Source organism: Sus scrofa, chromosome 9 (assembly GCF_054392235.1).
Source record: "Sus scrofa isolate SSC_HxYL_T2T_F1_AM1 chromosome 9, Sscrofa_HxYL_maternal_Yorkshire_Landrace_v2.0, whole genome shotgun sequence".
NCBI classification, from domain to species: domain Eukaryota; kingdom Metazoa; phylum Chordata; class Mammalia; order Artiodactyla; family Suidae; genus Sus; species Sus scrofa.
In genome coordinates, this window is record NC_139391.1 from 136,608,969 (window position 1) to 137,593,426 (window position 984,458).

Genomic DNA, 984,458 nt, shown 5'->3' on the forward strand with positions numbered 1-984,458 from the left:
CACACTGGAATTAAATCATATAGAAAATTTTTTTTCCATTAATACTACCAGGTGTATCAAAAGTGTGATTTACTTTTAGCTTATATAATGAAAAAAATACTTGGGTGTAGATTTTTAAAAATGATAAAACTTGAAATTAATGAAATGGCCATTAAAAGGTTTTTAGGTTTTGCTTTTCTTTTTTTTATAAAAATCAGTATTTAGAATTTCACAGTGAAGAGGTCCTAAATTTTTCATACAACATGAAATTATGTGAAAATAGAAGACATAGACATCTTTAACTCTTTAATCCTTTGATTAAGCAGCAAGCATATCACTCTTCCAGGCCAAACACTGCTTAAACAAAAAAGAAAAATAATGACGTGCAAAATATTTACAAAATATGCAAAGCACACAATAAGGACATCTCACTATATACATGTGTCATATTACTAATGAAGCTAAGATTTTTCTACTGTGTGCTCTAGTGTACGTAAATCAAATTATAGCACATCCCTCAGATACAGCACCTCTGCCCACGGCTGGGATAGAACAGATTGTAAATGAATCACAACATACTTACAGCAGCTGGACAGATGCTGGTTCTGACCAACTTGCCTCACATATCCCACCTACTGTATACTGAAGGTCTACTGACAAGAGACAAGACAATCAAAGCTGTAGAGTAAGCACATAGGCAAGACAATCTCAATACTTTAAAACGCTTTAGATATTTTCCTTTAAGATATAGAACTGTCCCCCGTGGCTTTTAAAGTAAAAATGAGTACAAATTCTAGAATATCAAGACTTTTAAGTCGTTAAGATGATCCAGTGAGACAAAACACATCTTGGAAAAAGCTTTAGATTACGCCAGAACTTAATTAAGGTCCGAAATAGAAAGACATGAGCTAAACTTCTAAGTTAAAACCAATCAAGGGATTTAGGTCTATAGCAGCTCTTTAATGCTTTAGAACCAAAAGGAGGGACTATTTTTCCCAATATCTGGGGAATATAGGACATCTCAAAATATAAATTAGGGCCTGAGATGCTGACCATTTCGTGAAGGAGTTCTAAATGTGAGGAGAATGTGAATGTGCAAACATTTAGCTTAAGTTCCACTAGTATAGCAATCAAAGTGATCTGTCTTTGCACAGGTCATGATTCCAATATGAAATCATTGTATCAAAAATATTAGCAATACACTGTTGAAATACTATTGCTTGTAAAATATTCTTTTAGGTGCTTAATGATTATGTGTTAAACTAAAAGACTTGAAATATTTTTTGTTTCTTTATAAAAAGGGGGTCTTGGCATTTTAACAGCACAACTCTGACAATATACTGATACATCTTTAGATAGTACAGAACAAATTCTTCCATTTATTTTTTGAAATAATGTTGATGATTTAACCCTAAACCAAACCCATGAGTACAGGTCGGCTGCAAGGAATACACAAACGTATCCAAATAATACAATAGAGATTTATCCAGAAAACATCCTTTATATTAAATGCAGACCATTATTAATAAGGATGAGGGCAATTGAAAGTTCAGAACCTAAACACAAAAAGGGTATTGTAAATAAATGCTTCCATAATCACTATCTCCACATAACCAACAAAATATAATTCTCTTCTAAGCCCCCAAATGTAGCAACTACTAGTTAAAAGCAGATAGCTTTAGAAACATTAAAAAAACCAAAATTACTGTTTTTAAGGAACTTAAAGACATTGTACTTCAACAAGTTAAGTCCTCATTTATATGTAAAATTATTTTTCTGATCCTCTTATTCCTGACAGATGGCAAGTCAATGACCTTTAAGCAAGGACTCTGCACTAGGACCCTAAACTGTATGTTAAAGGGTTAGAAGGTTCAGTACATTCTTTGTGGTTTCATATAATTGCTTTGCAATTGATTAAATTGCTTTCTTTTAAAGGAATATATTTTAATTCCTTTAGAAAAAAAAGCAAGATTTTTTGGAAAAAGGGATATGCAACTATAATTTCTTAAATATGCATTAAATGAACATATGTCAAAATCTGAAATGCAGGCTATTTATTCTTGCTCTCCTAACATAGGAAAATGTTAAAAATTAAATTAAAGAAAAAAGAGAAAAAGTTCAACATCCTTAACTTACAAAACTTAAGGAGTTTCACAATTCCTAAGTCAATATTCCTGTACTAAGAGCCTTGACTATGGAGAGGCAGGAATATAAAGATCCTCAATAAAATAAATACAGTAAAGACAAAACCAAAAACCCTTGGTAGAGAGAATACTTAATCCTTTTTCTCCTTTAATGAAATCATGTCACTGACTGTATACTCTAGAAAGGAGGCTAACCCTAGGCTTTCTGTTGTATAACATTTCAGTGCGTGAGCTAAAACATTTCCTAGACATCCCCTTACGCTAGCCCCCTGCCACAGAACTAGTTTGCAGCCTCAGTATCTAGGAAGGATTATGCTTTCCTCTTTTGCATCAGTCAGATGAGCACTGGTATAATGATGGGGTACAAAGTCACTGCAGCTCTGTCCACTTTAATTTTAGTGCAGTGAGGAGGACTGTGAATCTGTCTGAATTCCGATCAGTGACGGCGGCTGTTGACCACCAACCGTGGACAACACTGGTCTTGGGTTTAGACGGGGTGGCATTGAATTAGCAGGGCGAATGAGAGGTGGTGGAGGCTGATTTAAAGTTGGCCGGGGCTGGATGAACCGGGCCTGCTGCTGGAGTGGAGGAGGCTGCCGGTGAAGAGCAGGGGCAGCAGGCAGTGTTGGACGAAGAAGTGGTGGAGGCTGGTTCAGAGTGGCAATGGGGGCTGTTGGTGTTGGAGTGGATGATGGGGCAGGAGGTGATGGACCCAGAGTCCGAGGAGCCTGTGGGGTCTGTGCCTAGAGGTGAAGAAACAAAAATACATGTATGAGATGATAGTTCCTAATGAACTTGATACAATATAGTTTGGGCTGTCACAGGAAAAACAAAACAAATCAAAACAAAACAAAAACATAACACCAGTGTTTTTTTTGGGAAGCACAAGCTTCTTTTATTTTAAACAAAACAAAAAAACCAAAAACCAAAAAAGCAACGAAGCTACCAAACAGGCATCTTTATTAGTAAACAGCTTAACACTGGAAATAAAAATAAGACTATGAAAGAACAATACACTCTCCATTCTTCTAGGATCAGAACTTAGCATGTCATTATGACTTAAGAGTCACGAGAGATGCACCACTGAGTAAGTGTATTGTCAACCTTTCATGCTCATTTAGCTAGTCCTCTGAAAAATTCTTACAGGACACACAAAATGGTGATTCCTCAACTCATATTAGCTCAAATTCCATACACAAACACACCTCCTCTTCTTCATCAGTGCTCTTCCCTGATGGCACATTAGAAGCACTTTTTGTCTCCTCCCCTAAAGTAGAAGCATCACCATTAGAAGCCTGGGTTCCTTGTTCTGCTTCCCACTCCTGCAATACCTCCTCTAAGTTAAACCGACGCCTGTAGTTTACAAAGAAGTTCTTCACTTGGCCAACAGTCTTGTTGCCAATTACATCTGCAATAGCTTGAAAATCTTTACCATATTTGCGGACACCTGGAAGGCAAAGTAAATAATACACCTGTGAAGGATCAATAAGGAGAGCTGTGTGTACTACACATCATGCACACACACAAGATACCAGCAATGAAAATCCTTTCTGATAAACTCTGCTCATTTCTCAATGCTGAGATAGAGGCTCAGATAGTAGGGTCATAGATGGAAACTATCAATTACGTCATTTCATTGAACCAGCCATTTGCCTTCAACTGAACGATCAGAAACTTACCATTTTTTACATACTCAGTTATTCTCTCCAATCCTCTCTTGAACTCTCAAATACAGTCCATTTATTGTAAAGCATTCAATTCTTTGTTCCATCCTCAATTCCACATTCATTTATTTCCCTAGTAGCCAGTCACCTAAATTTGAGCAACACCGTTTGTAAACAAAACTGGATGGGAACGAACCATTCCTTTTATCCCCTCAATGGATTGAGTGAGTAGCCACAGGGTGCCCCAGTTAAGAAAAGCATTGAAATTTTGGTCTTAACACCAACTTTGACATAATTACCTGCCTATCTTATCAAGTACCAACGAATACAAAGAAATAAGAATTTAAACATTAAAAGCAGGAGAATTATCACAATCCGAGGGGACCAAAAAAAGGGAAGCTCTTTTTCAGCGTTTGCTGGGTTTTAACTCACCTAATAGTTCTAAAGACTGTATATACGAAGGATTCCTAGCTATGCTCTGGAGCCTAAAGAATCTGGTTGTGGTAGTGACCACTTGCAGGCACGTGCTGTGCTTATCATCACTACCTTAACTATAAGAAGGACTGTACATTCAGTTGGTAAAAAAACTAACTCTTCATTATGGGAATTTTATAATGAAGGATAATATCTGATTTATGAGCTTGTGTCAACTATGCCACAGAATTTAACATGACTTTATATAACTAGATGGGTAATAATTTGCTCTGAGGGAAAAAGAAGTTCCCTGACGTATGCTAGAAAGCGATGCACTTCGCTCAAAACACAAAAGCCGTCGAAATTTTGGTTTTACAATTGATAACTGCTTTTTAAAATACCAAAAAACCTCCAAGTAACTCATTAATTAGAGATGAGTAAAGTGGGAAAAATGCTGATGTTTATGATATTAAAGTCTATAGTTTAATCCAAGCTGCCAGAAATACGGGGATTTAAGTAAACTCAGCATGCATATTGTCACAGACAAGAGATAAGGATATATTAATATCCCAGCAGAAATGCCAGATATATTCTTACTGATACCCGCTTGGATGATATACCTATTACCTTAAAGCACCAGCGTAATGACATAATTCTTCTTTTTTAATTCTGCGTTTCTTTCAAATTGAAATTGAAAGAATAAGTATTTCAAATTGGGAATAAGTATCTCTTGCTACATTCAACTTGCTAGGCTTAATGCTATGGGGAGTTCCTTTATCTCAGAGCATTTTGGGTACGAGGTCTGGCATTACTAAGCTATAACCACATCCTATTGTTAATACAAAGTTTTGGGTTTGTAAACTATGCTCATTTGCTCTTTTCTCAAAGGGAAAGACATGCGCAACAACAAAGTAATAATGATACATAAACATTATTACAATATTTTACCAATATAAATGAACTTATATTCTCTTAAATCCATGAGCTGATTTCCAGTTTGAACTTCATAACTGAATATAAATTTTAATGGTCACTAGATTAGTTTTTTTTTTCTTCCAACTATTGAGGTTCTATTGAGGGTTTGTTTGGCAATAAAAATCCAAGGTCATTTCATATTAAGAATCACTGCTATATACTCAAGTCCTTCTCTATTATACTCTGGAAAACAGCAACTCAGTTGGAGATGGCTGCACTGAAAAGCAAGCGCTAACTGGAAATCACACAGTCGTCCTGTCCGTGTGCTGATTTTCATAAGAGAGATTTAATTTACATTCTGGAAATGGCCAAACCTACTGAAAACATGAGTTTAGAAATGAAAACCTTAAGTGAATCTGGGATTAGATCTTTTACATTCTTAGCAAGAGTAAGTCTGACTCCAAGTCTGACAGTATAATAATCTTCCAAACACCTATTCGTTGAGCTAAATATATTCCAAAACTTACCACTAAGTTGTCCCCACATCTAACTCCATTTTATAACTGTTTCCTCCTCTTTTGACTCTTTTTTTTCTTTTTCTTTTGGTCTTCCGCTTTATTGTCTCTTGCTCAGTAGACTGATGGTCCTGTCACTAACACTGCTGCACTTCCAGAATTGCACCCTCCCAAACCAAAACTACTTTCTATAGAACTTTAGTTTATACAGGTACTTCGGATGTCAAGGATTTTCTTCAGCTCACCAAGGATCGGAGTCACCTAGGTAAGTTTATTATTAACTCGGGTGTGGCAGTCTTGTAGCAACTACTCTGTAAAATCTTAAGGCACAGACCACAGCGTAGACTTCTGCTGTCTAGCTGAGGATCTCCATCATGCCCTGAGACGCCATGGGCCCAAGTATTTATGCCCTTATCCTGCAGGAGGTGCAGGATGGCTGAGCCAGGACTGGAGCAGCTAGAGCTCTCCGGCAGTCTCCTCTAGATCAACAGTAGCCTCATCTGTCTGCCTCAATGTGCTATGAAAGATTTCCTAATTTTCTCTGTGAAGAAGGTTAGAAAGTACTATCCTATAAAATATGAATTACTACCAGCATTGCTGCAATGCTGAGTACATAAGAAGTACGATGGATTTTTCTCCTCTATAGGCCTTCTATTTTTCTTGCCCAAGCCACAAGAGTCACATATGGCTGACTTCTTTACCACTTTCACACTTCCAGTGATGACACTCAGCAGCATTATTTTGGCTAGAAGGTAGAATTCCTAAGCTCTGTACTATGGTTGAGAACTAAGTGAAACACCAACTGAAGACTTAACAAGACTGACTCCTTCTTCAGAAGAGTCCCCAGCTAGGCTTCTGGAGGACACCCTAGCGGAAGCAGTGTTGAGCAGCTAATTCTTTTTCTTTTTTTTTTTTTTTTTTTTTTGTCTTTTGTCTTGTTGTTGTTGTTGCTATTTCTTGGGCCGCTCCCGCGGCATATGGAGGTTCCCAGGCTAGGGGCTGAATCGGAGCTGTCGCCACCGGCCTACGCCAGAGCCACAGCAACGCGGGATCCGAGCTGCGTCTGCAACCTACACCACAGCTCACGGCAACGCCGGATCGTTAACCCACTGAGCAAGGGCAGGGACCGAACCCGCAACCTCATGGTTCCTAGTCGGATTCGTTAACCACTGCGCCACGACGGGAACTCCCTGAGCAGCTAATTCTAACAACCTATGGTATCAGAGCTACTTTAGTTCCAACTTGCACCAGGTGGAAGGGTGGTCCATACTTTTTTCACAGTTTATAAAAAACAAAGTCCCTCATTATTTCCAAGAACTGGTGCTGGAATGACTTAGGAAGTTCTTACTATAAAACTTGACATTTTTCCTCCTTCATTTTCATCATAGAGTACTGCAGATATCAGAATTTTGCTATGCTTTAAAAAAATGTTTGCCATGATAAAAATTCTAGGCATAAGAAACACAAAAATGGGAATGCTAATATTAATGAACCTGAAAACCCTAATTTGTATTCTAATGATGGGTCAACTTCCCATGGATTTCTTCATAAATATAACTTTATGATCTGCATTATATCTCATATCACAGAGTAATATTACGAGACAATAAGATAGCACAGCTATTTCTTATTAGTCATCCTATTTCCTTACGTGGAATATACTCTTGCTTTTGATGAAGTGACGTTTCACAAAAGTTATTGAAGAGTAAACAAGTCAAAATCATCTAATCACTCATTATTTCATTATGAGATAAATGTACGATACTTTTTTTTTTTTTTGGTCTTTTTAGGGCTGCACCCATGGAATATGGTAGTGTCCAGGTTAGGGATCGAATTGGAGCTACAGCTGCTGGCCTACACCACAGCCACAGAAAAGAGGGATCGAAGCCACATCTGTGACCTATTCCTCTGCTTGTGGCCAGGCTGGATCCTGAACTCACTGAGCAAGCCCAGGGACTGAGCCTGCATCCTCACAGATACTAGCTGGGTTCACAACCCTCTGAGCTACAGTGGGAACTCCATGGAGGACATTTCTAAAATCTCTTAACAAACAAACAAAACCCCAAAGTCATCTGACTGACTTATCAACAAGGGAGTTAAATACAGTGATTAAATCTCTCTCTGTTTTCGTGAAGATTTATAAAAGGCTTAGGCCCATCTGAATCATGGTTTTCAATTACACTTCCGACCTTTAGGACAAGAGGTCAATTTTCAAAGTTTAGTAGAAAAGAAGTTTGAGAGAACTCTGGAAGAGGGAAATGAGATATTTCCCAGGGAGAGGCAAAAATTATTTTCAAATTTCTGAATATCAATTGAAAGTTATAATGAAACAACATGGCTTCTACACTGGCAGATGACACCCTATAATCTTTATAATATACACTTTTAAAAGTTTTATTTGGGAATTTACATAAAAATATAACTCATTAGGATATGGTATCACGTTATCATTACATTTTATGAAAGCCCACATTTTGCAACCAGTATTCTGTACTACCCAACAACAACAAAATCAAATATTTAGAGCTTTGGCTAGAAAGACAGGAGCTTTTTGGTGGGGGGCAAGAAATAGATTTATTAAGACAGGACAGAGAGATGCAAGCGGGCAGGCAAGGCTTTGCCGACAGGAGCATTTCTAATACCATGTTTCCTGGATGTGGAGCTTAGACTTTTTTTTTTTTTTTAGATAGAAGGGATATCATAAATCTGTATTTGGTATGTTTAAAAAGTTATTTTTAAAATCTGATTTTGGACCACGAAAAAAACTAAACCCAAACCTTACACTGGCAAGCTACTTCTTGGTCTAGGCAATGAAAATTGGGGGATTTTTTTTTTTTTTTTTTTTGCCTCTTACAGCAAAATGTCTTAAAGTGGGCATGTTCTTATTAGTATAATTGGAAATATTATTTCTTCAAAACCCTATTTTTGAAATAAGAACATAGTGACATCTTGAAACTCCAGGGATGAGGTTCTTTCCTATCAACATGAGATTAATTTTAAACTCAAACCATTTCGGAACATCCATGTCTTTCCACCTCCTGTAAATCTCTTTAGGAATCCCCATTAAAGAAGGTAAAGAAGGTATCAACAGCAGTGGGACAATGATTAGTGCATTTGGGTGAGGGATAAAAATCATAATCACAGTCTCTTTCCAATGTCTAGCCTTTCTCTTCTGAACCTTCTGTCTTCTTTGCTACAAGTTAAATTCCATCCCCGAAATGTTGGGAATTTTGAATTATTAATTATTTGAGGCAAGTGCATTAGAGGGCTGAAATTATACTTTTGGTCCTCCATTCTTAAGATATCTGTTATAATAGAAGAAACTCTCTAATGCAAACAGGTGTCTTTTATTATTTATTTATTTATTTATTCTTGTCTTTTGTCCCTTTTTTTTTTTTTTTTAGGGCCGCACTCGTGGCATACGGAGATTCCCAGGCTAGGGGTCCAAGGGTCCAATCAGAGCCGTAGCTGCTGGCCTACTGCCAGAGCCACAACAACACCAGATCCGAGCCGCGTCTGCAACCTACACCACGGCTCACGGCAACACTGGATCCCCAACCCACTGAACGAGGCCAGGGATAGAACCTGCAACCGAGTGGTTTCTAGCTGGATTCGTTTCCACTGCACCACAACAGGAACTCCCAAACAGGTGTCTTTTAGATGATAAAGTATGAATCTATCTCAACCTCCTTTTGATCATTCATGTACTGGGTTATAAATTCTTATGTCTTAATCAACTACTAAATCTCTTTTTCCCCCTACTTTAAGATCAGTCTAGTTTTTTTAAAAGTCGGAGATAAAATCAAAAAGAAGACAATTTCTAGACTTCAACTTCATTTCTCCTAAAAAGGAATAAATGTATAAACTACAGGGAGAAGAAGGTAACATTTCACTGTAAAATATAACTCATTTGAACATAGTTCTGTCATTTCCTGTTTTATATGAGAAGCCAGGCAATATGAAAAAAATAAACTAAAAATTAAAGTTGACATCTTGATAAAACTAGAAAAACTTTTTATTGTTTATCTTAATGTAACACAAATATTCTAGTTGGGAGATATATATACATTTAAGAGGAGATCTAAAATTAAAATGTCAAATATTGTACATCATGCTTCTGCTCCTATACACTTTAAGGAGTAGATGTTGTATATTATAATTAAAAATTTTTTTTTTTCTTTTTGGGGCTGCACCTGTGGCATATGGAGGTTCCCAGGCAAGGGGTCTAATCAGAGCTACAGCTGCCGCCCTACACCGCAGCCATAGTAACGCTATGGATCCTTAACCCACTGAGCAAGGCCAAGGATCGAACCCACAACCTCATGGTTCCTAGTCAGATTTGTTTCCACTGCGCCATGACAGGAACTCCAAAATGTATTGTTATTTTTGGAAAATAGCTAATAATTGTCCCACTTTACATAATACACACACACACACACACACACCCCTAGGATCTAATTCCTTTCTTAATTCTTGCTTAATAAGGAATGTTCATCCTATGAATATCAAGACTGACTTTGAGATAATATCTAAAAGCACCATAAATTAGAAAAAAAAATTTACACATATATGACACAAGCTACAAACAGATATTTCATCATTAACACAAGTATGTGATGAATATAATTTGTCTTGCTGTTAACTAGTTTGTTATAATAGAAAATCTGATATTCAAGGCTGGAACAGATTATAGAAATTGTAGAACTATCATTCTTGGCAAGTAAATGAGCCTGGGGACCCTTAAAAGAGTGTGACTGTAGTTAGAACGCAGCTAGAACTAAAACTAATTAAGTCATAGATTACACAGGTAAAAACAGACAGTCTTTTCTGGTCTGAGCATGATTTTTCCCCTTCCAAATAAGGGAGAAAGCAGGGAAAATGGCTTCTTTATTTAAATATTTACTTACTATTTAAATGGTTCCTAATTAGCTAACAACAATATGAGGAGATGGTAAGTAAAGTGGGAAATGATCTTAATATATATGGGCTTTTAAGAGTTACGACAAAAAGTTTATTTAATGGTAGTGATAAATCTCACTAGTGATACTAGAGTCAACTTTTCTCTCTCCAGGTCACTGTAACAGTCAACTATAAGCAAGATAAAGTAAAGCATTTAACAAAGGAACATCCAATCAGAACATGTATGTACAATGTCTTGACTATAAAGCACTCCATAAATTAAAACATGTTAATATCAAAAACATAAATGATGTATTATTACTTCGTACAACTGAAGTGGCCATAAGAATATCACATAAAGGCTTATCATAAAGATGAAAAAGAAGAAAAAAATAGAAACAATTGCCTGCTAAGATAGGCACTTCTGATAGCAAATGATACATGTTAAAATAAAAACTGCAAGTATGTACCTTAACCACAATAAGACTCAGGCAGTGGTGACACTGCTACATGATTATACTGTTTATAAGACAGACTTCTGAGTAGTATGTAAAAATGTGGGCACATGAGGCAAAACGGCACTTTTTAATTCTCCCTAAAATGACTAGTTTAGACACAAATAGCTGTATATTATTTTATTTTATATGACAAAAAAAATCAAATAAACCCAAGATAAAAACAAAAAACCTTAAAAAACCAAACTGAAAATGAAAAATTTCAGAGTCAAAATAAATAAAAACAAAGACATATTAATAAGAGAGTGCTTTCAGAATCCTAAGAACATGAATCTTTCCATACAAATTGCTGCATTAGTGTGATTTACGGATTACTTTTTAAATGCAAAAATATAACACTGAAAATCCTTCAGCAGAGAGCAAAGTTTTTTACTATTTCTATAAATATTCTATTTTAAAAATACATATAAGCTGAAATAATGTCCGCATATCACAGCTCAACTCTACAGGTAAAACTTGCCATTGACCTCCCCTTGAATGCAGCTTTTCATAACATCCAACCCAGCCATAAGAGTCAGTGGATCCTACCACTTAAAGCAGTACTGCAGAACAGTATCAAATCCTGAGTGCTGTACCTATAGAGAAAGATTAACCCAGATTACCTAGGCGATTCTCCTGAGAAAATCCTTTCTCTAGGACAATGTCTTATACAAGAGTACACGATTAGTATACTAACCTTTAAGCAACTAAATACTGGAAAACAGCCTTAAACTCTATAGGCAACTTCCACGGTGAAAAACAGGCTTTCTATCAGTTAAGGCAATACCTCCTCATATAACTATGTTATAGCTGTAAGTCATAGTTCATCGGAAATACTAATTTTTAATCAAAAATTTAAATTGTCAGTTTCTAGTCTTAAAACAGCTATTATTGAACATTATTATGAGCTAATTAAACCTCTTTCTGACTCATTCATTCAGAGACTGAGTTCTATAATTACAGAGGTACTCAATGCACATCCAGCATTCTGCCTCTGATGACTCTGGTATTTCTATTTCCGAAAGGACTGTGTTGTGCTGCACAGGCCAGAGGGAAGGCAGACCTTACCCTGTTGGTGCTCTCCTGTGACTTTTCAAATCACACCAGACGAGTAATTCTCACTCTAATTCAAACCGCAGAGTCATCCCTTAATCAATCGTTAACTACATTATTCTCACAGCTGAATGACACTTGCACAGCATTTCTGAGTTAAACCTGTTCTCTCTGTGTGGATACTGGGAAACACTTTCAAAGGAATGCTTATACGTTTCACTGGAGCTGAACCCTCTTATAGCAGTTAACCTAGATAGAAAAGCTATTAGCACTCAACACGGAGGGCTCGGTCAGGAAGAAACAAACTGCACACCAAACTTAAAGTCGACAATCAGTCTTGCAGAAAGTCCATCTTAAAAGGAAAAAAACCCTACAACACTGAATTAAAATATACAGCTTGTTCTTCTTTAAGTAGTTAAACATAAGAAAATCCAGGTTTAAATGCTTCCAGCTTGCCCATGAATAGTCACATTATAAAAAGTGTCCTGCTATACAATTCAACAAAGCATTCTTATAAATACTGCATTTAAAATTATCATATATATATACACATATATATTTGTATCTATATATGCATATATTGATGTACCTCTTAAGTCTCTTTTTTGTATAAATATATTTAAAGTCAGGTTTCAAAATATTCAGTGGCATATTCTTTTAAGGTATGGTACACTGAAAGTTAAGCATATCATTAATATTTTCAGAACCTGACATTTATTTAACATAATCAGAGAAACCAGAAACACATAAGAGTTTATACTTTGAATGGTAAGTCATCAAAAGATACGGTAGGAATGAACCCAACTGCAGGAATCCTGAAGCAGAGGCACCCAGAGACCAGGAAACTTGGTCAAGCTCATCATCACCATCATTTACTTAGTGCTGAGAAAGCAGTACGTGCGATTCAGGACCCAAAACGCACACAGGCTCAGTACGTCACATCCACAAGTACCAAACCGAAGTCCTGGCCACCAGGACTGTGTGGTGAGCACAAGGCCCCTTTCTCATCCATTTCTAAAGGAAGGGAGGAACTATGGTGGTCCCCTTTCACGACAAGTTAAATTATTATGAACAACAATAACTGCTTATCTTTAATATACCTTGCACTGCTAGAAGCTGCTCCTCTGTGGTCCAACGGGCATTAATTTTCTGATTTGACTACAAAATTAAAGAGAAGTTTCCTAATGAGGATATGAAGACAGACATTTTCCAAAGTGCTTATTTTTTTAAAAAAACTTTTCACCACATCACAGACATGAGATTACTAAAACTCTGATTTATGAAGATTCCATTTTTTTGTAAGACTTAAACAATATATTCTGAGTTATCTTTTACCAACACAAAAAGGTAATGAAAGGGAAATGTACCAATTTGGGAGAATGAACAACATTCACACTGACGCTCTGGTCAGAGACAGTAAAACTGAGAAAATCTGTTAATCACCCATTTTCCAACTAAATGTTCCTATTAGACATTGCAGATGTTCATTTTAGCCTCGTTTTAAACATTGAAGTGACTCTGTTTTCTTCAAAGTGGATCTGTGACTTTCTCTAAAATTTCTTCTCTTCATATTTAGATTAAACCTACCCATACTCCATCAAAAATAGTCCTGTATAAATTAACATAAAACTGTAGATCAGGTTAATGCCCTAAAATATTTCTTTTAAATTTCTGACGCAGTAAGTGATCCACGATAAGAATATATTTTCCCAAAAGACCTCTTATAGTCTTCCGAAGATTTTTGTTTAAAATTTTTCTAAGTTCAAGATCTTTACTATGGCAGTATTACAACATGAAACACCTGACCAAATTCCGTTCGCGTATACCCACTGCTTAGTAATTAATCAAGGTCCTTTGGCAGCAGACGGAGAGACAGAAGTAAGCACACCAGCCTAAGAAGGTGTGCAGAAGAACCTGCCCGGATAAAGGGGCCAGTGTAATTCGCACACACGCTGGGCGAAACACAAAGAAAGACTTTCCCTGAGAAGGGATATCGAGGTCTTATCTCACTCAAAGTCTTGGCAATAATTATCACAGTACATAGAGGTTCTGGGTAATACCAACTTTCTCACCATGAGTGAACAGGTATAACTAAGCACTTGGAAGAAAGAACGAAACAAGAATTAAAAAGAAAATTATTAGAGAAGAAAGAAAAAAGTAGAAAGACCTACAGTAAGGGAGGGGAAAACCTGAAACAGAAAGCACCAGTTTCCAGATGATGTAGGTCAGAAATGGACAGCAGGCAGGCCAAGCAAAGTGGATAAGCCTCAAGGTTAGGGTACTGGGGATGAGGCAAAGGAATAAGAGTAAACAGGTAACAAGAAAGAGGGGAAATGGACAGACAGACACAGTGATAAGGACGAACAAGGGCTAAAATGTGAAAGAAAAGGAGATGATAGAGACAAAACTGGAAATGTTAAACATGCTATTCCAGGAGTAACAGGAATGGAGTAGGAGCAAATATCCGAGTTAATACCCAAGGAATCTGATGCTCCCTTGGTTGTGAAAGGTAGAACAGGTCCTTGGTACCCAAAGATAGTTTGTACTAGAACCTACACCATTTCAGAGGAAACAGTTAAAAAATAAAGGGTTGGGAGTTCCCACTGTGGCGCAGCGGTTAACGAATCCGACTGGGAACCATGAGGTTTCGGGTTTGATCCCTGGCCTTGCTCAGTGGATTAAGGATCCGGCGTTGCCCTGACCTGTGGTGTAGGTTGCAGATGTGGCTCGGATCCCGCGTTGCTGTGGCTCTGGTGTAGGCCAGCGGCTACAGGTCCGACTGGACCCCTAGCCTGGGAACCTCCATATGCCGCAGAAGCGGCCCTAGAAATGGCAAAAAAGACAACAACAACAACAACAAAATAAAGGGTTGATTATAACTTAATCTGAAATACGAAACTAAAACTTAGGAAAATGAGCTCATTAAAAAATAGTTACTGGAATTCCCATTTGTGGCTCAGAGGTAAAGAACCCAAACTAGTATCCATGAGGACGAGCCGTTCGATTCCTGGCCTCGCTCAGTGGATTAAGGATCCGGCGCCGCTGTGAGCTGTGGTGTAGGTCACAGATGCAGCTCGGATCTGGTGTAGGCTGGCAGCTGCAACTCCTAGCCTGGGAACCTCCTTATGCTGAGGCTGCAGCCCTAAAAAAGACAAAAAGAGAAAGAAAAAAAAAAGTTACTGATTTCACTTATATGTGTTTTGTTCTGTTTTGTTTTGAGGGCCATGCCCACAGAGTATGGACATTCCCAGGCTAGGGGTCGAATCAGAGCTGTAGCCACGGGCCTACACCACAGCCACAGCAACTTGGGATGTGAACCAAGTCTGTGACCTACACCACAGTTCACGGCAACGCCGGATCCTTCACTCGCTGAGTGAGGCCAGGCATCAAACCTGCATCCTCAAGGATACTAGTCAGGTTTGTTAACCGCTGAGCCATGACGGGAACTCCCCACTTATATATTTTATTTTTTGGCATATCTTTTCTGACTATACAATGATATAACATTCTCTAGCTTCAAAATTTACAACCTGAGCATAGAATATAGGTCATTTTTGTTTTGAGGACTTCAATAATTTTCTCAAGGACTCCTCTTAATTCTTTGTTACTCAAATGATCCTGTTTTGAAGTGCCTGTCTGAGTCATCACTTCATTGTCAATTCCATTGTTAATTCTGCTCAAGACCCATCTGTCAGCAATTTTGCAACTGATTAAAGTCATTCTCCTGTACCTTCATAGACTTCATAAAGTTCCACATCTTTTTCAAGGCTTACAATTTCATTTTGGTTTATGCTGGTTTGCACTGTATTAGCAAGAGGGTGACAGAGAAGGATGTTACTGTGATGAATGAGAAAGAGAAAAGCAAGTTGATAAGGAAGAACTGGAGAGTGGAGCCTAATTTTACAGGTGCTCAAGTTGTTAGAGAATATTTTCTTGTTTGGCAACATTTGCTTCTCCGTGTATTCCAGAGATTGATGAGCATTTGGATACTGAGGATCTCTTATAATACCTACCACACTGCAAATGGTTGTGAAGATAAAGTTAAAACATATATAAGGATCTATTTGGACTAAATGTAAAAAATATCTAGCACAGTGCCTGAGCAAACAGAAATTAAAGTAGATCAATTAATGTTTGTTAAACCTGAAAGGCAGAAACTGGAGGAAAAAGTATTAATAAAAAGGGAACAAAAAATGAAAGAGAAATAATGAGCACTATGAAGGGCTGATTTTCAGCTTACGAGCAAATCCGGAGATGGAATGAACACAAATAACTATTGTTAAGACTAAAAAGTACAGAGTATAGTGGGGATTCACAGATGAGAGGGGGCAGTCACAATGATCAGAATGGGGAAGGAGGAGGGCTGGAGGGGCAGGAGTCTGAGGTTTAATCATTTTTCTTTTTTCTTTTTTGCTTTTTAGGGCTGCACCTGAAGCAAATGGAGGTTCCCAGGCTAGGGACTGAACAGGAGATACAGCTGCTGGCCTACAGCCCAGCCACAGCGACGCCGGATCCTTAACCCCCTGAGCAAGGCCAGGGATCGAACCCACAACCTCACGGTTCCTAGTCGGATTCTTTTCTGCTCCGCCACAACGGGAACTCCAAGAACAGAAGTTTTTGAAAGGCAAAAATGAGGAGAAGGCATATCATGTATAGGGAACAAGAGGATTTGTGTCAGGAAGGAATGATAAACCCGGAAGGTTCGTGATGTTCAACTAAACCAAAACACGGTAAAGACAACTTTCGGAAGGGCGGTAAAGACCGAAATTGATGAGTTCACGCTAGACTTAATAGGCAACTTTTTAGGAGGGAGGGAGCAAGGAGAGACGGGCAGGATTATAAGCAGAATAAGACTTTAAGCCTAGAAAGCCAGGAGAAGGGTGTTGCTGTTAAGGATTTAAGGCCAGACCGAGATGATGAATTTATTAACGTGGGACAGACTGGTGTTTCAGGCAGGATTTGTTTCAGGTGCAGCCCTAAAAAGCAAAATAAATAAATAAATAAATAGTCTTCAGTGTTCTTAAAAAGGTAGCCATGGAGAAGCAAAGTCTCTCAGGAAGTCCAGCTTTGCAATGGGCAGCTAGTTTCTCAGTTAAATCCCAGATGAAACCTTTCCTTCGAATTTAGGATGGTCCTGAATGAAAAATATGAATATGTATTATTTTTTTCCTCTCTTTTCTTTTTTTAAGGGCCGCACCTGCAGCATATGGAAGTTCCCAGGCTCGGGGTCCAATGGGAGCTGTAGCTGACAGCCTACACCAGAGCCACAGCAACTTGGGATCCAAGCTGGATCTGTGACCTAAACCACAGTTCACGACAACGCCAGATCCTTAACCCACTGAGGGGGGCCAGGGACTGAACCCACATCCTCATGGACACTAGGTGGATTCTTAACCAGCTGAGCCACAACGGGAACGCCTATAAATATTTATTTAAATACTAGAATCTTGTTCAGTTCAAGGAAATGCTTAGGAGGCATGTGGGAGCTAAACTTGACTAAAGGAACGGTGAGTTCCCTGCTCACAACTGCTCACTCTGGGGCATACACCCATTAGATAGAGTTTAGGCAGAGCTGCTAGCACTACTGTACTTGTTCTTACTAAAAATACACTATTTCATTTGGCTGAATATCTGTGGTTGAATTTATGTCATTTAAATGTACATATCATGTGACTTTAATAAATAGCAAAGTGATGAGACTGTATGATATTTCCAAATAAAAGACAACTGAATTCTGAGGATTAAAAACTTGGGGAATGCCTTTATTTGCATATACCAAGAAAAATTATAGCTGGGAAGTCAAACGTTAAAGGAAGAAAGCCGTCATCATCTGTGTGAAGGACTCGGAGAAAGGCAAAGGGAAAGGAGCTCGAGCTGTGGAGTGTGGTCATTAGCACCAACGGTAACCTTCTAGAAGCTTCAGTGGAAACCTACAGCAGGGGAGCTGAAGCTGTCTGGAATTCCCTAGTCCGTGTGCGACAAAATGGACACAGGGGAAGAGAGGGAGACTGCAGGAGGAGCAGGGTGAACATTTAAAAAGGCAGAGGATTCTTTTAAGCTACTGCCTATTCTATTCTCTTGCAGACCCAAGATACACTGGTAGAGATCTGTTTAACTTAAGGCCAACTGGACTACATCTAGGAAGCTAAAACTCTGGGGTAATTATGGTTACGAGGCACCACTGAGAACTCTTTTTCAGCAAACCCTAGCCTGAAATACTGTTGTTTTAAAAATAAAGCGGTAATATAAAATAAAGTAATACATATGTGTGTGTAATATAAACAATATACAACAGAAGTGATAATAATGTAAATGGCCTCAGAGAGCCTTCTAGAACAATCTATGACATCCTTAGGGAACTCAGCATCTTTATTGCATCTTCTTCCTGCTAAACTGTCTTCATATTGTTCCCACTTTTGTCAGTGGTAGATTCATTCTACCTCTGACTTGGAAGAGCTGAGAAAAGGCCGCCAGGTGAAACCGACACGATGCTGAAAATTCCACCCAACATCCATAATGAAAGGATGTCACACATAGGTATGCATGAAAACATCCACAGATGGGGTGATCTTTTGCTTCAAAAAGCACTCCTTTTTCAGTTTCTTCCTTCCTGGATTCATTAACCTCTTTTCCCCCACCTACCTCCACCTAAGACAAATCAAAGCATAACCAAATATACCACCATTCCCCACAACACTCTCACATGCTTTCAAGCAAATACATTAACCTCTACTTTGCAATCTTCTCTGGACTTATCACTTGCTGTCCATTTATACAACGAAAACCTGACACTACCCTTTCTCACTCATATGCTCGTTATTTTAGCAGCTCTAAAGTGTCTAATTTATCTTGTATAAATTGCCAGGACAGCTTACTCAAAATTTTTCATTACCTCCTTGCTAAAGTGAAGAAGTTAGAGTCTTTCCATGTGACTAAATTTAAAAAGCAAACTTCCCTTCCGAGCTTTCACAAAGGCCTTCTGTTCCCAGAGGCCTTGCCCACTGGTCTCTATCATAAAGAGTCCTATTAACATCCTTCATACACCCCTTCGTTCATCCTCTGCAACCAAGTTTGCCTTCCCAAGTAGACAAGATGCTTCTTGAGAAAATATTTTTTTATATTTTCACTGAACTCTCAATAATAATTAGCTCGATAATGAGCACGTAACCAGCGTTCAGTGCTTTTATTTTTCCCCACTGGATGTGTATTTTGAGTACAGCTCAACACCAAATCATTGTTCACATTAGTCCCTCACCTGCCCTTCTCGTATGTGCAAAAATCCTACTTACTCTTCAAACTTCAGTTAAAACGCCCCCCTCTAGGAAGGCTTTCCCGATTGGCCTAGTCAGGATGAATATTCGCCACTTCTCTTCCTAAGCTCTTTACTTATAAATCTATTATGTAACTGTAATCAGTGTGTCTTATAACATATAGACTGTAAGCTGTTCTTTTAAAAAGCTGATGGAAAAATCTACCCTCTCCCCCCTGATCCCACAGTGCCTATCTAAGTCCTTATATGAAATTGGTGGTCAATAAATACTTACGGAAGTGAATAGACTTTCTTCACCAATTTTTTTTTCCCCTTAAATGAAAATAACAAATACAACTACCTGAATAAGTAAAGCATCTTCGTAACTGGTTTTGTTTCATTTTGTTTTTTCTGTGTGTGTGTGCATTTTGTCTTTTTAGGGCTGCACCTGTGGCATATGCAATTTCCCAGTCTAGGGATCGAATCGGCGCTGTGGCTGCCAGCCTACACCACAGTCACAGCAACGCAAGATCTGAGCCACATCTGCGACCTACACCACAGCTCACGTCAATGCCAGATTCTTAACCCACTGAGCAGGGCCAGGGATCAAACCCGCGTCCTCATGAATACTAGTCGGATTCATTTCCGCTGTGCCACAACGGGAATTCCCTTTCGTTTACTTCCAGTTGAGTTATACCATTTAGTAGCCTATTGATTAAAAGGTTAATAAAATTCTTTTATTAGGTATTAGGTTACTAGCTAGCCTAAGGTTAAGGGGATAGAGTAGATGATTTTTCAAGGTCTTTGGTATGACTTTTAATCTAAGATATTGAAATTCATCTATTCAGGTTGCTCTCTCCTGTAAAACAATAGCAATAATAAGATAAATATAAATATACACTGGGCATTTTCCAGATGATAAAACATATATATATAGTTTTCAAGTCATGTGAGTTCAATAAACCAAGCTCAAAGTAATACACAAATTTCAGTGTATGGATGGTGACGTTACGACTTTGGTCCTTTCGTTTTGATCATTATTTATAAAGCAAGAGCTGTAAGAGATGCTTGATAATTTCTAACCCAGTAACTGCATTTAAATGTGAGAATCTAATACATATTTTTACTGTTATACGAAAAATGTAAGAGGCAGCATGGTATTAATCCAGGACGCCATTTAGACTCTAAGAATCTAAAACATAGTTTCACTACTTACTAGATGTGTGATCTTTTCGTTTTTGTTTTTTGGTTTTGGTTTTGGTTTTTGCTTTTTAGGGCCAAACCCTTGGCATACGGAGGTTCCCAAGCTAGGGACTGAATTGGAGCTGCAGCTTCTGGTCTACACCACAGCCACAGCAACTTAGGATCTGAGCCGCATCCGTGACCTACACCACAGCTCACAGCAATGCTGGATCCTTAACCCACTGAGTGAGGCCAGGGATCGAACCCGAATCCTCATGGATACTAGTCAGATTGGCTTTCGTTGAGCCACGACGGGAACTCCCTAGATGTGTGATCTTGATCAAGTCAGTTAACCTCTCTGAGGCCCAGCTTCCCCACGTATAATAAATGAGACTATTCTGCAATTTCCTGGAACATTTGAGATTAGAATTTCATTTCCTTGAAAATTTGGTAGACTTTTTCTGTAAAACTGCCTCAGCCAACTATTTTCTTAGAAAAATGTTAACTGTTCCCTCATTTACTTAATGGTTATAAATTATTCATTTTCTTTCTTTTTAAGACAACTGGTAAGCCATTTTTTCCCTAGGAATTTCTCAGCTTTGTTTAAATTTTCAAACTTATAGCCATAAAGTTCTTCAAGATATTCTCATAATGTTTTCAATATCTGCTATATTTTTAATTTTAAATTACAAATGCAGGCATTTTAAGTTTTTTGCTTTTATGCATTTTAATGTATAATTAAATATTAAATTAATTTCGACACAAAATTTAAAATGATTTTTGTTGCAATAATTTAACATAAAATAAAGCAGCATTCTTTGTATTATACTGTCTTTACTTAAATGTCACTAGAATGTTTCAGTTTACCTGTGGGTTTGGAATGAGACAGTGGTCTAGGCACATTTCATTCCTTGGCATTACCTAACCTTCTTGAAAGAGACTATTCAAAACAAAACCAACTTCCTTCATGATGATTCTTCCTTTTTCTGAAAGATTCTAATGAGTAAGATGGCATATGGTGTGTTAGGTCTGAAGCACTACTCCTCTGCCTCCCCCCAGCCCCAGACATATTTCATTTGCAGATATTTCAGTCAACCTGTGACGGGGGTGGAGGGAATCTCATTAGGACCAAATAGAATTATTTGATTATTACATTTATAGAAAAGCAGGATATGAAGCATAACACAGGAGTCTTAATAAAGAAAAAAAGGTCTTATAATAGAAGCTTCTATAAAAAGACTTGATTGGACTTCGAGCATTGAAGAGCTCCCTTAATTGTCACAAATTCAAACACATAGTAAGTTTTCGCTGAAGTACAAGTAAGACTTGAGAAAACGGTCAATCTAGATCTTGTTTCTCGATTTCACGTTTTCTGATATATGAGTGCAAGAATGTAAGTCCCATATATTAAAATTCTAATTGGAAACCTGAGCCAGAAGTCAAATATCCAAAATAAAAATAAAATTGTGTTAAAACGAGCTCCTTTTCTTGTGACTTTTTTTTTTCCTGTTACCAATTTACACAGGTGGGAAATGGCTCTGAATAAACACTGCTATAGACCTCAAAGTACACCTTCTCATCTCACATGAACTGGGCCTATCAGTATAGCTACTTTCCCTAATTACTCTGCTTGATAGGAAGTGCCAAGGACAGGAAGGACATGATTTAACTTACATCATCAGCCAAGTCTCAAAAGACTAACTATCCAAATGACAAAAGAGAGACATAATAAATTACCCATATTACGAAACCTTCAACGTATTAACAATACAGATAATCAAAACAGTAGCTGAACACTGGATAACTCGGAGAACGAGGTGTCACCATACTCTGTCACATACACTCTTGCAATAACATACCTCGGGAGGTTTGAACTCCTCAATTCCACCTTCCATTTTCTGTTTAAGCGCACTGTTCACTTGCTTAGCATTCTGAACCTTCAACAAAACAACCCAAAATATGAATCAGATCATGTGCTTAGGTGAAGTTTTGAGTACTCAATAAATGAAAAGGATATGTATCAAAACCCCGTCAAATTTTAGTTCAGGAGGATGGAACACTTACCACACTTAGGGGGTGAAACAACGTTCATTCGACTAACTTACACATCAAGTATATACCCACCTAACAGACTGACACAGTTCACAAAGTATATAGCATTTGAACATCTGTAACAATGTCTCTTGTACTTCAAGACAACAGGTATATGCAAGAATTAAATTTCACCAATATTTCTCATTACCATAATGCTTTGATCAAAAAACAATTATTCCAATAAGAATCACAATGATGAGGGTGGATCATATTTATTAGGTGTTTACAATGCTAAACATCATTGTTGGTGCTTTGTATGTAATTAATCACACGACATTCTGTGAAGTAGTACAATCCGTTCTGTTACCACCTGACATGCATTCTCAAAGCCACTGAACTCTACACAAAATTGCACAATAAAAATGACAGGGCTTATAGGGAAAAGGAGCTTGGGATAAAACACTCAAAAACTTCATCAATGACAGAGAAGAAAAGATAGAAACCAAATAAAAATGATAGCACCGTTTCTACACACTCTAAATGGTCAAGAAATTCACAGCTGCCACCATAAAGATGGTACCTTACCTTTAAGGGTGGCTTACCTAAGTGAGTATCAAAATAACTACAGCTTGTGAGTTATTGGGAAAGGGTCGAAGGGTTATTTGAAATCAAATGAAAAGTTTTAACACTGGATGTGGATGTAGATGGCACATAACACACAGTAATCGAGGTAGGTGGTGTACATGTGAACTGTGTGGGTATGTACTCAGCTACAGGCAGTGTTTCCACTAACAAAAATTACATGTAAGCAAATGCAAAATGCACATTATGCTCAAACTGTTCCTTAGAATATCAATTGTGTTGAAACCAATTCATGTTTTCAAAACAAGCATTATAGCAGAACTAACTTTATTCCTATTGTAATCATTTTACAGATGAGGAAGGTAAGGCACAAAGAAGTTAAGAAACTCCCCAGGCTATAAAAATAGGAGGCATGGAGTTCCCGTCATGCGCAGTGGTTAACGAATTAACGAATCTGACTAGGAACCATGAGGTTGCAGGTTCCATCCCTGGCCTTGCTCAGTGGGTTAAGGATCCGGCATTGCCGTGAGCTGTGGTGTAGGTTGCAGACGTTGCTGTGGCTCTGGTGTAGGCCGGCAGCTACAGCCCCTATTAGACCCCTAGCCTGGGAACCTCCATATGCCGTGGGAGTGGCCCTAGAAAAGACAAAAAAAAAAAAAAACAAAAAACCCTTAATTAAAAAAAAAAAAATCTAAAAAAAAATAAATAAATAGGAGGCAGAACCTGATTTTGAACCATGCCAAGTTTTTGTTGTTATTGTTGTTGTTGCTTTTTGCTTTTTAGGGCCATTCCACAGCATATGGAGGTTCCCAGGCTAGGGGTCAAATTGGAGCTGTAGCTGCCGACCTATGCCACAGCCACAGTAACGTGGGATCCGAGCAGCATCTGTGACCTACATCACAGCTCACAGAAATGACAGATCCTTAACCCACTGAGTGAGGCCAGGGATCGAACCTGCATCCTCATGGATGCTAGTCAGATTGTTTCCTCTGAGCCACGGCTGGAACTCCTCAAGTTTTAAACTACTATTCAACTAGCAACTAGAATATTAAGGGTTATGGACTTTTTTGGTTGTTCCTTTGTTTACTTTTTTTCCTGTTTTTGTTTTTCCAGCATGGCCAATCAGATATTTACAAAGTGATTTGCAATTTTTTTTCCCCACCCGAGATCTTAAAAACATAGCTAGAATGTATGAATCTAGGTTGGTTCAAATGTCATTAGCTGATCAGTCAGGTTGGATAGATATTCAGAGATAAAGTGTGAAGTCTCAGTTTTTAAACATTTCATAAATTATGTGGGAGATAAATAAATATACAAGTATGCTAAGTGCTAGAACACCTAAGCTAGTCTTGGAGAGAGAAAGTGAGTAAGTGTGTTTGTATGTGTGTTAGTAGGTGTGGGGAGTTCGGAAGATTAGGGAAAGTTTTCCAGAAGAGATGACACTTAAGAGTTTGAAGGGATGAATAACAATGAAGCAGGGAGACAAGACTGTAGGGAAGAAATGCTTTCCAGGCAGAATAGCATTTAGGAAGACAGGAAAGCCCTAAAGCACAGGCAAGCAGCTAGGATGGCGCCAGATCAAAGAATCTGAATTCTGCCTAAAGGGTGAATGGATTTTTACCTAAAGGATTTTTAAGCAAGGGAGCAACATAACCATATTTGCCTTTTATAGAGATACTTCCAGTAGTAACCTGGAGAACAGAATGGAGTGAAGAGGAAGGAAATTAATTTAACAATTCAAAGGAGAAATACTGAGGCCTTTGGTTGAGAGGGTAGGACTGAAGGAGTGGTGGTGGTGGTGGCTGCATGCAGAGATGGGCCAAAGAAAGAACCTGGAATCAAAATGGACACATCCCGGAAAACAACCGACTGTCAGAATTAGAGAGAAGAAGGAACCAGGAAGAACTCTTTAGTCCCCGGCTGGAATAACCGAGTGTATGTGGTGCCAGGCGCCCAGACAGGGAAGGCAAAACGAGGAAGCGATAACTAGGTGGACAGGGAAGGATTCAGTCTGGATACCGTTCAGGAGATGTGTGTGGGACATAAAGGTGGTAGAATTTATAAACCCAAGAGTGCAAACCTTTACTATGTTACACAGCAAATGAACATCCAAGAAAGGAGCTTAAAGCTTTCAAAAAGTTCCTTTATAAAAATCAATGAAAATAGTCTACGAGTGAAGCAGTAGTAAAGGAACAGCATTGAGGATTAAGTGAGATTATAGGTGACAGTACATTTTATTCCTTCATTATTTAAAAAAATCCTGAGCACTTTTACAATATTGCAGGCAAAGCGTTTCAGAAGTTCTCTAAAGAGAAGGAGAGCTGTGGGTTTGAAGGTGGGAGCCTTGCACACATTCATGGTTCAACTAAAGGCAAAGCATTCAATCGAATGGATTCTATATATAGGGTCCTAACAGTTAAAAGAAAGGAGGAGTTCTTGTTATGGAGCAGCGGAAACAATCCGACTAGTATCCATGGGGATGTGGGTTTGATCCCTGGCCTCGCTCACTGCGTCGGGGATCTGGCATTACCGTGAGCTGTGGTGTAGGTCTGCAGCTGCAGCTCCGATTAGACCACTCGTCTGGGAATTTCCATATGCCGAGGGTTTAGCACTAAAGAAAAAAAAAAAGTTAAAAGAAAGGAATTCTAAGAAGGGAGAAGTGGCTGTTAAAGAGATAAGAAGCAAGACCTGGCAACTTGTTCATAAACAATCCTTTTTTTTTTTTTTTTTTTTTTTTGGCCACACCCCTGCATGCAGAAGTTCCCAGGCCCAGAATTGAACCCAAGCCACAGCAGTGACAATGCCAGACCCTTAACCTGTTAGGCCACCAGGAAATCTTACGTTGCTTTTTCAGTGGCAGAACTGGGATAGGACATGGGGCAAAAACTAGATTGGAAGCCTCTGAGAATAAGTGGTGGTAAGAAAGCAGAGGAAGCTAATGTGGTAGATCTTAATTCAGCAAGTTTGCTGGAGAAGAAAAGAGAAATAGAAAGGCAGTTTGGATGAGTAACCAGGGTCAAGGGATACTTGGGATAGAGAAAAACTATCTTGGTTCCACACTGTACTGCTGCGAGGTTCTTACATCATATCTGAAGGGCTATAATACGAACTCTAAGGGTGCGTATTGGGATATCTAAGCAAGGAGGATACTGTAAGCGCAGGATACATATTGTAATCTCTAGAGCCACTACTTTAAAAAAAAAAGAAAAATGAAGAGATACGGCTAAAAACCACAAATATGCCCATATTGTATCTTTTTGAAATCCTTCAGTGGTTTCCTAACTCATGATGAATTTTGAATTTCTTAACATGACCTTTCTATAAATTCCTGTCTACCTTTGCTGTAACCTACTAAAGGCAGGTAGAAACTAAGAGCTTTAAGATGAGTGATCTTGATGATACCAGAATCATAAAAAGATAATAATGACGACAATGTGTAACACGGAGCTGAAGAGAGGTGGACAGCAAGGGGAATCAGTAAGACAGTTACGTCAGGTAAGAGGTGATAAAGGCCTGGACAAGGGCAGCAGGGATGAGAGTAAAAATACAGGGACTGATTTAAACGAAACTTCAGAGATAAAACTCACATAACTTACCACTTGGGTGTGTATGTGTTGGGGGAGTGATAAAGGCAAGGGGTGAGTCAGAGATGATTCTGATGTTTCAACAGACTGGGAACAGAGAAAAAAGTCTTTTGGGGGTTAGATGAGATGTCTAGCAGGTAGCTGGAAATGTGGCTACAGAGCCTGAGAAAAGCCACGGCTTGAGAAGTAGACTCAGAAGTCACTGGCAAATGGTGTAAGGTTGGTTAATATAGACCCAAGGAGTACAGACTTAGAAGAGTACCTAAAACAACAACAGAAACAAACAAATAAATAAATAAAGGAAAAGAAGACCGAGAAAGGCCAGAGACACCCATTTAACTGAGCACATACATGTGCCATGGGCACTAATGTTTCAGCACTTGCATACATCATCTTGTTTAATTCCTTCCAACCATCATGTGGTCATCCTCATCTCAAGACGAGGAAACTGAAGTTGAGAGAAGTTAAACAGCTCCCCTAGGGCTACACAGGAAGTAGACGTACACCTAGGGTCAGACTTTAGGATCACTGACTCTAGAACCTAACTCTTAACCTGCCTGCCCTAAGGGCACTTCCACGAGGCTGCTGCTGCCACTACTGGAGATAATGGTGACAATGAAGAGGGCAGCCGCTATTCGCCGAGCATTCAAAATGTGTCAAGCACTGCCGAACAACCTGTGTGAATCATCTCAAACAATTCCCAACAACCTACAAGAGAAATATGATTACTACCTCACATTTTATAGGTAAAAAATGGACGCTTAAGAGAGATTCTGTTATACCCCAAGATCACAGAGCTAATGGGAAGAGATACTGGGATTCAAATCTAGAATGAACAGAGGCACCATGTAATTTGGAAACAAGGCAAATAAAAAACACAGCTTATGTAAATGGGTGGCTGAGAAAACCTCCAAAAAGCCTGAATTTACTGAGGTAAAAGCAGATAAGCAAAATGGATAGAATCATTAAAAATAAAATTTTTATAAAAATACCTGACGTTTTAAAGAGATCAACTCCATGTCCAGTTGCCTCAGGATGGTGTTGGCCGCACTGGGACTACAGGAAACAGCTACCACGTCTTCCTGGGTTAAATACATGCCCTTGGGGGGACGGCACTTAGACCGCTGAGAATGATGGCGGTGCTGTAAACTCTGATACTCTCTCCTCCCCAGTCCGATCTTGCTAGTTTGGACAGGTTGATCAGCATTACCCTGGAAGAATAAAGATAGAGTAAAAGCTCATTTGGTTTTTCACCCATGTATAAATTGAAAACAGTCTATTACCAGTAGAAGTATCTGTTACACTAAGGACACCTACGAAATACTTCTAATCAATTTTATCACACATGAGTCCAAACTCACTCACACACACAGAAGCCCATCAGTTAGGGAAAATAAACATATGACATAACCGTATCTTTGATTAAGCCACTCAACACAATGTTTGGTTTCTATACCCAGACGACTATGAACAGAAGAAAAGCTAAAGTGGACTCTAAACGATTTGTTTGCTTTCAAGATATCAAGATGGGGTATAATATCCCTCAGCAATAAAGGGCGGGGGGAGAAAAACCTATAATTTATTAAGAGCAAAGTTTTTAAAGAAAGTAAAAAAAGGGGCAAATAAGGAATTATGACAAGTAGCAGATTAGACAACTGGTAAAAAAGAAATAACATTTCATTACATCACTTTAGAGTTGCTGAAAGAGAACCTATGCCTTTAAAAATTAAAAAAAGGCACAGCGTTATTCCAAGTCTATCTGTGAATAACATAAAATTCAAATTTGCATTTGGGGAGAGGTTAGAAAAGTTCCAGTGATGATCACTGTTGCGCTCTTAAGTAGGATTTCACTGTAAGTTGCAACATTCTTCACAGCGTGATGTGAAAATACAACGTTATTCTGTGATTCTGAGAGAGGATCCATTGGAAATTGTGTCCTTTAGGTTGAAGGCTATTTTACTGAAAAGATTTAATAATCCAATTCTTTGGAAAAGGAACTCCAAGTAAAAGTCATAAAATGATTGTATACTGAAATATAATCCACTTTGTTTCTTGAAAATCAACTCAAAGCAACACATGGTAGATTTGAGATTCAGGGAAACTCTTCCAAGTATAGCACTCCTAAAATTGCTGGATCAAGTATTTTTTTAAAAATCTTTTTAAATCATTTCTGAGCTGGCAGAGAAGTAAGGAAATCCTTCAGAGACCAAAAAGGATGAGAGAGCAGGAATCCAGAGGGATAAGTGAGTACGCAGGAGCTGACATGTGCCTAAAGCATAGGCTTCAATGACCAATAGGTACAGGGCACAGGTGTTAAAGCCGGAACTCTGGAAGGGGACTTCATCATCGTGCCAAGTAGGAAAAATGCCCCTGCCCTGCAGAGGGAGAGGATAATTAAAGAAAGTCATGCCTACTTCATCTTTGGCTGAATGAAAAGGAAACAAACAAATAATCAACAAAACAAACAAAGAACAAACTCTTCTAAAAATCCCTAACCATAGGCATAGATTTGGGGACTAAATCTGCATGATCTGTCTGGCCTGAAAAACCCCACATCAAAAATTTACTTTAAAGTGTCTCAGGTTTACAGTAGGGCCTTCAGACACTTAGCAGAAGTAAATGAAAACTGTCGCTAGAAGAATGCACTATAAACCTAAGTCTCAAACACTTTCCACAAATATGTTCCAAGGAAAATGAGCTCACAACCACAAACTGCCAAACAAACCCTATGAGCGAAACACAGCAGAAAGCAAATAACCTTTATATCTGCAAGGGTTGCAGATTATTAGAATTACTGGATAAAGAGAATACAATAAGTGTGTTACATGTGTATAAAGACGTGAAAGCCAGAATTGAAAATATGGAATATACCCATAAGGAATAAGACCATCAAAACTGACCAAGCAGAATGCAGAAGAACGAAATAGAACATCTAGAAATAAAAAAAATACATATATATACAATTAAGATTAGAAACTCAATGGATGGATTACTTAGCATTTTAGACAGGGCACAAAAGAAAATGAGTGACTTCACGGAGGGGGAGGGAGTGGGAGGGACTGGGAGTTTGGGGTTAGTAGATGCAAACTATTACCTTTAGAATGGATAAGTAATGAGGCTGTTCTGTATAGAACAGGGAACTATATCCAATCTCTAGTGATAGAGCATAATGGAAGGAAATATGAGAAAAAGAATGCATGGATACATACATATGTATGCGTATATATATGTATTTTTGTACAGCAATTGACAGAACTTTGTAAATCAACTATACTTTAATTTTAAAAATTAAGAAAAAATACCTTTATCATCAACTGCAAAAAAATAAAATGAGTGACTTTGAATGTATGTATGAGAAAAATACCCACAACATAGTAGAGAAATATGTAAAGACAAGAGGATAGAAAATACGAGTGGCTAAGAGACACGTGAAAAGTCCATCGCATCTCTAAAAGTATCCCTCAGAGGAAGAACAAAGAGAATGAGGGAGAAGCTATTCAAAGAAGCAACAAATGAGAGTTTTACAGAACTTAAGACCAATTCAGAAAGTACAAATGAATCCAAAGCAAGTTTAAAAAAAGAAATCCATACTCAGATACATCGAAATGAAACTACAAAACATTAAAGACAAAGAAGAGATCATAAAAGTAAAGCCAAGAGCTGCATTATCTCCAAAGGAAGGACAAGCAAAATTCTCTGAAGCAATGACAGACATGAGAAGCAACAAAATAATATCCTCAAATAATATTTGTTAACCTAGGAGTCTAACCCAAGCAAAACTAAGGCTTTAAGAACAAGGAAGAAAGAGACATCTCAGACATTCCCAAACGGACTGTGCGTATAACCAACAGACTCTCACCAAATTAATCTGTAAAAGATATACTTCAGGAGTTCCCATCATGGTGCAGTGGAAACAACTCTGACTGGGAACCATGAAGTTGCGGGTTCAATCCCTGGCCTTGCTCAGTGGGTTAAGGATCCGGCATTGCTGTGAGCTGTGGTGTAGGTCACAGACACAGCTCAGATCTGGCCTTGCTGTGGCTGTGGCGTAGGCCAGCAGCTGTAGCTCTGATTTGACCCCTTGCCTGGGAACCTCCACATGCCGTGGAAAATTATTTTCAAAGAAAGAAAGAATGGTGAGCAAAATAAACTAAGCATGTGGGTAAATCTAAATTGACATTAACTATATGTTTAATTTGAGATATTAGAAAAACAAGACGTAACTAAAACTGGACAAATACAGCATATAAGTTAGGAGGGTAGTGGTTGAAGTCAAAGCATTCTAAAGGCTTTACATTAATCAGAAACTCATTAAAAGCACCAATATTAGACTTAAGTTAAATATGCAGGATAAAATTTCTAGGGTACACAATAAGAAAAGAGATTCAAAAACATTCCAAACTAATAGATAGTAAAAAAAAAAAAGTTAAGCAAGAGATGGATTCTTAATCCAAAAAGAAAGCCATAAAGAAAAAGCAGGTCAAAGAGAAAGTAAAAATAAGAAAGATAATACAAATATCAATGATCACGACCAGTATTAAAGAGCTAAACTCTCTAGATAAAACATAAAATCCCACTTACATGCGCCTGTAAGTCACACACTTAAAATGGGAGGACACAGGAATGTTGAAATAATAAAGATACACCAGACAAACACTTAACAAAAGAAAGATGGTAGAGAAAATCAGACAAGATAATTTGTAAACAGAAGACATTACAAGAGATGAAAGGGTCATTACATATTGATAGGAAGCTCAATTCTACAAGCTAAAAGAATTTCAGACTTCTATGCACCTAATAACAATAGTTTCAAAATATAAAAAGTATTACCTCTCAATAATCCATCAGATAAGCACATGAAAACCAACATAAAACAACTAGCAAATAGGGAAGCAGTAATAGAATATTGTCACAGAACTGACAGGCTTCAATTAAGACACATAAAAATCCTGTAACCAATAATTAGACTATGTATTAGGTACACATGTAAAAACATTTATGAAAATTCAACATTCTAGACTTGGAGGTTTGAAAACATGTCTTCAGATTCCTCAACATTCCAGTCATTGAAAAGTGGGGCTCCTTATCCTGTTCTCCTTCATTTTGGACCAACTTTAGTAATTCACTTATAATCAACAGAATGCAGTACTTGTGACACCGAGTAACTTCTCTTTTTTTTTTTTTTGCCTTTTCTAGGGCCGCACCCATGGCATATGAAGGTTCCCAGGCTAGGTGTTGAATTGCAGCTGTAGCCACTGGCCTACACCACAGCCACAGCAACTTGGGATCCGAGCCGCCTCTTTGATCTACACCACAGCTCACGGCAACGCTGGATCCCTAACCCACTGAGCAAGGGCAGGGATCGAACCTGCAACCTCATGGTTCCTAGTTGGATTAGTTAAACACTGAGCCATGGACAGGAACTCCAACACTGACTAACTTTTAGGGCTAGGCCAGAAATGGCTGGGAAGCTTCTATGTGGTACTTTGGGGATGATTACTGTGGGATAAGAAGATTACTCAGGGACCACCAGGCTACAGAGGAATGCTAGGTGATAGCTAGCATACCATCTACCAGTCATGTGAGCAAGTCAACAACCTTTAACGACATTCTTGATGGTGAAACATAAAATTCACTCTAAAATCAGGAATACAATAAAAATATTTGCTATCATCACCTCTCTTCAACATTACACTGGTGATTCTAACCAGTCCAGTAAGGGAAGAAATAAAAGGTATTATAAGGATTGAAAAGAAATAAAACTGCTATAATTTTCAAATAATATAAATCTCTACACAGGAAATGCAAACTAATCTACACACAGTTAAATAAAGATTTCATTTTTCTCCAGTTTATATGCAGAGTCAATCGAACATCAAGTAAGGCTTTCCTAGGAATCTAAAGTTTGAAGAGCAAAGGTCTAAGAACAGCCAAGGACCTTATCCTTAAGAAGTACTACCAAATAGGAGTTCCCATCGTGGCTCAGTGGTTAACAAATCTGACTAGGAACTATGAGGTTGCGGGTTCAATCCCTGGCATTGCTCAGTGGGTTAAGGATCTGGCATTGCCATGAGCTGTGGTATAGGTTGCAGACGCGGCTCGGACCCTGCGTTGCTGTGGCTCTGGCGTAGACCGGTGGCTACAGCTCTGATTTGACCCCTAGCCTGGGAACCTCCATATGCTGCAGGAGCAACCCAAGAAATGGCAAAAGGACAAAAAAAAAAAAAAAAAAAAAAAAGTAGTACTATCAAATAATGGGACTTATTCTAGAGACTACCAAGACTTAGGATGAAATTAGAGTAATTAAGACACTGTGGGAGTTCCCATTGTAGCTAAGTGGTAACAAACCCAACTAGTATCCATGAGGACATGGGTTTGATCCCTGGCCTTGATCAGTGGGTTAAGGATCCAGCATTGCTATGAGCTGTGGTACAGGTCACAGATGCAGCTTGGATCCTGCATTGCTGTGGCTGTGGTGTAGGCAGGCAGCTACAACTCTGATTCGAACCCTAGCTCAGGAACTTCCATATTCCTCGGGGGTGGGGGCCCTGAAAAGGGAAAAAACAAACAAACAAAAAAACCAGACATTGTGGTGCTGGCAAGAGATATTTAACTGACAAGAGGAGCAGACAAGAAAGCCATGCATATACATAGAAGCCCTATATATGATAAAGCTGACATGGCAGACCAGTTGAAAGAGATGAACTCATTTGCAAACTAGAAAACAAATAAATAAAAATGAGTCTCTTACAATACGAACGAAACCTAATTACAAAAAGATCAAGGACGTAAGTGTAAAATGCAAAACTTTAAAACTTAAAGAAAAAGTATAAAAGAATACTGAACTTTGAATATTTACATGCTTTTGATAAAATAGCTATTTGTCAAAAGCATGTAAAGAGATTAAAAAAGATAAATCAGGAACTGCTAAAAGATCTATGCAACACATTTTTTTTTTTTTTTTTTGCTTCTTAGGGCAGGATAGAAGCATTACTTTCTGTTCATTTCCATCTGCTTTTTTTTTTTTTTTTTTTTAAAGGCCCTCACCCACGGCATATGGAAGTTCTCAGGCTAGGGTTGAATTAGAACTACAGCTGCCGGCCTACACCACAGCCACAGCAATGCAGGATCTGAGCTGCATCTGTGCTACACCACAGCTCCCAGCAATGCCAGATCCCTGACCAACTGAGCGAGGCCAGGGATCAAACCTGAATCCTCATGGATACTAATCAGATTCATTTCTGCTGTGCCACACGGGAACTCTACATTTAACTAAAGAATTAATATCCAAAATATATAAGAAATTCAGTAAGAAAAAAAATTTTTAATATGTTATGTCTTCTTCTTAAAGACAAAAACAAACAATTGATAAAAAAATAAGCATTAAAAAAGATACAGTAGACAATAAACAGATGGAAAATAATCAGCATCATTAGTAATTCGATGAATGAACTGAGAATACAATAAGGTATTTAACAGATTTATTAGATTTTTTTTTTTCTTTTTAGGGCTGTACCCATGGCATATGGAGGTACCCAGGCTAGGGGTCTAATTGGAGCTGCAGCTGCTGGCCTACACCACAGACACAGTAATTCGGGATCCGAGCTGTGTCTGCGACCTATACCAGAGCTCATGGCAACACTGGATCCTTAACCCACTGAGAAAGGCCAGGGATCAAACCCTCATCCACATGGATACTGGTCAGATTCGCTACTGCTGAGCCACAACAGGAACTCCAGATTTATCAGATTTCTAACATCTAGAAAGCCTGATCATATAAAGTACTGGCAAGGAAGTAGATAATGAGTACTTTAGAGCCCAATGGAAGTACATCAAATGTAGAAAATAATTTGCCATTACTTAGTAAAGTTAAACATGGTTATACCCTAAAATAGAGTGACTCTACTCCAAACAATCCTAGGGTGTTACCACGCACTAAGTCACTGTTGGCATTTTGGTGGAACGATCTATGCTGTGTACTTCAGAACAACTGGCATCACTCTCCCACTATATGGCAGTGGTGCCCTTTAACCAAAAACACGTCCATCATTTTTAAATGCCCCTTCTGTAGGTGACTAAACCTAGCTGAGAACCACGGTCCCAAAGGAACCCATACATATATATGTATCCAGGATATGTTCTTATCGGTATTAATCATAATAATAAAAAGCTAGAAATGATGTCCACTGATTAGAGAACGGCTAAGTGACGGCACATGCATACAACGGAACAGTATAACAGCACTGGAAATGACTTGTGAAAACAGGTTGGAAAACAACAAAAAAAATGGAGGTAGCTGGAGAATACGTACAATATAATCCTATTTAAATAAAGTCTGAAATGGACAAAACTGAATGTGAGTTGCTAAGATACATAACTTTGTGACAAAACTATAAAAAGGGAGTGAATAATCGATTAATTTTCAAATAGAGTCTCTTTCTCAAGACAGAGGTTCCTACTGGAGAGAAGGGGGATGCAATAAAGAAAATACACAGGACTTCTGTTTCTTTTTGTTGTTGTTGTTGCTATTTCTTGGGCCGCTCCCGCGGCATATGGAGGTTCCCAGGCTAGGGGTTGAATCGGAGCTGTAGCCACCGGCCTACGCCAGAGCCACAGCAACACGGGATCCGAGCCGCGTCTGCAACCTACACCACAGCTCACGGCAACGCCGGATCATTAACCCACTGAGCAAGGGCAGGGACCGAACCCGCAACCTCATGGTTCCTAGTCGGATTCGTTAACTACTGCGCCACGACGGGAACTCCGGACTTCTGTTTCTTAAGCTCAGTGATGGACACATTGGTGTTTGGTTTTTTTTTTTTATTATTATTCTTTAAACTCTATATAGTCTACGGTATTAATAGTTCATAATATTTAAAAGTTAAAAAAGAGAAAAAAACCTTTTCCATATAATGTGTCAACAACATGCAGAAACAGCTATAAAGACGTGTGTTAAAGGCAATAATAGAGTATCATTCCCTGCCTAGTGTCCCTACCACGTGTGAAAGATGGAATGATCCCACTGACATAAGGTGCCAGTCCAGGACCACAACCTTGCAGTGTGTTTTTAACACTTTGTTGCTGTTTTTTACTTTTTTGGCTGCACCATCAGCATATGGAAGATCCCAAGCCAGGGATCAAATCGAAGCCACAGATAAGACCTACGCTGGATCCTTAACCCACTGCACCACAGCAGGAACTCCTGTTTTTAACACTTTTTAATTTATACTCCTCACACTGTATTTGCTAATAGGAGGAGATGACAGGCAAACAAAAGACCAAATGTGTAAATATCATCTTCCATACTTGAGCAAAACAGTATTCCACATACACACTTTTTCTAGATAACTAAACCCAAATCCCTAACCTCTCATATTTGTACAGTAATAATCAAGAGTTTATAACATGCTTTCTCATTTGTTACCAATAAGTTTGACCGAATGCCTACTGCATACAAGGCCCTGTAGGTAAGACACAATTCTTGCTCTTTAAGCGCCTACCACCCAGGGACAGGCGGGTGGGTGAGGGAAGACCAGATGTAAAGAAGTACCACCCAGCTCAATGAATATTGCGATAGGTTTAAAGAAAAACAGGGAGGTGGTCAATTCAAGATAGGGCACAGGAGAGATCACGGACAGGTAGAGTTATGAGGACTATGCCAGGCAGATTTGGGAAGAAAGGGAATTCTCGAAAAAAATGGACTGGAGTGCTCTTGTGGCACAGTGAGTCAAGGATCCAGCACTGTCACTACTGCAGCTTGGGTTGCAGCTGTGGCCCGGGTTTGATCCCTGGCTCAGGAACGTCCATATGCTGCAAGTACAGCAAAAACAAAAACAAAGACAAACAAAAAAAACCAAACACCTGAAACCCTCTTAGTAAAGTGAACATAAGTGGGGTGGGGTAGGGAATGCCTAACTAGAGAGAGTGTTTCATCCTTTGGACAAAGCCATGGGAGGGCTGCAAACAGTGAATCTGGTTTTTAAAGGATTTCTTTGGCAATAGGGTAAAGGACGGACTAGAAGGTGTGGTGCACAGTCTGGAAGCATGGAGATAAGGTAGATTAAGGTAAATTAAAATGGAAAATTTCAGCAACTCAGAGAACTGAGAACCTAAAAATAAAGCAGTCACATAGAAGAACAAAGAGAAAAGAACAAAATTTACACTTACTTGAGACAGAATTAAAAACAGTAATGACAAAATGAATACAGTATTTGAGAAAAAGAAGTCACTAAAATTGAGACACAATGGTTAAAACGGTAGGCAGGGATCAAAGAATGGTGTTACAAAAGTCAAAGAGAGATTTTCAGAAGAAAAACAGCTTGAATTAACAGAGGAGGCACAAGGAGAGTACAGTGAACAGCCCGTTAGGTCACTGCTGACCTCTACCAGCGGTTTCAGTGAAGCGAAGGGCCAGAAGTCTGACGGAAGCAAACTTGAGAGTGAAGCACTAAGGAGGATAGTTCTTTCTAGACTGGCTGAGAGACAGTCGTGCTTTCCAGTGAAAGACTGGAGCATACTTCTGGGCTGCAATGAAAAAGTTGCAAGTATGGCGAAGAGAAAGGCTAACTGGTGGAAAAAGTCCTAGAGGCAAAATGAAGGGTCAGAGAGGCTCAAACAAGCAGTGGCCTTTCTTGCTGTGAGAGGAGCAATCAGCACAGTACTTCCGTATTACGGGATCTGCAACATCAAGCCTGATCCTATCAAGCACCAGCAAGGACGCGGACAAGGAGCACCGCGTGAAGGCCTAGGGGACATCAGACATGACATGTTACTGAGCTCCGGCCTCAGAGACTTACAATGATTTTAGTATAACTTTATTAGAATGTTCTAAGTGTGAATATATTCAGATAAAAAGGGTAGTCAAGCGAAAGGCCGGAAGTTTAAGGGAGTTCCTGCTTGATATTTTCTCAGTGAAGCAGAAAGTGAAGTTACCTGTTAAATTTTTTAGAGGAGTGGAGAGGTGGTGGGTGATGTGTAGAATGGGATGAATGTGCAAATAGCTGCTTATACAATAACTTTTATTCAAGATTTACTATGTCCTGAGTACTGTAATAAGTGTTTTAATGATAAATATTACCTCTTTGATCATCGGAAAAATCCTGTTATTTAAATATTACTGGAGTTCCCGTTGTGGTGCAATGGAAATGAATCCGACTAGTATCCATGAGGATGTGGGTTTGATCCCTGCCCGCACTCGGTGGGTTAAGGATCCAGCATTGCCGTGAACTGTGGTGTAGGGTGCAGCTCGGAGTCTGCGTTGCTGTGACTGTGGCAGAGCCTGGCAGCTGCAGCTCTGATTCGACATCTAGCCTGGGAACTTCCACATGCTGCGGGTGCGGGCCTAAAAAGCAAAAAAGAAAAAAGAAAAGAAAAACAAACGTTACCAATAGAAAAATAAAAAACAAAAAACCGGAAGTTTATAAATTAAAAACAGAGATCCCAAGGACTACCCTGAGATTGCAAACTGCATTTTGTAAGTAGCAACAATGTACATGATTATGCAATTTTCTCCTGCTACTAGCAACTGATCCACATTGTGGATTTATAGGTTTAGGGAAGGTGTAGCAGAAGAGTAAGAGAAATGGGGAGTTAAAGATACTAGGAAGAGAGCAATTTAAGCAACTTGGGTCTATGGTTCAGGGCGACAAGGAAACCTGGGGGAAAAAAATGAAGGAATCAAGGGACTTGAGAACACTTAGCAATTGTAAGAAAATCAGTAAAATATCAGGTTGAGGTAAGAGTAGGATTTTAAAATTTTCATTGATGAAAGATGACAAAGACCAGAATGGGCCATGGCATCGAGTTCCTTAAGAGAAGGAATGGGAATCATTAAATTGGCTGAAGTCACAATTTATCTTCAATTTTTCAATGTTATTTTCACTATTCTGCAGTTGCTTATACATCACAAGCCCTTACCAATCAACCTTGGGTCCATTTTCTACAATTATGTAATTGTAACGTAAATGTATTATCATTCCCTGCCTTAATAAACGAGCATGTTTATCAATTTGAAATCTCTCTTTTTTTTTTTTTTGTCTTTTTGCCTTTTCTAGGGCCCCTCCCGCGGCATATGGAGGTTCCCAGGCTAGGGGTCGAATCGGAGCTGTAGCCACCGGCCTACGCCAGAGTCACAGCAACACCGATCCGAGCCATGTCTGTGACCTACACCACAGCTCACGGCAACATCGGATCCTTAACCACTGAGCAAGGCCAGGGACCGAACCCGCATCCTCATGGTTCTTAGTCGGATTCATTAACCACAGCGCCACGACGGGAACTCCCTGAAATGTCTCTTTTTAATGACTTTAAGTCATCGTTACTATCATCATATTGAAGAATCTGAGTGCTTTGCTGGTTGGGGATTCTTCCATTTCTTCCTCTGAGACAGCTTTAAATTTTCACTGCTGTCAATATACCTGGTACTAATTTCTAATTTGCTCTAACATGGAATAAACAAGATGTTCTCCAAAAATTTATATACCTAATATTGTGTCATCTGAGGGTGGTTTGAGTTGTTTTCTATGGTTTAAAGAATAGGGTTGCAACTGTGGCATGGGTTTGATCCCTGGCCTGGGAACTTCCACGTGCTATGGGTACAGCCAAAAACAAAGAGAATAGGCCTTGTGGCAGGGCTTTTATACTTCTGAGTAGATGAGATAACCCCCAAATTACTTTAATCACTGGTTAATTGGTGTTCTTGATGTTACCGTTTTTCCAAAAACCTCCAATTACTGTTGAAATTTACTACCTCCTAACCTATTGTACAAAAATTTTTTTTTCATATGTACTATTCATTTTTTTTCAAGTGGATTGTAGAACAATTACAAGCACTCTAATGATCATCATTACCTCCTTCTTGGCTTCTTTTTTGGGATCATAATCACTATCGTTTCCATCCATTGGGTGTGTTTCTTCCACATCATCATCACTGAAAAGAAACGAAGATTAATAAACTCAATCCACTTCTTTCTATTCTATTCCAGTACTCTTATCACAAACTGTAATAAACCTTGCAAATACTTTTGCTAAATATTCCCCAAGAGTTGTCCTTGAGAAGACAAGCTTTTATCGTTTAAATTACTATAATATTCTTCTAGGCATACAGAATCATTTTAGCAAACATTTCTAGCTAAAAAACAGAGACCCAATAGGAAAGATATTTAGAAAGAAGTAACATTTGGGAAAAAGGACACATATATTAATATGATATATAATACTTATTATTTCATTCTCCAGTTGGGAAAATAAAGACAGACAAAAACCAGGAAGCTAAATGATCTGATACTACTAGAAAGACAGCTACAATAATGTAGATCTTAGTTATTCAGATAATTGTGGAAAAATCACCTTCCAGAGACTATACTTAACATACTCAAAAATACAAGTGTTGAACACATCAATACTGAAAGGAAACAACTGTGGTTAGTTAAACACAACCCAAATATAACTCAGTTGCAAGATCTGCTGGCTATGATTAACAGTCAAAGAACTGAAGAGAGTTCTTACTATTAAGAATTCTGATCACTCAGTTCTTCTTGTCAGAGCAGAAACATGAATGTAAGAATAAGAAGCATTTACAATGTGCTGTGATAACTGTTTTGCCTTAGAAAATGTAAACAATACAATACAGTGTGCCTGTAACTATATAAAGGACTCCAACCTACCTGTCACCCTGATTATGTCTATTGGCTAGTTTACGAGCCTGACGATCCATCAAGCTTGTTCTAGATCGAGTTTTTTTCCAGGAATAGTAATATTTTACAAGGCTAGCAATTGTCTTATCTGGAAGCTTGAAAAAAAATCATGTTAATATCAGCAAGTTTATTTCATAAGCTCTGATTAACAGCATGAATACTATTTCTGATATTATTCTTTGATACTTAGCAAACAAAGGCATAGATGAAAAATATTTTCCCAGGTATCTTTACGACTTATAAGAGCTAAAAAGTACAGCTATCGTCACAGCACCCCACCACACCTAGGCACTGACATTCTGAATAACTATTCCTATTTATTCTGAGCAGGGAAAGAAAAAAAGGATGTGACAAACGCATGTGGTGAGAAGAGCCCCAGAGGTCCCCAGCAGTCAGTGTTAATAGTCCACATGTGTCTTCCTTAAAGAGTTACTTAATTTTTTTCCTCTGTAAATTGGATTTTTAAAAATTGGTTTATAATTCACATACTATAAAAGTCACCAGTTTAAAGTGCACAATTCCGTGGTTTTTAGTGTATTTACTAAGTTGTGCAACCCAAACTACTTATTCCCGACGTTTTTATAACCTTGGAAAGAAACCTTAAGCCCATTAACATTCACTCCCTATTCTCCCCTTAACCCAGTCCTTGGCAACTACTAATCTACTTTCTGTCTCTATGGATTTACCTATTCTGGGCATTTCATACAAATAGAATCATACAATATGTGGCCTTTTATGTCTGGCTTCTGTTGCTTAGCATAATGTGTAAAGAAAATCTATTCAATTCTTAACAATGGATTTTTTGAATCATTTTGTTTTAAATCCAGGTTTTAAAATGATAAATGATAAACAGACTTTAGCTACCAAACAGTCTTGGGTATGAAAATGACTAATGATCATGCACTGCTGTGTCATACTGGCAAACAAGGACACACACTCCCGAATAAAAATGCTCTCGTTGATTACAGAAGACACTTAGATATATTTGCAAACATTATCTTAATTTTCATCTATTCAGGTTAAAAGACTTCAATGCAGCAACTTCTCAGATTTATATTATTTTGACACAATACTAGAGATTTAAGAACTAAAGAGCAGTTTTCCTTTTTTTTAAAAAAAAGCAACAGTACTTGAACAATGTTGAAATAATACAGAATTTCTAAAAACTGCTTTTCATATCCAAAGGAATATAAATATGAAAATAAAATCCTTATGTTAAAAAAGAAAACATTTAACATAAAATTGAAATTGCAATTTTTCCTGAAATGAGAAACATAGTTAATAACTGTATTACACACACACTTAAGTCATAGTAAAAGTTACTGTATTATAACAAAATGGCACATAACCACCGAGCACTAGAGTAGTTGCAGAAAATAAGGCTGTATGCAAATATATCTATTTCAAAACACTTTTAAAAATCAAAATTAGACTGGAAAACTTTTTTGTGTTTAATAACTAGGAAGTATTTAACAATGAAGAGAATAGGGTGTCCTTCAGGTACAAATCACAGTAAGAGCGAAATTACCATACCATTTGCTGAATCCTGTGAAAGCTCTTCCCATGAAAACTAAAGGCTTGTTCAAAGAGGACTTTATCTTCCACTGTCCACTCATCCGGAAAGGGAGTGAAATTAGGGAGATCAGCAAGGGACTTCTCAATGTTATGTTTATGCCAGAACAACATGCCAAGTGCCTTTGAAGAGAAATCATTCCCCTTTGGTTTTAATGCACTTATGTTCCATCACACTTAAAAGAGTTAAACACAAATTAGGTTAAAACCTTCAGCCTATGACTTCAACTGAAGACACACTCACAGTTTGGGCTTTTAATCAGGGGTGCCCAGGGAGCAGACCTCACTCATTTATTTCTTTTAAATCAGGGCCTCAGAACAGTCAAGTTCTACATACCATATCTGCCGTAGAAGCTACAGGCAAAAGTGAGCTGAGGAGAGTGACTGTAATTACTAAAGCAGGTCTGTAGGGTCATTGCGAGACCTTCCCTCACATTTACTTGTTTGTCAGTGTGGAGAGACAAACATGCTAAAAGGAGAAATAACTTCTAAGTCAATACTTGAATGAAACTATTAATTATAACACAAAGCTACAAGTGCTCAGCTAAGACTTAGTAGAGAGGAGTTCCCATCATGGCGCAGTGGTTAACAAATCCGACTAGGAACCATGAGGTTGCGGTTTCGGTCCCTGCCCTTGCTCAGTGGGTTAAGGATACAGCGTTGCCGTGAGCTGTGGTGTAGGTTGCAGACGTGGCTCGGATCCCGGATCCCGCGTTGCTATGGCTCTGGCGTAGGCCAGTGGCTACAGCTCCGATTCGACCCCTAGCCTGGGAACCTCCATATGCCGTGGGAGCGGCCCAAAGAAATAGCAAAAAGACAAAAAAAAAAAAAAAAAAAAAAAAAAAAGACCTAGTAGAGAAATATTTATGTTTTAACCTATTTGAAGTGTATCATGGGCTAAACACTTCCAAGAAGTGAGAATACCTCAACTGCAATATTAACAGTATTTCACCACATAGACTTTTTAATGTTCTTTCTTAACATAATATACACAGAGAATTATTATGGGACATATTAATAACTTCAATGACTTTATTATCAAATCATAGGAAAGCCTGAAATGGACAAAATTCAACAACTTTCTTTTCTATTATACTACAAGGTACTGAGTGTCATTTAGGGAATAAAGATTATTTTTTAAGAAGAGATATAGCATATTTTTAAACAGTGAGTTTTAATTTCTGTACTTTGGTAATATCCCTTGAAAATGAACATGAAAATTAACATAGGTACAGTCACATTTTAAAGGATTAACCTTCTCAAACAAATTTTAAAAGAAAATTAAGGCTTAAAAACAAATACATAGTCCAAGTCTTCAAAATCCACAGAAAAGTTAACTACAGTGAGACAACCATCCCAATTTCACAGTAATAATTTTCTATTATTTAACCATGTTTAGCTCTTAATAATCCAGGTTACAGAAAAAAAATCACTTATTTTACTATTAATCCTGATAAAAGACTGATCTTATACTCAGTTGAAATGAAGTTTAAGAATCTCTATTTTGGAGTTCCTGCTGTGGCACAGTGGGTTAGGAACATCTTGGGACACTGCAGAAGTGTGCGTTCAATCCCTGGCCCGGCACAGTGGGTTAAAGGATCTGGCATGGCATAGATTGGATTCAATCTCTGGTCCAGAAACTTCCATGTGCCATGGGTGTGGCCATTAAAAAAAAAAAAGAAAAAAGAATTCTATTTCATTCTCATTTTTCCATGTTCTCCATTCCCTTATTACTGGGGCTAATGAACCAAATGCCATATATATCTCCTCTTAAAGTTACCTAATTTTTTGAAAGCCCTTTGTGAGTTATTTCCTTCAAAATTTAAAAATCTTAAGTATTTCTTTAAATAAGAAGTTTAACTTTTAGGTCTCTTAGATTAAGAAGTCAAAGAGAATTACCTGTATTCAAAAAAATTTTTCCTTTTTAGTAAATATTCGCTAGAGCAATCCTGAAGGATTTCAGACACTTTAAGAACGCAAAACAGAGGTATTGAGAGAAAAATGTTCAAGCCCTTAAGATAAATGATGTTTATAAAAGCAAAATCCTTAATGTTGAAAGGTCAGACTTTGCTAGTACTTTTGTGATATCTAGAAGTTGGCTGAACTCTTATGCACTTTCTTAGGACAAAAACTATCATGAAATGGTCTCTGGGTTTGATAAATGCTGATGCGAACCTTAATATTAAAATGCTTCTCTACATACCTGTTCCACATTGTAGCCATGTTTCTCCTTTGCAATTGCAATATATTCATCCACTGTAATGAAACAGTTATACAATTAATTATTCTCATTTATTCCATCATCCCCAGTGTACTTTTTTTTAAAACAAAAGCAAAATTTTTTTTTAAAATTGTACTCTAGGGGTTTAAAAAAAAAAAAAAAGCCAAAGGCATTTTCATTAAATGTTATAAAAAAGAAGACTTTCACTTCTATGAACAGGATCAGAAGCTTATTTGGTTTAAAATTTTACCTAGCAGTATTTATCTCTATGACCAGATAGCATATACTTATTAAATTCATAACCACAATTGCTTTTGTACACAGACCAATCTGTGAATAACCAATAGTGCCTAATTACAATGTAAAATATTAGATAATTTCTTGGTTTTTCTGCTGCAGTCTTTATTTGAAGAGACATCACTATTTAAGACTCCATTTCATGTTTAGAGTTTTCCCAAAGCTTTAACCTTTCCATTTCTGACTGAGCTCTGAAGGATGCTTTATCTAGAGTTTGGGTGGATATAGCTAATAACAACAGTTTAAATATGCTGCAGTATCCCTAAAACTTTCTTAAGCTCCTCCTGAGAGCTATACAAAAAGTATAATATTCTATTTTATTATTTAAAATATTTAATAATATTAAAATGTTTTAATATTCTATTTTCATCCATCCTCAATTATTGTAATCAAGCCAATAGAGTAATATATATATATAAACACACTGCCTTTTTCAAGGCTCCACTGCTTAGTAGTCTGCCATTTCACATTCAGCAAGACAATTTTATGCGAAGTCCATTATGATCCTATGAGACATATATATATGTAAATTCTTTAAGCACATTTTTGAGAAGGAGTGGTTAAGGGGTTAAGAATTCTGATCTTAGAACAGCTAGTCTACCTGGACTTGGTTATCAGGCTTGTCACTTATTTTTGAACTTTAAGCAATTAACTTGACCTTTTTGTACCTTATTCTCATTACTCTAAATGGGAATAAAAACAGTAGCTTCCTCCTAGGATTAAATGAGCTAATATACATAAAGTGTTTGAAATAGCAAATGGCACATTTTAAGCTCTTTTTTTTTTTATGAGAGCCTGCTCTTATTAATAGTACAGTACAGTTTAATATATAAGTATGCTATTATATTACTATTATGCATTATTATTACTAACAATAATGCTGTTAGAATAACAACAAATATTTATGGATATTATCATATCTCCCTAAGACTGTAAACTTTTGATGAAGAAAATTCAAATATTATATTTTGTTTAGAACCTATAGTACTTAAACATACGACAGGTCTAAATACATGCTCATTAACAAAAATGTCTTATAGTCCTATAAACAGAAGTCTAAACAATACCAGTCAACCTGTGGTTCTCAACCCCGGCTATGCATTAGAATCAGCAGGGGAGCTGTAGAAAAGTAAGTCCTGGCTCTACCTCTGAAGATTCTGATTTAACTGGTTTGAGCAGAGGCCAGACATCAGTAGAGTTTTTAAAGTTCCCCGAAGTGATTCCAAAGCACAGCCAGGGCTGAAAACCACTGCCCCGGCTCTTTAGTTGGATACTCCACATGCAGCACATGTTGGCTTTCTGAATTTTGTTTTTCACTCTGCTAAGAAATGTACCATTATATAAAATGGTGCTAAAATAGCAAAAGCCAATGCACCCTGACGCTCAGTTTGTGAATGAAAACCTTTGCTTGTAATGGAGAATGAACCAAAAAACCCAGGAGTCTGTTTCAGGTTTCTCAGTATGTAAAACATACAATTTCATGTTTTCTGTTAAGAATTCCTCAAGGGCATTATAATCTCTAGACTGCTTACTAGACTTTTTGCTGATATTCTAAAAGCTCTTAGGAGTTCCCGTCGTGGCTCAGTGGTTAACGAATCCAACTAGGAACCATGAGCTTGAGGGTTCGATCCCTGGCCTTGCTCAGTGGGTTAAGGATCTGGTGTTGCCGTGAGCTGTAGCTCTGATTCGACCCCTAGCCTGGGAACCTCCATATGCAGAGGGATTGGCCCTAGAAACAGCAAAAAGACAAAAAAAAAAAAAATTAATAATAATAATAAATAGAAAGCTCTTAAATAGGAAAAAATATCAGGTATGCAGAATGACACTGTTTTCAATTTTCAGTTCTCTTATTGCATCAATTAAGTATGACTAGACTTACTATGCACATGATATATAGCATCATTAATTTTCATGGGACTAAATAAACCACCACGGGACATCTTTTAAGATTTAGTAAATATTTTTAAGAGACAAGTTTATGTTACAGCTGCTAGAAGAGCTGCTCAGCGGTTTTTGTTTGTTTCAATAAATCAAATGATAACTGAATGGAGGGTGGGGATCTTAGTTTTGTTACCTGCACGTTTCCTATATCTGATGTGCCGCAAAGGATCAGGTCCGCTACATCACATTGAAGTCTAAAGCCACACCATGATTCAAGAAGTGCATGGTCAATGATCCAGAAGGTCTCCGTCCAGAAATGGAGAGCACAAAGATGACCTGATGGATGGCTGCTGAAGTCAGTTCTTTCCCCTTTCCTCTTTAAAATGGTAATGATAGTGGGCTCTTGGAAGTTTGAAGGCATTTCTTTAGAGCTTCATATACTGAGGAAAAGCCTGTGCAGATGTCTACATAGTAACTCCCTCCCCTGCTTGAGGATTTAAGCAGCAATGCCATCAGATCCTAGGTTTTCTCAGTCTTCCTGGGCCTGACACAAATTGGAATGATCAACCCACTATCTTTCAAAAGGAAAAACATTCTAACATGACAATCTCCATCAAAAAACAAAACGAAACATAGACAAACTGATTTCTTATGAGAATCTAAGAGATTCAAAAACAAACATAAGGTGCATTTTTTTGAATTGGTTGAGATCCCTATTGACATAAACATTCAACTTCCAAAAAAACTTACATTTGGCATCTGGGATACTGTGATACGGAGACCATACAAGCATTCCTCCATTGTCTTTATCTGTGTACTTCGTAGCACCTAGAGAAAAAAATTATATTTTGAATATGATGAACTTTATTTACATCAAAATAAGTATAAACAAATTAAGCTTTATTTCTATTTTAGTACAGTACCTGCAAAAGAGGACAAAGAAACAAAGTACAGGAAAACAAGAGATTTACATTAAATACAGTAAATTTACCATTTATGGAAGTGAAGGAAATTTTACAAACACTAAAGCTTATCCTCTTTAAATTAAAATGCCTTTATTAAGTACATTTTATATCTCTACCTCTTGACAGGTAATAAACCTGACCTAACCTTCAATATATTACTTAGGAGTCATTAAAAACTCTGACCTTATGGAGTTCCCCGTGTGGCTCAGTGGTAACAAATCTGACTAGCATCCACTGGGATGCAGGTTTGATCCCTGGCCTTGCTCAGTGGGTTTAGGATCCCGTGTTGCTGTCAGCTGTGGTGTAGGTCACAGATGCAGCTCGGATCTGGGTGTTGCTGTGGCCGTGGCGGAGGCCAGCAACTACAGCTCCAATTCGACCCTTAGCCTGGGAACCTCCAGATGCCATGGGTGCCGCCATAAAAGACAAAAAACAAAAAACTCTGACTTTAAAACTAGTGCCAATACCTCAGGTGGTAAGTTAATTCTGTTCCTCCCCATATCTAAATGGGCCAAGATTCTATAATTTTTAAATACTTGCCTCAGCTTTTTATAGTTTTTATTTAATCTTATTCCTTGCTAGGAGTCTGCCAGCTATTCCTTTTTAAGAGCTAATGTCATTTATCAATTTTATATTTATAAAAGTTTGTGCTATGTAAAACAAAGTCAAAAATATAAAATAATGCTACTTCTTAACATAATCTGAGAGTCTACTTCTAATCTAGAAGCATACTATTGCTGTTTCTCATTTATTTCTAATCTGTTATAATCTAAAAAGTCAGAAAAATCAAGTTCCGTTGAAACTGCATATAAATTAAGAATAGACAGAACGAGAGTTCCCGTTGTGGCACAGTGGTTAATGACTCCAACTAGGAACCATGAGGCTTCAGGTTTGATCCCTGGCCTTGCTCAGTGGGTTAAGGATCCGGCGTTGCCGTGAGCTGTGGTGTAGGTCGAAGACGAGGCTCAGATCCCACGTTGCTGCGGCTCTGGCGTAGGCCAGCATCTACAGCTCCGATCAGACTCCTAACCTGGGAACCTCCATAGGCCACAGGAAGCGGCCCTAGAAAAGGCAAAAAGACAAAAAAAATAAAAAATAAAAATAAAAAAGAATAGACAGAATGAATGAAAGGCCTAACATCACTATTTCAGAGCCAAGTATGTGCTGCTGTTTTCTGTCTTTACTTGGTGGTCTTTTTTCTCGTTTCTTCCTAATTCTTAGGCACATTTAAGTTAATTAAAACTATGAGCTGTTGATAGCCAGCACCAACTAATAGCTATAATTCCAAAATTATGTGCAGAAAACATTAATAGAATTCTGAGGTTAAACTGTAATCATTCATAAAGTTTTAAGATATTCAGAATGAAGACCATTCACTTTCAGGGGTAAAGAAAACTACTACTTCTTTTCTCAATCTAGAAATGTTATCTATTGAGCAATAATTTAATACCATCCAATAGCTTTTAATTTTTGGAGAATCTCACACATCACTACTGTATATTAAACCAACACATTTTAGTTAGAGAATGATACACTGTTTGTGAAATATGAAGATACAATTGTTAAATTATGTATGTTTTATTACAAGGAAAAATTAGAGGCAGAGAAAAAAGAAATGAGACAGAATCATCAAGGTTTTCAAAGCATAATTACAAAATAAGTCTAAAAGCAAAACCTATGGCTTTTTTTTTTTTTTTTTTTTTGGCTGTCCTGTGGCACATAGAGCTCCCGGGCCAGGGATCAGATCTGAGCTGCAGCAGCGAACTAAGCTGGATCCTTAATCCACTGTGCCTGGCCGGGGATCGAACCCATGTCCCAGCGTTGCCAAGAGACTGCCATTCCCATTGCACCACAGCAGGAGCTCCAAAACCTATTGCATTTTGCCATAAATATCTTCAATAAGAGAGGATAAAAACAGGAGCTGGGAATTTATGAAAATGCAAGTTAGAAGTATATTATCTAAAATGTATATTCAATGAAAATAAAATTTGTCTTTTAAAACTTCAATATTAAGGTATATATTTAATTTTTAACCACAGAAAATAAAACACAAGAGCAAAACAGCTGAAGCACTTAGAGGAAATAAGACAGACATCCTATCTAAGTTTGTCAGAAGCCTTTATTTGATTAATATAATCTACTGCTATTTCTAGTGGGTATCCTAAACATCAACCCTTTAACATGGGACTGATTCTTTTTTACAACAGATCGTGACAATAATTTAAATCCTACCTAACAGAACATGGAAGGCAGCAAAGAAAGGTTTCCATTAAGTTTCAAGTCTTAAGAGCACATCATGCTTAATATTTAAACATATTTCCTTGCATCCAATTCTTGTATTACAGAAAGTCTCAATTAAAATATTTTCATTGAACGTCTCTTCTTGAACAGATATAAACTATTTTTTGTATTCTTTTCCAGGAAGAATAACAGTCAAGTTTCTCCCCCAAACTCCTAGCACTGTAATTAAGGGCCCTATCTTCTGACAGAAACTGGCATCCAAGTGTGGGGGCTAATGGAACGCCTAATGAGGTATTTCACAAGGTTCTTTCCCAACCTTGAACTGGGCTCCACATTTCCACCAACTCCATCTCCAGCTAGGTCCAAGAGACGACTGATGTTCACAGGATGAAAGGGATTTTAATCCAATAGGTAGGAGGATAACCACTATAGAGCCAGATTCCAGGTCTGAATCCTAGCTCTGCCACTTCCTAGCTTTGTCACCTTGGACAAGTCTACTTCATCTGTCGGTGCCTCGGTTTAATCCATCTTTAAAAACAGGGCTAACAATAACCTCCTGCACAGAACTGTAAAAAAACTAAGTGAATTCATACACATACAGTACCCGGCATAAGGCAAGTACTATGTAAGACCTACTACTATTACTACTATGCGCTTACTGAAGACAGTTCCCTTCTTTCTCTGTGCGGAAAGGCTTCTTCTCACCTTATCAATCATATGAAAATAGAAATGAATAAAATCTCATGGGGCTCTAATTCAAATGACTGATGATCTCTTTTATCAACCCCTTGAAAATGAGACAGAATAGCTGAAATGACCTTTCTGTTTTACTGCCAACTCAGACCTGATTCCTCTCCTACAAAACAGGAGAAAGTAACTTGCATTAAAAACAATTTATCCCTCAGGATGACTTGCACTCAGTAAAGCTTTACCCTTTCTATCATAATGGTTGAAGTAAACTAAGATATTTAAAGGAAATAAACACAATGTTTTTATTTTGCTTTTATCTAACAATATTTAAGATTATACCTCAAAAATAATACTAAGAATCCAACTTTACTCAGAAACAAAATAACCAAGGGCTTTGAAGTAGCCTGTCTTCTGAACAGATTAAAAAACAAGCAAACCAGATTTCCTGTCATGGCGCAGCGGAAACGAATCCAACTAGGAACCATGTTTTGGGTTCGAACCCTGGCCTCGCTCAGTGGGTTAAGGATCTGACATTGCCATGAGCTGTGGTGCAGGTCGACTCGGATCCTGAGTTGCTGTGGCTGTGGCTTAGGCCAGCGGCTGTAGCTCTGACTGGACCCCTAGCCTGGGAATCTCCATATGCCACAGGTGTGGCCCTAAAAAGCAAAAGCAAACAAACAAAAAACCAAGCAAACCAAAACCTGAACAGCAAGCTACTACAATTTTAAAAGACTACAGTAAGTAATAGTTATGAAAATAAAATGATTGAACAATCAGTTTTTTAAAGTATTAATGAAGCCCTCAGTGAATCCTTCTGAAATCTTGTAGGTCTCCTCGACGGTAACTGGTACACTTATGAGACCAACTGGGGAAAACCAACAACAAAAAAACAAAAGTATAATTTTAATTAGGACTTCTACACCAACAGCAAATCGCAAAGTAAGAACAAAAATACAAACCTTCTACTTCTTTTAAGATTTCCCTTCTGACATCCAAAATAAGAAAGGCCTTTGATGGACATCATGGAAAAAACATTCTATATAAATACTGAGAATAGGAAGACATTCCAAATATTTTTTAAAATTTTGCTATTTATAAACTAGGCTCTGAGTTATATAGTTAATGTGCCAATGTGCTTACAACTGAGGTAAGCAATTTTTCAACTTCATCTCCCCTATGTTTTTTTTCCCCAAGACAATCTGCCTGAGAACTCACTTCTAGGATATATGCTTATGCTACTTTTGACCTTCTTCTTCACAAATGTCCTTCTCTCCCTTAAAAAAAAGAAAAAAGGCAAGTCTCTCACCCATCCTGAATTTGAAAAACCTCTATGATGCCAAACACAGGGTGTCAGCAAAGCTCTCCTTTACTCAAGGCACCATGACTATTACAATTTTAATCAATTATGCATTAATTGCAATAACTCAAGCCAGAAAAGATTTAACACTTAGAGCCTTACGTTCACAAGACTACATACTACGATGGTAGAGAAACTGGACAGATGATCAATAAAGCAACTTTCAAGCAAAAAATGTATTATAAAATTCTTTAGGAAAAATGCATGGAAATGATTTAAAAAAAAAAAGGGAGCAATGTTAGAAGCCTATTTATATTTTATAAAATAGATACTACCATATTACCATAGTATTTACATTTAACTGGATATATTTAAATAAGGATATAACAACTTTATTTCAAAGTATAGATATTTTCAATACACTGGAGATACACTGAAGATTATATTGTTATTTATGTTTATTTTTTTCTATTTTGTCTTTTTAGGGCCGAACCTGAGGCATATGGAGGTTCCCAGGCTAAGGGTCCAACCGGAGCTGTTGCTGCAGGCCTGCGCCAGAGCCACAGCAATGCCAGGTCCAAGCTGAGTCTGTGATCTACACCACAGCTCATGGCAATGCTGGATCCTCAACCCACTGAGAGAGGCCAGGGATCGAACCCACACCTTCATGGCTCCTAGTCAGATTCATTTCTGCTGCGCGTCGACGGGAACTCCTATTTTTAAACTAATAAACCCAGTGATAAATAACAGATGTCAACTTAAAAATTTTTTCCAAAATTCTTTTGAGTATGCAAGCAAAATATTTTGAAGAGCACTGTTTTAGATACATTAATTTTCACTTATCATATAGTTAATACTATCTTCCTTTTACGAAAGAGAAAACCAAGGCTGGGATACACCCGTCAGGTGTCCAGTTCATTCAAGGTCACTGTGCCATATGAGCTAAAAAGCATATGATAAGAGGTAAGACTCTTAATCACCACACAAATCTGCTCATGATGTAAGCACAGTGAATAGGCACTAAATAAAAGCTGGGAAGGCCTAGTGAAGAATCAAAAGAAAAAGAGGCACCTAAAAAAGAATAAGAAATCCACTTAATAAATGTTTATACAAGCATTCTTAGCGATGGTCCGTTAACATAAACAGTTCCCAATCTCCTAACTTCAGTATTTCCAATTTAATCTCAGTTCTTCTCATACTTTCTAAAACACTCATTTTAATAATTCATTCTTTCTATTCTTATTGCTATCATCATCACTAGCATCTCTTCCAATAAAAATATCCTTCACAAGAAAAATCTTTTAATCTTCCTACATTCTCCTCATAACAATATTGACACCTAAAGAATTTTTCTTCCAAGGATCCAGTGTTGCCCTGAGCTGTGGTGTAGGTAGCAGACTCTGCTCAGATCTGGCGTTGTTGTGGCTCCGGCATGGGCTAGTGGCTACAGCTCTGATTAGACCCCTAGCCTGGGAACCTCCATATGCTGCGGGTATGGCCCCAAAAGGACAAAAAAGACAAAAAAAAAAAAAAATTCTTCCAAATGAGTTAAATGGCAATGGGTGAACAATCTCCACAAGATAGTGTTTATGAGACTAAAGATGATAATATGAAAAAAAGAAGAGCTAACCATTTCCCAATTTCTATCATTAGTTAATAAGCATCTTGTCTTCTTTCATCTCTTCCAAAGAAGTATAAGTTCTCACCCAATCATACTGAATTGATGTGAAGTAAAAACTTCAAACAGCACAATACTTAGAATTAGATAGAGCTGTGGTACTATGTTGAATTGCATGAGGCTCAAAATTTCCTTGTTAAAAAGTGTCTAATAATTGATAATCTGCATTTGCTTACATTTGCCTATAACAGCTATAGAAAAAGCCCACCTAAGTAACTGGTTTTGGTTGTGTCCTTGGGTTCAATATTCTGCAGATTATTAGGCAGAAAATGAATATATGCAGAGCTTCTCTTACTGTGCTTCACAGATGTTGCATGTTTTATATATTGAAGGTTTATGGCAAGCCTGTGTTAATCAAGTCTATCAGCACCATTTTTCCAGTAGCTTTTGCTCATTTCCTGTCTGTGTGAACATTTTGGTAATTCTCGCAATAGCTCAAAATTTTTCATTATTTTACTTTTTACAATGCTCTGTGATCTTTGATGTCACTATTGCAAAAAGACACCAACTCTTGAGAGGCTCAGATGATGGTTAGTATTTTTTTATCAATAGTTTTTTTTTTTTTTTGGTCTTTTTTTTGGGGGGGGTGGGGGCACACCCTCGGGATATGGAAGTTCTCAGACTAGGGGTCGAATCAGAGCTGCAGCTGCCACCACAGCCAAGCAACAACCACAGCAATGCCAGATCTGAGCCACGTCAATGCCGGATCCTTAACCCACCAAGCAGGGCAAGGGGATGAACCCACGTCCTCATGGATACTAGTCGGGTTTATTACTGCTGAGCCACAACAGGAACTCCTAAAGTATTTTTAAAGTAAGGTAAGTACATTGTTTTTTTAGACCTAATGCTATTGCACAATTTTATATGCACTGGAAAAACAAAAAATTCATGTAACTTGCTTTGTGATATTTGCTTTATTGCAGTAGTCTAGAACCAAACCCACAATTATCTGAGGTATGCCTGAGGATGAATTTAAAGAAATTGACACTTGTCCTTATTCTAATAAAAAGCATAAGTAAATGAATTGAAAATATGACTTTAAAAATTGTAACATTTCAGTGATTTTTTCCCCCTCAAACATTCTACTTAGGCAAAATAAGCAAAGTATATCCAATAAGTTGGATAATCCAAATAATGGCCATGAGAAACCATCTAAAAAGTATTCTGCACGTTTAATGAATTATTTTTCAAACTTTAAAGCTTTTTTGTTTAAAGTTTATTCCAAAAACTGCTACAGTGATCAGGCATTAGCATGAAGTCTGGCTCTTAAACACAAAACCCCTAATCAACTTGTGAACAGTTGTCTATAAAATATAAATGTGCCTAACAGGGCAAAAAGATAGGTATGTTTATTATGCTGCTGAGTTCTAATCTGGAAATAATTCCCAAAAAGCAGTACATCAAAGAAAGCCCCAAATTAGAAAGGTATAAACGTACACACAATCATTCTTCACAAAATTATGAAATTTAATCCTACTGACTGCCATTTGCCCACTCAAACAATCTTGGCAAGACTTTCACAAAGTATTTTTATTTCTATTTTTACAGCTAGGGAAACTGAGGCTCAGGGAGGGCCAGTGACTTGCTCAAAGCACAATACCAGCCAAGAAATTAACTGAGTCTATCTTTGGCTAAAGCAAGCTCTTTCCAAATGTCAAGCTAAAACCTGAGGCAGCTCAGTAATGTAAAAGTGCCATTCACCTACTAGCTACGTTAATAAAGAAAACTAGTTTCACAACGTTTAAAATTACGTGAAGCCCTCCAGTACACACGGTTAGTTTTTGAATAAAATGTATTAACAGCCAAGTCATTTAGGAGGCAACAGAGTTTTAGTGAGCCATCTTGTATCAATTGTATGTATCCACTGAGAAGTCGTCTGCACTGACAATCCTTTTAACACTCGTTATTTTACCCTCTCCCTTGGGACAACAGAAGCTGTCTGAACCCTAATATCTTTAAATGCTTAGTAAATAGCATGTTGCATTGCCGTGTGACCTCTCCCTTGGGACAACAGAAGCTGTCTGAACCCTAATATCTTTAAATGCTTAGTAAATAGCATGTTGCATTGCCGTGTGGGCAGGACAGGAAAATACCCATCTTGATACTCCACGGCCAAATAAACATGCTCTTCCCCTCAATAAAATACAAGTAAACCCTATTAGTATCTAATAGGGAATTTAAGAGTCGATAAAGACATAACATTATTATGAGTGGGCAATAAAAAAAAAAACCTGCCAAGTGCAAGAAGAGAGAGACAGAGACAGACAGAGACAGAGAGACACAGAGAGAGAAAGCCCCTACAAAGTCTGCCCAAAGGCTGAACTGAAGAGGGGCTGGGCTGGGGTGGGGAGAAGGAACCACGCTCCACTCCGAGAGGCTCCAACAAGGGCGCCTCCATATGCGGAACTCTCGCCCAATCCCCGTCCAGGCTGAAATCCCGTGACCGCCAGGGAGCCTGTTTGGAGAAAAGTAGACAGGGAGCCCGCAAGCTGGGCTGGCAGAGGACGCTGGAACCTGGCTGCTCGGGGAGAAAATGTCTCCTTGGCAGCTGCAGTCACTGTCCTGTGGTCTGACTTCCCAGGGCTGGCTCCGCAGCGAGGTGTGCCTCTGGCTTCCCCCCACCCCCTTCCCCCAATCCCTTTCGCTCCGCGGCTCCTACACTCCGCAGAGCTGTCGCCACCAAAGCTACACCACCTAGCCAAAAAGAAAGAAAAAAGAAAATCCCGGTGCGCGCCGGGCGGGCCGGGCTCGCCCACGGCTTTTGGCCGGTGACAGCAGCCCAGGGATCGTCGCCCCTGCGGAGCGCGGCCCTCCGCCCCTGGGGGCCGGCGGTGTGGCAATTGACATTTGCATGGTTCTTCCCTGCACAGCCCGCACACCCTCGCCTCCCGCTCTCGGCCCCGAAGCCGCTCCACCCCCGGCCTCCGACCCCCGAATCCGCCCAGGACTGTCTTCCTCTGTTCACCTCGGGCTCAGGGGCGGAAAGGTGATGCCATCAGCGGGCAAGTGGCCTCCAAAGGAACCATGTTAACCTTGCAATGCACACATCTGCCCACACGCCCTGTGTCACAGCCCTGCCAAGCGTGACAGCCTCCCCGCCAGAGATGCCTGCCCATCCCAGCCCCGCATCTCCTCCCAACCGCACACCCGGACCCCCAACCCCGCCCGCCCGCCACCCCTTCCACCCTAAACCAATCCCAGAAAAGGGGAGACAGGATTTTGCTTAAGCAAACAGATCTACCTGGATCAAATTCAGGGATCCGAGCTTGGTATTCGGCTCCGACTCTCATCCCAACATCTGCAAAGCAATGCCAAAAAAGAAAAAGGGGGGGGGGAGAAAGAGAAAAGAAAGAAGAAAAAGAAAAAGGAAGAGACACTTAATAAAATATGAAAATTGCTGGAGGGAGCAAAGAAGCGGCGGGTGGATGGGAAGATATTAACTCCGGGCACTCCGGGAGATGGCAGCGGATGGGGGCGGGGGGCGGGGAGCGGGGGGGGGGGGGACGAGGGCGGAGGATTGGCTGAGGGCGGAGGGACGGGGGTCGCGGGGGGTGCTGCTGCACTGCACCGGGAGTTCGAGGCTACCGCAGCGCCCGGGCTCCGAGGGGAGGGAGGGCGGGAGCGCGGCGAGGGGAGGGGAGGAGGGGAGGGGAGGGGGCTGGGGGAGGGGAGGAGAGAGGGGGGCAGGCGGGCTGGCGGGGAGGAGTTCGAGGCTACCACCGTGCTCGTCGTCGCTGCTGCAGCCGCTCTCGGGCTCCGAGAAGTGCAGCCCGCCGTTGGTGGACGAGGCGCCACTGCCACCGCCGCCCGCCGGGCTCTTGGCGCTGCCGTTGGCCGATCGGTTCTTCCCCAGTAACTCAGGCCCTTTCTCCATCATGCCGGGCATGGTAGAAGAGGGGAGGGGGAAAGGTGAGGGGAAGAGGTTGGCGTCAGGGTGAAGGGGGAGACGGCTCACGAGCGCGGGCGGGAGGGAAAGGAGGAGGAGGAGACGGCCGCGGCGGCAGCGGCGGAGGAGGAGGGTGTTAATATGGAGCCGCCATAACCGCTCCGGTCCGGCAGTAGCGCAGACGCCTCACAACAACCCGCCCCGGCCCCGCCTCCCCGCCTCCCCCTCCCCCTCCGCCCGCCGCCCGTCCCGCGCAGTCCCCGGCGCCCCTCTCGGCAGCGCCGCGCTCTACGCCGCCGCCGGTATCACTCCGCCCCGCAGGGAGGTTCCGGCCGCCCGGCGGGGGGCGAGGCGGGGGCGGGGGCGGGGGGGCGCGCCGGGAGGGGGAGGGGCGGGGAAGCCCCGCTCGCCGCCGGGCCGGGCCACCCCCGCCGAGCGCTGAGGGAAGCGCCGCAGAGGCGCGGCCGCCTCCGGGCTTCCTTCCTAGGGGGCGCTGCGGCGCGCGGGCGGAGGCGACGGAGCCGGGACTCTTTGCCCTCTCGGGGCGGAAGGAACGCGGCGGGCCTGAGACAGGGCTGGCGCGGCCTGAAGCGCCAGCGCCGGGGAGCAGCCCCCCTCTCTCCGAGGGAGCCGCGCGGCCGGAGGCCGGCCCGGCCGAGGCGGGAGCGCGACCCTTTGGCGATGCTGCGGCCGGCCGGCCGGCTGCTCGGGGTCGGGCTCCTCCGCCAGCGTCGAGCTGGAGTCGCGCGCCGGCCCGCTGTGGGGTCGGGCGTCCGAGGCCCAGCCGGCCCGAGAAGTAGGCTCGGTCCGAGCTGGACGCTGCAGGTTCTGACCTCGAAACGGGGGCCTGAGTCCTTCAAGAGCCTGGGGGCGAAGAGACGAGAAGGCGGCTGCATTTTGCTGAATGGTGGTGGTGTTTGGGGTTTTTAAAAATCCTTTCTCCCCGATTTTCCTTTTTACACTTTTTTTTCTTAAAAAAGATTTTTTTTTTTTTTTTTGTCTTTGCTCTTTTATTCGTTGGAGTGAATGCTGTCAGTGGCGAAATAAAATTAGGAAGGGGCCCTTGCCCGGCTGGCGCCTTCTCTGCGCGCTGACCTGCGGGCGAGGCTTGGGGCAGAGCTCGGCGGAGGGCGGAGGCCGCAAGTGGAGGTGAGGCCGGAGCTGCAGGCTGGCAGGGTTTCCAGCCTGGCAGGAGCTGTGCTCGGCGGTGCTTTTGTGAATTACATTAGGCGGAGGACTAGGACCCGCATCTTTCATTCACCAGAGTTGAGGACGTCCGCTCTGTGCCAGGCTGCCTGGCCCTGGGGGCTTCTTAGAGTTTTTTTCGTTTTCTGTTTTTGGAGGGTTTTGTTTTTGCTCACCAGTAAGTAGAAGGGAGGACGTCGTGTGAACATCTAATGTGCAGATGTCTGCAGAGCGGTATTTGGGGTCCACAGTAAGGTAGTCTTCAAACACTTAGAGATTGTTTCTTTTGCAGGGCCATGCAGATTGGATCAAACCAGAAATAAGGCTCTCTGTCCAGAAAAAGCCTTCACTGAAAGAAATAACGTGCTTAAGGAAGGAACGTATAAGTCAGGAATTGAGCCAAGAAAAGCCTGCGAAGTAAATATTTGGCAGGGTCCCAGTCTGAAGGGGAAAGTCTCCCGAGCAGGTACAAAACCTATCTGGATCTGGTAGTGGAGGTAGTTTCATCTCTATCAAAGCCTGATATGATTCCATTAAATGCTGAATCATACAATTAAACTTTTTAATGATCCCTTTTCTTAACAAATACAGTTCTGAACATTAATTTCCATATAGGTTTTTGGTTTTTTTTTTTAACAAGGAGAGAACATCTTAGCCAAATGAAATGAATAGTCATTTCCCTTGATAGTTATATTTTCTTTTTGAGTGAATACATCAGTGTTTTGGTTTTTTTACATAAGTTCTTTTTTGCGCGGGGGGCGGTGCAGGCACCCGCGGCATATGGAGGTTCCCAGGCTAGGGGTCGAATCAGAGCGGTCTGCAACCTACACAACAGCTCTGGGCAATGCCAGAGCCTTAACCCACTGAGCCAGGCCAGCGATCGAACCCGCAACCTCATGGTCCCTAGTTAGATTCGTTTCTGCTGCACCAGGAAGGGAACTCCTGTACAGAAGTTCTAAGGATCATGATTCATGGTGCTGTAACACAAAGACCAGACCTGAACTGAGTGAATTCACAAAGAAAAATATTCCTCTGAGGCCAGTTGATCAGCCAGCTTTTTTTTTTTTTCCATTTTTTAAAGTTTTATTGAAGTATAATTGATCTACATCAGCCAGCTTTTTCACATCCCAACTTTGCAACACCTTCCAGCCACTTATTTACAGAAAGGAATTTCTGCATAATAGACCAAGGACCAAAACACTGTGAAGATCTGGGGACTTCTGTAACTTCTGTTTATCAGTAAAACTTAAAGTGAGACTACTCCACGCTTTGCTTGAGTACAGCATAGAAGGCAGAGCAGGAAAGACTGCATTTCACTTGGGAGAAGAAGAGGTTTGGGGTATGGCATTTTAAAAGAAGAAAGCAAGTTTCTGTTTTGCCCCTGAGGAGAAACATGAGGAATAATAGGCCTTAAAATGGTATCCCACAGTTAGCAAGGACAGTATTGAAAAGGAAAAAGCCTAAGGGGAAGGTCTGTAAGGGGTTAGAGGAAGAAAAGATGAATCTGGACAAGGAAGAAAAAAGTTTTAAAGGGTTAATAAATGTCTAGTGATGCAGAGTCATGAGAAGGGTTTAAGAAAAGGCCATTGGATTTTTTAACTAGAAAATGTGGATTATTTTGTATGGTTGCTTTTTTTCCTGTATTAAAATGTTTTAATATTATTTTCATTGTATTTTAAATTTGGAGTGGCTAATGTATTTTCATAGTTCCAAAATCAAACGATACAAGAAGATATAGTTCACTATTGTACTGAATATCCCAGTGAACAAAAAGTCAAGAGAAAAATGTATAAAGATTAGGAAAAAAAATGCATAAATCTGTTACTTGGAGAAAGCATGATAGTTTCTAAATAAAATTGTAGTTTATGAACTATTAGTGTTATAATGAATTTAAAAAGTGGCTGGATACTGTCAGTATATAAAGATCAGTTATTTTTTCACACCAGCACTTAACAATTAGAAAAGGATTTTTTGTTTTGTTTTGTTTTGAGGGCCACACCCTCGGCATATGGAGGTTCCCAGTCCGGGGGTCTAGTTGGAGCTACAGCTGCCGGCCCATGCCACAGCCTCAGCAACATCAGATCTAAGCCTTGCCTGCTACCTACTGACCAAGGCCAGGGATGGAACCCACAACCTCATGGTTCCCAGTCGGATTTGTTTCCGCTGTACCATGACGGGAACTCCAAAAATGAATTTTTAAAGTAATACCAGATACAAATGCACCAAAAATTTGAAATACCTACTGTATTAGTTTCCTATGGCAGCTGTAACAAATTACCACAAACTTTGTAGCTTGAAATAAATTCATTCTCTCACAGTTCTGGAGGCCAGAATCTGAAATCAAAGTGTCAACAGGGCTATGCTCCCAGAAGCTTTAGGAGAGAATCTGTTCCTTGGCTTTTCCAATTTCTGGTGTCTGCTGGCATTCCTGGGCTTGAAGGCACAATCAGTTCATCTTCAATTGCCTTCTCTGGGTGAGTCTTGAATTTTCTTCTTCCTCTATCATGTAAAGATCTCATGCTGGAGTTCGCTTTGTGACACAACGTAAATGAATCTGACTAGGAACCTTGAGGTTTCGGGTTCGATCCCTGGCCTCTCCCTTTGGGGGTACCACCCAGCCCACTGCACTTAGAAATAAATCCTAATGAAAGATGTGGCTCAGGGTAATGAACCCGACTAAGATCCATGAGGATATGGGTTCAATCCCTAGCTTCAGTGGGGTTAAAGGATCTAGCACTGCCGTGAGCTGTGGTGAAAGTCGCGGACATGGGCTCACGTCCTGTGTTGCTGTGGCTCTGGCGTAGGCTGCCAGCCGTAACTGATTCAGAGCCTGGCCTGGAAACTTCTATATGCCACAGGTGCAGGATTAAAGAACACAAAAAAACCTCGAAGGGCCGCAAAGAGGAAAAGAAACCCATAAAAGAGACTGGGAAAAAGCAGAGCAATAAGAAGAGAACTAGGGCAGTGAATTTACCATCACCTCTGGGGGTTAGGATTTCAACCTGAATTTGGGGCAGGGGACATAAACATTCAGACCATAGCAGTATGTGTGTATTTCCTAACACACACACACACGCACGCACGCAGCTGTCTATACGTGCTCCGTGCATTTCTCAGTACATAAAAACTGTCTACCTCAGGAGATGAGGTGTCAGACTTTGGGATGAAAGGGGGACCTTATCTCTTGAGTATTCTGTTCATGGTCGGATTCTTTTGCCATATGCATATATTATTGTTTTGAGGAAACGTTGAAAGAATCACTTAATAGACAAAACACAGATAATTATAGTTTGAAATAATAATATTAAGACAATGTAGAAGTAAAGTTACAGTTAATGGAAGAGGAAAGATGGAAAGAGGATATGGTATTATCCTCATTTTACAAAAGAAAAGAAATATAAGCAAGGGGGTGATTGTAGACTACATGTTAATCCACCACTTACAGCCGGCACACAGGAGGGACCTGTTTATTCATGTCCAGGCTCGTAATGATTGTCTTTAGGACACCAGTTTGCTGAAGAGTTTGTTGATTTGCTCTTTTTCCTCCTTTATTTTTATTTTAGAAGTGCCTGTCTTGAAATAAGTGTCACTCTGAGACAGAGTCGGACAGCATGGCCAGGAGACTGTCCACTACTGAGACACTCCTGTTGGGCTAAATCTGGTGGTGGGGGCGGGGAGCAGTCCAAACTTTTTCAATAGGGAGAAGGAGCCGTGCGTGGTGGTTTTTTTCTTACGCCGCACCTGCAGCACATGGATGTTCCCAGGCTAGGGGTCTAATCAGAGCTACAGCTGCCGGCCTACACCACGGCCGTAGCAACGTGGAATCCAAGCCACGTCTGCGACCCACATCACAGCTCACGGCAACACTGGATCCTTAACCCACTCAGCAAGGCCAGGGATGGAAACTTCATCCTCGTGGATCCTAGCTGGGTTCATTTCCACTGAGCCACAATGAGAACTCCTGTTTTTGTTTTTTCATTTTTTTTTTAGAGCCACTGATCCCCAGTGAGGAGTGGAAGGAATCATGTACTCTTAAGAGCTGAAAGGAACTTTCAAGGGCTGATAACCCACTTTTCCTTTACCCCCTGGAATATATACCATTTCTGAAGCTAGTCTTAGAGCCTCCATTTAAACATGTACAGAGATAGGTAACTGCAACACAAAGTAGACTACTTTATAAATGTCTAAGGTTTAGAAAATATCTTTTTTGTACCCCCAAATTCAACCACATATAAGAAAACCTCTAATACCACTCTCTTAAAGTGAAAATGTATTTCTTTTCATGTTAAAGATATCCAGAAGTAGGCAATCCTGGGCTGAAATGACAACTGCCATGAAGGTCTGTCTTTTGTCCCACCCCTCTGCCATTCCTAGAGTGTCACTTTGGCCCTCATGATCCAGAATGGCTGTTGGAGGGCCAGTCATCACAACCACACTGCTCACAGCAGGACAGAGGAAGAAGGGCACACCCATTCTTTTTAAGGAGCTTTTCTAGGAGTACTGCACACTATTTATGCTGGCATATCAATGTTCAGACCTTAGTCATATGGCCCAGTACCCTCAAAGGAGGCTGGGAAATGTCCAAGTGCTCTGCTAAAAATCAGGCCTTGTAGCTAAGGATGAAGGGAGAGAATGAGGTCTGAGGCAGCTCGCAAGCTCCGTCACACTGCTGACAGCAGTTAGGGAAACAGCAATATGTCCACTTCAGCTTCTCTCTTAAGATAAACATCGTTCTCTGGCAAATCCAGTGATACTGTTTTCAGATCCTTCACCTTTTCGACTGTCCTATTAACATGCTCTAGTTTGTACCTAAAATGAGACACCCCCCCCACACCCAACTCTGAGATCTGATTGGGGCAAAATCTATTGGAAATCTTTTGACCCTTTTTCTTTACACCGTATTTTTTTTTTATTAATCCATCCTAAAATTAGCTTTCATGACAACAGTGTCACATGGTTCCTGAATCTGGAATCAGCTGCATCCTCTGGGCTTTTACATTTGTTATGCTGTATCCTGGTCTCTCCCCATTTAGACTCCCTTAGATTTTTTTTAATTTTCTTCCCCCACACTTCCTCCTCAGTAAATTAATATAAAAGGATTGCCATTTAATTTCACCTGGCTTGTTTTAGCTTCTCTGAAGTGTTTCAGAACTTTTCGAATTCTAACTTTCTTACCTAATATATCCATGTGACTTGGCTGTGGGCATTCATACCTGTGATAAATGAAATTTCTCTTTAAGGGCAGAAATAGTGTCTTAATTTATATTCTCAGCATTGGGTACAGTGCCTGTGCATAGTGGATGTTTGTATTTATCTTTCTCTTTCTGGCTTACTTCACTTAGTATGAGAATCTCTAGTTGCATCCATGTTGATGTAAATGGCATTATTTCATTCTTTTCCATGGCTGAGTAGTATTCCATTGTGTGTATGTTTCACATCTTATTAATCCATTCTTCTGTCACTGTCGATGGACATTTAGGTTGAGAAACATCTTTTTTAAAAAATGTATATATATAATATTTCTTTATTTCATGTAGTGTTTATGTTTGTTTGTAACACTTTGTTTTACCTGCAAACGACTCATATTAGACTAATGATTTATATTTAATGTTTAAATTTTCATAATTTTTCATTTTATTTAATAGATTATTTAAAAATTTAATGCATTACTTAGTCTTACATTTTACTTTTATGAGTTAAAAACTTCAAAAAAATACTAGTATTTTAGTTGTTATTTGAATTCAATATCTCAGTTCTACTATTAGTCATATCCTTTGGTATTGAAATGATTTTTTTTTTTTTATCTTTATTTTGCCTTTTCTACGGCCGCTCCTGCGGCATATGGAGGTTCCCAGGCTAGGGGTCCAGTTGGACCTGTAGCTGCCGGCCTACACCACAGCCACAGCGACGCAGGATCTGAGCCGAGTCTGCGACCTACACCACAGCTCACGGCAATGCCAGATCGTAAACCCACTGAGCAAGGCCAGGGATTGAACCCGCAACCTCATGGTTGCTAGTTGGATTCATTAGCCACTGCACCACAACGGGAACTCCTGCAATAATTTTTTTTAAAGATGCAGTTCTCTCATAATATCATCTCTGATTACACCCTGAGAAACTATGGGTTTATTCAAGTAGATTGGGCAGACCTGGTGATAATAACCACAATTAAAATTATGTATTTGACTCCCTCTATTGTGTCACAACGCCGTTGAATATTTATAAAACAGCAAGTAATTTTCTTTCTTTTTTTTTTTTTTTTAATGGCTGCTCCTATGGCGTATGGGACTTCCCATGTTGGGGGTTGAATCAGAGCTGCAGCTGCAGGCCTACACCACAGCCATGGCAACACAGGGTCTGAGCTGCATCTCTGACCAAAGCAGCTTGTGGCAATGCTGGATCCTTAACCCACCAAGCGAGGCCAGGGATTGAACCTTGCATCCTCACAGAGACAATGTCAGTTCCTTAACCTGCTGAGCCACAACAGGAACTCAGGAAGTATCTCAGTTAACTCAGTGTGAGAATCTCTAGTTGTGTTGTCCATGTCGATGTAAGAAATATTCCTTTCAGGTTTGTTGAGTGTTTGTTTAGTATGAGGAAGGACCTTAAAGCTGCACCAACTCTGGATATTACAACAAAATTGAGTTGTGGACATTCCCAGGGACAGACTGTTTTTCCCAAAGGTCAGCTAGCGCTGCCTCATTTTCCATTAACTTCCACCGTGTCTAAAATTGAGAACCATCTGTGCTACGTAAGAAAAAAAGTGTAGTCCTTCTGCTATAATAATTTTGAAATTTAATATAAAGTCTCTACTTATAAAAGTCACTTTAGAAGTTCCCGTCGTGGCGCAGTGGTTAACGAATCCGACTAGGAACCATGAGGTTGCGGGTTCGGTCCCTGCCCTTGCTCAGTGGGTTAAGGATCTGGCGTTGCCGTGAGCTGTGGTGTAGGTCGCAGACGCGGCTCGAATCCCACGTTGCTGTGGCTCTGGCGTAGGCCAGTGGCTGCAGCTCCGATTCAACCCCTAGCCTGGGAACCTCCATATGCCGCGGGAGCGGCCCAAGAAATAGCAACAACAACAACAACAAAAGACAAAAAAAAGACCAAAAAAAAAAAAAAATCACTTTAAAATTGTTTAAATCTCATTTAAAATGGAAAAACTCCATTTGATTATTTTCTTAGCATCTAACTCAAGCAGCTTACTCATGATCAAAATAAGGTCATGTATATGGAAGCAACATGTAAACTTAAAATGCTACACAAAAGAATCCAAGAGCTACGGTTAAAGACATGAAATATCCTCTTCTTCTCTTCCCCAGAGGGAAGCACCCTAAATCTGCTAACCTGTCTTAGTAGGTTTTCATTTCTAACCACATAAACTTTTTTTGTTGTTGTTTTATTTGTTTTGGAGGCCATAGCTGCAGCATATGAAAGTTCCCAGGCTAGTGATTGAATCAGAGCTGCAGCTGCTGGCCTATGCCACAGCCACAGCAAACAGCAACACCAGATCTGAGCCTGGTCCATGACCTACACCACAGCTCATGGCCACAGTGGATCCTTAACCCACCGAGTAGGGCCAGGGATCGAAATGGCATCCTCATGGATACTAGTTGGGTTATTAACCTGCTGAGCTGCAGTGGGAGCTCCTGGATGCTGTTTTTTGAAACACCATTAAATTGCAGGCAGAAATATAGCCCTACACTGACCCTTTAGATCAAACATGTCCTCATTCCAGGCTGGACACACCTCCTAGGCCTGCCTTACAAGTCTAGTTTTTAGAGAGCGGGTGTATTCTTGGCTCATTTCCTTTTTTCTCATTGTAGCATTAGGTCAGGCATGCGATCTTTCTCTGTAACTTTTCTTTGAAAGCACCAACAGAGTTAGCTTCACAATTATTTTAAATAATAGGGACTACTTAGCCCTCTTCCCTTTCACCACCGAGAAAAATATGCCAAGTTTTAATGTTGGGAGAAGCTTCATTTCCTTAGTACTCATGGACAGAAATTATTTACACTTGTCAGAAACCCACTATCTACAGACTTCTAAGTAGCTTATTTGTAGTGAGAACTTTAAGAGGTTATGTTATACTTAGTTACTTCAAAACTCCTTTTCTATAGCAGAGGCTACTAAATTAGCATTATTACAGCATCGAACCTTGGAGCATCCCAGTTAACAGTGACTTGTTCTTGATCCACTCACTCTCACTACACCATCTTTGAGCATAAGGCCATTTATCTGGATAATGAACAGTTGAGGGGAACAGCATTTATGTGACTAATAATTGAAGAAAGAACAGTTGAAGGAAACTTTTTCACCTTGCATCATACTAAGAATTGGGGAGTTTAAGCCAATCACTTGAGCTCTGCATAAATGACTGGAAAATTCAAGTACATATTGATTAAATCCCTGCTTAAAGTTATCCCATAATAAATATGAATTGTACTATACATTGTTCACTGAATAGCAAATATTTGTTGAATGCATACTGTGTGCCAAGTACCACTCTTAGTAGATATCCCTGTTCTTGTCGAGGTTACATTTTAGAAACAGGAGGACAATGAATAATAAACAAATGTAAAATATATATACACAAAATATTATATATAGTGTATGTATATTTATATGTATACATATTAGGATGCATAATATACATGATTATTAGAATGTGATTTATGCTGTAGAAAAAAATTTATTTTTTTATTTTTAATTTTTATTTTTTTGCTTTTTTAGGGTCACACCCATGGCCTTTAGAAGTTCCCCTGAGGCTAGGGGTCTAATCAGAGATACAGCTGTCGGCCTACACCACAGCCACAGCAACACAGGATCTGAGCCTCGTCTGTGACCTACTGCACAGCTCACGGCAATGCCAGATCCTTAACCCACTGAGCGAGACCAGGGATCGAACCGGCAACTTCATGGTTCCTAGTGGGATTTGTTTCCACTGCTCCACAACTGGAACTCCAGAAAACAAATTTTAAGTAGGGCATGATAAGGGGCTTTGAGAATTCTAAAAGTGTATAGTTTTCAATTTTATATAGGATGTTCAAAGTGAGTCTAGCAAGCTAGTTGAATTTGAGAAGATTCAAAGAAGTGAGTCATGAAGATACCAGGGAAAGAACATTCCTGGCAGAGGAAACGGCTGTGCAAAGGCCTCAAGAGGATGGCAAGCCTGGCATTTTCAGGGAAGAGCCAGGAAGCCAGGATGGCCTGAGTGGAGGATGAGAGGAAGAGAGCAGGAGAGGAGCTCAGAGAATAGGGTGGAGGGTGGTAGTGGAACAAGATCCTGGAGAATCATGGGGTTTTTTTCATAAGGACTTTGTCTTTTTTACTCCTAGTGAAATGGGGAAACATTGGAGGGTTTTGATTGGAGGAGTGATGTGATCAGTTTTATGTTTTATTTTTTTCATTTTAGGGCCGTACCCACGGCATATGGACGTCCCAGGCTAGGGGTGGAATCAGAGCTGTAGCCGCTGGCCTATGCCACATCCAAGCCATGTCTGCGACCTATGCCACAGCTCATGGCCACACCAGATCCCCAACCCACTGGACGAGGCCAGGGATCCAACCTGTGTCCTCATGGATGCTAGTCAGGCTCGTTTCTGCTGAACCACGACGGAACTCTGGTTTTATATTTTAAAGGGGCCACAGTGGCGTCCATGTTGAGAACCCTGTACAGAGCAAGGATAAACATCGCAAGGCTGTAGGAAGCTCCTGCAGAGATCCAGGGCAGAGCCGATGGTGCCTCCGACCAGGATGACAGCAGTGGAGTTATCAGTTGGATGCTGAATAAGCTTTTGTTTTGTTTTGTTTTGCGTTTGGTTTGGTTGGGGTTTTTTTGTTTGTTTTTTAGGGCTGCACCTGTGACATATGGAGGTTCTCATGCTAGGGCTTGAATCAGAGCTGCAGCTGGCCATAACCACAGCAACATGGGATCTGAGCCACATCTGTGACCTATAGACGGCAACACCAGATCTTTAACCCACTGAACGAGGCCAGGCATCGAACCTGCATCCTCATGGCTACTGGTTGGGTTCCTTACTGCCAAGCCACAGTGGGAACTCCTGAATAAGTTTTGAAGATACAGCCACTGTGATTGTTATGAGACATGATGGAGGCAGTGAATCAAAAATAATTCCAAAGTGTTTATCTGAGCAAGTGAAAACATGAAAATGTTATCAACTGAGGTGGGGGAGGCTAGAGGTGGAGTAGGTTTGGGGAAGTTATGGTCTTGTTGAGTTTGAGATTCCTATTAAATACCTGTGAGATATTCAAGTTGAGATGTGGAGCAGACAGGTATACAAGTCTGGAGAGATGCCTAGTCTTGGTCTATAAATTTGAGACATGTAATTTGCGGGGCCCAGTGCAACATAAAAAGGAGAGCCCCTTGTTAAACTATTAAGAATTTTCAAGATTGCGACAGCAGAGCATTAACAAAGTATGGGGTTCTCCTTAGGGAGACGTGGTTGTGCACCCATGAAACTGACCTTGTTTGGGAGTCATGGACATATGCATGATATTTAAAGCCATGAGATTGAATGAGATCATCAAAGGAATGAGATCATCAAAGGATGGAGAAGAGGACCAGGTACTGACCTCTGGGGCGCCCTGGGATGAAGAGATGGAGGGGAAGAGGAGAAGCCAGCCCAATAAAATGAAAGGTGGGAGGAAAACCAGGACATGCCCTGTCCTGGAAGCCAAGAGAGAAGGTGGAGGCGGGGAGGACCACCAGCTTCATCGAATGCTGCTGAGCCGTTAACGTGAGGACAGGGAACCACCCACTGGCTCTAGCAATGGCTAAACTTTCAGCAGCAATACATTGTAATATTTTAATAAGAAGCTGGGCAAAACTACTGAGAGTATTACGAACCACACAATGTAATTATTGAAAATAAGTTTTTGATACTATGTGGCAATAGACGTGGCCTATATTCCACATTTATAAAACCTCCCCTGAAATAGAGCCCATTCCAGTAAGTCACCATTATGTGAGTAAATTATTTTGGTAGATTTTGGGCATATAAAGTAATAATACATTTTAAATGAGGTCAGAAGAGGATTTCCTGAAGCTTTCCCAGTTTTAGGGGGAGAGTAAGTTTCTTGGCCAATATCAGGTATTTATAAGGTCCCCCGAAACCTCATCTGAAAACAACATTTTATTAAAATTTTTGAATTCCTCAGATCATGGACATGGAGGACAGACTTGTGTTTGCCAGGGGGAGGGGGAGACAGGGGAACTGACAGGGAGTTTGGGGTTGGTGGATGCAGACTGTTACCTTTGGAATGGGTGGGTGATGGGGTGCTGGTACAGCACAGGGAACTGGACCCTGTCTCAGGTAAGAACCTTATGGGGAAAAAAACAAAACAGGCGTAGGTGGCTGGGTCACTCTGCTGTACAGCAGAAACTGAAGGAACATTGTAACAGAAATCAACTGTACTGTAACAAAAATTTTAAAAGTCAATCAAATACTAAAAAAAGAAATTTTAAATACTAATTATCCCCCTTTCTTAGTTTCTGTTGCATTTGTCATCATATTATCTCAGAAAATATTGGTAAGAGGCTGTTTATGGAAGGGCTTTGAAACAAGAAGAAAAGTCTTCCCAACCTTGGACTTAAGATAACTTTATGTATCAAATCTGCAGGCATCCAGGGAGCTATTCAAGAACAAAGCTTTACCTGTTACAGGTTCTTATGCATTTAATACATTGTATGCTAAGACTAAAAAGTTTTAACAAGCTTCTGACTTTTGATTAAAACTCTTTTGTAGGGTTTTTCATAAAAACATTCTGTAACCCAGAGAGTTAAGTAAGACCTTTTTTGTTTTTATTGTTTTTATTTATTTATTTATTTATTTTTAAGGTTTTTATTTTTTCCATTATAGTTGATTTATCATTTTTTTTTTGTTAACTTCTGTATTTTTTTAATTGTTTTTGTATGGAGACTTTTAATTTTTATTAAAAAATTTTTACTATAGTTGATTTACAGTGGTGGTTTGTGTTTGTTTTATTTTGAATAATGAGCTGGTCTTTGAAAAGTATTCTTCCAGGAGTTCCTGTCGTGGCGCAGTGGTTAACGAATCCGACTAGGAACCATGAGCTTGCAGGTTCGGTCCCTGCCCTTACTCAGTGGGTTAACGATCCGGCGTTGCCGTGAGCTGCGGTGTAGGTTGCAGACGCGGCTCGGATCCCGCGTTGCTGTGGCTCTGGCGTAGGCCGGTGGCTACAGCTCCGATTTGACCCCTAGCCTGGGAACCTCCGTATGCCGCGGGAGCGGCCCAAGAAATAGCAACAACAAAGACAAAAAGACAAAAAAAAAAAAAAAAAAGTATTCTTCCAGAAACCTAAAGCTTTGATGACTGCTTCCGGGTTTTGATCTATTTCTGTGGTTAACAGTATACCTCAGTAGCAGGCATCGAAGAGGTAGTGTGCACCTAGGAAATAATTCTGTTTTTGCACTGAAAATAGGATTTGCCTTTACAGATAGAATACATTTATATTTCAAAAAGCAAAGGAAATTCTGCAAAGGACTCTTCTGCCACATCCAGACCCGGCTTATCCAGTCTATCATCTTCAGTGACGTCTCTGCCAGTTATCCTGGATCGTCAGATAAATTCTTCTCTGTGGACATTTGAAGCACGAGGAGGAATGCATGATTAACTTTTAGAGATGAGCAGTCTAGAATACACGAACTGTAGATTATTATGTCTAAAATATCTTTTTCTGAAGAGCAGAGGCTGTGGTCATCGGGATGAACAAAACTGAGTAAGCAGATGGGAGCTGCTTCAGGGAGTGTTGGGAGCTCAAGCTGTGTGAGAGGGGCTCAAAGCCCAGGGTGCTAGATGGTGCCAGGTAAGCCCGGTGCCTGCCGTCCTCAAAGAGGCTGTCGGGATTCAGTTCACCTTGCCGCTCATCCCTGTTTCACTAATCCACACCTAACTTTATTATCCTCGATGTGAAGACGTTACCTTCTTTCTCTCTCCACATCATTTCACTGCATCCTTAGGAGCTCCTAGTCCGCAAATTGCACTAGCATTGTCTTAGACTGGGAACTTATCTCCAGGTCTCGTGTAACCAAAGCCTGGCTCTCCCCTCTTCTGTGGACATTTCCACTAGTGGCTATTCTTACACTCAGCTGCGGAGGAAGGAGGACATTTTATCGGCCCATAGGTGGGCTCTGCACCTTCTTGCAGGGCGCACAGACCGCCTCTTGCTTTTCGGATTCTCTTAGCATGCAGAGCCCGACTCTGCTCGGCACCATCCTTCGGGCTCAGCCACCCTGCCAGAGGGGGTGTTCTCTTTTTTTCTGGCTATCAAGAGGCATGCAGTTCTTGGTGGGCATGTTTAATAGGTAAAGTTTATAGTGAGTTTAATTGTGAAAGGTCATGTTTTGATCTCTACGTCACCTTTCATTTTTGGTAATATAAATTTCTAATGTATATTCAAGTTTTTGAGTATATAGGAGAAAGTGACCAATCAAAACATTTGCCTTTTGGTATGTTATCAACCATCCTATGGATTTTGGGGGGGTCTATATTATTCACTTGGAGGTACTTGACTACTTTCTATCCAAGTGTATTTTTGGTAGATTTGGACTATATCTTTACTAAATTTTGCTCCCTAAATCAATCTTGAACCCCTTGAGTTGCCACACTACCATGCTAATGTGACAGTTCCCGAGCACTCCCGAGTCCTTGGAGGGATTCTGATGGATGCTTTCTCTGAAATCTGGTAAAAGTATTCTCTTTCCTTATGCAGCAAAGACATGTAATATTATTTCTAATATTCTTTTTTTTTTTTTTTTTTTTTTTTTTTGCCTTTTCTAGGGCCACTCCCGTGGCATATGGAGGTTCCCAGGCTAGGGGTCTAATTGGAGCTGTTGCTGCTGGCCTACGCCAGAGCCACAGCAACACAGGATCAGAGCTGTGTCTGTGACTTACACCACAGCTCACGGCAACGCCGGATCCTTAACCCCCTGAGCAAGGCCAGGGATCAAACCCACAACCTCATGGTTCCTAGTCGGATTTGTTAACCACTGCGCCACGACAGGAACTCCAGAACTCTCTCTTCTCTACATTCCCTTCCTGGAAATAGGGCCTGCCCCAGACCCTCTCAGACTCATCTGTAGCTTGCTCATGTGTCCCGGATTGCAGTTCCTCTGCTATTCCCAAATAATCTCGTCTCTGTGCATTTACCTCTCTATTTAGGTTGACAAGTAAATTCAGTGAGCATCTAAGATTATTCTCTTCCTGTCTTTTTCTAACGTCTTCAGAATTCATTTTCACATTTACTCCAGATTTTTGCCAGCATAAATTCGCAACGTCTTGCAATTATTAGGAGCTAAATTCCTTTTCTTCTTGCTTAAATTTGTAATTATCTCTCAGGGAATTTCTGGCATTGCCAGATATTGTCTGATTCTAACTCAGCATCATCCCTGCCCTTCTAAGAGCTCCCTTGTGTTACAATACCCAGAATCTACAAACTACGTTTCCCAGAATCTACAAACTACGTTTCCTTGCCAGCAGAGTGATAGTTTTGATTCTTCTAATAAGAGTGATTTATGATAGATTTTGGAAAGGTGGAAGACAGCAGAAATCATTATTGTTCAACTTCAGCAAGCAGGCATGTGGTCTTCAGCAGGCCTCAGATGTGAGATTTTGCAGTGGCTTCTAGGCTCTCTGCTGAGCTCCATCTGCTTTGTGCACTAGGGTGTTGAGATCACTGGTAGCAGTTTCCTGTGATTCCTGCAGTTTTCTGATGTCCAGAGGCAACTGATGGCCTTCCCTGTCCACTGCCCTCTTCAGTGCTTTCAAGTTTTGTAGGAGTTCCCACTGTGGCACAGTGGGTTAAGAATCTGACCACAGTGGCTCAGATCACTGCAGAGGTGCGGGTTCAATCCCCAGTCTGGTGCAGTGGGTTAAAGGATCTGGCGTTGCCGCAGCTGCAGCATAGGTCACAGCTGCAGCTGGAATTCAGTCCCTGGCCTGGGAACTTCCATGTGCTACAGGTGTGCCCCCACCCTTCCAAAAAAAGTTTTGTAAACACTTAATTCCTTTTGTTAATACTTTCCTTAAATGCCTAGAGTGGTTTCTGATTCCTGACTACAGACTGATAGAATATGATCTGACTCTAGCTACTGACAACTGTTGAGGTATGGTCACCAATCAGAGCAGATGCTAAGCTAATCAATATAGATTCCAGGTATGAGCAACCAGTCCAGCTTCACTGATAGTTCCAGCTGATGGCTTATAAACATTTGGAGATGGGGAGAGTATGGCAGCTCTGTGCCCCTTCCCACAGACCCTGCCTTTGGCATCTCTTTCATCTGGCTGTTACTGAATTAGATCCTTTTATAACAAACTGGTAATCTGGTAAGTGAAATGGTTCTCTGAGTTCTCTGAGATGTTCTAATAAATCAGTCAAGCCCAAAGAGGGGGTTGTGGGAAGTGGTGATCTAGAGCTGTTTGGTCAAAAGCACAGGTGACAATTTAGACTTTCTATTGGCATTTGAAGTGGGGGCAGTCTTGTGCCACTGAGCTCAACCTGTGGGATCCGATACCATCTCCAGGTAGATAATGTTAAGAATTGAGTTAAATTTGTGGGACACCTTGTTAGTGTCTGCCGAGAATTGGAGACTTGCTTGGTGTTGAGAAAAACAAAACTAAACACATTTCAGCTGATAAAAGAGATGCAGTGGGAGTGGGGATTGAAAGTGTTCCAGATCTTCCAATATAGTTCTCCAATTTCAATTACAGGGTTTCAGTTTTTCTTTTCTCTCTCTCTCTCTCTCTCTTTTTTTTTTTTTTTTTTTTTTTTGGCCACCCACATGATATGTGGAGGTTCCCATGCCAGGGAGTGAACCCGCACCACAGCAGTAATCCAAGCCACAGCAGCGACAACACTGGATCCTTAACCTGCTGAGCCACCAGGAAACTCCAGCTTCAGTTTTTCTTGATCAGTGCCCTATTTTGCATACCCGAAAGAGAGCAAGGCCTTAGGCTTACTAGTGTCAGAATTCAGTAAGTTTAGGGGTCTGATTTTGCATTTATTTTCCAGCTTTCTTAATCCTGTGGTTTCAGAAAAGCAGATATGTTAGCATGGATTTCACAGTGACAGAAGCCATAAATTTAGGAATCTAAGCAGTCATTCTTCTACTTTAAGCTTTCCAGGACAATTAGAAAAGCTACCCCACGCCACTGTCCTTGAGTTCCTCAGAACCTTCAGAGTGCTCTATGGCTATAGCCACTTAGTTGCCACTGCCTATAATGGCACTTTATTTCAGGTCAGTCACCACAGGTGGCAATTTAGTTAGCTCTTTGACGACTAAGTCCCATGGACTACCAGGTCACATCACTCAATACTCACTGGATTTTCTGTACCTTCAGCTCCAGTTACATCATGTAACTAACCTATGAATCCCCTCTCCATTTCCCTGAGGTTCTATTGCCTACAACCATGTCTTACCAACGTCCGTATCATCATTCTCAATTGCAAGTTTCAGAAACTGGCAGTTCTCAGAAGAGAAGGAATATATTGAAAGTATGTCACGTGGTTCACGACACCTCTAGGCTAAAAAGACTGGAACAAGGCATCGCCAGGTAGCTGCCTCTAGGATCATACCTGCCATACCTGGTCACAGGGCCCTTGAGCATTATCACTAAACTTCCATGCTGTGGTCCAAGCTGACTCCTCCAGCTCCTTTGATCACGTGTGCATTTGGACCAGCAGAAAGGACGGCGAGGAAGTGGAGGGCTGCCCCTTTTCATGTCCGGCACATTCTTTCCATTTCCATCCCATTGGTCAGGATGTCACGCGGCCGTACCTAGCTCTAAAAACGGATGGGATAAGTGACTCCTTCCAAGAAGCCATTTTAACTTCTGGTTAAAATTTTGAGGTCTTATTATTACAGAAAAAAAGGGGAGAAAGCTGTGGAGCTGTGGGGTGTTTTTCTACCACAAGTATCCTTTGTGGAAACAAAAGTATTTAAGAAAGTATTCTAGCCAAATGGAATTTCAATCACAGTAAAACCTCAAGTTGGGGAAGACATAAAACACAAGAAATAAAGTCTAGTATTTAATTCAATAAAACATGTATAAGCCAAAATATGCTAGTTCAAAGTATAACACAATGGGTAAGAAAGAATTCTTTAAATAGGGAAAAAAACTATTCTTGATTATCTTTTACCTAGGTTCATCAATTATTAATATAAAATGTTTATTTTTATGTTTTTGCTTTTTAAGTTATAGTTGATTTACAACATTGTGCCAATTTCTGCTGTACAGTAAAATTAAACCATAAAGATGTACTGAAGGTATCATTTCAGCAAACAGATGAATGGCTTGAATTTTGGTTAACAGAGAAATGGAAATAAAAATGCTTATTAAAATGTAAACAAAACTATTAGAGAATTCTTTGTGAAGATCCATATTACCAGGAGTAATGAGAACAATGAAAATAGGCAATTCAGCAAAATAAAGGAAAGGGGCAGGGAGGAAAACAATCAGAAAACATGATAAACATAATGAGTTTATTAAGGACTCTGAACTCGGGACAGTCGAATGAGGTGGTTAAGCTTGTGGGCTCTGAGATCAGATTTAATGGTTTCACTATTTACTAGCTGAGTGACTAAGTCAAATTGCTTAAATTCCCTGGGCCTCAACTTCTTTTTCTTAAAAAGGGACTATTGCCTCATGTGGGCTATTGTGACATTTAAATGAGTTAATATATGTAAAGTGCTTAGTACAGTGCCTAGCATTTGGAACGTGCTGGACAAATGTTAGTTTTTGTGGCAGACATTTACAGCAGTAGCCCCTCATTAATCATACCTCTGGGTATGTGAGTCCTTCTATAACCTCCTCCCACACTGACCCTGCTTGGCCATGTGACTTGCTTGTGCCAATGAGAAACTTGCAAGCATGTTGCCAACTTGCATCCTTGACTTCTTGGGTTTCCCACAGCTGCTATTCTGTAAGGAAGGTCTTGCTGGAGAGAGAGGCCGCCTGAACAGATGCTGTAGGATGAAACCCCACATGGAGGAAAACTGAGGCACCAAGCAGAGGCCCTGCTGAATGCAACAATATGGGACTTCAGTTGACACTCTGTGGAGTCACCAGCTCAAGTGACCTATAGAAACATGAGAAATAATTAATCATTAATCATTATTATTTTAAGCTACTAAGTTGTGGTGGTTTGTTATGCAATAATAGATAACCAAAATAATTCTTATTCTTTTGGTTTTTTTGCCTTTTCTAGGGCGGCTCCTGCGTCATATGGAGGTTCCCAGGCTAGGGGTCTAATCGGAGCTGTTGCTGCCGGCCTACGCCAGAACCACAGCAACGCAGGATCAGAGCTGCGTCTGCGACATACACCACAGCTCACGGCAACACCAGATCCTTAACCCACTGAGCGAGGCCAGGGATCAAACCCGCAACCTCATGGTTCCTCGTCAGATTTGTTAACCACTGTGCCATGACGGGAACTCCAATAGTTCTTATTCTAAAGATGACAATATAATTTTTCCTAGAAATCCCCCAACTGCATTATATAACCGCCCCTTCCTTGGGTAAGGAAGAGGGTTCTCCACTGAGTGAGCCTGCAGCCCTCCCTTTGTTGTTGCTGCTTCCCTTGTGATGTGAACTGGCCGTGTTTCATGCCCTTTCTTTGCGCGGGTGTCCAAAGCTGCCTGTTTCGTGGAGCACAAGTGATTTATTCACGGGGCTCAGAGGAAGAGCTCCACACCCCACCCTACTGCATCTTCCCTGGCAGGGAGACCTGGCTCAGTTTGGCCTCTCCTTTTCCCTCCCACATCCCTACAAAGCCACCCCACAGACTCCATCTCTGGATTTCCCTAGTGTAGAGATGGAAAAAGGGGCTGGACAGAAAGCTTAAGCTCAGCCACCTCTGGCTGTTTCCAAGACAATCTTTGTACTTAGGGTATTTTATTCCAGTGTTTTCTAATGCAGAGTTTGTATTTTTCCCTTCCTTCCCTCCCTCCTTCCTACCCTCTCTCCATCCATCCTTCCTTTTTTCTTAACAGTAAATATTAGAGTCACCAAAATGTTTATTAATATACTTGCTTCCACTACTTCTTTCTGGGCTCATTTTCAGTTTGCAAAAAAGATCCTTTAGTTTTGTTTTGTTTTTTTTTCATCAAAAACTTATTTTAATTTTAACTTTTTGGCTGTGTCCATGGCCTGCAGAAGTTCCTGGAGCAGGGAATGAACCCAAGCCAGAGCAATAACCAAACCCCAGCAGTGACAATGCCTGATCATTAACCACTGCATCACTAGGGAACTCTTCATCAAGAACTTATTACTACTAAACTTTCATAATCCTTTTATGGCTGAAAATGCTTTCATTTTACACTTGTCAAAAGATAGTGTCATAAACACCATTTCTCCCTCACATCTGTTTTTGTCATCAATACCATGTATTTTAATTCTACATATATTTTAACCTCCACAAGATATTACCATTGTTTAAATTATTAATCTTAATTTAGTTTTAACCATATATCTGCCATTTCATTGGTTTTTGTTTTTTCAATTTATTTATTTATTTGTGTAGTTTTAGGGCTGTACCTGTGGCATATGGAAGTTCCCAGGCTAGGGGTCTCAAATCAGCTGCAGCTCCCAGCCTGTACCACAGCCACAGCAATGCTGGATCTGATCTGCATCAGCAAACTACATACCTTGTGGCAACGCAGGATCCTTAACCCACTGAGCAAGGCCAGGGATCAAACCCACATCCTTATGAACACTATGTCAGGTTCTTAACCCACTGAGCCACAATAAGAACTTCTCATTGGTTTTTATATCTTGTGTTATTGAGCTTCAGTCAGGGATGATTTTCCTTTGCCTGGGGAACTCTCATGGTATTTCTTTTGGTGTTGGTCAACTGACATTAAATTCCCACAAGTCTTTGTGTTATCTGAAAATGGCTTTATTTTACCTTCATTTTTAAAGGATATTTTAACTAGATATAACTTCCTAGGTTGCTGTTACTGTCCTTCAGATTATATTCCATTGTTTTCTGACTTCCACATTTTCTTTTGAAGAGTCAGCCATCAATTTTGTTGTTACTCCTTTCAAATTATTCATCTCCTCCTCTTCTTCTTCTTTTAAGACTTTTTTCTTTTTAACTTTTAATAGGTTTACTGTGATGTGTCTAAATTATAGCTTTCTTTATATTTGTTTTGCTTGAGGTTTTTAGAGCTTTTCAAGTCTGCAGCACAATGTTTTTGACCAATTTTGGAACATACGCCAACAGTATCTCTTCAAGAACAATTTTTGCTCATTCTCTTTCTTCTCTCCTTTTGTTATTAACTACATATATTGATATTTTTATGGCTTTAAAGTCTGTTTTATGATTTTCTTTGTTTCCATCACTTATCCCTGTTTTAATCTACATGATTTCTTCTTATCTGTTTTCCCGTTCACTAATTTATCTCTTCTATTGTGTCTAATTTTTTGTTAATCCTATATAGTCAAGACTTTATTTTGGAAAAATATAAATTTCTTAAATCTTTAATTTCTAGGATTGCTGTTTGATTTATTTTTATACATCCCAGTTCTCTAATAAAATTCTCCACATCTTCATCTAGTTTCTATATTATTCCCTTGATATTCTTGAACATACTGAGCTATTTTAAATTATATATCTGATAACTCTAGGATGTGGATCTTCTGAGTTATCTATTTCTACTGTCTGTTTTTATTTTGTTTTTTCCAGTCATTCTACCCAGTACATTTTTGGTTGAATGCTGGACATTGTATATGAAACTATTTAGAGACACTGGATGATGTTATCTTCCTCCAATGAGGATCATATTTTCTTTTTGAGCTCATTTACGTAGATACTTTATGTTGATTCCCATCAGGCTTTGAAATGGTTGAAGGCTGGGTTTAAAGCTTTTGTAAACTTACCATGGTAAACTTTAACCTAGGAAATAGTCATTCAGAGGTCTTGGCTTGAAAACTGGCATATTGTCGAGAACTCCTTCTCCATTTCAGAGTCTGGACTCCTGATTTTTGTCTGTTGAGCTTCAAGAGACTGCACAAATCTCTGTTTATTCTTCCAACATCTTAACAACTGTTCTTTGTTTTTACTGCAATTGTTCCTTTTTCATCCCCCATTCTCTAGAGACTTAGGATTCAGAATATTCCTTGAGGCAAAATCCTTGCGGAATGTCATATTTGTTTCTCTCTGTGATTACCTTCCCTCTGGGATCCTGGCCACTCAAGTGTTGGCTGCTCCTCCTAAATTCCAACTTTTGTCTTTTTATCCCTCCATAGCTCTTGGCCACTGCTCTTTGCTGTACCTCTATCTCCTAGCTATAAGATGGAAAATGCCCTCAGAAGAAAAATTGGTGGAGAATTTTCTATTTATTTCAATTTGTTTCCCTTTCCTCTAGTATCTTGCCTTCCTTGGCCTAGCCATTTTCAATACTCTTCAGTATCTTCAAATTACTGACTTATTTTTGTATTTTACCTATGTTTATAATTGTTCTTGATTGGAGTGTTAATTTTATGAGATTCTCTAAATAGCTTAATTTTAGTCTTAAAACCTAAAAGTCTAAATAAAGCCTATGCAGCCTTTTCATGTTAAAAGAACCATGCCATTTCCAATTGCTATTTATTAGAGTCTCTTAGATTTTCAGTATCTTGTTATATTAAGTAGTGGATGGCTTTCAAAATTGTTCTCCACTTGTGAGATAATCATGTGAGTGTTCACTGTGTATCTGTTTCTTCTATGACATCTATCTTAACACAAGAGTCTTCGAGTAGCAGCAAAATAAAAGCTGCCCAATCAGTTAGTTGAGAGGGAGAAATACAGTTTCTTCTTAAGTAAATAATGCTGAGTCAAATCCTTGCCTTTTGCCCATTTAGAATCAGGGGAGTGGCCTATAGTAGTGCGTTTTTGTTCTTAACTTTCTCTGGCCCTACTTTCTATAGTTCTTAGATAGTGGCTTATTGTAATAGTGACTTTTCAAAATGCAATTGATACATCTTTGCATTGGCCGCGAGAATAGGGTCATCATGATTTCTAACTTTTCTGTGTTTTGGCATCAGTGTGGTTGTCCATGATTCACTGATTAAATGCCTGTCTTGTTTCAGGCACTGAGCATGCAATGGTAAACAAACAGACATATGGCTGTTCTAGTCTGTAATAAAAAATGACATGCCTCAGGGGGAGGAGGCAGGTAGAACTTAACCATTCTTTTTCCTAAATACTGCCAGGCTGCCCTGTCCTGATTTATGGTCTTCTCCCTCACTGCTTCTGAAATTGTGTGCTTTGTACGGCAGTTTCCACATTGCATGCTGTTATTCTGTTTTAAGTGTTGATAATGTTTTTCCTGTCGCGTTACATCTCTCTTCTCCATGGTAACTTCTTGAAGCTGCCAGAATGATGTGACTTTTTTTTTCTCTTCTTTTTTGCTCAGCTACTTCTGCACGGTTGCCAATGGAAACCAGATAAGTAAGTATTAAGTGTAATATTAATTTAAATATTCTGTGTTTGAATAGAGATAAAGTCCATGACTTTTTGACAGGTATTTCAAACTATCTTCAGGCTCTTGCTACACTCACTTTAGGCCTTTTATTGGGATCCCAGGTTTTCCAGAGTGGGGGTTCCTGGAAGTCTACACGTCCAGAATATCACCAGATAGGGTGACATCCAAGAGGAGAAAGTCCAGGCAATGTTGTTGGCGAGGTTTGGGGGAGGACAAGCACTATGGCATATTTCAGATGGTTCTAATTGAAAAATGTACTGTAAAATGAGTAAGGACAGACCTTTACCTCATTCTTAGTGGCTTTTGCTCTTGGTTCCCAGGTGGTAAAGAACTAGTGTTTGTAAAGAAAGGTCACTCACTGGATAAAGTCCACTAATTCCATCCTGCTCAGCTTTCCCCTTCAATGAGCCAGTCGGTCTATTCTCAGCTTCCTAAATCTTCACTGACTTTAGTTCTTTGGTTTTGATTGGCTCTTTCTTTTTTTCTTTCTTTTGACCCTTAAAAAATTAAGTATTGTTGATTTATAGTGTTTTAGGTATATGCAAAGCAATTCAGTTATACATATATTCTTTTTTCAGATTCTTTGCTGTTATATGTTATTACATGATATTGATATAGTTCCCTGTGCTATCCCATAAGTCCTTATTGTTTGTCTATTGTATATATAGTAGTGTGTATCTGTTAATCCCAAATTCCTAATTTATCTCTCCCCTTCTTTCCCCTTTGATAACCATAAGTTTGTTTTCTACGTCTGTGAGTCTTTCTGCTTTGTAAATAAGTTCATTTGTATCATTTTTTTAGATTATGCATATAAATGATATCATATGATATTTGTCTTTCTCAATCTGACTTAATTTACTTATTGTGGTAATCTCTAGGTCCATCCATGCTGCTGCCAATGGCATTATTTCATTCTTTCTAATGGCTGAGTAATATTCCATTATGTGTGTCTTCTTTATCCACATCTGTCAATAGACATTTAAGTTTATCCCTTGTCTTGGCTCTTGTAAATAGTGCTGCTATGAACACAGGGGTTCATGTATCTTTTTTGAATTATAGTTTTCTCAGGATATATGTCAAGGAGTGGAATTACAGGATCATGTGGTAACTCTCTTTTATTTTTTAAAGGAACCTACATGCTGCTCTCCATAGTGGCTACACCAATTTCTCTCACCACCAACAGTGTAGGAGAGTTCCCTTTTCTCCACACCCTCTCCAGCATGTATTTTTAGACTTTTTGGTGGCAGCCATTCTTTTTTTTTTAATTACTAATATATTTAACCAAATATGTAAAAATACTATTTCAACATGTAATCTATATAAAAATTATTAATGAGATAGTGTAGATTCTCTTTGATTTTTATTCTCTTCAAAATACGGTGTGCATTTTACACTTACATCTCAATTCAAACTAGGCACATTTCAGTTGTTAAATAGCCACATGTAGCAGTGACTACTGTATTAGACAGTGCAGTTTTAGATTCTAGAGTGTATCTAGTTCTTTATCTTTTTTCATAAACATCACAAATAAGATCTTTTATTTGTCACCATTAAAAGTCTGAATTTCAAACAGATTCTTGGCCTGGCAGCTCATATCCATCAGTTCATTCAACTTTAGCACCTGTCTCATCCCCAGTAGCTTTGCAAAACTGCTTCCTTCACCAGGAAGTCCAGTTCAAATTTGGGTTTCTTAAACATTTTTATTTTTTTAACAAAGGCATCATGGAATAGATAAATAGATTGACAAGCCTTTTCTTTGTCTTTTCCAATGCTACCTGGAATCAATTTTTTGACCACCTTTTTCAAGTCATATGTCTGCACCTCATAGATCTTTTTTTTTTTTTTTTTTTTTTTTTTTGGTCTTTTTGCCATTTCTTGGGCCACTCCCACGGCATATGTAGTTCCCAAGCTAGGGGCTGATTCAGAGCTGTAGCCTCCGGCCTATGCCAGAGCCACAGCAACGCAGGATCCGAGCCGTGTCTGCAACCTACACCACAGCTCACAGCAATGCTAGATCATTAACCCGATGAACAAGGGCAGGGACCGAACCTGCAACCTCATGGTTCCTAGTCAGTTTCGTTAACCACTGCGCCACAACAGGAATTCCTCTCAGGTCATGTTTTTTGGGATGATGGCCATTCTTACCAGTGTCCGGTGGTACCTTGCTGTAGTTCTGATTTGCATTTCTCTAATAAATAGCAAATGTTTAGCATCTTTTCATGTGCCTATTGGCCATCTGTCTATCTTCTTTCAGAAGTGTCTATTTGGATCTTCTGCCCATTTTTCTTTATTGAGTTGTATGGTTTTTTAAAATATTCGAGCTGTATGAGCTGTTTGTATACTTTGGAAATTAATTCCTTATCAGTCCCTTCACTTGCAAATGTTTTCTCCCCTTCCTTAGGTTGTCTTTTCATCTTGTTTATGGTTTCCCTTGCTGCACAAAATCTTTTACATTTAATTGGATCTTATTTGTTTATTTTTGCTTTTGTTTCCATTACTCTAGGAGATGAGTTTGGTTGACTCTTTCACATTGTGATAATTATTAACTAATTTCTTCTCCAGACTCCCCATTCTCTTCTCTGCTTTGCGTTGCTGGACCCCGTAAACCAGTTTTTGCTTTGAAAATAGGGGATGGTAGAGGGAAGCTAGAAGTCCGGAGGAAAAGGGAACTTGCTCCTTCCCATTTGACCTCGTTGATCATCAAGGCATGATCAACAGTTTATTTGCTGTAGCACCATTTGGTTTCTGTTTGCAGTTTTTCCATATTACCAGTACTAGCCTTACTGCCAAGTCAGAGGTACTAACACCAACTGACAGTGTCCTTCGTCAAGGGACTAAGTCCCAGCTCTGTGGAGCTCTTCCTCCAAGCCTCTGGATTTCAGTGTTTTCCATTTTCTCCCTCATCCCGAAGAGCAGCACTTACTTCCCTTAGTTACCATCTTTGTGATACCTTAGCTTCCATGTTTGCCTTTTCACTTCCCTGCAAACAGCTAACTCTTTACGTTAAATTCTCTCTGTTGGATAATTTGTGTGGTTTCTCTCTTTCGAGCTGGACTCTGACTGAGGCAGACATGCCACCTTACGTCTTCCATGAGAAGGACCATAGGTTTCTGGCACAGTCCAAGTGTCCAGAGGATTGTCAACACTCGTATCAATGGGCCCGTAGCTCCTGGATTCCAGGTGAGGAGCATGCGCTCTCGCGTAAGTCTTTGTACAAGGTCGTATGCAATCACTGATTTCCAAGGCATGGAAATTTCTAGTCATAAATAAAGCCCCAGTGCAGGAAACTAATGATAGCATGGGGAAGGAGATTTGTTAAACACACTGAGCTTTCTTTTGGTTTTTTTTAACGGCTACAAATGGAGGTTCCCAGACCAGGGGTTGAATGGGAGCTGCAACTGCAGGCCTACACCACAGCCGCAGCGACTCAGGATCTGAGCCAGATCTGTGACCTACACCACAGCTCATGGCAATGCTAAATACTTAGCCCACTGAGTGAGACCAGGGATCAAACCTGCATCCTCATGGATACTACTTGGATTCATAACCCACTGAGCCATGACAGGAGCTCCTGATTCTTGAAGATAATAGAATGCTCCAATTGGACAAGGCTTGGAACTCAGTTGAAGTCACATGCAGCTCAGGCTTTCATTATAACTAATGCTTAGCACTTGTCATAATGTATTATTAAATAATTATTTGAGTAATTTTAAAGTGTTTGGTTACCCAACTGCAGTGCTTCTTAAGGGAAGAGACTACGTCTGTTTTGTTCCTTTCCCTATTTCAAATTCATAGCACAGTGGCTGGCAGAAAGGTAGTCAAAAAATATTTGTCAAGTGAGAAACAGGAGGAAAAAAGGTAATTTACAGCCTAAAGAGCACAAGGAACGTATTGTATAATATGTCCCTCCTTGAGAGTCATCAGCTGGTCTGGATGCCCAGGACATCATTTTTCTCTACACACCCTCTTCTATTTAAGGCTCTCCACCACCCAGGGATAGAAGTTAGGGGGCAAGTTGGTCTGTATCAACTTCCTAGTAACCTTATATAAAATAGGACATAGTAGGCCCGAAAAGCTTTCTGCCAAAAACACCTAGAAATGCTGGGTAAAAATTAATAAGCATTGTTGTAAATACATTTCTGAGTTGGGCCTTGATTTTTTTAATCTATTTTGATAATTCTTACACCTTCTCCCTTTTTGGAGTGTTTAGCCCATTAACATTAAATGCAGTGATGGATAGTGTTTGATTTAAGTCTGGTATTTTAGTATTTATTTTTCTGTTTGTCTCCTCTGTTTTGTTTGTTTGTTTTGCTATTTCTTCACTTTCAACCCTCTTTGGACTATTTGAAAAAAAAATTTGGGGGGCTGCATGCATGGAATACAGAAGTTCCCAGGCCAGGGATCTAATCCAAGCTGCAGCTGAGACCTATGCAACAGCTGCAGCAATGCTGGATCCCTAACCCACTGTGCCTGGCTGGGGCTCAAACCTGCACTCCAGGTCCTTAACCTGCTGTGCCACAGTGGAAACTCCCTGGATTATTTGAATTTTTTTTTTAGTTTTATTTTTATTTATCTCCCGTCTTTTTTCTTTCTTTTCTTTCTTTCTTTTCATTTCTTTTTCTTTTTTCTTTTTTTTTTTTTTTTGTCTTTTTAGGGCCACCCTCATGGAGGTTCCCAGGCTAGGGGTTGAATCAAAACTGTAGCTGCCAGCCTATACCACAGGCACAGCAACGCAGAATTCAAGCCATGTCTGTGACCTATCCCACAGCTCACAGCAACTCCGGATCCTTAACCTGCTGAGCAAGGCCAGGGATTGAACGCATATCCTCATGGATATTAGCCAGGTTCGTTAGTGCTGAGCCATGATGGAATATCCTATCTTTTTGCCATTTCTTGGGCCGCTCCTGCGGCATATGGAGATTCCCAGGCTAGGGGTCTAATCGGAGCTGTAGCCGCCAGCCTATGCCAGAGCCATGGCAACACAGGATCCGAGCCATGTCTGGGACCTACACCACAGCTCACGGCAACACCGGATCCCTAACCCACTGAGCAAGGGCAGGGATTGAACCCGCAATCTCATGGTTCCTAGTCAGATTCGTTAACCACTGCGCCATGATGGGAACTCTGGAATCTCCTGGCTTTTTAAGTATACTTTTTTTTTGCATTAATTACTAGCTGTTCACTCCAAATATTATAATACATATCATTAGCTTTTCACAGTCTGTTTGGATTTAATATGCCATGTCACAAAAAATGTATAAATCTCCATTTGTGTAGTACACATTATAAACTCTGGAAGATGATGTTATAATTTTTGCCCTTTTTTTTGTTTTTGCTTTTTTTTTTAGGGCCAAACCCGTGGCATATGGAGGTTCCTAGGCTAAGGGTCCAATTGGAGCTACAGCTGCTGGCCTCCACCACAGCCACAGCCAGGCAGGATCCGAGCTGCGTCTGCAACCTACACCACAGCTCACCAGATCCCTAACCCACTGAGCAAAGCCAGGGATTGAACCTGCAACCGCGTGGTTCTTAGTCAAATTCGTTTCCACTGCACTACGATGGGAACTCCTTGCTTTTTATTTTAAATAGATTACATTTAAAAATAGCCAAATAGGAGTTTCTGTTGTGGCACAGCAGAAACAAATCCGACTAGGAACCATGAGGTTGTGGGTTCCATTCCTGGCCTTGCTCAGTGGGTTAAGGATCCGGTGTTGCTGTGGGTTGTGGTGTAGGTCGCAGATGCAGTTTGGATCCTGAGTTGCTGTGGCTCTGGCATAGGCCAGCAGCTACAACTCCAATTAGACCCCTAGCCTGGGAACCTCCATATGCCACGGGTGTGGCCTAAAAGGACAAAAGACAAAAAAATAAAGTGAAATATATATTTATCAGATATTTACCATTCCTGATGGCTCTAATCCATTCCTGAGGATCTAAGCTTCCCTTTGATGTCGTTTCTCTGCAGTATGATGCGCTCCCTTTACCATTTGTTAATAATGTGTGTCCGGTGGTGGCGAAATATCCTAATTTAACTTTATTTGAGAACATTTTCAGTTTTCTTTAATTCTCGTAGGAGATTTTGGCTACGTCCAGCATGTCACGTTGATAGTGTCATTCTTTAAGCGCTTGAAAAATATTGCTCACTATTTTATGACCCTCATCCTTTCTGGAAAAGTTGGAAGTCATTACATACTCTTTCCTCTGGTATGTGATGTATTCGGGTTTTTTTGTTTTTGTTTTTCTGGCTGCTTTCACAATTTCCCCTTTATTTTTGGTTTCAGCAGTGTATCGGTTATCTTTTGCTGTTTAATACATTATTTCAAAACTTACCAGCTAAAACAAAATGCATTTATTGGAGTTCCCGTTGTGGCGCAGTGGTTAACGAATCCGACTAGGGACCATGAGGTTGCGGGTTCGGTCCCTGCCCTTGCTCAGTGGGTTAACGATCCGGCGTTGCCGTGAGCTTTGGTGTAGGTTGCAGACGCGGCTCGGATCCACCGTTGCTGTGTCTCTGGTGTAGGCTGGTGACTACAGCTCCGATTCGACCCCTAGCCCGGGAACCTCCATATGCCGTGGGAGTGGCCCAAAGAAATAGCAAAAAAAAGACAAAAAAAACCCCCAAAAAACAAAATGCATTTATTATCTCACAGTTTTTATGGGTCAGGAATCCAGAATTGGGGCACAGCTTTCTGACTTTCTCACACCTTCCAGTCTTCTCAGGTTTGACTGTGGGGAGTCTGCACGGAATTCTGTCCTATGATTGATGCCAACATTCAGTTCCTTGTGGGCTGTTGGCAAGACGTCTGGGTTTCTCATGACCTGTTAGCCAGAGGCTTCCCTCGGTTCCTTGCCACACGGTCCTCTCCACAGAGCATCTCACAGCACAGCAGGTTGTCTCATGAAAGCAAGCAAGGCGCAAGGGTTGAGAGAGAGACAGAGCAGAGAGCACTATGAAAAGTCAGAATTTTTGTTACCTAATCATAGAAGTGATATCTGTATTTCATTCCTCAAACATAAGTCACAAGATTCAGGTCACACTCAAGGGGAGGGATTACACAAGGGACTAAATCTCTGGAGGTTGCAGTCATTTGGAAACACGTCAGAAACTGTCTGTCACAACCAATTGAGCTATAATATATCTAGACATGATTTTCTTTGTATTATCCTGATTGGGGTTTGATAAGCTTCTTGAATCTGTAAATGTATGTCTTTTACCAAGTTTGGGAAGTTTGTCATCATTCCCTCACATTTTTTTCACTACCCCATTCTCACGCTTCTCTCTTTTTGAAATTCCAGTTGCCAGAACTTTTGGAATTATCCCTCAGATTCCTAAAGGTCTGTTAATTTTTTTATGATGTTTTTTCTTCTGTTTTCTGATGGGGTAATTTATATTCATTTAACTTGAAATTAACTGACTCTTTCTATTTTCATCTTTGTTGTGCTATTAGGTCCACCCAGTGAATTTTTTATTTCAGATACTGTATTTTTCAGCTCCTTTTGAAAGTATGCAGTGATACTGCAGCCTTTCTTAGGCATTCCTCTTAAATTTTTTTAATACAGTCATAGGCTGAAAAAATGGAAGTGGTCAGACCTCCCATAACCTCTGGAAAGGCAGCTGCTTAGAAGATATTCAACAAATGTTTGCTGATTTGAATTTAATTGTAACAAAGCAAGTGAAAGCAATACCCAACTGTAGGAAGCCCAGGAAGGAAGCAGGAAACACAAGGTGTCATCACTGACTTGTGTTGGGAAGTCAGGAACACTGATAAGTTTGATTGCTGGAGTACGAAGTAGGCGTGTATGTCTTTTTTTTTCTTTCTTTTTAGGGCCACACCCAAGGCATATGGAGGTTCCCAGGCTAGGGATCGAATCAGAGCTGTTGCTGCCGGCCTACACCACAGCCACAGCAACGCCAGATCCGGGCCACGTCTGCGACCTACACCACAGCTCATGGCAACACCGGATCCTTAACCCACTGAGCAGGGCCATGGATTGAACCTGGAACCGCATGGTTCCTAGTCGGATTTGTTTCCACTGTGCCACGCCAGGAACTCCAGGAGTGTCTGCCTGAACTCGCAGACCAGGAAGCTTTTAAATCTATGTGGTAGGCAGACTATAAAGTTGCTCCATGACCTCTGTCTCCTGGTGTTCACACCTTTGTGCAGTCCCCTCCTCTTGAGTGTAGACAGGACTGAAGACTTGCTGGTAACCAATGAAGAATGACAAAAGTCATGGGGTGTTGCTCCCCTGACTAAGTTGTGTTAAGTAAGGCTCCATCTCGCCAGCAGGCTCACTTTACAGGTTCTCTTTACCGGCTTGGTGAAGTAAATGACCACACTGGGGAAACCTACATGGCAAGAAACTACAGGTGGCCTCCAGCCTCTCACTGGGCTCTCAGTCTTATGACCACAAAGCACTAAATTCTTCCAACTGTTTGAATGATTTTCCTTCGGTTGAGCTTCCAGATGAGAACATAGCCCAGCTAACACCTTGATTGCAGCCTTGCAGAGGACAAAGCTGAGCCATTCCTAGACTCATGCCCCACAGAACTCTGAAATAATAATGTGTGTTTTCTTAAACCACTAAATTTGTGGTGATCCTTATGCAGCAATAGAAAAGGAATATCATCTGCATTCTTGCCGAATTTTACTACCTTTTATTTTGTTGATGTGGAGTTTCGTAACTGATGTTCATATTTAATATCTGCTTGAGTTTTGAAAATGAAATATTTTGAGAGCAGCAATTTTGTAGAGTAATTGCAGGAACAATAGGACTCTAGGGAACCCATAAGAAAAGCATTTTTTTAATGATCTGGTGCCAGAAATTCCACTCTTGGGAATTTGTCTATAGAAATTTTTAATAGCTATTGACAGATTATTCTTCAAAAAGGCTATTATGTCACATTTCCACCGAGAATGTATGCGTGCCATTGTTTCCAATGTCCCTGTAATGGATTACTCTTATCCATCTGTTTTAGTTTGCTGGGGCTGCCGTAACAAGGTACCAGAGACTGGATGGCTTAAACAACTGAAATTTATTTTCTCACATTTCTGGAGGCTGGAAGTCCGAGACCAAGTTTTTTGATAGGCTTGATCTCTTCTGAGGCCTCTCTCCTTGGCTCGTGGGTGGCTGTCCTCCCCCTGTGTCTTCATAGGGTCTTTACTCTGTGTGTTTTATGTCCGAATTTCCTCTTTATATAACAATACCAGCCATCCTGGATAAAGGCCCACAACCAATGACCTCATTTTAACTAAATGACCTCTTGAATAAAGACCTTATCTCCAAATACAGTCATGTTCTGAGGTACTGAGGGTTAGGACTTCAACATATGAATTTTAGGGATGGGACACAGTTCAGCCCATAATACCACCCTCTATGTTTCAGCTTTAATATCACTTTCTCAGGGAAGCAGTTCCTGACCCTGTTATACATATATTCCTGCACTTCTTCATGACATAGTTGTAATATTATCTCATTTTTGTAAAACAAACTGTGATGATCCTCCTTCATGTAAATGTTTGTATATTTGTGTATAATAAAAAAATGGAGAAGGGCATAAAAAGATACAATCTCAACTGATCACATTGGTTACATGGGGTTTGGAGGGGAGGATATAGTAAGAAGAGTGGGAGAGAGACAGTAAACAAGCGAACAGAAAAAAATACCCCAATGAGTTCCCGTCGTGGCACAGTGGTTAACGAATCTGACTAGGAACCATGAGGTTGCAGGTTCGATCCCTGGCCTTGCTCAGTGGGTTAAGGATCCGGCGTTGCTGTGAGCTGTGGTATAGGTCTCAGACACAGCTCGGATCTGGTGTGGCTGTGGCTGTGGCATAGGCTGGTGGCTACAGCTCTGATTCAACTCCTAGCCTGAGAATCTCCATATGCTGTGGGTGTGGCCTTAAAAAGACAAAAAAAAAAAAGTTTTTTTCATTTCCTGCCTATTGCTGTATGGACAAAGAATGACCAACTCTGAGTGACAGTGGGCCATAAACATTTCTTTCTCTTCTATATCTGTGGTTTGGCTGGGCCAGCAGGGAAGGCATCACTCCTCGTGGCTCTTACCCTCCTCCTGGGGTCAGCAGAAAGGCTGGAGCAGCTCTTCTCACAGAAGGGTCAAGAGGTCAAGTGGAGGCGTGAGAAGCATCTTCGGGCCTATGCTTGACACTGGCACATTGTCCCTTGTTGGCCTAAGAGAGTGACAAAGACAAGAAATGGGGACGTGCACTCTATACATGGACATGGTGATAGGAGAGGGGATTCATAGCTCTGATCTAATCTCTCTCTCTCTACATCTGCGTACATGTATGTATCTACATTTATCCATCTATATACATCTATCTCCACAGCTACATGTATATACATTACCTATTTATCTCTACATCTATCTATCTATCCATCTACATCTATATACATCTGTCTGTCTCTACATCTACATACAGGCATATATTTACACTTATCTATCTATCCATCTACATATATCTGTCTATCTACATCTATTTATCTGTCTATATATTTAGAGATATTCATTTCTATGTGTATATAAAGAGTTTTAAAAAAGGATAGACCACAAATTAATGGGAGTTTTGTGAACATGGTAGATTTTAAAATCATTTTTATTTTTTCTTTAAATTTTTGCCATACGTACCCTGCTTGGTGTAATCTTATAACAACAATAAAGACATTTTATTGCGGAATTAAAGTAATTCTTTCAGATGAGGGGCTTCTGGGGAGAAGAAAGAGCTGTCTAAGCAGAGGAAGCCCTCCAGAGTCAGGTCAGCTTTACCCAGAGCCATGAATCTAAAAATAACTTAAGCAAAATATTTTCTGTCATTGTGCAAAACCGCATTAAGTTGAGTCATGTAGGTACTGAGCTATAACTTGCCATGTTATCATCCTCACTTAATTTGATCATCCTAATTTAATAATTATCTTATAATCCATAAGAAAACAAAGCAGTGGATCCCCAGAACCTAATTGATCTCTAATCCCTCAGGGAGCTTTTCAAATTGTGTAGATTTCAAAGCAATAAGTGGAGGTAAACCAAAGCAGACACAGGCCCTCCAACAAGCTTGTCAAGTTTGTCTCAATGTGGAGAAGCAAAACCAAACTGACAGCTTCTTAACAATCTGGACCAATTTTCAAGATCTCTCTTACAGCCAAAGGAATTTGAAATTTACACCAATCCAAGGTAAAGTAATTTCCTCCTCGTGTTTCACATGGGTAAAATGGGCTGAGAAAAGTAAACCTAAATCGAAAGTACAAGAGTACATATTTTTTATCCTCTTGCCCTTGTCATGGGCTGGAAAATTCCATCTCCATCCATTGCCTCTTAAAGATCTCACTTGCTCAATTTTGGATGGAGTCTTACACTCCAAGCTATAAAAGATAAACAAAATCCTGTCAGGTACATCCCAATTTTTAGCCACAGATTTGACCAATTTGTCCCTTGTGTCAATATTTAGGAGTGCCAAGAAGAAAGCACAGAACAAATAAAAATGTGATTAGAATTGCAAATGAAAACAGAAGTCACCAAACTCAGACTAGTGTCTGGTTCTATTGAAATGTGCTGACTCTGGTCTGGGGGAGTGCCACTGCACTGCGGCTGGACCGGGGGACTTCGAGCATGTCCCTTTCCCTCCCTCAACTTTTCCATCCATTATTCTTTCCTCACGGCTTGCCACTCACCACTATATTAAAGTGGTGATGTCTTTGAAAACAAAACAAAACAAAACTTCCAGTTCTCCCGGAGAGAGTCCATGAAATACTCAAGCTCAAAGCTGCTTTCCCTCTCGAGCAGCAGAAACCTAACCACATGAATTTCACTTCTCTTTACGTTGTTTTGGAGACTATTTTTGTGGACCAAATTTACTCAGAAGTTTTATGAAAACAGCTACACATTCACTTCCAACTTGAACTAGTGAAGTGCTTTAAAATCCTTTAAATCTGATAAACAATGAGATCCTGCTGTCTAGCCCTGGGAACTATATCTAGTCACTATGACGGAGCATGATGGAGGATCATGTCAGAAGATGAAGGTATGTATGTAGTATGTGTGACTAGGTCCCTTTGCTGTGCAGTAGAAAACTGACAGAACACTGTAAACCACCTATAATGGAAAAAAGAAAAATTCCTTAGATAAAAAAAATAAAATCCTTTACATTTATGTGAACCAGGTGGCCAGTTAGCTGAGTTGGTTAGCACGTGGTGCTAGTAAATTTATGTGAAGTGCGGCTAAATGTAGTCTGCTAATTCGGTGAATGTGTGCAATATGTCTTCAGATTTTGATGGTTTCAGTTTTGTTCCAGTGTCAGGTGAGACTACCACAATTAACACAGTCCTAGAAATAAAAAGATGAGTCCATTTACATAAGTATTTTTGTGTTATATTCAGTCTCACTGAAAAAAGAGCTTTTTCTTCTGATAAAGGAAGGGCAGTTTGGGAAGAACCACATCAGTGATGCTTATGGGTTAAAAAGATGTTAACACAGCCTATCATCTGAGGCTTTGAAATGTGGGGGGGGGGGGGAAGCAGAATGCTTTAGGTGATTATTTTAACAATATGTTAAGCCATACTCTTGTTCTAGTTTCCAAGACAGTGACCCAGAAAGGGATAAAAGAAGGAAAAGAAAGATTCAGCCAAAGAACCATTTTGAAATGTTTGACAGCTGGGTTCCATGGCAGCATCCCTCCCATTGCTCTTCCTAATTCAAGCCCTTGAATGCATCTTGTTTCTCAAACAAACAAACAAACATACAGACAAAATGTTATTTTGCCTTAAGGAAGTGCAAGGAGTTTATCTTTTAAATGCTGCAGACTTAACCAAAATTCCAGGAAAAGAAGCAGAGCAATTCAGATTATTTTCATTGTTTTAAGGGGACCAATGAGAGTATTGGGGACTGAATGATTCTCCCGCCAAAATACCTCATGTGATGGTAGAAATAACTGGATACAGATGAAATCATGGAAATGGGACCTGCATGGTGAGATTGGTGTCTTTATTTATTTATTTATTTATTTTTTGTCTTTTTGCCATTTCTTGGGCCGCTCTCACGGCATATGGGAGGTTCCGAGGCTAGGGGTCTAATCGGAGCTGTAGCCACCAGCCTACGCCAGAGCCACAGCAACTTGGGATCCAAGCCGCGTCTGCGACCTACACCACAGCTCAGGGCAACGCCGGATCGTTAACCCACTGAGCAAGGGCAGGGACCAAACCCACAACTTCATGGTTCCTAGTCAGATTCGTTAACCACTGTGCCACGACGGGAACTCCCGAGATTGGTGTCTTCATAAGAAGAGAAAGATATAATAGAGTTCTTTTCTCTCCAGCATAAGAGCAAGACGATAGCCGTGGACAAGCAGCAAGAGGGTCCTCACCAGAAGCTGAATCTACTAGCACCTTGACCTTGGACTTCCTGGCCTACTGAACGCTGAGAAATAAAAGTCTTAAGTCTGTGGTATTTTGTTATGAGTCTGAGCTGATTCATACAGATAGGTTCAAGAGAGAAGTAGTCATGGGACGTAATCCTAGAAAGATGTGATGGAACATGTAGTCAGAAATAAAAGTAAAATGAGTGTAAGTGAATCAGCTGGTCGTGTGAGATCCAAAAGTAAAAGGAATGTATGAGACTTCTACTTCCGGTCATTACTGGAATAATTGAATTTCCTCTCCTACCTACAATAAGAAAATCAGACAAAACATGTTTTTAAGATTTTTCTTTATTTTTGGTTTTCAACAGTTTGACTAACATGCTAACTAGCTGTGGTTTTCATTGTATTTATGCTGCTTGGGGTTTGTTGAGCTGACTGGATTTGCAAATTAATATTTTCCACCAAATATGAAGAAATTTCAGCTATTATTCATAAAATAGTTTTCCTAACCCATCCTCTCTCTTCTTTTATTCTGGGACTCCAATTACATTGGCTCTATAGGTTTTTGAAATGGGTCAATATTTTTTTCTTTGTTCTTCATATCGGATCATTTCTTTTGATCTTTTTAGAGTTCCTTGAGTCTTTCTTCTGCCATCTCAGATGTGAACTGTCCATTTTTATCATTCTGCTCTTCACTCTTTATTTCTATTTGTTTCTATTTGTTCTCTCTCTCTCTCTGTCTTTTTTTTTTTTTTTTTTTTTTGTCTTTTCTAGGGCCACACCCACAGCATATGGAGGTTCCTAGGCTAGGGGTCTAATCAGAGCTGTTGCTGCCGGCCTACACCAGAGCCACAGCAACATGGGATCCGAGCCATGTCTGCGACCTACACCACAGCTCACAGCAACATTGGATCCTTAACCCACTGAGGGAGGCCAGGGGTCGAACCCACAACTTCATGATTCCCAGTCAGATTTGTTTCCATTGCACCACGACAGGAACTCCTCTATTTGTTCTTTAAAAATCATTTCCCCATGTCTTTGGGATTTATGTTTCTAAATATATGTTTTTCACGAAATTTAGGGAATTTTTAGCCATTATTTTTTCAAACGTATTTTCTGCTTCATTCACTGTTTTCCTTCTGGGATTCTAATTATACACATTAGACTGCTACTTTCTTTTAAAAAGCATATTATTTAAAGCAAAAAATAGTAACATTGCAAAGTGGGATTTATAACATTCGACAATAAAATATATCACAAAAATGGCACAAAATCTGGAGGGATAGGAATGGAATCATACTGTATGTTCTCTTAGGTTGTATATTATTAACCTAATTAGGTTGTAGTGAGTTAAAGGTACACAGTGTAATTCCTAGAACGACCACTGAAAAGAATTCAAAGATTTGCAGGTAAAAACAAACAGAAACAATAGAATTGAAATGTAGTAAAAATATTTGAGTAATCCAAAAGAAAAAGGATGAAGATGTGGAATAACAGATGGGGCATATAGAAAACTAAAAGCAAGATGATAAATTCAATCCCAACTATCATATTAATAATTATATTCACTGTAAATGGATTAAACACTTCAATTAAAAGGAAAATATTGCCACAATGGATTAAAAAAAGACCCTATTGTGTACAAGAGGATGTAATTTAAATATAAACACACAGAAAAATTCAAAGTAAAAGGATGAGAAAAGATACACCATGGAAACAGTAAATATAAGAAAATAGTTGTTATTATATTGATATCAAAGTAGACTTAAAGATAAGAAATGTCACCAGAGATAAAGAGAACATTTTTCTTTAACTGAAGTATAGTTGATTTACAATATTGTGTTAGTTTCTAGTGCACAGCAAAGTAATTCAGATATATATATATATATATTCAGATTCTTTTCCATTATAGGTTATTACAAGATATTTAATATAGCTCCCTGTGCTATACAGTAGGACCTTACTGTTTATCTATTTTATATATAGTAGTGTGTATCTGCTAATACCAAGATCTTAATTTATCCCTCCTCTACCCACTTTATGCTTTGGTAACATAAGTTTGTTTCCTATGCCTGTGACTCTCTTTCTGTTCTGTAAATAATTTCGTTTGTATTGTTTTTTAAGATGCCACATATAAGCGATATCATATGATATTTGTCTTTCTCTGCCTGACTTACTTCACGTCATATGATAAACTCTAGGTCCATCCATGTTGGTACAGATAGCATTGTTCCATTCTTTTTTATGGCTGAGTAATATTCCACTGTGTGTGTGGCTATATACCATGTCATCTTTATCCATTCTTCTGCCAGTGGACACTCAGGTTTCTTCCATGTCTTAGCTACTGAAAATAGTGCCACTATGAGCATTGGGGTGCATGTATCTGTTTGAAGTAGAATTTTCATCTATTAGAGTTTTTAATGGTAAAATGTTCCTCTTTTACCATATGATCCAGCTGGAACATTTTATAATGATAAAATATCAATTAATTAGTAAGACAGAAAAGTCCTAAGTATCTATAAACCTAATAACAGAACTTCAAAATGTGAGAAGCAAAACTGGCAGAGCAGAGGGAGAAATAAGTGAATCCATAATTTTTAACATCCTTGTCTCAGTACTTAAGTGGATAAAACAAACAGACAAAAATCAATAAGATGATGAAGACAGGTCAACCAACTTGATTTGATTAAAATTTATAAAGGAGTTCCCTTCATGGCGCAGTGGTTAACGAATCCGACTAGGAACCATGAGCTTGCGGGTTCGGACCCTGGCCTTGCTCAGTGGGTTAAAGGATCCGGCATTGCTGTGAGCTGTGGTGTAGGTTGCAGACGCGGCTTGGATCCCAAGTTGCTGTGGCTGTGGTGTAGGCCAGCAGCTACAGCTCTGATTGGACTCCTAGCCTGGGAACCTCCATATGCCGTGGGAGCAGCCCCAGAAAAGGCAAAAAGACAAAAATAAATGAATAAATAAAAAATAAATAAAATTTATAGATTATTTCACCCAATAACTGCAGGATATGAATTATTTTAAAGTGAATATAGAATGGTTGCCAAGTATTCCCATATTCTGGATCACAAAAAAATAATTATCAATGTATTTCAAAAGGTTGAAACCTTACAGAATATATTCTCAGAATATGATGGAATTAAATTAGAAATTAATTACAAATAAGATGTCTAAATAAACTTCAGATATGTGGAAATTAATAAATTTTTCTATAATCCATACATCAAAAAAAAGGCAATCATAGGGGAATAAAAACATTGTAAACTGAACGATAATAAAGAATAACACATTAAAGTTATGGAAAATGCTTATTTTTTAATGTTTTTGCTAGAAAATGTCAAAATTCTCAAATCAGTGATCTCAATTTCTACTGTAAGAATCTGGAAAATCAGGGACAAATTAAAGCCAAAAAAGTGCAAGAAAAAATTATGTGTAGAAATCAATAAAATAGAAAAAAGTATAATCAATAGAAAATAAGTAACAGTTGAAGTTTTGCTTTTTGAAAGAAGTAATAAAATTGACAAAAAAGAAAACACAAATTTTTAAAAGCAGGAACAAAAGAGGGCATATCACTAAATAGATTCTACAAATGTTAATGAAATATGTGGGTGATAGAAATATTCTATATCATAATTGTTATTTTGTTACACAGTGTGTACATTTGTTAAAATTCATGGAATTGTACACTACAGATCTATGCATTTCACTGAAAGTGTTTTGCCTTAATTAAAAAAAACTAGGGAGTTCCCATTGTGGCTCAGTGGAAACAAACCCGACTAGTATTCAGGAGGATGTGGGTTCGATCTCTGGCCCTGCTCAGTGGGTTTAGGATCCAGCATTTCAATGACTTGGCATTGCTGTGGCTGTGGCATAGCAGCTCCAATTTGACCCCTAGCCTGGGAACTTCCATAGGCCACACCATCGGCCCTGAAAAAAACAAACAAAAAACAAAACAAAAAAACCCCCAAACACTAAACAGAATGTATCATACTCTCAGTTGGCTTCTTTCTTCCTTTTTTGTGTACACTTTTTGTGCAAAACCAGGTTTAGTAAGACTGGAATTTATTCAACATTCTCTAACTTGCAAATGCAGTCTTTGACCTATTCATTTTGTAGTTACTGTAATTATATGTTCTTATTTCCTTTCTTCCTAGATTATAAGCTCTTTAAGAAAAGACTGCCTCCTTTGTACACCGTGTTCCGAGGACCTCATGTGGTACCATGAACTCTGTGGGTGCTTGACAGATACCTGGGTTATTTCTTGACTCTCAGCTATTGAGAGCTAAGCAGAGCTAAACCAAGACAGAGTCAAATATCAGGCATTTAAGAAGGCGAATTAGAGCATGGCTACAAGTGTTTATGTGAGTGTTTGTGCATATAGAGCTCTCTGTTCCAAAACAGATGAACAAGAATTTGGTTTCATTTCACATTAGCTATTTCTTTTCTCTTTCTTAGGGGTATGATTGAAACTTCCCATCTTTTCACAGGTCTGCAGAGTCACCTCAGAAATGTTACTTTGTTATATTATAACAAATCTTTAACAAAATTAAATATTGCTATGACCTACTTCCTTGTCAGAAGCTTCATGAACAGAAATAAAATCACAAAAAGAAATCACACAGAATCCATAGGAAAAAATTCCCTAATGTCAGTTAAATAGTTCAATATGTATACAAGTATATACAACACTTTCTTGGTAAACATTAATTAAATGAACAAAAGATGGGAGTTCCTGTCGTGGCGCAGTGGAAACGAATGCGACAAGGAACCATAATGTTGTGTGTTTGATCCCTGGCCTTGCTCAGTGGGTTAAGGATCTGGCATTGCCGTGAGCTGTGGTGTAGGTCACAGAATCAGCAGTCAAATCTAATAGTGTGGATAAGGTTAACCTCTAAGAGAATGACTTTGGGGGGACAGAATGAATTAAGAGGGCAGATGGGAGAAGGAGAAAGAAGTGGAGGAAAAACTGGGGTGAGAAGGACTTATTTTTAAGGCCTCAGAAGCTGGAACTCCTTTTTTTCAGGGGCCATATGCTCCTTTCTTTCATTCTCAGTATTTCTTGCACATTGATTTGTAACCAGGTGCTCTGCAAGGCTCCACGACTGTTGAGACAGCCCCTGCCCTTGGAGCAGCCTGGGATTTGTGGGGATACTGCAGGTGTGTGTGTACAAAGTGCCTCATCTTTCTGGACATTCTGCAACTTCTGTCTTACTGAGTTTGCGCAGTTATGGATCTAGTGTTCTGCCCTCCTCAGATTTCACACTCCGATGAAGAAACATACCATGTCTTAGAATTTCATCTTTTACTTTGGACAGCACTGTGACACTGACTCTTTTGTTTGTTTGTTTAGTTCTGAAGAGTGCAAAATTATGTGTATGTATTTTTTTATTTTTTGATTCTTTTTTTTAAATTGAGGTGTAGTTGATTTACAATGTGTTAATTTCTGCTGTACAGCAAAGTGATTCATACACACACACACACATACACACACACTTTTTAAAAAATATTCCTTTCCATTATAGTTTATCATAGGAAGATATTGAATCTGTACTATAAGCTTGGATATAAATATTGATTTAAGGGATGGTAAAATATTGTCATATAATGAAGTTAAAGTGCTTTGCAATATTTAGCAAGTACAATACTTTGTTATTATACTACTACAAGTTTATTTATATTTATATTAACAAATTTATCATGTCTGAATATGATACATGAAGTTCATGGTTTTTTGTGAATCTAATTAATACTTAGAGATTTTACCTCGGGTGCTGTTTGTTATCTCAGCAATGTTTCTCCAAATTGAAATTATTAAAACAAACAAAAAACCAAACATATGTAAGAACTTGTGTTATTCAAGAAAGATTATTTGAGATAACTTAGAGTAGAAGTAAATTATGTGAAAATCTTGATTACGACCACATAATTAGTGATTTTGCTAGAATGAAAACTAGAAAAGTAAATTTCATAGAATAAATTTAATTAATGAATTGTGTATGCCTTTGTTTCATCGATAATCACTGGCTCATCAACAAATCAACACTCAGACATGTGCAGTAGTAAATTCCAGGTGCCTTTGATATTTAGCTGATTTTTGACCAAATGAAAACATACTTTTAGACATCAGAAAGTTTTTGTTGTTATGAAAGGTAATTTGTGAAGGTAAGAAGATAGAACATATTTTACTTAAAAGCTTTGATTTTTTTTTTTCTTTAATTTGCTTTTTAGGGCTGCACCTGCTGCATATGTAAGTTGCCTTGGCTAGGGGTCAAATGGGAGCTACAACTGCTGGCCTATGGCACAGCCATAGCAATGCTCCATCCTTAACCCACTGGGCGAGGCCAGGGATCCAACACACATTCTTCTGGATACTAGTCCAGCTCAAGCCACAAAGGGAAGTCCCTATTAATGTGATTTGTAACTTTCAAGTATTACCTCTCCTGGCATGTGAATCTCCCTTTGAACGCCTGCTAGAGCCCATGCAAAAATTAGGGGAATTTCCACAAAGTTGTATATGATAAATACAATTTTGCTTATTGGTTGATATAAGATCTTCATGGACTATAAGCATTCTCTTTATGGTTATCATTGTTTTCATCTTAAAAAACAAATTGCTTTGAATTGCTGAATATCTTTCTCCAGCGTATTGAAAGGAATGTCTCTGGCGATTTCCTTTTCTTGTGAACAATTTCCATGTATTTAAACAGCATTTGAAAATGCATCAATTGGTTCAATTGGTTTCCCTTCCTCTCTCCGAAAAGATCAGACCCAAGTGGGGGTGGGGTGGGGGGAGGGGCCGGGGGTGGGGTGGGACCAGAGCCCACCCAACAGCGAGGAGCCTTCGGCTGGGCTCTCCTTGTCTCCTCGGATGCGGCGGGACGGAAGAATCCCACTGGGAGGAGGACGCCCTTTATGTTTCGGGGCAGTGTGGGCGTCACAGCGATGTGGGTAAGGAGGGCGTTCACGCGGAGGGGCGCCCTGGTGGGGGGTGTGGGAGCCTAGAGGTTCCAGAGCCTGAGCAGAATAAAGAGGGCTTTAGGCGAGGGGGATGTGGCAAGCAGTAATGGGAGACGGGTTACAAACAGAGGACTGATCAAAAAACCTGGCTCAGCAGGTTAAGGATTCCGTGTTGTCACTGCTGTGGCACAGGTTCCATCCGTGGCCTAGGAACTTCCACATGCTGGGAGTGCAGCCAAAAAAATTTTTTTTTAAATAATCACAGAATGCCACATAGCAAGGAGAGACACCTACATCCTGTAAAAATACTGAACACTCAGTACTGGGGTCTACATTATTGGAGCAAAAAATAGCATGTGTATCTGTCTACTAAGACTGAGCATCACAAGTGCCTGCACTGTCAATTAATTAATTAATCACTTGATTGATTCATCCTGGCACCGCTTATTACCAGCTGTAAGGCCTGGACACGTCACTTGATTTCTCTGTGTCTCAATTTCCTCATGTTTAAAAAAGGATAATAACAGTACCTGCCTCGGAGGTATTCACAGAATGAACCTTAAATGAGTTAGTATGTGTGCAATGCTTAGGACGCTCCCTGGTGCAAAACAAGTGCTGCATAAAAGTATTAGCTGTTGTTGTTGTTAGGAGCTCACTCAACAGTGAAATAGGCCTTCTTCAATATTAACAACAGTAACTCCATGGTGCATCTCTCTATTAGGAGGTGACAGACACTTTCCTGTTGTGGAAACTGCTTATACCTTCCCCCAGTCTGGGTCCCCCTAGACCCTCTTTAATGGCAGACTGTCAGTACCCCACCTTTTCATCCGGATCCTAGAACCCTACTGGCTGAGCTGCGAGCCCTTCGCCAGCATATCTAGGATGTATAGTATATTTCCTGGCAAATAGTTCATTGTTTTCCTTCCTGTGACTCTGCCTTTAGGATGCCGGTCTTTTCTTTACCTGCTTTTAGAGCTAATCAAACTCTCTGGGACCACTGACCAAAAGCTCAGCAGCTCACTTGTTCTGTTTTGAAGTCAACACAGTATCTTCAATGCATTTGTAACTCAGATACTTTTGCATTTTTATTTGATGTTTTGTATTTCCAGTAACCAAAGATGTAGGCCTCAAAAGTCTGGGATGATGAGAACATGGACCACTGACAGAGGAGGGCTTTTATCATTTTCTTAGGAAAATGTGCAAAATTTGGAGCTCTAATTATTGTCATCAATCAATTGATTTCAGTTCTTGTTTGCCTCTGTTTATGGGACTCATTTAGGCAACTTTTTTCTGCTGCGTGAGTCACTTATGTATGCATTTATTGCTGTGTCACTGTCAAGAGCAGATGGCAGTAAATACATTTGGTCTTGATTTAAGGACTTGAAGTCCCCTCGCATTCACAGATTGCCATTTTTACTGCTGCTTTCTCTTTTAAAGTTGCTTGCTTGTAAACATCTGAGAATATACAGAGAAAATCTGTGTGTCCTTTATCTCCTCTAGTAGTTATGCCTAAATGTGTATACCCGTGGTTAGAATATGAACTTCAGTCAGTCACAGCTGTGTTTACCACCTGGCTGTTCAAGAAAGTACTTTATAATAGCTGCATAAGTTTGGGCAAATGTCTTCCTCAAAGAACAGTGACATTGACTGTTGACTCTCCAAAAGACTACCAGAAAACAAACAAACAAAAACCCCCAAAAAACTAAAAACTAGCTATTGATCAAACAAAAACTATATGTGTTGGATTTACCATAGTAAGGATGGAACATCACCTTGGCAGAGGCTTAGGAGTATCTCAGAAGTTAGAGGTCAAGGGAGAATATTTGTAGGTTAGGATTAGGCTGGATAATTTTTTTTTTTTTTGTATTTTTGTATTTTCTGGGGCCACACCCACGGCATATGGAGGTTTCCAGGCTAGGGGTCTAATCAGAGCTGTAGCCACCGGCCTACGCCAGAGCCACAGCAACGCCAGATCTGAGCTGCGTCTGCGACCTACACCACAGCTCATGGCAATGCTGAATCCTTAACCCACTGAGCAAAGCCAGAGATTGAACCCGCAACCTCATGGTTCCTAGTCGAATTCGTTAACCACTGAGCCACGACGGGAACTCGTAGGCTGGATAATTTTTAAGATGGAGAGTTGGTTGAGATTGGGCAGAAATTATGATATAATATCTTTGGATTATGGGGTCCAGTGGGGCAAGCATGTTGTTAATCTTGGAACTAGCCCATTTTAGTTGTCGATTTTTTTTTTTTTTTGTCTTTTTGCTATTTCTTGGGCCGCTCCCACGGCATATGGAGGTTCCCAGGCTAGGGGTCGAATTGGAGCTGTAGCCACCGGCCTACGCCAGAGCCACAGCAACGAGAGATCCGAGCCTCGTCTGTGACCTACACCACAGCTCACGGCAACGCCGGATCCTTAACCCACTGAGCAAGGGCAGGGACCGAACCCGCAACCTCGTGGTTCCTAGTCGGATTCGTTAACCACTGCGCCACGACGGGAACTCCCTAGTTGTCGATTTATAGTCCTATTTTCCTAAAGCAAGTGGTTAGGTCATGTTCGCTTCTTTTCAACACTGACCAACTCGGGGAAAGGAAGGTATCCAGGGCTGTTTAACATAGGTTAGGGAATATGCTATTTTCTGTTCTCAGTGATCAAATTATATCATAGGATTGTTGTGAGTATTAAAGAGATATTGGGAGTTCCCATTTTGGTGCAGTGGGTGGGGGACCCGGTAGGTTGCAGATGTGGTTCAGATCTGTTGTTGTCATGGCTATGGCATAGGCTGGCAGCTGCAGCTCTGATTTGGCCCCTGGCTTGGGAACTTCGATATGCCTCAGGTGTGGCCCTAAAAGGAAAAAAAGAGTTAAATAGAGTATTGTATGTAAATGAGGTTGGCATTAAGTACTCATTAAAATGTTAGGTTTTTTTCCTCTTCCACTCCCAGCTGCTCCCCAACCTTTCCACCTCCACTTATTTGGGGATCTCATCTTCATATGAATAACATTTAAATCAGTGGTATACCATAGTATTATTAGTACTCAAAACAGTTGGTTGAATGAGAAAATGAAAATCAAAAGATAAAATTAAAAAAATCAAAAACAAAGTACTTTGCCGAGTTTCGATACCAGCTTAAGCCCATGAAACTTGATTTTTTCCTAAGCAAATGCAGTTTTCTCATTAACTTATTAAACGTCTGGAAACCTAAGGGAAAACACTTAGATTTCGATCCCAAATGTCTAGGTAAATTATTTTACTTCGTTAACACTTAGGGAGAAAAAAATCATCCAAATTATTTGAGTCATTATTTAAAGATATTCTAAACATGCTACAGCATCAGAATAAAGTAGGAGGTCTGAAGATCAGGTTCTTTCTTTAGAGTTTTTTTCCCCTCTTTGGACTCATGGTCTTATTTTTCGATCACTCTCATTACAAAACAATTTCAGTAACTGCTCATTCAGTTTGCATCTGCTTTTATTGATAAAGGCTCTTACTTCCCATAATGCATTTTTTAAATTGTCTTTTTAGGTTCTTACCTGTGGCATATGGAGGTTCCCAGGCTAAAGGTCCAATCTGGAGCTGTAGCTGCTGACCTACACCACAGCCACCGCAACACTGGATCCGAGCCAGGTCTGTGACCTACACCACAGCTCACGGCAACGCCAGATCCTTAACCCACTGAGCAAGGCCAGGGATCGAACACACATCCCTCATGGATACTAGATGGGCTCCTTAAGCACTGAGCCATGACGGGAACACCTTTTTGGTTTTGTTTTTGTTCTTTTTTTTTTTTTTTTTTTAGAACTTTTAAAGGTACACATATCGGAATGCCATTTCTCCTCACCAATCCCTAGGAGATTGTGATTCAGTTATATCTAAACCAAACATTTAGGAATCTGTTGTTTTGAAAAGCGCCTCGGGAGATACTGGTGATCAAGCAGGTTTGGGAACCACCCTTTGCAGATTAAGGTGTTGAGGGCACTCGCAACCCAGGACTCCTGTGGTTTCAGAGGAGCCCAGCGTCCTCTGAGAGTCAGTCACACACATCAGGTACAATTGCTTGGATGTGTTTTCTCTGCCACCGGCATCCGCCTTCAGTGGCAGCAAGCAGGGCTCATCTGGTTACAGGCATATGCTTCGTTAGCTGCAAGGATAATACAACGGTGAGTGACTTCTTTTTCGCAGGGACAGCAGGAGGGGATGGTGAAGAGGAAAAGGAAATTGAATACGGTAAAACTCTGTTCTTTTAAGAACTGTAACCCCCTTTATTCATTCATGTGCATGAGATGTAAGGAGCTGAGGTGTCAGCTGACAAATGATTATGAAAACCTCACCGAGAAGTGTCTGGGTTTCTACAGAATGTAAAGCCCCAGACTGAACTATTTTAGTTTCCAGGCAGGTGCTAATTCTTGTGGCTACTGCAGGCCTTTCTCACTCTCTCCTGTGGCCTTAGACAGTAATAGCATTTATTGGCAGCTGCTATATTCTGAGAACAAGTTAGGCAGTTTCTCTGCTTTGTCTCATTTAATTCTCATGACAACGCTGGGACCTCTTATCCTTTTATTACATAAAAAGAAACTGAGGCTCGGAGAGAGGAAATCACTTACCAAAGTTTAGCTACCACATAAATTGCATCACTAGTATTGAGACCCAGGGGGGTTTTTTTTTAGCTCTAAGACCTGTATCATGAAGGACTCACAGACTTGGGGTTTGGGATTGTGGGGTTTGAGCCCACTTGCCTGGGTGCGCTCAGCCCTGGCTGTGTAACCTCGGGCAGTTTGTGGACTTCTTCTGTGCCTCAGTTCCCTATCTGAAAACAGGGTTCTTAAGCCAGGTAATAAATGGGTAAAGTATCTGGACAGATGCCAAATAAGTATATAAAAAGATGCTCAAGATCACGAGTCATTAGGGAATTGCAAATCAAAACAACAATGAGATGCCGCTACACACCTATTAGAATGGCCAAAATCTAGAACACTGACAATTCCAAATGCTGACAGGAAGCAGAGCAACAAGGACGCTCATTCATTGCTGGGGACATGCAAATCGGTACAGCCACTTTGGGAGACAGTTTGGCAGTTTCTTACAAAGCTACACATACTGTTATCCTCTGATCCAGCAGTCATACTCTTTGACACTTACTCCAATGAGGTGAAAACTTACACATACACAAAAACCTGCCCATGAATGTTTATGGCAGCTTTATTTATAATTGACAAAGCTTGGAAGCAACCAGGATGTCCTTCAGTGGATAAATGGGTAAACAAACTGGGACATCCATACAATGGAATATTATTCATCAGTATGAAAATGAGCTCTCAAGCCATGAAGCCAGGGAAGAACTTTAAATGAATACTCCTGGGTGAAAGAAGCCACTATGAAAAGGCTACCTACACATTGTGTGATTTCAGCCACATGACATTCTAAAGAAAGGCCAACTTGCTCACCAGCCATGCCCACACCCCTGTGGGTCCAAATGTTTATTCTGTTTTCACGTTATTTCAATTAGGTTTTCATTGTCATGAATGCTCCATACAAAATTATATTCATGGGAGAGATTTCTGTGTTGTGTCCACTCACTCTTTGGAATGTTCTCCAAGGTGACCTAGGGTAGCTGCTGTGGCCCATGAAGGTGGGTCACTGGTCCGCCTTTGTACTTCTGATGGTCTCCCAAGCTGGCATCTTACAGTGTGGGAGGCTCAGCACTTATCAGCCCTAAATGCTGCAGGGCTGGCATTCAGGCAACTTCTGGGACTGAGTTGGGTGCACAGGTAATGGGAGTAGGTAGAGCAGAGCTGGGCGGCAGGGGGCAAGCGGACCTCTGTTCCCAGGGCAAGGAGGGTGAGGGACCAACATCAGGAGGGCCCTACGGAGAATGAACCAGGGCTCACTGGCTGCCTGGACCCTGAGCCACTCCCTGCTGAAGGTCTTCGTGACCACCAGCCCGTTCCCTTCCTCCAGCTGCCCTCACTGTGGCGCCATTATTTTCTGCCAGGTTTTTACTCCACATCTGTTTTGAATTCAGGACTCAATTTAGATCTCATTTTCTCCCCCCGTGCTCTACATGCCTCTTATTATCCCCTTACCCATTTTCTCAGTTCTGCATCACAGAATATCTGGGAACTGTGGTGGTGAAGCACGTCCACTCTTTGGATCTTTCTGGGGATGCGAGAACGTGGAGAGACTGGAAGCAATGTGGAAGGAACGGACCTGCATTGGTAAGTTTTGTCTCCATCACCTAAATGACTGAGATCTCTGTTCCGGTTAAAAACAAAGCCGTTTGCTTCTCTTCCTCGAGATCTTGTGTAGCTTCGTGGTTCCTGCAGTGGGTAAAAAGCTGGACCGTGTGGCATGCGAGACTCTCAGGGTCTAAGAATCTAGCCTTTCTTCTGGATAAGCTATCTTTCTGTCTGATCCAAGGTAACTATAAGAATTGGAGTTCCTGCTGTGGCACCGTGGGTTAAGAATTTGACTGCAGCCTTCGGGTCCCTGTGGGGGCTCAGGTTAGATATCCAGCATGGTGTGGTGGGCTAAGGATCTGGCGTTGCTGCAGCTGTGGTACAGGGGACAGCTGTGGCTTGGATTCAGTCCCAGGTCCGGGAACTTCTATATGCTGCCGGGTTGGTCTTAGAAAAAATAATGAGAAATATCAATGTGGTTGAAGAGGCAGCTGAATTACTGCCCTCTGGGAATTTATTATCATTCTTAAGTCAGCACTGTCAGACATGTACTGGTAAATGCGTAACAATCAGCCTTCTAGGGACTAGAGGGAAGCCCATACTTGCAGTATTTGCTTCTTTCTCTGGTGATCTATTCCCACCATGACCACTTTCAAGGTCCCAGCATGCTATAGCACACACTAGGTAGCTTTTCCACTGGACAGATAAAATAAGTGCGAATAACTTGAAAGAGGCGGATAAAGTCATAAAACAGTGAATAGTAAAGTAATAAAATAAAGAACTGATGAGTTTGAGTGTTTGCTCTCTGTATTGTTTTTTTTTCCTTTATGGCCTCGCCTGTGGCATATGGAAGTTACCAGACTAGGGATTGCATTGGAGCTGCAACTGCAGCCTACCCCCTAGCCACAGCAACACCAGACTGGAGTCGCATATGCAGCCTATGCCACAGCTTGTGGCAATGCTGCATCCTTAACCCACTGAGTAAGGTCAGGGATTGAACCCGCATCTTCATAGGAACAACGTTAGGTCCTTAACCCACGGAGCCACAACGGGAACTCCTATTATCTTAATTTTTAATATAATTTATTTAATTATAATTTAATTGTGTTCTAATTTAATTTACTGTTGAAAAATGGCTGTATTTAGCATCTGGCTTGCAGAATTCCTGAAAATCTGCCAGTCAGTTCTCATAGGCTGGTGGGAGCCAGTTCAAGCATAGCGCTGGACACCATTTTCTCCCCTTTACCATGAAAGTTCTGCTCACATTGAGATTCGGCAGTCATGAAACACACCCTCCTAATTCCCTTTAGGGGATGAATTTGTGTGTAAAGTCGAGGTCAGTCAGGCCCGAAGGCCATCGCAAGTAAGAAAGGTTAAGTGATGTACATTCTTTCCTCATGGCTGGCTATTTTTTCTTTGTTTCAATATGTTTTTCCATGAACAAGAAACAGACACCAACTTAATAACATATGGAAGCTTTTATCTAATGGTTTACAATATTACTCAACTGTTGTCTGCTAAACCATGGCATTATTATCACCGGAGATCTTGTTGGAAATGAAGAATCTTAGGTATATCCAGAACTCCTGAATCCGAATTTGCATTTTGACAAGATTCCCAGCTAATCTAAACACACACAATAAATTTTGAGGAGCTGGGAGTTCCGTTGTGGTGCAGTGGAAACAAATCCGACTAGTATCCATGAGGATATGGGTTCGATCCCTGGCCTTGCTCAGTGGGTTAAGGATCTGGTGTTGTTGTGAGCTTTGGTGTAGGTCGCAGATGTGGCTCTGATTCAACCCCTAGCCTGGGAACTTACGTATGTCGTGTGTGTGGCCCTAAAAAAGCAAAAAAAAATTTTTTTTGAGAAGCACTGACAGACTAAGGTTATACTTGAATTTAGACAAGTTTGTCTCTAGAATAATACTTTCCAGTAGAACTTTCTGTGATGATAGAAATATTCCATGTCTGTGCTCTTTAAAACACTACCCATTAACTGCCTGTGGCTATTGAGCACTTGATTTTGTGGCTAGTGCCTGAGAAAGGTCCCCTTGACTATTCAGCAAAGTACTGAGTGGCACACGTGTATGAGGAAGTCATCCAGATTGATTAAAGAGAGTAGTGCCCATCACTACCAGGGCCAAGAACAGTGCCTATTCTGACAATCCAGAAAATCACCTAATTCATGGTAGCACGCTCAGAAAAGTCTTGCCTCAGTAGCAGGGAATGATTATTCTTTTTTTTTTTTTTTTTTTTTTTTTTGTCTTTTGGTCTTTTGTTGCTGCTGTTGTTGTTGCTATTTCTTGGGCCGCTCCCGCGGCATATGGAGGTTCCCAGGCTAGGGGTTGAATCTGAGCTATAGCCACCGGCCTACGCCAGAGCCACAGCAACGCAGGATCTGAGCCGCGTCTGCAACCTACACCACAGCTCACGGCAACGCCGGATCGTGAACCCACTGAGCAAGGGCAGGGACTGAACCCGCAACCTCATGGTTCCTAGTCGGATTCGTTAACCACTGCGCCACGATGGGAACTCCATGGAATGATTATTCTTAGACTAAACACTGCTTTTATCCTGCCTAACAAATCTTAAAAGGAGACCCCAAAGGGTCCCTAGGCAGATCAAATCATTTTCAAATTCATGCAGCCTAAAACAAATTTCAAGAATATTTATAGTAACATAAAAAATATCCAACACCCAAGGAGGTAAAATTAACAACACATACCATCCAGTTACAGATTGCTGGCAAAGAAACAGGAGAGGTACCCCCACAGTGAAAGAAAAAAATCAATAAGTCAAAATAACCCAGATGTTAGACACAAAATCACACAGATTTTGGAATTAGCAGACAAGGATATTGAAAGTTATTATAAATCTATTCCCATAGATTCAGAATTTAAGTAGCGATGTGGAAGATGAGACCAAAACTTCTAGAGATGAAACCTACAATGTCTGAGATGAAAAAAAGCCCAAATAGGCATAATAAGATTATGCATTATGTCAGAGAAGATGAAGACAGAGCAACAGAAGGTATTCAAAGTGAAACAAAGAGAAAAAGAACTTTTTTAAATTAAAAGAGTAGTGGGCTGTGTGGCAATTTCACTTGCTCTAATGTACATGTAATTGGATTCCCTGAATTAGGGATGTGGGACAGAAAGCATATTTGAAGAAGTAATGGCTAAATATTTCCCAAATTTGATGACACTTATAAATCTACAGCTCTGAGAAGCTCCGTGAACCCCAAGCTCAAGAAACATGAAGGAAAATACATCAAAACTTTCTCAACACTAGTGATAGAAAATCTTCAAAAGCAGCAGAGGGGAGTTCCTGTCATGGCACAGTGGAAATGAATCCGACTAGGAACCACGAGGTGGCGGGTTCAATCCTTGGCCTCGCTCGGTGGGTTCAGGATCTGGCGTTGCCGTGAACTGTGGTGTAGGTTGCAGACGCAGCTCGGATCTGGCTTTGCTGTGGCTGTGGTGTAGGCCAGCAGCTGTAGCTCTGATTAGACCCCTAGCCTGGGAACTTCCATATGCCGTAGGTGTGGCCCTAAAAAAAAAAAAAAAGCAAAATAAATAAATAAATAAATAAAAGCAGAGGAAAAAGACACATTCCATACAGAGAAACCAAGATAAATATTATATTACAAAGATTTCTCATTGGAAACAATGGAAATAAGAAGTCTGAAGTAATATCTGTAAGGCACCGAAAGAAAAAAATTGTTATGGAGAATTTTATTCCAGTGAAAATATCGTTCAAAATGATGGCAAAATAAATACCTCATCAGATAAACAGAAACTTCAAAAAATTCATCACCAGCAGACCTGTACTACAAGAAGTGTCAAAGAACATTTTTTTTCTTGTGGAAAGAAAATGAGACCAGATGGAAATACAGACAGTTTTACACAAAGGAATTCAGAGCACTATAAATTGGTAAATATATGAGATTTAAAATTAAATACGTTAAGTGATCATTGCCTCTTTTGTCAAAAATAACAATGTGAGATTTGCAACGTGTAAGTAAAATGTATGACATAGGAGGAATTCATACTGATTCTACATGAACTATTCTAGAAAACTGCAGAGGAGGGAATATTTCTCAACCCTTTTTTTTTTTTTTTTTGGATGTGCAGAAATTCCTGGACCTGGGATCCAACCTGAGCCATAGCAGTGACCCAAGCCACTGCAGTGACAATGCTGGATCCTCAACCCCCAAGCCACATGGGAACTCCTCCCAAATCATTTTATGAGGACAGCATTAGTCTGATACCAGAATCAGACAAACACGTTACAAGAAAACTGTACACCATTATCCCTTGTATATAGCAAAATCTCGAACATCTCTCATGGGGCTCTTAATCCTATTCTGTTGTGATAGGTCTTGTCTGTAGTCATATTAGAGTTTCCTGCCTTCCTCTTCTCATTCTTATTCATTCTGTATACCTTTAGATGAATTTTCCTTGAACATGTTTTGATCATGCCATTGCTTGCTGGAAACATCTCCAGTAGCTCCCTACCGCATACTAAATAGATACAGCTACTGCGGGGAATATTATATTGAGGAAAATTCTCTCTTACTAGACCACTACGCAGGGTTCAAGGATGATAAGCCATTGCCGTGCTTTTCTCTGACATAGAACATGTCATGAAGTGACCTCTGACCCTGACTATCCAACCCCTACACTCTGCCATCAAGCTCTCCTGTAATAACATGAAAATAAGGAGGCCTGGGAGTTCCTGTTGTGGCTGAGTGGGTTATGAACCCGACCAGTATCCATGTGGATACAGGTTGATCCCTGGCCTTGCTCAGTGGGTTAAGGATCACAAGGTGCCACAAGCTACGGTGTAGGTTGTAGGTTGCAAATGCGGCTTGGATCTGGTGTTGCTGTGGCTGTGGTGTAGCCCTGTAGCTGTAGCTCCAATTCACCCCCTACCTGCAGCCCCTAAAAAGACATGCGCACACACACACACACACACACGAGTAAAGAGTAAAGAGGGCTAACATTTATTTATCCTGCACTATGTACCTGTCATCATATAAGTACATAAATATATTATTTCATCGGTCAGATGGGGACGTTAATAGTGCCTGCCTCATAGAGTTTAATGGGGATCAAAAAGTACGTATGAAGTGATTTGTCCAGGGTGAAAAATATTAGGTGCTTAGCTGTTGTTGTTGTTGAATCTTTGTACCCATAAGACAGTTACCATTATTAACCTTAGTTTATAGATGAAAAGGAGGCACAGAGTTTGCATAACTTGCCCAGGATCCCTCGGCCAGTAAGAGGTAGAGTCAGGTCTCAGATTTGTTCTGCTTGACTCTAAAGCTTGTATTTTCAACCACAATGCTGACTTGACTCTAACAGGAGATTATTTTTACTCCTTTGCTGTTCAGTACTAAGCTAGCTCTAAATCAACTGGATCTGTCAGAGTGTCTTAGTATAAGCTGATCCTCAAAAAATGTGGTTAATAAGAAGGGTAGTCTTTCCATGAACCACTTCTGGAAAATGATACTCCCTGGCAAACTATTCATACATCACTTCCCATTTTCCCTTGCACTAACGCCAATAAGATTTCTTAAGTTCTGACAATACGTGAGAAGCTAGTTGTAGACTTTCCCTCTCTGTTAGGAACCAGAAGTATATAACAACGAATTGCTGATTTGAACAGCTGTCTTACCTTCTCCCCATTGCTTAGTCATCGCTGCATTGCTCTCTGTCCTGGGTTTTATGCGTTTATTTTTAAAGTTCACCTGTGAAATAATTTTCCGCACTCACAAACTAAGACACGCTGTAATTTGTACCGCTTCTCCTGTTGCATCCCAGCCCTCAAAGAGCACTTGATTGCCTATTTTCACATCATTTCCTAACCTGTAGGCATGTCCATCTTGCCACGCCAGAAACCTCAGTGGCTCTCTGTCATCTCCAAGATCCAGCAGAAACTTTACTCTTGGTTTACGTCGCTCCCAAGTCAGTTGTCTGTCTATCACCCATTGACACCTAAATAAGTTCGCGTCGAGTCCCAGGAAGTCCAAGTTCCTATTCATGATTTATGTGTCTCTGCATCTTTTGCCTGAATACTCCTACTTCAGGGCTTGCAGTTTAGTGGGTAGTCTTTCTGCAGCAACTCAGCTATGTAACTCTGCTTCTTTTTAAGTTCTATAAACACTTAAGAAATTTGTCCGTAAAATTAGCAGACACAAAGCTTATTTTGGAAAGGTTTATATTGCATTAATGCAAATTACTTCAAATCAAACAGTAAACCCCTCCCCCCTTTTTTGGACATGCCTTTTAGCTACTCCAACACAAAGAATTATTACTGTCCTTTCATGCTACATGGGCTCCAAGTGCATTTCATATTTCTGATTCTCTGCTTAACCACCCCCCCCCTTTTCAGTAGCTAAAACTCATTTCTTTCTTTGCTTTAGGAAAATCAGGCTAGCCATCCTAAAATGTTTACCTTGGTTCCTGTTGACATCCATGCCCTATGGTCTATCACCAAGCAGCAGACCAAGGATTGACTCAAAAAATGATAATAACCCCCCTAAGAAGAATGCTGGTGCCACCTGTTAAGACAATACATTTTTTTTTCACTTCCATTACATCACAGAGCCCTTCTGACCTAATTTTGCTTATCCTTCCAGCCTTATCTCCCCGCTACTCCGTGTGCTTTTTCTGTTATCAGTACATCACGTTCTTCCTCATTTCCATATATTCTAAAAAACATGCCACTACTTCTGGAGCCCCCTTTATCCTCCCATTGTGTATGTGAAAAGCATGCCTCTTGTACAAGCGTAAATAAAACCACATTAAAGATTTTACTTAACACAATTAATGAGGGAGCTAGGAAGATGCTGCAACTAGTTCGAAAGGACATCCAAAGAGTAGAAACATCTAGACCATCAGGAATATTTACATGAATTTGCTTCAAAAATGCTCAACTGGCTTATTCCACATTGGGGGAGAAGAATCAAACTTACATCAGAAAAAATTCTTTTTTTACATCTCTGGGCAAGAATCATTTGCACTGCTATAAGTTGGCCACAAGTTACAGGTGCTCAAAGATCGTGAAAGGCACAAAGACCTCATAAACCAGACACCTTGGAAGGATTTGTTAGACACTGCCTGGTTTTCACGGAAGACATTCGGTGCAATCTTTTTGGTCCATTTCCAAGACTTTCACAATTTTTCTTTATATTCTTTTTCTCTCTTTCTGCCAATTTCTGCTGCTCTTTTCCCCCATTCGGTTTGCCCAGCTGGTTCCCAGAAATTAATGCTTCTCTTTTTAGATCCTTCCGATGCACCTTTGTAATAACCTATCTGCAGTTTGTTCAGAATCATGGTCAAGCTCACCAGTAATTCATTTCTTCCTCCTTTGGAACAAAATCGGAAAGATATTTTCTTGTGCTTAGGATTCTGGTGCCTCTAATGTTTCATTTAACTGGGCTTGGAGACTTGAGCTAACTTTAACTACTTTGTCCAGTTTCTTAATATAGTTTTTTCCATATCTTAGAATTCAGTTTCTTTTTCATGACTTTGGAAAGTTGAGTACAGTTTAAATATTATTCTCTTTAACAAAGAAGGCAAGGGCGAACGGGATCATGAGGAATCCCATTTGCTCTGTCTTTTATTATATTTAATGCATATGCATAGTCTCCAGAATGATGTTCTTCCGCCTTAGGGATTCATTTACTTGCTCTAAGAATACGATTTTGCTTGCCTACAGCATTTTCCACAATCCTCAGAAGATTAAAAAGTCACTCCCTGGCAATTGGTTCACAGGTTGGTACAATTCTCTGGCATTTATCTTTTATCATTTCTGTATTTATGTCCAAAATATGAATTATGTGCCAGCTGTAGATGCTCTGGTTTCCTCATGTTTCCTCTTAACTTTCTCCCTTATTGGGGTGATTTGTGATAGTACTTTTAGAACTGTGTTGCAATAGTCAATAGTTATTTTACAGAGGGTCCATTGAATTAAGGCTACCAATAATTTATTCTATGTAGTTCTTACCGGAAGGTAATTTACGAAGAGAATGATTAAGTAGCCACAGAGGGGGCCTGTTAATACTGAGATGGTATTTTTGGAAAAGGATGGCACGGTGCGTAAACAAAGTGGCATTTGAAGAGCAGACGTGAGTAGACCCCACGCTGGTGAGAGGGAAATCTTGTGATGACGAGAACATGTTTTATGTAAACAAACCAAAGCTATCTAAAGAGGTTCACTGTGATGCTCCAGCGACTTCAAAGCATAAGTAGAAGTTACCACTCAGTTGGGTTTTCAGTTCTGAATCGAGCGCTGTGCTAAGCACAGAGAGGAAGGTCTTATTTTTCCCTCCGGGATGTTCTGGGTGCACCTAGACAATCATTTTGGGGTTCAGGCTGTAAAAACTGCAGCTCACAAGGCTGGAGAGATTGAGGATCCCTGGTCTGGGCTGGGAGAGGAAGGCACTGCCTGAGCAGACACTAGGGCGGGTGGAAAGCCAGGCTGAGTGGGCAGATCTTGCCTTACGCATGTTGTCATCCATAAGCACCCTCAAGGCCTCTGCCCACGGCTTCTTTGGAGACCTCTTCTGCAGCTTCCCAGAAGATGGAGGAGCGGAAGACTAGCTTCAAAGATAAACTCCTAGAATTCATGCTTTTTCCTCTTTCTCTTCTTCTGCAGTGCCCCTCTCCACAAGTCCCCGAATGACAGCAGTTTAGATGCATAAACTATGTTTAGAAAGGTAAAAGGGAACGGCAGGGCATAAAGCATGTGACCAAATCCAGATCAACAAACAAGTGAGCAGTGGTGTGCCAGGCCTTGTTCTCAGTGCTTTGCATTTGTTAATTCATTTAGTCCTCATCATAACCAAGTGAAGGAGGTGACACTTATGTCCATTTTGGAGAAGCGAAGGGCGTATACGATTACGCGTTATCCGCTATTACTCAGTTGTTTAGCATTGCAAAGTAGTAATGCATTAAAATCACAATTTTAATTTATAGTCATGGCTAACATAGGAATTTATAGGACTTCCCTGGTGGCCTAGGGGTTAAGGATCCAGTGTTGTCACTGCTGTGGTGTGGGTTCAGTTCCTGGCCCAGGAACTTCTGCATACCATGAGCGTGGCCAGAAAAAGAATTTATAATTGACAGGCAGGGCGAACCCCAAACATTGGTGAGTTTATGGGGGTGTGGAGGAGGGGAGTCCTCGTTTCTGGGTAACTAGGTTAATGTCCACCCTCTAGTCTGAAACATCCCTCCCTACTCCCCTTTTTTAATTCCTGAGGGAAATGGGCCATGTGTGAAGGTTGGCCCTGTTTCTCTGCAGCTGGCCGTACCCAAAATGTTGATTTAGCATTTGATACCAAGTTTGAAATCATGTTGAATCTTCCAGCTTCCCAGAGATCACGTCAACATCCTGATCTGTTTATTCGCTGACCTATCCGTTATCTTCACCAGCAATAGACCCACAGTAGCGGATCCTCAGCTGAGATCTCTGGCGCTACTGAGGCACCTACAGACCCTCAGACGGCTTTTGTATGTCTTAAATTTGATGAAGAGTTTTGACTGATTAGGTTGATATTAGGACTGTTTTTTTGTTTTTTGTTTTTTGTTTTTTTGTCTTTTCAGGGTGGTACCCACGGCATGTGGAGGTTCCCAGGCTAGGGGTTGAATCAGAACTATAGCTACTGGCCTACACCACAGCCACAGCAACTTGGGATCCGAGCCTCATCTACGACCGATACCACAGCTCATGGCAATGCTGGATCCTGAACCCGCTGAGCAAGGCCAGGGATCGGACCCTCAGCCTCATAGTTCCTAGTCAGATTCGTTTCTGCTGCGCCACGATGGGAACTCCAGGACTCCTTTACTTGTTGGGTTATTTGAAATTGCATACAATAGGGTACTGGGCTCTAGCTCTGTTTTTTTTTTTTTTTTTTTTTTTTTTTAAAGATAACTAAGGATGTTTACTGTACCTCCAAAAACTGTTCCCTTAAGAATAATAGTAGCTGACACTTTCATAGCACTTGCGCTGTGCCAGGCACTGTTCTAATTGCCGTATGTCCATTACCGAACTTAATCCTCCCAACAGCCTATGTAAGCAGAGGGAGTTTGACTTGTTTTCTTTCATTTTCTTCTAATTCCAAGTCTCCTGTGAATGCAGTAAGTAGTGGGGTTTATGTCACATGCTTACACGGGGTTGCAGGGGAGGCTGGCGGGGCAAGCGCAGGTCTTTGCCTTGGGAGTTGGTGCTCATAAAAAAGGAAGTGAACACGATATAGAATGTGTTTCAAAGATGCCAGGAAACCACGAATCTGAATAATGCCCCTACAGAGACTCCAAGGAAATTCAGTTATAGGGCATCACAGAAGCCAAGGGAAAAATGGGTTTCAAATGCCCCCAAGAGGCCCAGGACTATGAAGACTGAGAATTGTTCACTGAGTGTGGTGATAAGGAAGTCAGTGGTGGCCTTAATAAGCATCATTTCAGCAGAGTGAGGGGAGGGCCAGGGAATAGACTGGCTGGAGGAAAGAATAGGAGGTAATGGAAATGGTGGGTGTGGGCCATTCAGACCATGAACCCCTGAGCAAGGCCAAGGATTGACCCATATCCTCGTGGAGCTCATGTCCGGTCCTTAACCCACTGAGTCACAACGGGAACTCCACATTCCTCCAATTTATCTGTTATTATCCTCATTATTTCTAGGAGTGTGGACTTAAAAAAAATGCACAACCTAGGAGTTGAGAGTTAAGTTTTGTTTAGGGAAAAATTAGGCCTTAAGCCTGGGAGGTGACATCTCAAGTAACCCTGAGAAAATTGCTCTGAGGAGCGAGGAGGGAGTTAGCACCGTAGGAGTTTTGCAACAGAAGGCAGGTAGCAGGAACAAAAGATGACTGCGAATAACAGAAAACCAGAGATCTCAAGTCGAGGAATTTAGTGCTTCTCTATGGGCAGATGCAAAGGGCTGGGCTTGCTGAGATCATGCCTTAAATGTGCCCCTGAGCTCTCTGGGGCCCGTATTCTCACTGTTCTCACTGCCCGAGGTTCCTCAGGGCTTGCTGTTAGGATTGGCTGCCGTCTGATGGCTGCTAGATGGCAGGCATTCTTTGTTTCCTTCCTGAGCTCCCTTGGAGCTCACTGGCTCACTCTTGGAAGTGGCTGCACTCACTGATGACTGTGACATCCTTTGTTTTTTAAAAAAATTGGCCTGGACAGCAGTATTTGGAGTAGCACCAAAGAGGCAGGGGGATATAATATCTGTGTAGGTGATAAAGGTGAAAGGGGAGGTGCGTGCAGCCATGCACACTTTTTTTTTTTTTTTTTTTTTGTCTTTTTAGGGCTGCACCTGCAGCATATGGAAGTTCCCAGGCTAGAGGTCAAATCTGGGCTATAGCCACTGGCCTATGCCACAGCCCACGGCAATGCCAGATCTTTAACTAGCTGAGCAGGCCAGGGATCGAACCTGCGTCCTCATGGTTAGTAGTCAGATTCGTTTCCACTCAGCCATGAGGGGAACTCCAGCCATGCACACATTTTACAGAAGTTTGCTTCCGGTCTCGTGAAGATTGCTAATCACGAGGAGCAGATGTCACCATGAAGGATTTTAGTGTTTTTCTAGATACCAGGAGATGCAAGAATTGGGTTCATAAAATCTTCTCCTAAAAAATATTTCACTATCTGAAGACGTGTTCTGCCAGTTTTCTCAGGGCACAGAGTGCCTCCCTCCTGACCTGAGCTTGGCTCGGGGGTGTTGCGGGTTGGCAGGTGCAGTGGCTCATGATTTAATCGATGTAGAGGCAGATGGCAAGTGCCAAACTCCAGTTCACAGAGTCAATATTTATTTATGTTTACAACTATGTTTCTAGCAGTTTCCCTCTTCATGGTTGCACTGTGTAACCCACTTTTCTGAATTCACTTTTTCCTACTGTAGGAATTAGTTCTTTTAGCAAATGTCTTTAGTTTTAGCCTGTCTCTGAAAATGCCTTTATTTCATTTTTCTTTTAAATAGTAGTTCAGATGGATATGAAAAAATTCAAATGAACAGAAAATTTGGAAGAATTGTACAGTGAGCACTTATATATCAACTTACACAGCAACCACCCAGATTCCACAATCATTAACATTGTGGTAGTTTTGTTTCATCATATGTCTATTTATCTCCCCCCCTCCTTTTTTAAGGGCTGCACTGGTGGCATATGGAGGTTCCCAGGCTAGGGGTCTAATCAGAGCTGTAGCTGCTGGCCTATGCCACAGCCACAGCAACTCGAGATCCGAGCCACATCTGCAACCTACACCACAGCTCACGGCAACGCTGGATCCTTAACCCACTGAGTGGGGCCAGGGATCGAACCGCATCCTTATGGATACTAGTCGGGTTCGTTAACTGCTGAAGCACAATGGGAACTCCTATCCATCTTATTTTTTGATGCATTTCAAAATAAGTTATAAACATCCATAGATTTTACTCCTAAACACTTACCTGAATATAATTAGCTTGGTTTAATATGTGTTTAGAGCTTATTTTTTGAAATTAAAAAATGTACTGTGCATAAAATTCAAATGTATCATTTCATAAGTTGTGACAAATAATATACTTGCATAACCCACACTTTCATCAAGATAGAGAATGTTGCTATCATTCCAGAAAGTTTCATTATGCCCCTTCCCAGGGGACACCCTGTATCCACCTTGAGAGACACTGTTCTGATTTCCTTTTTACATAGTAACTCTGCCTTTTTTTTTTTTTTCCTGTCTTTTTGCCGTTTCTTGGGCTGCTCCCTTGGCATATGGAGGCTCCCAGGTTAGGGGTCTAATTGGAGCTGTAGCTGCCAGCCTACACCACAGCCACAGCAACGCAGGATCCGAGCCATGTCTGCAACCTACATCACAGATCACGGCAACACTGGATCTTTAACCCACTGAGCAAGGGCAGGGATCGAACCCGCAACCTCATGGTTCCTAGTTGGATTCGTTAACCACTGCGCCACGACGGGGGGCGGGGGGAACTCCAGTAACTCTGCTTTTTCTAGAACTCTATATGAATGAAATGATACACCAAACATTCTTTCGTCTAAAGCTTTTTCACTCAGCTCAGTGTAGGTTTTGAGATTTACCTATGTTGTTTGCATTTATCTGTAGTTAGTTTCATTTGATGACTCCGGAGCATCCTATTGTATACATCGCAGTTTATTCTGTTGGTGATGGATACATGCTGCTTTTGTTTTTGATGGTTATGAAGCTGATATGAACAAGTCTTTTTTTTGGACATATATGGAGTTTTTGGGTTGTGGGGTGGGTGAATGTTTAGTTTTTTTAAGAAACTGCAGGCGATTTTTCACAGTGTTTTTGTTTGTTTGCTTTGTCTTTTAGGGCCACACCTGTGGCATATGGAGGTTCCTAGGCTAGGGGTCCAATCGGAGCTACAGCTACTGGCCTACACCACAGCTCACAGCAACGCTGGATCCTTAACCCACTGAGCAAGGCCAAGGATTGAACCCGTGTCCTAATGAGTGCTAGTCAGGCCAAGGATTGAACCTGTGTCCTAATGGGTACTAGTCGGGTTCCTTAACCACTGAGCCACAATGGGAACTCCCACAATGGTATTTTTTTTTTAATTGTTTTACATTCTCGCAGCAGTATGTAAGAGTTCTGATGGCTGCACATCTTTGTCAGCATTTTGTGCTGTCATGAATTTTAGCCATTGTGTTGCATATATAAGGGAACTCATGCGTGTACTCTATTGTTTTTTAAATTTAATTTATTTTATATTGGAGCATATATTTGATTTATATGTGTATTAGTTGATTTACAATGTTATGTTAGTTTCAGGTGTACAGCAAAGTGATACAGTTATACAGATACACATATCTATTCTTTTTCAGATTCTTTCCTCATATAGGTTATTGCAGAATATGGAGTAGAGTTCCCTGTGCTATACAGTAAATCCTTGTTGATTCATTATTTTATATTTCTTATTGAATTATTTTACATAGAGTAGTGTGTATATGTTAATCCTAACCTCCTAATTCCATTGTTTTTTGACTCTCTTGTTATGTTGAAACCTCTCATGTCAGTATCACGTTTACATCTTTGTAGTTAACATACCTTTTCCCCCTATGATTGCTTTTAAGATTTTTTTTCTTTTCTTTTTATGCGCTGGAGTTCCACTGCAGTATGTTTAGGTTTGGATGTGTTTGTTTTCAATGTGTTTGTTTGTTGCCTTTTCAATCTGAGGATTTCTTTCATTGTGAGATATTTGATTTCTTTAATTCTAGAAAAGTCATTCTGGCTGGAATATTACCCCTTCTTCCCCATCTTATGCTTTTCTTCCTTAGGAGATTCTTGCTATAGATGTATGTTTGAGCCTTTCACTCCATCCACTTACCGCTCCCATTTCCCATCTATTTATTTCTCTAGGCTATCTTCGGCGTAATTTCCTTTCCAGTTAATTTGGTCTGGACTACTGTTTAAAATACCCAGGGGGTTAAATTTTTTTTATTATAGTTGATTTTTAATTTCCACGAATATTTTAAAATTAATTTTTTTCCCCGAATCTTCCTTTTTTTTTTTTTTTTTTTGGTCATAATGTCTTGTGTTCACCTTAAGGATTGCATTTCTTTCTCACTCTCTGAATACTTAAAATATATATCTTAAGGTCTCTTTCAACTTGCTCCATTTTGTATTGTTCCTTAGTTGTTACTTTCTTCAATTTCTTATTTGACCTCATTTATGGTATTGAATTATTTGGGGGATAACTTGCGATTGTGTCCATATGCTTACTATTGGGGACAATTTTTCTCAGTGGGACCTTAAGGTGTACTGGCTGGTATAGGTTTTTCCCATAGGGGCAGTGTTTTACTGGTTTCTGGCATTTACCCCCACTGTGAGGGTAGCTGAGAAAATTCTATCCCATATATGTGGAAGATGGTTTAGGGGTTCTGATTTCTGAAGGTTAAACGTTTCTACCCATACTCTGAACAAACTGAGAGCTAGGACTGGTAGGTTCTGTTTTTCCAGGTTCCTGGGTCCATCAGGGGTTCAATACCAGTTTCCCTCCCATGAACCGGGCCTGTGTTCTCAGCTCATATCATCACACAAGTACTAAAGCTGCAGCCCCTAAGGTTCATTCCTTTGGGGGTTACACTCCCCCCCCCTCCATTCCCTGCACTCCCACCAACTACTATAGGTTTCTTATTATTTTGACCTCTGAAATTCTCCCACTTTTACTTTTGATCTTGGCAGTATCTTAAACATAAACCTAAAAGCAATTTATTTTGCATTTCTCTATGTTTGAGGGTAGAAAGCAGTACTTACCTTTCGGTAGCTCATTCTCCTGTCTGCACCATAAGTTTCCACTTACTCTGTAAACCCGCAGTAATGCGGCTTTGTCCCCACTATGCCATTGAAAATGCTTCTCCTAAGGTCTCAAATGACCAACCAATCCCTTCCATCCAGTGGATATTTTGCAGGTTGCATAGCACAGCATATGACGGTCCGTGTTCTTCACTCCTTGCATTGAAAGCCCCCTGCCCTCTGGGTTCCATGAGCTGGCCTCTCCCATTGCTCCTCACTTGCAAGCTGTTCCTTCTCACCGTCTTTCAAAGCCTGTAAGCTGGTAGTTTTCATCTCTGGCTCCACCTGGATGTTTCTATTGGGCTCTGCTCCCGTGCATCCCTCCGGCTCCTTGATATTTTTCTGTAATGTTCCTCAGGCGCCTCAACCTTTTCCAAACGGAATAGAATTTTTCTCAAATCTATTTTAAGATGTGAAGAGGAATAGAGTTATTTTTATTGATCATGAACTTCAAAGGAGGAGTTTTACATGAAAGTAGAAGAGTCGTTTGGATAAGGTTGGGGCTGGGGTGGGGGGAACTGCGTGAATCCCCTCCTTGACCGCTGGCTTCTGGGCACACGGGCCATGTCAGGGGATTACCTTTAAAGGAGTGGGGTCTGCAGGACTGCAGACCTTAGGGGAGAGCTGAGTTTCAGGAAAGAGGAGGCAGGAAAGTCTTCAGTGAAGAGGTCAAGCTGAAATGTAGTTTGTTGACAAAGGCAGCGAGATGTATTTGGAGGACACACTCGAGAGAGGAAAGCAGCCGGAAGGAGAGGAATGATACAGAAACTAAGCACACGCTAAGTGTTCACTGGGCTTCTTGTGGACAGGTGCTGATCATAACCATCTTTCCATCCTTAGAACTTACCGAGTCTCAGGTGTATGCTAGACACTGAGCAAATGTTTGTTATAATAAAATGAGACTGTTGTAAGTGGCTTTTCATTATTTTCCATGGGAAGGATGCGGTAAAAGATCCTGCTCTCCTTTGATAAGAGGAAATGAAAGAAGGATAATAGCTTTGGGCATTTAGAAGGCTATAAGCCAGTTCTGCAAACATGTAAAAATGCCTATTGTGTTAGCCACAGTTGCGTGAAACACCTACAGTGGTGCATCTCCCTACCCCAGTCAATTAGCCTCTTGGACTATGATTCTTTGTTTTTTTGGCTTCACCTATGGCATGCAGAAGTTCCAGGACCAGGGGTCGAACCCTCATGACAGCAGTAACCAGAGCCACAGTAGTGACAATGCCAGGTCCTTAACCTGCTGAGCTGCCAGGGAACTCCTGGACTATGAGTCTCATGGAGGCAGATACTCTAATTTTTCCCAGCACTTGGTGGTGGTCGTGGGGGAGGTTTCCATATTACAGAGCAGATCTTTCCTATAGATATGGCCTGCACCACACTCCTCCTATTAGAAATACATTTTGTTAACAGAAATTATATAAAATGGTGTCAGTCGTGGAGCTCCAGAAGCTGAAATTTCCCATGCTGCATTTTCCCCCTCCTTTAGACATTTCACCCGTGGTGGCTGAGGACATGAAGTCCCCTCTAGGTTGTTTTCCCTGTGATGCTAGTTGTTCACTGACAACGAAGCATGCCTGCTTGCCTGTTCTGGCTCCCAGGACTTCTAGGACCCATGGGCAACTCTCCCATGTCTGAGGGATTCTTGGTTTTCTGAAATCTGTCACCTGTACCTCATGGTCTTAATAAAAGGAAAAAGATGCCATTCTTGTCTTTGCTTGATGCCATCTGCCCCCTCTGTTGTGTGCCATTATCTTCCTCTTCATTTGATACATTTTGTTGTTGTTGTTGGGCTTCCAGATTTTTCTCTCCTCTCCTGGACTCATTTTCCGGCCAGTCTGTAGATGTCCATCTCCATATGCTCTTTCGTAGTGTTATGCCTCCGTCACTATCAACTCCTTTTGTGACCTCACTAATTACACCATGGCTTAATTGTGTTTATGGGAACGAAGACTGGCAAAGCTCACCTGTGTTTCAGGGAGCGCTCCATGCATTGTACATACGGATATAACCATGCATTAAATCTGAGGGGTAACCACACTTCTGAGGGTGTCAGAGAGAAGGGCCACTGAGACACAGGCTGGAGACATCGGAGTAAAACTTTAGAAGTTTTCATTTCGGACTCTGTATTGTCTTGGTAGACATTCTAGACAGATGGAGCCCACTTCCTGCAGGGAGAGGGACACAGGCAGTTTAACTGGAACACTGGTCCCAGTTATTTAAAGTTGTCCCTTTGAACGAAAAGTGACCTTGCCTGTTATGTAAAAACACAGTGGCTTTTTGCCAAGGCACATTGGTGTACTGGGAGGATTTTACAAAGGTGTTACTGATGTGGACACATGCGTAAGATTCAGGTTTGCTCTATAGCTGTGATTCCTACGTTACAGTGCTTGATCTCAGACAGAACTTTAAGCTGAGCAGCTCCTGGAACTGAACACAGAGGCGTGAACAGCAGGTGGGAAATAAGAAGTAAGAAGCATAGTACAGAGAACTGTCAAGCCAGCGCCAGCAAAGATAGTGTTTTCTAAGCACGTGCACCCTGGGTCTGTGAGTATCAGAGAGAATCTGGACGTGGCAGCAGATGGCTTCATTCCCACAGTCAGTGTGAAGGGTTGGCCAAGGGAGTGGGGAACAGCAGCACGTGCTTTCGCAGACCCCGTGAGGTACCTACCGTTCATTACACTGGTGTGACGGTGGTTCAAGATTGCTGATTTTTTAAGTGTTGTTTTAGGTCTTTTAATCTCCTCAAGTGTGCTGCTAAAAATCATAGCATTCAAAGCAGTGCCCCCCCATGCATGCTGAGAACCACCGTAGTGGTGTATTTAAAATTAAAACGGAAGATATCTCCTTGTTCTTTTTTCTTATCAGGTACCCTACCACGGCTTAATACGTCTCATCTCAAATGAATATCATCTGTTTCATTTTTATCCAAGCGCCGGAGCATGAGTGTTCATTAAAGTCTGCGAAATTTTATTAACTCTCTCTGTCAGTCCTCCCCCCACCCCCTCTTCTTTATCTTCCTTTCACAAGTAGGATTATGAGGTTGCTTGATGAGTTTTTAATATTGTCATGGAAACTCCCCCCTTGGGCATGTTTGTACAGTAGATAACATAACCTTCAGAGCCTTGTTCGAATGAATTTATTCAAATGAAGCGGGCAGACACCAAACCAGCTCAGCATCAATACATTTCAAAGTTCTCATCTCCGCTGTTTGTTCGATCACTTGTAATAGAACAAAGAACCACTAGACGGAGCTAGGGTTTAAGAAATCACAGCTCTGAGCTGGGGGACTGATGTGATGGGTAGAATGTCATCTTAGGGAAGACGTGTCTCATTACGTTGATTTCAAAGCCCACACAAGCCTTCCCTCACTCTGCGAACAGCCGTCATCTGTTTACTTTGTGTCTCCGCAAGATGACAAAGGGTGATGTCTGTAATGGCCCAATTTATTTAGTCTCTCTAAGGATGACGTTTGACTTTGGTGCAGTGCTTTACAATTTACAGTGCTGTTGCCTGCATAATTACATTTGATCTTCCCAGCAACTCAGAGAGATTGCTAGGCAAGAATTAGTTCCTGTATTTTGGAGATTAATAAACAGACTGGGTATCTGCAGTGCCTTGGATGCGTCAGGATGGTTAACCCGGACCATTGAGATTGCCCAGTTTTCTTCCTTTTGCATTCCTGGGTCCGACTGTTGATTGACCCCACCTGGAAATAACTAGAAAACTATCACCGCCTTCCTTTTTAGTCTCTGGTCACACCCTCTGGGGATACATAGAAAAAAGACAGAAAAAAGCCTATGTGCAGGAAGAAATCTCCCAAGATAGGCAACAAAGAAGAGTTATTTGAGCTCCCGCCCAGAAACCTTGGGCGGATGCGATTCTCCTTATTCCACGAGGCAGGTGTGAGGAGCAGAGAGTCATCCTATGCAGGGGACCTGCAAAGCTGTGCTTCTTAATTGATGCCAAATGCCCGGGCAAGCTGCCCTAAAGCACTTGCCCTCAGAGACCAGCACCCGGTTTAGATGTTTCGCAGACAGTTTGTTCCTGCTTCCTGACCTAACACACTGATAATTAACATGTTGTGCTTCAGGTAAAAAAAAAAAAAAAAAACAACCCTTTCTGTACACATGACATGTATTTTCTTGGCCTTTTGGTAAACATTTTGCTGGATAAGAGAGGAAATCAGATCAGTGGGCCAGGAAGTTTGTCAGAGGCTCGGAAGCTGCGTTTTTGCTTGTGGTTAGCTTTAGAAACAACCCGAGACAGCTCTCCTGGAGCTCACTCAGTCACTCTGCAAGTCTGACCGCTTTCAGTATTTCGACGGTCAAACACTGGCTTCAGCATCCAGGTAGGCAACTTTCACAGCTGAGGCTAAGACACCCTAGTGGCCAGCGGGAAGATCGCTGCAAGCGCCTCCGAGGTCCCAAGGGCTCTGGCCTGAAACAGAGCAAAGGAGGAGGGACAGCATCCCGCTCCCGCCGGACTCCGCGCGCCCGGCCATCCAGCCCGAGGCGCGTCCTGAACCCGCCTCCCGGCTGCGGCCAGACGGTGGCGCTGCCCCTCCAGCCTTGGCCCACCGCCGCCCTCGGCTTCCCGGCGTCGTCGGCCCGAGCGTCCCGCTCGGTCTCCCGCAGGCCGGCGGGGGACGCGCGCCCGGTAGGGGGCGCCGCGGGCCCGGGCGCGGTGGCTCCCTCCGCCCACCCGGAGGCGGCTGCGGCGCGGCGAGCCCCGCGCGAGTGCACTGCGAGGCGGGCCGCGGGGAGGGAGGCGCGAAGAGGGCTCGAGGGTGGAAGCCGGAGGGAGCCGCCGCCCCTGGCCGCCCGGGTCCCCGGGGGGCGCATGGGGCGCTCCGAGCCGGGATCGCACGCGGGCCCCGCGCCCAGCTTCCTGTTGCCGTGAGAAGCCGCACCGGGACGCCCCAGACCCTGAGGTGCCGGGAGGATGACCATGGCCGGGGGCAGGAAGGGACTGGTGGCCCCGCAGAACACATTTCTGGAGAATATTGTCCGGCGGTCCAATGGTAAGAGGAGCGTTCGGATTCGCTACCCCGGCGTTTTATCCGTGCCTTTTATCGCAGACGCCTCTGGCCGCTCGGCGCCAGCAGATGCAGCAGAACCCGGGGCTCTGCCGGGGGTCGCGGCGCGGGCGCCGGGGGCTGCCTCCTGGAGGCTGGGAAAGGTGGGCAGGGCAGGGCGGGTCTGATGAGCCCCCATCCAAGAGGAGAGCTCTCCTGGGGACGCTCTTTGGGCCTTTCTCGCGCCTTCTCGGTCTCATCTCCAGGGAGTGTGACAGCTGATGAGCAAAGTACTGGGAAAAGTGATGGGGAAGCTGGAAGCAGCAGGAACGGCAGCGCGTTCCCCGTCGGTGCTCCCCGCTCCTCCGCGAAGGCTCTTAGGGTTCTCTGGCCTCTCCCCACCGCGCCACCGCTCCCCCGAGAGAGCCCCAGTAGAGACCGGCAACTCCGAGTCTCAGCCCGGAGTGGAGGGATTGCAGCTGCTTCCACCTTCCATCCCGCAGCTCCAAAGTCCGAAGTGGAGGGACGTGGGGATCTAGGGACGTGCTGCAGGCTGCCTGATTCCACCTCCTCACCCACCCACCTCTTCGGGGTTAAGACTCCAGAGGGGCAGAGTTTCCTGGACCCAGGTGGAAAGTGGAAGAGCACAGGTGCAGAGCTGGCCAGGTGGTCACAGATACAAACCTGTCATCTTTCCTCTCTTCCGAACCACAGAGGTGTTTTATGTCTGTAACTGTTGTTCACCTACGTATTCCCAAACTTACCGAACCTGTAAATCTATCCATTACACAATAGACCAGTGCTCCCAGCTCCTCTCTTTCCCAGTGGCATTAGGAACGGTTGAAGCGGTGGGAGGCGACAGTCCTAGAAGCAGGGATGGAATGGACACATTTCAAGCGCCTTTGGTACCCACAGCCACGCTTTCCCCGCTAAAGCACTTGCAGAGCAAACAGGAGTCCAGCAGTTGGAAGATGCCGTGCACACTCCTTTATCCAACCGCTAAAATGCCAGTTGTAGGCTCCTGGACTCCTCTCCTTCCAGAGACAGATAGCATTCTATTAGGAGGGGATGAAGAGCCAATTCAGGAAATGGGTTTTAAAAATGTGTAAATATCACCATTACAGAGCCTTAAGGAGCTTGGGTTAAAACAATGGGCTTCTATTTCCATTTAGTTACAGATTCAGGGCAAGGGCGTGAAAGTGACTTTGGCTGCTAGGACACACTCTTTAATTAAAAAGTGATTTAACTTTATCTTGTAATAATAAAAAAACTTACCAACTCAGATAGCAAATCATCATGTATTATTCACGTACTTTTTAGAAATGATCATTTGTCACGTGCTTCTTGAAGAATCTCTGGTCAATCACCTTTCAAGGTCTTCCTTACTCAAACTCAGGTGGTTTTTAGAACAAGGTCAGAGCCATTTCTTGGGGAGACCTGAACAGCCACCACGAACTCTTCTGCCATAAAAAAGCTGGAGGTGTTCATGGAGTTTTAAGTCAAATCACCATTTCAGAGTTAATTTTCTGTGATTGCCGTTGTTACTGGCCTCTTGAGAGATGGAGACTGCCTTGGTGTTGGGGATCTCATTGCCGGTGACATCAACTTTCTTATAAATATCAATGATGATTCCATTTTTTGGTGAAGAGGCAGTGTTCTTTTAGTTAGAGGGGAAACTAATATATACCTTATTATATTTTCCAGTGGAAGAGAGCAGTGAGAGAATCTCAAATGTAACAGTCACACAGTTCCTTGGGCTTGTAGGAAGAACTTAAGAATTACAGAACTAGAAGCTCCCGTCCTGGCTCAGTGGTTAACGAACCTGACTAGGAACCATGAGGTTGCAGGTTTGATCCCTGGCCTCGCTCTATGGGTTAAGGATTCAGCATTGCCATGAGCTGTGGTGTAGGTTGCAGATGCGTCTCAGATCCCGCGTTGCTGTGGCTCTGGCGTAGGCCAGCAGCTGCCGCACAGATTCGACTCCTAGCCCGGGAACCTTCATATGCCGTGGGTGTGGCTCCAAAAAAAAAAAAAAAAAAAAAGACCGAAAAAAAAAAAAAAGAATTATGAAGGTAATAACACGATATAATAACAAAAGACAAGAGTTCCAGAGCTGACATAATTACAAACAGTACCTGGAGATGAGAAGGCAGAATACCTTCCTGTTCAGTGATCTTAGAGCCACTTGCCCTCTATAAGCATATGTAGAGTGTCAACAGAATAAGTAGCTGGCAACGTTTTTAACATGAGCACTTTAATTTCAGCACCAATTCCAACAGCTTGACTTCAGTTACCCAACCAACCAAACAACATCGACAACAAAACCAAAATGTTTTGGGAGGAGAGTTGGATGAACGATGAAAATGATCTGTTGTATCAGGAAGAAAGATTCTGAGATTGAAATGTAGGACTTAAGGTTTTAGTGACCCCTTTCTATCCTATTTCCTGGATACAAGCAGAAAAAGCAGTTTGGATTCTTGGAAAGATGGCAAGATCCACAAGCACTGGGTTGTTTCATGGTGATGGAAAAAGTCTGTTTAAACCTATTGATTATTTCTTTCTAAAATCCACCAGCCCCCATTTTTGGGGGGGCATTAATGCATTTAAATAGCATTTCACCTTAAAATAACAATCCTTTTTGATCATTTTATTAGGTATTTCCTCCAGGGGTCCTATGCAGTATTATTGTTCCTCTTTTACAGATCATAAAACTGAGTCCTAGAAATATGAAGTGACTTTTTTCTTTGGAGAGGATCATTCGTCCTTTGCCTAGCATCGTTGTTGCTCCAGCCTTTATGACTTAGCCTGTGGAACAGTTTTCATTATCCTTAAAAAAAAAAAAACAACAAACTCTCATTATATGCTGATGAAAAATCGACCTGGCTTTGTTTGGGGGCATTTGAATATCTGGTGTCTGGGAAGCCAGAGCTATTGGATGAGACAGACCTTAGATGCTGTGTCGTCTGCCTTTGCTTCCTGATCATTGTATAAATGAAGAAATGAAAGCAAGCACATTTTCTCAAGTATTTTAGGGCAGAACTGCTGAGGCCCTCAGCCCCTGGACCCCAGAGTCCTGCTCCTTATGCTACGCCACGCAGCGATCTTCCTTGTTTTACCATTCTTTTCTCTAGAGAAGCACAAGTTCCCAGTGGAGATGCAAGAAAATGTTATAACAACAAGAACAGCGTCCATTTTGGCTAACAGCCATGCTACCGCATCCAAACAGAATAATAGGGCAAAGGAGAAGCTAATTCTGTTTCAAGGAAGGGCAGTGTTTTCACCTTGGTCAGTGGGTTAGCAGGAGGCACAGGTGGGGATGTGGGCACTTATGCCTGCGCCTGTTGTAAACTATTAAGCCATTTTTCATAGAATATCACCTTTGATCCTCCTGAGGCAGCACAGCAGGTGCAGGGTCTCTCCATTTTAGAATTTTAGGAATTAAGAATCCTTAGGTGAAGTACTTGGTAGTACAGCTAGTTAGTAAGCTAGTTAATAAGCGGCAGAGTTAGAAAAAGGCAGTCAGAGGCAGCTCTGGGACCAGTCAGCAGTTGTCACTGGTTTTGTTCATTCAACAAAGATTTATTGTGTGTGTTTATTGAACTCTGGGGATACAAAAGAAAACAAGAAATCCTCCTTACCTTTGGTAAGTTGCATGTAATGAATGTCGGTCTAAGGATTTTGTCCCACTTCTATAATGTTTCCTGGTTGCCACTCCTGTTTATTTATTTATTTAGTTTTTTAGTTTTTTTAATTACTCAATGAATTTATTACATTTATAGTTGTACAATGATCATCTCCTATTTAGACCTGACATCGGAGTTCACTGTTGTTGGTGGGACTAAAATCTAGTTTAGCATTCTTTGATACATTCTGAAACCATTTCAAGGAGAGATTTGATGATTGTCTGCTTTTTTTTTTTTTTGCCTTGTTATAAGTAGTCCGCAGGAATTATTAGCACCCCAGATTTGATTTAATTTTGCTTGTGATCATTTCAGAACCTTCAATTGATTTTGTGGCCACATCAGCAAAGCCAACCTGTTTCTCTTTATATTCGTGTTTGGAAAATGTCGTTCCAGAATATTTTTTGATGGTTACTTAAATCCATAGGCACTTACTGTCAGAATGCTCGCTGAAGCAAATGGATCTGTCTTAGGAAGGCTGGCAGACCTTAATGCCAGGAAACTACAAAAATATTACCCTAAACGGTCCCATTCCAGGCAGAACATATGTTTTAGTGTTTGGAAACCTAGATCGAACAATTGTAGGTGCCAGTTAAGAACCCATGCATGTTAGCGGGAGTGAAACGCAACACATTTTGGTACAGATTTATGCACATGTATAATTTACAGATTGCAAAATCAGCTGTGTTTTTGTATAGTGTTGAGTTGGTTCAGGTTGTTGATAGAAGTAGTTAGCAAACAGGATGAGAGCCGTGGGTTATGTTGTGTCTCCTCACAGAGGTGTTGAGCCATGGGAATATTTATAAAACAGAGAACTGGTTAAAATCCACTGTTGCTCTGAACAGGAAGTGGGTTATAATCTCGATTATTACCAGCTCAACAGCTGTTTTTTTTTTTTCCCCCCTTTGTAATATGTGCTAAGATAACCTTCAACCCAGGCTCAGCTGTCTTTTTCTGAAAGCGTCGAAAGTTGAGTCTTTTGACTGACAGTAGCTGGGGGATTGAGAGGTTGAGTGTCATGATTTAAAGCCAGGCAACACGGTTTCCAAACTCCATGATTGTTATGAAATCCACATATTTTAATAATCTGTCATAAGAGAATATATGTGAATGGAATCTTTGGCTTGGTTCTAACACTAGCCCTTCCTTTGGGCTGGGCTTCCTGGGCGGTGTTTCTTCAGCACTGCCTTGAGGCACCTTGGTTCTTTCCCGTCCTCTTTATTTTTGGTTAGAGAGTTAATGGCTTGTAAACGAGCATTTAAAATATGCTTCAGTTATTTATTCAAGGATGCCCTTTTTGTTAAGTGAGTATCTGCTTTATACACTGAGGATATTTGGACCAGAGTTAGTGGATTTTTATTTCTTCTTTCTTTAAACCCCTGTAATTGGTGAGAAAGAAAGAACCACAGACTCTTTGGTCTGAAGGGACCTGCTTTCCAGTTCTTTTAGCAGTGATTCTTTCCAGAACAGCCCTCCTAGGGCTCATCCAGCCCATGCTTGGAGGGCTTCAGTGATGGGACCTTCACTTCCTTCGGAACCTTCTGAGCGACTGTCATTGTGAGTAGCTTTCTTCCCTTCCCTCCTTCCCTCCTCCTTCTTCTTGTGATTGTCTGGTCTCGCTAAGATCTGCCTTCTTAACAGGTCCCACTCTTTCCAAGTCTGCTCTGTGGTGCAAAACCCACCCAGCCCACGCCTTTTGCCACTTGAAAGCCATTTTTTTTTTTTTAGGTAGTTTAATAACAGTTGTCTTTATTCCTCTCTTGTTTTTTATCTTTTTTTTTTTTTTGTCTTTTTGGGGCCACCCCTGTGGCACATGGAGGTTCCCAGGCTAGGGGTCGAATCAGTGCTGTAGTGCTGGCCTATACCACAGCCACAGCAATGCGGGATCCGAGTCATGTCTGTGACCTACACCACAGCTCACGGCAAAGCTGGATCCTTAACCCACTGAGCAGGGCCAGGGATTGAACCCCTGTCCTTATAGATACTAGTCCGGTTCGTGAACTACTGAGCCACGACAGGAACTCCCCTCTCTCTTTTTTTTTTTTTTTTTTTTTAAATCTTTCTTATTGTTTAATACCGTAATAAAACACATTTATTTATGTAAAGCCAACATTGTGCTGTCTCCACCTAAGTGAGATCCTGCCATCTCTCCAGAAGGCCCGGGGCCCTTGCTGTTCCCAACTCCCTTACTCTCTGAAGGGAGACCTCTCCTCAGTTGATGGCGATCGTCATTTTCCCATGATTTCCCCACCTGGTCGTGCGTTTCTGGACACCAGCTTGGTGTGGTCTGTTTCTGAGCTTTGCACACCTGAGGCCATGCCGCAGGGATGTGGCTGCCCACCGCTGTTGCTGTGGGCACTGTCGTCGGTTCATGTTCGCTGCTGTGTCGTACTCTGTGGTGTGATATCCATTCTGCTGTTGATGGACATGTGTTGGTTTGCACACTGGCCTGGGGGGACAAGGAGAGATGGGAGAAAGAGGCAGACCGCTCCAGTTGGGTCGCCAGGCAGGGGAACTGCCTTACGAAGCTTGCCTTGGGCACCGCGAGAACCCAGATCTCCGCAGGCATCTGCCAAGATTTAAGGTTTGAATAGAGGCCTTCACTGGGCTCCGTCCTGTGTTCAGTCTCAGCACCGCCTTTCTTCCTCCTGGGAATGGGTCCTACTGTAGGAACGAAGAGTGGGCCGAGTGTGCATTCCAGGGACAAAGTGGGGGGGCGCCTCTGGCCTGGGTCCCGCGCGAGGGTCAACTCGATGACCGCTTCCCACACCATGTGCGTTTTCCAGATTTTTGCTCTTAAGGCTACTTCAGGTACTCTTGCACGTGTCTTTCGGGCACATATCGGGTAACCCCCCAGGATGCCTCTGGTTAACTCTGGTGGGTGCTGCGGAACAGTTACCTGTTTACACTCCCACCAACAGTGTGTGAGGGTTTTCACTGCCCCCACACCCTTGCCAGCACTAGCGATTTTCTCTTTTAATGTCATTGCCTGAACAGTCAGTGACCAATAAAACAGGGTCTCTCAGAGTGATGCTATTAGTGAGCACATGATCCAAAAATGACATGCAAAGAAAACGTGCCCCTTCCTTTGGGACCTACCTTGTGGTTAAATGTCCTCACAGTGTGAAGTCCCTTGACCAGGACTGTAATGGGTGTGGAAGACTCTCAGTTAGAATTGTGTGCACAGGGCACATGCAAGGGTGTGTGTGTGTGTGTGTGTGTGTGTGTGTGTGTGTGTGTGTATGTATGTGTGGGAGACTCGTTTTCTTTTTTTAAAGTGATTTTTACTTTTTCCATTATGGTTGGTTTACAGTGTTTTGTCAATTTTCTACTGTACAGCAAAGTGGCCTGGTCACAGATAGATATATTCTTTTTTTCACAGTGTGCTCCATCGTAAGTGGCTAGACATAGTTCCCAGTACAATACAGCAGGATCTCATTGCATGTCCATTCTAAAGACTATAGTTTACATCTAAATTAACCCCAGATTCCCAGTCCATCCCACTCCCCCCCCCCCCACCCCCCGGCAACAAGAAGTCCATTTTCCAAGTCCACGAGCTTCTTTTCTGTGGAAAGGTTCATTTGTGCCGTATGTTAGATTCCAGATAGAAGTGATATCATCTGGATTTGTCTTTCTCTGTCTGACTCACTTCACTTAGTAGGAGGATACTCATTTTCTTAAATTGAGAAGCCCTGGGGACAGATTATGTAAGAATTGGAGCTGGACATGAGAAGGGACTAGGAGGTGAATGTTTTATGTTTATTTTAGTGAAAGAAATAAGACCAAATGACTGAAGGAAGGGCACTGATTTCATGGAGGAATCCAAACTCTTGACAAAGGAAAATGAAAACCCAAGACCAGCTTTTTTTTTTGTTGTTGTTGTTGTTGTTGTTGTTGCTATTTCTTGGGCCGCTCCCGCGGCATATGGAGGTTCCCAGGCTAGGGGTCGAATCGGAGCTGTAGCCACCGGCCTACGCCAGAGCCACAGCAACGCAGGATCTGAGCCGCGTCTGCAACCTACACCACAACTCACGGCAACGCCGGATTGTTAACCCACTGAGCAAGGGCAGGGACCGAACCCGCAACCTCATGGTTCCTAGTCGGATTCGTTAACCACTGCGCCACGACGGGAACTCCACCCAAGACCAGCTTCTGGTCAGTCATTTCCATGGTGGACTCCTTTGTGTCGCATGCTGTGCTAGAGGCAGGACTCCCAAAATGAGTGACATGTTTGCGATGCTGGGGCTCATTGAAGCATCCATCCCGAAGACCAACATGCCCTGTAAACCTCGCCAAAGATTTGAGAGATGTGCCAATTCTGTACTTACCACACATTTTTTCCGTTATAAACATCTCACCCAAACTTATTCTTAGATTTTATAGTTATTTCTTTTTTTGTCAGATTGGATGTGGAACGACCAGATCCCTAATGTCAGTTTAAAGGGGAAGACTGCAGGATGTGTGAACTTTTGTGTTCTTTTCTTTTTTTTAGTTTTATTCAATTTTATGTATTAAGCATTTTTCTATGAATGTACAGTTGATGTACAAGGTTGGGTCAATTTCTGCTGTACAGTAGAGTGACCCAGTCATGCATATATTTACATTCTTTTTCTCATATTAACTTCCATCATGTTCTATCACAAGAGATTGGATATAATTCCCTGGGCTGTATTAGGATGAGGTTTTGTTTTGATGTGGTGCAAGTTGTCTTAAAAACCTTGCCTTCCTCTGGGATGTCTCATTGCTCTGTCTTCTTTGGGATGTGGTCTTGGGTTGCTCACCCATTGTTGTGAGTTTCCAGCTTATCTTAGCTGCTGGAATTTGTGTGAGGCTCTGGCTGTTCTTTATGCAAGTGCAGTCTTGCTGAACAGATTGCATTTGGCCAACTTGAGCATTTCCCTCCGTTCTCATGGCCTCTGCTCTAACAGTCATGCATAGCTGTTAATGACAAAACTACTTAAAGCTCTCCTGATTGGGTTTTATAGAGTTATGCCAACAAGCAGCATCAGTTTGCTTACTCATCCTAGGATTGTTCACGCTGTCAATTAAAACGACAGCTCTTTTAATTAGTCCTCTGTTGCATACAACTGATATTCTGAAATCAACTGAATCAATCCTGTAATTATTCATGTGGATTATTAATGGAGAGTGCCTCAAAAATTGCATTTCTCATCACTTTTTAAAGGGTCTGCGATGACATCAGGCACTTCTGTAAAGAAGAGGAGTGACCTCTCATTACTTCCTCCATCCCTTAAAGCAAGGATGTGGGCACCTGGCACCAGCATTCTCAGAATGCTGGCATCGGCAATGGAAAGATGATGCTATTTTGGCAAATTTTACTGGTATTTATCTCCTGCTTAACTTAGGTTTCTATTAAGAGTGAATTTGGAAAGCATGTTTTAGACTAGAGCGTTACAAGCATGGCAAAGAAAATGGAGTTGAATTGATAAGACTTCATTTCATCTACATGGATTTTTAGGTCTTAATTTTCTTTACTTTGGTTTCCGCTCAGCATTCTTGAGATGGCGTTGATTGGAGTTCTGCGCCACAGTCTTTAAGGTTGTGTTTGAGCGTCTGCAAGTCCAGGGTGTGGCATATCGTGTTTGACTCTCTAGAGCCAGTCTCTTTTCTTCTGCAACCAGCTTTCATCCCGGGAGACTGACCACCGGGGATTGTGTCAGTAGCTGGCTTCCTGGCTCCTGGCTAGCTCTGTACCCCCATGAGGTCGGGAAGAGGGCGAGGATGTGCTGTTTATTCTCCCAGCTTCTTCCCTGCAAGGTCATCACCACAGCCTAGCTGTTCTCCGTCGATCAAATGCTGTATCGGACCTCACTCTTTCGGGGTTTGGGTAAAGCTCGCGGTTTTCAGCTGTTACCGGTCCTGGGGTCCTGCCCTTACCCTCTTGGTTTCCTGCGTGCCATGCGGGGCAGGTGCCGCTGGCTGGGACTGTCTCTCACGATCTGGTTATGCCCATCTTTCTGTATTTCTGGTTCAGGGCCTTCATCTTGGTCGTTTGAACTCTGCCACGTGGGAGTATTTACACCTCAGAAATTGGCACATGGTATATAAATCAGGGCCTTTTCTCCATCAGAGAGTTGCTTGACCAGCGTCCTACTGCCGGCACCTCACTCATGCTTTTATAAATAGTTCCTTTATTAAACACTCAACTGATGACCTGTTTAGGTGTGTCATTATTTTCCTGCCAGGACTCTGGCCGTAGAGCCAGTTACTCATTCTCTGAATATAGAACTTTCTCAACCTGTCGTCCAGACCACTGTCTGTTATGGGTGTGAACTTGGTGGGGGGCTGTGCCTCACTGAAACCACCTGTCTTCTACCTGGCGAAGGCATCATGTACCTGCCCTTGCTTTTCAGTCCACACGCTGCTCACCTGCAGGCTTGATGAACTATTTTCATGTTCCTTTTCTGTTTTCGTGCCCTTTCGTAATCTCAGAATTCAAGAACCGTGAGAAGCCAGAAAACAGTCATAAGCACCAATTATAATTATTGGTTGTAACCTTGACCTTGGATAAATTAAAGAGCCTTTTCACATGTGTGCCTGGCTGTGTGCCAAAGGGTTCCCATGCCTCATCTCCTCTAATCTCAGTGTGACTCTGTTCTGGGCCATTCTCATCATTCCTGTTGCAGAGACTGTGCTTAATAACAAGATTAAGTAAATGGCCTTTGGTTAATTTCTAGTGGTGGAATCTCTAGGAACTTGTTAGGAAGGCAGATTCCTGGGCCCTGCCTTCTCTCAAGTGAATCAGAAACTCTGGGGATGGGTCGCAGTTACCTGAGTCTTTCTAAGCCCTTCAGGCAATTCTGATGGAGGTTGCAGTTGGAGGACCCTGCTTCCGAGCCAGCCCCACGTGTTTCTTTTCTTGAGAGGTAAACAGCTGGCTGCCGAGTGTGTGGATGGAGGAGGGTGTGTGTGGGAGAGTGAGTGGCCTTTTTCTCCATAGACTTCATTTTTTTTTTTTTAAAGCTTCATTGACGTATAGTTGATTTACAAGGTTGATTCAGCTGCTTTTGAATTTCTATTTCACTTTTTTTTTAAGGAATCAGCTTTCAGGCTCATCGTTATACTTTTTTTTTTTTTTTTTTTTCTGGTAACTTTTAAGACCCTGTGTATTCCCTCAGGTTCACATAACAAGTCTATGTAAGAATTTCTTTCTGTTCACCTGGCTTGAGCTCTTTGGGCGTATGCCTAAAGCTGAGAATGGGCATCTTCCACCGGCTCCCGTCAGCATTTCATTACTTCGTGCTTCTGCTCCCTTCATTTTAGAATCTTTTTCTGAACATCTGAATGTGTCTAAATTACATCTTCTCAGTCTAAACTTCATGTTTCCTAACCTCCTAAATTCTTTATTTTCTGTATCTTTGTCTTTTTGTGTTATGTTCTGCGTTTAATCTTCATCTCCATCTTCCAATTCACTTTTTTTTTAAATGCTTTTAAGTTCTATTGAAGTATAGTTAATTTACAAGGCTGTGATAATTTCTGCTGTACAACAAAGTGACCTGATCATACATATACACATATCCATTCTCTCTCGGATTCTTTTCCCACATAGAGGATCACGGAATACCAAGTAGAGGTCTCTACAGCACGTTCCTGTTGGCCCATCATTGCATATACCTCTGTGTGCACCTGCCCATCTCAAACCCCCCGTCCATCCCTCCCACCCACCCTCACCTGTCCCCTTTGGTAACCATGTTTTTCAGTCTGTGAGTCTTTCTGCTCTGCAGTTAAGTTAATTTGTACCCTTTATGTTTTTATTTTTATTTTTTTGTCTTTTTGCCTTTTCTAGGGCCACTACCGCTGCATATGGAGAGTCCCAGGCTAGGGGTCTAATCAGAGCTGTAGCCGCTGGCCTACACCACAGCCACAGCAAAGTGGGATCTGAGCCACGTCTGCGGCCTATACCACAGCTCACGGCAATGCCGGATCCTTAACGCACTCAGCAAGGCCAGGGATTGAACCCACAATTCTCATGGTTCCCAGTCGGATTTGTTAATCACTGAGCCACGACGGGAACTCCCCTTTTGTTTTTAGATTCCATGTAGAAGTGGTATTGTACGATGTTTGCCTTTCACTTCTAACTTCATTAGTGTGATAATCTTTTGGTCCATCCCTGTTGCTGCCAGTGGCATTATTTCATTCTTCCGTAGGGCTGAGTCATGTTCCATTGTATAGAGGTACCACGCCGTAGACGTCCAGGTGCTTTCCCAGAGTTTGTTCAACTCCCATTCCTGCCCGAGGTAGTAGCTAGCATTTCGGTGTCCTGAATCTCTCCAGGGACCTCCTGGGCCCATCAGCCCCCTCCGGATCCCTCTGGGTTTTTAAAATCGTGGCATCCTCTGCCCCATATCATCCTCCACCTACTTTTCATCTTCCAGAAACCGAGCTCTTCTCTTTGTTGTTGTGGGTGTATTCCTTTGAATTTTTCAACCATAATTCGGGAACGACGTAAACGCTGTGTTCTACCTGCTGTTTTGAAAGGAAAACTGATGGTTTTTAAAGACCGAGGAGGTCATTCTCCTTCTGTCGGATAACGTTCCCCTCGATACTTTTCCCACCTGGCGGAACTGCCTGGGCACAGGGCTCCTGCCCAGCTTTGTGCTGTGCGCCACCTTCCTCTGTTAGTCTTGTCAGATGGCAAAACAAAGGCGATTTAGGAAAAGAGTCGGATGTCCTTTATTTCAGGGAAAGCAGCGCATGGGCTGGGGGAGCGCAGGGCTCCCCAGCGGGATGTGGGGCAGGAACGAGTTGTATAAAGCATTAGCAGAGGCACCTCAGATCCAGGGCACGTTCGGGCGGGAGCTTGGGATGTCCCTATAGGCTGGCTGGTCCCACTTTCTAGGGTAAGGCGAGCCAGCTCTCAAGCCAAGAGATGGAGGATCATGACTGGCGTTGGGTTTCCTGGAGAGGGAGCTGCTGCCCGTAAGTGCGGGCTGACTTAGACTGGGATCTGTGACATGGGCCAAGCCACCGAGCCCCTGGGGTGGCCTCTGATACAGGAGTGAGCTTTGTCCTTCTCTCCTCTCTTGATGCTTGTCTCTTCGACGCTCTGGTTTGCTTCTCACACTGTCTCCCTGTGGCTCTGGGTCTCAGTCTCTCCTGTGCCGCCTCCAATGGTCTCGAGCTCTGTTGCCCCCCCCGCCCTGGCCCCCCATGCTTCATGCCCTCCGTCCTCTCCCTCTCCCTCCTTGCTCATCCCTCTGTCTCCCGCTCACCTCTGCCTGGTGCTGCCACTCTGTCTCTGTTGCTGTGCGCCATCTGTCTTCGTCGCTATCTCTCTGTCATCTCTCCCCATCTATTCCTGTGGCTGTCTTTGTAGTCTCTGCCTCAGTCTGTCCACCTCTGGCCCGTCTGTCTGTCCAGCTCTCCTGTCACGTGCCTCAGTTGCGTCTCTTTCGTGCATCTGTCCGATGTTCCCACTTTTCTCCCAAGATGGCCTTTGCCACCTGCTGACCCGCACGCACGTGGTCGGCACTGCAGGCCTCTCAGCCTCAGGGTTGAGTTGTTGTTCTGGAGAGAGACTCGGGTTGGCCCAGCCCTGACGGTGGTTGTTTGGCCCCTTGTCTGCTCCTGGTCTGGTCTGCCGTGTCTGGGTCCTGGATGGGGGCGCGATGTGGAGTTAGGTATGCGACATGCAGATACAGCTGGGTGAGGAAGTTGGGCAGAGCTTTCCAGGGGGCAGAAGCATCCCCTGCACTCCTGACATGCCTGGGAAAAAACAGATACTCCAGTATTTGTTGTATTAAACTAAGCTGCTCTGAGATTCTGTCCATCCAGCCTGACGCTGTACCCTATCCTCGCTGAGCCCATTGGCTAAGAAAGTGTTAAAGGGGAGTTCACCAGTGGCACAGTGGATTAAGGAGCTGGCATTGTCACTGCAGTGGCCTGAGGGGTTGCTGTCCTGGCGTGGGTTCAGTCTGTGGCCTGGGAACTTGTATATGCTGTGGATGCAGCCAAAAAAAAAAAAAAAAAAGTTAAAGGAAGCAAATATGAAACTAACTTAAGAAATCCTTTTCTAGTACTTTTCAATATTTTTATATTGCTTGCTTTGAACCAGTTTTTTTTTAAGTTCCAGGAATGAAAATTTTGTGTTATTCAATGATGGTCTAAGAGTTTTGTTTCAAGTGTGTATATTACGTACAGATGAGCATGAAGAAATTATTATGACTATAAAAATGAGACTAAAACACCTGGTTGATTAATCTGTGCACCTCTTTTTAGCAATTGACCACAAAAATATCTCTAAGGAGGAATTTCATATATCACTGACTTCTTATTTGTTAAGTAAAATGTCATTGAGTTATGACAAAGCCTGTGTTTCCAACACTGTTAGGTGTATGTTTTCATTCCCTTTCATGCTGCTTGTGAAATGGAGTCATCCGGTTTTTTGTTGTTTTAAAATCCTCTAATTGGATGCTGAGCGAAGATGGAGGCCATGCTTTTGAAACCCTGTGCTCAGGTACTGAGGGGTAACTCCCAGTCAATGCGCTGCTTGAGTCTTTGCTTTTGAAATTGAAATCTCTCTCCCCATTGTCATTTACTGACTTAATCAAAATGTGTTTCTGTAGGACATTAAAATTGGAGACAAAGCAAAGAAGTATTGAATCCCTTGAGAGTTCAGTTTGTCTAGTGCAAAGATTGGGCCCTTGACAATTTAGATGAGTCATTCTCATGGAATTTTATTGTTGAAAAACCTCAATAGAGCCACAAAATGACTTTTGCTGATATGAAGATTTTTAAGTGTTTTATTTAGGTATATCATAGTGACTCCTTGTTTTTTATCCATCTCTCTGTTCTCCCACATATTACCAATTTTTTTTTTTTTTTTTGTCTTTTTGCCATTTCTTGAGCCACTCCCACAGCATATGGAGGTTCCCAGGCTAGGGGTCTAATTGGAGGTGTAGCCGCCGGCCTACACCAGAGCCACAGCAACACGGGATCTGAGCTGCGTCTGCAACCTACACCACAGCTCACGGCAATGCCGGATCCTTAACCCACTGAGCAAGGCCAGGGATCGAACCCGCAACCTCATGGTTCCTAGTCGGATTCGTTAACCACTGAGCCATGATGGGAACTCCACATATTACCAAATCTTGATCTATCTTTTTAAAGATTGATGGATTGGTTGATGTAGCAACCATATCCCATGTATGTGTGACTGAAGCCCTTTGCAGTGAAATATTGTTTCTCTTTTCTTTTTAAAAAGTTTTATTGACGTCTAGTTGATTTACAATGTTGTGATAATTTCTGCTGTACAACAAAGTGATTCAGTTATACATGGACGCACACCCATTCTCTTTCAGATTCTTTTCCCACATAGATGATCAAGAGTATTGGGTAGAGTTCTCTGTGCTGTACAGCAGGTCTCTATTGACCAGTCATTCCATAGAGCTCAGTGTTAGGTTTTCTTAATTAAAGGCAAGGCCAGGGCATTTAACTCACAATCCCATGCTCTTTCAAGCACTAATTGGAAAGCACTTTGGTGTCATTGGGGTCCATTATGCTCCTCTGCCTCTCATACTTTTTCTTGTTCAGAAGGAGTGAGCCTCTAAGTGAAGGGTGAGGTGATCGAAGCCACTCACTGTCATGGGGTGTAGTAGCCTCCCACCCCCGCTGTAATGTCACTTCAGGTGCGCTGGAAGGATCCATCCTTGTCTCCTTATCTGCCTCCCTGACTCATCACACATCAACAGCTTCCAACATTAGGGATTCTGAGCCTCAAGTCAAGCAAGGCTCCATCCTTAGTGTCCTGCCTTAAAATTCAAACCTTCTGAGAGGGATAATGCTTTAAGTCACTAACAGCTAACTCTGAATTTGTTTACAGGCAACTTTTTTCCACGATGGGAGAAATAAGTTCTTTCTTTTCTTTTTCTTGCTCTTCAGGGCCACACCTGTGGCAACTGGAAGTTCCCAGGTTAGGGGTCAAATCGGAGCTACAGCTGCCAGCCCACACCACAGCCACAGCAATGCAGGATCCGAGCCACCTGTGCAACCTACACCACAGCTCATGGCAACGCCAGATCTCTGACCCACTGAGCAAGGGCAGGAATCGAATCCGCATCCTCATGGATACTAATTGGATTCATTTCCACTGCGCCATGACAGGAACGCCTAAATTCTTGCTTTAAGCGACAGAAAGCTCAAAAAAGAGGGAAAAATATAGAAGGGGAGATGAAGTATCCCAAACACAATCTGCTTCGTAATCTCGCCAGGCCTTAACCATGATCTGAACACCAGTGATATATCACAACATACAAGTGCAAAAATCCGTGTAACACCTGGTTGCCTCTAGCACCTGCAAATAAAGGATGATTAATGCCCAAAGAGAATTCAAGGTCAGTTGTCTTTATGACTGAATCAAGACTTTTTTTGGCTCCTAACATTTCAGAGACAATCCGGGGGAGATTGCAGTTCGTGTGAATTAATAGTGAAGATGGTGATGACACTGACAATGTGTAACGTCAGGTATGCTTGGTCCTGTTCTTAGTGCGTTCATTCGCTCATTCATTCATTCAACAAACTCTCACTCAGTACTGCTTTCTATGTGTAAGGCACTGTTCTAGACGTTGAGGATTCAGTGACGCCAGGGAAAAACAGATTCTCGCCCTCATGAAGCTGCATTCTCTTGGGGGGGCAGATAATAAGGAAATCAGTCGATGCGTGACATGTCAAGTGTGTAAGGTACTTGGAGAAAGTGAGGGAAAAGGAGACGGGTGTTATCAGGTTGTTCCTTTGTTTGTTTGTTTTAGTCAACTTGTTGCAGGAAGGGGGACCACTTCCAGGGCCTGAGAATGGGCTTTTGCCTAACACTCAGAAATGAATTGTCAGAGGCGACACATGTGCTGACAAAGAAAAGGACTTCATCCGGAAGGAGCTCCCACGTGGAGAGCAGCAGGGTCAAAGAACCCAGGAGAACTGCCCTGTCACTCCCGCAGTCTCAGGCTTTCCGGGAATGGGGTTAGTTTCCCAGTTGTCTCTGGCCAATCAACTTGCTTGGCTCATACTGGTCTGGCCCAGGGTCCTTCTCGGCCAAGGTGGATTCCAGCACCAAGGATCCTGGGAGGTTGGGCGTCTCCTCCCTATCGGCCCCTCCCAAATCCTCTTGGTTAGTCTTCAGGGCAGGACCGTCCTTATCAGGGCCTCTTGTTGTGGCCAGCTACTAAAACAGTCCCTGGCCAAGGTGGGCAGTTTCAGTCAGTGGTTCCCTAACAATCTGATCTACTGGGTAGCTGTTGGAAGGGAACTAGCAATTGGCAAATATCCTAAGTGTTGTACATTTGATAGGTGCTTTTTGTTTCTATAAAAACTAATTTTTGGAATGGAGTTCACGTAGGTTCAGACAGATGAAACCATTGTTTCTGGTCTTTGTCTAGTGCTTATTTACATACCTCTTGTCCTCACCACTTATCTCAATCAGTCTTCTGTTGTTCGAGAAGAAAGAAAAAATACGTTTTTACACAAACCTGCTTTTTATAAGAGCACCGATAGCCTTAGTAAATCTATAACTTTGAAAGTGTCATGAAGACCTGTTATCTCCTAAGAAAAATATCCCAAGTTATTAGAAGCATATTGTGATATATTTACTGTAGCCCTCTAAATAATCAGCGTTAGCCGGGAGTGATAAATTTGTGTGAACGGCTTGCTGAATATAGCTTTTATCTGTGTAATTGCCCAAACTGAGTCACTTTTCTAAGTCATTGCTTTAGTTAGTTTCTTCTTTGTTATTTGTGATAATTATGATGAAAAGCAATTTTCTAGTAATTTCTTTTTAGACTATCTCTATGTTATGCTTTATGGGCAAATGGTAGGTTTGGGATGAGTTTGACACGTGTGACTACTGCAGGGTGGTTTGGCTCATTCCCTGTTAGTGGAAGAAACTTTACAGGCTTGGAGGAGGGGTGTCTTTCAAATGTTTAGAGAATGTTTTATTCTACCAACCGGAGGAAAACTGTGTGTGGGCTGAGGACGGTTGAATTTGGGAAGCCTTACGTTTAATTGCATGCAGTCTTACAGCTGAAGACCTCAGGGGGTAAAAAGGCATCAGAAGGAGGCGGTAAAAGTCTGGCTAATTTGCATCAAAGAGCTAGAGACGCCAGAACTCCCCGATGAAAGCCAATGAATAAATTATGGCAAGGGCAGCCAGGTTGAACCTATGTATTTTACCCAACAATATACTGAACAATGTGAGAAAATATGAATTTGGAGGCAGGCTTGGTGCTTCAGAATAGGCTGCTGGCTGATTGGAAGTTACACCGTCCACCTGAATAGGTGGATTTACAGATGTGCGCACACACACACACACACACACACACACACACACACAAAATATGTATGTATATGTCAAGAACATTTATCTTACTTGAATTTTACTGATTTCCAAAGACACATGTAGGCATTTTCTGTATATTTAAGTGGACACACCAATATGTGATTTATTGCCTATGTGATGTACCCTTGACAATACAGTACATTTTTGCATTAATGCTGTACATCGTATCATGTCTCCACACCCAAACAATTCCCCTGAGCAAAAGCCTGATACTACACGGCTCACCTGAAATGTATCACTTCCCATTGAGTTGAGTTTAAAAGGTGTTTCTGCTATTTTTTAAGTGACTCAGGCTCCACAGAGTCTAGTGTTTGGAGAAGGGCTATTTCAAGGTTGATTACTGGTTGATTACTCCACATGGGTGTGAGGCTTGCAGGTTGCAGAGGTGTCATCTGATTTGTTCTCTGCTATCAGTCCAGTTACTTAGAGAGTCTCATTTTTAAAAATAATTTTATTGAAGCATAGTTATTTTGCAGTGTTGTATTAATTTCTGCTTTAAAGCAAAGTGATTCAGTTGTACATGTATATTCTTTTCCATTCTTGTTTATCACAGAATATGGAGTATAGTTCCCCATGCTATATAATAGGACCATGTTTTTATCCATCCAATATATTCCAGCCTGTGTTTTCTTTTTTTTTCTTTTTTCTTTTTTTTAATTTTTTAAAAATTTTTTTTTGTCTTTTGTCTTTTTGTTGTTGTTGTTGCTATTTCTTGGGCCACTCCCGCGGCATATGGAGGTTCCCAGGCTAGGGGTTGCATCGGAGCTGTAGCCACCGGCCTACGACAGAGCCACAGCAACGTGGGATCCGAGCCGCATCTGCAACCTACACCACAGCTCACGGCAACGCCGGATCATTAACCCACTGAGCAAGGGCAGGGACCGAACCCGCAACCTCTTGGTTCCTAGTCGGATTCGTTAACCACTGCGCCACGACGGGAACTCCCCAGCCTGTGTTTTCTAATCCCAAACTCCCAATCCTTCCCTCCCGCACCTCTCCTCCCTCTTGGCAACCATATGTTCTCTATGTCTGTGAGTCTGTTTCTGTTTTGTAGATAGGTTCATTTATGCCATATTTTAGATTCCACATATGTGATATCATATGGCATTTGTCTTTCTCCTTCTGACTTACTTCACTTAGTATGAGACTTTCTAGGTCCATCCATGTTGCTGCAAATGGCATTCTGCCATTCTTTTTTATGGCTGAGTCATACTCCATTGTATACAATGCCGCATCTTCTTTGTTCATTCATCTGCTGATGGATGTCTAGGTCGTTTCCATGTCTCGGCTGTTGTAAATGGAGCTGATGTGAACACAAGGGTGCCCGTGTCTTTTCAAACTATAGGTTTTTTTCTGGGTATATACCCAGGAGTCGGATGGCAGATCATATGGCAATTCTATTTTTAGTTTTTTGAAGCACCTCTGCACTATTTTCCATAGTGGTTGTACCAGTTTAAATTCCCACCAACGGTGTAGAAGGGCTCCCTTTTCCTCACACTAAGAGTAAGATTTTATTGCTACCAGAAACTTGGAGAACTAGCTTCCCCCATTGAAACCCACAGAGATGAAGTGACTTACCCACACAGCTCATCAGGGACAGCACTGCCACTGGAGCCCAACCTGTCGTTGTCCCTATTGTTATTCTTTCAGGTGGTCCTCTGGGAATCTAGGGACTGCTGGGGAAGGTGAATTAATAAGGTGGTGCTCATTCCCTATTCTTCCATTGGTTTTCATTGTTGCCTAGTTCTTTGGTGTTTCTCCGTGCAGCCTCAGGGCCTCTTTGTCACTGGGTGGCCTCTGCTTATAGAACCTCCATATGGCATCTCCAGCAGTGTAGCTGGACTTCTCGCATTGGCAGCTGAGGGCTCCCAAGAGTGTAGAAGCTGAAGCAGCCAGACCTTCATGCTTAGGCCTGGGACTGAAGTGACATCCACCCGATTGCAGTCTGTTGGCTGGAGCAGGTCACTGACTCACGCAGATTTGAAGGAAGAGGACAAAAGTATCAGTGCAAGGAGTCCTGGTTTGCCAGGGGCTACCAGCAGCATGACCTCAGTGTTTATAGTGATGCCCTGACTGTACCAGCTACCATAGAGTCCAGGGCCTGCGACATGGAAGGGACTGGTCTTTCTTTTTTCTTTTTCTTTTTCTTTTTTTTTTTTTTTTTTGTCTTTTTGCTATTTCTTAGGCTGCTCCCGCGGCATATGGAGGTTCCCAGGCTAGGGGTCGAATGGGAGCTGTAGCCGCTGGCCTACGCCAGAGCCACAGCAACGTGGGATCCGAGCCGCGTCTGCCACCTACACCACAGCTCACGGCAACGCCGGATCCTTAACCCACTGAGCAAGGCCAGGGATCAAACGTGCAACCTCGTGGTTCCTAGTCGGATTCGTTAACCACTGCGCCACGACGGGAACTCCCAGGACTGGTCTTTCTTAAAAAATGTTTTGTTTTGCTTTTTTTAAAAAAGAGAAAAGAGAAAGGACTTATAGAGCACCAGTGGTATGGTATGGTATTGTAGTGCCTCTTCCATTGCAGATATTTTGTGAAGACTTACCAGTGTGATTCAGTAGGGCCAGGAGGGAGGAAAGCAAATGACCTCTCCATACCCTTTGGAATATGAGAAGTTGGATCCTTGTAATTACGGTAGAGCCCACTTTACCCTCTTTCCTCCAGGTTTTCACTCAGTTGGAAACTGACTGAAGGAACCAGATGAGGGTCGAAATCCAGTATCAGCATTTTTACTGTTAAAGTAGTTGGGAGAACATGGCGGTGCCTCTGTGTCCCTCCTCAAGCCCAGGCTCTAGCTTCTAGGCTGTGAGTGCCTGACCTATTCTTAGGCCAAGGAGCTGGAGCTGACAGAGCAGAGGGCTGGCAGGGCCTGTCACACGTGGGATCTGAGTCTCATGAGGAGACCAGTAGCTCCACTGGGGCCCAGGCTAGTCTAAGGGACCACCATACACAAAGTGGACTCCTCTTGCTCTTGAGATTCCTGCTGATAGCTTGATGAATCTACTTAGGTATACGTGAGCAGGATGAAGAAAGAGGTCAAACGTATTCACTCTGGGGGGGGGGGGAATAAATTAGGAGGATGGGATGAATATTTACACACTACTGTAGATAAAATAGATAACTCACAGGACCTCCCGAATAGCACAGGGAAATCTACTCAAGATTCTAGGATAACCTATATGGGAAAAAAGAATGGATATGTGTATATGTATAACTGATTCCCTTGGCTGTACATCGAAACTAACACAACATTGTTAACTATACGCCAATAATAAAAGTAATAACAACAAAAGTATTCATCGCAATACTTGTTTCTTTTCTACCCACCAGAAAGAAAGATCTCTCGTTGAAAGCCTGAGGTGTGGAAGGATGAGTCTTGCCTTCAGAAAAAGCTCTTTATTAAAATAAACCTTTAACGACTTACTGTAATTTGCTAAACCTAGAGTTCCAGAGTATTACCAAGGACTTTGAGAGAGTTGCAGAATTTGTGAGGTGTGATTCTGCTGATTCCATTAAAGATTATTGCAGAACATTATCCAGCTGAGAACAGTTGGCTTTGGTACTTGTGACGGTTAATTTTATGTGTCAACTTGACTGGGCCATGGGATGCCCAGATATTTGGTCAAGCATTACTGAGGGTGTTTCTGTGAGGGTTGTTTTTGGATGAGTTTAGTATTAAAATCAGTAGACTGAGTAAAGCAGATTGCGCTCCCTAACTTGAGTGGGCCTCATCCAATCAGTCAAAGGCCCAAGTAGAACAAAAGGTTGACCCTTCCTGAATAAGAGGGAATTCTTCCTGCTTTACTGCCTTGGAGCTGGGATATTGGGTTTTTCCTTGCCTTTGGGTTTGAACTGAAACATTGGCTCTTTCTTGGTCTCGAGCCTATTGGCTTTCAGACTAGAATTTACACTATCAGTCCTGGTTCTTGGGCCTTCAGACTCAAACTAGAACTATGCCTTTGGCTCTCTAGGGTCTCCAGCTTACCGACTATATACCTTGGGACTCGTCAAACTCCATATTCCACGAGCCAACTCCTTACAATAAATCCCTCTCTGTTTGTCTCTATATAAATATACATTATCTATCTATCTATCTATCTATCTATCTATCTATCTATCTATCTACCTACCTACATGTCTATCTCTTTTGTTGATTCTATTTCTCTGGATAGCTCTGACTAATACAGTGTTAGATATTAGTACTGGCTCTACTGGATGTGTGACCTAGAAAAAGTTCCTTTGATTCGCTAAACCCTCTTCCGGTATCTATAAAAATGGGTTAATACTGGTACCTGCCCCCCTCATAGGGGTACTGATCCAGTGACTGTTACTGTATTTGGTCTTTATGGTGATAATGCTTTCTTCTTAAATGAAGAATGTCAGATATCCTAATATTTCTTAGTATAAAATCTCCAAATCTCTTAGATCCAGATCTGGCCAATTCTCATGCAGTCTTAGGAGATTATTCTGCAGTGGGTTACTTTCCTAATTATGTTTTGCTTGGCTTCTAAATAGATTTTCATTTATTGAGTTTGGAAAATAGTAAATAATCCCAGAGTCGTTTAGGTTGGGTGTGGAATACACATCTCTTCATTTGTGACACTAGAATCCTCTTATCCTCTTATTTGGCATTCTTAACCAGCATGACTATAATCAACCCCCTGGAGGAATTAGGGAACCTTGGCTCATAGTTCCCTTTGTGGTGCAGTGGAAACAAATCTGACTAGGAACCATGAGGTTGCAGGTTTGATCCCTGGCCTCACTCAGTGGGTTAAGGATCTGGCGTTGCCATGAGCCGTGGTGTAGGTCACAGACACAGCTCGGATCCTGAGTTGCTGTGGCTGTGGTGTAGGCCGGCAGCTGTAACTGGTATTCGACCCCTAGCCTGGGAACCTCCATATGCTGCAGGTGTGGCCCCATAAAGCAAAAAAAAAAAAAAAAAAAAAAAAAGCCTTGGCTCAACAAAGTTGCTGTCATGGAGTCCTTGTACCAGAATTTATGCACTTTTTTTTTCCCAGGAGATTCTTACTTTCTCAGCCTTTCTATTCTTATGGCAGATATACTTCTGGAAGCATAGTGGCAAATTGACTCAGATACACCTAGGTTCACCTGTTCGTCTTATTTAATAGCTCTTGTGTCTTTTACAAGCTCCGGCCTCACTGACCAGCAAGGGGAAATGCGTTAGCGGGAACTCTCAACTTCCCAGTTAGTATCGCGAGCTCTTCTAGTTTATGTTTTCTTTTGAGGGTAACACAGTCGCTTTTGTGTTCAGAGTCCAATTCTGCTCATCCCATTGCTTCTCTCTAAATGGTGTGTGGGGAAGGGGCAAGCCTCAGATCCTCAGATCCTCCAGTGAAAGGCTTTAACCCCCCCCCCCCCCGCCGCCCCATTTCTTTGGATCTCTGGCAATGGCCTCTGGGCTGCTGGTTGCTGGGTGACCAGTTGATCTGTGGGGCTCAGGTCTATGGTTGGTGCACTTATATTCTGTTCTTTGGATTGAACAGAACTCGGTGCTCTGCCCCAGCCCAGCATAAACTCTCTGTCTCTGTGTGTGTGTGTGATGTGTGTATGTAACTTGCTCTTGCTGGCCCTGTGGCTCACCCCTCATATTTTCCTGAATCCCCAAGTTGATCTTAGGCTTGGGCAGTATGACATGCAGCCTTTGTCTATGGGGTCACCTCACTCCGCTGTAATAACCACCCGCTTCTGCCACTCCAGCAGCAGTGGGGCAGCTGGGAACTTCTGGACTCTTTTCAGACCCCATGGGAGCCGGGGGAGGCTCCGGATTGCCGACTAGAGCAGCACCTTCGAGGTGCTGAAGCCAGTGTGGTTTCTCTCCCACCCCTGAGTCTCACATGGGGGTCCAGGCAGAGGCTCCCCTCTCTTCCTCTGCTCCTGCCCCTTCTGTTCTTCTATCATTGCGTGGAAGGAGGACTGCTCTAGAAAGAGGTCAGCACACTAAGTTTTAGGAACTAAGAGGTGATAGTTTGTGAAGAGGGAAGAGACAAAGCCTTGAGCAGATGGGAGCACCTAGGCATTTAGAGGAAGAACAGTTTAGTTCTACCCATGTCAGTATTTCCTGAGGGCATCAGTGTGTATCACAAGAAAGAATCATAATATATGATGATGCTACTGGTAATGGTGACAATGAAAGGTCTCATTAGGAGTTCCTTTGTGGCACAGCAGGTTAAGGATCCGGTGTTGTCAGTGTTGTGGCTTAGGTTACTGCTATGGTGCAGGTTCAATCCCTGGCCCAGGAACTTCCACACGCTGCAAGCACAGCCAAAAAAAACCAAAAAAAAAACCAACAAAAAAACCTCATTAAACTTAGCATTTTTATAGAGAAGCACATAAATCTAAGGTGTTACAAAGATTTTCATAGAAATGGTCTGATTTTAGTATTTAGTAGAAGAAAGAGGCTATGTACTATAATGATTAAAAGCGTGAATTTCGGTTGGGAATTTCAAATCCCAGCCTTTACCCTGCTGTAACTGTGTCCTTAGAGACTTAGATCTTTTGATGAGTAAAAGCATAAAGTCCATGACACTTTATTCGATAAATACCACCTCACACAGAGTATTGTAAAGGTTCAAAACACTCACTTTGGTATATGATAAAGTACTTGGTACAGAGCTGGGTGCCGAGTAGTTATCAGTAAATGGTACCCATTCTCATTAATACCTAGAATATTGCTTAGGTAGACTCCCTTAGTTCTTGATGATCTGTGATTTACGCTACTTGCGTGGGTAACCCCCACTTTGCAAATCCAGAGATCATGCTCTGGAAGGTAATTTGCAGGTCACCTATTTGCATCTTACAGATTGAAAAAGCTCTGGAATAGGCCCTTTGTTAGCCATCCGTAGCAGGGTGCACATGCGTGTTCTAGGGATGGGCAGGAAAGGGGGAAGAGTTTCTAAACGCTTAGGGTCTCCTGTGGAAAAGGCTAATGGCTCTGTGACTGGAACTAGAATTCTTTCCTTCATTCCCTCCACGTCCTTGGATAAAGAAGGAATTCTTTTTTTCCCCTAAGGCATATTTGTTTATTTATTTAATTGAAGTATAGTTAATTTATAATATTGTGTTAGTTTCTGGTGTATAGCAAAGTGATTCAGTTATACATATGTATTATTTTTCGTATTCTTTTCCATTACAGTTTATTATATTTTGCATATAGTTCCCTGTGCTGTGCAGTGGGACCTTGCTTATTTGTTTTAGTAATAGTACTGGGTATCTGTTAATCTCCTAATTTGTCCTAATTCATCCCTCTCCCTCTTTCCCCTTTGGTAACCGTAAGTTTGTTTTCTACATCTGTGAGTCTGTTTCTCCTTTGTAAATAAATTCATTTGTATCACATTTTAGATGCCACATATGAGTGATGTCTGGCTTCTTCCCCTTAGTATGACAGTCTCTAGGTCCATCCATGTAGCTGCAAATGGCATTATTTCACTTTTATGGCTGAGTCATATTCCATTGTGTGTGTGTGTGTGTGTGTGTGTGTGTGTGTGTGTGTGTGTGTGTATCTTCTTTATATCTTCTTTATCCATCATCTGTTGACAGACACTTACGTTTCTTCCATGTCTTGGCCATTGGAAATAGTACTGCTATGAACATTGGGGTGCATGTATATATCCAGAGAAAACTCTAGTCCAAGAAGAGGAAATTTTTAGCTCTTCTTTCACATAGTGGCAAAAGTATCTTGTGCTCTGGAAGCTGCGATTTCGTGCTTGGGTTGGCGGTGGGAGGAAATTTTGGGGATTGTAAATTCTATGATGAGAAATCCTCTAAGTGGATGATCAGTAGGCTGGTGAGATGACATTTCTACTGCACTTCCTGTTTTTCGTTTCCTTTCTAAGGTCAAAGCAGATGCTAGTGGGCTTGGTTTTAACCAGATAAGCCTGTAATTTGCACCCCAGCGACAGTGCTTGAGGAACGATGCAAACCTTTAAAGGATGCCCAGAACACTTTTACGAGGTATTACTGTGAAATCTGGAGCTTAAAATATATCCTGCTCTCATTTTTTTTAGTAACTGAAAAATTTAATCAATAAATTAATCTTTTCTGATTAAATTCACTAAAAATTAAGAATATACTTATTTTTATCAAAGTAATATGTGTTCATGGTTAAAAATACCAAACTGAAGAGCTTATAAAGAAAAACAATCATCCTGTGCCTTGTCCTTTCACCCATCCTGCTTACCTGAGGCCACATTTTCTAATATTAGCTGTTTCTTCTTATAGTTTCTGCCATGTCTCTAAATAACATGCATTACAGCTATTTCCAGATTTATCCATTTTTAGATAGCTTTTGACTTCTGTTAGCTTATTTGAGGTTTTAGCTCACTTTATCCACTTCCTACCCCTCCTCCTAATACATTATTCCCTTGTTGGTTAGCTTTGCAGCTTTAAGTGAAATATTTATACCTTTCTTTTTTATTATATCAGCTCTAGACACCGTCTCAAGGTTGATCTCTCTTCTCTCTCTAAGCTTATCATCTGCATTTGTGCAGTGAATAATCAATGAGGTTATAGTCAGATACTTAGAGTTATATTTTCCATGCTTTGACGATATGTTGGTTTTAAAAGTTGGAATTTAATAAGGTGTGTACGTTACGGCAGTGACGTGATACGGTATGATTTGCGTTTCCTTCATGCACAGCTTTTGTTTTCTTTGATGTTTCCAATTCATTTCCTGCTCCTTTATTAAATGTTTGTTGTTCCAAATTATTAAGAATATCATTAGATCCCAACTTTATCTGTAGATAACTCTCTTCCGGAATTTCTGTTCTCTGAACCATTCCGTTCTCAGGATAGAAAATGAATGCTTTCTATGAGCTTCCTTCTCTGCTTTCCACATTTGGAACCTTTTTTTTTTTTTTCTAGTTTCCATATAGTCTTTCTTTCTTGCTTAACTTCCTTACTTTGCTGATAGACATCTTCACGTAGCTTCCTAAGAACGAATAAAGGGGAGATAAATTTCCCAGATCTTTGCATATCTGAAAATATTGGCATTTTACCCTCAAATTTGATTGTTTCTCTTTTTTTAAAATGTCTTCTGGCTTTTTCTTGGGTTCTTTCTGCTGTTCTTATAAGGCTGCAACGCTGTGCTTCTTGATTGATTCTCTGTGTCATTTTTTCTTATGTTTCCTAACTTTCTGTACTATACTCTTCTAACATTTATGGGTTTTTTTTTTTTTTTTTTGCCTCTTAGGGCTGCACGAGCGGCATATGGAAGTTCCCAGGCTAGGGGTCAAATCCGAAGTTTCCAGGCTAGGGGTTGAATCGGAGCTTCAGCTGCCAACCTATACCACTGCTCACGGCAACATCGCATCCGTAACTCACTGAGCAAGGACAGGGATCGAACCTTCGACCTCATGGTTCCTAGTCGGATTCATTTCCACGGCACCACAACAGGAACTCCTTTTTTTTAATGTTGAATTTTTATTGTGACTCCCTTTTCATTTAGAGGAGCTCTTATTTGTTTGTTTATTCTCTTGGGTCTTCCCTACCCCCACCTCCACCCAGCATCTTGTTTTTGCTGTACGGGTATATTATCTCTGGAATCTTTCTGAGGGTGCTAACTAGGGTTTTTTTTTTTTTTTAATTTCTGCTTCCTAGTCATTTTTCTTTCCTTTTCACTGTGTGTGTGTGTGTGTGTGTGTGTGTGTGTGTGTGTGTGTGTGTATTTTTACATTTTAAACTCATTTGCTTTTATTTTATTGAGGCCTTGGATGGGAAAGAAATATAAGCACACATAGTCAAACCATTATCTATAAATGGCAATTCTTTCCTCTCAGTCCCCAGTCGCAGTGGGACATTAGCTGCAAAAACGTGCCCTGGGTTTTCCCCTCCTGCTCCGTCTTGTACAGGACGTTAACGGCCATTTCCAGTCATCAATGAGACAGAGACTTAAACTGACTAGATTTCATCTACACTCAGGGTAATTCCGTGAATTTTGTACTTCTTTGAAGGCTTAGTTGCTCACTTCAAGAAATGGGAGCTTTTTCATGGAGGAGAAGATCCTGTCTCCAGAATAAAGTCAAAGCTCCTGGTCTCCAGATGCATGTCCTGCCGTCTTCCTGGCTGCCCTCTCTGTCTACACCAGTCTGCTCTGCGTCCCATGCCACCAGACCTTTGCTTTGCTGGGTCCTCTGCCCAGAATGTGCCCTTCCTCCCACAACCTCTTCGGTTCACCAAAGGCAGGCCTTGTAGTTTCATTTCTGTGTTGATTTCCTGTATCATCTATGGTAGTTACATCTTAGGCGTTCAAAGTGTTTAAATGACTTTCACTCATCCTTTCAGACGAGAGCAAGTTCAAACGCGACCCCTCTGAGACACAGTTCTTTACCCGCCTCAAACAGTGAATCATTTTCTTTCCTATTTCTTTCCTTTCTTTCTTTTCTTTATTTGGCCACACTCGCAGCACATGGAAGTTCCTGGGCCAGGGATCGAATTCGAGTTACAGCTGCAGCCTGTGCCACAGCTGTGGCAACACAAGATGCTTAATCCACTTTGCTGAGCCAGGGATCAGACCCCTGCCGTCGCCGAGACAATGGTGGATGCTTAACCCCTGTGCCACAGCGGGAGTGCCTCTCCTCTCTTTCTTGAGTTATTTGTACACGTGCCTATTTGTCCTGGGCAGTTCCTGGAGGCCATGGGCCATATCTCATCAAGTGGGATACCCCAGGGTTTTGCCTTGTGCGTGGTACCTAGTGGGAACTTGGAGTATTTATCTACGTATCAGAGAGATGGAGGGAAGGATTGGTTGTAGATGTTTATTAAAGGCATATTATGGGATTAGCAGGTTTGCAGACTTATTTCCTGAAGGTGCTTTTTTCTGGTCCTTTTCGGTATATCAAAGCATGCTCAAGAGAAGATGATTGTATTTCGCTATTTTTCCTCCCGCTCCCTCCTCTCTTCCGTCCCACATAGATAGGACAGGATGGTTACCCACATTGCGAATAAACTGTAAATGCTCTACTAGAACAAAACGAACCTCCCAGTTAAATGAGGACATTACGCATCACCATTGTTCCACTCCACATAGCGTACATCTTAAACAAACCCCTCCAGCTGACAGCAAAAGAAGGGTGTGTGTGCATGCTTTCTTTCCTTTTTTTTGGGGGGGGTGGGAAAGAGGTGATTATTCTGTGGAAAGGAGAGCGCCAAGCCAAAATAATGACTATATTTAAGTTCTGGATGTTATTTGCTTAATTTAAGGTCTTGAAAAGAAGAAGGACAGAGGGATTTCCTGAGCACAGAAAGTAGTGAAGACTTTTGATCTTTAAAAAGGTGGGGACGGGTGAGAACACGCTGAGCAACCACACGGATCTGGCTTACTTCACCCCTGCCTCACACGTGAATGGTGGGCTGGAGCTCCATGAAAGAACTCTGATTTGTGTGGTCTGGGCATCGTGATTTCAGAATCAGTCCTGGTGAGAATCTTGATCAGGTTCCCCAGAGCTCTAGTTTTAAGGGAGTCTAGTCACTTCCTTACGGAGAGGAAGGCTGTTCGGTGTGTGGGTTCCAGGAGCCAACCCTCTGCCCCCTTCCTCTGCCTTTCTACGAAGGCCTTCTCCTTCTAGGATTGGCAAATGCTGATCAGAGCGAGCAAAGCCAATTGGTAGCTTCTGCCCAGAAGACCGGCAAAGCTAAGAGGCTGGATGGATCCCAGAAGAAATTACCTTCGGGCTCTCTCTGGCTCCACATTACCAGCATTACTGAGATGAAAAATTAGGATTTGACTAGGTCTTATGAAAATGACTGGATTTCTGCAGAAAACATTGGTTGGTCGGTTAAGCATGCTTCCTTTGTCAGCTTCTTCTTGGAGTACAGTAACCTTAGCATTTGCATTCCAGGTATTTAGCACAACGTTGTAAGTCAGCTTTATGTCAATGAAAATTAAAAGAAAATAGAAAAACAAAACCCCCCCACAAATATTCAGCTCTGAAGTCTGTTCTTCTGTATTCTTCACAGGGCCATTTTCCTGTTCAAGAGACTTTTGGAAGGAAGCAAAAGTACCTGGATTGGTTGTTATTTATGTTCTTATTGAAACGCCACTAATTAATGTCTTGCTTCATGTGCTCTTTTCTTTTTTTCTTTTTTTTTTCTTTTTAACAGATACTAATTTCGTACTGGGGAATGCCCAGATAGTGGACTGGCCAATTGTGTACAGCAATGATGGATTTTGCAAGCTGTCTGGCTATCACAGGGCGGAAGTGATGCAAAAAAGCAGTACCTGCAGGTATTTATCTTTTGGGTTGTTCCTGTGAACACTCTGTCCTGGGACCTTTCTGGAAAAAGAAAATGGCTTACCCAGCTTGGGAATTTCCTTCTCTCATCCAGTGCTCCTCCAGGAATAGTTATCACCCACTATCATCTCTAGTTTACGTACCGTGCGGGGAAATTGAAGAAGATCTAAAACATAGTCCCTACGACGAATGAACTTAGAGTCAGCGAGATGCGGCAACACCTAGAAGAACTCAAAAAAATCATGCTATCAATAAAACACGAACTCAGAAGTTTATGAGGTTTTAGATGCAAGTTATGTGAAAGCTAGAAGATTTAATACAATTAAATGAAAGTGAAATAAAATTTTAGATGATTAAATTAATTTTTAAAGTGTATGGCCAGTTTTGAAGAATAAATGCCATGTCATAGGGCTTTTCCTCAGAAAAAGAGAAGAGTACCATATTTTGCTGCCTTGCTGCTGTTGTATCTCTCTCTGATTGTTAACTCAAAGGCAGAGGCGACTCACGAACTTTGAAAAACTATGGTTTCCAAAAGAGACAGGTGGTTGTGGGTGGGGAAGGATGAACTGGGGGTTTGGGGTTGGCACGTGCACACTGAGGTCCCTAGGATGATTGGCCAACGGGGACCTGCCGCCTCGCACAGAGAACTCTGCCCAATACTCTTGATCAACTATGTGGGAAAAGACTCTGAAAGGGAATGGATGTGTGTACATGTGTAACTGAATCACTTTGTTGTACAGCAGATATTATCACAGCCTTGTAAATCAATTAGACCTCAACCAAACTTAAAAAAAGGAACATATTTACAATTTTGAACCTCAGAAATGGGAAACTGAGGAAATACCAAACTTAGATATAATCACTGGCATCACTCTAGTGTGTACATTTCCATTCATTTTTCTCTAATGTATGTTTCAATCATTTATGTTTGAATCTTGCTCTGTGTGGTTACCTGATTTTTTTGCATCTGGTTAAAATCTCATTGAATGCTCTGCAGCTTATGGTACAGTGTTGCACTATGACTTATTCAACTAATTCTCTATTAAACTTTTGATTTTTTTTTTAAGGTGGAGGCGAAGGGTGCTCTGCAGCTTGTGTATTTGGCAGGGTTGCCAACCAAGCAGTGACCTTGAGCTGTGGCGCTAGAAAGAGCTCTTTTAGAGCACCTACTAGGTGTTAAGCGGAGTGTGTGGCCTGACCCTGCACTGCCCGGGCAAGGTCTCGGCTCCACAGCCTTCAGCAGCTCTCACACCTCGCCTTTCTCAGTGTCTTCTGTTTTTAGTGGTGTTGGCATGAAGTGGAATCATTTTCCTAACCCTGCTGAATCCAGAACTGGACTCAGCTCCGAAGGGTGGAAAGACCGCCTGACCCAGGCTTAGACGTCGGGTCTCAGAAGCTGCATTTCCCAAGTCACTAGTTTGGTGGAAAGTATTCAGGTTTTGGAGGACTAGGAAATGGAAAATTTAAGATTCCTCTTCCCCCTCAAAGGTTCAGAAAGGATGACTCCTCCATAATAGAATAGAATTCTCGTGTGTTCTTGGGCTGCTGTAAAGATCTGTGTCTGTACGTGTCCATAGCTAATCAGAGCCACTTGGGAGGGGCAGCGTCACCTTTTCCTGTGACTTGAGCAGCCTTTCCTCACCTTTCTTGCTTCTTATTGGCTATAATCAGATGCTTTAAGAAAATCAGGCTAAAAAAAAAAAAAAAGAGTTCCTGTTGTGGCCCTGTGTTAATGAATCCGACTAGGCACCATGAGGTCGCGGGTTCGATCCCTGGCCTTGCTCAGTGGGTTAAGGATCTGGTGTTGCTGTTAGCTGTGGTGTAGGTTGCAGATGCGGCTCGGATCCCGTGTTGCTGTGGCTGTGGTGTAGGCCAGCGGCTACAGCTATGATTTGACCCCTAGCCTGGGAACCTCCATATGCCGCGGGAGCGGCCCTAGAAAAGGCAAAAAGACAAAAAAAAAAAAAAAAAAAGAAAAGAAAAGAAAATCAGGCTAATAGAGCCAACTTTTTCTTTTACTTACAATTCCAAGAGACTTATTTAATTCTCTGAAGGTGTCCCTTCTCTAGGAATAAACATGCCTTTGCGCTCGCTTCATCCCTCATAGTGGAGGAGCCTCTTTGGCTTATTTCTTGCCTTGCAGGCATCTGAAATCTGATGGCCAGGCAAAGGAAGCTTACACCTACCGCTGAATGACAGCTTGAAGAGAAATACACAGGAGTAAGGAAAGCTGGGTGTAGCTATGGCACTTCATTTATTTAAAGTCTCCATTTTGCAGGGATTAGTGTTTTCCCCTAGGGAAGGAAATTGCCAGCATTATACTTGCCATCACATGACTGAAGTGGAGGTCACCTGTCTGGCAAATCCACTCAGAAAGGGAGAGTGGGAGGAAGCGAAAAAGACCTTTGAGCCACCGGCTGAGTGAAATGGTGATGGAGCGCAAGTGTTTACCTCTTCGGAGGAACCCTCTTGTTCTCGGGCCAGCAGAGTTGGTCTTGATCCGTCTTTCTTTTAGAAGGAATTCGACAAAAGCTCCATTATCTGTTTTCCTAGATGAAGAGCCCAGCCCCAAAGTGGAGCCCTCTGTGGCGCAGGCGCACGGGACACCACGGGTGATAGCATCTCTCGGTGGGCTGGCAAGGCACACAATGATGAAAGTGACATGGAATTCATAAAGCCAACAGGGGGGGCGCTCTTCTTGCAGGGTGCTGGGAAATGGGAAGCTTGCAGTAAGCCCATGCCTGTCCTCTTCTCAGGCTAAGCCAGGTGCTTGACTCGGTGGTTTAGGCATTGTACTTGTTCGCCTCTGAGGTTCTTAGCTCTGAAATTCTAGGATTCTGTGATTCACGTCGTTAAGAAAGAGCTGGATTGCATTCGGTGTGCACAATTTTAGACGATGGCTGTGAGCTGTTTGGGAACCCCTCCTGCTGCTAAGCCTTGAGGGCTGGGCGTGGCTGTCCTTCCCTATTCTTCAGACCACATTCGGTGCCAAGGCCCAAGGAAATGGACAGTCCTGGTGGTTTTCCTGCCTCTGCTGAGAACCAGAATTACTAGGCAAGAGCATCTGCTATCCAGAGGCTTCCTCTAAATATTTTTTTTAATATTGCTTATTTACCCTGATAGTTTACTTTTCTCCAAATGTACGGAGTATGGAGGTGTATTAGAAAGAATTTGTGGGAGTTCCTGTCATGGCCCAGCAGAAACGAATCTGACTAACATCCATGAGGATGCAGGTTCGATCCCTGGCCTCGCTCAGTGGGTTAAGGATCTGGCATTGCCATGAGCTGTGGTGTAGGTCGCAGATGTGGCTTGGATCCCGAGTTACTGTGGCTGTGGTACAGGCTGGCAGCTGTAGCTCTGATTCCACCCCTAGCCTGGGAACCTCCATATGCTGCAGGTGAGACATTTAAAAAAAAAAAAAAACAACAACAAAAAAGGAAGAATTTGTAGGATTTTATCATTTTGATTTTTTCAACCTAGTGCTCCTTTTTCTTTTCTTTTCCTTTCCTTTTCTTTTTTCTTTTCTTTTTTTGTAGTGGAGTAAGAAAAAGAGCTGCACAGACAGTGGCTGACCCTTCTGTTTGATGACCCTTCTCTTTCTTTCCTTAGCGGTGTCTTGATGTTTACAGCCTCAGATTGCATCTTTCTCTTGTTTGGTTGGTGAATTTTTGTGATTTTTTTCCCTTATTCTTTTGTTTATTGGAACTGAGAAGAGGAGAAAGCTGTGGTTCAGCCTCATTCTGCCAGCTTGCTCGGGCCATTCCCCCAACCTTGTATTTCTAAAACGCAGATCTGATTATGTTACTCTTTTGCCTAAAACTCACCCATGTCTCTCCCCACATTGCTTTTGGGATGAAGTTGAAATTACTTCACCCGGCTGGTGATGCCGCGGTCTCTGTCCTGATCTGGCCCCTTCATGTCCCTCATATTATCTGTTGCCAGTTCCCCTCACTGTCTGCAGTCCAGGCGTACTGAACTCACCCGCATTCAGGTTCCAGAATTTACCTCGCCCTCAACTCTGTGCCCTTGCGCATGCTCAGCTTTTGCCTAGAATGTTGTTTTCCCTCCTTTTCTCAGCTAGCCTCTCCCTGCTCTGTAGAGCTCATTTGTCTGGCCTCCGAGAAGCCTCCTCTGACCGTGCAGACATCCTGCCTGTTCTTTGTGTTGTGATTCCTTACGTGCTGGTCATACTGTTCCCTAATTGACTGTTCCAACCTACTCTTTTCTAGTGGGTCTCACTCATTATACTGTTAGTTTGGGGAGTTCCCGTTGTGGCTCAGTGGTTAACAAACCTGACTAGTATCTATGAGGACCTAGGTTTAACACCCTGGCCTCGATCAGTGGGTTAAGGATCTGGCATTGCCATGAGCTGTGGTGTAGGTTGCAGACCTGGCTTGGATCCTGCACTGCTGTGGCTCTGGAGTAGGCTGGCAGCTGTAGCTCCGATTTGACCCCTAGTCTGGGAACCTCCTTATACTGTGCGTGCGACCCTAAAAAGACAAAAAGACAAAAATAAAAAATAAAAAACTGTTGGTTTGGAGGGGTCAATACTGGAGTCTTGATCCCAGTTCAATCAGTAAATCTTTTTTGTTTGAACAAATGTTCTCAGTGTATGCATGTGTGTGTGCGTGCGTGCATGTGTGTGTGTGTGTGTGTGTGTGTTCCCAGTGTTGGGTATAGAACAGGTATTTAACCTATGCTTGTAGAATAATAAATACTTGTTACTCTAACGTGGGCTCTTTGATTGATTTGCAGTTTTATGTACGGGGAGCTGACTGATAAAGATACCATTGAAAAGGTGCGGCAAACATTTGAGAACTATGAGATGAACTCCTTTGAAATTTTGATGTACAAGAAGAACAGTGAGTATTCGGACCGTTCTGAACCCTACCTTCATGTGCTTGGAATTGTCAAGTATCTCATCTTTCCCTGTTGCTGGCTTCGGTTTCCTTTTCTTTCATCAGCTCAGTGTTGTTCCTTGCAGCCGTGTGTGTGTTGGGTTACACTGTGTGGCTGATGAGTCCCTCTTCTGCATGGGAGCATCTGCACTCTCTCGAGCCGATTCAGTCTGCCTCATCTCTTTTATGCCAAGATTTAGTGTTTTTCCTATGGGCGAGTTGCAGACTTAAGGCACTTGTAGGGGAAGCAAGAGGTAGCTCAGAATCTGTTCCTTTGTTCCTCTCTCCCTGTAGCACCTGGTGCAGCAGGTAACACCAGTAGATGTGTCCCATTAAGGGTTTTGGAATACAATTTCATTTCCCTGGTGACCCCAGTTTTCTACGGAGATATTCGCAGTCACAGTGTATTGGTACTTTGTATTTGTCCGTAACCACTTCCAAAAAGTATATTGATGAAGAATCTAGGTCTATGCACAAGTATAAAACTTGCTTTTCAGTTAGTGGTTTCCTGCTGAATAGAGATGAATTATATCAGAAGAATGGAAAGTGGGCCTTATGGAAGCATGGCTGCAGCAGGGCTGCAGAGGTGTTGAATAGTATTTTGTTTCTGTCTTTGCAAACACTGTTTGGTTTGTAAAATATCCTTTTCTTTATATGGAGGTCATAGGTTCAATAGAACCCTTCCAGATGGGGCATGAAGATAAGTGTTCATTGGGGGGCATGTGGAATAATATGTCTTGCTTTGGAAAGCAAAGGACACACATTGCTTTTATCGAGAAGAATCTGGACTTGTTTTCCAAGCTGGAGTGTTGGAGCAGGCAACTGAGGGGACGCTTTGCTTGGTGGCCATGCAGGTGCTGACCTGAGAGATTAGCTTTGGGCATCAGCAACTCCAAGGGGGCTGGTCCTGCAGCTTTTGAGCTGAAGTCAGTGGCCTCACTCCATTGCCCTCCTTCAGCCAGAAAGTCTCGTCCCTGCCCCGCTACCTACCCTGCTTCCTACCCTGAGACATTTAGCCAAATGGGCCTGAGAGGAATGAGGGAAAAGCCTGTGCATGGCCCTCTGCCAGCAGCTCTTCCTCTCCAGGGAACACAACTCAAAGAACAACCTCTTCCCAGGAGCGTGCCAGCGGCGCTCTCATGGGAGGAGACGCAGTGCTTACGCCTCGAAGCAAGGGGGCGAGTTCCAGGGTTTCCACACTGACAGCTTCGTGCCCTGAACAGTGTGAATTTCCCCACGTCGCAGAATATTCCTTGAGTGGGTGTATCACAAAAACAAGGCCTTGCCTTTCTCTTCTGTTTCAGCATTTTCAAGCTTCGTTAGATCATGCATTTAACTGTCCCCTGTCTAACTGTACATGTTGGGTACAAAAGGGAGAAACGGTAACATAATTATTATACAGAGTTAGTGATTCCATTTGCCATTCTCTTCAGTGAGCATATACCCCAGGGCGAGTCTGAGATGGACCAGGGGGGTCTGCTGGTCCCTCGGTGGCCTCTGGGCTGAAGGCCTCATGTCTGGAGTGTCTCATGTACTGAAGGCGATTCTGGTATTTCCGGTTCTGTATCTTAGGTAGACATGGCTTATGCACGTCAGTCAGGTGGTTCAGCTGATGTTTTTACCGAAGACATCAGCATCTCTTCCCTCCCTGGAGGTTGCGGTGGGCTCACTGAGAGAGACAGATGCATGCCAGTCTCCAGAGGGGCGTATCAGCCTGGGGACCAGATTGTACCTCCTAGGGGATAATGAGGCATGCTCACGAGCGATTGTGGTCACATGTAATTTTTACCTTTTACTCTTTGATGTTAGAAAATACACTCGCCGGTAGAAGGTTTGATTCCACTCCTTTTAAACATGTTGATTCTCTAAGCCCTGTGAAGTGGGCATGGCTTACGTTACTTATCTCCATTGTATAAGAAGGTAAATGCTCGCCTGAGGTCACACAGACGGGACCTGCTTTCCAGTGTTTGCTTGCTGGCCATTATGTCCAGACTGGGTCAGTTTAAAAAAATTTTTTTTGTTATTGACGTGTAGTTGATTTACAAAGTTCTGTTGATTTCTGCTGTGCTGCAAAGTGACCAGACTGGGTCGGTTTAAGTGAGGGCCCAAGGCAGGGCCACCACAGGGGGTGGTACAGGCTACACCTGTGATAGGAAGCAGCAGGAAACCACATGCTAAGTCCTTGGTACCCCCTGGCTTGGAACGGCATCTGTGCTGAGGGAGGAACTTCTCTTTCTAGTTCACACAAAGCTGTCCGGTGGGCGAGCAGGGCTTCCGTCCAAGGCTCAGCCTGTATGTAAAACATGAAGCAAAAATTGATGCATGTAGCGTTGGTTTCTTCCCAAGAACCTGTTCACTGCCCCCAACTCCTCCAAATCCCACTGTCTCTGGAGGAATTTAGAAACTTTAAATTATTTTTTAAATCTGGCAAGTTTACAGTTGTACCAAATTATATGCTTTTTTTTTCCCCTAAGAGCTTTTTATTGACCAACTACGGGCATACCTCAGGGAGATTGTGGGTTCGGTTCCCAGTGCATACAAAACTTATGTTTAGGAGTTCCCATTGCGGCTCAGTGGGTTAAGGAACCAACATAGTGTCTGTGAGGATGTGGGTTCAATCCCCAACCTTGCTCAGTGGGTTGCAAGCTGCAGTGTAGATAGCATCCAGTGCTGTGGCTGTGGTGTAGGCCTCAGCTGCTACTTGGATTCCACCCCTAGCCTGGGAACTTCCATATGCCACAGGTGCAGCCCCCAAGAGAAAAAAATGACAAAAACTTATGTTTACATTATACTGTAGTCTGTTAAGTGTGCGATAGCATTATGTCTAAAAAAACCCCCAAACCCTAATGTATATACCTTAATTAAAAGTAATTACTTATTGCTAAAAAATGCTAGCCAGCCATCTGAGCTTTCGGTGAGTTATCATCTTTCTGCTGGTGCGGTGAGGGTGGGGTTTGAAATATTGCGAGAATTACCCAATTGTGACATGGAGACGTGACGCGAGCCATGGCGCCAGTAGACTTGCTCGATGCAGGGTTGCCGCAGACCTTCCACCTGTAGAAACGATCCGACGTGTCTGTGAGGCGCAGTAAGGTGAGGTCTACCAGTACCCTGTCAGACGCCAGGCCTGCTGCTAGGAGTATGGCTGTGACAAGCCTCTGCTCTTACAGCATTTGCAGGATGGGAGGGCAGCATCCACAGTGTGGAGCTCTGAGTATTTTGATGGCCCCACCCCATACGGGCTGTTCCTCAACCCCACCTTCGGAGATCAGGGAAGGAAGTCTTTGCTAGCAGGCAGGAAATCCAGGCTGAAACTGAAGGATGGATGGGGGTCAGGTGGAGAGAAGGACAAAGAGTATCCTGGGCTGATGACAGGCATGGGGAGGAGGCAGCGGGAGAGAGGGAGCCCTGAAGTTTCAAGAGACACAAGCAGGGATCCTCAGCCTTTGACATGTACGGGAAGTCACCTGCAAAGCAAACCACATCATGAGGTCTGCGGAAGGGCCTGAGCTTCCTCCAGGCGATGCCGATGCTGCTGGTCCCCGTAGCACAGTCTGCGTAGCAAGGACAGAAGGCAGCTGTAGTGAAGGCTGACCTCTCATGGCTGGATCCCCTGCACCCAGCATGGCACCTGACCCAGAAAGCGCTCCACCTGAACTCATGGAGTAATTAAATCAATCTATAAAGATACGAGGGGTCACCAGTGAAGCTGGAGAGGTTGGGGAGGGCCGGTTGCACGGCCCCATTCAAGAGTTGAGAGTTTGTTGTAAGAGCGAAGGCAGTGGGGAAGGTGGGGTGAGAGGCGTTGAGGGGTTTCGAACGGGGCTGAGTGTGTGATAATCAGATTTTCATTTCAGAAAGATGACTCCACTGGAGTGTGGAGATGGAATTCAGCATTTGAGACTGGAAGTGGGGCGTGTGTCAGGAATCGCCTTGACAATGGCAGGATGACTGGGGCCCTGGGGATGGGGTGGGAGCGAAGGATCAGGAAGAGGCAGCTGAGATGCAGAGGTTGTCCAGGGGAGAGAGGAGAGGAGGCTGAGTGTGGGGACGTTGCCAGTGGTACCCACTGGCCGGCAAGTATACGTAGGGAGCAGGAGCTCCATAAGTGTTGGCTGAATGACTTGGAGCGGAACTTGATAATTACCAAGAGCGACAGAAGCGTGATTCAGAGTGAGGACTTTGGCGCCAAGGAGCAAGGCCCATGTGGCTGAACTGACCAGAGGTGGACCTGGAGGAGCAGGCTGAACAGGGATGGATGGGAAGGGATGGCAGAGTTTGCTCCTCTTGTCACCATTTGTAGTTCAATAGATGGAAACGCTTAGCATTTTAAAGCAATACAAAGACCCATGGGGGAAGTCACCCCTGCGATTTTGAAATGTGAAATGTCATCATTTAAAAGAATGTTATTTTTTTTGCTCTGATTTTTAAATGAATGCATTTTTACTATGGAGAACACACCTGAAGGCTTAGAGAAGAAAAACAATCACTCCAAAGACTTGGAAAACTGTGTCTATACTATTAACTTTTTGATGTTTTGTCTTGTACCTATTGGGTAATTGAGACCTTGACATCTATACAATTTGAAATCATACATTTATTTCATCTTTTATCATAAAAATATCTTTTTCATTTAAACTCCTCATGGAATTTAGAACGAATTTTATTCACACTGACTTTATTGTTGGATATTTATGAGGCTCACATTTTTTTTTATTAAACATAATGCTGAGGTGAATGCTTTTTTGCAAAGATATTAGTTGACATCCTGAAATATTTCCTAGAAGTTGAAAATTACTGTGTCAAAGAATGTGAACCAAGCCTTTTGAGACATTTTGCCAAATGGTGTTCCAGAGTTGAACCCATTTCCAAGTTCACTTGCAGATTGTGTCTGACTCATTGGACTGCTCCAGCATTGAATAGTGCAACTTTTAAATGATCGATTGCTTGTAATTACATTGTTTTTGTTTAATGGGTATTTTTAATGCTAGTGAGACTGAAGCACTTTTCCTATTCACATCTGTTTAAAATTACCTTTTTATGCTAATTGTTCAGATTCTTTGCCACATGTTCTATTTAATTCTTGCTCTCTCTTCCTTTCTCTTCCTCTCATTTCCCTTCCTTTCTTCCTCCCTCCCTTCCTCCCTCCCTTTATTTTTTCCTTTTTAGGGCCGCACCTGTGGCATATGGAAGTTCTCAGGCTAGGGATTGAATGGGAGCTGTAGCCACCCGCCTACACCACAGCCACAGCAACTCTGAATCCAAGCCACGTCTTGAACCTACACCACAGCTAATGGCAACGCCTGATCCTTAACCCAGCGAGCAAAGCCAGGGATCAAACCCACATCCTCATGGATACTAACCAGGTTTGTTTATTGCTGAGCCATGACGGGAACTCCTTGATTTCCTTTATAAACTCTTAATAAATTGTTTTGATTGTTTTTTTTTTTCCTCCCTCTAATTTTTTACCATTTGTGAGGACAACTGTGTGAGAGGATCTGCTTTTTTTTTTTTTTTTTTTTTTTTTTTTGGTCTTTTTGCCATTTCCAGGGCCGCTTCTGTGGCATATGGAGATTCCCAGGCTAGGGGTCGAGTTGGAGCTGTAGCCGCCAGCCTACACCAGAGCCACAGCAACTCGGGATCTGAGCCGCGTCTGCAACCTACACCACAGCTCACGGCAACGCCGGATCGTTAACCCACTGAGCAAGACCAGGGATCGAACCCGCAACCTCGGGTTCCTAGTCACGCCACGACGGGAACTCTTGAATCTGCTCTTGATAAGCATGAGTAATTATTTTACCTTTTGAGGAGTTGGGAGTAATTAGTGGAAGCCTTCCCAGTGTATTTTGGAATGAGTGTGTAGAATACTATTACATATCTTGGGGACTGGATTTTTTTTTGTCTTTTTGCCTTTTCTAGGGCTGCTCCTGCGGCATATGGAGGTTCCCAGGCTAGGGGTCTAATCAGAGCTGTTGCCACCGGCCTATGCCAGAGCCACAGCAACGCCAGATCTGAGCCGCATGTGTGACCTATACCACAGCTCACAGCAATGCCGGATCCTTAACCCACTGAGCGAGGCCAGGGATCGAATCCACAACCTCATGGTTCCTAGTTTGATTCGTTTCCTCTGCGCCACGACAGGAACTCCAGGGACTGGATTATTTGTAAGGTTTCTTTCTATCTATTGGCCAGTCTGACCAGTAAACCTGGATGTTTCAGTATTGCCATATATTTTGTATTGTTACTTAGCTCATTATTAGTATGCTGGACGATTTTCTTAGTCAAAGACAGTCATCATTAATGAACTCCTTCAGCAGATATTTAGGGGTCACTTTTGTTTGAGTTATTTGTAAATTGTGGAGATTAAGCCCTTGTCTGTTGCATTGTTTGCAACTATTCTCTCCCATATACCGTACGTTGTCTTTTCACTTTTTTTTTTAATGGTTTCCTTTGCTGTGCAAAAGCTCGTAAGTTTGCTTAGGTCCCATTTGTTTATTTTTTGTTTTATTTCTATTACTTTGGGGGACTGGCCTAAGAAAACATTTGTACAATTCATGCCAGGATGTTTTGCTTATGTTCTCCTCTAGGAGTTGTATGGTGTCATGTCCTATGTCTAAGTCTTTAAGCCATCTGGAGTTTATTGTTGTGCATGGTGTGAGGGTGTGTTCTAGTTTCATTAATTGACATGCAGCTGTCTAGTTTTCCCAGCACCACTTGCTGAAGAGACTTTTTCCCATTTTATGTTCTTGCCTCCTCTGTCAAAGATTAATTGACCTTGTGGAGTTCCCACTCTGGCTCAGAGGTTAACGAATCTGACTAGGAACCATGAGGTTGCGGGTTTGATCCCTGGCCTTGCTCAGTGGGTTGAGGATCTGGCGTTGCCATGAGCTGTGGTGTAGGTCACAGACACCGCTCGGATCCCACGTTTGCTGTGGCTGTGGTGTAGGCCAGTGGCTACAGATGTGGCTCGGATCCCACGTTGCTGTGGCTGTGGTGTAGGCCAGCGGCTACAGCTCCAACTCGACCCCTAGCCCCCAGAGCACTCAAGAAATGGCAAAACGAGACAAAAAAAAAAAAAAAGATTGACCATAGATGTGTGGGTTTATTTCTGGGCTCTCTATTCTGTTTCAAAGGACCAGCTCTTGGTTTTATTTTGATTTTTTTCTATTTTTTAAAATCTAGTGGCCACTTTTGTGCTGGCCAGGTGGGCTTTCCGTTTTTCAAACAAGAAAGTCAGGAAGTATGTCAAAGCAGTTCCCCCTTTAGGTAACACTTCCTAGCATGTGATTGACTCCACAACCCTTGACATGGCTGGTGGCTCCAGTCTGGGTGCTGTGGATCAGCATCTCCGGCAGAGAAGCCCAGGGAAAGGCAGCTTAGAGCAAAGGAGAAACTCCTGGCCAGCTCCTTATTGATTACCTACTGCAGGCCTATGGGTTTGAGCCAAAGAGATCTAGATATAAGGAACAGACTTTGGGAATTGCCATTGTGGCTCAGCAGGTTAAGAGCCTGACACAGTATCTGTGAGGATGTGGGTTTGACGCCTGCCCTTGCTCAGTGGGTTAAGAATCTGGCATTGCTGCAAGATGTGGGGTAGTTTGCAGATGTGGCTGAGATCTGGAGTTGCTGTGGCTGTGGCATAGGCTGATGGCTGCAGCTCCTGTTCACCTCTAGCCCAGAACTTCCACATGCTGTAGGTGCAGCCCAAAATTAAAAAAAAATAAAAAAAAAAAGAAAGAAACTGACTCTGCCTTTGAGGAGATGACAGTGCAGTTTTGGAGGTAAATCTAACAGGAAAACAATCATCTTTTGCCTATTTTCCAAACAGATTGTCTTTTACTTATTCTGTAGTAGAAGCTGCTTATATGTAAGGCAAATTTACCCTAGATCACACACATATGGAAAACTATTTTTCATATATTTTTTTGTATCTAAAGACCTTTTAAATGGTATATAGAAGTAAAAAAATGTCAGTCTTTTCCTTTATGGTTCTGAGCTTTATATTATTTAGGGAGCTGTCTCCTTACCCAATTAATAAAAATATCTTTCATTTTTCCTTCTGGTACTTTTGTAGCACTATTTGCTATCATCCAGCTCTTTCTTTCCAATTTGAAATGCTCTTTTTCAATGTGCTAAATTCTTACACATTCATGGGTTTACTTCTCTCCTCTCTTTTTTTTTAGGAACCCTTTTGTAATTTGTTAGCTATGTGGGATTGTTAAAATGCTTTCCCAATTGCGTTCCCCATATTTAAAATGGAGATAATATCATAGTGGCAATTCCACCTCATAGAAGGTTCGGAAAAGTAACCATGATGTGTCAGGTTTTGGCTCCACTGTAAGTACTCAATAAATGATACAATTATTCTCATTGTTCCTTGTTTTAGGGTTGGTGTCAATGGCTCCTAATTGCTATAGTATGTAGTCCCTGCCATTAGTTTTCTTTTCAAAAATTTCTTGACTGTTCCTTTACCTTTATTTTTCTGTTTGAATTTCAATTCATCCTGCTCTGAGAAAAACACATGAAAAGAAGAACAATTGAGATTCCGGTTGAACTTGCATTACATTCATATCTTAAAAGGGGAGGCTTGACATCTTACAGAATTGAATAGTCTCATCTACAAACAATATAACTCTTTCCATTTATTTAGGTTTTGTTTGTTTGCTCTTCAATCAAATTGAAATTGCATTCAGGCTTAAGCCTTGAATTTTCTAGCTTTTCCCTTGTTATGGTTGGGCCCCACCCTTTTCTCTGTGAACAAGTGGAGACAGCTCTGGGATTTCATTACCGCCTTAAGATACAGTCCCTTTTGAAGTCATCTAAACACCCTGCGGTGAGATTGAACAGGTGAGGAATTTAGAAGGAAGAAAGAAAAGTAATAGTTTTGACTGTTTATGTATCAGACCTTTTAACTTTCTAAAGCAGGTCTATTATCCCCATTTTACAAGTAAGGAAGCAGTTCCTGAGAGTAGGTAGTGATGCGGCCAAAGCACACAAGACATGAAGACATAGGCTTGGGGTTCTGATCAGATATTCGAACGGCCAGTGGCCATTCTTCTTCCCCCCATCCCTTCCCACATTCTTTTTTTTTTTTAGTCGTCTTTTTAGGGCTGCATGTGTGGCATATGGAGGTTCACAGGCTAGGGGTCGAAGTGGAATTGTAGTGCTGGCCTACACCACAGCCACAGCAACGCCAGATCTGAGCCGTGTCTGTGACCTGCACCACAGCTCACAGCAAGGCTGGATCGCTAACTCATGAGAGAGGGCAGGGATCGAGCCTGCTTCCCCATAGATGGTAGTCAGATTCGTTTCTGCTGAGCCACCATGGGAACTCCTGCCACACCCTCTTATCCTCTCTACACTTATTTGTTTTAGGAAACCTGACTCCAGATCCATCTGTCTGTTTCCTGGGACAGACTGCCATTCTCTAGTCTAGTTTCTTGACCTTTCCGAATGGCCGCAGCACATGCAGCCCTTCCCAAGAGCCAGTCACAGTGGCTTGGTCCATTCTGTGGTGTTGAAAGTGGCCTGGCTGCCTGGTTATAGAGAGCTCTTGAGAGGAGGTCTGGGGTAAGGGGAAGACGGTTGGGGGCCGGCGCACTCATACGTCTAAGCCTTGCTGTTTTGTTATCTGACTGTTGTGGTTGAGCAACCCCATACTCGGGGTAGGTTGTCAAGGGTAGGTTGTAAGGGATGACTGTCACAGAGTGACCAGGAGGAAGAGCCTGACCCAGAACGGCCCCGCCCTGCACTGAGCATCCTCAGCCAGCAAACGGCCGCAGCCTCTGCCATCTGTGGGATGTGTTTCTCCTGGATTTGTGTAGGAGTCTTCCTTTAATACAGAATTTATCATTTGGAGTTCCCTTTGTGGCTCAGTGGGTTATGAACCTGACTGGTATCCAAAGATGTGGGTTGGATCCCTGGCCTCACTCAGTGGGTTAAGGATCTAGTGTTGCAGTGAGCTGTGGTGTAGGTCGCAGACACGGCTTGGATATGGCATGGCTGTGGTGTAGGCTGACGGCTACAGCTCTGATTCAGTCTCTACCCTGGGAACTTCCATATGCTGCAGGTGCAGCCCTAAAAAAGCCAAAAAAAAAAGAAGAAGAAAGAAACTTTATCATTGATCCTGTTCTTTTTGTAGAAACAGGACATTAAATACTTGCTTTTTCCACTGTAACCACCTGGGTGAGGAGTAGAATTTTAAATTCCTCCTGTTTCTGCATGTGTGTGTGTGAGTATTTGTGCATTCATTGTCTCTTTTATATCTGGATGGAATGGATCGAGCTGCAGAATCTGGGCTCTAGGAGGCCTCTGCCTCCTGGCAGGCTTCATTTAAATGGAGCCAAAGGGTTCCTGGATATCCTTGGGTACATCCAGAGGGGTGTAAGGGAAAATTTGGGGTGGGAGCTTCAGCTCTGAGTGATTCATGTTTGCTTGAAGGAACTGTTTCATATCCTGAGACTTTTGAGTAATGTTTCATTAGTTAAAAATGCTTCGCTCTTAAGAAGAAGTGAAAGGTTGAAATGACTGGTCCCTAGGAGGGACTCTTGTTCGTTTTTGGAAGAATTTCAGAAAGGGAAAAATGTAAGCCCATTCTTCTTGCTTTGCTAGATTGTTTGGTTAGTGATTATCTGGGAGAGAGGCAGGTAACTGTGGAGACACTAGAAGTGGGACTTCTTTCCTTGAAACCCAGCAAGCATTCCTAGAGCTTGTCGAGTTTCACGGTTGCAGGCCGGGGGCTCCTGGATGCGACCTTGTGTGACCCAGTGCCTACCACTGCATTGGATGCCATCAGAATGGGGGTGCGGGAGTTCCCGTCGTGGTGCAGTGGTTAACGAATCCGACTAAGAACCATGAGGTTGCGGGTTCGGTCCCTGCCCTTGCTCAGTGGGTTGACAATCCGGCGTTGCCGTGAGCTGTGGTGTAGGTTGCAGACTCGGCTCGGATCCCGCGTTGCTGTGGCTCTGGCGTAGGCCGGTGGCTACAGCTCCAATTCAACCCCTAGCCTGGGAACCTCCATATGCCGCGGGAGCGACCCAAGAAATAGCAACAACAACAAACAACAACAATAATGCCGAGGGAGCGGCCCAAGAAATAGCAACAACAACAACAATAACAACAATTAAAAAAAAAAAAAAAAAAAAAAAGAATGGGGGTGCGGGGCCGGAAGACAGAAGAAGTAGATCAGGTCTCTTGCCCTTGGGGTGCACTGTGATCTCTCTAAAGAAACAGTTCTCAACTGTTAAGGTGTTGGGGGGCCAGTATGTAGCCTGTTCTTTCTCCGCCTGTGATCCGAAGCAATTGAGAGGGATATAGGAATCAGGCAAATGGAGGTTAAAATAGCACCTCTATGACTAATAAAGCTAATCCTAGAGAATGTGGTTTATATCTGTGGGCAGGTGAGTGTCTAAAAGTGAATCTTAGAATCAGATGGACTTACCCACCCCATACAGGTGACACCGGAGAACCGTAGCTTCTCCTTCTGCCAGCCATCTCTCCTGCCCTCTGACCTTCCCCCTAACATTTAAAGAAAGGATGGGGAAGCAGAGCAGAAGGCACACTAATCTCTAAGAAAGCAGAGGAGGAGAAGTGGCCAAGCTGCCTATGTCCAATTCTTGCCCCCAAATTGCAACCCAGGGAAACCGCCTGGAGTGTTACATTGAAAGATGTCCCTCCACAGGGAAACACCAGGTGTGGGAAAAGGGGGTTCCCACCCTCAGCACGCCCAAGTGATCAGCTGGAGATGAACTCTTAAAGCCATACATACTGACTTTATATGTTTTTGGCACAAGATACGTATTTAGATATTAAGGAATGGTCAGAGTAGCATATGTTTACTAAGGGAGCATTTCTGGAAGGAAACAACGGGCACAGTTTGGTGGAGAGAAGCACGAAGCTTTAAACAGATTGGCCAGTTGAAATGGGGGCAGAGCTCCAGATGAACTTGAACTGTGGTAAAATGAAAATGTCTTTCCACTATGACTAAGACTAAGTGGGTCTTGTCATCTGGAGATGTGGGTTAGTGCCATCAGTCCCAGTAGTCGTCAAGCTTAGATGGCCCAAGTTCACAGGCATGAGGCCCAGCTGGTGCAGTGCAGTGGGTGGCCCCCTGGGCGGCAGCTCTGAAGGGGGTGGTTCCGGAGGTTCCAGCCAGACGAGGCTCCTGGGGTTACAGCCTGCAGGGGGGTCCTCTCATCTGATTTATTACTAGTTTGATAAATTAGGAATATATGCATTTATGAGCTGGAGGAATATTAAAGTTTTCTTTAAAGCCAAAAGGAAAGGTTTTTAAAACAATTTTCTGCCTTACCGGCTAAGGTACAACTGAGAGGTGTATGTAGGCTCAGTTATTGTGATGCTTTCTTTTGAGTTTTCTGCTGCTTAAGTGAAAGCGGTTTAAAATCCCACAGGTTCTGAGGAGGAGACTGGAAGCAACTGTGCCAGAGACCTTCCCAAACCAGTGGGTAATTCAGAGAGCACAGGGTTTTTTTTTTGTTTGTTTTGGTTTTTGATCTTGGAATGCGGTGTGTGGTTTTTTTGTAAGGTGGATGTGTTCTTTCAAAACACGTTTTTCTTAAGGTGATATAAGGTATTTGTCTCCCAGAAATACCAGAAACTGGCCGCTGAAAAGGGAAGGGGAATGGATAGAGGTTTCACATGAACTATGAACAAGCATATAAGCAGCATTGAAGGAGGACATATTCCTTTCTGATCCATTTGCTGCCTCGTTGTCTGCACATTGTAGGGTTATTCATATCTACATATGAATACGCGGTGTAGCCAGATAACTGAGCTTGTTATTAAGTTAAATTGGCTACTCTAATGTTAATCAGAGATGTTTGTCTGTCCGTGTTGAACAGTATAGTTTGATGTGATTGCAGGTAGAGAGACCCAGGTGGTCTTTGGGGATCTATTTCCACCTCCAAGATTGAGTGAGGTGCTTGTTTTCTGCCTCCTAAATAACACAATATATGTAAAATGCTGAGCCCAGTGCCTGATGCATAGGAAAGCTTCTCTAATACTGAACAACATGGAGAAATATTTACTGTACTTTAATTTGAAAATGGTTATAAAAGTATGTATAGTCTTATCCCAGTTATGCAAAATTCAGCACGTAGTTATGCAATTCTTGTACGTCTGATGTTGATTTTGGAAGTGGGAGATAAGAGCGAGGTGGGGTGAGCAGACCACTGCCTTGTGCCCCATTTAGTTTTGTGTCACAGAGGAGATCGGTGCATCTTGCTCTGATGTCCTCAATAGGTGGAAAACATTCGTTTGTTCTCCTTATTTTTTCTGGAAGCCAGAGACGGCCTGTGCGCAGATGTGGTTGGGCCCTCACTCTGAGAAGTCAGTTAAATGAGCCCTGCCCACCTTCTCCTTCTGCGGTTTGGGGCAGTGCTTGGGAAGAGCTCATTTATCTCCCGTTTTAGCTCAGGAGCAAGGACTGGAAGTTGAAACACATTCACCGAGCTTCCCAAAGCCTTAAGTAATCCCAGCCCAAAGCCACCTGGAAGCCCAGGGCCACCTGGGAGAGCCACTGTGGTGATCCTTTTCTGTCCTCAGTGTGTGTCCCTTGCCACAGTATTGGACCTTTGGGATTTTTGTTTTGGGGAGAGAGACTTAGAAATATAGCTTCTAGGCCATGGTTAATGGAGCATTTGAACCAAATTGATGGATTCCCAAACTGAATTTTGATACTCGGGCCCCTTCGCAATGGAACTTTGAGTTTCATGGCCTGCTGGCCATGGTGGGCGATACCCCAACTGGCCCCTCCTCTTTGTCTGCTCACTGCGTGGTCCGAGGAAAGTCTTTAGGTCTCTGTACCTTAGTTCCTTCCATAAGATCAGAAGGGATTGTCAACCTGTTTTCTATTTGTTTTGCAAGGGTTAAGAAATCTGTGCTGATGAAGTTACTTGAACAGAGGAAAACCCCCACTAAGTGGTTACTGTGAACGTTTTTATTCCACACAAAGAAGAATGAATGGGCTAATACTCCAGCATCTGAAGGAGTGAAACCATTTCAAACATGAATTAATATGTGTCCCTGTTCACTCCCAAGTCTTTGCTTCCATAGCCCCTCAAATGAGAATGCAAATTACTGACCAACCTTTTGATATTTCTTTCAGGGACACCTGTGTGGTTCTTTGTGAAAATTGCTCCAATTCGAAACGAACAGGATAAAGTGGTTTTATTTCTTTGCACTTTCAGTGACATAACAGCTTTCAAACAGCCAATTGAGGATGATTCATGTAAAGGTTTGTAATTCTGATTTATACAAATACCTTTATGCCTTTTTTGGCCTGTAGTGTGACTCTGGGTACAGAGAATTGGAGGTTGCCAAGGTGATCTCTGCACAAGGATCACAGTTTAAACTTTAATTTGTGTTGGGTAAAAAGCATTGTATCCTTCTGGAATGTACTGAAGGAAAAGAAAGGAAGGAAAAACGCTTCGGCTAGGAAGGCGTTTGAATCAATTTTGCATCTTTGTAGATTAACCCTTACCCAGTGGACAGAAGGAGGTCATTGGGCACCTCTGGTGTCGTCAGGATCTTTGCAGATTTTCACATGACAGTTGCCAGTCACCCAGGTGAGGCAGGTCATGGCCGCATTCATTGTATTTACCTATAAACTTCCTTGGTTTGACTAAGTTCTAGCATCTCAAGCGTGTAGATTTGAGTACACCTCTACCTCGGTGGTTGATTGAATGGTCTGTGGCTGCTTAGTTCATCTGAAATACGGTCTTCATGAGGCCAGTGTCTTTGTTGACGTTCCCATGTGGGTCACTTAATCAGCTCTGGGATCAGAGATGTCAGCCTTCGTCTCAGCCATCATCACCTGCTTGTGTTACGTGAATAACACGGGGGACTTGGGGAAGGAGATGGCCTGGGCTTTCGAGAACAACTCCCCTTCTGAAGACGTCCGGTCGTCAGGTTGTACCGACGACGTTACTCCCAGAGGCTCGGGGTTAGGAGGTGTCAGACGACTCTCTCTGCCCCCCTCTCAAGGTAACCGGGAGGCCGGGAGCTCTTTCGAGTGGCAGGGTTTCCTGGCCCCCCGGCTGACTTTCCAGCTCTACCTGAGGACCCAGCTCCTTGCAGTTTCCTGAGATGCAGCAGAGAGCGAAGAGCAGCGTTCGGGGGAGAGTCCAGCTGGGGCGTGTTATCCTCGAGGTGACAAAGGCGTGAGTGTTCCGTGGCCGGAGAGGAGGAAATGAAGAGCATGACCTGAGTCTCCCTCAGGGGCCGTGTGCTTGGAGGTTGTTTAAAATCCTCCCTCATCTGGACACGCACATTTGTCAGGCTCAGAGCAAAGTGCTGTGTATGCCAGTGCCTCCTCTTTTTTTTTTTTTTTTTTTTAATTTGACCAGCTATAGCTCAAGAAATCAAATGCAGCCTGCCTTTTGGTTTCAAGACTCAGCAGATGTAAAGTTTCTCAACTAGTCTGAGCCTCCTGAAGTCTCTTTTCTCCTGCAGACTTGGGCTTCCCTGATTTCTAGTTTCTTTTCTTTTTTTTTTCCAGTGGCTGCACTTGTGGCATATGGGAGTTCCCGGGCCAGGGACTGAATCCAAGCCATAGCTGTGATCCATGCCGCAGCTGCAGCAGTGCTGGATCCTTTAACCGACTGCACTGGCTGGGGATCGAATCCGTGCCTCTGCAGCGACCCAAGCTGCTGCAGTCAGATTCTTAACCCACTGTGCCACAGCGGGAGCTCCTCATTTCTAGGTTCTGACATGAAGCCTTTTCAGTGCAGTAGGTATCACCTAGCAATAGGCTCATCCTTGTCACCTTACTACCATCTGGAAAGGCCATTGGCTTTTTTAACCAGGTAAACTCCTAAATAGCGTTTTACAGGTAATCGGATATTTTGACACCTTTGCAGGTTTTCTCTGAAAGATGAGAACTAGGTGATTTGGTTGAATCAGGATGTTTTCTCATCGTCTTCGCTGAACGTTTTCAGGTGATGGACAGGAAAGGCTTGTTTAGCGGGAAAGGCCTTGTCAACCCAGAACACTCCTCACCTGCGACCTAGGTGTCTGCATGTGGCTCTCAGGAAACCCGCAGGAAGAGAGACAGTAGAGTGACTCACTGAGGTTTATTTTCCAGGAATAAAATGTTCCACGTTGTTAATCTTGCCTCACTGATGCGTTTCCCTTGCTGATAAAGAGTTTTGGTGTATTCACACACACACACAGACACAGACACACACACATACATATATACACTTACCTACTCCCTGTTAGCCAAGGGAACCAGATAATAATTCCCTTTGTCGGTGAAATAAATAGGAATAATACATGGCTTGATTCCTAAAAATTTAAAACACACACACGCACACACACACTTTAGCCTCAGTATTGGAAAGCTGCTCGTGGATCGCACTTAATGTCTCCTCCAAGACCTGACTTTATAAGCCTGTCCCTCCCCAGGGCTGTGGCAGACTCTCCCACTTGTCATGTCACTGTGCCCTTGACCCACTTTGCTTTGGTGGTCTGCTTGTTCGAACGAGGTCAGATTTTATATCAGTCTGTTTAGGGTGGAAGAGCGTGGTGATTCTCCAGGCCTTGTTAGTTGTGAGGCTATAAACTGCAGTTCTGGCTGCAAGGGTCCCGTCTGGGTGGAAAATGCACTACCGTGTGGCCTCATTATTCTCCTGATTTGACCTTTCATAAAACATCCTCACATTGTGAGGTTGCAGTGGATCTGGCCGGGCTTTCAGGGCAGCACCTCAATTAGCATGAAGAGTCTCAAGAGTCTTAAGCTAACCCAGGCTTAGATGGAATTCACTTTGGAGATGGAACAGAAGGGTAGGTAATTGAAAACCCCAGAGATTATGGCATAGCAATGTAAGATGTATTCCTATCATTAGATTTGTCTTTTTTTAAAAAGTCACTTATGCTCAGATTGTCTTTAAAATGACTTGGTTTTCTCTGATCCAAGTCGTGCCTAGCTTTGGGGCTTGGAAGTAGGGTGATTTCAGAGCCACTCTGTGCCTAACTTTTCCCCACAAACAGCCCACAAAGGGGGAAACACATGGATGGGAGCACTGGCCATAGACTGTTAGCGTCTGACGCAAAGTAACTCCCCCTCGGCCCTGAGCTCCAGGCACATGTGCCGCGTCCCGAGGATGCTCCCTGAGCATCTTTCATCTAATATGTCAGTTCTCATGACCCTTTTCATGGACTGTCCAGACTCCTGACCTCGTCACCTCCTCTTTCCTGTGCATCTTTTGACGCTTCCCTTGCTCACAGGCTTGCAGATGGCACAGGGGGCAGGGGTCTGCTGTTTGATAACAGCTCTGGTTGTGTGTGTGTGTTTGTGTGTGTGTGTGTGTGTGTGTGTGTGTGTTTAAAGGCTGAAGGAGATTGTAGGTGGGCATTCTTGCTTGAAATGAGACTCCATGATGCTCCGGAGGTTTCCTTATCTCTTGCTTTTCTGTTACTGTGGATAATTGAGAGGAGGCTGTAAGGTGTTTTTCTCTGTCCCGTCTTCTCTTCAGAGCCAGGAACCGTGGGCAGGAGGGTAGAGAAGAGACCGAGCGGGGGGCTCAGAGATTTCTCTCTGCATTGTTCACCAGAGGATGAGTCATCCGTGTTCTCTCTCGTACCTCAGCGGATAATCTCACTTCGAAGGAGCAAATGCATTTTCAAAGATCCATGGATTTACTTCCAAATTCGAGTTAAAGTTGAGCCAAGAGCAGACAAAAAAAGGAATGTAAAACTCCAGAGGAGATTTTTTAAAGGCCAGAGATTGAGAATATTCAGGGCTGAAGGCTCTGACAAGCTGTTCTAACTGCCTGCCTCCGCCGTGGGTGTGTGAGGTGCTCTTGGCAAGAGAGCGAGGGATGGATACAAGGCCCGGCCCCTCCCTCCGTATTAACACGTTATCTCTCTGCCCGTCCGTCGGGTGACTGAAAGCTGAGGATGCAGTGACTGCTGCTTGAAGAAGCCATCCTAGATGTTTTGGTTATTTGTCCCTTGATAGGGAAACGTCTGGGGAGGAAACCTTGGGGAGACCTAGGCAGGGTCCCACGCTGACCTGGGTGTCGGTGGACCTGTGTCCATTGTTTCTGCTAGAGGTTCAGTTGTGGCACCCATGCCCCTGAGAGAATCCGCGACTCCTCAGATTGGGACAAGCCCGGCCGCAGCGCCTCCTCAGGGTGACTCGGGCGTGGTTCCCTGCAGGTTCCCTCTAGTGTCTCTGGACTTTCCCTGGGAGCAGCTGGCCTTCCATCTCATCCCATCTCTTCTGGCCGAGGGAGGACCCTAACGCAGCCTATGGGGGACCCATCCCAGGTGAGGCCAGGAGCCAGGGTGGGCTCGGACACGGGGGACAGCAGGGTCCTTCCTGGGAAGGGTGAAGGACCCAGGAAATCCTTCCTGGCTGCTTGCCGATTGCAAACTGGGCGCCCCTCCTCGAGTCCTTCCTCCCTTCCTGCTCCCCTCCTCTCATTTTTCCCGATCACGTGGTGCTTTTGACCCACACCCCAGCCTCTGCCTACCTTGTGGTGGCATTTATGACAGAACTGGAAGAACCCTGAGCTAAAGGTTTCTTCACTTGCGCTCCGTTCACCGTTGAGCTCCCGGATGGGTTATAGTTGTTGGATGGGCGCAGAAATACCTCCTAAAACTTAGCAGAGTCTGTAAAACGGGCTGCTTATCCTCTGGGAGTTTATGCCCCTTGGAAACCCAGACAGAAGGAGAACCATAGAGAAAAGAGTTCTTCATCCACGTGTATTCAGCATACACACTCCGGGATGTCTTTGGGGTCTCTGGCCTCAGGGAACCAGGAGCCCCTGCTTGGCACCGTCTCCTCGGTGCCAAGGTGAGCAAATACACGCAGTGAAGCCTAGTCAGTGATGGCATGGGAGTCCGCCTGCGGCAGTGGGGTACATGGGCGGGAGCGGGCAGTCGTGCGGGGTTGGGGGCGGGGTGGTATCAGGGAAAGGCTTCCTTCAAGGCCGAGGGTGTTGCAGCTGCTGCCTTCTTGTCCTCGTGGCAAATGATCGTGTGGTTCCCCCCAGGCCAGGTCATCCTGAGCTGAATTCTCACTGGGCTCGTCTCTCCCAGCTGGCCTTTTGGACAAGAGCAAATTCGCATTTTCCAGGAATGTTTTTCCTGACGGCTCTGCAATAAGGGACATTGCTGTCCAAATGGTACATTTCTCTTCCCCCAAACCCATTTGCTTCTCCTCTGTGGTTTTTAAAATTTTTTATTGAGGGATAGTTGATTTACAGGATTGTGTTAGTTTGAGGTGTACAGCAAAAGGATTCCTATACGTGTTCTTTTTCAGGTCGTTTTCCATCAGAGTTTATGACAAGATGGTGAATTTGGTTCCCTGGGCGATACTGTAAATTCCTGTTTTATATGTAGTTAGCGTGTGTCTGTTAATCTCAAATTCCTAATTTATCCTACCTTTCCCTGTTGGTAACCGTAAGTCTGTTTTCGATGTCTGCGAGTGTTTTTCTGTTTTATAAATAAGTTCACTTGCTTTTTTTTTTTTTTTTTTTAGATTCCACACGTAAATGATACCCTGTACCTGTCTTTCTCAGTCTGACTTGCTTTTCTTCTGTGCTTTTAATCTTATTGCGTGGCTGTCACCACAGTCACCCAAACCGGGGACCACAGGCCACCTGCACTGCCTCTTCCCTCTCTCTGTGGCCACTGATTCTACCTCTGCAGCTGTTCTCGAGGCTCCCCTTGTCACCTGGTCTCGGCCCGCATGGTGTCTTGTCTGGATTCTGACGGGTCTTCTCTCCGTCGACCCCCTTCTCTTTTCTTAGCTCCCTATCCACAGTGCCACTCTGCCCGAAAATGCCCTCGCCATACTTAACCTTCCTCACTGAAGTGCTTTCAATCGAAGTTCACGTTTCTGAACTTGCTGTTGGGGTGCTTACACCTGAGTTCTTCTCCATCTGGCCGCGGATGGCCTCCTTCGCGTCATTTCAGGCCTCCCTCTTCCTCCTCCTCTCTCCAGGCCATGCTCCATGCATCTAGCCATTTTGAAGGTCTTACGCTTCGCTGACGTATTACCTTATTTTATGATTTTCTGCTTCCCTAGGTGCTGTTTCTTCCATGTGGAATGTCAGTCTTTTCCTTCCTGAGTTCAGCTAACTCCTACTCACCTTTTAAAGTTTGCTCTAGGAGGTATTCCCGTTACAGCTCAGTGGTTAGTGAATCCGACTAGGAGCCATGAGGTTGCGGGTTCGATCCCTGGCCTTGCTCAGTGGGTTAAGGATCCCGGCGTTGCCTTGAGCTGTGGTGTAGGTCACAGACACCGCTCGGATCCCACGTTGTTGTGGCTGTGGTGTAGACCATCGGCTACAGCTCCGATTCAACCCCTAGCCTGGGAACCTCCATGTGCCTCGGGAGTGGCCCAAGAAAATGGCAAAAAGACAAAAGACAAAAAAAAAAAAAGTTTGCTCTAGGAGTTCCCACTGTGGCACAATGGAATCAGTGGTATCTCAGGGGTGCTGGGACCCAGGTTTGATCCCCGGCCCAGCACAGCGAGTTGGGGGATATGGCGTTGCTGCAGCTCCGGCTTGGGTTGCAGCTGGAGCTTGGATCTGATCTCTGGCCTGGGAGCTCCATATGCCTTGGGGTGGCCAAAAAAGAAATAAATGAAATAAATAATTAAATAAAAGTTTGCTCTAGTGTCACCTCCCCTGGGAAGCTGTCCGTGACTGCCCAGCCTGGACTGGATATGCCTTCTCTGGACAGTCTTGGCCATCGCATCCTGTACTCATCTGCTGTAGAGTTTAGCTTTACTGTATCATGTTTCTAAAAGAATCTCTCAGTCTTCCCCACTAGAGCGCATGCTCTTTGAGACCAGAGTCTGTACCTTATTCATCTTAGTATCTGCAGTACCTAGCACTGTGCTGGTACATAGTAGTCATGTTTAAAATTAATATGTGCTTGAATGAAATTTTTTTTTTTTTGTCTGCACCTGCAGCATGTAGAAATTCCCGGGCCAGGGACTGAACCTGTGCCATAGTTGCAGCAACACCACATCCTTAACCTACTGTGCCACGTGGGAACTTCCTTTTGTGTGTGTGTGTGATTGAATGAAGCTCTTTCATCTGGCTCAGCATGATTCCTATTACAAAGTGTCTCGAGTCCAGAAAGACAATAATGTGGGAGTGGAACTTGGGAAAGAACTTACTGCCTGCCTTTGGAGTAGACTGAGCCTGCCCATCCTGTTCGAGGTGTGATGGAGTATTTCACACTGCTTGTCCCTTTCCCATCCGACACTCACTCACCCTCCTGTGCCCTCCACTCAGCCCGCCGAGGGCCGGCTCCTTCAAGAGCCTCATTCTTGAAAAGAGAATCAGGACGAGAGTGAGGGGCTCGCCAGAGCCTGGGGGAAAATGCCTGAGGTCCAGGGGTCTTTCTTTTTCTTTCTTTCTTTCTTTTCTTTTTTGTTCTATGTCATCTGATGGCCCTGGGCCATGCCAGGCAGGATGAGGGATGTCTGCCCTGCCGCCTCCCTCTTATTGGTGCCAGGTGCCAGGTCGTGGTGGTGGTGATGGTGGCAGGTGTGAGTAGCATGGGGTGGGGGTGGGTTGCAGAGCCCTTGCTGATGTTTCCGTGTACAGCTGTTTTCTCCCTGATTGAAAAATGTACTTTCTGCTCCTCATGAAAAGCTTTGCAGAATTCAGTTCCAGTTTTGTTTTGGGCTGAAGGAGAGCCTGACTCTGAAAAAGACTTAAAAAAAATCCTAGTCCATTGTTCACTCAAGCAAATTCTGGCAAGCACTTTCATAAATGGCCCATTTGAGGAAGATGTCAAAGACCCCTGGAGAGCCTGGGCTGTCCCCTCCTGTCACTATCAGTGGGACCCCCACAGCCCAACCACTGTGGACCTCTTTTCAAGCTGACTCCAGCAAGTCCCATTTTTCTGCTTAATGGCATCAGAATGGATGAAAATACCACTATCTTTTATTAAAGCCCAGAACTTCTGGAATGAGAGAAGAAGGAGCCAATTTTCTATTCTTGCTATGTTGACAAAAATTTATACAGATCATGATTCTTAAAAGTTGTGCAAAAAAAAAAAAAAAAAGGGCCATTCATCTGCTTGACTCCACTGTCCTCTGGATTCCCAGTCTGTCTTGGAAAGGTGCTCCAGGGTAAAATTTGGTAATTGAGATTTCTGATGCAAGGCGCTGACTACTAAACTCTAAAGGACAAAAAATAAAATTGCTTAGTCTTGCTTTTAGCTGTCATGTAAAGATAGTTGCCTGCCCTATTTGCTGTCTACCCCCCATCCAGGTCTTTCGTCCCCCCTAGCCCCAAGCTCGGTTTTGGGAACCCTTGCAGACTTCATGAGGGGTCTCATGAAGCAATGGCCATGGTCAAACCTTCATGCATATGCCATGTTGGATATTGGAATGGACAGTTGTTTTCGGGGACCTCTAAATTCTTAAATTCTACACCTTAAATTCTTAAACTCAAATTCTTAGTAAAGATCACTCGTACATGTTAGATTTTGGAGTGTAGAGTGGTCTGGATTCGAAAAAGACCTTGTCCAGAGAGCCAAGGAGGCCTCACGACAGCCTTTGTTTTAACCCATTACTCAGAGCCCACTAGACTTAGCCACTTGGTTTTACCAGGAAAAGGTGCCCTGCATTTAAGGCAGGTAGAGTATTTTATTTTCACTTTACAGATGAGATAATTAAGGCACGGAAAGCTTAAAAAGCTTGTGGATGATCGCCAGCAAGCTGGGGGCAGAGATGAGACTCGTATCCTGATTTCTTTACTCCAAGTTTAGTACTTGACTCTTTTTGTTTCTAGTTTTAAGGGGACCTCTCTGCCCCCACCTGTCCTTTCCCCATCCCGTAGCAGACTAAAATCCACCAGTATGTTTTCTGCATCTACCCAGGGATTAAGTTCCTGTCCTTGTGCCCTGACTTTGGAGAATGTGATGCATGGACTGGCCATGTGACTAGCTTGTCTAGTCATTTTAAATCCAGAGCCAGCTTGGTCTCTGCTGGATCTGAGGACATGGGGCTTGGGAATAGCCTATGCCACAAAATCAGAGAAACATCTTCATTGCCTAGTATTACCTGGCAGAAAAGGCTTGGGTCAGAGGGTTTTGGGTTCTAGACTTTTTAGCTGCCAAGGCACTTACGTAAAACAGTGCTAAGACCTGCCCTCCCGACGTTACCAAGCTCCGATTAGGATAGGGTGAAAGGGCAAGGGGAAAGTACATCCCTGTGCAGATTTGAGCGTGTCAAGGTGCACTTCTGAGCAGCGAGTCCTGATTTTGAGGATGGCCGAGGGACTCATGGATGCGGAGGAGGAGGACGGGGCGGGGGGGGTTCTGCCTCTGACAGGGCGATGTGTGGGGTAGGTGTCTGTGCACCTCTGGGACCTGGTTGGACTTGTCTCTTCTGTCTTCCACCTGCTCCAGGCTGGGGGAAGTTTGCTCGGCTGACCAGAGCACTGACAAGCAGCAGAGGGGTCCTGCAGCAGCTGGCTCCCAGCGTGCAGAAAGGCGAGAACGTCCACAAGCACTCCCGTCTGGCAGAGGTGAGGGCAAGGGCTTAGCTCAGCTGAAGCCTCGCTTCCCTTGGGCCCGTGGGCTGAGAAAATGGTACAAGGTGAGTGTGCTGGCTTGGGAGGGACCTTCAGGACCCCAGACTCTTATCCTGGCTGAGCTGCACACCACCATGTGTGACTTCGGGTCAGACTCTTAGCTCTTGTCAGCTATGTACTTTCCATATGTAAAAGGGACGGCAAGCAGCTCTTAAAGATGTCAGTTGATTTTTTTTTGAAGGAGGAGAGGAGCTGGAAGTGCCTGTATACATGTAGGATGTTTTACTTATAAACCATCAATAATTTTGTTATTTGAGCAATATGTACCAGTATAGGAAAAGATAAGGAAACAGAAAGACGAAAATAAAAATCACCTAGAATCCCACTAACCAGGTAACACTGTTATAGTTAAGTTAATGCCATAACTTTTCTTTGCGTGTAAGAAACATTCTATTTCCTGAAGCCTAAGAAACACATATTTCACATGTCAATGAAGTCAAGGCGTAGCTAAGAACCAATGTGTACATTTAAGTTGGTTGTATTGCCTTTTCTGCATTTTACATAATTGTGAACCTCTTTCCAGGTTAATAAATATACTTACAATTACTGTTGTTTTGATAACCTTTGTAGTAAGGAAAAATCGTGGCAGTGGTATTCCTGCTTTTTCTGGGACTAATGAGAGGCTGGGAAGCCTGGACAAGGTGTTTGACCAGACTTAGTTATTATTATCTGTCTCTGGTGGTTCTGCATCTAAATTGCTATTATCTCCCTTTGGTGATACTTGTTTTTTATTTTTCCAACGAGGCCAGGGTGGGACCAGTTGAGAGCACACACTTTCCACGTACCAAATTACATCTTATTCCAAGATGACAGCTTTAGCTGTCCCCCTGCCTGGTGGTGGCCAGTCCGTTCTCCATCCACACCCCGATGACAGGGCACTTTGTGACCTGCCTCCTGGCTCCTATATCCCTAAGGGAGAAACCGCCAATGTGATGCAGCTGGCAGTGGGTGCTCTGCATAGGGGCACCAAATGTCGAATGAGTTAACCACAGATCTCCCCGAGGCAGTCCAGAGCCTCTGCCAGCAGTGGGAATGGGAGCATTCATTGTATCATGTGAGAGGAGAGACACTTGGATGATGGCAGCATCGTTTCTGTGATGATAGATGAGCTCATCTAATGAGAGAAAGAACAATAAAGAGACCTTTCAGCCCACCGTCTGCACTTTTCCCTGTCCCTACTGCTTCTTTTGGTTAATCAAGTTCCTTCCTCTTCTGCTGCTCTCCACCTTGCTCACTCTTATCCAGCCGCATTCCATGCTGTTCCCCTCACACATTAGGCTTAATCTTCCCAAGCACGTGTGTGGGGCAACTTCTTCACCAATGGCAAGTCTTTGTTCAAGTGTCATTTTCTCTATGTGGCTGCCTGTATCAGTCAGGGTTCCATCAGAGAAATAGGACCAGTAGACTATTTATATATGAAGAGATATATAAGGATTGTAGGAACTGGTTTATGTGATTGTGGAGGCTAACTTGGCAAGTCCAGAATTTGTAGGGCAGCTGGGCCAACTAGAAACTCTTGGGAGGAGCTGATGCTGACGTCCACCGATGGAATTTCTTCTTTCTCAGGGAAACCTCAGTTCTGCTCTTAAGGCCTTTTCAGCTGTAGGATGAGGACCTTCCAGATCACAGAGTATAATCTCCTTTCCTGAAAGTCAGCTGATCATAGACGTGAATCACATCTACAAAATACCTTCGCAGGAACACTTAGTGTTTGACTGAACAGCTGGGCGCCCCAGCCTCGCCAAGGTGACACATGAAACTGACCCTTATCAATTTGGCTCTCGTATCCCCTTCCTTAAACCATACCTAATCTCCTACTTCCACCTAACACAAAGTTACCCAGCATATGTAACCACATCCACGTGCCATCCCTGGCCCCAGAAGAGGGTACAAAGTCCTTGGGTGATGTTCCCTCTTGCCATCTTGTAACTTCAACAGTGTGATGTAAACTTAACTCTTATCAGCACATCTTCTGTCAGCTGATGTGAAAGTATTTGCAACACAGACATTCATAACAAAATAAAGATTACTCATAACTCTTCCTCCTCTCCTTAACCTGCTCTATGCTATTTTCCACTGAACACCTTCCAATATACTGTATAGTTTACTTATTTATTGTGTTTCTTGTTCACTGATACATCCCAAGCATTTAAAACTGTGTCTGGCACATGGTAGATACTCATCACTAGGAAGTGGTTTTTCTTAATTGATCAAATGGTTGAAAGAAAGGAAATGATGCTAGTGTTTTTGTCCTCCTGTCTCATATTGATTAGCAATAGGAGGCAAACGTCTAGTCCTATCCCAAGGGCTAGTAAATTTTAATTAGCTTGGCTGGAGGCTTATGGATTTTATTGATCTTTTCAAAGAACCAACTTTTGGTTTTGCGGATTTTCTCTAATGGTTTCCTGTTTTCAATTTCATTGATTTCTGCTCTCATTTTTATTTTTCTCTTCTGTTTGGTTTGGATTGAATTTATTCCTTTTTCTAGCTTCCTAAGGTGGAAACTTAGTTTATTGATTTTTGACCTCTCTTCTTTACTAAGATATGCATTCAATCTTGTAAATTTCCCTCTAAGCATTGCTTTCACTGCATCCCACAGATTTTGATAAGTTGTGATTTCAGTTTTATTTTGTTCAGAATATTTAAAACTTTCTCTTGAGATTTCCTCTTTGATCCCATGTGTTATTTAGAGGTGTGCTATTTAATCTCTAAGTTTTTTGGGGTTTTACAATTGTCTTTCTATTACTGATTTCTGGTTTAATTCCATTGTGATCTAAGACATTGTATGATTTCTGTTCTTTTAAATTTATTAAGGTGTGTTTTATGGTCCAGAATGTGGTCTATCTTGGTGAATGTTCCGTAGGAGCTTGATAAGAATGTATATTCCGCTACTGTTGGATAAAGTAGTCTACAGGTGTCCACTGCATCCAGTTGATTGATAGTGTTGTTGAGTTCAACAGTATCTTTACTGATTTTTTTTTTTTGCCAGCCGGATCTGTCCATTTCTGATAGAGGTCTGTTGAAGCCTTCAACTACAATAGTGAATCCATCTATTTCTCCTTGTATGTCGTTCTATCAGTTTTTGCCTCATATATTTTGATGCTCTGTTGTTTGGTGCATATGCATTGTTAGGTCTTCTTGAAAAATTGACCCCTTATAATTATGTAATGCCATTCTTTATCCCTGATAACTTTTCTTTCTCTGAAGTCTGGTCTGTTAGGAATGAATATAGCACTTTCTACTTTCTTTTAATTAGCAGTAGTATGATAAATCTATCTTCATCTCTTTATTTTATTCTATACGGGTCTTTATATTTAAAGTAGATTTCATCGTGTAAAATTGAGTCTTTTTTTTTTTTCTTTTTCAGCCACACTTGTAGCATATGGAAGTTCCCAGGCCAGGGATCAAATCCAAGCTGCAGCTGCAACCTGTGCCACAGCTGTGGCAACCCTGGCTCCTTAACCCACTGTGCCACAGTGGGAGCTCATGGGTCTTGGTTCTTGATCCGCTTTGACAATCTCTGTCTTAATTGGCCTATTTAGACCATTGACATTTAAAGTGATTGTTAATGTAGTTGGATTGTTATCTGCCATGTTTTTGCTGATTTTTATTTGTTGCCTTTGTTCAGTGTTTCTATTTTGTCTTCCACTCTTTTACTGCTTTTTGTGGTTTTATTTGTTTATTTATTTTTGTCTTTTCAGGACTGCACCCATGGCATATGGAAGGTCCCAGGCCAAGGGTTGCACTGGAGCTGGAGCTGTCTGCTTACAGCATAGCTCACAGCAAAACCAGATCCTTTAGCCCCCTGGGGGAGGCCAGGGACCAAACCTGAGTCCTCATGGATGCTAGTTGGGTTTGTTACCACTGAACCACAATGGGAACTCCTGCCTTTTGTGGTTTTAACTGAGCATTTTATATGATTCTATTTTTTCTCTTTCCTTAGCATATAAATTGTATTTTTTTTTAAGTGGTTGCCCAGGAGTTTGCAGTATACATTTTCAAGCAATCCAAGTCTACTTGCAAATCCAGTCATCCCTTGGTATCCACAGGGGATTTGTTTTAGGACCCCTCACAGGTACCAAAATCTACCTACAGATGCTTAGGTCTTTTACATAAAAGGGTTTGGTGTTTGCATATAACCTATGCGCATCCTCTCATGTACTTTTAAATCATCTCTAGATTACTTACAATTGCTCATACAATGTAAATTCTATGTAAATAGTTGTAAATACAATGCAAATGCTATGTAAATAGTTGCAGGTGTGCAACAAGTTCAAGTTTCACTTTTTGGCATTTTCTGCAGTTTTTTTTCTGAATATTTTTGATCTGCAGTTGGGTGAGTCTGCACATGCAGAACTCATGCATTTGGAGGGCCAACTGTAATACTGCACTGCTTCATGGGCAGTGCCAGTACCTTGTAATAAAATGCTCCTGGGTCCTCCGTCCTGTCCCTTGTATTATTGCTGTGATTCATTTCACTTGTTCGTAAGCAATCATAAGCTTATGTGTATACATAATCAAGTACATTATTGCTGTTATTTTGAACAAACTATTATCTGTTAGACCAATTAAGAATAAGAAAAATAAAAGTTTTTGTTTTATCTTCACTGATTCCTTCTCCTCTTTTCACTAAGTTGATCCAGGTTTCTGACCGATCTCATTTTCCTTTTCTCTGAAGAGCTTATTCATGCATTTCTTGCCAGGCATTTCTGCTGGCAGCAGATTCTCTCAGTTTTTACCCGAGAAAGTCTATTTCTCCTTTACTTTTGAAAGATGATTTTGTAGGGTACAGGATTCAAGGTTAGTATCTTTTCTCAACATGTCTTTGTGTGTACATGTCTTTTTAAGGCTGCACCCATGGCATATGGAAGTTACTAGGCTCGTGATTGAATTGGAGCTGCAGCTGACAGCAGTGTGGGATCCAAGTTGTGTCTGTGACCTATCCCACAGTTCACAACAACGCCAGATACTTAGCCCACCGAGTGAGGCCAGGGATTGAACCTGCCTCCTCATGGATACTCGCCGGGTTCTTAACCTGCTGAGCCACAATGGGAACTCCTCTCTCAACACTTTAAATATTTCACTCTACTCTTTTCTTGCTTGTGTGGTTTCTAAGGAGAATTAGGATATTATGCTTATCTTTGCTCCCAATAAGTTAGGTTTTTTTCCCCCTTTTGCTTTTTTTCAGCATTTTTTCTTTTGCTTTTCTGCAGTTCGAATATGCCATGCCTAAGTAGTTTATGGTTTTTTGTTTGTTCGTTTGTTTGTTTTTAACTTACCCTGTTTAGTGTTCTTTGCGTTTCCTATGTCTGTGGTTTGGTGTCTGACATGAATTTAGGGAAATTAGAAGACATTATTGCTTCAAATATTTTTCTTTCTTTCTTCTTCTTGGTATTACCATTTCACCTATGTTGCATCTTTTGTAGTTGCCCCGCAATTCTTGGATATTCTGTTTTATTTTTTTGTTATTATTGCTGTTTTTGTGTTTCATTCCATTTTCTCTTCTTTTCCAGCTTTGGATGTTTCGAGTAATGTCCTCAATCACAGAAATTCTTTCCTCCGCTGTGTCCTGCCCACTAAGGAGACCATCAAAGTCATTCTTCTTTCTGATACAGCATTTTTGATCTCTAGCATTCATTTTTAGAACTTTCTTAGAACTTCCATCTCTCTGCTTATATTGTCTATCTGTTCTTGCATGCCGTCTTTTTAAATCCATTAGAGCCTTTGGCATATGAATCATGGTTGTTTTAAGTTTCCTCTCTGATAATTTTAATCTCTTTGCCTTATCTAGGTCTGGTTCTGATGCTTGCTTTTTAAGCATGCCTTGCAACTTTTTGTTGAAAGCTGGACATGACTTAGCAGGTAAAATGAACCCTTAGTGTGATGTAAGGTGTAGGTGGAAAGGAATCATTCTATAGTCCCATGAGTAGGTTTCAGTATTTCAGTGAGCCGGTGCTCCTGGGCTGTGAATTTCACAAGTGCTTCTCAGCTCTTTCCCCATTGAGACCAGACAAGATGGACGAATAGCCTGGAGTGGTGTATTTCTCTTTCCCTACATGGAAGGTAGAGCCAGCTGGAGTTGGGTCTTTTTCTTCCTCCAGATGAGTTAGGCTCTCCTGAAATCCAGTAGGTTAGGCTCTAGTTAACTAGTTTCTTCTGAGGGCAGGCCTTTTTAAGAACAGAATGCTCTGGTGTATTTAAATATGGTTGCTTTCTATGCTGCAAATGTGCCCCCCCCCCACCCCCGCCAAAAAAAAGCTTTCCTCCTACTTCCAGAAGCACAGGGGGATTTTCTCTGATTTTCACTGTGAGAGCCTGGTAGAGCTCCTGGAGGTAAAACTCACACATGTGTGACTGGGTCCCCATGGCGTTTTTAACTTTCAGCCTTGTCCATGCTGAGCCCCCAGCAATTTTCTACTTACAGTTTAGGTTTTCCTATCTGGTGCTGGTTCTCGTGGAGGTTTCTTCTGAAGGGTTGTAATTCTCTGTGTTCATTTGTCTATCTCTCCAGTTTTTGGTGCAGCAGTTTGCCCTCTGACCTCACCTCTCTTATGGAACTAAGAAGAGTTGTTGACCTTTCAGTTGTTATAACTTTTCACTTCTTAGGATGGAATGAAAGTTTCCAAGCTTTTTACAACCAGGACCAGAAACTGGAAGCTGGCTAGTAAGTTTTAAAGAGAAAAAAATCTGTTCCCTTACAACTGATCTTCTGCTCAGTTTTCTCATTGGTAAGTGCTGTTGGCCAAATGGAGATTAAGAATATGGATGCCTCATTGAAACTTCTCCCACCTCCAGGAAAAAAAAGTTGATGCAAAGCCCAAGTGGCTGGGAATAGCAGCTTTGCCTTCGAATGTCTTGCACATGTGATTTTCAAGGCCAACTTATCTCCCTGTTTGAGCTCAAACAATTTGGCTTTCACCCTCATGCTCGTTCCTTCTGGACTGATTCTAGAAAAGAAGAAGCACTTACTGCATGCCAGGATCTGTGACTCTCGTCTTCTCCTTTAATCTCCTGATCATCTTGGAGCAGTTTTACAGAAGGGGGAACCTGGGGCATAGGAAAGTTCATTAACTTGTTTGCAGTTCACTTGGCGGTTCACTCTGGATTGAGAACCAGGTTTATGTGACTCTAAACCCAACCTGGTTCCCATTTGGGGCATTTCCTTCTGGACATTGTCTCTTCTTCCCAGCCCTCTGGTGCCGCTGTAACTGGGGTTACCAGACCTGATAGGGGACTCTGCTCTCCCTCATCTCAGGATGAGAAACCAAGTCCACCTCATCGGGCTGGTCTCCAGCACCCAGATCCTCTTTCCTCAGTCTAGTGTGAGCACTTGTTCTCTAGAAGGGCCAGTTTTCAGATCAGGCTGGAGGACCCTTGTCACAGGTTGAATTCTCTGGGATGCAGGTGTTGAGTAACATCTGGGAAAGAAAAGGGGGAGGAAGAAGCATAGGGCAGGGAAGTATCAGACACAGTGCAGACCCCTAGAGGCTCTGCCAGTCCTCCAGGGAGCCTGTGGCAGAGACGGCCAGGTAGACGAGCTGTGCCCAGGGCAGGGAGTGTCAGGCCCCTCAAGCACCTTCCTGCTCAGTCATTGGCAGGTGCCTCTCGGGAAAGCTCAGGTTTCTGGCTCTTAGGAATCTAACAGAAGGCTGTCAGCTAACTGCACACCCCACAGCTGGGCAGAGAATCCTTTCTTTTGTCTTTTTTTTTGAGGGTGGTGTGCACTCGTGGCATAGGGAAATTGCCAGACGAGGGGCCAAATCAGAGCTGTAGCTGCTGGGCTATGCCACAGCCACAGCAAGGTGGGATCCGAACCATGTCTGCAACCTACACCACAGCTCAGGGCAATGCCACATCCTTAATCCACTGAGCAAGGGCAGAGATTGAACCCTCATCTTCATGGATACTAGTCAGATTCATTACTACTGAGCCAAGATGGGAACTCCAGAGAATCTTTCCTTGAAGCAGGATCTGAGTCTGCCACCACTTTGCCACTCTCTTTCAGTCTTTTAAAGTCACGGTCTGTGTATGACATAACATTCTTCCTGCTCAGCAGAATTCACTCTGGGGTCTTCCTGCAGGAATGACTGTGCTGGGCTTTGATCTGGCAAGAACCATTCTCTGCTGCCAGCCTCTCTCTTCATGGAACAGCTGGGAGGAATACATGGAAGGGAAACCATTTTTCTGTCACATCTTCTCACTCTTCCCTATGAGGGACTCTGGTCAAGATAGAATCTGAGATGTGCTGTTGTGATGGCTGGAGCACAGGTCCCCCCATTCAACCACATCGCAGGGAGTGAGTGGTACCCAGTTCATAGCTCATGATGCTCACCATCTCATTGTAGGAGATCAGGCAAATGCCATATGTGCTGCTGTTTTTCATATAGGTGACAAGTGGGCTGAAACTGCACTGAACATTAACAACCACTTGACAACTTACCATGTGATCTTGGGCAAGCCATTTCACCTCTAAGGTTCTTCCTCCTCTCTTCAGATGGCAGAAGTGAGTTCAGAGAGAGAGAGAGAACACTATATATATATATATATAGAGAGAGAGAGAGAGAGAGAACACTATATATATATAGAGAGAGAGAACACTATAAATATATATATAGAGAGAACACTATATATATATATATATAGAGAGAGAGAGAGAGAACACTATATATATATAGAGAGAGAGAACACTATATATATATAGAGAGAGCACTATATATATATAGAGAGAGAGAGAGAACACTATATATATATAGAGAGAGCACTATATATATATAGAGAGAGAGAGAACACTATAAATATAGAGAGAGAGAACACTATATATATATATATAGAGAGAGAGAGAACACTATATATATATATAGAGAGAGAACACTATATATATAGAGAGAGAGCACTATATATATATATATAGAGAGAGAGAACACTATATATATATAGAGAGAGCACTATATATATATATAGAGAGAGAACACTATAAATATATATAGAGAGAACACTATATATATATATATAGAGAGAGAGAGAACACTATATATATATAGAGCGAGCACTATATATATATATAGAGAGAGAGAACACTATAAATATATATATAGAGAGAACACTATATATATATATATAGAGAGAGAAAACACTATATATATAGAGAGAGAAAACACTATAAATATATATATATATATATATAGAGAACACTATATATATATAGAGAGAACACTGTATATATATATATAGAGAGAGAGAGAGCACTATATATTTATATATATGTATATATAGAGAGAGAACACTATGTATATATATAGTAAATGCTCAACAATGTTAGTTTACTGTTATATTTTGATTTTTGATTCTTCGTATTCCTTTAAAAATTTTTCTCAAGAGAAGAAAATCTTGCATTTGCAGGAACATAGATAGACCATTATGCTGAATGAAATATGTCAGAGAAAGACAAATACCATATGATCTCATTGTTATATTGACTCTAAAACAGCAAAATAAAACAACCCCCCTGATTTCATAGATAACAGAGAACAGGTTGATGGGTGCCGGAGGCAGGAGATGGGTGTGGGTGAAATTGGTGAAAGTGATGGAAAGGTATCAACGACCAGTTATAAAGTGAGTAAGGTCTAGTGATGTAACATAAAGCATGGTGCTTATAGCTGGTAATACTGTACTGTATATTCAAAAGGTGCCGAGAGAGTAGTTCAAAGTTTTATTACAAGAAAAAAATTGTAACTACACGCAGTGATGGATGTTAACTAGACTTACTGGGGAGATCATTTTGCAGCATATACAGATCATGAATCATTATCTTCTACACCTGAAACTAACAGAATGTTACATGTCAATCATAGCTCAATAAGAAAATTATCTCAATTTGCAGAAATAAAACAGGTGCTTTGTTGGATTTTAAAACACAGAGGGATAGAAAATAAAATATTAAATGTCCTCTGTTTCTTGGCAGTAACCCTTTTAAGATAGTGTATGTATTTTATTACAGGTGTTCATATATATTTATATTGGTATTTCTTCTTTTGTTGTTGTTGTTCTTTTCTGTCTTTTTTTTTAAGGGCCGCACCCACGGCATATGGAGGTTTCTAGGCTAGGGGCCCAATCGGAGCTGCAGCTGCCGGCCTACACCACAGCCACAGCAAGGCGGGATCCGAGCCGCATCTGTGACCTGCACCACAGCTCACGGCAACGCCAGATCCCGAACCCACTGAGCAAGGCCAGGGATCGAACCCACAACCTCATGGTTCCTAGTTGGATTCGTTTCCACTGCGCCACGATGGGAACTCCAGGTATTTCTTTTTTTAACAAAAATGTGGTGATACTATATATATTATTATTTTCATAAGAGCACATATCCCTTTCATTATTTTCAGGTTGCTTTGTATTCATTGCATGACTATATCTAAACCTATTTAGCTGTCTCTCTGTCGATACATAATTAGATTGTTAACAATCTTTGGTTATTACAGATAATGCTTCAGTGAACCTCCTTGTATGGATATTTTTGGTTTTAATTTAGAAAACCTTGAAAACATTCAGAGTAGTAGAGAGTAATTCAACAAGCATTTATTTGTTATACTGTTTATATACTATGTGCTTACAATTTCTCACTTCGAATTCTTTTTTAAAAATTAAAATATTGCAGATAAAGTTGAAAACTTAGTCACTACCCTAAAGTTGTGTATCTCCTTGCTATTGATGTCTTGATATTTTTATTACTTATATATTTATCTGCAAGACACATATAATATGATTGTGTGGTTTTAAAAAATACATCATACTGGGGTATTTCATGACTTGTGTTTTACACCCAACAGTGAATTTTTTTTTCTTTTTCTTTTTTTTTTTTTTTTCTTTTTGGCATTTCTTGGGCTGCTCCCACGGCATATGGAGGTTCCCAGGCTAGGAGTCAAATTGGAGCTGCAGCCACCAGCCTACACCAGAGCCACAGCAACGCGGGATCTGAGCCGCGTCTGCAACCTACAGCACAGCTCACGGCAACGCCGGATCCTTAACCCACTGAGGGAGGCCAGGGATGGAACCCACAACCTCATGGTTACTAATCAGATGCATTTCTGCTGCGCTACAATGGGAACTTCCCAGTTTCCTTTTTATGTCTGAGATGTGGGCAGGGATTTCCTGTACCATCTCTCTCAGTCAGGGCAGCCCTTTGCCACCCCAGCAAGCGCATGTGGTTTCCTCCCTGTCCCCTCCTGGGTGTACCTGGTCCTCATAACCCTGCTTCTGAAATCTCCTGGGATGTTTGGTTTCAGCTCCTAGTGGCGGCTTTGGTTTTGCTTTCCTGCTGTGGTTCTGGCACCTGAGACTTTGAACTTTAGTATTTCTTTTTAAATGTTCCTTTTCATTTGTAAACAGCATCTCCATGTGCTTGGTATACACGGATGGCTTGCCAGAGTTACTTAGCTCCCTGTATTGCTTGAACTCAAGGTTTCCTGCTCCACATTTTTTTTTTTGAGTGTTGACTTCATCCAACTGTTCAGAGTTGGGGAAAAGTGACAACATGCCGTGGCATCTCCCACCCACGTGGTAGTCTATTGCTTTGCACAGGAAAGTAACTTTGGCAACAGGAATTTCTGCCACAAGTTCCTGGGTTTTGAGCTCATTTTGCCTCTCATAAAGTGGTTTTTTTTTTGGCTGTGCCTGAAGCATACTAAAGTTCCTGGACCATGGATGGAACTTCTCCACAGCAGTGACAATGCTGGATACTTAACCGCTAAGGCACCGCAAAACTCATCTCATAAAACATCCTTTTAGGAGTTCCCGTCGTGGCGCAGTGGTTAACGAATCCGACTAGGAACCATGAGGTTGTGGGTTCGATCCCTGGCCTTGCTCCGTGGGTTAACAATCTGGTGTTGCCGTGAGCTGTGGTGTAGGTTGCAGATGCGGCTTGGATCCCGCGTTGCTGTGGCTCTGGCGTAGGCTGGTGGCTACAGCTCCGATTGGACTCCTAGCCTGGGAACCTCTATATGCCACAGGTGAGGCCCTAGAAAAGACAAAAAGGCCCAAAAAAACCCCCCAAAACCGTCCTTTTAAGTACTCAGAACTATCTCAATATGGGGTAGGCTGTGCCTGAGTAGCAAGTTTGTCATTTTCAGAAGTGTTTGGATGTCCCCTGGATGGCACCTACACAGTGAACTTGGAAGTGTGGCTGGACCCGTGGTCTTCCTGGTGCCACCGAAAGCCAGCTTGTGCTTGGTGGCTCATGGCACGCGGGGCCATGGGGTTTCTTCCAGTTAGCGCGCTCTTGTCTGGGGGTTGCATTCTCGCCCCGGGGGCTTCTTTGCTTTTTTCTCGGAGGGCTGTTTTGTGTATGTATTTATTATATTTTAATACATTTTGTTTACTTAAGGCAGACAGGGGAGACGCGAATGTTCAGTGATGCCAGGAATCAACTCTACACGTAATTTGGTTAAAAAAAAGGGGGGGGTTGTAAATGAACTGCTGAAATGAGGTTTATGGATTTTTTTGCAGGGTTTTTTTTTTTTTTTTTTCCCTTAGAGACAGGATGATGTAGTGGAAAGAGAAGGGGGTTCGGAGTCACAATGACCCGAATTCTGTCCAAAACTCTACTATGTTCCAGCTGTGTGACTTTATAAAAGTTACGTAGCCTCACTCATCTTTCCTCATCCTCCCAAAATAAAGATACTACCTACCCTGGACGACTGTTGTCAGGATTCGTCATGCAGTCCTGATCTTATTACTCCCTGCTTGAAATGCCTTTAATGTCGTCTCGTTATCGCGTTGGATCAATTTGAAATTTATGTTGTGACTGAGAAGACCCAACTCACCTCTCCAGCCTCATCTGGAAGCTTTCCTCTGGCTCTCAGGTCAGCCCGGCAGTCCTCCCACTTGTCAGACTTCCTCTTGCCCCGGGCGTTTGGAAATGCCCTTCCTCTGCCTGCGAGCCCTTGCTGTGTCGTTGACTGGGCTGGTTTCTACCCATCCTTTGAGCTCCAATGTAGACATCAGACCTCCCCTGCAAGGCCTTCCCAGCTGCCCTTGCCCCACCCTCTCAGAAGCTTCCTTGCCTTGTATAATTTCCTCTTTGAGCACTCCAGCCCCTGGGAATGCTATGGTTTAACATTTGTCTCCTCCAATAGATGAAAGGTCCATGAGGCGGGGCCTGTATCTCCCCTGTGTATTCTACATCCCTACTGTTGAGCACATACCAACACATAGTAGGTGCTTGATAAATGTTCATTAAATGAATAAAGAAAGGGCGTTCCCATTGCCGCCCAGTGGGTTAAGAACCTGACAGTGTCCGCGAGAATGTGGGTTTAATCCCTGGCCTCGCTCAGTGGGTTAAGAACCCCACGTTGCTGCAAGCTGTGGCGTAGGTCACAGATGCAGCTGAGATCCAGCATTGCTGTGGCTGTGGCGTAGGCCTGCAGCTGCAGCTCCGATTCCACCCCGAGCCTGGGAACTTCCATATGCCGTCAAGTGAGGCCATTAAAAAAAAAAAGAATGAAGGAAGGAGGAAGCAATCACCTCATCCAGTGCCTGACACTTAGTGGGTCCTCAGTAAATACCGATTCCCTTTCATAGGTAACCACTTCCTCCCCTATGAAAGTTCATGGATAATGGACAGCTATTTGTAGCTGATTGGATGATGATGGCAACGTTTCCATGACTCAACCTCATGACTCAGAAACTTGGGTTTTGAGAATGTGGCTGAAGATTTCAAAATGAAAAGTTAACAAAATACCACTTCTCAGCAAAACTGGAAGAAAACAAGATTGTTGCCCAATGGCATTTCAGTATGGACTTATATTTGGGAAGGTGTCACGTGGGTTGGTGCTCTCCTGTGACATAAAGCATATGAGTAAATACTTTTTTTTTTTTTGCTTTTTAGGGCCGTACCCATGGCATATGGAAGTTCCCAAGCTCAGGGTTGAATTGAAGCTGTAGCTGCTGGCCGACATCACAGCTACAGCAACAGCAGATCTGAGCTGCGTCAGTGACCTACACCATAGCTCATGGCAATGCCAGATCCCCGACCCACTGAATGAGGCCAGGGATCCAACCCGCATCCTCATGGATACTAGTCGGATTCATTTCCGCTGCACCACAACAGGAACTCCCCTGGGTAAATTCTTTTTAATTGTTTCCCACTGCCTTTACCTCTTCCATTAAAGAACAAGTGCATCATGGAAAAAGTTCTAAAAATAGAGCCTGCCTGCTTTATGGAGAAGGGTGTTTAGGGCAGGAATTAAGCACTTGTTTAGCTCGGATGTCTGAAGCCCCAAATCAGGCTTTATTTTGTGGCTAGGGCTTCATAGTCGTCTTAACACCCAGCTCTCGCTTTTTATTTGAACATGCTTTTTCTGTGGGAACAGAGCCTGTCTTCACTGTCTGGTCGTACACACCTATGTTGTTTCTAAACGGAGGAGGTTTTGGAGCTGTACTTGGGGGAAAGGGACAGAGACGCACGGATAGGTGCGGAGGGAGGGGTTGTGCCTGGCGTAAGGGGAGTAAAGCAGCAGGGTTTCTCTTGGCTCAGAGAGGGAGGATGTTTGAGGCAGTTGCGGTGGGTGGCGGTGATGGTGCTGTTTGCCGCGCGTGTTCCATCTGTGGCTTAAATGATGAATGAAGCCAGTGTGGTGGGCTAAGTGGTGAGTATTCCAGAGCGTCCCCCAAAGAGAAAGTTCTGTTTGCCTCTGGCTTCTTTCTCTGCCATCATCCATGGAGGCGATGGCTGGTACTGCCCTTGAGGTGGCTGACTCCTCTGATGCCTGTTGGCGCCCCTACTGGTCATGGTGGGTTGGTCAGGTTTTCAGGCTGGGTGGGGAGGGGGAGGGGGTGTCTTAGAGTTTGTGCGCAGCTCTGTCCAGTGCTGCGCCCCCGTTCAAGCCCACATCCTGGCATTCTGCAGCATCACGTGGCAGGTGTTCCTGCGCTTGCTGGCTTGCTTCCTCTGGTTCTTCTTCACACCGATGCCCGATGCCCCTCGCACAGAGCGATCTGATTATGCTCTTCCCTTACGTAACATTCTCACCTGTGCGTCAAGGGCACTTTAGTGTTTCCCCTCCTGTCTCTTATATTTCGTTTTGTTTCTCAGTATTCCTCTCTTTCCATCCCTCCCCAAACATGAAAACAACAGCCACGACAGAGAGCAAAAAACCCCTCTGACTCAGCACCTGCTCCTCCCACCTGCGCTCTTACACCCCTGCCTCCCCCATCCCAGCTTTTGCACACCCTTCCTGCCTGAAATGCCCTGCCTGAGTTGTCTGTCTGTGGCCCATCCTTCTAGGGAGATTGGGACAGTCACCTCATTCAAGCCTTTCCTGGTCCTAAGGCACTGCTCTCTCTCTTCCTCTGCTCATACAGTACTTTGCTCCACGCCTTGCTTACCATTTGTTGCCTTATAGTCTCATAGTTTGTTTTCACAGCTCTCTCTTGTTTAAACTCTGGGATCTTTGGGTCCTAGTGTCCATGGTGGGTTTTTTTTTTTTTTTTTTTGTCTTTTTGCTATTTCTTGGGCTGCTCCCGTGGCATATGGAGGTTCCCAGGTTAGGGGTCGAATCGGAGCTGCAGCTGCTGGCCTATGCCAGAGCCACCTCAATGAGAGATCTGAGCTGTGTCTGTGACCTACACCACAGCTCACGTCAACGCCGGATCCTGAATCCACTGAGCAAGGCCAGGGATCGAACCCGCAACCTCATGGTTCCTAGTCAGTTTCATTAACCACTGTGCCACAACGGGAACTCCCATGGTGGTTTTTGTTAGGTGACCATAAGGGTCTAAAGCACTGCTAAAGATATTTTGTCCTCAGCCCCCCAATAAATTTATTTTATCAGTCTACCTTTCTTCCTAGGCCGTTTCAGTTCTGTCATTCTTGGTTCCCAATCTTTGAGGAAGCAAGAGGCTTTAAGTAAAAAGGATGCATTACATAATCCGGAACCTTCCTGAATCTCATTCAGAATCTCCTGAACCAAATTATTTGCACAAAAATGCTAGTGTTAAGAATACCACTTAACCGCTTAAAAGAAGACTCTATAGACTTATACATATGTATGCAGACACATTTACATCCTCTTTTGACCTGGACCGTATCTTTCTGGTGTAAGTGGTATTAGCTTCATTTTGCAGGTGGGGAAACTGAGGCGTGGAGGCCTGGCCTTGCTCAGGGTTGATCGGCTGTGGGGTCAGGATGGGGGATTCCAGGCTGAGGCTCTCCCAGGACCAGCCTGCCAGAGCCGTCTGTTGACTGAGTAACTGTGTTTGCCACCCCGTTTCTAATGGTCTCCCCAGCCACCTCTTTCTGTTCTGACAAGTCCTCCCTTCTCATCATCTTCCCACTTCACACACTTTTGCACGTACACTTGTCTGTGTTCCGGGTTTTTTTAATCCATTTTTTTTTTTTTTGGTCTTTTTGGGCCTCACCGGCAGCATGTGGAAGTTCCTAGGCTAGGGGTCAAATTGGAGCTGCAGCTGCCAGCCTACGCCACAGCCACAGTAATGCCACAGCCATAGCAAAGCCACGGCCACAGCAACGCGGGATCCAAGCCACGTCTGTGACCTCCACCACAGCTCATGGCAATACTGGATCCTTAATCCACTGAGCCAGGCCAGGGCTGGAACCCAGGGCCTCATGGATGCCAGTCGGGTTTGTTAACCACTGAGCCTCCATTTTTGTCATTGTTGTCTAGTGTGTGATTAGTTTATCCAAATCTATTTTTGAGAGCCATGCCTACATTTGTTTAAGTTGGTTCAGGATTTTTTTTTAATTTTTATAATTTTATTGAAGTATAGTTGATTTACAAAGTTGTGTGAATTTCCGCTGTGCAGTGAAGTGACTCAGTTATACATATATACGCTGTTTTCCGGTTTTCGTTATAATTCATCCCAGGATTTTGAATATACTTCCCTGTGCTGCACAGAAGGACCTTGTTGTTTATCCGTCCTATATGTTCTAGTTTGTTTCTGCTAATCCCAGACTCCCAGTCCTTCCCTCCCCCACCCGCCCTCCCCCTTGGTTCAGGATGCTCTTACCCTGCAGTGTAAGGTGGTTGAGCCTTGTGCTGTCCAGTGTTGTGACTGCCTGTGACTGTGGAGCAACGGGGAGCTGGTTCATCTGAATTGAGAGGTGTAGTAAGTTACACTGTACTTACTGGATTAGGTCACTATGATAAAAGGGTTGTAAAATATTTCGCTAATAAGTTTCTCTATTGATTGCATGTTGAAGTGATAATATGTTGGATATGCTAGATTAAATTATTGGGTTGAGTATTAAAGTTAGTTTGATCTTTTTCTTTTTTTTTTTTGTCTTTTTGCCATTTCTTGGGCCGCTCCCGTGGCATATGGAGGTTCCCAGGTTAGGGGTCAAATCAGAGCTGTAGCTTCTGGCCTGTACCACAGCCACAGCAACGCCATATCCCAGCCGCATCTGCCACCTACACCATAGTTCACGGCAATGCCGGATACTTAACCCACCGAGGGAGATCAGGGATGGAACCTGCGTCCTTATGGATGCTAGTTGGATTCGTTTCTGCTGAGCCACAATGGGAACTCCAAAAAAATTTAGAATTACTTATGAGACCCACATCTCTGGTTTGCATTATATTTCTATTGGTTAATGACTGTGGGCTTTCAAATCAGATTTGAGTTTGACTCTCAGCTTCACCACTTAATTCGCTTTGTGGTTTTGGGTAACTCAGCCTCTTTAGGATCATTTTTCTTATGTATAAAATGGAGACCAATATTTACCTCACATTTATAAGGTAATTGTAAAGATTAAATTGTATTTTGTGCATAAAGTGCTCTTGCCAAGAACCTGCCATGAATACAGAGCAGTTAAAAGCATGGGCCTTGGAGTTACACTTGGTAAGATTTTCAACATTGGCCCCACTGCTTAAAACCTTCGTGGCCTTGGGCAAGTTACTTTACTTCCCAAGGCTCAGTTTCTTCATTGTAAGATAGGAAAGATAATAGTAGTACCTCATGGAGCTGTGAGGATGTAAAGGGCTCACCAGCACAGAGCGTTAGTGAGCCCTCAGTGCATGACGGCTGATGCCATAATACTCCTGGGGAAGGGCCCCTGCTAGACACTTGCCTGGTGGTAGATTGTACCTGTGGCCTCTGGGTCTTATTTTTATTTCCTCGTGACAGGACATATAATTGGAATATGGCCCTACGTTATAGCATATCCTGTCTTGTTTGTATTTTGGTTATTTTTGTGTTTGTAGAATATTCTTTTTAAAAAGTTTTTATTGAAATAGAGTTGATTTACCATGTGTTAATTTCAGCTGTATAGCAAAGTGATTCAGATAGATATATGAATGTGTGTGTATATGTATATTCTTTTTCAGATTCTTTTCCATTATAGGTTATTTCAAGACATTGAGTATAGTTCCCTGTGCTGTGTAGTAGCTTCTTGTTGATTATCTATTTTGTATATAGTATTGTGTATATGTTAACCTCAAGATCCTAATTTATCCATTCCCCCCTTTCCCCTTTGGTAACCATAAATTTGCATTCTATGTCTATGAGTCTATTTCTGTGTTGTAAATAAGTTCATTTGTATCATTTTTTTTTTAGATTCCACATCTAAATGATGTCACATGGTGTTTATCTTCCTCTGTCTGACTTATCCACTTAGCATGATAAGCTCTAGGTCCATCCATGTATATTCTTGTCAAGAATTGTATTTTTATTTGAGTCTTCTTTTCCAGCCTTTTCTTTGGCTGTCTTTGCTCAGTCATTCATTTTTGCAGGTGGTTTTGTTAAAGCACTGACTATGTGCCAGGCACTGTGCTAAGGACAGAGTATGTGGTGGTAAGAAGATGGACAAGCAGGCTGATGGGAGAGACATCTGTGAACAAGCGAATAAACAGATAAATGTGTTACTCTAATTCCTGATAAGTACCACGTGAGGAACAAACTGGCGATACGGAAGAAGTCAATCGAGGAAAGGGGGCGGAGGAGAGTCTGTTTTAGAAGGTGGTCAGGGATGGCCTCTGTGAGGAGATGACCTTGACACTGACACCCAGATGTTGGGAAGAACCCATCCTTGGAGAGCAGAGGAGGATTTTGAGCTGTCCAAGGTGGGAAAAGAGCTTTGGTACTTTTGCAGAAAGCAGTGGGGTGGAGTGGTTGGTGTTGGAGTGAAGGGCTTGGGTGGGGTTGGGAAGATAGACAGGAGCTTGTAGGTTACAGCAAGAAGGTTGGTCTTGTTGGAAGTTCAAGTGTTAACGAGCTGGAGGGTTTGATCAGGGAAGTGATGTGATCATGGTGTATGAACTTGAGCAGGGCCAGAATGGAAGTGGAGAGAGGCTGGGAAGCTACTGCTGTGCCTCAGTGACAGAGGCAGGGCATTGGGTAGGGTTGTAGGAGTAAGTTGGAGAAGGGAGAAGGGACACTGAGTTATATGTATTTGGTAGCAGAAGCAACAGACTCCCTGGTGGGTTAGTTCTGGATGTTTTCTAGAAGGGAGACCTCAGCTGCACACCTTGTGGTACCATAGCAGGAGAGAGTGGCATTAAGAAAGCTGGAGGAGTTCCCATCGTGGCGCAGTGGTTAACAAATCCGACTGGGAACCATGAAGTTTCAGGTTCGGTCCCTGCCCTTGCTCAGTGGGTTAAGGATCCTGTGTTGCCGTGAGCTGTGGTGTAGGTTGCAGACGCGGCTCGGATCCCGTGTTGCTGTGGCTCTGGCGTAGGCTGGTGGCTACAGCTCCGATTGGACCCCTAGCCTGGGAACCTCCATATGCCACGGGAGCGGCCCAAGAAATAGCAAAAAGACAAAAAAAAAAAAAAAAAGCTGGAGTTACCATTGTGGCTCAGTGGTAACGAATTCAACTAGTATCTGTAAGGATACGAGTTTGATCCCTGGCCTTGCTCAGTGGGTTAAGGATCTGGCATTGCCGTGAGCTGCAGTGTGGGTTGCAGATGTGGCCTGGATCCAGCATTGCTGTGGTGTGGCTTAGGCCAGTGGGTAGAGCTCTGATTCAACCCTAGCCTAGAAACTTCCATATGCCATGGGTGTGGCCCTAAAAAGACAAAAAAAAAAAAAAAAAAGGGCAAGGAGAGTGTTTCAAGAAGGAAGAAGTATGACAATCTGGAAACAGCTTTGGGAGCATGAGTTAGATGAGGATAGAAGCATCCGTTGGACTTAGTAACACTGAGATTTTTGGTGACCTTGACAATAGCAATTTGATTTGGAAAGTGGAGGCAGTCGTCAGAGTGGGGTGTATTGAAGGTAATTGGAAGGGAGGAAGTGGGATGTTGTGTTTAGATTACTTTTGAAAAGCCTGCCTATGATGAGGAACAGCAAAAGGAGCTGAGCGAGAAAGGAGTTGACTGATGTCTAAAGGTGCTGATGGACTGATCCTGTGTCCAAGGAGAGCTTACTGGGAAGAAAAGACAGGGAATCTTGGAGGGTATGTAAAGCACTTGAGGAGGGAGAGCAGGATGAGATTTGGAGCACATGGGAGGGGAGTTCCTGTCATGGCTCAGAAAGTTATGTACCCAACTATTATCTCTGAGGATGCAGTTTCTATCCCTGGCCTTGCTCAGTGGTTAAGGACCTGGTATTGCCATGAACTGTGGTGTAGGTCACAGATGCAGTTTGGAGCCCGCATTTGCTGTGGCTGTGGTGTAGGCTGGCAGCTGCAACTCTGATTAGACCTCCTAGCCTGGCAACTTCCATATGCCACAGGTGTGGCCCTAGAAAGAAAAAAAAGAACAACAACAAAAAAGAACACACGAGAGGAATTGGGCTTTGGTAGCAAGAAGGCGCTTCCTCTATAGAAATAGGAAGAAGGTAGGTGGATGAGGGTAGAGGCTGATTTATACATACGTGACCATGGGAAGACTGGCTCCATGTTTTTCAGTGATTTATTAGGTAAAAACATGAGCTAAGAATGAGGTGTAGCAGAGAAGTACTTAAGAGCGTTGAGTGAGATATAATCTGTGATCCACTTCAGCAAAAATCACTTTGCAGGGTGACATTCACTTGACACAGAAGGGTTTCAAGGTAAGTGTTATTTGTCCCTACTTCTTTCATAATCTAGCTTGGTGTGGCTAGGGGACTAGGGTTAACTTCAAGGACACAGGCTCTGGCCAGTGTGGCTGGCTTGGGACTTCAGTTGGGAATGCCTGGAGAAGGTCCGCAATGGGAGATGGTGCCTTTGATGACAGATGTCATGTTTCCATCCTTCTGAAGTCCTATGGAGAAACAGGAACTTTTGAAGTCAGCATACAACAGAAGGAAAACATTGAATTAGGAAGCTGGACTTCAGCTTATGGTCCTGTTTTGTCATCTGCTGTGTGACTGTGAGCAAATCATTTACTTTCTGGGTTTATTTTCCCAATCTGCAAAATAAGTAAAAGACCAGTCTTCACATCTCATGAGGTTGCATGAGATGTGATGACATATGTCAATGATCTGTGAAAGGCATTTCAGGCTATACAAGTAGATTAGTGAAAAGACGTGGAGGCTTGGAGCTGGAGGCCCATCTTGTGCTCCCAGCTCTCTGCTTACTCACTCCTGGTGTGACTCAGAGTGAGTCACTTTGCCTCTTTGAACCTACATTTTCCCATCTGTAGAACTCCCTCACAGGATGGCTGTAAGGATTCGAAAGTCCAGTAGAGGATTTTGGAAGTAAAAGTGCTAGAAAAAAAATGTGATGTCTGATTTTTTTCTCTTCTTCATCTTGGGAAAGGCGCTAACTCCATTTTCCTTCCCAAATTAATCTTGAGGAGGAGCTTTCTTTGACTCCATCAGTAATGACCTTATTCTGTGGGCAGAGCCTGGATGTTGTAGGGGGAGGGATGGGGAACATGTGAACTAAAAACTTTACACGAGGAGAAGTGGTATTTGTGTTTGGGGGACTCCTGTCTGATTGGGCATATAGGACAGACATAAGCCCACTCTTAGGAAGGACATTTTGGAAGGGCTATGAGCTCTCTGCCTTTGGAGTCTTCCATTGTACAGGACTTATCAAGTGGAAGAAACTAGAAGCTCCTGGTCATGCTTATTAGCATAGAAGAGAAGTTGGGGAGAGGACTGACCTTTTGATGGTCAACAGAACCACTACACTAGGTCCCTCCCTTGGCTCCATGGCTGCTGAAGTTATTTCTCTGCAACATTTAGAAGCAACTCAGGGCATCTAACATTGGGCAGAATTGTTATGGCTAGACACAAGGTTGGCATCCCATTGCTTTTTTTTTTAATTTTGTTTTTTTTTAAAGATTTTAATTTTTTCTATTATAGTTGATTTACCATGTTCTGTTAATTTCTGCTGTACGGAAAAGTGACTCAGTCACACACACACACACATATGTGTATACATATTTTTCTCACATTATCTTCCATCATGCTCTGTCACAAGTGACTAGATATAGTTCCCTGTACTATACAGCAGGATTTCATTGCATATCCACTCCAAATGCAGTAGTTTACATTTATTAACCCCAGATTCCCAGTCCATCCCACTCCCTCCCCCACCCCCTTGGCAACCAAAAGTCTGTTCTCCATGTCCATGAGTTTGTTTCTTTTCTGTAGATAGGTTCATTTGTACCATATATTAGATTCCAGATATAAGTGATATCATGTGGTATTTGTCTTTCTGACTTACTTCACTTAGTGTGAGAATCTCTAGTTCCATCCATGTTGCTGCAAATGGCATTATTTTGTTCTTTTTTATGGCTGAGTAGTATTCCATTGTGTATATATACCACATCTCCTTAATCCATTCATCTGCCAATGGATGTTTAGGTTACTTCCATGTCTTGGCTATTGTAAATAGTGCTGCAGTGAACATGGGGGTGCATGAGTATGTAGTAAAAACACTCCCTGCAAACAAAATTCCAGGACTAGATGGCTTCACAGGCGAATTCTACCAAACATACAAAGAAGAACTTATACTCATCCTTCTTAAACTTTTTCAAAAAGTTGAAAACAAAGGAATGCTTCCAAAGACATTCTATGAAGCCACCATCACCCTAATATCAAAGCCAGACAAAGATACTACCAAAAAGGAAAATTATAGGCTAATATCTTTGATGAATATATATTTTTTTTTATTTTATTTTATTTTATTTTATTTTATTTTATTTTATTTTGTCTTTTTGCTATTTCTTGGGCCGCTCCCGCGGCATATGGAGGTTCCCAGGCTAGGGGTCGAATCGGAGCTGTAGTCTCCGCCCTACGCCAGAGCCACAGCAACGCGAGATTTGAGCTGCGTCTGCAACCTACACCACAGCTCACGGCAACGCCGGATCGTTAACCCACTGAGCAAGGGCAGGGACCGAACCCGCAACCTCATGGTTCCTAGTCAGATTCGTTAACCACTGCGCCACGACGGGAACTCCCTTTGATGAATATAGACACAAAAATTCTCAACAAAATTTTAGCCAACTGAATCGAACAACATATCAAAAAGATCATACACCATGACCAAGTGGGATTCATCTCAAGTTCACAAGGATGATTCAACATACAAAAATCAATCAAGTTCATATATCACATTAACAAAAGAAAAGTCAAAAACCACATGATGATCTCAAGAGATGCAGAAAAAGCATTTGACAAAATTCAACATCCATTTATGATAAAAATTCTTACCAAAGTGGGCATAGAGGGAACATACCTTAACATAATAAAAGCAATATATGACAAACCCACAGACAGTAAAATTCTCAACAGGGAGAAGCTGAAAGCCTTCCCACTAAAATAAGACAGAGATCCCCACTTTCACCAATTTTATTCAACATGGTATTGGATGTTATAGCCACAGCAATTAGACTAACAAAGGAAATAAAAGGTATCCAGATTGGAAGAGAAGAGGTAAAATTGCCTCTCTGTGGAGATGATATGATACTATATATATAGAAAACCCAAAGGACTCCACACAAAAACTACTCGAACTGATCAATGACTTCAGCAGAGTAGCAGGGTACAAGATTAACATTCAGAAATCGATTACCTTTCTGTATACTAACAATGAAATATTAGAAAAGCAATATAAAATACAATTTCTTTTAAAATTGCACCCAAGAAATTAAATACCTAGGAATAAACCTGACTAAGGAGGTGAAAGACTTATATGCTGAGAACTATAAAACATTAATCAAGGAAATTAAAGAGGATTCAAAGAAATGGAGAGATATGCCATGCTTCTGGGTTGGAAGAATTAATATTGTTCAAATGGCCATACTACCCAAAGCAATCTATAAATTCAATGTAATTCCTATCAAATTATCCTTGATATTTTTCACAGAACTAGAACAAACCATCCAAAAATTTATTTATTTATTTATTTTTGTCTTTTTGCTCTTTCTTTGGGGCTGCTCCCACGGCATATGGAGGTTCCCAGGCTAGGGGTTGAATCGGAGCTGTAGCCACTGGCCTACGCCAGAGCCACAGCAATGCGGGATCCGAGCCGCGTCTGTAACCTACACCACAGCTCACGGCAACGCTGGATCGTTAACCCACTGAGCAAGGGCAGGGACTGAACCTGCAACCTCATGGTTCCTAGTTGGATTCGTTAATCACTGCGCCACGACGGGAACTCCTATCCAAAAATTTATATGGAACCATAAAAGACTTAGAATTACCAAAGCAATCCAGAGGAACAAAAAACAAGCAGGTTTTTTTTTTTTTTTTTTTTTTTTTTTTTTTTTTTAAGCAGGAGGCATAATTCTTACAGATTTCAGACAATATTACAAAGCTACAGTAATCAAGACAGTATGGTACTGATACCAAAACAGACATATGGACCAGTGGAACAGAATAGAGAACCCAGAAATAAATCCAGACATCTATAGTCAATTAATCTTTGACAAAGCAGGCAAGAATATAAAATGGGAAATAGATTGTCTCTTCAGCAAGTGGTGCTGGGAAAACTGGACAGCTGCATGTAAATCAATGAAACTAGAACACACTCTCACACCATGCACAAAAAGAAACTTAAAATGGCTTAAAGACCTAAATGTAAGACAAGGCACCAACAAACTCCTAGAAGAGATCATAGGCAAAACATTCTCTGACATCAAATGTAGAAATTTTTCTCAGGTCAGTTCCCAAGGCAATAGAAATAAAAACAAAAATAAACCTATGGGACCTAATCAAACTTATAAGCTTTTGCACAACAGAAGAAACCATAATAAAAAAACAAAAAGACAACCTATGAAATGGGAGAAAATAGTTTCAAATGATGCAACTGACAAGAGCTTAATCTCTAAAATATACGAACAACTTACATAACTCAACAGCAAAAAACCCAACAACCCAAATGAAAAATGGGCAGAAGACCTAAATAGACATTTCTCCAAAGAAGATATACCGATGGCCAATAGGCACATGAAAAAATGCTCAACGTCACTAATTATTAGAGAAATGCAAATCAAAACTGCAATGAGTTACCTCCTCACACTGGTCAGAATGGATATCATTAACAAGTCAGCAAATAATGCTGGAGAGGGTGTGCAGAAAAGGGTACCCGCCTTCACTGTTGGTGGGAATTTAAATTGGTACAACCACTGTGGAAAACAGTATGGAAGTACCTAAGGAAACTAAATATAAAACTACCATATGATCCAGCAATCCCACTCCTGGGCATATATCTGGACAAAAATTTCATTGAAAAAGATACATGCACCCCATCACTTTTGACTCTGCACACAGAGAATCTCCCTTTGGAGGACATGAACCCCCTTCCAGATGAGAATATTCTGAATGATCCTGAGATGCTCTTTCTCCAGAGGGTGGCGGCTGTGGAGCTCATCAGAACTATGCTGTTACCTGTTGTCTTGACCTGAATCCATTCCCACATACACTCCTGAAGAGGAAGGTGGGTTCGTCTCATTGGAATCTTTCAGTTAAACATGAACAACTAGTCCTTTGTCATTGCACTCTGAGAATACAATTGGTGTCAGATAGCTCACCAGATGCAAAGTACTCTTTTGGTCTGAGAAGTTTTCTTAAGAGTCTTGATTTTTTTCTCATGAGGATCTCTTTGGAATTTCCATCTTATGTCTGTATAATTGTTAAAAAGTTCACATCAGAGTGAAGAACATAGGATCTCAAGTCTGGCTAGAAGATCTTGGCCTGAGGGGACTAGGTCATAGTCTTTTGAACATAAAGATTTGGAAAGAAAATTTGCCACATTTCTCCTGATCAAATGTCCTAGCCTCTAAGTCCACTTGCAGAATTCATGTGTCCTGTGATTTCAGTGTGAAAAACTGCATGCCAAAGATGGGAAGAGGAAACTGAATACAGGTCCTAGCATCCCTCCCAGTCTGGTCTAGTGCCTCTGTCTATACTCTCTGAACACATGTTGTTGGGATAGCAGCAGAGGGGGAGTCTGCGGTCAACCTGGCATTGTCGGGAGGTATGAAGACACTTAACTCAAGCCTCACTCATGCAGAGCCTTATAATGAATGTCCTGGAAGCATCAGAATGGGAAATCCTCTTGGAAATGATGGATTTTACCCAACTGTCATAGGAACAACCATTTTTCTCCGAAAGGGCATTTCCTTCATGGAGCTCCAGGTGACTTTGCTGTGCAGTCAGCAGGCAGCTGCTTACCTGTGGATTCTTTTGTGTTCTTGCTGAGTAGTCTTATCACCCACGTTGTATTTTGCAAACATACAGTAACTCCCTAAATAACTCATCTCCCTTTCTCCTGCCTTTCCCTTAGATGAATGCCAGGGACTCTTTCCTTACAATGTTTATAATTAATCTGTAGTCAGTTGATTTTTAAAAATTAAACTTCTTAGCGTTCCCATTTTGGCTCAGCGGGTTAAGAACCTGACTAGCATCCATGAGGATGTATATTTGATCTCTGTCCTTGCTCAGCGGATTAAGGATCTGTCATGACCTTGAGCTGTGGTGTAGATGGCAGACATGGCTTGGATTTGGCATTGCTGTGGCTGTGGCGTAGGCCCCAGCTGCAGCTCCAATTGGACTCCTAGCCTGGGAACTTCCTTATGCTGCAAGTGCAACCCTAAAAATAAAAACAAAACAAAACAAAATAAAATAAAAGACTTCTTATTTTGCGATCACTGTAGAGTCATGTGCTATTTTAAGAAATAATACAAAGAGGTCCCATGTGTCTTTACTCAGTTTCCCCTGATGCTAACTTTTTGCAAAATGGTAGTATAATATCACAACTGGGAGACTGAGTGAATGAGTGCAGTCAAGATACAGAACACTTCCGGGTCCCGAGAATACCTCATGTTGCCTTTTTATGACGACACCCTTCTTTCCCTCACCCCCTCCTTAAACCCTTGGCAACCACTGATTTGTTCTCTTATTTCTATAATTTTGTCATTTTAAGGATGTTATATAAATGAAATCAGGTAGTGTTTTGTCTTTGGGGATTGGTTTTATAAATCTGTGGAGATTCATTCAGGCCATTATATCTGTTAGTAGTTTGCACCTTTTTATTTCTGAGCAGTAGTCAGTGTATGGATGTACCGCAGTTTGTTTAATCGTTCATATGTTGAAGGATATCCAGGCCAATTCTGATTTTTGTATTGCAAATAAACTTGCTATGAGTACTCATGTACAGAGTTTTCCCTGGATATGGAAAAATGCCCAGGAGTATAACTGCTGTTACATATCTAGTTATTTAATAAACTGCCAAATTCTTTTCTGAAGCGAGTGTGTCATTTTATTTATTTATTTATTTATTTATTTATCTTTTTAGGGCCACACTCACGGCATATGGGAGTTCCCAAGCTAGGGGTCAAATTGGAGCTATAGCCGCTGGCCTACACCACAGCCACAGCAGCACCAGATCAGAGCTTCGTCTGTGACCTACACCACAGCTCATGGCAACACCAGATACTTAACCCACTGAGCAAGGCCAGGGATCGAACCTTCGTCCTCATGGTTGCTAGTCAGATTCGTTTCTGCTGAGCCATGTTGGGAACTCCGAGTGTGTCATTTTAAATTTCCATTAGCAATTTGAGAAATCTGGTTAATCTGCAGTCTCACCGGCATTTGATATTGTCACAATTTTTTATTTTAGCTATTTTCATAGGTGTATATTGATATCTCATTGCATTTCCCTGATGGCTAATGATGTGAAACGTATTTTCATGTACTTATTGGCCATTCGTATATCCTCTTGGGTAGAATGTCCATTTATATCTTTTCTTTTTTTCTGATTGGATTGTTTGGTTTTGTATTGTTGAGTTTTGAGATTATATGTTGTAAGTTATATATTCTAGATCCTATTTATTTTTTGGAAATGTGGTTTGCAATATTTTCTCCAAGTCATAGCTTATCTTTCCATCCTCCTAGTAGAGTCTTTTTCAGAGCAAAAGTTTTAAATTTTTGTAGTATCCAATTTATCATTTCTTTCTTTTGTGGATTGTGCTTTGGATGCAAGTCTAAGAACACTTTGCCTAGTCCTAGATTTTCTTCTTCTTCTTCTTCTTTTTTTTTTTTTTTTTTTTTTTGTCTTTTGTCTTTTTAGGGCCGTACCCACAGCATATGGAGTTTCCCAGGGTAGGGGTCTAATGGGAGCTGTTGCTGCTGGCCTATGCCAGAGCCACAGCAACGCCAGACCTGAGCCGTGTCTGCAACCTACACCACAGCTCACAGCAATGCTGGATCCTTAACCCACTGAGCAAGGCCAGGGTAGAACCTGCAACCTCATGGTTCCTAGTCAGATCCATTTCCACTGCACCAAGATGGGAACTGCAATATCACACTGTCTTAATTACTGTGCTACATGCCAAGTCTTGAAATTGGCTAGACTGATTCTTCCCACTTGATTCTTCTTATTCAAAATTGTTTGAGCTATTCCTTCTCCTCTGCCTTTCCATATACATTTTAGCATAATCTTGTATTCATCTATATGGCCTCTTGCTGGCATTTTGATAGGAATTATGCTAAACCTGTTATCAGTTTGGAGAGAATGGAAATCTTTAGCATATTGAGTCTTGTAATTTACCAACACAGTGTGTGTCTTCATTTATTTATATCTGATCTCTTTTTGTTCATTCAATGAATATTTATTTATTTGTATTTATTTATTTATTTATTTATCCCCCTCCCCCACTGTACAGCATGGGGATCAAGTTATTCTTACACGTATACATTTTTCCCCCACCCTTTGTTCTGTTGCAGTATGAGTATCTAGACATAGTTCTCAATGCTACTCAGCAGGATATCCTTGTAAATCTATTCTAAGTTGTATCTGATAACTCCAAGCTCCCGATCCCTCCCACTCCCTCCCCCTCCCATCAGGCAGCCACAAGTCTTTTCTCCAAGTCTATGATTTTCTTTTCTGTGGAAAGGTTCATTTGTGCTGGATATTAGATTCCAGTTATAAGTGATATCATATGGTATTTGTCTTTGTCTTTCTGGCTCATTTCACTCAGGATGAGATTCTCTAGTTCCATCCATGTTGCTGCAAATGGCATGATGTCATCCTTTTTGATGGCTGAGTAGTATTCCATTGTGTATATATACCACCTCTTCCGAATCCAATCATCTGTTGATGGACATTTGGGTTGTTTCCATGTCCTGGCTATGGTGAATAGGGCTGCAATGAACATGCGGGTGCATGTGTCTCTTTTAAGTAGAGTTTTGTCTGGATATATGCCCAAGAGTGGGATTGCAGGGTCGTATGGAAGTTCTATGTATAGATTTCTAAGATATCTCCAAACTGTTCTCCATAATGGCTGTACCAGTTTACATTCCCACCAACAGTGCAGGAGGGTTCCCTTTTCTCCACAGCCCCTCCAGCACTCGTTATTTGTGGATTTATTAATGATGGCCATTCTGACTGGTGTGAGGTGGTATCTCACGGTAGTTTTGATTTGCATTTCTCTTATAATCAGCGATGTTGAGCATTTTTTCATGTGTTTGCTGGCCATCTGTTATATCTGATCTCTTTTATCAGCATTTTTTTTTTTTTGGTTTTGACATATAAGGTCTGTGCATATTTTATTGTACCTATACTTAAGCAGTTTTTTTTGAGTGCCTATAAATGGTATTTGTATAATTTTGGTTCATTTCTAGAACACAGTGATTTTTAATATATTTATCTTGTGTGACCCTGTTGAACTCACTTATCTGTTCCAGGAGTTTGTGTATAGATTCCTTGGAATGTTTTATGGACACCATTATATCATTTGCAAATAGGGATATTTTTATTTCTTTCTTTCTGATCTGGATGCCTTTTATTTCTTTTCTTTTCTGTCTCATTGGTGTGGCAGTGCTGTATTGAATAAGAGTAGTGAAAGCTGATGTCTTGCCTTGTACTTGATCATGGCAGGAAAGCTTTCAGTCTTTCACCATTAAATGTGTTATTAGCTGTAGGCTTTTTTTTTAGTAGATGCTCTTTGTCAAGTTGAAGATGTTCCTTTCTATCCTGATTTTTTATGAGTTTTTGTCATGAAGAGATGCTGAATTTTGTCAAATGCTTTTTCTGATCAGTTGATATGATTGTGTGGTTTTTCTTCATTAGCCTGTTAGGATGATGAATTACATTGATTCATTTTCAAATATTGAATTAGCTTTCTACCTTTGGGATATAGCCCACTTAATCATTCTTCTTATGTGTGCTGAATTCTATTGGCTACGATTTGTTAAGGATTTTTGCACCTGTACTTATGAGAGATATTGGTCTCAAAAGATAGTTGTCTTTTTTATACTGTCTGTCTGGTTTTGGAATCAGGGTAATACTAGCTTCACGAAATGAACTGAGAAGTATTCCCTCTATGTTTATTTGCTGGAAGAGGTTTGCAGCATTGCTGTTAATTCTTTGTTAAATTTTTGTACTGTTATCCCTTAAAACTATCTAGGCCTGGAGATTTCTTTGGGGAGTTTTAAAATTATGAACTCAATTTTCTTATAATTTACAGGGCTGTGAACTGTGGTGGTTTGTATTTTCTAGGACCGTTTCATCTAAGTAGTCAAAGTTGTCGACTCAACTGTATATGTAAAGTTGTCGACTCAACTGAGCTGCCTGAGAGCAGGAATCACACTCTGGCCTTTATCACTATATGCCCAGGGTCTAGAACAATTCCTGGCCCAGAGCAATCCATATTTGTTGAGTAAAGATGCTTATTCTCTAGTGCCTCAGTGTCTCCCTTGCCGCATAGAATAATAGTTGGCTAATTAGACAAGGCTCTATTTAGAATTAAGGGAGATAATTCGTGTCCATGAAGTACTTTGTACAATGATTGGCTCTCAGTAGGCCAAATAATAGTTTGTTATTGTTTTATTATGATTGTTTGTTTTACAGTATTCACTTCCATTCTGTGCTCCTCTGGTACCTGATCTGGCCCCTAATGATCTGTCTGATCTGTCATGAGCATCTGTCAGTGACAGAGGCTGACTGGTTAGAGACTTACAATGAGGTCCTAACTCAGTTTTCTCTTGGCCATGTTTTCCTCTCCAGGTTCTGCAGCTGGGCTCGGACATTCTTCCCCAATACAAGCAAGAGGCACCCAAGACTCCCCCTCACATCATCTTACACTACTGTGTCTTTAAGACCACGTGGGATTGGATCATCTTGATCTTAACCTTCTACACCGCCATCTTGGTCCCTTACAACGTCTCCTTTAAAACCAGGCAGAACAACGTGGCCTGGCTGGTTGTGGATAGCATCGTGGACGTCATCTTTTTGGTGGACATTGTGCTGAATTTTCATACCACCTTTGTTGGACCAGCTGGGGAGGTGATTTCCGACCCCAAACTCATCCGCATGAACTACCTGAAGACGTGGTTTGTGATTGACCTTCTGTCCTGTTTGCCATATGATGTCATCAACGCTTTTGAGAACGTGGATGAGGTTAGTGCCTTTATGGGTGATCCAGGGAAGATTGGTTTTGCTGATCAGATTCCACCGCCCCTGGAGGGGCGAGAGAGTCAGGTACATCCCTCAAATCTCAGACCTGTTGTCATGTCTTTAATTGTGGGTGGTCAACAGAAGAGGAATGAAGCGGGTGGGAACTAGCATGACCCGTGTCCGGAACAGAGGGAGCATGATGCTTGATCCGTATCCTCGCCTGCTGTTCTTGTTGTCCTTGGGAGGTTTGGAGGCCCTGCATGTCAGTGGATGGTAATGCAGGAGACCAGAGGCTTCCCTCTTATTCCACGTGGAGGGCAAGCCGCTGGCTCGAGTGGGGTGGTGGGCTGCAGAAGAAGGCATGCATTGCCACCGCCTTGGTAAAGCTTTCACTTGGTATGCACCTGCAGAATGCCTACCTATTGATTAGTCTAATTATGGAGAGTTTTCTATTATCTGCTGCTAACCTTTGGCTGTTTCAAGCTAACTAACTCTTAGCAACAGGGATGCTGTTTTCCCCCAAGTTTGCTTGCCTTTTTTTCCCTTTTTTTGGGGGGGTGGTGGTAAATGTTGGGCAAGAATGAGTTGTTTCTTTGCTAACCAGTGGCATTTAGTTGTCCATGCTCTCCTCTTGCCTAAATTTGCTGAGGCAGTCAGGCTGTGGTTAAGTCTGGCTCTTGTGGTTAAGAGGAATAGTGTTGTTACTGGGTTGCACTGCTTTGGATTGTTAGTCCTATGGGCCAAGGAAGGACTTAGAAGGAGATAAATGCTCTGTAAATGTGCCGGAATCAGGACAGGCTTAAACAGTCAGTGAATGGGTGCCTGGGACACGTTGCAGCAGGAAGGGGCCGCTAGGCTGGTTGAAGTGATTTTCTCCTTTGGAAAAGCAAGGTTGTCACCTCATGGCCAAGGAAAGTGTCAGGTTCTTATCTAGTTCAAGTGTCCTATGAGAATTGCTCTTCCTTCTTCCTACTCCTCAGTGGACACTTTCAATGGATGATAATAAGACTGTTCATTGGTATATCTTCAGCCTGAGATAGCAGACAGCCTTGGATTACAGAGGGTCCCCGAGGACTCAGCCTGGCTGGGCTCCTAACTGGGTGGACCATCCAGGAAGCCAGGAGGAGGCTGAGTTGAGGGCAGACACATTTCAGGGCTAAAGGTCTGTTGGGACTCAGCCTTGCAGTAGTTGGAAGGAACAGCCAGCTCCCTGCCAGGATAACAAGACCTACCAGTGACTCATTTTGCCGGTGGCCTAATGATGCCTCTCTGCCTTCAGATCACTCACTACCAGCAGTAGGTGAGGACTCCAGCCCCTTTCTGTGTGAGAACCCAGCTACCTACTGCTTCTCTCTCCACTGAAGAGGAGCTGATGTTCAGATGCTCCAGACTAGAACAACCCCTGCTTTTATCTGTGTGGTGTGTTTTAATAGACTTTAAAATCCCAGAATAATTCTCGGCGTGACTTGTGTGGATTTTTGTAGGGGGATTAAATGAGTCAAGACTGATCATTTAGCAGAACAAAATCATCCCTAAAGTGAGTGTTGGGATTCTTAAATGTGAATTTTAGTACATGTTGGCCATGATATTTTTTTCTGCGAGTACATTTCTAGAACATTTTATGTTGGTGAGAGAAATGTGATCGTTTTGGCTTAGATAATTCAACCGATTATTTCAGCCCAAAAGAGCTTCTTATACACATATGGGAAATGAAATTTAACTTAAAAAAAAAAACTGGTTGAGTTTTAAAAATAAACCATCTGCTATTTCTAGCAATGGCATTGAAATTTTGCAGATAAATGGAACAGTTCTTCAGCTTCCATAATTTCTTATTAAACATTGGCAGAGCTGTGCACACACACGTAAATGTGTCAAGATTGCTTGGTAGGTGAGCGGAGAGCTTCTCCCCAGGCCCTGTTGGGCTGGAACTCCTTTGCCATTAACTGCGAGGTTTCTGAATTCCAGATTCTTGAAATAGATTGTAGATAGGAAAATCATAATTTCTCTATAGCGTTTCAGTTGGCAAAGGGCATGGCATTGTTGCCCAAAACTTGGCCTCTGACCACTGGTGCCGGACAGAAATGTGGAGACAGAGCTTTGGGTGAAGGAGGAAAAAAATAGCTTTATTGCTTTGCCAGGTAAAGGAAATCATGGCAGGCTCATGCCCCAAAGGCTGTGCCCTCCTTCGGGAGAGATTAGGGAGGGGTTTTATAGTTTGGGAGGAGAAAATAGGGCCACAGATAAGGATCAGGGTAGAGACAAATTTTCATTCTTCAGAGCTGGTGTGGAGTGGCCCCAGGACAGGTTCTGGGGGTCCTCCTCTCTGGTTGTCATTTCTTAGGGGTTTCAGTTCTGCAGACTCAAAGATATTGTCACGGATATCCCTTGAGGAGGAACCAGGACCCCGCCCCAAGGCTGCACTCTTGTTTCTAGAAGGCTCCTCCCGGGTCTCTGCGTCCCCTCCCCTCCCTGATTGGCAACTGTTTGAACTGTTAGCAACTTTGGAACTCAGGGAAGGTCCTGGAGCCTGAAGCTTATTCCCTAAAGACAAGAAATGGGGGACACAGAAAGGCTTGTGCCCAGGAGCCCCATAGGGCCCTGCCGGGTTTTAGCATCAAAGCTCTTACTACTATTTCTTGATCATCAATGATAATATGAATATTCAGGGGCAGTGATTTGCCTCTGTAAAGGCTTGATTTTTTTTTTTTTTTTTTTTTTTTTTTTGTCTTTTTGCTATTTCTTGGGACGCTCCCGCGGCATATGGAGGTTCTCAGGCTAGGGGTTGAATCGGAGCTGTAGCCACCGGCCTACACCAGAGCCACAGCAACGCAGGATCCGAGCCGCGTCTGCAACCTACACCACAGCTCACGGCAACGCCGGATCATTAACCCACTGAGCAAGGGCAGGGATCGAACCCGCAACCTCATGGTTCCGAGTCCGATTCGTTAACCATTGCACCACGACGGGAACTCCAAGGCTTGATTTTTACATTTAGTAACTCCTTTTAAAGCTTTGGCTCACTCCTGAAATAGTGCCTTTCCATAACAATTGTGGAAGTCCACACTCGGAAACTGAAGATTCCGCTGCTGGGCCTCTTGTCGCACCTGTTTGGGCAGCTTGGAAGCTGTGCATGTCACTTAGCCTTTGCGGATGGCAGTTCTCCTGTCTCCACCTTGGGGCTGATACTGTATTACCTGCCTGAAGGCCTGGCGTTTGGGCCGTGGATTTTGAGTTCCCTACCAGATGTAAAATCTGGTGAAGTCTAAAATCTCTTTTGTGTTAGTCCCACCTCCAGACGGACCATAAAAATGAGAGGCCCAGCACCCTGACGTCCTATCTTTGGGGGGAGTGGGAGGAAGGTGGAGTGGGAAGGGCGGCATTTAGCAGGTTAGGATAAGGACACCTGTCGGAGGTCAGAGCCCCGTAGAACCATGAACTAATTCAATCCTCTTAACTCACAAAGAGGGAAACAGACCCGGGGACTGTGACCCACTTCTGATGGCCCAGCAAATCATATGGTCGCAGAAATAATGAGGCCCCTACTGTTTTTTTTTTTTAACCATTAAAAAAATTAAAGTATATTCGATTTACAATATTGTACCAATTCCTGCTATACAGCAAAGTGACCCAGTCATACATATATATATATACATTCTTTCTCTCATATTATCTCCCATCATGTTCTGGCCCAAGAGACATGGTTCCCTGCTGTGTACAGTAGGACATCATTGCTTATCCATTTTAACTGTAATAGTTGGCATTAATAGAGACAGATTTGATTTTAAAAAAGAGGCAAAATACTGAACGATACAGGTGAGTCCAAACTTATCAAGAGGCTTCTGATGTGTACGGCTCACCCTTTGGCTTCATTGTTGTGGTGGGGAGGTTGGGCCCTGGGTACGGGGAGGGGGGCAGCTGCATTTTCCCCAAGGCACCTGGGTTGGTGATGAGGTGGGCAGTTTAAGATGCTCACCAGGGGACAGACCCAGCACAGTTTTCCAGGTATAGTCTTTGTTAAAAGGCACCGTTACACCCGTGGGCATGATGGGCTGGAGGGGCTTAGAGGAGGTTGAGGAGGCCGTGAGAGGTATCCCACGTGTTGAGCCTGGATCAGGCTGGGGAAGTTCTCTTGGTAGGAGGATTCTGATGAATGGCTCAGCCGCTTCACCTGCGCCGAATGCTGTCTTCTCACCCAGGCTCTGCCGTGGGTTGTTCATCTCAGATCGCAGCTCCCTCTGCTCCAGGCCCTTTTTCTCTAGGAGAGGGTGGGGAGACAGAGGAAATCACTGACTCATTTCTTATTAAAAAATACTAAGTGCTGACCTTTCTCTGGTGTCCTTGTAATTATGCCAATGGAACTGTGTCCCAGCGGAGACCACCAAGGAAGAGGGCAATGGGCGGTGGTGGCTTTGCCATCTGTGTGTGGAGTTGAGCTGTGGGCGTGGGTGCTGGGGTGGGGGCTCTTAAAGGGAAAGGATTGGACCATCCCAAGGCCTCAGTCAAGAGAGAACGAGGTTAAATTGTGGAAGCCAGTCACCGTGAACTCAGCCCAGTGGATGCAGCGTGTCCCCAGGATTTAAGCCGTGCGTCCTGATCCCTTTGGACCTCGCTTGGTTCACTTATGTAGATGGCCTGCATGTGCGTCACTCTCCAGTCTGTGGGTGATCATCTTTCTGGGGGAGGCTATTTGGGAGTATGTTTGCTCGTTAGTTAAGCTGGTGAGAGGACACAGGTCTGGAAACGGAGTGAACAAAAGCTGGGAATGGCTTGTGCCAAAGCCACAGCCAAATGGGTCTCTTTTAGGCGCTCAGCGGCTTATTGGCCTCGTGTGCTTCATGGATTAAAGGTGGTATATTGCTATTCACAAAACAGAAATTCCCTCCTAAGGAAACCTTACTGCTTACGGCTCATGGAATGTGGAAGCCCAGAGGGGAGGATGGAGCCGATCCTGCCACCTCCTGGCTCCCAATTCTGGTGCCCTGGGGCCTGAGGCCAAGCGCTTCCTTCTGTCTCTGGCTCTGTAACCTCAGACAGCAGCCTGACCGGCTAGTGCCAGTCACTGCTGACACTTGCCAAGTGTGCACGGGAGTTGTTTGCCCCGAGCGGAGCAAGACTGAGAAGTGCTGATGGAAAGATAATGGCACTGACGGCAGCTTCCCTTTATGTGATGTGTCTAACTTTCCAAAATACTTATGCACAGATTTTTTTTTTTTTGGCCATGCCTGCAACATACAGAAGGTCCCAGGTTGGGGATCAAACGTGCACTACAGCTGTAACCAGAGCCACAGCAGTGACAACACAGATCCTTAACCCACTGAGCTACGAGGGAACTCCCAGATTGTCTTTTTTATTATTGAAACGTAGCTGATGTACAGTATTATGTTAGAGTTGTATTCCAGAGTGATTGGACATTTGCATATGTTATGAAACGTTTACCTGTCCCCATACAGTTATTATAATATTATTGACTGTATGCTTTGCTGCGCAGGTTGTCTTTATTTTAGATCCGCAAGAAAGAAACTGCACTGAACTGGGGGGAGGCTCTAGGTGTGGCTCCGCCATCCGACTGTGCGAACGTATGGAAGTTGTTTCATCTCCCTGGACTTTGCTTACCTCACCTGCCAGATGGGTCCATCCTGGCTCCCAGCTTCCACGGCTCACTGCCCTGCTTTGCCAGTGATGGGAAAGGGCCAGATTGTCCGGGGAGCGAGCCTGGACTCTGTCTCCTGACTCCTGAGTCTGTGCTTTTCCCTGCAGGTCCTGCTGCCTCCTCAGGGATCTGGAGACAGAGTGAGCCAAGCCAAGCAATTCACTGCTTGGGTCCCCCTCTCTGAATCAGTCCCCGGCCTGTCCCCTTCCACCCCCATTCTTGCAGTAGAGGGGTGAGAGGTTTGGGTGTTGAGCCTGGGTGACCTAAGCCGGGGTCACTGGTGCGTATGTGGAGGGCCAGATGGCGAGCATTGGGTCAGAAGTGACCCCAGCTGCGGGTTGCCCACCCGTTTATCTCTCCATGACGCTGGACGCTCTTCTAGTTCTTCTAGGATCACTATTCTCAGCTCTTCCATGATTTCTTCATCACCGATGCCGAAGGCAAACTGGACTGACGTGCGTCGCCGTCCTGCTGCTTGGCGGTTTTCAGACCTCACCTGTGCTTTCTGTATAGGTGGGTGGACACCACGTCCGTTTTCACACAGGCGACCCCTCTGCTGTCCAACTCAAAGCTGGTAGGAAGCTGGACGTCAGGAGGGTCCCAGGGTTTTCCTACCCTGGACGTCCAGCAATACAGGCAGTCTCCATGGCTTGTAGAAGCAATTAATTTTTATTGAGATTATTTTTCAGAACAGTTTTAGGTTTGTAGAGTAATAGAACAGAAAGTACTGAGACCACCTTTACCACCCCCCCCCAGGATCCCTTTAATTAACGTCTTGCATGAGGGCGGTACACTTGTTTTGGGCAATAAGGATGCACTGTCACTGGCTGAAGTTCATAGGTTCCATTGTGCCCACTCTCGGCAGTATGCATCCTGTGGGTTTGGATACAGGGATCCCGACACTGGGTACCATCCAGAGCAGTGTCACTGCCCTGAGCATCCTCTGTGCTTTGCCTGCTCCACCCCCCCTCCCCTCTAATTCTTGGCAACTACTGATCTTTTTACTGTCTCCACCACTTTGCCTTTTCTAGAATGTCCTTTAGCTGGAATCAGAGTATGGAGCCTTTTCAGGTGGGCTTCTCTGACTTCGAAATAAGCATTCATGGTTCTTCCATGTATTTGGGGGCTCTCTGAGAGCTAATTTCTTTTTGTTTCTGAATAACTTTCTCCTGTATGAATGTACCATCATTTATCTATCTTGTAATAGCAATTAAAAAAATCCCATTACTGACAGCATTAGTTCTTTAAGCTGATCAGCACAGGCCTTGTCTTGGGTTTCCTCCTCCGGTGGGTCCCATGGACGTGGAGAGTGGGGAGGAGCGGGCACCCTGGCATGCAGACCAGCCCATTGAGCAGCCTGTGGTGTCTCCTGGATAAAACCCGAAAATGTTTCGTTCAAGTTATTATGTCTATAACAACACGATGGGCAGGAAGATGAAATTGTGTTCTAGGATGCTCAGATTTCATGTTCTTTTCCTTGGCATGTATATCTTTATGTTTGTGCTGAGTATTTCTACCATCCAGTTACTCTGGCAAAAAAGACAGATCCAGACACCTTGTAGGTTTCATTGAAGTGTCTTGTTAGCGGCAGGAAGTACTGTAGATAGATGGGTTTGTTTCTCTTTGGATAATCGGGACTTGTTAGCAGTGGCCGGGGGCTGAGGACTGATTTCAGGGGTGTTGTCAATGTCGCTGCTGTCCCCACACTGGCAGTATTGTTGTCTCTCCCCTCTTTCCTTCTTCTTGGATTGATGCTGACTGGGATCCGGTATTATGTTAAGTGGAAGCAGCCGTGGTAGACACGCTTGTCTTATTACTCACGTCCAGTATTTCACCATTAAGGGTTTTTCTGACTTTAATTATTTTACCTTTGCAAGTAGTTCTCATTAGGTTAAGAGAGGTCTCTTATATTCCTAGTTTTCTGAGAATTTCAATCATTAAATTTGGTTTTAAATTTTACCAAATATTTTTTATGCATTTATGACAATAATATGTTTTTTTTTTCTCCTCACTTTCTTCTTGTGGTGAATTATATTGGTCACCTTTTGAATGTTGAGTTCAGCTTTGAATTCAGCTTCGTCCTACTTTGTCATGATACATTGGCCTTGTTAATGTAACTGTATATACTTTTCTATCATTTAGGAATTTTGCATCTATGTTCATGAGAAATATCAGCCTTTCGTTTTTCTTTTTTTTCTTGCGGTGTCCTTGTCAGGGGCTTGCGTTGCTTTCATTTTTTGGCTGTTGTAGATACTGCTGCTGTGAACATGAGTGTACGCATATCTACTCTGTTGCCTGCTTTCCGTTCTTTTGCTTTATATCCAGAACTGGAATTGCGACTCATAGGGTACTTCTCCTTTAATTTTTGCCTGTGCTTTTCCACAGTGGCTGCACCATTTTTTCTTCCCACCCTCCATACGCAGTTTCCAGTTTCCTCACGTCCTCACCAACACTTGTTCTTTTCCCTGTGTCGCCATCCCAGCAGATGCGAATGGACACCCTAAAGGGTGTGAGGGCAAATTTGATTCCTTTTATAAAAAGCAGATTCTCTTTACTAGTTTTTCTTCTTCCTCATACCGCTAAATACAGACAGAGGGAAGTATTCAGACAGGTAGGAAATACGAATACTGCCCCTTACAGAAGCCGCTGGGAGATGAAGTTGTAACGAGGGAGGAATGAGCTGCTGAGACAAGGTCCGAGCAGATTTGTGTTGGGCGGATTGTACAGGGTGTCTTGGGGTGGGAGTATTTAGCAAGAGACTGGAGAGGGGTGGGAGTCTGATGGGGGTGGAGGAGAAAGACCCCAAGAGAGTGGGAAAAACGAGGCACAGGACATCATATGTGAGGCTGAGGGAAAGAGTGGCTTTTTTTTTTTTCTTTGGTTTGGTCTTTATTTTTGAACTAAGACACATGTGAAAAATTGGCTGGACTGACCACTTGTTAGTAAATCCCTTAACTCAAGTGAAACTCTAGAAGGGCATTAGGAAGCCCATGATCTGGCTTAGGTGGATGAGAACACTGGTGGTCCTTGGCAGAGCTGTGCAGGTCTCTCATGACTTCTTCCTGTGTTATCTTGTGATGTTTAACTCTGGAGCCCACCTATGTTGGTTTATAAGAAAAACCGCTTCATGCTTCAGAGGAGAAATACTCTGTTTCAGGGATGCACTTCTATGGACCCAGACTATTAGCTAAATTTGAGAGCCTCTGGACAATTTTTAGAAAAATGATTTTTGGAATTTTTAGGGCCGTACCCATAGCATATGGAAGTTCCCAGGCTAGGGGTCAAATTGGAGCTACAGCTGCAGGCCTACACCACAGCCACAGCAATGCTGGATCTGAGCCTGTCTGCAGCCTACACCACGGCTCATAGCAATGCCAGATCCTTAACCCACTGAGTGAGGCCAGGGATGGAACCCACATCCTCATGGATACTAGTCAGTTTTATTTCTGCTGAGCTGCGATGGGAGCTCTGGAAAATGATTTTTTGATTTCAAAATTTTTTTACAGGTAACAACCTGTAATCATTTAGAAAATATAGGTGAAGAAATAAAGATCACCTATACTTTTACCTTTTTGTTAACATTTTGGTGTAAATTGTTTCAAGTCTTTTTTTCTCCCTTGGAATATTTGCATACATATGTTTACGTATATTTTATTAAAATGGAATTAAACTCTATGTAGTGAGTTGTAACCCACTTTATTGTCTAAACAATAGGTTTTATCTTTCTATGGCATCAAATATTTTTATAACGAATTTAAATGATTAAATGATAATTCATTGTATAGACATATCATAATTTACTTGGTGTTTGATGTCTAGGTAATCCCCCCCCCTTTTTTTTTCACTTTTTAAATCACGGTAAACAAGAGTCTAGAGAAAATCTTTGTAAATAAATCTGTATTGCATTCCTGGTTCTTTTTTTTTTTTTAAGGTCTGCACCCGCAGCGTATGGAAGATCCTAGGCTAGGGGTCGAATCTGGTCACAGCTGCGGTAACACCAGATCCTTTAACCCAGTGCGCTAGGCCAGTGACCTGAGCCCCTACAGTTGGATTTTTTTTTTTTTTTTTTAAACACGGCTGTACCTGCAGCATATGGAAGTTCCCAGGCTAGGGGTCAAATTGGAGCTGTAGCTGCTGGCCTATACCACAGCCACAGCAATGCCAGATCCGAGCCGAATCTGCCACCTACACCACAACTTGTGGCAATGCCAGATCCTTAACCCACTGAGCCAGGCTAGGCATTGCACCCACATCCTCATGGAGACATCAGGTCCTTAACCTGCTGAACCACAACAGGAACTCCTTCTGATTATTTCTTATCTTATTCTTTTTTTTTATTATTGTGCAATACAGCATATATAAGAAAATAAAATACACTGCTTGATGAATTCTTACAAAGTAGGCGTCTCTGTGGCCATTACCCAGGTCAGGAAATTGAACGCTGCTAACCCCTGAGACGTCCCTCATACCCCAATCACTTCTTCCTCCTCCCAAGGTAGCCCCTATTTTAACTTTAATTTACTCTTACCTATTTCTTAACTTCACAGAAATGAAATAAGATGATGTATTCTTTTGTGTTCTCTGATTTTGTTCAGTATGACTTTGGGGAGATTCAGGTCTGTTTTGAGTATATCAGTAGTTAGTTCATTGTCGTTGTTGCGTGTAATCTGCTGTATCTCACCTACTGTTGATGTGTATTTAGGTTATTTGTATATTCATCTAATGACTCTTCTCATGCCCACTCCAGTACATGCATTTCTACTGAGAGAGTGGAATTGTCGGGTCATAGATATTACCTGTGTGTTTTAGTAAACACTGCCAAACAGTTGTTGTCCAAAGTGTTTGTCCAAAGTGGTTGTGTAAAGTGGTTGTAATATATGAGGATTATACTGCTTTGCTTTCTTGCTTTTGTTTGTTTAATTCTAGATAATCTAATAAGTTTATAGTGGTTTTTCATTTTTTTTTTTTTTTTAAGCTGAGCTTGTAGCATGTGGAAATTCCTGGGCCAAGGATCGAACCTGTGCCACAGTGGTGACCTGAGTTGCGGCAGCAGCAATGCTGGCTCCTTAACCTCCTGAGCCACCAGGGAACTTCTCATTGTAGTTTTTTTTTAATTTTACCATTTAAAAAAATTGAAGTACAGTTAATTTATAATATTGTCCTAGTTCCAGATGCACAGCAATGTGATTCAGCTCTATGTTCATATATACATATACCTACTCCCCCTCAGATTCCTCTCCACTGCAGGCCATTCCAGATGTTGAATGCAGCTCCTTTACTACACAGTAGCTCCCTGTAAGTCATCCGCCTTACACCGTAGTGTGTATATGCCAATACTGAACTCCCAGTTCTTTTTCCCCTAACCTGCCCTTCTTGCTATCCCTTTTGGTAACCATAACTTTGCTTTCCATGTCTATGAGTATGTCTCTATTTTGTAAATAAGTTCATTTATATCATTTCCTGATAGATTCCTCTTGTAAATGATATCATATGATTTTGGCTTTCTCTGTTTGGCTTACTTCACTTAGTATGATAATTTCTAGTTCCAGCAAGTTGCTGCAAGTGGCATTAATTCATTCCTTTTTATGGCTGAGTAATATTCCAGTGTGTGTGTGTGTGTGTGTGTGTATTCTATGTGAAGATGGGAACTCCCAGAAGGTGTTTTTATATGTATATTTTTAAAATTTGGCTAACAGTGACAAAAAACCCAAAGAACAGGGCCTGGGAATAGGAGTCTATTTTTTTTCTCTCCCACCATTGCAGATCTCTTGGTAGACAATTGCTAGTATTGATTCAGGGACCTAAGTTTTCTGGGCTGAGAGATCTGTTCTTCTCTTGCTCCTCCCATGTGACCACAGGATGGCTGCTCTGGCTCGAGCCATCACAGTCATGTTCCGAAGTAGGAAAAAGGAGTAATGGCAGAAGGCAAAGGAGCACGAGCTGCGTGAACCTGTTCCCCTTTTAAGAAGATTTTGGGGAGTCTGTCCAGTGACTGCTGCTTATGTCCCATTGGTCAGAATTGGGTCGTATCGTTACCCTTCTCCGTGGGGAAGGAGGGAAGTGTAGTTTTTCTCTTAGCACATTGCGCCTCAACAATATAGTCTCTAGTAGAAGGAAGGGGAATGAGTATTGGATAGACAGTAGTCTTGGCAAATATTTGGGGGGAACTTAATAAATATTTAGAAAGTGCTAAATATTTGGCACACCTTATCTCTTGAATGCCTCCCAAGAATCTTATGAATTTGGTGTATCATCAGCCCATCTTACACGTGGGGTGAGGCCTAGAGACGTTGGTAGCACTACCCACAGTCTTAGAGTAGGATTTGAATACAGGCTTGTCTGAGTCTAGAAGACACTTTCAACCTGTTTGCTATCCATCGCCAAGGGTATATGTAACATGGAAGAGAAGGTAGAAGCCAGATAGTGAAGCGCTTTGACTGTGAAAGGTAAGAGTTTAGACTATCCCCAGGCCTTTTTACTAAGTGCTTTGGATCACATGTCTGACTGATCAGCTCCATGGCTTCATGCTGTGGGTTTCTGCTTCCTTTCGTTGACCCTTGTCTTTTTCCTTAGCAGGAGTTTGGAAAGGGACCTCTTCTTTAAGATTTTTGCAGAGATGACACCTTCTCCTTGAAGACTGTTTTGGGATGCTATGTTCCCTTCCTTTTCTGCATTCCTACAAGTCTGGGCACACACCATCCAAAATGTCTTTATGTTGTAGTTGTATCATTGTCTTTCTTACATGATTAATTGTGGTCAGACCCAATTTGACTGGAGAAAAGGGGTTGTGTCTTGTTCCTTTGCAAGTTGTGGCCCTGACCACAGTCTCTGGCACATAACAGATGCTCAGGTATTAGCAGAATGAGGAAAACAACGAAACAGTGAATCAAGAGCATACAATTCAGGAGAGCAAGAAAAATAGTATGCAGAACATATGTTTTATTTTAACTAAAATGCTGACCTCTTGGTGGTATCATCATTTGAATGTGATGGATACCAGCTGTTCATGACCGGATATCGTTATGTTTGTAGGAGAATGTTGGCAAGTCTGTGTTTTGAGTTAATTATAAAATTTGCTTTTAATTATTTCATTACCTTTTGAAATTGAGCAGAGACTTTACTCCTAATACTTTAGAAGATACTTTCTTTCTTAATATAACATAATTACTTAATATTTCTAGAGTGTTCTTTATTGTTTATTTTTACACCTTTTCTTGGAATCTTACAAGACCTTTATAAATACAGGTTTTGTGCGTATTACCTTCTGACTACTGATGGAGTCCAGGACATGGAGAGGCTGGTGCCACTGTTGGAAAGCACATCGCCGTTAAGTGACAGAGTGAATCTTGTCTTCTCAGTTGAGGCCCAGACGTATTGAATGTTTGGATGATGCCTTGTTTTACCTCAGTTCATTGTAGACTGGGGACCCCATTTGGCTCAGATGGTGGTGACTTCTACTGGATTATCTAGCCCATACCAACAACAGCATGCCATAGCCACGGTGTACAGGAAAAGAGGGGCCAAAGAATGTGACATCTATACCATATACTTTCTATAACAGGTGATGAGAATTAAAACTTCTCAGCGGAGTTCCCGTCGTGGCGCAGTGGTTAACGAATCCGACTAGGAACCATGAGGTTGCGGGTTCGGTCCCTGCCCTTGCTCAGTGGGTTAACGATCCGGCGTTGCCGTGAGCTGTGGTGTAGGTTGCAGACGCGGCTCGGATCCCGCGTTGCTGTGGCTCTGGCGTAGGCCGGTGGCTCCAGCTCCGATTCGACCCCTAGCCTGGGAATCTCCATATGCCGTGGGAGCGGCCCAAGAAATAGCAACCACAACAACAACAACAAAAAGACAAAAGACAAAAAAATAAATAAATAAAAAATAAAAAAAATAAATAAAACTTCTCAGGGAAGAGTTCCCATTGTGGCTCAGTGGGTTAAGAACCTGACTAGTATCCATGAGGATGTGGGTTTGATTCATGGCCTCGCTCAGTGGGTTAAGGATCCTGCATTGCTGTGGCTGTGGTGTAGGCCCACAGGCTGCAGCTTGGATTCAAGCCATTAGCCTGGGAACTTCCGTATGCTACAGGTGTGTCTCTAGAAAGGAAAAAAAAAATTCTCAGGGAACTAGTGTCAAATGTATTCCTTCAAGCACAGGATAGCTCTGTGGATAAGACATGAGGGGTGGGGATTAGCCAAGGTGTATCTCAGGGTGCTGTTTAGGAAAAGAGTCAGCACTGACGATCTGATAGCAGAGGTTTTTGTAAGAACTAAAGACAAAACCCTCCTTTAAGAAGCAATAGTGTGGCTCCTACGTTCCCTCACCCTACTGCTATCTGCCTGGGCACCCGTTCCCAATAAAATCTTTTGTTTGTCAGCAAAAAAAAAAGAAGGAATAGTGTGTATGTGTATTGCCTTTTTTTTTTTTTTTTTTGTCTTTTTAGGGCTGCACTTGTAGCATATGGAAGTTCCCAGGCTAGGGGTTGAATCGGAGCTGCAGCTGCAGGCCTACACCACAGCTCACAGCAACGCCAGATCCTTAACCCACTGAGCGAGGCCAGGGATCAAACCTGCGTCCTCATGGATGCTAGTCAGATTCATTTCCACTGAGCCATGCCAGGAATTCCTGTACTACCTTCTTAATATGCTGAAAGCTGTTGAAGGCAGAGGTGGTCGCCAGTGCTCATTAATTGGCTCCACGATTGTCACTGTACGCTCCCTGGACAGTAGAGGGTATGAAAAGTACTCCCTTCAGGTTGAATAAAAAACTCCCTAGTAGAGCGATAGGAGATGGTCAAGAAAAGTCCCTTTAAAAATATCGTCTCTGGAATTCCCATCATGGCACAGTGGAAACGGCTCTGACTAGGAACCATGAGGATAACGGAAATGAAGATAGTGCACATGCCTTTTCAGTCATTACATGAGGTTGGTGGTGAGAGAGACGAGTGTGTGCTCCATTCCGGCCATGGGGTGGGGTGGTGAGGGCCCAGCCTAGGGTTTCCGAGAGCATAGCCTGCCTCCGAGGCATGGATGGCAGTGCTGGAGGTGGTCCCCACACCCCAAAGATGGGCCCATTGAGTGGAGCAAATGGTGAGTGTAGATTCAGGTGGGTCATAAACAGAGTGCAAGACTATTTGGGGCCACTCAGGAAAGAGGGATGAAGCCTCATTAAAGGGAAGCATAAAGAAATCAATAGAAAATAAAGAATATGAAGCAATAGAGGAGAATTCCTTTTTTAGCTACATTTTTTATATAACCAGACCGCTTTGAAATGGATGTGTAAAAATGCAATGATTCTATTTGAATAGAGAAAGCAACCGACAGCCTGGTAACACTTAGAGGAAAGAATGGGACCGTGTAAAAAAATGTCATTTCAAATGTTTTACAGAACTCCTTGTTTATGTCTCAAGCCAATGAAAGTGTTTTTCTTTTTAAATTAAAAAAAAAAGCCACTCCTAGAACAGCTGAGATAGTAAATACGAATGTGTTCTGTGCTCTTCGGGGAAAGCAGGACAGAAATAAACTCCCTCACTTCTGCTTATCCACTGCCTATCGATTAAACAGCACCATAAATAGAGCTCTGTGTCTAGTGCTTTGGGAATTTAAGACAAAATATAATTTTATCAGGTGGAGGGTTTTGAGCCAGGTCTGCAAGAAAGGAGTAGCTAGACCTTGGCAGAGCGAATTGTCACTTGTTCAAACAGTAGTGCCTTTTAGCACGAACCAACCTTCGGTTTGAGTCTGTCTTTTACTAGCTGTGTAACCTTGGGCACAGTAGGTATCCTTGCTAAAGCTTGATTTTCTAACCTTTAATGAGGGCCGTGTCTGTCTTGCTGGGTGTTGAGGCCATTGAGTGAGCTAACATGCAGAAGAGTGCAGTGCTCGGCACGTTGCTACACTTGGAAACTAGCACAGCTACTATTATTTTTGTTGTTGTTTTTAGCCTTAGAAATGATGTAAAAGAGCAAATACTAACCCTTCAGAGATGCTGGGCCGTGGGAAGTATTGACGTTTGGAAGACCGTCTTTACTCTCGAGGATCCAGACTTGGGCCCCTCATGCTCACTCCCACTCAGCTGTCATGGAGCCTCGGCCAAAAGCGAGAGGCCTCAGCTGCAGGAAACGTTTGCACAGAGTCATCTCAAAGGCCACACCAGAACAGCAGGGCTCAGGGCTCTTTGTGCTTTCTGGTTCTGGGTATAATCTGACTATACATTCAAGTTACCTAGGTTGCTTATTCTAAATGTCCATCCACAGATGAATAGCTAAAGATGTGGTGCATATTGAGAATGGAATACTTCTCAGCCATAAAAGAGAATGAAATAATTGCAGCAGCATGGACAGACCTAGAGATTGTTATCCTAAGTGAAGTAAGTCAGATGGAGAAAGACAATTATGATATAACATCATTTGTGTGTGGCATCTTGAAAAATGATACAAATGAAATTATTTACAAAATAGACTCAGAGACATAGAAAACAGACTTCTGATTACCAAAGAGAAAGGGGGTTGGAGAGATAAATTAGGAGTTGGGGATTAACATATACACACTTCTATATATAAAATAGATTTTAGGAGTTCCCGTGGTGGCGCAGTGGTTAATGAATCCGACTAGGAACCATGAGGTTGCGGGTTTGGTCCCTGCCCTTGCTCAGTGGGTTAACGATCCGGCATTGCGGTGAGCTGTGGTGTAGGTTGCAGACGCGGCTCGGATCCCGCGTTGCTGTGGCTGTGGTATATATAGGCTGGTGGCTACAGCTCCGATTGGACTCCTAGCCTGGGAACCTCCATATGCCGCGGGAGCGGCCCAAGAAATAGCAAAAAGACCAAAAAAAAGATAACGAGCAAGGACCTATGGGGATGCTATTCGATATCTTTTAATAACCTATAATGAAAAGAAGTCTGCAAAAGTGTGCATATATATATATTTATAAGTAAAACGGAATCGCTTTTCTGTACCCTGGAAACTAACACAGCGTTGTAAATCAACTATACGCTGATAAAAATTTTTAAAAAATCACCTAGGTTGCCTGTTGAAAATACGTATGATCAGGTTCTACACCAGTCTATTGCATATGAATTCTGGAACTCATTTTCTGACGTTATTTTTTTTATTTTTTTAGCTGAAGTGTTGCTGACTTACAACGTGTTAATTTCTCTTGTACAGCAAATTGATTCAGTTATATGTATATATACACACACTCTTTTTTCTGTTCTTTTCCGTTACGGTTTATCATAGGACACTGAATTTGGCTCTCTATGCCACAGCATAGGATCTCGTTGGTCCCCCCCATGCATTGCAACTTACATCTGCGAACCCCAACCTCCCACTCCACCCCTCCCCCAGCCCCTCCCTCTTCGCAACCACAGATTTGTTCCCTGTGTCTGTGAATCTGCTTCTGTTTCATAGATGGGTTCTTCCGTGTCCTATTTTAGACTGAAACCATTTTAACACTACTCAGCGGGCTGGTCTGTAGCCAGCCCAGTTCCTGGCTGGCATCCGGAGCCCCTGCACACCGTTTGGAAACTTTCCTTGTCCTGCTGGTGGTGGCCTCACTAATATGCCAGCCGTATCTGCTTCTTCCCCGTTTTCCTCAGTCTTGGAGTGTCTGTGAATCTTGGCCTCCTGGCTGCCTTGGCTCCCCTCCTCTCTGAATTCTCCCCTCTCTAGATCTGAATCAACATTTCCTGGGCTGCAGAGAGGTGAGCTGAGCAAACAAAGCAGGGTGAATTCTTGCCGCCCTTGCGCTTTGCTCTGTGGCACACACCTCCGCCTTGAGGAGGCTATAACAGCAACTACACCGTAAAAGAGCTACTGCTTCTTGGGTACTTACCATGCCCTGGGCTCACGGATTTATGCTCGTCGTCTAGTTTGTTTATTTATGTATTCATTTATTCATTTTTTGCTTTTTAGAGCTGCATCCGCGGCACGTGGAGATTCCCAGGCTAGGGGTCCAGTCAGAGCTACAGCTGCCAGCCTACCCTCAGCTCAGGGCCACGCAGGATCCGAGCCACGTCTGTGACCTACACCACAGCTCATGGCAACGCTGGATCCTTATCCCACTGACGGAGGCCAGGGATCGAACCCGCAACCCTGTGGTTCCTAGTCGGATTCGTTTCCACTGCGCCACAATGGGAACTCCTAGTTTATTTTTAATTCATGACTCAGTGAAGGAGTCTTACTCCCATTTTAGAGGAAAGGAGACTGAGAGTCGGAGTGAGAGTTTGCTCAGGAGTGGAGCTGACATTCTCCCCGTCGGACTTCAAAGCTGTGCTCTTCACGAATTTGTTGACCCCGTGGCTGGTATTTGCATCAACCTCTGCTAATAGGTTTGGGGGGACTTGAACATGTCGTTGCCCCAGAACCCCTTCAAAGGCTACAGGCACCCTCAGTGTTGGGAAAGGGGACGAATGGGGGGCGGGCAGAGGCACTTCTTGCAGAGAGAGTGCTCTGAGAGCACAGGGGACGGCGCTGTTGGGTGGGGACATGGGGGTGGGGTGGGGGTATTTCATGGCGGGGGTGGCAGATGGGCTGTGCCTTGAGGGACAGGTCTTGTTTCAACACATGACACTGTCACCAAGCAGATTTCCTGCACTGCTGGGCAGAGGATGATTCTGAATTGCAATGCCAGCAATCCAGTGAGGAATTTAATGTCATGGCATATATTTGGATGGCGCCTGGCCAGCACATATTAAATCTGTGGATAGGATTTAGCGAATGTTAATAACAGACTTCCTTGAATCATGTTCTGCTAAATGGAGTTTCAACTGTGGAAAACGTAACGAAATGTGTAGATTTTTAAGCTTTTCGGAGGAGATAGCAGTGTCCCAGGGTAAATGACCACCCTCATTTGTTGAGGCTCATTTAAGGAAGCACATCTTGAGGCCGGCCCCGCTCAGAGAGGAGACGAGAATCCCGAAGATGAGAACTTTCACCAGGGGTCGAGGAGTGTCAGGAGGGAAGCGAAGAGGGACCCTGTAGGCCGAGCAGCTGGTGGAGCCCCAGGCTGGCGTGTGGATGGCATGGTGTGTACAGGGCACCAGGAGCTGCCCCCGAGGGGCGAGGGGCAGGAGCAGAATGTGGGAGGAAGGACGTGGGAGGTGAGGCTTGAAGGATGGGGAGGGGCTGGGGTGTGGAGGGCTCTGAATTCACCCGCAGTGTTCGTCTTAGACTTTGACGCCAGCAACGGGAATTGATTCTGTATCATCTGATCCAGTAGCGTGAGCAGATCAGGTCCAGAAGATGCCGCTTAAAAATCAGTACTCGAGAGAAGCCAGGGTTGGTAGAAAGCGAAGTGGCTTTTACTCAGAAAGCTGGCAGTCTGGGGAGATGGGGCACTCAGGGTCCCCCCGGAACCACCTCTGAAGATCCTGCTGGGCCACGAGCATTTTTGGAGGGAAAAAAGGAAGTCCGCTCAGTTATTCCTTGAGGTAGGAGGTCAGAGTCATCCACTGTGGGCTGGCTAGAGATGCTGTCTCTTTGCACTGTTTGGTTCACAGGTTTTTTTGTGAGGTTACTGAAGGGGAAGCTGGGGAAGAGATCTGGTCATCGGTCAATTACTTATTCTTCATTGCTACTTTTTTTGGCTGCACCTGCGGCACGTGGAAGTTCCCAGGCCAGAGATCGAACTCGAGCCGTAGCAGCGACCGAAGCCACTGCAGTGACAATGCCAGATCCTTCACCTGCTGCCCCACAAGGGAACTCTTATTTCTGTTTTTTTTGATCTACAGAGAGAACCAGCAGGTTAGGCCAGGTAGTGTGTGATCAAAAGATTTGAAAGTTGATGGAGTTCCCGTCGTGGCGCAGTGCTTAACGAATCCGACTAGGAACCATGAGGTTGCGGGTTCGGTCCCTGCCCTTGCTCAGTGGGTTAAGGATCCGGCGTTGCCGTGAACTGTGGTGTAGGTTGCAGATGCGGCTCTGATCCCGCGTTGCTGTGGCTCTGGCTTAGGCTGGTGGCTACAGCTCCAATTCGACCCCTAGCCTGGGAACCTCCATGTGCCGTGGGAGTGGCCCAAAGAAATAGCAAAAAGACAAAAGAAAAAGAAAAAAAAGAAAGTTGAGTGAGGGCTGGGATGAGTAGAGCAGGGAGATGCCTGATTTAAGGTTAGTGACCAGACAAAGGGGCCCCTGCAGAGAGCTCTTTCCTGCCCCAAATGGCTTATGATGGGGGCCGAAATCAGGGCCTTTGGGGGGCATCCCACAGAGTTCTTGTGCCTGTTTTCCCGTAATCCATGTTGGTCCAACAAATACAAGTTGTCCAGGTTATTTTGTCGAGTTCTAACTAATGCTTTAGCACATAAAATTTTTACCATCCCATCCCATAGCTTTTTTTCCATATGAAATTTTATTTGTTTAAAACAATTTTTTAATTAAAGTATAGTTGATTTACAATATTCCTTCAATTTCTGCTCTACAGTGCAGTGACCCAGCCATATATTTATACACCTTCTTTTTTTTCATGCTATCTTCCGTCATGTTCTAACCCAAAAGACTGTACACAGTTCCCCGGGCTGTCCAGCAGGACCCCATTACTTATCCCTTCTAAATGTAATAGTTTGCATCCACTAACCCCAAACTCCTTCAGCCCCCCTTCCTCCCCCTCCCCCCAGCAAACACAGGTCTGTCCTCTCCATGTCCACCATCTGTTTCTGTTTCGTGGGTAGGATCATCTGTGCCCTGTCTTAGATTCCACACACACATGATATCATGGTATTTGTCTTTCTCTTTCAGACTGCCTTCACTTACTATGAGAATCCCTAGTTGCATCCATGTCGCTGCAGATGGCCTTATTTTATCCTTTTTTTATGGCGGAGTAGTATTGAAATTTTGTTTTTGATTCTCCTAAGCAAAGTGTTGGAACATTGATCTCAGAACCAATAACAGTTATCACTTACTGGGCTCCTAATATGTGCTGGGCACTGTGTTCAGAAACATTATCACTGTGAATCCTCAGTGTCCTTGTTTCTGTTTTGCTGATGAGGAAACCAAGTCTTGGAAAGGTTAACCTCCTCTGGCATAGAGCCCCCAGGGCCGGAGCTGCGTTGGGAAACCACATCTGTCTGGCTCCCGAGTCCACGTTCTTTCCAACAAACTGCGCTGCTCCCGCATCTTCCTCATGGGGTACCTAAGATGTTAGAGCGGGCACCTTGCCCAGAGTCCCCCTCGGAGTGGAGAAACAGTAGCCGGTCCACGTTATTGTGAGTCTTTTCTTGACCTGCGAGCACCCTCCTGGCTGCCAGATTTTCCTAGCATAACACTGAGTAAGACGTGAGAACATGGCCAGCTGGCCCCTCTGGAATGTTGTAATATTCATTCTTCTTCATTTGCTCCAAGGATCCACAGTGCAGTGCTCCCTTCCGTAACAGTTAGGACTCCAAGCTCCCAGTGTTGGCAGCATAGTCATTATACCCTGTCTTCATATTTGTGATTGAATTCACCATGCTTGCTGTGTAAAGCTCCAGAAACAGGCTGCTTCTACAGGGCACTTTGACAAGCCTGTAACTCCAGCCTGATTGGAGGATGTGGCTGTAATTAGTTATAGACCGGCGTTAGCTAAATTGAATAGAATCCATCACGCTTCTTAGATAAGGTGGGGGAGAGGTGCACCCGGATGGAGCAGCAGGAAAGACACGTGAAATATAGATGAGCTGAGTGTTTTCCCGGGCAGCTGGAGATACAGAGCAGGGCCATGTGTTCCTAACCCAGCAGCTTTTCTGCAGTGGCACAGAAGAGGCAGTCGGGACCAGGGAAGAGAAAGCGCTTCGAGGCTTTAAAAATAAATTGGGCTCGTTCCAGAGTGCCCCTTCTAAGAGCCCAACAGCAAAATGTGGGAGTGGAAAACAGAGTAAGCGACTCTTCCGATAATTACGAAAGATTTTTCAGGTAGGATGGGGTCTTGTCCAGGCATAAGTATTTGACATCTATAGATTGTCCTAGGAGACAGGTGCTGTTCACCGCGTTTGGGAATTTGGACTGTTTGCCGTCTCCCGAAGGGCTGTGTGTAAGATGCTCTAGATCACAGTTTCTTTGCAGGTTTCTTTTCTTCACTGTGTTCCTCACCAGCAAAGCAAACCTTCATTAATAGCCTGATTTAAGAGTCATGTGAGGCACATGGCTGTGCTCACCCAGTATTTTGGAGCACGTGTCCTGGAAGACAGCACTGCGTAGACCTTAGGGTCAACCCAATAGTTAAGTATCTAAATGGATAGACCCTAATATTGGGTTTGTTGTTGCACGTATGTCAGCCGGGGAGCAAATCTCAGCTCATGGCGATAATAAGAAAATTCAGGAGTTCCCGTCGTGGCTCAGTGGTTAACAAATCTGACTAGGAACCATGAGGTTGCGGGTTCGATCCCTGGCCCTGCTCAGTGGGTTAAGGATCCGGCATTGCCACGAGCTGTGGTGTAGGTTGCAGACTCGGCTCAGATCTGATGTGGCTGTGGCTGTGGTGCAGGCCAGTAGCTCTAGCTCCAATTTGACCCCTAGCCTGGGAACCTCCATATGCTGCGGGAGTGTATGGATTAAAATTTTTTTTTACATTTAGATTTACATTTTTAAATATATTAAATTTAAAGAAAGAAATACTGAAATAAAGTTTGACACAGGAAAAGTAATCAAATATTTCTCTGGAAAAACATGGGAAGTGGAAAAAATATGAATTTTTTTATGATATATTTTTAAAAATTGGAGTTGGTTTACAATATCGTGTCCATTTCTGCTGGACAGCAAAGTGACCCAGTCGTACATATATATATATATATGCATTCTTTTTCTCAGGTTACCTCCCATCATGCTCTATCACAAGGGATTGGATATAATTCTCTCTGCTGTACAGTAGGACATTGGTTTTGATGTCTGTTTCTGTTCACAAAATTAGTATTTGGTGTCTTTTACCTTTGTTTTTGCTTCATAAACACAGTGGAAGTTCATCAGAGATTCCCCTCACAGCACGCGTTCACCTCTCTAAGGATCCTGAACTTGGTATCGGAGCTTGGCCCTCTTGTGGGGAGGATGTGTTGAATAAAACACAAAGCTTGGTCCCACTGTATTTTCATTTGCTCTTGGTGGGTTGGCCGGTGATCCCAGGAACACATGCAGAGGATGTGAAAATGGCCCAATTCATTCCTGGAAAGGCAATCTGAAATGCATGATAGTAGAGCACTATTCTTGTCGAAGAGAAAGAAAGAAAAACAGAAACAGAGCCACCTAGTTTTCATTTTCTGTTGGACACCTTGCTACATTTATTGTGCATCTCCCCTGATGGTTGCTAAACCCTAAGGAGATGCATTGATCAGCTTTCAAGTTTATCCTACTAAGCAAGTCCATCTCCAGGCATGATAGAGACACGGACGGCTATTTGGGGAGCACTGCCAGTCGGTGAATGAAATTTACTTGCTTTATTGAATGTTGTCCAGTCTAATCTCAAGCAGGCAGCATGACATAAAGCATAGCTTCTCTTTTATTTTGTTTTTCTCCTAGAGTAAGACTTTTATTTTTTTTTCCCTCTGTTAGAACATAGGCTTTGCTTCTCTGCCAAGCCTCATATATTAAACTGAAATATTTGTATAAAGTGCTTATAGGTATTCTGTTCCCACAGAATCCAATTCTAAGTTCTCATTCCCCAGATTAATCATTATGACCATTTACTATGTCTCTGGGCAGCACTTTCAAATGTGTTACTTCTAAATATTTATCCCACTCTCAGGAGATGAATTTCCCAGGTGATGACTTACTGTAGTGGGGCTGGCTTGTGTTAATGTGCTTAGTTTATTTTAGGTTCATCTGAATATTTAAACAGTTCTCAACCTGTCCTGCAACAATAAAGCTTTTATTACTTGTCACATCCTTTTCCTACTTGTTAGTTGATTTTATTTTCAAATATCCCTCTGTGGATGTTGAAAATTTTATGAAAAGGAAGGCAGAGGTCAGGAGCAATTGACTTGTTCAAAGCCTTCTTATTGGTGGGCGCAAGGATCGACTTTCCTTTTTTTTTTTTGCTATTTCTTTGGGCCGCTCCCGCGGCATATGGAGGTTCTCAGGCTAGGGTTCGAATCGGAGCTGTAACCTCCAGCCTACGCCAGAGCCACAGCAACGCGGGATCCGAGCCACGTCTGCAACCTACACCACAACTCACGGCAATGCTGGATCGTTAACCCACTGAGCAAGGGCAGGGATGGAACCCGCAACCTCATGGTTCCTAGTCGGATTCGTTAACCAGTGCCATGACGGGAACTCCAGGATCGACTTTCTAATTCTTGCCTGATGGGTTCCTGAGCTTTTCCTTGTGCATATGACATGATCTTTTTTTGACATCTTCTTTCAGACTACAGCTGCTCCCCAACCCGAACACTGGACTTAGATACACGTGGTCCCACAGGTACGGGTTTCCTTTCCTCTCCCCCCACCTCCACCCTCCGCCATCAAACCTGGAAAATTTTAGCTCCTTGCGCTGTCCCCAAACAGTCTTCACTTCTGGAACAAAGTGGGAAACGAAGGCAGTGGGGACAAAGGAAATGACTCTGGTATGGGGGAAAAAAATCTCAGGAGGTTTCCCAGGAAATTTTGCCCAAGTCACTGAAACGCAGGCCCTATGTCCGCTTCCTTGGACAGCACGGGTGGACTTCGGGCATTCTGAACATATTTCTAGAGAGGAGAACGTGGTTTCAGGTTATGTAACTCCTAATTGAGATAGTGTTTATAGCTCGCCAACCGAGAGATTCTTCTGTTGAAAAAGTTTCCTTTATTGGAAATTAATGACACCATTCACTTGGGACAGCCATGCCGTCACTCCCACTCAATCACTAAGAAAGCCAAACACTGGCTCTTCTTTTTCAGGCTAGTGATTTTCTTCATAGAGCCAGGGTGTGATAAAGGATGGTTCATTTTTTGCTTGTTTCTTTCATGACTCATTCATGGACTAAGACCTTTCTTGGACTAGATGAAGTTCCTACATCGATCATATCTCTAATGCCCAGCTTTCTTTTTGGCAGTCAGTTCCCTGGCATATCAATCCGACATGGTCTGTGTGTAGGATAAGATATGGGTGAGGTTCCCTGCCTGTTTCTGCCTGGCCTAAGTATGCTGTAAGTACTGTCTGCCTAGACTGGGAAGAATCTCGCGTGGTCTTACCTGAGTGACTTCAGCACGTGTTGCCCCATTCATGAAAGGGATTTGTTCCAGAAAGCCAAAGGATTATTTAAAGAGAGGGATATAAAAGTTCCAACAATGGGATGGTAATGAAACTTTCTTCATTGTTTAAAAATACCCAGTGAAGATTTTGGAGTTCTGTTGTGACTCAGTGGTAGTGAACCCAACTAGTATCCATGAGGACATAGGTTCGATCCCTGGCCTCGCTCAGTGGGTTAAGGATCCAGCATTGTCGTGAGCTGTGGTGTAGGTTGCAGATGCGGCTCGGATCTGGCATGGCTGTGGCTCTGGCGTAGGCTGGAGGTTACAGCTCCGACTGGACCCCTAGCCTGAGAACTTCCATGTACTGTGGGTGTGACCCTTAAAAAAAGCAAAGACAACAAGCAAATGAACAAACAAACCTAAGGAAGAGTTTTAAAAATTGTTATAGTGGAAATGTGTAGGCCTTGGAGGTGGAGGCCCAGCCTAACATCTATAAGGAGCCTTATCTTTATATGTAAAATGCAGTTGGCAATATCTGCCTTGTCATATACATGAATATGCCTACACACACACACACACACACACACACACACACACACACACTGTGATTCCTGTTCTCGTAGCTTCTGATGTTGTTGCTTCTCAGTGTATAGCAGATGCTGTCTCCCTGTGTAGAGCGAGGACTGTAGTAGGAGACTGGAGGGCTCTTTCTTCCTATTACTGCTTATGCCTTTTTCATGACGCGGTAATTCAGCCACAATAGACAGAACCTCCTTCAGCCAAGATTGTGTCATAAACCTGCACGTATTCTTTTCTTTCCTCTGGGATCCCTGCTGACCCACGGTTGTTCGCACACACCACGTCAATATCCTCTTTCCTCCGTGTGCATTTGTCATGTTATAGTTTCTTAGTTTACAAGACATTTACCCCAACAGCTTCAAGGTTGATTGCTTCCTGGTAACACATCAGAGGGTAGGGAGGTGGGCTGTCAAGAGTGTGCTGCCTGGAAATCCAGGGGTGGGTAAGTGAGTTATGTGGGAAGTTGCTGGAGGCAGCAAGCCCTGCTGTGAAGGTGAAGATCCTTGTGAACACCTGTTATGGGAGATGGTCCCTCCGACCAGCAGGCCCCACTGGTCTCTCCATTATGGCTTTGGAAGCCTTTACCTGCGTCTGGGAATCGGTTTCATTTGGGCTCATATACTTTGTCCAGCTACCCGATCCATGTTGTACTTGTTTAAAAATTGTCCTAGTGGAAATGTGTTGTCCTTGTTCAGCAGTTGTTTCAGACAAAGCGTGGACTAGAGCTTGCTAACAGCGAAGGAAGCCATTTCAAGGGTAAATGAGATGTAAGAGGTGGACTGAGCATATTTAGTCCAAATCGAACATAAGTTAACATCTGTGGTATGTAAATGATGTGGCCAAATTATGTTTTTGCTTATTATTCTGCCAGAACCTCTTGGTGTTATTTTCTCAGATGCTAAAGATAGGACAACACATATAATGAAAGTGCACTATATTCTTTATTATTATTATTAATTTATTAACTTTTTGGTCATTTTAGGGCCACACCCCTGGCATATAGAAGTTCCCAGGCTAGGGGTCCAATCGGAGCTATAGCTGCTGGCCTACACCACAGCCACAGCAATGCAGGATCCGGGCTGCATCTGCAACCTGTACCACAGCTCATGGCAATGCCAGATCCTTAACCCACTGAGCGAGGCCAGGAACCAAACCTGAGTCCTCATGGATGCTAGTGAGATTCGTTTCTGCTGAGCCACGATGGGAACGCCCATGATTTATTAAGTATAGTTGATTACAGTGTTTCATCAAGTTCTGTTTTACAACAAAGTGACTCAATCACACCCATTTCCCTGTGCTTTACAGCAGAATCCCAATGCCCATCCTTCCCCAGTATAAGTGTGCCTCCAAAAGCATTATATTCTTTGACTTGAATTTCACTAATGCATATTGATGCCTATTGATTTAAATTTCCTGTTAGAAGGAGTTTAATTCATTAACAACTTAATGAATGTCTTGTTTTATAACAAAGTACTGTGCTGAGTTGCCCGGAGATAAGAGACTGGGGGATCAGTGGAAAAGCCACTGTAACTGGTTTTGGTGAGTGTAACTGGGGAACATTCTCAGGTTTAAAGCACCAGAAAACACTCTCAAGCCTGAGGTAAAATCTTCTAAGGAAAAATTAAAAAATTAGATAAGAAGGGCATTCCTACTGTGTTCTAGCAGGTTAAAGATCCGGTGTTGCCGGATTTGATCCCTGGCCTGGGAACGTCCGTGTGTCACAGGTGTGGCCAAAAATAAATATATAAGAAAAATAACTGAAGTTGATACATCAAATATATAGGCAAAGGTTTAATATCTATGGTAATATGTTTATAAAGATGAGAAAGATGAGTAGGAGCAAAAGAGAATGGAAAATTCACTCAACGAGAAATATAAGTAATAAATAAATGTTCAACTTTTCCAAGTAATTAAAAACGCTAAATGAAATAATAATTGAGAAATTAAAAATACATGCTACCTATGGCTGAATGAGGAAGTTGGCAATTCCTCTCCCTAAAAAGTAACTCTCAAGCCGGGCAAAATTGGCAAAAAAAAAAAAAAAAAAAAGTCAGTGCTCTAGAGATTGGCCTAAATTATACAATAATCTGAGAAGCACTTGTACTTAAAAACCTGCAGAACTTTAGGTGAGAATGGCAGTTTGTGGCTTTTTAACTTGGGATTTCTCTACTGTCCTCTCCTTTCCCTGTTGATCTGTTGGCATGGTGGGTCTGCCAGGGCAGTGTAGGCTCTTGAGGACCCACCACTGTACTGCTGCAGTCAAAGGGCATTCACTTGATTTGGTTAGCTGGTGATGCCCACACCGACTGGTATTGTCAATGGAAGTGACAATCTCAATGGCAGGATGAAGGGGGAAGGCCACCATCTCTAGTAACTTGAGGTTGCAGCTGTGATGAAGGCAAGCATATTCCTTTCTGCTTGGGGTGCGGGAAAGACCAGAGTTATCCTAAACTGTCCTCGTACTTCTGGGTAGTCTTGAGGCTGTTTTCCTGTGCATGGGAGAATCTAAAAGGCCTCATAGGCAGACTTTGAACAGCTTGAACTTTGATTGGTCTCCCCCAGTGACATGTAGCTTCGCTGGCAGAGGATGGGAGAGTTATGGGCTTGAGTTGTTTGATCACATCCTCTGTCCAATCATTTGTTTATTGCCAAGCTGTGTAGACACAGGAATGACACCTAAGAATCCAGTCTTAAAAAGAAAGACCCCTAACAATCCAGTCTTAAAAGGAAAACAAGAGGAGTTTCCTCTGTGGTGCAATGGATTAATGAGTCTGGTTTGTCTTTGCGGTGTTGCTGGTTTGATCCCTGGCCCAGTGTAGTGGGTTAAGGAGCCAGCATTGCCACATAGGTTGCAGATATGGCTCAGATTTGATCCCTGGCCTGGGAACTTCCATATGCTATGGGTGTGACCAAAAAAGGAAAAAAATTAAAACAAGAATAATAAAAGTTAAAAAAAAAAAAACAACAAAACACCACACCACAACTCTGGAGTTCCTGCTATGGCACAATAGGTTAAGAATCTGACTACAGCCGCCTGGGTCACTGTGGCGGTGCAAGTTTGATCCCGGTCCTGGCGTTGCCTGAGTTGTGGTTTGGATTCAATCCCTGGCCCAGGGAACTTCCATATGCCATGCGTGCAGTCGTAAAACAAAACAAAACACAACACAACTCAGCAGAAGACAATGTGACCACACACAATGAGGGAGGCAGGATTCACAGATTTACCTGAGGCAAAATTCTAAACAAACAAACATACAAACAATAATAACTTCAAGGGGTGGAGGGGATTCAGCATACAGAGTTACTGCGGCTCTGTGAGTGCATTATCTATAATATCCAGTTTTCAACGTAATATGATGAAGCATACAAAGAGATAGGAAAGTGTGATCCACCCTTCGGAAAGAAAGCAGTCAGTAGGAACCGCCTCGCAGTGTCTTCAGACAATGAGTTTAGCAGACCAAGACTTCAAAGATGTTACATACATGTTCAAAGAACTAAATGAAAATATTTAAAGAATTAAAGAAGAGTATGACAAAAATAACTCAACAAACGAGTCAGTGGTTATGAAACAAATCAGAATTCTGTATTTGAAAAGTATAGTAACTGAAATAAAAAATTCACTAGAGGTTCTAAACCACAGATTTAAGATAGAAGAAGCAGTAAGTAAATTTGAGGATAAGGCAATAGAAATGATCTAATGTGAACAGAGAATAGATAGAAAAAAGACTGAGGAAAACATTTATGTAGTAAAAGACAAAGTGAAAATTGTGAAGCCTGCAAGGGAAAATTACTAATAGGTTTATTGATCCAATTAAAGGCTTACTCCTCATCTGAAACAATAGAGGCCAGAAAACAATGAAATAATATATTCTGAGTGATAAATAAAAACAAAACCAAAATTCTGTTGAACCAAATTCAACCAAGAATCCTGTACACATCAAAACTATCCTTCACAAATGAACATAAAATAAAAACATTCTCAATAAACCAAGACTGGAAGAATTGGTTCCTGGCAGACATACCTTATAACATATATTAAATGAAGTCCTTCAGAATGAAAGGAAATAAAAATAGATTTAACTTGAATCCCCCGGAAGAAAAGAAGGGCATTAGGTTGTTAAACATACGTGTTCAAAAGACTTTTAAAGGTATCTCTTTATCATTTCTTATCCTAACTTCTTTAAAAAACATAAGATTGACTAAAGTAATAATTATTATCATATTATCATGTATTATTGAGTCTATAGCGTATATAGATGTGATGTGTATGACAGTTATAAAAATGGAGGAAGAGGGACACAGCAAACAGAAAACTATCTGTGATACTGATAATACTTTGATAACTTTGATACTCTGATAATACTTTGACAGTCTAAGATGGAAGAAAACACAGATCGATATCTATTATGAACATAAACACAAAATTCAACAAAATATTAGCAAGCCAAATCTGACAACATATAAAAATAATTATTCACCATGACCAAAAGGAATTTATCCCAGGAATATATGGTTGTTTTAACATCAAAAAAATTAATTAATGTAATATACCATTTTAATAGACTATTATACAGAGGCCACATAATTATCTTTGTAGATACGGGGAAAGCATTAAGAAATCCAATACCCAAGGGGGAGGGGGTGGATGGGGTGCTTGGGGTTAATAGATGCAAACTCTTGCCTTTGGAACGGATTAGCAGTGAGATCCTGCTGTGTAGCATTGGGAACTCTGTCCAGTCACTTATGATGGAGCATGATCATGTGAGAAAAGAGAATGTGTACATGTGTGTGTAACTGCTGTACAGTAGGAAAAAAATTGTATTGGGGAAATAACAATTAAAAAAAAAAAAGAAAAGAAAATCTAATGCCCATTCATGATAAAAACTCTCAACCATACCAGGAACAGACAGGACTTCCTTCAACTTGATAAAGAGCATCTATGAAATACCTACAGCTAACACAATGGTGATGTTATGGAAAACTAATTTATCCTTAAGATTTGGGAGAAAGAAACAAAGGAAGGAAGAAGGGTAGGAAGGAAGGGAGGAAGAAAGAAAGAAAAGAACGAAAAGAAGGAAGGAGTTAAGGACATACAGAACGGCAGAAAGACGTTAAGCTGTCTTTATCTGTAGATGAAGATGATTCTGTGTGGAGAATGGCCCAAGGAATCTGCAAATTACCAAAACTAAAAAACAAATTTAACAAGATAACAGGATGCAAGTTCAGCATACAAAAATCAATTTTATTCTTCTATACTAGAAACAAAAAATCCAAATAATAGAATTAAGGATATTATTTTATTTATAATAACATCAAAAAGAATGAAAGTTGGAGGACTTCACACCACTCAGTTTCAAAACTTACTATACTACCAGAGTCACCAAGAAAGTATGGAATTAGCATGAGGATAGACCTGTAGATCAACAGAACAGAACTGGGAATCTAGAAATAAGCCTTTATGTTTACGATAACCTGTTTTCAACAAAGGTGCTAAAACGATTCATGGGGAAAGGATAATCCTTGCCCCAGATGCTCCTGAGGTGATCAGGTATTATCCTGTCCCTTCTTCGCACTGTACACCAAAATTAACTCCGAGTGAATCCTGACCGTAAGTGTAAGACTCAAAGTATAAAAGGTCTGGAAGGAAACCTATGAGAAAGTCTTTGCCGTCTTGGGTTAGGCTAAGAATTCTTAGCACAATGTATAGAGAAATTAGCACAGTATATAGAAATTAGCACAATATATAGAAAAATGGATAAGTTTAACTTTATCAGGAGTTCCTGTCATGGCTCAGTGGAAATGAATCTGACCAGCATCCATGAGGACGCAGGTTCAATCCCTGGTCTCGCTCAGTGGGTTAAGGATCTGGCATTGCCATGAGTTGTGGTGAAGGCCGCAGATGCGGATTGGATCCCGTGTTGCTGTGGCTGTGGTGTAGGCCAGTGGCTACAGCTCCGATTTGACCCCTAGCCTGGGAACTTCCATGTGCAGCCCTAAAAAGACAAAAAAAAATTTTTTTTTAATTTTATCAAAATTAAAAACATTTGAGTGTCAAAAAACACCATTGAGAAGGTGAAAATACAAATCATAGACTGGAAGAAGTATTTGCAGATCATATAACAAAGTACTTGTATCTAGACTATATAAAGAACTCTTGCAATTCAATTACACAACCCAAATAAAAGTGGGTGAAAGATGTGAAAAGACTTTTCACCAAAGAAGGTATACAAATGGCTGATAAGCATGGCTAAAGATCCTCAACAGCATTAGCCACTAGAGAAATAGAAGTTAAAATAGAAACAACATGTCTACTTACCCACCATGGTCAAAAAGATAGTATCAAGTGTAGATGAAGATGTGATGAAACTGGAATGGTCATACATTTGCTGGTAGGAGCGTAAAATGGTGTAGCCACTTTCAAAAGTAGTTGAACACTTTCTAAAAAATTAAAAATTGGCCACACACTGGGGAAATTCCACTCGTAGGTATTTACCTGTGGTATGCGAAGGTACCTGTTCACACAAAGACATGCTTGCAAGTGTTCATACTCGTGCTTTTAATAACAGATGAAGACCTAGAAACAACCTGTATGTTCAAGTGGTGAATGAAAAAAAATTTGGAGGATATTAGAAATGTGCTAAAGCTGTATTCTGGTGAAGTTGCACAAGCTTGCACATTTATTTGTCATCATTGAACTGCACAGAACCCCAAAGAGTGCTCATTTAGGGGAGGTTATGATGAAACTGATAAACTCATACTTTGAAAACTGTTGTGAACCTTTGGGAAAATACTGCAGTAATAGATGGCTTGGAAAAATATTAATCTATTCATGTAAACTTTTGAGCTTAACTCACTCTTAAAAATATTCATTGGAATTAATTCAAAGGAAGGAAAAAAAATCCCATGTGTATGGAATATTCTTTGCAGCTTTATCTCTAAACATTTAACACTGGGAATAACCTAAGAGTCTCATAATAGTGAAATGTGTAACACATCATTGGGATGAAATTTTTTTTTTTTTTTTTGTCTTTTTGCCTTTTCTAGGGCCGCACCCACAGTATGTGGAGGCTCACAGGCTAGGGGTCTAATCGGAGCTGTAGCCGCCCTCCTATGCCAGAGCCACAACAATGAGGGATCTGAGCCTCATCTGCAACTTACACCACAGCTCATGGCAACGCCGGATCCTTAACCCACTGAGCAAGGCCAGGGATGGAACCCACAACCTCATGGTTCCTAGTCTGATTCATTAACCACTGCGCCACGATGGGAACTCCTGGATGAAATATTATGTTTCATTTAAAAATAGCTACAGGAGTTCCCATCGTGGCCCAGTGGTTAACGAATCCGACTAGGAACCATGAGGTTGCGGGTTCGATCCCTGCCCTTGCTCAGTGGGTTAAGGATCCTGCATTGCTGTGAGCTGTGGTGTAGGTTGCAGACGCGGTTCAGATCTTGCGTTGCTGTGGCTGTGGCTGTGGTGTAGGCTGGCAGCTACAGCTCCGATTCGACCCCTAGCCTGGGAACCTCCATATGCCGTGGGAGCGGCTCAAGAAATGGCAAAAAGACCAAAAAAAAAAAAAAAAAAAAGGCTGCAAATGGAAGTTCCCGTGTGGCATAGCAGGTTAAGGATCCAGCATTGGTGCTGCAGCTGGGGTGCAGGTTGTAATTGTGGCACGGGTTCAGTTCCTGGCCCAGTAACTTCTACATGCCATGGGTGCAGCTGAAAAAAAAAAATTAGCTAAAAAGACTGACATGGATGAATATGAATGGTACCTTATAATCAAAACAAGCTTTAAAATCAAATGTTTGCTATAATTAAGCTGTACAAAATTATGTATACTGCACCTACACTGGAAGGGAATGTGAACTGAATAGCTGATTTTTTTTACCTTTAAAAATTCCATTACTCTTGCTATAAAATTGTCAAAATAAAAAATATGGCACTATGAGGGAAAAATAATGACCAATGGTATTGGAGACATTTAACTTTGAAGGAAAAGGAGGGAAGAATGGATGGATGGAGAGGAGTTTTGTTTTATAGGTTCAGTTGACCTGATTTGATGGTTTGGGAAGGATATGGGATTGAGAGAGAGAAAAGTTCCCTGTTGACGATGAATCTCAGTCCGTTTTGGGAGATGATAATTGCATAGAAAAGCAGTACGGATACAAAGAGAAGAGGTCTAGGAGCCATGGGCATGGAGAGCCATCTCATTTTTTTAGTGTTATTGACCATGCACCTGAAATAAATATACTCAATTAACATTATTCCCCTCTTGGATTTGTGAGTTTGAAGTGCCACTGTGCTTTCTGGGTTGAAATGTCCAAAGGTCAGAATGGAATTAATACATAGTTTGGAAAGAAGTTGGACTAAAAAGATAGATATGGGAACCATATGCATAGGGGTGCTGGGAAATGAGGAAAAGTCAATAAAGTTGATGATTAGGCATCAATGTGACATGTAAGAGAGAAAATAAAGTAGCTGATGGCTGCCAGATGTCAATCAGCAGACAGAGGACTAAGTAGATGAGAGGCAGGCAACCTGTTTGACTGTTATGTTGAGACATTTGGCAGCGAATAGAAGGAGAGAGATGAGACAGAGCTCAAGTCAGCAGCAAGACTGTAGGAGGGATTTGCCATAGAGGTTTCCCTTGAGCTTTTAGGCTGAAATTGATGGTTGCTCAAAGAACCACCTGGATCCAGGATGGCTGTGAATGTACTTCAGCCTTCTGACTTGAATGCACGCTTGCCCGGCAGATATAGACCTTTCCCAATGAAGCAAACACAATTTCATTGTGTTCTGTAACAGAAATGATTGTTACTCTAATAATAATTTTCTACTGCAGCAAGAAAGGAATCTTAAAAATCAATCTCTCATTTGACGCCTCTTCCAATGACTGTCTTCATCAGAAAACAAACTAGCTTGCCAATTTTGACAGCTCCTTTGTTAAAAGCAGGGTTTTCTCTTTTCTTTTCTCCCAGTGTATAAATAAGCTCTTTAAAAAGTAACATTAGGGCAACTGAAAATCATTAGCGAGATGGAGAGCTTTCCAGATAAGGACCGACAAAAAGATTAAAACGCCTTAGTCTGAAATTGCAAAGGTGGAGCAGGGTGGAACTGGAGTCTAAATTGACAAAATCTATGAGGAAACAGTCTGGTCTGCAAGTCTCAGATGCAAAATAGGAGGCAGTTTTCTGGCTCATAACGCCTACTTTACGGGGTCTTTGCTGGTATTAAGAGATAATTTATGTAAAAATGCTTTGTAATGTATCAGGCATTATTCAAATGCATGATCTTCTTAGAACTTGGTGGGTGGTGTTTTGGGAAAGATAATAGGTAAAAATGCTTTATCGTTGGGGTGGGTAGCATGAGCCACTAGTGCATAAATAAAACTTAGAGAGCCTATGTGAGTTCATGGGTCTTTGTATCTGAGTGGACTTTTAAGGACCAGTCGGTCTTGTCTTGTCCCTACATTATGAGGGTGAACTACCACATACTTCTCATCACATCTTTTTGATAAAACCCAATAATGGATTGGATGGACAACAAACACACAATTTCTTTCAGTACCTAGCATTTTTTAAAAGTGCATTACATTTAAGGATCAGTTTTTATTGAGATTTTTTAATTGAGGTTTAGTTTATTTACAATTAGTTTATTTACAATAATATATAATATATTAGTTTCAGGTGTACAATATAGTGATTCAAAATTTTATAAATTATATGTCATTTAAAGGTACATAATATTGGTTTTATTCCCTGTGCTGTACAATATATCCTTGTGGCTTATTGTTTTATACATAGTAGTTTGTACCCCTAAGTCCCCTACCTCTATCCTCCCTTTTTCCTCTCTCCACTGGTAATCGCAAATTTGTTCTCTATATCTGAGTCTGTTTTTGTTTTGTTATATCATTCGTTTTATTTTTTAGATTCGACATATAAGTGATTACATAGTGTTTGTCTTTCTCTGTCTGACTTATTTCACTAAGTACAAAACCTTCCAGGTTCATCTGTGTTGTTCCAAATGGCAACATTGCATTCTTTTTTATGGCTGAGTAATACTCTATCCCATATATGTATAAAGAAGATTCACACACACACACAGAATTGACAAAAAGATTAAAATGCCTAATCTGAAATTACAAATGTGGAGCAGGAGGGAATTGGAATCTAAATTGACAAGCATTTTATATATAAAATATATATACAAACATTATATGTGTGTGTGTATATGTATACGTGTATATATAAAACCCATGTTCTTTATCCACTCATATATTGATGGACACTTAGCTTACTTCCATATCTTGTCTATTGTAAATAATGCTACTATGAATATTGTGGCACACATATCTTCTAGAAGTAGTGTTTTCATTTTCTTTGGATATATACCAGGGGAAGGGGGAATTATTGGATCATATGGTAGCTCTAGTTTTTGTGAGGAAGTTCCATACAGTTTTCCACAGTGAACGTACCAATTTACATTTCCACCAATAGTGTACAAGGGTTCCCTTTCATCACATCCTTGCCAGCATTTGTTATTTGTGGTCTTTTTGATGGCAGCCATTCTGACAGGTGTGGGGTTGATATCTCACTATGGTTTTTATATACGTTTCTATGATGATTAATGATATTTAGCCCTTTTATGTGCCATCAGTACGACTTCTTTGAGGAAATGTCTCTTCAGGTCTTCTGCCATTTTTTTTTTTTTTTTTTTGAGACCACGCCAGTGGCATATGGAATTTCCCAGGCTAGGGGTCAAATTGGAGCTACAGCTGCTGGCCTACGCCATAGCCATTTGGGATCTGAGCTGCATCTGAGACTTACACCACAGCTCATGGCAATGCTGGATCCCTGACCTACTGAGCAAGGCCAGGAATTGAACCCGCATCCTCATGGATAGTAGTTGGATTTGTTTCCCCTGCACCACAATGAGAACCCCTGTATGCCCATTGTATGTGTGGTTTTTTTTTTTTTTTTTTGGCTTTTTAGGGCTGCTCCTGCAGCATATGGAGGTTCCCAGGCGAGGGGTCCAATTGGAGCTGTGGCTGCTGGCCTTCACCACAGCCACAGCAATGCCAGATCTGAGCCATGTCTGCGACCTACACCACAGCTCAGTGGCAACGCCAGATCCTCAATCCACTGAGCGAGACCCGGGATTGAACCCACAAGCTCATGATTCCTAGTTGAATTCATTTCCCCTGAGCCACAACGGGAACTCCCTGCCCGTTTTTAAATTGTTTTTTTTTTTTTTGTTTTTTGTTTTGTTTGTTGTTGTTAATGAGTTGTATCAGCTCTTTATATACTTTGAATATTAACTAATCAGTCATATCATTGGAAAATATTTTCTCCCATTTGGTAGGTTGCCTTTTCATTTTGTTAATGGTTTCCTTTGCTGTAGAAGAGCTTTTAAGTTTAATTAGGTCTCATTTGTTTTTTGCTTTTGTTTCCTTTGCCTTAGGAGACAGATTCCCCAAAAATATTGATATGATTTATGTCAAATAGTGTTCTGCCTATGTTCTCTTCTAGGAATTTTATTGTTTTAGGTCTTTAATTTATTTAAAATTATTTTTGTATATGATGTGAGAAAATGTTTTAATCTCAGTCTTTTACATGTAGGTGTTCAGTTTCCCAGCACCACTTATTGAAGAGATTGTTTTTCCTCCATTGTATAACCTTGCCTCCTTTTTTGTAGATTAATCAATCATGGGTTTGTGGGTTTATTTCCAGGCTCTCTATTCTATTCCATTGATCTATGTGTATGTTTTTGTACCAATACCAAACTGTTTTGACTACTGTAGCCTCTTGCAGAGTCTAAAGTCAGGGAGCATGATACTTCCAGCTCTGATTTTTTTTCTCAAGATTGTTTTGGCTATTCAGGGTCATTTGTGTTTGCACACAAATTTTAAATTTATTAGTTCTAGTTCTGCGAAAAATGTCCTTGGTATTTTGATAGGGATTTCACTGAATCTGTAGATTACCTTGGGTAGCATAGTCATTTTAACAATATTAATTTTTGCAGTCCATGAACATGGTATATCTTTACATGTCTTTGTGTCATCTTCCATTCCTTTTATTAGTGTCTTAGAGTTTTCTGTGCACAGGTCATTTACCTGCTTAGGTAGGTTTGTTCCCAGGTATTTTATTACTTTTGGTGTGTTTGTAAATGAGATTGTTTGCTTAATTTATCTTTCCGATAGTTCATTGTTAGTGTACAGAAATGCAAAAGATTTCTTTTTTTTTTTTTTTTTGTCTTTTTGCCTTTTCTAGGGCCACTAAGCAAGGCCAGGGACCGAACCTGCAACCTCATGGTTCCTAGTCGGATTCGTTAACCGCTGTGCCACAACGGGAACTCTGCAAAAGATTTCTATATATTAATTTTGTATCTGAAACTTTCCTGATGAGCTCTAGTAGTTTTCTGGTAATGTCTTTAGGATTTTCTCTGTATAGTATCATGTCATCTGCAAACAGTCACAGTTTTATTTCTTTCTTTCCAAGTTTGATTTCTTTTCTTTCTTTTTCTTGTCTGATCGCTGTGGCTAACACTTCCAATACTATGTTGAAAAAAAGTGGTGAGATTGAGCATCCTTGTATTGTTCCTGTTCTTAGAGGAAATGCTTTCAGCTTTTCACCAGTGAGTATGAAGTTAGTTATAGGCTTGTCATATGTGGCATTTATTATGTTGACCTGTAGTCCCTTTATACCCACTTTTTAGAGAATTTTTATCATAAATGGGTGTTGAATTTTGTGAAAAGCTTTTTCTGCATCTGTTGAGATGATGATATGATTTTTATTCTTCAGTCTGTTGATGTGGTCTGTCACATTGATTGATTTGTTGAACCATCCTTGAGTCCCTGGAATAAATCCCACTTGATCATGGTGTATGATCCTTTTAATGTATTGTTGGATTCAGTTTGCTAATATTTTGTTGAGGATTTTTTTCATCTGTGTTCATCAGTGATACTGGTCTGTAATTTTCTTCTGTGTAAAAATTAATTATGGGAGTTCCCGTCGTGGCGCAGTGGTTAACGAATCCGACTAGGAACCATGAGGTTGCGGGTTCGGTCCCTGCCCTTGCTCAGTGGGTTAACGATCTGGCGTTGCCGTGAGCTGTGGTGTAGGTTGCAGACGCGGCTCGGATCCTGCGTTGCTGTGCCTCTGGCATAGGCCGGTGGCTACAGCTCCGATTCAACCCCTAGCCTGGGAACCTCCATATGCCACGGGAGCGGCCCAAGAAATAGCAACAGCAACAACAAAAGACAAAAAGACAAAAGACCAAAAAAAAAAAAAAATTAATTATGCCTCGATAATTTTTTTGTGTGTAAAGCAAGAGAATAAATGATCTAAAATTTATGATAGTAGTTACTTCTGAAGAAAGTTGGGAAGGAGCACATGGTTAGAGACAATGGAATCGGTAACGTTCTAGTTCTTAGAATGGGTAGTGGTTTGTTGTTTTTATGTAATATGTATATCTATGACATTCTTTTATGTATGTGAAAATTAAGTAGTTAACAAAGACACTTCTGGCAGAGAAAGCCTTCTGTGTTAAGTTATGATGGCAAGAGAAAGCATGACCCATAAGGAAAACTATAATTATTCCAGTATGTCTGGAGCTGGATCAGAAGGCATCATTAGGAAGAGAGAAGATGTAGGAGTTTGATAGGTACCAGGTTAAAGAGGGCCTTGAATACCATTACTGAGGGACTTGAACCTTACTTGTAGATACTGGAAAGCCACTGAAGGATGTCATGCACAGAGGCGATGGGATTATATTAGAATTTTAGAAGGCCAAATTTCTCCATATGAAGGTCAGATTTAAAGGGGTTACACCTGAGCCAGGGCACCAGCTGAAATGCTATTAATCTATGCAAGAGTAGATGAGGGCTATGGAAATGGAGAGAGAGGGATGGATGCAAGAGATTTTCAGAAAAGTATGAGAAAAACCAAGAGAGAGTTGTCAGAGGAGCCAAGAAGGGGAGAATTTTAACAAGGACATGATTGTTAACAATGGTCGGTATTGCAGGAAGATCAGATGCCCAGGACTGAAAAGCTCTCAGTAGACCCTGTGGAAGTCGTATGGTGAGTCCAAGTGGGGTTGCGAAGGTGGTTCCAACTTGCCTTGGATTGAACTTGAGTGATGAGAAAGTGAAGACCTGGAATGAGAACGTCTATTTCCGGAAACTAGTCTATGCCTGGAGGGAGGGAAAGACTTTCTCTAAGTCTCTAGAAAATTGACAAAGGTGGCTCCAGGTATAGATATAATTATAAGTGTGGGAGGTGGAATTTGACAGAGTTGGTATTTGATAATTTTGATTATCTGGGTCAAATTAGAGCTGAGTTAACTTTTGTAATTTGCTATGAAAATTTAGAATAGCTGTAATAGCATATTAGAGAAGGAGCTGACCAATGAACAAACGCACCAAAAAAAAAAAACCCTTATAAAATTATTGCTATGATTAGGACTATTGCATATAGTTGTCTGGCTTACATACAACACAGGACTGGAAGCCCCAATATTCTCATAATAGTCTATGTGAGCAGTACCCTGGAGGGTTGTGAAGGATGCAGCCTGAACAACTGTACCTGGCAGTCTTAGCTACTGGCTAGAATGATATTAAAAACCTTAAGTTTGCAGTGAGAACCATCAGCATGTTTGTGTGATTTTTCTCTAAGAGTGAATTTCTGGATCAATCCCAAAAATCCAAGGTTAGTAGACTTTGTGGAACAAAGGACTGGATATTAAAGATGATTGTTTGAGGGCGCTGGGAATACCGAACTTGAATCTCTGTTCTAGTTCAGATGTCTGCATGTTCTCAGCCTGTACTATGAATCTTATTAGCTTGTCTCTCTCCTCCCCAAAGCTTTAAGCCCTGGAAAGAAGAGCCCATCTTCATACCTCCTATATTCCCATGCCTGGCCGCACATGCACATAGTAAGGACCCCCTAAGTATCTGTTGGATGGATTGATGGATAAATGAGATCAAGGATACATGGGGAAGGAAGTTACATCATCAAAGGGTTATGGGTCAGGGAAAAAAGAAAGAGGGAGGAAGCAGTTGCTGTGTTTCCAGGGCTGGGGAAGTAGGGAGAGAGGTATGAAGGAGCTGGAAAGGGTTTGAGTCAGAGGCGAGCATGGCAGTGTTTGAGATGTTAGAATTAGTACAGTCCTGTGGCGTGAAACAGCCTGAGAGATGGCCCTTGGGAGTGAGTGCCGGGGGAGAGGGGAGATGGCGAGAGGAGGACGAAGACGAAGACGAAGGCAACCGCACGTGGCATAGAGCTGATTTCATTTAAGAGGATGCGGAGGGGGCTTGAGTTCAGTTGGAGAGCCATTCCGTCTGTACCCAGATAGCTGTGTGGCTTTTGTCATTTCCCTGAATAGCCGTCCTCTTTTTAATGTAAATAGCTAGTCAATAGTTACAGTAATGCTTGGATATTTTAAAATTACACCATTACAGAAAAAGCATGACCTACTGGACTTTATCCCATTACCGATATCCCATTTATCCCATTTCTATGCCTGAGGAAAGCTTATCCCATTAACCCTAGAACTGTGACCAGCAGAATGTCTGGAAAGAAACTGCTTCCACCAGGCAGCTTAAACAAGTTACGAGGAGATGTCCCAGCATCTGTAGCATCATCGCAGCTGTCCCGCCCTGGCCCAGAAACGACACATACCAGGTTCAAATGCTCTCAGTGCATCAAGAATGTTCTCTTTGATGTGCATTAACATATGGGTCTACATTTCGGTTGTTTCCACTGGATCCTGTGCTTTATAAACCCTACCTGTATTTTACTTTGTATGTTTTTCCAGTTTTCCTGGATGTATGTGGGCATCTGTTTCTCCCCCCTCTTATGATGCACACATGTATAGGGGGTCTGCCTGTCTTGGGGTTTCTGTAATAGTCCTGAGGACTCATTCCCAGCCCCCCTGAGTGTACTGAGTTTGCAGAGATTCTCACTTTGTGGTTAGGCTGGCGCTACCTGCGGAAACTCCCCACCCCCCTTCATTAAAAATGGTCCTTACTGGGGTACCTTGGTGGCACAGGGGATTAAGGATCCAGCATCGTCACTGCTTGGTTTGAGCCTGTGGTACAGGTTCCATTCCTGGCCGCAGAACTTTTGTATGCTGTGGATGCAGCGCCCCTCCCCCCAAAATAGTCCTTTACCCATGTAACCAATTTATGTCCTTTATAGCACTTTGAAAATTTAAATTTAGATATTATTTTGTTAAACTTTTTTTTTTTTTTTTTTTGGCCTATTTTTGCCTCTTCCACTAGAAGGTAAGCTCCAAGAAGGAGCTTAACATTGAGTTCCCAGGGCCTGGCACATTGGAGCTACTGAGTAAGTATATCTCTCAAACCAGTGTTTGTCAGCTGTTCCCACATCCTTACTGAAATGAGGATAAAAGTACCAATTTCATGGAGCTACTGTGAAGCTAAAATGAGATGACGTATGTAAAGCACTTAGCATAGTATTTGGCATACTAGTTATTAGTCTAAGTATGTAGCAGCTAGTACAAGGAACTGGACATTCTAGGTGCTTGTTGGGGTGGCCCTTGAGACATCTTAACTCCTGAGACGTGAGAAACAGCAGCTGGCAGTAGGTGGTGCTCTGGAGGGAGAACAGCAAAGGATTCTGTTACCTGGAGCTAGGAGTATACCCCCAAGGGGAGAAAACGCACCTCCTACTTACACATCTGTTAACGAAAAAAACGAATCGATGGTCAATCTCAGAAAGGAATGAAAAATTTTATTCAAGCTAACCTGAGGATTTTAACCTGGAAGACTGTCTCAGAGAGCTCTGAGAACTGTTCCAAAAAGGCAAGGGGGGAGGCCAGACTGTATGTCATCTTGATGAAGGGGGTACACCTTGGTACAAAGTAACTACTATGCGTGAGGAGCAGACGTCGTGGTTCGTGGTTTCAGTGCATTTCCAAGCTTGGGAAGAGGCGAGACATTGGGTTCCTAAAATTTTCTCCTGAAAACGCCTACCCGAGGGTCAGTTCTGCCAGTCTTCCCGAGCACAAAATGCTTCCTCCTGGTCTTAATTCCTCCCCAGGGTGTATGGTAGGTAGAGAGTAGAGTGGTGAATGACTTGATTCTTATAGAGCTGGATGGTGGGCACCATTCACTGTTTTCCAGTCCCCTCCCTTTAAGTCTTAATTCCGATCATGGTTTGAGAGGCATTTCTTGAGCAGTTTGTCCCATGGTGCCAGGAATGCTCACTCCCAGGTCAGGCAAGGATTTCTTTGATAGGCCACTCGACGTGCTGTTACTGGACCAGGCCCTGTTACCTGTAGCCCAAAGCCTCTGGCCCGCCTGTCTTTCTCTCTGTTACGGTCCAGAAAATGGTTCCCTCTTGTTGCGTCTTCCCGTGTCTAGAATTATACCATTGCAATCATTGCTCTTATAGAACTCTATATTTCGTGGATCATTTCAGGTCGCCTAGTCCTCATTATTTTTATTGGAGGCTCGGTCACACATTTGGTAATGCTGCAAGAAACAATTTTGTAAAATAGACAGAACCCGAGTAATATAGTTAGTAACACGAATAAGGTCATGAGGAAGTATTTAGGCCAGAAACTTCTGTTACGTGTTGCCCAGTAATTCCCCAGGTCATCCAGTCCAGTCTCTTTTCCCCCAGTGCCCAGTCTGTTTTCTCCCCAGGTCATCCAATCCAGTCTGTCTTTAAGGGGAATTAAGGACATCACACCTAAAGTTCACCAAAGATGTCTGCACGTACCAGGAGAGTGGTGGGTCCTTGTGACCCCTTGCAGAATTAAGAAAGGAGCGTTAGGAGTTCCTGCTGTGGCACAGCACCGTGTGTTAAGAACCTGACTGCACTGACTTGAATCTCTGCCGAAGCGTGGGTTTGACCCCCAGCCTGGCGCAGGGAGGTAAAGGATCCGGTGCAGCTTGGATTTAATCCCTGTCCTGGGAACTGCCATATGCCACAGGTGTGGCTATTAAAAAAAAAAAAAAAAAAAAAACAGAAAGAAAAAAAAAAAAGAAAGGAAAGGAATGTTATCTTCCAAGGAGTTACACGGCTGGCCCCAGCAGAAGAATTGATCTTTATGACTGAGCAGGTGTCTCTGCCCTCGGGGAGGTCTGGTTGATGCCTAATGCAGGTGAACAATCACCCCAGCAGGGAGGGAAGAGGCCCAAATGGGCAGAGAGAAATTTTTGGTTTAAATTCTTCTTGTCCTGTCTTAAAATACAAATTTTATTTCATCACATCTGTTTCTATTCTTGTTCTCCCGTGTCTTGTGTGGCTTCATGATCTTTTCCTCACTGGCTTCTTCTTTTTTTTTTTTTTTTTTTTGTCTTTTTTGTCTTTTGTTGTTGTTGTTGTTGTTGTTATTGTTGCTATTTCTTGGGCCGCTCCCACGGCATATGGAGGTTCCCAGGCTAGGGGTTGAATCAGAGCTGTAGCCACCGGCCTACACTAGAGCCACAGCAATGCGGGATCCGAGCCGCGTCTGCAACCTACACCACAGCTCACGGCAACGCCGGATTGTTAACCCACTGAGCAAGGGCAGGGACCGAACCCGCAACCTCATGGTTCCTAGTCGGATTCGTTAACCACTGCGCCACGACGGGAACTCCCTCACTGGCTTCTGATTCGGAAGAATAAAAATGTTTGATTAAAGCAGGCTTCCCATGGTTAGTTCACCATTCTTTCTTTAAAAAATCCCCCCTATGCCCAGCTGATTGATGCATAGCGTCTTTATGCAATGTTATCTCATAATGTTGTTGCTAAGGCCTGTGAGTCAAGTGAGGGGTTCTGTGCACAGAATAAAATTACTTTAGCTGCAGCTTGGATTGTGCCAAAATAATGACCAGATGAACAATTATAATGGGCGGGATGGCTCCTTGTGGCCGATCTGCAGAGAGCGCTAATCATATCATTACTAAGATCCACAGCAGAAACGTGGACCATCTGCCGAGCATCCTGTTCATTGACTGGGTTCTCCTCTCACCACTCATTCGACCGACCGGCATTTGCGAAGTCCTGTTATGAGCATGGCCCTCTAGGAGGCGCTGTGGGAGCTGGAAAACGAGCAGAAGGGATGGGTTCTCCCCCAATCTTGTGTTGTTATCTTGTTGGGAGAGAGAACACACTGGGATGTACACATTGGGGACAGTGTAAAAAAAAAAAAAATTCTATATTCACATTACTTACTAAAGTGGAAGAGTGATCTACTTGGATTGGGGTCACCCAGGAAAGACTTCTTAGAGAAGGTGAGCCTAGGGTTTGGTCTTAAAGAAATTGGCCAGGTTTGGCTTAAGACCTTAGGAGGGGGCTTCAGATGCCAAAGCTAAGGAATCAATGACTCATGCATGAGGGTCTCCAGGGAGGGAGGAGGCTGGTTCTTGGGGCTGTGCTGACTTGTCATGGGCATGAGTCCACAGGGGAAGGGAGATCCAGCTGACTCGTGTTGGGAGCTGAGCTTGGTCTCAGATCAAGACGAGGGTGGCTCTGCCAGACCCCAGGAAATTCATGGTATCTTCTTTTACTCCCTTTAAATATAACAATCATGTAATAACATGAAGGAAAATTACAGTAAAAGAAAATATTTCACTGCTTATCCTCCTAACCCAGGGGTCAGCAAACTGTGATCATTTGGCGAAATCCTGTCTACCCCTGTTTCCATACTGCCTATGAGCTAAGAGTGGTTTCTGTATTTTTTTAATTTATTTATTTTTAGGGCGGCACCCATGTCATATGGAGGTTCCCTGCCTAGGGGTCGAATCAGAGCTACAGCTGCCAGCCTACACCACAGCCACAGCAATGCAGGATCTGAGTTGTGTCTGTGACCCACACCACAGCTCATGGCAACACCAGATCCTTAACCCACTGAGCTGAGGCCAGGGATTGAACCTGCGTCCTCATGGATACTAGTTGGGATCATTACCGCTGAGCCACAATGGAAACTCCATGTTTTTTTACATTTTTAGATGGTTGAAGAAAGTCAAATGAGAAGAATGATATTTTTTTGACAGGTGAAAATGATCTGAAATTTCTATTTCAGTGTCGATAAAGTTTTATTAGAACACAGGCACGCTCATTTGTTTATTGTCCGTGGCTGCTTTGGGTTACCATGGGCAGAGCTGAGTGGTTATGACAGACTGTATGGCTTCCAAAGTCTAAAATATTTACATTGTGGCCCTTCACAGAGAAAGTTTGCTGACCCCGCCCTAACCCAGTTTTTTTATGTCTGCTTATTCCAGTCTTTATCACAATGTGCACAAAATTTACATGCTCCTGCACATGATTATAGATAGCTCTTCTCACTTTACAATAGTCATTGTAATTATTACTTGCATGAGCTTATATTTGTATAGTGTTTCAAAATGCAAAAATGCCTTATAGCCATTGTCTTATTTTATTATTGCAGCAACCCGTGTGATAAGAGGGAGGCTTATTGATTAAATGACATATGCTCAAGGTTACACAGAGAGCCAGCAAGTTAAGTCAGGGTTTCTGATCCCAGGTCTCTGATTCATTTTATTTTATAATATGTTCTCCTGAGAAGTATGTAATTTCCCCAAAGTTCATGTAAATTGTTTGCATACTTTGATTTATTCTATTATTGGATATGTAGGTTGCCCCTTTCTTTTACCAGAAAGTAGGGTCTCAGTGCTCACAACATATATGACTTATTTTGTCTCTTATTTATTTTTGAGGGGAAGATTTTAGATTTGTTTTAATTTTCAGCATACCAGTGGTGTGATTGAGCTGTAGGTATGGGGGATAACAGGTGGTCTCCCCCATATTCAGAAGCTGCCTCCTCATTTTTGTTGTTGTTGTTGTTGTTGTTGTTGTTGTTGTTGCTATTTCTTGGGCCGCTCCCGCGGCATATGGAGGTTCCCAGGCTAGGGGTCGAATTGGAGCTGTAGCCACCGGCCTACGCCAGAGCCACAGCAACGCGGGATCCGAGCTGCGTCTGCAACCTACACCACAGCTCACGGCAACCCGGATCGTTAACCCACTGAGCAAGGGCAGGGATCGAACCCGCAACCTCATGGTTCCTAGTCGGATTCGTTAACCACTGCGCCACAACGGGAACTCCTGCCTCCTCATTTTGATGAAATTTCCAGTCATTTTGTAGTTAGACGTGGGGTTCTCATTAACACCAGGCACAGGGCCAGGTAGCTTCTGGGGATTTGGTGTTGAAATTGACGGAGTCCCTGCCATGAAGAGGCCAAGTCATGTATGGGATGGCGAGGGGACAGGTAGGCAGGCTGTCAGGTTGCACAGAGGTGGGTACTACAGGGATGCCAGCTGGATGCTTGGCCGCAGCCCACAAAGGAGAGGAGGGCGGTGGAAGGAGACATCCCTTCAGGCTCGGGGACCCATCCATGCGAGAGGTGAGCAGTCAGAGAGACCTGCCCGTCTGAGGAATTTGGGTTGCTCGGTGAGGCTGCAGTGTGGGTGTGCGGGAGGGCAGGAAGGGAGAAGAAGGCTGGGGCAGCAGGGGGGCCCGCTCACCTGGGCCTCGTGTGCCCCCCCCGGGGGGGGGGCACAGACTCTGTATCAGGAGGGCCTCGAAGAGCCTGAGCAGGAGCGGAGTGGGCTCAGGATGGTCTTTTAGAGAGAAGAGTGGAGTTGCAGCGTGGAGAGTGAGTGAGACAGGGGTGAGTCTGGGAGCAAGGGGCCGGGTAGGGCAGCGGGGGCAGCAGTTTCGGTGAGAAGCTGTGTCAACGAGGATGGAGGAAGTTGGATGGTTCCAGAAACAGGCAGAGGTGTGATGAACACGACTCCATGATTGCCTAGGAGTGGGGTGAGAGACTAAGAGGAACCAACCCAAGGACGACATCCAGTGCTTGGGAACAGGTGTTTTTTTGTTTGTTTGTTTTTGTCTTTTAGATTTTTTTCCATCTATGAATGTCCAATAAAGGGATTATTGGGACACAGGATATGAACCTTCCCCCCCCCCCCTTTTTATGGCCCCACCCTGTGGCACATGGAGGTTCCCAGGCAAGGGGTTGAATCAGAGCTGCAGCTGCCCGCCTACATCACAGCCGTGGCCACTCGGGAACCGAGCCACATCTGCAACCTATGCCACAGCTCTCAGCAACACTGGATCCTTAACCCACAGAGCCAGGCCAGGGATCAAACCCACATCCTCAGAGACACTGCGCTGGGTTCTTAACCTGCTGGGCCACAGTGGGAACGCCACAGGCTATGAACCTTTGAAGCCTCTTGAGAGGCTGCGAAGCAAGTACATTCTCAAAGGGGCAATCAGTTTACATTACCCACCAATGGCTTTTGGTCCAGGAGAGTAATTTGATAAATATGGTGCAAGAGGATAGAAATGAGTAGGTCAGATTCAGTCACAGAGCCCCGATGGACAGCCTGAGGATGAGGGTAGGGTTTTAGCCATTTCTCATCAGGCTCCTTCCAACAGCTGATTGTCCATTCATTCGGGAGTCAGTTGCCATGTGCCTATTGTGTGCTGGGACTGCTGGATGCCTCAGGGACATACCTAGGTCAAAGAGACACGCTCTATCGCTAAAGAAGCGTTTATATACGAAATAGGAGGTCAAGACAGAGGGCAAAAACGTTGGTAAAAGGTTGGGCATGAGGGATGTAGTAAAAGTGGTGCCAAATGTTATGGGAATTCAATAAGAAAAGGTTAACTACAGAGCAGGGGTAGTTTCCATTGTGGCGCAGCACAAACAAATCCAACAAGTATCCATGAGGACGCAGGTGTGATCCCAGGCCTCGCTCAATGTGGGGGCCGGTCGGGGATCCAGTATTGCCATGAGCTGTGGTGTAGGTCGCAGACGCAGCTCAGATCCTGCGTTGCTGTGCCTGTGGTGTAGGCTGGTAGCTGTAGCTCCGATTCGACCCCTAACCTGGGAACTTCCACATGCCAGGGGGGCGGCCCTAAAAAGAAAAAAAAAATTACAGCGCTGGTCAGTGGGGCTGGGGAAGAGGGAAGTTCAGATCAGGCTTCATAGAAGACATGTTTTTGAGCTGGTTTATATTGAAAATGGGTGGAAATTTGGGGACACCCTGCTGCCTTGTTTATCGGGAGATCTGTCTTTTGCGCTGCAGTTGATACCCCAGTGCAGTGCAGTATGTTCTGCTTCTAGAGCTAGATGAGTAAGAGCAGGAATTTCTGAAACCAGGAGTGTCCCTGTGCTTGTCCCCTTAACAAACCTGTGCCCTGGTTTTGGTCCTGAGTGAGGCAAATGGAAAAGGGTGTACCTCATGGTTTTGCTCTAGGCTTTCAGGGGGAGGGGCAGGGCTCTTGCCTCCCTCAGGCAGGCCCAACTGCTCCCAGGCTTCCTGGCCGGGAGGGTATCCTGGGGCTGCCTTCAGACCAGAGCTTCCTAATTCCCCAGGAAGGTACAAACCCTGCCACGGGTCCCACTTCCACACCAGGGGGTTGGATGTAAAGTCTGACCTTCATGGTGTGAGTCCTCTAAGACAATTTTAGTTTTTTTCTTTTCTTTTCTTTTCTTTCTTTTTACAGCCACACCTGTACCATATGAAGTTCCCAGGCTAGGGGTTGAATTGGAGCTGCAGCTGCTGGCCTACCCCACAGCTACAGCCACGCCACATCCGAGTCCTATCTTCGAACCCTGCTGCAGCTTGTGGATCCTTATCCCACGAAGTGGGGCCAGGGATTCAACCCATGTCCTCATGACACTATGTCAGGTTCTTAACCCACTGAGCCACAATGGGAACTCCCAGTGTTATGAAAACCAAGGGATGGTATTCATGGGAAAACTTTATAAACTCTTCAGTGTTGGGTGAGTGTGATGCAATCATTCACTCACCTGCTCGTTATTGAGAGCCCGCTGCAGTGCTCTAGGTACTGAGGATCCAGCAGTGCCCTTCAGCCTGGTGTTTACCTTGCGGTACGTGGGGCAGTCGGCAGACAAGCATAGAGCCTATAGTATGTTAGATGCAAAGCCTATACAGTCGTCCCTGCCGCATGCCTCCTATCCTTTGTTTGTGGTTTGCTTTCTGTGGTTTTAGGCACCCTCAGGCAACTGTGGTCCAAAAATATTAAATGGAAAATTCCAGAAGTAAGCCATTGTTTTGAAGTTCTAGTTGTGCCCCCTTCTGAGTGGTGTGATGCAATCTCACACTCTACGGCTCCATCCCACTCAGGACGGGCGTCATCCCTTGGTCCAGAAAATCCCATCTGCTAGCTCCTCACTTAGCAGGCATCCAGTTGTCAGACTGACTATTGTAGTCACAGTACCCCAGGGCTTGTGTTCAAGTAACCCTTATTTTACTGAAGAGTGACCTCAAAACCCAAGAGTGATGATGCTGGCAATTTGGATATTGTCTTATTGTGCCTAATTACACATTAAACTTTATGATGGGTACGTATGTATAGAAAAAAAATCGGATAGTTTTTGACCATTGATCAACATGGGTTTCAGCTGTGTGAGTCCACTGATACAAGGATTTAAAAAAATAGCTGCAATTACCCAATCCACAGTTGGTTGAACCCATCAATGAGGAACCATGGAAAGAGAAGGCTAAGCATAAAGATGGATACGGATTTTCAGCTGCTCGGGTCAGCTGGATACGGTTTGGTACTGTCTTCCGTTCCGGGCATTCACTAGGGGTCTTGGGATGTTTGCCCACAGATAGGAAGGACTGCTCTAAATGCTCTGGAGAAAAATGAGATGTGAGCGAGATACAAGTAAATTCGAAGTGGCTGGGGCTGGGGAGGGAGAACGGGGAGCTCTGTTTCATGCTTCTGCTGAGCTTTCCCTGCCCCCTTGTTCTCTCATCCGTAAGATGAAGGGTGTGGGCTCTGTGATCCCCTTCGGTCCCTCCTGATGCAAAATTCTCTCCTTGGAGGGCTCCCGAGCCACGGCTTCTGTCCTCATCCCTCCACTTCGATCGGGACCCCACCCTTGGGCAGCTTCCCTTGGCCACCTGCTCTCCGGGCTGGAGAGCTGTGCCTCTGTTCGCTTGCCTGGAGGCCCTTTGCAGCTGAGAGCCCTGTTCCATATAAATATGGGACTGCGGCCTAGTAGCCCCAGGAAGGGATTAAAATGACTGTCTATAAATGCATCGTGGCTTTAAAAGCCATTTCTAGATAATACCACCGTGCGTTTTCAGAGATTTTGATTTTAACTTTCCGAAATAGGCGCCTCTGAGTTATTTTCCTGCAGCCTCAGTAGAGCTCTGTGAACCAGCTGAGAGTGGGGAGACCTTCCAGGTGGCCCCAGTTTGGCCACCGGCCTTAGGGTAAATCTATTCCCTTCTCTGGGCATCGGTGGCCTTGGCAAAGTGATTGGAATAATAAACGGCCCTTTTGAAGAACCGAAGCCAGCCTCCTGCCACTGGCATGTGTGGGGAACCCTTCGTGATGGAGTCTCCACGCAACATGCGTGAGGTCATGTCCTGATGGACCTGCCCACCTGCACATCAGTCACCGTTTAAGAGCCTCGAGTCCTCAGTCTGTACAAATACGGCACAGTTCACATGTCAGCTTTTGACGGCATTCGTCTTGAGATGGAAGGAGCATCGTCTTTTTATTCCACTGCTGCTTCTTGGAGGCTCCTCCGTCTTGCCTCCTCTAGCCAGGCTGCCTTTGGGGGAGGACTTGCTGAGTGAATGGAGGAAAGGAGCAGCCTGGTTTGTGTCTTTGAAGCAGCCACGGAGGAGTTTGATTTCATTGCTTGTTTTACAAAATCTGATTGCAGTCAACACACAACTCACCATCCCTCATGGCTTCAGGTCCATCGGTTACTGCACACCAAATCCTTACATTCATATGAGATGGGGAGAACGCTACCTTTTGTTCTATAGGATAGTTATAAGAATCAAGTGAGTTAATGCATCTGAGACTGAGAATTAGGACTGCTCGGCATATAGCAAGGGCTTGATAAGTTACTATGGTTATTGTTTGCTATTATGTATCAGGGTGGTGTTGACAGGTCGAGGTCTATGTATTACTGTTCCATTAAAATAAACTAAGTGGCATGTTTATTATTTTAATAATGTTTAAATTGTAGTCAGAGTGCTCGATCCTTGAAAATGAGTTTAGACATGCAAATACATGGGTACAAACCGTAGTCTCTCAGTTTTCCAGGTATCCTTGGGCTTTCGGATGCTTGTCTGGTGTATGGCCAGGCCACGCCGCATGGCTTTTCTCCTGCTCTTTGCACATCCTCTGATGGACCAGCCCCCACTTTATCCGCACCTGTGCACAGTGAAGGTGCGTGTTCCCTGCCCCAGCCAGTGATTGTTCTAGCCCTTCGGCTAGATCAGCTCTACCTGCTAGTTTATTAAAGGGAAGCATCTGCCCTTGTGGTGGTCGTTAACTGAGGGGCTGTGAGGAATGTGCCCCAGCTGCCGGTTTCCCTGGTAACTCACGAGCCAATCTGACATCACTTCCCTATAAATGGCGGCCTCGGCGTCTTGCCATGTTTGACCTGCTGCCTGCTCTTCGTGGGGGAGTGCTGCTCCAGGACTTTTTGCTTTGGTTGTGTGAGAGTCCCCTTGTCCAATAACCCGTTGATGCCTCTCGTTGCTTCTTCATCTTGAGGCTAAACAATGACAAAGCTTGCAGGCCTGCGGGGTGCAGCCCAACACCGGGTGAGACTGGCTTTCCCTGAGCCCTGGGGCCTCGGCGTATACAGCAGCCCAAAGCCGGGAGCCCTGCTTGCTTTCCTCAGCTTACGCAGCCCTTCGGGTTGGATGCCCTTGACTGCTGGTTTGCAACGTTTCTGAGAGGGGCCATTGTTTTCTTTATTAATCCTCACGTCGAGGTGAGTTCCTTCTGACATTTCAGGTCTTTCTCTCCTTCTCAGTGAGGACAAAGATTCCCCCCCCACCCCGCCTTTGTGACGTGTTTTCTTTCCGCTGAATTTTCTCAGCTGGAGGAAAGCAATGACCGCGTCTTGAGAAACAACAGCCGATACGTCTGTGAGCATTAACCCAGTGTAAAGGCAGTTCCCCCGCCTCACGGGTGAGGAACTGAAGTTCAGAGGGACCGGGGAACCTGGGCTGGCAGAGCTTAGGAGAGTGTGCCAGCAGTGGGGCTTGGCCCCAAGCTGAGGCCTACACATGGCTTGGGGTATGCCTTAGACGCCTCAGGGGGCCTTTCTTCCTCAGGAGAAGACAGTTTCTTTTCTCGCTGGCTCCTCTCATTCCCCACAGTTGTAGCTACTGATTATTTTAATCACACTGAGTGGCCATTATCTTTGCTTACTCCTGCCTGTTTCCAGAAAGTTTAGAACTCTGCATTTACCAGAAGCCTCTTCAAGGAGCCATTGTTTTCCCTTACGATATTCCAAAAGAGACTCCTTCTCAGAGGGCCAGATGAGAGTAGAGTGAAGTTGTGTGTAAGTCAGTTCCTTCATGGCATGGAAGAGTCTAGAATGATGTCATCATTCAGAGCTGAGGCTGAAAGGCATAGGCCTCAAGGGCTTTCCATCTGTTTGTGAAGATAGGGCAGAGTTAAAACTGTGAATAATATTAAAGGCAAGTCACTGACCCTCCTTCTAGCCAGAAGGGAGTTCTTAGGACCTTAAACCTCAGAATCCGGAATCTACACTGCCTTCCTGAGAGTCTTCTGTTTCTCCCCGTCCCTTTCTCAGTGCCCTTTGTGTGGGTCATACCAAGAAGGGTCCAGGGCCAAGCCCACCCCCATAGCCTGCTCCAGGGGCCTGCTTTGATGCTTTGAGTTCCCTCAGGGTCCCTGAGAGGTGTGCCCAGGTGCGTGCCTAGCTCTTGTCTGCCCCCCACCCCTGGGGCTTCTGCTTGACCACTGCAGGTGAGCTAGTTCCCAGAGCACGGGGGAAGCTGCCCACCTGCCGCAGCGCTCACAAATACAAGCCAGGTGTGTGAGCTGCTGACTTATGCTTTGCTCTGCCAGGCTCCCCAAACCTGGGGGACCTTTCCCACATCTAAACCAGCTGCATGAGTCTTCCCTGCTCAGCATCCAGGCGGAGGCCTCAAGGTCATACCCCACATTCTGAGTGCTTGCAGGAGGCTATACAGCGGGGCTAATTTATTGCTTCTGGGGGCTTCCACCTTGCTGGAAGCTGGGTTTTGAGTGGGGCGGAGAAGGAAGTGGATCCTGTATGGGAAGGGAGGGAGAGGGCCTTGGAAAGCCAAATGAGACTGCTTAGGGAATGATCTGCCCTCTCCTCTCCATTAACTACAGTGTGTTATCACTTGTGGTCAGCAGGCCCCAGCTGACCCATTTTGCTTTTGGAGGTGATGCTTTCAGAATGTCAGTGCTCTTCCACGTCTAGGGCTCTGGCCAGGCAGCGATGAGTGGACCAGTGCTCTACTCAGGCCCCAGTGACAAAAACTGCAGACAATCACCCTCCTGGAGGAAGTCCCTGAGATTTTCACCTGCACCACTGATGTCACTTAAATTCTCTGATAATGTAAATCAGCCTGAAGCAGATTAAGAGCATGCCTAGTTCTGCATCAATGTCAGATTTGCAGGCCCAGCACAATTATACTGCTTCCTTCACAGGCGAGGAAGTGCAGTCTAGGCTACTTGGGTTCGTTTCACTTGCCTGGAAGAGGACAGCCCAAGATCAGTTTCTGAGAAAGACAGAGACATGGTTTGATAAACAGATGCTCTGGTCTATATCCTTTGGGTTTGATTTGGCCAGTGATAAAGATTTCCATTTTCAGCCCCTCTAGGAAGAAAAAGAACCTAATAGAATAATATCACAGTTTATTTGATAGTTTGAATTGTAAGCAGAAAGAAAGTGGATGGTTTTAAGCAAAATTTCTAAACTTCCTTTTAATGATTGTTTTCTAAGGAGACAGCAGACATCTGGATACATTATTACATTAAACAAATGAAAGGTTGTAAGCTCTTCCATTTCTGGTTGAAAGCTCCCCTCCGCTGGTTAACCATATCCTTCCCCTGAATGTGGTCAACAGGCCTACTAAGTGAACTAGAAAAAAATTCGCTTGGTGTGGGCTCATTCAGTCTTTAAAGTGGGAACTAGTGTTTGCTGCTGCACTGCAGCCTTTTGCAGACTGTTTTCTCTGTGGCCTGATTGTAGGCAGCCTGAGGGCAGGGAGTTGCATTTTCCTTGGTGTTGCAGCACTAGTGGCTCTTGGCTCTGTCTTCCTGTACTAGGTTTTCAAGAAGTAACTGCTGAGTTGAATTAAATGAGACTAAAGTAAAATGTTGAAGCAATGACTGGGAAGCAAGTTATATTTAAGCTTCAGTGAGTAACTTCCAGTAAGATCTGGTAGGCCACTTTGTTCCATCATGTAGGTGAAATGCATCTGCAGTTCTCAGAGTGGAGGGATCAGCCTGGAACGTTTATTCTTGAAGTCATTTGTTTTAAAGACAACAAACCAAGCTCTGTTAATAAGTAAATCCTTAAAACAGACCACTGGATTTGCTATTGTCACTTCTCCTTGCAGTAAGTCTCAGTCTAAGTTCCCATTCATGAAAAGTTGACGGAACATCTGCAAGGAGCTGGAACTCTATAAAGTTGGGAAATGGAAGGTGGAGTCCTTAGAGCTAAAGGTTAATAGCTTATCCTCGGGAGTCAGGTAATCAAGGTTCAGATTCCAGCTCTGCTACTTTCTACCTGTGTGATTCTGGATAAATGATTCTATCAGCATCTTCATCTATAAATTGAGTGTATAATATATCTGCAAGATTGAAGATTGAGATGATGCTTGTAAAGTCCTGTGTCTTGCCCTTCCTAAGTACTCAGTAAATTGTTATTTTTATTAACTTAAAAGAGTTACTCTTATGGAAGGGGTGCTTCCTGACCTCAAGGGCCAGCGAGCCTAATAGAAAGTCGGTGTGACCTTCCTGCCTGGATGCACTGGGTGCTTGCAGATCCCTCGGCTGGAGCCTGCCTCCCTTAGATGCTCTGGTACCTCGTGTTCTCTTCTCCACCGATCGTTCCTTAAATGCCGAGAGCTGGTGAAGGTTTTCTTCACAGCCCTGTTTGACACGGACTGTGGCCCTCCTTATTTTCATTTCCTGCTTAAGTTTTCATCTTATTGTCATCACATTATGTTTCTTTTACTTGTCTTGCTTATTGTCTGTCTTTGCCAATTGAAAGTTGCAAAAAGGTGAGGAAATTGGTCTCATTCATCACTGGTCTGTTAGCAGTGCTTAAAACCATGTTTGGCTTATATTAAACGCTCAGTAAGTATTTGTTGGAAGAATGAATCAATGACCAGTCCTGGGAATTGAGTGATGGGCATGTTGAACTCTGCCTGTTCGTGTCAGGGGAGACGCCGTGGACAGAGATGACTTCGTGTCTGTCTTAGACTCACTTCTCAACCCTTCTCCCGTTAAGATCCTGTATTAGGGTTCTACAGAGAAACAGAACAAGGAGGATTTACACATGTTATAAATAATATTAGCTATCTATAATCAGTAGGATTGTTGGATTATGATGATTAAGGAGGCTAAGAAGCTCTATGATCCATCGTCTACAAGCTGGAAGACACAGTAAAAGTGGTTAAGTTCTAGTCTGAATGCAGAAGACGGATGTCACAGCTTGGAAACCGTCGGAGGATGCATTCTCCCTTATCTGACTTTTTGGTCTATTCAGGTCTTCAGTGATTGGATGAGGCCCACCCCCACTAGGGAGGGCAATCTGCTTTCCTCAGTTTGTTGATGCAGATGTTAGTCTCCCTCCAGAAACACACTCAGACACACTCAGAATAATGTTTAGCCACATATCTGAGCACCCTGTGTTCCCGTCAAATGGACACACAGAATTAACCATCACAGACACGGATGGATTATGTCCCGGTGTCTGATCCACAGTTTCTAGGGTGCTGTCATGTTTTTAGTCCTTTTTTCTGCAGATAAGAAAGAGGATTGGAATTCAAATGAGAGAGTAATACTACTATTGGGATAAGTTTGAATTTAATATTTTAAAAGGTAAACTACGTTTTTACTTGATAATTTTAGTAATAAATGTGACTCGTCTATTACTAGGGTGTTGAGAAATGCCTCTAAGGATGGGTAAGGGTTTGCCAGGCAGACCACCTGGGGAAAAGTGCTTGAGGCAGAAGGAACAGCATATGTGAAGGCATGGGGGCCCAGTGTGATTGTAGAACCACAAATAATTTGGTATCATTAAAGCCGAGGATGTCTCGGAGGGAAGTGGTAAGTGATGAAGCTGTTGGAGGCCAAATTACAAGGGTCTTTGTTGGCCAAACTAATGGAATTTTACTCATAAGGCAGTGGAAGATGTTGAATGGTCCTAAGCAGGGTTGTGTCATATTTCAAAACTTCTATTTAATTTTTCTATTTAAAAAAAATTGGAATTCCTGTTGTGGCTCAGCAAGTTAAGAGCCCAGCATAGTGTCTGTGAGATGCAGGTTCAACCCCTGGCCTGGCTCAGTGGGTTAAGGATCCCGTGTTGCCTAAAGCTATAGTACAGCCTGCAGACGCAGCTCGGACTGGCGTGGCTGTGGTGTAGGACAGCAGCTGTGGCTCCGATTTGACCCCCCTAGCCTGGGAACTTCCATATGCTGCAGGTGCAGGTGTAAAAAAAAAAAATTTTGAATAAACATCCGTTCATGTAGTATAACATTTCAAGGGATGTATATATTATAATGAAGAATTTCCCTCCCTGGGGCTTCAGGGTTTCCAGTATCTTATATATACTTCTAGAAGTAGTACACACATGAACAAACTGTTCTATTTTTATCCAATGGCAGCAAAATTGCACATTGCAGTACTATCTGCCCTAAATCACCTTTCTAAAAAGGACATTCGATTATGAAAAGTTTGCGTAGCCACCTGAGATGATGACACCTAGGTTTTTACTTGGGAGACTCTCTACTGGGGCACATTCTACAAGTTGGGGAATAAGATGGGCTGAAAGTTAGACTGGTCAGATGGAGGATCCCATGGGGTATCCCAGTGACATGCCCACAGGAGCCTTAAGGTTCAGAGAAATGTCTAATGTGGAAAGATGGATTTACAGGTTATTAGTGTATAGATGGTGGTTAAAGCCACATTAATGGCTGTAGCTGCCCCGGGAACAAGGTATATTGAGGGGCGGGAAGGGCCACGAACAATGCCTTGGGGAGTCATTCGAAAGAGAGGTGTTGTGGGAACCAAGGAGGCAGAGTCCATTGCACACCGTGGTGATAGTCGGGGTTCAAGTCTGGCTACTATAAGGAGGAAGAGGCTATTAAAAGGATGTTAGGTATGCATGGAGTTTTTGGAAAGACTAGGGAAGTAGGGAGGCTATGCTGCTAGGAATAGTGCCCCAAATAGAACCGGTCTGGTGAACTCACTGCTGTTGCTACTGGATGTGGTCACGACATGCAGGGCTGACACCACCATTAGTGGACCCTGGCTATCCCTTCCAGAACTGCTCCTGCCACCTCTGGGAGCTGGGTGATGCTGCCATGCTCTTGCATAAGGGGACCTGCACACGGCCTCCATTAGATGCCATGCAGTGACAGGGTGGGTGTCTCCCACGGGCAGGTCCTAGGTCATGTGCTCACATGAAGGAAGTTTTATGGCGTCTTCAGCTCCTGGGTGGGAGACAAGCTCTGCTTCATAAGGTGATGATTCCCTAAACACAGGAAGACACTATGTGGCCGTAAAGAATCTCTCATGCCCATTGTAGGTGTCAAACACTGAAGGTATGATCATGGGAAGGTAATGGGTGCCTTCTGAGACAGTAGATTCTGGGACGTGGCGTGGACATTTGTGTACAATCGATTAAAAGATGAGTGGGAAGTGAGAAAATGAGCCATTGTGTATTGACTACAGTTTCAGCAAGAGAAGGCAAGTTAATGTATCTAGAGGGGTGCATAGGACTGGAAAGACTGGTAGGAATATGGTCCAGGAGAAATGATCTGTGAAAGGGAGACTTGAAGACAAAGGGAAGGAACAGAGAGAAGGGTGGATGGTTGATGGAGTGGTGTCCCTGCGAGGGTAGAGGAATGAGCTCTGGCGCAGTGTGGGGGGATGGTGAAAAGGCACACGCTTGGTCTGTGGAGGAATATAGATGAGAATTGATACTGATGGCCTCTGCTGGCTCCGTGAATGGGGAGATAATGTTGGCTAGAATCCACAGGTCAGCAGGGATCTTGAAAAGAGCAGTGAAGGTTTGGAATAGCTATGGATGAGAAGGGGGAGAAGGTTGTTTGAGGAAGAGGATGGGTGAGAAGCATCTGGGGACCCCGCTGAGGATGGAAATGATGGCCTGTCCCTGCTGTTGGATCCATGAAGGGCTGGGTTTGGCAAGACAAGTGTGGCAAGAGGGCAAGGGGAGAGATTAGGAGGGTTGGGGGGAGAGGGTACTTGAGGCGCTGTAACAGGGTCTAGTAGGATGGGAAAGAGGGTAAAATCTGGAGAGGGTTTGATGGTTGGGGAAAAAAAGGATGAGGATGGAGATGTGCAAGAGGAATGGGATAAAGGAGAGGGCGGGGGGAGGGAAGTGTGTAGTCGCTTCGTCCAAATGCTGGTGGACGATTTCAGAGGTGGAGAGGTGCCCAGGGATGACCAGCCCCAGGGTGTGGAGAGGGGGCGAAGGTCACTGGGAATAGAGAGGCTGGAGTGTCGAATGATTTTCCCCCATAAACCCTAAATTTCCCGTGCTGATAGCAGGAGGTGGGCTGGAAAGCCATGTGCAAAGATTTAATGGACGAAAGGGAGGGGCCGAGAAACCGATGAATGGCAAGAATAATGAATGTAAGATTAAGCCCACGTTCTGGCATATTTGTAAGCATTCAATAGATGTTTATTAATAATCAAATGACAGTAATGATCATCATGTTGCTGGATGGCATGAATCTTAAAGGAGGGAACTTTCTTTTTTCTGTTTGTCTTTGAATGTCACACAACTATTTGGAAGATGAAAGCGTGAAGATGGAAAGCTCCCTACTCCTAATTCCAGGATGCGTGGGGAAAGCAGAGGGTGCTTGGGAGAGCCGGCTTCAGTGAAGCAGGAAGGTGGTGGCAACAAAGTGACCCAGTTATATACATAATATAACTGGTGTATATATATGTATAACTAGTTATTTTTCTGTGTACAGCAGGGGAAAAAAGGAGAAACCAGTGAATCTGGCTAGTTGAGAGGCCAAGTATAGCCCAGGTTAAGGGAATGATTTATTTCATCTGGGCGAGGAGACAGAACTTGGCCATACTTGTTGGGCTGCAGTGATGAGGTCCAGGTGCTCACTGTCCATCAACCATGAGGACTCCACGTGAAATTCTTAGGTCTTCATAACCTTAAGGTTTTGATAAAGAACCCTCTGAATCTATTTGCAGTGTGAGGTAGGATTTCTTTTCTTTGTTTTTCATATAAATTTTATGGCGTATAGTTGACTTACGAAATTGTGTTAGTTTCAGGGGTATAGCAAAGTGAATCAGTTAAACAGATACATATATCCATTCTTTTTCAGATTCTTTTCCTATATAGGTTATTCACTGTATTGAGTAGGTTACCTTGTGCTCTACGGTAGGTCCTTGTTACCCATATATTTTATATATAATAGTGTTTTTTTATTTTTGGTTTTTGTCTTTTTAGGGCCACACTCGTGGCATATGGAGGTTCCAAGGCTAGGGGTCAAATTGGAGCTGTAGCTGCCGGCCTCCGCTACAGCCACAGCAACACAGGATCCGAGCCACGTCTGCAACCTGCACCACTGCTCACAGCAACGCCGGATCTCTAACCCACTGAGCGAGGCCAGGGATCCAACCTGTGTCCTCATGCATGCTTGTCAGGTTTGTTAACCGCTGAGCCACGATGGGAACTCATATATAAAATAGTGTTTATATGTCAGTCCTCCAATTTATCCCTTTCCTCATGTTTCCCCTTCGGTAACTATAGATTTGCCTTTAAAATCTATGAGTCTGTTTCTGTTTAAGTTGTCCCTAGGGAAATGTGATTCTCTACCATGTGGTGCTGTCAGGTTTTTAGCTACTAAAATTTAAAAAAAAGTTTGGGGGAGTTCCCGTCGTGGCGCAGTGGTTAACGAATCCGACTAGGAACCATGAGGTTGCAGGTTCGGTCCCTGCCCTTGCTCAGTGGGTTAACGATCCGGCGTTGCCGTGAGCTGTGGTGTAGGTTGCAGACGTGGCTCGGATCCCGCGTTGCTGTGCCTCTGGCGTAGGCCGGTGGCTACAGTTCCGATTCAACCCCTAGCCTGGGAACCTCCATATGCCGCGGGAGCGGCCCAAGAAATAGCAACAACAACAACAACAAAAGACAAAAAGACAAAGGCAAAAAAAAAAAAAAATAAATAAAAAAAAAAAAAAATAAAAAAAAAATAAAAAAAAGTTTGGAGTATTTATCTCCCCTATTGAACATAAGGCAAATAAGGAAAAAACCCAAATTAATACCTTGAAATGCTTTTAAACAGCTAGAAGTCCGGCTGTTCGAGCAAAGAGAAGAAACTAGCGCAAAACGGTGTAGTAGAGTGTCCACGTACACAGAAAACACAACAAGAAAGTGTTTGTTTTATGTTGCGCCCGAGGCGGAATGAGAAAGAATTCTCTAATAAGCCAAACTCGCCAATTCAGTTTCAGAAAATATTTGAGACCCTCTCTGAGAAGGTGCTGGCTTTAAACCTTGTGTAGATATTAGTTTCCCAGGGCTCCCATGACAAATTAGTCCAAGCTGGGTGGCTTAATACAGCAGAGATTTATTCTCTCCCAGTTCTGGGGGCTGGAAATCTAAAGTCAAGGTGTCGGTAGGGCCATGCTTTCTTTAAAGATTCTAGAAGAGAAGCCTTTCTCTTAGCTTCTGGTGTTGCCAGTAATCCTTGGGATTCCTTGGCTTGAGGACAGATCACTTCAGAATCAAGTCAGACATAGACAAATATCATATACTGTCACTTATATATGGAATCTAAAAGCGACACAGAAGAACTTATTTATAAAACAGAAATAAACTCACAGATTTCAAAACCAATGCTATGGTTATCACAAGTGAGAACCTTAGGGGATGGAAGAATTGGAGGGTGGGAAAAACAAATACATCTACTGCGTAAAATAGATGGTTAATGAGAACCTACTGTAGAGCGCAGGGAAATCTACTTAATTGTTTTTAATAAACTATATGGGAAAAAGTAATTGATTTTTTTATATGTATTACTGAGTCATTTTGCTATACACTTGAAACTAATACAACAGGATAAGACTATACTCCAATAAAATTAAAAGTTTTTAAAAAATATTTATCATTCCAGTCTCATAGTCACTTGTGTCTTTCTGTGTCTGTCCTGTAAAGACCGCTCATAGTGGATTAAGTGTCCATCATGTTCCAGTAGGACCCCAACTAACTGCATCTGCAACAGCCCTGGTTCCACGTAAGGTTACTTTCTGAGGTTTTGGGAAGGACTTGCATTGCGAGGTGGAGAGGTGAGGCTGGCACCCTATTCAACCCAATACAAGAGGCTCCTAAGATGAATACCGAATGGCTTCTGTCTTCAGGAAATTGTAGTTTCTGATGTAGTTGGGGAGCTGGCTGTAGGAAACTTTAATGCAAAGCAATGGATGCAGAAAACCATGGACACAGGGAGCAGATGAGTGATTGGTTGTGACTCCAGCGTGGTCATTCAAGGCTTAGACCTGAAGGATAACTAGTGTACCAGCTGGCAGAAGTTGGGGAGTGGAGCGTTCTGGACTAAGAGATTTGTCTGTGCAGGCACAGAGATGCACGTGTGGGATGCTCGAGTTGTCTGGAGTGTGGCTAGCAGAGAGTGTGACCTTTGAGCAGTGGTGGCCACTGGGAAGGGGTAGAGAAGGGAGGAGGGATGCAGATGGAGTGCAAGGGAGATAAGAATGGTGATGGGCGCCCAGTTTTTCGTCTCTGTGGAGGCCTGCTGCAGAATGGGATCTTCAATAGGTGGTGGTGAAGGGGAGAGCTCAAGGAGAGGCTGAAGGACCACTCCTTAAGGGAGCTCTAGAAGACATTGCTGGCTCAGAGGAGCTGGACTAGAGGACTTCTGGGCTCCCTCCCAGCTCTCAAGTTCTATGACTGTTGGATCAAAATTGCTCTAAACTAGTATCTCATCTCTCTCATCAGTTATTAGGCTTTGCTTCCTCTTTCCTTTCTTTCTGTCCAGCATCCCCCACATGCCAGGCACTGGAGATGCAATAGTGACCAAGCAAAGAGAGTACCATGTTAATTTCTTCCCTGTAGCATTAGCACAAGGAGTATGTAGCAGGTTCTCCATAGATGCTGCTTTGGGTTGAATCCGAGTGAGTGACAAGGCAGCTTTGGCCTGGGTAATAAGTTCTGCTTCAGAGTAGAACTACTTTGGAGGATAATTTCAGGAATCTCTTTATGAGGAGGTGGCGAGTAGGTGGCTGCTTACATGTGTTTGATTTCTGAGTCATCAAAAAGGCTTCTTTGCCTCCCAAAATATCTCCTCCATCCAGGCCGTGGATTCTTTTAATTCCACTGTTGGAAGCTGGTTTTCCTTTGTTAAAATGCAAATGCCTTATGGAGAGAGGATGTCCATTTACCTTCATCAGTCTTTTGCTCCTTAAAATGAGGGACTTTCTCAGGCTTTTCTCATTTTTTGAGAAAAGCACATGGAGGGCAAAGGGGACCCAGGGGACAAATACTGACATGCCAAGGGTAAAACTTTGTCAAGGGTAGCAGTTTGAACGAACCTGGAAACTGTGCAGTGTTACCGTAGCGCAAAGTCATTCATTCTTCTTGGTGAAGGGCTTTATCCTGCCGTTGGATTTTGGCTACGAAAGGGAGGGCAAAGTCTTGATTAAAAAAAAATCTCTTTATATCGTTTGCTTATTTACTTTTTAATGAAAGTAGGAAAAGTTTAATGGATATTGCCTTTTCTACACCGTGGCATCACTTTGGCATAGGTGTTTGGAGGTGTTAGTGGTGTAACTTCTCCAGTATATATCCGTTTCCTTTGGTGATGAGTCCATTAGCATGTGGATATTTAGGGAGCCTCTAGTCCACCTCGTGCCTTGTCTGGACGAGGCAATTGACGGGTAGCAGATTGTCCAAGCGCACATAGCAAGTTAGTGCCTCACCTGGGTGTCAAACCCCCTTTTATAGATGTCTGCACTGGTATTCTCACCCCCACTACAGTGCTACTCCCCAGGGGACTGCTATTCAGGACTAGACCTATCCTGGTGGGATCAGAAGGGAGAGGGCTTGACCAGGTGAAATCAGAAGGCTTCTTCTAGCTCTGAGATACCTCGATGATTACCTTGATTGACTGGGATGAAGCCTGTCGTGTCTGGTTGTGTAATTCCTGGCCTGACAGAAAGGGTATAGCCTTCCCAGAATTTGTAACTTTCCTGAGAAAACACAATCCCAATTCTTTATTCTTAGCTGTTTGATAATTCATTTTTATCTCTTCAAAATTTTTTAGAAATGCATTTTTATTGTAAAAGTAATACTTTTAAGTACAGAAATTATATATGAGCATGTCAAAAATATATACAAATATAAAGTTGGCCATACTTTTATAACTTGGCAATGCAATGGTAACCACTGTTAATATTTTACAGGTCTTTCTGTGTGTGTTTCCTGACCATTTTCAACACATAGATATTTGTATATTTATGCACACTATTATTAGAAATATTGTGCAGTATGAAATAAATATGCAACTCAGAATATTTCATATTACTTGATATGAAATATAACACAACCTTTAAATTGTTCTAAAGTGAGTAACGATGGAAAAAATGCATATATTTGTATACTTCTACACAGTATAATTAGAGTAAAATTCTAATTTTGTTTTCTTATTTGCTTGTTAATGGAAGTGAGCAAAAGGTAATGAAAATCTCCCCTTTATATATCTTGGAGTAAAATTCTAATTATATTGTGCATAAGTATACAAATGTATATGAGCATTTCTCATATTTTGAAACAGCTTTTTAAGGGTTGCATAATATAGCATCTCATGAACTACATGGGTGCTGAGGGAAGCTGCCCTGGGCGGTTGGAGGGAAGGAGGAGTGGGTGTCCTGACCCTGTGCTCCTCTTCTTCTTCCAGGGCATCAGCAGCCTCTTCAGCTCTCTGAAAGTTGTCCGGCTGCTCCGTTTGGGGCGAGTGGCCCGGAAGCTGGACCACTACATCGAATACGGAGCAGCCGTGCTGGTCTTGCTAGTGTGTGTGTTCGGGCTGGCAGCTCACTGGATGGCCTGCATTTGGTACAGCATCGGGGACTATGAGATCTTTGACGAGGACACCAAGACCATCCGTAACAACAGCTGGCTCTACCAGCTGGCGATGGACATTGGCACCCCTTACCAGTTTAACGGCTCTGGCTCCGGGAAGTGGGAAGGGGGTCCCAGCAAGAATTCTGTCTACATCTCCTCGTTGTACTTCACCATGACCAGCCTCACCAGCGTGGGCTTTGGGAACATCGCCCCATCCACAGACATCGAGAAGATCTTCGCAGTGGCCATCATGATGATTGGCTGTAAGTATGACAGTGGCGGGGCAGGGGGCGTGATGTTTGTCCATCCTTTCTATTATCTGGTAATAGGGTGATGGCTTCAGGGCCAGCAGATCAGGGTTTTAGAGCTTAAAGTATGGAAGAGATTTTTTTTAAGACTGGCTTTATCGTTTTCCTTAATAATTTAAGCAGTTTGTTTACTGCAAAGGAATTTAGAAATGACAAAAGAGCACAATGTAGAACACAATGTAGAAGATAAAGACGGACCATAATTCTACTTCTTAGAGATAACTGCCACTACTTTTTGGTGTTTCCCTTACAGATTGTTTTCTATTTGTATCTGAACACATGGAATTAGATTTTTATAGTTAAAATGAGGTTAAATGCTACACATACAATGGGATGAACTGCTTGTCCATAGAACAGTGAATTGTGGAATTCTTTCCATGTCCATTTAAACATAGCTGTAGATTGGCACAGTCCAATATGGTATCAAAGAAAAAAACAGAATGTCTGAAAACAAAATCTGAAATATCTCATTCATTAATCTTTTATTGATTATATGTAGAAATAGTAATATTTTTGACATAGAGTATAGAGGATTAAATATAGCCTATTACAATAATTTCTTGTTTCTTTTGGTTTTTTAATATGGCTCCTAGGAAAACTTTAAATCTTCTTTCTGTTGGGCAGTACTGATAGAGATCAGTATTTTTGATGTCTGCTTGATGATTGAGAGATTTCCAAATAGGGGGTGCCAGAGCGGGGAACCACAGGGCCAAAAACAGGCTCTTGCTCAGTTGAGAAGTAATGGGTTATTGAATTAACTCGATGGACTGAGGAAAAAAAACCCTAGTTCCTTAGGAAGGTACCATTGGCCCTCAGTATCCATGAATTCCACATCCTTGGATTCAACCCACGACAGATGGAAAATATTTTTTTAAAAATTCCAGAAAGTTCTAAAAACTTAAATTTATCAGATGCCAGAAATATTCACACAGCATTTGCATTGTGTTAGGTATGATAAGTAATCTAGAGATCATTTAGGAAATATGGGAAGATGTGCTGTAGGTTATGCAAGTACTTGATCATTTTATATAAATCATTTCATGTAAATCAAAACTTTTGTGTCTGTGGATTTTGATGTCTGGAACCAATTTCCTGTGGACAGAGAGCCCACTGTATTTAAATTTCAAACAGTACCATTGACCATTGTGTAGCTGTTGCTATGGCCAAGTCTGGAAACAGCCTTGGGCTGGAAGCAATGATAAACTCCCTTGACTAAAGGGAGTCTCAGGGAGGACCAGACCTAACTGGGCTGGGAGAGCCCATGAGCTTGAGTGGATTGGACTCCATGTGAACCTACCAAATGCACCTGTTGGCACTTCAGTGACACATTGTGACATGGAGAGGAGAGTCTTCAGGAAGCCTCTGGACAGTAGTCTGGTCACCTGTGGTGAAGCTAGGCTCTGGGTTTCAGCAGGCAGAAATCCTTCTACTAGAAGTCTGCTTCAGGGTGGACTTGAAACGTTGTGCTGTCTATCTTTCGGGGAATCCTGAACCCAGGGAAACTGGGGCTTCGGTTTGTCTTGCTTTTTGTTCAACCCATCCGAGATCCAGGTCTTCCTCTGCAAGTGGATTTTGTTATCACCAGTTGTATTGTTTGCTGCTGGCCTCATGCTTTTTTGCAACTACCTCATCACATCTGATGCCATCCTTCCACAAAAGCTCCCTCTGCAAGACCTGGGGTTTGCCTCTGAGTATTGACTACATGTGTCCAAGGCAGAATTGATTTGTGGAAAGTGTGCGTGAAGTTCTTGGGTTTCTTTAAAGTGGGTTTTAATAGAGATGATTGCCCAACCATGGGAAGCAGAGTTTGAGTATCTGTGGGTGGCTAATTGCTTTAGCTTAATTAGACTCGAGGTGCTTTCTGGGTCATGTAACAGGATTTAAGACCTTTGCTCTTCTAGAACTACCTCAGCCTTAACCTCCCTAGTTTTCTAGGTGGTGCTTGCAGCTTTGGGGGAGCCTCGGGGCACCAGGAAACACCTAGATGCACCTTGGCTCAGGGCACAATTTCTACCTCTTAGAAAGACAAGACACTCTGTCAATCGAAATGTCTCCTTATGTGCACTACGGAGGATTTGCTAAGAGTGGTTGGTTGGAAAATGGGCTCCATTTCATGAGCCCCCTCCCAAAGGCTTTTAAATACGAGGAGACATCCTTGCAGCTTTTTCCCTGGAAGAAAAAGAATTCAGCTCTCGTGGCATATAATAAGGATAAGCAGTTTGTTTTTCCTAAACCATTCTTGTACAGAGAGCCTAATTTCCTGGGAATAGTCTCCAAGGAAAATCCAAACAATTATTATCACCTCTTTTCTCTCCCCACCATCTCCGAGCTTTGTGATAGTTCCATTTCTTTTTTAAAAAAGCATGATACACAGGTGATCACCTCTGCATTATGTCACTAAGTATGAGGTTTAGGTAGGCAAGTCTACTAAGCAGTAGCCCTGTTTCCTCACTCTTTGCTAGGGGCTGGGCTAAGCGCTTCACACACAGTTTCTACTGTTTGTAACGACTCTGTACCTTCGAGATTATTCTCTCCATCTTACAAGGACATGGAAGCTCAGAGAAATTAACTCCTTTCCCAAGAAAGCAGGGCTGGTAAGCAGGAGAGACAGGATTCATGTCCAGGGCTCTGGGAATTCAAAGCCCGGCTGCAGTCCCCACCTGCAGTGGTGTGGTTTGAAAACCCTCTTCATACATTTGAACAAGCTGGCAGTTTCTGCAGTGGAAAGTTTTTGTACGCTTGCCCATTGTTGTTTTTAAGAACAAGATTACGGTACCCACTCAGGGGACCAGGTGCTTCGGAAACCAACCATTTTTTTTCAGCAACCTGTCACTTACAGTTACAGCTGTTCCCCTTTCCATGTGGCACATCTGACAAATTCTTGTGCTAACAACAACGTTACTGCCCTCTGTGTAATGCAGTGGTAATTATCCTTGTAAACTCACATTCTGAACGACCTTTGTTCAGGGCAGCTGCTGATGTCTTATTAGATTTGCGGGCTTCTCTTTTATCTTGCTTTGCCCGTGTGCACACATGCACGCCCGCGCCCTAACTGCACGCTCACGGGACGGGATGACCTCAGAACTGGGGTCTCTGGCGAAGGGGAGCTTTAATCACAGTCTGCACTGCTGCCAAGGGTGTCAGTGCTCTCCCTCCCCAGTCACCCTGGCGGGCAGTCCAGCCTTCCAGCCTTCCTCAAGGGGTGGGGGGGCGTCACCGAGCCCCGGGGCTTCGAAGTGCTGGTTACCGTGTGATGTCTTTCCGCTTGGCGTGGAGTTTTACGTGCGGTAATAGCATTTCTTGGCTCTTCTGTTGCCGGGAATTAGCCATGACATTGATTATCTGAAGCCTTCTGTTGCTTCTCTCTGTTCTCTTTGTTACCGAATAGCTTGTTGTAGCTTGGGTAGTTCCCCAGGGCATGCCAGGAAGTAGGAAAACCAGGTATTTTCAAGTTTGTGCACCTTTCTCAGTTCTGACAAAACAACTGCAGCAGGGAAAGGTGAAACCTGCCGGCTGAAATGAGTGCTGGTGACTAGCTGTGGGTGTGGGCGACCTACGATGTCTCTACCTGCCAGGTGTTAGGCCTGACTCCCAGTCTGGAGTCTTGCCCGGGACCCAGGGCAAGCTAGCTCTGCCCTGATCCCCCTACCGTCCTTGTGTGGGTCTTGGGTGGTCTCCTGTGAGCACCTGCCCCGAGGTGAGGTGGGCGGACTCCCTCTTTTGTGCATCTGGCTCTTCTGCGTGTTGGTGATGCTGAGAGAAGCCCTTGCCCTCAGGGTGGCACCCGAGAAAGGCTGTCTCCAATCAGCAGGCACACCCCAAGTCCCTCTTTCTGTAGACCTCTGTAGATTCAGAGATTACCTCTGTGGGTGGCTCTCCCAGGAGTCAGTGGTCTGGCGCGGGGTTGGCGGGTGCTGTGGGCTGCGACAGGGACAGGCCAGTGACCAAGACCTGGACATGGAGGCTTCACTGAGGCTGAGCCTTGCTGGGGCCTTTGAGGGACCCCTCAAAGGGGGGCGGATTGTCAGGGGGTGGGGGTGCATCCCTTTCTGAGGAAGGGGGTCTCAGGTTAGGGGCATGACCCTGTCTTGGGAAACCCTGGAGAGAATTTGATGGTGAGGCGACAGTTCCTGTTTTCTTAATATAGGCTTTGCACTTTGCTGATTCTCTCCTCATAATGTCATTGCTGTCGTCCTGTCATTATAATTAAGCCACGTCCGTTTCCTTTCTCTCCGTCCTGGCAGGGGGTCTAGACTTTGCACTCCTCCAGACATTCTCCAGCCTAGGCCCAACGCTGGGTTTTCTACACGGCATTTGTCTCTGTGAATTCTTCTCTTTTTCACCCTCCTCCCCCACTGTTGACCCTTCAAACCAGAGCAGAAGGTCAGGCTGAAGGGCCCCTTGTGGTGGATTTAGTCCACAGCAGCCCCTCCGTCTTGTTCTTCTGCTGGACTAGACCTCATTCTGATCAAAGCTGCCGTCACCCCCACCCCAGTGGAGGGCTGGGAGCCCCAAGAGAGTAACTGGGCTCCGCCCTAGGGTTTCCTTCTCTCACCTTTCTTGGGGGGCAGGGACACTAGTAACCTGCCGTCTGCACCTTGGACCTACCCCCTCAGCCCTTGCGGTATGCTCTGTGGCACCCTTTCAGCTTAGATTACTTGCCAGCACATACAGACTTTCCCCTCGCTCATTCGTTATTTTATTTAAACAGTTCTTATTTCTTCACCGGTGCCGAATATGCCTTTTTGCATTCTGTTTGCATCTCCTGGGTTTTGAACAATGGGCACATCTCCCTGGAGGCTGTAAAGATACCCTTAGGAGACTTCAGACACATAAGCAGACTCAATAAATATTTATGGTCTCGTGGAATCTGAATGGTTGAGAAGGCTCTGGAGTTTGACGTGGTCCTCAGGTGCCCCTGGCAAAACTTTTATTAGTTAGGATACAGCTTCTGTTGCTGGATGGAGACATAGAGTAATAGTAGCATCAACAGGGCATATGTTTCCTTAAAAGCTTAAAGCTGGTCTGGCTGCTCTGCAGTCATCAGAGACCAGGTTTCTTTGCTGCCTTAAAATACATGACTTCCATATTGGGATCCCATATGGCTGTTCCAGCTTTAGCCATATGTTCTTTTTTCCAGAAAATAGAAGAGGAAGGCTGGCTGAACTCTTTCCTTTTGAGAACAAGACTAGGAAGTTGTGCATATACTGCCTTTGTTCATGTCCCATTGGCTGGCACTTGGTGACCTGGCCACACACTTAGCTGCAAAGCAGGCTGGGAAATGTAGTCTTATGCTGGGTGGCCATGTACCCAGGTAAGAATACAGGAATATAGACAAGGAGGGCGGCTAGTGAGGTGTCTCTGCCTCGGCTTTCCTCCCTCTCCTCATCTTCCTTCATCTGATACGAGCAAACCTGCCAGGTCCTGTTGGTGCTTCATTCCTAGCTGAGCAATTTAGGTTGAAGTCCTAGATCTGCCCCCTGCTTTAGGTTGTGCCCTTTCATTTCTGTGGATTAGGGATAAGAAGCTCTCCTGACAGTCTCACTTGGGTGAAGTGAGAACTGAACAAGATAATGATGTAAAAATCTAGTGCTTTGGAAAAGGTGGAAAATCTTACGTTCTGATGTCGCGATTCTGTTGTTGATAACAGTGATGGTTCTCGCTGTTCCAAGTTCGTTTTTTCATTCTCGTTCTTAGGAAAGAGAAAATAATAATTGCTGCTCCCTTCTCAGGAGCATGGGAATGCTGTTTAATTTCATTTTGGGTTTATGTTTATTTTCAGAAATGGGGCAGTGTCCAGAATGCTATGGCAGAAATAACTATGCATTTCTCATTTATTCTTAGAGGGTTTTCTTCTAGGCAGCAAATCAGCTTATTTTTCTGTTTTTTTTTTTTTTTTTTTTTTTTTTTTAACTTCTGGCTGCCATTCTGCATTCCAGGTGGGTTATCCCCAGCCTCAGGCTACTGTCTGTCTTGTGAGTCTCTGCCTCTTCTCCTCCAGGAGACCACCTTTGGTTACTCCCTCCTGGTTCTCAACCCTTCCTTGTCATCATCCTTTTAAGGCTGGAAAGACCCTGCTTTGGGTTGATGGACTTGCACTTGGAATGACACAGCTCTGTAGATACGCTTCGGACTTCCCACTGGGCCCGCTTCAGGCTTCCCAGTTAGCTCTCTTGCCTCAAGTGTGTTTGTCTAGCTCCTGAGCAACTCTGCTCTTCCAGGGGGCAGGACCTGTGGGCCCCCCTCTTCTCCTGGCTCTGGGCACATGCTCTTGGGAGGTAGGAAAGAGCCCAGGCTTTTGTCGCAACCAGCCAGTTTTTTAGGACTTGACTCTTGATGGATGCCTTGAGCTTGGCAGTTTCCTCCCCTGAAAATGGAGATACCAGCCCCTCCCTGCTCACATATGGAGGATGAAAAAATAAAGTGATGCGGTGTATCCAGCACAGTGCTTCATACTTGCCATGTTCGAGCAGTGGTAGTGCTCTCCCTGACCCTCCGTTCCTGCTTGGAGCATGTTTCTAGGACTCACCCCCTCGGATGCTTCTCAATCATTTGTCAGACCATTGGGGGTGTGCTCCTTAGTGGCAGGCGCATTGCAGTGTTGAATGTACAGGCCATTAAACTGTATTTCTGGGTGTGAGGTTTCCTAGATGCAAAACTTCTATCTAAAAAAAAGGGGGGGGGGTACCACAGGGAGTGAGAGCGCTCTTTCTGGAGGGGAGAAGGGGCTAGAAACACTCATGCATTGAGCACTGAGATGTGCCCATGACATGCATGAAACTTCCTAATCCCGTACGTAGGCTTGATGATTCCTGTTTTTCGGATAAGAAAACCGAGGTTCATCTCTTGGCTGCTGTAAACAGGGCTGCAGTGAACCTACTGTAGAGCACAGCAAAGTCTACTCAGTAGTTTGTAATAACCTATATGGGAAAAAGAGGGGGTGTGTGTATATATATATATATGATTGATTCACTTTGCTGTGCACCTGAAACCAACTCAACATTGTAAATCAACTCTACTCCAGCAAAATTAAATGGAAAAACAAAAAACCGAGGTTCAGAAACACAAAGTAACTTAAACTTTAAGGTAAAAGTAACTGAATTGGGTTTTGAATCCAGTTTTATCTGATGTCAAATTGGGAGTTCCTGCTGTGGCTCAGTGGTAACAAATTCACTGGTATCGATGAGGACGCAGGTTCAATCCCTGGCCTTGCTCATTGGGTTAAGGATCTGGCATTGCCATGAGCTGTGGTGTAGGTCACAGACATGGCTCAGATCTGGCCTGGCTGTGGTGTGGGTTGGCTGTGATTTGACCCCTAGCGTGGGAATTTCCATATGCCTTGGGTGTGACCCTAAAAAGACCCCCCCAAAAAGAAAAAGTTTCACTTTGTTTTGTTGCTTCCCTTATACTGATTATTTTGGAATGTCAGGTGTGGGGAATGCTCTCTTCTGTGGATGTGGTGTTGGGGGCCAGGGAAAAGAGTTGGGGAGAGAAGAGGGGCCATGGAAGGATTGCAGGGGTGGGTACTTTCCCTAAAAGCATAATGATAATTATGGTGACAAAATATCTGATTATGTATGTTGTGGAAAGACATGGGCCTTGTTCATAGCTGCATTACTGCCCTGGGCAGCAACGTTTACAGCAAAAATCATAGATGTTAGGCAGTTCTGCCACTGGGAAGCCAAGCAGATGGAGAGTCTTGTCTCTGACCTTGTAGACGGCCATGTCATTTGTCTACAAGGGGGGAGAGAGAGAAGGGAGGTAGGGAGGGGGGAGAGAGACAAGAGTGGGGGGGGGAGAGAAGGGGGGCAGAAGGGAGGGGGAGAGAAAAAGGGGAGAGGGAAAGAAGGAAGGAAAAAAAAGACAGATGTGCTGATGTGAGCGGGGCGAGCACCTGCTCTGTGCCTCCTGGCTTGTCAGCATCTCCGAGTCCCTCCTGCAGCAGCTAGTAGGTGGGACCACCTCCCACAATCCATCACGTGCCACGAGACAAGGACTGCACTAAGTTGCAATAAGGCTAATCTGCTGAGTATTTTGAACAGATCTTAATTAAGTCTGTCATTTAGAAAACAAAAAATCACTGGGGTTTTTGGGCAGACTTTTTTACTTGGAGGACACCCCCCGTGATTTCTGGATTCTCTCCCTCAGTTGGTTAGACTAAAGATGCCACTGCCATGCTCTTGGTCAGCTTGTCTCCATCAAAGACTGTCCCCTTCTCTTGGACAGCACCCTTTTGACGCAATGCTTCGAGAGAGGAGATAAGGAGATGCTTTCTGAAAGCTATCCTGACTGCCATCAAAACCAGTCAAGCTGTACGTGCAAATGACACTAGGTCAGAAACATACTTTTAATTTACAAAATCATTATAACAGAGGCAGTTCATGGGATCAAAAGAGCTAAGCCTGGGTAGAAATCCCGGCTCCCATACTTGATAGTCAAGTGAATGAGATACTTAATTCCTGAGCCCATTTCTTCATTTGTAAAATGGGGGGCGATGCAAACTCCATGGCACAAATGAATGTTCGTGTCTGCCTGGTGGCCAGCCTGGAGCTGCAGATGGCTGTTAGTGGATGGTGATGCCTCTCTCCAAGCATCCTTGGTCTGCGTGCTTTGCTCAACATTTGAGGAAGGGACATTGGTGGGCGGTGGCGGGGGAAGGGGTTTAGAGGAGGAGGTGGTGTTGTGTGCCAAGGGCCTAATGGAATGGGGGCAGCACAATCTTGCATACAGGAGGGCTTAAGTGTGTGTTTGGTTGAACTAAACATCAAGATAGCCAGGTCCTGGTGAGGCTGCAAAATGAGGAGCTGTCAGGGCCAACTCCGTCACTCCTCACCTGATAGTGACTTTGCAGACTCAGAAAATGCTCCATTTTCGCTTTTCCCCATTGTGGTCCTCCGTGCCTGTGTGAGAGGGAATAATTTTAGCTCTCATCAGCTAGAAGTCTGGCTCTGAATCATTGCTACGTGGTGATAAAAACCCACTGTCGCCGCAAGAAAGCTTGGCGAGGAGAGAGGTCTTGGTAGGAAGAGCAGAATGAAAGAGCAGCAGGCTGAGAAAGAAAAGCAGATCCGTGAAAAACTGCTGGGGAGTTCTGCAGAGCTGCAGGTGCCCTGTGCGCGGGGCTAAGACCCTTTGTTCCTCCTTGGCGAGGGGAAGAGGGGCTGGGCTGGGGTTGGCTAAGCTAGAGCAGGGGAGGGGTCCCTTTTCCTGAGGATGACTGCAGAACTGAGGGCCAGGGCCCCTTCTCAGTGCTCCCTGGGTTAGGGATAAGGAAGCAGAACACAGACATTGGAAATGCGCAGCTGAACTGAGAACAGCAGGCTGACGGCAGCTCTGCAGAGGCAGCATGGGGTGGGGCTGGGGTGGGGGGGCTCTCAGGCCACACATCTCCCCATCAGGCCCAGCCTTGCCTGGAAGCAAGTGGGAACGTGGGGAAGAGGCAGAAGCCACAGGTTCACCCCTGGTTGTCTTTTTGATTCCATCCCTCCTGGGAAGCCCAGGTGCTTAATTACACTGAGCTGTGCACACAGGCTGGCACGGGGAGGCCTCGCGGGGATCCGGCGCCTTGGCGAGCAGACGGGAGGCAGCTTCTGAGCAAAGACCTTTCTGAGCACAGGGTAGAATGTGTGACTCAGGCCTTCGGTCTTTGCTTCTCTCTCCCTCCCTTCTACGCATATTTATTAACCCCCTACTGTGTGCCAACCACTTAGAAGTGATAAAGACATATGGAGAGTCGGCTATTCTTCTTCTGTGATATTTAACCCGAATTCCAATTATCTCATGGTGGGGACTGATAGAATTTTGGAATTGAAAAGGACCTCAGATGGCATCCAAGTCACCTACTGGTTAGATCCTTGAATCTCTTGCCTGAAGTTCGAATGCTCCCCCCGACCCCAGAGGGCCATTCCATTTACAGATAAGTTCAAGGGAAAGGGTTTCCGCTCTTGGATAAAGCGAAAATTCCCTCCCTGTGCATTTCACCTTGTTTTCGGCTCTTTGCTTCTGGGATTCTGTGCCGAGACCAGCTCGGCAGGGTGGGGCTGAAGAATGGGTGCTGTGAAACTTAAGGAAAAAAGTTAACATAAAACAAGACACAGAGACATTTATCTTAATTGAAGGTGGGAACCTGGGGACCCAAGGTCTCAGGGACCAAGAGCCCCGCCTCCAGAAACCACACTGCTTTTATTGTGCTCTTGAGGATGATGTCAAGGGAGGAGGGGGCTATGGGTGGAGGATACAGGGTTTGTTTACTATTTTATAAGTTCTTTTATTATTTTAAAAGTCACATAGCTGGTAGATGGTTAAGCTTTTACTCTGACCTTTAGGCATTTAACAATCATTAGCATTTGAGTTAGCTATCTCTGCAGAGCATTCCAGAGAATCCTCCCTGTGCTTCAGCAAAGGGCATGCCTATCTGGGGCAACCCCGGCGTGTGCCTAGGTTTGCACTTTGGTTCTCTTTGCTGATGCATATTCTGCTAAGGACCGCTCATAAAGCTCTCATAAACCCCTTGGCCATGAGGTTCCTCTTGCTCTTATTCTTTTGAGGACATATCATGCTTGTGCAAATGGCGTGCCCATCTGCACAGGTCCCGGGTGCCTAGACCTACGCATCCTCATTCAGCTGACCCTGTGAATAGCTTGTGCCTTTGAGTCTTTGTTCTTAAGCTTAAGTCGTTTACCAGCACTGCGACTGTTTTTCAAGCAGGACGATGGGATAGAGTAGGAAGATGAGATAAAGTGAAGCAGGACAAGATGGAGTTTTCAGCAAAGAGGCTAAGAAAATATTGTAGAAACATGTCTCGTGACAATTCTGGAAGAAATCTAGCTATTCTTTTACTCAGTCGCGCTGCAAATATTTGAGAACTCTTATGTCTGCCTTGAGGCTTCAACTCTTCAAGATGGATAAAACCAACTTTTTCTATGTGGTTCTGAGAATTTTCTCCATTTAGATAATACTGATTTTGGGGGTGTGTGTCTGTCTTATACGGGGCCCGGGACTAAACTCAATTGTCTGCCTGGAGTTGGACTAGAGCAGAACTGAGCAGGACCATTGCTTTCGTCAGTTTGAAACCACATTTATAGATTGAAAGAGCATCAGAACTAGAAGCGGGCTAGAGACCCTCTTGTCCTAACAGTGAAATCATGTGGACGAAAAGGTGAGGTCCAGGGAGAGGAGGTGGCCCAATGAGCCAGTGGCGGTGTTACAGCAGCTGCCCAGCAGCCCTGCGCTGCAGCGTATCAGCTCCGGCGACAGCCCTGTGGCTGTAGTGCACCGGGTCCAGCAGCTTTGTGGCTGCAGTGGATCAGCTCTTTACCCAGCGAGAAACCAAGCGAGCACTCAGAGAGGTGGAGAACTCAGGTTTATTAGGCGGGTGGGCTCAGAGAAGATCCATCTCCAGAGTCTGAGCCCAGAAGAAGGGATTCACAAGGCTTTTATGGGCTACGTCTTCCGGGTCCAAGCTTGGCTGGTTGGACTGGAGTGACGTCAGGCAAGGTAGTAGATGCGGAAACAAATTGACAGAAGCAGATGCATGGGGGAGGACTGGTTGGGGCAGTTGGCTGGACTTTGCTTAGTCATCATGGCCGGGGTCTCTCCTTTCCACATTTTTATTGGGACATTTTCTCCTACAGCAGAGCAAGAGAAGGACTCAGGTCTCCGATCCTCCAGGGTTGGCGCGCTCTCCACTCTTCCCCTCACATGTACACATCTCTCTAGGCTGCTCTTAATTCACATTTGTATTTTTGACTAAGATCATGCTGTTAATTAAAATTCACTGGCACCAGCTACAAGTCCTATGTTAGTCCATAGATTCCACAGTGAACCACGATTCTATCATCTCCTGCTTTTCCAGCTGGCTTTTTGGATACAAGTCCATGATCTGACATTTTCCTTGGCTGCCCCCATCTGGGAACATAGTCACGGGACAGAGTCACAGTAGTAGGAGCAAACCCTTGATTGCGTTTTCTATCCCTTTCTAGAAAGATCATGAGAACCTAGCGTATGGTTTGAGAAGTTTGAATGATGGTTCATGTTCACTCGGAAGTGACTGTTGATGCCCTCCGCTTCTACCTGGTAAAATCCATTTTCCTTCCACCCGGTTCCCCAGGTGTGCCCTCCACCCTGCTGAGCTGTGGGTCTTTGTCTCCACCAAAGTACTGATGGGGCTTCTTTTTGTGCCACCCACACTGACATGCAAAGCTCTGGACTTCGCTGCAGTGTGAGTGAAATGCCCTCCTCTTACCCGCACTAAACTCTAGAACCAGAAGGAACAGGACCACATCATGCTGCCAGGAACAGAGCACTTTCATTTGATTTGCTTAAGATTTTTTTTTTTTTTTTTAATTCCATTCTCTTTTCTTAAACCCTGATTTGGATTCTCTTGAGTTTGGGCTAGAAGTCGCCACGTATGCTGGACACTCCCTCTCCTTTCTCAGAGTTGCGCCCTGTCCCAAAATTCCCAGACAAAGCTTATGCTTGGCAAGCATCTGTATATGGAGAAAGCACATTTCTACTGTTCTTTGGTTTTGCAGTGGCCTTGGTTGGACCCAAGTCCATGACTACCAGTAGGGCGAGCCCTTTGCCGTTGGGGTACAACTGCTTGACACTTAAGAGGGCCCTTGGTCCCTGGCCACTTGGAGGTCCTACCCTGGGGAGCACTGCCAGTTCCCTGTACCACTCTTAGCATCTCATGAGTGCTCCTGGGGCCTTGTGTGTAAATGAATTCCAGCCCTTATGCCTCTGTTTACTTGGATGCAGCTTTGAGCAAGTTGCAATTTTAGATTTATTGATTATTTGACTGTCTGTTGGGTAAATGACTTACAAATATCATCTTCCATTATGTGGGTTGGCTTTGTACTTTCTCGATGGTGTCCTCTGCAGTTTTAATTTTGATGAAGTCCATTTTTTTTTCTGATTTTTTCCTTTTATTGCTTGTGCTTTTGCTGTGTTAGGGGCGGTGATCTCTGGCCATTATCGGTAGGTTAATGGTTGTTATGGTTATCACCTCTTTTGCCTCAAGTCATCCATGAATTCGATCCGCATGTCGTCATCAGTTGAGGGTGTTCGGACCCATTTAATCATTCTTTCAGGTTATATCCTGGAAGAGCAGTACCCACTCGGGAACCACTCCCCCCTCCCACTGCTTCAGAAACTTGCAGGGAGCTTCCTAAATCTCTCAGGGAGAGGATGGGAGTGAATGTGATGAAAGCACTGAATTAATAGCAAGACATGCAGCTCGTAAAGTCACAGTGTTACTGTGTAGAGGACACTTAGAAGTGTGGTTTTGTGAATTTCACCCGTTGGAGCTCTCTTAATCCTGTTAGGAGGCATGGGGAATGGTTAAGAAAATATCTTAATTTCTCTGGGATGCTGCTGAAAGCTGAAGCTGAGGCCACCCTTGGGTGGAATGACGATGGGCACGGCTCTCCAGTGGAGGCTCCTGAGTCTTAACCCAAGTCTGGGAGGGGGGAAGGTGGTGGTGAATGGGGATGTCTGACCTGGCAGCGTCTTGTCATCCGGTCCCCCGGCACCATGTCAGCCATGATGCCCTGGCAGCCACAAGTGGCCACTGCTCGCCCCATATTAAGTCACTGACCTGCTCCTCACAGTCAGCTCGGCCCTGGAGACTTGGCTATTTCTAATCCCTGGGCTTAGAAGCTGAGCACCAGGCTTTGGGGCAGGGAGGGGACGCAGATGAAGTCACATGCTGACCTTTCCACAACCAGCCCAGCTGAAAATAGCACCCGGGGGAGGGACGTCTGTCTCCAAGAGTTCAGACCTGACTGTGCGTCTGCCACCCTTTCAGCCAGCCGCTCCCCCGAGAACCCGCAAATGGCTGGGATGGAGCGAGGTGGACAGAGCGGGGGGGCCTGAGCGCTTACACTGGAGTCAGTGGATCTGACTCAGGGAGAATGAAAATAGGCATTCTCGTGCCCCACGCTGGTTTACTGCTTTGCAGCGAACAGAGTGTATTGTACACATTATGCCACTTAATCTTCACAGTAACTCAGTGGAGAAAGTGAGGCTTGGAGTGGCTGGCTGGCTTTCTCAACATGACACCGCTGCCGAGCAGAAGCCACAGAGCTCACAGCCCGGTCTTTGGAGGTGTCCCCTCGGCACCCCACAGCCGCCCTTTTGGGAACCCCCCTGAAAAGAAGGAGCGGCTGGGCCAGTCTGCCTTGTTGTTTTTCCACTGGGATGAAAGACGTGAGGCTCACCCAGAGCTCTCTTCCTCAAAACGCTTGGTGTGAACAGTTTGTTATCAGCAACTGTCTGAGTTCACTGGGCTCGGAGCCACACATTCAAACTAAAGACTGATGCACCATAGGGGATCAGTGCTCTGCTTTGGGGAGGTGTCTACACTGGCCGCTTGCAGGGTGGTCCATCTAAGGGAGGAGAATTGACCACAAGCCCTGGGGGCTCTGTGTCTGGAAGCTCGGCAGCACCAGCCGCTCTTGCTTTCCTGTGTTTGGATCAGTCAGGACAATGACATTGTTGACGATGACATGAAGAACTAAGCCTTATTGAACACTTTACTATAGACCAGGTTCCCTTAACTCCTAAAGACTCATATTTAACCTTACAAGCCTGTGAGATGGGATTATTATCATCATTCCCATTTCACAGATGGGAAAGCAGAGGCACAGAAAGGTGGTAAGTCCTCTGCCTCACATCCGCTGGGAAGCGGAGAAGCTGGGATTCAGACTCCAGCTACATGTATTCAGATCTACCCGGTGCCAGATCCCCGGGGGTACAGGCGGCTTTCGGGGCGTGGCTCTTTCTCCCTTCAGTGCTGACTGTGCCGACTCCTTGCCCCCACTTGGGCCTCGCTAAGGGGCCGAAGGTGGGGGGAGATGTGAGGGCAGGTAACGGAGACCCTCTGCAAATGAGCAACAGACGTGCTCGTCTCTTCTTGCCGTTCCTTAGCTGCTCAAACCCTTGGCTTTGGGAAGTTCCAGAGCCAAGGGTTATCTTCTGAGCTTCCAGTTCCTCATCGGCAAGAGGGAGACGACGATGATGATGATGATGCTACTCGGTGGGGGCTGGGGAGGGGGGATGGGGGATGGGAGGGGCTCAGATGTAATGTTGGGGAAATCCCTAGGAGGGGGCCGGACACATCGTCCCGGCAGCTAGGGCTGGACTCAGTGACCGCTCTTTCTCCTCCTCCTCCCTCCTGTCCCTACCCCAGGTCGGGATGTGGCTGTTGCCTTGTGAGCAAAAGTCGTCTGACCCCAGGCCTTTTTTTTTCATGTCTTTGGCTCCCCAAGTGTGAAAAGGTGGCCTGACCCCTTGAGGCCTGGCCCCAGAGCCTTCTCTTGTTATGAAAAGGCAGCGAGTATTCTTATTCATCCCATTGGCCTTCGAGACAAATAACAGGGCTCCAAGGAGACTTTCTCTGCATCTTCACATCCACCCTCCCCCTCCCCCCGCTGTGAGTCCACTAGAGCTGGAGGCCCTGGGGGGTGAGGGTGGGGGGAGGGGAGGCCCGGGGCGCGTGGGACCAGCGGGGACAGAGCCAGAGAAGGATGCTCTCCTTCTGGGCCACGTGGAGGCTCCTGTGAGGTCACCACTTTGTAGTGCTTACTCAGCTGCTGCTGCTTTCCCCTTAGATCAGGCTTCTTGCAAAGCAGTTATCTCATTATTTAAAAAACCTCCAGTTGAATGTTCTCACATTCATAACTTAATGACCTTAATTACGTGTATTAGTGAGAAAAGTACTTGGCATTGCTTTGCTGTTGCCTGCCAGCGTTCCATGGTTCCTTAGAGGCCGAGAGTTGGGCTTATAGGTGCAGGTTTATCAAGAGATCACAGAGCAAGAGATGAGCTGAAGTGCCCCAGACCCCTCCGTGCTGACCACAGCGCACCGTCCTCAGAGGCTGGGAGTCCTGGCCCCGCTCTTAGGGGTGGAGGCAGGAGACACGAGGGTTTGCGGCGGGTCCACTTCTCTGTCTGCCCCCAAGGAGCAGTTCTGCTTTTTCATGCCCCCGTGATTCACCACTTGAAGACAACAAAGTAACCCCCATCTCTTCCTTCCTAATTTACGTTGTCTTGGGTTAAATTTGTGATCTACCCTGTAAATTTGGTCCAGGACTTTGCAGAGAGGACTCGAGTGGGGGAAGCCTTAAGGGTTGACTTGCATGTGTGTGGTTCCATACAAGAGGTAAACAGGGGCTTCATCTCTTGGATAGGGCATCCACTTTAAAAAAAAAAAAAAAATTGTGTGGAATGCCTCCCGTGTGCCAGGCACGTCATAGATATTTCTGGGAGCAAACAGTCCATTCTTTGCTCTTAGCCGACATACCAGTGGCAAGTTTCTGCTACTTGTGATGTCATGAAATACATACTATGTCTACCCTCCTTGCTTAGAGTGGGCAGTGGGCATATGGCTGAGATCTTCAACGAAAGATGACTTTTTTTGCCTGATTGTGCTTCTGGAGGCTTGGCCTCATCCCGTGGTGCCATCGGCCCTTCCTGAATCCTCCCAGAGTGATTGCCAGTTTGCTGTGATTGATGAGAATATGTTATGCATTTGATGGCTCAATCAAAAGATGGAGCAGCTGGAAGCTGAGAATAAAGTTGCAAAGAGGTGACAGCAGAAGGGGAGGGAACAGGCTGTTGAGAGGCGGGTGAGCTGTCCTGTGAGTGGAGTTCTCAGGGCGCTTGGGTCGAGCTTACTCAACAGTCTTCAGGGTCAAGGAACCGTGCATGTTTCCTGTGATCTGAATGATGGCTAGACTTAGCCAGGTGCGGGGAAAAAAATGAGAGATGGGAGGGGATGGAAGCTGTCCACTGGAGAGGGAACGTTTGAAGAGAATGAAATGCGTTCACGTGGCTGAAATGCAGCGGAAAGGAGAGCAAGGTGCATGCAGGGTCAAGGCTTCAGCAGAAAGTAGGGGTTGATTTTAAAGGGCCTTAAGGGCCAAAGAGCTTTGCACTTGGGGCCGGGCCAGGAGGAGCTATCCAGAGACGCCCAGCAGGGAGTTTCACCACCAAAGGCTAGATTAGAGGGCAACAAGACCAGAGGCAGAAACAACAGGACGTTTTTGTATGATTTCAGGGGAGAAAGGTGGTCTAAGCTAGGGCAGGGGTGGTGAGGATGGAAGGATTCCAAAAATAATGAGAAAGCTGGATAGTTCTTGGCAGTGTCCCTGCCTGAGGCTGGGGACAGAGTGTGCCACTGCACTGCTACTTTCTGTGGGCTTGCTTCCCAGCCAGGCAGGTAGATGCGACGTTTGAACAATGCCCAAAAGTGCCCTTTCCAGCCATACCGAGGGTCTGTGGGCGGCTGGGCAGTGGCACTGGGGACAGACGGCTGGCCGGCAGCGGTGATGGATGAGCTCAGCTCTCCAGGCCAAGCTTTCCCTCTTGCTCCCTGCCCCCACCACCACGCGTGAGTTTGGGGTCACCTGGGGGCAGAGAGACACCACAGTCAATGGCACAGCACCACTTCCCTTCTTTTTCCTGCAGTGCCCTTTGCTTGATCTCCTCTGGGGCAAAACTGAAGAAATGCTCTGTCTTTGTGGGATTATTTGATTAAAGGAACAGCCGCTCAGGTCCTAAGAGCTGCTCTCCAGCTCCTCGACACAGGAGGAGCTAGTTGGGGTGCCCTCTGCCCTTCCTTGGAGGCTCCTGGGCTCATGGTTGATGTTTTCTCGGGATCTGCTCATCCCATCTCCCCAGGGCCCCCCACCCCTCTGAGCCACCCATGCGTGCCCCTTGGAAGTGCCCAGTCCTGGGTGCTGGTGGAGAGATGTGGGTGGTTGGAAAATGGCCCCCCGCTGTCCTCCAGGGCCTGAGCTTGGGGGAGGCCTAAGTGCTTTGAGGTTTGTTCTTGTGCAATCACTGCCCATTGTTTTTTCTTAGGCCTAGGGTCCCAATAAGAAAAACCAATGGGGAGTGAGTTTTTGGCTACCCATTGTGGTCGGCTCTGGGCTCAGAGACCCTGCTGGTTCGCAGCCTCTCGCCCTCGGCCATGTCTGGATCCCCGCCTCCGAAACCAGCCAGCCAGCGCCCTGACCCTCTGTTGTGGAAGAAACGGCCTTGGGGACAGGGCCCCTGCCTCACCTTCTCTCCAGGCAGGGCTGGCGGTGCTGAAGTGGACGTGACGTAGGGGCCCCGTGGAAGCAGTCCTTCTAAAACGCCTCGTGTGCCTCACCCCACCCTCCCCAACCCAAACCCGATGCCCCAGACTGGGAGCGGCCTTGGAGTCAGCTTTACATATATTGAAGCAGGATATATTTATATGATACATTTAAACATGACAGCCGGCAAATGTGGGTAGCTCGCCGCCAAGGAATGCCAGTGTGTAGGACAAGTGGGTCCAGGGGACCTGGGCTGCTGTGACACACTGTATGAAGGGAAATAAACAGGCAGGCCGAGGTCTCTTCTCTTCGCGTTTTGAAAAGAAGGGGCATTCAGAGGTCGGGGCTTCCAAGGCCTACGAGATGGGGTCCTGGCCTCAAGTAGCTCATCATCCGTGGACTCTTACCCTTCCCATAAAACACATACATGGGGCCACGGGCACTGCGTGAAGCTGCTCTCCACCCACTACCTTAGTCCACGGGGTGGACCTCAACCTCCAAAGCCACTCTCCTGCCTTTCTTAACTCTCTTTTTATATTACAGTTATATGCAGGTAATAAGATCTTTTTTTTAAATTTAATTTTATTGGAGTATTGTTGATTTACAATGTTGTACCAGTTTCAGGTGTCCAACAAAGTGAAACAGTCTTCCATATAATATATATCCATTCTTTTTTCCCATGTAGGTTATGAAAACTATTGAGTAGATGTTCCCGTGCTCGACAGCATGAGCTTTCAATCCTCTGTCGTATACGGTCCTGTGGGTGCCTTGTTCCCACGCTCCCAGTTGCTCCCTCCCCACAATGGTGTCACCTGTGATAACCATAAGATTGGTTTTGAGATCCGTTTCGGTTTTCTTAGCTCTTCAGTAGCACCACCGTGCTCCCAGTTACCAAGCTTCTGGCCCTTCCCCTCCTCTTCTGTCACCTCCTCCCTAGGGACCCTGCAGAGTTTCCACCACAAGAACTCCGTGTCTACCCGATTCCTTGGTTCTTGGTACCACCCCCTGATCCCATCGCTTTTCATGGAACCAGCACAAGAGCCTCCTGACTTGACCCCCGCCCCCCAACACACACACTTTGGGCTTTTCCCTCTTCCAGCCATCCCACACCCGGTCACCCGGCCCAACCATCCTCTGCCCTGTGGCAGTTGGATTAGAGGCTGCAGGTGGAGTGAGGCAGAGTCCTGAGAAGAGGACCTTGTCATTGTCCAGGTGAGAGTCCAGGTGGGCTCTGGCCATGGCAATGGAGATGGAGAGAAGTGGGAAGATCCTGGAGAGACTTTCAAGGTGGAACCAATAGGATTAGGTGCTGGGTTGGCTGTGAAAGGGTTGGGGGTTGGGTCGGGTTAAAACACCAGTGGTTGGCAGGTTGGTGGACGTGGGTCAGGTGTGGAGTGGGGGTGAGTGTGTCATTTAGGGGTAGATGGTGAGTTTGGCTTTGAATACGCTGAGCTTGAGCTCTCCAGGAGATGTATGGAAAGAAATCACTTCGGGGGCTGGGGCTGAGGAGAGAGGTTTGGACCAGGGATGGAAATCAGGGCGCCTGACACCTGGCTTCCCAGTGAGACCGGCATGTTTGATAGAGTGTGTGCTGTTACCTGCAGCCTCCCCGCTGAAGGCCTTGGAGGCAGGGCGTGTGTCTTATTTTTACTCAGCCACTGGAAGCTGTGTGTCACTGTAACACGGTATGAAGCTGGCCTCTTTCTGTCTGGCGAGGTTGAGGAAGAGATTGGCAATAATGGAGAACCCAGAACTGCGTGCAGTTTACAGAAGCCTATCGGGGAGTTCGTGTTGGGGCTCAGTGGTAACAAACCCAACTAATATCCATGAGGACATGGGTTTGATCCCTGGCCTTGCTCAGTGGGTTAAAAATCCAGTGTTGCCATGAGCTGTGGTGTAGGTCTGACACGGCTCAGATCTGGCATGGCTGTGGTGTAGACTGGCAGCTGTAGCTCTGATTCGACCCCCGGGAACTTCCATGTGCTACAGGTGTGGCTCTGAAAAAGAAAGAACGAAACAAAGCTCTTGGGTGAGGGAACCGTCATTCCTTTCATCCGTGTCTGTGACCATGGCCCTTCTGTGAGCCCCAGGGAGAGGCGGTGTGTTGGAGCCGTTCATACCTTCCCCTCGCCCACTGTGGCCTTGGCCCAGTGTTTGCACACCAGAGTGAGGCGTGGGGCTCGTTGCATCAGCCCACCTCAGCACCACCCACCAGCCTAGTTATTATTCCTGCTTCTGCCTGGAGTCTTGTTCCAGAAATTCTCTGTGCAGACCAAACATGCCCAAGTGCTTCGCACCTCCCACAGCCTTCCCCAGCCCACCCGGCCTCACAGAACATATTTGTCCTTTCAAGAGAGAGTAATCTTGGCTTATCCAGCCTCAGTAGTCCAGAGACGGCTGCGGCTAGAAAATGAAGAAACGAAGGCCCTTGAAAATGCACTTCTGCTTAGGAGTTCCTGTCATGGCTCAGTGGTTAACGAATCCGACTAGGAGCCATGAGGTTGCGGGTTCGATCCCTGGCCTTGCTCAGTGGGTTGAGGGTCCGGCGTTGCCGTGAGCTGTGGTCTAGGTCGTAGACGTGGCTCGGATCCGGCGTTGCTGTGGCTCTGGTGTAGGCCGGTGGCTACAGCTCCGATTGGACCCCTAGCCTGGGAACCTCCATATGCCGTGGGAGCGGCCCAAGAAAAGGCAAAGAAAAAAAAGAAAAGGAGCTTCTGCTAAGATTGTCCAAAGAGCTCCAGCTCAGATCTGACGGGAGCACGGGGCTGATGGAGCCAGACGCACCCTGTCTTCTCCGCTCTCTTGGTACCTCGATGGGGACTGTTCTGAGCAAGCTCGAGTCCCATCCAGACAGGGCTGTATTTTTAACTGCTTTGTATGTGTGTCATTAGCTGTTTAAGGCCTGTCCTCCCCTTTGTAAGCTCCTTAAGGGGAAGGGGAAAGTCTGTCTTGTTTGCTGCTCAGTTCCCTGGGCACAGGGCAGTGCCTGGGAGGCAACAAGTGTTTAGGGTTAAAGAATTAGACCCACCTACTACCCTTTTATCCTCAAGTTTTCTCCATCATAGTGGGTCTTCTCTGCCTCTACTGTTAAGGGTTTGGTGTTTTGGTTTTTTAGGGGTTTTTTAAATCTTTTTTTCTTTTTATAGCCATACCGGTGGCACATGGAAATTCCCAGGCTAGGGTTGAATCAGAGCTGCAGTTGCCAGCCTACGCCACAGCCACAGCCACAGCAATGTGGCTCTGAGCCATATCTGCAACCTGCACTACCAGTGCCAGATCCTTAACTCACTGAGCAAGGCCAGAGGTTGAACCCAAGTCCTCACAGAGACAACGCTGGGTCCTTAACTCCGGTTGACAGTGGGAACTCCTATTTGTTTTTTGTTTTTAAATCTGACTCTAACATGTATGCCTTTGCAGTACTGATTTTTTATAAGAGCAAGATCGTAGTTAATAGCTTGGACCATAGCATTTGACAGACATGGGTTTGAATCGTGTTCTGCTCACCTAATACCTATGTGACTTTGGGCAAGCTGCTCAACCTCTCTGTAGCTCATTTTCCTTATCTGCAAAATGGAGACACGTTTCTTAAAGTGTCGCAAAGCGCAAATGCAGTTACAAGTATAAAAGCCTGGTTCAGCGCCTGACCCACCAGTTAGTGGTATTACACACAAATCCATTTTGAGAGTTTGTCTTTACCTTTTTTTTTTTTTTTTTTTTTTTTGGTCAGTGGTCCTTAAACCCTATACTCTCAATGCTCCCTTATAGGGAGTTCCCTGGTGTTCTAGTGGTTAGGATTCAGTGCCTTCACCACTGCAGCCTGGGTTTGATCCCCGGTCAGGGAGCTGAGATTCCCACATCAAGCTGCTGCATGCTGGTGGCCAAAAACAAAAAAGAAACAACAAAAAAAACTCCTTTATAATCTTAAAGTATCCAAAATCTCAAAAAGCTTTTGTTTGTATGAGTTATATCTGTGAATACTTATTGTTTGAGATTATATCTGAGAAATTAAAAAAACTTATTTTTTAATTTATTTAAAGATAAGAATAATAAACCCACTGCCTGTTGACGGTAGCTGTCTTTTCTAAAACAAAAATAGGCAGCGTCGAGAGTGGAGTTGTTTTATATCTTTGCAAAGCTCCCTAATCCTGCTTTAATAGGTGGCAGCTGGAGCCTTGCTCGGCCTCTGTGTTCAGCCTCTGGAAACGCCACTCGCTGTACACTTGGGAGAGAATGAGAGTGAAAAAGGAACGTCAGGTTTTAGCATGATTCTGAAAACAATTTTGAATGTAAGCACCCTCTGAAAGGTGCTCAGGGGGTCTGGGGGGGCCCCTGGGTCACACATTGAGAATAGCTATTTGAGGTGTTGGGTTTCCAAAATGAGGAGCAGAGTCAGACGTTTGGGGCTAATCTGAGTGAGAAAATCGGGGAGACTGAAAGTCCTTGTGCGCTGAGCCCCATTAGTTGCTGCGTGACTCTCAGAGCCTGAGCATCCTCAGGTCAACCTTCGCCCTCCTCCTCCGGCATCCCGTCAGGTAGACAGCGCTCTGAAGAGTCTTCTGTCCCCTTTGTCTTCTCCACTCTTTCTGTCTCCACCAGATTCCAGGCTCTAATTACCTGCCTCTTGAATGTCAGCTCCGGGAGTCGTTCTGGGGTCTGACACTGTGATGCAGGAGAAAGAGCATGGATTCTGGAATCATGCAGACCTGGGTACACACTTCTAGGTTCAGGATGCACTGGTTGTCCCACTTGTAAACGGGGTGGCCAGGACTATCGTCAGGGGTCTTGGAGTTCTAATGAGGTCACTGTCACACACCTGGCACAGTGCCTGGCTCGCAGTGGGTACGGTACCCGCTGAGCTCTGCCACCTTACTCCTGGGCATCACCGAATCCCCCGGTGCCTGAAGTCCGTGCTGCCTGCATCCACCACTCACCTGCAGCCTGTGTTGTTTCTTAACAAGCTTCTCAAGATGGCAAGACACGGGAGGCACAACCAGGCCTCCTGCTGTTTCTCTACCTTCCGTGGGGCTGAGGGTTATAAAGACATACTGTCTTGTGTGAAAGACATCGGGGGTGCATGTTCCGCCCTCGCCAGATGAGCAGGTCAGTGGACGGCCTTCCATTTGTACCAGGAAATACTGTTGTCCTGAGAAAGGGGTGTTATCAACGAGGGACAATCAGCAGGCAGGTCAGATCCATGGACAGCAGATGGCTGATTCAAACATTTGTTTAACAGGAGATTTCCAAGCCTTTGTCCATGGTGGTCGTATTTTGAGTATTTTTCACTCAAAGGCCATTCACAGAGAGGAAAATACATGTAGTGGCTTACAGGTGTTTGAAAGGCATTAGTCGAAGCCAGGTGTTACTGGAAGAGGCATCTGGAAGGTAGTCCTGGCCTGTCACTGTGCAGCCGCTCCCACCAGCCCTTCCAGGGGCTTCACCATCACCCCAGCCTCGTGAGGGTTTCCTCTCTTCTTAGAACCTGCAGACTTGTGTCCCCTTGTGGCCTTAGAGCATTGGCTCTGTGTGCTTTTGCCTCTTGGCTCCCTCTGGTCCCTAAAGGTCCTGAGGAGAATGATAAACAAAAGCCCAGGAAAAAGCTTTGGGGACAGGATTTGCTTTTTGCTCTTTTAAGTGCACCGCCGCCTCCCCACATACCTGCAAGGCCTATATCGACTTGCAGCGAGGGAGAGGAAAGCCCACAGTAAGAGCAGTCCAGAATCCGAACGACCAGCCAAGCACAGGATCTCGTCTCATTAGGAAATCACAGGTGGGCTCCTGTGTGACTTGCTGCTGCCTCGAAGTCTGCAGGGGCCCCACACGCAGGGCACCACGGGGTGGGGGGGGTGGGAAGGAGGCGGCCCCTAAAGTGCATCCCCTCTTATCTCCTGCCTCCTGATGAGATTATGACCAACCGGCCAGCATGGGTTTATTATTATTCCCCTTGAGTTTAAAGATTTGTAAACCAGACCCTCCGCAGTCTTCTTGCGTGTCCCATCTCATGTTCAGCTCATAGAGGTTCATCGCCTCCCAGATGAGAGGATTTTCACTTCTCTTTTCCTCTGAAGGAAGCACAACTCACTGGCTACTTTCTCTGACTGGCCCTTCGCTGGTTTGAAGACCCAGCCTTTCTCTGCTCTCTCCATCACCGTGGTCGAGTTGCCTCAGAGCCATCTGTGTGTTAGCTGGCTTCCAAGAGCTCATTTCTGATCTGACTGATGGTGCAAACACCGGGGCCGTGGATGCTCCTTCCTGAAGAAGGCCATTGCATTGAAAGCTGTGGATTGCTTACCAGCAAGGATTTGTTTGCCCAAAACTTTGTTCAGAAATAGTGTGGGGATAAGCTCTCGGGGGGATCCTGTTCTTTTCCTGTTTGCTTGCTGAAAGAATCCAGAAAAAGATGAGATTTTATTACTGCGCTGTTACCCACAACCCCCACCATGGAGCAGTAGGAACAGGAAAGCCAAGCCTGCCTTCTTCCTTTTTCTAACTTTGTTTTCCTCTTTTGTTCCTGTTACTTCCCCCTCCCTACGTCTCTGCTCTGTCCTCCCCTTCATCCCCTTCTCTTCTTCCTTCTTATCTTTCTCTGTGTACCAAGTCGGCGTGGATTCTCCTAGGGAAAGCTGGACCTTACCCTGGGATGCTGGACACGGGAACCTGAAAATCTCCACATCAGGTTGCTGGGCCGGTTTTATGGAAAAGACTTCTATTTTTAGCCATAGACCCTTGGTTCATATGTCAAATAAACTCAATGCTTCAGAGACTTAGCCAAGGTTCTAGGGTCCCAGATGCTCTTCTTTCCTTATTCTGTCTGCTGGCTGGCCAAGTTCTGCTTCTCAGCTGGTCTATCCAAGGTGGAGACAGGAAAAATGAAAGAAAACCCTCAGTCTTTTGGGGGGCTGTCTTTGAGCTTATGTCTATCATCGCTTTCCCCCCAAACTGCCTGTAGCCTGGTTACTGATTAGGCTTTCTATAAGACTTCCGGGGTTTTTTTGGCCATGCTCACAGCATGCCTGATGTTCTCAGGTCAGGGATAGACCCTTTGGCACAGCAGTGACCTGAGCTGATGCAGTGACAACACTTGATCCTTAACCTGCTGAGCCACTAGGGAACTCCTAGGGCTGCTTCTTTTAAACATTTTTATTTCTTTTTATTTCTTTTGTTACTCAGTGAATTTTATTGCATTTATAATTGTACAATGATCACCACAACCAAATTTTATAGGATTTCCATCCCAAACCCTCAGTGCATCTCCCCACCCACCAACCTTCTTTTTTTTAAGACTGCACCTGCAGCTATGGAAGGTCCTAGGCTAGAGGTCGAATTGCAGCTACAGCTGCCTGCCGGCCCATACCACGGCCACAGCCACACAGGATCTAGCCACGTCTGTGACCTATACCACAGCTCACGGCAGTGCTGGATCCTTAACCTCCCGAGCAAGGCCAGGGATTGAACCTGCATGCTCATGGATACTTGTTGGGTTCATTCATGCTGAGTCATGATGGGAACTCCCCAGGGCTTCTGTTTGTCAGGTAACATTTTAGAAAGATCCCATACATTGATGATACCAGCTTCATCCAGTCACCTATGATCTGGGATTGTTGAGGCTACAATCTTAGAATCAAGGACTGGGAAAACTAGTCCTAGACTTTTTCATTTAACCATTTTGGGTTTTAGTTCCTGTATGTAAAACGAGGGGGCTTGGTCCTGTCTTAACGAAGGTCCAGGGGTGGGGAGGATGCAGGGGACGGATGCTGTAAGGGCTCCCGGTCGTAGCTCACGTTGTTTCTCCTCTCACGCCGAACCCATGATAAGCAGGACCTGTGACAGTCGTCGACATCCGGCATTGCCCGGGATCTCTGGTGGCTTGTCTGCAGTATTACTCTAGTGCTACTTGTCTGGTGATCTGTCTTTGTTAATCTCAGCTGCACAACATGGCTTGGGGGGGTGTGCGTGCATGCACGAGCCTGCCTGTGATTTGGCTCTGCTGGAGAAATGAAGGCAAAGAGATGGTCCTGCTACGTTAGAAAAGTGTGAGAAACAAGGAGGAATATGAGTCAGGAGATGAGCACCCCCTGCTTTCCTCCAAAGAGCCTTTCCCTTTGGTTTGGGCCGTAACTCTTCTCTGACACCATCTCTCGCCTGTCTTCCGCTCGCAGCTTTTATCTCTTTGTGCTTGGTGGCCCTGATGTCTTTGACTCCAGACCTCTCTTGGTGATGGGTATGTGGGGAGAGAATGAGGAGCCAGATGGGCCTTCTTCTGTTGCATCCTGCACACGGCGGAGATGCAGCACCGCACTCATCACGTCTCCCTTCCCCACCTAAGTCAGCTTCCGATGCCTTGGCGGGGATGTATTAAAGGACTTCAGGCTTCATAGAGGGATGAAACAGAGGGCCTGTGTCATCTCCTTCGACCCTGAGATGCTGTAAGTGTCCTGTGGATCACTCTGGCTACTCCCCGTGTGGTTGAGGCACCGGCCAAAGGCAGCAGACGTCTCTGATGGTGCATTGATTTTTGTCAGGTATTGTGCCAGTGTGTGTGAAGATAGGATCTGGGCTTTATTCGTCGTCTTATCTTTAAGGGTAGGGTCCCTCAGGGTCCGGTGGGATGATAGACACAGAGACGGAGCATTAACATGCAGTGTGATTGACTGGGCCAAGATTGAGTAACAAGGCTGGATTATCCCTCTTTCCTGAAAATAAAAGAAGAAAACAAAAAAACAGACAAAACATGAAACGGTACTTCTCAAGATACTGGGCATGAAGCAAGGAAAGGCAGTGATCCCTGAGACCCAGGAAATAACTGAGGTTAACCCTGTGATGCCCCCAGCTTACTGCCTTGGGAGAATTTCCAGGCTGTGGGTACAGGGAGGGGAAGCCCAGATAGAGGCAGAGCCTGGGGAGAAGGGGCTGAGAGTCTGGGACAGACCCAGGCAGCAAGAATAGAGTCTCCAGGAGAGGAGAGCTGCACAGGGGAGATTCTGGAGGTAGGCAGTGTCTCCTTCGAGTCTTGAGTAGGCCACTCATTAGTGCACGTGAATGGAGAAACCACCCCAGACCAAGGAAAGGACTGCCCGAGAAGACAGGATAAAGGGAACAGTGCCTGGCACTCATATGGCACTGCGAATAGTGACGATTCCTCACAGCCAGACCAAATTCACAGGCATGGGGTTGAGGTCGTAGGAGGGTCTTTCCTCCATAGTGGGGAATAATTAGCTTTAGACCAAACACTGCTCGGGTCCAGCCTAGCAAATCTCAAAAGCACGGCCTGTAAGGATCAAACTGTTTTCAAATAGCTGTGTCCCAGAACAAACCTCAAAAACATAGGAAGACAAAAATATCCAGCATTGAAAAATCTCAGATTCACAACGTCTGGCATTCAGTTAAAAATGACCAGTTATACAAAGAAAGATACAGTGCATGATGAGGAGAAAAAACAATCCAAACCGACCGAGGACTGATACAGGTGTTAGAATTGATAGAGACACTAAGTTATTCTCCCTGCTTTCCATAAGCTGCAGAAGTTGAGTAGTGATAGGGAAGATTTGTCTTGTTTGGATCCAGGTCAAGCTTCTAGAGTTGAAAAGTACAATGTCTGAAGTTAAAAAAAGGCCCTGGATGGGATCAATGGCAGAAGTAGACACAGGACATTGCCGGAGAAAATATGAGTACATTTTTTTTTTTTTTTTTTTTGTCTTTTTGTTGTTGTTGTTGCTATTTCTTGAGCCGCTCCCATGGCATATGGAGGTTCCCAGGCTAGGGGATGAATCGGAGCTGTAGCCACCGGCCTACGCCAGAGCCACAGCAACGCGGGATCCGAGCCGCGTCTGCGACCTACACCACAGCTCACGGCAACGCCGGATCGTTAACCCACTGAGCAAGGGCAGGGACCGAACCCGCAACCTCATGGTTCCTAGTCGGATTCGTTAACCACTGCACCACGACGGGAACTCCAAATATGAGTACATTTTAAGACCTATCGATAAAAGCTACCCAAAATGAAACAGAAAAAAGAACTTTAAAAAAGTGAACAGAGCATCAGTGAGCTAGGTAGGACACAGCTTCAAGGGGCTCATATACACGTGATTGAAGTCCCCTAAAGGGAGGAGAGGGCAAAAGCAGTATCTGAAGAAACAATGGCTGAAAAATTTCCAAACTTAATGAAAACTGAATTCACAGGTTGCCAAACCCAAGAGATCCCAAGCACAAGAAATACATGGGGAGAGGGGGAAATAGCCTCCAGCAAAGCACAGCATCATCAACTTGCTCAAAATCGGTGATCAAAGGAAACTCCTTAAGAGCAACAGAGAGGAAAAATCATGTTGCATACCCAGGAACAAAGACCCCATTTCTTCCTGGAAACAATGCTTGTTGGGGACAGTGGGACACCATCTTTAAAGCCATGAAAGGGAAGGAGGGAGCGAAGAAGGAAGGAAGCCAGGCCCTACCGGACTAGAATTCTCTATCCAGCAAAGATACCTTTCAAAAGTAAAGGTGAAATGAAGATATTTAAGACATGTGCAATCTGAATGAAAGTAATTACCCATAGACCAGTGCTATAAAAAAATAGAAACAGGAGTCCTTCAGACAAAAAACAGTACTGAATGGACTTAGGGGCCTACGTAAAGGAGTGAAGAGCAGCAGAGGCGCTTGTCCCTCTGCCTGAAAGGCTGTGCCTGGCAGAGGCCCTGCATTTGCAAAACCAATGAGCCTGGTTTGCAGGGGAGTTTTAGGCATCCGGGAATGAGTATGATACCTGGGGAGGGGCAGGGGCTTCTGGGAGTTTATTCTGGACTTAAGTCTTGGGCTTGGCTCATTAGTGACACCTGAGGGCAAATAGAAAATGGTATTGGCTCCAGATACTTAAACTGAAGTTTTGCCCTGAGCTGGTCCTGGAAGAGTGACGTCCACTCACAGTAGGCCAGTGACTGACCTGTTCCCCTCGACCTGGGATCTCCTCCAGAAGCGACTTGACAGTGCCATTCAGCCTCAGCTGAGGAACTGTGGTACAGCCTGGCACGCACACCTGGCAGAGGGTAGGGACGTTCATGAACAGACAGCAGCAGCTCTGTTCCGCACGGCGTTGGTCAGAAGGATGCCCTCTCTGAGGCGAGCATGGCTCCAGGCTAGGCCTGAAAAGCGAGAGCAGGGGTCAGGTCAGGAGGTGGCCGGCAGGTTTCCTGGTGCTGGTGCTTCTCTTCTCCCACCAACGGTGGCAATGACCCTGTGGTTGAGAGATCAGTCCAGCCTCTGAAGGCCGACATGGGCATACCTCCATGACGTACAAGTTGTGAGACCTTGGTCGGTCAAAAACACTTAATCTCCCTGAACTGTAGATTCTTCAGCTACTCAGTAGAACTGGGAAGGATTTTCCTACCTACCTGGGGATTCTTGAGGCATCTGAGGTGACCGATGCAGAAGTGCTGTGTGAGCCTCGGATGCTCTGCAGGTACTAATTGTTCTTGGTGGGGGCGGGGGGGGGGGGGACACTCAGATAGCTTTTGAGAAGGAGGCTGCCTTTGCTGTAGATGCCATATCGTGGACTTGATGCTGCTGAACCTGAAGCTGGCCAGTCATGGTCCTTACCTGGCATTAGAGTGAGGCTTTTTGGAAGCTCTGTTCTTCTCAAAGGGTAATGGCCTTGGCCCTATGCGTGTGTATGTTTGTAGGTGCAGTCATCTCTCTCTTCTCTCTTTGTTGCTCCCCAGTTTCTTTTTCAGTCCTTAACTCTCCCTAGATCTCACAAGAGTTGTTAGTGGCTACAGAACTGAAGAGGCGAATGGATCATTGTCCAGAAGATGGGCTGGGATGAGGAGATTTGCATCAAACGAGATCTAATCCAGGCCCTTGGTTTAACAGCTATATTCAATCTTTTGATGAACCTTGACCAGCAGTCATTCATCAGTGAAACAAGTTTCTATTGAATCTTTTATTTCAGACTTTGTTCTAGGTTCTGTTTCCTTTTCCTGTGTAGTCCAACTTATATCAAACTTGCTCAGAAGTGATGAGATCGGGCTGGCCAAGACAGGATAGCCTAAGCCTATGCATTTCTGTAGCTTTCTTTATACATGACAGAGCTGTTCTCATGGCTTTCTTTAATACTTTCAACAACACTAGGAAGTATGCAATGTAATTTATGTGCACTCAGAGGCAGCAGGCTGGAATGAAAAGAGATGAAGCAGCTTGCTCAAGCTTGCATAGCTTGTAGGTGACTGGCTCAGGGTGCAGTCCTAGCTTCTGACTCTAATCCCAGTGTCATTCAGAGCAGGGCACGCTGCCTCTGTGCTGGCTCCATGAGGAAGGCTGCGACTGCCACGATGGTGTGGTTCTAGGGCCAGATCCTTCAGATCTGGTCTGGCCTCCCCCTTAGCCAGGAAAGAAGAGCTTCTCTCCACAGGAAGCAAACCCCTGATGGCATCCTTTGTCTTCAGAGCTTACTGCCTATGACTGAATTCATTTACATTCATGCCTCTGGAAAGGCCTAGACTGCCACTGAAAGTTTTTCTAAACACTCCCTCCCCCCCCAACCTCATGCCACGCTTGTTTTGTCTACTGGATTGGTGATTTAGGGGGAAAATCAGGTGACTTTATTTTTAAAAGACAGGATTTATTTGTTTGAACCACCACCGCTGCTCCTGGAGCTTATTACTCATTCCTGCTCAATGCTGGTGGCTGCGTGCTTCACAGTCTTTTTCACAGTTTCTGTGTTTTCCTGGGTATTAATGACTCCATTTTGCAGAGTGATAATGTGGTGATGCTTTTTCTTTTCAGGGCTGAAAAGCTTTAGAGACTCTGCCTGATGTGGCTTCTAATTAGGATGGAGTTTAGATACAAGCATCGATTTCTTCTTTCTAAACAAAGAGTAATACCCCAGCCATCTCCCAGCAGGCACATTTAGCCTGAAACAGGAATGACTTTCCCTCCTACTCCTCATCCTCCTCGTGTTTGTGTTTTCTTCCTCATCTTGCTGCTCACAAGTACACCAAAAGCTTCTCTGACTCACAGCAAAGGAATCAGCAAATTCCCCTTCTAACCTTGAATGTTTCATGCTTTAGAGTAACGGAGGGGCCAGTGGGTTGGCCATGTGAGTCTGTTCTGGTCTCTGCAAGCCCAGGTCTAGCTTTGAAGATTCTTGAGGGCAGTTTTTGATGTTGCAGTCTGGGGAATGAGGTCAGATGTGTTCAGAGGTTGTGGGGTAAGATGATTGCTTCCAGAGCTAACCCTGAATCTATCCTGAGATCGTGTTCCTCCATAGGAATGTAACTTCTTTCTCTCATGTTCACATGGGGATGGGCTTTGCCCAATCGCTATTTTGTAAGAATATTCCTTACTTGCTTGATATGTGCACCTGTGACTAAGCATGATTGGAAGACCCACCTCTTTGGGGCACCACTTTTTGACAATATCTAAAGGAATTCTTTCAGCTAGAGATTCCATAAAGTCCAAAGATGCCAACATGTAAAAATAACTGAGTACAATATTGAATTCATATGCCAGATTTATAATCCAGAAACAGAATTGACTTCATTTTAATACATATACTTTCCAGGCATTTGTATGTTTTGCTTATTCTCAATGGCATGAGGAAAGGGACCATGCATTCATTCACTTGGCACCACCTGTGGTGCAGGCTGTCTCTTGTTGGGAATACAGTGGTGAGCAAGACAGACAAGGTCTCTGCCATCCTGGTGGAGAAACAAAAATAAGTAGAAACGAGAGGGAGGAGATTAAGATGGCAGAGTAGGAGGATGGGGAACTCATCTTCTGAGAAAACATCAAAAATACATCTACGTGTGGAATAATTCTCACTGAAAATTAACTGGAAACTGAAAAATACTGTACAACCAAAACTGTAAAAAAAAAAAAAAAAAAAAAAAAGGATCTACACAGAATGGGAAGGAGACTCAGAGGAAAAGGAGATTACAAGGGGGGAGATCCTCCCCGGGTTGAGCTGCATACCCACACTCTGCCTTCCCTGTGGCACAGCTCCAGAGGGCAACAGTGGCAGAGGCCAAAGGGAGAGCCCAGCTGTGAGGGACGAAGACTCAGACTTGAGTTGCTGGTGCTTACACAAACAGACCTGAGCTCTGTGGCCATTTGCCATAACCCATGCCCAGAGCCATGCTGAAAGCCCTCACAGGCCCCTCTTGTTCCAGCACTACTGTGCTCTGGGGTGAGGGCGCTGGTGCTGGAAGGGGTTGAGGGGACGAGCACACACCTGAAGAAAATGGAACCAGCTTGGACTCAACACTCAGGGATGCAAGCATGGTTCAATATTCATAAATTAATCAATGCGATAATACCACACAACAAAAAGGATAAAAATCATATGATCATCTCAATAGACATAGAAAAAGTATTTGACAAGATTCAACATCCATTCATGACGAAAACTTTCATCAGGTTGGTATAGAGAGAATAAAACTCAACATAATAAAGACTGTTTATGATGAACCCACAACTAACATCATACTCAAAAAAAAAAAAAACTGGAAGCCTTTGCTGAAAATTGGAAACAAATCAAAGATGCCCACTCTCACCACTTCTATTTAACATAGTGTTGGATGTCCTAGCCACAGCAATCAGACAAGATAAAGAAATAAAAGGCATCCAAATCTGAAGGGAAGAAGTAAAACTGTCACTGTTTGCAGATGATATGATGCTATAAATAGAGAACGCTATAGCCTCCACCAAAAAAACCCCTACTAGCTAATGAATAAATTTGGTAAATTTGCAAGATACAAGATTAATATACACTTGTCTATACACTAATAACTATCAGAAAGAAAAAATGATAGTACTTTATAAAATTGCATCAAATTAATAAAATACTAAGTAATAAACTTAACCAAGGAAGTGAAAGGTCTGTACTCTGAAAGCTATAAAACATGAAGAAGTTTCAAAATAATACAAAGAAATGGAAAACTATCCCATATTCTTGGAGTAGAAAAATTAATGTTGTTAAAATGTCTGTACTCCCCAAAACAGTTTACAGATTTAATGCAATCCCTATAAAATACCCATGATATTTTTCAGAGCTGAAACAAATAATCTTAAAATTTATATGGAACCACAAAAGGCTCCAAATTGCCAAAGTAATTTTGAGAAAAAAGAACAAAGCTGGAGGTATCATGTGCTAAGCCTTTAGACTATACTAAAAAGCTATAGTAATCCAAACATCATGGTGCTGGCACAAAAACAGACACATAGTCATTGGGATAGAAAGCCCAGAAGTAAATCCACATGTCTATGCTCAATTATAGCAAAGTAGGTAAGATGACAGCTTGGAGAAAAGACAAGCTCTTCAATAAATGCTGCTGGGAAAACTGGATAGCTATATATGAAAGAATGAGATTAGAACATTCTCTAACTCCTGTACAAAAATAAATTCAAGGTAGGTTAAAAACCTAAATTTAAGATGAGAAACCATAAGTATAAACCATTGAACATAATCTATAGAAGAAAACATAGGCAGAATGCTCTTTGCCATAAATTGTAGCAAAAAATCTTTGGATCTGTCTTCTAAGGCAAATGAAACAAAAGCAAAACAAAAAAACAAAAACCAAATGGGACCTAATTAAAATTAAAAAGCTTTTGCGCAGAAAAGGAAACCATCAACAAAACGAAAGGCAATCTACTGAATGGGAGAAAATATTTGCAGATGGTATGACCAACAAAAGGTTACTATTCAAAATATATAAACATCTCATAAGTCAAACCAAAAAACAAAAAGCAATTAAAAATGAGCAGGAGACCAAAACAGATAATTTTCCAGGAAAGAAGGCATTCAAATGGCTAACAGGCACACGAAAAGATGGCTCAGAGCGGCTGTCAATCCACAGATAACAAATGTTGCCAAGGATAGGGAGAAAGAGGAATCCTTGTATGCTTCTGGTGAGACTAGAAATTGATGCAGTCGGAGTTCCCGTCGTGGCGCAGTGGTTAACAAATCCGACTAGGAACCATGAGGTTGCAGGTTCGGTCCCTGCCCTTGCTCAGTGGGTTAACGATCCGGCGTTGCCGTGAGCTGTGGTGTAGGTTGCAGACGCGGCTCTGATCCCGCGTTGCTGTGGCTCTGGCTTAGGCCGGTGGCTACAGCTCTGATTCAACCCCTGGCCTGGGAACCTCCATATGCCGTGGGAGCGGCCCAAGAAATAGGAACAACAAAAGACAAAGACAAAAAGACCAAAAAAAAAAAAAAAGAAAGAAATTGATGCTGTCATTGTGGAAAATAGTATGGAATTTCCCCCAAAAAGCAAAAAACAGAACTACCATATGATCCAGAAGTTCCATACCTAGATATATATTTGAAAAAAATGAAAACATTCATTTGCAAAAATACGTATACCTCAATGTTGATAAACATAGGCAGAATGCTATACCTCAGTATTACCATTATTATTAGTAGTCTTTTTAGGGCCACACCCATGGCATAGAGAAGTTCCCAGGCTAGGGGTCAAAGCAAAGCTAGCTGTAGCTGCTGGCCTAGGCCATAGCCACAGCAACATGGAATCCAAGCCATGTCTGCAACTGACACTGCAGCACATGGCAATGCTGGACCCTTAACCCACTGAGTTAGGCCAGGGATCAAACCTGCATCCTCATGGATACTAAATGGTTGGGTTCATTACTGCTGAGCCACAAGGGGAACTCCCAGATGGCAGTATTATTTTTAATTGCTATGTTAATGAAAGCATCCTAAGAGTCCAACAACAAATAAATGGTTAAAGATGCATATATACAGAGAGAATGCATACACACAATGGAATATTAGTCATGAAAAAGAGTGAAGTGCTGCCATTTGCAGCCTCATGGATGGGCCTATGGAATATCATGCTAAGTGAAATAAGTCATAAAGTACTGTATGTTATCACTCATAGGTGGACTCTAAAAAATAAAACAAATGATTGTATATATAACAAAACAGAGACAGACTCACAGATAATAGAGAACAAACTAGTGGTTATCAGTGGAGAGAAAGAAGTAGGGGAGAGGCAAGATGGGGTATGAGATTAAAAGATAGAAACTGCTATGTATAAAATAGGTAAGCAACCAAGATATATTTTGCAGTGTAGGGAAATATAGCCACTCTTTGTAATAACTGTAAATGGAACATAATTTATAAAAATACTGAACCGCTATGTTATACACCTGGTAATATAGCAATAAATACCCAGAAGTTCTTCAGTTATTTGCAGAACAAACAAATAGAATAATTCATGTGGAATAGTGCAGTGAGAAAATGGGCACCATTTGGGGGGAAACTTTTGGGAGGTCCTTGGGTAGTCATTGTCAATTGCTGCCAGTGAAGCTGGGGGGTGTTGGTGCAGGTGTGGAAAATGGGGCATCTTGCATCCTGCTTGCTAAAGCCTTTGGCCTGCTCAGTTCTGGAGGTTGCAGTTTCACTCCTGCCCCCAGGGGAGCTGGGACTCAAGTGGTTTTGTTTGATTTATGTACTGATGAGACTCCCTGTAAGGCTATACTCAACGTCCTGCTTCAGGTTCTGCAGCCCCATCACCTGCCCTCTCCCTGTGTTCCTGGCCTTGCCCAGGACTCTCCCACACAGTTAGGAAGAGCGATTATGCCTCTAAGTAGGGGTGACATGTCTAAACTGCTAGAAAGCAGCTTTCTGCATATTAGCAAATAGCACATCTTGCAAGTGAGTCATTGATCCTGACTGTTGTAGAACTAACACTTGGTGGTGGTCGTTGTTTTTTGGTTGTTGTTTTGTTTTTGTTTTTAATTCAGGGGGCAGGCTGCACCCTAAATTGACTTAGAATTTCCCTCAAGAAAGAGGAATCACCAAATTATTTGGTAACTGGTTAACTCAGGCTGAGAGCTAGGGTTAAGTGCTGGGGACAGATGGGTGGAGAGGGCAAGCTGGTGCACTTGGTTTATTTTGAGTTGATTTTTACTGTGACCTACGGGAGGCAGAGCGCATTGTTTCTGCATTTGAGGGATGTAACAGAGCTAAGTTACACTAAGGGCACAAAAGGATTCTGTGAGAAAGCTAGGCCTCCTTTGCAGCCCCATAGATAGTTTGTCTTCCTTGCTGCTTTGTGCTCCTTGAAAGCATAGGAATTGGGGTGATTTCCTTCTTTTGTTTGTGGGCATTAATTGCTCTGCATCTTCATGCCTTTCAAGAGCAGCCCATGAAATCAGGGCCCCACAAAAATGGGGAGGGTAAGCCTCGGAGGACCTCTGTAGTTGTGGGGAGAAGCTCGATGGAGAGATTTCAGTTATCCCCATAGACCCGTTTACCCCTGGCTCTTTTTAGTATGATTTCAGGGAATAAGTCTTGGTCCACCCCCATCTATGGAGGAGTGAAGAATCGACTCTAGGGAAATGCGCCAAAGGACTTTACCTCCCATGGTAAACAATCAGATTCCTCAGAGTGTTTGTCAATAGAAAAAGGGAAGATGAGAGAAGAATAGGTTTCAGATTGGGGGAGGAAAGGACAGATGAGGGTTGAGTTTTGTACTTGTTAAATTTGAGATGTCAAAGATTGTTGTTTCCAAGGTTCTTCTTAATCTTATCTACCAATCTATTTGTCTATCATGGCACAAATATCTACTTCAATGTAGATGTTCAATATATTTTAGCCAGTAGTTCAATTTTCTTCTTTGCTGTTCTTTAAAAAATTATCTTATTTATTCATATACTCTTACGCCTATACTGACATTTTAAAATATGTTTAAGTGCCCTAAAATCTCTTGGGTGTTTGCTTAATGTTTTCATAATGTTGAGTCTTATCATAATGTTTTGTTTCCCCATTTATTCCTGAATTTAAACAAATTTCTTATGATATGGATTTGATAATTTTCTTGATGAGTGTTCTATATATTTATTATGTTTATTCCTAGATGTTTTATACTGTTTCTCTATTGCGAATGTTCACTCTTTTTTACTTATTAAATTTTCTAATTGATACTGCTCCTCCAAATAATACTATTTATTTTTGCATGTGGATTTTATATCCAGCAACCTTCCCAAACATTCCTGTTAGTTCTGATATTTTCTGATGACTTTCTTGCATTTTCTATGTAGATAAATATATAAGCTATATGTACAATTTTAGCTCATGTTCTAAACATCATTGCTTTTTTTCTTACTGAATTTGGGGAATATTTGGTGTAATATTCAACAGTTAGTGGTTATATTAGACTCTTCCTTTGTTCTTGACTTTAAAGGCAAAGTTTTTAAGGTTTTTCGATTGAGAACAATGTTGACTCTAGATTTTGGATAGATGCCCTTTTCAGGTTTAAAGCAATGCTCTTCTAAGCTTGGCTTCTTAAGAGTAATTCACATCAAGTTTTATTGAATGCTGCTTCTGTGCCTCTTGAGAAGAATCTGTGTTGTATTTCAGTCTATTAATGTGAATTACGTTGACAGGTATTTGTTCCCATTCCTTCCTTTCTTCTGCCCTCTTCCCTCTCCGTCTTCTCTGCTTCCCCTTGTCTCAGGTAGAGAGCATTAAGCTACTCATACGCCCCAGGATATGGAACACTCGCAGCCTTGGTCTGTCAGGGTCCTCTTTTGGATTATTCTTCTTTGCCTTTAACTTCCAATATACCTTCTCTTTGTATATCTAGAGAGATACACAAATAGAGAAACCTTTGAGAAACATAGCAGGTGAGTGCATGCGTGAGTGCATGTATTTAATCTATTTGTATTTAATTCATATGAAAGGTATTGTGCTAGGAATGTGGTTTCCTTTTGTTTCATTTCACACTGGTCTTTGGCATTATATTTATACTGCAACATATAAATATTCAGAAATTTTTATAAATTCTAAATTTAAAAAACTTAGTAACATGATAGAAATCTATTACTTCTGATGTGATTTTTGAAGAGAATGTAATGTACAAAACTATATTCTACTTTACTTTTTTAACTTCTTGCTTTTTAGGGTCATATCTGTGGCATATTAAAGTTCCCCCAGCCTAGGGATTAAATTGGAGCTGCAGCTGTGGCCTACACCTCAGCCATAGCCACATGGGATCCGAGCAGTGTCTGCAATCTACACCACAGCTCATGGCAACGCCGGATCCTTAACCCACTGAGCAAGGCCAGGGATTGAACCCGCAACCTCATGGTTCCTAGTCAGATTCATTAACCACTGCACCACAATGAGAACTCTAAGGAAATGCAATTTAAAATCACAATGAGATACCCACTAGGATGACTAAAATTAAAAAGGCTTCAACTTTCATATACTGCTGGTGGGTATGCAACATGGTGTGATACAGTTTCTTATGAAATTGAGCATACACTTAGAGTAATACCCAATGTTTCCACATCTATGCATTTACTGAAATATCAGATACAGGGTCCACACAAAAACTTGTACATTGATGTTCATATCAACTCAAATCAGGAAAATCTCACATGTTCATAACAGATGAAGTAATAAAACAATGAGCTAGAGACACACATGGCAATGTGGCTGAATATCAAATACATTAGATGAGTTTGTTTAAAAGCCAGGTGCAAAGTAGTACCCACTGTATGATTTAATTTGCATTAAATTATAGAAAAGGCAAAACTATCTTATAATGATCTAAAGTAAGGCATAAATGAAGATACACAAGGGAATTGGGGTTGGGATGGGTAACGAAAATGTTCTCTAGGAGTTCCTGTTGTGGCTCAGTGGAAATGAATCTGACTAGTAACCATGAGGGAGGACGCAGGTTCAATCCCTGGCCTGGCTCAGTGGATTAAGGATCTGGCATTGCCGTGAGATGTGATGTAGGTTGCAGTCTTGGCTGGGATCTGGCTGGCGTTGCTGTGGCTGTGACGTAGGCCAGTGGCTACAGCTCCGATGTGACCCCTAGCCTGGGAACCTTCATATGCCACGGGTGCGGCCCGAAAAAGAAAAAGAAAAATGTTCTCTATCTTGATTGTGGTGATGGTTATTACATTTGTCAAAACTCATCAAACTGTAAACTTGACGTGGAAACATTTTGTCATAAGTAAATTCTGCTTCAGTAAAGCTGTTTTTGAGAGATGGCCATCATCTGGTTGCTGGATGCTGGGCTGACGCAGAGCACCTGTACGTGCTTCATTCCATTCCTGATATTGCCCAGGTTTTATGACATTTTTATAATTATGTGTACTATGCATATGTCTATATATACACACACATATATGCTTTATTGTAATATAACTCGTACTGTACAATTCACATATTTAAAGTTTACAATTCAGCTGTTTTTAAATACTCACTGGTGAAGCCATCTCTATCATTAATTTTAGAACTTTTTCGTAACCCTGGAAGAAACCACATACCCATTTGCAATCACTTCCTATTTCTTCCTGCATCTTCTAGCCCTAATTAGGTTAATATGGCTGTTACTAATCTCCTCTTTCCCTCTCCCGTGTGTGTGTATGTATGTATATATATGTATACGTACATGTATATTTGTGTGTATGTATACACATATATATTTATTTACATGTATATTTGCCTATTCTGGACATTTTATATGAATTAAAACATATAGAATGTAGCTTTTCTGATGGGCTTATTTAACTTAGAATAATATTTTTCAGAGTTGATCCATGTTGTAGTGTGTATCAGGATTCATTCCTTTTTTTGCTGAATAATACTCCACCATATGGATATACCACGTCTTATTTACCCTTTCATCAGCTGATGAATATACAAGCTCTCTACCCTTTATTTGGCTGTTATGAATAATGCTGCCGTGAACATTCATGTAAAGTGTTCTGGAAGACACGTTTCCATTTCTTTGGGATATATACCTAGGGGTGGAATTGATGGGCCATATGGTAACTCTTAGTATTTTGAGGACTGCTACACTGTTTCCCAAAACCTTGGTATCATTCCCCTATCTTATTTGGTTGTGCTTTGCCCCACAAGCTACATTTCAAAATAAGAGGATCCCAGGGGTTGGGGAAAAGAGAGGAGACTTGTTCCACTGTGAGGAACAGAAATTCTGAGCTGTGCCCTTCTTCTCTCCACTCTGGGAAACGTGACGGGCGGAGGAAGAAGCTGGGGAGGGACCAGCAGGGCAGCCCCCACACAAAGCTTCCATCCCATCTGGGATGGCATAGGATGGCTTTCCAAAGTCTTCCTTTATTGCAAGAGAAATACATTTATGAGTTACGAGGCTTAGCTATGGCTGTGTGTGTGTGTGTGTACTCTGAGTATTTAGGCATCAAACAATTTCTGATGAATTAAAGTCTGACTTTTTAAGAAAACAAAAACAAAAAACTCTTGTTCCCACTGCCTTAGAACCTAAGATCATTTTGATTTGCAGCACAATGTTCTGGGAAGATTATCAGTTTTGAGTTTGAGTAATTTGTTAACAGATTTAGATCTGGATTTGATCCTATTTCTGTGCTTTAAAAAACTGCACGACCTAGGGCCATTTATCTAAACTCTTTGAGTTCTGTTTTAGGTACAAAATGAGATAATGATAAACTAGCTTGCAGTATTACTGTGAAGACTAAATTAATGAGCTGCCATAGGAAAATACTTGGCCCATGACTCTGTTAAAAAGTATCAACTCAGTGGATGCAGGGATAAGCTCACCAGGCAAATCAGATCATGTTTCTCTCGCCCTTGGCAGATCTGAACTTCGAATTTCCTTTTTTTTAAAATGTATTTTTATTAGGGTTTAGTTGATTTACAGTGTTGAGTTGATTTCTGCTGTACAGCATAGTGACCCAGTCATATATATATATATGTATATATATATATATATATATAATTTTCTTTTTCTCATATTATCTTTCATTATGGTCTGTCCCAAGAGACTGGATATAGTTCCCTGTGCTATACAGACCTCGTTGCTTCTCCATTCTGAATATAATAGTTGTTTTTTTTTTCTGGAAGCTCTCCATGGATTCAAGGAAGTTCTCTTGGCCACTCTTTTGTGGGAAATGAGTATAGCTGGCTGCTACCTTCATGAACCTTCCAACGTAGGTCATCACAGCCTAACTTAACATGCATGCCCTGAAAGTCTCTTCTTCCACCTTCCAGGATAGGACAGATTCCATTAGAAGTTCGTTTTCTTGCCAGATAGCCCATTGGCTCCAGGGACTCTGAATGGAGGAAGAGGCACTCCTATCAGGTTATACATTTTAGAGTTTTAGCCCATCACCAGTGAGCTGAGGCTCCCCAGTCTGGGATAAGGACCTCTTCTCTGTGTTCCCTGAGTGTGTCTTTAATGTCCTTCGCACAAGAGCAGAGACGGGCTCTTACTTCTTTTTGTATGCCCAACACCTAGCACAGTGTATCTATCACATAAGCGGATGCTCGCGGATGTTTTAGGTAAGAGATGAAGGGACACCCACTAGATCTGTCTCTAAATATTGAAAATACCCAGGCAAATCTTCTTGACCTTCGGCTCAGATCTCTGAATGGTATGATTTGGTTTCATCCAAAGGTCTGGCTTTGACCAAAAACCGTAAACAAAATAGGCATCCATTTTCACGGTGTGATATCTGGAGGGCTGAGAAGGCCTTAGAGACCCTCACTTATTCCTTATTGGATTACTGTGTTGTACACCTGAAACTAATGCAACATTGTAAATCAGCTATATTTCATTTTTTCTTTTTAGGCCACACCTGCAGCCCATGGAAGGTACCAGGCTAGGGGCCAAATTGGAGCTGCAGTTGCCAACCTATGCCACAGGCTGGATCCTTAAACTACTGAGTAGTGCCAGGGATCAAACCTGTTTGATTTACTTTCCTTCAGAAATTGACATAACACTGTAAATCAAGTATATCAATCAAGTATATGCTAATAAGAATTTTTCTTTTTTTTTTTGTCTTTTTGCCATTTCTTGGGCCACTCCCGCGGCATATGGAGGTTTCCAGGCTAGGGGTCGAATCGGAGCTGTAGCTGCCAGCCTACGCCAGAGCCACATCAACGCAGGATCCGAGCCGCGTCCTACACCACAGCTCACGGCAACGCCGGAACCTTGACCCACTGAGCAAGGGCAGGGATCGAACCTGCAACCTCATGGTTCCTAGTCAGATTCGTTAACCACTGTGCCACTACTGGAACTCCTAATAAGAATTTTACAAGTAGAATTCTACAGTGAGAATATACTCAAGTGCATGATTTGTCCACATGGCTGATAGAGCTAGGGAAGGGGGGGAGGGAGAGGCCAGGCAAAGTCCCTTGCCTCCACCTGGGTTCATGGGCTTCAATGGTTCATCCCACTCAGCTTTCTCATCCCTGCCCATTGCCCCCAGGTAGGCTGCTGCAGAGGTCAATGGCGAAAATAGGACTGGGTTGGAGAATGGGCTGCAGGAATCTTCCCTGAATACCTATTCAAAGAGCAAAGATGCAGCAGACATTCAATTCATTCAAGGGGGTGTTTCAGGCCCTCCTGGAGGAATAGGAGTGGGGATTACTCCAACCAGGCTCTGGTTGGTGAAAGCTATGTGAAACACCCCGAACAGCAAGCCTCTCTAAAGAGTGGTTGATACTCATGCTAAGAATAAGTTTAATGAAATATTTTGATTCTAGCTAAATACAGAAAATAGGGTCTTTAGCTGACAGATGTTCATAGAGTTTGGAACGCTTTTCTATAACAAACTCAGTTGAGAACTTAAGACTCAGTAAGAAGGGGCATTTGAAACAGTCTTGGTGTTGAGGGTGAAGTGACATACTGTTACGGCAGATACCCAGCAGCCCTGCGCTGCAGCGTATCAGCTCTGGCGACAGCCCTGTGGCTGTAGCGTACCAGCTCCAGTAGCTCTGTGGCTGTAGTGGATCAGCTCTTTTACCCGGCGAGAAACCAAGCGAGCACTCGAAGATTTGGAGAACTCAGGTTTATTACGCGGGTGGGCTCAGAGGAGATCGCTCTCCAGAGTCTGAGCCCAGAAGAAGGGATTCACAAGGCTTTTATGGGCTACGTCTTCCGGGTCCAAGCTTGGCTGGTTGGACCGGAGTGATGTCAGGCAAGGTAGTAGATGCGGAAACAAGTTTACAGAAGCAGATGCATGGGGGAGGACTGGTTGGGGCAGTTGGCTAGACTTTGCTTAGTCATCATGGCCGAGGTCTCTCCTTTCCACATTTTATTGGGACATTTTCTCCTACAATACAGGGGAAGAGGCAAGGATGACTCCAGAATATCAGTACCATTGCTTGGGGCATGAGGTCAACCAACCTAGAGGCATATTAGATTCAGACTAAGAGAATTGCCTGATTTTCTTTTTTTTTTTTTTAAGCTAGCAAAATCATTCTTTGAAAATAAATGAGCTATCCAACTACAATTCAACTACTGGCAGGTGGAATGAATCACTGAGGGAGAAAGTCATAAGGGGAAAAGCAGCTTACAGCAGAGCTCAGCCCCCTTAGTCTATGTATGAAAGCATCACCAGCTGAGTCATGAGGCTTTATCATAGAAAAACAGCAGGTAGGTGAGGAGGGCCAGCAGCTCTGAACATCCACGGGGTTTATTAAGACTGGGGTGCTCTCCATGGTGCTGACGGAGCAGTTTCCATCTCTCTGGCTAATCAATGTTCTTGATACCCTCCCCTGCTCTATGTCTTATGTTTAGTTCCAAGCCTGAAAAAAAGGAGAATCTTGTCAGGCTCACATCCTCAAAAATCAGCAGACAAATCCAGAGCCTGGATTTCTTCTGTCCGGGTGCTGCTATTGGTAGAGCCATCGGCCAACACAGGGGGGGAGGTATTATCTTGTTTGGGGGTGGGGGGAATCATCTTTGCTTAGAAGCATATGGAGATAATGGGAGGTTTGCGAAAGTGTGAGTTCACATCTCTTTCCTTTTAACGTCTTTGTTTAAAACATTGGCTGAGAGACTTTGAAGTCTTTCTACCCCTCCTTCCTGGGGTTCCTTCCTCTGGCTCTCAGTGAGTGCCTTTGCCCAGGACTGATGATATCAGTGGCCTGGGCTGTGGACCAGTCTGGAGGTGGATAGACCTTTGGGTGATGCTCTTGAGAGGAGACTACCCAAACTTCCCCGCATTGGTACCTTCCTCCTTCATCACTAGGCACTTGGATCCAGGTGTAGTTAGCTCAAAAAGAATAAGGAGGGCAGCCTTTCAAGAGAAAGAAATTGCAAAGGGTAGGCTGAGGGGTGATCCCCATTTTTAGCATTAGCTAAAAACTTGAGTTATTATTTTCTCTCCTTGGGGTTGTCATGAAACTAAATCCAGAGACAAGGACAGTTGCTGTTCCCTGTCCTTATACATGTACACGCTGAGATGAGGGTGCAGTTTGCACCTTGATGGGCTGGTGCCGGGTCAGTGATACACTCAAGTCATCATTGGTTGTGACTGGAGGACTGGTCCCCAGGCCTTCCAGATATAAGCTCTGCCATCGTCCTGTTCATTCTGCAATGCTGTGGGTTGTCTAAGTCCCTTTCCTTTTCATTGTTCTGAACCGTACCAGAATCTGATCCCGATCATTCTCCCCCCGCCTCCTGTACTAGATGAATTAGATGAGCCTTGATTTCCTCATTTGTAAATCGAGGGCCTCCTCTTCCTATTTTTGTTGTGTGAAATGAAGTAAAAATTTTTGTTTTTTTTGTTTTGTTTTTTGAATGCACCTGAGGCATATGGAAGTTCCCAGGCTAGGGGTCGAATCGGAGCTACAGCTGCCAGCCTACATCACAGCCACAGCAACAAGGGATCCAAGCCAAGTCTGAGATGTACACCAACAACTCACGGCAACGCCAGATCCCCGACCTATTAAGCGAGGCCAGGGATCAAACCCAAATCTCAGATTCATTTCTGCTGAGCCACTACGGGACCTCAATATGACTTGATAATAAATGGAGATTGGGAGGAGACTCCATTATTATAATATGTAAAATCAGGTTTATAGATTTGAAGTTAATGTGTGAATTGCAAATATAAAAGCTCCTTTCTTCTGCTAATGGATCATTTGCTGAACTTTTCCTATGTAACATAGAATCACATAAAGCAAAGTGGCACATTTCTGGAATAATGTGATTTTTGATCCTTGGTTATTTTATCAAGAATATTAAACACCTTATGCCTAGATAAGACCTTGATCTCATTTTTTAACTAGATAAGCCCCTTTATTGCTAGGGATATAAAAGTGTTACAGATTCGGACCCTTAGCTCAGGATTGGAGAAAGTACCAAACAAGGTACCTGGACACATCAGACTGAGAACACTGAAGGAGAAGACAGCATAGCCTCTTTGTTAATTGGCTCAAAAGTCACAAATTCCAAAGGCTGGCATCGCCGTGACCAGACAGAGGCCTCAGTTGGCTCCTTTCTTTGTGTCCAGAATAGACAGCACATGGCATCATCTTATGGGAATCCAGGGGCCAGGAAGACTGATCCGATTTTGAACAGCCCTGTCGCTGAGGAGGAAGGCTGATGAGGTAGGCGTCAGAAGGCGGAGAGCTGCCTCTTGCTTCCTGGATCTGAAATGGCCTCTTTGTGCATGAAAGGAGGCACTGAACATGGCTGTTGAAGACCCAGCAGACCCTATAGAGATGGAAGAGGCGTCCAGAACAAGCTCTGGAAAGTGGGCTTTTGCTCTGCTCCTGGATGCTGACAAGCAAAGCCCGTTTTTCCTTTCCTCCCATGACAGGCTGTTACTGTGGTTTTGACTCATTGCACATCACTGATAGTAGAGTGGTATTGTTCTGCCTCTTGGCTGGCTGTTGGGGCTGCTGCATCAGACCTGAGCTGGTGCTGCAGCGTCCCTCAGGAATCTCTGCTTTGCCCAGGCTGAGCTCGCAGAGCTGCCGCCAGGTTGATCTGCCTGTCTGTCTCTGGAGCCCACTTCCAATTCAGCAGGTGATGTCTGGATGCTGTATTCCATCCTGATCAAATGCTGTTGGTAGAAACCCACAGCTTGCTTTACCTCCTTGCTGTTGACGTCTTGACATCTTACCTCCTTGTCTTCCTTCTTTTCTGAAAGCCTTTCTTCCTGGGACAGGCTCATGAACAAATGCTTTGCTTTCCTCCTTCTCACATGTGTTTGACTTCCTTCCCCAATACAGGGAGTACTTCTGAGGCTGAAGCTCGGCCTCTGTCCTCTGATGCCAAATAGAAATGCGGAGACAGAGTTTTGGGTGAAGGAAAAAGAGTAGCTTTTGTTGCTTTGCCAGGCAAAGGAGGCCACTGCAGGCTAATGCCTTAAAGGCTGTGCCCTCCCTTGGGATAGAATTGCAGGGAGTTTTAGAGTCTAAAAGGAGAAAAACAGGGTTTCAGAGAAGAATCAGGATTGGGGCAAACATGCATTCTTCTTTCTTTGAGGGAATCGTAATCATTGAAGCTGGCATCAGGAGATCTCGGTGTGATCCTGGCAGTGCTCTTCCGGGTTAGTGCCTGGAATAACAATACTTATGAAAAGGGAATATTGATCAGAGATTAGAGCAAACTAGGAAAGTTCCTGAAAAACATCATGTAGTATAATCTTTAACCTACAGGAACTGTGCTCAGGATGCCTAATCTTTAGCTCACAGGTGATTGTGTTTAGGATGCAGTTAAACTAGGGAGAAGCACAAGGAAGGCTCCATACAGTTCAATTTTAAAGTATTCATTTCTCTTTTTAATTTTGAATTTTTTTTGTCTTTTTAGGGCTGCATCCTCTGCATATGGAGGTTCCCAGGCTAGAGGTCCAGTCGGAACTGCAGCTGCCAGCCTATGCCACAGCCATAGCAACATGGGACCCAAGCCGTGTCTGCAACCTACATCACAGCTCACGGCAACGACAGATCCTTAACCCATTGAATGAGACCAGGGATCGAACCCACAACCTCATGGTTACTAGTCGGGTTCATTAACCACTGAGCCACTACGAGAACTCCCAAAGTATTTGTTTCTAAAAGATGTGTAAGAAGTATAACTTTTCTCAGAAAATCATGGACTTGGAGAAGAGACTTGTGGCTGCCTGATGGGAGGGGGAGGGAGTGGGAGGGATCGGGAGCTTGGGCTTATCAGACACAACTTAGAATAGATTTATAAGGAGATCCTGCTGAATAGCATTGAGAACTATGTCTAGATACTCATGTTGCAACGGAACAAAGGGTGGGGGAAAAATGTAATTGTAATGTATACATGTAAGGATAACCTGACCCCCTTGCTGTACAGTGGGAAAATAATAAAAAAGAAAAAAGAAAAAAAAAAGTATGACTTTTCTCTTAGGTATGACTATATTATGTATAATCCTTGAGGGGGAACCAGGACCCTGCCCCAAGGCTGTACTGTTGTTGCTTGAGTGAGTGCTCCTCCCTGGTCTCTGCGTCCTTCCTTTCCAATCAGCAACTTGTCTGAACGTGCCCCTTGGAACTCAGGGAAGATCAGGGAGGCTGAATGAGGCTCAGTTCCTAAAAACAAGAAATGAAAGGCACAGAAAGGCTTTTGTGCCCAGGAGCCCCAAGATCCCTGCTCAGTTCCACTTCCAAGAGAATTCACACATGCTGTTCCTTCCCGACCACACACTGCTCCATAGAGACTTAGACTTAAACCATAGACAGTGACAGCAGGAAGAGACTTAGTGATTATATCAGCAGGTTTCCACTCTGGGCTCTGTGGAGCCCAGGGGTCTCTGGCAAGCGGAAGGAAGACTCAGGGGTAGATGGAGCTCCCTTCTCTTCCTGTCTAAGCAGCCATTCTTTACTTGTTTTACATATTCAACTTCTAGGTAGAATACTGCTTGACCAAAGGCCTCCTGTCTTCAAACCATAGGTTGACCATCTCTGGTCTAGTTCAAATCCTCCTGGAAGGTGATAATGATCAGAATGAATTCTCATAGAAATTCTTGAGCTAATGGAGATGTTGAACTTTAGGCAGATTCCCTATTATTTTTAATTCTATCTGAATTGTGTTTATGTTGTAGAATATTTACATGATTCTAAGTATATCTATCCTGTAATAGGCACATAGCATGCAGACACACACACAGGTATGTATATGTATAGCACAAGGCTTCAATGCACACATCCTAAAGAAGCAGTTGGTATCCTCAAATTTGGAAGTAGTCTTGCATTGGCTTTTAACATGCTGCTTAAACTTTTTTCTTCCTTTGAGTTATTTATTCTGCATCAATTGTAATCACTTTTGTGTATTCTTCGGCCTAATAAATGCTAAGTCCTTTAAGGTTTGAAACTCCTAACTGTTTATGTTCATAACCTCTGTAACACCTACCAGTGCTCTCTGGTATTCAATTAAGAAATCATTATTTCATCTGAAAAGAATCATAAAGCAGAAAAAATACTGACTAGGGAGTCCAATTAGTAAGAATTCAGTATACTGTTATGAAGACAAAATTTCATGCTTGGTCTCATAAGGACCTAGTTTAAAATTTTTAGTTTTTGTTTTATATTGGAATAAAGTTGATTTACAATGTTGTGTTAGTTTCAAATATATAGCAAAATGATTCAGTTATACATATATCCATTCTTTTTTAGATTCTTTTCCCATATAGGGCATTACAGAGTATTGAGTAGACTTCCCTGTGCTATACAGTAGGTTCTAGTTCCCTATTTTATACATAACAGTATATATATATGTTAATCACAAACTCATAATTTATCCCTTCCCCCTGCTCTTCCCCTTTGATAACCATAAGTTTGTTTTCAAAATCTGTGAGTGTTTGTTTTGTAAATGAAATCATTTGGATCCTTTTTTTCAGATTCTACATATAAGTGATATTGAAGAGATTTTGCCTGTGTCTGATTGACTTCACTTAGATAATCATTGCCATGAGTGGCATCAATTTCATTCTTTTTTATGGCTAAGTAATATTCCGTTGTATATATGTACTACATCTTCTTTATCCATCCTCTGTTGATAGACATTTAAGTTGCTTTCAAGTGTTGCTTACTGTAAATAGTGCTGCAGTGAACACTGGGGTTCATGTATCTTTTCACATTATGGTTTTCTTTGGATAAATGCCCAGGAGTGGGATTGTTGGGTCTTATGACAGTTCCGTTTTCAGGGTTTTTTTTGGTTTTTTTAGGGCTGCACACATGGCATATGGAAGTTCCCAGGCTAGGGTTTGAATTGGAGCTGCAGCTGCTGGCCTAAGCCATAGCCGTAGCAAAGTGGGATCCGAGCTGCATCTGTGACCTATCCCGCGGCTTGGAGCAATGCTGGATCCTAAACTCACTGAGCAAGGCCAGGGATTGAACCCGCACCCACACGAATACTAGTCAGGTTCTTAACCCACTGAGCCACGGTGGGAATTCCTATTTTCAGTTTTCGGTTTTTTTTGTTTTTGTTTTTTTGTTGTTGTTGTCTTTTTTCTTTTTAGGGCTGCACCCATGGCATGGGGAGGTTCCCAGGCTAGGGGTCGAATCGGAGCTGTAGCTGTCAGCCTATGCCAGAGCCACAGCAATGTCAGAATCGAGTGGTGTCTGTGACTTACACCACAGCTCATGGCAATGCCAGATCCTTAACCCTCTGAGCAAGGGCAGGGATCAAACCTGCAACCTCATGGTTCCTAGTCGGATTCGTTTCCACTGCACCACAATGGGAACTCCTATTCTCAGTTTTTTTAAAGGAACTTCCATACTGTTCTCTATTGTGGTTGTACCGATTTACATCAGTGTAGGAAAATTCCTTTTTCTCTGCACCCTCTCCAGCATTTATTGTTTGTAGATTTTTTGATGATGGCTTTTCTGACTCATTATAGTTTTGGTTTGCATTTCTCTAGTAATTAGTGATGTGGAGCATCTTTGTATGTGCTTTTTGGCCATCTATCCTTCTTCGGAGAAATGTCTGTTTAGATCTTCTGCCTATGTTTTGATTGTGTTTGGTTTTTGATTTTGCATGCGCAGTTTGTATGTTTTAGAGATTAATCCCTTGTTGGTTGCTTTGTTTGCAAAGGATTTCTCCCATTCTATAGGCTGCCTTTTCATTTTGCTTATGGTTTCCTTTGCTGTGCAAAAGCTTCTAAGTTTAAGTAGGTCCCATTTATTAATTTTTGTTGTTGTTTTCATTGCTCTAGGAGGTGGATCCAAAAAGATATTGCTGCAATTTATCTCAAGGAGTGTTCTGCCTCTGTTTTCCTTTAAGAATTTTATAGTATCTGGTCTTACAGTTAAGTCTTTGATTCATTGATTTGATTTTATTCTTTGTATATTGCACTAGAGAATATTCCAATTACATTCTTTTATATGTAGCTGTCCAGGTTTCCCAGTACCAGTTATTGAAGAGACTGTTTTCTCTCCTTTATGTTATTTGTTGTTTTTCCCTTATTGCTTTTAATATTTTCTCTTTATCTTTAATTTTTTTCAGTTTGGTTAATACATGCCTCAATGTGTTCCTCTTTGGGGGTTTATCCTGTAGGAGACTCTCTCCATTTCCTGGGCTTGATGTGTGTTTTCTTTCCCATGTTAGGAAAGTTTATAGCTACTTTCTCTTCAAATATTTTCTCAGGCTCTTTCTCTCTCTTCTCCTTCTGTGACCCATATAATGTGAGTGTTCAACATTGTCCCAGAGGTCTCAGACTTTCCTCATTTCTTGTTCTTTTTTCTTTATTCTGTTCCAGGGCAATGTTTTTTACCAGTCTATCTTCCAGCCCACTTACTCATTCTTCTGCCCCATTTATTCTGCTATGGAGTCCTTCTAGTGTATTTTTCATGTCTGTCTGTTCTTTAAATCTTCTATCTCTTTTAAACATTTCTTGTATCTTCTTGGTCTGTGTCTCTGTTCTTTTTCCAACATCTTGGATCACCTTCACTGTCATTACTTTGAATTCTTTTCAGGTAGATTGCCTTTCTCTGCTTCATTGAGTTGTTTGTTTGTTTGTTTTTTAGTTGTTTTCTGGGCTTTTATCTTGTTCCTTCATCTGGAACATATTTCTCAGTTGTCTCATTTTGTCTAACTTTGTGTTTTTGGTCTCTGTTCCATAGGCTGCAGGAATATAGTTTCTCTTGCTTCTGGTGTCTACCCCTTGGTGGAGGGAGTTGATCCAGGGGCTTGTGCCTGCTTCCTGATGGGAGGGACTGGCGCCTGCCCACTGGTGGGTGGAGTTGGGTCTTGTCCCTCTGGTGGGTAAGCCAGTGTCAAGGGCTGTGTTTAGAGGTGGCTGTGGTATCAGGATGACTTTAGTCAGCCTGTCTGCTGATGGTTGTTGCTGTGTTCCCACCTTGTTAGTTGTTTGGCCTCAGTGTCCCAGCACTGGAGCCTGCAGGCTCTTGGGTTGAGGTAGGTCTTGGTGCTAAAATGGTGAACTCCAGATTTCACATGAATGAATATTCTTTCAGGCCTCCATTACCCGTGTCCTTGCCCTCACAGTAAGCCACAGCTGACCCCTGCCTCCTCAGGGTACCTCCAAGACCTGCAGGTAGGTCTGGTCCAGGCTCCTATGGAGTTACTGCTTTACCCTGGGTCCCCGTGCACATGAAACCTTGTGTGCACCCTCCAAGAGTGGAGTCTCTGTTTCCTCCAGTCCTGTGGAGCTCCTGTACTCAAGCTCAAAGATGACTGCCCTGGGAGCCCCTCCTTCCAATGCTAGACCCCCCAGGATGGGAACCCTGATGCAGGACTGAGACCTCTTACTCTTATGGGAGAACCTCTGCAATATAATTATTTCCCAGTTTGTGGGTCATCCACCTGTGGGTATGGGATTCAGTTATCTTGTGAAAGTGACCCTCCTACCATATCCCTGTGGTTTCTCCTTTGCCTTTGGATGTCAAATATCTTTGGATAGGTTCCAGTCTTTTTTGTCCATCGTTGTTCAGCAGTTAGTTGTGATTTTGGTGTTTTTGTGAGAGGAGGCAAGCTCAAGTCCTTTCCTCTAGCTTGTCTCCTAATCCCTAGTAAACTTTTCATAGAGTAAAATGACACATGTCTATAGACTGTACCCTGTCCATCCATCTCACTCATATATCTCCTTATCCACAAGGTGGGGCAGAGAAGTTGGTCTTGACTGCTCGGTGAAATTAATGTCCATCACTGGAAAAATAACTCTAACTGAGGCTTATTATAGAAAGCCAGGAATGTCAGTTTTATAATGAAATTCCTGGAAGAAGTACAATGGTTTAATTTTATGCATTAACTTGACTGGGCCAATGGGTATCCAGATATTTGGTCAGATGTTATTCTGGATTTTCATCGGAGGTGTTTTGGATGAAATTAACCTTGAATCAGTAGGCTGAGTTAAGCAGATAGGAATCTCCAATGTGGGTGGTCCTCTCCAATCAATTGAAGACCCAAATAGACCAAAAAGATTGACCTTCCCATGAGTAAGAAGAATTCCTCTCTGCTTGATTACACGGGCAGGGGCATTGGTCTTTTCCCTGATTTGGACTAGAACTGAGAAAAAACAAACAACCCAGCCCAGCTCTTCTCTAGTCTTGAGTCTGCCACGTTGTGGACTAGGCTTTACATTATCAGTTCTCCTAGTTCTTGGGCCTTCCAACTCAGACTGGTGCTACTTGTTGGTTTTCCTGGGTCTCCACCTTGCTGATTGCAGATCTCAGGACGTCTCAGTAATTGTGTGAGCCACTTCCTTGTAATAAATCTCTATCTATTGATCTCTCAGTCTATACTGTTAGTCCTATTTCTGTTGATAACCCTGACCAATACAGATTTTGGTACTGAGAATGGGGTGCTCTTATAACAAATGTTTAAAAATTTGAAAGTAGCTTTGGAACTGGGTAATGGATTGAGGCTAGAAGAGTTTCGAGGTGCATGCTAGAAATGTGGGCAGTAAGGACAGATCTGGTCATATTGTAAGATGAAAAGGAGGGAATCTGAAGGAAACATATTCCTTGCCATAGAATGGCAAAAACTCGAGTGAACTGTGTTCTGGTGTTGTGTGGAAGATAGAAAGTACAAGCAATGAAATTGAATATTTAGCTAGGAGATTTCTAAGCAAAACTGAAGAAGTTGAAGTATTTTGTTCATCCTGACTGCTTAGTAAAATACAAAAGAGAGATATTGAAGAAAGAATTGTTAAAACCATAACTTGAAGATTTAGAAAATACTCAGCCCATCCATAAATGCAAAAAATTAGAAAAAGTCCAAAGAGAACATTGAGAATATTGGAATTCCCATTGTGCCTCAGCAGTTTAAGAACCTGACATAGTGTCTGTGAGGATGTGGTTTCAATCCCTGGCCTTGCTCAGTGATTAAGGATCTGGTGTTGCTGCAAGATGCAGTGCAGGTCAAATATGTGGCTTGGCTCTGGCAATGCTGTAGCTGCAGATCTGATTCGACCCCCTAGCCTAGCAACTTCCATATGCTGTAGGTGTGATCCTAAAAAGAAAAAAAAATGCATGGCTGGACTTGTACCCAATAAAGAGTTTGGGGTATTACATGAGCAAGGACACCATCAATTTGAACCAAAGTGGACTGATAATGGCAAAAATGAAAGAAGACTGTCGGACTGCTTGGATTTGAAGACAGGATGATGGAACTATTTGGCTGCAAATGTGTGCTGTTTTTTAAGAAGGAAGAAAAATTGCCTTACACCAAGGCCATCTCAGTTTCACCAGTGTAGCTGGCCCTTCCTAAAGCCTTGTGGTTGGGAATGCCCTGCAGAACCATGAGAGCAGGGCCTTCCAGAAACTTGGGGGCAGGACCTGGCTTAGAAGATCCTCAGGGCTAGGAGCTCCACTGAGAGCTTTGAGGCCACCAGCCCAGTCGTCCTGAGTATCCAACCAAAGAGGATTATTCTTCAGCCTTAAGAGCTAATGGAATTTGCCTTTCTAGGTTGTAGACTTGTGTGGGACCCATCACCCCTTTCTTTATTCTGATTTCTCTCTTTTGGAATGGGAATATCTAAACCTATGTCCCACCACTGCATTTGGGAAGCATATAATTTGGTCTGGTTCCATAGATTCAGAACTGGAGAGAAGTTTTTCCTGAGGTTGAGTTAAATCTCAAGTCCCACCTCTATCTGGTTTAGGTATTTTGATGAGACTTTGGACTTTAAACTTTAGAGTTGATGCTGTTAAGACTTAGGGGGTTGTTGGGATGGAATTAATGTACTCTGCATGCAAGAACATGAATTTTACAGGACTAGCATTGGAATGGTATGGACTCAACTGTGTAACACCAAAGTTCATATACTGAAACCTTATCTCCTAGTGTGTCTATATTTGGAGACATGACTCTTAGGAGGCAGCGTTATATGAATTCATAAGGATAGGGTCCTAATCTGATAGAATTTGTGGTTTTATAAAAAGACAAGATTATTTTCTTTCTCCGTGTGCATGCACTGAGGAAGGGCCATGTGAGCACACAGCAAGGAGGAGGCTGTCTGCGCTTAGGAAGAGGCCCTCACCAGAAACCGAACTTTTTTGGACTTTGATCTTGAACTTTCCAACCTCCAACACTATTAGAAAATAAATTTATTTTCTTTACACCACCCAGTATTGAGCTTTGGTTTTGGCAGCCTGAGCTGACCAGTACATTGGGATGCTGGAGATCATTCTTGGCACTAAAGATCATTTGCTCTTGCGCTAATGGATACTTACTATGGGCTGTTGAATCTTGACAAAACTCAATTGAAATGCTTATTGCATTGTACTGAATTTATTAAGAGTCAAGGAGTTCCCTGGTGGCCTAGCAGTTAAGGATCGGGCATCGTCACTTCTGGCTCGGGTCACTATGGTACAGTTTTGGTCACTGGCCCAGGAACTTCCACATGCCATGGATGTGGCAAAAATAAAGACAAGTGTCAGGAGAAATCAGGCATATGACCAACTAGCCAACGAGAGAGACATGTGCCTTAGATCTATATTGTTCATGCCCCAAATTCTTCATATCAAATTATATTCGAGGTGTAAAATGATAGGCAGGAGAAATCATATATTGAGTAAAGAAATTCAACAAAAACGTATTGAATGTCTACACTCTATAAGGTACCTTGCTAAGCCTGATTAGCAGGTTTTAAGGTTCATAACATATGGCCTCTATCTTCCAAGAACCTGTAACTCTGTGGCATTCCTGACTCATCGATTCTTAACCACATAGGTGGACATTATCAATGTCCTGCAGGTTGAGATTACCCAGTGATTATAACTATTGCTCATCTTCAGGAACATTTGCCTTCCAGGATCTGGCCCAGCCTATCATTTAGTCTTCTACTCTTCATCCCTGGCCTGTATTCTTAGAGCTTAGGGATTAGCTACCTTCTACCTATCTTTGTTCCTCGTCATTTGGATCACTAGGAAGATGGCAAAAATTTTCTAAAAATTGGAACCTAACATGTGATAGGTTCATGTGTTACAAGTATTATTGCATGAACACTTGACTTAATTTAGGTCCCTCCTGTTTTAGGAGATATTAGAAGATGAAATTTAAATTTGTGGGGAATTCCCATGGTGGCTCAGTGGTAAGGAACCCAGCTAGCATTATAAGGATACAGGTTTGATCCTTGGCCTTGCTCAGTGGGTTAAGGAGCTGGCATTTCTGTGAGCTGTGGTGTAGCTCAGATCTAGTGTGGCTGTGGCGTAGGCTGGCAGCTGTAGCTCTGATTTGACCCCTAGCCTGGGAACTTCCATATGCTGTGGATGCCACCCTAAAAAGACAAAAAAAAATTTTTTTTAATTGTATATGTTATAATTTCTTGATAGGCACTAATGATCATAATGAAATGTCTCTTCTAACCAATGATCATGATTTGCAGTGGGCGCAACTTGACCCTAATGAATGGAGGCATCCGCCATGCTTCTTTGTTGTTGCCTGCATTTGCTCTTTGGCCATGACATTGAACAAGAGACTGGTTTGACTTTTGGATATTGGGTGTTACTCTGACATAATGAGATTTTTGTCACCTTGTTTTGAAATTTAGTACTATCTCATTGGGGGATTTCGAGGGGCAGGGATGTCTTTTTGACTTCCCCATAAAAAAATATGAAAAAAACTGGCCTTTCTTGTTGACACTGCCTTTGCCTTCTTTCAATCATGAAAAAGCTGTAATTGTTTTAATGTGTGGGCAAATTGGACATTTGTGGGTTAATTGGCAATATTTGCATGCTACAATTAGTTTCATTATGCTTTGATTATATTAATTAAACTTTCCTGGAGAGTAGGCATTCACTCATTTTTCTTCCCTGCGTCTCTCCAAATGGGCATCGGAAGCTGCCTCCCTGTGATTTTGTGAGCACATGGTGCAGGGTCCATATTTGTTCATCCTTCTACCCCCCACCCCAGGTCTGGGTATCCCAAGTGCTTTTATTTATTTATTTATTCATTCATTCATTCATTTATTTATTGTCGTCTTGTCTTTTTTTAGGGCTGCAGCCACAGCATATGGAGGTTCCCAGGCTAGGGGTCCAATCGGAACTGTAGCTGCCAGCCTGCACCAAAGCCACAGCAACAGGGATCCAAGCATGTCCTCATGGATGCTAGTCGGGTTCGCGAACTGCTGAGCCATGATGGGAACTCCCCAAGTGCTTTTAAATGTTTGTTGAATTGAACCAAACAGGGAGGGACTCAGCTTGGAAAAGCCATGAAGATAATTCCAGTGGCCTCTAAATTTGGTCTACATGTCAAACCAATACCTACATTTGCCAGCCCACCCAAGGGCTTTGGCAGTCTTCTCATTCCCATCCATTTTACTGCATTAGCAAAACAAACAATAATTTACATGCAGGGTGAGAGATTGGCGAAAGGAGGCAAGTTCTGTTTCAATGCCAGTTTTATGACAGGCACACTGTGTTAGGAACTTTCAAATGCATTATCTTATATTATCGCCAAAGTGGTTTTTCCCTGGCCCCAGCAGGTTTTTAACAAAAGCTAGCTGAAGCAAAAGGAAATTGCAGCTTGGCTTGCCGGAAATCCCTAAAGGCTTCAGATGCTGCTGAAGGGGATGGATAAAAATGGATTTAGCAGAAGTCCTTCTTTGTGGTCTCATTAAATTATCACCTGTCGGGATTTCTATTTTCAACTTCTCAGTTTTCTAGTGGATATGCTGACAGTAAGCCATATTTAAGTACCATATTCTTACTATTTCTTACTTACTCAGAGCCCATTGCTATTCCCCCAGACAAGGCAGCAGACTGTTCTTGAAGCAGGCTGTATGTGAGGCAGAGATGAGAGGTAAGTTGCCTCTGTGGTCTGTCTGTGCTTTAAAAGGAGATGAAACAGGTGACACTATGGTAAATATTGCTCTGAGAACAGTGTATTTGTAGTAAACAGTTGCCTTTCATCTCTGACTATAAATGTGACTATTAATAGAGTGCTCGTTCACAAACATGAAGTAAAGGAACGTGATCCTGTGACTCTGGTAAATACTGTCTGTTGTCTGGTTATTTTTAATTAGGCTTGGCCTCCCCAGGCCTATGTCCATGTGGGCCAAGACGTAAGAACACAGAGGGGCCAACTAATGTCCACATAATGGCAGTTCATTCCCCAGTATGTCTGGTGCTGGGAGACTTTATTGCAGAGACAAAAGAATTTCAACCGGAAGACCTGCTGATAACAGATAGCAGAGTAGAGCTACCCGATGGGAAGATCAGTGTTTGGCAAGAATGGGGGAGTGTAAACATTTGTCAGCTGGTCCGCTTGGTCCCCTCACCTTCTAAAGAGGTAAGCATATTAGTGGTTGGTTTCCTAATAAATTATACAGCAGAATGCTGCAGGGGGGTCCATTTCCTGAAGGTGGTTGCTCAGCACCACGGAGCACCAGGCACTCTTAGCACCATTAACGGTCCGTCAGAATTGTCTAGTGGTCGAGAAACGCTACTTCTCTATTATTTGAAAGCACATTAATTCAGCCTGAGAAGCAGCAGAGCTCTGCAGCCCACACGTGATCTGCGGTAACATCATCCCTTTCTCTTACATCTTCTGAGCGAGTTCTCACCGCCTGCTGCAGGTGTGGTGATGGTCCTTATGGAAAACTTCGACTGTGTTGCAGGCATAGTCCTTATTTGTTCCACTTAGGATATTTTAGAGGAAGAAGTGCCTTCTCTTTAACTCTGGCTTGACTCGTTGGTTGGTTCGAAGGAATGAGGGAAAGTGGGTGCTGGGCCCCCGTCCTCACTGGGGGAAACTGCTCCTGAGAGTTGTTGCAGTCTCTCACGGTTGTCAACCCCTTCGTCACTGAGGCATCGTTTTTCAGCCTGTCTCGTTGAAGTTCTATTTTGTCACTTGAACCTGAAAGCAGTGACAGCACACAGGGGTGGTTTTGACTAATAAATGTTATACTTAAAGGAGCTAGCCCTGTGCCGGGCACCTCGTAGCTGCTCAGGAAGTGTTAGATGCCTTTGAATTCCCCCCATCATTCCTGCAGCATCACCTCATCAAAGGCATTGTACCTTTGGCTGGTATATAATAGGCATTTTTCATCATGTCCATTTGTTAGTCCAGTCCCTTGCCATCTGTGTTTCTTGTTCATCTGCCAACCTAGAAAAACCTTCTTCATGTTTCTAAATTGTTTCTAAATTGTGCAGTTGTTGGAGACAACACTTTTTAAGTTTGAGGTTTTACTGAGGTGGCGTGCTATAGAGTAGTATTCTTAGGAATGATTTCGTGTCTTATCAAGATAATTAAGATGGTATGTGTTCTGTGGATGAGCTTCCCTCATCATGATAGGGGAGAAAACAGTGTGTTCTTGGGCCTTCGTGCTATTTTTGGCTAACGGAGCAAATGGGAAACCAGAGCTGGTGGGTACAAAGCCAGATTTGCGCATATGTTAGATGGACTGCATAGGTGCATGCTGGGACAGGGTCCACAGCCAGCCTGCAGGAAGTGGAGCTGGGACACTCAACAGGGTATTTCTTTGGAGAAGTTTGTTAAAGACGGAAGCCATATTGTACTCAATTTAAAACCTGTTTTTTGGAAGTTTTTAGGATTCTCCCACACCCTGTCATCTCACATATATTTCTTTTTTAAAAAAAATTTATTAGAGTATAGTTGACTTACAATGTTGTGTTAGTTTCAGCAAGATGATTCAGCTATATATCTATTCTTTTTCGGATTCTTTTCTATACAGGCCATCACAGAGTATTGAGTAGAATTCCTGGGAGTTCCTGTCTTGGCACAGTGGAAACGAATCTGACTAGTATCCATGAGGATGCAGGTTCAATCCCTGGCCTCGTGCTCTGTGGGTTGGGGATCCGACATTGACGTGAGCCGTGGTGTATGTTGCAGACGTGGCTTGGATCCCACGTTGCTGTGGCTGTGGGGTAGGCTGGCAGCTGCAGCTCCTAGCCTGGGAACTTCCATATGCTGCAAGTGCGGCCCTAAAAAAGCAAAAAAAAAAAAAAAAAATCCTGTGCAATACGGTAGGCCCTTGTTATCTGTATACAGTAGGATATTTATGCCAATCCCAACCTCCAAATGTATGCCTCTGCCCAGCATTTCCCCTTTGGTAACCATAAGTTTGGTTTTGAAATCTTTGAGTCTATTTCTATTTTGTAAGTTCTTTTGGATGAGTTTTTATTAGATTCCACGTATTAGTGATCTCATATGATATCTATCTTTCTCTGTCTTACTTCCTTTACTTAGTATGATAATCTCTAGGTCCATCCATGATGCTGCAAATGGCATTATTTCATTCTTTTTATGGCCGGGTAATATTCCACTGTATGTCTATACCACATCTTCTTTATCAAATCCTCTGTCGATGGACATTTAGGTCACTTCCATGTCTTGGTTATTGTAAATAGTGCTGCAGTGGACAGCTTCACTCTACATATAAAGAATGAAATTAGAACATTCTCTTGCACCACGCACAAAAATAAATTCAAAATGGATTAAAGACCTAAACTTAAGCCCAGATACTATAAAAACTCTTAGGAAAATATAGGCAGAACATTCTTTGACATCAATTGCAACAATATATATATATATATTTTTTGGATCTACTTTCCAGAGTAATGAAAATAAAAATAAACTAATGGGACCTAGTCAAAGTTAGAAGCTTTGCATAGCAAATGAAACTATTGAAGAAATGCAAGGACAGCCCAAAGAATTGGAGAAAAATCTTTGTCAACAAAGTGACCAACAAGGGATTAATCTCCAAAATATACAAACATCTCATGTAGCTTTATATCAAAAAAAAAAACCCAATCAAAAAATTATCAGAAGGGGAGTTCCCGTCGTGGCGCAGTGGTTAACAAATCCGACTAGGAACCATGAGTTTGCGGGTTCGGTCCCTGCCCTTGCTCAGTGGGTTAAGGATCCAGTGTTGCTGTGGCTCTGGCGTAGGTTGGCAGCTACAGCTCCGATTAGACCCCTAGCCTGGGAATCTCCCATAGGCCGTGGGAGCGGCCCAAGAAATGGCAAAAAGACAAAAAAAAAAAAAAAAAAAAAAAAAAAAAAAAAAAAAATTTGTCAGAAGATCTAAATAGACATTTCTCCTAAGAAGACAGACAAATGGTTATAAAGCACATAAAAAGATGCTCAACATCATTAATTATTAGAGAAATGCAAATCAAAACTGTATTGAAGTATCACCTCAAACCAGTCAGAAATGTCATCATCAAAAAGTCTACAAACAAGAAATGCTGGGGAGGGGGGGACCTTCCTACGCTGTTGGTGCGAGCAACCACTGCAGAGATAGGTGCTGAAGTTCCCTTAGAAACTGAAAATAGAGCTACCTGGAGAAAACCATAATTCGAAAAGGTAATTTATTTCTTAACCCCCCCAGAGCACGCATGGGGATTTGAAGACACCACGTCCCTGTCCTTGAACCTCTGTCTCTCCCCACTTGTGCTCATATTCCAATTACAGTCTACGAGGGACTCACACCTGTAGATTCGCCGATTCTTAGGAAAAAAGACAGCTTCTTAACATATACAAGGGGGAAGAGGCTACTCGTGGATTTCTATATTAAAATAATGTGGAAGCCTTGAGGGGACACTGGATTAGCAGCTATTCCAACAAAGATTCAAGAATCTGGATCCTTAAGGTCCTGTTAGCTTTTCCTCTAGTCCCAGAAGGTTGGTTAAGTTGTCCCAGTGGGTGGTGGACAGAAACATGTGAAATTCTTAAGTGGTTTTAAGAGCATCTCCATTTAATCCAACTTTAGAGGGGCCTAAAAGCCACCATGTCACAATTAATTATTTTTGCCAGCCGGATTGATATTCTAAAATTCAGCCTTTATTGTGCAGGGAGTTAAGTAAATTTCTTGTTCCCTGAAGGCTCTCCTTGAAATGCAGAGGATCCCAGAGGCCTAGGGCTGGAAGGAACTAGCTGTGAGCTTACAGTGGCTGGGTTTTACAATGGGTCTGGAGGCTGGTGTGTTATAGTATTAATGATACTGAACCACAGTGGCTCCCTTTGAGAAGAGGACAGCTATAAATGCAGGTAATTGGGATGCAAATAGTTGGGAGGAGGGTGACGTATAAGCTAATGAATCTCTTAAATGGTATTCAATAAGAAATAGCTGCATTAATGACCATATTGGGGAGGGGGGCTCAGGCTTTGAATCATTTTTTTAAGTAGCAGGGACAGATTTTTGCAGATGCTAAGGCTCTGTTTTGCTTGATCACTTTTCTGTTCGCTGGCCCACATTGCAAGGCAGCTGGCCTGGTGTCCATTTATGGGGAGAAAGACCAACATAAGATTCTAAACCTCAAGTGTGACCTCATTAGATGTGTGCTTACTAGTGGTGTAAACCACGGCATCATTCGTCTTGATGGTTTGGGTCATCGCGTGACTCGTTTGAGTTTGGCTATTTCAGCGGCAGCCGGGAGGCAGCTGTGCTTAAGAGAGATTCCTTTGTGTCTGAACTGATGCCCCCACGGAAAACGTTGACACCGACTCAGACCAGCCCTTGCTTGTAGAACATCCTTTGAAAACAGACTAACGCTCCTTCGTCTCTCTAGAGAAGAATTCCAGTCTTGCTTTTGCAAGCTCAGTTTGCAAAATGCTAGAAGGAGAAACCAGGGCTCCCAAAAGTCTCAGTGTGGACCCACCTGCTGTGACATCATTTCCGTCTTCTCCATCCTTGCTGAGGGATGCAGACCAGGGCCTCCTCCCACCTGAGGGCCCCTCCCAGGCTTTTATGCAGCAGCCGGGAGGAGTTGCCCCATCCTGTTCTGGTTTTCACGTTTGTTTGTTTTTTCCCTCGTTGTTTTTTTCTCTTCTCCTTCGTTTCCTTCCCCTTTCCCTCCCCGCCCAATCCTCCCTCCCTCCCTCCATCCGCCTCCCTCCTTCCTCCTCTTCCTCTCCTTCTCCTCTGCCTTCTCCTCCTATTCCTTCTTCTCCTTCCCTTTTCCCTCCCCGCCCTCCGTCCTCTTCCCTCCTTCCTCTTTTCTTCTTTCTTCTTCTTCTTCATCTTCCTTTTTTTCTCATGATATATTTTCTTCTCCCGGCCTTTCCTTGAACCCTCTCACAGTCCAGAAACACTCAGTAGAATGGCTGCTGTGTTTTTGGTTTTTTTCAGATGCTTTTCTGAAAGAAAAACAACTCCAGAGCCATCGTGGAAGGTGTGTGGGGTGTCCATTGCCTTTACTGAAAGAGACGTGCCCTGATTCAGAATTCAGTTAGTGCTATGGATGAGAGACATCTAATCTGATCCATGTTGTCACAGACTGAGAAAAGGAAATACAGGATCAGGTGTTTCCTGGAGAAACCTTTCAGAAAACATCCCTGCGTGCCCCTCCCGCAGCACACACACAGTCACCCCCCACCCCTCATTCCCTGTCTCCCAGCCGGAGTTAGCTCGCTCCTGGGCCCTCGGGCCAGTTCCTTATTCCAGCTAGAGCCTCAGACAGATAGTCAACAGATGCTTCATTTGTTCCAAAGGGGGAAAAAAAAAATCCAGTCTGAGTGCTACGTTAACTCCTTCGGCTATAAGTAGATTTTTTTTTTTCTTCAAAGTCTATCGTTTGTGTTTTAAGATACCCAGAATATTTCCAAATGAAAGTATCACTTTAAAACGGAAGTCAAATTTGACGTAAAGCTCTGCTTGTCTTACAGCCCTCTTGCGACTTTGCTTACTCTAAGCCAGAGAGAGGTCATGAAAATGCTATTTTATTTTTAACATAATAGGCGTTTGTTTATTCTTTACAGAGCATTCTCGTAAAGTAGTAACAATGGCAGTAACAATATCTGGTGTTTATCAGTTGCTGGCTATGCGACAGACACTGGTTGAAGTACTTTCTAGGTCCATTCAGTCCTGTCAGTAACTGTCACATATGTCCCATTGTTATCCCCCTTTTCAGATGTGGAAACTGAGGCCTCAAGGGGCAAAGTAACTTTCCTCAAATCACACGACCAGTTAGTGCCGAGGCCAAGGATTTAACCAAAGGTGTCGCTGATTCCAAGGTCTTTGCACTCCCCCCAGCTCGCGTACCCTCTTCATCACCAGCGTCAAGTCAGACTCCCAAGTTACAGAATAATTAAGTGACTTAATTCTGGTGCCCCAACCAGAAGTGACAGAGATTTAGCATTTTTCCTTTTACTGATTTTTCCCTTTGTCATGGACCTCTAGGTCAATATTTTATTGAATTCAAAACATTCATTGAGTACCTAATAGGCTCCTGGTATTGCAGGTGGACCTAGAATAATGAGCGTCCTGCCTTTAAGGAAGTTACAGTCTGAGTCTGTGGAATTAAACAGATGAAACACAATGAAAATGCAAGCAGTGTGAAAAATGTTCTACTAGAGCCAAGGGCACCGTGTCCCATGGGGATGGGGCAGTAACCCAGTCTAGGGACTGCCCGGAGGAGTTTTGTAGGGGAACTGAGTCTCCAGGAATGAATCGGTTTAGCCAGATTGACACAAGGAAGATGATGTCCTGGATGGGGAAACACCCTGTGCAAAGGCCCACATGTATTTGAGAGCACAGAGCCTTTGGGAACCTCCAAGAACTCTGATGGGACCTTGAGTTTAGAAGAAAAGAAGCCAGAGAGATGGGCAAAATTTTGATCACGAAAAGCACTGTAAGTCATTGGAAGTGGTGTTGGCTTCTGCAGTTGGCTGAGGAGTGTCATTGAAGAATTTTAAGCAGGTGTCATGGGGAATGGGACGGAAGAGATGAAGTAAGCTTAGAGGCTGGGAGAACCATTTAGGAGGCTATTGGAATTGTCTAGGTAATAAATGATGAGGGTCCTGACCTCAGGCAAAGGCAGTGAGTCAGGCCTTTTCTGCCTCCCCAGGATACACTTAATTGATTGACTTGATGCCTGCAGCAGCCAGCATGTCTGCCTGGCTGTCCATTCAGTCAGTGAACCTTCCTCCCTTTCTTTGCGTCCTTAGACTGCAATTCACATACCTGTCTCTCCTGGTAGATGTCAGCTCCGCAAGGGCAGCCAGTGTATCTTTTTAATCTTAGTTTTCATGGTGCAAGTACTGTGTCTGGTACATGTTTTTCAAGTTCATGATGGGGATCCGTGTAGTGTGGCTGCAGTCTAAGGGTCCTCAGGGGAAGGAAAGGGCTGTTGGAAAGGAAAGTTCAGTGAGGAGAACCCATTTCACTCTATAGTAAGTTGAATGCTGTTGACAGAGGAAAACTGCTTATGACTCAACTTGGGCCCTGGCAGAGGGCATCAGCATCCTCCTGGGACTTAAGGTAATTTCCTGGCAGGCTTAATGTTTACTCTCAGTAATGTTACCCAGTATACAACTTCTGCGCCGTCTCTTAAAAACAAATTAGACTTCAACACAAATACTTAAAGATGGGAATAGCATCCGCTGGTTCTATCACCTGTGTCTCTGAGTATGAACTTAACCCTCTGCGCTGCAAGCGAAACCCTGCTCTCTTTCCTGTAAGTAGTGTGGGGATGGCTGTTTTGCTAAGGGGCTTGCAAAATTTTGTTCTTATAAATATGGCAGCCAGATAAAAAAGTCAGGTTTTTGCAAGGAGCTGTGCTTGCCGAAGCCAGAGCCCAGTGGGGGAGCCTGGGCTAACCATCTTTTTCTCCACCTCCTCCCCACCCCTAAATAAAGGGACTGTGAAAAGCACTAATTAACACCATCCGTGTTTCCCTGTAACTATTCACTTTGATCCAGTTCCTTTTAAGTTTCAAACTATTATTATATGTAGCTTTTCACAGGCACTCAGTATTTTTGCTTTTATGGTCCAAAATGTTCCATCACTTTTGGACCCTGGTGTCTTCCAGGAAGATGAGAATTTGGCTTCCCTTCTGCCTCCCTCTCAGGTTCTTAGATCCCCTTCTCCAGGATTGACTGGGAGCCATTCTTGGCACCTGGCAGTGGATGCCTACAAAGACCTTAAGTCAGAGATAACCATCGTTTAGGTAAAAGGCTTCCTTGAAAGGATAAGTGTTAAGAAGGTAACATTTCCCTTGAATTCATGCAGTTTATGTTCCTGTTAAAATTTAATTATACTTCATGGCGCTCTGGCACCTGCGAGGGTATTTAACGGCCTCTGTGCTTTTACTGAATGCATTAAAATTAATACTTGGCCTTACAGAATGAGAGGCTGAACTGTGTGCCTCAAATTTTTCGGGATTATTAGGAGGCGTAGAGAGATCAAAGAGCCCTCATCTTGTTTGTGCCTCCGTGTGAAAATGCAGTCATTTGTTTTTCTTGAGCACACGGAGGAAGGGTTTACGTACATAAAACTTGGTAACGGATTACCTATTAGAAGACGTGCAAGGCTTTCTGTGGGTGTGAGTTTCTGGCACTTTGTCAAAGATGACCCTCCCTGGTCTCTCTTCTGTCCTAGCCCAGTTCTCCCCTTCTGTTTTCAGGAAACGTTAGCGCTTTTGTTCAGAAGCCCCACCACGGGTTGGGGTGCAGGGCTCTCTGTCAGCTGTTAGGTGGCTGTGTGATGAATTCTTTCTGTCCAGGAAAGCAATGCGGAGGTTGTGGCCTACTTTGGAAATCTGGTGTATAAACACAATGTATTCAGTCATTCTCATCTCTGTTAAGGGTGATTACTCACTTTGTAAAAGGTCTTTGTAAGAAAGTATATTTACCCAAATTCCTGAAAACAGCCCTCTCTTAGTACTTTCCAGGAACTGTTTACAGATCATAAATAATCTAGAGGAAGGAGGAGTGTTTAGGGGATCTGCTGGCTCTTTGCAGAACAGTCTGCAAAGTGGGTAAAGAATCTCTGAGATGATTTAAATTCCTCAAATTCAGCTTATATGTGTGTTGTTTTTTTTTTTTTTAAGAAATGCCGCATCCATTTAATGATTTGTCTGAAGAGTATAGCAAATGTAATTTGCTGATATTTGATTAGCTGTATCTTATAAGACACTTCAGTGAATAGAATGAGATCTGCAACTCCTATTGAGGTGGTTTCCAGGGCTGAGTGAGTGAGAAACCAAGGAGAGAGAATTTAATTTCACTTACTTTGATTAACATGACTTGTGACCTGTGAAGGGAGGCCCAGATAACCATTGCTTTCTTTCCAGAATGTTACTTTTTGGAGTTCCCATCATGGCTCAGTGGTTAACGAATCTGACTAGGAACCATGAGGTTGCGGGTTCGGTCCCTGGCCTCACTCAGTGGGTTAAGGATCTGGCGTTGCCGTGAGCTGTGGTGTAGGTCACAGACCTGGCTCGGATCCCGTGTTGCTGTGGCTCTGGTGTAGGCTGGTGGCTATAGCTCCGATTTGACCCCTAACTTGGGAACTTCCATATGCCATGGGAGCGGTCCCAGAAAAGGCAAAAAGACCCCCCAAAAAAGTTACTTTTTGTAATCTAAGGGGAAACCAAATAACCCTGGCGGTCCTGAAAAATAGGAGTTTTTTAATGTGCTTTTACACAATTTTAATATAAGAATATCTGATGTTCTTAAGAGCTACAAATTCTCAAGGCCAACAGATCATAATGGAGAAACAAACAAAACTTAGTTACCAAGGGGGACAGATGGGGGGGGTAGATTGGGGTTTGGGGATTAGCCTATCTATTCTGAAGCATATGGAACAATTGGGCAATGGGGACCTGCTGCCTATCACAGAGAACTCTACCCACTATTCTGTGATCATCTGTGTGGGCAAAGAATCAGAAAGGAATGGGTGTGTGTGCATGTATGACGGAATCACTGTTGTACAGCAGATGTCATCACAACCTTGTAAATGGACTATACTTCGATAAAACGTTAAAAAATGAAAAACGACAAAAAGTAGAAGATCTGGGAACACTGAAGAATTGGGAAAATGGACCTTCCAAACCACACCAAGATACCTGCTATATGCATTTGTGCTCCAAATATTTCTAGAGTGCCCGGTATATGGCAAAAATTTACTAGATGAGGTTCAGGGAGAGGATTATCAAGCATCTGAGCAGATAAGAGGCCACGGTCTTTGCAGGCACACCTCCCAGCAGTGCTCTGCTCTAGTGCATTGCAGGCATTGGGCACATCAGAACATATCCAGAGAGCCCTGACTGCAAGGAAGGGGTTCTGGAAGCCATCTTTGTTTGAGAAACCTTTGAGGAAACAAGGGCTGTGTCCCTGGAAAAGGGAACATTTTTGGTAAAGAGGTCATAAAAAAAAAAAAAGCCTCCGTCTTCACTGTTCAGTATGATAGCCACTAACCACATGTGGCTCTTTAAAGCAATTAAAATTAAATGAAAAATAGTTCTTCACTTACACCTGCATATTTCAAGGGCTCAGTAGCCGTATGTGGCAAGTAGCCACCCTATTGGATAGCACACAGCTTTCCCTCATTGCAGAGAGTGCTGTCAGCCAGCACTGCACTAGATACTTGAGGGGTTTCACGTAAAATAAGAATAGATTCAAACTGCCTATCTCCAGAAGGTACAGTTAGGCCCAATGGAGGAGAACTTGAGGGGAAATTTTCCCAGCATCTGAGATAGTAAGTTCCCGAGGCAGTAGAGTAGGAAGCTCTCTAAGAGGGGAAATACTGCCTCTGGGGGACCCTTGTCAACGAAGCTGTGGAGAAGTGTGAGGAGATGGCGCCTGCAGCATCCCAACAGTCGGATGTTACCAGCTTCCCCATGTCAGGCGCTGAGCCACACCCCGCCAGCCGCCCAGACCTCTGTTCATGCTCTCCGCCACTCCCACTGTTACTTGTAATAGGAGGTACCTGGTGGCCCGGCCGAGACCCAGTGCAACTCCCTGTCTTGGTTCTGTCTCAATCGGATTTGAATTCTTCTTGAGAGGTTGGTAATTTATAAAGCTCATTAAAAGCTTTTGATGAAGAGTTCCCACCATAGCACAGCAGGTTATGGAGCTGGCATTGTCTTTCTGGTGGCACAGGTTTGATCCCTGGCTTGGCACAGTGGGTGAAAGATCCAGTGTTGCTGTTGCTGGGGGGTAGGTCTCAGCTATAGCAGATGCAGCCGGAAAAGGGAAGATGACAAAAAAAGGCGTCGGTGATATTATGCCTAGAAAAAATTTATTTCTGGAAATCCAAAAATGGTGATATATTTTCTAAGTATAAATCCAGGTGGATGATGGATGAGGATAATGAAAAGGCCTTATTTCCTACCTCTATGTAGGCTTCACCGATCTAAGACCCTATGTATTCAAACACTTGAAATTAAGCAGAATAAAGCATCATTTAGCAGTTGGCTTATCCTTGGATAAGCCACAAAGCAAATAGTTGGCCTGTGTTTGGAAAGATGTGTGTTGGCAGGGTATCCTAATGGCAAAATCATGCTTTTTGAAATACTTGGTCAAATTCAGAGAGAATCGAGGGACCATAATTAGTAGGTATTTATAAAGCTCTTTAGTGTCTTTCGAAGAGACTGCCTGAGAGCTCAAACAATTATTTCTGGAAATCTGAAACCAAGGTTGGTTACCTGAGCTCATTCCTTAATTGAAGCTTGATGGAGCTGCCTAGCATCAGAATCTGAACTCTGGTCAAGCCTGGGGAGCTTGATTGGTCTTCTGGAGTTCTTAAGTGACCCTTTGAAACTGTCTGAGCACCAGAGGAGGAAAGTGACACTCATTAAATAACATTAGGATCATCTTTCTAAGAGGTGAGGAGAGGGAAGGAGTTGTGCTGTAGAGTCGCTGGAGACAGATGGTGTCTGAACACCTCCGCTGTCTTGAATTGACCTCGCTGTTTTCCAGACTCTCCATGGGAAGTCATTGTCTACTTTTTTAGGAATCCTTAGTCGTTTATTTCTCCATGTCCTTCACTTTGCTCTTTCGGATGGTGGATGCTGTAAGCAGCAGGTCTCTTCTTCCTTCTTTGTCCCCATCAATCCAGAGTCTAGATGACTCCTCTCCAGTGGATGAGGGTAAAATCTAACTCTAGACAAGTGTTTCATCATTGACATTTTCTAACTCACCCTATGCCTAAGGCTCAGGTATCAATCCTGTGTCCTAACCCTCTGAGAAAATATCTCCTCGAGGCAAACACAGATGATATTTTTTCCAGAACTAGGTTTCTTCAGCAAAGCATCCTTTGTTTGATCTGGCCACACTAGGAAGGAGCTCTTGACTATGTCTGTACACAGGCAAGAAAAAGTTCTCATGGGCAGTGATGCTTAAATGAAGTTAAAGGACGCCTGGGAGTTTGTGGTATGGATGGTGGGACAAAGCATTCTGGGAGGCAGGGGTGGCACGTGCAAAGGAGGAGAAACACCAGAGCTGGGCATGTTTGAGGATATGGTTCTGTGAAAAGAATTCGTGCACTTATTAACAAATATGTATCAGGCACCCATGACATGATACATACGGTTCTAAGCACCAGACATACATCAATAAAGAAAACTCCCGCCTTTATGGAATTGATATGCTAGAGGGAGGAGTCAGAAAGTAATCAATACATATAATCAAAATATTACATTAGTTCTTTCTAAATTGCTTGGAGCAATCCTTGGAACGTCATGAGGGCTACGTGAGTGTTTGACAAACGGAGTAATTGTATATGTGCCGTCGAGGATGGAGATCAGAGTTTGGTAAAGGAAATCGGAGGCGCCACAGGCAGCAGTGGGGGGTGGGCTGTAATGTTACCACCTCTTTGGGAACCTGTTTTTAAAAAGCAACATTGAGCAAAGACTTAAAACAGCGGTAACAATACAGTCATTCTGGTGAAGAGTCTTTCTCTGCAGGCAACGGCCAGTACAAAAAGCATCAGGCAGGAGCATGTCTTCAGGAAATAGCAAGGATGCCAGGGCGCAAAAATGAGGCGGGAGGGGACAGGTAGAAAGTCATCCGAAGAACTTGGCCTTTCATTCTGAGCGGAATGGAGCGTTGTAAAATCTGACTCTGATTTGAAGAGGTCAGTCTGGCTGCTGTACTGAGAATAAACTTTGGGGCGGTAGCACTAATGGCCACATGAAAAGGCAGCCAGCTGGGCAGCCACGCAGGGTATTAACCTGAAAAGGGCACTGAAATAGCACTTTTCTAAGAAAGAGAAGGTCCCTACCAGAGCTCGCCTCAGGGAAAGTCCTGTACCTCTGAGTGAAATTTAATCAGGGAAATATTTGGTTGGGTAACAAAGAGCTCCATGGAACGCTCTCTGAGGACGGTGGGTCTGGTTAACTGCAGGCTTGTTGCTTTGCTGAGTGGGAACTCCAGTGTGGAGCCAGAGCAGAATTTTCTCAGAACCGGTGGTCTGATTCGATAAGAACCTCAAAGTAAGGAGCCCCCAGTTGTAAGCCAAGAGCCCTCCTTAGTCTGGGGTTCTTATCGAATCATCAGACCACCCGGAGGGAGAGTCGTGTTTCAGTCCCCCTGCCCTGAGGGGAAATGCAGGGCCAGACCTGAATGACCTTGAATGCCCTTCACAAAATAGTAGTTATGTAAACTGTACACGCTTCCATGACGCCTTTCTTTGCCCACCTCTAGACCCCATGGGAGAATGTCCTACTCTTTTATCCTGGGAGCAGTTTTGTTCCACTCTTCAGTAATGATGACACGTTGTCACTCAGAAAGACATCGCAAATAACTTCCAAAAGCGTCTGCTCTTGAATAGTGGGGTTTAGCGAAGGATAACGTGGAAAGTTATCTATCCTTCGCTAAAACCCACTGCTGTCCTTAAGACGCGGTCCCTGCCTAGGAATAGATCCTTGACTTGGAAGAGTCATTTCTAGAACCACAGTTCAGAAAGGACAGCGTAGTAGCCGACAACCTGCTTTAATCCAGCACACTTTTGTTGAGTGCCTGAACCGTGGCTTGTGTCCTTGATGGACTCATTTCTGGCTCCATCATCTGTCCCCTGAGAGTAGCATTGTCGTCGATCCGGACTAGATTAGATCAATTAGCAAGCAAGAAGCAGGTCCTATATATGCATGGTGTTCATTCAGAGTGCGCATATGGGCATTTAATATGAAGAATGGCTATTTCACTTGTAACTTTGTTTAATTATGAGTGTGGAATGCCAGAAGTACAGGGGTAAGAGGAATTTCCTCTATTAATCACCCGTGTATACATGTCAAATAAAAAATGTGCACAGGGTCTGTAATTCTTTACTTTTTCTCTGTTCTGAATACGTTCACCGAAATATAAATTTATGTCTGCTGAATGTAATTTAAAAATTGGGGCTCGTGTTTTATTCATCTCTTCAAAATTTAATTTTTCAAAATTTCAGTTATTACATTTTGACAGAAGTATTAATCTGAGATAGATTGGATGTTTAAAAAAAATTTAAAAAAAATTCTTTATCAGATGTAGCCTGAGATGCATGAAACTAGAAAACTGAGAAGAGAGCCTGTGCTACTCTTTTTATGTCTTCGTTGTGGTGACCCCCCAGAGCCATCCTCAGCAGGTGTCCTTCATGCCGTTTTCTACGTGCAACAATAGGTTTATGGGGCGCCATCTCCACCCATTCTCCTGGTCTTCTCCTGTCTCTACACCCATGACTGCACGAGGCCGTTTCCTATGGAGTTAGTCATGCTGCCCGGAAAGAATAAGGTGGAAATAATAAGATAGAACTTCACCTTGGCCCAACTCATTTTAGACAATAAAACCAAGTATAAGAGAGTCAGTCGAAAAGGTCAGACAATACAGGTGGCAGGGTATCTTACCCCTCATAGAAAGGAGAACGCGAAGGTTATTTTTCCTTTTGCTTCTTTCTAAAGGGAGCACGACCATCAAAAGAACGCTGACAACCTCCAGTTCAGCTTTTGGGAATTCAGCTGAGAATATCTAAGAAGTGTTTTTCTTCTCAGCATGAAATTATCTGCTAAAGCAGTTCTACCGTCATTCTGAATACAGGCACACTCAAATGACTTACACTCTGAGAGTTACATTTCCAACAGACGCTATGCAAAAAACAGCTTTGGAAAATGTGCCTTTGTGTGAAGAGCCCGGTGAGCAATTAACTAGCCCTCCTGACCAAGCCATGAAGGCACAGAGCCTGGGTGGCCCCGTCGCCAAGTCTGCCCGGGTCTGCCGAGCTGGCACGTGGCAAGTCAGAGTCTGGTGGGAAACACAGCCACCATCAAAGAGCTAGTTTCTTAAATCAGGATGGACTATAAATTCACTGGCTTCAATTTCCTAAATAGAATTCTAACCTTTTAAAAATATCAACTGGCAAATCCTTTCTTGAATAGGTAGTCTCTCCTTAACTCCTACTTGTATCATACAAAAAACATTAACAAATACTACTACATTTCAGGGATCTAGGTGGAGAACTGGGGAGATCAAAGATGAACAAGACAATTTTTAAGCTAAAGGAGCATTTGCTATGTAGCAAACAAGTAATTATTTCAATACCTTATACTTGCTCATTATAGTTTACATTTATTTTTTATTAAAGTATAGTTGGTTTACAACATTGTACAGCAAAGTGATAATTTACATTTGAACATCACAACTGCCCTCAACTCAGTGAAATGGGCAGGGATGAATTGTTGCTATTTCTCCAAAGCAGAACTGAAGAATAGGGTTATTAAATCATCATCATACTTTCACACCCCAAAGGGCAGATGCAGAACGTAGTGGTGGCTAAGACCATGGCTTTGGGATCAGATGGATCTGGGTTCACAAACCAGCCTGAATCATCATCCCCTTAGCTGGTTATTTTGGATGTATTAGCCCATTTATGCCTCTGTTTTTTGTTTGTTTTATCCATAAGTTGGAGATAACATCTGCCTCATAGGCTGTTGTGGGATTAATTGAGAAAATGTTTGTGAAGATGGGAGGAGCTCAGTAAGTGATGGTAGGTATCATTCCTTCATCAGGAATCCCTTCTTTAGCCCCAACTTACATGCACTGCACTATGTGGAAGATAACATAGACGCAGCAACTCAGGATATAATACAAGGAGAAGCAGACAAGGAATATAGCATAATAAAACAAGAGACACATCAAACGGTGATAAGGACTGCCTCCTCGATATTCCCATAGTAACGTCTAGATCTCAGAGCACCTCTGTGAATTATGCTATCATTGTCAGGGTCTCTGGCCACCCCATCCCACCCCTCACAAGTAGACTATGAACTCTAGGTAAGTTTTACTATTTTGCTAAAAACTTGCTTATGAACCGTATAAGTACTGATGGAGATCAGAAGAGTCAGGGAATGAGTGCACCAAGGTCACAGCTATGGTGCTTGCCCTTGGGGACGTGCCATGTCACAGGCACTCATCAAGAGTGAGTTGAATTAAAGTTGTTGATGATTGTTCTTTCCAGTTTTCCAGTTTTTCTTTTATTGATTTCTCGTGTGTAATTCCATTGTGGTCTGAGAGCAGACACGATTTGATTTCTCTTCTTTTAAACTTGTGACAGTGTGTTTTATGGCCCAGAATGTGGTCTATCTTGGCAAATGTTCCATGTGAGCTTGAGAAGAATGTGTATCATGCTGTTGAGCGAAGTAATCTGTAGATGTCCATTATGTCCAGTGGATTGATGGTGTTGTCTAGTTGAACTGGGTCCTTACTGATTTCCTCCCTGCTGGATCTGTCCATTTCTGATGGAGGGGTGTTAATGTTGCCAGTCATGACAGTGGATTCATCCATTTCTCCTTGCTGCTCTATCAGTTTTGCTTCATGTGGTTTGACACGCTGTTAATAGGTACATACACATTAAGAACTGTTACGACTTCTTGGAGAATTGACTGTCATGGTCTGTGCGTACAGATTGGAAGAAGAATTTCTGGCATATCGAGGGAAAAAGAAAGAAGAGTTTATTGAGAGAAGAGATGCTGCTAGTGCTGCAGGACAACTTCCTGACAATCAGGGAGAGCCAATCCCAAGTGCGTGGTCATGTCTGTTTTTATAGCCCAGGGAGAGAGGAGAGGTCTTAAGATACACCTGTTGACCTGCTGATTGGTTGGGGAAGGATGGGGGTCTTCTGATACTCTTGCTCATTGGTTGGGGGAGTATATTGCCCCTGAGGGGTGGGGTGAGGAGCGGGCTACATACCTTTCCTAGCAGGGGTGGAAAGGAGTAGGACAGGTTGCTCAAAATGGGGTGGGGAGCCATTACCATGATACTGGCAGGGCAGTGATAAGGGTCTGGTAATTCTTGTCTTGGCCAGAGGCTTTGAGTTCTGTCTCCTTGAAGAGGTCTTGAAGTCCAGCACTGGCTATTTTATTTCATTATTTTATTCGTTTAAAATTTTTATCTAAAATGAAGCGAGTGGTGCTGGTGTTTTCAAAATTCATCTTCAGTTTTTCTTCAGTAGCCAGTTCCAAAACTATTAAATTTAAATAATCCTTTGATGAAAAATGAATCCATAGAATGTTTTATGTACCAATTTAGAGCATTCTATGAAATTCAGAAAATATTGGTGATAACTTTTGGCAGATGTGCTGTATCATTATCATCACCTCTTTCACTGATAATTGGTAAATCCTGTAACATGTTGTAAACATGGAAACTGTTCTCTTAAGCATCTAGCTTTTGGTCTTCAATCTTATCTGCCATCAAAAAGATGTGTTCCTCCCTTACATGAAAGTATTAAGATCATTAAAGTAGCCAAGACAGGCAAATAAACAAGTCTGGCTCTAATTCGTATCTTTATAGAGTTGGGACCAAGCTATTTCTTGCTTTCTAAAATACTGAGTTTATTCTGTGCTGTAGGCATTCTTGAAAGACCTCTTCCTCTAGATAACCAGTAAACATCAACGTGCAATCCTGTTTATGATGAGCTGCCTCCTCTGCTGTTCCTTCAGAGTCACCATGAATTTAACTCATTTACCTTGACGTAATTCACAATTTTTGCTGTGTCACCGAGCCCAATGTTTAGTGTAGCTGACTCATTTTTGAAGGCAGTCTTTCTCAACAAAAGCAGCAGTGCATTAATTTACATTCTGGTTTAAGGTTATTAATCTGGGTAATCACTCCAGAATGTTTTCCTGTCCTTGGAGCTGTGCTATCAGAACACACCTGTACACAAAACTTAAACTCCAAGCCACATTTCTTGACAATATAATTCTTTTCGGCTTCACACATGGGAATGGTAGCTGTATCTTGTGGCAATGAGTGTGGAAAAAAAGATTCTTCCTATCACCATCATATTCGAATCATATATATATGAAGATTGTCAGATTGGCAGTATCAGTGCCCTTCTCAAGCTGCAGTGAAAGAAACGTCACTTGCTTTACTTGATCTGTGAGTTGGTCTCAAAGGGCTTTCGCCTGATTATTTAATCTATGGTGTCATTGGAAAGTGGTAATGGAGCTACTTTCCTTGCCAAAGATTCACTCAGTGTTTCTAAACAAGTATCTCTATTACAGGTTTTCACTAATCTCTCATCAATTGCATATGGTTTTGTTTGTTGGTTTGTTCTAACCAACCCAGAATGATACTTTAGGAGATGCCCACAAATCATTAATATGCAAAATACTGAACATTTGTTTCTGTGGCTTTCTAATGTAATGCTTTTCTATTTCAAAGAATTGTTTTGGTTTCGAGCTTTTTTTTTTTTTTTTTTTTCTTTCAGCCTTTTGTGAGTAAATTGATTCCCAAGAAGTGTTGAAGGTATTATTAATTAGGACATCTCTGCCAATAACACACTTTTGGGTTTAGCAAGCCACTCTCAAACGTGGCTACACCCCAACCCAAACTTAGCGTATGAGGAATGATCCTTCCAGATAAAACTAGAGCAAAGTCTTTGATCTCCATTTCCTTGGAATCACTCCCATTGCCGTTATTTGGTTCCTTCTGCTGATGCATTCAGACAAAGTATGTCTTTGCTTGAAACAAACAAGTCACATGAAATTCCATTACTGTTTCTGAATTAGAACTAAAAACATGTAATGTGATTTTTCTTTCTTAGTTTAGCTAATAATGTTAAGCTATAAATTACGCTGCCTTGATTAAAAATTGAAATGGTCATGAGAATAAGAAGTTATAGAAGTGAGCCGATGCCAACATTTTCTCTATCTGCGTTGTCTTCTGTGGCCTCTCTCACTTGCACTGCCTAATCAAAACTTCTCATCTGAGCTGACAAGGAGATGGGTAGGAAGATATTTCTCTAGTAATTCTTGTCTCAAATCCCTCTGTAGCCTAATTCATGAAAAAAATAGGGAGACCAGAGCTTTACACCTTGTATTTTACACTTCATGTCGTTTCCTAATGAGTGTGGTAATTCCTAATTGTGTCTTGAAGGAATGAGATATTTCCACCATCCCGTGTTTAAGATCCACGATTATATTGATTATATTTAATTGGATATGTGGCATCAAAAAGGGGGCTGGCTCCAGGTCGACACGTATATTTTGAGCACCTGCAATATGCAAGGTCCTGTGATAGATGTCGTAGGGCACACTGGAGTAAGTCAATCATAGTTTTAGTCATCTGTGACCTGACAGATAGAAGGTGTATTGATTATCTGTTGCTACATAACAAATTACTCAAAAAGCTTAGTGATTTAAAGCAATAACACTTTTCTATTTAGCTCATAAATCTGCAGCTAGGCAGTGGTTCATCAGGGTGTCTCATTTTCGTTTCATAGGTTGTTAGTAGGCTTGGCTCAGCTAGGGACCGGATGATCTTGTAAGAAGGCTCATTCATATGAGCGGCAAATTGGTCCATGGATGTAGGCTGGGAACTTCGTTGGAGTTTTGAGCCAGGAACCCAGGTTCCTTTCCACGAAGGCTCTGCTTGAACTTCTTCATGGTATGATGGCTGGGTTCCAAGTTTATGTCCCAAGAGATCAAGGCACATCAATAGCACTTTTAAGACTCAGCCTCAGAAGTCACATAGCCTCTCTTCTACCAGGCTTTATAGGTGGATGCAGTCATAGAGACGTGCCAAGTTAAAAGAGAAGGAAACAGTCTTATTGCTACGTAGGTGGCAAGATTGTAGAAGAGCGTGATGGGACATATTGTTATAACTATCTTCAGAAATATAATCTGCCTACAAGTTATCCATTTATTCACTCAGCAAATATTTATCAAGTACCTACTAGGTACCTGGTACTGGTTAAGGGTTGAGTATTCAAAGATAAGTAAGACTTGTTTTCAGTCCTAAAGGAACTAACAGTTGTAGGAGAGAACGATAATATAATTAACTATATGTAATAAAATTAAGTGCCACGCCAGAAGTTCTACATATTACAGTAGAGCCACAGAAGGATGGGTGGTAAAATTTCTCAGGGAAGTAGCATTTTTGCTTTTGCTCTAAAAATGCGTGTAGGGCAGTAGTTCTCAAAGCATGATCTGCGAATCCATAGGGATCCCCAAGATCTTTTCAGAAAGTTTTTAGGTCAAAACTATTTACATTATAATATGAAGACATTGTTTATCTGTCTGTGTTGATGGTGCAACAGCAGCCATGTGTGGAATGGTGGTACCTTAGCATGAATAAAGGCAGTCCCAAACTGTATTTGTCTTCACTACCATGCACTTGTTAAATAAAAAAATTTGGTTTTACTCAAAATGCCCTTGATGAAGCAAAGATGATTAAATTTATTAAATTTCCACCCTTGAGTATATTTTAATATCCTTTGTAACAAAATGAGCATTATACATACAGCACTTCTTTATGAAATACAATGACTGTTTCAAGGAACAGATTTTGTGCAATTGAATTTCTAGCTGAAATAGCTGCTGTTTTCAGTACCATTTTTACTTGAGAGAGCAACTGACAGGGAAACTATGGTTATTCAGACTTGGGTATTTGGCAGACATTTTCTTGAAAACCAGTGAGGTGAGCCCGTCATTTCGAGAAAAACAACTGATAATATTTGTTGCCAATTATAAAATTAAAGCTTTCAAGCAAAAATTAGAATTATGAAAAACTGATGTCTGGCACCATGAATTCGACAGTTTCTAAAGATGGCTTGATGCAGTTGGTGTGATTAATGAATACGATTTTTTTAATCTTTTTTAAATGAAATGTGTTGGTTTGGCACAGAGAAGTGTGGTTTTTGCAAGAGCTTTATAACTCAGCGAACCTGTATTTTCCAAATGACCCAGGCATGATGTTACAACATCATACAAGGGTAAAAGATGCATTCAAAGCACAAGAAAGGCCTATAGATTAATCTAACAGGGTAGGAAAACTGCATTTATGGGGCTTCAGATTTCATATTTAATTGTATGAAACCACTACCTGTTGAAGTTTCGGATGGTATCAAGGTAGAATAATGTCCTCAGTTATCTGAAAAGGCTATTAAAATAGTGCTCCCTTTTCCAACTACATATCTTTTTTGTTTTGTTTTGTTTTTTTGTCTTTTTAGGGCCGCACCTGCGGCATATGGAAATTCCCAGGCTAGAGGTGGAATCAGAGCTGTCACCACCTGCCTATGCCACAGCCACGTCTGTGACTTATACCACAGCTCACAGCAACGCTGGATCCTTGACCCACTGAGCAAGGCCAGAGATTGAACCCACATCCTCATGGGTACTAGTTGGGTTCATTACCAGCTAAGCCACAACAGGGACGCCTGGATTTCCTTTTATGCTTTAACCAAAACAACATTTCACTTGAGACTGAGTGCAGAAGCAGATATAAAGATCTAACGAACTATCATCTCTGGAGTCAAACTTGAACAGGATTGAGAACATTGTAAAGCAATAACACTCTTCTATTTGTTTTGTTTTGTTTTGAACAATATAGCTATTTTCATAAAATACATTAACATGTGATAAGTGTATCTTCTTTATGTGGAGAAGTGAGTATGTTTCATTTCCTCGGATTTACTTTCTGCTGTGGTAAATAGTGACGCATGATTCACGTGAACAAAAGCTCTTTGTTGTCCCTAGTTTTTTAAGCGGGGGAAGGAGCCTTGAAACCCAAATTTAAGGGGTCGCATTCACCAGGATAATGAACATAGTGGGAACAAAGGCTTGAAGCCTGGGTGAGGGGGCTGGGCCGTTCAGAGGCCTGAACAAGCTCAGGTGGGCCCCAGTGGAGAGGGGACAGAGCAGGGGCGGGCGAGAAGGCTGGTTGGTGGGCAAGGGCCCGAGCAGGGCTAGTGCCCAGGCTTCAGACTGCCTGCTTTGTATCTCATCCCATCCCTTGGTTCCTGCGTGATGCCAGGCAGATTACTTAACCTCTCTGTAGCTCAGTTTTCAGATATTTCAGATGAGGATAATGGCAGCAGCTCTCATCCGAGACCATGAAGAGGGAAAGAAATAATCTCTGAAATGGTTGATAGAGTGTTTGGCACAAAGAACACTCTTGATATGTTGGCAATTTTTTTTACTAAGGTGTTGGGACTCTGTTCTCTAATAAGGAGAGTATTCAGAGGCTTTTAAGCAAGAACAAGCAGGACTGGATTAAGATGGGCTGTAAGAAAAATACAAGGAGGGCGCGTGTTGTCGTTCTGACCTTTCGTGCTGCAGTGTGGTCCTCGGGGGAAACACGTCTGAGTCCTTCCGGCTGTGTTTGGGGTGGATGTCTTCAGCCTCAGAAGCCCCCTGGGCATCCCAGGCCACCACTCCCGTGGGACCAGTTTTACCTGCCACTGGGAATCAGTTCTCTTTCTGCGGAAAATTTTGCTGGTCTATGAACTTTCAAATTTGGGTTGATTTTTCTTTTCTTTTTTTTCTTTTTCTTTTTTTTTTTTCTCCTTTCACTCAAACAGCTCTTCAGCTTCAAAATCATTTCACACTCCTCAAGTCATCGGCTGCCTGGTGCCTGTTCTCACATTACCGTAGTTTCTGAGACGGCCAGACATTGCCATGGGCACAGTCTGTGCAGAGCTGGGCTGGGCCGGGAGCAGCCCATGGGGAGAAGAGGCCCTAAGGGCCGGTCACTGGCTTATACTGGAGAGTGAAAGTCAATTCATCAGTCGTGCATTGAGAGTGCGCCGGCCACCAAGAAGCACCTAGGGTGAAAGCCTCTACCTCCTACCCCCCCGTCCTAGAGAAGCGTGCCTGTCCTTTGGGTGAGGAGCGGGAGGCGTGTTGGCTGGTAACTGCTTTGTGGGTTGTGTGTGGCAAGTGCTAAAACATGTAAAAGCTAAGTGCTTTGGGAGCCCAGAGGAGAGGCTGCTTCAGGCTTGCAAAGGCTGGCCAAGACTTGGTGGCATCTGAGCTGAGCCTTGAGAAGGGGGATCAGGTTCTAGCAGGTGGGGAAGACCTCTTAAAGGTCTTTTTATGGAGAGAACAACAGAAGAAGAGACGGGATCTAAAGCAGGCAGCGTCAGCAACAGGATGTGTGGGGTTCAGCTTGTTCCAGAATCATTAAGAATTTCAAATCGGTGACAGCAGTGATAGGGCCGAGTGTGGGAATCAAGGACCGAGGATGTAAAGCAGGCAGCCTCAGCAACGTGATGTGTGGGGACCTGCTAAGGACAGAGACTGTGTGACCGCCCAGGTTGCATGTCCGTGGAGCCAGTCCTCCGTGCAGTGTGCAAGGAGTGAGGGGGGGACTCAGGGTCGCCTGCAGCATAGCTGTGTGAGGGTGGGCATGCAAGACAGCTGTGCAAAGAGGACTGGGCCGCGTGCTTGGGCACTGTGCCTAGCAGGACGGGCAGGATGGGGCACCCCTGAGTTTGGAGCTGGGATCGATAGAACCCAAAGAATTCTTTGGAAAGCTGGCTCCTGCAGAGGAGGGGCAGGATTTGAGATGGTTGGGGAGGCACGGAGGAGAGGAGCAGGGCAGGGAAGCCATTGAGGTGTGGACCTTTGAGAAGGAATGGTTCTGAGCAGGAGAAGCAGCAGCGGGAATGGAACAGAGAAAGCGGACACCAGGGACAGCAGAGTCGTCAAGGAGCAGATGTGAGGAGGGCGAGGAAAGGAAGATGCAGAAATGAGACCAAGTTGTTCAGCCTGTGTCATAGGCTGATGAGGAAAGTCGGAGGGGAGGAGGTGGGTGAGGAAGCCAGGCATTCAGTGCGTGTTCTTTGACCGGTTGACTGGTAATCCGCAGTGATTTCGTTCCTCTGCCAGGACTTAACCAAAGCAGTAAGAGTTAAACGGTGCAAGTAACTGAGCACGTGTATGTTCCTCAGGAAAGGGCAGTCCCTGGACCCTCCCTCACTGTATTCAATGAAGCTCCGAAAATGCCCACGGGTCATCGCACACACTAGTGGTTTGGCGAGCACATCTTGACTAAATGCACATCCCAGCGTCTTGGCCTTGCGCCTGCCCACGGAGCCGGCCTCCTTTCTCACACTCCCAGCCCTACCAGTGCCCCAGAGCTGAACACACCGACTTTACTGGGGGGTCTTCCGTCCCCACTCCACTGCCATACCCCTAACTCCCATTTATCTTCCCAAACTCGCATCTGGACATGCAGCAAACTCTGCCCGTCTCATGGCACCCTGATCACCCCAGGGCATATTGTTCGTTTATATGGGACCGGATCTAATCAGACATGGTATCTGAGCATTAGTGCCAGGCCTACCAGAAGAGAGATGCTTGGCACATGTTTGTGGAATAAATGAATGGAGAGGTCCAGTTTGTCCTGGATGAAAGTAGAAAACCCATTCCACTTCAGGTGAAGTAGTTGTACTGCTTTTAGTTCCAGAACAGCCTGAGACCTGAAATTTCTAAGCAGCAGGACAATCGCATGCCAAATGGGGTTCTGTTTGATTGTTCTGAAATCCCCACCCACCTGCTGTAACCAGAGACCAAGGAGGAGCCAGGCCGCTGCAAGTGAGGTGGCTGTGGGCATGGTCCAGATGAGTGGATTGTCCGAGGTGATTTTTTGAACTTTATTAGAGTTGATTTATAACATTGTCTCCCCTTCAGATTTACAGCCAAGTGAATCAGTCACACATATAAATAGAGCCATTCTTTTTTCCCATTTAATTATTGCAAACTATTGAGTAGATTTTCCTGTGTTACACAGAAGATCTAAATAGATATTTCTCCAAAGAAGACAGGCAGGTGGCCAAAAAACACATGAAGAGATGCCCAGCATCACTAATTATTAGAAATGCAAGTCAGAACTACTGTGAGGTACCACTCTGGTCAGAATGGCCATCATTAACAACCCTATAAATAACAGGTGCTGGAGGGGGCGTGGAGAAAAGGGAACCCTCCCGTACTGTTGGTGGGAATGTAATTTGGCGCAGCCACAATGGAAGACAGTGGAGGTTCCTTAAAAAACTAAAAATAGAACTACATATGATCCAGCAATTCCACTTCTGGGCATGTGTCTCAGAGAATTTTAACTCATAACCTATTTGCTCATTCTTGTACAAAATGTTGGCTAGTGTATGTTTTCAAAGTGCCATAGCTTCTGTAACTTTTGAAGTATTTTCCAACTTAATTCAGCACAAGGGGAGGGGTTCCAGGAAGATCTTTTCCTGGCGCGAGGACTGCATGTGCAGGTCCTTGGAAGACCCTGCTCCCTCCCTCAGACATGCCCCCCACCCCCAGGCATACACACCAGGCAGAGGTCCTGGCTCTTCTAAAACTTAGATTTCAGCTCTAGTCAGAGAGGCTCTTCGGAGCCAATCGACCCTCTGGACCTGCCTCCCCACCTGAAAGGAGGGATACAAACAGCCCAAGAAGTTTTAGGCTTGTCCCCGAGAAAGGCACTATAGCATTGCCATCGACAGAGGAGAAAAGGGGAGTTCAGTAGCTAATAAGTAGTCCGTATTCTGTCCTGAGAGGCGTGATTAAAACCTCGTGCTGCTTTCATGAGTGAGTTCTGTAATGGATATTGACACTCTGCCTCGGCAACCACATTCGCAGTTTGAAAGATGTGGCGATAGCATGGATCACCCATAGGCAAGGAGATGGTCAGCATCTTCCTTGGCCTTCCTCCAGTGGCTGGGCTGTGCTGACCCCTGCCCGGAACCCGTGAGCAGAACAGCCTCTGCATCCTGGGATGCTGGTTGAGTCGGGCCTGTCCGTGCTGACCCCAAGCTGGGAGATAGTAAAAACTGATAAGGAGCTCCCTCCCCTGTCTTTAGGATAAAACCTGAGGACACCCTTCATGATGTGGGGCCCGTCACACCCCAAGCCCTAGGGATCACCCCACCACCGTCCTTGAATTTTAGCCACCTGTCATGCTGAGAGACTTGCTGTTCCGCAGACGAGATTTGTTTTCTCAGCCTTCCTGCCTTGGCCAGAGTTTTTCCTTTGCCTGGAATTTCCCATGTATCCTTACTCCCTCCTTTCTCAGGATAATTCACAGCAGAATTCTGGCACTGTCTCATGCAGGAGGCCTTTCTTCACTCCGTTTCCCAAGTGGGGTCCGTTAGATGCAGACTTTATTTTCAGATACTTAGGTCGTAGCTAAGTAACCTCGCCTGTTCCCTGGCCCTGCTTACCCTGGCCCTGCCTTCAGCGCCTCTGCAGACATGATTTCTGTGGTCGGGAACACCTTCCCACATCCTCCTTCTAACCTCAGCCTCGCCCTCCAGCAGAGTTCTCTGGGGATTGTGTCTTCTGCTTATCGCAAGGCACTATGCTTGGAGTCTCTGATGTCTCCTATCAATTCCACTGTCGAGTGCTGATGCTGGGGTGAACCCGAGCCAAACCCAGAGGAATTCGCCACTCAGGCCTGTCTCTTAACAGCAACACTAGCCACGGAACCGTAGAATCCAGCAATTTCTGATTGCTAGTTTGGGGACAAATTTATCAAGGTATGTAAATACATAGGTAAATCAGCTAAATACAAGTCGACTGTTGTTGTTCTTTCCTCCCGAAACTCAACGTATCCAGCACGGCTGAGCTTCCTTGTAATTTTTCTCTCTACCCCAGGGTAACACTGACTGTCCTGCAGCCCCAGGGACCCGAGGCAGGAAGCCCAGGCCCTTGGCCTGTCCAGTGTGTCAAGGCAGACCCTCAAAGCTTGGCTGCTCCAGGCCCTGTTGAAGGCTCTGTTTCCTTGGCAAGTCTCCTTAGACATCCCTCTTCAGGAAACATAATGACCTTGCTCATTTCAAGGCCTGAAAGTCCCTTTTTCTACACACATGTATTTCTTAAACCTTCCTCTTTCAAGTGAAAAACGAGAATGAAAGGGAGGCTGCGACATTTTCCTGGCCTCAGTAAAATCTGAATCTAGCCTACGGTTATTTCTTCTTATCATTGATCAACTTAGGACTGATTTCTCTAGTTAAGTACTCCACCTTTTTAATTCTTCAATCATCAGTACTGAATTAGCACTGAGTACGTCTTGGCTAAGCTGGTTGTTTAATTATAATCTGCTTCATAAAGACATCATGCTCTTTTTCTTAAATGTTCTTAAAATAGCTGAAATAACCAGACTTTTTCAAAGGAGGAAGCATCCAGGGGTTACTCACAGATGAATTTAGAGGTTCACAGACGGGGATGGGACAGTAGTGCCTATAAGAATCATGGGAAGTTTTAAAAAAATCTGCTCGCTCACCCTCTTCTTGACCGACTGACTTCACCCCTGAGCACAGTTAAACCTAGAAAAATATAATTTTTATTTTTTAATTTTTACATATTTTTTGTCGTTTTTTTTTTTAGGGCTGCACCCATGGCAGATGAAAGTTCCCAGGCTAGGGGATCCGAGCCAAGTCTGCGACCTACACCACAGCTCATGGCAACACCGGATCCTTAACCCACTGAGCGAGGCCAGGGATTGAACCCATATCCTCTTAGATGGGATGCTTGTCAGGTTTATTACCACTGAGCCACGATGGGAACTCCAGCTGTAAATTTTAAAGAACTCTTTTGGGGATTCCTGTGTGCCCCCTGGTTGAGAATCGTGGTTATGGGGGTGCCAAGTAGGCAGGGCCCATCTGAGTGTTGGTGACTCACATACAAGTTACACTGGGGCGCCCGGGGGTGTGGGGGGGAGTCAATTGGAATGAATCCAGGAAGCTTCTGGATTTGGAGTTGATTTTGAATAATAGTAGAGTAGCAGCAGCTGATGTGTATTGAGCCTGTCCCGCGTGGAGCACTTCACGTGTGTGCGCCGTCACGTTTAATCCACACCCAAATCCTCCTGTGGAGGGGGTGGTATTTTCCCCTTTTTGCAGATGAGGAAAATGGAACTCAGAGAGATCAAGTGCTTTGCCCCAAGTCACACAGCGAGTAAGTAGCAGAGCTGGCATTTAACCCTTCAGCTGTGTGACCCCAAAGCTCCGACTCCTCTGATGGGTCAGACTCAGTGGGAGGGAAGCAGCAGAAACGCAAGGTGTGTGCAATGGCAGGACAGTTATTTCCTACCTGATCAACATCTTTGTGGAAGACGGCTCTCCGGGCTTATAAGGAGTACTCAGAGTCAACCTCAGACCTCACCACTGGACTGGGAATTGTCTTTATGTCTCTAAGAGGATGAGAAAGGCCGATTTTTTAGCCTCAGGAATAGGCCTAGTGTTTCATCATCCTCTGCAATTTTTCTTTCTAATTCTATCATCATAATTCATAATCAGTCATTTTTTGGGGTGTCGGAGAGACTTCAGGTCCCGTGCAGCCCTGTTTCTTGTCTGACCCCCTCCTTTGGCACATTCATTTCTTCAAGGAAAGGCAACAGACTGTGGGGCAGTGATTTGCCCACCAAGGGACATTCGGCGATTGCTGGTGATGCTTTGCATTGCCGCCAGTGGGAGGTGCTGTGGGCATCAGTGGGTGGAGGCCAGAGTTCCAGCTGCACATCCGATGACACACAAGACCGCATCCCACAGCAAAGGATTAGCTGGCCCCACAGATCCTCAGTGCCAAGGCTGAAAAACTCTGGTGTAAAAATTCAGGGCATGGACTTCGTATTTGGACTACCTGGGTTTGAATCGAGCTTCGGACTCACCAGCTGTGTGACCTTGGCCACGTTACGTAACCCTTCCGTGGCCCTTCTGCACACAAAGCTAATGATAGTCCCAACCTCATGGGGCTTTAGGAGATGCGATTAGTTAGTATATATGAAGCACTGGAATAGTATCTGACACAGCAGACATGTCTAGAGAGGTGTCAGGACAGTGTGGAATCAGTTCTCAAGCTCGCCTACTTGCATCTGAACCGTCCATCTGCCACTTAGCAGCTGTGCCACTTTGGGCAAGTCCCTTAGACATTCTTGATTCAGATTCTTTCTCAGTAGATTGAAGATAAGGACAGTATCTCCCATTCAGATAAATCGTGTGTGCAGAGTGACCAGGACAGTAACTCTTCCGTCGCAAAAAACGATGGAAGAACGACCGTCATTATTACTGTTATTGTTATTCATTTATTCGTTCATTAAACAAATACTTGGGCCTCCTGTGCCCGAGAAGGTGAATCACTTGCCTTACAGCTACTAGACAGCGGAATTGGGATCAGGGCCACTGATGCATGAAAAGACAGCTCTGTCCAGTGTGATAGTTTAAGACTCTACTTCGTGGCACCCTGTGCAATCGAGAAAAGCAGGACCTGTCATTCCGGGTGATGATGACAAGCAACTTGGAGAGAGGCATTCTGACCTAGAGTGTCACTTAGCAACTAAATACCTCTAATTCTGCTTTTGAAAAACCAAGAGACTAGTGGTGCAGTGAGGAAAATCGGCAGAGGCTGGAGGTGCTGAGATCAGAGGTGTCAACGAGGAGAAAATGATCTGAATTTTATTATTATTGGAGGAGGTATTTCCTGAAGAGACACTTTCTGCATCCATTGTGCCTGTCCAATGTAGTTCACCACGGTGAGAGTAATACCTTGGGAAGGGTTTTCTTTTTCACTTTGACATGTAAAAAAAAAAATGATCTGGAGCTCTGTGTGAACTGACAACTTTGGGAGCAGACATAACTACCATTGCAGAATGAGCCCATTTGAGGTTAACATGCTTGGTTTAAACGGCATTTAAAAGGATGGTGTCATTTTAGATGATGGCTTGTTAATTAGATTCTCTTTGATGACTCATATCAGAGAACTAGGGCTCTCATTATGAAGTAAAGCAAGACCTGGGTTTGCAAACCTGCAAGCCAGCCTACCTTTAGCCAGGTATAACTGTAACTAAATGATCCTCTCTGTGCAATCAAGAATGCAGCGAGCACAAAATATGTAAAAGTAGCAAATTATTGGGAGACCTTTCCAACTTACATCTGACCGTATTGACTCATTTGCAGAAGTAATTGCCTGTGGAAATGGCTGTGCTTTTATCTGGGGTGCTGTTAAAACACTGGTTGAAGTGAGGTGGCACAGGCTGCATTGGTAATGGGTTACTGTGGAGTGGGAGCTGTTGTTTTATTCGACAGATGAGAAATAGCTGAAAATAACCTTCTGTCTCCCCTGTAAGAATTTTCCTTGTTAAGTGACAGTCACCAACACGGCAGAGTTTCAGCGTGGTATAGGAATTTGTGCTATTCTTAGCAAGGTATGAAATGAGTTTTCAGGCTTTTCTTGTTATAAAATAAGGAATGTATGAGTGTTTTATATTCGCTGATTTGGAGGGCAATCTCTAGGCCCGGTGCAGTAGCTGATCAACTTGAGGAGGAAGGAGGGCATAGTGCTGGCAGGAAATTGAGAGCTAAGTGTAGTTCTTCCGTCAGTGTCCAGTGCATCAAGTATCCCTGACCTGTGGGATTGCGCTTGCCTCCTCTCCTGGCTTTACTGCCGTGGTTCTGTCCTGTGGATTAAGGTTGGCGGCCTTCCTAGAGCTTGGGTGCTTCCTCACTATGACAGCTTCTCTTTTTTCCCTCTGACCATCCTGCTTCATTGGAGATAAGGCGTATATTTAAAACTGGACTGGAAAATACTGAGGATGGAATTCCCATCGTGGTGCAGTGGTTAACAAATCCGACTAGGGACCCTGAGTTTTCGGGTTCAGTCCCTGCCCTTGCTCAGTGGGTTAACGATCCAGCGTTGCCGTGAGCTGTGGTGTAGGTTGCAGACGCGGCTCGGATCCCGCGTTGCTGTGGCTCTGGTGTAGGCCAGTGGCTACAGCTCCAATTAGACTCCTAGCCTGGGAACCTCCCTATGCCGAGGGAGTGGCCCAAGAAATGGCAAAAAGACAAAAAAAAAAAAAGAAAAGAAAATACTGAGGATGAATATGACATAAAACTCTGTTTCTCACACTTCAAGGTGCTTCAACTTTACTTGGATAATTTGGAGAAAAAAAAAAAAAACAAAAAAACCCACAGATTCCTTGGATTCCCAGAGTTTCTGATGTCGCAGGTCTAGGGTGGACCTGAGACGTTGCATTTCTACCAAATACCCATGTCCAAGGCCACACTTTGAGAAGCTCTCGTGTGATGTTATAATTTATTATAAGAGATATATAGTCTTCATCCCAGTTTCTGGCACCGAGCTCCTAAAGCCCTTGGAGTTTCTGGTGATGAAAACAACAAAGGTGTCCCTTGTCGTATTGATGAGGTGACTTTTAGACTCCACCAAAGGATGGGGGCTGATTGCCAGTGGAGCCAATCATGTGATTAGAGGGATGGAACTTTTAGGGCAACCCCTGTCCTCCTGGAGGGGAGAGAGACCAGAGGTTGAGTTGAGTCGCCCATGGCCAGTGATCTCATCAATCATGCCTGTGTAATGAACCCGCTGTAAAAACTCAAAAAGACAGGTTTGGAAAGCTTTCAGGTTGGTGAACCAGGACACCTCCCTGTGGCACCACGATAGACCCCAGACTCCACAGGGACAGAGGTTCCTTTGGTTGGAGCCTCGCCCCATGTGACTCTTCATCTGGCTATTGGCTTGTATCCCTTAATATCCTTTGTAATAAAGCAGTAGTGGTTTCCTGAGGCCACTCTAGCAAATTAATTGAGCCCAAAGAGAGGGTTGTGGGAACATCTTATTCATAAGCAGGCAGTCGGAAGCACGGGGGACAGTCTAGGCTTGCAGTTGGCATCTGAATTGGAGAGCCATCCATGGGCTTGAGCCCTCAGCTTGGAGTCAGATGCTTTCAGAATTGAGCTGAACTGTAGGACACCCAGCTGGTGTCAGAGAATTGGTGATGGTTTTGTGGGAAAAGTTCACCCACACTGTATTTGGATCTAGAACCCTTACCTTGTACAACTGAACCTGGGCAAACTCACCTCTTTGAAACAGTATCTTCAATTGTCAGTCAGCTGCATTTACTGAGCACTACTGAATGCAAAGGAAGATGCCCCTGAAAGAATGCCACCACAAGTGCCGCACTCCAAAAACACTGCTATTTAAGGACAAGTGCACGTCTATATGTTTCAGGAAGAAGAACCCACTCGAAGCCAAGGACCAGAAGAACTAGAGTCCAGGGGTGGTTGATGGAGGGATGTAAACACTGATGGTTCAAGAAAGAAAACTAAGATCTCTTTCAGCTCTAGCCCATGCTAGCACCGTTGTTGGCATTTTTCATGTTCATTCACTGAATTTTCAGGGCAACTGCGAGCGTCCTCCCTCCCTTTCCCACTGAGGAACCAGGGTCCTTCTCCTGGGAGCCCAAGCACTTTTCACTGCACCTTGTTGCTTCCCAGCACAGCACATGACTCACCTGAGTACTGAGTTAACGTCCGTCGTCTGTCGAATGAAAACTTTTGATGATTCAGTTAGTGAGGGAATGTTTCCAGGAAATAACCTAGAAAGGGTTCTTGACCATCCTGCACGTCTTACTTATTGAGCGTTTATTATGTAACAGAGACTGTGACAAGCATTTTATATGCATTATTATTTCACTTATTTGAAAATAAAAAGGTAATTATCGACTCCGCTGTATAGGATGAGATTTAGGATCACCCTGCAGCTGGGAGCTGGAGCCAAGATTCCAAACTGCAGCGTTTTGTCTCCAAAGCGCACACACTTCTTGCATATTCGCACATGTAGCTTGGTCCGGGAGCATAGCAAGGAGCAGTTCCTTCTTTTTCTTGCGAGACAACGAGATTCATAGCTGTGGGTTTCAAGGCTCAGGAAATGTGACTTTAGAAGTTAGTCGCCAGTTACCATGCCAGTATAAACATCCTCACACCCACTCCATCATTATCACATTAGAACAGCAAATGCAATAACAGCAGCAGAGGCCAAAAATGCGGCCTTCACACAGTTAGATGTGTTGCTGCCGTGTGGGCCAGATGACCTGGAATAGAGACCGAATCTATTTCCCAGCCCTTATTCCCACCCCGTTCCCTTCCTCTGCTTAAACTTCTGCTTCAGTCCTCCGCAATCCCTGAATGACGTCACTGAAACAGCCAGATTCCGGCTGATATGTCCACGTGCTCGGCATGTATGGGTGTGAGAGATTCCTTTGAGGGCCTCTGTTTGTGTACGATGAGCTGGTTTTAGACATCACACTCTGGACTCCAGCATTTTCCTATAACGACGCATTTTGAGTCTATCTATGCAGTCGAAAGACAGGCGTCCCCACGCAGGCTATTGTTCCAAGTTATCGTCTCGAGGAAATTCTCTTCGATGCATATGTGTTCTTGACAGTTGACTGCGGGATAATGAGCTGCAAGGAAAGATACATCATGGCTCTGTGTTCCTGTGCCAGGCTCCAGTCACTTTCACACAGTGTCTTGATTCCCACCAACCCCGGGTGGTGAGCAGGTGTTTGTTTTCCCTTTGTCAGACTGACGGAAATAAAGGGGAGAAAGGGTAAAGTAATTTGCCTCTGGCCCCACAGCTCTAAGTGGCTGAGCTGGAATTTGAACCCAGGAGAGTTATGACTCTGAAGACGGCCTCTTTATTTTCTTAATCAGATAACGATGTGGGTTCACTGTGATCAGGATTTGCTGGGCTGCATCTGACATAGAAAGCAGAAGATTTAACTTCTGGGCTCCTTCTCTTCTTTTTAGACTCGACGTGCTGTCTCTTGTTCATGTCCTGAAAGTGAGAGGGTGTCTCTGGACTGCTCTGAGCTCTCAATGCCAATGTCGTGTGTGTTAATAACCACTCCCCTCCCCTCCCCAGACCCGCCAGCACAGCTACCCGACTTAATGAGCAGTTTGTCCTCACTGGTCGCCTGGCTAATGGGGAACTGAGGATCGTTAGACTGGTGATTCTGTTTTAAGGGACATTCATAAAACCAGAGTCCTTTTCTTTTTGTCTAAAAAAATTGAGGAAATTAAGCCTCATTAAAATAAGCAGCAGTAAAAGGCATAATCTTAGTGCCTGGAATTCAATATCCATTATCTTGTTTAAAAGCAGGGATTGGAGAGGGCTTCTACCTTCCTCAGGTTTTCTTGCTGGTACCTATGAAATCTGGGGGTGCAGGGTAGCCAAGGAGAGCAGAGTTAAAGAAGCGGGCAGGGGTGCGGGAGAGAGAAGCTTATAAGTCTATATTCAGAAGATGGACTTTTCATAGATAAGCAGCTCTTTCCTTTTGATCGATGCCTCCTCTAAAAAGAGAAGAAAAATCAGTGAATTATCTAACCTGCTTACTGGAAGAAATCAAAACCAATGTTATGCCCATAGAGTTTGACCATATGCTGTAAAATAAAACATGAATCGCAAGAGAAGAGAGAAAGTCACAGCAGTTGGCTTCTCAAAGCTCCCAGTAGCAGCACTAGAACCTGGGAACTTGTTAGAAGTGAAAATTCTCTGCGGCCCCCAAGCTGTTTTAAAAGCCCTGGTGAATTTTTGCTGGGAATTGAGAGTACAGAAACAAACATAGGTTTGAGGGTAGAGTCTTTTTAAAATCCTGTTTGGAGGTATCATCTAGAATTCTGCCTAGATCAAAGTCGGTTTGGATAGACCCATCAACTACCAACAGAGGGCAGTGGTTTTTTTTAATTATTACCAAAAGGGGGGGAAAAAGGTGCATTCTAATTCTTTATCTCCATGCTTTGATGCACCTGCAGAATGGCAGCTTATTTTTCTTCTTGAATTTGGGAGTCCACTATGCTCTGCAAGTTTGTTTATTCGAAGTTGGGGTTTGTTTTCCAACAGGTCCCCAGCCCCTGGCTATTATTTGACTGTCTCTTTTCTGTCCCATCAAATGTCCTAAGGGTTGTTCTGCCTGTTTCCTTTTCCATTGCTCTTGTGTTGCTTCTGAGTAAGACTTCCTTCTATCTTGGATTCATAGAAGAGAGCAATCTTTCAATTTTCCTTCTCCCTTACCTTTTGAGAAACGTTGAAGAATTTTATACCAAGTGCTGAAAGAAAGATAACTAAAAATAAAAGGTGCCCTTATTAATTTATCCTTCCCTCGCTCCATCCTGTGAGGACTTACCACCCTCGTCATCTGTTCCTTCTCGCCTCCCCTCTCCTCTTTTCTCCTTATCATTTTGATGTGCTGGAGGAATGTTTAAAAAAAGAAGAAAGGGAGAAAAGAATAAGGAAAAAACCCACGAAAGCTTTCTTGAAATGAAGAGCATAAATTCTTCAGCTGAAAGGGCTTATTGAAAGCCCAGCACAGTGGATGAAAAGTGAACCACAGCAAAAGGTACATCCTTATGAATTCTCAGAACATGGAAAAAAGTTTCTAGAGAGAAAAAACAAGTTCAATATGAAAGATGAAGGATCTGAATGTTTTGGACTTCTCAACAGCAAGACAATGGAGAAGTGCCTCCAAAATTCTGAGAGAAATGATTTCTAATCTAGAATTCCAGCCCAGACAAACTATTAACTGAGTATCAGTAAACATATTAGGTCTCAAAGATCTTGCTCCCATATGCCCTTTCTCAGAAAGCTATTAGAGGATGCCCTGTACCAACAAAGAGAAGTAAACCAAGACGGCAGAAGACACAGGATGCAGAAATGGGGGCCCTAACCTGAGTAAGTGAAGTGACTCCCCAGGGGGCTGGCACAGTGACATCCACACAGCATGCAGTGGAACAGCTCAGAAGCCTCCAGGAAGGACTTCTTCAGCAATGAAATAGATAGACTAATACGTCTGTTTGTTTTTTGTCTTTTTAGGGCTGTACCTGCGGCATATGGAGGTTCCCAGGCTAGGGGTCAAATCAGAGCTGTATCCAGTGGCCTACGCCACAGCCCACCTCAGTGCGGGAACAAGTTGCCTCTGTGACCTACACCACAGCTCACAGCAACACCAGATCCTTAACCCACTGAGTAAGGCCAGGGATCAAACCTGCATCCTCACGGATGCTTGTCAGATTTGTTTTCTCTGAGCCACAACAGGAACTCTACTAATGTGTTTTAATATATTAAGAGGAGACATATATCTTAAGAGTTTGGAGTCAAATTAGCTACAAGTAAACTAAGCAAATGAAAAGGCAAAGTCTGTTATTAGAAAACATTGCGAGAAAGCAAAAGTAACCATAGTATATATGCTCCATGACTTAGCTGTGAATTGCATTCGCCTAGTTAGAATAATACACAGAATGGCTGCCAGAAATGAATTAAATCATGAGCTTAAAAAGTTAGTTACAGGGAGTTTCCGTCGTGGCTCAGTGGTTAACGTATCTGACTAGGAACCATGAGGTTGCGGGTTCGATCCCTGGCCTTACTCGGTGGGTTAAGGATCCAGCGTTGCCATGAGCTATGATGTAGGTCACAGACGCAGCTCAGATCCCGCATTGCTGTTGCTCTGGTGTAGGCCGGCAGCTACAGCTCCGATTCGACTCCTAGCCTGCGAACCTCCATATGCCGCGGGAGCGGCCCAAGAAATGGCAAAAAGACCAAAAAAAAAAAAAAAAAATTACAGCAAATCAGTGCAGTAATGGTAGCGCTCCTGTCCATGATCTGAGAACGAGGCTCAGGTCTGAGACAGTTAAGGCAGTGACGCCTCATCCATCACTCACAGCCCAGGGCTGCTCCCGCCCCAGTGTGCTTCTGAGGCATTCTGGAAGGTGCGGTTCTCAGGAGGGTCCTATTCCATTCTCCACTTTTATGTGAAGTAGGGTTATGTAGGGGGTTTTGTTTGTTTGTTTTTAAGATTTTAATTTTTTCCATTATAGTTGATATGCAATGTTCTGTCAATTTCTGCTTCAGTAAACTGATAGGGTTATGTGTTTTTACTGTGTATATTTTATTTATTGATATCTGTACAGGAGGCATTATGCCCTTAAATACTCAAAACCTAACGGGAAGGGAAGACATAAAGTCCAGCTATCCCCTGAGCAGGTGTCTGAGGGAGGTGGGGAGACTGTCGAGTTACACCATGGCCGTGCCCCACAGCACAGAGGGTGCCCCGATGACTCTCAGTGTGGATTAGCTGGGTCCTTCCAAGTTGAGAAAGAAGACCCTTCCAACCCCAAGGCAACATGCTGATCTGACTAAGAGGAGATTTCCTTCTTTATTTGAACAGTTAAGAGAATACTGGGGGAGTTCCTGTTGTGGCTCATTAGTTAACGAACCCGACTGACATCCATAAGGACACATTTTCGATCCCTGGCCATACTCAGTGGGTTAAGGATCCAGCATTGCCAGGAGCTGTGGTGTAGGTCGCAGATATGACTTGGATCCTGTGTTGCCGTGACTCTCGCCAGCAGCTACAGCTCCGATTGGACCCCTAGCCTGGGAACTTCCATATACCGTGGGTGCGGTCCTAAAAAAAAAAAAAGAAAGAAAGAAAGAAAAAAAGAAAGAAATTGCCGTGTGTCTGTATGGAATTTGGGGGAAAGGGTGGCAAAATTTTTTGTTTCCCTTTTAAAAAGATTGTGTTTCTTTTGTATTCATCTATACGTACACATCATTTACAGAGTTACGTGGCCAAGGTATTTTTAAAAATCCTTAGTCCCCTCAGCCTTCTTGCTCTTTCCCCAACACCCGTTCAGCAGAAGCACGCACTTCCAGTCAGCTGATGGCGTTGCCATTGGTCTCCTCGTTTGAATATCATGCTCAGTGTGCTGTGTCCTGGTCCTTTAGTTTTAGGCATCATCCACTGACCTCTGAGATTTTAGCTTCCCCCTCCTTTTTTCCAATCTCACGCTCAAACCCCACACCTTTTCCCATTGCCCCATCCCCCCAGTATATTTATATCATCAAGTTGGTTAGATTATCGTCCCATGGGGAGGAATGTAAAATGGTGCAACTACTTTGGAAAAAGTCTGGCAGTCTTCAGAATGTTAACCGTAGTTACCGTATGACATGGTCATTATACTCCAAGAGGATTAAAAACATGTTCACACAAAAACTTGCACATGAGTAGATACATAGCAGTAGTCATCAGTGGAAAGGCCCTAATGAATGTTAAATGAAATTGGACACTCCATCTGATGGAGCAGTAGTCAGTGGGGTACTGAGACATGCTACAACACGCATGAACCTTAAAAACATTACGCTAAATGAAAGAAGCTAGTCACAGAAGGCTGCATATATTATTTAATTGATATGAAATGTCCAGAATAGGCAAATCTATACAAATAGGAAAATCCTAGGGATTCCCAGTTGTCTAGGACCAGGGGATTAGGGGGGAAATGGGAAATGACTGATAAATGGGTACAGGGTTTCTTTGGAGGTGCATTAAGATATTGTAAACTTAGATTGTGCTAATGGTTGCATGACTCTGTAAGTGTACTAAAAGCCATTGAATTGTATGTCTTGAGTGGATTTTATAATGTATGAATTATATCTTTAAAAAGATGTTAGCAATAAGATCTTGCTGTATGGCTCAGGGAGCTGTAACTAATCACTTGTGATAGAACATGATGGAAGATAGTACGAGAAAAAGAACATGTATACACACACACACACACGACTGGGTCACTTTGGTGTACAGCAGAAATTGACAGAACATCATAAATCAACTATAATAAAATTTAAAAGGAAACAAAAAAGAAAAACAGCAAAAGAAGGTGTTTAAAAAGAGTTTATACTGTATGATTCCATTTATGTAAAATTTTTGAAAATGCAAGCTAGGATTTCCTGTTGTGGTGCAGTGGTTAATGAATCTGACTAGCATCCATGAGGTTGCAGGTTCAATCCCTGCCCTTGCTCAGTGGGTTAAGGATCCGGTGTTGCCGAGAGCTGTGGTGTAGGTTGCAGACGCGGCTCGGATCCTGCGTTGCTGTGGCTCTGGCGTAGGCCGATGGCTACAGCTCCAATTAGACCCCTACCCCGGGAACCTCCATATGCCACGGGAGTGGCCCTAGAAAAGGCAAAAAAGACAAAAATTAAAAAAAGTAATAAAAATGAAATGAAAGCTAATCTATGGTGACAGAAAACAGCAATTGCTGGGGGTTGGAGGGTGGAGAGTAGGGACGGATTATAAGGGGACATGATGAAATTTTAGGATAAAAGTTGATGGATAAGTTAACTGTCTTGATTGTGGTGATTGTCTTATGGGTGTATACATATGTCAAAACTTGTATCCCTTAACATGTATAGTTGATTGTACATCAATAATTCATTTATAAAATGAGCAATAGCAGCATGGTGAAATTTACTAATGACAAATATTTATTGGGTACTGGTATAGAATGAAAAGGTTCTCTGTCTCCTAGTAGAAGGAAATCAGAAATGAGACAGAAATTGAGAAAGTGAGGATTATTTGAGAAAAATGCCTCTTGAGAGACAGGCAGACCAGGTGAGCAGCTGCCCTGCTTTTCTTTGGCATTCAGGTTATAAGTGACATTTAAATGAATGGGCAGAATATACACTGGGAAGGAGGGGCTGGGGGGTCATATTCCCTGATTTCCATTCCAGCTCCACCTCCAAGAGAGGAGGGATTTTTGTCCCAATTTAGCCTTGATTTGAAGTGTGCATGGTGTTGGTGCATGATGGGAATTTCTTATCTGCAATGCTAATTTTATTGTAATTTTATTGCAATGAGGGCATAATGAGCAGCAGGTTACCTTCAGATGCTGGAGATTCTCACCTTTTTCCACCTTTGTCTGCCACTAGGACACTTACTACCCCAAAATGGGTGGTTTCCTGGCAGTCTGGAGGTTCCTGCATGTCTCTGTCTGCCCTTGGACAGCGCTGTTTACATGACGCATGGTTCCCTGCCGCCTGGCCCCATGCCCCCCCCCCGGCTCATACCTAGCTACCTGCCTGCCTTTAGTAGCATTAGTGCCCAGGGTGTCAATGGCAAGGAGAAGCTGAGTCCAGCCTCCAAGCATACCCTGGAAGGGCACAGGCAGACAGAGAAGAATATGACTGTAGAATGGTATGTGTAATGTGACCTCCATAGAGACAGATAGTCCCCGACCTACGATTTTTCGACTTTATGATGGTGCAAAAAAAAAAAAAAAAAAAAAAAACGATAGGCTTTCAGCAGAAACTGTACTTCCAGTGTTGAATTTTGGTCTTTTCCTGGGCTCTCTCATGATGCAGGGCAGTGACAGCAGACACAGCTCCTCGTGAGCCACAAGATCAGGAGGGTAAAAAAGCCATTCTGTTTGTCACTTTTAATACAATACTCAATAAATTATGTAAGATATTCAGCACTTTATTAGAAAAGAGCCTTGGTGTTACATGACTGCCCAAGTGGCTAAAGGTAACCAGGCCAAGCTATTTCGTTTGGTAGGTTGGGTGTATTAAATGGATTTTCGACTGATGATATTCCCACTTATGATGGTGTTACTGGACACAAGTCCCTGTGCCCAACGCACAGTAGGCCAAACAATACCGAAACCTCACAGTTTGAAGCAGAGAAAGGTTTATTGCCAGGCCATGCAAGGGGATGGCTAGCTCATGCCCAAGAAAAACCTCAAACGCCTAGAAAGCTTTCAGCAAAGCCTTTTTAAAGGTGAGATGAGGGATGGGTGTGGTTGTGGTTACAAACTTCTTGGTGTCAGATCCTTTGTTCCACCAGCTCTCCAAAAGTATCTTAGTCTGCAGTCACCTGAGCTCCAGGCAACTCGGCCATGGCAGGTTTCATAGATGCCCGCCCTCTGCGGGGCCTCCCTGGAGACCCTGCTCTCTTCTCTTGTCCATCGGCTCTGCCATCCCAAACCCTTGAAAGGCTTTCCTTTCCCTTATCTCCTTTCCCAGTTGCAGGCCAGACTGGGCCAAGCCAGGCAGCCTGGGTATGGTCCCCGACCATGGCGTCCCTCTTCAAGAAAAAAACCATGGATGGTATAATAAAGGAACAGATCTAATATGGGGTCAGATTTGTTCTTCCCTATTATACTAGGTTTATCTGAATGTAACCCTATCGTTAAGTCAAAGATTTGTATACCTGGGGAGTCACGGTCACTCTCGGGGGGCTAGGTGGGCTGGAGGAGGATGGGGAGGCTTCCTGGGAGAGGTAGCACTTGAGCTTGGCATCCAAGGGCAAAGGGGAGTCAAATGTAGAATGTGCGGTTTCATGACGACATAATTTTCCTCCTTCGTGATGCTAATATGGGGGAGCAGCAGCAGCACGAGTGTGTGCTTGTTAATCTCAGAGGGGACCTGATTTTACTCTCCTCACATCAAATCCAGCACAGTGAACTGGACTGTTATTAACGTGAACCTTAATAAATGCAAAGCAAGGATATGACATTCCTCCGTGCTCTTGGCAGATTTGCTATGATGTAATCATTTGGGATTACATTAAAATTTTTTATTACAGTTGATTTTCAATGTCCTGTCAATTTCTGCTGCACAGCGAAATGACCCAGTCATACATACACACACACAAACATATATACACACATTCTTTTTCTCAAATTATTCTCTATCATGTCCCATCACAAGTGGGTAGATATAGTTCCTCGTGGTATACAGCAAAATCTCATTGCTTATCCACTCCAAATGCAAGGGTTTGCATCTACTAACCCCACACTCCCTGTCCATCCCCCTCTCGCCCCCTACTCCTTGGCAACCACAAGTCTGTTCTCCATGTCTGTGAGTTTTTTTTCCCCTATAGATACATTCATTTGTGCCATATATTAGATGCTACATATAAGTGATATATGGTATTTGTCTTTCTGACTTACTTCACTTAGTATGAGTCTCTAGTTCCATCCATGTTGCTGTAAATGGCATTATTTTGTTCTTTTTTATGGCTGAGTAGTATTCCATTGTGTATATATACCACATCTTCTTAATTCATTCATCAATCGGTGGACATTTAGATTGTTTCCATGTCTTGGCTACTGTGAATCATGCTGCTATGAATATAAGGGTGCATGTATCTCTTTTAATGAAAGTTTTGTGCAGATATATGTCCAAGAGTGGGATTGCTGGGTCATATGGTAGTTTTATGTTTAGTTTTCTCAGGTACCTTCATACTGTTTTCCATAGTGGTTGTACCAATTTACATTTCCCCCAACAATGAAGGTGAGTACCCTTTTCTCCACATCCTCTCCAGCATTTATTTGTTAACTTGTTAAGGATGGCTATTCTGACTGGTGTGAAGTGTAGCTCATTGTAGTTTTGATTCACATTTCTCTAATAATTAGTGATGTCGGGCATTTTTTTCATGTGCCGTTGGCCATTTGGATGTATCTTCTTTGGAGAGATGTCTATTCAGGTCTTCTCCCCCTTTATCAATTGTGTTGTTGGGTTTTTTTTGCTGTTGAGTTGTATAAGTTGTCTGCATATTTTAGAGATTAAGCCCTTGTCATTTGCATCATTTGAAACTCTGGACAGACTCACCAAGAAGAGGAGGAGAGAAAGAACTCAAAACAAGGAATGAGGAGTTCCCATCGTGGCTCAGTGGTTAACAAATCTGACTAGGAACCATGAGGTTGGAGGTTTGATCCCTGGCCTTGCTCAATGGATTAAGTAGCTGGTGTTGCCGTGAGCTGTGGTGTAGGTCACAGATGCAGCTTGGATCACACGTTGCTGTGGCTCTGGCGTAAGCGGGCAGCTACAGCTCCACTTTGACCCCTAGCCTGGGAATCTCCATATGCCACGGGTGCACCCATAGAAAAGACAAAAGCGAAAACAAATTAAAAAACAAACAAAAAAACACAAGGAATGAAAAGGGAGAAATTTCAATGGATACTGTAGAAATACAAAAACCCTAAGAGAATACTATGAATAATTATATGCCAACCAATTTGACAACCTAGAAGAAATGGATAACTTTCTAGAGACATACAGCCCACCAAAACTGAATCAAGAAGAAATAGATCAGTTGAACAGACCAATCACTAAAAATGAAATTGGTATGTAATAAAAACTCTCCCTACAAAGAAAAGTCCAGCCTTAAACTTTTCCAAAAGGTTGAAGAAGGAACATTCCCAAAGGCATTCTATGAAGTTACCATCACCCTAAGAACAAAACCAGACAAAGATACTACCAAAAAAGAAAACTATAGGCCAATATATTTGATGAATATAGATGCAAAAATTCTCAACAAAGTTTTAGCCACCCTTCTCCTGAGAAGGTCAGGACCATCTGTCCAGGGCTGAACAGCTCGGGCCATTGGCCTGCTCTGGGCAAACGGGGCGTTCTTGGACCTTGTTCAGGTGTTTCCCAAGGGAAGGTTCTCGTCTCGTCCCAGAAGGATTTCAGAAATGAGATGGAAGTGGAGAAAGTAAAGTGAGGATTTATTTAAGTGTGAAATACATCTCTTTTTTATTATTAGAGTTGATTTGCAATGTTCTATCAATTTATGCTGTACAATAAAGTGACCCGGTCATATATATACATATATGACTTTTTGTCATAGTATCTTCCATCATGTTCTATTCCAATTGATTGGATATAGTTCCCCGTGCTGTACAGCAGGACCTCCAATTATAAGGGGTATACAGTTGCGTAGGTAGAATATTCCCTGGGAAGCGGGGATTTGGGGGTCATACTCCCTGATTGTCATTTTCTGGCTCCACCTTCCCGAACGGAAGAGGGATTTTTGTCCTTGTTTAGCCTTTATCGGAAGTGTCATGGCATTGGTGCATGATGGTAACTTTTTATCTGCAAGGCTAATTTTATTGTAATTTTGCTGTAATGAGGGCATAATGAGCAACAGATTACATTCAGATGCTGAGGATTCATACCCTTTTCCTTGCCCCTGTCTTTGGCTGCCTTCCGGATACTTACCACCCCAAAGTGTGGTTTCCTGTCAGTCTAGAGGTTCCTGCTTTTTTTTTTTTTTTTTTTTTTTTTTAATTTTTGGCTTTTTAGGCCCGTACCCATGGCATATGGAGGTTCCCAGCCCAGGGGTCTAATGGAAGCCACACCTGCTGGCCTAGCCACAGCCATGGCAGTGTGGGATCCAAGTTGAGTGTGCGACCTACACCACAGCTCATGGCCATGCTGGATCCCTGACCCACTGAGTGAGGCCAGGGATCAAACCCACATCCTCATGGATAGTAGTTAGATGATTCATTTTTGCTGCACCACGATGGGAACTCTGGTTCCTGCTTTTCTTTGTCTGCCCATGGACCACCCCCCCCGCCCCCGCCCCCGTTTACACAGTGCTGTGCGTGGTTTCCTGCCACCTGGCCCCATGCTCCCCTTTCTCCGTCATACCTAGCCACATGCCTGCTGTAACACAGGGTCCACTCATGTGTGTTTTTCTTCTTCTCCTCCTGTCCCTAGCACTTCTTTATGCCACCATCTTCGGGAACGTGACGACCATTTTCCAACAGATGTACGCCAACACCAACAGGTACCATGAGATGCTCAACAGCGTCCGGGACTTCCTGAAGCTCTACCAGGTGCCCAAGGGACTGAGCGAGCGAGTCATGGATTATATTGTCTCCACCTGGTCCATGTCCAGAGGCATTGACACGGAGAAGGTAAGGAGGCGATGGGCTCAGGTAAAAGACTTGCTTCTTGGCTTTTCCAGGGAGACCTGAGGCTGCCTTAGGGCAGTGCTTCTCACGCCTGGCTGTACATCTGAACTCACCTGGGTGTGGTTTTGGATTCCCAGGTCCTACCTCCAGAGATTTGGATTGCTTCCAGATTAACCTTTCTCAAGGACCAGCAGTTAAGAATCATTATTTAAGAAATTGGAAAGGCAGGGTGTGTCTCCTGGAGAAGAGATGGACTAGAAGGCTAACTGTCTGGGCAGGATTTCCCAGGCTGGTGTGATGATAAGAATCAGGAGTGTCCAGGGTGAGACAATCAGTATTACTGATTTTCCTTTCACCTCAAGCTCCAGGATGGCACAAAAGTTATTCAAACTTTTGATATTTTATCATGGATTTTAGCATGAATTTTAATTTTTCATAATGTTGCGCTAAACTCTGATGTGACTTAATGACTGAGCTTTTAGCATCTCCTTAACCTTTGTGTCCAAAGTTGTTGCTTTCGTCTTGGCCCTGATAAGAATCTCATGATGTGGTCATTAAAAAACAGATTCCCAGCCACCATCTTACATCTTTGGAATCAGAATTGGGGGGGGTGTGGAAATCTGCATTTTTAACATGTTCTATTCATTAGACAAGTCTGGTAAATACCCATCAAGGGTATATATCTTAATAACTTGATCAGAGAGAGCATCACTTAGGCTCCTTTGTAGGCATCAGTTTTCCCACCTGTAACATGGAAATGGCAGTAAATCCCTATTATTCTCCAAGAGTTACCTTATTCTAGATGTATTTCAAGAAAGTAAAGAAAATGTGATGGTACTGGAAAGAATGGAGAAAAGATACAATGGACTTTCTATTAGTCATTTATGAATTAGTTTCTTGGTCATATTTTCTATGAGCGAGTATGTAATCCTAGGTTAGTTTTTCTCTGCTTCTCAAGCCCTTTTGAAAGCACTCAGGGAATGCTGATTCCCTTCATTGTTAGAATGGAGCAAACAGAGCGATAGCACTATTGCAAAAGTACCTGTGACACCTTCAAAGCCAAATTCAGTGGCTCGGTGGTCAGCTCTCCCTGCTCCTAGTCTTTCTCTTTGAGAAGAGTTGCTTGAGAGTTGACAGTTTCAATGGAAAAACTTCATTGAACCGATCCCAACTTCAAAGGACTGATACTTTGGCTTTGTTGATTATCTGCTGTAATAACAGCTATAATGCACCAGCTACCACATTGTGAAGGTGCTATAAAGGTGGATACTTGCTGCACTTCTGCTCGTGCCTGGCCCTGCAGTCTGGCTTCACAACTTTGGGAGGGAGCCGCTCCTATTCCTATTGAAAGGTTGAGGACACAGTGGACCCAATTAATTTTATTAATTGCCCCTGGTCACAGAGTGAAGCATGGCAAGGCGAGGATTTGAACCCACTTTTGTCTGACTTTGAAGCCCGTGCTCTCCCTGTTTACTTTTCGTTTGTCTTAGCTTAAAGCATGAGCGAAGAAGGACAGGTCCTGATGGAGGTGCCCTCATGTCTCAGGAGGGCGGAGTATCGGTTGAGGGGGACGTACTCCGGCTTTGCTAGCCGCTGGCCCTACTGCGCCTATTGCTGCTGCTCTGCTCTCTCAACAAGGCCCTGAGTAGGTTCTCTGGGTGCCTGGCAGCTGATGGAGCAGAAGGGAACTTGGATCTCTCAGCCCAGGGGCTCCTTTTCCCAGAGAGCAGGATGACTGTCAATCTGGGTATTGGGTAAGGGACTCTTTCCCGCCCTCACCGCAGGGCTGGGCTGCCCACGGGAGAAGGGTCCACCTGCAGCCCTGGCCGTCCCTTCCCCACCCCGCTCCTTGCTGTCTTCCAGGAGGGCTTTGGGATTTGGCCCAGGCCCTGATTCAGGTGGAGGAAGAAAGGCTGTGGTTCCACTGCAGAACCAGCCTGGCCCCTGCTCCCTGGGGCCCCCTGGGCAGGCAGCTGCTAGGGACAGAGGCAGTCTCAAGCTCCCGGGTCCCTCCCTTGTCCCCCTCCCTACTGTTCCTGGTCAGAATGGTCAGCCACGACCAGGGGAGCCGAGGGGGACGTGCGCCAGGTGGAAGGGTAGGACCCGTAGCTAGCAGATGACCTGGAGCACAGCCCTGGTCCAGCCGAGCCTCAACTCCTGTGTCAGGAACACATGGAAACCAGATAACTTAGCACTAAGGCCAACCTCGAAGGTCCTTTCAGCTCTGACCTCCTGACTTCAAAGCCTCCTTCAGGCTGACCTGCTGCTCTGCTGTGATGACAGCGTCAGAAATCAGAGCTCCTGTGCACGGAGCACTGTCCTCTGCCGGGCGTCACACCAGGACGTTCACGCAGAAGCTCATGGGATCCTCCAAGGAATTCTAGACTCGAGTTAGAAAATAAACACTTGGAAAGAAGCTAAGCATAGCTTCTAGTTTGCCCGACGAGTGAGTGTCGAAATCAGGACTTGAAGCCAGACCTGCCTGATCCTACAGGCTTTTCTCCCCACCGTGCTTCATCCTGCCCCAGCCACTGCCCCTGGAAGCTCCACGAGCCCCCGTGATGCCATCTCCTTGAGGCCTTCAAGGCCTCGGAGACCAGCAATGATGGTCTGTCCTCAAACCAGACAGAGGGGACGGTGGACCAGGAGGGCCGCGGGGTCGCAAGTAGACGCCCTCCCTTGCCTCGCCCCCGGTGTGAGGCCCACAGAGACTGCTGGAGATGCTGATGGCTCTGAGATCCTGGAATCCGGTTCCCTCTCCTCCTCGCACATGCGTTTTGGTGGCTCCGGGAGCAGAGGGCGTATGAGTTAAACATTGTCTCCACACCAAGGCCGCCCTCAGGAGCAGCCTCTGCCAGCAAAGCCCAGCCCGAGGGAAACCAATACTTAAAGCTGAACTCACCTGGAGAACAAACCTTGGTCTCGAACCACTGGGCACGGTTTTGGCCTGACAAGCACGTGTTCCCCACTCCCTGCTGTTCTGCTTGGAGACAAATTCCATTCAAGAGGCATTTCTACCAGGCCTATTTGAATGAGCCTGAAGGAGCAAAGGACTCAGGGAGGGCTCTGCCCCAGTGTTGACAGTCTGAGTTCCCTCTGCCTCGGCCAGAGAACTCTCTCCCTTCCTCGGCATCCCGCGGGCCCAGAGCAAGTGCAGAGGCACACAGAGGGGGCGGGCACCCGAGTGAGTGAATGGAGTCCCTCCCTGGGGCCAGGTGCTATTCTGGGGCTGTATCCTGGCAGACGTGATGTCACTGAGTCCTTGTAAGCCAAGCTTAGCACCTGGCATTTACCACAGACACCGATGTGTAGAGTAGTTAAGTCACTTGGAGAAGAAGGAACTAGGATTCCGACTGTGGGACCGCATCTTCGCAATGCAGCACACGGGGGTGGGGGTGGGAGGGCTTAGAGGTGGGACAGGAGCCGAGCTGACCTTGGGTCAAGCTTGACCTTGGGTCGAGCTGACCTGGGCAAGGTGAGATTCCAGCTGGGGTTTGGAGGAGGCTGAGGGACGTCCAGATTCGGAGGTGAGCACCTGATGCTGAGGCAGAGAAGCAGGCGTGGGGAATTGTGACCCAGCCGGACCCCGCTGGGCCCTTCCCCCACATCCTCTGCTTTGGCTCCTCTCTCAGGTGCCTAGATGTGGGTATCTGCCGCGCATCTCCTGAGATGTTTTACACATGGGAAACGCCCCAGTCCCACCCGCAAGTGGAAGATGTTAACTAGGTGATAACCATGAGCCCACAGCCTCCTGGAGCCTGAGGACTGAAAATGTTAACTCCTGTGACACCACCGTGTCAACTCAGCATCAGCCAATCAGAGAACTGTGCATGAGCGGACCCCTTGCCCTGCAACCCTTTCCCTCACCTGGCTTTTAAAAATGCCTTACAGTTGGGGCTCAGGGAGTTGGGGCTTTTGGGGGGGCATGAGCCATCTGTCTCATTCCTTGCATGGCTCTGCCACAAACCTTTTTCTGCTCCAAACGCCGATGTTTTAGTTTGGCCTCATGTGCATCTGGCACATGAATAGAATTAACTGGCCAAAAAGAAAAAAAAAAGTAAAAGAAAAGAATGAAAGAACAAAAAGGAAGTTCCCACTGTAGCACAGCGGAAATGAATCTGACCAGTACCCATGAGGATGCGGGTTTGATCCCTGGCCTCACTCAGTGGGTCAGGGATCTGGCGTTGCTGTGAGCTGTGGTGTAGGTTGCAGATGCGGCTTGGATCCTGAGTGGCTGTGGCTGTGGTGTAGGCCAGCAGCTGTAGCTTCGTTCAACCCCTAGCCTGGGGACTTCTATATGCTGTAGGTGTGGGCCTAAAAAGCAAAAAAAAAAAAAAAAAAAAAAAAGAACTGTTACCCTGAGGAAATGTCTTCACCAAACATGTTTAATGTTATGCCTCCCCCCTGCCCCAGCTCTGTTCATAGGCTAGAATGGGAAAAAGGATTGTTTTAGGAACATTCCTGATTTCTCTGGAAAAGCCCACCTGAAGGTGTCCTGTTGGGTTCCTTTGCTTGCAGTGTAAGGGGCGTGAATGGTTTCTTGCAAAAATTTAGTCCAGAGAACTACTTTCCCCCCAGGAGATGCTGAGAAATTTTTATTTCCTTGGAAGATGAGACCCCCCCCCTTGGCAGTTCCTATTTTGCCTTGAGTCTCCTACTAGATAAGTCACAGAAAAGGCAAGGGGGCGGGGCTGTCTATTTGGTTTGCTGCCTCGTCCACAGAGCCTACAGTGATTCCTGGCACATACAATAGGGTGTTCAGTATCTAAGCAGGAAACGAACGAGTGACCCCCAGGTGCTTACGATGCCTGGCACGTAGGAAGTGCTCGATAAATACCACTTACTGCCTTTCCTTAAATCTTACCCACTTGCAGTCCATCCGCAGACCAGGCCAGCTATATCTTCAAAACATACTCTGAATCGCATCCCTTCTCAGGGGTGCCCCTGCCCGTGTCCCAGTCCGGGGCCCCTCACCGCTCACCTAGGCCCCCCGCAGGAGTGGGTGAACTCAACTCCCTGGCTCAGCTCGTGCCGTCCTCTAGTCCTCTGATGCCAGAGTGGAGCTGCAGTGATGCTGGTGACACACAGAGGATCCCCTGTCACTCCTCCGCTTCAGGTCCTCCAAAGTGGTCCCATCCCACTCAGGATGCAAACCGAGAACGCTTCCTAATTTAAGAGTCTCCGCATCCTCGCAGGCTTGGCGCTCTCCTGAAACCGCACCTCCCACGCCCACCTTCCCCCGTGTTCACTCAGACTATTGCTCAGGCCCGCTCACCGCCTTTGCTCTTCTGCTGGAATGTTCCCCTTTCATAATAGCCTCCCTCCGACACGTTATGCAGGTGTCGACTTAATCGTCACCTCCTCAGAGAAGCCTTCCTGGGTTCCTACCTGAAGAGTCCCACATACTCCCAGCCCCCTGACTCTCAGGCCCTGACCTGAACATGGAGCACAGATTTGGGGCGGGGTGGGGTCACTGCCTGTCTCTCCCACAAGAAGGTCAGCTCCAGGAGGACAGGGACTGGGCTGTCTTGTCCAGCGGCGCCTTGAAGGGCGTGCTCTGGTCTAGCGGGTGTGGCTTCCGCCCTGAGGGAGCCGCGCGCTGGAGCCTCCGCGAGGATCCTGACCCTTCTCCTCCCTGTGCTCGGCCAGGTCCTGCAGATCTGCCCGAAGGACATGAGAGCTGACATCTGCGTGCACCTGAACCGCAAAGTGTTCAAGGAGCACCCGGCCTTTCGGCTGGCCAGCGACGGCTGCCTGCGGGCCCTGGCCATGGAGTTCCAGACGGTGCACTGCGCCCCCGGGGACCTCATCTACCACGCGGGAGAGAGCGTCGACAGCCTCTGCTTTGTGGTCTCCGGCTCCCTGGAGGTGATCCAGGACGACGAGGTGGTGGCCATTCTAGGTGGGTGCCGCCTTTGCTGGAGGGGGAGCCTTCTGGTGCCTGCGGTTGGCTCAGCTCCTGCCTTCGGTCTAATCGGGAGCTGCCCCGCGGGTTCACATCCATACATTACCCGACAAACATTTTGAGTGCCTGTTTTATGCCATGTACTGTTTGAAGCACTTGGGATGTTTCTGGGACAGAAAATGGGTTTTGTCCTTCAGGGGCTCAGTGGGGAGAGCTGAGCAAATAAGCAGACGTTTGCACACAGTGGAAGGAGCACCTAAGCCAGGGGTCGAGCATTGAGGACGGCTTCCTGGAAGTGATGACACCTAAGTTGAAGCCTATACTGAATGTGAGTTAGCATGGTGAAGAGAGGGACAGAGGGGTATCCTAAGCCGAGGGGCAAGCCCTGTGAAACTGCTGCAGAGAGAGCTCCATTCATTTGTATACTTGCGAGTACCCCATGTGGCTGGAAGGCGCAGAACAAGGGGAGGCGTTGTGAGAGATGAGGTCGGGAAGGGAGCCAGGCGCTAGGTGGACCATGGCAGGCTCCAGGAGGCACATCAGGGGCCTTGGATTTTATCTTGAGGCGCCAGTGAAGGGTTTAAAGCCAGGAAGAGGCAGGATCCTATCTGCACCTGGAAAAGATGACTGTAGGTACAGAATTCATTGAAGGAGGAAGGCAAGGGTAGGGAGATGAGGCTAGACATATGTTATCTAGGGGCCAAGCTGGTGGTGCTCTGAACTAATATTTGTGGTGGGCGGATGGAGAGGAGCAAATGGAGTTGACGTATTTAAGAAGTACAAGCAGCAGGTGCTGATGACGGATTGGTGGCGGGGGGCTGGAGGGAGGACTGCAGGACCGCTCACTTGGAAACGTGGGGACCACCGTGCCCTTCGCTGTAATAGGGAGCGCGGGGGGAAGAGCAGGACCTGCAGGCACATATTGGTACTTGGCATTTGAGCATCCATGGCCTCTGAGAGAGTCCTCAGATTGCCTGAGGTAGCGGCAGAACAGCTACTTATTGGGGGCATGTTTACCTCTCTCGGGGACAAGCCGTCACAACAATACCCATCGCTCATGGTCCTCTATTCTGTAGCAGACGTTTTATGTACGGATTCTCAGTTCGTCTTTACAGTAACCCTGTGAAGTGGTTTCCTTATCCGCATTTGGCAGGTGAGATGAGGAAAGCTTGGAGAGGTTAGGGAACTTCCCCGAAGCCGATGAGGTCCACAGACCCAGCATCCTGGAGCCCCTCTTCTCCCCCAACCTCTGCTCCGAGCCACTCTGCAGCGCTTCAGTCCTGATGATGACTTCTGTAGGTTGCTGGCCCGCTCCTTTGCCAGGTACTGCTAGACGTGGTGGATATATTTTTAATTTTTTTGCACGTGCTTCCTTAGGAAACTGAGGCAGGGAGAGATTGTTACATAGAAGTTAGACTTGAGTTCCCGTCGTGGCACAGTGGTTAACGAATCCGACTAGGAACCATGAGGTTGCGGGTTCATTCCCTGCCCTTGCTCAGTGGGTTAACGATCCAGCGTTGCCGTGAGCTGTGGTGTAGGTTGCAGATGCGGCTCGGATCCCGAGTTGCTGTGGCTCTGGTGTAGGCTGATGGCTACAGCTCCGATTCGACCCCTAGCCTGGGAACCTCCATATGCCGCGGGAGCGGCCCAAGAAATGGCAAAAAGACAAAAAAAAAAAAAAAGTTAGACTTGAGATTTAAACTAAGTGAGACCTCAATAGTATTAAAAAAAAAAAAAAAAAAAAAAAAAAAAAAAAAAAACAAACAAACTAGGAGTTGCCGTCATGGCTCAGTGATTAACGAATCCGACTAGAAACCATGAGGTTGTGGGTTCAATCCCTGCCCTTGCTCAGTGGGTTGGGGATCTGGCATTGCTGTGAGCTGTGGTGTAGGTCACAGATGTGGCTCGGATCCTGCGTTGCTGTGGCTCTGGCGTAGGCTGGCAGCAACAGCTCTGATTAGACCCCTAGCCTGGGAACTTCCATATGCCTCAGGAATGGCCCTAGAAAAGGCAAAAAGACAAAAAAAAAAAAAAATCTAAACATTGTTTCTGCTCAACTTTGGAGAGTTGTAGATATGCAACCTGTCTCTCCTCCGGCCCTGAGCCAACTTGCCCTCTTGATTATATTTTGCTCCGGTTAACCCAAGGGTGATGTGCATTCCTTCTGCATGTGCTCTCACGGCGGGGAGGGAGACTCATCGAGGGAAGGAGGCTGGAACTTTCGTGAAATAAGTTTTGGATTCCTCGTATCCACGGAACTCTGCAGACAGGGTTATCCTGTTCTGTGCCTTCCTCATCCACAGAGATGAGAGATTTGACTGTGTGGGGAGGAGCACGCCTGCAGGATAAAGCCATGGCTTTAGTTTTGCTGCAGGAGAAGGATATTTCATACTAATCGGGGTCCCTGAAAAAGAGGGCTTTGCTTTGAGGACATCTGTCTGGACGTTTGCCTGGCTAGAGGAAGAGTAACTAGTGACTATTGGGCTCTCCTTGGAATTTGAACTTGAGTTGGTCCTTTGGTGTAGGGCATCTTTCACCCTTTTCCCCTATTGATGCCTCACCATTTGCCTCTCCAAGGAGTCTAGCTGCAGACCAGCCCCACTCCCTTGAACCACTCATGCTCAGGGGCTTCCTTAGCAATCTGCCCCCCACCAAACAGTTGCCCTGTTTGGGGTTGGGTTTGGACACCTAGGCGTGGAGGTAGGAAAAGTTGCAGAAGGTGAGGAAGAAAAATGATTACTTCCCAGTCCTGTCTCATTTCCCCATCAGCCTGGGCTTCCTGTGGGGAAGCAACCAGGGCTTGGTTCATTGTTGGCTCACCTGGCCAATTGACGGCGTCTCCAAATCCAGCCCTCTGGGTACCCTGCCGACTCCGGTTAGCAATGATGACAGGGCCTCTGGAATAGCCCCGCAGCCTCAGATTCAACATGGTTGTTGCTCTCAGGTTGTTCAGACTAGAAAAAGCATGTGTCCCTAAGAGCCAAATAGGGTCCAAAGAGTAGGTCCAATCTTGATGTCCTAAAGAATCTTTGACCTTTCAAGAGGTTCTTACTCTATGAAAGGATGATGCAGGCCCTTTGACTGAACTTGACCTCTGAGCTAAGAGGTGTAAGAGAGTCCAAGCTGTTTTCTCCCTGGAAATCTAAATTCAGAGATTCGTTGCTATTGTTATTTTCCTCTAATTAGAATGTCTCAGTAAACTGAAGTCAGTTTGTTCTTGAGAAGAGAGTTCAAGCATCCAATAGATAGAAGGACTAGATCTTTATTGTCCTTTGATGCCATTCAGTTCAGTCCAAGCAAAATTTATTGAGACACTGTCTCATAGGTGGGGGTGCAGCTGTGGACTAAATGCGAGCCTTCAAGGAGCTTCTACAAGTGGAGGAGACTAACATTGTTCAAAAGGCAACAATCATTTTGCTGTATGGCTAAGATCATAGAGAGGATGCAGGTGCTTCTAGAAGGTTCTCAGACAAGTAACTCTTGAGAAGCTCCTGTGTGCCTAGTGCTCCAGTGAGAATAGCTGGGGAATCCTTCGTTACCAGAAAGCGGGACTCATCCAGAACTCATCCATCTCATTCCTTGAGTCTCTAGCTTCTTATTATCAGTTCACTGGCTTATTACATTCTGCTAATTTGTTTCCTTCTTTCAGTTCTAATATTCTACCCTCATTTCCTGTTTAATTTTAGCACAGACTCCAAGAATGAGGAAAAGGGTCGGTACTCATAACAGAATGTGTTTCGTATGTGTTAAAAAAGGAAACCCTTTCTAATAAAAGTTTTCTACAAGAGTGTTTTTGAAACTTTCTTGACTGCAGGTCAGTGCATGTTGTAAACTAATGAATGTGTGTCTGCTCACAGTTATACATGAAACTCAGTACTTGCTACATGAAATGCAACCTCATGTTTTTGCTAGATTCAATTCTCGTTCATTTAAAAAGAAATGGACTGTCTCGACCCACTGCATTGCTTTCTTGACCTGCTCTCAGCCCGCAGTTGAAAAACACAACCCCACAAATGGAGATAGTCTCTCTCTCAGATTGAAACCCTGCTGTTCCCTGAGGACCGAGACTGTACCAGGTGGTCTCTGGTTTTCTGCTTTCCCTCCGATGTTCTCTGCCTGATTTTGGAGATGGTGTCCTCCCCATCTCCTCTTGTGGAGTTCTCTTAGACATTAACTTCATGGCTTCTCAAATTTAGTTTCTTGGCCCTGTGAAATAAATTCCAGTCTTTAGCCTGTCCGTTTGATCCATTTGATTTCTTTCAAGCAATTGCCTTCTGATTTTTCATATATATCAGAATAAAAAGTCACAGGTACCCATTTTGTCCCTGTCCAAGTGGTACTGTTAGCATCTGCATGTGAGTTGTTATCTTAGTTCTGGTACCTGACCAATGTAGTTGAGTGATTGGACTTTCTTTCTTTTTTTTCTGCTTTTTTTGTGGCCACACCTGTGGCATATGGAAGTTCCCAGACAAGGGGAATCCAAGCTGCAGCTGCTGGCCCATGCCACAGCTACAGCAGTGCTGGATCCGAGCCATGTCTGCAACCTACACCGCAGCTCGTGGCAATGCCGGATCCTTAACCCACTGATCGAGGCTAAGAGTCGAACCTGCATCTTCATGGATGCTAGTCTGGTTCGTAAGCCACTGAACCACAGGGCGACTCCGAGTGATGAACCTTCATCAGCGTGAGCTTGAGTGTGAGCCGTCTCCCTGTGCTTCTACCTGATAAGCACAGGGTTAAAACGATCCTGTTTCACTGTGATTTGGTGTCCCTGTTGTAACTTTTATGCGTTTTGCATTTCAATACCTAGTTTATATTTTAATCACCTTGTGTCTTTTGGGTTTGTTTTATTTCATCATGTTGGGAAGGACAGAAGTCTCTGTGGTCAGGGTCTCTACACGGAGCAGTGGAAAGAGACCTGGACCTGGAGACTTAATTGTAGCCCTGGTTCTGCACTAACTCCCTGAAGTTGCCAGTAACTGGTTAAGCCTCCGAAGCTTCATGCAGTTCCACTAAGTCTATCACACTGCATCAATGGCATATTCACTCATCTGTGGCCTGTGAACTGAGGTCCTTCAGTTTCATATCTCTGGCATGGCCCAGCCCGTGGCAGGCACTGGGGGCTGTTGGAGGAACTGAGCTGAACTGAATTGAAAGGCAGGCAGAGGCCAGGCTGTGAAGGGCCCCATGGTCCAGCATAAGGGTTTAGACTTGATCTTGGGGGGATGAGGGGCCCCAAGAAAGTTTTAATGTGGGAGTGACAAGAAGATTTGAGTGCCACAAATACAGATGCATGGAGACTAGCCCAGAGCCTCAGGAGATAAATCGTGAGGGCCTGGGTGAGGTGGCGGAAGGGGGCTGCGGAAGAGGCGAGCCGTCAGGAGAGGAGGGATCTCCAGGATGTGCAGGATGAAGAGAGGGCATAGTTTCCAGCAGCAGCTGGACAGCATTGGAGTCAGAGGGGAGAGGGGAGCAAAGAGGGCGGGTTTGTTCTGTTGAGTTGGCAGTGCCCTTTTAGGGTAGATCTAGAAGTGACTGTCAACTAGAGGAAATGCTTCTCAACTTGAGGATGGGCCAGCGTCTGCCTAAGGAAGAGGAATTCCAAGGGGAAGGTGACAGGGCAGACCCTGGCTCACGCAGCACAGGTAGTCTGAGTGAACTTGCTACTTGCAGTTCTGTCATTATTGAACTAGGATGGACATGTACATGTTCCTTAAAGGTACGTGTAAAGTTGTAGATGCTTGTTCATGAGTGACATATACATATATTTAATAAAATAGTCCCTTGTCACAGTCCCTAATCTGGAAGGCACTCACATCTTTGCTTAGATCATTTCTTTGAGTCCATTGACCTTGGTTGGAGATAACATACTATTCATTTATTGAGCAACTATTAGAGCCTCATACGGGGTGGGAGGAGTGTAGAGACAGTCCTTATCTCAGACGAATGTTCTGTCTTATTCAGGGAGACAAATGCATGGTTAGTGACAATAAATAGCACAGGTACTTCTTTGGACTTGCCGGAGTGAACAGGGGAATATTTATGGAAGAGATAGAAGCTGAACTGGGCTGAGGAGGACCCCCCTGAGCCTCTAGGGTCGTCGAAGCTAGGACTCTATGTGGCCTCTACCCAGGGTCCGGTGTGAGCAGAGTCGACGGAGAAGACTGTGCGGGTGGCCAGTGGCTCTCAACTTGAGTGAGCAGAAGACTCGACTGGAAAGCTTGTTCACAGTGCAGACTCCCAGGTCCCCCTCTATCGAGTCTGACGCTGCAGCTCTAGGATGGAGCCTGGGCATCTGCAGGATTCACACGCCCTCCCTCCATGGGGCGATTCCATTGCATGTGGTTAGAGGACTCCACTTGGGAAACATAGCTGTCGGCAGTCACTCTTTGATATTCATTTTTTGTGGAATGGGGTGAAGAAATGGTGAAACGGGGGGGGGCACCAGGGAGGGGACTTTTTATTACATTAGCCCAAACCGTATGAAATTGCCGATGTTCAGCTATTTCTGACCTGCTAAGACGATAGTATACATTTGCCGATGATCCGCATACAAGATGAGGGTGTCGCCTAGGGCAGTGGCTCTGTGAAGATGGAGTCAGAATTTGGACATGGGAGGTAGGGTATTTTAGATGGAAAGAATGGTGTGAGCGAGGCCTGGGGAGGAAGGTGCAGCGTATTCAGTAACCACAAGACCAGCTCTTGTGTGGAGCTGAGAGCCCTTGAAGGGCAGCCGTGGGTCCTGAGCCACAAAGGCAGGTCTGGGCTGACCTGTGGACATGTCTAAATGCGCGCCTGGGGACCTGGTCAGTGGGAAGCCACCAAGGGTGGCGAGTAAAGTATGTCACCATTAGCGGTGTGCTGTGTGAAAAGTAATGACTCTGACGTCAAGACAGGGAGACCTTAGTGACTGCAGCTTGTAGCAGAGATGAGAGGTGTTAAGGTGGAGGCAGGAGAAACGGAGACAAGCGGCCAAAGGAAACACAGACATCCAGTTACATTTGAATTTCATATTAACAAAGAATGATTTCTAGCTCAAGTACTTCCTAAACATTGAAGGGGGTATATGTGTGCTAAAATGTATCCATTTAGCTGAAATTCAGATTGAACTGAGTGTCCAGCATTTTTATTTACCGAATCTGGCATGGAAAGGACAGGTGGCTGAGACATTCTGGGAGGAGGGTCTGAGAGGTTGTAAAGGATAGAATGTGGGGGCACGGGTACAGGGAGATGAGAGGGGGGACCCTGACATCTGGGGGTGGGAGAGACGGAGGCATCTGCGACGGGAGAAGGCCAAGTCGGAAGGCAGAGACGGGCAAAGAGAAAAGTAACGAGCTCGGTTTTGACTTGTATGTAAAGGCCACTGGGGTATCCAGGTTCAACAGCTACTCAGAATGGCTGGTCCAGAACTGGGAAAAGAAGCCAGGGCTCAAGACAGAGATTTAGGATTCAGAGGAAGGTATAGGACTTAAGAAAAATAAACATCAGGTGCCCTGAGCACACATGAATGTTCTTGTAAATGACCAAGGATTTGGGAGAGTTTTCAAAGGAGAGAGAATGGAGTCATTCAAAAAGCTCACGAGGAGTTTGAAAGGATGTTAGAAACTCTTCGATAAGTAAAGTCAGTAAAATACAGTCTTACACTGCAGTCTAATCTCAGCTGTGTGGGGAGAAACACGGGGAGGTAAAAACCCACAAACGTCTCTACCACCACAGAGTTGATGACTTTGGTTTTGGAGGCCCCAAGAAATACTCATTTTCTTTTCATTATATCTGTTCATCTTTCAAGTCTCCTTTCAAAGAGCATATGCCACTTTCAAAATCAGGAAAAATTGTTGAGAATTTTAAAGTAGGTCTTGAGAAAGCATTGTTCCAAGTTGCACCCATCCTTTTAGCTATTAGATGCAATTTGAAAGAATAACGTTTTATTTTCAAAAAGAAGTCTTGAGAGCATTTCTTTTGTTATTTCTTGATCTAATCAGAGAGAAAAAAGACATTGATTTTAGTCAGTACTCCCCAACCCTCCTTCAAACACTTTTTCTTTCCTCATTTCCTTTCCTTTTTCCTTTCCCTTCTCCTTTCCTTTCCTTTTCCTTTCCTTTCCTTTTCTTCACCCAGAGCATGTGAAGGTTCCCAGACTAGGGGTCAAATCAGAGCTGCAGCTGCTGGCCTGTGCCACAGCCACATTGGATCTGAGATACGTCTGTGACCTACGCCACAGGTCATGGCAACGCCGGATCCTTAACCCATTGACTGAGGCTGGGGATTGAACTGGCATCCCCGAGGATGCTGGTCGGGTTTGTTACTGCTGCGCCTCGTTGGGAACTCCTCAAACAGTTCTTGACAAGGAGGTTGGCTAGACGATGAAGATAGAGTGGCTTACCTCACAGTGGTTTACAGAACGGCAACAACCGTGGGTGGGTTCTCTTTATGTTAGAGTGGAGAGGGCAGATCCTTCACGGAGATGCTTCCCAAGAGTCCTGTGAGGGAAGGAGGGAGATGGCCCCATGTCCTTGCTCCGCATCGCCCCCCAGGGAACTTGCTGAAGTTGTGGGGGTGAGCGTTACTGAGCCATAGAAGGTCTCTTGCACATGCTCAGCCAAGGGGAGGAAGCTGTGTTTAAGTGTCTCTCTCTAAACACTTCAACCAACGTTAATATTCATGTGGCTGTTCCATCAACAGAAGCAATTATGTTAAATCCACACTCCCAGCAGGGAGCTATAGGATGAATAATCTAAAACTGCAGAAATGCAAAAACATTTGTATCAGGTAATGCATGCATTACCTGATTGAGAGAAGGTGGGGCTGGGGCCCTCCTTCCTAATTCTGTTTTTGCTTAAGCAATTTAAAAAATGGGTTTGCAGGAGTTCCCATCGTGGTGCAGCAGAAACAAATCCGACCAGGAAAGATGAGGTTGACTGAGGGTTCGATGCCTGGCCGTGCTCAGTAGATTAAGGATCCAGCCTTGCCGTGAGCTGTGGTGTAGGTCACAGACATGGCTCGGATCTGACATTGCTGTGGCTCTGGCGTAGGCTGGCAGCTGCAGCTCCGATTCGACCCCTAGCCTGGGATCCTCCACATGTCATGGGGGCGGCCCTAAAAAGACAAAAGACAAAAGACAAAAAAAAAAAACAACAACAAAAAAAAGCGATGATGATATAAGAAGTTTTATTGGAATGCAAAATGTTTCAAATATACTGTTAAGTGGAGGAAACAAGCAGGATATAGACCTCTCCATAGTAACCTTAGCTACATAAAAGGGATGTGAGTGGGAGAAAGATGAACAGTGTGTGCCACAGTGGTAACTGAAGCTTTCTCAGCGGTGCTCCCAAGAGCTGATACTTTCTTTTTTTTTCCCCTTTCAAATTATTTCTTATTTTTATTTTTTGCAGAATAAAATACATACATTTAAACACAATTACATTCACACAGATTATTATACCATGGATCTTAAGAAACAGATTAAGTGACTCCCTCTAGAGAAGTGGAATGGAAAATATGCTGAGACAAATAGGAAATTTATTCTATACTTTATCCCATTTTGTATGGCTTTCATCCTGACTATTTAGTATTATCTATTACATTTCAATTTTTCTTTAAAAATTAGCATTATATTAAAATTGTTATATTATACAACCAAAATTTATAAAGAAAACCTTATATACCATTAAATATTTTATATAGCCTAATAAAAGGAATAACTTAACTGGGAAGAGTAACAAAAATAATATACTCTCTGAAAATAAGTAAAATATAAAATGCATAAATTGGTTAAAAAACAGTGTAACTGTATATATCCTCACAATTTGTTACATCTTATTGATTCTTTAATATAGGCATTACACCATTCTAGGTGATGTGGTAAACAAGACATTATAGACCTTACATTGTACCGTGGAGATAAATGGTTATTAATACAATTGTAGAACTATATTATTTAATTGTACAATTGCATTATTTAATTATTATTATCTAAATTCTTTGATGGAGAGGAGATCAGAATCAGATGTAAGAAGACTTCAGCATTCCAAGAACGAGGCAGGAAACAAAAATTCCACAAATGACAAGGCTCACCAGTAAAGGTATATATTCAGTAAAGATGTGAAATCATCCGTGTACAATTATACCACCAAAATCAGAAATCATGAGAAGAGGTGGGTACAAATGTAGGACACTGGAAATGAACTTGCAATTAGGAGAACAACAACTTAAAACAACCTCATATATATATAGACTCATATCAAAACTTCAGAATAACTGCAAACCAAAAATAGAATTGTATCACAAACAAGGAATCTCCGGAGAAGAAATGTATCTCATAGTAGATAAGTGCATAATCCACCAGAAAGGGGGTCATTTGGCATCATTCTTGGAATGCCGAAGTCGCCTTACACTTTCTACTTTCAATACATTTCAGTTATTTTCTGCAATAGCCAAATATCCTTTTAAAAACAAATGGGGGCAACTAAGTCCATTTTTACTTCTTATCTGTAGCAATTTTAGAAAATGATCACCTGCTTTCAGTGGAAGATCTGTGATCTGTTTTCTTAGTGGAGAGGCACTCCGCTAATTTAATTTTATCCGATTGCAGTTGTGAAGAACAGAAGGAGAATTGTCATGATGTTCCAAGCTATAGGTTTAATGGATCCGTTTTCATGTGTGGTCCTCCAGTCAGAGGGCGATGCCAGCCTCTTTTGCTCAAGCTCAGGATAGTCTCTCTGCAGAAAGGCTGGTGACATATATTTGGGTGAAATTTTAATGCCTTTAAAGAGGGCATTTGTATCATAGTGTAATTTCTAACATCCATCATTTTTATTTCTTCTTTTTAAATTCGTCCATAAATTTTCAGCTCAGCATTAAGCTGGATCAGAGTGAATTACGGGAGTGTTTCTGAGCAGGTCAGCAAATTCCTTTGGAGTCAGGCTGACAATGTAGCTACCTGAGGAAGCCCAGGTTCTTGCATGCAGACTGAGGACCAGTCCTGTTGTCAAAGTCATCCATCCTAAGGCATTCTTAGTCTTCCAAATCCTGGCCCACCTTATATTGTTCCACTCAGAAGATTCATCTTTTCATTGATAGATTGATTTGTTCATTCCACAAACATGCCAGGTGTAGCGCTGGGGATTAGGATATAACAGTGGGCCAGACAGACACACCTAGCATAGAGCTACCAGCCTCACCAGAAAGACAGACCAGTGAATATGCAGTTTCACTTCTATAATATAGTGCCAAGAGTGGTAATAGGAGTAAGAACAGGATGATATGGGAGCTTGTTAGACAGGCATCTGATCCAGCTCAGTCCAGAGAAATCAAGGAAGGCTTCCTGACAGAGGTGATATCTGAGTTGAGACTTCCATGAGGAACTGAATTCCACCAGGTGCAGCGGTGGTGGGGGTTGTTAGAGGATTAAAGAGAGACTATTCCAGGCAGATGGGGCAGCATCTGCAAAGACTTTATTTTAAATTAGAGTATAGTTGATTTACAGTATTGTATCAATTTCTGCTGTAGAGTCTAGGCACCCAGTTTTATATAAACAAATACATTCTTTTTCTCATATTATCGTCCATCATGGTCTATTCCAAGAGGTGGATATTGTTCCCTGTGTGGTACAGGAGGACCTCATCGTTCATCCATCCCAAATGTAATAGTGCGCATCTGCTAACCCCAAACTCCCATCCACCCCCGCCCCCAGCAACCACAAGTCTGTCCATGTCTGTGAGTGTTTCTGTTGTGTAGATAGGTTCATTTGTGCCAAATTTTAGATTCAACATATAAGTGATACCATATGGTATTTGTCTTTCTGACTTGACTTGCCTTAGTATGAGAATCTCTAGTTGCATCCATGTTGCTGCAAGCGGCATTATTTTGTTCTTTTTTTATGTCTGAGAAGAATTCCATTTTATGTATGTACCACATCTTCTTAATTCATTCATCTGTCAATGGACACTTAGGTTGTTTCCATGTCTTGGCTATTGTGAATAGTGTTGCAGTGAACATACGGTGCATGTACCTTTTTGAATGAAAGTTTTGTCCAGATATATGCCCAGGAGTGGGATTGCTGGATCATATGCAAAGGCTTTAAAGGAAAAGAGTGACAGAATTGCATTTGTGTTCAGAAAGATCATCCTGGCTGCTGAAAAGAGAATGGACAGTGGGCAGGGAGACCAGTGAGGAAGATGCTGAGAGTGGCCTGAGCTGACGTAGAACAGCAGTGGAAATGGGGAAAAGTAGACCCAAGAGATATTTGATGGGTAAAATTGTCAAAGCTCGCTCATTTAGTAAAAATGGACATAAGCAAGAGCGTGGAGTCTGGAATGATTTGGACAACTCTCACAGGGAGGGGAATCACGGGAAGAAGAGCAGGTGTACCCGGGAGCAGGACTGGTTCCATGCTGCAAACTGTGGATTTGAGCTAAGTTCAAGTGTCCAGTGGGAGATTCTGTACTCACATTAAAGCTTGAGGTATAGACCTGGGCATCATCATGATCCAGGTGGCAGTTGAAGCCAGGAAAGAGGCTGAGGATATCTAAGGAGAGAGAGGAGGCCACGAACAACACAGTCAGAGCAGAGCCCCGAATACCAGTTAATACAGGACATTAGCTGTGTTAATGGGAGCCCGAGGTGGAATGCCAGAGGGGTGAGACCTGGAGAGTGGGATGTCACAGAAGCCAAGGAGAGGCGGAACAGGGCATTTTCAAACGCTGCGGAACCATGTCTCAGGGACTGGAGGATGCCATGACTGTAAGACACACCGGTGTTCCATGGCCCCTAAGAAACAATGCTGCCCATTAAACTGTGACATATCCCTGGTTGTAAGACACACTCTTGACTTCGAAGCTAAAAAATGCTAATCAACTTAAGTATATGTTAGAATCAAAGACGTTAACACTCTGAGGACTGAAAAATATCTTTTAGGCTGTTATCAGGAAAAGAGTTCTTATTGATCATGATGAGAGTAGTGCTGAGTATAGGGTCACGAGCAAGATTAGAGAGGCTTAAGAAATGAAGAACTGTGGGGGCTGAGTTCATGGTTGCTTTGTAATTTGCATGGGGTCTCTCCCAGAGTTATGAACCGAGAGAGAGACACTAAGTAAGATAGCTACCAGTCAAAATAATACCTTTTATTTTTTTGCGATAAAGCTAATATTGGAGAATATGCATTCTATTTGTGTCCATGAAGGCTTTCTAGTGTGGAGCCTCAGACTTAGATCTACCCTGGTGTTGCTGACCAGCACAAGCCTACAACTTTGAGGGTCTGCCCTGTAGCTCTGGTGGCCAGAGAGCCTGAGAGGACAAGCTTCCAGCAGGCAGATCCCGAGGAGAGGGAAGGGGCTGGCCTGCACATGTGCAAGGTCTGCTTCCAAACTCATCAGCACAGGAGGCACAGAGGCGTGGAGTGTGGTGCCGCTGGAGCTGCCTTCCCCGCAGGAAACGTCAGGACTAGGACACATGGTTCCCCTTATCAGAGCGTGGAGACGGTGTAAATAACACCATCAAGAAATCGAGCCATGAAAGAAAGGAGAACCAAATCCCACACCAGCTCTCTCCATTCCCAACCATCCAACTCTTCCCTCTGCTGTTCAGAAGGATTATCCATCTCTTTCATGTATCTGAAATCTCTCACCTCACCACAGAAGGCCAGCTCCATTCCCATTTTCTCTATGTAATCTCTGTCGTCCTGCCTCGACCAGCCGCCCACATATGTTGGTATTACACTTGCAGTTGTTTGAAGATCATTGGTAGACACATGTAAGTTTTGCCTCCTTATGCTGTCAGCCACTTGAACATAGGGGTGATATCCTAGCCTTTTGTTCTATCTCCCTTAATCACTGGGACACTGCCTGATCCATGATAAGCTGGGCCAAATTGCTGAACAGGATTGAACTGTGTGCAAAAGGATGAGATGTCACCCCACCTTTGGGACGAATAGCTGCCTGGGAGAGTAAGAGGCGGTTCACCTCGGACCTGGCATATGACATTACAGGTCCTCGTGTGGGTTTCACTGGCCCGAGGTGATGCGCACGGATGCCCCATCCGTCACACAGAGGTGGTTTGCAGAGGGGCAGGACAGTGGCTCTCCTTTGTACTAATTTCAAAAGAAAACAAAGGTTTCTGGAACAGCTCTGAGCTCTCTGCAAAATCTAACATGAGACCAAACCTTGCTAGAAGGAGATGCCCCTCCGAAAAGTAGGGGTGAACTGCATGTCTCACCTTGGAGCCACAGCATCCTGAGCATCTTCAGTCCCTGCCTCCTTTGTTGACCAGAGAAATCCAATAAAACATGTTGGCTCAGCCCCCGACACCGTGACACAATCCGATGTGATCTGGCACTTACAGCTCGAGGCTTTATTCCTAGTAGTAGATCTTCATGGCTTGGACGGGAAGGCAAATTGATGAGATTTCCACAGTGGTTGTCTGTCTTTAATGTACACACTCCCGTCTCTCAACTGCAGCAGATGAAACAGAGGTCGCAGACTGCCAGCAGCCCTTACCTTTTTTTTTTTTTTTTTCTTCCCAGTAAGAACAAGATGAAGGGCTTTGTGGCTTCATCACAGATAAGAGGAGGCAGAATTTACAAGGCGTGAGAGCTCTGCTCACCTCCTCTTCCCCGTGGTCTCAGACAGTGCAAGGGAAACAGCCATAAAAGCATGCGTGAGAGTTAAATATTCTAAAATAAGCTTCAGAGCCTGGACTTCAGCACCTTTGGCATGAGGTGCCAGGTGCGTGCCTGAAGCAGGGTCCCTGGAGCACCTGGCCTGATGCACAGGGACCTCTCAGTAGATCGCGGCTTCCTGGTCCACAGTGTGAGGTGGTCTGGGAGGTGGGTGGGTACCACCAAGGTGTTTAGCACAAGTCACTGGAGCTTTTGCTCTGAATGTCTCCCAGAACCTCCGTAGTCATGTTACTGCCTGATCCTGCAGACACAGAAGCCCAGGCTTCTTCCTGGAGCTGCTGAAGAAAAGCACCATGAGCCCAACACAACATACTGCTCTGCTCCACTGGACCGTGGACTCCTGAGCCCCAACAAAACTCAGAAAGTTTAGACAGGAGAGAAACTTGTTTTTCTCTCCTAGAGCCAGCTGTCCAGGTAAAGAGGCCTCGAATGGCAACTTTGGTCCACGCCTCTCAGCTCAGACTCTCTATTGTCCCTTCCTTCCCCGTGAGCTGGAGTTGGGTACCCCTCGTGTCCGCTCCCCATCACCGCCCCTAATGTGTTACAATCACCTGAGTCTGCCTTTCACTGCACTGCATCTGTCATTGCACAGTTAAACCTCAGCATCCAGAACAGGGCCTGCCAAGAGCTGCATGAAGGTCTGAATGTGAGGAGAAGCAGGTGGGCGTGTCATTGTGCTCTGGCCCTCTGGCCTGCCAAGTTCACTCAGCGCTGGCCTTTGAATAGACAGGGATTTTTCTGGAGAATTCCAAACGTGGTTGTCCCCTTCGGAGCAGATTGCTCCCTTGAAGCTCATCAGCATTCGTGAAGGCTGTTTGGTCTCCCCAGGGCCCCCATCCCAGCACCTCTTGTATGTTCCTGATCACCTGTCTTTAACCCCCCACTCCCACCTGCCTCCCCTCTTCAGGCTCCTTAAACACCTGTTCCAGCCTCTGGCCCTCGTTACACCAGTTGTCCAGGGGTGCTGGTTTCCTCCCCTTGCAGAGATCTCCTCTCCCTCTCCCGGTGCCACCTTAGCCCTGCTCCCGCCTCTGCGTTGTCCACAGCTGCAGTAGAGGCACAGTAAAGACAGCTGCGGCTGACGTGGGGTGGGAGGGCCAGGAGCCATAATTATCCAGGGGCTGTTGGCTTGGTGTTCGAACTGGACTGCCTTTCCTTTACCCCCACCCCAACTTTTCTTCCTTTTTCCCCCTCCCCAGCTCAGAACATCCACTTAAAATATAGTCTCAGTGTAATGAATAAATCAATAAGCTAGTGACCTGCAGACGTTTGATCAGTGAGTATCAAGGTACCTTTTGTTCTTCATTGAATGATCATTTGGCACCAGGGGACACGAGCTGGTTGTGTGTGTAGGGCTTGTCCTGGCCTCGGATTTGTAAGCCTGACCTGGAAGGGCGTCAATCCAGCGATGTGTGTAACTTCCAGGCAGCCGCCAGCGGCTCTGCGTCCCTTCCTCTGACAGTTTTCCCAAGTTATGTGTGTCATAAATACATTTCTCATTGACCAGAACAGTCCTGAGTTTGTCGCGGATTCGACAGGTCCTCAGACACCACATTCTTCAGTCTCCCTCACAGATCATTTATACCAGAGAGGCTGTCTTGACAGGAAGAAAGAGGGTATGATTTTCAACCGGGGTTGAAAATCAGATGCAAGCTATGACAACACTGAGACTTCCTAGGCCCTACAGATTAATCATGATTATCTTACCGTGAAATACTTTTCGTCGTAGGAACTAGTCTCCATTTATTGTTTTTGTCAAAACCTTGGATTGGAAAACTTTTCACAAAGGGAGTGTCATTTCTAAAGAGGTACTGAGGAGTTCCCGTTGTGGCTCAGGGGAAATGAATCTGACTAGGATCCATGATCTTGCGGGTTCAATCCCTGGCCTCGCTCAGTGGGTTAAGGATCGGGTGTTGCCGTGAGCTGTGGTGTAGGTCACAGATGTGGCTCAGACCCAGTGTTGCTGTGGCTGTGGTGTAGGCCAGCAGCTGCAGCTCTGATTCAGCTCCTAGCCTGGGTCCTAAAAAGACAATAAATAAATAAACATGCCCTTGATTTATTTCCTGACATATTGGAACCACAGTATGGTTACACTTTGTTGTGTGCAGTAGATATCCCCTTGAAGAGTTGTTTAGTAACTGGATTTTTACAGATAAATTCATGTTAAATACCTATAAGGATTTTATACGTGCTTTTATAATTAGAAAGATGACTCCTAGTTCATTTGAGAAGCATAATGTTCACCTGTTGGGTTTTGTTTAAATGAAGTAATATTTTTTCTGTTTACAAAATATTTCGCTTTAATTGAGTAAAAGCGTAAACAAGGAAAATCACAGTTTGTAAATCTACTTACCCATCTCCAGATAACACAATTTTTTTGATGTATTTCCATTGAGTGTTTTTATTATGTCCATTTTTATGGGACGTAAACATTTTATTTACATGGGAACGTAATGACTACATTGCTAATGAACCCACGTTTCCCCACTTTGTATCTTCAGTAATTTTCCCCTCATACATTTTTCTATAGCTTTTAAAATTAAAATTTTAAATTAAAAATTAAATTAAATTAATCAAATTAAAATTAAAAATTTAATTTTTAAATTTTTAAAATTTGATTACAGTCCAGTTGATTTACAATGTTATGTTAATTTTTTCTGTATAGTAAAAGTGATTCAGTTTTATATACATTGTTTCACACTCACTTCCATTGTGGTTTATCACAGGATATGGACTGTAGTTCCCTGTGCTGTACCGTAGGCCCTTGTTGCTTATCCAAGCGTATAGAAGAGTTTGCCTCTGCTAATCCTAAATTCCCAGTCCTTCCCTCTCCCACCACCTCTCCCCCTTGGCAACCACAAGTCTGTGCTCCCCATCTGAGAGTCTGCTTTTGTAGCTTTTTTTAAATTGAAGTGTAGTTGATATACAGTATTATGTTACAGGTATACAGTGCAGTGATTCGCAATTTTAAAGGTTATATTCCAGTTATGGTTATTATAAAATATTTGCTTTATTCCCCATGTTGTACAATACATCCTTATCTTATACACATCAGTCTGTATCTCTTAACCCCCTACTCATATACTGCATCTCCCTCTTTCCCTCTCCACACTGGTAACCATTAGTTTGTTCCCTATATCTATGAGTCTGCTTCTTTTTTGTTTTATTCACTAATTCGTATTTTTTTATATTCCACATGTAAGTGCTATCATGCAGTATTTATTTTACTCTGACTTACTTCACTTAGCATAATACCCTCCAAGTCCATTCATGTTGCTGCAAATGGTAAAATTTCATTCTTTTCTATGGATGAGTAGTATTCCATTACACACACACACACACACCTTCTTTATTCATTCATCTGTTGCTGGACACTTAGGTTGCTTAAATGGAGTAATCTTAATAAATTGTCAGGCAAGATTACCAGTGGTTTACTCTCCGTGGTCCTGGGTTAGTTATACCACCTTTGATCTCAGTAGGAGGCTGCAGAACTTGTAAATTTTCTTTGCCTGCTGGTCAAAATGCTCATCAGGAGACTTCCCATTAGAGCCGCTCCTTGCTCTTTCTTGGCTCATTATTTCAGGGAAGGGAGTGGCGTGTCAGCTTAGAACGGGGATGATTTGCTGGAATATTAGGTAAACAATTAGGTAATTTCTCATGGGCCTCTATCTCAGCCTGGAGGTCCGTGACTCTCTGTGTTCTGGTCATCTGTTTTTCCTAACAAACCACTCCTAAATTTAGTGGCTTAAATGGTTTCTCATTATTCCATGGGTGTTTGGCTCAGCTGGTTGTTTCTCTCTTGAACGTGCCATGTGTGTTTACAGTCCAGCACTGGCAGGGCTGCTGTCATCTGAAGGCGCAACTGGGCTGGATGGCCAGGTTGTCTTACTTACATGGCAGCCAGAGCTGGGCTGTCAGCTGAGAAGTCAGCCGGGCTGTCCCACAAAACACTTGTATGTGAACCTCTCGTGTGGTTTGTTCTCAAATCCTGACTGTTGGGTCCAAGAGGGAGCATCCTAGGATATATGTTCCCAGACAGCCGGACAGAAGCTGCAAGGACCTCGCCCAAAAATCCCACAACTTCACTTCTGCCACATTCCACTGGTGAAGGCAAGGGGACCAAAGTGACTTGAGATTCAAGGAAAGGGAATTAGGCTTCATCTCTCTCTTTTTTTTTTTTTTTTTGTCTTTTGTCTTTTTTTAGGGCCATACCCGCAGCTTATGGAGGTTTCCAGGCTAGGGGTCTAATCAGAGCTGTCGTTGCCTGCCTACGCCACAGCCACAGCCATGCCAGATTCTAGACGCATCTGCGACCTCCACCACAGCCCATGGCAATGCCGGATCCTTAACCCACTGAGCGGGGCCAAGGATCAAACCTGCAGCCTCATGGTTTCTAGTCGGATTGTTTCCGCTGCGCTAAGACGGGAACTCCCAGGCTTCACCTCTTGATGTGAGTTGCAGTGTATGGATAGGGTCCCTTTTCTGACTCTCTGCCCTATTGAGTGTCAGAAAGAGAGCATTCTCTAGGAGACTAGGATTACGTACATACGAACGCGTGAGAGCCGTCGCAGGGCACGTGGAGAGGTAATCGAAGGCTCTGCATGTATGAGGCATGTGGTGAGGCTGGCCTCGTCGGGGAGGACTCTGTGCTCGGGAGCACACGCTGAGGGAGCCTGTCTCCACGGAAGCAGGTGGTGTTCCCACGGAGAGCAGCAGTCCCTTCCCTGGCCCTGCCCACCTCGCCCACTCATGTCACAGATGTTTGAGAAGCATCTAGGAAGGGAATTGAAATACACAGTGTTAAAGGCATATTTACCTAAAAGCTACCCCATGTATCCTACTCGTGTCGAGTCAGCGAGACCACCTTGATGAGTTAGAACTGAGTGTTCTTTCACAAACATGTAGAGAACCGTGAAGCAGCGTGTCCAGTTCACTGGCTTTTCGGCTCACGGTGTGGAGGTGCCCGGCGTGGAGGGCTGTGACCCGTGGAGTACCTTGTGTACTTAGAGTGGACGCTTTTTGGTGTTCGAGCGAAGGCCAAGTTCTGTCCAGGGGCTTAAGAGTCTCTTTGCCTCCTTGCCCTGAATTACAGAGACAGCTGCCCTCTGAGTTGCTCTGAGACACGGGTACCTGGGTTCCAGCTGCCAAGTGTGGCTGAGCTGGGTGCTGGGCTGGCAGCCCTCTTGAGGCTTGTTAGATTGGTTTTTGGTTTTGTAGCATCGTTCCCCCCCCCCCCCCCAATCCTCCTCTCTGGCTCTCGGGGGAATCAAATTTGTGTTTATCTGTGCTGAAAATTTAGAGGCAAGAGAAACAACATTTCAAGTTATTTATAACCGGAGGCTGTGCCAGGAATGAATTTAGCTTTGCATTAGACATATGTTAAAACACTGCTCTCTGGGAAAGGTAGGAGGAATAATAGCCCTAGGTGTGAAAAGCAGATAGTTAGAGGAGATGGGTCGAGGTTTGACCCAGAATATGGCTATGTGGGATTGGTATTCTGTTGACTTACTCGTCGTGTGGAATACTCGGCATAGAGGGGCCTGGAGATGCCATTTATATGGGGCCCATAATTGTACACCGTCAGGAGGGCATTTGGCCAGGGGAGGACCGTGGAAGGAGGTTTGGGAGAGAGAGCGAGGAATGGACACGTGCTCCCAAGCCTCGGGGCGGTGGACAGAGGAGGAGACAGGCGGAGCGCCACTCCTGCCTGACGTCTCCCCGGTGCATCATCCTGAGCAGAGGAGACACTGCCTGCTCTCCGGCTCCCAGGGCAGGGTCCACACCCTCCCGTGGCAGCCTAATGTTCGCCGCTCAGCCACCCTGACACAGCCTCGGTTCGCCCTCTTCCCTCGCTGCTCTCTTGCCTGCAGATACTGCAAGAACCCCAGCTGTGCGCCCGGCACTGTGTTAGTGAAGGCATGAGACACAAGGAGGCTCGTGTTGGGAGACAGACGAAAAATAAGAATATGATGACATCAGGGTTGGGGTTTTGGAAAACTGAGGGTGATTAAGAATAACGTGAGAAAAAGAATGTATATATATATATATACACACACACATACATACATATATATACATATATATATATATATATACACGACTGGGTCACTTTGCCGTACAGCAGAAATTGACAGGACATTGTCATCAATTATAGTAAAAATTTTTTTACAAAAAGAACAACACAGGGTCCCCCTGTTGGGTGGGATATTCAAGAGGTAACAGATGATCCCAACGCTATTGGTTACATTCTGACATGTGTCACGTGGTGTTTTTATTAACGTTTCCTAGATTGCGTATTGTTGAGGTCCAAATTGAAATCATTCTTGCCTTTTGGGAGCCCGAGCTGTGGATTGCTGAGTGGACGTCAATTCTGGGACACAGCGGGAAGCCAGCCCCCACGGCCAGACCCTCCCTGCTGACACTTGCCTCTTCAACGCTTTCTCTCCTCAGGGAAAGGGGACGTGTTTGGAGACGTGTTCTGGAAGGAAGCCACCCTTGCCCAGTCCTGTGCCAACGTGAGGGCCTTGACCTACTGTGACCTGCATGTGATCAAACGGGACGCCCTGCAGAAAGTGCTGGAATTCTACACGGCCTTCTCCCACTCCTTCTCCCGGAACCTCATTCTCACCTACAACTTGAGGAAGAGGGTGAGCTGGCACTTGCAGTTTCTTTTCTACCAAGAGCAGTCTCTGTGCACTTAGGAGAACCACACGGGCCAGGAAGGTTCTTTCACTGTTTGAGTGGAGCAATTGGTTCTGTAAAGGTTCTATCCATTGTGTGCTCTTTGGAGCTTTTGCTGTGAAATGAAAGCGAAAATGATGCTGCTGGATGAGAGACGGATGTTGGTGCAGAAGGGACTTGTTCAGGAGTGTGTCTGTGTGCTTTTCTTCTGCAAAATCTAGACCTTCTAAGAAGTTCCTATTGTGGTTCAGCGGTTAACGCATCTGACTAGGAACCATGAGGTTGCGGGTTTGATCCCTGACCTTGCTCAGTGGGTTAAGGATCTGGCATTGCCATGAGCTGTGTAGGTCACAGATGCGGCTCGGATCCTGCGTTGCTATGTCCCTGGTGTAGGCCGGCGGCTACAGCTCTGATTAGACCCCTAGCCTGGGAACCTCCATATGCTGTGGGAGTGGCCCCAGAAAGGCAAAAAGACCAAAAAAAAAAAAAAAAACTAGACCTTCTACTATTTGGAAAAGATGAGTAAAAGATGAAGTTCTTAGTCAACAAAATGGTTGACGGGGACACTTAATTAAGGTAAACTGAATTCTCCCGGGCAACTAGGACCCTCTAAATGCTCTGAGGCTATTAGCCAGCTAGTGGTAATAATTTTTGTTGAAAGATATGAACACGATTCAGTTGGGTCCAGAACATAAGGAAGAGATGGAATCTGATTGTCTGGGGAAGGAATATTGTTTATGTAACTGCCGACTTAACTGGCTGAGAAAATGATCAGTAGTTTTAAGAACCGGAAGATTTCTCATCTGAACTTGTTTCTTTCGCCCTCAAATCATCGGAATTGCTCCATCTGTCACTGTGAGGATTGAAATATTTGTCCTGGACTCTTTAGGTTTTCATGACTGATTTTTTTTTTTCCTTTCATTCATCGCCTTTAGTTAAGACGGTAGCTCTTGACCTATAGAAAAACCATCTGGGAGGACTGTCACAGGAATCTTTCCAGAAATGACCTCTCGATCTCCGCCGCCACTGCCCCCACTGTTCCTCTCCTCATGGTCCCTGTCTCTGTTAACGCTGTGTCGCCCCGGGGCTTCCCAGTTAGAAATCCTAGCATCATGGGCACGGTTGTGGATGCCTCTCCCTGGCTTGGTTTACTCCTCAAATCCTGTGGCTTCCACCTAAGCTCTCAAACCCAAGTCCGTGCTTTGCTCCCTGCTCAGGGCTCTTCCTGAGCTCTCAGACCAGACCCTCCCCTGTGTCCCGGACCACACAGTAGCCTCCAAACACAGCCCCCCGCTTTGTGTCTCTCCTCAATGCAGTGCTTTCTCCTGGGCTGCTTAGGTGACCTTGAAAACCAGTGGGGTCCTGTTATTGCTCTCTGTAAAGACTTTTTCCCCACCCTAACTGCAGGATAATGTCTGCACACTCCAGCACCTCTTATGTGGTTCTTCACAGCTGGCCCAAACTTAACCCCCAAGCCCCAGCCCCAACCCCTCCTCCCCTGCCCACCTCTGCCACCCAGAATGCTCCGCCCACGAGCAGGCCCCCGTACAGCTCTGTACACATGCCACACCCTTTCAGGGCGCTGTGTCTCCACATGGGTTTCCTTGGCCTGACATTCTGTTCTCTCCTTCTGCATGTGACAAACTCCTGTTAACCCTTATGATTCTGCAGAAATGTTTGTTTGTTCATTCATCAAACCCACTCATGCCAACTGAACTGGACCAGATGGATAAAACTAGGTAACATTCAGTTCCCCAGCTCCAGGGACTTCAAGTCTAATGGCGAAGGTTGACCCGGGAGGTGCATGATGCTGAGAACAATAAATGTGATTCGTACAGGTGTTATGGGATCATAAAGAGGGCAGTTAAGGGGGGGTCAGGGAGAAAGGGTTGGGGTTCGTGCTTCCTGAGCTGACTCTTAACGGATGAGTTTGCCAAAGAGAGGGGTTCCAGTTGGAGGGGAAGTGTGGGTAACGGCACAGAGAAAGGAAAGCCCTTTGTCTTCCACTTTTTTGGTATAGCGTTCCAAACCCCTGTCCTTGGGTTCCCCCAGCAGTATACTTCCACTTCCTTTAAATTTCCTGAATTGCGTTGCTTTGTCAGTCTCTGCCCAGAGACCTGGGAGGGCAAGGGCTTGGGGCCTTGGTATGACCAGCGCCTTGGTATCGCCAGTACAGGGAATTATGGATACACCCGGGGATGGCGAGGAGAAAGAGGAGAGATCTCTGTGCCTCAGAATCCGCATCATATAATGTGAGGTTGTGACCAGATGATTTTACGGTCCTGGGATTGGAAAGCTGGTCATTTACATTCCCGGCGGGATTGAGCAGTGGTGAAGAAACGTGTATTCACGGAGCTTCCTTGTTCATCTGGGACCATGGAATGCTTGCTGATACTTTTAGCCAAGTGGGTTCTCTTAAAATCTATGTTTTGATTGATTTCCTTCTTTTTATGAAAGCAAGTTGATTATAATCAGCTTTCAGTGTTTCTGATAATATAGGTTGGGGAAAAAATGCACAGTTTGGGTTATTTGGAGGGTAATCATCTTGGAATAATTGTGGATCAAGTAAATCTGTCTTTAAAAAGAAGCCAGCAGCAAAAACAACGTGTCCGTGGTCAGCTTGTTTTGGTAAAAGCGCAGAACGATGGGCAGCGCTGGTGAAGAGGAGACCCGGGGACCCCATGTCTGCAGGGCTGTTGTAGAGGAGCCCGAGGCACAGGGCCGCAGAGCACAGAGGAGGAACCAATGCAGGAGACAGTCTAAGACCCTGGAAGGGATCGCAGCTGCCCTGAATGCCATGGGCAGCTTGGGGTGGTATCTGGTTTCTCGTCTGGGAGGTATTGAGGCATCCCCTGGAGACCCCACAGAGGCACCCTGGAGAAGACTCGGAGTCGAATAGAGAATCAAAGCGCATGACCTTCAGGGTTCCCATTGTGGCGCAGTGGAAATGAATCCTCAGTTGCAGGTTCAATCCCTGGCCTCGCTCAGTGGGTTAAGGGTCTGGCATTGCCGTGAGCTATGGTGTAGGTCACATACGCAGCTCAGATCGGGTGTTGGTTATGGCTGTGGTGCAGGCCGGCAGCTCTAGCTCCAATTGGACCCCTAGCCTGGGAACCTCCATATGCTGCAGGTGGCGCCCGGAAAAAAATGACCTTCAAATGTCCTTCCAGTCTCAGATGCCTTTGGGCCTGGTATGGATCCAAAATTTGAATGGGATCCTTCATACAAAGAGGTAGGAATTCTTTTTCTCAGAAGAAAAAAAAAGAGGCTTCTCGTTTGGATGTACTCATTGTAGCTGCTCATTGTGTCCTTCTGAAAATTAATTCCTAGTTACACAGGGCATGGAAGATGAGAACATCACATGCATGAATCATTCTTGTAGCTATTTTTTTCTGGCCAAGTAAAGTGTATTCTTGCGGCTGCTTCTATCTTGGTGAAATTGAGTGTGTTATTTGCAGAGATTCCTGAGAACACAGGGCCTTTGGCATCTGCCGGGCAGTTGTTTGGTCCTGTAGATATCCTCCAGGGCCCAGCAAGGCCTCTGTGCTGGAAGGTACCGCAGGGACCATCCCGTGTCCCCTCCATTTCCCCACTGCCCTCATTTCACAAATAGGATGTTTTATTCAAAGGTCACAGAGCTGGATGAGTAAAGGAAGAACTGGAGGCAGAAGTGAGTCTTTAAGTAGGGTTTCTCTTGCTTCTCACAGCTTCATGGCCGGCCCTGGCCTCTGTATTCCAAACCTCGCCCCTTTATCTTTCAACCCCCAGGTATGAGCATCCCTTTAGCCCTCAGACCTGCTCTCAGGCCACAACTCAGGGAAGACTTCCGCCAAAGACACCTGAGGTCAAGCCAAGTGTTAAGCAGGCAGAAGCAAAGGCCAGTCCAGAATTTTGACCCTGGGTTTTCTTTGTTGGTGGGCTCTGAGCCGGGAGAGATCTCAGCCTGCGTCTTGCTTTGCCACTTAGTGCTTCTGCGAGCTCTAAATGCTTCCCCATCTGCAAAATGGGGCTGATGGAAAGGCCTGCATGTAGGGTAATTACGAAGATTAAATGAGGACATACTTGCAAAGCTCCTGCACACACAGTCTGGAACAGAGTCCGTGCTCAATTAAATGGTGAGTTGTTATTATTTTCTTTTATCCACTTGATACCCTCTTCCTGCTCGTGTTTCTGCCTTTGTGTATACAGGGTACTCGCTCTGCACAATGTCCTTCTTGCTTGGCAGCATGTTCTGGGAGGTGGACATTATCCCAGAGGCCTCTGCACCTGTTGCAGCAGACGAGGGGCTGGCCGCTCTGGCCTCACTGTCCCTTTCGCTCTTGTCAGTGGCGAAGTCAGCGCTCACTCATTATTTTGGCCTCGTCCATTCATGGAGGGAAAATGAAGTTCTGACACGTGAGGTTGGTCACCCGGGCGTCATGGAGGTAGTGCAGCCTCCTGGTTCCTCCGAGGGAGATGGCAGGTAGTGTCCATGGCAAGAAGGGGAAGTAGAACCTTTCTCATCCCAGACCCTCAGCTCCCTAGGGTGCCGGGCTGGCCGGGCATTTTCCTGCAGGCAGGCGGAGCTTTGCATGCTATTCATACCAACTCCAGATAGGTCACAATGTCAGGTATGTGTTTTAGGTCAGCTCATTAAAACCTCAGAGCAGCCTCGTGACATTACAGCCTCAACCCCGTTTCTCAAGGGAAGAAACGCAGACCCCATGGGGCAGAGAATCATTCTTCCAATGCCACCCAGATCATAAGGGGTGGATTCTAAATGGCAAGTGTCCCCCCCACCCCGGGTCTTGCAGCATCGCATCTAGTGGTGGCTTTGGTTAAGCCTGGTGCTCAGCTTTGCCCACGTTGGCAGTCTTTGGCTCCTGCTGTCTCCCTGTCTGTGGGCTTTTCAGGGTGTCACAGATGGTCTCCAAAATATCTTCAGTGCCCTCTGCTATCCTCCAGCACCCTCAGAAAATTGTACAGTAAATCACTATCCTGTCCCAGCTTGAGAGACATGGGGATTGTCCCTCAAAGTGGCAGCCACACCGTTGCTGGGTGTGCTGGCCAGACACGATGCCTGCACTTGGGTCAGGCAGCAGGCTAACCTGGCCATGATATTAGCAAGTTACTGAAAAAAGCACCCCCTTTGGCGTTCGGAACCTAGCTTTGAACCCTGGCACGCCTCCTGAGAAGCTGTGTGCCCTGCGCAAGTTACTAAACTGCTCTAAGCTTCGGTTTCCTCATCTGTGAAAAAGGTCTAATAAAAGTCCCTCCTAACGAGGTTCATTGAGAAGCTCAAGTGCATAAAAACCAAAAAGCGACACAGTGCTTGGAGGAAACACCCACCACTGACTTCGTCCCTTTTCTCCCCCTCCACCCCGTCCTCTTCCTCCGCCTTCAGTCCGGGAGGTTCTGAGTTCATGCTTGGCTCCCCTTCGTTTCTAACTAGACCCTTTCTTGAATCAGCATTTCACCTGGGCTCTAGGCTCCTTGCACACTGGGGATGGGAGCTCACTTCCCAGGTGCTGGCTGGCGATCGGTCCTCTTGCTCATCTCTAGGAGAGCAGAGGAAATGCACTGCAATTAAATGATGTATTGCAGACAAGCAATTAGGTAATTAACAGCAGTTGGTGCATGGGATAATTGGCATGTAGGTAATTAGCAGGGTGGTTTTCATTCTCTGTGTAGGGCTTTATTTTTAAAGCCAATATTGTTGTGTTTTTGAGTATGTTTTGCATCGTGTTTGCATATAGTAATTTGTTCCAGGATAGATTTTTCTTAGCTTGATGAGGCCCCAATGTAGAGTTTGGGAGGGAGCTGGGACCATAGTTACGGGTGGTTTCAAAGCAGAGGCCTCCTGATGCCCATGTTCTAAAATCGAGGTTGCCATAGTGAATTGTCTTGTGTACTATCTGTACATTTCTAACCCACTTTAACCAAAGGGCAGTTTATTCTGGCAAAAGGGAGATCAAAGCATCGGAGGCTGGGAGAGAGTTCTGCTTATACGTGGCATTGGAAAGCCTATCGGTTTTCTCCCCGGACAAATTCTCGCGGAAGGTTGGTAAGATGCAAAGACAGACTGCAAAGCCAGGTGCTTAGAGATGCACCCCCTTTCTCACTGAGTCACTAAGTTTTAAAAATGATCTTTACACAGCCCATATTTTCCTTGTCATTCTTCCACAGTGAGGGCTTCTGCGGAATTAAAATCATCTATTAGCCTGTCAAGCTATGAAGATAATTTTAAAATCAGGGTGTTGGAATTCGGGGTGGGAAAGAGGACAGATGATGTGAGTGATGAGGCTATAATTCTTTCAGGACAACAGAATATAAATCAAAGCCAAGTCCCTTTTTCCTCAGGAGGATCGGGAGTGAAGTTAAGGAACCGAGAAGCCTTCCGTGGATTTTCAGGTGTAGAAATAAGCTTCAACTGCAGGTGGTCAGGCTCCGTCCCGCCATTTCCAAGGAAGCAGTGAAGTTCTGGAATAAGTATGGGCTTTAAAGATAGATCTTCACATCTGGGCTCAGCCTCCTGTTAGCTGGGGAGGTGGGGGCGATAGGAGGGGCATGGGTTTGAACAAATACCACTATTTCTCTTCTGTGGATTCATACTATCTGCCCCAAAGAGTAGCTGTGGGAAGGACCATCAAGTGCCAGGCACAGAGCCTTACTTACAGATAGCAGGTGCCTTCCAGAGAGCAGGTACATAGTCGTGTTCGTTCCCTTCCATTATCCTCATCAGATCAGAGGAGAGCAGGGGCTGTAATCGTTTGGCTCATAGAATAATCACATGGAGGCAGTAGGTCGTGGTGGTTAAACATGTAGACTCTTGAGTCGAAGTACTTGGGTTCAAATCATCACTCTCCTTGGTACCCTTGGGCCAGTTACCTGACTTCTCTGGTCCCCAATTAATAGTACCTTCGAAGGGTGCTTTGACGAAGCAAGTTCTTAATGTACATGTTACTATCATTACTGATATTGATGAGCTGAGCTTTTCTGGAAATGCATAGATCCTATCAGGTACCAAACCTTTTAAAAGAGGAGTAGGGACTGAATCTTAACAGCTAGAAATCTTCCAGAAAGAAGCTTCCGAGGGCTGTGCCTGGGTCCCTTAGGTAGCGGCAGAGAACCAGGTGATTCATCAGTGAGGGATGGTAAGAAGTGGTGCAATTGGAGTCACCCTGGATCCACTTTCTTCCTAGGACAGAAAGGATGGAGGGCGTGGAGGAGGTGGGGGAGGGATGTTGTAGTTTTTCTTACCCTTCATCGACCTTGATGTCCTGTTCCAGAGTGTGTTTGCCACCAGTGAGCAAGGATCTGTTCTACTTTAGAGCGCTGTGAGGCTAGCGCCGTCCTCTGGGGAGGAATGCACTTTCCTAAGATTTTCTTAGGGGAGAGTGGTTGATGCCTAGTAAGTAGGGTGGTGCTAACAAGGCCCAGACTTCGGCCTCAGTCCCCATGTGAGCAGGTTGGCTTCCAGATGTCACGGTTTATCCCAACATTTCTCCCCGTTTAGTTGGCCCCTGCACACTTTCTCCAATTATACTAAGAGCCGTCTCTTTTCTAGGGTAATATATGTATTGACGTCCGTTAGAACGAGTGCTTTGCAGAGCATCTTTTGGAAACAAGGACAAAATGATCTTTAATATCTCTTCTGGCTCAAGGGGCCAGTGAACCGTAGAATGGACAGGTCTTGCCTGTGCAATAATCAAAAAGCCAAAGACACTCAGCAGTGGGAGTGTCACTCCCTGGTCCTCAGAAAAATCCTGACGAGAGATTGCTGGCAGAGTGTCCCTGCATTCTGAACATCCCCCCGACCCAGCTGTGCCTCACCTCCCTCCACGTGCCCAGGAGCCCGTTTGTTTTCTAGGGAGCAGCCTTATGTTCTCAGAGAGCATTTGATGCAGAGTGTGCTGCTAGAGGGCTTCATCCGCCATGTGTCTGTGCCTCTTTGTCCCCATCTAAGTGCTCCTGCTCCTCTTAAAAATGTGCTCATTGGCTCTGAGTGCATCCTTAGAAATTTTCCCAGGCATAGAGGTTTTTATTCTGGCCCCTGCTCTTAGTAAGTGGAGAGTCAGGATTTGAATCTAGGCTGCCTGTCACAATGATAACTACCTTCTAAGGTGTCAGATTAATGGAGCAAGTGTTAGCAGCCCCTCCAAGGGAGCTTGGGACACCTGCAGCAGGAGCTCACATGCAAATCTATCCCAACCCAGCCATCCGTGCAGATGGTTTCTAGAACAATGTGTGTCATAGGGCCATGCAATTTTGGTGCTTCTCACTACAAGCTTTGTGGGTTGTAATTTGCTTGTTACTAATGTCACCTAGTCCTCTCATCCTGCCCTTCTTAGCTTAAACTTCTAGAGTGAATCCACAATCCACAGAGCGTCTCCTGAAGTCTCTCTGGTATAGGTAAGGCTCCCTGTCCTTTTGTTACAATAAACACTGGGCGCCTCACTAGCTTTCATTAGACTTCCAATGCACTCTGAACTGGGTGTCTTCCTTGCTGTCTTGAAGCTCCTTAAGGGCTCAGCTTTGTCTGCCCAAAAGCCACCTCTGTCCCGATCAGTCTTCTTAGTGCTCAGTACGTGTTCGATGAGTGAATGAATGACTGAATAAATGAATGGACCAGCCAAACAACCAATCAACATACAAATCCACCAACTTATTGGGCATATGCCTTTCTCTCGTTGTTGTTGTAGTTTTTTTTTTTTCTTTCTTTGTTGGCTGCACCCATGACATGCAGAAATTCCAGGGGTAGGGATCAAATCTGCACCACAGCGGTGACAATGCCAGGTCCTTAACTGGTAGGTGACCAGGCTCCTAGATTGTCAAAGCCTGAACTGTAAGATGGTATCTGTAGAGACAGCTCACTTTCCTTGTTTTTCCCATGTATCACACCATCTTGTTCACCTGTTTATTCCCAGGCCTTAGGTATACAGGTCTCCCAGCCACTGTAGTTATTTTATGACTAGTGGCAGCATAAAATAAAAATCATCGCCCCAACTTTTTTAGCGTCCTTTTTAAATTTTTTATTTCTTTTTTTAAAGTATAGTTGATTGACAGTGTTTCATCAAGTTTAACAAAGTGACCCAATCACACACAGGTCCCTGTGAAGTACAGTAGGGCCCCATTGCCCCTCCATTCCAGATATAACCGTTTGCTTCCCCAAACCCTGAACTGCCCATCCATCCCCCCACCCCCACCCCCACCCCCAAGAACCACGCCAAGTCTGCTTTCCCTGGCCATGATCTGTTTCTGTTTTGCAGATAGGATAATCTGTGTCATATTTTAGATTCCGCAAATAAGTGATATCATATGATATTCGTCTTTTTCTTTCTGGCTTACTTCACTTAGTATGAGAGTCTCTAATTCTATTCATGTTGCTGCACATGGTTATCTTTTTTATGGCTGAGTAGTATTCCATTGTGTATATGTACTACATCTTCTTAATCCATTTATCTGTTGATGGACATTTAGGTTGTTTCCATGACTTGGCTATTGTGAACAGCACTGTGATGAGCATAAGGGTACATCTGTCTTTTTCAATGAATGTTTTGTCCGGATGTATGCCTAGGAGTGGGATTGCTGGATCATATGGTAGTTTTGTATTTAGTTGTCTGAGGTATCTCCATGCTGTTTTCCATAATCACCCCTATTTATTGAGTATCTCCCAGCCAAGAACATGCTAAAAGCTTTATATGCATTATCTCATTTCTGTGCTGAGCAACCTAAGGCCCAATTAAGGCTAAAAAATTTACCTTAGAGCCAGTAAGCAAATCGGAGCTAGAACTTGAGCCCAAGTCTGGCGATTGCTAAGGCCACACTCTACATGCAGACCCCACATCCCAGCTCCAGGGATGGCAGTACCCTCAGTTCCCCCAGGAGCCTGGCAACCACGAGGCCTTGGTGGCTGCAGCCTGCCCTGCCGTCTCTGGTGTAAGTCCCCTGGAGAGCTGTGGCCTGCAGGCAGGTGGGCCTCGAGGAGGCCCCTCAGGACTGGATGGCTGATGGCGTGTGAGTGTTTGCTCTCTGTTCAGAGCAGCAGGAGGGGACCCAGATGAGTCACCTCAGCCCAGGAGGGATAGAAACCAGAGTGAGCCCCTGACAAGTTCTCTTTGGCATGAGGGTCAGCCTGGCACCGTGGGAGAGGCATAAAAGCCAGTGCTGGGCCGTGGCAGGAATATCCAGAGCTGCAGTGTGTCCCAGACCATCACGAGAGGCCAGGGGAATGACCTTCGGCTCTTGCTTGGGTAGCCGACGGGTCTGGAGATTAGTGGCTGGGCTGGCTCCGGAAGTGTCAAGCCCAGAACACAGCTGGGGCCGGGGAGAGGCCTGAACGTCAGCAAGCGGATAACGATGAGTCTAAGGCTTTTTGTGGTCCAGGAGGAGCTGGCAGAGCTTCGAGGGGGTAACTTTTGAGCTGGATCCTGATGGGGGATGGGGGGAGAAATGTCCTTTGTGGGTACCTGTGTGCCTCGTGGTGGAGAGGGCGCAGAGATGACTGGCTGAGGGCCTGTTGCTTGATCAGGAAGTAACCTGACTAAGTAACGTCTTTGCGTGGATGTCGGGGAAACAGAGTCTAATTGTAAGAATCAGAGAGGCCTGCCGCAGGAGCCACCAGTCAGTATCCTCAGCCCCCGTGTTCCTGTTGTTGTTGTTGCTTTTTCTTGCCCCTTCCCTACCTGCTTTTACCTATGAGGAGGTTGCTTGAAGACTTCAAAAGGGACTTTGTCCCAGACTCACAGGCTCGGGCAGCTTCAGGAGTCACCTTTCTGGGAGATGTCTAGAGACCCCGAGGAGAAGTAGGACAAGGTAGACTAGACTGGTGATGCTCTCGGGGCCAGAGGGAGCGTGATGTCTCTTGTGTACCTGACATTGCAGTAGGGACCCAGCATCTCCTCAAACCTTTTGCTTTCCAGGCTTGTACATCCACCTGACTGTCCCTGAGCTGCCTATAGTAGCAAGAGACCGCGGATTTTCCGTGACCGATTGAATGTTTAAAACCCCCTGTTACAGACAGCATGCTGAGGATGCTCTTGCCTCCGCGATCTATTTGCAGACAGCTCCTGCATTCAGCTGCATTTCTCAGCACACGCCTTGCAGATGCTCAGAGCAGACCTGAAAATAACTTCTGGTTCATGGAGTATGAATTTTTAAAAGAGGGTACTTGTTTGCAAATCCTGCACTTCTCAGACTGGAGGACAGCATATATTTGGCGCCTCCTGTCGGTGAGGTGTGGTCGTGCACCCTAACTGCTTGGGACCTCGGTAACCACCTGGATGTAAAGCTGGTCCCAGTGGCTGAAGCAGGCAGAGGGCTTCACCGGGCCTGGGACAAATCCAGTGGTAGATGTTGGGGGGGGAGAGGGAGGCAGGGAGAAGGACATGGAAGAAATGCAAATGGCTGCAGAGTTAGGAAATGGCCCTGAATACTTAACATCCTTGGTGACCAATGTTAATTGAACTTACTGTAGTGATCATTTTGCAGAATATGCAAATATTGAATCATTATGCTGTAGACCTGAAACTAAGAGAATGGTACGTGTCAATTAGATCTCAGTTGAAGAATCACTGAAAACCCTGACACGGTACAGTACTCAGGGCTCTGTAGTCCGCAGCACGCCATGCCCTAAACTGGAAGCCTTTCATTTCCTCAAATACGTGGAGGACCTTTGCTGCAGGAATTTAACTTGATTTCCTGAAGGAGATGATGAGGTGATGATGTAAGGCGGGGGTGGGGGGCGGAAAGGGGGCCGCTCTTCTCTGATATCATCTCTGGTTTTCACTGGACTCTGGGGAGGACTCAAGAAGATTCGCCCTGAGTGGTAGCTGCTCTCTCTTGCCCCCAGACAGAGGGTGTGGGGACCAAACGTGGCTCTAGGGGAAGAAAGAGGGAGCAAGAGATAAAGGCAAAGGGTACCCATGACTGCAGAGCTGCAGGAGGAGGGACCGGCTTTTGCAAATGTTATTTACTGAAGAAGGGCGCCTGGTCCTTGCACTGCACAGCTGCACTCTCGCACAGGGAGACAGATGCCTCTGCTAACCCCGCACTGTGAGCTGGGCTGGAAGCAAATCCCTGGGCAGGGCCGGCATTCAGTTTTCCCAATCCTTCTGCCTCAGGGCCAGATGAATCCAGCAGCACAGTGGCTTTGTTTCACTGTTTGCTACGTGTTGAGGCAGCTCGGAAGCTGCCAGGATGCTCATCCCGGGCTTTCTGGTTAAGCGCCTCTTAATTCCACTGTGACGTTTCTCTCAGGTTAGAACCTGGACAGGGATGCTTTCAGCCTAAGGCTTGTTGCCTGGTGCTGGAGGCAGCTCCTAATGATCTGGGGTCGCAGCCACAGAACTCCTTGAATCAATAATCCATCACTTCAGCATCTCCAAGTCCACCAGCCCCACCTCCCCTGACAGTACAGCCGTGTCCTGGGCCACGTACAGGGGCGGCTCATGCTTCCTCCTTCCCCCTCTGCCATTGCTGGTGACTGCTCCCTGTGCTCAGGCCCACAGAGGAGGCCAGAGCCTAAACAGCTGCCCCTCTGCCACTGCCTGGCCTTTGGCTCCTGTCTCCTGCAAAGCCAGGCACGGCTTGCCTGCCCTTCTCATATCCATGGCTGGGAGTTTGCAGGTTTCCCCATGGACTGGGCTGTCTGCCAACAGTGTTGCTATTGCCGTGTGTGTGTGTGCGCGCGCATGCATGCGTGCATGTGAGAGAGAGAGAGAGCGCGTGTGCACACACATCAGTTCCTCCTGTCCTAAAGGAGGCAGCTGGGGAGAAGAGAGTTGAGTATCCACTAGCCGTTCCCTGGATCCAGTCACCCAGGCATCCTGTTCCTTCACCAGCTGGTGTGGGGGTCCCACTTTGTTTGTCAAAGGGACTTTTTTTTTCTTTGCCCCAGAGGTAGAGATTACCCTGACATCTGTAAGCTCGAAAACCATGTCATGGGCCACGTGGTGGTCAGTTGTTATTTGTCTATGTGTGGACTTTATGGAAGATAAGGCTTCCCCTTTGGGGCTACTTGCTGGAGCTCCAAATCCTTCAGAAGCTCAGCGGGTTGGGAATAGGGGTGGGGAAGGGCCTGGGAGGGAGGAACCAAGCATGTAATGCACGCTGGGGGCAGGGCCTTCGAGGGCTTTATAGATAATTCAGGCCTGCACCCCCCTGGTGGGCTTACCAATGGGTTATTGATGATCCCGAAGCTTTGGTTTGGGAAGCAAAAGACTGTCCTCCATTGAAACGGGGTGGGGGCGGGGGGAGCCATGTGTCCAGGGCCCTGGCTTGAGTCCAAGACACATGCTGCCTCTTCCCTCAAGGCCAAGGGCAGCCCCATGGAGGAGCCTGGCCTTGGGTTTTCTTAGGCTGTCAGTGGCATCTGGACTCCGGGTTTGCATTGTGGTTGACTGAGATTGCACTTAATTTGCAGATCTCACTATTATTTGCCCGTGTCCCAGGTGGTTTGGCAGTCTCAGATTTCCCTGATCCTTTGGAGCTTTCCCACAGTAAAGAAAAGCACCAGACTGCAAGCTTCTTGAGGGAGGTACACAGGCCTCTCCCCACCATCTCCCACCACACACTCCCACCGGGGATCCCCAGGGGTCTGCGTTTCCCACAGTGGCTGCTGTAACCACTGACCACACACAGAGCAGCGTAACAACAGAAACTTACTCTTTCACACTATGCAGCCGGGAGGTGTGAAATCTTGCCAGCAGGGCCGCAGGCCCTCTGAAGCCTGGGGGAGAGAGCCCTTCCTAGCCTCTTGCAGCTCTGGTGGCCCCAGGCCTTCAATGGCTCTGTGTGCAGCTGGCCGGGGCCCCTTGCCTCCGTGTCAGACCTCCCTCTCCCTTCTCTTGTAAAGACACCAGTCACTGGACGTGGGGCACCCAAAGTCCGGGATCCCACGGTCCTTAAATGTATTACATTTGCTTTGCAAGACCTTATTTCCAAATAAGGTCGTGTTCACAGGTACTGGCGTTTAGGGCTTAGATCCCCTTGGGGGGCAGGAGGGGACGCCATTTAAGTCAGTCCATCTCCTTTCTTCTTCCTCTTTCTACCATTTTGGTTCCTCATCCTTCCTCCCTTCTCCATCACTTCCCCCCCCCCCTTTATTTTTTGTCTTTTTAGGGCCTCACCCACGGCATAGGGACATTCCCAGGTAGGGGGTCCAATCACGCCACAGCCACAGCAACTCAGGATCCAAGCTGAGTCTGCCACCTACACCACAGCTCATGGCAACACTGGATCCTTAACCCACCAAGTGGGGCTGGGGATCGAACCTCCGATCTCAGGGATGCTAGTCAGATTCGTGTCCGCTGAGCCACGATGGGACCTCTTCCTTCCTCCTCTTCTGTTCCCCTTTCCTTCTTTCCCTTCGTCTCCTCCTCAACTACCTTTCTAGCACAGGAATTTTTTTTCTCTCCTAAGTCTTGTGCTTGTTGTATTTCTTCTCTTGGATAGTTCTTGGAATAAAGTCCAAGTATTTGGTTAATCCTTTGAGTTTCAGTAAAATCTCATTTTCCTGTGCTTTCTCTTGAGCGGTATCTCCTGTGGAACTCTGCCACAGAGGCTCCCAAAGCACAGGAAGCGTCTGGATGGCAGAAGAGAGCGCTGTGATAGACCCTGGGGGAGGACTTCCCGCTGCTAGAGGTTGTGCGAATCTGAACCCCCCCGAGCCGGCTGTAGACTCCCCTTCCCTGCAGGTGATTAGGCCCTTTGTGGATTACCTGGCTCTGAGCTCCGTCATTTTCTCCTTCTAAAAGCTTTGATGGGCCGGTGTGGACCCAAGCTCTCATGTAAGCCCGTATTCGAACTGCAGCATGACCTCAGGCTGTCGCCCGCCGCCCAGCCCCATGGTGCCCGTGCCGAGTGACCATCAGGCACGTGCCATGCACATCCTCCAGTGAACAAACACCCTGCCTCCTCCCGGGCTGCCCTCCGCCACCTCATGGCTCCTTCCAACCAAATCCCGCCTGCAAACCCGGCTCGGATTTTTTTTCCCCACTTCTCCTTCCGTCTACATCCAGCTAGAATTGCTTCTCAAATTTGTCTTTCTCTGCTGTTTTGTTTGTCCTTTAGAGGCACTATTGCTCATGGTTTCGTGTTGGGCTGAGCACCTATCACCTTTCTCCTCTGAGGTCTTGTCTTTTTCATTCCCTGCATGTCTGCCTGCAGTGCCTGGCACTTGGTAGGCGGTGATGTCAGCTACCAGGGTCACAACTGCATTGCTGCTCACTCTGCCTTTGTGGTTCAAGTTTAAAGTTCATGGATGGGGATACCCAGTCTGTGTCCTCAGCCAGCCTTCTCTCTCACCTGTCCCCAACAGGGACCCCCAGGCTGGACCAGGCTGCTCCCCCAGGGGGCCAAGTCATCTCAGTTTGCCTGGAACTGTCCTGGTTTCAGCACCAAAAGCTCCACTTCATGAGAAATTCCTCAGTCCCAGGCCAGCTGCCCCCCCTGCTCCCCATTCTCTTTCTCCTGACTCTCGCTCAAAATCTCTGTGAATTGAATTGTCCGTCGGCCTCCATCTTTCTCTAGACATTTGTCATATCGCTGCTAAACCTGGTTTCCTCACCCGCAGGTGGGTATCTGAGCCGGGCCCTGCACTGCTCTCCCAAGGCTGCCCCCAAGTGCATTGTGCCATTCACCTCGGTGGTTTTACAAAGGGGGCACGTCTGTGCTTCCCGCCAGCTCAGCAGCCTCCTCACCTGCCTGCTCTTTCTTCTCAGCCCAAACTCTAACCCGATCCAAGTGGCCGATCTCCTCAGCACCCTTTCTCTCCTCGCCCGCCTCCCAGCTCCCTGCCTTCACCGCATCAAACAGCCCGGGAGGACTGGCTCCCAGACAGAGCCCTCCCTTCTCTGGAGCCACCCCTCAAAGACGCCTCCTCCATAAAGCTCTCCCCAGGAAGCTCCTTTCATCAGCTCATCACCCCTCCAGCATTCTTCCCCCGAGGGCTCCTAGGTCATTGAATGGAGCAGGACGTCTTGGGGGAAGTACAGGTGCCTGGACTAGTTGTTGGGACCTGAATTCTGCCCCAAGCTTACCACAGAGCAAGTTCTTCCTTTGCTTGCTTGCTTTTCCTTCCCTCTCCTCTCCTCCTCCTCCTCTTTCTTTCTTGTCTTTCCTTCTTCCTCCCTCCCTCTCCCTTCCTTCCTTCCCTTCCTCCCTCCTTCCTTTCTTTCTTGCCACTTCATGGCATATGTGGTTCCTGGGCTAGGGATTAGATCTGAGCCACAGTTGTAACCTACACCACAGCTGTGGCAATGCCGGATCCTTAACCCACTGTGCCAGGCCAGGGATCGAACCCGAGATGCTGTCGATCCCATTGTGCCATAGTGGGAACTCCTAGAGCAAGTTCTTAACCTCAGTGGTCTTAGTGGTAAAGTGAGAAAGTTAGGTGAACTCTAGTATTTTTACCAGCCTTACCAAACTTGGGTTCTAAAGGTACCTGCTCACGCCGTCTGCTCCAGAAAGCATAGCTACAAATACCCTAAGCAAGGCAGTGTTGGCGGGAGGCCTCTGAGATCTTGGCATAGCCCCCGTCACCTGTCCCTACTTGACTTGTAAGCTCCATCTTTACCCCCGATCCCCTTGTAATCCCATCCTGGCCTGGCCGTGAATAGGACAAAAAAGCCACCACCTGCAGCTTAAGAGATTTTTAAGTACAATTAAAAGACCAGGATTCCTTTCCCATGACGTGGCTTTAACAAAACGGGAGATGTAGAAGCAGAGCTTCAATTCCTGAGCCTTGTCCCTGGCTCCGTTTCCGCCAGACCCGAAGCCGTGCCTGCTGTTCCCTCTGTGCCCCAGATGAACGTGTCGGGACCTACTTGTTGGTGCCCTTGGCCGTCTTCCATGTAGCAGAGTCTGTTGAAGCAATGGATGGGGGTGCCCTTCTGCCTCAGGCTCTTTACGTGAGCACGCGGCTCGTGTGTGCGCACGCGCCCTTTTACCCTCTGTGCCCCCTTTCCCGCCACGTATTTTCTCTCCTCTGATCCCTGCAGTACCTTGGTGAAGCCAATGCTGTTTCTCCTCCTCTTTCCCACTTGTAAAACCTGAGGCTCAGACAAGTCAGATGTGCGAGTATGTGGCAAAACCAGAAACTTTGGAGCTCATCTCCTCCAACTCTAAGTCCTACGTCCTTTCCACCAGGCCACCCGCCCGTGTGCGCCCGCAGCAAGAAGGTGAGCCCCCCACAAGGGCCCTGAGAGCATTGCCCTGACGGGGTGGCCAAGGGCAGCTGCCCGCCCCCGACTCCCCCAGGTAGTGCTGTAAACTAGCCCCTCTCCATCTTCGATGCGTACACACATCAGCCTGGAGCTTGGTGAGATGCAGGTTCTAGGTCAGTAAGACTGGGCACGGCTCGGAATTGCAGTTCTAACAAGTGTCCGAGTGGTGCTGGTGTTGCTGCTGGCTGTGGACACTCTGAGGAGGTCTTGAGTGGCGGGGCTGTGACAGCTCTGGTTGACACGTGCCAAGGGCACGTGCAGGGAATCTGTATCTTCCCAGGCCTTGACCTAGGAGTCCGCTCTTCTTCCCCAAGTGGCAGAGGCTGTTGAGAGGCCCGAGAATGCTGACCCTGGGGTGTCAAGGGAGGACGTGCTCCTGTAGAAAAACACCCTACTCTTTTTTTTTTTTTTTAAATGGCACCAATTTTCAATATAGTTTTATTTAGGACATTGCATTTTCCACATACAGTACAGGGCTTACAAAGGGGGAAGTTATCATCACCCAGGGTGAAGACCGGCAGTGTCCGAGGGCCACCATCAGGGAGGGAGGTGAGGAGGCCCTTTGCCACCTGGCCTGAGGTTCTGATCTGATGCTGAGCTGTGCGTCGTGCGGTGTCTCTGAGTGCCGGCGCGCTGTCTCGCCTTGGCTCTTGGGTCCCCCTGCTAGCCGTCTTCTCTCCACAGTGAAAACCTGCCACCCATTATTATCCCTGCTCACTCCAAAGCCCAGGTGAAAATGCTTTCCGTTCTGAGGTTGCCGAGGGTGTTGAGGGCTGAGCCTCCAGAGCCAGGCAAGACCTGGCTGCCAGGAGCGGGAGAGCCAGAGGGAGAATTCAGTCCGGGGCAGAGCAGGGAGGCCAAAGCAGGGTGTGAGCAGGAAAAGGCTGAAGCCCGGGGAACAGGCAGAAGGTGTAAGGGTTTCAGGCCCGAGGTGTTAAAGGCGGCGGGGGAGGGGCAGGCCTGGCTCAAGGGGTCAAGTGCAGGGATGCTTTGAGGTGACAGGAGCCATAGGGGGTCAGACAGCCCAGCCAGGGAGGGAGGACAGGTGCCCACGAATTCAGATCTAGCCTTCCAGGTAGGAAAGCACCTCAGAATTGATGCCCACCTGGGCTGGGCCAGGAGGGTCTTTGGTACAGGGGTTGAGTCTCCTCTCGAAGGACCTGTGCTTGTTGACCTTGGTCTGGGGAGCTGTCTCCTGGCGCGGGGGGGCCAATGTGTTTTGATAGTTATGATTATGATTGTATAACATACATGGTTGTATAACATTTTATTCTTGTTGGTTCTTTTGTTTGTTTTGTTTTTTGTTGTGTGGCGGTGGTTTTTCCAGGGGGGTGGGGTGGGCGGGGAGGGTTTGGCTGTGTCTGTGGCACGTGGGTGTTCCAGGCCAGGAATCGAACCCGAGTCACAGCAGTGATACCACAAAACCCTTAACCACTAGGCCCCTAGAAAACTCCTGTTAGTTTATTTATTTATTTGTTTTGGTTCTTTCCCCCCCCCCCCCTTTTTTTTGTTGTTGTTGTCGTTGTATAGCCACATCTGCAGCATATGGAAGTTCCCAGGCTAAAGGTTGAATCGAAGCTGCAGCTACCGGCCTATGCCATGGCAACCCCAGATCCTTAACCCACTGAGCAAGGCCAGGGATAGAACCCACATCCTCACAGAGACAACGTCAGCTTCTTAACCCACTGAGCCACAACAGGAACTCCATTGCTGGTTCTATTTATTGCCATTCCCCAAAACCGAGTTTCTCCGTAATGGACAGTCCTGTGCTAGGCACTGTGCTGTCTCTAAAACTGTGATTGTCAAGGGCAAGGATGATGTTTACGGGATCATATGCGCTTCTGTACAGAGAGTCACTTAATGACCGCTCCATTAATTGAGGATTTTTTTCCTCCTTCTGATCTTTTACAGTGGCTGTCTATGAGGCACATTGAGTGTGGTGTGTGCGTTTTCTTCTGTTTTGGTTTTGATGGTCAAAGTTGGGATGAAGGAGTGGAGATGATGGGATAAGAGAACCCAAATACCCGCCCTGCCCCTCCATCCCCACAGAGTTCCTCTGGACTCAGCAGTGTGGCAGGTTGGGTCCTGTTGGCCCCCTGTGTCTTATAGGGGTGATGCGGCCTCTGTGCCCTTGCAGCTGTGGCTCCTGGCAGAGAGAATCAGCTCTGCTCTGGAGTAGAGCTGAGGCCTGCTCTAGCATGAATTCTGCCTTGAATCGCTTTACACCAGATAAATGGCTGTCAAAGCTGGTGACCAGAGTTTCTCAACTGGTCCACATAGACTAGCAAAGGGAGCAGATGGATATCTGAAAGTAGAGTTTGGATATAACAAATACTAGAATTTCTGTATTGAAAAAAAATGTAGATGTAAACGGTTACATTTAGAATGGATAGGCAACGAGGTCCTGCTGTATAGGACAGAGAACCATATCCAGTCTCTTGGCTCTTGGGATAAACCATGATGGACACTAACGTAAGAAAAGAAGTGTGTGTGTGTGTGTGTGTATTCATATATATGAATGACTGGGTCACTTTACAGGGGAACTTGGTAAAACATTGAGAATCGACTCTATTTTAATAAAAAACAAGTTTAAAAAATGGAGACTATTTAAATCCTGGCGGTCCTGGGACATGGAGGGGGTGCAGGGCACCCAGAGACCTCCGCTGACCATTGTGGCCCCAGTCCTAGTCCTCCCATAGGCTTTTGCTCAGAACACCTTTTTTTTCCTTCATAGCCTTAAGCCACTTAAGATTCTACACATGGACTCTTTGATATTTGCTTCTCAGCGTTGTTTTGTCCCCTGTTGCATCCCGAGTCGTTAAGGGCACCGGTGTCTCGCCGGCTGGGTCCCTCTCCCTCTGATTTCCCCCTCAGGCACTGGCCACTGGCTCCCCAGGTGTGGTCCCTGGTTGGAAAAGGCAAATTCTTGGCCCTACCCTAGATCTATTGACTTAGAATCTCTGGAGCTGACCCAGAAACCCTGTGTTTTGTCAAATGCCTGCAGTGATCCAGTGCCCCTAAATCTTGAGAACCACTGTATTGGGGTTTGGGACCAGTTCTCCAGTGTCATACAGCCTGGATTAAGCCTTCCATGGGCTGATGGTCAGAGAAGAGAGACATCTCATAGAGAGGGGCTGGGGCCCAATCTGGGTCTGCGTTCCAGCCGAGGGACCCCGCCCCCTTGTCCATCTTCCCTCTTATACACCAAGGGAGAGAGCCAGCTGCTAGGCAGGACCGAGAAGGGCCTTGGCACAGGCAGACTGGATGTGGGGACCCAGTGGATTAGGGTGTAGTCTGGGAGAGCTAGCTGCCTGGTGCCCAGGGGAGCTGTACATCCTGCCACTCCAACAGAGTGGAAGCCTTGAGCCCTGGGAAGCAGAGCTTGGGTGCAACCCTGCCCACAGGGAGGAGGGGAAGGCCCCAGGTCTAGCTGGCTCACTGTCCAGACAATGCAGAGTAGGATCCCAGGGCCTTCGTGGGCAACTCTGCTCACAACCTTGGCACATAGCAGACACCTGAGCTTTGGGGGGTGAATGAGTAGGGTCACTTCCAACTCTTGAGGCCATACTTACTTTTCTGAAGTTTGGGCTTGTCACCACCAGATTCATGACTCTCAGTCATCTAAGCTTCATGATCTCTCTTGATGGACAGGCCAGAGGCTGCATTAGCTCTAGTCCATCTATCTGAAAGCAGGTGATTGTGCTCGACTTCTGGATTCCTCACTCCCACACCATCAGCTTGGTTTTCTGGGAGGCCTTGAGGGTTCCCCAGTTCCACTGTTTGCCATAACCGGCACCTCCAGGCTGCTGGACCTACTCTGACCAGTGGACAATCCCCGTCTCTCTTCCCCAGGACCTCCCAAGTAGAGACAGTGACTGGGAGTATTTCTTTCTACCCCAATGGGAGAGCCATCGAAAGACCTGACCCCCCCAAAGGCTTGCCATGAGCCAGCCTGTCCCTCCTAGGAGAGCTGATCTTGCCTGGATCCCACCGTCTCTCCCAAGAGCCTCTCTTGGGCACCCTGATTGACTTTTGTTACTTAATTAGCAGCCTCTGAACACCTGGAGGGCACCAATTAGGCAGAGCCTTCTGTGCCACTGCGGGAAATGGCAGGGATCATCTCTGGGCACCCCAACCTCACCTGCTCCTCTTTCCTCTATTCCTTCTGCCCTTTGCTTTGGCCAGAAATTCCCATTTCTCCCCCATCTTTGGTGAAGTAGTCTCTTTACCATGTGAAATAGCTACACATGGCTCCCTTCCTTGGTTCCGAATTTCTTCTACGGTGCTTTAATCTCTCTCCTTTCTTTCTTTCCTTCCTGCTACCATACATTTTTTGCAACTGTAAATAATGCCGCTGATGAGGCTTTGAAGTGCTTTTGTAGTATCCTCCACCCCTGCAGACACAGACAATCACACACATACACAGACCAGGATCTGTTTCCAGAACTTGAATCTCTCAGGTCCATTGTTCTTTCTCGAGCTCTGCATTAGGCTGCCACAGCTCATCAAACCTGCTCCAGGTAGGAGTACCCGCCACACAGCTTCTCCTGACCTCATCCAGAGAAAAGAGCTGGGAGTGTGGGGCATTAGGGACCCAGGCCAGGCCCTTAATTACTGCCCGTTACTGAGGAAGAGCCTGAGGCAGCAGACCAAGACAAGATCACAATGCTCTCCCCCTAATTCAGCCCCATCTCGCAGGCGCCGCTGTGTGGCCAGCACCGTGCTAGAAAAAATCCAGGTGATGCACAGGTCTGAGTGTTGCCTTCTTAAGCCCACTGGAAATGGAGGGTGGGGGACCCTCAAGTCAGGAATTCCTCTTTGCCCCCACTGGCCTCCAGCTGGTTTGCCTGGGAACCTAGAGGTTCAAGTCATGGGTACCAGTGCATTGGGACTGCTGATGCAATGAAAGCAAGCCTTTTAGGACAACTCTCGTTGGCCAAAGGTCACCTTGAACCAGTGGTCCCTTCTTGCCAAGATTTACTCTAGCCAAATTCTCAGAAATAAAATTTGTCCCAACTGAATTCCCAGAGATAGAATAATTCCTTCAGAATTCATGGTGACTAGGCTTGATCCATCATCATTTTCTTCATTGTTTTTGTTGTCTTGACCTGCCTAGGACCTAACTTCTGATGTTTCTGAGAAGGCCCGTGTTCAAGCAGTGCCATCTTGCCCTGGACTCTGGCAGGTGACTTCCTGACTCAGCCCAGGCAGATCATCCAGTTGTCTTCCCTCCACGAGTTGTGAGAGCACTGCCTCTAATCAATGCCCATCAGCAAATTAAGCAAAATCTGGCCTGCCAGGAATCCTGACACGCCCTCTTAATCTAGCTGTGCTCTTTGCCCACACCCAACACTGTTCATGTGGTTCTTTAGAACTGATATCAAGTTGAACAATTCAGACTGTCACTGCAGGGGTCCTCAGGTGCCAGGACTGTCCTTTCAGGTTGGCGTGATAGTGACTCTTGCCACTTGGTGCCTAAGGCTAGTCCCCAGCACACAGAACATAGGCTATAAGCTCAATTTGTTACCTGAAAACTGGGTTCTTCACCTCTTGGTGGGTGTTGAGCCAAAGATCTGCAGAAAGAAGGATTTAGTATTATTTGTGGCAAGTAGGGAGAACGCTGAGGATCTTTCCCAAAGCAGTGTCTCTCTGAATAGCCGATTGGGATTTTATCCATGGAAGGCTAGAGCAGAGAAGAACTCGGCCTAGAATTCGTGCACATTCATGAAGGGGCTAGAGCAGAGGAGAACTCAATGTAGACTTGGAGCAAAGGTCAGCGGAGTCCAACTCTTGGGTGATTAAAGTCAGGAGGGTCAGCATCCTCATTCCATCCCCCACCTGGTTGGGGGCCTTAGTTCCTGCACAGCTCAAAGGTATATGATTAGGCATATCTGCTGAGCTCAAAGGTATATGATTAGGCATATCCGCTGAGGAGGAATTAGGACTCTGCTTTATCACTGTTCTCTAGTATGACTCCTTTCCTCCGTTCCTACCATTCCATTGTTCTTTTAAGATCATTAGTTACTGAGACCTGTTCCAAAGCAAGGGTTGCAGCCAGGCTGAGATCCCAGAATGACTTCTCTTAGGTCGAGACAGCCATACCCGGTTCTCTTTCTCCCGGGACCCCTCACGTCTCTGTTTACAAGTTTGGGATGCACACTCTGTGGGGTAGGGCTCCCTGTAAGGGCCTCCCATTCAGCACTTGTGCCTCCATCCACCTCATGCCTGCTCCTGGCAGCAGGGCTTGGATAGAACCATTGCTCAAGTGCAGCCTCAGTGTCAAGGCCCAGGAAAGAAGACAGCAGGAGTCTTCCCTTCTGCCTGGCCCCATCTTTTCCAGCTGCTGTGTTTTTCCCTGTCCTTCCTCCTGTGGCCTCCCCTGCCTGTACAAGCATCAGCCCTGAGAAATAAGACCACGAAGGGAGAATCTGTTTGTTCTGGTCCCTCTGCACTCCTCTCGCTTTTTGGGATTTTCATGCACCATTCGCACAGAGCATATGTCATATTTGCCGGCGTGCTTTGGTTTAGTAATGTGAATTCATTCACCCCATTGTTGGTAGGCTCTTTGTTTACAGAAGCCAAAATGATGAGGAAGTTTGGCAAGATTGTATTATTTTTCGTCTTCATGATAATGGGTTGTGCGGTGCCATGATGCAGAAAGCCCTTCTGCTCACACCCAGCAACACACTCCCCAGGCTTTTGATGGGCCCCAGGGACAGGTAATCAAAGCCACAATGGGCCAGTTTCAATGAGTATGTGTCCCTCAGGGGGAAGTTACTTAGTTTCTTTAGAGACGTGATTTTATTCAGAGGCAGCATACACCTTGATCACTGCTTGAAGGTGTTGCTTCTGTTTGGTTTTGATACAGCTTACCCTGCCCATGTCTTAGCTTCTGGAACTGGCTGTGCCTGATGGTCTGATTTCTCATCTTGTCCATTGTTACATGAATGCTCTTTATCCCTCTCTCTCTTCATCCTCCCTCCCTTCTGTTACCACATGGAAGACACATGCAGAGTGTGTTTGGCTCTCACTCACCTGAGTTTGGTTCCTCAAAAGGCTCTTTAATAAAGAAAAATACTTTTGGATCATAAAATTCAATCAGAGACTCTTCCTCAAAATAGGAGGAAAAGGAAAGAGAAAGCAGGCAGCCTAAGGAGATGACAATTTCCAACTCACCTAATTAAATCCCAACAGGTAAGTGACAAAGGGCAAAGGAAGTAAGACATAGGCAGCCTGTAAGCAAAATCAGAAAAGCTTTCCATGAGAGAGCAGCTCTGGCAGAGTGTAGGACTGCGGATCTAGGAAGAAAGGAAGGAAAAATGCACCCAGAAACAATAGAGTCGGGTAATCAGGAGGGGAGCAGCAGCCCTGAAAGTGAGAAGTCTCAGAGCATGGCTGACATTTCATCAGGTCTAAATATAGTCACCATTGTTAGAAGGTAAAAGTCCATTTTTAGAAAAAGATAGGAAGGGATGAAAAGAGCTTTATCAGAGAGTTGATTTTAAGAATCTCTTTGAAGAATATATGTTAATATAATGTGAAAAATACAGGGTGGGGTTTTCTTTGCAGAGATGGTTATTTCCTGATTTGGTGGGGAGTACTTCAAATGTATTGGCGGAAATAAGCGTGTCGGACTTGATTGTCTTGTTCATCTTTATCTGCCTGTGCCCTCCTGCCCTGTGTACCCTTCTCTCTATCACATCAAGTCCCTCCCTTCCTCCAAAGCCCTGGGGTAGGTCTCACTTTTTCCAGGAAGCTTTACTCTCTCTATTTAGCTTTTATCCCTCCAGCAGCCTGATATTTACTCTGTGGAGTTGCTATAAACTTTTGTCTGTTGCTTATGTTCATGTGTTTGTTTTTCCTCCTGATCCTGAGGTGATCTTGAGGACAGGCACTAAGATGGAACATCTGGGCTTTTCCACCTTGGGAGTGTAGGACCTGGTGTCCTGGAGCTGGTTTCAGGTTGCCCTCAGGGGTCCATCCTTTTAAAGTTAGGGTGAACACTGTCCAAGGTGCTGATCAACTATTTGTGATTCAGTTAAGATGACTTCTGAACTGGCAGGCATCTTAGACCAAAAATTCATTTTGGCTAAGACTCTATGGCCAATTTCCAAACACTACAAGCATTTTTCTTTTCTTTTCTTTTCTTTTCTTTTCTTTTCTTTTCTTTTCTTTTCTTTTCCTTTCTCTTTCTTTTCTTTCTTCCTTTCTTCCTTCCTTGTTAGTGTTGAGGAATGCTATCAGTGGGCACTCATGCCAGACTCTTAAAGAGCTTTTATCAGCATTTCTTTGTCCATGACCCCTACCGCTCTCCCGTGAAAACAGGCCTGGTGATGTCATACAGACCGTGCAGGATCGGCCCACTAGACAAAGTTCATGGTGGTCTGGGTGCTACTAGGTGGAATCATCTCTGAGGATTTTCCCATGGCCAGATACGGCCTTCAAAGTCCAGAAAGCAAACCGTGCAGTCTAGGGTGGGTTGTGGGGGACAGGTTTCCAGCTATTGCTTGGGGGTCTGTCTTATACCAGCAACTGTGATTTAGGCGGTAGGGTTCAGGCCTAGACGCTGTCCAGGAAGACGACTGGCTCTCCTGTCCCAGTATTTCCCAGGATGGCGAACAAGCATTTTTTTTTTTTTCAGGACACAGTTGCCCACCCTCCCTCTGAATTCTATATTCTTTCTTTGGCAACCAAAACTCTAAACACTGGATTCTCTTTGTGTCATCTGCCACTTCAATTTTTGGCCTCCCATGTCCTTTCCTGTAAAATGAGGAGTTAACCTACATCCTAGAGCTATAAAGGATTTATGGGAGCCTGTCAGTGTTATTTTTAGTAATAGTGGCATTTTAGGGGAGGGGAATTCTTAGAATGTCAATAGCAAGACCACATAGTCCAACTAGAACTCGCCTGGAGCATGGAATGCTTTTGCGGAGGGGCTGGGGAACCAAGAAGAGGAGAGGACAGAACTGGGAAGTGAGGTAGCCCATCAATTAGAGTTGTTAAGTTTCAGGCAAGAGAAAATGCTGCTGACTAATATGAGGAAGAGAAGTATAATTTGTTGGAAGGTGGTAGAGTACTTCATAGAATTGAAGGTATAGCTGAAGAATCAGACAGAAAGAATAGGGACAGGCCAGGTATCCAGACATAAGACTGTCAAGGTACCAACTGCTGGGATGGATACACTCCAACTCGTTTTTCCCTCTTCCCACCTCCAAATTCACAGACCCAGGAGAGAAAGCCCAATTCTCCTGGTTTGGCTCACGTGCCCCACTTTGGCTAGATTTCCTCGTCATTAAAAAATAGGTAATGAGTATCTGATATGTCAGTCTGTGTTGTGTATCTGGACTATATCAGTGAAGAAAATTGATGCCTTCATAGATCACTTGATATAGGGCAGCTGGAGAAGCCTTCACACAGATTAGGAAGCATTTGAGGGAAGACTCAAATTATATGAAGGAGTAAGCTGTGTAGCTATTTAGGAAAGAGGGCCCACCGAGAAGAAACAGCAAGTGCACAGGCCCTGGGTTTTCCAAGAGGAAGAAAAGAGACCTATATTGTTGGGATGGAATGAGTGAGCGGAGAGTAGAGATGAAATAAGAGAGGGAGGTCGAGGGGGGAGACTCACCCCTGTAGAAGAGGATGTAGACATTGGCTCTTCTCTATAGCAGATGGAACTGTTGGAGGATTTTGAGCAGGTGAGTCATGTGCTCTAACTTAGATTTTTTTTTTTTTTTTTTGTCTTTTTGCTATTTCTTTGGGCCACTTGCGTGGTATATGGAGGTTCCCAGGCTAGGGGTCTAATCGGAGCTGTAGCCACCGGCCTACGTCAGAGCCACAGCAACGCAGGATCCGAGCCACATCTGCAACCTACACCACAGCTCATGGCAATGCCGGATCGTTAACCCACTGAGCAAGGGCAGGGACCGAACCCGCAACCTCATGGTTCCTAGTCGGATTCGTTAACCACTGCGCCATGACGGGAACTCCTCTAACTTAGATTTTGACAGCCTCAGTCTGATAGCTGTGTTGAGAATAGAGTAGGGCAGGGGCAGAAGCAGGGAGGTCAGCTAGGAAAACACTGTAGGAATCGAGATAAGAAGTCATAGTGACCTGGTGCAGGAGGGTAGCAGTGGAGGTGTGGGCCAAAGTGGTTGAATGCTGCAGCAGAGTTCCCTCTGGGAGTACGAAAGACCGTGGAGGACCACTGCAAGGCCTTTGGCCTGATCAAATGGAGGGATGGAGTTTTAATTGAGTTTACGAAGTCTTTGAAAGGATTGAGTTTTGAGGGATGTGGGTGCGGCAGGTGGGAATCAGGAACTCAGAATCAGAGATCAAAGTTCTAGACTGGCTATATAAGTTTGAGAGTGAGCCATCTGTCTGTCTATCTATCTTTATCTATCTATCTATCTATCTTATCTATCTATACACTCAGCTGGTGGGCAGAGGATGGTATAGACTCATAGGCAGGTAGAAACCCTAAACCCACTGCAGTCGAGGTATTGAAACCTTTTTAGCAGCCCTCTTATCTTGTAACGCTGGGTTGAGGACTGACCGGTGGACTTTTGTAGATGGGACCCCTCCCTATCCTCTGGGGGTGCGACAGCCTGCGTTTATAGGCTCTGGTGCTGCACAGGCATCTTCTGTGGTGCCACTCCCTCTCCAGTATTGTACACACTGCCGCCCACATATGTACATTTACTCATCAGACATTGTGTTGAGTGCATGCAAGACATGCAGGAAGGAAGTCTTTTTTCCCCGTGAATGTGACATCTGAAAAGTGAGATGGGCAAGTAACAAACAGTGGAAGTAGAGCCTGATGGGTGCTGCCTTGGGGGCACAGGCTAGGTCCATGAAGGCATTGGGCTGAGAGTCTCACAGACAGGGTGCTGCCTCCTCTGGGCCTCATAAGGGGAGAGGTGGTCACAGGTAGGGTGGAGGCTGTATAGGCGGCATTCCAGCAAGAGCACTCAGCACACTCAAGACCCGAGGATATGAAAGAACAAGGAAGTACAGGGACTCTAAACCATCCCAGACTAAATGGCACAGTCCAAGCATGAGGGATCGGGGAAAGAAGCAGAAAATGAGGCCAGAGAGTTTGGTGGAGGCCTGTTGCAGAGGGCCTTGTAGCCTGAGGGGCCTCCAGAGGTCTGTAAATAGGAGAAGGATATGTTCTTTTCTTTTTTTAACTAAATAGGAGGAGGAGAAATATTAATAGCAAACGTTTCTTGAATACCTGGCATGGAGCATTTCACATGTATTATTTCCTTTAATCCTTCAAACCGCCATGTAGGGTAGGTGCTATTAAAGCTTTGGGTTTAAGTGAGCGTGCTCCCCAGGTCCTAAGAGGCCTCATGATCAGATGGACAGCACAGAGGCCTGTAGCTCTCACTGTTGTCCAGCTGCCATAGGGCTTAGCATCTGCCCACATGTGACTCAGATGGGAAAAGAGAAGGCCAAGCTGCCTGAAGAGGTCCCTGCCTTGCTTTGAAAAACTACTTCCTGGAACATCTACTGTCCCCAGAAAATTCTGATGGAAGGAGAATTGTGCAAAAATAAAAGCAGATGCTTTATGGAGTCGAATGCAGACTTTGTGTAACTATAAGGTAAATGTAAGATAAAAGAAAGAAGTGATCCATTTTGATGGACCTTGAACTGGGCCTCTCTTTTTTTTTCCTCTTGCTTCCTGCCCTTTCTGGAACATTTTGGGGGGAAGGTTTAAGAAGCTCAGGATACCATTTTTCTGACCCCCGAAGATGAAACGGCATTGAGTAAGGTCTCTGCAGTGGGGGGCTGCCTGAGAGTAGTTGGGGTCAGCTAAGTGGGGCAGTTGCCACAACTCCTCCAGTTAATCAGCTTTGTATGTTCACTATCTTGTTTGTTTGTTTGTTTGTTTGTTTGTTTGTTTTGCTATTTCTTGGGCCGCTCCTGCAGCATATGGAGGTTCCCAGGCTAGGGGTCCAATCGGAGCTGTAGCCACCGGCCTACGCCAGAGCCACAGCAATCTGAGCCGCGGGATCTGAGCCGCGTCTGCAACCTACACCACAGCTCACGGCAATGCTGGATCGTTAACCCACTGAGCAAGGGCTGGGACTGAACCCGCAACCTCATGGTTCCTAGTCGGATTCGTTAATCACTGTGCCACGACGGGAACTCCATAATTTAGTTTAGTTTTTTGGGGTTTTTTTTTTTGTTTTTTGGTTTTTGTTTTTGGTTTTTTTTTTGGCCATGCAGAAGAACCTGGGCCAGGGATCGAACCCATGTGACCGGAGCCACAGCAGGGACAACACCAGAGCCTTAATCCGCTGAGCTAGCAGTGAACTCCTGTATGTTCACCATTTTTTGGAATTGAGTGCAGTATAAATAATGACAGACGTATGTTTGAAGGGTTTGGTTTCGTTTTGTTTTTTTCTTTCCTTTTTTTTTTTTTTTTTGGTTTTTTTCTTTTCTCTCTCTTTTTTTTTTTTTTTTTGGTTTTTTTAAAGCTGCATCTGCAGCATATAGAAGTTCCCAGGCTAGGGAGCTGCAGCTGCCAGCCACAGACACAGCAACACCAGATCCAAGGTGCATCTTTGACCTAAGCTGCAGCTGGCAGCAACCCCAGATCCCTAATCCACTGAGCAAGGCCAGGGAATCCAACCCACATCCTCACGGATGCTATGTCAGATTCTTGGCCACTGAGCTACAATGGGAACTCCTGAAGCGTTTGTTTAAGTCTATGGTTTCCTGTTGCAACATTTCAGAGTCTTGTCTGGTAGCACCACGGACAGATCCACTGGGTCCAGGACTGACTGGTTACGGATTCTAGGGAAGTTGAGTGTGACTTCTGCAATATGAAAGTTGACAAGATTGGTTGAAGGTGCTCCAGGGCACTAACTTTTTGGTGATAAAAGCTAAAAGAGTAGCGATGACCAGACCCTGCACAGAGCAGAACAATGAAGCAGCTAAGACTTGTCCTCCCACTCTCTCCTCCCGTGACACCCCCTGTTCTGTACCCCAGATGAATCTGTATCCCCCACCCCAGCCCTTCACAGCCCTGCCAGTCTGCTCTCTTCAGAAGCATCTGTGTCTCCTTCCCTGACTGTGAGTCCTATGAGGTCTTCCTCTGAGGTCACAAACATTAAAATCCCAGAGACGCAGTTCCTGCCATGGCTCAGTGGTTAACAAATCCGACTAGGAACCATGAGGTTTTGGGTTCGATCCCTGGCCTTGCTCAGTAGGTTAAGAATCTGGCATTGCCATGACCTGTGGTGTAGGTCACAGACTCGGCACAGATCCCACATTGCTGTGGCTCTGGTGTAGGCTAGCGGCTACAGCTCCAATGAGACTCCAAGCCTGGGAACCTCCATATGCTGTAGGTTCAGCCCTAAGGCAAAAAGACAAAAAAAAAAAAAAAAAAAAAAAAAAACCAGGAAAGCCCTGATACATGCTGATGGCCAGTGTGGCTTACCCATCACAGGAGGCAAGGCCCTTTTAGTAACCATAGCGATATTTTGAATTTGCTGACATTAGATAGCTGTTAATGCCGACCCTCATCAATTGATTGTTAATACTGTGGTTTTTTAGGCTTTGTGACAGGCTGCTATGGAAAGCAGTTGGGGTAAGGGAGCCTCTTGGGGGCTCCCAGATCCCCTGTTTAATCTGGACAAACATTATGCTGCTTTGTAGCCACCCATCATGGTCTGGATTAATCTTCAGCTAAACTCCAACCCTTCGCCTAAATCCCACGAACTTTGCTTCATCTTTTTCAAGTCAGAACACTTCCCAAACATAAGCTCATTTGGCTTGAGTTCTGCTCAGGAAATCTTTACACAATTTGCACAGCTTTCTAAGGCGGAAAAGAAGTATATTTTCTCAAAACCTTAAAGCAGGAAAGAGGTCCTATCACATGATGCTTTGTTCTCCTTTTAGCTTTTGCTTCATTTAATTGATAATTGGATCTCGTGGTTCTTCTGTCACCAAGTGCAAGTAGAAAGGAGCTTGTCTCTTCAGCTGTGGCAGATAGAGGGCCCCGGGCATCTGAAGGACCCAGCTCAGAGCTGCTGCTCCCTGGGCTCTGAATGATCCATGACCTAATCCAGAAAGTGTTCGGGCCTCCTGTGTGCTGAAGACTGAAGGAGGTTCTGTCTAGAAGGCACTTGGGCCATGAACATGTACTACATAAGGTGGTTGGAGGTCCCATTTTAGCTCAGCTGGTTAAGAACCTGACTAGTATCCATGATGATGTGGGTTTGATCCCTGGCCTCACTCAGTGGGTTAAGGATCAGGGGTTGCCACAAGCTACAGGGTAAGTCGCAGGTGCAACTTGGATCTGCTGTGGCTGTGGTATAGGCTGGTGGCTATGGCTCTGATTCATTCTCTAGCCTGAGAACTACCATATGCTAGAGGTGCAACCCTAAAGAAAAAAAAAAAAAAACAGAAAGAGAGAGAGAGATAAGATGGTCAGGCTTGTGACAGAATATAAGGCCAGGATGCTCTACAAGGGCCAAGGTCATGGTAGACTCCTGGGGTTGGGAAGAACTCTGGCACTTGTGCATAAATTGTGCCCCTTTCTTGTCTGACCCACTGTCTCTCCAGGTACCTCTCCCACCACGTCTGTGGTCTCTCCACGGGCTACTTGGTTGCTGAGTATGAGGCTGCCGAGCTGACCCCTAATCTGGTGGTGCATCCCAGAGGAGCCTACACAGAGTTACCTGTTCTGCCTGTTGGGAGTGAGGCTTGGAAGGTGTTTCTGGAGGGAAGTTTATCCTCTCAGGGCTGTGGCCTGGTGGTGGGAGGACCAGATGCTCTTAGGGCCACAGCTGGCCTGCGCTCCCTCTGATCTGATGGATTTCTCAATGATTCTGAGATGCCAAAGGGCCTGCCTCCGTCTGTGGCTTCCCAGGCCTCGGGCTGCAGGAGACACTCATTTGCTTCATGTGCTCTAACCTGACAGAGGTCAGCTCGGCACAGAAAATCCAAAGTGGTTGAGATAAAAGGTGTGATCTCACCTTCTCGGCGTGGCTGCTGAAGCACCTGCTGAACTGGGAACAAGAATCAGGCAGACTTTTCATTCATTGGTTCTCTCACTTGCTCAGTATTTGCTCAGGTAATGATTGGGGGTTTAATAAATGTACCTAGAGCTCTGTTACTTTATCCGAGCACGCCCTCAGAGCCTCCCTAAGACAGCTGTGTATTTGAACAGCAGCATATGTGTTTTCGAAGGAGGTAATTTAATCTGAATTTATTCCACTCCATGTTTTTCAGAGGGTTTGCAGAATTTCTTGAAATCCCACCTCTTTCATAAAATTTCCCCCAGTAACTGGCAAATAAGTCCTTGAGTTCCTCTCCCTCCTGTAACTCACTTTTTTAAGGCTCTGTAAGTAAATTCTCTGTGGAGAGAGAAGGCCTTGTGATAGATTATAAAGGGAAGCGGGCCCGCCATTGTGAGGGCCTGGGTAGTGATGGTTAGATAGGCAGGCTCTGAAGCTACACTACCTGGGTCCAGAACCCAGCTCCACCTCTCCTGCCTGGCGATGTGAAAATGTGGTAGTCTGCAGCTTGTCCTGTGTAGGACTGACACAGGAAAGTCTCTTAATGTCTCTGGGATAAGTGGCAGGAGAGTTTCACCCCAAGTGAAAGAGCATTTTATAAAATGCAAAGAGCTATGGACACATTATTACCGTGACTACAAATAACATTTCATAGAAGTTAGGGGAAGGTGATGGAAGAGCTAGAAATATTTCAGCATCATTTTTGCTCTTAAAAAGTTTGCAGGAGTTCCCGTTGTTGCTCAGCAGTAATGAACCCGACTAGGATCCATGAGGACGTGGGTTCTATCCCTGGCTCTGCTCAGTGGGTTAAGGATTTGGCATTGCTGTGAGCTGTGGTGTAGGTCACAGAGTGACTCGGATCCCAGCAGCTGTGGCTCCAATTCGACCCTTAGCCTGGGAACTTCATATGCCACAAGTGTGGCCCTAAAACACACACACACACACACACACACACACACACACACACACACACACACACACACAAAGCTTGCAGTCTAGCTGGAAAGATAAAACACAAGAAAATGACAAGAAATCAAATCTTTTCTCCATATTCTCTCATTACTGGCCTCTCCTATGTCATAGATGCAGCTGTCTTGTAAACAACAGATGCCTCATCTTTAACAGGGAAGAAGATCATGAAAAAGACAGGACACGTTAGGTAGATGTCCAGTGCCTGCCTGGATGGTGTCCAGAGGACGGGTTAGGATGGTCGTTGAGAATATTGCAGATCACAGTTGAAAACAGAAAAGCTGCTTGGTTTGATCCTGATTGAGCACGAATAGGCGACACGAGTATACTAAATGGTTTTAAGTGTCATTGAAAAGGGATGAAAATGAGGCTTGGCTGGGCTCTCAACTGGGTAAGAGGCTTTCTGCAGAGTCAGACAGCCCTTGAGGCCAGGTCAGCAGTCCAGATGGTTTGAATTCACTTTTGCTTGCTGCCACCTCGGACATCCGGCCTTTTTCAGAAAGTCATCCCACCCCTCCCCGCGCCTGACCCTCCTTCAGTGGGACAAGTTAGAGAAGCGTGGGAAATTTTAAAGTTTCCTCATTGATTACTAAATACTCTCAACGTGGGCGGTGGGGGGGTGGTCAGCAGTAGGGAATGAGAAAAGGCTACCCCTCAGTTGCTGCTCATCTCACAGCCATTTGCTGCCTTCCAAAGGCAACTTGCAAAGAAGCCAGTGTGATACCCAAGGTCCCTTGCTGAAGAACTTAGGGTGTTTCACTCTTCTTTCCCCACTTTTCTGTCAAGAGCTCTTTCTGCGTTAGACGAGCCAGGCTTTGACATCCAGGGGGGTGAACCCTGGCCATGTCCCTTTGGAAACTGGTACCACCTGCCTTTTAGAAAAGAGCTTGGACGTGGAGTCTGATTTTCCTGCCCAGCCTTAGGCAGTGATGGTTCTCAGCTGTAGCTTCGTGGTGACGTCATCATCATACTAGCAAACACTTATCCAGCACCTGCTATGGGCCAGGTAGTATCCTTAACCCTTTGCAGATGTAATAACTATTTTAATCTTGCCCCTGTGTCACAGTTGTTCTAGAAAACAAGATGGCTGACCCTTTTTTTTTTTTTTAGAGGATGACTTTTGGCTTTACTGAGAGCTGCCTGCAGGGGTGACGAGGAAGGACCCAGCCCGAGACTAGAGGACTCTCCAATCTCCCTTCCTTCACTGACCTCAGCAGACCCCTGTGTTTATAGTCATAAAAGAGGGTGGGGCGGGCAAAAAGACAATGGGTATTCTTTAGCTACAGTAAGTCTCAAGCAAGGTGATACGGCAAAGCCACAGCATTGCGATGCTCTGGTGTTGCTTTAGCCCTGCATTTGCAAACTTTGAAAGCTATTTGTAGAGCACTGATAGCATGTTTTTAAAAGGAGTCACCATCTTAGCCAGGGGTCTTAGCAGTTTGCTCGGAATGGTCATTTTTTTCCACATCCCGAGGAGCAAGTACTCCATCCTTTTTTTTCGGGCTACACCTGCAACTTATGGAAGTTCCCAGGCTGGGGTCACATTGGAGCTGTAGCTGCTGGCCTACGCCACACCCACAGCAACTCCAGATCCAATCTACACCACAGTCACAGCAATGCAGGATCCAAGCTTTGCCTGCAACCTACACCACAGCTCATGGCACCGCTGGATTCTTAACCCACTGAGCAAGGCCAGGGGTCAAACCCAAGTCCTCATGGATACTAGTCGGATTCATTACCACTGAGCCATGGCAGGAACTCCAAAGTACTCCATCTATTACTGAGTGAGATAGATTGATTTATGGTTATGATAGGTTATGAGATATTTTGTGAGTAGATTATTACTAATGACAATCAACTACAAGTCTTTGCAGATGATTTACTTTAAAAAATTATACTGCATTCAAGGTTATTCTTAGAGGAATGCCATTTCACTCATTTTCCTGTGCTTGCTTTCTTTTTTTCTTTCCTCTCTCTTTTTTCTTTTTTTTTTTTTTTTTTTTTTGATCTTTTTGTCTTTTTAGGGACGAACCTTAGGCATGTGGAGGTTCCCAGGCTAGCTGGGAGGGCCACCTGGCAGCAGTGTCCCTGTGTCTGAGGGTCCCTGCCATGTGTCAGGGTGACGTCATTGCCCGAAGTATTCGATGCCAGATTTGGAGTATTTCCACCCAAAGTTTCCCTTTGATTTTGAAGCGGGAGGGAAAGACAGGAAAATTTTTGTCTTGATTACTCTCTTAGCCAAAGTTCAGACCTGCGGCAGGAAGAATAAGAAAATCCAAAATGGAAGGAAACTTATAGAAGGAGCCCCTTCCTCTGACTGATTTGATCTCTTGATTTATAAATGCACCTTGTGCACGAAATTCCATTCCTCTCTCCACCTGCATGTTGGGGAATTTTAAAACATGGGATGGAAAGGAAGTGATTGTTTCTCCTAACCCTTTGTTGCCCAAGTCGAAGCCTAGCTACGAAATAGCTCTATAAGCCAGCCTCGGCCATGTTAGTCTCATCTGAGTTCTCCCTTTAACTCGGTAGCCTTTGTGTTCTTACCTGACAGTACTTGGCTTTGACTTGTGAGTCTCCGGGGGCAGAGACGACATCTGAAGTGCTCTAGGCAGTGCCTTGAATAAGAAACTACTCAGCGAAGGCCCTGTGGCAGATTAGGATGCAGGTGGCTAGGGGCCAGAGAAAAGCAGCAGCCCAGCCTGGTGGATTTCCAGCAAGACATTTGCTGGCTGTGGTTATGCTCCCCAGGTTAGGTGGCAAAGCCATCAAGATGCAGGGTCTACTTTCTACCTAAGGGGCTATCTATCTGAGACTGAGTTTTTCTGTTGTAAATACATTTAAAGCTGGCGCTTCCTACTGAGCTGATCAATACTGAATGTGGCAGCTAGGTCCTTGAGAGAGAGAGAGTGTGTGTTCACATGGCTCATACCTGTGCACATACTTCAAACCACACTATTTCTTTCCCTATTTCAATTGCATGACATGGACTGATCAGAGAAAATTTTATTTGTTATTTTCATGTCATCAAGGCAAAAATTCACTCCAAGTTCATGTGTGGTAATTGCTATGTTAAAATCTGTTATTTCTCCAATAGCTTCCATTATTTGTTGCTTCATTCATCCAATCACCTGCCTATGTAAAATCTCCATACAGTCCATTCACCTATTTCATCACCCAGCACTCACTGAGAATTCTTAGGTGCCAGTTACTAGAAAGGACAGGCACAGTCTCTTTCACATGGGCTCAGGCTCTGAGATTGTCAAGAGGAGGGCACCAACTCAGTCAGGAAACAGGGCTCATAAGAACTAGGACAGAGGTGCCAAGAGTCTTCAGACCCCTAGGGCTCAGTTCGTTGTGGTCTAGAGAAGTTGTCTGCCAACTTTAGTTCCTAAAGAGCTAATTTAAAAGACAGGCTCTGGTGCCAACCTTCAGAGATCAAGATTCAGTTGACATTGGATGTTCCCCCAGGGTGTGCATTTTTAACAGGTATAAGGTGATTAGAAGACATGTCATCTCTGACCATAGAGAACATAAGCTTAGAATCTCTAGGTCTCATTTGTCTTTTTTTTTTTTTTTTTTTTTTTTGTCTTTTTAGGGCTGCCCCTGTGGCATATAGAAGTTCCCAGGCTAGGGGTTGAATTGGAGCTGTGGCTGCCAGCCTACACCACAGCCACAGTAACGTGAGATCCAAGCTGCATCTGTGAACTACACCACAGCTCAGGGCAATGCCAGATCTTTAACCCACTGAGCGAAGCCAGGAATCGAACCTGCTTCCTCATAGATAATAGGTTCGTTACTGCTGAGCCATGATGGGAACTCCCTTATTTGTCTGTCCACAGTGGCTTCACTTTGCTTTGTGGTTCAGATCAATATCTTGTTTGAGGCTCATCAAGATCCCTGTGGGATTAGCCATACAAATCCCTAGAGAAAGGAGCTGGGCATCAGAAGGATTTTGTTTTTAAATGTTTTGCTGCTTCCTATACCATGACCGTCTTCTGGACTGTTCTGAATATTGGAGGGAGGATGAAAATGCACCTGGCTCTTGCATGTGAGCAGAAGCTGGACTCCAGAGAAGGCTTGCCCAGTCATTTCCAAAGAACCGGACTCTCTCATGTCTTGATTGAAAGGAGCTTGTTTTGTTTGAAGTCGGTGTCATTTCTTGTGTATCTGTTGCCAGATCATCTGGCCATGTGCTTTAAGGCTGTCAGGATCTCAGATTGCTCCCGTACCTGTAGTCGGACATACCCCGGCAGCATTTCCTCCTGGACAAGGAAAAGTTTACCAAAGGCTTTGCTCCTGTGTCTGTGGGCGTCTTGAGTAAGGGAAGCCTCTGTGGACACGTTGGAACTGTCACATACTTACCATGAGGAAGACCCTGTGGAAATCTGCTTTGGTTTTGCTCATCAGAAATAGGACTTCAGTCTCGAAATATGTATTTCTCCCCCTACCCTTTGAAATACACATCTCCTTCTGTTCTGAGGGCTAGAATAGTTTCTCTGTAGAAGAAGGAACTCATAGTGGACCATGAAAGACTTTGTAGTCTTCCTAACCCCTCATAGCATCAGGACATAAAGAATCAGAGTTTCCATCGAGGCTCAGCGGTTAATCATTACAGGCCTCGCTCAGTGGGTTAAGGATCCAGAGTTGCCCTGAGCTGTGGTGTAGGTCACAGACATGGCTCAGATCCCGCGTTGCTGTGGTTGTGCTGTAGGCCAGCGGCTGTAGCTCCTTTTGGACCCCTAGCCTGGGAACTTCCATATGCCAAGGGTGCGGCCCTAAAAAAAGGCAACAACAGCGACAAAGATGTAAATAATCATTCAGCGTCATTAGCAAGGTTGACCCTATAACCCATGCTGAATAGTGGCCAGCCTCAGTGTGGTGACCAAGACATGGCCTCAGCCGCCCTGAGCTCATTCTAGTCTCTCGCTGCATTTATTGGTGAGAAGCACGGGAGGGAATTGCATATCCACCTCTCTCTACCAAGGGTTGGGGGAGCTTCAATGTTGGAACCTGCACTTTTTTTTATGTTTCATTAAGATTTCTTTTTTCTACTATTTTTTATTGTAGTTGATTTACAGTGTTCTGTCCATTTCTGCTGTGTATATTCTTTTTAACTTTCGAATGAGTAGCCTGACCCACTCCCCCAGGTGCTGTGCACGGTCCCCACATACAAGGCCTGTTTATCACTTTGACTCCCCTTGCTTGCAGGTTCACTGCAGGACATGAGTCAGAGGAATTTCTGTCACATCCATTCCTTAATCCCCTCAGCCTCCATCTGAAGGTGCTATCCTTCAGATGAGATAAATGCAAGCGACGAGCTTGGAGAAGGGGGTTTAGGCTCTGGCTGCAGAAAGTATGCCTCCTTGTGCTGCATCTTGGCCCAAGAAGACTTGAACTTGACCTTGGTCCTATCAACAGTGGGTCTCAGGAGTTGAGCTGGCCTGGCTGGCACGATCACCACATCCTAGCCTGAGCCCCCAGACACTTCAAAGTCCAGATGCCACCCTGGCAGGGTTCCCTTTGTCCTCTGCATGAATTATTACAGGCATCTGAGAGGGGCCTTTCTTGAGCTGTTACTTGCAATTGGATTCATGAATAATCAGTGTGCTTCCGAGCCTCCCCATTCTGTTCGGCTTGCTCGTGGTGTAATTGTGCGTGTGCACATCGCCAAATGCGCCTTCCTGCCAGAGGTGAGGGCTGCTGCCCATCTTGTCAGGAGCTGGTACCAGGATCTTCCTGTTCGTTTATCCCGATTGTATCGTATCTGAGGGAGGCTCTGCCTTGTGCCCTTGAATTGTTTGAGTGCATGTGATTTGTCTGTTTCTTTTTATAGCCACACCTGCAGACATGGGAGTTCCCAGGCTAGGGGTTGAATTGGAGCTGCAGCTGCTGACCTTCACTTCAGCCATGGTCACACCAGATCCTTAACCCACAGAGCGAGGCCAGGGATTAAACCCGCATCCTCATGGATACTATGTTGGGTTCTTAACCTGCTGAGCCATTACAGGAACTCCTTTTTTTTTTTTTTTTTTCAATTTTTGATGTATCACTTTATTCCTTCATTCCTTTGTCAAAAAGAAGGCGTATCATATGCCTCCTCTCTACCAAACCCTGGGCATGTAAGAACAATTAAGAGGCAATTGCTGTCCCCTAGAAGCATATAGCCTAGAGAGACAAAGAGGTGACTATAATATCACAGGAGTTCCCATCAGGGCTCAGTGGTAATGAGCCCTATGAGTATCCGTGAGGACGCAAGTTTGATCCCTGGCCTCGCTCAGTGGGTTAAAGGATCCAGCATCGCTGTGAGCTGTGGTGTAGGTCACAGACACGAATCAGATCTGGCATTGCCATGGCTGTGGTGTCGGCCTGCAGCGACAGCTCTGATTCAGCCACTAGCCTGGGAACTTCCATATGCCTGAGAGTTGCAGCCCTAAAAAAAGACCCCCCCCCCAAAAAAAAAGTCACAAGTGCTATGATTGCCCCAAGGTAGTGAAATCTTCTCAGAGAAGGTAACATTTGTGCATCCATAGGAGCTCAGTGGACCAAGATGGGTAGAGTCTTCCTGACAAAGAACACAGGCCCCGCGAGCACAGAAATATATGCCTGGCCTGGTTGGGAAACACGGAGTCGTGGTGTGGGACTCAGCGCAGGAGACGGGGCTGGGAGAGCACTTTGCGAAGAGTCTTCGGGGTGACTTAAAACATTTGAGGCAAATGCAGTCCTGGCTGCAGTGCAGAAGGGAGCTTCTATAGCTGGTCATTAAGCTGCTGCTGCTTTTTTTTTTTTTTTTTTTTTTTTTTTGTCTTTTCAGGGTCACACCCACAGCATATGGAGGTTCCCAGGCTAGGGGTCCAATCAGAGCTGTCAGCCTACGCCAGAGCCACAGCAGAATGGGATCTGAGCCACGGCTGTGACCTACACCACAGCTCACGGCAACGCCAGATCCTTAACCCACTGAGCGGGGCCAGGGATGGAACCCGAGTCCTCATGGGTGCTAGTCGGGTTCGTTAACCAGTGAGCCTCACCGGGAACTCCCTGGTCGTTAAGCTTCTGATTGTCCTCTGTGCAGATTTCCTCCCTTCAGACTTCTTTTTGTTCAGGAGGCCTCCCCCCACTGTCACCCTCCACCCCCGCCCTGACCCCCAGCCCCGCCACCACCAGGCTCAAGTAAGTGATCCACTGGTTCATCACTATTGAGCCGCCCCACTGGTTATATTTGCCATTTATGTTTCAGGCTTCCGCACTGGACTGGGAGCTTGCTCAGGTGAGAGGCTGGACCTTCCTTGGTGTTTTTGGCCTCTGTCTTAGATCATGTCTGGCAGAAACAGGGTGTTCAGTAGATGTACCTTGGATGAGTGTATGGCAGCTGTAAGATGGAGCCTCACGTGTCACACTGAGGGGTTTACAAATACTTTCATAAGCAATTCAGACACCCAGACATGTCTGGGTCGTGCAGCTCTCGGCTGTGGGCAGGTGGGAACAGAGGTTGCGTGTGAGATGGACTGTCAGTCGGGGAGGGGTCAGGGATTCTAAGCTATAATCTTCGTAAAGAGAACAAGGTTGGCTGGATAGCAGTGACGGGCTGAAGGCCCTGCTTATCCAAGCCTTTGATGTGCATCCCTAACTGGCTGTCTCAGCTCGAGTGGCCATGCTGGCTTCCATCCTCAGAAAAGCAGGCATTTTAATATGGAAAATTATTTTCCATCACTGCCTCCTGACAGGAAGAGTCAGGGAGGTGGGATGTGCTGTTCCCCACGGCAGTCCGTCAGCAGAGGATGTTTAAATCCTGATGGTTTTGCCCTAGAAAATGAGAGCTATTAACTGAGGCATTCATTGGATTTGGCAGGCAGGACCCATCTGTCTGAACATATGGGGTAGGAGCCTGCCGTTGGCCCTGGATGCCTTTGTGAGTCCACACTCGCCGTGGGCCCCGGAAGTGACGTGAGACCCTCAAGTCAGGCTCCAGCTCAGCCTTCCAGAAGCACAGGGGTGGAACTGGATGGTAAAATAAAAAGCCTGCTTAGAAGCCCGTTGCACTCTGCTGTGTGCGAAAGCCCTCAGCCCGGGGTTCGTGTGGTTTTTTTTTTTTTTTAATCCTATTTATAAGGAAAGTAAACATTCTGTCAAATGGGGTTTCCTGTTCCTGAAGCCCAGGTCTCGCAGGGTGTCCAGGAGGAAAGCAATGTGATGATGTTTTGAAAATCTCTGGATCGTTCCTTGACGGCTGGCGTGACTGTAGAGACGAGCAGAGACCTGGAATCCGATTCAGAGCCTGACCCTTTTTCATTTTTTCCTTCGGTGGTTAGTCAGCCTGGGCTGCATCCTGGAATCATTCAGGGAGCTTTAAAAAAGACGCTCCCCCAGAGATTCTGATTCAATCGGCTGACCATGAAGCCTGGACCCTGTGATTGAGGGTCCTTGGGGTCGGCTGTGGTTGAGAAGAGCTGGAATAAAGAGTCTCCTTGGAAAATGTACCCCGCCTCTCTAGGTCTGCTTTTTTCTTGCCTGGAAGCTAGAGATTATAACATGACATCCCTGAGGAGGAAACCAGGTGGGGCCTGTTCAGTGCGTGGTGTCTACTGGCAGCTGTTATCAGAGCCATAGATAAAGATGGGACCAGGGATGGCCATGGAAGCTGGTGACCTTGGGTGTCCCCTGTAGACGACCCAGGCCACGCTCTTTCCCAGCCATGGTGGGGCCCACGTGAGAGGCTGTCGGTGACTCAGTGAGGTCCATGTCTGCTGTGGCGAGGAGCACTCAGCTCACTGCAGGGACAGATCGGGGCCTTCTTTCCCCATGAGGAGCCCTGTGCTGCTCAACCGCCCGTGCTTCAACTCACAAATGCCCCCTCTCAAGGCTGGACCTTGCCACGCCCGCGGTTAACTTGTCTGTCTTCCTTGTTCTAGAATTATTGATTTTGTTTTGTTTTGTTTTCTCTTTTTCATCTTCAAGAAATAAGGACCTGAAGCCAGAAGAGCCTTGGGAGCAAAAGTACCTTGCTTTTATTGTTCTCTTTGTAGCTCAGACACGGGCTCACTGTCCCCAGACTGTCATTGGAAGGCCTTTCTTTGTTTTGGCGAGGTCATCAGGGTACCAACTAGCTTTATTCTAAAGGAAAGGTTCTTATACCAGGAAAGGTTTTTTTCTGAGCCCCCACCCCCACTCCCAGGAAGAGCTTCCTGGGCAGGCAGGGCCAATGCTTCCTCCCTTCCTCTCCTCCGCCTGGACCCACAAAGGAGGACTTCTGTCCCCAAGGGTCAAGGTCACTGCCGGGGCAGAGAGGTTAGCATCGACCGTCATGATGGACCAGGATGCCATGCTCCTCCTGACAAATGAACATGTTTCCGAAGGATGAGCGATGTGACACTTTTACTCCGTGACGTTGTTTTCACATTTTGTTTATTACTTTATTTTTTTTTTAAGGGCCTCACCCATGGCATATGGAAGTTCCCAGGCTAGGGGTCGACTTAGAACTGCAGCCACCAGCCTACACCACAGCCACAGCAACTCAGGATCCTTTAAGCCACTGAGCGAGGCCAGGGATGGAACCCGCATCCTCCTGGCTACTCGTCAGATTCAGATTCGTTTCTGCTACGCCACAAGGGGAACTCCTGTTTTTACATGGGCAGTTTGAAAATGTAAGGTGTCTTTTTTGCCCCCTAGGGAAGAAAGGGATTCGAGGGATTTTCAGAGCCTCCTGACGTGGATGGGGTCAGATGGGTTTCCTGTCTGGGTTTTCTGTCTGATCTGCCCTGTTTGCTTAAGTGCTTGGGTCAAACGTCTTTCCTGATTAATTGGACCCTTCCAGCTGAGTGCCCTTCAGAAATCTGCTTGCATGTCTGTGAATCAGGACTGATTTTATCAGGAAGGTTATCTCCTTGGAACAGGACGCGCACGATCCCCAGTGAGGCTAGTGTGGAATTTTCCAGGAATGTCCTGGTTCCCCGACACAGATGGGGTTAAAACAAACAATGCAATTTCTGGGAAGCTGTCCTCTGTTCATCATGTAAACTGACTCTCTCTCCTTCCAGCCCTCGGGCTTTAGATTATTGTATTTCTACTGGGCCCGATGCTAGGGTATTTCAGAAATGCACAGAGAAGGACAATCATGCATCCCATCAAATTGCGTTGAATCCGTATACTGTGCCACGCCAAGGGATGGAAGATGTATCACGCCCCAAGGAACTCAGGTGCAAAGGAAGGAGGCAGACCTGTCCATGGTTTGTTACCATGCAGAGGGACAAAGGTGATGGGTGTCGGGGAGGGGCACAGAGAGGCAGAGGCGGACGGCAGAGCTTGTCTGCGCTCTCAACCCCACCAGGCTCGCCTCTGCTGCCCGCTCCCCGTGACACAGGAGAACAGATCCCTTCTCCAGGAGCTCTGGTGTTCCGTCCTTCCCTGGCTAGTCAGGGGGCTCCCGCTTTGTGCCGGGCCTTGCTCTCAGCGCTAAGGATATAGTCACTAACAAGACATCTGCAGAGACAGCCAGAATAGTGGGGGGAGGTGGGTCTCTCCCTGCAAAATGGGAGAGCAAAATATGAATTTGGGGCATTTCCTTTGTGGCTTAGTGGGTTAAGAACCTGACACAGTGTCCATGAGGACACGGGTTCGATCCCTGGCCTTGCTCCATGAGCCATGGTGTAGGTCACAGATGCAGCTCAGATCCCACGTGGCTGTGGCTGTGGCGTAGGCTGGCAGCTGTAGCTCTGATTGGACCCCTAGCCTGGGAACTTCCATATGCTGTAGACACAGCCCTAAAAAGACAGAAGACAAAATAATGAATCAATAAAGTGCCATCTCTTGGCCTTAGAGCAGATTTTCCATTTTAGGTCTTTGTGGAGCTCAGGATCTCCTGGGAGGCTCTAGATCAGGGTGTTGGTCGCCTTACAGGGTGTGGGGCTGGAACCCACCGGAACTGGCTCGGTGCTTGGGCAGGGATGGATGGGCCTGAAAGGTAGGGTGGGGGTATGTGGGGGAAAGGCGGTCTTCAGCAGATTGTGAGTCGGCCTAGAAACATGAGGACAAGAAGCTGGGCCGGGTTTGTGGGCCTTCCTGGCACCACAGGGAAAAGGACAGCTCAGAAGTAGCAACTGGCTTCTGACGGCTTCTCTCTGCAGCTTCTGACATATCTCAGGAAGCAGCAAAGAGCTGAGACAGAGTCCACTCTGTGCCTTGCTGCCGGGGGGCAATTACGTTCATCCTTGGAGGGAGTATAAATTTCATTCCCGCCGTCCACTTCTATACGCTCTTTTGCTAAGTCTTAGAGTCACGTCAGGGATCTCGTTATTTTAAAAACAACAAAAAAGACCTCAAGAGAAAAAGCTTTTTTTTTTTTTTTTTTTTTTTTTTTGTCTTTTTGCCATTTCTTGGGCCGCTCCTGCGGCATATGGAGGTTCCCGGGCTAGAGGTCGAATCGGAGCTGTAGCTGCCAGCCTACGCCAGAGCCACAGCAACGCAGGATCCGAGCCGCGTCTGTGACCTACACCACAGCTCACGGCAACGCCGGAACCTTGACCCACTGAGCAAGGGCAGGGATCGAACCCGCAGCCTCATGGTTCCTAGTCGGATTCGTTAACCACTGCGCCACGACGGGAACTCCGAGAAAAAGCATTTTATAAGAAGCATAAAAATAGTGATTTTATTAACCCAAACCACCAAGCGCTTATACAGCTGGTGGCAGCCTTTATGAGCCTGAGCGCTTGCATTCCAGAATCTTTAGTATTAAAAAGCACTCTGGCGATCTGGCTGGAGGTGGCTAAGAGCCAGGGCAGCAGGACCTATAGGTCATGCAGGTTAAATTTAGGTGCTCTGAGTCATCAGAGCATCCAGTACCTATTGCGTGTGCAGATCCGGTACCTGGTGGAAAAGCCACAAGGTCCAGTGGAGAGAGCGCTGAGCTGAGCCAGGAGGCTTGGCGTGGGCTCCCTACCTTAGCTCACGGCTTCTGCGTATGGCAGGCACTTCCCTTCTCCTTTCTGGGTCACTGAGTCATCGCTGTAAAAGGGAGGTTGAATTTGTGTTCCTGAGGGTTCTTTTAGCTCTAAAGCTCCAGGGGCAGAGTGTGGGCTGCAAGAATTGTAAAGGAAGGAGCTGCAGAGGGGCGAGTTGGCACCAGTGTTGGGCTTATCCTTGTTTGATGACACACAGGTCTTTGTTGACTCTGTTCTCCCACTAATGCCCTAGGAGGCCAGCTTTCCGGACAGCAGTCCTGAACATCTTAGCTGCTATAATTGCTCCCCTTCTGGTCAGGAGGGAGATCTGCCACCTTTTTCTCCTGCCAGGGTCCCTCCAGGCAGGGATTCAGCCAAGGAGAACAGGTGACATAGTGTGGCGATGCCACTACGTGATTTATTACACATGCCACTTTTGGCCAGAGTTTGTGAGAAAGGCAATAGATCTGTACTGTTCCCAGCCCTTTTGAGCAAGCAGGTTCAAGTTCACCCATTTAGCTATCATTAAAATTCTATCCCTTAGGACTTTTCCCTCTGTCTTTGGCACAGACTGTTCCATGTTCTTTCCCAGACGGTCCCCCGGGCTCCCCTGACCTTGAGTGACTCCACCTTCGTTACTGTTTAATAACAGGTGCTTCGATAATCTTGCGCCGTAAGATGGGCATTTCATGGCCCGGACAAGCCGGGGCAGTGTCAGCCTTCATTTGGTTAAACCCTGCTGTCTTCTGGGTTCATCTCACTTGGGGTCAAAGAGGGCAAAGAATTCTGCAGTTCACTCCCCACCGCCCCTTTCCTTCCCCCACATCTTTATTTTCTTATTCTCTCTCCAGAAGTTCACTGTACTAATTTTGCTGCTCCTACAAGCCCTGGTGCTCTTTCTATCTGCTGGACAGTGGTTTTCTCCTGCGACTTCTGCCCACTTTGCAGTTTGCAAGTTGTCTTCTCGCAAGTCCTGTTTGGCCATAGCCTAGCCCTCCCGCAGTGGGTTTCAGGGCAGTGCCGTGAGGTGGCCTTGTTTTCAGAGAGATGAAAATCTGCCTGCTCCCACATTCAAGAGGTGTGCAGGAAAAGGGGGGGACCCAGCAGTCATTCGTGGGAGAAGCTCTCAGAAAAATAGGAATAGGAGGAAATGTCCTCAACCTGATATAGCTCGCATTATCTTTAATGATGAAAGTCTGCTTTCCTGTTCAGGGTGAGGGAAAGACAAAGATGTCACTCTAACCACTCCTGTGTAACATTGTTCTGGAAGTTCCAGCCAGTGTAATAAGGGAATAAAAGGAAATTTTTAAAAAAGGAAAGAAGAGAGGGAAACACACACATACACACACCCCTGTGCACACACAGACACACACACACACGCCCAGGCACACAGCCCTAGGAGGGAAGGAGGCCAACGTGCCAGGCTGTGGGTTGGGGATTTAACCTTCTTCGTCTCATTTAATCCTCATCTCACCTTGTGAGATGGTACGGATCGCGTCCCAAGGTTAGAAATGAAGCAACGTGCCCCAAGAGCTAAAAAGAATGTCTAGTAAAAGTTTAAAGAATTATGCATTTCGTCCCACAAATTCAATTATGCAAGAAAAATGATCTTGTTTTTCTGTAAATCGATTTAGGTTTTATTTCAAGTCCCCGTAACTACAAGTGGCAGAACCTTCATCTCGGGAAATGTGGGGCCTCTTCCCACATTGCCCAGGGATGGAGCCACGTTCTGGCCAGCACTGTCTCAGCCCCTTCTTGTGAAGGTGGAATTCTGTTTGCACTGCTCCGGGCACCTAGCTCCCAGCCGCAGGTGACTGTTGAGCATTTGAAATGTGGCTGATGTAACTGAGCTAAAGACTTTTACGTTTCACTTAAATTGATTAAAGAGCCACATAGGGCTAAATGCCCATCATATCGGATGTGCAGTTGTGAGCATAACCGCTTGGTGCAAAGGCATCTGGTGGGTCTTGGCTGAGGGTTCACCCTGGGAATCAGCATTTGCCATACTGGAAACCCTGAAAATGTTCTATTTCCATTGTAGTGTTTAAAGCGCTACTCCCTGCAGGCTCCCGGGTCCCTTCTCGTCTGGACTCTGGGTTTCTTCACACTTTTGTTGGCTCTGGGGTGACAGGGTCTCACACAGAACCACTAGCTGTGTGCTCCTATTAAGCACCTGAGGTGCAGAGAGGGTGGGCTGAGATGCGCAGGAAGTACACAGATTATAATGGATTTTGAAGACAGTGTGAAAAAAAGAGTATTATGTCTCATTAATAGTTTCTGATGTTGTGTTCATGTTGAACTAATCATGTTTTGGACCTGTAAGGTTAAATACCATATTATTAAAATTAGGGTTTTTTGATTAGTTTCCATTTTTTTCTCCCTTCTTCTTTTAAAAAACTTATTTAAAAATTTTTATTTCTATGTAACTTCTAAAAGTTACTTTCCATTTCGTTGCTACAGAATATCATCCACACCCCCCGTTTGTACAATACATCCTTGAGCCTGTCCGCCCAATAGTTTGTATCTCCCACTCGCCACCCCTATACATTTGATATATATAATGCATAAAATTGGTTTTATCTCTATCTTTTTATTTTTTTAAAAATTTTTGTCTTTTTGCCTTTTCTAGGGCCACACCCACGGCACATGGAGGTTCCCAGGCTAGGGGTCCAGTCGGAGCTGTAGCCGCCAGCCTACACCACAGCCACAGCAACTCGGGATCCCGAGCCGCCTCTGTGACCTACACCTCAGCTCGCGGCAATGCCGGATCCTTAACCCACTGAGCAAGGGCAGGGATCGAACCCACAACCTCATGGTTCCTAATTGGATTCATGAACCACTGAGCCACAACAGAAACTCCTCTTTTTACTTTTTTAATGTAGTTCTAGAAAGTTCATGTGTGTGACTCACATTTGTGGCTTGGGTTAAATTTCTCCTCCTGGAGAGCCCCGCTCAAGGGAGTCACTGCCCTCTTCTTGGGACTCCTGGGGGAGATATATATATATATATATATACACATTTGCTGAGGGTCTGGCCTCCAGGATGGGGAAGGGTCAAGGTGTTACCAGAAACGCATGTTTCAGAATGTCACTTCACCACCCCAGCCACTGGATTCTCCCATGAATTCTCGAAGAGAAGAGCGTCCCCAGCCTTTGGATCTGTGAGCTGGGACTGAGCTGCAGGGACGAAAGTGCGTCTGTGTCTTGACCCTCAGGGCTTGACTGATGAATCCCATCACACCCCTGACAGGGCGCAGCTCTGAGGGTGACCGCCAGTCCCTGCATCCAGTCCCCAGGTCCTCAGTTAGATCGTCCCTCTCTGATCCCCACATCCTAGCCGAGGGCGAGGCCGTTGAAAATCCTCGGGGGGAATGCTTGTTGAATTAAAGCTGGGCAAATGAGGACAGGGTCTCCCTAACCCCAGAGGCTTCCTCCAGCAGCAGGTAACTCCCACAGACGATGTAAACCATCCCTTTTGTTGTTCTAAGTCAGTCGCCTGTGCGCCCAGCACCTGCTCTTCGCAGGGCCCTAATGATCTCCATGGCTGGAGTGGAGAGAACAGGAGTCCTCAGGGAGCCTAGTTGGAGAGACAGGCTGTGCAGGCAGAGACTGTGGGTCAGTGTACCCGTGGAGCATGCAGGTAACTGAAGCTGAGGACGGGGGCCTCAGTGAATGCCGTCGCCGTGGGCAAGGTACGGTTCCATGCAAGTTCGAGTTCAGGAATCACATTCCTTCTGAAATGCCCATAAGGGAGACTGCACTATTAGAAGAAGCCTGCGGCAAATCATTCTGCAAGGTAAAGCCCTCAATCATTACATGCAACTTGGGGGACTTTGCAGAAAAATCTGGATTTTTGTGTGTGTCACACACTCCCTTAAAGCGAGGCTCACCTTGCTTTGAGATGTTCCATTTGTTGCAAATGAAACCTCTTTGAGCAGGGATGGGGGCGCTTAGAAAAGGGATGCCAGGAAATGCGATGCGTACGTCTGCTGGTGGCTTTCTCTGAGGGACCATTCCTGTTGTCCCAGGATTTACTTCCCTCTGGAGCCCTGAGACCAGAGCAGCAGGGCCCTGGAGCATGTCCTGAGGCTCTGTCTGAAGCACGGGCCTGCCGCTGTGGTCTCCGAGGCTGGAAAGACCCCTCCGAGGCTGTGTCGTTTGGCTACATACTTGAGAGAGCGGTTCTCGCCCAGGCCCAGTCACACACGGGCTGGGTTTGATGATGACTGTTGCCGGCGTTGGGGGTGGGAACCTCGAGCCCCTCTTTCTCAGTCCTGAGGAGTCACAGTGACTCGTGGCTGTCTTCCACAGTTCGCTCCTGATGGGAAAATTACGCCTTAGTGATGAGGGTGCGCATTCCGGGGAGGTGGTGGTTATGAGCGATGAGTGATGCGACGCTGAACCAAGCCAAAGTAATCCCATTAAGATTTATATTGCGTGTTGTGTAAACCTGCCTGTTGACAGTCGGGGCTCAGCAATAAAGAATCAGGCACCTCGTCTCTCTGGGTCCACAGGCGGGGAATGGCCAGAGGCATGCTGAGCACCTGGGCCTGAGTCATCTGGTGTGGGCAGCCCACTGGACCTTCTAGATGTGGTCCCCAGCCTGCCAGAGTGGGTGGAGGCCTGTCCTTGCCCCTGACAGAGGGGAGCTGGAGGTTTCTATTCCAGAACCTTCGCTGAGCCGTTACCGGTCTTTACCGCTGTCAGGACTCCTGTGAAGGCAGATCCCTTCCATGCTGACTTGAAGACTTTCTTCTCCGAGGTCTGGCTGCTCCATGCCCCCCCCTCCCCCGCCCCTGACCAACCCAGGCCTCCAACAGAAGGGACCTGCATCCTAGAACATTCCAGTCTGCAGGCAGTTCCACAGCCCAGAGCTCCTTCTCTGAGCTCTGCCAGAGGCAAGTGAGACCATGCATCAGCCTCAGGCAAGCATGGCATACATCAAGTCCCCAGGCTCATTTTTTACCTAGAGAGACAAAGGGTGAATCAAGGAGCGGGGATGTGCAAAAGAGAAAAACCGAAAGGATAGACCAGGCCCCTTTGAGGGCAGGGACGTTGTGATTCTCTTTGGGTGTCCAGCATACCTGAGCCCCGGGGCTGCATATTTGAGTGAATGAGTCAGTGAATGGATGAGTTAAGGCCGTAATAATTCATGAATTATGCTGCGCATGACCATTGACCCCTGTAGTAAACAGGTAATTCGAACCCCTGGCACGATGCAGCAAGCTCATTGCATGTATCTTTGCATTTCGTCCTCAGTGGCCCATTGCCATGATGAGTGCACTGAGGTTAGAGCTGGGCCGTTTACCTGAAGTCGTGTGATGAGTGAGCAGCAGCCGCGCCCAAGTAAAAGCGAGGGGGAAAGGAAAAGGAAGGAAATAAATAGTTAACGAGCACCTATCCCAAGCCAGGTTTCATTTAAAACTCACATCTACCTTATCCCATTGTCATAAAGTAGATTTTACTCTTCTTGAAGGGTGAGAAACTGAGGTTCGGAGAGGTTAAGGGATGTGCCCTAGGCACACATAAGCCGTTGCTTAGAGACGCTGCATCACAGTCCGCAGGCAATTCCACAGCCCGGGGCTCCTTCCCTGACCTCCGTGCCTCCCTGCAGCACCCAGTACACGACAAGGCCTCTTCACTTCTCACGGCAGGAGCAGTGCTGGCAGCATATTATTGGCCTTTAGGTTGGAGAAGAGTATCGATATCCATACCCCTTTGTTTAGGACGCTTGTGAGAAGCCACCCCCCTGAGTGGCAGGAGAATAGGTGAGCCCTTCAAGGTCACTGAGGCTCCCAGGACACAAGCCAGCTTTGTTGGAGCTGAATTCCTGCTCGTTCCATTCAGAGCCACATTGATGCTGAGTGAAGGTAACTTCTATATATTAGACCTCTGAATGTCCCACTTCATGAAAATAGATGATTCTTAAGGCAACACAAGCAGGTACATACTGATTTACCGCTTATGGGCCTGGCCCTGGGCTGTGTCCTGAAAATACCAACAGGAATAAGACAGGCCAGAGGACAGGCAGAAAAGTCTATGCCAGAAGGAAGAATGGGATAGGTGAGAGGCTGAAGCACTTACCGTGTGCCATGGGAACAATTAATTCAACCTGCAATATAGGAAGCCTTCCTGGAGGAGGTGGCATTGGAGCTGGATTGTGAAGGAGAAGTTCTCTGGGTGGAGAATGAAGGGCCAGGCATTGTTGGCTGAGAAAAGAGAAAAGTTAAGACAGAGGTCTGTTCTTCTCCCAACAACCCCTTCCCTAACCCCCACACCCCTGGACAGAAACTTGTCACCCAAAGCCGAGGAGAACTGGGCAGGTAAATCTACTTCTTTATAGAGGTCAGCGGAAGAGATCACATCTTGATATATATTTTACCCCCAGGGACTATAGGCCTGGCAGTGAGAAGATGCTCCTTTCATATAAATTGATGGAAGAAAGGAGAGAAGAGATTGCGTCTCCCAAAGCCAGAGCAGAACTGCATCTTTAGGGCTGAAAGTGTGATTGAGGACCTTGAAGATTTCTTTGCGAGTTAAGGGCTGGGAGCTTGTAACCTCACCCCTGGTCATATTGCCATCTTTGCTTTGGCCTCTAGGAGACTCTGAACTAGACTGGTGGCATCTGCTAGAATCTTGTGGTCGACTTTTGGCTGTATCTCATTTGCTCCCTTTCTTTTCCTTTTGTCTTCATTTTCTTGCTAACGTTATCATTTATTTTATTGTGTGCTATGCTTTTAAGAAAGCACCTACGCATCCGTTGGTTTTTTTAACTTAGCTGGAGAAAAAGTTGTTAAAGGTGAATGAAATCAATTGGCAAGCATAGGAGCAGACCAAGTAAAGGACCATTGCCCGCCTAGGAGCAGCCCTCCTGATGGACAAGGTGGGGTGAGAAGGATGCACAGATCTTTCTGAACAAGGCACAGGGGAGGCCACCAGCTGTGCAGCTGGAGGGGGAGGAGGCTGTTCCCAGCTTCTCCAAGGCCTGGACACCAGGCTGGGGCTCCAGGACGGGCAGCTTCGTGTTCATGAGGACAGGGAGCTCTCAGGCCCTTTTCTGAGCTTACAACAGAAGCATGAGGACCCCGAGCCTTAGGAGCAAATGCTTCAGGAAAGCAAAGGTGAGTCTTCTGAAAAGATGGAAGCCAGACTCTATATGACACAGCAGCCTGTTCGGGCATCACTTGCTGCTTCCTTCAGCATTGTTTTTTGGAGGAATGGACCACCGAGCCAGCTGAGGGAAAAAGCCAGAACAAAGCAGGTCCAGTATTGAAGTTTCACTTGCTGTACTGCAAAGGACGGATCAGCCTCTGGACCAGACAGTTCTAGGAAAAGCAGGGAGCCTCAAGTCTCCCTCTCTCTCTCTTTCTCCCCTGCCTCCCTGCCCCGTCTTTCTCTTTCCCTCCCTCTCTTCTACCCCCTTCCCTCCCTCCCCCCTCCTTTTTCCTCCTCCTGTGAGAGGTGCTGGACCCTGTCTTTCCATTTTCTCTTCAAGCCCTTAGCCAGTCAGATTTCTCTTCAAGTGTCAGGAAGCAGCCCCCAAGGAGGTGTCAATTTGGTGTGAAAACTCTTCAAAGTTTTCTCGGAAGTCCACTCTTGCCTTGGCTGGAATGCTTAGCTCACAGGAGTTCTGTTTTTAACTTGTGAGGTGTGGTTGGGGCGAATCTTGCTGTGGCCAAGTTGCTGTCTTGGATCCTGGAGACTGAAGGGGACTGGTTTGAATCGTAGCCGCGTCATTGTCGGTGTTGTCTGTGGCCGCTTCATGCCCGTCTGCTCTCTGCTGGACTCCTGGTGTTTGTGGGCTGAGAGTCGTGCACAGAGACCAGGCTCCCGGCCTGCCATCAGGAGTGGGCCCTGTGGGCTGAGTCCATCGGGGGCTGAGGTGGCCCTGAGCGGCTGCCCTTCTGTTGTGCTGGACAGCGGCACAGGTAGGGCTGTGGCTGCCCAGGCGAGGGGACCCTTCCAGGCCTTCATCCCTGGGCCTCCTCTGGAGGAACTTAACTGGCTTCTGAGAGCCGCAAATGCCCCACCGTGGCCTTTGTCATGCCCTCCATCACCCACTGTTTCATCCTGCCTGAGACAGGCAGCGTCTCAGCCTGTCCCCATCCCAAGCTGGCAGGGACATCAGCCTAGTCAATGACCACACAGCTCCAGGTGTGCTCTGCAGAGTGTCCCTGGATGATAAGTGGCATAAGTGAGGGACCCCCCAGCCCAGGAAGGGGGCGAGTCCAGAGGAGATGACACCTGAGCTAGAGCCTGAAGGAAGAGCTGGAGCTGGCAAGGCAAAGAGGAGGAAGAAAAGCAGCTTAGGCCAAGGAACAGTCTGCACAGCATCTCAGAGGCTACCGGGAGCCTGGCATGATTGGGAGTTGCTAGGCCAAGCAGCATGGAAAAGGCCGGGTGAGATAGGAGCCAGGCTCCATAGGCCAGGACTGAAGCCAGGGGCTGGGAATGGGAGCGGAGTTTGGGGAAATGCTGCGGAACCAGGCCCAGGCCCCGAAGAGGGCACCTCCACCAGTTCCATGCCCCACCCCTGCCAGCTCCCCAAGACTTTGAAGGTTTACTTATGTCCTAGCAGAGACCCAGGCAGAGAGCCCCGTGCGAGGGCCCAGCGGGGTTTCTGACATGCAGGTGTGATGGCATTTGCATCAGCTGTAGTGTCTGCCTCCTCTCCCTCCCCCCATGGAGAGGCCAGGGCTGGCCAGGGAGAGGCTCGCTTGGCTAGGAGTGGACCAGGCGTGACTGCCACAGACCAGGAACTGGAGACGCCAAAACAAAGGGGGACTCTGGAGCCAGAGATGCGGATGGAGCTAGAATCTCTGTGGAAGAGCAGGATCCATGAGGGGGCCGGTTGGGTCTCGTGAGACTAGTGTTGAGAGCTGGCACGTGGAAGGGATGCAGATTTGCATCCTGGACCAGGAGGCAAGGGTCTTGCAGTGACCCCCAATCGTCCTCTGTCCCTGCAGAGGTGAGGGTGGGCTAGCCTGGATTTCAGGGAATAAAGACACAATCTTCGCTGACTAGATGGATTGGGGGCACTGGCCGAGTCTGTTGAGCTCCCTTGTTTTAACATGGGATCTACGAGGGTGGGGTTCGCGTGCAAAGCAGCAGGGGTGACAAAAGAGCTCATGTTTGTGGCCAGAGAGACCTGAGTGTGAATCCCAGTCCTACAGCTTATTAGCCCTTTGGTGTTAGGAGACAGAAGTCATAACCTCTCTGGGCCTCATCTTCCTACTCTGTAAACTGGGGATGAGAATATTCATGTCACAGGGTCTTCAGGCCGACTGACCGACACAGCGATGCTGAGTCTCCTTGTGAGATGTTTCCCCAAGGCTCGGACACCCAGATGGGCTATCTCTCGCCAGCCCCATGTGGGAGAGCTGCCGCCTGGGGAGGGCCTGGGCACGGCGCCCACACAGCAGCTGGATCCACTTAACGAACTAACTTCCTTCCTTCTTTCTTATTTTCTATCCATCTTTCTACCTTTATTTCTGTCTTTCTGTCATCTTTCTATTTATCTTCTACCTTTCTATCTTTCTATCTCTGGCTTCCTGAATGTATATATTACCTATCTCTATATTTTATTTTATTTATTTTATCTTTTGTCTTTTCAGGGCTGCACCCTCGACATATGGAGGTTCCCAGGTCAGAGGTCCAATTGGAGCTGCAGCTGCCAGCTTACATCAGAGCCACAGCAACACTAGATCCGAGCCGTGTCTGTGACCTACACCACAGCTCACGGCAACGCCGGATGCTTAACTCACTGAGCGAGGCCAGGGATGGAACCCGCAACCTCATGGTTCCTAGTCAGATTCCTTTTTGCTGCGCCACAACAGGAACTCCCATCTCTATATTTTAAATGAATAGGATTGTGGGTCTGACACTTAGTGAACTTAGCTGCCGATGTCACCATCAGCACAAGTGTGTTTAATTTGCTAGGGCTGCCATAACCAAGTACCATAGACAGGGTGCATTAAATAAGACATTTACTGTCTCAGAGTCCCAAAGGCTTGAAGTTTGCGATGAAGACAGGATTGGTTCCTCTTGAGCCCTGTGAAGGAGAGTCTGCTGCAGGCCTGTCCCCAGCTTCTGGTGGTTTGTGGAATTCTCTGGCATTTCTCCACTTCTGCCGCATCGCCCTGCTCTGCCTGCATCTTCACGTGGCACTCTCCCGCTGTGCTGTGCGCGTGTCTGCCTCTGTGTCCAAATCCTCCCTTTTTATAAGGACACCTGTCACATCGGATTAGAGGCCCAGCCTTCTCCAGTGTGACCTCATCTTAATTAATTACATCTGCAGCAACCCTGTTTCCAAATAAGGACACATTCTGAGTTCTAGGGGTTAGGGTTTCAACAGATGGATTTTTGAGGACACAATGCAGCCCATAATGGTCTCCCAGTCTCTTACCCACTGCCTGTGTATTTATGACATGGCTGTTTAGGGTCATGGCCACAGAGTGAGATGGGGTTTGGGGATTTGAGACAAATGAGAAAAGAACTTGAATCCACAATGTTGACTTGCAAGGACTTAAAAAGTGCGTGATTAATGTTCTCTCTCCTCATCATTTTGAATTATTTGTGCCTGTCTCCTCATGGACCAAAGAAAACCACCGGGGTACCCTTAGTCCCCACCCCCTCCCAGGCACTACTCCAGCCTCTGAACTTGGGCACCAAACACAGAAACCACCCTCACCCTTGTCCCCGCTCCCAGGGAAATGGACCTTGAGCTGGTGGGAGGAGTTTGGAGGCTGTTAAAGTAACCAGAGACTTTTCACTGTGGAATTGGGCATCTGAATGTTGCAACAAGACCAAAAGTTCTAGCCTTGTAGGAAACCTTCTTGGAAACTAACGTGAGCCCCTTCAAACCCCTGCTCATTGCAGCCTGCAGCCTCCGTGCTTGTGCCTAATCGGGTGAGTGCATGCGGGAATAAGAGAGGTCACCCCTCCTGGGGCAAGTCCAGTAACCCCGTAAGAGTTAAGGAACCCGTCTAATCTGAGAGCGGCCAGCAATGTGAAGGGTCAGCTCATGGAGACTGTGAATGTGGAGGCTGTTGATGAGCTGCCGCTGTGTCAGTGGACCATCTAGTGATGTCTACTGTATGAACCATCCAGCCGCAGAGAGGCTTTGTTCTGCCTTGGAGGCTCAGGATTTCTAGACAGGGGGAGCTTCCGTGAGAGGAGGAAGCCTCGCAGGTCCCCTGTGGGCTCTGGGCTCTGAGTGCTGCAGGGCTGGAGGCCTCTGCCATGTGTCACTGCGGGCAGGGGCAGTGCTCTGCAGCTCCTGTCGGCTCCAGGGTCAGACTCTTAGGAGCTCACAGGGGGTCCAACACCTTCCTCCCCTTCTCTCATCACTGTGCCTGGGGAGCCCTCCTCCAGAGAGCTCCACTGGTTGGGGAGCCCTTTTCTCGGCCTGAACCCCCCCCCCACCCCCAGCCTTTTCTCATCCCATCACCCTTTCAAGAGTCGTGGCTCTCTCCCCAAAGGCCCCCAGTGGAGCTTTTAGTTCTTCTATGAGAGCAGATGGCTGACTTTTCAAGTCTCAAGAAGGGAGAATCTACTTGGCTCCCTGACGACAACCTTTCTTTCTGCTAATGCCAGCTACCACTCCCTGTATGGATTTGCAATGAAATTCAATGTGTTTGCAATTTTAAAACAAAATCCAGGAGTTCCTGTCATGGCTCAGTGGTTAGCGAACCTGACTAGCATCCATGAGGACAAGGGTTCAATCCCTGGCCTCGCTCAGTGGGCTAAGGATCCGGCGTTGCCATGAGCTGTGGTGTAGGTCACAGACATGGCTCGGATCCTGTGTTGCTGTGACTGTGGTGTAGGCCGGCGGCTACAGCTCGGATTGGACCCCTAGCCTGGGAACCTCCATATGCCACAGGTGCGGCCCTAAAAAGACAAAAAAAAAAAGATTAAATAAAACCAAACAAACCCCAAAGTCTTCTACCAAGGGTGAACAGGAAAAGGAGCGGCATAGGTGAGGGGAACCGAGAAAGCTTCCTGCTACCCTTGTGTGCTCTGCTCTTCATGTGTGGCCGTGTGAGAATGTTGTGTTCGTTCACTGAGCTTCTGCCGTGTGCCAGGCCCTGTGCTCAGCCCTGTGGGGGGATGCTGAGATGAGTCAGCCATGAACCGTACCCTCAGAGTTAGTGGGGGAACTTGGATATTTACACAGAAGCCCCAACTCAGGGTAGAAAGTGTTGTTTATAATTAGAGCAGAATGGAGAGGGAGCTATGTTCAGAAAAAGAGTTTTGGGTGGGAGGCTCAAGGAAGGCTTCCTGGAAGAAGTGGCGTTCCTCAGGCCTTTGCTGCAGGGGTAGGATTAGAACCGGTGGAGATGCGTGTGGGGGGAGGGCAGAGCAGTCGGGTCTGAAGGCCGCGTGAACGGCCCTGGAACGGGTGGCTGGTGGACATGCGCACTGGGGCCGTGCTTTGCCTGAGGCGTCAGAGCTGCTGCAGCCCCGGGCATCGTGCTGGGTTTCTGCATCTGCGTCTTCTCCATGCTCTCGTGACGGTGTTTGCACTGTGTCCAGCCTCATCTGTGCCCGAATCACATGCCCGTACACATCAGAGTAGGTGGCATGCCAGAAGGGAGGCCTCGCTGGCAATTGTGTGAAAACTGTGTCTGCCTGAATAGATTCACCTGACACTTCCAGGGAGCGCGGGGAAGGCCCCTTTTATTTGTTCTGTCCCCAGGACCAGATGCATTGATTGCCCTTTGATAGGCTCCGGAGGGGAAGGAATGGCCAGGCTGGAGGAGCTTTCCTCTTTGTTAGCCCAGAGGGGGTTTCAGAAAATGCTCCTGCAGCCAAGCCACATCGGGAGCCCACAGCCCACCCACGGGCCCCGGGCATCCCCCCGGCTGCCTGGGAGAGACGGTCAGTTTCCCCATGAGGCTGCCAGCTTGCTGGCTGATCCCTCGCCCGTAAGGTCTGCTGCCAAGAACTCGGATTGGGCGGCTACCTCCCTGACCGTCTAAAACACAGCGCAGGGGAGTGAGCGGAGCTGGGCATGGGCTTTACTGCCAGTAATTGCTCGTGCTGTCCCATCCTTGAGCAGTTCTTCATGTAAATAGCTCTCCCTGGGAGCAGAGTCTCGGTGGAGCCAGGGTGCGTGCTGCCACCTCATTACAGGCAGACTCTCCACGTGCCCGACAGAGGCCAAGCCCTCGTGCTTCTCAGTCCTGGGAGCGGAGAGACGGACCCCTCATCACACAGCCAAGGGTAGGGGTGGGGGGGTGCTGCTTGGCCATTGGTTACCTGACACCCTCTCCCACCCCTTCTGGGCGTGGCTGCCCTGGCCCACACCTCCCAAACGCTGGGCTATTGGTCCAGAAACCACGTGTGTGGAAACTGGAGCTTGGTGCCCTCCTGGACCCATACCTGCCCATATGCTCTCCCTCCTGCTCCCACACCTGCGGCTCCCGGGAACCTTGAATTCCCAGAGAAGAGGGAGTATGCTTTCCGCCTCGCACCCAACTTTCTGTGTAGTCTTGATATAACTTGGATTCACTACTGTTTGTCAAATGGGAGGTAAGAAGGCGAAAGCAGAAAGCGCCGTCAGGGGGCACCCCCCACCCCTGCCTCATGCTTGGGCTCTTCCATTAGCACTGGTATGTCCTTGAGCTTCTGTCTTCTCATCTGTGAAATGAAAACACTAGCATCTATCTACCTGGGTGGGGTGGTGAGAATTAGCCACTCTGCTTAGCAGGTATTACTAGTAAGCTACTCTTGCTGCCTCCACCCCCCGCCCCATACGAAGGATGATCTGAAACTTAAGAGGAGCTGGCTGGTTCCCAGCGCAGGCTGCCCTTCCTGGCTGTGGGACCTGGAGGACCCTCCTACCCGTCTCTGGGCCTCAGTTTCCTCCTCGGTGGCACAGAGACGTTGAACAAAGTGATGCATGAGGTCCTTTTCAGCCCCGGCTCTAAATCGATCCTTCCGCGTCCACCACCCACGTCTCACATGATCCCAAGGCGTGGCTAAAGCAAAGCTCAGTTTTATTTAATTTTCAGATATTTTGCTTATTTTGTGGTAGTTTTTACTTTGCACGCTGCACTTCGCTCAGGCAGAAATGAGAGGTTGTTTGCATCCTCAGAGCACATCAGTGGCTTTAGATAAGGAAGTGGTGACATCACGGTCTCTGGGGAACGTTCCCCTTCTGACACAGTCCGGCTGTGAGCTCTGCTGTCTGAATTTTGTGAAGCTGATGGCTGCAGAGGCTGAGTGGGTCCAGAAGAGGCTTGCTCTCTTCCTGTTTCTACAGAAGGCTTCATGGAAAAGGGGAGATTTCAGGATGAATGAAAATAGTGACAGGACTAGAAGAAATTTTGCAAAAAGACAGGATCTGGGACCCAGTTCTCTGGACTTGTATCTCAGTTGTGCCATTTAACCTAAGTTTCAGTTTTTCCGTCTATAAACTGGGGCTAGTGATAGTATGCACCTCAGGATTATTGTAAGGATTAAATAAAAACCTAATATGCAGAGAATAGGAGGCCCCTCAGTAAACATTCAGTAATAACTGCCACTGATTATGATTTTCATGGGGGGAGCCTTGTTTAGGGGTGGCGTGGCATAGGAACAGGCCGGAATTGGAATTAGGAGGCCTAGACAGAGAGGGGACATGCAGTATATCCTGGGGGAGGGGGATAAGGTAGGGGTGAGCGTGGGCGGGGAAAAGGACCCTGGCTCAGAAACACAGGTCAAGGGGATCCCCAGGGAGAGGACGACCAAGGAGAGGAGAGGTGACAAGGCCTCAGAGTTGGGAGCCCTGAGATCTGCCCTCTGATCACTTTCTTGTATCTTCAGAGCAACGCATCAGGGTTTTTTAGCTTTTGTTGGTGGTGGTGTTTATGGAAATCCAAGCCAAAGGGACTCTGTGTCTGGGCCAGACGCCCCCCGGAACACCTCTGGCTTAAAGTGGGATGAGAACTTGGCTGTTCAGCTCCCAAACGCCAGCCCCAGGACTGTCTCTGTCACTCTGATGGATGCTGCTCGGTTAGGCAAAAATCACACACCCCAGGAAGTTCATTCTCTCTGCTGGACCCGAGACCTTCATGTGTTTCTCGAGGAGGAGGTTAAACCCCGGGGAAGAGAGCCTCGAGCGGCCTGCACTTCTCTGCCAGCTTTGTCGGCGCCTCGGGTGGACGAGAATCTGCCTCTTGGGGGGGTTCAGAGCTGAAGACTGGAAGGAAGGGTTTCCCCCAGGGCCTGAGCTGAGCATCCCTTCCCCAGAAAGGCTGACAGGCCTTCCTGTTTCTGTACTTCTCAGGCACCCTCTCCTCTGCCCTCCACCCTGGCCTGGCGGGGAGGCAGCGGAGAGGGATGGTGAGGCCTGTGGCTTTCTCCCAAATTCTCACTGCGGATGAGATGCAGGCCATCTCCAGACCTCCCTGCTTCCCCTCTGCCCCCACTCCCACTGGGAAAACCCAGACCAAGCCCCTCCCCGACCTACTGTCAGCCCCACAGACCTCCACTGACCCTGGACGGAAAGAGAGCTTGAGTTTGCTGCCTGGCAAGGAGGAGGCTTCTGAATGAATCATTCGCTGTCCTTGACTTTGCAATGTATGTACAGGACGAAAGCGCCCTGACCAATAGCTCTCCACGTCTGTGCAAGAATGAGCAAGTGGAATTCAATTTACATAAAAGCAGACAAAACTGTGTGTGTGTCTCTATAAAATTGACCTTTGGATGATTAAATACAGAATCCACTCTATAGTCCTTCAAGAACAAAAGCAGCATTTAGGGTCGGAAGAGCCAGGGACCTTGCCTCTCCCCGTCTGTGTCCTCATCTATACGCAGTAAAAGTATGTGCCCCACAGATGCCGCAGGGCCACTGTGCTCCCAAAGAGGACATCGTGTGTGCCAGCTCTGTGTTCATCATCACTAGGGAACAGATGTCCGTTGTCATATTGCTCATGAGGCCAGGCACCGCGGCCGCTTGTGTTGAATGGTTTGGAAGGTCACTGGCCTGCGGACGGAGGACTGGACCAGGTGACCTTCTGAGGTCCCTCTGATTCTAGCATTGCTCTCCAGGCTCCTCTGCTTTTGTTATCAGAGGAGCCCCGGCTGCTGGGAAACAAAAGAGGAGGAATGGGGGGCGAGTGGGCGGAAAGGCTGTGTCCGGGTCTGTGGTCTCTAATCTCTGAGGTTGAGGGCTTGTTGTTAGAAACGAGGATGATAATCTCAGCAGTGAAAGGGCCGGGAAGCCAAGGACCCTCCTATTGTCCCGCTCCTCGCCCCTCCCGCCCCTTGGACTTCCCAGCAGGGGGCAGGAAGGGCCCCTGCCATTGAGGCCTGCTCAGGTGGCACCAGAAGCTTCCCTTACCCTTGACCCATGCAGATTGCACTGTGGTGGCTTCCCCCGGCACCTCTCCCTGCCCGGGCATTGCCTCCTCAAGCTGACACCTGGGTGCCCATGATTGGCAGTCTTGGCCCTGGCAGAGTGACAGGGCTCATCCCTCATGGGGCTGACTGCCAATGGGGAGGTCTCTGCCTTGCAGCCCCAGAGTACTGACCCTGCATGCGACCCCCCCTGCCTGGCTCCTGGCTCCTGTTTGCATCTTAGCTGCTGGCCTGTGCCCTCCTGGTTTGGGGCTGGGCCATTTCACAGCAAAATAAGAAACTCAGCCCACGAGTACAGATTGTGCCAAGGCCGTTACTAAGTCCATGTGCCTAAGTCTGTTGGCTGTTATAAATCAGATGCAGTGTGCCCTGCACTGTGCTGGCTACCGAGAGGGACACAGAAATCTGAGACGTGGTCTCCGTCATCAGCAATCTCATTGGAGAATTGGGAGGGCAGCATTTACTCTTGCCTTTGGTAGAAGAATCAGTGAAGAAAAGCATGAGGATATCATCGAGCATATGTCAATGATATTAGGTGATATTTATTAAGTGTGTTCTATGTGTGTTTTAGGCACTTTAGATGCATGATTTCTTTTGACCTTCATAATAATCCGGTAAAGTAGGTAGGCACTATTATTAATCCCATTTTAAAATTGATGAGGAAACTGATACTCAAAGATATTAAAAAAAAAAAAAAAACTTGTCAGAGGCATATGAGAATGCTGGTTTCTCCACACCCTTATCAACAAAGTAGACTGCCAAACTTCTGAATTTTTACCTATCGGATAATTGAAAAAAAATGGTATCTCAGGATAGTTTAAATTTGCACTTTTTTTAGGAATGAGATTTGCCTTTTTTTCATAGCCTTAACAATCATTTGAATTTCTTTTCTGCACCCTCTTTTCATATCCTTGTCCATTCTGCGAGTTGGAAGGTTGTATTTTTTTCTTACCAATTTTTAGAAGTTAGTTTTGTAGTGATATAAATTACGGGTATTTTCCTATTTTGTCATTTGTCTTTCATTTGGCATATATTGTCTTTTGTCACACAGGGTTTTTTAATGCAACCAAATTTACTATTTTAATTTATAGCTTCTGGATTCCAAGTTAGTTAGAAAGGGATTCCAGTGGTATCTTTAAAAATTAAAATAATAAAATTATGTTAAACATGAGGGATTGGACATAGGCATCTGTTTCTCCTTTCTCCTGAAAACCTAATGAAATGACACTAAAGAAATTAAAAAAAAAAAAGAAAGAAAGAAAAGAAACCCACAAGGACAAAAAAGTTGGAAAAGAGAAGGTAGCAGATGAGTTATTTCAATAAATTTTTAGTAGATGGAAAGTGGATGAAATTACGGTAACTGATTTAGGAAAGTGGAAGAAGCCACAGCTGACATGCAGAAGGGGCTGCAGAGGAGAAAGGAGCCCTTTTTCCCTCTAGTAAAATCCCAGAAAAACTCTGGTCTTAGAAGTTCAAGTCTCCATGGGGTTGGGGGTAGACTGGGAGGCGGTGAACTGCCTCGCTGAAACCAGGGAGTTGGTGTAAAGTCTTTGGTGTAGTAGGATCTCCACCTCCTGCAAGCTGGCGACTGTAGAGATAATGCAGGGATCAAAAGAAAAATGCTTAAAATAAAGACATATTGAAACATCAATCCCACATTTCAGTGCATAGGATTTCCAGAAAAAGAAAAGATAAAAAAATGGAGGAGAGAAAAGCTGGAGGAGAGAAAAACTATCCAAGGAAATAATTTAAGAATACTTTTCAGAACGGAAAAACAGGACTCTTCAGATTGCAAGGTCCTTAAGTGTCCAGCTCTTTGGGGAAAGCAGTTCTTTGTCCACATCAAAGCGTATTGTTATGAAATTGTGGAACTTCAAAGAGTTAAGAAATAAATCTTAGAACCTTACAAAGGGATGTCAGAGGCTACTTTCAAAATATTGGTCACCAGAGTGGCTGTCTCAAGAGTAACGCCACCATACACAAGCCAGGGGAAACAGCCCTTTCAAATTCTGATGGAAAATATTTAATCTCAGAATTCTGTACCCAAATTGTTCGTCAAGGGTGAAGATAAAGACATTTTTAGGACTACATGGATTCGCATGACTTTCAGGACTTTTTTTCCCCCTTTTTTGTGCTCCTACAAAATGAGAGTGAAACTGAGGAAATCCCAGCCATAGGACAGCAGTGGAGGGAGTTCTTGTCCTGGAAAGATCAGATCAAATTGGAGCAAGGGGACTGAACATTCCAGAAATGGTGTCTCCAGGGGTTAAACAAAAAGGAACGAATATCCTTAGACACGTGGAATATATTAGCAATGGGCATAAAGTAGAGGTATTAGAACACATGTAACACGTTAGTGACGCGTTCACACACATTGAGACCATCGGTGACCCAGGAGGGCCGCATCTGCAGGATGAGGAAGGTGAGACCTTCAGTCTGGGGAGGGGGCAGGCGGGTGGGCTCAGGGCTGGAACTGCACTTACTGGGCATCAGGAGTGCATTCTACCTGCTGTATGTACATTAGAGCTCACTTTGGGGGAAGAAGGTCCAGATGACAGAGCCAGAGTGCACCGGTAGAGATCGCACCTGTTACCCAGCAGCCTGGCGGGGAGACTGCCGAAAGGAAAGTGTCTCCTATGGCCAAGCAAAGGTGGGCGTGGGGTTCCTGTTTTCTACTCCAGGTGAGACTCAAGGAGGAAGGAGTAGCTCTCCGCGCCTTCTGGTGCCAGACAGGCCTGAGCTTGATCCCTCATGCACTGTGTGCCCTCTCTCAGCCCCGGCTTTCTCATCTGCATAGTGAGATGACAATAGGGACACAGCACGAGGACAGCAGCTGGACATCATCAGATAATTCTGGGCCCCCTGCGGGGGTGCAGCCCCTGCTTCCGCCCTTGCGTGGCTTGGGTACCAGAAGGCTCTTTGCTCTGCCCTGCTGATGTCTCTGTCCTCTCTCCTTTGTTTGCTCTCTTGCTGTTCCTTGTTCTACCCTCCCTGGGAGGCCCTTCTGCAAAGCTTTCTTCTCTTTCTCTTCTACCTTCTCTCCCTCTTGCTCTGCTTCTGTTCCCTCTGTCCCTCACACATGCCTGTTGCCCCTTAGTGGGAGCAGACATCCTCCAGGCTCACTTCTCTTGCTTCCCCCCGGACCCCCTCAGCCCTGGCCCCTTTGTAGCTCACAGAGGACTTTCCATAGACTAAGCTGTGGGAGGTGCCAGCCTTCTGCCATCGGAACAAGCAAGGGGGTCCAGTTTGTGGCACTCATGCTGCTTCTGCCTCCCCTCCCCCCAGAAAGCCAAGAACACTGCAGGGATCCCTGCTTCAAGTCTGTGGGCTGACGCGATGTGGGGTGGGCGTGAGGAACTGTCCAGATGCTCAGCTTCTGGGTCAGTGCCTGTGTCCAAATCTGTTCCTATGGTGAAAGCTTCCTCAGAGAAGTGTTGAGAAACTGAAGGCCAGGTTCTGCAGTCCAGAAAGCCAGCCTTTCTGTCCTGTGTGGATTTGGGACCAATTCCTGCCATCTGGGTACCAAAAGAAGGAGAGAAATACAATCTGTAAACTGTCTGTCCGTGCACCATGTGCTTCTAATGATATCATGTAAAAAAAAGAGAGAGAGGAAAGCAGGTGTAAGTGATGTAGCCACATGATATGTACCACAAGCCCCCTAGTTTTGCATTAGCTGCTTCCTGAAAATTAGAACATCACTTTCCCAGATGCACTGATGCGTGTTACTGTACCGGGAACCGGCTTGCCTGGTGGGGGGTGGGGCTGGTGAGAGCAAGAAGGCCCTGGGAAAGGATGGCTGTTGGCGGATGGGATGGCCAGCCCCCTTTAGCAAGGAGCTGATCCCTGAGCTCAGCAAGGTCCTTGGGCTGGATGGAGGGCACACCCCTCCCTCGGTGGCAGTAAGAGGCTGCAGCACTGGCACACAGGCTGTAACTTTGTATGTATGTGCATTTTGGGAGACAGGTTATTGCATTTGCTCCCTAAGGAACGAGGAGTCAGCTGGGATTGAAATAAACACACCCTCTGTCTGCATTTGGCAAAACGGCCTTATGGGGCTGCAAGAGAGGCAGCTGGACAGTCCTAAGGGCTGAAGCCTCTGCCCCCAGGCCTGGAGCCGGGTCCCGGGTGATTGACAGTGGTCCTACTTTATTATTATCTCATCACTCCTCAGGGGTGTTCAGAACTTACCCAGGACACGCTCAAAACCCAGTGCAAGTAGGTATCCCACTGTGTTTCTTGTGCTCAGTCTACTAGGCGAGTCCTGTAGCCCCCGGGTGCTCCGCTCTCTCCAGAGCCCTGGGGGACCTTCCCAGTGCATCTTCTGGAGCAGAGATGCATGAACCTCTCCACTTCCTGAGGCCCCTTCACTCTGGGATCTACAGGGATCCCAGTTCTGGTGATGAAGCTTGGGTCTCAGCCCACGTGAGCTCTGATCATAATTCTGCAGGCTAAGTGAGAAAACCATTGAGAAAGACCTAGGAGTTCCCACTGTGGCTCAGTGGGTAAAGAACCTGACCTAGGCTCCGTGAGGATGTGGGTTCCATCCCTGGCCTCGCTCAGTGGGTTAAGGATCCAGCATTACAGCAGGCTGTGGCATGGGTCACAGATATGGCTCGGATCTGGTGTTGCTGCCCGAGAACTTCCATGTGGCCTTAAAAAGAGAAGAGAAGAAAAGAAAGACTTAACTTCTGTGAGACTGAGTCCCTCCCCTTTGAAAGAGGGATATGATAGTTGTAACTTCTCAGGCTTGGTGTTAAGAGTTAGATGAGGCACGCGGGGAGAGGCGCAGCACTGGGCTTGGCTCAGAAGCTGTGTGTGACTTACACCTGCTCCACCCAAGGCCACAGCTGGCCAGGGGAGGATGCCTCCAAAGACCCAGTATTTCTAAGACAGACCTGGGTAAAACTCTGCCTCTGCCTTCCCTGCACAGGCCTCTGTGCACACTGTTCTCTGGAAGTCTCTTAGGACAACAGGCCCTCTGAATGACGGGAATAGACTGAGCCGAGAAGAGGGAGGGAGGGGACCCTCAGTCCTCGTAGCCCAGAGAACCAGGAAAAGGTCAAGACCTTAGCTGTAGCCCTCGCAGGCTCCAGAGACAGAGACTAAGGTGCTATGACACCAGGAAAGGGGACATTCACCAGGGCCCCTGCCCCAGCCCCCACTGGAAGCCTGTGGTGAATAAAACAGGGACTGTGGGTCCCCAGGTGGGGTTTACGTTCCTCTCTTCATATGTGCCTACATTTCAACTTGAACTTTCTCCGTTCGGTCTCCGCCATCGTGATGACCGAATCAGGAAAACAGAAATTGAAACTGCCCTGAATTTTTTCAGGTTTTTTTTTTTTTTTTTTTCTGAGGATACAGTATTTATATTTAATAGTTGCTACTGGTTTTAACATCTTTTTGTCTGATATTAGTATTGCCATAACAGCTTTCTTTATTGTTTACAGAATATATTTCTTTCTATCCTTTTCTTCTCATCTTTTTTTTTTTTTTAATCTTTTTAGGGCCGCACCTACAGTCTATGGAAGTTCCCAGGCTAGGGGTTGAATTGGAGCTGTAGCTGCCAGCCACAGCCACAGCCACACTGGATCTGAGCTGTGTCTCTGACCTACACCACAGCTCACAGCAACACCGGATCCTTAACCCACTGAGCGAGGCCGGGGATCAAACCCGTGTCCTCATGGTTACTATTTGGGGTCCTTACCACTGAGCCACAGGGGGGACTCCCTTTCTTCATCTTTATGTCACATCATTGTATTTAAAATATGACTCTTGGAAGCAGCATATAGTTAGGTGGTTTTTTGTTTGTTTTTGAAACTATACTAATGTTTAAAGAAAAGCTTTAAATCAGGGAGTTGGTGCTGGAAGGCTGAAAGTGAAAAGGAGATGTTGAGGATATGCACAGAGATTAATAAGGAGAAGCAGCAGCTCCCTCTCCCAGGCCGAGGGCAGGAAACTGTGGCATTATCAGTCCTGGGAGACCAGCAGAGGGCCCCGTTTCTGGAAGGTATGCTCCATGCGGCTGGCGTGGAGACCTCCGGGGAAGGGCGCTGCAGGTCTGGTCTTAGGACATCTGAGGAGGGGGGACACACCAGGGCTTGTCCTCAGAGCTTTGGGGTCAGGCTTGGCTTGGGGGCGCTCAGTTTGTGAGGAGAGCCAGGGAGCTGTACTGTAATTGCCACGTGCACGGCTGGGCTGCTGCTAGGGTCTCAGGAAACATGGCAAAGCTTGTGCAGGGAGCACCAGAGATGCTGCTGAGAGCGGGGACCGAAGCTGACCACTTCTCTAAATATAAGCACTGAGAGCAAGGATGAAGTGTTTTCTCTCCTCTTCCTGCCTCTTGCTGCTGCCAGGGCCTGCCATTGGCAGGACCTCACTAGACGCTGGCTGGCCAGGGAGCTTGGGAAATGTGGTTGGCCAGCTTTCAGCGCCAGCATCTCTAAGCCAAGGATGGATTTGGTGCTGATTGGCAATAAGTAAATAATTCTCTCTCTCTCTCACACACACACACACACACACACACCCCGGGTGCACTGTCTCATTTCATCCTCCTGGTGTTCCTATAGAGATTGTTGTAACGAGTTTTATTCCTAAGTTATAAAGACAAAAGCAAAGACCAGAAAGTTTCCCTGATCTGCCCAACCAGTCAGTTACCAGTCATGGCAAGCCTGCTGTGTGCCAGGCATTGTTTGAGCTTTGAAGCCACAATAGTGAACAAAACAGAGCTTGCCCCATCAGGATGCTTGTACCCTCATTGGAGGAGTGGGGACAGCAGGATGAGGAGATCTCAAAGCACCCAGGTGAAACATGGATAAACTGAGGTACCAGTGCTGACACACTGGAAGCATGTGAGGTGCTGCGGGAAGCTGGAAGAGGTCCTGGCTATGGGGGACAGGTATGTCCTAAATACGAAGAACCCAAGTGAGTGGCCAGTGGCCATTCCAAGTCACCCTCAATATCTGTGCCCTGGGAGCTTTGCTCTCAGCCGGGGAAGGACTCTTCATCAAAGCCCATTCTGCTGGGCAGCGGGCATCGCGTCATGATGAAGCTGGGTGACGTCATCTGGCAAAGGGCTTGAGCCCTCAGTGGCAGGGCCAGAGCTGCTCTCAGGAACTCTCGTTAGGAAGTTGGCATCGCGGCCCATGGCCCGACCCACGCAGCAGCAGGGCAGCAGCATCCTGTGAAGAGTGTCAGCATTGTAAAGAGGCCGGGCTGCTCTGGATGGTGGGAGTGGCATGAAGGCACACGGGGTCTAAACCATCTCCAAGGAGAAGCACCCAGCCTCCCTCCCACTTGTTCTCGTTCTCTGTGGCCCCTTCTTTCGAGTGCAGCTGCTTCAGGGCAGCTCAGACCAGGAAAACCACTGGACCAGCAGCTCCCCAGGAGAAGGCTCTTTTGGCTGTCACTGTGGACCAGCCATCTCTCGTATCCCTTATTCAGTGGGCACTGCAACAAGGCTTTCGAGTGGCTGATCAGAGCTGCTTCCTTGTGGAATGAGCTTTGGGCAGGAAGTCTTCTCTCCATAGGATAGAACACGAGATTTGTGCCAGGAATTCAGGGTAGATCTGAGGAAAGAGGTTCTGAGCATGGAGGGCTCTGGGCTGCCCTCCTGACAGGGTCCAGGATAGGGGCCCAAATCACTCTGGGGTGATTCCCTGGGGCCTGTCTGGTGTCAGAGGAACGGGCCACATTCTATCCCTAGGATTCTAGGGCACCCACAGCTGCAGACCCCTGGCCGAGAGTTCCTCCTTACCTGGGGGTAGGCTGTGGCTCTGCTGGCCACCTGCACACGCCCTGCAGGCAGAGGGCTCAGGCTGGCACAAATCACCCAGGCAGAGCTATTTTTTGTCTTTGGATCCAGCACCTCCTGCCTCTGCCCTGGAGGGACTTGGGACTGAGACATGGGGATGGCGATGCCTGGAGCCCAGGAAGGAAGCACAGGGAGAGAGGGCTGCTGTAGCTCTGACTGTGAGGGGCTGTGTGTGTGCAGTGGGTACACAGATACCGAACAGGGGTATCATGTCTCCTGAGCGTACATGCACGTGTGTATGTGTGTGTGTGTGTACACATGTGCATGGCTTCCAAATGAGTGTGAAATAGATGCCTACATGGAAGTCTTACTTGAGCATATGTCTATTTCTAGGCTAGAGCACTGGTTCTCATATAGAAGTGGAGTTTTGGATAGAGGGTGGGATACAGACATTTTTTCTTTCATTTTTAAAGTGTATAATTCGGTGCCATTAACTACATGTACAAGATGGTGCAACCATCTCCATTATCCATTCCTAGATTTTTTCATTACTCCAAACAGAAATTCAGTAACCGTGAAGCGCTAACTCCCATCGCCCATTCCCCACAGCCCTGGTAGCCGCTAGTCTACTTTTTGTCTCCATAAATTTACTTATGTGAGATATTTCATGTAAGTGGAATCATATAACATCTGGATTTTTGTGTCTAGCTTGTTTCACTTAACAGAATGTCTTCACTGTTCAGCTGTGTTTTAGGAGGAGTCGGAACTTCATTCCCTTTAACGATTGAATAATACTCCATTTTCTGTCTATACCACATTTTGTTTATCTCCTAATCTGTTGATTGACATTGGAGTTGTTTCTCCTTTTTGGCTACAGTGAGTAATACTGCCTTTGGGCACTGGGGTACTAGTATCTGTGCAAGCACCTGCTTTCAGTCGCTCTGGGTCTGTATCTAGGAGTGGACCTGCTGGATTACGTAGTAATTCTGTGTTAGCTTTTTGAGGAACCGCTGGAGAGTTTTCCATAGAAGCTGCAGCATTTTATATCGCTGCCAGCAATGTATGAGAGTTCCTGTTTCTACACAGCCTTGTCAAAGCGAGTTGTTTTCTGTGTTTACGTTTTAATTAACAAACATCCTAAAGGGTATGAAGTGGTACCTCACTATAGTTTTGATTTGCATGTCCCATGATATGTATTGTTGAGTATTTTTTCATGTGCTCATGGCCATTTTATAAAATGTTTTCTTTAAGAAATGTCTCTTCCAGTCTTTTGCCTGTTCTTTAATTGGATGGCTTGCATTTTGTTGTTGAATGCTAGGAGTTCTTTATATATTCTGGATATTAAATCCTTATTCGATATGTCACTTTTCTCCCATTCCAATGGTTGTCTTTTCATTCTCTTGATTGTATCCTTTGATGCACGAAGTTATTTCACTTTGGTGACGTCTAATTTACTGATTTTTCTTCTCTTCCGTATGCTTTCAGTTTCACCGCTAAGAAATCATTGCCAAGTCAGTATTACGAACATTTCTTCATACTTTTTTTCTATCATAAAATTCAAATAATTTTACGGTTTTACCTCTGAGGTTTAGATCTTCGATCTCTGTGAATTAACTTCATTCTTTTGCCTATGGAGAGCCAGGTCTCCCAGTACTATTTGATGAAAAGACTCTCATTCCTTGGAAACTTTGTCAAAAACAGTCAACTGTATAAGTAAGAGTTTATTTCTGGATTCTCTACTCTATTCATTGACCTCATCTGTCTTTACACCAGCACCACCGCGGCTGATTATGGTAGCACTGGAGTAAAGTTTTATATCACAAAGTATGAGAGCTCCAACTTTGTTTTCCTTTTCCAAAAGATAGTTTTGGCTATTCAGAATTCCCTGAGAACACTTAGGAATTTTAGGATGTATTATTTTATGTAAAAATGTTGGGCCACCTGGATTTTGATAGGGATTGTACTGAATCTGTAGATCGCATAGAGTGGAATTGTCATCCTTTTAACAAAATTGTAGTCCAACATTTCATGCATTTCGGCTGCGCAACATAATGATTTGATATTTGTATCCATCGTGAAATGATCAGCACAGTATGTCTAGCTTCCATCTGTCACCGTGTAAGGTTACAGAATTTTTTTGGTGGCTGTGATGAGGGTGCCTTTCAAATGGGCGGTGCAGTATTGTTACTGTAGTCACCAAGCTGAACTTATATCCCCGTGACTGATTGATTTTCTAGCGAAACATCTGTACCTCTTGATTCCCTTCATCTGTTTCATCCCCCTCCCATGCCCCTGCCACCCCCAGCAACTACCAGTCTAGTCTGTTCTATGAGTTTTGTTTTGTTTGTTCATTTGTTTGATTCCACATATAAGTGAAATCATATAGGATTGGTTTTCTTGTCTGACTTACGTCACTTAGCATAATACCCTCAAGGTCAATCCATGTTGTTAAAAATGGCAAGATTTTATTCTTTTTTTTTCCCTTTCTCTTTTTAGGGCCACGTCTGTGGCATATGGAAGTTCCCAGGCTAGAAGTCGAATCAGAGCTACAGCTGCTGGCCTATACCACAGCCACAGCAACGTGGGATCTGAGCCACATCTGCAACCTATGCCACAGCTCGTGGCAGTGCCGGATCCTTAACCCACTGAGCAAGGCCAGGGATTGAACTCACATCCTCATGGATACTAGTCGGGTTTGTTACTGCTGGGCCAAAACGGGAACTCTGATTTTATTCTTTTTTAATGTTTGAGTAGTATTCCATCAAGTGTGTGTGCGTGTGTTTATCTCCACATCTTTTTTTATCCGTTCATCTACTTAGGCTGAACACATATTGTAAGTAACGGTGCTGTTGTGAACATTGGTGTGCATGTGTCCTTTTGAATTAGTGTTTCTTATTTTTTTTTTTTTTTGGATAAATACCTAGGAGTAGAATTTGCTAGGTCATATGGTAGTTCTGTTTTTTAATTTTTCGAGGAAACTCTATATTGTTTTCAATAGTAACTGTACCGGTTTTATTCCCACCAACAGAACTCAGGTTCCCTTTCCTCTACGTCCTTGCCAACGCTTGTTATTTCTTATCCTTTTGATAAAAACCATTTTGACAGGTGTGAGGTGATATCTCATTGTGGTTTTGATGTGCATTTCTCTGATGGTTAATGATATTGAGCATGTTTTCATGTGCCACTTGGCCATGTATATGTCTTCTTTGGAAAATATCTATTCATGTCCTCTGCCTATTTTTTAAAAGTTATTGAATTATAATCAACATATAATGTTGTGATAATTTCTTCTATACAGCAAAGTGATTCAATTATACATACACACTTGGCCTATTTTTTAATTGGATTGTTTGCTTTGTTGTTATTGAGCTGCATGAGTTTTTTATGTATTTTGAGTATTAATGCCTTATTGGATATATGATTTGCAAATATCTTCTTCCATTCAGTAGGTTGCCTCTTTATTTTGTTGATTTTGTTGATTTGTTTCCTTTGCTATGCATAAGCTTTTTAATTTGATGTGGCCCTATTTGTTTATATTTTTGCTTTTGTGGCCATTGCCTTCGGAGTCAGATCCAAAAAATATCACCAAGTGAGATGTCAAGGAGCTTAGCATCTATGTTCTCTTCTGGAATTTTGTGGTTACTAGTCTTACATTCAAGTCTTTTAATTCATTTTGAAATAATTTTTGTGAAAGGTGTAATATAATGATGCAGTTTCATTCTTTTGCATGTGGCTGTCCAATTTTTCCAGCACCATTTATTGAAGGGGCTGTCCTTTGTCCATTGTGTATTCTTGCCTCCTTTGTCTTAAATTAGGTAGCCATATATGTGTGGGTTTATTTCTGTGCTCTATTCTATTCCATTGATCTACATATCCCTTTTTAATTCTAATACCATACTCTTTTGATTACTGTAGCTTTGTAATATAGCTTGAAATCTGGATGTGTGATGCTTCCAAATTGTTCTTCTTTCTCAAGATTGCTTTGGTTACCTGGGATCGTCTGTGGTTCCATACAGATTTTAGAACTTTTTGTTCTATTTGTGGAAAATGCCATTAGAATTTTGGTAGGGATTATGTAGATTGCTTTGTGTAATATGGACATTTTTATAATATTCTTTTCATCAATGATCATGGTTTATCTTTCCATTTCTTTTTGTCTTCTTCAATTTCTTTCATCAGTTATCTTATAGTTTTTAGTGTACAGGTCTTTCACCTTCTTAAGTTTATTTCCAAATATTTTATCTTTTTGATACAGCTGTAAATGAGGTTGTTCTCTTAATTAATTAATATTGTCTTGTTGTCCTTTTTAGGGCCGCACCCACAGCATATGGAGGTTCCTAGGCTAGGGGTCTAATGGGAGCTATAGCTGCCAGCCTACGCCAGAGCCACAGCAATGCCCGATCCAAGCTGCATCTGTGACCTACACCACAGTTCATGGCAACCTGGGACCCTTAACCCACTGAGCAAGGCCAGGGATGGAACCTGCAACCTCATGGTTCCTAGTCGGATTCGTTTCTACTGTGCCACAACGGGAACTCCTGTTTTCTTAATTTATTTTTATGATAGTTCAGTTAGTGTATAAAAATGTAACAAATTTTTATGTGTTGATTTTTATAGCTTGCAACTTTACTGAGTTTGTTCTAACAATTTTTTTTTTTTTTGGTAGAGTCTTTAGGGCTTTCTGTATATACAAACATGTTATCCACAAATAGTGAAAGTTTTCCCTCTTTCTTTCCATTTTGGATGCCTTTTATTTCCTTTTCTTGCCTACCAAAACCAGAGAAGTACAATACACAAAAGGAAAATAATAGACCAATATCCCTGATGAACACGGATGCAAAATATTAGCAACTGATTTCAACAATACATTAGAAGGACCATATATCAGAATCAAGTGGGATTTATTCCAGGGATGCACGGGTGGTTCAGTGTCCACAAATCAATGTGATACATCACATTAACAAAATGAAAAATAAAAATCATATGGTTGTCTCAATAGATACAGAAAAGCATTTAGAAAAATTCAATATCCATTTATGATAAAAACTCTTTAATAATGTGGTTCTATGTGGAATATACCTCAACATAATAAAGGCCACATATGACAAGCCCACAGCAACTGTCATATTCAAAGTGAAAAGCCGGAAGCTTTTCCCTTAAGATCAGAAAGAAGATAAGTATGCTCAATTCTGCCACTTTTATTCAACATAGAATTGGAAGTCCTAGGTCTTCCTGAGATTTCTTTTACTCTAAAGATTTCTTCTCAGAAGGGAGCCACTGTGCCCTCCCCCAAGCCCAGGGGGGCCAGAGTGGGGGCCTTTGAAAGTGGAAGCATGGATAGCAGGCTACTAAAACTACTCAAAAAAGGCTAAGGGTAGCCTCATGATTTATGTGTGGTCCCATCTGGCTTCCTAGGGTGGGAGACAGCAGAGGAATTGTTAACATGCGTTTCCTGCGGATGACTGCAGTACTGCAAATGCTCCTTGGGGATCTGGCCCAGGGGAGGCTCCAGGTTGAAGTTCGGAGTTTTCAGATCATGTTTCCTCTTATATCATTACCTGGTGTGCGTGTCTTGAAGCAGATTGTATTACATGTCATCTGTCCTCTCTTCTGTTTCCCTGGGTCCCTCCCACCACACTTGGCATTAGCTAGAGTCACAACTTTCTACCTGGCTCCTTCCCTTAGGTGCCCAAGCCCCCTGCTCCCCGGTCATTCCTGAAACCTTGCTGCCCTTCATGCTTTGCACTAATGGAAAGGTTCATCTGGTCCCTGGGAATGCCTCCCCTGCTGGGAAGTTACATGAGACTAATCACATGTAGCTCTGATGTAGCTCGTGTGTACAGCCGTCAGCCTTGCACCAGCACTGCATGAGGGCCAAAGCAAGCATTAGTGTCTTCAGTTTGCCTGTGAGGAAAACAAGGCTTAGAGAGGAAAGGTGACGGGCTAGTCTCTCAGCTAGCTGTAGCTGGGGTATGACTCAAACATGGTTAGCTGGCTTTAGGTACAGTGCTGGAAGAGGATTCTATGAGAAAATGGTATGCAGACTCAAGCTCTGGCCTTCTCTACTTCTGATGGTATGTGCAAAGAAGGCTGCTTGAGCCAGCATGTGGGCTGGGGAGCTCTCCTCTTCTCCTGGCCACACTTTGCTATGTGGCCCAGGCAGCTTCCTCTTGTGCACCCCTCCAGAGTGCAGCTCCATGCCTTAGCGGTCAGTGTGGGGCCAGATATGACTCCGAAGCTGGGTATGGTGCCCATGCTTTAGCAAGGAGACCTGGGCCCTGCTCCAGGAAGGCAGTGGAGCTACTGGGGCAGAGACCACTTAGTAAAGCAGTGCAGCACAGACAGAGAATGGAAGTGTGAGAATGGAAGAGACCCCCCGCCCCCATCCATCCTTCTCACACATGCACCCCACATCCCACAGAGAAGGGGACTAAGGTCCCCAAAAGCAAAGCTCAGGGATCCAGTACTTCACCTCTGAGGAGCCCATCTCCAGACCAGTCCTCTGACTCCCCACACCCACCGGGGCACCCTTGCTTCTGCACGGCCCTGTGGGGAATGTAGGATTCCTCCCAACTGAGCTCCCAGTTCTTCCCAATCCCATCCCCATCACTGAAACACCCCCGCAAGGACAGGGGCTAGCAGGACTGGCACTCCTGATGAGTCCACCCACTCCTTTCAGGACCGATCTGCTGAGAGCTCATAAGAAGGCACGGGTACCTCTCTGAGCACACATCAGGGAGAGGGGTGGTCCTCGCTCTGAGATGCTCCCACACCACCTCTAAGCTCTGCCCACTCCACGGTGTGGGGGATTTCATTGTATTGACTAGTTCTGGTGAATGTCGGGAGTTCACATTTGAGTGGGACAGTCATGGATACTTTCAGAACCAGCAAGTTTCCTTGGCAACTGAGTGGCTGTACCCCAATGAAACAGTGGGAAGGCACCCCCTTTGGGCTCAGGCATTTGATGGCTCTGAGAGTCAGTGTCCCAACATGAGAAACGGGGACTTGAACAGTGCAGCAGAAGATTATTTATTGGGAGAGTCAAACCCTAGAATAATCCAGTGAAGCTGTTATAACCATCATGTTTCAAAACTAGACAATTGCTTGAATCGAATTATTTGCTCTGGTGCTTTGTGCGTGGGAAGGTCTGATCTGCTGGCTGAAATGATGAGTGTCACAAGCAGCCAAATCACATGCCACAGGGACAAAGGACAGTGACAGCGATGTCAGAGCCCACTCTTCGGTAACATTCAATCTGTGAGAATTCTCCGTTGCTGTTTTGGTAGAAAGCAGCTATTTTTTAAGAGTGGAATTATAACTGCAAATATAAGCTTTGCATCGGATTCTTCTTCTTTTTTGCTTTTTGGCTTTTTAAGGCCGTGCCCACGGCATATGGAGGTTCCCAGGGGAGAGGTCCAGTTGGAGCTGCAGCTGCCAGCCTCCATCACAGCCACAGCAACGCAGGGTCCGAGCTGCATCTGTGACCTACACTACAGCTCACAGTGACGCCGGATCCTTAACCCACTGAACGAGGTCAGGGATCAAGCCTGCGTCCTCACGGATGCTAGTTGGGTTCGTTGACCACTGAGCTGTGACGGAAACTCCTGTATCAGATTCTTATTTTAGAAAAAAAGCCAAAAGAATGCCCCCAACCAGAAGATATTGGGGTAGAATCTGTCCTTAACTGTTGTCCTCTCTTTGTGGTTGGAAGCACCAGCTGCAGAGGCCATCAGAGTACACCAGGTGCAGACTCACCTGCGTGAATACTTCCATGTCCGCCTCATGGGGTGGTTGTGAGCTACTGATGTGAACCAAGTGCTTAGCCTGTTACCCAGTCCTTTACCGAGTGTCTGGTTGGTATCATGCACCATTGTCATTCGTGCTGCAGGCTCAGCTGAGGAAGGGAGGAGAAGCCCTGGGAGTGGCTGGGACGTAAGGTGGCAGTGGTGAAATGTCCATCTTCAGAGCCTGCCCTGGCTCCCCCTGCCCCTGGGCCCCCCTTGCTGCTGTTTCCAGGACAGACCCCACCCCCTGTTTTCTGGTTCTGTCTCAGGCCAGAAGGCAAAAGCAATGTTCAGAAGACTATGCATAGGATGGAGACAAGCGTGGTCCCAACTTTTCCAAACTATGGTGACAGGATTGGGTAGGAGGAAACTATTGAAGGGGGGAGCGGGGGAGGAGAGTGAGCTGAACACTCAGGGAAGTATTTGGAGGCTTTGATTTCTGCAAGTCCCAGGTCATCTTCCACTTTCTTTTTTAAAACATTTTAATTGATTTATAATATTGTGTTAGTTTCAGATATATAGCAAAAGTGGTTCTGTTATATAATAATAGATTATAATCTATTATATTTATATAATCTATATATATATAATAGATTATTTTCCATTATAGGTTATTACAAGATATTGAATATAGTTCCTTGAGCTATACAGTAAATCCTTGTTGCTTATCTGTTTTATGTATCTTATAGAGTTTTATGCATCTGATATAGTTTGTATATGCTAACCTCAAACTCCTAATTTCTCTCCCACCTCCCTTTCCCCTTGGTAACTATAATTTTTTCTATATGGCTCTGTTTCTGTTTTATATATAGATGTATTTGTATTGTTTTTTAGATTCTACATGTGAGTAATATCATGTAATACTTACCTCTCTTAGTATTATACTTCTCTTAGTATTATATTGTCTAGATCCATCATGTTGCTTAAAATAGTAATACTTCATTCTTTTTTATGGATGAGTAATAGTTGTGCATGTGTGTGTGTGCACACACACACATGCACACATATCACCATTTCATAAACCAATCATCTGTTGATGGGCACTTGGGTTGTTTCTGTTGCCTTGGCTTTATAAATAGGGTGACTGTGAACAGTGGGGTGCATGTATCTTTTCAAACTAGAGTTTTCATTTTTTCCACATACATACCCAGGAGTGGGATTCCTGGATCATATGGTAGCTCTATTTTTAGTTTTTTAAAGGACTTTCCATACTGTTCTCCATAGTAACTGAACCAGTTTACAGTGTAGGAGGGTTCCCTTTTCTCCACACCTTCTCCAGCATTTATTATTTATAGATGTTTTGACGACGGCCATTCTGACAGGTATGAGGTGATACCTCCTGGTGGTTTTGATGGACATTTCTCTAATAATTAGTGATATGGGCGTCTTTTCATGTGCCTGTTGGGCACCTGTATGTGTTTTGTGGAGAAATGCTTATTTAGGTCTTCCCTGTGTTTTTGTTTTTTGGTTTGTTGTTTTGTTTTGTTGTTGTTTTTTACTGTTCTGTTTTGTTTTTTGATACTGAGTTATATGAGCTCTTTGTATATTGTTGATATTAACCCCTTGTCAGTCTCATAATTTACAAATATTTTCTCTCATTCTGTAGGTTGTCTTTTCATTTTGTTGATGGTTTCCTTTGCTGTGTAAAATATTTTGTTTGATTAGGTCCAATTTGTTTTATTTCTTTCTGCTTAGGAGACTGATCTAAGAAAATATTGCTGTGATTTATGTCTGAGAATGTTTTATCTATGTTCTCTTCTAGGTATTTTATGGTGTCATGTCTTAAAATACGTCTTTAAAGCATTTTGAGTTTATTTTTTTATGTGGTATGAGGGAATAGTCTACTTTCATTGATTTACATCTAGCTTTCCCAACACTACTTGCCAAAGAGATTTTTTTCCACTGTATATCCTTTCTTCCTTTGTTGTAGATTGACTGTAGTCATGTAGGATTATTCCTGGGCTCTATTCTGTTCCATTGCCTATACGTCTGTTTTTGTGCCGATTCCATGCTGCTTTGATTATTGCAGCTTTGTTCTATTGTCTGAAGTATGAAAAGGCAATGCCTCCAGCTTTGGTCTTCTGCCTCAGGATTGCTTTGGCAGTTCTGGGTCTTTCGTGGTTCCATATAAATGTTAGGATTATTTGTCCTAGTTCTATGCATCTTCTACTTTCTTAAGTTCTCCTGTGGAATCATGAGACCGCATAGTGCTGACCTGATTTCAGAGGTCACAATCAGATCTTCCCTGGATGGGAGAGAGATGTTATTGGGGGAGTGTTGGAAGCTGAATGCTGGTCCACCTGTCTTAGCCCTGGAGCATCTCTGATGGGAGGAGTGGTTACCAGCTCCACATGTGACTTCATTTCCTCTTGCCTGATTGGTGGCTTGGCTACCACTCAGGAAAGATGTGTGGGAAGCAAGAGGTCTTTGATTGTGAGAGTGGAGGTTGAGAGATCTATGAGACATGCTCTGCATAGAAATATTCGAGTTTAGAGCTGGGGCTGGAGAGAAAAGCCACATTGCTTTGTGGATGTGAAGGGAGGGAGAGGTTTCTCACAAATGTCATCTCATTGCCTCTCTGCAGCGAGGCTGGAAGTAGGAATTTTTGTAGCTAAGACAACTCAGGCTTAGAAAGACGAGAACCTTCCTCACGGTCACAGCAGGTTGGGCATGTGGACCAGTCTTGTCAGCACCTCTGCTGGCTCTTAGCTGCATGAAGGTGAGGTGAGCACTGAAGCAGAAAGTCTTCACAGAGCACAGAAAGCAAAGGGCAGGGCTTTGGGGAGGATCACACTGAGGGGATGGGAGGAAGAAGCCATGAAAAAAGCAAGTCCTAGGGCTGCCATAACAAATGATCACAAGCTGAGTGGCTTTAAACAACAGAAACATATCGTCTTACAGTTATGGAGGATGGAAATACAAAACCAAGCTGTCCATAGCATTAGGTCCTTCTGGAGGCTTTAGCAAAGAATCATTTCCATGTCTCTCTCCTAGCTTCTGGTTGTTGCCAAAAATCCTTGGCGTTTCTTGACTTTTAGCTACAAAACTCCAGTATCCACCTTCATCTTCACATGGCCTTTTTGCTCTGTGTTTCATGTCTTCTCTTTTCTGTCTCTTATAAGGATACTCATCTTTGGATTCAAGGCCCATTTTGATGCAGAATGACCTCACCTCAGGGGATGGTGAGGTCATTCTTATCACATCTGCTGAGACCCTTATATCAAATACCATCACATTTCGAGGTTTGGGTGAACCTATCTTGTGGTGTTTATAATCCAATCCACTATACTTAAGGAGCACGAAGCAAGGAAGAGAGAGGCAAATATGGCCCTAGTGAAACACCAGAGGGCAGTGACTCCCACACAACAGTGCCATCTCTTCCCTGAGTAGCAAACAAGGGACACGTCTCCTTCGCTTGGCGGTGTCGGAAGGAAGGATCCTCATTCCTCTTAGGTTTGCATCTTCCCGAAGACAGGGGAGAATGCGTATCTTAGGAGTCTTTTGGACCCCGGCTAGTCTGTCAAAAGACCTGGCTGATCCTCTTGCTTTTAGTGGGGTCATTACAAGAGTGAGTGAGATGACACCAGTCTTCATGGGATGTCGCTAAGGGGTCTGGCAAGGTCATTCTTGATTAATGCTGGAAGAAAGTGCAGTTGTGGCATGGTGGTGGGAGGGAACCAGCCCGTGAACTGCACTCTGAGAAGCACTGGACCAGGCTGCCTGACAGCAGAGGAACCCCCAGCCTCTAGACTTCTTCATAGATAAAGTCCACTAGGATCTCTGTGTTCCTGCCCCTCCTACTCGATGCCATGCCCTGAGGATAAATGGGGACCTCACTGCTCTCCAAGAAGGCAAGATTTTCCAGTAACCAGAACACTCAGCTCATGTGTCTCACAGCTGTTCTTTCTTGCCTTGACCACTCAAAGCCTGCATCTCACACTAAGTCATTCCTCCATCCTGATGAATTAAAGTACCACACTAATAAGTCCTAATGTATCTGGTGGGTCTTTCACTTCTTAAATGGTCCAAGAGCCTCAGCTTCTTGGCCTCTTTCCTCCCCTTAGCCAGATCTTATACTTGACTGTCCTTGAATTCTTTAGAGAATTTGCTAATGGACAGAGAGTAAGATAAACTTGCAGAGAGGGGTGGTGGGGCATGGATAGAGATTATCTAATATATAAGAGAGAAAATCATCCTTTTCCCTAAAACCAAGGCATTTCCCCTGGCAGAATGGCTTAGAATATGGACAATGGATGGGGACTCAAATGGCTGGGGTTTGAGTCAGCGCCACTAGCTGGGTGCCCTCACCTACCCTTTCTAAGCTCAATTTTCCTCATTTGAAAAATAAAGATGATCGTACCCACCTGCTGAGGCTGCTTGAATGATGGCATGAGATAGCGTAGGTCAAACATTTAACAACAGTCGGTCCCTCCCGCTGTGGGACTGCTGCCACAAAGACATTCTTCTCTGTTGGGTGGCATTTCTGCTTTTGGTGCCATTACATGTGCAGTGCCCTGCATGAATGCCTTTGCCCCAAATTTTCACCTTTTATTCCTAATGCCAGCTTATTTTTCTAGAACCATCTGGAGGATCACCCCCACAAAGAATGATACATAATACATTTCCTCAGCAACTACTAACTGTCAGGTGCTCTTCTTAAGCATTTACTAACATTCTCCAACTTTATCTTCATGGTGACCTTGTGAAATCAGTAGTATTATCTGCTTTCACAGACAAAGAAACTGAGCTTGGGGACCATAATCCCAAGTCTGTCTGGGATCCAGAGTTATCACGGCACATGACTCTGCCCTCCCCCGTCCCTACCCTGGGCATCTCCAGCACCCTGTGCCTAAGCTGGGCATGTGCCAGTCTGCCTCCTGCAGGGCAGGACTGTGCTTTACTCTCTTCTAGCTCCAGGCACTGGCAGTACATGGTCTTAGCTCAGGGAGTGATTACTGACCTGGACTGGCCTCAGTCCCTCTGGGAACCCCCTACCCTCTGAGGCTCCTGCTCTGGGTGGACCTCATGTTCATGATGCTGTTGAGTGAAAAGCGGAGCATTTGATTCCACAACAAACAGAAATGGCCATTCTGAGGAGGTTAAGAAGCAGCCTTTTCAAAAAGCAAAACCCAACCTACTGCCCTGTTGTATCTCTCCATCTCCTGTTTGTTTTTCCCTATTTTCAGTTTCTTTTTTTTCTTTTAATAAACTTTATTCGGAAAAAAAATTAGATTCATATGAAATTCATAACAGTCTATATACCCCTTACTAGTTTCTCCAGTGTTTCCATCTTGCAAAACTATAGGAAAACATCACATTTAGTATATTGACATTGACAGTCAAGATACAGAACGTTTACTTTGCCTCAAGGATTCCTCATGTTTTCTTCAGCCCCCACCCCCTGTATCCTACCTACATTTCCACAGTCCCTAGACATCACTTGTGTCTTCTTCATTTTTATAGTTTTGTCATTTCAGTAATACTGTATTTGTGTAATAAGACAGTATTTAACATTTAGGGATTAGTTTTCTCCACGTGAAACTTGGGAGATTCACCCAAGTTATTGTGTGTCTCAAAAATGTGTTCCCTTTCATCACTGAGTAGTATTCCACGGTATGGATGTTCCACAGTTTGCTTTTTCACTTCTTAAGATGGCCATGTTCATTAATCTTCGTGCTTATGCTCTCCCATAAAACCAGGCAGGGCCACTGGTGGAGGGGCCTGGTAGATGAGGAAACCATGAGGAAGGCAATGTCACCAGGGCCTTTAGGGGCATTAGAGTGCCCCCCCCCCCACTGGAGGGGAGCACACACACTATTCTTTCTAAGTGGCTTGAGTCAGTGCCAGCACGGACCCCAACTCTGAGGGAAGAGGCTTGGCCTTCCCCTGTCATGGAGTAGCAATGCATGTGTGCCTTGCATGCAGTAGATGCTCAATAAATGTTTGCTTGGCATGGTGTCCTCTACTCTAGAGAGCAAACCAGCTTTTTGTCAAATCAAAGAAAGAAGGAGCTAAAAGTGATTGCAAGGCTTACCAGTCAGTCTCCTTTCGGTCATCCAGGGACCAGGGGCTCGATGGTCTCATTGATGTCATCCTCCCTCCTCCCCCACGACCCCGTCCTGCCCCGGCTCAATCCCAGCACCGCAAAGGGGGGAAGGACAGCTAAGCTAGGCTAGAAGTGTGGGCTTAGGCTGAGAGGTGAGGAGGGGGCTGGGGTGGTGAGTGGCCACCCGCCTGCATGAGTGCGTGTGCACTTTCACATGGCAGAATGGCAGTGACCTCACTAGTCATCAGTCCTGGGGTTCTGAGACTCTGGGTAAGCAGAATCCCTTGAGCGTTTGCTGCAAATGCCAGTTTCTGACCTGGCCACAGGAAGTTCTCACTCAGTAGATAACAATGCCTCCAGGTGGTTCTGAACTGCAGCCAGATTTGAGAACTGTTGATCCATTTCAGCCAGAGAAGGATGTGACTTGCCCAAGGCCACACAGCAGCAGGTCAGTGGCAGAGCTGGGAACATTCCAAGTCTGTGTTCTTTCTACTATTCTCTGTGTGTTTCAGATTTGGGACATGTGTCAGAATTCAATAAAAAACAAAATAAATCCCTTTTGGTTTATCTATGGTTTTCTGTGATTCATACTTCAGTTTCTGTTTATGCAAACCACAGGGAATTGACATTATGTATATCTTTTTACTCCCTGATCGAATCTCCTTTAAGTAACTGGACTCCCATTCTCTGTGCTGCCAGGACTCTAGGTGGTCCATTTCCCTCCCAGGCCTATCACCTACATGTGCTACAGGGATCCTGTTACTCAGTGACTCTGAGGGGGCTCCAACTCCCCTAGGGCTGGTCTTGATGGGGTGTGAGCTCCTTAAATACAACCCAGAAGAGGCAGCTGATGGTCCTGACTCACCTCAGTCCCAGAGGGATTATTTTTTTGAACAAACTTGAAAATAACTGCTCAGGAAGCCCTGCAGCTTAAGAAGCCAGGTGTCAATTCAGGTCAGCTCAACAACTGTTTATTAAAGGACTCCCAGGCTCCAGGTCATTGCTTAGTGAGCCTTCGGAGGGATGTGGAGATAGATGAGAGGCACAGAAGCCATCCCTGCCCTGGAGCATTCTCTGTCTCCCCATTCAGAGCTGCTCAGAATTCTGCATGGGCTTCTGGTGCCCAGCAAACATAGCAGGTACTCCTGTGGGCTGGCAGGGCTAGGGAGGATCCAAAATTATCCCATCACTGGTGCCTGGACCAGTATTAGCCTGTCTCTAGGACTACGCCTCCCCAGTGGGTAATTAGAGGGTCCCTGTTAACAACCCCTCAAGACAGACCCTGGCAGGCACCTCTTTGTTGGTGTGGACCCTATCTATGGATTGGTGATACGAAGAAAGAAGACATCAAAGCAAAAGTACTGGCCAACTCCCTGAAGTTCTTTTTCTACCTAGCTGTGTGACATTGAGCAGGTCGGTCTACTAACTAAACCCCAGCTTTCCCGGCTTTTCAACTGTCAAATTGTGGAGGAGGTCCTTGCACACCTTTCAGGAATTTTGGCTTAAATGAGATAATGCACTTGAGTATGTGGAATAAGCTATAAAGCACAACACAAAGTACTGCATTATTAAAATCATTAATTGTTCGTTCTGGAAGGAAGTTTAGAGATGATCCCATCCATTGATTTTCAAAATGATGTTGAGGGCAACAGAATCCTTTCCTAGAATGAAATATTACATTGAAGCTCAATATATAACAGGAAAACAGAAAGAAAACCTGGCATAGCTGTGCTAGGAGTTGGGAAAGGAGGCTGTCCAGCTGGTGAGGGCAGGTGTGAAGGGACAGCTTGCTCAGGGCCCAGCAGGACTGAAACAAACCCTCCAGTCTTCCAGTTCCCAGGCCAGGTTCTTCCCATGACATTGGATTGTCTTCCACAGGAAGATCCAAGTTTGCACAAAAGAAAAATGCAAGAGCACTTGTCCTCATAGCAAAATGAATAAATAAACAAATGACAGGTTTATTTTAGGGCTACTTCTAAGTATCAGCTCTCTGAGATAATGTAAGAGACAGAACAGAAAAAAACTGGTCACACAGAGATGATGGAATCAGGATTAGGTCAGTCTGAAATGAAGGTGAGTGAAAATGGAAATCCTTTGGGATTTTATTTACACACTTCTCTTCAGGAGTATATATGTTATATATAGAGAAGACCATTTGTAATCTCTCTTTTTCCTTCTGCCCAGTAAACACAAAGATCAGACACAGATTTGTGTGTATGGAAGGGTGGGAGTGGGGTATACTTCACTCTACAGCCTCATAAGTTTTGACTCCTCAATATCTGAAAAGTCCTTCCTTTAGTCTTAAAACATCTCATTTCAAGTCTCAGAAGCCACCTGACCTTTGATATTGAGAGAGTTGCTAAGAGGACCCTGTGTGTTCTGAGCCAATCCTTTCCTTTTCTAACGTTGATTATGACCTCTGTCACTTCATCTTTCCAAGTAGAAGACATTGTCGCATTGATTCATTAGCTCATTTGTATCTGTTTCTATCCGCTCATTTATTCATTCATTCTAGAAGTATTTATTGAGGATCCCTAGGTGCCAGGCACCTTCTAAGTGCTGGAAATAATGAACAAATCAGACAATCTCTGCTCTCTTAGAGTATATAATAAATTTTTTATTTACTTTTTTGGGTTTTTGTTTTGTTTTTTTAGGGCCACACCTGTGGCATATGGAGGTTCACAGGCTAGGGGTCAAATCGGAGCTACAGCTGCCAGCCTATGCCACAGCCACAGCAACACAGGATTTGAGCCGCATCTGCGACCTACAGCACAGCTCACAGCAATGCCAGATCCTTAACCCACTGAGTGAGGCCAGGGATAGAACCTGCAACCTTATGGTTCCTAGTCAGATTCGTTTCCACTGCTCCACATCGGAAACTCCAGATAATAAGTTTTTTTAAAAAGTAAAAGGCACAATGTGACATGCAAAGTACTATGCTAGGCCTGCAGGGAGCCTTCAGAGGTATGGATGTAAGTAACTGGTATCTTGTTTAGAAATTGTTGCTTAAAAGGAACAAAACCCCATTCATATGAGCTCAAGTTAAAAGGGGATTTTTTTTAAATTGTTGAATTGAAGTGTAGTTGATTATAATACTGTGTTAGTTTCAGACATACAGCACAGCAATTCAGAATCTTTTCCCTTATAGATTATTAAAAAATATTGAGTATAGTTCCTATGATGTACTGTAGCTCCTCACTAGTTATCTATTTTATATATAGTAGTATATATATGTTAATCCCAACCTCTTAATATATCCCTCCCCCCTTCCTCATAAGTTTGTTTTTTTATGTCTGTGAGAATCTTTCTGTTTCGGAAAAAAGTTTGTCTGTGTGTACTTAGATTCCACATATAAGTCTTATCATGTGATATTTGTCTTTCTCTTTGGTTTACTTCACTTAGTATGATCATCTCTAGGTCCATCCATCTTGCTCCAAATGGCATCATTTCATTCTTTTTTATGGCCAAGTAAACTTCCTTTATATATATATATATATATATATATATATATATATATATATATAAAAATGTCCGTTAGGTTGCTTCTATATCTTGGCTGTTGTAACACAGTGCTACTATATACATCCCTATTCATGTTGGGGTGAATATAGGGATGTATGTAACTTTTTAAATTATATTTTTGTCAAGATATATGCTCAGGGGTGGGATTGCAGGACCATATGGCAACTCTATTTTTGGTTTTTTGAAGAACTTCCATACTGTTTTCCATAATGTCTTCTACATTCCCACCAAGATTGTAGAAGAGTTCCCTTTTTCTCTAGACCCTCTCCAACAGTTATTATTTGTAGACTTTTTGATGATGGCCATTCTGACTTTGGTGAGGTGACACCACATTGTTTTGATTTGCATTTCTCTAATAAATAATGATGTTGAGCTTCTTTACATGTGCCTCTTGTCCATCTGTATGTCTTCTTTGGAGAAATGTTATTTAGATCTTCTCATTTATATTGAACTGTATGAGCTGTTTGTATATTTTAGAGATTAATCCCTTGTTGGCCATATCCTGTGCAAATATTTTCTCCCACTTTGTAGAATGTCTTTTCATTTTGTTTATGGTTTCATTTGCTATGCAAAATATTTTAAGTAGGTCCCATTTGTTTTACTTCCATTTATCACAAGCTTTTTCTGCTTTTTCTGCTCTATTGAGATGATCATATGGTTTTTATTCTTTGGTTTGTTAATGTGGTATCATACTGAATGATTTGAGGATATTGAAGAATCCTTGCACCCCTGAGATAAATCCCATTTGATTGTGATGTACGATCCTTTTAATGTATTGTTGGATTCTGTTTGCTGGTATTTTATTGAGTATTTTTGTGTCTGTGTTCATCAATGTTATTGGCCTGTAATACTCTCTTTTTGGTGATATCTTTGTTGTTTTGTGTATTAGGCTGATGGTGGCCTTACAGAATGAGTTTGGAAGTACTCCTTCCTCTGCAGCTTTTTGGAAGAGTTTCAGAAAGACTGGTGTTAATGCTTCTCTAAATGTTTGATAGAATTCGCCTATCAAGCTATCTGGCCCTAAAGTTTTGTTTGTTAGGTGTTGTTTTTCTTTTGTTTGTTTTGATGGCCACACCCACATCATATGGAAATTCCTGGGCCAGGGATTGAGTCTGAGCCACCAGCTGCATCCTGTGCCATAACTGCAACAACCCCAGATCTTTAACCCACTGTGCCACAGCAGGAGTTTCTGTTGGGAGTTTTTAAATCACAGATTCAATTTCAGTACTTGTAATTAGTCTGTTCATATTTTCTTTTTTCTTTTTATTGTTTTATTAAAGTATAGTTGATTTACAATGTTGTGCCAATTTTGGTCTGTTCATATTTTCTATTCCTTCTTAGGAGATTGTACCTTTCTATGAATTTGTCCATTTCTTCTAGGTTGTCCATTTTATTGGCGTAGAGTTGTAAAGGGGGGCTGTTGATAAGAATCAAATGTTCTTCAGAATAATGGCAGGAACCAGACAGCTCTAAAAACCATCATCTCTTTGGGGTATATTCACATTGTCATCCATTCTGCCCTTTTCTCTTTTTTTTCCCCTCATTCTCCTCTGTTGCATCTTCTTTTCTTATCCTCTTCATCTTTCCTCCCTTCTCTGAGAGTGGGTGAGGCAATAAATAGCATCTCTACTGCCTATGGACACAGAAAGTAGTTAAGAGTGGAAGAATGAGCATGACAAGTGCCGCTAGGATTGGGAGGTGGGGGGATAACCTAGAGCTCCACGAAATCGAAGAGGGCTTGGTGGAGGAGGTGCTGTTTGAGCCGGACCTTGGTGTGAGGAGGATTTGGGTTCTGGATAGATATCAAGGGCCCTTCCCAGAACAGAGGTGGGAGACTGCCAACTCAGAGCAGTGGGAAACAGACAGAAGGGTCCGATCGTTCTACTTGTCATCATTCTCCCATCCCTGTGATCCCTTTTGTTGGGTCCTTTTCAGTGTGGAAGGGTTCTCCTGAGTCCCACAGTTTGGATCTGCAGGCTAGAGCATAGGAGCAGGTGGGATATGGCTGAAGGGAACCAGGGGAAGGTAGAGTTATAAAATTACAGCTGGGCAGGGGAGGGATAAGGGCAGGGATGGGAGAAATGCTGTCCAGGGGAGGTCAGAAAGCCTTGCACGGGGACCCAAGTAATGCAGCTTGAAGATTTAGCCAGGTGGCAAGAGGAGTGGCCACCCCATCCCACCCACCTGCTAGTATCAAGTCATCCAGTGACAGGGGGTTTGATGGAGAGGTCAGGTGACAGGTGTGAACCTGCAGCTTGCCAACAATTTGCTGACTGATCATTTGCATCAGCAATTCAGTGTTTGCCGGGTTCTTCTGTATTTATTGGCACTTTATATAAAATGACCATCTTGTTGGTCATATCTGAGAACCTAATGAGTGGTGCCATCATAGAGCCTGGGTGGGTGGGGGCTTCCTGGAGGAAGCAGTGTGAATTATGTTATCTTGTGCACCTGGGTTAAAAAGAAAAGCAAAGGCCTTGAAAATGTGGGGGCAGGAGGATTCCTTTTGAGCATTCCCAGTGGGCCAGTGCTTTCACATAAGTAATCTTCTGTTGGCTTTACATCAAGTTGAAAAGGTAGGGATTTTCCCCATTTTTGAAGGGAGAAACGGAGACTCAGAAATGAAGAAACCTTTGGGGTCTCACAGCTATGTGGCACAGCTGAGACCCCAGAGCCCAGGCTCCTGGCACGCCACCACATGTACCTCCCCAAGACCTGGGGGTCCGGCGGCAAGTCCTTGTGCAGGTAATGGGCCGGTCAGCGGCTGCCCGCACAGGGCTTTCCAGATTGTGGTGATGGGAAAGCTGCCCCTCTCCATCCCACAGACCTCTTCCCTACTTCTCAATCATCTCAAACCCTCTGGTCAGTTAATCAAATAACTCGTTGCAAATTGCTTCGTACAAGTTCGGGTATGGGATGAGTCAGGTATGTCCTTGATACACCTGCCACATGCAACATAAGCCGATGTCGGCCCAGGGGAACCCTTGTAGTATGTGGCTTGTGCTGCGCTCAGAGCCAGAGTCACGAGATGGTGTTGCTGGCCGGCTCTCCATCCTCCACAGAAAGCCCTGTCCTCCGTCGTCAGTAAGTTCCTCTTGGACATCGAATGGATCTGAGGTGTAATTGCTCGGGTACAAGTTTCTTCGAGGAAACTTGTCTGTTATATGACATTTAGCTACCCTGAGCCTTGATTTCCTCGTCTCTAAATAATAATCTGTGCCCTGGTGACCTCAGTGGTGTCAGAAGGAATACAGGAAGTAACGTGAAGGTCATGGGCCTTTCTTCTCCCATGAGCTCCCTGAGGACGGGGAGGTACTGAGACTAGCCTGTACTTTTCACAGCCAACTGCATCCACGTGGGGCTCAGATCTGCAGATGCCAAGGGCAGTCGTAGCCTGGGGACCTGGCTGAACGACTCTGGACGGTCGTGTAATCTGTCAGGGATGCTCCAACTTGGGTGCTTCACAATCACCTGGGGAGCCTTTTGAGGTTCAGATTCAAGGGCTTCCCATCTGGTGATTTGAATGCAGTAGGTCTGAGGTGGGGTCAGCCAGATGATACTGAAGTGCAGGCCAGGACCAGTGAAAGGGGGCCCAGGCTCAGAGGCCAGGGCAGCCTCCTGGGAGGAGGCCACTTGGCGTCTCCAGCCTCCGGGCTTGCGGGGATGGAGACGCTGGAGGCTTGATTCTCTTGAGGAGGGAGGGTGACAGCAGGAGTGGAGTCCCTGGTGGCGGAGAGGTGGGAACAGGTCAGAAAGGGACTGGATTGCTGTCACTGAGAAAGGCCCCAGAGGCCTCGCTGTGAGCCCCATCCCTGGCGGGGGGGGCGCCGGACGGGGGGCGGTGATGGGTAGAAGTGATGGGCAGAGGGACCGAGCCCCGCCAGTGCCAGCCTAACGCGCGTGTCCCTGTGTTTCCGCCAGATCGTCTTCCGCAAGATCAGCGACGTGAAACGGGAGGAGGAGGAGCGCATGAAACGCAAGAACGAGGCCCCGCTCATCCTGCCCCCGGACCACCCGGTCCGGCGGCTCTTCCAGAGGTTCCGACAGCAGAAGGAGGCCAGGCTGGCTGCGGAGCGGGGCGGCCGGGACCTGGACGACCTGGATGTGGAGAAGGGCAGTGTCCTGGCGGAGCACAGCCACCACGGTCTGGGGAAGGCCAGCGTCGTCACGGTCCGCGAGAGCCCCGCCACGCCCGTCGCCTTCCCCGCGGCCGCCGCGGCCTCGGGGCTGGACCACGCCCGGCTGCAGGCGCCCGGGGCCGGCGGGGGCGACGGCGCCAAGCGCAAGGGCTGGGCCCGCTTCAAGGACGCCGGCGGGAAGGCCGAGGACTGGAGCAAGGTGTCCAAGGCCGAGTCCATGGAGACCCTCCCCGAGAGGACAAAGGCCACCGGCGAGGCCACCCTCAAGAAGACGGACTCGTGCGACAGTGGCATCACCAAGAGCGACCTGCGCCTGGACCACGTGGGCGAGGCCCGGAGCCCCCAGGACCGGAGCCCCGTCTTGGCGGAGGTCAAGCACGGCTTCTACCCCATCCCCGAGCAGACGCTGCAGGCCACCGTCCTGGAGGTGAAACACGAGCTGAAGGAGGACATCAAGGCCTTAAACAGCAAAATGACCAACATTGAGAAGCAGCTCTCCGAGATCCTCAGGATATTAACTGCCAGGAGGGCCTCCCAGTCGCCGCAGGAGCCCTTTGAGATATCGAGGCCCCAGTCCCCAGAGTCAGGGAGAGACGTTTTTGGAGCCAGCTGAGAGGTCTGTGGACCAAAAAAAAAGAGAGACAAAAACCTACCATCCTGCCCTAGACACCACCGCCACCACACACACCTACACGACCAGCCACATTCAAGGTGGGCTTTTCCCCGACGGAAAATCCACGTGGGACCAGTCACGCTTAGGCAAAGCGCCCTCCTGTGCTCTCTCTGGGGAAAGATCCGGGCAGAGGTGTGCAAGACGGCAGCTGCATCTGAACTGTCTTTGCACAGTTTGGCAAGAGGGGACATGCTGTCTGAAGGGTATTGTCCTTCGTTTCTAATTTTTTTACTGCCATGACGTTTGTAAAAGATGAAAACTACCAGGAAGCAACAGCAGCCGTTGGGGATTGTGTGTGGGGGCGGGGGGGGGGGGGCGGGCACCAAGAACCCCTTATGTACATGCTTGGCTCCTTTGCCAAGACCCTCGAAGACTGCTGTGGGCACAGGGAGCGCCCAGCTTTCCCTGTCCCTGCCCAGCCTGTGTCTGATGTCACCTTGTATTTTCCTACCGTAGTCATTTGTAACAAGCCCGGGAGAAGGGGAGCTTGAGGGACAGGGAGGGTCAAGCCGTTGGACTTTGTCTCTAATGGTTAAGGCCCCAAAGCAGCTGAGGTGCTTCCGTGCCTCCTGTAGACACTTACAGCCGGGGATCTTCAGGTCTCCTTTCCCAGAAGAGAGGAGCTGCAGAGGGCCCGTGCACACGCAGAGATTCTCTGCACGTGGTCCCCAGCCCGCTCCTTTGGGACAGTGGAAGGGGAGGGGCCCTGGTGGCCCCGGATGCATCTCTGGCCTGGCTCTGCGCCACTGGCCTCATGACACAGGCCCCTTTGCTTCTTTTCCTTCTCAACCTCTTCCCAAATGTTCCTGTGGCATTCCTCAGGGTATGGGGCATCGGCAGGAAGGGTGATGAGCCCAGATTTGCTTCATTAGCAAAGCAGACACACACGTAACCTCAGAAAAATGATTGTAGCCAGTGCTATGTTTATGATTCTCATTGGGGTTGCCCTAGAGAAGTTTGTATTTTGTCCACTGCATGGGGTCATTACAGGATACTCGGCAGCCATGCTTGGCCTTATTTTAAAGCTCATCTCTTTGTCTCACACTAACGTCAGTAGGACTTCGAGAGAAGACTGCCGGGCCGTGATTGTATCTGCTTCAGAGGCTGGAAAAGAGAATGAGGCAGGGGCTTGCAGGCTGTCTCAGTGAAGTGATGGAGAGAGGTGGCATGGAGCTGTGGTCCACGGGGAAGGTCTGAGCTTAGACCACTGATCACGGAGCCACCTACGGGTCATTGGGGTCCCTACACTCCATGATACTTGGGACACTCTGCTGCCTCACAGTCACCAGGGATCAGGTTATTCTTGTGCTTGGGCTTCTTTTGGTGGCATCTGAGAAAGGAAAGAGACAAGGTCTCTCCCAGGCAAAGTGCAGAGAGAGGTCAGGACCCTAAAAATTGATCAGCAATTTAAGCTGGAAGTTCAGCTCCTAAAAACTCAGCTTTGAGACAGTGACATGAGGGAGTGCAGGTGATCTGGACTGTTAGTGACAGCATGGGATCATGGTGGGGGGCGGGGGGGGGGCGATGTGTGCCAGCCTTCTGCATGTGTTACGCTGAGGTGACCCCATCCTTAGCCCCTCTGCCTGGTGTTGCTTCACGGCAGAATTCTGGAGCCCAACACAGATTGCCCACCATGCTGAAGGGAGCCTGACAGGTCAGGACCTGCCCCACCAAAGATCGCTAGCGTTTCTAAAGTCCCCCACCCCCACCCCATCTGGTCCCCCTGGCTCCCTACCCCTTCTGTCACTCTCAGTGGCCATGGCATGACCTTGGACATGGCCCTCAGTTGTCCCTGCAGAGTGGGGCTGTCCTCTCCTGGCTCCCAGGGTTGGCACAGACAGCCCTGGGGAGCAGGGTCTGTGGGTCCAGGGCAGGGTCTTTCCTCAGAGGCCATGTGCACTCAGGCAGCTTCTCCTGTGAGGCTTATTGGGGTGGCCTCTGGCTTCTGGGGCTGAGACATTACTGGGTTCAGCCTCAGATGGCAGCACACACACAAAAGTGAAATTTCCCAGGGCTGAGAGTCATGACTGTCTGACTCCGGACAGGCCATGGGGGCTTTTGGCCTCTTAACTTGAGAAGCTGCCAATGCGTCCTTGGGGCCGAGGCTGTAAAACATCTGGAATCCCACCTTCTGGCTGCCCCTGAAATGTTTTGGTTTGCCATTCCTTAAACATGCTCGTCAACCTGCTTCCAAAGTGTAGGACCCACTACTTTTAAGGCAGGCAAGGGGCCCATCACTCCAGCATCCAGCTTCAGAAGCACCTGCCCAGCTCTCTGGGACAGGGTGACAGGCTCCTGTCCAGGCACCCTGCAGGCCTTTCCCTCCAGCTCGGCTTGAGGGATACAGGTGTCCATTCAAAAATGACTCCCCAGCTGGCTCTCAGGGGCCAAGATGCTGAGATGTGAGGCTTTGAAGTCCAGACTTGGTTTGGGGGAAAAACGATGAATGTACCCCTGGATTGACTCCTAGGATTCAAACTGGGATAATAATGACATGAAGCCCAGATCTGCTCATCTTGGGGTCACAGCGCCTTGCAATACGTGCACCTGGAGGTGACTGCATATGCTTTTATTCTTCTGCATTTAAGGATTTGAGGGATTTTTGCTGTAATGGTTTTGACAAAAATTTTTTAAATGAGCCAAACCTTCTTTCCTTGCATTTCTATGACATGCACTTGGCCTCGGGCTGCTCTGTGCGCACTACCTACGCTTGCCCAGATGCTGCTCTGGCTTGTCCAGCAGGGACCACGAGCTTCAGGTACCATGACTCTAACTTCCACTATACACCGTTACCAGGTGGCTGATGGGAAATCAGGGAAACAGAGTGTTGGGGTGTCGCACCCAACCTTTAGACTTTAGCAAACTTTTGCTGAGAGATGTAGATTTACCTGAGCTGGGTTTTTGTTTTTGTTTTCCTTTTTGACAGGAAGAGGACGTGATGTGTTAGTACCGTCATCCGGTAATTACTGGTTCCTTGATCTCTTACATCAGCCCCTTACTTGGAATGTCATTTCTAAGGATGCTCCATTTGCTAGACAGTATGCTGACTGGCCGTTTGGAGCAGGAGGTCCCTGCCACTTGGGTATTTGTGGAACACACCCGCCCCTGCTGATGGCGGTGTGGGAGTGAGGGTTGTGTCTGGGAGGTCAGATGGCCCGTGGAGCAGTGTGCCTGTTCTTGGTGGAGAATGCCATCGCGGCAGTGAGTGCTGCCACACCATACGCCACAAGGGCTCCCCCACTGCGTATGACGAGACCCCCACAGGAAGGCAAAGGGCACAGCCGTCTGGTTGCGAAGCCCTGGTCTAGCACAGTGTCGCGCTCGCCAACCTTCATCTGTCCCCTCACGGTCACACCCCTCACGTGATTCTAAGATCATCCTTTACACTCTGGACCTCACCTTAAATCTGTAGAGAGCGTTTGTAGCCAGTAGTAGGCAACCAGTGGCTTCTACAAATGCTGATGCTTTGACCACATGGCTCCCATGTCTTATTGTCCAAATCCGGGGCTTGTTTGACTCTTAACCTTCTAGATCATTCTCTGTGCTGCCACAGGCCCTTTCTGGAACCCTCTTCCAGAAGTGGCAATAGCCCAGCTCAGAGTGAACGTGTATGCCACCTCGCCGTCCATCCAGCATCCTTCCTCTCTTAATCCTTAGGTGGAAGGTGAAAGTATTAAGCCAGCTGTTTGGGGAGGAAATGAATGCCTTAGAAACACCAGGTTGGTGTAGGAAAAGTCTCATCTCCCCTTGCTGCCTTGACCACCATATGGCACGTGCACCCTCTGAGAAATTTCAGGAGCCCCGGCAGAGACACATGTTGATGTATTTGGGGTGAATAGAGTGTACAGTGTTTTGCAATAAAGACGTTTCGCCTTAAGACCCTTGAATGGATCTCCAGCCGTGATGGAGCTGCCAAAACTCTTTCCCCTGATGTGATGTTGCTTAAAGAGGAGGCCCCCTGAGGGCACCCTCGAACCCCCGGGGCATCCTCCCGCCTCTCACTCCGTCATTATACTGCCTTCTCGCTCGCTTCAGTAAAAAGGACCTTCACCAGCTCTTGTGCCCTCCAGCTGGAGGAGAGTCCACTGTCCTCACAGCAGCAACTGCAGCCGTCACAGAAATCACCATCTTCTCCTCCAAGGTGGTGGTGCGGAGACGTTTTCATTTCCACCCCTCACAGTTCAAAAGAATCAATGTGAATTTGCCTCCCGCCTAAACTGACTTCCAATGAGACTCCCGTTCTCATGCGAGCATATCAGACTTCTCCTGGAACCCTTAGAACTGGACCCGGGGCGGGGGGGCCCTGGGGGGGGCCCTCCCCGCCCACCATTCAACTTTCCTTAGAGCCACTGTCTCTCATCTGTGACTTCTGAGTCAGCCAACAGATCCACTAGTTGTTCAACGAGAAGTTCACGGAGCTTGTCATCAGGATATGGATGGCTTTTATGTCAAAGAAGATGCAGTCTCTGCCCCCTCCCCATGAATGTATCTCCTGATATGCAGACGCCGTATCTGTGCACCCACTGGAGGCTGCCCGCCTGCGACATCTCAGTGACACTGCGAGGACCTCTCTACTCACGGGCAGTTCGTCGCTCCGGGGCTCCTCCTCATGTTAACACTCTTGCCATGGAGTCCCACCAAATCCTTCCTTGGGTTTTTCTTCTTCCTTTGCATCTGTCACTTTGTCCAAATGAGCACGGATCAGCTACGTGCAAGTGAGCGGATACTATTGTTGTGGTCTGCCGGGGGTGCTGCCAGGACGCCGCTATAGGACTGCAGCGTGGGGATGAGAAGGGACACGTGGCCCCGCCATTGATAGACTCTGCTCAACATTTTTAAACAAGCACAAATGATATTTGTAAAAAAAAAAAAAAGTTTAATTTTATTTATTATGGTAATAAATATTTTATACATGATAATACATGATTGCTCTGCCTTTCTTTAGATAATTTCAAGGCTTCATTGAAATTGGGTGTTCTGACCTAAGATGACAGAATGGGGTGGTACCTTCTAGTCCTTTGCAGGAGCCTGCGAGCTTTAATTTGGATGGCACCTATAAGTGTGGATTTGGGAGAACTGAAAATTCTAAAGACACCAAGATTGCGTGTATAGTGAGAGAGTGGTTGCGAAGGTGCTAATGCCGTGTGATCCTGAACTAGAGCGGTATCTGCTATCCAGACTCACAGACGCCTTCCAAACCTGGCATCGCTGGAAAATTGTGGTATAAATGCATGGGTTCAACACACAACTGAAGTTGACCTCCCACCTCGAACTGTGTTTTTAATCTTGAACAATGCGGATTGAAATTTGCGTATTCGTGCTCTTCTGCCTTTTAAAACCTATTGTCAAAATAATTAAGTGAATCTTCTTGGAATGACCCAGTGTGGACAACAGGAGTTCAGGTCTGGGCTTTAATTCATTGAGAGTGTCAGGCGCTCTTAAGGCAGAAGACTGCTTGCCCCTAAACCCCTGCTCACGGTGGAAGCCGCCACGATGTCGCCAACATGAGTTCTTGTTTAATATCCACGGACCACATTTCAAAAATGGCATTTTTATAGGTAGGAGAGTATCATAGAGGGTTGGGGAGTCTGTGATCTCTGAGCCGTATGCAGGCCCCGCTTGATTTCATAGGGCCACGGTTTAAATCTAGTATTTTTAAAAATTCAAATATAGTTGATTTGCAGTGTTGTGTTAATCTCTGCTGTACAGTGAAGTGATGCAGTTATACATACACAGTCTTTTTAAAATTTTTATTATGCTTTACCACAAAATATAATTCCCTGCTATCCAGTAGGACCTGTTCATCCACTCTATGTATAATAGCTTGCTAACCCAAACTCCCATTCCATCCCTCTCCTACCACCCCTCCCTCTTGGCAACCATAGGTCTGTTCTCTGTGTCTGTGAGTCTGTTTCTGTTTCATAAAAGTTCTTTTGCGTCATATTTTAATTCCACATATAAATGACAGCATGTGGTATTTGACTTTCTCTGACGTACCTCACTTAGTATGATAATCTCTAGGCTGTTGAGAATGGCGTTATTTCATTTCTTATGACTGAGTTGTGTGTGTGTATCACATCTTAGTCCATTCATCTGTCAATGGACATTTAGGTTGTGCGTATCACATTTTTTTTTTTGTCTTTTTTTTTTTTTTGGCTATTTTTGCCTTTTCTGGGGCCGCTCCCACGGCATATGGAGGTTAGGGGTCTAATCGGAGCTGTAGCCACTGGCCTACATCAGAGCCACAGCAACACCAGATCCAAGCCGCGTCTGTGACCTACACCACAGCTCACAGCAATGCCAGATCCTTAACCACTGAGCGAGGCCAGGGATCGAACCTGCAACCTCATGGTTCCTAGTCAGATTCATTGACCACTGAGCCACAACAGGAACTCCTATCACATCTTCTTAATCCATTCATCTGTCAGTGGATATCTAGGTTGTTTGCATGTCTTGCCTATTATGAATAGTTCTGCTATGAACACTAGGGGGCATGTATCTTTTTTTTTTTTTTTTCAGGGCCACACCCACAGCCTATGGAAGTTCCCAGGCTAGGGGTCAAATCGGAGCTACAGCCTGCACCACAGCCACAGCAAAGCCAGATCCGAGATGTGTCTGCGACCTACACCACAGCTCACGGCAATGCCAGATCCTTTAGCCCACTGAGAGGGGCCAGGGATCAAACCATCATCCTCATGGATACTAGTTGGCTTTGTTACCACTGAGCCACCACAGGAACTCCCTGTATCTTTTTGAATTATATGTTGTCAGGACCCATGCCCTGGAGTGGGATTGTTGGATCATATGAAAACTCTACCCTTAGTTTTCTGAGAAACCAACTTACATTCTCGCCAACAGTGTAGGAGAGTTTCCTTTTCTCCACATCCTCGCCAGCATTTGCTATTTGTAAACTTGTTAATGATGGCCATTCTGACTGGTATGAGGTGGTACCTCATTGTAGTTTTAACTTGCGTTTCTCTAGTAATTACTGATGTTGAGAATCTTTTCCTGTGCCTGTTGGCCATCTGTTTATTGTCTTTGGAGAAATGTCTATTTAGTTCTGCCCATTTTTCAGTTGGGTTGTTTTTATGTTCTTGAGTTGCATAAACTGTTTGTATATTTTAGAAATTAAGCCCCAGTCAGTTGCATCGTTTGCAATATTTTCTCCCATTCAGTAGGTTGCTTATAATTTCCTTTGCTGTGCAGAAGCTTGTTAATTTGATTAGGTCCCATTTGTTTATTTGTGCTTTTATTTCTATTGCGATTTACATCAGACAATGTTTTACCTATGTTCTCTTCTCGGAGTCTTACGGTATCATGTCTTAAGTCTTTAAGCCATTTGGAGTTCGTTTTTGTGTATGGTATGAGGTGTGTTCTAACTTCACTGATTTGCATGCAGCTGTCCAGTTTTCCCAGCACCCCTTGCTAAAGAGACTGTCTTTTTCCCCTTGTACATTCTTGCCTTTGTTGAAGATTAATTGACCATAGGTGTGTTTATTTCTGGTCTCTCTAGTCTGTTCCATTGATCCATGCTGTTTTGATTACTGTAGCTTTTTAGTATTGTCTGAAGTCTGGGAGGGTTATGCCTTCTGCTGTGTTCTTATTCCTTGGGATTGCTCTGGCAATTCTGGGCCTTTAATGGTTCCATATACCTTTTCAGATTATTTGTTCCAGTTCTGTGAAAAATGTCATGGGAAATTTGATGGGGACATGTTAACCCTGCAGATTGCTTTGGGTAGTATGGCTATTTTAATGATAATCTTCCAACACAAGTTTTAATGTTTTATAGTTCTCAGGATATGTCTTTCAGCTTCTTGGTCAGATTTATTTCTGAGTGGGTTTTTTTTTTTTTTTCCTTGGTGCAGTTTTAAAAGGTGTTATTCTTTTACATTTTTTTTTTTTTTGGTCTTTGTTTGTTTTTAGGGCCACATCAGCATCCTATGGAGGATCCCAGGCTAGGGGTCACATCAGAGCTGCAGCTGCCGGCCTACACCACAACCATAGCAACACGATATCTGAGCCGCATCTGCAGCCTACACCACAGCTCAGGGCAATGCCAGATCCTTAACCTACTGAGCGAGGCCAGGGATCAAACCTGCATCCTCATGGATACCTGTTGGGTTCATTAACCACTGAGCCACAATGGGAACTCCCACATTCCCTTTCTGATATTTCATTGTTAGTGTAAAGAAATGCAACTGATTTTTATGTGTTAATCTTGTATCATACTATCTTGCTGAATTTATCAATTCTAGTAATTTTTGTGTGATGTCTCTATAGGGTTTTCTATATATAATATCATGTTGTCTCCATAGATTGAGAGTTTATCTCTTCCCTTATAATTTGGATATCTTTCATTTCTTTTTTTGTCTGATTGCTATGGCTAGGACTTCAAATAGTATGTTAAGTAAAAGTGATGAAGAGTGGGTATCCTTGTCTTGTTTCAGATTTTAGCAGGAAAGCTTTCAGCTTTTTACCATTGAGTATTGTATTGGCTATGGATTTGTCATAAATGGCTTTTATTATGTTGAGATTATGTTCCCTCTATACCCACTTTGGTAAGAGTTTTTCTCAAAAATGGATACTGAATTTTATCAAATGCTCTTTCTGCATCTATTGAGATGATCGTGTAGTTTTTGTCATTTCTTTAGGTGATGTGGTACATCATATTGATTTTGTATGGTGAACCAACCTTATGAACTTAGGGGTGAATCCAGCTTGGTCGTGGCATATGATCTTTTTTATATTGTTGGCAAATCCAGTATTTTTAATGACTTTCTCCCAACACTCTATTATTTTATGACATTGTAGAAAAGCATAATAAAACTAAGGGTGATATATTTTTTAATTCCAAATGATTGGAGTTAATTTCACAAGTGTCACCTAATAAAGTACTACCATTGTATTCTTTAGATACCCTCAACAGTGAAAAAAAATTTGTGAATATGATTTTTATAATCAGTCAAAAGGACTAGTAATTCAGAGCCCAGTAATAGATATTACATTTTGGGTGCCAATTGGGTTTCAAATATAAAAGACAAGGAATTTTGTTGGTTTGTTTAAAAATAACAAACCAGAGAGGCATCTCAACATGCACAGAGAAAGGCCAGTGCTGTCAAGATAATTTGGCTTCTCGAAGCTGGATGGTGTGTATAGTACTGTACTATATACTATAGTATATTATATGGTACGTTCTGGTACATGTGCTAGAAGGAAATATAAACGTATGTATATCTTATGGTTAACTTCTTATAGTCAATAATCATAATTATTTTAAATAAGCAATGAGGAGTCTCAATTTCTCTAAGGGGAAACCCTCCCACTAAATAACTCTCCCAATATATAACTCATTATACAACTTTATATCTATGATATCCACATTTTTGTTCTAGATCTACGGTCTTTAATAGAACAGAAGGCTTTCTGCTGTCACTGCAGGCAATTAATCTCAGGAAATAATGAAATAATTTTCGGTCTTCCTGCACAGTCCCAAGAATGAGTGAAAATGACCCACATGTGGCCATCCTTCAGATATTTTACTTGCCTGCTTGGGGATAGTCATGGCCGTCATGCTTGGAAGTCTCCAGTCTGACCACAGAGCTAGACTGAAGTCTCAGGGGGACCCTGAGGCTAGACCTGACCTTGAGATTTGTCTCGTTTCCCAGCTCTGTGCTTGAAGTTGCCCAGGGCTGAGCGCTATGGAAAGGGCTCTAGCAGGTGTTCTCATCTGGAACGGCTCTGTCGGCCCAGACACCTCAGGAGTCTTTCATTGAAAGCAGCTCCAAGACACGAGTCCATATGCGTGAAAAGTGACATGTTACCATTTTCATATTTTCATTTTCATATTACAGCTGGAGGATGAAGTTAAGACAGTGGTCCTGAATAACCCACATACTGGTTAATCAGGCCTCCAGATTTTTTGGCCTCGCCTGCAACATGCAGAAGTTCCCGGACCAGGGATTGAACCCTCGCCAGAGAGGTAACAATGCTAAATCCTTTAACTGTTAGGCCACCAATTTATAGCTACATACAGAAATCATTTACTAATTCCGGAGCACCACTCTAAATCATATAACAGCTTAAAAGAAATGGAGAATTATAATTTCATTTATTTTCACTGACTCTTCCAGTGTAGTTTAATGAGTGAACAAGCCTATTTGTTTTCATAGGAATGGCATCTCTGAAGAGTTGAAAATAATTTGCATTATTTATAGATGCACATACATTAGACACTCTCCTACAATTATCTTTACACTACCTTTTCTCCTTAGTAGGCCATTTCCTTCCACGTAGACTTCAGCCAAATGCCTCTAGCTGACCACAAATCTTGAATTTGTGTTAAGAGTCCCTGAGGTTTTCATGGCTGTCACGGCTCAGCAGAAAAGAATCTAGTATCCATGAGGACCCAGGTTCAATCCCTGGCCTTGCTCAGTGGGTTAAGGATCCAGTGTTGCCGTGAGCTGTGATGTAGGTCACAGACGTGGCTTGGATCTGACGTGGCTGTGACATAAGCTAGTGGCTTCAGCTCTGATTCGACCCCTAGCCTGGGAACCTCCATATGCCACAGGCATGGCTCTAAAGAGACAGAAAGAAAGAAAAAAAGAGTCCATTAGTTTTTTTAAAAAAATTTTTTAAATAAGAAAGGAGTTCCCGTTGTGGCTCAGCAGTAACAAACCCAACTAGTACCCATGAAGATGTGAGTTCAATCCCTGGCCTCGCTCAGTGGGTTGAGGATCTGGTGTTGCCATGAGCTGTGGTGTAGGTCGCAGATGCGGCTTGGGTCCTGCATTGCTGTGGCTGCAGCTCTGATTCAACTGCTAGCCTGGGATCCTCCATATGCTGTGGGTGCAGCCCTAAAAAGATTAGATAGATAGATAGATAGATAGGTAGATGGGTAGATAGATGGGTAGGTAGGTAGATAGGTAGATAGGTAGGTAGGTAGGTAGATAGGTAGATAGATAGATAGGTAGGTAGGTAGATAGACAGATAGGTAGATAGATAGATAGATAGATAGATAGGTAGATAGGTAGATAGGTGGGTAGGTAGATAGATGGGTAGGTAGGTAGAGTCCATGAGGCTTTACTGTATTCATCGGAGTGCCCACTCACTCTTCTTCAACCTCATACTCGCCTGCCTCTGTCTCTCTCTCCTTTACCAAGTCAGCTGCTGAGACAATGGATGCCTGGGTCTGCCTGTCCCCCTCTGGCCTCTGTCCTTTGCTGCAGCTAACATGCTGTGTGCCCACTTCTTGTCATCCACATCTGGTCCCCCCCCCACCCCCGATTGCATGGGTAGGAAGAAAGGACATCAGAGAATGACTGGTCCAGCAGGCGAGGAATTTAAATCTCATTGAGCTGATAAACACAGCCAGTACACAAGGACAAAGCCACATGACTACTATCAGCCAGTGGGGCACAGACCAGGTCCAAGTGCACCTTTCGCTCAATGACAATTAATTCATGTGTTCGAGATGTTCTAGTCGCCTGTAGTTGGGTACACTAGGAATTCGCATTTTAAAGCTGCTTCACTTACCCCCTGCTCCCTCAGGGAAAACAAATCCAAAGCCAACAGAATTATTCTGAATTATGTACCACTTGGGGCCATCAGTGGCCTGTTAGCATCTTTCCAGAAGAGTGAATAATTCAGAATTATGTCCGTGTGTTTAGATTTTAAACGTTTTCTTCCAAAAACACTCAAAACAATGTTACAAAGATATGAATTCTCTATGTGATAAACAGCCTCCATTTTATCTGAAACGAAACAGAACAGTGCAAACCACAGAGTGCACGACACTTGGTGGGAAGAGGACAGCTGGGACCAGGAAGGCATCCTGGCCCTCTTCCTACACTGCCTCACCTCGTAACACTGTCTGGGATCCACTAATTCCCTGGGTGTTTTTGGTTTTGTTTTTAAATTTTGCTGCTTTGCTGGGAAACAATTAACTGTCAGGTGGAAGAACTGCCATGTTTATTCTTCTCTGCAAATCTAGGGAACAGGCAAGCAAACGTAGATGATGCTGAAGAAGCTCCAATAACAGCTCCCGTGGGTCCTAACTCTTTGCAGTGCCACCCACAGAACATATGCTGCCTTCTGGGTCGGGATAATTAGAAACACAGCTGTGGCTTTGTCACCTCCCTGCTGAGAAGCTAAAATGTGAAGCTGAACCCAGTGCTGGTTCTAGAAACCATGCTGCAGGTCAGAGGGAAGGGTCACTTCAACGCCACCAACCCAACATGTTTCAGAAATAACACCCCATGGAGGACAGGGCCATCACTAATCAGGATTTCTGTGCCTCAATCAAGAAATGTTTATTGCATCGACTTCTTGGTAAAGGAGCAAGAACCTGGAGGGCCCTTGGGACTGGGGCCTGGACTACAGTGTCACCATGTGTAGCTAGGCAAGACCTTTTGCTGCTTTGGACCCCAGCTTACTCAGCAGGAAGGTGATGGGGCCGGGGAGGAGGGGCTCCAAGTTCCCAAAGTTATGAGAGCTCAAGCTCCCCAACTTGGAGTGAGGTAACTTCAACAAAAGATGAGCAGATCAAGCACTGGTCCCCTGGAGGTTACCTTGGAGTTCAAGGTCAGGGTGGAGCACCGTTTGCCTTGGAAGCCAGCAACAAGGGCTGGCCTGACCTGGCGGCATTAATCTACAGCGTACGTCTGGGCCCAGGCAATGCCCACGTGGGAATAGCAGTACAGGAATCCCAGGACAGAGAGGGTCACCCATGGCCAGCCTGCGGGAGGAAGACAGAGATGGAAGAGCGATTAGAAATGCCTGGGGTCAGACTTCCCACAGGTGCAAACTGTCTCCCTTTGGAGGAGGCAACTCAAGAAACAACAGGGGCCTTGGTTTATGCATTAAGACACATGCCCCCTACCCAATTTGTTCTAACGGGACACCAGCAGGTGGATCCCTACATCCCCGCTGGGGGCAGCATAAAATAAGGGGTGCACTATTGCACATACAAATTACATTTACAAATGGGACAAGCTTCCAAAGAATACACAATTAGAAGACTCAAGCAACTCATTATCAAGAAAGATGACAAGTCTGAGACACCTAGTAAATCTCAAAATATACATTGACCATAATATTGAATTGTGTACCCTCTGCAAGCACACAGAAGAGAGAGCCTAAATTAAACATCTGCTTTCAAAAGTCAAAGCTTTTAGTGGTTCCTTGGACAAACACTTGTCTTAGAATATCTGATGTTCTTTCTTTTTTTAAAAAAGTATCAGCCTTTTCTGCTGAATATTCATCACTTAATGATGTCCACATCTTCTACATGTTTCACTTATTCAAATGTTGATTGGGGGCTTGAAGAGCCAAAGGTGCTGTGGAAGGTACTAGATGCCAAAATGGAAAGATTCAGTTCTGCATCAAAGGTGGGTCACTCCAGCGGGCTTTACAAGCCAGGAAGTAGGTGCTAGGTCATGGTGTGTACAGGGTACATGTCATCTGGGCTCTGTGGATGAGCAAGAGCATGTCAGATGGAAAGGGATGGGACAAGCTACCAGAGAGACCGCTGGGTGCGTGAGCATCACGGGATCAGCCAAGGAACGGGGATCGTGTGATGTGACGACCGCCCAGGGAGGGGCAGCCAGGGTGGGAACGGAAGTAGGGAGGAGGTAGTGGGGAGCCCCCCGTGTTAGAGCTATTCTACCTCTGGCAGGCTCTCTTCTTGCTGTGTCGACCATGAGCTGCTGTCACTACTAATATGACATAGGTTCAGTTGATATGCCATAGTGGTTAAGTGCGCAGTCCCGGAAGTGGAATTAGACACATGCTCAAATCTCGACTCTGCCACTTGCCAGCTCTATAACCTTGAGCACCTTAATGAGACTCAAATTATAAAACTAGGAGGAGGAGAGCAACTTACTGCACAGTGTCCTTATAAGGTGCCATGGACTGAACTGTGTACCCAGTCCTTAATTCTCAGGTTGAAGCCCTAACCCCCAGCGTGGTGGAACTGGAGGTGGGGCCTTTGGGAGGCTGAGAGGGGGCCATGGGGGAGGGCCTCTCATGAGGGGATCAGGGCCCTTTTAAGAAGTGACCCCGGGAGCTGGCTTCCTCTCTCTCACTGGCGTGTCAGGACGCAGCGCGAAGGCAGCCACCTGCAGGTCAGGAAGAGGATGCTCACCAGCAACAACACCAGCTGGAACTTGGCTCTTGGATTTTCCAGCTCCCAGAACTGAGAAATAAACGCCTGTTGTCTCAGTCACCCAGGCTGAAGTATTTTGTTACGGCTTCCTGAACTAAGGGCATGAGGATACTGAGAAATGATGTCAAGACCTGGCCCAGGACAGGAGCCTTTCTTTAGAAAGGTGGTGATAATGACATTGACAGGGCAAAGTCTTTCCGCACCAAGATTAGAGAGAGCACAGGGAAAGCAAGCTCTGGTCTTCCTCCTAACTCTTGCTCCTTGGACTGACCTGCACACAATTTTCCCAGGCCCTGAAGGCAAGAGAATGGAGCACAGCAGAGGACCCCCCAACGGCCTGACTCTAGGACCAGCCCTGCAGCCCCACCTCCCACCTGCTAGTCAGCAGGACGAGAGTTTCCTGCTGGACCAAACTAACATGGACTCAGTGGCTTCAAAGAACAGAAGTGTCCTCTCCCACACTCTTGGAGGCCAGAGGTCTGAAATCGAGGTGTTGACAGAGCCACCCCCTCTGAAGGTGCTAGGGGGCCCCAGGCCTTCCTTGGCTTATGGTGGCATCACTCTAGTCTCTGCCTCTTTCTTCACATGGCCGTCTTCTCTGTGTCCTCACCTCTAACAAGGACACCAGTCTCTGGCTTCAGGGCCCACCCTAAATCCAGGACAGTTTGTTTCTTCAGATCCATAATTACACCTGCAAAGACCCTATTTCCAAATATAGTCACATTCTGAGGTTCTAGAGACATATGAATTTTGTGGGCACTATTCAGCCCAGTGCAGCCAGGTACCTTTCCAGGCTTCCAGATGGACTCATCCTGCCCAGAGGCCCTCTAATCTCTCACCTCTGTGGCTCAGACACAGATGCCAGGGGACCTGTCCACACCTGCCCCTCCATAGGTTCTGGGAGAGGGGAGGGAGCTTCAGGTTCAGGAGGCAGACCCAGACCTCAGCTGTGTTTAGGGTGAGGCAGCAAGAGATGTTTGGGAAACACAGAAGCCAAGAGGCTGGCTGCAGAGCTGGGAGAATGGAGATGTTTCATTTACACAAAGCTGGGCTTGGGGCACTGCATCACCGTGCTTGGCTCCATGGCTGTCAAGGGACATCACTGTGAAAGCTTCTGCCCAGCACGTAGAACTGTAAGGAGGACCAACCCCAACACTGCCCGGAGGTGAGGCATATACATGCTCAGTCTGGACCACAGCTGAGCCCTGGACATTCTCCCCAGGTCGCCACATGCCAGCAGAGACAGATGGCAGTAATCCTTTACAATGAGAGGTCAAAAATAAAAGCGTGTACAATAAAATAAGATCACAGATTTGGTAGCGCTTTTTAAAAGTGTTTCAGAAATGTAAAGGGTTACCTGAGAATTCTCTTACATACAGACAGCTCATTGGTCTTCTTAATGCACAAGTGTTCCTGCAGACAGAAACCCCAGGGTGTACCAGCTGGTTGCCAAGGACCCTTCTCCTCTCTTGACCTCAGGGGTCAAATATGTGATGACAAGGAAAAGACAGGTTCCACAGGGGCCCTTCCGCAGCATTCAGCCAACATGTCACGAGCATGTGCTGGGCGCCTGGCCCTGCTCTAGACACGGAACTCTTCTTGTACAGTTGCCTGCAGGGATGAGGTCCTCCACTGTGGCAGCTGCTCACAAAGCATGGATGTGGCTCAAGAGTGAGGGGCACTTGAGCAGAGCCCCCTATTCATCGGGCTCAGGTAAGCCCAGGATTACACAACTGGAAAGAAACCAGGATGGACTGTCACTCCTGTAATATTAAAAAAGATGGCGTCCAACAGGGCTCCGTGCTGCCCAAGGAACGCTGCCTCGTCTCGCGGTCCTCTCTCCCCTGGCCTCTGCCTAGTTCTTCTCCTTCCATGTTGTCCCTTCTCCAGGCTTTCTAGTCGCCCATGTCCAGTAAACTCCCTCCCTTATCCTTACATCTTTAAACCCAGGCATGCACACACACACGCTCCATTAATGTGGCTTAAAAAGACGGGTGGGCTGTACTGTATCAGTCAAAGGAAAAGATCCTTCTTAAGAGGGTCCTTTAGAACTGAAGCCCCCTGCATACTCTGTACATTCATGGCTTGGCCCCCAGAGTCGATGAAGTGTGCAGCTTCCCAGTGGGCTTTCAATACCTGGTCCTGACCAGATGCAAATAGGTCCACAGTTTGAATGGATATCAGTGAGGCAGCATTGAAGATATTATGAACAGGGTGCTAGGAAGTCAGACAACCGGTGAAAAGGATGGGGGATATAGTTAATAGGACAGATTGACAGATACAGCTAAACGCATGTCAGTTGGATACAGCACAATAGATTCAGTTAAGAGGACCAATGCAGGTGTATAGCAGATGGAGTTATTAGGAGGTAGGTGGTTGTATCATGATATTGTCAAGAGGACATTGGTGGGTTTTAGAATAACCACAGCTAATGAGAAACAGGTAGGACACAGAGGGGAATGGCTACAGCTAGTAGAAAGTGAGCCGTGTAATTTTACTTGAGGTTATTAAGGCTGAGCAGTTCTCTGAGCAATTACATCCGTATGAAGGGTCTGGAAAGGCACAGGCTCGGGACACTGAAGGAAAAGGCCGTTATCACGCAGGACCATGAGAAGGCAAAGGACAGGTCAAATTGGTGTTCTGGAAAGTGTAGGGATGATTAGAGGAAGAAGCAGGTCTCACGAAAAACTCTGAAAGGTAACATTGTAAAATGGTGCAGCCACTGTGGAAGAGAGTCTGGAGGGTCCTCAAGAAATTGCACATAGAAGTACCACGTGCGTACCCGAAGGAATTAAATGCAAGAAGTACAAGAAATATTTGCACACCCAAGGGCACAGCACACCGCTTACAACAGCCAAAAGGCAGAAGAAACCCAAGTGTCCACTGATAGATGGAAATATACATAGAATGAGGATTTATACATAGAATGTGGATATATACATAGAATGGAATATTAATCACCCCCAAGAGGGAAATTCTGACACGTGCTGCAGCACGGATGAACCTTGAGGACATTATGCAACACTCCAGTCACAAAAGGTCAAATACTGTATGACTCCCACATATAAAAGGTACCTAGAACAGTCAAATTCATAGAGACAGACAGTAAAATGATGGTTGCCAGGGGCTGGGAGGAGTGGGGGAGTTAGTGTTTAAATGGGTACAGAGTTTCAGTTCTGCAAGGTGCCAAAAGTTCTGGGCACGGATGGTGGTGGTGGTGGTAGCAACGTGAAGGTACTTCACCACCACGCAACTGTAAGCCTCAAATGGTTAAAATGGTAAGTTTCATGTTATAGATAATTTACCAGAAGAAAAACATTCATACTGAGCCAAAGAAGCCACCAGCAAAATAATACATGCTGTATTATTCTTTTTATATAACATGCAACAAAAAGCATGTCTGTGGTTGCCTGGGGCAGGAGCAGAGGGAGAAACCGATAACAAAGGGGCGGTAGGAATCTTTGGGGCTGATGATGTTTTGCAACCTGATCATGGGGCTGTTTTTCAAGGGACATACAACTGAAAAACACGTTAAATGGATGCATTTTATTGGGCAAAAATTATTTCTCAATAAAGTTGTCATAAAAAATTGTAAGGTGTTATTGGAACATTAGCAAATCACAGACTCGCTGTCCTCTGCTATGTTCTGGGCTATTATGCCCCAAGGTATTCAAACAAAAGATGCAGGAAGATAGAATCTGTTTTTTGTATGATGCTGGGCTTCCGACCCTCCCCTCCCTAGAGGCACGAGGACTTGCCGGGTGGAGGACTGAACCCTGGGCTCCCCCTGCTATGCTGTCTTCCACTGGGGCTTCTGAGGAAGACGGCCAGAGGAGCTCTCTTAGCCATGCAGATGCATGCAGCAGCTGAATCAGCACAAATCCCCATCCCGGGGAAGAAATCAGTCCTTCCTAATGAGAGCGCAGTTCATGGAATTGCTGAGTTGTGTATGAGCCGCCAAGTACCCCATCAAAGGCTGGGCCACGCTGCAGAGCCATGACCGCCATCTTGCCTCTAACACGTCTTTTTTTTGCTTTTTAGGGCCACACCCATAGCACATGGAAGTTCCTGGGCTAACGGTTGAATCTGCACTGCAGCTGCCAGCCTACACCACAGCCATGGCAATGCTGCATCTGCGACCCACACTGCCGTTTGTGCCAACGATGGATGCTTAACACGCTGAGCGAGGCCAGGGATCAAATCCACACCCTCACAGAGCTATGTTGGGTTCTTAACCTGCTGAGCCATGACGGCAACTCCTAAGAGGGCTTTTTCAAAGGCCACATCCCACTGTTAACCATTATTTCAAGAAAATGGCTGGTGACCAGCCTATGAACAAACTTTGCAGTAAAGCCTTCTTCCTACCCTTCCCCCCAGTCAACCAGCACCAGTCTCTGTCCATGTGTGAGTTGGTCATGAAGACGAGGCAAAATCTACTCTACAGTTTACAAAGAATACACCGTCTTAGTGCATCCTCACAGCGCTCCGAGACAGAAATGTCTAACCTATACTGACATTCGTGCTTGAAGCCATACTGGCCCCAAATGGCCCAGGCCCACACCCCAGCCAGGGTGTCTGGCCCTACGCTACGTGGGGAAGAGTTTGAAGGACTTCCACCTGGTTTTTAATTTTACCTACCTTTTTCACTTTTTTTTTTTTTTGTTCATTTCCCCAATACATTATTATTATTTTTTCTACAGTACAGCGTGGTGACCCAGATACACACACATGTACACATTCTCTTTTCTCACATGATCAGGCGCCATCATAAATGACTAGACAGAGTTCCCAGTGCTACACAGCAGGATCCCATTGCTAATCCATTCCAAAGGCAATAGTCTGCATCTATTAACCCCAAGCTCCCCATCCAACCCACTCCCTCCCCCTCGGCAACCACAAGCCTATTCTCCAAATCCATGATTTTCTTTTATCTACCATAAACAATGCCCTTACGTCCTCGCTCCACCCACCCAGGCAAGTTTTCTGGCCAGAGGCTCCGAGGCCCGGTTGCCTGTGGTCTTTCCTGCTCACTCACTGCTCCGTCATCCCCTGGCTGGGTCACAGTCCCCCTGAGGGCTGAGGAACAGCGTGACCCTCTCAGCTTGGCCTGTGGGTCACTACAGCAGGGCAGATAGACGCTCACCTTCTGGTCCCATGAAGCAGCAATGTCACCCGGTGACTCACAGCCATTCTAAGAAATGGAAAAGAGGGGATTCCATCCTGAGAGCCACTGGGCTACAAAGGAAACAAATGTCACCTCCCCAGATAGACTGGCCTTGGCTGGAGCCTGGTCTGCAAATGTGCGGGATTGTATCATGACCATTAAGTGCCACCAACGTACCCATCCACATCCCTGGGCATGCAGGTGCCTATCCATCCTGGAGAGGACCAATGTGAGGCCGGTGAATGCCCATCCCCACGGAGGCCTCTTATGAGAGGGCAGGCTTGGAGGGCATCCGTGGGGAAAGGGAAGACAGAGGTAATTCCAGGAGATGCTGCAGAAGACAGAGTCACAGGACATGGTGACTGCCACATTTGGGGCCAGAGAATATATGTCCTTTCACCCATCCTGAGCGCTGCCTCAGTACCCCCAGGGCCGACACTGGCTGGGTGCACATCAGAGAGACTACATCTTACGTTCAGAGACCAATACGCTACCTACTTGTTAGTAAAAGCCATGGTCCCAGCCTCCCCTCGGGACCTGTCCTCTGATGCAACATCCAAAGGGATACCACGTGGTTCTGCAGGGGCCTCTGGCACCTGCTCCAGCACGTGGCCACCATCTCTCTGAAGGGACTACTCCATGCCCGTGCCTCACCATTTGCTGGATATTTTGAACAGCAGCCCCACACCCTGGGTATGCGTTGCTGTGCCTTGGTGGCCTTTTCTGCTCTGACGCCAGTGGAGCTTGAAGGTTTCTTTTCTCAGAGCACTGGCTGGTGCATCAGACTCTCCGCCTAGGGGGCTGGCTCCGAGTCTGAGAAGCACCCCTCCCCTGCCCTGGCGCTCTCTGCACCACCCACCAGCTTCTCTCCTGTCATTTCGTTAATTATTCAGAATGACTCTATGCACTTTCATTAAAACAGCTCGCTCCTGACAGCACTTTAACAACACCCAGATCTAATGGGGGCTGATGATAAGGTACCCGGGTAGCTTTATTTAAGTCTTATTTACCCTCCTAGTCCCAGCCTGGAGATATTATGGAGCCATTCATCAAATAGCCCTGGGCCCCTATGTTTCGTCAAGTTCTGCTGGACAATGAAGTGACTCAATCACACACAGTTCTCTGTGCTATACAGTGACTTTTATCTTCACAAAGCTACAGGCCAGGAGCATCTCTCTTCTCATCCAAGGGCCACCTTATCAAAGGACACAAAGCAAGACGAATGCTGCCCAGGCTCTGAAGCCTGTAAGCTGCTGGGTCTATTTTCAAACCCATGGAAATATGGGCAGAAGGCCTGAAGAACCAGCTCTTCCTACTCCAGGGCTATCATAACAACTTCTTCCCTAAAGTGTACAAACCTGGGCCTCAAACCCAGGTTTTGAGGCCTCTGGTGTTTTTCCAAAAATCACTCAGCTCCCTCTTTCACACCTTCTCATGAGAAAGAAGAACCAGATGGTTCTAGTTTGTTCAAGAGTTTTTGTTTGTTTTTTGTTTGTCTTTATAGGGCCACACCCGCAGCATAGGGAGGTTCCCAGGTTAGGGGTTAAATCAGAGCTGTAGCCCTTGGCCTACACCACAGCCACAGCAAAGCCAGGTCCTTAACCCACTGAGCCAGGCCAGGGATCGAACCTGCGTCCTCATGGATCCTAGTCACATTCATTTCTGCGGAGCCATGCCGGGAACTCCTAGTTTGTTCAAGATTGAGGCATGAAATCATAGGGCACTGGTTCTCAAACATGAGGCCACATTAGAATTACCTGAAGGACCATGTCAGAATGCAAGGTCCCACCGCCCAGAGCTTCTGGGTAGCTCCTCCTGCTCCAAGAGGTCTGAGTAGGCCTAAGATTTGCATCTCTAACCCGATCCCCGGTGACGTGGGGGCTGCTGGCAGCACTGTTCAAGGGGCCTCTGCAGGAAGCGGATGGAAGAGCTTCCTGCCAGGTGTTCATACATGGTTGGACTCTCTCTCTCGGAGCAGAGGGGCTGGACCAGTACTGAGCGTGACCGGTGGCCAGCCCTTTGCCGGGTACAGCCCGCATCCTCGCAACGGCCTTCTCAGAGAGGTGTGATTCGCCCCATGTCACAGAAAGAGAAAGCAAGGCTCGGAGGCGTAGGGCAACTTTCTCGAGGTCTGACAGCCTCCTGGTCAGCAGACCACACTTAGAACTCAAGGCCGTGTGGTTCCAAGTGTGCTTGGCCACGTAAGCTCTGGACGCAGAAACTGGCTCACCCCACGGCCTGCCTCCTGGCCAGATGCCTTTCCTTCACGTCCTCTGCCTGCAAATCTCATTTCACCCCCCTACCCGTGGCGATGGTGCCAAGGAAACCAGAAGGGGAAGCAGAAGGTTCCTATTTTCAGGGGTCATTCATCACTCACTTGCTCGGTCACCCCATCTCCAGGGTCCTCGGTTTCTCCATCCTTGTTGGGGTGGCGGGGTGGGGGGGAGGGAAAGCCTGGCTGGACATGTTTGTCCCCCTCCTAGTGGCCACTGCCTAATTTAGCCTGGGGCCCCTGAGGAGCAGGTTCCCAGGGTCTGGAGGGTCTTTGGTTAAGATCGTCAGTCAAGGTTATTGGATCCTGGCCCTGGGCTGAGCCTCCAGCAGGGAGACACAGAAGAAGGGGTGACTCCAACTGCCCATGGGGGGGCTCCCTGCCATCGTGAGCAAACGTGATGCGCCAGGCACTGTGTACACATTTTCACGGCACGAACCACGGTCTTTAATACATCACGTTGTTCACGGCCCATTTCACATCCTGATGGAGCCGACCTGTGTGCACTTTCCATCCTCCCGCCCCTCCCAGGGCAAGCCCCGGGGGCAGGTGCTTACCGAGGCACGCGCTGCCATAAAGCAAAAGCATTTCACGGGAAATCGAGGAAGCGGGGATAACAAACCAGGGCCCCTTTTTCTTACCCTGACAGTATGAGTAGAAGGCAGTGCTGAGAAAACACATTTTTTTTCCCTCCAGGGCCAAGAGGGTGGGGGACCTGCTTCCCAGAAAACTCTTCCTGCCATTTGCTGAAACAGCCCCGGCTCCGGCCACTGGGACCAGAGGCTGCGCAGTCAGAATGCAATTCTGTTTCTTTTCCTAAACATGTTTTTTTTTTTTTTTTAAACCACCTAATTAGGGCTGCTGTTCATCACTACTTCACCACCACGCTACTTAACACGGCGGATGCTGCCTAGCAAATGAGCTCATGGAAGCTGCTCCCCGCAAACAAAGGGATGGGGCACCGTGTGGCGCAGGCTCACCCACCTGGACATTTACGAAGCTCCTACTGTGTACCCAGCACGTAGACAGGCAGCCCTGACACATGTCACACGAACAGCCTGAGTCTTCCTCTGAGGCCTGTGACAGTGCGCCCCCAAAGGCTAAGAGCACGCTCTGGGGCCCCCAACGCTCGGCTTAACCTTGAGATTTGGTTCCACATCCTGCAACATGCAGATGGTGGAAGGCTCCGGGAAAAGAGAGGACAGAGACAAGATTCTCAGACACCTGGGCCAGCTGGGATGATAAACTGAACTTTCCCTCTGATGAAAACAGCCGAGCTTAATGGCTTTTGTTTTGTTCTCTAAACTGACAAGGCAACTACGAGATGCTGGAGGTCTGGGAACCACGTCATGGGAAAGAGGCTGGCGATGTTGATCAGGAAACTTGCAGACTCTAGAGAAAAGAACTACCTGCAAATACGTAACAGTCGACCCCTCAGAAGCTGGATGAGAGGACAGCTGTGCACCCTGGGGCGGGGGGGTGTTGGGGGGGGACTGGGGGGGAGGGGCACTCTGGAGGCGGAAGAACGCTCTGACAGGTGGAACCCCCTTCCCTGGAACGGGCTCGGGATGCTCTGAGCATCCTTGTCGCAGGCAGAGGTGGCAAAGGCAGCGGCCAGAACTCAATGGAGGAGGTTCTTCTTCCCAACCAGAGACAGAACAGGGCCGAGTCTATGAATCAGCTTCTTTCTTCCCAGGTCCCCAGACCAGGGCATCCACTGTAAAATGGTCAGTAAATAAATAGACGTGGGCACATGAGTACTTCTGAGTACTCAGTCACAAGACTGCCACGTCCCTACTACAGGTAACCAGAAACCACACTTGGTGCAAAATCCCTGCTCAAGAAACCCTGGGGAAGTTCCTTTGGCACATCCTGTGGGACATGATGCCAACTGACAGAAGTCCCCACTTGTGCGTGTGCCTGGGAGAAGAGGCACCTGGCACTTAGTGGCTGTGAGCACCCAGACAGTGCCACGGGACAGCAGGGCAGGAAGAGCCACTCCAAATTGCTTGACTTAAATTTCTCAGCAAAGAACACGAGGATAAAAGCGAACCCCTGCAGTGGCGGCAGCGGCCTCTTCCCCCAGAACTCTCAGGAGCGACGGTGGCTGCCCCCGCCCTTGGGATGAGGCCAGGGCTCTTAGGCCACTGTTCCAAGGAGGGAAAAGAAGCACAGAAAACCCCACAGGGCCCTCCCATCAAACCCGCATGCCCTGGAGACCCAGCGCTCTGCTGAGCGTGAGCAGAGAGCCACGGAGCAGCCCCCCACCACAGCCGCCTCTGCTCTGCAGGAGTGTGAGGCTGTGGGGCCACGTGGGGAAGCCCAGCTGCCTGGCTCTGGATAAGGGCCATGACCCCTGCTGCTGGCACCTCAGGCCACACGGCAGGCAGGGGCCAGGGAGGGGGATGAGAGGAAGAAAAAGCACACACGTGTGAGGCAGACTCCAGCAAAGCTCAGCCATTCCAGGCACTGTTTCCCAAGAGACACTGTCGCACAGAAGCCACTTCCAGGAGGCTCCGGAAGGGCTCCTTGGGGTGGGTACACTCACTGGTAAGTCAAAGTTGAGCCTGGAAAAAGGCCCACAGGCCTCATGGGAAGAGAATTAAATAAGCTTCTTCTACATCGCTCCAGAAGACAGAACTGAGGACGAGGGAGGGGAGGGGACGAGGCTGATTCCTGCGACTCTACAAAGGAGCTGAAACCTCCACCGCCTCCTCACTGGGAGGGGGCATCGATTTCCCGTCCTTTTGCCAGCAGGCCTCTTAAGGATGGCCGCCTCCAATGGGAAATGAGACCACGTGACCCCCGCAAGGCCCCTTCCAACTCGTACTAGAGGGCACAGTCCTGTGAATTCAAGGCTTCACATCATCTTCCCCGCCCCCTGTAGACAAGAAAGCGACAAAGACAGAAGTTAGACGAGACCACACAGCCAGGCAGGGAGAGAAGGGCCATCCTGCCTGCACTGGGGACAGAAGGCAGCGCTCTAGCAAACGTGGCAACATCATGAGACACGGCGGCGCTCAGTGACGTGCTTGTCAAGATATTTACCTGACACAGAAAATGACTCGGACACGTTTTTTGGACGCGTTACAGAGAAAGCGGCTTTAAAGATCCCATGTTGAAGGACACCCATGCTCCCCTCGGCAAGTGGCCCTGAGGGTAGATCTGCCAGGAACACCAGGCTGGCGCTGCCAGATGCTCCCAGGCCAGGCTGGGGTCTGTCTCCCCGCTGCCAAGGGTCCCCTCTGGTAACACCGCTCACTTGGGCAGCCTGCATGTACCTGACCCCATGCAAGCCTTTGCAGGGAGCAAGAGCTCAGCAACCTCCCAGGGAATGCTCACGGGGGGCTCTCTTCCTCACTTGCCCATCTGCTCAGCATCAAACGCCTTGAAGCAGTTTCCCATAGAGCAGAGAAGACGGGACAGACTGCTGCTGAAGTGGGCTGAGGAGGATCAAGTCAAAGGCAGCCTGATCTCTCGGGGATGTGGGCAATTAATTAGTGCTATAGCTGTCGTGACTCAAAAGGCATGAGCCTCCTTCCCCGCCGCCGCCTCCACTGGGCTTCCTGCTCGACAGCGGCAGGAGCGGCAGGAGGCTGGGACCCTTCGGGGAAAGTGACCCCGCTGTTCTCTCTCTTCCCGGTAGCCTTTCCATGGGACTCATCGTTGGCCTCCAGGGAAGCGCTGTGAGCCGCCGCAGTTTCTGGCTTGGTTCTGTGTGTGACCTCAGAGCACGCTATTCCACTCTGGGCTCCTTGCAGAATTCCCAGCTGCTGCCTCGGTGTGGGTCAGCTCAGGGCGTGGAACCAGCCCGCCGTGCGCTTTCTCGGATTCTTCCAAAGGGACAGGGCAGTGCTGCGACAGTCAGCTCTCTGGTGCGGATCTGGACTCCGCCATCCGCCCCATCGCGTCTCTCCCGTTCTCCCTAACTGGCATCCCAGGAATGGAGCTGATGGGGTGATGGAAGCAGGACATGCGAGCGGCCCCTGCCCCCATCTCCAATGGCACCCCTGGGTGGAGTACTGACCCAGGCTGTTGGCATTTTTCCCTGCAGCGCCTGCACCGCCCCCTCCCAGGGGGCTGCCCTGTGTTCCACTTGGGAAGATGAGCCTCCGTTCTGCTGTAAGGGCTGGGAAGGATCTGATCTGAGGATTAAACGCATCATTCCTGTGACTCATCATTCAACCCTCACTGAGCTCCTACCACATCCAGGGCACCGGGTTAAGTGCTGGGGATCCCAGAGAGACTAAAAGATGGTCCGGCAGCTGCAGAAACAGGAATGCTATATAAAAAGCTAAGTTGTGACCTCGGGCATTGCCCAATGAGAAGATTTTTCTAGGCGCTGGACATTGTGTCAAGGGAGGGGTAAAATGGTGCGGGAAGAACTGGCCATGAACCCAGAGAGCGCCCTTCCGGACAAGGGGGACCCGGAGCACCAGCAGCCTGGCCCTGCAGGACACGGCAGCAGACAGGGCCAGGACACGCGGACTGCCTTGATCTTGACCATCAGTCACCACTACGGGAGCCGGAAGGGCCAGTCATGGCCAGCTAGTCCCCCCTCCTAAGCTCATGGCTTCCAGTAATTTCCATCCTCTAGCTAAACCCTCCTTCAAAGGGAGCAGGCTTGCCCTCCCACCCAAGTGCCCTCCAACAAGACTTCGAATGGATTCCCCCCACCCAATTTTAATCTTTTGTTTTTTGACCAGGTAACGCACAAAATTCAAATGTACCAAAGGGTAATCAGCAGGGAAAAGTAAGTCTCCACCTCCCAACTCCCGGTCCAGTCCACCCATTTCTCCCCCTAGAAGCTTCTGTTTCCAATTCCTTATTCATACTCGCAGGGATAGTCCATGTACACAGAAGCATAAACGTATACATCCATATATACACACGCACGCATACACAAACATACACACACACACACATATTTAAAATGGTTTTTCACTTTTCCTTCGGAAAGAAATATTATGTTGAACCCCAATACTACACACACACTGCTTCCTTTTTTTTTAGGGTTTTCTATATTGGGGATTGTTCCAGGTAGGTACATGTAATGGTGCTTCATCATTTTATATTATTTTACTTATTTTTTTTAGGGCTGCACCGAGGCATATGGAGGATCCCAGGCTAGGGGTCAAGTTGGAGCTGTAGCCGCCGGCCTACACCACAGCCACAACAATGTGGGATCCAAGCCACGTCTGCGACCTACACCACAGCTCATGGCAATGCCAGATCCTTAACCCACTGAGCGAGGCCAGGGATTGAACCTGCGTCCTCATGGATGCTAGTCAGATTCATTCCTGCTGAGCCACTACGGGAACTCCTGCTTCATCCTTTTAAATGGCTCTGGGAATTTCTGAATTTATGTACCATAATTTATTTACCTGTCTCCCTCTAACTGGCATTTTTTTTTTTTTTTTTTTTTTGGTCTTTGTGTCTTTTCTAGGGCTGTACCCACAGCATATGGAAGTTCCCAGGCTAGGGGTCTAATCAGAGCTGTAGCCGCAGGCCTACACCACAGCAACTCAGGATCCGAGCCGCGTTTGTGACCTACACCACAGCTCACGGCAACGCCAGCTTTTCAACCCACTGAGCGAGGCCAGGGATCAAACCCGCAACCTCATGGTTCCTAGTCGGATTCGTTAACCACTGAGCCACAATGGGAACTCCGTATTTTTGTCCATTCCAATTTCTGCTATTACAATGTCACGATGAATATCTCTGTACAATAATTTCATTTCACGTGCATGGAAGTGTATCTGAACGACAAATTCCTAGAAGCGGAATTGCTGGGTCAGGTTTGGGAGAGATTTCCAAACCACTCTCTATAGAGGAGCTGCCACTTCATACCCAGAGCTGAATGTAATCAGCTCTGCAACCTGGAACTTGCAGTTTGCGTTACTCTTTCGAGGTGGATATAGAAATATTGACTCATTATGTTGTACACCTGAAAATAGTGTAACTTTATGTCAATGATACCACAATAAAAAAAAAAAAGAACAAAGTTGAACATTTTTTCATTTGTTTCAGAGCCATTTGTGCTTCCTCTTTCTGTGGAGTGTCTCTTCGCGTCCTTTTCCCATATTTCTCCTAGGCTGCTGCCTTTTTCTCACACATTTTATTCCTACAGCCAGGTTCTACAACCATCAATAGGCGGGTGAGGCTGGGGCACTGAGTCAGTGGGTAGCCAGCCGCGGGCAGGGACAGGCCTGGGGACAAGCTGCTGAGACAGGAGCAGTCACCTTGAAAGCTCCAGGGGCCCCCATGCTGGTAATCCCTGCCCCGAGAACACCGCTGTCCCCCGACCCCGCTCCCTGTGGCTGCTCGGGGTCCCACTGTTTCTGAATCCTTAGTAAGTGAAGAAACCACGACAAACTTCTTTGCTGCTGTGGCATCATCACCTCCGCAGCAAGTTCTCAGGGAGCCAGGGGGAAAGGCTGCGTGCTTCTAGTCTCTCTCTCTCCAGCCCTTCAGCTGGAGAGCTGGGGCAAGGCTTTACCTGCCCGCCTACCTCCCTTCCTTCCCCCTCTCCTTGTCTTCCTTCCTTGCTCTGCCATCCATCTCCCTTCCTAGGGGACATCTCTCCATCCTAGCCCCTGCCCACGTAATACTGAATTGTGGGGCAGGCAAGGCTTTGCTCCCTAAGCCTTCTCTCATGCATCTCCCGGGGTAATTGGGTGACACGTGTAACTAGCATCTATCTCAATTACTTGCCACCCCCCCCCCCACCAGCCAATTAGGTCTCCCTTCAGTTCTAAGCCAATCACGATGAATGGAAGCAAGTATTGCGTTCAAGAACCTTCACCGCACTGCGCGAAGGGCCCCGGGGTCAGGGCTCTGGGCAGTGGTGAGCCTCCCATCTCCTGCTCACTCCAGGAGCCCCCCTTCTCCCGGTTTCCCTCACCACCCGCCAAGCCCTGGCCTCGAGGCCGCCAGCAGCAAGTCCAGGGGTCTGCTGTATTACTGCTTGGCCTGGCTTTTCTATGCTCTTCTCCAGGATGGTCCAGGGCTGATCGCGCAGCTTGTTTCGAGGACAATTCTTATCAACTTCTGCCGGAATGAAAGAGCAGTGGAAGCATGGCCACCTCCCCGTTCCCAGGTCTTTCAGCATCCCTCCAGCACCAGAAGAAGGCAGTGGCTCCATCCTCCAGTTTCTCTGACACTCTCAACCTCAGCGGCACGCATCACCTTTAAGGTCTAAGGACGAGCCACAGTGCCCCCTGGCCTGAGGTCCAGGCCCGAGCCAGAGGGCATGGCTTAGAGATCTGAACGCCAGCCAGCAGGGGCCTCTTCTCTGAGCTCCCGGATCCCACTGATGCCGCGTCTTCTTTGCATTTCCCAGCCTGCAGCTTCGGAACCGCTTTCTACAACTGCTAATATCCGTTACTTCTGTGCCCCTATTTCGCTGTCAGCCTTCTAATACGTGGGTGATCCCTGTACTGAATCCCTCTGTTTGAAACACCCACAGCATCATCTCTGTCTTCCTGACCGGACCTCCTAACTATAGCCCAGAGCCTGAGGCGTGCCCCCTGTGGTAGCAAGAGGAGCAGAGGCGACAGTCACGCTGAGTCTGGAGAGATGAGTGGGGGGACTGCCTTGCCCAGAGGAGGGACCCAGGTTCTCACCCTTCACAGAGAACCACCGGGAGGGGTTCTCACCAAAGTGTTATTTCTCCCATAGTCAGAGTCATGATCATTTATTTTTTAATTGCCCCAGGCTCCTTTCCGAGCTGGTTCTTCTCTCCCCACAGAGAGGGACTGGATAGCTCCCGGGAGACAGTTATCCCAACATAATGTTTAATGAGCAAGGTTTCATATAGTGAATTGTCTTCTTTTTCTCTTTCTGAATTTATAGTAAGAGAATGTGGGTTTCAAAATAACAACTGGAGTTCCCATTATGGCTCAGGGGGCTAAGAACCCATTAAGAACGAGTAACCATGAAGATGCAGGTTCTATCCCTGGCCTCACTCAGTGGGTGAAGGATGTGGCATTGCTGTGAGCTGTGGTGCAGGTCACAGATGCGGCTTGGATCCTACGCTGCTGTGGCTGTGGTGTAGGCCGGCGGCTGCAGCTCCAATTCAGCCCCTAGCCTGGGAACCTCCATAGGCCGTGGGTGCAGCCCAAAGGAAAAAACGAACAAACAAACAGCAACAACAAATATATTTGGCCCTTCTGGACCAACTTGAGAAAGAGTGTGCCATGAAGCTAATACATTAAGAAAATGTAGGCTTGCTCGGTACCCAGAAACCTCTAGCTCCTTCCCCACCATCTTCATCACTTTATAAGGAGAGAAGGGTTCAGTGGTTTATCGGGTCTAGTTAGTAGCTACACAGGGAGATCTAGCTGATCTAGAAAGAGATCAAAAATAAACAAACGGGACCTAGTCAGACTTAAAAAGCTTCTAACGGCAAAGGAAACCAGTGACAAAATGAAAAGACAACCTACAGAAGGGGAGAAAATACCTACAAATGATGTGACTGACAAGAGGTTAATATCCAAGGTATACATACAGCTCACACAACTCTATATCAAAAAAAAAAAAAAAAAAAAAACGAAAAACAAAAAAACAAACAGCCTAATCACAAAATGGGCAGAAGACCCAAACAGACATCTATCCAAAGAAGACATACAGATGGCCTGCAGGCACATGAAAAGATGCTCAATATCACTAAACATTAGATAAATGAAAATCAAAATTAAAATGAGACATCACCTCATCCCTGTCAGAAGGGCTATCATCACAAAGTCTACAAATGATAAATGCTGGAGAGGGTGTGGATAAAGGGGGACCCTCCCTTGGGGCAGCCACTACGGAAAATGGTGCAGAGGTTCCTTAAAAAATGAAAAATTGAGCTACCATAAGATCCAGCAGTCCCACTCCTGGGCATTATCCGGAAAAGATGAAAACTCTAATTTGAAAAGATACAGGAACCCCAATGTTCACAGCAGCAATATTTATATTAGCCCCCACACGGATGACTGGTTTAAGAAAATGTTGTATGTATATACGCACGTACACACATCGTAGAATATTACTCAGCCATAAAAAAGAATGGACTATCGCCATGCTAAGCAACACGGATGGATCTAAAGAAGATCATACTCAGTGAGGTCAGAGAAGAACAAGCATTACGTGACCTCACTTCCATGTGGAATCTGAAATATAACACAATGAATCTATACCCGAAACAGAAACAGACTCAGAAACATAGAAAACAAACTTATTGTTACCAAGGGGGAAAGAGAGAGGGGGGAGGGGAAAATTGAAAGTATGGGATTAACAGATACAAATTCCTGCCCAGAAAATAGATAAGCAACAAGGATTTACTCTGCAGTACAGGGGACTCCATTCAGCATCTTGTAATAGCCTATGATGGAAAGTAATCCATAAAAACATGCATAGATAACTACATCAATTTTCTGTACACCTGCAACTAATACAATAGTGCACATCAGCTATGCTGCACTAAAAACATTTCCTCTTGCCCAAGAGCTTCCAAATAGTCTATTAAGACATTGAGTTGCAGCTGAATCCCCTTAAATGTGTTTACAATTGGCTAAATTCCAAAGCTGTGACCAAAAGTCCCTTGAATAACTCCTGCCCTTTCAACAAAAAGAAAAAAATAACCAGAGCATGCTATCCCCTTTGTTAAGCCCACAAATGCACATATGGTCCAACCTTTTTAAAGGAATTTTCAAAAAGAAATTAAAAAAAAAATCCTCTCTACTTCCAGCCTCTCTTGAGGATGAGGATCCACAAAGCAGAAAGAAGTAACAGTACCGCCTCCATGGTCGGGCAGGTTCGGGAGCCAGAACGCTCAGTCACAGAAAAGAGCCTCAGTCTTGGACTCGGAGGAGTTCTGAGCTTCACCACATGTCAGGTACACAGACTAACTCCTCTGAACCTCTGGTTTTCTTGTCTTTAAAACCAGAATCAAATCCCTACTCACAAAATTATAAGAAGTGGATCCATCTGAGTCTCCATTCATTCAGTAGGATGCCTGAAGGGAGCAAAACGCTGGCAAGAATGGACTTCGACGTCTCCCAGCTCCAAGTCCCCAAAGGTCTCTTGATGCCTCAAGCCTGCCTTTGTTCAAGCTCATTTCTGGCTTGGAGAGGTATGGAGACACTAACCCTGAATATGCTCTGTCTGCATAAACATTTTGCTACTTTGTTGTTTCTAACACCCAACTTACTGCTGCTTTTTAAACCTGGGAGTTCCTGTTGTGGTGCAGCAGAAACGAATCCGATTAGCACCCACGAGGATGCAGGTTTGATCCCTGGCCTCGCTCAGTGGGTTAAGGATCCGGCATTGCTGCAGTGTAGGTCACAGACACAGCTTAGATTCCGTGTTGCTGGGACTGTGGTGTAGGCTGGCAGCTGTAGCTCTGATTTGACCCCTAGCCTGGGAACTTCCACGTGCTGTGAATGAGGCCCTAAAAAGCAAAATAAATAAAAACACGTATTGTCCCATCAGCACTGCTCTATGGCAACAGCATGAATTCCCATGCCCACCATTCCAACATTCTGCTTTCCCACCTCCCAGAAGCCAGACAAGTTGGTTGACACCTACAAATGACAGGTCAAGGTCATTCGTGACTTAGACCCCCACATGGCCACTGCCAGAGACAGCACTCAACTGGAGGCAGCCACTTTTCAGACACGGCGTGGGCAGTGTTGATGGCTCCAGCAGCCCATCCTCATAAAAAAAATACTGCTCTACCTGTATCCCACTATCTGAGGGTCCTATTTGTATACCAAGGTCTCCCACTGCCATGGCAAGGTTCGCCTCCAGCATCACCCGTCACCGCTGTATTCAGTGTGGCCAGCACTGCGGAGGAGCTACCTCCGTCTGACCACTCAGGTCAGATAGGTTATTTGGGGGAAGCTGATATGCATCCATGGCTTGTTTTGTGAATTCCTTTGCAATTATGCTATGCTTAGACTCCTGAAAATGAGGTTATATTCCTAAACCCCCTTGGACATGGGGGAAAAGGGGGTATGCCGGGTCACAGAGGGCAACCAGAATGGATTCCAAACACTATCTGAAGACAGCCGTGCATCTGAGTATAATCCACGTGTACTACATATTAGAGCTGAATATATAGCCAAATGCATGCTAAATATCCCTTCTACTCTCCTCAAGTATTTAAATGGCTAAGGCCAAGATTATACAGCTGGGCTTATTCCAAAGATGCGAATTACTGGAAGTTATTTTCATATGCCCCAACTGGGTTATTTAACACAAAATTCAACAGTGGTAGATGTCTGAGTCTGAATAAATTATAGACTCATTATGCTGGGAATGGTCTGTTTTTAAAAGGCTCAATTCTGGTGTCACTTTCACTGGGCCGCAAATTCCCTGAGCATTTCTGCATGTAGGCATGTTAATTCAAACGCTCGTAACACAAGCAGTTTTTGCATTTTGCATGATGCACTTTCAGACCCCTGTGCAATTTTACAATTAATCTTACATTTTATATTCACACACGTGCAATACATACCACTGATTTCTCTACAGAATGAGTAAATCCTCCCTTGGAGGAAACAAAATAACTGCTGGAGAATGCATATAGGTGGTATGCATAATCGATCAGCTTGTGGGGCTCCACGCCAAGTGTATATGGATTTAGGGTCTTGGGACAATAACCAAATAGCACTGAGTAAGCTGATTGGATACTGAGGGAACGATCCAAGACTTTTAACTATGAGGAACAAGCCCAGAGAAGTGCAAGGACAGCAGGAAAAAAAAAATGCTTCCATGACAGGGGGAACCTTTTCCCTACCACCAGCCCCATCAAGTTCCTGGCCGGGGGAGGAAGGGGCTGAATAATAAATGCATGGCTTCAAGTCTCCACAGACAAATATATGCTGACTCTAAGTTCACAGTGGCCCTCTGAGGATCAGCACAGCAGCATTCAACTTATTTGAATATTTTTCTGTGGTTGCCCGGCAGGCCGCGACCATTTCCTGCAAAAGTGGTTCTGATGTTACGGCTGATGATGCCGCACGTGTGCCAAGAGGGAATAAGAAGCTGTGTTACTTGCATAATGAGGATTTCTGGGGAGAACAGGCACCCAAGCCATTCTGAAATGACCTGAGCAAAGAGAAGGGTCAGATGGCTTCAGTTTTTATTGCAGAGCAAGGGTGAGAAAGACTGGGTCTGCGTGGTTTGAACTTGCCCCTAGCACCCAGGGAAGGAGTGAGTCCATTTTCTGGTTGTCTTGCCCAGAGATGAAGGAGGGTGGGGCTTGAAAGGCTGTCAGCCAACATCAAAAATAGAGCCAGAATATTAATTATAATCTTCCTACCTTCAAGCTGTTATTTAGGGATTTAAAACCCTACTCTGAAATTTACCTACCACCTGACTCTACGTACTTAAACTCTCTCTTCATCACTGAGAGTTGTATAACATTTAAAGTAAATGATGTCACACATACCAAAGGAAACTGGCCCAGAGCCTGCATATAACAGATGCTCACTAATTGTTCCTGAATCTCAGTCTGGGAGTTTAAGGGGAAAAAACCGTGTTCCCCTCACATGGGTCTATCTCTACCCTTAATTCGCGTTCTTATGAAAACTGGAGAGAGGCCACCAGCTCTAGTAAAGACTCTTGAAAATATGTAGCAGAGATATTGGGATGAGAAGTGAGGAAAAAGAATGGGGGGTGTGATAAGGCTGGGTAGGGGTGGGGGGGGAAGGTAGTGGTCAAGGCACGACAGAGGGTGACTCCCCCAAGATGAGCCACAGAACATGTCTGTCGGAGGCATTTCTGCTGCTTACAGGTTAGGTGACCTGGCTAGACGCAGGACACTTGATCCGGTGGGGTGAGCAAGGACAGGAAACGGTGTCGTAGATTGAACTGTGTCCCCGCAACAGATATGTTTACAGCTCAATCCCTCCTACCTTAGAATGGAGTCTTATTTGCAAATTCAGTCTGCCAACATGATCAAGTTGAGGCCATAGTCAGTTGGAGTGAGTCCTAAATTTAATACAGTTGACGTCCTTATAAAAAGCAGACAGACAGACACAGAGACAGACAGGGAGCATGCCATACATGACCATAGAGGGAGAGATTACAGCAGTGCAGCTGTAAGCCAGGGGACGCCATGGACTTGCAGCCACCATCAGAGGCTGCAGGAGACAAGGCAGGGTTCTCCCCATGCTGAGAGGAGCGTGCGCGGCTAATGCCTTGATTACAGATTTCTAGCTTTCAGAACTGTGAGGGAATAAATCCTCTTGTTTAAGCCACCTTGTTTGTGACACTCGGTTACATCAATTCTAGGGACCTGATGCAATAGAAAAAAAAAAAATCATCCATTACTTTCATTTCTATTCTTCTTTAAAGATTTGAGTGTGTAATTTTTTCAAAATTGAAACAACGGGATATGACTTTTTTTTTTGCTTTAGAATGATGAGCAAACTGCAGACCCTTCTATATTGCCAATTATCCTTTAATTCCTCAAAATTATTTTAAATAGAAATGAAAAGACTTTCATATAAAATATCTAAGATCGGGGGTTTATAATATTTAGGCACCATGGCTAACATTATGACAAATTCACAGACAAGAGATAAAAGATGCATTTCTGCAAGATCTGCAAGCAAAGACAAAATGTTAACAGTGATTATTTATGGGATTATAGGTAATTTTTCTTTTTCAGTAACTTTCAAATTTTCTTCATTGCAGTAAAAAAACATTTTCAAAAGAAACACATTTTTACTTTCCAGAGACATTATTATCTTCATAGAGTAAGAAATAGGATTCAATGCCTTGTCTTATGGGCTTTTGTCTTGACTTTTAATCCTGGGGCTTGGAGATGTGTTCACAGCCTGCTGATTAGGCCTAAAAGGATTAGAATAGGGCATGCAGTAGCAGGAGCATCCATTTGTTCCTTCAGAAATTGGAAAAAAATGAACTTACTCTGCCAGCACAAGAGACTCAGGCCAAGGAGTGCATGGGTAATTTTTGTTCTGATTCAGTATCATAAAATGGATAGCCCTCTTATTCTCAGACGTTTTCACAAATGAGCCTTAAAAGTCTAGCTCCTTGTAAGTCTCTTTGCAAGCAGAATCCGGCATATTCAGTCATGTTCTCCAGGGACCACGTAAACTAAGTCAAGCTTCTGTCTTCTGCTACTAACAACCGAAATTACATGACCAGCCACAAGAACAGCAAAACTTCACTCATTAAGACACTACAGTACTGGCCCAAGAGACAAATAAACCACTGGTCATCTGGTCTATGACCAAGAGTGCCCTGCACATCAGGGGGAAAATAATGATCTTTTCAATCAGCGCTGCTTGATCAGTTAGATATTCACACAGGAAAAAAAAAATCATCATTCCCACATGCACCCGCATGTTCATTTCAGCACTATTCGTAATAGCCGAGACATGGGAACAACCTAAATGTCCATCGACAGATGACTGGATTAAGAAGATGTGGTGTATACATACAATGGAATACTACTCAGTCATAAAAAGAGAACAAAATAATGTCATTTGCAGCAACATGGATGGAACTAGAGTCTCTCATACTGAGTGAAGTCAGTCAGACAGAGAAAGACAAATACCATATGATATCATTTATATCTGGAATCTAATATATGGCACAAATGAACCTTACCACAGAAAAGAAACTCATGGACATGGACAACAGACTTGCGGTTGCCAAGAGGGAGGGGGAGGGAGTGGAATGGACTGGGAATCTGGGGTTCATAGATGCAAACTATTGCCTTTGGAATGGATAAGCAATGAGATCTTGCTGTATAGCACAGGAAACTACATCTAGTCACTTGTGATGGAGCATGATAATGTGAGAAAAAAGAATGTATATGTATGTGTGACTGGGTCACCTTGCTGTACAGTAGAAAACTGACAGAACACTGTAAACCAGCTATAAGGGAAAAAATAAAAATCATTATAAAATTTTAAAAAAAAGAAATTGTTGAACTCAGTAAAAAAAAAAAAAGTCATCCCTGCCTCATATCATACATGAAAGTTAATTCTAAATGAGTGTAGATCTAAATGGGAAAAGTAAAACTTCTAGAAGATAACACGGGGTGATACCTTTACGACCTCGGGGTAAACAAACATTTCTTAACAAGGACACAAAAACTACTAACAATGAAGGAAAAGATCGACAAACAGGACTTGATGAAAATTAAATACTTCTGTTCATCAGAAAACATCATTAAAAGAGTAAAATATGAAATCCAGAGGGGAGAACATGTTTGCAAGACATAAAACCAACAAAAGACTCTTAACTTAAATCGTGTTTACGAACTAAGAAAAAAAAAAAAAAGGCAATTGACTCGATTTTTTTTTTTAAATGACCAAAAGATTTCTAAAGGCACTTTACAAAAGAGAATTATGCAAGTGGTCAGTCAACAGATGCAAAGATCCTTAAACTTTAGTCATCAGGGAAATGCAAGTAAAACCATGATGAAATCACACACACACACACACACACACAAGAAGAACAAAAATTAAGAAGATGGACAACTCCAAGTTTTGGAGAGGAGGATACAGAGCCACTGGAATCTTCGTGCACACCGGTTAGAGAATAAATTGGTGCAACGACATTAGAAAACTAGAGACTTCTACAGAAAGTGAAGATATACATATCCTAAGACCCGGCAGTTTCACTCCTGGGCTCATACCCAATAGACATACGTACACATATGCAGTAAAAGACGTACAAGATTTTTCACAGCAACACTACAGCCTCCGTCTAAAAACAGCCTAAAAAAGCCCATCGACACTTGAAGAGGTACATGAATTGTCGTATATCCACACAAGAAATACTCCACATCAATGAAAGCGGAAACCACAGCGATACATAATGATGTTAATGATTCTCCCAACCACGTTCAAAGAAACAAAGACAAAAGCAATCTGACTGCTAAAACATGATGCACGTGTTCCTGAAAGCCACCAAACTGTACAAAATCATACCATGAAAACCACAGGGCCTAAGGGGATGGGGGTGGGGAGACAGAGAGCCCTATGGTTTTAATTGTTTGATTTTGTAATTCCAAAACCTTGCCCGTGACACACACACACACACACACACACACACACACACAAAGAAATCTAACCAAAGTGGTGGCATGGCTCTACACATGTACAATGATCAAGGGATGAGTCAATCTACTAAAGTAAATAGCGTTTTAGGTTTGCAGAGGTCTGAAGTTTGCTTATGGAAGTGGGCGTCAGAAGGGTTGCAGCTTGCAAGTCATCATGAATAGAAAGAGGGTGGTGTGCAATTGGTTGGAGTGTTGCAACAACCACATGTGGCTCCTAACACCCTAGGTGAACTAAGTTGGCTGGTCCTTGTCTGGGGTGTGGGCATGGTTTGTGCTGTGTGTTCCCACTGGGCTCAGCTCAGCAGGGTGCCATTTTCTGCATTCACCTAGGCTTTCCTGAGGACAAAACTGCACACAAGCAAACACTAAATTGCATTATACTCAGACTGGTCCCTAATATATCAATCATGATGGGAATTTGCATTTCCAAAACAAGCATTAGAGCAGAACCAATAGTACCTTATTATTCTATTAAAATAAGGTTCAAACACAGGCAAAATTAATCTGCGACATTAGATGTCAAGATGCTGTCTATCCTGGGGTGGGCTGCGGCTAGACGGGATCACAGGCGAGCCCTCTCGAGTGCGAGGTACTGGCTAAATGGGTATGTTCAATTTATGAAAATTCATCGTGGCACACAATTAAGGTCTGTGCACTTTATGCATGTTACATTTTTTAAATAAAAGGTCAAAAAACCTTTTAAAATTGAAAAGCAAAATCTACTTTTTTAAGGAAGGCTTCCTTGGCTTTCAGGGTGAGAATTGAGTTTTTCTTGCCCAACGGTATGGACATGCAGCTCCTTACAAAACACACATGCTAACCACTGATACGCACGTTACAAATGTTTTTATAGCTCTTTTCATGCAGTGTCCAGTACTTCATCATTCATCCTCTAAAGAATGACAAAGCAGGATTCCTAAATTATCAACTCCAGACAGATACGTAGTAGAAACCTCAGCTTTTTCTTAGCAGTGTGATATAGTGAAAAGAGCACTGAAGAAGGATCTAGATGACACGGGTTCAAGTCTCGCCTCTGCCATTTTCTATCTAATTGGGTTTGGCCAGTTATTTAAGTTCTCCTTTCCTCACCCACTAAATAAATATAATGATTCATTCCAAACTATGTTATAGGACTTTAAATACAAACGAAAGTGCTTCGAAAAATGTAATGAGACGTACATACATAAGATGTTAATACAATCTTTTCTCTCTTATGTTTAACTGAAGTTTAGTTTAAGCCTCCTCGTTCCTCGTTGGTAGACATCAATGACGTTTTGAACGTCAAAACCCTAAATAAATGTCAAGGACGGCTGGTATTAGTCTAAATGTTTTAATGCAGCCTCTTGTGTAATTAGGAGTTCCACAAAGGCGTTTTGGCGGTGATGGTGGGGAGGATTTGGTGCTCTGGCGGATTGATGTCTTCATCAGGAAAACCTGCATCCACACATTCCGAGGCGTTGTGATGCTTCCTGCCCATCACGTTGGAGTCAGCCCTCAGTTATCTGTGCTCAGAGGGGAGTTAACATTGCCCTCCTTCCACCTCCCAAGAACCTGGTCAATTCTCTTCCTAAGCGCCCCCACCATCCCGTCTCCTAAATTTGGAGCTTATTTTTGCTATCGAATCAATCCAATTGCAGAGGGCACAAAAATCTGATATCTAAGTATATGCCTCTAAATTCAGATGCTAATTACTTGCTTAAGTTTGTTTGGCTTATCTACATCACTGGATATATGAACTTGTTGCCTAGAGCTGTTGGGTTATATCCTTCCAGAATCTCAAAGTTCATTATAAATTCTACTCACTAGATGCAGTGGAAGAGGTTCACACACAGAATAATGCTTGCTCCTTCCCAGCCATGGAGCAACTCTTCCAGGCTTGAAGAGATGACCCTACAAGGGTCCCGTATCATTAACCAGTGCTGGCCAAATTCTGGTGAAGTATCTCAAGAGAGATACAAGGAGTATTTCAGTTAGAATCACCAGGAGTGTTCACTAAAATACAGATTTGGGGTGCTACCCTAGACCAACTGAATCAGAATCTCTTAGAGAACCTCAGGATTTTGCATTTTAAATAGGCTTGTCAGGTGGTTCCGATGGGCGATAACGTTATGAAACAACTGTACTGAAGGTTGGGCAAGAGAACAGCTGACATCATACTGATTAATGATGCCACAAAGAGGAGCAATCTCATTAAGAAAGCTGTGTTAGACCAGGTCAACCTTGAAATCACTCAGCATTGTGTTAATAATGAGAAATGCAGCAACCAGGCACCAAACCTGCACTGAGCCACAGACAGAAGGCAGGGGAGGATGTCATACATATTTAACACGGAGCTGTCTCAGCAAAATAAACAAAACCAGGAAACTTCCTATACACCATTCTGAGGACTCATCAGAGGTAAGACGTGACCCAGGTATTGCTGCCATTTCAGCCCCTGGCTCATGGCAATGTCCGCACTCTCCCCATTTCTATGCATCCGTCTGTCTACCAGATGGATTGATAAAGAACGTTTCCTTTGGGGAACTTGGAAAAGTCACCTTATGCTAGGCAGTTGCAAAGCATAAGGACACCAGAAATGCCAAACTAACACGATGAAAGTCATGCCAAACTTTAGCAGGTGACAAATGTTTTCTTGGATTTGTAGAGTGAGCAAGGAAGGAGAAATTGAGGTAGGTGAGAAGAGAGGATGGAAGAAAAGGCAAACGGATACATGCATGGACTGAGAAAGGGCAGATAGATGGAGAGAAGGATCGATGGAGGAACAGATAGGAGAAACATGTCAGACCAACTGTCTTTTATCCCTCAACTAATTTGAACAGATTTGCTGAGATATAATTAAAATGCCATGCAATTCACCCATGTACAGTAAACATAATTCAATGGCTTTTCACACACAGAGTAATCACCATCATCAATTACAGGACATTTTATCACCCCAGAAAGGGAATCTCATACTTATTAGTCATCACTCTCTAAACCCCCATCCCTCCCAGCCCTAAGCAAGCTTAATATACTTTTGTCTCCAAAGATTTGCTTATTCTGAACATTTCATATAAATGGACTAATACAACATGTGATCCTTAGTGACTAGCTTCTTTCACTTACAATACAGTTTTCAAGATCCATCTATGTTGTAGCATGTATCAGTACTTCATTTCTTTTTATTGCTGAATAATATTCCATTGTATGGATATACCACATCTTATTTAGCTATTCATCAACTGATAGACATATGAGCTATTCTCATATTTTTGACATTATGAATAATGTTACTATGAATATTCATGTACAAGGTTTTTGTGTGGGTATATACCTAGGAGTGGAATTGCTGAGTCATATGGTAACTCTAACTTTTTTCTCGGCCATGCCCACAGCATGCAGAAGTTCTGGGGCCAGGGATCGAACCCATGCCACAGTAGTGACAACACTGGATCTTTAAGCCACTGCGCCACCAGGGAAGTCCCTCTGTTTAACTTTAGAAGAATTTCCAGGCTATATTCCAAAGTGTCTGTTTTCTCCTTCACATTTCCACAGGCAGTATATGTGAGTTCAAATACCTCTAAATCTCTCCAACATTTCTTTTCCATTTTTTGTTTATTATTATAGCCATCTTAATGGTATCTCATTGTGAGTTTACTTTGCACTTACGTGGTGGCTAATCATGTTGAATATCTTTCCCTGTGCTTGTTGGTTATTTGTTCATATTCTTTGGATAAATGTCTACTCCCTTAGCCAATTTTAAATTGAGTTATGTGTTATTTCATTATTGAGTTGTAATAATTCTTTACATAGTCTAGACACAAATTCTTTATCAGATACATGGCTTGCCATTTTTTCTCCTCTTCTGGTTGCATTTTCACTTTCTTGATGTCCTTTGAGTCACAAAATACTTTCATTTTTTGATGTCCAATTGAAGCATTTCTTCTCCTGTTGCTTGCGTTTTTGATGTAGTATCTAAGAGACTACTGGCCAATTCAAGGTCATTCCTATACTTTCTTCCAAGAGCTTTATGGTTTTAGTTCTTGCACTTAGGTCTTTGATGCATTTGGAGTAAATTTTGGTATATGGTATGAAGTGGGGGCCCAACTTCATTTTGTTGTGTGTGGATATCCATCAAATTATTTTTGATACAGCACAAAGGGGTCATACGAGTAATGTTAATATGATAATATTACCTATATTATTTAAGAACAAAAGTAAAGGAAATAGGATCAATTTGTAGTGGCCATTCTTTCTCTAAAATTCAGAAGTTAATCTATGTGACCTACAAAAATTGTGGCTAAACCTCAGGTATTTTTGCCCCTGTCTCAGGTGCCAAAACCATTAAACTGTACACATATGAAGACTTGGCTGGTTCCCTAAAATTTTCTCCGAGAGAATTCTGGAGATTCCTTCTCCCGTCTTCCCTGGCCTTCGCTACCCATCAGCCTCCGTCGTTCCTCACATAGCCTTCCTGATTGGCCTCCTGCTCCTAGTACTGCTTTCCTCCACATCAGCCTCCACATCACCTCAACGAGGATCTTTTGAAAATGAATTATGCACTCTCTGCAAGTCCTTCTGTAACCCAATCCTAGCCTAGCCTATCAAGGATAAAGCCCATGCTCCAGAGCCTGGCATGCATGACTTTCATTATCTTATCTTCGAGTTACCTTTTTGGTGTCCCCTGGTGCAATCAGCCCATTCACTGACATCCTAAGATGCTTGCACTTTCCTGAATGTACAATTTTATGCCTCCATGCCTTTGTGCAAGCTGTGCCCACCCCCCAAGCCCAACTCTGAGGTCACCTCCTCCATGATGAATTTCTCACCCAGAAGATAAAGTTAACCATTCATCTGTCTGCCCTCAAATCACTATGTCCAAAGGACTGGCACATTTTACCGCATTTGATTATCACTGTATCTCAAACACCCAGCACAACGACCAGCAAGAATACAAGAAGGCCCTTGCCTTCAAACAATTTTCTCTGTTCAAAAAAAAAAAAAAATCTTAGCCTCATTTGAACTCATCTGACCATTATGCTCTCTTTCCTGGATCAAATAGGCTGAGATGCTTCCCACATTTCTTATTTTCTTACTGTATACTTTTGCTTCTCTTCAGAAAATCCTTGCTAATGATAGCAATTTTTTACAGCAACGCAAAAGGTATGACCCAACCCTCCAGCAATCTTGTTGGGGCCGCCACAAAGTGAGAAAAGTAATCAAGAAGCAAGCTTCCAATATGAGAAAAGTAGGAGATAGGTAACTGTGGACACAAATAGAATGAGAAAACAGGGCAAGGAACGATTGTATCGTAAGTTACCTGGTTTCTTCTAGCTTAAGAAAAAAAAGAAAAAAAAAAAAAAAAAAAGATTCTCCAAAGAAAGGCATGGCTCCCGAGACAGTCTGTGTGCCTATCATGGGCCTTCCCGTCACTGGGAGTCAGCAAAGGGCAGCATTCACTAGGCCACCCGACATCTTTTAGGTTTTCAATGATTGACAGCCTTCAGAAAGCAAATGGGCCCTTCTTGGACCTTAAAACACATGTGCTCAAAAACCTTCTCATAGAGGAGATTCGACTTGGAACCAAGACAAATGAGAACGGTCCCACTCACCCCGTGTGTAAGCAAACACTTGGGGAAAAGAGAAATCAGGTTTATCAAGCATGTTTCCGTGTCACAAACCCGCGGCTTGGCCTCGTGGCCATCTTCCTAATGCTCTCCGGGCAGAATCCCCTGGCTCAATCCTCAGTTACCTGTTCTCTTCTCCCTCTAAAAGCCAGAGGTTACAGATAACTCCCTTAGGCACATACCCCTGGCCCCTGGAAGTCTAACAGCAAAGGCATACGATCACCTTTTAGAACAAAATACAGATTCCTCTTTTATTTTACTGACAGCAGGTGAATCTTCTGAGTGGTTTTTCTCCCCCAAGGTCACATGAAAATGCCACCAGAAAAATAAAGTCCTGAGACGTGCTGCTTAGAGACCTAACTAGGGCTAAAATTAGCAGCTGCCTCCTTCTCTGGGCAAGAGCTGGCAGCAGCTGGAGTGTGACAATACCCGGAGGAGAACGGGGGTGGGGGTGGGGGTGAGCAGAGAGGTGCTGTGGGCATGTCGCTCAGCTGGCACCCGGGGACAGAGGCTTTGCGCTCAGCCCTGCCCGCCCTGGCAGCCCCGATTCCGCAGCCTGAAGTAGGGTAGCGTACACTTCCAGACCAGCTATTTCTATCTGCTGTTTCCAGTATGATCAAGGTCATGGCTTAGAGAAGGACACACAAGGAAGAGATGAATATTCAGGCCGGTGGTGGTTGGAAGTTTGGATTTGTTTTCTTTTCCTTCTCTCTCTTTTTTTTAAATTGCCGCACCTGCAGCATATAGAAGTTCCCAGGCTGGGGGTCGAATTGAAGCTGCATCTGGGGCCTACACCACAGCCACAGCAACACCAGATCTGAGCCATATCTGTGACCTATGCCACAGCTTGCAGCAATACCAGAGCCTTAACCCACTGAGCGTGGCCAGGCAACGAACCCGCATCCTCACGGACACTTTGTCAGGTTCTTAACCCGCTGAGCCACAACGGGAACTCCTCGCTCCGTATTAACATCAGCTGATCAGCGCATCCCTGGGGGGTCACTAAGGGTAGCTTCTGCTCGCCCATCTTCACCAGCCATGACCACTGTTTAACCTGGCAGAGATCCCCGGGAAAGACAAGCATTCTCCCAAAACTAGAAGGTCAGCTTTCCCGGCTTCTGGGCCTCACTACTGGGCTTCTGGCCCAGAATGCCCTGCACTGGGTGACTACCTTTGCCATGCGACATGCTTGTGGCCAGGTGTGTGACGGCTCCCACCCTCATCTCACACCTTTACGATGCCTGTCCTGAGGGTCGCGCCCAGAGAAAAATCTAAGGTGTGAATCTTAACACTTGAAGCCTGTGTCTGACCTCCCGGCTCTGGACTCACGCTCTGAACGGCGTTTCTCATGCGGGGGAAGGGGTCACTGCCAGCCCCTCTGGGGACCCTGTCCCACCCCTCCCCCCACCTTCCCACTCCACACGACCCCCACGAACTTCCTGGGGGTTGCTGAAACAAAGTGCCCCAAACGGAATGAGCTAAAGCAATACAAGTTCATTGCCTCTCAGTTCTGGGGGCTAGTCTGAGGTCGAGGTGTTGGCAGGGCCACAGGCCCTCTGAAGCCTCTAGCAGAGGTTCCTCTCTTGCCCCTTGCAGTTTCAGGTGGCCCAGGGCTCCCAGCGCATGGGGCAGGGCCAGTCCAGTCTCTGTCCTCCTGTGGTCATCTGCTCCTTGTGAAGTCACCTCATCCTCCCTCTGTGCGTGTCTCTCTCTGTGCCCAAATTTCCCCTATTTATTTATTTATTTATTGTCTTTTTGCCATTTCTTGGGCCGCTCCTGCAGCATATGGAGGTTCCCAGGCTAGGGGTCAAATCGGAGCTGTAGCCACCGGCCTACGCCAGAGCCACAGCAACGCGGGATCCGAGCCGCATCTAGGACCTACACCACAGCTCAGGGCAACGCCGGATCGTTAACCCACTGAGCAAGGCCAGGGATTGAACCCCCAACCTCATGGCTCCTAGTCAGATTCGTTAACCACTGCGCCACGACGGGAACTCCAAATTTCCCTTTTTTATAAGGACCCCGGTCATACGGATTAGGGGTCCACCCTAATGGTCTCATTTTGACTTGAGTCCCTCTGCAAAGACCCTATTTCCAAATGAGGTCACACTTCGAGATCCTGGGGTGAGGACTCCAGGATATCTTTCTGGAGGCACAATTCAATCCGTAGCGCCTCCTCTGCCACGCTCTCCCCTCTCTGCAGGTTCTGTTTGCCAAGAATACTCCACAGCAGCAGGTGCTATGACTAGGGGACAGCTGGCAGGCTGCAAGGATCAGTCGCAGGGTCAGGGCAGTGAAAATGGTCCAGATGTGACCCAAATGGCTGTCAGTCTAACCCCGTGAACTGTCTTGTGTAGAGCCGAAGAGATGCTCTCAAAACAGAATTCTTTTTTTTTTTTCTATCTTGATTTCAAGACAATGAAAACTTTTTCCCATTCTCATTTACTGAATATTCACTGAAATAGTTGACTGTCTTAATTACACTCCAGAGAGCTGTCCACAGTGCCTGACAGAATTCCTGAGGCAAAAGAAAGTCCCCCAGATCCCACGTTGTGGTGTTTACCGCAAAGAAAAGAACCACAACCAGCCCAGGCTGCCGCCTCTGCAGCCGACATAATATACCACGATCGGCTCTTTCGACGGCCGTTCCTGAGATCATCTGTTTCTTTGGGGATTCGGAGGGCACGCTCAAACAAAACTGACCTCTCCTTCCACTGCTTTTTGGCCTGAGTAAGGGTGATTAGAAACAAGGCTTGAGAGCATACTAATGCAATGCCGAAAGAAGCCTAAACGAGGCACACCCAACACTCTGAGGGCTGGACTGTCAGGCGAGCCAGGGTCCTTCACCAACTGAGCAGGCTCAGGATCAAATTAACATTCTCGGACTTCCCATCATGGCACAGTGGAAATGAATCCGGCCAGTATCCATGAGGCTGTGGGTTCCATCCCTGGTCTCGCCTAGTGGGTTAAGGATCCCACATTGCTGTGGCTGTGACATAGGCCAGCAGCTCTAGCTCCGATTCCACCCCTAGCCTGGGAACTTCATGTGCCATGGGTGCCCCCTCCACCACCAAACCCCCGCCCCCCACCATTCTCCCTTCTTACGTGAGAGGTATGAGTTCTAAGACCTCAGGGGATGCCTGAACCTGCAGAGTACCAAATCCTATATGTACTGTATTTTCCTATTCATACATGCCTATGATAAAGTTTAATTTACAAAGTAAGCACAGTAAGAGATGAACAGTAACTAATAATAAAATAAGATAATTATAGCAATATACTGTACTAAGAGTTATGTGAGTGTGGGCTCTCTCTCAAAAGATCTTAATGTACAAATTTAAGGCTTTTTCCATCTTAATTAAGCACCTGCAATGCACTGTGGCCATAACTTTTGCAGTTTGAGCTACAAGAGCAAAACCCGCATGAAGTTCTCTTTCCTGTGTAATTACATGGATAGAAGATTCATTCTTACCATAGATCTTAGCACTTCAGTGTACAATTTTTTTCCTTTCAGTCAAGAACTTAAATCTTTTCACTGAAAGGAAGCACTTCATGGCTTCTTGTTGGCAGATCTATTCTTTTTTTTTTTTTTTGGTCTTTTTTAGGGCTGCACCCTTGGCATATGGAAGTTCCCAGGCTAGGGGTGGAATTGGAGCTGTAGCTGCTGGTCTACACCACAGCCACCACAATGCCAGATCCGAGCCGCATCTGCAACCTACACCAGAGCTCACGGCAATGCCGGATCCTTAACCCACTGAGTGAGGCCAGGGATCGAACCTGCGTCCTCATGGATACTAATTAGATTTGTTTCCACTGAGCCACGACGGGAACTCTTTGTTGGCAGATCTAAATTGCCAGCACCACTGCTCTTGTGATTTGGGGCCAGTATTCAGTAAAATAAGGGTCACTTTGACACAAGCACTGGGCTACCGTGACAGGTGTTCTAATCAAGACAGCTACTAACTGACTCGTGGGGGGATACACTGCACGAAGGGATGATTCTTGCCTCTGGCGGGATGAAGAGGATGGCACGGGATCTCATGATGCCACTCAGAAGAGTGCACCATTGACAACTTACGAGTTAGTTCTGAAATTTTCCACTTCGTATTTTCGGGTTGCCGATGACTGCAGGTGACTAGAACCAATGATGAGAGGGTTCTGCCATGGTTGCAGAGGGGCAGACCAGCTCGTGGCCACTCAGCTAGTGGCCACAGGCTGGCCCATCACTGCCAGAAACTGGAGGTCTGATCTCTGTCACCTCCCCTCAACCCCCCACCCATAACTCCCAGAAACAGAACAACTAACCAATGGGCACCCTAGGCGTTGTGTCTGATGGGGACACGCACGGATGGTCTGTGGTGAAACCTGGGATTACCTGTCGTGCTCTAGGCCTCAGAGAGCAGAGCGGACAGAGTAGTATGTGAAGCTGCTGGATTTGGGGTCAAAAGGTTTCTAACCCCTGCTGATTCCCCTGCTTCCCAGCTGTGGAACCCTGAGCGAGCTTCCTGGCCTCCGTGAGCCTCGGTGTTAGAGCAGCGCTGCGACGGTGTCTGCCTAAACACTCTCACGGGGGCTGCTGAGAGTGACCTGGAAATTACTTAACAAACAACAGTTAAAATAGGACCCAGTGGACGCTACTAAGGGGCATGACATTATATTTAGTCAGAGGACTCAGGGAAATCTAAATACCAGGGAGCCTAGGCATCTATACAAAGGAAAGGCACACTGGCTTAGCAGCTGGGGTTTGGGTCCCATACCTGATGCGGACTCCACGTTGCCAGGCTGGACCGCAGGGAAGCTTCAGTTAGATGGGCCTGAATGGCTTGATGTCCCAGATTCTAACTGTATGAATCCCTCCCTCACCTGTCTCTCTGTTTCTGTCTCTCCCCCTACCCACACCCTGTCTGTCTGTCTGTCCCTCTCGCTTGCACTCTCTCTCTCTCTCTCTCACACACACACACACACACACACACACACACACACACACACACACGAATCTTAGGGATTATTTCACAGAAAGATGCAGAGCTGGCTGACCTAAGCCCCCAGGCCTGCCCCTGACCTTCCCCAAGCACAGCAGCCAAAAGGTCCAAGTTACAGCACAAAGGGCAGAGAAAGTCTCTGTAGGGAGAATGAGGAGGGGGGCGGGGGGATGGACACAAGAAGAGGTCAAGGGGAGAGGAGGCAAACTGGGTCCAGATTCATGGGATCTTCTCAACGGCCATGCTCTTGTGTCCCCCTCTGAATAAGCAACTGAAGGAGACTGCAAAATAATGGTCAGTCACACCTCTTTCCTCCTACTTGTATCAACACCCTTTGTGATATGATTTTGCAGGTTTTTTTTTCTATTGGGAGATTATTCCCCCCACCCCCTGAATTGCGTTAGCTTTATCACATGCTTTGACCAAAAGGATGCAGCAAGGAAACATGCCAGTTCTGAGCCCAAGCCTTTTTGAAAAGCCTTGCATACTTTCTACCATTGCTCAGCCACAACGACTATCGTATGAACAAGCCTGGACGAGTCGGCCGAAGGATAAGAAATCAACATGGAGTAGACCAGACTCAGCCAATTCATCCCAGTTCAGGTCCCAGCAACATGAGAGCCCAGCTAAGGTCAGCAAATCCAACCCAACCACGGTTGACCCATTGATGGAAACATGTGGCCATCCTAGACCAGCAAAACTCCAGTGGACACACAATCGAGTTATGAAAATGCTTGTTCTTTTAAGTCATTAAGCTTGGGGGTGATTCGTTACGCGGCAGTGGCTAACTCATACATGCTAACTTTAAACACTGTCCAGTCCAAACAAACACTTCTTCCCCTCTGGGCTGGAACAAAGGTGGAGGTGGGACTCAAAGGACAGAGTGACCTTCTCTCCCCGATAGAGCAGTGGTCTTCAAACTGGGTTAGGCGACCACTAGGTGTACAGCATGACTTTCCAAGGTACAAACAACATGGAAAACTTTAGAAGAATTTATTTCTTGTTCCTAAAATTAAATCTCAGGTTAAGTTTCTCCCTCCTTCTCCTCTCCTAAGGTAGCCTTTTCTCACTTTACAAAAAAAAAAAGCAAGCCTCTCCCCCACCCTTCTTATCTCAGGATATTGCTCCAGGATGTAAAACCCTCAAGGGAATCATTACAACACTTTGAGAAACTTTCTCACAGTGTCTACGGAAGCTGAATATATTGCACACGCATTGATACAACCATCCCTTCCCAGGTGTAAACTCACCAAAAATGCATAGCCATCTTCACCACAGGTCATTATATATGACAACCCACAGGAGCTCACAGCTATTATGTTCATCAATAGTAGAATGGATAAAAAAATTGTGGCATGTCCACACAATGAAATACTTTACACTAATAAGCAGGAAAAATCTATAACCGTGCTCAAAAATCTCTCAATAGGATATTGAGCAAAAGAAGCCAGACACAAAAAATACACATTATGCAATTCTCTCTCATGTGTGTCTATATATAGTAAACAAACAAACTCCCCACAGAAAAAAAAGTGCAGCATTTTTTTTTCTTTTTTAGGGCTGCACCTGCAGCATTTGGAAGTTCCTGGGCTAGGGGTTGAATCAGAGCTGTAGCTGCCAGCCTACACCACAGCCACAGCATCACCAGAACTCAGCCAAACCTGTGACCTACAACACAGCCCATGGCAACACCAGATCCTTGACCCAATGAGCGAGGCCAGGGATCAAACCTGCATCCTCATAGATACTAGTTGGATTCTTAACCCTCTGAGTCATGATGGGAACTCCAAAAACTTCAAAATTTAGATGTCAGACTAGTTACTCCTCAGGGCAGGTAACAACTGGCAGGGGTCATGAGGAGACTCTAGATGCTGGTTATACATGTGTGTTTGCTTAGAGGAAATTCTTATGTGTACTTTTTTCTTTTTATGGCCACTCCCTCAGCATATCGAAGTTTCCAGGCTAGGTAGGGGTCAGACTGGAGCTACAGCTACCAGCCTACACCACAGCCACAGCAACTGACATGGGATCTGAGCCGTGTCTATGACCTACATCACAGCTCACAGCAACGCCGGATCCTTAACCCCCTGAGTGAGGCCAGGGACCAAACTCATGTCCTCATGGATCCTACTGGGGTTTGTTAACCACTAGGCCTTGAAGGGAATTCCTCTTATGTGTACTTTTCTAGTCTATGCTATATTTCAAGAAACAGCTTTACAACAAAGGAACAAAATAAAGGGACAATTAGATCATTCCTTTAATCAAATAATCCTAAATTCCTACTTCATCCATTTCAAGAGAAATTTTACTTTTTCTGTTCAGCAATTATCAAGCAGTACCATCTTTGAGTTGAGTTATGCACTTATAATAACTGTAGTGATAATTCAACCCAGGAGAAAAATGCTTACATGTCTAACCTTATGGTAATTGAAAGACAAATTAAAAAACACTGCTACAGAGATGTATGATCTCTGTAAAGATAAAGGAAATAACTTTTAATCAAGATAAGATCTGTGAGAGAAATGAAGCAGAAATACGAAATCAATGAAGAATACTATGAAAGAAGATCTTGCTTATTTACATTTTTAAAAGGAGGATGGTGGATATTAAATCACTAAGTTATTTATAGTTTATATTATTTAGAGGTGTCAGTTTTCATTGTTAAAGTCAATAGTCATCATACGGCAAAAATTAGGTCTTTTGTAATTATTTAAACTTGTAGAAGAAGTTAGATGCCTACTTTAAAACACATAACAGGAGGCATCATTTCTCAATGTCGCTTTATTAGGTTGCACATAAGCCAGAAAAAATATAATAATTCAGGATAAAAGCATCTCCCCAAACATCCTTCCTTTAAGAATCTGAAACAGTGGTATATCCCACCTACGTTATCTCATTAATGTGTATCAGTTAGGACGCTTTTGGTTACAAGTCACAGAAACCTCACTGAACTTGACTGACAGTAAGTGAAGGATCTGAGATTTTATTCTACTTGCAAAAGCAACACATTAGCCTGACACCATCTCATGGATGCGGGCATAAGACACGAGACCCTTGGGTCAGAGACGAAGGACTTTATCACTCACAGCAATAAGAGCAGCCAGAGCATCTGTGCCATTGTTCTGAGCCCCAGGGCCCACACTGCAATGCAGAGAGGGCTAGGTGACAGCCTGCACATGCAGTGGGTTATGTTATAGTAGAAAAACCCCAGACACGGTAATCTAAACATTTTACAATGGGCAGTAAGCCTGTCTGACCTCTGCCCCAGAGAGAGCGATTATCTTTATTATACTGGACAGTAATTCAATATTCTATACTTTGGAGGAAGACACTGTTTCCATCTTCCAAAGATGTCTGTTATACAGATATTCTTACTAAATAGCCTGGAACAAAGGCAATCAGTGAATCTGCTCAAAAGTCAGGCAGAAACGTAAGAGAGTCCTAAAGAACTGTCTCCCGACATGAACTGAATGGGGGAAGAAAAGCTCTTGTAATTGATAAGTGCATATACATGTTGGCTTTAAGGGAGTTCCCATTGTGCCTCAGTGGGTTAAGAACCTGACACAGTGTCCATGAGGATGTAGGTTTGAGCCCTGGCCAGTGGGTTAAGGATCTGGCTTGCCACAAACTGGCAAAGGTTGCAGATGCAGCTCAGATCCAGCGTTGCTGTGGCTGTGGCATAGGCTGGCAGCTCTGATTCAACCCCTAGTCCAGGAAAAAGAGAAACTCCTGGGTCTATGGCATTCCTTCTGGGTGCAGTGGGTTAAGAATCTAGTGCAGTGGCATGGGTCACTGGGGAGGTGTGGGTTTGATCCCCCTGTCTGGTGCAGTGGGTTAAAAAAAGGATCCAGGGTTGCCATCGCTAAGAACTTCCATACGTCATGGGTGCAGCCATTTAAAAAATGGAGGGGGGTGGATCTTAAGGCTTAAGAATATTTTGCAATGGGTTGTCTCAAAATATTATCATCTCCAAAGTACAGTTTGCAACATACAACTCTGCTTTCCTCCGAGCAGGCGTCTGTCTGTACTTGGCTTCCCACTGGTGACAGCAGGAGGGCTGCCGGGGGCTCCAGCCCAATATTCCAACACCTATGCAGCCGAGGAAAGAGAGCTTTTCCTTCCTGATAGTTCCAAGAAAACCTCTGGAATTGCAGCATGTGGGGAGACAGGCCATGCTGACCGCCAAGTCCTGTTCACTTGCAGATCCCTCTATCTCAGAATGACACAGACTGAGAGTGAGGTGACACAGGTTTGGGCCCAGAGAACACGGAACAAAAACTGAACAAGCCCAACTGCAGCTTTTCCCTACATCACTCTCTAAATATCCTCAAGACCGCAAATCTCACAGGTGCACGTCTGGAAGTTAGGCATTGTTTCTTCTTAGGCAGATTCTCATGTCACTAAGACTCACATCGTATCCAAATTGCATTTTACAATCAAATTTCTTGAGGAAGAAGCTACTGCAGCGGTGCCACTGAAGGGTGTTCTGCCACCTGATGTGCTGTGGAAGGCTAAATGATGGCTCCTCCTAGGAGGGCCACCTCCTACTGCCTGGAACTCATGCAAACCCGCCTACCTGGCGGAAGGAACTTTGCAGCTGTGATCCAGTTAAGGCTCTTGAGGTGGGAGAGTACCTTGGATTATCCAGGTGAGCTCAGTAACAACAAGGTCCTTATAGGAGAGATGCGAGAGGAGTCAGACAGCAGGTGAGGTGACGACAGGCATAGAGAGAAAGGGCAGAAAGGAGATTTGAACATGCTACACCGCTGGCTTTGAAGAGGAACAAGGCAGAGCTGTGAGAGATGCAGCTGGTCTCTGGAAGCTGGAAAAACCATGGCAACAAATCCTCCCTAGAGCTTCCAGAAGGAACCAGTCTTGCCAACACCTTGACTTTCCTTTCCAACAAAACGGATTTCAGACTTCTGGCTTCCAGGACATTAAGAGATTAAAAACAAACAAAAAAAAGTATGCTCTTTTAAGCCATCAAGTTCATAAATTTGTTACAGCAGCCACAGGAAATGAACACACGACTACATGTGGCAGCATAAAGCCAGCAGTTGGTGCCCGGTACTCTGGTAAACAAACAAACTCAATGACAGGTTCTATGGTACAAAAGAAGTTGCTCCCAAAGCTGAGACACCTGACAGTGATGGCTCTTTGGTTACAAAAAGGTTATGGAACTCCAAACTAAATATTAATTTTTTTAAGCACTTAAAAATGTCCAGTAAGGACTGGAGGAGACGGTCTGGTGAACAGGGACTCTAGCGCACATGATAACCATTTGAGACGGCCAGGGCGCTCCCTGGGCTCCTCAGCCGGCATGGCTGGTGCTGAGTCACTTCTGTACCATTGGTAGTATAATAATAACCATGACAAGCAGTCAAATAAATTCATGATATAAAATCCAGGATGGGTGCTCACTGCAGAAACCACAAACGCACGGCCACCCCAAAGGATTCCCTGGTTTGGGTCTTAGGGCCCTGATTTAGGAATCCTGCTACAGATACCCTCTTCTATACTGAAGACTTACCAGGTCCAGTTAGCGTACAAAGGGAACTTATTTTTAATCTTTTATTTTTTAAATTTTATTGGAGTACAGTGAACTTACAATGTGTTAATTTCAGACGTACAGCAAAGTTAATCAGTTGAACATATACACATATCCATTCTTTTTCAGATTCTTTTCCCACATAGGTTATTATAGAATATTGAGTAGATTTCCCTGTGTTATACAGTGAGTCCTTGTCAGTTATCCATTTTATATATAATATTGTGTATATGTTAATTGCAAATTCCTAATTTATCCCCCCCATGTTTCCCCTTTGGCAACCATAAGTTTGATTTCAAAATCTGTGTCTGTAAATTTTAAAAATTATTTTGGTTTGATTTTAATTTCTACTTCCATATTTGCAGTAGCTTTTTTCCAGTTTTATTGAGATATAATTGATATATAATACTGCATTAGTTTAATATTTGATTGTAACATGCTTTTGAATATCATACTGCATACATATGATTGGGGGCCAATCAGAGGTAGAGACTTCAAATCAGTAAAAATCAAAATTATTTTCTTTTTATTTGATGAACTGGGTCTGAGCTATATTAGTCTTTAATGGATATTCTATTTAAAGACACTTTATATAGCATATAAAGAAGATGTGATACACACACACACACACACACACACACACACAATGGAATATTAGTCAGCCATAAAAAGGAATAAAATAATGCCATTTGCAGCAACACGGATGGGACATATACATTATTATACTAAGTGAAGTTAGTGAAAAACAAACATCATATGATATCACTTATATGTGGAATCTAAAAAAAGATACAAATGAACTTATTGCAGAACAGAAACAGACTCATAGACTTTGTAAACAAACTTATGGTTACCAAGGGAGACAGGTGGGGTCGGGGGAGGGGTGAACTGGGGATTTGAGATTGGCACATGCACACTGTGGTATGCTGAATGCCTGGCCAATGGGGACCTGCTGTACAGCACAGAGAACTCTACCCAATCAATATTTTGTGATAACTGATATGGGAAGAGAATCTGAAAGAGAACGGATGTATGTACACGTGTAACTGAATCACTTTGTTGTACAGCAGAAATCATCACAACTTGTAAATCAACTATACTTCAAGAAAAATGTTTTAAATGGGAAAAAATAAAATAAAGCTACTTTAAAACGTTCCCTATTCCATAAAACTCTTTTCCAGTGAATTCGCAAAACCTCCTGGTTAACAGGAGAGTTTCGCACCACCTCACAGAGAGCAGGATTTAAATACATGCGGATTCAAACTCCTTTCTAGATATTTTCAAAGTTCTCTCAGCTCTAACACGACCCTGGCACAGTGCTGGACAGGAACTCCCACTCCCTCTTTCTCTCTAGTCCTATGCCTGGTGACTTAGCCTGAACTACTTTTAGGAAAACTGATGCCCACGGTATCCGGGTGACCATGTGGCATAGACTAAAGAAGAAAGTAAGGCATCTTAAAATTCAGACTCCAAGAACAGTCAAAAATGGGCCAACGTGCAACCACAGATAAATCGCTTAACCTGTATCTATGTATCAGCTTTACCGCCAATACAAGAGCAGAAGCTCCTGCTCCTCAAATTCTTCTAGAACTTGCCAAGGCTCACAGGGGCAGAAGCAGAATCGATCAGAGCAATGAAAATTCCACTGAAAGGTAAGGGCTAGTGAAGAGCGGGAGCAAAGTCATCACAAAGGCGGCCCCGGAGACGCTGACACCTGCCTTCTGTCTTCTTTCATCAAAAAGGGAATTTCAGTCCCAAGAATTTAACTGGATGTGAGGAGAATGAGTTTCTATTTAACTACAGCCTTCCAGAATTTCCAGCACAATACCCCGACTCCGCTTTAAACAAAATGCCTGTCCAGAGCCATTTGAGTCAGGAGATAAATAAACTACCTGGAAAAGCTAGTGATGGGCGAGAAAACACTCTTTCTCCTTTCTCAGCTAGAAACAGCAAAGCAGGTGCGGGGAGGGTAAAGGTTCTGACCCGCATAAGAAAATCACGAGTTCCTCTGTCACTGCAGCCTGGAGGGAAACCAACCAAATCCTCATCTTGGCACAGGGCCGCTCAGGAGCTCAGTGCTGAGATGGAGCTTGCCACCCTAAATCAGGCAATGGGGGGGGGGGGAACGTGTGTGTGTTTTCCGTGTGTGACATGAAGAGTCGGGCAGGAAAGTGGCTGATGGAGGTCAGGTCTCTACCAAGCTTCAACCACTGCAAAACCACAGATGTTGGAGTTTCCACTGTGGCTCAGTGGTTTAAGAACCAAACCTAGCATCCATAAGGATGCAGGTTCGATCCCAGGCTTTGCTCAGAGGGTTAAGGATCTGGCGTCGCTGTGGGCTGTGGTGTAGATTACAGATGTGGCTCGGACCTGGCTGCTGTGCTCTGATGCGACCCCTAGCCCAGAAATTTCCATGTGCCTCGGGTGCAGCCATAAAATGAAAAACAAGAAACCCAAGATGTAGGATATGGGGTTTTATCACTTAGGAAAGGATTAGGTTGGTTGGTTGGTTGGTTTGCTTTTACAAAGCCCATGCCTTCTGCTGACAGAATTAGATGGTATTTTAGAAAGAATACTACCCTGCACCCAAACAACACTACAAAGCTCTCAGCCTCCTCAAGGTCAGATGTATTTCAAGGCATATGCATCCCCAGCGACTGCCTTTTCTCCCCACTGCCCCAGGCCTACTGCGCGCTGCAAGGATGCTTAAGACACAGCTGGTTTATGGTCTCACAGATTTGGAATTATAACGCACTGATATTCGGGAGCTACAGAGCAGTCATCAACTGCTTGCTCAAGAAATTAACTTACAATTCAATGTCAAGGATGTAAGGCAGACACGAGAAAGCGCCTTTCATCAGCAAATGCTCTTCAGAGTCACAGGCTTAGGTAAGAAGCAACCTGTGTTGGTTTCCGCAAAAAGCATGACACAGCAGGATCCCTCCCTGAGGGGGACCAAAACCCCAGCCACATCCTTCTCAGATCCCTAGACCCAGCAAAGTTCCTTTACATAGATATGTATATACTTAAACATTCACATTCCTCAAGCTTCTTGAAGTAAATTTCAATCGTAAAAGTAAGTTTGGGGGATTTTCTTTCAAGGCAAAAATGTGGATTCTTTATTTTCCCCGGAATTAAAGGAACATGACTTCTCCGGTCTCTGCAGCAGAGCTCACACTCGATAACCCCGGGTTGTGTGCGGTGCACAGCAGGAAGAGAAGGGTCTGGTTTTACAACCTCACATCACCAACCTTGTAGAGACCAGGACAGAGGTTTTTGCCTAACTTCTAAGGCAAGCTTTGCAGCTTGAAGCAAACAAACCCGTGTGTAAACGCAGTGAACGGGAGACAGGGAGATACTGATCTTACGGCGGCTCCTCCAAGCTAATACTGAGCTACTTCTAGAGACGTCTGTGATACTGGGAAAAGGTTCCTGAGAATCCACGCGGCTGTCCTCTAAGATGTGTGCGTCCCCATCCCGGTCACTGTGGGCCACCGCTGAGCTCCTCCATAATTCCCACCCTCAAGACACCTGTCTGTCCCCATCCTGCTCTCACAGGACTCGCTGAGCTGCTGAGATCTGTAGAAAGGACTGGATGCCACCCGCTCCTCTCTGTCACCGCCAGGCCCAGTGGGGCAAGGGGACGTCCCCCAGGGCAGGGTTACCTTCCCACGAAACCTGGAAATCCAGCGACTGAGCGTTACTGTTCTCTGTCACCCAGAGACAGCCCTCCTCCCTCACGAGCTGGCATTGTCCTCTGGGTGCAGAGATGCGTCTTGGAACAACAGGTCCTGATCATCTGAAAACTTTGGGGCCAGATGAGTTTCAGAATTCAGATTTTTTTTTTTTTTTTAGAAAGTTAACATGACACCTCCAGCAGAGTGAGCAACATCCTATAAACTCATTAATACTTTTTGATACCAAAACATGCATAGTCATATAATCTCCTATTGGGTCCAACAAAACAGTTATGAAGAGAAATCCAGAGTTCTCAAGGGTGGGGGACTTGGCACCATCTGGTTCACTTTCCTCCGAGAGATACTGAAATTCAATCACTTGGGGACAAGCGGCCCAAAGAAGGGGTAACCACGAAAACCCCACGGGACCCTCCCTGAGTCAGGGGCCCAGGGGACAGACCAGCTGAGGATGGACCGGACGGATGTGAAGAATCTCTGACCTAGAGGATGCCTTCTAAGCCGAGCCACCCTGGCCCTGTCGGCACCCCGGCCCCTGGCTCCAGGGAGGACACAACACGATCCAATCGCAGACCACAGCAGGACCCACAGGGCAGAAGCTGACCGGGTGTTTCAGAGCCCTGACACCCGCTCCCCCCATGCCTGGCGCCAGGTGCAGCGGGTGCAGGGCAAACCACGCTTTGATCTTCATGCCTCTGAGGAGCAGAAAGCACGTCTTGTAGCTGCTACCTTTTCTCCGCCCCTTTAAAAGCCAGTGCGCCCAGGGTCTACCTCCCAGCCATTCTCTCCCCACTCTGCACGTGCTCCTTGGCTAACTGTACCCACTCCCACAGCCTCACGACCCCCCTTAAGCCCTGTCTCCCATATGGCGATCATTTGGTCCCACCCTCCTCCCCAGTGCCAGCTCACACTTGAACCGCCCCTTGGGCACCTCCGGCTGGTCGCCTCAGTGTCCCCTCCTGCGGAGCCATAGCCTCCTGTACCTGTGTGCTTCCCCACGTTGCCCTGCAGCCCACGGAGATGGGGGTCACATGACCAGCTCTGGCCAATGGAATAGGAGCAGGAAATGCCAAGCGTCACCTCTGGCTGGGCTAGCTAGTACTTGGTGTACCACCCCCGCGTTCTCTTCCACTCCACAATGCCAGGACAGGAAGGTGAAGCGTCAAAACAGAAATGGTCAAAGTCCTGAAGTTACTGCTTAGAAAAAGCCACTGGACCTTCCTTGAATCGTGAGAGGAATGAACTTCCATGGGGAAAAACTATGAAGAGTTTGGGATGCCCTGGCACAGAAACAGGTATTAATCAGCCCCATGCACCTGCGCCTTCACCTGGCGACTTCCTGCTTATTGCTCAAAACCCCAATTCAAATGTCCCCTCCTCGGTGAAGCCCAGCTTCCACAGGAAGGTCACCCCCCATCCTGTGACCTCAGCAATTCCTTAGGCATTTGGCACAGTGATTATCTAATCTAGCGACACACCTGTTTGCATCTTTGGCTCCCATCTCTGTATGTGACATTTTTCACCCTTGTATCCTCAGGGCCTTGCAAGCAGCAAACACCGGGTACGTTTATTTATCAAAGCAAAGATCAGAGGCTTCTTGCTCGAGTGACGAGCAAGCCCCAAGTCAGCATTTCAAGAGTCACTGTGTTCCTAGCACTGTGCCAGGCACAGCAGGACGAGGCAAGAAAGGTACACAACTTTGTCACCCACTTCAAGGAGAGTTTTTTTAATCTTTAAATTCTTAGTGGCCCCGTTATCTCCCATCTTTATTAAAGGACAGATGCCGCTTCAAAAGGATGTGATCTTTTCAGAAACTATCAGCTGAAACATCTCTCAGAAAGCAAAATCAAAGGGGTGACAAGATGACAAGATGACGGCAGAACGGGGCTCTGTCCTGGTCTCTTTGAGCCTGGCACACCCAAGCCTGCCACAGTTCAGATTCATGACCTGCCATCCTGGGACCATGCAGCTGTGTCACGGCTATTTCTGGTGTGAAAAGAGCTGCTTTGGAAGCAGTGCTGGCTCGTCGGGGACACAGATGTGGAGATAACAGCCTAGCCACGCCGAGTCATGTCATTACCGCTTGGCACAACGTCCCAAAACAAAAGCACAGAAGCATGTCGCTGGTCAGGGAACCAGAGCAGGGGACCTTGGCTCTGAACACACAGTGGGTGGGTGGAGTAACATGCTCTGTGAGTCGTTTCCGTTCTCCCAATACTCCTAAGAATGGGTTGTACACTTAGTTCTGGCCCAAAAAGGAAACGGTGGCCAGTGACTAAGGCCATGCTTTCAACAATATTTCTCACCAACTAGCATTTTACCTGCTGCAGGTGTGACTGCACCGTGGACAAGGAGACATGCGTGACAGCAAACATACATGACTTTCTTATACATAAGGTTGGCTGCTGGGGCCGGCACACCAGTGGTCAGACAAAAACATCGACAACAAAGAGGTGTGGCAAACCAGCTGTGGTGGCCACCACAGCAGGGGAGCAGAGTGGGGCTTCTAGGACATTCTCCCAGGGGGACCCTCAGATAGTAGATGGAACGAGGTTAGACACGGCTATGTCGTGATGCTGATCTACAGCAGGGAAGTAGGGACGATTAGAAAAAACCAAAAAAATTGGAGCTGTAACTCAGGAGGAGGGAACGATAGAGTTTGGAAGAGTCAGGATGGCACATTGTGCTGGTAGGTGTCATAGAGCGTAGATCAGAGGTCCCTCAAAGCAGAGGACACTTAAAACCACAGTGAAACACAGGAATTTGGAGTATTTATAGGTCCCACAGCATGCAGAGACCAATGCCTGCCTCCCCCAGGTCCCTACAGCATACCCACTACATCTGTGAAAAAAACAAGAAACTGCCTGAAAACGGCAACTTACCTTGAATGAAGATCCTATTCCAGTAGATTCTCCCAACTTGATTGCCCCCGAGAAACACCAGGTTGGACAGGATCAGCATGGACGTGGAACAAGATGCAAGGGCGGCGTGGAAGCGGCGGCGAGCTTGCGGGGAGAGGACCTGAGCCTGGGGGGACAAGGCCAGGAGGCACCTCGTCATGAGCGTGGCAAAAACAGGGCTGATTCACCACGAAGCCCTTCTCTCCTACCAGCTCGGAGCACCTCCCCCCAGAGCCCGAGGCAGGTTGTGATTTCAAGAGCTCTCCAAAGTTCTCTTCCGACAAGATGCTCATTCTGGTCCCAGCCAAGAAGCGACGCCCTCCCAAGTTGCTACCGCCAAAGTGGGCTGCCCTCCGACACGTGCAACACGAGCCCTGAACCTCCTTAGGGTTTAGCTGAAACAGCTCCACACGTTTCCTGCACGGAAACCTACAGGTACAGGAACTGTTTAAACTGTTCTCCATGCCAACAAGCACCCTGCAATGAAGTCAAGTTCAGCGCCATCTTCTGGGCGAGTTAACTTGACCCTGGGAAGCCACTCTGTAAACCTGACCCACCAGGAGGAGGAACGCCATTAGGAGGGTGTGGGAGAATCGGTGGAGGCCCACACGGTTCCCCAAGTCAGAGCTCAGGGCATGCGCCACACTGACCGATCCTGTCGTGGCATCAGCGAATGAAGCTGATCCCAGCACCTGAAATATGCAGGCACTGCAGAGATGCTTTCCAGCCATGATGACAAAGAATTCTGCTCACCCATCCAAGGCACTTTTTCCTCCCCTTTCCATATTTTCTCATGGATTTCATAAGGTAAACGGAGCCTCAGCACCGGTCGTTCTGGTGCTCCGCTGAGCGAGCACAGTGCTGTGTGTGGTGTGTGAACCTCGCCAGCCCGCTCCCGGGGACTGTCCTTTGGGACTGTGGTGCAGTAGAACCAGGTACAGTGCAACAGCCAGACACATAGGGCCCTGGGCTTCTAACAAATACCTTGACCTAATCCAAAGACACAGAAAAGAGAGGGGCCAGAGGGTCTCGAGCTCATTTCTCAACACCTTCCTGAAGCCCCCGCATCTCTGGGGTCAGCGGCATCTTGACTCCAGCTGTGCCCCCACTATGAACAGAATTCTGAATCACCTGAATTCAATGAGCAGAGAGGAGAAATCTCAAGGGAGAGGCTCCAGCAGGAGGCTTTCTTGTTTCTGGAGACCCTACTGCGCATCATCTGGGGTTACTCCGGAAGCCTCGGGTGGTGTCCTCCAAAAGTCGAGAGAAATAAATTCCTGCTCCTCTCCCCCCACCCCCCGCCTCTCTCCTGTCAGTCCCAGGTCGTCTGCATGCTCAGCTACACCTGCCACCAGGCAGCTTCCCGTCCATGGCTCTCTCCTGCAGCATCACTTTGGAGTCTAGTTTTACTGCCACCCTATGTGACAGCACGGCTTTCTCATGGACAAGCCATGTAGCAGGCCCTGACTAAGTTGTCTGTCTGCACCTAGTTGTCCTGGAAGGCGCTCGGGTGATGCTGACATGCTCCTGGTTAGAGGCCATCAGACAAGAGAACCTCTCGTCTCTCTTGCTCCTTTGAGAGACCACAAGCATACACAGGGGATGCTGTCAAGCAAGGCCAGATGAGAGATAGCTACACAGCAACACAACTGGTAAAATGCAAGAGAAACGAGGAAAAAGCAGGCTGGTAACTCCGCACTCTTCATCTCTGAGTACAAGGAGACACCAATCTGCCAGCTTCTGCATTTTCGAGCAGAGGAAGATAGTTGGAGCGTTACTGACTCAATCAGCAGTGACTAAGGAGGTGGGGGTGAGAGGAAGCAGGGAGGTGGGGGAGGAACCCAAAATAATAAATCAAGAAAAACAGGCACTGTCCTTGGTATCAATGCGTCCAAATGCTTCTCTGCAGGTACAGGGGACACTGACAACACACTGGATTTCGAAGGAACCGGAGGAGTCAGACAGTCTGTTCAAACCCATCCGTCTGCCCCAACCTTACATCCTGTTAGGGGAATTCACAGACGCCACTGATCTCTCCCTATTTAGAGTCAATTACAGAGAGTGCATATTGCTGGGTTAAAGCTCAGTGTGGCTCCCCTTTTATGGGAGATGATGACAATTATTAAATAATCAACAGAGAGATAATGACAGAGGAAAATACTCCTGGCCCTGGGTTGCTAAGCAGGGTTGCCGTGCTGGGTTCTGGGTTATGCGGTATAGGGCCAGGGCCAGGCTACTACGGTGGGGGGGCAGAACTGGGGGGCAGGAGGCAGGGTGAGGGCTGGAGGCGCAGGGACCCCCTTTCCAGCACCCAAGGCCCTGATTCCGAAAGCTTTCCCTTTGATTCTCTGACTACCCCAGTATCTCTCTCGGCAACACAATTCAGTAAACTCCTATTTCTGCTTAGGAAAAATAAGAGTCAAAAGCATAGCAAATACGAAGGAGTCTCTGATTTCAGAGATGGGGGGAAGATTTAAAATCTGAAATTACTGACTACAATATTTAGAAGCAGTTTTTTGTTGTTGTTGTTGTTATTTTGTTTTTTCCCTTTCTGGCCACAGGCACAGCATGCAGAAGTTCCCGGGCCAGGGATCGAACCTGCGCCACAACAGCAACCCAAGCCACTGAAGTGACAACCCAGGATGCTTAACCCACTGAGCCACAAGATCGCTCCTGAAATAGTTCACTTCTTTTTAAAAAATGAGCAAGAATGTTAAAGGCACAGGTGTTGGAATCAATAAGCTAGAAAGACTTTAGGAGAAATCAAGATGCTCATAGGCGAGTCTTGATTATCCTCCGGGTGAGTGGGTGGAAGACAAAATAGATGATGATAAAGAAAATCCCAAAACCTAATTTTAACTAATAGCCCCATCCTTTGAACTAACAAAATTAGCCTTTTGCCAACACGCGGCAGACTTCACAGAGCATTGCATCTCTTCACTGCGAATCAGCGGGAGAGCAGAATGATGGGCCAGAGGAAGGAAAAGGAGGACTTGCCCAGGGAAGCCACAGGAGGGCAATGATTAATAGCGAAGGGGCTGCAAGTCTTGGCTGCAGCCCATCCTCCTCTTCAGATTCCCGGGATACCCTGGAAGGTGACAGATCGGATATTAGGATGGGTCCATCTTGGGAACCATTCGGCCTCAGCCATGGGTTTACAGGAAACCTAGAGGTAAGTACTCAGGGCTCCCAGGAGGGAAAACACTATATGGGCAAGGCTGGAAGGTGTATTCCCTTGGCCCAGCTAGCTCCATCAATAAATACTGCTTCTGGGAGCTCCCCTGGTGACTCAGAGTGTTAAGAATCGGAGTAGGAGTTCCCGTCGTGGCGCAGTGGTTAACGAATCCGACTAGGAACCATGAGGTTGCGGGTTCGGTCCCTGCCCTTGCTCAGTGGGTTAACGATCCGGCATTGCCGTGAGCTGTGGTGTAGGTTGCAGACGCGGCTCGGATCCCGAGTTGCTGTGGCTCTGGCGTAGGCTGGTGGCTGCAGCTCCAATTCGACCCCTAGCCTGGGAACCTCCATGTGCCGCGGGAGCGGCCCAAGAAATAGCAACAACAACAACAAAAGACAAAAAAAAAAAAAAAAGAACCGGAGTAGCACGCGTGAGAATGCGGGTTCAATTCCTGGCCTCACTCAATGGATTAAGGATCCAGGGTTGCCTTGAGCTGTTGCTGCGGCTGTGGTGTAAGCTGCACCTGCAGCTCCAAGTCAACCCCTGGCGTGGGAACTGACATATACCGCAGGTGCAGCCCTGAAGAGTAAATAATTAAAAATTATAAACAAACACGACTTCTGAGACACCACAGGGCCAAAGTTCCCACTTGAAACCCTTTGTTTCTTCTGCACTTCCCCTCTGAAATCCCTTGCAATCACTGCCATCACACTCAGACTCCTGCATGTGTGGGAGGCAGGCTGGCCCTGTGCAGGGTCAAGCCTCATGTCTTAGTCACCCATCCTCATGGCTTAGGTGCTTGAAAAACCCCTTGGTAGGAGAACTCGGGTTGAGGAAGTGTAAACCAAATAGGGAGAGAAAAAATCAGTCTGCAATGAAGAGCCACCGGGCCTGAAAATAAGAATCGCAGACTTGATCGGTTAAGCCAACGATGAGTAAACAGGTTTTCAGTTTCATTAACAGGAATCTATCAGGACCAAAAAAGAGCTCAGGTCTGGTCATGGTCTCTTCCCAGAGGACAGATGAGTCTGTGGCAATCCAATATGCTGGCAGCAAAAGCTGGGAGGGGCACTGTCCCACCCAGGGGATGTTTGGCAATTTGCTGGACACTTTTGGTTGTCCCAAGGACAACACAACCGCCAAGAGGTAACTGTGGCATTTCATGGGCAGGGGCCAGGGACTACAAACATACTGCATCAACGCTACGCTAATAAAGATTTAAAAATAAATAAATAAACATTCTGCAATGCGTGGGACCGAACCGTCTGGCCCCAAATGCCAATAGCATCCCCCTGAGAAAAAGGGGAAATGTTTTCCTCTGTATTCATTATAGAGCTAACTTTTCTCTTGGCCCCTGGGGCACAGAATCTCCCTTTCTCTCAAGTTAGGAGCAATGCCAGAACATGCCCCTTTTCCCTAAGCCCCAGAAAAAGGCATCCCAGGCAAGGAGAGGGTTCCTTTACAGCACCCCGTGCTAGGCCCCTCTCACTGGCTGCTACTGCCACCTGGCACCAAATTTGGGAGAGGACGCGCCTCTGGTGCCCCCAGTCCTGAGCAGGCAAGATGTTGGAGCAGGAGTTCGAACCTCTGCATCCTGAGACTCAGAGGTGTGGGGGGTTGAGCAAGTGGGAAGGCACCCCTTTTCCCCTACAGGGGTAACCAGTTCTCCCGAACAGACTCAGACTTCTGTGACAGGTTGGGGTAGCTTCTCTCCCTGTTAATGTCACTCTAACCCACTCTTCAGGCCCAAGAGCACCTCCTGGCCTTTGGGGCTGAATCCAGCAAGCCTCTTAGATGATCCAGAAGTGCGGACCCAAGGCAGACCTCTAATTCCTCTGGGCGAGCTCGCTGACCAAACGGAAGAAACAAGAGCTGGCATGCAGTAATGTGCTAACAAGTTTAGCGGCGGCTCTAAACTTCCCCCTAAGGCATTGATTCCAAAGGTGAGACATGTAACCCAAACCTAGCAAACCTAGGGCTGAACCAAACTCCTGCCCAAAGACTTTGCAGCTCTTGCTGCAAAGGTGTCTGCTTTGGTGTTTATTCATATCTCCATGGCAACCCTCTATCTTTTCCAGTCAACATCTTGTCCCTGGAAATCACAGGACTAGCCAGGCAAACAAGCGGGGGCCTGGGGGCTGCAGGCTGTGGAATCTGGGTCAGAAGTGATGCTCAAATGTCCGTGGGGGCGAGAGGCAGATGGCGTGGGGGGTGCTGCCGGCTGCTGTGCTCTGTGGGCCGCACACTTGTCCATGGAGGGACTGCATGTGGGGCCGAGACAGGAGGAGGGGACGGGCTGAGCATCTGGGGGAGCAGATGGGCCGGAGGAATGGCTGCTGGAGACGGTGACAAAGGCTTGGCAAGGGGGACCTGATGCTGTTTATTTTTAAGTGGGGGAGAGGCTAAAATAGGAACTGGGTGGGTTTAAGCAGCTGGACACAGTTCTTCCATATAATCACGGAAGTTCTTCGTTTTCAAGTAAAAACGCTCACCAGAGGGTCAGAGCAGATGAACAAGGAAACGCAACGGGGGAGCCTGGTGCAGACCAGGGAGAGCAGATGAGGGGTGCACACCCTGCACCCCATAAGGATGAGATCCAAGACAACAACAGAAACAATTGCAGGTCTTATGAAAGAGAACGGTGGCCTGAGTGCAACACTGAGGAGTAGGAGGACCCAAAGTCAAAGTCATTTTGTGGCTCCTGCCCCCTCCCTGTGCCCATCTGCCAGGACGTTGCTTCCCTTGCTGCCTTTCTCAAGGCACCTGGATCACGCCCACGTAAAAGTCTGTGTCTTATCAGGGACTGTTTCTCATGTGCCCATCATTGTGGTAAGTTCCTGACAGAAGGCGTGTCCCATCCTTCAGTCTGCAGCGCAAAGGCCCACGCATGCTCTGTGTATGCTCAGTAATCACCTTACACCTGTTTCTCCCTTTGCCCAATCTAGGCTGTAGAATCTCCTGACTTCCCTACTATTCCACCCTCACCCTAGAGCCAAGCCAAACCAATGCAACGGAACACGGAGGCGTTCTGAACGCAATTCCTCCTTCCTTCTTATGCGTGTACGGACCTTCAAAAAATATTTGCTCAAGGAAGTTAAATTTTCCAATTTCTGTTTGCTACTGATCTAAGCAATGCATGCTCCTGAGAGAATCAGGCGCTTGGAGGGATGAAAGCAGAGTCTGTTTTGCTTAAATGGAACAGCTGGACAGAGGTGTCTGCTCCAGAGCAGAGATGTCCAGTTCAGTTTAGAAGGGATAGCCATGAGGTCCTGCTGTACAGCACATGGAACTCTCTATCTAGTTTCTTGGGATAGACCATGATGGAAGGTTATATAAAAAAACAAATGTGTATATATGTATGACTGGGTCACTATGCTGCACAGCAGAAGCTGCCACAACACTAAATCAACTATACCCCAATAAAAATAAATTTATCTTAAAAAACCAGCAGAGGCCATAACTTAGCATCCAAATCCATGTAGCATATGAAGGTATTTCAGAGGACTTTTCAATAACTATGCAAACTTGATACAATCAGAAAGCTTAAGCCATATTTTAAGTGCCTGGGGTCCTGCTAAAAGTTCTAGAATGCTTGACAGAACTGCCTCACTCTTCTTACTCTTCCACTACCATGGACCCGCCTCCAGTCCACACACCTCTGCTCTGGATTTTACATAAGCCTCCTTCCTTTTCTTTTTCTTTTTTTTTTAGGGCCACACCTGCAGCACATGGAGGGTCCCAGGCTAGGGGTTGAATCCAAGCTGTAGCTGCTGGCCTACACCACAGCCACAGCCACACAGGATTCGAGCCACATCTGCGACCTATGCTATAGCTCACAGCAACGCTGAATCCTTAACCCACTGATTGAGGCCAAGGATCAAACCCGCATCCTCATGGATACTAGTTGGGTTCGTTACCGCTGAGCCACGACGGGAACTCTTGCATAAGCCTCTTTCTTAACTGGCTTGCTATATACTCTGGCCTCTCCCCCTCTAGTGCATCAAGCACACTGACTCTGACCCTTCACTGCAAAATATGTGGGTGGTTTTTCGTTGCTTACAGGCTAAAATCCGAGCTGGGAAGGCACTCTACAATCAGAGCTTGTTTCACTTTTCAACCTTAACTAACGGCACAGCTCTCTTCACTGCTCTCCAAAGACAGCACGCAGTGTTAACATCTCTGTGCCTTTGTACCAGCTGTTTTCTCTTACTTAGAACGTGCCCTCCTTATTCTTTGTTTCAAGTTCCAGCTCAATGTCAGCTCAGGAGAATAACAGCTTTGGACCAGCACAAATTGCGTTCAAGTTCCGTGCTGCCCAGGGCAAGGTAAGGCTCTCTACCTACTAGTTCACAGTTCAGTATTTGATAACTGTGGGCCACCTTAAACCTGGCAGAGTTGGTCACTTGTTTTCTGTTTCTGTAACTTATGGGATATACAGCATCAATCTTTATGTCTTAGATAACGACAATCTTTTGCATGTGACAAAAGAAAATTTAATTGCTTTAACAGTTAAAAAAATAAATTCTAGCAAAGCTATGAGGTAGGTGCTATTCCTTTTTTAAAATTTCAAGTGTATATATATATTTTAATTTTTCATTGTAGTTGATTTACAATGTTCTGTAATTTCTGCTGTGCAGCGAACTGACCCAGTCATACATATACATACATTCTTTTTCCTCATATTATCTCCTATCATGGTCTATCACAAGGGATTGGATATAGTTCCCTGTGCTGCACAGTAGGACTTCATTGCTTATCCATCCTACTAATCCCAAACTCCCAGCCCATCCCACCCCCTCCCCCTTAGCAACCACAAGTCTGCTCTCCCTGTCTGTGAGTCTGTTCTGTTCTGTAGATAGGTTCATCTGTGCTATATTTTAGATTCCACATATAAGTGATATCATATGGTATTTTTCTTTCTCTTTACTTTGTATGACAGTCTCTAGTTGCACCTGTGTTTCTGCAATGGCATTATTTTTTTCTTTTTTATGGCGGAGGCGTGTTCCATTGTATACATGTACCATATCTTCTTAATCCAATAATCTATCAATGGACAGTTAGGTTGGTTCCGTGTCTTGGCTATTGTGAATAGTACTGCTATGAACACAGCGATGCATATATCTTTTTGAATGAATGTTTTGTCCGGATGTATACCCAGGAGTAGGACTGCTGGATCATACAGTAGTTCTACATTTAACTTTCTGAGGTACCTCCATACTGTTTTTCATAGTAATTTACATTCCCACCAACAGTGTAGGAGAGCTTCCTCTTCTCCACACCCTCTCCAGCATTTGTTATTTGTTGACCTGTTAATGATGGTCACTCTGACAGGTGTGAGGTGGAACCTCACTGCCATTTTGATTTGCATTTCTCTAATAATTAGTGATGTTGAGCATTTTTTCATGTGCCTGCTGGCTAACCATATGTTTTCTTTGAAGAAATGTCTAGTTAAGTCTACTGCCCATTTGTTTGGGTTTTTTAAAATAATTTTTAACGTAAAATAGGTACTATGTGAGGAGCTCCACTTATACTGCAAAGTAGATAAGATTATTCCCATCTTATAAGGGAGGAATTGGAAGGGCAGACACTAAGAAACTGTCTCTAGGTTACAAACACCGGTAAGGACAGAGCAGGGATTCACACAGGTTTCTCAACGTCGTTGTCTTCACACTCCCTGCTTTACTGTACAGCTTTATGTCTGTGCAACAGTGAGTGCCCCTCCTCTAGACTGAAATCTTCATGAAATCTGTCTCCTCAGGGTCAGATACAAAGCAGATTTTCAAGAAATGCTTGTTCAACAAATATCTCATGCATGTGTTCCTTTAGCAATGGTTGATAGATACCAAGGCACAACTTCAGGAGCTCGTTATTTTCAAGAACAATACGACTTAGAAATGACACTGGAATTTTAAAAAGTGATTTGAATTCACAATTACAGTAGGAGGTTTAGTCTATCTTCCTAGAAAATGACACCTAACAGACAAAAAGTAAGACTATAGAACTGTTGATTTTAAAATGAATAGACCTTGCAGCCAAATTGAAAAGGATGAAAAGATATCTCTGTTCACAAATGACATGATCTTATATGCAGAAAGTGCTGAAGGCGCTACCCAAAAAAGTTATAACAAATTCAGCAAAGTTACAGTATATAAAATTAACAAAAATCAGTTGCATTTCTATATATTAACAATAAACGATCTGAAAAGGAAATGAATAATTCCATCAAAAAGAATAAAACACTTAGAAATTAACCTAATGAACAAGACAAAATACTTACACACTGAAAATTACAAAGCTGCATATTGTAGATATGATATCCATATTCACAGACTGGAATACTTAATATTATCAAGATGACATGACCACTCAAAAGTATTTATAGAGTCAATGAAACCCCTATCTAAGGCATAAGATAATCCCTATCTATTTTGTTAATGCAAAGATCTTTTTTGCAGAAATAGAAAAGTTCATTCTAAAATTAACATGGAAGCTCAAGGGACGCCCTGAATGGCCAAAACAATCTTGAAAAAGAACAGGAGAGTCAAATAAGATGGTGACATAAGAAGGTCCTGAATTCCTATCCTCCCATGCAGGAACTGAGTGTACAAGCTATACATAGAGCAACTCCCTGTGAAAGAAATCCAGAAACTAGCTGCGTGACTCCTATACATGAAGTGAATGAGAAAATAGCCACATAAAAATGAACAGGCAAAGCTGAGACACGCTCTCACCATAAATCCCACTGTGGCAAAAGTGCCAAACCAGGAGGAAGGAAGTCTAACTTCCAGCTTCTTCTTGAGGAGCAAAGGGTGGAAACTCAACATCTAACACCCTAATTTTTAAGACTCATATTTCAGGGACGGTGCCCCCCCCAAAAAAAATCTTAGCTCTGGAAACTGGTGGTACGTGACTTTCACAAGACCCATAAGACTAAATAAAGCAAAGAAGCAGTTCTTAACTGGCACCTGCCACAGCTCTCCCCTCAAGGGCTCAGTGCAGAAAGGGCAGGAAAATTGCTCATCTTTAGCCTTTCCCTGAAGGAGGTCTCTCTTCATACTTTTCAAATTGCTGCCTAAATGTCAGCCTTCCAATTTAGCATCATCTAGGGGCTGGCTATGATCCTCCCAGAACATCGAAGAAGCTGGTGGACACCTCCCCCACCTGCTCCCTCCCATCCACAGCAAGTTACTAGTATCTCTCTAAATGGATTTTGTATACACATCTGCATTTCAGCTTCTGTGGCTGCTGCCTAAGGGCAGGTCCCTGAACAGCCTGGCCATGACAGTCAATTGAGCTTCCATCCATGAGTCCCACAGGACTATAGCAAACAAAGAAGCAATTCTTGATGGGCACAGGAGCACACCTCTATCCATGCACCAAGGCCCAGTGCAGAGAGAACAGGCAAAAACACCCATTTTCCAGTTTCTCCCTGGAAGGAGGTTGGCTGCATACTATCTCCACTGATACATGAGGTTCCAGATTCTAATCAGCTTGTATCAAGTTGATGACAGCAATCATCTCCTATGAAACACTGACAGGTCTTGGCACAGCCTCAAATACTGGGAGCTGCTCAGAATGAAGAAGTTGGCTTGGGCAACCAAAAAGTCTGAGAGACAACTAGGAGACCACTAAGCCAGGCTGACTGATGTGGTTCACCTTCTACACAAGACAACTCTGTCAGGACTAAGAGGGATGGCAGTCTTAAGGAATGCACAGAAATCGACACAGAGATTCAAGGAAAATGAAGAAATAGAGGAATGTAGTTAAAACCAAAGAGCAAGCTAAATCTCCAGAAACAGATCCTGATGAAATGGAGATAAGTGATTTTCCTGATAGAGAGTTCAAATAATATTCTTAAAGATGTTCACTAAGGTCAGGAGAACAATGAATAAACAAAGTGAAAATTTCAACAAAGAAATAGAAAATACAGGAAAGTACCAAAAGAGAAATCATAGAGCTGAGGAACCCAATAACTGAACTGAAAATTTCAACAGAGCAGTTTAACACTTTAACAACAGAGCAGATCAAGTGGAAGAAAGATCAGCAAACTCAAAGACTGGGCAGTGGATTTCATTCCATCAAAGGAGGGTAAAAAAACAAAAACAAAAACAAAAACAAAACAAAACAAAAAAGACAGAATGAAAATGAGTGAAGATGGCTTAAGGGACATGCCATCGAGCAAACCAATGGACTATGGAGTCCCAGAAGCAAAAGAGAGAATAGTCAGAACACTTATTCAAAGAAGTAATGACTAGAAACTTCCCTAACCTGAGGAAAGAAGCATGTATCTAGATCTAGGAAGCTCAAACAGTACCAAATGAGATAAATCTAAAGAGACCGTACAAAGACAGCTTATAATTAAATTGTGAAAAGTTAAAGACAAAGAGACTATCTTAAAAGCAGTAACAGATAGCAACTTCTTATGCACAAGCAAACTCCCATAAGACTATTGGCTTATTATTCAACAAAAACTTCACAGGCAAGAAGTAGTGGGATATTATATTTAAATTTCTGAGAGAAAAACATTGCCAGCCAAGAACTCTACCTGGCAAAGATGTCCTTCAGCGTTGAAGGAGGAGAGAGTTTTCCATAACAACAACAACAAAAACTAAAAATGCGGAAGGAATTCATCACCATTAGACCAGCCTTACAAGAAATATTAAAGGGATTTTTTTTTCAAGCTGAAACAAATTGATGCTAATTAGTAACAGGAAAATATATGAAATTATAAAGCCTACTGGAAGGGTGAATATATAGTTAAATTCAGAAAACTCTAATGTAATGGTGGTAGGTAAATCACTTACAACTCTAAAAGTAAAGGTTTTAAAATAACTACAAATATAATATTTGTTAATTAATACACAATGTACAAAGTGTAAATTGAGACATCAAAAACATAAAATGTATGGAGTAGAAGTATAAAAATCTAGAGCTTTCATATGTACTTGAAGTTAACTTGTTATCAGTATTAAATAGACTGTTATAAACATAAGATGTTTTATGAAAGCATCGTGGTAACCAAAAAGCAAAAACCTGTAGTAGATATACAAAAATAAAGGGAAAGGAATCAAAGCATATACCTCTACAGAAAATCATCATACCACAAAAGAAGAGCAAGAGAGGAACAAAAAGAGAAGAAAAAAGCAAAAAACAAAACAAAACAAACAGAAAACAATTAACGAAATGGCAATAGTAAGTTCATATCTATCATTACTTTAAATGAAAATGAACTAAATTCTGCAATCAAAATACATAGAGTAAATAGATAAATAAAAAACAAGACCCGACTATATGATGACTGCAGGAGACTAACTTCAGATTTAAGGACCAGCAATTCACTTCTAGGTATATATTCAAAAGAAATTACAGCAGGGACAGAACAGATGTTTGAATACCAATATTCATAGCAGTATTATTCACAATAAACAAAAGATAGAAACAACCCAAATGTCCAGCAATTGATAAATGAATAAACAGACTATGATATATATGTAGAATAGATTATAATTCAGCCTTAAAAAGGAAGAGAATTCTGACAGACACTACGACAAGGATGAATCACAAAGACATCAGGTCAAATTATAGTCTTGATATAAAAGGACAAATACTGCATGATTCCACTTAAATGTGGTACCTAGAATAGTCAAACTCATAGAAGAAGAAAGTAAAATAGTGGTTTCTAGAGATTAGGGGCAAGAGGCAATAGGAGTTATTGTTTAATAGGTGCAGAATTTCAATTTGAGATGATAAAAACATTCTGGAAATTGATGGTGGTGATGGCTGCATGACAATGTGAATGTATTTAATGACTGAATCGCACACTTAAAAATGGTTAAATTGGTAAATTTCTGTTGTGTTTTTATCACAATGAAAGAGTCATCATGCCTTATCTAATAGACAGATATGCTGAACAGTGAATATATGCAATTTTCAAACACATGTGGGCCATAATTAAACCGAACATGTCCTAAGCCAGGAAAGGAATGAATATAAGCACATTCTAAAAATTTATCGTGAGGGCTATGCTCACCACCAACGAAAATTAGCAGAAATTAACACATTGGTAAGTTACTTTAAACTTCATTCATTTAAACTAAAAGTTTTAACTGTGGGAACAATAAAATAGACAAACTTTGGCAAATGTGGTAAATTAAGAAAATAAGTTGAAATAGATGAGGAAATAAGATATAGGAAATTTAAAAATCTTTGGAGAGTGTATAACAATGTATTCGAAAACCTAGATTAAAAAAAGATAATTTATCTAGAAAACGTAAATTAACTAACATTATTGAAAAGTAGGAAGACTTCATAAAAGCAGAGACACTGAAGAATTGAAACAGTGGTCAAAGCTCTATGCGCAAAGAAAAACTGCCCAGATGTTCTTAGTAAGGTCCCATCTCATAGAAACTGTTTCGGAGGGTGAAAAACCATAGGAAGTTTCCCATTCATTTGATGATACTAGGGTTAACTCTGATACCAAAGTTGTAAAAAGCCAAAACAAGAAAAGAAAACCAGAAGTCGATCTTTGTTTCACATATTGCCTTAAGAATTCTAAATTAAATAGCTGCAAATCAATTGCAGAAGTAACTCAAAGAATACTCTCAATCGAGTAAAATTTACCCCAAGAATAAGAGTTCCCTTCGTGGCTGGATGGTTAATGAACCTGACTAGGATCCATCAGGATGCAGGTTTGATCCCTGCCTACCTCAGTGGGTTAAGGATCCGGCATTGCCATGAGTTGTGGTGTAGGTCTCAGACGTGTCTCGGATCCAGCATCTCTGTGGCGGTGGCATAGGCTGGCAGCTGTAGCTCCAAATTGACTCCTAGCCTGGGAACTTCTATATGCCATAGGTGTGGCCCTAAAAAGCAAAAAAATAAAAATAATTAAAAATAAAAAGATTTATCCCAAGAACACAAAGATGATTTGTAGTTCCCGTTGTGGCTCAGTGATTGACAAACGTGACTAGCATCCATGAGGATGTGGGTTTGACCCCTGGCTTTGCTCAGTGGGTTAAGGATCTGATGTTGCCATGATCTGTGGTGTAGGTTGCAGACTCAGCTTGGATCCCATGTTGCTGCGGTTGTGGCGTAGGCTAGTGGCTACAGCTCCGATTTGACCCCTAGCCTGGGAAACTCCACATGCCATGGGTGTGGCCCTCAAGAGGCAAAAAGACAAAAAAAAAAAAAAGAAAGAAAGAAAGAAAGAAGAATGATTCAATATTCAAAACTTTAGAAATCCATGTAACTTATAAGATTAAATAATTAAAGGAGAATAATAATACACTCAATATATGCCAATAGAGGAAGCATCTTTAGGTTGATAAAGAGGGTATATCAAAAATACAGATGTGATAAATTCATTTGAGTAATAAAAAATGCTTTAAAAAAAAGAGGGTATATCAAAAACCCAGAGAAAGGGTTTTCTCTAGCTTCAAGAAAGAGACAGTTTTTCTTCCGTCATTTGAAACTGTACCAAAGGGCCCAGTCACTACTAAGAAAATTAAATATAGCAAGAGTTAAAATTGCTGGCAAAAACAAAACTGTCCTTATTTGTAGGTGATATGACCATCAATCTAGAAAATTCAAAAGAGACAACAAACAAATCACTAAGAGCTAAAAAAAGATTTAAAGGAGATGCAAGATGATCAGCTCAAAACAAAAATCAATACCTTTCCTACACAACAGCACTAATCCAAAGAGAAATGTGCAAGAGCTCTAAGAAATAATAAAAGCTTATATGAGAACATAAAGGAAGACTTGAATAAATAACTACTCAAGGCTGGGAAAACTTGGCATCACAGATATGTTAACTCTCCTCAAATGATGCTACAAGTCAAAGCAGATTAAATCTAGTAAATTCCAATATAAATACCAAAGGGAGTTTTCGGGGACGTCACCAATCCTAAGCTTCCCATGGCAGAATCAATGTGCAAAAACAGCCAATGTCATTCTGATAAAGAAGCGAAGGAGGCACGGGGCTTTCCTCACTGGGAATCAAGACATTTAAAACGCCAGTATTTAAAATGGGGGGTGCGGGTGGAATGGGAACTTGGGCTGGCATGTGCACACCCAAGGATGGATGATCTGGAACCGCTTATCCCCCAGCACAACCTACTCCACATTCTGCGATGACCTACATGGGAATGGATATGTGTATTTACATAACTGAATCACCGTGTAGCACAGCAGGAATTAACACAACATTGTACATCAACTATACCTCAGTAAAATTTTTAAGTAACAATAATCAAATACAGCCACGCAATCGAACAGAGAGCCCCAAAACGAACCTGTGACTATTTGGAAATTTACTGCACATTAAGGATGCTCTTTCATATCTGTGAGGAAAATGTGTACCACTGGATAAAACAATTTTAAGAGGTAAAAAGCATTCTTGTTGCAAGCCATACAAAAATAGGCAGTAGACCAGATTTGGTTCTTGGGCCATCATTCGCCAGCTCCTGCTCTATTCTATTCTTGGGATCTGCCCTAAAGAAACACTTTATATACAAGGAGGCATGAACAGGCATCACGACTGAAGCGGCATTTGAAAGAAAAAAAAAAAGAAGCAACCTAACTTTAAAAGAGTGACTAAATAAACGATGATATATCCATATCACATCCAATTATGCAGATCTACATACATTATTATCAATACACCTTAAAAACACACCATGAAGAGGGGAAACGGTGCAAATTTTAGAATATATACATTTCTAACCCCCTCCCCACACACACACACAGTAGGAATGGTGGGCAAGGCTATCCTTCAATCTGATAACAGCATCGTTCATGGGAGCAAAGTGAGCAAGGTGCCTTTATTTGGGTGATAGGTGTCTTAGAGGACCTCAGTCTCATCTGCATACTTTTCGAAAGCACATACGTGGTCATGAATGATTTCATACATTTAAAAGAACGAGAAAAGGAAAACTAGGAATCTTTCTCCTAAATGATCTTGGGCCCTGGCTACCTCATCTGAGTATAAACAGTCAAGGCCCAAGAGTAGGAAGATGGAACCCAGATGACCATCATGCCAAGTCATGCCCACGGCACCGGCGGCCTCCCTCTAGGCGATACTGAGATCCCTTGGGACTGTTAAATAAGACTACATGCTGTTCACACACAGAAACAACAGCTTAGGGCAAGGCTTGCTTTTAAAGCAAGCTTGATATTTACAAATCTAAAACTGACAAACAGGTAAGGCATTCCAAAATGAGTCACCAAACTGCAGCACAGAAAACTCTTCTAGCGACATCCAGTTAAACAGAGTAGGTGAGACATCTTCTGCTCCTTTCACAAAGCCCATTAACATAAAAGTAAACATTTGGAAAGGTATAAATCCACAGACAAGGAATGGAAGAGAAGTGAACAGCAGAGGAACAAAGTCAAACCATTTGCATAAGACAGAAAGCAGATGGAGGAATTAGCAGAGCCAAGATGCCTGAAGACTAGATGCCAAAGAGAAGGAAGTCATCCCCACACCAGGTGCTGGGAAGGCCTGGGCATGAGACACCATATACCACAGATGGCAACAGTAAACCTTGGAGGGAAAAAGCAAAGAGATTGGTTAAAAAACCCTGGGTAGGAGTTGCCATTGTGGTGCAGCAGGTAAAGGATTTGGCATTGCTGCAGCTGTGATGTAGGTCACAGCTGTGGCTCAGATTTGATCCCTGGTCCAGGAACTTCCATATGCTGTGGGTACGGCCATAAATAAAAAATCTTTCTCCTCTCCCCCACCCACGATGAAGTTTGTTTTTGTTTTTTTCCATAAAGAAATTGCATCAGAGAGATTCTAAACTCAGGGACAACAGGTACCATGACGGTGTCTGTGTTGAATACCAAAAATCATTTCATTAAGCTTCCAGAGAGAAAAACAGAGTTCAGACAAGGAATCAAGAATGAAATGGCATTTCTCAGAAGTAAAACTAAAAACTAGAAGACAAATTATATCTTCAAATTGTTTAGCAGAAATTACTTTTCAACCTAAAGTTCAGTGTTCAGATAATCAGTTAACTGTGAGGGTGCCATAAAGACAGCTTTGGAAATACTTGGTCTCGAAAAAAGAAAAAGTATCGCCCATGGTCCTTTTCTAAGGAAGCTGCTAAAGGATGTGCTCCAGCACATCAAGGGAGGGGGGAAAACAAGGAGGAGATGTGGGGCCGGGGAAACAGGGATTCCGGGGAGGAGGGAGGAGGGAGGAGGAGGGACGTATCAGGACCACAGGTGTACAGCAGATCTAAAGAGAAATGATCCAGAAGGGAAGGGATGCAGGGCTTCAGGAGAGATTCCCAGGTAAAGAGGAAAGCGGAGGGATTACCACACACATCTGGCCACGTGCAAAATAAAATACTGTGCTGAGGGGTTTTCCAATTTTATTAGAGGGTGAAAGAAGTGATGGCAGTAAACTCTTCATCAAACGAAACAGGCAAGGCAATTCTTAAGCTGAGTGAGGGAAACAGTTGCCTAAAAAAGGAAATGCAGCGACAGTACACTAACTGGTGTGGCAGGGAGCCACTCTTAACGCAGTGACGACAATGTCAACACTGAGTTCTGATTTAACCAAAAAGTAGAGACATAATTACATGAGGAGGAGAAATGGGGAGGAAGCTTAAGATGCTAAAACCTTATGAAGAAAGCAGTTAATGTTTATAACTCATAAATGAAGAAATAATAGGATATACTTTAGAAAGACAGAAGTAAATATCAGAGTCAACCAAGAGAGCTGAAAGCTGTTGCTGGTGGGGAGAAGAACTCAGGAGAGGGAGGGATGGCGACAGTTCTACTATTTATTTATCTAAATGAAGCCCTGCAGTAATATCTGACTTCCGAACCACGAGCATACAGTTTTGGAACTTTCCGGGTTTCAGTTTTACACACTGTAAAGCAAGGACAATGATATTACTGTACCTATTAAGCCACTATAAAGATTCCATGAGATAATGGGATCAAAAGGCTTGTGTAAACATTCCCATTTCTTGGACGAATTTTCAGAAGAGTTATTCCCTAGACAGTTGTAGGAACCACAGTTAAAACACACGTGGTCCGAGAACAGAGGACTGTTTTGTCAATGAATCTAACGCCAACTATACACAAGCAGCAAGGCGACGTGAGCGAGGAATCGAAGTGGCTGAGGTCCCCGAGGAAGACTCCCCTCCAGTCTGAAATCAAGGACTCCTGAACAGAGCTGTGTACCTGGATTTGATTCCTTTCTAGCCATGCTAACCCTCTGTTCTTAGAAAAATGACTTAAATTCCCGTCTCCAGGTTCCTCATCTGTAAAATGGGAGGGGAGAGCACTTGCCCTGAAGGGTTGCTGTGAGGTGCAAGTAAAATAATGACGTGATACGAAAGATCTTTGTGCAAGGGTCTGGTGCGGTTCCTTCTATGGCCCAGAAGGGCAGTGACGACCATCCCACATTTGTCTGCCCCCCTAGAATGACAATGCTAACCTTTGATGTGCAACATAAACCCAGCATCCAGGGTCACCTAAGCAAAGCCTCGTGAGCGTGAGTCCAACCTCTGCCCTTTTCGCTCAGTGACTTTCATTAGACAGCACTACTCCTTTCCTGGAGAAAGGGCGAACGATGCAAATTGAGCGAAAACCAGAAAAATATGCATCACAAATAACCCCACCACTAAAGAGTTCACCACCACTGATACTTTTCGTGTATAACCTTCCATATGCTTTCCTGAGTCGGTAGTTTTAAATAAAAATCCACTTTTATTGTACCTATTTACTTCTCATTTGTCCTCACAGTGAAATTACTGCAATGGCATCCCTTTCAATAGTTGCATAACTGGCTTGATAAATGCTTTGCGCTTTTGATATCACACTCCTTCCGTCACCTTTCAGGGCATACACAGTAGCCGTTCCAAAACACTTCCTCTGACCTATTGGGGGGGATTATAGAGTTGACACCAGAGGAGGAGGCAAGAGCCACGTTAAACTGCGTGTTTCAAAACATGTTGGTGAGATCACGAGCATGTTGATTCCAAAACCCAGCTCATCTCAGACAAGGCCAGCAGCTGCTCGAGATGCTTTTTTAAACAGCAGCATTTATTTCTAGGCCTTGGGAGGAATGTGAGATATCTTGGAAGTCCTGCACATTTCTGATGTCTCAGAGCTTTAAAAAATAAATATATACACACACATGCACATACACATATAGAAATGCACTATAGATCTGTATGTGCTATACACAGTCGCATTATACATAACACATATTAATAGATACAGACAGTAAATATGTATGACACTAAATCTGTGCATATTATTTTGGGAAGAAGGGGCGATTTCACCCTTCCATTGCTAATAGGAACACTAGAAACTCGAGCTCTGCCACCTCCAGTGGGTAATTCTGGATTTTCTGGGAGGAAAAGAGACCCAGATTTGGAAACACATCTCCTAAGCTTCAGCCTGCACATAAGAAGACTGTGTTTCCTCCTAAGTTCATCTGTAGAGGATTGGAAGCCACTAGACTGCGATCAGAGTAACCACTTGTCTGAACTATAGAAGCAGAAATCTGGGTTTTGTTCCTATGACCTGTCCTTTATTGCAAAATTCCTATATATCTTACTGCCCCCTTACCGCCTCAGAGCTGCGTCTCAGAGAAATCTGAAATGCTGCCTCCTGGGCTAGCGTTCTCATTTTGCCCCAGATAAAACTGAACTCTCTCTTTCCCACACACACAAACTTCATCTTACAAGCCACCCAGAAAGCCCATTTCCATCCTCGGCATGCCAGCTGTGGATCACAGCTTCGGCTCAGTGTTCTCTCCCCAGGTTGCAGCTCCCCAGGGTAAGGGTTTGCGCTGTGCACTTAGAGGGGAGAATGGACAGGCGGCAGTGATGGGACAAGAGGGCAGCCCCTGCCTTGCCCAAGCCCAAACTGGGAGGCACGGGAAAGGCAGCGGAAGCCCCAGAGACGGCCAGACCTGGGGAGTCTGAGGAGGCTGAGAACTGACTCTATCTCAAAGCCTCCTCTCGGTTGGACAGCAGCCACAGTAATGGAAAGTTTAAAAGTACCTTTGAAAATGCTTTTGCCTTTCTAAACACATTGGAACTCAAAGGTGGAATTATGTGCAGAATTCTACCTCCCAGACCAAGAGGGGTTAGGGCAGGGTCCCACAGAGAAGAAAATGTATACCCGGTGAATTATACAGTGTTTCCTGCATGGCTAATGGTGCTTCGGGGTGGGAGATACAGGAAGGCCGTGCCCACAGTCATCATCCACCAAGCAGCACGCTGTTCACGACAACGGGCACTGCTTTTTCCAGACCCAGAGGCCCGAGGGATGGGCAGCAAGCTGGTGCAACAGGCTAATTGGACATGTGGGATTAATATGTTAATTTTCCGCCCTCCCGGTTGGTTAAGTGGCTTGCAGTTCTTTAGTTCTACTCCTGGCATTCAAATCCCTCTACAGGGGCGACCACCTGGCCTCTCTAACCTTTCCTCCATTCTCCCCAGTGACAGGCCCTCGGCTGTCAAGTCGGCCTCTGCACCTGAACATGGCAAAGCCCAAACCTGACCTCAGGCTGTGTGTGCTGTTTCCCTGGTCTGGAGCCCGCCTTCACTCTACTGACCTATCCAAAGCCCACTCCTGATTCTGCAAGGTCCTCTCGAGCACCAGCTCTTTAAAGAAACCACTCCTAAAAGCTCCGCTCCCGCTGCCCAGCTCCCCTCATGAACATCAGCTGCTGTTGGGACTCATCCCGGGCTCTCTGCACCTAGTGCCTTCCACTGGTCCTCGACGGCTCTGTGTCCTCCCTCTCCAGCCAAATCCTAAACTCCCGGGACGAGCTTGATGACGCTCAGCTTTGTTCTTCCACTGCTGGCACTCCAGCATGGAAACATAACCATCCCTCAACCTCACCTTACTAGGCCCCCTATTGGCATCAACGCCAGTGACATGCCCTCCAAGAAATACCTCCTTTTTCTCCGTCTCTGTGAAATCACCCTCTAGATGTTCCTCCCGCATCTTGCCTCCTCCTTCTCCATCTAACGTCTAAATGCTGGTGTCCTCAGGTTCATTCCTGGGCCTTTTCTCCCTTTCTGTACTGTCTCTAGAAAGTCTCAGACATCCCCACGGCTCCAGAATAGCATCTACACTCTCCCAAACATCTGTCACTAGCTTGGACCTTTCATCTTCCTCTGGCCTGGGAAGAACAGGCCAATCCACATCTCACGAGGTTTCTGAAAACAAGTCCACTTAGCTCTTCATAGGGAAAAACTTTCATTCCACGGCTGTATTGCCTCTTTAACCCAAAGCAGCTGCTGCCGAGATGATCGTCCTGACAGGAGACCAGGAAAGATACCTTATTTACGGAGGCAATGGACTAACAAGAGACTCTACCATGACACACTGATAGACGAGTACACTACATGCAGTGAAGCACTGAAGGAAGATGCGAAGCAAAGGAATGAGGAGCTCTCATCAGAGCTCTCCAGGGCTCTGCAACATGTCTCCCACTTAGGGCGCTGACATTTTTTTCCCCCTAGATGAGCAAATTCAGAAACAAAGGACCGGCAGGTCCCAGGGTGGCTCAGCAGGTTAAGAACCCAACTAGTACCCATGAGGATGTGAGTTCCATCCCTGGCCTCGCTCAGTGGCTTAAGGATCTCGTGTTGCCATGAGCTGCGGCATAGGTGGCAGATGCAGCTTGCATCAGGTGTTGCTGTAAGCTGTGGTGTAGGCTGCAGATGTGGCTCGGATCCAGCGTTGCGGTGGCTGTGGTGCCCGTGGCTCCAGCTCCGATTCGACCCCTCGCCTGGGAACTTTCATAGGCCCCAGGTGCAGTCCCAAAAAGAAAAAAAGAAAAAAGAAAGAAATGGAGGACCAGACCGACTCCATCTGGATGGGCTCAGTCCAGGAAAGCTTCCAGGCTGAAGAAGAGGACTTGCCGATAGCTCGCCCTTGACCTCTGTTTGTCGAAATGAGTCCAAGCGGCAGACATAGAGACGTCCGCAGAGCTGGTGTCCAACGACTCTTCTCAGACCAGCTCGCTTCAGTCAGTCAGTGGGGGCTGTGATCACCAACCCCCGTTCGAAAGGCTCTCCAGTCAGACCAACTGCCAGGTACATCCTGCCGACTGGTGAGTTAGGACTCCCCAAACTCGGTAACCGTTGGGTGGAACATGTGGATGGTTTTACCATCAGTTACCCTTTCGAGTCAACTGATCTCTCAAACGCACGGGGCTTCTGTACTTACATCTTGACACTCAGACTGATCAATACAGCTGATACACTGAAGGGACACCGGCTCGGGCCGTGGTCTCTGGGTGCTTTCTGACACACCAGAGCTCCAGATCCCGCCAGGAACCATGAGACCGACCCTCTGCGATTTTCGCTGGAGGCGTGTTTTCTCGATTAAGTCTATAAACAGAAATTTTACTGCTTCAGAAAAAGGACATAAAGCAGCTCAGCAGGACACTCTTGGGGCAAAGAAGAGGAGACAGACGAGGGCTGGGGGAGGAGGACATATTTAAATTATTCACCAAACTGGTAATCAGGAGGGGGCAAGCGAGTGGTTTGAGACGTGGCTTCTCCTTTGTATCGGAACAATGAACAAGCAGCCTGGTGGAGTCGTCCTTCAAAGGAGAGCTCAAACCAAGAACTGGCAAGAAGTAGTGTCTCTACTGATGCTTCAAAATGTTTCCACTTATTAAAAGATTTCCCTGCTGAACACAAATTCCAGCTCCCCGGGAGAATACGTGTACAGAGAAAAAGCGTGTCGCTTTAGCAGTAACTCCTCTTCCTCCACGCTGCTTGGTGCTTTGTGAAAATGCCTTTTGTCAGCTTCCTACAGCTCCGGGCCTCAGTGAGTCACAGCCAATAATCCCCCTTCTCATAAAGCAGCAGGGTACTAGGAAGGCTAATTCCTCCCCACCCCTTTCTCTCCTACATATATATTTTGTGCACTGAGTATCGAAATAGAATTTTGCTACCCCTAGACCAAGGAGTACCCACCCTGCCACAAAATAGTCTCCCTGTATAACGTTCAACGAGCCTCAGCCTCAGTAAGTTCTTCCGGTGTTCAATTTATAGCCTTCATGCCACGACATAAGCTTATTTCTTATATCCCCCTTAATAAGGTCAGAAAATATCATTCATTCATTCATTCAACAGGTATTTACAGCAAGCTTATTTTGTGCCAGGCACATCGTGCTATGTGGCAAGGATACAGATCTCGGACTTCATGGGGCTTACAGGTCAGTGAGGGAGATGAGTTACTGCATAAAATACTTCTCTGTAACGTGATTAAGTACAACAGAAGAGACCGTGTACACAGTACCCCAAATGAGTTATTAATCGGGACCTGATTGATGCAGTGAAGGCACCCAAACAAACTATCATTCCAGCTGAAATCTGAAGGATTAAATAGAAGGGAAAGGAGAGAGAAGATTCTAGAAAGGGAAGAGGTTGCACTGGGGAGCGGGGCTGGAGGGGCCAGGTACAGACTGAATGAACAGAGGAAGGACAGGGTGTGAGGGAGGGGGCTAAGGGGATGGAGCGAGGTGGCAAGACCAAGATGGGCCATGGTCTCCTCGGTCACCATAAATATTGCGGACCTAGCCCTAAGAAAAATGGGATGCCACCAGGGATGTGAGGGACACCAGTGCGGTTTTTATTGAGAAGCATCACTGAGCACTCTGAGGAGATGAACTGAAGCAGGCAAAAGTGAAAGCAGGGAGACCAGTTTGAAGCTCTGTGGTAGACCGGGCAAGAAATGAGAAAGCCTGGATTTGTATGATTCCGCAGAAATGGAAAACATTTTCAAAAATGAAGATCTGCCTGGGAGGTAAAATGTACAGTACGTACAAGTAGAACTGGGACAGAGGAGGTACAAAGGGTAGCTTGTGGTTTTGGCCACGAGTGACTAGAAAGACGATGGTGCTTTTGCAGAAACAGAGAACGCGAGAGGGTCAGGAGCTCGCTGGAGTGACTGGGGGACGTGGGGGTCCAGGAGCTCAGTATTACGCATGCTACGTCTGAGACGTCTGTGGGATACTCTGCTGAGAGGTTCAGTAGCCAATAGGATATATGAGGCACCACATCACTAATAAACATCATTCTAAAGTTAATAAACTCCATTCTAAGTGACAGTAGGGTCAAACACTTCATATTCTTTTAAATTTTTTTTCTAGCAAAGCAGTGTGTTCCACAACTATACTGCTCAGCATGAAAGCCACAGGGGCTACTTAGCTTCAAATTCAAGTTAAATAAATTAAAAAAGTAGTTTCTCAGTGATGCTAGCCACATTTCAAGAGTGCTGTGTGGCTAGTGACTACTTGTGCCGGACAACACAATGGACATATGCAATACTGCAGAAAGTTCGAAGGGACAGCCCTGCCTGGCATGTCAGAGGGCTTCCTATTTACACCACTCAGCCCTGACTGGTCTTCCGATCAGTGTTTAACCGTCACTGTATCAACACCAAGAAATAGAATCCTACCATATTTTGTGCCCTAGACAAAGCTTTGAGGTTGATGATGAAGAGGATTTGGAAAAAGAAGGAATGATGGTCTGTGTTGTTCAGAAATCTTTCAATCCTTCATAATGAAAAGAAAAAAAACACCACAGATGAAGATTGAATGCCCGGGGCGGGGGGAGTAAATAAGAGGCATGGGGGTGAACTCACATTGTAAAAACACTGTCAGATCGGTTGGGGAGACTAAAATCAGCTGAAGTTAAGTGCCATTGAGGCATGAAGTCTTAATTTGGATTTTGACAAGAGTGAATTTATAGCCAATATTTTATGATAACTATAAGTGGAATATAATCTTAAAAAATTGTGAAACACTATGCTGTACACCTGTAACATTTAATATTGCACATCAACTATATGTCAATATAAAAAAAGAATGGGAAACGGACTCATGAAAAGGTTTCATGAAAACGAAGAAGGGGGGAGTTCCCGACGTGGTGCAGCAGAAACGAATCTGACTAGGAACCATGAGATTGTGGGTTTGACCCCTGGCCTTGCTCGGTGGGTTAAGGATCTGGCACTGCCGTGAGCTGTGGTGTAGGTTGCAGACATGGCTCAGATCTGGCGTTGCTGTGGCCCTAATAGGCTGGCAGCAACAGCTCCGATTAGACCCTTAGCCTGGGAATCTCCATATGCTGCAGGTGTAGCCCTAAAAGGACAAAAGACAAAAAAATAAATAAATAAAAATAAAAATAAGGAAGAAGGTAACCCACATGGGAAAACAGTTTTCTCAGAAGGCTGTGTACATTTGGAATGGCAGTCGTGTTCTTCTGAAGGAAAACGGAATCTGGGCTGAACTATATAAGAAGCAGAGTAACGGAGAAAAAGTCCCTGAGTGGACGAGTGGAAGAATGACTAAAGAATCAACGTGATCTGGAAGCACTAACTGTGCATTGACTGACTTAGGCTAAGCACTGCAGATATAAATAGTAATGGAGTCCTAGCCTTGCACTGAAGGGTCTCAGTCTAAACAGACAAAACCAACCATCAGACTGTCAGGATAAAAGAGGGGTGATAAAACTGGGTTTTGGAAAATACATTCTTGCTCAATAAATACATGAACTAAACACCATATTTGCAATATACGAGACATCTATCTCACCCCCCAAAAGGGCACGTTCAAAAATGACTATACCCCCAGGTGGCTGAATCGTGGATGGAAGCTCAAATAAGATGAACACCCGAGGGTCCTGGAAGGAGAGGGGGCAGAGCAGACATACAGGGGCTTCATTCCGCAAGCAGCAAGCCTTTTCACTGCCTTTCTTCTTTTTAACCCAAATGAACAAGCCACGGGCTACATTGCACAGTTTGAGTTACTCCTTTAATATTTTAGATTCCTTAGATTTCTTGGTTAATGGAAGCTCTGCTTAAGATTAAGTTCAAGGTTAACGTTAGACCCTTCATGAGGGAACACGGAGATGTGTCCTAGAGCTTCAGCCAGGGCTGAAAAGAATTTTCTGGCTTTCGTGGCTGATGACTGGGTTTCCAGCTTTGGGGAACACCACACAGATTTGAAGGTGAAGTTTGTAACCTTTATTAAGATATTGCCTTTTATGGTTTTTCCTTCTAAAACACAGCCAAGACTTTCGACCAAATTCCGCTTTCTATTAGAATTCACTGACACTTCTTTTCTGTTGATTGCTAGGTACGAGCCCATACTAAAATATCTATCTTTAAACATACAAGAATATTTTCAAATCCCTTCAGGAGTGTTATTTTTGCTACACACTTTGGATCAGTTTTTATTGAAACAACTGTCCACTTGTACCATGGCTATCTTTATGTATCTTTATGTATCTTTACATACAGGCTCAAACGTATCTTTTTTGATGCTGTAGGCTTTTTGACGTATACTTGTTTGCTGCACATACTGGTGGAACTTACCCACATTAATCATTTGCCCGTAAAGTTCTTATGTTTTATGGCCTGCCATGGACGCTGATGCCAGCGTATTTCTTTTTAGCTACATTTTTGAGGGCTATCAGAATATTGCTGCAAATTCAGAATGGAGGCGTTTCCACGAGATTCTAATACATAATATGCCGCATTTACATGATAAAACATTTGCGCATAGTTCAAAGTCACTTAAAATACGTGTGTAAAGAAAAATGCTTAATTTTCCAAATCATTTTCTTATGGAGTTGGAATATGTCTTAGACTCTCAGGTGATTGTTATGCTACTAAAACAGTACCTATCAAAACTGCAAAGATGAAAAATACCAGCACTACTCAGCACTGGCAAGGGCATTCTCGTGTACTGTTGGTGGCACTGTCAACTGGTGCCCTGCCTACAGGGCAGTAAAGAAAGGGTTAAGCAGCATGCATGGTAAACCTTAGAAGTGAGAAAAACCTATAACTTGGTGATTTTACATTCAGGAATTCACTCTGGTTAAGATATTCATCTCAATGCAATTGATAACTGCCCCCCAAATGGGATAATATAATTGTTAATAACAGGAAATTAATTAAATTATGGCATAGCCACATAATGGAATTCTACGTAGCCATTAAAAAAGGTTGTTAGAAATGGATCTGATGACATAAAAAGGTGGTCCTGATACAACCCTCTCTCTAGTATAATAGCATTTGTTTTCAATGTTGTGTGTGTGTGTGTAGAAAAAATTTAGAAGAACGTGTATTAACAATGGTTTCTCTTGAGGGACTTTTTTCTTTTACTCTTGCCTGAATGTTCTAATTCTTATATAATAAGCATGTATTACAATTATAGTTTTGTTTCCTTTCTTTTTGTGGCCACACCTGCAGCATATGGAAGTTCTCAGGCTGGAGTCGATTCAGAGCTGCAGCTGCCGGCCTACACCACAGCCACAGCAACACAGGATCCGAGCCACATCTGCGACCTACACCACAGCTTGCAGCCACGCCGGATCCTTAACCCACTGAGCGAGGCCAGGGATCGAACCCACATCCTCACAGAGACTACGTTGGGTCCTTAACCCCACTGAGCCACAATGGGAACTTCTAATTTTAGAGGTAAAATATTTATTTAAAAGAAAGAGCCACAGAAGCCTCTTTTTCAGCTGTCCAACCTCTGGGCACACATGCTTTGAAGAAATCTAGCAGGGATGGCCCATGATGGGATAAATGTGATGACGGATTGCCTTCCCTCCCAAACCCAGCCCTTCTAGCTTGGCTGTCCCCTGCTGCGAACGCAAGGGCCCCGCTTACCAAGCTGTCCTGGATGGACGGTTTCTGCACCAGCCTCCGGACTCCGCTCTCCACGGTGACCCCCAGCCAGTTGAGTGCTGCCCAGCACCAGAGGTAGTCATTCCCACCATGCCAGTAGCTCACAAACGCAAAGGTCACTGCAGTGGAAAACAGTGTCCCCAGCAGGCCGTGCTGGGACCCGCCCACTGGAATGTACACATACCTGGAGAAAGAGAAAGGAGAGGCCGTCAGGTGCCATGCGGAGGCTGCCTCTCCACACCGCCTGCCCCCCGCTTGAGTCTCCTCTTCGCCACGTGCAGACACTGCCTGACTTCCCAGGAGTCACAGAGCCTTCCCTGAATTCTCCATCGCAGAAGGCGGGGGCTAACACCCAGGCCTCAGCTCTGAGGGGCATGAGGTGAAATGAACACACAGGCTCAAGAGCTCTCATCACCACAGCGAAACAGCACCTAGAGGAGGCAGGGAGTGGAGCCACAAATTCAGACCCCAAGAAGCCCAACCGCAGAATGGCAATTAAGCCGCTGGTTACGCAGGGACACCAACCTTCAAGGCAGGTATGTATTTCACAGCTCAAACTATTCAGTTTATGGCAAACCCAGTATTTAAGCACAATCACTGAATTCGGGCCCCTAGATGGCAGGAGCTGGAGGCAGAAGAGGGGCGCCTAGGCCAGTCCGCCCAGCTTTCCAGGCAAGCTGCCCAGAAGCAGCAGTGAATTCGCAAGTCAAGAGCAGAGCTCTGTGCTCACAGGGGAGCTGCAGTTAACACCAGAAGCACGGCCACCCCTCAGGCAGGCTCTGCGCTGCTGCGGGGACAGCTCTCTGACTACATCCAAGCTCAGCCAAGCTCTTCCATCACTCTGCCTCCCAGAGTGGGACCAAACTCCCAACGAGGGTCGTTAGGTTCTGCAGAGCTAGAAGTACACCCTCCTTGCCGCAGGCTCTTTAAAAAGCCCGTAGTCCTTTGTTTACTGCTGGTCAGTGCTTCTCTGTCCAACCTCCTTCCAGGACGGAGAAATCATTGTTTCCTGAATGTGCACTGCATCCCAGGCGCGGCACTGGACATTGACAGGTATCACTTGGCTTGATCCTTTGAAAGGTCTATACCTGCTGTGCCAGCAGGCCAACCCATTCCCAGGTTGTCCTGTGTTTGTGTGTATGTGTGTGTGTGTGTGTACACATATATACACACACACATATGTAATATAGGCCTCACCCACAGCATTCAGAAGTTCAGAAGTTGCCAGGGTCAGGGACTGAACCCATGCCACAGCAGTGATCTAAGCCACAGCAGTGAAAACACCAGATCTTTAACCCACCAGACCACCAGGAAACTCTGTTTATACCTTATTTAATATTTTGTCAGAAATGTTATTTTGAAAATCATGTTTGAATAGGGCAATTTCATAGGTAGATAAAAAAAAATACAAAAGAAAAACCGTTTCTGGAGTTCCTGTTGTGGTTCAGCAGTAACAGACCCGACTAATATCCATGAGGATGCTGGTTTGATCCCTGGCCTTGTTCAGTGGATTAAGGATCAGGCATTGCTATGTCTGTGGTGTAGGCCTCAGCTGCAGCTCTTGATTCATCCCCTGGCCTGGGAACTTCCATATGCTGCAGGTGGGCCCTAAAAAAAAAAAAAAAAAAAAAATCCTAAGTCAATAAATACTTCCAAAGACTATATGACTGTAAGACTTTTTAAATGTCCTCCTTTATTCTTTTTTTTTTTTTTTGTCTTTTTGCTATTTCTTGGGCTGCTCCCGCGGCATATGGAGGTTCCCAGGCTAGGGGTCGAATCGGAGCTGTAGCTGCCAGCCTACGCCAGAGCCACAGCAACGCGGGATCCGAGCCACGTCTGCGACCTACACCACAGCTCAGGGCAACGCCGGATCATTAACCCACCGAGCAAGGGCAGGGATCAAACCCGCAACCTCATGGTTCCTAGTCGGATTCTTAACCACTGCACCATGACGGGAACGCCTGTCCTCCTTTATTCTAATGTGCTCCAGTTTAGATGGTAAATTATACTATCAGCTTAGATAGCCCCACTTTTTTTGGCCATACTCGTGGCATACAGAAGTTCCCAGGCCAGGGATCGAGCTGCTACGGTGACAACATCAGATCCCGAACCCACTGCACCACAAGTGAACTCCATAGACAGCCCCACGTTCCAGGTGAGAACACGGAGGCTGGGAAGTTAACAGACCAGGGAGTCTGGGAAGGGGAAGAGCCTAGATGCACATCTGCATCTATGGCGCCAAAGTTAATGTTTTCCATCACACCTCTGGGTTTATTCTGAAAGCCCTCCTATCGCACACCTCAACCTGAAACAAACCAGAAAGCGTGTGAGAATGGAGACCTTTCAGAAACGAGCGAAGCTTGGAAAATACTGTCTCTTGCGCAAAAACAAGACCATCTTGACACCAGAGTTAGCAAATACGCAGCAAGCACTCACTGCAGATCTGCTGTCAAGCATTTATTCCGGCCTCCAGGGCAGCCCTGGCGTTATGAGAAACACGGAGACATAAGACAGTGTTCCTGCCCAAAGGACACGTCTAGGAGGTTGTGAAACACCAACAAACAAGTGCTGGCATTAAGCTGACATGGGCCTGGTTTGCTCTGTGACATGGTACAGAGTAGACCTCGAGGGCTTAAGAGTGTGCAGGAGAACAAGGTAACTGGAGGCCAGTGGGACACGGGAGGCTTAAGGGTAAGGTCCCCACGTTAGCAAGGCCTCAAGGATGAGGTTTGTTTAGCAAAAGGGGAGAGGCTGGGTGCTGCATCTCGGACCAAGAGAGGCTGGGCAATGAGCCAGAAAATCCAGACAGCCCAGCCCCGGTGTTTTATTTGGCGGTCTGCTGCCCCCTAGAGGCTGCTTGGTTATTGGTGTAGAACACTCTGCAGAGGCCCCCACGGGACCACAACTCCCTTCCTCCTGTGGGAAGGTAACCGCGCCCCCATTCTGGCACTCGAGCCTAGGAAGGGTGCACACAGGAAAACAATGGGGTTGGTCCAACCAAATTCAAAAGGCTAAGGAACAACTGCTGCTTATGGAAACTTGGCAGATAATCGTTTTATAAAACAAGTTAATTCCAATCCTAATACTCTTCTCGCCCAACACGTGTGTTTCACATTGAGATTTTTACTGTATTTCGCGATATTAAAGTGAACTGCACTGCCCATGTCAGAAAACCCAGTATAAAATAAAAGCCTGTCATCGTCCACTTCAATGGTCCTTAATATCGGACTCAACTCCAAAAAGAACACGTTTTCAAGCATGTGACAAGGAAGCCTCTAGCCTCATAATTACATGCGCAGCTATTTTAGGCATCTCTTGGCATCGTGGCTTTGTTACTTTGCCTTCAAAAGTGACAGCCGACAAAAAAACTCTGAGAATTCCTTTATTCCAGAAACTCATATACAGAAGGTCTCCGGGGACATGAGCCTGCTCGCTTTCAACCCGAAGCCTGGAAGACAAAAATCCCTTCTTTGCTCTTAATTTCTAGACAGCAGTAGGTACAGCAAGAAGAAGAGTGAACACGTTTTCTTTTACAAATTCTACCAGGCTCGTGTCAGTTCCGTGATGAATAAAAACAGAAATAACGTCTCTTTGAGAAAAGCATGACCCCACTTCCCGAGATCCGCCACACATGGAAACTGATTTCCCAGTGGAAGAAAGCCTTCAGCACCACCTTCTTAGCAGAGCAAAAATAAGAAAGATGTTTCCCTCTCAGTGGCTGTGGGAGCTGGGATCTGCACAAGGCCTGCTCCGTCCAATCTGGTTTCGTGGGGCCACTGCTTACGGGGAATGTTGCTTCAGATGGTTACCGTCCATCCAAAAGCCACCTTCTTCATTTGAAACCATCTCACGCAGGAGTTCCGGTCGTGGCTCAGCGGTGTAGGTCACAGGTGTGGCTCAGATCCCACGTTGCTGTGGCTGTGGTGTAGGCTGGCAGCAACAGCTCCCATTCGACCCCCAGCCTGGGAACTTCCATATGCCACAGAGGGGCCCTAAAAAAATAATTTAAAATAAAAAAAAAATAAAAATAAAACCATCTCCAGAACCAATGCGACACAGCAAACCCCCAACTCAGGAGGAGGAAGCTCTGCCTTATGCATACGGTTGATGTCATTAACACAACTTTGCAAGGAACTAATGGCCAAGCCGATTTTTCATGAGAGGTAGAATCGGAATCTAGAACTTTCTAGTTTCAGAGTCCCCAGGCCTGTCTTCTATGAAGCCATTTACTGCAATGGGTGCATTTCTTGGTGATATGTTCCTTTTCTTCAACCAGATCTTCAAAGCTGTCTCTGCAGAAACATCCACCAGTATTTCATTAACTGAAGAAATACCCTCTGTGGGAAAGGAGGCTTGTGAGGGGACCATCTGGTCAAATTTCCAAAACAGGCAACTTTCTCCAAATTTTTTTTTTTTTAATGGTCATACCTGTCACATATGGAAGTTCTCAGGCTAGGGGTCAAATCGCAGCTGCAGCTGCCAGCCTACACCACAGCCACAGCAAGGCAGGATCCAAGCCACATCTGTGACTTACACCACAGCTCATGGCAACACCAGATCCTTAACCCACTGAGCGAGACCAGGGATCAAACCTGCCTTTTCATGGATACCAGTCGGGCTCTTCATCCACTGGAGCCACAATAGGAACCCCTAAACTGTAAAATTCTTTTAGGCAGTTTGAGATATGTGAGATGTGTGTGTGCGCGCACACGCATGTTATTACATAGTCACTAGTCAAAAGTGCTTTCCTAACAAACATGATTTTTATTTATTTTTCATAGTCTTTGAAAGCTTTTACATTTGTAATAAATTGTCACCACTGTCACAGACTTACTAAGAGAAATTAGGAAACAAGGAAGGATTATAAGAACCTACCCACGTTATTGGGCAGACTTCAGAAGACACTTGTTCCTAAGATATCTAAGGATCCTGAAGTCTCTCCAGACTTTATAATCCTACTTCCTCTATTAAAGTCAACATTATGTGCCCCAAAGCTCTGGACCTATTCCAACCCCAAGAGATTTCGGAAATTCCGAGTGCTAGCCTTTTAAAGACCAGAGCCTTTAACAGCTGGGAAGGGCAAGGCTCTGGGTTGCATTTCATGGACGGGAAGGTGACCCCCACCTTGGCTTCACCTGGCCTCTGACTTGAGTTCCTGCTTAGAACTCTTGCAGAGGTGGCCATGCTCCCCTAAACCCAGCTCTCACAGGCAGTGGCTTCCAGGAGCCAACCCTGGCTCTGGCTTTGGCCTTGGCTCACATTTGAATTCTTTTTCTCACAGCTCAGTGGTGAGCCAACAGGCAAATCCCCACCCTCTAGGGAGTGGACAAAGGCCTGGGGTGTCATTCTCGGGAAGGAAGCTATATATCTACCTAAGTTTTCAAAAGAAGGTGCACACAGAAAATAGCCTACTTTTAATATTTTTCTGCACAGAACAGATCATAATGGAATTTTAATGAGCAAAAACTAGCAGGTGGTTGATGGGTAACTGCGGACCTTGTCATCTCCAGAAGCCTAAGAGAGGTCCGCTTTCAAAGCAGAGGGCATATCTGAGTTGGGCTGGTTCTCAGCTCCTTTACTGAGAGATGCTGGCTGAAAGTTTCATATGCGACTCTCAACAATTATCTATTAAAAATGCTATGTCCTATTTGGCAACAGAACATTGTGGAATTTATAAAATAGAGATTATAAACTCAGGCTATATTTAGTCTACATTTAAACTTCTAGGTTCATGTAATTAGATGCCAACATTTTTTAAAATTAATCTTTTTATTCCACAAAGCCAGAAGTTCAGTGGGTTAGAAGCACTGAGCTGATGAATTCAAGCCTATAACTTACATCCTAGAAAAAGACTCAACTTTGTTTTTGTTGCAGGAAGGGGCACCCTTTCCAGAGAATGAAAGAAGGCTCTTGTCTAACACTCAGAAATGAATTATCGGAGGAGACACACATGCTGACAAAGCAAAAGGCTTTATTGGGAGAGTTCCCCCTGTGGCTTGGCAGTAAAGAACCCGACTAGTATCCATGAGGATGCAGGTTCGATCCCTGGTCTCACTCAGTGGGTTAAGGATCTGGTGTTGCCATGGGCTGTGGTGTAGACTGCAGATGCAGCTCAGATCTGATGTTGCTGTGGCTGTGGTGTCGGCCACTGGCTACAGCTCCCATTTGACCCCTAGCCTGGGAACTTCCATATGTCGTGGGTGTGGCCCTAAAAGACAAAAAGAAAAAAGACTTTATTGGGAAGGGGCACCAGGGTAGAAAGCAGTAGGGTCAAAGGACCCAGGAGAACTACTCTGTCACTTGGCTCACAGTTTTATGGGAATGGAATTAGTTTCTGGACTGTCTCTGGTCAGTCCTCTTGCTCAGCCCGTATTTGGCCTGACTCAAATGGTGCAATGGGCATCTCTCAGCCAAGAGGGATTCGGCACCAAGGATTCTGAGAGGCTGGCAGGACATATTATGGACTGGCATCTCTTCCCACCTTTGGGCCCCTCCCAAATTCTCCGAGTTTTCGGTGGCACCACCACGTTGGAACTTCCTGTTGTGAGATGACTCATGCACGTGGTTATTATCATGGCCTGGCCAAGGCAGGCATTTTTGGTCAGTGGTCCCCTAACACCTTCGTAGACAAAACTCCAAACTCTAGCTCCCCAAAAGCTCTATCTTCCTCACTGCAGAAGGGGATGAAAGAGCATGAGTGGCTCAGCCCTGCAGTCATTCCACTAGAATACGTCCAAGCAGCAGCAGCAGCAAATCACGGGACAAGAAAGGAGCCAATAACTGGGAGCTGGAGACATGGCCTGGTCCTGCTCTGCCATTTACCAATCTCCGCAACTGTGACCTTGTCAACTAGGCCTGCTCAGCTTAAGTGTGTACACTGAGCATATACTGAGAGGCTAAAATCTTCTTTGGATAGGAGTTAATACAATGCATGTATAAGGAGTTTGGAGACCTTAATACTCTGCGTAACTGCCTGCAGACTTACCAGTAATGGGCCAGCAGCAGCACTCTTGCATTCAGGAAAAAAACAAGATGCCACTTTCATAATGATTCACATCCCTATATATTTCATAAGTATTTGGAGGCTCCTCCCTCCGGGCTGCTGGCTTAGGGATGTTCTCACTTAAAAACATTAGCTTTAAACATTCGGCCATCAGAACCAGGCCACTTAGTGCTATAAACGAGGAAACATGTTTCTCCTACTTTCCAGGCTCTTTGGCTGGTCTAACAATGGAAGTGACATAGGCACACTAAGAGGAGAAAAACAAATTTAATTACATGCAAGGGGGAGTTCACGAAGACAGTAAGACCCCAGGGCAAGGGTGGCAGTGGCGGCTCACATGCCCTCCTGAGCTGAGGAATGGGACAGGGCTCTGGGTCTCAACACAGAGGAGAGGAAGTCGCAAGACAATGACAAGTGGGCCCTGCCACACAGATGAAAATGTCATCTCTGGTAATAGCTATTTTTCTGGCACAGGCCCCCCGATCCAAATTCTTTTAGATAGTTAAGTTGGAGGGACGTTTTTGAGTCTGCTGAATCTTTTTCTTTTTTTTTCTTTTTACTGTTACACCCAGAGCATATGGAAGTTCCCAGGCTAGGGGCTGAATTGGAGCGGCAGCTGCTGGCCTACGCCGCAGCCACGCCAGATCTGAGCCACATCTGCAAGCAACGCTGGATCCTTCGCCTACTGAGGGAGGCCAGGGATCAAACCCGCATCATCACAGAGGCTCTGTCGGGTCTGAGCCACAACAGGAACTCCCTCTGCTGGATCTTGATTTCCTTCAGCTCAAAATAATCCACATGCAAAAGCGGCATCTTTTTAGGGTGGTTTATTCTGCTCCTCTTCAAAGCTATGGATTCAGTACCCAAGAGGACCTGACGACTAGGTTTAACCCAGATCAGAGCCAGGTGTTTTCCAAATATCTGATATTGGCTACAGAAGGGTCTACAGAGGCCAGGTGGGCTGGTCAGGCTACAGCAGCCTCTACCACAACTTGGTCCATTACCCAACAGTCGACCTTCCAATCACTGGAGCCCTTCCATTCTGGTCCCCTCTTATCTACACAGTACAAGAGTCCCCTGACCAGGTCCTTTCCTTATAATGGGGGGCTGCTGGGTAGGCCAGAAAGCGCTTACACAAGTTTACTCTTTCAACCCATTTAAAGCAGCCTAATAATATTCCAGAAGGTTAGTGTGTTGGTGATGTATGAGTCTTTGCAGTATTACAATCTTTTTTTTTTTTGTCATTTTAGGGTTGCACCCCCAGCATATAGAGGTTTCCAGGCCAGGGGTCGAATTGGAGCTGAAGCTGCCGACCTACGCCATAGCAACAAGGGATCTGAGCCGTGTCTGCAACCTACGCCACGGCTCACAGCCACGCTGGATCCTTAACCCATGGAGCAAGGCCAGGGATCAAACCTGCCTCCTCATGGATACTAGTCCGGTTCATTAACCACTGAGCCACAGCAGGAACTCCACGCAGTTTTATAATCTTTATGCTTCCAGACTGAAAAAAACACACATTAAGTCTTAAGATGCCATATGCTTCAAATCAAGCTTCCGGTCCCAAAGGAGGGATGGGACGGGCCAGGGCAAAGTGAGCACAGAAAAGGGTGTATCATTTCCCTCCACGGGGCTGCTAACCCTCTTCTGCTTGCGAGCACACACTGCAGCCTCATCCATCCCCAGGGTTCCCAGGCCCATATCTATTTGGGGCTATAAATAAACACGATATAAAAAAGATTCTTTGGAGGTTTGAGCAAAGGAGACAAGAGCAGCAGTTTGTACTCTTTAGTGCTGTAGAGTCGCTAATAAAAAGGTCCTCCAAGCCTCAGTTTAATAACCACCAAGATTTCCTGGCTGCCTGCCTGTCTTCCCATCTTCCTCCCAAGAGGATGCTGAAAGCATCTTCAATCTGCCCCAGGCCAGACCAATAGGGGATGGTACAAGACACCAGACAAAAACAGGGCAAACGCAGATGTCTGTAGGATGCGTGTGATTCCCTGTCTTATACTCAGAGGGAGAGAGTTCAGGAAGAGACCCCACCCTCCCCTGCTCCTAACGCGCTCCGCAGTCGTTGCTCCATCAGCAGATTCTCAAATCCAGCATGAACATTCCCATCGTCCGGAACACATATCTCCTCCTATGAGCAATTCTATCATTTCTCCTGTGTGCTCCCTTCTGATCTCTGTCTCTCACCCCCATCCCATTCGGTGCCACCCCTGCTGGTCCTCCTCTTCTCACTCATTTATCACAGCTGCTAGGAAAACGATGACTATAAAATAAACACGTACAACGAAAAAATGACTGTGCTGGAGCAATGCCTTGGGGGTCTCTGGAAGAATGTGCTCTGAAACAAGAGTAGTAAAGAAATGCCTGCCTGGATGCTGACGCATTTCATTCTTCATCTGCGTCTGTGGGGTGACCCTTCTGAGACAGCCAGGCTGGCCAGGGCCCCACAGAGGCTGGCCCATGGCCTTGACAGGTGTATACTCTGCGTTCCCATGGTGACACAGTAGCTCACATAATAAAAGCCCAGCAAGTGAGGCTTTCAGGCAAAACCAAAAATGAACTGCTGAGGCGAACAAGAGGCAAATTCTGTGTCCTCCAGAAGCATCCAGTTTGACAACGGTAGTCCTTGCCCTCAGGGGCTCTGCTTAGAGTGGATTCCCGTTGTATTAAGCCCTAAATTAAAACCCTTCAGCCTGGCTTTTTTAACTTTAATTTTCTTGGAGTATTGTGGATTTACAATGTTGTATTAGTTTCAGGTGTACAGCCAAGTGAATCAGTCGTACATATAAAAATATCCATTCTCTGTTGCCATATAGGTTATTACAAACTATTGAGTAGATTTCTCTTTGCTCTACAGCAGGTCCTCATTAATCATCTCTTTTATACAGTGCTGTGTATGTGTGATTCTCACCCTCCCAATTCTTCCCTCCGCCAACAGTTTCACGGACGGCAACCATAAGATGGGCTTTGAAATTTGGGAGTTTGTTTCTGTTTTTTTTTTTTAAGTAAGTTCTTCTGCATCATTTTTATTAGATTCCACATATAAATTATATCAGAGGATACTTGTCTTTCTCTGACTTTACTTAGTATGACAATCTGCATCCACATTGCTGCAAATGGCATTATTTCATTCTTTTTTGTCATCCTGGTTTTTTAAAAGCCATTCTCCAACTGGCTCCCTCCTACAGCAACAATTCCATCTTATGAGTCTCCAAAAGAGGTTTTTTTACTCCGATGAATGGACTTCATTCTCAGACAAGTCTGGGCCCTACCACCATGCCAGCCCAACCCTCCTGCATGCAAGACCCCCCCACCACCACCTCCCAGGTGTCCTTTCCGCCACTTGATCTTTCAAAACCGGCTCAGCCTTCAGGAAAAGTTCCCCAGCTGAGCCCGCTCAGTGCTGGGGTCTGTTGAGTCCGTATCTCTTCAGTATGCACGTGTTCATCTTAGGGCTGAGTTCTGTCTTCGCACTTGCTGCTCTGTAGCACTTCTGAGCCACCGCATCTGGTCTGAGGGTACACAGGACACCCCACCTCATCATCAAGATGTGGATCAGACGATCGTAACATTTCTCTTTTTATTTCCCCCAGAGTCTAACTTCCCCGCTGAACTCGGGGGGCTGCTCAGTAAACCCTGATCTGCTGCCTTCTCCTCCTGTGCGCTTCCTCATCCTCCTCATTTTCTCCGACTCATTCACTCACTTCCCTCCTCCTTGCCCTGTCACTCTCCACAAGCAAAAGAGGAGTCTCGCTGGAAAGAGTGGCCTCGTGAGTAAATGGCACTGATCACGTCTGCCGCCGCCACGTTCTTCTCTAAAGTGCGGTGGGCTTTGGAGGGTGATATTTACAAAGTCAGACTAAATCACAGGTGCCACCTAGAGGTGCCCCTAAGTGAGGGGTCAGCTGGCAGGGACCGAGCGATGGGGCGGGTACCAACTCCAACTTCCCCAGGAAGATGCCAGGACTGCCCAAAAGAAAAGGGAGATTTAACCAAAAAGCAAAACTTCAGGGTGAAATGTTTTTCAAATGAAAGCGCCCGAATTAGGAGGTTTAAGATTTGTGATATTAACTTTAAAAGCCTGAAATGAAACCAGGGACACACCCGTCAGTATAAGATGCATGTGAGGGAGGGCGTTCATGAGGCCAAGGGGACTGTGGCTTTGGCCCTTTGCTGGATGGCTTGGCTTAACTGTTCTGACAAAATCGCTTCCTCTGCCATGACTGTCACTGCCTGCGCCACTGGGTACATCAGCCACAAGAAAAGTAGTGAGGGGTCAGGGCCATTGTTGGAGGCAAATGCATGAATGCACACGCACACACACATACAGGCACACACACACTGGGTCCGATGCCCAGACAGAGAGGAAAATGGGAGAAAATGCCAGCAGGTGTCATACAGGCACCCCTTTCAAAACACCGCCCTTCAAGACTGCTTTCAGGAGGAAGAAAAATAAAGGTGTCGGGGCCAAAGTGATATTCCAAAAATAATCAAAGAGCAAGGGTTGCTGGTGGTAAGAAAGAGGCTGCTCCCTCTCTGGACTGAAATCAGCACTCTGGCAAATCAGCTTTGACAGGACGGTTTCAACTGCCTCTTATTTATCATAATGATGACCCACAACCTACCAGACATGATACCTCTTAAGGCTGGCGCTGGAAGGGAAAACTGATAATGCTTGGGTCTGGGCATGAATGACAATCAACCTGCAGCAGCGTCCAACCAACCCACACCAGTGCAACACTTACGGAAACAAAGCCGGCCCATCAACCCATGCCCGGGAAACAACGCCCCAGAAAGCATTTTCCCCTTAATGCAGTGAGAGCCGTGCGGAGGACGCTGCGTATTCAAAAGATGCTATGGTAATTGAATGAACTCTGGAGTGCACACTGAGACATGAATATTTTAAGAGGCGGCATTTTACAGAGACAGTCTAAGGATGACATTCAACGTGTGTCGCAAAAGGCAGGGTCACCTATAGACTAAAAATGCCACCACTCGTGCCATAGAATCATAAGAAATTCCAAGATGTCAGCGGTGGAACTGGGTATTAACATGGTAATGCATGTTAGGAACCAGCCATTTCCCAGAGGTTGGAGAAAGAAAAAGACACAGGAATGGGACTTTGCTCCCCAAGCTCCCTCTCAAGTGCGGTCAAGATGAAGAAGCTGCACGGGCTGGAGAACACTCTGCTTGCTTTGCCTTATCCCTGCGAGAGGCAGGCAGAGAGGAGGGTGGGTAACCAGGCGCTCTCCAGCGACCCGTGACCCACGTCGCTGCAGAGAGAAGCCAGGTCTTAAGACTGCTGAGAGGCGGCTGGGGTTCAATACAGAAGTGCTGCTGCCAGCGCTGCCCTCCCACCCCATGGTCCTGCCTCAGCCCCTCTATGATGCTGCCGCCTGAAGTGGGCCATTTAGACATGGACATCCAGAGGGACTGCTGAAAACTGCACATCAAAGCAGAAGGAACTACACGCAGCCTAGAGACGTAAACAGCATGCACGTGCTGGGGGGTGCAAGGGGGAAGGAGGGCTTGGGTCTACAGAGCGCCCCCCCCCCCCCCCCCCCCGCTGAGGATTCGAGAGAAGGTCACACCTGAGATGGAGACAGAAGGGACTGCAGAGAGAAGGCGAGGCTCCATCTCGCCTTTAATGACTAGTTAACATCAATTTCAAAAGAGCCCTATTAAGGCTGACAGTCTCCCCAAAGCCAGTGTCAGACAACAAAGTTGATCATGGCCTTCTTAAAGCTCTCGGAGGAAAAAAATATTAAAAGTTGACAAATTTGGGGGAGTCCCTATCATGGCTCAGTGGTTAACAAACCCAACTATGATTCATGAGGACGCGAGTGGAAACGAATCCAACTAGGAACCACAAGGTTGCAGGTTCGATCCCTGGCCTTGCTCAGTGGTTAAGGATCCAGCGTTGCCGTGAGCTGTGGTGTAGGTCACAGACGCGGCTTAGAGCTAATGTTGCCGTGACTGTGGTGGAAGCTGGAAGCTGCTGCTCTGAGGCGACCCCTAGCCTCGGAACCTCCATATGCCGGTGCAGCCCTAAAAAGACAAAAGACAAAAAAAAGTTGACGAATTTTTTAAAAACATAACCTTACACTTCCGTTTGGAAAATCTCAAGGGCAGGCTCCAGAGAGACATTTGGGCACATGATACATGAAATAAAGTAAGGCTTTCTTAATGCATTACCTGAGACCCAAGGACTTCTAGATGTCACATCTCGAAGTTGCCCAGGCATGCGCACTCCTGGGCCTGGCAGGCAGCACCCTGGGGACATGCCAGACCCTGCTTCCACCTCCACCACCCTGAACCGCTGTGACCCCAGCAGGACCACAGAGCTTCCATCCAGGAGGTACATTTATAATCTGCATCCAGCTCACTTCATAGGATTGCATGGGATGATCAAAGAAGGCAAGCAGATTGCAAAGAACCAAAAATTGATGTAAAACAAATTATTACACAAGTAGCATACAGATAATAATATGTTAGGGTTACTGTTATCCATAATAATCAAAGAAGGAATTTCCACTGAATTAAATGTTTTTCTTTTTCTTAAACATTCTTGTTTTCTTCAATCATTTTTATTTATTTATTTTACCTGCAGCATGTGGAAATTCCCTAGCCAGGGATCGAACTGATACCACCTCTGCCACCCAAGCCACGGCAGTGACAATGATGGATCCTTAACCTGCTGTGCCACCAGAGAGTTCTTTTCCTTTTTCTTTTTCTTTTTTTGTCTTTTTAGGGCCATACCTGAGGCATATGGAGGCTCCCAGGCTAGGGGTTGAATTGGAGCTGCAGCTGCCGGTCTACACCACAGCCACAGCAACGCCAGATCCACACTGCAACTGTAACCTACACAGCAACGGATCCTTAATCCACTGAGCAATGCCAGGGATTGAACCTGCATCTTCATAGAGACAATGCTGGGTCCTTAACCTGCTGAGCCATGATGGGCACTCCTCCTCTGGGTTCTAATTCCACCTTCACTTACTAGTTAGGGTGCTGATGGGTAGAGTGGAGGTAACAGAACCCACTTCAGAGCGATGTCCTAAGGATTAACTGGGCTATTAAATGTAAGGACCTCAGAACAGTGCTGGGCATCCTGCAAGCACCCAACACATGTCACATGTCAGCTGTGACAAGGACGCCAATAAAAAGGAAAGCAAGGAAGCCTGCTCCTCTCTCCAAAGCACGCATACCCTCCCATCCACAGCAACTTCAGAATTCTCCGCCCAGCGCCACCTCCACCCTCGGTGATTGGATTAAAAAGAACTTCCACAAAGCCCTCCATTTTTTACCACCATTCTATGCTTTCATAAGCTCAATAAGTAGGAGTCCCAGATGTCAACCATCCAGATTAGAAAAATACACTGTTACTCCCTATACCCTCTCTAATCAGCATTTATATGATTTGTATGGCTAGTCTATTTTACACTAAAGGGTGTTAAATAGCAGCAAATTCCCAACCTCCTAAGAGTTCAATAGCTACCTAAAATTGAACTGGGTTATTGTAGGACATTTATGGGTTGTAATCCTGTAATTAAGGCTTCATCGGTCCTTGCAGTGCCGGTGCTCTGTAATGGTTGATATAATGGGATGAAGTTTTTGCCATATTCAGTTAATCCCTATCATATTCCTTCCTTCACTCACTCATTCCCTACTTTGGGCACCCACTAGGTGCCGGGCACTGGGCTAAGTCCTGGGGATACACACACTTCCATGGTGTCTCCGCAAAAATGCCAAGACACCGGATATCACCCATTTTTACCATCTCCAAGTGAACCTTCATTAAGGATTTATTGTGGCTTTTGGGTATTTATTAAGTGGCATTGTGCTGGGTATGATGAGAAATATAAAAATGCTAGACGCACAATCCCTACCTCTGTGGAAGTTATAATATGATTGATAGACCAAAAAATTGTTGAAAGAGAGAGCAGGGTGAGGCAGTGTGAGTAGCTCTGAAAGAGGGATAAGAATTAACCTTCATCCAGTACCTTCCATGTGCCAGCCGGCTGACGGGGCACTTGCCACATTTAAACCTATCAGGTAAGTTAAAAACTCCCCATTTTCCAGATGAGGAAAATTATTCAGTGAGTTTAGACTTGTACTCAGATCCATCTCTGAACCTGGCATCTTGTCACCAGACCATGCTAACTCTTAGCTCAACCTCTGCATTTAAACTTATGTGTATATTTATGGTTATTCATATAAAATGTGTGCAAAATGAAGCGCAGAATGGTTAAGTGCCTTGCTCATATTTTAAAACTACAAGCAGATTTATTTTTAAGAGTTCTTAGTCTTTTAATCCTGTAAATTCTTTATGAGTAGACCAATAGCTCCTCTCTCCGCCCAAAAAAAGTAGCCCATGATCACCCAGAACTTAGGCTAGGAAAGCAATTACCTGGTTCCGAAGGACTCACCCCAAATCTCAGCTGGGGACTGGAGTGTGGCAGATGATTCTGCATTAAACCAGGAGAGGAAGTGGCCCTTGTCACCATATCCCTCAATCCTTTCTCTGAGAAAAGCTATAGGAAAGAACCTTGCAGAGAACCGGACCCTCAGTTATCACTGACTTGGGTGATGCACTGACCTGTCTCTTTTCTAAATTCCTTTATTGAATCCTAACCGACTCCCAGGCCTTGGAGGCAATGGTATTAGGAGGTGGGGCTTTTGGGAGGCAATTAAGTCAGGAGGGTGGAGCCCGCATGAAAGGGATTAGTGCCCTTATAAAAGGAGTCCCAGAGAGCTCTCTTGTCCCTTTCACCCTGTGAGGACACAAGGAGAAGCCAGGAATCTGCAATTGGAAGTGCCCTCACCAGAACCTGACCTTGCCGGCACCCCCATCTTAGACTTCCAGCCTCCAAAACTGTGCAAAACAAGTTTCTGTTGTTTATAATCCACCTAGTCCATGCTCTTCTGCCACAGGAGCCCAAATGGACTCAGACAGTTTCTTCTGTCTCCACGATAAGGTCAGTGCTGCTCAGGGTTGGGTGTTTCTTAATTGTTTCTTAATCAGCGAAGCCCTCAAGGTAAAAAGGAACAAGTGGATCCACCCTGCTGTCCTCTGCTCGTGCTGATGACGCCACTGCTGCCCCCTTTCCACGGGCTCTTTCTAACCTATAATGAAAGTCCACTGCAAACCATGTCTCAGAACAATCCCATCTCAGGGAAACCAACAAAAGTATGAGAGAGCCAAGACACATGCATCCCCAGTTTTAAAACTGTTTTAAACTCTTGACTCAGAGGAAGTGAAATATACTCTCATCCTTTCCTCCCTGGTTCATAATCCTGACAGAGAAGGAGCAGGAAGTGAATTTACTCAAGAACCAAATACCAATTTGAAGGTGGGGCCTGGTCCTTAGAGGGATGCCAGAGAGAAACCACTGGACCGAGCATTCCCAGGTGATTCTAGGAGTCCATGGGGAAGGAAAGCACAGGAAATCTCTACAGAGGAGCAGAGCTCTGAGGTGGCTCAAACCAAGAGGAAAAACGCTGGTCCCATGAAGCGGCCTTGAAGGGCCTTCTCGTGTCATGGTGGACTGAGGCCCTCATTCCCCCGATCACCACCCAAGTCAATGCAGACCAGTCAGGTTCTCGGCCTCATCAGAAATACTTCTGGGTGGAAATTAACTTCTCAGATAATACGTAATGGAGTCTGGAACACATTTTTCACTGATAATCTCACACACACACACACAAAAAATACCTTCACTTTCCTGGGTAGCAAAATGACTAGATGGCCGAAAGAAGGGACGAGCTGCCAGCAGAGGATCAAAATCAAATTAAAACTTGGTTGAGCACAGGTAGACCAGATCTGGCCTCTGCCTCTGACCTGTGGTCCCCAGGACCTTCAGCAGGAAGACCTGGCCATTGTTGTGGATGGCAGCCTCGTGTGGTAGAGAAACGTGGCTTTAGGAGTCAGACAGGCCTGGGTCCAGTTCCCAGCTCCACTACTTAAAACATCAGTGTAACTCTGCAAAGTGAGCTAAGATCTCTGTATATTGGGTGCTGAATAATATATGCTGAATGGAATTAAAAATTTGACCTATTACTAAATGCTGCTTCACATGAACCTTTTCTGACAAAGCTCTCCTCTAGCACTTAGAATCCACTCCACTGATTCAGCAGGTACTTACTGAGTGCCTAATGTGGCCAAACAGACAGAGATTAAATTGTTTATTTAGAATCATGAACAGAACAGAGACGGTCTCTGCTTTCATGAAGGAGTCTAGTGGAGGAGACTTAAAAAGGCAGACAAACGAATAGGTGATATGCTTTGATGCAGAATAATTTTGATTATACTCTTACTAGCAGTAATTAATAATACGTTCTGTGAAAAAATAAAGCAAGAGAAGAGGCTAGAGTGTGGCTGTGTAAGTTAGAATCTCACTGTGGATGACGCTGTGTTCTTCACGACTCTTTCCTGTGTGTTAACCCATATCCGGAACTAGAAGATAAACTGTTCATGGGCCTACAAATCATGCCAGTAAGTCTTTATTCCCTGTGACATCTATCAGAGAGCCAAGTACCCAGCAAATGCTCAACCAATCTCTATAACCGGCTAAAAATAAACTTGCTGAAGAGGATTCTGCCAAGTTAGATGTTCCCTAATTCCATGAGTTACTACTTGACGTCTTTATGAAATAAAGAGGAACCGTACAAACTCAGTCTCCTCACAGCTTCCTGGATGTAGCTTATGTGCTCGGCACCCTTGCAATTAAACTGACGTCAAGACAGAACCTAGGCTTCCACTTCCGTTTCTTTGGGCACCTTTCCCAAGGGCACTCCACCAAACCACCTGCCAGCCATCTGACCCCAACCCATGGATGCCTGGCCCCAAGAAGAACCTCTTTCCGATAGAGCTGTTCTGGGGCTATGAAGACAAGAGCAGAGACTGTTTACCCACATGGAAAGGAAAGTACTTTTCTTCCTCATCTTGCCAAAACTCACAAGCGCTTTCAACCTGAAATACCTTAAAACCGAGCAGAAAGCAGTAAGATGTAAAAGTTACCAAATCCACTTCCTAATGTGAGAGAAAGCCTTTTCTCCCCCTTCCCTGTCCCTTTTCCCAGCGGAATCAGCAAACACTACACACCACTCAAGTCAACAGAAACTGATTTATAAGATCCAAAGGCAAGTCCTGGCAGGTGGCATGTGTCTGATTTTTGGAACAAATGCATCCTTTGTCTCCAAGTAAAGTAACAAGAGAAAGAAACCCAGATAGGAGGGTCAGCCAGATAGGAGAACACTGCTGCAGCACTTTGCAAAAAGTCAAACTTTGGATCCCACTAAGAGGCCTTGAAGGGATCAAAAAGTCATCAGCCTTCAGCTAAAGCTCCCACTCTCCGGACTCCTTCTACAATACCAGGGGCTTTGGGAATCACATCTCGTATTTATTTAGCTTTCATCCAACCACCATTTGCTGGATTCCTTCTAGTAAAAGGCTGGATGCTAGGTGCTAAAGGATATTCAAATTTGAGTAAGAAGCAAGTGTCTGACACTTGCAATATAGTATTACCCCCCAACACAAAGTGGGATCAATCACTGTCATCACCTAAGCTCAAGATAAGCTCCGTGGGGATCCAGGTCCGTGTAAAGTACAGCCACTTGCCCAAGACACAGCTGGGCCAGCGGGAGAACTGCTCTTCTAGCCCTGCGAGGAAACGTGTCTGAATGTTCATGGAGACAGTGGCAGGTGGCCTGCTCTGCCCACACTCCTGTTCACACAGGTAATTCACCAGCACGTGGCCCACTCTTCCCTGACAGGAGCCAACAGTAAAAATCCCTGGCCCTGGGCATCTAGTACCCAGGCAGGAGGCATTCATCAGAAACGTGACGCGGGTGAGATCTTAAGGCTGCGGAGATTATAACTTGTGAACTCTCCAAACTGGGGATCATGGAGTTGGAAAGGTAGGGAGGGGAGGTTGGCTTATCTGGGAGTCATCTGTTACCCAAAGAATCTTTGACATGCGTAGGGGTATTTATTATAATGAACCAGCCCCTGACTCATGAAATCTTCTATCGGCATCACTTATCCAGCAATTTGCCAAGTGTCAGCGTGATGCACTGTACTCCTTCAATGAACTATATGCCCAAAGTTGGTCCCAGCGAATGTAGCCTCTCTTCCTGAGGTCTCTTTCTCAGCTAGGAGCCTTTGGTCTCGCTGGGCTTTTCTCCATGCTCCTTCAACACACTTGGGAGTCAGGACTGTGGGTGGGTGACAAACAGCGACATCTGCAGGAAACCTCACATGGATGTGGTCCCAGGCCCCTCCAACCATAATGCTGCACCCTCCCTCACGTAAGAGGATGAAATAAATGCCCATCTGGCCCTGCCGGAGGTCATTGACTTTGAGCTCTTTTTCCAGTGGTATTATGGTGCGTTTGATAAACTCCCTCTCCCGGAATGTAATCATACCCGTTGCGACTGGCCAGGTTAAGGATAAACTCTGTGGTCAACAAACTGTTACTCTTGGGCAAATGACATGAAGTTAAATTCCACAGTCTTGGTCTCATCAGTACCCGTCTCCACCTCAAAGAGCTAATCAACCACATCTAACAGACAGCAATCAATCTCATTGTATAACACGGCAGGAAAGCAGAGCTGGTGTGTGGGGCTTCAGCCCACTTCTGGGCCTGTGGGATGGTCTATGTGTGTATCAATGGAAGGAAGGTGACGACAGAAAGGCAGCGTCACACGTTGGCAGGATGACAGGGAGGGCAGCCCCCAGCATCCCTCTGAGCAACAGGGAGGAGTGGGAAACAGGACAGCTGTGCGTGCTTTCACACGTTCATGCACTGAACAACGTCTGGGGCTGGCCATGGCTACGGCATGTAGTGATAAGCAAAAGGGACACAGTGCCGCCCTAGTAGAACTGCTGCTTTAGCAAGAATGCAGTCAAACTGTAGAAGGTTTGGGGGTTTTGATTGTTTTAAGAAAACTGGGTGAAAGATAACACTGAAGAGGAAACTCTCTCTGAAGGCCAAGTGACAGGAGCAGGTGGTTGGTGGGACTTTGACTTGTAGCTGCTGCTCCCACACCCTGCCCTAAGCCTTCACCCCTCCCAAGAACTGGGGACTGGCTGAGAAAAGACAAGGATGGGGGATCTTGGGCATATATCTGGAGAAAACTCTAAGGTAAAAAGATATATGCACCCACTTGTTCACTGCAGCACTATTCACAATGGCCAAGACATGGAAGGGACCTAAATGTCCATCAACAGATGAATGGATAAAGAAGATGAGGAACATATTAGAGTGGAATATCATTTGGCCTTTAAAAGGATAAAATGATGCTATTTGCATCACACGGATGCAACTATAGATTCTCATACTCAGTGAAGTCAGAAAGAGAAAGACAAATATCCTCTGACATCACTTATATATGGAATCTAAAATATGATGCAAATGAACCTGTCCACAGAAGAGAAACAGACTCACAGTCATAGAGAACAGACTTCTGGCTGCCAAGGAGAAGGAGGGTGGGAGTGGGATGGCCTGGGAGTTTGGGATTGGCAGATGCGAACTATTATATATAGGATGAATAAACAACAAAGTCCTACTATATAGTACAGAGAAGTATATGTGACATCCTGTGATAAGCCATAATGGAAAAGAATATGAAAGAGAATGCATGTATAACTGAACAAGTCTGCTGTACAGTAGAAATTAACACAGCATTGTACATCAGCTGCACTTCAATAAAATAACTTAAAAAAAAAAAAAAGACAGGGCTTGGGGGTGGGGAGGAAGAGAAGCAAGAGAGTAGAGCAAACCAAGCCCTCTGCAGACTACAGGGCTGATTCTTCACAAGTCACTTTTTCAAATTAAAACTGTCATTGCAAAAAAAAAAAAAATTCTAGTGGAAGGAAGAGTGAAAGAGTAAAGAACAAAGATGGCTGCTCTTATGCAAACAGGGACTCCAAACATCAACATTAATAACCAGATTTATTGGTGGGAAGAAATTCCAATCAATACTAATCAGGCTCAGCTGGCCCCACTTCTTCTTGCCAGTTTAATAACACTTCCTGGCCCTTATCTGATTGGAGTCTGCACACACGCATACCAATGAGGCCACCAGCACAGAATTGAAGGCTGGGTTTCCTCGGGGCCTGATGGGCACCATTTCTGTTCCTGAGTGCCTGTCGGCCATATACAAGGCTCAGGCCATTAGTTCAGTTTGTTTGTCCGCTAGCCTCAAAACAACCCAAGCATTGGATCACTCCCTGTTGCCCAGTCCTCTTATCTGACGGCTACTAAAGATGGAGTGTGAGAGACTGGCTCGTGTGAAGAGGCACAACATCCCCTCTGAAAACAGAAAACCAGAGACTATGCCTTGTGACGGTGATTCACTGATGGGTTTTTCCGACATTTCCTAATGGCCCCAGCTTTTCTGTGTCATCCCCCCGAGAACTCCCACTGGTGGGTGCCACTCCCCGAACAGGAGCTCAGCCCAATCCCAGGACCTCTCAGGCCATTATGACCTACGACTCCAATCTCATACATGATTTAAAACTAATCTTTATCCTGTCTCCCCAGCACAGGCTGGATCTACTGTATGTTCTACCAGCTGGGAGAGGAGGGGAAGAGGGTCCTGGAGGCACGGCTTTCTCCTCGCCTAATGCGTGCTTCACTTTTGGTGTCAGGGGTGGGATCATGGAAGGAACAGGTAGAGAGAGTTCTCCTCAGGTGAGTGCTGACAGCAAGCAGGCATGCCTCTTTCTCTGGGCTGTCCCCTTTCTTCAAACTGGCTGATGGTTATTTTTTCCTGGTGGCAAAATGTGTCCAAGGGCCAGGCTTTTGTAGTTGGTAGCAGGGTGTGGGCATGAGACGTCCGCCCAAAGTTCATAGGCCTCCCGTCCTTTCTCTTGTCTTTCTCAGAGGAAACCCAACCCATATCCTCTTGTTTCTGGGACTCCTTGTCTGGTAGGAAAGCTTCTTGGCAGAAGAATGGGGGTGAAGGGCAGAAGAGAAGATGCCAGAAAGATGGCTGAAACCCAGCCACCTTCCAAGGGGCCCATTCAAAAGACATGTACCTCAGGTATTCTAGCCTTGCCAGATGGCTGCAGAGCAGACTGCTGATGGCATTCCTTTCCAGACCATCCATTTTTCTCCTGCCCCCATCTACGAACCACAGCAGCTTTGGGATTTTGCAAACCTGGTGACCTGACAACTTTCAGAGGTAATAACTAGCCCTGACTTAAGCAAGGGGGAAGAGTTTGGGGCACCCCCAAGCTTTACCAGTTATTTTCTTGGGGTCTTGCTCACTCGGCTTCGGAGCAGGGAAATACTTCTCCTTCCCTGGGATGGGATTGGAGGAAAGGAAGAGCCTCTATTTATAAATATCTGACTTTTCTCCCTGAACCCCTTCCTCTCTTCCAGTCTCTGGGAAGATGGCAGGAGGGATGTGTAGGGCTGCTTCTCCAACTCGGGACTTTCGAGAAGCCCTGGCAGCACACTCTGAAATTAAATGTGGGGAGAACTGCCTCTTGTCCCAGCTTTGGATCTTTACCAGCTCCCCAGAATAAAAAGAAAAGTCTCTCTTGGCATCACATTCCAATGGCTACCCACCCTTGGCTCAGAGCCACAGACCACAGGGGGCACCTGGAGGAAGACGGGGTGGTCCCCATGTAAATCCATCCATAAAGACAGGAAATCCAGGAGAACCCACTCTTCTGGCCACAGTTTAAGGATGGCATCTTCCCACGTAAAGGACCCCAGCAGCTTTACAGGCTTAAGCTGAAACCTACCTCTCCCTCCCCAGCATCTCCCCTACACACACCAGCAGTGCACAGATACACATGCTCATGGCACCTCCACAGATTCATACACACATACACATGCACACACACACAGGGTGGCCTGGTTTCTGGATAGAGGATGGTGACTTTGTCCCCAAACCCTATAAAGAGCCCTGACCGAGACTTCACTGAAGGCACTCTCTCGGCCCTCAGATCTACAGCAGCATCAAAGCACAACACCCCAGCGAAGCTTGTCTTCCAGGCCAGGAGGACAAAGCAGCAAACTGAGGTTAGGCCCTTAGCCGAATTAGAGAGGTTTTACCTGGAAGTCACTCAGTCATTCATTCAGTGATTCATTCGACAGTATTTTTTTTAAGCCCTGCCTTACACTCTAGAGGGTACTGAGGATGCAGCAGTGAACAAAACTCTAATTACACAATTAGAACAGGGGGTGTCCTCATCCTAAAATTATTAAGCCAGGTGTTTTTATTCCTACCACTCCTCCTTCTCCCATTACAGTCTCTGAAAATGCCTAGACGATCACAGGCACTCGCCACCCCCACCCCCCCAGCACACACATACACTGTCCGTAAACACACCAGCCCTGGGTTTCACTCACTCGCTCACTCACTGCAAGGCTTTACATGCCCGTGATGTATGACAACATAAACAGAGCCTGTTCCTCCTGAAATTTTCAATAAAAAATACCGATCTAAGTGATGAATCTTTTACCCAGAGAAGAAAACCATTTCAGGGCCATTTCTAATAACACGTCCACCTCAGACAGGAGTGGGAGGGAGAGTAATGAGGCGGATAAGTACCAGCATGAGCAAGGGCCAGGCCAGGGGATGGGATGGAGCCCCAGCAGCTCAGAGCCCAGCCCTGTTTGCAGAGGAAGACACCAAGGCCAGCGCAGACGCGGAGAGGGAGAGGGAGCCCGTGAAACGCCATGAATAAGCAGCTGCGATTCCAAAACGCAGAGGGGTTTGGGCTTCACGGCTCTGCACGTCCTCCTGTTTCTAAAGCGTCTCTCTTCTGCCTTCGTGGTGGTGTGTCCACTGTCTCCATGACCCCAGAAGTGCCTCCCCAAGAAGAAATGACGCCCCTCTCCTCTGCCTGGAGGGTTCCTGAGGAAAGGGATGCTGCGTAGCCTCTCCCCACCCCAACCCCCCCAGGAGGGTCTGAAGGCAGAGGACAGAGGCCCCCCCCCACCCCGGTTTTGGAAGTAAACAGGTGCACAGGACATGGTGCTCCTTTATTGCTGTGGGTCAAGAAGCCAGCCTCAGTCCCCTCCCCGTGAGCAGCCCTGAGGCCACCGGGGGGCAAGAAGAAACCTATCTGCCTCCCCACTTCAGCCCCCCGATCCCATCTGCTGTAGCAGTAAAAAGACGCTGCAGAATAAGCAAAGACGGTTCACAGCCACTGGAATGAGAGAGAAACGGCACAGAGCTCCTCATTCAACCTGTGCTCACGGAGCCCAGGAATTGCAGTCAGTGCCAGAGGAGGAGGACTTCTGCGGCCCTCGGGGAGCTCACTGCCCGGTCAGGGAGCGGGAGGGGGACAGCCTTGGCCAAGCATCACCCCTCCAGGGAATGCAGAGGCCACAGCACACATCCCCACACCCATCTGCCTTGCCTTCCCGGTTGCTCACAAGAGGCGGAGCCGCTCTCCAGGGACTGCTCTCCATCAAAGACGGTCGCCCCGCCCGAGGGCCCAGCCGCTCCCTGGAGACAGCTGCTTCCAATAACTGGGTAGGAGGGAGAAGGTGGCAAAGATCTAGCCTCTTTGTCTCAACTGTGATGGGCGCCCCAGCTCCAGAGCTACCTGGGGAGCCCAGGAAGGGAGGCTTCTTTGCAAAGGATGGCAACTCCATTGCCCCTTTGCTTAAACCTGCTTCCCTTGCTCCGTCAAAGGCGTTCATGCCCAGAACCCGTGCCAGGAGAGAATCTGCACTCACATCTCCATCTTAGGGTCTGTTTCCCAGATAATCCACTGCCTCAGCCAGGTGCAGGGCACAGGTAGCATTTGGGGTGGGGGCGGGGGGGAGACACCTCGGAAGAGGATAAATCTGATGCCTCGATGACTTATATTTTCCACAGGTAAAGCATTAACTATACGTCAGAGACGCAACTTGCTCCCAGAGCGCTCTGAAAGTTGCGAGAGCTTTGGAGGACCTGTGAGAGACAGTCTAATGCCCGGAGGAGTCCTTTCCAAACGGACCCCTGCCACCTGCTTTCCTGTCTCCATCTTCACGCCTCACAACTCTGTTTATCCACAGCAACAAAACGTTTGCACTGTCATCAGGAATACAAACAGCGAGAGTGCTGCTCCCCAGGCCATCAAAAACACTGAGGGCACGATGTCACTGCAAACTTTTTACTTTTCTCTTAAACTGCTGGTCAGGGAGGACAAAGCAGGAAGAAAGGAGACTGCACTCTCCACGTCGAAACTGACTGTCAGTAGGAACAGCCGGTGTCCCCCTCAGAGTCTAGTTTCGCCACTTTGCAGAAAAACATAGCTCAGGCATAACTAAAATGGCCTTCAGAGTGGATTAAAAAGTGAGGTCCCTTCCCAAAGCTTCAGCATGACACAACTTTCAGGAGCTCAGCCCTTCTGCAAAGCTCGCACGTCTCTTTACAATGGCAAAAGCACCTCCAAAGTATCATGGTTACCAGGGCAGCCTGGAAGCTGATAAACCAATTTGCTTCCCCCCCCTTCAATAAATCGCTCATTAATGTTGCTATGACATTTAAAGTTTAAAATGGTTTTATGACTTGAGATTAAAAAAGAATCGTTCCAATAAATTTCTTATAACTGAGAGGATGCCTGGCATTTTGATTAAGTAGTTCCTTGGGATGATAAAGTTTTATCTTGAATAATGAAGGGGGGAACCATTAATCACTTTAAAGTCACTGGTGGCTGGTCTGGGGAGCCAACAGCCCAGCTGCCTCTCCTCGGGGATTACTCAGAAACACAACGAGAAAAACAAACTACCAATCTCCTAGCAGGGTTAGAATGTTTAGAATAACTACTAAATCTGAGCTGTCTCTAAAACGGTGCCGAAGCATCAGAATGGGGACAAGTAGGGCTGGGTGCCCTTCTTCCAGCTGCTCGTGGAGCAGGGCGAGGTGAGGGCAAAGGTTCCAGCTCTTGTTTCACTGCTCGTGCTTCTCCTGTGGCAGGACTACACCTCTGCAGGCACTTAAATTTGTTCACTGGAGTTTGCCTCAGGTCATACAAGGAACCCAAGACTTCTGAGAAAAGTTGGGACATTACTGCTGAAACCCAAACCCCGGCTAATGTCAAGGTTGTTGATACCACCTGTACGCATCAGAGCCATGTGACAATGAGACAAACCAGTGAGAAGTAAATGCTGGGTTTTAGCAGGGGCAAAAATATCTTTTTTCAGAATGGCCATCATTAAAAACCTCACAAATAATAAATGCTGGGGAGGGTGTGGAGAAAAGGGATCCCTCCTACACTGTCGGTGGGAATATAAGTTGGCGCAGCCACCGTGGAAAACAGAATGGAGTTTCCTCAAAAAACTAAAAATAGAACTGTCATAGGATCCAACAACTGCATTCCTGGGCATATAACTGGACAGAACTGTAATTTAGAAGGATATGTGCACCTCTATGTTCAGAGCAGCACTAGTCACAACAGCCAAGACAAGGAAACAATGTCTAAATGTCCATCAACAGATGAATGGATAAAGAAGACGTGGTACATATATACAATGGAATACTACTCAGCCATAAAAAAGAATGAACTAATGCCATCTGCAGCAACATGGATGGAATTAGAGATTATCACACCAACTGAAGTAAGTCAAAAGAAAAAGGCAAATATCATATATCACTTATACGCGGAATCTAAAACATGACAGAAATGAACCTATCTATGAAGCAGAAACAGACTGGAGAACAAACTTGTGGTTGCCAAGGGGGAGGGGTTTGGGGGAGGGATGGTGTGGGAGGTGGGGGTGAGCAGGTGTCAGGGGATAAACAACCAGAGCCTACTGCACAGCATGGAGAACTGTATTCGATGTCCTCTGATAAACCCTAATGGAAAAGAAGATTCAAAGGGAGGGTATCTGTATATACGTAGCCACATATGTATAACTGCATCGCTTTGCCGTTGACGAGAAATTAACACATGATCAACCAACCACACGCCCATTAATTAATTAGCTATTTAAAAATATGACACGAAGGAACTCATCTCTGAAACAGAAACAGACTCACAGACACAGAGAACGGACTTGTCGTCGCCAAGGGGAAGGCAGAGGGGGGAAGGGATGGAGTGGGGGTTTGGGGTGAGCAGATGCAAACTATTAGATGCAGGATGGGTGAACAACCAGGCCCTACTGTACAACACAGGGAACGACATTCCATATCCTGGGATAAGCCATGATGGAAAAGAACACACAAAATAATGTGTATACATACACATGTATGTGTGTGTTTATAAACACACATACACATATAACGGAGTCACTTTGTTGTACAGCAGAAATTAGCACCATGTTGTAAGTCAACTATACTTCACCTTAAAAAAAAAAAAAACTCTCTTTCACCTCTCCTCCCCTACTGCTAAGCCTTTCCCTGCAGAGAAGGGAACTGCCAGCATCTACTGAAAGCCTGCCACGTGCTCAATACAGGGCTCGCGCTTTCGCTTCTTTAAGCTGCCCAAGAATCCTAAAGTCATCTCGCAGCTGAGAAAACGGAGGTTCAGAGAGCTGCAATAGCTCACCCAAGGACACACAGATTGTACCAGGCGGATTCCCATCTTAAGGCTGAAAGTGCTTTTTCTGCTGCCCAGGTAGATGGCTTTTCTCCAGTGCACTTCCAGACAGACACATGTGAACTGTGGCTCACATACTTGGGGCACCTACGAGGTGGTTCGGAACCCAGGCCAGCTGAAGCATCAAGCGGATGTGTGGATTTCAGAAAAGTGAGAATTCCGTGTGGCTGGAACAGTCAAACAGCCTTAGACAAGACGGGGAGACATAAGCTGGGCACGAAGGGAGAGTGACGTTTAGTAACAGGAGGCAGGAAGAAGACACTTCAGGAACCAGCACAAAGGCCTGGCTGGGAATCGGCTGGTGCCTGGGGAGCCTGGCTGATAGAGGCGGCGTGGGGGGTGGGTACTGACAACACATTTCCTCCTGGTTGGCCCTAATGAGCCTTTGGGACACGTGTCCCAGGATAAATGATGACTCATTATGCCATTTTAAAAGGCAGAACGCCAGTAGCGGGGCCCAATTTATAATAATGATTGCGCGGTATGGATATCTTAATCTCAGGAAACCCTTCCCTTCTCGTTTTTATGCTCTGACATTGCCATAGGACTAACAGGGCACGTATTCCCCCGCTCAATTTAACGAGTGCAAAAATGAGGCTCCACCTGCCCACCACTGCCCAAGTTCACGGTGAACCTAGGACTCGGGCTTCTGACTGCCAGACCCCTCGGGCCACAGAAAACGTTCCGCCCTCCTCACACGCTTCTTCACACCATGTCATGAGGTCAAGAGCCCTGCCAGCTTACATGGACTTCCTAGAGGACCAGGGCCTCTGAATGCAAAACCTCACACGAGACTGCACTCTGCCGGTCCATCCTTTGTCCATAAACAACAAAACACACTCCCTCACAGGCCTCGCTGTCGACGGCTCAATACTTAGCTTCATTCCAAGAACCTAAAGCCAAACTGAAAATGAAACGAGAGGCCGTCCGATCCTTCCTCCTTCACCCTATTTCCAATAATAACAATTAAAATGACAACAGAAACAATGCCTGATTCAACACTTGGGGGTGTGGGGGGCATGCCCGTGGCACACAGAAGTTCCCGGCACAGCAGTAACCAGAGCCACAGCAGTGACAACACAGGACCCTTAACCTGCTGAGCCATCTAACTCAGCACCTGAAATGTATGATGTCATTTAATCCTCACGATGACTCTATGATGTAGGTACAATTATTATCCCTATTTTACAGATGCGTGAACTGAGGCAGTAGACAATGTGCCTTAAAGCAGGGCGTGGCGGAGCCAAGAAGGGAACCCAGGAGCCAGGTTCGAGAGCCCATGTTTTAACCACTGCACTGCACTGCCATCAGAGGCCTTGCCCCATGAGAGGCTGGTGGTGAAATACAAAATACTTTGCCCCTGGGACTGGGGGGCCACAAAAGAGCAGAGCACCAAGGAAAACCGGAGGCCGGATACGGCAGGGCCACCAGTCTGCAGCCCCGCCCCGACCCCAGCCTCCTCCACCCCCTGGCCTCACTGCTTCCACCGAGCCCCTAGTTCCTGCTCTGGGCCCTTGGCTTGGACCCTCATTCATCCATTCATCCATTTGCTCTTCATTCATTTATCCGTTCAGCTTACAAATAACCATTAAAGATTCACTCTTTTCTAGGCCTTGTTGTGGGCTCTGCCTTTCAAAGCAGCTACCGTCTCTGTTAACCGTGGCACCACATCCCCTTACTCAGAGCCCCCAGAGGCACAGCGCCTCCCCCGACCTGCCACAGGGCCCGTCTCCAGGACACGGGCACAAGCCGCCATCAGGCCCGAGTGCACAGTGGCTCGCGTGGCCTTGATGACTGGGTCAGGCCCCTTTCCGGGGTGGCTGTGGGAGCTTTCCCCACGTTCCCGGCCTGGGCACCAAGCAGATGGGAACGTTCAAGGGGACAGCGGGGACTCCAGATAACAGTACGTATAGCAGGACAGAGAACGAGAGAGCAAACGCAGCTGGCTCAGCAGAAGCTCCCCCAAACCCTCTTGGACTCAGCTTCACAGAAACACCACCTCGTGGCACAGGTGTTCCCACCCACTTTACATGAATAGTTTCATATTGTGCTTTTTCAAAGCCCCCGACACTTCAAAGCCAATCTGCTGCGCTCTCCACACACGCTTGGCAACCAGCACCTGCACGGTGTGACGCACCTGCTCCATGAGCCCAGGCTCAGCACAGGCTGAGGACAAACAGTCCCGCAGGGAGGCTGTGGAGTCACTGGGGCACTCGGGCAGATTTACAAAGGAAGCTTGGGAGCCTGAGCTACCAGAGCCTTTAGAAGAATGAGATTTTTATAACTCGGTCATATTCCTCTCAACGCCATGTTAAGGACACAAGGGGCAGGGCGAGGGAGTGGGAGGGACTGGGAGCTTGGGGTTAGTCGATGCTAACTACTAAGCAATGAGATCCTGCTGTACAGCCCAGGGAACTATTGTCTAGTAGATGCAAACTATTGCATCTGGAGTGGATAAGCAATGAGCTCCTGCTGCACAGCACAGGGAACTGTGTCTAGTCACCTGTGATGGAGCATGACGGAGGATAATGTGAGAAAAAGAATGTATGTGTGTGTGTATGAGAGAGACTGGGTCACTTTGCTGTAAAGTAGAAAACTGACAGAACACTGTAAACCAACTACAATGGAAAAAATAAAAATCATTTTTTTAAAAAAAGGACACAAGGCGTGTCCAGCCATTTTAGAAAATAAAAATGGTAACTAGATGAGTGGAGTATTGCCAAACAGAGGCCCTTGGGGACCCCCCTTAATGAGCTGATAAAACAACTGTGCCCTCATCACAGCTGGTGAGAGGGCCCCCTCAGGGGCCGGGATCCAGATTCTGAATGGAGTCACCACACACGCCCCTGGCCGGTTTCTGATGATACTATTAACAAACTTGGAGATTTACTTGTTCACATTTCTGCTCAGAGTGTACTCAAGTACACAGCAGGGTCTCACTGCTAATCCAGTCCAAAGACAATAGTTCGCATCTATTAACCCCAAGCTCCCAAACCACCCCACTCCCTCCCCTCGCCCTCCCCCTCCCCCTTTGTAACTACAAGTCTATTCTCCGAGTCCATGAGTTTCTTTTCTGTGGAAAGGTTCATTTGTGCTGTACATTAGATTCCAGATATAAGTGATATCATCTGGTATTTGTCTTTCATTTCACTCAGGATGAGAGTCTCTAGTTCCATCCATGTTGCTGCAAATGGCATTATTTTGTTCTTTTTTATGGCTGAGTAGTATGAGTTATTACTTTAAAATCACCAATCTGATCCCATTAATTCCAGGTTTAAAGCCATGCAGAAGTTCCATGTTGCCCGGGTGGGATTAAATCCCAGCTCCCCGGCCTATCCTGCCTCACCACAGTGCCCTGACACTTGGGCTTCAGCCACACTGGACCTCCTTCTCTCCACACACACACTCATCTCCCCCCTCAGCTCCCATGGCTTCCTCTCCCCTCGCCCCCGTCCACCATGCTTAGCAAACTCACCCACCAATCTTTGCGACCAGCCCTGGTGACCCAGTCTCTGAAACGTTCTCTGGCTCCCCCCGGCTGAGCTGAGGCTCCCTGTTCTGTATTTCCCTGTCGCTTTACGTGGTCACTGAGTACAGCCCTCAGTTCGAGCACGTGCTGGTAAGCAGTGTGCCCCTCTGTGCCAGGGACCACGTGCCTTCCATCTTTCCATCCCCAAGGAGCAGTGCGTTGCCAGGCACAGCAGATACTGAGCAAATGTTAGCTGAACTGATGGGCTGAATTTACAATGTCATCCCGGATACTGAGGGCCAGGAGAGGGTAGTCTCGGATGAGGCATCCAGACTGAGCCCTGAGAACGAGGAGGAAAAAGAGGAGCTTCGGTGAGAAAACAACATGAGCTGAGCCTACGGGACATGCCCCTCCTCATGCCCTTCGACAAGTATTTAAAGGAACATGTTTAGTGCCAGGCATTATGCTAAGGACTGGCAATACAATTATGAGCAAAAACAGACATGATCCCTGCCTTAATGGAGCTTACAGCCCAACAGGGAAATAAAGCAAACAAATCATTTAAATAGTCAATGAAAAACTGTAATGAGGCCCCAAAGAAGCAAAACATTCTATTGAGAAAGACAGTAACAGGAGGATTTGACTTGAAGACCAGGGAAGGCTCTTCTGAAGAATTAATGACTAAAGTGAGCCCTAAAGGGAAAGTTCCTTAAGCAAGCGAGAGGGGTAGTAGTCTAAGCAGCTGGAGTGGCTTGTGCAAACGTCCTGGGGCAGGAAGAGAACACCTGCATGTGAGAAAATGAAAGAAAACTCGGGAGGCTCAAGTACAGAGAGGGAGAGGTGCCCAAGAGGAAGTGAGGCTGGTGGGGTCAGAGAGGTGAGAGGCCAGAGCAAAGAGGTCTCTCCGCTCTTGACAGGTCAGGTCAAGAATATTGTCTTCATCCTCAAAGCAATGCAAAGCACTGAAGTGTTTAAGCAAGGGTGCCCCGATCAGAACTGTGTTTCAAAAAAGTAATTATCATAACAACGTAGAGAATGGATGGGGGAGGGTAGGATAGGACGGGGGACGAATGGAAGTTGAGTTGATAGGAAGTTATTTCAGTTATCCAGACAAGAGGTGAGAGTAGCCACGGGGTTCTGGAGACAGGTGGGCAAGTGTAGGAGAAATTAGGTATGGATAATCAACATTTGGAGGTAAGGACAGCAGAGACACCAGAGATGATTCCTGAAGTCTGGTGTGTGTGGCAGGAGGTGTTGTGGCACCATTTACGGAGATAACTCTTGAAGAGATCAGATCTTGGGGAAAGCTCATGAGTTGTGGTTAAGAAACATAGTTGGGATGAACCGAGAGGAGGGCCACCCATACAAGAGAACTCAACCCAGGTTAAAGGCTAGATTATAAATAGTTGACCCAGTCTTCCTTGAAAAACACCCTGGAACTTCCTTGCCTAGATAAAGATATTTGATAAGGTTGCTTGACAGGAACCCATACAGTCCAAAGTCACGAAGACTGCGCGTGGACAGCCATATTCTTTTCCACCAGATGCCTAGAACTCGAGAGGATCCTGCCCCAGGACCAGCAGTGGGAGAACAGAGGGGCTGGGCGGTGCATACCAATTCCTTCTCTCTCCTTTCATCAGGGTCTGGTGTTTGAGAGGGCAGGGACCATGGGACAGACAGATCCTGGATCTTGCAGACAATTCACAGCTGTCTGCAACCCAAAGGCACAGCGGGGAAAACAATGCGTTCTGGACTCAAAGCCCTTCAGCTCAGAGTCTAAGTGGAAGGTGGAGAAAGAGAGACGGCAGGGGTAGGGAAGCAAGGTTGAACAGGTGAGCTAGGGTCCCACGTGAAAGCCTCTGACTGACATGCCCCTGACCCTCACCCGGTGGGCAGAGGGGAGCTTTCAAAGGAGATCCTGATCCATGTTTTGAGAAGGTGGAGAGACAGTGGAAAGGCTGGATGGAAAAAAGACAAAAAGAAAGAAAAAAAAAGGCAATACTGCAGAACTGCGGGGAGACACCTGGAAGGGTCCTATGATGAAATGATATTATTTTTTTTAATGGCCGAACCCACGGCATATGGAAGTTTCCAGGCCAGGGATGGAATCTGAGCCACAGCCAGGGCAACACCAGATTCTTAACCTACTGCTCCGGGCCAGAGATGGAACTTACAGCTCTGCAGTGACCCAAGCTGCTGCAGGTGGATTCGTAACCCACTGCACAAACTGTTATTAATCCTACGAAGAAATGATGAGAACCTAAGAACGAACTAAAAGGAAAAAAACACGATTGTAAAAATCAATAAAACACGGCTTTAGAAGTGCCAAGACAGACTATCTGAGCACCCCCTTCTGTTTTTCAGATAAAACCTGAAGAATTCTCCCACCCATGAAGCTAAGCCTTCCTCCACCTTCTCCCCCATCCTTCCAGTTAGCCTGCCCTTAGGAAATGCGCTGAATTTCCGTTTCTTCAAAACGCATCTGCTTTTTTAAAAGCTTCTCTGTCATTTCCTGATCATGAACGCATCAAACGTGCCTTCCTTCTCTCAGCAGGACCAAGGTTCTGCAGAGGCTTTGGACGAGCAAAATCAAAACCTTTGCTTCACTCTGACCATTACAGTGCAGTAAATGTCATTTTCTCCATAATGCTTTTGCCTATGAGCAACAGAGTCATATTAACCCACCCCTGCTGGCAACCAGTTCTGAGGATAGCTCCTAAAATTTCACAAATGCAGAACAAAACCATCCAAAAATATATAATCACATATATATGCAATAGCTATGCAATACATATTCAATAATACTGTTGTTTTTAAAAAAAAATTGAAACAGCGAAAACAGCTTAAAAAGTATATTAATTTTCTAAGCCTAACACTGAAACAGCAAAAACAGGAGGAAAAAAAAAAGAATGCTTTTAGTGGATTTGAGAGGCATTAAGATGTTGTCTTTCAAATATAAGGGCACCACTGCAGTAACCATGACTCTGATAATCCAGGGGTAACAATCTAATGACAGCAAGAGAAGTCTAGAAAGTTGGAAGCCAGTCCCCTCCCCCATCTGTTTATATCCCACCTCTAGGTAGGAAAGGCTGGCAGGTGCAGAAGCAGAACAGTCAAGCTCTATGAGGATGCAAAGACAGCATTTCAGTCAACAGTGACGGACTCTCTGCTTGTCCATCTTGAAACAGTTTGAATTTCACCTTCCACTGCCACCCAAAAAGCAGGGCTGGAGGCAGAGAAAACAGCCAGGAAGACATCAGGGGGAGGGGAAAGAGAAAGCAGGGGGAGGAGGGAGATGAACCCACCAACTGGTCCATTATCCCCTGCTTAGACCTGCAGGCACCACGGGCAACCCCCATGGACAGGCCCCCGCGGCCTGCTCAGAGGATGTTCACGAGGGGAGCCCCATGGCTGGCCTGGAACAGAGTGGGCCCTGGCCTGGCTCATTCGGACCAGGAGGCAGTGATTCCCCAGAAGCTTTTCCAAAGTTCCCCGTTGGGGGGGTGCATGCTTTTCAAGGACCGTCAACCCTTACGCACAACGCACATGTTTTCAGAGAGAAGGTTCACGGGTACTGCTTAAATATCAATTGTAGGGGATTACCATAAGCCAGCTTCAGGGGCAGAGACCGGTCTCTGCAAGCCCTTCACCCCCGGCCACGTATGCACTGCTAGTCAGGGTCCCTTCCACCGTGCCCCTGTGGCCTCAATATTACCAAAGCACCCAAGAACACCGTTTCCCGGAGTTGAGCTGTTTGAGTGAATGTTCGGCTGTTGAGCTTTGTGCAGTTACTGACCTTCTCTGAGCTTTCTCACCTGAAGAGGAGTAATAATAGCACTTTCCAAGACATCCACTTAGGGTTAGGTCAACGGTCTCATTACAGTGTGACCATGTGTATAACTGTGTCATTGAGGAAAGTACTGGACCATGGCTGATTTCAGATTAGAAATTAGTTTTCCAAAAAAAAAAAGGTACAATGAAAAAAGTAACCCCGTGGTTCCAAATCATTGTTCAACCGCTATTATATGTTATGAGCATGGCTTTCTGGGACTTCCCGCACAATACCCTCCAACGGTGCTCTGCCATGTGCTTTGCCAATGTCGCCCATCAGGTTTTCATTCCCATCTCAAATCCCTGCTAAAGCAAAAACAAAGAGCCACAAAAAGAAAGACACAGGCCCACTTCCTGCTGGCTTGCTTGCTTAGATGAGCCCCAGGACCTAAGAGGGACAAGATGCCCAGAGGCTGCGTGACCAAAGTCCCCAGTTTCACCAAGAAACTACTCAACACTGTATAGGAGCCTAGATGGGAAAGGAACCTGCAAAGGAATGGATATGTGCATCTGTGTAACTGACTCGCTTGGCTGGACCCCCTGAAACTCACACGACCTTGTGAGTCAACTACACGCCAATAAAATATATAAATAAATAAAATTTTAAAATGGAGAGAGAGGATGGCTTGCTCCGTACCGCACATCTGACGGTTTCTCTACAGAACCTTTCTTCAAAAGCCTTAACTCCCCAACATCTACTCCTCTTCATAGCGGTTCACCCAGTGCAGTGACACAGCTTGTCAAGTCCCATCTCAGCACCTGGCTTATGCAGAAGATGCAGTGCAGTGGGGTAGAGATGGGACTCACGAGGAGACCAGATCTGGATTCAAACCCCCAGATCTGCCAATTACTGCCTGGGAGACCCTGCCAAGTCTTTAACCTCAAAGAGCATGAGTTCCCTCTTAGAAAACAGGAACAACCCACACCCTCTACTGGATTCGCAAGATCTAGACAGACAGACAATGCCTATAAAGAGCCTGAACATGGTACCCAGTGAAGAGTAGGCTCTAAATAAGGCATTACTATGGTTTTCTCTGAAAATGTTGCTCAGTACTGCTTCTAATTTTACAAGTTTCTCTTTTCATTTAAAGGTCAATACTGAACCAAACACACACTGAACCAAACACACACAAACATATGTGTGTACATGTGTGTATGAGAGAGAGAAAAAAATTACCTCTTTTCCCACCAAAGAAAAATCACTATTTTGGTATTTTTTTCCCAATTTCCTTCCTAGGAAACATTGCGGATATTTTCTAAATTGCTGTAGTTACATTTAAACGTAATTATAATTCTGATGATAAATGCTACCTGGGAGAGAGGTGGTTCTCGAACATCCTTTATGTCAGATTACAGGATTATTGACTAAATTAGGAATAATGATCCCTAACGGACATCTTTGTTTTTAAGTTTCTTCCTGGTGCGATTGTAAAAAGAAGCCCCAAACCCTCTCCCGTCTTCTGTCTCATGAGAGAGGCTCAGACATTGGGGTTTCACTAGGTGATGAGTCTCCTCAAGATGTTAGTGGCTGAATGGCCATCATAAAAATGTCTACAAATAATAAATGCAGAAGAGGGTGTGGAGAAAGGGAACCCACCTACACTGTTGGGGGGGGGGATGTAAATTGGTACAGCCACTATCGAAAACAGTATGGAGGTATCTTTAAAAAAGCTAAAAATAGAGCTATCGTATAATCTCGTAATCCCACTGCTGGGCATATATCTGGAAAAGATGAAAATTTTAATTCAGAAAGATACATGCACCACTATGTTCACTGCAGCACAATTCACAATAGCCAAGACATGGAAGCAACCTAAATGTCCACTGACAAGAGGAATGGATAAAGAAGAGGTAGTACATATATGCAATGGAATACTATCCAGCCATTAAAAAGAATGAAATAATGTCATTTGCAGCAACATGGATGGACCTAGAGATTATCACACTAAGCGAGGTAAGTCAGAGAAAGACAAATTTTATATGATATCACTTATAAGTGGACTCTTAAAAAATGATACAGGAGTTCCTGCTGTGGCATAATAGGATCAATAGTGTCTCTGGAGCATGCGACACAGGTTCACTCCCCAGCCCAGCACAGTGGGTTAAGGATCCGGCATTGCAGCAGCTGTGGCTTAGGTCAACAGCTGCAGCTTGGATCTGATTCCTACCTGGGAACTTCATATGCTGCAGGGTCGCCAAAAAAGAAAAAAAAAAAGATACATCTAACTATTGCTTTTGAAATGGATTAGCAATGAGATCCTGCTGTGCAGCACTGAGAACTATATCTAATCACTTGTGCTGGAGCATGATAATTGGAGAAAAAAGAATGTATACATGTATGTGTAACTGGGTCACCATGCTGTACAGTAGAAAAAAAAACTATTGGGGAAATAACAATAAAAAAAATTTTTTAATGATACAAATGAATTTTTTTTACAAAATAGAAATAGACTCACAGACATCATCAGAAACAAACTTAGTTACCAAAGGGGAAAAGGGGCGGGATAAACTGGAAGTTTGGGATTAACAGGTGGACACTGTTATACATAAAAATAGGCAATAAGGACCTACTGCGTAATACAGGGAACTACATTCAGTATCTTGTAACAACCTATAACGGAAGAGAATCTGAAAAAGAATATACATGTGCCTATAACTGATTCGCTTTGCTGTACACCTGAATCATTATAAATCAACTACACTTCAGCTTCTACAGAAGAGAGAATACATTCCTGAAAACCTGAGGAAAGAAAAGGTCTTAGTGATAATGTGAGTATTAAGTCTGACGAGAGGCCCACAGAGCAATGCAATCTTTTCATACGTCTTTCTTATTTGACTTATACTTTGTATTCTACTCCAAGCAACGTTTTCATTTCAAGGTTACAAGGTGGTGTACTTCAGAAGCTCTTGATTATCTAGAAGTACCTTTGTGCTGAGAACTTTTCTTGACTGGAAGGAACAGAGACTTGCTCAGGCTCAAGAGGATTTATCGTAAGGACCGTGGACAAAACCCAAAGGATGAAAGAGCTTCATGGGAACAAGAAAGGAGCTGAAGCAGCAATTCTGTCTCCTTCCCTCTGACCCAACTGTCTTCTCCTTTCTCTCCCCTCCTCAGCTTCTCATAGCTTCTGCTTCACCCAGACGGTGTGACTTGCCATATGCTAGCACCCTCTTCCCTGTGACTTTCCAGCTCTAGTCTTCAAACCCACCTGAAGACTGGTTCTCTGCTCCAAAATCCTTGAAGAAGAATTTAATTGGCTCGGCTCATCTCTGGTGGTCAGCTCTGAAGTCACAGTTGCTTCCAGGAGCTGTCCACTTCTAGTCCAATGAGGCTGGTGCAAGACAAGGCACGAGGCTCAAGGGCCCTCCTCCTCTGTGGGTCCTTGCGGTGGAAGGTGCTTCTGCGAAAAGCCGGCTGGACCACGGCAGGTACCCCCAAGCATCTTTAGAGCAGTCCTTCTGTTGACGTCACGCATTAAAGCAATCCCTCCGCATATAAAATTGCCGTCTTTTCCTCTCGGGACCCAGCGAACACCATTCCACTGTGTCTGGCACGAGGCAGCACCAAGCAGACGTCTGACATTTTTTCACTCCTTACAAGCAGCCCCGTTGTCTGCTTGGATTCTTACATCGTTTCTTCCTTGGTTCAGGAATTTTAAAATCATGGCAGACTGTGCCTCCATATGGCTTCCTTGCTGTGTGTTCTGTTTGCAGCACGGTTAGTCTTTTTATGCCCAGGGTAGTTTTCTTCTTTACTTCCGCTCTTACTGTTCGGGTTTCATCTTCAGGAACCTCAATAATCCTATGGCGATACTTCATGTTTATTATTTTCTCTCATTCGTATTCATCTATTTTTTTGGCAACATGGAAGAACATCTCAAGACTGCCTCCTACATATGCGTCGGTTTTGAAAGTGTCAATTCTGATGTTCATATTCTCCCATTTCTTCCCTTCTTAACCTCTTTTTGACTCACCACTGTTATTTCTTACACGCCACACCTTATTTCATCCAGAGCAAATCCTTTTTAAAATAGTTCTGTTTCTTACAATAAATCACCTTACAGATTTATTATTTCTCTGAGATGTGGGCTGACATGTCCTTTGTTTTATAATGGGATTGTTTTTCAATGGCTACATTTTTTTTTCTTCTACATAAATCCCCAGATGAAGTAAAATGTATTCAGACTTAGCATCTATTGGCAACTTGGTATCTATCAACAAAAAGTATACTGCCTTCTACTTTTTTGTATATTGAACTCAGCATTATACTTCAGAGACTGAAAAATAACCCATTTTCATGATGTACTATAATAGCAGGATATGGCACACAGCAAATACATTCTAATTAAAGTCTATATGGAGAAAAACAAAAAAATGGGCAAAAGACCTGAATAGACATTTCTCCAAGGAAGATATACAGATGGCCAACAAACACATGAAAAAATGCTCAACATCCCTGATTATTAGAGAAATGCAAACCAAAACCATCATGAGATACCACCTCACACCAGTCAGAATGGCCATCATTAATAAGTCCACAAATAACAAGTGCTGGAGGGGCTGTGGAGAAAAGGGAACCCTCCTGCACTGTTGGTGGGCATGTAAGCTGGTACAGCCACTATGGAGAACAGTATGGAGATACCTTAGAGATCTACACATAGAACTACCATATGATCCAGGAATTCCACTCTTGGGCATATATCCAGACAAAACTTTCCTTAAAAAAGACACATGCATCCACATGTTCACTGCAGCTCTATTCACGATAGCCAAGACATGGAAACAACCCAAATGTCCACTAACAGATGACTGGATTAGGAAGATGTGGTATATATACACAATGGAATACTACTCAGCCATAAAAAAGAACAAAAGAATGCCATTTGCAGCAACATGGATAGAACTAGAGACTCTCATCCTGAGTGAAGTAAGTCAGAAAGAGAAAGAAACATCATATGATATCACTCATAACTGGTATCTAATGTACAGCACAAATGAACCTTTCCGCAGAAAAGAAAATCATGGACTTGGAGAATAGACTTGTGGTTGTCTGGGGGAAGGAGAGGGAACGGGAGCTTTGGGTTAACGGATGCAAACTGTTGCTCTTAGAATGGACTTACAATGCGGTCCTGCTGTGTAGCACTGAGAACGATGTCTAGATACTTACAATGCAGCACAGCAGTGGGAGAAAAAATTATGTACACATGTATGTGTAACTGGGTCCCCATGCTGTACCATGTGGGGAAAAAAAAGTGTGTTGGGGAAATAACAATAAAAAATAAATTAAAAAAAATACAAACTGTTGTATTCAATACAAGTGCTGAAAGGGGGAAATGCCATGTAACATAAGAGCTACTCTAATCACTATTTCTAATTATGAAGAAAGGAAAAGCACTAAAAAAAACTTCTGCAGCATTACCCCCGAAACAGAACCACAGAATTACTCACTATAAAATGAATAATGAAGGAGAACTTCAAATGACTGCAGTTTCTCGAAGCCGCTCTTCAGGTGAAAAGGGTAAAGAGAATAGTCTGCCGCCTTTCAGCTTGTTCACCGCCTCCTCGTGCACAAGCTCAAGCTCCTTCTCAGGCAACACACCTGAAGGTCAAACTGAGGTCCCGGCACCCAGGCCAGCTGCAATTTCTAACAGAAAAGCCCTGACACGACTCATCTTTCCTCAACCCATGTCTTTGCTCACCTGGTCCATTAACCAACATGGCACATTAAAATGATGCTTCCCGTCATGGCTCAGCGGTAATGAGCCCGACTAGTATCCATGAGGATGCAAGTTCCATCCCTGGCCTTGCTCAGTGGGTGAAGGATCTGGCATGGCCATGAGCCGTGGTGGAGAGGCTGGGAGCTGTAGCTTCGATTTGACCCCTCGTCTGAGAACTTCCATATGCCATGGTTGTGGCCTTCCAAAGACAACAACAACAACAACAACAAGAAAATAAAATAACAGGACACTTCCTGATGCGTCAGCAGAGCCCCTTCCGTCTCTACTCTCACCCCCAGTGCTGACTTGCGGAGGATGGAGGGCAGACTAACACTGCGGCCAGCCCACCCACGTCCCCTGCTTCCCGCCCACTTCATGTGTTACCACCAGAGCCTCCGCCCTGATGCGGAAAGGGAGGTGCAGGGAGGGAGGAGAAGCGCAACCCTTGCATCGGGACAGAACGGGACAGCTCTGCCCCTGGGGGAGGGCAGCTCATTTCTCCAGCAGGAACAGACCACGTGCTTTTAACTGGCAGGAAAGGCTCCGGGAGAGGAGAGGGCTGAGGGGCATCACTGCCCAGTGGGCATGAGCCACCAGATGCCTCCTGCCCAGTTCCTTCAAGAAAATCTCTCACCGATTCTGACAAGCTGAACCCCACGCCTACGTCCCAGGGCTGACTTTCATCTTTTTCAGTGTTTGCCGGGGGCGCGTGGATGGGCACCTGCCATCTGAGGCCACAGGTAGACATCACTTTCAACCTGCAGCCCTGTCGCCACCTGCTCACATCCTCTTTTAGGTACAGGCCCAAACCAGACATGGTATTTTATTTCATAGAAGTGTCTCAACCAAGAGCAATTCTCCTCTCTCCACCCCACCCCCAGGGGCATTGCGCCCTGAGGCCCCTACTGGCATTTAGTGAACAGAGGCCGGAGATGCTGCTACATCTACAGGAGACACAGCAGCTTCCACAGCAAAGACGTATCTCATCCAAAATGTCGCAGGACCAGGCCTGAGAAATCCTGCTTTATATTTACAGCCAGGCTCCAACTCAGACCATAGCCTCTGGAGGAACTAGTTTACAGATGCTGCAGCTACTCTCCTGATCACCTGCTGGCACTGCATCCACAGCTGAACACCCGAGTTGCATCAACTCTCTGTTGATTAGATACACGAATCCTCCTCCCCGTCAAATGGGAAAGGATGGCTTTTGCCCTCTTTGGCCTTCCCATCAGATGGCACGCACACACACACACAGTAGGAGAGATGGCACAGTCACTGAAAGCCTCCAGCAGCAATGTGGAGCGGAACCCAGTGTGACGGGGGTAGCCATACATGACAACAGCAGACAGCTGGGTCCCCCAGTGGGAAACTGGAGGGAACTGGACCCATTCTGTGTCACCAGACAAATGGTGTTGAAAGAGCATCAGAAAGATGCTTTGAAACTCATCCTCAAAATACCAGCATCAGCTGTGAACCACCAGGAAACAACAGAAGTCAGCGCCTCTGGGTTGGATGGGTGGAGGGGGGAGGGTGTGGAACTCTGCACAGGAACGGGCTCCTTTTAGACCAAGGTCTCGGCACATTCAGACAGTCATTTACACATTGCAAAGCAGTGGATCCACGGGTTACCTGACTAAAGCTCTAAAAGTATTTTCTCCACCATGAGGTTGTGGGTTCGATTCCTGGCCTCGCTCATCGGGTTAAGGATCCGGCATTGTCATGAGCTGTGATGTAGGTCGCAGATGCGGCCCGGATCTGGCATTGCTGTGGCTGTGGTGCAGGCTGGCAGCTGTAGATCCGATTGGCCCCCTAGCCTGGGAACCTCCATATGCTGCAGGTGCAGCCCTAAAAAGCAACAACAGCAAAAAAAGTATTTTCTCCAATTAAAAAGAAGAAATTATTTTTTTAAAACTTCACCACTTTGGGTATTCCCATTGTGGCAGAGGGTTAAGAACCTGACGAGTATCCATGAGGATGCAGGTTCGATCCCCGGTCTCACTCAGTGAGTTAAGGATCCGGCATTGTCGCAAACTCTGGTGTAGGTCGCAGACCCGGCTCGGATCTGGCATTGCCATGGCTGTGGGTTAGGCTGGCAGCTGCAGCTCTGATTTGACCCCTAGCCCGGGAACTTCCATGTGCCCTGGGTGCGGCCCTGAAAACAAAAAACCAAAAAACACTCCACCACTTTGAGACTGGCCAGACCAGTTACTCATCAGCTCCCTGGTGACCAGGGCCAGGCAACACGACCCGACATGCGTGTGCTCCGAGCCCCTTTGGAGCAGCTTCCTCTGAGTTTGGGAGCTGGCTGCTGGCTGAGTAGCTGCTGAAATGACCCTGGAGACACCCACACCCTCCTTGGCGGAGATGTCTTCCAGGCTCTTCGATTCAGAACTGAGGGCGTCAGGCTACCAGTTACAACCCGCTAAGCACATGTGCATGTTTTCTGTTGCTGTTTGGATTTGGTCTGAAACATTATTTTGTTTCTTTGGTTTTGGGCTCTTGAAAATACACCCATGAGTGTGCGGTACACAGTCACAGATAATGAGAACACACACACGTGCATGGATGCCCACACACCAGCAAGAGTACCCCTCAAAGTAGCTTCTATTGCTAATGGTCAGTCCATGTGTGAAGTCCGCTGTGTGGACAGAGCTATCTGCACACCAAGCTGACTGGCCTTCCTTCTCCTGCTGTTCTCCCCCCTCAACCCCAGGGATTTGGGGTTGAGAAATGGCTCTCTGATAATGAAAACACCCAGGCTGCTGAACTCGGAAGGGACCCTAGAGTTATAACATTCTTACTTAACAAAAAAGGAATCGAAGGTGCAAACCGGAGGAGTGACTTGCGCAAAATCCCTGCAGAAAGAGAACAGGAAGGCAGAAGAGAGCCTCGGCCTTTCTGCGTGTTCCAACGTCCTTTCCATTTCACAGGCCGCTTCTACAACGGATGCAAAAAATAGCTGCAACTTTGTTTAATTCTGGTGTGTGGAATCGATGCAGCTCACAGGCAAACCAAGCCAAGATCTTGTGTTTCCCTTGCTGAGCGAGACGCCCCAAACGTCACTGGCTATGTAGGTGCCACAGATGTTTTAGTTGCAAATAATGGAGCCCATTCTACTTAGTTGGCTTTGGGGGGGGGGGGGGTTTAGGGCCACACCCGCGGCATGTGGATATTCCCAGGCTAGGGGTCAAATCGGAGCTGTAGCTGCCAGCCTACACCACAGCCACAGCAACGCAGGATCCAGTCCTCGGCTGTGACCTACACTACAGCTCTGGGAAACTCCAGATCCTTAACCCACTGAGTAAGGCCAGAGATTGAACCTGCGTCCTCATGGATACTAGTCAGATTTGTTTCCGCTGAGCCATGATGGGAACTCCTGATTCATTTTAACATGGAAGGAATTAGCTAAAGAAGGATGGGCGGTTTGCCCAACCTCCAAGAGAGGGTCTCAGAGCCAGGCTTGGAGCCTATGCACTCAGCAACTGTTGACAGTCACACCACCACTGCTCTGGTGGGGTCCCTACTGTGCCTGCCCCTGGACTAGGGAGAGAGGCTGCCAATCACCACAGCTGGGCGAGGGGCTCCGCCCAGACCTCCGCCTCTCTAAGCTGATGTCACCGCTGCCCGGACTGTGTTCTTCACCAGCCCCCCTCCCTCCACGTGTCCTTCTCTTTAGCAGTTAAGGAAGGGGAGGAGGAATCTGAGGCCCCTGCTGCAAGGAGAGAAAGCAAATTTGGGGCTTCCCCCGGGTAGAAGTCCCACAAGGCAGAACAATGCCCAGGCACTCAGAAGAGAATTCAAAAGAAGCCACCGCCAACAGCAGCACAACCCACCAAATGTCCTGTAGGGAAAATACCCATCCTCAGACCTTAGACCTTACAGCCTGTCCTACCCAGCAGCATCCCCAACTCAGAGCTTTGTACATTATATCCCCATGTTTCAAATTTTCTCAATTAATTCACCAGTGGCTCTTTTTAATTTTTTTTGAAAAGATACACTTATTCACCGGAACATCTGTATTGGAGAAGCTATGGATGGTGGGTCATGAATTATGCATTTCAACTCTCACACCGTGAAGGGTTTCTTTTTAAAAAAAAAAAAAACCTGGATTTTTCTAATTAACCATCTCAACATAGCACAGCCCACAAAGATGAATAATTCTGGAAAAGCTTTTCCTCAAAAGTGGTATAGCACTAGGAAGAAAGCGAGAATGGGTCTGAGAAATCTTCTAAGAATTGAAAAGGAATGCGGAGGAGAATCAAAGCCCTGCCATCCTAAGATTCTACAAAGGAAAGAAAAGCGCTAGCGATCACTCCAAGTATTTGAGTCTAGGGGAAGAGAAATGCCATCTTGAACAGAGACCATGGTGGGGGAAGCCGGGAAGGGGTTTGGTCTTCGACAAGAAAGGGGGGAACATACAACTCATTCTGTGACCGCTTTCACCAGCGAACCAGAGGAGATCCCTCCTCTGGCAGCCCCAGAGCGGGAAGCAGCACTATGGTTTTGGAGGGGGATGGTGGCTGGCATCTAAGGAGAGCGGCACCAAGATAGGAGCATGGATGGAGGGCTCAGAACTGGACCTCAAAGACCCAAGGTGAAGGAGGGAGTGCTCACCACACAAGGCAGTTACCTGTCCCCATGAGAAAGCTGCAAACCCCATCCCAGGTAGACTTCCCAGAGCCAACCCCCCTCTCTCCACATGCCCATCGCCAGGTTCCACCATGATGTAACCGCCTCCAAGGTCATGTCCACGTGTAAATTACACCCTTTACCCTATACCCAGCAGACTTAAACAGAAGGAAAGCTTCCAGCTATGGTTACTCAACACAGCGTAGCTTTCAGAGCAGCTGGTGGTCAAAGAAACAGGATTCCTTGAGGAGCAAGGACAGGCCTGGGTCACCAAGCTCCAGCTGGAGCAACGTGGTCATGGCCGAGGTTCAAAAATCCCAAGTTCACTAAATTCCTAGTGAAATCTGTTACAGATCCTATTACTCCCCTACTTAAAACCCTCCACGGCTCCTGCTGCATCTAAAAGAGAACCCGGTCTTCTGCACAGTCTGGCTGTGGCCTCTTCCTCCAGATTCACCTTGAACTCCTGGCTCCTTGCTTCATACCTGCAGCCCTACAAGCGTCCCTCCTCTGTTAGGGACAGGGTAAAGGGCCACGGCTGGTGACTACGTTGTTACTCCCAGCAGAGGATCTTCAGACGGGAGACCCCCTATAAGTTAGTTATTCAAGAAAGCAGGCTGGCTTAGCAACAAAACCATGCGACAGAAGCATAAGTCAGGACCCAAAACAAGAACACAATGGGGGAACGAGACCCACATCCTGCCCAGTGAGGTTAGTAAGTTAGTAACTCCTAGGATATGCTTCTCTGCACTAAAAACAAAACTATAGGGAAAGGTGCTATTACACTGACACCTGAGATGCTTCCCTGAGTCCAAGATGCATTCTGCTGGTTTCATTCCCATTCCTTCCCAACTCAGGGCCTTGGAGCCTGCCCTTCCCTCTGTTCCCGAAACAGCCCAGCCTCACCTCTTCCCTGGCTGCTCCCTCCCGCTCACCCATCTCTCACTCAGTGTCACCTAGTGCCTCAGAGAGGCCCCTCCTGCCCATGCATCACAGGGTGCTCTGCCACCTTGCGCCTCCACTGCATCGTGGGCTTACACGACGCTTGTCACGCGCCTGCTCTCCGTCTTCCCACTGGAATGCGAGCCAAGCGAAGAGCGACACGTCGTCTTGCTCTTGCCTTTATTCCAGCTCCTGGGATTGTGCTAAGGCCGCTTAATTGGTTGCATCAATAAATGGTTTACATGAAAATAAAAGTGAACGGTTTCTAAGTCCTGTTACATGTTTGAGAAAAAAAAACATTTTCATTGGACCATTTTTTAAAATTCATGGTGCCAAATGCCCAGGCGGCCGCTTCCCTACGCTCTGTGTCCTTGGAGACCAGCAACCCTGGCTTTAGCTCCGTCACAAAGGAAATGGACTTGCTCCATCCGTTGATTTACTTTTTTTTTTTAACAGAAAAAAGCATTACATTTTGTAAAAACGGAGATATAATTGACATATAGGATGTTACAAACAAGACAAAGGGCCCAAATGGAGACGCTTATGCTGAGGACAGAGGAGGTGGCCTCTGAGGGGGATGGAGGGGGCAGGGCTTGAACAGGGGACACAGGAGCAAAGGCAAGAGGCCCGGAAACGGGCGGAGGGGCAGAAGGCAGCATTGGGAGCCCTCTGGCAGTGACACGAAGAGGAAGGAGGGTGAGCTGAGCTGGAAATGGAGCCTGAAGACCTACTGTGATGGTCCCAGGACATGGGGGGATTCGTCCGGTTTTGACAGAAAGAGATATACCCACTGGCTCCATGTTGGGTAAGACAGCATCAGATGCAGCGCCAAGGGTTCAGAAAGGGTGAGTGAGCTGCCTAAAGTCACACAGCTAGGAAAGGGCCAGGGCTCAAACCCTAGTACCCTGACTCTAGAGGTAAAGTCGAGGCAGGGAAGGAAAAAAAAAACAAACCCCTACTAAATCCCCACTGTTTCCAGGCACGGAGCTGAATGCCTTGCATGTATGATTAAACCTCACTACAGCTCTGAGAGGCCAAGAAGCCTACAGGCAAAGGTGCGTATCCTTTCTCCAGGTCCAGAAAAGAAAGGCTGCTGTCAAGGAAGGTGAGGGACAGGCCCATCTGGAAGCTGCCTGGACCCAGAGAACCGGGGGAGCAGTTACCTTTCCCTCAGCATCCCGCCTGCATTCCGAGATCCGCCTCCTGGGCCACTTTGGGATCTGGCTTCCCTCACGCACGTGGTCTTCACTTTTTATTGAAAACACTCTGTTACGGGACCACCACCCAGCTCATTAGCTGCCGGTTTCATATTCCACAAGCGGAATGAGAGGAGGCTTTAAAAAGACCGCGGTGAGGAGTCTGCAGCGGGCAGGGACAAAGGGGGCTTGGTGACCCTGCCCCAGATGCCACCTCTCCCCTGCCGTGGCCACTGAGAGATGACCAGCAGTGCCGAATCAGGCACAAGAGCACAGAGTCCAGCTCACCTCTGGGGAGGGCAGCTTTTAAATCACCTCCTTTGCTTTTGGATACCACAATCAAAAATCTTCTTCTTGGTTGACTTCCATTTTGTCGTGTTTACAAAAGAAAAAAATCAAAATCCTATGTGACAGACAAATCAGATGTTCTGTCTCTGAGTGGTCACTTCTATGTGTATTAAGAAATATATACATATTGGTTTTATCTTCCTTCCTTTTGTATTTGCCTATAAAATGATACATAATGTATCTCAGCTGTTAGTTTCTAAGCTGCTCGATGGAACACAGATGCTACTTATCTTCCTGTTGCCCCTGGTCCTTACTCCTAGGACCAAATGGCAACCCTCTCCGCTGACTTTGCTGTTTCCAGAGCGGCTCAGAGCCTAACCAGGTCCCAACTGTCCCAAGGAGATACAGGAAAGACAGAAGTTTACCCCCAGTGCTCTTCTTCCTCCTCGGGAGGAAGCCTTTAGCACAAGGACTCCTGCATTTGACTACGGGGCGTCGCAGAGATACAAGGCAGACTCTTCGGAACATCTTAGACACCCCGCAATTCAAGTAATATTTCCAATAATGATGAGCCGACCTGAGTGATGCCATTAACTAGAGCAGGTGAGGGGGTGGGCTTTGGGGTGCTTGAAGTAAAGGAGGTGAAAAACAACCCTGTGACTCAGGAAGCTCAAACCACCAAGGTTTTCCAGTCCAATGTTTTTCTCTTCTGCTGTGGGGTTGGTTTTACGAATGGGTCAGGTAGAGGCGGCCCCTCAGGGAAAACCCAAAACGGTTTTGCTCAGCTCAGATTTCGGGGAACCACTGATTCACCTTCTATTGAAATCTGCTGTCCTTCGACAGTTTAAAGACACACTCCGGACCATGGCGGGATCCCAGCATCAGCCTCCAGAGGAAGAACAAGACACGACAAGCGAGCGGCTGGCCCATTCCACCTCCTCTCTGGCCAGAACAAAATCCTGCTTCACAAGGGCACAGGCTGTTTCAGGTCATTAGCACGCGTGCAGGATTGAATCTGCACGATATTGAACATTCTCTCAGCAGAATCCGTTTTCTTCTGCAAAGGAACGCGTCTTCTAATGACTGTATTAACTCCAGAGAGCTTCTCAAACAGCTTTAGGGCCATGCCTGACGCTGACGTTTCCTATTTGCCTAAAAACTATCGATGCCGTCATCCCCACACCTGGCATTTCAGCTCGTCCTGACAGACTATCAAAGCCTTCTCCTCAGGACCAAAGTGCTGGCTCTGATGCCCTTTAAAATCCAAAGGGAAGGGAAGGAGATGGTGAAGAAAATTCATGTTGCTTTTTTTTTTTTTTTAAAAAGATTCTTACTTGAAATATGTATTTTTCCCCCCATGGGATATTTTATTTTTTATAATGATTTTTATTTTTTCCATTATAGCTGGTCTACAGTGTTCTGTCAATTTTCTCCTGTATAGCAAGGTGACCCAGTTACACATACATTCTTTTTTCTCCCATTATCATGCTCCATCATAAGTGACTAGATACAGTTCCCAGTGCCACACAGCAGGATCTCATTGCTTATCCATTCCAAGGGCCATATGTATCTGAAATGGATCGAATGGCTAAATATAAACAATATAGAAAACAAGAGGAAAACACAGGTGACTCTATTTTTTACATGCATAAGCATGAGAGCAATTGTAAAAACAACAAAAAAGCCCTGACAAATTTCATCTTTCAGACGTCATGCAAGAGGGATGTCCATAACTTAAAAGTCAGGAGGACACCCTGTATCACTTACGACGAGTCCCCCACCTGAGGGACTCAGAAGGGGACTGGTGGGTACGTGCAAAGCAATTGTAGAATACCTTTGGTAAAAGGGGCGTGGCTGGCTACAATTCTGGATGAGAGGAAAAATGCCTCAGCCAGCAAGATCCAAACCCAACACCAGTCACTTCTACTTTCTTGCCAAAACCTAGCTCAATTAAAACAAGCCCCCATTATCTAAAATCAAAGAGCTATTTTCTCTGTAATGTCTTTTCATAAATAAGTCACTTTTTTCCTTTCTCTTTTGTAGCATCACATTAAGAACTCCAGCGGAGGGAGTTCCCGTCGTGGCACAGTGGTTAATGAATCCGACTAGGAACCATGAGGTTGCGGGTTCGGTCCCTGCCCTTGCTCAGTGGGTTAACGATCCGGCATTGACATGAGCTGTGGTGTAGGTTGCAGACGCGGCTCGGATCCCACGTTGCTGTGGCTCTGGTACAGACCGGTGGCTACAGCTCCAATTAGACCCCTAGCCTGGGAACCTCCATATGCCGCAGGAGCAGCCCAAGAAATAGCAAAAAGACAAAAAAAAAAAAAAAAAAAAAAAAAGAAAGAAAGAAAAAGAACTCCAGCGGACACTCTTCTTCAGAGGCATTTGTTTTTCTTAATGGCCACACCCCTGGCACATGAAAATTTTCAGGCCAGGGATCAGTCCAAGCTGCAGCTACAACCTACTGCTGGGGTAACACCAGATCCTTAACCCACTGCACTGTGATCAAACCTGGGCCACCTCAGAATCCATGCTAGATCTTTAATCTGCTGTGCCACAGCGGGAACTGCTTCGGAGGCTCTGCTTACGGGAGTTGTGATGACTATTTCCTGAAAGTCTTCCCTTTGGATTCTATAAGATGCAGAAGGATTGAGCTCACTGAATTTTCCCACAGTCGTCATCAACGCCCATACCAGAAAAGCTCACATTTCATTAACCATGACAGCTCTTTCCTGCCCCATAGCTCAGTGACACCAACAACTTCAAAGGAAACATGCCCCTCCTTGCAGCTGCCTAGGCTGAGATCACAGATAGGGCTCCTGGCTTTGCGGACATCGATGTCATTCCAGAGAAGCTGACATGACTTCCATCCCTGTGAAAGAGGCAGCTGATTAATCAGGCAAGCTGCAGTTTCTTTCCTGGCAAACACTCAGCATTCAATACAGCCTGACAGCCCAGAATCAGGTTAAGAGTTCGCTGGAGCCAATAAATGCAGTTAATTAAAAAAATATATATATGCCAATTTCTCCACCATATTCTCTTTTACAAAGGGAAATATAGTTTCTTCTCTTGGTCATCACAGAATGAAACGGATTCCTTAAGTACGACCCCCTCATTCTTTCAACCCTCTAAGATTCTCTCTAGTGATACGCTTCCAGTCAAACGCCAAAACCCTCTGGGGTCCCCAAGTCACCATTCACTGCCTTTGCTTCTTCATTCCTCTGGCAGTCCTGCGCTGCGTCTCTCCACCCGACTGAAACCACTTGCTCTAATTCTAAAGGGTGCTTAAGACCCTCAGCTGGCTAAATACAAGAGTTCCTCCAATTAAAAAGTTAAAAAAAAAAAAAAAAAGAAAATGCCCCCTCAAACCACCCTCTCCACCAGCTGCCTCGTCTTTCTTTCCTCCCCGTCACAGCTTAACTTCTTCACACAAGTTGTGGCTGCCGTCCCCTCACCTCCTGCTTTCATCGTGACCACCCCCTCCCAACCCAGCTTCCAGGCCAATGACATGCAGATAAAATAGTTCCCACTAAAGGGCCCGGTGATCAACAGTGCTCAGTCCCCACCAGGCAGGCCCTCCCAAACTGGGAGCATCTTCTAAAGACGGCTGCAAATAAAGGGGACCCCCACCCCATCCTGGGATTGCTAAGAGATGGAGAACTGACTGCTCCCACTGTGCCACCTCACCCTGTCCCCAAGCTGGGAAGAGACGCATTAGACTCCTTAGGTTCTTGGCTTGTTACGGATGCTGTCGTGCGCAGAGGGGGTGGGGGAGGAGATGAAGAGACTTCATTCAGAGGTGGGCAGGCGGGCAAGAAGGGAGACCCAACCCACTCCCCCGTGGATAAGCCACAGGCATGTTGATTTGCTCCGCGCCTACCTGAGCAAAGGAAAGGAAAGCTGCAGGAAGACGGCAGGGCAGAAAGAAGGCCCAGTTCTCTGCCTGGTTCACAGAACAGCTGACGAAGGTGGCTTGTTGGAGCATCTTATCCAAAAAGAACTTCTGCACCAGTGCCAGGGGACCCCAGCACCAGTCACATTCAAGGCACTCGATCTCAAGCCTGTCCTCCTCCCCAGCCAATATAGGAGATATGGTTGGAGCCAGAAGAAGGATGGGGAGGAGGGTCCCAGAGGCAGAAAGCCCCGCCTCCTCGCTTCAAGTTGCTCAGACCACAAGGCTGGCAGGTGATAAGCACACGGAAAGCTTTCGATCAAATGCCTGTTTTTCTCCCTGTGGTATTCCCAGCCATAACCAAGTGAGTGGCATGTGGTAGGCTCAGGAATTACTTCTTGAATAAATAAACAGCTTCTTACTTCTCACCCTCCGTGCATGCCCTGTCAGCCTCATTTCATTCATTTCCGTCTTCAGTCACTTCACTTCTACAAAATGTTTGTTGAAGGCTAATTCTATATAATTTAATTATGGAAAGGTGATTAAGACGTGTTTCCTGCCCTCAAGAAACTTACTAGCGAAACTGAGGAAAGCACAAACGTGCATCCACCATAGCAATTATGGGAACAATAGCATGGGAGTGACGCAAAGTACCAAAGACGTTAACAAAACATCCAAATTACTCCCTGAAGTACAGCCAGTTTTCCCCATTGGTTTAGATACAGAATCCTCATGCCTGCTTTTCCCAGGACCACTGGCCCTTCATCCCTCCTGCTAAAACATATTTACCCTAGATACGTCAAGAGTATCGGCTTACACACTACCTTCAACGAGTGCCATCCTGGAGCAAGCCAGGATAATCCGTATCCAAGGAGATTTCAACGCACAGCCTGGGATGAGGACAGGTGTGTATGGCCTTCCTTGGATTGCCACCACATGCAATCTGGCACAGAAGTGCTCTCGGTTTAGGACCAAGGGGATGCCAAATCCATTTCCACTCAGAGAGCATCTTACCCGCAGAGATGGTCGAGCACCATGGAGACCTGAACCACGACAACGACCTCCCCAGAAATCACGTGTCAGTTACGAGATGGTTTATTCTCAGACTCAGAATTATAGCATTTAGAGCCACATATTTGCAGAAAGCAAATCACTCTATGAGATTTCTTGTTTACCTGTAATCTTTAGCGTATAGTTCTTTAGCAACCATTATTGCTCCCACATATGGTTCTGACAGGTGTTTTAATGACCATTTTCCACTATTATGAGAATAATAACTACATGCTCACTAGAATAAAAAAAAATCTAGAAAATACAGTGAAGTTTATAACAGGAAAAAAAAATCATGCATAATCTTACCAACAGCGTTACTATTCTGGTATGTTTCCAAATTAACCTCTGTTTGATTTCATAGCTATTTGGAATTAACATGCCCCATGAGACAGCTCTGGTAAAAATCACCAATATGCATTGCCATCTGTAATCTCTTTCAACTATGAACAAGGTTGTATCTTCGTGACTATAAAACAATAGACTGTTTAAAAAGCTGAAATTCAGCAGGGGTAAATTTGGTCAAGAGAGTTGTTTTATGTAGCAATGCAACCCAGCACTCTGCTTTTCTGCCTTTTCAGCAGCTCAATAGATGGGTAACTATTTCAGATATAAAACCCTCCCCCCCCCCTTTTATTGTTTCTTCTAGGGTCGCACTCACGGCATATGGAGGTTCCCAGGCTAGGGGTCTAATCAGAACTGTTGCTGCCGGCCTACACCACAGCCATAGCAACTCAGGATCCGAGCCATGTCTGTGACCTACACCACAGCCCACGGCAACGCCGGATCCTCAACCCACTGAGCGAGGCCAGGGATCAAACCCGCAACCTCATGGTTCCTAGTCAGATTCATTTACCACTGCGCCACGACGGGAACTCCTAAACCCCTTTAAACATAAACTACTTTGATTGCTTAAAAAAGATATTCTTGTGTGCTTCAAGGAGGCACAAAAAAACAGTGCTAATGATGTTTTTCCGACAAGTATGCAATCGCCATTATTTACCAAGATATGTGCCAAGAGTTTCATTTTCATCTCAGTGTTCCCCAACAGACATGCTATTCCAATGGTATCTAAAGTTATTGGCTTACCTAACCAGGAAATCATGCAGTCCAACATCAAAATACCTGTTGGAGGGGGACACAGACAAGCATGTTAGTGGAAGATATTTACAACGGTGGTAGACTTCAAAAAATCGACCATTTGCATTGTGAGCACGGTGAATAAATGGATTGCTCCCTCTCGGTGGGGTGGTTCTCAACGTACGGGCCCTGGGACGTGCCGGAAATGCCAATTCTCAGGCCCCACCCCCACACACTGACTCAGAAATTCTAGGGAGGAGGCCAGCAAGCAGATTTAACAAGCCGGCCCGGTGGTGTTGATGCGGAACCCCGGGTCAAACCCTCTCTCTGGAAGCGGAGGCCTTAAGAGTGGTTGTCACCGCTTTCCCAAAAGGGAAGTCCCTTTATCACACGAGCGGTCTTGGATTTCATTTACTCCAAAATAAATGAAATTAGGGCTTTAAAAGCACAAAACCACACTGGCCAAAGGAGAGGACGGGGTGGGGACAGGTCCCCTCCGTTCTTCCATCTCCTCGCAGCCGAGTCCCTGGAGCTTTTCACCGCCCGTATCCGGGTCTGCTCCAGCACAGAAGGGAGAGCGCAGTTTCTCACTGGCTGGTGAGCCTGCCATGGTGCTGGGGCCTCCACCCCAGGCACCCAGGAGCCCCGGCTCCTGATACCGGCTTAGCCACGGGAATGGCTCTGCTTCGGTTTCGCTCACAAGCACCTTGCTCCCCCAAACCTCCAACCTCTCGGCGGGTATCCTTCTCTCACCGTTGGGTCTGGCTGTGAGTAAAAAGACTGGGTGGTCTGAGTCATGATGCTGCCGCCCATCGGCTATTATCGCTACTCCGAACACCTGGACGGCAGTGGTTACGTCCCACCCACTTAGCCATCTGCCTGGGGAAAGCCTGAGTTACCTCTGCCCCTGCGGACAATGAGCAGTGGACACAGAAATTCACGCTAGCGTGGGGTCCAACTGCCCAGGCCCTGACTGTCCCCAGCAGCCAGGTCCACCCTACCCTGTCCCTGGAACATCTCAGCATCCTTGACACCTCACCCCCCTGCCATTTCAGGTAAGGACTGACATTAAATAGGCTTCCTTTGCGGTACCTTTAAATGATAAGATTCTTTTATGCACGCCAGCACCTGTTTACAGATTACAGACACAGGGTAGACGAGAAGAGAGAAACAAAACCAAAATAGGAGCTACCTCATGTACGCTATCGCTTACCTGAAATGATTATATAATTCAGGGAAAATGAAATTCGAGATACATGAAGTCCCTTGCTCACAAGTCTTCTGATCAGAGCTCTAGAGGGAGATACACCTGCAGGGTCAGCTGACTTGTCTCAGCTGGGTTTACACTGACCCGACGAGGTCAGTGCCTATAATTATATTTAACACAGATTGAAAAACAGACAGAAATGATCCCTCCTCTCAACCAAAACCAAAGCTACACTGCGCAGCCGAGTAGGTAAATCTTCAGACGCCAGACAGAGCTCCTAAGTCTGCCAGGACCACAGCATGGGAGGTGGAAGATGATGGGTGGATGGCAACAAAGACGTCTGCTTCCTTCACGCATCCAAACCTCCTCCGTCTTTCCAGTTATATGGAAAGCCTCAGACTCTGCTGCAGGAATCGGAGGATGAAACAGATGTGGAAGGAATCACAGAGACCCTCAGAACTGTGGTGGGGTGGGTAGGGAAGAAGCAATAATGAAAAACTTCATAACTTTCACAGGAATTATTCTTTAGCACCTAGAAAGGGGCAACTACTATGTTCCGTACTCACACACACCTGTAGTTGCTGGTGGTAGGTGTTGGCATCGCTGTTTATCAGTGAAGGATAAGAGACAAAGCAACAGGTACAGATGCACAGCTAGCAGAGGACTAGGCTAGAGCTCAGCGGCGCCCTAAAATCCGCACATCACTTGCTCTTCCTGCTAAAAGCACGGGCTCTCGTGGCCTCTCATTATTCCTGATTGAAAATGGCTGTTGATTGTAAATAAATGCTTCCACCTGCTTTCTGCCTCTCCCAACGCGGCTGCCCTGCTCCCGGCAAGCCCACCTGCTCTGCAGGAGCCATCCACCTCCTCAGGTCTTAGAGTTGGCCAGGCTCTGGAAAGTTCTTCCCCTCTGGGAAAATGGAGAGCCCTCACCCACAGGGCGGTTAGGAGCACTAAGTGCTATAACAAAGGTACAGGGTTCGGGCTTAGCGCTTGGTACCCGGCGAGTACTCAATAAATACGAGTCTCCTTTCCGCCAGTGCGTAAGAGTGGTTTCCATGGAAGCCACATTCCCAATAACTCCGTGGGAGAAGCAAGCCACGTTAAAAAAAGGCCATAAGTTGTCTTACAGGGCAGCTCAGAAAGAGAGGTCGCTTAATCCAAGACACAGGCAGGGTCAGAGCTTGAAAAAGGTGGCAGTATGGCTAGAAATCTGAGGGACGGGTACAGAGCTCAGGATACAGGCGGGGGGCAGGAGGAGCGATGGTTCCCTGGAATTCTCAGGAAGGGCCTTGAAGCTGAGTGGGGGGGCGGGAGGGGGGCACAGGGAGCCTCATGTCAGATGGGCACACCAGCACACACACCCATCTTCCCCCGGAGCCACGGCGGCCCCTCAAACGTAGGGTCTAGATGGACAGAAGGGAGGGGCCATGACACAGACTGTGTCTCAGACTTCTTCTCATGCATAGTGACAGGTGGCGGATGGAGTGTGATGCTGGCACCGGTGGGGGACATTCAGCATCCTCGTGACAGGCCAGCTTGTAAGGATGGAGAATAGTCTAAAGATTTTTTTTTTTTTTTTGTCTTTTGTCTTTTTGTTGTTGTTGTTGCTATTTCTTGGGCCGCTCCCGCGGCATATGGAGGTTCCCAGGCTAGGGGCTGAATCGGAGCTGTAGCCACCGGCCTACGCCAGAGCCACAGCAACGCGGGATCCGAGCCGCGTCTGCAACCTACACCACAGCTCACGGCAACGCCGGATCCTTAACCCACTGAGCAAGGGCAGGGACCGAACCCGCAACCTCATGGTTCCTAGTCGGATTCGTCAACCACTGCGCCACGACGGGAACTCCTATTTTTTATTTTTATTTTTTTTATTTTTTTTTTTTTTGTCTTTTGTCTTTTTGTTGTTGTTGTTGCTATTTCTTGTAGTCTAAAGATTTGACAAACACCTGAAACAAGCAGAATGGAGAGGGTCGGAGAGGGGATGAGCATCAGAAAATGTGACAGGAAATACGTCAGGGCAGAAAAACAGCACCTCCTCATAGGTAAACACGTCTTACTCCTTCGCCGCATCAGCTCATCTGCTGTGACATCCATCCGCTCATCGGCGGATAATCTGTCAGGGCCTTCTATAGCTCGGGCACTGGTCTGGCCCCGATGATGCAGGGGAGGGTGGCATAACAAGGCCCTCACATTCCAGGTGGCAGAGATAGACAGCAAAGAAGCACTGACAAGCAGAAGGTCAGAGGGCAAGGAATGCACACGAGGTGACAGCGCAGAGGGACGGGCCACACAAGGCACTCAGGGAAGGCCTCGCCGAGGTGGTGACATTTGAGCTGAGAGCTATACCGCCAGAAAGGGCCAGCTATGCAAAGACAAGGTCAGCGCTTTCTCTGTTTGTCTCAAGGCCCTTCCTGAGAACCCCAGGGAACCATCGCTCCTCCTGCCCCCCGCCCGCATCCTGAGCTCTGTACCCGTCCCTCAGATTTCCAGCCATACTGCCCCCTTTTCCCTGTGTTGGGAAAGCACAGGGCTGGCAGGAGATGGAGAAAGAAGGCCAGCGTGACTGGAGTATGATGGGTGACAAGAGACTGAGACAGCTAAGAATGGAGGCAGGGGCAGGGCCCAGACCAGACCAGGCAGGGCTGTGCCTGCAGGACAGGGATCTATCTCGGTTTTATTTTAACGGTGATAAGAACAGAGGAGTGGTATTTTTTTTATTGAAATAATTATTTCAGTCATTCCATATACTCACAGCATTAGCATCAATGTGTGAGTTATACTGCTGTTTTCAGAAGAAACCATTACAAACTTGTGATGAAAAGAGGAAAACGCAGAATTCACACTTTATTACATGGTGTGAAAAAGACACTGCCATGCACAGGTAAAGATTCACCAGTTAACTTTCATCATCTTTTTTCCATTTTTGAGGACGTGTAAAGATTTTAAGCAAGAACCATAAAGTAAGAATAAAGAAATTATAAAAAATAACTTAAAAGTCACCATTGCTATTTTGGTATTAATGTGTAAATTTCAACTAAGGAAAGACTTATGAGATATTCTGAAAGCAAATAATAAAGAGAGCTTTTATTTATCTAAATTTCTTTCTTCTAGGGGTGGAGCTGTGGTATGCCTTGGTTTGTGTATTTAAAAAAGAACACTCTGGAAGTTCCCCCGTGGCCTACAGCCATTAAAGATTCAGCATTGTACTGACAAGGCCTTAATCTCTAAAATATACAAATGACTTTATACAACTCAATAGCAAAAAGCCAACAACCCAACTGAAAAATGGGCAAAAGACCTGAATAGACATTTCTCCAAGGAAGATATACAGATGGCCAACAAGCACATGAAAAAATGCTCAACATCCCTGATTACTAGAGAAATGCAAATCAAAACTATCATGAGATCCCACCTCACGCCAGTCAGAATGGCCATCATGAATAAGTCCACAAATAACAAATGCTGGAGGGGGTGTGGAGAAAAGGGAACCCTCCTGCACTGTTGGTGGGAATGCAAATTTGTACAACCACTATGGAGGACAGTCTGGAGGTATCTTAGAAAACTATACACAGAACTTCCATATGACCCAGCAATCCCACTCTTGGGCACATATCCAGACAAAACCTTCCTTGAAAAAGACACACGCACCCACATGTTCATTGCAGCTCTATTCACAATAGCCGAGACATGGCAACAAACCAAATGTCCATCAATAGATGATTGGATTAGGAAGTCGTGGTATATATACACAATGGAATACTACTCAGCCATAAAAAAGAACAAAATAATGCCATTTGCAGCAATATGGATGGAACTAGAGACTCTCATCCTGAGTGAGGTAAGTCAGAAAGACAAATACCATACGATATCATTTATATCTGGAATCTAATATACGGCACAAATGAACCTTTCCGCAGAAAAGAAAATCATGGGCTTGGAGAATAGACTTGTGGTTGCCGAGGAGGAGGGGGTGGGATGGTTGGGGAGCTTGGGGTTAATAGATACAAACTCTTGCCTTTGGAATGGATTAGCAATGGGATCCTGCTGTGTAGCCCTGGGAACTATGTCTGGTCTCTTATGATGGAGCATGATAATGTGAGAAAAAAGAATGTATACATGTATGTGTAACTGGGTCACCATGCTGTACAGTATAAAATTGACAGAACACTGTAAACCAGCTACAATGGGAAAAAATAAAAATCATACTTTAAAAAAAGGGGGGGATTTGGCATTGTCACTGCTATGGTTCAGGTTCCTCCCTGGTCCAGGAACTTCTGCATGCCATAGCCAGGGCCAAAATAAAATAGAAGAAGAAAAAGAACACCACTCTGGGTGTCCTGAAGAAAATGGAAGGTAAGAGAAGCAGCAGGGCTGGGAGGCCACTTAAATGGCCATTGCAGGGCTGGTGAGAGATGATGGGGTTCAGCCCTACAGGGAAATACTGGAGCCAAGAGAGGAAAGAACGGGGCTGGATTCCAATAGGATTTTATGTAAAGTCAAAACGACTTGATGACAGACTCGACGTGCGACGGGTGAGGCACAGAGAGGAAAGGAAGCCACCTCCTGTAAAACAGGAGTGAGCGCCTCTTCTTACTCCTTTTCAAACCAAACAGCCTCAGAGTCTTGGCTTCAGTAATGCTTGGTGAGCCACATGCGATGATGGGAGTGAGCACAGTTCAGGGACCGGGTGGACTTGAAAATGGCCCACCTCCTGGGAGAGCTATAAATCATGGCAATATTTGTTTCTTTTCTCGATGTGTTAATTTACTGCGATCAAGTACCTATAACATAAAATTTACCCTTTTAACCAGTTTAACGGGTATAGGTCGGTAGCATCATGTGCTCTCACACGCTGTGCCACCATCGGCACCATCCATCTCCAGAACTTTGTCTTCCCCAAGTGACACTCCGGGCTCCCTCTTTACCGTGGTAAAGCTGACCTGGGCTCTTTTCAAAGGGTTTGGGGTGGGGCCTCCTCTAGAGCTAAGTCTTGTCTTTTTTTTTTTTTTTTTTTTTTTTGTCTTTTTGCCATTTTTTGGGCTGCTCCTGCAGCATATGGAGGTTCTAATTGGAGCTAGGGGTCTAATTGGAGCTGTAGCCGCCGGCCTACGCCAGAGCCACAGCAACGCAGGATCCGAGCCACATCTGCAACCTACACCACAGCTCACGGCAACGCCAGATCATTAACCCACTGAGCAAGGGCAGGGATCGAACCCGCAACCTCATGGTTCCTAGTCGGATTCGTTAACCACTGCGCCACGACGGGAACTCCATAGAGCTAAGTCTTTTCATTTCAAAACACAAGCAAACCTATGAACTCTGGAAATAGATTCTCATTAGTTTTCCTATATTGATGTAATCGGGGCCCTAAGGGATCTAGAGTAGGAAGAGGATACTGCAGGTTTTTTGTTTTTAAGATGTGTATGCCAGGCACTGCTGGGCACTCTGTGTCTTCTCTCTCTTAATCCTTGAAACCACCTGCAAAATCAGCCCGTTTTATAAAGCTGCCTGTCCTTATCCCCGGCCACCTAACTGGTAAACTGCTGCGTCGAGATCTAGCTCTGAGCATCAGAGGCCGGGGTCTTCATTTATTCAGCCACAGACTCATTTAACAAATATTTACCTTGTGCCTCCAACACGCCAGGCAGTGGGAATTCCATTCATGCACAGTGCATAACCCCTGCTTCGAGGAGCGCAGGGGCTGGGAAAGAGGCGGTGAAGTCAGTAATAATTTCACCACAGTGGGACTGATAGCAAACATTGTCTCTCTCGGTGGACGGCAAACTCTTTAAGGGCAAGAACTAGAGGCAGCCACCAAGCAGATTCTCACCGAATGCCTGTTGGGTGAACCTAAGATCGGCTGGGACCTGGGACCGGGGACCTGGGATCCTCTGCCGCAGTGCTCACACCTGGACAAATGTCACCTCGAGCAACAGGATACAAGAGACAACGAGGGACTCAAAAGAAATGCATGCGTACACAATTAGGGCACATTCCCACAGCCACTTTTGAGATGCCAGGAGCAAAAGCAGGGTGCTGAGCATGTGTGCCCCCTCACACAGTACCACCAAGGGGGCGGGCACACCACCCAAGCCACCCTGCCAACTCGACCCACTGATCAGCCCCCATCCTCACTTATTTAAGGGACCAGCCTGCCCCCGCCTCCAGGAATAAGCAAGAGCAGGTGTTATTTGTTTTCCTCCCTCCTGCTGCAGCACAAGTCCCAATAAAGCCTTGCCTGGCCTCTTATCGATTTTTATTGATTAAAGAGTCCAAGAAGCCAGGTTGGTAACAAATCCACATGTAACCAAGGGATTTGTACTGAGGCACGAAGGCCTCTGTCTGCCCTGGCACTTGGCACAGTACACACCCCAGACAGAAGATGCTCAAAAGGAACTAATGCATCCATTATTATATGCAAAGATGTAAAAGAGGAGTTCCCGTTGTGGCTCAGTGGAAATGAACCCAACTAGTAGCCGTGAGGATGCAGGTTGGGTCCCTGGGCTCGCTCAGTGGGTTAAGGAGCCGGCGTTGCTGTGAGCTGTGGGGTAGGTCACAGAGGCAGCTTGTATCCCATGTTGCTGTGGCTGTGGTGTGGGCTGGCAGCTGCAGCTCCGATTCAACTCCTAGCCTGGGAATTTCCACATGCCATGGGTGTGGCCCTAGAAACGACCCCCCAAAAAGATGTAGAGTAAATGCCCACAGATAGAAATGGGGCCTCCCTCCTGAAAATAAGATAGCTGTCAAACTACACAACACAATTATTCTTATCATCTTTTAAGAAAATAATCTCTCATAGCTACCAGCTTAGCCAAGATTTCTTCGTGTGAGGCGACACAAGCAGCAGGGATCCTATGCACAGCAGTTCTTGGTTCCTTCCCGAAAATAAAAATAATAGGAAATCTTTTATGTGTATATAGGATAAAATAAAAAGGATCTTTCGAACAAGCTGCAACATCCTAACAAGGCAGTGAATTTCCCATCACGAGGTGAGTTCAAGCACAGGTTAAAAGGGTGTTTAGAGGAGACTGGACCATCAGCTAGAAAACTGGAAAGCATGAGCTTAAAGCCGCCACCCAGCCTCAGGCTTCCGACTCCCTGTTTCAGTCACTTTCTGGAAACACCTCTGAGTATGAATGCTCACTTCCACAGCAGCAGCTCTTGCCTGATAACCATCAGCAGATCAGCAGACTGTGCCTCCGTTAATGCTTCTGTGGCAGCCCTGATGGTTAATTTATTAAGATGCTGACTGCTGTTCCTGTTCGAAGCTCACAGTGCATCAAAACTGGACTGCTGGCACCTGCCAGAGTGCTGCTGCACCTACACTTACTCCCAGAGCATGGAGCCTCACACACCCTTGAGTCTAGCACCCCTTCCGACCGAGGAGGGGTCAGGCCTACACAGCATGTCTGGGGTAGAACTCAGACCAGAGCCCACTGTTGGTTCCATAATCTGTTCTGAGCTGCCAGGCTGCCTGCCTTTCGGGGTCCTGGTCCTTCCTCCCAGGCTGCTCTTGGCTGTTTAGGCGCTAGGGATGACAAAAGCAAGGAACTATGGCCAGAAGCTCCTCAAGCCATATCATCAGTGAGGTATGTTTTAGAACCACTGTTGTTATGGCCACTTAGCATGACAGAGGCAGGGCAGGATCAGTGAATACCACATTCCCATCTCAGTTCTTGCCTGGGCTTCTTCATTTACGATCCTCACACTGCTTCCTCTCCAGGCTTGTGTATCCCACGAGTGGGCTGCCAAAGTGGTTTTATTTGTTTGTTTATTTTTATGGCCACATCTGGGGCATATGGAGGTTCCCAGGGTAGGGGTCGAATGGGCGCTGCAGCTGCCAGCCTCCACTACAGCCACAGCAACACCGGATCTGAGCTGCATCTGCAACCTACATGGCAGCTTACAGCAGCTCCAGACCCTTAACCCACTGAGCAAGGCTGGGCCTCAGACCTACATCCTCATGGAGCCTGTGTTGGGTTCTTAACCTGCTGAGCCACAATGGGAACTCCTGGGCTGCCAAAGTTCAGCTCTCACATTCCTACCTGGGAAGTTTAAAAGCGCCTTCCTTAGAGAGTTGGAAGTAAAAACTAAATCAAGTCACTAGAAGAACAAGAATAAAAAGTGACAACTGGGAAAAGTGAAAGTGAACTTAGGCCACAGTCAGATCCCAACCGGCAGCCAAAACATGTCTGGTGAAATACGGTTTGATAGGAAGGTAGAAAATCAGACTCGTAGCCCTGGGAGGACAAATTCTAAAACACAAACAGTGAAAGCTAGCGCCAGGTTCTCCCATGACAGCTCTTCATGGCGTCAGAGAAGTGGGTCTGCCATCAGGTTATCAGGGAGCAAGTTCTGAGACCATAACCCAGCCTGGAGATCTGGTATCTCAGACGATGGAGGAAGATGAGGAGAGAAGACAGAGGGCCAGGCAGAGACGGCTCAGGAGTGAAGCGCTCTCCTAAACTACAGTAGAAACCATATCCCACTAGACGTGGAATCAGAAATTCAAGGTCTGAGCTCTGACTCTCTCACTAGGTACTATTTGATCTTGGGGTGGGTGGGGGGGGGAGCATCCCTAAATATTTCTGTTTCCTTAACCGAGACAGGGAAATCATGAAACCTACAGTGCAAAAAGGGAACAAATGAAGTGGCCAGAAGTGCTGCATGGACATTCTATACGAGTGTTCAAAATTCAGAATTATTTTCTCTCCTCAGATTCAAGTTCCTACAGACTCTTCTCCAATCATCATGAATGCTTTATTCATTCATTATTTCAAGAAATATCCATGGAGCCTCTTCTAAATGTCAGGCACAGAAATCAACAGTAACAGATGCTCCGGATCAGGCTGAGCTCTCAACTGGGGATCTGGAGGCCCCCTCGCTCCCAGTCCCTGCCCACAAGATCTGTGAGCAGCAGACAATATATGACAGCGAGATAGGAAAGTACCTTTAGAGTGGATGGGCAATGAGGCCCTGCTGTACAGCACAGGGAACTGTATGCAGTCTCTTGGGATGGGTCATGACAGAGGATAAGATAGGAAAGGGAATGTGTGCGTATATGTGTATGTACGTACACATACATATATATATGAACGACTGGGTCACTTTGCTGTACAGCAGAAACTGGCACAGAAATGTAAACTACACTTCCATGTAAACAAATAAATCAATAAATGCCAGGCACAGCAATAGATGCTTACGATACAACAGTGAACAAGAAAACCACATTCCTATCATCACGTGCATTTTGAGAAACAGGCCCTTTATCTGATATGTGACCTGAAAATATATTCTCTCAGTCTGTTATCTCATTCTTTTATTTTCTTAAAATTGTCTTTTGAAGCACCTATGTTTTGAATTTTCAAAAACTCAACTTATCCATTTTTCTTTTATGGGTCATGCTTTTGGTGTCATAGCTATGACATCTTTGCCTAAACCCACAGTCTTGAAGATTTTTCCATGTTTTCTTCTAAAAGTATTACGTTTAGCTCTTACATTTAAGTCTGTAGGCTAGTTTAAGTTAACTTCTGTGCACAGTGTGAGATAAGGATCTAAGTTCATCTTACTTTTCATGTCTTCATGTAAAAATATCTACTAAACATATTTGCCAACACGGGGGTCTTTGGCAACTTGGCCAAGTGCAGTCTCACTGAGTGGCTGAAATGTAGGCCAGGCCAGAGCTGAGTGAAGAGTGAATGGGTTTATTTCTGGGCTTTCTATCCTGTTCCATTGATCTATATTTTTTTTCTATCCTGTTCCATTGATCTATATGCCAGTACCATACTGTTTTGATTACTGTATCTTTGTAGTATAGTTTGAGGTCAGGGAGCCTGATTCCTCCAGTTCCATTTTCAATATTATTTTTGTTCTTTGTGGTCTTCATGTTTCCATACAAATTTTAAAATATTTTGTCCTAGGTCTGTGAAGAATGTCATTAGTAATCGATAGACATTGCATTGAATCTGTAGATTGCCGTGGAAGGTAAGCCATTTTGACAATATTGATTCTTCCAATCCAAGAGCATATCTTTCTATATGTTTATGTTATCTTTGATTTTGTTCATCGGTGTCTTAAGAGTTTTCAGAATACAGGGTTTTTGTTTCTTTAGGTAGGTTTATTCCTTGGTATTTTATTTTTTTGATGTGATGGTAAATGGGATGGCTTCCTTAATTTCTCTTCTGATTTTTCATTGTTAGTATATAGAAATGGAGTACTACTCGGACATAAAAAAGAACAAAACAATGCAATTTGCAGCAATATGGATGCAACTAGAGATTTTCATACTAACTGAAGTCAGAAAGAAAAAAACAAATACCATATGATATCACTTATATGTGGAATCTAAAATGTGGCACAAATGAATCTACAGAACAGAAACAGACTCACAGACATGGAGAACAGACTTGAGGTTGCCAAGGGGGAGGGGAAGGGAGTGGGATGGATTGATTGTAGTTTGGGGTAAGTAGAGGCAAACTACTACATTTAGAATGGATAAGCAATGAGGTTGTACTATACAGCACAGGGAACTACACCCAATCTCTTAGGACAGAACAAGATGGAGGATAGTATGAGAAAAATAATATATACACGGGTCACTATGCTATACAGCAGATATTGGTACAATACTGAAAATCAACTATACATTAATAAAAAATAAAATATTGTGATCTCCCTTGAATCTACTTTTTTCATGCCTCAGCTAAAATTGAGACAAAAATAATCTCATTAAAATATAGTAAATAGCATCTTAGAAATTTAATGTGCATTTCACTATGAATGGATTAAACATTTTTTAAAAAAAGAATGAATGGGGAGGAAAGGAAGTAGGGACAGTGGGTGTAAGTAATTCTTGTGTTATGTGTTCAGTGTGGTTCTGAAGGGGAGGGGAAGGGGAGTAGCTTCAGAAGGATGAGACAAACAAGGTAGTTTTTGTTTATTTGGGGCGGGGGGGACATCTTCCCCTGTGACAGATGATGGCTGCAGTAGCTGGCAGAGTTAGTAGAGGAAGGCCTTTTAACAGAGTATGTGACAAAGTCATCCACTGAGAGAAAAATGGCTGAGTTATGTCGTGGACATGTGCTGCTTTTGTTTGCCTGTCTCTTTATTCTGAGGGGTGGTCTGACATCCATCTGGGGACCTACTTCTCACTCATTATGTCCAGTTCTAGCGAGCATCTCAGTGCTTGTTCTGGTATGTGATTCTTATTCTCAGAATTATATTTCAAACATAGAGCAAGAAAGAAAAAAAAGAACTGAGGCTGATTCACCCCAGATGTTGCACTTAAATATGTCCACAGCGCTTTTCTGATGTGGCTAAAACAAATTCTGTTAAAAAGGCCATTCTCCGCTTCTTTGCTCTGTTCTATTCCTGATGCACAAGTCCTTGTCCACTAAAATAATAATAATGTCTCAATGGTTCTGTACATTTATAAAGAACTATCACAAACATTTCTTAACAAACTGTAAGGCGAACAAGGATCATTTATTATGCCCATTTGCCAGCTAACGAAGTCAACACAGAGGGCTCAACAGGGCCTGGCCCATAAGTTCAGTAAATGTATAAATGAATGAATAAATGCATGAGTGAAGGTTAAATGGTTTGCGTACAATTATATAGTTAACAAGTGACCCGACTTCAACTTGAACTCAGGTCTCCTCATTTAAAAAAATCATGGCTCCGGAGAAACGAATCTGACTAGTATCCGTGAGGATGCAGGTCTGATCCCTGGCCTTGCTCAGTGAGTTAACGATCTGGTGTTGCAATGAGCTGTGGTGTAAGTTGCAGATGTGGCTCAGATCCTGCATTGCTGTGGCTGCGGCTGTGGCTGTGGCCAGCAGCTACAGCTCCAGTTCGACCCCTAGCCTGGGAACCTCCATATGCCGTGGTGTGGCCCTAAAAAAAAAACAAAATAAAATACAACATAAAAAATTAGGGCTTTTTAAAATGACAGATAAATCAAAACAAGATATGCTTATCACAAGACTGTGTTTGCAATTTCTGGACTAGGACGATTTCTTTTTTCTTAAGAAGACACTGAAATCAACTATACTTCAATAAAATTTGAAAAGATGAAGAAAAAAAGAGGAAGAACACGTTGGCTTTAGGGCCCTGTAACATAGTAAAAAGGAACATTAATTGCTGAGGTGGGACTGTGGAAGAGGGAATCCCTTCATAGCAATAAAATTAAAGAAACTACTGATGGAATAGAGTTCTAGCAAAAACAAAAAACAAACGAAAAAAAAATCAAGCAACCCCCCCCCCAAAAAAAAAAACCCAAAACAAACAAGCAAACACACACAGTGTCCAGCAACTCATGATAGAGGTATTAACAATATAACAGTAGGGGAGGCATGCAGGAAGGGCTTCTTAGAGGAGGTAATTCTCCAGCTGGGTTTTGTAGGATAAGTACAAGTTGGCCAGCCTGGGGTGGGAAGGGCTTTCTAGGCAGCATGTCAATTCCATGGCACTCAGGCTCCTCCCTCTGGAAGCCAGCTGACAGGGACCCCACAGAATATCACTATGGGCTGGAACCTAAAACGTTGCTGAGTTGGCGAGGAGCTGGCTCCAGAGCCTTAGGAGATGGCGCTGTATAGCGTGCACTCTTCTTTCTTCTAGGCACCACTTGCAGCAGTGATGCCCAGAAGGCAACCAGAAATAGTGAGATAAAAGGGGCCAAACCACATTCCTCATGGAATGGCTGGTAAGCCCCGCTGATCCTTCCGCCCAGGCTGCCTTTGACAAGTGCTGAATCATCTCCAGACAGAGAATGAGAACATCTGACTCTGGCCTTTCATTCCCCTCTCAGGAAAGGTTAGAGAGAGACAGGAGCCTCTGCTGCTGTTTATGAAGAAAACTGGGTCCCAGATACTCAGTGGTTCAGGAACCACAATGAAGTAGGTCAGGCCTCAGAAGGTCGGGACTGGGAACTGTGCAATTTAACAAGTCAGTGCATAACAACACCAACCAGTGTCACCAGATCACACAAATTTAACACACGGCAAGTGTTAACACATCTTAGAAGCTGGAGAAAGTCTTCTCTGTACACGTATATTTATCATCAATCATCTGATTAAAATCTCTGTGATGTTGTGTCCACAAGAGACACGCTGTTCATTGGAATGAGATTTTAATCAGATACTCATGCTACGTGCTTCATGAAGCTGTTCATTATGGTTGAAAAACTGCACCATGTGATCTCACTTCAACCATCTAGTTTCACCCTCAGAACGGTCGAATGTCTGGTTCAGCTACTATTATTAATCTGAGGCCAACAGGTTTGAAAAGACAGAAATAAGACGCGAGTGCGTTCAATTGGGTGAGGTACGCAGGTTCTTCCCCTTTTTACATGGAAACTAAAGATGCGTCACCATAATTGGCATTCACAAACCTGATGATTACACCTAAAAATGATAATAAATATCAAAAATAACTTTGATATTAGTGTCATGCTCACTAATTGATATGCTTTCTCTCTTTAGTTTGGTTTTCTTTTCATTCTAATTATATATGGGAGCCTTGAGAAGAATGCCCTATTGGTATTTATTCCCTGCTTGACTGTCTAAGATATAAGCAGCATTCCAGGGTTTTAAAGCAACGGGTCCCAAACCTTTGCTGCCTCTCCTATGCTCCCTAATTACTAGCAAAATTTCTCAGGCTCTCCTTAGGCATCTCTTGCATGTAAAGGGATCCAGCTAATCAAAATGAATATGGCTATTTTTCCTTCTGTCAATTTCTACCTAATGCTTCTTAATGAACTTCAGAAGAAAAAGTAAAAGAGGTTATACAGCAGCAATGTGTCACCGGGAGAAGAACCACATGGCCGTCCGGCAGCTGTAAGTGGAGGGAATTCGGAGTGTAGCCCAGTGGGGTGCAGAAGCAGGTGGAGCTCTGCAGGGCTGGGTCTCGGGCCAGACCTGAGGCCTGACGCGGCGTGACACAGCCAGTCTCACCAGAACCAGACAGGACCCTGTGCACGGAGAGTGCGTGGCACAGCCCGCAAGGCAAATATCAAGCGACAGCCAGGCGGAGAGCTCTGGCTTTTCATAAACCATCATGCAAACATTCGCCTTTGTTTTGCAGAGTGATTATGCTGAAGCCAGGTCCATGGGTCAAGCCCAGCAACTTCATTAACGGTCCTTTGTTCAGACCGGGTTCTGGGTGAGGCCAAGCAGGACCCTATGGGGCCTTCCCAGTAGGGACAGTGCCCCCCCCCCCCATAACCTCTGCTTGAGGTCCTCTCTGGAGTATTTAGCTAACAATATCTAATGCACATTTCCCGAGTTGGTTCACAGATGCAAAACCCCACCAAATGGAAGCCTTTACCTCCCTGATAACCACGAGTATACGGCCCCGGACCCACTGGAGTCTGAGGACTGATTATCTTAACGCCGTGGCTCCACCCTGGCGCCTGGCCATCAACTAGTCGGGGAACATGCAGGAGCTGGTCATGGCCTCTAAAAACGCTTTGTTGAAACCCACTGAGGAGTTCAGGCATTTTGAGCCCTGGCTTTCCTGACTCCTTGTCTGGCACCTCACAAGCAACGTGGCACCTGCCTTCACCACAACCCCGGTCAGTTGACTGGCTTTGCTGCACATGGGTGAGCGGGCCCAGACGTGGTTTGGAAACAGGGACAGAGAGAAAGGCACTTCATACGGCTGACGGATGTTCCTGCCTGGTCTACCAGGGCTCTGGGCCTCGGGGAGGTACACAGGTTTGAACCTCCAGAGACCTTCAAAGTTCTCTAGCTCAGCTGTCCTCAACCTGCTCACTCATGCGGTCAGAGGGCCACATCTACGTTATGAAAATTAAGTCCTCCCATTAGATGGCACCGAAAATGATAGGCTTCAAAGGAAAAAAAAGACCTTACTTCCAGAAGTAGAAATTATAGGGAGTTCCTGCTATGGCACAGCGGCTTAAGAATTTGCTCGGGCCACTGCAGAGGTGCAGGGTCAGTGTCCGGCCCAGCACAGTGGGTTAAAGGATCGGGCGTTGCCACAACTGTGGCTTGGAATCAGTCCCTGGCCTGGGGACTTTCCCATGCCACAGGTGCAGCCAGAAACTTAAAAAAAAAAAAAAAAAAAAAAGATATAGAAATTACGGAGTTCCCGTCGTGGTGCAGTGGTTAATGAATCTGACTAGGAACCATGAGGTTGTGGGTTCAATCCCTGCCCTTGCTCAGTGGGTTAACGATCCGGCGTTGCCGTGAGCTGTGGTGTAGGTTGCAGACTCGGCTTGGATCCCATGTTGCTGTGGCTCTGGCGTAGGCTGGCAGCTACAGCTCCGATTAGACCCCTAGCCTGGGAACCTCCATATGCCACGGGAGCGGCCCAAGAAATGGCAAAAAGACAAAAAAAAAAAAAAAAAAAAAAAAAAAAAAAGAAATTATATTATAAATAGTTTTCAACATTTTAAAGTTCACAGATATTTCAGGGAAAATTAAAATTTACTACATTTAAGAAATGAGAAAAAGTAGCATCACATGAATGTTATACCACAAACCTTCTTCTTCTAAACATAAACCCATTGAAGAGAATAAAGAATTTAATTGGGGGGAGGGATAAATTAGGAATTTGACATTAACAGATAATTTGACATTAGCATATCATACAAATGATAGGGATGGAGTAGGAGAGTTGCATGGTGGTTGTGGGGGGCCCCCGGGGTCGGGGGACCACAGAGTGGGGCCTGGGGAGCTTTGAGAGATCACTATAAGTTAATAATTGCTCAAGAAAGCCATCAGAACAAGGCAGGCTTGCTAGACCAGTGGAGGCAAGAGATACGCCTCAGGTCATTGTGTGGGGATGGGGCGAGGCCCCCGTTCGGGTTCAGACCAAGACCTGTGGCTGCAGGGCTGACAAGCAGCACGAACATTTTGAAGCACAAATGCTAAGGAGCACACCAGGAGGCTTCTTGTAAAACAGCTCTCTTGTCACCCCCAAGAAACTACCCCATTTGAAACTCCCACAGTTTTAACTTAAACACCAGTGGCCATATGCTTTTATCTCGTATTCTGCTTTCCGCTGCTCTCTTAACTGTTTAAGCAGAGACTTCCTAGCCTGCTTAGAGCCTATTAGTGCTTCAGAGATAATTCGTTCTTTTTCAGTCCCTTAATGCTAATTTAAAAACATCAGCCAGGAAAGCTAAAACAGATTTGTTTTTCACAGCAGGGTATACTAAATTATATTAAAAGCCATATCTATAATTATTCCAGAAGAGTCCTTGAAATAGGGCACATTGTAATACATTTGTAATAAGCCTTTTTACCCAACTTAAGAGTTTAATTACAAACTTACATCATTATCCACAGGTAAACCCCTTTATCTACAAGTAACATTTCCCACAAGCTCATTACTCAGACCACACCCAGAGGCCAATAAGCAAGCAGGAGAAAAATAATAAAGGCACAAAGTATAACCACTATCACAAGCTCAGAAGTTATATTCCACCAGAAACATGAAGCAAGCCATACCGTTGCGCATAATATACAGCCAGAGATCGGAAGTGAGAACCCACTCAGTTCAGACGTGTCGGCAGATGACCAGATGGGTAAGTGGTGCAGGGATCAGACAGGGGGACAGGGAAGGACCCAGGCACAGGCTCATCTCATTTAAGGATAAACAGACCCGTGCAGCCCATGTGGATTTTCATGGTAATGTTTCACTGTAAAAGTTACCGGTGTTCACATTCCTGATCTGAAAGCCACCGGAAATTAACCACGTGTATGAAAGAGTATCAACAGCAGAGCTTCCCAAATGGGCTTCTGTCCCCAGGCACTCCGTACAGACACTGTAGAGCAGTGTTTCTTAAGTATCTTTTCACATGACCCAATTAAGAAATCTACCATATCTCAATCAGGCATTCACGAAGCTATAGAGAGGTCGTGGCAGCCAGGCTCCAAGATGGCCCTCAGCTCCAATAATTGCACCCTCGTGTAGCCCCCACGGTGCCAGGATTGGTCTGTGTGGCTAACACAATAGATGCGAATCATGGCAGAAGTGATGGGAGTAGGTTATAAAAAGACTGTGGCTTCTGTCTTTGGGATGCTCTCTTGTTCTCTCTCTCAGATCATGTGCTCTTGTGGAAGCCAGCTACGGTGTCATGAGTTCCCGTCATGGCTCAGTTGGTAACAACCCCAACTAGTATCCAGGAGGACTTGGGTTCAATCCCTGGCCTCAGGGATCTCTTTAACTCAGTGGGTTAAAGATCCAGCATTGCTGTGAGCCCTGGTGTACGTCAGCAGCTGTAGCTCTGACTGGACCCCTAACCTGGGAACTTCCATGTGCTGAGGGTGCGGCCCTAAAAAAAGACCAAAAAAAAAAAGTGTTGATTAAAAAAAAAGTTTTGTTTTTTTTTTTGTCTTTTGTCTTTTTAGCCACAGCAGCGCAAGATCTGGGTCACATCTGCGACCTACACCACAGCTCACAGCAATGCTAGATCCTTAACCCACTGAGCAAGGCCAGGGATCGAACCTGCGTCCTCATGGTTCCTAGTTGGATTTGTTTCCACTATGCCATATGGGAACTCCAAAAAAAGCTATTTAAATTGCTTAAGAGTCAAAGAACTTAGAAGAGCAGAACTGAGGTCAACACCCAGGCTTTCTGATTCCCTAGATGTAATCCACTACACACACTGAAACATTTGAATTCGTATAGTATTTATTATATATTTATCTTAACTGTTACATAGAATGTATATGGATATTATATTTTTTTGGCCACACCTGCGACATGCAAAAGTTTCCAGGCCAGGGCACTGAACATGTCACAGTAGTGACATGGCTAGGTCCTTAACCACGACTCCACCAGGGAACTCCATGATATTATATTTATATTTTCTTTTCCCTGATGTCCATTGAGTCATCCAGGATGCCATACTCTCCTGGTTCTCTGCCAAGCTAACTGGCTGCTCCTTCTCAGATGCCTTTGCCGACTCCAACCTGTCAGGTAAGAGAGCCACTGTTCACTGGTCCTTGGTCCTCTTCTTGTCCCTAGGTAGACTTTTCTCTTGGCAGTCTATCCTATGTCCAAATTTTAAGTGCTCTCTGTATGCCAAAAACTCCCAAATTGGTATTTCCAACTCAGACCTCTCTCCTAGTCTCCAGAGCCACAAATCTCCCTGCTTTTTAAAAACATCTCTGCTTGGACATCTAAAACAAGTCTATCCCAAACTAAAAAAAGCACATGCAAAACTAACTCTTGACCTTCCCTTATATCTGCTCCTCCCCCAGGCTTCCCCATCTCAGTGAGTGGCAACTTCATTGTTCCCGCTGCGACAGCAAAATCCACTGCAGTCATCCTTGACTCTCTCCACCCAATGCATTAGCAAACCCTGTTAGCTCCATCTTTGAAAGTATATCCAGAAGCTGATGACTTCTCATCTCTACTTCCATGGCTTCCTCACAGGCTCCCCTGGTTCTCCTAAAGGCCATTATCAATAGAGCAGTCCGAGTGACTCTATAAAAACCCAAGACACGTCACTCCTCTACTTAAACCCAGCAATGGCTTCCCATTTCACTCAGGGGAGGAGCCCATCTTGACTACAGCCCACGAAGCCCTGCACGTACAGCATGCAGACAAGGTGGTCTCACAAACGCATGTTAAGATTTGGGATGGGGGGTTTAGGAGTTCCCATTGTGGTGCAGCGGAAACAAATTCAACTAGTAACCATGAGGTTGGGGGTTCGATCCCTGGCCTCACTCAGTGGGTTAAGGATCCCGCATTGCTGTGGCTGTGGTGTAGGCCAGTAGCTGTAACTCCAATTCGACCTCTAGCCTGGGAACCTCCATATGTCGCAGGTGCGGCCCTAAAAAGACAAGAAGAAAAAAGATTTGGGGGGGTCTAGTTAGCAGTGAGCTCAACAGATCAACAATGTTGTGAGGCAAAAAAAAAAAAAAAAAAAAAAGAAATGCTAGCTAACATCTGTCCACTTTAACAGAAGAACAAAAGAATTGATAATGTGTCCTTGTGCTCACTAGACCACACCATGAAGGTCATTCTCAACTTCAAGTGCTTACTTTAAAGAGAGATTGACAAAAGGGGAACATATTTAGAGGGTATCAGCCAGGATGAGAGGATGGGTAACACAGGGAACCAAGTAAGTTTACTATGGATTAGAGAACATGAGAGAGTGGCTCTATCTTCAGGTGGATTTAGTACAATTTTGGCTGAACCAAATGGGCTGCCTTGGGCAGTTTCCTGTCACTACATCAGATGCCCTGGGTAACCTCCATCCATCCACCCACCCATCCATCTGCGCATCTGGCACTTGTGAGTCCGCAGTGTACAGACAGTGAGTATACAGAAATGATCAAGCTATAACCCCTCCTCCACAAGGAGGAGAGACCTACAAGGAAACAGGCCCTCCCTGTATCATTGATCAACGGGAGGATTAAAGGAAGCAATGGAGCAATGGGACCTGGGAAGATGCAGACAGGGATTTCTGTGCAGGCTGAGCAGAGTAAAGGAGCCTTGACCTGAGCTGAGCTTTGGAGGCTGGAGTTGGTGAATGTAGAGGAGGTAGACAGATGTGTAAGATTGTGTGTGTGTGAGAGAGAGAGAGGCCATTCCAGACCAAGGAAGCAATTAGCTTATAAAAATAAATAGAGACCAGAAGAAAGAGGTCCCAATATGTGAATGGAGGCGGGGAAGGTGTCTGTGAACAGCAGGTATGACTGGGGGCCAGAGGCCAAGTGGGAGCAGAATATGAACCATCATCACTGCAGTGAAGGTTTCCTGGGTGTTGGAACTCACTCAGTCCTCACCACGGTGCTGGCAGGGTTTTACGAGCACTGTCTTCTCCATCTCACAGTTGAGGCAGCAGAAGCCAGAGCAGGAATAAGGGTTTGCCGAAGGGTCTCAGCTGGGAGGTGCTGAGGAAGGTGCTACACCAGCGGGCGAGGCTCCGAGCCCCAAGGGGGAAGCCGGGTCTTCACACCCTCTTCCTCCACCCTCCTTCCACCCTTCAGGTCAGAGGTACCCTGAGGGCACTAGGCACCCTTAAGAAGTTTGAAGCAAAGGAATGACTGGCTAGAGAGTCACCTTCTGCAAGGACCCCCCCTGGCCTCAGGGAGGGAACGGAGGAGGTGGGCAGGCCAGGTCAGAGCGATGACGACAGCGCTGCTGACAGTGATGCCAGGGGCCTGAGCCAGCCTTGCACCCGCGTGGACCAAGAGGTCACAGGGGATTCAGCAGCACAGAAGAAATCACCGACCTCCTCCAATCACTTCCCACTGTCAATCAAGGACTTGAACCTCATTTTCAAAAAATGGCATCTTTGGGCAGCTTACATGAGATGATATATAGTGAGGCGTAAACCCACATTGGCTGCTTTCAGCTTTTTCTTTAGGGAACATCTAGGTTTTGCCTGGTGCGCCCTGCAGTGCATTATTTTTGTCTCTGGTGTGAAAAAAAAAAAAATCAGTCTTGGAAGGTCACATTTTCAGTGTTCTTCGAGCTAGACAGTGAAAATTCTGACTGTGAAATTTTCTCAGCAGATGAAAGTCCCCGCCATCTTGCCCTGTCACGGAGCTTAAACTTGACAAAAATTAAGACGTGACACCCAGGTTAAATGCCACAGACCTCCACTTCAATTTCTAGTGTAATGCCGCTCTCAGGTCAGTGCGTCCTGTTTCATCCTCTCGATGAGAACATTAGTTTTGACTAATCATCTCATTAAAGATTTTTGCCTGAGGACACGCAGGCATAGCAAACCTGCGCACTTTTTTGAGGCACTGGATTCAGCCAGAATCCCACCTCTTGGGTGAACATGAACAGATTTGGTGATTTGGTGTTTGAGCTTTGGTTTCCATGTCTGGAGGGGCTCTCCTCTAGAAAATTCTCCAGGGAAACACATCTAAGCAAGGGCGTGTCAACACCAAAAGAAGCTGGTTCAGGAAAATCAGTAGAGACGCGTCTCCCTTCATTTAAGCCTGTGGTCATGACTCTGGCAGAGCACCTGCAGGTGACTGAAGTTTCTCCGAGATGCTCAGAGATACATTTTCTTTCTTTAAATTGTTAAAGGCCAGTTTGGCTCTAAGTGAACCAGTCTCTTTGTCTCCCTTCTTCTAAAACTTCACTCAGCCCATCACTTCTTCTTTGAGGCCCAATGATACCTGCAGGCCTTGCAGCCTATGAGCTGGCGTCCAGCTCCCTCATCAGACCCCAGGGAGCCAAGCTCACATGCCAAACCTGCGCCACACCAGGAGCCTCGTGACTGGTTACCAGATTTCAAAATGGTGTGTTTCAGATTCCTCGTGGACTTCAGTCAAGCTGCTGTTCTTTCTAAAATGGGCTCAAAAGAGTCTTTGATTCTTTATTCCTCGGTGGTGAGCAGAGGCTCTCTGTCAGGGCAGGGAAAATGTTTAAGGACTATGTCCCTGTGTGGCCAGGCTACTTGAGATGGCTGTTCTCCTGCTCTCCGTGCATCCTCTGCTCAACCAGTGCCTGTTTTACCAACACCCTAAGCACAGGACTCACCTTCTGACGCACGTGCCCCAGGCCCAAGCTAGTGACAGCTTATCAAAGGGGTGGAGAGGGATGTGCTCCTTGCTGGTTTCCCTGGTAACTAATGAGCCAACCAGACGCAATTCCCCCTATAACTGGCCACCTCCCCTTCCCTCCAGGACTGGAAACAGCCACCATGTCCTGCCCACCGTCCGTCCACTGCACACGGTGCGGCGTTGCACCAGGACCTCGCTTCGGCCGTTTAAGCGCCCCCATCCATTAAACCATTCGTGTCTCTGTTGCTGACTCCAGGCTCCTTCTTCAGTCTTGAAGATGGGCAAGCACCCCCTTATTACAGGCCTGTGGGGTGAAGCCCAACAATCTCCTGCAGATAAGCCCAGTTGGCTGATTTGAAATAACAGTAAGTGATGGAATAACCTTCCCAAAGAAACAGCACTATAGACCACTGGGGGCAAAGAGCTGGAAATGATATGGGATAAGCATCCAGAACTTTCTGCTGAGCCCCTCTTTAATTAACTAAAAGCATGATTGAAGAGATGCGCATTCTTTTTAAGATTTTTACTTTTTCGATTTACAATGCTCTGTAAATTTACACTATACAGCAAAGTGACCCAGTCATGCATATACATATATATGTATGACTGTGTATGTATATATATATACACATACACATTCTTTTTCTCACATTATCCTCCATCATGCTCCATCACAAGTGATTAGATATAGTTCCCTGTGCTATGCAGCAGACTCATTGCTTATCCACCCCAAATGCAATAGTTTGCATTTACTGACCCCAAACTCCCAGTCCATCCCACTCCCTCCACCTCCCCCTTGGCAACCAAAGTTTGTTCTCCATGTCCATGAGTTTGTTTCTCTTCTGTGGAAAGGTTCATTTGTGCCATATATTAGATTCCAGATATAAGTGATATCATACGGTATTTGTCTTTCTCTTTCTGACTTCACTTTGTATGAGTCTCTAGTTCCATCCATATTGCTGCAAATGGCATTATTTTTTTCTTTTTATGACTGAGTAGTATTCCATTGTGTATATGTACCACTTTTTTTTTTTTTTCCTTTTTAGGGCTGCATCTGTGGTATGTGGAAGTTCCCAGGCTAGGGTCAAATCGGAGCTATAGCTGCCGGCCTATTGCACAGCCACAGCAATGTGGGAACTGAGCCGCATCTGTGGCCTACACCACAGTTCACGGCAATGGCAGATTCCCAAACCACTGAGCGAGGCCAGGGACCAAACCCACACCCTCATGGATACTAGGCAGAGTCATTTCTGCTGTACCATAGTGGGAAGTCCTGTACCACTTCTTAATCTGCTCATCTGTTGATGGACATTTAGGTTGTTTCCATGTTTTGGCTATTGTGAACAGTGCTGCAATGAACATAGAGGGTGCATGCATCTTTTTTGATGAAAGTTTTGTCCAGATATATGCCCAGGAGTGGGATTTTTGGGTCATATTGTAGTTCTATATTTGGTTTTCTGAGGTCCCTCCATACCCTTTTCCATTGTGGTTATATCAATTTACACTCCCAACAGCGTGGGAGGGTTCCCTTTTCTCCACACCCCCTCCAGCATTTGTTATTTGTGGACTTATTCATGATGGCCATTCTGACTGGTGTGAGGTGGTATCTCGTGGTAGTTTTGATTTGCATTTCTCTAATAATTAGTGATGGTGAGCATTTTTTCATTGCCTGTTGGCCATTTGTATATCTTGTTTGGAGAAATGTCTATTCAGGTCTTCTGCCCATTTTTCAATTGGGTGTTAGTGTTTTTGCTGTTAAGTTGTTTCTGTATTTTTGAGATTAAGCCCTTGTCAGTTGCATCATTTGAAACTATGTTCTCCATTCCATAGGTTGTCTTTTTTTTTTTTTTTTTTTTTGTAATGATTTCCTTTGCTGTGCAACAGCTTGTCAGTTTGATTAGGTCCCATTGGTTTATTTTAGTTTTTATTTCTGTTGCCTTGGAAGACTGACTTAAGAAAATGTGGGGGAGTTCCTGTTGTGGTACAGCAGAAACGAATCGGACTAGGAACCATGAGGTTGCGGGTTTGATCCCTGGCCTCATTCAGGGGGTTGAGGATCTGGCATTGCTATGGCTGTGGCATAGGCCAGCAGCAATAGCTCCAGTTAGACCCCTATCCTGGGAACCTCCATATGCTGCTGGTGTGGCCCTAAAAGGACAAAAGACCGAAAAAAAAAAAAAAAAGAAAAGAAAAGAAAAGAAAACCTTTATATGGTTGATGTCAGAGAATGTTTTGCCTATGTTCTCTTCTGGGAGTTTGATGGTGTCTTATGCTTAAGTCTTTAAGCCATTTCAAGTTTATTTTTGTGCATGGTGTGAGAGTGTGTTCTAGTTTCATGGATTTACATGCAGCTGTCCAGTTTTCCCAGCACCACTTGCTAAGGAGACTCTCTTTTTCCCATTTTATATTTTTGCCTCCTTTTTTGAAGATTAATTGACCATAAGTGTCTGGATTTACTTCTGGGTTCTCTATTCTGTTCCATTGGTCTGTGTGCCCGTTTTTGACCAGTACCACACTGTCTTGATGACTGTAGCTTTGTAAGACTGCCTGAAGTCTGGGAGAGTTATACCTCCTGATTGGTGGTTTTTGTTTGTTTGTTTATTTTTGTTTTTCTCAGGTTGCATTGGCAATTCTGCGTCTTTTACGGTTCCACATAAATTTTTGGATTGTTTGCTCTAGTTCTGTGAAATATGTCATGGCTAAGTTGACAGGGATTGCACTGAATCTGTAGATTGCTCTGGCAGTATGGCCGCTTTTATGACATTAATTCTCCCAATCCAGGAGCATGGACTATCTTTCCATTTTTCTTTAAATCCTCCTAAATTCCTCTAATTGATTAATGCTTTATAGTTCTCAGCATAAAAGTCTTTGACCTCTTTAGTCACATTTATGCGTAGGTATTTAATTTTGGGGGTGTGATTTTAAAAGGTATTGTATTTTTATATTCCTTTTCTAATATTTCATTGTGAGTACACAGAAATGCAACTAATTTCTGAATGTTAAAACATGTTCAGGAGTTCCTGTTGTGGCTCAGTGGTTAACGAATCCGACTAGGAACCATGAGGTTGCGGGTTTGATCCCTGGCCTCACTCAGTGGGTTAAGGATCCGGTGTTGCCGTGAGCTGGGGTGTAGGTCGCAGACGCGGCTCGGATCCCCCGTTGCTGTGGCTGCAGTATAGACTGGCAGCTACAGCTCCGATTCGACCCCTAACCTGGGAACCTCCATAAGCCTCAGGAGTGGCCCTAGAAAAGGCAAAAAGACCAAAAAAAAAAAAAAATGTTCAAACGAATTCACATGAGGTCTCTAAAAAGTATCAGCCTTCCTGCAGCTGACCACACCTGGATGAGCCATTAATGTGGATTCACTGGGGAGCTGGCCATGTGGGTTAGTGATTGTGTGGTTTAACTTTGACTCTCAAAGTCTCACTACCTCAGATCAGAACAAGTGTTTGAGCAACCCTGACCAAGTCCTGGATGACAATGGGCAGAAGTCAAGTCTTCCATCACAAAATCCATTCTGTACTCTGGAAACTGGTCATCTTTCTCTAGACACTGTGGTGGCAGGGAAAGAGTCCCCTAGCCTTTTAGAGAGAGGCACACCCTCCAAACCCTCAGCCTGAAGACCCCACCCCAAATCTCTCTGAGGATCACCAGATAGACTCCCCTGCCCCGTACGTTCTCTGCCAAATGTTCACCACACTAAACTGTTGGCACTGTCCCTTCTCAAAACACTCCCAGCTAGCTCCCAAAGAGCCAGTGACTTTGTCCTCCTCAAACCATGGAAATCCCACCTGAAAAATCCCATTTTCTATCTTTGTTAAAATACCTCTGCCTTTGAACTACTAATATTTGGTTTCTTATATTGATATGTCTATTCAGGTGAGTGGAGCTGTGATTCCCCCCCCGCCTTTTTTTATGTCTTTTGCAGGGCTGATATCAAGGTCCTTCTGCTTAGAGGAAGGCAGCGTAGTATGTTTTCTGTGTCTGAGTAATGAGAGAATGTGTTTAAAACTGGCATTAGCCACGAGTCTTTTTGTCAATTTTAGGAAAAGACTAGTGGCAGTCAGCTTAAAATTAGTATGAAAGAATAACTTAATAAGGCAGTAAGGCTGTAGAACAGATTTATACCTCTGTGGAATGAATAGAAAGTATGAGATCATCTTTGTAGTTAAAATTAACCCATTTGATTGAAAAGCCTTTAAATGAAAAGCAGCAACATACCTCCAGAAAAACAACTCAGATTTTCCATTTTCAAACACGCTCGTGGTCTGAAGGGGAGAGCTTCTCAACTGTCACCCAAAACGGACATTTCTGCCTACAGAGTGGCCGCTGAAACAGAAGGCTAGTGGCGTTTGAGGCCCGTCATCACAGAACTTTCAGAGAGAAGGCAAATATGGCTCCTCAGGGCCACGTCTTCTGTCGACATGAGTGTGTGTTTCTACAGATACTGGGCGTGGCAGTGCAGAGGGTGCTCCTTCAAGAACTGAATCCCTGAACCAATACTATTCCTCCCTGGTTAAGAAGATCACATATGCGAGAGAAAAAACCTACTTTCCAAATATACTTTATATTGAAAATTAGAGACTGTGGAAGGACAAAAACATGAGAAGGCTTTTACATGGGAGCAGGGCTTTCAAGCTCATGGAGAGTGACTGTTGTTTTCGCTGGTCCCCACATCATCCCAGTTCAGATTAAGAGGGGGCACAAGGGGGGCTGTAAACCATACCGTCCACTGGAGATCAGTGAACCACGGAGCAACTGCAGAGGGGTGCGTTCTGATTCTTACGGTCAGAAGCAGTTGCCCTGGATTTTCCAGATGAGTCAGCAAGGAGGAAGCATGACCTGCAACCTCAGCTTTATGAGCTCCACGTAAGAAATTGAAGCAGGAAAGCTGACAGTCTGCAGGGCTACACGGAACCCCAGCTGCTGTGGAGTGGACAGAGACCCTTACAAAAGATGACCGTGGTCAAGAGGAATGGTCCAAAAACTTGGGGAGGCTGAAAACAAACACAGTAATGCTACAGGGACAATTATAAACACCAGTCAAGGAATACCTGGTAAGCTCCCCAGTGGGACCTGCTTCTCTTGCATGAAGACTTTCATCGATGTTTACTCAACATTTCTGTAGTTAAATATGCAGAACAATTATGTAGTTCAATTGACAGGGCCTCTGAGGGAGTCCTTAGTCATTCCTCCTAAGAATCCCAGTGCAGGGAGTTCCCATCATGGCTCAGTGGAAATGCAACCAACTAGTATCCATGCGAACGCAGGTTCAATGCCTGGCCTCGCTCAGTGGGTTGAGGATCCAGCACTGCTGTGAGCTGTGGTATAGATCACAGATGCAGCTCAGATCTGGCATGGCTGTGGCTGTGGTATTGGCCTGCAGCTACAGCTCTAATTCAGCCCCTAGCCTGGGAACTTGCACATGCCACACCTTCAGCCCTAAAAAAAAAAAAAATCCCAGTGCAGCCCTGGCCCCAGATTTCTTCTGCCCATCCACAACCTCCCCTCCAGTCTGGCCAGTCTCCTCACTCCCCAACCCTTGGCTCTTAAGCGCCAGCAGAAATTATTACTGCCACCAATACAGCCTTTTGCAAAACTGTCATATTTGAAAGAAATAACTTATACTGCATTCAAGTTCAATTGTACCAGAAATGAATAATAGCGAAATAATGCCTTTTTTTTTTTATCAAAGAGATGGAATCTTGAATGAACAAGCTCTGGTGGAAAACCCACTACTTACAATATTTCAGTTGACAGAATTTATTGTACCCTATGCAGAAAAGCATTGCTTCTGTTGCCCACTTTTGGAAATTCCCTTTTTCTCTTACACCAAAGAGAATGACCGTGGGATTCCTCCGGGACCCTACTTTGGCTTCGTCGCAATTTGTGAATGTTTTCTCTCTTAGTCATTTCATTCGTCCATTGAACAAAAAAAAAAAAAAAAAAAAACACTGAAGCCCTACTAGGTGCCAGGCATGGTTTTGCCCCCTGGAATACATCGGTGAACAGCACAGACAAACACGGAGCTTCTGTTCCAACAGGGAGAGACAGAATGATCCGTGCGCGTGATGCGTAAGGAGGCCACGTGGTCTGTTGGAGGACAGTCAGCATCAGAACAAAAAGAAAGAAGGGCGATGGGTGGGGATGGTCAGGGTGAGCCTCATTTTGAAGGTGACCTCGGAGTCAAGACCTAAAGGAGATGCGGGAAGGTGGGATACAGGAGTTTGGGGAAAGGCAGGACGAAAGAAGGGAAAAGCCAGGGGACCTGTGCAGGTTCCCCTCTGTGTTAGGAACTCCTGTGCTGACCTGCCACGCTCTCCAGCAACTCCGGGCCTCTCTCTCTCTCTTCCAAGATGTTCCATAGCCATCCTTCATGTCGCTTCGCCATGAAACACACACATCCTTCCTGCTCCTCAAAACACATGTGGGGTAGGACGGCGGTCTTGGAGATTGCCACGAACCTCCCCTCAGAACACTCCTGGTCCTTGTCTTTCAACCGGATACTCCCAAGATCATGCTCTTTGAGGTCCAGGAAGGACCTCAAATGGGTATCGTGTGGCTCTGCCAGAAACCACATTCCTCCTCTTCCATGGCTAAAAAGCCTTCTTGGTGGGTTTGGGTCATTTGTAAGTCTTCACTAATTCTAGACATACCTAAGCACACCCACATCCTCCCAGCCGCGTAACCCGCTTTGCTCCCACCCTCGGTCCTGAGCCCCCGCCGTTCGTCCACAGACCTGCTGGGTCGCCGTCTGGCTGACGCTCAAGCCCTTCCACAGCCATACAGATGCATGGCAGCCCCCATTCTTTTCTGACTTCTTCCACCCTCTGCCCCAAGATCTGGACTTCACGGGAGGAATGAAACCCGAAAAATCCTATCGCAATAGAGTTCCCATCATGGCTCAGGAGAAAGGAATATGACGAGCATCCATGAGGTCGCAGGTTCAATCCCTGGCCTCGCTCAGCAGATCAAAGGTCCAGCGTTGCTGTGAGCTGTAGTGTGAGTCACAGACGCAGCTCAGATCTGGCATTGCTGGGGTTGTGGCATTGGACCAGCAGCTATAGCTTCCATTTGACCCCTAGCCTGGGAACCTCCATATGCCTCAGGTGTGGCCCTAAGAAAAAAAAAAAAAAGCAAAATCATATCACAGGTATGAAGACTAGCCAATAAAAACAATAAAAATAAGTGCACGGTTTTCAGCTGCAAGGGACTGGGCACTTCATTACCCCTCCTTTCACCTTCTTCAGAGGCAGGGGTGTTTTGTTTGTTTGTTTGTTTTTTGGGTTTTTTTTTTTTTTTTTTTTTTTTTTTTTTTTTTTTTGGCCACACTCAGGGCATGTGGAAGTTCCTGGGCCAGGGAGTGAACCCACAGCACAGCAGTAACCGGAGCCATAGCAGTGACAAATGCCGGATCCTTAACCCGCTGAGCCACCAAGGACCTCCAGGAGGCAGATTTTTTTTTCCCTGTTTTTTTAAAAAGAGCTGAGAAAGCCTTTTCAAAGCCACAGTATACACAGCAACTCAAGCTCTCCTTTAGGCCAGGAGCCTGTGCAGGATTTCCTGACATGGAGGAGGGAACACTTGCCTGCCTGTTGCCAAAGCCAACAAGAGGTGAACCAAGAGGCGAACCAAGAGGCCTGCTCTTAGGTGACACTGACTCCTGAGCGGGGTGCTCTTGACTCTGGAGTTTGCAGAAGCCCTAACTTTCTAAGTACACACAGACTACAGAAAAAGTCCAGGGACAAATCCACTATCATGAACCACCTGCAAGGCAGGTGCGATGTACGGGACCCACTGCTCCTCCCCGACAGTGGAGGTCTACGCGTGGACCCGGCCTGTCCCTTTAAATGGACACACCCTCAGCCCGTCCTACCATCCTCGAGCAGATGAGGACACAGGGCTGCAGATGGAAGAGGACCCGCCAGTCTCTAGATAAAAGCTCTAATTATTAATAATGTGAATAGCACTTTCGGCATCTCCGGAACAATCCTTCAAAATGAGCAAAGAAGAAATGAGAAGCTGATTGAAGTGGCTTCATTACGGGTAAGCATCCACGGAGTCTTAGGAGGAATTCAGAAATGGGCCCTTTCACAGGCTGCACCAGAAATCCGTTTCCCGTCCTATGAGGATACTGCGTCTATGCATCTCTGCGTTATCGCTGGCAAACGCATTCATGAACATCCTGATTATACGTTTATCATCAGGGAGGGTTTGGAGGGTAAGAGCCCGGAGAAGAAGGTAACCTTTGCCAAGAGCCTATTTTGCTTTTGCCCCAGGAGCACAGGCTGCAGGGCCGATGGGTGAGGACAAATACGTGAGAGTATCAATGCGAGCACGTAAAACCCCTCCTTCGGTTTTCAGAAGTAGAGAATTTTAAAACTGAAGAAGATGTAAAAAATCCTAATTCTAGTCCCTCTTTTAGCATTAAAGGAAACTTTAATATTACCGCTTATTAGATGCCCCCTGGAAACACAAAACCTAGGGCATGCGGTCATCCAAATGGCTCTGAGACGTGAAGTGTTTGCTGGCGGAGGAGGCCTGCGTGTCAGTTCTGCTGGGAGCACCCACGGCGAAAATTAGATTGGTCCACTCTTTAGCCTCTGCGAACACAAGGTGCAGCCACTGCTCTAACCAGAGATGACAGAGAACACGTCTTCAGAGCCTGAGCCTGAGCCCAGAGAAGGGGTCAGAGCCTGGAACTCTGAGCATGTACCCGTGGGAGGAGTCCCTGGGTTAAAAAGTCAAACACACGGGCAACCCATTCCTCATTCTCACTGCCATCTATGCCCTGGGCCCCAGGTAAGGAACCCTCCCCCTGGAGGAGGCCTGGCCTCTTCGTGCTTTCTCCTTTCTCACTCGCACTCTCAGGCACCCTCTTGCCTCTCTTGTTCTTTTCGTTGCCATCTGACATGAGGCAAGATGCTGAGGTTCAAGTTCCAGTCCAAGAAGGAGCAAAGAGACCCCCCCCCCCCAAAAAAAAAACAAACCTCAGCCAACTACTAGTACTCAGCATAGAGTCAGCCAGGACCCTGGACTTATGTATAGACACTTCTGGAACCAGAGAGGAGAGGAGAGTGAAGGGCAAGGCGTGGTTTGCACTATGAGGTAGCCTTCCAAATACCATCTGAGCATGGCCATGTCAGGTGGATGGGGCAATGTGAGTGTGAAAAAAATTAAGTACAGTAATAAATTATAAACCTCTGAGAAATAAGAAGTGGTGCATCATACAGATGATAGACAGATAAACAAACAGGGGGAGCCTGTTGTTTAGAACAGAATGCCAAATGGTAAGCACCAAAGCTAGAGAAGCACCAAAGGAAAGACTGGCTCAGACGAGGATCAGTGCTAAGTCTGGGGGGAGGTTTCAAAGAGCAGAATATCTGTATGGGGAGTTCCCATTGTGGCAGAGAGGTAATGAGCCTGACTAGTATCCATGAGGACACAGGTTCGATCCCTGGCCTTCCTCAGTGAGTTAAGGATCCAGAGTTGCCATGAGCTGTGGTGTAGGTCGCAGACGTGACTTGGATCCCACATTGCTGTGGCTGTGGCGTAGGCCTGCAGCTGCAGCTCCAATTCAACCCCTAGCCTGGGAACTTCCATATGCCGCACATGTGGCCTTAAAAAGCAGGAAAAAAAAAAAAAAAGAAGAAGAAAAACATTTGTATGGTACTAAAGTGCCTCCCACAGAATGCTGATTAATTGCAAGGCCAAAAAATTAGTGACTATGCCGCAGAGACATCCTTACTTAATGAAGTGTTCAGTGTGTACTTTTCCAGGAAGATGAAAACGAACACCGGCAATGAGACTGCGGCATGAGAGCTGCCTCCAGACGCGATGCCCTAAAAAGGACATGGCGGATCCCTTCTCCGAATGTGCAAGCGAAGTCTGACCACAGGAACCATCACACAAGTTCAAAGTAGGGGACGTTCTACTAAGTCAGGGAGAACAATACGTTCCAACGTCATCAAAGACAGGAGGGCTGTGGCAATCTGCCAGATTAGAGCAAACCCTAAAACTCCAACTGCATGGCAATCCATAGCCGTCCTTACTTTCTAATCTCTCCTCCGGAAGACATCAGGCATGGAGTTAATAATAGGGTTTATCACTCCTAGATGAATAATAAACAGGCAGAAAATCAGAAGTATTTTTTTTTCCAATTCACAGACCTTTACATAACCAAGCCCACGCAGAGTCTTGCAGAAATAAATAAAATTAGCTCTCTCTTCAAAGATGAGCCTCTGCCAATCAGCCACAATCCCATTTTGCCTCTGGGCTTCGCTTCTTAACTCCTTCTTCCCTTGAACTGTGAATTCACAGTATTCTGAACACAGCTTTGGCTCTGTGGTAAAAATGAATTCATCTTTATACTACAGAAACAGATTTATGCTATAGAAATGGATTTATACGTATAGTATCCTACTTTAGTTGCTATGTCTTTAATCCTCTTTCCAACTAAACTTTCAAAACACAAAACATTTAAAGATATACTGTACAAACAATACAGACCACTTCTGACTCAGAGCTGGCCACAGCGGACTTTAATCTGAGGTCCTAGCTCAGCTGGAAATCTAATATACGGAGTTCCCATTGTGGCTCAGCAAGATAAGAACCCGACAGTGTCTGTGAGGAGGTGGGTTCAATTCCTGGCCTCGCTCTGTGGGTTAAAGATCCAGCGTGCCATGAGCTTCGGGGTAGGTGGCAGATGTGGCGAGGATCTGATGTTGCTGAAGCTGCGGCTTGGGCTCCAGCTGCAGCTCCAGTTAGATCCCTAGCCCAGAAACTTCCATATGCCACAGGTGTGGACATAAAAAGAAAGAAATAAAAAATACACCACTTCTTCCACTTTGTATTACAGCATTATTTCTCTAGATCACGGTGACTAAACCCAACCAGCAAGTTACCAATTTTTCATACCACTTCCCTTTGCCCCCCCCCCCCCACACACACACCCTAAAGCTGGAAGGAACCGTCGGAAATCAAGCAGACCTCTCCTGGCCTTAGGATAATAGGATATCAGGAGCCCCACTTCACAGATGACACAATCACAGCCCAGGGGTCCAGCAGCAGGTAGCACAACCCCTTTCTAGGTCTGCCCATCTGTGATGGTTTACGTGTCAACTTGGACTGGCCCCAGGATGCCCAGCAGTACCAAGGATGGGGTTGGGATCCTGCAGAGGCTCGGAGCTGCACGCACTGTACTCTTCCAAACAACCGTGAGCATCAGGAGCAAGTACTGCACTTTATTGTCCAGTTCACCAGCTCATCTTGAGAATCACTAATATGGTTTGATTCATTACATTTAATTTCCCACCATTTGAATAGTCCCACCGCTCTCCTCAGAGCAGTAGAAATAAAAGTCTGCGGATTCATTGCCAAAATAACAATAGAAAAATTCACAGTGACAAAGCACCAATGAAACAGAAAATAGGGCTATTATTGTGCATTAGTTCAATTTACTGGTAGCAAATCTACAAGAGGTGCATTCATGTCAGACAATGTGGATAAAAAATAGCACTCCCAAGAGCCTCCGTGTCTCTAAGCACAAAAGAGGCTCCAGAACACAACAGTCTCTTTGGAAAATAACCCGTTTCTGAATCCAAGATGGGAAGCTGAGACCTGCTTGAGCGCGTGAGGAAATGAGAGGAGAGTGATGAAAAGCTACTGGTGTGAACACAGTACGCCTTTTACGCCGTGAGAAATGCACTGAATAAATCGATGGAAGCCTGGAATCTAATTAAATCGAAGAGGCATCAACCTGAAATGCTAATAAGTTCACACTTAAATTGTAGGCGAGGCACCTCCGCCACACATGCCTTTAATAATGCATCACCTCAAGTCTCTTCTGTATTCATTCGAGCAGGGCAGCAGCGTGACATGAATTATTCCTACACTCTCCTTTGGATACAAATATCTTCATGCAGGCACTTGGTCTGGCCATTTTCTCCTTCCCCGTCAAGGTGAGGGAGCCGCGGTTCTCAAGGGCTGCAGTCGTGGTTGTGAAAAGACAAGTCAACATGTAGCAAGGATATGTGCCAACCTTTTAGTCCCGAAACAATGAAGGGAGTGTTTTTCTATCTAATTCCTCTGGCACCCTATATTTAAAATAATCTGAATGTGCAAGACTCATACTGCAGAATGCCAAATGGCTTCACAGAAACTAAAGCTTCAATTAGTTCCATTTCAAGCTGGAGTACATCTTCAGACGGGCACCGGAGCGCAGGCTGCAGCTATCCTGTGGTTCAGCTCGTGGATACGAGTAATTTTTTCATGAAAGTACAGCTGATTTACAATGATCCTTCAATTTCTGCTATACTGCAAAGTGACCTAGTCATATATATAAAACAATGTGTGTGTGTGTATATATATATATATTCTTTTTTTTCATACTATTTTCCATCATGTTCTAACCCAAGAGACTGGATACAGTTCCCTGTGCTGTACGGTAGGACCTCCTTGCTTATCCATTCTAAATGGAAGAGTTTACATCTACCAACTCCAACTCCCCGTCTATCCCACTCCCTCCCCCGCCTCCCCTTGCCGCAAGTCTGCTCTCTTTTAGACCCTGCAAACAAAGCAGTTCCCTTTGTAAACTGGGAGTGGGTTAGGGCAGCAGAGGGGCTGGAACGTTCTCTTAAGTTGTGAGCATCGCCATGTCAAGGCCTGGCTTTGGTAACTACGCCCCCTCATAACTGCTTACTGCTCCTGCGGACGCGTCTCAGAACACGCTACAGGGTCACTTCTCAGCCCAGACCCTTTCCATGTCAGCCCATCTGTGACGGTTTGCGTGTCAACTGGGACAGGACTAAGGGATGCCCAGACAGCTGGTAAAAGATTATGCCTGGGTGGGTCAGGGAGGGTGTTTCCAGAAGAGGCTGGCATTGGAATCAGCCGTGAGTCAAGAAGACCCACCCTCATCACTGCGGGTGGGAATCACCCAGGCCATGGAGCTCCCGAGCAGAAAGAAAAGGCAGAGGAAGGGGAGCTCTGCCCTTCTCCTGCCCTCGGCCATCGACCCTCCTGGTCCACAGACCTTCTCATTCAGGCCAGGACGGACCTTTGGACTAGAACTGGTGTGTCGCCATTAGCATCCCTGGTTCTCAGGCCTTTGGACTCAGACTAAATTACACTGCCAGCTTTTCTGGGTCTCCAGCTTGCACATAACAGAGAATGGACTTCTCAGCTTCCAGAGTTGCGTGAGCCTATTCCTATAAAACATCCCATGTATACACTTGACCCTGGAACACTGCAGGGGGTGGGGCTCCGACTCCCTGCGCGGGCAAAAATCCACGTATCATCTACAGCTGGCCCTCCATATCTCCAGATCCCACCAACCATGGATGGTACAGCACTGGAGTATTTACTACTGAAAACCATCCATGTGTAAGCAGATCTGCCCAGTTCAAACCTACATGGTTTGAAGGAAAACTGCTTATGTTACTGGTTCTGTTTCTTGGGAGAACCCTAACTAGTGAACTATCTAACTCAGACAAAACCCACAATGGCTTGCAAAGCCCTACCTGATACATACGTACATACATACACATACACACATGTGCATACATACACATACACATGGCACAGCACTGCGTCCCCGAGGTCCAGGCTCCATCAAGGAAGTTCCTTTATGAAATGGGAGATAATCGCGCCCCCTTGCTCACCTGGACCTCGGGATACTAAGGATTTTCCCAGATTCCAAGAGGTAGTCCTAACCCTCCCCTTTATCCACACCAAGGAGTCAAGGACTGCAGGTCACTCAAGTGAAGGTCCCCCCTCAGGCGCAAAGTTTCTTGGCTTTACAGATGGGTCTTGGTGATGAAGGACCTTAAGAAGGTTAAGCGCTCAGACTGTGTAGTAGCTGCTCATGATTCTGAGCCAAAGGCAAAATTCTGGCAGATGATCTTGTTAGCAGCCTTCAGGAAATTAAATCTGCCATCAAATCAGAAAGGAGAGAGTTCCCTTCTTGAATCAGTGGTTAACGACCCTGACTAGGATCCATGAGGATGCAGGTTTGATCCCCGGCTTCGATCAGTGGGTTAAGGATCCGGTGTTGCTGTGAGCTGTGGTGTAGGGCACAGATGCGGCTTGGATCCTGCATTGCTGTGGCGGTGGTGTAGGCTAGCAGCTGCAGCCCCCATTTGACCCCTACACTGGGAACTTCCATACGCCATAGGCATGGCTCTAAAAGGGAAAAAAAAAAAAAGAAAGAGAGAGAAAGAAAGAAGGAAGGAAGGAAGGAAGGAAGGAAAGAACAAACCAACGAACGAAAGAAAGAAAAAGAAACGAAAAAAGAAAACATATAAACCCAGTCCCTCAGATTTCTTCATGAATCAATCTCATGCAACTGAGTGACCACAAACTTACTAGGAAGAAATACACCCTGCCTCCAATATACCACATCTCAGAGTTCCCACTGTGGGGCAGCGGGTTAAGAATCTGACTGCAGCCACTGGGGTTGCTGCAGAGGTACATGTTCAGTCCCCAGCCTGGAATAGTGGGTTAAAGGATCTGGTATTGCCACAGCTGCAGCAGAGGTTGCAGCTGTAGCTTGGATTCAATCCCTGGCCAGATGAAGCCATGGGTGCAGCTATAAAAAAAAAAAATTACACACACACACATACCACATTGCACCCTGTTGTCAAAACCCACTTGAGAAATCCTAAGGAAACTAAAATTTTGGCCCTCAATTTTTGCAGTAAAACCACAGACTGCAAGAAGAGTCCCTAATCTCAACTGCAGCAAAAAAATAAGTAGTCTGGGAAATACACTGCCACAACAATTACTGCTACCGATTAAGTCAGTTGCCAACTGGACAAGTACTATCATTATATTATGAGGACAACGTATCATCATGGGATTTGGGCTGTACCACCAACAACCCTTGGTGAGTCCATTTTCCCGTCCCCCAATAACAACCCTGCTTCCTACCCCCAGCGGAAGAACCTCGACTATAATAACAAAGCCAGCAACCTCGCCTGACTGCTGCAAACGTACTCACTATTCACCACCTAGCTGGCACCTGCAGGGTACCCATGGTCTATTCTAATTAACTTCTTAGAAAATCCTCTATACACTGCAACACCTTCCACAAACATAATGACATTATCTGTCATCTCCACTTTAACGGTAAGGTCATAGCTGCAGGAATGGCCTTCCAGAAGTTTGGTGGGCCTGGTGTCCTAGGTGAATAGTCTCAGGGAAAGCCATGTCCCTCCCTGAAATGGGGAGCAGGAAGGATGCCCTCCCAAATCCGAGAAAGGTTGCAAGGCACAGCTCCCAGAAAAGGCCAGGCTTTCCCTCCTGGATGGCACGGGCTCTCGCCTGTGGGCTTCTGACACAAGGGGAGCACTGCGAGGAGGACAGAGGGAAGGAGGCAGAGGAGGGAGAAGGTCACCTGTAGGAGAGCAAGTTGGAGGACAAAGCCATCCTGGGACAAAAGCAGGGGTAGCTCATCCTTCCTATGTTTTGTGACTATAGGTCGGTGGCCTCCGTCTTATAACCAAGTCTGGCTGCCTGATTCCTTTTCTCCTCCTCAAGAGCCACCCTCCAAGCCCTCCCTACCCTGGGGCAGATCGAGTTCATCCTCCCCCTACCCATTCAGACACCCTAAGAGCACCAGCAAAAGCTCCTGCTGGAGTTCTTCTGAGGCCCAGTCCCCATGACCCACTAGATAGTAAGATGAGAATATTCAAAGATGCTTGCAGTCACTCCAGGGCATCTATAGTCATGGGGTGTCAAGGAGAAGGAGTCCTTAGAAGCCACCTAGCCCTGCCCAGTGCCTCTTAAATTTTAACATGCACACAATGTTCCTAAGAGATCTTGTTAAAAAGCAGACTCTGGGAGTTCCCCAGTGGCCTGACAGCAATTAAGTATCCAGAGTTGTCACCGTTGTGGCTCAGGTCGCTGCTATGGTACAGGTCCAGTCCCTGCCCCGGGAATTTCCACCTGCCATGGGCGGGAAAAAAAAAAGTTCCCATTGTAGCTCAGTGGGTGAAGAACCCAACTAGTATCCACGAGGATGCAAGTTCGATCTCTGGCCTTGCTCAGTGGGTTAAGGCTCTGGCGTTGCCATGAGCTGTGGTGTGGGTCGGACATGGCATTGCTGTGGCTGTGATGGAGGCCAGCAGCTGCTCTCCAAGTCGACTCGTAGCCTGGGAACTTCAGTATGCTGCGGGTGTGGCCCTGAAAAGAAAAAAAAAGAAGCAGATTCTGATTCAGTAGGTCTTGGGTGGGACCCAATATCCTGCATCTCTAACAAAGCTCCTAGAAGAGGCTGATGCTGCCATTCCCCAGACCGCACTTGGGATAGCACGGCTCTTGCTAAATACAGACATTTGCTGCATTAAATACCAATGACACCAAACAAAATAAGTAAAGCATGGTAGTTTCCAGCCTTCAAAAGCTCAGTGAGCTAGACTCAGTGACCGTAATAACACAAATAAATATTAAAACGTGAACGGACACAGTACCGTGGAGCAAAGGGTTGTGCAACCCCTCTGTCTGGGGGGGTTGAGCACAGCTTGACAGAAAAGGGGACACTGAGGCTGGGATGGAGCCGAGGAGTAAGGGCTATTTTGCCTGATGGCAAGAGAAGCATTCCAGTGAGCCCCTGGTACTAGTGTATCGGCATCAAAGTCATGGAGGTTTGTGAAAGAAATGGATAGGCTGGACCAAGGAACGAGGCCCCGTTCTGGCCCGTTGTAACACGAAGTGAGGGAGAAACACTTGAACCGGTGGGTTGGAGCCAGTTTTGACTGTCATGCTTAGCAACGGAACATCATGTTCAAGCACCACAGGCAGAGAGCTCGTCTTCACTTTTACCCTGCAGGTGATCTTAGCTTCCAGCCCTTAGGAGGAGGCAGAGCATTCATCTCGTCCATCTGGTAAGCAGCTGGACAGCACCAGGGAATTTTGTTAGCCTGCTAAGAGGAGCCTTTGAATGTGTGCTACAGTCAGGCGGGTCATGATGAAGATGGCAGCAAACAGGTCTGCAGCTAAAGCATCTGAACTCTCAGGACTCACCAAGTAGGTAGGTGACATCGAGTCTTTCTGCCTTTCTTCTTGGTATAACGGGGAAAGGAAACCTATTTACCTGCGGTGCTAGTGAAGGTATGAATTTTTATACACGCATCTATAAGTAAATGCATTAGACATCTCAACCTTTCTTCTTAAGCGGATTAGGACTTAAGATTTTAATGCAATTAGAATGTGCTCCCTATGTGACTCTGGAAAAGTAACTGACGTCACTACTCACATCTCTAGTTCTCAGACAGTGATGCCGATTATCTAAATCCATGTCCAAAAATACTTTCATAAGAATAAGAAAGTTAATTCTAACATGATTTTTTTTTAACTAAATCAGTGTATGCTGTTCTCAGCAGTCCCTAGTTCCTGGTTGTCCAACTGCTCACAAATTCAGCACTAAGGCTAACTGAGTCAGGTCAGAGTATTTTTCCCCATACCGACAAAGAACACCCCTCTTGTACCTATGAGGTTTGGACCACGAGGCTTCCTGCCCTAAAGGAGAACATGTGTACAAAGAGAAGAGGAGGAGGAAGTAGAAAATCTGTCTCTGTGACTTGGTGGATCGTGGGAAGGGGAAGGAAGAGGGGGAAGAAATGTGAAAACACGTCCTGGGCTCCGTTCCTGCGAGCCTACCCCATGGCATCCTAAAAGGCAAGTCTATTATAGAAGTGGAGGTAAAAATTCAAGGCAGGAGTTCCCGTCGTGGCACAGTGGTTGACAAATCCGACTAGGAACCATGAGGTTGCGGGTTCCATCCCTGCCTTTGCTCAGTGGGTTAACGATCTGGCACTGCCGTGAGCTGTGGTGTAGGTTGCAGACACGGCTCGGATCCTGTGTTGCTGTGGCTCTGGCGTAGGCCGGCAGCTACAGCTCCGATTAGACCCCTACCCTGGGAACCTCCATATGCCACGAGAGTGGCCCAAGAAATGGCAAAAAAGACAAAAAAAAAAATCCAAGGCAGAGAGACTCCAGCTTTCCTCTCTGGCTGGAACTCAGACTGCATTGCAAGATGTTTTCTGAAACAAAGAGTGGCCATGTTGGAATAAATATAACATGAAAGAAGGAGCCTCAGTGCCATTGCGGAGCCTCCTTTAGCAACCCTACAGCAAGAAGGGATCCAGAAGTTCCACATGGACGGTAGAAAGATGAGAGCCGATAAATCTGGTTTAGGGACACTTGTGATGAATGGCAAGCTGAGCCCACCACAAAGTGTGGTGCCTAGCCTTGCCCAGGCCCAGCCAGGACTCAGAGGGTCTGCCTAGTCCAAAGAACCGGGGTGAGGTCAAGTCAGGAAGAGAGGAGGGCTAGGCCCTGAACAAGCCCTATTCACCAGCTTCTCCTCATTAGTCTCTGCACAAGTGCCTGGGGGTCAAGTAAGACCCACAGTCTCCTTTAATTCTATTTTGACGGGGCTTTTGTTCCCACCCCGCTGCAACTGCTGTTGTCATGGTCACTCTGGGGTGGGGGGCAACTCCAATGTCCATCCTCATCTTCCTTTACTACTTTGGACAGGGATCTAAAGATGCAGACTGGACACAGCAGAAGAAAGGAGCGATGAACTTAAAGACAGGCCAACAGACAGTATCCAAGTCGAAACACAAAGAGGAAGAGAAAAGAGAGAGATAACTGAGCTGGGGAGGGAGCGAGACACCAACCCGAGCATCAAAGAGTTATGAGCTCTTACCAGACTGTCTAATTGGAGGGCCAGAAGGAAAAGAGAAAATGATAGGAAAGACATATTTGAAGAGATGATGCCAAGAATTTTTCACAATTAATAGAAGAAAATAAACCTCAGACCCAAGCTCGGAGAATTCCAAGCATAAAACAAAACAAAACAAACAAAAACTACATCTAAACACATCACAAACTGCTGAAACCAAAGATAACAGAGTATATCTTGAAGGCACCCAGAGGGGAAAAAAGAAACGTAACATATACATACAAAGGAAAGGCATCAGGCTTCTTGTCAGAAACCATGCAAGCCAGAAAGTAACAGAGAAACATCTTTAAGATACTGAAAGAAAAAAAATAACTGACAACATAAAATTCTATATCCAAGTAAAACTTTCTTTCCAAATTGAAGGCAAAATAAAAATAGTTTCCTTAAAAAAGATACACAAGTTTAAGTAATTCATTGCCAGCAGACCAAAAGGCCAAGGGAGCTCTTCAGGCAGAAAGACGTAAAATGCCAAATGGACTTTTGGGATCTATACAAAGAAATTAACAGTACCAGAAACGGGCTGGGGGAGGACAGCATGGGGAATTACTGTTCACGGGTGTGGATTCGTGTTTGGGAAGATGAGCAGGTTGATGATCCCAGAATAATGTGCGTGCACCTAATACCACGCAACTGCACACTGAGAAACAGTTACAATGGTAAAATCTGCCCATCTAGTTAAGGGAAAAGACGTAGCTGTATTCTGGTAACCGGAGAGCATCATAACATCACAGAAGAGGAAAGGAGTGATAAGAACTCAGATGATGCTACTGAACTGATCGGGATTCAAGTCCACGTGAGCAGAGAGACCTGTGCAAGCTCCAACTTGCCAACTTGCACACAAAGGAAATACACCCTGCTTCAGACAGCTATTGTACGGGGTGATGTAATCTCAGTAAAATACTTTGTTCAACATGCTGACACGGAGTAAACTCTCAACAAACGTGAGCTCCTCATCTTACGAGAAAAGTAAATATTACATTAAGATGTATATGTGAGCATGACAGAGAGATACATAGAGAGAGGTGTGTGAGAGAGAGAGCGAGACATGGAGGAATAAAAGGAAAAGAACAAATAACAGGAAGGATAAAAAGAAAACAATTATGAGGACGGCAGCTTTAAGTGCAACCCTACCCACAACTACATTAACTCTAAAATGGTCTAGGGAGTGTGCCGGTGGCCTAGTGGGTAAGGATCTGGCGCTGTCACTGCGGTGACTCAGGTTCAATCCCTGGCCTGGGAACTTCTGCGTGCCTCGGGTGTGGCCAAAAAAAGAAAATGGCCTAAATGCCCCAATGGCAGAGATGGTCAGCCTGGATGAAAAAGTAAAACTCAACTCTGTGCTGTCTACAAAAAAAAAAAACAAAAAGTATTTTAATTATTACAAACAGGTTAAAAGGAAAAGCATGGACTAAGAATGTGCCACAGAAAGCTGGAGTCACTATATTCACATCAGACTAAATAAACCTCAGAACAGGAACCATTAACAATAAAGCGGATCCTTATGCACTGATGAAACGGTGACTTTGTCAGGAAGGTCAAACGGTCCCAAAGGAGCGTGCGCGCAATCGCAGAGCCTCATGCTCGTTCAGCAAAGACAAGATCCAAAGGCCCGAAAACGGAAAGCCTGTTCTCTTGGGCCGGCACTTGCCACCACGCTCACCCTCGCTCTGTCTGCCCCGCCACACGGCAGCCCTGCTCTTCCAAAAACACCCCGCGCTCTCTGCCCCGCATCTGCTGGGAACACTCTGCTCAGCCACTCGGTCCTCTGATCAAGGCTCAGACGGCCCCTTCTCAGCGAAACCGCCACGTCCACCCCTCCTAATACAGCAGCAGCTCTGCCCCCACCTCCACCCGATGCATTTCTCTCCATAGTAGTTGTGAATTTCCAACACACCACATACTTTAATCATTTTGTTTCCTGTCTTCCTCATTATTGTTACGGAAGTGCCACGAGGTCAGGGCGTTTTTCGGCTTTTTTTCTCGCTACTTTCTATCTAGAGCCTAAAACAGCAACTACCACAGAGCCACTCGGTATTTGCCGATTGGCTTTTAAAGTTGAAACGCCCCTTTCTAGCCCCAGGCCCAGAATTCCTGATGAGGAAGAGTGGATCCACTGCTCGAAACAGAGACACCACACTCACTTTGTACCTTGGTGGTAATGCATGAGCTGCACCTTGACACGAAGAACGCAAATGACCAGCCCAGGGCCTGGCAGGTATACCTGGCGCTGTGTCACTTGCTCCACTCCTTTCCCACTCCTCCAAGAGTTTGCGGGACTTGATCAGACACGTTTTGGTAGAGCCAAAACCGAACAGACCCTGGCTCGTGGGAGCCATGATGATTGAAAAAAAAGCTGGGCCCCTAAAGGCCAATGCGTTCAGAACACCTTGCCTGAAGATAAAGAAACAGAGGAGGGAGCGGCCATGGGCCAGAGGACACAGGAGGCGACAAGGGCAGGGAAGCAAGGTCAAGTTTCCATGTGGGCACCAGGTGAAGCCCCCCCCCACAACCTCCATGGAGGCAGCTGTCTGTGTATAAGGGCCCCCACACCAATCCCTCAGTCAGTTCCTCACGGCTAAATGATGACTCCCTGCCTCATCCCGTGGTAGGTCGAGGTCAACCCACTGCCGGACTGCCCCCTCCCCATCGCTCCCCGCACCAGCTCCCTTCCCAGGGAGTTGGCATAAAAAGCCAGCCTCACACTCAGGTACTCCCAAGTTCCAGCCTGTGCCCCAGGCCTTCCATTCCACATCCTGGCAGAGCAACTCGCTCAGGTCGATACACCAGAGACACTGAAAGGCAGTGACTCGCCGGATCCCAGCACCAGCTTGCCCAGCAGGGTCACTGAAGGCTTACGGCTGTATGATTCCATCCGCTTCATCCTTTGTAAAGTGGCGGGGGATAGAACCTACAGCATAGGAGTTTCATGAGGATTAAGTAACTAAATATGTGAAAGCACTCAGAGGAGCTCCCGCTGTGGCTCAGTGCGTTAAGAACCTGACAGAGTGTCCATGAGGATGCAAGTTCAATCCCTTGGCCTCACTCAGGGGGTTAAGGATCCAGTGTTGCTGCAAGCTGTGGTGTAGGTCGCAGATGCGGCTCAGATCCTGCATTGCTGTGGCTGTGGTATAGGCCTCTGCTGCAGCTCTGATTTGACCCCTAGCCTGGTAACTTCCATAGGTCGCAGGTGCAGCCATAAAAAGAATGAAAAGAATAAATAGAATAAATAATAAATAAATAAATAATCCATAAAAGCACTTAGAAATGTGGCTTTCACAGTATAAGCACTAAAGGTTTGCGGCTGCAGCTGCCCCAGCTGCTGTTATTATTATTACTCCTACTATAAGGGTTGATCCTTGAACAACATGGGTTTGAACTGTGTGGATCCACCTGTAACCGGATTTCTTGCAACAGTAAAGACGACAGCAATGTGTGCTCCGAGGTTGATTGAATCAAGGCTGTGGAACCCCAGACCCAGAGGAGCGGCTATAAATCATTTGTGGATTTTGGACGGCAAGGCAGCTCAGTGCCCCCACCCCTGCGTTGTTCAGGGGTCCCTGTATTCACTGTGAGGCCATGATTCCGAAACGCTTCTTTCGGAGTCCTGCTTCCACATTCCCCATCTCCCACCACGAGAGATCAGAACTTCTTCCGACAGCCCCTCCCTCGGAAAAACCTTCCCCCCAAAGACCAACAGCTGTCAAACTCCTCCCTCATAGCGACGTCTGAATGGAATCTCTTTTCTTCCCGTACGTTTGCAACCTTCTCTCTCATCTGGTATCTAGGATGTGATACAATGTCTGATAAAATAATGATAATCATTAAGTGAGAAAGGCGTGCAGTCCCCATTCCTCACCAGGCAGACTCATTCTCAGGAAAAGTGCAAGCAGACACAATGTTTTGGCACACCATGTACGCACACTTAATGGGAAACACAGAGAGATGGAGAGGCTGGGGTACTGACCGTGGGCACGGCGTGTGCATCTAGGCGAAGGCATGTTGGCACAGATGACACGGAGCAGCCCCTCAGCCGCCAGCCAAGATATTTGAAAAGCTGGCTCTTTGGGCCTCGTGATCCCATTTTCAGCAAAGAGCGACCATTCGTCCATTCAGCACATACTTTCTGAGTGCCCACCACACACTGGGCACCGGGGAGGGTGCTGGAGACAGGGTGTGAAACACCCCAGATCTGATCACTGCCCTCAAAGAGCTTACCGCCTGCTGGGCTCTGCGCACGTCCAGGGGCAACTCCTGTGGAGCGTGGCTGTTGCCCTGACCAGCACATGTGATAGCTCCAGGAGGAGCCCAACGCCTCCATTTCTCAGGAGGAAGCCAAGGCACAGAGGGGGTCACAGGGTCAGAAGGCATGGAGTCAGGAGTCAAACCCAGGCAATCGGACCCCGCATCTGGTGACCAAGGAAAACCCACCCTTTGAAGATGCCCTGGCATCTCCTGCCTCAGAGGGCATCTCACTGGGAAAAGTCTGAGGTTGGCTCGGTGGTAGGTGGGCTGCAAACATCCTCCACACAGGGAGAGAGTGGAGAGGGGAGCCGAGTAACTGTCTCTGAAGAGAAAATAAATCCGGGCAGCGAAACATAATGATGGTTTTGCAAAATTTGCCTCAACTTGATACCCCTTTTCCGCTTCGAGTTATGGAAGCCTGTGTCTGGAGGAAAAAGGAAGGGGCTTTTGAAATACGAATGTAAGAAGAGACAAAGGCGTCTTCTGAGCCTGTGGGATGCGACTCAGAAGAGGGGAAGGCAGACTAAGGGAGGGACCCCAAATGGGAAGTAACGCCAAGGTCCCTCAGCTGGAAACTGTTCCCAAAAAGAACCCCCAGAGGGCGGGGACGGATGGGCTAGACTCCAGGGACGCCCTGCTGCCGCTTTGAAATCCCCGTCTTCCCCGAGCGTTATCACCTTCCTTCATCACCTCCCACCTTCTCAACCACCCAGCTTATCAGGCCTTGCCTTTCCCCTCCTGTCTACCGCCATGATTATTAGCGAATAGGTGGGTGTCTGCCGCGCACCTGCTCTGTGTTCACTGCTTTAAGCACATCAGCTCACTTAACCCTCGTACCTTCCTAGCGAGGCGAGCACTATGATTAGCCCTATTCTAACAGCTTAGAAAACGCTGGCAGAAGGAGGGTCCATGGTCTGCCCGATTACACAGGCAGGGCGGTGGGAGCCCGCTGGCCCGAGGATACTGGGGGCCGTCCCGGTCCTACGTGGCTGCGGATAATGTCATGATGGGATGACAAGGGAACGCAGACATGGTCTAGTGGCAACAGTCAGCCTGTCATTCAGCAGATGAGGAAAGCGGGCAGGGCCTGCCACCTTTCCACCACGGTCTGTGTCTCAGAACTGTCCCATCACTGCCCACTGCCTGCCCAACCCAGCCCATCTCTTAGTCACGTCTGGCTGCATTAGATTGTCAAGTGCAAGAAAGAAAGAAGCTACCATTTCCTGAGGACCGAGCATACTCCGGGCTCAATCAACCCTCCCATCACCGCTCAGAGTCATGTATTATTATCTCCACTTTAGAAATAAAAAGACTGACCTCTGGGTCACCTTAATTATTGGCCCAAATCACACAACTACTATGTAACAAGCTCCTAGTTACTACATTGTTTCAAAAAGATAAATAAAAAGGAAGTTCCCATAGTGGCTCAATGGGAAAGGACTGGACTAAGTATCCAGGAGGACGCAGGTTCGATCCTTGGCCTCGCTCAGTGGGTTAAGAATCCGGTGTTGCTGTGAGCTGTGGTGCAGGTCACAGATGGGACTTGGATCTGGGGTTGCTGTGGCTGTGGCATAGGCCAGCTGCTGCAGCTCCAGTTGGACCCCTAATCTGGGAACCTCCATATGCCACAAGTGCAGTCCTAAAAAAAAGGAAAAAAAAAAAAAAAACTGAACTCTTACTACCAGCCCCTGCTAATATGCATCTTTTCTCCTTTGTGTTCACAGCTCCCCAGCTTTCCACCCAGCAACGCTTATAGATACAGTGTTCTTCACAAACTCCATGCTTGCCATCCTGCCCTGCAACTTGAGGTTAAACATGATTCAAAGGCAGGACAGCTGGCAAAGGCAGCAGTTTGTGTAGCTGGTTCTTACCCATCTATCTCAGGCCTGGACCAACTCTCTACCCAGAGACCCAAATTCGTCTATTGACCTAAGAGCTCACGCAGTAAGTGCCCACTGAAAGAGGGAGCTCAGGTTCCTCTACCCCCAGCCTAAAGAGGTCACCATACATTAAGGTCTAGCAGCCACCAACTGCACCCACATCCCACTGGGATAAGCAGTGATGCATATGTTTGCTTGCAAAGTGCTGAGAGCATCGTAAGTCAAGAAATGCAGGGGGCGAGCTGTGCGAGATTCCTGAGATAATTGAAATTGACCCATAACTCACCAGCCGCCATGGGAAATTCTATCCCTTTGCACACACTTTGCTTCCATAGCTAGAAATCGAATCAGAGGAACAGAATCAGATTCTAATTTGGAACCTCAGACACACAATGTCATCTTTAATAACTCCTGGCAAAAGATGCTCATTACAGATCTCAGCCTGCCTAAATTAAAACATGAAACCCCCAAATTAGGCAGAAAATCTCAATTTCTCATGTCTGTACAGCCACAGAAAAATCACACAAGTGGGACTACACATACTCCTTAGGGGTTTGTTCTGCCTGCAAATATTTGAGCAAGAATTACATGAAGCAGAAGAGCTAGTGGGGAAAATAAGCAATAAACAAACCCACCAGGTCCTAACTTTCGGGTTTGGGCCATCTGGGAGAAGAGCAATTTTTCATGATCAATTTGAACTATCATGTCAGGGAACATTATCTCCCCGTTGATGGCCAATTTCATCTCTTCTGTGATGTAGAGCTCAGAGATTCCTGGCATACGATAGGCTGCCAGCTTCAAGTCTTCTCTCACTGCTAAGTGGACGGAAAGACCGAGCCATCAGTCAGCACGGTGCTCAGGGATGCAAGGCTCCTTTCAAATGGGAGGCTAAAAAGCCATCTCTCACCCTCGGTTCTAAACCCATTCAGTGCGGCTTTTCTAGAAGCTTGGGCAGCCGTGACACAATCTCCAGAGATGGCTTTTACACCTCTTTCCTCCACGCCCCATCCACTCTGCCCTTTGTGTCACTGTACGAGTGGCTGCCACGGCCCAGCAGAATGATTTGTATCACTAGCTTTCACACCTGCTCGTGACTCAAAAAATTCTACTCGAACCTAAAACCCAGGAAGGGGGCGCAATGGCCTGTCTGCAGCAATGCCTCCGTGATGGCCCGGAAATAGCAGATGGAAAGAGACGCTGCAAATTCGAAATTATATTTTCCCTTGACATGCATTCTTACAGAGAAAAGTTACAGAATGGGGACCAGGACCACTGTGGGGTTACAGGACCAGATGCTGACCGCGAACACGGCAAATTAAAAGTGGAGGAAGGTCACACAGAGCACAAAGGACAATCTACACTTTTTCTTCTTTTTTTAGTTAAAAAAAAAAAAACCTACTCCTTCTGAGCCTCACACTGTACACTAGGAAGGGTTCCTCTCCCTTCTTAAATTCAACTACTTAATGTAGAGTGCTTATTACATACAAGGAATGAAGGCCCATGGGTTTCTAAGTACAACTGGCAAAGCAGAAAACCCTTCGAGAAATTAAAACAAATGTGAAGGGGAAATCTACAGCCACCCCTGCCAGAGGAAGCAGGGCTACAGGTCTAGGTCACTGCCGGGAAAGACCGTGTCTGTTATTTCATCTCATGCTCTTGTAAGCACCTCTCATTAAACATCACCCCAAGGAAGCAGAGCCAGTTTCCTCCTCCGAGTGACTTTTCGTAATAACTCTCTTGCCACAGAGAAACAGAGAGGGAGGAGAGAGTGTTTCAACAACCTGGGGTCTACACTCTCTGAGCCCAGTTCTAAACGAGAATGACAAAGATCTTGGCCGATTCTCCACCTTGGTGGTTTTCATACAACAGAGGATCGTGGACAAAAAATAAAATAATCAATTAGCCTGGAGCCAGCATGCCCGCCAGGGGTCAAGGTTTTTGATTATACCAACCAGCCCCAGGGAAGCCTTGCAGGAAGATGTGCTGCCCGAGAAATGCAGGAGGGCAAGCGTTCACACCGAGGAGGCAGAGGAACCGTGCCAGATGCCCATGGGCACACATGACATGCCCCACAAATCATGCCAGGTCTTGACCCATTCATTCAGGAGAGTACTTTTACGAGCAGGTCAGAAGGGAACGGAACCTTCCAACCAGGTTCACCTTTCAAATCAGAACCGCTTCCTGACCCCTAGCCAGAGAGAGCCCCCTTCCTAATCCTGCCAGTAAGGGCCGGGCAACCGGGGCTATTCAATGAAGTAATTAACGACAAATCATAGCAATTACCTGACATTCCTCACCAGATTTGGATGGCATTTCTAATCTCAGGAAGCAACGTGGACCAAAAATAAAATGTGTTCACACAGGCTTAGATCAATGCAGCCTCTGCAATAAATTGCTACAGAAAACCAGGCTGTTGGATACCATCTACCCCCTTTCCAAGAGCAACAGTAATATTCACCGAGCTCTGGATGAGCCAGAATGGATTTTCTAAGCAGGACCAGGGCCAGGGTGAGGCCAGCAGAGGTTTCCAAAGAGCACAGTTTAAGTCGGCGCCGACTCCCACAGATGCAAGTCCCCAGCCCGAGGGTCTCACGTCGGGTTTGCAATTGTCAAAGCCAGCTGTCACTCGTTCCTCCCTACAAGCGATAATAAAACTCAGCGGCAAGCAAGCCTGTCTGGAGAACAACAATCAGAAACGGCAGGGGGGCTGAGGGAGCTTTTGGAACAAAGACTTCAGGCCAACCAAACATTTATGGATGTTTATGGGCAAAATTGGGAAGACTAAGAAAACTTAGAAAAAGCACCTTTCATGTGCATGAGTATAGGAGTACTATGAGGGTAAAAGCTAACATCTGTAAACATCTCCCATGTGCCAGATGCTTTAAATGTACCTATGAGCTCATTTAATCTTCAAAACATCACCCAGAGGTGGTACTATCACTCTCATCACCGTACAAGAGATAAGAAACCTCAAGTTCAGATTTAACAAGTTGCCTCAGATCTGAGACCTGGTCTGTGCTATTATCCTAAATCTTTTCTTTTGCTTTTTAGGGCCATTCCTGTAGCCTATGGATGTTCCCAGGCTAGGGGTCCAACAGGAGCTACAGCTGCCGGCCTACACCACAGCCACGTCAAATCCGAGCCTCATCTGCAACCTGCACCACAGCTCACAGCAATGCCAGATCCTTAACCCACCAAGCAAGGCCAGGGATTGCACCCGTGTCCTCATGGATACTAGTCAGGTTCGTTACCACTGAGCCATGACAGGGACTCCCTAAGTCTATTTTCCTAATCTACAGTCCCAGAAGTAAAGTTCCTTCTCAATAAATACACACAGTGGTAAAATCAACACCTACACCATGTCCAAGTTAGTAAGAAACCACTCTTGACATAACCCTTTGTGCATCTGTACTTGGACTTGGTGAGAAACTTCCTTTCCGGGTGTAGACGTGGTGAGAAACTGTCGGATCTCACAGAGCTTTGCAGCCTGACAGTATTTTTGAAAGGGTCAGAAAGCCTGGATCATCATGCTGTTAAGACAGATAAAAAAAAGAAGTGCCACATGGGGCCTGAGTGAGGGCAGAGAAAGGACGGGGCCCGAGTGCTCAGAGGCTGGCCCAGCCGCGGGCCTCCCACTGGACCCCCTGAAGGGCCTGCACAAACCCGAAGCCACTGACCTCCACATCCCCGTGAAACTGAACATGGTGCTCACGCAGCGAGGAAGGGGCGGCGGCGACAGTCCGTCCAGGCGCATGAGCAGAGCGGGGACGCCGAAGAGCACCAAGTACTTCACATAGAAAAAGAGCACTTGGGCCAACGCCAGGCCTCCTGCAAGACAGAGGGACCCGTGAGACGGGGCGACAGGAGGTGCGGCCATCGCCCGGGACAGCTGCGGCGCCGCGGCCACACGCCGTCTGCTCCCGCTTTACCCACCACGCCCCTGCCGCCCCCCTCGACCCGAGCCTCACCCGGGTCGCCACTCTCCTTCTGAGCAATGAGACCAACAAACACTGAAATCTCCTCTATGATCATGACAGGCAAGAGGAGCTCTGGCTTTTACAGACGCGGGAAAAGGGCACACTTTAAAAATGCGCGCGCGCGTGTGTGTATGCGTGTGTGTGTGTGTGTATGTGTGTGTGTGCAGTATTAAAAAGACTATTAGGGAGTTCCCGTCCTGGCTCAGCAGAAACAAAGCCGACCAGCATCCATGCGGACGCAGGTTCAATGCCTGGCCTCGCTCAGTGGGTTAAGGATCCAGCATTGCCGTGAGCTGTGGTGTAGGTCGCAGACACGGCTCAGATCTGGCACTGCTGTGGCTGTGGCATAGGTCAGGGGCTATGGCTCCATTTGACCCCTAGCCTGGGAACCTCCATATGCCATGGCTGCAGCCCTAAAAAGACAGAAAATAAAATAACTGTTAGACTGCAGGGCACACAAAACTATTAGACTTCCTTGGCGCAAAAGCCCTCCCTTGTCCTGCTTCTTATGAGGCAACCACGTCGTCTTCACCCAGATTGTAACTAGTAAAACTACCGTGGACCTCTCACCCCTCCCCCAGTGTAGGGTGCTGAATAAAAAAAAAAAAAAAATTTCTTTTAACTATTAGAAGGGAAAAATCCTTCTAAACCGCACATGAGTTCACACCCACTAGGACAGCTAGAAGCAAAAAAGTCAGATCGACAAGGTGGCAAAGATGTGGAAACACTGGAACTCTCGCACGCCGCTGGCAGGAATGTAAAATGATGCTGCCACTTTAGAAGACAGTTTGGCAGTCCTGCCAGTGATTGAACACACAGTCACCACATGAGCCAGCAATTCCACTCCTGGGTTTATACCCAAGAGAAGTGAAAAGAGACGTCCACATAGAAACTTGTACAGAATGGGCACAGCAGCATTATTCTCAAGAGCCAAAAGATGCAAACTACTCAAATGTCCATCGGCAGATGAATGGATAAGTAAAACATAGTGTAGCCATACAGTGGGCTATCACTCAGCCGTAAAAAGAAATGAAATAGTGACACAAGCTATAGCATGAGTGAATCTTGAAAACATCATGCTAAGTGAAATGAGCCACAAAAAGACTGCATACATATCCAATGATTCCATTCATATAAAAGTCCAGAAAAGGGAAACAAAGACAGAAATATAGACAGAAAGTTGATTACTGGTTCCTGAGCATGGGGTGGGGGGGTGCTAAGGAATGATATTATGGGGGTGTTAGCTAAAGGGTAGGGTTTCTTTTTTTTTTTTTTTTTTGCTTTTTCTTTCTTTATACAACTGCATCTGGGGCATATGGAAGTTCCCAGGCAAGGGGTCTAATCGGAGCTATAGCTGCTGGCCTATACCACAGCCACAACACTGGATCTGAGACGCATCTGCGACCTACTCCATAGCTTAACCGGATCCTTAACCCACTGAGCAAGGCCAGGGATCGAACCTGCATCCTCAGAGACACGACGTCGAGTTCTCAACCTGCTGAGCCACAACGGGAACTCCTCTCTTTTTAAGTTTTATTGAAGTGTGGTTGACTTCCAATGGTGTGGTGATTTCTGCCCCACAACAAAGTGACTCCTTTGTGCATATACACACCCATTCTTCTTCGAGTCTTTCCCACAGAGATCATCACAGAATACCGGGGAGTTCCATGTAACACACGGAAGTTTCAATCATTCCATACGTCTCCGTGTGACTATTTAGCTTTTTTCCCCAAGGTCTTTGTATTTATTTTTTATTTATTTATTTTTAGGGCCACGCCTGCAGCATGTGGAAGTTCACAGGCCAGGGACTGAACCTGCGCCACAGCAGCAACATGCGCCACTGCAGTGACCACACCAGATCCTTAACCCACTGTGCCATATCCAGAACTCCTATTTTATTTTTTTAATTTACTTTTTTATTATATTTGATCTGCAACACTATGCCAATTTCTGCTGCAGAGCAAAATGAACGAGTCACACATGTATTTAACTTGTTAAAAAGTTGAAGTACAGTTGATTCACAGTGTTGTGTGAGTTTCATAGAAAATGCTCTAAAATTGGTGGTGGTGATGTCTGCATATATCTGTGAGTATACGAAAAGCCACTGAGTTGTACTTTTAAATGCGTGAATGATATGGTATGTGAACTATATCGCAGTCATGCGATTTTATTAAAAAACATGAGGGCCCCTAGCTGCAAGGACCAGGAGCTTCTTGGCCAGAATCACATCTTTCGGGAGCAAAAGGAATGCAAGGTATGGGCTCTGGGGGGGGGGCGGATCTGAGGCCAAAACCCACACAATGGCCCCACGGGCCTCCGCCTGTCCCCTCTGGGAGTGACCCACGACTCCCGCTGGAGCTCAGGCTGCTCTAGTGGTCGACACCTCCCTGTGCGCTTCCAGGCGAGGGCTGCCGCCTCTTCACCCCAGGAGTGGGGTGGGGACCTGGGCTACAGGTCAATGTGCAGCAAGCAGAAGCCCAGGTGAGCGGCTGTGCAGGCCTCAGCAGTGGGGTGAGGGGGCGAAACCAGAGCCCAACGGAGCAGTGTCTAGCAGGAGAAGGCCGAGGGCAAAGTCCACGAGGAAACCCTGGAGAAGAGGGCCTGCGGCCACGTGCCATCCAACTCCAGACCCGCCTCCTCCCAGGTGCAGGGGACAGTGCAGGCCCAGTCCGTGGCGGTTTTCTGTAGCACAGGTTTTCTATAGCACATCCTGAAGGAACTAACTAAGCCTTAGAGAGGTGCTAGCAGCACGTATTACTGCCTGGCCTGCAGGATGTCGCATGGGGAGCTCTGAAGGAGCATCACCACCATGGAGGTGTGAGTCTACAGACCGTGACTCGGTGCCAGGAGAAACACATAAGCCATGTTCTGAATGTGCAGTTTGGGCAAAGGTGGTTCGAAGTCAAAAGGCACATGTCCTCTGAGGAGAAAACTCCAAGAGTCCCTGTCTCAAGAGCGGCCAAGCAGACCACTTTCTGGAAACCAGATTACAGTCCTATCTGTTGGAAGGGCTGGTATGAAACGGCAGCATTCTTGGGGGCATCTGATGAGAGAAGAAAAAAGCCAATGTGTGTGCCTATGTGTGAGCATGAATGTACTTGCGTGTATCTGTACAAATATTCATCAAGAGGTGGGTGGCATGTATGTGCAAACGATACCATCTTACAAGCATCTGTCTCGGGGCACAGGACCGCCCTGAAAAGGTGAGGAACTCAGCTCCACTGGCTGAGATGGCAGTGATGGGGGAGTTTCAAATATTCCAAAATGAACCACCAGCCTCTAGTCAGAAAAAAATCCCAGAGCTACAGAAAGGCACGACATAAGTGAGACTGACTAATGGAAAGACACAAAGCTTCCAGAGCTGACGATGATCAGCCTGAAGAACAGAAGGCATCAAGGGACCTACGGGCGATGGTGAAGGCCACCGGAGCTCTTTACACAGGAAGCATCAGAGACGTCTTTCCCTTGTTAACAGGATGCACGAGCAGGGAGAACAGGCTGCTTCCTGTCTCAAACGCCGTCTTTAATTTGACACTGTTGCTGTACAGCCGTCATAGACGAGGCATACAAATTAAAATCCATCGCGGAATCTACATTTTTAGGAGTCACCATGTGCGCACAATCTTCACCCTTTGCTGTTCTCATATGGAACTGGGTTGAGGGAGGGGTTGATTTGTACAGGTATTTACCACAACTCTATCTAATTGGAGATAAAGTAATTACGGATTTTTTTTCCCCCGATGTGGATGGAAAGCACAAGAAGCCACCTACTTGTCAACATGCCACAAGTTCTCTATTTACCTGATGCTGAGTATTTTTTAGGGAGTGAAGATACAAAGGTCTTGAATTAATTTTTTCCCTTGCCATGTTAGTGACTGGGTCACACGTTTGTAGAAAAAGAAGCACCGCATAGTGATTGTTAAAACCTTCTAACTGCCATTTCTGTGTTTTTAGTTTCAGAAAAAAATGTGTTTGGACCCATGAATTTAACAATTCTGCTGTCTTGCTGTTGGGTTCCGTCATCCCTAGGAAAGACACACACCTGAGTCTTCTTTCTTCTTGACCTAAAAGATGAGTCTTTTCCCAGGAAGATTTCATCTAAGGCTTCAGGTTGCCCCTAAGGAATTTACTGCAATCGCCCACTCAGCATACAATACGTTAGAAGGCAACATGCACATACAAACAGCTCTACACTGATGGAAAGCTACTAATATAGATAAACTGAACTTGCTTTTGCTATATTCAAAATTTAGCCATTTTTAATACTTCAGAACATTTTTGCCAGGCTTATACTTAAAAGTTCCTCTCACTAGCAGGAATTATGCTTGGTTTTTACCTAACCTAACACTTTCCTCCCAAAAAAGTCAGGGATGAGTTCATACAATATGTTCATTCCACAAGCATGTCCCGAACGCCCGACCACTGAATCTGTGTGCTAGGAGTTACACGCTAAGAGAAACAGACTGGAAGTCAGGCCAGGTGGAGACCCAGGCCCCAGGGGCTCACAGCTCAGCTTCATGACTATCCCATTTATGCCTCCCTTTGGTTTCTCCGGGTTTTCTTCTGCCTTTATGCCCTATCCCTCCTTCTCCTGGAAAAATCCCATTTATCCTTCAGATCCCAGTTCAAATACAGTCTCTTCTTCAGAATTTCTCCATGCTTCAAGCAGAATCGGTAACTTATTTTGCCTTAATTTAATATATAGTTATTGAGCCCCAACCGTTTACTGGCAACTGGGCCATTCAGTGCTGAGTGAAGAGGTGAGATCCCTGCTTCATAGAGTATACAGTCTGTTAAAAGTGACAGAAACGGGGAGTTCCCGTCGTGGCGCAGTGGTTAACGAATCCGACTAGGAACCGTGAGGTTGCGGGTTCGATCCCTGCCCTTGCTCAGTGAGTTAACGATCTGGCGTTGCCGTGAGCTGTGGTGTAGGTTGCAGACGCGGCTCAGATCCTGCGTTGCTGTGGCTCTGGTGTAGGCCAGTGGCTACAGCTCCAATTCGACCCCTAGCCTGGGAACCTCCATATGCTGCGGGAGTGGCCCAAGAAATAGCAAAAAAACAAAAAAAAAAAAAAAAGTGACAGAAACGAATATAAGTCAGGAATGGGATTAAAGTCCATACTTCTTGGTACAACCATTATGGAAAACAAGATGGAGGTTTCCCAGAAAACTAAATATAGAATTACAAAATGATCCAGCAATCCCACTCCTGGGCATATATCCAGACAAAACTTTCATTCAAAAAAATACATGCAGCCCTACATTCACTGCAGCACTACTCACAATAGCCAAGACATGGAAACAACCTCAAGGTCCATCAACAGATGAATGGATTAAGATATGGTACATATATACAATGGAATACTACTCAGCCATAAAAAAGGATGAAATTATGTCATTTGTAGCAACATGGATACAACTAGAGATTCTAATACTAAGTGAAGTCAGAAAGAGAAAGACAAATATGTGACATTACTTATCTCAAATATGGCACAGATACACTTATCTGTAAAACAGAAACAGGCCTCACAGACATAGAGAACAGACTTGTGGTTGCCAAGGGCAAAGGGGGAGAGAGTACGAGGAACTGGGAGTTTGGGGCTAGTAGATGCAAAGTATTACACTTAGAATGGACAAGCAATAAGGTCCTACCGTACAGCACAGGGAACGACATCCAAGCACTTAATGGAAGAAAATACAAGAAAAAGAATGTATATGTATGACTGGGTCACTTCTCTGTACAGCAGAAATTGGCACACTGTCAATTAACCATACTTTAATTAAAAAAAAAAAAGCCCACCCCTCTAGGACAGGCATCGATCTGTACACAGTGGCTCAGACATATTTGTTAGAACACTTAATAACTATTTGTTGTGTACTTTTTAGGTGCTAAGTATGGGTGAAGCTGCTTGGTATTCATCAATGGATATCCCTGCCCTCATGAGGCTTCTATCCTAAGAGGAGTCAACAAAAAATAAACATAACAGGATTTCCCTTCATGGCACAGTGGAAACGAACCCGACTAGTATCCATGAGGATGCGGATTCGATCCCTGGCCTTGCTCAGTGGGTGGGGAATCTGGCGTTGCCGTGAGCTATGGTATAGGTCACAGACGTGGCTTGGATCCGGCGTTGCTGTGGCTGTGGTGTAGGCTGTCAGCTGTAACTCTGATTCAACCCCTAACCTGGGAACCTCCATATGCTGCAGGTGTGGCCCTAAAAAGCAAAAAATAAATAAGTAAATAAATAAATAAATAAACATAACAATAAATAAATTCTACATGGACACCAAGTATGGCAAACCGTACTCCCAACAGTGGCCACAATGATATCTTTCCTCCCATGTGCTCTTCAGCAATATAATCTTGTCACTCCTCCAACAACAGTAAATCTGGGCAGATCCTGTAACTAAGAGACACAGAAGAGATGGTGTTCCAGCTCCAAGCACAGCCTGTCTCTGACCTGGGGCTTCTGCTTCCTGCCCCCTGGACCCAGTTGCCAGGCTGTAAGATGCCTGAGCCCCGTAGAGGGACCACATGAAGATGCTCTGGAGGATGGTACCAAATGCGCTCCTAGCCAAGTGCCTCAACATCCAGCCACGTGAGGCACCATCTTGGATGTCCTGCCCAGGAGAACCTTCAGGTGCCTGCTGTGCCAGCTGGTGTCTGGCAGCAACCACAGAAGAGACTACAACCAAGAACTACCCAACCAAGTCTCACCAACCAACGCAACAGTGAGAGAGAGGAAACCATTGCTTTCAACTAAGTTTGGGGATGGTTTGTTATTTGGCAATAGCCAACTGGGACAAGGATGATAAATGCAATGAAAAAGAAAAAAGAATTGTTGAGCACAGTAAGGGAACTCAGAATGCAGAGGCGGCAGGTGCTGCTATTTTGAAAAGGGATTCGGGACAGTCCTTACGGAAAAGAGGACACGTGAGCAAAAACTTGAAGGTGAGCCCCCTTCTCCACTTCCCACTCCAGATTCTCATCATATTTTGTTCGAATAGTCTGTGCTGTCATCACAGCAGACCACAGCCGTACACACCCTGTGAGACCACAGGCTTTTCAAGATCAGGAATTGTATCTTATGCCTCTTGTATTCCCAGCACCTAATATCTGGCCTATAATTAAGGCTTAATAAATGTTTCCTTGAAAAGTAACTACATTGATCATTCACCTTGGAGTATGAAAACCGCTTGTATCAGGGTTTTTCTGGAAAGTAAACTGAAATTCTATCATCTTAGTCCTCTATTCTGAGGACCAAGTCACGACTGAAGTTCAGAGCTGCCACCAAATAAAAGAAGCCTAAGAAGGCCTGGGACCTCCTGGCATCAGGAACAAAGCTGGGAAGGGGAGGAAGAAAGTCCCAGCTTTATGCTCGCTGTGCAGGAGCGACTGCACGTGCGGTGAGTTCCACCACCCGCGGCCACCTCCAACTGCAAAGGCCTCAAACTCAGCTTGTCCAGAAGAGAATGAGGCCTTCTCTGCTCCCTCAAAACCAGAAACAGAGCAGACTTTCAGGACAGGAGGGGATTCATTCTTCTGAGTTCTAGGAGGAAGGGGACTGAGAAAAGACCCCAAATATGGGGGCTCCCTGGTGTTCAGCCCTTCCTCCACTGACACCCCAACCCACCCAGCCCTCCGAGCTTTCTCCGTATCTTGATGTTACGTTACCATAGTTGGAACTGGTACAAAGCAGCTGGTGACTGGCTCCTGTTTGGCTTCCACCCTCCTCTCAGCTCTGGTCCTCAAACAAGGGGCTGAAACGCTCATACAGGAGGTGGGCGGGGGGGGGGAGGGGAAAGTGAGTCAAACCTAACTTTGCTTTCCCTCCCTGGAACTACTCATTTTACCCAAACATACTCTCCACTTCCTCTTTGCTCACAGTCATTCCTCTGCCCAGAGGTCCTCTCCGCTCCATTTTTTTACCCAAATTGTACCCTTCTTCACAGGCCCCATCTAATGCCATTATCTCACAACGTTTTCCCAAAAGCTCCAGCCCAAACAGTCACGTGCTTCCTTGCAAATACATAACATGGTACGGCTTTCTGTGAACTCTGGTCATCACAAGCTCTATGGGGCAGGGGCCATGGCTGTCTTCCTTACCGCCACCCCCTTAGCACCAAGCAGTCCTGGGCACATCATGGATACGACCAATGGGCATTTGCTGAATGAAGGAGTGGACTGAAAGAATAAAGGCACTTTCACACGTTATCCCATTGCTATTTTTAATTCAACCCTGGGTCAGAAGAATTACTCCCATATGTACGATTTTTAAAACCAAACATTTAGATGAATTACGACCTTCTCACGTCTCAGGGGTCATCAACCTTGGATCTTAAATCCAGGTTTCTTGGTTCCAAAACTAACGACCCCTCCCCTTCCAAAAGCCATGCTTCCTAAATGACCTCTGCCTATATACAAATGTGTAGGTTTTTCTTTCTGTAATACATTAAGCTATTTCATAGAAGTCCTTAGATTTTTAAACATTTAAAATTTCATTTAAATATTTCATAATTTCAGTTCTAGTAGCCCATCATCCACAGCAAACAAGGAGAAGTGGCACTAACATCTGTATTACATGTTCCCTTGTATTTTTGTACTTGCTGATACCGTCCACCAGAAGACCAGATGCTCAAAGCCCAGCCCGACATGGCTGAATGTTGGGACCTTTAAGTAGCAGGTGTTCGATACAGAGCCATGTGCCCACCGAATGGTGCTAAAGGCCGGAAATTCTTTCTGGGGGTAAACATAAGGATCTGAGTTGTTTTAGATCCCCTTTCGAATGGCTAGATCTCCTATAGATTTGAAGAACAATTTAGCACCAGAGAATGGGTCAAGCTATGTCTTCTGCCAGTTTGCCAAGACTGGAGAGAGACACCTTTTGGCGCTAATGACCCCTGCAAAGCTGCCATCTTTGCATGTCTGAGCCCTGTCCTTGGGGTCACCACGGTCAGGGCAAGGCACTGGCTTTCATCATTTCCCTACGCAGGCATGGTCTGTATCACTACTCATTCACTCCATGTCAGGAGGCATGCTGTCCCTGCCCTGTCACTCTGTCTTATCCGTGCCCACCAGCCTGTGCCACACCGACTCACTACACTCCCATCTCCTGCTGTCCTGGGCTCCTGCCCTGACCTCACCCCTGGATCTTTTCCGCTCCAATGCGAAGGACTCCAGTCACGTTCATCTTGCCTGCATCTAACCTGTTCTAGATTTTATAAACTATTCTGTGATTGTCTGTTCAGATTAGGAAGCCTAATTCTTCTCGCATAAAATGTTTCATGACTACAACTAACGACACTGTATTGTACATTTTAAAAACGAGTTAAGGGCACGGACCTCATGTCAAGTGTTCTTAACGCAACAACAAAAAGAGTCTTTCGTATAGAAGATGTGGGTAAGTATTAGACGCATGAAGACTAGTCAGTAAGAACACAGACCAGGAACCACAACATAAGTAGAAGTAGTACCACGACAGCACTGGAGATTTTTCCTTTCCATCGGGGGGCATCCAGAGGAAAGGACACTCCCATGCTGGGAGGGTCAACATCCGTGGCAGAAATACCGTGATGCTCACAGTTCCTGGAGAGACACTGATGAGAAGACGGCTGTTGCCTTGTTGTGGAGGAGGAGACAGAGGGGTGCCTAGAAAACCAAGTCGGTAAACATGATTGATGGGGGAAGGGTGGGAGGTAGAGTCAGAGCAGAGGAATTACCACCAGGAGCTCCAGAAGGGCAAGCAGGCGAGTCAGGAAGAGAGAACAAGTCAGGAAGAAAGAACGGTGATCTGGTGAAAGAGGCCGCTGACAGCACCCACCAACCTGGCCCAGCCCACCGGGGCCAAGGGATAAAGGAAGCTCAATTGTTATCTGGTCACGGAGCTCTGGGAATGAATGGCTGTAGCAAACCCTACGATATCTACCTAAACCTAAGGATTTAAAAGTTGAACCTGGAGCCCCATCAGGGAGGAGAGAGCATCCGCACCTCCTGAGCTCGACAGGACAGCCGACCGGCTGAAAGAGAAACCAGTCCGAACCCAGGAATTGGTTCGAACCCGTCCACTACGCCGTCCTGAGTTGACTCTCTAACGTGACTGCCCATCATTTACCTCCCTAGGCATGGTCTGCATCACAAGATCCCCTACTCATTCTATGGTGATGACATGCTCTAGACAACTGGTGGTACATGTAGATGACAAGTCAGCCAGGCCCCGCAGGTGACCCTCTGGGGCTCAAAAAGGAGGGTGGTCCCAGGATCCAGGCTGTCTTTCCCCCATGAGCACTTCACAGAAGCCTGTTTCTGAGAAATGCAAATACTGAGGAGCTGGGAGGAGTCAAGGGAAAAAAAAAAAAAAGCAAGGAGTCAGAGGCTTGGAGGAGCAGTAATCAAAGTGCCCAAAGCCCCAAGCTGGAGGTGAGCCAAGAGGATGGATGATAATGAAGCAAGAACACACTCAGGTTGTTCAAGAGTGATCTCGGGGATGTAATGTTTTGGCCAATTTCTTTCTGAGTGATGTCCACAAGGGGACGGAGAGGCCAGGCTGTAGTCCTTGGGTGGGTCCTCATTCCAGGAGGGCAGCAGACAAACAAGGATGAAGGTCTGGGCTCACCTGACAGTGGGAGGGACGGGGGCGGGGGGAGCCGGCGGCTCCGCATTTTCTTCCCACCTTATGCCCGTGAGGGTGGACCTACCAACCCTTCACAGACGGCTCCTCAAAGAGCTCCAGGGCCTTAGTAATTACCAACAGCCATTAAAAATGACAGCCACGCATGTAGTGAAAGTGCAAAGAAACACACGAGAGCCAAAACATCACCACACCTGGCAGTGTGGCTACCATGTAGGAATAATGGTTATTTTCAATGAGGGTCTCCACGGCGGGTGCCATCATCTTCCTTTTTCAACTAAGTGGTGGATAAACACACATTCACTATGTTTTTATGAGGTTTTTTTTCCCTCTGTTTTCATTGTAGGGCCACAACTGCGGCATATGGAAGTTCCCCAGCTAGAGGTCAAATCGGAGCTGCAGCTTCTGGCCTATGCCACAGCCACAGCTTTTTGTGACTTTAAATATCACAAATGTGTGTGTGTGTGTGTGTGTGTGTGTGTGTGTGTGTATGTACATGTAAAATGTAATCTCGCTGCCAGGGCAAGTTCATCAGCAAACGAGTTTCTGAGTGTACATTATGGCATAATAATAAATCCACGGATTATTAAGCACTTACTCTCTCTGTACCCCCAGCAGCACACATCATCTTATTTAATTCTCACAACACGCCTCTCTGTGAGCATGGGTGTTATTAGTACCCACCCATTACAGATTTTGTGCAAGTTACAGAACCTGCACAGAAAGGGTACAGACCCTGCCTCAGATCACACACTAACACGTAGCAGAATCGGGACCTGAATCTCGGTTCACGATTCTGCCTCCAAGACACATCATGTTTACAAGAGTCACAAACCACCCTGAGACTGGATGCAGAGGAGTGCCCTCGTGAGGTTGACCAGGTGAGGGGACAACCAGGGAGCTGCGGAGGGGACCTGAAGGAGGCATTCCAAGCAGAACACATGGGCAGGGACAGAGCTCTGCAGATGCTCGGGACACCTCGGGAAGAACATTGCAGGCAAGGGGATGCAGGAAACAAACGCACGAGGGTGCTGCACAGCGGTGAGCATCTCTGGATTCATGGACTTGAGAATTCTGATCCGCTTAGCATCAAAAAAGTAGTTATTAACTCAGAACCCCGAAGGAGAGCGTGCCTTCCAAAACGCTTAACCTTTAGATATACAGTTAATGAAAAATCTAGTTTTCAAAACGTTCTCCTTGTTAGAGTTTAAATCACCAAAATGCCGCTCTTCGAAGGTATGCTGCTGGGGGGAGAAAGTCATCTGGAGAGAAAAGTAAATCTTCTTTGACTGTTCTCTTTAATTATAAATTGTTAACGTCTTTAGAGAAAAGGCTATAAGCCACAATAAATCACATGGTATCAAAATTAGAATCATCCAATAAAAATATATCTTCACGTAAAATCAAGGTGCTGCATTTTAAAATGTCAAAATGAATTTAAAAATCTTTAAAAAAAAAATGGACAATTGTTGTATAACAGAAGGGACACGCTGAATTCAAAGTCTGTGTAAGTCTACAAAGGCCTTTCGCCACGCACACGCTGTGAGGGGAGAAGACCCCACAGCAGAAGCAAAGGAATACCACACATACACACACAGCTACCTAAGATTTAACGGAGTCATGTGGGAAAAGGAAGGGGGTTTATACAGGGCTGAGTGACCTGAAAATTCTGAAACGCAAAGGTCTAGATAGAGACCAGGTGGAGATTCCTGTTTGAATTTTTGATGCTTCGATGCAACTCACTTTGCTCAATAGAAGGGCTCTGTACAATCTGTGTGCAAAAAGAATTGGAAATTAACTACAACTTAAAATATTCCATGGCAGATCCTCAAGGAGCGTGCACACGCACACACACACACACACACCTTTAGGAAGCAAATAATTGCCTCCCCAAAGTATCCAACCAATGCAGATTTCCATACATCAATGATGCTTAAAGGGAAAATACACCTGTTCTAGGTTATCTAAGAAGTTATCTGTACATGAAGCTACCCGCACACAATTATGAGGTAGGTAGGGAGCAACAAAGATCACAGCATTCAGAGGGATATTGGGGAGGGGGAGGGAAGGTCAAAGATAACTGGGGTGCAACCCTTTATAGCACGGCATCTCCCATTCTGCAAGCATGCACCATGAAATCTTCCTCACACCACATGGAGCATCTGTAATTGAACAGTCAAGTCCCCAGTAGTAAATCCCAGTGTAGCTTTGAGTTCACACTGCATTAATTTTAAATAACCTCAGGATTCTAATCCAAGGAGACAATGGATGAAAATTAATTTTCTTCTGCCATATCTTAACCAATCTTAGACTATTTAATGCCACCAAAGGGTGGAAAAACAAAGATTCACTTATGCTCTCTGACATATGTCTGTGTCCCCAGTTTTCAAGACAGATATCCGATGTCAATATCTTATCTCTTTCCCCCCACTTCGAGGTTGTAGGAGAGAAAGCAAACAGACAGCTTTGTTAGCATTTCATTACCATTTAGACAGGTGCACAGACATTATTTCAACAGCAGTTGGTGCTTCAAAACTGAGCAACAAAACCCTCTGACTACATGCATTTAGGACCCAGGTCTCTAAATTTCAGCCAGTGAGCAGCTAGGAGTTCAAAAAAGAAATACTCGAATGTACACTCCACAGAGCTTCACTGTATCTTTACCAGGTAAGAACAACTAATTTGCAATCATTTCCACCCCCACCCCCCACCTCTTCAATCACTCTCAAATCTCTTGCCAAAGCTCTCTTCTCCCCATCATCTCATATGCCTGGATTTACCAGGGTTGAAATACTCTTCAACGATGAACTCGAGAAATACGATTTTTTGGAGCTCTTTTAAAGGAAAGCTGTATGTTACTGCCTTTGCCCTCCTAAACTGTCAAATTGGGGCACAGTTCTGGGCCGCCATAGCTGGTCGTCTTCTGGGATTCTGAAGTTCAAAAGAAAATGAGGATACATGTCATCCTACATTTGTCCAAACGCCTAGAACGTGCAACATCAAGAGTGAATCCCTATTGTAAACTATGGACTTTGAGTGATAATGATGCATAAACACAGACTCATCCATTGCAACTAATGTTCCTTCTGATGGAGGGTGTTTTTATTATAAGGGAGGCTGGGGAAGCAGGGAATATATGGGAAATCTCTGTATCTTCCTTTCCATTTTGCTGTGAACCTGAATCTGCTGTTACATATATATACATGTGTGTGTGTGTGTGTGTGTGTACACATATAGTCTTTGGAATGGATAAGCAATGAGATCCTGCTGCATAGCACTGGGAACTATATCTAGTCACTTACGATGGAGCATGATGGAGGATACTGTGAAAAAAAGAATATATATATATATGTACATGTGACTGGGTCTCTTTGCTGTACTGCAGAAAATTGACAGAACACTGTAAACCAGCTGGAATGGAAAAAAAAATTAAAATTATTTTTAAAAATAAATAAATCTGTTTTAAAAAGAGAAAATAAAATGAGAGTTATTATCTCTTAGAGATATTACTATACTGTTTACGGATAATGATTAGAGGTCTGGGATTTGCTTCAAAACAGAATGGGAGAGAAAACAGATGAAAGAAAATTGGACGTGAGCTGATAATCACTGAACCTGGGTGATGAATATGTGGGGGTTGATTATAAGTTTATGCTGTACTTCTTCCAAAATACGAACTTTTTAAATGGGAGACGAGGGAGACATGCCCTGCTATGTTCACTGCAGCCAAGATATGGAAACACCCCAAACGCCCATGGACAGATGAATGGGTTAACAAGATGTGGTACACATATATGATAGAATACCACTGAGCCATAAAAAAGAACAAAATAATGCAGGACATGGATGCAACTAGAGATTCTCACACTAAGTGAAGTAAGTCAGAAAGAGAAAGACAAACACCATATGATGTCACTTACATGTGGAATCTAAAATATGGCACAGGAGTTCCCGTCGTGGCGCAGTGGTTAACGAATCCAACTAGGAACCATGAGGTTGCAGGGTCGGTCCCTGCCCTTGCTCAGTGGGTTAACGATCCGGCGTTGCCGTGAGCTGTGGTGTAGGTTGCAGACGCGGGTCAGATGCTGCATTGCTGTGGCTCTGGCATAGGCCGGTGGCTACAGCTCCGATTAGACCCCTAGCCTGGGAACCTCCATATGCTGCGGAAGCGGCCCAAAGAAATAGCAAAAAAAAAAGACAAAAAAAAATAAAATAAAATATGGCGCAGATGAGCCTATCTGCAGAACAGAAATGGACTCATAGACATGGAGAACAGACTTGTGGTTGCCAAGGGAGGCGGCGGGATGGATGGGGAGTTTGGGGTTGATGGATACAGACTGCTACCTTTAGAACAGACAGGTGATGAGGTGCTGCTGAACAGCACAGGGAACTTAAGTGTCCAGTCTCTTGAGTTAGAACGTGATGGAAAAATGAAAAAAAGAGAGAGAGAATGTGTGTGCATGGGTGGCCAGGTCACTTTGCTGTACAAACAAAAGGAACATTGTAAATCAACTATACTTTAATAAAATATTTTTAAAAATTAAAATTAAAATGGGAGACACTGAGAGCCCCACTGGAACCTGAATTTTGCCAGGAATGTTTAACTTCCTCCTCACCCCACCAGCCAGATGTGTGTTCAGAGAACAGTGAGTGAAATGGACTTCACCAGAGCAACTGCACCTGCTTCTCACCCTGTGAGCCCAGAAAGTCAGTGTCGGGTAAAGTGGAAAGGCCAATTATAAGAAGGAGAAGGAAGAGAACGCCACAAGGCAGAATGATGAACTTGCTTATTAGTGCTTCCATCACTGGGAACTGGCTGCCTATGAAGAAGCGTGTCTCTGATAGGAAGATGCCTCACCACCATCAACTAGCGTTTCTCAAGTTAACTTGGTCCTAAGAAGCACCTGGGATAACAGGTAATCACAGAGATTCCGAGGCTTCTCCTTGACAGGTAGGTGGTGATTCAACAGATTTGGGCCAGAGCCCTGAAATCTGAATGCAGAACAAGTCCAAAGTTCAGTCAGATTTCAGAACTTCTGAGTCAGAAGGTCCACACCCTATTCCCTTTCCCTGTGTTAAAAGATGTGGTACATACATACGATAGAATACTACTCAGCCATAAAAAATGAAATAATGCCATTTGCAGCAACATGGATGCAACTAGAGATTCTCATACTAAGTGAAGTAAGTCAGAAAGAGAAAGACAAACACCATATGATATCACTTACATGTGGAATCTAAAATATGGCACAGATGAATCTATCTGCAGAACAGAAACAGACCTACAGACAGGGAGAACAGACTTGTGGTTGCCAAGGGGGAGTGAGATGGAGTGGGAGTTTGGGGTTAGTAGATGCAAACTATTACATTTAGACTGGATAAGCAATGAAGCCCTAGTGTACAGCACAGGGAACTATATCCAATCACTTGTGATAGAACATGATGGAAGATCATATCAGAAAAAAGAAAATATATACGTGTGTGTGTCTGAGACTGGGTCACTTTTCTGTACAGCAGAAATTGACAGAATATTATAAACCAACTATACTTCAATAAAAAAAAAATTTTAAACACACATCAAAGTGTAAATAGCAACTTTCCTGGGGAAAGTGAGGTTTCCTCTCTGTTGCCGTTCATTTGTATTTTCTGATTTCCCTGGATGGAAAAGAGATACCTCTGTTGCACAATCTGCTGGTTATATGACAGACCTTCAAAGGTAATACTAAGGCTTATTCTCACACTCATTGCCGAGTTATTCAAAAAGAGCACTTGCAGAGAATTTGTTTGTCTTTTCTAGGGCTGCACCCATAGCATATGGAGGTTTCCAGGCTAAGGGTCTAATCAGAGCTATAGCCACCGGCCTACGCCAGAGCCACAGCAACGCAGGATCCGAGCCGTGTCTGCAACCTACACCTCAGCTCAAGGCAACGCTAGATACCCAACCCACTGAGCAAGGCCAGGGATCGAACCCGCAACCTCATGGTTCCTAGTCGGATTCGATAACCACTGAGCCACAACGGCAACTCCTCATGCAGAGAATTTAAAGGAAACTCTTATGTCAGAGGACTGACCTTTAATGTTATTAGCTAAAGACTGCTCTAATTTTGATAACTGCAACTTAATTGTGAAGAAACAATACTCCACTAGCTTGAGAGGTAAGATCAGCCGTCTTCCGGGCCCAATCTGATGTTCTCCATTAGAGAAAGGAAGCCCCAAGCTTCTCTGCAAAGAGTTCTACTAAAATAAATACCTCCTCAAAAACCTACGCTATTCTATTTACAATAGCTAAGACACAGGAGCAACCTTAATGTCCATGGACAGAGGAATAGATAAAGGAGATGTGGTACATATATACAATGGAATACTACTCAGCCATAAAAAAGGAATAATGTCATTTGCAGCAACATGGATGGAACTACAGAATATCATATTAAGTGAAGTAAGTCAAAGACAGACAAATATCATATGATATTACTCATATATGGAATCTAAAAAAGTGATACAAATGAACTTATGTACCAAACAGAAATAAACTCAGAGACACAGAAAACAAACTTATGGTCACCAAAGGGGAAAGGGGGGAAAAATTAGGCGTTTGGGATTAACAGATACACACTACTATATATAAGATAGATAAACAACAAGGACCTACTGTAGAGCAGAGGAAACTGTATTCCATATCCTGTAATAACCTATAACAGAAAAGAATCTGAAAATGATTCATATATATGACTAAATCACTTTGCCACACACCTGAAACTAACACAGCATTGTTAGTACAGTATTACCTGCACTTCCATTTTCTAAAAAATTATATAAATATATAACAAAAAATGTTTTAAGGGTGCTACAAACGACACTTATCAAAACTTAACGTTACTCTATTCCATACTGTTAAGAGTCACTGCCAGTTGCCAAAGCCCCTTCAAAGGGTAAATCCTCAGGTAATGCTCAAATCTGCTAGCATTTCAGGGGAAAAAAATGTCAAAGTAACAAGTCCACGTATATAGACTTTACATATTTATTTAACCTATACATTTATCACGATATGTTCCCTCTGATATTCTGACTGTCCATAAGGAACACGAAAATGATTGTAAAAGTACACCCACAATAAAAGATCATTTCATCTTTCACAAAACAAAAAGTTACACGCCGGGTCGCTTCCCTTTCACGTGAAGAAACATGTCTGAAAAGCAGGCTGTGCCCATGAGCCCAGAGATCTGCGCAGACCGGTGTCACCTGCCCCCACGGCTTGAAGGCCACCCACTCACTGCAAACTCCAAACACAGCGCCCACACCGACATCGCTCCCGAACCCCAAAACTGCAGGTGCCTTCGCACCCCACCCGCACCCCGGACACCCCCACTTCATGTCCCTACCTCTGGCCCCACACACGATCTGGCATCCAACACGTGCCTAATGAAATAACCTATAACGGAGAATCAGTGAGTGGCTAGTGCTTCCCCCTTGGAGGCTTAATGAAACCTTGCTGAACGGATTTGCATGAAAGAACCATCCCTCTTCCATCCCTTTTCTGACCACAACGAGATTTGAGGAAGTTCACATTTATTTATTATTTATTTGCTTTTTAGGGCCACACCCACAGTATATGGAGGTTCCCAGGCTAAGGGTCCAATTGGAGCTACAGCTGCCGGCCTACACCACAGTCACAGCCATGCCAGATCCAAGCTGCGTCTGCAACCTACACCGCAGCTCACGGCAACTCCGGATCCTTAACCCACTGAGCGAGGACAGGGATCGAACCAGCAACCTCATGGTTCCTAGTCAGATTCGTTTCCACTGCAGCATGAAGGTTCGCATTTAAATAACACTTCACAGCCATGGAGGGGCCCGTCTGAACTCCCCTCATAGGCCCAGTGTCACAAAGCGGGTGACAGTTCAGGATGGAGCACTCGGCTTCTCTCTCCTAATCAAAGTAATTCATCCCAGTCACGGCGGGGCGGGGTGGGGCGTGGGGGTGGCTGTGGAGGGAGGTGTCATCTGAATCCGAGCAGGGGCAGCAGCCCAGAAGGGGCTGTTTGAAGGGGGAGTCGGAGGAATACAGGACACTTCAAGCAACAGCACCTACAGAGCCTGAGGATCCGAGACGGCCAGTATCCCGGAAGGAGGAGCACCCACGGGAATGGTGCTGCGGCCTCAGGGACAGGGAGGCAGGATCAGAAAGGGTCACCCATCAGCGAAGAAGCCCAGCTTTAGAGCCAAATATCTGAGAAACCAAGCCAGAGAGTGAGACTTTTGTTTGGTTTTGGAAAGATCTGTCTATAAGGAAACAGGGATGGTTTTGTTCCTGAGAGGAAGAGGCAGAAAAAGGAGGACAGAGCAGAGGACGGGGCAGCATGACCAAGACCAGAGCCTTGGTCGCAGATGTGGCAGAGGAACCAGCTCCAGCTGCCCTTTATTTTTTTCTTTTCACGGCCGCACCCACAGCACATAGTGGTTCCCAGGCTAGAGGTCGAAGCAGAGCTGCAGCTGCAGGCCTACGGCACAGCCACAGCAACGCCAGATCCAAGCCCCGTCTTCAAGCCACACTGCAGCTTGAAGCAACACCAGATACGTAACTGAGTGAGGCCAGGGATGGACCCCATGCTCATAGAGCCTATGGTGGGTCCTTAACCTACTAAGCCACAATGGGAACTCCCAACTGTCAATTTTAACTTGTTAGTGCGGCCGTCTTCCAAAGTTTTACTCACGTCTCTAACACACACAAAGGCTTTACCTGAACAGATTGCAGTTCACGTGGAAAAGAACCAAGAAAAAGAACCAAGTATCATGTGACAATGAGGGCAGTGCATGGTGGGGACCACACATGATCCCTAAACATAACACATTCCACAAAATCAAGAGACAGAGACAGAGGAGGTCACGAACTGAAAGTCTCCGGAGAGCACTGGGCTCGGCTCCGTCCAGGGGAACAAGAAGTCAAGTTCACGTTATCTAGGAATTAAAGGTCTGGGACACACAGCCAGAGTCCTGTGAAATCTGATCTCCAGCCTGTATATAAAAACATGCTCTGCAAAGGTTCTGAAAATTAAGAGTATATTAAGAATGTTTTAATTGTACCGAATTTCATGAAAAGAACTTAAGAGAGGAAAGACTCCGGAACATTGTGCAAACTGGGATGAGAAAGGCCACTTTGGCAGATCTCTGCTCTCTGGTCAAGCGGCAATGCCCCCACCCTACTCCCACCCCGAAACTTTGTAAATTGCCCTGGAGAGGCTGACATTAGGCTAATGAAATGTCCAATGGGAATTGCTCAAATGACTACCTAGCATTTACTGCCACCTCCTGGCCATTTCTAGTACATTCGCCCTGAGCATCTGATGCTCAATAAACACAAACACAATGATCACACTCAAGAGTTTCCAGCTAGGAGTTCCCGTTGTGGTGCAGTGGTGAAGGGCTCCGACTAGGAACCATGGGGTTGCGGGTTCGATCCCTGGCCTCGCTCAGTGGGTTGAGGATCCGGCGTTGCCGTAAGCTGTGGTGTACGTTGCAGCCGTGGCTCGGATCCCGCGTTGCTGTGGCTCTGGCGTTAGGCCAGCAGCAACAGCTCCGATTCGACCCCCAGCCTGGGGAATCTCCATATGCCGCAGGAATGGCCTTAGAAAAGGCAAAAATACAAAAATAAAAATGAAAAAGTTTCCAGCTAGACAGAGCATCAAATTAAACCATGATTACACTGCAAAGAGACGGCTGTGATATCAGGTGGGCGCCCCTGGATGAGGCGACTGTACCCTGATAAGGCCAGCCCTGCCAGGCTGATCTCCAGCAGGCTGCTCTGTCAGCACCCTGGGGGCAGATGCCTATTCGCCAAGTTCACGGAGACAGAGCCCGAGCACTGGACACCAGTGTACCAACTGAGAGTGAGAACAATCACCCCCAAGGTGACTCGGCCTCACGTTGTCCCTCGAGAGCCACTTTTCTCTCTCGTCAGCCACACAGGGAATCAAATCACGCACCCAGAGAACTGCGTGGTGAGGGGGAGATCAGGGCCAGGGCGCAGGCCAGAGAATTTGAACTTTTTTTTAAATTTCTATGGCTGTACCCACAGCACAAGGAAGTTCCCAGGCTAGGTAACCTATAGCTGCAACCTATGCCCCAGCTGCAGCAACGCTGGATCCTTAACCCACTGCACTGGGCCAGGGATCAAACCCGTGCCTCCACAGTGACCTGAGCCACTGCAGTCAGATTTTAACCCACTGCACCAAAGCAAGAACTCCAAGAACGTGAACTTTGTTTTTCTTTTTTCTTTCTCTTTTTGTTGTTGTTGTTGCTGAGAACAGGAACTTCTAATGGCATCCAGCTCTGAGAGATGGACGCTTCCACCCCACAGCTGGAATATTCTGCCGCTGGACCCGGCAAAGCAAGTCTCCAGAACAGGGCATCTGTCCCTCCTGTCTGCTTGAATGAGAATTATGAGGACTTGCCTTTTGAATATTCCCCTGTCCAGTTCTGCCCAAACCACCTCCCTTTCTGGTTGGCAGAATGTCTTCACGGGGCTGATAAAGCCCCCACTGATGCTTCCATCAGTCAAGGGCTGACCAAGGCCATGCCTCTGCTCCACTGTGAACAGATACCATGGTCTGCCGTCTGTAAAGGGCAGAACTGAACCTATTTCCAAGCTTCTGGAGAAACCGGGCTAGTTCCAGGTACTTCCAGGAAACAGATAACGATAATTTCCATTTGTTGACTGATCAGAAGTTTACAAAAAGCTGTACATCGATTATCTCAGCTATTCCTTTCAAGCACCCTTTGGGTTTCTTTTATTTTACAAATGAAGGCACTGAGAGTCAGAGACTGTATGTGGTTTTTTCCCCCAAGATAAGATAACAGAATTAGTGAATATAGGGTTAAGACTAAAATTTGGATTTGCAAGCCCCAAGTGGGTCTAATGAGAAAACAAACATTTTTTTAAGGGCCATACCTGTGGCATATGGACGTTCCTGGGCTAGGGGTTAAAGAGGAGCTGCATCTGAAGCTGACACCACAGCCACAGCTATGCCAGGTTCCAGCTGCATCTGCAACCTACCCCGCAGCTTGCAGCAACGCCAGATCCTTAACCCACTTAGCAGAGCCAGGGACCAAACCCACATCTTCACGGACACTGTCGGGTTCTTAACCTGCTGAGCCACAACAGGAACTCTGAAGAAACCAACTTTTAATGGTAAACATAAAGGAACTTTGCCTCCTGGATGCCCAATTCCTTCATCCCAACTAGCTACAGAGTGTCCATCATTAGCTACCTATTGTTCAAGGCATGGGGAACACCAGGAAAACGAATTTAAATGAGGTTCCTACTTCCACGGAATATACGTTCAGGGGTGAGAGTCAAACAAGGAAAAATGCCGATGGTGATAAGCCCTGAGCAGAAAATAAAATCAGGTGGCATACAATGCTGATTGGCTCTTTCTGTTTGGGTCACCATGGAAACTTCTCTTAGGAAACGACATGCCAGCTGAGATGGGAATGACAAAAAGAAGACCTCCAATGATGAAGGGGGAGAGCATTCTAGCCTGAGGGGACAGTTAAGAAAACTGCCCTGAAATGGGACCATGCTTGCTCTGTCTGAAAAAGAACAAGACCTCCAGCACAGTGGGGTGCAGAGGGCAAAGAGAGGGGGTGAGAGGCGGGAGCCAAACAACATGGCCTTCTTAAAATTTATTTTTTATCAGGGTGTAGTTGATTTACAGTGTTGAGTCAATTTCTGCTCTACAGCATAGTGTCATATATATATATATCCTTTTTCTTATATTATCTTCTGTTATCTATCCCAAGAGACTGGATATAGTTCCCTGTGCTGCATCGTACGACCTCATAGCTTATCCATTCTAAATGTAATAGTTTGCATGTATTAACCCCAAACTACCAGTCCTTCCCACGCTCTCCCGCCTCCCCACTGGCAACCACAAGTCTGTTCTCTATATCCCACTCCTGGGCATCTATCTGGACAAAACTTTCATTCAGAACGATATATGAACCCATATGTTCATCGCAGCGCTACTCACAATAGCCAAGACATGGAAACAACCTAAATGTCCATCAACAGATGAATGGATTAAGAAGATGTGGTACTCTTGGGCATCTATCCGGACAAAGCTCTACTTAAAAGAGACACATGCACCCGCATGTTCATTGCAGCCCTATTCACAATAGCCAGGACATGGAAACAATCCAAATGTCCATCGACAGATGATTGGATTCGGAAGATGTGGTATATATACACAATGGAATACTACTCAGCCATCAAAAAGGACGACATAATGCCATTTGCAGCAACATGGATGGAACTAGAGAATCTCATCCTGAGTGAAATGAGCCAGAAAGACAAACACAAATACCATATGATATCACTTATAACTGGAATCTAATATCCAGCACAAATGAACATCTCCTCAGAAAAGAAAATCATGGACTTGGAGAAGAGACTTGTGGTTGCCTGATGGGAGGGGGAGGGAGTGGGAGGGATCGGGAGCTTGGGCTTATCAGACACAACCTAGAATAGATTTACAAGGAGATTCCGCTGAATAGCATTGAGAACTATGTCTAGATACTCATGTTGCAACAGAAGAAAGGGTGGGGGAAAAACTGTAATTGCAATGTATACATGTAAGGATAACCTGACCCCCTTGCTGTACAGTGGGAAAATAAAATAAAAAAAAAAGAAAGAAGATGTGGTACATATATACAATGGAGTACTACTCAGCCATAAAAAAGAACAAAATGCCATTTGCACCAGCATGGATGGAACTGATTCTCATACTAAGAGAAGTTAGAAAGAGACAAATACCATATGATATTACTTATATGTGGAATCTAAAATACGGCACAAATGAACCTGTCTACAGAGCATGGCCTTCTGATTTTAGTCAAAACACAATGCAAAGCCATCACAAGACTACGGAAAAGTGTCCCTTTTCGAAGAAGTCTCAGCATTCTAGAACAGGTTTTATACCCCAGAATTCCAAAGTCTCGGCCAGCTCACTATTCCTAGTGCACAAAGATTCAAGTCTTTGATAAATTTACAATGCTTTCCATAAGTAGGTGAGAGGTATTTGAAAAACTCAGAGTGCAAAGGTGAGACGACGACTCCCACCCCAGGAACCAAAGCCATCCTGACCCACTGTGTCTATGCTTATCTGCTTGATTGGTTGGCTTTTTTGGTTGGTTTCTGTTTTGAAACCTGGAAGAAACGTATCCCTGACTTATTTGATTTTTTGTTGTTGTTCTGACAAGATCAAAACCATGCTTCTCTGGAGCAGTTCCTCAGCATATATTATCTGAGAGGCTGTCTGCTGCGCTGTAGTCCTCAGTTTGGCTCACATAAAACTCTTTTCTACTCATATTATAGATCGTTCATTGATTATTTTTGTTAACAGTCCTACCTATGAAAACCTGTATTTATAAGTGGTGGATTCCTAACCCCAACATTCAGGGAAACTGAGCTCCAGGAAGCCCAGGTAGGCTCCTGGGAGGCACTGGCTGTCTTTTCCAGAAACGCTGGGAGAAACTGCCGGACTTCTGGCCTCGCCCACCCTGGCAGCAGCATCTCTCCCCCTCAGGCCCCAGGCCAGCCTGCTTTCTCACAGTTCGCTGCTCACACGCAGCCTGACAGCTGCTCTCCCCCCAATGCAAGGAAAACCCGTACCTATCCTGGAACGAGGAGATGCTCAAAAACACCCCAAGACGGGAACAGGGAGAGAGAACTGGGCAGGGGGGTGGAAGGAGTAGAGAAGGGGAGGGAGGGTATGTGCCAACTAAACAGAAATTCCCTGTACAAAAAAAATCACTGCCCTCCGCGCCCACTCTTAGCCACTGCCCACAGTGGGAAAGAACAATGGCCCAATCTTTCTAGAGGCTGGTTTGGCAAGAGGAGCCAAAGCCTCTGACCCAGGAAACCACCCTCAGGACGTCAGCAGGGATGAGTTAAAAAGGCTTATGCAAATACGCCATCGTTGAAGCTTTGCTTATAACAGGGCAAGATTTTAAACAACGATCAGCAACAGAGAAGCGGGCAACCAAATTACAGTCAAGTCACAGGAAGGAACACGAAAAAAATGAGTAAAAATCATACTCTGAGAGAACAGCCTCCAAAAGAAGATTTCATCACGTAAGGAAATATCCAGACTACGTTGAGCTTGAGAAGTAGGTTGGAAAGAAAACAGGAAGAGGAGCGAATCTTTGCAAATAATCTGGACAAAGAACAAAAAACAGGCGGGGGAGGTGGAGGGCAAGTGGGAGACGTTGGCAGTTTTAACTCTGCCCCGCCAGTACCCTCGCTGGTAAGCATGTGACTGGTAAAAACTCATTTCGGCAACAGTTTGGCATCAAGGAGGGTGCAGAGAAAGATGATCAAAAAAGTGAGCAAGGTCTCTTTCCACACAGTCCTGTGGGCCTGCTGCCCTGTGAAACAACCCCCAGGCCCCCCACCTGCAGAGGGCGCAGCAGGCTTCAGATTGCCCAGTAACCGCCCATGAGGGGGTACCTGGGTGGCAACCCTTAGATTCTCAGGTCATTCAACAACAAGCTGCTATGTCTAAAATCAACCCTGCACTCGCAAAACCTGACCACACTCCTGTGCCTGGTCCTCCTTCCCGGCCACCCGGCTGCATCGATGGTTTGCTTCTTACCCCTTTCACAGGAGGACGCCCACACCAGCCCAGACTGGCAACACTCACATACCTGGTGATTCCCCGGAGCCAAAGGAGAGGGAGTAAAGGCCACAGAAAGAACAGGGGCCTGGAAGTAGACACACTTGGTTCCCGTCTAGGTTGGCCGCCCATCAACCGTGACCTTGGAAAGGTCACCACGCCTCTCTGAGCCTCCATTTCCTAATCTGCAGAATAAGTACTGACGATAGGTGAGGTCTACTGTGGCTCTAAAAGGTCAACGTCTCCCAGATGTTTCACCTCCAAAGAAATCCCCGCACCATGGGGAGAGGATGGCTCCTGGAGCCCAGGGGGTCTTCTCAAACCCTTCCACCTGTCAGGAACTCTCACTGTACACGTCTGGACCCTGCGCACACGGTCAAGGTGCCTCCTCTAGGGGCCTCCCGGAGAAGCCACTCTTTATAACACCTTTTACAAACATGCATTTACGTGATCATGCAGAAGCACCACTTCCATCTGCTCTCTATTCAGCTCGTGTTCGCATGTAGAGGAATCCATCATCCCAGTTTGTCCAGGGCTGCAAAGTTTCCCAGGATGAGACTTTCAGGGCCAAACCCAGGACAGACCCTGGCAACCCAGACCAGTCCGTCACTCCATCTTTCAACATATTCTCTGTCTGCTTTGCCTCCCCTAAAACGCCCTCTACAAAATACTTTGGAGCAAAAGATAACATTTTTTTTTTTGACCTGTACACACACTGCTGCTCCAAACAACACCATCTTCTGGTCACCAACAATGGGTTCCTTGGGTTGCCGCAAGGACACTTCAGTCCTTAGTTAAGAGTGTCTTCGTTCATTATGTCCCATGAGGTGCTCTGAGTTTGGCAGGATTTGTTGTAATCAATAAGACACACATGCACACACAAATTTTTGTAAGTATTCAACAAGAGCCAGATGAATAAGAAAAACCCCTATTTTAGCATTGAACCATCACTGTACACTATTTCACTGCATCATCGATGCTTTAAAGAAGAAACTGCAAAACAAAGAAAGCCAACAGCTGAGAACAACAAGAGTCAACAAAAGAATCCATTTGCTCACTTGTTGATCCTTTTGACAGACATGCAGGGAGCACTTATTCTATGCCAGGGAAACAATGATGAGAGGCACGGCCACATGGAGGTTACAATGCACGTCTGCTGATCACTAACGGATATTAAGGCATTTAGCCAAAGGGCTCCATTCTGGCTACCTATAATAAAAGTTAACACGTTAACTATTTCACATTTAAGATCAAAGAAAAATAGGAGTATTCCCAGAATATCCACCTGCTCGTCTCTTCCAAACCACTGCATATTCTTAGATGATAGCCGTTGCGTCTTTTTTGTAACCCTTCAGAGGACCTATCAAAATTTATGAAATTAACCTGAAATTTTCAAAGAGCCAAAGAACAAAGGGTAAGAATGTCTGAGAACAGAAGACAGAAAGGAAGCTGTGATAATCAACAGTACCCATTCACCCCCTGCAATCAGCCAGAATTCAGAAGCCGTGGAGAGACTGAGAGTTCACCCCCGATCTCAGATGCACAGAAATCTTACAACAGGGAGCAAAAGGAGGAGACGTGTCCTGCACTCAACTTGCAGAAACTGTCCACCTACTCAAGATGACATAGGCAACGAATGGCCAGTTTAATCTCAGGCGTGTCTTTGGAAACCAACACATACACACATGCACTGCAGCAGCTGCAGAGAAGCTGAGAGGGAGTGGTCGCTTTCAATCATCATCAGCCGCTCACAAGAGTGTTGGGAGGACATACTTAGTTGCAAGAATGTCTGGGTCGACAGCCCCAATAAACGTGGATAAGAGAGGATGGCACCTCACGGGCCACCGCCTGAGGCAGGACCCCACCCCCCTCCCTCCCCCCAAGCCCCACAATCAACCCTCCAGCAATGCCAGTGGACTCCACCTCATGAACGTCCCCACTTTGCTCTTATACTCATCACCAGAGATCTTGAAAGTTCCCATCACCTCCCGCCTGCCTGCCTTGACTTCCGTCTGGCTTTCCACCAACACACACACACACACACACACACACACACACACACACACACGCGTACGTATCACGGAGGCTTCTAACCATGCTGAGCTTCTTTCCTTTCCCCTTCTTCCTTTTCCTGCCCTTCGATGTCTCATCTTTAGACTTTTGGATGTGCTGGTCCCTCTGCCTAGAGCATCCTTCCTCCGTCCTCCCTTCTTCATCCACCTGTTAACTGCTTAACTCCAAACAGTCCTTCAGGTTTCCTCTTAGACATCACTTCTCCAAGAAGGCTTCCAGACGCCTCCAGACTGAGCTCTGTGTTTCTCTACGCACCCACACACCTTGGACTCCCACTGTCACGGGACCTATCGCCCTGCATTGTTACTGGTTTGTGTTTTCCCTTTTTTTTTTTTAAAAAACCAACTTTTTAAAGCAGACATTACACAAGGGCAGAGGCTGACCTTGCCTTTCTCACCTTCAAAGCCTTGTTCTCTAACCAAAGAGGGTATGAATCACTGAGCACAGGCAATGAATGGCCAGTTTAATCTCAGGCATGTCTTTAGTAACCAACACATACACACACGCACTGCAGCAGCTAGAGTGCAGTTCTTTAACTGTTGGTCTCTTTGCCACACGGCTCCACCTCCTGGCCAGATTCCCTGACCCAAGGTGGGTTTTGACCTGCTTTCTGTCTGTCTCCCAAGGAAGAACCAACCAGAAGACCAAGGCACTGACAGGCACCACCTTGAGAGGAGGCGGTGTTATATGAATGACCCCAAACTGGCCTCTACGTTGTCTTATTTCTTCACATCAGTCTGAGACCCATTAGTTCAAAACCCCACTTGTGCCAAACTCAAATTGTTATACATCCAATTATTTAAAACACAGCCTATATAAGCAGACTTTTTGGCCACCTAGAGCCTGCCTGCTTTGCAAACCCTGTGAAACTCTGCCCAATACCTACGACCCATAAATAAGACAAACCTCCGGGGCTTCACAGGCCCCACACCACTGCCGCCCTTCACAGCCCTCTGACTCAGAGACTCTTAGCCACGCCGCTGTCACCTACACTCCCCTCCTGAGTCCACTCTCCCTGGGGAGTTCCCCTGCCCTCCTCCCCTTCTAAGTGGGGACCATACAATGTAGGCAACCGCCCAAAACATCACCCAAACAAGGCTTGTGTGTTATTGCCACTGTGTCTTTCCATGGAATCCCTTGAGTTCCTTACAGGCAGCTATCTGGGGAAGTCTGCATATTTATAATTTCAATGTAGTCCCAGTTTGATAAGTTTTCATCTGCTTTATAACCCTAGCTTTTAATTCAATAGCTAGTTCATCCATATTCCTCCTAAAAGGAGGAATACCTAATTTTTTTTTTTGTGTGTGTGTGTCTTTTCCTAGGGCCGCATTCATGGCATATGGAGTTTCCCAGGCTAGGGGTCGAATGGGAGCTGCAGCTGCTGGCCTGCACCACAGCCACAGCAATGCAGGATCCGAGCCACATCTGCAACCTACACCACAGCTCACAGCAACACCAGATCCTTAACCCACTGAGTAAGGCCAGGGATCGAACCCGCAACCTCAGAGTTCCTAGGCGGATTCATTGACCACTGCGCCATGATGGGAACTCCACATACCTGCTCTTCAGCATCGGAGTTCTACTGCAGCAACTCAGGACAATCTCCTACTCTGAGGACCCAGTTTACCCACCTCAAATCTTACTGGACTTCCCAGCTCTAGCCTCTATTCTCCTGTCTTAGTCATTAGTTTGGGACTGGCTTTATTAGTCCAATCCATTCTTCTAGCCCACACTCCTGGCAAACAGCCCTGGAAACTCTACCTTTATCCATGGCTACTGTAAGGTCTTACGCTCTGTGAAATTTCTAGTTTCCATCCCTAAGAGTCCAACTGTCATAATTTTTGCAAAAGAACTTACACTAACGTGGCTGGAGACAGAATCAAGGGTAATGAGCACAAGAGCAAACGGTATTTATGTTCTTGTCCATGGGTCTACAGAAAAGGAAAGAGATTTGTGAGTGTGATAGGATCTTGTGCCTTGATTTTTTTTTTAAGTCATTTGTTATGTCACTGAGTAAGCCTGAGACCCTACTAAGAAATGCTGGAAGGAAATAATTCATCATGCATGCTTCTGAAGGCCAAGTACATTTTCTTAGTGAATTGAGTTTTAACTATCCCAAAATATCCAGAAGTGAGGCTCCGCTTCCCACAAATCAGATAGTGCAGTGGATAAGAAATGTTAACACATCTAATTTAATAGTTTTTCCCTTACAGATATTAGCCCAGGGTTAGGGATTAACCACCTGGGAGTCTTGTCTAGGGAGAATGACGGAGAATCTCAAGAGAATGGGTGTCACAGGAGCGGGGATAATTAAGCAGGCCAGGATAACCACAAAGGCTAGAAGTGAGACTGGTCTCAGAGGACCTAGTCCAGGGGCCTGTTGATTTGAGTGGTTCGATCTGCCTCTCCTCTGGCTGCATAATAAATTTCTGCCTAAAAAGGTGCTCTCATCTTTGCATCTTGCTCTGGCTTCAGAGGCATCAACAGCCGACAAAGATGTGCATAGAAGTGTTTGCTGTCGCTGCGGGAAAATTCTCAGCTGGTGTCTCTGGTGCCTATCAAAAGATGACAGCTCCCAGCCAAAGCCTGACCATGAACACCTGGCCTCCATTTTTCAGGAGGCACTCGCTTCCCTTTTCGCAAAAGTCTGGGACCAAGACGCAAAGTGCAGCCCAAAGCAAAGGGGGCACCACAAAGAAATAGCCTCAGAAAGTGCCCAGTAGAAAGCCCCAGGTAGGCACCAGCTCAGGTGGCACCACAGAGCAGATGTTCTCAGGACACAGAAAAGATCCAGAACCTAGGGAACACGTCCTCAGCTTCTCAAAGGTCTGCTTGTAACAGGTAACCAGGGCAAGCACACCAGTAGGAGGCATTCAAACTGTCCATATGTACACATTCATACAAATACAATACACACGCACATACACCCCAAGTTATGAGAAAACAACGGGTGCTACTCTGTGGATAAGTCCGGACAGGGAGTGGTGAATGAGCAAAAAGTACATAAATGGGAATGAGGATTTGGAAAAACGAGAAAGGGAAGTCATAAACAGACAGGCTCTTAGTTCACAGAAAATCAACAGTTCTCCCATTTTAGTTACTGGACAGAACTGTGTATCCCAGTGATGCCAGATGACTTAACTAAAGGTTAGGGGTTTCTGATGTAAGGGACAACACTGGCCCTGTTTTTCTTCAGTTACGGCATTTTCCAAGAAAATCCACTCATTTATATTTATAGTTGCAAAAGCACAAAGAATTCCTCATTTCTCACAGTGACATCTTGCAATTAACCCCACATGGCTGCTTTTAAACATCTCGGTTTCTTGGCACATGCACAGCCATGCTCTGTAGATTTGTCCCACTTGTCATCTGCCTGTTCAACAGACATTTATGTGCCAGATACTCTGCTTGGCATGGTGGACACTGACACTCACCTATCCATCATCCAGTTGCCCCTTCTTCCTGATAGAATCTTGACTTTGCTCAAATAGCAATGAACCCTCTTAAAAATAATCACCTTCCCAGGATGCTTTGAGCCTAGAAGTGGCCATGACCCATACTGTCCCATAGAATTGTAATAAGCAATTTTCTATTCCACTGGGCTTCTGAGGAAACTATTGTTTTTCCTATAAAACAGAAAGAATGATTTCTTTAACCTTTTTCTCTTCCGACTTTTTCCTTCCTATAATGCCTAAGTGAAGCCATGTTGAGACCACAAGCTACCGAGAGCTGGAAGGAGCCTGGGTCACTGGTAACTTCCTAGAGCTGACATGCTCATTTTTCCACCTCTCATTCTGTGGGAAAAACAAATGCCTACGTGATTATACTGCTGGAGTCAGGCTTCTGTGATGTGCAGCCTAGCTGGGCTCTGACAGTCAGCAAAAAAGAAACTCTGTGAGTTCCCCACTATGGAGCAATGGGATTGATGGTGTGTCTGCACCGACAGGGACATAGGTTCAATCCCCAGCCCAGCACAGTGGGTTAAGATCCCGCAATGCTGCAGCCGTGGTGTAGGTCACAACATGGACCTGGGAACTTCCATATGCCGCATGCCAGCCAAAAAAGCAAAAAGAAAAAAAAAAGAAACTCTGATCCTACCTTTGAGAACATTGCTCTACAAAATAAAGGGTCAAGGGTCACCAGTCATTTATTAACTTGAAGTGCAGAGACCAGCAAAACAAAGGAGAAAATAGGAACTTGGAAAGAGGAGCAACGGAAAGAAAAGGAACCCCCTTCCCTTCAAACACATATGTGACATCGTCAGTGATATAAGATCCATGAAAACAGAAGGCTACGAAAGACCAGCATTTGAAGAACAAAAAAGAGCTCATGAAAATTCAATTTTTTTAAATATATTTAAAAGACAGGTTAGAGGAGAAATTTGGGGGAAAAAAAAAAAAAAGCCCAGAAAACACACCATAAAAATCAAAAAGATAAAAAAGAAAAGAAAAAGCATTAGAAAATTAGAAACCCTGTCCAGAAGGTCCCAGAAATGAATAAAAGGCATCAAAGAGACAGAACTAAAAAATTTAAATTAAAATATAGAGTTAAGGAAATCATTAGCAAAGTAAATCAAGACTACAGTCAGAATTAAAGAAAATCAGTTTTGTTTTGTTTTGTTTTTTTGGTTTTTTTTTGAAAGGGCCTCTATCCCATTCAATGGGTGAAAATAGTCCCAAACAAGGACATATCATTATGAAATTTTAGAATATTCTAGACAAAGAGAAGACCTTAAAAGCGTCTAGAAAGAAGGCTCAAAAATCAAATTTCATGCACAAGATCAAGAAAACGAATGACATTAGACTCGATACAGCACCATAAGCCAGAAGATAAGAGAGCCATGTTATCAAAAATCTGGCAAGGAAAAATGATTTCGAACTCTGAATTCTATACCTCGCCACCTTAGAGAGGATGAAGAGAGCAGAATAAAAGCCTTTCAGACATGAACAATACCAAAAATTAACATCCCTTGAATCCTTTTTCAGAAAGTCACTGGGAGATATAGTTTGTCAAAATGGGGAAGTAACTCAAAGAACACATGTATTCCAGGAAGCAAGGCTTCAACACACAAAAGGAATCCCCAGGATAATGAAGAAAGGAATTTCTCTGGACAACAGTTATGCAGCAGGTCTGGAAATCCACCCGTCCAGATGAAGACAGGACAGAAGGCTCCAGAAAAGACTTAAAGATAGAAGTGACATAATTCCAAATCTCTGTGAGCACATTCAAAAGGAGATGTACATGGCTGGGGGAGAACGTGGGAGTGACTTAATAAGGACTATGTAGAAAAGCAAAAAATATATATATATATTATCAACTTCAGGGAACCTGAAAAATTATCCAAAGAAAAATAATGGTGGTAAATACCTAAGTACCTGACTCAGACTGGCATGGAATAAAAGCACGCCAATTCTGATCTAACTAACCTGATTTGAAAATAACTATATTAGGCAGATGGGAAGATAAGTTTGCATTTGTAGAGTGGGGGTGGGGTATAAACTTTTATCATCTTTTAGAGTGAAAATGTAAGCAAGAGCTTTGTGCTGTTGTGCTGGGGGGGGGGGGAGAAAGTGATAGGATGGTGACAAGGAATGAGTGACCAAATGTGTCACAAATGACACAGTGCACATTTATAAGGACTTCTGGCTGCCTGGCATCCACACTCCCACGTTCAGGGAACTCCTCATCCTACGAGCCTTTGTCATTGGTGAAACCTTCCTCCTACTGTAAAAGCGGATGCCAGACAGTTGCTTTCCAGACTCCCTCGCACTTTACCTAGGTGCTGCCAATCAGGCAGGGGCACTCCAGCAGCACTACCATTAACAGCGGCACCCAGTGGCCCGCGCTGGTATTGACAGCATGCGCCACAGAGACCAGGGCCAGCTGTGTCTGGTAAGGGTGGTGGCACCTGCACAGAATCAGTTCTGTGGCATAATTTGGGGTTTGATTCCTGGCTGCATGCCCTGAATTCAGTTCTCCAGCTCTCCCTGTGATCCTGTGAACTGCCCATTTTCTTGTAATGTAACTGATTTTCTGCATTCATCATCCAAAGTTGGTTTTTGCTACATCCAGGGAAGAAACTGACCAGTTAAGACACTGACTGACTGAGAACCTGATACGAGGCATCACACTCTTGGGGGAAGCTGGGAAATCTTGACTTGCTTATCTGGATGCTTTAGGGCTTAAGGAATAAACAGTGAGGTTCTGGAAGCTCCAGCACAATGCTGAAACTGTTAATCATATCATAATTGTGTGTGGTCACCTGGAAAGAAAGAGCCGCTAGGGGCAAAGCTCTGAGTGACCCAGCAGACACGTCCACAGTTCACTGCAGCGGCGGATACCATGAGAGACCGCTCAGATCTTCCTCCAGGAATGAAGGGCTTATTATCTCAGCTGCTGGGGGTGTGACCAGCAGAAGGTCTCAGCAGGAATGCCTCTCCCAAGAAAGCCACCTCATCCAAGGTCACAGCCCTTTCTGAGGCAGCCAACATCCAGTGACTCATGGACATGTGGGTATTAAGACTTGTCCCCTCACTTCACTGAGGACAACTCTGAAGAATCAGCTAAAGCTTCCATTAAGACTGTATCGTCCTGCTGTACAGCACAGGGAGCTATATCCAGTCTCCCAGGATAGAACATGATGGAGGATACGTATACATATATACACATGTATGTATAAGTGTGTGTGTGTGTATATGACTGGTCACTGCTGTACAGCAGAAATTGACACACTGTAAATCAACTCTACTTTAAAAGATTTTAAAAAAAAAAAAGACTGCATCAAATTCTGCCTCTGCCCCATCCTACTTCCTTCCCTTTGCTTCCATAGGCATTAACCCCAAGAGAACCCCTAATAAGCACCTGCAAATTAGCCTCCCTGGGGCACCCATATTACAACTAATAATAGCGTGGTGTCCTTTAATTTCAGGAAACATAGTGTGGGCTGTTGGCTTCCAACTGCCAGGGGAGCTTTAACAGAAGAGTTAAGAGGAGAATAACAGGCTCGAGTTCCCAAAGTCTCAGCTCCAGCAATGGACTGAAATCCAGGGACTTTCTGTTACTCTGCTTTAAAAAAAAAAAAAAAAAAAAGTTGGATTCTTAGATTTATCAAATGACTGCAGTAACTGGAGTCCCAGCCTTGCACATTAATGTGAAAGTTAGGCACCAATCTCCAAAAGACGGGACTCCTAAGAACTACAGTGGGGATTACTGAGTACATCCTGAACCCCCAAGCCTCAAGGAAGGCACCCCTTGCCAGCAGAAGCAGCCCCTCTCTCCCTGTGAGGTAAAGCTGACCTGGCCTTGACTGAAGGCTTCTCTAATGAAGTCACCAGAGGGAATTTCCACGTGAGGGAAGCCCATCTTCCTCGCTCCTTCTGCTTTTCCGGCTCTTTACCAATGAGGGTGGACCCAGCCTGCTCCGGGGGCCTATTTCAAGACTTTCACCCCAAAAGAATGGCAAGATTTTGTTTCTTTATATTGACAAAAATCTGACCAATGTGTGTGTGGAAATGGATTCTAGATGGAGGAGGAAAGAACAAATGCTCACTGGGTGGAATTACCGATACGGGCGCGCTTACCAGCATTTCAGGATTCCGTATGCCGGGGGGGTAGCCGGGAATGGGGCTAACTGAGCGTTTAGACCCCCTGCCACCACAACTGCCCGTACTTATGGGACTGAGATGCCAGAAAGTCTTCAGGCAACCATAAAGGAAGTACGAGCATCATTTCAGGAGACAAGAATGTTCGGTAGACTTATCATGTGTGACCTGTTAACTCACCGTCTGTGTTCCCAAGAGAGCCCTTGACCAAGACTTTGAGATCTTCATGAGCGAGGGAGCACAAGCATCTCGGAAGTGGGCAGCCAAGGCCATTCTCTGTGAGCTGGGGATGCTGCTTGCGGACCATCAGATTCCACATTTCGATGCAGAGACAACGTTAAGAGATAAAGACAAAACAGCAGCGTTTACCCCCAAGGCAAAGTGGGCACAATTACTACTGTTAGGCATGTGCCCAGCTTGGTAATCACAATGCTCGGACCCACAGGCACATTTGGTGAAGCATAACTGGCCATAAGGACCCTGGGTTTTGGGGGGGTTTGTTTGTTTTTGCTTTTTAGGGCTGTATCCATGGCAAGTGGAGATTCCCAGGCTAGGGGTCGAATCCGAGCTGGAGCCACTGGCCTGCACCACAGTCACAGCAATGCCAGATCCCAGCCGCACCTGTGACCTGCAGCACAGCTCAGGGCAACGCTGGATCCTTAACCCACTGAGCGAGGCCAGGGATTGAACCTTCGTCCTCATGGATGCTAGCCAGATTCATTTTCACTTGAGTCACGACAGGAACTCCAAGGACCTTGGACTTTCAATAAATGGGGACTCTCACCCTCCCTTTAGACAAACTGCTTCACGTACTGAACATCTCTGTGTCCGTTTATAGGTGTGAAGCTGTTACCTGCTCTTAGGGTTACTGTGAAGATTCTGTCTGTTGCGAAACACGAAGGTCTTCAGGAGTATCTGGCAGAGAACAAGGGCTCGAGCTACCGCTATTCCTATTATCCCCACCACTGTCTTCACTGTATGCAGAGCTGGGGGAAAAAGGTCAAGTCTTAGTGACCAGAGATGTGCCCTGAGCCACCGTGACATTTATAGCTCTTCAACCGAATCCAAGACCTGAGTCAAGTCACAGATCCCTTGAATGAAGTGGGAGGAAGTTGCTATAAGGGAAAAAGATTCTACAACCATAGCACAAATACACACTATAACTCATGTCTCCTTTCTAGCATTCCCTAAAGAGATGAGGTCATTTACCAGGGTAACTGTGTTCCCAGAGAAAGTAAAATAACCAGAATCGGGGCCACGGGGGGAGTCACTGAACTCGGTCTCTCAGCTAACAGTGATATGTATGAACCCCAAATGCTCTTCTGGTCCATGAATCAGAGTAGGTACAAATGCGGGCAAGTGGCAAAAGGGACTTTGGGCCTGAGTTTGTTTGCCAGTACTCCAAGTGGACCCCAAATCCACCTGCCGTTATCCTCTGAGTTACTGAGGAAAGAACTGGAAGAATCCCTATCCTTGCTCCCAGGTCTATGAACTAAAGTCTATCATTAGCCAGTGAAGATACAGGCCCTGCTTTCATTACAATGTTGGTCTTTCCTAAAGTTGTTCTCCCAGTAAGATGTGTCTATGGTGATGTTAGAATAGCCCCCCCCCAGGGGTAAAGGTAGCCCCATGGGGGTGGGCACTACCCTGACAAGGGCACCAACCAGAGCCCCTGGAGCTCTGTCCACTCTTTGCTCAGGTGGCAGATTATAGCAACTCTGCTATAGGCCGCGTCGGAAATTGAAGGAGAAGGGAAAAGAAATCAACAGCTCCCTGAGAAGGGATAAAGGAAACGGGAAGAAAATTTTATTTTGACGTCTCTAGGAGAGCCTTAAAGGGAAGGAAAGAAAAACACAGGTCACCCGTTGCCATGGAGTTCCCAAAGGCCTCCTAACTACAAGGCGCAGCACCTGAGCCCTGATAACCCAGCCAATCAGGGTTTTTCCATCCCACCAGGAGAAGATGTGATACCTTCCGCAGAGTCTGTGAATACCTTCGTTGGAGTAACCCAAACAAACGAATCCTATAGTAAACCACCTCTGCTTACATCCTGCTTTCTGCTCACTTTGCAGTCATTGCTTTTTTAAACTGAAGTATAGTTGATTCACAGTATTATATTTCTTTCAGGTATACAACACGGTGATTCAATAATTTCTTAGATTATACTCCAATTAAGGTTATTATAAAGTGAAGGCTACATTCTCCTGCGCTCGTGCAGTATGTCTGCGGCTTATTTATTTTAGACTTAGTCGTCTGTATCTCTTGATTCCCTGCCCTCTCTTGCCCCTCCCCTCTTCCCTCGCCCAACTAGTGGCCACTGGTTTGTTCGTTGTATCTGGGAGTCTGCTTCTGTTTGCTTATACGCATTCATTTCAGATTCCATAAATAAGTGACAAGAAAGAGAGTTTTTCTCTTTCTCTGTCTGACTTACTGCACTAAGCATAATACCCTCTAGGTCCATCCATGTTGTTGCAAATGACAAAACTACATTTGTTTAGAGCAAATATTCTACTGGGATACATGTATACATACATATATATATACACACACACACACACACAGGATATACAAATATTATAATATACATACATATATAACATACAGTAGAATATTAGCCATAAACATATAAATATGCATATATAAAGAACATCTTTATTCATTCATCAGTTGATGGAATTTAGATTGCTTCTCTATCTTGGCTATTGTACATGGTGTTGCTTAGGAATTAGCGTTTTCGGTTTCTTAAGATACACACGCAGGAGTGGGATTGCTGGATCACATGGTAACACCATGTCTAGTTTTAAGGAACGTCCACACTCTTCATAGTGGCTACACCAACTCACATTCCCACCAACAGTGTACAAGGGTTCCCTTTTCTCCACATCCACCCCAATATTTGCTCTTTGTAGGCTTTTTGATGATAACCATTCTGACTGGTGTGAGGTCATGTCTCATCATAGTTTTGATTTGCATTTCTCTGATGATCAGTTATTTTGAGTATGTGCTACTGGCCATCTGTACATCTTCTTAGGAAAAATAATGTCTATTCAGGCCTTCTGCCCATCTTTTTAAACAAGTTGTTTCTGATATTGAGGTGTAGGAGATGCTTACATATTTTTTACATTAATTCCTTATCAGTCACATCATTTGCAAATACTTTCTCCCATTTAATAGATGGTTTTGTCAATTTGATATAAAAAAGCTTTTAAATTTAATTAGATCCCAATTGCTTATTTTAGCTTTTGTTTCTTTTGCCTTAGGAGACAGATCCAAAAAATTTTTTTGCTATTATTCACATCAAAGAGTCTTCCACCTATGTTTTCTTCTAGTAGCCTTATGGTTTTTGGTCTGACATTTAGGTCTTTAATTCACTTTGAATTTATTTTTTATATATGGTATGAGAAAATGGTCCAATTTCATTCTTTTACATGTAGCTGTACTGTTTTCCCATCACCACTATTGAAGAGAGAGTCTTTTCACATTGTATATTCTTGCCTCATTTGTCATAGATTAATTGACAATAAGTATGCAGGTTTATTTCTGTGCTCTCTATTCTGTTCCATTGATCTATTTGTCTGTTTTGGTGCCAGTACCATTCTGTTTTAATTACTGTAGCTCTGTAGTTAATTCAGGAAGCATGATAGTTTCAGCTCTGTACTTTTTTCCCAAGATTGCTTTGGCAATTCAGGGTCTTTGTGTCATTCTAAATACATTTTAGGATTATTTGTTCTAGTCCTGTGAAAAATATCATGGATATCTTGACAGGAGTTGCAATAAATCTGTAGATTGCTTTGGGTGACTTGGGCATTTTAAAAATATTATCTTTTCTAGGAGTTCCCATTGTGGCACAGTGGAAACAATCCAATTAGTAACCAGGAGGTTGCAGGTTCAATCCCTGGCCTCACTCAGTGGGTAAAGGATCCAGAGTTGCTGTGAGCTGTGGTAAAGGGCACAGACATGGCTCAGGTCCTGTGTTGCTGCAGCTGTGGCATAGGCTGGCTTCAACCCCTAGGGTGGGAACCTCCATATGCTGCAGGTGCAGCCCTAAAAAAAGAAAAAAAAGTAAAATTATCTTTTCTAATCCATAAAAATGGGATATCTTTCCATTCATTTGGAAACCAATTGTTTCTATTCCTTTCCTACCCCACTCCATATAGACTTTCCTTAAAGCCTTGGTTGTACAAGAGTCCTTCTGCCAGTCTACAGTTAGTGTTCAGTGAGACGTGCTCCACGTGTAGGTGTTTTGTTGTTTTCGGGGGGAGGCGAGCTCCGTGTCCTCCTACCCGCCATCATCACTTCAACCTGTAGCCATCACTTTCTGGATGACTTCCTTCAGGCCCCTCATGAACAATCTTGGATTGATCACTGGCTTGAATGTCTAGTCACTCACATTCACTGGGCAGAGTCCTTATAAAGTGTCTTTTCTTCACCTGAACATGTACATGAGGTATTCATTGCGCACCTTTGCAGTGCACTGTTCTTCAGTGAGCACCGAGGGAGACAGACACCAAAGGTAACGGCGTAATTCCCTCTCTAAATCAGCTTGCACTCTACGGAGTCAGCTCTGAGCAAGGTGGAACATTACTCCGTCCTGGGATCCTTGGAAATGAAAGCCCAGTTGTATATCTTCTTGCATAGGAGACAGAGAGGCATCTTTTACTGTCTGTGCTGATGCCTCGCACTGAACTGCAACTTTGGGATGGAAAAAAAAAAAGGCCATCACAGAAGAACAGAGAACCCTTCCACCAAAAAAATTAAAGTGACAATTAAAAAATAAAAACACCTCTTTACTATCTCAGAAGGAAATCAGAAACTGAAGACCAGGGCTGAAGTACCTTTGTAAGCCTAATATTCCGTGATGTTTATTTTCTTTCCCTCTCTGAACATCCCAAAAGGGATTAGCCCCCAAACCCTAAAGCTGAAGAAATCCTGTGCACTGGCAAGAAAGGGGACGCTTGTCATGCTCTACTCCAATGCCATGGCAGCCTGGAGGAAGGGAAACCCCGAGAAGCGAGGGCAGGTCTGCCGCAAGGAAGCAAGAAGCAGGCCAGACTCAACGGGCTGTGCCACTGCAAGGCCATCTGAGCTTCTTTGACAAGGGGACATGAGGCATTATCGTTTAATACAATTAAAGCAGCATATTAGTTACTGTCTCTATTTTCTCACTTCTTTATTATTCTACAGCCTTTGTTTATACTCTTTAAAAATGACCAAGTCAACAGTGAAAAAAGTCAACCGTGGCCAAAGTCAACAATGACTTGCAAAATAAAACAGACTCCCTTCAGGGCCTTCTTGCTTGGCCTCTCTCCAACTTCTGATAAATCAAGCCTTCCTTTCTTCTTGAAACCTTCATAAAACCATTTGCTCTATACTTCGTTTATTAATTTCCTTCTCATTTGTTGCTGGCTCTTCCTTTTCTGCCTGCCTGTTAGATGTTGGCATTCCCTCAAGTTCCATACTTGGCGCTCCTTTATTCTCATGCTCCACATTTTTCTAGGAAATCTCTTCGCTCCCATGGACTTGACTTATCCCATACACTCAACGGCTTTCGAATGTCTGTCTCCATCCCCAGTTTCTCCTCTGAGCTCCAGGTCCCATCTAACTGTAGCAGAGAGGTCTCCACCTGGATATTCCATTTTAAATACAACTTGCCAAAAACTGGGCTCCTTATTCTTCCCTAAAACTTGTTACTAGTCTTCCTATATTCCCTGCTCTTGGTGAAAGGACATGTCAGACATCACCTAAACTCTAAAATTGAAAATTCCTTAGATCCTTCCCTCTCTCATCCTCCCTGTCTCATCGATGAGCAAATCCCACTGACTGTACCTCGCTCTCTCTCATTGGTCCATTTTTCTCCAACCTCCTTGCTTCATCCAAGTCCTCATCACCTTGATCCTGATTTTCTTTAATCGTCCATCATGTAAAACACTGCCTGGCTCTGTAGTCCTTGTTGAATGAAAGAGATGGATCATTTTCTAACAGGTTTTCCTATTTCCAGTTTTACTCCACTGTGATGCATATTCTTCACTGCAAGCAGAATGTTTCTAAACCCCAAATCTAATCCTGTTTCCTCTCTGCTTATAAGCTTTCTGGTTTTCACTCTTTGGGTATTTAAAATACCCAAAGTACGTAAATACATCCATGGAACCCTATCGCCTAAAAGGTAGAACAAATTCTCCCCAGCACCATCTACAAGCTCTCCAAAATAAAACCCCTTCATGCATTTCTGACAGAATCTCTCACTGTATCTTCAACTCTTCATCTGTCTCTACTTACAGCTTACTTTCCCTGAGTATACCAGAGTAACCCATACCAAGCAGGATCTTTGTTTGCTGCAGCCACAACCTTTCCCCCTCAACCCTGTCCATCTGTTCTTAACAGGAACTGCCTTCAGGACAAACTATTTTACCAGACCCTAATCTATTGGGATTTTATCAGATCCTAACAAACCTGGAAGAAGGCAAACACCCAACTCTAGTCTGCTCTTGTCTTCCACGTGAACAGAAGAAAAATACTCAACTACTCAACTCTAGTACCCCCATACACACACACACACACACACACACACGTCATTCTATACTAAATAAAAGGGTTGGGAAAAAAACAGACACATTTGTGCAGTTCATATCACAGGGGCATAGGCTCACTGAAAGACTGAGACACAATCATAAAACTAAAGAACACTTTCCTTCTCCCAACATCTTATACTGAAGTTCCTTTTACCCAGACACCATGTCCATTTTTCAAGAAAAAAATTACAAGGTATATACTAAAAGTCAAAAAAAAAAAAAAAGACCCACAGAGAAAGCAGCAGACCCAGATATGGCAGGAATATAGAAATTATCAAATTGGGAATCTAAAACAACTATAGTTAATATAGTAAGAGGTTTTGTTTTTTTTTTTTTTCTTTTTACAGCTGCACCTGTGGCATATGAAAGTTCCCAGGCTAGGAGTCGAATCAGAGCTGTGGCCTCCAGCCAAAGCCACAACCACCAGCAACACCAGATCAGGTCCGAGCCACATCTGCAACCTACACTGTAGCTTGCAGCAATGCCAGATCCTTAACCCACTGAGCAAGGGCAGGCATTGAACCCACATCCTCATAGATACTAGTCAAGTTCTTAACCTTCTGAGTCACAAAGAGAACTCCTATACTAAGAGTTTTAACAGAAAAAACAGACAACATGCAAGAACAGATGGATAATGTAGGTAGAGATAAGGAAATTCTAAGAATCAAAAAGAAATGCTAGAGCTCAAAACTGCAATGTAAGAGAAATAAAGAATGCTTATCAGTAGACCGCATACAGCCAAGGAAAGAATCTCGGAGCTTGAGAATCTGTCAATAAAAACTTCTAAACTTGAAAAGCAAACAGAAAGAAAAAGACCAAAGGGGAAAAAATACAGAATGGTGTACCCAAGAACTGTGGGACAACTACAAAATGTGTGACATACAGGTAATGAGATGACCAGAAGGAAAAGGGTAGAAGCAATCTTTGATTCAGTAATGACTAAGAATTCCCAAAATTAATGTCAGACATCAAACCAAAAATCCAGGAGCTCAGAGAATCCCAAGTAGGATAAATGCCCTCAAAATATACCCATGTATATCTATTCAAACTGCAGAAAATCAAAGATAAAGAAAAAAATTGAAAGAAGCAGTGGGGGTGAGGGTAGGAAATACCTAATATATAGAGAAATAACGATAAGAAATACTTGTAACTTCTCCTAGAAACCATGCAAGCAAGAAGAGAATAGAGGAAAATGTTTAAAGTGTTGACGGGGAAAAAAACACTAAAATTCTGTATCCTATGAAATTATCCTTCAAAAGTGAATGAGAAATAGACTTCCTCAGACAAGCGAAAATGGTGGAATTTGTTTCCAGTACACTTTACCCGTAAGAAATGGTAAAAGAAGTTCTTCAGAGAGAAGGAAAATGATATTGGTCGAGAGTTCCTTTCATGGCTCAATGGTTAACGAATCCAACTAGAAACCATGAGGTGGCAGGTTCAATCCCTGGCCTCACTCAGTGGGTTAAGGATCCGGTGTTGCCGTGAGCTGTGGTGTAGGTCACAGAGACGGCTCGGATCTGGCATTGCTGTGGCTCTGGCGTAGGCTGGCGGCTACAGCTCTGATTGGACCCCTAGCCTGGGAACTTCCATATGCCGAGGGTGCAGCCCTAAAAAAATAAATAAATACATAAAATAAAATAAAATAAATAGGTCACTTCTCCAAAAAAGTCATAATAAATCTTAATATGTTTATGCATAACAACAGAAGGACAAAATTCGTGAGGCAAAAACTGATAGAAAAGCAAAGAGAAATAGATGAATTCACTATAGTAATTGGAGATTTCAACATCCCTCTATCAGAAATGGGGAGATCCGGCAGCCATCAGATCAGTAAAGACGTGGTTGTACTTAGCAGTGTGCCATCACTCAGCTGAATATAACTGACATCTCCAGACGATTTTATCTAACAACAGAATACGCATCCTTCTCAAACTCACAGGGAACACTCACCAAGATAGACTACATTCTGGCCATAAAACATATGTCAATAAATTTAAGAGAACAGAAAACTGCTCTCGGACAAAATGGAACTAAATTAGAAAATGACCATAAACAGCCAAGAAATCTCAAAATACTTAGAGATCAAACAAAACACTTCTAAACAACACATCAATGAAAGGAGACATCTTCAGAAAATTAAAACACACTTTGTATTAATAACAATAAAAATACGACATCAAAATGTGTGGAATGCAGCAAAAGCAGAGCTTGAAGAGAAATTGATAACATTGAATGCACATATTAGAAAAGAAGAAATACCTAAAATCAATAATCTAAGCTTCCACCTTAGGAAACTAGAAAGAAGAGCAAATTAAATCCAAAGCAAGCAGAATAATAAAAATTACTGCAGAAGTCTAATTTAAAATATGAAACCAATCTTTTAAATAATCAACAAAACAAAAATCTGGTTCTTTGAAAAGATCAGTAAAATAAGTAAGTCTCTAGCCGGATTAACCAAGGGAAAAAAAAAAAGAAAGAAAGAAAGAAAACAGTGCTAATACCAGAGTGAAAGAGGGGAGTGCAGTACAGAGCCCATGGACAAACTTAAGCCCACAAATTCAATACCTTAGATGAAATGGACAAATTCCTTGAAAGATACAATTTGTCAACTCACACAAGAAGAAACAGACAATATGAACAGGATAATACCTATTAAAGAAATGGAATCAATACTTGATAAACTTCCAAAACAGAAAATACTCCAGTAAGTAATTATGCCAATATTCTATCATCCCTTTCAGAAGAAAGAGGGAATACTTCCTAACTCATTCTATGATGCCGGCATTATCCTAATACCAAAATCAGACAAAAGCAGTACAAGAAAACCACAGACCAATCTCTCTCATGAACAAAGATGCAAAACCCTCAACAAAATATTAGCAAATCAAATCCATCAATGTATAAAAACAATTATACACCATGAAAAATGAGACCTATGTAAAAGGCTGGTCAAATACCTGAAACTCAGTGACGGACTCTATCCCATCAACGAGCTAGAGAAGAAAGAAAACACGTAACATCAATAAATACAAGAAAGAGGCATTTGTCAAAATCTAACACCCATTCATGATAAAACCTCCCAGCAAACTAAGAATAGAAAGGAACTTCCTCAGCTTGATAAAAAGCATCTACATAAAACCTGCAGCTACGATGATACTTAATGGTGAGAAAACAGATTTCCAGTTTCAGACCAAATAAAAAACATCACACTTAGTGGTGAGAATCAAGGAAAAGGCAAAGATTTCCCCTCTCACCACTCCTTTTCAATATCATACTGGAAGTCCTAGCTTACACAATAAAAGAAGAAAATGAAATAAAAAGCATATACTTTGGGAAGGAAGAAATTACTTTTGTTTGCAGATGAAATGACTGTCTATGTAGAAAATCCTAAAAGAACCAAAAACAACAACAAAAAAAATCTCCTGGGACTAAGAAGAAATTTTATCAAGGTTGCACAAAACAAGATTAATATATTAAAGTCAACTGCTTTCCTATTTACCAACAATAAACAAGTGGAATTTGAAACCAAAAACACAATACCATTTACAGTTAGCACCCCCCAAAGAATGTAGGTATAACAAAATATGAACAAGTTATATATGAGGAAAACTATAAAAGTGTGATGAAAGAAATCAAAGAATCACTAAATAAATGAAGAGATAGGAGTTCCCGTTGTGGCTCAGAGATAACCAACCCAACTCATATCCATGAGGATGCACGTTCAGTCCCTGGCCCCGTTCAGTGGGTTAAGGATCTGACATTGCCGTGAGCTGTGGAGGAGGCTTGGATCTGGCACTGCTGTGGCTGTGGTGTAGGCCAGCAGCTGCAGCTCTGATTCGACCCCTAGCCTGGGAACTTCCATATGCCGCAGGTACGGCCATAAATTAATTAATTAATTTATTTATCAAGAGATAGCCATGCTCATGTATAGAAAGACTTAAGGTATCAATTCTTCCACACTTCCTCTATAGGTTCAATGTAGTCCAGATCAAAATCCTAGCAAGTTATTTCGTGGATATTGAAAAACTGATTCTAAAGTTTATATGAAGAGGTAAAAGACCCAGAATAACCAACACGACATTGGAAAAGAAGAAAAAGTCAGAGGACTGCCTCTTATCTGACTTCAAGACTTACTTTAAAGCTGCATTAATCCAGACAGTGTGATCCTGGTGAAAGAATAAATTAAAAGATCGAAGGAACAGAATAGAGAGCCCCAAATAGGCTCATAAATACAAATACAGCCAACTGATCTTTGACAGAGAAGCAAAGGTAATATAATGGAGCAAAGACTGTCTTTTTAACAAATGGTGATGAAAGAAATTCAGGTCTGTGGATACAGACCTGACATCCTTCACGAAAATTAACTCATAAGAGATCATGGACTGAAACATGTAATACACAAGTATAAAACTCTTATAACACGGGAGAAAACCTAGGTGACCTGGGGCGTGGGGGTGACTTTTTAGATACAACAACTAAGGCACAATCCATGAAAGAAATCTTTGATAAGCTGAACTACATTAAAATTAAAACCTTTTGTTTTTGTTAAGGAAACTGCCATCTGCGAGTATGAAAAGTCACAGACTGGGAGAAAATATTTGCAAAAGACAATTAGATAAACGACACATCTTAAACATACAAAGAACCATTGAAATTCAGCAATAAAAAAAATGAACAATCCAATTAAAAAATGGGCAGAGACCTGCAGAGGCAGCTCACCAAAGAAGACATATAGAAAGCAAATAAGCAGATAAAAAGACGTTGCACATGATATGTTACTGGGGAATTGCAAATTAAAACAGCAATGAGACATTACTACACAGCTGTTAGAATAGCCAAAATCCAAAACACTGACAACACCAAATACTGGCAAGTCTGTGGAGCAACAGGCACTCATTCACTGCTGATTAAGAGGCAAAATGATACATTTTGCACTATCACTTGGGGGCGGGGGGAGAGCCAGTTTGAGAAAGCCAGTTTGGCAATTTCTTATGAAAATAAACATACTCTTACTATATAATCTAGCAATTGCACTCCTTGGTATTTATTCAAAGATGCTGAAAACTTATGTCTACATAAAATCCTGCACATGGATGTCTGCAGCAAATTTATTCACAATTGGGAAATTTAGAGCCAACTGAGATGTACTTCAGTAGGCAAATGGATACATAAATCAACTGTGGTTCATCCAGACAATGCAGTATTATTCAGCCCTAAAAGCAAGTGAGCGATCAAGCCATAAAAAGACATGGAGGAACCTTAAATGCACATCATTAAGGGAAAGAGGTCAATCTGAAAAAGCTACCTACTGTATGAGTCCAACTATAAAACATTCTGGAAACGGTAAAACTATGGAGGTGGTAAAAAGATGGTTGCCAGGGATTAAAGGGGAGAGAAGCATGAAGGGAAAACAGAGGATTTTTTAGTTTTTTCACTGAAACGACTCTGTATGATATTACAGTGGTGGATACACGTCATTACACATTTGTCAAAACCCACAGACCATGCAACACTGAACAAATCCTAATGTAAATGACACACTCTGGGTGATAAAGATGGGTCACTGTGGGTTCATCGGTTGTAACAAATGTCCCACTGTGGTGGGCATGGTGATGGGGGGAGGCTGTGTATGTGTGGGTCAGGGGATCTCTGTAGCTTGCTCTCAATTTTGTTACAAACCTAAAATGGCTCTTGTGATGGAACCTGATCCAGGGTAAGATGAGAAAAAGAATGTATGTACACACACACACACACACACACACACACACACACAACTGGGTCACTTCGCTGTACAGCACAAAATTGACAGAACACTGTAAACCAATTATAATAAAAAAAAAGACAAAAAATAAAAACAAAATAGCCCTAAAAATAAATTTAATCATTTAGAAAAAGAATGTACAAACAGGGAATGATAAACCCCCAAGTCAGGTTATCATCATGGAAGGAAGAAAGAAGGCGATGGGGATTGTGGGTACAAACAAGGGGCTCCAGGATTCTGGTTCCTTCTTAAGCTTTGTGGTTGGTACCCAAATGGTTCATGGGTGAATTTTCTAAGTCAGGAATTTAGCACCCTTAGTGCTGACCTTAGGAGAAATAGCTGAGATAACAGCTTTTCCCCACTATTCAAGCCCCACTTTGATTTTGCTTTCCAGTTTTCATAGTTAAAAATCGCCCGAACTGATACCATCTCTTAATGTGGATGCAGGATCATTGTGATATGCTTTAGCATAAGCCATCACTGCACCCTATTTTGTTTGTCTAAGTGTATCATTAAAGCCTTAGGTTATGAGTTACCCTCACCTACTAAAAAAGATTTTGTTCAGGAAGAAGAGACTGTCATTAAAACCGCTCGGCATTTTTCCAATCCTAAAAGGCATCTTCCTTGAAAAAATTCTGATTGAGCATAAGCGATAACAAGGGCAATCAAGATTTTTTTTTAAATCTATAAATCACCAAACAGATAAGGAGTCAGGCTATTACTCTTGCCCTCGGCAGGGAGCAGCTTAATCTGGCCGGAAGATCACACATTTCCCACTGGAGCTACAGGCTGGAGGTCAGAGCGCAGGGCTGACTTCAGCTTCCCAGGAGCTCTTGAAAGGCGCGCAAACAAGGAAATGAGGTTTTATGTAGAAAAGGGACATGTTCCCTGCTGTTTGGGCCAGAGGAATAAAGAACCATGACTCCGCAGAAAAGTCCTGGACTGGCAGAGACTGTGTCCTGCTCAGGACACAAGACCTCCAGCCCGCTTATTTGCAGATATAAAGAAACGGGGAGACAAGAAAAAGGAGCCAGTAGAGGGGCCAACATAAGCTCACACCGTTAATTCCATCTGCCAGCATTTGAGGAGGAAAGCCCTTCACTCGCATGGTTTCGTTTAACCCTCAAAATAACCCTGCAAAAGTGAGTCTGCTTACTTGACAGGTGAAGACACAGAGAGTTGTAGCAAGCTGCCAAAGGTTGCCCAGGAGCCTCTAACCTTTGTTCAAACCTTTGTCTATGGACCAGAGGTTCTTATCTTTGTCTGTGAAGGGTGAAGGGATAAAGAAGATACAGACAGATACGGATATAGAGATAGGAGATAGATAAAGATACACACACACATATATACATACACACAACAGAATACTCTTGAGCCATAAAAAGAATGAAATAATGACACTGCAGCCACATGGGTAGACCTAGGGATTATATGAAGTAAACCAGACAAAAACAAGTATCATATGGTATCACTTATATGTGGAATCTAAAAATATGATTCAAATGAACTTATCTACCAAACAGAAACAGACCCACAGACACAGAAAACAACCCTGTGGTTCCCCAAGGAGAAAGGCGGAGGGATGCATTAGGAGTCTGGGATTATGTACCTGAATCACTTTGCGGCACAACTGACACTAACATAACATTGTTTATAATAGTATCAACTATACTTCAATTAAAAAAAAAAACCAGGAGTTCCCATTGTGGCTCAGTGGTAACAAATCTAACTAGTACCCATGAGGACCAGGGTTTGATCCCCTGCCTCACTCAGTGGGTTAAGAATCCAGCACTGTGGAGTTCCTGTTGCGGCGCAGCAGAAACGAATCTGACTGGGAACCATGAGGTTGTGGGTCCGATCCCGGGCCCTGCTCAGTGGGTTAAGGATCCGGCATTGCCGTGAGCTGTGGTGTAGGTCACAGATGCGGCTCGGATCCTGAGTTGCTATGGCTGTGGTGTAGGCCAGCAGCTGCAGCTCGGATTCCGTCCCTAGCGCAGGAACTTCCACATGCCCCCCCCCCCCCGAGGCCCTAAAAAGCAAATATATAAATGTAATTTTAAGTTGTGCTACAAATGACACTTAACCACAACTCAACACTACTCTATTCCATGGTGTCAAGAGTCACTGCCAGTTATCAAATCCCCCTCAAGGGTAAATCCTCAGGTAATTCTCAAATTAGATAAACCATAAGGATCTACTGCATATCAGGGCACTGTATTCAATATTTTGTAATAAACTCTAAGGGGAAAGAATCTGAGCGAGAATATATAAATATAAAAATAACCGGATCACTTTGCTGTACACCTGAAACTAACATAACACTGTCAATCAACTACATTTCAATTAAAAAAAAAAAAACCCTCTATCTATCTGACTCAAAAGCTCACGCTCTGCTTTGTATCATGCACAAAAGCAAGGGCTGCTGCGGAACTTGCTCTGCGTTACCTCTTGGCAGGGACTCAAAGGGCGCACCCAGTGTCAATTGCCCTGTCCTGTCAGGTGCTCTGCTGACACAGCAGGAAGATGCAGACCCAGCAGAGCTTGGTAAGATTCTCCTATGAAGAGGAATTGCTACCATCCTCGGCTCCCAGACCACCGAGCCTGGCCCTCCCCTCCATCGGCCACCCCAGGCATGTGTCATCTCAGCCCCAGGGAGGAGCAAGGATACAAAAAGGAGGGTCTGCTCAACGCAGCCACACCCCTGGCTGCTCCCGGTCCAGCCTGGCTCTGACGCCACCTTGTGATGCTTGCTCCACTGCCAGTGATTCCCACACTCACCCAAGGTCCAGCAGGAGACGGCGCTCAGGAGGGGGGCGCTGCTGCAGATGGCATGCATGTACATGAGATGAACCATCAGCTCCACCAGCCACCAGTAGAAGAGGAGGCGGCCCAGCCCCCGGACAAGGATGGAAAAGCTGGCCTTCAGCGAGCCCTGCTCCCGCGGCTGCATCTAAAGTGGAAGCAAAAGAAGTCATTCGATAGCACCTCCATTGTTAAAACTTTTCAGAGTCCCCTAGACAGCATTTTTATAAACCTTTGGTACTGCCGTACCTCCAGACAGAGGGTTGGTTTGGTGGGAACACTCAATGTTCTTGGGTTAAAAGAAAAAAAAATCATGTCTGACAAATACCATGTGATACCGCTTATACGTGGAATCAAAAAAAAAAAAAAACCAATACGAATGAACTTATTTACAAAACAGAGATTCACAGACATAGGAAATACACTTATGGTTACAAAGGGGAATAGGGGAGGGGTAAATTAGGAGTTTGGGATTAACAGATATGCAAATACATAGATATATATAGAGAGAGAGAACCAACCAATGACCTACTGAATAGCACAGGGAACTATACTCAATATTTGGTCATAATCTATAACTGATAATAACCTACGATGGAAAAGAATCTACAGAAGAATAGATAGGTATGTATGCACACATGAATCACTTTGCAGTACACCTGAATCCAACACGACCTGTAAATTAACTATATTTCAATAAAAAGTTTAAAAAAGAAGTCATGTCCGAGCTGGAAAACTCTGTCCCGCACGCTAGCCCAGTGCCCCAAACCAAGAAGGTGGTGCACCCCTTCCCCCAGCAGCAGGCCTGCAAAACCCCAGGATGGAGGGCGGTTCCTGGCACACCCCAGACAAACGCAGAAAAACAAGAGACGTGTGTGCGTTTTCCGGATCTTACACTGACGTGACGTTAGCAGACTGAAGCCTGCCCTGAAATGCAGAAGTGAAGTGAACGCACAAATTATGACGTCGCACCTGCACACAACAGCCGGCAGAAGATATGGACTTGACTCAACATTGGACAACTAGGGCTCAAGACACTACATGAACCGGAAAGACGATTCTGAGGTGCTTCTTACCTCCTCCTCTCTTCCAACCCTTGAGAAACAAGGCCGCCTCCCCTCAGAGGTGGTGGGAGAGCTTCACTCCAAGGAATCTATTTTTGTTCCATTCTTGAGCATATATCCTGCCACTGTCTCACAGGGTCCTCTTGGGGCAAGAAGCCAGACCAAGACATTCTGACCAGTGCAGCGAAACTGCAATCATCTGCATAAATGGCTTTCCCCCCTTTTGCCATTTGCTTGGCTAGCTACGCCAAGGAAAGCTGTTGGTTCAACCTTTTTTGGTCATTTTTGGCCACCCTGCAGCATACGGAGCTCCTGGGCCAGGGACCAGATCAGAGCCACAGTTGAGCCCTGTGCCACAGCTTCACCAGGGCTGGATCCCTAACCCACTGTGCGGCGCCAGGGATTGAACCCACATCCCAGTGCTCTCAAGACGCTACCGCCGATCCCACTGGGCCACAGCGGGAGCTCCTGGTTTAACTTTTTTATGTAAACTGATCAAGTTAACAAGAATTTCTTTTTTTCCTTTCATTTTCTTTAGTTCACCTCAGAAAGATATTTGTTAAGAAACAAAAGCAACTGCTTTGAAGGCTCCACCTGACCAGGTGTGACAGGGGAAGCACTAGCTGGGAAGGTTATCCAGGAAGGAAGGTGGGGCATGCCGGGGATCTGCCGTCTTGTGTGGATCAGAGCTCGCTGCAATTACAGCTGCACTGCAGGGACCCAGCGCAGGCTCTTTCCTTTCCAGGCGTACCTGAGGGAGGTCTTCGGCTTCATCCTCATCTCAGGCACGTGTGCTCTGTGAGGCCCTACAAAGTCTAGCACGGAGCAACGGCAAGCCAGCAGATGGCTAAACCCTCCGTGAGAGACCTCCACCTGCCCGATCCCTCAGGCTGCATCATTTAACTGAGAAGGAAGTAACCCAAATGTCCAACTGCAGGGGACCGGGGCTCAGTTAAAAGCTTGGGTGTGCTGCAATCTTACATAAATAGCCAGGAGAACTATTCTTGATCACTATGCATAAATAATGACAGGCTAGAGAGATAGACACCAAGATGGCAGCAGGGGTGGTAATTTTTGGATGGTAAGATTCTTCAACAATTATTCTTCAAACAATTATTTTGTTTTGTAATCCGGGGGGCGGGGGCGGGGAGAGTAATGTCACTTTACAATATTGTGAATACTATGGTCCTGCCAGCTGCCAAGGCAAGCCCTCTGTTTCTGCACCTTCTTCTAAAGGACGCCTCCTCGCAGGACCTCCTGGGAGGCCCAGCATCCTCTATGAGCAAAGTATTCTCTCTCCTCCCTGTGCACCCCATCCTTTTTTTCTCCTACCTTCCTCACTCGTAGACTTTCTTAGCTACAAACCGAGTTCCCTTTTGCTCATTCTCAACCTTCTTCCAGCTCTCTAAAGCAAACTCATGTTGACCGAACGACCACCAGCAAATGAAGAAACGAAATGAAGAAGCCACCATCAGTCTGTGCAGGTTAGAACGTTTTGCACCAAGGCAACTGGTGAGGCTAGGACAGGAAGAGGCGCCTAAAACCATCCCAACCCAATGGATGGGCCCTTTCTTGGTGCCAGCCTTTTGGTGGAAAGCAGATTCCCTGGCCGAATGTGATAACCACCTCAAAAGCAGTGTTGACAAAAGACGATCTTTGCACAACTGTCTCCAGCTTCTAAAGAAGCAACGATGCACACAGCCTGCAGGTCCCCGAGCAGATGCCTAACCCCAGGCTCAGGTCCCCCAAAGACAGACCTGAGGCCTCAGAGCCTTCCTGGGTTACAGCCCCATCTCAGCACAGGGAGAAGCAGCTAGACAGGAGGGGAGCCACTGTGGGATCAGAACAAACCACCACACTAGGCAATCAGGAAACGAAGTGTTTCCAGTCACCTCCAGCTCCAGGCAACCCATGTCAAGGTCAGAATAAAGGCCCTCCCTTCCTTCCCCAAACAACGCAGACTCTAAAATGACACGAATATCTCTAATTAAGAAGAAACACAAGGTGCATTTTGTGGCTGCCTGGTTTGCCAATAATGACTTACCCACTTTCCCCAGGGCCAATCTCCTCGCCAGGTATAATAAGGCATAATTATGTGTCACCACAGGGCCAGAAGGGCTGGACTTCTCTCTGTGATGCTCCCTCTCTGATGCTGGATGCCTCCTCACCCAGAGCAAAAGAACATCCATTCCTTAATTGCACAAGGAAACACAGCAGAAGGAAAACTATCTAATTTTTCATTCTATTTGCTTTTATTTTGAAAAAAATGGTTATGAGTCTTTCTTTAGAGTTGTGTCATTATTACAGCACGCGTGTGCCTTCCATCTTGTTGACTCCCTTTTATTTAAAAAACTCAGCTTTGTCCCTTGTCGATCCAGCAGGTAGAAAAGACACGCTGTACACAGCTCACCTAATGAGCAGGGCTGCTCATTACACCACCTCTGCATGCCGAGCATTTCATTTGAGAAATATTTCAAAGCTAGGGGTGTGCCAGCCTTAAGACCATGGGAAACTGCCACCAATGGGAATTTTTAGTTAAGCCTCCACTGAAAAACACACAGTAGTAACTCATCTGCAGAGTGCATTTTAGAACACATTATATCTTAAAACCTCACTTCATGCAAATTGCATAAAAAGGAATATCAAAGCCTTGTGAAGCTATTCTAGTGATTCAAGACCACAGCTCTCAGAGATGAAAGGTTCCTCTTCCCATCCAAACAGGACACACGGTACCGGGCACCAAACAGAAGCCTTCCCCAGAGGGAACTGTTCAGCTGTGCTGCCTTGGCTCCAACCTCCACCCTTGGGTCCAGGGCACTACAGCCCGAGTCTCAAGTCTCATTCCTTTGTCATGGGGGACTTTCTCTCCAGCCCGAGCTCACGAACCACACCCCCACTCCCAGCAGGTCATTCCCGAATCAGACCCTCACTGCCCCACCCCAGGCATCCAGACCAAGGCCAGTGGCACCCAGTGGTCTCTGCTAGAACAGTGAGAGGGGGGCCTGCCTTGGTGTAGCTGCCACGGGGCTGGGACCTGGGCTGGCCAGCTTGAGCCTGCAGGCCCGCCCGTCCACCCGGCCACACTGCATCCTCTACACCTGCGAGGCTCACCAAGCTGGAGACAAGGCTCCAGTCTTTACTCGTTCGGCCCCAAGGTGCCCTCCATCAGCCTCTCTTGGCCTTCATGTTACCATCTGTAAAGTGGGAGTGACAGTGTCTAACCCCTAGGGTTGTTGCTAGGATGAAATGGGTTAGAACATGTAAAGCCTGGTTCGGAGTAAGTGCTCAGTTGGACTGACTTAGTTCAGTCAGTGTCATTCCAGGTGCCCTCTAGTTCCAGAGCCCACCCCACATCCTGAGTGGTTTATCTGGGATACTGACTGCCGGCCCTGGTCACTCAGGGCTGCGCCCGCCCCTGTACCTGCAGCAACTGCCTCCATCTCTCTCCCAAAGAGATGGAACCAGCATGCGGGCCTCCTCTGAGGCCAAGGATGGCCCCTGCCCAGCGTCCTGCCCAGAATCCCTGGCTACTGCCCTTACCTACAGCCTGGACACCCAGAGCCTCAGTTCTGGCATTAACTTATGTGAGTTTTCACCCTCGGGAGCTTCCCAGGTGAAATCTGAAAATGGTCCCCACCTGCGAAGGGCATGGAGAAGCAGAAAAACAGGCAGGTTACTCCAGGCGGCAGGTGCAGGTTTAATATATAAGGGAACTTACATCTGAGACTTGTCTTGGGAGCTGCAAGGTGAGGAGATCTCCACACCCACCGGCCAGAGTCTTAACGTGTATACAGAGGCCTTGACTGGCTCAGCCAGTGTCGCATGTCCTGGAAATGGCTCCTAGCATGGCAGTGCTGGGTGGGGAGGCGTGAGGAGCCTCGGATGGCTGGGGTCCGGCTATGGGCCAACCAGGGATCACATCCCTCCATTTTCCTTCTTTCTCTCTCTTTCTTTTCCCTCCTCCCTCCCTCCACCCTTCCTTCCTTTCTTTCTTTTTTAGGGCCACACCCACGGCATACAGAGGTTCCCAGGCTAGGGGTCGAATCAGAGCTGCAGCTGCCAGCCTACGCCACATCCAGAGCCACACAGGATCCGAGCCATGTCTGTGACCTACACCACAGCTCGTGGCAATGCCAGATCCTTAACCCACTGAGCGAGGCCAGGGATCGAACCCGCATCCTCATGGATACTAGCCGGGTTTGTTCCCGCTGAGTCATGACAGAAACTCCCAATTACATCCTTTCAATAAACCTCCTCCAACAGATACCACCCACTTTGGGCTCACAATAAGAACAGCAGCAGTAACAGTTAGCACTTCACAGTATTTACATGCCACGCCACATGACCGACACGAAATCATTTAATTCTCATAACAATCCTAGGAGGGAGATGATATTGGCTTCCCATGTCACTGATAAGGAAACTGAGTCACCAACAAAGCAAGCTTAACTCACCAAACGCTCTCAGGCCAAAGCAGAGCAGGCATTCAAACCCTGTAGCTATAGGATTGGGCTTTTAACCCACCAACCGAGTTCCCTGTTTGAACACTGGCTCTTCGGCGGGTCCTACCACATGCAGGCTCACCAGCGTCCCCCACAGCAGCTCCTCAGTACACAATTCCACCTGCCCCAGGCACCAAGCTCGGCAAATAAACGGCATTTCCCACCTTTCCCAAGACCTCCCCCACCTCGCCGGGCTCAGTCTGAATTCCACAGGACCCTGGGAGAAAAATAAACGAGGCCGTACTCCTGCAACTCCAAATGCCATCAGAGATGGCCTTCAAGTTAAGGCACGGAGGCCTGTTGATATGCAAAGGCTTCCCTGTTCGTGATGGATCTGCACAAATATCACATGCCATACATTACAGAGTCACCTCTTCTATATGTCCTTCATCTTCAGTATGTAAATTTACACATTAAAAAAAAATTGGGTGAAAGATAACACTCTCCCACGGTGGACATAATTCTATCATTTTAGCAACACCGTGGTCAGCCGGCTTCCGTCGGTTTCCACGATGAGGCTCTGCTGCCCCCTGGTGGCAGAATCTTCTTCTGCGCTTTCTGATTGGTGAGCAGTGACCTGAGAATCCATCTAAGAGCCCCGAATTCCAGTATCACCGGTTCCTACTACATTCGTCCATTCACACACACGCTCATTCAGAACAAGTCTGGCTTACAAGCTCTTCCAGCGGGCTTTCTTCCGGCCCTCCCTTTCCCGGGCTCTCTGAAGCAGTTCTTTCACTTTTGGACTAGCTTCCCGTTTTAGATCCATTTTTCTCATAGGAGGTAAGTGTCCCCCACAGGCACCCCCCAGCCACAGCAGAAAGTGCCTGGCCTATTCTCATTGCTCTGTGGCTTATTAAACATTTTGCCTTTTCTAGATGACTTTTCTGTGACTCTTCCCAGACCACAGAGAAAGGTTTCAATTCGCCTTTTCGTGTCCCCTGCTTTTGCAAAGTGCTATCATTTTGAAAGGGATAAAAGGGTGAGAGAGAAGACCCGATGCAACCTGGAGTCACCACACCTGAGTCCCCACAGGGATGTTGACCCTTTCATTTCCCCAGACTCAAACTCGGGAGAACAAAAGCCTTTGGCTAAGGATTCAGGTAGGCAGCGACCTCCAAACCTGCTTCTCCGTAATAGACACAGGACCCTGCGACCATCCACTCGCCTTCCCTCAAGAGCCAACAGGGTGCAGTCAGAAAGGAGGAGACAGGAACTACAAAGAATGACGATGTGCCCACCAACAACGTACAGATCCCACAGGGCTAAGCTCCTTAATGGAAAAGAGGCAGTTAGGAAAGTCATTTGTTTTCTCTTAGTGGGTTTGGGCTGTGCTCCTCTGAGAATCAGCAACGGTCTTCAAGAGAGGGGAGGGTCTGCCTGTGGATGCTCAGTCCCAAAGTTCCTGACTGCAGTGGTAGAAAGAATTCAGAACTCACAATGGCAGAGTTCCCATCGTGGCTCAGCGGTTAAGGAACCCAGCTAGTATCCAGGAGGATGCAGGTTCGATCCCTGGCCTCGCTCAGTGGGTTAAAGATCCAGTGTTGCCGTGAGCTGGGGTGTAGGTCACAGAGGCAGCTCAGATCCCGCATGGCTGTGGCTGCGGTGTAGGCCAGCAGCTATAGCTCCGATTTGACCCCTAGCCTGGGAACCTCCATGTGCGGCAGGTGCAGCCCTCACAATGGCCAGGAGGTTGTAAAAAAGAGACGAAGTTGGAGGACCTGAACCCACCCTACCCCGGGCCTACCCCAGCCCCACTCCATCCCCCTCTCTTCCAAGGAAATTAAGATCGTGGTTCTCAACCTCTAGCAGCAGCATCACCACACGGCTGGGCGGAAACAGGTGCCCAGGCCCGAAAGCACACTGTATCCTCCAAACCGTCTCCAACCCCACCGTCATCCCCTCCAGGCTGTCCTGAACAATCCCTGGGCCACCACACAACGATTCATAAGCAGTTTGTGAAAAGAAAGGGCCACCTACAGCTGGCCAGCCAACAGCTTAGCCAGTTTCTCCTCCTACTTTCCAGGCCACACCGTGAGAATCCAGTTTTCCTGCTCTGACACCGCCTGCCGGGGCTGCCTACCCCCAAGCTCCTGGCTGGGCCCCGCCCTTCACCCTGGGGCCATGCCCCCTGAGGACCTGGGGGGGACCTCCCGCAGTCCAGATGCACAAGAGACACGCTGGCCTTGAGGCCTTTCGCTGATTATCAGACACCAGGACAACGACGTGGGCTTTGCATCCGTGGGCACTCACGGATGACCCAGCCACAAGGACAGAAGCTTTATCCGCAGAAAGAGCCATCCGGCCCCCAAGGGGCTCTACCTGCGTGAGGAACTCCGGGAAGCTGAGGATGGGCCCGTTGTGGAAGACGGGGTAGTAGAAGACGTAGGCCACCATCCAGGGGAAAGAGTAGAAGGCGCGCTCGGCAGGCAGCTGCTGCCAGCACAACTCGAGGCTGAAGCTGGTGTAGTACAGGCAGCGGACCGTCAGCGTGAACTGCAGCAAGTAGTACTCGTTCTCCGTCTCGTACCAGCCTCGCTGCAAAGGCAGAAGGAGAGAAGAACCCTTGAGAGTCAGAGCCAGACCTCACCCAGTCTCCGGGGAAGGCGATCTCTTCCGCGGGCAGAGCAGAGGAGCCGTCCTGGGGATGCAGAACCACTGGACGGCGGGTGAGCGACCTTGACAAGCACAACAAGCAGAGCGTGAGCAGCGGGCAGGAGAGGGTCCCTGACACCTGCTTCGCACGGAGCCTGATGCAACCAACACACGGCGGAGGTTTCCCCAAATACACGTCTATCCGATGCCCCAGGGGATAGACCAAGACGGGCTACACTGAGTGGACACCCTGACGGTGCCTTCAACAGCTCTGAAGACAAGTAGAGGCCACACAGGCAGACGTCAGGATGCCACAGGTTCAGTTCCAGACCATCGCACTAAAGAGCATATTGCAATGAAGTGAGTCGCGTGCATTTTTTTGTTTCCCAGTGCACATAAAAGTTATGTTTACCCTTCACTGCCGTCTATGAAAGTGTGCAACAGCAATATGTCTGAAAAACACAATGAATAGGAGTCCCCATTGTGGCTAAGGAGGTTAAGGACCCGACACAGTGTCCGTGAGGATATGGGGTTCGATTCCTGGCCTCGCTCAGTGGGTTAAGGATCTGGTGTTGCTGAAAGCTACGGCATAGTTCACAGACGAAGCTCAGATCCAGTGTTGCTATGGCTGTGGTTTAGGCTGCAGCTGCAGCTCCAATTCGACCCCGAGCCTGAGAACTTCCATATGCCGCAGGTGCGGCCATAAATAGAAAAAAAAAAAATGAACATAGAACATAACTTAATGGAAAAATGCTTTGCTGCTAAAAAAATTCCAACAATCATCTGACAACAAAGAGTTGCCACAAACCTTCAATTAAAGAGAAAAAAAAAAAAGCAATACCCATGAAGCTGTGAAGCACAATAAAATGAGGTGTGTCCATAAATGCCGCGTGGGGTTTATGTCTTCAACTTATTTTTCCTTTTGCTCTCCTGTTATTAATTTGGATCCACATACAGTGGAGGACCGTCTTTCAAATAAGCATTAGAGACACATAGTTTAAAAATATAGGCCCTGCCCTCAGTGAATCTCAATTATCATACAGGAGACAGGTGTGTAAAAGTACCATTACAATAACAGCATGAAACGAGAAACAACAGGCACACACAAAATTACGTAGGCGACAAGAGACTAGATGCAAAGGTGACAAAATCTTACTAAAAGCAGGGGAGTAAAACTATGGATCATTTTATAGTCTTTATATTTTTGGATGAGAAAAATAATTTATGGAAGTAGATACAAGAAATAGAATTGGGACAAAGGAAAGAGGAGTTCCTCTGATCCGTGAGGGTTTTTAAAGGCTGCCACAGGAAAAAGTGAGGCTCTGAACAGAGTTTCTACTCCATGTCCAGCACTTCAGAAGCCACCAAGAAGAATCAAGAAAATTGCATGTGCAAAAGCATGGGAACTCAATGCAACTAGTTTCTGGTCATTTGCTCCCCTTCAGCAATACTTTTCACACCACCAGCCTGCGTAACACACGGAACACTTCATCATCACCAGCACCATAGCTGATGCTAATGGTCCCCAAAGAATTGATCCTTATGACCAAAGGCTGTTTGGCGGGGAGGGGTTGCTTGTTTGTTTGGGGCATGGCTTGAGGAAGCCCCGAGGCCAGGAATCAGATCCAAGCCACAGCAGCGACAACACCAGATCCTTAACCACCAGGCCCCCAGGGAACTCCTGAAGGCTGTTTTATACATTTGCCAGGTTCCCCCAAAAGTTAGGTGTGAATTTGCTTTTATTTTTATTGCAAATCTATTTCTAAGCACCCTTATTTAAATGGTCATCTTGTATACAGATGGCCAACAAACACATGAAAAAATGCTCCACATCGCTGATTATAAGAGAAATGCAAATCAAAACTACCATGAGATACCACCTCACACCAGTCAGAATGGCCATCATTAATAAATCCACAAATAACAAGTGCTGGAGGGGGTGTGGAGAAAAGGGAACCCTCCTGCACTGTTGGTGGGAATGTAAACTGGTACAGCCACTATGGAGAACAGTTTGGAGATACCTTAGAAATCTATACATAGAACTTCCATATGACCCTGCAATCCCACTCTTGGGCATCTATCCGGACAAAGCTCTACTTAAAAGAGACACATGCACCCGCATGTTCATTGCAGCACTATTCACAATAGCCAGGACATGGAAACAATCCAAATGTCCATCGACAGAGGATTGGATTCGGAAGATGTGGTATATATACACGATGGAATACTACTCAGCCATAAAAAAGGATGACATCATGCCATTTGCAGCAACATGGATGGAACTAGAGAATCTCATACTGAGTGAAATGAGCCAGAAAGACAAATACCATATGATATCACTTATAACTGGAATCTAATATCCAGCACAAATGAACATCTCCTCAGAAAAGAAAATCATGGACTTGGAGAAGAGACTTGTGGTTGCCTGATGGGAGGGGGAGGGAGTGGGAGGGATCGGGAGCTTGGGCTTATCAGTCACAACCTAGAATAGATTTACAAGGAGATCCCGCTGAATAGCATTGAGAACTATGTCTAGATACTCATGTTGCAACAGAAGAAATGGTGGGGGAAAAACTGTAATTGTAATGTATACATGTAAGGATAACCTGACCCCCTTGCTGTACAGTGGGAAAATAAAATTTAAAATAAATAAATAAATAAATAAATAAATGGTCATCTTGTTTAGTTGTCCTGGGAGGTTAAGTATCTTTTGTTAGGAGAAAGCTGCTACCCTACTGAGACCTGTGCAGTATTCACCCCGGTCCAGGGGTGAGAATGAAGGAAAATTAAGAGAGTCTAACGACAGCAAAAAATACTTGAATTTTCAAAAGGCTACAATTTTTACAAAATTCCTTAACACATAGACCCTCAGAGCAACTCCATGAAGAAGGCAGAACAGCTATCACTTCCATTTTCCAAATGATGAAAGTGAGACGCAGAGGTTAAAGGACTGCCTCCAACGTCGAGAGGAGGAGAGACAGTGAAGAGATTAGAAAACCACCGGCTCATCTTTCCTGTCTCTCCTCTCCCACGACTGCGCCAACCCTGGCCTCACCAGTTCTAAGCGCCATCACTTGAATCAGCGAGTGAATGAATGAGTGAACAAATGAACAAAAGTAGAGACACACTGGAATTTCAGTCCCACCGTGATTAAAGAAAGAATATCGGTATGTTCTGTGCAAGGAAAACACCTGCCTTACCTGTCTCAAGGGCTCTCGTGGGCTTCTGAGAGATAAGGAACGGGAGCACTCCTATAAATTGTGCAGCACTCTAAGGACGATTTTTGTATTAAATGCATAGTGTATGACTGCTTTTTTTCCCCCTTTGTTCCTGTGACCTCTGGCATCAAACTAGGAGACAAGGTACAAGGCCAACACTGGTCCGCCTCCAAGAGCTGAGACACAGTCAGATACAAAAGACAAGACCACCAAATGCAAGGCAGGGTTCACATGCATCAACCCACCGTGGCCACTAGGGGGAGCCCCTCCACAGTTCTTCAGCGGACTCCCGTCTGAAAACAAAGGTGTCCCCTTAGAGGTGGGCATTGGCAAAGGGGCCATCTCCTTCCCAGTGGGCATGGAGACGCTTACCTTCACTTCCTCCACGTCTTGCAGCCTCAGTGTCGAGAGGAGGAAGAGAGAACAGAGCCAGGACAGGGCCAGCGACCGGAACTGGGCTACGCAGAAGGAGATGGTGGTGTGAAGAAGAACCATGGCCGTGCCTCGGGTCCCCAGCGCGCAATGGCAGGCCCACATCCCGTAGGCTGCAAGGATCCAGGGTCTGTGCTGCAGACAGGGAGGGACCCAGGGAGAGGAACGGGGGAGGTGGGGGAGAGATAGGTGAATTAACAGGCATTGCCATTGAAGCGTCTATACATAAGACAATAACGCTCAGCAATCCCATAACCAAATTGTTCTCACTGCCCTGGACGTTTAGTGAAACAGACAAAGAGCAGCCAGAGCGACCTTACGCATTAACACCATAGGGATGACTGCCTACCCCCAGGTCCCCAGAACTCTGCCAGATCCACCCAGAAGCAAGGAGCCACTTTCCTGCTTGGAGTCAAAGCGACTTAGACGAGCGGATATCCCACAACAATAAGACATACTGCTGACTTTTCAACAGACATCATGGAAGCCAGAAGACAGCTGGAAAAGCTGCCAACCGGGCACACTAGCCGCTGTGTACACTATTCTGCAAAAGTGAAGGTGAAAAAAAGCAGTGGTGAACACTTCTGGGGAGTCTTATTGAGAAAACAGGACCATCCAAGCCACAAAAGGCTTTCTGAAGTCTAAACCGGAGATGTAAAAGTAGACATCAAATTACGTTTTTATTGCAATATCATTATTGACAGTTAAATTTATGCCACAGAAAAAGTATAGCTTACCTGCTTTCAGTGATACAGAGACCTTTGCATATCAATCTGATTAATACCTTTATTCTCTTTTGATGAGAATAAGCATGTTTTCCTATTTCATTATCAAGTCATAGTTACTGACACTGAATAACCTAATAGATAAAGTAACATGTCTGCTTCCACGATACATTCTTGACCGTATCTGGCTGGTAAATCCTTAAAAACCACAACAATGTTTTAAGACTGTTTGAAAGGCAACATATCACAGTGATGTAAGTCCTCAAGCTTTGAAGTCCAACTGCCTAAATAATTTCTGGTGTCCCCATTAACTAGCCGTGTGACCACAGGCAAATTATTTAATCTCCTGTGCCTCATTTTTCTCATACATAAAATTAGGATAATGACTGTATTTACTTCCTGAGGTTATTATGAGCATTAAGTAAGTTAAAATGTGTAAGATGTTTCTAACAGTGTCGGCATATACAGAAGAACACTGCAAAGACAAGATATCCTTCCTATAGGGAAATAGGATATGTCTTTTTGGTCAGCATTTAAAAATAAGATATTCAGGAATACACTGAGTTAAAAAGTGGGGACTGCTTGAAATTCGGTCTTCTTGTGCAAACAAAAAAGAGTTCTTTAAGGGAAGGACAGGTGTGGACGGCAAATTGTAAATCCCATCCTTCAATGCTCACGCTTCCAAAATATTGCGCGAGTACAATTCTTTCCCAAACCTATTCTCCAGCCTAAGAGAGAACATTTTAAATGGGTGACGAGCTCAGCCACTTTTAAGTTCCAAGAAAATCAGAGAACTCTGCACTTCATTTTTTACTGTTTTTCCATCCTACTACCCACATTAACCAGCCACATAAATTTGCTTCAAACTTTCCCCCAAACACTCACCTCTGGACAGAGTCCAATTTTGTAAGGAATAAGGCCGCCAAAGACTATTTTAAGAAGCAGTTTTAAGAAATTGAAAAAAGGTGGGGGGTGTCTTTCTCAATACGATCTGCAGCGTTTACCACTTTGAATTCTTTTCCATGCACGGCTACGTCCCTATACTTATACGCAGCCACATTTTTATTAAGTGCTATTTGATCCATTTGGAAAAGGCCTGTCTGCTGGGATTCATTTGGGAACTTAACCACAGACTTAAGCTGCTTCAACTTGGAAAAGCTGGAGGAACCTTCAGGAACGACTTAACAGTGCTGTGCAGACCCCATCTGCTCAAAAGAGTCTCTGACGAATTTACTCACGCTCACAAAGCCTACCTGGGGGACACACAAGGCACACAAGGTTGTCCTGGCTTCCCATCTCCCACCATCTTCCTCCTGCCAGAGTCCAGCAGACACCCCTCAACAGAGCTAAGACCTCACAGAAAATGTGAACACTAAGCCTCACACTCTGTTTTCCCTCAGATTTACACACACAGCCGCCCCAGGGGGGTGGCAACGCCGCTACACACATTCACGGCGGATAAGTGATGAAAAAGGAAAGACGTGAGATGTGCGAAAACAATCACCTATTTGAAAATGTATTTAGGAGTTCCCGCTGTGGCACACTGGGTTAAGACCCCGACTGCAGCGATTTGGGTCACTGTGGAGGTGCAGGTTCAATCCCTGGCCCAGGACAGCGGATTAAAAGGATCTGGCACTGCCTCACCTGTGGCACAGGTCACAGTGGAGGCTTCTATTTGATCCCTGGCCCAGGAACTTCTATATGCTGTGGGTGTAGACATAACAATTAATTAATTAAAATAAAAACTTATGCAAATTGGAACCCCACTAATTTTTTTTTTTTTTTCACAGCAGCACCTGCAGCACATGGAAGTTCCTGGGCTAGGGGTTGAATCAGAGCTGCAGCTGCTGGCCAACCCCACAGCCACAGCAACACCAGATCTAAGCCATATCTGCAACGTACGCTGCCACTTGCTGCAACACTGGATCCTTAACCCACTGAGCAAGGTCAGGAAGGGAACCCACATCCCCGTGAACACTGTGTGGGGTTCTTAAGCTGCTGAACCACAACAGGAACTCCTGAATCCCACTAAAATATTGAATTCATATTATAAAACTAATGCAATTAGGATGTATAAAAGTGTGATTGGAGTCTAATCTCCAAAACACCACTAAAGTCGTAAAGAGCACAATTAGCCTTCCATGCCTTGTTCTCTGACGGGGATCAGAGCAGGTCAGTTCCCACCGTCAGGCAGCACACTGCCTCGAACCACTAACCCTTCCACACGCACGCCTTGACCCACGAGCAGCAGGGCAGAGAGGGCAAGACATGGAAACGTGACAGTGCCTAGCAGTGCAGGGAGCCTTCTGGAAGGTCTGCTGCTCTGAGGAGGAGGGTTGGGCCAAGGGTTTCAAGAACCATTTTCATTTGCAAAGGCCTAAAGACAGCCACCCTCCCCCATTTCCACCCCAAAAATGCTTACGCATGTAATTCGTCAAACTTTTGTCTTAAGCGAAAATGCTTAAATATCAGATAGTTAGCCTCTGGCATCAAAAATGCCAGCAATCTCTTAACTTATCAAAAATAAAAACAGGAGGTCCCGTCGTGGCGCAGTGGTTAACGAATCCGACTAGGAACCATGAGGTTGCGGGTTCGGTCCCTGCCCTTGCTCAGTGGGTTAATGATCCGGCATTGCCGTGAGCTGTGGTGTAGGTTGCAGACGCGGCTCGGATCCCGCGTTGCTGTGGCTCTGGCGTAGGCCGGTGGCTACAGCTCCGATTCAACCCCTGGCCTGGGAACCTCCATATGCCGCAGGAGCGGCCCAAAGAAAGAGCAAAAAGACAAAATAGCAATAATAATAAAAACAAACAGTGTTATGTTTAACTCCAAAATGACACTTTGGCTTTATTGCTAGAAGGGTTTTCAAGACTTTTCTCAGTGCAATCTGAGCAAATACAGTTTTGGTCACATATCACATGCTCGCCAGCATTTGGTTGTGTTACCATTTTTTATCTGAACCATTCTGAGTTGTATGATGATATCCATTATACAACACTGTGGCCTCAATTTGCATTCACAATGCTCATTTTTCTCAAATTTTTCATTAAACTATAGTTGAGTTACAATGTGCCAGTTTCTGCTGTACAGCAAAGTGACTCGGTCATATATATATATATGGGCGCAGCCCTTAAAAAAAAAAAAATGGGGCATAACTGACTCTCTTTTTGATGGGCTCCCTTAACAGACTAACATTCTGTCTTGTTCATAAATATAATAATGCAAAGCCCAGAATCGAACATGGTGCCCAGCATACTGGATACATGAATGGTTAGAATAGTTGGAGAGGCATTTGGATGGATGGGTAGATGGATGGGATAGGCTTCCCCTGGCAGTTATGACCAAGAATGAGAAATTAGTACCAAAATGTGGGGCTTAAAAAAAATAAAATAAAATAAAATAAAAATTAAAAAAAGGAGTTCCCGTCGTGGCACAGTGGTTAACGAATCCGACTAGGAACCATGAGGTTGCGGGTTCGGTCCCTACCCCTGCTCAGTGGGTTAACGATCCGGTGTTGCCGTGAGCTGTGGTGTAGGCTGCAGACGCGGCTCGGATCCCGCGTTGCAGTGGCTCTGGCGTAGGCCGGTGGCTACAGCTCCGATTCGACCCCTAGCCTGGGAACCTCCATATGCCGCGGGAGCGGCCCAAAGAAATAGCAAAAAGACAAAAAACAAAAAAAAAAAAACAAAAAAACAAAATGTGGGGCTTTTTCGTCTCTACTGTGAAAACCTGCTGTTCTCCGAAGTCTCTACACGGACCACTTCACCCCTTATTAACAAAGACCCTCAGCCAGGGCAGGTAGGCTAGACGGGGGTTATTTCACATCTCACTGCCTACCACCCGTTTCCCACTCACAGGGGTCTCAGAAATCTTGGGTTGGGGGGAAAGCCTCAAATGGTGCACACCTGACAGGCCAGCGGCACCCACTTATGAAAGCAGACTCTGGGCTACAGCCTGACTGCCATCACCCCAGGAAGCCTTCCGAGAGCTCAACACATCCAGCCGGTATATTTCAAAGGCCAACATAAATTAACACCCTGGAGGAAAGACTGGGACTCGCCCTTTCTTCTGCAAATCTATCGTCTTCCAATCTTCCTCCGAGGGGGCCGCCCCCAGCCACAGGCACCGCTGGCTGGCAATGCCCCGCTCACACTTTGGTGCGGTCTGTGCAGCGGGCGCTGAGTGATAACAGGACACACCTGCCTTCACCGGCCTCGTAGGAAGGAACCAACGCGTCGAGCCGGGGCGAAGACTCCTGTTGGCAACTGGACCCGACTCTGCTGTGTGTTAATTCTTTTTTGCACATCTGCCCAGAAACCACTCCGTGGGGGCATTGTTTGAGAAATAAATAAAAGGAGTCAATCAATAATCCTTAGACATGGCATACGTTATTACATACTACATAATCGACTGCAGCTGCTACTGGAAAACGTATACATACCTAACCCCACACAAATGGGAAAAACAAAAACGAAGCCATCCCCGAGGCCAGGCAACTGCATTCTAGCCTGTTTTCCTGGAAGCAAAGGCCAGGAGGCCCAAACAAAGCAAATGTCAGCCCCTCCTTAGAATAAGCACTGATGGAGGTGGAAGATTTGCTGGTTCCAGGAAATCCATTAGTGCATGAGATTCCTATTAGGTGTGTGGTTTCGATAACACGCTGGAAGGGAGCGCCTGCTCATCACAGCCTGCCAGAGGTTAGTTTACTCATCTCAGCCACGGGATGACGTTGTTTCAGTCCTGTGGCCTGATGAGCTCAGCCGTTTGGGGCCCAGGGCTAAGGCTGTGGGGGCTCCCCATCAGAAGTTCTGTGAAAACGGACCCAGCCGCAGCCGCCCCCACCCCCAAACCAGTCCTCGCACAACGCTCACACAGGGGAATTTTTAGTTCTGAGGGCAGAGAACACAAGGTCTCAGGTGGTGAGGGCATTCAAGAAAGGAGGCCCCTGTCTGACGCACCCCACATGCGCTCCAGTCATAACAAACCCGGGGCCAGAGCTCAGGGCCAGTGCTCGGCACCCCCTTCCAGGGCGCTGCCCCTGCTGCGGTCCTGCCAAAACCCAGAGAGAGCCCTGCCCAGAGAAAAGGCGTTTGACCTTGGCCAAGGAGCTCAGTGGAAAGTTTTATTACTTTATGTGGGGGGGGGGGGAGCCAACACCGAAGAAAAAGAAAATCACACTTTTGAAAATAACCCATTCTTTGCCTCTCTCTGGGAGGAGGCAGGGCCAGCAAAGGTAGAGACAGGATTAGATATCAGATGAGAGAGGACGCATCCTTCTGGGGAGAAGGGCTCTAAGAGCAAGAAGTGATGACGCCTCTGCCCTTGCACAGCACGGTCCATGGTGCATGAGGCCCCTGAGGACAGGGGATCAGAGACAACTGCAGCCCCAACCTTCCACTCTGGGTAAGTGCCAAAAGCATCCACCCCAGTTAAGGCCATCTGGACCACTCAGTCCAGGCGGTGAAAGCATGGAGCGAATGGGGCCAAAGCTGTGGTTCTACTTACATAAGAACCACGGGGACTCACAAAGAAAGCACTGTGCCCCCGCCTGGCCAGGACCCTGCCCACCCACTGGCACAAATCAAACCTGTGGCCGCAAAGGGACAGGAGACACACACACACACACACACACACATGACTCAGGATGAGCTCTGCCTCACTGCAAGAAAAACACAAACAAAACCTCCTACAGACTTTGGGTAAGATGTGCTTCTGCAGATAAAAAGCCAAGTCCACCTGTCCACCCAGGCCTGGTGACAAGATGCAGGAGGCTGAAATAAGCCAATGACTCCACTCACTTCCAGCTGCAGCTCAAAAGCCACCTCCTCGGGGGCCTTCCCTGACACCCCCAAGGCAGACGTGGCCCACCCCTTCCAGGCACCCAACCCAGCATCGGCAGGCTCAGGATCCCGGTCAGGAGTGCGCTTCCTCTGCCACTTCTCACTCAGCATCTTGAGGGGAAGGGGCTGTGTGCCCCCCATCCTTTCTCCCACAACCCAGCGCAAGACTGAAACAGGGTCAGAGAAAGACATGCATGAGAAGAAAGCTGATATGACTCATCAGACAGCCTCCGCCCTCCGGGGTTTCAGGGTCTCAGGCAGTCACCTCCTTTCTTAAACACCATAGAGGGAATCGCTCCCAGGAGTGCACACAGACCACAGCAGCAGCCACCTCTGACTTGGCAGTCACAGCAAAACCATCAGACAGACCCTCATCACTATCCAAGAAGCAAGGGGTACCATCCAAGGAAGGAGAAAGCCTCCCAGATATTAACTAACGTGCTTAAGATTGCAGACTGTGAAAGTGACCAAGCTGGGAGTTGGCCAAGGGCTCTCAGCCACCCTGAATGTGGCCTCCGAACAGAGAAGAGCCTTAAGTCAAGGGGACAAGGAAGTTAAACAGAGGGACATCTAGAGCCTAAAACCTACGTAGATTTCTGATGGTGGTGGGTACAAAATAGGAGCTGAGAATGGAGGAAATTCGGAACGAGGGAGGAGTATCTGGTCAAGAACAGAGTTAATCTACATCTCAAATTGCTACAGGAGCTGCATCTACTCCAAGGGAGGGGGATCTGCTTCTTGAAGACGAGAAAACTTTACTCGTTATGCATAAAGCACAAGTGTGCACACAGCCCATGAACAGACAGTGTATCTGTGGTTTTGAAATTTCACGGAAAGGAAGTGACAACTGGGGGAAAATAGTTAAAAAGGCTCCTGGGGCAGAAATAATGGGAAAAGGCCAGAAAAATGCTGATCTGCAAAAAACAAACAAGAGGCAGCAAAATGATGTACAGCAAAGGAAACCATTAACAAAGTGAAAAGACAGCCCACAGAATGGGAGAGAACATTCGCTAACAGTGGGACAAAGGACCTAATCTCCAAAGTATACAAACAGCTTAACAACAACAACGAAAAACCCAAAGAACCCAACTGAGAAGCTAGCAGAAGACCTAAATAGACATTTCTCCAAAGAAGACATACAGTTGACCAGCAGGCACATGAAAAAAATGCTCAACATCACTAATTATTAGAGAAAGGCAAATCAAAACTACAATGCGGTACCACCTCACACCAGTCAGAATGGCCATCATTAATGAGTTCACAAACGACAAATGCGAGAGAGGGTGTAGAGAAAAGGGAACCCTCCCACACTGTTGGTAGGCATGTGAATTGGTACAACCACCATGGAAAACAGTATGGAGGCTCCTCAGACAACAAAACATAGAACTACCACATGACCCAGCAATCCCACTCCTGGGAATACATCCAGACAAAACTTTCATTCAAAAAGATACATGCACCCTTATGTTTGTAGCAGCACTGTTGACAATGGCCAGGATATGGAAGCAAGCTAAATGTCCATCAACAGATGAACAGATTAAAAAATGTGGTACATATATACAGTGGAATACTACTCAGCCATAAAAAGGAATGGAATAATGCCATTTGCAGCAACATGGATGGAACGAGAGACCTTCATCCTGAGTAAAGTAAGTTAGAAAGAGAAAGACAAATACCATATGATGTTACTTCTATGGGGAATTGAAAACATGGCACGAATGAACCTATCACAGAACAGAAAGAGAGCACAGACAGGGACAGCAGACTTGTGGTTGTCGAGGGGAGAGGGAGTGGGATGGACTGGGAGTTTGGAGTTGGTAGATGTAAACTATGCCATTTAGAATGGATAAGCAATGGGGTCCTACTGTACAGCACAGGGAACTATGTTCAGTCTCTTGGAATAGAACATGATGGAAGATTGCATGATAAAAAGCCTATGTGTGTATATATATACATATATATATATGTATATATGACTGGGTCACTTTGCCGTACAGCAGAAATTGACACAATGCTGTAAATCAACTATACACTAATTAAAAAAAAAAAAAGAGGTAGCAAAATGAGTGGAAGGAAAAGGAGACCAGTCAGATGGAGCCATGCTGTGCCTGCTGCACATGGCAGAGTGGGGGGGGGGAAGGGCGGGTGATGAAAAAGTCAGTGTGCCCAAGGCAGCCTCACCTTTCCTCTGCCCACCGCTCCATCCCTATTTTTATGTACAGTTAAAAATTTATCAACTCTCAAACACAGGGAAATGAATATATATAAAGTTTATAAGGTATAAAGAATAAGGAGCTAACACCTGCATTGCCACCACCAGCTTAGGACAGATACAGCCATCAGTGCTTTAAAGGGCCCTGGGGAGTTTCCATCTTGGCTCAGTGGTTAACAAATCTGACTAGGAACCGTGAGGCTGCGGGTTTGATCCCTGGCCTTGCTCAGTGGGTTAAGGATCTGGCTTTGCCATGAACTGTGGTGTAGATCGCAGACAAGGCTCGGATCCCGCATGACTGTGGCTCTCGCGTAGGCCGGCGGCTACAGCTCCAATTCGACCCCTAGCCTGGGAACCTCCATATGCTGTGGGAGCAGCCCTAGAAAAGACAAAAAGACAAAAAAAGGGGGGGGGGCCTGGGAGTGTGGCAAATGTACCTCAATGAAAACAAATAAATAGTCAAAGCGAAAACAAAAAAGAGCCCTGATTCCTCCCTCCTGATTCTGTCTACTTCGCTCCCCAACCAGATGTAGCCACTACGTCGAATTTATTTTAACGGCAACCTCGTCTTTGTGATCATACATTGAACATATCGTTCAGTCTGCACAGCTTTATCTGCATAGGATCCTATCTGATGGATTCCTTTGCAATGTGCCTTATTAGCTCAGTGCCGTGATCCAGCAATTCAGCTATATTGACAAATCATACTTTATTCCTTTCCATGGAATAAATTATAATTCCTTTCTTCTGTTTTAATGTATGTACAGTTATGCACTTAGATACAATTACCCAAGTAGCAACATGAGTCTTGATATGTAATATATTTTCATTGATTTCTATTTTCTAATTTCCCGTAGGATCTCTTTCTGACCTATTAAAGTATGTTTTCTTTTTAAATTTCTAAGGGAATTAAAAGTTTCCAGGTCATCTTGTTATTGGTTTCCAACTTAACTGCCCTGGGATTACAGTAGGTAACTCACGTAAAACACAGCCTTTGAAGTCACTGAAATTATCTCATGGTCGAGTATGTGGCCAATTTTTACAAATATTCTATGTGTTCTTTAAAAGAAAGTTGATTCTCCAGGTGTGAGGTGCAATAATTTACATGTTTCTTATATCGAGCTTAGTAATTATATTAGTTGCTTTTTTCTATCTAATATCAAGGAGTGATGAAATTATGTTAAAATTTCTCCTGTAATCACAGATATATCTATTTAGCTTTATGGTACTAATTAACTTTTGCTTTCTATGTTTTGAAACAAATAGAATTATAATAGCTTCCTAATGAAATGCACTCTTTATCATGAAACAAGAGCCCTCCTGATCACTGATAATGTTTTAATAATGCTGTTAATGAAACTGCACCAGTATCTAGGTGGATGGGGCAAAGACAGGGCTTATGTTGGCCTGGAACACCTTTTTCCATCCTTTCAAATTCTCTGTGTCCCTCTTTTTTTTTTGGTCTTTTTAAGGCTGTACCTGCAGCATATGGAGGTTCCCAAACTAGGGGGTCTAATCAGAGCTACAGCTGCTGGCCTACCCCACAGCCAAAGCAACACCAGATCGGAACCGCATCTGCGACCTACACCACAGCTCACAGCAACGCCGGATCCTTAACCCACTGAGCGAGGCCAGGGATCGAACCCGCAACCTCATGGTTCCTAGTCGGATTCGTTTCCGCTGCGCCAGGATGGGAACTCCTCTGTGTCCCTCCGTTTGAAGGACATCTTGCCCAGAGGCACTCCTCCGACTCTGTCTCATTTCTTCATTTATTTTCCTTCATTTCTGTTTTTCTTGTATCCAGTCCGACAGTCCTTCTCTGGGGCTGAGGGGCAGATTGGGTCCATTCACACTGATTGTGATTTACTGCTAATGCACTGATTTCTGCCATTTCTTGTGTGGTGCTTCCTCTTTGTCCCACCTTGTTCAGGTTTCAGCCTTACGTTTTAATGAAATTTCGAACAAACGAAGCTCAGCACTTTTCAAGGGGAAGGGGGGAAAAAAGACATCCTATCGCATCAAGCCTACTTTACAGAAAATGATGAATTAAGAGTCAGCGATGAAAAGCCATCCTCAGGTGCGAAAGCTAACAGCACGCAAAACCCCGGGACCTCATCTGTCATCCAGTACTCTTCCTCTCCACTACGGCTGGCCCTCTCCCACAGCAGCAGGATGCAGACCGGCTGCATTTCACGGATCCTCCTCAAAACAGTTCATCTTCCCCTCACAGAGGTAAGAAAACACAGGTATTCAGCTATTCATTTTACAGATGGGAAAACTGAGACCTGGGCTAACAAGTCATTTCCCTATGGACACACAGGCTTTGGGTTAGAAGTTAAAGTGCTGGAGTTCCCATCATGACTCAGTGGTAACCAACTGAACTGGTATCCATAAGGACAAAGGTTCAATCCCTGGCCTCGATCCGTGGGTTAAGGAGCCAACATTGCTGGGTGCTGTGGTGTGGGTTACAGATGGGGCTCGGGTCCTGTGTTGCTGTGGCTGTGGTGTAGGCTGGAAGCTACAGCTCTGAGGCAACCTCTAGCCTGGGAGCTTCCATGTGCCGAGAAGAATGCGGCCCTACAAAGACCAAAAGAAAAAAGAAAGGAAAATGTTAAATTTCCACCAGTTTTGACTTCTTAACAAAACACCAAACAGATCTGTAGAAGAAAAGAAATCCATTACTGAAGGCTGAGGGAGATATATTCACTAGCATTTTAGGAATACCAAAAAAAAAAAAAAGTATTTGTTATTAGGTCTGCTTAGAAGGTTATATAAAACTGCATGAAAGGGATCAAAAGATAAATGTCCAGTTGCAAGAAAAAGAAGCGCTAGGGATGTAATGTACAAATTCTTGGCTACAGTTAACACCGGTATACAGTGTATTTAAAAGGCGCCAAATATTGTCACGCTCCTCACCACGCTGTAGAGTAGAAAAAAAAATTGTATTGGGGAAATAACTATTAAAAAAATAATAAGAAAGAAAGGTTACTTCAAAATTTAAAAAAAGTGCTACATAGTAGAGTAGACCCCAAAATTCTCATCACCAGGGAAAAACATTCTTTTCTTTCTTTCTCTTTTTCGTCCCTTGTATCTCTGTGAGATGATGGATGTTAATTAAGCTTATTGTGGTAATCATTTCACGATACACGTCTGCGAAGTCATTACGCTGTATACCTACTTACACAGTGCCGTGCTAATGTTATCTCAATAAAATGGAGAAAAGTTACATGAAATTTTAATATATATTCAGATCTGACAGCCTCTAGAATTCTAGTTAGACGATGCAAACCATGTGAGTACCAAAAAATCATCACTATTAGATTTAAAACAAAGAAACATAGTGTGCCATGGGGATTTCCTCTATTCCAGGATGAGAAGCAGGCCTAGAAAGAACCAAATTTCAGGAAAGGGCTAAGAAAAAATAGCCCAATCCCAGGGCACATCTCTGGGCACATGGCATCTGTTTTCTCAGCTCACGTCCTCGTCTCAGACCAGAGGCTCCCACTTCTTCCGTCCCTTCAGTTTTTTCACCTCCGTGGACCTCTAAGAATCAAACATTTCTCCTGGGTTCACTTCCAAGTCTGTTTTTGGCGGTGCTTTGTTTTTACTGGGTAGATTTCCAAGCACAGACTCATTTTTTTCAGATTAGGAAACTACAGAGGCCAGAAGCATCCATGAGAAGATGCTGGACAAAGCCCAGCCCTAACACCAGAGAAACACCCTCAAGCCCCTTGTCAGCTAGAATAGAAAGAAATTCTCCAGCCCGCCTCTTGCAAAAGCGCTTTTCAAACATCCACTTGAAAGAAACTCTTGTTCTCCAAAGCAGGCGGAGGCAAGACAAAATACTGCTGGAATTTGAAACTACCACAGCTACTGTAGCATAAATGAACGTTAAAATCATTCCCACTTCTTAATGAAATCATCCACTTTAACTGACCCTTCTTTAAATGCAGTCACATGGATTCTCAACAACAGGTTTTCATAAGATCATCTGGTTAAGAGGGATCTTAAAGAACACCATCTGGGAGTTCCCTGGTGGCACAGCAGGCTAAGGATCTGGTATTGCCACCGCTGTGGCTCGGGTCACTGCTGTGTCAGGGGTTCGATCCCTGGCCTGGAAACTTCCACATGGCATGGGTGTAACCAAAAGAAAAAGTTGGCTTTTCTGACCAGCTAACATCTCAAGTTAGCTTTACTCTAAGCCCTTTATATTCAGTGGTGTGAAAAATGAGTAAGCTCAGGCTAAGCATGCATGAAATCTTTATCTGGCCCATGACTAATAATTCACCTTATCTTTTACCTTTTATCCCCCCACCCCCACATTGACATCTTTCTTCAAAAAAAAGCAAAGGAGTAAAAGGCTCGTACCTTCCTTGCGAGCAGGTTGGCTACCTGAGACACACCCACGTGGCCAAGGAGAAGCCATGCCAGCCGCTGCTTCCCCCACTCCATCCAGAAGCTCCACTCGAAGTCAGTTGGGTCCTAAACAGGCCAAAACAGTCCTTTATCAGAAGCATCTTACTATGTGTTTGAGGCAGAATGCAAACTCCAGTTAATAAAACAATGGCAAGACAGTGGCCAAAGTGAGTCCAAAAGCTACAAAATGACATGTACACAACACTTGCAGCCTCTATCCCTGCCCCCAACCCCTACCAACTTTGACCTTCCCCTCTAGCCTGGCTGGTCTCACTGCCATTCGCCCAAATGAGTATCTTTGTTAAAGCTGATCCCCCGACCCACCCCAGGACCCTCCGTGGGATGGAAGCTATAATTAACCCCACGTCATAAAAGATGAAACTGAGATTTAAAGAATTCAGTTCGTGTACACAGCGTCACATAGACAGTACACAGTGATCGGCCACTCTCAAAGAGACCATGGCGGCTTGGCCGGTGAGCATCTTGGCACCACCATGAGAGAGTGCGGATCTGAGGCCCTCGGAATATTCTAGCCAAACTGTGGGTGGAGAAGGCACCCCCCACTGACTTTTTTTTTTTTTTGCTTTTTAGGGCCACACTTGCGACATATGGAAGTTCCCAGGCTAGGAGCTGCATCAGAGCTACAGCTGCCAGCCACAGCCACTCGGGATCTGAGCCACATCTGCGACATCTGTGGCATTGCCAGATCCTTAACCCACTAAGTGACACCAGGGATCGAACCTGCATCCTCATAAATACTAATCGGATTCTTTACCACTGAGCCACAATGGGAACTCCCTCCCCTGACCCCTGATCTATTGCTGCTGAACACCTCACCACTCTCTACAAGTGGAACTTTGAGTCAAATTTAATTGGATTTAGAGGAAAATGGAGTTTTCTTTTTTTTTTTTTTTTCCTACCTGAGGATTGAGGAGCGATTTCATACAAGTGACACATATTACAAAATGCTTTTTTTCAGAAGGTAAAATATAGGGGAAGGTAGTCTTGATTCCCGTCAGACTCTGGATGCAGAGGCAGCAAAGGTGGCAGCCAAGGCCGCAGGCTGAGTTCGGGTTTGGACTCCAGCTCTACCCACACGGGCCGTGATGACCTTGAGCGGGACACATCCCCGTTCTGCTCCGTCCTCTCATTTGATAACGGAACGGATCTCCTAGGGCTTTGTATGGTTTAAATGAAAGTTTATGCATACCAAATTTTTTTTTTTTTTTGTCTTTTTGCTATTTCTTTGGGCCACTTCCGCGGCACATGGAGGTTCCCAGGCCCAGGGTCTAATCGGAGCTGTAGCCTCCGGCCTACACCAGAGCCACAGCAACGCAGGATCCGAGCCGCGTCTGCAACCTACACCACAGCTCATGGCAACGCCGGATCCTTAACCCACTGAGCAAGGGCAGGGACCGAACCCGCAACCTCATGGTTCCTAGTTGGATTTGTTAACCACTGCGCCACGACGGGAACTCCCATACCAAAAATTTAAAACAGCACCTGGCAGGCAGAACTCCCTAAAAACTGTGACATTTTGCCACTAACCGCCAGTCCCACGTGCTCCCGTCTTGTGTTAACCAGTTAGGATTGTAACAAGCTTTACATTTCGCCTCTTGCTTAAAAAAAAGAAAAAGAGGTTTTCTACTTTCCAAATAAAGAAACACAGCGATACCGTGTATTCTCAAACAGCATGTGCTCCTGGTCCAAACACGGACCTGTTCATAGAGACGCCCTTCCATGAAAATGACTGATCTGGTCCATTTCCTTCCATTGAAAGACTGACTACAGGAGGGCCCAGCAGGTGCCCACACTGCACACTCAGGCAGCAGGAGAGCAGAGAATGCAAATCTTTAACCTGGCCTAATCCCTCTTCCAGAGCTATTTCTCTGTCTTAAAAATGTCAAGTCAGTGGAGAGTCAATTAACCTTAAAGGCAAACAAGTCCCAAGGTCGTGTAATGAGGCCATGCTAGTAAAATGCTACTTTGTAACAGGAATACAGCTCAGAGGCACTAAAAACCAAGGCTAGGAGTTCCCACTGTGGCTCAGTGGATTAAGAACCCAATACAGTATCCATGAGGATGTGATTCAATCCCTGGCCTCACTTAGTGAGTTAAGGATTCCCTCATTGCCACAAACCGCAGCACAGGTCACAGATGCAGCTCAGATCTGGTGTGGCTGTGGCTTAAGCCTAGAGCTGCAGCTCTGATTCAACCCCTAGCCTGGGAACTTCCACATGCTGCAGATCTGGCCATTAAAAAAAAAAAAAATTAACACATCACTCAAAAAAAAAAAAAAAAAAACTCAACATTTTAGCTTTTTAAATATAAATATGGATAAACAAGTTCCTACTATAGAGCACAGAAAACTATACTCAATACCCTGTGATAAGTCATAATGGAAAAGAAAGTAAAAGATATAAAATAGAGAAATTAACACAACACTGTAAATCAACTATACGTCAATTATACACACACATATATGTGTTTCTGAACATTCAGGATTGCATTCAGAATTCATCACCTCTGGCTTACCTATGCTTCAAAACTTTTCCAAATTTAATTTTCAAAGGGAAAAAATGAAATAATACTTCATAGCATACAAGAAACCAAATAAAAATAAAAATCTTTATGTTCCATCCTAAGGCCTAGGACAACTGGAAACACTGCTGGTAAAATCCCATTGACAAAATCCCATTTCATCCCTAATGACTTCAGAAAATAGCCTTTTAAAGAATTTTAAAGTTAAGCACAGTTATTCATTCTGAGGCTTTCGACCTGCAATAAGGCAAGAGGATTCTGGATCCCTTAAACAGTGACTCTGACACTCCGACTTCCTCGAGAAACCCGACCTCTCCTGTTCTCTTTTCGGGGGGCGGGGGGGGGGGGCTGCACCCACAGCATGTGCAAGTTCCCAGGCCAGGGATCGAATCCAAACCACAGCAGTAGCAACCCTGGATCCTTAACCCACTGTGCCAGGCCAGGGTTCCCACCTGGGCCTCCACTGAGACAAGCTGGAGCATGAACTCACTGTGCCACAGCGGGAACTCCCAGCCTCTCCTGTCCTTGACACAGGGAAGGATCTGGGCCCGGAATCTCTTTTGCCATAGAGAGCAGAGTTCCACACTAGGCACTGTGGGGAGAGGGAGATGAATTCCTCACCCTTGAGGAGTCGTGCTACCAACACAACACCCCGCACTCTGAAAACCACTGCAAAGCAGGACATCTGACGGGATGTCATTCATCTACAGGCACTAGGACAGCCCAGACCCTTCCTTCTCCCACACAGCACTCAGGAACATCCCGGGGGTGTGTTTGCTCTCTTTTTTTCATAATGATTTCTATGATAGTTGGTTTACAGCGTTCTCTCGATTTTCTACTGTACAGCGTGTTTTCTAATGGTAACGTCTCAACAATCCTTGCCGTGGTTTCTTTTTGTTGTTGTTAAACTTCACGTTACAGATGAGTCAGAGGAGGTCAGAGTCGGCAAATTATTTGCCCCAAACTAGTGGGGGACAGACCTGGGTTTTCATACCCAATCCTGTCGGATACCAAAGAGGAAGCCCTTGGCAGGATGTCTCTCCTCATGCCAACCCCTCTACCTGGATTCGCCTGCCACACCCAGACATGCCCAAGCCCTCCCGGCATCTGACTCCATGGTCCCCAACCCCAAGGATGCCTCCTTAACGCCCCATAACCACCCAGGGGTCAGCTCAAGAGTGACGCCTTCTCTGCCTTCCAGGTGGGCCTCACTGCGGCCCCTTCTGTCAGTCGCACCTCAATTCTAGCACTTTCACTGGAGCACAGTTTACTGCAGCATGTTTACCATAGCATTTTTTATTCTACTTAACTCATATATTTTCTCCCTAGAGAGGGAAAAAAATGATCAGTTCCTGAGGGCAAGATCCATGACTCAAGCACAAATTTGTATCGTGAGCGCCCAACACCCAGCCTTCAAAACGCTGGAGAGTGAATCAGATGACCCACGTTCTTGTCACGTTTCTGCCCCCGTGTAAACTTGGACAAGTCATGTAACTGTCTGGCCCCAAGCCTCCCAGCGTGTAAAACGAAGGGGGAGCCACCAGGATGTCTCGGATTGCTTTCACAGAGTGGAAAAAAACAGCTATTTTCCAGGCTAACGGGAGGAAATCCTAGGAGAGCACGAGCCATCCATCTACAGACAGCGTCCTGACTGAGTGCCCACCACTCAGGGGAAGGGGTGACCACCCCCCCCAACACACACGTCCCTGGGACCCATCCATGCCTCCAGGTCCCACATCCACACAGGCTGCTCTGCTCCAGAAAGTGGCCCACTCAGCCAGCCTGCCCTCTTCCCCAGATGGGGAAAAACCACCACAGCACACAGACTGACTATGCGGTATGATTCTGCCCAGAGCAGGGCAAGAAGAAGAAAACTCGGGCTTCCCATCACGGCTCAGTGGTTAGTGAATCCAGTTAGGAACCATGAGGTTGCGGGTTCGATCCCTGGCCTTGCTCAGTGGGTTAACGATCCGGCGTTGCCGTGAGCTGTGGTGTAGGTTGCAGACGCGGCTCGGATCCCACGTTGCTGTGGCTCTGGCGTAGGCCAGTGGCTACAGCTCCGATTAGACCCCTGGCCTGGGAACCTCCATATGCCACGGGAGCGGCCCAAGAAATAGCAACAACAAAAAGACAAAAGACCAAAAAAAAAAAAAAAAAAAAGACATCCACACTGTTCTATAACCATTGCCACCCATCTCCATAAGAACTTTTTGTCTTATAAAATTGAAATCCTATACCCACTAGACAACAACTCCCCATTCTTACTTTACCCCAGCTCCTGACAAGCACTGTCCTACTTTCTGTCTCTATGAATTTGACTATTCCAGGTACCTCTTATAAGTGGAATCATGCATTATTTGTCCTTTTGGGTCTGGTTTATGCCACTTAGCATGATGTCCTCAAGGTTCATCCATATTGAAGCATACTACAGAATTTCCCTCCTTTTGAAGGCTGTATAATATTCCACTATTGTATGGATACACCGTGTTGTGTTTATCCACTCACCTGTCAATGGACATTTGAGTTGCTTCCACCTCTTGGCTGTTGCAAACAATGCTGTTATGAACATGGGTGCACTAAGTGTTTTACTAATTTGTTAATGTTCTGGATTTTAAATGATTTCCTAATGTGGCCAAATGACCTCTTTTTAAACACATGTACTCACATCTGGTGGTTCAAATCTCTTTCAAAATCATCTAGTAGTCTAAGGGCAGAAAGTTAAAAGGAAAAATTCCTGGCAAATGAAGATCTTACATTGCCAACTCACCACTGAGTAAATTTTTCCTTATTTTGGCCTTGAATTCTCATCAGCCCTAAACCTCACCAGATGGCAGCATTCTCACTCTTGGCCTCTCAGCTGGAGTCCTGCACTGTTATCACAGGGGGGTGGCCAAAAATCTCCTTCTGTGTTTTTTCTTGCATTCCTCAGACGATGTTGAATTAACGTTGGCTGAAGATGACACAATTCCACGGCTCATATGTCCAGGCCAAGGGACGGAAATGCTGTTAAAGCACCCAGGGCCAAGGAAAACCCAAGGCGTTTACCAAGACACCCCAGGGGAAGCTGGGAAATTCATCCCACAGATACAATCAGTTACACCAAGTTCACCACTGGTTTTTTAACCCAGACTCTCCCAAGACCTAGCCTGCTTTTCAGTACCTCACTGTTCTTACCAGTAGCTGAGAATTTTACTCAAATATTAGGTTATTTGCCAGAATCTAACAGAACTGAAACTCTACAACTCAGGGATTCTGAAAAAAACGTGAGTGGGGGGCGGGGGGCATTGGTTATTACTGGCTTCGTTATTTTAAGGTAAAATTCAGCTGACTTAGAAATAACATTAAATTCAACTCGGTGGCAAGTAGACTCCCAATGTTGTGTAACCAACACCGTATCTAATTCAAAAACACTTTCATCACCCCCAAAGGAAGCTCTGCAACCATTAATTGGCCACGCCCCATTCCCCCCTCCTCCCCCAGGCTCTGACAACCACAAATCTGCCTTCTGTCTCTATAGATTTAGCCACACAGGGCATTTCCTAGCAATGGAATCCTTCAGCGTGTGGTTTGGCTTCTTTCACATAGCACAGCGTTGCTGAGGTCTGCTCCACACAGTCACACATCTGAGGAGAGCCAAGCGACATCCCATTACAGGGATATACCACAGATTATCTGCTCATCCAGTCACAGATATTTCAGCTATTTCCCCTTTCGGCTACTGTGACTAATGCTATGGACATCTACAGCCAAGCATTTGTTTAAATACCTATTTTCGATTCTTTTGGGTATACACCTAGGAGTAGAATTGTTGAATCATATCATAATTCCGTTTAATGGGTTTTATTCTTTTTTTTTTTTTTTTTTTTTGTCTTTTTGCCATTTCTTGGGCTGCTCCCGCAGCATATGGAGGTTCCCAAGCTAGGGGTCGAATGGGAGCTAGTCTTTTTTTAATTGTATTGAGGTATAGTTGACTGGTGTACAGCCAAGGGATTCAGTTACAGAGAGAGTACAGATTCTTTTCTGCTGTGCTTTATCACAGGACACTGGATATAGCTCCCTGTGCTGTGCAGTCGGAGCCTGCTGTCTCTCTACCCTACATGCAATAGCTTTCCTCTGTGAACCCCAAACTCCCCATCCTTCCCTCCCCCACCTCCCCTGGTTAATGTTTTGAGCAACCACTGAACTGTTTTCCACTACATTCCGAGTTTGAGTTTTTAAGGGAAAAAAAACCAACTTCCTGAACACACCCTCTGTGCGCAGGGAGTTGCCGGGATCGCCGAGCCCTGAGCCCCTTGGGCACAGCCTCTGCCGGCTCCGAGCCCACCTGCCGCCTCAGACACGCCCTTTAGGAATCTGGGGGCAAATGGCACCAATGGCTGGAAATAAGCGAGTGGACGGGCTTTGGAGAGTATCTTCTCTCACCAAGTGCTCCCTGAAAAGTGAGTCCCGTCTGCCTGTGGGATTTTGCTTTGAATTCTTTCTTAATTCGGTAATTCTTCCGCTTTGTATGAGCTCATCTTTCTATTAGGATCGATACAAAGGCCAAAACGGCTATCCACTCCACGATGAGATCTGCTCTGATGGGCAAATTTATGAGCATCCGTGAACGCAAGCGGGAACGGAGAGAGCTTGATAGAGATCTCCTGGCACAGCCTGTCTTGGCTCAGTACCCACAGAAGGGGAGTTCAGGACCTCAGGATTGCAAAATCCAATTCCTCAGGGTTCAGGGAGGGCGAGCTGCAGCAGAACTAGAACGTTCGACCCTTCCATTGACGCAATAGAGTGAAACTGACGTTCATTTCTACATTCCTCTGGGCCTTGGGGGGGGGGGTGCTGGAGTTAAACCCAAGAAATTAACACCCCTAATGAGGAGGTCCTGGCTTTCACATCCCTGCAGGGAAGATACCAACAACACAGAGGGAGTGATTATAATGCATGGCCTCAAAGGACAGCCCGCCTCTTTCCAGCAGATATTATTCTCATCTCCTGTGTGTGTGTGTGTCTACCACAATGCAGGGAAAGTGACCTTATTCCCCACGGGCTGATGGAGCCAGGTGTGTGTGTGTGGCAGAAACCTGACTGCGCTCACATCCAGGAGACCCAGGCTTGAGTTCCAGTTTCACCACCTGCTGTTAGGTGACCTCCAGGGGCCAGCCAGTCCTCCTTTATATAATCAGAATTTAAAACAGTCATAAAAGCCCAAGGGATTGATGGATGCAGTGCAAAGTCTAAAGTTAAAACAAGTGAATGCATCTAAAACAGAACTCATCCCTCCAAATCCATCCTTCTTATTGCAATTAAAATAACCACTACCATATGACCCAGCAATCCCACTCTTGGACATATAGCCAAACAAAACTTTCCTTAAAAAAGACACATGCACCTGCATGTACATTGCAGCTCTATTCACAATAGCCAAGACATGAAAACGACCCAAATGTCCATCGACAGACGATTGGGTTAGGAAGATGTGGTATATATACACAATGGAATACCACTCAGCCATAAAAAAGAACAAAATCATGCCATTTGCAGCAACATGGATGGAACTAGAGAGTCTCATACTGAGTGAAGTAAGTCAGAAAGAGAAAGACAGGAGTTCCTGTCGTGGCGCAGTGGTTAACGAATCCGACTAGGAACCATGAGGTTGCGGGTTCGGTCCCTGCCCTTGCTCAGTGGGTTAACGATCCGGCGTTGCCGTGAGCTGTGGTGTAGGTTGCAGACGCGGCTCGGATCCCGCGTTGCTGTGGCTCTGGCGTAGGCCGGTGGCTACAGCTCCGATTCAACCCCTAGCCTGGGAACCTCCATATGCCGCGGGAGCGGCCCAAGAAATAGCAACAATAACAACAACAACAACCAAAAAGACAAAAAACAAAACAAAAAAAAAAAAAAAAAAAAAAAAAACAAAAAAAAAAAAGAAAGAGAAAGACAAACACCATATCCCTTATACCTGGAATCTAATATAAGGCACAAATGAACCTTTCCACAGAAAAGAAACTCATGAACTTGGAGAATACACTTGTGGTTGCCAAGGGGGAGGGGGAGCGAATGGGGTGGTTGGGGAGCTTGGGTTCATAGATACAAACTCTTGCCTTTGGAATGGATTAGCAATGAGATCCAGCTGTGTAGCACTGGGAACTATGTCTGGTCACTTATGATGGAGCATGATAATATGCGAAAATAGAATGTATACATGTATGTGTAACTGGGTCACCGTGCTGTACAGTAGGAAAAAAATTGTATTGGGGAAATAATTATTAAAAATAATAATAATAATAAATAAACACACTGAAACAAGGGCTAGCACTTTTTTTTCTTTTTAGGGCTGCTCCTGTGGCATATGGAAGTTCCCGGGCTAGGGGTCTAATCAGAGCTGCAGCTGCTGGCAACATCACAGCAACAGCAACACAGGATCTCAGCTGCACCTGCAACCTATGCCACAGCTTGCAGCAATGCCGGATCCTTCACCCACTGAGTGAGGCCAGGGATGGAGCCCACGTCCTTACAGACATCATATGAGATTCTTAGCCTGCGGAGCCACAATGGGAACTCTGAGGGCTGGCAAACTTTAATAAAGGGCTTAGATGGTAAATATTTTTAGCTTGGTGGGCTATACAGCCTCTGGGGCAACTGTTCAACTCTGATGGTGTAGCTCAAAGGCAGTCATTGGTCACACAGAAGCAAATGGGGTGGGGTATGCTCCAACCGAACTGTACCCACAAAACCAGGTGCAGGGCCGGATCTGGTCCAAAGGCCCTGGTTTGCCGGCACCTGTTTTAAGCCATTTCTCCCAGACCTACCACTTATCTCCTGGTGAGGGTAGGTCAGGTGCATTGCTTTTTACAGATGGCATTTCTGGCTAATTCACTACCAGCTCTGACATCTACATCTTACCAATGACACAGCTTCTATGAAGGCCACGGATGTCTCAGCAGGGCGCATCTGTTGGCCTGGGTGATCCAGGAAAAACTGGGAGCTCCTACACCTGTTTCCCCCCTGTACACGGTGTTGGACGTACTTCACAGGTAGGGACGAGCCTTTGCCCATTTAGGCTTGGTCCCCCCATTTTGTCCCCTCTTCATAGCGCCAGAGTAATATTGTGAGACTTCCAAAAGAATGGTGGCAAAGGCCCTTGGTTTTCTGCAGCAGCCACAGTGGAGACTCCCTGTGTGGCAGCTTTTGCTAGTGCGTGACAGCACTATGTCCTCAGCCAGAACCGTGTCGCAGCTACAGTTTTACGGGGTGGCTCTGGGACTTGCTCCAGGAAGCTTACTGAGTGCTTGTCCCTACAGTCCTTTCAACGACTCTGACACCTCCTTAAATCCCTGCAACAAAGCCCTTCCTGCTTAATCCAACGAGAATGGATTCTGTTGTCTGCAGTGGAATCTTGATCAACATATTTGGGAAAGAATGCTTCTTCTGACTGCAATCCAGCTCTAGCTTTATAATAGAAACCTTATGAAAATTATTCTTTGAAGGACATTATTCTGACGTAAGTCTACTCAGTGGAGAAAAATGAAATGGAGAAAAAGAGCAGACAGGCCAGGCCAAGGAGTATTCCAGAACTGGATAATGAAGGCAGTGATGGATTTACATGCACACATGCATCTGTTTATGAATTTCAAAACCAAATGGAAGATGATCTACCTTACCCAGGAGTTCCCACTGTGGCAGAGCACAGACAAATCCGACTAGTACCCACGAGGATGAGGGCTCAATCCCTGGCCTCGCTCAGTGGGTCGGGGATCTGGCATTGCTGTGAGCTGTGGTGTAGGTCACAGATGCGGCTCAGATCCCACATTGCTGTGGTGTAGGCCCGCAATTGTGGCTTTGATTCAACCCCTATAGCCTGGGAACCTCCATATGCTGCAAGTACGGCCCTAAAAAGCAAAAAAAAAAAAAAAAAAAAAAAAAAAAAGGAGGAAAAAGTGATCAAGTGATCTACCTTACCCACTAGTCTGTACTTTTCTCACTATAATTATTTTTTCCTCATGTAGAAAAACAAGAGAGCTGAATATATTTTCTGTTTTCCTTCCCCTCATGCCCAGAATTTTGCAAAACAGAAATGCAACAGAAATAATAAACACTTTTTATTTTTCCTATGTCCCAAACAGCATTATGTGCATATCATTTCCTTTGAGACAACACCTAATTTCCAAGTACACCAAGCAAAAGTGTGGACAGACAAAAACCTTTACGAGATACCGGAATCCAGAAATGTTTCCCTGCACATTCTGAGGCTCGCCTTAGGGGCCTATAAATCTCCAAAGAAAAAAGGAGCACTAATTTGTAGGGATTCTGCACAGAAGAAGCCCTGCTCTCTGGATGAACTCCGGCTAATGATTCCTTTAGCAATTATTGGAAGTTTTCTTTCTTTCTTTTTGTCTTTTGTCTTTTTAGGGCTGCATCTGCAGCATATGGAGGTTCCCAGGCTAGGGGTCTAATCAGAGCTGTAGCTGCTGGCCTATGCCACAGCCACAGCAATGCCAGATCTGAGCCACGTCTGTGACCTACACCACAGTTCATGGCCATGCCAGATCCTTAACCACTGAGCAAGGCCAGGGATTGAACCTGCAACCTCATGGTTCCTAGTCGGATTCATTAACTACTGAGCCATGATGGGAACTCCTCCTGGAAGAGTTTTATCTTTCAACAAATGCTTTGAAATTATTGCTACTTCTAAAATAATTTGAACTAAGTTATTTTACTATTCACGATTTCCAGAGACAACATTCTTTCCCAACCTACCTGTCCTTCAAGATAAAATGTTTTCCCAAACCAAAGTTTTTTTCTGTAAATAATATCTGGTTAAATGTCTTTATCATCCCGCCCACGTGAAGAAGATGCTTGCAAGGGTGGGAATGCCATCAACAGGACTAGTTTACACTGTACTGTTTACCATGTACCATCCCGGCTCTTAACCAGCCCTTAAGAGCTAAGCCTCACAAATCAGTCCAGGATACAACAGGAGCAGGAGGTTTCTCTTTTCTGCAGAAGAAGAAAAGAGAAAACCTCTCAAGATGACTTAATTCATCAAAGGGACCTAATTAATATGGGTGGATTCTCTGAATGTCTTCAACCCAACTGTTAAGCTAAACTCAGTAACATCCTCTAGCTACAAGTTGCTCCAGATTATTCACGACATGTGCATACACAAGATCAAACATGTAGAGATTCGGTCTCCCTACTTTATTCCATAGGCCTCCCTTTCTTCCCGAAGCTAATGAAGAGTTGATTTTTTTAAAGAAATCTTAAGTTCTAGTATGAATTCAAAGGCATGAAAAACTATATTATATTCCCCATACCCCTCAAACTGGAAAAAAACGTTACCCACATTTTCTATACGGTATGTGGGGCAATGAGTTGTAAATAATCAAGCTGATAAATAAGATACAGATCAGGACCAAAAAATATAATCGAATGGGATGGCTGGACAGCAAATTATACAAGCCCATAAGATTCCCCGGCTATCAACCATGCTAATAAATCGTGTGTCTCATTAGCGTCACTTCTCTGGAATACCAAAACGACAAAGTCACAGTAACACGGAGACAAAGAATGGTCCCCACCCCTCTGGAGACTATGGTTCCTAAAATCACCCTCACGCTCAGAGAATTCGCTTTCTTCTTAGGACGTCTTCACACATTCGAGAAAAACTAATATGTCACATCTCTGTGGTGAGAAACACTAGCAGAGGGGAACCCCAGATGGAATCCCCAAATGCGGAAGGCCTTCCAGGGCAGAAGGCCAATTAAGAAAGCTAAGAGGGACACAAGAGAGAAAAGGGAAAGACTGATGTTTTTGCCATCCATCCGCTGGGGGGAGCTCTTCATAATCCTACATACCATTTTTCAACTTGAGTGTTACACACTGCATGAAAGACCAGAAAAGTGGGCAATCAGAATACGTGGACGGGAGTTCCCGTCGTGGCGCAGTGGTTAACGAATCCGACTAGGAACCATGAGGTTGCGGGTTCGGTCCCTGCCCTTGCTCAGTGGGTTAACGATCCGGCGTTGCCGTGAGCTGTGGTGTAGGTTGCAGACGCGGCTCGGATCCCGAGTTGCTGTGGCTCTGGCGTAGGCTGGTGGCTACAGCTCCGATTCAACCCCTAGCCTGGGAACCTCCATATGCCGCGGGAGCGGCCCAAGAAATAGCAACAACAACAACAAAAGACAAAAAGACAAAAAAAAAAAGAATACGTGGACGGATTCGCCCATGTATCTTTTCAGCCTATCCCCTTTAGCCATTAAGTCACTGCCCAAGCTCTCAAAGAGAGGCCTCCCTGTGAAATAAGAGAAAATACGCATATTGTTGACGGCCACGGTCCCTGGCACAGAACTCCTAAAACCCTTGGAATCTCCTATGATAAGAGCATTAGCAGCATCTTTTGTTTACGTACTCGGTCTCTGATCCTGGCTAAATCCCTTGGAATTTCCTAGGGGATAGCATTGTCTTTTGTCCTCATACAGTGACTCTTGGTGGACTCCTGGATGGTGCTGGTCACAAGAAAGACCACACTAGGATTAGACGCTGGGAATTTTCAGCTCCGCTCCCCATTGTCCAGAGACAGGAGAGCACCTAGAAATGAAGTTAGTGATTGATCCTGCCTATGCGAGGAAGCCTCCATAAAAACCCTCAAAGTACAACCCAAAGCTTTGGGGTTGGTGAACACGGGGAAGTGCTAGGGGCGTGGTCTTGGACAGTTGACAACTCTGTGCCCCTTCCACAAATCTTGCCCTACACATCTCTTCCGCCTGGATGATCATTTGTATCTTTTACTACATCCTTTTATAACAAAACAGAAAACAGTAAGGAAACTGTTTTCCTAAGTTCTGTGAGCAGCTCTAGCAAGTTTTAATTGAACCTGAGGAAGGGGTGGTGGGAATCTCTGATTTAAAGCCAACTGGTCAGAAACACAGGTAACAAATTCGGCATGTAACTGGCATCTTAAGGAAGGTAGGGGGAGCAGTCTTGTGGAATTGAGGCCTCAACCTGTGGGATCTGATGCTATCTCCTGGTAGATAACGTCAGAATTGAGTTAAACTGTAGGACACCCAATCGGTATTGCAGAATTGCTTGGTGTGGGGAAACCCTGCACACAACTGGTGTCAGAAGTATTGTAAGCACAGCGGTAGCCTGAGAGTGAGGAGAAACACGCAGGAGAAGTGAGGTTTTCTATAGTGTTCCCTCCCAAAGCATCCCTGAGCATGGCCAGCTATCATAGCAGCTGAGGTGCCTCCAAGACTGGAAACAGAGACAAACAAGAACAGAGTCCAAGGCTCACAGCATTTTCTGAGCACATTCCCACCAACCAGTCCCCCACAGTGCACTGCCTCTGCAGAAACTTGTTATTAAAATGACTTATCTTTTTTTATGATGGCTGAAATATTTTAAATACTTGAACAGAGACTTCTAGTTCTCTTATTGTATCTTCAGGTCCTCTTATTGCATCTCTTAGGCAAGATACAATAAAGACATTTCTTCCATAACCCTCCCACTAAGGAGAGCTAAAAACCCTGGATGTAATTATAAAATAAATTATAAGAAGATTCTGAAAGATGGAAAGAAGGCAGCAGACTGAGGGAAAAAAAATAAGCAAAATAAAATAACTCACTGGATGAGCTTAATAGCAGAGGTAGATGACATAGGAAAGAATCACTGAACTTACAGACCTGTCAATAGAAATTATACAATCTGAATAATAGAGAAAAATGGGCTGAAGAAATTAACAGAGCCTCAGGACCTGTAGCACAGTTATAAAAGGTCTAACATTCATGTCATTGGAATACTAGAAAGAAAGAAGAAAAATGTGGGGATGGAAAAAAGAAATGATAAAAAATTTCCAAATTGGGCAGAATGAATAAACCTACAGATTCAAGAATCTGAATCCAATCAAATTAAATATACCAATTAATAGAAAGACATTGGGAGTTCCTGCTGTGGCTTAGTAGTAATGAACCCAACTAGTATCCATGAGGATGAGGGTTTGATCCCTGGCCTCCCTCAGTGGGTTACAGATTTGGCCTTGCCATGAGCTGTGGTGTAGATCCTATGTGCCCGTGGCTGGGGCTATGGCCAGCAGCTGCAGCCCTGATTAGACCCCTAGTCTAGGAACTATCATATGAGGCCCTAAAAAAAACAAACAAACAAAGACAGACAGATATTGGCAGAATAGATTTTTAAGACACAATCCAATCCTATGCTGTCTGTAAGAAATTCACTTCAAAATAACAATATAGGTATTTTGAAAATAAAAAGCTAACAAAGGATATACCTACAGATATCAATCAAAAGAAAGTAGCAGTGACTATATGAATATCTGATAGAGCAGATTTCAGTGAAAGAAAATCACCAAAGTCAAAAAGGATCATTAAATAATGATAAAAGAGTCAACCCACCAAGAAGACATAACAATGCAAAACATGCATGCACCAAACAACAGAGCTGTCAATATATGAAGCAAACACTGATAGAATTGATAGAAAATAAACAAATCCATAACTATAGTTGGAGACTTTTAACGCCTCTCTCTCAGCAATTGATAAAACTACTGGACAGAAAATCATTAAGGATACAAAAAAACTTACCACTACCAACCAATAGGACCTAATCAACATTCATAGAACCTGCCATTGGAAAACATCAGAATAGATATTCTTTTCAAATTCTCATGGAACATTCATTAAGATAGACTATATCCTGGGCCATAAAACAAATCCCAACAAATGTAAAAGAATTGCTTCATACACGGTGTATTCTCTGACAGCGATGGATTCTAACTAGAAGTCAATACCAGAAAGGTAAGAGGAAAATCTCCAAACACTTCTCTAAATAATGCTCGAGTCAAGAAGAAGTCGTGAGGAAAATTAAAAAACAAGTAGAACCAAATAAAAAATGAAAATGTAGTTTATCAAAATGTGTAGCTAAGGGAGTTCCCGTCGTGGTGCAGTGGTTGACGAATCCGACTAGGAACCATGAGGTTGCGGATTCGGTCCCTGCCCTTGCTCAGTGGGTTAAGGATCCGGCGTTGTCATGAGCTGTGGTGTAGGTTGCAGACGCGGCTCGGATCCCGCGTTGCTGTGGCTCTGGCGTAGGCCGGTGGCTACAGCTCCGATTCGACCCCTAGCCTGGGAACCTCCATATGCCGCGGGAGCGGCCCAAGAAATAGCAAAAAGACAAAAAAAAAAAAAAAAAAATGTGTAGCTAAAGTATTGCTTGAAGAAAAATACAAACAGTTACATCAGAGTAACCACCTCAAAACTCTAAGCTACCACCTCAAGAAACTAGAAAAGGAGGAGCCAAATACACCCAGACCAAGCAGGAAGGGGTAAATAAAGACCAGAAATCAATGATATCAGGAGTCCCCGTTATGGCTCACCAGAGACGAATCTGACTAGGATTCATGAGGATATGGGTTCCATCCCCGGCCTTGCTCATTGGGTTAAGGATCCAGCATTGCTGTGAGCTACAGTGTAGGTCACAGACACAGCTCAGATACCATGTTGCTGTGGCTGTGGTGTAGGCCGGCAGCTATAGCTTAGATTTGACCCCTAGCCTGGGAACTTCCATATGCCACAGGTGCCACCCTAAAAAAGAAAGCCAAGAAATCAATGAAATCAAATGCAGAAAAATAGGGAAAAGCCCACGAAACAAAAAGCTGATTCTTTGTAAAAATCAATAAGTTTACAAATTTCTAGACAACAAAGAATAAAAGAGAAGATGACCCAACTTACCAAAATAAAGACTAAAAGGGGGCTAGCACAAGAACCTCCAAAGACATTATGGGATAATAAGTGATACCAAGAAAAATTTTATATACATAAATTTGACAACTTAGATAAAATGGCCTAATTCCTCAAAAAGCACAAACTACCAAAATTCACCCAATAAAAATATACCATTTTATTCATCAAATTAATTCATAGTTTTGAACTCCTTAAAAAGAAATCTCCATTCTCAAGTGGTTTCACCACAGAATTCTACCCAGCATCTAAAGATACTCTCTTTGAGAAAAGAGGAGAAATAACTCCCCCAGCTCATCTTACAAATCTAGCAATACATACATAAAATGTGAAATTAAAAATACACGACCATATATAATCAATCAAAATCAGACATAAACAGTACTCAAAAAGAGAGGGGGGAAAAAACTGTAGTCTTATATATATATATATATATATATATATATTCTCACAATCAAGAGGAGTTTATCCCAGGGATACAAGCTGGTTCAATACTCAAAAATCAAAGTAATCCAACAACATATTAACATACTCTTAATTAAAGAAGAAAAAAATGCATGATCATATCAACTGATGCAGGAAAAACAGCTGACAAAATTCAATACTCATACATAAATCGCAAAAAACTAGGAGTAGAGGAAAACTTCCTCAACTCAATTAAGAACATCTACAAAAACCCCTCCAGAAACTTCATACCAAATGGTTAAGACTGGGGAAAACCCAGGATGTTCACTCTCGTAATTCTCATTCAGTGTAACACTGGAAATCCTAGCCAGTACAATAAGAAAAAAAGGTAAGGATTATATAGACTGAAAAGGAAGAAATGACACTGTCTTGATTTACAGACGACATGACTGTCTATGTAGGAAAAACTCAACATCTATTCCAAAAAAATCTTCCAATAAGGAATAAAGGAATCTAGAAAAGTCATAGGTTATAAGATCAACATATATAAAAGTCACTAGAAATGAACGTGTGGAAATTGAAATTTAAAATGTAAAACCATTTATAATTGCTCAAAAAAAAAACCCACTTAGGTATAAATCTAACAAGATATATATATATAGGATATGTATGCTAACAACAAAACACTAATGAAATAAAGAAAAAAAGATGTAAATAAATCTAAAGCTATATTGTGTTCATGGACTGGAAAATTCAACATAGTTAAAACATCAACTGATCTTATGTTCAACAGAATTCCTATCAAAATCCCAGCAAAATATTTTGTCGATATAGAAAAGCTTATTCTAAAATGTATTTGGAAAGGCAAAGGAAGCAAAGGAGCTAAAGTATTTTTGAAAAAAATAATAAAGTTAGATTCCTCAATTTTAAGACTTCTCAGTCATCAAGAAAATGTGGTGCTAATGGAAAGACAGATACACAGATCCATGGAACAGAAATGAGAACACAGAAATACAGCCATGCAAGTTTGGCCAATTGATTTATGACAAAGGTGCCAAACAATTCAATGGAGGAAGAACAGTCTTTTCAACAAAGGGTGCTAGAGCCTATGACTTTTTTAAATGCCAACTGGACATCCATAAGCAAAATAATAATACACCTTTACCTAAATTAACATAAAATTAACTCAAAGGGGATCATAGATTTAAATGTAACAAGCAAAACTATGAAACTTTTGGGAAAAAATACAACTAGGCCAAGAGTACTCAGATATGACACCAAAAGCACAACCCTTAAGAGAAAAATAAACTGGATTTCTGTAAAAGACCATAATAAGAGGATGAAAAGTCAAATTACTAAGAAATATTTGCAAACCATCTATCTGACAAAGAATAGTAACTAGACTATATAAAGAACTCTCTGAACTCAATAGTAAAAATAAACAATCCAAGTAGAAAATGGCAAAAGACATGTATGGAATTTCACCAAAGAGGCTATGGAGACGGCAAATAAGTTCAACACCTTTATCCATCAGGGAAATGCAAATTAAAACCATGATGAGATAGCACTATACACCTATCCAAACAGCTGAAGCTTAAAATGTTAATAATTCCAGATGCTGGCAAGTATGCAGAGAAACTGCATTATCTCATATGGTGTTGGTGGGAATGTCCAGTGGTAGAGCCGTTTTGGAAAACAGTTCATACAGCCAATCAAACTCCTGGGGTATCGATCCTGAGAAAATAAAACTTAGGTTCACATGAAAACCTATACCCAAACATTCACCTCGGATTTATTTATAAAAGCCAAAAAACTAGAAACAATAGAAATGTCCTTTGATGGTCAAATGGTTACACAAACTAAAGTCCATCCCTATCAGGAACTAATGACCTTGCAAAGAAAAGGAATAAACTGCTGACACACACAACTTTGAGATCTCGAGGGCATTATGCTGGGAAGGAGTGGAGGAAGGAGGAGGAGTCCGTCTCAGACGGTTACATACTGTGCAATTCCATTTATATAACATCCTCAAATGACAAAATAATGAGATGGAAAACAAAAACCCTGGCTTGCACTGGTTAGGGATGGGGAGAGCAGGATGGGTGCGAGTAGAAAGAGATAGCAAGGGAGTTCTTTAAGGTTCTGTATTAATTGTGCTGGGAGTTAGGGAAAGGAAGGGAACAGAACTGTACTCAAAATCCAAGATACAATATACAATAAATAAAGACTGCAGTTGCTGTAGGGTTTAGAGCCCAGTCTCCAGGGACCTCTGCTACGCCCCCTAATGGTGGCTCCAGAGGTGCTGTGAATAGCAAAGTATTTGCAGAACCTCAGTTGATGACTCAGACTCCTCATTTGCATACCCATAGTACCCTGCATAGAGTCCAACGAGTTCTTTCAAGTTTAAAAACTATATCTCTTTCAACTCATTGTTCCTAACCATAAGAAGTTTGCTTAAAAATTCCTTGTACAAACTTGAGACAGAAAGTAGCTCATGGGGACAACGAGCCACCATCAGTGTAATAGGAGTTGCAGTTACTGAAGGAATGAGCTTGGCCAACATAAGACATACTCTTGTTTCTCTTCAGATCGCATAAATCTTTCGCCTTTTACTAAAGATTTCCGTGGAGAGAAACACTTTTGAGTGACCTACCAATTTTTTGAGGTCTTGCTTTGGCAAGGCTAACTTTCATTGTTGTAACAAAAGATGCTATTTCTTACATGAGAATACTCCATGGTGGGGTCCTGCACTACACTGATGTTTTTCTACTTGTGTAGTGATGTAGAGAGTTTGTAGTTTTCACGGGTTTTCCTCCTGAACTGCTCTTTTTGCACTAGTAGAACAGAAATGCCAGCCAAACCTAAAAACATGAAAGTTTCCCCCACAGAACACACCCCCATGTGATCACCAGTCAGGAATCTAGAAGTGCTAAAAGCACACACCCTTAGTGACAGCTATAAACAGCGGATTTGTATGTGTTAAGAACATATATCCTTAGTGATGGCTATGAATTGAAGAACTTCTGGTTACCTGATGCAGGGATTGTTCCGAACTTTTCATGCATGGTAGTAGCATCACCTTCCTAAATGACAAAGCACTTTGTAAAAGGATTTCATCCTGCCCACGAAACACCCACACAGCTCAGTGGAATTGGTTTCCACCGCTTGCCTAATACACATCTACAGGTGTGATCACATTTAGTGAGAGAACTGCCTTCCTGAAACCCAGGAGTGAAACTATGATGGAATAACGAACCCTCACCCACCTTGAACTTTTCAGCAGCTACAAAGACGCCACCCTTCACATCTCCCACCGGCCCACGATCTCACTCTTATCCTGCAGCTGCTACTAATTTCTTTTTAACAGACATAGCAACTGTCATGTCATGATTTTGAAAGGTAATAACCTTTTAAAGAATGGTGACAGGTGCTGCTTTTAGGGAATGTTCTGGGAGAAGGAAACGTTTCCTCTCCTTGCCATTTCTCCACCTCTCCCCCCAAATTTCAGCTCCAAGCCACTGCTGAACTCTGCCCCCTCCATTCTCAGAATCCTATCTGTTGGAGCACTTACACAAGATAGGTTGCATAAACAACCTCATGTATCTGGAGGGACTGTTCTTAACAATGAAAGTGCCCAAATGCAGAATCCACATTCCAGAAGGAATGAGATAGCATCTGAAGGGTCCCAGTCAGAAATCCAGTTTCAGACATGGCTGCAATTCAAATTATTTCAATATTGGTACCTAAAGCTGCACCTGAGAGCTTATTAGCAATAAAGATGTTGGAATAAGCAATTTACAAATGAAGGAAGTGATGGGCTAGACATTTTCTCAGCCTCCAATACCCTAAGGATGAGGCATAAGATGGATAATATGACGCATAAGAGGCATAAAATTGAGTTCCCTGGTGGCTTGGTGAGTTAAGGTTCCCTTGTCATTCCTGTTGCTCGGGTTGCAGCTATGGCAGGGGTTCAATCCCTGATCTGGGAATCTCTGCATGCCATGGCCAAAAGGAAAAAAAAAAAAAAAAAAGATGAGGCATAAGAATCCCTGGAGCAGGCGCCCAGAGCTTCAGTGAGAAGAGCCCTGCTTCCAGCACTCCTGTGCTTCTGTGTCTCTTCCCTTCAAAGGTTCTATCCCCCCATCAGACTAGCAGGGTGTCTGCTCCAATGCACAGAATAGAACTGCCTCAGCCTCAGATGAATCCTTCCTGCAAGGTGCTTGCTGAAGAAGCTAAAGACAGAACAGGTTCAGTGGCAGATGTTCTACCTACATATTCAAAAATGTCTGCACACCTGGCAGAATCTGGACTCTTCCTCTACAACGTACCACTTGGCAGTGAGGCTGGGGAGCCTCCTACCCACTGCCAGTTACCAGAAGCGACCAAATGTAAAATCCAAGAATTCGATTTTCGTTCAACAACCAGACAGACAAGGGTCACTTCAAAATACCATCCTTCTATTCAAGGTTCAGCTCAGACCCACCTCCCCAGGGGAGCCTTCAGGACTAGAAACTTGGGAATCCCCATCCTGGCTCAGTGGTTAATGAACCCAACTGGTATCCATGAGGACACAGGTTCGATCCCTGGCCCTGCTCAGTGGGTCAAAGATTCAGTGTTGCCATGAACTGTGGTGTAGGTGGCAGACGCAGCTTGGATACCATGTTGCTGTGACTGTGGCACAGGCTGGTGGCTACAGCTCCGATTCAACCCCTAGCCTGGGAACCTCCACATGCCGTGGGTGTGGCCCTAAAAAGACCCAAAAAAACCCATATATGTATATATGTATATATATTAGAAACTTGGTCATTTCAAGATTGGAAATTATCCCAGCAACTTTTGGCTACACCAGCCAGAAATACACAAATGGAAATACTCACACATGTAATGCACGTGCCGATTTTCAGGCAGGACACACAAATAGGGCCGGCTGTCCTGGCTCTGTACACCTGCTATCTCTTCAGCTTGACTGATGCTGCCACCCTTCATTCACTAATCTCAGCATCGTCGCTATTCCAGCCATGTGGCAGCCTGGCATTCTCAGGTGGAATAAACTTCCTGAGAGAAGCTGTGCTTCTACCTTCCCTTAGCCCACAGCTCCACAGCAAAGCAGCTGGTAAGCAAAGAACTCCTTGCAAACTGACTGGTTCGTGGCTGAAAAATTTCTCACCCCTCTAAACCTGTATTACCACCTCAAGATCTTACTAAGGAGTTCCTGCTGGGCTCAGTGGCTCAGACAGAGTGTCTCCGAGGATGCGGGTTCGATCCTCGGCTTTGGATCCGGTGTGGCCGCAGCTACGGCACAGGTGACAGATGCAGCTTGCATCAGGTGTTGCTATGGCTGTGGTACAGACTGGCAGCTACCGCTCCGATGTGACCCCTAGCCCAGGAACCTCCATATGCTGTGGATGCAGCCCTAAAAAGATCTTACTAAGTATTTATGGGGACCCTCTCTCAGTCCCTCTGCTACACACACACACACAGCTGATCTTTCAGTTCCGCAGGCTAAGCCCTTGGTTTTAACCTCACCTTGTCTTCCCCGGGTTCCTTCAAAGACCTCTACAGCGAAATTGATATTTTCACCCTGAGCTAGTCGATATAGAAGACAGAGGCGGGCAGAGCGTGGGATTTAGGGGCTGAGCTAGTAAGCAGATCTGGTGTTTAACCATCTGCATTGCAGATCTTGGTTTTACATGAGGCGCCAAGCTTCCCTTCCCCGCCCTCCCCAGGCAATCACTCCCACCTCCTTTTCCTCCTGCCTCCTTACAAACCTCCTCCCTATCAAGAAGGATATCCGACAGGGTTGAGACTAGACAAGAGACAATGTACTGAGAAGTTAAGAGCAGGAGTTCTTTGTGCTTAACAAGAAGGACTCAAACCCAAGGAGTCCTCGGGAACCTTCCGTGACTAGTCTGTGGCTGTCCTGCCCCTGCCATTTGGAGGGGGGGTCGGGGGGAGGCTGGCACAGGACGCAAGAATCTGCCTCTGCTGAGCAGCCTGTGATGGAGCAAAGCTGCATAAAATTCAATTTTCTGTTAATAAGGATAGGCTGAAAATTCTCACACACAGCCAAGCAGCTTATTCATCTGCTCCCATCAGATGAGGGAGGCAGAGATACCACGGAAACACTGGAGTCATCTTCGAGGAGCTGTGGCTTAAGGAAGATGAGGTAAGGCTGAAACTCTCTAACCTGCCAGAGCTTAGACACGTGAAACAAGGCAAACGTTGCCAAGGGACTGATGCTCCTCCATGGTAAGTCCCCAACCAGGCGGGCAAGTCCACCTTCATCCAACAGCCACTGCTGGATGCCAGGCAGGGGAGGCAGAGGTGAATAGGTAACTGCCATGGGAGTTCCTGTTGTGGCTCCGGAGGTTAAAAACCCGACTAGCATCTATGAGGATGCAGGTTCAATCCCTGGCCTTGCTCAGTGGGTTAAGGATCCAGCATTGCCCTGAGCTGTGGGGTAGGTTGCAAATGCAGCTCGAATCTGGTGTTGCTGCGGTGTAGGCCGGCAGCTACAGCTCCGATTCGACCCATAGCCTGGGAACTTCCATATGCCGCAGGTGCGGCCCTCAAAAGACAAAAAAATAAAAAATAAATAAACAGGTAACTGCTGCATAACACAGGTGTGAGAAGGAATCCAAAGTATGGAGCTCATAGGAGGGAGAAACTGATGCCAGCTGGGGGGAGCCCGGGAGAGGCAGCAGGCAAAGTTCCAGTGGGCTGTTCCTTGAGCAGCGGATGTGCCGATCGTTCTGCATGAGGCTCAGGGTTTGGACACATCGAGGCACCCTTGGGGAATGGCGTAGTAGCACGGGGTCACTACCAGATGCTGAGGAGCTAAAACAAGGTAGGGCCAGTGGACAAATGGGGCCAAATGTCAGCCACAGAGTCTGGGCTTCATACGGTAGGAAATAGGAGCCACTAAGGGTTTCGAGCAACGGTATGAGATGCACATTCCAGGTTCCAGGGATGCCCAAATCTAGCGGGGAGTGGGGGGGGGGGGGGGCACGGGAGAGGTGGGCAAGGCAGGGAAGTTCCCAGGCTCCTGAAAGAGCCTGCAGAAGAAATGGCTGAACCCCTTCAGGGACCGTCCCCTGCCTTCCAAATAAAGTCCAGACTCCACGTACGGCACCCAGTGGCCTTTAGGATCCAGCCTCTGTCTTTCCTGTGTCTGCGTTTCCTCTCAGCATCCATCCAGCCAGGCTGACCGACACTTTCTCCCTAATACAGTCCTTACGCACGCTGCTCCCCTCACCCCTCTTTCCCCAGTTCCTCCGGCTCCAGTTCCACTGAGCCTGGGTTTCGTGCACCTGCTGTTTCTGCCTGCATCGTTCCCTCTGTCTTAGCATCACCAACCCCTGCATTCAGAGCCCAGGAAGGACAGACTGAGCCTGGAAGGTCACAGCCCCCCAGCACCCAGCACCCAGCTGGGAAGCCTCTTGCACAGTAGCCGCTCAATGAATATTGGTTCGGTGACTCAAAAGAGAGCTGACTGGACTTTTCTGAAAGCATCACAATACAAAGGAATTTATAAATAAGCTAAATTTAAACAGTTTTATAGGCAAAATGTGAGCTCAAACTTCTTTGAAAGTATCACAATACAAAGGAATTTATAAATGAGCTGAATGTTAACAGCTCTACAGGCAAAATTTGAGCTAAAAACTGTCTTTGCTTTTCAAAATGACCTCTTCTCTCGGAACACTGCAAAGACATAAGCGATCGAGCTCTCCGTGGGGTCTCCGTTTCTTTCTAATTTTCTGGCAGGCCCTGAAAATTCCTCGCTGATTCTACTTCAGAAAGAACGTCTCATTTACATGTAGGCCCCAGTTGCAGAACAGTCACTGCAAGAGGTGTCCTCCGGAAAGGAATGAGTAATTGATTACACGTAAGATGCTTCATAATACGTTAGGCTTTGGGGAGCTCCTTTCAGGGATAATCCATCCCTCTGGATTCAAAAGCTTCTCTTCAGAACATTATCTCGTTGCCCGAGAGGGACCATCAATAAATCTTAACTCTAAAACAAAGATGTCACCATGCACAGAAGGACAAATAATGGCCACAGGAGTGTGGACTGGAGATCCATTCTGTGCCAAGCATTACACAAGCTAGGTGTTTTTCTTGTTTGTTTGTTTGTTTTGGAGGGTTTTTTTTTTTTAATTTGTGGTTTTTTGGGGGTTTGTTTGTTTGTTTTTGTTTTTTGTCTTTTGAGGGCCATGCCCATGGCATATGGAAGTTCCCAGGCTAGGGGCTGAATCAGAGCTACAGCTGCCGGCCACAGCCACAGCCACCCCAGATCCAAGCTGCATCTGCAACCTATGCCACAGCTCACCAGATCCTTAACCCACAGAGCAAGGCCAGGGATCAAACCCACCACCTCATGAATACTAGTCAGGTTCATTCCCGCCAAACCACGACAGGAACTCCAAGGTGGGTGTTTTATATCCATCATCTTTTCTCCACGATGAGACCTCCCATTCCTATATTCCAAAAAAATAAAACTGAAGCCCAAATAAGGTAACTGATTTTCTTAAATGGAGCAAGCTGCATTTTGGAAGAAAGTCTGCCCAACTCCAAACCTGCGCACTTTCCATCATGCCAACTACCTTAAATCAGAAATAAAAGGGAAAAAAAAATTCATGACAATACAACCCAACACAAAGTTTCATTCATGTCGGTATGATTCAGGGTCTACCATCTAGAAACATCAAACAAGGAACATGGCCACTAAAAATCTCCTTGGGACATTGCGGAAGAACATGAGGCAAGACAAAAGAGAGAGGAACCACCAAACAGGTGGCCAAGAGTAGAAAGCCTTGGGCTTCGCCCTTCCCTGGCCACACACACGCTCCCGGAAGCCACCAAAGCCTGTGGCAGGACGAGCAGACATACAAATCAGGAGGCAAATGCCACAGCATATGGAATCTGAACAGTCCTTGAGAGCTGCACCCACGCACGCTCCCCCACCGCATCTGGCATCTCGGCAAAAGTGGGCAGCTTGACGCCAAAGCAGTCACAAGACCAAAAGCCACTCCCGTTTGGGGCTGTAGTCCTCCAAACTCTATCATCATCAACAGCTGGAGGACTGCGGCAGGCCCAGCACCCTTTCACGGTCCTAAGGGAGCCTCCCCTGGGCTACCATCACCCTAATGTGCCCAAGCACAGTGGACCCCTCGGGAAGAGCATCTTTTCTAGCAATGACCTTGCCAAAGCCCACCCATCCTGCGGAGCTCTGTTAAAGGTCAGCCTCCCCCCGCAGCGGCAGCACATGATGGCTTGTGCCCACGGTGGTTTCTCCCTGCTCAGAATGGCAACACTGCCCCCATGCAACATTCATCTGCTCATCAAACTAGGTGCACTTAGGACCAATGCGTTTTACACCAATGGTGCAACCTGGCACGGTGTTATTCACTCTTTCCTGCGGTTAAATTAGCAAAACTCTCACCTACTCTGTCCCAGACACTGAAGATACAGGACTGATTAAATCCAGCCCTGCCCCTGTGGGACTTGCAGGCAGGTGGAAGATGGTTATCACGAGATAAAACAGCACATCTATTTATCACAAGAGGGGACCAGATCGATCCAAAGCATCACTACACATTACCCTGCTCATTTCCCTCACATCATTATGCTCAATCTGTGACTATTATGTTTCTTCATTCGTCTGCTGTCGGTCTGTCCCTGCTAGGTGACACTGGGACAGGAACCTTGTCTGTCTAGTTCACTACTGTGTCCCTTGTGCTCCATATGGCCGTGGGCATAGAAACGCATTCCCTGAAAGCTGTATTTGCGGAGGCAGATAAAAAGAGACGCAGGGAAGTGTCGGGAACTTTAAGCACTAAGCCCGATTTAGAGCTCCAGGCAATGTTTCTATGATAGGAGACACCCGGGTTTGGAGACGATGCGTGAGTGAGGACCAGGTAGCGAAGGGGTGAGGCACAATCCAGAGGAAACAGGATGCACAAAGGTAAGAAATGCAAGTCGGCAGGATTAAGCCCTTCAACAGGACTGCAGGCTGGTTGTTCCCAGAGAGGGGCAGCTTTGTCTCGAGGGGGGCACGTGGCAACACCTAGAGACATTTGTGACTGCCATGATTTGGAGCAGCAGGTGCTCCTGGCACCTACCAGGTGGAGTCCAGAGATGCTGCTAAACACCCTACAATGTACAGAACAGCCCCCTTCCCCCCACAACGAAGGATGTCAGTAGTGCTGAGGTTTAGCAACATTTAAAGGATGGACGAGTCAGAGAACATGAAAGTTTCCTTCTCAAGTTCATGATTTCTACTCATGCCTAATCTCTTTTTTTTTTTTTTTTTTTTTTGTCTTTTGTCTTTTTAGGGCCGCACCCGTGGCATGTGGAGGTTCCCAGGCTAGGGGTTGAATCAGAGCTGTAGCCACCGGCCTACACCACAGCCACAGCAACAAGGGATCCGAGCGGCGTCTGCAACCTACACCACAGCTCATGGCAATGCTGTATCCTTAACCCACTGAGCAAGGCCAGGGATTGAACCTGCAACTTCATCGTTCCTAGTTGGATTCGTTAACCACTGAGCCATGACGGGAACTCCTACTATCATTTTTTGATTAGAATTTGGACCAACATAGCATTTGTTTGTCACCTCCCACAACCTCGAGAAGAAAGACTCAGAACATATCAGGTCTCTATCTTAGCTGAAATAAGACTTTCAGCAGACATCAGTGAAACTTCTGTGGCTACATATGGCCTCTGGTCTGTTTTATGATATTTATCATGGACATAGTATCAATTTCCATCATCTGTTGGTCATCCACCCTGACTCATCCCTTTCCCTCTAAATTCTAGAACTCCAAATTCCCCATCCCTATGCCAGGTGTAGAAAGATGGGGGCAAGAGGTGCTCAGTATCACTGGATGGATGGATGGATGGATGGATGGATGGATGGAAACATGGATGGATGGGACAGGACAGAGGGACAGAGATTTTTTTTCAGAATGGAAAAAAGCCCTTGGAGCCCCAAGGGCATATATGTGTGCCCTGTGTACTTTCCCATGAAGGAATTTTGACCTGAATGTCGATGCCCTCTGCCCATGCCCATCACGGGGGCCTGTCAGGAAGAACACACAGAAGAGGCCATGTCCCCAGGACTCTAGCGCCTTGGCAGGGTGTCAAGCAGCTGAGGGTAATGCAGTAGCTAGAGCTGGGAAGTCAGTGAAGACAAAGCCCCTTTGTCTAGAGGTGGCAACACCCAGCTGGGCTGAGCCTGCCCCACCGAAATGAAATCCGTGGCAGCTCCCAAACTTGTTGGGGCCTGATCCTGGCTCAACTTCTCAAACCGCCTCATGAATGCTTCTCTGCAGCAAGAAGTCTCTTAGCCTAATAGGAGTTTGCTATTTTTGCCTCTGGCAACTTAGTATTATCTGAAATGCCTGAATTATGATTCTAAAAGGGAAAAAAATGACCATTTTTTTCTAAGTGATCCAAGAGCAGTTATTATTATTTTTTTTTTTGGGGAAAAAATACTAGCTTTACTTGCCATTTTTAAGGTACATTTCTTGCACATCGTCCAAATCATTGCTGGCATTTTGTAGGGAGCTGAATCATTCCCAGGGGCTAGTACAGTGTAATGAAAGCAATGGGCCATTTCCAAATACTAATCTCCAAGATAAAGTTTGGTCCACCATCCTCGTCTATTTATCTCACTCCAGGTACTTTTTTTTTTCTTTTGATTCACTGATTCTTTTTTTTTTTTTTTTTTTGCAGTTGTATAATGATCATAACAATCTGATTTCACAGGATTTCCATCCCTCAGCCCATGCACATCCCCCCACCCCCCAAGAGCAGTTTATTTGTAAAGAGCAGATCCTAGACTCCCTGATATAGTGCAGCAGGACCCTGTGGGGCCTTCCCAGGACAGACCCCTCCCATGCTTCCTGTCTGCAGAAAAACTTAAAGTCAAAGAATAAGTTCAATCAGAGAAGTGAGAAAATGCAGCAACAAAGGGCAACAGTCAAACAAGACAAATTATAAGAGTTTAGCCATTAAAGTCAAGGACCTTTAATTTCTTCTGAAGGGCTATCGAGATTTTCTGAGCCATGTTCTTTGAGCTGTTGTGAAGATACTGAAACCTCGACCAGGTGGAAGTTGTTAACTATATGCTGCCCACAAGCATGAAGATCCCAGACCAGCTAGAACCAGAAGGTTGATGATGTTGACTCACCACCAACCAATAAGACGACGACCCATGAGCTGATCGTGCACCCTGCAACCCTCTCCCCAGCACCTAGCTCCTTCCTCTTTCCTTATATAATTTCCAAGCAAGACCTGGGGAGCTGGTTCTTTGGGACATGAGTCCACCTTCTCACCAGGATTGCAGGCTTCCTCAATAAACCTATCTTACCTTTTGCCCAATGCTTATCTCTCAGTATTGGATTCTTGAATGGCAATCAGCTGAACCTGAGTTCTGTAACACTATTACAGCTCAAAGTCCACTGTGACATAAAGCTTCCCAGGTTTCCTCATTGATGAAGCAAGCACAGTACCACCTACTGTACATGACTTGATCCCTGGCCTCACTCAGTGAGTTAAGGACCTGGCATTGCCATGAGCTGTGGTATAGGTCGCAGATGCAGCTTGGATCTGATGTTGCTGTGGCTGTGGTGTAGGCTGGCAGCAACAGCTCCGGTTTGACCCCTAGCCTGGGAACCTCCATATGCCACAGGTGCAGCTCTAAAAAGACAAAAGACAAAAAATAATAATAATAAATAAATAAAATTAAAAATTAAAAAAAATTAAACTCATGGAAATGTCTGGTGGGCAGAGCAACTGGGAGGTCCATCACACAGGGCAGGCTGTCTTCCCAGCCCCAGACAAACATGGCTCGTGTATTTAATATGGTGAATCTGAGCAGAGCCAGAACTGGGAAAACGGGACAGGTTACCCTAGAAAATCAAAATGGAAATTGAAGCCCATTTGCTTCAATTCTAAGCAAGATCTGAAACTCTCAAAGTAGAAAAATATCAGTACAGGCAGTTCCTGGCTTGGAAATGAATTGTCTTCCAAAGTTCACGTGTTAAGTCGAGGGTTCAGAACTCAGAATGCGAGTATTATTTTATGTCCTAAGTCAGCCAACAGAAGCTGACTAAACTTACAATATATCTGGCACATGACACTCTTAGAGCAAAGATAGTAAAATTAACATTTTTATATCATTTTTTAAATGTATCAAAACACCCAGAAGAACAGCTCCTCACTAGTGTTGACCTGAACCCTGAACCCTGAGCTGAAGCTGGACCTTCTGTGATGCCAGTTATTCCTAGAATGGGGTCCTGAGAAACTGAAAGGGGAAGAAGGAGAAAAACCCCCACCTCAAGAGATGAAGGGTTCTGGGGTGACACAGAAAGTAGCGTAGCATCTCACGAAGGGAAGAGGAGGGCCTGGCATTGTCTAAAGAATAGAAGTGCTATCACACCTAGGAGAGCAACAGCGACCACGCCACCTGCTATCTAAGCAGACACAATGAGCTGCAGTGGAAGATAAATGAGCCAGGCCACTGCCGCTGCAGAACCAGGGAGCAGAGGGGCGGGGGATTCCCAGCATGCTTTGCAGCATATGCAGATGGCAGGAGCACTAGAGGCCGGGAGGAAGCAGCTCCATAGCTGCCAACAGTGGGTATAGGGAGTGTCCAGGAACCACACTGGATTCCCATCAATGTGGGTAGGTCAGGAAAAGTGAAATGTGCATGAACTGTTAAGGTTACCGACCTGGATTCCTGGTGTCTTCTGGTGTTTTGAGAGGAGAATGTGGGACAAGGTAAAGAAAGAACATGGGAAACCGCACATGACATGGCACGCTCACACCACTTACAACAGGAGAGGCTCTTCCTCTCCAGTGGCTGCTGAGTACCACACCTGGGCCGACGCCCAGCTCCAAAGATGCAAAATATTGAAACGAGGTGTGAAAATTGAGAAGGTTTATCATTGATCCACTTTGTACCTTCTTTAATCCTCCGAATAAAGAGTCGGTCTCCAGGTCAAATTCTTGGTCCAGTTCCTCTTCATGTTCTGACGAGAAAAACAGTGTCTATTAGTCACGGATCTAAATCACACTGGGTTTGGTTTAACAGGAGAGGCGCTAAAAGAAACTGGAACACACCCTGGAAAAGCTGCCTGTGGACTGAGCTACAGCCATGGACACATGTCACACTCCTTGATTTGTGTGACCTCAGCTCCTTCCTGGAAATACACGGTGGGGCTGGTGGAAATGTCCCTTTGACTTGTCCTAAGGGTCGCGAGAGGAGAGGGACCAAAAGAGAAAGCTTCCAGCACAGACAACGACAGGAGGGAGGAGGGCAATCGCCCCACCTGTACAGACGGTGAAGAAAACGTCTCCACAGACCACGCCCCAGAACAGATGGCAGAACGCCAAGCAGATTATTGACGGAATGGTAAAACGGCAATGTGTATGCTTATAATTAAGCTATCGGTTTAAAATGAAAAAAAATATTTTAAAATCTTCACTCAAATAAGGGTGAACAAAAACCAGGCACGCCTGAAATTCGAGGAGTGAATCAGAACCTGATGGCCAAGGCTTTTGCCCTCTTGGAACTTACTGTACAGCAGGGGTGAGAGACAAACAATAAAAAATAACAATAGGGCTGATGAATGCCATGAGAGGGGAGCTAAGGAGTGCTGTGGGGCCGAGTTTGGGGTTTCTGTGTGATGACTAACAGGTGGCTGGATGGGCATGGAAGGAGCTCTCAAGAGCGCCTGCGCTGGAGGTAAAGACTTAGGAGTCCCCAGGATAAGTTAAGGGGAGTGCTGAAGCCTCCAGGATGGCCGAGATTGCCCGAAAGGGCGCAGGCTGCACAGGCAAGAAAAGAGAAATAAAGTGTTTATCAGACCAAGACCCGTACAAAAAACCCCACAAGACCACAAAGGAGCTACCCCGAAAGATCAAAGGAAAATCAGGAAGAGACAGTGTCACTAAAACATAATCATGAAATGACGCTGGTTTCTGAGTAGGATCCAAGCGTAGACTTACACACACTAGACGCCAACAGCAGCCCCAGCCTACACCACCCCCAGGAAAAACAGAAAAGGGAGAGGCACTGAGTCCCGGGGCCCAGGACCCCATGACACGTTCACACTGAACTCGGTGTGGTCCAGGAGGGGCTGGTTCACACTGAACTCGGTGTGGTCCTAGAGGGGCTGTGGCAGAGTGTGACTGTCCTGGTCTTTTCTGTTACAGCTGCACACGCACGCACGCACGCGCGCGCGCACACACACACACACTCTCTCACTCAAGTCCCAAGGGATTAGGGCACAAACAGAAAGCTCCTAACAAAAAGAGGGTAGAAAACGTCTCTGCTTTCTTGACTCTTCTGTTTTGGCTTCATTTTCCTACAAAACGCAACATCCAGACACATCAGAAACATGCAGAGCAAGGCAAAAACCTGAGTTCTCTTCTTTTAAAAAAGAACATTCCAAGGCAGTGAAGTTTCCCCGCTAAAAAAGCATCAGACTCACCCAAGTTAGGACACATCTCCCTCTAGTGGGAAAAAGGAAGCCTATGCAGACGGAAGAATTAAGATGAAATCCTGTCCAGCACTGTCCAATTCAAATACTACCTGAGACACAATTATAAAGTTTCCAGTAACCACAATTTTTTTTGGCTTTTTAGGGCCACACCCGCGGCATATGGAAGGTCCCAGGCTCAGGGTCAAATCAGAGCTGCAGCCACTGGCCTGTGCCACAGTCACAGCAACTCCAGATCCGAGCCTCAACCTACACCACGGCTCAAGGCAATGCCATATCCTTGAACCCGCAGAGGGGGGCCAGGGATTGAACCTGTGTCCTCATGGATACTAGTGGGGTTCATTACCACTGAGCCACAACAGGAACTCCTACTAACCACATTTTAAAAAGTAAAAAAAAAAAAAAAAATTTAAGCTGAAATTAATTTTAGCATGTTTCATTTATCCCAATATATCCAGATATTATTTCAACATGGAATATTAAACAATTATTAATGAGTTCTTTTATATCCCCCTTTTCTCACTAATTCTTCCAAATTCCATGGACACGTTATCCTTACAGCATATCTCAATTTGAAGTAGCCACATCTCAAGAGCTCCTCGTGTGGTTACAGCAACAGACAGGATCGCTCTAGACCAAAATCCTCCCTCACCAAGGGAAGGAGGGGAAGGGGAAGGGAGGGGGAGTTTGGGGTTAGTAGATGCAAACTATTGCATCTGGAGTGGATAAGCAATGAGCTCCTGCTGCACAGCACAGGGAACTGTATCGAGTCACCTGTGATGGAGCATGACAGAGGATAGTGTGAGAAAAAGAATGTATATATGTATGTGTGACTGGGTCGCTTTGCTCTACAGCAGAAATTGACAGGACACTGTACATCAACTATAATGGAAAAAATACAAATCATTTGAAAAATTTCAACTCAAATCCAATCATGATGCTTTTAGTAATCACTCTCAAGACTGTTTTGAGGGAGTTCCCGTGTGGCTCAGCGGGTTAAGTATCCAGCACTGTCACCACTGTGGCTCAGGTGGATGCTGCACCGCAGGTTCAATCCCTGGCCCAGGAACTTCTGCATGCCCCAGGTGTGGGGGGAGAAAAAAAAAACGAAAAACAAAAAAAAACGTTTCCCAAAACTGTGGCGTGGAGAACTGAAGCAATATCTGCTGAAGAGCCCTCAGTACTAAGTCCGGGGGATTCTACCCCATGCTCCCCCCACCACCACCCAACTAAAGGACGCATCAAAGCCCCATTCACCCTACTGAGTGAGAGGATTTGCACTTCAATCATCACCAGTGAGCTGTGGTGGTAAACCTTTCACTTAAAACCTCCAACTAACTTATCCCTTTGATGGGATATCAATTACGGGGTGAGGTAGGGGAATTGGAGAGCCATAATCAGGAAGGGGAGGGAAATACACACAAGCACACACACACTCCTCTGACTGGAGCCTCTGCGGGGAGACTAGTGCACCCAGCTGGGGCCTGACTGTCCTGCCGCTTCTATGCAGTTGAAAAATTCCAACCAGATCCTCTGCATCCTTTATTTCTCCAGGAAGCCGGTGGGTGCTGCAGACTGGTAGTAAATGAGGCGGGGGGAGGGGCAGAAATGATGGGCTTCTAAAGACAGGAGAATTTAATTGTAAGCAGTTCTCAAACACGCAGGTGGAGGAGTTCCCACTGTCGCTCAGCAGGTTAAGAACCTGACAGAGTATCCATGAGGATGCGGGTTCGATCCCTGGCTTCACTCAATGGGTTAACCATCCAGCATTACTGCAAGCTGCAGCGTAGATCACAGATGCCGCTCAGATCCGGTGTTGCTGTGGCTGTGGTGCAGGCCAGTAGCTGCGATTCAACCCCTAGCCTGGGAAATTCCATGTGCCACTGGGGCGACCCTAATAAGAGAAGAGGCTCGTTTTTTTGGTTTGGTTTCGTTTGGTTTTTGGCCACCCTGTAGCGACCTATGCTGCAGCTATGGCCATGCTGGCTCCTGAACCCACTGACGCCACTGGCTGGGGATGGAACCTGCGTCCCAGTGCTCCAGAGACGCTGCTGATCCCACTGCACCACAGCGGGAACTCCGTTCCCAAGAGATTCATGAAGTATGTGGGCTCCTTCTCTCCTCTGTCCCAGTTTCCACTCAGGGAATGAAAAGGTGGTTAAGAAACAGACCAAGCGACACCAAAGCATGTCTGTGCATAGATGCAGAGGGCTAAAAGGACATCCATGACCTTAAATGTCCCTAGCAGAGCAGCTCATCTCGGGCTCCTTAGGAATTCTGGGCTCTATCCAGGCAGGCTCCCAGGCACGCAATGTGCACGGGACTCTCTAGCTCCCAGGAAGGGTTGAGGACCCAGACTGAGGTGGAAACGCTCCAGCAAAGAGGAGGCTGTGAGCTCGGCCTCTGCTCCTGTGTTGGATCCAGCCCTGGCTGAGGGTGGCAAGGGGGTGAGGAGTGCGAGGCCGTGCAGGCCAACACTGCGGGGTGCCAGCCCTGCGCTCCCGCCTGGGCCCTGTCCCAGGTCAAGGTCATCGGGAGATTTATTACAGGCGCTGAGACACCACCAAGCGCATCCCTTGAGGACCAATGTCCACTTAGCAAGAAAAGGCCAGTGTAAGCCTGAGAGGAAGGGGACACGCTGGGCCGGAAGACTTGGAATCCCGTTCGGAAGACAGCGGGTGACTCAGTGGGTTCCTGTGGCTACAGGTACAAGGGAAACACGGGTCCAGTATAAGGTGAAGCCCTGCCAAAGACAACAGCCTGCAGACTCGGCTGCACCACAGCACCCCGTTAATGCCAGCCGTCCAGACCTGGGCCTCCCTCCACAAGACTGTAGGAACTGAAGGGCCCCCAGCACCTCTGATCCCGGTCAGTGAGCTCACCTGGCCCCAAGGGCAAGGCCACCTGTTCAAACCCAGGACCAGAAGCCTTTGTTTCCCCACCTTGACCGGGGCTCCCCAGATCAGGAGCCAGACATTTTGCAACCAAATTCCTCTAATCACAAAAGCAAATGGGAAAAAATTTACCTCCAGATTGACAAAGCCCAGCCCCCCCCCACCCCCGAAAGGCTAGTGTGCTGTATGAACAACATAAAAGAATTAATCTATCCATGAACAACTCCATCCTTTTTTCATACACCGGGACTGGTGACAAGTGATAAGAACAGGTGCGCCACGGAACAAACAAAAGCCGAAAGGGGACCAGGAGCAACTGTATTTGCATCCCGCTCTAAGAACACTTACTATATACACATTTATAAAAAGAAATTGCAGGCAGCAACTTAATTAATTTGCTCCGTATCTGCCTAAATTTCAGGGCTCCCTGGTGTGAGAGAGTTCATTTAGACAAACATTAACTGCTGGTCACTGAAGATTAAAGGAATGAAAATAAAGTACCTGTGAAATAAAAACGCCCATCAATGGAAAACACAGTTACTTTTATAAAAATGTCACTAACTCCAACTTCTCAGGAAGAAAGCTGCTGCATGAAAGGTGAGCCTGGACTCTGTAAAGCCAAAAAGATCCAGGGTAGCTGCTGTTCATTAGAAAGGAATCACAGGAGTTCCTGTTTTGGCTCAGCAGTAACGAACGCAAGTAGCATCCATGAGAATGAAGGCTGGATCCCTGGCCTTGCTCAGGGGGTTAAAGGATCTGGCGTTGCCATGAGCTGTGGTGTGGGTCACAGGTGCAGCTCAGATCTGGTGTTGCTGTGGCTGTGGTGTAGGCTGGCAGCTGCAGCTCGAATTCAACCCCTAGCCTGGGAACTTCCATATACCGCAGGTGGAAATAAAGAAAGAGAGAAAGAGAGAGGAAGGAAGGAAGGAGAGAAAGGAGGAGAGAAAGGAGGAGAGAAAGGAGGAGAGAAAGAAGGAAAACAGGAAAATGGTAAAATTTTTAAATAAATCCAAGAGCTATGTTCTTCAAAAAAGAGAATAAATCTACCAAAGAGGCAAAACATTCTGGTAAATTCCCTAAAACAAGAGAAAAGAGACACATGTGGGATTCAAAACATTTTAAGAATATGACATAAAACTGTACATTAATAAATTTGAAAATTTCAATGAAATAGAAAATATAAATTATGCTGACTTAAGAAGAAAACCTAAATATACCAATAACCCTGTAAGATACTGAAATGCTTCCAATGAATCTACTTCTCAAGAGACTCCGTGGCTAGGCAAACTTGCAAGACAATGATAGCAAACTTTGATGCTGACATTTTGTAAACTGTTTAAACAGTTCCAGAATGTGGGGAGAAAAGCTTCTGCATTCATTCCACAAAGTTAACAGACTACTGATACTAAAATCTGAGGATGACACAATAAAACTGCAGGCCAAGCAATCTCACTTAGAAAGTATAATATTTTTTAAACATGGAAACAAGCAGTGTACTTAAAAAGACCATAGCCATAGTAGGTTTGTCGTAGAAATCCATCTAATTATTGGAAAAATGATTGCTTTAAAATACATCAATAGGCTGAGAAAGGAACACTAGGTAATCATCTGAACAGATACTTTAAAAATGGATAAAATTCAACATGTATTGCTGATTTTTAAATGTTAATAAAAGGGAGCTGGAAGTATTCCTTAACATGATTATTTTTATGTTATTTTGCTTTTCAGGGCCACAGCCGCAGCATATGGAGGTTCCCAGGCTAGGAGTCCAACCGGAGCTGCAGTTGCCGGCCTACACCACAGCCACAGCCACGTGGGATCCGAGCCGCGTCTGCGACCTACACCACAGCTCACGGCAACGCCGGATCCTTGACCCACTGAGCGAGGCCAGGGGTCGAACCTGCATCCTTGTGGATGCTCGTCGGGTTTGTTTACCACTGAGCCACGATGGGACTCCAACATGATTAGTTTCAAAGCAAAGTTTATTCAGCTTTTCACAAGTGGTAAAAATAATACAGAGATTTCCATTAACGTTAGACTCGAAATAAGGACAGCATTCTTTTCCAACCTCTGCACTGTTTTCAAATTCCTGGCGAAGTAACAGTAGATGAAGCAAAGCCGTTATCGTTATGGATGGATGATAAAACACAAAAAGCAGAGGAATCGTATCATAAAGCCAATGGATTATTAGGAGAATTCAGTGATTATTGGAACATAAAAGAGCTAAACCAAAATAAACATCTTTACTATAGACCAGAAATAATTAGCTAAAAACTATAGAAAACATAGTTGGAAAGTATCCCCATTACAAGAACGAAAAAAAAAAAAAGACTTAGAAATAACAGGAATTTTAACAGGGCCAAATATGAAGACAACCGTGAACCTTTATTAAGGGAAGTAACAGAAACATTGAGAAAAAAAATATCATACTCCTAGAGGGAAAGATGCAATGTTATAAGATTGTTAATTACTATCAAACTATAATGTCTAGGTTTACTGGAATTCTAATGAAAACCCGAAGGAGATTTTTCGGGAACTTGCCAATTTCACCCATGTATTTGGAAGAAACCAGTAAGACTAGCTAAGAAAAGAAGGGAAATAAAGGCAGGAATAGAGAACAGTGGTGGAGTGCTGGAGTCCTCTTGCGGCGCAACAGGTTAAGGATCTGGCGTTGTCACTGCAGCAGCTGGGCTCCCTGCTGTGGCGCAGGTTTCATACCTGGCCCAGGAATTTCCACAGGCCACAGGCGCACAACACACCGCCCCCCACCCCCTGCAAAAAAAAAAAAAAGAATGAGGAGTGGTAACCTATTCTACCAAATGACCCGACATCTAAAAGGCAAAAGCAGTTAAAAACAGCCCACTACTGATGTAAGAATTGACTAGGAAATTCAGTGAGACAGAAAGACAGCTCCCAAGGTACGTGTGGATGTGTGTGAATGCATATGTGTGTGTGTGTGTATAGAAGAATTTAGTAGATATAAGAATTTAGTACATGATCAAAATTGTGTCATAATTCAAGAAGGGGAGGAAGACATTAAATAGTGCTCTTTATCTGGGAAAAAAATAACTCTTCACTTCATATCATATACCAAATATACCTGAGATTTTGGACTGAAGAACAAAGGCTCAGCTTACCAAGACCAGGGTAAGATGGGTTCTCCATCAGAAGAAGTGTTAACTGGCACAGCCTTCCTGGAGGACAGGCCGGGGACGTCTATCTATACCCTGAAAATATTCGCATAGTGTGACTCTCTAATTCATCTTCAGGAAATCCTTTTGAGAAAAACAGTCAGATACCACACAGCAGTACAAATAGCTCCCACACAAAATACATAAGCTAAGCACTCAACTCGTGAAGTGGGAATGAAAAAGAACAGAACAAACCCAGAGAAACAATAAGGAAGGGAAGAAATCAATGAACAAGAAGATGCAATTTGAGAAATCGAAGAAACCTTACACTGAAAAAAGTAATAAGATCTCTAGCAAAATTGATCAAAGGAAAAAAATAGGGAAGTAGGGAGAAGAATAAGAAAGAAAGTGATGGAGAGAGTGAAAAAGATGTAAATAAACAGCATATGACATGAGAGAAAAGCCAACTAGAGAAACAAAAAAATTTTTTTTTTTTTTTCTGAGTGTGGAAACTGTCAATTTATTTTTTGGTCTTTTTGCCTTTTCTAGGTCCACTCCCGTGGCATACGGAGGTTCCCAGGCTAGGGGGTGAATCGGAGCTGTAGTCACCGGCCTACGCCAGAGACACAGCAACGCTGGATACAAGCTGTGTCTGCAACCTACACCACAGCTCAGGGCAACGCCAGATCCTTAACCCACTGAGTGAGGCCAGGGATTGAACCCAAAACCCCATGGTTCCTAGTCAGATTCATTAACAACTGAGCCACGACGGAAACTCCAGAAACAAAAAATTTTAAATGAGTATTATGAATCACCATATGCTGATCAAGTTGAAAACCTCCATAAAATGCGTAGATCCCGAGAAAGGTATAAAATGCCAAAACAGATATAAGAAAAAATGGAAATTTTGAATATAAACCAATAGGTATTTCCAAGCAAACTGAAACAGTCATCTAAGACATCCTTTTCCAGATGCTTTTCCAGATGAGCTGCTATCACCCATGGTTTTCACAGATGAGAATTCAACTGTTTTCATGCCAAGAATTGCATTCAGCGGCTATGAATGACAAAAATACATGGCCCTCTTTTAGGCAGCAGCACGAATTCTTTCAAGGCACTGATAGTACATGCATCTTTCCTCAAGTTCTGTCTCTCTGCAATCAAAGACACACAAGTCTCTGTACATCTTCTAAAGCATAAGCCACAAACTTGATACAGCAGGTCTGGATTAGCCACAGCCTTGCTGAGTACCAGAGGAAAAGTCAACAGGCATAGACGTCACCCCCCCACACCCCCCTATAAAGCATTTCTACTGGACTTCGAAATGCTCTGTGTAGACTTGTGGTAGAGTTGAAAGGAAGAAGGGGGCTTCTGCTCAGTTCCTGCTGCGGATTTACCAAGAGATACCGTTTTGACTAGAGCGGTTAAAATCAATCCACTGTCCCTAATTGCTGGACAACCCTGCTACTGCTGAAGGGGGAGAGGGCAGTGAATGAGATGCCTGCCCCCTGCCCAGAGCAAGCAGCCAGGCAGAGGCGTGCCGGTGGCATTTCACATAACACTAAGTTTTGAGCTTCTAGTATGTTCTAGGCCCTATATTTCCTTCAGAAACAAATACTCGACAAAAGTTGACAGAACAGACAGTTTTCCCTAGGAGCCTACCTCCAAGATGTGGGTTAAGCAGCACTTATTCCTGAATTACACCGTAAGACGTGGAGCCAGGCAGATTCAGTGTTGCACCGTCACACACACGTTGGCAAGGGAGGGAGATCTGGCTTCCAAGAGCTGAATGGGCAAAAGCACTAGAGAAAGATGACATTTCTTGAGCGTCACCAAATGCCTCGGCACTGACATTAAAAGGAAAAGCATGAAGGACAAAAGAAGCTCCAGGACAGGGAGTGTGGTCAGTAATAAGTCACACAGGATGACAGCCTCTGGCTCAGTGGAAATGTAGAAAAGTTTTTACTCTCCCCTCCCACCGCCATCCAAGAAGCTTTCTGGTGGGGTAAAATGTTAAGGTTTCAAGTTTAACAGCAAAACAGATAAAAGGTCTTCGTCCAAATGAGTTGCTTTAGGAAAATATCAACAAATATGAGTGGCGGAATAGAATAAACAGTGGGTCTGGAGTTGGACAAACCTGCTCTATCATTTATCAGACGTGTAGCCTTGGACCCGTTATATTTTTCGACCACAGTATCCTCATCTGGGTAAAGCACTGTAACACCCATTAAGGCAGAGACTCTGAAGATGGCCAGATCAGTTCCTTCTCTCCCTGTGTGTATGTGCCGCTCCAACCATAAAAAGCTATAGTTTTCCCTCCCCTTTAATTGGGACTGGCCCTCTGATTTGCTGTGACCAATAAATGAGGCAGAAGTGACCTACACAACTTCCCAGGTTGAGCTTTAAGAGATCGGCATCTCCTGGTTTTACACACACGCAACAATCCCGCTTGAAAGCCATGTGGAGAGCTTCATACAGAGAATCATGCCATTCCGGTTGACAGCCCCCAGCTGAGCTCTTGGCTGATAGCCAGTCATGTGTGTGAGCCGTCTTGGACATTTCAGCCCAGCTGAGCCACCAGATGATAACAGCCCAGCTAACAACACACAAAGCAGAACTTTCCAGCTAAGTTCAATCGAGATTTATTAAAAACAAAATCTCACAGTACACGAAAATCAATCAGTGGAATCTATCACATCAACAGGCTAAAGAAAAATGACATGATCGTATCACAGATGCACAAAAATCATTTGGAAAAAAAAAATCCAACACCCATTTATGACTTAAAACTTCCAGCAAACTAGAAATAGAAGGGAACTGCCTCAACTGGATAAAGAACATCTATAAAAACCTACAGCTGATATACTTAATGGTGAGTAACTAGAAGCTTTCCCACTCAGATCAGGAAAAGGGCAAGGATGTGTCTCCTCACCACTCCTTTTCTAATGCAATAAGAAAATGAAATACATGGAATACAGAATGGAAAGAAAAAAAATCATGCAAATAACATGATTGTCTAACTAGAAAAACCAAATAATCAATCAAAAAAATTCCTGGAACACATAAGCAATTATAGAAAGGTTTCAGGATACAAGATTAATATACAAAAGTCAATCACTTTACCATGTATCAGTGATGAACAAGGAGAATTTGAAATCAGAAGAAATAACATTTACATTGGCATCCCTCAAAATGAAAAATAGGTATAAATCTATAAGTTATATATATTATATACTAGGAAAAAAAGAACTTTGATGAAAGAAGTCAAAGAAGAACTAAATAAATGGAGACATATTCCATGTTCATGGAAAGAAAGACTCAATATTGTCAAAATATCAGTTCTTCTATAGTTGATCTGTATATTCAGTCCAATCCAAATCAAAATCCTAGATAAGTTATTTTGTAGATATCAACAAAACTGATTCTAAAATTTATACAGAGAGGTAAAAGACCCATAACAGACAACACAATATGAAAGAAGAAAAACCAAGTGGGACAACCAATACTGTTCAACTTCAAGGCTTACTACAAGGCTATGGTATGAAGAAAGTATGGTGGTGGTAAAAGAATAGACAAAGAGACCCATGCAACAGAAAAGGACAGCCCAGAAAGCGACCCACCTAAATATACTCAACCAATCTTCGACAAACCAGCAAAGGTAAGATAAGGGAGCAAAGACAGACTCTTCAACGAATGGTGCTGGAACAAATAGAGATCCACATGCAAGGAAAAAAGAATGAATCCAGACACAACCAAATGGATATCACAAATGAATGTCATAGATGTAAATGTAAAACACAAAACTAAAAAAGTCCTGGAAAATAACATCGGAGAAACCTAGATGGCCTTGGATGTGCCAATGACTTTTTAGATGCAACACCAAAGACTTGACTCATGAAGGAAAGAATTGATAAGCTGGACATATTAAAAATTTAAAAGTTTCGCTCTGTGGGAGTTCCCATCATGGCACAGTGGTTAACGAATCCGACTAGGAACCATGAGGTTGCAGGTTCGGTCCCTGGCCTTGCTCAGTGGGTTAAGGATCTGGCATTGACATGAGCTGTGGTGTAGGTCACAGATGCGGCTTGGATCCCTCGTTGCTGTGGCTGTGGCACAGGCCGGCATCTACAGCTCCGATTGGACCCCTACCCTGGGAACCTCCATATGCTGCGGGAGCGGCCCTAGAAAAGGCAAAAAGACAAAAAAAAAAAAAAAAAAAGTTTCGCTCTGTGAAAGATACTGTCAAGAGAAGAGAAGGTAAGCCATGAACTGGGAAAAAATATTTGCAAAAGGCACATCTGATAAAGGACTATTATCTAAATATATAAACAGCAGTTGAAAATCAACAATAAGGAAAAGAACCTCCTGATATTTTAAGTGGGCAAAAGACCTGAACTGAAAGCTCACCAAAGAAGCATATAGATGGCAAATAAGCATATGAAAATATGCTGCATAACATGTCAAAGAAATGCAAATTAAAATAATAACGAGGAGTTCCCATCGTAGCTCAGTGGTTAGCGAATCCGACTAGGAACCATGAGGTTACGGGTTCGATCCCTGGCCTTGCTCAGTAACTTAAGGATCTGGCATTGCTGTGAGCTGTGGTGTAGGTTGCAGATGCGGCTCGGATCCTGCGTTGCTGTGGCTCTGGCGTAGGCCGGTGGCTACAGCTCCAATTCGACCCCTAGCCTGGGAACCTCCATGTGCCACAGGAGCAGCCCAAGAAATGGCCAAAAAAAAAAAAAAGACAAAAAATAAACAAATAAATAAATAAAATAATAATGAGACACCACTACACAGCTATCAGAATGGCCAAAATCTAAGACACTGACAACACCAAAAGCTCACAAGGATATGGAGTAACAGGAACCCACTGCTGGTGGGAATGCAAAATGAAAGAGCCGCTTTGGAAGAAAATTGGAAGTTTCTCATAAACATAGACATACTCATACCACACAACCATTGCTCCTCGGTATTTACCCAAAGAGGGTGAGCACTTAGGTCCCTACAAAAACCTTCCCATGGATGGTTAGAGCAGCTTTATTCATGATCACTTGAAGTAAATGAGTGAATAAACTGGGGGACGACCAGACAATGGAATACTGCTCATCGCAAAAGAGAAGTGAGCTATCAAACCACAAAAAGTCATGGAGGAACCCTAAATACATATTAAGTGAAAGAAGCCTGTCTGAAAAGGCCATAGTGTATGATTCCAACTACGCAACATTTTAGAAAGGGGAAAACTATTGAGACGGTAAAAAGAGCAGTAGCTGCCAGGGGTTAAGGGGAGGGAGGGAGGAAGAGACAGAGCACAGAGGTTTTTCAGGGCAGCAAAATGATTCTGTAGCTACTATAATGACGGAAGCATGTCATGTATGGTCTCTCAACGTTCACAGAATGACCACCAGCAAGAATGAACCCCACTGTAAACTACGGCCTCGGGGTGATAACTATGTACCAGCTCTGGTTTGGCCATGGTAACAAATTATAATAAACCTGGGGCAGGATGCTGACAGTCAGGGAGGCTGCGCTTGGGGGGCGGGGTACCTAGTGAATAAAAGCTCTTTGTATTTCCTGCTCAATTTTTGCTGTGAACCTTAAACTGCTCTTTAAAAAAAGAGTCTCTTTCAAAGGAAAAAAAAACCTCACTGAACAGTGAGAGATACCTGGTGGCAGCTGCAAATCACAAATCTTCAGGGCGGTTTGTTAGGTAGCAATGGATAACGGTGACACCCATTTATGGAAAAGACTGCTGATTAACGGCTGCCACCCATTTTTTCTTTCTTCCTCTGTAATAGGACGCTTCAGTTCAGCTGGAAGAATGGCCTCCCAAGCAAAGGTCGCATTTGCTAGCTCCCCTCACAGTTGGTAGGGCCCCAGGGCTAGGTTCTAGCAAAAAGTACATTAATGAATATGATATAGGCAATTTTCAAGTCATGCTCTCAGAAAGAGGGGGCCTATCCCCCCCCTTCCCTTCCATGCTTCCTGGTGAGGAAAAAAAGTGAATTTGGCCGCTGGAGCCCCTGTTAAGGATGGCAGAAGAACAGGGACGAAGGGGTCAGGCTCATGGATGCCATCTAAATGCCAGCCCTGACCACCTGTCTTCTAAGTACGATGCCATCTCAAGGGGCTTTCCTAAAGATGGACTACGACAAGGTACATAAAGTGCCTAACACAGTGCCTGACAGAGACTGGTGGGCTCTTACACAAGGGCTCTGAGAGCTCAGAGGCTCCATCAGGGAAACCCAGCTACCCGGACAGCCTTGGCCACGCAAGCGTCTTCATCTACTTTAGACGGTTCATCTCTGCAACCAAGCTCCTGGCTCTGAGTGGGACGCAGGTAGAATGGGAGCAAAGCCGATCCTGGAGAGGAACATCAAGCCCAGGGGTCCACAGGGAGGCAGACTCGGAGGGCAGAGCACTGTCAACTGTGCTTCCCCAAACCTACCTTTGCATTTGGAGGGACCACAATTACTGTCAGCATCCTCCCCTGCCTTCGAGATCAAGCGCAGCCTCCTGAGCTGGAAGGCTACACATGGTCACGGCCAATCTCTCCGCCGCTCTTCGATCTAAGCTGGACTCTTGCCGCTCTCCCTCCACACACTGTACGCCAGCCCCACGGAGGGTCTGGAGCTCCCAGGTCACGCTGTGTCTTCTCACACCCCAGGGGCACCGCACACACTTGTCCTTTCGCCTGCAAACTCATCTCTGCCACAGGTCCCCTGCTCCCTCCTCCACTGCCTGACTTCTATCCTTACTTAAGACAAGGCTCGCCGCCACCTCTAGCAACAGCTTCTGTAGGCTACGTACTACCATGGGGACAAATATTCTGAGGAGCAACAGTACATTTATTAAGCAAACCATCCCCGATGCTGTAAGAGACCATTCATGAACCCTCCAAAATTCTTTCTCCCGTCCCTCCCCAGCAAGGGCAGTTTAATGTAGCACGTGGCCACCCAGCTAATGACACTATTTCCCAGTGCCCCCAGCTGTGGCCGTGGAATTTGGTGCTGGCCAACTGGGTATGAGCAGAAGAGACAAGGGCAGTGCCTGTTCCAAGCTGCACTTAGAGGAAAGGAGGATTCCTGTTCCTCTCCCCAGTGGCTGGCCTGGGGAGTTGGAGCTGATTCCTGGTCAACATGTGCACACAAGCACTGCCAACAGGGGAGTTCCCTGGTGGTCTAGGGGTTAGGACTCGGTGCTTTCACCGCTGCAGACCAGGTTCAGTTCCTGATCTGGAAACTGAGATCCCACATCAAGCCACTACACACCATGGCCAAAATAACAAAAAATAACTCTGGGCCTCCAATGCCACAGGATGCATCCTCGCATCTGAGAGGAGTGACGGTGGGAGGGAAATTTAAGAAGTTACTGCAAATTACAAATGCAAATCATGTCCACTGCCTTCAACAGCCCTGGAATCCAACTCTCAGAGGACCAGCCATGGGATCACCTAAAGATCCAGGATGAGGGTGGAAAACTCCACCAGTTCAGGTCAGGCCATTGATTCAAACTGTCCAAGACAGGAGGGAAAGCAAAGCGGGCTCGAGTCACCCCAAACCCACGAGGCCATCTTCCCGAATCTGCCACCGCTAGCATCCCCCTCCCACCTTTCTTTCTTGATACAAGTTCAGAAACGCTGGGGGTCTTACCTCTGGAGACTTTGAAAACTTCATAGAAAGAATAGAAGTGGAAGCCTAGGGAAGCAAATAGGTAAAAAGACAGTTCCCATCGGGGCAGCATTGTTCTTGTGACAGGGTCCCGACGGCCACTCTGGGAGTTTCTAGGAAGAGAAACAGAAATAAAGACATTAAGCCACGGACATGGTGCTAGAGAACGGCATCTTATCACCAGGGAGTTTGCCTGCTCTCTCAGGAACCCATCACAGTTCCAGGGGTACAGACATACCTGCCTCCTTGTCACACCTTCTCCTGCCAGTGAGCCTATTCCAACTGCATCACGTCACATCTCACACATACACAGTCTGCCCAGGGTGGGAGCGTCTTTCCATCTGAGCACCCACAGCCCCCATCTGCCTCCCTCCACAGCGTACCCCAGACATGTCTGTCCTTACTGCCTGCCACACCTGTCTCCCCCCGTGGAGTGGACCTTTAGGGAGCAGAAACCATATTCTCTGAGACCCCAGCCCTTAGCACAGATCTGGAAGGGACTTAGAACACAGCAGGAAGGGACTACTAAGTGCTCCACGAATACCTGTTATTTAAAAGCCTGAATAAAAGAAAAGGACAGGGAGTTCCCACTGTGGCTCAAGAACCTGACTTGTGGAGTTCCCGTCGTGGCTCAAAGGTTAACAAATCTGACTAGGAACCATGAGGTTACGGGTTCGATCCCTGGCCTCGCTCAGTGGGTTAAGGACCCAGCATTGCCGTGAGCTGTGGTGTAGGTTGCAGAGGCGGCTCGGATCCTGAGCTGCTGTGGCTGTGGTGTAGGCTGGCAGCTACAGCTCCGATTAGACCCCTAGCCTGGGAATCTCCATATGCCGCAGGGGTGGCCCTAGAAAAGACAAAAAGATCAAAAAAAAAAAAAAAAAGAAAGAAAATAAACTGACTTGTATCCAGGAGGACATGGATTCGATCCCTGGCCTTGCTCGGTGGGTTAAGGATCCAGTGTTGCCGCCAGCTGTGGGGTAGGTCACAGATGTGGCTCAGATCTGGCATTGCTGTAGCTGTGGTGTAGGCAGGCAGTTGCAGCTCCTATTCAACCCCTAGCCTGGGAACGTCCATATGCTGCAGGTACGGCCCTAAAATGGGGAAAAAAAAAAAAGACAAATCATCTCCAAACCTCTTCTAAGCCAATACACTTTAACCTCCTTGTTCTCCTCTTCAAATGTCATTCCACAGTGGTTTATAAGAATGGATTAATAAAACCCCTCTGTCTTCCATCTTCTGGGCACGTCTTCAAGGGAAGCTAACAGCATAACTGCATCAGCAGACACGGCTAGTTGCTCAATATGCAGTCTCCCTTCTTACACAATCACTGACGTTTTAATCTGAACACACAGATGCTGAGCTCCACTCTATAGTGTCTCCAAGTGTGGACATTTGAATAGGTCTGGCTCCAAGGCTGCGGTCAGCCCCCTCCTGCTGGGTGGAGTTGGAACAGCCATCTCTGGACCAAGAGGTAAAAGCCACATAGAAAAACGAGACAGAGGCGCCCCAGGCCTTGACTCCATGGGCCACCCCCCTCTACCCACAAAACTGCCCTGGACCACTTACACCTGGACGATTACATGAAAGAGAAATGCATTCCCAGGTTGCTTAAACCTCTGCTACTCCTGATCTCTCTGTTTTGGCAGCCAGCTCTATAGTCCAAGTAATAAAACAGGTAACAGAAATCAAGCCCTAAAATTCCACAAATTAAATGATCAGTTCCCCAGTAACAAAGAGTGAGCTGAATGTAAACCCTTTTAAGGTCCTCATTGCTTGACTTACACCTCATGGCAGATACCAAATTAAAAGACAAAGTTTAATCCCCACCCAAGCAAGCGCTTCACATGTGACAGCAATGTCAACAATCAGAAGTCATGCATGATCTCATTTTGTTTTCACAACAGCCAGGTGAAGTAGGCGGAGCAAGGAAGGCAGGTATTTACGGATGATGACTCTACAGCATGGCGAGGGCACAAAATCAGAAACAACTGAGCCAGGGGAGTTCCCACTGTATAGCACCAGGTTGAAGGTTTGATCCTTGGCCCCTCGCAGTGGGTTAAAGAATTCGGCGTTGCTGCAGCTGCGCCGTGGATCTGATCCCTGCCCTAGGAACTCCAAATGCTGTGGGAGGGAGGGACGGACTGAGCCAGGGCTCAGCCTCCACGCTGCCCCTCAGGCACAGCCCGCCCCGTTACTGCCAGCTCACAGAGGGGCTTGTCCTTAGAGCCTGGCTCAGAATCTGCCACACACAAACTCATTTCTTCAGGCTGCAGGGAGACAGAGAAGGAATTTGATATAATGTCAACTTTCATAAACTAGGAGGTCAGAAATCAGCGGGCCAAGGCAGCCCAGCGTGAGTTTCCCCTGCGGCTCCCCTATGAGCTCCAGAAGCAGGCACTCGTGCTGCCAATCACAAGCCCACCAAGCCCTCAGGTTCCTCCACTCTTCAGAACCACCTCTAGCTTCCTGTATTTCTAATCACACTTGTTTTTTTTTAATGCCTGGCATCTTCCAGAATATCTTAAGATTTATTTCTGGAAATCTGTAAGAATACGGCACTCTTCCCTTTAGAGGGAAATTAATTTCAACCTCTGGGTTTTATATCGTCTCTCCTTCCAAAGATGCTGGTACTGCTATATTGGATGACGTCTTCAGTTAGCAAAGAACTGGACCCTCTTCAAATGCGACTGAAATCTGAACATAATAATCTTAGAGACTGGAATTCCCATTGTGGCACAGCAGAAACACACCCAGGTAGCATCCATGAGGGTGCGGGTTTGACCCCTGGCCTCACTGCATGGGCCGGGGATCCAGTGTTGCCTTGAGCTGTGGTGTAGGCTGGCAGCTGTAGCTCCAATTCCACCCCTGGCCTAGGAACTTGCATATGCCTTGGGTGCAGCCCTAAAAAACAAAAATTTTAATTAAAAAAAAAAATCTTGGAGATCCAAGTTCTAGATGCCCTGCTCTTTAGCAGATTGTTATGGACATTCTCCTTCTAGGATAATTCCCCTGCATTAGTGATTTAACTGTCAGACTGTCAGGAAACTAGAAAACTCAGTATGACATGTCTCTCTTTTTTTGTGGGGGCGGGCATGCCAGTATCATGAAAGTTTCTGGGCCAGGGGTTGAACTCACACCACAGCAGTGACCTGAGCCACCAGGGAACTCCACTTCCCTTGTTGATGCTGCTCTTATCTATACTGTGTATGTTTTGCAGACATCAACACAAAGATTCATAGTAACAAGCAACATAGCAGCAAGGCTGCGTCCTCGTATTTAAAACTTGGCGATTGGACCAAATAGTGTCCTGCTGACAGCACAGTGGTGAATTCAGCATCGAGCAGACCTGAGGGAGACCCGGCCATGTCACTGACTGGTTGAGGAATTTGAGTGGGTCACAACCTCCCAGATTCATTTCATCACAGAGTTAACGCATGGATTAAATGCAAGATGCGTATCTGGGGCCAGGCACAGAGTAAGTATTCCCTAAACATTAGCTAAGATCTATCCAGCAGGACCAGTTGGTGAACTTAATTCATCAGGAGCTTATCTAGCCGGAGCCCGGGTTTTTTTCCTGAATTGATGACCCCTAACTGAACTGACCTTCCATGGGGCAGTGGGGGAGCATCCCGCCTGCTGCTGGGCATCCCCAGACTCTCGCTAGGGTCTCATCCTCTTCCTCCCCCCTTACCCAACCCAAGTCTCTCACCACAGCACATGAACTGTCCTTGGGAGCTGCCTGGAGAGCTTTCTCCCTGGTGTCTTTGCCTCACCACCTCTTCTCTTGGCCCCCAAAAGAACTCTGTGCAGTACTAACTTTTCTTGCCTTGTCACTTGTAATTCCAGTAACATGACCTCAAAACACCACCACACAGATGCTCATCTTTATTTTTTTTTTATGGCTACACCTGCATCATATGGAAGTTCCCTGCTACAGGTCAATTCAGAGCTACAGCTAAGGCCTATACCACAGCAACGCCGGATCCGAGCCTCATTTGTGACCTATGCTGCAGCTTGGGGCAACACCAGATCCTTAACCCACCGAGTGAGCCCAGGAATCAAACCCACATCCTCACAGGCACTGAGTCAGGTTCTTAACCTGCTGAGCCACAACGAAAACTCCTGTCCTTCTTTTCTTAATAGAGGTTTCTTCCTTAATTCTTTTCAACTCTTGTTGACTTATCTCAAGAAAATTCCTCTCCTCGGTTTTTTGTGGGTTTTTTTTCCCCCTGTTCATTTCAGCTGGGCATTCAGAGAGCCAATCAAAGCAGGAATGTTTTAAAGGATTTACTGCCAAGTTCTGGTTGTGGCTCAGTGGTTAATGGACCCGACTGGTATCCAGGAGGACACGGGTTCGATCCCTGGCCTTGCTCAGTGGGTTAAGGATCTGGCGTGGCTCAGATCTGGCATTGCTGTGGCTGTGGCGTAGGCCAGCAGCTGTAGCTCCGATTCGACCCCTAGCCTGGGAACCTCAGTATGCTGTGGGTGCGGCCCTAAAAAGACAAAAAAGTAAATAAATAAAATACAGGATGTAATGACACAACAGTATCAAAGGAAAGAAAGCTGTACCTTTGGGGACAGAACTAGAACTTGTTCTTCAAATGTCCAAACCCATAAAGGTTCCTAAGAACTCAGAAAATGCTCAAGTTTCTGTCTCATTTTCTAAACACACTTGTGTTCTTCTTTAGGTCTAAGCCACTGGGATGAAATCAGAGAAGCCCTTACTCAGATGTGGAGGTAAAGCCTCTCTTCTGTTTTTCATGCATGGTGTCGGTCCTGCAGCAACACTATCAGCGAAGTGGGGCATCCACGAGACAGCCTAGAAGCTCACCACCACGTATAACATGATTTCTAGAGAAAACAACCCATCTCCAGCAACAGAGCCTGTTCTGAAGCAGCAGTCTACCTGATCCATCCATACAGAGGAGGCTGTATTACTGACATGTGACTGCCGAGGAGGGCGGCTGGGATGTCTGACAGTGCAGATGTGTCTGAGAACACGAGCCAGTGTCTCCACTTCAGTGGGGGTGCTGGTCAGGACAGCGAGGAAGAACAAGCTGCGGATCCTTGAGGAGCCAAATGGCCGCAGATTCTAAACACATGTGATGACATGTTTGGGTCTGATTTCCTGCAGGAACCTCAGGACATCAGAGGTCCCCGTATACTTAATTTTTCCATTTAGCTTCAGGAGGACGCCCCTTGACACACGGAGAGAATCCAGAGGCAGGGAGGGAGACGATTCGGGTCCTGGGTGGGAAGTGGAGAGAAAGTGCTCGGAGCAAGCAACACACAGGAGGAAAACTTGAGTTGGTCCTGGCACCAACCTAGGACAGGAGGCAGCAGGGGGGCAAATAAAGGGCATAAGATAGCGACTCAAAGCTGCTAAGGCCGCAGCATCGCAAAGCTAAGTATTATCGATGAGAAGGAGAATGGGCACCAAGCGAAGACAAGAGAGAAACACGCATTGAGCGCGAGGTCTTGGTAGGAAACCAGAGCCGCGCGTTCCCTGGGAATAAGGGCAAGGAGCCCAACTGGAGGAACAAGAGTCCCCCACCCTCGTGTCGGGTCTAAGAGCCCCAGGCTGGCTATTTCCAAAAAGCATTTATCCGGGAAGGCTAGACCCCAAGAGGCCCAGGTAAAATCTTAGCTGTAAAATGGCACGAACGCTTCAGCTAAGCCGGGTTTTTCTGTGCGGGAGCCACGCGCATGCGCATGTCCATTCTAATTTAACGCGGGTCAAAGATGCCATCCGCCCTCATCCGCATCGGGAAGGCCAGCGGTGAGCTCTTTCTTTAGGAATCAGAATTCTGCTCAGGGGGAAGAGACGGATCTACCCAAGGACCCGGAGCAGCCCAGCGATGGCGTGAAAAACAGAACCGAAGTTCTGGACGCCTCCTCTCTGAGGCAGAAATCCTGTTCCTTACGCCTGGCACAGAAGCACAGCCCACGTGGCCAAAGGCTGCAGGGTGTGCATTCACACAGAACTGCTGTACGACGCTTTGCCCCAGCAAGTCCCAGCGCCTTTTTGAAAGCCTGTTATCTTTCTCTCTGATTAGTACAACGAATGGATGCGAACACTTCCAATTCTTTTCTGCTCCTCACTCTTGCTATTCAGCACGAAGTGGGCTCTAACCAAATACGCCCCCTGCACCAGAGGACTTCACCACGGCTCTCTCAGAATTAAGCTAATAATCCCCCGAGTCCATCATCGTCATTGCTCCCACCAACTAACCAAACTGACTTTTTTCCCTACCAAGTTTTCCCGGAGTTTAGTCGTCGCTGTACTATTAATAAGCAGTATTTGCAGAAAGCACTTTACAAGTATTATTGCATTTAATCTCCATAACAACTCTTTGAGGCTGACACTTCTGGTACCCTCGTTTAAGACAGAAGACATCTACAGCCCAGAAAGACCAAGAAGCCTGCCCCTGGAGCTCCCATTGTGGTTCTGCAGGTTAAGAACCCGACACAGAGTCTGTGAGGATGCGGGTTCGATCCCTGGCCTTGCTCAGTGGGTTAAGGATCCCACGTAGCCACGAGCTGGGGTGTAGGCTTCAGCGGCAGCTCCAACTCAACCCCTAGCCTGGGAACTTCCATGTGCTGCAGGTGCAGCTGTAAAAAGAAAAAAAAAGACGTCTGTCCCAAACCACACAGCTAGTAAGCGGCAGAGCTTAGAGTCATACTCCCCGAATCTAATTCCGGAGCCTTCCCTCACCCACCTCTCTATTCTTAGAGTTCACCAGATTCATTTTTTTTCAACATCTATGAAGAAATCAATTCATGAGGAAAACTTGAAGATAATATAAGCTATATACATGCAAAAGAACTTAAAGTTACCGATAATGCAGATACTCCCCAGGAAGAAAATCAACTAGATGTAATCAAAATACACGTGAAACAGCGAACTCATACATCCCTTAAAAGATTTGCTGAAGATGCCAAACTAAACCAAACCAATTTACCTTCGATATGAGACAGGAGAGTCGGCAGTTATACAGAGATAAGTAGGGGGTGAGTAAAATTGAACTCGTTCTAAATTTAGGAACAAATGAGCCCTCTGGAAACCACAGGGTAATAAAGTTAAGAGGAACTCATGCCCACTGAAATGACAATGGCTTTGAAGAAATGAAAATGAAATAGAGCAATATTCTAGCACACTTGGGAAAAAAAATGGTAGGAGACTTCTGCTCTTTTCCAGGTCCAATTTGATGAAACAGAAACCTATTTTGCAGAATATAAATGATCAACTTTCACCAGGAAACCCAGGTCCAGAGTCACCGTGGCCTCTCACAGTGCGGTGTTCCACAAACCCTGTGTAGGAGTATCACTGAGAGTCTGATTCTTCTACCCACGTGATAGCAAGGAGAAACCCAGAAAAGCTTCCACCTACGCACTGGAGTGACTAGCAACATTGCAGAGGTCCTCCGGGCTGGGCAAGAGTCTAATTACAGAACATTTAAAAATACCTATCAGTACTTCCACATATGCACCAGACTATTATGTAGCAGTTCTGTCTCCTTGTGCAATAAGCCATCCCAACACCTAGTGGGATGTGTTTTAAAATAACAAGGAGCTATTCTTTCTCGCAGTTCTGTGGGATGGCCATCTGGGTGGGTCTTCTGCTCATCTCACCTGGCATCACTCCTACGACTGTTACTGCCTGGCTCGAGGAGCCTGGAAAGGGACAACCTGTTCTCCCTCACCTGGCTGGCCTTTGGTGCCAGCTGTCAGCTAGACGCCTTACTTCGCCACGTGGGCACTCCTCTCCCCGCCCTCCACCCCCAGTAGGCTGGACCCTTCGTAGCATGGGGGCTAAAGGGTATTAAAAGAACAAAGCCAAGAGATGCAGGGTCTCTTAAGGACTAGGTTTTAGCACTTACAAATGTCTTATTGGTCAAGAGCCCAACCCAGATCCAAGGGGGAAGAGAGAACAGCTCCCATCTCTTTACAGGAGCAGTAGCAATGGCACCTTAAAAGGGGGGTGGGGATGCGGCCACCACACCAGTATGTTAAGGTTCCCAACAAATAAAATTGACAAAGTTAGTGGGAAAACTACATCTAGCACTTTAAACTGCTACAAACTTTGAAAGAGAAATTTTAAAGAATTACATTCCCAAATCCAGATTTCAAAATCAGTATTGTCATCTGGTCTAATCTCCAGCCAGTTTAGGAAGCTGTTTATAGCAGCCGCCCTGACCATTTCCAGCGACAGTGCAAGGCAGGGAAACTCCCGTTTCTAAAAAGTCCTGATTGTTCTCTCTTCTTCTTAAACTTAGTCAAAATTTGCCCCTCTATTTCTAAAAAAGCTTCCGCTACTAATCCCGTTATACCTGCTAGAACTGAAAGCATGGAAGCAAGATAGCACGATAGTTTAGAGCTTAGCTGTGGAGTCAGAAGGCCAAAGTTTCAATCCCAGCTATGCTGCCTTCTGTGTGACTTAGTACAAGTTGCATAACCTCTCTGTGCCTCAATTTCCTCATCTAGAAATCAGGGATGATAACAACCCTGGGAGAGTTGCTGTGAGGATTAAAGGAGTTTACCAAGAGTCAGAAGAGGACCTTGGGGCACAGTAAGCTCTAAAATGCTTCTTCTTGTGTTTAATATTATTGTCATTATTATTAAGTATACTAAAAGGCTTAATTATTCTTGCCAATCATACTACTTCAAATATTTAAAGATAAGCAATGCCGCCCACTCCATCCGAAGCCCTCTTTCAGGACAAACCTCCAGCTTCCTTCGATCACTTCTTCAATGGCTTGGTTCCCAGATCCTTTGGCATTCTGTCAGTTGTCTCTTCACACAGACATCTAGAGCTGAACCCCAAATTCCAGAGCTAGAGTAGGGCAAGACCAGCATGTCTCTTCTTCTGCCACTGTACTTCAAACAGGGAAATCTCAGGCTCATTCCTGCATTCCTCAATGATCAACGAGGCCCTATCGAGAATCAGGAACTGTGCTCCTTGTGAAGACAATGGATCCTAAGGTTCCATCTGCAGGATCTCCCAGAGCTGGCTCCCCCAGAAATGGCCAGGCCCTAATCCCTGAACCTGTAATTATGTTACCTTATACAGCAAAGGAACTCTGCAGGTGTGATGAAGTTAAAGATCCTGAGACAGAAACATTACCCCTGATTAACCACGTGGGCCCAATGTCAACACAGGGTCCTTCGAAGAAGGAAGAAGATGGTCGGAGACAGAGAGAGAGAAAAGGATGAGGCAGAGGTGTGCTTTGGAGATGGAGGGAGGGACCAAGAACTGAGGAATGGGAGCAGCAGAGAACAGCAACAACCAACAAAGATCCCACCACTGCCCTTCCTGCCACTCCAGAAGGTGGGCAACCCTGCCAGCCCATTTTAGGCTTCTGATCTCCCGAACTACAAAACAATCAATTCATGTTGTTAGAAGCCACCAAGTCGCCCTCATTTGTTACCGAGCAATAGGAAACTAACACGCTACTCCTGTCCTCGGTCAGTTCACCGCCTGGTGCAAGAAGAAGCACCTAACTGAAAGGCTTTATAGAAAACATCAGAATACTTTAATTATTTAGTGTGATTTGTTTTAAACTTGAAAACCTTAAAATTGCAAGAAAATGAGGTCTGAAAACAACATTTTGTATTCGGTTCTCAACTTAGCATTTTTTGGCTTCTGGCTCACACTGCTCCCAATCTTAATATCAAACATAACTCTAAGTCTTTTTATATGAACTGCCCTAAGCCAGATCTCTCTATTCAAGATTGGCAGAAACAGAGTCAGATTCATAAGCCCCTAATTCAAAAAAGCTACGGACATGATATTGCATTCTCGCCCCGAAAATTCTCAACCTATTTTAAGCCTTTTTAATCACCAAGGACCACTGCCCCCCTCCCACATCTTACACTCCTTCGACGAGGGGCATCTGAATGAATCCAATTTTTTAATAATATATTTTAAGTAAACGTTCTATTAAAGCATGCCGAAAGAAAAAAAAAAAAAAAAAAAGTTAGGTCTTCCAAAAAGCAGACTCACTCCAGTAATTACTACACATAAAAACCTGAATGCCCCTTCTGTCCTTTCCTTGGTGACCACAGCCTGACTTCTGGCACCCTAGTTTATTTAGTTTTGCCTATTTTTGAACTTAAAAAAAAAAAAAAAAAAAAAAAAAAAAGGACTCACACAGCACTTCCTCTGCTGTGTCTACTTGTGTCTACCTTTTTTCTCAGCTCTATGTTTGTGAGGCTCGTCCACGTGGCATACAAAGCCATAACCTGTTCATTCTGGTGGCTGCGGAGTACTCTGTGATATACAACTTACTGATGCTTTGCACTGGGGAACACATGGTTGTTTTCAACGTGGGGCTGTGGGGAGGAACGGCACACTCTGCATATCCTTTCACTTGTCTTCTGGCGCAAATATATCTGCCTGACTGACAGAATTGCTGGGTCAGAGGGGAGGTGTACGTCCAACTTTAGTAAACAATACTGCAAAACGATTCCGAAAACAATTACACTAATTTCCATACCATCCGCCACGTAGGAGCACTGCCATGAGCTCATATCCTCACCTGTACTCAGCATTGACAGGTGGTGGGTTTGGTTTCGTTTCCATTTCAGCCACTCTGGTGAGTATAGAGAGCCATCTCATTATAGTTTTTTTTTGGTTTTTTTTTTTTTTTTTTTTTTTTGTCTTTTTCTTGCTATTTCTTGGGCCGCTCCCGCGGCATATGGATGTTCCCAGGCTAGGGGTCGAATCGGAGCTGTAGCCACCGGCCTATGCCAGAGCCACAGCAACACGGGATCCGAGCCGCGTCTGCAACCTACACCACAGCTCACGGCAACGCCGGATCGTTAACCCATTGAGCAAGGGCAGGGACCGAACCCGCAACCTCATGGTTCCTAGTCGGATTCGTTAACCACTGCGCCACGATGGGAACTCCTCATTATAGTTTTGATTTGCATTTCCCTAATTACTAATGAGGCTAACTACGTTTTCATATGTTTACTGGGAATTTGGAAATTTCAAAAAAAATGTCCTCTTTTGTGGAGTGACTTGCCCCACAGGGCTATCTTTTTCTTAATGATTTGTGGACGTTGTTGCTCCATTCTGGAGGTGAGTCCTTTATGGGATAGAAGTATTACAAACACCTTCACCCAATCTGCAGCTTGCCTTTTCACTCGCTTCTTGGAATCTTTAGATGCATGGAAGTTCTTAACGATATGTTCCTTTTACAGTTAGTGCTTTCTGTGTCCTATTCAATAAACCTTTCTTAGACAATATCTACGTCATAAAGGTGGTTCACTTTGGTCTCTTCCAGAAGCTTTCTTGTTTCAGATTTCACATTCCGATATGTGATGTACCTTGATTAATTTCCATATATGGCGTGAAGTAGAGGATCAACATTCATTTTGTCCATACGGACATCCAACGGGCCCAGCCTCATTTACTGAAAAGGCTGTCCTTTCTCTAGGGCACTGCAGTGTCGCCTCTGTCATAGATCAAGAAACCTCAGACGTGTGAGTCTGTTTATGGATTCTCTGCTTGGTTCCATGGTCTGTCCTAGCATTGTGCCAACACCACACTGACAAACTACATGCTGATCTAGAGGCTTGAGTCATCCAACTTTGTTCTTTTCCTTAGATAGTCTAGAATTTCCAAATACATTTTAAAATTGCCTTACCAACTACAGCAACATGGATGGACCTAGAAATTATCATGCTAAGTGAAGTCAGTCAAACAATGAGACACCAACATCACATGCTATCACTTACATGTGGAATCTAAAAAAAGGATACAATGAACTTCTTTGCAGAACAGATACTGAGGCACAGACTTTGAAAAACTTATGGTTGGCAAATGAGACAGGTTGCGGGGTGGAGGGATGCACTGAGGGTTTGGGAAGGACATGCTGTAAAATTTGGTTGTAATGACTGTTGTACACCTATAAATGTAATAAAATTCATTAATTAAAAAAAGCCAACCCCCCCCAAAAAAATAAAGAGAAAAAATTCTGCTGGGATTTTGATTGGGATTATACTGAATCTACAGATTTATTTGTGGAGCAATGACTTACCCTCCATTATTTCAATCTTTAAATTCTCTCAATACTATTTTAGCTTGCAAAGAATTTATCACAAATAGGTGTTGAATTTTACCAAGTAGCTTTTCTACTTTATTCTGTGACTGCGATCAAATTACATTCGTTTGTTTTCTAATGTTAGATAAAGTTTACATTCCTGGAATAAATCCAACTTGGTCATGGTCTAGTATCCTATAAATACAGGTAGAATATACAAGCATAAAATAAATGGAAATCATCTGACTAAAAAAAGAAAAGAGGAAAACAAGGTTTAAAATGGCAATAGATACATATTTATCAATAATTAACTTAAATGTCAATGGACTGAATGCTCCAATCAAAAGACAAAGAGTAGAGGATTGGATAAAAAAGCAAAAAAGCAAAATCCTATAATCTAGAGTCTCTGTCTACAAGAGACTCACCTTAGGGCAAAGGTGAAAAAAACCAATGGGACTTAATCAAATGGACAAGTTTTTGCCCAGCAAAGGAAACACCTATAGATTGAAAGTGAGGGGATGGGGAAAGATATTTCATGCCAATGGACAAGACAGGAAGGCAGGAGCTGCAATACTCATATCAGACCAAATAGACTTTAAAATGAAGGCCATAGGAGTTCCCGTCGTGGCTCAGTGGTTAACGAATCCGACTAGGAACCATGAGGTTGTGGGTTCGATCCCTGCCCTTGCTCAGTGGGTTAAGGATCCGGCGTTGCCGTGAGCTGTGGTGTAAGTCACAGATGCATCTTGGATCCGGCATTGCTGTGGCGTAGGCCGATGGCTACAGCTCCGATTAGACCCCTAGCCTGGAAACCTCCATATGCCATGGGTTTGGCCCCAGAAAATACAAAAATACAAAAGAAATAAATTAATTAAATAAAATAAAATGAAGGCCATAAAGAAAGACAAAGAAGGGCATTATTTAATGGTAAAAGGATCCATTCAAGAAGAGGATATTACAATCATCAATATATATGCCCCTAATATAGGAGCACCCAGATACCTAAACAAATACTAACAGACATAAAAGGAGAAATTGATGGGAATACAATCATAATAGGAGACTTTAACACCCCACTCACATCAATGGACAGATCCTCTAGACAGAAAATCAGTAAGGCAACAGAGATCCTAAATGATACAATAGAAAATTGACATTTTCAGAACATTACACCCCCCAAAAAATCAAAATATACATTCTCCTCAAGTGCACATGGAACATTCTCAAGGATCAATCACATACTGGGGCACAAAGCTAACTTCAACAAATTTAAGAGTATAGAAATTATTTGGGAGTTCCCGTCGTGGCGCAGTGGTTAACGAACCCGACTAGGAACCATGAGGTCTCGGGTTCGGTCCCTGCCCTTGCTCGGTGGGTTGACGATCCGGCGTTGCCGTGAGCTGTGGTGTAGGTTGCAGATGCGGCTCGGATCCCGCGTTGCTGTGGCTCTGGCATAGGCCGGTGGCTACAGCTCCGATTCAACCCCTAGCCTGGGAACATCCACATGCCGCAGGAGCGGCCCAAGAGATAGCAACAACAACAACAAAAGACAAAAAGACAAAAAAAAAAAAAAAAAAAAGAAATTATTTTAAGTATCTTCTCTGACCACAATGGCATGAAACTAGAAATCAATCAAAGGAAATAAATGAGAAAAACTAACTACATGGAGACTAAACATGATACTAAAAAAAAAAAAAAAAAAAAAAAAACCAATGAGTCCATGAGGAAATCAAGAAGGAAATTAAAAAATACCTCAAGACAAATGATAATGAAGACACAACCATTCAAAAGCCACATTCATCAAGACAGTGTGGTACTGGTACCAAAACAGACAGACAGACCAATGGAACAGAATAGAGAACCCAAAAATAAACCCAGACACCTATGGTCAATTAATCTTTGACAAAGGAGGCAAGAACATAAAATGGGAAAAAGACAGTCTTTTCAGCAAATGGTGCTGGGAAACCTGGACAGCTGCATGCAAATCAGTGAAACTAGAACACACCCTCACACCATGCATGGAAATAAACTCAAAATGGCTGAAAGACTTAAATATAAGACAAGACACCATCAAACTCCTGGAAGAGAACACAGGCAAAACATTCTCTGACATCAACCTTGTGAATGTTTTCTCAGGTCAATCTCCCAAGGCAACAGAAATAAAAGCAAAAATAAACCAATGGGACCTAATCAAACTGACAAGCTTTTGCCCAGCAAAGGAAACAATAAAAAAAACCAAAAACACAACTTACAAAATGGGAGAAAATAGATTCAAATGATGCAACCAACAAGGGCTTAATCTCTAAAATATACAGACAACTTATACAACTCAATGGCAAAAAAGCCAAGAACTCAATAGAAAAATGGGCAAAAGACCTGAATAGACATTTCTCCAAAGAAGGCACACAGATGGCCAATAAGCACATGAAAAAATGCTCAATATCCCTGATTATTAGAGAAATGCAAATCAAAACTACTATGAGGTACCACCTCACACCAGTCAGAATGGCCATCATGAATAAGTCCACAAATAACAAATGCTGGGGAGGGTGGGGGTGGAGAAAAGGGAACCCTCCTGCACTGTTGGTGGGAATGTAAATTGGTACAACTACTATGGAAAATAGTATGGAAGTACCTTAGAAAACTATATATAGAACTACCACATGACTCCAGCAAGCCCACTCTTGGGCATATATCCAGACTAAACTTTCCTTGAAAAAAACATGCACCCACATGTTCATAGCAGCACTATTCACAATAGCCAAGACATGGAAACAACCTAAATGTCCACTGACAGATGACTGGATTAAGAAGATGTTTTTTATAAGATGTTTTTTATATATATATATATATAAACTGGAATACTACTCAGCCATAACAAAGAACAAAAGAATGCCATTTGCAGCAACATGGATGGAACTACTCTCATACTAAGTGAAGTAAGTCAGAAAGAGAAAGACAAATACCGTATGATATCACATATATCTAGAATCTATTATATAGCACAAATAAACCTTTCCACAGATAAGAAACTCATGGACTTAGAGAACAGACTTGTGTTGCCAAGGGGGAGGGGAAGGGAGTGGGGTGGACTGGGAATCTGGGGTTAATAGATGCAAACTATTGCCTTTGGAATGGATAAGCCATGAGATCCTGCTATACAGCCCTGGGAACTATATCTAGTCATTTATGATGAGGCATGATAATGTGAGAAAAAAGAATGTATGTATGTGAGACTAGGTCAGCTTGCTGTACGGTAGAAAACTGACAGAGCACTGGAAACCAGCTGTAATGGAAAAAAAATTAAAACCATTAAAATAAAAAAAAAGAAAGAAAGAAAAATACAGGTAGAGATCACTAGGTCTGATTTACCAATCCATCGTTTTAGGACTTTTCTGTCTTTTCTGTGAGAGTTTGGCCTTTAGTGATGAGGTTATGCTGACCTCATAAAAGGAGCCAGGCCTATCTTTTTTTCCCTCTTTTATTCATGTTCTTAAAAATTCTGTAATACGGCACTAGCGAAGCCTTATAGGTCTGGATATTTTGCTATGGAAAGGCTGTCAACTACAAATTTCATTTATTTACTAGATATGGAACTAATAGAACCATTGAGATTTTCTAGTTCTTACATCTTATGAGGTATTGTATTCAAAAAAACTTGTCCATTTCATCTGAATTTTCAAGTGCATTGCCATAAAACTGTTCATTATAACAGCAAAAGATTGTTCAAACATCGATGGGACATGTAGTGGTAACTCCTTTTTCTTCTCTGACACTGGTAATACCATACAACACCGGAGGGAAGGAAGGAGGGAAGGGAAAATGGGCGTGCATTAACTAACACAACCCCGCTGTTACAGGAATATTCTCCAGCACAACAGCCCACAGAAGGAGCAATGCAAGTAGAGTATTTAAACAATCCAACAATTCCCTCTCGACGGCTCTTATCACCAGAAACTGAGAACCTGTAGAAAAGGAGACACTAATGGAAAAAGAAGGAAAGCGCTATTAGAATAGAATGCTCTAGAATCCAGGGTTGCCACAGCTGTGGTGTAGGTCACAGCTGCAGCTTGGATTTCCTCCCGAGCCAGGAACTTCCATATGCCATGGGTGCAGCCATGAAAGAAAAAAAAAGAAAAGAAAAAGAATATAATGCTTTAGGGTGGCCAGCAAGACCATGGTAGAAAAACCACTACGAAGCAGGGTTTGTAACCCAGGTACCAAACCCTTCACTCACTTACCTTGTTCATAGGTAAGCATTCAGGAGGCCATGAACTTCAGTTTCTTTTCTCAAGCGTCTTTATTTTCTTGAACCTCTAACTGAAATTTGGGATTTCGTGTGATTATAAATGTGGAAAACAAACCAGCCAAGTAAGAGCATATCTGGTAACTTTGTCACCGGTAAGAGTGACAGATTCTTTCACACCACAGTGCAGCTGCTGGAAATACTGCACAATTTCATTTACATGGACACCACTGCTTTGATATTTTGACATAGCTCTGAATTTTGTTTAATGTATTAATAAAGAAGCATAAAACATTATTACAAATTTGAGGAGGTTGCATTTTTTTTTTCCTGTCTTTTTAGGGCCGCACCCTTAGCATATGGAGGTTCCCAGGCTAGGGGTCAAATTGGAGCCGTAGCTGCCAACCTACACCACAGCCACAGCAACGCCAGATGCCAGATCCAAGCTGTGTCGGGGACCTACACCACACTATTTTGATCACTTTGTTTCAATATAATTTGTCACTTTGTGTTTTTAAATTCCTTTTAAAAATTGGCTTCCCCAGACTTCAAAGAAGCCCATGACACAAAAAAATGGGTAAAAAATTCCTACAGTTCCCACTGTGGTGCAGTGGGTTAAGGATCCCTCATTGCTGCAGCTGTGGCATAAGGTTGAAGCTGCAGCTCAGGTTTGATCCCTGGCCCAGGAACTTCCATATGCCATGGGTGCAGTCAAAGAAGGAGAGAGAAGGAGAGAGAAGGAGAGAGAAGGAGAGAGAAAGAGAGAGAAAGAGAGAGAAAGAGAGAGAAAGAGAGAGAAAGAGAGAGAAAGAGAGAGAAAGAGAGAGAGAAAGAGAGAGAGAAAGAGAAAAGAAAGAAAGAAAGAAAGAAAGAAAGAAAGAAAGAAAGAAAGAAAGAAAGAAAAAGAAAGAAAGAAAAGAAAATCCCTCCAAGGAATCAAGGATCTCACCCAAGCCAGGCAACTGCCACGCAACAGTTGTACAGCACTTTCCTTTGGCCAGGCCCTGCCCTGGAAGGAGCCACACAGGTGAGTAAGGCCTACCCCAGCTCCTCCCTGACTTTATCTACAGAATCCCCACCAACATCCAGCCACCCACAAAAATGACTGCCCTCCCTAGAGACTTGGCCTTCACTCCGAGTTGGTCTACACAACCTACTTCCCAAGGAGGGAGCAACGTCGACAGCAGATAAAGCATCGGCTTTACCCAGAAAGAGGGGTGCACAACCTGACCCCAACATTTACTCTCTGTGGCTTTAGCATCTCCTCTAAGCCTTTCTTCTGCTGTGAAAAGGGCTTACGTTACCTATTCTTCCCAGTTATTTTGCAAGGTTTAGAAATAATGGATTTAAAGCACCTGACAGGACACATCGTCCTTCTTACTGCTAGTTCGATCTTTCAGGTCAGAATTTACTCTTATTCAACATCTAATCACAGTTAGGGGCTGCCACTGAGAAAGGCGGGAGAAAAAGTACAGGAAAGATGGAACGTGAAAAAATCGAACTCATTCTTCACATTCCAGTATAACCCTCCCCCACGCTCCTCGGGACAGCCTCCCCTCCCCTCCCCTCCCCTCTCCTGGTCCCAGAACACCTATCACCTGGGTGTAACCTCTGCGAACGAAGGAAGAGTACCAATCAGAAGGGAACAGAAACTACGACTCTCACCCCCACGTAAAGCAAACCACCAAAGATGCTAACTCGCTGGCGCGACTGCCCTGATCCAAGGGCCACGATACAAGAAGCGGCACATTCCTTAAGGTCAAAGCCGTCCTTAGAACCGCCCACTTTGGTAGGGACTGCAGCGAGGAGGGCCTTTCCACGTAAAAACCGCTATCTCCTAGAGGATACGCGGAGAGAAGAGGGAAACTGAGTCCAGAGAGTAGAAAGCAAAAGAAGTCTTTGACTTCGGGGTGGGGGGAGGTGGTCACTGGAGCCGCAGCAGTCAGGCAAACGCACTTCTAAGATCGCCAAGGGAACCAGAGTCCACACGTGCCCGCAACAGTCCCCGAAACTGGGGAGCGCGGACGCGGGCGGGAGGGGATGGGCCCTAGACCCGGGCGCACGGCCCCCGCCGCCTTTGTCTCCACCGCGCTTCCCCTGCCCCGCCCCCGGGCGCGCACGTAGGAGCTGGAATGGGAAACGGAAAGCGTCTTGGACGTTTCTTTTTTTCAACCGAGTACATCGAAGCAAGAAGTCTACACCCAACTTCCCGGGGACCCGCTACAGCCACCAGCTACCAACCTCCGGGCTGTCCCGGGCGGCGGCGGCGGCGATGTTCACACGCGACCCGAGTTCTAACAACCCTCCCAGCACCTCCGAGTCCCGGCGGCCGCGGCGGCGGCGGAGGCGGTGGCGTCCCGGGAAGCCGCCCTCTTCCCCCGGAGCAGCGGTTGGAGGAGCAGCCGCGCGCGCGGCCTCGGAGCACGTCCCCGCCCCCGTGCCCGCGCGCGCGCGCGCCGCTTCGGGCCGCGGGGCTCACGGGCAGGCGGCGCCCTGGGGGCCGCGGCGAACAGGCCGCGCGGCTGGAGCGGAGGCGCGGGGGGCGGCCCGCCTCTCCGCGCCCGCGGCGTCCGGCGCCGATCCGCCGGCCCCGCTGCCTGCGCCCGGGAGCGCGCGGACCTTTGCACCCCCTGTTTTGTTGATTGCAGGCCTGGGGCTGCCAGCAGGTTTGGGAGCGGAAGTCACCTGAAATCCAGCTCCTGGGGTCCCCACGTAGGTGTTGCAGGCGAAAGGATGAAGCTCCGTGGAGTGGAAAGGGGGCGGGCTTCTGGAGCTTGCTGTGTGAACTTAGCCCCCGTGAACCTCCCAGTCCTCCTCTGTAAGGCGGAAATAGGCTTTCCTGCTTTCCCGGAGAATTAGAGTGAAGACCAAATGGGATGAGCTGGATGAACGGTAAAGCAACTTACAAAGACAGCAGCACCGCAAAACGTGTCTCGGCGATTCTGAATGGGCTGTAAAAGAGTGGAAGATCTGAAGCCGCCTCTGCGGATGTAGCTTGGGCCATGACTTTATGTCAGGTGTTACTCCGAGGCCTCCAGTGTCAAGCCTGCCAGAATCACCTGGGCACTTGTTAAAACTCCTGGCACTCGGATCCCTCTTTAAAACAAAAGAAGCAGAGACGCCCCAGGGGAAGGGTGCCTCAGGTGGAGTCTATGATCATGTAAATGGGGCTAACTGCATTGGGCAGCAGGAAAACAGAGGCTGCGCTCTTAAGTTTATTCTAGCAGTCACCGAAGTAGTCTAGGAGATTATTTTTCTAATACAAAATTCTCTGGGAAACCGGAGTACAAACACTCTGAGAACAGGAACTAGTTTCTCTTTTCAGCTCCCCCCCCATCCCCAACCCCGATGCGTGGTACAGGATGGCGTTAAGTAAGCAGGTGTTAATAAACTAACCCCAAGCAGGAGTGCCAGATGTAGTAAATAAAAATACAGGCTGCCCAATTAAAATTGGATTTCAGATGAACCACAAATGAAATCTTTAGCATCTGTGTGGTTCATGCAGTATTGGGGACATACTGATGCTTAAAAAAAAAAAGAAGGAATTCAAATTGTATTTGATCTGGCAACCTTTGCAGGCAGGCAGCCTTCAGCGGAGGGGATGATGGCTGAGGAAAAGCTCAGCCCAGGGTACCGTCAGACCCAGGGTGGGAAATGAGATAACAGCTCCTCTGTTATTTCCTAATGACACCGTTGGACAATAACGTAGGTTCAAGGTCATTTACATTTAACCCCTTTTGGCACACACAACACATTCACTGGAAAACGCAAATGAAAATAAGGCAGATTTAATCATAGGTAAATTAGGAGCATCAATCAAATAAACATAGTCAAAATTAAGAAGTAATACACCGGGGAAAGTATTTGCAGGAACTATGATACAGTGTTATTTTTTATTGTATATAGATCAAATACAATTAATAAGAAACAGAAGCCAATCCTAGATGAGCAAGAGGTGAATTTAAACAAAGCTGAATATACAGTTAGGAAACATATATTGCAAAAAGCTCAAAGAAGTGCCAAGTACAATAAGAATACAATTTTTCACGTATAAAATTGGCAGGAATTAATAAATGACATTAAAGGCTGGCAAGAGTGCTGCGTGATAGCATGTATACACTTTTTAGTAGGTAAGCAATTTGGCAGTATCAAAATCCTTACAATTATGAAAACCCTTAATGCTTAAGCCTTTTGATTCTTTTTTCTTTTTTTTTTTTTTTTTGTCTTTTTGTTGTTGTTGCTATTTCTTGGGCCGCGCCCGCGGCATATGTAGGTTCCCAGGCTAGGGGTCTAATCGGAGCTGTAGCCACCGGCCTACGCCAGAGCCATAGCAACGCGGGATCCGAGCTGCGTCTGCAACCTACACCACAGCTCATGGCAACGCCGGATCGTTAACCCACTGAGCAAGGGCAGGGACCGAACCCGCAACCTCATGGTTCCTAGTCGGATTCATTAACCACTGCGCCACGACGGGAACTCCAGCCTTTTGATTCTGAATTTTGTTTACGGAAATAAATCCAAAGGAAATAATGTAGAAAATACTCTTTATAAAGATTCAATTTTAATTTATATCATTTAAATTAATACCATCATAAGAAAAATGGGAATTCCCGTTGTGGCGCAGCAGAAAAAGAATCTGACTGGGAACCATGAGGTTGTGGGTTCAATCCCTGGCCTCGCTCAGTGGGTTAAGGATCCAGTGTTGCATGAGCTGTGGTGTAGATCACAGATGCAGCTCAGATCCGGCATTGCTGTGGCGTAGGCCAGCAACTGTCACTCCAATTAGACCCCTAGCCTGGGAACCTCCATGTGCTGCAGGTAGGGCCCTCAAAAGCAAAAAAAGAAAAATATACTACGATGTACCAAAATATGTGATAATGGGGGGGATATCCTTGAAATTCCCTAATTTCCCAAAAATAAAGTGTAAATTAAACTAAAAGTTATACATTCTATGATCTATTATATATGCAACCTTTCATAATGGTTACCATCATATGTAATGTGAGCATAACTAAATATTTTTAAAGCTGTGCATGAAAAAAATGACTGGAAAGCAAATAAGGTTAAATTTGGGTGGTGGGACTTTATTCTTGATTTTCCACATTTTTATTAAGCATAAATTAATTTTATAATAGAAAAATCTTAATTCGACACCCCCCAAAAACAAGACTTTTCTTATAATATCAGTTTAACAATCTCTAGAATCTTACATTTGCACAACTATGTACTGAATGCTGAAACTATCTAAATATTAAAAGCTCCTTAAACATTTTCTCTAAATATAAACACCTTAACCAATTCTGCATGTTATCTGTTAACCTAGAAATTATCCTTAGCAAATATTTCTATGATGAATTTATCAGCTTAGTCACTCACATAACCATACAGTAGTTAAAATGCCTTAAATATTTTTTAAAATTAGCAAATTATGTAAAGCCTTGGGTTTTTTTCCCTTCAGATTACATTCGAAAAGGGGATAAGGGAGTTCCCATCATGGCACAGCGGAAGTGAATCTGACTAGGAACCATGAGGTTGCGGGTTCCATCCCTGGCCTGGCTCAGTGGGTTAAGGATCCGGCATTACGGTGAGCTGTGGTGTAGGTCACACGCAGCTCAGATCCTGCTGTTGCTGTGGGTGTGGTGTAGGCCTGCAGCTGTCGCTCGGATTAGACCCCTTGCCTGGGAACCTCCATACACTGTGGACGCGGCCCTAAAAAAGACAAAAGAAAATAAATAAATAAATAAATAAATAAAAGAGATAAGCTTACCAGCATAGACTTTTTTAAAAATTTGTAGTAAAATGTACATAATACATTTACCATCATAACCTTTTTTTGTTGTTGTTGTTTTAGGGCCGCACCCATGGCATACGGAGGTTCCCAGGCTAGGGGTCTAATCAGAGCTGTAGCCATCGGCCTACACCACAGCCACAGCAATATGGGATCCGAGCTGCATCTGCGTCTTACACCTCAGCTCACGGCAATGCGGAATCCATAACCCACTGAATCGAGGCCAGGGATTGAACCTATGTCCTCATGGATACTAGTCAGGTTCGTTTCCGCTGAGCCACGATGAGACCTCCCCGTCATAACCAGTTCTGAATCTAAGTACGTTCACATTGCTGTGCCACGCCAGACTCTCTTCATCTTGCAAACACTAAAATTTTGTCCCCATTAGACAGAAACTCCCCAGCACCGAATTCCCTGGAAGCTACCATTCTCCTTTCTGTCTCTATGAATGTGACTACCTGGATCCCTCATATACATGGAATCATATAGCATTTGTCCTTTTGTCAGTGACTTGTTTCACTTAACATAAGGCCCTCACGCCTTAACCTTGCAGCAAGTGTCAGAATTGCCTTCATTGTCAAGACTGAAGTCATGCATCAACTGCCTTCACTGGTCATGTTTTCTCTCCAGCTCTCTCGGTTAGTGGGGCCTGAGTAGCCTGAGCAGTCTAGACAGGCAGCCCTGAGCACCTGGGAGCCACTTTCCAGATGCAGGACTGGTGCTTAGGAGGGATTAAGCAAGCCAACACTTCTTTGTAAATTCAACTGTGAGAAAGAGAAATTATACTGATTCAACACAGGCACAAATGGTTGTTCAGACTTAACTGATAAAGGCTTAAAGATAAAGGAGTGAATTTCTAATTGTGAAATTTCAGGCACAAACATCCAGCATGTCCCAGCACTCTAGAGATGCCGCTGATCCTATAGAACCACAGTGGAAACTCCCATTATTGGATTTTTATTAAGAATTGTAAACTTGTTGGAAATACTGCATTCAGTTGCTTTGGACAGAATTGAGCAAGATAATGGAAGGCCATGATGAGTTTCAGTTGACTAATACAAGTTATTCTGTCTTTTTTTTTTTTTTTTTTTGTCTTTTTGCCATTTCTAGGGCCACTCCCGAGGCATATATGGAGGTTCCCAGGCTAGGAGTCTAATCAGAGCTGTAGCCGCCAGCCTACACCACAGCCACAGCAACGAGGGATCCGAGCTGCATCTGTGACCTATACCACAGCTCACAGCAACGCCAGATCCTTAACCCACTGAGCAAGGGCAGGGATCGAACCCACAACCTCACGGTTCCTAGTTGGATTCGTTAACCACTGAGCCATGGCGGGAACTCCAAGTCATTCTGTCTTCTGCTAATAAACAGCTCATTTGATTTTTTTGGTAGATGATGTGAATATGAGCATCACCGTTACAGGACAATTAACAGAATTTATATCTTATATTAACATTATGCAGGTTTCATTGTAAAGCATTTTTCTGAAAGGACATTATTATCAAATGGGTTATGTTCAGGTTTGCATCACATGTGCATTTATATAGATTATCATGAATTTCCTTGTAAGAGGATTTCTGCTTACTATTATTACAAGAGAACAGAATGGGAGAATTAGAGCATAACCCCAGTTCAACCTCCCGAGAACTAAAACTATAGACAATGTTGAGAAAAATACTGACTCTAATAGTAAGCTTCCATTTCATTTGAAGTGCATTCTAAGAAGGAAAAAAGAGGCAATTCCCTGGTGGCTCAGTGGGTTAAGGATCCAGTGTTGTCACTGCTGTGGCTTGGGTTGCTGCTGTGACATCGATTTGGGAACTTCTGCATGCTGCAGTCACTGCCAAAAAATTAAAATTTTAAAAAAAGAAAACAAAGAATGGAAGTCTTCATGAGGCAGATTATATACAATATACATATTTTTCTTTTTTAAGGCTGCCCCCGTGGCATATGGAGGTTCCCAGGCTAGGGGTCCAATTGGAGCTGCAGCTGCTGGCCTACACCACAGCCACAAGAAAGCCGGATCTGAGCCACATCTGCAACCTACACCATAGCCCAGGGCAACACTGGATCCTTAACCAACTGAACAAGGCCAGGGATCAAACCCACATCCTCATGAATACTAGTCAGGTTCGTTACCACTGAGCCACAACAGGAACTCCTACAATATTTTTTAGTAAGTAAAATCCAACAAAAATGACAGACCTCAGTATATTATTTGTAATAATTCCTTCAAAACTAGTTGGACACTTAGAAACACAGCATACTGGACTTGTCAACAAGCTCCTCAAACACTTTAAAAGAAAACAAAAGACAAAAAGTTATTGGCATAATTCCTTAGTAGTTCTGCAGACTGTTGGTGAGATTTAGGGGCATATGGTTTGGCAAAAGGTGCCACACAGATGTTAAAAAATTACTCTTCTAACATGAACAGAAAGGATGCATATGAATTTGAATGCTCAATCAGCTTATAAATTAAAACTCACAACTCTTTGGGATATTACTATTTCTAGTTGAATCTGTACTGTTGAAGAAACTTCCAAAGCCATGCTTCTCATGTGGTAAACATCCAGTGTTGGGTTTGAGATCTGTCCCAGAAAGAGCATGGATGCTGTGAGTTATTCAACTCTTCTAGTTTATGCAAGATGACTCTGTGTGTGTGTGTGTGTGTGTGTGTGTATGTTTAAATTTAACCTCACATGTCACTGGATCAGATATATTTACAAAGCTGGTAAAAATGCCTCATTGGTCAATATTTATTAAACTGGAAAGATAATAAAGGAAGTATGAGTGATGGAGCCAGCAGATATGGCTAGAAAACAGAACAAAATTGTTTAAATATTGTTAAAGTCCACTAATAACGCTTGTGCTTAGAAATCAGCACCAATAGGAATTCTACTTGACATCTCTAGAAACGTCTGCTGTATCAGAAGTGTTAAAAAATGGTGAAGGTTGTTAAATTTATTAAAGAGCTTATCAAATAGCCAAAATATTGACCTGTTTTGTTCAGATTGGAGCGAGCCAGACCCTCATGCTGGAGCATACAAAATGCAGCTCATTGATTATCCTCCGGGAACTTAAGGGGCAGTATTAAACATGGTGAATGAACTCAGAAATGACAGTCACATTTTTCTCGTTGAAAAGCAATCTCATTTGGCAAGCAATCCCATTTTTGAAGATGATGGGGATTTTAAATTAATATGTTTAACTGATGAATATTGATTTTTTAATGAACTTAAATTTATAACTTCAGGGAGAAAACAACATTATAATTCAGCAAGCTAAATATATCCAGGATTCCAAATGATATTTTGTTATGGCAAATAAGATGCAAACACAATCACTCTAGCTCCTATTTGTTCTCAGTGTTGTCGCAACATACTGCAGAGGGCATTATCAACAAAGACAGGGACCGAAATAAAATTAGGGATACTGTTGCATTCTGCTTCTCAGTTCCAAGTGCGTCATCATTACCTTCCAGAAGAGAAATTAGAAATACTAGGAAAATTCTTCCAGGTGAAAAAAAACATTTTCTTCGTGAAATTCTGCATTAATGATTGACCTAAACTTGCTGCCCAAAAGAGGCAAATGAACTACTACAGCTTCCTTCTTCATTTGCACTAAAAGATGAGCACAAGGCATTCATTTCACCACCATTTTAGGGGGAGATTAAAGAAGAATCTCCGTTGCCAGGTAGAAAGAATGCACCACTAGTATCACCGTTATGGTATGAACCAGGATTTTCAACCTTTAAAACTGATTCAAACAAAGGAGAGAAACAGGCTCCTGAGTTGATGCTCACATATTGTCTTTGTATGTTCTGGACTGGAACGAACTGAGAAGCATACATGCCCCTATTACAACAAAATCTCGCCTAATTTTTGGTTTTGTATTACTTGGGAAATTTTTCCTACGCTGCATTCAAGTATTCCTAAGATACTATTAATTTATGGTTTGGGGTTTTTTATAGGTAATAAGAGTAAGTGTTATTCTACAAAGGTTTTCATTCTGTTGGGTGGGGAAAAGGGGGGAGAGGGAATGAGCTTCGCTGTTATGCAGAAAGTATTCTTACTGGGAGGTGTGATTTGAGAGAAGGCTGAAAAGCACCTGACCTGTCAGTGTCTACGCTCTCCTGAAACCAGCCCCTATAGAATGTAAATTCCAGAATAGCAAGAGCTTGATCTGTCTTGTTCAAGGCCAAATCTCCAGTAGTACATAGCATAGTCTCAGTACATAGTCAATAGATATTTGCTAAATACATGAACTAACCAAACTGGAAGGGAAAAATCAATGGTTTGTAATTTATCTTTTGTTCGCATTATCCAGGCATCTTTCTCCCTTTTATAGATATGAGCTCTAGAATAGATAAAGAGGAGTTTTTCTATTGTGGCTCAGTGGGTTAAGAATGGGTTAAGAACCTGGACACAGTGTCCCTGAGGATGCAGGTTCAATCCCTCACTGGATTAACTCAGTGAGTTAAGGATCCGGCGTTGCTGCAAGCTGTGGTGTAGGGGGCAGATATGGCTTGGATCTGGTGTTGGTAGGCTGGCAGCTGCAGTTCCAATGAGACCCCTAGCCTGGGAACTTCCATATGCCACAGGTGCAGTGCAGCCCTAAAAAGAAAACAAAAAGGAACGAAGGGAGGAAGGAAGGAAGGGCCTTTTATAAAGTTTTGGAGGTAAAAGATGTAGTCCAGTCCCCATCTCTCATTTTATAGAGATGGAATAAGCCCAAAGTAGGAAGTAGAGGAGTTCCTTTCATGTTTCAGCAGTAATGAACCTGACTAGGATCCATGAAGACGCAGTTCAATCCCTGGCCCCACTCAGTGGGTTAAGGATCTAGAGTTGCCATGAGCTGTCGTGGAGGTTGCATACGAGGCTCAGATCTGGTGTTGCTGTGGCTCCAATTTGACCCCTGCCCTGGAAACTTCCATATGCAGCAAAAAGCAGGAAAAAAAAAAAAAAAAAAAAAAAAGGAGGAAGTAGAAATGAGACATGGTCTTTGGATGTGGAGGGAGGGGATGGAATCACATTTACACTGGACTTCACTTCCTTTTTACACAATGGGGATGAGGCGCGAACCGTGTCCTTGGGTCGTTACAAGGATTAACTGAAATAATAAATGCGAAATGTGAGCCCAGGGCCGGGCCCCTAGCAGGCACTCAGTCATTATTAGCTACCATTCGTACCACAAACAACAGAACATACAATGTTGGGAAATAATAACTGAGGTTTTCTTTCTTTCTGCTACTCTTTCCTCTACCATATTCTGTCATATTCTGCACACATTGTTCTCACTCAAAGAGCAGAGAAAGCTGAACATAAAAAGTCTGTTGAATGTCTGAATGGATTTATTTTAAACTCATACTAGAGACAACATCTTGAAAGGCAGGATTTTCTATTATTCCAAAAGCTGTGCATGTTGAGAAAGAACCAAACATGTGTGGAATTGTTTCCTGATTTTGGCATGGGGCCCAGTGCTCACCCTATGAACCAAATCCCAGGACTAGTGAATAATAGAAACCCACCATTAAGGCAGTGTTTTTCAAACCATGGGTTGACACCTACTCTTGGATAATAAAATTGATTTATTGGGTCAAAACCAGCATTAAAGGAAATATAAGTCCACAAATGCTAGAGAGGGTGTGGAGAAAAGGGAACCCCCCCCTACACTGTTGGTGGGAATGTAAATTGGTACAACCACTATGGAAAACAGTATGGAGGTACCTCAGAAAACTAAATATAGAACACCATATGACCCAGCAATCCCACTCCTGGGCATACATTTGGACAAAACTTTCCTTGAAAAAGACACATGCACCCGCGTGTTCATTGCACCACTATTCACAACAGTCAAGATATGGAAACAACCCAAATGTCCATTGACAAATGAACGGATTAAGGAGATGTGGTATACATACATGGTGGGATACTACTCAGCCATAAAAAAGAACAAAATAATGCCATTTGCAGCAATGTGGATGGAACTAGAAACTCTCATGCTAAGTGAAGTAAGAAAAGAGAACGACAAATATCATATTATTTCACTTATATCTGGAATCTAATATACGACACAAATGAACCTTTCCACAGAAAAGAAACTCATGGACTTGGAGAACAGACTTGTAGTTGCCAAGGGGGACAGGGAGGGAGTGGGATGGACTGGGAATCTGGGGTTAATAGATGCAAACTATTGCCTTTGGAATGGATTAGCAATGAGATCCTGCTGTGTATTACTGGGAACTATATCAGGTCACTTGGGGTGGAGCATGATGGAGCATGATGTGAGAAAAAGAATATATATGTGTATGTGTGACTAGGTCACTGTGCTGTACAGTAGACAATTGACAGAACACTATAAACCAGCTATAATGGAAAAAATAAAAATCGTTTAAAATATAGAATAAATAAAATAAAATAAAATACCAGAGTACATTGCAAGGAGTAATGGTCAATATTGTTTCATGAAGCCGTTGTTTCCTTTATGTTGTGTGCATGTACTCAGCCATGATGTAAAACCTGTTTCCTATTGTAGTCACAGCCGATGAAATTTGTATGTACTAGGAACACCACAGCAGAGGGCACATGTGTCTCACCTCTCAGAATGCCCCAGGAAGAACAACTGCTCCTGGAAGAATTGCAGCATCCAGAATGGTGCTAGAAGCATGCAAAAGCCTCAGCCTAGAGCAGCTGCACAGAGCTCGAAGCACCTTGGCAAGACAGGAAAAGATCTGAAAACTGTCTGTGGCCAGTAAGCGGAAAGCATAAGAGACGCTGAGCCAGGCAAATGGATTTGAAGGAACTGGAGTCTCGACTATGATAATGGCGACGGCAAGGGGAGGATGTGGCATTGCCTTGAGCTGTGGTGTAGGTCGCAGACGTGGCTTGGATCTGGCATTGCTGTGGCTGTGGCATAGGCTGGCAGCTACAGCTCTGATTCGACCCCTAGCCTGGGAACCTCCATATGCCATGGGTGCAGCCCTAAAAAGACTAAAGAAAGAAAGAAAGGAGACTTATTTAAACTTAAAAGCTTTTGCCCAGCAAAGGAAACCATCAACAAAACAAAAAGGCAACCTACTGAATGAGGGAAGATACTTGCAGATGATACGCCTGATACACGGTTAATATGCAAAATACATAAAGAGCTCGTACAACTCAATTAAAAAAAAGACAAGCTAATTTTAAAATGGGCAGAAGGCTTGAATAGACATTTTCCAAAGAAGATGTGCACATGAAAACATGCTCAACACCGCAAATCATCAGAGAAATGCAAATCGAAAGCACAAAGAGATATCATCTCACACTGTTAGACAGCCACTGTCAGAATGGGTATCATCAAAGGACAACAAATAATAAAGGGTGGGGATGTGGAGAAAAGGGAATCCTAACAAACTTTTGGTGTGAATGAAAATTGGTACAGCTACTATGGAAAACAGTATGGAGTTTCCTCAAAAAAGCTCAAAATAGAATTACAATGTGATTCAGCAACTCCACTCCTGGGTATATAACTGAAGGAAACAAAAACAAGAATTTGAAAAGATATATGAACCCCATTGTTCACAGCAGCATTATTTACAGTAGCCAAGATATGGAAGCAATCTAAGTGTCCATCAACAGATGAATGGAAAAAGAAGATGTGGTACACACACTCACACTGGAATATTACTCAACCATAAAAAAGAATGAAAATTTTCCATTTGCAGCAACATGGATGAAACCCTGATGGTATCATGCTTAGAAAAGTAAGTCAGACAGAGAAAGACACATACCATATGTCTTCTTTATATGTGGAATTTAAAAAACTGTTAAACAAATGACTATAACAAAATAGAAACAGACTCACAGGTATAGAGAACAAATGAGTGGTTACCAGTGGGGAGAGGGGTAAGGGGAGAGGCAAGATAGGGAATTAAGTATAAACCCCTGGGTATAAAATTAACAAGTCACAAACAGGTACAGCACAGGAAATATAACCAACATGTTATACTAACTTTAAATGAAGTATAAGTTATAAAAATATTGAATCACTGTTGTACACCTGAAATTAATATAACATTTAAAATCAACTACATACCAATTTTTTTTAAATGAATGACATGTTCCCATTTGTGACAACACGGATGGGCCTCAAGGGCCTTATACTAAGTGAAATAAGTCAGACAGAGACAGACAAATACTGTAAGATCTCACTTATATGCGGAATCTAAAAAAAAACAAAACACAACCAAAAACCAAGCTTAGAGAGACAGAGAACATATTATGGTTGCCAAGGAAGGAGCAGGGGGTAGGGGGTGGATGAATTGGGTGGAAGGGGTTGAAAAGTACAAACTTCCAGCTAAAATATACATACGTCCCGAGGATGTCATGTACAGTGTGGTGACATAGTTAATGATGCCCTGGGACATGTCTGCAAGTCGCTGAGAGGAAACCTTAACATTTCGCATCACAAGAAAAGAAACATTGTAACTATGTATTGTCGCGAGACATGTCTCTACAATATTTTCTTAGCCTCTTTGCTGAAAACTCCATCTTGTCCTGCTTCACTTTACCCCATCTTCCTGCTTGAAAAACAGTCGCAGTGCTGGTGAATGACTTAAGCTTACGCACAGAGACCTAAAGGCATAAGCTATTCATAGGGTCAGCTGAATGAGGACCTAATGCGTTGGTCTAGGCACACTGGACCTGCGCAGGTGGGCACGCCGTTAGCACAGCGAGATGTGTCCTCTAAAGAATAAGAGAAAGAGGAGACTCATGGTCAAGGGGTTTAGGAACCGTCGTTAGCAGAATATGCATCAGCAAAGAGAACCAAGGTGCAAACCTAGGCACTCGTAGGTTGCCGCAGATAGTCGTGCCCTTTGCGGAAGCACAGGGAGGATTCTCTGGAATGCTCTGCAGAGATAGCTAACTCAAATGCTAACGATTGTTAAATGCCTAAAAGTCCGAGTAAAAGCTTAACCATCTACCAGCTATGTGACTTTTAAAATAATAAAAGAACTTATAAAATAATAAAAAAACTATATCCAGCACCCATAGCCCCTCCTCCCTTGACGTCATGCTCAAGAGCACAATAAAAGCAGTGTGGTTTCTGGAGGCGGGGCTCTTGGTCCCTGAGACCTTGAGTCCCCGGTTCCCACCTTCAATTAAGATAAATGTCTCTGTGTCTTTTTTTATGTTAACTTTTTTCCTTAAGTTTCACAGCACCCATTCTCAGCCCCAACCTGCTGAGCTGGTCTCCGCAATGTATAGTGATGAATGTTAACTAGACTCATTGTGGTATCCTTTCGCAATGTATGCAAATATCAAACCATTATGCTGTACATTTGAAACTAATATAATATTGTATGTCATTTACACCTCAATAAAAAACACAGACTTTGGGGAGTTCCCACTGTGTCTCAGTGGGTTAGGGACCTGGCATTGTCACTGCTGTGGCATAGATCAAACCTACAGCTCGGATTGGATCCCTAGCTGGGGACCTTTCATGGGTCATGGGTGTGGCCAAAAAAGAAAAAAAAACCCACAGACTTTTATTGTGCTATGTTATTCTTACCATAATAAAGAACAAAGTGGAAATATAAGATAGTTATGTAGAAAATAGAACTGCCCAGAGTACCAGAAAACGAAGCTAATTTTGGAGTCATAATCCCCCAAGTGTCTGTAAATGGATTTTAAAAATTAAACATACGGGACTGAGTTTATGTTGAATTAGGGAGGGCTACGTTGTCTGCTGCCAAGCAGACACTGCAGGCGGAATTGCTGGTCTGAGGTCAGAGCTGGGAAAATAAGTTATATCCTCGAATACCAGGGGCTACAACTGTAGGAAGTATCAAACCCGACATGTTCTTAGTAACAAGGCCTTTGGATTTGGCACCAAGAAAGTCACAGGCAGTCTCTAAATGGGCGATTTCCATGAAATGGTTAGGACGGAAACCAGTTGGGACGGAGGGGTCAGGATAAACCACTCTGTGGAGACCCTGGCTCAGGGAGAGGGTGTGGAGGGGTGCAGACAGCAGGCTTGAGGACAGGGCTGTTTATCCTTTTTTTTTTTTTTTTTTTTTTTTTCCTTTTCTGGGGCCACTCCCTCAGCATATGGAGGTTCCCAGGCTAGGGGTTCAATCGGAGCTATAGCCACCAGCCTACACCAGAGCCACAGCAACATCAGATCCAAGCCACGTCTGTGACCTACACCACAGCTCAGAGCAATGCCAGATCCTTAACCCACTGAGTGAGGCCAGGGATCGAACCCGCAACCTCATGGTTCCTCGTTAGATTCATTAACCACTGAGCCACAACAGGAACTCGGTCTGTTTATCTTAAATGAAGAAGGCTAAGGATTTCCAGGCAGAATCTGTAAGCCCATGAGAGGGGCTTACGCAGAGCCACCTGAGTCAAGTTAGGAGCCAGGGCCAGAGGTGATTTTCAACGTGGTGCACGTGGGATACATTTTTCTTTCTTTTCAGGCAAAACCTGATAAAATGAGCAAAGGAACGATCACGGCACACGTTGATCCCATTCAGCGTGGCACCTGCAGGATGCATCTGAAATTGGGAGAAACTGTTGGTGATTGTGCGAGTGTGTGATCACTGCTGCCCTCGTACACGCCTCCCTCTCCCAGCTTCCACCTCCCAGCGCCCCTCCTTCCTGGGGCCCAGTCCTCAGGGACCTCTGCAGACTGAGGACCCCGTGGGAAGGTTCTAGAGAGCCTCCTCCTAGGTATTTCATTGGCTGCCCTGGCCCAGACTCCTCATTTAAGCTCCATCTCCCAGGGGCTGCTGAGTTTTGCGGGCTCTGTTTTCTGATCACCACGTTGCTGCTCCTTTTCTGTGTCCTCGGGGATCACTACAGCTTCTCAGTTCCAAGGAGCAATTTTCTACTCGAATGGAGACTTCGACATGGAGGCGAATGATTTTCGCTAAAAAGTCTCTCAAAGCCTGACCTTTCCCAGGAAACAAGGACTTTCTGTCTCACCCTGGCGCTCATTCCACTCTCCCCACCCCCGCCCTCTGTTTCAAAGGCACCGCTGAGAAGACCGTGACATCACTTCCTTCGGCTGGGGTCAAGGTCACCCAGCCTCACGCACGGCAGCCTTGGGCCACCCATCTCTGCAGAAGTGGGGCAGTGACCCAAGCGGGGCACCTTCAAGCTCACCCTCCTTTTTCCTCTGGCACGAATTCCGGGGCGGGTCTCAGGGGCGGAAGAGGGGAATTTGTAGTTTCCCTCAATTCCTTCGGAAGCTCTGAGAGCGGCAGTGACGAAGATGCGCCGCTAGGTGGCCGCACAGACCACCTGTTTGTTTCCGTAGGCGATGCGCTGGTGGCAGAGACCAGACCCTCCCTAACCACTTTGTGTGGAGGGTGTGGGTGGGGGGCATTGGGGGGTGCCCTTCGGGGAGGATAAGGAGGCAAAGATAGAAATTTAAGAAATTCAACATCAAAATACCTACATTGATAGAACAGGTAAGTAGAGGGTTATTTTTCTGAATACCTGTTAATGAAAGGAGCTCAGAGCCAATAAGGAGCAGTACTCCCTTAATACCTTGAATCACTTTGAGATCATCAGTTATTTAGAAGAGAAAATGTTAGCCTACTAATAGTTCTGCCTAGTGAAAATGAATCAGAAATGAAGACACAGCATGAGATATGCACTCCTCTGAGAATCTGGTTCATACATTCATTTTCATTCATAATCAGAAACTTAAAAGTGTCCACATGGGAGTTCCCCTTGTTGTGGCTCAGTGGCAACGAACCCAACTAGTACCCATCCCCGGCCTCACTCATTGGGTTGAGGATCTGGTGGTGTTGCAGTGAGCTGCAGGGTAGTTCACAGGCTCAGCTCAGATGCCCAGTTGCTGTGGCTGTGGCGTAGCTGATGGGACCCCTAGCCTGGGAACTCCCATATGCCGTGGGAATAAATACCTACAATTGATAAAAAATTTGTGGCCCTGAAAATAAAATGAAGCATGTCTATGATGTGCTACACCCTGAGCTAAGGGCTAAGGATACAGGTGTGACCAAGATGGCAAGACTCCTGTACTCTCACAGAGCTTGCATTTTCCAAACATGTAGAAATGATTGCATACAATTTCTCCAGCTCTTTCATCCTGTGTTCCATGACTAGACTTCCTTTGCCTAGCCTGCACATGTAGAAATATGGAATAATAAGATACACTTAATCCACTATTAGATGCACACATGTTTTCTGGAGCAGAGTTGTGATATAAATTCCAGTACTTCAGAGTTTCCATCGTGGTTCAGCAGAAACGAATCTGTCTAGTATCCATGAGGACGGGGGTTTGGTCTCCAGCCTCGCTCAGTGGGTTAAGGATCTGGCATTGCTGTGGCTGTGGTGTAGCCCAGCAGCTACAGCTCCGATTTGATCCCTAGCCTTGCAATCTCCATATGCCTCGGGTGCGGCCCTAAAAAGCAAAACAAAAACAAAAAACAAACAAACAAAAAAAACACAGCACTTGGTCATTATACTATTAGGAGTCCTATGAAGAAACCAAGCTGTGGAATTTCCAAGCCTCGCTTCTTCATCCATCACCCTCCTTTTGTGTCATCTGCCAGAGAAAGCACACACCATCTGAGACGTGACCACTCCTGGGGCAGAAAGAACAGTGGACACACCAAACTCCAGAGACCGAAATACTCAAATGGAAAAGAGGAAAGTGTCCCAAAATCTAGGACACCAAGAAGATGGTGGGAAAACTCCGGATGTGAAGGTGTGGCATTTTTAAGCACTGCCAAAGTTTATGTCTCCAGCCAAGTCAAGCACGACACAATGGAAGTGAGATCCCAGACTCCCCACATAAGAAAGTATAAATTCTAGACTCAGCTGGGTCTGGGAGGTGCCTGGCTTGATCTGCAGGAGGGAGGGGTGTGCTTTGCATGCATGCGTGCACGAGAACACGTGTGAGAGCCAGTTAGAAGAAGAGAAGCACAGAACAGCAGAGCAGGAAGGGCTCACTGCATCCATTTTCTCATTTGAGAGATGAGGAAATCGAGCCTGCACAAGGGAGGATCTCGACCGTGATTACAGGATTGCCGGCATTGACAGAACGAAGACGATAACCCAAGACTTTCAGTTCCAGTTCACAGCTCCGGTCTGTTTTACGTTCTGCACTTGTCATGGCGATGTCGGTTGCTTTTTTTATTTGGGCTTACCTTTACCATTGTGTTGGATAAATGGATCTATGCCAAAGAGGTGTCCACCTAGAACCTGGGGATGGGACTTCATTTGGCAAATGAGTCTTTGTAGATGTAATTAAATGAAGAATGTTGAGATTGTCTTTACTAGGATGCACCCTGAATCCAAGGACCAATGTCATTATCTAGATATTTCAGGAAAGAAGACATTCAGTGAGAAAGGTACTGTGAAGACAGAGGCTGAGATTGGAGTTATTCATCTACAAGCCAAGGAACCCCAAGAATTGCCAGCAGCCACCAGAGGCTGGAAGAGAGAGACATGGAGACAAGCAGGTTTTCCCCCAGAGCTTCCAGAAAGAGCCAACTTAGATAACACCTTGACCTTGGACTTCTGACTGCCAGACCTGTGAGAGAATAAAGTTCTATGGTATTACACTACTGAGTTTGGGGTGATTTGGTTCAGCCGCTGTAGGAAAGGAATGCATGTGTATCTCTGCGTCCCCTCACTGCCTTCGTTCCCTCCCTTCCTCACCTTGGAAAGGTGTCATTTTCGCACAATGACACATCAGAGCTGTGAGAGCCCATGCTACTGATGGAAGAAAGACTGCCTCAGGGTGGGGCTCTTGGAAGAACCTGAAAATGCTGACCTCTGAGGAGCCACTAACTGAAAGCAGCCCCCGGAGGGCCTCAAGAGGGGCTGCCTCCAATATGACTCAACGGAGAACCAGTGGGGAAGGATGCAGTGGGTTTTCCCCTCCTAGATGCTGAATGAGGTCATGACTGGCTTTCATGGGAACTGTGTTCTCTCCGCTGAGGTCCTGGGTGAGCGACTCTCTCCCGCTGCAGTGGATCTTCCATGTGGCTCAACTGTGGCTGGAAAAAGGAAAAAAAAATGAAACCCTGCTGTGCGGGTACCCTGGTTTCAGGCTTAGCCTCTAGAAATGAGAGAAGTAAACATGTGTTGCTTAGGCCCCCTGTCTATTCTACTCCCAGCCTGGGAACTTCCATATGCCGCAGGTGCAGCCCTAAAAAGACAAGCAGGGAAGGAAGGAAGAGAGGAAGGGAAAATACTAGAGAGAGATCACAGCCAGTGGTGGTGACCCCGAGGGCTTGGGGAGGGGCGGCACTCACGTGATCTGCCCTGAGGCCAGTAGCCTCACACTTTGCATAGACACTGACAGATATACAACTATCTCCTTGGCCTCTCTCTCCGTCCTGGATCCGACTTTCTCACTGGAGACTAGGAGCAGTTGCCTTTCTGCCCCAGCTCTCTGAGGTTTGCTCCCACGGCAGACACGGTCACTTAAACCCAAAAGTCATAGAGCTGAAGAGAAGCTTCAGGGTGCTTCCAGCTTTTCTCCCACTTAGGTAGAGATGGACACTTAAGTTTTTCCAGCCCTGTGGGGCTTGCTGCCTTCAGAGCTTTAATGCTCTCTTGCTGCAGCTCTCGTTCAGAAGTCCCTTCAACCCAACAAGATCTTATCTGAGCTCTGGGATTGGCCAGTGTTTCCTTCTGGGGAAACCTGTGGGCTACGTGGTTTCTGATACCATCCGGGCGATGGTCAATCCCCTGGAAATCCTGGGGCCACCCACCAGGACACACCGGGCAGGATCCTGCAACTGGGTGGCCCAGGAATGGCTCAGAGACCTGCGTATTGGTTGGTACCCAGGTCTGTTCCTTCTTCTTCACTCAACAATAGAGCCTCCAGAGCTCAGGAGCAGGGGCTACGTAGGAGACCCACATTAACTGAAACGAGTTCAAGCATCCGGCCTGGGTATGGGAGCCTGAAGACCAGGACTAGGCCAGACCAGGCAAGGAGGCCAGGGTGTCTGTCCCTGACAGTCGCCTGCATGTGCTAATATCTCAGCTCCATCTGTATGACATCTAGTCTCAGAGACACGAGGGAGACCACGGAACCGTTGGAGCACACGTTGTCATTAAAAATCCCTAAGGTGTGGATTGAATCATGGAGACATGAAGGAAAAATACAGTTGGGCCCCACTGCGAGGAGCCCGAGAGTGGGAACGCCTACATAACGGATACACTAGGTAAATTGAGATGGTTCACTTTATTGCCTAGGTCTTTTTTGGGAGAGAGTGACTGTTTGGGAGGGTGGGGAGGATCATACCTGGAGTGCATTTAAAATAGAAGTGGAGGAGTTCCTATTATGGCGCAGTGGTTAGCGAATCTGACTAGGAACCATGAGGTTGCAGGTTCGCTCCCTGGCCTTGCTCCGTGGGTTAAGGATCTGGCGTTGCCGTGAGCTGTGGTATAGGTCGCAGACACGGCTCGGATCCCACGTTGCTGTGGCTGTGGTGTAGGCTGGCAGCTACAGCTCGGACTGGACCCCTAGCCTGGGAACCTCCATATATGCCTCGGGAGTGGCCCTAGAAATGGCAAAAAGACAAAAAAAAAAAGTAAATATATATACAATAAAAAATAAATTAAATAGAAGTGGAATTCTAAGTAATCTTAGAGGGCAACTCTATTACAGAAGGCAACGCCTTCGAGTTTCTTTCTCCTTTTCATGTGGTTCTTGGCACATCTCTGGGATGGGAAACGAGATCATCCTTGAGGGAGGCTTTCGCTTTGTGTTTCTCAGTGTTGCAGAAATAAACACGCAACTTGAATTTGTTCCCCAAAGGAAGGGGTAATAAAAAACAACCACTCAAAACGAGTCGGAGTTGCCAGGAGAGCCAGGAAACAGCTTTTGTGGTTGGTTGGTTGGTTGGTTTTCCTTCCTAGTTTTCTGGGAAATATAACCAAGACAGTAGCTGCCCTTTGGGTCGCACAAGCATTCCAAGGGCCAAAGGGATTGATGTGTTTGCTGAAACTGTCTTATATCCTGAGCACGTGTCTCCCTTTGAGCTCATGGCACCTCTGGGGCCAGGCTCAGAGCTGTGGCTTGAACAAGTCACTGGGGCAGATGTCAAACCTGGCTTGAAGTAGCATGGTCTGGTGAATTCCACCTGCAGCCCACACGGAGGTCTACATATGTCAGGTCCGCCTAAACTGCTGAGTGGATAGGAGTGATCTATTTGCAGTTTTGATGTATGGGGCTACAAGAGGAGGGAGGGGGAGTTCCTGTTGTGGCTCAGCAGGTTAAGAATCCCTGCTGAGTACCCATGAGGATGCACCTTCAATCCCTGGCCGCGCTCAGTGGGTTGAGGATCTGGCATTGCTGCAATCTGCGGTGTAAGCTGCAAATATGGCTCGGATCCCTCACTGATGTGGCTGTGGTGTAGGCTGGCGGCTACAGCTCCAATTGGACCCCTAGCCTGGGAACCTCCATGTGCTGCATGTGCAGCCCTAAAAAGCAACGAAATAAAATAAAAATTAAAAATAAAAGAGGAGGGAGGAAAGTCAGTGACGACTGGTGGGGTGAAGATGGAAGGCCAGCATGGGATTTGTTCCCTGCGTCGTCCCTGAGCTTGGTGTTTGAGCCGCACAGGAAAGAGCTGGAGCTGAGCTGTGGACTGATCTTCGGGAAGGACCGTGTGAGGCCTGAGGCAAGACCAGCCTTCTAACATCCCCGAAAGCTGAGATGACACGTCGCCCATTCTTACCCTCGTGGATTGGCAGGTCTGGACCCTGTAGTTAATTGCTTTGGCTGGAAGGTTGAAATCCTGACTGTGGCAGCCAGCAGTTGGTGTAACGGGAAGGCTCTCTCAAGAAGCTTTGTGCCCAGGAGTTCCTGTCGTGGCGCAGTGGAAACGAATCTGATTAGGAACCATGAGGTTGCGGGTTCGATCCCTGGCCTCGCTCAGGGGGTTGGGGATGTGGCGTTGCCGTGAGCTGTGGTGGAGGTCGCAGATGTGGCTCAGATCTGACATTGCTGTGGCTGTGGTGTAGGCTGGCAACTGGAGCTCTGATTTGACCCCTAGCCTGGGAACCTCCATGTGCCATGGGTACAGCCCCAAAAGGAAAAAAAAAGAAAAGAAAAGAAGCTTTGTGCCCAAAGGAACTTGGATGGGGCCAGGGCCAGGGCAGAGGGCGTATACCTGGGGAAGCTGTGTGTTGGCTGCATTAACACGGTCGCTGTTCATGAGGGCATGGGAGATATCTCAGTGCCATCCGGGTGGCACATTGTTGAAATAGGTAGAAGGTCCTCCTTGAACATGTGGCAAAAAGGCTCAATAGGAGTTCCCGTTGTGGCGCAGTGGTTAACAAATCCGACTAGGAACCATGAGGTTGTGGGTTCAATCCCTGGCCTTGCTCAGTGGGTTGAGGATCCGGCGTTGCCGTGAGCTGTGGTGTAGGTCGCAGACGTGCCTCAGATCCCGCGTTGCTGTGGCTCTGGCGTAGGCTGGCGGCTACAGCTCCGATTAGACCCCCTAGCCTGGGATCCTCCATATGCTGCAGGAGCGGCTCAAGAAAAAGCAAAAAAAGACAAAAAAAAAAAAAAAAGAAGGCGGCTCAATAAAATTTGAATTACTACTGTTAAGGTGACCGCTTGCTCTACCCAAGAAGAACTAGGGTTGAAATTACACCTCACCTATCAGCCTGTAGCTTTCTTTTCCTTTCTTCCTTTTTTTTTTTTTAGGGCCACACCTGCGGCAGGTGGAAGTTCCCAGGCTAGGGGTTACATCAGAGCTGCAGGAGCCAGCCTATGTCACAGTCACAGCAACACGGGATCTGAGCCACATCTTTGACCTATACCACAGCTCATGGCAACACCAGATCCTTAACCCACTGAGTAAGGATCAAACCTGCGTCCTTTTGGATACTAGTTAGGTTCCTTACCACTACGCCACATGGGAACTCTAGGTTGTAACTTTCTACCCATGCTTCACAGTAGCCTCAGTACTCTGAGGTGACCTTTGAAAGAGACCTTAAGTTTGGGGAAGTAGCTCCTTGAAGGTTCTGGGCGTTTCACCACCAATTCAACCATGACAGTCATTATCTTATCTGTTTTCCTAGAGTAGTAAAGATTTCTTAAATTATCCAAAGGGTCTCTATAGCTTAATAGAAAGGTCTTGAAAACAGCCCTGTTTCAGGCAACTTGTAAGTCGTAGATTTTCAATGGATTCTATATTTATTTATGTATATAATCTATAGCCAAAATGGATTTGAAGTCATCATAGCGTTTTACTAATGGATGAGACCAGAGTAAGTGATTTATTGCTAAAATACACTGAAAAGAACAAAGCGATTAAAATAGTAACTGTTGGGAATACTGTTTTATTTCTTTTGTGCACAGCAGAAATGAACAAACACAAATCTTAATGGGAGACATTTATATTGATTCTTATCATTGTGAACAAGCAAGACAGTGAAAAATCATGACTGAGTGTGTTATTAACTATATTTCAAAGTTATTGTTGGTTGTGTGAGTCTGTTGAACAGTTGTTGGCTAATTTTCCATAGCAAGAAAGAATAATGACCAACTCATAAATTGTTTCTGGATCCATTTTGATCAACAGAGATTATTACTGATTTTAAAGAGCCAGTTTGAAAAGATGAAAAGTCCATTAATAAATAAAAACTGTCTGAATATTAACAGTTTTGAATGGCACTCGTCTAACACTTCATAACACAGATTTAACAAGTGTTTTCCTCCAGGCAGAAGGGCTCCATGAAAATAGCTTTGAAAATAGCTTTCAGGCCTGACTAAAGACTCAGCCGGGCTGTTTGTCTCTATGGTTAAGTTGATGGACCATTGGCAAGAACCCACCCATTTCTGTAACTATGTCCGACCAGATGGGCCTGCTTCAGGGCGGAACATTCTTCTGAGGGCAGGTCAAAGCTGGCCAGATCACCAGATCGACACTTGTAAAAGGCCTAGTCATAAATCCATCACGTCACCTCTGACTTGAGCTAAGCCGCTGAGCAAAGAAAACCAGGTTATCTTCTAGAATAGTCTTGGGAACTTTCCTTGGAAGACTTGGAAAGGTAGATAAAGTTCTCTGAAAGCCTCTTCACCTGATAAGATTATTTTATTCAGCACAGGTGATAGCTACAAGGAACTATTCTGAAAGGGAGTTGGCATTACCTAGAATTCCAGATTAAAGCCCATTGCACAGCAAGTGGGGAGACGGGGGAATAAGTTGAATCAGAATAAATAGACCAGATGCAGCCTTCCCCGGGCTGCAGCAGACCCGTCTAAGAGACGTGGCACAGCCATCGTCTGTTTCCAAGCAGGCAAAGTGATCCAGCAGGGTCTGATCAGAAGAGGCCAAGCAGGAATCCAGTTTCATGAGTTCTTGGCAGCAGCGATGCTCCCTGTTAGGGGTAGACCGAATTGCTAACAGGAACCAGCCAGCTCCATGTGAGGCGTGAGACTGGGATTAGTCCCAAGTCCTGGGAAACGGAACTGGCAGCAACCAGAGAGGCGGCTGGAACACAGGCTAGGCCAACCTCGCTGCCAAAGACCAGGGCAGAAGGGACCAGGCAGACAGCCTGGGTACTCATGTGCTTCTGTTTTTTCTGTTTTACAGCCAGTTTCAAGGCTGTGCTCACAGGGCTCCAGCTACTGGAAAAGTCAGCAACAGACAGAGGGTCCTTCCATACCTGCCTGGCTGGGAGAGAAACGCAGCCTCCAGGCGCTGGGATGGGGCTGGAAGTGTGCAGAATGGAGTTCCCAGCATCGGGCCTGCAGAGTCCGGGTTGCAGGGCAGCCAAACTTGGGCAGCGGAATTCACGGATCAGGTAGACTTTTTTGGTAGGTCACACCACCACCAAATTCTGCGTCTCCGTCTGGAAAATACGTGCTGACCCAGAAATCAAGATCAGCTTTTCTCTGGCTGAATGCCTGCAGGCGAACTGTGCATTCAGCCTAAAAGAGCAACCAATCCTCCGAAAGAAATGTGAATCCTTTGGCAAAGCGTGAGGAGGTGGTGTTGGCTTTTCCATTTTCCTCCATAGGGGACCATATCCTTGCTTTTGTGCCCTTTCCCAGAGGCTGGGAACCAGGGCCCCGAAAAAGATGTTGAAAAGAAGGGGTTTTCTAACATAAAGCAAATTCAGGTTCCTGTTTAGACGAAATTCAATGCAAATGTATGAAATCATGTCACGGCCTCGCTCTTAATTTGTATCAGTCCAAAAAGCAAGTTTCCAGAAGCTGTTCCGCGTCTGAAGTCTAAAAGCAAGTACCTTCTGCTGTCTGGAACCAGTTTCCACCATACCACACAGCCCCCTGCAAGCTTAGCCAAGATCGCTTTCAACTGACTCCTTGCAGCTGTTTGGAATTCCACAATGATGCTCTGCTGAGTCGCAGAGCCTCGCTGGGCGAGCCGTACAGTAAACACATGAATCTCTGCCAGCACTGGCATCTCGCAGCACCATGATTTGCAAACATGTTGAATTGCTATTTTATTCAATAAACGGAACGTACAATAGAAAATAGATTTGGAAGTTACATCAAACTTGTTTATCCTGTTACAGTGGGCTGGGTGAAGCTATTGTGCTTGGGTTATGAGGGAACCTCTGGCAGGAAGGAGGGGGCGGAGTTTCTGCCATTCTTCCCGCGCCTAATAGTAAAAGCGCTGGGCATCTACCCAGGCCACGTTCTCCCCCCTCTGAGACCCCCTTCCCCTGGGTACTAATTCCAGAGTGTAGGTCAAGTGATACTCATTACATCCCTGCTTCCAAGTCTCAGTGTTATTCATCAATGCCACTTTTTATATGCAGTCTAAGAAAAAATTATATATTAATAAATATAATGATGGTTAGTGGAAACATATGGTTGTACACGTATGTGCTTGTGTGTGTACGGATATATGTATATGTACGTATTTGTACTCGTGTGTGTGTGTGTGTGTGTGTGTGTGTGTGTACGTATTCCTGTTCCCTTACTGTCAGGGCTGTGCCTTCTCCATCACTAGGAGCTCTCCAGCCACAGGTGGCTGTGTCTCCCGCCTCAGTCTCAGAGTTTCCTGATGCCCTGCCTCCTCCATCCATCAAAAGGCATTCTCTGTCCCAGGACTGTCCCTGGCCCCCAACCCCTGTCAACTAGTTCTCAGGAGAAAAGACTTCGTACTGGCGTGCCCGCCGTGGCTCAGCAGAAATGAATCTCATTAGCATCCATGGGGAGGCAAGTTCGATCCCTGGCCTCGCTCAGTGGGTTAAGGATCCTGCATTGCCATGGGCGGTGGTATAGGTCCCAGAGGCCGCTCGGATCTGGCGTGGCTGTGGCTGTGATGTAGGCCGGCAGCTACAGCTCCGGTTCAGCCCCCAGCCTGGGAATCTCCATAGGCCATGAGTGCGGCCCTAAAAAATAAATAAATAAATAAATAAAAAAGAGAAAAGAGGCAGTACTTTCTGTATGAGACTGAATGACCAGAGGGTGGTGAGCACACGGGAGGAAGAAGACACTCAAAGGTTTCCCCACATAATAGCTACACTTACTTCGCCAGCTTTTTCTGTCTGAGTGAATGGGTGCGGTCCTTACAGGAAGGGGACTATTCCTGCAAGTAAATAGGGATGCTATTTGGTGGGAAAGGAAATTGTAAGAGAAAGTGTCTCATTTCTACAGTTTGAAAGCAGGTAATCTCTGTAGTCTGGGTGTCTATTTACACTGCTTTTCAGCAATAAAGGGTAACATTACCTTAATAACCAGCTCATCTGAGGCAGGGAGGATACTTAAGGCATCAGAGAAAGAAGCATTTACTCTGATGAGCCACTTTCCCCAAACAGCACAAGAGCGACCCCATTTGCCCAGGAGATTTTTTTTTTTTTTTTTTGAATTTCTAAAAATATCACCTGGTTACGGCATGTGAGCTAACGTTGAGGCGCCCTTGGCTTCTTTTCTGGAATGGCTGATGACACCTGGATTCCCACGCCTGGTGGGGGTGGGGGGGGGAGTAAGTGTAGCGCTAGACTTTAAAAGAAGTTTTACAAGTTAAAACACCCAACAAAGTAATTGTGAGGCAGAAAATGGCTTAGCAATTTGATCTCCGTGCTTCCAGAAACACCTCTGGGAGCCGATGCTCAGTCAGCGGGAGAATGCCAGGCTCTGCTCCCCAGAGGAGAAGGAGCAGCAAAGTTGGTTTTTGTTTTTTGTTTTTTTTCCTTCAAAGAGACCTCTGGACATTCCTGACTCAGGCACTGCTCTCTTTTAGGCACCAGGAGCATTTATTTCAAATGGCCTTTTTTTTGACACCTGTTCAAAAGCTGCCGGCTGACAAGCCGCACCCACACCCCCACCCACAGCCACAGGGCATTGTTCTCCGTTCCAGCCGGCTTGGAAACCTCGCCTCGACTTGCACTTTTAAAAAGATCTGAGGACAGATTCAGGCGAAGACTTTTTTCATAGACATGGCCTGAGGCATATACAATGTTATATGTGGGTTTTTGGGTTTTTTTTTTCCCCTTCATCAACAATGGTACTTAAAATGCAAGCTTTTCTTCGACTGAAAAAGCTTTGCTGGGCATTACAGCCGTGAAGGGGAATGGACGTGCATACACAGTGAGCTCAGTGATTCAGACACGGCTAACTCAAAATCTGGTCATTTTGACCTTTGAAGGAACGGTCAGGTCTTTTCACTGTTTTTGGTTTTTTTTTTTTTTTTTTTTTTTTTTTTTTTTAACCTGTACATAAAGGTAAATTGCAATGGTAGGCAAGATCAGAAGAGGCATGCTCCATCTCTTTGGCATTCTTCTAAGTATTATAGGACATTACCCGCTTGGAGAAAGACAGGTATTTGGCACACAGCAGTCTTATCTATTCTTAACCAGGCTCCAGAGAGCCATTTAACTACCTCTGGGAAACCCTATGAACAGGTGACTCAAATGATTATCAAACTAAAATAACCCAATGGACTCAACCATCTTTAAACTGAGTTTGTAATGCAGGCTGTGAAGACGAGAAAGCATAGGTTCTGATTTTGGCATTTCTGGGTTCAAATCCTGGTTTTCTCGCTGTCTTGGAAACATTCAGTAAATCACATAACCTCTCAGAGCCCGAGCGGCCTCATCCTTTGTAAGGAGTTTCTCTTTCCCAAAGAGTAACTCGAATATGATTGTCAGTGTTCTGGCAACAGTGCTAGACAGATGTACTTTTTTTTGAACAACCCTGTTTTGAGATTACATGATCCTCGAATCTGTATTTCCCCAAGTGGACCCCACAAATCTGTATTTTAAAATATGATTCTTGGAAGTTCCCGTTGTGGCTCAGCACTAACAAGCCCACCTCGTATCCACGAGGATGCAGTTTCGATCCCTGGCCTTGCTCAGTGGGTGAAGGACAGTGCATTGTCGTGAGCTGTGGTGTAGGTAGCAGACATGGCTCGGATCTGGTGCTGCTGTGGCTGTGGCACAGGCCAGCAGCTGTAGCTCCATTTGACCACTAGCCTGGGAACCTCCACATGCTGCAGGTGCAGCCCTAAAAAGGAAAAATAAATAAAATATGATTCCTGGATTTCCTGTTGTGGCTCAGCGAGTTAAGAACCTTGCATAGCGTCAGTGAGAATATAGGTTCGATCCCTGGCCTCACTTGGTGGGTTAAGGATCCTGTGTTGCCGAAAGCTGCAGCGCAGGTCACAGAGGCTGCTCAGATCTGGTGTTGCTATGGCTGTGGCATAGGCAAGCATAGGCCAGCAGCTGCAGTTCCAATTCAACCCCTAGCCCAGTAACTTACACATGCTGCAGGTGCAGCCATAAAAAAGAAAGAAAAAAAAAAAGATTCCTTAAGTGAGTGCCATTAGGCTTGAAAATCTACTTGGTGTGGTCCCTGGACCAGCAGTAACTGTGCCACCTGGAAACGTATTGGAAATGCAAATTCTCAACCACTCCAACCTCCTCAATCAGAAATTCTGAGGTTAAGGTCCTGCATCCAGGTTTGTTGGGTTTTTTTTTTTTAAATGAGCCTTCCAGGTGATTCTGAACCAAAATACAAAATTGAGAACCACTGATCTAGGGCATAACTTCTCACTCTTTCGTGTTCATACAGATCACCTGGCAGTCTTGTTAAAATGCTTGGGATGTGGGGCTGGAAGGGGTGAGGTGATTCTGTATGCTGAAAAGGGCTCCCAAGTAATGCTAATTCTTTCCATCACATTCTAAGTAGGGGGACCTGGAATATACCGGCCCACTTTGGCAGAAGGATTCCCCAACCTGCAGGGCTACCTCAGGCCAACACCTGATGAAACTGCAGAGAGGGGGAATTTCTCCTCCTGCACGCATCCCTGTGTCTGTGGAGTTGAGTGGCAGGGCAGTGGTGGCGGGGGTCCCTTCTAAGTCGTCCTACCACCACTGCGGCTGGTGGAGGACGAGGAGGTGTGACTTGGAAGGACTGCAGGGTGCATGTGGCTGGAAAAGGGGTAACTACAGCCCCTTGGATCCTCATACCACAGAGACGGTCCTGGGGAGCAGGGGTGGTCACCCCAGCCCTGGAAGAATCTGACTCAGTGCCTTCTCAGGATGCGTTTTTGATGGGGGAGGAAGCGACAGGAGCTGGTTCAGATCGTTTTTTTAACCTCACAACCCAACGCCCCCTCCTATTTCCCCTCCCCAACAAGATCCTGCCTCTGGGGAAAATGCGGCCAGAGAAGACTTTGATTTCAGACTTAGGAGGGTATTCCCAGGGCTGGGGAAAAAAGATCCTGTATTCAGACAAAGAAAACCACTCGGCAGAGCCTCGAGGTTCCCGTCCCCAGTCCCTGGGCCCCAGCGTCGGTGACACGGTCCTCTCATCGGAGAACCAGGCGTTGAGAGGAGGTGCTTCTTGATGGGGAGAAGCCTCTCTCTGGGTTTTAATGAGATCACTTATTGTCTCTTTGCTCTGACGAAGACTGTAAATGTGACGGGTGAAATATAAAGAATAATTAGTCCCAGAGGTGAATCCATCCCCTACAATATGTCTTTTCTTCCTCTGCGCCTGTTGAAAAGTTTACCGCTTCCAGATGCGCCTGATTTCAACAGTTAAGAGGCGCCGGCTCCTTCTGAGCTGCGAACTTGTCAGGGAAAAGCCTGTCTCGGAAAAAAGGCTTCGGCTGGAGCGCCGCCTCCCCAAGAAACCGCTGATGCGGGAGGCAGCAGGGCCGCCGCGGGGGGGGCGCCGCCCGCCTCCCGGGGCCTCGACGCCCGGAGGGAGGCGGCGGCCCGGATCAGCCCCAGCCCCGCAGCCCCGGCAGCCTCCGAGGGGGCCGTCTGGGAGGAAGGCTCCCCTCAGATCCTGCCGGGGCACCGGCAAAGCCCGCAGGCCGCAGCCCAGCCGGGAGCTTCCCGCTTCCCCGGAGCAGGGACAGGCCTGGGCCGCCGTGGGCAGCGGCCGCTGGGGCCCACACGTCGGTGTCCGCTAACACCGGCCACTCCCACCTTAGACGCGGAGGCCTTTTAGTGCCCGCCGGCGGCCTGGTCGCTTGAAGAGAATCCCGAGGGCCTCGAGTCCCCAGGGGCGATGGGATGCGGCCCTGTGACCTCAGACGGGGCGGAAAGCTAGTATCACGCAAGACAGCTTTTCTCCTCCCGTCCACTCTGGTCCCGAGGCTCTCGGGAGCCGAAGAGAGTGTCCCGGAGGGGGGCCTGCCCTGGGAAGGAAAGGGGGCGAGGAGGGCACAGCCAGATGTCCCGGATGGGGGCCCCAGGAGACAGTGAGGGAGCCCGGCTGAGAGCCCCGGGGCCTGGAATTGCCCCAGGCAGGAGGGAAGTATGTAGGGGCAGAAAAGATGCCTGTCCCTGAACAGGGACCTAGGAGGTGGGCTGTCGGGGTGGCTGGCCCTCACTCTTCTTGCCTGGGTGTGAGCAGAGGGAATGGAGATGGGGGGCGGGGGTGCAGCGGGCACGCGTCAGGTAAGGGAAGCGAGGCCTCACCATCCTGTAGGGAAGTCTGGCACCCACTGGGGTTGAGACGGGGTGGGAGAGGGCAGCGGGTGACAGGTGATGACGCTGTTACTCTTCCTCCCCACCCCCACTCATTCCAAGCTACTGTCAACAGCCTCTTTGCTCAGGTTCCTCAGACAGAATGGGCACACCCTTTTGTCTTAGCTTGGGCTTCGCCCAGAGCAGATTCTGTGCTGGGGGGCGGGGGGTGTACAAACAGGGTCAGATTCCCCGCCAGGATTATCCATGCAGAGGGCCCACAGTACTTTAAGGGACCCATGAAAATGTTCTCTTTGTGGAAACAGAAGAAAAAACAATTTCCTATTAAAAATGTTTTGATACATAATGTGTACACATCTTTATACCAAGGCAATCATAAAATATATTTTTATTTAAAAAAAAAAAAAACCGTTTTTGGAAGAAGGGGTCCACAGCCACAAAGGCAAAAGTGCCTAGGACCCAGGAAAGTCACAGTGTGGCCCTGGGCACAGCCTACTGGTACCCATATCACCAGTAAAGAAACTGAGGCTCAGGGAGGTTGTCACTTGCTCAAGGCCTCCGCGGCTGGGCTGTGGAGAGAGGATTTCAGCCCACGCCTGACTCCACGGCTCTTGCTATTGCCCACGCTCTGCAGAAACTCGCAGGGCTTGGGTGGGTAGCAGGAGGCAGAGGATGGGAGGGAAGGTGCCTGCTCTCTTGGCTGCTCTCATTTCTCAGGAACAGGCCTGGGAGGGCCCTCCAGCCTCAGCAGCCCACATCTGCAAACAGCCGTCATGGTGCGTCTCTGCAGGCTCAGAGCTGCTCCGTCTGCCGCAGCCAGATGTGTATTTGTGGCTTTTCCTCCTTGGCTTCTTTCCCCAGGTTTTCATTCCTTTTATTCTGAGATGAAGCTGAAATTTTTCCAACAGGGCCCAGGGTGGACACCCAGAAGTCAGAAGAGACTCCAAAAGGAAGTTCAAGCTGGGGAAGAGCGCCAAGAAGAGGGGACCAGTCGAAAGTACACAGCACTCAGTCCTTTATTACTCACATGTGGCCTGACCGCCGATGGACTGGCTCCAGGAAAATCTGAACCCTGGACTCAGCCTCAGTCCTGGCTGCTCAGGCCAGGCCTGGATGTCTCCCCTCATCTCCCCCAAGAGCCAAGCTTATTTTTTTTTTCATATCAGAGCTGCAGAAAGCACTGAGCTGGGCTCAAGAGACTTGGTTCTGCGAGTCCCAGCCCAACCACAGACTTGACCTGTGTGACCTTGAGCAAAACGCCAAACCCCTCTGGTTTCCAGTTTCCTCCTCTGAGAAAGGAGAAGGCTGTTGGACTTGATCTTTGAGGTTCTAATAATTAAACAGAAAACCTGTGTTTTTCAAAGCTGAAGCGTCTAGAAAGGTCTCTTTCCTGAAAAAGCAATCCCCTAAATTCCAAAGGCCACTGTGTCCCCTTTTGGTGACTTCTACAGAGGACAACCGGGGCGCTGTGCCCCCTCCCCCCGCCGCCCCCAGTTCCGGCGGGGTAACTGAGGCCTTTCGTCGCACACAGGCTCTGAGACCTCGCCGCCCCCGAAGACACTGGGGCATTTCTGGGGAGCTGATGGAAGAGTCGGAGGCCCTGGGAGCCCATCCGCGTCCGGTCAAGGGCAGTGCGCTTTGGACACCTGTGCCCGACCCATCCTCCCGCGGGGCCCGGGGCAGACACGGGCCAAGGCCGGAGCCTCTGGGCGTCCCCTCCCTCCCCGGCCGCCTTTCCCTCGGGCCCCCGCGGCTCCGGTTGGCGGAAGTCGCGCGTTCTTTCTTTCTTTTCTCCTCGTTAGTGGAGCTGAAATCTGATCGTGGAAAGTCTGGGGCGGGTCTCAGACCCGGGCGGCTCGGGGCCCCCAGCGCCTGGGGCGATTCCTGCCGGAGGAACCCGGGCTGGGCCCGCCGAGGGGGCGGGAGGTCGGACACCTTGGGAACAGACCGCTTTGTCTCCGGGCGAGGCCGGAGCGGGAATTAATTGCGGGGGCGGGGCCGGCCGGGGGCGGGGGCGGGGGTCGGCGGCAGCCGAGCGACACCTGACAGTTCTGCGCGAACGCCCCCCCCCCCAGCCCCGCCGCTGGGGGGTGGTCCTGCTAATCCCCTTCGCGAGAGGAAGCTAATTGCTGCAGCCGGAGAAGGCAGGATAAAAGCGAGCGTGGACCCACACCCACCAGGCCTGGAGTCATGCTATTTGCTGCTAAATTAATATAATTATATTACCTAATGCAAAAACCACGTTAAGAACTCCGGCGTTTGGCTCCAACTAGGAGCTTCTGATGGGTTAAAGGCAACATCTTGGTTTAATTCCTCCTTTTTCCCATCCTCCCCCCTCCCTCCCCACCAACTACAAATGTCAGAAATAAATGATCGAAACCAGATGTAAGGGTTTGGGTGCACATTTTTGGGGAGTTCTGTGCTAACAGATGCCTTGTATTAATAATGTACAGTTGTGACAGGAAATATGGTTTAGAGTCCTGGAAAAACATGAAAGCTAATTCCATTACCCCTTTTCATGGTACCTACTTCTTCTCAAATGCTCAACTGGTTTGGATTACAGCGAAACTTTAGAGGAAAAATGATTTGGTCTGAAAAACTGAGCTCTGCCTGCCAGCCTCTCTCCTCGAGCAGTACCCACCTTCCCAGGCACCTGCAACCCTCCATCCTCTGCGCAAATAACCAGAGAGAAGAACATCTGGGCCCAGGCACTCTTCCGGGGATGTGCCTTCAAATGTTCCCTGCATCCCGGTCGGTCGTGGGGACTCAGCTGACAGGAAAGCAGGGCCAGTCTGTTGCCACCTCACACTCTTGCCTGGGACCGTCCCTTTAAACCTGGCCTACCCCCTCACACTTCACTTGGAGCAAAAGTAAAAACAATAAAACACTTTTATGCTCGAGGAACCAGATAAATCCCGGTAATTGATCTCGAGAGAGGGATTATTAAGGGGCTAAGTGCAATGCTTTCCAGAACCGAGGGTGTAATAAGCATGAAGCCAAACAAATGCACAATTTGTTATCTGTATTTCATCACTTGATGCATTGCAAGCAACTGGCTTGAAAATGGCTTTTCTCCTGGAGAGGAGAAGGCACTAAAATAGCTGTAACATATCCATTGACAGTTATGCTCTGTTGCTGAAAAATGTCTGTACTCAGCGTGTCTCACACGGGCGGGCACACTCAGGAGGGTTGGGATGTTCCTAGTTTCCTTTTTAAGGGACCCAGTCCCGTTCACTTTATGCCCCTGTGCAATGCAAACAAGAAAAGTCTTTCCAGGTCTTACTCCTCTCTTTCTTTTTTTTTTTTTTTTTTATTAATCAATGAATTTATTACATTGATAGTTGTATGTTACTCCTCTCTTACCTTCTGCCTTTCCCAGCAAGGACATCCTGACTGGCCCAGGCCTTCGATGAGAAAGGCTTTTTCTATCCCAACTAAAGAACAGTTAGGAAGGAAGATACCTACCAGTTCAGTTGGGTGGAGCCAAGCATCCAAAATAATAGCTAATGCTCACCAAGGGCCTGCTACGGCCAGTCACTGTCCTATTTGCTCGTACATCTTGGGTCGTCTACTCCCAGCAACGTCAGATATGGTGGCTTCAATCACATCCCTCGTTTATAGATGAGGAAACCAAATTTCAGGGATGATGAGTTATCTGTTGAAAATCACAGTCCATGGCAGAGCCAATCCTCAAAATTAAATCTGTTTTTAACCATCTCCGCCATGATTTCAGCCCGATGAGTAAGGAACATGTGTCCTAAATTATGAGTAAATCAGAACAGCATCATTCTTTTAGGAAAACTTCTTTTTTGCAGGCAGGGTGCATAGTTAAAGTCCAGTAGAGGAATTCCCTCTGTGGCGCAGCGGGTTAAGAATCTGACGGCAGCAGCTTGGGTCGCTGCAGGGGTGCAGGCTGGATCCCTGGCCTGGTGCAGTGGGTTAAAGGATCCAGTTGTTGCCACAGCTGTGGTGTAGGGCAGTCACAGCTCTGTCTCAGATTCAATCCCTGGCCCAGGAATTTCTGTATGCTGAGGGTTCAGCCATAAAAAATAAATAAATAAAATAAAGTCCAGAATGAATTAACAAAGGCTGCCCAGTAGACAGTTTGTGTTAATGGTGCGGATAAAATGAAGAAAGAAGAAGCTACTGGGAATGAGGAATCCAAAGTCCTGGCTTTAGGCCCTGGTGTTCTCCCTCACTGGCCGTATCATCAAGGCAATTAGTCTCTTTGGCTTCAATTTCTGTACCTTTAAGGTGGACATGATGAAACCCGTTCAGCTTGTGAAGGTTCTGTGAAATGATGGCTATTGGAATTGTTCTCTAACACTCGTTAAAGAGCTGTGTAATCTCAGGCACATTCCTTTCCCTTTCTGATCCTCATTGTCTCAACTGTAAAACTATGTGTGGGGGGTGGGGGTGAAGGAACACGTGACTTCACTGCCGGCTCTGAAAGGACCTCATTTCAGGGACGGGTGTTGTGGCACTCTTCGAAGGAACAAAGCCAGGAAACAGAGAGAGGATGTCTTCCAAGAGGGGATGGCTGAAGAGATTACTGTGCACCTACGCCACAGAATAGCATGTAACCAAAGAACATGAGCAGTCAGAGCTCTGCCGGTTAACGCAGAGGAATTTCTCTGTGATATGGTTGAGAAAGAAAAGTACGGTGCGAGGGTAAAAGGTGTATAAATGATCTCACATTTGTAAAACAATGAACAGCACTCCCCCTCAGTGTGTGTGTGTGTGTATATTCTATGTAGACTATACGAGCCTAGAGAAAATATGGAAAGATACATTCTATAGTAAAGGCATTAAGATATGTTCTGTATTAAAGGCATTATGGGGCTAGGCTGACTATAAAAAAAGGAAATGAAAAGAAAGACTGCATTGAAAATTGGAGTTCCCGTGTGGCTCGGCAGGTTAAGAACCTGACTAGTTATCCATGAGTGTGTGGTTTTGATCTCTGGCCTCGCTCAGTGGGTTGAGGATCAGGCTTTGCCGCAAGCTGTGGCATAGGTCGCAGATAACTCAGATCCTGCCTTGCTGTGGCTGTGGTGTAGGCCAGAAGCTGCAGCTCTGATTTGAACCCTAGCCTGGAAACTTCCATATGCCATGGGTGTGGCTATAAAAAAATAATTAATAATTAATAATAATGAGCGTGTATATGTGCAGCCCATGCATTTGCACAAAGACCTGTATATGTGGATATGTGTTGTTTTTTAGATTGATCAGTCATGTTATTTAAAATAAATAAAGTTTGCATTTAAACCAAGAGATTGCTCACATCTAAGTACCACCCTCAGGGTGCTCCCCTCCGAGTTGGCTGTGTGTCAATATATTTAAAATAGAAAGTTCCCTAGGGTGGTTTGAGTGTATGACCCCTGCCCTTAAACCCTGTTTATGCTGCGCATTTGCACAGGAAACCCAGTTCTCCTATAAAGAAAACTTCCCAGCCCCTACACTGGGGCTTCACTGTGTTCGCCAAGGACCTGTGGAGGGTCTTGTTTGCAGGCAAAGAAACCAAGCCCCTGCCTTCGAGGAGCTTACCTTCTAGTCGGGAAGACAGAGGATAAAAACAAGGAAATAAAATGTAGAAAAGGGAGTAATACAGACTGTAAATAAAAATGAAGCTGGAAAAGGGATTGAGAGAAGAGAGGGTATCTGGCACCAAATCCAAGAAGGTATTGAGGAGTTTCCATCGAGGCTCAGCAGTTAATGACCCAAACTAGTATCCATGATGATGCAGGTTTGATTCCCTAGCCTCGCTCAGTGGGTTAACGATCCGGTGTTGCCATGAGCTGTGGTGTAGGTCAAAGACACCGCTCGGATCCCACGTTGCTGTGGCTGTGGCTGTGGCTGTGGCTGTGGCTGTGGTGTAGGCTGGCAGCTGCAGCTCCAATTCAACCCTAACCTGGGAACTTCCATATGCCAGGGGTGTGGCCCTAAAAAGACAAAAAAAAAAAAGGGTATTAGATATAGAAGGATTAAACAACAAGGTCCTACTGTGTAGCTCAGGGAACTATGTGCACTACCCTGTGATAAACCATAGTGGAAAAAATATGGAAAAGAATGTAAATGGATGTATGAATAAATCACTCTGCTGTACAGTAGAAATTAACACAACATTGGAAATCAACTATATTTCAATAAAATAAATTAAAAAAAAAAAATTGAGGGAGTTCCTGTTGTGGCTTAGCAGGTTGAGAACCCAACGTAGTTTCCATGAGGATGTGGGTTCAATCTCTGCCCTCACTTTGTGGGTTAAGGATCTCGCGTTGCCACAAGTCCCAGCATAGGTTGCAGAAGAGGCTCAGATCTGGCGTGGCTGCAGCTGTGGCGCAGGCCGGCAGCTGCAGCTCCAATTCAATCCCTAGCCCGGGAACTTCCCTACGCTGCAGGTGCGGCTGTAAAAAGTAAAATCAAAAACAAAAACAAAAAGGTATCGAGAGAAGACCTCCAAAGAGGTGGTATGTGAGCAGAGTTGGGTCTAGAATCAGGGAGCGAATTTGGTGTGTTTGAGAAGGAGCAAGTTTTCATTGCAGGGGAGGCTCGATCTGGTTTGTCTCATCTCCATCACAGCTACCAACCTGGCCCAGCCGCCACTGTCTCCCACCTGGTCCACTACTACGACCTCTAGCTGGTCTTCTGGTTTCTGCTTCTTGTTCTCTATGGTTGATTTTCCGCACTTGCAGCCTGAGTGATCCTTTTAAAATGCAAATCACATCCTGTTACAACAATGTGCCCACCCCTCCAAGACCTTCCCATCATTTAGAACAATCCTCAGAGCCTCCTTAGGCTGGCAAGTTCCCCGGGGATCTGGTTCCAGCCGCCTCTGTGACCTCAGCTCATCACCGTCCCCTTAGCTCACTCGCTGGGCTCCTTGCTCTTCCCTGAACAGACCAGGCACACACCTGCCCAGGCCTGCGGTCCCCATAAATGGACCCATGATTCATCCAATTGCTCTGGCCATGCATTGAAGAGTCATTCTTGACTCCTTTCTTTTCCCACACTCTGCAGCCAGTCCGTTAGCAAGTCCCGACAGGTCTACATTCTAAAGCGATCCTCATCCGACAACTTACAATCATCTTCATCAACAGCCCTAATCCTAGCCGCCACCACCCCACACCTGGACGGAGCCCACTCAGAGGCCACCTTGCTTCCCTCTCCGCCCCTCACAGCCTCTCCCTCGCCCCGTAGCCGGGAGGATTCTTTTCAAACCTTTATTCAGCATTCAAAAAATATCTATGGAGCCCAGCTAAGTCTGTTTTCGTCGCTAGAGACTCAGCGCTGAACAAAATCGATAAGATCTCTGCCCCGCGGGAGGGAAAGATGGGCGGAAGAAAATGAAGACGGGTTTTGCGTTGTACCTGTTACAATAAGCCGTCGGTTTAATCGGCCGTATCATCAAACATATCTGGGCCCCTAGATGCAGCGTTAGCCAGTGGCCCTTTATTGTTGTCCCTTCAAAACTTTAGTTCGACAAATACAGGGCTCAGCATATGCTCTGTTTTCCCAGAACTGGAATGCTCGGCACCACGCTGGTGCTGTGAGATGCTTTGATCTCACATTCCAAACCACAGTGTGTGTGTTGTACCTAAGATCTAGCTTGGAATGATAAAATTTTCAGACATTTTAAAAATGAAAATTATACGTCTCTGCAGAAGCATATGAACCATTTGGATAAGAGGCTCGGGAAGCAAGCTTTTCAATAAAGCACCCAGGCAAGAACATCAATCTCCTGACTCATGTCAGTTCCAAAAAGGATTTCAGGGAAACAGCAATCCAGAATCGGTTAATTTTAACTGTCATCAATCACAGTTTAAGCTGGATCTTATTGCAAAAGTTTGATTACAATGCTTCTTTTAGGAGCATCTGGGCAGCTCAGCGGGTATAGGATCTGGCGTTCTCACTGCAGTGGCTTGGGTCACTACTGTGGCGCAGGTTCAATCCCTGGCCTGGAACTTCCACGTGTCACCGGCACGACCCCCCCAAAAATGTTTCTTCCAAAATTTCCTTTTATTTATTTGTTTGTTTGTTTGTTTGTTTACTTTGGATATTTGCCCCAAGTACTGGGAGAGCAAAAATCTTGGTTTATTCTTCATTTGACCCCCGTGACTAGCCTGGTCCCTGGCACAAAATAAATGTTTCTTGAATGAATGAATGAAACTTTCCTAGGGCAAGCTTGAAATCTAAGTCCTCTCTCCCAACTGGAATAAACATTGGCACAAAGGAATTCCTTTCTAGCTTATTATGGGCATTTCAGCAAGAAGAATATTACACCTTACCCTTTCCACAGCAAATACTAAAACTTTTTTTCCGGGTTCTCAGCTCTCTTTTCCTCCCTACTTCTAAAGAGTTCAGCTCTAGGGAACAGCAACCATTACACCTATGTTAAACAGAAATGTTATTTACTATCGGGAGTCAGATGCCTAGCAAATTGTTGGAAGGGCTGAAGCAGCAGGCTCTCGACTGCCTCTGGAAGGACTCTCAGATCAGCCTCCTGTCCCCCAACAGAGGAGCTGACAGTGGGTGAATCTGAGGCTGATGAATTAAAAAAAACGGTTGGGAGAGTCTGCCTGAGCAATCCCTTCAGCTTGCTCTGTGAACTCAACAATCTTGGAATAACAAGAAGTGCCAACACTCCAGGCTCTCTTCCTTGTCCCTCTACTGGGCGCCTGGAGTGACTTGGGCAAGAAGAGGCTGCCCTCCGCAGGTGGGATTCAGGGCCATCAGAGAAGAGCCTGCAGCGGCTCCTGGGACCTCCCTCGTCCTATATAGTCCTATATAGTCTGGCCCTTAGACTCTTCAGTGACCATAAGGACTTCTTTGTTCTTGCTTGTCTCTGTCCGGGGTTTCCAGAGTCAGGATCCCTGTATGATTTGTGGAAAGAACATTCTCTCATCTGTCTGTGCCTCCAATCCCTCATCTCCAAAGTAGAGGGAATAAAACTTTTTACCTTCAAAGGGCTGTTGACAGGTTAAGGTGAAATGTAATTACTGTGACATTACATTAATGTGTAATTCATTTAGAACAGAAACTGGTACATGATAAGCACTGAATAAATATCGTTGGCATTTACTCTTTTATTGTGATGGATTCTTTTCAGAAGTTGGAGACCACAGATTGTCTAGAGTCAAGCCATGTTGGGGAATTGTGGTTGAGATTAGCTGGGGAAGTAACATACCCAAGATAAGGTAAGTAAGGGAGAATGACTGAGGACACGTTGGCCGTGGATCACGTGGCAAACTGTCAGAGGCTGACCAGCCAGAAGAAATGGAACCGAGAGGAGGATAACAGGAACTAAGAGCAGGAAGAAAGGCGGCTGGGACCAAGATGGGACAGAACACAGATTTGGCTACGATGCCAAAGGCCAAAATAATGGTGTCTCAGAGGTCCCGTCATGGCGCAGTGGAAACGAATCTGACTAGTGTCCCTGAGGACGCAGGTTCAATCCCTGGCCTCGCTCATTGGGTTAAGGATCCAGCGTTGCTGTATGCAGTGGTATAGGTCGCAGACAAGGCTCGGATCTGGCATTGCTGTGGCTGTGGTGTAGGCCAGCGGCTACAGCTCTGATTGGTCCCCTAGCCTAGGAACCTTCATATGCCTTGGGTGTGGCCCTAAAAAGACCAAAAAACAAAAACAAAAAACCCCACAAAATAATAGTGTCTCTAACAAGGTATATTTCTCTTACATAAAAATCAGGGTAGATGGCTCAGGGCTGGGCGGCGTTTCTGTGTGGTGGGAGACAATATGCTTCTTTTCTTCTTGGAGAGCCAGTTTCTTCCGTCCTCCTCCTGGTATAAGACGGCTGCTTCAGCTCCTGCCATAACGTCTACCTTCCAGCCAGAGGGAAGAGGAGAAGAGATAATGACGGGCACATTTTTTTCGTAAAGGAGTGGTGCAGAAGATGTACACATCACTCCTATTGACATCTCATCAGCCAAGAGTCAGTCATACATCCATACTGATCTGCAAAAGAGGCCGGAAATGTGATCTTTAGCTGAGTAATAATGTGCCCAGCTAACTCGTGGTGATTCTATACTAAAGAAAAGAATACAAAGTGGATACTGGGGCAAACCAGTGTGCTATAAGACTAATGCATATTTTTGGACACTAAGTGGAATTTTTACTCCTAATGATTTTTGAAAACACCTGGCTAAGTCGTACCATGTTGTTTGTGATTAATATTCAGAAGGCTAAACTGTACATGGAGTTGGAAGCTGGAAACTTCCTACAGTGACCCCAAAGCTACCTAAGTACCAAAGTGACTTCTTTTCTTGTTGCTGATAGGAAAAGTCTTCCAGTTCCCATCGTAGCTCAGCAGTAACGAACCCAACGAATATCCACGAGGACTTGGTTTCGTCCCTGGCCTCACTCAGTGGGTTGGGGATCCGGTGTTGCTATGAGCTGTGGTGTAGGTCACAGAGGAGGCTTGGATCCCACGTTGCTGTGGCCGTGGCTGGGAGCTGCAGCTCCAATTTGACCTCTAGCCTGGGAACTTCCAAATGCCTCAGGTGAAGGCCCTAAAAAGACAAAATAAACAAAGAAGGAAGGAAGGAAGGAAGGAAGGAAGGAAGAAAGGGAAGAAAGAAAGAAAGAAAGAAAGAAAGAAAGAAAGAAAGAAAGAAAGAAAGAAAGAAAGAAAGAAAGAAAGAATCTTGAATTGTCCGATTTGTCTGCAAGAAAATATTCTGAAGGCTAATCAAGTCAAATGACTGTTAAATAAACTTTCTGCCTCTTGGCTGATTCCATCCATTACCACTGAGATTTATTAAGCAGCTTACCTTTTCTGAGAAAGGATTATTAAAGGACAGAACATGCCAAGCTTTTTAAGTTTGACAAAAATACTCACATAGATTATTATTAGATTCTGAAATGCTCCGAAGGTGAAGAAGGAACTTTTTGGCGTAGAGCCAAATGCTAACGCTGATTTCAACAGCTGAGCAAAGCGCGTGCCAGCTCCCCGGGATCACTCCTGTGTTCTCTGTCCCGCTGTTCGGTACCTAAGACATGGGTTTGCATATGTCGAAACGTTTTTATCTGCCCCAAGCCCTTTCTGGAGGGAACGGGGATACAAACAAACCCTAGGATGGAAGCCTTCCCCACTAGAAAGTGAGAGCGGGGTTAGCGTCTCTGTTTTTTTCCATTCTCTCCTGATACAGATGTTTAATTTTGGGGGGTGCCACACTGGCAGCTTGCTGAAGTTTCCAGGCCAGGGATTGAACCTGTGCCACAGCAGTGACAATGCCATATGCTTCACATGCTGAGCCACCAGGGAACTCTGGGATGTTTAAGTTTTAAACAAACATATCAAAACTATGCTATGAGAAAGGATGAGTATTAGCATCCAAGAGCTTTTTTTGGTCTTGCGATTGCCCTGCTAGGAAAACAGAAAGGAGATAGAGAGGAGAGGGGCAGAAAAAGAAAAGGAGAGAGGAGAGGCTTGGGGTTCTTAACCTTTGGATCTTTTTTGGTCTCACAGATCACTCGGACAGACTAGTAGAGCCTCTGGATCCCTTCTTCAAATGAGGTTTTCAAATATATAACATAAATACATACGATTCCCCAGGAAAACAGAGGTATCCTATTCAGGAACTCCTTTGGAGGTCTGTGGACCTCAGATGAAAAACTCTCTGGATTGTTTCTTATGTTTAGATGATCAACTCCCTTGAAATCACTCCCAGGTTCCAACCATTCAAGCTGCTTCAGCTGAGACTTTGACAAACACCCTCCCCCATGTGAAGTTCCTACAAAATAGGACCGACCTCTTCCTCAGATGCATAGTCCCTCGTATTCTGAAGACAGGCACCTAGCATTTGAAGGCTGTTGCTATAAAGCTCCAATGCACCTGCATCCCCACTGCAGATATTGGCTGACCACAGCCGTAGATCTCTGTGGGCTCTGCCCTGCTGCCACTTCCTTTCCTTGGCACTGGGCGGGGATTTCGTATTGGCTCCCCACCCCCAAAGTCAAAGCCTTGTGATACATGTGAGTTCTCCTCTTGACAAACTATCTGGTGAGAGGAGGCTATTTTAATAGCTGTGGAAGCTCTTGGCCTTTGAGAGACAAAGGAGAGGCAGGCTGAAGGCGAAAACCAGGGGGAGTCACTGTCCGGTGACTTGGTTGACAGTTTTTCAGCCGCGGATCTGGACCAAGGAACCTACAAAAGCCAGATGCCCCCTGAGCGTTGGTCCTTGGGTGCTTCCCAACACAGACAAGTTTGGAACGGGAAAGATGGTGCCAGGCTGGGCCCCAAGACCACTGTCGGTCAGCATCTCGCCTTGGCTTACTGTCAAAATAACACATCATGTATCCCCAGGAATTTCCAGGGAATAACCCTCCCCTAAGTTGGCCACGTGAGAGGAACCATTTTACTGGATCAAAGACTCAGCCAATGAACGTCTTAGGAACCCAGGCCCCTCCCCCACCCAACACGATGGACTCTGAACGGCCATTCAGAGGTTAGGGTTGGGGTTAGGGTTAGGTTAACCCCCCAACAGGGTTATCCTGGAGCTCCCGTGGTGGCTCAGTGGGTTAAGGATCCAACTAGCATACATGAGGATGCGGGTTTGATCAGGGGCCTTGCTTAATGGGTTAAGAATCTGGCATTGCTGCAAGCTGCTCCATAGGTGGCAGATGCAGTTCAAATCCAGCTTTGCTGTGGCTGTGGTGTAGGCTGGCAGTTGCAGCTCCGATTGGACCCCTAGCCTGGGAACTTCCATATGCCACATGTGGGGCCCTTAGAAAAAGAGAAAAAAAGAAAAAGAAGAACAGGGTTAACTTCATTATTTCTCTTATGGATGGGACCAGACGGATCCCTAAGCTATTTAAACAGTACATTGGACCTACCATCGCACCGCACTTGGCCTACATCTGGTTACTGCCCACAAAATGGTTGGGACAACTTCCCAAAGGAGAATGCTGCTGTCTCCCCATCTTCATGAATAGTTCGCAGTTGGACCTCTGTCCCACAAAGAGAGAGAGGAGGGAACTCATCCCATAAGTGTGATGCTTTCTGGAATGTCTCTTGTTGAAGCTCTCATGCTCTCATAGGAATAGACATATTTTTTTCTTTTTAGGGCCACACCCAAGGCATAAGGAAGTCCCCAGCCTAGGGGTCTAATCAGAGCTACAGTCTACACCACAGCCACAGCAATGTGGGATCCAAGGCACATCTTTGACCTACACCACAGCTCAGGGCAATGCCGGATCCCTGACCCACTGAGCAAGGCCAGGGATCAAACCCCCATCCTCATGGACTCTAGATGGATTTGTTTCTGCTGCACCACAACAGGAACTCCCACTATACATTTTTAAAAGTCAATTTTACTATATGGACGTTTAAATAATATTAATTATAAATTATTATTGTCTTGAATGATGATAAAACAAAATTAAAGAAATGCCTGATTTGTTTCTGACAGCGTAACTGTTGTTTCTTCTTTAGGCTTGTGTGTATTTCCAAAATTGTCTTCAATAAGCTAGTGTCGCTATTGCAATCAGAAAAAGAAAAAAGAAAATATATCCTGTAAGCAACTACTGGATTCAAAACCAGAGGCAGTTACTGAGTCTTAGCCAGTTAAAAGACAAAGGCAAAGGGAATAAAGTCCGTATTTGTTAAGATAAAAGCTCTGCAACAACTTAGATGAAATAGACAAATTTCTTGAAATGCACAAATTATAAAAGTAGATATAAGAAGGAATAGAAAAATCTTATCTTAGTAGTCTTATCTTCGTAGGCTTCTCTCTTCACATTCATACCTAAAAATCTTCCAAAAAAGAAAACTGCAGACCCAGATAGCTTCATTAGTAAGTTCTATAAAATATTTAAGTAAGAAATAACGCTAATCTTACAAAAACTCTTTCAAAAATAGATAGGGGAATATTTCCCAACTAGTGTTATGAGAGTACTTTAAGCCTAATACCAAAATTAGACCCCCATTACAGGAAAAGCAAACAAGATACCAATATTTTTCATAAACCTAAATGCAAAATCCTTAAAGTGAAGTCCAGTAAAATCTAAGAAAGAAAAAATTGTTCTTTTCAAGATTATTTTAGCTATTCTAGGTCCTTGGCATTTTCATATAAAATTTTAGAATCAGCTTATCTAGTTCTACCCAAAAAAAAGCTCTTAATTAAATAACATGGTTAAGAAAATGAGGAGTTCCCTGGTGGCTCAGCAGGTTAAGGATCCGGCAATGTCACTGCTATGGCTCTGGTTATTGCTGTGGCACATGTTTGATCCCCCTCCATGCCATGGGTGCAGCCAAAAAGAAAAAGAAAAAAGAAAAAGGAAAATGAACAGGTATGCCGTGGATTAGAAAAAGTACTTGATACAAACACACACACACACAGAGCAGTAGACTGAATAATGGCTCGCCCAAAGATGTCCATGTCTTAATTCCCAGGGCCTGGGACTATGTGACTTTAAAAGGCCGAAGGGACTTTGCAGCCATGATTAAATTAATGCTCAAGGGGGGATTATGATCTTGGATAATTCCCCTACCCCACAGCTCACAGCAATGCCGGATCCATAACCCACTGAGTGAGGCCAGGGATCAAATCCGCATCCTCATGCATCCTAGTTGGGTTCGTTAACCACTGAGCCATGAAGGGAACTCCAAGCATAGCTGTACTTTAGTCACCAAATAGGAAGAGGGCTGGATTTGGCCCCCTGGCCAGCTTGCTCTATAAGAAATCTGGGAGTTCCTATCATGGTGCAGCGGAAACAAATCCGACTAGTATCCATGAGGATGCGTGTTTGATCCCTGGCCTTGCTCAATGGCCCTGGCCTTGCTCAATGGGTTAGGGATCTGGTGTTGCTGTGAGCTGTGGTGTATGTGGCAGACATGGCTCAGATCCTGCATTGCTGTGGCTGTGGCGTAGGCTGAAGGCTACAGCTCCGATTTCACCCCTAGCCTGGGAACCTCCATATGCTGCAGGTGCAGCCCTAAAATAGAAAGAAAAAAAGTACATCTATGCTCATGGGCTCACATATTGTAGATGGCTGCTTTCAAGCTATAAAAAGTAGAGTTGAGGAGTTCCCTAGTAGCTCAGTGGGTTAAGGATCAGGCATTATCACTGCTGTGGCTCGGGTTGCTGCTATGGCATGGATTCGATCCCTGGCCCAGGCACTTCAGCACGCTGCAGGCATAGCAAAAAAAAAAAAAAAAAAAAAAAAAAGTAGACTTGTGTAGTTGTGATAACAGAGGGCAAAGATTAAATGGGCCTCAAGGCCTAGTTTACCAAGCTTGCTGTAGAACCCAGTGTCATAAGGATTTAATTTTTCTTTCTCTTTCCTTTTCCTCCTTATTGTTACCAAAAGAGACCCATGGAATTCCAGCTGTGGCACAGCAGGTTAAGGACCTGGTATTGTCTCTGCAGTGGCTCAGGTTGCTGCTGAGGTGCGGGTTCAGTCCCTGGCCTGGGAAATTCCATGTGCCATGGGTGCGGCCAAAAAAGGAGAAAAAAAAAAGAGAGAGAGAGAGATCAACAAAATGAAAACATGCGGTGATGAAAGGTACCTCAGCTTTATCTCATCTAACCCTGCTTTATCATGATGAGGAAACCACAGTTCAAAACAGGGAAGTATCAACGTCCACAGGTCATGCAGTTCTGCTTGTCTCCTCATCTGTAAAATAGCGGTATTTAGAGAATGAAGTGTGCGAATATACATGAAGCATTGAAACTAGTGCCTGGCACGCAGCTGCTATTAGAACGATCATGGTTAATTTCTCTTTTCCGGAGAGCATCTGAAAACCCGCATCTTTCTCAGTTTGTGCGCACATGAGCCACCCCTGCAGAGAGCATGCGCGATGGGGCAGGGGGGAGGGGGAGCTGGAAAAACAGAGACTAGCAGCCAAAGGCGCCTCTTTGGCACCAAAGGCTGCTGGATTTCCCCCCCCCCCCCCCGCCCCTCCCCCGGCCCCGCATGCCCACCCCGGGCCGGCCCGTGCTAATAGAATTCAGAAGGTAATACAATCCCCAGGCTCTGAATTCCTAGAGGATCCTGGCTGGGGGCGCAGGAGAGCTGGCAGGAGGCCGGGAGGCAGAGAGGGCTCTGATCAAAATCAAGTCCCCTCAACCCTCCCGTTTCACCCGGGGCTACCTCCCGAAGCCTGGCCTCAGCGCAGGTTTACAGACGTCTCCAACTGGCTGCCTGGGGAGAGATGGTTCAACCCAGAGTCTCAGGAATGGGAGTCTAATCAGACCCAGGTGTAGAGCAAACCTCTCCCCTTGTTCTGGCTGCTTCCACCGACCTGGGAGGAGACCAGAGTGGCCCCATCTGGGGAGGGCCACCCTATGGGGGGCACCCTGGGGGCCAGGGTCCCTCCCACCCTCTCCACCCATCCTGCCCCCAGGGGGTCCTCTCTGTCACCCTGCGGGGGGGACCCGGATGGAAACAAGGCTTTTGTTCCTTTTCTTTTTCTTCCACCAGGAAGAACAACCAAAGTGGAAGCAACAAGCCCAAGAGCTGAGACAGAAAGGGAGGGAGGGTGGAGAAGACAAGGAAAGCGGGAGACACAGCCCCCTGCAGACCCCCTGCTGTGAGGAGACACAGCTCCTGCCTAGAGGCCTCATCTGGGGACAGAAACAGGAGGCAGCCAGTGGAGAGAAGAGAAATAAGACAGGAATGTATTAACCAGACTGTAATTTATAGCAGCCGGACAGACCTTCGAGGGTGGTTACACCCCACTGCTGTAACACTGCCAGGAGAGAATGGTGTAGGGACATGCAAAAAAAAAAAAAAAAATTTTTTTTTTTACTCTTTTAGCAACCAAATTCTTGGCAAAGCATGAACAATTATGGCAAGAAACTGGCTGGAGTGCTTCCTGCCTTCTTCTCACTGAGATTTAGAGTCAAGAGATCCCGAATGCCTGTCTACACCAGGCACTGTGTGGGTGCTTCCATGTCGCCCACCCTCATCACTCATGGCCGTTCTATTTGAAAGCCGCTGTGAACCCCGAATTAGCCAAAGCTGAACCATCGCCTGGTGGGGGGAGCGGGGACTACACAGGCAGGTTCCTGTGAGTTTCTGGGTACAACATTTTCATCAATCAATCAGCACATAACCTTGTTTTGTGTGTTTATTTAAAAGATATTTTTTTTGAGGGTTCCCATCGTGGCTCAGCAAAGACCAATCTGACGAGCATCCATGAGGACGCAGGTTTGACCCCTGGCCTTGCTCAGTGGGTTAAGGATCCAGCGTTGCCGTGAGCTGTGGTGTAGGTCGAGGATGCAGTTCGGATCCCGTGTGGCTGTGGCTGTGGTGCAGGTCAGCAGCTATAGCTCCAATTAGACTCCTAGTCTAGGAGCTGCATATGTTGCAGGTACAACCCTAAACATTTTTTTAATTAAAAAAAATAAAAGATATTTTTGATTCATTAGCATGGCACTCACAACCAACAGCACTGTAATGCACACCTGAGTGAGGCTTCTCTAACACACATATTTTCTCCATTAGACACATCACTGCCCTCCTGGATGTGTCAGACAGCAGACAGCCCTTCAGCATGGCGCCTGGGGCTGTCAACAAAAAGCACAAAAAATGCCCCCCCATGGCACTAAATAAACCACAAAGCGGACACTTATTTACAGAATGAAAGCTGAAACAAGAGGGCAGAGCAGGCCTTGTTTGACCTCAGCTGGAACCAGGCATATCAGGTACCTCAAACTTTCTGCATCTTTGTGCATGTCCAGCAACGATCCTGAAAGCACAGCGAAGATTGATTTTAGATTTACAAATGAATTTTAGTGCGTAGGTGCATGTGTGGACCCAGGACCCCACAAAAAATGAGGGAGCCTGTCCGGGACTCAGGAAGGCAGGGAAGGGCATAGTCTGTGAAGAAACCAGTGTGGCTGGAATCTGGGCTGCAGGTTCAGGACGGGACTGGGCAGTGCCCAGGAGCCATTGAGAGAAGAATCTATGACAGGGAAACCACAGAACTGTTGGCAAAGTTTGGAGGCTGGGGCTGCAGAAGGCAATACATTCTCTCAGTTCCCCCCCCCCAAAAGCTGTGTGGAGCCCAGGGAAAAATCCATCCAGGTTCCTTTCCAGTTACAGCGGGGCTCCCTCCCAACTCCTGAGCCCCTGGGCACCAGGAGCCAATGCAGACGCCCAGACGGGACAACAGGACCTGCTCTACGAAGATGCACCGCCCGGGCTGAGGGTCTGCGGCTGCCAATTTTATCCCCAGAAACCTGGAGCTCTCTTCTTCGCCACAATCCATTTATTCCATGCGGACCTCAAACCAGCCCAGTCTGGCTTCCAAATAAAGCCATTTTCAGAGCAGTCACCTTTGACCTTCGTGTCACTACATCCAGGCACATTTTTCCAGTCCTTAACGAAATGGGTGTCTCTCTCCTTGAATGGAATCATCACGAAGTTGGGGGATTTTGCCTTCCCTACTATACTCCCAGCGCCCAGAACAGCCTGGCATAGAAAGTGCTAGAGGAGTTCCTGTCGTGGCGCAGCGGAAACAAAACCCACTGGGAACCATGAGGTTTCGGGTTCGATCCCTGGCCTCCATCAGTGGGTTAAGGATCCGATGTTGCCCTGAGCCGTGGTGTAGGTCGCAGACGTGGCTCGAATCTGATGTTGCTGTGGCTGTGGTGTAGGCCGGCAGCTGTAGCTCTGATTGGACCCCGAGCCTGGGTGCTGCCCTAAAAAGATAGGGGAAAAAAAGTGCTTGATTAATTGTGATGAAGGAGTGAAGGTGCTGTCTTCCAGTGGCTTCTGTGATGCCATACACTCCAGTTTTCCTCCTACCCCCTGGTCTGCTCCTGCCTCCTCGGCAGGCCCATCTCTTTCCTCCTGCCATGTGGGCTGACTCCAAGCCTCCATGCTAGGCTCTCTTCTGGTCTAGATTCTTTTTCCTTGGGAGATCTTATCCATTGTCTTCAGTGACCATTCGTGACAGACCGTATGGCCCAGGGACAGTCACACCTATACATTTATCTCATCCCACATACCCTTCTTCCAATGTAACAGACACTCTTCCCCTCAAAAGTGGGATCTGAGTGCCCTCCCCTTGAATCTGGGTGGCAGTTGACACTTTCCTTGGTCCATAAATGATGATGGAAGTGACACCATGTGACTTCTGAGGTTAGGTCACATAAAGGATACAGTTCCCACCTGGCTCTTGGGATGTTTACTTTTGGAAACAATTCCTCCTGTTGTGAGGAAGCCCAAGCCACAGGGAGAGGCCACATGGGACTGTTGTAGCCAAGAGCCAAGCAGCTCAGCTAAGTTCTCAGACGACGGCCAGTATCAACATCAGATAACTCCTGCTCCCAGCCGTCGAGCCTTCCGGCTGAGACCTCGGAGGTCGTAGAGCACGGTTAAGTCATTCCCTCCCACCCTGTCCAACGTCCCAACAGACCCAGACGGCAAGGGATAACGAGTGATTGTTGTCGTTCTAAGTCACCAAGTGTTGAGGTCATTTTCTCGGCAATGGACAACCACCGCACCATCTATCTCTAGGCTGCTGTCTCCAGCGTCTATGCTGATATTTCCGCCCCGATCTTCTTCCACTCTCTAGATGCATATTCCAAATGCCTACACATTGTCTCCACGTAGCCATCTCAGAGGAACTTCCGTCTCACCACGTCCAAAGCTCGACTCTAGTTTCCCACAAGTCTGCTCCTTTCCCAGGGTTTTCTCTCTCAGTAAATGGCTCTGTCTTCCTACCATTATCACAACCCAGAGACTTAGAGCTCACCTGCCAGCTTTTCTTCTCTCCCCCGAGCCACAACAACCTCTGTCAATTTCATCTCTCAACTATCGCTCCCACCTAACAACCTCTCTTCTTTTTTTATTTTTATTTTTTGTCTCTTGTCTTTTTAAGGCCATGCCTGTGGCATATGGAGGCTCCCAGGCTTGGCGTCGAATCGGAGCTGTAGCTGCTGGCCTACACCACAGCCACCGCATGTGGGATCTGAGCCACGTCTGCAACCTACACCCCAATTCCCAGCAACGCTGGATCCTTAACCCTCAGAGCCAGGCCAGGGATCAAACCTGCGTCCTCATGGATCCTCATTAGATTCGTTTCCGATGAGCCACGATGGGAACTCCCAACCTTTCTTCCTCCTCGTGACCCGCCTGTTCCGACCGCTGTTGCTTCTCACCTGCTTCCACTTCTGCAATTCTCCATCTTCCCAAATCTTGCTTGATTCTCTCCAACTCGTTCTTCACACAGCCAGCCATGCAATCCCATGTAGAACCATTGAATGATGTTTCCATGCTCTTAAGATCAAAACTAGAATCCTTGGCAAGGGCTACAAGGCCACAGGCCCTTGCCCAGTCTCCCGACATCCGTGCCATCCTCTCCGGGTATCTGCTCTGCACCCCCTACCCTATCTGTGTCACTCCTAGCACAAGAAGGCGCGCTGTGATATCTGCCAGTTCTTGGCCTGAGCTGTGCTCCTTGTGATAGAGGAATGTGCGCGAGTGCTCCTCCTCCCAGGAGACTCTCCTCGGTTCCCCATCGTTTACCTAGTTAATTTCTATTCATTCTTCAGACCTGACTCTGCCCCATCCTCCACGCGAGATCTTCTGTCATACACTGTCACGGCTCCAGGTCCTTTTAAATCATGGCACATCTCTGTCTGAAACGGCACAGCATCCATGAGATTATTGATGTCTCCCCTGACAGAGCAAAAGTTCCAGGCTGGCAGCAGCCGTGTCTGTTTCTCTCTGAGCACAAGGAGAAGGCGTTCTGTAATATCTGCCGCGTGTGGAAAGGATGACTTAGGGAGTGGCGGCGCCAAAGTGGATAAGTGACCCACCAGTTCCAGCCTTGAAGGCCAAGGAGCACATGGCTCCGTTTTATGAGCCCAGGAAGCCAGGGAGATTTTGTCACGAAGTACACGGCACACGTTCTTCTCTCTAGAAGACACATTTCTTCCCAACAAAATATAGATTCCTTCAGGTTTCAGAGCCCATCACCCATGTGAGGTTTTTTTTTGTTTTTTTTTTTTTGGTCTTTTTGCTATTTCTTTGGGCTGCTTCTGCGGCATATGGAGGTTCCCAGGCTAGGGGTCGAATCGGAGCTGTAGCCACCGGCCTACGCCAGAGGCACAGCAACGCGGGATCCGAGCCGCGTCTGCAACCTAACGCCGGATCCTTAACCCACTGAGCAAGGGCAGGGACCGAACCCGCAACCTCATGGTTCCTAGTCGGATTCGTTAACCCCTGCGCCACGATGGGAACTCCACACAGTGAGTTTAAACTAATCATGACAATCCCTTCGCCCAGGACTGATTTAAGAGCAGGCCTGGGATACAACAGAGACAGGAAGGGAAGTGGAGCTTTATAAAGGGATGGGAGGAAGTTCTGGGGGGAAGAGGTAGTCTTGGGGTCACTCTAGGCTCTTGTGGCCCTGAGAGAACACAGGCCCCATAAACGGCAGAGGCAAAGCCTACTGACGGAGAGGACCCATCTCTCCAATTAAATAGATGAACCCCCCATGGAACTGCTTGTGATATGGGACAATAAACCACTCTGATTGGTTGGAGCCAGGGTTTCTCAACAGCATCACTAGTGGCATTTTAGGACCACACGGCTGTCCTGTGCATTATGGGATATTGAGCAGCATCCCTGGCCTCTACCCTCAAGAAACCAGTAGCGATTGCCCCCCACTTCCAGTTGTGAAAACCAAAAATGTCTCCAAGTATTTCCAAATGTCCCCAGGGGATCAAGTCACCCCCTGCAGAGAACCACCAGGGTAAGCCAACTGAACTAAGTGATCTGCTCCTTAGAGTCAAAAGCATCTTAAGCAATACGGCATCCCCCCAACTACGTTTACGCAAACCAGACCAATCTCTTTTCATCGCTGCCTGCTTACCTCTTCCTCCAGCTCCAGACCAGCTCACAGATCCAACCACGTGATTGCACCACCCCACCAATCACCTTCCATCCTGGCCTGCCTTTAGCGGAACGCGCGAAACTCACCGCAGCAGCCATGTGCCCAGCCATCTCCGCCGTGGCCATCTCCTACCACTTGCTATGGGACCTGTTGGAATGCTCTTAGCTACATGCTTTTGTTCTCACACAGGTCTCCGCTACTTCCCTCCCACATCAGGCAAGGCCGCTACACGTTTCCTTTAGGCCCCGCTCCCCGCCCAAGCCTCCTCCTCCCCCGCCCCTTCCCTGCCTCGTTCATTTTATCAACCTATCCCTCTGCCCATCCATCCACTATTCAACTCATATTTTGCATACTTCCTGGCAGCTACAGCAGGCACCACGTAGCAAATGGATAAGATACAGAACTGCTCCTTAAAGAGCATGCAGCCTGGCTAGGAAGTCAGTTGGCTACATCAATGAGATGTGATACTAACATTGAAGATAGCTGACCTCTTAGGAAAGGATATGTTTTCACACCCTGACTAGCCCTCGCTTTTAATGAGGTATTCAAGAGGATGCCACTGATAATCTTGTCTGTCCACGAAGCAGGCCTGGCAGGACCATATCTGCCAGGGTGAGTCTAGCTCCAGCGACTCGATGAACCTGGGAGAAATAGGAATATGTTGCAACGTATGCTGTTAAGTCAGACATTTTTTTTTTTTCCTCCCCAACTGGTCTGAATTAGTGAGGTCCAACTGTTTCTATTTAAAGAAAAAGGCAACAAAATCTTCAGGGTGTGCCTTCAAAAATCAGGCCAGAAGACACACACACACACACACACACACACACACACACACACTCCCCCCCACTGTCGCCACCACCAACCCCATCGTCCACACGCTTGGCCCTGGGGACACCGACACACACTGTCAGGCAGAAGAGGAAGAAGCAGAATTGGGCCTCAGCTCAAACAGCTTCAAGCTAAAGAGATGGAAGGGCAGCAGCACAAGGGGCAGGGCCGGGGGGCTTGGTGGAGAAGCGGTTCCAAGCACAACAGAAAAGGTCTCGCCTGAAGATTCTGGATTTCCTCTTTGGTTCTTTCAAAGAATAAGTCTCTGGTTCTCTTTGGCTGTGGGACCAGCCCTTGTGGGGTGTGGCCTGGGGCGCTCTCTTCCCCTTCACAGTAACTCTATTGTTCGGAAACTGCGGCCAATTTATGGAAAGAGGTGGAATGTTTATGTAACTGACTCTGCTTTAGACAAGACGCTTGAAAGGGGAAAAAAAATGACAGATGGAAGGAGGCCAGTCCAAACAGGGCTTTTCTTCCTTTCTGGACACAGATGTTGGAAAACGGAGGAGAGGGAAGGAGGGAGGGAGAGAAGAAAGTCAGGGGCTGGGAAGGAATGCCCAAGGCCGAGCTGGCCAGAGCCGCCAGAGTCTGTCTTTGTGGCCAGGGCCAGAGCTTTTGGAGCCGAAACTCCATTTAGGGAAAAGCTGCCTTGTGAATTAAATAGGTCAAGCCAGTGGAGGAGCTCTGGTGTGGGGTCTGGATCTCATTAGCCACAAACGGGTGGGGACGGGCTGGCCGTGGGGGAGTGGATCCCCCGGTGTGTACTTGGAGGTGGGGGGATGAGGGACCTTCTTTACTGCCTCCCCCCAAGCCAGGCCCCAGGCAGCTGGAGCCGCCAGGAGGCCCAGACCACAGATGGAGACTGCGCTTCATTAAGCAAGGAGTCTGCGCGGCAGCCCGGAGGCCCCGGCAGACTGGAAAAATCAGAACTGCTTTGAGGGGGAGTCGCAGGACAAATCTCTCCGCCCTCCCCACCCAGCCCAAGTGGGTGAGGAGTTCGGAGAGCACACCTCGTGCCTGAAACTCACCTTGAACCTTGGGCTCGAACTTGGGGCCAGAAGGTAAAGGCGCCACGGCAGGCAGTGAGGTCTTCCTGCTTTGGGGAGCCCCCATCTGATAGGAGAGATGGTTTGCTGCCCTAAGGGAACCCCAGTTTCACCGAAGAAATCCGATCCCTGCACATAGGGACCTTGGGTCTCCAGTCTGATAGGGGAGGCAGGAGTGTAGCAGAAGAAGCAGATATGAAACTCATACCAGAGAAGCACAAAACGGGCCCCAAAGAATGTCACGCAAAGTGAGGGCATGCCATGCAAAGTGAGTACGCTAAAGGGATCGTATTTACAGCGGAATGGGGTTAGGGATGGTTCCTCTCGAAGGGCAGTGCTGAGCAGCTGGATGGCCATGGCTCAGCAAGGACAATAGGACAACAGGCTGAGCATGAAAGTCTATGAGCTGCATGTTCGAAGCTCTTAGGGAGCAGGAGTTAGAAGCCCACAGCTCCAGAGGTCTCGGTTTGACGGGTCCGGGGCAGTGAGGCAGGACCTGGGTGTCCAAACCTGATAAGTAAGAGACTAAAGACAAATCAGCTGACTGCCAACTTTCCCAAAGGGCAAACTTCAAAACCAGACACTGGGACGGCCGGGTCAGACTGCAGTCACATCTCTGTCAGCACGTCCAAGAGGCCAGATATCTGTCAGGTGTCCCCCAAGAATGAGACGACCGTATCATTTGTCATCTAAATGGAGTCACGCTGCAGAGGGAAAGGGGCATTGTTCAGGATTATGCTGGGCCCACAAGCATAATCCATGAAGCCGGCCTGTTCCAGATAAACCAGGCCATAGCGATACTCCCTTCGGAAAATCTTTAAGGGTCTACGTGTGTGTACATCTGAGCTGCATGTGTGTGTGTGTGTGTGTGTGTGTGTGTGTATTTTTTTGAGGGTCACACCTGAGGCTTATGGAAATTCCCAGGCTAGGGGTCAAATTGGAGCTGCAGCTGCCCTGCCGGCCTACACACCACATCCAAGCAACGCGGGATCCAAGCCGCATCTTCGACCTACACCGCAGCTTGTGGCAATGCCGGATCCTTAACCCACTGAGTGAGGCCAGTGATCAAACCTGATTCCTCAAAGACACTTTGACAGGTTCTTAACCTGCTGAACCACAAGGGGAACGCCAGCTGAGCTGTTAAGAAACCAAAAGATTAGCTTCAGTATCTTCCTCGGCACCTCAATTCTACTTGAAGAATTTTGGAGAAATGTGATTACTATGCTAAATAATATATATATATATATATATATATGTAAATATATATATACTTATGTATATATATAAAATCTCCTTTTGGCTAGCACCAGATTGCAGCAGGCACAGTGTGGGTCGGTCAGAGCTAGCAGCTTCCTGCTCGTGACAGAGGCAGCAGCTCCCGTGGCAGCGTGGCTCTGGGAGTTGTCCTAGAAATTCAGCTGGAGTCTATTTTTTCAGTCCTCTCCATAACCTTAATAAATCTCAGTATATTTAAACCAGATGGAGAAGACTCTGCTTTTTTTTGGTTTGTTTTGTTGTGTTTTGCGAAGGACCCTGATAACTCAGAGGATTGAGACAAAGTTGGAGGTGATTTGCGCTACACAGTTTGAGGGGTGGGGCTCAGCCCAGGAGACATTTTTGCCCCAGGGGATTAAGCGGGACTCTAAAACCAAAGTGTCTCATTTATCCGGAGCTCAGCCCTGGCCTCTTCAACCGGGGTCTGCATCCTCCCTCTGTCCTTCCCTGTCCGGCCCTGACCTCTGCAGCTCCATCCCTTTTCCTGCCCTGTGTCCTCGGAAGAGAGGGGGCAGGGGATCTTTCTCTCTGTGGTTCATGAAGGTAAACCCAAGTGCTGAGAAGGGCAGCGTCGTGGCCACGGTTGTGCAGCAGCCAAGGGTGGAGCTGGAATGGCACATCCATTCTCAGTCGTTACCGCGCTTCCCGAGACCAGACTCCCTGGATCCATGAGCAGCTCAGGCGCTTGCAAACCTCACAAATTTGGTGAACACTGAAAAAAGCAGCCTGACTCGGATGTCCCCCTTTGCCCTGAAGCTGCGGGGTCCTGGGTACGGCCCTGACCTTCTTTGGGCTCCAGTCTCCTTCCCTGTTAGACAAAGGAGTTGGGACAGCTCACTCATTCTGAAGCTTTTGGACATCACAGGCTCTGTTAAAAATCTGAGCCTCTTTGTCCTGGTCCCTATTCCTCCAAAATGGACACATATTATGTGTACAATTTCGAGGGGGCTGGATTCAAAGTCGGGGTTTCAGGGGCTGGATTCAAAGTTTTTATTAGACACCTGAAGAAATCGGAAAGCCCCCCAAGTTGTCAGAACTCTAAGGTCTCCGTGGGCGATGGTTCTGGAGAATTCGATGCCGGAAAGGCCTGTTGGCCTGCTTATCTTGCTGCTACCCCTTGAAGGAGGCTTTCACTCCATTGAGCCACAGTTTTCTCATCTTTAAAATAAGGATAATAATAACTGCCCTGGCAACTTCATAGGATGGTTGGGCGAATTATACCGTTATCAAGGTAAAAGGTTTTGTAAGCCGTAAAGTGTTTTATACAGGTGAGAGCTCAATTAGCCAGCTCACTCCCTCATTTTCTGACATCTGGGGGCTGGTGGGGACATTCAGCCAGAGCCCACCAAATTCCTGGTCTGAGAACTGAAGCCCGCCTGGGCTCCGCTTCCGACAGGTGGCCCTCTCCCCACGCCTGGGGCCTCACGGAGGCTGCAGCATGTTCCACAGTCCAGGCCTGTGAAGAGCACTTCTGTCAAAGCTCTCTGCTCCTTGTAACACCCATCTCCCTCCGCTCGACATGCTGTCCACGGGGACAGTCAGGGGGCCGCCCATCCTCTTCTGTTCACAAGACGAACAGTGACCAGTCGTGGACCTGATAAGCACAGTGCCATCTGCCCCAGACCTGTGGTTCTCTCCAGCATACTCCTAGTTCTCAGACCTCATGTCTAAGTTTGGGGCTCGGAACATGGGACACCAGGACTCATTCCCCCTGGGAGACTGAGACTGGGGGGGCTGCGGAGACAGGCAGGTACAGCCCAGTTAGAAGCTAGGACAAACACTCACACACACACACACACACACACGCATAGTCACACAGCCACACTCACCCAGGGAGGGCTGCATCTGTCACAGGCTTGACCTGGCCTGCGTGGCACGAAGGCACAACATCAAAGACGAGGGGAGGTGGGGGAGCTGGCGGTCCTGGGCACGCGGCTCACCTTCCTGCCAGTATTTTTCCCGGCAAGCCTTTACTTGCCGCCCACATCCTGTGGGGTAACACCGAGGATTAAAGGCCGCTCAGCTCCTAACAAAAGCCCTCGCCGCCCTGGGAATGCTTGGCTGCCTGCAGCCACTTCCCAGCACCTGCCTGCCCAGGCCTGGCTCCATTCACACTGAGATAACCCCACACATCCCCTCTTGGGGGTGGGGATGAGGTGAGGAGGGAATGGACCAGAGCCGGGGCATCCCAAGACGTCGACCCTCTGGTGCTGGGAGTTTTCACTGGACAGTTGCGGGGATGGTAGAGTTTCCAGCACCTTCCTTTTGTCCCATGGCTTTGAACCTGCAGGCTGGGCCTGAGGGTCCCCAAGAAGCAACCCCATGGTGCCTGGACAGCAAGGAAGAGAAGGGATGTGGTTGTGAGCCGGGTGGGAGCTGCTTGTCTCCCTGGAGGAGGGATCGTGCAGATCCAGGCTTTGACCCACAAAGGGTCCAGAACTACACTGTCCAGTATGGTAGCCACTAGACACTTGTGGCTCTTGAGCCCTTGAAATGTATCTTGTCCTAAGTGGTATATGCTATATAAATATACACCAGATTGCAAAGACTTAAGACAGAACAAAAAAAGAATATGAAATATCTCATTCCTTACTTTATAAATTTTTAAAAATTTTTGGTCGTCCCTGTGGCATATGGAAGTTCCCAGGCCAGGGACTGAATCCAAGCCACAGCTTCAACTTATGCCGCAGCTGCAGCAACGCCGGATCCTTAACCCACTGTCAAACCCACAACACCACAGACACAATGCTGGATCTCACCCTTTACGCCAGAATGGGCTCTCCTCCTTCATTATTTTTACATGGAGTACAGGTTGAAGTGGTAATGTTTTGTACCTGCTGGGTAAAATTAATTACATAATTAAAATTAACGTCACCCATTTCTTTGAATTTTTTTTTTTTTTTGTTGTTGTTGTTGTTGTTGTTGTTGCTGTTTCTTGGGCCACTCCCGCGGCATATGGAGGTTCCCAGGCTAGGGGTCAAATCGGAGCTGTAGCCACCGGCCTACGCCAGAGCCACAGCAACGCGGGATCCGAGCCGCACCTGCAACCTACACCACAGCTCACAGCAACGCCGGATCGTTAACCCACTGAGCAAGGGCAGGGACCGAACCCGCAACGTCATGGTTCCTAGTCGGATTCGTTAACCACTGCGCCACGACGGGAACTCCTGAATTTTTTTTTTTTTTTTTTTTTTTTTTTTTTTTTTTTGTCTTTTTTGCTATTTCTTGGGCCGCTCCCGCGGCATATGGAGGTTCCCAGGCTAGGGGTCTAATCGGAGCTGTAGCTACTGGCCTACGCCAGAGCCACAGCAACGTGGGATCCGAGCCGTGTCTGCAACCTACACCACAGCTCACGGCAACGCCGGATCATTAACCCACTGAGCAAGGGCAGGGACCGAACCCGCAACCTCATGGTTCCTAGTCGGATTCGTTAACCACTGCGCCACGACGGGAACTCCCTGAATTTTTTTTTTTAATGTGGCTAACAGAAAATTTTAAATCATGTACGTGGTGGTGTGCATTGCATTTCTGCTGAATGGTGCTGGTTCTGCAAAAGTGAAGCAAAGAGCAGGGCAGTCAGCTTTGGAGAGAGGACCAGAGGGAAGGGCCAGCTCTGCCCTCCTCTCCGCCTCACCATGAAGTTCAGCTTGGGGCCAGGAGCCCCTCCAGACCTTATTAAGGATGGGCCAGACCTAGGACTGGAACCAGAGCACCTGACACCCATTCCTGTGCTGGATTTCCTCAAGACAAGCAAGCCCCCGTCATCCCGCACTCTCGGGGCTGGCCTGATGAACTTGGGGCTTGTGGTGAAGAGGAGGGAGGAGATGCCCGGGACACTGGCAGCATCTGTCTAGGGGAACGACTCCGCTGGACCCACTGAGGTTTCAGGGACCGGAGGAGGGGGCAGTAGTGGGGACGGCACACGATTCTTCCTGCCGGGAGGGCTTGTCACAACCTCTAAGCTCAGAGAAGAGAAATCCCCCTTCCAACGCAGGGCATGTTCCATTATTTATTAACCGCAAGGAGGGCTGCCCAAGCTGGCCTTCCAGCTGGTTAATTGGATTTCATGACAACTTTTTTAAAAGGAATTTTCTGAGGAGCAGTGTTGTGTCCTGCCCCAGGGGTCCTGTGAGGTTTCCTCCATCTCCTTGAAAACACAGCCACTGCTGTATAACATAGAGCTTTAATCATACATGGCAGGCTAGTCCCGGCCCCGTCGGAAGCTGTGGTGGGGCTCACACAGCCGCTGATGAGCAGGGGTGGGAAATGAGTCCCTTTCTTGGCTGAGATGAGGAAAATGCGCCCTGTGTCTGATATGCGGGGGACTGCTGCTTAATTTGTGTGCTACTTCTGCTTTGATTACAGCCCCCGTAGGTGAAAGCGTGCTGCTTCTCAGAATCAGAATGCCATAGGTTTGCATTTCCTTCTGGTGAGGAGTCTCTAATAAACACAAGGTCTTGTGATAATAGTTATTATCAGGCAGAGGCCCCTACTTAAACAATTACTTGGAGAATAGACAGCGAAACGCTCATAGGCCATGACCTGCCCATTGTCCTTCCTGTGCGGCCAGTTCTGTCGGGGTTACGATTTCAGCTAGAGGATGCTCGGGGGTGAACGGCAGGGGAGGCTCCTGCTGATTCATGGCCCCTCACTGTCCCGTGGCCTAAGCAACAGATTAGGAGAGGTGCAGGGTCTGCTGGGCAGAATCCTCGTATGCCCCAGGCTATGATTTCAAGCACAGGCAAGAACGCTGGATGCCAGGGGAGGAGTCAGTGGCGAGCTCTTTTAAACTGTTAGGTTCCAGCCAGAATGGGTTCATTCAGAGGAAGAAGTGCTCAGGGTAGAGGCTGAGATATTTCAGGCAAGAACCCAAGAAGCTGACCCCCTGCCCAGGGTCTTTCTTTTCTTTTCCTTTTTAGTGCTGCACCTGCTTCACATGGAAATTCCTAGGCTAGGGGTCGAATCCCCTAGCTGCATCTGGATCCCTGATCCACTGAGGGAGGCCAGGGATCGAACCGGCATCCTCATGGACACTATGCTGTGTTCTTAAACCGCTGAGTCACAAAGGAACTGTCCAGTGTCTTTCGTGGGCTGAGTTCTGGCACAAAATGCTTACAGTGTGTGCCCATAAGCTACTGCCCTGTAATCCCCAGAGAAGGGTCCTATCCCAGGGTTTCAAAGGGACCCTGGAGAGAAGGATTGAAGGGGAGGCACTGAGGACTGAGACTCCTAGAGATGAGGCTGCTGGGAGTTCAGGGAGTCAGGGACTCCCTTTGACTGTGGGCTCTCTCTTCCTGGTGTACCTGCTCATACCCGCAGAATCGCAGGACAGTGACCACAGAGCTATTAGTATTATCTGCCTACATCGTGTGAAACGATTTACCTCCGTTATCTATTTACACATCTCAATAACCTAGTCATGTAGGTATTATTATTGGCCTCATTTTACTCATGAGGAAACCAGAGCTTAGGGAAGTCAAGCCATTTGCTAGACCTGAGACATTTATAGCAAAGATGTGCACATAGACCGCTTCACAAAGTTCTTAAAGCCAGGATTATAACTAAGGTCTCTGATTCCAAAGCCCATGTTTAATTCCTTTATATAATGCCTTTCTTTAAAAGAAAAAAAAATGATTCTTGTTGAAAAGTCATTATATGTTGTGGGGTGGGAGATTATATGTTATATATCATGGAGCAGCCTATAAATAGCCTGGGAAGGTTTCCTACAAAATGTGGCCTTGGATTGGCCTTGAAGGGAAGTTACTCTGCATGAGTGAGGACGGGGTGAGGTTATTCCAGGCTAAAGGAAAAGCAGGGGTGAAGGCTGGGAGCGGGTCAGCAGGAGAGGACACAAGTGGCTGGAGCAGAAGCTTCCCTACAGGGAGCAGAAGGTGGGAATGGGCAAATTGCCTGGACTGAGGTCTGGGGAGCCTTGAAAGGCCTGAGAGGTGAAAAAAAAAAAAAAAAAAAAAAAGCATCTGTTAACCTGGTGATTTGGGACAATCAGCCACAGAATGCATGGGCATGGAAAGACTGCCTGGGGACAGATGGGGAGTTTTGGGAAGTGGCGAGGTCTGGGGTAAACTCCATTTCAGGTCTGGGTCAGCATTTTCAACTTAAATAGAGGGAGAAAACTGGCCAGTGATGGGACAGAGGGAGAAGTTCAGGTGACGCTGAGACTCCAGGTGGAAAATGTGGACAGAGGCTCCCTCCCCACAGCCATCCGCCTGCCCACCCAGAGGGCACTCCTGGCCTGCAGGCCTGGCTTGGGTCTAGGATTTCCCGTCCCAGCTCTCCCTGGCCCCTCTGTAGAAAGGCTGAGACATTCCCCGTTTCTCTAGCCTCTTGTTTCTCTAATTTTATGATTGTATGAAAATAAGGTTCCCAAATTGCCTTTAATTAGCTTTAATAAGACAGCCTTTTTGCTAATTAAAATGATTATTAAGAAACCATTTATTGAGAATGAACGCAGTTGTTAGAACCTGGGAGAATTCTGACTCCTAATAATAACAACAGCAGCCACCACCAGCCCCTTCTGACCACCAGTTCACCTGCCATGCTTGGAACTCGGATGGGGTGGCACTCAGGCTGAGGGGCCAGGATTTCAACCCTGTTGATCTCCAGGGCACTTTCAAGGCCAGATGCTGCCTGAATTCCTAGGGCTGCTCCTTTTATTGGCACCAGGGTTCTTCATGGCTCTAGTTAAGGAAACACTGGGTTTTGCCTATCAAAGAGCCTGGTGCAGCTGAGCTAAGCTGAGCAGGTGGTCAGAGGGCCGTGAAACCTGGAGAGTCACTTCATCCCCCCCGGACCTCGGTCTCCCAGACAGTGAGAAAGGTGAGTGGGCCCCGGCGGGCGGCCGGAGAGGCCTTGTCCCCTCTGGATCTTGGTGATGCTAAGGCGCCTGATGGAGGCTGCGCTGCTGGAAACGCACACCCCCGAGCAGTTGGGGAAGCTTGGGCCTGGCGGAGCCCCGCAGCTCATTTCAGTTCTCCTCCCCGCCCTCTCCCGGAGGGCTGTGGAGGCAGCGAGCCGAGGCCAGGGACTCCCGTCCGGTAACTCGTGAAGAGCCTCCAAGACGCCCGGCGCCCTCAAGGAAGAAGCCGGCGCGGGGCAGCGAGGCGAGAACCGGGCGCTGGGCCCCAGGCGCGGAGGAGTAGCTCCCGGGTTCCAGGATCCCCAGGTCCCGGGCCGCAGCGATCCCTCCCTCCAGCCCCCAACCCACCCCACCCCATCCCGCCCCATCCAGCCCTGGCTGCGCAGCTGCCGACAGCTCCCGGGTGGCGGCGAAAGGCTCGTGCTGTCATTTTCCCTTCCGGTAGGGAGGGGGCTGGGAGCTGGATCTGGACCCGGCGGGTAGGGCTGGGGCGGGGTGGGGGGGATCAGGTCGAAGGTGGCGCAGAAATCCCAGCTGGAGGAGAGGCGCGGGGCATTTTCTAGGGAACGTGGTCTGGGCTGTGTCCAGCTGCGTGCGGACCCTCTTCCCCACCGTCCATCCGGTGTCCTTCTAGGGAACCCGGTCAGCCTGGGGTCTGCTGAGCATTAAACAGCAGTATTTGTTTTTGTTTAATGTCGCAATGCAAAGAACGTGGGCTTCGAGTCCCAGAGCCCTGGGCTCCCATTCGGTTGGTCGAATTACTGCTTTGTGACCTTTTGTGACACTTAACGGAGCCTTAGTTTTCCGACAGTCTTCTTCCCACGGGCAGCTCGAAGGATTATATGCAAATACGGAGATGAAGCTGCCCAGTCGGAAGCTGAGACCCACCCACCACTGTGGGAGGAATGTGCACTTGACCTCAGCCAGGGAAGGCGAGGGCCGGGAAAGCTTCTAGGTTCTAAACGCAAAGGCTCCACGGCCCTTCCCTCCCCGGGCGCTGGCTGGCGGCCGTTTCCGAGTCTCCCACGTCCTCATCCCAGTGGAGGGGCGGAATCCCAGAGGGCGGGTTGGGAGACACCCACCCTTGGAGACCCCCACGGGGGCCCGTCATTAGCGTGTTTCAGGGGATTGCGGCTGGGGCCTGGGTGCTTCGTAAAAGCTCCCCAGGGGGTTCCGCGGGGCTGCCAGAGTTGAGAATTGGTGATTCTTTTCCTCCGCAGGGAAAGAATAAACAAAGAGGTCTAGGTAGGAAGAGAAGAGGGCGAGTGGGTCCCCTTCGGTGTGCAGGTGGCCACTTCCCATGCCCACGGACACAGTCACATGCACACCCATGCACACACGCACACTCAGACTCACAGCATCCATACGCGCGCGCGCGCGCACACACACGCACACACCCACTCATGTTGTCAGGGACCCTCACATCCACACCCACTGTTTTCTCCAGGCGAGCCCGGTGGCGGGAACTCCGGCCCACCTAGCGTGGCGCGGATGCTGGCGGGTGCGGTCTGGCCCTGCAGCTCCAAGGGCCTTGGCCCGGCGGCTGGGGGCGCGCTGCTGCTGGTGACAGCGCTGCTCCACGAAGCCCGGGGCGCTCCGCAGAGCCCCCGCCGGGCCGCGCCGCGCTCGCTCGGGCTCTTTGTTATGCTAATTCCCCTTCCCAGCTGGTGCCAGCTGCCTGCACAATGAGCGCCCCGAGCCCTCGCCAGTCCTCGCTTGCCAGGGAGTGGGGGCGGGGCAGGGGGGCTGCTCCGCGACCTGCGTGGGGATCCCAGCTTGGCCCAGCCCGGCGGCGGGGGGGTGAGCTGCCCCTCACCCCCGCAATAAGCAGCGTCCCCCTCTCCTCCCCTCCTCCACGCTTGCAGGGCCGCGCCCCTCGGGGCCTGCAGGGCATCCACTGATTCATTCCAGTCGCCCCGGCTGCCCGCCCTCCAGGTGCCAGGGCTTGATGAAAAGTAAAAGGCTCCTCGGCGGCTCGAGAGCCGTGCGGATGAAAGAGAAGCAGCCGCCTCCCAGACCACACAGCTAATCCTCCCATAAACCTCGAGCAAATAAGGGGAGAGGAAGAACAGGCCGGCTACAGATGTGGAGTGCAGCCTCGGGGGATCCCCAAATTAAAACTCGTGCAGGGGAAGCACTTGGACCACCACCAAATGACACTAATTGGGTTATGGGACCATAATCTTGGCTCGCATGAAAAAAAAAAAAAAAAAAAAACCAACAACAGTTACAGTCACAGCTGCAAGGACTGTCTTCATAAAAAGAAGAGGGAAAGTCCGCTCTTTTATTCCTCGGAAACAGGAGAGAAGAGCGTTCTCGGATCGCCTGCCTTCCTGGCGCAGGCAGGCTGCTTTGCTTGAAGGGGAGGACAATCTTGTGTCAGGAGGAGCGGCGCTGTGCCTGGCTGGCTCCGAAAGTGTGGAGCTAATGGGCTAATGGGGAGCCCTCCCTCTCTGGGGAGGGGGAGGGTAACTGCAGAGACACCGCGGGGGAGCGTGGCCTCTCTGGAGGAATGTATTTCTGGCAATCGGTTAGCAGCCATATGCAGAAAACAATCATCTGGACAGGAGAACTCGGAGATTTATTTTTGCAGGAACATCCAGAAGCAATGTCTCGGTTTCCCTGCGGGCGGGCGTGGGGGCGGGGGTAGGAATCAAGGCTTCCCGGGCAAGGAAAGAAGGAGTGACACGTGTAGACAATTCAAGTAAAAATCTTCAGAAAGATCTCTGGTTGTTTGAATCACAAATGTCAGGGCCAGAAGAGACCAATATCAGAGGCCCTTTGAGGGCAGCCTCATCGTTTGACAGATGGGAAATGAAGATCCAGAGAAGTTCAGAGCCTGTTGATGCTTAGTGGGTGGTAGAACCAATGGGGGGTAGGGCTGGGCAAGAACCTGTCTCCTAACTCCTCACCTCGTGCTCTCAATTAACTTCGTTATAATTTTATGGTTAAGAAACAGCCGCCGTGTGATCAGAAACTAATGCAATAGGTTCTAAGAAAAATTTAAGTACAAAGTTAGAAAACATTTAGAAAGATTGTGAAACTTTGCCTATAGTGAGAATGGGAATTGGAAAGCAATCAATTCTTCCAAGTTCCCCCCCAGGGTTCTTCCCAGGATGTGGTCGTTCATTCATCCATGACAATACCTAGATGGACCCAAGGCCTCAGGATTTCTTCAAGGGCCGGTTCTGGCCTCAGGTCCCTCCCCCTGAAGTCATCTTGGCTAAAACGAGTTAGGTTAAGGCTGGACTGGGTAAGAATTCTAATTGATCATCTTTACTGGTTGGAATGCTATCTACTGGAAAACAAAAAACCCACTCTAGTTGCTGAGTTTCCAAGCATGGGGAGAATGAGTGTCTAGAAATGGCCAGGCCGGATCTCCTTGGGCAGGTTGAGGTGTCCTGCTCATGCCACCTGTGTATCTCTCAGTGGCTCAGCTGGTTCAAATGGCAACTACTGGTGTCACTGATGAGACCCTAGAGCCTGGTTGGGTAGAACCACCAGAGACGTTCTGGAACCTTCTATCCCAGAAAAGTTCTAGAACCATCTTGGCACAACCTGGCATTTTCTCTCCCTCTGGCACCAGTTTCTCATTCTCAAACCATTCTGTTTTGTTCTCATTTCAGTCCTTCTAATCAGCAAATATCACTGCAAGTGTAACTCACCTTATGGAAAAACATATACTCTTGGAACACTGAGAGGGATGGAAGTGCAATTTTTAAAATGAAACCCTATTTTCAATTAAGTCATCTGTTGGGCTCTGAGTTTAAAGGCAACATAGAGAAAAAATGAGGTTTTGTAGTTCTCATCGTGGCTTTAGCAGGTTAAGAACACGATGTTGTCTCTGTGAAGATGCAGGCTGGACCCATGGCCTCACTGGGTGGGTTAAGGATCCCGAGTAGCATTGTAGGTCACAGATGCAACTTGCAGATTTGGCTCGGATCCCGCGTTGCTGTGGCTGTGGTGTAGGCTGGCAGCTGCAGCTCCAATTCAACCCCTAGCACAGGAAATTCAAATGTCACAGGTGTGGCTATAAAAAGAGGGGGGAAATGAGGTTTTAAAGTAGGGACAACCACTCCCTAGTTGAGCTGCTTTTTTATGTGTGTATATATATATATATATATAAATAATGATTTTTATTTTTTCCATTATAGCTGGTTTACAGCGTTCTGTCAGTTTTCTACTGTACAACAAGGTGACCCAGTCACACATACTTGTATAGGTTCTTTTTTCTCACATGATCAGGCTCCATCATAAGTGACTAGTCAGAGTTCCCAGTGCTACACAGCAGGATCTCATTGCTAATCCATTCCAAAGGCAATGGTCTGCATCTATTAACCCCAAGCTCCCCATCCATTGTACTCCCTCCCCCTCCTCCCCCTTTTTAAACTTAGATCTTATAAGTGGAAACTGTATCATACTTACTTTATAACTGCTTTCGGGCCATGTCATCTAAGTTCTGATTATACAGAAAATTTTGCTTTGGCCTCCATTATTGGATATAGGAACATAAGCACTAATATCTGGTCTAAATTTTTTTACTCGATATTGTGTTTTTTCTGAGTAGAAACTAGAATGATTCTAAGAGAATCATTCAATACAGCAATTGAATAAACTTGAACTTGGGCAAATCCTGGGGATGCGTCAGAGGTAAAGGACACCTCTTATTCCTTCCACGTAACCAATGTTCTGAAAGATTCTGTCCACAAAATCAATTGTATTTATTAAGGATAATGCCTTCATTTTCCCAGTCAGAGTTTCTTCTCAGTTTTGTGCTAACAGTATTAACCCAGAGCTGATTTAATTCCAGCTAAAAGTAAAGAAATCTAAAAGGGTTAGCTTGTGCAACTGCTTTCAGGAAACTTTATGAGATTTCCAATAAGTTTTTGAAATATTAAAAATATCTCAAGAACACCACCGACTCCTTTCACAGCTGTCCCAGGGTCCTAGGTCCCAGGTTTGACACCATCCCCCTATTTAATTTCAAACTTGCTTTTTGACCTTGAGTGGTCAACCCAGGAGGCTGAATTTACAAAGAGGATGTGGTACCATCAGCCCCAGCCTTCGTGGGGTTCAGGGACATTAGTGGAGAAGCCTCGGAGGGGCACTGCTATTTTACACCCATAATGTACACCCAGGCAAGGCTGAGTCACTTCCCCAGTGTTAAAGTCTTTAGTCCTGACAATCTCACGAGGTGGATATGGCATGCCACCCCACTTCAGAGAAGGAGACCGAGGCACTAGGAAGTAAAGGGGCTTGCTGGCCAAGGCCAAGTTTACACGGCTCCAGTGGCAAAGCTGGAATCTTTGTCCAGAGAGTGACTCCAGACCCCACACGCTTAACCCTATGCTGTATTCCAGTCTCATGAGAAACCCACGACCTCTGTGCCTGAACTGAATGGAAGAAAGGAGCTTATGCCTCGACCTCGTCACACGGACGGTTTGGTGGGTTAATTGAAAAGCACAGCATCGAAGGACTTGAAGAACGATGAGAAAGCCTCCTAGCTCCCACAAAGGGCAGATGAGCCATTTCTCTCTTCCTGAAGAAACATAACGTCCTTCAGTTCCTGAAAGAGGTCTGACCAAAAGCATTGCCTTTTTTCTTTTTCTTTTTTTTTTTTTTTTTTTTGTCTTTTTAGGGCCACACTCACGGCTTATGGAGGTTCCCAGGTGAGAGGTTGAACTGGAGCTGTAGGCGCAGCAGCACAGGATCTGGGCCACACCTGCAATCTACACCACAGCTCACAGCAACGCCAGATCCCTAACCCAATGAGTGAACATGCAACCTCATGGTTCCTGGTTGGATTCATTTCCACTGCTCCATGACGGGAACTCTGCCTTCTTTCCTTTTTCATCTTTAGACTTCTCCTTAAAGAAAGTGAATATGCTCCTCAGTGCATGGGGAGCGCTGGATTTCTCAGACTTCTTCCCCTCCACTCCATCAGAGATCAACTCCCCAGACTTTTGCTGAAATCCCTTGCCTTGCTTCCTGTCATTCTCCATCTTTTCCTGATCACGCACACAGGGGCTGAGTGAGTTTTGAGGATGGAAGCGATGCCTGAGTGCTGTGCCAGGTGCACTTCAGAGAGATCTGCTCATGTCTTGATTGCCAGATTATAAGGGTTACATCACATCTGAGCTTAACGCATTACAATCGCCTCAGAAGACATCTGCAGAAAAGCACCGTGTCTAGAAGTATCCAGGCTGGGTTAGACATTGGAGCTGATCAATTAGATGGGGTAGCGGAGAATCACATGCCTGGTGCCTGGACTCAGCTGCTCCCGTGGACTGACCTGGATGGAGCCAATATCTGCTGGAGGCTGTTCCCTCCTCCCCCAAGTTCTGCTGTCTGCCCACTGTCTTGGGATCTTGGCAAGAAGCAAGATCACAACTTATGTTCCTGCAAGTTCTTTCCTGAGTGTGTTCTCCCCCAAGATAAGGCATTTTATAAGATTTCATAATTTTAAATCAAGGGAATAGTTCCCTTGAATGGGGTTGAGAAACACGGGAAATTTCACGAGAAATGACTAATTTTGTCTCCGTACATTCCATTAGTTTCATTGTGGTCAAAAGCAGGTGTTTCCAGGCTGTGAATAAGTAGTTTGCATTTTCAAAATTAACAAATTGGACCAACACCAAAGGGGAAAAAAACCCAGCCATAGACAGCCCACCAGAGAATTGTTTACCCAAGTCGATGAAGCTCAAGGCGATGGTTTGCAAACACCACCAGGCGAGCTTGTGCGAATTCCCTTCTTTTAGTCATCGTTCTTCAGCCTGTCACAGATACTGAAGGGAAATGCAGAAACAGGAAATTACAGACTATTTTAAACAGCATGTTTTATTAAACTCACTTGCTGATGCACTTTATGGCAGGATGCGAGATTCAAGTGTTCATAACTTACATCTTTGCAAGTGCTTTTCCTCAGTGAATACTCCCAGCTCGAATATGGCATGTACACAGGGCTGGAAACAATCTCTAAACTAGTCTCTGTTTCACCCCAGGTCATGTCGCTAGATCCCATAAAATGGAGAGGGTTTGAGCCAGGCGAAGAGACGCTATACTACCTTGCTTGTTTGCTATACCGTGAACTCTAAGAAAGCAACAGAGGTATTGTGTTGGTAACTTGAAAGATCCTTGATGCATTTATTTTAAACCGCAGACTCCAAACAGAGCAATCTTAAAATGAGTTACTAGAAAACATATATTGTCTCTTTCCTCATTTAAAGATTGATTTCATTCTTCGTTTCACGGGACAGTTCTGCATCTAGTTCAAACCATCAGTATTAATGACGTGCTGAATCCTTGCTTTGGAAAAGTTCTAGTAAAACGGGCAGGGATGTGATTTCACTGCAAATACAATGACTACAAATTTCAGAGACTGTCATAAAAAAAAGAATGTGAACAACTCATTATTTTTAAAAACGTTTTCTGCTCACAGTTTGTTCGAGGGATGTAAAAGCGCAGCGGCATTGCGGACGTATCCCCACAGCCCCGTCTGCTCTCATTGTGGGAGGTTGACACCTCTTAACACCCAGGTCTTTTGCACCTTGCTCTTGGTTCTTCTCTTGATACACAGCAAGGAAGTCCTCAAGGGAAGCTATAATACAAGTTCATGTTTGGAAAAGTGGGTGGCCACGCTTTGGGTAGAGTTACCGATGAGCCCCAAAAGCAAATAGCTGACGCTCACTTGCTTCAGTCTTATTGAACAAAGCAGCCTGTAAAATGTTGAAAACTCTACTGTCTCAAACGAGCAAGCCAAAGATGCTTTACCCTCATTATTGATGGTTCTCAGAGTCATTTCCATCGGTTTCAAGTTTTCCCTTCCTTCCTCCCTACAATCCTGTCCCCAGAACCCCTTCAAGATGAACAGTGGAGTAACAGGATTTTTTTTTAAAGTACAGCTGATTTACAGTGTTGTGTCAATTTCTGCTGTACTGGGGGAGGGGGGGGAGAGCGGGGCAGGGAGGGGGAGAGAGTGGGATGGACGGGGAGTTTGGGGTTGGTAGACGTAAACTGTTACATTGAGAACAGGTAAGCAATGAGGTCCTGCTGTACAGCACAGGGAACTATATCCAGCCTCTTGGGATAGAACATGATGGAAGGTAATAGGATGTTAAGAGTAGAAGCATATGATGATGATGCTTTTGCCCTTTAAAAGACCTTTGCCAGGCTATTGTCTATACAGCACCCACTTTTAGAGAAGAAGGACCAGGGGCCAAGGTTAATGATGTGGTTTAAAACAAGCACCCAGGTGCCCAGGGGAGGAGCAAGTAAAGGCTCTCTCGGGAAGCTGGGCCTTTCTCTTTAGTGAAGAGTTCCCCTCACTGAACGTTTCGAAGTCTGGATTCGGCCCTTGGAGGTTTTCCTTAAAGCAAAGCACAGCAGGAGGAAACGGAGTTACTTCCAGGTGGAGAGACAGCGTCGGGGTGTGCAGGGGGCTCTCAGCTTTCCCAGCTCCGAGGACCCAACTAGAGAACCCACCTCATTAACTTTCTGCAAAGGGGACCCTTGACCATTCTGGACAATCTAACTTCCTGGCTCTCAAGCAGAAATGACAAGGCAGCCACACAGGAGGCCCTCAGGCTTTCAGACCCATGCCAGGACCATTTGCGTTACCTGGATGCGTGTCTAGGAATTATTTTTTTGGTAAAGAAAGTGTTCCTTTCAGCATGCTGGATATGTCCTAGAAACACACACTCGGTTACTAAATATTACAAATTGCAGAGCTGCTGGATTCAAAGGCACCCCTCATCCTGCAAAGAAGGGCTGGTGGGTTCCACTGAGCAGACGCATGATGGCAGCTCAAGGGAGCACTGTGGAAACCACCAACTCCATCCTCTTCCAGCTTTGGCCACCGCTATCTGGTAATTCTAGGGGGGGGTCTAAAAAGCGAAAGTGGAAGTCCTCTTTTTCACATGTAAATCTCCTTGAGGTATTATGCTCATAAGAACGCTTCTTTTTTTTTTTTTTTTTTTTTTTTTTTTTTTTTTTTTTTTTTTTTTTTTGCTTTTTAGGGCCACACCTGTGCCACATGGAAGTTCCCAGGCCAGGGGTCCAGTCAAAGCTACAGCTGCTGCCTATACCACAGCCCCAGCCACTCTGGATCCGAGCCACGTCTGCGACCTACACCATAGCTCACGGCAATGCAGGATCCTTAACCCAATGAGCAAGGCCGGGGATCAAACCCACATCCTCATGGGTCCTAGTCGGGTTCGTTAACCACTGAGCCACGAGGGGAACACCCAAGAATGCTACTTTTGACAATTAGCTTCCAACTAGCTTTCACCTTTTAGCAAGTGAAATATTAGCCTCTAGGAACACCAATACAGAATTGCGCTGACTACTACTAGCAGTCACCTCTGTAGCTGTTTTAACTGTTTACCTGTGGGTCATCTTGACAAGAGGACTTTCCATAAGGAATCAACTAGGATTCTGTATTTATGGCTTCACGATATGCTTCCCCCCCCCGCCCCCGCCCAGAACCTTTACAAAAACGAAAACCTTCAGGTCCTTTAAAACCTGAAATCACCAACCACATCATCACTGATTAACACAGGGCTCTTAATTAACAGATATCTAAACCTACAAACTAGGACCATCCTCCAACACCTGTTAGCTGGGTCTCTCAAAGTTCTCTTGACCTCTGCAGACTCCGGTGTGCCACTGTCCTCTAAGGTGTCTAGAGTTTGAGGTTTTTTGTTTTTTAAAGGAGAAAGAGCAATGGAAAAGAGAAACATCGCCAACAGCCACTCAAATAAGAAAATCTTACTGAATTTTGATCATTTTAATAAATATATATCAAGAAAACCTCACTTTATTACAACACATTCATATACAAGCATCTATCATCTAAGTTGTCAACATCAAATGTTTATCAAATATTGAAAATAAAGGACAAGACGTTACTATTCAGCCAGAACACAAGAACATGTTTTAAAAATTGGTCCTTGTGGACATTGTCCAATGATCTTACTCATACACTGTATGAATGAGACCTATATTTAATATTAATAAGCAGTGATTTTTTTTTTTTAAAAAAAGCTTTATCTTGGAGAAATTGGGAGGACTTACTATTTCCTCCGTTTGGCATTTGGTTCCTGTGAAGTACGGTGGAAGGAGGCCCAGGTCAGTGAGTCACCTTGGACACGGGAACCCAGCTGAGCAGGCGGCGGTGGCTGGCATGGGAGGAAGGATGGTCAGAGAGAGGCACTCTGAACGCTCTTAGCAAGGTGCGAATGAAAGAAACGACCGAGAAAAATGAGGACCAAATACATAGGCGCGTTTGCTGACCGAGTCCCATTTCTCCAAAATAACCTTCCCCAAACTACATGTCTTTACATTCTTTAAGAGAAGACCTTATAGATCATCACAACATTTATGAACATTGTGCTTCGTAATCAACAGCGAAAGTCATATATAAAAAACCACATGCTTTTATAATCTAAACGAGTGAAAATGATGCAAAACCGATTAAAGTAGAATGCATGCCACTGGTTCATGAACGTCATCGGACAAGAAAACGCAACAAAATCCCAAACCCAGAACACCCAAACCCCGGCAACAGACCGTTGCCGTAGAAAAGCTCAAGCAGCTATAGTGCTGGTTTCTAATCGCTTTCTCTATTGTCTCCTCCATCCCTTCCTAAAAACGCCACCTCCAAAAAGCAAGTGGGCATCAAACATAAAGGCGATGTCGAATCAAAAGTTGAACGCAACAGCTCGAAGGTAACGACTTCCAAACAATACTGATCCACCCTGTGTTCTTTTTTTTTTTCCTGTTTGTTAAATCCCTGCTGTACTCTGATTTATCCTTAATTTTCACATTGGCAAAAATTAAGATAAAGTAAGGCACCAAAAATCGCCCTGTATAATACCTCTCTAAAAGCCTCATCACCCGTCCTAGGCAAGCTGGGAACTGGCAGGGACCACTCTCTACTCATATTGTTGACTGCTGCCCTAGACAGGTATGTTTCATTACGTTCTATCCTAATTTCATCTGTCACATAAGACTGTTAAATCCACACACTTAACAGTACCATGAAGCCATTTCATCTAGCTCCCTGTCTTCAGTCTTTTTTTTAGAAAAAAAAAAAAAAATACTGTATCATGTAGAAGAAGCAGACATCCTTTGCTGGTTATATCAATTTGCTTACCAAAGAACTACCTAATTAATTGGCAAAGATGTGGGGGGGTTCTTCGCCAGTGACAGGCTCCTTGGGGGTCGGGGGTAGTAGAAATATCACAAGGGCCACATTGTTCCCCCATCTAATCTACTAATCTTTTCTGTAAGAAAACTAAGATATACTTTTAAGCGTTAAGTCAACTGTTTTCTTGGTACTGTCACCACATTTATAAGTAGCGCGCTGATGCCTACGATACAGATGTTTCAGGCAATCTGCTCTCCAGGCATTAAAACGACACGGCATGTTCGTGGCATAATTTTATCAGTTGTACAAAACTATAAAATCCATTCAAAATAAAATTTCTGGGCGCTAATTGATCATGCTGCGCATGCGTCGGGATTGCGGTGAGAAGATGGCTCAAATTTTACTTCCTTTGCTGCAACACAGTTTGTTGCTCGGTGAAGGCTCCTTCTTCCTTATGGACTTTTTCCAAGACTCACTTACATTGTTTTTTTCATTATATCCAGTCTCAAAATAATCATAAAATTGGCCTTTGCACTCAAAAGCAAGGTCATGTCCCACGGGTTCATGGTTTAGGGGGCCGCCATCCCTGCTGGTGTCATCGTCTGCTTTCTCATCATGTAATTTGGCCTTTTCCTGAACACCAAGCGACCTGGCATTCGTAACAAAGATTTCATTGGCAGGTATCTGGCCATCGCCCTTGTAGAGAGGTGTGCTGCCTACATCAAAATCCACCTGGTGGGAGCAACTCGGTAAAGGCGGAGGGGGAGAGGGAGAGGAAGAGGAGGAAGAGGAGGAGGAGGAGGAGGCACTTCCGACGTTAGCATTGACAGACAGGGGTAAATTTAGGTAGTGACCACCACATTCTTGGTAAAAGCAGCAGGCATGAAACTTTTCACACTCCTCTTTGGCCATCCGAGGTCGTTTTCGGTAAGGACAGTCTTGAGCCATAAACCACTCCTGGGCGGAGGCGCCATTGAAAGAGCAGGCGGGAAAGCACCAGTTATTCTGCATGATAATCTCCCCATGGATTCTTTTCATCAAGTTGTTGATCAGGACCGATCGTCGGAGGTACACCTCAGGGTCATCGATAAACTTTAGCTTTTCTAAGGACATATAAAGGATGTGCGCGCGCTCCTCAAAGATCGAGATGGTCTACAAACCAAAACAGGAAGAGACAGCTTAGGAAACGGTCTATGTTCAAGTGGCATGGGGCCCATTTCCCTCCTGGCAGGTTCGGGGTCTGGGAAGGTTGTGGTTCCCCCCCAAGTTCGTTTAGAGATGCTATACCCCTTGTGTGGCTAATGAACACTCGTCCCAGGAGACTCGCTGGTGAGGTGAAGCCCTGGGGAATCCAGCCCCAGGGCAGACCTCAGCAGGGACCGGTCAGGATGCCTGGGCAGTGAGGGGGATGGCACCCAACTCATCTATGCTCTTAGAAGTCAGGAGGGTGGGTTCTTCGGTGGGCAGAGTGACCAGAAAGGGACATAAGGAGAGGTTATGAGTTGCTGGGTATGTCGCTTCTTTATCTGGATGCTAGTTACATGGCTTTTTCCCACTTGGTAAACGTATTAAGCTGGACTCCTTTGATACTCGTGCCTTGATGTGTGTGTATACAAATCACACCCACCCACACCTAGACGCATATGTTACATGTCGGTATTGTATATTGTATGTCTTTTTTTACAAGATGCCAAGATGTGGGTCATCACAAGTATACTTCAAACCCTGGCCATCAAGGACCGTGACATCTGGCTTTCAGCACTGTCCGTCTGTGTTTCACTCTTGCAATTACCTTTGCTTGACAGAGGGACAAAGATAACTAACGAGGCTCAAACCCTAAAAGGACCTGTCGGTTGAAGGGCAAAGGAGGCTCTTTCTGGAGTTGGGCAGAAGCGCTGCAGAGAAGGAATCAGAGGACTCACTCCTGAGCTGTGTGAATTCCATCACTGTGTGATGGTTCGTTCAAATCCAGCAGCAATTTGGAAGACTGTTCTGGCCACAACACAGAAACTAAAAAGGAAACAAACCGCTTGTGTCCTGGGGGCCAGCTCTTCCAGGTCATAAAAAAAGCCAACCCGAGGATCTGTGATTTAAACCAAAGGCAGGAACCACACATGCAGGGAAAAGCCCAGCACCTGCCAATGCATGCTGGTGTCTTTTGATGAGCAGAGTCAAACGCAGTATTTAAAAGGTGGGGGTGGGGAGAGGGAGTAAGAGGTGAGAGAGAGGAAGAAGAGTTAAAACCTTAAAAATCCTCTCTGCTTCTCAAACAACTACGGTCTGGCTTATCCTCTCCTCGATTAAATCAGCAGATAAGTTTTTGAAGAAAGATAACCACGAGGAAAAGGAACTGGTATTTCAAAAGCTCAGCTGGCCGGTTTCATACTTCTCTGCACTTTTCCAATCCTGTTGTTTGCTTCCTACAGATGCAAAAGAGTTGGCTTTGGTCTTTTCTGGGGATGAATGACACGTTTGAACACACTCAACACCAGTGATGAACGCACCCTGAAGAACAGGTTTCTACTTTCGTGCACACACTTCCCAGGGATGGTGAGGGCGACCTCGAGAGGTCAGGAGAAGCCCTGGACCCCCATGCGGGCACACACATGTGGCAACAGGCCTTGGAACTAGAGGTCAGAGAGGGAGAGCAGGCCAGGAGGGAACAAGTGCACTTCTGCACATGTAAAAGCACCAATCACCTTGACCCTTAAGGTAACCTGAGACAAATGCAATCACTTAGTGAAAAAGACGGTCCTTGGACTATGCAATTTTGTTATTTCTGGGTAGAGGCGCTCTCGCTGGCTCCTTCAAATACTTGTGCAAAATAACACCAGGCCCCAAAAAGTGACAACGAGATTAACGTGGCTCCGCGAGCAGGGGCTCATTTTCGTTGCTTGGGTGGGACAATTTAATTTCTGGAAATGGATCAATCGACTAAGTATCTTAAACTCTTAATAAAAGTAACGACTATTAAAAAAACATACTTTATGGCTACAGCTGCTGAGTGGTGGGTGAAAATCCTCTTCTTCCACATACTTCCTCTTAAAGTATGTGATCTTGGATGTTGTTATAGGATTTGAAATTCCCCTGTAATGGGATCCTGTGGTAATAAATCAGATATGACAAATGACATGTGGTTTGCCAGAGGTTCTCCAAACAAAATACGTTCCTTTCCTTTCCTTCTAGAAGATAACGTGGCCACGTATTTGTCTGTACATGTGGCGATTAAAAATAAACATTTGTCTTAATAGTTGCTATCATACGGAATCCTGTGACCCAGGCCAGGCAAGGATTTCTAGACAATTATAGAGGAAAGTGACAGAGTTCCGTATTTACTAAATACTCAGGATCTTAATTCTATGCACAGGTAAACAGTAACATTCATAAAGGGGGGTAGTGTAATAACTCCAAAATAATACCAGTGCTTATTCAAATTGTTGAATTAAATCCATGATAATATAACACCACTGTTCAAATCTATGTATCTTTGACTATAAGCACAACCAACCAAACAACCTGTAAATATTACTGGGCTCCAGGTAAGTAAACAAACGATTATCTGCACATTGGAATGATAATATTCCTTCTTTGGAAATATGAAATTCAGATTTTTTAACTTAAAATCAGGGTAGCAAAAGTCCTGTTCGCTCTAAAAAAGGCAACATATCAACCACAAATTAAAAGAGGTCTAGTTTGTAAAGACCAAGCTTGCAATTCTTTTTAGTAAATCAGACTTCAAGGAGTACTTGTTTCGCATTTTCGGTTCTTAGGTTTTGGGGTTTTTCCCCCAATCATTAGTACTACAGAAAAATCAAAGGAACTCACCTTCCAGTATAAGAATAAAGAACCTGGACTTAAAAAAAAATTTTTTCCCCTCTAATACCAAAGCCAGTGGTGTGCTTAATAAAGAGCCACAAAGCTGCTGGCCCCGAGTGCAGGTTCCTTTATGTCTCATGAGATAAAGATTTCATTGTCAAGCCCACCAGGACGTGTGTTTTGCTCTGAGAGAACCACACAGTTCCAGAGAGGGTAGAACACCGAAATGCAACCTGAAGAGCTTCCGGATCTGGTTTGGTTCTCTTAAAAATACAGATGCATGCCTTTTACCCAGGGCAGCAGCACGTGGAAGCTCAGGTTTGAATGCAATTAAACACCACCCCTGGCCCTTTCCCTGGAGCCTGGGGCTCCCCCAGCAGCAGTATGCAGGAAGCCTGGGAAGTCCCCGGAGCAGGAACTCTGAGCTTAGAAGGGCGCGCCAGACACCACCCCTGCCCATCAGCCTGTTGGCTGAGAGCAGCAGGGGAAGGTCCTGGGCAGTACCTGCCAGCGGGGGACCGGCTCCCCGGTCTCCCTGCAGAGGAGCCTGTGCTGGCCCCGGGGGGCTCGGGCCTCCGTAGCTGTCAGCCTCCCATAGCGTCTGGTACCCAGCAATTTCAGCAGCTCCTTCCGAGACAATGGGCTCGCAGAATCTATTCATGGACAGAACCAGAGTCATCTCTGACGGCCTCAGATCTGGAAAAAAGAGAGAACAGCCTTCAGCACAGACAAGCCAGGGGATGGCCTAGGCAGCTCCCCTCCTTTGCTTCGGGAAACTTCTCCTGCTCGGTCCTCCCCTTTGCTCTGAACCATTTTATTATTTTTTCAAAGAAAACCTCAGCGAACTCTCTTGCAGCTATTAGCTCAGCCTCTGTGTTCAGCAATCTGCATTTCAGGGGCGGATCTTTAAAACCCCACTTCTTATTGTTCTCCGATTCCCCTCAGCCCTCTTCCAGACAGCTGCTTTGCCTCCTCGACACAGTTGCCTCTGACCTTCCCGCAGAAAATGGACCGCTAAGAGGCAAGGCCAAAGCCCTTGCTGCTTCTTTCTATTAATAAGGCAAAATCAATTTTCTAGTCAATCCCCCGAGAGTCTCCTTTGATGAAACCCGCTAATCAATCAAAAGGAAAGGAAGGGGGAGGCAGCACCCTTCACCGTAATCCCTGCTGATGCTCTCAGGTTCGGTCTGTTCCTCGGCCCGCCGCCCCTCTTCCTCTGTTCCTGGGGCCTGTCCCGCTACCACATGCTGGGGCTCCCTCCACGCTCTTCTCCCAGAGCCAGGCAGACAGAGACACACTGGGTAGCTGTTTCCACCAGCCCTGATCGGCCTGAACTGGATCTGCCTCCAGTCAAAACACTGAGAGATGAAGACAGAAAATTGGCTCCAGTTTCAAGCCGTGAGTTGCAGTCCCACAGGAGCCAAGCACAACATCAGCGGAGCAGGCAGAATATTAAACAGGAGCCAGGGCTTCAGGGCCAGAGGCAGCCGACAACTCCACACCACAAAGCCCAGACACAAGGCAGAAACTTTCCAAGAGGCAACCCACCACTGCCCTCTGGTCCAGTTCACGCCGTCCCCAGGGCCTGCAGGCAGCGTGGGAGCCTCTCCGCTCCGGGACGCGCCCTGGGCTCCTCGGTGCCGCAGGTGGTGGGAGCCTTTTCTGTGGAGGCTGAGGGGCTTCGCCGGGTCCTGCAGAGGGCTCGAGAGGGAGTGGACGCGGGAGACAATCTAAAGCAAGAAGGCCACAGATCCGTGGTGACAGTGGAGCAGCCTCAGCGCCTTATGAAGAGCCAATTCCTTCCCAAGACCCAAAGTTCCCACCATCTCACTTAAAGAAAGGTCACCAAGAGTGAGGTCAGATCTGCTTTCTTGAAGATGGGCTGTCTTACGAATAGACCCTCAGGGTCTGGTTCTCACTTTCTTTTCCAAATGACACAGCTTGCACGGGTGAACCACCTATTGTCTTGCGGGGACTGGATGACCTCATGTTAAAACAAGGGTCCGCTTCCTGGTAAAGGAGGAAAGGCGCCAGGCAAAGGGGAAGTAGCTTCATGAAGTGACATTGTCCTTCTGGCTCACAGAGCAGCTCTTGGCAGCCGTGACTCCATCCGTCACCCAGGCTTCTCTCCAAGACCCGAGATTCTGTCCCAACTTCATCGAAGAAGGAAGCCAGCCTTCTAAGAGACAGGGCAGGTGTTTGGGTCATTCGCTGGAATGGGGATCCAGCTGATGGGGCTGCTAAACCACCTACCGCCTTGCTTTTAAAATACCCTCCAAAGAGGCAGCAGCAAGGACTTGGAAAATCTTCTTATAAGAGGAAAAAAAAAAAAGCGGTTCAATGAATTCCCTAAAAAGAAACGGTGGGACATGCCATTTATTTTGCCCTTTGAGTCATCAATCAAGAAATTGAGACCACATTCATTTCACACGAGGCCATTCTATTACCTCGCAAACTCAGCATCCAAACAAGGCATCAAACCTCATGATAATTTATTCCCTGGACAACTCTCATGAAATGGTCCAATTTCTGAACCTTTTCAAAGAGACAATAGCATCAGGAAGTGATGGTACCAGGAGCACATGAATTATAGCCATTATTGAGTCACTGGCCCTGTCTTATTGACAACAGTAGTTTCTCCCTTGAAATTCAAACTCACTTTTGTGCTGGATTCTGGGAATAAGATTCAAGCTTTTTGCCTATGTGGAAATTTTATTACCTATAAACCAAAACAAGTCGACAAATCCATGTCACTGAAGACAGTGAGGCATTTGCTGGCCCCTTGTAGCAACCGCCTTTGGTTAATAGAACATTATATGGCCGCTGTGCTGTTTTACATTAGTAAGAGTTTGTTTATATTTTAATGACTTTTCCTTGTAGTTTTTTGGTTGTTAAGGATTTCAGGGTTTCCATTTGTGACTACTGTTTCCACCATATGAAATTCTATTATGCATTTGAACTTGAAACATGGCATCCATAACAGCTTTGATCTTGGCTGTTTCTTTCCTTTACGATATCCAGTTTCAGTAAGTTCTTCTTGTTTTGAATTGGAAGTCAACTGGAGAGGCTGAGTTCCACAAGTGATTTATGGAAGTTTACATACAATATAAATGAGTTGGGATTATCTGGGAGTGGAGAGGTAATTTTGCCATTGAGTCTTCTTCATCTGTTTAGAACTTGCACTGGGATGCTAACGAATGAAGAAGGCGAGTTCAGTGATCACGAAGAACTGGAGTGTGGGGCGCGAAGCACCACGGATTCTTGGTACTATGAGTGCACATCGAGACTGTCATTTTTTTTCTCCGTACGATGAGATTTACATTATAATTCTGCTAGTGAGTTCAGCCGTTGAAATTCACAAATTTATGTGCTGTTAATAGCAGATAGAGTCACAAAGACATACATGTACAGCAAAAAAAAAATTTTTAACATCGGAGGCAAGTGGATTCAAAAGAAGGGTGTTAAAGTGGGTTTTTTTTCTCTACAAGGGTTTAACAAATAAAAAGGCTCTACCCTTTTATCCTCCGGTTCCTGCATGTCTGTGTCACCAGCCAAGGCAAAGTAGTGGAATGACACCTCGAGCATTCCCAGACGGCCAAGGGCTAAAATGTCAAGTTTTTCCAGCAAATGGTCACAGTGAAGTTACCAAGCCTTTCTATACAGTCTGTTTTTTCCAGATTAGTTGGGATTCTTTTTCTTTTGGAGCCATTATGATGCTAATGGGAGCGACTGGAACAGAGAAGAGCATAGCTGCAGACTGAGTGGTACCTTCCACCTAACAGGGGGTTCTGGTCATTCGCTGCCCCCCCATCTACCATTGGAAAACATTTTCTTAAGACCATTACCGCAGTTAGAGATCTGATTCCAATACCGAAGAGCAGGGAAATAAAGGACTCATCTTTTCAATACACCTTTGACGCTGCTGGGCCTACGCTTCCTGCCCAGGTGGAATCAAGTTCTTGACCTGACATTGTCCCTAACAAGACCCAACTCGCGGTGGTGGTGCTGGTGGTGGCGCAAAGGGCTGGGTGGGAGGAATTAAATCCTTCAACCCTTCGAAATAGGCAGATGTTGCTTTTCCACCAGTCCCTGCAGTACACCTGTCTGCCCTAGGAAAAACATTTCTCAGCAGCAGCTCCGAAAGGCCAAGAGATGTAGGTCGGGTCCTGGGGCTGGGAAGGCAGGTGCTCAGCTGGAGGCTGATGGCGGGGTGCTCAGGTGTCCGAGTCCGGGCACCAGGTCTCCCCGTCCCAGGCCCAAATCTGGGGTCCAAGGTTTGGAGACCGACCCCCTGCAGGCGGGCAGCAGCCACCACGACCGGGTGCCCACAGACACCCCCCCCCCCCCGGGGGCTCAGTGCCTCAGCTCCTGAGCCCCTCTCCTGGGAAGCGGGCAGAGCCCTGCCGGCCGCCGGCCGCAGGAGAAAGTAAACAACACCCCAAGTGCCTGGGAACAAAGGCAAGTTGTCTTTCCACGGTGCTGGAGCCGTGCGCCTCTCCTGAAGCATAAGAGCTATATAGAGCTATGATTATTCTTTCTTTTCTTCTTCTTCTTCTTTTTTTTTTTAAAGCCAAGTTTCCTTCTAAGGGAAATAAACACCAAAGGTAGGATTCCAAGGAAATGACTCACGGCGGTTGGCAGGGTTCTGGCGTGCCTGGCCCCGGCCCGCGCTCCAGCCCGCAGCAGATGCCTGCCCGGCCCTCCCTCCCTCGCCGGCCAAACCCACTCGGAGCCCGCGGCTGCGGGAGCGCCCTGCGCATCGGATGGACCGGGGCGGCCAGGACGCGGCCCGAGCCTCCTGCAGCCTCCCGCCCAGTCCTCGCCACCCTCGGCCGCGGGGCCGCCTCTCCCCCGCCCCTGCGGTCCCGGCGGGCACTCCGGAAAGTTGCTAGGGCCGAGGAGGTGGGAGGGGAGGAAGGGGGGAGAGAGGCGGAGGCGTGGACCATGCGGGCAGCAGCCTAGACCGCCGGGGAGGTGAGCTGAGGACAGAGGAGCCGCCGCCGCCCGCAGCGCGGCTCGGCTGCTGGGGAGGAGGGTGCGGGGGCGGAGGTGGCGGGGGGACAGAAGGTGTCAGCTCCTGCAGCGATTCCTTTTTCTAGCAAACGCGCGCTCCTGACATCCATCATCCCTCCCTCCCCACCTGCCAAGCGCCGCGGCGTCCAGACCTGGGGGCAGCCCTCCTACTGACCCCTCCTTCCCTAGAATAAGGGAATACGCGGCCACCGAGGACCCCGAGGTCTCACCAGCGCTGCGGTCTCCGCCCGCCCCTAGACTCGGCTCGGTGCGCGCGGGCGGCAGCCCGAGCAGCCCCAGAGGCGGCGGCGGTTCCCGCCCGGAAAGGCTCCGCGGCGCACGCCGGCCCCGGGAAAAGCCCGCGCCGCCTCTGCGCCCGGCTGTGCCCTGGCCCTGTCGCCGCCCCCAGTCCCGCTCCGGCCGGTGCGCGTCCACTCGGGGACCCCGGCGGAGCCCCGGGGCCAGGAGGGCGCGCGGGAGCCGGTCCGCGCCAGCAGCCGCCGGGGGGCACCGGCCGTCGCCCTCCACCCGGCCCGGCCTCTCCGCCCCCGCTGCCCGCGCCCAGCCCGGCTCTTACCGCGGGGTCAGCCGGGAGGCGGCGGCCGCGGCGCTCGAGCTGCTGCTGGCCCGCCTCGGGCTCGGCGCCAGCTCGGCCGCCGGTGCACAGTGGCGCGGGTCCCGGCCCGGCGGCCCGGTCGGCGGTGGCTGCTGGTGCGCGGCGGGCGAGGGTCCTGGCAGGTCCCGCCGCCGCGACTGGGGCGCAGCGCTGCGCCGCCGTCGCTGCAGACGGTTATGGTAATGAGCGGCTCTGTCTAGCGAGGAGCGTGTGAAACCCGTCAATCCAGTTTGCCATTTCCCCGTGGATTTCCGAGGAGAGGTTCTGCAGGATGCCCCCAGGGTGAGAGAGGGAACATGACAAGCGCGCCCGCTTTCCCTCCCTCCCTCCCTCCGCTCCCACCGCCGCCGCCGCCGCTCCTCCGGCAGCACACGGGGCGCCTTCCCCTCACCCCCACCCCAGCCCGCCCCCTGCCTCCTTCCCTCCTTCCCGCCCTCCCTCCTCCTCCCCTCCCCTCCCCTCCCCTCCCCTCCCCTCCCCTCCTGGTGCCCGGGGACACGCGGGCCCAGCTCCAGCCCGCAGCTCAGACCCCACGCGCTCCCGGGCTCCGGCCCTAGCCCTGGGGGCTCGGCTCCAGCCGAATAATGTATTCACTCTGCAGCCTTCCGAGATGTCTCTCTTTTTTTATTTCGTTTACTTTTGTTGTGGTGTGTGCGTGCGATTTAACAAAAAAAAAAAAAAAAAAAAAAAAAAGATCTGTGTCTTTCCCACCCTTTGCAAAAGACTTTCTTCTCCTTTGCCACAGCAAACGGAGATGAGAAACAGATGTCTTTGCAGGACCAGGCAGTTATTCTCCCCTCGTCGCCCGCCCCCGCCTGTTCCCCTCCGGAGCTGTACGTGTATAAAAAAGCAACCTTGGTCCGACTGCAACTTGAATTGGCAACTCTTTCTGGGTGGGGAGCCTCCAGGGAAAACCTCCAGGAAATAAAAAAGTAATAAAGGAGGTTGTCCTTGGTCAAGAGAATGTAATTTAAGCCCGGGAATCACATTATTTTGCAAATAGTCATTTTCCCCTATATTGGGCTCAACTGGAGTTTGTTTTTTGAAACATTAATTCATAACTTCTGTCTAGGGACCCCTCCATAGTCGAGATGGGTCATTTCAGGTGTAATGAACGCAGAGGCTTGGAAGGCATAGACCTAATAAAATGGGGGGAAGGCACCTGCACAAAAGTGTTACAAAGACTATAATGTTTGTTTACTGCTACGATGCCAGATGTGCTAAATATAACACTTCTTTAAAACAGTGATCCTCCGACTGTGAAAAACCAAACCTCTTGCTGCCTGGCTCCCTAGGAATCAAGAAGAGAAACAGACTGAAAATCAGGGAGGAGAGGAACAAGATCAAGGATGAGGATTAGCATCTGCAAATTGAACCCTATCTAATTTGCATGTTTATTTCTTAGAATTGTAATTAAATTTGTGTAATAAATGCTTTCCATTTCATTTGTACGCTTAAAATTTGGGTGACTGACATGCAGTTAAGTGAATTTTTTTTTCTTTTAAAGCAAAGGTAGTTTATTCAATAAAGCAGCAAACAAATATTAAACATAATTAGAACTAATCTGCTTTGAAGGTATTTCTGTTGAACTTTGTGCATTAAAGACTCTCAGAGGTTTTAAGAGTATTAGGAAGCTGAGAGAAGGCAATTATGCTGAAAACAGCCTAACTCAACAGACTTCCGGGAGCACTATTTCATTTTTTCCCAAAGACATTTCAGGGTTGCATGCCTAAAACTGGGAACTGGGTCTCCGTCTTGGCTTTATTTTGAACCAGGTTAAATTGCATTGGCTCATGCACGATAGAGACCATAATTATGATGATAATTTAAGACTTGTAAAGGTGGCTTTTTTTTTTTTTTTTTTTTTTGCAGTCACTGGGTGTTGTGCCCAGGTTATGAGTAGAATATAATTTTTATTTGGGTGGGGGCAGAGGATAAAGAAGGGCACAAGGGCTTTTAAAGCAATATAAATGCTTGAAAATCTAGATTAGGGTCTAAAACTGGTGAGGGCTTGGAGGCATGGCTTATTATTGTTTTTATCTCCCTATATTAAAGTTTTATAGCATTTAAAGGACTGTGGGGAAATCCCCACATACCCTTGGCTGTGTCAAAATGCATAAAACCAAAAGGAGCAAATTAGGCATAAAATTGAGAAATAACATGAGACTAAGTATCAGCATGGGTTTTGCACTGGCATCTTTGGAGCCTGGGCTCTAAGAAATGAGTCTTCTGGGAAACTGACATTGCCCTTTGGGTGGGGAGGACTCTTGGCTTTAATGTTACAACAAGATGACATCATAGCACAAGTATGAAATCATTCTATTTCACAGCACCCTTGTTGTTCTGAGCATGAACTTGACCCTGTCCTGTTCAGATATGTTAGGTTAGCATGTGTTACTGTAAAGTTTCCCCGGCCTACTTTTAATCTCATGCTTCAAGTTCGCTGAGATTCAGTGTCCAACTGTTGACAACATGAACTACTGTCTACGGGCAGAGAAGGCAGTCAAATATCTGTGGAATGAGAAACATCTCTTAGAAATTTAAGTGAGTAAGTGGTGGCTACAGCACAAGAAAATAACTAGCTATAAATCAATAAAGAAATATTAGGAATGAGTGAATGTAATTTATGTGTTGCAATATTCAACCAGAAAGCTATGATGTCATCGTGTGTGTGTGTGTGTGTGTGTGTGTGTGTGTGTGTGTGTGTGAGAGAGAGAGAGAGAGAGAAGTTCCAAGACAGAAGTTTGATTATAAAACTTAAAATATCTTGAGCTGCAAATTCACTGAAGACAGTGATTGTTTTTCTTCAGTGAACAAAGAGAGTGCCAGACTCAGAACTGTTGAAACCCATTTCACAAAAACTTATCATTTGAAAGGGAGTTTTCTCGAGTAAAATTTGATGTATTCAGATTACTGTGGACACAATGTACATGTGGGGTATAAGGAGTCCGAATTACTGGCATTTATAAAAAGTGCAACTTTTTTTTTTAAACAATACAAAGAGATATCTAATATTAAATCTCTCCAATTCCTCTTCTCTTATTCTCAAACCTTCTGTAATGAGGCTTTCTTATCCCATCACTCCATTGAAACTTATTGTCAATGACACCAAAGACCTCCCCATTGCTAAATCCAAAGGGCTTTTCTGGCTTCTTCTCTTTCTTGACCTGTAAGCAGCATTTGACCAGATGGATCCCTCTCTTTTCCTTGAAACCTTTTATTCTGTTTCCGGGATAACATACACACCCGGGTTGTCTCCCACTTTACTGGCTCTGCCTTCTCAGTCTCCGTTACCGATTCTCTGTGACCTCTGAAAGTGAGAGTGCCTCAAGCCCATCATGCCTCGGTCATGGCCCTTGGTTTCTTCCTTTTAACCACTCTCTTGTGGCAACCAGTCGCCTGGCTTCATATACTGTCTATATTCGGATGACTCCCAAATTTAGATCTCTTGTCGAGATCTGTTAATCTCCAGGTTCCACTGAGATGTTTAACTAGACATCACAAGGTTTTATAGATCCAAAACCGAACCCCCGATTGTCTCTGTTCTCCCAACTATACTTTTCCTAATAGTCTCTATTTCCGTTAATAAACCACACCATGGAGTCATGTGTGACTCTTTTTTCCCCCTTTACGCTCTATATCTAATACATTCAAAAATCCTTAAAGGTCTGCCTTTAACGTTTATCTAGACTTTGATGACGTCTCATGGTCTCTGCTGCTACCAGGCTGGTCCAGACCATCATATCATCATCTCTCTTAGGTAGGGTATCACAATAGCCTCCTAACCGGTTTCTCTGATTCAGTTTTTTTTTGGGGGGGGCATCTCAGAGTTCCTGGGCCAGGGATCAGATCTGCACCACAGCGGCTACCTATGTTGCAGCTGTGTCAATGCTGGATCCTCAACCCACTCTGCGGGGGGCTGTGGATTCACCCCGCATCTCAGCACTCTGGAGACACTGCGGATTCCGTTGCGTCACAGCAGGAACTCCTCTGCTTCACTCTTCGGTCCTTTCTTCATTCAGTCTCAGCTCAATAGCCAATGATGTCAATTTTTGCTAAGACTCTTCTTAAGGCTCTCCATTTCATTCAGTGTAAAAACCACAACCTTATAATGGCATAAGAAGGCGGGGGGGGGGGGGTGTCCTTTGCTTCTCTGACCTCACTCTGGCTCCAGCTACTTTGGCTCTAATGTGTCAGGCCTATACCTACCTCAGGACATTTGCACTGGCTATTCCCTCTGTCTGGAATGCTCTTTCTCCAGAGTGATGCATAGATCAGTGTTCCACCTCTTCCAAGTCTTTGCTCAAATATTATCTTCTTAACAAAGCCTGACCACTCTGCTTAAAATTCTAACACTTCATCCCCAGATCTTGTTTCATTTTTTTTTTTTTTTTTTTTTAGCAAGTTTTTGGAGGGATGACATTGTTCACCTCACCTTGCGTTCCCAGTTCTTTTTTTTTTTTTTTTTTGTCTTTTTTTTTTTTGTCTTTTTTTTTGTTGTTGTTGTTGTTGTTGTTGCCATTTCCTGGGCCGCTCCCGCGGCATATGGAGGTTCCCAGGCTAGGGGTCGAATCGGAGCTGTAGCCACCGGCCTATGCCAGAGCCACAGCAACGCGGGATCCGAGCCGCGTCTGCAACCTACACCACAGCTCACGGCAACGCCGGATCGTTAACCCACTGAGCAAGGGCAGGGACCGAACCCGCAACCTCATGGTTCCTAGTCGGATTCGTTAACCACTGCGCCACCACGGGAACTCCCTCATTTTTGTCCAGGGAATTTATCACCTTCTAATTTCACATATTTATTCTATTTGTCACTTTTCTCATTAAAAAGTAGGGTCCTCAAGGGCAGGGATTTTGGTCCTTTTTCGTCACCCCTGTATCTCAGCACCTAGCATAGCACTTGGCATGCTGAAAGCACTCAATAAATGTGTATTGACTGACTGAGCAATTGACTGACAGTTTCATGTATGTATGGAAACTCAAACAAGGCAAAAATCAAGCTCCTTTAGTCTAGTGTACGTAGAATGGTGAAACAGGCAGTTCATTTCATCACCAGCCCATTTGCCTGTTCTAGAATTCGCTGACACTCCTAAGATCCCCAAGAACTCAAATCCCTTCATGCTGCACTGCCCACCTGAGAGTCCCCAGGTGGATGCCGTTTCTCTGGAACGGCGCTCCTTTCCCCCAAAGCAGATTTCCATTCATTGCCGAGATGCCTGTCCTAAGCTGTAGTCCTCGGGTTACTAAGCATGTAAACTTGCTTTCCAGGACCCTGCGATGTCACTTCTTGGCAAAGCCACCCTTTCAGAAGCCAGGAATCCCTCCACTGTCGTTATCATCCTCCTTTAAAACTTGCTTCAATAATTATGTGCATTTTATGCATGTAGGCTCTGCAGGTGGGGTAGCGATGAGGAAGACACTGTCCCTAGACTTATGCAGGTGTCAATACCGTGCGTAGCATAAAACAAGCATGGAATAATGGTACTATTTAGTATTTCAGGGCATAGTAGATGAGTTTCATGGTGGGACAGATCACATTCAGCTGTGGGGAGCACCAGAAAGACTTATTTAAGGAAGTAAAATCTGAAAATCTGAACTTGACCATGAACAATAGGCTCTCCATGAGTAGAAATGGAAAATGGATGAAAGCATTTCAAGTGGAGGAAACCATTGGGGGCACACAGGTTGGAAAGCAAAGGGCACCTTTAGACAATAGTGAGTATTCCAATTTTACTAGTGGGGTTAAAAAAGCATGCGAAAGTCGAAGGTAGATGAGGCCATAGGCTAATAAACACTGAAAAACAAGAGTTTGGTTTTAACTTAATGAGCAATGGGGAGCAATAAAGGATTTCAAGGTGGAGAATGACCCACAATCAAAGCCCAGTTTGGGGAAGAACTGCGTGCGGTGCAGAGTGGGGTTTCACAGCCTGGGCGAGGCGAAATGCTGGTTCCTGCTAGAGTGGTGGTCTCTGAACAGGAAGAAGGAGACAGGTAGGAGGCAGGGGAGAGATGGAATCTTTAGGATATAATCCTTGATTATTCGTGGGGAAGCGGCATGTGGATGATGCTGCTGAGGTCTCTGCTTGAGTTACCATGTAGTTAAGTGAACCCACAACAGATGAGAAGAGGTATGTTTGAAGGGAATAGAATGGGTTGACTGCTTGAGTTGAGTTGAGTAAGAGATGGTCACAGAACAGACAGAAGGAGGTGTCCAACAGACAGACATATTCTGGTCTCACTGGGATAGAACTGCAGAGCAAATTATAGACATTTAGGGAGATTTCAATAACTGCGGAGGTTGAAGTCTTAGGACTTAATGCAGTAATTGAAGACATTATGGGAAATTTTAGAGGGAAGAGCTTGGTTAGCACCCTGAAAAAACGGATGAACAAATTTACTCAGAGGTGAAAATAATATGTTGGCTTAACATGTGACCTCTTTCAGGGATAGTGGTCATTTAATGGTGTTCTAAGACCTTTTTGGCTTAAATTTAAAAGAAAAATTGGGGGTGGGAGATGGATTTGGGGCCACAAGCAGTCTTTCCTGATTATCCTGCCGTCGCAAGACAGACGTGGGTATAAGCTATGCTTCCTTAGGTGACCTAATCTGTGGATTTACCACCACAGGTGGAAAGGGATTTGATATTTCATCAAAGAGTCCTGAAAAAAATTCCTTAAAAGAGGTAAATCGTTGATAATGAGCCTGGCGTGTTATCTCTCTCAGGGATATTTGTATTTTGTTAGGCATCTCTTAAATACCACTTTTTTTTTTTCTTTTTTGTCTTCTTAGGCTTGCACCCAGGGCACATGGAAGTTCCCAGGCTGGGGGGTGGAATCAGAGCTGCAGCCTCTGGCCTATGCCACACCCATAACAATGCCAGCTCTGAGCCTCATCTGCAGCCTACACTAGAGCTCATGGCCACACTCGATCCTTAACCCACTATGTGAGGCCAGGGATCAAACCCACATCCTCATGGATATTAGTTGGGTCCATTACTGCTGAGCCACAACAGGAACTCCCACAAACATTTTAATCAAAGTAATTAATAATTAATGACATGATTTCAAATGTAATACAAGCCAATAAGTATTATTTCTGAATGGAAATCCCACAACATATGCGGTTCCTTGTTCAGGGTACTCTTTAGGGGACCTATGTTGCTGAATATGTAGGAATGGTTTATAGTAAACATACAAATTGTTTGTAAAGAGATGTTCTTCTAACATACCTGGTAATTTTTGCCATTCAAAACTTTTCTATTGAAACCGTTTTAATGCCGTTAATTTTTTTTTTTTTTTCACTTTATGGCTGCTCCTGTGGCATATGGAAGTTCCCAGGCTAGGGTTCAAATCTTAGCTGCATCTGCAACCTATTGCCGCGGCTTGCATCGATGCCTGATCTTAACCCACTGATCCAGGCCAGGGATCGAATCCAAATCCTCATGGAAGCCACGTCGGGTTCTTAACCTGCTGAGCCGCAGGGGGAACTCCCTAATGCTGTTAATCTTGTATTAGTACAAGAGCGTAGTACTTGGATATGTATCAACCCAACTATTCATCCCAAGCCTTCAGGGGAAAGGTGGATCGTGTGTGAGGCATGAAAGTCGGATGGGACCCAGGTGATCAGAGGGGGGAGGGAGGAACTTCCATGAGGGTCAAGGGAGGGCACGTGAAGCGGCCACAGGTGAGGGACTGGATGGATGTAAACCTAAGTTTTAAATTTTCACACATGGAAAGAGGGAAAGACTACTGTCAGAAGGAAGAATTAGTTGAGCAAGAGATGGCCAGCGTGTGTGTGGGCTTGTGTGTGTCTGTGGGTGTGTATTAGGGGTGGGTTGGGTTTAAACTTTTACAATATGAACTGAGATAATAAGTAAATAAATAAAAAATGGGTGTTCCCGTCGTGGCTGAGTGGTTAACAAACCCGACTGGAATCCATGAGGATGCAAGTTCAATCCCGGGTCTTGCTCAGTAGGTTAAGGATCCATTGCCCTTCGCTGTGGTGTAGGTCGCAGGTGCAGCTCGGATCCCAAGTTGCTGTGGCTGTGGTGGAGGCCGGCAGCTGCAGCTCCAATTCAAGCCCTAGCCTGGGAACCTCCATGTGCCGCGGGTGCGGCCGTAATAAATAAATAAACGTGATACAAAACCTTTCTGGGAATACCACCTTTTCCTGTTCTATTTTCCTTTTCTTCTTCCAAGGAGATTTCCCCACCCGTATTCTTTTCTTTCCTTTGAGAGCTAGGGCTTATGCCGTTGTTGTTTTTTTTTTCTTAACCAAAACCCTAAGCTTGTACGTCCACTTCTGCCAGAGACCTAGTTCAGAAGTACAAATTAACTGAGTAAAGAGGTGCAGTGTTTCATCTAAAACCTGAAGACAGGAGTTCCCTGCTGGCCTAATGGGTTACACATTCAGTGTTGTCCCTGTGGTGGCATGGGTTCGACCCCTGGCCAGGGAACTTCCAAGTGCCGTGGATGAGGCCAAACTCCCCCACCAAACCCTTCAAAACCTGAAGACAGATTTTGGCGAGGCCAAGGAGAGGCTGTGCAGGGTTGTGTGGGAGGCTCTAGCAGATTAGCCCCAGCTAATTATAAGCCTACATCTAAATTTCACCCTGTAAGCAGACGTAGCATCCAAATTTCATAATTTCGTCATCCTTTTAAAAGAAGACATAAGCCAAGGGTGATGAGACCCCAAAGGGAAGCAGGCTGTGGAGAAACTGTCGCTACTTGTACTTTGATTTCAAAACCTCTTTCCTTCCTTATTTGCCTTATCTGTACATTGTTATAAAATAGATAAGCTAAACATTTTATGAGGCTTAATGTTAGAACAGCAGGATATACTTATGATACTATGTCAACATATCAAGAAGCACTTATTAAGAGACTAGTAGTTGCATTGGCACTGAGAGAATTAATCCAACATGGTTCTTTCAGGAGCCGGAGGATTTATAGGTATCAGCAGTATTTTCTTGGGCTGGCCTTTTCCCTTATCTCTGTGCAATTTTTAGAGGTCTTTTCATTTTGGTGTTCAGCTCTTCTATTTTGGGTTTTTGTTTTGTTTTTTAGTTTTTAAAAGATGAAAGCCTCAAAGAAGAGTTTTTGGTAGCTGACAAAGCCAAAGCTACCATCTGATTAAGGAAATTCTCAAGCTCCGTCAAATGATAGGGATTTAAATGATGCTCGTTGTATTTATTAAACACTACTGCGTTTATTTTAAGTAGCATGCGCTCTCTTTGCTGAACTAATCCATACTGCGTTTAAGTGAGATGTGTGTGCTTTTCACAAGGGTGTTAGATTTCCACGGGCCAAACATTTTATAATAGAGGCTAGGAGAAGGAAATCGGAATTACCAAGGCATAAAGCTCTAATTAGGATGAAAGGGGAAATATGGCATGTGGTCATCATTCTTCCCACTTGCAGGCATTAGCCTGACTTAGAGCTGTTTCCTCTAATGCCCTCGTCCACAATGCCAGCAGAGTAACCCAACTGTTACCCATAACTAGTGTCAGGAAGGGGGAATAGGGGATCACGTTCAGGCGGGGGGATGCTTGAAGACGGATCCGTCTTTGAGCATTTCATTTTGTATTCCTAGCTTCTGACTGGTATAAAATGTGTAGGCATATCAAAGTTCATAACAAAAACTGCTTATGCTCCCACGGAGATGTATTTATTTTCAACAATGTAAAGGGAAAGGCACACAATTGAAGCGGAGAGAGGGAGGGAGAGAGACAGGGAGAGACACAGACCCGCAGCAGACATCACCTGAGTGGGAAATTACACATCCTGCACACACACGCACAGAATTCATCTCTGACAATTTAATTGTTTAATGGTAGGACTAACAAGGAATCCTTTCTAAAGTAATGGCATATAAAGGCTTCCTAGTGAAGTTAATATTCCTGCTGCATTTGATGGGTGTTTCCCATTTGTGCAGTTCTGCCCTAACAGACTCCTGGCGTTTGATGGGGGGGAGGCAGTGGTGGCGGCGGGGTCTGTGCTCAGTAGCAGAATCTGGAGAATGCCTTAGCCTGTGACCTTAGCCTTGAAAGCGATAAATCCAAGACCACCATTGGCACTAGAGCAATCGCTCACGTCGGTTGTAACGTCTTCGCTTGTAGTCTGGGGATCGGGTCGTCCGTGGACTGTAGGCTGGGTGTTTTGAACACAGAGTCTTTGCTTGTGTGGTTGTCTGTTTTCTCTCGATTCACTAGAACCAGGATTTGGTAGGCATTTGTGCTGGTTTTCAGGACTCCACTCTGACCAGTCTTCTAGATAATGAAATGCCTGATGTCTCAGAGGCGAGGGTCTGAGTTTTCATCGCGAGCTGCAGTCTCTTCTGTTTCCTTATGGTTCAGCTTGCTCACTGCTGCACTTTAACTGGATCCCTGGGTGGCCTTCCTGTTAGGCGGTGTGAGAGACCTCAGATGCTCTGCAGAAGAGTAACTATGTCTCCAGAAACATCGCAGTCCTCAAAGCAGACCCTAAAATGTTCTCATCCTTTCTAGTCCTGATACATCTTACATTTATTACTCTGGTTACTTGGCTTTGAAAAAAACGTTCAGCGCCTGCATCAGAGAAACGCAGTGGTAGCGTTGGAGATGAGAGTCTGACCACAACAGAGAAGCTGGTTTGCTGTGGGGCGGGGCTGCCCTTTGGCTGGGGACCGGCTCCCAAGTCGCCTGCCCCTCCCCCCTAGCTCTGTGTCTTTCCGTCTAGGAAAAGGCTTAGTAGGCAGAGTTGAAAATGACAGACTATTTTTAACACACGCTTTATATCCCATAGTTCTGGTTCTTACTTCTATTATCATTACTTATTCATAGACTTTCATTCCCAAATATCATTACCCTTTACCGTAATAGGATCAGCAAAGCAACCACTTAAAACAAAACAAACAAACGCAGGAATCCAAGTCACAGAAACATGCCCTGCCCCTCCCCCTCCCTCCATTCTCTCCAGCTCTTAGCCTCTCTCTGAAGACCTGGGGGAGAAGGAGTTCCTAGCAGGTACTAAGGAGCTCTGCTGCTTCAGAAATACCAGAGTGACAGGGGCTTGGCGCTGGGAAAGGATATGAAAGTCCAGCAGTCTAAGGCAACAGCAAGGAGCTAATACAATCTGGGGGGAAAAAAACCCAAAAAACAAGGGAGAAAGAAAGGAATGGAGGAAGGAAGAAATCAGGAAGAAAACTAAGACGTATATTTACACTATGCATTCCCTAAATTCAGTTTCAGCAGAGGAACCCCCCCCCCCAAAAAAAAACAGATCCCACTTACCTTAGAGTGACTTTCAAGTGGGATCACGTACAGTCAGAGAGGACTAAGGGCCTCCTACCTGCCAGATACTTTCTATATGGTATTTGATTTGCATAGCTTTCAATGTTTTATTTTTGGCTGCCTCTTCGGCATGCAGAAGTTCCCCGAGCCAGGATCGAACCCTTGCCACAGCAGTGACGACACTGAGTCCTTAACTGCTAGGCCACCAGGGAACTCCTGATTTGCATAGCTTTTAATAGTGGGTGTGATTTTCTTATAGTTAAGGAAACAGGTTTAGAAAGGCTACGTGACTCGTGCAAAGTTGTATGCCTCAATCTGGTGGACCTGGAACATAAATTTAGATTTTATGAGCTTAAAACTGCTTAGAGCCACTACGATTTTTTTTCATCCTAACTCCCACTGTGTTATAGTGCCTTGTATTTTATTCAGTCATTTGTTTCTTCACTCGTATATTTATTTACGTCTACACCACCTTGTTGCAGAAAAGATTTAAGATGGTGTAAAGGCCTAGGATCTCAACACCTGTCTAGGCAGCTGGCACACGGTTAGGACATGCTACTTATTTGTTGATTGAGTTGTAGAGCATCAACTGTCAAGAGTTCAGAATTCTTTCACTGTGGAGTTCCCTTCCTTTTTTATCTTTAAAAGTAGGCCAGCCAGAACCCCATCTGTGCAGGATGGCTTCGGCCCAGAGACTGAACTAACTAATCTCCCAAAATCTCTTCTACGTCTATGCTTCTATAAAGGACGAGATTAACATGCTGTACGGGAATTATTTTTTTCAAGTAATTAATTACAGAAATGTAAAAAAGGAATTGTCAGGAGGAAAAGGGACTACTTTTGCTATGATGTAACCCAAGAAAAACTACCTCAGCCAGGTGGTCAAGGTCAATGCCGGTAGTGGTAGGTCGCATGTTAGTATGTACCCCTGATGTGATGGCTTGAAAATGGCACTTAATCTCTGCAGCCTTCCTCACTCAAACCCCTCACTTCAGACTAATCATGGAAAGAAAAAAAATCAGAGAGGTCCCAGTTGAGGGACATTCTAAAGATGCCTTAACAGTAGTCCTCAAAACTATCAAGGTCATCAAAAGAAGGAAAATCTGAGAAACCCTCACAGTCAAGAGGAGCCAGGAGTTCCTGCGAAGGCACAGTGGATTAGGAATCCGACTTCAGCAACTCAGGAGGCTGACCTTACCCCAACACTGAGCTACTCCAGGTCTTTGTCTTTCTTCAGAAGCCAGCAAGAGTTCCTGAACCACTCCAGCAACTGATCACATAATTACTTCCATTCGAAACTCTAGGACCACATCCTGCTTGGCTTCCTAGTTATTGGGTTCTCCCAGAGTCTCATACATAGAAGTACCAGTTTTGTTGTCACCAGTAGGAGTCATAGATATTTGCGTATTTGCAGTCCATTTGTTGTTGTCACCAGTAGGAGTCATAGATATTTGCGTATTTGCAGTCCATTTGTTGTAATATCTCAGTTTCAGTATCTTTGAAACTGCGGTGGTTATTAGGTTTGCCACTGCCTCTTAACACTTGATGCATTAACAAACCAGTACACATATCACGGTATCAAGTATTTTAAAATATTTTGATAATTGTATTTTAATATAATTGGTTTGCTTCGTAATCATATGCTGCTTTTAATATACAGTTAGGAGTTCTCTTGCGGTTCAGTGGGTTAAAGGCCTGGCATTGTTACTACTATGGCTCTGGTTACATCTGTAGCATGGGTTTGATCCCTGGACTGAGAACTTCTGCACGCCACGGACATGACCATAAATAAGTAAATAAATAAACATAAATACAATTGCAAACATTTTTCTGAGAAGGGGGTCCAAAGCCTTCTGCAAATTTCCTAAGAGGCTCAGGGCACACACACACACACAAAAAAGAGATTGAGAACACTTGATATGTTGGAGTCCCCATTGTCGCTCAGCAGTAACGAACCCAACTAGGATCCATGGGCTCGCAGGGTTGATCCCTGCACTCGCTCAGTGGGTCAGGGATCCGGCGATGCCATGACCTGTGGTGTAGGTCACAGATGAGGCTCAGATCCCGTGTTGCTTGGGCTGTGGCGTAGACCAGCAGCTATAGCTCGGATTTGATCCCTAGCCTGGGAACTTCCATAGGCCACAGGTGCAGCTCTAAAAAAAAAAATCCCAAAACCAAAAAAACTTGATGTGATGAAGTAAACACTCACGAGCCCTAAATCGTGTAGATTCTATCAAATCCCTTGAACCCCTAGGTTCCTTGTTTTTCTGACTAGTGTCCGTCCACCTTGGGGGGAGTGAGCAGATCGAATTTGGTAAATGCAAAATGAGATGCTTGTAAATTGCAAAAACCATGTTTAAGTGTAAGGAATCATTGTTATTAGTTGTCATGATTGGCCATTAGATAAAAATGACTTTTTACCAAGATTTTAAATGCAGTTCATTGCTAGGAATATTTCTCATCCGACGGTTTAGACCATGCTTACATGAGTAAAGCGAAATGGAAAATTGAATCAATTCTCTGGATGACAATTCATGCTAATAGGCTCCTACATTTGCCTGCAACATCCAGATAATCAAAGAAAATGTGTTTTTAACTTGAATTACCAGCATGGCTCTATCACAGTTCTCAACGCCACTTTGAATATATGGATTCAAGTGGCAGCACTGAAGTTCTTAATAATAAGAGGAATAGAGTATTTTCAGACCTTAATTCTAGAGATACTTCAAATGTGCACATTTAGATAGCTCATGTGTTCTAAAGACATCTGTGGTTGACTATGCACCCAAGTACATATCATTAATTAGTAATTTTTTCTGTGTTAAGCAAACCTTTTCTTTTCTTTTTTTTTTTTGTCTTTTTGCCATTTCTTGGGGTGCTGCCGAGGCATGTGGAGGTTCCCAGACTAGGGGTTGAATCGGAGCTGTAGCCGCTGGCCTACACCAGAGCTATAGCAATGGGGGATCCAAGCCTCGTCTGCAACCTACACCACAGCTCAGGGCAACGCTGGATCCTTAACCCACGGAGCAAGGCCAGGGATCGAACCGGAAACCTCATGGTTCCTAGTCGGATTCGTTAACCACTGAGCCATGACGGGAACTCCAAGGCAAACATTTTCAATTCCACTTGTTTTCACAGATTCCTAGCCCATGTAATAATACACATGTCTCAGGACAGTATTGTCTAGTTAGACCCTTAGTATTAAATTTTAATTTAATTTTTATTTTATTTTATTTTTTCCACATCCATGGTGTATGGAAGTTCCTGGGCCAGGGATTGAATCTATGCCACAGCAGTGACCTGAGCCACTGCAATAATAAACACCACATCTTTAACCCTCTACACCACAAGGGATCCCCTACCCTCTTAGTATTTTGCCATCACAGAACATTTTAAATGGAAAGGCAGGCTTACTCTTGCCTTATTGTGAATAGATGCCAAGCAATCTATACACGACTATGTGCATTCATCTTTGAGGAAAACTTACAAACCAAATGTAAACTGAAAGGACTTGGATTAGGTAGAAAATCAAAATCAAATAAGGAATACATCTGGAAAAATCTTTTTTTTCTTTTTTTTTTTTTACTTTTTAGGGCTGCACCCACGTCATATGGAAATTCCCAGGGTAGGGGTCGAATCAGAGCTGCTGGCCCACACCACAGCCACAGCACTGTTTTTTGTTTTTGTTTTTGTTTTGGTTTGCTTATTTTTGTTTTGTTTTTTATTTTTTGCGACTGGAAAATCTTAATGAATCTGATCCCCTCCATCCCTCTATGTAAAAATAAATGTTTTCCTTCTTTCTAAAGAAATCAGTAAAGGCATTTTCTTTCTCTGTTATCTCTCCTCCACACAACTTCTCATAGATAATACAAATGTAACTCTAAAGAGGAATTTAATTCTGTCCATGATGCATTTATGTTGAGAAGATACATTATAACTATATTGAATCTGGGGGAAAACATTTGCAACAAAAATCATTTGGGAATTAGACCATCTCATAATAGAGAAAGCATGTTACATGCTGTATTCCTTTGCCAGGGTTGCCATACCCAAGGACCAACAACCTGTGGCTTAAGCAGCAGAAATTAATAGTCTCACAGTTCTGGAGGCTAGAGATCTAGATGGAGCTGTTGACAGGTTCCTATTGTGGGCTGTGAGGGAGAGCTTGCTTCATACCAAGCCCTTAGCTGCTGGTGGTTGGCTGGCAATTGTCGGCATTGCTTGGCTTGCAGAAGCATCGCCGAGATCTCTGCCTTCGTCTCCACAATGACTACTCTGTGTGTGTGTCTTATGTCCAAGGTTCCGCTTTTAATAAGGACACCAGTTGTATTGGTATAGGGCTCTCTCTAATGACCTCATCTTAACTAATAATATCTTCAATAACTTTATTTTCAAATAAGGCCGCACTTTGAGATACACTAAATTAATAGATTAATACGTACAATCAAGACTAATAGATTAAAAAAATACAATGGAGAGCCAGAATTAAAAGGAATTTATACATTTCACAATAACATACTTCTTGATATAAATGGACTGGATAATCTATCCCAAATTTCAAAAGATAATTGGAAGCAGGAGGTTATGCCCTTGATGAATCTAAATGGGTTTACAATTTAAATTATTTATAAAAGAGGAAATTGACTAATTCATTTCTTTCTTTCTCAATATCCTCCATGTTTAGAGATTTTCATCTATTGTCATTTCTCTAAAATGTTAGAGAAAGAGAAAAAGGGGTTGGGCAGAGATGAGCAGAGGGGAACGGGCTGTAGTGGTAGGTGACTGCTTGGAACTGTACATTCATTCATCACCATATGCACACTCACCAGCCACCAGAAACGTGTGAAAACCATGTATGGAACCTCTGCTTCTCCTCACTCTCACAGATAATCTAAAAATAATCCTAGGAGTTCCCATCGTGGCACAGCAGAAAAGAATCCCACTACGAACCATGAGGTTGCAAGTTCATCCCTGGCCTCGCTTAGTGGGTTAAGGATCTGGCGTGACTGTGGCTGTGGTGTAGGCCGGCAGCTGTAGCTCCGATTGGACCCCTAGCCTGGGAACCTCTATATGCCACGAGTGTGGCCCTAAAAAGCAAAACAAAACAAACAGAAAAACCCACAAAAACAAAAAAACCTTAATTCCTTGATTCTTTGTATTTAAAATGGCTTTTTTCTTTGCATATTTATAATACATGTAATAATTTTGAAGATTTAAACCAATGCAGTTTTAAATTTCTCTTAAAAACCCCCTGAATGAGATCATCACTCACTGAATCAGTATTTCATTGTTTTAGAGACTGTCTTTTTTTTTGGCATCTGAGTGAGAGAAGAATCTTAAAAGCAAGGCTTGGTTGAGAGGGAAATGTCAGGTCTACCCTTCACTTACCAAAACCAAAGCTCAAAACATAAAAGAACTTGGAAGAGCAAGTAAAGCAACGCCTCCTTGCCTGGAGAGGAAGTGAACGGCATTTCCAGCCGAAGGGTGGAGTAGGCAGAAACGGGAAGACTGGGGGTGGGGGGGCACGATGAGGGTGGAGGCCCCAGGAGATTCCTGAGAAAGGACTCCTGGGCAGGAAGGGTGCGGATGTGCCCGTGAGGTCAGAGAAGTTTCGGATGCCTTGAGGGAGGCGCTGGCAGTAGCCAGGCTTGCGCTTTGGGTTATGAAGCGTAAGGATTAAGCGGTTCCCATGTGAGAATAAATAAGGAACACCATCTGCAAATTAGCGGCGCCTTGCAGTGTGATTTTCTCTTCATAAACTGCCATTTTAATAATAAGTAGAAAGTATAAAAACTCCTTGTACAAGCTGGGCACTATTCTGGGTACACTGCATGGATTATCTCATTGTGTCTTCACAGTAGTCTTATAAGAGATACTAATCCACTAAGGGGCAAAGGAGTTTTATTGTTTTCTTGTGGGTTTTTTTTTCTTTTTTGTCTTTTTTAGGGCCACACCTGCCGCGTGTGGAAGTTCCCAGGCTAGGGGTCGAATGGAAGCTGCAGCCGCCAGCCTACACCAGAGCCACAGCGACGCCTGCATCCTCGTGGATGCTAGTTAGGTTCGTAACCTGCTGAGCCACAACAGGCGCGCTGGCAGTGGAGTTTTAAAGATAAATGCCTGGCCCATGATGACTCACAAGCCAGCAGAAGGCCAAGATCAAGCTGTCCCATCTGTGTCCCTCTGCAGTGCTGCCTCTTTCCTGGTCCCCTCCTCTCCTCTCCCACCCTTCTTCCTCAAAGCCTCTTCTCTCCCCATACAAGAGGGTAAGCTCTATAACTAACCATCCATAGTTCCAAGTTCGACGGATGGCAGTGAACTTGAAACTCATTCACACGAAGCTCTTACCTCAACCAGGCACTCAGTTATTTTGTATCATGACTGAGGTATCATCTACATAGGATAAAAGTCACTCATTTGAAGTGTCTACCTTGGCAGTTTTTAGTGAGTTTATTGAATGCAACCATACCTAGGCTCCAGTTTTAGAATATTTTCTTCATCACCCCCCAAATCCTCTCATATCCATCTATAATCCATCCCTGTAGCCGCGCTCCACCCCGGACAACCGCTAAGCTACTTTTTGCCTCTTGAGATTTGCCTTCAAAGACACTTCAGGTAAATGAGAGCATACAGCCCATGGTGTTCTGTGGCTAACTTCCTCCACTTGGCAGAACATTTCTGAGATGTTGTAGCATGCTTCAGTCATTCCTTTTTTCTTTTTTTTAAAGTACCAAATAGTATTCCATTGTGTAGACATACTACATTTTTTTTTTTTTCTTTTTAGGGCCCATGGCATATGGAAGTTCCCAGGCTAGGGGTCCAATCGGACCTACAGCTGCCGGCCTACACCACAGTCACAGCGACGCCAGATCCGAGTCGCATCTGCGATCTACACCACGGCTCATCGCAGCACCAGATCCTTAACCCACTGAGCAAGCCTGCGATCGAACCGGCATCTTCATGGATACTGGTAGGATTCGTTTCCGCAGTGCCACAACAGGAACTCCCCCTGCTACATTTCTTTTTTTGGTAATGATTTTTATTTCTGCCATTATAGTTGGTTTGCAGTGTTCTGTCAATTTCTGCTGTACAGAAAAGTGACCCAGTCACACATACATGTATACATTCTTCTTTTCACATTATTCTCCATCACAAGTGACTAGATATAGTTCCCAGTGCTATACAGCAGGATCTCATTGCTTATCCATTCCAAAGGCAATAGTTTGCATAGATTCCCAGTCCATCCCACTCCCTCCCCCTCCCCCTGGCAACTACAAGTCTATTCTCCAAGTCCATGGGTTTCTTTTCTGTGGAAAGGTTCAATTGTGCCATATATAGATTCCAGATATGTGATATCATGTGGTGTTTATCTTTCTCCTTCTGACTTACTTCACTTAGTATGAGAGTCTCTAGTTCCATCCATGTTGCTGCAAATGGCACTATATTGTTCTTTTTTTTGGCTGAGTAGTATTCCTCATGTACGTACACCACATCTCTTTAATCCATTCATCTGTTTCCATGTCTTGGCTATTGTGAATAATGCTGCAGTGAGCATACATGTGTCTTTTTCAATGAAAGATTTGTCCAAATACATGCCCAGGAGTGGGATTGCTGGGTCATATGGTAGTTCTATATTTAGTTTTCTGAGATACCGCCCTACTGTTTTCCATAATGGTTGTACCACCATACTACATTTTTTAAAAATCCATTCACCAGACCGTCACTGGATATTTGTGTTGTTTCCACTTTTTGGCCGTTATAAATGATCCTGCTGTGAACATTTGCATGCTGGTCTTGGTGTGCACGTATGTGTCCATGTCTCTTGATTGGGTATCTAAGAGTAAAATTGCTGGGTTGTATGGTAAGTTTATATAACTTCTCAACAAACAGTTACTTGGAGATCCTGTGTGGCTCAGGGGATTAAAGACCTGGCATTGTCACTGTAGTGGCTCAGGTCACCGCTGTGGTGTGTGTTCAATCCCTGGCCTGGGGACTTTCCACATGGCATTAGTGTGGTCAAAAAACAAAACAAACAAAAATAAATAAAATAAAAAAGTTACTTAGCATTTTGAGCTTCATCTTTGCATGCGAGTTTAAAGTCTTTCTCCTCAAGTAAAGGAATTCCAACGATCAGTAAGCAGTGGGAATTCTGGCTTCATTCTTGAAGGATTCTTTGCAGAGTGCCTGGGGCCTCACTGAAGACAGCCATGTCCTCTGGGCCACACAGCGCCTCCCTGCTTGGGGTCAATTGTCAAAGGCTCCTGAGGTCAAGCCTGGCTGCTGTGAGGCCTCCTGCAGGGACGGTGGCTCTACAAGAAGTCTTTTCCTTCTAAACAAACTTGCAGTCTGTAGCTTGAATCCAGCCTGCGTATTGTTGGCCTACACAAAGCTTTTAAAATGAGAACACTTATAGAGGGATCATGCATTCTCTATTTTACCTGCATTTCTCTCTACTTCCGACTGACTAACCTAAGAGCAAAGTTGGAGGACTCACCCTATCTGATTTCGAGACCTACCATCAAGTTATAGTGATCAAGATTGTGGTATTTGTGAAAAAATGGACAGGTGGATAAATGGAACAGAGTAGAGAGTCTAGAAATAGACCCATTTTATGTGGCCAATGGATATTCGACAGAGATATAAAGGCAGCTTAATACAGAAAAGACAGTCTTTTCCAGAAGTGGGTGGAAACTGGATACCCATATGCAAAAACGGAAGCTCACAAAACTAAACAAAAGAAAAATTAATTGCCACTGCTCTTCAAAGACACTGTTAAAAAAATGAAGAGTAAACCACAGATTGAGAGAAAATATGTGCAAACCACTTATCTCCTGAAAGACGGGTAACCACATTATAAATATAAAGAACTTTAAAAAAACAATAATAAATAAACAAACAACCCAATAAGAAAACAGGCAAAAGTGGAGTTCCCATTGTGGCTCAGTGGATTAAGGACCAGCTGTCTCTGTGAGTTCGACCTCTGGCCTTGCTCAGTGAGTTAAGGATCTGGGGTTGCCACAAACTGCAGTGTAGGTCACAGAGGTGCCTTGAATCCAGTGTTGCCGTGGCTGTGGTGCAGGCCTGCAGCTGCAGCTCCAATCGACCCCTGGCCTGGGTCCCTCCATATGCTTCAGGTGCTATCCTAAAAAGGAAAAAAGAAAATGGGCAAAAGAAGGTATATAGATGGCAAATAAGTGCATGAAAAGATGCTCAACCTTACTAGTTGTTAGGGAAATGCAAATTAAAATCACCATGCATTCCCATTACACATCCAATAGGAGTGTCACGTAGGTAAGGGCTAACATTAAAGAACAAAACAAAAACATCTTTCAATAGCAAATGCTGCAAAGACCCAAAGCAATGTGACCTTTTACACACTGCTAATGGGAATGTGAACTGTTACAAGCCTTTCGGAAACCAGTCTGGCCGTTAATAAACTGGTCATCAGGTTAAACATATACTTATGATAAGATCTAGAAATCCCATTCCAAGGTGTTTATACAAGAGACATAAAAACTTAGGTTCACACACACACAAAAATTGTGCATGAACGCTTATAGCTGTTTTATTTATAATCACACCAAATGGGGAACAAACTAAAAGATCATCAACTGGTGAGTAGGTATACAAATTAGGATGCCACTGTGTGGAATAGTACTCAGCCATGAAAAGGAACAGACTCCCTATAAACATGACAACGGGCATGAATGAATCCCAAATGCAGTACATTAAGTGAAAGAAACCAGCTTCAAAATGCCTAAAACTGTATGATTCCATTTATATGATGTTCTTAAAAAAGGCAAACCCACAGGAAAAAAGATTAGGAGCACTGGCGGGTTGAAAGTGTGGGAAGAGGTTGAATATGAAGAAATGTGAGGAAACTTCTGGGGAGAGGGAGATACTCTGTTTCTTGGGGGTAGTGGTGGTTATGGGGCGTTTTTCTCATAACTCACAGGACTGTACAATGTGCATGAAACATGGCAAATTCTACTGCATTTAAGTTATTCCCCAATGAACCAGAATTCAATATAGGACTACTTTCAACTTTAGCATTTATGAGATAGTAACCTAATGGTTCCTGGTCATCTTATTCTATGGAGAAATTATTTCCTTTTTTTGAATTATTACGTATTCAATATGAGAAAAGGGAAGTTAGCAAACTTAGCTTGTACAGAAGATACAATGTAGAGTGTCTCTCCAGCATGAGTCTAAATAATGCTTTTCTCTTCATATTTATAGGTAGGCTCACATTTCTACCTCCCTAATACAGCTGTTAAGAATGTGAAATCTTCTGAGTTACCATTTCAACTACGAGCATTTTTCTTTCTGTTGGCTGGTGTGGATGCAGTATAAATTCTGTTGCATCACTTTACACCTTTTGTTGTTTCTGACTGCAGCATTTGCAAATCAGGTTTAATTTTGTTTGCCCAGAATAACAATGAAATGCTAATATATATATATATATATATTTTTTTTTTCCTATTCATACTTCACACTCTTATAGTAACAGAAGAGGCTTAATGCACTTCTGTCCTCTGAGAAAGCTTGTGGTAAAACAGGAGAAACATTATGAATAATTAAAAATATGATATTTACTCCAGGAGAAAGATGACTCTTTGAAAAAAAAAATCCCCGCCAGAAGAAAGCTTCACAATCAGGTAGCATATCCTGATAAATAAATTGCTCGACTTTTCAGGTGTCAAGGGACTTCACAGTTAGATATTAATGAGATAAAGATGCTCGGCTTGATCATTAGGGGGAAAAGAATAAAGACTGAGTTACTTCTTGTTAATTCTCATCATTCTTCATTGTTAGCTAACAAGTAGGTACCAGATGCTTCCTGCTCTTCCCAAACTAGTGTTATAAAAAGATATAGAAGATTCTAGGTTGAAGAACTAAGTCTGAGAGATTCTGTTTCAAAGCATTCAGACCTTAGGAAAGTATTTTAATTTTTCGTCATTGTAGATCTGATATCGTTTGTGTGATCAGCCTTTTGGCCTATCATTCTTTTGCATATTATTACAGAAAAATCTCACTCTCCTCTAGGTAAGGAATATGATCAGCTGAAGAAAGAAGTGTTCTGCTGGTTAACCTGGCGAATCAATGGATGAAATAATTGGCTCACATTCAATAGACGTGGGGTCTAGTGCCACCATGACATTAACCAGCTGGGTGACTTCACCTCCCTGTTGTTTTAGTTTTCTTATGTGTGCAATGACGTGGCTGAATTTGATCATCTCTAAAATCAGCTATTGCTTTAAAATGATCGCTGAGTCTGCATGCAACATCAATGTTCAAATTATTTGAATATGACGTATGAACCTATATTATATGTAATTAAACCCTTGATAATTTCAAAACAATGCATACTCCAAGTGCCTAGCAAAATTCTACAGAAAAATAGAAGTTTCAGATTCGTGAAATCCCCGTTAGGATGACTTTTACAAGTGTTTTGCACAAACAGAAAATTCTAATTGTGGAGTTCCCGTCGTGGCGCAGTGGTTGGCGAATCCGACTGGGAACCATGAGGTTGCGGGTTCGGTCCCTGCCCCTGCTCAGTGGGTTGACGGTCCAGCGTTGCCGTGAGCTGTGGTGTAGGTTGCAGACTCGGCTCGGATCCCGCGTTGCTGTGGCTCTGGCGTAGGCCAGTGGCTGCGGCTCCGATTGGACCCCTAGCCTGGGAACCTCCATGTGCCGCGGGAGCGGCCCAAAGAAATAGCAAAAAGACAAAAAAAAAAAAAAAAAAAAAAAAAAAAAAAAAGAAAATTCTAATTGTAATGAGAAACGTACCTTCCTTTCAATAAAACAAAGCCTAGTTCTGAAATTAACCAAGAAAGAAAGGGTTGTAAATGGCCTGTACATGGGTCAAGGGAAGTTCACATGTTACCTGCTGACAGTCATCAACTGGTCCAAACTCGTTCACTTGTGTGAACCGCAGGTTATCGGCTAGGGTTTAGGAAAAAATTCAGACAAGAGAGAACATTCTGGGCTCTGCAATGCAGTCTATGTAGATTTTATTAGATTCAGCTGACGTAAAAGCCAGCAAATTAATTTTTAAGAGAATACAGTGAGACTCTTTTAATAGGATTAGGCTGATTGAAATTTGCGATACTGTGGACAAGGACCAAGTTGAAGTTCACATCCCATTCCCTCCTTTCTCCCTTCACTCCTGCCGTCCCTCCTTCACCAGACTCTGTGGCTGTGAGATAACTGGAAAACGGAATACAAAAACCCCTGGCCTTAGGGAAGGTCATGCTCTATCAGGCAAAATATACAAAATATATAATATTCAATTTGATAATTATAAAATGATGCGACACTTTAGTGATAGAAGTATATACAGGCTGTGAGGGGAGAATTTACTGACCTTGGCTCGATCTCTCTCTCTCTCTCTCTCACACACACACACACACACACACAGAAGGAAACAGATTTGTATGAAATGACCATTCCTTATCAAATTTTAAAGAAAAATTAAAAGTAATAAAACCACATTTAAAAAATATTTTATATGGAATGGTCATCAGGTTTGGTGAAAAAGAAGACAGGAGGGTATTTTTCATGTTTCTGGCCAGGAGTAAAAACTGGTATAACCTTTCTGGAAGTCATGGCATGATTTATCAGAAGGTTTTAAAATGTACATACTTAGGTCCAGCAAATTTATCCTAAGAAAATAACTGAAGATGAATGCAAAAAATCAGCTATTAGAGAATGTAGCTTTAGGATTGTTAGGTCTTTTTGGTAAATTGACCCTTTTGTCAGTATGGGATGTCTGACTTAATTTCTAAAGACTGTGGGCGAAGTAAAATCCTGTCAATGGAGGGATACGAAGAAATAAATTCCTGTTATAAAGAAGCAGAAATCTGCAAAAATATATTCTTTAATTTACTATTAAAAATAGTTGCAGGAGTTCCCGTCGTGGCGCAGTGGTTAATGAATCCGACTAGGAACCATATGGTTGCGGGTTCGGTCCCTGCCCTTGCTCAGTGGGTTGACGATCCGGCATTGCCGTGAGCTGTGGTGTAGGTTGCAGGCGCGGCTTGGATCCTGCGTTGCTGTGGCTCTGGCGTAGACTGGTGGCTACGGCTCCGATTAGACCCCTAGCCTGGGAATCTCCATATGCCACAGAAGCGGCCCAAGAAATAGCAAAAAAAAAAAAAAAAAAAAAAAAAAAGTTGCTAGGGAGTTCCCATGGTGGTGCAGCAGAAGCAAATCCGACAAGGAACCATGAGGTTGCAGTTTCGATTCCTGGCCTTGATCAGTGGGTTAAGGATCCAGCGTTGCCATGAGCTGTGGTGTTAGGTCGCAGATGCGGCTCAGATCCTGTGTTGCTGTGGCTGTGGTGTAGGCCAGCAGCTGCAGCTCCCATTCCACCCCTAGCCTGGAAACATCCATATGCTGCAGGTGCAGCCCTAAAAAGCCAAAAAAATAAATAAAATAAAAGTAGTTGCTTGGCTTCTGCTCAAGCCAGCACAGGTACTTGTTAGTGATAACGTATATTTGTAGAAATAGCTTCCTGATATCAATAGTCTGAGAGCCATACACCTAATTAGGCACAAAACAAAGTAAACTTGACACATTGTTTATAATCATATTAGGAATTTATACCATATAAATTGTTCCTGTAAAATCCATATGACATTATCTCACCAAATAAATTTTCTTGTGTTCCTATGGCTTTGTGCTTTTTCATTTTTTTTTCTTTTTTTGTATTTTTGTCCTTTTTAGCGTTGCACCTGCATCATACGGAAGTTCCTAGGATAGGGGTTGAATTGGAGCTACAGCTGATGGCCACAGCCACAGCAATGCCAGATCCTTAACCCACTGAGCAAGGCCAGGGATAGAACCTACAACCTCATGGTTCCTAGTCAGATTCGTTTCTGCTGCGCCATAATGGGAACTCCTGTGCTTTTTCTTAATATCATTTTTGAGCACACCTTTGAGTTTGTATTACAGCATTTAAAAATCATCAATACTAAATAACTAAGCAGAATGCCAAACACAAAATAGAGAAACTAAGCTACATTGCTTTCTCTAGACCAACTCTTTCTGACACAATTACCTGGATATTTTGATGAAATTAATGAAGCTCAAGGTTGTGCTGACACCTTGTGTCTAAATGTATTTGAGAGAAGTTTTGCAAAGTTAAAGGAAACTGAATATGCAACCAAATGTGTCAGCTTCACCTCCCAAAGGTCTGAATTTTTCTCGATGACAGTCAATCACCCATTTTACTTTCCATTTGCTCCCCCACTATGTGTTATTATTGGATGTTGCAATATATATAAATGTTCATTTTCCAGGTAATGAAATCCTATTTAAAAATAGATCTCTTTTGGAGTTCCCGCTGTGGCTCAGCAGGTTAAGAAACTGCCTAGTTGAAGTTTCTGTTGTGGTGCAGCAGAAACGAACCCGAATAGTGTCCATGTGGACGCAGGTTTGATCCTTGGCCTTGCTCAGTGGGTCAAGGATCTGGCATTGCTGTAAGCTCTGGTGTAGGCCAGCAGCTGTAGCTCTGATTTGACCCTTAGCCTGGGAATGTCCATATGCCAAAGGCACAGTTCTAAAAAGAAAGAAAGAAAAGGAAAGGAAAGACAAAAGAAACCGACTAGTATCCATGAGGATGTGGGTTTAATATCTGGCCCTGTTCAGTGGGTTAAGGATCCAGTGTTGCCACAAACTGTGGTGTAGCTTGTGGATGCGGCTTGGATCTGGTGCTGCTGTGGCTGTGGTGTAGGCCAGCAGCTGCAGCTTCAATTTGACCCCTAGCCTGGGAGCTTCCACATTGTCATGGGTGCAGCCCTTAAAAAAAACCAAAACCTCTTTTGAGCAAAGATGGCTGCAAATTCTCTGCTACTCCTCCCATTAAGAGATAGAGTCCAATTTCACTCCCCTTGAATCTGTGCTGGACATAGTGACTTGCTTGACAGATGCAATGTGGCAAAAGTGATATTTTAGGACCTCTGACGCTGTCATGATATGTTGGAGACCACAGCAACTGCTGACCTTTGCAGGAAACAAATATGGCACACGTGCAAAAGCACAACCACCGAGGCAGTTATCATCACCTGCCCCTGATTTTGCTCATTAACCTACGTCACCTTCCCCAATAAAAGTCATGTGAGCTAAAGCCTAGACGCCCTTGTTCTGCAGAACAGGGTGCCTCCTGGTCCCAGCTTTCTAGATGTAAGAGGTTTGTGTGTTCTGTATGCCGCTCCCTCCCTCTTCCAGGATCTCCTGTTGCCCTGCAGTGCTGGTCGCAGCAGAGTGGCGCCCCTCGTGGGGCTGGAAGAGGAGGTCGGCCACGAGCAGAGAAAAAAGGAAGGTCTGCCACGAGCAGGAAAAGGTGAAACTACAGACGGCGGAGACGCTAGCCTTGCACTCAGCAGAGTCGTGACCATGAGTGGGCAAGTAGGAACTTGAAACCAGGATAACAATGGGGCAGAATCAATTTCAGGAAACTAAACATTACATTCAATTGCTTAAGTGTATGTTGAGACAGTCAGAGGCTCGGGTAACAGGGTCTAAGATAGAGGAATTGTTGGAAGCTGTGATCAAATATAACCCTAGGTTTCCAGGAGAGTGTATTATGGACCCAGGATCGTGGGATCTCATGGGAGAAAATTTAAAGCATGCCCAGCAATCTGGCCTCTCTGTTTGTTTTTTCTACATGGGGACCTATCATTCCAGCTTTACGTATATACGTAGGGGAGCAGTACGATGTGTTTTGGAATACTTGCGGGAGCATAAAGAAAAACCTAGGCCTTCTGCTCCCCCTCAGCCTGATCCCTTTCTTGATGAGAATTTGAATAAGCCTTTAGCTGTGGAGGCAACACTAACTCCCCTTCAATCAGCCCTAAAATCTACTAGCCCCGAGGAAGGGACCTTTTTAGCATCCCTGTAACAACTGCCCCCATCCTCAGGTCCCACAATGTCTTTTCTAACAAAGGAAATCTTGGTGACTCCATTTTGCTCTGGTTTCAGCTGAAAAGCCCACCTGCGACCCCCTCCTCCTTCCCTCTTCTCCCAGGAACAATGTTTCAAATTCGCCAACCGAGAAGAACATGGGCCCTGACCTGACCCATGGGAAGGGGGCAGGTCCATCACCTGCATTAGGCATAAATAGGGAGGGTCTTTTCTGCTTTGCGTGGGCGCTGTGAGTAAAGAGCCCTTCCGCAGAAGTAAAGAGCCTTGGCGAGGTCTACCCCGTGTTTATGTGTCCGGTTTTCCAACACTGGCGTCCCGAGCCATTCTCCCACACCAGGGCAAAATATCCACATGCATAACCCTTTTGACTTTAAAGCTCTTAAAGCTCTACGGGAGGGTGGAATACAGAATGGAGTTACAGCTCCTTTTACTATGAGTATGGCAGAAAGCACGGGGACACTTCAGCTTCCCCCATGGGATTGGCACAGGATCGACAAAGCCACCCTAACGGTGGAGACTATTTAATTTGGAAGTCTAGTCTTTCAGGTTTTTTGGTCAGGAACAGGCTCGCTTAAATCAAAGAAATAATGTCCCAGTTACTTTTGAAATGTTGCTTGGGACCGGCCCTTTTCTTGACTTAGCAAGCCAACTGACTGACGATCCTCGGGCCCATGAGCCGCTGAGCCTGGCCACCCAAAGTGTGGGTGACAAGTCCTGGGAGAGGAAACCCACAAGGACCTTCTGCGCAAGGTCCTCAAGGCCCTACAGAGCCTTGCCCACAGTTTGTGCACCTAACTCGAGCCGTACGTCGCCAAGTAGCACATTCTCAGGTGGCTGGTATTTTAATTAAACAACTGGCATATGAAAATGCAAATAAAGCCTGTAAAAGGGCAGTGGTCCCTGTAAGGAATTCAGGAGGCATCTCTGCGTTTATTAAGGGGTGTCAAGATGTAGGAAGTAGAGGGTTATGCTCAAGCAGAGCTTGCTGCAGCATGGAAAGGAACCCTTAGCTCTGGAAAGATGTTTTAATTGTGGAGAAGCAGGACATTTTCAGAAAGCATGCTGAGCTCGATTAAAAGGGAAACCATCCCTAGCCGCAGGATCACCCCCAGGACCTGGTCATAACCCTGGTTAATGTCCGCATTGTCAGAGAGGAAATCTTTGGGCTAATCAATGTCGGTTTAGTTTCACCAAAACGGCTCTCTTAACAACTCCGGTGTCAGGAAATGGGACACCATCAACCAATGAGGGCATGTGTGGCTCAAACCGAAAACGAATCCAAGCCCTTACAAGGGCCACTCCCAGTGGCGCAGGGTTGGACTTGCCCTGCCCCACAGCAGCAGTTTTAACACGTGAACGGGGCGTAGGGCTTTCCTTCCTGGAATATTTGGCTCTCTTCCTCCTGTTAGGCCTTAATGAGAAGGGAGAAGGGGCTTAACCAGGAAAGGCTGACACTGTTGCCTGGGGTGGTGGATGCGGACTCTCAGGGAGAAGTTAAGGTGATGGGGAGGTCAGAGGCCATTCGTCCTCTACAGCCGGGAATGAGAATTGCTCAGTTGTTCCTGCTGCCGCATCTTAAGGTAGGAAAGAGTTGCCAGAAAGAAAGGGGACCATCAGGACTTAGATGTTCGGGGACCTCTCAGGTCTTTTGGACTCAGGAAGTCACAACAGAACTCTTCAGGTTAATGGAAAGAATGTAAGGGGATTAACAGATATTGGAGCTGATGTTTTGGTTGTTGGTTGTAATGACTGGCCTCCCACATGGCCTTTAGTTACCCCCAAAATGAAGTTGAGGGATTCGGAGTTCCCACTACAGTCCACCAGTTGGCAGATGCTTTCCTGGGTCGGACCAGAAGGAAAAACGGGTTATTTTAAACCTTACGTTGCTGATATAGCCGACACTTTACGGGGAAGAGCTCTCTTGTCTGCTATGAGACTTGATTAACAACGGAGGATGGCTACTGTGGTGATTCTAATGATTCTTCTCCTGGATGGAAACCAATGAAAAAGTTAGGATATCAAAAACAAACAGGCTTAGGAAAAAACACAAGTGCAAAAGAACCTACAAACTTGCACATTAAGCTTGATAAACATGGAATGGGTTCAGTAAGGATTTCTTAATGGGTTCAGTAAGGATTTCTTGAAAATTCTCCACTAGCCCTTGCAGATATGCAATGGATTAATGATGATCCAATGTGGGTAATCAATGGCCCCTAACTCAGGAGACATTGACTACAATACATGAGCTAATAGCTCAGCAATTGCAAGCAGGACACACTGAGGAAATGAACAGCCCGTGGAATACTCCTATTTTTACTATTCCTAAAAAATCAGGTAAATGGAGGCTATTACATGATTTAAGAGAAATTAATAAAACAATGTATGGCTGTGAGAGCTTTACAACCAGGCTTGCCTTCTCCTACTGCAATTCCCTTAGATTGGGCCTTGTTATAGATATAAAGATTGTTTTTTTTCCACCATACCGTTAGCCACTCAAGATAAATAGAGATTTGCCTTTTCTGTTCCTGCTTTAAATAACAAGGCACCTATGAAGCGATATCAATGGAAAGTATTGCCACGGGGCATGAAAAACAGCCCTACCATGTGCCAAAAATTTATGGCTGGAGCCTGAGCTCCTGTTAGACTTGAATACCCTGAGGCATATATTATCCATTACATGATACCATCCTCTCTGCTCCAAAAGAATAAGTTTTTAACATCTTGCTAGATACCAAAGTATATCTTAATGAAAAGGGGCTTATTATAGTCCCAGATAAAATTCAAAAGACCCCTCCATTTCAATATTTAGGAACTTTGATAGAAGGCTGTACTATTCAGCCACAGAAAATGCAAATTCGCAGGGACCAATTGAATACATTTAAATGATTATCGGGAGATGTTAACTGGCTACCGCCATATTTAGGAATTACTATAAATCAATTAACGCATCTTTTTAAAACATCGAAGGCCGATCCTGACCTTACCTCCCCACGTACATTGTCTCCTGCAGCCCTCAAAGGATTACAGCTGGTTGAGGAAAAAAGGCACAGAGGCAATGTATTGACTATGAAAATCCTTTTATTCTGATTGTGTTGCCTTCCATGAATTCACCTATAGCAGCCCTAGTTCAGGAACTGCCACACTTGGGCATTGTCGAGTGGATCCATCCTTCTAATCAAGAAGTGAAAACACCAGCACTTGGAGGATCTTAGAGCTAAAACTCTTATTCGAGGCAGACACCGTCCTAAACAATTGATTGGAGTGGATCCAAATGTGGTAAATGTCCCTCTAGACAAATTGGAGAGAGACTTTATTCGGAACCTCGTTGCCATGGCAGACTGCCTTCGCTGGATATGCAGGTGCACTTGATAATCATCCACCCGAAAACTATAAACTTATAAAATTCCTATGAGACCTTTTATAGTTCCAAAAGGTACCAGACCACAGCCTAGTGCTAAACTCTCATTGTACAGACGCAGCTTCAAATGGTGAAGCTGGTATTCAAGGTCCAAATATTACTAAAATTACACAAACTTCTGACCCTTCGGCTGAAAAAGCCGAACTCGTGGCTGTTCAACAAGTTTTAAAAATAATCTTGTATTCTTGTAATATTGTTTCAGATTCTCAATATGTGGTACAATAAGTACAAAAACTAGAAACAGCAAAATTGAAAGAACTAAATGAAGCATTATTCCAACTATTTTTTTGCACACAGCAAATTATTAGAGGACATCACCATTTTTTACGACTCATAGACGTTCTCCTACGTCTTTAGCAGGTGCTTTACATGATGGCAGTCAAACGCTTCTGTTTTGGAAGCGGCCCGTGCTTCCCATGCACCTCTCCATCAACCCGCAGCAATGCTGCGTAGACAGCTCAGTCTGTCTTGTGCTGTCGCCCAAGATGTTATTAAATCCTGTCCATCGTGTCAAAGCTTAGCCCAAGTGTCTACCAATGATGGAGTCGATCCTAGAGGATTAAAAAGGAATCCACTAGGGCAATTGGATGTTACTCATGTTAATAGGTTCAGTTGTTTAAAATTTGTTCATGTTAATTGTTGACATATTCCTCTGTTCTTGGGCCTCGGCTCAGGCAGGTGAGGCTTGTTGACGTGTCAAAAACCATTGTGGGGAAGCTTTTGCTGTTCTGGGCCTTCCACACTGTATTAAAACTGATAACAGTCCTGCTTATGCTAGTAAGGCTTTTGCTGAATTTTGTCAAATTTGAGGTATTTTATATGTCACTGGCACTCCCTATAATCCCCAAGGACAAGCTATAGTCGAACACATCATAGATTGAAACCGCAACTTAAACAAAGGGGGAACAAGAAGCCTCCTCCCCCACACGATTATTAAGACGAGTTTTGCTTACTTTGAATTTTTTCACCTGTAATGAACAAGGAGTAATGCCCATGGAATGGCACTGTGGCCAGCGTTTTCCTGGTACCTCCTCGTTAGCATACTGGAAAACACCTGAGGAAAATATATGGCAAGGCCCTGATCCTTTAATAACTTGGGGAAGAGGTTATACTTGTGTCTTTCCAGAAACAGCGGTTACACCTTTTTGGATTCCTGGCAGGTGTGTGAAACAGTGGCACGGAGAAAGGCCAAGTGACATGCGACTTCTGGCGAGTGACCCTGGGAGCCTGGGGCTGACATAATGCTACGTTAGATCGTCTGGCTTTACAAAAGGACACGCCATTCTTCCTGCCCATTTTACAAGCCAGGCTTCTGCTGACAGACGAAAATTACAAACATTAGAACAGAACCCACAAACTCCATTCCTAGTCTTACTTGACATGGCCTTTAAGGTCTCAGGGAAGAGGCTTGTTTTACCCAATTGTACCTTATTCATGGCTGAAGCTAAGGAATGGGAAATAGGAGGTCTTTGTTTTGTTTGTATGTCTTTGTTGTGTACGGATGGCATTGCCAAAATTCATAAAAGAGCTCCACGTAATTGGCTTAAGGGAAATTAAGCACTTACACAGAATCTCAAAATACGTAAATTAATTTTTGGTTCACGTGAACTGCAAAAAATGTAGTATTTGATATTCATTATTAGCTGTTAATATGAAAGTTTGTTAATCTAGGAGTTCCTGTTGTGGCTCAGCAGTTAACAAACGCGATGAGCATCCATGAGGACACGGGTTCAATCCCTGGCCTCGCTCAGTGGGTTAAGGATCCGGCATGGCCGTGAGCTGGGGTGTAGGTTGCAGATGAGGCTTGGATCCTGTGTTGCTGTGGCTCCAGCGTAGGCCAGTGGGGCGGCTACAGCTCCGGTTAGACCCCTAGCCTGGGACCCTCCATATACCGGGGGAAACGGCCCCAGAAAAGGCAAAAAGACAAAAAAAAAAAAAAAAGTTAATCTAATATAGACAATGTCTTTGGAGTCATCAGCATTAAATATAATATCTTATTGTACCCAGGTTTAATGGAGAAACGTAATTGTATTAAGAGAAAAAGTAAGTCTGTCTTATAGCTTGTTATTTTGAATGGAAAGACAGGAGACAGACTAATACGGATATAGCAAGTGACGGAAGGTTTGTGGGAAGTGGACAATGAGAAAATAATTTTGTTCATGGTTGGGACTAAGTTTAAAATTTCGGTAAACGAATTTAAAAGTAAATTCAAGTGCAAAGCTTGAATTTGGACGGCCGCTTGGTTCTTCCTGGCTCCCTGGCAAACGCAATAATGAAAAAGAAATGGTTAGAAAACGTGTTTTCCATTAGGGGTAGACTTTCTACTGTCCTAATTTGGCTATATTTGGTAAAAATGCGGGTAATTTTAAAGAAAAAGACTGTTTTGATTCATATTCCAGTTTTGTGTGTTGAGATTAGTGTTTACTGTCTAAAACTCACCTCCCAAATAGTTCTCTACCACTAAGTTACATTACTATAAACTTCGAGTTATTAAAAATAACTTAAGCTTGTTTCTGAAGCCGATTGCTGTAATCTGTCTCTGGGAGAATATCAGATGTCCCATGGTGATGGGGGGAATGCATGTGCATTCTGGAAGAGTATCATTTCAAGGGATGCCTCCAGCCTAGATAAAAGGTTTCTTATCAGGAATTCGTAAGTTCAATATTCCCAAAGAAAGTGAAGAAAATTAAGTCTGTATTTCTCACTTAAGGGCATCTACATTGGACTGGTCTATAGAGAGAATTACTGACTTCAAACTGACCCTAAAACAAGGCTCTAATAAGAAAAACACCAATGCTTGGATAAAAAGAAGACAACATCAGAAGTAGGCCACTGTCCCAAGACTGTCACATCTGACTCGTATGGTTATTTGTTTTCCTTCTGATTTACCCTGATGGGCTTCTCCCTTCCAAGGCTCTTACTATTGATGTTACTAGGTGGCATCCCCTCACCTGGCCAGTTAATACCTGCTCTGACCCAGACCCTAAGTAGAGTTTTTTCTAACGTTACTCAAACTCAATCCGCAACAAGTGAGACTTCCGCCCAGGGCTATAACTTTGCCAGGCTATGTTAATTTAAATCTAAAGGCTCCTTTTGTTGGGAACAATTAAACCATCTGGGGATAACCAGCCTAATCACACTAGAGAATTGGGCTGAATGGACAAAGCCAGTGTATAATTTCCTTTAAAGATAAGAAACGACTAAACCAGCTGAACAGGGTGAAAGCCCTTCACTTAACGTTGGAGACCATTGAAACTGCTGAACGAGGCAGTAAACAAATTTGGAGCAAGTGCACAAGCACAGCCACGAAGAGCTTTATCATTACCCGCACCTGATTTTGCTCGCGAACCTACGTCACCTTCCCTAATAAAAGGCATGTGGGCTAAAACCCAGGGGCCTGTGTTCTGCGGAACGGAGTGCCTCCTAGTCCCCCACTCTTCTAAATGTAAGCGTCTTCTGTGCTTCGTTATGCCGTGTCCATCCCTCTCCCAGGGTCTCCCGTTGCCCTGCAGTGCTGGACATGGCAACTTAAATTTTTATTTATGACTTCACTAATACTGCTGTATTTTTATTAACTGTTTTCACAGAATTGCTGTTTCCTGTACTGCCGAATTTGTAACTGAGTCTCTGATAAAATGATAGTTCCGGATGAGGTCAGTGGTCTCCAGACCATGGGAAAATGCAGCAAGCGGGAATATTTTCCTGGACCATTAGAGACTAGAAAGATAGGTGGTCCAGAGACTTTTGGCTCCTGTAAACAAGGCCTAGTCCAGTAATAGCACATGGAGTTGCCTATTAGTAAAATCTTTACTAGATCTGGGAATAGTCATTCCTACCATTGTGAGACGAAATGGCCCTGAAATGCCTCTCAGACTATAGTTGAGTTTAGGACCATGGGGAAACACTGCGAACCGAAGTTTGGTCCTTGCTGACATCAGCCTCTACATGGAGTAAAACATAAGCCACTGCAGCTGCCGACCCTCAGCGCCCCCTGATCAGAGCTCAGCATGGAGACCGGGAGAGAGGCGCTCTGTGCTCTGGGAAAACTGACAGAACAGGCCTTCAGAGAGTTAGATTTAAGGTAAGGATTTTTGTATAGACCCAAACTTCTTGTGTCTTCTCATATCTAGAAAATCAGACATCACTTCCAGTGGCATCTGCATTGGCCAATAGAAAAAAAAGGCAGACTAGAGTAGCTGTGGGTCAGACATCCAAGGTAACACTAGGAAATATTCCGGGAGTCACTTTAGACAAGTCTTTGTATTGCTAAGAACTTTAAGGTTTATGTGACCTGTCAGACTTGATGCCACCAGCTCTTCTCAAAGTAGCATCAGCTGGCAGCTGCAACCTTATATTTTCAAGGTCTCCTCTTATAACAACAGGAGAGGACCACCGCCCCATCCCATGTAACGAGAGGCTGGAATCAAAGATTCCCCGGAGGACGGAGACAGACCCCCCGCCTCCCACACATGACTGTTCAACCTGGAGACCTGCTGCAGACGTGGCTGTAGAATTGGATTGACCCATAGAAACCAGGTGAACGCTCTGCAACCAAAATGTCCTGGGACTGTTCTTATGCAGCCAATACAAAGGGGAGATGGTGGCGACCACTGCAACTGCTGACTTTGCAGTAAACAAACTCAGCGCACGTGCAAAACACCACCTCTAAGATAGTTATCACCTGAACCTGATTTTGCTCATGAACTTACGTCACCTTCCCTAATAAAAGCCGTGAGGATTAAAGCCTAGGCGCCTTCGCGGAACAGAGCACCTCCTGGTCTCCGGCTTTCTAGATGTAAGAGAGGCTTGTGTGTTTTGGTATGATTCTCCCGCCCTCTTTCAGGATCTCCTGTTGCCCTTCAGTGCTGGTTGCAACAATGATAAGTCTTGTGGCTTCTGCCTGGGTCCCGGGACACTCGTTCTTGGAGCTCTTGAGCAACCCATTAAAAAAGTCTGTCTTGAGGCCACAATGCTGTAAAGACACTGAAGCCAGCTCATACTCTCAGCATCCAGCTATCCAGGTCCTACCTGCTGAGGCCTCAGATACCCAGAGGAGAAATGAACCCGCCCCACTATTCAGTGTCTGAATTCCAACCTGTGGATTCATGAGCCAAACAAAAGCTTGTCATTTTGAGGAGCTGCACAGCGCTGATAACTGGACCAGAACTTGTTGCTGGGCGGTAGGTGGAAACTGGAAGGGCCTCAGGAAACTCCCAGTAAGGCCCTAAAGAATGGCAGGGAAAACGTCATTAGAGGTGGGAGGAAAAGGCACCTGTTTTGTCCTGGCACAACAGGTAGCCAAACTGTTGCCTGTGGTAATGGGGGAAAGAGACCTTGATCTACTTAAAAAGATTCCCAGGTAGAATGCTCAAGATGCTGCTTGGCTTTCTCTAGGGACCTAGTATAAAATACGAGAAGGGAAGTATGTTAAAGATGGAACTGTCTAATTTTTGGGAATCTAGAGGACCTATTGAGTTGGGACTTTTTTGGGTTTGAAAATAAACAACAATAAAACTTTTTCTTTTAGCAAAAGAGTCTCCAGATTCTCAGCAAAAGAAATGGCTTCAGAGCAAATGAACTCTTGATTATGGATTTGGATGGAATTCACAACTATTGTGAACCAGTGACTATTGTAAGCCTTTTAATCAAACCTTCGCTTCCCCCCCCCCACCTTTTTTTGTTTTTTTGCCTTTTCTAGGGCCGCTTCCACGGCATATGGAAGTTCCCAGGCCTAGGGGTTGAATCGGGGCTGTAGCCACCGGCCTACACCACAGCAATGCGGGATCTGAGCCACGTCTGCCACCTACACCACAACTCACGGCAATGCCAGATTCTTGACCCACTGAGCAAGGCCAGGGATCGAATCTGCAACCTCGTGGTTCCCAGTCGGATTCGCTGACCACTGCGCCACAACAGGAACTCCCAAACCTTCCCCATTTTGAGTGGCACTGTTTATTGCAGGTACCCTATGGCTGATAACTTGTATTTTTCTTTCCCAGGTCTTCAGATTGATAGGAGCTGTATTTCAGGAACTGCATCCAGGCGCTTCATTCTGATCTACATGACAGATGTTGGACTTCAGGTCAGTGTTGAAATGGGATGAGACTTTTGGGAGCCTTGGGAGGGGATAAGTGTATCTTGTCTGTGGGATGCATGTAAATAATGTAGCCAGAGGACAAACTACGGGAGACTGGAGCCGGCTGTAAATTCCTTGCTGCTGCAAGGGCAGAATCTTCCTCCTTCTTGAATCTGGGCTGATCTGGGGTGTCTGAGGCTAGGACATAAGAAGCCTTGCAGCTCCCACACAGGCCTCTTGTCTCGTCCACACTTGTCTTGGAGCTCTGACAGCCAGGTAAGAAGTAGACTTACAGGGCAGTGGCGGCCGTGCCTGAGGGATGTTCAGGCTAGCCATGTAGAGATGCTGTGTGCAGAGACGAAGGGGTGGGGAGGTCTGGGGGCTCCAAAACTTTGGGATCTTCCCCGCTGAGACCTTCAGACACCATGGAGCACAGAGGAGCCCTTCTCTCTGTGCCTTGTCCCAGTTCCTGACCTGTAGGTTTGTGAGCAAAATAAATTTGTTGTTGTTGTTGTTATAAGATATTTGGAGGTGGTTCTAAATTTAACAGATAATTAAAACATCATCCTTTGTTCTTCGGGATCCCATAGCCATCTCCTGTGATTCAGACTTGGTTTGGTCCTACTTTAGTTCATCAGAAATGTTGTTTTTCTTTCTTTTTTTTGTTGTTGTGAGATGATTTTTTTTTATTAAAATAGTTGATTTACACAGTGCACTAATTTTTAAATTTTAGTTTATTTTTTTAAACTTATTTTCTTAAAAAATTAAAGAGAAACTATTTATTTCCCCAACACTTTTTTTCCCCCCACTGTACAGCATGGGAACCCAGTTACACAGATTTGTGGTTTTTTTGTTTTTAATGGCTTCACTCATGGCATATGCATGTTCCCAGGCCAGGAAATGAATCCGAGGTGTAGCTGTGACCTGCAGTTGCAACCTACGCTGCAGCTGTGGCGATGCCAGATCCTTTAACTCACTGTGCCAGGCTGGGGGATCGAACCTGCACCTCCACGGTGACCCAGGCCAGTACAGTGGGGTTCTTAACCTATTGTTCCATGGTGGGAACTCCTGAAAAATCTCTATTTTTAGCACTCCTCCTTCTCCAGGTGATTCTTAAGCAAATGGAAGTCTGAGAGCCACTGATTTAAGAACTGAGACAGCTGAGTCTTTTTCCTCTTCCCCCATCTATCACCTGACCTCCCAAATGCCCTTCGAGACATTTCACTCCGTAAATTGAAGAGATAGCCATTTAGAATAAACTCGAAAGCAAAGAGAGAGGAGTTCCCTTTGTGGCTCAGTGGGTTATAAACCCAACTAGTATCCATGAGGATCCAGGTTTGATCCCTGGCTTCGCTCACTCAGTGGGTTAAGGATCTGGCATTGCCATGAGCTGTGGTGTAGATCTCAGACGTGGCTTGGATCCAGAGTTTCGGTGGCTGTGGTGTAGGCTGACGGCTGCAGCTCTGATTTGACCCCTGGCCTGGGAACCTCCATATGCCGTAGGTGCAGCCCTTTTTATAAAAAGAAAAACCAACAAAAAGCAAAGAATCAGAAAAGCCTTAATTGGGAACAAAGCAATGACATCTGTAATGGTACTGAGTATTTAATGACCATCCATTAAATGGTTTCAATAATTAGCAACTAAAAATCCTTGGATGAGCCAAGTGATGTTTCTTTCTTTTCTATGTCTCAAGCCCTAGGCACATGTCTGTCGTTTCCAGCACATTCGGTATTATTTCAGTTAGCATTTCATTTTCGTATCATGAACCTCAATTTGACATCTTGAAATATAGCCCTGTGACTCACATATTTTTTCACCCTGGAAAAAAATATGGGTGAAGTTTTTATGGAAGATAAAACTTCTTCACTTAATATTGCTGCATTCAGAGCCCCAATCAATCCAATTTGGCAGGCATTTTATTTCAAAACTATCATATGGAGCAATTTACTTTTCAAGACATTTCACTTTGTTGCTGTCAGAGAGATCCATTTAGAACAAAATCAAAATCAAGGAGAGAATCAGAAGTAACTTTATTGGGAGCCAAGTGATTGTGTTGGTCGTGGCAGTGAGAAGGCAGTGACACCCATTGACTAGGTTTTTAAGAAATACAGACTAAAAACCTTGAATAATATGAATCACTGAATTCATTTTCACCTTTTAAGATTTCCCATAGCCTACCAGTTCAGTGTTAAGGGCTTACTTATTACCTAGAAAACGTGCTCAATAACAAAGTCAACTGAAGAATCAATGAAAAGAGCAGACCACATGACTTGGAAAAATAGGTTGACACTTAAATCTTGGAGAGAAAGCTGAGGAGCTGTAGCAGCCAACTTAAAGATGGCTAATACAGGGTGGATGGCAGAAAAATCCCTCCATGTTTCTCTAAAGTCATGCTTAAAGTATGTTCTAAAACAACATTACCCCTTAACGTTTTTATGATTATATTTGCAAGACTATTCCTCAAAAGATTGGGTGTTTCCTTGAGGAATTAGAGCAACAGTAAGTGGAATGAGGACTTGGTTAGAGATGCATAGTCCCACCTGAAGGCTGTCATTTCCAGGTATGCTTATTTGACATGTAACTATGCAAATTTTTCTTTTAAAATATGTTTTAAAAGTTGGAAGGCAGCTATGCTCACCACTACACCACCAACGCTACTTAAAATCTGTTTTAAAAGTGGAACTTGCAACTATTACTAACGTGATTTAAACTATTACACCTGTATAGCAAGTACGTCAAGAAAAGCACTCAAGTGAAACCTGGTAATTTTCACTAAAACATAACTTATTAATCAACTTGGAGTAAGAAACACTTTTTTTTATTACTCATCCTGCTTAAGTCAGAAGTCCTTTTCAGGGTGAGTACAATGCTCCCAAATATCAGCAGCCAGTCCAAGCATCTATCTTTCTGTGTTTATTTTTCTTCTGCAGCCAGTGGGGCTGTCATTCTCTTAGTGAGATGATTCTCTGACCGAGCCCAACTGATAAGACTAAACAATTATAACTGACATTTCCATATTTTTTTCTTGCCTTTCTCCTTATAAATGGCAGAGGGGTGACAAGAATGTATATACTTGGAATTGATGGTTTATTTATAGTTAGACGTTTTCAGGAGAAAAGGCACCTTCCTTATACCTATAAATATTCTCCATGCATTGAGTGTCTCAAATATAGTGGAAAGGATTATATATTAAATACTTCTCAGGGACTTCTCTCCAAGTCTGCATCAGCTATGTCCTCCTTTGGATATAGAGTTTAGCAAGGGATCTTACCACCAGCCTTTAAAAAGTTACCTCTTGGAAGAATTAAGCATACAAGTAGATGGTTACATCTTCTTGGGCTGTAGTTACGTCAAGTATAGAGGCGTTGATTTGTTTCACAGAAATGTGCAAGTGGGAAAAACAAATCAAGCATGCTAATAATGAACAATATCAAAGGTCTCATAAGATTATTGGCAGGTTTTGATTCTCCTACTAAGTGAAGCGAGTCAGAAAGACAAATACCATATGATATCATTTATATTTGGAATTTAAAATATGGCACAAATGAACCTATCTATAGAACAGAAACAGACTCACAGACATGGAGAGCAGACTTATGGTTGCCAAGCAGGGAGGGAGTAGGGAGTGGGATGGGCTGGGAGTTTGGGGTTAGTAGATGCAAACTATTACACTTAGAATGGATAAGAAATGAGGTCCTGCTGAATAGCACAAGGAACTATATCCAGTCTCTTGTGATAGAACAAGATGGAAGAAAAAGTGTGTGTATATATATACATATATATATAAGTATATAGTGTGTGTGTATATATATACATATATATATAAGTATATAGTGTGTATATATATAATCTGTATATATGTAATAAGTGTATAGTGTATATATATATATAAAATCTGGGTCACTTTGCTGTACAGCAGAAATTGACACAACATATTAAATCAACTATACTTTAATAAAAATTTTTAAAAATTTAAAATTATTGGCAGGTTTGGAGAGCTTGGGACATTAACTAGTCTGCCCCTTGCCAGCAAAACTTAACTTTCTTCTTCTAATTTTTAAATTTTCTTCTTGGTAGTGATATAACTGTTGTAACTGATAGTCAAATAGACAATGCATTCAATCACGTATAAGCAAAATCTATTTTAATGGGTTGCATGAGAATAGTTTTTCCAAATCTCCAAAATATCTTAAAAGCTCTTTTGGAATTTGAAGGCCTCCACCGTGTTCTCCCCACTACCTCAGTTATAGTTCCTTGAAAGTGGGTTTGCTCTTTGGATAAAAGTATTGTCTGGGACCTAGACTTGTGAATTTAGATACAGCTGTAGGTTAAAACTAAGTAATAGCTCTCAATGGTAGTGTGGCAGGTTTTATTTCCCAAGGATGGCTGCCACCTTATGTCACATCTGCCATATTCCCTCCACTTGAGCATGGATGGATAGAACTTTGCAATTGTGTCAACCATTAGAGAATGGAGAAAGTGACACTACGTGACTTGCAAGGCTACTCAAATGCCATGTATTTCTGCCTGTTCTTGGGGGGGCACTGGCTCTTGGAACCCAGACACTATGGTGCTAGGAAACTAACAGGGAGAGTTCATGGGTAGGTGTCCCAGCTGACAGCCCATTATCACCCACCAGACATGCAAGTGAGCCTTCAGATGATTTCAGCCAGCAAGTTATCTAGTTGATGTGTGTGGAGCAGAGATGAAGCGTCTTTGCTACACTCTGCCCAAATTGCAAGTTCATGAGCAAAATAAATGATTTTGGTCTCTGAAGCCACTAAGTGTAGTGTGCTTTGTGACTCAGCAAAAGAGACCTGGAAAAGATTTTGGTACCTGGAGGTAGACTGCTACTGAAACAGAAGTGTGACAGGTATGGCACTGGTTTGAGGACTCAGTAGTGGGCTGAAGCTGGAAGGGCCTCAGAGTATTATCAGGGCTTTATGGGACCCGGAGGAGGCTGTCAGCAAGGCCTGAAAAGAAATCCGGGAAGATGTTATTGGTCCTGGGGAAAAAGACCTTTGTCTTATAGTGGTGGAGCATTGTCCCCAAAATCACCTGCAATAATGTGGAAAATAGGAAACATACCCAATGCAATCAATAATCTAGTTAGATATACAAGCAGTATTGAAAGTGCCACCTGGATTGGCCAACGGGGACCTGGCTGTACAGCACAGGGGACTCTATCCAATATTCTGTGAGGGTCTATATGGGAAAAGAATCTGAAAGGGAACGGATGTGTGTATATGCGTAGCTGAATCACTTTGTTGTACAGCAGAAATTATTACAACCTTATAAATCAAATATACTTCAATAAAACTTTTGAAAATGAAAAAAAAAGTGCCCCCTAACTTCTCACTGGCTATGCATTTGAAGCGACAGAAGAGAAATAACAGTTAAACTTAGAAGAAGCCAGGAATTGCTGGGTACAAAAAAATTAAACTGTTTCTCATTTTCAGCCTCTCCAGATGGTAAATGACACTCAAATTAAGAAATGGCTTCTAGGAAAATCAATGGTGCTGCAGAAAAATGTGGTCTAAATATGAAGCCAAGGACATGACTGGAAATTCATTTGCTGAGACCTCGGAGGAACAAGATGGTGTTTTATGGACCTTTTCAAATAGATAAGAAAATCCTTCTAAAGATCTTGAAGGTATTGTCTTAGAGCACCCCACAGAGATTCCTAGATAGAGAAGGGTTTTTCCTAAAAGCCCCTCTACATTTAATGGCAAAAAAGGCAATACCCAGAGGGCAGAACTTTTTTTGAACAGTGGGGTTTACAGCAGTTTTACTCTACTGAACCGTCATTGTACCGTGAGTCTATGTTGAGCATATACACTGTCTTTTTAGTCCATAGGCTCTTCAGAACTCAAGTTGCGGACCTCAAGCCTCATCCACACTTGGACCCGAGTAACACGATGCGATCTTGAACTGTAAGTTAATATCATAATGGTTAGGGGCTTGGGGCTCTTGGAAGAGGGGTTCAGTGTGTTCTGTATGTGGGAAGGGTGTGAACTCTTGTGGCCAGAAGGCAGACTGTGGCAGAGAGTACTGTCCAAACGTGGCCATCAGTAACATGTTTTATCCTACACCTTTCAGGGTGACCTTGACACTGCTGAGTCACGAGGTCTACAGGCTATTCCACTGAACTTAATAGTTTTGACTGTGATGGCTGGTAAGGGATTAAGAAAGTGACCTTCTGGGATTTTGGAGGTTAGGTCATAAATATGCCATATTTCTGCCTTACCCTCCTGGGATGCATGTTCTTGGAGCCTAGTTGCCAGGCAGTGAGGAAGCCAAGGCACCCGCCGAGCTCCCAGCTGAAAGCAGCGTTAACCATTAGGCATGTGAGTGAATCTTCAGATGATTTGAGCCTGTAGCCCTCAAGGAACCTCTAGCCTTTGAGTCACCCACATTGATACCAGATACGACAGGGAGAAGTTGTCCTTCCTATGACATGCACGAAGTGCACATTCATGAAGGAAGTAAATGGTTGTACGTTTTTTAATCTAATTTGGAGTGTGATTTGTTAGGCAGCAATGGAAACCTGGGACAAGAACGGATAAACAGATCGTCTGCTCTCATCCAATGGAGTATTATCCAGCCATGAAAAGGAGCAGAGTGCTGATGCACGCAACAACACAGGGGAATCTCAAAATCCATGTGCTGAGCAAAAAAACTGGACAGGAAGAGGACACACTGCATGATCCCATTTAATTAAAGTTCCAGAACAGACAAAATTAATATAAGATGAAGACACTGAATAGTGGTTGCTTTTAGGTGCAACTAAGAAGGATCACGAGGAGATTTTTTTTTTTTCTTTATGTCTATTTTGGGGGCTGCTCCCACGGCATGTGGAAGTTCTCAGGCTAGGGGTTGAATGGGAGCTGTAGCTGCTGGCCTATGCCAGAGACACAGCAACACCATATCCGAGACACGTCTGCAACCTACACCACAGCTCACGGCAATGCTGGATCCTTAACCCACTGAGCGAGGCCAGGGATCAAACTCTCAACCTCATTGTCCTAGTCGGGTGTGTTTCAACTGTGCCAGGATAGGAACTCCGAGGAGATTTTTTTTTTTTTTTGAGAGTTTTTTTAATTACTCAATGAATTTATTACATTTCTAGTTGTACAATGATCATCACAATCCAATTTTATAGGATTTCTACCCCACAACCCCAGTGCACCCCCCCACCCCCCGAACTGTCTCCTTTAGCGACCATAAGTTTTTCAAAGTCTGTGAGTCAGTATCTGCTCTGCAAAGAAGTTCATTGTGTCCTTTTTTCAGATTCCACATGTCAGTGAAAGCATTTGATGTTTTCATTGTATGACCGACTTCACTCAACATGATAATTTCTAGGTCCATCCATGTTGCTAAAAATGCTGGTCTTTCGTTCCTTTTAATGGCTAATAATATTCCATTGTGTATATGCACCACTTCTTCTTGATCCACCCCTCTGTTGATGGGCATTTAGGTGGTGTCCATGTCTTGGCTATTGCAAATAGTGCTGCAATGAACATTGGAGTGCATGTGTCTTTTTGAGTCATGGTTTTCTCTGGATAGATGCCCAAGAGTGGGACTGCTGGATCAAAAGGTAATTCTATTTTTAGTTTTCTGAGGAATCTCCATAGAGTTTTTCACAGTGGTTGCACCAATTTACAATCCTACCAACAGTGTAATAGGGTTCCTTTTTCTCCACACTCTCCTCAGCACTTATTGTTTGTAGACTTTTTGATGATGGCCATTCTGGCTGGTGTAAGGTGGTACCTCATCGTGGCTTTGATTTGCATCTCTCTAATAATGAGTGATGTTGAACATCTTTTCATGTGTTTTTTGGCCATCTGTATGTCTTCTTTGGAGAATTGTCTGTTTAGATCTGCCCATTTTTCGATGGGGTTTATTTTTTTCGTATTAAGCTGTAGGAGGTGTTTATAAATTTTGGAGATTAATCCCTTGTCGGTTGATTCATTTGCAAAGATTTTCTCCCATTCTGTAGGTTGTTTTTTCGTTTAGAGTTTCCTTTGCCGTGCAGAAACTTTGAAGTTTGATTAGGTCCCATTTGTTTATTTTTGTATTTATTGTCAACACTCTAAGAGGTGGATCTGAGAAGATGTTGCTATCATTTATGTCAGAGAGTACTTGGCCTATGTTTTCCTCTAAGAGTTTTATAGCATCTGGTCTTATATTTATGTCTTTAATCCATTTTGAGTTTATTTTTGTGTATGGTGTTAGGGAGTGTTCTAATTTCACTCTTTTACATGTGGCTGTCTGGTTTTCCCAGCACCACTTATTGAAGAGGCTGTCTTTTCTCCATTGTATATTCTTGCCTCCTTTGTCATAGATTAGTTGGCTGTAGGTGTGTGGGTTTAATTCTGGGCTTTCTACCCTGTTCCACTGATCTATATTTCTGTCTTTGTGTCAGTACCATATGGTTTTGAGGATTATTGCTTTGTAGTATAGTCTGAGATCAGGGAGCCTGATTCCTCCAGCTCCATTTTTCTTTTTCAGGATATCTTTGGCTATTCTGGGTCTTTTGTGATTCCAAACAAACTTTACAATATTTTGAGTTCTGTGAAAAATGTCCTTGGTAATTTGATAGGGATTGCATTGAATCTGTAGATTGCCTTGGGTAGTAAAGTCGTTTTGATAATATTAACTCTTCCAATCCAAGAGCATGGTATGTCTTTCCATCTATTTGTGTCATTTTTGATTTCTTTCATCAGTGTCTTATGGTTTTCAGAGTATAGGTCTTTTGTTTCTTCAGGTAGGTTTACTCCTAGGTATTTCATTCTTTTGGATGCAATGGTAAACGGGATTGCTTCCCTGATTTCTCTTTCTGATCTTTCATTGTTAGTATATAGAAATGCTGTTATTTCTGTATTTTTGTATCCTGCGACTTTGCCAAATTTATGGATGAGCTCTAACAGTTTTCTGGTAGAGTCTTTAGGATTCTCTAGGTATAGTATCATGTCACCTGCAAATAGTGATAGTTTTACTTCTTCCTTTCCAATTTGGATTCCTTTTTCTTTCTTTTACTTCTCTGATTGCAGTGGCTAGGACTTCCAAAACTATGTTGAACAGTAGTGGCAAGAGTGGACATCCTTGTCTTGTTCCTGATCTCAGCAGGAATTCTTTCAGCTTTTCACCATTGAGAATGACGTTAGCTGTGGGTTTGTCATATATGGCCTTTATTATGTTGAGGTAGGTTCCTGCTATGCCCACTTTCTGAAGGATTTTGATCAGAAATGGGTGCTGGATTTTGTCAAAGGCTTTTTCTGCGTCTACTGAGAGGATCATATGGTTTTTATTCTTCAGTTTGTTAATGTGGTGTATCACACTGATGAATTTGTGGATATTGAAGAACCCTTGTATCCCTGGGATAAATCCCACATGATCATGATGTACAACCCCGTTAATGTACTGTTGAATGTGGTTTGCTAGTATTTTGTTGAGGATTTTTGCATCTATGCTCATCAGTGAGGTTAGCCTGTAGTTTTCTTTTTTGTGGTCTCTTTGTCTGGTTTTGGTATCAGGGTGATGGTGGCCTCATAGAATGAGTTTGGGAGTATCCCTTCCTCTGGAATTTTTTGAAATAGTTTCAGAAGGAAAGGTGTTAGCTCTTCTCTAAATGTTTGATAGAATTGGCCTGTGAAGCCATCTGGTCCTGGACTTTTGTTTGTTGGAAGTTTTTAATCACAGTTTCAATTTCAGTTCTTGTGATTGGTCCATTCATCTTTTCTATTTCATCTTGGTTTAGTCTTGGAAGATTGTACCTTTCTAAGAATTTGTCCATTTCTTCTAGGTTTTCCGTTTTATTGGTGTATAGTTGCATATAGTAGTCTCTTATGATCCTTTGAATTTCTGTGATGTCTGTTGTTACTTCTCCTTTTTCATTTCTAATTGTATTGATTTGAGTCCTCTCTATTTTTTGCTTGATAAGTCTGGCTAAGGGTTTGTCAATTTTGCTGATCTTTTCAAAGAACCAGCTTTTCATTTCATTGATCTTTTCTATGGTTTTCTTTGTTTCTATTTCATTGATTTCTGCTCTGATCTTTATGATTTCTTTCTTTCTACTAACTTTAGAGCTTGTCTGTTCTCTCTCTATCTGCTTTAGATGTAAAGTTAGGTTGTTTGAGCTTTTTCTTGTTTCCTGAGGTGGGCTTGTATTGCTATAAACTTTCCTCTTTGAATGGCTTTTGCTGCATTGCATAGGTTTTGGAAGGTCGTATCTTTGTTGTCATTTGCTTCTAGGTATTTTTTAATTTCATCTTTGATTTCTTCAGTGATCCATTGGTCGCTGAGTAGCATGTTGTTTAGTCTCCACGTGTTTGTGTTTTTTGCAGGTTTTTTCTTGTTGTTGATTTCCAGTCATATAGCATTGTGGTTGGAAAAGATGATATGATTTCAATTTTCTTAAAGTTACCGAGGTTGGATTTGTAGCTTAGGATGTGATCAATCTTAGAGAATGTTCCATGTGCACTTGAAAAGAATGTGTATTCTGTTGCTTTTGGATGGAATGTCCTATAAATATCTATTAAGTCCATCTAGTTTAATGCTTCATTCAGAGCCTGTGTTTCCTTATTGATTTTCTGCCTGGATGATCTGTCCATTGCTGTAAGTGGGGTGTTAAATTCCCCTACTATTATTGTGTTATTGTCAATTTGTCCTTTTAAGGTTGTTAGCAGTTTACTGTGGTGAAACTATGTTGGGTGCGTAGATATTTAAAATTGTTATATCTTCTTCTTGGATGGATCCTTTGATCATTAGGTAGTGACCTTCCCTGTCCCTTAAAATATTCATTTTTAAAGTCTATTTTATCTGATATGAGTATTGCTACTCCAGCTTTCTTTTGATTCCCATTCACGTGGAATATTTTCTTGCATCCTCTCACTTTCAATTTGTATGTGTCCCTAGAAGTGAAGTGGGTCTCTTGAAGGCAGCATATATATGGATCTTGTTTTTGTATCCATTCAGCCAGTCTATGTCTTTTGGTTGGGACGTTTAGTCCATTAGCATTTAATATAATTATTGATATGTATGTTCTTATTGCCATTTTATTAATTGCTTTGGATTTGTTTTTGTTGCTTTTTTTTCCTTCTCTTGTTCTCTCCTGTTCTGGTTTGATGACTATCTTTAGAGTTGTATTTGAGTTGATTTTTCTTGTTTGTGTATCAATTGTAGATTTTTGGTTTGCAGTTATTCTGAAGTTTTGATGTAAGAGTCTATATATATATATATATATATGAGACTGTTTTAAGTTGTTGGTCTCTTAATTGCAAGTGCATATCCAGTGTCCTGCATTTGTACCCACCTCTTCTCATGATTTCTGATTTTGGTGGCATAATTGTGTGTGCGTATTTCATACCTTTACCGTATAAATAACTTTACTGGTGAGCCTTGTCACTTGCAGTATTTTTGTTTCCTGTTGCTGTCTTGTCTTTTCTGCCTAGAGAAGTTCCTTTAGTATTTGTTGTAAAGCTGGTTTAGTGTTGCTGAATTCTCTTGGCTTTTGCTTATCTGTGAAGGTTCTGATTTCTCCTTCAAATCTGAATGAGAGCCTTGCTGGGTAAAGTAATCTTGGTTGGAGGTTTTTTCCTTTCATCATGTTAAGTATATCATGCCACTCCCTTCTGGCCTGCAGAGTTTCTGCTGAAAAATCTGCTGATAACCTAATCATGGTTCCCTGTATGTTACTTCTTTTCCCTAGCTGTTTTCAATATTTTCTCTTTGTCTTTAGTTTTGGTCAGTTTAATTAATATGTGTCTTGGGGTGTTCCTCCTTGGGTTTATTTTATATGGTACTCATTGCGCTTCCTCGATTTGGCTGAGTGGTTCCTTTCCCATGTTAGAGAAGGTTTCAGCTATTATTCCATCAAGTAGTTTTTCTGTCCCCTTCTCTCTCTCTTTTCCTTCTGGCACCCCTATAATATGGATGTTGGTGTGTTTAACGTTGTCCCAGAGTTCTCTGAGACTCTCTTCATTTGTTCTCAATCTTTTTTCTCTTTTCTATTCCACATCATAATTTCTACTAATCTGTCCTCCACCTCTTATTCGTTCTTCTGCCTCCTGTATTCTGCTGTTAACCACTTCTAGTGAATTTACTTCACTTATTGTATTTTGCATCTCTTCTTAAGTTTTATATCTTGTATCTTTTTGCTCAGTGTTTCCTGTAAGTTATCCATCTTTGCCTCCAGTTTATTTCCAGTGTCTTGCATCATCTTCAGCATCAACAGTCTAAAGTCTTTTTCCTGGAGGCTGAGAATTTCCTGATCACTTAGCTGATTTTCTGGGGTTTTTCCTCTTTCTCCCTCATCTGAGTTCTCTGTCTTTTCATTATTGTAGATTTTTGGTGTGGACCTTTTTACAGATAATAGAGTTGTAGCCTCTCTTACTTCTGGTATCTGCCCCTTTGCAGCTGAAGTTGGTATGGGGGCTTGCTGTAGGTTTCCTGATGGGAGGGACTGATGCCTGCCCACTGGTAGGTGGAGCTAATTCCTATCCCTCTGGTGGGTGGGGCTTTGTCTCTGGATGGGATTAGAGGCTGGGCGGCTGTGTGCCTGGGGGGCCTTTAGGCAGCCTGTTGGGTGGGGCTGTGATCCCACCTGGATTGTTGTTTGCCCTGGGGCTACTCAGCACTGATGTGTGGGGCCAGATTTTCCCAAAATGTCCACCTCCAGAGAAGTACATGCTGCTGAATATTCCAGAGAGCTTTGCTTCCAATGTCCTTCCCCCACAACAAGCCACATTCACCCCTGTTTTCCCAGGAGGTCCTCCAAGAACTGCAGTCAGGTTTGACCCAGATTCCTGTGGAGACTTTGCTTTGCCCTGGGACCCAGTGCACTTGAAAGTCTGTGTGTGCCTTTTAAGAATGGGTCTCCATTTCCCCCAGTCCTGTGGAGCTCCTGCACACAAGCCCCACTGGCCTTCAATGCCAGATGCTCTGGGGGCTCTTTCTCCCAGTGCCAGATCCCCGCACATGGGAGTTTGATGTGGGGCTCAGAACTCTCACTCCTGTAGGTGAGTCTCTATGAACCAGTTACTTTCCAGTCTGTGGGGCTTCCCACCCAGGAGGTATGGCATTGCTTATATCATGTAATCGCCCCTTCTACCTCTTGATGTGTTGTCCTCTTTTTCTTCTGGAGTAGGATATCTTTTTAAAGGTTTTCAGTCCATTTGGTTGAAGGTTGCTCAGCATTTAGTTGCAAATTTTGTTTTTAGGAGAGAAGTTGAGCTCCAGTCCTTATATTCTGCCATCTTCAGAAATTCTTGATTATGAAAGATCTCAAGAGTTTATCTATCTTGATTTCATGCCCAATGCAAGAATCTGCTATAAAACATGAATGAATTTCATGATCCAGTCTCTGCTTAAAACCTTCAGAGAAAGATATGTTGATCAGATTTTATTGTTTTGGGCAAAGAACCAACACCAAAAGGAACCTCAGTTTACTCATCTGCTGGAAGGCAGCTGCTCCAAGGACGCCCATCATTGCCAAGTGCCAACACCAAGCACCTCCGCCTCCACTAGTGGCCTGGGTCCCTTGCAGGAGCCTCTGAGGGACCTGAAGCTGCCAAGCTCATCAACCCCAGCACTGCTGCTGCTGCCACCGCCAACGCTGCCATTAGGCCATGTGCCACCCCACCCTCCAGCTGGCCCTGCCCTGTTCACCTGGCACACTCCACTGCATGCTGTCCTGAGGAGGTATTCTTGATAAATGAAAATGGTCTGTCACGATGGAGGTGTGAGGTTCCAACGGTGCCTCCATTTGTCAAAACTGTGCAGCTAACACTCATGCCTTTCACTGTACATACACTTAAACTAATACATATAAAGAATAAAAATTGAGTAGGTGGGAAGTGTGTATGAACATATAACTATTCTAAGAAAAAATGTTGCTAACTATTAAATCTGGGTGAGCAGTACATAAAGTTCATTTATTGTTTACTTTGTCTAGTAAATTTTAAATTTCCCATAATACATTTAAAAAGAGGAAGAAAGTTTTTCTTAAAAAATGGGATTTAACTGTAAAATGAGTATGTTTCTTGTATGGCTGCTAGAGAGACTCTGGAAATCAAAAATATGTTTCTAAAATGTTTTGAACAAGGTAGTACAATTTAAATGGATGAATAGCATAACATGTTTTAAGACCTACCAAAGCATAACACTCACTGTAATGTGTAAATATGTCCAAAATCAGTTTTATTATTTTATGTGGTGCAACATGTTACTTAAATTAGCTCATAACATTTTTATTTTAGTAGTGACTGTCCATCAACCTAACCTTTATAGGACATTATTAGTAGAAACTAGTTCCTAATAATGATTTAACTGGCAGAGGGACAACAGGAACTTAAGCACAACATTAATTGTGGTGGCTCTTAGATTCTAAAGTGAACTTTTTAATTGTCATTTATTTGAAACCTCTTCTAATTATAGTAGTCCTTTTTAATGAGTAATTGGAGTGTTGGATAGCTACTATGCCATTTTCCCATTGGGTTTAGTATTGCCTAAATGATTTTTTAATGTTTACCCATGTAACATATTGGTGATACAATATACTATTGGTGTATAAAAAAACCTCATTTATCCAGATTTCAAATAATTTGAAATGTGATGAACCACAAATTTATTTCTTTAGCTCAAGAGTTTTCTTCCAATCTTTGAGCTTCAGACCTGCATCTGCAACAACCTTTGGGAAGTCTCTGGGATGTCTCCCCACAGGCATCTGAAACTTACCCTTCTTTCAGAGGGGCTCACCCTGTCTTCCCCCCCGCCCCAGGAGAGAGCAACATTCTCTAGCCCCCTGTTCAAAGCAGAAATGAAGCATCTTCCCAGACTTCTCGCTCTCTAATCCTCCACATCTAGTCACTCACCAAGTCCTGCTGTGTCTTGAGTATTTCCTCTTTCCTTTTTTTCTGCTATTTTCTCAGTTCAAACCCTCAATATTTCTTAGATAACTGCAGTGACCTACTTCCAGGAGGCTGTGTTTCCAGTTTTTCCCTTCATTCAAATGTGTCCTCCAAAATTGTTGAGAGAATAGTCTTAAGAAAACGAAAAGCTCGTCGTGTTACTCTCTAGTTTAACTTATTTAGGGCTTCTCCACTGCTAACTGATGGATAAAACTCTTAGCAAGGCAGACACAGCCCCTCATGATCCAGTCCTTGCCTGGACTCCAGCATTACCTTTCATCTTCCTGTTTACATGCTATGCTCCAGCCACGGTCCATGACATATGGTACTCATAAAGAAGCATGCCACCTGTGTCTTCATGAGTGTGTTCACTGTGCTACATCTTCATCCCAATTTCCTAGGAAAAAATGTATTTGTCTTTCTAGATTGTACTCAGGTATTAGGCCCTTGTTAAATGCCCCTTTCCCCAGTCCCAAGGAAGAACCAACCATTATAGCATCTGCTGGCCTGGGCACCATTTATAGACGTCTATCATTACACTTCAACATTTTTTGCCTTGTTGGGTTTCCAGGCCCATTTCCCTCATGCTTCATTTTGGAAAGAAACTATATTTATATGCCTAAGATGAGAACAGTCCCTAACACATGCAGGCACTTCATCATTACTTGTTAAATAAAGCCCAAGTAAAAATGGTGTTCTTTGATATTCTTTTTTTTTTTTTTTTTTTTTTTTTTTTTTTTTTTTTTTTTTGGTTTTTTTTTTGTCTTTGTTGTTGTTGCTATTTCTTGGGCCGCTCCCGCGGCATGTGGAGGTTCCCAGGCTAGGGGTTGAATCAGAGCTGTAGCCACCAGCCTACGCCAGAGCCACAGCAACGCGGGATCCGAGCCGCGTCTGCAACCTACACCACAGCTCACGGCAACGCCGGATCGTCAACCCACTGAGCAAGGGCAGGGACCGAACCCGCAACCTCATGGTTCCTAGTCGGATTCGTTAACCACTGCGCCACGACGGGAACTCCTGATATTCTTTTATCTAATTAAAAAAAAAAACTGAAATCATAAAATCTATAGTATAGATTCAGATTATAAGCGGTTACAGTTCTTTGACAAATAGGAAAACTTTACACATTCAATCTCTCTCCCTCTCATGTACACGTAGTCTGAAGTCTTATCACTTGTAAAGCTGGTATTCATCATATTCTAGGGTACTGTTTCTGATTTATTAAAAAATATCTCCACTGAAGTTTAACATTTTTCACTGCTTTCAAAATTTTCTGAATATCTATAGGCATGTGTGGTATGTAATATATGGCAACTTCCCAGTTAACAAAATGTGAAACTAATTTGGGTGAACATCTGTATTGCATAGTTTAAGAATAACTGAGGCAAAATACTGCCTGGTGGTTAAAAATAATCCTCAAAATTTTTTTGTTTACATAAAACTTTTCCTTAAAAAGTCTATAAATTTGAAATGAATTTTCACTTTGCAATTCAAAAATAAAAGATGAGTGGTATAAAATGTAGGGTCATAAAGTTAAGCCCTTATCATGTTTTGACTCTTGATCGATAAGTGGGTAGAGGCTTAGATTTCACAGATTGAGGAGGTAAAGATAGTTCAAAAAGATCCAGAGGTTGAAAAACTGGAAAATAGGAGTTAATGGAAGGTATTAGTATTATTGAGAATAAAGATGGTTGATTTAATAAAGTGTATGAAGTTACCATGCTTTATGAGTTTCCTTTCATTAAGCATAAAAAGAAGTATATAAACAATAAGTGCTAGATCACCCCAGTCAAGCCACTGTAAACACACAGCTCTGTGCTAAATCATATCTCCAGATGATAAAATAAGCTTAAATGGTTAAAAACCTTTCCGAGGATTTTGGTTTCAGCTGTAGAGCTTGGACATTGGCATTTATATACCTAAAAAAAAAAAAAAAAAAGGCAGAACAATGTGAAAATCAACTACGTTTCTTGATTTTAAAAAGCTACTTTTTAAAACAATTGTCTTCTAAATAATACTAAGGACAGAAAAGTCTCAGAAATTTTAAAAATAAATGAAAAACAACTTATCAAAATATGTGGGGTGCAGAGAAATCAGTGCTTAAAGGGAAATTCACAGCTTTAAATGGAAAAGAAAGTTTTAAAACCAATCATCTAAATTTCCATCTTAGGAAATGAGAGACCAATTTAAACCAAATTAAAGCAAGCAGAATACAAGAGACAATAAAAATTGAGCTGAAACCTAATGAAACTGAAAAGAGGAAACCAATAGAGAAAATCAATAAAACCAAAAGATGGTCTCAGAAAATGTTAATGAAATTGATAAACTTCTAAGCCAGGTTAGCACAGGACAACAACAACAAAAATTAAGACATAAATTATTGGAGTTCCTGTCATGGCTCAGTGCTTAATGAATCCAACTAGCATCCATGAGGACGTGAGTTCCATCCCTGGCCTTGCTCAGTGGGTTAAGGATCTGGTGTTGCTGTGAGCTGTGGTGTAGGTCGCAGATGTGATTTGGATCCCTTGTTGCTGTGGTGTAGGCCAGCTCCTAGCCTGGGAACATCCATATACTGCAGGTGCAGCCCTAAAAAGACAAAAATAAAAAAATGAAAGAGGGACATCATTAGAGATCCCATGCACATTAAAAGGATAATAATGGAATATTATTAACAACTCTGTGCCCACAAATGTATTAACTTAGATGAATTGGGTAAATTCCTTAAAAGACACAAGTACCAAAACTCACACAAGAAGAAATAATCTGAATAGTGCTCTTAAAAAATTGAATCAATAATTTTATAGGAGTTCCCGTCGTGGCGCAGTGGTTAACGAATCCGACTAGGAACCATGAGGTTGCGGGTTCGGTCCCTGCCCTTGCTCAGTGGGTTAACGATCCGGCGTTGCCGTGAGCTGTGGTGTAGGTTGCAGACGCGGCTCGGATCCCGCGTTGCTGTGGCTCTGGCGTAGGCCGGTGGCTACAGCTCCGATTCGACCCCTAGCCTGGGAACCTCCATATGCCGCGGGAGCGGCCCAAGAAATAGCAACAACAACAACAACAACAAAGACAAAAAGACCAAAAAAAAAAAAAAAAATTTATAATCTTCAAAAAAAGAAAACATCAGGTCCAAATGGTTTCACAAACAAATTTTACCAAACATTTATGAAGCTGATATTACCTCAATACACAACAGAATAAAGACATTACAACAAAGAAATCTGTAGACTAATTTCTCATAAGACGCAAAAATACTCAACAAAATATTAGCAAATTGAATACAGCAATATGTAACAAGAATTATACACCATGACCAAGTGAGACTTGTTCCAGGTAGGCAAGGCTGGATCAACTTAGAAAATTAATCAACTTTGCTGTACAGCAGAAATTGGCACAACATTATAAACCAACTATAATTTTAAAAAAAGTAAAAAAATCAATGTAACCTACTTCAACAGGCAACGAAGAATCATATTCTCAGTATCAATAGATGCAGAAAAAAATTTCACAAAGTTCAAAACTTATGATAAAAACTCTCAGCAATCTAGAAGCAAAGGAGAACTTCTTCAACCTGATAAAGAATATTTACAAAAACCCTGCACCTAACATCCTTAGTGGTGAGACCTAGACACTGTCCCCATAAGACGGGGACAAGGCAGCAGTGTCCTCTGTCAACACCCCTATTCGATATTTTACTGGAAGTCCTATATAGTCCGAAAGGAAAGGAAATAAGACACACTGGGAAGGAAGGAAAGTGCTTTTGTTTGCAGATGACATGAATCCCAAGCAACGACAACAAAAACTCCCCAAATACTGAGTATAGAAAGGTCATAGGACACAAGATTAATACACAAGTCAACTGCTTCTCAACATAAGAATAATGAACAACTGGAAACCGAAGTTAAAAAAAAAATGCTATTTATGATAGCACTAAAGAAGTATTAGAGACGAGCCTACCAAAGTATGTACAGGATCTATATATGGAAAATTACAAAGTTCTGATGCAAGAAATCATCTAAGGATCTAAATAAATGAGATATTTTTGTGTTCCTGGATTAAAAGAGTCAATGTTATATATAAAGACGTCAGTTTTTCCAAGGGTGATCTTAAGATTCAATTCCAATCAAAACTGCAATGAACTACTTTGTAGATATTGACAAACTGATACTAAAGTTTATAAAGGCAAAAGAGGAGTTCCCCCTGTGGTGCCAATGGGATTGGTGGCATCTTGGGAGCACTGGGATGCAGGTTCAATCTCCGGCCTGGCACAGAGGGTTGAAGATCCAGGGTTGCCATAGCTGCAGCCTAGGCTGCAACTGTGGCTCATGTCTGATCCTTGACTGGGAAGCTCCATATGCCATGGGGTGGCCAAAACAGAAAAAAAAAGGTCAAAGACCTAGACTAACACAAAACTGAAGAAGAATGAAGATAGGAATGCTCAGAATACCCAATATTAAGAATTATTATAAGAGTTCCCGTTGTGGCTCAGTGGTTAACGAATCTGACTAGGAACCATGAGGTTGCGGGTTTGATCCCTGCCCTTGCTCAGTGGGTTAAGGATCCAGCGTTGCCGTGAGCTGTGGTGTAGGTTGCAGATGCGGCTCGGATCTGGTGTTGCTGTGGCTCTGGTGTAGGCTGGCAGCTACAGCTCCGATTCAACCCTTAGCCTGGGAACCTCCATATGCCACAGGAGCGGCCCAAGAAATGGCAAAAAGACAAAACAAACAAAAAAAGAATTATTCTAAGCCTACAATAAACGAGACAGCATGGTATAGGTGAAAGAATGGATATGTAAGTCAATGGAAAAGAATAGTGAGCCCAGAAATGGGCTCACACAAATACGGACAACTTATCTTTGACAAAGAAGCAAAAGCAATTCAATGGAGAAAGGAGAGTCTCTTCAACAAATGACGTAGGAAAACTGGACACGCAAATGCAAAAAAATAAAAACAAAAAACCTAGACATAGATCATATACCTTAAAAAAAATTTTTTTTTTTACTTAAAATCAATCATAGACATAAATGTAGAATGCAAACTGTAAAACTTATAGAAGAAAATAAAGGAAAAAAATCTAGGTAACTATGGATTTGATAAAAAGGTTTTAGATACAAAACTAGAAGCATAATCCATGAAGAAAAGATAGGTAAGTTTACCTTTCTTACAATTAAATACTGCTTTGTGAAAGACAATCTTAAGAGAATGAAAGGACATATCACAGGCTGGGAGAATATATATATTTGCAAAACATTATCTGATAAAGGAGTTGTATACAAAATATACAAGGAACCCTTAAGATTCAGCTTTAAGAAAACAAACAAACCAATTTAAAAATGGGCAGAGATCTGAACAGATATTTCATCAGAGAAAATGTACAGATGGAAACCATATATCCCATCTGTAGGGAACTGCAAATTAAAATAACAGTGAAATACCACTCTGTACCTATTAGAATGACTAAGATCCAAAAAACTACCAACAGCTTGCAACAGCGTGGAGCAAAGGGAACTTTCACTCATTGCTGGTGGGAATGCAAGATGCTACAGCCACTTGGGAAGACAGTTTGGCGGTTCCTTACAAAGCTAAACCTGGCATTAGCACACAGTCTTGCAATTGAATGCCTAGGTATTTACCCGACTGTGAAATTTTATACTCACACAACCCCCACCCCCGCCACCTTGCACATAACCTTTGTAGCAGCCTTATTCAAAGTTGACAAAAACGAGAAGCAACCAAAATGTGTCTCAATAGATGAATGCATAAACAGTGGATAAACTATAGTATAGCCATACAATTAAATAATAATAATTTAAAAAATGAGTTATTAAGCTATGACAAGACATGAATGATTTTTTAATGCATATTGCCAAGTGAAAGAAGCCAGTTTGAAAAGACTAAATACACTATTATTCCAATTATACGACATTCTAAAAAAAGCCAAAAAATGATGATGAAAAGATCAGTAATTGTCTGGGGCTTGAGGGCAGAAGAAGGGAGTTGAATAGTTAGTTATACACAGAATTGGTTGTTTTTTTAAGGTGGTAAAACTATTCTGTAATGGGTATATGTCATTGTACATTTATTAAAACCTATAGAAGTTTCCAAAGCAAAGAATGAACCTTAATGTCTGAGAAAATTTAAAAATCATTTAGGGAGTTCCCATCGTGGCTCCGTAGAAAGGAATCTGACTAGCATCCATGAGGACACAGGTTCGATCCCTGGCCTTCCTTAGTGGGTTAAGAATCCTGCATTGCCATGAGCTGTGGTGTAAGTCACAGATGCGGCTTGGATTCCGCATCGCTGTGGCTGCTGTGTAGGCCAGCGGCTACAGCTCCTACTGGAGCCCCAGTCTGGGAATGTCCATGTGCTGTGGGTATGGCCCTCAAAAGACCAAAAAAAAAAAAAAAAAAAAAATCATTTAGAAGGTCAAAGAATCCCAGGATGGAATGCAGGATGTGATAAAATAATTTAACTGGAGTTCCTGTTGTGGCTCAGTGGTTAATGAATCTGACTAGGAACCATGAGGCTGTGGGTTCGATCCCTGGCCTTGCTCAGTGGGTTAAGGATCCAGCGTTGCTGTGAGCTGTGGTGTAGGTTGCAGACGCGGCTCGGATCTGGCCGTTGCTGTGGCACTGGCGTAGGCCGGCGGCTACAGCTCCGATTCGACCCCTAGCCTGGGAACCTCCATGTGACTCGGGAGCGGCCCATGAAATGGCAAAAAGACAAAAAAAATAATAATAATAATTTAACTGTATTGTGAACGGGAAGACCACCTGACTGAAGGGAGTGGGGGAAGGGGCTCACTTAAGCGGTGGAGTTTGAGTGGAGATTGCAAGAAGGAATACACGCAAAAGAAACTGTACTGTTCCCTAGTTGGGGGAGCTGTTGTTCAGGGGTAGGGGTAACAGCTGTGGTGTGTTTACATGTGCACTGGAGCGGTGCCGGCAGGGGATGGCGGTGGCGCATGGCTGGAGTGGGATTTTACAGACGAGAGGAGAGGAGGCTGGAATGATCCGTGTGCTGACGGGTTAGAAATGAAGACATTCGTGTGAACCCACGTTTAGCTTCATATAGATACAGACTATTGCATACACATACTTGTAGATATGTGTATCCAGATGGCTTAGCACAAACACTGTGTTTCCTGTCAGTTCCGAGGGCCTGAACCCAGCGATACCCCAGGAGCAACAGGCATAACTAGTATTCAGATATGGGTTTCTGATGCCTCTGCCTCAAAAGAGGAATAAGGACTTCTTGGAGAATTAGCTGATTCTGGGATTGGGGCTAAAGTATACAAGATGAACCTGAACTTGGAGCATCTCAGAGAGCCATAAAGTGAGGAAGTGCTAGAAAGAAAGAAAGTGAGGATGAGGGAAAGAGGAAGGAAGGAAGGAAGGAAGGAAAAGTGGAAGGAGGGAGGGAAGCAAGGAACAATGCCTCCACCGTGGAGGAGGTAAGTCACAAGGACACAGGAGCCAAAGGAAAGAGCTCCCAATTGTCAAAGCTGGAACAATCTGAACAAAATAAATATAGTGGTGTATACCCAAAGGATAAGACATCTCTGTGTCTAAACTGATATTAAATGATGGAACAAATAAATGGGAGGAGAGGCAAACCTCCCATGCAGAATTTCAAACAACTTATGTAGACACTCTGCTCTCAAGAATCTGGAGCATAACTCTTGCGTGTCAGCACACAGCGACTCCCGTCTGAAGAGGACAGTATACAACGGGAAAAGGGAATAACTTGACAGTGAAGACACCCGACAAACACTGCCTCAGCCAGGTGATCAAAAGAGAGCAGCGATGACTCACGTTGACAGTAAGCATCCGTGATATGACGTATTGAAAATGGCCCTTTACCTCCGTGGTCTTCCTCCCTAAAACCCATATCCTCCGTCGAATCATGAGAAAAACATCAGACAAATCCCAAGTGAGGGACATTCTGCAAAATACCTCAGCAGTACTACTTGGAACTGTCAAGGTCATTAAAAACAAGGGACGTCAGAAACTGTCAGTCATGAGGACAGAGACAGGACGAGTGCATGCAGTGTGGTGGCCTGTAACAGAAAAAGGACATGGAGTGCAAACTAAGGAAATCTGATGAAATGATGAACCTTAGTTTGATACTGGTTCATTAATTGTATCGACCTTGGTTCATTAGTTGTAACAAATGTACCATATTGATGTAAGATGTTAATAATACGGGCAAAAGGTGCAGGGTATGTGGGAACTCTGTATTATCACATTATTCTTTTTTCTGTAAATCCAAAACTGTGCTAAGATGAAGTTTGAAATGTTAATAAGCTTAGTGCTACCTTAATATTATTTTCCTATGAACTATATGTCAGAAATGGAATTTTTATCAATTAATGGACTAGAAATCACAAATGCCGTGGGGCTTCATAAACCAAATTTCGTGGTTAAGAGATTTTCAACCCATCACCTCATCTCATCTCCTGGGTCATAGTTAGACCCGATTCTCCAGTTGGGTTGGAGAGACGAGTAATATGAATTTGCTCTAACAGCCTTAAACTGTTCCTGAGAAATAACGTCTTGATGCAGTCCTGGCAGGCAATGTTCCTGAGACCTACCTCATTTGGTTTTGGTCCTCAATCAATCCGATACCAGACGCTGTCCTTCCTCACACTGAATTCTGTCTGGCAGTGGAGTCATCCAGACTTCTCTCAGCTGCTAGCTTGGAATCCATGAACTTACCTGCTGGTGTGAAGTGGGTGCTGCAGGAACAAAGTAGGCCTGAAATGTACAATTGCTCAAACACACAAACGTTTATTTCTTGCTCATGTAACAGGCGGACAAAGATAATACTGGCTGGTGGGAAGATAAGCCCCAAGCAGTGATTCCAAAACCTAGGCCCCAGAATTCGCTGGTGGCACAGCGGGTTGGGTTAAGGATCTAGTGTTGTCACTGCTGTGGCTTGGGTTGCTGCTGTGGTGTGGGTTTGATCCTGGCCCAGGAACTTCCACATGCCATGGATGTGGTCAAAAAAAACAAAACAAAACAAAACAAAAAAACAACAAAAAAACAAACAAAAAAAAGGAAGAAGAAGAAGAAGAAGAACCTAGGCTCCTTTCATCCAGCAGCTCCACCATCCCCTTGGGCACTGGGATGCCACCATCTACAGCCAGCTAATGGATGAGAAAAGATGGTGAAGGGGGCATTTGACCTGGAAATGCCACCTGTCACTTCCCCTCATGTTCCAGGTGGCTAGAACTCAGTCATATAGCCATAAACGTGCTAGTGTGCGTCCAGGAGAAGGAGAACAAAGGTTTGTTAAACAGCTTACATTCTCCCCAACAAAGACAAACTCAAGTCCCATCAGCTCCTGCACTCCTTCTGACGTCCCTCCTCTCTGGTGACACACTCTTCTTTCCATCACATCCAGTGGCCTGAGAGTTTAAAGACAACTTATCTGCTCACCAAATACGAAATGTAGAGGAGGAAGTGGATAACCGTAATTAAAATTCCCATTTGATATCATATGATATCACCTCTACGTGGACTCCAAAAATGATACAAAGGAACTTATTGACAAAACAGAAATAGGCCCACAGACATAGACAACAAATGTGTGGTTACCAAAGGGGGAGGTGGAGGGGGGAGGGATGAATTCGGATTTGGGATTAACAAATACACACTACCACACATAAAGCGGATAAACAACAAGGACTTACTGCATAGCACAGGGAACTGTGGTCACTATTTTGTAAAAACCTATAATGGAAAAAGAATCTGAAAAAAGAATATATATATATATATGTATAACTGAATCACTTTGCTGTATATTTGAAACGGACACATTTCAAATTAACTCTACTGAGAATTATTTTCTTCTTGGGGCTTACATGACTTTCACAGTTGGCTTCATGAGCATGCAAGTTTGCCTGCAGTTCCTCTGAAATAAGAAGCAAAACGCTTTTAAAATTTTGATCTCTATCGCATGGCTGAGTCCCTTTGTTTTCTTCTGGGGTCTTAATAGGCCTTTTAAACCCAAAACCCTTTTTTAGTCGAATCTTAATATTTGGGGTTCAGAACCAGTAGACTTTTCAAACCTCTAAGGCACTTAATCTCTGGGCCCTCTCCAGTCCCTTCAGTCTCTATGGAAAGACCATTTATAGCTTGCCTGAGTTTACTGCTTTGTTGTAATATTTTTCAGCAAAAAAACCAAAAACCAAAAAACCCCCGTTTCAGATACATTGGCTACTCGGGCTCTTTCTATCCATTTCGCCTACACTCCAGGTTCAGTAGTCATACAGACCCCCTTCCAAGTAAAACAGGCACAGGTTTTGCCACTGCATAATGTGGGTTCCAGTTTTCAGCCTGCTGTGTCTGTTTCCTTTCTGCTGGCTGTTTGGCTGCTAAGCCAGTGTAACATATTGTAGGTTTTCACTCCCCAGAACCCCACTGGAAGATCCCAGTATTTGTTTTGCTTTTAATTGTTTGCAGTAACAAATGGGTCTAAAATGCGTAACGGTTCAAATCAAAAGAAGTTGTTCTCACTTATGCTAACGGGTCCAAGGCAAAGACATCTGGTTGTCTCTTGACCGTAAGGTGACTTGATGACCCGGGATCTTCCCAGTTCACAGCTCTGTCATTCCCTTGGCTTTCATTTTCCTCTGGATCCGGTTGGTGGAAAGGGAAAGAAGGCAAGGCGAGGGCAAATTGGTTTCTTAAAAACCACCTCGAGAGTGGCCCATGGCCCCTGCTCGTATTCCATTGGTTGAATTCAGTCTTATGGACATACTTAATTTCAAGGGAGGCCAAGAAATGCAAGCTAGCCAGATGACTGAGAAGAAAAGAAAAACATGAAATTTGGTAACAAGTGGACAGTTCCCATCGCATATTAAATGTACTATTTGGGGAGTTCCCATTGTGGCTCAGTGGGTTAAGAACCTGACATAGCGTTCGTGAGGATGCAGATTGGCTCCCTGGCCTCTCTCAGTGGGTAAAGGATCTGGTGTTGCTGCAAGCTGCAGCACAGGTCACAGATGTGGCTTGGATCCAGTATTGCTGTGGCTGTGGTATAAACTGCAGCTGCAGCTCTGATTCAACCCCTAGCCCAGGAGTTTCCACATGGCACAGGTGTAGCCATAAAAAGAAAAAAAGGGGGGAAATGTACTGCTTGGAAGGTTTTCCCTTAGATATATTTTCCTTATGTCAACTGAGGATGTTCCTTCATTTTCTGCCCTCTTACTGAGTTTATGAGATCCTTCCAAAATTTGTCCCCACGTATTTGGCATTTACTTTTATGTAGAAACCTTTAGTGTATACTATTTCATTATAAAGTACTATTCAAACAAAATATTTCACGTGTTTCCCTGACTTTTTTTTGGCCATGCCCATAGCATGCAGAAGTTCCCAGGCCAGGGACTGAATGCACGCCACAGCAGTAACCAGAGCCTCAGCAGTGAAAACACTGGATTCTTAACCCACTGAGCCACCAGGGAACTCCTACCGAGACCTTTTATTTTTGAATTGGGAATAACTTTATTTGCAAATGGGAAAAAACATGAATATTTTCATAATATGGTAAGAAAAATCTGACTTAAATATAACTTTGCATAATATTGGAGATCAAAGTAGTTACGATCAATTTGCAATTAAACCATAATCTTAAGTATATAACGAGGTATGATAACCTAAATCCCTCTCTAACAATAAAAAAAGGTAATTTATTGATTTGCTAGTTATAATGCAAATATGCCTATTTTCTGCTGGAATTTCACTTTATATCAGTTTTCCAATTGATCGTTTACCATTGTCATTCTTCGACAGTTGAGTCATGACTCAAATGAATATGACTTTTTTGGAGTAAAATTATAAGCAAGTCTACTATTTTTCCTTCTTCAACCTTAAATCTTAAAACTGGAAGCTCAACATATTGGGGTTGGGGGGATTCAGCAGCAAGTGTTGGGAAGGGATACAAATTCCTAAATAGTTGAATATCAAATTAGGAGCAGATTTATCTTAAGCAGAAGTGTTTCATGTTTCCCTTGTGTTTAAGTAGAGATGATTCTTATTAAAAAAAAAACCAAACTAAACAGATCATCTGGGCATTGATGTTCTACTCTTTAAAAAATTGACTAAAAAGGCTTCTGATTAATTTATGGAATTAAGGATTCAAAGACAATCAGAAATTAGATAATGTAGTAACTTTAATTTCTGTCAATTTTAGAGCACCAAAAGTTTAAATTATTTTGAATATGGAAAATAGTACTTGTTAAGTCTGTTCTTATGTTTGTTGCTGGAAATAAAATGGACAAGGGAATGAAATATGAAAAATATCTAAATTCAAGGTCTTTGAGAAACAATGCAATAACTACCTAACAAAAAAGAATTAGAAATCAACAAACTACTATTGCCAAATAGAAAATGATTTTGCTAAATAGAATGACAATACTGATACGAATTATGACAAGTTCACATTAAATGAAAGAGCGAGCTAGGTAGCAGTGTATATATACACATATTCCAGCTAAAGGTGTTGTTATTGTCATCATCTTAAAGCTACTTAGTTTCATTCTTGATTTATAAACTTTAAAGGAGATTATTTTAAAATGTTTGCCTCTAGCCCATTTTCTTTGGATGCCAGATTTGACTTAGAAGTAAAGGAAATAATATATCCCAAACATTTTGATAGTAATATTCTATAGCACCTTTTAAACAAGATTCTTTTCAAACTCAAGAGCTTGATAACATTTCCATATATATCCACTTGATAGCTGCTTATGCAACCAACATTATTTTATTTTGTGTAATTGTCACATTAACACTTATTTGTCAATGATAAGAATTCTGGCTGATTTTTGTGTATCATCATCAGAGACGTCAGATGCTTACCCACTCCGAGGGAGTACTGAAACGTGAAGAGATTTCTTACAGAAAAGTGAAAAAAAGTAACTTGGAACCCACACAAAAATTTATTCTCTGGAAAATTAAACTGCCATTAAAATCTCCTTGAATTAATGATTTTAACAGTTTTTACGTTGTTTACACAGAGGTCAGCAATTTCTTTACGTGATACAGTTATACAAAAGGAAAAAAGGCACCGAGACAACCGGTGTAGAGAGAGTAGAAAAGTCGATATGAGAATAAAATGCAACATATAGCACGTTTCCAATTCCATGAAAATGGTTAGACATATGCTCATTCTATAAAATGGGTTGTTTTACACACGCATCTGTTTATAGTTTTGATCAAAAGTGCAACTTAATATGTGACAGTAATACAACACTGTTGCTAACTATACAGACACTATCTTAATAAGATCCATTAATAGCGGAGAGTCACTAGAAAAGATGCAGGAGACAATTTAAGACCAAAGGAAGTGTCAGTCAGCAGTGCATTTCTTCAGGTTGTTTAACAGTTTTGCTCACAGAGCATTTAAACATCATTACAGCATTAAATCCATTACTAGAAAAATAAGTAAGAAAGCTCTGTAGAAACTATACTATTAAGGAAGCTTCTTGCCTCAAAAAAATAATAGGAAGGAAGAAGGAAAGAAGCAAAATAAGGGGATACTGCATCAAATATTCCACTAATTGAGTTTTTCATAAAAATTACATTATTTTGAGAGAAAAAACACAATGCAAGAATATTGCGCTCTGATGAACATCATGAGTTTCAGAAAAACAACAGATGCCAACATTTATCAAGACCCTTAAACTCAAATAATCATTCTTCATCAAGACCAATTGAACTGAAAGGTAATATTGATACATTTTCTTACTTTAAAAGTCTAGTAAAAATCCAGCCAAAGTTTGGCTCTCCCCTCTATGACAGCTTTAAAGATTCCTCAAAACTGTTGCCACTATATTATTTTCACCACAAAAATAAAAGTCTTCTCAATAAAATTATGTAGAGACATTATAAATTAACTCTGTAATGCAAGCTACTACCGGAAATTTTCTCTTAGTAAATTTAAAGTAGTAGTTATAATTTCAAAATGCTATTGTAAACGTCACCATGATTTCCTGGCTGTGTTTTAAAGAACTGTTTAAATATACTTCAATACTAAGAGAGCCAATTCATATCTAAAAGCTACCCTCATCTCTCCTCACAAAACAAATGTGACCTAATTACAGAATGCTGTAAATATTCTCAATATTGAAGCAAAGAGATTTGGCTCCAAACAGAAGCAAGCCCCTCCCCAGCTTCCCATGATTCTATCTGCTTACGTTTTCCTTTTTTACGAAATTGCCCAGTTAAGTCAACATTTCACATTTTTAAAACCAGGAACTTTTTAAAAGGCTTTCTGACAAAATTTATAATAAAAAGAAGGTGCACTCTTGGGGTTGGGGGGAGGAAGGGAGAAGACCAAAAGGAGAGAATTTAGGACATAATGACCTAAAATCTCATTTGCAAGCACCTGGCTTCTACACCATCACGACTGAACTCTTTCGGTGTTAATGGTGTCATCCTGTACCAGGGCTCGAAGAGGGCTTAGAAGACAGGGGTCTTCTCTCGGTGCCTCTGTATTACTTCTCTCAACATTAATGGGGTTATGGACAGGAATCACTGGTGAGGACCGACCCTGAGGGTATACAAAGTTCGGCTGTTATTGAAAACAATGCCATCTGGAGGAGGTGAGCCCACTCAGAAGCTGACGAATGCAGTGTGGTAAGAGCTTCCCAGCCTTCGACCAGATGTGAAAGGCAGGAGAGATGAGAAAGGCAGGGAA

At 45.2% G+C, this 984,458-nt stretch overlaps 5 protein-coding genes, 4 long non-coding RNA genes and 1 other non-coding gene across 91 annotated transcripts; 6 read left to right on the forward strand and 4 right to left on the reverse strand.

The window, feature by feature from the left end:
- Nucleotides 1–272: 272 nt before the first annotated feature.
- On the reverse strand, nt 273–57,327 carry RCOR3 (REST corepressor 3). Of its 23 annotated transcripts, none has more exons than XR_014816855.1 (13): nt 56,965–57,327; nt 56,486–56,542; nt 47,124–47,201; nt 44,178–44,230; nt 41,936–42,097; nt 40,373–40,497; nt 39,558–39,636; nt 27,701–27,919; nt 22,368–22,445; nt 13,178–13,235; nt 3,803–3,935; nt 3,329–3,570; nt 273–2,866 (listed from the first exon to the last, which is right to left on the reverse strand). XR_014816855.1 is itself a non-coding variant. In XM_021063875.2 (13 exons), exons 6-13 carry the CDS (start codon nt 42,086–42,088, stop codon nt 2,519–2,521), a joined length of 1,302 nt encoding a protein of 433 aa, XP_020919534.1. In that variant the 5' UTR covers nt 42,089–42,097; nt 44,178–44,230; nt 46,567–46,749; nt 47,124–47,201; nt 56,486–56,542; nt 56,965–57,327; the 3' UTR covers nt 273–2,518. The 23 variants fall into 23 exon arrangements, 17 of the variants coding, with proteins under 17 accessions (XP_020919534.1, XP_020919532.1, XP_084834606.1 ...); XR_014816854.1 differs by having other exon boundaries at nt 56,962–57,327; XM_021063875.2 differs by lacking the exon at nt 3,803–3,935 and adding an exon at nt 46,567–46,749.
- Nucleotides 57,129–70,297, forward strand: LOC146400222 (uncharacterized). The gene is made up of 5 exons (XM_084978611.1): nt 57,129–57,166; nt 57,304–58,279; nt 58,608–58,781; nt 60,634–60,789; nt 67,046–70,297. The coding sequence occupies exons 1-2, from the start codon at nt 57,129–57,131 to the stop codon at nt 58,058–58,060; spliced, it is 795 nt and encodes a 264-aa protein (XP_084834737.1). The 3' UTR covers nt 58,061–58,279; nt 58,608–58,781; nt 60,634–60,789; nt 67,046–70,297.
- A 3,805-nt stretch (nt 70,298–74,102) lies between these two features.
- LOC102167824 (uncharacterized) lies at nt 74,103–94,274 on the forward strand. 2 transcript variants are annotated; one of them, XR_014816860.1, is made up of 4 exons: nt 74,103–74,148; nt 76,585–80,785; nt 83,869–83,999; nt 94,144–94,274. It is a non-coding gene; the product is annotated as an uncharacterized LOC102167824 (long non-coding RNA). The 2 variants fall into 2 exon arrangements; XR_002336051.2 differs by lacking the exons at nt 74,103–74,148; nt 94,144–94,274 and adding exons at nt 74,784–74,907; nt 90,853–91,512 and having other exon boundaries at nt 80,751–80,785.
- A 33,101-nt stretch (nt 94,275–127,375) lies between these two features.
- KCNH1 (potassium voltage-gated channel subfamily H member 1) lies at nt 127,376–508,124 on the forward strand. Of its 4 annotated transcripts, none has more exons than XM_084978106.1 (11): nt 127,376–127,686; nt 157,831–157,954; nt 162,717–162,823; nt 176,985–177,113; nt 186,263–186,381; nt 217,841–218,314; nt 282,545–282,974; nt 384,357–384,556; nt 390,203–390,455; nt 411,583–411,779; nt 502,315–508,124. In XM_084978106.1, the coding sequence occupies exons 1-11, from the start codon at nt 127,608–127,610 to the stop codon at nt 503,143–503,145; spliced, it is 2,943 nt and encodes a 980-aa protein (XP_084834232.1). In that variant the 5' UTR covers nt 127,376–127,607; the 3' UTR covers nt 503,146–508,124. The 4 variants fall into 4 exon arrangements, with proteins under 4 accessions (XP_084834232.1, XP_020919535.2, XP_084834235.1 ...); XM_021063876.2 differs by having other exon boundaries at nt 217,841–218,233; XM_084978109.1 differs by lacking the exons at nt 127,376–127,686; nt 157,831–157,954; nt 162,717–162,823; ... (1 more) ...; nt 186,263–186,381; nt 217,841–218,314 and adding an exon at nt 269,961–270,345.
- A 6,742-nt stretch (nt 508,125–514,866) lies between these two features.
- HHAT (hedgehog acyltransferase) lies at nt 514,867–836,975 on the reverse strand. 50 transcript variants are annotated; one of them, XM_084978131.1, is made up of 13 exons: nt 836,233–836,420; nt 817,681–817,811; nt 802,463–802,530; nt 771,759–771,872; nt 758,557–758,751; nt 754,694–754,909; nt 746,782–746,953; nt 696,400–696,550; nt 645,155–645,190; nt 591,468–591,669; nt 563,606–563,750; nt 518,724–518,779; nt 514,867–515,938 (listed from the first exon to the last, which is right to left on the reverse strand). In XM_084978131.1, the coding sequence occupies exons 2-12, from the start codon at nt 817,769–817,771 to the stop codon at nt 518,763–518,765; spliced, it is 1,407 nt and encodes a 468-aa protein (XP_084834257.1). In that variant the 5' UTR covers nt 817,772–817,811; nt 836,233–836,420; the 3' UTR covers nt 514,867–515,938; nt 518,724–518,762. The 50 variants fall into 50 exon arrangements, 40 of the variants coding, with proteins under 40 accessions (XP_084834257.1, XP_084834278.1, XP_084834277.1 ...); XM_084978152.1 differs by lacking the exons at nt 518,724–518,779; nt 836,233–836,420 and adding an exon at nt 836,898–836,975 and having other exon boundaries at nt 758,557–758,746; XM_084978151.1 differs by lacking the exons at nt 518,724–518,779; nt 836,233–836,420 and adding an exon at nt 836,677–836,747 and having other exon boundaries at nt 758,557–758,746.
- LOC146400223 (uncharacterized) lies at nt 698,421–702,481 on the reverse strand. Its single transcript, XR_014816620.1, has 2 exons — nt 701,822–702,481; nt 698,421–700,724 (listed from the first exon to the last, which is right to left on the reverse strand). It is a non-coding gene; the product is annotated as an uncharacterized LOC146400223 (long non-coding RNA).
- On the forward strand, nt 791,063–791,178 carry LOC146400224 (U5 spliceosomal RNA). Its single transcript, XR_014816933.1, has one exon. It is a non-coding gene; the product is annotated as a U5 spliceosomal RNA (small nuclear RNA).
- Nucleotides 836,976–858,848: 21,873 nt separating the features above from the next.
- On the forward strand, nt 858,849–862,251 carry LOC110255536 (uncharacterized). The gene is made up of 2 exons (XR_002336052.2): nt 858,849–859,192; nt 859,362–862,251. It is a non-coding gene; the product is annotated as an uncharacterized LOC110255536 (long non-coding RNA).
- A 45,089-nt stretch (nt 862,252–907,340) lies between these two features.
- On the reverse strand, nt 907,341–918,525 carry SERTAD4 (SERTA domain containing 4). Of its 6 annotated transcripts, none has more exons than XM_003130419.5 (4): nt 918,124–918,525; nt 913,038–913,229; nt 911,702–911,817; nt 907,341–909,869 (listed from the first exon to the last, which is right to left on the reverse strand). In XM_003130419.5, exons 2-4 carry the CDS (start codon nt 913,210–913,212, stop codon nt 909,111–909,113), a joined length of 1,050 nt encoding a protein of 349 aa, XP_003130467.2. In that variant the 5' UTR covers nt 913,213–913,229; nt 918,124–918,525; the 3' UTR covers nt 907,341–909,110. The 6 variants fall into 6 exon arrangements, with proteins under 6 accessions (XP_003130467.2, XP_005667937.2, XP_005667938.2 ...); XM_005667880.4 differs by lacking the exon at nt 918,124–918,525 and adding an exon at nt 917,777–917,907; XM_005667881.4 differs by lacking the exon at nt 918,124–918,525 and adding an exon at nt 917,163–917,354.
- Nucleotides 918,526–952,170: 33,645 nt separating this feature from the next.
- LOC106505054 (uncharacterized) lies at nt 952,171–970,452 on the forward strand. 2 transcript variants are annotated; one of them, XR_014816861.1, is made up of 9 exons: nt 952,171–952,221; nt 952,364–952,857; nt 953,159–953,571; nt 953,783–953,956; nt 954,304–954,408; nt 954,776–954,858; nt 960,313–960,506; nt 960,704–960,786; nt 968,074–970,452. It is a non-coding gene; the product is annotated as an uncharacterized LOC106505054 (long non-coding RNA). The 2 variants fall into 2 exon arrangements; XR_002336056.2 differs by lacking the exon at nt 953,783–953,956.
- Nucleotides 970,453–984,458: the final 14,006 nt, after the last annotated feature.

Bases quoted from the DNA above. Each gene is read 5' to 3' on its own strand.
- HHAT (XM_013979981.3), bottom strand. From the start codon at position 817,771: ATGCTGCCCCGATGGGAACTGTCTTTTTACCTATTTGCTTCCCTAGGC. The intron at 746,954-754,693 runs GTAGAGCCCCTT...CTTCCACTTTAG, and splicing joins TCCCGGAGTTCCTCACGCAG to ATGCAGCCGCGGGAGCAGGG. The intron at 591,670-645,154 runs GTAAGCCAATAA...CTCTTTCTCCAG, and splicing joins CTGCATGATTTCCTGGTTAG to GTATGTGTACATTCCAGTGG.
- LOC146400222 (XM_084978611.1), top strand. From the start codon at position 57,129: ATGGTAGAAGAGGGGAGGGGGAAAGGTGAGGGGAAGAG. The intron at 57,167-57,303 runs GTTGGCGTCAGG...CCGGTCCGGCAG, and splicing joins GGGAAAGGTGAGGGGAAGAG to TAGCGCAGACGCCTCACAAC.
- KCNH1 (XM_084978106.1), top strand. From the start codon at position 127,608: ATGACCATGGCCGGGGGCAGGAAGGGACTGGTGGCCCCGCAGAACACA. The intron at 186,382-217,840 runs GTGAGGGCAAGG...TTTCCTCTCCAG, and splicing joins AGCACTCCCGTCTGGCAGAG to GTTCTGCAGCTGGGCTCGGA. The intron at 218,315-282,544 runs GTACATCCCTCA...TTCTTCTTCCAG, and splicing joins TGGAGGGGCGAGAGAGTCAG to GGCATCAGCAGCCTCTTCAG.
- RCOR3 (XM_021063868.2), bottom strand. From the start codon at position 57,130: ATGCCCGGCATGATGGAGAAAGGGCCTGAGTTACTGGGGAAGAACCGA. The intron at 22,446-27,700 runs GTATTTTTATAA...GTTTTGTTGAAG, and splicing joins TGATCTCTTTAAAACGTCAG to GTTCAGAATGCTAAGCAAGT. The intron at 2,867-3,328 runs GTGTGTTTGTGT...CTTCACCTCTAG, and splicing joins GCACTGATGAAGAAGAGGAG to GCACAGACCCCACAGGCTCC.
- SERTAD4 (XM_003130419.5), bottom strand. From the start codon at position 913,212: ATGACTCTGGTTCTGTCCATGAATAGATTCTGCGAGCCCATTGTCTCG. The intron at 911,818-913,037 runs GTACTGCCCAGG...TTATTACCACAG, and splicing joins AGCCGGTCCCCCGCTGGCAG to GATCCCATTACAGGGGAATT. The intron at 909,870-911,701 runs GTATGTTTTTTT...TTTGGTTTGTAG, and splicing joins TCAGCAGCTGTAGCCATAAA to ACCATCTCGATCTTTGAGGA.